We start from the raw sequence: 1,153,433 nt of genomic DNA on the forward strand, positions 1-1,153,433 counted from the left end.
CATGTCCCTGGCTCACCAGGTAGGGAATCAACCTCTAAGAAGCCAATAGTAAAAGGTTTTATAGCCATATAAATAAGAAGAAAACAAAGAAGAAGTGGGACCTCTAAACACTGAGGATGGAATGGAGGTTAAGGATAACCTAGGCATGGCCCAATATCTCAATAAATACTTTGCCTCAGTCTTTAGTAAGGCTAATGAGGAGCTTAGGGCTAATGGAAGGATGACAAATGGGAATGAGGATATGGAGGTAGATATTACCACATCTGAGTTAGAAGCCAAACTTAAACAGCTTAATGGGACAAAATCGGAGGGCCCAGATAATCTTCATCCAAGAATATTAAAGGAACTGGCACATGAAATTGCAAGCCCGTTAGCAAGAATTTTTAATGAATCGGTAAACTCAGGGGTTGTACCGTATGACTGGAGAATTGCTAACATAGTTCCTATCTTTAAGAAAGGGAAAAAAATGATCTGAGTAACTATAGGCCTGTTAGTTTGACATCTATAGTATGTAAGGTCTTGGAAAAAATTTTGAAGAAGAAAGTAGTTAAGGACATTGAGGTCAATGGTAATTGGGACAAATTACAACATGGTTTTACAAAAGGTAGATCGTGCCAAACCAACCTGATCTCCTTCTTTGAGAAGGTGACAGATTATTTAGACAAAGGAAATGCAGTATATCTAATTTACCTCAATTTCAGTAAGGCATTTGACACGGTTCCACATGGGGAATTATTAGTTAAATTGGAAAAGATGGGGATCAATATGAAAATTGAAAGGTGGATAAGGAACTGGTTAAAGGGGAGACTCCAACGGGTCGTACTGAAGGGTGAACTGTCAGGCTGGAAGGAGGTTACTAGTGGAGTTCCTCAAGGATCAGTTTTGGGACCAACCTTATTTAACCTTTTTATTACTGACCTTGGCACAAAAAGCGGGAATGTGCTAGTAAAGTTTGCGGATGACACAAAGCTGGGAGGTATTGCTAACACAGAGAAGGACCGGGATATCATACAGGAGGATCTGGATGACCTTGTAAACTGGAGTAATAGTAATAGGATGAAATTTAATAGTGAAAAGTGCAAGGTCATGCATTTAGGGATTAATAATAAGAATTTTAGTTATAAATTGGGGACACATCAGTTGGAAGCAACAGAGGAGGAGAAGGACCTTGGAGTATTGGTTGATCACAGGATGACTATGAGCCGCCAATGTGATATGGCCGTTAAAAAAGCTAATGCAGTTTTAGGATGCATCAGGCGAGGTATTTCCAGCAAAGATAAGGAGGTGTTAGTACCGTTATATAAGGCACTGGTGAGACCCCATCTGGAATACTGTGTGCAGTTCTGGTCTCCCATGTTTAAGAAGGATGAATTCAAACTGGAACAGGTTCAGAGACGGGCTACTAGGATGATCCAAGGAATGGAAAACCTGTCTTATGAAAGGAGACTCAAAGAGCTTGGCTTGTTTAGCCTAACCAAAAGAAGGTTGAGGGGGGATATGCTTGCTCTTTATAAATATATTAGAGGGATTCATATTAGGGAGGGAGAGGAATTATTTAAGCTTAGTACTGTCTGTTACAGCTATCCCCCTATTCCATTTTGTTTCTTACAGCTGCCCCCATACTCCATTTTGTTTTTGTTGTCCTCCTGTGGCCGCCCTTCCCTGGCTGTTAAGTCGTTTACCAGGGCCACTGCCCTTCTCAAAGGGAGGGCCCCTTGAGTTGTTTTACAAGAGCCATTGCCCTTCTCAAAGGGATGGCCACTTGTGCTGCGTGCTAAGTGGGACCACTGCCCTGTTCAAAGGGTTAGTTCTGTTATCACCTCGTTGAACCTGGGCTCAGTGTAGGGCAGGCAATGTCCAGAACTGCAAGACCTATTGTGTTTTTAAGATCCTGGGCATGAGTCATAGGCCTCATGTGCTTTTGAGTCACCTATTGCACAGGACTCTGCCCAGACATGTTTCTGTGCTCACCTGCAGTCTTTTCCCTGTGCCTCCTCCCCTGTGACAGAGGGAGCCTATCAGGATTACTGGTGGGAAACTGCCTGAGTTTGCCTTTAAAAACAGACATTTTTGAAACATCAGAAAGGTTCCTGCATTGCTGCCTGGTCTGATCAGCCAGGGGTTCTGGGGGGTCCTTTCTCCGCTCTCGTTTTATTTTTGAGCGTACCCCCATTTTTTGAACACCCCCCCACGAAGAACGAATTGCTACCTGAGAGATCTCCTGATTATTGAGACTGTACCGAGCCCTCCTTGCTTCTTCTGATGTTGCTGCTGCTTCTACCTTTGCTGCTGTCTTGGAGACTGGTAAGAATCCCTCTGTGAAACTTTCCCTACTTTTATTTTATTATTTTAGCTGCTGGCTCTGTTTCCCCAGCACACAGACTCAAGCTAAACCTTGGTCTGTGTCTTAAAACCTCTCTTAAACTCCGCGGCACTTTGCTGCTAAAAATAAGTTTGTGCCGCTGCTAAGCTCTGCTCCTGTGGGCTTTGCCTCGGGGCTCCCTGCTTTCAGCTGTATCCCTTGGCTTCAGCCACCATCCCTTGGCTTCCTTGGGAGCTGTATCCTGGGCACATACCACTCTGCCCTCTGTGACTCCCCCATAGCATAAGGTGCACCATAGGTTTTGTTTTTTTTTAGTTTAATAAGTCATAGTTTGTTAAGATTGTAGAGCTTGTAAGTTCACCTGCTCTGTTATAGTTTACTGTTTTGTTGCTCCGTATAGTTGCTTGTTATAGTTTTGCTTAGAATTGTGATATTTGTTGTTTTGCCTAGTCGTTGGTTAAGATAGATAAGGTTTTTGCTGCTTAAATTCGTCTCCCCGCGGTCCCGATCTCTCCCTGAACTTTCCCGTGCCTGTTTTTCCCCCGCTCCAATCTCCCCCTCTGTGTACTTCTCCGTGTCTATAGATAAGGTTTTTGCTGCTTAAATTCGTCTCCCCGCAGTCCCGATCTCTCCCTGAACTTTCCCGTGCCTGTTTTTCCCCTCCTCCAATTTCCCCCTCTGTGTACTTCTCCGTCTCTATAGACAAGGTTTTTGCCGCTTGAATTCGTGTCCATTTTTCCCCTGCTCCAATCTCCCCCTCTGTGTACTTCTCCGTGTCTATAGATAAGGTTTTTGCTGCTTAAATTCGTCTTCCCGCTGTCCTGATCTCTGCCTGACCTTTCCCGTGTATGTTTTTCCCCCGCTCCAATCTCCCCCTCTGTGTGCTTCTCCATGTCTCCCTGTTATTACCCTTTGCTGCTTTTCCCCCCACATCTGCACTCTCTCCGAACTTCCCAACTCCTTGCTGCCCCCCCCCCGCGTCTGCATCACCCTCCGAGCCTCCCAAACTCCTTGCTGCTTCTCCCCCTGTATAAACTTCCCAAACCCTTTGGTGCTTTTTTCCCCGCATCTGCACTCTCTCCAAACCTCCCAACTCCTTGCTGCTTCCCCCCCCCCCGCGTCTGCATCACCCTCCGAACTCCCCAAACCCGTTGCTGCTTCCCCCCCCGTGAAACTTCGCAAACCCTTTGCCGCTTTTTTTCCTTTGTTTTTGGTGTCCGCTTGTTGCTTAAACCTCTCTCTAGCCCTTCTTTACACTTCTCCGCTGCCCCTCCCCTACCGAAGATCACCATCACACTGCTCCATTGTCCTTACCCTGCAGGGCGTCAGAGTCTCTCACTGCCTCCAGCCGCACTCTCCTCTCATCAGCTGCCACTAATCATTCACTCCCCTCCCCCCTCCTGTTCCTTGACAGATTATCTGCTATCCTACCCTCACAAATTAAGTCATTACTTTTCTTTTATACCGTTACATTGCATAAGTTCACTTATATTCACATTTTACTTGTAATTATAACACCCCATTGGTTGCTTCCACTTTTCTGATATACTTTGTATTTGCATTGATACCATTGTGTTACCTTGTGTATAAGGCCACTAACCACTTAATACATTCTATCTAAGATTGTTGACCATTTTATATAGAAGCTACCATTTTATTTTGCATTTCTTTTTGATACGCTTATTGACTGTACTGTATCCCATAGTGCTGAACCCCACTTACTGTACCCCACTGTTAGAACTCCCTACACTTTTCAATAAGAAGAACCCCCCCCATCATTGTCTATTGTAAACACCCTATACACCCCATCCCATCGTATTTCATTGTTAAATTCCCACCACTTCCTTTTTCCTTTAATAAAGAAATTAATTGGCACCCCATCTGTGTGGTAATTGCTCCCCAAGATCCCATATACCTGCAGGCAGGGACAAGTACCAATGTAGACACAAGAACAAATGGGTATAAACTGGACACTAGGAAGTTTAGACTTGAAATTAGATGAAGGTTTCTAACCATTAGAGGAGTGAAGTTCTGGAACAGCCTTCCAAGGGGAGAAGTGGGGGCAAAAGACATATCTGGCTTTAAGACTAAGCTTGATAAGTTTATGGAAGGGATGGTATGATGGGATAGCTTAATTTTGGCAATTGATCTTTGATTATCAGCAGGTAAGTATGCCCAGTGGTCTGTGATGGGATGTTAGATGGGATGGGATCTGAGTTACTGCAGAGAATTCTTTCTTGCCTACATGCTCAGGGTTTAGCTGATCACCATATTTGGGGTCGGGAAGGAATTTTCCTCCGGGGCAGATTGGCAGAGGCCTTGGAGGTTTTTTGCCTTCCTCTGCAGCGTGGGGCATGGGTCACTTGCTGGTAGATTCTCTGCAGCTTCAGGTAACTTCAATAACTCAGACATAGGTTAGGGGTTTGTTATAGAAGTGGATGGATAGGATTCTGTGGCCTGCTTGTGCAGGAGGTCAGACTAGATGATCATATTGGTCCCTTCTGACCCTAAAGTCTAAAGTCTATGAGTCTATAAGCTGAGGTCATCCATGTCTTCAGCTATTCCAGCACCATCTGCTCTTCAGCTAGGTACCCAAGAGGCTACTGATTCCTCAGGTACCCAGGCCACTGCTAGACCAAAAGATGATGAAGACTCGGTCCCAGAGAGATCATCAATACTGTTAGCAGACCGAAGCGGCAAGAAGAACTCTTCCTCTCCTTTCTCAGTTCCAAAAGAAGCCTGCTTGGGCTCTGAACACACTTGCCTCGGAGTACCCGAGACCCATGGTACCATCACCTCGGTGCAGACCATGGACTCAGTACTGATAATACTCCCGGTACTGCAGGATTTTTGTTTTTCCTGGGACCTGGCTGTATCTGAAACACCTCATTCTCTGCTGCTTGGCTCCAAAAAGCTGACAGTACTGACAGTTTCACTTCAAATCTCTCCAAGTGCTCCACCGTTCCAGAGCGAGATTGAGGAAGAGGATTCTGTTGAAGACCTTGCCTCAGGCCTGGTCTACTCTGGGGAGAGGGGATCGATCTAAGTTACACAACTTCAGCTACGTTATTCACGTAGCTGAAGTCGATGTACTTAGATCTACTCACCATGGTGAGTTGACAGCTGACGCTACCCCGTTGACTCCACCTGCGCCTCTCGCGCCGGTGGAGTACTGGAGTCGACGGGAGAGCACTTCGGGGTCTAGACTAGGTGCGATAAATCGACGCTCGCTGGATCGACCGCTGCCTGCCAATCCGTCAGGTAGTATAGACATACCATCAGTGTTTCAAATATCAATTCAGGGTTCTCCCCCTCACTCATATAGTGGCCCCTTTCCAAAATCTTTGAGACTGTAACTACTGGTGGCACAGGATTGCAACCAACATCTTGATGATATGAGCAACCATAGGTGCCTCCTCCTATGCCTTTTGCACCCTCTCCTTGGCCATATTGAGACCATTGGGCAGCTTATCATCAACAGTTCTCCATGGTGTCAAGTACCTCTTGTTGCAGAAAGTGGCAACCTGCATCACCTGCTCCCTCCAGGAGATCTGTCCCTCAAGAGGAATTCTTCAAGGAGCAGGAAGCTTGAGCTGATGAAAAGGTCTCTCCTATGGTCAACATCTCTTCTTCATTTCCAAATTAAGTTGTCATGCCTCCTCCTCCATCCTTGGTAGATCATTTTAAGCAGCTCCAGGATCTGGTCAAGAGAATTGCTGACTCCTTGCAGATCCCTCTCAAGGATGATAAACAACCTCATCATAAGCTGCTTGTTATCCTGCATTAACCCTCCTCTGCCCACATAGTTTAAGCCCTTCTGGACCCAGCAGGACCTGCTCCAGGTTTTCTGCCACCCCAAGTGGTGAGAAAAAAAAAAGCCAATCGGCGGCACTTTGGTGGCAGCTCAGTTGCGCCACTCCATTCTTTGGTGGCACTTCTTGGGCGGCACTTCACTCCCTCTCTTCCTCTTAGGCGGCACTTTGGCGGCAGCTCAAAGAGGAAGAGAGGGATTGAGGGACCCACCACCAAAGACCCGGACATGCTGTCTCAATAGCGAACAGAGTGCCGCTCCTTTGTATTGCCTACCCCATGCACCTGCTTCCTTAGCTGGTGCCTGGAGCTGGCCCTGGACCCAGTGAAGATCGTCTGGCACAGTCCAGTTACTATTCCACCTATGTGCAAAAGAGCAGATAAGAAATATTACATCCCAGCAAAGGACTCTGATTTTTTATTTTCTCATTCCCCACCTAACTCCTTGGTAGTTAGTGAATGTGGAAAGCAGCAGAACATCTCACCAAGACTCTCCCAGTGCCACTGATAGTGATGCCCATTCAGTTGCTACATCAGTAGTTATGAGAAGGGCTTCCTGGCTTCAACTCTCCAGATTTCCAAAAGAGGTCCAGAATATGGTGGAGGATGTTCCTTTTGACGGGTGTGAATTGTTTGAGGACAGCACGGAAGAATCTCTGTGAACATTAAAGGACTCCAGCACTGCCTTATGTTCTCTTGTTATTTATACACCCGCCTACAAGAGAAAGCTCAGCAAGTCCCAGCCAGTTCAGAGATCCCATTCTGCTCAATTTCCTTACATCTCAGATGCCATATGAGCCCCATCAAAAGAGATAGACATTCCCAAGAAAGAAACAGTCCACTTGTCAGCCTCCCATCTCGCAACCTTCCACCTCCAAGCAGCAATTTTGATGGGTCAAGAGCATGAATTACCACCTCATCCTCATCTGCTGGTCTGAGTCACCTGCCTTCCTCCCTTCAGCAACTGCCTTTAGCACTTCAGACAAGCTTGGGAGTCGGTCGCTACAGACAAGTGGGTTTTGGAGATCATCTCTGTAGGATACACCATCCACTTAACTACACTTCCACCAACAAACCCTCTTTCTCTGTCCCTCTTCAGGGACCCCTCTCACGAGAGCTTGCTTTGTCAAGTAATAGACTCTCTCTTATGCTTGGGAGCTGTAGAACCAGTCCCATGCAGCACAGTGGGAAGGGGTTTTATTCAGGGTATTTTCTGGTACCAAAAAAGAGTGGAGGTTGGAGACCCATCATAGATTTGAGACTACTCAACACCTGTGTGAAGGCACAGAAATTCAGAATGGTGACACTTGCAGCGATAATTCTGTCACTAGAGCAAAGAGATTGGTTCTCAGCCCTCAACCTTCAAGACACATATTTCCATATTGTGATCCATCAATCCCACAATGATTCCTAGGTTTCACTTTTGGCCAGGACCACTTTCAACACTGAGTGTTCCCCTTTGGTCTATCATCTGCCCCGACGGTCTTTATGTAAGTCATGTCAGTAGTAGCAGCACAACTCCACAGGTAAGGTGCTTTGGTGTTCCTTTACCCGGATGATTGGCTGCTGAAATGCTGCTGACTGGAACTGACATCTTGAGTAACTTTGTAGGCCATAGAGCTCTTCCTTGTATTGGGCCTGCAATTGAGCATTCAAAAGTCCACTTTGACCCTGTGCAAAACTTAGAGTTCACAGAGGGACATCTCAATTCGGTAACAACAAGAGACTACCTACCTCTGCACGGGTTTGTGGCTCTTTCCAGCACAGCCAACACAAGTCAGCTCAGCCCCCAAACTCTGGTCAAGAACTATCTTCAGTTGCTGGAGCACATGGCAGCCGACACCCTCATTATAGAACAGCAAGACTCTGAATGTGCTGCCTTCATGGGCAGCTCAAAACTGTTTATTCCTAAGGGTGCTCCACTCTAGGTGACTACCGAGCTGTTCCCTCTTAGGCATGGAAGGGGGGCAGGCCTTGGGAGTCGAGTCCAGTACTGAAGAAAGTACAGCCGAGCCAAACGCAGTATCAGCAGCAGAATCGTGAATTATAGCATAGTGTTTGATGAAAGTATGTATAGATGCCCAAGTAACAGCCTTACATATTTCAATAATGGGCACGCTCTTGAGGAATACCGTAGAGGTGTAAATGGACCTTGTAGAATGAGTACTTATATTCAAAGGTGTTTGAATACTGCAAGATTAGTAGCAAGAATTAATGCAGCTGCATATCCACTTAGAAAGCATTTTATTAGAGACCACATACCATTTTGACCTATCTGCTAGCAAGACAAACAATTTATGTGTCCTTCTGAAGGGTTTCGTCCTATCCAGATAGAAGGTCAGGCCGCTCCTGACATCAACGGTGAGGACCAGTACTTTCTGGAGATCTAGGTGTGGTTTGGGTTTGAAGACTGGCAGGTGAATGGGTTGGTTAATATAAAACTCAGAAGAAACTTTAGGTAAAATTTGGGGTGGGTTTCAGCAATACTGTGTTCTTTTAAAATACTGCAACAAAGGGGGCATGAGAACAGGGCCCATATTACCCTAACTCAGGACCAATGTGGTGGCTATCAGAAATGCTGTTTTCATTGATGAATGGAGAAGTGATCAGGTGGCCATCAGCTCAAATGGTCTTGTGAGGCATTTAAAGATCAGATTGAGGTCCCAAGCAGGAGGGTGGCCTGGCAGATAGAGGTTTCCAAGTCCCCTGAGGAATCTCGCTCTCGTTGGGTGGGCAAAAATGGAATAATCCTCTTTTGGGGCATAGAAAGCCATGATGGCTGCCAGATGGATTCTTATGGAGCTCATAGATAGTCCTGAACTTTTTAGAGTTATGATGCAGTCCAATATATTTGCTGGCAGCGATTAGGTCATTGGTGGAATATACCTGAGGTCATATCAACAGACAGATCTCATCCATTTCTGAGAGTATGTGTAATGAGTAAACTGTTTCCTGCTGTGTAATAATACTCTCTTTACTTCCTCTGAGTCTCTAATCCCGTGAACCATCAACCAACCATGATCTGAGACAAAGCACTGTGAGATTGGAGTGAAGGATCTTCCTGGGAGAGGAGATGAGGAGCAGTGTGGAAAATGATTGATGAGCAAACAGTCAGCTATATCAAATAAGGAAACCACATTTGCCTGGACCAGGTTGGAACTATTAGAATGACTCTGGCTTTGTCTTTTTTTATTTTGAGAATAACTTTGACTATTGCTGGGATCACCTCTAGAGCCCTTTTTAAATATTGGCGTTATATTAGCTATCTTCCAGTCATTGAGTACAGAAGCCAATTTAAAGGACAGGTTACAAACCATAGTTAATAGTTCTGCAATTTCATATTTGAGTTCTTTCAGAACTCTTGGGTGAATGCCATCTGGTCCCAGTGACTTGTTACTGTTAAGTCTATCAATTAATTCCAAAACTTCCTCTAGTGAACTTCAATTCCTCAGATTTGTCACCTACAAAGGAATCTCCCTAACAACCTTAGACTTCAGAGGAGCACTAAAGATTTATTCTAAGTATACAGACTCCACTAGAAGGTCAGGCGCACTGAAGGACTCACAGCTTCCAAGATGTCCATTGTGGAGACCTACAAGGTATCAGGCATCCCTATTCCAGAATGAATCAAGGCACACTACACAAGATTTATAGAAACCTTATGGGCCAAACAAGCAAGTGCTTCCACTGCCAAGATATGCAGTGTGATTACATGGGCATCAGCTAACACCTTTATCAGACACTATAAAGTGGACTTTATGTCTTCCTCAGAGGCCTCCTTCAGCAGGAAGGAACTGCAGGTGGTGGTCCAGTAATAGTATTGCCTTTTGAGCAAGCTTCATTGGTGAAGGATTCCTTTTCTATCTCATTTGGTTTTCTCTGTATTCCTCTCTACTACTGTTTCACTGTTCGCTACTTCCCAGATGTAACAGAATTATGGGAGAACTGGGCTACAGAATGGAAAATTTCTTACCTAATAATTTCCAGTCTGCTAGCGGCATGTCCCACAATTCTCCTCACCCTGGATGACTCATTAGCCAAGGGGTCAGCTTTTTATCTGGACAATTACTATGCAGACAGTTGCCTGCTGTACATAGTTAATGAGTTATTTGTTAATAATATTTTTCTACAAGTTTTACACAGCTTTGGAATGACTCCTTTTGGTCATAAGCAGGAGAAGAAGCATGGCCAGCACACACAGTGCCGCACCTTCAACTGCCTCTGGAAACTGCAGAGTGGAGGGGAATGGCCCAGATGTAAAAGAATTGTAGGAGATGCTGCTAGCAGAAAGGAAATGATCCACTCTCCCTCTTCTTTTCTGTACTTTTTGCTCCCTCCCCCTTGATTTTTCACCTTGTTCCTTAGATCCTCTTTTACTTCCATTTCTCCCCACTCTCTCGTGGTCTGCTTTGGATGGAGGTTGGATCAGGGGTGCTAGTCACTCTATAAATGCAGATGCTAAGTGCATTGTGGGGACGGAATTTGGTGCAGGGAGTATGGGGAATAAACAGAAAGCCTTGGAAGTATTAGTACATAAGCTAAATTATCGCTTAATTGGCATTACAGAGACTTGGTAGGATAAGTCCCATGACTGGAATATTGGTATAGAGAGGTATAGTTCATTCAGGAAGGACAAGGACGGATGAAAGGAAACAGGTGTTGCATTATACATGAAGAATATATACATTTTGTTCTGAGGTCCAGAAAGAGGTGAGAGGCAGACCAGTTGAAAGTCTCTAGGTGAAGGTAAAAGAAGGAAACAAACAGGGGTGATGTCACGGTGGCTGTCTCCTCAAAACCACCAAATCAGAATAAGGCAGTAGATGAGACATTTCCAGAACAAATACCAGAAATATCCAAAACATAAGACCTAGTAATAATGTGAGGTTTAATGGAAAAATACGACAAAACACAAAATGGTCCAAAGACACTTTGTGACCCCAGGAGGGGAGGACTATAGTGACCTGGCAAGAGGTCTGAGTCATAAAGAAGGAGCACTCTGGAGGGAGAAGGGCCATAGTGTGAGGAAGGGGGCATCAGGCCTGAGTGGAGCTAATCAGTCCGGACCCAGGAAAGATTTGTCCAGAAAGATGTAGACAAATTCGAGAGAGTCCACAAGAGAGCAACAAAAATTATAAAAGGTTTAGCAAAACAGATCCATGTGGAAAGGTTGAAAAACTGGGCATGTTTTAGTCTTGAAAAAAAGACTGCGGGGGGGACCTGATAATATATTTGAAGACTGTTAACAGCTATAACTAAGAGGATGGTGACAGATTGTTCTCCGTATCCACCAAAGGTAGGGCAAGAAGTATTTGGCTTAATCTGCAACAAGGGAGATTTAGGTTTTATATTAGGAAAAGCTTTCTAACTATAAGGATAGTTAAATACTAGAATAGGCTTCCAGGGGAAGTTGCAGTATCCCTGTCATTGGAGGCTTTTAAGAATAAGTTAGACAAACACATGTCAGAGATAGTCTAGGAGATATATTTGGCCCTCCTTGAGGGCAGAATGCTGGACTATATGACCTCGTGAAGTCCCTTCCTGCCTTACATTTCTGTGATTCTGTTTTTATGATTTTGTGGGTTAGTTGGCAGCCCTGGAATAGTTGTTGCTAGCTGATTTTAAAAATAGCAAGTGAAAACTTAATTTGAAAAACCCTCTGGTTTGTTTCCAAAAATATCGCAGAGAGGCTAACTGGCTTGCAAGGCATACAGAAAGGAACTCTGTGTACCCACTAACATGCCCAAACATCTTGGTTTGTTCCCACAGCAGAGACAACAGCCCTGCTATGAAATAGCTGTGAGCTGGAAAAGCATTCTGGTTATTGACACACAAGTGAGCACACCAAACATCCCTCCTTGCTGCAACATTCCTCACTCCACTATTCTGACAAGTGGCTTTTAGAATGGAGTAGAGTTTATGCAGGTCAGGTATGAAACTAGAGATGCCTGGCATTCCATTAGGAGTCATCAACATGCTGCAGTCTAGCCAAAATATGTATCAAATATTTTGGTATTTTCTCCTGAAGGTCACAAACCAAAGTTAAAAACTGATAAGTATTTTCCTGACTGTGTTACATTTATTTATGGAAAAGAAGTCTAATACAAGAATACATTTCCTGAAAAGAAAGGAAGAAGGAAGTCTAGGCACGTCATGGTAATGCTTCAGGATCTCAGGATTATTTTTACTGACTGTATTCAGACAGGCATAGAGGACAGTAACTGATGTTGTTATACATCACACTGTGTTTATAATATTTAGGTTTTGGCACCATTTAGGGGAACATGATGACCTCTTTTGTTATTAAAAGTATGCAGGCATGAAGACAATAATATTTTGAACATTAAAAATATCTGAAAATGTAAAAACAAAGGAAAATAAGGAATGTGCATTCTCTGTGTGAACATGGAAATAACATCATAGCAACATCAGTGCTGATCCTTCAAAAAAGCACATACTATTTGTCAATGGAATGATTTATATGTTTAAAGTTAAGCACATGCTTAAGTCTTTGCAGGATTCAGGTCATAGTTATTAGTAACTAAGGTAATATAGCAATATTTGTACTGTTCAATGTGGCTATTGTGGTACCAAACAATCTTTTAGCCTCTTGATACTACAGCATCCCCACAAACAAAGAAAAAGATTATACTGTACTGTTTTATGTTAAGCCTGAGACCTTAAATCTTTGTATGGCATTTACTGAATTGCTAAGACTCTGTTTTCTATAGTACATATGACCATGCCACAACGTTTGTGGTAGCCTAGGACTTGATCCAGGCACAGTACAATTATTCCAGGCTTTCCAGAATCTGCTAACGAAAAAAGGAAGTCAGAACTTAGAATCACAGGGTTAGGAGGGACCGCAAGGGTCATCTTGTCTAACCCCCTGCCAAGATGCAGGATTTGTTGTGTCTAAACCATCCAAGACAGATGGCTGTCCATCCTCCTTTTGAAAATCAACTTATTGCTAATTTTAAAAACTAGCAGAATTTATATAATAAAACCATCATTATAAAGCATAAAAGAACAGTAGAGGACATAATACTTTTTTAGTTCACCCATAATTAATACAGCACCTTTCATTCACAAGGTTCCACAGAGCTTCACCGACTGGGTACCAAATCATGATCTTGCTGAAAGCAGTGGCAAACTTCGGTGGGCCTAGGATTTCACCAATCACTAAAAACAGCCACTTCTATGGCAGAACATGGCAGCCATTTTGGACCAGCCACAGTAGCCTACTAGAAGAAGGGAATAACTTTTTCAGCTGAAATACTAAAGAAAGTTAAGTTGTCATTTATTAGTATAAATTATACATTGTGAAAGTGTCTAAAATGTGCTAGGTACTATACAAGCATACAGGAATAATATAATCCAATTAAAAATGGGATCAGGACACTGCACTATCACCCTGGGTTTTTTTGGGGGCGGAGGGAGTGACATTGTCTCAGTTTTACCTATCAACTAAAGCAGAGTCCACCCAGCAGCACGATGCTCACTCATTTAGCGCTTAGAAACCAGTTCCTTAGCTCAGAGAGAAGATTGCCATCCACTAGGACACCAATGTCACTTCCTGCAGTTTCCTGGGTTCTCTCTTCTAAGTATTGTCCAGGCCCAACTTTGGAGCTGATGAGCTCCAGCTTAAAACTGTATGGATGTAGGGTGGAACTTTTAACTGAAAACTGATTACAAATAAAAAAAATCACCATAATCAATAATTCTAGTTAACTTCTTTTAACATTGCTGCCTTGCTGCCCAGTGCATTCCACTGCAGGTAGTCATCAAGAGTTACCGATACATCTTTTCTACCCTTACAGTAACTCCTTGCTTAACATTGTAGTTACATTTCTGAAAAATGCAACTTTAAGCGAAACGATGTTAAGCTAATCCAATTTCCCCATAAGAATTAATGTAAATAGGGGGGTTAGGTTCCAGGGAAATTTTTTTCACCAGACAAAAAACTATATTAGATAGATATACACACAGTATACGTTTTAAACAAACAATACTGTTCACAGCTATGATGATTGTGAAGCTTGATTGAGGTGAAGTTAGAGGGAGGGATATTTCCCAGGGAGTGCCTTGCTACTAAATGATGAACTAGCACTCGGCCGAGCCCTCAAGGGTTAACACGTTAATGTAGCCTCTCACACAAGGCAGCACGAACACAAGGGAGGGGAGACAGCATAACAGACAGAGACAGACACACACCTTGTGTGTGGGAGAGAGAGAGATGCACACTGCCCCTTTAAGTAAGCTGACCCACTCTTAAGTGCATTGTATTTTTAAGTGGATCAGGAAGTTGAGACAGCAGCTGCTGCCCCAAGCTCTCTTTGTCTCTCTCTGTCCATGTCCCCTCCCTGCTCTATATGGAGAAGAGATAAGCAGGGTGCAGGAGCAGGGAGGAGGAGGACACCCTGATGTTAGCCCTCCTCTCCTCCCCCACCCCCTCCAGCAAGCAGGAATCTCTGGGAGCAGTTCCAAGGCAGAGGGCAGGAGCAGCACATGGCAGTGGGGGGAGGGGCGGCTGAACTGCCGATTACTAGTCTGCTGGGCAGCTGCAGCACAGGGAACTTAGGGGAGCAGGGAGCTGATAAGGGGGCTGCCAGTCCACCCTGGTTAAAAGCCCCCACCAGCTAGCTGCAACGGGCTGCTCTTCCTGCAAGCCGTGGACAAAGCAGGCGGCTGCCAAACGATATTAGAAGGGAGCACTGCACAACTTTAAATGATCATGTTCCCTAATTAATCAGCAACGTAACAATGAAACGTTAACCGGGATGACTTTAAGTAAGGAGTTACTGTATTTGTAATCAGTCTTTTTAATCCTTCTCTACCTCTTGCTGGATCATACTGTCTATGTCTTTTCTCATGATGCCCTTTATTACTACTTTGCTGTAAGATTAATTGATAATTATCAACACAAATATACATGTATGACATCTCAAAATAAACTGTATTTTTGCCCATATTTCCATAAGAATGTGTTCAGGGGTGTGGTTTATTTAATGCTGATGAATTAAAATCCTTTAATTCTCCTTGTCATCCTGCCTCCCGCCCCCCCCAAAAAAGGTTTTAAATAGGCCTGGGTTACCAAGTCCCTGAATTCTGCACTCTGCCCCTCCTGGGTTTGTGGTCATATGTATTTCACACATTTTCCTTCTCTTCTCTTCTTGACTTGGGTAGATTTCCATAGATATGAGTTTTGCAGTTTGTTTTTACATCATGAGACTGAGTTTTGTTCCTTGCTACTAGGTTGTTTATATTAAATTAAGGCCTACTGGAAGGTCCTGGTTAACAGGCTTGTCCATCTTAAAGTTAGTTTCTTTTTTTCATATACATTTTTCCCTTTCTCATCAGCTCCTGTATCACCCCACAAGGTTAATGTTCCTTTATTTCTGTATGCAGAAAATAATGTACCTTTAGTAAATATTTCAGATACTGAGTTATAATATTTCTGATCCAGTTATGACCAAGCATCCAAGACTGATTCTCAGTTACATTGAAGCCCCTTCATGCTACTCTAGCAGCATAAAATAGCCTTAAAGTGGTAGAACTGGGGTCATACACCTCGCATGGCAAGTATCCCCAACTAGGGTAGAGCTAGTATAAGATCTACATTGGTTCTAGTCCCAGCCCCTGTGGATTTGGTGGCAGCTCCAAAGTGCACTAAACCAAAGCTATTCTTTGTTTCTCAGTGTGCCAGGGAAAGCGAAGCATCAGTTAGAGAAGCCCAGAGACTGCTCTCAGAGTAGGGGCCGGCCAGGGCCCTGCACAACTTCAGGGACAAAGGTGGCATAATGTCAACTTCACTTGCATCCTACTGTCCTAAGCACAGGATCATTGTAAATGAGGATCAGGACTCTGTTGTCTTGGGGCCAGGATCTAGAAGAAACAAAGTTTTTTTTAGCGTTCTTCACCAATTTTTTTAGAATGTTTTTCTGTCTTTCCATCTTTTCAAAAGCAAAACTTTTTCCTGACAATGCTAGACTCTTGGCTCAATGCCTCTCTAATATTAGTAGAGAGGGACTTAAACTAAAACCTCATAACTGAACACCCTTGAATTTTAAAATGTACATCTGGATCTGAACATCTGAGGCTTGAGCCAACTCCAGTACTTTGCAGTATTCAAAATTAAGGAAGGTGAGAGAAGATTTCCCTGCCTCAAAAGTGTTCTTTTTTGTCTTTAATTGCATCAGATGGCCCAAATTTCAATAGTTTCCCTGGGCAGATACACTTAGACATTTCTACTCGTGCTTTATCTCCTGATCATTACCTGAAAGTTCTTTAAGATTTTGGAGTGTGCTCAAAATATATTGGTAGGTGCAAGAACCACAGGCAATCTGGCCTGGGCTGAGGCCTGTCTCTGATGACATGAGTCATAGAATTTAATGCTAGATGGGACCATCACATCATCTAGTCTGATTTCCTGTATATCACACACCACCACCACCACCCAGCACAATAGGGCCATCTCCCAGATAAAAGCAATGTTCCCTTTTTGCCTCATCAGTGGATTCAGCTGTGTGAGACAAAGCAGCAAAACCCCAGGTACTGATGTGGGGCAATGGAGAATCCAAAATCTCTTGGTTGAGTGTAAAGGCTATGAGGGAAGGTTGGAGGAGAAGGGTGTAGTTTGGAGGCATACAGAATAGCAGCCGTGAGCAGATGGATAGATGTACAGTACAGGTTAGGCTACTGGCTGCCAGTAAGAGTCTGATGTGGTGCGCCAAGGAGAGAGACTGATCCCTGAGCCAGCTCCTCACCCTGTCTGTTGTCCTTGGCTTTGACAACAGCAACAAGCTGCCCTTACCAGCTCTTCTTCAGTGGTATGTATGCATGAGAAAACAGGAAAAAATAAGGAAGTATGATTCAGCCACTGCTCCTGTCTCTACAGGAGGAGGTAGGATCTGGGAAATGGAAAATGAAATCTCTAGGTATTGACTAATTGAAAAGTAAGAAACAAACTGGGCTTTTACTCTACAAGTAATATTAGCAAGTTTCACATGTGGATACGAAAGTTAATTTAAGTATTTCAGAAAATACTTGAAGTGGGGAGAATAGCGCCAGCAATGAAATCACTGTGGGTGTTCTGATTTGCAAACCCTTCCAGATGCTTAGAAGTGCACTAGTGAGGCAAGCTGTGTAGGAACTTTAAATTATCTAGAGCTCAGGCCTTTGATTTAGGCCCAGGTCATCTCTGAAGAGCATCCAGCACAGATGAATGTTAAATACAAGTAGCCAACTAGTGGATTTGATTGCTGGGAAGGATCAATCACCCTAGGAGCTGTCATGCAAGGCTGATGCAGCACTTTGGCGTGATATGTCTGAGTGGGTAACTGGGGAGAGGAAACTTTTCTAACTGTCACAGACTGGTAGGAACCAGCAAGAAGATGACATGAGATAACCAATAATGCTAATTGCTGTGGAACACTGCTAATGTGGGCCTAGCAAGAACACTATCAGACCCTAGCCTGTAAAATCTAACCTAAAAGCTCTATTGCCCTCCCAGAGAGGAATGGCTTTCAAAGGGCAACCCGGGCTAGGCCTAGGAAACCATAGGGCTTAAGATTGCTCATATATGTACTTGTTCGCCTGCCACCCTGTGAATTTATTTAGGATATTTTATTGCAACCAACATCGTGGATATATGGTATTTCCTTTGTGCAATCACTAGTAAAGAGATATATTAGACTTGAGGGTGAATCGTTAATAGGAACCCACTAGGTTCTATAGCTGCATGCTTTACAGCTTCTCCTTGTCTTGATGCTCCCTTGTGGCAGTTGTCACTGGCTTTAATGCTAGTTCCTGCAACCACATCCATTTGCAGCTCCCCAGCTTCTGTATTGTCCCATTGTGGAGCTCTGCTGTTCCCCTTCCTTGCTGCCCCCTACGTACTGTTCTAGCTGACCCTAGGTAGGGGACAGATAGTGGTTTGTATGGAGTCACTATTGATTGGATCCCAAGAGTACTAGGGGAGAAGAGCATCCGGGAATTACACTAGGAAATTCCTGTTGTAAGGCAAGATCACATTCACATTCTAATTTCACTGTTGCATGTAAAAAGGTGAAAAATATATAGCAAAATATATCAGCTTTTATTAAAGACAGTTTTGTCTGTGAAGGTGTAAACACAGAGAAGAGATGGAGATTACTTAGGATTGTCCAACAGGAAATAACTGGGAGTAATGAGATGGAACAGAACAAAGGAAAACTACAGGAGGCAGAATATCAGGAAATATATCCTGACAGTGAAGTTTATTAGACTGTGGACTAATTTCCCGAGGGAAGTGGTGGAAGCTCTATCTCTTGAGTCATTTAAAGCTTGACAAGACAAAGCACTGAAGAATATTGTGTAGGGAACAGCCTTGCTGCAGTTGGAGTGGGATAAACAAGATGGTTTAAAAGAATTTTTCAGTCTCAATTTATTTTATTCCACAATCAAATATTATGCCTTATTCAGGGCCAGTTCAGACAAGACTGGCAAATTGGCAGCTGCAGAGGATTCTCCCCACTTAGGGACAGGTTGAAATGTTAATATAATGTTCACTGATTGTTCTCCAGTGCTGTGTAGTATGGAGTATGAGCTGTTTCATGCTGATTTAGAGCCCTGTGGTGGTAACTTGAGCCTGTTAGGGAATTGGGAAAGCTCCCCCTCTATTGCAACCTTGGTTGGGATGGAGCACATGTTGGTGAAAAGAAGGAACGAACAAGCTCACCAATTCCAGACACATTCCCTATTGTTTTCCCCACTCCACTGACCCCGTTGACCAGAACCCTACATGTGGCATAGTTGAGAAATTTGGGGAAGGTGTGAGATGCACTGAGTCTTGGACCTCACAGTGTGGTAGGGACTTGGATGGGCAGCTGAATGGTTTCTCTGAAGGCCCTGTATTTGCTGGAACCAGCCTTGACTGTGATGATTTACTCCAAACAGCACCTGTCTTTTAGTCATTTGGGGATTAATCCTACTCTCAGTGCAGTCAATGCAGCCAGGATTGGGACCCACAGGTTTGTTGTTTCACAAAAATGACTCTGATTGAAGTTGAAAGCTGTCAGTGCGGGCCTGCTGAGGAAGCAGGGCATGCCTGCCTGCAGTGTCATTCTCTAGCAATCACCATGGTTCAACTATGCATGGGATTTTTTCAGCTCTGTATTTGGTATGTGCAAATACACAAAATGAAAGGGCAATAACAGCACAACTAGAGCACATAGAGACAAATGTTTAGAAATCTGTGAACAATTCCATGTGATTTTCTTGCTTGTTTGTACTTCCTGAGGCTCTTGCTATATGAAAAACTCAACTCTTCTTATTAGGAATGTTTGGTCCATAGAGTTTTATTTCCTGTGCACAGACATATTCCCTATTAACTGAAATTAACAGTAATACATTTCATTCTTCCAGGCTGAGGTCCTGAGGAAATTTGGGCAGTGCCAGAAAATTAAATAGAATACTAATCTTATGCGGCACATCTTGTGGATCTGTTTTCTCTGGAATTATACAGGTAAATTTCCTGCAACCCTTAGTGACTGCTACAAGTTATTTGACCTTTGTTATTGGTCTTTCACAGTTTGTAGAAGAGGAAAAAGGAACAGTAACTCTTTGTGTGGTGACAATCAGCACTGATACCATGCAGTTTTCACGAGGTATTATTTTACTGGCCAGACACATGAACTGAATGTTGTCAGTCTTGCAGCCAGAGGCATAATAAATAAGCTGCTGTGGTTGTTGTAAAAGAGGAAAGCAAATGGTTCTAGAAGCAATAGAATTGCTTTGAGTGATTCAGAGAGCCTGCTCCTCTTACACACCTGTGGATGTAAGTGTAGATGAGGGAGTGTTACTACCCAAAACACAGCAGCTGTAGAGAGTGGCCAGAAAGTCCCATGTTTACCCATGTTACCTACTGGTCTCCATTTCAGGTAGAAAACTGTCCCATGAACTTTCTTTCCTCTGACCTAATTTTACACAGTTTATTTGTTGAAGAATTAATTCTGTTATATCAAGAGCCCCATTTATTTTTTTTAACCCAACAAAGAATGGCCACATTAACTTCTAGCATCACTTGTTTTACCTGTTACTTCCATTTTCTCTCTTCTATTCCTTTTAATAGTTTTAACATTTGCCTTAGTTTTCTAATTTCCACAGGTGGTCTTTAATTTTTCTTCAATTTATATCTTGTTAATTGCATTTCACTTCATCACTTTGTCATCTGTTATCTCATATCTTGTTTTCATAACTTCTGTATTCCTCTTGATTTTCCACAGTACAGTTTGAGTATGAAATATTCACTTTGCAAAATTTCCCTCACATAAAGATCATCAATAAGTGAGCTGAAAATTATCCTTATATCATTATATTTGGCAATAAGAAGGGCAGCATTTAAAAAATTTCCACCCTACAGCTGCATCTCATCACTGATCTATTTAAATTTATTAATCTAACTAGAAGGCATATGTTTCCCATTACAAACAGTCTCTAAGTGATATCTATGAGCTAGTTTTAGGAATAGATCTTTGTAATTTAACTACTTTGGAGATATCAGGAAAATATATTCTTCTGGTTCAGTGCTAAACAACTATAAGTCTTTAGTTTGAAATATCTGAGGCATATGCTCACTTCTCCTTACAAGGTGTGTAAAGTAAATTTGGATCCATATAATTGGAAAGAATGGTCACTAAAACCAAATGATGTAATTTTAAGGGTTATGTACATGATCAGAACAAGTGGAACAGGAATAACTCAGCTCCTACTTCCCATTGTGTGGATTTTCTACAGAGACAGAAATAAAACTGATAGGAACAGTTTGGATTCCTAATCCGGATGCAGTTATACTGGTATAAAGGTGCCTTATACTAGTATAGCTTATTGCCCTCCCTGTACAAAAATAGCTACACTGTCATAAAACACCTTTATATCAGTGCACATATATATACACGTTGTGACAAAGTTCCTCCTCTACCTTGGTGAGTCCTGCGCTTATTGGCAGATTTGCTCACCTCAGTGATTTTCCCCACAGTCTGGATCAACTCCTCCTGTGTCTGATCAGGAGTTGGGAGGTTTGGGGGAACCCAGGCCCACCCTCTACTCCAGGTTCCAGCCCAGGACCCTGTGGATTGCAGCTGTCTATAGTGCCTCCTGTAACAGCTGCATGACAGCGACAACTCCCTGGGCTACTTCCCCATGGCCTCCTCCAAACACCTTCTTTATCCTCACCACAGGACCTTCCTCCTGGTGTCTGATAATGCTTGTACTCCTTAGTCCTCCAGCAGCTCTTGCTCCCTGGTGCCTCTGGGCTGTCCCCTCCCCTTTGCCACATTTGTCTGCCCCACCCATTTCCCTCTGCGGCCCTGATAGTCCTGCCCCAGCCCTGCAGCTGTCCCCGTGGTCCCTCTATCCCATTCCCAGCTCGCCCTTTTCCCTCACCCTGTGCTCCCCCAGCCCTGATCGGTCCCTCCCCTCGTGCGCCCACGCCCCCTCCCATGCGCTTGTGCCCTTCCCCATTTGGTTTCCCCTTGTTCACCGCACCCCCCCTCTGCCATTGTCCCCCCTAATCCACTAGTGCAACTAGAGGAGCCGGAACTCCCCTCTGCGTCGGTGCCCTGAAACCCTCCCACCCCTAGGTCCTTGGTTGCTCCCCACCCCACTTTAGCCTTCCCTTTCTGGCGCCCTCCTCCCCTACCTGCAGCCTAGCAGGGAGGGGTGGTTGCCTCCTTTCCTTCCCCTCCCCTCGCTGTTTGTCCCCCTCTCCGCTCTCGTTATGGCGGAGGACGTGACGGGGGAGACCCCTCGTGATGCTCCCACCGCCCCTCCTCCACCTGCCCCTGTGTCCACTGCCCAACCCTCTACCTCGGCCGCCACTGCCGATCCACCTACCACCGCCCCTGCTGGGGCACTGGTGGCGGCGAGTACTGGGGAGACCTCCGCTGCTGCCACATCTCTCGCCCCTTCCGATTCGGGGGGAGCCCCCCCCAGCCGGTGGGAAGGGTCGGGGTGGGAAGAAGGGTAAGGGCCCAGCTAGAAAGGCCAGGCCCTCCGTGGCGGAGACTGCCCCCGCTGCCGCGACCTCACTACCGGCCGCGGCATCCCTCCCAGCTATTCCCCCCACCAGCTCTGCGGGTGTCCCTCCCCCGGCCCCCAGGGCGTACGCCCAGGTGGCGATGGCCCCCCCGCCTGCCGCTGCTTCTCCGAACGCCACTTCTGCTACCATCTACAATGGCTGGGGCCCCTTTCCCACCTTGACTAGGAAGCACGGCATCCGTTGCCTCCTGGTGCCCGCCTCGCCCCACTTGGAGACCTACGTGTGGGCGTTGGCGAGGGTGGTGGGGCCCACGGCCATTGTGGCGGCCTCCAAAATGTACGGGAAGGTGGTCTTCTTCCTGGCATCGGAGGCCGCCGCCCAGGAGGCGGTAGAGATGGGCCTGGCGGTGGGGGGCGTGTTTGTCCCCCTGGAGCCGTTGGAAGATCTGGGGGTCCGCTTAATCCTGACCTCCGTCCCTCCCTTCCTGCCCAATGCCGCTCTGCTGCCCGCCTTTTCTGCCCTGGGGCGCCCCATCTCCGTCATCAGCCCTCTCCCCTTGGGCTGCAAGGATGCCGCCCTGCGTCATGTTCTCTCGTTCTGCTGGCAAGTGCAGCTTCAACTGCCACCGGCGGTGCGTGATGGAGAGGCGCTCGAGGGGTCCTTTCTGGTCCCCTACCAAGGGGCCCACTACCGGGTGCATTATTCAACGGGGGAGGCCCGGTGCTACCTCTGCCGGACGATGGGGCACGTCCGGAGGGACTGCCCCTTGGCCCAGCACGGAGGAGCGTCTGGGACCCCCGAGCCCCGGCAAGGCGCCGGCCCTGTCATCACCGGTACCCCTGGCTGCCCGGCACCCAGAGCTGCCCCTCCTCCTCCTTTTTGGTCCACCACTGTGGAGGAGGGTGCGGCGGAGATACTGCTGGACATGGGAGAGGGCTTGTCCCAGGGGGAATCCTCCCTTGCTTCTGCTGTCCCACCACTGCCTCCCCGAGTCCCTGAGCCATTGCCCTTGCCCCCCGACCCGACCCCTGTTAGCCAGCCCCCGGATGATGCCATGGAGGGCTGGTCTTTAGTGCAGGAGAAGCGGGGCAAGCGGAAGGCTCGAGCCTCATTACATCCTTCAAATTCGGAGGCCCCCCGGAAGAGCAGGAAGGGGGGCACCGATGACGAGCCTTCTACCTTGCCCCCTGATGACTCCCGTTCTGTGGTGCCAGCTGGGAACATCGTGGCAGCACCGGAAGGTAAGGCTGCCCCTCCTCTGGGGTCCGTTCCTGTGGAAGCCCCCGAGTGAGCCTCTCTCACCCCCTTCCCACTCGACGCCTCTGCAAGTGCCGCGGTGGGTATCGCCTCGGGTGCTGGCGGAGAGGGCTCTGGGGTGGTGGATGGTGATCTCCCTTCCATCCATGAGGAGATCGAGGCCCTGGGTCTGACCCCGTCACGCAGGTGGAGGACGACCCTCTGCTAGCGGGCCTCGATCTGGGCGACCTCACCCCGGTCCCCCTGTCCCCGAGTTCCCTTCCCCTAACCGCTGCTTCTGCTCCCGTCTCTGAGGGTCCCCTGGAATCTTCCATCAACCCGGCTGCGGGTGGCACTCTGTTGGCGGCCGCTGAGCCCCTTGGGGCGACGGCCAGTGCCCCGCTGCCGAGACCCGGTTCCCAGGGGGTGTCCCTCTTGAGTGTGGAGAGCCCGCCCTCCTTCCTAGGCAGGGGCCCCGTTGATGAACATCTATCTCTGGATGCCAGGGCTGCCGCTTGTACTACAGTGGCTGAGCCCGGCATCATTAGGGTCCCCTTCCCACTTCCCAGATCCCTGAGCCTGGCCAGGAGGAGCCATCGTCCTGCAGCTCAACTATACAGGCTCAGGATCCTGCCTCTGCCCCCTTCCCCAATTCTCTCCCTGGTACCCGCCCTACTCCTGTTAGCCCTGTCCTTGTCGCCCCCGCCTCCTGTGATGCCAGTGCCGCCCCTGGGAATGCCCTCCAGGAAGTGGCTTCAGTGGTTTTTCTTTGTCCCAACCTACCAGGGGCTGCTGTTCTCCTTCCGCCGCCCCTTGTTGAACCGGGGAGCGGGGCGGGTCTTGGGGCGTCGGCCCAGCGGACGCCACGTCGGGGGTCTGCCCCCTGCCTGCCCGTCTCGGTAGGCCATGGGGCTGTGACGGGGGCCCCACTGGGGGACAGTCATCAATCGGTGACCCGCCCCCCCATGCGCTGAGGGAGGAGCTGTGGGAGTTCCTTGAGGACATCCGTGGCTCCCGTAACAAAGTCCACCTTGCGCTCCGGTGGGGGGGGGGGGGTTCCATCATATTCTCTGGGCCACGAGGGCCCTCATGGGGGAGGGTAAGAGGACTGGGAAGCAGGCCGCCGCGGCCTACCGGCGGGTCTGCCTCTTCCGTGACTCTTTACTCACCTACGGGGTAGGTCACGGATTGCTGCACGGCCTGCCGGAGGCCATGGGCATGTCTGCCGGTGAGGACCCCCCCCCAGCCCTCCTCATGGCACCAATCATCTTTGCCACTTTAAACACCCGGGGCTGTAGGATGGGTCTCCACAGGAGCCAGGTGCTCTCCTTCCTCCGGGAGGGGGGGTACTCTGTGGTTTTCCTGCAGGAGACCCATACGGATCCGGCCGCTGAAGTTAGCTGGCGGCTGGAGTGGGGGGACGGGGCCTACTTTAGCCACTTCTCGGTTTGTGCGGCTGGAGTGGCGACCCTGTTCTCCCCCGACCTACGGCCCAAGGTGCTGGGGGTCAACAAGGCTGTGCCGGGCCGCCTGCTGCACCTCCAGGTCCGCATGGAGGGGCTTGTGGTTAATCTCGTCAACGTTTACGCCCCGACATCGGGCCCGGAGAGGTTGCTTTTTTATCAGCAGGCGTCCGCCTTCCTCGGCTCCCTGGATCCTCGTGAGTGCCTGGTCCTGGGAGGGGACATTAACACCACCCTCGAGGAACGGGACCGCTCGGGCACCGAGCAATGCCCAGCCACCGCGATCATCCTCCGGGAGATTGTCGAACGCCACTCCCTGGTGGACGTCTGGCGCGACCACCACCTGGACGACGTCTCGACGTTCACCTTCATCTGGGTGGAGGCCACTTCCAGCTGGACCGTATTTACCTGTCACGTTTCCACCTTTCACGGGCCCACTCCTCCAGCGTTTGGCTGGCCCCCTTTTCAGATCACCACCTTGCCACCGTGACAGCCTCTCTCTGCACGGAGAGGCCGGGGCTGGCCTATTGGCACTTTAATAATAGTTTGCTGGAGGATGCGGGCTACATGGCATCCTTCCGGGAGTTCTGGCTGGCCTGGCAAGGGTAGAGGCGCGCCTTTTCCTCGGCGCGGCAGTGGTAGGATTTGGGGAAGGTGCGCGCCCGGCTCTTCTGCCGTGACTACACCTGGGGCGCCAGCCCACGGAGGGATGCAGCGATAGGGCAGTTGGAGCGGGAGGTCTTGGAGCTGGAGAGGCATCTGGCCGCCAGCCCCGAGGATCCATCCCTCTGTGGAGTGTGCCGGGAGAAACGGGAGGAGCTGCGGGCCCTTGAAGACCATCGGGCCCGGGGTGCTTTTGTTCGATCCCGCATCCACCTCTTTCGGGAGATGGATCACGGCTCCCGCTTCTTCTACGCCCTGGAGAAAAGGAGGGGGGCCAAGAAGCACGTCACCTGCCTCCTGGCGGAGGATAGCACCCCCCTCACGGATTTGGCAGAGATGTGCGAGAGGGCCAGGGCCTTCTACGCAACTCTTTTCTCCCCGGATCTGCAGGGCCGTCTTTAGGCATAGGCAGAATAGGCCGCGTAGGGCCTCACTCTGCCTGGGGGCACCTGTCATAAACAGATAGCTAAAGGTTAATGTTCTTTTACCTGTAAAGGGTTAACACAGGGAACCTGAAACACCTGACCAGAGGACCGATCAGGAAACAAGACTTTTTCAAATCTGGGTCTAGGGAAATTTTGGGTGTGAGTCCTTTGTTCTTGGTCTGTTCTTTTCTCGGCTCTGAGAGTGATTTTTCTATCTCCTGGCTTTCTAATCTTCTGTTTCCAAGTTGTAAGTACAAGGATAGTAAGACAATAGGTTTATATTGGTTTTTTTTTTGTATTTACATGTGTGTAGTTGCTGGAGTGTTTTGAATTGTATTCTTTTTGGATAAGGCTGTTTATTCATTTTTTTCCTTTAAGCAATTGACCCTGTATATTGTCACCTTAATACAGAGACCCTTTAATGTCTTTTTCTTCCTTTTTATATAAAGCTTTCTTTTTAAGACCTGTTGGAGTTTTTTCATTAGTGGGGACTCCAGGGACTTGAGTGTGCAGCTCACCAGGGAATTGGTGGGAGGAAGAAGTCAGGGGGAAAATCTCTTTGTGTTAGATTTACTAAGCCTGACTTTGCATACCCTCTGGGTGAGGGGGAAGAGAGATTAGATCTCTCGGTACTTATGTTTCCAGGACTGGAAGCAGGGAATCTCCTAGGGTCGTCCAGGGAGGGGAGCCTGGGAGGAAGTAACAAGGAAACAAGGGGAGGGGGTTATTTCCCTTTGTTGTAAGACTCAAGGCATCTGAGTCTGGGGGTCCCCCAGGGAAGGTTTTGGGGAGACCACAGTGAGCTAGGCACTGTATAATTCCTGGCTGGTGGCAGCGATATCAGATCTAAGCTGGTAACTAAGCTTGGAGGTTTTCATGCTAACACCCATATTTTGGACGCTAAGGTCCAGATCTGGGAAGAAATGTTGTGACAGCACCACTCTGCAGGCAGCCCAGACAGTGTAGAAGCAGGGCTGCCGGGTTCTAGAGAGAGCCGAATGCAGCACAGTCTGAGGAATGGGATTGTCTGCTGGGGTCTCTGGGAAGGGGAGGAGGTAGGGGTTGGGGAAGGAGCTCACCTGTGAGTGTGACTCTTTCCCCACGGCTGAGGTGAGGTGAGGCAGGCTCTGTGGCTCTGGAACCAGTATCCTTTGTTGTCCTCCATAACATTCATTCTTCTCCCCCCTGACCCACGGAGCACCCCCTCCTTTCTCCCTCCTCCCCAGGAGCACCCCTCTCTCTCTCCTCCCTCCCCTCCGTCAGGGCTGGGTTGAGTGAGGTGCTGGGGGATAGGTGGGGGGAGGGCTGGCTAGCTGCCTGCTGAGGAATGAAAGTGAAAGTAACTCACTTCCTCGGCAGGCAGCCAGGATTGGAATGTCACACAGGGTTTGGCTGGGGTTAGCCAGATGTGTGAAAAATCAGGATAGGGGATTGGGGTACAGTGATCAGATATCCCTATTTTATAGGGACAGTCCCAATTTTGGGGTCTTTTTCTTATATAGGCTCCTTTTACCCCCCCCCCCCCATCCCTGTCCTGATTTTTCACACTTTCTGTCTGGTCACTCTAGGTGGGGGTAATTGGTGCCTATATAAGACAAAGCCCCAAATATCGGGACTGGCCCTATAAAATCAGGACATCTGGATCTGGCTACCCTAGCTGGGGAGCGCCTCTCCCCCGGGCTGGCAGCTGCCAGCGATCCATCTCATCCGGGGGGAGCTGCACAGGGCAGGATGAGCTGCTGTGGCTCCATGGGTGCCCCATCCCTGAGATCAGATGCTGTGCTAACTTCACCATGGTCCGTAAGGCTGGTGGTGGTGCCCATTGGCGTGTGATTGGACCTGAGGGTTTCCTGCTGCTGTTGCCACTCTGCACGCCAAGAGGTGGATTTTGGGGTCCTGCAGTTTTCCACCTATCTCCTCCTCTACTGCAGCTGTTGGACCAGAGGCTGGGGGGTGAGCCAAGCATGAAAGCAGTACTATGTTGCCATTTAGATTGTAATTTAATAACTTTGTTTGCCAAAAATTCTTGCTAATAATTCTGAATCCAATTTCAATATTTTTTTAAATCAATATCTTAGCCAAAAACAGAAAATTAAGTTGTTGACAATTATTAGTGACAGGTTTGGTTTGAGGCAGGGAATGGGCCAGTTTTCATCAGAGAAACAAAAAATGTTGACTGACTTTCCTATAGCCTGTTACTCCTGATAAGAGTCCTCCAACAACTGTAATATGCTCATCTCCTTACTAGTGTCTAAAGCAGGGGTCGGCAACCTACGGCACACGTGTCAAAGGTGGCAGGTGAGCTGATTTTTCATGGTATGCAGCAGTAGGCTGAGCGGCTCAGCCCATCACTGCTCTGGGGTTCCGGCTGCTGCCCTATTGCCAGCTAGGATACCAGCCATCGGCCCCACTCAGCACCTGCTGCTGGCCTGGGGACCCCCAAGGAACCCCAGGCTGGCAGTGGGCTGAGCAGGCCAGCTGAACCACTCAACCTGCTGTCAGCCTGGGGTTCCATTCACTCAGCCGGCAGCGGGCTGAGTGGGCTGGTGGTGGGCTGAGCAGGGCTGGTGGGGGGTTGAGTGGCTCAGTCTGCTGCCAGTCTGGGGTGCCAGCAGCACTCAGCCTACTGCTACTCTGGGGTTCTGGCTGCCGGCCCCTTGCCAGTCAGGAGTTCAGCCGCCAGCCCCACTCTGCCTCCTGCCAGCCTGGGTGAGCAGAATCCCAGGCTGGTAGCGGGCTGAGGGGGGGTGGCGGCCGGGATCCTGGCTGGCAGGAGTTGGTGGTCAGAACCCCAGACCAGCAGCGGGCTGAGCAGGACCTGGGATCCTTGTCTAGGGTTCCAGCCCGCTGCCGGTTTGGGGTTTCATTTACTCAGCTGGCAGTGGCCTGAGCAGGACCGGTGGCCAAGACCTCAGATAATAACAATATTTTATTTATATAATATAGACATAGAGAGAAACCTTCTACAAACATTAAAATGTATTACTGGCACGAGAAACCTTAAATTACAGTGAACTTGGCACACCACTTCTGAAAGGTTGCCGACCCCTGGTATAGAGTGACCATATGTTGTACTAAAATTCTCCTGTTTTTTTTTTTTCCCTGTGAGTCAGTATAACTTTTGCCAGCCCAGAAGTTGGGCAGCCAATATTTTACATTTTCACAATGTTTTCTCCAACTTTCATAAAGTAAATACATAGTTAATATGAGTTAAAAAGGCCAGGGACACTTCATTATGAAGAATCTGTACAGCAGATCATGCCCATAGACGATCCAGAAAAGAAATTCGAGGTTGAATTTTTTAATGTTGTGATGGATAAAGCAGTATCTGCTGTTGATGATGAAAGGTTTAATACCTTGCAAGTACACCATGAACAGTTTGGATTTTTGTATGACATAACTAAATTCAACGAAATAGGAAAACAAGAGCAACTAATGACAAAGTGCAAGAACCTAGAAAGCCTCCTGAAGCACGGTGATAGTTTTGATTTAAATGGACTTGAACCGTACGAAGAATTGAGTACACTGTCATCAATGTTGCCACATGCAAAATCGGTGATGGACATTGTACAGTTTATTCACACCCGCAAACTTGTTGACATATATCCTAATGTGTACATTGCCACTCGTATTCTACTGACAATTCCTGTAACAGTAGCATCAGGAGAACGGAGTTTCTCAAAACTAAAGCTTATTAAAAACTATCTCCGCTCTACAATGAGTCAGGAACACTTAACTGGTCTTGCTATTCTTGCAATCGAACAAGACACGACTTTGTCTTTGTCATACGATGACATTATTACTGATTTTGCAGCCAAAAAAGCCAGAAAGATTGCTTTTAATTAAAAACAAATCTTTATTTCAATACCTCCTCATATAAATTTCCAATAAAATTTTGATAAATTAAAAAAAATATATTATTTGCATCATTCTGTCATATCAGAATTTTTTTCTATAGTGCTGCTTCTTTAGTGCTAGTCCATCAGCATTACAGTGTGCTTAATTAAGTTAAACTGGTTTTAATAACGTGAATGTGGCAAGTTTTCCAATACTGTAAGCTTATGTTTGTGTTGCTAAGAGCAGATCAGGCACAGAGGCACCAGTTTAATAATCTCGCCAGGGCACCATAAATCCTAAGGCCGGCCCTGAGGCACAGGGTTGGGATGCAGGGAGCTCAGGGTGGGGGTTAGAGTGCAGGAGAAGTGTGGGGTGTATGAGGGGGCTCAGTGCAGGGAGTTGGGATGCAGGAGGGGTCGGGGGTGTACACGGGGGCTCAGAGCAGGGGGTTGGGTGCAGGAGGGGTGTGGGGTGTATGAGGGGGCTCAGGGCAGGGAGTTGGGGTGCAGGAGGGGTGCAAGGTGCAGGCAGGGGGCTTAGGGCAGGGAGTTGGGTGGCAGGCTGCAGAAGGGCTTCGTGCTCCAGGCTGGCTCCCTGCATGCCTGCCCTGTCACTGTCCCCACTCAGGAAGCACTGCGGCCCCTGGGGGGGGTGGGGGCAGAGGGCTCCATGTGTGCTGGCCTTGCCCCACCTCCAAGTTTTAGTTTCTTGACTGTGCCAGGGTAGGGACAATGCTTCTAATAGATTGCACCTTTTAACTGAGGATCTCAAAACACTTAACAGATGTTAATGAATTTAGCCTCATTTTGCTCCTGGGTGGTGAATAGCTATCCTGGCCTACATTTTACAAAAGGGAAAACTGAGTCTCAAATTTTCAAAAGTGGCTTCTACTATTGATTTCCTTAATTCTGAATTCAAAATTGAGATGCCAAAAATGAGAGGCCATTTTTGAAAACTTGGGCCTAAGTACCTTGCTTGAGGCCACAGAGGAGTCGATGTCAGAGGCAAGAGTAAAACCTCCAAATCCTGACTCTGTGTTGTGCTCTGACTGCTAGACAATACAGACCCCCAGCAAAGCCACTGCTGGATTTCTTTTAGATTCACTTGTCCACAGATCACTGTGATTGTTTATACAGGACAATAGTGTAAGCATCTTTTCCGACATATTACATGTACAGTTGTGCATACAATGCTGCAGTAGCTAATCCTAAGTAACAAAAAAATGTGCATAAGACACTTTTTACACATGAACTACAGAAAGATGAGAAAGCAGGGTCTGGCCAACTTAATGGGAGTGTGTGGAGTGGAAACCCCATCTATGCTTTACCCCAGTCCGTGGGCTGGTAAGGGCCTGACACAGTTTACAGCAATTTTAGCGATGCTCTAAATTGTGCCCAGCATCCTATAGCCGCAAGAGGGGTGCTCCAGCCATGCCCTGTTTGCCTGGCTATGCACCCTACATACCTCCTATGCCAGGTACTGCAAGGGGTGGGTAGGCTAACCAGAGAGCCAGCATAACCAGCACTATTGCCACAGGGAGATTCCCTTATACTGGGAGAATCCTTAGGAGGCTGGGTAAGCTGTCTTCGTAGCTCATTTTGCCACCAGAGCAACACAAAGAGTCTGGAGAACCTGGTCCTTTATGGTCTAGTTTTGTCACTGGTTTTTGGGCACTGGTTTTCTATAAAAGGTGTGTGTTTGTTTCTTTTTTGTTTTGTAAACTTCTCAAATGGATTAATTTATTTGACATATCTGTCTATCGTGTGAAGTAGCTTCATAGAATATCAGGGTTGGAAGGGACCTGAGGAGGTCATCTAGTCCAACCCCCTGCTCAAAGCAGGACCAACCCCAACTAAATCATCCCAGCAGGGCTTTGTCGAGCCGGGCTTTAAAAACCTCTAAGGAAGGAGATTCCACCACCTCCCTAGGTAACCCATTCCAGTGCTTCACCACCCTCCTAGTGAAAAAGGACAATCACCACGGACAAGAAGGGCATGATCCTGTAAGTTGCTTGGAGCTAAAGGCACAGAGCATCTTGCAGCATTGGACCTTCTAGTGAATAGTTGTATGCTGTGGAGCTTCACTCAGTTCAATACAGGTCCGTTTCCCCTGCCCCCAAAAGCTAGCAATTGAAATGGTCCACCGGCACTAAAAGAGCTGAAAACACTAGAATCTCAGACATCTGTTTTTGCCTCTGTTTTCAACTGTATTTAGACTGTGAAGATATTGCTGTAATCTGTTTCTTTTCTTTCATTCTTTTTGCTTTCCTGAGGCATGTGACAGTTCAAAAGGCAACATCACTAAATATTAACTGTTTCTTATTGTAGTGTTGGCAACGTTTTAGCCACTGCTTCCTCTTAAAATAAAGGCAATAAATAAAAGAAAGAAGATTAAATAAACGTAGAGACTGTCAACACAGTAAAGCAGTCTGAGTGAACAAAAAAAGTTGACAAATGATGATTAACACAAATCTTGTGTCACGTGTTCTCTGGCTTTTATCAAGATATTTCTAAAAGTTAATGATCTTCTGCAAAAGAGGAGCCTTGACTTTAGAGAACTCTGTGGGTTTGGGAAGGGGAATAAACTCCTGCAGATGGCAGAGAGCAATACGAGGAGGTTGACGTCTTAACAAGCAAAACAGGAATACAGATGAGAATGCAGTGAGCAGTATGGTACTCCCTCCAGATTTCTGTTTTATATTAATTATGTGGATTAATTTAATTTTATACAATGTGTACCGTATTTCTGGCCTCCATCCCGACAGCTTCTTCCTCCTGGAGTCTAACAGTCCGTCTACACTTCATTAAAAGCAAAGACCACACTTTCTATATCAAGAAAATTGACATTTTATTCTTATTTTTGATTTATGAAGAAAAATACTTTGGGCCCAACCATGCTTAGAGTTTTGTACAGTTTTTAGGCTGGTGATCAGTGGCTGCCTTGAGTGATAAGTTACCTTCAGCTGTTTCTCCTGCCTCCCTTTTAATACTTTGGTCTGCTGACAGTAAGGCCTTGTGTCATAAACAGATGGTTAAGGGTTAATGTCTCTTTTACCTGTAAAGGGTTAAGAAGCTCAGTGAACCTGGCTGACACCTGACCAGAGGACCAATAAGGGGACAAGATACTTTCAAATCTAGTGGAGAGAAGTCTTTGTTTGTGCTTTTTGTTTGGTTCGTTGTTCGCTCTCGGGACTGAGAGGAATGGGACATCATTCCAGGTTCTCCAAATCTTTCTGAATCAGTCTCTCATGTTTCAAAATAGTAAGTAATAGCCAGGCAAGGCGGATTAGTCTTATGTTTGTTTTCTTAACTTGTAAATGTGTCTTTTTGTTGGAAGGATTTTTACCTCTGTTTGCTGTAATTTTGAATCTCAGGGTATGGAGGGGGGGAGTCCCTCTAGTCTATATGAATCTGAGTACCCCGTAAAGCATTTTCCATCCTGATTTTACAGAGATAATGTTTACCTTTTCTTTCTTTAATTAAAAGCTTTCTTTTTAAGAACCTGATTGATTTTTCCTTGTTTTAGAATCCAAGGGATTGAGTCTAAACTCACCAGGGATTGGTGGGGGGAAAGGAGGGGGGATGGTTAATTCTTCTTTGTTTTAAAATCCAAGGAGTTTGTAACTGTGTAAGCCTCTCAAGACAACCCAGGGAGGGAAGAGTCTGGGGGGGAAAAGGTGGGGGGATGGTTAATTTCTCCTTTTTTTAAGACCCAAGGGGTTTGGGTCTTGGGTTCCCCAGGGAAGGTTTTGGTGGAACAGAAGTGTGCCAGACACGGACTTCTGGCTGGTGGCAGCGTACCAGAGTTAGGCTAGTAATTAAGCTTAAAGGTGATCATGCAGATCCCCACTTTTTGGACGCTAAAGTTCAAAGTGGGGAAAAAACCTTGACACTTTGATCCTGCAATAAACTCTTGGGGTGGACAGACTCCTGCACTGACATAGGTGCTACTCCTCCAAACAGATCTAAGTTAGGAGTTGAGATGTTATCATATTGTACTAAAAATAATTCAATTTATTTAATGAGTTAAAACAGTTTGGCTGCTGCTTTCTTCAGAGAACAAGCAGTGTTGGAAAGAACACCCAAAGTTGTCTCATTTAGCAGAAGACTGCTGAAAACGTTTTGTTAATGTGGCTTTGTCTCTCAGTTTGCTATCTTCATTTCCTCTTCTCAGTCAGTGTTATGTGATTGCTGATCATACTTCTGGGTTGGTTTTTTTTTTTTTTTTTTTTTTTTAATCAGGATGCATTTCAAAGTCTATAGCATATTGACATAAACTGGTGCAGAGTGGTAATAATTAATTTAGTCACATTATAAGCACATTATGCCCAATGCTTTAATCTCTGTCAGTTCAAAAGCACATTTCATCTTTATATTTTGCAATCTGCGTTGGCAATCAGCATAGCTAGTTTTCAGAGATGAAAATAAAACCACATTTCTGTGCTGATCTGCACAGCTGGATTTCCACACACGCTTTTTTCTTACAGGCAGATGAGCCACTTAGAACTTGCCAAATATTGGTACTCCTAATTCCTGCTGTTGGCTCTGTCAATCCCTAATGCCAGACATTCTATTCCTGGTAGGTTATTAATTATATGAGCTTCCCAAAATTAGTCTTCAAATGTATTAGAAAAAAGGGGATTATCTCAAACAGCATCACTAAAAATAATGGTCCTGATTCTGCTCTGCCTACCATCTTATATCTGGATGAAAGAAAAATAGGTATGGAGAGAACAAAAAAGAAATTAAAATTTCTAGATGAGTGAGACAAGGAGGGGACTGGGGGTAAACAAGATTTTGAGGCAGGGGCTTGGAGGAACAGAGCTTATATGGGCTTGCCACGTCTGGGGTCCCCTACTTCTACTTGTCCTGGAAATTCTGGCTGAGGCTGTAGTGAGTTAGGTAGAAACACTACTTATGCTATGGTGATGAGTACATTATAAAATGTAAACCCCCGATTCTACAGACTGATTCAAAAGGGTTACGCCATGTGCCCATCCAAAACCCTACTGAAGTAAATAGGTCTGCATTTGGTCACATGCATGTTCTCTCAGGGATCTGATTGTAGGGTCAGGGCCATAGATACTTAAGCATGTAAAATAAATCTGAAATAGAAAAAGAAGAGTGCAGTCATTTATGTAGATAGGACCTTGATAAGTTATGCTAGTAATGGGCTAGCTGCTTAAATAATCAAATTAAACAATTTACCATCAAGGCTAATTCCAACTAGAGGTCACAGATCCACACATGGGAGCTGTTACTTCAGGAGGGAGATGTAAGGTAACCCAGTTTGTCCTGTTTCACTGTCTGAGCACCTAAACCTTTTCTAACATGACTGATTTTAAAGAGATTTAAAAAAACAGTTCTGAAAAGTAAATAAATGTAAAATGCTTTACATCAGATAATTCTCACTTGTTTTCTAAAGTAAATTCATCATCATTTAACTGAATATCATATCATATTTAACTGAACAAAGTTAATAGACCCTCAGCAGGATTGAAGCTGTTCACTTATTTGTTAGACTACAGCCTCTTTAATTAAACAATGGAGGGAATTTACAGATATTATTATACTGACCAGTGGAGGGCTCCTTATTGTTACATGAATGCACTAGAAGCCAGGAGAATTACAGTCAAATATACTTACTACAAAAAGATGGATATGAAGGCTACAAAAATCAAATAATATGCATTCCCAAGTTTGTACAAACATCTAGGTCCATGGAAAAATGTTTTATCATTTAGACTTAAAAGTACACTGTCAACCTAGTTTTTTTTAATCAGTATTCTTTAAATAGAATATTCTGAAGATTTTTTTTTTTAATCCTTAAACAGCACTCTAAGAATAGTATTTTTGTTCCCCTGTTTTAAAGATCGTCCTGTGGGTCCCCAGGCCTCCAAGTCACAAAGCATGGATAGACCTGTGCATGCATATGGAGCCTCACTGATTGAATGGGGTGGTGTGCAAACGTGGAGATCTGCCGACATGCTTCAACATGTCTGATTTGGGCCTTTTATCAGTTTCTTCCTTGATGGATGTCTTTATATACACTTAACTTCATTGTTTCTCTATAAAATTGTGTCTAAAGCACAGAGTAAACAGACTCAAAAAAATAGAGAAATTGAATTTTGCTTGCTAAGTTTTTTCAGTTTTAGCAATTGAAGTTATTTTAACACTGTGTTTTCTTTCAACAAAATATGAAGAGTAAGAGTTTTGTTTATGGGGACAGAGTGGTGCAGTACATTTTCCTTTTCCTCTCTAGAAATGCAAGTCAATTAAAATGAGATCTGATTGGCACTCTCTAGTCCCAGTTTGTGCATACTATTGCTAGCTAGAACGTTATACTGCAACCAACATCCCAGCACATCATGTAATATGTGTCTTTGTCTGTGGCTGGTCTATATGGTGAACTCCTTTGGATATGGATCATGCCATATTTGTTTGTAGAGCACCAAGCTTGCTGTTTCGGCTCAAATACTAATATCATAAAACCCATGTGAGCTCGCACAGCCAGCAGTCTCTTCTGTACAAAGGCCCAGACCATGAATGGAAGGGATGGTCTTAGTTAGGATGAACAGTAGGGGCTCATTTGTTATACCAATTATATTAGACCAGTAAAAACCAGCAGGATCTTATTAAAGGGGACAAGACAAAGATGCCACTTTTATTATGATAACAATTTGATTTATGACTAATAACTAATATCTTAATTCTTATACACACACACAAACATTCACATTATACCTAATACCTATACACACACATTCACACACACCCCCACATTCATCAGGTCTTCTGCAGCTGCTGCATAGTTACCAGTCCTGAAGATAGCTTAAGTTCATGGCTTGATTTTGTAGCTTGGGTTCGTAGCTTGTGGCGGCTAACTGGCCAGGAAAGCCAGGCACAAGGACAAGCTGGATCTCTGTTGGGCAGGCACTGATGTCCTTCCATGTTGGCAACAGAATGTTACCCAGAGTCTCTCATCTCACCCTTCTTTTTTATAGGCTTTTAGTTTGGATTCAAAGTCTATAGGTCTTGCTGTGTCACGCTGCCTCTGGGTTTAGATTGATCACCCATCAATTGCAGGCGTGACTTTCAGCCTTGAACCTGGCTTTGATCTTCCTTCTGTTGATCTGTTGCCCTTTTCTTATTAGGGTGGATGCTTCTTATTTTGTTTAGGGCTGTTGTCTAGGTCTTCAGCCGTTGGTATTTGAACTTTATCTCATCAGGACAGGCTGGGGCTGGAGGTTGATTCCGTCATTCATACATACCTCAATCACACATCTAAACTAAACTGATAAGCTTACAGCAGGGTTTGCAAAAATGAAGGTTGGAGGAAGCTTTTACAAAATGGAGTGAGTGTTTTAAAATGGGGTTTGAATTACAATATGGAACAGAAGTTACAGTGTAGGCAAGTGTAGTGAATGGTGAACAGAAGTTACATTAATAAAGTGAACAATTAAAAACAATTTCATTTATCAATTCTACACATTCTTGTAAAAGGTGTGTATTAATGTAGTTTTACTCAGATGGGTAGTCTCACACGGACACTTCTGGGGTGGATTTCAGAGGGATTATGTGAAGAATAAGGTACCACTCAATGTTAGTGATGGTGGCAAATTGGGCACTGAGGATCCCTCTCAAACTGCCATTGGAGGCACCAGAATGCTTTTCACTCATCTGAGAGAAAGGTGTCTGTCTGTTTCAAAAGGACATCATTTCGGGTTAGATAATAAAATAGCAAAAAGCCCTGAAGTACGGGGAAGCAGTATAACTTTATGTGTAGAACAGTTACTTCTTCTTTGGGTGCTCCATTTTAGGTGTTCGTGTGCCCTTGAGCTTGTACTCAAAGACTTTTGATAGCAGTGCCCGGTTGTGTTGCACATAAGTGGTCCCCGTCTTGTGCTGATTCAGGCAGTTAACTGATGCTGTGCAACCAATCCCCACTCAGTTCCTTCTGTACTGCAGAGGCCGAGTAAGTCATGTTAATAGTTCATCATGCTTCATACGCTTCAGAAAAAGTGCACATTAACTGGGCATATATATTGTGCATCCTGGGAAAGATTAGAAAGCCAAACTACACGTTCACATAATGAGGTTTGAAGTCTTACAGTAGTGCACTCCATTTTGTTCCCTGCAACATTCAAACAAATAATTGTTGCAATTAAACTAAAAAAAAAAATACTAGCTGTAGAGGATTTGTTCTGGCTAGACCATGTGGGGAAAAAGGGCTGGTGAGGACAAACTCCTTTCTATAGTTATCATAAAACCAATCCTACTTTTGATAAAACTGTAATTACTGCCTAATCACATCTGTTTGTTTTCTGTAAAACTAGAGTAATTTTTGCTCAGGATTATTTTTAAGGTTCAAAGTTATACCAGTTTCACTGGTGATTCAAACATTTGCCCAAATTACCTGCTGTAGTCTGTAGTTTTTAAAAAAAGTTTGGATTGATTTTAGTATAAAATCTTAACAGCCCCTGTTTAACGAGGGTTTCTTGTAACAAACAGATTGCCAAAATACAACTCCTTGAACTGTTCTGTAGTTATTGTAACTACATAGAAGCATGTACTCAATGGAAAAAAGGTTCTGGAAACATTTAAAATGTAACTATATCACATTATACAACCAAATATGATGGGCCAAATTCATCTAGGGAATGACTTCACTGAATACAGTGGAGTAACTCTAGGGATGGTGACTCAATATATATTTCTCGTTTGAATACATAATTTAAAGGGGATCTATTTTTGATTTCTTGGGTTAGTCTAATGTATCTGATGATATTTTTAATTAGGAACTCTTCAGGCATGAGGAAAGTTCCGTTCCATTGCTCAAAATGGAATAAGTTTGAGTACACCTTAGGAAGTTTGTATTGGTACAGGTTCACTGTCATAACATTTCCTCCCTGATCTGGACCTTAGCGTCCAAAATATGGGTGTTAGTATGAAAACCTCCAAGCTTAGTTACCAGCTTGGACCTGGTATTGCTGCCACCAGCTAGGAATTATATAGTGCCTAGCTCACTGTGGTCTCCCCAAAACCTTCCCTGGGGGACCCCCAGACTCAAATGCCTTGAGTCTTACAACAAAGGGAAATAACCCCCTCCCCTTGTTTCCTTGTTACTTCCTCCCAGGCTCCCCTCCCTGGACGACCCTAGGAGATTCCCTGCTTCCAGTCGTGGAAACACAAGTACCAAGAGATCTAATCTCTCTTCCCCCTCACCCAGAGGGTATGCAAAGTCAGGCTTAGTAAATCTAACACAAAGAGATTTTCCCCCTGACTTCTTCCTCCCACCAATTCCCTGGTGAGCTGCAGACTCAAGTCCCTGGAGTCCCCACTAATCAAAAAACTCCAACAGGTCTTAAAAAGAAAGCTTTATATAAAAAGAATGAAAAAAGGACATAAAAGGATCTCTGTATCAAGGTGACAATATACAGGGTCAATTGCTTAAAAGAAAAATGAATAAACAGCCTTATTCCAAAAGAACACAATTTAACACATTTCAGCAACTACACCCATGTAAATACAAAAAAAACCAATATAAACCTATTGTCTTACTATCCTTGTACTTACAACTTGGAAACAGAAGATTAGAAAGCCAGGAGATAGAAAAATCACTCTCAGAGCCGAGAAAAGAACAGACCAAGAACAAAGGACTCACACCCAAAACTTCCCTCCACCCAGATTTGAAAAAGTCTTGTTTCCTGATTGGTCCTCTGGTCAGGTGTTTGGCTCCCTGTGTTAACCCTTTACAGGTAAAAGAACATTAACCCTTAGCTATCTGTTTATGACAGTCACACACACACATTGTTATATTTTAAGCCAGTGGGGACTAGATGGATTGTTCAGGGAACTGGTAGAGACACAGAGCCTTTTGGCTCCAAGCTACTTGTCTGCATCCACCCCAGTGGCTTAAGTTAAATAAGTTGGTTGTCTGAGTCCAATTCAAAATCAATACAACACACAAAAATCATTGTCACTCTTATGAGTAGTTCATAGGACTACTTGTGTGAGTAAGAGATTATTCAGATACCATGGAGATGGGTGTGGTATAAGAACTTCAGTAGAATTGAGTAGTTCTCCCTGTGAATAATGGTGGCAGAATCAGGTCTGTAGTCAGCACCATAGTTGGCAGTTTTGGTAAATTGACAAAAGTAGAAATGTTGTGGAGAATGAAATGTCCTCACACTTCTAGAAGTGATTCCTACAAAATTTGGGCCAGGGGTAGTGTGGGGAAACTTGCAATACCATTGCTCATTCCACACATGTTCTGTGAACAAAGAACTTAAGGCTGGAGTGCATGCGTTTACAATCACACTTTCTTATACAAGGAAAATAAAAACTGAGGTCTTTTCTATGCTGTGTTTTTCTGCACCCGTGTAGCTACACTGATATTGCTCCACTGGTGGATGTTGCTCACTGACGTAAAAGAGATTTTCAAGGCACTAGAAATCAGGCCTGGAGTTCATTTGTGTTAAAATCTGCCTATTAAAATAGTTTAAAAACTTTCTATGTAGATACTATGATGTAGATTTGCAGTTAATATTGTAGCTGCTGTAGTAGTTACTATAGTGCAGGGGTCGGCAGCCTTTCAGAAGTGGTGTGCCGAGTCTTCATTTATTCACTCTAATTTAAGGTTTCGAATGCCGATAATACATTTTAACGTTTTTAGAAGGTCTCGCTCTATAATTCTATAAACTATTGTTCTATGTAAAGTAAACAAGTTTTTTTAAATGTTTAAGAAGCTTCATTTAAAATTACATTAAAATGCAGATCTTAACCGGGTGCACGCACTCCCTGGGGCAGGGCCGGTGCAAGGCTATTTTGTGCCCTAGGTGAAACTTCCTCTTTACCCTCTCCACCTGCACACCGGTTCATTGAGGGGCAAATCCCAACGAGCCTTTATAGAGCCCTGGGGCCAGCCGTGCCCAGGGGCTGCTCCCCAGACCAGGTTCCCCCCTCCCACTCCCTGAACTTCCCTGGAGGGTGCACAGCCCCTCCACGAGCCCTCCCCTCCCCTCCCCACCCCACCCAGGTGGCTCCCGCCCCGCGTCCACTTACTGGCTTTGCCAGGCTTGAGCCGCTGCAGCAGCTTAGCAGGGAGGAGCCACCTTCGGGAGGCACCAGAGAGCCAGAGCATCCTACTTGCGGCAGCAGCAAGCCCCATCCATGGAGGAGCTGGTGCGGTGCAGGGGGGCAGCAGCCCTGCAAAGGCCATGGTGCCACTAGCGGGGAGCAGCTGTGCCCCCCCACCCCTCCTGTCCAGGCTGTGGCCTGGCACCCCCTGGGGGCTCCTACAGGCTGCAGTGGATGTATGCAGGTGCCAGCCCCCATGTGCCCCCGGCTCCCCCCTTGCCTAGGGTTACCATATTTCAACAATCAAAAAAAGGGGAGAGCCCTCCCTCCATCCCCTGCATTTTGACACCATCATAGGACCTAATCACATCAGCCATACCATCAGGGGCTCGTTCACCTGCACATCTACCAGCGTGATATATGCCATCATGTGCCAGCAATGCCCCTCTGCCATGTACATTGGCCAAACCAGACAGTCTCTACACAAAAGAATAAATGGACACAAATCTGACATCAGACATCATAACATTCAAAAACCAGTGGGAGAACACTTCAACCTCTCTAACCACTCAGTGACAGACTTGAAGGTGGCAATTTTGCAACAAAAAAACTTCCAAAACAGACTCCAAAGAGAGACTGCTGAACTTGAATTAATACGCAAATTAGACACAATTAACTCAGGCTTAAACAGAGACTGGGAATGGTTGGATCATACACTAATTGAATCTATTTCCCTACGTTAAGTTCTCCTCACATCTTCTATGGGTCATTTTAATTATCACTTCAAAAGTTTTTTTTCTGCTGCTGCTGATAGCTCATCTCAATTGATTAGACTCTTCCTGTTGGTATGCATACTTCCACCTTTTCATGTTCTTTGTAGTCTGTGTGTTCCATTCTATGCATCCGAAGAAGTGAGCTGTAGCTCACGAAAGCTCATGCTGAAATAAATTTGTTAGTTTCTAAGGTGCAACAAGTACTCCTGTTAGTATTTGGATAGTTAGAAATCTTTCCCTCTGGGTTTAGACTGAATAATATAAACACCTTTCTTGGCATTCTAGATATATTATCAGGAGGAGCAGATATTGTGTGGTTGGGAGGTACAATTATCTCTTCTGTGGGACCCCCTAGATCAGAGCAGAAAGAAGGTTATGTAGGGCAAAAACACGCAACTAAGGAGACCCTTCTTTGCTTAGGAAGGTGGGGAAAAGATGGATCAAGAGAACACATCAATGCTGAATGCTTTTGGAAGCGGAGAGAGTTTGTGTTCTCCCCTTTAAACAAAAGTAAAACCAAAGGCCTCAAGACTTTCATTAGGAGAATTATGAGCCCTATTGACCCACTATCACAAAGAACCCCACCACATGGGACCTGAGTAACATCTCCCCCCCAGAGATTATTACACAAATATGGTGCAGCTGGGGGGCAGGAGGTTTGTTTCCAGGAGCCATGAGTAATTGGTAGGGAAAGGGAGTTGAGGTAGTTACTGTTTCCGGATTAAATCACTTGCTCTTGAATGCTGGACAGGAGGTTTTGAAATCGCTCCAGACTTGGGATGGGGAAGAGAGTGTTAGGTTAATTGTTATTATGGTAGGAATTTGTAAGTAGCAAGGGGTGAAAGAGGATTTAAAAGGGCCCGGCCCTACTACTGCGTCTGCTCAGTACGCAGATAGCGGCTTTAAAGGGAACTTGTGCGTTTTCGGGGAGCTGGGTCCCTGGGTTATGAATCCATGATAGGTGGCCAATGGCTCCGGATCGGAGGGGCACTTGGAGTTGGTCAGTTACTGCGTTTTTAATGTTAGCCCAGAGCAGGCAGATCTCGGAGAAGGCGCCTGGAAATTCGGGGGAGAAGGGCGCCAGCCCAAGCGGATAACAGCGAGTTGGTGCGGCAGGAAGGGGACAGGAGTATGAGGCTACGCTGGTTTCTGCTACCAACCCTGGGCGTGAACAGTTTTCCACGGCGCCCTCTGTTGGCTCCCCCAAGCCAGGCGTGGATCGGAGGGTGGAGCGGGTCAGGGAGGCATTTTCTGACACTATCAAGGCCCCGTGTGTTGTTCCTCCGGGCTGAACTTGGAGCTCCGGACCCGGGGACCGGACTGTAGCGATTTTGCTCGGGAGCAGGAGACTGGCCCCTTCTGCTTCAGCCCGGGTGCGGGAACCCTGCTACGAGCAGCGGGTGTCGGCTTTTGGGGGCAGGTCCCGCTTTCTCGTTAGCCAATGAGGAGCTGGAGTTGTGGGGGTCACAACGTGTCCTGTGACTTGTTATCCGCGCCGGGCAAGCGCGGGTGTATGGGGGGTGGGGTCACACCGTGCCGCTCTGGAGGGGGAGTCTGTGGGGTGTGTCGGTGGCCGCAGGGGAGCCCCCTGGCCCCGAGGCGGCGCTTGTGAATTTCAAGAAGCAACTGTAGTAAAAATATACACAAGAGCTGGAAAATGCCTCCTCCCCCCCCCGCCCGGCAGCCCGGGAACGCAGCGCCCAGCTGGCGCCGATCTGGGTGCAGCTGGCACCACGGGCCCGTTTGCCCCCGGCACCGCAGTGGGGGATTGAGTGCGAACTTGGCTTTCATTTGCCAGAAGGCACAGACCCGTCTCCAGCTCCTGCTAGGGACTGTGCGTTAAATTTCACTGCGTGCGCGGGAAGCTCGGGGCAGGAGCTGTCGGGTTGGAGGCACGGAGGTGTCTGTGGCTTTGATCAGGAATGGCTCCAGCTAATGCAGAGAATCGTGGGGGGCGTTTGATGCAAACTCCCACTACATCACAACCCCGACTTTGCCAGCTTCTCCCGCTGTAATACGCGGGGTCCCCCCCCACCCCGCGCCTTGGGGCAGCAGAGGGGTTGTCTGGGACCCTGTAATTCTGCAGACAGCCTGCAGCTGGCCCGGCGGCCCCCGTCTCCACCCTGGCTGCAGGAACGGGAAGCTCCCTGCAGTTGCCTTTGCCAAGACGTTTTTTCCTTCTCGTCGAAGTTGGTCAAAGTTGGCCGAACCGAGGTAGCAAAGTCACCCAAAGCGCTGCGCCGGGCGGACTCCTGCCCTCGCCGTGCCTGGGAGGAGGGGTTGGTGGCCAGCGGGATTTCTTTCCACACCCTGGCTCACGTACCCACCCCCTGCAGGGGCACGGCCGATTGTGTGTAGTGGAGGCGGTGGGCGCTTCCCGCTCCCCCCGCGTCTGGGGCTCCGGAGAGGAGGCGGAGGAGGAAGAGGAAGATGACGAGCCAGTGCAATTAGCCTAACAAGGGACGGGTGGCGGCAGCGGCGGCTTTACCCCCGCACTGACACATCTCTCCTCTCTCCCTCGCCAGCCATGAAGGTGGAAGCCGGGGAGTTCAGCTGAAGTCCAGGGGGATCGTCCTGCCCTGCCCCATGGCAGCTCCGTGAAGCCTGCCCCCGGCACGGGGCCGGCTCGGGTTGCTGCTGGGCGTTGGGCGGGCGGGCGGGCGAGTGTTTTCCAATGAGGGCTCCAGAGGATTTGCTCCTCCTTTGTAACCGGGAATGAAATAATGGCGACCCGATGGGCAGCGGGGCCGCCCGGGGTAGATGGAGGCACCGAGCCGCCCGCAGGCAGCAGCAGCCAGGTAGGTAGGAAAAGCGGGGTGTGTGTGTGGGGACGGGGGCTGGGTACGCCGCGCTAGGCCGGCTGGCGCTGAGCACCGGGAATGGCTTAGCTGGAGCTGGTTTAATGGCCGCCCCCTCCCTCCTTCCTGTCCGCCCGCCCGCCTCGGAGTGGGACGCTGGGAGCCGGGATCTGCCGGGAGGCGCCGCTGCTCCTCTAGGGGGATCGTCGTAAAGTTAAAGCGGCTCCTTCCCCCCCAAACACGCACTCGTGTGGTGGGGGCAGCGGGCCTCTCCCCCAGCTTTCGGGTGTTGTCGGTGTGAGGGGCAGCCTGGCCTGCCTGACCCCCATTACTCCCACCCTCCCCCAGGATGTCAGTGGCTGGGGCAGCCTGGCCTGCCAGCCTCTTTCGAGTGCCGCTGGTGTATGGACCCCCCTCTCCTTATGCAGGCGAACTCCAGCACCTTGCAGTGAGACGTGTCTGTGGGCACAGCCTTTAACTCCACGATATGCTGGTAGCCGGGTCCCTGCTGCCCCAGGCTCTGGTTTAAATATCTGTGTGGGAGTATTTATATGTCCTGTGTTGGTGGTGGAGCGTTCCTGTGTGTATTAAATGCCTTGTGGTAGCACTGCCTGTTCAGAGTGGTAGTCCTGGCTTGAAGGGCCCCCACCTCAAACCCTTCATTCTACACTCTGTATTATAGCATTCATTGCCCCCAGTGCTTCATAATTAATCAGTGCTGGACATCAAGAATGACTTTCTTCAGATCTTCTTGTATATGGCTTTAGCTGAACTCTCTTAATTCAAAACTTCAATAAGAAAATCAACATACTGTCACTATCTATTATACCAAGTCTGCAGCCTGCACAAATTCTATTCTTTCCCCTGGCTGTCTTTGATATTAAGGAGGAACCACCCATACTTTTGAACGTCATCAATAAGAAGAATGCTTTGCTTCACTGAGTTCACCTTAAGTGTTTTTATTTAAAAAAAAACCAAACTTTACATTACAACTGTTTCTAGTCTGCCACTGGTCTTGACTCATTCTAGTGCCTTGATGTAACAGCAGCACACATGGTATGGTAAGATCATCCCAGTGTTGAGACCCCGGTAATATTTTAGTACAACAGGTTGAGGTGGGGGCAGTGTTAGTTTTAATGCAGAATATGTTTGCTTTTGTTTTGTTAGTTTAAAACCTTAGTGGAAAAACTGACTATTGTGCTGGGGGTGACAGTGTTAATGTCACTTACTTTTTTTTTTTAAAGTTATCTGCATAACTGAAAGCTTGAGAATTCTTGGAAAATGTATCACATAACTTAACTTTACTGGAACATTATGGGAAGAGAAGAAACTGCACTTTTTAGTGCACAAATGAAACTGCTTAGTAATTCAGCTCATACTGAATCTATTGGATCTTTGGCACTAAGGTTTACATATAATCCACCTATCATTAGCATGAAAAACCATAATGAGTCCTTTGGAGTTTAGTCCATGTTAAGGACTCTTGGTGACTGTTTAATATGTAAACTGTTACCAAATGAACTAATTGTTATGGTTTTGAATTAAATTATATGTGAAGCTAGTTAATCCTCTGATTATAGGCATGATAGTCATAATAGCCACCTTTTACAGGCAAATTATCTGTTGAAAATAAGCATTTGTAGTGGAGATTCTCAGCTACAGCAGTTGATACAACAGTAGTATGACCATGGATAGCATATGTGATGGCTGAACAGATCCATCAAGGCTTTTCAAGTTTTCAGTTAATCCCATTTACATGCTGCTAGATATTCTAGAAGTAGGAGTTTTTTTGCTAGGCTGTAACTTTACAAAATATAACTTTGACCTAAAGGCTGCCACAAAAGTGATTAGTGGTTCTAGTTTGGGACCTCCTCCCTTATATGATTGGTTGAATTAGGGTTATGTGTACAGCATTTATTAAGTATAAATGGACTTTAGCTCTTTAAAGTGTGAATTACCATTTGATTTGCCAGGCTGATAATTTGCATTGGGATATTAAGGAAACAATTTAATGAAACCTTTTATTACAGACATTAAGATGTATTTTAGGTTTGCAGAAATATAGATTGCAGCTAATAGTGGGTCTTACTCACAGTGTGGTCATCTTGACACAAGACATGACAGTCACATGGACTAGATGGTGACAAATACTGTGCAATTTCTCTTCATCTCTCAGTATTACACACGTACATGTAATAGTTGGCTGCAAATTGATTTACATGCAGATGATGATACTATGCTTGAGGACTTCACATATTGACCTGTACTTACTGTAGGGAGAGGAGTTGAGCTTGAGTTGCAATAAATATTACAAGGATGTAATTCCTAGCTAGCTGCTAATACAGTTCCAAACCCTCTGTGACCATCAAGTCTTGCTTTCAAGTCTTTGGCCTCACCCTCTGTAAGCAGGGTAATAAGACTTGATTGTTATGGCAAGAGAAGAAATATCTGATAAGAGAGGGTATGCCCTGTGTCTGTGTCCATGCACACAGAAGTGGGAGAATGAGGACACGCATCTTGGCTGTTTCAGCAGGTACATACTGTATCAGTAGTCTCCTGCTTTGTTGGTAGTGGGGTGTGCCACTTGTTCTGCCACAATTCCTATTAATTTTTAATTCATATTTTTCTCCTGTTCTTTAACTGTTTTTCTTCTTGTCTTGGTTTCTAGTTGTGTGTTGGCATTTTCCTGTTTGCTCTTGCTTCCCCCTTGCTGAAATGACTGTTGTGAGAGCAGAGATCGGAAACTTGGGTTTAGACTTCTGTCTGAGTCCAAGGGAGCTGCGCCTATGGAGTTAGGTTTAGACTTCTACCTAAATTCAAGGGAGCTGCGCCTACGGGGAGCTGGCAGAGAAGGGAAGCAGCTTTCAGTGAAAGGGCAGCCTGCCACTCTTCTCGAAATTGTAGGCCTTGGCTACACTCACACTTTACAGCGCTGCAACTGGGGTGTGAAAAAAACACCCCCCTGGGCGCTGCAAGATACAGCGCTGTAAAGCGTCAGTGTAATCAGGGCAGCAGCGCTGGGAGCGCGGCTCCCAGCGCTGCACGCTACACCCGTAAGGGATGTGGTTTACATGCAGCGCTGGGAGAGCTCTCTCCCAGCGCTGCTGCTCTGACTACACTCACACTTCAAAGCGCTGCCGCGGCAGCGCTCCCGCAGCGCTGCCGGGGCAGCGCTTTGAAATTCCAGATGTAGCCATACCCGTAGAAACAGAATTGCAAACTGGGGCAATTGTCACTGAGCTTTCTCTATCACCACTGATCCTTCATTTTAAGGACCCCTCCACCCCACCGCACCCCATGTAGGGGAACCCAGCATGTTAAAAATGGAACTGGTATGGTACACTAGAACCTCAGTGTTATGAACACCTTGGGAATGGAGGTTGTTCATATCTCTGAAATGTTTGTAAGTCTGTACAAAATGTTATGTTCTTCCAAAAGTTTACAATTGAACATCGACTTAATACAGCTTTGAAACTTTACTATGCGGAGGAAAAATGCTGCTTTTAACTATTTTCATTTAAATGAAACATGCACAGAAACAATTTCCTTATCTTGTCAAATCTTTTTTAAACTTTCTCTCTATTTATTTTTAGTCGTTTAACACAGTATACAGTATTTGCTTTTTTTTTTGTCTCTACTGCCTCATTGCATACTTCTGGTTCCAAATGAGGTGTGTTTTTCACTAGTATGTTAGTAACACTGAGGTTCTACTCTATTATAAAATGTCCAGCTTTCTGAACAGTTGACCAATAATCCACACTGGAGTTACCATCTTGGATTTCCTATGAGAAGAAAGCATCCGGACCACCACTTGCATAGCTTTAAAAGCTTCGCTTTTATTTTAAATAACATTACTGCTTATATATCAAATGTACTACAGGTGTGTGCTGTAATAATTTTACTATATAGAAGTAAAAGGCAAAGATGCTATTTGCACCTCAAACTCAGTTTTGGAGAACAAACTTGTACTCCATTAGCTTTATTGCTTAAGTAAAAGCTATTAAGCACAGCTCTGAACTCCAAGGGATATTATCACAAGCCTACCTTTTTTTTTTTTTTTTTTTTTTTTAATTCACTACCTTTCCCCTTATGACAGCTAAAGATTTGATATGCTGGAGATATAGAGAAGTAATGTATTACTTAGTTATGTTACTTGGATTTTAGTGCAAACATGATTTCTAAAGATAAGAGGTCTCAAAAAGATAAGTTTCTGTTCAGTTTAATTACCGGTTAAATTATTAGGAACAGCTATCTTAGAAAACTTTGAAAGTTTTCTAAGTGGGGAATAAATGCTCGAATAGGGCTAGGTATCTAAAGGGTTTCTGTCTGTGAAGTCTGAAGTACAGTGGTAAATTAACAGCTAATCTAAGTATCAAGTCACAAAATATTATATAGGTTTAAGCAGCAAAGAGTCCTGTGGCACCTTATTGGAGCATGAGCTTTTGTGGGTGAATACTATGAAAGCTCATGCTCCAATACGTCTGTTAGTCTATACGGTGTCACAGGACTCTTAGTGTGGATCTGTAAAAGCAGCGAACACGGCTACCCCTCTGATACTTGTATAGGTTTAGTAAGCTAAGGACTGTGTATTTGCATCATATTTAAAACTTTATGGACGTATGAAAGCCACCACTTTGAATTTTGAAAGCCACCACTTTTTCAGGACATCAGTGAATCTGGGACTGTAAAGCTTAGCTGGTGTGTAGTGCATGTGTATATTTAAAAAAAATAGATTCATAACAAGTTTATGAATGCATGGACAGAACTTTCTTTTAGGATTAGTACTCCTTTCAGTAAGCATGTGTAATTTGTGGTGATATGGAGTTATGCACATGTTTCAATCAGAGAATAAGTATGTATAATATAAATTCCAAGATTACCAGAAAGGGTGGTGGCCAGCTTTCAAAATGGCTGGGTCAAGTTTTGCTCTGTCATGCTAGAATGATGTTGATTTCACAGGAGTTATTTTTGACCTACACTGGGGGAAAATAGAGCAGAAGTTAGAACTCTCTTTGGGAGAAAACATTACCTGTTTGGAAATCTAAACAATTTCTATTTTGGCACTATCTTGGGCTAATATAGATGAGTTATAGGCAGAGCCTTCTAATGCAGCTATGGATAACAGGTTAGGCAATCCCCACCTTCACCAAGCCTAGTTGATGTCTGTCCTTAAGGATTTTGAACGCTGTGCCATGCAAGGGACTGAGTCCTGCAAAGTACTTAGCACTTTTGTGGGAGGCACTTAGTGACCTTGCAGAGTGGATCCTAACATCTCTGAATACAAAATAACTTGTGTGCTTTTTCTAATGTGTGCTGAGCACAGATAATACACCTGTGCACACTGTAGCAGGAACTGTCTAAATAGTTACTGTTTTTTTTATTTTTATTTTTATAAACTGGTTTGGTGCAAACAAAGTTCGAGGCCCAGTCTGGACAGGGTTTGTGTTCACTTTTGTAAATCTATTATTTAGTCTAAAATGTACCAATTAATGTTAAAATGACATTTCACTGCCATTGCTGCCCCCATAACATTTTTTTTTTGTCTTTCTGAAAGATGATTGAGGTGGTTATGGGGAAAACTTGTTCTGCTGACATGGTTTATATATTTCAGGATTATGCTTTTTTGAATGTGGCATACTCTTTAAAATATGTAAAACATCCTCAGTGGTTGGACACTTTAATTTAGTGGTAACAGAAATGGCTTAGAAAATGTGGGACAGCTTTTACTTTTTCAAGGAACTGTCAAATGATCACAAGCAATAGTGCTGTGATGCTGGTGCCATTCAATAGAAATGCATGTAACGTGTAGACTTTTCAGGCAAAAGGTTTTAATCACTTTTTTTTTTCCTTTTATGTCTGTAGTTCAGCTCTCTGATTAACCATTTGGACAATACAACCCCGTTCTCCACTGCTGGTGTTCTTTTTCCCAATGATAAGAGCTGGAAGGGGGCAGAAAAGATAAGCTTGTTTAATAGATATTGTTCAGTGACTTTTTTCCCCTACAGTTATGTCTATTTTATATAGGATAGAAATAGAATTCATTTTTTAGGAAACTGTTGAATAAAAATGGATTTAAGGTGTCATTGTTCTGAACAGAGTAACAGCAGGACTTATTAATGTGAGCTACTAGCTATGCAATATACTTCCACGAAGGGGTTTTAAGTCCATATTTTGAGCTTGGTTCTTGCTTTGGTGGCAGTGTGCTAATCACCTTGTACAGGTAGTGGGCCTCATTTATTTGGCTAGATTTCTCAAACTTTTGTATTGGTGACCCCTTTGACATAGCAAACCTGAGTGTGGACCCCTCCCTCCCCCTGCAATTAAAACATTTTTTTTGTTTGTATATTTAACACTATTATAAATGCTGGAAGCAGAGCGGGGTTTGGGGTGGAGGCTGAAAGCTCGCGACCCCCCTATGTAATAACCTCATGACCCCCTGAGGGGTTCAGACCCCCAGTTTGAGAATTGCTGTGCTAGATTGAATGGTACATTGGGATAATTGTCTTAATCGGTTTGTTTATAAAAACAAATATATATTTACATACTTCCCTCCTCCATGCCCTTTTCACAGGTCACTTCTTAAAATGTATATTTTTGTGTGAGTTTGTTCAGCACCCAGTACAATTGGCTGTGATCCTGGTTGGGGCCAGTGGGTTTTACTGCGAAGTAAGCATTAAACAAGACTTGGCTTTTAATGTGAATATAGCCAGTGTATCATATGTACATGAATATGTCTAAACAGAAAATCCCTTTTTCACTCCCAATTCCACGCTGATATAAATATTTAATGAATATATACAAAACCCGTAAAACCTCATCAAAATGCATCCTTTTTGTCAGAGACAAGGTGCTGCTTGGTTACATTAGCTTTGAGGATTCTAGTCATTATGTCAATCATATATGCTTTGCATTGTGACTTCATCTTCTTAAGATCAGAAAGTTATTTAGTTTTATTTTTGCATTGTAAGATGCAACATTAATGCTCTCTCCTAAAGTAAGCTGTTTAGAAAGTTACTCTTATATTTTCTTAGTAGCAGTGCTGCATATATGTTAAGCATTCCTTTTTAGATCTGTGTTCCCCCCTCCCCCCCCCTTCTTCAGTTCCTTAGTTTTTGGTAGAGGAACTGTACAAATAGTGCCACTGCTTCTTTCTGGGTTAGTCAGTGGGATATAAATGAATTGCTTTCAGCTGAAAGCAAACTGTTTTTGCCTTATATTGTCTGGCTTCAGTTATAACAGCTTGTGTACTGTGAGCTCTCTTATACAAACTACATTACCCAAAGCATTGTGGGCTGTCACTAGACTGAATGGGCATTGTAGTTTGGGGAGCCTGGTATGGATCACGCTGTTAGTAAATACTTTGTGCTAGACATGGTTCAATGTCAACACCCTTCTTTAATTCTGAAAAATGCGAACAGCTGTTTAGGTTTTGAATGTTGCTTGCAGTCATGAGTTTACACCCTTGGGAGGATAGGTAGTGGACCTATTTTTGTTTCCAATTTCTTTATTCCCTTTTGCCAGCTGCTACTGCTTCAGTGAGGGTGAATGAGGTGTCTCCTCTGAGGCCAGAACTAATTATGGATAGTCTGTTTGCTTTTATGTATGTCATTTGCATAATGTGTTGGGGGATACTGTATGGTTTGCACAAAGCACTAGAAAATGTACTGTAGGGAATAATCCTGTACTAGCACCTGGGGGTGGACTATATATGGTCTCATCTTTCTCATTTGTTTTTGTATCTGTGAGATCTTGCTCTTAAAAACCAAATAGAACTCATTAAATCCTATCAGAGGGACACTCTTCATCGCAACTGTTTAACAGAAACAATCTGCCCAAATGAAATGAAAGGAGAGCCTTGACCATGCTTGTAAATTAGTCTTACATTTGTCCTTTCCTCACTTGTATTCATTGAATGAAATGGTAATATAACCCAGTGATTACTGGAAGGAAAAACTTGCATATATTCATTCACACTTTAATGGACTAAACTTTAATATTTTTTAACAATTATTGTCTTTTTTTAAAATCTAGCCAGGTCCTCTAAAGACAATGGAGGAGTGGTACAAGCTACCCAAAAAAGCACCACACAAGTGTGAGGATTTCCTTGAGTGGAGGAGATATTGGTTTAGTCGGGTCATAGGGATAAGTGTGAGTGTCTATCTGGGGTTCCGTGATCCCTGCTTATCAGAAGAGCCATTGGCCGCCAGTGTAAATGAGAGCCAATAATTACTAACTTTTACCCTGGGGGCTAGCCCAAGGTCCCTGAGCACAACTCTATGATTGCGGGAGTGCAAAAGTAATTTAAGCCACCTTGTGGTCTCTTAACACACCCAATGTTATGCAGATTGCTTCTTGGCTACAGCAGAGGATCTCGGTTAGTTTATTATATAATAAATGCACATGGTGAATAAAAGAGAAACCTATTTTTCTTCAAGTATTTCCATCTATAGGAATGTCATGTGTTTGTCATGTTGCTCGTTCTCTGGTTGCTGGGTTTCTCAAATCAATCAAATCAAAATCTTGGATTTTTTTGAGGGATTCACACTTTTCTGTTTCTTGACTACTGGTTGTATTTAAATCTGTAATTTCTGTGAAACCTTATTCAGATGAAATAAAAGTGGGTTCTGCTTTTTTATATTAAGAATCAGGGAAGGATGTGAGAATGGGAGTGGATTTTTTTTGTTAGGTCACCACCTTGGGAGGGCTGCTTCGGAATAGTTGGGGCATAGAAGCTGTGTATATCCAAATAGCTTAAATGGTCCATGAGCTTTACTGAAGAAAGAGTAAAGTATGTGTGTATGTGTGTGTGTGTGTATATATATATATATATATATATATATATATATATAGCTTTGAAATTTTCTCTGTTTAAAGGAACATAGTCAAATACATGTAGTGAATTTATTTCCTATTTTGAGAACCAACATTTGGCAACATGGCAGAACCTCTCTTTATATTGGAGCAGGCCTCTTTGGTGCCACCTGTGCAGATCTGGGAACTGACTTGAATGTTTAAATTCAGAGTAAACATTCTTGCAGCTAAACTGGTTTCTGATCTGGTCTGGCTGATCAGCATGGATTGGTTCAAACCTTCTTAGAACATTGTTTTTAAACCGTGTGGTAGCCTAGATAAAGGCTTAGGCTAAATATTTTGAAACTATTTCTAATGAGCTCTGTACACATCCATGCTGTTTGCCAAACTGTTAAATTCCATCTACAATAATAATTCATTTTTATTAGTACATGGAAACCTCCAACTTGTTGAAATGTGGTTCTCTTGCATAGTAGGTGGGTCCAAGCTATGCTATAACCATGTGCCTGAAGGCACTGTGTTTTAACTTTTGTCTTGGGACTCAAGACATGACTGGTTGGTTGGTAACTTAATTAGGACCTTAGATAAGTTTTGTCTGAAACCAAGTTGAATTAAGGAACTGTGTTTAAACATTCTGTCCAATGTAGATTGACCTGTTTGGAACCTGGGTGTGTCTTAATCTTTCTATGATTCAAAAGGCTAGAGTTCATTGTATGCCTAAAGGGGGTGCAACACTGTGGCCACCAGGGACTTCTCCTTTGCACAGAAAAAGTTGTAAAATCTTTTCTGAATTTGGGGTGAGGAAGAGACGATCAGATTTGCAGATATTCACTTGCTTTTACCCTCATCTTTTTGGCACTGATTAAGGCTCATTTGGAGGAATTCACCTTTTGATAGGGATCTTCTGGTGGAAAGCAGTCTTGTCACATTACTTCCTTTCTCTTTCCCAGTGGCTACTGTTCATTCTGTCTCCCTTTAATCCCTTTCCTGGTAAATAGGGACCTATTATGATTCCAGTGACAAGTACTTCCATTGTGCGGCCACACAGGCTTTTCATCCTTCAACCCAGTCTTGCAAAATTCAGTTTGCTCACTCTTGCATCCATTTATTTTTGTTTGTTTTATCATCACTCACCATGGTAGAGGGCAGATAAGTAAACTTTGTGCTTGCGTTGGTCAATTTTTATGGCAAATTTATTAGCCTTTCACTCCGTTCCACATATTCAAGACTTTCCCTTACTGATCATTGAATAGGGTCTGGACATTTACTGTGTATTTTCACTTGTTCATGTGGTCTTTCAGAGGCTGCTGAAGGGAGAAGATGTATAATACAGGTCAACTGGTGAAGTAGTGGGCTATAGCAACTGACTTATAGGTAGTTTTCATGTGTGTGGCTTTTTTAATTAATATCAACTGCACTCAATTTTTGTCGATTATATTGTGATTAAAAGCTCAAAGTACATTTTATACAGAATATGAACGTGTATCCCGCTATATAGCATAATTAAGTGAATTAGGCCTTGTCTGCACTATACATTAGGCTGACACAAACTGCCTTATGTTGACTTAACTGTGGAGGTATACGCACTGCAGTGCCCCTCCCACCAATTTTAACTCACCTGCTACTCTGACATAGTAAAACACCTCCAAGAGGCGTAGTATTTATGGCAATGTAGTTAGAGCGACACAGTGTTGGCATTGACACTGCGTTGCTTATGTCTCCCTAAGTGGCCTCCAGGAGGTGTCCACAATGACTATTGTGACTGCTCTGGTCACCAGTTTGAGCTCCATTGCCCTACAGCCAGATACACAGGCATGTGCCCCTCTGCCTTTAAAGCCCTGGGAATTTTTGAAATTCCTCTTCCAGTTTGCTCATTGTGGAGAGCTGATATTGCATCTGTCTAGCTAATTATGCTGGCTCCCCACAGCAAATGCACTCTTGCCTGGAATACACCGGAGTTGTTGGATCTGCTGGGTCTGTGCGGGGAGGAGGCTGTGCAGGCACAACTCTGCTTCAGCTGCAAGAACTGATTGCTTGTGACGTGGGGCAAAAGGGCAGTGCCATGCCAAGATAAAGGAACTGAGGCAGGTGTACCAGAAGGCAAAGGAGGCCAATCGTCAGTCTGGTGTGTTGCCAAAAATATGCTGCTCCTACAAGGAGCTGCATGCCATCCTCGGTGGTGATCCCCTGTCCACTGCCAAGAGCCCATGGATACCTCAGTAGGGCTGGAGATAGTGGCTGGTGGAGTGAATTCCGAGGACACTGTGGTGGATGAGGAAGGGGAGTTAAAGGATGGGGGACAGGCGACAGGGATGTGTGGCGGCGTGGCAAGCCAGGAGCTCTACTTAAGTCCTGAAGGATCTAGCCAGTTGTGCTGTGGCACACCTGATGCAGAAGAGGGTAGCTCTGGTAAGTACTCATTGAGTTTGGATTCTGCAGGGAGACATGAGCTAGATCAGGATGCCCTGGGAGTTCTCCATAGAAATCTCTAGGAAACTTTCCTGGAGCTACTCTCCAATCCTCTGCACTGGTTTCTTGGGAGAGCAGCCTTGTTTCTTCCCCCTCTGTTGGAAACTTTACTGTACCAGTTGGCAGTTATTTCTGCTGGTAACAAAGCAGCACGCAGTGAGCAGCATATGGACCTGGTCTGCAGCCATGCACAAGCAGGAACTGCACCTTTGGTTACCCACAGGAGCAAGATATCCGCTGCTAACACCATCACCTGGGGAAAACAGTGCCAGTATTCAGAATAGTGGCCCTAGTCACTTGTAGTAATACCCCTCTGAAACCCTTCCACCCTTAGTTTTTTATCTTGCCCCTTCCCCCTCTCTCCCTAGGCTGAGCTCACCGTGTCTGGGGCTTGAACCATGCTTTGTGCCTGCCAAGGGGAAGTGAGAAAGTGGTGTTTCTCTAACTTGTTTGAATCAAGTCTGTGAGTGCATCTCAATAGTTTCTTTAGCTTCTGCAGACGTGCCCTTGATGGTCGTCTCCTGCACACAGACTGAGTGTCTCTGTCAGATAAGGAGAAAAAACAGGAGGATTAAGGAAGACGTGTTCCAGGAGGTGCTGCAGTCTTCTAAGTGGGTGAGCAGAGAGCATGGAGAGAGGCTATCAAGAAGAAACTGCATATGGATAGCCAGGAGAGGAACTGGGCAGGATACAACTGCTTCAGGACCAGACAGACATTGAGGTTCCTGATTGAACTGCAGATGGAACACATCTTTTCTTGCCTCCCGCTGCAGCTCGTACAGAACTACCTTCCATGCCCACCCCACATTCCTCACATGTTCCTGGGCCATCTCGGTAATCCAGGCACTTCACTCTGAGGGACATATACCCAGCTGTGAAAGCCTCACGTGGAAATGTGCTCTTCATTTTTATGTCCCTTTCAGAAAGTAATTGTATCACTGTGTTGAATAAAAATATATTTCTAGAAAGCTAAGGAATCTTTATGGATCTTCAACAAATGGTGATTGCTGCTGAAATTCATATATGGATGAGAGCATTTTCATTGTAAAACACACACTCACTCACTCATTACAAGGTTCATACTACAATGCCTAGGTAAATGCATTACAGACTGACACGTTACTGGGGCTCTTTCAAAATGCTCTTTCAAAGCCTCACTGATTAAATAGCTGCATGTTGAGCCTTATACCAGCCCTGTATCTGTCTTCAAAATCAGCATCCAGCTGATCCACCCCTGCAAAAACTTCTCTCTCTTAACTTCACAAATGTTATGCAGAGCACAGCAGTCTTCTGTGACCACGGGGCTATCTTTCTCATTGAGGTCTAACCTACCAAAAAGGCAGCATCAATGACCCTTTAATCAGCCAGAGTCATTCTTCAATAACAGGCTCAGCAGATGCAGCATTACATGCTGCTGTCAAGGGGTTCTGGTGTAAGGCTTCATCAGCCACAGGGGCAAAGGGTAAACTGGGTCTCCAAGGATCACTATTGGCATCTCCACATCTCTGACTGGAATCTTTTGTCTGGAAAGAGTCCCTGCTTGCAGGTTTCCAGGTCCATGTTCTTGAAGATGCATGTGTCATGCACCTTCCGTGACCACTGCATGTTGATATCAGTGAAATGACCCCAGTGATCCACCAGAGCTTGCAGTACCATAGACAAGTAGTCCTTTCTGTTGATGTACTCCGCTGCAAGGTACTCTGGGGCCAAAATGGGGATGTGTGCGCCGTCTGTTGATCTGCTGCAGTTTGGGAATCTCATTGTTGCAAAGCCATCTACTATTTCTCTCATGTTCTCCAGAGTGTCAGTCCTTCATAGCAGGAGGTGAGTAATGGCCCTGCACACTTACATCACTACAACCCGCACAGTACTTTCTGACTCCAAACTGATTTGCCACTGAATGATAACAGTCTGAAGTTGACAGCTTCCACAGAAGCTGGTGTCTTTGTGCCACAGTACTGGGGCAAGCTCCACACACCGTTCTAAGAAGGTGGCTTTACACATCCAAAGGTTCTACAGTCACTCCTTGTCTTCCCGTACCCACATAACGATGCAATCCCACCACTCAGTGCTTGTTTCTTCCGTCCAAAGCCAACAAAGCAGCTGCTCCGTGAATGCCAAAAACAATCTTGAATTGTTTCTTTCCATGGCACACAGCAGGGCAGACACACCAGTATCATTCAGTTTGTAGCTCATGGAATGCTACAGGATCAGCCATGTTGTATTCATAATGCTCATCACAAAACTAGACAGCACTGCAGGATCCATGCTCTGAGATAGAGATGGTAGGTGTGCAGTTTGCAGGGGCTGTTGAAAAGTAGCATGAAATGTAATTAGAAGCCCATGGTATGATGGGATAGAGAACTGCGTTATGGGTGGTGAGCCTGTCTCTGTGAGAAACTGCAAACCCTTTCCAGAACACCCAGTGGCAGATGGTGGTGAGTTGCACAGTGGGATAGGTACCCATGGTGCTCTGCTTTCTCGGCCGATGCCATCATTGACTGTCCGTTGATGTGAGGCTGTCTGCTGGGGGAAGTCACTGGACTCCTCAGCCATCTTAAGTATCATCAGTTTGTGGTCTACAGGTTTTTCCACATGTGACAGGTGCTTGCTTGGAAAGAGCAGGATGCTGTACCCTTTTCTTCTGTCCTCTGCCACTTCTCAGCCTCTTGAACAAGGTGATTCTCTTCAAAACAGGGTGAGGGTTGATGTATGATGTGATACCATTGCAGGCTATTACCAGTCAGCTCTTCCAATTCATGGGGTCAATGTCTTCCTTCTTAAGATGTACTTTCAGGATGTCCTTGTAGTGTTTCCTCTGTCCCCTGTGGGTTCTTTTACCATGACTAAGTTGAGAAAAGAGGACTTGCTTCAGAAGCGAATATCAGCCATGTGTGTACAATGACTGCTCAGCAAAGTTGATGTTTCGTAATCTTTGCCTCAAGGCTGGTGGTGATAGCTGCAGAGAGAACACTGGTATTGGCGTGATGGTCTTCCTAGCTGATACAGAGAATCTTCCTAAGGCAGCACTGGTGGTACCACTCCAGACGTGTAAGATGGCTTTAGTATGTCATCCATGTCCCCCCACCATAAAGAAAAGTGGGAGTAACTACTGCATTGTAGACCAGGTTCTTAATTTCCATTTGCAGAACTGTGATAAAGACCTGATGGAGCAACTTTCCAAAGGATACGCTGGCACAATTGGTCCTATGTTTAGTCTTCACATCAAGATTGGATTTCTGGGAGAGGTGGGAAATACTCATCCTTTTCCAAGGGTTCACCACCAATGACAATTTTGTCAATGCAAGATCGCTGTGGTGGGGCGACTGTCCCACCCCCATGTGAGAGGGGGCTAGAGTAGGCCAGAGCGGCCTGCATAGGCTGGCAGCCAATCAAGGCTGAGATTAGAGCCAGCCAGTCAGGGCTAGGCTTGGCCCTATATAAAGGCTGCCTAGGAGAGGAGCAAGTAGTCTCTCCCACGCCTTCACCCTTTGAAGTTCTGTCTCATGCACAAGGAGACTAGCACCTGGGACAGTGCCATCCTGGGCTGGCTCGGGGGAGCCGAAGGGAGCTCCAGCCCACTACCTGCCAGGCTGCAGGCCCTGAGGGAAGGGTCTGGCCAGTGCAAAGAGGCTGAAGGGGAAGCGGCCCAGGGGAGAGACGCACAAGGGGAGAGAAGAAGGGCAGGAAATCTGCTGCCAAAGGGTCTCTGGGTCAGGACCCAGTGTAGAGCGCAGGCCCCCATTGCACAGACACCTAGCCATTGAATGTGGCAGTAGTGGACTGCACCAGAACCCTGACACAATGGGTTAGGCTTCGGGGTGTGATTGATCACTGGCTGGAGTGCAGAGAGACTGCTGTTAACCCCCTCCCCTCAAAGGAGGAGAGGATGGACTAGGGGGCACTGCCAGAGGGCACTGGCCTGAAGAAGGATGCCATCAAGTGGGAGCAACGTGGGTCCAGACACCAGCAAGGAACAGACAATGGATGGGACACCACCAGCAGAGGGCATGCCCCATGGACTGAGCTAATTCCTGGAGCGACTGTGGTGGTGAGTCCCAACTGTATCTCAATCACCAACTGTGGATGTACTCTGCCATCACAAGGAGTCTTGTGTGGATGGGCAAAAGAGGTTTAATTACAGTGGAGGATGATCGTCAGTGTAACTAAGTTGACTTACCTTTGTAGTGTTGACATGGCCTTAGTCAACAAGTAACTCCATTTTCTACAGTTGTAATGATTCATAATATGTAGTCATTTGCCTTTTTGAAAAAATTATGTGAATTCACTTCAATTTCAGTTGAATGATGGATATTGGATTAATGGATAGTCAAATGGAAAAGAACCCTCTGTTTGTTTGGAAGTGCAGATAAGGACTTGTTGATAGTGGCCCTTAAGATTTTCTGCACAAAATGTTACCATGAGATTTTGTTTGTAATCTACTATGATTTAGTCTGGGCAGAGTAACATATGTTACCATTGTCTATCACTGTCCTTTTTCCAGTATGGTGTCAGGACAAGCATTATGTACTCACTGTTACAGGAGTAGAAATAGTAATCTGGATTCGAGAAGGTTGATATTCCTGGAATTTTGTACTTTTTTTTTTCTCCACCTCTTCTTGACTTTTAAACTTTCCCAGAGTAATGTATACTTTCATTGATTTAACTATTCAGTATGTAAGAAACATTAGCAGCTGAGGCCAGCATCTTTAATGTGGCTGAATGTTAGGGTACGTCTGTGCTACCTGCCAGATCGGTGGGTAGTGTTTGATGTATTGGGGATCGATTTTATCGTGTCTTGTGTAGACACAATAAATTGATCTGCTAATCAATGCCCGTATCCACCTCGGCAGGAGGAGTAAGCGGAGTCAACAGGGGAGCTGCGGCAGTCGACTTGCCGTGGTGAGGACGGCCAGGTAAGTCGAACTAAGATATTTGCATAGCTGAACTTGCGTATCTTAGTTCGAAACATCCCGCCCCTCCGCCCCCCCCCCCCCCCCCCGGCGCTAATGTAGCCCAGGCCTCAGAATACACTTGGTGAGCGAAGACTTTTTTTTGTTAGTGCTTCAATAATTCCTTAGTTAAACTCCTGCCTTTACTACAACATTTTATTTTAATTAGGGTTTGTAGTGTGCTTAAACTCTGCTATACTTAGTTTTTAGGATTGAGAACTATATTCTCCTTGTTCTCTGAAGCAAGGAACTACTTAAAAGATCTTTGTTCCAAATATTTACTGAGCAGTATGCAGAACAAATGCTGATAAGAAAATGCATAGATGTTGTCATTGAATATAGCTGGTTTAATTCCAGGACAACTCTACCGTAATTGTAAACACTTCTTTCTCCTACCAAATTGATGTAATTTATTTTATTAAAGTGGAGGCCTGTTAAACCTTCAACGGCAATGTTTTTAATTGAAAGTGAGAGAGATGCTCAGGGTGGATTTGATTTAAATCACGATTTAAATCACTAGTCAGGAAGACTTGATTTAATCATGGATTTCTACATAAAAATGCATTCTTAGTGGTTATAACCTTAATACATATTCTTCACAACTAAGATCTAGGTTTCATTTTTGGAAAGTACACATTATACATTTTTAAACAGATATATTTTGAAAACTTTTCAGATTAGTTTTACAGCTATATCAGAAAATGAATGATTGTTTGTTTATTTCATTTACCAAAGGTAAATGAAGCAGATAGTTCACCTCCCAAAGACTTCATAAATATATCCAATTCAACAGGTTAATCAATATTTGGAGGATTTTTTTGTCATCCTGTATTAGGAGGAGAACATCACCAGACAGACCGTTTAAATTGTTTTATTTAAATAAAACAACATTAATGTATCTTGAATTATTTTTTCAACAGCAAACATCATAATTTAACAAAACAAGCATACAACTCTTTGAATTTAGTTAAACATTCAAGTTTTTTAAAATCAGGTTAGTTTTTGTTAAAATTGTTTTAACTGAAATAGTGTTTTTGTTTTGAAATTTCATTTAACTCAACTATGTCAGCCAGGTCAACATGAGAAACTAAAACTACTGACTTCTGCAGCTAACTCAGTCGTCTTCTCCTTCGTTTTCCTGTTTGTTCATAATCTGGGAAAAGAAAAACAAGCTTTCCTGCTTTTTCAGGTCCCGAACGATTTCTCAGTTTGGAATGAATTAGTCTAAAGGAAGAAAATATTCTTTCTACGCCAGCAGAAGAAGCTACTGCTGTTAAAAGTGAGATTATCACTTCAGCCGTCTCTGAATCCAAGTGCTTAAGTGTCTCCCACTAGTTCACTGGTGTATCTTTCTTTTAAAACATCATCAGCAAACATATATTTCTTGAATGGTTCACTCTTAGCTCTGAAGTTTAATATAGTTGGCATTATGGAGGGATGATTGCTGGATGTCCATATCATAGCCAACTCCTCTTCAACAGTTATGGTTTAACTCTGGTACCAAGTATTGAGACTATTCACAAGAAAATGAGCAGGAGATCGTGCTTGTCCTATTTGTTTTTTTTAATGCTTGTAATTTAACTCTGTCAGTGCATATTTCTCTTTTTAAGATCTCACTCAGTTCCTTCCAAATTTTAACAGCATCAGCAATAAAGCAGCTATTTCCCTGCATTTTGTTCAAGACTACAGAAATAGGCTTCAGGGTACTCGGCATATGTTCAACATTTCTCTTAAGCCCAATGTTGAGAACTCTGGCTGTGACAGTGCCATCTGTTTTTTCACTATTTTGTTCATAAGCTGTCATCCAGTTAGGTCAGTTCTTGACATAATGCTCAAAACAGTCTACTACTGAGTTCTATCACATGTCTTGTGGTAGAGTTAGCTTCGTTACTCCCGCTTTTTTCAGAGCAGTTGCAGCAGAGTGGTGGTTACGGAAGTATTTTGCAGTTTCAACAATGTTAGCCTTTATTTCTGGAACACTGAAGTCTTTGGCTAGGAGGCTCATCAAATGAGCGCTGCAACTGTATGTTAGCTTGGTACTCTTTTTTTTTTTTTTTTTTTTTCTAAATTTCTTATCGTAGATAATGTGGCAAACGTATCCATGACCAAGCTGCATACTAGACATTTGAGGGTTGTGTCCCCACCGCCCCGTTTGTTATAGCTTTTACTGCTGCTGCTTGTAAGTGTTCTGCTGGTGTGCGTTTCCTGATGTGTCAGTTGTTTTTGTAAGGGAGACATTCCCTTTTTCTGTTGTCACACAGGCACATACAACAGGATCATTGTGGACATTGCTCCACTCATCAAGACTCAGTTTAACAGTTTTTCACCCTCTAGACCTTTTGCACACTGCTTAATTTCTCTTTCATACACTTTATCCACCAATTTGCCTGCTACATCTGCTCTGTTGAGTGGACTGTATCCTGGTCTTAATGACTGAACCATGTTAATGAAGTGTGGGTTTTCAATCATACGGAAAGGAGAGTTTGTTGCATTAACAAACTAGGTAGTTTTTTGATCAATTACCTCTTTTTGTAATCTGCTGGTTCTTATCACAAATTTATTTCTGGATGATGGAGATTTTTTTGCTACAGTTGATATACTGTGGCTGTGTGACATACATGATGTGACTGAAACACTATCATTTAGCAGATAACTCTGAAACTATAGAAAATGATGGTGATTTTGAAGGTGGATAGTCTTCAGAATCCTGTATGTTGAAGATGGATTCTCCTAAACAAAATAAATCCAATGCGGTTATGTAATTATTACCATACTGCTCATTTAGTATTACTCACTGCATTCACTGACACTCTGTACTACTGTAAAGGTGAAATTGTAAAAGGAAGATCTGCCTATTTCAGCTATTTATTTATCATAACTGTATCTAAAATGACAGTACCATAGAGTAACAACTATATTTTTTACTCAAACGTGAAAATTCAAGAATATTCCAGAAGGAGGACAGGAAGTCTTTAAGAAAGAAGTATGAAATAAAGTACCAGCCTGAAGACCCGGAATGTTCGGACATGTTCCTTTCATCATCCTCAATGCAGCTTCCTCCGAAGAAGGAACACTTCATGATGTTTTATTCGGGCAACCAGGCCTTGCATTTCTTTGCTGCACTGTTTGCATTTTGCACACATGCCTGCTTACCCACAGATAGAGGAACTTCATTAAAATATTCCCACACTGGGTCTCTCTTACGGCCTGCTGCCATTATAGGTTTTCCCTTCTAGTGAGAGAATGGTATGGTAGATCTCAAATCAATGAAGGCTACACTCAGAAAGACCTCAAGACTTCTGGAATATGCTGCTCAAACAGTTTCACTTTTGATTCTACTGCCTGTCCCTCCCTTCTCACACTTATTTCCAGACTTCTTCTCCTTGTCCAGATCTATTCCACCCCCAACAATCTTCTATTCACTGAACTTTTTGAAACTTTGCACTTTTAGAGAGAGGTAAGGGATTGACTGTGTGTACACAAATTTGCAGAGGGACAATATGGTTGAGGTCTCTTTCTCACTTCTATATAATTGATTTATTTAAAAACATATTTGCTGTTAACAAGCACGTTATCTCTGGAGACAAAAATCCACAGTTTGAGAACTGCAACACTAAGCATCTCTGATGATATCTTCTACACTGAGTCCCATTGGTTAGAAAGATTAACCTAAATCTATACAGAAGCCCCTGGAAACCCATAAAATTGGGTCCCTAATTCATGAACTATTGGAACTCATTTACAATAGTTTTTTTTCTTAACCATTACGTGAATATATTGTCTCGTACTATAGAATTAGAATTTCTAATCCCTATTCCATGATGAGATATCTTTGAGCTTTATCTTTAAATCGGCTTTTTTCTCAAAGCATTTTATCAAACCCCCCCTTTTTTTTAAAAATTTCATTGATTTTTATCTACCCTGTATATGCTACTGAATTGCTAAGTATGATACTATCCCCATAGCAATGTTCATGTTTAGTTGTGGAGAGGAATTCTAATTCTCAGATTCTCTTTTCTGGCACTTGTGATTTCTCTAGAAAAATAACCCTTTTGGCTGCATCTTGAGTTTATTCTCATCCGAAATACATTTCCCAGATTCTGAAAGTCTGCTTGACTGCTTTTGAATTATCACTCTGACCACAAAGGTGGCTTTTAAGTCTTTAATTCAGTAGTTACATAGCTTGTATATCTAAATCTCAGTATGGTGCAAGAAATACATTGGCATTTATTAATCATTACATGTGCAGTGCATTTTCTTCAATGTGCAGTCACCTATTGTTTTCAAGTGGAGACCTCCTCTTGGCCATCAGTGTTTGACTATTGTAAGCTCTTCCTATGGGAGCGATTCTCAACTCATGGGCCACTTGCGGCCCAGTCAGTACACAGCTGCAGCCCATGTGACATCCTTGGGGCCATACAGGTAGTGTGTATGTGTATATATAGTGTGGATACAGCCCATGTTAACACAGAGAGCTGCATATGCAGCCCACAATAGTAAATAGATTGAGAACAACTGATCTAGGGGAAACTCTATGAAATCTCTTCAAAAGCTCCACATACATTCTCCTTCAGGGTGAAATGGGTGCTGTCAAGAGCATGTCATATCTGTTTTGTTATCTCTGCACTGGTTGCTCATAATCTTTTCGATGAAAACAATGGTGCTGTTCAGTTTCTTCAATGGCCAAAAAGCGTTGGTGCCAAGTCATCGACAATTTGTTCTATCGCTTTTGACCCTCTCTAAAGGTGAAGTTTGCAGGAGCTGTAGGCAAAGCATTCTTCTGGAATGATGTTAACATGTGACTAAGTTCCTGATTAGAGTTATCTGAGCATTTTCACCCAGATTGACTGTGGGTTACAGAATCCTGGATGCTGCTTCTGTCTTAATCAGCTAAAGGATTAGGTTAAAGTTGTAAGCAACAGTGTTCTTCCCCTTGTATTTGGAAATATTAATGACCCAACTTAAGTCGTGTAAAGTATGCACTGATACTGTTGTGGTGAGAGCCTTATAAATGTGAGTTAAATATGTATAATCACTGATAGAATACTGGTAATGTATTTTTTCTGCATCTGAGTTATGATGTCGTTACACTATGGGAATTCTAATGTTAAATTTCCTCGCCCCTCTGGGGAGACCAATATTTATCAAAAACTTTTGTTATTCCCCATTTACCCCCGCCTCCATTTTAGTTGAAATCTTTATACCTCACTGAGCCATGGGTACTAGGGCATTGACCTCTTTACTGTCAATGAAGGTAGCCATTCAGAATTCCAGACGATTTCAGACTTGTCAAATAGAGAACCTGTAATGAGCACACTAACATGCAGAGAGTGATGCTTACAAGCAGCAGTAGTAAACACTTGTTGTCAGTTTAGGAAAAAAGCTTGTCTAGCATTTCATAAGTTCATGCCACCAAGATTCACACTTATTATGTTTGTATAGTGTCTTCAGTACTAAATTTTGCTTTTTGAAAATAAATAAATTGCTTTGATGCCATAGTGCTAATAATGCTCTTCTGTGACTTTTGGTTAATTGTGTCCTGTCACTGATTAAATAGACTTTGTTCCCCCATTTGCAGAAGACAGAACAGTAGCATATGCTATATTGGAAATGTTGGCGTAGCTGTTTTGTTGTAATTATCTTCTGCTTTTATATGCCTGTTGAACCCATATATCCCTCTACTGCATAAAGTTCTTATCCTCATTTTCAAGTTTTACAAAGGTTGCAGCTGTTGGGTAGCACACACTTGATAAGAGCAACACAATCACTAGACATCAAGACCTAGTGAGAGCAGCTCATCCTTCTGCTGCTGTGGATGCTGCTTCTGATTCCTTCTCATAGTCACTCTAGAACAGCTCCTCAGCTTCTATTCTACTACCTCTATTCCAACCCACCCCACCCTACCAGAGGACTGAACTGCAGGGGAACAGCATCACAGATCCTAATGAGTGCCCTGTCTTGGCCACCCATTTGTGAGAGGAATCCAAGCCTCTTTGCTCTGGATCTTCTGGTGTGTTAAGGTTTTGGAGCCTGACTGGAGTTCTACCATTGTCCCTAGGCACACTCATGGCACAGACCTTCTCTCCCGCACCCCCCCTTCGAAGTGTTAGAACTCACTGTCCAGCCACCTCGCCCCTCTGGGCGCTAGGCTGACCCTTCAAACTCCCCTGTACTTTTAAACACACCCCTCTCTCAGAGAGCCACCCTAAAAAGTGTGAAACTTCTGGATGTAGCTTAACTCCCTCAGAGCCACACAGCAGTTGTGAAGCAGTCAGCATCCCCACACACCTTGTTCAATCTAATGTTATGCTCTTTACTTAACAGGTAAAGTATAGATACTGCAAAAACAATAAAACATCCTAAACACAATGTCCATCACTAGCTCACTCTCCCTTGGGAGGTCTTGGGGTGGGGGAGGTGTCTCTTCTGTCAGGCAGGCATGGTCCTCTGCCCCCTTGCCTACCCTATCCTTGCAGCAGCCATCCCCCATCTTAATCTGGTTAAAAATATCTCTCTTCCACAGTTCCCTCAGTGACACCCCCCCCCCCCCAATCCCTTTATAGACTCCTGCCGGGGCCACCTGCTTCTTTTGTTCTGCCTTTTGGTAATCTCTCATTACTCCCAAGCCTACCTCTCTTCAGACCAGAGGAAGTGTCTTCTCCGGGTAGAGCGAACCAATTGTCCAAAAGTATTTTATTTTGAACAGACTATCTTTGAGTGCTGATCGTTAACCATTGTCTCTGGCCTGGCAGACACAAGATACCACCTTTCTTCCTCATGGCCATCCATGTACACCAGAGGTAAGCAACTTATGGCACGTGTGCCAAAGGCAGCACGCGAGCTGATTTTTCAGTGGCACTCACACTGCCCGGGTCCTGGCCACCGGTCTGAGGGCCTCTGCATTTTAATTTAATTTTAAATAAGGCTTCTTAAACATTTTAAAACCCTTGTTTACTTTACATACAATAATTTAGTTATATATTATAGACTTATAGAAAGAGACCTTCTAAAAACATTAAAATGTATTACTGGCATGCAAAACCTTAAATCAGGTGAATAAATGACGACTTGGCACACCACTTCTGAAAGGTTGCTGATTCCTGATGTGTACACAGGCTTTCTGTGGTACAGTAATTTCATGATGCAATTTCATCAAATCATGTAAAGTTCAGAAGTGATACAGACAGAACCCCTCATTCATCACAAAGGGAAGCAGCACTTTAAAGATTTATGTATACTGCAGTTAAACACTGACTGGCCTGTGTCAGCTGTCTCAGACATTTGGGCTTGGGCTGGAGCCTGAGTCTGGGACCCCAAAACAGGAGGGAGGGCAATGTGCCCCTGTTACTACTTGGGTCTGCAACTCACAAAATGCCTGTAAATAATCCCATTACTCAAATAATTGTAGGGATTGCAAAATGATTTTTTGCTGTCTTATGTAGGTGGTGGATTCAAAGAAGTTAAGAACTGATACTTTACACTACTCTTTGGCCATTTTTGAAAAACTAGTATCCAAAAATATTAGGTGTCACACAGGAACATGAAGACACAGTCACTGCTCTGAATGACACATGATTTGATGGGGACAATAATACTAAGTTTTGTAGAGCAAGGAAAGCAAGGCAGAGTAAGATCACACAAGGTGTGTACAGTAGAAACAAATAATTCCCACTGGGCACATGTATTGCTTAGAATACATATCTCATTCTTCTGGTACTGATAGAGTAGTGCATTTGTTCATTTCCCCTATTACAAATTTTAAGGTGACTCCTGATAAATTATTGTGGGCTCTGTAATAAACAGATAGTTAAGGGTTAATGTTCTTTTACCTGTAAAGGGTTAACAAAGGGAACCAAACACCTGACCAGAGGACCAATCAGGAAACAAGACTTTTTCAAATCTGGGTGGAGGGAAGTTTTGGGTGTGAGTTCTTTGTTCTTTTTCTTGGTTCGGTGACCCTCTCGGCTCTGAGAGTGATCTTTCTATCTCCAGGCTTTCTAATCTTCTGTTTCCAAGTTGTAAGTACAAGGATAATAAGACAATAGGTTTATATTGTTTTTTTGTATTTACATGTGTGTAGTTTCTGGAATGTGTTAAATTGTATTCTTTTTGGATAAGGCTGTTTATTCATTTTTTCCTTTAAGCAATTGACCCTGTATATTGTCACCTTGATACAGAGACCATTTTATGTCTTTTTTCTTTCTTTTTATATAAAGCTTTCTTTTTAAGACCTGTTTGAGTGTTTTTCACTGGTTAAGGCTAAGAAACGAAGGGAGGGGGAAAATCTCTGTGTTAGATTTACTAAGCCTGACTTTGCATACCCTCTGGGTAAGGGGGGAGAGAGATTAGATCTCTCGGTACTTGTGTTTCAAGGACTTGAAGCAGGGAGTATCCTAGGGTCCCCAGGGCGGGGAAATCTGGGAGGAGGTAAAGAGGGGGAAGGGAAATGGTTTATTCCCCTTTGTTGTGAGACTCAAGGAATCTGGGTCTTGGGATCCCCTGGGAAGGTTTGGGGGGACCAGAGGGTATCAGGCCCTAAAATTCCCGATTGTTGGCAGTGCTATCAGATCTAAGCTGGTAATTAAGCTTTGGAGGTTTCAAGCTAGCTTCTCATGTTCTGAACTCTAAGGTTCAGATCTGAGTAGGACAGTTATGACAGGCTCACTTTTTAATGTTTGATATTTTAAAGCCTCTCATGATCTAGCTGCCAATATTCTGAGACCCTTTGTTATCTAATGTGGGTTTATTGGTGTGTGTGTGGAGGGTGAGGGGGTGGGTTTTTTTTTTTTTTTAATACTTGTCCTCTAGGACCCCTTGAGGCATATCAACCTCTTCCTCCATCTCCTGGATCAGGAGAGTGTGACCAGGGCTGGTGCAAGGAAGTTCCATGCCCTGTGGCACCTCCCCACCCCAGCTCACCTCTGCCCCGCATCCTCCCCGAGCACACTGTCCCCGCTCTAATTCTCCCGCCTCCCAGGCTTGCGGCACCAAACAACTGATTGGCGCTGCAAGCCTGGGAGGCTGGAGAAGTGGAGTAGCGACTGTGCTCGGGGAGGAACCGCTGTTTTTAAAAAGCAGAAATTGGGGGCACTGCTTTTTGGCACCCCCAAATCTTGGCGCCCTAGGCAACCGTCTAGTTGCCTTAATGGTAGCACTGGCCCTGAGTGTGACCATAGCTCTCTTTTGGGAGCTGTCAAATACCGGTTGGATTGTCTGTCCGAGGGCTCCTTGATCAATATAAGATGTTCCCTTGGTGGACAGTGTTGTATCCGCAGCCTTCTTCGCACCTCTCAACTTGGAACCTGAATGTTGGAATCTGAACGCTGTCCATATCTGTCAGGTTTAAAAGCTGCCACTGGTGGTACAAGCCATAACAGTGTAAAAATCAGTGTGGAACATTTGTGTTCTTTTTGTGTGTGGTACAATAATTGATGGATTATAATAGTTTTTTAATTTAAAAACAATTGGGTCTGTGTGTCCCACAACCATTTTTGCAGTCTGTTACAGACAGAGGGAGAGATCAGATTGCTTGAGAGTGGGGGTAAGCCTGAGTATCTTGTGTGGGGACTAAGAATGCGGCCTTGGGAGGAGTGAGGTCTATCCCATCCCAAAGTTGACCTCCTTTTCGTTAACACTGCTGCCTGCTCCCTCATTGACTAATTTAGCTTGTGCCTACTTTATCTGTGTGCCGTTACTGCTGCTGCCCTCTACCCGTTTTATCCACATGGACCCAGAAGTCCTTCAGTTTCTGCTTCTTAGGAGCAGGCCTTCTACTGCCCTTCTCCACTTCGTGGTGGTGGTGGTAGTGGGTGTGTTTGTGTGGAGGGAGAGGATGGGATGGGTGAGAATATCCTACAACCTGTGTTAGAACACAGCATCTCCGGGCCTACTCTTTCCGCCTCCTTCCCTCAGATTGAAGGGTAGAGAGGAGCAGAGGCTCTCTAGACCTGCTGGAGGACAGTCTATCCTTTCTTTCACTGTTGCCAGGTAGCTGCTCCTTTTCTGCAGAACACCACTTTAGTTGGTGGAGTAGTGGAACATCGGAACCTAAATCCACTGCAGTGCGGAATGTACTGAGAAACGCAGGACACCTGAGAGCTTGGATTTTCTTGTGTGATATGGTGGTGTAAATTTCTGCCATGCACTATCAGTGGTGTTGCCATGCTTGAATAAGTGCTGTATTTATACCTTCTTTCTTTCCCCCTGCTATCACAGATCTCTATTTGAGAAGAATGCAGTGTCACTGAGCAGCAGCATAGGCCCTGCCCTCTTACATTTTATGCCACAAATGTGCTGCTTAAACAAAGAATTCTTTCCATTTTAGAATTATTGTATACTACACTATTCTTTTAAAAGATCTTAACTGGAATTAGTATTCTTTTAAAATCTAGATTACACTTGTTTCTCTTTTTTAGCCTTGATTTTTAGTTAGTGTTTTTTTTTCCATACCACTATCTGCATGGAGGGACTGTATTGTATTGTTGCAGTATTTGTACTTTGGCATTCAGCTACTTTAAATCTCTTTATGTATTAAAACAGCTGCAGTCTGTGATGCTCAAAATTCTTGGCTCCTGTTGGAGTGGAATGACTTTAGTATGGAAGCTTTCAGACATTGCTGAGAATATAAATATATAGAAATATTCTATTCCAAGATGGCCTATGTGAATAAGAGTGTATCTTTTAATTGCGACCAGGGAGGGACCGTTTTTAACATTGTGAATCTCAGTATTGGATGAAAATTTCGTATTGCTTTCTAAACTCCTTTTAAAAAATGTATTAAAATCTAGGCTCTTTTTTTTTTTTTTTTTTTTTTTTTTTTTTTTAATTAATATAACTAAACTAAGGCCCTTGACTCAAAGGCTCCCATTGACTTCAACAGGTTTTCTGTTGTCTTAAATGAGCTTTTGGATCTGGTCTTTATTCCTTAGGGGAACCAACTGCCCCTAAGACAGCTTGTCAGCATTACATTAGCTGCGAGAATAAAACATATGGAACTCACAATAATGACCTTACACAGGTTCTGTTTTTGTTGAAATAAAGCCAACTTTGTGCCCAGAGTGCATAAGAATGGTCATGCTTGGTCAGACCAATTTGCCATCTATCCCAATATCCTATGTTTAAGCATCTGGCCAGTCAGAGGCTTACAACACCCAAAGCATGGGGTTTCATCCCTGACCATCTTGGCTAATAGCCATTGATGGATTTATCCTCCATCAATTTATCTAATTTTTTTTAATCTAGTTATACTTTTGGCCTCTGCAGCATCTGCTGGCAATGAGTTCCACAGGTTGACGGTGTAGACTGAAGACCACCACTTTTTTTTTTTTTTAAATCCTCTGCCTGTTAACTTCATCAGGTGACCCCTAGTTCTTGTGTTGTGTTAAGGGGTAAATAACACTTCCTTACTCACTTTCTGTGCAGCAGTCATGATTTTACAGATCTCTGTCATATCCCATTCTTAGTCATCTCTTTTCCAAGATGAATAGTTCCAGTCTTTTTAATCTTTCCTCATATGGAAGCTGTTCCATACCCTTCATCATTTTTTGTCATTCTCTGTACCTTTTCCAAATCTAATACTTTTTTTTTTGAGATTGAGGGACCAGGTCTGCAGGTAGTATTCAAGGTGTGGAAATCCCATGGGTTTATATAGTGGCATTAGGATATTTACTGTCTTATAATCTGTCCCTTCCCCAATGGTTCCTAACATTCAGTTACCTCTTTTGACTGCCACTGCACACTGAGTTGATGTTTTCAGAGAACTGTCCATGATGACTCCAAGATCTTTCTTGAGTTAAGCTAATTTTAAATCCATTTTGTATGTGTAGTTGGGATTGTTTTCCAGTGTGCATTACTCTGCATTTATCAACATTCAATTTTGTTGCTCAGTCACCCAGTTTTGAGAGATCCCTTTGTACCTCTTCCCAGTCTGCTTTGGATTTAACTATTTTGAGTAATTTTGTATTATCTGCCAACTTTGCCACCTCTCTGTTTATCCTGTTTTCCAGATCATTTGACTGTTGAACGGTACTGGTCCCAATACAAACCCTTGGGGAACACCACTATTTTACCTTTATCCATTCTGAAAAATAACCCTTTGTTTCCTATCTTTTAACCAGTTACTGATCCATGAGAGGACCTTTCCTCTTACCACATGACTGCTTAGTTTGCCTAAGAGCCTTTGGAGTAGGACCTTGTCAGAGGCTTTTGGAAAGTCCATGTACACTATATTAACTGGATCACCCTTGTCCACATGTTTTGTTTGACAGCCACTCAAAGAATTCTTACAGGTTGGTAAGGTATGATTTCCCTTAGCAAAAGCCATATTAACTCTTTTGCCAACAAATCATTTTCATCTGTCTGATAATTCTGTTCTTTACTATAGTTTCAACCCATTGGCCTGCTACTGAAGTTTTAGGCTTATCATCCTGTAATTGACAGGATCACCTCTTGAGCTTTTTTTTAAAAAAAAAATTAGCATCACATTAGCTATCCTCCAGTCATATGGTACAGAAACTGATTTAAGTGATAGGTTACATACTGCAGGTAGTAGTTCTGCAATTTGAGTTCCTTCTGAGCTCTTGAGTGAACACTATCTGGTCCTGGTGACTTATAACTGTGGTTTTTTTTTTTGTTTTTTTTTTTTGTCAATTTGTTCGAAAAACCACTCCGAAATGTAGCCACTTGGTAAAACTTCTCTTCTCTATTTCCAGCCTTTTTCTTGTAAAATGTTCTTTTGCATATTAATAATCAATGTACATACCTATCTCTCTAATTATGCCATGTGTAGTACCTAAAAGGTTTCTTTATAACTAATGTGTTATTGAGGCATTGTTTAAAAAAAAAAAAAGGCAAAGCATTGTAAAATGGTAAAACTTAAACACTAATTTTCTTGAGCTATGTATGTCTGAAGCAGTGTTTGAAACTTTTTTCCAGAAAGTGTCATCTCTTTTTCCTTTTTTCCACTCCCCCATTCACTGAATATCTGATCCTCTCTAGAACATCACTTCCTTTACAAAATCAAAGGTGGAAGCTCTGTGCGAAAGAGTAGCAGGCAGTTCTTGATTTGCTTGATGCTTTGGAAATATGCACACATCTTACCTAACAGCATGGTTTCCAATGTACAGTCACTTACTTAACCGGCAACTGTAATTCTTGTATGTTAAGGATATTAAGTAAAGCCTTGAGTATCTGAGAGTGACAGATAAATGGAAGTCCGCCAATATTAATCTAGTGTCTTGATTTTTTTTTAAATAGTTGAAGTTTAACAGTAACATTTTGAAGAGCTATTTTGACAGACTCTCTTGCATTTCTTGAATTTTCTGAAAAGCAAGTTAGAAACTATGACCTGGGTTACCTTAAAACATAGATTGACCTAGCTATGTTGCTTAGGGATATGAAAAATTCATACTTTTGGGAGATGCAGCTAAGCCAACCTAAGCCCTGGTATAGACAGTGCTAGTTTGACAGGAGAACTATTATTTGCTCGGGGGTTGGATTTACTACTGTGACAGGAAAAACCCTTTCTGTTGCTGTAGCAAATGTCTCTGCTACAATGTCATAGCTGCAGCAGCGGCACAGCTGCACCATTGTCTCATGTATTTGTAGATGTACTGTAGTGTATGAATGACTTGGGAAATTTACTTGGTACCTGCTAGGCAGAATGCTAAATGTATTACCCGAGGCCAATGGAAAACATGGTGTGGAGTGGGAAGGTAGTAAGATAAAGCTAATGATTTGTTGAGAAACCTAGCCTACCCCTCCCTGTTGCTGGGAAGTGTGAGAGTACAAGGATTCCTCTGAGGATCTTGTGTGTCTACTGAAAGAACTCCATTTTCATATTGGCTTTGGGCTGATAAACTTAAGGCTCCCACTTTAGTGCTTTTAGTTGCTGTAAGGCAGATGTTCCTTCTTTACCTACTCCATTACCTTTTGGATGGGAGGGGGATTAATTTCCCCCAGCCATTGAGGGGAAGGTGGTCTGTTACACTACTCTTCCCCTAGCTTCCATTTGTATATGTGTGGGGAGCCTTCTTGCTGAATAACCCTAGTAACTTCCTTTGCTGTCTTCTCCTTTTCTGAAGTAGCTGCTGTCTGAAATGGACATGATTTTTGTCAGTTTCACATCTGCAGGCCAGGAATAGCAGTGATGCTTTTTGACAAAGCTGTGGACATTATCAGAGAGCAGGTAGTGGGGGCTATTCATAAAAAGATCCTCAGCAAAACATGGAAATTTGTAGGCGTTACAAATATGTCTTATAGACTTGGGAGGTACAGCATTATGTTAGGATTAGATGTTGAAAGTTTTCTTCACTGTAAAAGTTACAATGGTTAAAAGGAAAGCTTTAATTTATGCAGAAACTGATTTAGAGCCCCATTCCCCAAGCTGTCTCATCAATGGCAAGTAGGAAATTGTAGAGTTTATCTACCAGCAGTGAGCAGTTTCTTATAGCTAACTCTGGAATGCTTGCTTTCTAGGATGTGCTATTTAGATGGTTGTGAACCACTTCAGCCTTGACTTCAGAGACAGTGGCTCCTTCTGATTGTTTATAGTGCAGATCTATTTAGCCCAGACATTTTGGGGACATCAAAACACTTCATTAAAATGGGGTTTGAATAAGGTGTTGGGGCCAACAAAGAATGGGCTCTTACTGTGCTATAATGTGCAAATGCATGGTAACAAACAGTCCCTGTCCCAGAGAGCTTACAATTAAATAGACAAGACAGATACTGGGTGGTGAAAGGTGAGTAGGGATATAATACAAGCAGAGTGAACAATATGATGGCAGCAAGTAACATGTTAATTACACAAAACGCTGGGTGTGGTGAGAACACCCAATTAAAGGCAACAATTGTAAAACTGATTATAAGATATCATTTACACAAGTTATGCCTTCTCAGTGGGTCCAATGGGTGGCTATTTAAGTCAGAAGCTTCAGAAAAGGGTGCAATGCTTATATGAAAAACATTTTGCAGTTGAATTAGATGGGGGTGGTAGGAGAAAGGGTATGGGCCCTGGTATTGTAGGTCATGAATCCCGTGAGACTTGGTTGTCATGCCATTATAAATCCAAAGTGCGATCTTGTCTGAAAAACATTTATCTCCCATTCCTTAAATAATTTATCCAATAGGAACATGAGAACCACCAAATCAGATAAGACATCTGATCGCTCAAGTCAGGGTCTTAAGGAGGGTTATAATACAGTGGTTAAAAATGTTTGGACCTGGCCTATCGAGGGTTTATACTATTGGTGACATTGCTGTAGCTGCAGTAGAGCTGAGAAAATGTTCCTATTATAGAAATGGACTAGGATTAGAAAGAAATATCTACCATAGTTTTGTTCCATAATCGTCTGTTGTGTCAATTCTTGTACTTTTTCTCTGAACCATCTGGTCTGCTTTCAGAGACCTCATACCAGACTAAGATGTCGAGTCTGCTATGGCTATTCCTCCTATTGAATAAGTGATTTGAGACAGAGTAAATAACTGAACTTCAGAGAGGAGTTTGATTATAAGGGGAGATTAGCTATCCTATGTAATAAGAGGGGAAAATGGTGACACCATGCTAAATATCAGGCAATGAATATCAAAAGCAGCAAAAGTTCATAAACTTGAAAAGATTTGGGGAAGTAACATGTTTGGCACTCATTCAGATATGATTTTTTAATACTAGTGTCATGTTTGATCACCTCTATGGAGCAGAGTCCTAGAAATCTACAAGAGAAAGTGGTAAAATGGTCAACTTGTTCCAAAGTAAATCCCTGTGTGAAAAATCTTCAGAGTTCATTGGAAAGAGTTCCTTGCAATATGTGAGATTCTGAGGAGAGCAAACCAATTTCATATCAAATATGGTAAGAGGATGCTGATGAAGAAAATATTTAGGACATGCTTCAAGAATCCCACCAACACGATCTCCATGTCCAGTGAGAACATGGGCCCCACTTTGGAAGAGAAGGGGTGACTTAGAGAACATTATGCAGAACAGGAGGAAAAAGTAGCCACTCAATGAACATGACTCTCAGAAGCCCGTACAGACCAGCACAAGACCGAAATAAATGTCAGGAACTAGTGGATGCCCTAGGCACCTGAGAGTATGGGAAAATGAAGAAATATGGAAAAAAAACATAGTTTAATAAAGAAATGGAATTCTCAGCAGGAAATGTAATCCCCAATAGGCTGTCCAGCTTCATTTAAAAATGAATCCATAAAATAACATTTCTCAGAATATTAGAGAGAAGCTTTGGAAAACGATTGAGACTCTGCAAAGTCCATTTTTAATAAGAACGTTGCTGGTTTACTTTGCATCATATATTTTATCTAAACACAATATTTACACAATTTAAAATCTGGTTAAAACAGGTCAGCAAAGATTCCTTCTCTGTCATCCTTACGTATTGACTGAATCCACAGCTTATGTCATGAATTTGACATGTTTGCTTTTGAACTTGCTGGTTTAAAACTGAGATGTTAGAATGATTAATGCGTCTGTGAAGGTTTGAGATTTATTTGAATCTTCAGGCATATAGAGTCTATTTGAAATAGTTTTTTTGGAATAGTTATTTGTATGGTTTGATATGGTTTGCTCTTATTGGGCCTACTTACAAATTCAGGAAATCAGCTGAGGTATGGGGCATATTTTTCCTCCTCCAAACAAAATGTTATCTGGAACATGTTACCCAAAATTGGGCCAGCTAGTGAGCTTAGGGAGGATTAATGCCCCACCAGAGTTTGGCAGAAAGCAGCACGTTTGTTATATTGATAGCTATGCTCAAAAGAAGAGGGAGTAGGGGTCACACTCATGCTCCCAGGATAGGCACAACACTGGAGATGTCAGGATTCTTCAAGGTAAGTGTATGAAGGCAAGTCTTTCCAAGGCACGATGGAATGCAATGCGGCGAACCACTGGCCAGGTGGTCCGGGCGAAGGGCCTTCACAGGAGTTACAAGCTTGTGAGTGCACTACTGAGCACATAGCCCCTTCCCTTTTTAAGGACCTACTCCTCGTGGCCTGCGACTGTGGTTGGTCACACTCCACCTTGGGCAGTGTCCATGCATTGGGTGTGTGAGTGCTGCCTAATTAGTCCCAGACACCTTGTCTACCTGGAAGTTCTCTTCTGACCTTTTAGGTGTCCAACCAGCCCATTCATCCCACAAGCATTCCAGAAGGGAGGGGGACGGGGAAAGCCACTTCACAGGTATTCAGAGAAGGAGAAGAGACAAAAGTGGGGGAGTATAACAGATCTTTTGAGTATACAGGTTTTACATAGCAGTTACACAAAGCATACAGATCACTGCTGCTCCTACAACAGAAGTGTGTGTGTGTGTGTGGTGCTCATGCACCTTGGGTTCTGCTTTGACTCATATTTATAGCATGTCAATCATGGTAGTATCTAGGCATTGTTTTCTTGTTGATGGCTCTCTGTCTAATCATCATTGTTGACTTTGATTCCCATCTGTCAGCTCAGCTGTGCCAATAAAGTCCAATGAATTCTTTCCAACGCTTTGTTGGAGGTTCATGACTTTGTTCATCTTTTAAACCTTTTTATTCTATGTCACTCTTTATTTGTCTGTCCCACACATCCTCAGTCTTCCTCTATTTCTAGTTCTTTGCAGGCTGGTATGTATTGCTAGGTGTGATATCCTTTCCTGGTCCATTCTTGGCACATGTCCAAACTAATGCAGTCGCCTTTCCTGGATCTTCTCTAACCAGTGTGTTCTTGTTACTTCATTTTTTATTTTCTGTAGTTTTTGAAATGGTCGGTATTCCCCTCAGTTCATTTCTGCATACTTCAGGATTCCAACTGGTACAGCATTTATTGTCATAAGTTTTCATATATGCTGATTTTCATTTTTATCAATGTCTTTAACCTTCCAGATCTTGCATTCAGAAAATTGTAGTAGCTGCTAGTCTGATTCTTCTTGTCCTCTTCACAATTCAAGTTCTTCAGCAGGCCTCCAAGATACACTTTTCTTCTTCTTCTTCTTACACTTCTTCTAGTACTTTGTCTCTGAAGTTTATTCTTTATCTATTCCATTTGTCTTCCAGTTGCCGTAATTTTTGTCTTTTCTATGCTGATTTTTCAGTTCGAATTTCCTGCTTTCTAGGTATATACCTTGTCAGTTATTCTCCAAGTCCTCCTGGGTCAATATTGTCTGTCTTACATAACATGACTCCTCTCATTTAATCTCTGTTACAGCCATTACTGCTTCCAGTAACAGGTGGAACAAATCTGGCAATAATATATATACTTGTCTCACTCCTACGGTTGTTCTAAACCATTCTGTTGGCTTCTTGTGTACTCTCACAATGTTCATTGACTTGCTGTAGATGTTTTCTATCAGTTTGATCAATTTTTTGGATGTCATAGGTTCTCAAGACTTGCCATAACCCTTTCTGCCAACTGCTATCAAATGTGTGTTTGAAAGTCTATAAATCTGTTGTAATGGGTTTTTGTGTTTTTATGTACTACTCTGATATCTCTTACTACAAATAGCTGATCTGTTGTAATTTTGTCTGGGTGTAAACCTTGTTTCTTTGCAAGCACAGCTTCCGCCTACTTCTTAATTATCCTCTGCAATGTCTTGGTGAATATTCTTCCTGGCACACTCACAAAGCTGATTTTTTTTCTGTTTACTTGGTGCTTGCTCTTGTTGTTAAATCTTGTCAGATAGCTTGTGCATTCCCTTTACTGTGTGTTCCTCACTTGTTTGTAGGATCTCAGTGGGTATGTTGTAATTGCCCACTGTGTTTCTGTTTCCCAAACTTTCTATCAAGATCTTTACTAGTTCTCTAAGAATTCTGGTATCTGCTTTTTTTTTTTTTATGTACAGGGGAATTTCTTTAGAATCATTTGATCGGTTATGTTTTCTTCAAAATATTTTTTCCATTACTTACTCTTTACTTGTATGCCCTTAATTATTTGCCCTTGCTTGTATCACCACTGATGTCAACTCACGTGTTCCACTCCTTTCTCTTATTTTGCAGTACAGGCCCTATCACCTTTCTCTGTGGGTATTTTTTCTGTTTCTTTACATTATCCACTTATGTAGTTTGTCCCTATTCGCTTTCTGTTTTCGCTCTGGTTAACCTGTTATACTCTACTTTTATACTTGCTTTTTCCATTTTATTTTCCTTAAGTTTCCTCTGTCGCTCACCTGCAGGACTTCATCTGTTAGCCAGTTGGGTTTCTTCTTCTTGGCCTTGTAGCCCAATGCTTGTTCAGCCACTCTCTCATAATATCACTTTTTTCACACTGTTCCGTGTTGCATTTTTCACCAGAGACATGATTTTTCCCTCCTGTTCCCAACTTTTGTATTTCCTAGTGTCTGGCTCATTCAGTTTATCCATGTCCTAGATCTTAATTCTTGGCATTCTTTTTGGTTGCGCTCATCCCAAACTTCATTGAAGTCAGTGCTGGCATCAGTGACAAATGATCTGCACAACAATGCACTGAATTTCCATCTGCAATTCACAAATATGAAGTCCTGTCTTTGCTCTTTGTTTGGCCATCTGGTGATTCAAGTCTACTTGCTCTGCAGAGCAAGTTTGTTGTTATGGGGTGAATTTAAAAGATAGTACCTTTTGCATAATAGACAGATGCACCTGCAAAGCATGGTTTGCTTGTAGCTGGTTCTGGTGGCTCATTCAGCTCTCTCATTGTTAGTACGAAGTAGTTGCATGCTTGCCGCAGCACGGCGTGCTGGGTCTTCGTAACTAGGGTGGATAAAATTGTGACTTTTTAAAGAAAAAAAAAGTTTTGTTTTAGTTGCTAGTTTACATGCTTCTCATTTTGTAGCCTTTAGCTATGTTGCTAACAAGGATGTTTTATAATTTAGTTTTCTACTTGTTAGAAGAACTTCAGTTTTTATATTTTTTTTTCTGCGAAGTTCTACACATAATGTTTGACATAAAAAAAAGACAAGTCCCAGGAACTTCAGTGTCCTGTTGTGAGAACAGCAAAGTCAAAAACACAAAGCTCCTAAGTAAGTAGTTTAGGCTGTATTTATGACTCTGCCTTCTGATACATTGATTGTTTGCAAGTCAAAGAATTTCAGCTTTCTTGACAGATTACCCTACTCTATTGGGGTTTATAATGGCTGGACCTTTCCTCGATTAAGTAGATTAAAAAAGACTAAATGTTCTTTTAGAAACTGTCTTGTGTGCAAGTATAGAAGGGTGGCATAATGTTCACAACAAACCTATTATATGTTCTGCAGGGTGGAGCCTGTTGACTTTTGTGTGACAAGCATGATGCCTTTTGTATGTCCACATTCATTTAAATATTTGACTAAATATTAGTGTGTGTGTTTTAAAAAAAAAAATTCATTCTATCCCAAATCTTTTGATTTGTAAGCAACTAATTGTGACAAACAATGCAACTAATATGGCTAAAATGGGAGGTTTGCAAGAAGATCATATAACCTATGTCTGTTGTGCACTTTCTTTAAATTTGCTATCCATTGTTCCACCCTAACAGATACCTTAGCTGTGGTTGGTGGGTCAGTGTGTGTCTGTATTTAGCTGCTTTTCTGTTTTGTTGCCTCCTCATAACTCCTCCTTCCCAAGTATTTGCTTTCCTTCTCCTCCTCCTCTTTCCCCCCCCCCCCAAATAAACCAATCAAAAACCAAAACCATAGTCATTCATCAAAAATTGATGATTGGATTAGAAGTCTATGATGGTTTTATTTGTCTTAATTTAAAAGGACTTTGAGGCAGAGTGCACACTACTTTGGGTAAATCAAGGGCCATTGTGTCTGTGTCCTAAACCTAAATAGGAAACCTTCATTTTTAAAAGGACACCTCTAAAAATATTGCTGCTTTCTGAATTCTTCTGAATTCCTACAGTTACAAGTAAACCTGTCATCATTGTATTGGAACAAAATGTTACAGAAAAAATATTTTTACATGTCCAGTACACAACAATACTTTCATCATTTTCCTTGTTACCCCATATAATGTAGTAAGCAAGTCAGTCAGATGCACTGTGTGGGTCTTTCACTGTCAACAAGGGAGAGTAACATTCCTAAACATAGGAACATATGATTGTAAAACTACAACAGTTGGCTGGATTTTCAGGGGTAGATGTATTACCTGAAACTAATTCTAGCTTCTCTTTTTTGTTGTTGACTAGATTCCTTGTTCATAGTGCCACTTTAAGCATTCCTCTCCCTTGCCATATCAGGGTTGTTTTGCTGTAGTATTATGTGTAGCTAATTATGCAAGATGCAGCAGTTGACTACGATTATCTGTGCTGTTACTCTTTTTTTCTCTCCTTAATCTTTTCTTTTAAGTTATAGTTTTTCATTTTATTGGTGTCGTATTACACCAAGAAGTATGTATTTATTTCATTTAGGTTTATACCAAAAAGGGCACTTACGCAAGCTCTGGGAGCTATTTCCATAAATTATGAAAACCAAAATTAGATCTGCAGAACACCAGATTGTCCTCTCCCTCACACATTTGATTTTTCTCAAAGGCCCATCTCCACAGCGGCCTATGTGAATAGAAGTTGTGCAGCATGCTCTGAAGGTTGATAGCCTTGGTCTATTTTGGACTAGTGTGGGAAAAGCCTGATAAAGGCTGAGGGCCCTTCAGGGATAAAGTATATTTAAGTTATAGTTCCTGTGTGGGATGGGTACTGTGTCCCCCCATTTTAATATCTTAGTCAAGTGCAAGGGTTGCAGGGAAAGGGAGGTACATTTTCCTGGTGATGGTCCTGGTCCAGCCGCAGTTTTAGTTTGGGTATTCTGGGAAAAGATTCTGTCATGTTGTTCTCTTCTCTTCTCTCCCCTGCCCCACCCCCCATAGCTTTAAAGGACTACCACTGAAATATGGTGAGTTACATTGGTAGAAAATTGTTCTGAAGCTTTGTTGTTGAGCTTCTCCATCATTTTTGTCAAAATGGAGCAATGCTAGCTATAGAAAGTCTAATCAGGTACGGTTGTAGATTTAAAAAAACAAAAGTATAACATGTTCTCTTGACTTGGCTTCTCCATTAGTGTTGGGAGTTTGTGGGAGTTGTACTTCAGATCGGCTTTTGGGAGGCTCCAGATAGTCAATACCACAATCCTACATTTTAACATTTTATTGTACATAAACCTGGAGGCCAATCGTCATTCTTTTGCTTCTCTTAAGAGTACAGAAAATATGGAGAGAGGGAAGGTAAGATGAAAATATAGACTGTGTTCTCAGATTCATCTTTTTAATTATGAAAAGATCTGTCTGCTGTGGTATCTGACTTTTTGACTTAGGGTGGTAAAGTTAAGCATGTGCAGAAGTGTTTGTGGGGCTGGAGCCTGGGTAGTTCGGTTGAAATCAGTGGCACTATTTGGGGTAGTAAAGTTACACACCTGCATAAGTATTTGCAAGATCAAGGCCTTAAATAGCACTCTTATGTATGGTGGTGCAGTGAGAGTACTCCTAAGATTTATAAATGAGTTCTGTCTGTGATGTAAGACACTGGTTTTCAGCAGGGGTACGTGTACCCCTGAAGGTATGCAAAACACTTCTGGGGGCACATCAACTCATCTAGATATTTACCTAGTTTTACAACAGACTATATAAAAAGCATTAGCAAAGTCAGTGCAAACTAACATTTAATACGAACAATTGACTTTATACTGCTCTATGTATTCTACATTAAATATAAGTACAGTATTTATATTCCAGTTGATTTACTTTCTCATTTTTACCATATAATTATAAAATAAGCAATTGAATAATAGTGCGACACTTTTTTTTGTATTTTTGTCTGATTTTGTAAGCAAGTAATTTGTAAGTGAGGTGAAACTTGGGGTATACAACACAAATCAGACTCCTGAAAAGGGGTTACAGTAGTCTGGAAAGGTTGAGAGTCACTTATATAATATGCCCCTTCAGTTTGGGTTTTTATTGTAGACTTAGGTAGTCATGTGTTTAAAAAGGAAAAGTCTGTTCTTTTAGATTGTTTTATGTCAATTATGAGTTATTTAGGCGTCTTTTTATTTTTTTTAAAGTGCATGTAAAGCAGACTGTTTGTAAGTATCTTCTTAGTAGTAGAATCCCTTTTATAGTGTCTCAAAATGGAGCCTTATATTGAGTATGAAATGTAGACCTGATTCTATTTTGATTACTTCAGAAGAGTTGCTGATCTTTTTGTTTAAATCCAGTAGTGTTAAACAGACGCTATTTAATATTACGTTAACAGTTAACTTGAGAATTACAAAATATAATTCTGAGCTTCATAAAAAATATTTAGAGCTATTTACACACTGCCCCATGAGATACTGAGTCTGTTGACTTCTGTGGGCTTTTTGCAATTGGAGCCAAGATGATATTTCTTAGCACAAACTACTGAACATTATCTTGGCTTCAGAGTGTAATATAAGTCTTGAGGAAGATGATGAAGCCTGGAACTGTAATGTGGCAGTGCTTCTAGTAGATGAAAAGGCTTGTCTTTAGTTTACTCATAGCTTTCTTTGTATCATGCATAGTTGTTGTTTTTTTTGTTTTTGTTTTTTGCTTTCACAAAATGCTTATCTGTCATCCCATGGTGAGAAAATACAAGAGACTTTTTAAAATTCTGGTACAATACAAGCATTCAGTATCGTGGAGTCTCTTTCATGCTTCAGATAATTGCCTATTATATAATGATAAATTTAGCCACCTGGAACGATATGTATAGCAGTTTCTAGGTTTTTGATCATTCAGAGCCAGATTAGAGTAGAATTTTGTTTTTCATACTCTTTGTCAAAATGCTCTGTAATGAATTAAATTAATGATTGAAATACTGGTAGCAATGCAATGGCCCTGGGGTGCACTTTCAAAGGCCCAAATAGCAGTTTTATGCTCAGCTCCCATTGAAAGTTAAGCACCTAACTGCTGCTTGTGATTTAGAAAATCTCCTCTCTGCAGACCATAGAGTAAGCAGCAACAGCTTAGCCCACGTCCACACTACAGGGTAAAATCGATGTTAATAAAATCGATTTTATAAAGCAGGCTTTATAAAATCGATTTTGCGCGTCCACACTAGGGCTACTTACATCGATGTTGAGCGTCCATGTTCCCTGGCGTCCATCTTTTCCCTGAGCGTTGCACTCTGGGTACCTATCCCACAGTTCCTGCACGGGTCCCTGCCCTTTGGAATTATGGGTTACTAGCCCAGTGCATGATGGGATCAAAGTCCCCGTCCTGGGTGGTTCTGGGTACAGCCCCCCCCCCTTCCTGTAAACGGCACACAGTCAGTTCGCGCTGTTTTTACTGGCTGCAGTGAGGGAAACGCCATTTTGCAGCAAGCATGGATCCAGGTCTGCTCTTGTCCTTGATCGCGAATGCTGTAAATAATTCACGCATTCTCGTTCTATCACTGCTGACCCATGATGCAGAAATGCAAGAGAGAATGCTTGAATGCGGGGACGACAGCGATGACGAACTGGAGAACGAGTTTTCTGACTCCCCGGGCCCCTGCACGTTGGAGCTCCTGACGGTTACGGGTGAGGTTCTACCCGTTCCGCGCCGCTTTTGGGCACGGGAAACAAGCACTGACTGGTGGGACCGCATAGTCCTGCAGGTGTGGGACGATTCGCAGTGGCTGCGGAACTTTCGCATGCGTAAGAGCACTTTCTTTGAACTTTGTGACTCGCTTTCTCCTGTCCTGAAGCGGCATAATACCAGGATGAGAGCAGCCCTCACAGTGGAAAAGCGAGTGGCAATAGCCATATGGAAGCTTGCAACGCCAGACAGCTACCGGTCAGTCGGTAATCAATTTGGAGTGGGCAAATCTACTGTGGGGGCTGCTGTGCTGGAAGTATCCAAAGCAATCATTAAGCTGCTGCTTCGAAAGGTTGTGACTCTGGGAAACGTGCAGGCCATTGTGGATGGCTTTGCTGCAATGGGATTCCCTAACTGTGGGGGGGCCATAGATGGAACCCACATCCCTATTTTGGCACCGGAACACCAGGGTGCCCAGTACATTAACCGCAAGGGGTACTTTTCGATGGTTCTGCAAGCCCTGGTGGATCACAAGGGACGTTTCACCAACATCCACGTGGGATGGCCAGGAAGGGTTCACGACGCACGTGTCTTCAGGAGCACTACACTGTTTAAACGGCTGCAGCAAGGGACCTACTTCCCTGATCAGAGAATAACAGTTGGAGATGTCCAAATGCCTATTGTTATCCTTGGGGACCCAGCCTACCCCTTGATGCCCTGGCTAATGAAGCCATACACAGGCAGCCTTGACAGTGCTCAGGAGTTGTTTAATTACAGGCTGAGCAAGTGCAGAATGGTGGTAGAATGTGCATTTGGCAGGCTTAAGGCGAGATGGCGAACGCTTCTTACTCGCTCAGATCTTAGCCAAACCAATATCCCCTTTGTCATTGCTGCTTGCTGTGTGCTCCACAATCTCTGTGAGAGCAAAGGGGAGGCCTTTATAGCGGGGTGGGAGACTGAGGTAAACCACCTGGCCGCTGATTATGCGCAGCCGGACACCAGGGCAATTAGAAGATCTCACCAGGATGCTGTGCGCATCAGAGAAGCACTGAAAAGTAGCTTCCTCATGGGCCAGGGTACAGTTTGAATGCTGATTTTCCTTTCAATTGATTGCTGCCCTCCCCGTCTATGCGGTGTTGCTGCTGCAAGATACTTTGCCTGCAGCATTCCTCAATTGCTTGCTTAGGTTACTTGCAAGAGCTGTCCATTGGAAAACATATACTTCTGTATTTCCCAATTATTACCTACCTCCACCATTAGCTGCTTCCGTCTGCTGCTAGGCACAGTACCTGCAACCTTCCTTAACTGCTTTTTTATTGAAAATAAAGTTACTACTATTTGTTACAAGAATTGTGTTCTTTATTTAAAATCAGACCCTTTCATCAATCAAGCATAATGTTTGTTGTTACAATACTGTGCATGAAATTTCATAACTCATTGTTCTATGGGGGACGGAGCGAGGGAGGTTTGGAGGAAGGGGGAGGGAGGTTTGGAAGAAGAAAGTGCATCAGAGAAGACAGAACAAGAATTCTCATGGACCAGGTTACGGTATGGCTGCTTTCTTTGTTTTCCCTGTATTGCCCATATCCCCAATTGTCAAATCCTGATGCTGATAACTAGCTTCCGTGCAGCTTTCCAAAGCTGCTTGCTTTAGTTCATTACCAATCTACAGTCACACTGACTTAATAGCATGACCTGAGAGTAAAAAATAGGCAAAGGTGCCATGGTAGAAGTTTGGATCATTAGAGGAGGGAAAAAACAGGACACAAAGGGCTTTTCAATCTAATGAAAGCCTTCTGGTTGGAGTGTCCGCAGCGGTGGAGGGGGCTGGTGCAGAGAGCCTTCCCCCACGCGTTCTTACACGCCTGGTTCTGGAAGGTGTGGGACAGGGTGAGTACTGAGGGAGGTTATACACGGGCTGTAGGGGCATTCTGAAACCACGGAGCTCTTGCAGCATATCGCGGAGGATGTCAGTCTGATCACGAAGAAGATCCAGAGTTGCTGCTCGCCAGCGCTGATCTTCCTGCCACCTGACATCATTTTTGGCATCCCTCCTGTCTTCGCGTTGGTCCCTCCTGTCTTCGCGTTGGTCCCTCCTGTCTTCGCGTTCACTGGCAGCCTCCCTGTACTTTGCGACCAATTGCTTCCATTCTCCCTGCTGAGCTCTCTCTGTACGGGTTACTGCCATAATTTCGGTGAACATGTCCTCACGCGTCCTCCTTTTCCTCAGTCTTCTTATGATACCCCCCCCACGTAGATGAGAAGCGAGAGGGAGGCTGGAGAACTGTGCAGCTGTGTGTGGGGGGGTGGGGTTTGGAAAGAGTGATAAAAGAATCATAAGAGACACATTTCACACAACCATGCATACAGTCTCTCCCCTCACTGACCTGTGCCTGTTACCGAACCTTGAACATTTTACTTTACCAAAAGGTCACCTTATGATTCCTTTAATACTTATTGCTTGTGGCTGAGGACAGAGAGTTCTGCTCAGACGCAGGTCAGGGGAGCACACAGACCATGTCCGGAGAAAATGGTAAGTTAATAATGGCTAGTAATCCCTGTAGTAGATTGTACTGGTAATCAAGCTACTCTCCTTCCCTGGTTTGCTCTCGCGTTCCCCGAACCTCCCAGCAAACCGCAGGCAAGGAGCCCTGCTTGTTCGGGGAACGCGAGAGCAAAGCAGGGAAGAAGAGTAGCTTCCCGCGGTTTGCTCTCGCGTTCCCCGAACCACCCAGCAAACCGCAGGCAAGGAGCCCTGCTTGTTCGGGGAACGCGAGAGCAAAGCAGGGAAGAAGAGTAGCTTCCCGCGGTTTGCTCTCGCGGTCCCCGAACAAGCAGGATGAATCCGCCCTGTAACAATGGAGACTTTTCTAAAAACCACCTCATGGGTCACTGTTTTAGGAAAGGTTTTTAATCTACTTGGTCAGTGACTCTAAGTACAGGTAGTGATTTGAAGCACCCAGTAAAAAAGGCTTACATTAAACTGAAGCTTTTAGTAAAAAAAATTACACTCACCAGAGGATGGTCCCTCAGCTTCATTTTCTGGAGTACTGCCTTGAGATGGCTGGCAGGGAACCTCAGTAAGGGTGAGGAAAAGATCCTGGCTGTTTGGGGGGATAAAATGCTCTGTGCTCTCTGCTGGAGCCTCCTCCTCTTGGTCCTCATCACACTGATCATCGCCATCAAATAAATCTTCCGTAGTTGCAGGAATCACAACGCCCACCTCTGAATCAACAGACAAGGGGGGGGTTCGTCGTTGCGCTGTTCCCCAATATTGCGTTAAGCTCGTCGTAGAACCGGCATGTTTTGGGGGCAGAGCCTGACCTGCCCTTTGCTGCTTTGGTCTTCTGATACGCCTGTCTGAGCTCTTTCACTTTCACTCGGCACTGTAACGAGTCCCTGGTATGTCCCCTCTCCCGCATGGCATTAGAAATTTTTTCAAAGGTTTTCTCATTTCGTCTGCTCGAGCGCAGTTCTGAAAGCACTGACTCTTCTCCCCATACAGCTATCAGATCGAGTAACTCCTGTGTGCTCCATGCTGGAGCTCTTTTCCTATTTTCAGGAGACTGCATTCTTCTCTCTGCTGCTGAGAGCTCCACGCTGTGCAAGCAGGAAATGGAATTTCAAACTTCCCGGGGCTTTTCCTGTTTACCTGGCCAGCAGAAGAGTACCTTTACCTGTGTAGAGCGGCCACTAGAGCACTGTGGGATACGTCCCGGAGGCCATTAACTTCGATGGCCGTCCACACTATCATAAAATCGATTTTAAAAAATCGATTTTGGGGTTACTCCTCTCGTTTTGATGGAGTTCCAAAATCGATTTTAGGGACCCTTAAAATCGATTTTATGCACTCTGTAGTGTGGACGGTTACAGCTTTAAATCGATTTAGAGCTCTTAAAATCGATTTAAAGCTCTAGTCTGGACCTGGCCTTAGATATTAGAATTTACTGTGGTGTGAAAGCGTTCATCAGAAAACCTGGAGTTCTTCAAACAGAATGGACAGACACCTTCCCCAATAATTTTATTTTCAAGATTAGGGTCTTAGTCTCTCCTTTTTCCAAAATTGCCATGGGAATTCTCTCTCCCTCTGCTTGAAACTCTGTGTCACTGACAGATTTACATGACCATATCATGCTCAAAAGATTGTTTTTATTACTACTAGAAACACCAGGCTCTAATTTCACTTTAAACCATTTTGAAAAGTTAAAGGAAAGCCTCAAAGTTCTTGTGTATATGTCATAAACAGATAGTTAAGGGTTAATGCCTCTTTTACCTGTAAAGGGTTAAGAAGCTCAGTAAACCTGGCTGACACCTGACCAGAGGACCAATAAGAGGACAAGATACTTTCAAATCTTGGTGGGGGGAAGTCTTTTGTTTGTGCTCTTTGTTTTGGGGGTTGTTCGCTCTTGGGACTAAGAGGGACCAGACATCAACCCAGGCTCTCCAAATCTTTCTGAATCAATCTCTCATGTTTCAGACTTGTAAGTAACAACCAGGCAAGGCGTGTTAGTCTTATTTTTGTTTTCTCAACTTGTAAATGTTCCTTTTTGCTGAGAGGATTTTACCTCTGTTTGCTGTAACTTTGAACCTAAGGCTAGAGGGGGTTCCTCTGGGTTGTATGAATCTGATTACCCTGTGAAGTATTTTCCATCCTGATTTTACAGAGATGATTTTTTACCTTTCTTCAATTAAAAGCTTTCGTTTTAAGAACCTGATTGATTTTTTCCTTGTTTTGAGATCCAAGGGGATTGGATCTGGACTCACCAGGAATTGGTGGAGGAAAGGAGGGGGGAAATGGTTAAATTCTCCTTGTGTTAAGATCCAAGGGGTTGGATCGGTGTTCACCAGGAACTTGGTGAGAGAGCCTCTCAAGGCTGCCCAGGGAGGGGAAGGTTTTAGGGGGACAGGAAGTGTTCCAGACACTGAAATTTCTGGATGGTGGCAGTGTTACCAGATCTAAGCTAGTAATTAAGCTTAGAAGTGTCCATGCAGGTCCCCACATCTGTACCCTAAAGTTCAGAGTGGAGGAGGAAACTTGACATATATCTGGAAACAATAGCTACAGAATTGTGTAGAAGCCTAGAGAGGAAGGGGAGTGGGTGGAGTTAATGCTTGGAAAGAAGAGTGTGTCTAGCTGGAATAACTGTTACTGAGTATTGAAGAAAGGGGAGTTGGTGTGAACATCAAGGAGGAGGGCTTGGGTTGTTGGAATCCAGTGGTTTCTGCAAGGTGGGAACCACATCTTATGTGGTTCTATATAATGTTGGCTAGCTTGCCTTATACCTTCACAGTATTGAATGTACTAGGCAGTCTTGTGCTAACTGGAGTAAATATACAGTTGCTGATAAACAGATAATTAATATTTAGTGATTATCAAACGTCTATGAATTTACCTTACAACAGGGATTCATCCTTCTCTCAAAAGTGCAGAAAACTGCTTGCTTTCTTTGGTGTGTGGGTTTTTTTTATTTTTTTGTTTGCTGTGCCACTGAATGAATATTTAGTGGAAGAGCAGAAACTTGCTCAGAGGAAAAGGGCTTTGACTAAAACAGCGCATGCTTTGTGCAACAGTGTAGTACTACATTTACAGTAAGAACTGAATGAGGGAGGTTATGGAGGAAAAGGACTACAGGCTGACACTACTGTGCAATCTCATTGGAAGTCTGGCTTGAGCTAATTTAGAACAGAGAACTAAAATCACAGGACAAAAATAGAAAAAGTGATTGAGCGAAATTGTGGAATCTTTCCACTGCTTAATCAGCTGACTACATCCAGATAGAAAGGGGATCAGCTGATCCCAGAAGAGAAGGGAGAAGATGGTAGAATGTAATCCTCAATTTCTCTTCTACCAGTGTAGATTAAAGATACAGTTTTCTATTCTAAATCTGTATTTGTGAAGAAGGCAACGTATGTATGTATGTATTTATTTTTAAGCAGGGGTTAGTACATTTTGATTGGTTTGGTCAAAACTCCACTAGGCTAGTTGTCAAGAAAACAAATGAGTTGGTAAACTTTGTCAAAAAGGACCTGTACATAGCAATGGTAAAATTACTGGACTGTGTTCTTGTGTTTTACTTAACCTCTTCTGACCCTGTTGAGAAACCCAGCCTGCATGTCGCTCGGGCAGGATGATGCTTCTGCGGGGTGCTGTGGCTTAGCCGAGTCCTCTTTGGGGGCACTGTGTTGTGTCTAGTCTCTGGCTAGTTAGATGTTTGATAAATTTGTGGAGCTTTAACCCATTCTAACTTTGGGGATAGGGATATGGAAGCTACAGTGTTTTCAACTGCTCCCTTCCCCTCTTTCTCCCGCCTCCTCCCCTGGTAGAAATTACAATGTGGAAGTGAACTATATCACAAGATTTCATTGTTAAGGAGTAGTTTAAGGTCTGGTTTTGTGTGTTGCTTGTGAACAAGAAAATCTGTACAGAACAAAAAATACGTGAGAAAAATGATGCTCTGCCATTTGGGTTCCCTACTTGGGTAACTTTAAAAATGCACAAGGTTCTTGAACAATGACCTTTTTTGATTTGTTCATAGTGATTTCCAAAGGTAACTTTTAGAACTATTTTATATTGCTTGAAACATGAACATTGATGCAAATTATTTTTTAACTGAAGTGTTCAAACTGCAGTGAGTAAATGCAATGCTGCTAATGCTCTCTGCAGGAGTTAAGTAACACAAAAAATGCTGAAGTCCTGTTCACGCCTTAATTTATGAGATTACACGTAGGGAATGTAGAATGCAGTTCCAAAGACTTAAATGAAGCAGTGCTTTGAGATCTCTTGCAGCATTGGTCAAATGGTTCAAAGAGAATGTTCAGCATTCCTGAGAGTCTCATGATGGCATGTGACTGCATTCAAAAACACAGTTAGCTCATAACTATTGCTAAAAAAGAAGCTTACAGTGGTGTGCATGATTTAGGTAGTATGCTTATGGGCACTATTTAATGTACCATTTAATTTCTTTATGCAAGAACTTTTGATATACACCTGATGACTTTAGTGTTTTACATTTCAAAAAGTAAACTTAAAGGAAATTCACACTTTGATTCTTCAATCTTATGAGAAAAATTCTGAAGAGCTATAATGGTAGTGTATTAAGTATTTTGTGTACTTATTTTTCTTCCTGACTCTAGGGTGGGTGGGTGTGCATGTGTGCATCAGTATAGGAATGGACATAGTGAGGAAAATTATGAATACATTTTTTGTTTTCCTTGAAATGAAAATTGGAGTCAGGATTGCAGCAGTGGAATGCAGTCGTTCAGCCTCTTTCTTTAATTCTTTCTTGCTGCTAGTTGTTGGAGGAGCTGCAGGAGTCTAAATGAGAGCTCTGTGTTAAAGTAATATTTTGTGGGGGTCACTTATAGCACCGGCATCAAAGGAAAATAGCGCTACTGTCATTTGGTTTATGAGCCGAAAAGTAAAAAATCATTTATAAAAGCCTGATATCCAGATTGCCTTACTTCTAGACATTATCCTCTTCAGTTCTGTTCAAACTGGAAAATAACCTCGTTGTAGCCCTTTTACTGATGAGCAATAGCTGATTTGCATTTTTCAAATTAAACAGTTTTTTTTATTCTGGTTTTCTTAATTATATTTAAAATGCTATTTTAAAAGAAAATAAAATTACAATTCTCTTTTTTTTTTTTTTTTTTTTTTTAAATTATTTATAGATGAAAGTGACTGCAGTTTAGAATATGGGTCAGTCCCGGTACATAGGTATACACGCTGCAGGGCAGATTTTTGGCACAGACAGAAAGCTGTGACCGAAGCTGATGGTATGTCTACACTACTCACCAGATTGGCGGGTAATCAATCTGTCGGGGATTGATGTATTGCATCTCGTCTAGACGCGATAGATCGATCCCCGAGCGCACTCCCTGTTGACCCTGGAACTCCTCCAGGGCGAGAGGCGGAAGCGGAGTCAACGGAGGAGCGGCGGCAGCTGTCGATCCCGCACCAGGAGGCTATAAAATAAGTCAATCTAAGTTGATCTAAGATATGTTGACTTCAGCTACGCTATTCTCGTAACTGAAGTTGCGTATTTTAGATCGATTTCCTCCCCCCCGCTCAGTGAAGACCAGGCCTAAGTGAGCAAGAGAGACGAGAATTAACTGGCCTTACAGTGTATTCTGTTTTTTTTCAGCATATTGAATGAGTAATAGTCACATCTCTTCCAAATCTGGTCTAGGTTATGCTGTTTGGTACATGTACATTTCTTAAAGCATCTCATATTCTTATATAATTGTGCTCTGAATTTATGACTGATGTCTTTGGCACTCTTGAGGTTATTTTTGACATTAACACATTTTGAAACATGTAGTTAAAATATATATTAAAATGATAGTGCAGATGGCACTATTTTAGATTTCATAAAATTACAGACATGAATTTACCCTCCAGATGGTCAGTTTCATTTTAACATCTGTTTTTATAATGATCCATGTTTTTTCTTTAAAAACAACCCCCCCCCCCACATTGTAAAAAAACCCTGCTTTTCTGAAATTGTAAGATTAAAAAGTTGACTGAATAGCTTTTTTAAAACGGCCAGGACCCAAGTTCAGGTCTTTGCTTTTCTCGTGTTATTGTTAATGCCTAAAGTAGCGTAGGGAGTTGTACTCAAAATACTTTAGTAGATGTTAGCGAGGAAGCAAAGTATGATTGGGGGGGAGGCAAATAAGGTCTTGCCAGGCATGCAAGTAAAAAAGAGAGAAATGTTTTTTCTAGTTTAAGACTAGACTACCACCTGTTTTTTCAGTTTACACCTCTACCCTGATATAACACTGTCCTCGGGAGCCAAAAAAATCTTACTGTGTTATAGATGAAACCACATTATATTGAACTTGCTTTGTTCCGCTGGAGTGAGCAGCCCCACCCCCCCAGAGCGCTGCTTTACCGTATTCTAGCCGAACTCGTGTTATATCGAGGTTGTGTTATAGCAGGGTAGAGGTGTACTTGTACTTGTAAGGCTTGACAGTGTGCTCTTCATTCATTGTACCATCTTCCTGCTACTCAGCAGGCTGCCCAACATTTGTGGGATGGGGAGAAAGGTAAGGGCACTTCTCTCATTTAAGAAACCTGATTTACTTTTGTGCTCTTCATTTGTTTTTTAAAACTCACCTTTTCTTCCCTCTAGCTGACATCAGGAGAGGCCTAATAGGTTTAGCTGATTTTCAAGGGGGGTCCCCATTCAAAATTTTCAGTGTTGTAGTATGGCAGGTCACAAAACCCCCTAGAGTGTATGAAATCTTCTGAGTGTGAGATCTAATAAACACACAGGGTAACCCACTTACTAGTTTTAATATGATTTATTTTAAATTGAAATACTGTAATACTGTTAGACCTATGTATGCTGGCAATAATTTTGAGTTTTGCTTATTCCTATTGTTTTGCTTTAAAAAGCAAGGAAATTGAGGGAAAATGCAATAATTGATATTTTAATGTATTTAAGCACAAGTTGGTTAGGAAATTTAGGTGGGGTTTTCATAGCAAACATAATGCTATTTCACACAGGCATTAAAATTCCATCCTGTATAGTAATACATCTTATCACATGTGGATTGTTTGAAATAGGGTGGCTGTAGGAACCATAACACTGAAATTTTATTTGGGTATTTTAAAAATCTCAGCTATCTAGGTTAGCAATACAATATTTTCTTAATATAAAATGGTATTGCTGTTGAAATGTGGTGGAAGATTTCACATTTAGTGTATGTTTATGAATTGATTAGCAGCTATGTGAAATATTTTTCTTTTGAAGATGATACTGTGCTAGTTACCCTGCTGCTGTTTGACTTTGTTCCTGAGAGACGACAGTCTCAAGAGTGAGTGTAATTTACCCTGTACATAGCTACCATGGAGAATATCTCCAAAACAGAGTACTAGTTGTGCCAAATGAAAGGAGGTCGATTATTAACTGGTTTAGCTTTAGATGTCAGATTGACCCTCCAGACATAGAATTCCAGTGCCTTTATTTGGTGAATAACCTAGTTCTCACTCCAGTGATGCAAATCATATGTATATACATCCTAGTCTCTGTATTTAGATAAATTGAGAGTTGATTGTTACTCGCCTGTACCGATCTGAATTCTCTTGTATATGACAGATTGAATCCTTGCATGTGACATGGTGTGCGTTTAAAGAGCTGTTGATGCTTCATGGAAAACTTCATAATACCATTCTCTTTTTAAAAACTACTCTGCCTATAGTGTCATAGTTCTCTAGTTTGTTTGTTCTTTCTTTCTTTCTTTCTTTCTTTCTTTCTTTTTTTTTTAAACAGATGCTTTCAAGAAAGTAAGATCGGGTTCTGCTGTTTATTACACACCTTAAATCAAAATGAAAATTTTCATTTTGACCGTGGGAAACTAAATTCTGCAGCAAGATTCCTAATTTGTGAGTCATTTTTGGTGCAACAGATGGGAAATTCTGCGGCAACTTAATTTATATTGAAAAATGAATTCAATATAAAAGTTCTTCTTACAGTAATCTTGTTAACTTCAATTTATTTTATCATTGCTTATTTTCATTTTTTTAATATACAAAAGAGTTTTGTGTTGACTGTGTGAAACTGTATTGTAGAATTTGTCAAGATTGAAACTGGTGGTTTTAGCAGTTTAGCAAGGGGTAGTTGAGGATTTTGGTCATTTGGGAAGTGTAACCTTTATGTTGAAATGTTCCTAATTTAGTATTGAGTTTTACTGCACTCTTATGTTCAACAGCTTGGTTTTAGATTTGAGCCTTTAGGTAGGTACATCTAGGAAATAGATGTTCTGTAAGACTACTAGATGACACTCTGAATGATGCAACTACATTTTATTCAAAAGAAAAATGGATTAGTTAAGCAAACAGGCCTAAATTATTGCTATAATTGTACTTGTATTTAAAGATGAAATAGCATATTAATGGGTGATTAGTTTACTGCCAGAGTGAAGTAGAGCCTCATTCTGGAACATAACAGTACCCTTTTCATATTAATTGGAGCTTCCTCGCAATTTAGCAAGGCTACCTTTTATACTTTATTATAATAATTAGAATTATTGTAAAAAGTAGGTCTTTTGCTACTTCCTTAATGGCTCTTTTAATTTCACATTATTTAAATGATCATCTGCACTAATAGTTTCCCATACTATTAATATAAATATTTTAATAAAACATTTACAATTTTTAAAACACTTTACTCAAACTAGTTTATATAATCCTGGGTTATGTCTTTGCCAGCTCTTACTTTTTTATAACACTTTGTTTTTAACTTATTTTAACCTTTTTTTTACACTTGTAACATCAGTTATTTTACTTTTCTACATTTAGCCTCACTTAGGTCTAAAACTTAACTTTTACTTCTTTTTTATCCTAAACTATTTTATAGGCTACAGAGATGTCAGAAGTAGTTTGGAATTATGGTATAAGTACACTAGTTAGATGTTTCATCTAACACTCTCAGCAGTGAGATGATGATTTTTGACATCTGAAATTATTATTATTTAGGTTTCAGACTTGCCACGCTATGACTGCTCACATCTGAAATGTTTCAGGCTGGCAGCTGGACTTGGGAATACAACAGCATTGATTTACACTCTGTACATTTTCAAGGTTTTCTGCAACTGTAAGGGCTACAAAAGTATTTTTCAGCCTCAGTTAGTGGAGCCCTGATTTTATTCAAGAGGAGAGAAAAGGAAACAAGTAAACAGAAAGGAATTCAGAACTCAGATAGTTGAGAAAGGTACCTCTTTTTTGTATAATAGAGCTACTGCAGCCAAAATGTAGGCTGAAAGCCAACCTTGGACCTCCATATGTGTTCAAACAGACCTCTGAGACTTTAATGTATGTGGGCAGGCTTTTGAGTTTCAGCACTGAATTCAATGTTATTACACTGCTCCAGTAGACACCGATGTTAACACACTGCGTGCTACTGGAAAAAGGTGCCAGTAAGAATTTGTTTGGGTATATCTAAACTAGAAAACCTCATACTTGTTTTCTGTGTTGGTAGCTGTGGTGTAAAAGCTACTGTGTTTCTGTCACTGTTAACGAAAACCTGCATCCATATCATGCTTTTCCATGATAGTCAGCAAAAAGCTGACTCTTCTCTTTGCCTGCCCCTTTGTTCCATGAAATAAACTAATTGAACCCATTACCCAGCCATACTTCACATAACAGCCTGAGAAAAGAGGAGTGTCCTACATAATACCTGAAGTCAGTAGACTCAGAAATGTCTGACTAATGGAGAAAGGAATTCAAGAATCTTTCACTGTGAACAGACTGCAGCCAACCAGCCCTCTGAGGTTAAAATCTAGAGATGGTTAGCAATACTTCAACTGACCTCATGTTTTGACAGTACATTGGGAGAGGTATTCCCTTAGCCAGGGTCCAAACCATAAGTTTTTACAGATCAATTTCAATATCCTGAATTCTTCCTGGAAGCAAATACTACGCTATTGAAGCAGTCTGAGAATGGGTGTAACGTGATTGCTGAGGGCTAACGGTGACAAGTAGATGGGTAGCCTCATTTTGCACAAATTTTACCTTTCAAGTAACTATTGATGATAGCTCTGTTTATAGGATAATGCAGAAATTGTGTTTTTTTTTGAAAAAAGAGTGAAAGCTTTTATGAAGTTAAACACAAAATGCATACTAAGAGATTCATTGCATAAGCATATTTATTCCTCAAACATAAAAAGGTGCACACAGTGTGTAAAATGAAAACCTTACTTACAGAACTGCAAAACACAAGAATGGAGACCCCATTCTAACTAGTGAGCAGTACCACTCTTCCATCAGATGTTAGAAACTGAGATCTTTATTACCTTGTTTGCGTTTTTCAGTATTCAGCCAATTACAAAGTTTGGATCAAGCTACAAACGGGCTCAAATGTTGCTGAGCTGGATGGTCAAGAATGCAGAGTGTGTGGTTTTTATCTTTTTTTTAAAAAAAAAATTGTAAATTTAACTTGCCTGCCAGCTGTGACTTGACTCCAGTTTCCCACAATTTTATATAACAAACTGTCACATAATCTTCACATACATTGATTTGTGGTTGAAGCTTGTAAATCAAAATTTCTATCCTAGAGGGAAGAAAGTCAGAATTACATTCCATCAGCCATATTTCAGCCTTGTCTTCCTGTACTAGATTCAACTTATATGAACTGTTTGGGGGGGATTGAGTTTCGTAGTTTCTTTGGATCATTTTTCTGTTTTGTTCTTCTGTGAGTCTAGCTTTCTCTTTAATTAAAACAAGACAGATTTCCACTGAAACCATGATAGCAGCATTATCAGACTGTCTTGTCAAGTACCTCCCCAAAAATCTTCATTTGCTTTTGTAGGTTTAATTCCTCTAAAATCCTTGATTGTGAGATTTTTGTTTTTAAATTAATTGTCCTTGTGCTCAGTTCACATTTCAGTATACTAATTGTAGTTAAATGCAATTGGAGAATGCGCCTGAGAGTTTCACTGAGTGTCATTGGGGAAGCTCAGGCACCAGTCCTCTTTCAGCCAGGCAACCATGAGGCTGATGGTTACTGCAGAAATTTTTCTGAATGTCCACAATGTGCTCTATGATGGTTTTAAAAGTTATTGAGAGAGAACTAAAGTTGAGTGTCCTGAACACTTAATAAATCAGAATATTATAATGAGTGCATCTTGGGAAGGGACCATTCTTTTAATTCTTTTTTCATTGTATGAGCAAATGATAAGGGAAACTGACACAGTATTCTTAAGCTTTCTTTTTAGGCATGGAATCAGTAATATTAAAGTATAAATGCGCTTTTCCCAGAATGGGTACTTGTAGCCATTATTGGTTGTTTCTCTTGTTTGACCAATCGTCTTTCATTAATGTTGGTGACAGTGTTAAATTTTTTTTGCTTTTTCTTTAGTTCTGACTCATTTTTTCACATGCGGTATACAGTAGTAGACCTATAAGTTTAAATCTGGCTGGGGGAGTATTTCTGGGGGAAGTGCTTAAGTTATTTCTTAAAATTAAGTTTTAATTTATTATAAAATTAATGTAGACGATGGTTTCAACTTTCTTTTCAACTTGTCTCCTTTCAGCTGTTTTATGGTATAATCAGATTTTTCCCCCCTCTTGCACCCTCCCATAGTTAAGTGTGGGTTTAACAGACTTCTCCTGATTTAAAGCTAATGTTGAAGGTCTAGAATAGGGACTAAAGTATTATTGTGGCTACTTTTTGTTATTTACTGTGTATTAAGATGATGGCATAGAAAACCCACTTACAGGATCAAACTCCTCCGTATTCTGCAATTCCACTTCCATGGCAACAGTTTTATTGAGTGACAGCTGAGTTTTATGATGCCCCTGCCAACCACAGAATCATGCACATGTTTTTCTTAAAATCAATATGTTGATTACACCATAAGATGCAACCATGACTAACATAGAGACCAGTTCCTCAAAGTGATATCCCAACAACATTCCCAATATAGAAGTAAAGTCAGAGTCCCAAAGCTGTAAAAATAGATGAGCCTGTCTAGGAGTTTTGCCTTTTACGGCACATACTCGCAAGCAGACACCACTTCCTCACTTGGTGCTGTCTTCCCTACAATTGCCTGAGAAAGAGGAGCCTGTATTATAAAGGGTTCCTATTTCTCCCCTTCCCTGGCATGCTTTACCATGAAAAGTGACAACCAGGCCTTCTCTTTCTCCAGCGTGCTACCAGAGTGGCTCATTCAGCCTCACTTCAAAATTGCATATACACTGCAACTTTGACTAGGAGGTCTTCAAACCAGAACAAGAGTGCATCTCCAAATAAATTCAGCAGGACAGTAGTACAGATTCTGGTTTAAATCAGCAGTATTAGTTGAATATTTCTCAAGCCCTCCCATGGATGAGCTAAAAGAGGTAGAGGAGATGACTGGTTGCCCAGGTCTGACCATTCACTTGTTGCTAGTTAACCAGTCACTACAGAAGTAAGATACATCTAAGACGATAGGTATGTGCAGCCAGGTTTAGTTGTAGCAGAGGTCTCGGAGTGGAAGTATTTTTTTTTTTTTATATGAAGGCTATATATTATTTAATAGGTGGTACTTGTCTCTGAGTTACTGCTGGTCCTGGCAATTTGATCCATTAGTGATCCAGTGACATGTTTTGTAGAAGTAGGGATGGTTAACACTGATGTTATGGAGAGTTCCAACTTGAATTACATTTTTCCTACCTAGCCTTCCCCGGCCGTTTCCATTTGGAAACTGTATTAGTCACTCCACAATTGCTACATTTCACTCCATGTGGCTGGCTGAATTGTTCCCTGTGTATAATTTGTATATCTGTTTTGGAATCCTTTAGGATGACCATCTGTGACACACAGACCTCAGGATGCCAACTGGCAGAGGGCACAGGGGCAGATGGGGTTATGGGGGTCTACTGGGTTCACCCAAAGGATATTGTATAAGGTCTCTAATGAAAGCCTCTGTCACACGGGTCATCAGAACATTGCAAGCCAGGTACAGATGTTGTGTAAGGAGTGTGTGTGTATCTCTCTCTCTCTCTCTCTATCTATATCTATATATATGTGTGTATAAAATTATATATAATTTACTGGAAACCTGCGTTCTTAAGGTCTGTGATTGGAACTGGTCACTAGAAAGGTAAAAAGCTGGTTTTCTTCAGGCAAGAAATGTCTTTATTTACATGTCAGCTAAGTGTTGTATAGTTCACAATGGGCATCCCTTTACAGTCTGAGCTAATGAAGGATTGTGAAATCTTCAGAGGAAATTTACAGGAAGAAGTTAACCAGTAGGTGAGAGCCTTGCTTACAATTAAAGATGATGAACTTTAGGGAGTATAACTATAACCTTTGTCTTGTGGGTTTGTGACATGAAAAAGGATCTCAGCCAGACTTGGTTGAAAATGCAGAGAAGAACTTTTGAGTGAGAGATCCTCCTATCTAAAGAACAGGGCCGGCCCACAACATTTTGGCACCTGAGGCGGGCAGCTCAAATGATGCCCCCATACCCCCTCACTTGGCCAGAACTTTGAAAGGTCTCAATTCTGCCTTCTTCCTGTTCTTCTCCTCTCATGGTACTGCTCTGCTACCTACCCCAATAAAGGAATTAACACCTTAAAATGCCGTGTTGAAAATTTTTAAGTAACTCTTAACTTTCAAATGCCTGAACAGCAAACTTTTTTGTCTGCATAGTAAACACTGGCATTTTTATCTGTTTGAATAATCAAAGTGTGGCTCTCCGTGCTGCTTTGGTTGCAAAGATTTGAACTGCTTCCTGCTGAAGGTTCACAGTCTGGGCTAACTCATGCTCTGTTGAGATGGTTGCAAGGCCGACCAGCCTTTCCTGTGTCATTGTGGAGTGTAGATGTGTTTTTATTAACTTCAACTTGGAGAAGCTGCATTCTCCACTGGCAGCTGTTACAGGAAGTATTAGAAGTATGTGCAGAGCAACAAAAGCATTTGGAAAGAGGATGTTCGTCTTTTTTGTGCATATATATTCCAGAACAGCCTTTGGAGTTGATCCTGCTGAAATGTATCTTGAAAGGGCTTTCGGTTCATCACCTTAATGACTCGCATCAATATCGTGCATGTAATCATGTGTCAATGCTGTCTCTAGTGCCCCGCATTGCTGGTGTAGGTCTTCTTCAGGTATGATATTCCAGAATTCCTCACTATACAACATCTCAAATATACTGCTTTGCTCCTTGAGCTGCATGAAATGTTCTTCAACTGACTGTATTGCACAATCTAGCACCTGGTTAAAGAATTCAACTTTGAATTGTTGTTTGAGGTGTCATATGGGATTATCTCATGCCTCGTAATCAAAATGTCGTCTTCTTCGGTGACTCTTGTATTCTTGAATGGTTGGGAAAATAGCTTCAGTGTGAAGTTCCTCTGCCAACTTCTGTGCACTCTTCAGAAGGTTTTGAAATCCTGCATCTGACCGGTAAGACTGTAGGTATGACTTGCTTTGTTCAGTTGTTCCATTGCTCCAGATATATCCAGGTCAACACCTTGGAGTCTCTTGCTTACAACATTTCTGTCAAACGCTATGTCATGCCACAACACTAAGCCACACAGAAATTTGAAGTGATGTATGTTTCTGGTGAGTCCATTTCCTTCTGCCACTGTTCTCCCATGAACAGTTCCTGTCATAGCATTCTCCTCCATAATGACAACTGTGACATCCTCTGTCTTCCCAGTTTGGTAGTTGATAGGCTTTATTGCCTCCACTTGACTTTCCCATTGTGTGGCACTTAGTGGTTTCAGTGTCAGAGAGGATGTTCCCAGATGTTGCTTCAAAATTTGCCATCAATAAGTTGATGCAGAGAAAAATACATAGATGCTTTGAATTACATAAAAAAAATACAGCAGCCTCACTAGAAGCTGATGCTGCGTCACTGACCACCAAGCTCAATGAATGAGAACTGAATGGGACAAAAAAAGCTTGAGGATTTAACTCTGATCTGTGTCTGCACTCCTCTATTCTTTCCTCTCATGTTGGCACCATTATCATAGCCCTGACCTCTCATGTCAGGTATCGCAATTCCTGAATCTTCCAGCTTTTTAAGAAGCACATTTGTCATACCAGCTCCTGTAGTATCATCAATGTCAATAAATTCTAGAGAATGCTCTCTGACAGTCACCATTGCCAGGACATTTTCACTAGGTTCTGTTGTTGTTACAAAACACATCATTAAAGCAATTTGTTCCGCATGCCTGATGTCAGGTGTGCAATCCAGAAAAGCAGAGTAATATCTTGCTGACTTCAGATGTGCCACAATCTTCTGTTTGACTTTTTTGTTGCCAGTAACTGTGTGATCTCATTTTGAATGGTTTTTCCAAGGTAGTGGTGTGTATATATTTCTTGGGTGGTGACTCTTCTTAGATGCTCCTGGAGTACAGCATCAAACTCGGCCATCAGCTCCACAATTTTAAGGAAGTTTCCACTGTTTGGCACATACAGCTGATTTGAAGTGCCACACAGTGCTAGGTTTTGGGTAGCAAGCATTCTCAGAATGACAATGAGCCTTCTCAGAACGTTTTGCCAGTAAAGAGACTCTGATGCAATCTTCTCTTGATGCTAATTATTTGTGGTGGCCATTAACCTTAGTCTCATCTCAAGCTCTTTCCACCTATGGAATGCTCTCTGGTGATTTGCTACCTTCTCATGACATGCCAGATTTCTAGCCAGATTTTTCCAGTCCTTTGTTTCTGTAGAACACAATGTGGCTGGAACATTAGACTGGAAGAATTTGCAACAAAAACAGCATGCAGCATTCTGGGTTTTTGAGTACATAAGCCATGGCCTCTCCACTTTTGTCACCGTTGGGGGTTTCACGCTAGTAATGTGTTGGATGGAAACTTCTGTTTTCATTGTCTTTAGGGAATATCAAGTTTTTTACTTGCTGTGGCCCATGCAGTACAAAGAAGTCCCCCAGGCTGCTGCTCAAGTGAGTACACAGTCCTGGATCATCTAGACTTAAGGAACTAAACTCAACAGCAGCTGTTTCTTGTGCCTCCACCACACTCTTCTCTGATCTACACTATTCTTCAGGAATGTGCATGGTTACATCCATTTGAGATGCAGATATGGTTGCAGCAGTACTGCCAGCTCACCTGCACTTTGACTAACTGGAAGATCAGGCATTTCCTCACCACTCACATCCTCACTGGGGCCGGGAGACTCACCGTGAACATTTGTGTCTGTGTATCTCAGGAGAGCTCCTTCCTGCTTACATAGAAAAGCTTCCTTTGCTTGCTTTCTTTTTTCTGAATGCTGCTCCAGAGGGGCGTTTTCTTCTTTCACTCATGACTGCTGTCCTGTGCCAGCTATAGTGGCTCTCAACGCTCATTTGAAAGGGACAAATAAGCAGGCTGGTAGCAGGGCCTGAATGAGGGAAGATGTCAGTGTCTTAAGGGCCTAACTGGCTCCTACTACTTCAGTTGACTGCCGGTTCTCCTCAAGTGGGTTCAGGGAAGCGGCAGGAAACAGGAAGCTACCTGAGAAGCTGGTGTTAATCAGTCCAGGCTCCTGGGGGTGCTAGAGAGGTACATAAGAGGCTCCTCCTCTCTCTCTCCCTGCAGCTCCCGCTGCTTTCTGTTGTTCCCTCTCACCTTTTCTCCCACCTGCCTGTTATGTCTCTTGTGCCCTCCTTCCTTCAGCACAGCACTCCACCATCTCTGTGCATGGAAAGCAGAGAGAATACGTATACACCAGCAGCAGACATAATTTTCTACACTCTGGGTCGTAGTGCTGCCCCCCCTCCAGCCTGGCACATGAGGCGGTGGACTCATGATAAGGCCAGCGCTGCTAAAGAAGGATATAACTTGTTACAACAGAACCTCTGAGTTATGGACACTCGGGAATGGAGGTTGTTAGTAACTCTGAAATGTTCTGTAATTCTGAACAAGACGTTAGAATTCAGCCATGGGTGTGTGCAGGTTCTGATTCTCAGGGCACCAGGGCTGTGTGGGGTGGCCTCAGGGCTTCTGCTCCACAGGAGCACCATACGTAACCATTTGTTCCCATCTCCCACTGGTTTTTGTTTGAATGTTTTCTTAAATTTTATTTTGTTTTATAGTTGAACTTGGGTGCAGCGTGTATTACAGGAAAGGTGGCCTAAGATAAAATTTGGTAAAGTGTTTTGTATTCTGTTCCTTTGGGAACAAAGGATCTGGGATTTCTGTGGGCAGTCAGTATGAGGAGCTGGATACCACAGGGGGACCCTTTTTAAAGGGACTTGGGGTTGGAGTGCATCTGTTGTCGACCTGTGAGACAAAAGGCTTGTCTATACTACACACTAAGTTGGCGCTGCTGCGATGAATGCAGCCATTTCAATTTAGCAGGTCTGGTGAAGACGCAGTGAGTCGATGGGTGAGCACTCTCCTGTCGACTTCAGTACTCCACCTCCTTCTCCAGCCAGTATAGAACGGTGTAGACACCATGTTAGGTTGATGTAAACTACAGCAATGTAGACCAGGCCAAAGACAGGACTCGTGTAAACCAAAAGAGCTCGAGTGGGTAGCAAGCTTGTGGTGGTGGGGAGCTTAACATCCAGCTAGCACAGGCAAGACTCTCTCATGGGGGAGGCAGATGGTAACAAAAAGTAACTTTCAGTCTTCAGCCCCAAGAAGTGTCACAAGACCCTCTTTCTGTAAGTATAAGACTAGTATTATCATTTCTAGGCATTCAGGTGAAAGGTTAGATAAGCAATAAACATATTGTGGAAGGTTGTCTTAGGAAAATCCTGCCTAATCTCTGCTGTCCTTTTTAACCTCCTTGAGTCTGGACATAACACTAATACCATCCTTTTATTTGTCATTTTTTAGATATTATTGATAGCTTGTGTTTTTTTTATCTGGAATAGACCAACATTGCTGAAGTCCTAAGTTTCAGGAAACAGAATTTACCTAGATCGAGTTTATTTTCTGTATTCACATTTACTCACCTCAAAACAATTAGGCCTCAAGCCTGCAATTTATAACACATGGACAGATCTCTGAATCTGCATGGAGAGCGCCTAGAAGTCAGTGGGGCTCTGCGCCTGTGCAAGTATTTACCTATGCTTTTTGTAAATTGCAGGATTGGAGCCTAAGAACATAATCAAACAATGGTTTCTCCTTTGTGTCATAAGCGACCTACTATGAGCCAACTTTTTAAGTTCACACCCTTCTACTTAGCAGAGAAGCCATCTTTAAAGCTCCTGCTGGAGGCCTGGGCCCTTGAATGTCATCTTCCCTCCCTTTGGGCAGGGAGTGTTAATTATTCTGCCCTCTGGGGCCTAACAATATTGACCCTTGTGTCATCTGAATGGGTCAATCTATAGCTATGTGAATTCTTCTGAAATCATGTTGACCTAGGATTTTATACCTAAAATTAACTCTCCACTTGGCAGCATGTTTTTATATCCACCCAATCAAAAATTCTGTACATTTTTAAAATTAACATTACTTCACAATGCAGATCGCTCAGGTTTGATTTTTTTTTTTTTGTGTTTAACTTTTTCAGGGCAGGATTAACACTTGATCTGTTAAAGTGAGAGAGAGCTCTCATACTGGAGAGTCAATCATTTAAGGTTGTCTTTGTAAATTTATTCTGTGTGAGTAGTTGCCATGCCAATAGGAACTATAGATAGAACAAATTAAAAAATCTTTTTAGAGGTACAAGAGTTGGTGAGACATGACATGGATATTTGAAAAGAGACCTAGATAAGAATCGGGGAACTACAGACTGGTTAATTTCAGTTCACCTCTATATTGTGAATAATTCTCAATCTGTTGGGGACAAAAAGAAAACAAGTATAGGCTAGTTAAAGATGGCCAGCAAGGCAGGCCATCCTTCATAAACTTGACTTTTTTTTTTTCTTGAGGACATGGCAGTGGGAAAGTGTTTAGTTTGAAGCAGTTAATAGATCTTAGTGTTTGTTTAGATATGTCTATCACTGTAGATTCTGAGCTCCCACCTGGACTTCAGCACATTATGGATGGGACTCGCAAAAGCTCTGTGTTGTCCTAACTCATCTCCTGTTGGGGTAAATCAGAGTTTTAGCATTGACTTCAATGGGAGTTTAAATAGTCAATTCTGAGTACTTTTTGAAAGTTTCATCCTGCAGCTGTATATTGACATTGAGTTAAATCAGTTGTTTGTCCAAGAGGTGCTTAAATACAGTGGAAGTGTTTAGGTATCAATGCTGCATAGGAATCTGATAGTTCAATTTTCAATTGGTTTTGAAAACAGATTTCAAAACAGAGGCCAAAGAGCGATAAGTTAAGGAAAGTAAGGCCTGGTCTACACTTGAGGGGAAGATGTGCAACTTCAGCTACGGGAATAGCGTAGCTGAAGTCGACGTATCTTATTTTGACTTGCCTCCTGTCCTCACGGCGCGAGATCGACAGCTGCCGCTCCCCTGTCGACTCCGCTTCCGCCGCTCACCCTGATGGAGTTCTGGAGTCGACAGGAGCGCATTTGGGGATTAATATATCGCGTCTAGATGAGACGTGATATATCAGTCCCTGATAGATCGATCGCTATCCGGCAGGTAGTCTGGACGTACCCTTACTCATCTAGTTTTGGGAGTTCACCAATGCAGTTGGGACAAGTCTAACGTTTGAACGAAAGTTTTTCATGTTATACAGTGCGCTAGAAGACTTGAGTATTCAAGATCTGCATTTTTTCAGTTGATATGAAAGTAGGAGGACTGATCCATACAAGGAGAAAGTGGGGAGGAAAATCAAAGGGCCTAGCTGATAAGTAGCTTATGAAATTTAAAATAAAAGGCGCAATGTAAAAGAGGAAAGCATAAAGCAGTAATGATACTGACAACAGCAAAATAAATAAAAGTAATCTGGGGGGAGGAAAAAAGAAAACATCAAGTCCCCCAGACCCCCAGAAAATCTAAGCTCGTAGAATTTTAAAATACTGGCAAAGAGGGATGCTAGCAGGGGGGAGACTTACAGCAGCTGCTAAAAATCTTTGCTGAAATATGGCCTATTGCATATGATGAACATGTAGGAAAAATGCTAATTCTTTCTCACTGCAACATTTATTACCTAACTCTCCTGCCTCCTCCACTTTTGGTGTCTTTTTGCAGTAACTTCACTTCTAGAAAGACTTCCAAAATCTTCCTCCAGGTTTTCTCAGAACTTGGACTGGCTATGATGTCTGTGATCTGGAATTGTAAACTTGTACCACCTAGCAATAGTTGCTAAGTGAGACATGGTTTCTAGCCTCCTGTTTGCATAGGCTGTTTAATAGATACAGAAGGTTTCCAAAGAACTTATGCACCCAAACCTTTAGCTTTTTCCTCCTCCTCTAAACTTTTCCCAGAAGCACTTGTGACGGCTTTGACAAAAAACACATGCATGCACCAAAACCCAAAAAGATAGCAGTAAGAGGCTATAATTCTTGCAGTGTCATGCTATCCTTGAGTCTATTATACATGGTTGGGTTTTTTAGTACTAAAAACATTTTGTACCCAGAATTTTTCAGGGTGCTGTAGAATCTGAGACATATATGCTTCCTGCCATATATCTGGACAGGCTTCTGCTAGAAAGACCTCAGCCAAGATAATCTTGGTGCTTCTGAAAAAGTGATGAATGGATGCTTGTCTGAACTCAGGTGTTGACTACCAATGCTCTCAAGTTTAGAAATCAGAATGGCGTATTTTAGTGTAGTAAGTAGGGCCACATCTATAATCTTGTGTACAGAGCTACAGCTACCATTCAGCTAAGGTTTTTTTCCTTGCTCTGAATCATAAATCTCTTCTTGACATACATTTTCATGGTCCCTGCTTTGATCCCATTGGTTCTCTTTCTCGTAGCTATGGCTTCTGCTAAACCACAGGGTGAATCTGTCCCTGCAGCTTTTCATGTTTAATATTTAGATAAAGCAGTCCTCAGCCAGGCACAGGGATTCTTCCCTAAGGCAATGCAAGGGAGATAAAAGAGAAATTGACCCCAATTTCTTCCATATCCTTTACTAATGAGGGAGGAACTGGGCTTGGAGACAGCTAAATGTGGCCTGAACGGAGGATGCCATTTCTACAAGACTGACTCTTCATGTTTTCTTAAAAGCTTCAAATAGGTTTCTTAGAAGCCCTCTTTGTAGGCATGTTGGGAATGCACATTCAGCAGATATAGCTTTTGGTTTTAAGGTTTCATGAGCCACTGTTGATTGAGTTTTTAATAATCTGTCTTTTCATTTCCTCCTAGTTCTTTACTTAAAACCTATTGGTCTTTACTGGTGCTGTTTAAATCTGAGAAAATGTATTTTTTGTTTCAAAACTGTTTCAACCTGTTCAGATGATCTTTCAAAAGCTAAAGTTTCTGTAGAGAACAAATTAGCTGTGTTCTCTTTTTTTCCATTTTCAAACCTGAAAGGAAAAGGGTAGACGCAAGGTAGACTTTCTTTAAAAGCATAGAAGAGAAAAGTAAGATGCATGGCTGCCTGTGGTAGTTGCTGAACAATTGTGGGTGTTATCAGTCTGCTTGGCTGCTACAGCTGCATTTAATAATTTCCTTTTTTCCATATTTTTCAATTTATCAAAACCCTGAGATTTTTCTCATTCTCGGGCAACATGGCAGCCACAATCCTTCTGGCTGTGGAGAACTGGACACCCTTTGGAGCCAGTCAGTACCACTTGATGATTGACTAGGGAGGCTGCTATTCAACAGTATGAAGGAGAAATTTGGGATAAGTAAAAAGATTTTATTAAAACTGAGTATATTTTGAGTCTTTAAGGTTGGTGACTGTTCTGCTATGTTTAAAACAGTATTGGAATTTAAGGTTCCCTGAGCTCAAAAAAGCCTTATCACCATTGTTCGAATTTAAAAAAATGTTCAGATACATACATGTTATGATTTGACATATCCAGAAGGCTGATACATTCAGATTATTTTCTTTAATAGACAAAAAGAACAAATGAGAGATCCTCTCAGGATTTATTCTAGTGAGATTTCTCAAAATTATCTTGTTTTTGCCTCCCCCATGCCTTTGTTTCCTAAGAATGCATAATTTAGATGTACCAGTATATTTTTTAAGTATACTTAATAGTTCTGCCAATTTGCTATCTTGCTGACTTGACAGATGGGGGAGGAAGGGGAAAGTCCTTGTTCCTGAATCTCATCACTGCATAGCTCTGACACTGTTGAGTACCATACGGACAAAAGCTGAGTCAGAGCAGAGAAGCAATCTGCGCTATAGGCAGGCATGGCCCAGTTCAGGATTTTAGACTGCATGATCAACCACAATTGGAGTTTGATGTGTAACCTGTATTGTGCTTGGAGTGGTCAGGTTTGTCTATTCACTATATTTAACTGTTCATGAAGAGAGGATTTTATAATTATTTTGTCAAAAAGAAAAAGCTCCAAACAACCTTCCCCTCTCCATTCCCCAAGAATCCTGTTAGAAACATCTGTAAAGCAAGGGTTACCTTTTAACCATAGAGTAATCCTTTGTAAATTGTAAATTGTTGTGTATTGCATATGCTTTCACTATAACTGCTTGATATATAATTTTTTTTAATTCTTCAAGTACTGACTGTAAACTGTCCCTGCGGAGGCTTCAGTTTTGAAGGTTTAACTTTGTAAATTGCAGGAAAGAATACAGCATGTAATGGCTAGCTCAGGAAAGAGGGGAAATACAAAACAAACCCACTCCCCATAAAAAAAATTTTTGTTAAAATCAATCTTTCTTTAATTTACTATTCTAATATGATTCTAAACTTCCTTGACTATTTTGATAAAGGGAAGCGTTGCTCTCTTCTGTTTGTTTGTGATAGAAGTGCTTGTCATTACAGATGAAGTTCAGATACACAGAATGATGCTTGAAAAGCACATAAGCTAAAATAAATGAACTCCCCCAGGAGACTGTCTAGTTTTTAATAGGGACAGCATGGAGCCTAATAGTGTTCTTTATGGCAGAACTGAAGAGAAGCCATAGATTGAGTTTTAGAAGATAGGTTTGTTTATAAAGAGTACATTTTTTCATTATTTAAAATACTGCTATCCAGCTGTTGTCATATTTTCAGAGCAGTCTATATTTTACTTTGATTATGCCTAACAAATTTTATGCAAGCCACTGAAAATAGGACTCTAGGTAATGCACATATTTCACGATCATTCCTATATAATGTAGGGAAGATTGCTATTTGTTTGTATAAACCTAAAACTTAACTTTCTAGATACCTTGCTGGTTCAAAAATAACTCCCAGGCATCACTAGCCCCTTTCAACTCCTTTTTTTAAACTATAAACAGTCTTGAACACCTTATTTATACTGATACTTTTTAACTAAGCAAATATATTGTTGCATGTTAATTAAATCACTTTTTTTAACTGATGCAGATTTGGGCAATAGCTGTCAACATCTCTGTTTCTGTGCTAATGTATTTTTCAAGTCAGATCTATTAAAAACTTTTAATATTTGCAATTAGCTTGATTAGTTGCAGTTGAAAATGTAACTTTGTTGCTTGCTCTTCTACCTCTCCAGTACTACCTTTTTTACTAGTTTTATTTATTTATTTAAGAAGCTGCATCATGGCTGGGCTTTTTGCCAGGACACTGAATTTTCTCAGGAGATTGTCCTTCATATTGTAGGGAATTTCAGGGAAGGGAAAACTTAAAGCCTTATGGTTTCAAAGAGACTTGAGCAAAAAACTAATGTTTATATTATGGAGTAATGGACTCTAGGTGCTCAAAGTAACAAGAAATGACAAATGTTTCTATTAAGGTAAAATATACACATAAATGGGCCTCTTTTCTCTTTGGTTCTCATTATATTCCCTACAGTGTCTCATTACATTTCTGAATCTGTTTTGATTTCTAATCTAGTTTGCTCAGAGGTGGCAAGAAATTACTTGATTAGAGTTCGGTATGAAACACAAATCAAAGCTGACAACTGCTACCTGTATTCCAGAAATCAAGAAAACTAAAGAAAAGGGATGAGATTGTCCCCCATGGTTTATTTAAACATTCTGACTAAATCATAGGTTGATATTAACATGTACAAACTGTGTGGGGATGAGTTTTTATGACTGTCAATAGAGAAAAGTAAACAGAATAAAGCAAGCAGGGATTCACATAGCTGACAAAAAGCTAGAATCAGATTGATTGATTAATTTATTGCCCTATTTTACAATATTTTTATAAAGCAAATTAGGCCTCTTTTGAAATTTGAAGTAAGATGCTTCTAGTAATTAAGCATAACTAATTATCATAACCTAGTCCCAGATTTGGACCTTAGCGTCCAAAATATGGGAGTTAGCATGAAAACCTCCAAGCTTAGTTACCAGCTTGGACCTGGTAAAGCTGCCACCACCCAAAAAATTAGAGTGTTTTGGGGCACTCTGGTCCCCCCAAAAACCTTCCCTGGGGACCTCAAGACCCAAATTCCTTGAGTCTCACAACAAAGGGGAATAAACCATTTCCCTTCCCTTCTCCCTTCCAGGTATTCCCTCCTTGGGTTCCTGGAGAGAGAAACAGAAGCAAACTCCGTGAATCTAAACAGAGGGGTTCCACCCTCCCCGTTTCCAGCCTTGGAAAACAGAAGTACCGAGAGCTAACCTCTCTTTCCCCCCCCTCACCCAGAGGGAATGCAAAGTCAGGCTAGTAAATCTAACACACACAGATTTCCCCCTGACTTCTTCCTCCCACCAATTCCCTGGTGAGCACAGACTCAATTCCCTGGAGTTCCCCACTAAAGAAAAACTCCAACAGGTCTTAAAAAGAAAGCTTTATGTAAAAACAAAGAAAAATACATAAAAATGGTCTCTCTGTATTAAGGTGACAAATACAGGGTCAATTGCTTAAAAGGAATATGAATAAACAGCCTTATTCAAAAAGAATACAATTCAAAACACTCCAGCAACTATACACATGTAACTACAAAAAACCAAACCTATCTTTTTGTACTTACAACTGGGAAACAGAAGATTAGAAAGCAGGAAATAGAGAAATCCTTCCCATAGCCGAGAGGGAGATAGGCACAAGACAAAGAACAAAGGACTCACACACAAACTTCCCTCCACCCAGATCTGAAAAAGTCTTGTTTCCTGATTGGTCCTCTGATCAGGTGTTTCAGATTACTTCTTTCCAGGTGAAAGAGACGTTAACCCTTAGCTATCTGTTTGACACTAATATATTAATTTTAGTTGAGAAATACTGCTGAAATGCCTTGTCTTGCTAACTTTATTTAAAAAAAATATGGAGGAATGCTGCATAGCTTTTCCCATAAGTAACATTAAAATGCCGTTGTCGGTGGTGCACTTGTTTAATATATTTTCTCTGGGCCTTCATGTTTGTTTATGGGTAAATAGTCTTTTCCTATGGATTTGGACGGTCCCAACTACAGCTAACGCTATACAGTATGTATGGTGGATACTTGGGACCACCCACCACTAGACAGGGACCTATGCCCCCTGTACATTGTAGAACCAACCTCTGCTCAAGCTCCCTACTTTATAGTGTTTAAGGAAGGTGCAGGTGGGAAAGGAGATAGATGGGGGCAGGGTTAGTCTGCTGGAGCTGTGGCTGCATGTATCTACCAGCTATTCCTCCCACACCCTGTCAATGGGGAGCACAACACTAGTTTGAGCTACTGTAGCCTCCCTGAACAGTTCTGCAGTTTAGTGTGATTCCATTGCCCTTGAACTCCAGAGCAGTTCCTAATTACATGAGCTCTGTGGGCTGTAGGTTTGCACCCTCTGGGGAAAAGTATTTTTGTTCTGAATAGTCAATATATTTTTGAGAGAAAAAGAAGCTTGTTAGGTTAGTAGTAAGTATATGCAATTACTTATTAATGTAATGGAAAAGACATCTGACCCCTGAAGGCCCCTTTTTCTATTACAACACCTAGAGGGTTTTTTTTCAAGGCAGGAAAATACACTAATATGAGACAGGCAAAAGATATTTTCTGCTCTGTACTGGGTGTTTTAAGATTTTAATAACAAGCATTATAGTTTTATCAAAAATGAAAGTGTAAGTGGGAACTACTGGGTCTTATATGGAGCTGTAATTTTTCTTACTTTTGTTAGGTTGTGTATTCTGACTACATACTGTGTGTGTGTATTAAAAAGTTATTTTAAATTATGTAATGTTTGACACGAAGATGTAAACCTATAGGGACAAATCCTTTGCTGATATAAATCCATGTTGTTCCTCTGACTTCAGTGGGTTAGGATTTTCACTGCAAGCCCTGTGGGGTGATGACGACAGTGTGTTTCACAGGGTGCCACCTATATCTTCACTTGAAAGCTGTCACATCTCATTTTTAATTTAACGTAAGATTATGCCAAAACAAATTAAGCATTTTTTTCTTTCACTTTTTTTCTTCTTTATTGGGCCACATTTTGGCTTCTCCCCCACCCTTTCTTAAAATCACCTCATTTCTCAATGTGTGCTGAGATCTCCTGCTGCTCCTTTCTTGCATCATGTCTGACTACATCCATCTCCAGGGAGATGGGTCGTTTCAACAGTGTGAGATGCACAGACTGCTTAAAACTTCCACATGATTGCAAAATTTAAGGATTAGTTAAGGGGGGGTAGCAGATGGGAAGCTTATATCATGTGGGAGATTTGTCTTGTAGAAACAGATTTACATGCAAGCCTGTCTGTGTTTGTATACATCTCCAAATTGTTCCATCAGTATAATAGATTATTAATCCCAGTGTTAACAGATTCCAGTCTTTCTGACAGGACTAATAATTCCCAATCTGTTTTTTAAAATTCACAATGAACTGTGAATATTACAAGGAATTGGTGTACATAGACTTGAAGTATCAGAAACAAACTTCAGTAAAGTGAAGTGTAACCTAAAAAAACTTTCTTTCTCTTTTGGCAAATGTGTGGAAAATAACAACACAAACTGTATCTTTACTCAGCAAGCTAACTTGGTCCTTTCTTTAACATGGAGGCAGAGGAATTGTTCCTCTGTGGTTTTTTTTGTTTTTTGTTTTTGTTTTAATGGAGCTTTGTGGATACATAATTTCCTCAGCCTTTTAAGATGCATACGTACCTTCTTGAAGGTGATTCTATCCACTTTCTGGCAAAGAAACTGCACAGAGTAAGTATTTGTGAGTTGATCAATACCTTTTCTATAATTGATCACAGGGGTTGTTTTTGAATAAAGTAAGGATCTCATTTTCCTCGTTCCCTTTACAAACATTCAAGAGACCATGAATTGAATCCCATAGCAGTGAAGAAGACAGCCCCCGCTAGGCCATGAGTCTCCTGATATAACAGCTTTTATTAATTTATTGACGAGCAGAGCTTCTGAATGTTTCCATCAAGAATGGAATTTTTCACTGTAGCTGATCATATGGTTTCATTGTAAAGAATAGGCCTGACTATTTGAATGGGTGGAGTTAGAGGTCTTTCTAGTACTGTATATGCAGAAGTAGGTATATAGAGGCTTGTTATGCTTATATTATAGGTTGGGCTAATGCATAGAGTGATGTTGCTTTTTAGTGTAAAACAGATTGACAGTATAATAGTTCTGTTCATTGTCTTAGGTTTTCTTCATATGAAAAGTACTGCAATTCCCTGTGCTTCCTAATATTGTAAAATAATTTTGGGGAAAGAGAATGAAAACAGTGCAACAGCCGAACTATCACATTGCATTCAAGCTTCAGAATGTAGAAATGCTGCAGAGATTGCTGCACTGCAGGGTTACTCTTCTTTAGGAGAGTCTGTTAACATTTAAAAAAGCTTTCTCAAATTAATCATTTCCCACTTAATCTAAAGGATAACAAAATAACAAGGGTGGCTAAATTCCTTTTGGGAGTAACTGCAGGTTGATGGCTATTTGGCAATTTTTACATTTTGCATTGGATATTTTCATACAGTATTCATATGTTTGCATTCTACCTCCCTTCTCTTGCCCAGGAAATCTATGCATAATGCATTTTAATCTTTCATTAGTTGTGCAGTGATTTTTTTTGTATTGTATTTGTTTTAGAATTTTTTTAAAAAGGTATAAAATTATTCATTAAAGGATACAGTTGATGGTTGAATTCCCTGTCAATGGATGTACCTGTTACAAAAGTATTATTTTGATGTTTGTAAATACTGGAAAATAACTTGGCAGCAGTAAGCAGTTCAAAAAACAGCGATAGCCTGCAAATACAAGTAGACTTAATTTATATATGTTAAATATATTTTATTAATACAGTTTCCTGTTTAAAATAGACAGTCTGTCCTGGCCGGCGTCCTAAGTGTACGTTTATCCATCTCTGCATTGGCTGCTATTAGAGAAGCGTCTTCAGCACAAACTATTTGGAAGCATAGAACTTACTTTTGACCTCATCACAGGTCATTGAAAAAGCTTCTGGTTTTACAGCCTGCCACAGACTGGTGTAGACAACTTCCTTTCTCCTTTTTGTCTCTCTTTTTATCTGGCTATTTACTTACATGACATGTCTCACCTCTGTTGGCACAAAGAGTTGGAATTTTCAGGTGGATTCAGAATTTGGGTTTACTACATGTTGTGACAAACACATTTTAATAAGGATGCCTTAGGTAATAGACTTTTATGTTTTTGTGGCCTTTGTTTTCGTCTGCAATATTCTGTAAGGACAAAAACTGACAGAAGTTTCTCTTTCTCCATCCTCTATGTAGAGAGTTAGGATGGCTGTGTTGTAGCATAATGTGTGGTTTTAATTTAATCTTTGTGTACCACGTTAGCTTGTAACGGAGAGCCAACATAGGGAGCACAAAATGTGGGATGCACCATAATTTGGTCTTTTGTATGTATGGAGTTCTTTAAATTCTCTTAATGTGTAATCTGGAATCTTTCCTATTGCATTGTACATTGATGGTAGAAAAATTCTTACAAGTGTAACCCTGTCTCTCTTAGTGTTTTTAACAGCTATATTTTATGCCTACAGTTTTATACCTCAGTGTTTTGAGTACAGCACAATTCATAGATTCCAAGGCCAGAAGGGACTGTTGTGTTAATCTAGGACCCACAATAATTCCTAGAGCATGTCTTTCAGGAAAACACTTAGTCTTGATTTAAAGTAATAAGGTTTACAGCATAGATTAAAAACAAGCTTTAACAGGCTGGATTTGTGTAGGGGTAGTGGTGGGTCTAGGTGTTAGTTTGATGATGTCTGAGACAACAAGAAAGCTAAGGGAATAAGACTGTTTTCAACATTTGGCTTTTTGTGGAATGTTTAGGTTTGAAATGAAAAATTTTTCTATAAAATCTGTTATGTAGTTTGTTATTCTGAAAGCTGTCTCTTAAGGAGCCAGGCAAATCTTTTGAATGTGGAATCTTAAAAAGCTGAAATAATGGCTCAAAGAATAGCAATCAAAGATGGCCTCATAGTTAGGGTGTTAGCTTGGACTTGAGGCCCGGGTTCTGTTCCCTGCTCCATCACAGACTTTGTGACCTCATACAAGTCACTAAGACCTGGTCTATATGCTGGTTTAACTAAATTGTTGCAGCTTTGCATGTTTAATTTTACAAGTACTATTTATTTGTGTATACAAACCTTTAATGTCTGTGTGGTGTGTCAATTTCCTATTATTACTAGGTCAAAGATGCTGCCTTGTTTTCCTCTTTTGGGTAAGAAGTTACAGTGAGGTACGGTCTACTTCTGGTAGTGCAGCCAGTTGGGAGACATCTGGGCTTTACGGCTGGTTCAGTGTAAATCATTGTGGCAAGGCATAGCCTCAAACTACGATGAGATTGGCAGGCACAGAAATGGTGCTTGTACTGCTGGCATCACTTGCTGTTTAGTCTGAAGGTGGTTTTGCCTGTGGTTAATGAAATGGAGTTACTCTGTGAAGGCCAGGTGTTATGCTGTACATTACTTCTGATTTGTGCTTGTGCAAACTTGTCTCAGGTGTGTAACAAAGTATGTACTGTAATGGGCTCTGATTAGAGTATAGTGCGAGACGGAACGTAATGGATAGCGTGGCCCTATCTCTCAAAGATCTGGTCATTTCAAGTAGGGAAGCAGAGAGCCTGTCTATCTCCTTCATACCTTCTTGGCAGCCATTTCACCTAGGAGCATTAATAAGTCTTTTTGAGCACTTATAGGTGGAGTGGGGTGTGGGAGAGTCTGGATCCTCTAGCTGTCCCTCTGGCACTGGAAGAGAGCTGGCAAGGCAGTGACTGGCAGCCCCTCTAGGCAAATCATTCTTTCTTATTTCTGTTGAGCCACTGGGAAAGCTTTTTTAACTCCTCCTCTGAGGGTTTGATCCCTTTTCCTTCTCCCCTTCCAAGCCTTGTTGCTGGAAACCTCTCTTTTGTCACTGAGAATCCCCATCATGCAGTGATGTTACCTGTTGCTAACAAGCACAGCCTTTATTACTGCAGAAGGAATGTAACCAGCTTAAGCTCACATCTGACAAATGTTGCTGTTGATATGCCACCAGTCCTGCAGATGTTTCCTTTCTTTCCAATTTGAAGAGGATGTAGCTGTTACAGAATGGAGGCCTCTGTTAATTAAGCTATAATAAAACACGGAAGCCCTTAATTTCTTTTTGTTTTGAATTTTTTCTGACCAGAATTAGATGGAATTTTAATATTTTTAGTACTGTGGTCTGGCATTGTTCTGTAAAGGGACACATTAATCGCAAGACATAAACAGAACTGCAAAAGATATTTTGTTGTGGAGGATAGGTCCATCAATGGCAATTGCCAAGAGTGGTCAGAGGTGCAACTCCATGCTCTGGGTATCTCATAGAAGATGGTGAAGGCAGGAATAATAAATAATCCCCATTCACAGTGGAAAACTTACTAACATGCAAGTGCCTTTTTTACCTAAGCACTACCGTAGTGTTCTCCTTCTCAAAATTTCATGGAAGAAACTGGAAACAGAGGGAGTGTTCATGGTTTGGATCTTATTGCATTGTTCCTTTTCGTGACTTGTTAATTTTTTTGTACACTACAGTTAATGAGTTGCCAAGTTAATGACCAAACCTTTGTAATAGTGAGAGGCTGTCTTTGACTCATTTTGCTATTCCAACATCAATATTTCTGGGTGGCTGCTTGTTACAGTGCAACAGGGAATGAGTTTCTATGCTCTGGATATATTAGAGCCAAGCAGTATAGCCCAGGTAGAAGTAGCTAGTTGCTACCTCTGATCTTAGTTACACGTCTGATTTTGGGTCCAGAACAAGGAAGAGGGCAAGTCTTTCCAATTCTTCTGTCATTTAAAATATCCTGCTAATGAGGTTAGAGATTGAGCTGCCTATGAAGGAACATCAGTGTAAATAAGGCGATGTTAGTCTGCAGGTTTTATGCTTTTGAGCATGCTCAGTGTGAGCTAGATGTTTCCAGAAGCCTGAATGGAGACAGACTAGGGAGCATGCTCCTACAGCTGATAAAAATACTGCCTTCTCTGTAAACGCACCTGACTCCAGAGTGCTCTTTAAACATTTATAATTAGGCTCAGCAGAATTTGATTTTTTTTTTTATAATTTTGATAGATATTCATGTTTGTTAGAATTCTAAAAAAGCTTACAATCTTTTTTTTTTAAATTTTCACAGTTGTGGGAATTTATGAAAAGATCAGACAACAAGGGTGAGACAGTAACTATTTAATGATGTTGAGATTCAAAAAGTTAAGCTTTATAACAGTTAAATTGTCAACATCACATATTAAAATATACAGCGTAAATATCCTTAAATCAAACTAAGTTCTCAAGCATTGTTTTTCTTTGCCATCTATATATTTTGATTATTATCAATGGAAATATTTTTTTCACTGGTTTCACGAGTGTAGTGAACTTGACATTTGCTGATTAAAAAGCTAATCTTTCCAAGCCTATTTATAATCTTTACCTTAATACAAATGACCAGTAACACAGTGCTTAGAGGGGAGACATTTAGGAAAACGCTCTCAGAAAACTACTATGTCAAGGATGTCTTTATTGCAGAGTTAACCAAGATTATTATTTGGATGTTGCCCCTAATTAGGCTTATGTCCACACCCAAAACATCTGATTTGAGTTTTGGTGGTGACTTCAACCCAATCTAGCTAGCTGTTTGGGGATTAGCTAAAGCTGAAGTGCTGCTTTCACTTGTGCTGGTAACCTATCCACTTTGCAGTGGGGGCATAAGCAAAACAATTTAAATATTTAGTCTTTCAGTGCTTGCCCACTCTTTTCCCATGTGTGCCCAGAAGGAGAGACACGTTCTCCCACAATTTACTGGGAAAGAATCAGAGTGGCTCAACTTTCTGCAGGGCGAAGAACCATGTGACGTGCCTTTAGAAATCCTAGCAACACTCTTGGGTGAAAACCAATAAGGATCTTGTGGCACCTTAAAGGCTAACAAATTTTAGAGCATAAACTTTCGTGGGCTATGACACACTTCTTCATGTATGGAGTGAAAATTACAGTAGGCAGGCATAAATATACAGCACAAGAAAAGATGAGAGTTGCCTTACCAAGTGGGAGGTCAATGATTCAATCAGGGGGATGCATCCCATTTCCAACAGTTAACCAGAAGGTGTGAATGTCAGAGTAAAAAAATTTATTTTTGTAGTGCTAATGAGGCCAATTCCATCAGGGTGGATGGCCTATAGTTAACAATTGATGGGAGATTACTTCTTGTAGTGACTCAGCCATTCCCAGTCTTTATTCAGGCCTAATTTGATGGTGTCAAGTTGGCAAATTAATTTCAGCTCTGCTGTTTCTCCTTGAAGTCAGTTCTTGAAGTTTTTTGTTGAAGAATGGTCACTTTTAAGTCTGAAATTGAGTGTCCGGGGAGGTTAAAATGCTCACCCACTGGTTTTTGAATGTTATAATTCTTGACGTCTGCTTTGTGTCAATTTATTCTTTTGCGTAGAGACTGTACATTGGCCAAACCAGACATGGCAGAGGTTGCGTTGTTGGCAAATGATGGTATATATCACATTAGTGGATGTGCAAGTGAATGAGCCCCTTATGGTGTGGTTGGGTCCTGTGATAGTGTCACTCAGTAGATATGTGGACAGAGTTGGCAATAGGGTTTGTTGCAAGGGATGGTTCCTGGGTTGGTGTTTCTGGTGTGTGGTTGCTGGTGAGTATTTGCCTCAGGTTGGGGGGCTGTCTGTTAGCGAGAACTGATCTGCCTCCCAAGGTTTGTGAGACCAAGGGATCGTCTTCCAAGATAGGTTGTAGATCCTTGATGTGCTGGAGAGGCTTTATGTGGGGGCTGTAGGTGATGGCCAGTGACGTTCTGTTAGTTTCTTTGTTGGACCTGTCCTGTATTGAGTGAAGCACCAGTGAGGAGACAGTAACTCAAGAATAGCTCTACTTCTTCCACCCAAGCTAAGCTAACCCAGATGGACTGCATTGAAGACATAATTAAGGCTATTGCTGTCAGTAATAAACTCTATTAAATGGGGGGAGGGATGGCTCAGTGTTTTGAACATTGGCCGGCTAAACCCAGGGTTGTGAGTTCAATCCTTGAGGGGGCCATCTGGGGCAAAATCAGTACTTGGTTCTGCTATTGAAGGCAGGAGGCTGGACTTGATGACTTTTCAAGGTCCCTTCCAGTTCTATATCTCCATTATTTAAAAAAAAAAAAAAAGTTTCAATTTACTTTTGGGGGAGATTTTGAAAGGCACAAAAGGCACTTGGAGCTCAACTCCCATAGAAAGTAAATGGAAGTTGGGCACCTAACTCCTGTTTGTGTCTTTTTTTTTTTTAAATCTTCCGTTGTATGTATGTAATAGACCAGACATGCACATAAAGAATAGAGAATGTAACTTTAGATTTTCTGGTATTTGCATGTACCTTCATTCAGAGAATTAACTTAGTGTAAGTGGGGTAGTCCCCTGTAACATTTTACTGTTTATTACATAAACCAAAATGCAGTCAGGGTTGTGACCTGCCCGTCACACATTATGCTACAATTTGTTGACTTGACTCTGTAGACCCACAACCCAAGTGACTCCCTCAAACCTCAGTGGGAGTCACAAAATTTACCACAAATAACTGAAGATGTATCCATGGTATTTAAATTTTCATACCAGCAGCTGTGTACTTGACTTGCAGGGTTGTTCTGAGGATTCATTGGTTAATGTTCATCCTTGAATGTAAAGTATGTTGGATATTTTTAAGGCAACTGTGTATATATCTGTTTAGTGGTGGTCAGCTGACCAGACGGTGTTAGTGTTCTATATAAAGAGAGAGAGGGAGTGTGTGTGTGTTGTGTGTATGTGAGTATGGGAAGGAAGCCAACTAGAAGATTTCTCTGGATTTAGGATTTTTTGTTTGCAGTTATCCATGCCTTTGTCACCTCCAGGCTGGACTATTTTTTGTTGCATAGGACTACCTGTATGAAGCACACAGAAGCTTAAAGATAACCTGCTAATGATTTGTAAAATATTGACTTGCTTTTGTACACTTTATTTTGTCCACTTTGTTGTATGAAGATGGTCTGAAAAGTTGTATATTTTGTCTTATGTGAAATATTTTATTTAAAAACATCAAGAATGCCTACTAATCTTATTTAGTTTAGCTGGGCAGCTTGTTGGAAGGCTTTCAGGATGCTAACATACTGTTAAGTTCAAGGGTCTATCCTGCAGTCTGTGGATATCTTCACCAGTCAGAAAACTGTTTATTATTAAATTCAATATTCAAGGCAAAGCATTTGCTGTAAACTTCAGCATCTCGTGTGTATTATGGTAACTACACAGAACAAGAAATGGTGTTTTCAGATTTGGAAAAAACCTCCTTTCCCTCAGGACTTCTAGAAATGTCTCTTGAACTCTTTTTAGAGAAAGGGTATTTAAACTTGGGTTGTTCAGCTCCTGTCTAATTTTAATGGTTCAGTTTCTGACTGTGATCTGATAATCCATAGAGATTCAAGGATTTATCTTCTGTTTAAAATGAAACTGAGACACACACAGCTTTTACTAAGATGTATGTTACAAAATAGTCTAGTTTGTCAGAACTTAGGTTTAGTGAATTTAAATTATTCATTATGTAACTACATTTTTCATGCTGATGAAATGCAAATAAAGCTTCTTTAGAGAGACATCACCTTTAGGAAATGATGTGTATTCTTCTACTTGACTGTCCTATTCAGTTCACAAGTAAAAGTGTGTAGGAGCTCTGCCCTCAGTAAGTCATTCTTGTCTATAGAAGTCAACATCTTTCCTGTGCATATTTTTTTTCTTGTACATCATACAGCTTCATTTTATATTGGAAAGCTTCTTCTTTTCCTTCCCAAAAGCTTTTCCTAAAGAGGGAGGTTTTGGTGGATAGGATGTAATTTTGGGGAACACCAAGGGTGTTTGTCTGGATGGTTCATGGGTGTTTTTAACTTGTAACTAATTGATTCTTCTCTGGTCACAGCAGTGGCTGAAAATTGCTGCCATCTGATGGCTATTCATGGGGTGTCATGAAACAAATTGTGTTGTGATATGAGTGATTATTTTATATATGTATAAGAAATGTGTGACATGAGTCATTGTAATTAATACTTTCAGACCCATTGTTGGCAGTCTCAAAGAGCTAAAGATTGAAGATGGAGAATTAACTTTGTACATGCTCTGTGAATAAATGTCAGTCTAACATCTTTCATAGACTTTAAAGTCAGAAGGGACCACCATGATCATCTAGTCCGACCTCCTGCACATTGCAGGCCATAGTACCTCACCCACTCCTGAAATGGACCCCTAAACTCTGGCTGAGTTGCTGAAGTCCTCAGATCATGGTTTAAAGACTTCTTAAGTTACACAGAATTCACCATTTGCACTTGTTTAAACCTGCAAGTGATCCATGCCGCATGCTGCGGAGGAAGGTGAAAACCCCCCAGGATCTTTGCCAGTCTGACCTGGGGGAAAATTCCTTCCTGACCCCAGATATGGCAGTCAGACCCTGAGCATGTGAGCAAGACCTACCAGGCAGATACCTGGGAGAGAATCTCTGTAGTAACTGAGAGTCCTCCCCATTTAATGTCTTGTCTTCAGCAGTTGGGGATTTTTGTTACTGGCAGTTGCCGATGGGCCACATGCCATTATAGGCAATCTCATCAGTGCTAAATTTTGACATAAATTTAAGTTAATTCCCTTAGTTTTAACTTTTAACTCAGTGATGATCAAAACTTGTCTCTCTCACCAACAGAAATTGAGCCAATTAAAGATACTACTTCACCCACCTTGTCTCTTAACTCCAGGGACATTCTAATCTCAGGTCAGTCAAATTGCTATGTTACAATGCTACTTCAGGTCTTGTAGGTTTTTTATCGATCAGGTTTCAGTTTCAGGAGAATTTAACTTCAATGATCACGAGTAATTCATTCTGAAATTTCTATTTGATTAACTAGGCCATTGCTATCTACTTAAATTAACGGTGTGTGTAACACTTGTAATAAACGGTATTACTTTAAACTTTTAAAAAACATTGGCATATACATGACACATCTGAATATTTATCTTACACTTAAATGTGTAACATTCACATCTAATGTGATTTTTTTATCATATTTCTATCACTTGTCTTGCCCAAAACTTTTCAAATGTACCACCTATTCTGTACAAAATTGACTGTCATCTCTACACTACTATATGGGAATTAAATAACTGAATCCCTGCACTTCAGCTTGAAAAATTTAGTTATGAAGAGTTGTTTTTTTTTTTTTCTATGGTCTGAGGCCAGTGGTTCAAGTACTGTCCTGTTTGCCCAGTTAACGGGATCAGCTCAGCTCTGTCCTTCATGGATTAGTTCTCTGTTTTCTCATGAGCATGTAAGAGACTTTTTGAGAGGATACACTCTTACATACAAGGCAGTCTGAGGGTTACAATTTAAAGCATCTATCAACATTATTTATAAGATCCAATTTATTGAACTGAGAGGGAAAAAAATCACACATATACAGAAACTGCATAGTAAGGTAGTGATGTGAAGTGCTTAAATAGCTAAATTGATAGCTATGTTAAAAGGTTGAATAACTTAACTAAACCTAAGTATATAAGTTTCTTGGCCTGTCTGATCACATAATCTCCCTCTCCTGGATTGCCCATTTCCACCACACTAAGCACAGGTTTCCTATCCTCACTTTCAGTGTCCTCCATCATTTAGGCTTCAAGTTGCCAGGATAACTTCTTATCATGACATTTACCACTCTCTTTCACTCTGCTAGTGGCATTGACCTTGATCAACCACTTGTTCACTTTTTTCCAACAAGCATCTTTCACCTTCTGCCATGACTCCCTTTGTGCTTGGGAAGACAGCATCTCACTAAAATTCATAAATGACCACCTGAGTCTCTCTTAAATTCTCCTTAAAACCTATGTTTTCTGTGATGCCTGTAGGTGCTGCTACTGTCAGAATAATAAATACTGTAGAAATAATATACAAATAACTTCAGCATGTGCTTGGCATCAATCCAATTCCACCTGACTTCTGTGGGCATTGGATTACGCCCACATTATGCAAGATTTTCTGTTTCATTCCCCACAATCGATTTAGCCACAGATGAAGAGTGATGCAAGTACTGCTATCATTCATGACTCTTGGGGAAGTAGCCCATGCAGAAACCTTCTTTCCCTGGATAGTTGCCTTTCTTCTCTGATTCAAATTTAATTCTAATCTCTCTAATCCTTTATAGATTTAAAAAAATTGTAGAGAAAAGTATTATATTGGAGACCTAGCCCACTTTTAATCTAAAAGGTAAAGCTTTAATATTTTTCTTCGAGTGCTTGCTCATGTAGATTCCATTCCAGGTGTGTGCACGCCCACATGTGCAGTCGTCGGAGATTTTGCCTTAAGAGTATTTGTAGGGTTGGCAGTGGCACCCCCTCAAGTGCCGTGCTCATGCGCCGATATATCAGCATCACCGACCCTACATCTTCTCAGTTCCTTCTTATCAACCATGGTGGTTAGTCAGAGCACCTTTCCTTGCATTGCAAGGGCTAGTGGTTTTTTGTCTACTGACTTAGAGCCTTGTAAATAGTTTGTGTATAGTACAGTAACTTCTCGCTTAACGTTGAAAAATGCGAATTTAAGCGAAATGATGTTAAGTGAATCCAATTTCCCCATAGGAATTAATGTAAATGTGTGTGTGTGGGGGGGTCAGTTCCAGGGAAACTTTTTCACCGGACAAGACTTATTTTATCTATTTTTTTATTCTCACACTCTCTCTCTCTCTCTCTTACTTTTAAACAAACAATTTAATACTGTACACAGCAATGATGATTGTGAAGCTTGGTTGAGGTGGTGAAGTAAGAGGGTGGGATATTTCCCAGGAATGTTAATGTAGCCTCACACTCTACAAGGCAGCACAAATGGAGGCAGCATGGCAGACAGACACACCGTGTGTGTGAGATGCACATTGCCCCTTTAAGTATGCTGATCCCTCTCAAGTAATTGCCTTTTTAAGTAGATCAGCAAGTTGAGACAGCTGCTGCTGCCAGCATGCTCCCTCTATCCTGAGCCCTGTCATTCTCTCTCCCCCAGCTCCCATGGAGATGGGGTAAACGGGGAGCAGGAGAGAGGGGGACACCCTGACATTAGTGTCCCCCTCCCCCCCACAACAAGCAGGAGGCTCCTGGGAGCAGCGCCAAGACAGAGGGCAGGAGCGGCACATGGCAGTGAGGGGAGGGACAGCTGAACTGCTGGCAATTGATAGCCTGCTGTGTGGCTGCCACACAGGGAACTTAGGGGAGCTGATTGTGAGGAGAGGGGTTTGGTCCATCCTGGTTCCAAGTCCCTACCAGCTCGCTCCAATGAGCTGCTCTTCCTACAAGCAATGGGCAAAGCAAGTGGGTGCCAAACAGTTATAAGGGAGCATTGCACAACTTTAAACGAGCATGTTCTTGAATTGATCAGCAATGAAACAACATTAACCAGGATGACTTCAAGTGAGGAGTTACTGTATTTAGTGTATTTAGTGTTAAATGTAGTTAGTAGTTAGTAGTTAGCGGCTAGGCTTTCAGCTAGGCTTCCAGCGGGGACTTCATCTCTGGCGGGGCATGCCCTGGTCTCCTGTGTTTAAGTTCTGCGCGTACTGCAATAGGCCTATGCCTATATGTGACCCCCATAGCAGCTGCCTCAAGTGCTTAGGGGAGTTGCACATTAGGGACAAGTGCTGAATTTGTAAAAACTTCCAGCCCTGCACATAAAAGAAACGGGATATTTGACTATGGGTTTTCCTCATGGAATCCGCCCTGCATCCACCCTATGTGCAGCCCTGCTAGGATTCACCAAGTATCTTGGCCGCAGTGTGCCCCTGGCCTTGGGCTCCACCTGGCACCATTTCCCATCGCCAGTGCCCAAAAAGAAGACCCAAAAGCATGGATCTCGGGCACTGGGCAAAACAGGCCATGGGTCATTGGCAAGGGACCCCCTTTGGGCCGCCCAGCCACTCCATAGCTGTGCGCTCATACCTCCCAGTCAGATCTTTAGCCCTGTGAAAGGTCCACCAATAACTCCTGGGAGTGGCATGGGACCAAAAAGCCTGATGACACTGACGCCTTCACAGGCTTCCTATGCCAAGAGAGCACAGGCCTCTGTCCTCACCACCAATCCAGCATGTGCCTCAGGAACCAGCAAAGGCTCCCCATGAGGGCAAGCCAGTGCCTAAAACCCCTTGGAGGCAGTGGAGCACTGCCGATCCCCTGAGATGAAGAAGCACTCTATCTCTGCTGCGGATCGCTCAGAGCAAGATGCCGGTCTCCGCATTACCAACACTGCTCACCTTCTGGCTGGTTGTCATCTCAGAGCAGGTCCCATTCGCTTGCCTTGTGGAAGTGCTCCCTGTCGTGTCTCTGGTCTCCCTCCCGTCCAGCATCGATCAGGCTCTGGGCACCGATCTTCAACCGTGATGGTCAGCAAACAAACCCAGCCGTTCACAGCCCCACTGTGGCCACCAGAAGGGGATTCCTCCAGCATGGAAGCCCAGTTCAGTCCTTCACCAAGACTGTACTGGTGTGAATGGACACCCGAGGCCATGGCAACATCTATGGCACTGACTTGGTGGCACGGCTAGTGGCCAGCACAGTGTTCTCATTGGCACATATAGGAAACATTGGTTATGGCAATGCCCCCTTCACATTGCTCATTGACTGCCGCCTCGTAGTGACAGCTGGCGTCATCGATGGAACCGGGCTCAGTGCATGAGGCACACTCAATGGTAGAGTCAGAGGGAATTTTGTCCACCCCTGAGCCTCCCTCCCCTGTGGGGGAAAGATGCCCCGGAGCCTCCCCAAGCTGTGCAATCATCTTCATCCCCAGACGAGGCGGTTGTGGGACTCTCGAGTGTCAGCCTGCCGGACCATTTCAAAAAACACCAGGCCCTGCTGCATCGGGTGGCTGAGAACTTAGGCCTGGAGGTGGAGGAAATGGCTGAGCAAGCAGACACCTTGTTTGATGTCTTGTTGGCTTCTACCCTAAACTGTGTTGCACTACCAATGCATGACAGTGTCCTTAAGATTACCAAGGGTCTCTGGCAAACTCCTTCCTCCATTCCTCCCTCCTCAAAAAAGGCCAATGGATACAAATACTTTGTCCTAGCCAAGGGATTTGAATACCTCTACACCCACCCTCCCCTGGGCTCGCTAGTGGTCTTTGTGACTAATGAAAGAGACAAACAGTGGCATACCAGCTCAAATCCCCCAAACAGAGGCCAAATGGTTGGATCTGTTTGGAAGAAAAATTTATTCGTCAGCCAGTTTGCTGTTCCATGTGGCAAACCACAACTGACGGGACTTCCTCCATAAGTTCAGAGTTTAGCCCAGGAATTTGGCACCCTGCTGGAGGGCTCTGCAGCTGCCAGGTGATCCCTCCAGATGACATGGAATGCGGTGGACTTGGCAGCCAGAGTGGTTGCATTAGCAGTGGTAATGAGGTGCAGTTCCTGGCTCCAGACCACAGATCTCTCCCAAGAAATGCAGACCTCGATCCAGAACCTCCCATTCAATGGGAGCGGTCGCTTTTCTGACCAGATGGATGCGAGGGTGCATGGGCTTAAAGGACACCAAGGTCACCCTTCATTTGCTGGGCCTGCATACAGCCTATGAGAAAGCAGTTCCAGCCACCCCTGCTGGCTAGGCCTTGGCAGTTTTGTCCGGGATCTGCAAGGAGGAGGAACAGACGCTAGTTTCAGCTGGCGTTGCCCTTCCTCCTCCCCCTTAGCCCCGCAATCCACCCTGGCAAAACATCCTGGGGGCCAGAAGCGCTCTTTTTGAGGGTGTGGCTGAGAGCGACACTTTCCCAGTCACCTCCCCAGATCCACCCTGGTCTTTCCTCACCTGTCTTCATCCTTTCCATTGGACCTGGTCCCAAGTCACCTCAGACTGTTGGGTGCTGGACATAGTATCTCAAAGTTACACCATGCAGTTTTCGGCCGCCCCTCCCACTCCTCCTTTCTGTCCCTCTCATGACCAGCTCCTTCTCATAAACAACTTTTTCAAGAGGTTGAGAACCTCCTGCGCCTGGGAATAGTGGAGGAGGTCCCTCGGTACATGAAGGGAAAGGGGTTCTATTCCCACTACTTCCTAATCCCAAAAGCAAAAGGGGGCCTCAGACCCATCCTGTACCTGTGATGTCTCAACAAGTCTCTCGAAAAGTTGAAGTTTTGCATGGTCTCCCTGGGTCTGGGAGACTGATACGTCACCCTCAACTTGAAGGATGCCTATTTCCGTGTCTCCATATTTCAACGTCAGAGACATTTCCTCCGTTTTATAGCGGGCGAATGCCATTTCCAATTTATGGCACGCCCCTTTGGCCACTCATTGGCTCCAAGGGTTTTTACAAAATGTATGGCGCCAGTGGTCACTTACCTCTGACATCAAGGGGTCCAGGTCTTCCCACATCTCGACAACTGGCTCATCAAGGACAGGTCTTGGGACCAAGTGAGGAGGAGCCTCAATCTGTTACGTTCCACTTGCCATCACCTACGTCTGTTGCTAAATGAGAGAAAAATCCATCATAAGGCCAGTTGAATGCATAGAGTTCATGGGGCGGTTCTCGACTCCATGCTAGCCAGAGCCTTCCTCCCAGAGGTGTGTGTTTTTTTTCAGGCTATATCAAACCTGATCTCCCTTGTAAAGAACCACTTGCTAGCTGTGACTTTAACCTGCCTGCAGTTGCTGGGCCATACGTGGTCAGACATATCAGGCTCCACTTCTGGCCTCTGCAAGCGTGACTGGCATTGGTTTACACCCTCAACAAACACGATCTAGAATGAGTGGTCAGGGTGCCAGATAACATCTTGTCATCCCTGGATTGGTGGCTGGACACCGGGTCGGTGTTGGTGGGAGTCCCCTTTGTGATCCCGTCCCTGTCGGTGACACTGGTCTACGACACTTCGGGCCTGGGCTGGGAAGCGGTGGAAGAAGCACTGGACCTGGGCGATGTAAGCACCTGGGGCCGATGGTTGCGGGACGATCTGGCTCTCCACATCGTCAGGGAGCTCAGAGTGGTTCATCTGGCAGGCCAGGCTTTCTTGCCCCATGAGGGGTAAGGTGGTGCAGGACCTCATGGACAATAACACAGTGATGTATTATATTAACAGAAATGGCGGAGCCAGGTTGTCAGCCCTTTGCCAAGAAGCTTTCCGCCTTTGGGACTTCTGTGTGTGGTGTGCCATTCGTGTGATAGCCGCGCGCCTACCCGGGACCAAGAATGTGTTAGCAGATTGCCTCAGCAATCGTCGCGCCATCCGGAGGGGGCCAGTATGATCTTCTGAAAGTGGGGAACTCCCCAGGTGGACTTGTTCATGCCCTGCCAGAACAGGAAATGCCACATGTTCTGTTTGCTCTGGTGGATGGACAGGAGTTCCCTGTCAGATGCTTTCCTGCTTCCGTGGTCAGGAGCCCTGATGTACGCCTTTCTGCCCGTGCCATTGATCCTCAGAATCCTTGAGAAGATCAAACAGGACAGGGCGAGGGTTATCCTGATAGCCCCCGAGTGGCCTCGCCTGCAGTGGATTGGCATGCTGCTGGACCATTTGGTAGTTCTGCTAATGCGACTCCCTCTCTGACAGGGTCTGTTGTTCCATAATCACATCAGTCTCCTATACCCGAGCCTGGAAGCATTGAATTTGAAAGCGTGGCTGCTGTGCGGCTAAATGCAGAAGAAACAGGTCTTTCTGGGTAGCAGAAACCCCTCCACCAGAGTGACCTACCAGCCAAAATGGGAAAGATTCATGTGCTGGGCCTTGGATTGGTGTGTCAGGGCTGAGCAGGCCTCATTGCAAGTGATCCTGAACTATCTTCTGCACCTCAACCTTCAGGCCTTGTCCCTGTCATCAGTCAGGGTCCACCTGGTTGCTATTTTGGCTTTCCACCTTCTGTTGTAAGGCAGGTCAGTTTTCAATCACAACATGGTGGCCTAGTTCTTGAAAGGTCTGGATCATCTTTACCCCCATGTCTGGGATCCTGCCCCTCCTTGGGATTTAAATCTTGTGCTATCGAGGCTCCTTCTCTCCTGGAAGGTTATGTTCCTGGTGGCGATTTACATCCACTCACAGTATGTCTGAGATCAGGGCACTTACGTTAGAATCACCCTATATGATGTTCTACAAGGACAAGGTCTGGTTGTGGCCGCACCTAGTGTCCCTGGCCAAGGTCGTCTCTCAGTTTCGTACTGGCCAAGATATTTTCTTACCGGTCTTCTTTCCAAAGCCTCATAATTCTGAAGAGGCACGCAGATTGCGTGCCCTGGATGTCCAGAGGGCGCTGGCTTTCTGTATTGACAGGACATGGCCTTTCTGTAAGGCAGTGCAACTGCTTGTTGCGGAGGCTGACAGGATGCAAGGTAGCCCAGTGTCTGCTCAGAGGATCTCGTCCTGGCTCTCAGCCTGCATCCAATACTGTTATGAGCAGGTGGGTGTGACTTCACCGGTGATAGTCAAAGTGCACTTGACTAGAGTGCAAGGATCATCAGCAACCTTCTTGGCTCGAATGCCCATCCAAGAGATCCATAGAGCAGCCACCTGATTCTGTTCACACATTTACATTGCACTATTATTATTAAATTTTATTAAATTACGCACTTACCTAGCAGGCCCGAGACAATGCTGGCTTTGGTAGAGCAATATTACAAGCTGCATGATCGTGAACTCCGAGCCCACCTCCATGAAAACTGCTTGTGAGTCACCTAGAATGGAATTGACATGAGCAAGCACTTGAAGAAAAAAGTTACCCACCTTTCGTAACTTGTTCTTTGAGATGTGTTGCTCATGTCCATTCCATTACTCGCCTTCCTGCCCCTCTGTCAGTGTTGCAAGCAAGAAAGAACTGAGAGGGCGTAGGGTCGGCAGTGCCTGATATACCGGCGCGTGAGTGCGGCACTCGAGGGGGCACCACTGCTAATTCTACGGATACCCCTAAGGCAAAAATCTCCTACTGCACATGTGCGCATGCGGACACCTAGAATGGAATGGACATGAGCAACAGATCTTGAAGAACAATAGTTACAAAATGTAGGTAACTATTTATTTATTTATTTATTTATTTCAACTAAAGCTGTGGGGCTGTTCATGCTAATTGAAAAAACATCTGATTGATTACCAGGTCAAATACCCAAAGCAGATACAGAACACTGGATCCGATTTGGAGGGCCTCATAGGTTTTCTCTCACACGCCCTTTTTTTTTGTTTTGTTTTTTAAACCTATTTTGACTTTAGCTTTGAGGTAAATAAGCATTAAGTGGCATTGGCTTGGAAAATCACAGTGCCTGAATATGCAGCTGGATGAAAGGATAAGAGATGATTTATTTAAACTTTTTATAATTTGTGCTAGTTTTATGAAGTCTACATAAATACTTGGGTTATTTTTAAATACATGCTTTTGTTTATGCTTGAAGGAATAGAGTGTAACAAGATGGAATTTTGACTCTGCTACTTGTATAATTTTGGGTGACGTTGGCATACTGAAACATCTGGGGGGTGAGTCACTCTAGGAATGAACTCGAAAACAAAGAAGTTGAGTCAGTATTTTCTTGAATAGCAAAGGATTAAACCTCTATGTCAAGAAGCCTAACAAATGAAATGCCTTTCTTATTTCCATTGTCACATTGCTCTAAATGTTGTGTAAAGTAGAAGTTGGATTTGTTTTTTGTCTAACCTTGTATAGTTCCTTTTCAAGGACCGAACACTTAACTCGTGAACCAGTTATGGATGGGCCTTTACTACATTTGTCAGTATTGTTAGATGGAAGGTGATTGTTGGAGGGAAGTAAAGAGGTTAAAAAATAAAAATCGATCTGGTTCGGCAGCTGCTGCTCTCAGAATACCAGTTCTGAGCACACTGTATAGTAAAGAACAGAATTTTCAGACAGAAAGATGCACACAATATGTTGGGGAAGAGTCAACATGGCTTTTGTAAATGGAAATAGTGGCGCCTCAATCTTTGAGGGGATCAACAAGCATGTGGGCAAAGGGTGATCCAGTGGATGTATTGCACTTGGACTTTCAGAAAGCCTTTGACATGGTCCCTCATCAAAGGTTTTTAAGCAAAGCAAGTAGTCATGGGATAAGAGGGTAGGTCCTCTCATGAATCAGTAACTGATTAAAAGATGGGAGAGAAAAGGTAGAAATAAATGGCTAGCTTTCACAGTGTAGAGGGGTTAATAGCGGGGTTCCCCAAGGATCTGTACTGGAGCCACTGCTGTTCAACATATTCATAAATTATCTGGAAAAAAGGCATCAGTGAGGTGGCAAAGTTTGCAGACAATATACAATTACATAGTTAAGCCCAAAGCTGACTGTGAAAAGTGACACAGAGATCTCACAAAATTGGGTGACTGAGGAACAAAATGGCAGTTGAAATTCATTATTGATAAATGCACAGTAATGCATGTTGGAATCCCAAAAACACACATAAAATAGTGGCAGGAGCGGCGCCAGGGTTTTTGGCGCCCTAGGCAGGGGTCCTTCCACGTTCCCGGTCGTTGGCGGCAATTCTGCGGCAGGGGTGGGGGGGTCCTTCCGCGCTCCCGGTCTTCGGGGCACTTCAGTGGTGGGTCCCGAAGCGAGTGAAGGACCCGCCACAGAATTGCCGACGACTACCCAGAGCGCAGAAGGATCCCCCCACTGCCGAATTGCTGCCGCGGGTGGCAAAATGCCACCCCCCCTCCCCCAAATCCTAGTGCCGGCGGTCGCCTAAATGGAGGCGCCGGCCCTGAATAGTGGGGTCTAAATTAGCTGTTACCACTCAAGGAAGAGATCTTGGAGTCATTGCAGATGGTTCTCGGAAAACATATGCCCAATGTGTAGTGGAAGTGCACAAAGCTAACAGTGTTAGGAATTATTAGGAAAGGGATAGTTAATAAGACCAAAAATATGCTGCTGCTATATAAATCCTTGGTACATCACACCTTGAATACGGCATGCAGTTCTAGTCACTCCATCTCAAAAAAGATATATTAGAATTGGGAAATGTACAGAGAAGGGCACCAAAAATGATTTGGGGTATGGAACAACTTACATACAATGAGAGATTTAAAAAGACTTGGACTAGTCAACTTAGGTATTAGGGATCTATAAAATCACAAATGATGTGGAGAGAGTGAATAGGAAAGTATTATTTACTCCTTTACATAACCAAATAACCAGTGGTCACCCAATGAAATTAATAGGCAGTAGTTTTAAAACAAATAAAAAGAAATACTTCACACAATGCACAGCCAACCCGTGGAACTCATTGCCATGGGACATTGTGAAGGTCGAAAATATAGGTTGTTTAAAAAAAAGAATTAGATAAGTTCATGGAGGTTAGGTCCCTCAGTGACTATTAGCCAAGATGGTCAGGGGGACAACTGCATACTTTGGGTTTCCCTAAGCCTATGATTGCTAGAAGCTGGGACTGGATAATGGGATGGATCACTCAATAAATTGCCCTATTCAGTTCATTGCCTCTGTAGCATCTGGCACTGGCCACTCTCAGATGATAGGATACCATTGGGCTGACCCAGTTAGGCCATTCTTATGTAATTACAGGTCAGGACAGCATAGTCTATGTACAGTATGTATGTGTTTGTGCTGTGTAAATATCTGAAATGGAATCCTAGCAGACACCCAGGAAGAAGCTTAGTGTTTGTACATGAGTAAACTAAGTCAGACAAGATTTGCAATCTGTGTGGATCTCACTGGATTAGTGCAGTACACAGTATTAAACTCTAGTGCTTGGTGTATTTTTTGTTTTTGTTTTGTACGTTGACTTTCTGAGATACATACAGCTTCACTTACAATTTAAAAATAACTATATTCAGAATATAACCTGAGATTTAATCTTTGGTGGAACAAGTCTTACTATATTAGGCAAACTTACAGCTTGATGATATAATGATCCTGTGTGTGTATTTTGTCTTGTACATTTTATTTCTTGAAGATGAAGGATTCTCTTAAGAGAAAAAACAAAATTGCAAATTCTATATTTTTTAATATAGTACTTTTTTCTAATCTTATTTTAGGTGTCAAAACATAAAGATGGAAATGAGCAGAGTGAAGTTGTATCACCATCGGAGGAAGAAGAAACATTCTCTTGGCCTGGTCCAAAAACAGTTGTGTTAAGGAGGACGTCTCAGGGCTTTGGTTTTACCTTAAGACACTTCATTGTTTACCCTCCCGAGTCTGCTGTTCACTTTTCTTTTAAAGTAAGTGAAATTAATGATGAGGGATATTTTTCAAAACACCTCCATGTTTCGGAAACAGCATTATCATGCTTTATGGATTTTTTTACTCCTTAGGAGTGTGTAGTAATTAGAAAAAATGATCCATATCAAAATAATCATCTCTTTTTAAGATAATGAAATCTTTCCTGTTTCCATGAGTGTAAATCTTATACTGAGGTGAAATACCTTCATGCATAATAATAAATGTCAGGCTTATTTGCTGTCTTGAGTACAAACTTCTTGATCTGCTTTATTCTCAGTGTATACTCCTTATATAAATTGTTGAACTACTCTTCTCGCTTAGATCACAGACCAGTCTTCCTCCTGTTTTTAATTCTTTCCCCTGCAAAATACTACAGCCCATCAGTGTGGGCCTGAGACTTTATTTTTGAATTGACTTGAAAAAAACTGAAAATAATTATATGAAAAGGATAATTTTTATTTTAAAAAACCTTCTGATTTAATAACATTTTATTTGGTAACTAGGAATAAGTGTAGTAATAGTTTGTTACTGTAGAACTTGAATGTATTGCTGGTAAGCTTGGCAAATTTTTGACCTAAAACTATTGACACATCTGTCCAGATTTTAAAAAAAAAAAAAAGTTTACTCAAGTGTCTGTATCACAGTGTCACATTTAGAGAACAACCTGGAAAAAGAAGAAAACAATACAAGATAGGAAATCTGCTCCACCTTTCATTGTTTACATCTGAAGTTAATGTGTGCTGCAAAGACAGTTTTCATGATTCTTGTATTTGTTATCTACTGAAAAGGGCTAGAGCTTTCAGTTTCCAATTAGCCAGGAGAGAGAAAAGATATGTATTTGCATATTCTGGAAGAAGTCTGTCAATTTTACAGTATACAGAAACCAAAGCTCATAAGTTTCCTCCTTTCTTTAAAACAACTATGAAGTAAGAAAATCTCTACATACTAGGTTGGTCTCTCTCAAATGACCTTGTAAACTGGAGTAATAGTAATAGGATGAAATTTAATAGTGAAAAGTGCAAGGTCATGCATTTAGGGATTAATAAGAATTTTGGTTATAAATTGAGAACACATCAGTTGGAAGTAACAGAGGAGGAGAAAGACCTTGGAGTATTGGTTGATCACAGGATGACTGAGCCGCCAATGTGATATGGCCATTAAAAAAGCGAATGCGGTCTTCAGATGCATCAGGCGAGGTACTTCCAGTAAAGATAAGGAGGTGTTAGTACCATTATACCAGGCACTGGTGAGACCCCATCTGGAATACTGTGTGCAGTTCTGGTCTCCCGTGTTTAAGAAGGATGAATTCAAACTGGAACAGATACAGAGAAGGGCTACTAGGATGATCCGAGGAATGGAAAACCTGTCTTACGAAAGGAGTCTGAAAGAGCTTGGCTTGTTTAGCCTAACCAAAAGAAGGCTGAAGGGAGATATGATTGCTCTTTATAAAGATATCCGAGGGATAAATATCAGGGAGGGAGAAATTATTTAAGCTTAGTACCAGCGTTGACACAAGAACAAATGGATATAAACTGTCTATTAGGAAGTTTAGACTTGAAATTAGACGAAGGTTTCTAACCATCAGAGGAGTGAAGTTCTGGAACAGCCTTCCAAGGGAAGTAGTGGGGGCAAAAGACATATCTGGCTTCAAGACTAAGCTTGATAAGTTTACGGAGGGGATAGTATAATGGGATAGCTTAATTTTGGCAATTAATTGATCTTTGATTATTAACGGGTAAATATGCCCCAATGGTCTGTGATGGGATGTTAGATGGGGTGGGATCTGAGTTACTACAGAGAACTCTTTCCTGGATGCTGGCTGGTGATTTTTACCCACATGCTCAGGGTTTAACTGATCCCCATATTTGAGGTCGGGAAGGCATTTCCCTCCAGGGAAGATTGGAAGAGGCCCTGGAGGTTTTTCACCTTCCTCTGCAGCATGGGGCACGGTTCACTTGCTGGAGGATTCTCTGCACCTTGATGTCTTCAAACCATGATTTGAGGACTTAAGTAACTCAGACATAGGTTAGGGGTTTGATACAGCAGTGAGTGGGTGAGACTCTGTGGTCTGCGTTGTGCAGGAGGTCAGACTAGATGATCATAATTGTCCCTTCTGACCTTGAAGTCTGAGTCTGAATTACTGTCTATATTCTAAGTGTTCAATTGTATTCAATGGGTAAAAAAGAGCGTGGTTTATGTTGATAGAAAACAGTGAGACAATTTTGGTGATCTAGTTAGTATTACTTTATTCATAAAATAATATTTTGGTAATCTTCCAGGGATATAGTTTCACATAGTGCATGCAACCGTTGGATGTTCCTTCTGGTTCTGTCTTCAGACAAGGAGCCAGTCAAGAACAAAAAAGTTTTGGCTCCCAGTTCTCTGTTTGGCTCTATTCTCCAGTTGTTTCCTGCGTCCCTTCACAAAGGTAGCTGAAGCTTTCTTTTGTATCAGCGTGCCCCTGGTCTACACTACATGTTTAAACCGATTTAACGCTGTACCCAGCCACACAATGAGGCCCTTTATATTGATATAAAAGGTTCTTTAAATTGGTTTCTGTACTCCTCCCCAACGAGAGGAGTAGCGCTAAAATCGGTATTACCATATCGGATTAGGGTTAGTGTGGCCGCAAATCGACGGTATTGGCCTCCGGGCGGTATCCCGCAGTGCACCACTGTGACCTCTCTGGAAAGCAATCTGAACTCGGATACACTGGCCAGGTAGACAGGAAAAGCCCCGCGAACTTTTGAATTTCATTTTCTGTTTGCCCAACGTGGAGCTCTGATCAGCACGGGTGGCGATGCAGTCCCAAATCCAAAAAGAGCTCTAGCATGGACCATACGGGAGATACTGGATCTGATCGCTGTATGGGGAGACAAATCTGTTCTATCAGAGCTCCGTTACAGAAAACGAAATGAGAAAGCATTTGAAAAAATCTCCAGGCTATGATAGACAGAGGCCACAGCAGGGACTCAGCACAGTGCTGCGTGACAAGCGTAACGGAAAACCAAAGAATCAAATGGATGCTCATGAAGGGAGGGAGGGGGGACTTGAGGACTCCAGCTATCCCACAGTCCCCGCAGTCTCCGAAAAGTATTTGCATTCTTGGCTGAGCTCCCAGTGCCTGTAGGGTCAAACACATTGTCCTGGGTGGTTCAGGGTATAGCACGTCAATTTACCCCCTCCGCCCCCCCGTGAAAGAAAAGGGAAAAAAATCATTTCTCCCCTCTTTTCAGTGTCACCCTATGTCTACTGAATGCTGCTGGTAGACACGATGCTGCGACAGTAAAGAGCAGTATCTGCTCCTCTTCCCTCCCCGGTGGCAGACGGTACAATATGCTTGCTGTCTGCTGAGTGTTCCTGGCTGGCCTCAGGTGAGGCCGGCCGGGGGCGCCTGGGTAAAAATAGAAATGACTCCCGGTCATTCCCAGTAGATGGTACAGAACGGCTGGTAACAGTCTTCATCGTAGCAACTGGGGGCTGAGCTCCATCAGCCGCCTCCCTTTCATGTGTAAAGAAAAGATTCTGTACTGCCTGGACTATCATAGCAGCGGGATGCTGGGCTCCTCTCCCCACACGGCTTAATGTCCTGCCTGGACTAATAGCAGTTGGAGGCTGCCTCCCCCTCATTTTATCTCACTAACAAGTCAGTGTTTCTTATTCCTGCATTCTTTATTACTTCATCACACAAATGGGGGGACACTGCCACGGTAGCCCAGGAAGGTTGAGGGAGGAGGGAAGCAACAGGTGGGGTTGTTGCAGGGGCTCCTCCCGTGAATGGCATGCAGCTCATCATGTCTGCAGGATCTGACCTAGAACAGCTGTGCTCTCTGGTTCTCTGATACACTGGTTCTCTAGTACACTTGCCCCATATTCTAGGCAGGACTGACTCTATTTTTAGATACCATAAAAGAGGGATTGACTTGGGGAGTCATTCTCATTTTTGTCTTTGCGCCCCCGGCCAACCTCAGCCAGGGGCACCCATGACAGCAGCAGACGGTACAGAACGACAGATAACCGTCATCTCAAATGGCGCAGCAGACAGTACAGAATGACTGATAACCGTCTCTGCTGTCATGCAAAGGCAAATGAATGCTGCTGTGTAGCGCTGCAGTATCACCTCTGTTAGCAGCATACGGTAACAGTGTAAAAAAAAAAAAATGCTGAATGGGCTCCATGGTTGCCGTGCTATGACGTCTGCCAGGGCAATCCAGGGAAAAAGGACGTGAAATGATTGTCTGCCGTTGCTTTCCCGGAGGAAGGAATGAGTGACGACATTATCCAGAACCACCCGCGACAATGATTTTTGCCCCATCAGGCACTGGGATCTCAACCCAGAATTCCAAGGGGCGGGGGAGACTGTGGGAACTATGGGATAGCTACGGAATAACAACCCACAGTGCAACGCTCCAGAAATCGACGCTAGCCTCAGACATGGATGGACACCACCGAATTAATGTGCTTAGTGTGGCCATGTGCACTCGACTTTATACAATCTGTTTTACAAAACCGGTTTATGTAAAATCGGAATAATCCCGTAGTGTAGACATACCTTTGGGTGGCTACCAGACTCCTTATAGAGTAGAAGAAACTAGGCAGGAGAGCTTTGCCACTCTGGCTCCAACTCACTTTAGCAGTCTGTTGTGTGCCTGAGCCCTTCCACTGACAGACTTGTTGAAGCCAGCCAGCAGCAGAAATTGCTAGCTAGCAGGAATCAGGTGATTAACATGTTTCCCTGTTCTGCAGCTCAGAATGATCAGCAGGGCGTCAGCCAGGAGATTTCTCTGGATGGATTCCAGTTTGAAGCAGAGGTAGAAGCGAGTGAGGAAGTTTTGGCTGTGCTGAACAACATTTATGCAGCCTTGTTGCTTCCTCCTGACAGAGACCATTTCTTGTAGGCTTCAACAAGAAACCTCAGCCAGTCACTTCTCTTTACTTATCCAGCGCTCCCACCTCCTAAGTCTTCTCCAGAGGCTCTTTGGGTTCCCTTTGGGTTCTTAAACATATGCTTCCAGGGACATCCAGAGGAAGGGGAAGTGGGTAAAAGTAGATCTGTCCCACTCTAGTTGTATGTTTTCATTTTCTGCCTTCACTTCTGACAGCTTTTCGGAGAGTCAAAGGAGAGTGTTCCCAGTGGAATAGCCATTCTGGCACCTCACATCTCAGACTCTAAATATTATTTCAGTGGAGTTTGAGGCCTGAGTTGAGATGCTAGGATCCCTATGTTTCTGCAAAGGGGCTGTTGGGCACTCATCTTCCTTAATCCCTTTCTGTCTCTGAAATGATGGAAATGGTTTCTCCATTCCATTATGACTCTTGCTTTAAATAGGAAATTATGGGATTAGGGGGTACTTACATACTTATGGCTGCCTGCTCATCCTCTTCATTCATGGTGACCATTCAGTTGTTGACTGAAGTTCAGTCAGACAAACTCTACAAACTGGTCTTGGAAAAAATCTCTCGTGCTGACTTTTGGCAGTCAACAGCCTAAATGACATGACTCAGGACTCAGAGTAGGAGCCAATATCATGGTTTCCTCTTCTATTCTGGTTTTGTTGAAATGGCAGAAGGAAGAGGAATAAGTCTTTAAAATCACATACATCTTGTCTTTTCTGGAGACCCAAAACTTCTCATAGACATCTGTGTCTCCCTACCCCACTAGAGAGTTTTATAAGGTTCTTAAGGGTCACTTTCACTTCCAAAATATCTCTCTGGCAGTCCAGCTTATCAACATCCCCTGCCTAAATCTTCACTGAGATCAAGGTAGTAATTTCAGCTGCACCCCCCGCTGGCAGGCTTCTTTATGATCCCATACCTAGGTAACTGCATCATTCAAGCCCAGTCCCTCCAAAAGACCATTCAGGCCCCATTTCTTTGTTCTGTTTGTACTGTGTCTGTCACAATGGGGTTCTGGTCCATGAGTGCAGCTCTTAGATTCCATTGTAATATAAATAGGAGTAACAAGCAGTATCCAGATCACCTCAGGTCATGTTCAAACCCTGGGACTTGTGTTAAGCCTGCATAGGAGCTCACAATCCCAGTCCCAGAGGCTGATCCTTTTAAGTGAAGTCATAGACAGGAAGGAGGCAGAAACATGAATATCCACTGAAAAGCTGGAAGTGGAAATTTTTGATCCCACCTGACCTGCAAATAGAGAGGTACTAGGGGCTGCATGTCTTGTCACAATCTGTTTCCCTGCTGTGTTTCTGTTAAATCCTGTCAGTTCCTTATTCCTCCTTCAGACCCTTGGAGGAGTGCTGAAAGCAAACTAGGGTTTCCTTGGCAATAAAGACTTCACTGACCTGGTACCTACACTGATCCAGTTCCCTAAATTATTCCCTTCTGTAGATGCTCATCAAACTTTCCATTATCACCAGTGGCAGCCTGAACTGGTGAGCACCCACTTTCCTTCTAGGCGTTGCTGTTTCCTGGGAGAGGAGGGGTTTCACATTGACTTGCTAGAACTCAAAGCAGTTAGACATGTCCTGATATCTCCGAACCTTTCAACAAGTCAGCAGGTCCTGATACAATTGGCCAACTCTGTAGTAGCTGCTTACATAAACTGTTGAGGAAAACCAAGTTGTGCATTAAGGAGAACTGAAAGGCAGGGTGACATTGTGACATTTTCTATTGGTAATAGATCTGGGGAATTAGGCACTTCCTAAGTAGTGCAGCTACTAATGTGTGCTGCGTGTTTATCATCAAGTCAGATAAGCTCATTTTGTTTAGACCCACTCTGCTGCGATCCAGCAGTTGCAGGGCACCAAATTCAAACATCTGACCGCTGAAGAAACTGAAGTGAAGTCTTAACAGAATTGGGGAAACTAGGCAGAGGATATGGGTTGGGCTTGCCAGAGAACACAGAGGGCTATGGTTAGATTAAGGCAGTGTTTCTCAAACTTTTTGAGTCTCAAACTCTGGATTTAAGAAGAAAAAATCGTGACTCCTCCCCCAAGGCTTGAAAAGGTAGGAGCATAAGCTGACGGAGGCACCTCCTGGGCATCATGGGTCCAAGGTTGGGAAACACTGCATTAAGCTGATAGTCAATGCCAACCAAGTAGAGTTTCTCTTAGTTACAGTATAAAAAAACAGCACTGCTTAGTAATAACTGTGACAAAGTCTCTTTTGTCCTAACACATAGCCAATAAATGGCGAGAAATATGCAAACCAAATGTGAACCCTTGCAGACTGTGGAACACATGAAATAAGCTGGCAACTAAATTAGTTTGGGTTTCAATAAATGAGAAGTGTATCTCCAAGGAGAAGACAGTGTGATAATTTAGTGAAAAAGTGATGAATGCATGGGTCACTTTGGCAAAGGTCTGCACCCACAAAGATCTGTTACAACCTTCTAATCAGCTGAAAATGTGGTGGTGGTGGCGAAGCAATCTTGGCTACTGTTACCAGGACAGTCATAAGCAGCCACATTTATAAACTACAATTCACTACACTGTCTCTATTTTCATTTCATTTTATTGAAATGTAATGTTGCAATATTTGAATGTGAACAGTAATGGATCAGTAGTATTAATAAAGTAGTATTGTCGTTTTATACTAGAAGCCCCAGTCAGCATCAGGGTCCTATTTTATTAGTGCTGTACAAATACACGTAAAGTCATCGTCCTTTTCCAAAAGAGCTTTTTATCTGAGAAGGCAGGTGACCTGTAAAACAAGTGGGAGAGGGATCAGTCCCCCACACGATTTTATCTACTTCTCTCTCCATAATATATTGTTGGAGAGATTGGGCATCAACTGTCCAACTAGCCTTTATTTATTGGCTGATTTCTTATTTGCATCATGACAATGGCTGGTCTTGAAGGATGTTGAAGTGTGTGATAGCCTTATGGATCAGTTCATCAAGGGCTTTCTATGTGCTAAGGGGCAGTGTGAGAAGATGTAAGAAGCTGACAAATGGGCAGGCAAGGCTGGCATCATTGTAAAGGGCAGTGTGATGAAGCAGAGGAGGGTATAATGAACATTATCTGTGTCATTGTTACTAGTGCCAAGTAGCAACAGAAGCTTAATTTTCTTCAAGTGCTTGCTCATATCCATTCCAGTTAGGTGCGCGCGTGCTGCGTGCACGTTCGTCGGAAGATTTTTACCCTAGCAACACTCGGGTCGGCTGGGCGCCCCCTGGAGTGGCGCCGCCATGGCGCCGGATATATACACCAGCCGACCCAACCGCCCCTCAGTTCCTTCTTACCGCCCGTGTTGGAACAGTGGAGTGCGGTTTCACTGACCTCCACCTCCCTAGCTACTCATAGTTCTCTAGTTATTTGATTGTGTCTTTAGTTCAAAGTTATAGTTAATCTTTATTGTTCAAGCCTCTTCCCTGCATCCGGTGCTGGGGCCCATGCCCAGTTCACCGGGTTTCAAACCGTGCTCGGCCTATCATAAGCCGATGCTGATGGGAGATCCACACGACTCCTGCCTTAAGTGCCTCGGGGAATCTCACCGGACAGATAAGTGTCACATTTGCAAGGCTTTTAAGCAGAGATTGAAAAAGGTCAAGCAGCTCCTCATGGAGGCAGCTCTTACCCCTCCGCCTTCGGCTCCGAGCACTGGTCAATCGGCGGGAAGAAGCGCCTCCTCGGTACCGGACTGTGCCGGTACTGCCAAGGCCTCTCGGCACCGGCCGACACCGAAATCGATTCGGCACCACTCCCTCTCCCCGAGGACAAGAAAGCCTAAGACTCCTGCTGCTTCCATGCCACCTGCCCCGCAGCCAGAGAGCTCATCTAAGACGGATCGCCTGGCACAGATACCTGCCGAGGCACCGACAACGTCGGCACCGTCGAGTCCGGTGCCTGACAGCTCCCCGGCATGCGCCATGGTTGAGCTTACTGACTCATGCTGCTTCCGTGCCACCTGCCCCGCAGCCAGAGAGCTCGTCTAAGTTGGATCGCCCGGCACAGATACCTGCCGAGACACCGATGACGTCGGCACCGTCGATTCGGGTCCCACGAGGGCCGTCGAGTCTGGTGCCTGACAGCTCCTCGGCACGCGCCGTGGTTGAGCTTACTGTTCCCTCCACGCTGGAGACATTTTCAACGGTGAGGGATCTGATTGCCGTGGCAGAGTTGACGCTGCCTCAACCCCTGGCACTGCCGGTGCGGGCAATACAGTCTATCGGCAAGCCTGCCTTGATAAGACTATCCTCTGTCAGCACAGCAGAGCGGCACCATTCACAATCACGGTCCTGCAGACACTCCAGGTCCCGTCGGTGCTCCCGATGCCGCTCGCAGTCCTAGTACCGTTCTGCTCCTCGGTAGCGGTTGCACTCGCGGCACCGGTCAGTATCCCGTTTTCCGGCACACTACTCTCGGCACCGCTCCAGCTCCTGACAACGCTCCAGGAACAGTGACTCCTGTAGCCACTCCCGACGTCGAGCCTCGAGATCTCGGTCAACCTCCTGGCACCGCTCCGATCGCAGGTCCTGACCTTGTTCCCGGTACCGGTATGCCTCCTGGTACCGGTCCCCAGTGCCTAGTAGGGCAAGGCCCGATGGAGACAGAGACTCTTCCCAGGGCTTTTCAGCACCTCCATGGCTATCCAGACACGCATCAGTGTCGTCCCACGCGGACGGCTCTTAGGCTCAGGACCACGATTCTGATGTGTCAACCAGAGTCTTCCTAGAGACCCAGGTCCAGGACCACGGACCCTATCAGTGGTCTTTGTGGACACCCTGGGCGTACCACCAGGACCAAGCGTACCAGTAGTTCCATCCCGCTCTGTCTCATCAGATCACCGAGTGCCGGAGACGACGGTTAGCCAACCCCCTCCGACTGATGCGGATGAATCCCCAGTTCACCCACCAGCCTCTCCAGATGAGATGGTGGCACGAACATCCTCCTCGGGCCCTCCTCCAATCGACCTGAGAGCCCATCAGGACCTCCTAAGGAGGGTAGCACTCAAGGTGAACCTCCAGGTGGAGGAGGTCCCGGAGGTAGAGGACCTGGTAGTGGACGTTCTATCGGTGGATGCTCCTACTAGAGTGGCCCTACTGTTTATTCGAACCATCCAGGCGAATGCCGGTACTATATGGCAGCCCCCAGCCTCTATCCCTCCTGCAGCCAGGGGAGTCAAGCGTAAATATATGGTGCCATCTAAAGGGTACGAGTACTTGTATGTCCATCCTCCTCCCTGCTCATTAGTCGTCCAGTCCATTAATGAGAGGGAACGCCATGGCCAGCAGGCGCCAGCCCCAAACTCTAAGGAGGCTAGGCGAACGGACCTACTCTTCCACAAGGTGTACTCGGCAGGGGCCTTACAGCTCCGGGTGGCAAATCAACAAGCCCTGCTTAGCCACTATAATTACCCACCTCCGCCCAGGTGTTATAAGTTTACAAAGCTTCTCCCTCAAGACTCCCACCAAGAGTTTGCTGCCCTCTTGGAGGAAGGGAAAAAGGTGGTCAGAACTTCCCTCCAGGCCGCGTTGGATGCAGCAGACTCAGCAGCCAGGACTCTGGCCTCGGGTGTTGCCATGAGGCGCATCTCATGGCTTCAGGTTTCAAGCCTCCCACCGGAGGTGCATATACCATTCGGGACTTACCATTTGATGGTAAAGGCCTCTTTGCGGAAAAGGCTGACTCCAGGCTGCAAAGCCTGAAGTACAACAGGTTCATAATGCTCTCTCTCGGCAAGCATATGCCAGTAACCCAACGCAGGCCTTTCTGTCCCCAGCCTCACCGCCCATACTCTGTGCCTAGACAAAGACAGGACTTTGGCAGGCGGCGCGGACGAGGTGGTCGCAGACCACCGTCAGGACCCCAAGGGGGCCAAAATCACAGTCCCTCGAAACCATCACCGGGACCAAAGACAAACGTTTGAAGGTGCGCCCGAGGGCCAAACTTGTCCCTCTTCAGGGACTCCGCTCACGAGCAATTCCTCTTACAAGAGGTGCAGACGCTCCTCGCCGTAGGAGCTATAGAGGAGGTACCGATGGATGAAAGGGGCAAGGGATTTTACTCCCGTTATTTCCTAATCCCCAAGTCGAAGGGCGGCCTCAGCCCTATCCTAGATCTGCGAAGGCTCAACCAGTTTATGATAAAGTTGAAGTTCCGCATGCTATCCCTGGGGACCATTATCCCGTCCCTGGATCCCGGAGACGGGTATGCCATCCTTGATATGAAGGATGCGTTCTTTCACATCTCCATGTTTCCTCCGCACAGGCGATACCTGCGCTTTGTAGCCAGCCATCAGTACTTCCAGTTTACGGTCCTGCCGTTTGGCCTTTCTACAGCCCCAAGGATATTGACAAAGTGTATGGCCGTAGTCGCTGCCTACCTCTGCCGACGTCGGATATGCATTTTTCCATATCTGGACAATTTGCTCATCTGAGGGGCCTCCGAGATCGGCGGTTTCAGGCAATGGCAACAATCATCCAAGGTCTACTAAATTTCCCAACGACCTTGGCTCACACTTGTCGGTTTCCTGGGTCACATGGCTGCCTGCACGTTTGTAACCAAACACGCCAGGCTCTGTCTCCATCCTCTCCAAGTTTGGCTCAACTCGGTATACTGCCTGGGCAGGGACCTGATGGACACGATAGTCACCATTCCCTCGAGCACCCTAGGCTCCCTAGAATGGTGGCTCACTCCCTCCCTGGTGTGTGCAGGGATGCCGTTCCATCCGCCCCAGCCCTCAATGTCCCGGATGACGGACACATCATCTCTTGGCTGGGGTGCTCACCTCGGCTAACAGAGAGGGACACGGTCCTCCCCCCTTTGTCAGGAGGCTATCCAACTCTGGGACTTTGCATAGCCCCCTCGATAGATCTGGTAGCGTCCATTCTCCCAGGCGTTCAGAACACCCTGGCGGATCGATTTAGCAGATCTTTCCTGTTTCACGAATGGTCAATCCACCCCGATATTATGCATTCTGTTTTCCAGAAGTGGAGATTTCCCCCCATAGACCTGTTCGCTTCTTGCGAGAACAGGAAATGCTAGATGTTCTGCTCCTTCCAAGGTCTCCCCCTGGGATCGATCTCGGACGCTCTCCTGATGCCGTGGAAGAGCCAGCTCCTCTATGCCTTCCCACCGTTCCTGCTGGTGCACAAGCTCCTGCTGAAACTCTGCAGGGGCAGAGTGCACATCATTATCGCTCCAGCATGGCCAGGCAGCACTGGTACACCACGTTGCTCGACCTGTCGATAGCCAACCCAATTGCCCTGCCACTCCACCCAGTCCTCATAACTCAGGACCATAGCAGGCTTCACCACCCGGCCCTGCAGGCTCTTCACCTCACGGCGTGGCTGCTGCGTGGCTAATCTAGTCAGAGTTACGTTGCTCTGAATCAATACGGCAGGTTCCCCTGGGTAGCAGGAGGCCTGCCACCCGGTCAACGTACCTGGCCGAGTGGAAACGTTTCTCCTGCTGGTGCGAAATGCTTAATCTTCTCCCACTGAGGTCTCGATCCCCTCTATTTTGGACTACCTCTGGTTTCTCAAACAGCAGGGCCTTGCAGTATCATCACTGAGGGTACACTTGGCAGCCATCTCTACCTTCCACCCAGGCGAAGGTGGTCATTCTGTGTTCTCAAACCCTATGGTTTCGAGGTTCCTCAAGGGCTTGGAGCGCTTATACCCTCAAGTACGCTGCCCAGCCCTGACCTCGGACCTCAATCTGGTTTTAACCAGACTTCGGTCTCCCCCATTCGAGCCATTAGCAGCCGGCTCGCTGCTATACCTGTCTTGGGAGACAGCTTTCCTTGTAGCTATTACATCGGCCTGACGAGTCTCCGAGCTTAGGGCTCTTACGGTGGATCCGCCGTACGCTATGTTCCACGGGGAAGGGGTGCGGTTGTGACCACACCTGGCTTTCCTCCATAGGGTGATTTCAGCCTTTCATCTTGGCCAGGACATCTTTCCCCCGGTCATCTTCCTGAAGCCACACTCAACGCCACTGGAGCAACAATTGCACTCCCTTGACGTCCGTAGAGTGCTTGCATTTTGTATTGAGCGGACAAAACCATTTTGTAAAACGCCCCAAACCTTTGTCGCAGTAACAGACCAAATGAGAGGCCTATCTGTTTCCTCTCAGGGGATCTCATCTTGGGTGACGGCGTGCATCCACACTTGTTATTATTTGACCCATATTTCCCCAAGCCACATCACCGCGCATTCTACCAGGGCTTGGGCTTCATCTGCTGCCTTCCTGGCTCGTGTACCTATCCAGGAGATGTCGCGCAGCTACCTGGTCCTCGGTCCACACCTTTCCTTCGCGTTATGCTCTGGTTCAACAGTCAAGAGATGATGCAGCCTTTGGCTCAGCAGTTTTGCATTCTGCCACATCTCACTCCGACCCCACCGCCTACATAATCGCCTAACTGGAATGGATATGAGCAAGCACTCGAAGAAGAAAAGATGGTTACTCGCCTTTGTAACTGTTGTTCTTTGAGATGTGTTGCTCATATCCATTCCAAACCCACCCTCCTTTTCCACTGTCAGAGTAACCGGCAAGAAGGAACTGAGTTGGCTGGGGTATATATCCGGTGCCATGGCGGTGCCACTCCAGGGGGCACCCAGCCACCCACCGAGTGTTGCTAGGGTAAAAATTTCCGACAAACATGCATGCGGCGCGCACACACCTAACTGGAATGGATATGAGCAACACATCTCGAAGAACAACAGTTACAAAGGTGAGTAACCGTCTTTTACAAGTGGTGTACTTTCTGCATGTTTGTATTGTTATGAGTGATGTAATACAACTGAAACAGTACATGCTAAAATTTTGCAGCATGTATGTGAGGTGAATGTAAAAATGCTTTTAATATTCAGAAGCATTTGCATTATCAAGCGCTCCATGTAAAAACATTTTTTTAAGGATTGAGATCTTTGCCTTGATATCATACAAAATCCATTTAATATTACTCTTTTGTATCTGTTTTATGACTGAGCTGTGCATGCCAGATGACAGATTACCAATAGTAAAATTGGTATCAATTTGTGAAGAACTGGAAATCTACCAGTATTGTTTACTATATCATATATTAAACTGGTCCCTCTCTTGATTTTATAGTTTTATATCTTTTTATATCCTTGGAAAATGAGAATCCAAATATTTAAAGTCTAAAACATTTTGTTGTTGTTCTTCAATGAATTTGGTAGAAACTAGATAAATACAGATGTTTGCCATTTATGTAATTGTATGCTGCAGTCCTGTTGGGTGTTGATAGTTCAAAACATGTTGAACTGTTACAGGAAGCAAGTGCGGTAATAATGACTCTTAACACTAGTTGTTCTCTGGGACAGTGTGTTTACTGAAGTACTGAACAGTCAGTATTGTACAAAAATGCAAAGGTATACAACTGGCTATTCTCAAAATTAACCTGATTGATACAATTGTTATAGTACAGTATATCTGCTTTTTATAGAGAGACATGTGATCCTTACTAGCTCAATCCTTTTTAAAGTTAATTTTTTGTGTTGAGGTTTTTAAAGCTTCAGCAAACTCATTGGTAACTTCTGTGCTGTAATGACAATGTATTGTGATGCAGATTATACTGAATTGCTGTATCACAATGAAACGTGTTATAGCTAGAGGGACCTTTTCCGGGTCTATATTGTGCCACATATTATAAACTTTTAGGCCAAAAAAAAAAAATCATTAACCTGGAATAAAGGCTGGGATGAAAAGCTGTCATTACAGGAAAACCAAAATTAATAGGAAAAAGATGTAGATTTTTTGTGGTTTCAATGGAAGCAGCCTGGAAATTTGGAACTAGGGCTTCACTTAAACAGATTACACAGGTAAGATTACTAAATAACTTCTAGCTTTGCCTTCACTAGTTCACCTCATTCTGAATGAGGCCATGTCAGCCAAGCCAAGTAAATTCCTAGACCAAGCTGCTTTCTTTAAAAAAAAAAATAAAAAATAAAATAAAATTGAAGGGGTTGGATTTTTTTTATTTTTTATTTTTTTTATTTTTGGGTGGCTGGGAAGAGACCCCATATATTTCTTAATGTCTTTTTGCCTTAAATTTTCCAGAAAGGGTTCTACTTTGTAAGGCTGTGTCAGTTTCCAAGTTGGTAGAATTTTGAAGTCAGGGAGCAGATAAAATCAGCCTTAATATGGAATAGGAGATTGACCTTAACTCTGGAGTTCCTACTGAATCTCCATATTGACGTTATAACGAGTTCTGAACAGAAAATTGGCTATTTAAAAAAGGCAACTGCTTATTCAGCTTCTCCTTCCTGAGTATTTTCAAGTTATAGCTGCATACTGCACTGACACAACTCAGTTTTTAGTTGTTAATATTGAAAAGTCAGTGCAACTATCAGAGAAGGAGCATCATCGTCAACAGATTTGTCACCTAAGCTATTCTAAGTGTAGAAACTTATATTACAGACAGACAAAGCTTGATGTTTAGATTTCAGGAGGAGTTTGCAGGATTTGCAGTTAGAAAATACTTCAGACTTATAAAGTGAACCAATTTTATGAGTCATTAGACAAAAAATGTGGAACCTCTCCCTTCAATTTTAGATTAATTGCACATACGCTATACAGCTTTGCAATTTATATTTTCTTGACTCAAATAATGCCATGTGACTTCTGCAGTGTGACATATCAAGAAAGTAAGATGAGATTTGTTTGTTTAAATACACTTTTACCCCGATATAACACAAATTCGGATATAACGTGGTAAAACAGCGCTCTGAGGGGCGGGCTGTGCACTCCAGTGGATCAAAGAAAGTTCGATATAACACGGTTTCACCTATAATGCGGTAAGATTTTTTGGCTCCCGAGGACAGCGTTATATCAGGGTAGAGGTGTATACACCTTGCCAAGATTTTCAGTAATTAATGCCTAATTTTAAAAATTGCTAAACATCCAGTCTCTCCCATGAACATCAGACCACTTATCTAGGTGCCTAAGTATGGGTTTACAAGCCTAACGAGGCACCTATTTTTGAAAACCTTGTCGGTACGTGTTTTCTTCCATTTGGTAAATTTTACATTTTAATTGTGTGTTGTTTTTGTTTGACAGGATGAAGAAAATGGAAATAGAGGAGGTATGATGTGTTTTTTTGTTTGTCTTTTGTAGTATTCCTTATTTATCATTCATCAATAAAGTAATGGGTATGCACTGTACTGGCTATTTTAGATCTGAGTTAAAAATTAATTGTGTGACAGTGCGAGTGGTTTTTTTGGTCTTCACATGGCATTGGAGCAGAAGTCCATTAAGCGCAAGAGGCGATGTATTCTATCACCCCTAACTTTTTTTAACTTGAAAAGCAGTGTATTATGTAAGTCAGTGGCAGAGGTGAAAGTAAGCCGGTCCGGATTGGCATACCGGCAAGAGCCAGTACGCCGTGCCGGACTGCACCGGCTTCCGCGGCAGGGATTTAAAGGGCTTTGGGCTCCCCACTGCGAGCTCCGAGCCCATTAAATCCTTCCCGCAGCTCCGGTGCCTGGGCTGGGGCTGGGATTTAAAGGGCTCAGAGCTCCCTGCTGCTGGGGGGAGCCCAGAGTCCTTACAATCCCGCCCACAGCTCGGCAGCTGAAATTTAAAGGGCTCGGAGCTCCTGCAGCGGCGGGGAGCTCTGAGCCCTTTCAATCCCCCCTGCAGCTCCGGCAGCCAGGCTAGGGCCGGGATTTAAAGGACACGGAACTCTGCGGTGGCCGGAGCCCCAGGCCCTTTAATTTGCCCTGGGGGCTCCCAGACACCTGCAGCTGGGAGCCCCGGGTTGATTTAAAGGGCCTGGGGCTCCCAGCCACAGCCGGTGCTCAGGGCCTTTAAATCTTGAGAGGCCCCGCCTCTTCCAGATGAGGCCACGCCCCCTCAGGACTCTGGCAGTACTGGTAAGTCATGTCAGTTACTTTCACCCTGGTCAGTGGTTCTCAAACTTTTGCATTGGTGACCCCTTTCATACAGCAAGCCTCTGTGTGATCATCCTTACACATTAAAAACACATTTTTATATTTAACTCTATTATAAATGTTGGAGGAAAAGTGGGGTTTGTGGATGGAGGCTGACCTCATGACCCTCTCACATAATAACCTTACGACCTCCAGTTTGAGAACCCCTGATGTAAGTAATAGTGGCTGTGCTATGAAGTGTACTATGTAAACTTCATGGAATAATTGTAATACTGTAGCTCTCATATGAGTACTTTGTGAGAAACCAACTGGCTTAGTGTTTTTAATGCTAGGGCCATGATCCTTCATTATGATCCACACAAGTGCAGTCCTGTTGACTTCAGTAGCACTCCACAGAGGTACAGTGGTCTACCTGCACAAATCACAATGCAGGGCTGGAGCCTGATTCTGTATACAAACCATTTTCTCTATATATTGTGTGCAAGTAATAATAACTTTATGGCTTTTGATCAGTTTGTTCTGGTGAAAGCAAGCCAGCACTTGGAGAGGTCAAGATATAAATCTAGTGCATAACATTGGCTGGGATTGAAATAAGCAAAAACTTACCCACAAATGTGGCATGTAACTTTTAGAAAAATAACTGTCTATGAATTTAACTACATGCCCTTCAGAATTTTAACAGCATTAATTTGTCTTCTCATCAGCTCCAGTATTCTGCCATTCTCATTTTTCATTCCCTCTGAAATAAGACCTGTTGAACATAGTTTAGAGAGATTCAAGAAAATAAATGTGTATATAAAAGATTTTACACTGCAGTTAAGTTAGAGGAAGAAACCTTTTTCCTGTTTTATTTTTTTCTGCCGGTTTCCATTTTTTCCAGCCTTTGTGTGCAATTTTTTTGCTCCCCCTTTATTTAATTGCAAATATTAACATTTTAGAAACCAGAGCAACATCTCATTCCTGCTTAATTTAATTTTTCCTTTGGCACTTACTGTTGTCTCTTCCCTGCTCCCTTCTTTCTCATATTTTCTTTCCTTCCTTCCTTTACAATAAGTGGTTTTGGTCTGTGAGAAGAATTCGGCTTGCAAATTAAGGCTTTCCTTGCTCACCTGTAACTCCCATTGATTACAGAGGGATTTCTGGGAATGCAAAAGATTTGATTGGGCCCAAAGCAAGTGACTGAACCAAACATCAAGTATTTGGATCAGCATTGAGTTTAATGTACAAGTGCAGCTCTCTGAAGACTGGCACATTCCAATACAGATCTCTCTGGAGAGCAGTACGCTTTGTTTAAAGAAAGTTAAAAGGACACTATCTCAAATTGGTATTTTGTATGTTTTGGTGTGTGGCTGTGGTGCCTCAGGAGCAGACTAGGGAAGGAACTGTGAATCTCCTTGGCTCTCCTTTTCCTCTACTGGTGGAGCAGATAATTCCTTCATCCTTCAACATCCTCCCCCTCCCCCCCGACTCCCAGCTCAGCTGCATTGGCTAGCATGTTCTAGGGTGGAGCCATGCCTGTGCTCAGTCTCTGACCACCTATTTCCTGCCAATCAGTGCTAGAAAGGAAGTAATAGCCATATGGAGACTGTGTTCTCATCTGTGCTAGGATACACTGGACATGCAGCCTTCAGAGGAGAGTACTACCCCATTACTCCCTTGGCACAGGCACACAAAGCAAGGAACATCCTTGCCTTTGGTGCTGAAAGGAGTCAGTCTTGTGCATGGAACAAGTACAGAACATACAATAACTAATGAACCACCACCCTGAAACTAAATGCATTTGTTATTGACAAAGTGTTGCAGCACTCCCCCATTTGGCCATAGGGATAACCTGATCAGCGAGAGGCATAGATCGATATTTATTTACTTCAAATTTTGTTCATTTGAATAGCCTCCCTGAGCTGTATTTCTCAATGGCCCATACCTAATGGTTCAGAGGGAAAGCACAGTTCCAAAATGTACCACATTGTATGATGGGCTGAGTAGAAGGTGGGGACAAGTTTCCTTTTCTGAAATAATAAATTAGTTAACAGTTTACACTAAAGTCACAAGATTATTTATTACAGCAACTTAAAACGTACTAGGTGCCTTGCAATACACCTCAGACATGAACCCTGCCCTGGGAAGATAGTATAACGAAGGGCGTAGTAAGATGGAGTTGATAGAGAAGAAAAGGGGTAGCATCAGTAACATAACCTGGCTGCTCACAAGAACCAGTGTCCTGCATAGTGAAGGGGTGTGTGTGTGTGTGTGTGTGTGTGTGTGTGTGTGTGTGTGTGGAATAAAATCACCTACAAGTCTCTGGCTTATTTCTTGTCAACTTCATGAATGAAATGGGCCCCTAAGAAGGGACTTGAATCAGGATAGGGGAGTGGCATTATAGACACGCTCAGCAAGATTCTATGTAGCCAGGAACAATGTGGAAGAAAGTAGGGAAATGGTTTTGTGTGGCAACTGGACGAATTGGATATCGGAGCTGGAATTGTAGTTGGGGGCAGAATAGTGAAATAAGAAAGGCAAGATTCAAAGGACTATGGGGCATTATTCACGTGATCAGATCAATTGGCAAAAATGTATGTTCTTAGTTATCCACTTTGCATGGATTATAGGGTAGTGATGTGTGCATCAGAGTGGGTGGGTACAGTAATGAAGAACAATGAAAGCATGGACAAGAGGTTTGTTTGAACTGAAAGAAAAGGTTGGTATAAAGAATTAGTGGAGGAAGCAATGACCAGATTTGGGCTGTCTAGGTGTATGGGGCAAAGGGGAGGAGTTGATGAAGATCCATAAATTATGTGATAGCTTTTATTAAGAGTAGGGGAAAAACCGTGCTTTTGAGAGAAGATGTGTAGTGGAAGAAAACTGTTTACTCACGGATTTTTCTCAGGAAGCATTCAACAGTGCAGAAAAGGAGGAATCAAATACTCAGGGTGCACCAAAACAAAGGTTTGAGATGTTGGCATGGCATTTGGGAGAGAGCAGCAAAGGAATCAAAACTGAAGGGGAGGAGTTTGACTAGTCAGTAGAAATGAGGAAGGGAAGTGATAATAGCAGGTCACGAATGGTGATTTGATGATCACAGAAGCAGTAGGGGCAGAGTGGGTGGCATTAAATATGATTGTTTGAGGTCACGGTTATTTTTTGGCAAAAGTCAGACAGATTGTAGGCAATAAACAAAAATTCATGGAGGCCCACGACCTGTCTGTGGTGGGACAGACGGCCGGGTGGGAGGCTAAAGCCTGAGTCCCATTGCTTGTAGGGATGTGTGTGTATGTGCTGATAGCGCAGAGCTTTGCTGTGTGAGGTGAGGGTGGAGGGACGCTGACAACCTGGATCCCCACCACTGCAGGGCGGTCTGACAGCTCAAGGCAAGGAAGTTAGAGGTACATTAAAGATGGAATCCATGACGAAATCATATCCCAGAATATAAGTAGTGGTCAGGGGGAGAGAATGCAGATGTGGAAAGATTAGAGGAGGAGCAGTATTAGCTGAAGATAGGTAAGGTGAATAGCCAGGCTTGCTTGTTTTTATCTTAATATGTGATCAAGTGTTCATGTTCATACAGTGTTGCTAGAACATCCTGTAGTACCCTAAACAGTATAAGGCAGGACACTTGGTCCAAACAGCAGAAGGGTTGTTACTGTTTCAGCATGTTCTACACTGATATGTGTATGATATTAGACTTCAAGAAAAGCAAAAGGCACAGCACATTGTAGAGATCATCCTCGATTGTGTTTGTTTTTTTGGATGGGATAGTCCTAGGAGGTTAAGATGATGGACCTGCTCTCACCCACTGCTCTGAAGTCTTGCTTTCATCCAGGGTGCTCTGAAGTCTTGCTGCAGGAAAGCTCAAGGTAGTCTGGGTGTAGACAAGCAGGTGGGTGCAGTTGCCAGAGTGAAAAAGGCTTCTGCAGTGGTGCTGAAGCTGTTTCAATTTTTACATTACCTGTTCCCAAAATAGGAGAATAGCTAGCATGCAGGGGATCAAATCGGGAAGCCTATACCCATATGCTGTTTGTAATTGAATGAATGAATGAGTTTCATGTAATGTCTTAAAGTAGAAATCAGTTAGTTTAGTAAAATTACGGTGTGCCAAAATTAAGGTGTGCTTACATAGTCCTTTACAAGGAATAGTTAATAAATGGCCTACCTAAGAGAGCAGGTAATTGAACATGAAAAGTTACCAGAAGTTGCTTTTGTACATGCAAACTGATGTATGTTTGAGTGGTGGTAGGGTATCTCATCTGGGGATCTCTCAAATTTGTTGTTATTTTATGGAACAGAGTTATTGGGACATACGTAATCCAAAGGAGCCATCTAGTGGCAACTTCATTAAATAGGTTTAAGCTTAAGGAAGGTTTTTTGTTTATGTATTAAGGTAGTTTTCTCTTCAGTTCTTAAATCTTTTGCCTTTTACTGAAGATTTTTGTAGAGAGGATCACTTGTGAGACTGCAGTAACATGCTTGCTTATTTTTCCTTTAGCGCGTTTATATTGCTTGGCAAGATAAGTTAGCAGAGTAATTTATAAAATGAAATATTTTTTCCAGAATTGATGTTTTTAGGTTTCATGAATATTGTCAAAGACTTGAAAGAGATTAGGGGAATAGCATAATGAACACTTTTTTGGGTGTGTGTGGGAGGAGTGGAGGAGGGGTGAGAATAGGAAAAGTTAGTACAAAAACTTAGAGCAGAGGTTATGTTAATACTGTACTCTGGCACTGATTTGAAGAGATTTTTTAAAAATCAAATTGATTAGAGTTAAATGTTCTGCATGAAGATTTGACTTAGTCTTAGTTTTCTTAATTTAAAGGGTTAACTATAAACATGAACTTTTTTGAAGCATTCAGGTAGCATTTTCACTTGAAGCTTAACTTGATCAAAGATTCACCTAATCCTGTATTGGGGTCCCCAGTATATGTTGGGGTTGTGTTCTTGAAAAGGGCAATGGATACACAGGGTCCCTGATAAACATCTCCTCCTTATCCATCGTTTTGCCTATCCATCACTCATCAATAGAGGAACGCGTTCCGAGTTACGTTGGTCCCGATCCACATATCCATGGCTTCACCCTTTGCATGGTTTTTCTGTGGATGCTTAGCACCCACTGGCAGCCGGTACACCCCTAGCACCTCCTGTCTGCCGACGACCCTGTGGACCACCGATCAACTCCTCTCCCTCCCTCCCAGCGTCTCCTGCATGTCGTGAGACAGCTGTTCCCCGGTGTTCAGGAAACGCTGTGAGGGAAGTGGGAGGAGTTGATTGGGGCCTACAGGCTCTGTGGTGGGGAGAAGAGGTGCTGGCTGCTGGTGGATGCTAAGCATCCACAGAAAAGTCAGGCAAAAGGTGAGGTGATGGATATGCGAATCAGGACCGACATAAATCAGAACACGTTCCTCTATTGATGAGCAATGGATATGCGAAACGATGGATAAGGGGGAGATGTATACTAGGGACCCCTTGTAGTAGCTTTTGTTTCACTTATGTGAAGTGGATGGGCGCCTGTGAAAAACTACCACATTGATTGTTGGAATATTTTTTTGAATGGAGGTGCTCTCAGTGAGGAGGTGAATACCCTCAAATCCCACTGACTTTACAAGGAGTTGCAGGTGTGCAGCACCTTCCTGACACAGATGAAGTATTGGGAACTTCAGAATAATAGAAATGTAGGGCTGGAAGGGACTTTGGGAAGTCAACTCCAGCCCCCTGCTTTGTGGCAGGACCAAGTAGACCTTGACCTTCCCTGAGAGATGTTTGTCCAATTTATTCTTAAAAACTCCAATGATGGGGCTTCCACAACCTCCCTTGGAAGCCTCTTGCTGTGCTTAACTACTGCTATAGCTTTTCCTAATACATGCCTAATCTCCCTGGCTGCAGATTAAACTCATTCCTTCTAATCCTATCTTGAGTGGACAACTGCCCTCTTTATAACACTCCTTAACATATTTGGAGACTTACTGTGCGCCCTCCCCATCATCTTTTCTCAACGCAAAATTTGTCCTATTTTTTAAATCTTTCCTCATAGGTCAGGTTTTCTAAGATGTTTGTCATTTTTGTTGCTCTCCTTTGGACATTCTCCAGTTTGTTCACATCTTTCCTAAAGTGCGGCACTCAGAATTGAACATAATACTAGAGCTGAGGCCTCACTGGTGCTTAATAGATCAGGACAATTATTTCCCATGTCTTGCATACAACACTTCTATTAATACACAGAAGAATATTAGGCAATTGCAAAAAACACTTACATTGTTTACTCATATTCAATTTGTGATCCACTGTTACTTCACTGAAAAGGATTTGGGGGTATTTTGTGCTTATTTTTTATTGAATTTCATCTTGTTGATTTCAGACCAATTCTCCAATTTGTCAGGGTATTTTTGAGTTCTAATCCTGTCCTCTGATGTGCTAGCAGTCCCTCCCATTTTAGTGTTATCTGCAGATTATGAGCATATTCTCTCCAAAATCAAAATAATTTATGAAAATACTGAATTGTACCAGACCCAGGACTGCCCACTAGATATGCCCTCTGTTTGACTTTGAGTACCATCCTTCAACCAGTTGTGCACCCACATTTTAATAAGTTAAACTAGACTAGACCACATTTCCCTAATTTTCTTGTGAGAAAGGCATGTGGGACTGTCTCAAAAGCCTTACTAAAATCAAGGCACATCACATCTTCTGCTTTCCCCCCATCTATTAGGCAAGTAATTCTGTCAAAGAATTTGGTTAGGGATCTAATACATATCTGGTGATTGCCATTGTTTAGTTAGCAAAATGTTTTGTTGAGGATAGAGATAGGATATGAGAGAGTGGCAGGTACTGTGTCAGAGATCAGGCCCTGGTCTTCAAGAAATTCTTTGTTTGGTTCCGGATAACTTTTTGGTCTTTCACAAAATTACCATTCCAGTTTTAAAGATGTTACCCATTACAACACAAATGTCCCTGAAATGCCAAATCCATTCCCTATGTTAGTCCTCTATTTCAAATGGAGGGAACATTACTGTGGATGTATTCCTCTCAAAAAGCCTTCTGTGTACCACACTAGAGAACAGAAGTAGTAGACATAAACCATACTGTCTGTTGGCTAATGATTGTGCATAAGAATGTTTAAAGACAGAAAGGGCCATTAGATTATCTAATGAACCTGTATAACACAGGACATACAATATCCCCTCTCCAAAGTGCCCAGTAAGTTATGTTTGGCTAAAGCATGTTTTCTAGAAAGGCAACTAGTCTTGATTTGAAGATATCAAGAGATGGAGACTGTCATTTTCTTTCACAGTTTGTTCCAATCATTAATCACCTTCACTACTAAAAATACATGCCTTATTTCTAATATGAATTTGTCGGACTTCAATTTCCAGCCATGGCATCAAAGTTGTTCCACCTTTCTCAACTAGAGTAGAGCCTTTAAGTACCTGGTATTTCTTCCTGTAAAGGTATTTGTACAGTGTAATAAAATCCACCTCTGTCTTCTTGTTGATAAATTAAACGGATGGAGCTCTTTAAATCTGAGTGCAAGGCATTTGTTTACAGCCCTCTCTACTCTTTTTTGTTTATATATCCAAGGATTGCATTAGCCATTTTTGCCACAGTTTTGCACTGGGACCTCATGCTTAGTTGCTTGTCCAGTTTACCTCTTAATGCTTTTCAGGATCACTGCTTTCCAGGATCCGATCCTCCCTCCCTCCCTCCCCCCATATTCTCTAGGTGTGGCCTGCATACTTTGTGACTTTGTTTCTAGATTTATAACTTTGCATTTGGGTGTATTAAAATTCATTTTGTTTGACTGGGCCCAGCTTACCAAATGATCCAAATTGCTCTATCAGTGACCTGTCCCCTTCATTTGGTGTCATCTGCAAATTTTGTCAGCAGTGATTTTATATTTACTTCTTGATCATTGATGAAAACATTGAATACTGCTGAGGCTAACACTGATCCCTGTGGAACCCCACTAGAAAAGCCTCGTTCTACGATGATTCCCCATTGACAACTGTTTTTTCACATCTATCCAGTATCTATTTCTTAGTAGAGCTGTCTGAAGGACAACAGATTTGTTTTGCGGTAGCTTTTATACTTTTAAAATTATTCATTCCACATTCATTCTTAATCCATTTAATGTGTTTTCTATGATATTCTATAGCGCCTTACAAAATTAAGTATATTACATTTATGTAGTTCCTTTAATCAACCAAACCTCTAATCACATCAAAAAGTGAAATAAAATGTGTTGGACAAGGCTGACTTTCAATAAAATCATATTGATGTCAGGCTAATGAGTTTATAATTACTTAGGTCATCTCTCTTTCTCTTTGAATATTGGCCCAACATTAATACTTTTCCAATATTCTGGTATTCCAACTTTTTTTAAAAAAAGTTATCACTGGATCAGAGATCTCCTGAGCCAACTCTAAGGAGTTTTGAGTGCAGGCTATACAGGGCTGCTGACATAAAAATTCTTATCCATAATTAATGTAGTTTTAATGTCCTCTTTAGTCAGTAATGGAGTGCACAGTGGTTCATCATCCTCCTTATATACATCATCCTGCTTCTTTCCAAATACAGAACAGAAATAACTGATTTCCTTGAAAATCCTCAGAAAATTCAAACTTTGCTCAGAGATCGTGCTGAAAATTTGGAGCAGATACAATGTGTGTGTGTTTTGGGTTTTATTTTTTTAAACAAAATGTAGCGGTTGACCCCTGATTCAAGTCCCTTATTAGACGTTCCATTTTCTTACCCAGGATCAATGTCAGACTAACAGGCCTACAATTATGTGAGTCACCTGATTTGACCTTTTAAAATTCTGGCACAACATTCACTTTTTCTTCCTCAGTGTTCCAAGACTTTTTGAAAATCAACATTAATGGTCCAACAAGCTCCTCTGCAAGCTTGCAGCGATTTTCACTCAGGTTTGGCTGTGGTGTCCTTTTTTTTCATGAGATAAGTATGCTGTCCACTTGCCTCCTAGGTGAAGGATCCTTTTGTTTCCTTGTATCCTTCAGATATAGCCTAACAATCCTTTCTTTGGTCACAAACAGGACAGCCCCTGCTGTGTTTCGCCACTCTTGTAAATTTTGCACACTCTTCTTTTGTCTGTCGCTCTGTGCAAACAGGCCTACATTATGAAGCATACAATAAATAAACGGCCAGACGGGGACATTGGTGTCTGTCACCTCGGAAATGTTCCTTTCAGAGAGGGAGTATGTCACCATCTGGTGACCAGCCTTGCTCCAGAAATGTTCTTGGTTAAGAACATAACTTTTAGTATAGATATATAATTCCATAAATATTAGCCATACATATTTCAGTGATTTTTGACAACCAGTTGACTACTGACTCTTGGAGAGACCTCACATGCCACCCTTTGGTGAGCTATTATGCATATGTCTGACCCAGAGGTTTCTTGTAAAACTCAATAATCACCCTGTGCCCTCTGCCATTTGGCACGAGAAGGTCACAGGAATCTGTCTTGGGAAGTAGTGGCTGAAAAAGATCTGGGGGTCGTGGTGGATAATCAGTTAAACATGAGCTCCCAGTGTGATGCTGTGGTTAGAAGGGCTAGTGCAATCCTTGAATGCATAAACAGGGGAACCTCAAGTAGGCTTAAAGATTATTTTACCTCCTATATTTGGCACCAGGGTGACTGCTGCTGGAAAATTGTGTCCAGTTCTGGTGTCTATAGTTCAAGAAGGATGTTGATAAACTGGAGAGGGTTCAGAGAAGAGTAATGGACATAAATAAAGGATTCGAAAACATGCCTTATAGTGACAGTCTCAGGGAGCTCAATCTGTTTAATAAATAAAGAGAAGGTTAAGGGGTGACTTAAGCACCAATCTGTAAGCACCTACGGGGGAACAAATATTTGATAGTGGACTCTGATAGCAGAGGAAGGTATAACACAATCAAATGGCTGAGAAATTCAGAGTGGAAATAAGGTGTATGTTTTTAACAGTGAGAGTAATTAACTGTTGTAATAACTTGTCAGGGATTAGGTGGATGCTCCATCGCTGACAAATTTTAAATGAAGATTGAATGTTTGTATAAAGGATATTCTCTAGGAATTATTCTAGGAAAATTCTGCTGGGGTCGTGTAGTAATTTTTGTTGTCGGGGTCACGATGCAATGAAGTTTTGGGAACCCTTGGGTTCCTCCTAACCCCAAAGGGTCAGTCACTTACCCCAGGTCAACGGATGCCCTCAATCACACACCAAAGGGAGGGGGAGGGATAACTCAATGGTTTGAGCATTGGCCTGCCAAACTCAGGGTTGTGAGTTCAGTCCTTGAGGGGGCCACTTAAGGATCGGGGGCAAAATCAGTACTTGGTCCTGCTAGTGAAGGCAGGGGGCTGGACTCAATGACCTTTCAGGGTCCCTTCCAGTTTTATGAGATCAGTATATCTCCATATATTATTTATCAAATGAGATGATGGGGGGCCCTGCCCAAGGTGGGTTGGTTTAAATTAAAAAAAAAAAAAAAGGGGGGAGAGGGAAGAAGGGATAGCTCAGTGGTTTGAGCATTGGGCTGCTGAACCCAGGGTTATGAGTTCAGTTCTTGAGGGAGCCATTTAGGGATCTGGGGCAAAAATCTGTCTGGGGATTAGTCCTGCTTTGAGCAGGGGGTTGGACTAGATCAGTGGTCCCCAACCTTTTTGTGGCCAGTAGCACATTCATGTTTTCAGAAGAATGTGGCAGGCGCCGACGATTTTTCAAGGCTTATTTTGTATTTATACATTAAATAATACAAAAAACATCATATTTAATATAACATAATATATGAAGCCGGAGAGAAGCCGCAAGAACAGAGAACGCCGGCGCCCGCAGCCTGCAGCCTCGGAGTTGCAGCGTCGGGAAGGAATTTTCCTCCAGGGCGGATTGGCAGGTGCCCTGGAGGTTTTTCGCCTTCCCCTGCAGCGTGGGGCACGGGTCGCTTGCTGGTGGTGTCTCTGCAGCTTGAGGTCTTCAAACCATTTTTGAGGATTTCAATAACTCGGTCCTGGGATAGGGGTTGTTATAAAATTGGATGGGTGGGGTTCTGTGGCCTGCCTTGTGCAGGAGGTCAGACTAGATGATCAGATTGGTCCCTTCTGACCTATGAGTCTATGAGTTCTCTGTCGCGGGCAGGCATGGGGCCGTGGCTTCTCTCTGGCTTAAACCGTGGCCCCGCACCTGCCAAGGGACCGAGAACACCGGCACCCAAAGCCTGCAGCTCTGGAGTTCTCTGTCCCCGGCAGGCGCGGGGCCACGGCTTCTCTCCCCTGCTGGGCACTAGGTGGGTGCACATAAATGTCCTGGCAGGCGCCATGGCACCCACGGGCACCATGTTGGGGACCACTGGACTAGATGACTTCCTGAGGTCCCTTCCAACCCTAATATTTTATGATTTAAAGACAGTGCTGGCAGCCAGTTTCTCTAGTAAACTAACTAAAGATCTATTGGCTAAGAATAAGGGAGAGTTATTAAGAGGTTAAAGCATGTAAAATACATTAATAGGTGAATATCAGTGTGTAAGTCCAAAATGATAGCAGAGATGTAGTAATATACTCCATAAATCTCTCAGGATTAAGCGAAGTAACTTTGTGGATCTGTCTGTGTGTCCAAATAGTTCATAGGTACAGGATCATTCCTTGAAATCCATTTTGTGCTTCTCCAGAAAATAATCTGAATAGTGTCTTCTCCCACATGGGTTTTGATCAACAGAAATCAGACTCAGTCTGCATTTCCATATTGTTGAACCTTGCTTTGAGGTTATCCACCACCCATATTCTATGTTTCTATGATTTCCAAGGCTCCAATCACATTTGATGGGTAAATGTAATTACAGAGATATTATACACAATACAAATTTTAATGTAATTGCACACAACAATCCTTCATTAGTCTTCATGAAGTTTACACATCAAGTACATTCTCATTTTAGTACTAACACACACTTTTGATCTAGGGTTAATTTAATTACAGAGTACACATAATGTAGAAGTATTGTAATAGCGAACTACAGATGAAAACAATGCAATCAGCATCTTCTTTGATCTTTATCTGCATATGAGTGAATTAGTTTGAATGTATACTAACGGTTTTTTTTATATTCACATACAAGTGAATTGTTCTGAAACTCTGCCATGTTCTGTCATCTGGCCGGTTAGTATCACATTGTAGACTGCACCCCTCTAAAAGAGCTTGCTGTTGCATGGGGCAGGAAAAAAGTGAAAGATACACATCTTGATTCACAGTGTAAGACTTTAACAACATGCCATGGGATTGGATGGTAATAGGCATTAGTTTTCATTTTCCTGAATAGTGTGGGACGGAGTCACCTTTCCAAAGTTTGGTATTCACAATGCTAATCCATAATATAAGAACCTCAGGTAAGCATTGTCATATTTTTATATCTTTAAGAGAGAGTTGCTGATTATTTGGCGTTTGCCATCCCATGTTGATTAGCCATGGTTCCATCCACTCTTAAGTAATTTAATTGTGTGTTTACCATGGATATAGTTAAAATCAGTAAAACAAGGAGTTTAGCAAGTGGAACGCTCTCTGTTGATATCCCTGGAGTGCTGGGGTATGTCTACACTGTGGGGCGGGTATTTTTCAGAAACTTGTTTTAATATTTAATTTTCTGTCTACAAATAGTCACAACTTTGTGATAGTAGGAGTGTGTGGGTGTGTATGTATGAAGTAGAAATACAATTTAATATTCTTAGTGGCAGCTCTGCTAGTGTCTGGGAGTCATATGTTCAGTGTTTCTTATTACCTTTTATCATATGCTGTTCATTAGAAAATGATGAAAATGATTCTATCCTGAGTTCATACTGAGACCGAAATAATTTAGTGCAGTATGTACAGGAATGACTAGCAAATGTTTATATTATCCTTGTTCATTCGCAATAAAAGTGTTTGAGCACAAATTTCACATTTAATTCACACAAGAATTCCTTGGACAGTTTACAGCATACTCATTGTCTGATTGCACTGAAAAATTGCTCTCTGGGTTGCATTAATCCACAAATGTTTCTAAAACAAGATTGTCACACTTTTTTGAATTTTTATATATATAATTATTTTATATATTTTTATTTTATATATTATACTTCACACACACACACACACACACACACACACACACACACACACAATGCACGTCAGCTATACCCATTATGTTGCAGTTACTGGATGTATAAAGTTTGGGGAAAAAACAGGTCATGTTCTGATATCTCTATCAAGAGGACAGAATGAGCATCTTGATTTTCTCACTTTAATTTTGGAAAAAAGGTCAGATGTGGTGTTTTGGGCTAATACTAATAAGCTGTTGACTAGTGAACAGTGTGAAATGTTAATGCATGGATCCTTAGGATATTTCATTTGATGTATTCCACTAAAGCTATTCAGTATTTGGTTTTCTTTCTTTGATCTAAAATATTATTTTGAAACTGTTTTGAGATGATTAGTTCATAAATTATAAGTAAATAGTGATTGATCTTTCTACTGAATTCCTCTTTTAGCCTGTAAACTGAAGAAACTTATTTCAGTGTATTGTGTTATATTATGGCAGGAAAAAAATTGAGCTTGGAAATCTAATTCCTACAAGATATTTTGGTATTATAGTTCATTATATTCTAGCTCATTCCATTTTCTCTCCTATTTTTGTGTAGCAGTATCCATAGCAACTACCATCATTTCAATTTCTCATCTTTCCCGAACAGTGAATGCTACCTGTAATATGTGAACTGCTCAGTTTCCTCCCTTGTAAGGGAACACAAAGGATAAGCTACTACAAGACTTCATGTCTTTGATTTCCTTGGGATCTGTGGGTTCTTAGTATCCTAACAATCAAGCTGCTTACTTAGGAACCTAATTATTGATTTAGGTGTTTACATTTAAAGTATTTAAGTTATAAAAATTCTGACCTGATATTTTAAGCCTGTGTTTTGGCTTTGGGTAGGTTCTGGTATGATAGAGAAAGTCAAATGTTCTTTCATATTGAGAATATTAGTCTTCTATATCACTTCTTGTGTTTTTCTTCTGCAGATATAGAAAGTTGACTTCAGTGACAGCTCTTGTTCTGAATGAACTTAATTCCACTCACAAACGTTGTGGTTTTGCATTGATACAATGCTTTCAGAAGTTAACCCACTGTATGCAGTGCATGAACAAAAGGCAATGGTGGTGAATGTAGGGAACGGGACACTGAGGAAGAATGCGTTATGGGGGAGTTAGTAAATGGGAGAGTGCCCCTTCTGGGTGGAAAGGAACTTGAAGTCTAGGAAAAGGCGAAGGGAGGAGAGAGAGCGTGATCAGTACCTTATTCCAGGAGTTGAGACGGTATTAGCCAGATGAGTTGCCTGCATTTTTGAGTGAACTTTTTGTGTGCATTTAAGATTTAATTTTCAATCTGAAAAGACCACACAGCATGAGATTGGCTTTTTAAACTAACTAGTGATTATTGAACATTTTAGCTTGGCAATTCTGGAAGAGGGTTACCTATCTGTGTGTTCAGTCAGCATTGCCAAGGCCATCTTCCACTGGTTCCAGTGCTTAATACTTCTGATGTGTGTGTTTTTTTTTAAATGATATTCATTTAGAAAACATTGTCATTGTTTTAGCAGAGATGGGCCTTCTGTATCCTGTGGCCACTGCTTGTCAAGTGAGGGGCTATGGAACATTAACCAGTGGTCATTCATAGTTTTGTGTTATCTGGCTTTTATTAAAGGTCTTGTTTAAAAGCCTTATGATTTATTTCTCCACAATGGTTTTAGGTCCTATGCTCATCCTTTGTAGAACTGCTCTGTTGAATAGAAGAAAAAGAAAAGTTTTATTCTTGCCCCAAAACTGAACTGCACGTTCTGGAATGTTCACTATTGGGTTTATATTTAAAACTGTGAGAGGAGATGGCTTTGGGCTTCAAGTACCAAAGATATGAGAACATTTTTGTGGTAAACTGGGGTATAAATCTGTCCCGCACTGGTCTGTTGTACACTAACTCCGTGTAGACCCTGCTGATGCTCACTAACGGCTAGTGTGGGGTAGATTCCCACTCCGCCATGCTTGCCACAGACTGAATGTTTATGTAGATAAACCCTCTGTCATAATTGTAACCTTTACACTTTATCCAACAAGGGAAAATACATTTACAGTTTAGTGAGAATATCTGTATTTAGGAGCTCAAAGTGTGGAACACAGGCAGTTCTTGTGGAAAAATCGAGACCAATGCCATGCAGTTGCCACTTTAATGGGGAAAAAGATTTTTCAAAGGGGGGATGTGTGTGTGGTGGGGGAGGGAGTCTGTTTGATCTGCTGTCTAGCAGAATAGTAGCAGAAGCAGAGGGAAGACATAACAAAATCAAGTTCTTAATTTTTTAAACTTCATAAAGAAAATATTCAAAACTCCAAATCTGGCTTGACTTATATTAGAATATATTCACTTTAATGTATGTCACAGAATTGGCATAACATATTTTGCTTTAGAATCATTTAAATTATATTTTTTTAGCTGTGAAGTCTTCTCCTATCTTCCTATTTTAGGGACCTATCCCTTAAAGGTAGCACCAGGGCTTGGGGCTATGGGCTTCTGCCCTGCAATGCTCCTGAAATCGGCTCGCAGCTGCCTGGTCGAGAACTGCTGCTCTAGAGGGTGCGGGCGTAGGTAGGTAGGTAGATAGAGTGCTGATGGCAGGTCGGATCCAAATTTTTGTATCTGTGCAAGGCTCACCCCATTTTTCCAGCCTCCGGTGGCCTGGATTAGAATGTGTGCACTGGTTGCAATCCAAGCATTTTGATCTATCTGGATTGCCGTACTGAAAAGAGGAATAGGCTCTTATCAAAAGTATACATTTGGGTGGGTATGAGGCACTAAAATGAATGTCCTTTGATGTGGTGATAGGCATGCGTGCCAGTACATCACTGATGTATACATGAGCAAATAAAGAGTCGTCTCTTTCCACTGGTGATGAAATAACATTCCTATGGCAACTGCAGAAATTGCTTAGACAGACTGAAGACTTTTGTAATATTACGTTTCTACTTTTAGCTTTTAAAATGTAATCTAGTTCTCGAAAAATAAGGAATACCCACTTGATATCCCTCTGCAGACCACCAGTAAGTGCTTCCATAGACACTTCTGGTCCTCAGACTGCAGTATAGGAACCGTGGTTTACCATTTACTGAAACAGTTCACGATTATGCTTCATTTGCCAAGTAAGCAATTTTGTATATGATTGCAAACATCAAGAGATTGATAACTGCAAAACATGCATCACTGGAGGACTCTAGCCCTCCACTCATTAGATAAAAGGTTTCCCAGGAACCAGTGCTCTCTGCAATGCCAGATTGTATGGGGTGCAACAAGTGGCACAGATTTTTATAGAGCCCAGTTCTGCTTGGCAGCATGCTTGGGGAGGAAGTAAAACTGGAGGGTTCATTTGCATAGTGTGTCCCATCCCTCCTCCCCTCCCCCAAGTCAAAAGATGTTGTGTGTAAAAGCCCAGGAAGTCTAATTTAGCTATGGGACTTGCATAGGTGCTATGTATTTGGCCCTATGCCAACCTGGTCCCAATTGAAGGTCATCCCAGATATTGCTTTTAAACCTTTAAACTACTCTGTTCTCTTGCAGGAAGTTTTTACCTCTGATACTTTTTCTTTGGCCAGCAATAAACTTATTAGAGACTAATTAAAAGGCAACTTTGTGCTGTTGCGATCACCCAATTCACAATGTATGGATCATACTGCCTTCCAGATGGCCCTGTCCCAAACAGTGTACCAAGAAAGATTATCTTTGTTATTATGGTTGTGACTGAGCAATGTGAGAAATTCTCTGGTGGTGAAGGAAGTGATTGCTAGTAGTCTCATCTGATCAGCTCATAGATAATCCTATGAAGTGCTTAGACCAGGTAGGGTTACAGGAAGTATTGTTCAGAAGAAACTTCCAACCTAATCTTAGTTGGCCCTCATCCAAACCAAGGTGACTGATTGATTAATTCAGGAGATACGAGAGTCTTATGGTTATTCCTTTAACCGTGGCCTCACTGTGATTAAGGAAGGCACTAGCAAATCTTACGAGATTGAAGATTCCCAGTTAGTCTATTTATAATACTTGTGTAAAATTACAAGAGAGAACTTCGCAGCTTGTCCTGGAAAGGACTAAGTGGATCCTCTAGCTTGTCAACATAAGCTGTTTTTCTCTCATATCTGTCCCATTCTTGGTTACAGACTTTATTCCTTATGTTTCCTTGGGTTTCTTTTCCCAGCTCTGGTTATTTTTAATGCGTCTTATTAAAGTAACTCACCTGATGTTATGGGAATCAATACTCTACTTACTAAGCAAGAGAACCCTTGTTGAATACCTGTGACTCCATTTTCTTGGATTTTATTCCTGGTGGCATTTAACCATGTCATTAGAATGACAGAGCGTCAGTGAGTGATTTTTTTTTTCCTCTATAAGGGCTCCTCTTCATGCACTGTCAACTGATCTACACTCAGTTTACCCTCACTAAACTCCAGAGGAGTTGTCCCAATGCAAAACAAAACCTGAGCAGTGCAGAGTGTTTTGTATTAGCGGCATAAGCCACGTGAGTTCTCGCTGCTGTATTAGCTCCAATGTCAGCAGCATTCAGGCTTCAACAATCTACACTATCCAATGGGCCAGTTGGGTCCAGTTTAACGCACCATTTGACTTGAGCTGGAGATTTTTGTGTGGCCAGAGTTTTGTTGGGTAAATGCTCAAATTAATCCATGGGCTAATGCTGTCATGAAGGCGAGCCCTGACTGAGCCAGAAGGAATGCAAGTTCAGTACACAGGATCCTTAGACTTCCCTAAAAGAGAGGCCATCCAATTATGCTGACTGAAAATCCAGTTCATTTTAAGTTGTCAGTAGTTTGTAAGACGAGCTAACTTCAAGGCTCTGTCATGGAGAGCAGAGAGCTAAAAGTTGCGCAGTCAGAGGGAGCCAGCGTAACCTGGAGTGTCAGTGCTGCCACACTCCAGCAGACGGTGTCTGAACTCAGGGAAGATGAGGGGTTGTATAAGATACCTCCCTGGTGATGTTGGTGCAAGAGCAGATCTAACGATGAGTAAGTAAGGTTGAGACCAGTGAGTGTCCTCTTTAAGTTAATGCATTATGAGAAATAATTATTTCTCTAAAGAAACTGTTTTTTATTTGACTGCATGTTCTTTATAAACTACCAGCTTTTCATGCGCACTACAGTTTCACTGTGAAATGTAGAGTCCCAAAACTGTGGATGTGACACTTTGAAAAATATGTAATTTTTTTAACTCCTATTCCCAGAGTAAAAATAAAGGAAAACAATTGCCATACATGTAAGATGTATTGAAACTTTTGATTATCTTGTTTATGGGTAACTGAGAAAGTTTTAAACTTCAAACAAAAAGAGCAAAGAACTTTGATCTGTGATATAGGAAGTCTGTTTTAGATGACATAGCATAATTGTATGGTCAAAAGAGAAACAGTATCAATTTGCCTGTGTGAGGCATGTCACTTTTTTTTTAATGAAAAATGAGGAAGGGCAGCACATGAAGGAACTGGAATTTAAATATCTGATGCCTAAATTAACCTTGACAAACAGTAAAAAAAAAAAAAAAAAAAAAAAAAAAATTTGATTTAGTAACCAGTACTTTCCATGAAGGTCTCTTGATGTATGTTTGTACATTGCCTTTTAAGGTTATCTTAAATTGAAGCTATTGTTTGTCAGTCTTCATTGTGCAAGGCTTTCATCTTCTGATTTAATTACTGCTCTATAAAAGTTCAGAAAAATGCTTTCCACTCAGCTGACTCACTTCTTGCAAGCAATTTTATTCAAGCTATTTAAATAAGGCTAACTTTAAAAGCCAGTTTCCGTGTGGTTTAATTGACCTTCCCAAATCATGAAGGAGCAGGAACCTTCTAGTGTATTGTTATACCAAATATGTTTTCTTTCTCTGCTTTTGTGATGATTTGTGGCTAAACTCAACATTGGGACAGTAAATATAATTGTTTAGAGGATTTTTATATATTAAAGAAACGCAAAGGTAAGCATGGTAAGGGAAAAATAGTTGTCATATTCAAAAGAAAAATGTACACATTTGTCCAACCAAGCTCAGTTTGTTTTTACTTCTGTATTTTCATAACCCATGATAAATTGTTCAGTCTCAATATATCAAATTAAGTTTTCAAATGACCCACATGATTAAAAATATGGTTCATGCTGAGGGGTTGGAACCATCTAGAAAACAGTGACCCAGAAGTCCTCTCACTCTCCTGCAGGTTTGAGTGTTCTTTGTGGAGACTTGTAAGGGACAATGACTCCAGCTGCCCTCGGTTCCTTTTTACTATTTATGTGAGGTCTTGGCAAAATTGGGGAGGGATGTTGTGCAAGTGTGAATGTGTAGAGGCAGTGCACTCCGACAGCTCCAGTAACGGGTATGTAGTTTATTTCATGTGACAATAGTCAATATACCTAGTGCCAGTTCGAAAAATTATGAGTGTTTGCGTTTGTCTTTGCTACAGGACAGATTGTTCTTAATTTGTTGGCTAGGGAGGGCAGTTGGAGGCCATGCTAGAAAATCCTTGCATCTAATACACTGAGAAGTTCTGTGTGCTGCATTACATGGTGTGAATTGTATTTGCAAACCTTTCAAGGCAGTGGGTCAATTGTGAAATTCAGGGTTTTCTTTTTTGTGCTTTTGATATCTTAAAAATGTTCACTTGGAAGTGTCAGTAACACAAGTCCTGTAGTTGAATTACTTAGCAAGAACTTACTTGCCTAGTTCAGCCTAAATGGACAGTGTAAACACAAACCTGTAATTTGGTTCATAACACTAAGTGCTTTCACGTTTTTATAGTTTTAAAAAGACACTTAACATTCATCCCCTTTCATTTGATATGGTGAGTTAGGATTGCTTCTCCAGCTATTTCTTAAAGAAGAAATTCTGTATTTCTAGCTCTATTAAGATTATAATTTAAAATGCAAACATGTAGTATTTTGGGGCATACACTTCCTGCAAAGCTCATGCTTGTTACTAATGGGGACCAGTTTTCGTTTGTGTCCAAACAGTTTTAGTATAGCAGATTAAAGAGAACTGAAAAGTATTCATTTCCCAGTGTAAGCCTGGAAAATGTACAACATTCTTCTGTCTCTAATAAATAAAACTCTGTATTCCTGCTAAGTGCCCTGTGTATGAAGCTATTGTGTATATTAAACATAGCAATATGTTTACAAAATTGATGATCAACTTTTCAGTAGGGTTGCCAAATTTGGTTGGATGTATTCCTGGAGATTTCATCACATGACATAATCTTTAATTCCTGGATACTCCAGGCCAATCCTGGAGGGTTGGCAACCCTACTCTTCGGTGTTTCTCAGGTGTGGCCACCGTGGCTGCATGAGGCCACCAGTGGCTTTTCTTGAGGCCACAGCTTTCTGGGTGGTGAATGGGGGAAGGGGGAACCAGTATCCCTTCCCCCATGGCCGCCAGCAAGAGTTTGGGCCTTGCTCCTGCTGGAGAGACAAATGCTAGAGGAGCAGGCAGCCAGTGAACCCCCACCTTCCCAGGGGTGGTGGGCTTGGGTTTCAGCCACGGAGTGGTGAGTGGCAGGCTTCAGCTATGGGGCTTCAGGCTCCATCCCTGGACCATGTCCCCTGGGCACAGGGCTTTGGGCTCTGTTGCTTAGCCATCTAGCAGCAGGCTCCAGCCTCTGGGACTGCGTGGCAGTGGGCTCCAGTCCTGGGTTCACCTCCTCCCCCAACCCCCATGAGCCCTGTTGCCTTTCCTAGCCTCACATCCATTCCCTCTGTTATCCATGGCCCCTCTGCCTCCCTATCCACCTCCTCATCAGGGTTTAATTTGTACCCCAAGTCTGCTGTGAAAAGTGATGTTTCTGTGTTTAATATCACTTTCACAGCAGACTTAATAGCTAGCTGGGAGGCTGTGAAAAGTGATATTAACATACAAGCATCACTTTTCACAGCAGCAGACTTACTAGCCAGGAAGCTTGAAAAAATGAAATAAAAAGCAACCCAAAAAGCAAAAGAAACAACTAGAACAAAAGACAAGAATGTGCAAAGCATCTTATTTGTGTTTCTATTCTGTTTAGGTCCAGTAAAGAATAGGGACGAGTGTACATTTATTTTTGTTGAGTCGGGGGCGGGGGGGGCGCAGAACCCTACATAAATAAATTGCAATGATTTGGACATGTATATGTGCATATTTTATTTTTTTCCCGTAAAGTAAATTAAACATTTTAGGAAAAATTGTCAGAGCAGCCACCAGTAAGAGTTGGTGGCTGCACTCTGAGGTTGTGAGAACCCCTGTTTAGAGGAGCTATGTTCCTAGCCAGTTGGCTCTTTTTTCCCCTTTCATGCCGTGTAGAATGCTGTAAATAGCTTGTTCATCTGTGGTATCCTGATACTTAGTCTTGCTAAATTCTTTCTTAAAGCAGAATACAGAGTAACGTCAGGTTTCTTGTGGAATGTACACTTTTTGTGTGTGATCTTCTGGTTTTGTTTGGATTCTACGGTTCTGTGCTCCTCTGTCTTGTTGTTATGCATTGTTCAGTGTGCCTTCTCTTCAAGGGAACTTTCTGGTGGTGCCTTGTAATTGGCTTTATTTAAAATATTTTTCCTCAAACGCAAAAAGCCACTGATATTTCCATGTTCATGTACCCTCACACCTCCCCAAACACAGTCAGTTATTACTTTAATTCAATGTCTGAAAGAACCTAATTGTCTTGTGATTTGGGTAGTCTTTTACTGAATCTTGTTGTGTTAGAGCTGCGTGAATTGTGAAATAGTTACTTGTGCCGTTGGATTTAGTATCACAATCTCTACTATTTTGTGTTTTTTATGGAAAAGTTTTCATTGTGGATAGTTTAGGACAGTTTTAGTCTTTGCAGCATAACCTATTGAGACTCTCCTACTTAGTATATGGGCACATTTTACAGGTTCCAGTAACTTGTTGCATTTGAGTCTCATTTCTAGAGTACCCTTATCCTGACCTCTGTCTTGGGTGCAGATTTGGTGGTAGCTTTTGAAAACTGGGAGCCAGTGTACTTTTTGGTGTCAAGTTTATGCTTACACAACCTGGTCTATGCTTGCCTTACAATTTCAATTGAATGCAATTTATTAATGCAGCTCTCCTACAAGTGTTGAGTTTATGGAATATATTTTCACGGCTCTTTTTATAACTTCTGCCACTAATGTCTTCAACATTTGATCTGCTTGTTATATTTTAACCTAGTTTTAATAGCGTCATTAGATTCTCATTTCATAGCCAGAGCCCCGACTGCTCCATGACACAGTGGGACCAGTTTTCTCAATGGCAATATTAACTTAGTCTTTTGCAGCAAAATATCCCTCATTTTCATGTCTACAAAAATATGTAGCTATATTATTTTGACATAAAATGTCATGATCAGTGTTTTCACCATGACTGTTCGAAAAGATACATTTTTTGTTATGGTCTTCAGGCAGCACCCGTTCTACTCCTGAGGCTGTCCAGCTCAGAATCACCTCTTCCTTATGTATTCCAGGGAAGGGCGGAGCTTCTAGCTGGCTTCAGCACCTTCTATATGCAGGTCTTGACTGCTGTCCTCTTCTCCAGGTGGCTGAGGTGGCCAGCATATACTTCTAATTAGAAGATACAAGCTGAACTTCAGTTCCCACTCTCCAGTGACCTGCTACCTAGCTCCATGGAATAATGCATATAGAATGTACAGTAGCCCGATACATTCTCCACCCTCCCCCTAAAGAAACCTGCAGAGCAAACATCAGCTGCAGGCAGGTCCTAGCACAGCAGGGAGCTAGAAACCAAAATGTTAGGCAAATGGCTGCTGAAAAATAGTGGATTCTGTGGCAGAAGTGCTGAATTCTGTGGCATCTTGGGGGGGGGGAAAGCTGGCTAATGCCTCTTTCCAAGGAAAAAGTTGGTTCATGCATTGTGGAAGCATACAAACCCTCCCATGATCTCAGTTGGAGGAAGGAGTTGACTAATTTTTTTTCCTTTTAGTTTCTAAATGTCCTCTAGGGGCAGACAATGAGTTTGTTTTATTATTTGAGAATTGTCATCTACCCTTGCTATTTATCCAGGTTTTCTCAAGGCACGCATCACTGTAGTTTTCAGCAACTTCCCAAAGAGTTAAAAACCGAACACGCAAATGCTCCATGGCCTAATTTTATTGCTTTATCTTCTCTCTGCTCTCCTTCTGCTCCTTATCCCCTTTCTCTTTTTTTCTTTTCTTTTTTCTCTAGTTCTAATTCCTCTCTTCTTTGCTGTTGGGAATATGGAAAAGCTAAGATGAAGAGTCTTACACTTTTCTGAAAGCCATCAGGTTTCTGATTTCTCTAACCATTAGCTAGTAAGCTTCAAAGCTTTTGCCTTCTTGCTAGGAGCCCTGTCCTCTCTTCTTACATCCTTCATTCTTAAGGATGACCACTTTCATCGTTACTACTTGATTAATGTAGGTACAGAGTGAGATTACTACTCAGCTATTTTCTCAATTATCTTGATCAAGAATGACAGTTTGCTGGGGTGGTAATTGTCAAGGCCTGAGTCAAGAGAAGGTTTAAAAATATGTGGCATTAAGGCATGTTCTAATCAAAGGTGCCCTCATCAAAGGTGGCATTTGATGATTTTTACCAATAAAGGTGCCAGATGCTTCAGATGCATCTTTCCACAGCCGCAGTGATCGTGGGTCTGTGTGATGGGGTGTACCAGGCTCAGAGGTCCCCTGCTGCAAGCCTCAGGGTCCTGCCATACCCTGTCCCCCAAAAGGAGTAGTGGAACTGTCCTCCAAGTGGCCTAGAGAGGCTGCATGGGAAGCAGCCAATCAGAGGGAGGCTGCGGGGAGCAGCCATTCCAGGCCCAGACAAAAGGAGTTGTGGTACAGAACAGGAGGCAGTTTCTGCTTGGAGCCATAGGAGCAAGGATGGTGTTCCTGGCTGGCTGAAAAGACTGCAGAACCTCAAACGGATTGGTTGGTTGCTGTCAGGGACCAGGGTATCAAGGAGGAGCTCCTGGCTTGTTGCTGGAACTTGGCAGCTGAATCCCTAAGGTGAGGGTGAAGAGGTGCTGGGGAAATGGCTCAGGAAATTGTAGCAGCATCGTGAGTAGTCAAAGGGATGCAGCGGGTGGCTGCTATTTGTAGGGTGTCTCAGCTGGGACCCAGGAGTAGTGGCCAGGCCCAGGACCCCACCGGCCGCAAGTGGAGGGGCTAAATTCTTGAGGAGGGAGTTGAACTGATCCCAGAGAAGACCTTGAAGAGGGTCAGTGATATTGAACTTTAGCGGACTTTGGTACACCCCCAGAAGGGACCTGAACTATTTAGCGACTCAGCTGGAGAACTGGGATCAGAGAAGGGCCCAGAGAGGGTGAAGATGTCTCCAGGGAGAGAGACTTGGGGGCATGGACCCAGGGCCATCCTTACCCATATGCAAAGTACACAACTGCGTAGGGCACCAGGAGATTTGGAGCAGTCAGATTTCCTGGTGCCCTGCGCAGCTGCATGCTGCTCCAGCCCCGGCTCTTCCCCAGGGCTCCAGCCTCTTCCCTGCCCCACCTCTTCCCACCCCAGCCCTGTCTCCACTCCCCTGAGGACTCCAGAAGCGGTGGGGCCTGCGCTCACTGGTAAGTAGGGCCACCTGGCCCCAGCCTGCTCCGCTGCACTCCCCTGGCTCCCAGTCGCACTGCTGGCGAGCACTGGGGGGTGGTTTCCCCCGTCTTCCCCCCAAGCTTGAGAGCCAGGGGAGCAGAGCAGGTTTGGGCCAGGTCACTCCACTTCCTGCAGGAAATGGCCAGCACCTGTTCTCCATGGAGGCCTGAGGCCAACCCCCCCGCGCCCCTCCGCCGCACAGAGGCCTGGGGCATGGGGGGGTTGGCCTCAGACCTCCATGGAGTACCAAAATAGCTAGGGACAGCCCTGCACGGACCCATACCAGTGTCAGGACTGTTTAAAAACTGAGCCCAGGGAGGGCTAAAGGAAGTCGTACCACCCGAGGGATACCAAGATAGGCCTCTGTTGGACTTTTTATCCCAGAAGGGGTTTGCTTTGTTTCTGTTTCATATATAAGCTGTGTGTGACTTGGCTGGAGGGCTGAGTTACAGAAGACAGCACAATTATAGAGACTGAGTGGAGGTGCACACATTCTGCCAGGGGGCACTTGCAAGAGGTAAGTGCTACCCAGTTGTATTGAGGATCCCAGGTACTGATGCAGATTCCTTCCAGCACTCTAATATCTTGCTCAGGGAAAATACTGAATTCTGTAAAGAGTGGGGTGGGGTTGGGGGGCGAGGGTTGGCTGTCTTAGCATGTGACTACTGCTGTCTGGAGAGAGGGCATTTGGGACTTATTTGATCTTCTCTGAGAAGCTTGTTGATAGTTATTCACATGAAGTGGAGCTGGCTTCTGAGTTTGTGTGGATGCAATCTGAACTGAGACAGTCATTCACAGGCCATTTTAAAGTTCTGTGGTACAGGATTTACCTGCTGCAGTGGCCAAAGAGAAAAGAGATTTTAGTCTCAGCTACAGCCATAACCTAGGATTTTAGAAAACCTTGTTTTGGAGTTACCAGCTTCTGATCAGGTTTTCAAGTATTGCCACTTGATTCTTTCCTTTCTGCGTCATCTGACATCCGTATCTGAGAACTAAAGAGATCTAAGGGTCTGATGGTGCCAGTCTGTCTGGCAGTGGCTCATGAGTGATCTAAGTGACTTAGGCCTTGGCTACACTTGGAGGTGTGCAGCGCTGGGAGTTACAGCTGTCTTCGTACAGCTGTGTAGGGAAAGCGCTGCAGTGTGGCCACACTGACAGCTACCAGCGCTGCAGTGTGGCCACATTTGCAGGGCTGTTGGGAGTGGTGCATTGTGGGCAGCTATCCCAGCGTTCAGGTGGCTGCAACGTGCTTTTCAAAAGAGGGGGGTGGGGTGGAGTGTGACAGGGAGTGTGGGGGAGACAGAGAGAGTGGATTTTTGGAGCTGACACTGTGTCAGCTCCCTGCCTTGCAAGTTCTAAGGACTGGAAGAAATACAGCACCAACCTTCAATCATTTTAAAAGTTTCGACCCCTTCCCCCACCCCTGTCTTATTCACTAAATGCAAATTATGCACTCCTAAATAGCCTTCAGACCACATAAGCAGCTGCTCCAACACGGACTCCCCCCTCCCCCTCTGCCGTGTGGCTTCTCTACTCAAGCAAACAGCTGTGAACATTCCAAAGCAATTCCCCTGCCTGCCTCTTCTTGAGCAAACAGGAGCTGTTTGTTTTTTAGATAAGCAGCTCCAGAGAGCCAGGAGTTCAGCCACTCTTCCAGTTTGTTGTGAACAGGCATTCTGGGATTCCTCCTAATACCCTGGAGGCCAATTACAGCACTTTTGGTGGCCACACTTGTGGAGCAGCGCTGCATCACCAGCACTGCAATCCTTATACCCGAGGCAGAGCAGGAGTACAACCAGTGCTGCAGCCAGGGAGATGCAGTGCTGTATGTGCCCTGCAAGTGTGGACGGTGAGTAAGTTGCAGCGCCGGTGGTGGGTTTACAGCGCTGCAACTCTCCAGTGTAGCCAAGCCCCTAGTCTTATTTACATGAAATACATTTTACGTTGCTCTAGCAGTTTAAAGTAGCTTTAGTGCAAATAAGGATCAGACCTGTAGTATCTTTCTGGGTCTTCCACTCTTTGGCTCTTCAGTTGTATATAGATTTCATTGAAGATGCTCTGGAATTTATCTGGGACCATAAATTTACAGGGGCAGACTGTGGTGATAGTCCCTTCTTCCAGCCTTGTGTGCCTGCAGATTTGATCTTGGTTTGAAGGAGGTAGTGATCTTTCTGGGAAAAGGGGTGAGTTTCTAATATTTCCTATTTCCTTTTCTAAGCCAAAGAATTAGTCTAGTGTGAGACCAACTCTGTGAATTGGGCCTAAGAATACCTGTGAAGTGGAGTGTTTGTGTGTTGAAGAGGCGGTTTTTGGCCACCATCTGAGATACTGTCAGTGTAGATGTTAGTCCCCTGTCATGATGAACTTTGGGGACTCCACTATTGTCAGTCAAACTCAAGCTCTCCAGGGAAGCCTTCAGTCTCTGTGCTCTGTAGATTAGTATGTAGTTATCTCCACTGATTTACAGATATAGTGGATGCATGCAAAGGATTCTGTTTTTCCAAGGGATCCTTGTCTGCATTTGATGTTGAATGGGAGTGACATGGCTGCTTGGCCCCTAGTTTTGTGTATTTGGATAGAGACAATGTATAGAGTAACTTGGGATGATGAAGTGAGCCAGCACTGGGTCTCTGCTGCCAACTAACCAGGAATTTAAAAAGAAAGACAAGATGGGAGCCTTGTCTTATAAAAGGATGTGGATGTCAGATCTGTTGACTACTGATCTTTCATCACATAATATGCATTTCAGGTATGAGCTATTGACGGTGTTGGTGTTGTACTTAACTGAAGGGGTGGTTATAAACTGAATATACTGTATTGGTAGCACGTATCTTTCTATCATTTTCTGTTGATGTTTTCAGCATTTTTTCTTTTTTCTTCTCAATTCTGTGATTGATGTAAGGGAGGAAAATGGCAATATTGGTGGTCATGGGATCTGACCCTACAAGAGATCACCCATTTATAGGTGCTGGCCCCTATAAGCAGCTGGAACAACTTGTTCATGTCCTTAACTTGAGCAAGTCAGTCTTTTACTTGCATTTTGAGCTTGTCCAAACTTGAAGTATTAGCGCCTCTGAATGGCCATAAAAGATTTAGCAATGTTTTAATGTCTATATTTTGAGCAGATGGAGAATGCCAGACATAGTAGGTGTTTCTCCATGAAGAATCTTTCTTTTCAAAACTCTAGAATAAAATGTATTATATCTGTATCTTGCAAATCACATTGTAAAGCACTCGAGGAATGATCAGCCAGTTGGACTGCTCGACTTCTGATGTATTCACCTTATATATAAAGTGATCTCCTTTCATAGAGTCAACTTTCTTGATTGTCCTATGGCAAGTTAAGATTTTATTTGTGGTTCTGCTATCACTTACAGTTGTAATTGCTTTTCATTGGGAGTTCAGGGTGCTCAGCAGTTGGCAAAATTGGACCATTAGGACTTGTTTTGTACACTGTGGGCCAAATTCAGAGGCAAGTCTAAGATGTAATTTACTGTATTTCACTCCAGCTCTCTTGATACGTTACAGTTAAGACATAGATGGACTCTGACTTCCATCTTGTAGATGTAACTTGTAGTACGCTCCATCTCCTTATTTTAATTTATAAATGCTAGTCAGTTTCCTGCTGCACCTTACTGGACCAAATGCAAAAGTGATGTGTAAGAGGGGAAGGAAGTGGTGTATTCATGTTGCTTGTGAGTGTGCACAGTGAGGAGGCAAGGAGGTTATAGATTTCACCAATTTAGACTCCCTGAAACAAACCTGTGAATGTCTCACTCAGTCTATGAACATGTAATATATGTACAATTTAAGCAGCAAAGAATCCTGTGGCACCTTATAGACTAACAGACGTTTTAGAGCATCATGCTCCAAAACGTCTGTTAGTCTATAAGGTGCCACAGGATTCTTTGCTGCTTTTACAGATCCAGACTAACACGGCTACCCCTCTGATACATGTACAATTTAGACGCCCAATCACTATGATTAACCTTGGTGTGCACCTTGCTTTTTGAACTTCCATCAAAAACAAATTTTCAAAGACCGTTGGTCAGCTCTTGTCTGTCTCAAGGAGCTGTTAGAGTCAGTAGTTTGGGATTTTTTTTTACGGTGCTCTCAGGATACTACAAAGTCTAGTCCCTCTTTTGGAGAAATACCCTTTCTGTCTTTCTAGCTCTGTAATTCTGATTGTGATTTCAGTTAGTACAATCTCATAAACCTGCCAGATGGGAATCTGGGAAACAAGGTATGTCCCTTATTGAATGCCACGGTCACCAATCTGAGGATGGAATACTGATGAGATGAAAATATAAAGCTGAAAAGTGTCAGTCTTCTGATATATTCATGTGCTACAATTTTGCAACTATAGTTCAACAGACAGTTCAAAGATCTTCAATCTAGCCAAAAGAAAGCAAATGGTTTCGAATAGAACAGATGTTAATACTCTATTTGCCAAATTAATTAAGAAATAATTTGGATCCTAACACTTAATATGACGATGAATATGGCATGATTAAGTTTTTTCAGAATGGTTTTTACAATTCAGCATCATAATACAGCTTAATAAAATATCTTTCAAAACATGTGCTTTTCTTTAGGGAAGCAAAGAAACAGACTGGAACCAATGGATACCATATTTGTTAAGCAGGTTAAAGAAGGTGGACCTGCTTTCGAAGCTGGATTATGCACAGGTGCTGTTCTTTTATAGTGCTAATTTAATATAAACAAAGCTATAATTTTTCTGCAGTCTTGTCTTTCATCTTGATTATTGTACTTTCTGGACTCGCTTACTCTCACCTCTCCCTCTGTGGACTGCCCAAAACATTGCTACTTTCAGTCCCACCACTCTGACCACGCAATTCACCCCTTTGATTATTTTTCAATGGCTTCCTGTTTCCCTACCAAAACTCATGCTCCTTTTCTTTGCCTATAAAGTGTTGCATAATCTTGCCCCCACTTTAATCTTGGCTCCCATTTTGTATTGCTTCCTCTCCCACTGTCTGCTCTTCAATCCTCTGATTGCTACTGCTTTACTTTTTTACAATCTTTTCTTTTATAGTGTCAGTCATGTTACCACTCCACCTAGCCATAGTTTGAGCATTGTTGCCAGATTTGTCCTCTGAGTGCCCTCTTTCTTTTGTCAGACCTCTACATCAAACCCAACTCTTCAAGCAATCCTTCTGCTCTTCTTCAGCTCTCCTGTAATACCCTCGCCCTCCTTTTCCTGAGTAGTTGTCCTGTATTTTTCATGTTTTTGTGTTACTTATTTGTTTTAATGCCCTAAACCCCCAATCAAGACTGGGGTCCTATTGTGATAGGTGCTATACAAACATAAAGGAAGATGCGAAGAGGTTATAATTAATATAAGACAAGGGACAAGTGAATGTGACAAACAAGAGGGAAGTGTTGAGGGAAGACCAAGGCTAACAGGAGTTTAATATGGTTACATAGGTTAAGTGCATAACTTGATGGGTTCCAAGTCATTTAACCCTCCGCCTTCCCACTTCCCACCTATTTTAAAGCAAATAAATATGAGCAATCCCCATTTGGCCTTCTCCCTAACCATTATTTTGCTTGCTTTGTCTGATTTAGTCCATACATTCTTTGAAGCAGAGAATGCATCTGATGCTGGCAAAACACTCCTCGTCTGGATCAGCCAAAGTTGCGCTTTATACCGATATAGTAAACACCCTCCGCAGTCCCCACAGGCAAAACAATCTATACCAGGATATAACTCTGCGCTTCATAATTCTGCCTGCATGCCTAAATTGATCAGGCTCTCACCTCTTCCCACCTGTGACCAACATGGCTATGCTGGCACAAGCCTGGTGTAGCTTTAGCCTAAGTTTTGTAATAATTTGTGGTTCTTTATTTAAATTTCTCAGAAAAGAAAATGTTTAGCAGGAACAATAATACAAGTGATACAACTACAGATCATGTAGCCGGATACCATTGTAAATGTGAATTTCTAGCCTTAAAAGCATGGCAAACACTATATTACACAAAAGCAATACATGTGTGTCAGAGAACACCTCTGACCTGGCTGTTGAGATTTTTTTAATAATAGTGTACATGTATTAATTGTCTGGAATAGGGTAATTTTGTAAGTGTGTTTTCAAAAGAAATATGAAAACTCTAGGGCATTTAGAAATTTAAAAAATCAAAGCAATAACTTTCCAGGCTCTGCAGTACATCCTATTTTTTTCTCCTCACTCTGGTATAATTTTACAATAGCAAGCATTCTCTGAGCAACAATGGCATCATTTGATGCTGGTGTATAGAGAGAGATGTTTTGGCTTGATAAATTGCAACTTATATTGAAGTTGTACAAAGAGAGCATGTTACTTTTCTGACTGAAGATGAAATTCAGCATTTGCCATACTGAAAAAGATAAAATCAGTACAGAGAATATTTTATTTTCAGACTTGTTTTAAAAAAAAAAGGAAACCCAGACTGGGAGAGAATAAATTATATTTTTAAAAAAAAATTACCTGTGTCCTTTTAAGGAGACTGCTGATAGTCATAATATCTAATTAGATCACGTTGCTTTTTCTGTTAAAACCTTTAGATTGAAATGTATTATTGTGTCTGTATCTTTTAAATCTCATTATAAAGCACTCAGAGAATGGTCAGCCAGTTAGATTGCTCAGCTTCTGATACAATCACTTTGTATATAGTGAGATCTCATTTTGTGGAACCAAGTTTTCTTGAGTTGTTCCATTGCAACATATGGTTTTATTTCATTTTATGGTTAAGCTAAAGAGGTTAAAACATTTTGAAATCTAATATGAACTAAAGTTGTTACATTTCATTATTTTTGTCAGTTTGTATTTCGTTGCTGCAAGGCCCTTATTTTGTGTTATTGAATGTCTCATTCACAGTTTGATTGGACAGAAACACCCAGTTTGTCAGTGGATCAGTTGCCTGGAAAAACTAAATGTGGCTTGCTGTAATATAGAGATGTGTGATAATCTTGAAAGGAAAGAATCTGAAAATTGAAAGGACAGCCTAACTGCGGAATGGTTTAGTTTAAACATTTGTCATAGTTTGATGTAGTTTTTGTATTCATAAGTCTAATTGGGTTGTTGCTGAGCAGGTCCATAGTTCCCATTTTTGACTCTCCAAGCTTTTTACCTCCAAGATCACATCTGAGAATCCCAAACGTAGTAGAAAGCAATTACAATATCTGTAACTGTAATGGGCCTGATTCTCCTCTGCTTTGCCCGTTATGTACACCTATGCAAAGTGGGTATAAAATGCTATCAGAACATTTTGCAGTCACTCAGCACAAATGTAATGACTACACAACATACAAGGCAGGAGAGAATTGGTACCAGTGTGTTCAGATTGATTCACAATGTTGCCAAAAAGTATAGAGGTAGATTTAATCATTGGATAACTATAACAACAACTTTTACCTGCTTCTTCCCACCTACGACAGAGCAAAGCCCCTTCCGCCTTTATAATCCTCCTTCAATCCCTCTATTCCTGAGGCTGAGTCTGTCCTGAGTGCCACTTAAGCTTCCAGGCAATTCCTATTTTGAGTCATTGGGCACTTGCTCCAAGCTGACCCAAATCACTTCTGCTGGTTCCCAGCCTGAGAGCTGATGTGAAAATCATGGGGAGAGCAGGCTGGAGATTAAAAACTCCACAGGAAAACAGGTGATATGAGGCAATCTGAGAATGTTCATCATTACTCAATATTCCTACGTGAAAACTAGTAGTACTAAATAAGTGGGCAAGATTTGAAGCCATGATTTAAAAAAACAGTTCCTACTTTCAGTGCCAAAGGGAAGGATCTGATGGTATTTGGAAGAAGACTTGCAATATGGCTGAACTTCTTAGAACAGGATTAAAAACCCCCTAAGTATGTAGCTCTTGGCCTGAATAATGACAATTTTTATCTATAAATTTTTTTTTGTAGCTTGAGAATGATTCAAGCATTCCAGCCTAAACTGTGGCTTCAGAAAAATCCAACACTTCAGTGGAATTAGGTAGGGAATTCACAATGATCTACCTACTTATCTGGAGTTTGGCCTTCCACTAGCCAAGATAGCTCATCAGTCATGTGGATTACCAGCAGAGAGGATGTTTGGCATCAAATTATCTTAGGTAGTGTTGCTTCTTATTCTTGCTCACCTTTGGGAAACTACTTTAGCCAGCAATACCAGTTCAGCAAAACAGTCAGCTGAAACAAGGACCCAGATGCACTGTTCAGAGTTTACATTTGTAAACCTCCAATATGTGATCCTCTGTTAATCGTGTTGAAAATCATGTGTACAGTCTAAACCAGTAAAAAAGGAACCATTAGGTCCATTCAGCCAGGTTAGATCTTCATGTGGAACTTTGTCCTCAGCAGGATGCCAGCAAGCAGGAGAGGTGATCACTCAAGAGTCTTCAGAAGTCATGCATTCCAAAGAGTCTCCAGTATATATCTGTAATTGGTTAACCTCTTCTATTCATATAGGGAAGATTGTATCTAAGAAAAATAAGAATTCTTTCTCTCTACGTTATTAGAAGAGTTCAAGCTGCCTTTGCTCCTGTTTCAAAGACTCTTAAGTTGTCCTTCCTTAAACATTTTCTATTTTTTTTTTGAGAGAGAAGACCAGGATATGCACATGATTACTTTATAATTCCTATATTGTGTAAGGGGGACAGCCTCTTTTAGTTCTGTTGTGATAGTGAAGAGGTTAGTTTGTTTCAAAACTGAAAAGGAGCCCACAGTACACAGATCTCTCAGGTTTCCTTAATGTGAAGTTGCCATCTATTTGTGGTTGAAGAGTGAGAGAAGATTATAATCCGTAGGACCCAACAAAACTACTTGGAAAAGCTCAGAGAAACTGCAGTTCAATTCTAAATTTGGTCTAGGTGGCACAGAATTAGACCACTGCACCATGTGGATAGATAGTTTGGACATTGAGAAGCTGAAAGTATCATGTAAGTGACACTAGCATTTTAAGGAAAAGAAGGAATTGGAGCAGTTTTAGAAACATACTCTCCTTACTGCTGTCACTGCTATATTCTAGAACAAAAGAAAATTGCAGTGCCTGTTGAAAGGACAGGTGCTATTGCTGGAGGGGTTCTGAATCCAAAATTACGTATTTTTTTTTTAAGTTTCTAAACAAAAGCTTACTTGTAAATCATTTTTTAAACATTTCAATATAGAGAAGTATCCCTCAAAAGTTGTTTTGGAGGCCAAATTTTTAAACTAGCCTCTTATATTGTTTGTGTCTGCTTGTGTGTTCAAAAGAGCATTTGTTTGAGCAAATGAGTTATTTAAGGGGTATAATTTGGGCACATAGAATTAAGTACCACATCTGAATATTTGGCAGGAAAATTTTAATTTTTATTTTTTATATACACTATCTACACATAAAGAAAAATCTTTTTAAGCCGCAAATAATATGCTTCTAGTTTGTTTTTTAAAGCAAGCTAAACTTAAATTCGTTACATTAGTGATCCTGATTGTGAAGTACTGAAACATCCTTTTAAAATGAATAGAGAAGAATCCAGAGAACTGGAATAGAAACAAATATGCTGTGTGTTTAACTTTTTATTTATTTTTCCCCATAGGTGACAGAATTGTAAAAGTTAATGGAGAGAGTGTTATTGGGAAGACATATTCCCAAGTAATTGCTTTAATTCAGAACAGGTAAGATATTTGTAAATTAGTCAATTTTGAGTGCCAACTTAATACATTGGTTCTAGTGAGGGATGACTATTGCATGATTCTGCAAAATTGTGACCACCACTGTGTGCGCGTGCAAGTTTGTGTGTATGTATATATTTAAAAAAAAAAAGCAAATCGCTCCCCTCCCTACCTCCACAAACAGTATTGTACTCATAGGAATTGCTGTACTGGATGAGAGCATGGTCCAGCTAAGCTAGTATTTGTTTTTCACAGTGGCCTACACCAGATGCTTCAGAAGTATAATAAAGGAATAATAGTGTAATAATCTTCCCCTCCATGAAGGTCTCATTCTAATACCTAATACTTGCAGATTGATTTAAAAAACGAAGCATGAGGTTTTATAGCCCTTCAAAATTTTTGTTAGGATTAACTGTTATAACTCTGGATATAATTGTATACAGTGCTGTTGTAGCTATGTTGGTCCCAGGATACTAGAAACACATGGTGGGTGAGGTAGTGTATTCAGTCTGAAAAATAGCTCTGTATAAGCTCAAAAGCTTATATCTCGCCAACAGAAGCTGGTCAAATAAAAGATACTACCTCACCCACCTTATGTCTCTAATCCTTTTCTGAATTTTATTAAATTCTTGGCCTCAATTACATTCTGTGGCAATGAGTTCCACAGTCTAGTGGTTTTGGAAAAAGGATTTCATTTATCAGTATTGAAAGTGCCACCTTTTATTTTAATTGAATGTCCTCTTGTTCTTGTATTATCAGACCAAGAGAAAGGAAGCTCCTGATTTACCTATTCTATTCCATTCATTATTTTATATACTTTTTCCATGTCTCCTCTTATTTGTTTCCCCTGTAAAGTAAAGAGTCCCAGTGTTTTCAGACTCAGAGTTTTTCCCATGCCTTTATTCATTCTAGTCACTCTTCCCTTCTAATTTTGCAATATCTTCTTTAGATGGAATGACCAGTATTGTGCAAACAGATTCCAGATATGCTGTACCTTTCTCGAGTTGATAGTTAATTTAGAGCCATATGAGATATATAACTGAGATTTTTTTTTCCTCCTCCTGTGTGCTTTACTTCGCATTTATCAACATTGAACTTAGTTTTCTATTGTATTGTCGATTCATGTCGTTTGGTTAGGTCCCTCTAAAGTTATTCAGTCTTCTCTGCACTAGGCTAACCGAAATAACTGTCATCTTTAAATTTTGCAACCTTGCTGCTCACTCTGCTTTCTAGATTATTATTAAATCAACTTAAAACAACATGTTGTTACCTTTTTGCCATGATGAAAACCAACCATTTATTTCTATTTTGTTTCCTGTCTCTTAGCTAGTTTTTTGATACAAGACAGAACTTTGCCTCACAACAGTGACTGCTTAGTTTCTTTAGTAGCTTCTTGTGAGGGACTTGGTCATAGACCTTTTGAAAATTAAATTACTTCCTCCAGTTCTCCTTCATCTACTACTTTACTGATGTTGGGGAAAAAAAATTCTTCTAGATAGTGAGAGATGATTTTTCTTTTCAAAAACTGGTTATACCCTAGCATAGCACGATTTTCCAGATATGTCAACGCCCTGATTTTAATTATAATTTCAGCCCAATTTAGGAGATACAAATGAAAGGTTTACTGGTCTGTAATTCCCCCAATCACCCTTAGAAATAGTTTTAAATATAAATATGCTGTTGTATGGTATATCAGCTGTTTTTAATGAGACAGCATATTTTGGTACCAGCTCAGCCACTTCATATTTAAACTCCTTGTCTTGGATGTATACAATCTAGGTCTGGTGGCATATTGCTTTTTAAATTATCAAATTATTCCAGCACCCCTTCTTGTGGCACCTCAATCATACCTCATTGTTATTTCCAGAAAAGATGTATACTGAGTTTTGCAATGTAGATGCCTGTCCTCATTACTGAATGCTATGGACTTCAGCAGTGTGGCTTTTCCTTGATATAGGGCCCAAACTAATGCTTGTTGATGTCAGTGGAAAGATTCCCCATTTACTTCAATTGGTTTAATCCACATGCCTTTTTGACTTGGAGAAGTCAACTGCATTCATCTAATGGTTTTGAGGGCATGCAGCTTTCTCTCTCAGCTTCTGATAAGAGATGGTAAAGTTTGATTTATACTATATATGCTTTCTGGAGGATGAGAGAATAGCTCTGCAGAATTCCCAGAGTGAATTGTTCCAAATGACACAAGTCCTGAGATTGCTCTTGAATTTAGGTCTTGCACCATTTACCAGTATTTGCCAACCTATTAGATTGGCTCACCAGAATTTTATCTTTATTCACTTGCATACAACAACTTAGAGACATGATGCGCACTAATGTAAAAACCTGTGAGAGACTCACATTATTTTACTAGTTATTGTTGAAAATAAACCAAGAAATGAGATCAGTATACTGATTCACAGTAACGATTTTTTAGACAGTCATTTGGGAGTTGGAAGAGCCACAACATTGGTTCTTCACTTGTAAGGTAACTCCCTTCTCCATGTGCTGATATATATTTATTCCTATATCTGTAATTTTCACTCCATGCATCTGAAGAAGTGTGTGTGTTTTTCACCCACGAAAGCTTATGCCCAAATAAATCTATTAGTATTTAAGGTGCCACCGGACTCCTCGTTGTTTGTGGATACAGACTAACACGGCTACCCCTCTGATACTTGAACATTGAATATGGATTTTTACCACCCATCCTTGCATTCTGTTTCCTTCTTAATTTTTCATAACACAAATGTATTGCTGAAACCTTCAGAACTATACTCAAGATTAACATTAGCCACAAAAAAGAGCCCATACAATGTGGGTCTTCACACTGGTCTAGATTGTGTGTCTTAGTGCTTTCATTTTGATGCCTCTTCTGATGCTGAGTTTGACTAAGAACAGCAAATAACTTCATTTTTATGTCATGTTTGCCTGATCAGTGCTTTCCATAGACATTTCTAAGAATTAATAATGCTTTACCTAATATTCAAACTGTCACTTCCTTCGGTGTGATTCCGATCAGCATTATATAAGTGATAATCTTGCATACATTTTCATGAGTGTTAAGGAAATGAAGAAAACAGTTTAAGATTTCCTTAATATCTTGACAGCTGGCGTGAAGACTTTGAGATTTACAGGTATATTTTACAAATTACGAACACTGGGAGGTCTCAAATCCCTCTGCCACAAGGTTCCTATAAATTAACAATCCCATTTCGATCACTCAAAATAGTTGAAGCCTCTTCAGTGACATTTTAGTTTACAAATGTAGGATTTCTTTTGGTGACTCATTGGAAATTAGTCTAGTCTTTTTTACATTTTATTTGAATAGAAGAAAAATCCCTTTACACAGCTCAGCTAAACAAGCATGAAATATTGGTTGGCAAGAGTAGGAGAGTGATTGATATTCTGCTATATATAAGAGCCCCCTTATCCTCTATAGGAACTACATGAATGGGAACTTTGCATTATCAGCTACGTGGCTTTCTGATATAGAGTCTAAGGTCCTGATGTTGAAGTTGGATCTGCATAGATGACCCTTGCATAGGTGTGAACCCTTGCATAATTTGCCTCATTGGGCTCTTCATGAGTCCTAAGGTCAGTTCCAATACTGAAGCCTATATTTTTCAGGAGCAATAATGTAAAACTGCAGTACCTCTCTCCCTTCCTCCTTTTCCAACTGTTACTTCAGAGTTGAGGGGAGTCATCTTCAAACAATACAACAGAGTATTGTTAACACTGTTTTTAAAGATTAGCTTGTAACTTTACTGCTTATATTAACAGATAAAATGGGAAATGTTGTTGTAAATTTTTATTTTAATGTGTCAATAGTCATGTACCAATTAAACTTGTGTTCTAAAAAGTCTTTGAAACTTATTTTTGAAGGCTTATTTTTATGGTAGATTACACACTGTTTCTTTCAGTTTATATCAATCTGCTTCTATAATGATAAAATTGGTTTTAAAAGTTAAAGAAACTGTACCATTTGGCTTAGTGTACTATACATTTTCAGATAAATATTATAGGAAAAAAGCTTTTTGAAATCTAATTTCCCACATTATCCTATTTTGAAATCCTACCTTTTTGTCTGTAGTCAGTAGCAAGTGGATAAATGAACTACAGAACAGAAGCATCTTTGATATGTAAAGAATAACTAAGCATATGGTATGCCTTCAAGAATGAGGCTTTGCTTTTGTGGGAAAATTAATTTTTTTTTTTAATTAAACCGAATTCTGACCTTTTATTGAAACTTGAACAAACTGGATCTTCTGTGCTCTGGATCTGAAAGTCTCAGAGAGAGTCATTCTCACTCTCTGCAAGGACATTTAGTTTTTTCTTTTGAAAATGATGAAATCTTGGGGTTCTCCATTTTCCAAAAGAAGGGACATGGCATTTATTTCTAATGCCTTTAAAGTTGCCCTGTCACTTTTAATTTTTGTTGACATTCCATTTCAATGCAGTCAGCAGCAGTTTTTCCAGTAAATGTTCATCAGCTATAGTTAAGTCACATAAGATCAGCTCTAATATCCTTGCGTAAGACAGTCAAGACACACTGCAAAAATGACTTGGAATCAATTCAGCCTGTTGTTTTAGTGTAGAGCGTCTTCTCTGATGGGAAGATAAGGATTTGTATCAAGATCTGTGCACACCAGGAAATGCAATGGAGACTCTTATAGTACCTCTACTCAGCAAAATAAAACAAAACACCACAGCAGTGATTCTGAGCTCAGGTCCACTGATCTGGGCTTGTGCTAAAATAGCAATGTAGACACTCTAACTCGGGATGGAGCCCAGTCTCTAAAATGTGCTGGGGGCAGGCTCTCGGAACCCGGGCTCCACTCTGAGCCTGAATGTCCACATGGCTTTTTTTGCCCTGCAGTGTAAGTCCTAGTCAGTAGCCCCGGGTTCTGAGACTTGTTGCTGTGGATCTCTTTTTGCGGTGCAGATATATTCATGGTTCTTGAGTTGCCTTGGTTTTTGATAGAGCTCATTGACATTGTTTCCAGAATAATACATTCATAGGATTTGCCTTTGTTGGAGGAATATGAGATTACTGTTTCTCTCTGGGTAAGTTCTGAACGTTAGTTTTGGACTAGCTGCATGGATTACATTTTTATAATTTCTGTCTCTGTCTGAGCCATCTTTAATCCATGTTCAGTGTGGCATTCCAGACCCATATGTACCTATGCCTTCTGAAACCAGTGGTCTGTTACTCATGACTTTTTTTTTAATCTTATTCTTCCTGTGGGTTTAGTAATCCAGATATAAAGACCAAAGCTTGACATGAGATGCCAATAAATAGCTGGCAGTACACCTATTGCCATATGATTTAGCTGATTCCTCCAGGATGAGGTTGAAGCACAATCATGGGATTGGATAGGGATGCTTGCCTTGCTACTGCCTGCACTGTCTTCTCTGCCAGTTTTCAAGACCCTTAAATTAACTTAATACAGTGGAGAATGGATAGTTTTACTTGTATTCACATATTTGCAACTTTAATTTTTGTCCAAGATACTGTAGGCAGGTACCATAGTTTGTAGGTATTCTCCCAAAAAGCAGATCTTTTTTAAAAAAAGATAATATAGATACAATAACTCACTTAATGTTGCATTTTTCAGGAACATAACTATGACTGTAAGAGAAATAATGTTAAGCAAATCCAATTTCCGCATAAGAATTAATGTAAATGGAGGGGGATAGGTTCCAGGGAATTTTTTTTCACCAGACAAAAGTCTGTCTATCCACATACACAGAGTGTAAGTTTTAAACAAACAATTTAATACTGTATACAGCAATGATCATTGACTTTTCACCACCTCAACCAAGCTTCCAGAGGGTGGGATATTTCCCAGGGAATGCCTTACTGCTAAATGATGAACTAGCACTTGGCTGAGCCCTGAAGGGTTAACACATTGTTAGTGTAGCCCCTCAATCTACAAGGCAGCACAAATGAAGGGAGGGGAGACAGCATGGCAGACAGACACACTGTGTGTGAGAGACAGAGAGAGAGCGCGAGCGCGAGAGATGCACATTGCCCCTTTAAGTACGCTGACCGCACTCTAAGTACATTGCCTTTTTAAGTAGATCAGCAAGTTGAGACAGCAGCTGCTGTCAGCAAGCTCCCTCTGTCCTGAGCCCTGTGTGTCTCTCCCCCTCCCCCCACTGCTCTATGGAGATGGGGTAAGCGGGGAGGAGAGGGACATCCTGACATTAGCCTTCCTCCCCCGCACAACAAGCAGGAGGCTCCTGGGAGCAGCACATGGCAGTTGGGGGAGGGACAGCTGAACTGCGGGCAATTGCTAGCCTACTGGGTGGCTGCCGCACAGGGAACTTAGGGGAGCTAATTGAGGGGGCTGCCAGTCCACTTTGGTTCCAAGCCCCCACCAGCTAGCTCCAACTGCTCTTTCTGCAAGCAGTGGACAAAGTACGCAGCTGCCAAACGATGTTATAAGGGAGCATTGTGCAACTTTCAATGAGTGTGTTCCCTAACGAAACAACGTTAACTGGGATGACTTTAAGTGAGGAGTTACTGTACCTTAGAAACAGTCATAATTGGCAAGTTGCTGTGCATATAACCACTCTTACCTGCTAGCCAAGTAAGCTATGATGGCAGATATTCTGCATTTCCATCCAGAAGATAGCCAGATTGTTCAGTTTACAAGCTAAATATGGTTGTTTATAAAAGTTTTACATTGGAATGCAAAAGAAAAACTTCAGTGGTGTGATAATATTGTGGGTGACCCACCATCCTTGCTCCAAGTTTATTTTATTAAAGAGATTGCATTGTGTAGTGTAGTATTGAAGCAGAAATATTTAATTCTCTTGAATCTGCATGGTATAACATTTTATTTTTAACATATTGCATATACAAACAAAGCTTGGTAAGTAAAATTCAGTATGTAAAGGGAAAAAAAGAATGAATGTATTGCCCATGCTGTGATTGCCATTATGATTTCATCTCTAGTGAATAGACCAGGGGTCGGCAACCTTTCAGAAGTGGTGTGTCGAGTCTTCATTTATTTACTCTTAATTTAAGGTTTTGCGTGCCAGTAATACATTTTAATGTTTTTAGAAGGTCTTTCTATAAGTCTATAATATATAACTAAACTATTGTTGTATGTAAAATAAATATGGTTTTTAAAATGTTTAAGAAGCTTAATTTAAAATTAAATGAAAATGCAGAGCACCCTGAACTGGTGGCCAGGACCCGGGCAGTGTGAGTGCCACTGAAAATCGGCACACGTGCCATAGGTTGCCTGCCCCTGGAATAGACTCATTTGAAAGGCTAAGCATTTTTTAACTTTTAAAGGGTGAGTGCTTGACAAGTTCTGACATGGGGGAAGCAAGCAGACCATGTTTTAACCAATGTCATACTCCTTGTATTAACTGAACATAAAATCCACTTTTTCAAAATTGTGAGTAATATGTTCTGTTGTGTTTCAGTGACTGCATACTGGAACTTAGTGTTATGCCTAAAGATGAAGACATCCTTCAACTGGTATGTTGTGTTTCAGAAAATGAAAATAAGATATACTATTGAAAAAACTCATTGATTTGCTGAAATTTTTTTTGAACAATGTATGCTGCTTTCTGAATACTTCAAATCTTTGAACATTTGCTGTTAGGAAGTAGTTGGAATCACAACATTTATTTTTGTTACTCCTTAACTCCCACTCTACTTGCTTATTATCTTTGAAATCTCAGAATGTGAAAGCACCAGTAGTAGTTTTTAGGACCCAAGAAAAATACCTCTGTTCATAGCATTTTCCACTATATTCATAAAATACTGAAGCTATGCTAAAGAGGTATTTTAGAAAGCACAACTCTGATGCTTATGGTTGTCTGACTTGATTTAATGTAGGTTTCTTAATATTAGAACTTGAGAAGGGGCTATTTTAAGAAAATTGCTAGATTTTTTGTGAAATTTTTTTTGCACAGAAAGAACTTACTTGCACTCTACACAGAATTCAATTCCAAGTAAGAGGGACTTCCAAATTTGAAGAGAAGTATAATGTTGCACTGTGTAAAAGATGCAGTATCACCTGAAACAAAACAGTGACAATTTCTATAACAAAATGTAGCAGTTGCATATAATTTGCACAAGGAGAACTATATTTTGGAAAATGTTACTGTATGTACAGTATTGCACATCTTTCCTCAAACTTGTAAAGTTTCCCCATACAATACAGTATGTACAGTAACTTATTTTCTAAATCAAATAGTTTTCCAAAACCTTTTTACTCAAACTGTTGTAAATATTTTTATGATGGCTCAAAACCAAGATTGAGGCCCCACTGTGCTGGTGACTGTTAAAGAGAGGTGATGATCCCTGTACCAGGGGGCTTATAGTCTGAACACCCAAGAGCTGAGGGTAAAACACATGCAAATGAGCCTGGTGAAGAATTAGCACAGCCTTGTAAATTATCTGTATTGGTGTTCTTGTTAATTGGGGCTATAGCTAGGGAGTAGGAAAAGGCCAAAAGGTCTGAAAAGACTTGGTTAGCTATTGACAGCAGCAGGGGTTTTGTAGGCATCACATAAGTGAATCTAAATTTGAAGGGTGCTTCATGTGGTTAGAGCAACAAGTCAAGAAGATCATTTTAGTAGCAGTGTTTTGAATAGACTTGAGGGGGAAGTAAGGCTACAGTAGTCAAGGCCAGGAAAGAGGAAGCTTCAACAGTGAAGATATTCGATGATGGATATGGATGGGAGTTTTGGGTTTGTGGATTGAGAGAAAAAAATGGATTTTTGGGATTATGTCATGTGGGAATAGTGGCAAGATTTAAAAATGACCCGAATGAGCATATGATGCCCAGATTATGTCTTGAATGACTGAGAGAATGGTGGTGGTGTCCATAATGATAGAGAGCGGTTGGAAATGGGGGAGAGGTGCTGTGAAGAGTTTAGCTTTTAACTTAAATTCAACAAAAGGCAAAAACTGGACATCGGTGAGTAGATGCCCGGCTGAGACACTCAAAATAACAAGAATGGATGGTTCACACCACAGATGCATCCTACAGAATTCAACTTCCTTTAAAAAAAAACATACTTTTTTTTAGGTCACTTAAATACTTCCCATAACTCATGTTGTTCATTTAATTTTATTTTACATTTGCTAGTGCAAGAATGGACAAATGAATGTTTTCCAAAATTTGTCAAATATAAAGTTACATTAAGATTTCACTAAACTGAAATGTTGAATGCTAAGTTTCAAACCAGAGGACACTTCATAGCATAATATAAATCTTACAACAAAGGGTTTTAAAATTGAAATAACAGATCTTTTACTAGCGTAACATACACTGCGCTACTGTAATGTAATTTGACTTCATTGTTGCTATTGGAGAGGAATCTTTTTTTTTTAAAAAAAAAAAACTGTTTAATTTCTAGCTTTAAGTGTTCTGCTAATACATAGAAGATGATGTCCATTTTTTTTGGTTAGAAATTAAGCCTTAAGTAACTATGTCCCTGATCACTGTATTCTGTAACAATTTATCAGTTAGCTTTGTTTTATACAGTTATCAAAAATGTCTGTGATTAACAAAGACTTGTGTAACATGCTGCTGGGGATACCCATAGCTGTGAGCTACTGTTACCTCTCTGCCTCAGTAAGCGTGGGAGTTGCTGGTGATTAGATTGTGCATCAGCTCCTGGCCACACCAGTTTGTCTTCCTCACCAACATACTTCTTAATGCTTTCCCAGCGCAAATCTTGCCTAGCAGGTAACAATCGGAGAACTCCAGCCCCTGAGCTCCTCAGACATTCCTCTGCAATGCACGGCCTCTACCACTGTATATTCACAGAAGATATTAAGTTTGCTGCTCTGTTAATGAGTTGGTACATCTCGACTTACTAATTTAACTGGGGTAAATATGACCTTCTCTTCAAACACAGAGCTGAATTGGTTTATGTCGAAATAAAACTAGCTTATTAACAAAAGAGCATGGACTAAGTAGTGGTACCAGGTAAAAAAAAAAAAGAGAGGATAGTTATAAGCAAATAAAAATGCACCTGAAAGTATAAGACTTAACCAAGCAAGACAGTCTTTGTTCAAGATGATTTCTTTTAACCCACAACTTTCTTTCAAGTTTTTTGGTGGCCGGGACCCATCAAGGAGATAAAGCAACCAACCGATTTGATTTCCTTAAAGTGAAGGATAAAAATGAAGTCTCTCTCTGTTTGTTCTTTTCCCAAAGAGATTGCTTTTGTCTTACAAATCAGGAAGGTCTCCTGGGGATTCAGTCTCCTGTGTGTCTCTGGGGTGCAGGAGCTTCCTTAATTCTCTGTCTCTCAAGTTCAGGAGCAGGATAATCCCCACTGATTTAGCTTGAAGCTTGGTTTACTGTTAATATGGAAATAGAGGTAAACCCACTTTCCTTTGGCTGTCTTGTTTTAAACATGTTATAACAACATCATACAGAGATAATTTGTAATTTCTCATATAACATTAACACATGCATTTTACAATATTAATAACCAGCATGTTAGCTTTCATATACCATATTTTGTACAGATATTATTGCAGTAGCGTGTGGAATGCGATTACAGGATGCCTTGGGTCACGACTGGCAACAAGTGTGATATAGATTATTATAATGTAGGAAGTTATCTTGATTCTTGGACAGATTTCTTTGTGTGACACAAAAACCCATCCCCATTTAGTGTTCTGAGTTTGAAAAAAATCTTGTGAAATTTTGTTTAGTTTAGTTCTCTGGAAACACAGTGTGACTATCTAAGAATCCCTGTTATTCCCCATGTCTTTACAGTGATCTCCGAAACCTCTTGGGCCAGCTGTCCTGCCAGGGTAGGAGAGCAGAGTGAGGCTTTTTTCAAATCCATCAACACAGATAAAATGTTAGGTCCCTGCTTGTCTCTTTCTTGTACCCCTAACCTTGCTACTCAAGGTATGCTGCATTGCCTTTGTAGATCTCCCAGGCTGTCATCATGAGAGTTACAGTTTGAACCTATATCACTGGATGTTGGCAGCTTCAGCAGAGATGCCAAGAATAGCTTAGGCTATGGAGTCTAAAATATCCTCTTGCCCCTAAAGTCAGTTCCTTCTACGTCAGGGTTGAAGCATGCTTATGGTCTGATTGTTTTATCCTTCCATTGACCATGTTACATCTGTTTGGTGGATAAAAGAGGGCTTGTGTCTCCAGGACTATCAGTACCGCACATCGTTTACCAGAGGTCTTACTAGAGAAGCTTCCTTTTCTGTTGCTGCAAGTACTCCAAGGCTGAGCATGTTGTGCTACCACTGAGCACCAGGCTAGCCCGCTGAAAAAGACTGCTAGTAGGAGCAGTTTGCTAACCAATCAGAAACATCAGATAATTGTAAATATTTCCACTATGACCTTCATTTATCTGAATGAAAACTTCAGTGGGACATAATGTTATAGCTTTGTTGACAGAGTTTCTGAAAGGGTGCAGATACTAAAAACTGATTGTGCTATGCCAGAAATGGGTTAGTCTTTTTTTACCTTTTTTTTTCACTTTTAATATAAATGTCCGGGGGGTGGGGGAGTGGAGAGAAACTATCTCTTGAATGAAGTTTAGTAATAAAATCATTAGTTATTAATTTCAGGATGTTTCGTTCATGTAACTTCATCCTCCTTTGAATTAGGTTCCTAAATATCAGCGATTTAGAGATTTCTTTTGTGTTTCTTGTAGAGATGTTCTTTTGCCCCCAGGTTCAGTGAAGGACCTTCCTCCCCTCTTCCCAGAGCAATGCACTCTGAGGATTAGAGCATAGTCTTCAGAATAACAAAACAAAATGGAACTTCCTTTCTTTTGTCTATGGGGAGACAGTCTCTGAATGATTTTTGGAGTTGAGAATCTACATTGCCATCCTCACATCTAAGAATTGTATTTGATGTTAAGTAACCTATTTTTTTAAGTTGTGGCAAAGCAGCCTTTATAGTTAAAATAAAAAGTAAAGTTCAACCTCAGAGTTTGAATACAGATTCTCAAAAAATTTCCTTACTGTGCACAAAGGGCTTGAGCTGACTTTTTGCTCTGTGGCAGTTAATCAACAAATTCCATGATGCAGATCTTCAGGTGGCAGTGTTTTCTTGCATCAGAAGCTCTTGTAAACTTCTGTAATTAAACACGGTATATTTTGTAGGAAGCTTCAGAGTTAATGGTTAACAGTGGTGGTAAGTTGATAAAAGGTTCATTGCCTAGCTGTAAAAAGAGAGAATGGATTAATTATTTTCTGAAAATAATGTTGGTTGTGGTAAACATTAGGGTGCTTGGCAGTCTCATCAGTGTGCTGATGACTGATTACTGCGGTAAGTATTTGAATAATGTGTCACTGTTTTTCTGTTCTTTGAATATTTTATAAACATGTCCATGGTAGTGTGTGAATGTAGATTTTTTTTGTCATTAAATTTATTTCCTGAAAACAGGACTTTGAATAATCCATTCACCTGTAGCAATTAGGAAGTTTTTCAAAGCAAGTGTTAGTTTCTGTGGAATATTTTGCTTTCCTTATTTAAAAAGGGAATTAAGGGTGAAAGCCTGGCCTTGGTGTAGTCCATGACAAAACTTTCATTGACATGGGGTGAGCAGGAAACAGGTTTTTCCCATCTGTGACGGGGTGCTGAACTCACCGCTAGGATGGCACCTCCTCCTGGTCACTCTCTGAGGAATAGCTTGCGAAGCTGACACCCCTTTCTGTGGTTGCAAACCACCTCTCCATCTCTCTTCCGCTTTGCAGCCCCTCTCTCACTTCACGATCTGCAGCCTCTTTGTGACTTGGCCCTCTGGCCAGGTCACTCTGAATTTTCCCCTTCTGGGATAGTCTTTCAAAGTTTTTGCTCAGCAGTCTTAGGTACTTTTTCCTTTCACTGTCACATGGTGCTACTCCCTCAGCAAGTAGTAGGGGAGACCAGGACTGCCCTCAACTCTGGGTTCCGGCTCAGGGACCATCTAGTCAGCAGCCAAGGTCCATTCCCTTCTAGACCTTGGTGCCTTTCCCTGAGCCCTTTCCTTAACATCTGGCACTCCCCCTCTCTGGGTTTGCCAGCTTTTCCAACTCACTCCTCTTAGGGAGTAACTGTAGGCTACCTGCCTGTGCAGCCTCCAAACACTCCTCCCTTCTCATAGGGAATGACTGCAGCCTGTTTCCCAGCAGACTTCTATGCTGCCAATTTCCTAGCTTCATAAATCTGACCCAGCTTGTTTCTCCTTAACTTGATTCCCTCACTGAGTTGGGATTGCTTAGCCGCCTGATTTCGCTCAGCTGTGGCCTGCTGGATTAATTAGCACTCTTCTCAATCTACATTAACCCCTTCAGGGCAAGCATGGGGTGAACCTCATCACAGAAACCTGCACACATTTTCAAGATTTAAAACTGTTTCCATTCGGGACACAATTCAAAATCTCAAACTTACACAAACGGACAATCCCAAAACAATTTGTCTGTCAGTCAAAGTGCCTTGATAATTTTTAAACATTTGTCATTGATTTTGACTTTTTTTACAAGCTTAAATGTAAAAACAATTTTTTTGAACCGAAAAGCTGATTTAAAAAACAAAATAAAACAGTGAGATGAGACTTTTCCACAATTTCAAAACTTTTTTTCCCTAAAGTCTTTGAAATGAAGTTTGTCAAAAAACAGCTCTTTCACGAGAACACATTTGGTTTTGACAAATTAGCATTTAAAATTTTTTTTTTGTTAAATTATTGCTGCAGCTCATTGATTTCAATAGGGACAAGACTTCTAGTCTCTCTGGTTATAATGTGAACTGAATGAAAATTGCTGAAATTTGTTTGCCTTAGTCTGCAAACAGCTTCCAAAGCCTTGCCTGTTGCTGGTAGCTCTTGTCAGGCAGCACCAAAATTAAAAACGGAAGGAAAGATTGAGGAGGAATGCCTATCTTTAGTCTTCTGGTAGAATCCCTCTCGCTTTAGAAGACCTTTCTGGCTTATGAATGAGGGAAGTAAGATGGGTAGGGGTTAAATTTGGGTATGAAAACGTATGTGGCAGAGTGGTGAGAGGCAGAATTTGTTAGAAAAGAGAAGTGAGGGAGAGGTATGAGTATTTTGTTTTGGGGGAAGAACTGGGAAAGACTGAAAACAGAGAGGAGGAGGTAAAACATGTAATGTAGACATAGAAAAGGGCATCTACTTTATAGGGTAGAAGAAAAGAAGAAAGATACAGAAAACAAAGCAGGAAAATATTAACCTTGGTTAGATATGGGAAAGAAGATATAGCTAAAGCAAGAGAAACCTAGTAAATTATGTTCTGTACAGTTTATTAAATAGAAAACTGAGAGCGTATAACACATTCTAATCCTTGTTTTTAGTCACTTAAAATGTATTAACTCTTCCAGACTGTAATTCTCTAGATTGGTCCCATGATGATCTAATCTATTTATTTTGGCATGTTTGAGCAAAACTGGTTGATCTGCTTTTTTAGTAAAAAAGACTTCCTCCGTTATTTGGGAATAATTATTTTTTGTAACTAAAAAAACCCTCTAGTATCAAAATTTCATGGGGAGAAAGCTAAAACGTAGCATAGAAATAGCCCTTATTGGAAAGAACTTTTGAGTGTTATAGAGAACTTTATTTTTTATTTGATTTAGCTGTGAGCCTTTGAAAAATCATTCTGTACACTTAGTATTATTGGTCTGTGTTTTTTCAGATTTAAAAATGCGAGGCAAAGGGAAAAATTTTAACTTAAGCATGAACAAAAATTATCTGTGTAGTGTAAAATATGTAGTAAATGTGTAGTGAATGAGTTAAGGCTTTAGATGTGAATAGGTGGTAGAACTTTTTATAAAGTATAAGATGCACTTCTCATAAAGCTTGTGGAAGTGGGGTTCTCTCATTAACTTCCTATAGGATACAAGCGAAGCAATCCGTCTTGTGGACTTCAGTGTGCATTGCCTATGGTTTCTGCTGTATTTTGTCTAAATAGTTCCACAGTTTCATTATACTGTTGCCTCTTCTTTAATTAAATATGATGATTTAATTTTAGGTTGAATTTTTATTATTTTTATTTATGGAAAGTTTTTTTCCTGTATTTGGGTTTTAAGTATCCTAAGGAATTCTATTTTTTTTTAAAGTACATATAGAGAACATTAGGGCTGCAAGGTTCAGCACTAAACCGTCAGGGAGTGACAATGTTGAGGTTTCATTTGCAACCTCAGCTCTGCCTCCTTGCAATAGGCTTCAGGTACCTGTTCACATGCAGCACAGTAAATCATTCTTACACAATATACTGTAACAGAGAGTAGCAGTCTAAAGTTGCTCTCCCATACAGGCTACTTAATTGTGGAGCTAAGTTAATTTAACAGTTAATTGCCTCCAGAGGAAGGTTGTGCAAAGTGTTGAAAAGAAAATATATAGTAAAAGTCCATGGAATAAACTATAACAATGCATTCCTTAAATACAATTTAATACATTTTTAAAAATAGCCCATATATGGGATTTGCAGGGGCACCTAAAGGAATTAGGAGCACAAGTCTGACTGAATTTTATTTAAGTGGACAAGTCTATACTCGACTGTCACAACAGTGAAAATCCTGTCATTATAAAAAGATGACAAAAATATTGCAACCTGTTACATGTGTCTAAAAAGGAGCTGTTCTGTTGGGTAGATGAAGAGGAGAACGAGAGGCCCAAATTTAGGTGCTTCTGTGGGCATTGTAGGGGAGAGGAGGGCCTAAAAAAGACCAGAAGAGGCTATGGGGAGAAATCCCCTTCCCTGAAAGCAGCAATGAAGCCAGATGTAGTTCTGGGTTGGTGGCTTCTGTGTAACAACTCAGCAGCATCTAGGGCAGGGGTGGCCAACGTGGCTCCGGAGCTACATACAGCTCCTTGTATAGGCACCAACTCCAGGGCTGGAGCTACTACAGGTGCCAACTTTCCAATGTGCCAGGGGGTGCTCACTGCTCAACCCCTGGCTCTGCCACAGGCCCTACCCCCCCTCCACCCCTTCCTGCCCCCTCCCCTGAGCCTGCCATGGCCTTGCTTCACCCGCCCCCAGTCTCCTGCATGCCACAAAGCAGCTGATTGGGAGGTGTGGGGAGGGAGGGGGAGATGCTGATCGCAGAGCTGCCAGTGGGCGGGAGGCCTGGGGGGGGGGTGGGCAGGGGAGCTGCTGACATATTACTGTGGCTCTTTGGCAATGTACATTGGTAAATTCTGGCTCCTTCTCAGGCTCAGGTCGGCCACCCCTGATCTAGAGGAAGTGGGATCAAAACAAAGCCTCTGAGGGAGGCGGTGCCAGATCTGGGCCCTTCAGCCCTTTGCCCATAAAAATTGCCCAGCTATGCATCTCACTTTGTCCCGTAGCAGTGGACCTGACCATGATATTCAGTTTCAGCAACTGGCACACTTGGCAATTATTTTATTAATTGGAAGGAATTAAATCTTCTGAAAATGGGGATAGTGTTAAAATATCTAGAAACAGGTATCTTGTACAGTTGCATTGAATTTTAGAGCAGATTATAGGCAAGACATGCTGAACTGAGGCTAGAAGAGAAAAGCTACTCAGCGATTGAGCATCTGGCATGAAATATCAGAGTGTAGCTATACTATGCAATCAGAAATCTATTTTTCTTTACCCTAAAAGTTTAAAGGACAGAAGCACAATTTTGTGTTGCTATTTTCTTTACTAAAAGAAGCTTTCTAGAATAATCTAACTTTCAGCTGATGTAACAATAATCAATGAAGTGTACTTGTGAAACAAGGCTATATTTATAAGATGTGTATGATTTAACACCAGACATTCAAAGTGATGTCAGTGGAGTCAAACGGTGTTTAGATGGCCTAGTGAGTTTTCTTATGTAACTCATCATTCTGCCTTGCTACAAAATGAAATATTTAAGCTCATTTAATGTATCCCTCAAACAGCTACAGCTGGAAGCTATTGTGTATAATACTGGAGATAATCTTCTAGCAGGAGCAGAAAGTAGACTGTTGGAAAAAAATATACAACCTTTTGCACTTAGCTTGCTGGAGAAGAGTGGGTATGGGAGCGTCTAGGTATTAATACTTTTAATCTACCTACTGTGAAATTCCTTTTTAAAAGGAAAGCTCCATACATGGCTGCAGCTGCTGTATTTTTCAAGAGCTGCTGCTCCCTGAAGTTGACTATGAAATCTGCACTTATTGCCAAAAGACACAGAAGTACTCTCTTCCCCTAGATCTGGACTTTTTCCCAGAATTGGCCAGTTTTGTATAGTATTGTATAACTGCCGAATTGACACTTTTCCCCAAAGACCATGTTTTATTTTTTTTCTGTAGGAGGGAAGGTGGAGCAGGCTTGTATCCATCTTGGAGCCCTAAGGATCTTCATATTATATTCTCTCCAGGCTTTAAAACCTTATGGTAGCAGCCATCTTCCTGTCTTTGTTTATCATTTCTCAGCCCTGGGTAGTTATTTTCTGTCATGAGGCATTCTTCATGTATTTTGGGTGTTACGGCTGTAGCATTCCCAGCATTTCTGATGCAAAGATGCAAGGACCTCCACCCTTTTCTTTAAAACATAAAATAAAACCTCAGTTTCCTGAATGACTCATTCAGCTTTTAATTTTTTTTTTAAATAATAGGAGTGTAAAAAAAAAACTTGTTTAGATGTAATCTAAATATCTTCCAGGGAACCAGTAAGACTGAGCTAATATGTTGACATTTAAATCCAGTGATACTTAATGGCAGTGGCTTTTTCTTAAAGGGGCTAATCATTCTGTTTTTATGAGGATACCTTCAGGAAAATTAGTGGCAGTTAAGTTTTGTGTGTGTTGTTCTCATGCTGGTTACTCCTCTAACACCTTTAACCCTCCTTTTGATGAGATGTATACAGTTTATAAATTGTTTCACCACTCTCATGGTGCTTTAGTTCCATTAATTTTCCCCTTCTGTGCTGGGACACTATTATATAAAGAGCACAGCAGCAATAAATTGATTAAACATAATAGCACAAACAAAACTACAAATATTACCCTAATTCTACTCTAAATGCATTAATAGCAGAAGACAAGCATTTCACGCTTACACATAGATGTCTCTCATAATCCAGCCCTTACCCAGATTCTCAGATTTTCTTCAAAGTGAAAGTTTCACTGCTTACTGGGGCTTTACAGAGTAAAGAGACCCTCCATTTTTCATTCTCTGGAGATTCTATCATCAGCTGCAGAACTCAAAAGGTCATCTATTCTGGTTACAGCACACCTCCAACTACCTTGCTTCGAAAGATTCAAAACTGCAATCTCCTCTTGGGATCTAGCCCAAAAGGGAACATAATTGCATCCTTGTGGATTACTTTGGCAACTTGTAGATGTCATCTTTGAAGGGTCCAAGGGCTATGGACTGTAACTTTGTCAGAAGGGTATTCTAGCTTGTGTTTAAATAAAACCACTGAGGTTGGATTCAGAAAAAGATCATTAAACTATTTTTCAGTTGATGTCCCATTAATGACAATGTATTATCTCAGCATTTGAAATAAATGCCAGCATATTACAATTTGCTGTTCCTCAAAAAACTGACTGCATTGTACTTTTTTGAGAGAGAAGAGCAATTTATTTATTTTGTAATCTGGTTTAATCTTGCTTTCTTCTTTAATTTAAAGGACTTGGACTTTCAGAAAGCATTTGACAAAGTCTCTCACCAAAGAGAGCAAAGTAAGCTGTGATGGGGGAAGAGGGAAGGTTCTCTCATGGATCAGTAACTGGTTTAAAAGATAGGAAACAAAGGATAGGAATAAAAGGTCAGTTTCTAGAATGATAACTAGTGGTGTCCCCCAGGTATTTGTACTGGGACCAGTGCTGTTTAGCATATTTATAAATGATCTGGAAAACGGGTAAACTGTGAGATGGCAAAATTTACAGACTATACAAAATTTTTCAAGAGAGTTAAGTCCAAAGCAGACTACAAAGAGTTATGAAGGGATCTGTCAACACTGGGTGATGAAATTCAATGTTGATAAATGCAGAGTACTGCACATTGGAGAAAACAGTCCCAACTATACATACAAAATGATGGATCTAAATTAGCTGTTACCACTCAAGAAAAAGATTGTGGAGTCGTTGTGAATAGTTCTCTGAAAAAATCTGCTCAATATGCAGCGGAAGTCAAAAAGCTAACAATGCTGGGAACCACTAGGAAAGGGACAGATAAGCCAGAAAATCTCATCATGCCACTCTGCAAATTCATGGTATGCCCATACCATGATGGAGGACATGACAGAGGTCTATCAAATTATGAATATGAATTCATTCACATAATTTCACACCCAATGAAATTAATAGGCAGCAGGTTTAAAACAAACATAAGGCAGTACTACTTCACACAACACACAATCAACCTTTGGAACTCATTGCCAGGGGATGTTGTGAAGGCCAAAAGTACAACGGGGTTCAAAAAAGAAATAGGTAAGTTTATGGATGTCAGGTCCGTCAATGCTTAGGGATGCAACCCCATGCTCTGGGCATCCCTAACCTATGACTGCCAAAAGCTGGGAGTGGACAACAGCTGATGGATCACTCAATGACTCTCTGTTCTGTTCATTCCTTCTGAAGCACCTAGCATTGGCCACTGTCCAGAGACCGGATACTGGGCTAGCTGGACCATTGTTCTGACACGCTATGGCCGTTCTTACATTCTGATGATGTGCAATTTTTAATCCTTTCTGAAACTGAAAATTGTGGAATTTTTAATTTGAATTTTGGTACTGTATTTCGGACCTGGGTCATGGTGAGCAGAGATGCTTCTTTTGTCAAGTTAACTATTGTCCGAAATGGTCCTGTATGTATGGTGCGAAGGAGAAAACCAAGTAATTACCAGCTGAATGTATCCAGATCTTAAAAATATACATCTAGCTTTAAAAATTTAATTATACCAAGAAGCAATAAATTATTGTTCTCAGCCCCAAAACAGCTTTCAAAATTCAAAGACCCTTGAACATGTTTTTTTTTTTAAATCCTCACTTGTTTTGAGATCAAATTTCTCTTTTAATGAACTGGCACTCACTCCCTGATTGAGAACAAGGAGTGGCAATAAGGACTCCCCAAAATAACAATTCTGCTGCTGATTTCTCTTCTGCTGGTGATGGTCAGACTCACAGCTGTTACACTCATAGTTGTAGAGTTTAAGGCTAGAAGGGAGGTAATCGTGTCTGACCAGCAATGCCTCCCAACACCCACACACTAAACCCAACAACCAAAATTACACCAAAATATTACAGCCCACGGGAAGTTAAACTGGTGTGTGCCATAGGCAGAGAATAGGCAGGATCAAGGTGCATCAATGCCAAGGCATTAAATGAGAGAGACTCAGATAATACCAGCAAGTCACCTGCATGATGTGATGCAGAGGAAGGTGAAGAAAAATCCCAAGGTTTCTCTCCCAATCTGACCTGGGGAAAATTCCTTCACAATACCACATATGGTGATTTAAAGGCAGGACATGGGAGCAAGAACCAGTCAGCTAAGCACCTGAGCGAGAATGCTTGGTGCCACCTCAGGGCTTTAGAATGCACTGTCCAGTGTTCCATTACCAGCTGTTTCCACCTCTGATGCTTCAGAAGAAGGAGACATAAACAGCAACCCAAGAATACATTGGTTATGTGAAACTGAGGAAAGAGATTTCCACTTCTCCAACATGCTTTTACTAAGGCTGTAGCTACATTAAGAGGGTCAAATCCAAGGACATTATTTGGGTTGTGGAAGAGGAGCACTAGGGTATCAGATGACCCTGGAGGCCGTCAATGTCGTTGATAGAGGGCCAATAAAGAAGTCAGTCATTTCAAACTGCGATGTTTTTTGTGATGCAGACATGCCCATGAGGAAGTGAACCTAATCTGTCCGTTTATTTCACATAGACATCTATTATTGGATCATAACTTGTCTTCAGTCACTACCCACCTGCTGCTGAAAGTCTGTCCCCCTTTACTAGTTACCTGAATCATGTAGTTTCCCTCAAACTAATGGGTCCATGTTGATCTTCAATGCCATTTTATCATCCTTTCAAACTATGAAATGTTTTGTAATCAAGTATGTTTAAGTAAGAGTTGTATTTTGACAGTATTCTTGGGGTATTTGGTTAACTGTGGCTTTCAGCTTTTGAATTAAAGCAAATATTTATTGCCCACAGAAGTTAATGTAAAGCTTTACTAGTAAACACTTGGGGATGGGAGATGTTGCAGGTATTATGCTCAAGGAATGAGGAGATGAAGAGGATAGAAATATGTAGTATTAACTTGCTCAGTAAACCCTGTCTTATGGCATTGAGGAATGCTGTTTAGCAAATATAATTTCAGTCCGATAAATGACCAATTTAAAGTGACATTTATTTGCAGTAAAAAAAATTCCTTACACTGATGATGAGTTAAATTAAATGTCTTGGGTTTAAGATTTTAAATATTTAAACAAGAATTTTCCCAGTATTCACCATTGGAAGGAGAGAGGGTAGGTCAGTGTGTTGTTTTCACAGAATATTGTACGCCAGTAATATGTTGGGGTTTTTTCATTTAAATGAACCTCTTGAGCTGTATTCTTGGCACAAATGTGATCTTGGCACAAATAAACTAAACAAAGATGCTGCAGGATGGGTGATGATGCATCCCTGTTTAAAAGAGAACTGTGTCTGATATAGTGCTCCCCTGTGAATGCAGAATGGTGAAGGGCAGGAATAGGCAAGAGCACAATTAAATGGATTAGTAAAGAAATGAAATATTAAGAAAATGGAACTGGCTGGGGAGGGAAGAAGCCCTGCCAATGGCTCAGCTCTCCAAGATGCTGATCATGTGGGTACCTGATCAAGCAAAGCACTTAAACATGTGCTTAACTTAGTGTGCAGGTGGTCCCATTGAAATAATTCAGACTTTGCACGTGCTTAAAGTTAAATATGTGCTCAAATGTGTCTGTGGGTTGGGGCCAGTGGGCACAAGTTCTCAGGATACAAAGTTTACCATGATAATCTTTTAAATCACTTATCCCAATATATTGTTTTAGTTGTTTCTGAAATGGAACTGTGTGTTTTAATTAAAATTTGACCACATGTGGTGGCTGCAGGTAATAACCCTGGAAAGAAAAAGAAAAACTGGGTTTGTATTTTAGTTGTTCTAATGTTAAATGGCATAAAAATGTAGTGAAAATTTAAAAAAAAATGAACATCTTATATTAATTATTTAGTGTAATAAGAGCTGATAAAATATTTCTTATTGACTTAAAATAGGATGAAATAATTGTTGTTGTTAGAGATCCATTGTGCTAGGTGCTTTACAAGTACAATCTCTGTCCTGAAGTTTTTTGCATACAAATATACAAACAAAAACAGACAGAGGATATGGGAGAGGGATAGAATTATACAGTGTTTTATGATATAGATTATTCTTACTCAACTTGATTAAAAACAGTGTTTTTCTTCTAAATAATGGCTGCATTTCCCATTATCTTATAAGTAGAGCACGGGTTTTCAAAGTTCATGGCACTGCAACCCTCTTCGGACAAAAAAAAAAAAATTGCTTCTTGACCCCTGGAGGGGGTACTGAAGCCTGAGACTGCCCGTTCCCCATCACCCCATGTGTGTGTTCTCCCCCGCCCCAAACAAAGCCCAAGGGCTTCAGCCCCAGGCAGGGGGGCCTGTAACCTGAGCCCTACAGCCCCGCCCTGCATGGTTGGGCTCAGACTTCGACCCTGGGCCCCAGCAAGTCTAAGTCGGCCCTGGCGACCCCATTAAAATGAGGTCGTGACCCACTTTGGAGTCCCGACCCACAGTTTGAGAACCACTGAAGTAGAGCAACAGATTTACAGGATAAGTATAATTGTAGTTCTATAGCATGCTTTCATAGAACTTCATCTGATTTTTATGGGAAGTAGGAATGTATACAAGGTTGCAATGCAGTGCTTTTGGATAATTAAAAAGAGAAACTTTTGTGGGTGCTGAGCTCTTTAAACACTCAATGCGTTCCTAGGTGTTTGGCAGTTCTTGTCATTAGGGACTTCAGTGGGGTAACACTTCTAAAAAGTCAGAAGTTCACTACCCTAATTTAAGCCAAACCACAGTAGCTCATTTTTTGTAAACATATCTTTTAGTGTAACAGATTTGAGGCTGTATATTAGTCTTTCACGTATTAAACCACTAAGAGGAACTAAAAGACTGAAAAGAATATGCACATTTTTCCCAGTATAGGTTCAACTGTATGCAAATAGGTATATGAGAGCCAGAAAAATGTATTTTGATGCATGTAAGAGTCTGATTTAATTCGTGAACCTATTTTTAAAATCTGTCATTGACTGGCTTATTAAAGCAGTTAAAATTTTTCAGACTAAATAATAATATTACCAGTATCTCATCATTCATTTCCTCAGCTTATAGTATTATCGGGACAGTAATAAAACGCAGTGCTTTCACTTCCTTAAATGTTACAATATTTCTGTGCAGGCGCCGTAACTGGGATTATAAAAGGAAGGATTTAATTAATACAAATGTGGAAACTCCTCACTCTGTTTTTTTTTTTTTTCCCGCTGAAAATGAAGCTTGGACTGAATTAGCTCATTAGGGAATTCTGCCTATCCCTCAGAGCCCTTTTTAACCAACTCTTCTTTCCTCACAATAGCGAGCCTGCTCTGCACAGATATTAAGCAGTTGTGATCATAAATACATACCTTTGTGTATATAATATGTTTAAAAAAACAAGTTTCAGTCCTATTTTGAGCATCATTAGACAATTAGTTATCTTCTGAAGCATATTGTTAATAGTTCAACATCCAGGTTTGTCAGTACATAATTATTACATTTCCAGTCATTTTGTAATTTGAGGCATCTCCAGATCTTAGCATTTTGGTTTTTTTTCCAAAGTTAATGAAGCATTGTTGGTGGTGGACATATTTTACAAAGATGCTAACTCCAACACAGTTTATAACATAGGTCTTATGGAAAACGTTAACATTAGCTTAGTCCAGGAAGGAGAACTGTTTTGGTTTTTTACCTTACAAACTAACAAAATTCTCCCTGGTCTTAATTATTTTGCATGATAATAGTCTTATTTCGTTTGCATGTTTCTGAGTGTCCCTCTTCCTCCTCGTTTCTTTTTAAATTTATTGTGAGCCTGTCAAAATCATAAATAGCCACTTTTCTATAAAAGTGTAGAAATGCAGTTTTTATATTCTGCTATGGGGGGGAGGAACTATTAGGGTGCAACATGTAATGGAAACACAGCTTGCTTCTGTTTTGTGAGGGGTGGGAAAAAATGAAACCAATCGCATAGGGAGGATGTTTCTGCGGAATCATCCCTGTAATTTCAGGTATACAGTGTGAAAGCAGCTGCAGTCAGCTGACAGCTTGTAGTTATGTTCAGATATATATGGGGAAGGGGTGCACTGTTTCAGATGCATAATGAAGACCTCATTTCGTCATCTGGAAGCAGGGATGGTAGCAGCTCAGGGGAGATGAGACAGTAATGTTGCTCTAGTGGAAGGGAAGCCTTGTTACACATAACCAGAGCACTCTGCATGCAGCAGTAAAGATGCACCAAGGCAAAATGGCACAAATATATTTTGCTTTCCGGAACGGGTAGAGAGTAAATGCAAGAAGCAGGTAGAAGCAGATGGACATGTCTGCAAAGAACCTGAAGTTTATTTTTTTTTATACTTCACTGCCCTTAACCTCTGTTGGTACCTTCCAGAGAAATTGGTATTAGATGTATTTTTAGCTTGCTGTATCCAGAATCAGTATGACAACATAATTCTGTCTTTACATCTGTAAGCAGCTTTTACTATGTTTTCCTATTTTCTGCCAGCTGAAGTTTACAAAGGATGTCACAGCACTGGTAAGAAATGTACACAGTAGCCATTTGTCAGATCTTTGTAAGGCATGTTTTTCTTAAGATTTATAAGAAGCCAGAATATTAAAACCTGCAAGATGCTGGAATTGAGCTCCATATGCTGATCAGCTAAATTCCTTTCATAGTGTATAACCCTCTTACTTTGTAGAGTATGCCTGTGCTACTTTGATTTCTTTTCAGTTTGCTTTAATATTCTGCATTTAACTAATGCTCAACATAATGTTTTTTTGCAGCAGTGTTTTAAGTGCCTCGCCCTCCCCCTCAGTACTTTGCTCTCAGTCTTATGTTTATGGCTGCACTTGGGCTTTTACAACCTGTCTAATGCTAAGACAAGGCACGTTGATTGTCTGAATTGAGCATGTTATGATTTGAGCAGGAAATGCTGTAATATGATACCACACCTAAACTGTATAAAAGATCTGGGAAATCATTTTAGTCATTTACTGCATTGGCAAGATTGGAATTGTCAGCTCTCTATTTCATCACATTTTAACTAACAAGTAATGCTAAAGTTTTAAAATAACGTAGTGGTGTTTAAATTATGCTTGACTTCGATTTTCTATGTATGCTGTTGGTTTTGCAATGATTACAGAAATGTCTCTTGATGCAAAAAAGAGATTGATGAAACGTGCAAAATGTAATCTAACCATTTTTCTTAGGAGTCAGGCTCTTAAACACAAGGTAAGATGTGAATTATTAAACAGAGAGAGCAAATTTGAAATTTTAGTTTTGCATTTTACGATAATGGTGTATAGGGTAGATATGCAGGTATTTTTTTCATATTTATATCTGTCAGTTTAAGCAACTAATTTTATAGTAGTGTTTATTGAATGTCTTCTATAACGTTGTAAGATTATTTAAAGGGTGCTGGGTGTTGGCTGGCAACAAAGATGTTATCAGTCATTCTAATTTATTCATTTTACATTTAGCAATAGTGCCTTTTTACATATGAGAATCTATATTTCAGGGAGAAGTGTATACAAATGCTATCTAATCTTTTATATGGCAAGACAACAGAGAATATTCTAGTGCTGGTTAAATTTATTATGCAGCCATTTAACCTGTCGATTGCTGTGAAATCTTAGCTCCCAGCATCAGGGTCTTAAAGGGAATATTTGAAGTAGTATAGTTGGAGGAAATTGGGGGGCAGGAAATTATCCTTTAGTTTGTGCTCACAAATCTTGAGAAATGTGTCTCATCTACCTGCATTAATTTCAAGAAATTTGTAATTCATTTGGTTTCTAGAGTGTGTGGGTTTTTTTAGCTTTTTTCTTTTCTGTAGTGACTTCACATGTTAAATTTCCAAACAGCAAGAGAGCATTAAGGGAAGAAATGTACTATTTTTATACATTTTTAAAGTGTCCTATTTAAGATCAAATGTAGTATGAATTTAATATCCAAGCTGCCTTCTTTCTAGGGACTTTATCCTGCAGTTGCAGGAGAATGGACTCAGTGTGGTGATCTTTCCATCTCTCTGTTTTCTGTGAATTAACACTTTTTTTTAATCGTCCATCCACAGGCATATTCCCAAGATGCCTACCTGAAAGGCAATGAAGCCTATAGTGGCAATGCTCACAACATTCCTGAACCACCACCAATATGTTATCCTCGACTAACATCCACAGCTTCTGTCATGGCACAGTCTGTAGACATACTGCCTTCTGACTCTTCATTGGGCAAGCAGCAAGCCAGTAGACCAGTACGGACTTTGATGCAGCCAGACAGGGCCTATAGAATGGAAATACAAGTGCCTCCATCGCCAACAGATATTGCAAAATCAAATACAGCTGTGTGTGTTTGCAATGAAACCATAAGGACTGTTGTTGTGCCTTCTGAGAAGGCTGTAGATTTGCCATCCTGTAGAATCAATCATGCTGGTCCATCACACAGGACGGAGGAAGTGAGGTATGGCTTGAGGGATCAAACCACTTTAAAAACAAAAGCATGGACCACATCACCACCATCTTCAGTGTCCACTGCCGTTGTACTTCCTCAGACTCCAGTTACAAGGCCAGTAGATCCCCCTGGAATGACAAGTAAATCTGGAAATTATGGAGGACATCCAGAAGGGATCTCAAGCACTAGACCTCCTGCAGGTTCTCCCCCAACCTCTACTAATCACTATACTTCTCCAAACTCCCACCAGCACATAGACTGGAAAAACTACAAAACCTACAAAGAGTACATTGATAACAGACGTTTGCACATGTATGGCTGCCGAACAATACAGGAAAGATTGGATAGTTTGAGAGCGGCCTCTCAGAATGCAACTGATTATGTGGTGCCAAATCGCACTATTTCACAGGTACGACGCAGAAGCACCTCTCATGATAGGGTACCACAGTCTGTTCAGATCCGACAACGGAGTGTATCCCAAGAAAGACTTGAAGATCCAGTGCTGATGAAAGAGTGGCCAAGAAGTGCTTCACAGGATGCATTAACTTTGCCATCTATTAGTTCCAGGAACCACAGAACTCAGTCGTGGGATTACCTTGGCAAACAGGGCGAAACAGAAAATTTTTGTGCTGAGAATCTTGTTATAGATTCAAACGGAGACAGAAAAAAGACTTACAAGTGGACTGGATTTACTGAGCAAGATGATCGGCGAGGTATTTATGAAAGATCCCGACAGCATGCATTTCACATGTCCCTTCGAGGTCCACATTTTTCAGTGGCTCCAGGTGCTTATAATTCAGACAGGCGAAAAAGCAGTAGAGCCTCTGTGTCTGCTTCTCAGCTCCAGAAAGTTCCATCAGATGTAAAAACACTGCGGCCTATTAGGGATTTTCAAATAGCTGGTGGAATTTCAAAGGCTACAACCACCTCACAAGAGAGAGCGTCTCTTGTGACAGACAGAAATTCTAAAAGTAACTCTTTGAAGACCTCTGTTCCCTATGCAGAAAAATCTGCGCTTCCTGTTAACCAGAGCCTGGATATTGTGGCCAAAGACCAAAAAGCAGTAAATCACTTGCATCCAAGTAGTCTGTTAAATCATCAATCAAGAAACCGAGGAGAAAATGCCCCAGACCACAAAACAGAAATTGGCAGGAGCATCCAACCCCCCACTTCGACTGCAGCTTCTGCCAAACTTGTCCAACAGATGAGCGAGAGCTCAGCTACCTCTGATAACTTAGATGTTTCCATTAGACAAAAGATTCAAGATTTTGAAAGGGAAAATGCACAAGAGCCTGAAATTCAGCAACCAGATGTTCTGGAAAATGACACAGACACCGTTGTCTTGCGGGAAAAATCTCCTTCTGGTCACCAGACTCCACAGCCTTTGAGACACCAGTCCTACATCCTAGCGGTAAATGACCAGGAGGCTGTCTCAGACACTACCTGTTGGTTACCTAATGATGCACGTAGAGAGGTGCATATAAAAAGAATTGAAGAAAGGAAAGCATCAGGTTCCAGCCCACCTGGTGATTCCTTGGCATCCATTCCATTTATAGGTGAGCTATACAGATTAATTGTATCTGTGTGATATATGTAAAGTATATTGTTTTACTACTTTGTGTCTAATTTATAGAGTTTAAATCAAGAGAACAGCATTCAGGTGACTAACTAGAATTCACTTAAACCTTCCCTCTGTGTGGATCTTTTCCAACACCACTTACCCAAATAGACATTAGGATGGTAAACACTAGAGAGTTTTTCAGAGGAGGGAGAAATATTTCATTAGTTGTATGCTGTAGAGTATGTCTAGGAAAACCTATTGTGATTCAAAATATTTCTCTAGAATTTTCTTCAATTCCTTACACAACTCCCAAAATTATATACCCTCTTCTGGTTTTTACTCCATGATCTGTTCTGATCTTATTTGCAGTGGAGTATTGTGCATGTGATTGTTTCTTATTCATTAGAAATAATTCAGCAGAATCAGTGTTTATAATGCTTTTCAAAACACTGTAAAATATAAGGTTACTGCCCCAAGGACCCTCAGTTTTTTCTTAGAGAACTATTAGTGGTGTGGTGATATGGATGAGGATCATTGTAATAACAATTTGTGAAAAAAACCTGGTCTTAAGATATTAGATTTATAAGTAGGGGGAAGCTGTTCATTGTCAGGTCTTGGGCAGGTCGGAGCTGTTCCAGGTTTAAGCAGTGGAACCAAAGATGGTGTGGATCTGCAAGCAGGGAACAATTGAGGATTGAGTAAGAGTAGGATTAATCATGGGTCATGAAAGTTGTCATGGGCAGAGACATAAATGGGGATAGACTTGTACAGAGCCTAAAAGGTGAGACCAAGAAGCATGACCTTGGTGTGGAAGGAAAAAGGACACCCATAAGGGACTCAAGCAGCAGCAGGTAAAGAGCTTTGCAGTGTTCTGATAGATGAGAAGGCTCAGAGTGAGTTACAGAAAGGAGGACATTTCAGAATCAAGGGTGAGATGAGTTTCTGTTGTATTCAGGTTAAGTTGTGCTCATCACCATGATTTCTGAGTTGTGGTAGTTGCGCTTATTCTTTAATCCATTGGAAACCTAGGCTATGCAGATCATTTCCCACACATGCTGATTTGCATCTGGCTACATCATCTTGAATGTAAACATACACAGTATTTTCCATATAGTAAATTTCAAGCTTGGCTTCCCGGGTTAATTTAGATGAAGATTAATTAATTGATATTGCTTAGAGGTTGAGTGATGCAAGGGAGTATCAGATGTATTGTCATGCAGCCCTCTTGACCATGAGTCCATGGCAACCATTGTTGTCTAGAACTAATAGATAAAGCTTCCCAACCAAGTTGGGAGTCACTTCACAATATCTAACATGAAATAGGGAAGAGAGGGCTAAGGTGTCTCAAAGAATACATATTTTTGTGTTTAGCTTTAACCGTCCTAACAGAGCAACTTTCTCTATGAATGGAGAGGTGGTTTTCATATTGACAAATTGGTATAGAAAGCATATAAGTTGTTTGATTAATTGGTACATCCTCACCATTAATTATTGCACAACTCCCATTTCTTCTCAGTGCATTAGCATAAGACAGTAAGGCATATAACCAATAAACATTTATTTTGTGCAGGTGGAGTCTATTTTGTATCTCACAAGCTTAGTGCTCTTCTACTATTACAGGTCTTTGTCACATATGCAAGTTTTGCATGAAGTCTGACTTGGATATATTAAGAGGTTCTGTATGGTTTCATACATAGATTACATATATCTTGTTTGAGTGGTTCTTAATAATTCTCTAACCACATGCAATTTAAATGTCATACTGTAACAGGCAAATAATACCAGATTATGATAAGATTGTGGAAAAATGGTTGGGTTTAATTTAAACAAAAAAGATTTCCCATGAACTTGTGACAAATGTGGCTTACTTCTAGATTTTAAACAGGTATGAAGATAAAGTCAAAAGGAGCTTTACATTATATGACAGAGTATTTCATTTTGGTAATGGCCCTGCAAGTTAGAAGAAAGAGAATTTTTGAAATTGATAATTTTTTTTGTCTGCTGTCTCTTAACACCATGTACTGTGATCCTGTGAAGTTTTCATAAGCTATGTAGCTGTCTCTTGGATGTGAGACCTCCAAAGAACATGAGGAAGTGATGCTGTTGATTCAGTAGGGGGCACACCCTTGAGTCACTTAATTATTAAGCATGATACTAGGAATCCATATGTTGCTTTAAATGCAGTATTTTGGAGACTAATTTGTAGTGAGGCTTCAGCAACTTGTGTTCATTAAAGATCAAATGGCACTTTTCAAAAGAGTAGAGAGGTATTAGTTACTAATAACGTGACTTGAATAATGAACATTCTGCCAACACTTGAAGTTGCAGGTGGGTACAGTATTCTTCACTTCGGTTATTAAACCATTGTGTGGTGGTGCTGCATTTGGCCCCAGTGATGACTATATTCCAATGGATGAAGTGTTCCCTAATTTGAATATAATTGGTTAAGCATTTTTAATCTTTTAAGTAAAACTTTGAAAATCTAAGGGATTTTTATTTACTATACAGTGGAAGAGAGAAGAATATTGATTTTCTGTAAAATTTTATCCTGGTATTGGCAGACTGCTTCCTCAGGGCTTTTTCTGCACAAGTATGTACACTGGTATCCACTCGGTATAAAATTCTGATCTTGTTAGATAGTCTGGAAACCAGTTCCATTGTACTAGGTATATTATCCAGACTTAAATGCCTAGGGAATAAAAACTTGCTGATGTTATGTAGAGTTGACTTTTTAAATAGGCAGATTTTGTTCCATTTATTATTGTTATATTGTTACTTTTCTGTTCCTAAAACAAAATAAACATGACCAGTTGTTCTAGATGATTTGTTTAGATTTTGGTGAAGATGGAGGAGGATTTGGCGAGGAGCAGAGTACTAAAGAGTGGGGAAAATTAGCCAGGAGGCAGAGAGAATGGGTTGTTTTTCAGGGTACTCTCTAGGATCACATCTTACTGTTTTGCATCCTTCACAGAAATCCAGCCAAACTTTCCATCAAACTAATGCCTTACAGTTTCTTGCTACACCTAGGGATGCTCAGCTATAGCATGCCTCTTAAATGTATTCCTTTCATAAAATTGGCCTCTTGAGGAAGGTGGTTTAATAATTGATTTGAATCAGTAAGAAGGATACCTTGCTTTAAATAACCTATTTTAATCTTGCTTTCCATTTGTCCTCTTTAGTAATTTTCCTAAAGAAAAGTCGATTCTTATTGGTTGTTATAATGTTTATTTAAACAATTGTATAGCTTACAATAATTTTATTCAGATTCTTAATTTGTATAGTGTTGATTGTATTAAAAATGGTGAATGATGTTTTTTATATATTAGAGAACTGATTTTTTTTTTACTTGTGATTTGTATCCAGCTGCATTTGGATGGAAATTGGAATTTAATTAAAAATGCACAGAAACAGACTTTTCCATTTTTATTAGTTAAAGCTACCTTAAATGTTTAGGATACATAAGAAAAAAAAAAAGTAAGCTTATCAAAACATGATCTGCATTTAAAACTGATTTATTGAACAAAGTGCTATCGATAGTTAGTTGTTCCTGGTCACCATGTCCTTCAAGATTTTAAAACTATTAGATCTCATCCTCCCACCTCATTTTTAATCCTAATCAGTTTCTCAAGCTTTATCTCGAGCATTTCCTGCTTTTTGCAATCCCAGATGGTTTCTCAAGCTTTGAATGAATTTGGAACTGAACTAGTTAAATAAACTGAAATTAAGAAAATATTCTCAGCACCTGCAGAAGAGGCTACTGCGGTCAAAAGCTTGATGAGCATATCATCAAATTCTGGTGTCAGGTGCTTAGATGGGAAATAATTTCCACCAGTGTAGTGGTGTGACTTTCTTTAAAATGTCAGGAGCAAACCTGTACTACATGAATATTATTTTTATTTAATGTAAATGATTTGAGTAGATGATAGTACAGTTAGGCCTTAATATAGGTTGTCATAATTTCAAATTTAATTTTAATTAGATTTTTAGAAAGAAAAAGGTATTTAATTTAAAAATCAGGTGTAAATAAAACCCAGTTCTTATAATATCAATTTTTATCTGCCCTGCTCTTGAGTGCATTTCTTTCGTTTATACAATAAGCAGCAAATTACTTAGAAAGATTGAAATTTTATCATCAGCATCATGGCCACTATTTTTAATATATTAAGACTGATAATGTGTCAGTCTCCTAGGAAGGGGCATTATTTAAGTCCATCACCAATATATATGGTATTGTAGTTGTGTATAATTTAGAGAAACTTGGCCAAATGTGCAATAGATTCCTTTATTTTCTGTGTTTACAGATGTAGAACATTGCTAGTCCAGAAGGTTAATAGGAGTCAAAATATGTTCAGTGTTTTTGGTCTCTGGTTCAGGTCTCTTCTGTCTGTTCAGCTTAATTTTTTTCACTAAAAATTATTTTGGCCATAGCAAATGGTAATTAAATGCATGTCTGCCCAAGTGACTCCAAACCAGAATGCTGTTAAGTGTTTGCGTAAGTGGTTAATAAAACATGCTTGAGTAGGATTTCAAGTTTTGGCATCAGAATTATCCTTATTTTATTTGTATTTTTTCAGTGTTTATTCTATCTAGCTATTACACATTATTCTTTCCTTTTGAATGTATTCTGCTGTTCATTGGTGCCAGCTCTTACACAAGTTCCAAAGCAAGATTGTAAGTCAGTTTGCCTTATTTTAGAAGCGTTTTATCGAATATTTATTTTTAAGAGTTTTTGCATTATCCCTTTTTGACCTGTTTGTCTATACTCTTTTTACTTTATGATGTTAAACAAAAATATTTTTAATGTTTTGTTACATCACAGCTGTGGTTGACTTGTTTTTGTTGTGGTGGCTAATTAATTCTGGCTCACTTTCCCCCTCGCACCCGTTTTGATTCCTTTCCTAGTTTCTCATCTCGATTTTTTTTGAAGTAAATTAATTGCAGTTAATACACCTTTGCTGAATTTCTAAAATACTTTTCGTCTGGGGATCTCAAAATGCTTTTCAACAATCAATTTCACCTCTCAAAACCCATTTGTATTGTGCTTGTGTGGTGGTACATTCTACTGCAGTGGAGGAGTCAGCAACAGAGCCCAACAATCCCAACTGCTGTTCTAAATGCTGGTCTGCATGTATGATCTGACATAGTTGACAGTTTCTCATGACCAGGTACTTTCAACTTTATTTAAAAAAAAAAAAAGTCTTCCCCATTTACCCTCTGAACAAAAATAATAGTTTTAACACCACTCTCCCCAGCCTCGCTTCCCAAGGTGTTTGGGCCCCTGTATAGAATAGCGTGGTTTCAAATACACTGAAAACACCTATAGAAACTATTCTTTTAAAATTGAAAAGTAACTAAAGCATATTTAAGAAATGCAATACAGAAAAGATGGGGGTAGTGGGAATGAAGAAATGGTAATAAATATTGGTTCAATACTGGTCATGCTAATGAACATTTCCCCCTCACAGAAGTCTGTTCAAAAGTTCGTTATTGTTTTTGTTTTATTTTTAAAAGTGAGGCAAGAGTGGGTATCACGTACAAAGAAGTTCAATACACTAGGGACATCTATAGCAGGGACACCATTGCCTGTCAACCTAACTTGTGCGGATCTCACAAAGACAAGTGGTGTCTGATCATAGATATTTGTTAGGGCAAGTGTCAAGGAGCTTTTCAAATTTAGAAAAGACTTCAACAGTCAAGCTGAATGGAGACACCTTCAAACGTGTTGTGATATTCCTGATCATTCTATTAGTTATGGGCTAGCATCTGCAAGCGGCATAAATGTGTGTATAACTGCAATAAAAATTAGGACTGACACCTGTTCCTTTTGGAGGACTCTTGTTTTTTCCATTATTTTAGCAATAGAACTGGCACAGGTTTTAACATATCAGTATTTCTATTATAAGTCTTCATCCCCTATTTTTGTCAGGGATTTAAAACTTGGCTTGCAAAATTACTATAGCTCCAGGCTCAATCTTTCAATGTTGCATGGTGTAGGAACAAATTTTTTAAATAATTTTGGTATTTTAAAGCACAGGAGCATGAAAACAAACTACAAGTTAGTGTTTTCAAACATTAGTTTGTGTTTCTGTAACCTAAAATGCATTTAAAATTAAAACTTCGACTTCCAAGTGAATAGTCAATAACATCTAGAGAAGAAAATGTACTTAAAAAAATCCAATACCTGTTTTTAATAAGTGGCTATGTTGTACAAATGTGCACAACGTTCTTAACATGTCATTTAAATTAAAACAAACAAAAAAAAAAAACCTCAGGTGATAAAGGGACACTAGCAAATGTCTTAGGCCAAATATGTTGTTAACCCTGAAAGATATCCCATGTTGAGGGTTGCTCCTGGGGGAATTCTGCACCACTGAGCAATGCAGAATTTTGCAGAAATTAATATGTGCGGAGAATTTCCTTTCCCTCACAGAAATGGGCTGCAGTGCCTCTGGCTCCCACTAGGGACCACTGGCCCTGGCAGAGCCCAGCACGCACATAGAAGATACTGCTGGGGGTTAGGAGAGGGGCTGTGGGTATCTAGGCAAGGGGAGGCCCTGTGGCTGGGTTCTTGATGGGGAAGGGGTGCAGGTATCTGGGCAAGCGGGGGGCCATGGCTGGGCTCAAGTGGGGAAGGTGTATTGGCTAGGAGGAGCCTGGTGGCTAGGCTTTGGGGGAGAGGGGTTCCCTCCCCACCCTGGCTGGGCTTGGGACGGGGGAAGGGGGCAGAGAGACAGGAACTGGGTTGTCATAGGGGTTTCTTTAACTCTCTGCCCCTGAGGAATTTTTGTATGTCTGTATTGTTACAGACATACTTGCTTTCAGGTATTTTGAAATAAATTACCAAAATTGAAACTGGCATTATGTAGTGTTATTATGACAAATAAAATTTGCAGAATTTTTAATATTTTGGCATAGAATGCCCCCACGAGTAGAAGGTATTATATTTAGACATAACTCCATGTTGTTTTGTAAACCTGGTAATTTGGAAATCTTACTGTGCTTGGATACTGAGATATGTAGATGCATATATAGGTAGCTTGCTAGATATAAATGCACATGCTATTTACTGTTAGACTAACAAAACAAGTATATGTGTTAGATGATAGCATGAATATGTCAGTGCTCATTGTAATTAGTGTCATAAACAGATAGTTAAGAGTTAATAGAACAGGAGTACTTCATGTCTCTTTTGCCTGTAAAGGGTTAACAAGTTCAGTGAGCCTGGTTGTCACCTGACCAGAGGACCAGTCAGGGGACAGGATACTTTCAAATCTTGAGGGAGGGAAGTTTTTGTGCGTGCTGTTAGTTTTTGGTGGTTGTTCTCTCTGGGTTCTGAGAGTGACCAGACGTGCAACCAGGTTTCTCTCCAATCTCTCTGATAGAGTCTTTTATATGTCCAGAATAGTAAGTACTAGGTAGATAAAGCGAGTTAGGCTTATGTTTATTTTCTTTATTTGCAAATGTGTATTTGGCTGGGAGGAGTTTAAAAGTGTATTTGGCTGGAAGGATTTTAATTTGTACTTGTATACTTAGGCTGGGAGCGTATTCCCAGTGTCTATAGCTGAAAGACCCTGTTCCTATTTCATTTTAAATTTACAAAGATAATTTTAACTGGTTTTTCTTTCTTTAATTAAAAGCTTTTCTTGTTTAAGAACCTGATTGTTTTTTTTGGTGAGACCCCAGGGGACCGGGTCTGGATCCACCGGGGAATTGGTGGGGAGAAAGGAGGGAAGGGGAGAGAGAGGTTAATTTCTCTCTGTGTTAGGATTACTTTCTCTCTCAGGGAGAGTCTGGGAGGGGGAGAGAGAAGGAGGGGGGAAGGTGAATTTTCCTCTCTGTTTTAAGATTCAAGGAGTTTGAATCACAGTAATCTTCCAGGGTAACCCAGGGAGGGGAAGCCTGGGAGAGGCAATGGTGAGGGGAAAGGGTTTACTTTCCTTGTGTTAAGATCTAGACGGACTGGGTCGTGGGGGTCCCCAGGCAAGGTTTTGGGGGGATCAGAGTGTACCAGGCACTGGAATTCCTGGTTGGTGGCAGCACTACAAGTACTAAACTGGTAATTGAGCTTAGAGGAATTTATGCTGGTACCCCATCTTTTGGACGCTAAGGTTCAGAGTGGGAAATTATACCATGACAGTAAGTCGTACTGCTAATTGTCCAGCTGCATTAAGTTTTTGTAAAATGGATGTAGGGGGATCCTGGGCAAGATACTGGAGCGTCTGATACCGGGCTTGATTGATTAAGAATGAAAGGAGGGTAATATAATTAATGGAAAAGCAGCAAAGAGTCCTGTGGCACCTTATAGACTAACAGACGTTTTGGAGCATGAGCTTTCGTGGGTGAATACCCACTTCCTCAGATGCATTCCCAGCTCCCGTCGGTCCTCGCTCCATACCCAGCGGCAGCATCTGAGGAAGTGGGTATTCACCCACGAAAGCTCATGCTCCAAAACGTCTGTTAGTCTATAAGGTGCCACAGGATTCTTTGCTGCTTTTACAGATCCAGACTAACACGGCTACCCTCTGATAATTAATGGAAATCAACTTGGGGTTTATAGAAAATAGATCATGTCAAAATAACTTGATTTTTTTAAGTGAGATTACAAGTTTGATAAAGGTAATAGTATTCATGTAATAGACTTCGGTAGGGCATTGGACTTGGTACTGCACATTTTGATTAAAAAAATGAAATAAAATTAATGTGTGGCACACATTAAATGGATTAAAAGGTGGCTAACTGGTAAGTCTCAAATATAATCGGGGTCCTTGTCCTGTCAGGATCAGTCCTTGGTCCTATGCTAATTAACATTTTATTAATAACCATGAAGAAAACAAAATCATCACTGATAAGTTTGAAGATTGCATAAAAATTGGGGGAGTGGTAATAATGAAGAGGACAGTCACTGATTCAGAGAGATCTGGATCACTTAGTAAACTGGACACCAGCAAACAATATGCATTTTAGTACAGCTAAAATGCAATGTATATATCTTGGAATGAAGAATGTAGGCCAAACTTGCAGGATGGGGAACTCTATTCTACAAAGTAGTGACTCTGAAAAAGATTTGTGGATCATGGTGGGTAATCAGCTGAAACATTAACTTCCAGTGTGAGGCTATGGGAAAAAGGGGCTACTGTGATCCTGGAATGCATAAATAGGGGAATATCAAGTCAGAGTAGAGAGGTTATTTTTCCTCTGTATTTGGCATTGGTGCAACTGCTGCTGAAGTACAGTGTCCAGTTCTTGTGTCCATAATTGAAGAAGGATGTTGATAAATTGGACCAGGTTCAGAGAAGAGCCACAAGAAGAATTAAAGAATTAGAAAACGTGCCTTATAGCGATAGACGTAAGGAGCTCAATCCATTTAGTTCAACAAGAAGTTTAAGGCGTGACTTGATTAAAGTCTATAAGTACCTAAATGAGGAACAAATATTTGATAATGGGCTCAGTGAGAGTAGTTAGCCATTTGAAAATCTTATAGTGGGTTGTAGTGGATTTTCTATCACTGGGAATTTTAAAATCAAGATTGGATGTTTTTGTAAAAGATACACTTGAGGAATTAATTTTGGGACATTCTGTGGCCTGTGTTATACAGGAAGAGGTCAGACTGGATGATCACAGTGGTCTTTTCTAGCCTTGGAACCTATGAAACAATTAAATTTAACTTTTTTTTAGCAGCATGTACGTTATAGTTCTGTGGTCAAGATCAGGTGCTGAGCAAAAATTGAAGTTGATATTCAATGTGCGTTTGCCTTAGCATAATGCAGTGGGATTAAACTAACTCTAATCTTTTATGAACTGTTAATAGTTTTGTGGCTGCATTTTTATAAAGAATAAACTAAACTCCATTAGGAGTTTAATAGTTAAATTACACCTAAAAAGTAAGATAATTATTCCTTTTGTGGGAATTGTTTATGAGCTGAATTATGAGGAAACAATGAGAAACAATTTTAATTTAAATGTTTCATTTGCAGTAGATTAAACTGATCTTCTGCCGATTTTCAGTGATTGACTGAATTATACAAGTATTATGCTGTTGCACTGCCAGGAAAACTTCTGTGGCTGTATTACTACCCCACCGATAAAAATGATCTATTTTTGTTGTCAATTGTTTGAGCTCCTTGTACTTTGTCTGCATAATTTCGTGTTGCTCACTTTCTTGCAGCTTTCCACAGATTGCCACCACTCCCTTTACAAAGTGCATTCAGTGTTGTAAATCTGCAAGACTGATGAGTAACCAGAATTACAGTGCGGATTTATACATGAATTACTATGGGGACATCTTAAAATAAAACAAAACAAATACATATATAATATCAGGTGTGGATTTCATAAACCCTGAAAAGTTAAAGAAATAGAATTTTCCCACCTCCAATTTGTTGTAATTCTGTGGATTTGAACACGAGTATAAATTTTTGTGTGCTATCTATGCCTCATTTAGTCCTATGCTTATAAGTGAAATTTAAAAACACTTTTAAAGGTCCATCTATACACAAGTACATCATTAAAGAAAATATGGCATATTTTTAAGCTTTAAATCATGCAATAGGCCAGGGATTGGCAATCTGTGGCACGTGGCTCGCCAGGGTAAACACCCTGGCGGGCCGGGACGATTTGTTTACCTGCCGTGTCCGCAGGTTCGGCCGATCGCAGCTCCCACTCACCATTCCAGGCCAATGGGGGCTGTGAGAAGCAGCGCGGGCCAAGAGATGTGCTGGCTGCTGCTTCCTGCAGCCCCCATTTGCCTGAAGCGGCAAACCACGGCCAGTGGGAGCCGCGATCGGCCGAACCTGTGGACGCGGCAGTTAAACAAACCATCCTGGCCTGCCAGGGAGTTTACCCTGGCGAGGCGCGTGCCAAAGGTTACTGATTCCTACAATAGGCCTTGTTTAAATGTATATACTTGTTAGAATATGATTCATGACATATATTAAATTATCCCTAATAAATGTTATTTTTATAAAATACATTTTATAATACATTATGAGATGGAGCTGCAGTATTTAATAATATTTGTGGATGAATTTTGTAGTATTGAGATACGATAGCAATATTGCCAACTCCAAGTGCTCAAATCATAAACCAAGCCGCAAAAATGATTGGCTTAAAACTATGAAATTGTTAAAAATAATAAACGTGGGGTTATTTTACTTTGGTGTCTGGTATTAGGGTTCATGCTTTCAAGCTTTTCTTTGCAACCATGAGGGCTAGAGACTTGGGGCACAGCTACACTAGAGAGTTTAGAGCGGTGAAGCTGCACTGATGCAGCTGTCCTACTGTAAGCTCTCTAATGTAGCTGCACTGAGCTGATGGGAGAGAGCTCTCCCATTGGCTTAAGTAGTCAATCCCCTGTGAGTGGCAGAAGCAGCTCTCCCACCAACATAGCGATGTCCCAGCTGATGCTTACGTCGGTGTAACTTGTATCGCTCAGAAGAGTGATTTATTCACACTCCTGAGTGACAAAAGTTACTCCGACATAGGCTATGTCTACACTACCGCTATTCTCTTTTAATAGAGGCTGAGATTCTCACACTGTAAAATGATCTCTGGACAGCTGGGGCGTTCAATATTAACTCTGAATTTTCCAGGAATCATGATAAAATTGCAAGAGTTAGCTTTGCTGATTGATTGTTGTGGGGGTGGGGGGAATATGATAGAGCTGTATTTTCCCAGCAGGAGTTTCTTGAAAGTGTGCCTAACTCAGGCATTCTCTCTCTAGATGCAGCAGGGTAGCGCAAGCCGGAGTTGACCTTAATTTACTCTTTCATAGGGTAAATGGCTTCTTGCTGCTGCCTCACAGTGGCCCAGTCCTCCTAACATCATGTGCAGGTGTGTGATGGTAGCCTTCCCAATTTCCCTCCTGGGGAAAGCCAGTTAGCCTTGCTCCCTAACACTCCCTATCTCCACCATGTTTACTTATGCAGGGATGGTCACGGACATAGCCCTTTATGGGTATGTCTACACTGCATTGATGGCCTGTGCTGGCTGGCTCAGGCTCGGGTTAAGGGGCTGTCTAACTGCCATCTAGACGTTTGTGCTCAGGCTGGAGCCCAGGCTCTAGAATCCTGTGAGGTAGGAGGGTCCCACAAGTCGGGCTGCAGCCTGAGCCTGAAGTCTTCACGTCAATTAAACAGCCCCTTAGCCCGAGTTGTCTGGCACAGGCCAGCCACGGGTTTTTAACTGTGGTGTAGACATACCCTAGGACTAGAACTTTTGCTAACTTCAGTCAATTTTTAGATAATCTGAGTTTAGTTCGGCTCTGCCAAACACTTCCTGTATAATCTTGAGCGAATCAGTTAATGTCTGTGCATCAGTTCCGCATCTGTAACATGGGGATAATTATACTCCGTTTCTACCACCCTTTGTCTCATCTGTGTATAAAGTTAAACTCCTTTGTAAATCTTTACAGGGTCAGTTCTTGAGGCTGTCAACTCTGGCAGGTACTGTCATTTACTTTTTGTATGTCCATTGCCTCGCACAACAGGTCATCCCTGATCTCAGTTGAGTTTCCAGGTGTATTGTAATACAAATAATAATTTGTTAAATAACACTGGGTACCCAGTGAGACACCTTTTGCAGGTTATGAATCTCTGGTTTAAATTGTATTGCAGATGTGTGTATGGACACAACACTTAAACCTTTCCTTTGTACAAATTTTTTTTTGTAATGTAAGACAGTGCAATCTTATTTCAAAATCAAACATGCTTGTCATGTTTCTTGTTGAAACATGTTTAACAAGAATAGCTGCTGTTTCAACATACAGCTTGTCACATCAGTGTAGTCTAGTTTCTTGCTGATTCATTCTGCCTGTCTCTTGCGTCACTGGACAGACAGTGATGTAAAATAGGTTTGAGTCATATTTTGTTTTTAAATAAAGAGACTGATTTTAATGTTTAATCAGGTAGGTTTGACCAGTTATCTGTAAGTGCTTAAAAGGATATTGTCAACTGGAAGTCTCATTTTTATTTACTGTTACAAGTAACCACTGACATGACTGTAACGGAAAGAAAATATTTTTTTCGTTAATTACTCACCAGTTTGCTGTGTGCATTTGACAGCTCTTTGTGTGCTGGCATTTTCATGGGTACGTTGCTGATGCACGGCCTTCCATAGGCTCTGCAAGGAGCTGCTTACAAGTAACAGCTGCAGCAAAGCTGAAACTCAATGGTCAGTTCTGTGCTCAGAGAGAAAAGTAGGTGTGTGTGGTGGTGTTGGTGGTGATTTCAGGTCTGAGAAATACAGAGCAAGATAACAAGGAGCAGAAAAGCACTTTGTTAAATTAGGGAAAACATTTTGTTCCTATTCTTCCTCAGCCACCTTATCCTTTATCAAAAGAGGAGCTGGGGGGAGGGGAAAGAACAGGAAGACTTTAAAATCATTAATGTTAACAAGATTGTCAGTATCAGCTTGTTTGAAATTTTTTCCTACTCTACGTTCTTTTTACTTAAGCCCTTTGAGGGGTTTAAATAAAATGTGTATTAAGGTATTAAGCTAGACTCTCACTTTACTGTGGCTTAAAAAAAAAAAGAGAGAGTGGTTACCTGACAACTTCATAACAATGGGAAGATTTTGATATAAGCTGACTTAAAAGTCTGTTTCTCTTGGGGATAAACTTTAAAATATGATAAAGTAATTAGGGCTATACACAGTTTACTACACATGAGATTACTTAAGTACTGTAAATGTCTAAAAATAGTTTAATTTTGTCTGTCTTAGAAAACAAGATGAATGGACAATACACAGCTTATTTAAGTAAGTGATGCCATTTTTAGCTTTGCTCAGGAGGCAAGGAGGAAAATTTTGATTAGGTGTTGGAATAAATGAGTAATGCTTGCACCATTATTTTTAGAGAGACAATAGTTTGTGTATTACAGATTTTCCTGTTTCCTAGAAACTTTTTTATGAAGTTGTTTTTTAAACAAAAACTTTGCTTTTTAAATATAAATATTTATCCTAGTTACCCTTCCCCATTTCAGTTGAGTGGTGCCAGATAATTGCTGAAAGAATGGAATAAATATTTTACTCCTTTCAATAAAGCTGGCTTTCTTTTCATGCCCTGATCTAGTAATAAGTTTTTGTTTAACCAGAAAGGTATAGTTTGCTTTCCTTTCCCCTCATTCGAGAATGGGAATGCCACTCTTGTGGAGAAGAATTCAGACCATTTTTATTCAGGTATCCAAGCTGACAGTATTGTAGCTGTGTACTTCACCCCCAAATGTCATGACAGAAACCGGGATCATTATCAAGTCTTTGTTTTTCTGAATTATTTCGTTACTCTTCCTTTTTTTACGTTTTTTGCAGGATATGGTAGTACATCATGTTACAGAGATCATTTTGTAGGAAAGAGTCAACATGGCTTTTGTAAAGGGAAATCATACCTCATCAATGTATTAGAATTCTCGGAGGGTAGGGGTCAACAAATTTGTGAACAAGGAGCATCCAGTGAATGTAATCTACTTAAACTTTCAGAAAGCTTTTGACAAGGTCCCTCACTGAAGGTTCTTAAACAAAGTAAGCAATCGGGATAAGACGGAAGGTTCTCTCATGGATCAGTAATAGGTTGAAGGATAGCAAACAAAGGGTAGGAATAAATGAATTGTTTTCAGAATGGAGGGAGGTAAATAGTGGTGTCCCCCAGGGATCTGTACTGGGACCAGTACTGTTTAACCCTTTTTTCCAGATCATTTATAAATATGTTGAACAGTGAAGTGGCAAAATTTGCAGATGATACAAAACTACTCAAGAATTAAGTCCAAAGCAGACTACAAAGTTACAAGGGATCTCACAAAACTGGATGACTAGGCAACAAAATGGAAGATGAAATTCAGTGTTGATAAATGCAGAGTAATGCACTTTGGGAAAGCATAATTCCAACTATACTACATACCAAATGGTGGGGTCTAAATTAGCTGTTACTACTCAGGAAAGAGATCTTGGAGTCATGGGTAGTTCTTTGAAAACATCCGTTCAGTGTGCAGTGGCAGTAAAAAAAAAAAAAAAAAAAAAAAGCTAACAATGTTAGGAACCATTAGGAAAGGGATAGATAAGAAGACAGAAAATACCATAATTCCTCTATATAAATCCCTGGTACGCCCAAATACTTCAAATACTGAGTGGAGATCTGGTCACCCCATTTCGAAAAAATGTTAGAATTGGAAAAGGTAGAAAGAAGAGCAAAAAGAATGATTTAAGGGTATGGAACAGCTTCCATATGAGGCGAGATTAGAAAGACTGGAACTTCTCAGCTTGGAAAAGCAATGGCTTGGTGGGAATATGACAGAGGTCTATAAAACCGTGACTGGTGTGGAGAAAGTGAATAAGGAAATGTTATTTACTCCTTCACATAACACAAGTAGTAGGGGTCACTGAATGAAATTAATAGGCAGCAGGTTTAAAACAAACAGAATAAAGTACTTCCTCTCTCAACGCACAGTCAACCTCTGGAATTCGTTGCAAGGGATGTTGTGAAGGTCAAAACTGTAAAAAGATTTACATGAATTCATGGAGGATAGGGCCATCAATGGCTATTAGCCAGGATGGGCAGGGATGCAACACCATGCTCTGTTTGCCAGAAGCTGGGAGCAGACAGTAGATGGATTACTTGACGATTGCCTGTTCTGTTCATTCCCTATGAAGTACCCTGGTATTGGCCGCTTTCAGAAGACTGGATACTGAGCTAGATGGACCATTGGGGTGACCCTGTATGGCCATTCTTATGTTCACTTCTAGCTGTACTACTATACTATTTTCCTTCTTCACAAGTCATCTCCACTTGTAAGACCAAATGGGGAAAGAGTTAAACCACCAAGAAAAAAAAGGCTAATTATAAAATGTCCCTCCCCCACCATGTTAGGGATTTGTTTTTATATTATGGTAACATCTAGAAGTCTAAATCATGGCTTGTTATGCGAGGCACTGGTCACATACCGAACAACACAATCTCCACCCCAAAGAGTGGGAAACTCTCCCTTCTGGCCTCCTTGTTTCTCCTGGGAGGGAGTAAACTGAGACAGAGCTGATGTACTAGCGTAACCATACTGGTGTAATTATGGCCCCAGACACGTTGTTGGGGCGGAAGTAGTGCTTTCCCTTCTCCTGGGCCTGCTCTGCCTGCACAAGGTGGAGACTTAACGGCTCTGTGGAGCCTGCTTCCTGTCCCCCTACAAGAAGCAGTGGTATGGCACACTTGTGCCAGGAATTAAAGGGATGCATTACACCCCTCTACTCCCTTGCTGCAGTGCACCAGATGGTAAGTAAGGCAATTGCCTAGGGTGGGCCACACAAAGCTAAGTTAAATGCTTCAGCCCCAGGTAGTGGGGCTTGGGCTTCAGAACCTGAAAGGGGTTCAGTAGTTGGGAAAGTTTGAGAACCACTGCACGAGACTCTAGCAACCTCTTCCAAACACAGTAAAACAATTGTTGCCAAACACTTGCGGTTTGAGTTTCTTCAGATCTCCTTAAACAACCACAAACAAAGAGTTTGATGGAATGATGTCAGATTGGAGGGAGGTCTCAGGTGTGGTTTCACAGAGCTCTGTTCTGGCTGGGTGGTGGTCAACATTGTAACTAATGCACTGAATGTAGGAATACCCAGCATATTGATCAAATTTGCAGATGACACAAAGCTAGGAGATATTGCAAACACTTTGGACGTTAGAGCTAAAATTGGAGAACTGGGCTATAGGCAACACAATGAAATTCAGCAAAGACAAATGTAAGGTACTACACTTGGAAGAAAAGCCAAATGCACAAATACAGAATGGGGGATAACTGGTGGATCACAACCTCTGCATGAGTAGTCAAAGCAATGCTGTTGGGTTTTTTGTTTTTTGTTTTTAAAGGGCAAATCAGTTTTTAGGTTACATTAACAGAGGCATATAGCACACAAGTCACAGTGATAGTACCACTGTCCTTGGTGCTGGTTAGGCCTCAGCTGGGTTACAGTGTCCAATTTTGATCACCACTGTATAAAAAGGATGTAGAGAAAGTGAATCTAGAAGCAAGCAACAAAAATGATCAAAGGGATGGAATGCAAGCCATATGAGCAAAAGCTGAAGAAATTGGCTATCTTTTGTTTGGAAAAGAGGAGATTAAGGGGGAACATGATAGCAGCCTTCAAATACATGAAAGGCTGTCATAAGAAAGATGAAGAAAAATTACTCTTTCCACAGAGGGCAGAACAAGAACCATTGGGTTCAAACTACAGCAGGGTAGGCAGGACCGGCGCTACCATTTAGGCAGCCTAGGCAATCGCCTAGTGTGCCAGGATTATTCGGGGGGCTGCAGGCAGCTCTGGTTGACCTGCCGCAGGCATGCCTGCGGAGGGTCCGTTGGTCCGCGGCTCCGGTGGAGCTACCGCAGTCATGCCTGTGAACGGTCGGCTGCTCGCACGGCTCCGGTGGACCACCCACAGGCATGCCTGCGGCAGCTCCACCAGAGCCACGGACCCTCCGCAGGAATGACTGCGGCAGCTCCACCGGAACCGCAGGATCAGTGTGGGGGGCGGCGAAATGACCGTGTGCCTAGGGCGCGAGAAACCCTAGCGCCGGTCCTGAGGGTAGGTTTAGATTAAACCTCACGAAAAACTTTCTAACTGTAAGAACAGAAGGACAATGGAACAGATTGCCTAGGGAGGTTGTGAAAGCTCCTTCACTGGAAGTTTTCAAAAAGAGGTTGGATAGACATCTGTCTTGGATGGTTTAGATGCATCAAATTCTGCACCTTGGCAAGGGGTTAATCTATATGACCTCTGCGATCCCTTCTAACCCTATGGTTCTATGAGTCCCTTGTACTGTTTTCTCACTCTGTGCATAGAGGCATGTAGATGCATTAACAGCACCACAAAAATCTCCCAAGAATGTGTCACTACTTTGTGTGAAGTGACATACAGAAATACTACAGTGGTAAAATAAATGCCAACTGTATTGTGTTTAGTACTGTTAGTAACAAGCAGAATGCAGTCAGATATCTTAGCCCAGTGGAGAGGACAGGTTTATATTGTATGCCCTGTATTTATATAACAGCAAAATGTCCATGAATTCTGAAAAACTAGGTAAACAAATGGTAACTTTGTATTTGAAAATTTTCCTTTCTCCATTCTCTTCACGTATTTTGCCCTTTCTGCCACCATCGCATCTATTGACTTCATCAGCCACAATTTTATAAATTAGCCATAGTAAAAACAGGGCAAGAGTTCTGCTGTAAACATCTTGAACTAAATTAAGAATACTTTCATTGGAGTATTGGATCAGCTGATTGCTTCACACACTGCACTTCCAAATATTACAGATGTTTCCATTTTTTAAAATTCTGTTGCTTAGTTTTAGTTTAAGGTTTATTTTTATGAAATAGCTTAAAATTATTACTCATGGTAGTATTTTGTCGCCCCTTGAATTGGGTGTTCGAGTCTTTTAAGTTTAGTGAAAAAGTAAATCTTAAAGAAATTGAATTAATATGAAAATCAATGAAGTATGAGTTGTTGCTGCCAGTTTAGGGGCTTGTGAAGTGTTTCTGTTCTACCTAGTTCTTGAGTTAAATAGCACATACTGTGGGAAATCGTGTAGCATCCTGAGTATCAAGTAACACCCCAGTATTTGTAGCTTGAGTGGATTTATTCCAAATGCCAGCATTTCTAGCTTGTCGTACGTAGCAGGGGTTATTGCATTCTGACTGAAGTCTGTGTCATCGCAGGGGCGGGTGGGGGAGCTGCAAGCTGAGCACTCCCAATTGACATGTTAAGAACCAGGTAAAGGAAGCAGTGCTGGAATTGTTCATTTCATAGTGTCTCCCCTTTGGTCCAAATTAGAGTATGGGATGTTTCAGGATTTGCTGTTGGAAAGGATGATGGAAGCACAGTGAAAAAGAAGAAAATAGGACCATGAGGGACTGCTGTAGTTCTGAAAATGAAAATGTAACTACTAGGTTTCTCCCACCCCCAAACTATAATAGAGAAGTGATTTATTAATGTCTCTAATTACTGCTGTGAAAATAGCTAAAACTTTGAAATTAGTTAGATAAATATTACTTTTAAGCAGGGTGAATTTGATTTAAATCCTGATTTAAATCACTAGTCAGGAAGACTCAATTTATTCATAGTTTTCTCAATAAAAGTGCATTCTTGTTGGTTGTTAACCTTAATACATATTCTTCACAACTCAGCGATAGATTTATGTTTCATTTTTAGGAGGTACTCAACTATACATTTTTAAACACTGATTTATTCTGGAAACTTTTCAGATTAGTTTCATTTTCTGATATAGCTGTAAATGATTGGTTGTTTCATTTATGAAAGGTAATTGAAGCAGATATTTATGAAGTCATTGGGAGGTGAACTATCTCCAGTTGAACAGGTTAATAATTAATATTTGGAGGATTTTCTTGCCATGCTGTTTTAGGATGAGAATATCACCAGACAGACACACACATTGCTTTATTTAACTAAAACAACAACGTTTAGTATTCTGGTTTTTTTCTTCAGCAGCAAACATAATATTTTAACAAAACAAGCATATGTCCCTCATTTCTCACATTTATCTCCAGAATTCTCCTTGTCCAGATCTATTCCGCCCCCAACAATCTTCTATTCATTGAACTTTGACACTTTGCACTTTTAGAGAGAGGTAAAGGATTGACTCTGTGTGCAGAAATTTGCAGATGAACAATAGAGTTGAGGTCTGTTATTTCTCACCTCTATATGTTGTTTATTTAAAAACATTTTTGCTGTTAACGAGCATTGTCGTCTGAAGAAACAAATCCATAGTTTGAGAACTGCAAAACTAAGCATCTCTGATGATATCTTCTAGACTGAGCACCGAGTCTCATTGGGTAGGTAGAAAGATTAACCTGAATAATCTATATAGAAGCCCCTGAAACCCCATAAAATTGAGTCCCTAATCCATGAACTATTGAAACTCATTTACAAAACTTTTCTTAAACATTACATGAATATATTGTCTCCTCCTATAGAATTTGAATTTATAATCCCTATCCCATGATGAGAGATCTTTGAGCTATAATGTATCTTAATTAAAACTATCTTTTAGATAGGTTTCTTCCTCAAAACCATTTTATCAAAAAAATCTGATTTTAAATAAAATCTGATTTTTTTTAAATCATTGATTTCTACCTACTCTGCTTTTAAGGAAAATATCTTTTACTTTGAAATGTGTTGTAATTACAGAATTTTAGATTGCATTGGCAAGTTCTGCTGCTGACTTTTACATTAGTATAACATAGAACAGCTTTTTATAATGGACATTAGTCTTTTAGTTCAAGACATTGCTTAAATTTTCATCTAACATACCATTGGTGACATAGAGCAGAGGGCTGTATAAAATTACTAAACTTGTAGTAGACTTTTCTACCATTTTAAAAATGTAAGTGTGCAACCAAAATGAGAAAGCAGCAAAGAATCCTGTGGCGCCTTATAGACGTAACAGATGTTTTGGAGCATTTCACCCACGAAAGCTCATGCTCCAAAACGTCTGTTAGTCTATAAGGTCCCACAGGATTCTTTGCTGCTTTTACAGATCCAGACTAACGCGGCTACCCCTCTGATACTTGAAACCAAAATGTGATGGTACAAGCCGACAGTTTTGAACAGAACTGTTAGTGACTATTTGAAAAGCACAATGCCATGCATGCAGTTGTGTTCACACAAAGCAAAGAATAAACCTCTGTTTGTGAATGTTCACTGATTTCAATAGGCTTTTCAGAAGCGCTGCATATTAAAATTCACGGCATTTAAAATACATACATATTAATTATAGCAGTACAGTTCAGCAACATGCTCATGATCTGGTTCTCTCCATCTTTCTCCTGTAACTCTCTACTGGAATAAGTATTTTCCTAGTATTCCTAGTGTATTTTAGGAGATGTTTATATGCTGTCGCTTTGAAAAACTTGTTTTTTCAACATGTTTCATCTTGTAAGAAGTATATAAAAAGCATGGAAATGCTTAAGCTTTTTTGGATTACTGCACAATGACCCTCATTGCTTTTGAGACTGAGAGGTGTTGGACATGTACAGATTGCAATCGTTTATATGAGCAATTAGTGGAAGATCTAATTGGTAGGTAGTAGTCTTTTTAAATAGAGGTTTGGCTACCTTTTAAGTATGTTGCCATTTCAAACATCGCTGTTTTGAGCTTTTTTTGTAATTTTTGATTGAAGATTAATAACTATTTGAGGTTTTATGCATAAATTGTAACGCATTGAATTTTACTTGTATTCCATTTCTCTTGCATTTAGCCTTATGCATCAGCAACTGAATTTAGAAGTATAGTTTTCTGACCAACATCATGCTGTTTTAAACAGCATACCATTTAAACATAGAAATTCTATTGTGACAGCTATCCCAAATATGTAACTGTTAGTATGTCCATAGGATATGGGACCAACTTTCCTTAATAAAAATGTGTGTTTTAATAATGTGAATTAACTGGATCCTTAATGTTTGAAAGGCTGGATGTTCACAGAATATCAGGGTTGGAAGGGACCTCAGGAAGTCATCTAGTCCAAACCCCTGCTCAAGCAGGACCAATCCCCAGGCAGATTTTTGCCCCAGTTCCCTAAATGACCCCCCTCAAGGATTGAACTCACAATCCTGAATTTAGCAGACCAATGCTCAAACCACTGAACTGTCCCTCGTCCTCCAATGTTTAAGATATTCGTTTCTGATGAAGAGGCAAGTTCAGCCTGCTATTTAGTCTGAACTTTTTACTATAGCATTTAACATGCTAATATATTGCATATTGCCTTGTAGATGATCCGAGTAGCCCTAGTATTGACCATGATATTGCACACATTCCCGCTTCTGCTGTTATTTCTGCATCTGCTGCTCAAGCTCCCACTATAACAACAGTTCCTCCCAGTCCCACATCTTCAGTTCCTTTAATTCGACGTCAGCTATCCCATGACCATGGTAAGTTTTTTTTTTTTGTTTGTTTGTTTTTAAACAAAACATTTTTCTTTTAAAATTGCTTTTCTTTGCAGGGAAGATATGGCAGCTTATGATGTTTTATTGCTTCAAACAGTCAAAACATAAAATGTGATTGCAGCTGATTAGTATTTGATAATTTTGATTGACTTGCAGAATCTATCAGGCCTAGTATATTGGATGGTCAGTCTCCTGCAAAAACTGAGAGATCCAAGTCTTATGATGAAGGATTGGATGACTATAAAGAAGAAGGAAAATTGTAAGTCCTGAATAAATCTGTGTGCGCGCGAACAGGCGCATGCACTTTTTTATTAAAAAGTATACAAAAATTCATTATAATACCTACTTTTTTCTCCCAACAGGTCTATTAAACATGTATCTAGTTTAAAGGGGATCAAGGTTAGTAGTATATTTAACAATATTATAAGAGTTGTGGATATTAGTGTTTGCTAATGAGTTATATGAATTTTAAATATTGTGCTGGATCACATATGTGAAATCATGGCAATTTGTTTGTAACCTATTTAATCATTCTAAAATGACCTTTTCATGCCAGATATTTTTTCCTGAAAGGCACCATACTGTGACAAGTTAGTAAATGTGAACTGCTCTTCTCCAATTTCTCTACTATTTTTAAAGGTACTTTAAAATGCCATTACACTTGTTTTATAGCTGAACAAAAGGCTTTGGTTTTCATTTTCTGCAGCATCTCACATCTGAGCTATAGTATATGATGCACTCAAAGACAAAAATATCAAAATAAATAAAGGTGGAATGTCTCAAGAATTACATAGGCTTGAATAGTGCGTGACTTCACAGTTAATCATTTTGTACTAATGGAATAGTAGAAATATTCATACCCTGATAATTATTTCCTTGCACCATACACGGAGGAGACATTCACATAGAGATGTTGGGGGGAAGAAGCGGGAAAATTACCTAAATATAGACCTCTACTGAGAATTCTATTTAGAGGACCTCTTGATATTCTGACTCTTATTTTTCTTTAGGTCCCAGACAGCCAAAAATCTTCAGAAGACTCTGGATCCAGACAAGATTCCTCTTCAGAGGTCTTTGGCGATGCCTCCAAGGAAGGATGGCTCTATTTTCGACAGCTTGTCTCAGACAAGGGAAAGGTATTGTGCTTTCTAACTTACATAAAGGATAATATAAAAAATACGACTGCCAAAATTGAGGGTAAGAGAAGTCAAGCTATAGGCAAGAGCCGTTCCTTGTAAAGCTTTCTTGTATGCAGTAAGAGATCATGTAAGGGGCACTAACAAAATGACGTTAAGCATTTAGCTTTAATCGGGCAACTTCTACATCTTCTTTCATAGATTATCTTCATAGCTGCCTTCATTTCTGTTGGTTTAAATTAAGAGCAATAGTGAGAATTTCATATCTCAGATCTAGTTATTTAGTGCAAATCAACTTCTAGAATGATGGGAGTGTGGCTGTGTCTTATGTTAACAGTGGGACAGATTTGTGTATTTACATCATTTTTGAAGTCGAACAGACCTCATAGACTCACTGGAAATTCATAGGCCAAGATTTTCAAAGATGAAGGAGCCTGATTTTCAGAGGGGAAGGGAGGTAGCTCGGGGCTTCTTACAATCAAGCCTTTTGAAGATGACATAAGTGGAGCACCCAGTCACTTTTGAAAATCTTGGTTATAATGCCTGCTAGTTCTGTAACTATCCCTTCTTAAAATTTCAGATCCTTTTGCTACTGTCACATTTCCACACATACAATATTATATGCTAAGGTAGGAGGGACAGTTGAGATTTCCCCTTTCCCTTGGTGCAAAGTGGTCAGTGACTAGTACTTTTATTATACAAAAGCTGAGTGTTCTGTGCCATCCTGTGTTCTAAAAGTTTTGTATGTGGCTAATAACTAGGTAACAATAACATGTGTGACGCACACAACAAACTGGTTCATATTTTCCAGCGAGTTGGTGGCAGCATTCGGCCATGGAAGCAAATATATGTTGTTCTTCGAGGTCATTCACTTTATTTATACAAGGATAAAAAAGAGCAGACAACTCCATCTGAAGAAGAACAACCTATTAGTATCAATGCATGTTTGATAGATATCTCATACAGTGAAACCAAGAGGAAAAATGTATTTCGGCTCACCACATCCGACTGCGAGTATCTATTTCAGGCTGAAGACCGAGATGACATGTTAGCATGGATTAAGGCTATACAAGACAATAGCAACCTCAATGATCAGGTAACCATATAATATCTGATGTATAACCGTATATGTTGTTTTATTCTATTGTATTTTCTTTTAATCATTATACTTTTTTATTTATAATAGGACAAATATATTTTTCTGGTTTTGGTTGCCATTAAATTGAAATACGGATTAGGGAGTAAAAGAAAAACTGCAGTGAAATTAGATACCCATATAACTACATCTATTTGCATAGAAGAAGAAATTCTTAATCTGTCTTCTGAAGTTTAAATATCCCAAAGAATAACTGAGTGATAAAAAGATGGCAATTTAATAATCTGATGTTTAGTTAATCTGTACTTACCTTTAGTTTTGCCCATTAAAAAGTTGTTTAAAAATCATTTTTAATTTAACTACAAACATTTGAAATTACGCTGTACAATACCTGTTAAAATCCCTATTTTACAATGTAATCAGATGGGAACAGTAATTTCTGGCCTGTTCTGTCCCAGCAGACTCCCGTTGGGAAGTAGCAGTATAGGAGCAGTTTTCACTTAGAAACTTTGCACCATTAATAGTTTACATAGTGAAATATTGACAGGTATTTCAAAAAAAACTGTTTTGTAATTTTCATACTCATTTCCATAAATTCTAATAAACATATTGGAGGATAGAGCATGTTGTATGCATATGCACACATGCATATTATATATAAATGTTGATATCTGTGTCTATACATATTGCATTTGTAAAACATTTTTTGTATGTATTTTTGATAGGTTTACATTTTTGTTCCCCCAGAGCACTGCTTTACTGCGTTATATCCAAATTCGTGTTATATCGGGTGGTGTTATATCAAAGTAGCGGTGTATTCTCTATTCCTGAGAATACCCATTACATATTAGGTGTACTGGAATTGAACTCTACAACTACCCAGTGTACGTTATCTGATTAGAATACACACAACTATTCCCATAAAGGTGGTTAGATAAGCTTTTGCAATGGTATTGTCAAAACGAGGATTATGAAGTAGATCTTGATGGATTTTTTTACAGGATACTGGTGTCACTAGTAGGGACCTAATTAGCCGGAGGATTAAAGAATATAGCACAATGATGAGGTAAGCAGTATATATGTAGCTGGCAGTTTTATTTGTCTGGTGTCTAGCTTCTCTGTACCAAGTAATGTCTTCTTTCAGTTCTTCCAGCAGCAAAACAGAGCCATCCCCCAAAACACCTCGCCAGAGTCTCAGTATCAGGCAAACATTCCTTGGCACTAAAGCAGAACAAAGGACCCAAAGTCCTCACTCTCCCAAGGAGGAGTCGGAAAGGAAGCTGCTCACTAAAGGTATGTATTCTGCATACATTATTGTTTGTTAAACCTATAAAAAATTAACGTTGTATAAGGCCAAATATTCAGGACATAAGAGTTGCTTTAACCCAGTTCTTCAGATATGTGAATATACATATGGAAACAAGCATTAACTAGTTTTTTGAGCTGTATTTATAATCACTGACAGTCTGTGGGCTGTCTTCACTACCATGCTACATCAGCACAGCTTTGCCAATGTAGCACATCTGGTCAAGACACGTTATGTTGATAGGAGAGCATCTCCTGCCAACATAGTGCAGTGTCTAAGTCGATGTAACTTGTCACTTGGAGGTGGTTTTTTCAGGCCTTTGAAGTTCTGTATTGCAGTCTCTTCTGAGGTAAGTCTTGGCTCTTTTTTCTGCAACTGTCTGTAGTGACAGCAGCCATAGAATACACCAGCGTTGTGCTTCTCACAGCCAAGCTCTATCAAGCTTGTCCCTTGCTTCAGAGAAGATTAATCTTATCTAGCTCTAGTCTTTCCCTCCCCTGGTTGACCTGCAAATGACTAGGTAGAACCATTTTTAAATTATTGTTAAGAAAACAATTTTTCTCCAAAACCTTTTATAATGGTAGAGGATTTTCTTGCCCCATGAATTTAAAGTACACAAAGGAAAACATACTATTTAGGGTGAGAAAAGTTATTATTTTCCCCAGAGCAAGAAATTAAGCTCTGCTGAGCTCTTTCTAAGGTGCCACATATTAAATTGCACAGATGAGTGAGCTGCAACTCTAAACGTAAGTCAATAATTGATCTCCAACTGATAAAGTCTCAGACCAAAATTTCTAAAGGTAGTTGTTGGTGCACAGCACTGCTGAAAATCAGACCACTGATTTAAGTGACTGAGTACTCAGCTTTGAACATGTGCACCTGAACTCGGAGAATAAATTCCGTTTTGTGCCCCAAACAAGTTTTCCTTTATACTGACTATCCTTATCATACCGTATTATATATTAAAACTGCAATAGCAGTTTGCTGGAGAGGTAGTGGTGAGTAACCATCAGGATCTTAAACAGCATTATTTCTCCAGAAACCTCTGAATAAGAGGACAGGATCACATCAGGAGAATTATGGTCCTAGTGCAGCCTCACTTACCTGTATCATTGAGGGGAACCAAACGTGCATATGACTCAGTTTTAGCAATTGAGACTGCATCAGTCTAAGGGTAAAATTTTCAAAAGCTTCCAAGTCCCACTTTTGAAAGTGACTTAGGCAATTAGAAGCCTGCGTTCCATTGATTTTTCAGGGAGACTTGGGGTCCTAAGTAATTTCTGAAAATGAGACTTGGACACTTTTTTGAAAACTTTACTGTTAGCATAATTAAGTCACACAGTGCAAGCCACGCTTTTTCAGCTGTTTCTAGCCCTAAGGCGTAGTCTACACTGGGGGAAATCGATCTAAGTTACGCAACTTCAGTTACGTGAATAACATAGCTGAAGTTGACGTACTTAGATCTACTCACTGCGGTGTCTTCACTGTGGTGAGTCGACTGCTGCCACTCCCCCACTGACTCTGCCTGTACCTCTCACAGAGCTGGAGTACAGGAGAGCACTCGGGGATCGATCGCTGCCCACTGATCTGGCCAGTAGTGAAGACATACCAAAGTCTTGGGATTGGGTGTATCCAAAATCGGTGGTGTTTCTTTGAGAGCTTGCTCATGAGGATTCCATTCTAGTTGTGCATATGCCCACGTGTGCGGTCATCGGAGATTTTTGCCTTAGTGGTATCCGTAGGGTCGGCTGGGATGCCCCCTTGAGTTCCAAACTCATGCGTCAATATATCAGGCGCTGCTGGCCCTGTGCCCTCTCAGTTCCTTCTTACTGCATGTGTTGGTGAGTCGGAGCGCCTTTCCTTACATAGCAAGGGCTAGCGGTTTCATCTCTTCTGACTTTGAGCCTTAGGGCCTTGTAAATAGTTGGTTTATAGTAGTTAGTGTTAAGCGCTTGTTAAGTGTAGTTAGTAGTTAGTGTCCCAATGGGGACTTCTCTCCAGGCAGAGAATCCCTCGGTCTCCAGTGTTTAAGCCCTGCTTGGACTGCAACAGGCCTGTCCCTGTTAGTGACCCCCCACAGCAGTTGCCTCAACGGCTTGGGGGAATTGCATGCGAAAGACAAGTGTCACAACTGTAAAAACTTTTGACCCACGACCCAGAAAGAGAGCAACATCTGTTTGAGGGTCCTCCTCGTGGAGTCTGCTCTTTGCCTGGCTTCTGAGCCATCCCAGCTGGACTCTACTCCTAGGACCTTGGCCTCAGAGCAAGCACACCCCTGGCACCAGTGCCCAGAAAGAAGACCAAGAAACACGGCTCCCTGACACTGGGCAAGAAAGGCCACCGGGTATCGGGTAAAGGACCCAGTTCTGGCTGCCCACCCACACCGGAGCCACATGGACATGCCTCCCTAGTCGGGACCCTTAGCCCCCAAAAGGATCCACTGCTGAATCCTGGAAGCAGTAGGGGACCCAGTCTTGTGGCGGGATCAGTGTTTTCTCAGGCTCTCCTGGCACCTAGAGAGCAGAGGCCTTTACCAGCGCTGCAGGCACCATGTGTGCCACAGGAAGCAGCAAAGGCTCCCTACAAGGGCAAGCCAGCTGCCAAGACCCCCCAAAGGCAGTTGAACGCTGCCGATATCCTGAGCCAAGGGAGCGCTCTCTGACTTCATGCTGCAGATCTCTGGCTTTGCAGCTCAGATCTTCAGGGGCTTGCACTAGATCATGGGCACTGTGTTCGTAGTCTCTGCCCTCTCAATGTGGGTCTCCTAGGGGGACGTGCCAGTCTCCATATTACCACCACCATTCACCCTTCCGCCGGTTGTCTTCGCGGCGCAGGTCTGGGGGGCCCCAGCACTGGTCTTCCTATTCGAAGCACCGGTCTCCAGCGACAATCGTCGGCTGACAAGTGCAGGCATCAGCAACTCCACCGTGGTCTCTGGAAAGGGATTCCTCCAGCATGGAAGGGCAGATTAGCTCCTCACCAAGGCAACACAGGCGTGATTGGGCATTGGAGGCTGCATCCACTTCTACACCACCACCTTGGCAGCACGGTTAGTGGACAGCACACTGACCCTATTGGAGTGCATGGGGCATGCCCATGATGCCTATGCCCCCTTCACACCACCACTGGTTGGTGACCACCTTGGAGCAATGTTGATGGCACCAGGCTTGGTGCAGGAAACATGCTCGGAAGTTGGGGTAGAGTAGCCAGTGCCCACTCCAAAATCCACTTTCCTCACAGGGGATGATGCCCCGGGGCATCCCCCGGCTGTTCAGTCACTGTCCTCATCCCCCAGACAAGGTGGTGGCGGGATCCTCAAGGGCCAGCATGCAGATGATTTTAAAGAATAACTGCACCTCTAGGCCCTGCATCAACGCGTGGCCAAGAACTTCGGTCTAGAGGTGGAGGAGATGGTCGAGCATGTGGACACCTTGTTCAACGTCCTCAGCCTCTACCTCTGTCCATGTCACACTACCAGTGCATGACATGTCCTCAAAATTGCCAAGCCCCTCTGGCAAACCCCATCATTCATTCCTCCCACCTCCAAAAGAGCTGAAAAAAAGTGCTTTGTCCTGGACAAAGGATTTGAGGACCTTTTGTACCCATCCACCTCCAGGCTCATTGGTCGTTTCTGTGGACAAGGAAAGGACAAGCAGGGGCACACCAGTTCAACCCCAAAAATAGAGGTCAAAAGACTGGACCTTTTTGGGAGGGAAATTTATTCGACAGCTAGCCTGCAATTCCGGGTGGCGAACCACAAGGCTCCCTTGGGCAGGTATAATTTTAGCTTACGGGACTCCCTCTGAAAGTTCAGAGTCCCTTCCCCAAAATTAGGCCCCAGAATTTGGCACTCTAGTGGAGGAGGGTACCATGGCAGCAAGATGATCTCTTCAAAGGGCCTTCAACCCCACATAATGGTGCAGGCCCTAGCCAGCTTCAGATGCCGTCGACACCCAAAGCTCTTTGAGTGGCTCAAGAGAGCCTTATGCTCTCTGTGCCGCCCACACCGGCTCCCGTGGTTCCTCGGTCTCGGGGAAAACCCTTTGCATGTGTCCCAGTCTCAGCGGTACCAATCCGCATTGAGAGGGATGTCCTGCCAGCATTTGCCCGCCCAAAGCAGTCACGCCTCAGGACTGGAGAGGCAGGCTCAGCGTTCGGCTCTTACACCCCAACCATGGGTTCCTCCATCTCTTGGTGTGGATACTGTGTGGCTAAACCTAGAGGAGTGGACCTGTGCAGAAGGAGTCCAACAAGTCTTCCTGGAAAGTAGAAAGCCCTCAACTAGACTGACTTACGTGGCCATGTGGATGAAGTTTTCCCCCTGGGCGTCCGAACGGGGCATCTCTTCTTCACGTTCCTCCATACAGGCGGTCCTGGACTACCTGCTCCATTTGAGGAACCAGGGCCTGGTGCACACTTCCATTAGAGTGCATCTTGCGGCCATCTCCACGTTTCACCCGCCAATCCCATGACATGACTGTCAGATTCTTGAGAGGATTGGAGAGACTCTTCCCAAAGGTGCAGGCTCCCGTCCTGCAGTGGAATCTTAACTTGGTTCTCTCTAGGCTCACCGGCCTGCCCTTTGAATGGCTGTGTTCCTGCTCCCTTTCCCATCTGTCATGGAAGGTCGTGTTCCTGGTGTTGGTGATCTGGGCGAGACGGGTCTCAGAAATTAAAGCCTTGGCCTCAGAACTGCCACATGCTGTCTTCTACAAAGATAAGGTTCAGTTGCGGCCCCACCTGGCCTTCCTGCCAAAGGCGGTCTCCACCTTCCATATGAACCAGAACATTATCTTCCCACTGTTCTGTCCCAAAGCACACAACACCAGTGAAGAGAGGCGTCTTTATGCCCTGGACATCCGGAGGGCCTTGGCTTTTTACTTAGAGCATACTACAAGCCTTTCTGTAAATTGACTCAACTCTTCATCACTACAGTGGATAGGATGAAGGGTCATCCGATGCTCAGGCATCTTCAGCAGCCTTCCTGGAGCACATTCCTATCCAGGACATCTGTAGAGTCACAATGTGGTCCTTTGTCCACACTTTTACTGCTCATTATGCCATCACTCAACAGGCCAGGGACGACACTGGGTTCAGCAAAGCTGTGTTGCTATCTACATGACCGTGAACTTCTACCCACCTCCAGGGGTACTGCTTGGGAGTCACCTAATATGGAATGGACATGAGCAAGCACTCGAAGAAGAAAAGACAGTTACCTTTTCCATAACCGGTGTTCTTTGAAATGTGTTGCTCATGTTCATTCCATGACCTGCCCTCCTTCCTCACTGTCAGAATTTTCAGCAAGAAGGAACTGAGGGTGTGTGGAGCAGGCAGCGTCCCTTATACCGCGTCACGCGAACGCCACTCCAAGGGGCGTCAGAGCCAGTCCCCTACAGATACTACTGAGGAAGAACTTCTGGCACATGTGATGCGCACACACACCTAATATGGAATGGACATGAGCAACACATGTTGAACACCAGTTACGGAAAAGATAACTGTCTTTTTCTCATGGTCTCTCCGGCCTCCATCCTCCCCTCCCTGGATCTGGGAGACCGGTATGCCACCCTCGGCTTGAAGGATGCTTATTTCCATATTTCACGGTCACAGATGCTTTCTCTTTTTCATGGTGGGCGGATGCCGTTTCCAGTTTACGGTGCTGCCCTTTGGCCTCTCATCTGCCCAGAGGGTGTTAACAAAATGTATGGTGCCAGTGGCTGCTTGCTTATGACGTTGAGGGGTCCAGATCTTCCTGTATCTCGCTGATCGGCTCATCAAGAACAGATCTCCAGAACACATGCAGAGGAGTCTTAATCTGGTGCGCTCACATGCCGCAACCTGAGCCTGTTGATAAACGACAAAAAATCTACCTTAAGGCCTGTGCAGCAGAGTTCATGGGAACAATTCTCAACTCCACGCAGGCCGGAGCTTTCCTTCCAGAGGTGCGTTTTCAGACTGTCAGACCTGAGCTCCCATTTGAAAAACCACCTGCTCACCATGGCTCGCACCTGCCCGCGGTTGTTGGGCCGCATGTAATATGTGATCAGTCGTGCCAGGCTCTATCTTTGGCCTCTGTAAGCGTGGCTGGTGTTGGTCTACATTCCCAACAGACACGATCTAAACCAAGTAGTTGGGGTGCTGGATCGCATCTTCTCATTGCTGGATTGGTGGTTGGACCCCAGGTCAGTGTTGGAGGGAGTTCCCTTCATGGGCCCGAGCCTGTTGCTGATCCTGGTCTCCGATGCGTTGGACCTGGGCTGGGAAGCCTATCTGGGCGAGCTCAGCATGCAGGGCTGCTGGTTGTGGGACAATCTTGCCCTCCACATCAACATCAGGGAACTCAGAGCGGTTTGCTTGGCCTCCCAGGCCCCACCTGAAGGGCAAGGTGGTGCAGGACCTTACAGATAATACCGCTGCAATGTATTACATCAACAGGCAGGGAGGAGCCAGGTCGTTGGCCTTTTGCCAAGAAGCTCTCTGCCTTTGGGACTTGTGTAAGGCATGCCATCCATCTGGTAGCCGCACATCTACCTGGGACCAGGAACATGTTAGCAGATCACCTCAGCAGGGACCTTCTCGTCTCACTGCGAGTGGTTGCTCCATCCAGAGGCGGTCAGTAAAATCTTCCAGAGGTGGAGGACTCCTCAGGTGGACCTGTTCGTGCCCAGGCAGAACAGAAGTGCCATTTGTTCTGTTTGATCCGGGGGATGGACAGGAGCTCCCTGTCGAACGAGTTTCTCATCTTGTGGTTGGGAGCGCTGATGCACGCCTTCCTGCTAGTGCCATTGATTTACAGAGTCCTTCTGAAGATCAAAAAGGACAGGGTGAAGGTTATCCTAATAGCTTCTGCGTTGCCTCACCAGCACTGGTTCAGCACGCTGCTGGACCTTTCGATAGCCGCCCTGCTGCAGCCCCTTTGGCTGTGTCTGCTGTCCCAGAACCATAGCAGCCTTCTGCACCCAAACATGCTGGCGGTACGCTTCACAGCATGGCTGCTGCATGGCTAAATACGGATTAACGGTAATGCTCAGCCCAGGTTCAGCAGGTCTTCTGGGGTAGTAGGAAACCTTCCACCAGAGTGACTTACCTGGCCAAGTGGAAAAGGTTCACGTGCTGGACCTTGGAACAGCCTATCTGGGCCAAGCTGGCCTCACTGCAGGAGATCCTGGATTATCTTCTGCACCTCAGACTCCAAGGTTTATCCTTGTTATCAATCAGGGTCCACCTGGCCGCTATTTCAGCTTTCCACCCTTCGTTCCAAGGCAGGTTAGTCATTGCTTATGACATGATGGCCTGGTTTTTGAAAGATCTGGAGCATCTCTACTCACACATCCGGGATCCTGCTCCCTCCCTGGGACCTGAACCTTGTGTTGTCAAGGCTCTTTGACCCTCTGGCTTCCTGCTCTTCCCTGGAAGGTTTCATTCTTAGTTGTGATAACGTTGGCCTGCACTGTGTCTGAGATCAGGGTGTTTATTCCGGAAAGATAAGGTCCAGCTGCGACCGCACCTGGCACTTCTGCCTAAGGTAGTTTCCCAGTTTCATACTGGCCGGCACATCTACCTATCTCCTTTCCAAAGCCCCATGCGTCACAGGAGGAGTGCAGTCTGCATGCCCTGGACGTCAGGAGGGCGCTGGCCTTCTACATAGATAGGACAAAGCTGTTCCATAAGTCAGTGCAGTTGTTCATTGATGTGGCAGGTAGAATGAAGGGTTGCCCTGTGTGTCTGCTCAGAAGATTTGTTCTGTATCACTGCTTGCATCTGCTACTGCAGTGAGCTGGCAAACATGCCTCCGCTGGCAGTTGTGACAGCACACTCGACTAGGGCACAGGCATAGTCAGTGGCCTTCCTGGCACAGGTTCCAATTCAAGAGATCTGTGGGGCCACTACCTGGTCATCTGTCCACACATTCGCATCTCATTAGGAATTTACCAGCAAGCTCGAGACAATGCTGGCTTTGTCAGAGCAGTGCTGCAAACTGCACGACTGTGAACGCTGAGCCCACCTCCATGGACATTGCTTGTGAGTCACCTAGAATGGAATTAACATGAGCAAGCACTTGAAGAAAATGGTTACCTTCCTTTTTGTAACTATTGTTCTTTAAGATGTGTTGCTCGTGTCATTCCATCACCCAACTCTCTGCCCCTCTGTCGGAGTTGCGGGCCAGAAGGAACTGCGAGGGTGTAGGGCTGGTGGCGCCGAATATACCAATGCATGAGTGCAGCACTCATGGGGGCACCATAGCTGACCCTACGGACACTGCTAAAGCAAAAATCTCTGATGACCATGCATGTGGGCTTGCGCACACCTAGAATGGAATGGACATGAGCAACACATCTCGAAGAACAACAGTTACAAAAAGGTAGATAACTGGTTTTTTCCAAGTCACTTGAAGAGGCAGTAGTGTGTGTTTTTAGATAGACTAAGGGAGGCTGGCAAAATCCAGTCAGACCTTTTCAATGGAAGCCAGATGCCTGGTCTTGTCTGAGAAACTCTGCATATTTACTGAGTGTCTGCAGGGAGTTTGGACAATGAAACTGATGAAAATACAGCAAATCATAAAAAACTAAGTGGTTGGCCGTTTTGGTTTGATCAGAATTGGTTTTGATTGTATAACTTGAACATTTCCATTTTCTCCCCATTTGCTTTATATTAACAAAAAGATGAGACAAGTCCACCAAAAGACAAGGGAACATGGCGAAAAGGCATTCCAAACATCATGAGGAAGACATTTGAGAAGAAGCCATGTGCTTTAGGAACCTTTGGCGTTAGGCTTGATGACTGTCCCCCAGCTCTCACCAATAAAGTATGAAAGTAGTTTTTCTTTTCACTAGTTTGAAAATACTTGTATGTTCTTACTTGTGAGAGACATTTTTTAAACAAAACCAACAATCTTCTCCCTTCTCTGCCTCCCGCTCCCCCCAGTATATTCCACTGATAGTCGACATATGCTGCAAACTGGTTGAAGAACGAGGCCTTGAATACACAGGTATATACAGAGTCCCTGGAAACAATGCTGCTATCTCAAGTATGCAAGAGGAACTCAATAAAGGAATGACTGACATCGATGTTCATGATGATGTAAGTCGGTGTTCGCTATATTTCCATGTAAAATAATCTCTTCTAGGAGGTTTATTATGAATATAGCAATACAAAGTCTGTGTGTGTGTGTGTCTCTCTATTTCTCTCTCTCTCTTTTAAATACATAGAAATGGCGAGACTTGAATGTGATAAGCAGTTTACTGAAATCCTTCTTCAGAAAGCTCCCAGAACCACTTTTTACTAATGGTGAGTTGTCTTCCCTTTTGGGCTTGTTTTAGGAATTTTTTCATCAAATATTCATCCTCATTAGGGCCTTCAAATGACTGAGAGAAAAAATCAAGTGAAAATAACCCAATGAAGTAATAAACTTCCACAATTCTGTATTAAAAAGGCTGATGATTGTGATTAAAATGGCTTACACATGTCAGCTGACAGTAATTTTTTCTCTTAACTGCCCAGGAATCACTGTAAATGGTTCCAAAACAGGAACATGCTTTGTTCATGTCTACATTGCATTGTATGTAGTAGGTTAGTACACGGTTAGTATCCTATTAATTTTAGCCCTCTGCCAAACTGAGCTAACACATTTTTCCTTCCTCCTCCCCTCACTGATCTCCTCATGCTTCTGAAGTAGTTTGAAATAGTGTAACCGTGTGTGTCTGGATGTGTGTGTAACCACTATTCAACTTGGTAGAACAGCTGTGGGAATGGAATTTGTTGATTTGAACAGCGTATGCTCCATCTGCATTTATTTATAGGTTTGATAGAAATAGTGGGGGTTTTAAAGAATTGTGTTTTAAATTAGTAGTAGGTTAACTTTTATAATCACAATCCAGTGATATTCCCAATCAAATTATTAGAATTTATCAATTTAATTTGACATAAATTCTTTGAGCTATTTTTCCATTACAGCTGCTAGATATATTATGTAAAAGTTGAAACTGGTTAATTTCTGTTTTCTACGAAATTTCTCTCTCTCTCATGCAGTAAAACAGATTGTTTGTTTGTTTTCTTTTGTCAGACAAATATGCTGATTTCATAGATGCCAATAGAAAAGAAGATCCTATTGAGCGGCTGAAAACACTTAAGAGGCTGGTATGCTGACTTTGAATACATTTTAAATGCAGTACAATTTAGCACTAAAATATTTTAAACTCCATACTAAATTTTTGTTATTTCAGATTCACGATTTACCTGAACATCATTATGAAACACTTAAGTTTCTTTCTGCACATCTGAAGACCGTAGCAGAGAATTCAGAAAAGAACAAGGTATCAAACCAAATATACAAGACGTTTTGTTCCGTTTTACTTATTTGAACAAATTTCATTGTGTGGGATTATTTCAGGTGATAAACCCATCTGTGTCAACCCAAGGTTTTATTGGTTAAGGTCGGTAAAGTCAACATAAGGCCCTTCGCTCTGTTGAGGAGCTTTTGGATGAGATGCGTCTGTATACAAAGTGTGCACTGGTGTAACTAAAATTCCTTTTTATTTACTTGACACTGGGTACGAATCACCTGTGTGGTCACAATTAAGTTGGTTTACGACTGGCTTATGTTGAAGTTACAGAATTAAACAATATGTATATAAAGCCAGTCGTAAACCAACTTAATTGTGACCATCCGTGTGCCCATGCAAGGTTTCAGCTAGTTGAACTGAACAGTTCAAAACCAATTTCAGTTAAAATGGTGCACGTTTTCTGTGCAGACCTGAGAAGTCTGCTCAATCTGTTTACTGTCTGATAATTAATGTTAAAGATCTCATGAAAATAGGGGTCTGCCATTATTTCATTTAAAAAATGTCTCATTTTCCCACTGTTTGTGTAGTATGTTATGCTGTACTTCATTTCAGTGTTCTACAGTTCTCAAGATTGGGCCCATGCTTTGTGTAGCGTGTTAGGATCCTTCAGAATAAAATGCTCTGGGTAAAACTTAAAAACCGCCTAAGTCTAGTTAATTTTCAGTGAGACTTAAGCTCCCAAGCACCTATGTCACTTTTGAAAATTGGACTTAAGCTCCTAAATCACTGAAATGATTTTGAAAATTTTACCCTCCATCTAAATAAGTAAGATTTTGTTACAAATATTAATCAGATTTTGTGGGTGAATAAAAGCAAACCTGTATAAATGGTGTGTGCTATCATCATTTCTTAATATACATTTTTGTGCAATGCTTAAAGCACTGTTCAGGGTGCTATCTGATAGTAATTAGACCTTATAATAGCATTTTATATATCAGAAGTGTTTGTAAAAATTTCAGCTAATGAATACTCATAGCATAAAGAACTAGCATTTTACAGAGCAGTGATCTGACTTGACCAAGTCAAAGCTAGGATTCAGACTCAGAACATCCAGACTTGCAGTCTTGTTCTCATGCTTGTGGATCATGGGACCCCCCATTTATGAGGAGCTTATTCCATGTCATGAGCATGAGAAGATAAACTGTAAGCCACAATATATAATAATGCATAGTAGAAGTGCTGTGCTTATTCTTAGAATCATAGAAGATTAGGGTTGGAAGAGACCTCAGGAGGTCATCTAGTTCCACCACCTGCTCAAAGCAGGACCAACACCAACTAAATCATCCCAGCCAGGGCCTTAAAACTCTTTAAGGATGGAGATTCCGCCACCTCCCTAGGTAACCCATTCAAGTGCTTCACCACTCTCCTAGTGAAATAGTTCTTCCTAATATCCAACTGCAACCTGAGACCATTGCTCCTCGTTCTGTCATCTGCCATCCACTAAGAACAGTCTAGTTCCATCCTCTTTGGAACCCCCCTTCAAGTAGTTGAAGGCTGCTATCAAATCTCCCCCTCACCCCTTCTTTTCCTCAGGGCTGGTCTACACTACGGGGGGAAATCGATCTAAGATACGCAACTTCAGCTACGTGAATAACATAGCTGAATTTGCGTAAGTATCTTAGATCGAATTACCTACCGTCCTCATGGCGTGGGATCAATGTCCGCGGCTCCCCATGTCGACTTTGCTACCGCCATTCAGGTTGGTGGAGTTCCAGGATCAATAGGAGCTCGTTTGGGGATCGATATATCGCGTCTAGATGAGATGCGATATATCCATCCCCGAGAAATCAATTGCTACCCGCCGATATGGCGGGTAGTGAAGACATAGCCTCAGACTAAATAAGCCCAGTTCCCTCAGCCTTTCCTCATAAGTCATGTGCCCTGGCCCCTAACCATTTTCGTTGCCCTCCGCTGGACACTCTCCAATTTGTCCACATCCTTTCTGTAGTGAGGGGCCCAAAACTGGACACACTACTCCAGATGTGGCCTCACCACTGCCAAATAGAGGGGAATAATCACTTCCCTCGATCTGCTGGCAGTGCTCCTACTAATACAGCCCAATATGCCATTAGCCTTCTTGGCAAAAAGGGCACACTGTTGACTCATATCCAGCTTCTTGTCCACTGTAATCCCCCCAAGTCCTTTTCTGTAGAACTGCAACTTAGCCGGTCGGTCCCCAGCCTGTAGCAGTGCATGGGATTCTTCCATCCTAAGTGCAGGACAATTTCTTTTGGCCCAGTCCTCCAATTTATCTAGGTCACTCTGGACCCTATCCCTACCCTCCAGCATATCTAGCACACGCCCTCCACCCACCTAGCTTAGTGTCATCCGTGAAATTACTGAGGGTGAAATCCATCCATCATCCAGATCATTAATGAAGATGTTGAACAAAACCAGCCCTAGAACAGACCCCTGGGGCTCTTCACTTGATACCAGCTGCAAACTAGAAATCAAGCCATTGATCGCTACCCATTAAGCCCAATGAGCTAGCCAGCTTTCTAGCCACCTTATAGTCCATTTATCCAATCCTTACTTTTTTAACTTGCTGGCAAAATACTGTGGAAGATCGTACCAGAAGCTTTGCTAAAGTCAAGGTATATCATGTCCACCGCTTTCCCCATATCCACAGTGTCCGTTATCTCATCATAGAAGGCAGTCAGGTTGGTCAGGCATGACTTGCCCTTGGTGAATCCATGTTTTCTGTTCTCATCACCTTCCTCTCTTCCAAGTACTTCAAAATGGATTCCTTGAGGACCTGCTCCGTGATTTTTCCAAGGACTGAGGTGAGGCTGACAAGTCTGTAGTTCCCCAGATTCTCCTTCTTCCCTTTTTTAAAGATGGGCACTATATTTGCCTTTTTCCAATCCTCCAGGACCTCCCCTGATTGCCACAAATTTTCAAAGATAATGGCCAATGGCTCTGCAATCACATCAGCCAACTTCTTCAGCACTCTCTGATGCATTATATTTGGCACCATGGACCTGTGCATGTCCAGCTTTTCTAAATAGTCTTTAACCTCTTCTTTCACATTGAGGGCTGCTCACCTCCTTCTCAAACTGCACTGAGTACTTCAGCTTTTTCCACGTCTGTCACTAGACTGCCTCCCCCATTCAGTAAGGGTCCCACACTTTCCCTGACCACCTTGTTGCTAACATACCTATAGAAACCCTTCTTGTTATCCTTTACATCCCTTGCTAGCTGCAACTCTAATTGTGCTTTGGCCTTCCTGATTACACCCCTCTATGCCCGAGCAATATTTTTATACTCCTCCCTTGTCATCTGTCCAGATTTCCACTTCTTGTAAGCTTCCTTTTTGTGTTTAAGATCACCGACGATTTCTCTGTTAAGCCAAGCTGGTCACCTACTATATTTGCTATTCTTTCTGCACTTTGGGATGGTTTTGTTCCTGTGCCTTCAATAAGACTTCTTTAAAATACAGTCAGCTCTCTTGGACTCCTTTTCCCCTCATATTAGCCAACCAGGGGATCCTGCCCATCAGTTCCCTGATGGAGTCAGTCTGCTTTTCTGAAGTCCAGGGTCCGTATTCTGCTGCTCTCTGTCTTCTTTTTGTCAGAATCCTGAGCTCAACCATCTCATGGTCACTGCTGCCCAGGTTGCCACCCACTTTTACTTCCCCTACCAATTCTTCCCTGTTTGTGAGCAGCAGGTCAAGACAAGCACAGCCATTAGTTGGTTCCTCCAGCACTTGCACCAGGAAGTTGTCACCAACACACTCCCAAAACTTCCTGGATTGTCTGTGCGCTGCTATGTTGCTCTCCCAGCAGATGTTAGGGTGATTGAAGTCCCCATGAGAACCAGGATCTGTGATCTGAAAACTTCTGTTAGTTGTCCGAAGAGAGCCTCATCTACCTCATCCTCCTGGTCTGGTGAGCTACAGCAGTCGCCCACCACAACATCACCCTTGTTGCTGTCACCTCTAAACTTAACCCAAAGACTCTCAACAGGCTTTTTTCCAGTTTCAAACTGGAGCTCTGAGAAATCATACTGCTCTCTTACATACAGTGCAAGTCCTTCACCTTTTCTCCCCTGCCTGTCCTTCCTGAACAGTTATACCCATCCATGACAGTGCTCCAGTCATGTGAGTTACCCACCAAGTCTCTGTTATTCCAGTCGCAGCATAGTTAGTTGACTGTGCCAAGACTTCCAATTCTTTCTGTTTGTTTCTCAGGCTTCTTGCGTTCGTGTGCAGGCACCTAAGATAACTAGACGATTGCCCTACTTTCTCAGTATGAATCAGGAGTCTCCCTTGTTGCACCCTCCTCGTGTTTCCTCCGAGTATCCCATTTCCCCATTTACCTCCAGGCTTAGGTCACCATCCCGTCGAAGCTAGTTTTAAAGCCCTCCTCACTAGGTTAGCAAGCCTACCTGTAAAGATGCTCTCCCATCTCTTCGTTATGTGGATCCCATCTCTTCCTAGCAATCCAACAACATCCCATGGTCGAAGAATCCAAAGCCCTCTCTCTGACACCACCTGCATAACCACGCATTTACCTCCACAATTTGATGGTTCCTACCTTGGCCTTTTCCTTCAACAGGGAGGATGGACAAGAACACGACTTGTGCCTCAGACTCCTTTATCCTTCTTCCCAGAGCCATGTAGTCTGCAGTGACCTGCATACTTGCTTATGGCTTTTGTCGTAAGGTGCAGTTTAAAAAGCAGATATATAGAATGAGTGATTTGTGTGCTGAGGAGATTATTGGACACATTTGGGTATTTAAGTGTGATAGACTCGCATAAGGTCCAAAATGCTGGTTGCCGTCTCCAGAGGTGAATGGGAGTGGAATGGGTTCTGTGCATCACAGGCTAGCGTGTGCACGGACAGTGGAGATTTCCATACCTTTTGAGAGCAGTGTTTGATTAGTAATTGAAATTCTTCCCTGGTTGAATAAAAGCACTTTGAGAGAAAATACAGTTTGGAAGTTTCCCAGTGCTTAAGGTGTCTAGAAGATGCTTGAATACCTTAATTAGAAGGCACTGTTTTTTACAGTGTTACTATTTTTACATAATCTAGTTTTAATGTAAAATCAATAATGCAGGTGGAATATATGAGAGAGTCCTTTTTAATTTAGCTTTTCCCTGGTTGTAAGCAACAGTTTGGGTTCTGAACTCCAGTAAAGGAGTATATATGTTCCACTGTACAGAAGTGGACCAGGTTTTGTATAGCGGCATCTTTGCCTTTTTATCTGAAATGTACATTTTATAAAAGGTTTAATGTAAAAAAGTTTTATGTATCAGACTTCCTGAGATGGTAATATGAGCACTACTGAATCTTTTGAATGTCATTAGTTTAACTGGCTTCAAAAACAGCAGCAGTAATAGCTATAAACTGGTTGTTATGCATTGCACAAATAAATCCTAAGTTAGACAGACTATTAGGAAGCTTCAGTGGCACTTAATGTATTTTATTGTAATGGGTATTTATTGTATATCCCTATTATAAATGTGTAATGCAGATCTACTTCCATTGCTTGATAGATGGAACCAAGAAACCTGGCTATAGTGTTTGGTCCAACCCTTGTGAGGACATCTGAAGACAATATGACGCACATGGTTACTCATATGCCAGACCAGTACAAAATTGTAGAAACACTTATCCAAAAAGTAAGTGAATTCATTTCATTATTTAAAAAAAATTTACACAGACAGACCTGCTTTCACATATTACACAAGTTTGGCTCTGAGTTTTGTCCCTGGAGTTTTCTCAAAACTGTCTTTTTTTTTTTTAGTGATGTCCACATTTGATTGTTTCACTTCCTGTGGGGTTTTCACTTTTTTTATTTTAAATTGTAGCATGACTGGTTTTTCACAGAAGATGGTGCCGAGGAGCCTCTTGTAAGTATTGTTCCTTAAATATTTGTGTTCTAATTCATTTTAGTTTAGAACACAGTCCAGATATCCTTAGAATGCATCATATTTTTTGCTGCACCATTGTATGCTTTGCTGTTCAGAAACACCTTTCTAGCTCTCCAGACTCTGCAGTAATGAAAGAACTAATAAGTTCCATGGGTTTTTGTTAAAAGCAATAAAGCAGCAATGTGGAAAAATTAGAGCTCATGGGGAAACTGTGTCCTCAGGTGAAATAATGCTGTTTTCTAAATGTTGTTTAACCTCAATGAACTAATTGTGAAACGATGATGAAGAGATCTTTGTTTATTAACTGTAGACAACAGTTCAGGAGGAAAACACTGTAGAATCTCAGCCAGTGCCAAACATAGATCATTTACTCACCAACATTGGAAGGACGGGAGTATCTCCTGGAGACGTATCAGGTAACTTGCCTGGACAGTGTTAGTCCGTAGGCTAGAATAACCTACTCTATTAATTCACTGCAATTTTCTATTTTCTTTTACTAATAAGTTGGGTTTTTTCTTCTAAACAATCATGAGTATTTTTAAGTGTCTGTAGTGGTGCTTGTATGCAGTGAGGTTTTCGGCGTGTTGGTTCCAGGATATTACAAGGGCAAGGTGGGTGAGGCAATATCTTTTATTGGATCAACCTCTGTTGGTGAGAGAGACAAGCTTTTGAGCTTACACAGAGCTGTATGATATAGACTGGAAAGTTTTGCTGACCAATAGAAGTGTAATTGTTGAAAGACTGAGGGCCAACAAACATACGTACACTGTGTTTTTTATTTATTCACAATTTTCCATGTAATAATCATCACAGGGTCAAATAGATATATGCTGCTGTGTAAGTGGTTGCTGTGATGGCAGAAAGTTTTACCTTCTATACTGTTCTAAATAGATTGGAATTCAGTTAAAACTTGTTACTTCGCTTGTCAACAGATATTTTCATAAGTATACTGCAATATTTTTATATTAAAGCTGATTTCCTTCTGTTTATCAATTGCCGTCCTGTCGGTTTGGCTAAGTACTAGCATTGCAGGCGTGTTCTTGGTAACTCTTTTACTCTCACTGTACTGTTGCACTAACCCAGCATGTTGTTTCCTACAAAAGGTATCCCTTTGTCTCTAGCTTTTGTTTTAGTTTCTCAAGGGTTGTTCAGCACTTACTGAAACAGTCACTCTATACTGATGTTGAAACAGGTGAAATGGGAGGAGTCTATCACACGGTGATGTCACTAGTGGATTCTGTGATGTCACTGATGGACAGCTGGAACTGTAGGAAGAAGGAGGACTGTTGCCCACATTGTAGCTGCCTTGTCTGCAGAAACCCCCGTTTCCTGTAAATGCCCCCCCACCCCCCCAATTGATCTGTGCTGTAAATTTTCTTTTAAGAGTATTTTAAACAGATCAATGCTACTTTTTAAGTCTTTCTGCTGTTTCTTGTTATTTCTGAAGCAGACCCTGAGGAGGAATAGCATGGTATGGTCCACCAGTTTTTCTAGTCATAAAGCATTAGCCATGTGTCAAAAAGGGGTGTGGCATGGGGCTCAGCTCTTTAATTCTGGGGAAAAAGTCCCCCAAAAGTTGGAAAATGTCAAAGAAAACATGTTCTGGTCATTGTGCTAGCCCTTTCCTACCTCCTTTATAACTGTATAACCTCAAGTTTTGCTCAACAATAAAATTATGGTGTTCATTTTTCATTTCATAATAACGCTTGTTATCGAGAAATACAAAACTGGTAGCTGCTGTACTCTAGCTAGGTAAAAGTAACATTTCACCAATATGTTACTTAGAGGAGAATACAGATGTAAAATTGGGGTTTAAAACAAAGCACAATGTTAAAATGCTACTCCTTATGTCAAATAACTTTTAAATAGTTTGACAAAATGAATGCAACCCTGAGAACCTCAATTTGCAGCTAGGGCAGCCAGCAATAGTAAGATGTTCAGTTTTGCATTGTGTATCGCATCAGTCATAGGAGAGTACCCAGGACAATCCTGAAAAGGTCTCTCAGCTGCAGTTTTGCAGGGCTGTACACTTAAAACATGGAATAAACATTAGTATCTTTGTGTTTTTGTTTAGAAGAACAGGGCTCCTTTGCCATTCCTGTCATTGAGCTGGTTCTGCCTACAATTCACAGCATCCTTTCATGGCGGTGGCTTTCTGTGGTGCAGCTTGCATCTTTGTGAGCTCTGATTATCCACTCTGTTCTGGTTTTTATTTGCTCTCACATTTTGGTCTGTGCTTGTTTTTTTTTTTGTTTGTTTTCCCCTCCCTCCCATAAGTCCAGCATTGTCTGTAGCAAAAACAAATTTTGCACAGAACTGACCATATTATATCTGATTTTTTTCCCACAGACTCCGCTACTAGTGACTCAGCAAAATCTAAGGTAAATCTTTTGTGAAATTATACAGAACAAACTTCTAATCTACTTCAGATCTTTGCATTTTGTTGCATCGGTTGTTTATACATTGACATATATGGCATTAAGATTTTATTGTAAACGTGGTGCTATATTCAATATTTCTTCAATTTTGGAGCATTAAAGTGGAAAAAGTCACTCATTTGTAAAGATTGACTCTCATGATGAAGGGAAGCTGCAGACTCTGAAGCAATGTTTGTTACAATTGGGGTCTATATGCTATAAACTACTGTTTATTTATACATCTTGTTTAGGCTATATAGTATTGCTTGCCTGCTGTTGACACTCAGACTAGAGTAACAACTTTTGCATGTCTGTCTCTAGTTCAGTCTGTAAAGTATGTGTAGAATACAAGGGCAGCTTCTGCTGAAGGTCATGGATCCTAGCTCCATAAGAAGCCAACTGGTATAGCCAAAGATTTCTCTGCTAAAATCCATTAGAAAGCACTTTTGAGGTAGTGAGGATGGTCTTGTGGGTATGATACAGGACTGGGACTCAGGAGCTTAGATCCAATTGCAGGTTCAGCCGCAGACTTTGTATAGGTATGTCTACGTTGAAGTTAAAAACCTGCAGCCGGCCCAGGCTGTGGGACTGTTTAATAGCAGCGTAGACATCTGGGTTCAGGCTGGAGCCCAGGCATTAGGACCCTGTGAGATGGGAAGGTTCCAAACATCTACCCTGCCATTAAACAGCCCCTTAGCCTGAGCTCTGTGAGCCCGAGTCAGCTGGCAGGGACCAGCCACAGGTGTCTAATTGCAGTGTAGACATACCCTATATCAGTGGTTCTTAACCAGGGGTCCCCTGGGGGGCCGTGGGCAGGTTTCAAGGGATCCGCTAAGGATGACTGGCATTGGGCTTGCAAGGGCCCAGTGCAGAAAGCCAAAGCCCTACAATGCAGGACTGCAGCCCGGAGCCCCAAGCCCCATCACTTGCTACACCCGTAAGGGATGTGGTTTACATGCAGCGCTGGGAGAGCTCTCTCCCAGCGCTGCCGCTCTGACTACACTCACACTTCAAAGCGCTGCTGGGGCAGCGCTTTGAAATTCCAAATGTAGCCATACCCTAAGTCGTCAGCATGGAGATGGTAGCTGAAGCTGAATGACATCACTCAAAGGGTATAAAGTGAGAAGAGGGAAGGACTGAAGTTAGAGCCTTGTTGAATGTTCTCTGTCAAACAGATCACACTGGATGCTGATGCTGGAGAGGGTCTTTTTAGGCTTCCTGGAGTCCCCTTAACTACTTAATCAAGCACCCAGTTAATAATTGCAGTTGGACTGTGGCAAGTCAGAGGGACTCTGCTGCAAAGTGGAGAAGGGAGGATGCAGGGTGCCCAGTGTGGCAGTGCAGGCCCCACACACACAGCAGAGCAATGTTCCCTGAAGAAACAGGAATGAGCACTGTGGCTTTGGAGACTAGAATACCCATATAAAATCTCAAACAATGGAACACATGTACATGTTTTAACTGCTAACCTTGTTCCTTGATTTTTGTTTAAAACAGGGTTCTTGGGGATCTGGAAAAGATCAGTATAGCAGGGAACTGCTTGTGTCCTCCATCTTTGCAGCAGCCAGTCGCAAGCGAAAAAAACCAAAAGAAAAACCACAACCAAGCAGCTCAGAAGATGAGCTGGATAATGTGTTTTTTAAGAAGGAGCTTGCTGAACAATCTCATGGTGATGTAACAAAAGAGGACACAGCTAAAGAGGAATGTGAGAGAGAGATGGTAGGAAGAAAACAAAGGATGTTTGTTCTGAAAGAAAAAGAGAACAGCATTAAAAAAGACATGAATGTTGCAAAGGATGAAAAGAAATCATTCAGGAAAGAGAGCAGCCCCTTAGAGGAGCCTTCACTACCTTACCAACAAAAATATACAAAATCACCCAATCTTGGCCAGCGGCTAACAGTACAGAACAATAGTCATCAAATGCCCATTTCACAAGCCGCACCCCAGCTTGACGAGACGGTGTCTGACTCTGGCACTATGCTAAGCACTTCTTCCCAGGCTTTCTTGCACAGATTTCCAGGCAAAAAATTAACCAACCCTGAAATTAAATGCAGTGAATTTTTAGCTGCTGATGTCAGTTCTATCACCTCAGATTACTCAGCCGCTTCCTCTACTACGTATGTAACTGGTTTTGATTCTATGCTGAGCCCTGAAGTGCAATCGGTGACAGAAAGCAAGGGGGATGAGGCTGATGATGAAAGAAGTGAATTGATCAGTGAAGGTCGTCCTATGGAAACGGACAGTGAAAGTGATTTCCCTGTCTTTGCTACAAGTTCTGCTGCTGAGAGGATATTCAGGGGGAAAATGCAAGAAGTGCCAAAAACAAATCGGAGGAACTCCGAAGAAAGCGAAGTAAGTCGTACTGAGGGAAGTTCAACACCCAAGTTAGACAGCCGCAGACTGTTTAGCTCTCACAAACTTATTGAATGTGATACGCTATCTAGAAGAAAGTCTGCCCGGCACAAAACAGATAGTGAAGGATCAGGGGATGCCAAGAGTGAGAAGGAATCACCTGCAATGACCAAAATGTTTGATATAATGAAAAAAGGAAGATCAACAAGCAGTTTAACTACATCAACTAGAAGTGAAACTGAAAAACAAGAACCTACGTGGAGACTTAAAATAACTGACAGATTAAAACTGCGTCTCAAAGCATCTGCAGATGATATGTTTGGTATAGGAAATCAAAAATCTAGCTCTGCAGAGACCTCAAAGAGAAAAAATATCAGGCGAAGGCATACGCTCGGAGGGCAGAGGGATTTTGCAGAAATAAGTGTTTTGAATGCATGGAAAGCTCAAGAGCAGGGTCAAAGTAGAGAAAGAGAATCTGAACTTTCAGCTGTGAATCGGTTGAAGCCAAAATGTCCAGCCCAGGACCTCTCAATTTCAGAGTGGCTTGCACGGGAACGTTTACGCACTAGCACAACTGACCTTAATACGGGTGAAACTGGAGAGCCCAAACTTGAGAACACTAGCTTAACAGATGTATCAAAGGCAGATCTGCCTTTATCTGCAGAGACGCAGGCAGATGAAGGCAGTTCTTCTAGTAGCTTGACTTCGATCAATAGAACACCACCTCTGTCAGGACCACTCCAGCTCCCTGACCAGATAAATGGTGAAAGTTACCAGAGCATGAACAAAAGCAACTTCAGTGCAGCAGTTGATGCCCATCCTCATAAACTCTCTGGGACGCAGGTGGTTAGATCTCGATTTTACCAGTATCTTTGAAATGGGGAAAGGTCTACTACAGCAATTCAGTAGCTTACTGTTACACTTCCCAATAGCCCTGTATATATTTTCCTGTACTGTTGTTTTTATGCAGCCTTCATTTGGGCTGGATTCATCCATCTGCACTGTGGAAAGTCTTCACAGTGCATTACTACAGCCAGAAGAACATTTTTTAAAAAGTTAGTCTATATCTATTTTAAGAAAAAGTATATTTGATGGCTGCATACAAATGTTGAACAAAGCATCTGATGCAACATGCTATGTAGTGTGTAGATGGTTTTATGACTGAAAGTTGGCCTTGCATTAGTATGCAGAAAAAATTGTTCTTTTGGGTTAGTCACTAACAAGTGCCTCATCATAAATTCATTTGGTTTGTTAGGGTGCCATATTGTTAATTGTTAAATTAGAGAAACATACCACAAACACACACACATTTTATTGGTAACCAATTTCATTACATTTTACAGATTTTAACACAGGTGGGTACAGAGCTTCCATTCCTTAGGCATTCCAGTTGGATCTCTGAGTTTTATATTCCAATTTTAATACAGTTTTTGAGTTTTATGTGACTTGAATTTTTAATCTTTCTGTAAAATAAGTAACTTAAATGTACATATTACATGTGTATCTTTTCTTCAGATACCAGATTTGATATAAATGTTGTAACATAGGCGTGTAGATAGTGGATCCTGGATGGAACTGGTTTCTTTTATTGAGAAGAATATAATTCTGCATGAAGACTTAACGAATCCAAACTTGTATCATGCCTGTGTGCATCTACTTAAACACTGGAAATAAAATTGTTTTTGTGACTCCTTGAATGGCCTGAATTTCATTCTAGTGAATAGTTTTAAATGATTGCTTACAAGTTGCAATCCGCAACTGCACCTAATATCAGAAAACCTGCAATTATTGTCTGGAGTGAATGACAGTCTGTGTATGGAAAGAGGCAATTCAAAGGTTTTGGGTTGCAGAGTGTAAAGAAACAACTATTACAAATGTGGGAGTTATTCAGAGGTAAAGGACTCTGTGTTTTTCAAACCTTTCATGTCCATGGGACAGTATCACAAGTATAGCATGTGACAGAACATTCAGATGCTGAAATTTCTTTATTTTGATTTTTAAACTCAGTTTACAATCTGGCCCTATCTCATACACCAACTGAAATGTATTTGGTTAGGTGATCTTCCTTCAATGTGCAGTTTCTGTGGTACTGAGGAAAACATGAAAATATCAATAATCCTTCAGAATCACAGAATGCTGAATATCTTAACCCTTAGATCTCTGGTGTTTTCCATACCACCAGCCAAATCAGTGCTGTCTTTCATAATTCATTGTAAAGATCAGCTGATGGATTGTGAAAACTCAGAAAACTTTCTATTTACAAACAATTCTTCCTACATGTTATACTTGGTTTCTCCTCTTTTATTGCCTAGCATATTTGTTCCTTACTTTGTCCACTGCTGGGTATTTGCCCTCTAAATCACAATCCTCTGTTGGTGACAGGAAAGTTAATTGCTCTAAAGAGGGTAACAATAATCCAGTGTTGATCATAAATGGGGAATGAGCAGCAGGAGCGCACAGACTCTGTGCAACAAAATTCTGTTTGCATGCATGTGTTCAGTACTAACAAAGCGCGATGTGTAGGCAGGCTTGGTTCCATATAGAGTCTTTTTCATTATGTTCAAGATGGCTGTAATAGTTCGGTACTTTAATCTGTATCTACCTTACCGGTCCTTGTGAAGACACAACTATAAACCTTTATTTCCACTACGAAAAGTATCTTGTTTGATAATGTTCCATGAAAATTCTCTTTACTGAAGTTTTGTGAATGTCTGTGCCCAGTAGCAAGTGAAATAAAAATGATTTCTGTTCTTACTGTCCCTCTAACAACTTTTAACTAGCACCTTTCCCAGATGCATAGTGATGCTGGTGCATAAGTAGCATCTCCATTTGAAATATAAGGAAAAATCAATCTTCGCTAGCTTCTCAAAGTCAGTAGTTGGCAGTTTAATTTCACTACAGTCAGGACTAAATTCTCCTTTTAAAGTGCATTTTCTGGAAGGGACTTCAACACCATGGATACCATGTTGCTCTGATATCCACATAATAAAAGTACATGAAAATATGTATGGACTGCAAGTGGCCTTTAGACATCTGTTTACGGTTGAAGCAGCTTCTCTGTTAACTAGCGAAGTGTGTGCTAATACCTGTGGACCATGAGAGACCCTCCACAATTCATACTTCCTAAATAGATACTTGAATTGATTCAGCAGTGATCAAATGGAAAGAGGATGGCTCGCTTGATGGGAAATAAAAAATGGGCATTCCTGGGATAGTTATAAAAATGAATAATGCATTTTTGGGGACTGTAATTTTTGACATCTCCAAAGCGATGTTCCCCTTTAAATGGGGTAGTGGGGGAGACTGTTTGGTTTGAGAGCAACCACACACCTTTCCTTCCAAATTAAACTACTCATGAGTGTTGATTTCGAGCAAACCTTCTGTGACATTTACAATAAGCACTAAGAAATCTAAGGGGCCAATCTTCAACCACCTTCCTTCTTTTCTCTCTCACGGTGTGTCACAGAAGAAGGGGAGGGCCACCACCAGGCTCCCTTGTTGCTGACCCTTCCGTGGAACTGCAGTTGCCCTTAGTAAATTGAGAAGATGATTCTTCAGTGTCTTGGTCATTTGGAAGGTAGAATGAGAGATGTGCACCCTCCAGGTCCCCCTGGAGATGGAGGCTACAGCTGCATTATAGTGACAGCCTCTCTGCTTCCTTTGTCCAATATACAGTAATGTTCAAGCATTGGGGAACTATATTAAAAAAAAAAATCTCCTGGGATCCCTACCCCCACACTTAACCTTGCTGTGATTTTTTTATCCTCTGGGGGAAGCTGCCCAAGGCCAAAGTGAGGGTGCATTTCAGGTTCAAAATCCACCATGCAAAAATGCCGGTGGAGGTGTGTGGATGGGGGGAATTCTCTCCGTTCTGTCTGTCTTGGGGTTGGTGCTGTCTCCTCCCCCATTCAGAATTTCTATCCATGCTCTCCTACAGTCTTTCTTCCCCCATGCTTTTATATTCCCTTTCCATGTTTTCCTTTGTCTTAATACCCTTCCTCTGTTGTCCATATTCTCCTGCATGCCACTTTCCCAGATTGCTTTGTCACATCCTACCCCAACCCCACCCATTTCCCTGAAAGTGAGATGGTTGCCCTTTTTCCTACTCCCCTCAGTCTCATGTTCATGTTATTCCTTCAATGTTGCTGCCCCCAGCAATTCTTCCCTTTTGTACAATAACCTCTCTCACTCAATCTCTTGCTCTCTACAGCCTTACTGGGTTTCACCTCCTATTCCTCAACCACCGCCTGCCACAGTCTTCTTAGAGGGCAACCCTGGCTTCAATCCCCCAAAAACAAGGTGGTGTTGATGACGGTTGGGAGGTCTGCCTCACTGCTCCAGGGGAAGGCTGGAGCCTACTGGTTCCCAGACTTTAGGAAGCTGATCGCCCTGCAATAAGAAAAGCTAGCTCACCCTAACCTAGTTTTCCATCCTCCCTTTATTTGCTTCTCTGTGCACCACAGCCCCTCTCAGTGAGGGGCTGGGATTAGTAACAGCCCTCTGCTCCTGTGGAGATGGTGATGGGCAAGGATGATGGGAGGGGCCCTGCTCCAAAAGTTTGGAGTGGGTGAACATTCCAGGGCAAAGGACTTCTGCCCAGCTATAAGGGAAATGGGGGAAAGGAGGGGGGCACCTGGGTTTTGATTGGGGCATGGTGGCAAATTAAAATAAATTCATGTCATGCCAGCAGAGTAAGTTTACCCCAAAACACCCACCTTATGAGAGAGATCCCCCAGAGCTAGTCTACACTGGGGGGCGGGGGTTGATCTAAGATACTTTGACTTCATGTAGCATCTTAGTTTGACTTACGTGGCCGTCCTCAGGGCAGCGAGTCATCTGCCACAGCTCCCCTGTTGATGCTGCTTACTCCTCTTGCCGACATGGAGTACGGGCGTCGATTTGTGGATCGATTTGTCATGTCTAAATGAGATGTGATAAATCAATCCTTGATTGATTACTACTTGCTGCTAGTAGAGACGTGCCCAAAGTTGGCAGGGCAGGTAGGATACCTGTTCCCTGTACAGAGCCACCTGCTGAGCCTTCTCTGCTGCAGCGCTGCCACCCATCCTGCAGCAGTTGAGATGCAGTTTGGTCAGGAATTCCTTGTGCCAGGACATGAGTCATAGAAAGGGTGGGCTGTTGCTGAATAGAAAAAGGCCCCATTTATGAGGTATAGCCACTGCTCTCCAGTTCCCTAGTGCAGAGAAACATGCATAATAGTGTGTGCTTTTTTTTTTTTTTTTTTTGTATGTGCAAGAGTTTTGTGGTTGAAAACCTTTCATTCTGTTAGCTGTTCCCTATGGGCTGCTGTGTCCATTTTGTATACATCTGTGAATGATAAATTTCACTTATAAGTTTGTATATACAGCCTTTATTTTCAATGCTCAGCATGTGGAGAGCAGCTATAATGACATAGCTGAGAGGCTCCTATGACTTACAGTAGCATAACCCTATGGACAACTGAGTGGAAAGGCAGGGTGACCAGATAGCAACTGTGAAAAATATTTGGGGGGGGGGGAATAATAGCTGCCTATATAAGAAAAAAATCCCCAAAAGGAGGTATGTCCCTTTAAAAATAGGCTATCTGGTCACCCAATGGAGAGGTGACTAAGTAGCCTTTCACAACATAACTCATTTTTTTCCCCTGCACCACAGAGTGGTATGAGCAGTGCTGGGCACTGGGCCAAGGATACACAAGTGGGTGCTAGTATTGTAGCCATCCCCTATGCCTGCTGCTTCTGGCTCAAATTTAGCAAAGAGGGCTGTGGGGGGATGGGGTAATGCAGGGACACACAAAGCATGGAGCTTAGCTGCAGTGGCACCTCACAGCCCAGCAGGAAAGATGAGGCACCAATGGCAATGGATGACAGTACTGCAAAATGGAGGAATGTGACACAGGGTAGTCCTGCATAAAAGTACATTTGTCAGTGCATTAAGGAGTGCGCAGCCATAGGTGTTAGTTGAGGCAAGATTAGGATAGCCTCAATTTTAGATTTAGTATTTTATACATGACTATATAGTCCACGGGTCCCCAATGCAGTGCCAGCGAGGGCATCTAAATGCCCCCGCATCCTGGCCGGCTGTTGAGCATCTGCTGAAATTTGGCGGCGACGCCTCTGGATGATGCCGCTTGCTGCCAACAAGTGATGTCATTGAGAAGCGTTGCTGCCGAAATTCAGCGGATGCTTGACCGCTGCCATGGTCCGTCATCTGGCACCTGCCAGACAAAAAGGTTGGGGCCTACTGATATAGTCTGACACTTGAGGGAAAATAGCCATGTCTAAAACCCACTTAACTAGCTCCTTTCTTAGTTTGCACAATCAATCATTCCCCCTCCCCCCCCATATTTGGTGGTAGACATGTTTTGTAAAAGGTAACCAAGCTCTGTTTGGATAAACTCAATGCTAGCAACAAATTGTCAAGCCTGTGACTACATGTGGGAATCTATCATGGACTCTTACTAAGCAAATGGAGTGTTACTGCTAGGAACATGGAGGGATAGCTCAGAGGTTTGAGCATTGGCCTGTTAAACCCATGGTTGTGAGTTCAATCCTTGAAGGGGCCACTTAGGGATCTGGGGCAAAAAAAAATCTGTCTGGGGATTGGTCTTGCTTCAAGCAGGGAGTTGGACTTGATGAGCTCCTGAGGTCCCTTCCAAACCTGATATTCTAGGATTGGTGTTTGATATTATTTTCACTGTCATCTAAGTGTCTTTACCAAAAGCCTGACCAGTACATTAACAAAGATCATGTAACTTGTTTATACGTGCAGATGTTTAAACTAGAGCAGAGTCATTGACTTAACTCCCACCCAGAGCTGATCTCTTCCTGCTGTGACTGACATTCAGTAAATTAGTTTATATTAAGACCAGAAAATTTTGGGGAATGGGAAGTTCAGTGGAAATGCTTTGATATCAAGAGCACTGTTGTTTGCAAGCAACAGAGTAAAATCTTCTAGCAGCAGTCTTACCCCAAAGTTGCTAGCCACCCTTTCAGTATGCAGAAGAAGTTTCTAAGGCTGCATACAAAGAATAAATCCACTTCATGTTAGTTTCTCAAGTGCATGGAGAAACACAGGTCTGTTGGGAGGGAAGCATCAATTGATTAACACTATTGTCTTAAACACAGAGGGCAAATGAGACAGATTAGCAACAAACCGAGGGGAGAGGATGGAAGCTGCTTATGTCCTTGCCTGCAAAGTAACCTTACACAAGGCAGTGGGTCTTTCTGCAAAGGCAGCGCTGACTAACCATCATGCTGACAAGCCTTGCTGCTGTCTCAGTTCTAATCCAGAGCAGCTCTACTTGACCCAGAGTTGGTTCAGGTATTTGCTACTGTAGTTGCATAGATGATTGCTGAAGTCGAAGGCTTCCACTGACAATATTACTGCTGCCAGGGACTCCATGAACCTATCTGTGTGTAAGGGATCAGGGCCTCGAGTAACAGCAACTTGCTGGGGTTTTTTTCTGTTAAAGAATAATAGACATGAAGGAGGCAGTCCTTTTTGATTAGAGAAGGGAGGTTTCCTCTTTCACGGTTTGGCCGGGTAACTCTTCCTTGGCATTAGAAGGTACGAGTCCAGCACTCAAAGGATTACAATTTTACTCATTATGTCAGACTGTTTGTTTACATTAAAAGTAAAGTTTTTAAACAACCATTTGAGTTGGAACCATTGTAAAGTTATTAGTGACAAAATACAAAAACATAGCATGCAGCCCTTTATTTTTGTAAAGTTCTTTGCTTAGCACAGTTCTGTATATTACATTGTGTTAAACAAATTTACTTACAAAAATGCGAGCTATGCAAACTTTTTGCTCCTTTCCATTTGCTCAATATTCACCTCTCCCCATATATATATATATCTCTCTTCAAAGCATGCATAAAAATTAATTTTGGTGTAGTAAAACTACTCTGTGCCCAGCCACATACAGTATTTATTTATATATATATATATTTATAGATATGTACAAAAGGTTGCCAGTATACATAACAGTACAGAAGTGTACATCTTAAAATCCACACTGCAATACATGTTACCAGGTCTCAATAAAACAAAAGAATAATGGTGGATTTAGCTAAGAATAAAAGTAATGAGCAAATACTTATGTAAAAACAATTTATTTTTTTTTGGATAGGCAAATTATTAAATATAATTTGAATGGCAGTGCAATATGTTAAGTTACCTCATACACACTAATACCAGTCTTACTCTGTTTCTGGTGTAGAGGTTTACTGTCCAGCATAACACTTTCAAATGTACATTATAATAGTATCAAAATGTTCTGGCAAAAAGATATTGAAAGGAACCATGATGTTTTGTTGACAAAAATAGAGATCTGTAACAAAGCTAAATAACACTAAAAGAAAAGAAAAACATTTCGTTTCAGTTTTACATTTGTGTATAATCACACTTTAGTATATCTCTGTTCACTTGTAGTCCCCATAATGAAAATAGCTTTATACAAAACAACCTACTAAAATTTCTGGAACCATACATTGTTTTTTCCATGCTCTATACATTTCTGTGCACACACACACACGGGTTCACTCTCATACACCTTCTGCACTTTTTGTAACAGGTGCTAGATATAGAAAGAAAATGCTCTATTATCATTAACAGCAACAAAGTTTTACAGAACACCTTCACTCTAGTCTATGGTATTAATCCAGTACTTAGCACATGTTTAATATTAAGTCTCAAACAATAAAACAAAATGATACATTCTCTTGCTAAAATATTAGTTGCGGATTCATTGATAATAAACTGAAGCTGTGGTGAAGTTGCGCGCACTAGCGTTTAGGCTTTAAGCAGTCTCCTTGGCTGAGGAGGTGAGTTTGCTGGCGTTTCCATTCTGTGACTTGTAGCTGGTGAAGCTAGGTGTATGGATTGTCCTGATGCTCTTCAGGCCTTGGGTCAGTGAAGTGGGAGAGGTAGACAAAGGGGGGGAAGAGGAGGAGGAAGGGGGGGATGGCCGGCCATTTTGAGTCTGTAGTGAGAATGAAAGATGGTGACCTTTACCTGTGTAAGTGGGGTTCTGAAACTTTAAGGAGCCGTTAGAGACCGAAGGAATTAGGGAGGTAGAGTGAGCAGTGCGACCTGTTTGAGGACTCAGAAGGCTAAAGGAAGGAATGGACGTTTTAGTAGGTGGATTGAGAGGGTTAGAGCTGTCACCACTAGAAGCAGGCACAGAGCTGCTTTTCCCAGAGGTGGGAGAAAAAGAAGGGATCTTAGAAGCAGGTAGGGTAGGGGAAGTAGCCTTATAGTCCCCACCAGCTTTCTTAGCACTTCCATTAGCCTGTAAATAAAGATGGCAGGAGACAGTTTGTCAGAAAGCTAGTAACATAAGTAAACAGGGCCTGGGAAAACAGCCCTACAGAAAATAAGAATTAACAGTTCAAGGCCTGAGCTAAGTCTTGCAGCTATGGACTGAACCTGGCAGAATCCCCAAAGTGCAGAACAAAGAATGCATAGAGTGCGAAGAGAGAGAAGAAAGCTTGTGTGAGAAGTCACATCAATCTACAGACTATTTACAACACTGGTCATGCTTCTGGACTGTTAATGTGAGAATGGAAACATTTGCATGGAGCATTAATGTGCATCTAATGCAGTCCATTAAACCAGAGGTTCTCAAACTGGGTTGGGACCGCACAGTGGGTCACAGGCCTGTTTTATGGGCTCACCAGGGCTAGTGTTAGACTTGCTGGGGCCCAGGGCCGAAGCTGAAGCCTGAGCCCCACTGCCCAAGGGCTTCAGCTCTGGGCAGCAGGGCTCGGGTTACATGCCCCCTACCTGGGGCTGAAGCCCTTAGGCTTTGCCCCTTCTCCCTCCTATCCCTCACCCCCACGTGGGGTTTGGGGCCCCTCCAACCCGGGGCGACAAGCTCAGATTTCAGTCCCCACTCCTGGGGTCGTGCAGTAATTTTTGTTGTCAGAAGGGGGTCGCGGCACAATGAAGTTACAGAACCGCTGCATTAAACACACAGGTTAGTATCCGCGCTTCCTTTAAAACGCTTTGAACAGAGGATTTCCTAGCTGTCCTGATGGATCACATTTACCAAAGGGAAGTAAACAGGTCTGGCATCCTAAGCTGAACATTGAAGTAAAAAGCAGATGTTTTATTGCAGGCATGCAAAGTATGGTGAAAGTGTAATAAGGATCATAAAGAGATTTTCATGCCCCCAAGATCCAGGATGTCTAGTTAGATCTCATTTGAAAGAAGAAATCCATTATTTGGTAGAATCTACGTCAGTGACTTGACTTACATTTTTTTAAAACAGCTTTAAATGTCCATCCAAAGATTTGGTTTAGGGTAAAACTACCTGTCTGTATTGGCGTGGATCCTGTAGCTTGTGCTGTCTGCCTGCTTTATCCAGGCTTCCTTGTCTACTTTTTGTAGCCATGGGTATTGGCATCCTGCTGGTCTGTGAAGTGGTGCTTGAGCCCTGTTGAAAGTATTGTAGAGACACAGGAAAGACAAGGAAATCGTGGTAAATATGAGTGCATTTAAAAAGGGGAATCACACACCATGCACAAAGAAGCTTTGTGTGAGAAGCCAAAGTACTACATGCAGGGGAAACATCAGAGATTCACGTCATGAGCCACACCACTCTTGTTAATTCCAAGAATCAAATGGAGGAAACTGCTCAACTACTGATCAAACTGGATTTAATGTCAGTGTCATTTCTCATTTCACACAGCAGATTATTGACCCAGCTTCCCTGCATTGCCCGTCACCAAACAGCAGCAGAGGTAAAACAATCTATTAGCTGTTAGACACCTAGTGGGAAGACCAAACAAGCCACCTGAAAAGAAGCAAACAAATCATGAGACACCTCTTGCTTAATGGTGATTATTGCAGATTTTAGAAAGCAGCTGGAGTTTGATTTCTCCTAAGGTACCTTACGTGAAGCTGATAGGATTGACGAAGGGGATTCTGCACCAGCATGGCTCTCGTCCAATACAACAAGTTCTCTGGGTGCAGCCTCTTGTGTTATATGGGAAGAATAGGGGGCACTGCTTCTTACAGAGCCACATGCAGGTTCAGGGACAGATCTTGGACTCATCTCACTGATGGTATTCTCTAGCTGTTTAATGGTCTGCTCAAGACTGTCCAGAGTCCTGTACGTATTCTTTCGAATTTCATCAGTCCTAGAGCTCTGTGCTGAAGTCTCAGGAATGGGATCTTCCTTCTCAGAACTCTCTTTGGTAACATCCTCAGGCTGAGACCCTGTGATTTCAAATCTTTTGGCCTCCTTGTGTTGCTTTAGAGTCCCATCTTCTTCCTCCTCCTCTTCATAAACCACCACCTGTAAGGTCTTCTTCCCAGTTTTGGTCCCTGTACGTATTGCTTGAGTCAGAGCAGCCAGCTGCTTTTTAGGGAACTTAAATTTAAATTTTTTCTTAGCATCCTGCCTGCTTCCAAACTGATCAGGAGAGTCCACTTCTGAATTTAGACCATAAATTTGACTAAATTTGTTAAAACCGGTCTTTGCTATTTCTTGTTCCTCAGGAGTTTTTGTTTCTGTAGAGTCAGAATTAGACTGAAGTTTAAATTCATATGGTTGCTCAAGCCCATGATTTGCTAAATAATCTGTAGCAGCCCTTCCATTATTAATTGTCTGCAGTGCTTCATTCTCTATCACAGGGATTTCAGATATTTCATTTTCTTCATTCTCCTCCTCTTCCTCTATCTTCTCCTCTGTCATCATTTTCTCTAACTCCTCATCACATTCTTCAAATATGGTTGAAAGTCTTTTATAAGCCGATCTAATATCCATTGGTTCTTCAAAGATGATGATGACTGGTTTTTTGTCCAGGCAAACTACTGGTTCTTCATTCTCTGTACTCTGTAGTACACCTTGTTGGGATGTCTTGTCCTTTTTGGCATCTATATTAACTGTTTGTACATCTCCTCCCTTCCTGCTTACTATATCATGAACTTCTCCAGTCGACAGAACCTGGACAGTTGTCTTGGTAATCATAAAAGCAATGTTGTCTGTTGGTGAGTTTTCTTCAACTGGAGAGCTAGTTGGAGACTCTCTTTCCTCAATATAGTTTACATTGGTATTTTTAGATACTTTAGGCCTTAGCACAACCTGACTGTAGTCAATTACAGGCATTTCTTGCTCCTGTGGTGATCTGGAAGCCTCCTGAGTTTGCAACTCTGTTTGCCTGACAAGAGGTGAAACGTTGCTGATTGGGACACATTTGCCTGCACACTCTAGTGGTTTGTTCTGAGGCATGTCATGATCAGTGTGTCTCAATATTCCATAGTTCAGCTTTTGTTTTCCAGTTTCAATAGCTGGATAATGCACTCCTAAGACATCTTTACTCCCTTTTCTTCTGTCACTTTCTGGCAAGCTTACACTAGAGAAGTTTGTGCTGATATTATGGGGGTTCTTGTTGGAATAGTCTTTATTCCCTACAAACAAATCTTTACTGAATACAGAATTCTCATTAATTGAAAAGCCAGTTTTATTTTCAGATATGCTGGAAGCATCAGAACTTCTCTCGTCTTCAGTTTTCCCCTCCCTCTTCTCTTTAGGGTGGTCACTATCTTTTGGAGATCCTGTTGTATCCCCATATACCTAAGGGGGAAAGTTGGATGACTTAGTTAATCAGAGTTGTTACTTGCAAAGATTTTTTTTCTCCAATTAATCACCATATCCTCAGAGGAAGTGAAGACCTTGTGAACTCACTGCTCTGTCCATTGCTACACAGCCATGTCTATAATAGTCTTCTGATTTTCTGTACCTCTTCATGGGAAAATTCCAAATTCTGGTAGGACAGTGTATAACATATCACTGCACAAAACTATGCATGTGCCCAACATGTACTCTAACCAAAGACTGTCCTTTTTATAAGGGCTCCAGAATGTGTTGTGCAAAAGCCTAAGTTATCTTATCTCTAACATTGTTTTACCTTGACCTGTTTAGACACCAGCTTTCAAAAATTCCTTAGTTTGCAAGACTGAATAAGCTCTGTCGGGAACAAATCAAACCATAAGTAAGGGAGGTTGACTGCCACACCAAAGGGACTAATTTGTAACTGTGAATATTGACAGTCCGTGCAGCCTGAAGGGTCTCTGGGACTGTCTCAGTAACACCTCCCTTCCAGGGGTCGGCACCACCTTGTTGCATGATGGACACTTGAAAAAATTACCGTACTTAGTGAAAAATTACCATGGATATGTTGCTGCTCCCTTCTCAATGTCACCATGGTACAGTCTAGCTCACCGTGAAAGTAAGCTTTGAAATGTAAACAGCTGTTTTCTAACTGCCCCTAATATTCCTCTTAAGAGGTGATGTTCTGTGTCAATGTAATTGCTGTCTAACCATACCAAAGTCATTCTACAAGTGACCACTGCAGATAAAAATGGTGTTTAAGTGAAGCACTAAATAAGTGACATATTTAACACCCTGAAAAACACAGAAAATAAAATTAAACCTATTTCTTTAAAGAAACAAGTCCTATAGGCACATGATGATTTCATCCAGTTTACATAGACACATTCCCAGGGAGGCTCTGAAGTGAGGAACCTTGCAGACAATACTTCAGAGCAGTAAGCAGCAGGGCAACGAAGCTTTTTTCTTTGTTTGTTTTAAAGAGCAGATATATTCTGTTGCAGCAGAGTGACAAATCCCTGTGAGAAGGCTTGCCCTTCATTATTGCTTTGTTGTTACTTATGGTTTTTGCTGTGGGTATTGGGGGTGAAGAGGCACCATGCTTATAACTGATGTAAAATAACCATTTTACAATCAGATTCCTAGTAAAAGTATTGACAGAACAAAAGTCTGAATGAAAAAAATGGTTCAAATACATCAAAAGAACAATATACCAGCAACAACTGCTTGATCCAAGCTGCAAACTATCAGTCATGAAATTCAATCTCCAACACAGAGGATGCATTAAAATAAAGGTACAGTAACTTAAGTGAAGTCATTCAAGTGCACACTGTCTCTTAATGCATGCGTCTCAGTATTATATATAAAGCTCAGAAAGAGGAAAGGCAGCTAGCAGTGAGCTAGGTTCATAGTTTAAAATCTGTACTCAACATGCTCACAGTTCGTTAGCACTAACAGAGATTATGCATCGAGGACACAAACTACTGAATGGTTTGAACAGGGAGGAATTATCATGCAAAACAATCAAAGCCAGAGAGGAATTGAAGTTCAATGTGACACTCCAGCCACACTTCACATAATGGTTTGTGTGTCAGAAATAACATGTCAGCTCTTACTTGTTTCTTAAGGGCCCAGACCTGCAAGTTGCTGAGGGCCTTCAGCTCCCATTACAATAAAGGGCTCAATATATTTAATGGCATTTTTGTAAGAGTGGGGAGGTTACAGCTAGGGCTCTGGCTGCATTTCATAGCAAGTGATTACATTCTACCTATCCCCCACTCCCCTGGATTTTCAGTTTTTCTATTTTACACTGCCTGTCCCAAACTTTAACAATGCCTAGAGACACTATACCAGACAGCCATGCACTTCACCCCAGACATGGCTGCACTCCTGGGGGAAATGAAGTGATACTTGTATAGTCTGTATACCAGTTGGTTAAGTTTGTTAGGCTCCACTGGATTGAAAGGTGCCCGTGAATATCATGCAAGATATAAGCTCAATTAACTTTAATTGCTGGGAGTTTGTGGTTGTCACAACCATTATTCCGACACTGAACAGTATTTTTGAGTCAGTTCTTTGGAAAAAAATGTTTGCACTATACTTTAGAAAATGTGCAATAGCTGAGTGCTGACTCAGGCTACTGGGTGACAGTACAATCATCTGGCCTTTTCAACACTGAAGTTGCACTGTCAAAGAAATCTGACATTTCTCCCAAAGAATATTTAGCTATAACCCCTCCCCTCCCCCTGCCCAAGTCCTCTGTCATGCTCAACCTTAGGCTTTATCCATGCAATGGAGAAAGCCAAAGACCAGGTTGAAAGGCTCCCCTTGAGCTTCAATGTTTTTCAAGATATTACAAATCTCACTTCACTTGTCATGTGATGTAAAATTTGTACTACACTATCTGATGCTGCTGCAGGTTCACGAGTTGGGGCCAAAGAGAGAAACAGTGCTGAAGGCAAAACTAGGCCTTCATAGCCTGGTTTTCAGAGGTGCTCACCTCGAGCTTCCACTGATATTTAAATGACACTTACAGGTACTCAGCACCTTTGAAAAGCAGGTGACTGGTTCCTAGGACTGGCACACTGACTTAGTGAAAATGCTCTAAGCTGCTACATGAGATGTGGGTTTTAATCCTTAGGCCTCGCCACTCCACTGGGCAGTGGTGGTGTATTATAAAATGAGTCTGTCAAGCTCGCCTCAACCAGAAATCTTATGTAAATATTAACGATGAGCTGACACCCCCTTCCCCAACTTGGGCAAATGCACAAATATAACTCCTGTCTGCCAGCCTCGGGGGTAAAAGCAAATAAGCCACTGGGATGGGGTTAATGAGGAAAGGACACACACGACACAAAATTAGTCTTGAAGCAAGGAAAGAAGGTTATGCGAAGAGGGGGTGGCATGTTTGTAAGTGCCACTTGTTACCTTCTTGTCCTTGTGGTGTATTAGAGCGCCAGGCCTTGTGTCTTTAACATGTGTGTCATTTCTGGACTGTTCAGCATGACTGTTTGAATTTACATCCATAAAAGAGCACTTCTGAAAAGCCTAAGGAATTAAAATACTGCAAGTTAGCAGGACACCCAGTTGGTTTTGACAGACACCCGCAAAGGAGTTCTGCTTCAAAGAGGGTATTTGTTTGAACACGGAAAACTGGTACCTACTATCACTAATTTTGTAAAGCATGAGATTTAGACTATCAGCAAAACAAAAACCAAGGTTTAATTTATGCCCGCTACTGCCCTGAATGTCTGAGTGAAATGCTATTTTCAGATCAGGTAGCATCTAAGGGCTGGCAAGCTCAAACTAACTGCATTACAAATAATGAATTTGTTAGACAGTCTGCTGAGTCCCACTTTACAGATGGGGACTCTGTGGCACACAGCGGTGAAAGGAGTTGCCCAAGGTTAAATGGGAAGATCCTGGTAGATCTGGGGACAAAAAACCAAGCTCCCACACCCATGTCATAACCACAAGACTCCCCTTAATGAAATGACTTCATTTCTCAGCATCCCTGCCTTTAACTTGTATGCCTAAACCTGCAGCATCTGACATTAAACTAAGCTTTCAGCTAAAGAGGCCCAATGCAAGAGAGAGATCTTTAAGGATATGGCTGCACTGCATCAGGAACAGGCCTTCCATCCTGGGTCCACAGACCCGTGCTCTCAGGGCTCATGCTAGCTCTGTTGATCTTGTGGCTTGGGTGCTGAAACCTGGAGGGGAGGGAAAGGGGAGTGACCTTGAGAGCCCAAGTTCCAGCCTGAGCCATGCTGTCTATACAGCTATTTTTCTAGCACTAGGGCAAGCCCTCCTAGCATAATAAGCACTATAGAGACACCCTAAGTGTCTGACTCCCCCTTTCTGCCCGAAACACTTTTCATGTATGGGTAATGAGCTCTATTTCCAAGAGGTGAGGAATGCTGTTTTGTCAGCCCCTGGCTAGCCCCCAAATTCTACCCTCAGAAATGCATTTTATCAGCTAAGCTGCTGACAGGCTCAGTTGTAACACGTGTAAGGAAATGGTGGCATGTGGGTAGGGTTTGGGCATTCAGAGAACTAGAAAAGAAGGATAAAATTCCACAAACACACCCCCGAGTTCTCATTTTCCACTCATTCTGTCAGGCCCCAATACCAGGCCTAACGAACGGCATTTCCACTGCCACAAAACTCTTAAACCTGCCCCCATGTGTGTTCTATCTGCAAACATGGAACCTATGGGAACCTGCAGGTGATTTTAAGATAGGCAACAAGAAGCCTGATGAAGTCACACAGCCACGTGACCCCACTGTGTGAGCTGAGGCACAGAAAAGCCTATGCTAATGAATAGTAAATACAGTGAAGTGTAACTGAACACAAGTTCAAGTTGGGGGAGTGGCGTGGAAATACCACGCAGGGCTGCATTGCACATGGTAACACGGGACAGCATCTCTGGCGTACATGTTTGGTATTGTGACAGACCCAGGCCAGTGGGGTACAGGAGTCTGGTAAAGGGCAAATATACTGGTCACTGGATGAGTAGTTTTCTGTTCCCTGAGTGACCAGAGCAGGGGCTGCCCTAGAGTAATCAGGAACCTGCTAGAACCAATTAAGGCAGACAGGCTGATTAGAACACCTGCAGCCAATCAAGACAGGCTAATCAGGGCACTTGAGTTTAAAAAGGAGCTCACGTCAGTTTGTGGGGGTGGGGGGGTGAGGAGCAAGGAGCTGAGAGTGAGAGGGTGTGCTGCTGGAGGACTAAGGAGTAGAAGTGTTAGGAGGAAGGTCCTGTGGTGAGGATAAAGAAGGTGTTTGGAGGAGGCCATGGGGAAGTAGCCCAGGGAGTTGTAGCTGTCATGCAGCTGTTACAAGAGGCACTATAGACAGCTGCAATCCACAGGGACCTGGGCTGGAACCCGGAGTAGAGGTCGGGCCTGGGTTCCCCCTAAACCTCCCAACTCCTGATCAGATACAAGAGGAGACTGTGGGTTCCACCAGAGGGGAAGATCACGAAGGTGTGCAAATCTGCCAATAAGCGCAGGACCTACCAAGGTAGAGGAGGAACTTTGTCACAACTGGTGTCAGATGTGGGATTTGGTGTGCACAGCACGGCAGAAGGAGGGTGATTAAAAAAAAAAAAAAAAGGAGAGAGGGTTTTTTTTTTTTCCCCCACCACAATGGATGACTTACTGCAGGCACTGATACAAGCTACGGCAGCCCAGCAGGAGGTTACCCGTGTCCAGGCAGCTGCCCAACAGGAGGCAGTGCAGCTGCAGCAAGAGACTAATCGCCTGCTGATGGACCAGGCTTCTCAAGACCGGGCTATGTTGCGGGAACTGGTAAACCAGGTAAAGACCCTTACAGAGCTGAACCGCGGCCATGATGGGACGCAGATCGTACAGGCCAGCCATTGGCTGGAGAAAATGATGTGGGAGGATGATGTAGAGGCATACCTTCTGGCCTTTGAGAGGACAGCTCTACGAGAGGCCTGGCCTCGAGATCAGTGGTCTGGCATCCTTGCCCCATTCCTGTGTGGGGAGGCCCAGAAGGCTTACTATGATCTGCCTGAAGAGGCTGCAGCTGACTACCCCCAGCTGAAAGCAGAGATCCTGGCCAGATCTCGGGTAACAACTGCAGTGCGAGCCCAGTGGTATCACGAGTGGAAGTACCAGGAAAATAAAACCCCATGGTCCCAATTGTATGACCTCATCCATCTCACACGAAAGTGGTTGTGAACGGAATGCTGGAGTCCAGAAGACATACTAGAGGTTCTGGTCATCGACCGATACATGAGGGGGCTACCGCCAGACCTTCGTGCCTGGGTAAGCCAGAACGAACGCTCCACCTATGATGAGGTTGTTGCACTGGTAGAGAGGCGAAGGACAGCGAGGGAGCTGACCCGACCAGTTAAGGAAGAGACACTCTGGGTTAAACTAGCAGCACCAAGCCCTAGAGCTCGGGTGACTGGGCAACCAGGAGATCACAGGTGGAAAAAGAGAGGGGCTGAAGGCCCACCAGAAGCCACAAAGAGTCAGAGCACGGAGGGAGAAGAGGATCATGATGTTAGACTGCCCAAACCAAGAGACTGGGGAATGCCTAAGGCCCCATACAGATGTTATGCCTGCGGGGAGTGGGGACATATAGCTGCACAGTGTCCCAATGCTGAGGAGCCAATGCAGTGTAACCTGGGGAACTGGGGAAACTCATGCTCCCTAATCCACCTTGTGGGGGTCTCACTAACCCCACATATGTACACCAGACCAGTAAAGCTAAATGGGGTAGAGACCACAGCACTGGTTGATTCGGGGAGTGCGATCACGCTTGTCTTGGGGAAGCTCATGAAGAGTAGTCAGCTGCTGCGAGCTAAGTGTACAGGGATAACATGCGTCCATGGGACAGTTGGTTATTACCCCACCATCCCAGTAAAAATCGAGATTCTGGGGAACACTACTGAGGTAGCAGCAGGTGTAGTCCCTAAACTCCCATACCCGGTGCTCATAGGGAGGGACTTCCCAGGGTTTGGAGACTTACTCCCAGTAGGAGGATTGGAGAAAGAGGGGAACCCTGAAGTTAGTGAAGCATCCACAGTAGACTGTCAACCCCCAGTCTTCTCTGAAATATCCCCAGATTTATTTTCCATTCCCAGACAGGGTAGGAAGTCAAAAAGGAAAAGGAGGGCAGCTAAAGCCCTGGGAACCCAAATACTGACTCAAAGCCAGAGGGTCGCTCTTGTAGGTATGCGGGCCCGAGCAGCTGAAAAGGAGGCCACCCAGGAGAGAGAAGGACCCGAGTCTGACCCCCACCCTAATGTTTCTGAACCAGTAGAGGCAACAGAGACTGAGCCCCTAGATCTTGGGCAGATTAGCCCCGGGAGAGGAAATTTTGGACGGGACCAGACTGAAGACCCAAGGTACGACAACATTAGAAAGGAGGTGACTGAAATAGATGGGGGTCCCCGTGGAAGGGAAAACCCAGGGACCAGGACCCTACTTCATAAGGAAGAAGAATCTCTTATACCGGGTTGCACCAGTACAGGGGCAGAAGGTACAACAGATCCTAGTACCTCAAGAACACCAGAACGCTGTATTAAGTCTTGCTTATAGTCATCTTTTTGGGGGGCATTTGGGGGTAGAAAAGACCCTGGCACGAGTCCTACGATGGCTCTTCTGGCCTGGAGTACATGAAGAAGTGCAGAGGTACTGTGCGTCCTGCCCAGAGTGTCAGCTGCACAGTCCCCGTCCCCACCTGAGGGCACCTTTAGTACCCCTTCCCATTATAAAGGTCCCCTTTGAGCGAATAGCCATGGACCTAGTGGGACCCCTGGAGAAGACGGCTCGGGGCCACCAATATATACTTGTTGTTTTGGACTATGCTACTCGCTACCCAGAAGCCGTCGCCCTCCGGAACACAGCCTCTAAAATGATAGCCAAAGAGCTGGTGGGGATCTTTGCCCGAGTGGGGCTACCAAAGGAGATATTAACAGACCAAGGACCCCCCTTTATGTCGAAACTAATGAAGGACCTCTGTACGCTGCTCCATATACATAACCTGAGAACTTCAGTCTACCATCCGCAGACTGATGGGTTGGTAGAAAGGTTTAACCGAACCCTCAAGGCTATGATAAGGAAGGTGGTAAGTTGAGACGGGAAGGATTGGGATACCCTACTATTCTACCTTATGTTCGCTATCAGGGAGGTACCTCAGGCCTCAACTGGGTTTTCCCCCTTCGAGTTATTATACCGGCGTCACCCCGTGGCATACTAGATATCGCCAAAGAAATTTGGGAAGAGGAACCCAATGAGGGGAGAAAAATAATAGAACATGTAATACAGATGCAAGACTGGATAACCCATGTCACCCCGATTGTATGGGAACATTTGGAAAAGGCACAGGAGGCCCAGAGAACCCATTACAATCGTCAGGCAAAAGTCTGACAGTTCCAACCAGGGGATCGGGTGATGGCGTTGGTACCCACGGCAGAAAGCAAGCTTCTGGCCCAATGGCAGGGGCCCTATGAGGTGATTGAACCCGTGGGGGAAGTAACCTACAAAGTGCAGCAGCCAGGACGCTGAAAACAAGAACAGATTTATCACATCAACCTTCTGAGACCCTGACATTCACAAGAAGTGTGCATAACTGTCCAAAAAGATCTAACCCAGGCAAACAAGCCTTCCAAACACCACATCGTCACGAATCCTGGGGCCAGAACAACAATGAGGCCCTATCGGGTGCCAGCAGCCAAAAGGGAGGAAATAAAAGCAGAAGTAAAAAAAATGCTGGAGTTGGGGATCATCGAAGAATCCCACAGTCAGTGGTCCAGCCCAATCGTGCTGGTACCCAAACCTGATGGCACCACAAGATTTTGCAATGACTTCCGGCGACTAAACGAAGTATCCCAGTTCGACGCATACCCCATACATCGCATAGATGAGCTAGTAGACCGTCTGGGTAATGCCCGGTACTTGACTACCCTAGACTTGACAAAGGGGTATTGGCAGAGTCCCCTTGCGGAAGACGCAAAGGAAAAGACTGCGTTCTCTACTCCAGCGGGTCTTTTTTTCAATATACTGTCCTCCCTTTTGGACTACATGGGGCCCCAGCTACTTTCCAGCACCTTATGGACAAGCTATTACACCCGCATAACAGTTATGCTGCTGCCTACTTGGACGATGTGATCTTTCATACCCCAGACTGGGAAACCCACCTAAAGAAGGTGGAGGCAGTCCTTGATACATTGTGGGAAAAGGTCTGGTAAAAGGTCTGGTAAAAGGTCTGGTAAAATCCCAAGTGAACAAGCTGGAGGCCATTCAAAACTGGCCCCGACCATGTCGCAAGAAACAAGTCCGGGCATTCCTAGGTGTAGTGGGGTATTACTGACGATTTATCCCCCACTTTGCCACAAGGGCTAGCCCCCTGACAGGTCTAGTGAAAGCCCGTGCACCTGATCTGATGAGATTGTCTAATGCAGCAGAGGACGCATTCACAGACCTACTGCCCTCTGCAGTAACCCCATACTGATAGCCCCTGATTTCACCAAGGAATTTATCCTGCAGACAGATGCATCGGAAGTAGGGTTGGGTGCCGTTCTATCACAGATGGTCGGGGAGGAGGAACACCCAATTCTCTTCCTCAGTAGGAAACTTCTTCCGAGGGAACAAAAATAGGCAGTGGTGGAGAGAGAGTGTCTCGCTGTAAAATGGGCCATGGAAGCATTGTGCTATTACTTGCTCGGGAGCAGATTTGTCCTCGTGACCGACCATGCCCCTTTTCAATGGATGCAGCGGAACAAGGAGAAGAACACAAGGGTGACCAGGTGGTTCTTATCCCTCCAACCTTTCCAGTTCCTTGTGCAACACAGAGCAGGGAGCCGTCACGATAATGCCGATGGCTTGTCACGTGTGCACTGTCAGGCATCCCAAGCTGCCCAACCCCTTGGTGTTGAGCAGAGGGGGAGGGATATGTGACAGACCCAGGCCAGTGGGGTACAGGAGTCTGGTAGAGGGCAAATATACTGGTCACTGGATGAGTAGTTTTCTGTTCCCTGAGTGACCAGAGCAGGGGCTGCCCTAGAGTAATCAGGAACCTGCTAGAACCAATTAAGGCAGACAGGCTGATCAGAACACCTGCAGCCAATCAAGGCAGGCTAATCAGGGCACCTGGGTTTAAAAAGGAGCTCACTTCAGTTTGTGGGGGATGTGTGAGGAGCTGGAAGCAAGAGGCACAAGCAGCTGAGAGTGAGAGGGTGTGCTGCTGGAGGACTAAGGAGTAGAAGTGTTATCAGACACCAGGAGGAAGGTCCTGTGGTGAGGATAAAGAAGGGTTTGGAGGAGGCCATGGGGAAGTAGCCCACGGAGTTGTAGCTGTCATGCAGCTGTTACAAGAAGCACTATAGACAGCTGCAATCCACAGGGCCCTGGGCTGGAACCCAGAGTAGAGGGCTGGCCTGGGTTCCCCCCAAACCTCCTAACTCCTGATCAGATACAAGAGGAGTTGTCCCAGACTGTGGGTTCCACCAGAGGGGACAATCACTGAGGTCAGCAAATCTGCCAATAGGCGCAGGACCTACCAAGGTAGAGGAGGAACTTTGTCACAGTATGTACATATGACAGTGATATTGCCCTCATGCAGGTCTTGGCTTAAACTTCTTGTTGTTATTCTCTCTCTGTTACCTCGGATTCCCGGTTTCTTTGCCTCCTGAACTACCATCATCTTTCTAGTCTGCTGTGGTCCCCACCAATCACGTGCTTGCACTTTCTGGATCCTGTCACTGTCCTCAGTGCCCCAAAATGTGTCTGTCTCTCCTTCCCTGCCTCCAGCTCCCCTCAAGCACTCCAGGCCCTGGCCTACCCTAGGCTGTGGGTTCTTCAGGCTGGTATCAGCCACACTATAGCAACCATACTCCAAGGTGGTGAGGTCTAAGGAGTTCAGGTTCTTCAGGGCCTATGGACCCTGTATCTTCCTGCAGCAATGCTCTGGTATAAGTCAAGTCCTAGGAGAATGGGTCTGCTACTAAGTCTTCCTCCTACTGCACCACAGAGTGTGGGCTCTCAAGACCTTACTGAGCAGAGCTGGCTTCTCTCTAATTCCTTGCAGGGTCCAGCCCAGCTCTCCCACTAGCTCCTAGTTCAAGAGAAGGGGCTAAAGGCCATTATTGCTGGTAGCTGTACGATGTACAGGTGCAGAACGCCAACAGCAAGTCCTGGTGTAGCACACTGGGAGTGCTGCTGACATGCACTTGCACGCTGCGTTATCAGTAAGGTAAATCAGCAGTGCTGTGGAGGAAAGGTGCATGCCAGGGAGGGAGTGGCAATGAGAATTAATTACACTATTGCAGGTAAGGAAGTGATATTGGTGTGGCAAGTATTGTGGTAACTATATAATTAATTTATCTCACTATCATGCAATTTATAGTACTAAATTACTTGATACAGTCAGGCACTTCCTCCAATATAACATCCTTCCCCTCTCAGCCTCTCTCCTGTTACTTCCTTTAAACACAGGACACTCATAGTGGAGAACTGTAGCAGACTCTCCTAGTATTCTTCTTTTTTAAACAAAGTTCTCTTTATAGATCCCTCTTTTTACTTACATTCATAGCGTTTAAGGCCACAAGGGACCATTCGATGATCTGTTCTGACCTGTATATCACAGGCCATTCAATGTCATCCAATTACCCCTCCATGCAGCCCAATAACATGTTTTGCTAAAGCATATCTTCCAGAAAGATATCAATAGAGGAAGAATCCACTACTTCCCTTGTGAATTTGTTCCAATGGTTAATCACCCTCACTGCCAAAATTTGTACCTAATTTGCTTTGGTCTGGCTTCAGCTTCCAGTTATGCTTTTCTCTGCTAGATTAAAGAGCTCTTTAAGACTCAAAAACAACGAGGAGTCCAGTGGCACCTTAAAGACTAACAGATTCATTTGGGCATCAGCTTTCGTGGATAAAAAAACCCACTTCTTCAGAGGCCTGGATCTTTAGGACTCAGTATTTTCTCCCTATGCAGGTACTTCTACACTGTAATCGTATCACCTCTCAGTCGTCTCTCTGATAAACTAAACAGACTGAGCTCTTTTAAGTTTCTCACTAAGGCATTTACTCCAGCCATCCAGTACTTTTTTTGGCTCTTTTCTGCACTCTCTCTCCAATTTTTCAACATTCTTTTATAAATATGAACACCAAAACTGACTGCATTATTCCAGTACTAGCCTCACCAATGCCTTTTACAGAGGTAGAACCACCTCTCTACCCTATTCAGCACTCCTCTCTTTATATAATCAAGGCCTGCATTAGCCCTTTTTGCCAGAATGTTGCACTGGGAGCTCATGTTCCATTTGCTTGGACACCCCAAATCCTTTTTAGAGTCACTGCTATCCAAGATACAGTTGCTCATTCTGTAGATATGGCCTTCATGCCTTGTTCCTAGATGTAAAACATTGCCTTTATCTCTATTAAAACACATTTTGTTTGAACAGATACACTTTATCAAGTGATCCAGATCACACTACATGATTGCCTTGGCCTCATCATTATTTGCCACTCAACCTTTATGTCATCCACAAATTTTATCAGCCTGATTTTATATTTACTTCCAGATCATTAATGAAAATGTACAAACCCCTAAAGAACCCAAGTAAAAACACCCCCAACTTGATGATGATACCCCATTGACAACTATTTTTTGAGATCTGTCAGCTAGAGAGCAGTGTGGAAGAAAACAATTCTGTTTCACAGCAACTTTCAAGTTTTCATTTTGTATTTATTAATCCATTTAACGTGTGCTCTCTTGATACTGCATAGTGCCAGTTTCTTAAATCCAAATGTTGTGCAGTAATAAACCAAATGCTTTTAAAAAGTCTAACTGTATACAGTTTTAGCAATCTAACATGTAATCTCTTCAAAGAATGAAATCAGGTTTGACTAGATTGACTATTGTCCATAAAAACACATTGATTGTCATTAATTGTATTCCTATCTATCTTTTAATTCTTTTAATTGAATTCCATATGAGCTTTTCCCTTATTTTTCCCAGGATTAGAGTCATGCTAACTGACCAGGTCATCCCATTTGCCCTTTCTGAGCACTGGCGCAACATTAGGATTTTTCCAGGCGTCTGGAATTTCCCCGGGACCCCAAGATTTATTACAAATTAATGTCAGTGGGCTAGGGATCACCTCAGCCAACTCTCAGGACTCTTGGGTGCAAGTTATCTGGACCTGATTTAAAAATGTTTACCCCTAGCAGACATTGTCTGATATCCTCCTCTTCAGTACCCTGACTCTGACTTTCCTTCACACCCTCCTTCCAAACCCCATATTAGCCTTGTCCCTATTAACCCTCCCATTCACTGCCTTGCAGAGGAAGAGCAATTGCGCAGCTGGGCTGCCTAAAGAGAGACAGGAAGAGAAGGAGAGGCAACCTAACTGCCTGTAGACCCAGCGCCTGGCAGCCAGAAGGACACACTGCAGGGGAAAAACTGCTCTCTGCCGGCTGCGTAGTTATCTAAGATGGCAGTGGCTGATGCCTGAGAGGTGTGGAGAGGCAGGATGTGTGAGGGTCACCCAAGATGCCTATCAATTGGCAGGCCTGTCTCATGTATTAGAAGCATTTTAAAGACATACTATACCCACAGCTGAGTGAATTGATTAGATAATTCTGTATAGTGCTTTTGAATGCCTGAAGTGCTCCATAGAGCCTATGTATTGTTACACAACCCCAATCTGTCCTAACCCTAGTCCAAACCCCCATTTGCTCAACCTGTTTCTCCTACCATAGAATGGAGACAGTACCATATAAAGTAGTGGTCTCCAACCTTTTTACGCACAAGATCACTTTTTGAACTTAAGATCAACCCAGGATCTCCCTTGCCACTTCCCCGAAGCCACGCCCCGCCCTCTCCATTCCCCGCCCCCGTCACTCGCTCTCACCAGACTGGGGCAGAGGGTTGGGGTGTAGGAGGGGGCTTCGGGCTGAGCCAGGGCAGATGGTTGGGGTGCAGGAATGAGGGTTGCAAGCTCTGGGAGGGAATTTGGGTGCATGCATCACATGGTCACACTGCACGTAATCTCACAGAATCCACTGGACATTTCATGAGTTTTATTTTTTATTAGTGTCCTTTGTGGTTTATAGATCCAAAATCCTTCAGGGATTGACAAAAAATCAGTGTAATTCTCAACTGTCGGGTGTGCACTGGTTGAGCCTGGGACGGGGTCACGGTGCAGGAGTGAGGGGTGCAAGCTCTGGGAGGGAGTTTGGGTGCAGGAGGGGGCTCCAGGCTTGTGCAGAGTGTTGGGGTGCAGGAGAGGGTGAGAGGTGCAGGCTCTGGGAGGGAGTTTGGTGCAGGGGATTGGTGTGTGGGACAGGGTTGGGGGTCTGGGAGGGAGCTATGGGCTGGAGTGCAGGAGAGGGTGTGAGGTGCAGACTCTGTCTGGGAGGTGCTTACCACAGGTGGCTCTCAGAAGTGGCTGGCTGATGGGACATCTCTGCGCATGGCTCCTGAGTGAAAAGGGGGTGTAAGGCAGCTCCATGTGCTGCCCACGCCTGCAAGCACCACCCCTGCAGTTCCCATTGGCTGGTTCCCAGCCAATGGGAGCTACTGGGACAGTGCTGGGGGTGGAGGCATCATTTGGAGCCGCTAACCCTCCCCTTTCCCCCAGGGGCCGCCAAGACGTGCCAGCAGCCAGCCGCTTCCGGGAGTGGCATAGGGCCATGGCAGGCATGCAACCTCTGAGCCCCGCCAGACTTTTAGCAGCCCGGAGATCGCAATTGATTGGCTAAGGCTCCAGGATCGACCAGTTGATTGCCATCGACAGGTTAGTAACCACTGATATAGAGTATGCCGCTAGGAAACACTAGAAACTCACTGACGGCAGTTTTAATGTTTGTTTTTTTACTACAGTGTCATTATCAGTGATCTAAAACAGTTCCACCTGTTGCAAAACGAAAGACCACGGAGTGAGTGTCTCTTCTCAGAAGCTGCTGCCAGAATGATGCATCCCATTATGGAAAGCTAAATTCTGTGATGTATCAAGAACTTAGACACATATACATGGAAAGGGGACCAAGGTTTCATGTGATGAGCCTAATCAACCCTGTAAGCCTAGTATCCGATGCTCCCATCAACTTCCACAAGAGCGGAGGGCACCAGGCACCATGCAGGCCTGGGTCCTGCGTGACAAACTCAGGTCAATGCTGAACACATTGAATATGTACAGCACAGTAAACCTGTTTGTGTATGTGTCATGGAGGATTTGTCCAACAGCAGTGCCAATACCTCTGAATAGTGAGCCACAGAAACCCTGCTTTTCCAGGCCAGAACAGTGTGGTGGTTGTGTTATGTAGATATTTATTCACAAAGGGTATTTGGGTGAGCCACCACACTCATTTTCCTTTGTGATCCTAGCTAAGAACAGAACCAAGGTCTGTAGAAGAGAGTGAGACCGTATAAGTATATCCATGTGCAACTCAATGTGCATACCTGCAATTCTGCCATTATCCTGTCTCCTTCCTCTTCCTCCTCGTCCTTTGTGGCAGATGCTGTGACAGGCAGTGGTGCCCGGGATGAGGCTGGATCTTCTTTAGGTACTTTGGACTGTGCTGTTTGGCAAGCATCTTCGCTGCCTTCCTGAAAGGGTGAAGAACCACAGAAAGCCAATATATATAAACCACGCTAGTGCAAAGCAAACACAGTAAAGTCAATAATAATGCAATTCCCCTTATTGCAGGATTTCAGGAGGGGCTGAGTTGTTTGTTTGCTTGTTTAATGTCATGTCTTAGGAACTCACTTTTTATCAATTTAAAATAAAAAAATATGGTGCTAGATCAATATAATCCTGATGCTGTTGATATAATGTGTATGAGATGGAGAGGCATCCCCATACTGCCTCCCTCCTCTTTTATTTCACTTCAAATGTAACAGGTGGGTAAAATAAGCAACAAGAAACTCTTAAAATGTTTCTGTGGAAACTCTTGACTCTCTGAGCTGATCTTCCCCATCTGCATAAGATGGGCTTTTTATTTTTAATCTTCTTATGACACACTGGATGAAAGCTGCTTGTGATTTGCATTTTACATTGTTGCAGAGAGAAGTGGAAGGATAAGAATTATGAGAATAGGACTGGACAAATCCTATTGGCTGCTTTTTCTGATCAGTAGAATTTCCTGGTGACCTATTAGTCACCTCTCTGAGCCATGGCCCTATCTCAACTTTTTCTATGGTTTAGACAAACAGCTGAAGTCTTGGAATGTTTCATGTGCCAGTCATTAGTCACTAAGTCAATTAGCTATTGCCTGAATCATCAAACCTTGACAATGGTGGTCTCTTTTTTGACTGCATAGATGACGTCTCCTGATCTCGTTGTGGTGAGGCCAGATCCCGGTAGGTAGCTGCGACGTGGAGGTGGAGGAGGTGGTGACTTCACCAGCTTGTCAGCTTCCTGTTCTGCACCGGGAGCATCTTCTGCAAAGTAACATGGCATCACAGAATGATCATTGCTAACGGGGAATGGCTCTGTTTTTTGTGCCCTCTACTCTACATTAGAGAAAAAGTCCAGCTGCTAAGAACTCTGTGACCATTAGCACATTCAGGATTCTAGCTTTAAAAGGTGCTCCTCCACAACTCTGAAAACACCTGCATTTACATAGAGAAATCAGTTCATTCCACATGGAAACTTGCAGTGATGCCCTGCTACCATTAAAGTCAACAAGGCCAGGATTTCACCGGAGGTGTGCAGTTTAGGCTGCCCGACATACCTAGGCACACTTCTAGCTGGTACATTTTGTAAGTGCATGTCTGCTTTCACAAGCAGTGTGTTACAGGGTATTTTTGTCATTACCCTGCCCTCTCTTGTGCCAGCCTCTGAAAACCAGTGAGCCTCCTCCTATTCTTCCAGCACATGGCCAGTTAAAAATCAGCACATAATCCTGTTCTATCAGAGGGGTGCTTTCTGCACTGTGCTAGAAAGGGATTTAAATGCCACTGTTACAACTCAGAAAACACTGGGTTATGCTTGGACAGCAAAGGCACCCAGGAAAATAAAAAGAGTACTCTGCTCCAGGAGCAAGTAGGCACCACCTCTCCAATTCACTTAGTGCACTGAGCCCTAGTAGCACGGGGAGGGCCGGGGAAGTCCAGCTCACCAATTATACCCTCTCCCCAGCAATGCAAGCTTTCATTTTTTATTTTAATTACAAGTTTCAGTAGCACACAGATTTGCCCCAAAATTACAACGTACTGACTCTAATGTGAATGCTATGCCACCAAGAGTTTCCAATTTATGGCAGATTAAAGCATAATCCAATAGCTCAGCTATGCAACCCCTGCATTTTGACAGGGGCTCCTGACTGTTCTGAAGAGGACAGCAGTTTCCTCAACCAGACACCACCACCACTTACAAACTGCTACCCCATAATTCATTCCTATTTGAAGGTGTATGTTTGCACGCAAGCCAAGCAGGACACACTGCAGCAAGAAACATGCACTCAGGGTTTTTCTTCTTCTTATTTACAAGCTTCATTTAAAAAAAAATAGATGTCTGTTACATAAATAGATCGGATAGACATGTACAAGGGAGTTAAAACCTTGTGTTCAGGACTACTAGCTGCTTGGGGTCAAGAAGCAACTTTCCCCATGGATAGGATATTGCATAACTGTCAATTATGGAGATTCAATACCTCCCGCTGAGGGATCTGATACTGACCACTATCAGAGACAGGATACAGGACTAGACAGAGGTTAGTCTAATCCACAATGGCAGTTCCTATTTTTCTAATGTGAACAGCCTTGTCTTTGTTCTCTTGTTAGCTCAAATGTTCTTCAGAAAAGGTTGAACATAAAGAAATGTTCTGTTGTATTATATAAGTCACTCTGTCCCTCCCTAGTTATCTGGCTCTGACTCACAGGGTTACAACAAAAGTAAACCTCCAGATATGTTTTACATTAGAGCTTTTCTCTTATCACCACATACCATTAAGAAGCTTGTAATGAATTCCGTGTATACTTCTTCCAGGACAACTAAGAGATTTTCTTGAATTCCAGGCTAAAGGAATTAGAGTTATTCTCTTATCCCTTACACATGACACACAGCAATTTGGCTTCATAGATGCTTACAACTAATGGGTGGTAGGTCCTGTGGAAGTCACAGCTCCTTCACAGGCTTGTCCAATCTGCCAGCCTTACAAATGCAGCACTCCTAAGTGCTAGAGCATCCACAGTTTTCCCTGCAGTTACTTGAAAATAAGAATGATGAAAGAATAGGAGGCATTGACGGAACGGCGGCAGATTAATTTCTATTGTGTAACCCACACTAGTGCCTTCCCTATCTTTAAAACTGGAAAATAAAAACGAAAGAGACAGGGAACCAGGAGGAGGAAAAATTGAGATGGTAAGTCAGTGTGACAGGTGCAGGTGCAATACCTGGCCTCTGGTGAACAAGGAGTTAATGTCAGATCAGCTTCCACACCTCTCTTTGCGTGGGAGAGGCTGTAATACAGCATAAGACTAGGTAGAACCAAATGCTGGGTGGTGTTCTGTTGTCTCTGTTAAAGTTTTTTATTTTTATGTTATAAACCTTTGAGGAAACAGCAAGCATTTCCCCCCCTGCAGAGTCATGCTGCTAGAGTGCAGAGGAGGATAAGGGTAAAGATATAATTCAATTTGGCTAAGGTTATTAAGAGTGATTTTGTGTGCTTAATTTGAGACACTTTAACAGTTCACGATTTTCAAAAGGCAGAGGCTCAGCAGTTTGTGAAAAATCAGGCACCTCGAGGGCATCCCATGTTGGGTACCCAAAACTATGAGTCATTTAATAATCTTGGCACCTTTTGTGTCAATTCTTTCCCATCAGGTACAGCAACAGATGAAATATTGGAACTGACTGATGATTTAGCTTTACACCTCCACTGGAAATAAGGTGACCAGACAGCAAGTGTGAAAAATCGGGACAGGGGCTGGGGTGGGAGGATGGGGGGGGTAATAGGAGCCTATATAAGAAAAAGACCCAAAAATCAGAACTGTCCCTATAAAGTCGGAACATCTGGTCACCCTAACTGGAAAAATTAGAGACAATGGTTTCAAAGAAACACTGAATAAGCATCTCAAAAATACACAGAGCCAAGATTTCAAAAACAGATGCCTAAAATCAGGCCCGTGTCCAAATTTAGACACCCATGTTTGCTCAGCACTTTTGAAAATCAGGCCACCAATGAATGTAAGAGCCTGACTTCAAGCACTCATTTTTTTAAATGTTAGACTTAATTTTCCATGATAAATATTTCAATTTCTTAATCTGTTCTGGATGGAGAGCAATTGAGACCATGTTTTCTAGCAACATGATCCATCCGTGCTCTGTGTAAGAGCATACAAAGCACTCTGTTAATTGGTTGCTAACATACTCTGTGCACTGTATTAGTAAAGTAGGTGGTCTGTCTTCCCATATGTCACTCATTTTTCTAGCCTAGAGTAGGCAGTAGCATGTTGAAACTTTCTTTCTGAACTGTAGAAGATTTGGGTGGTATGTGAAATGTTTAATCATGGAATTAAGTAAGAAAAAGCTTTGTTATTCCTTTAAGTTATGTGACTATTATAGGATTCATTATGCAAAACAGAAGGCAGATGTCCCATCATTTCATCAAATTTCTCCATAAATCTGCTAGCTGGACACCATGCAAATGCTTATTCTAGAAATGGATTCGCTAAATATGTGAGTAACAAAAGCTCCTCTTTGTTATCATCTTTTGCACTTTCTCAGACATTGTTACAGCTCAGTGCATCCATATAATATTTATTTTCTCTGATTTTTTCTGTGCTGTGCCATTCACCACACAAGCAAATGCTGTTAGAAGCCAGTCATCTCACTGAACTGTACACAAGACCTGGTAGTAAGGGGGGTGAACTTTAAGCACCTAGACATCTGTTGGAAATGTAAAACACAAAATCTGGGACAACTTTTTGTTTCAGAAAGTGAAGCAAGTAACCAGAGGGACAGCCATTTTAGACTTGATTCTGACCAACAGGGAGAATTGGTGGCAAATCTGATGGTGAAAAGTAATGAGGGTGAAAGTGATCATGAAATAATAGAGTTCATGATTCTAAATAAAGGAAGCAGTGACAGTAGCAAAATAAGGACAATGGACTTCAAAAAAAAAAAAGCAGACTTTAACAAATGCAAAGAACTGTTAGGTAAGATTCCATGGGAAGAAAATCTAAGAGGATAAGGAGTTCATGAGAGCAGGCCATTTCTCAAGGAGATTAGAAGTCACAATTGCAAAACTATCCTAACGCGAAGGAAAGCTAGGAAGAACAGTAAGAAGCCAGTATAGCTCCAGCAGGAGCTCTTTAATGACTGGGTCCAGTACTATTCAGTATTTTCATTGATGACTTGCATAATGGGAGTAGAAATTTGCTGATGACACCAGGCTGGTTGGGGCTGCGAGCACTTTGAAGGTTTTGATTAGAATTCAAAACAACCTTGACAAATTGGAGAATTGGTCTGAATTAAACAAGATGTAATTCAATAAAGACGTCTGAAAAGCACTTCACTTAGGAAGGAAAAAATCAAACGTACAACTACAAAATGGGGAATAAATGGCTAGATGATCTGGGGGTTATAGTAGATCATACATGGAATATAAGTGAGTGGTGTGATGCGGAGGTGAAAAAGGCTACTATCATTCTGGGGTGTATTAACAGGGGTATTGTATATATGACATCAGATGTAATTGTCCTACTCTACTCAGCACTGGTGTGGCCTCAGCTGAAGTAGTGTCCACTTCTGAGCACCACACTTTAGCAAAGGTGTGAACAAATTGGAGAGAGTCCAGAGGAGAGCAAGAAAAATGATAAAAAGTTTAGAAAATCTGAGCTATGAAGGAAGATTAAAAAAGCCTGGGCCTGTTTAGTCTTGAGAAAGGACAAATGAGGGGAAACCTGATAACAGTCTTCAAAATATGTTAAGGGTTGTTATAAAGAGGATGGTGATCAATTGTTCTCCATTTCCACTGGAAGTAGGACAAGAAGTTATGGGCTTATAACTCCAGCAAGAGAGATTTATATGAGATATTAGGAAAATCTTTCTTACTATAAGGATAGTTAAGCTCTGGAATAGGCTTCCAAAGGAGGTGTATAATCCCCATCATTGGACGTTTTAAAAAACAAGTGGGACAAAAACCTGTCAGGGATAGTCTAGGTTTGCTTGGTCCTGTCAGAGTGCATGGGGGTGGACTTGATGACTTATCAAAGTCCCTTCCAGCCCTACGTTTTTTATGATTTTTTTATCATTATGAACATTTAGTCTGTCTTCTTGCATAATACAGGAAGTCTGACTAAATTTACACAGGATTTCTCCTAGTAATTCATGCATCAAGCCCATAATTACTGGCTGCACATGTCTTTTAGAAAGCCATCCCATCTTGATGTAAAGACTTCAGGTGAGAGTGAATCCAACAAATTCCTAAATAAATGGTCCCAATTATTAATTCTCATCACCGTTAAAATGTTGTGTCTAATTTTAATCTGAATGTTTTAGCTTCATCTTCCAACCACTGGATCTTGTTAAGTCTGTCTGCTAAATTAAAGAAACATTAGTCACCTCTTACTCTCCTCCTTCATAAACTATAAAGACTGAGATTTGAAGTCTCTCACTGTAAAGGCATGTTTTCCAGACTTGAAATCATTCTTGCAGCTCTTTTCCAAACCCTTTGCAATTTTAAACATCTTTCTTGAAGTGTGGACACCAGAACTGGACACAGTATGCCATATACAAAGGTAATATAACCTGTCTACTTGTACTTGATCTTACCCTGTTTATACATTCAAGTGGTACATTCAGTGTCCCCCCAAAATTGTATTTTTTATATTGAGCCAGATACAAACTCCACTGAGCACTACATTTTTGTATAGGATTGCGTGTGTTTGTGTCGGGGGATGAGGGGGGTTATGAATGTTGTGAGAGGTGTGCAGGGAGGACTGTGTGTGTGCATGCACACATGGGGGGGTTATATGCGTGTGTGTTGAAGACTGCGCACAGGGTGGGGGGTTGTGTGTGTGTGCAAGTCCATGTGGGGGTGTGGTGAGGGGTCTGGGGGGGTATTGGAGTGTATGTAAGTGTGCGTGGTAAGGGATGTGGTGCATGTGCGTGGTGAGGGTTGGGGTGAGGGGCAGGGTATTGATTTGGGGTGAGGAGTCTGAAGGGGTGTCTATGGGAAGGCTGAGAAACATGCAGGGGAATTGTGTATGGGTGGGTGGGGTGCACATGTGTGTGCATCACACACTACTCCCTGTCCGCACCAGTAGCAGGGTCCCAAAGGAAGGTGATTCGCTCTGCAGCAGCTGCCTGAGGAGCCTAGCCAGGGGTCTGTATCTGGAGGGTGGGGGTGGTGTCAGACTGCACTTCCCTGCGGCTGGGGGTTTCAGACCACTCACCACCACCCCAGGTGCACCCAGGAAGGGGCCCTGGCTGCAGCTCCCTCTGCTCCCACTCCCACTGTGTCCCTGGAAACCAACTGCCAGGCATGTGGGTGGGCTGGGGCATCAGTACGTTGGCCTGATTGGGTTACAGCTCTGCAGCCTGCACTGCCCTGGGCTGGGCTGACAAGGCACAGCCCGTCCAGGCCCCTCACGTGAGCTCTTGCACAAGGTGCATTCCGGAGCTACCACCCCTTGCCAGCTGCGTGTGTCCCCATCCCGAAACACTCCCAACTCCCCTAGAGTGAGGAGGTGATGGGGGGCACACATGCCATGTCACAGGGTAGCGGGACCAAGCAGAACAGGTTCTTAAAGGGTCATGCCATATCCCTTCTGGGGCCACACTGAGGAGATGTGAGCAGCAGGGATTCAGACCTGCGCCATATACACAAGACTGCTGCACCACTGGGCAGTTTAAAGGGAACATTGCTCGCATTCGCCCTCTTAGCTACAGCATCACCCCAGGAGCTCAGGTTTAGCTGGTGAACCAGCATGACCGCTGCATCCTCTACAGAGTCCCTGCTTCCCAGGACATATCCCCCATTCTGTCTCACAGGGAAGGCTAAGATATTGATAAAGGTGCTAAGTAAATATATAAACTTAAATTACCATTTTAATAAAAAAAACTTATGTCATTTAATTTTCTCAAAGATGCAAACCCTCAGTTCACAACTGCAAACCTTACCTGAAACCTCTAATTTATCCACTGCCTCCAATTTTGGCAAGGCCATGGACCGCGGAGGCATCTCTAAGTTAGGGATTGACTTCATGATATTGGCCTGTGCCTCTTCTAAAAGTTTTTCAAACTCCTTTCCATTATAGTGATCAAGGTTCTGTCTTTTCTCTTCCCATTTCTTTTCTGCTTTCTAAAAAGAAGTATAGCATTCGGTTAATGTTCTGATTTCATCAGTCTCTACTCTGTTATTTCTACACCTCCAAATATAAACATTATGAATCAAAATTGGTTAGATTTCTTCAGCATTGGTCTGTAGTGAGGTAACAGAAGTTTCTGATTTCAGTTTGGTTTTTAGTGAGCAACATTTCACATCAAAAATTCACTGCCTACTGTTCAGCACACTTTAACATACTGTAAGCGTCTACTGCTCTTGCCTCCAGAACTCAGCTAGCACCATTGTTTCCTATAGAGCACTCCTTGCAAGTCAAATCAGCCTGAGAAAACTTACAGACTGCATTACCTCCCATGAGTTTCTTTCTGAACTACTGCAGGCACAAAACATTTACTCAAAAATTGAAGGAAAGCTATTATTTATTTGTTGGCAAGTCTCTGTGCCTCAGTTTCCTTATCTGTAAAATGGGGATAATAATACCCATCACTTCACAAGGGTATTTGTAATGCACTTTGAGATACACAGACGAAAAATGCTATAGCCATGCAAAATAGTGTTTAATGTTTAAAAACAGACAATGCCTGTTACATATTGTTTTAAAAACACACATCATAGTTACCATTGTGCTCACCCTGGTGTAAGCATTTGGGGTAACATGTTGCTAGGAACAACCACAAACAAAAAGTATTGACAAAGCTCCATACGGGAGCAATAATTGTTTCTTTTTTAAAAAACTGATGAAAAATGCTCTGGCTCCAGATTAATTTACTTAGTTCGCTGTTTATTTTTGTTTTGTGATGGAGGCTACACATACTTTACTCATTGCATCAAAAAGTTATCTAACTGCACTGTAGCTTATGTAAGTATTTCTTGTGACTTTTTATAGCAATACACAGCAGATGTTGACCTGCAGATAGGGTCCTAAATATTTAGCCACTGCTTAAGGAGAAAGCCCTTAACAGCATGTTGTTTTTCCCTCAACAGCCCCAACTGGAAATTCCATGTTAAAATGACATAGAAAAATAATCAAGCATTAGAAAGTATGGAAATACACAGTGCTAAGGTCACCCAAACATCCTTAATTCTGCTCCTGTGTCTTCCCAACACCAAGCCGCCATAAGGAAGTCCTAGACACGCTGTGTGTCATCTTCCCATCAGTGACTCAAAATTGAGAGGTGACCTAACTGGGATTCCTTACTCGAGTAGATGGCCTGATCAGGCACACCTTTAATGGAAAGTGTTATAGAGCTACAGCAAAATACTCCAGCCATCTTTAAGACCAAATGCAGTGAAAGGAAAAAGGGAGGCCTTTAAATATCTTAATCAAAAGACCACATTCTGGAAGATTGGTCAAAACATCCCCCAATCCCAAAAGTATACAGGATTTCAAATTTAGAAGTGTGGCTACAATGTACTGCCTGCCATGTTACCATGACACTTAACAGACAAATACTTTTAACATGGTAAGGACTGGATTCAAATTAGGTAGATTACACACCTGGAGCATGGGATGGTGGGGGAAATCATACTTGTGTATCACAAAAATGTGAAGGGCCAGAGCTGTGTACTACACAGCTCCTCAACTTCACAAAATTCCAGTTGTGTGGGTGACCTTACTGAGCATTTCCATACTTTTTAATATATATATAAAATCTTACCTAGGCATTTCCAGGCTGATGTTAAATCCTCCACTTAGCCCACTCCTGAAAAAATCCTACTTTAATCACTTAACACCTGCCCAATAGTAATAGAAGGGGATTTATAGGTTTCACTCCTGGTTAACATGATTTTTAGTTTGGGATTTAAAAGAAAATAATCATCTGACTTTAGTAATCATTTCTTCAGTGTCAATAGAGCACTCAGAAATGGCACCTCAGGCTTTTGTCTTTTTTTAACAACACTACATTTTGTCTTGGTTCAAAATAAGGGGTACGATTTTCAGAAGTGCTTATGGAAGTTATGGGCCCAACTCCCATGGACTTTCCTTTGGATATTGGACACCTAGGTCCACTGGTATTTTGAAAATCCTACCTAAGGTTCCAAATGCATGCTGGCAGCACCCAGTAAAGCCAAGCTTGGGCCCAAAGAGAATATCACTGGTTAAAGAGAATACACTGTACCTCAATTGATACAGCTCGGTTCCTGGTACTTGCACTGTGAATTTCTTCAATAAAAAGGCTTTGCATTACGGAACCATTGACCTGTGGTGACTGAGATGTCTGTGATTGCTGGGTTGCTGCTGTGGACTCCAGTACAGTGACTGGCATGGTGGGGGTGTGATGGCTTGTTGCTGACAAAGCTACAGAATGGCTGGTGACTGAAGGTGAATTCTGGGTATGGTTGACCAGTGCTGAAGAGTGCTGATACTGATGTATGACTACGGGAGAGCTCTGTACATGATGAACTGTCATTAAGGGTAGAACTTCTGACTTGACTGAAGACCCTTGCAGCTCTGCTGTAACTCCAGCTATGGTTTGCTGTGGGTATCCAGGGACACGAATTAGCTCTTCTTGATTTTTCAGAACTTCGGTAGCTGTTGCCTTTTCCATGGCACTGTATTGCGTGCCTTGAGAAGGATCCACGCCCTTCAGCAGACCTTCTGTAACATGTCTATCAAAACAAATCACACACATCAGCATTCATTATTTATTAAATTTGCATATAATTAGTCCAGTCATTTGCTATATATTAACTTTATTGGCTGTAATCTGCATACAAAATATACTTTTGGCAAAAACTCTCTTTTCCCCCACCTAATTGGAAACAGAAATCAATTTGGTAATTTTCAAGTGTGAGGAAACTAGAAATTAAAAGGTTATAGGTGTGACGTTGCACTGCATATATGTTATGGAAATATACTAATGAGTGTGAATATAATGTAACTGGAATATGCTTCATGCAAAAGGTCTCTTGTAAGGTATCATTACAAAGCTTATAATCTACTGAGTGTTTTCATCCTATTTGTATGTATCACTCTTGTATCTAAAGCTAGAAATATGAAGTATTACTCTAAAGTCCTATTGTAACTATGCAAAGTTTGGGCCATTAATAATGGCTTGGAATCTTAATGGCTCCCATTAACCAGGACAATTGGTTGTAAATGGCTCTGTTTACGTGTAAGCCTTCCTGTGTTCATGTAAGTCAGGCCGGGAAGAATGGAGGTTTGGGATCTCACAGGACATGTAACCATGTCACCTGGTACTGGAATTCATCTTAAACCTCAGAGGTGTAGCCATGTTAGTCTGGATCTGTAAAAGCGGCAGAGAGTTCTGTGACATGCTCCAATACGTTTGTTAGTCGATAAAATGCCGCAGAACTCTTTGCATCTTGAACCTGGGGCTTTTCCATTTAGAAGGATGGGGTAGGGACCCAGAAAGACAAAAGATTCCCTCCTTGTGCCAAGGCTATAAAAGGAGCTGGAAATAACAAGAACTCTACCAGGGGAAAGGATTGGACCGAGCCTAAGAAGGAGTCTAGTCTGTGAAAGAAGCTTATTGGAACATCTCTGAGGGTGAGATTTACCTGTATTCAGTTTCTTAAATGTATTAGGCTTAGACTTGCGTGTTTTGTTTTATTTTGCTTGGTAACTTACTTTGTTCTGTCTCTTATTACTTGAAACCACTTAAATCCTACTTTTTATACTTAATAAAATCACTTTTGTTTATTAATTAACCCTGAGTAAGTGATTAATACCTGCAGGAGCAAACAGCTGAGCATATCTATCTATCAGTGTTGCAGAGGGCAGCCAATTTATGAGTTTACCCTGTATAAGCTTTATACGATGTAAAATGGATTTATTTGCGGTATGGATCCCATTGGGAACTGAGTGTCTGGTGCTGGAGATAGGTGACTTGCTGAGCAGTTATTGGTTAAAGTCTGCAGCTTTGTGGGCATGGACTAGCCCCTGGGTTTGTGTTGCAGCAGACTAGCATGTCTGGCTAAACAAGGCAGGGTTCTGGAGTCCCAAGCTGACAAAGAAAACGGGCTTAGAGGTAGTTTCAGCACATCAGGTGACAGTCCCAAGGGGGTCTCTCTGACTGAATCCATCACAATCAGTATTTTCTGATAAAAGCATGGCAGAATAAATTAGTAATTAATAGAATCAGAGAAATTAGAATAGAAAAGACAGTTTAGATGAGCTAGTCCATCCCTCTGCCAATACAGGAATATCTCTTCTAAGATATTTTCTAGAATAAAGATGCCAATCTTAAGCCTTAAACTCATCTTGCTTTGTTTCTCTCTTTCTCACACACACAACATAGATTTTGCTATAGCGTAGGTGTTTAGCTGAAAGTTACTAAAATAATATACTTTGATCCCTTGGTGCTGACTATTTCAGGGTTGCCATTGGCAAGAAAATTCAATTTTCATTACCTCACAAAATTAGCATTTGTTTGCTGCTCATATTTTCTGACAAACATGGATAATAATTGTACTTAGTGGTTGAAAAATCTCAAGTATGGCTAATATGTTTCTGTCACATCTCTCATTTCCAAAGCCCAGAATAAAGAATTCCATGAAACCACGAGCAAACCCCAAAATATTTGCTATTTGTTTCCCGTTCTTTAGTAAAAACCAAAACTTGTTAGTGATGCTGTGACGAACTGGGAATGTTCTTAATGTTTTCTCTGAATGCTGTGTGGGTGCCTCAGTTTCCCCTATGCAGTTCTTAAGTATCTAGGTGGTGGGATAAGGGTGTATGGTTGCTGCAGAGCAGAGGGCCAGTGTACATAAATGCCCGACACTCTGTCTCCTAGCAACTGATGTCCTGGGCCCCTCCCCTGCAAAGGTGCCAACTGAAGGTGTGGAAACAAAGAGATCTAGTGACCTCCTGGCCCGGGAAAGAGCCAAAGGCCAGAAAGGAGGGGCTGGAGGGGGTTTCAGTTTGGAGCTGGCTGGGGATGAGGAGTGAAGCGCAGACGTGGGGGTCTGCCTTGCTGGGCCCCAGAATAGACCTGGTGGAGGAGTCTTGTTGTTTGTACCTACAAGCTCTGTTTTAGACCGTGTTCCTGTCATCTAATAAACCTCTGTTTTACTGGCTGCCTGAGTCACATCTGACTGCGAAGTAGGGGTGCATGCAGGACCCTGTGACTTTCCCAGGACCCTGCCTGGGCAGACTCGCTGTGGGAAGTGCATGGCGGGGAATATGCTGAATGCTCCAAGGACAGACCCACGAGGTGAAGCCGTGTGAGCTTCTTGCCCTGAAGACAGTCTAAGGGAGAGGAGGCTCCCCGAAGTCCAAGGGAGAGGAGGCTCCCCGAAGTCCTGACTGGCTTTGTGGGAGTAGGTCCAGAGCATCGTCCGGGGACTCTGTGACAAATGCTAACATCATGTTAGCGATGCTTTGTGTTAGCTATTTCTTAGTGTTATACTTTGGGAGATTCATGCTGTGCACTCAAAGTATGCCTGATCTAACACCAATTGTTGTAAAATGTCTACAACCGATTGGGTTAGAGATGGGCACAAACACACGTTGTATGGCTCCTGAGTTAAATGTCCCCAACAGTCAAGGATGTCTTGGTCAGGGGTTTGGATTCAACCTATCCCTAGTTAGGGTCTACTAGACTATTGTAGCTGCTTTAGACAGAGACTTTACATGGAACAACTGAAGTCACGATTTTCAGTATGTGGTTAGGAAGTTCTAAGAGGAACCCATATTTAACCCCCAGCTCTTGGCACTCCAGACTGAACCTCTAGGGACCCTTACAGAAGGAGTACAACAATAATGGCTAGCAAGATCCTCTGACCTCATTTCCCAGTGTGCTTGGAGTCAGTGGTGGGGATAGAAGGAATTAGAAAGCCTTGTTGGTGTGGTTTGGACAAGAAGGTCACTGGATCAACAACAAGCCAGAGTTATACAGCCCCCAGTGAGGGAGTAGCCTGACTCTACTACCAATGAACCGAGTTTAGTCTCAGTTTTAGTTTGGAAGCTGAGAGAGACAGCACAGCTCAGGGAAGTTTCTGCTAAACTCTCACTCCTCGCTAAGGGAGATTTTGGACTCCTATAAGACTTCAACTGCATGGATCAGGCAGTTCCAACACTGAAGTGACCAGCATCCAGTAGAGTGAGAGAGAGACAACCTGGCACTAGTTACCAAGAGCCAGCCAAGACCCCAGGAGAATTCCAGACCAGGGTACAGCAAGTCCAGCTGGAGTCAGGAGAGGACCCTGCCAACCCAGGGGACTTCATTCTAAGCTGACAAATGCTACAGCACAGCAACACTCCATCTCAGGACATTCAACATCAGCCTACCATCTGCCTCAAGGAGGTGCCTCAGAGAGTGCCAGAGGCTGGTGAGTGTTAGGAAATGGAGAACTGGCTTTTTCATAAATGTATTAGTTAACCATAACCCTTTCCTTCCTCTATTTTCCTGTTCCCAGTAAGTCCCCCCCTTTATTATGCTATTATTTTTGGTCTGCTATTTCTTTGCTGGGGTTTGTTTTCATTTATCTTATTATCCCCTATGTACAGGGCTTTTACACTGCTTCCTCTTCCTTCTCAAGAGACAGCACCCTGTGTATTGCCACAGTGAGGAGTCACCAGGGGTCAAAAAAAAACCCAGGACCCAACCCATGCAAAGAGTGGGGAAAAGTTGCTCCAGGTATTGGTGATAGCAAGCACTAGAGAGAGAAAAGCTATGCCTCAGAGGAGGGGCTACACATACAACCCTATAAACAAGTTGTGGCTCTGAAAACCTTTTGACTCTGAATGGAAAAGGCTTTGCAGTGTTCCTTGCTGGAACTGTTCAGAGTTCTGAAAAACAACTCACCTCCTCAGCGTGGTAAGGATATCTGTCATGCTGCGGACTCGTTTCAGCAAGCTGTCTAGTTTATGGGGCTCCTCCTTCAGAAACCTCACGGCTTCCACTTCAATGCGGAGGATCGCCCGCATTTTATTCTGCAATGTCGGAAACTCACCTACGAAAACAAGAACCACCAAGTTCAAGAGAAAGTGACAAATGCTTTTTTTTTTTAAAAAGAGTTGGATACATGCGAGTGTATTCAACAGTTACGTATCCGCCTGCACACAGAGATCACACACTCAGACCCCAAGACCTTTAATTGATTTTTTGAAGAAGGCAAAGACCAAGTTTCAGATCAAGACACAAACCTACATCACTCCCAAGTGTTAGAACAATCAAACCAAACATAAAAGGGAAACTACACCTTTGAGGGTGGCGACAGCTTCTCCTACTTGCCGCAGAAGAAAAGCCCCATCTTCAACATCTTTCAAGGTCACTATCTTGTTGGTGGCAGTAGAGTCCTTCTTCAGCTCTTCAACAAAAGCTTCTAGCTCACTGTTTAAAAAAACAAGCAGAAATAGAACTTGAACTGAGTTTTGTTTTGTTTTGTGAAAATAGTTGGAATCGAATGGACAAATCTGGATCAGAAATATCACAGCACCTTAAAACTGCTACTGACCCCTTACTAGCTTGATTCTGAAAATAACAATGAGTGCCTAAACGGAGGGTGTGTGAGAGAGCTAGAACTCCAGATTCCCAGCAGGGCAACTTCCTCTCAACACACTGGGGTTTTGGAATATGCTGAGGATAATAAAATACACAGAGGCAGTACATGTTATGAGAGGTTTTGCAAGGAACAGGCCACCATGTGAATACGCTGCCCTGACACCAAGGGGCACAAATGACAAACAAACTGTAGCACTGTGTGACTACCTCAGAACAAACACACAACCCCTGTCCCCCAAGTCATGAATATTTGTTCTGATAAAAGCCTGCCTCCATTCACACTCATTTTGTGACCACTTTCACTGCATATTTTAGCTAATGAGTTTACTAGCAGCAATATTCTCAGAAACAGCAAATGTTATGTTAATACTAGAGAATATCCTGAGTACATTGAACTGATACATGTAAGTTATCACCTCTGAATCCTGAGTCTAAGATTTACACGCATCCATTCAGTGACAAGCATGTGACTTGCATGTCCAATTAAAATTGACACCAGAGCTTGACTATCAAATACATGCCACAAACAGCTCATTAACAATCCACAGACCAAGGTTATTTGTACAAACTATTTGTCAGATAAGAGCAAATACCAAATTATATCTGAGAAAATCATAAGCTGCTCTTGGACAATTCAAAAACAGGAGTGGACACAGATGTGTTGAATTCAGCATTCATCTATCCATGCCTCAGTTTCTCCATTTGTAAAATGGGGCTAATGATACTTACCTCTTTTGTAAACCACTTTGAGTTCTATGGATGACAAGTGCTATTTAAGAGCTAGGTAATAACAACAACAATCAGTGACTGTATGAGACAGCCAGGCACTCAGGTATGGCAGTGACGGGCATGATACAAACACCTAGACAGATATGAGAGAGCCGTATTACACTGTTCAGCTGTCAAGAAAAGAGTGAGGAAATAGACAAAAGATTGAAAAAGGCATAAGCAGCCCAACTAATTAATTATGGAAAGCCAAAGAACAAATAGCAGCTTTTTGGGACTCCAGCACCTGTGTCCTGCACTCTGCCCTTATAAATGCATGCCTTTGCTCCACAATATCTCTACCCTAAGGACTAATCCTTGGGGCAGGCTAAGGCGAGCGAATACAGCATGTGAATTTCACAGTGCTCCTCTTAACTTCCATCTAGTCAGCACCCAACCTTTGTTATACAGCTGACACCGATGAATGCCTCCCACCAGTTGTTGCAGTGCTGTTGTAGCGACCTGAAGAAGAGAGCTCTCTGTAGCTCAAAAGCTTGTCTCTTTCACCATCAACAGTCAGCCAATACAAGATATTACCTCACCCACTGGATTCTACATTAGGGACAGTGCTGTGCTCTAGTCACATTTGAGATGCTGAGAGCTGACTAGAACTTGTTATCCCTAAGAAGAGTTTACTTGCTCCTTGTGAGCAGGCAGGGTCTGAAATGTACAAAAACCCTGTTTACAAAGATCTGGAGAGAAGGATTCGTGTTATTTCAATCTGCCTGTGCGCCAGAATGGAGCAGATGTGAATAAGACATACCTAAGCTGAGAGATCTCACTTTAGGAACACCAGCCTGGAAGGTCTCCCAATACAAATGCAGATGAGAGAAAACATCTTGCTTATTAACACAGAGATGATGAATCTCAAAAGAGGCCAGTAGGTGGCACCAACTGAATGATATTCTTCTGCTTTTACAGGGAACGAGGTAGTCGAATTTAAAACACTACAACACATATCTACTTCTCCTACATTTGCGTTCACAATAAAGAAGACACAAACAGCAGGATATCACCTCAAGAACAGAGCCAACACAGGAAGGATTTTGCAAAAAAACCTCCGCTTTCCATCATCAAGCCCAGAAAATGTTGCTGTGAGCTCAAACCCTCTGGTAGGAGGTTGTTGCACAATCAAGGACCATTGATAGCTCTGTCACGCGTACCTGTGAACTTCATCTGGTAGAATAATGGCTTCAATGGCCCTGATACACCCAGCTGCCTCAGAGTCAGGAATAGAAAAGAAGCTTCTCTGAAACCTGAGTCCTATGCTACTGGAGACCTCAAAATTAGGACCAGGACTTTGAATTGGCTCCTGGCTTGAATGGGGAGACAGTAGGAGGCATGGAGCAGGACAATCATCTTTTGGCATGTAAGGGCCACTGTCACACAGACAGGGGTAAGGGAGACATCTAAATAGCAGGGGATGGTGTCTGTCTCACTTTTGTTCACAAAGAGAGAGTTCTTTCCAGACTTTGGTACGAAAATGTGGGTTACACCAGATAGTAACATATAAAAGTTTTTTCTAACTGCAATTACACATGATAATAAGCATTTGAACATAACAGAGAAATTTAGAATATATTTTAAATATATTGTTATATCTGGTCTGAAATAATATATTCATACCAAATTCAGGGATGCTGGAACAATTTTTATAGTGGGGGTGCTGAGGTCCATTGAACCAAACAAGCCATACAAACCCTGTGTATGATGGAAACCACTTCAAGCCAGGAGGATGCAGCAGCACCCCCAGCACCCTTAGTTCCAGCACTTATGATCAAATTTGACAAGTGTGTGGAGAAAATACTGATTCTCAGTCTACAGTTAATGAGAATGCAGAGAAGAGGACGTTTTGTCAGCACTCACAATGCTAAGGATGTCACCTTGCAGGCTGATGGAAACCAGATATCCTGATTATGAAAATATGATTTTCCTAGAAAACCTGCCTACTGAAGGCAGAGATTCCAAGAGACTATTCAGCAATGCTGATGACACCTATTCCAATTACAGATGCAGGATGCTCCTAGACAATGCCGAATTGCTAGTGTTCTTCAAAATTATTGTAAAATCATAAATACTAGTATTAAATTCTGAAATCTTACTTAAAAATAATCTAAGTACTTTATTTTTATGTCTGTTTGTTTGAAATTTGTCAGAAGGGGCACAATTATTCTATTTTACTGTTATTAGAAGTGCTGTCAGCTTTCACCTATAGTTTATGTTCTAGCTCTGAGAGAGAACTTTGTACAATATGTACAGCATACCATGCATTGTAGTTTTACCACATAACGCATTGGTAAGTAATGCATTTTTACTGGATGCATCTGTGTTTTCTGACTATCACAATAGTTTATAAATATGCTGCTTATAACTATGGTTTATAACTAACTACAACACCTTCTATTCATGTGCTTCTAACCATCTATAAAGCATACAACTCATGTCTGTAATATGCTTATCACCTCTATTAATCATATATTAGCTTTTTCATAACCTATTTATAAATGTATCCTTCACTTAAATTGTGACTGACATATATTATCCCAATTTGCCTTTGGTATCTAGCAAGCTTTGAGGCTGGTATTTGGTAACTGACATCCAAAAAAGGTATTGTATCTTTGGATTAGATCCAATTTAATTTACTAAAAATGTCTGCCTGAAAGTACAATTATCAGGCATGCAAAATGATCTGGTTTACATGGAGTGCACTTTCTACATGCCTTCAAGGCAGACTGTCTAAGAGATCTCCCTGGACTTCATTGGATATTTCTATTTTCTGAGATGAAACTGAAGTCCCAATATCAGAGGGGTAGCCGTGTTAGTCTGGATCTGTAAAAGCAGCAAAGAATCCTGTGGCACCTTATAGACGTATGTTAGTCTATAAGGTGCCACAGGATTCTTTGCTGCTTTTGAAGTCCCAATCTTCTTCTGACATAAATTGGCACAGGTCTACAGATTCCAATGGAAACAAACTAGTAGTGAATTTGATTTAAATTGGTTTGTAGAAATCTCCTTCATTTGTAATATGAAATTGCCATGATTTTTGTTTTTGCAATTGGAAATATTCCTCAAAGTAGCAGAGAGGAGAGTTAAACCAAGAATCAGAAAAGCTGGAAGAGTTTTTCTCTCTGTTCCTTCAGGCAATACTAAAGTTCATATTCCAGGGCAATTAACACATTTTTACAAATGTAGCTGAATCCCTGAAACTCCTTGATTCTGATGAGAAAGGTCTGTAGGACTATGATTTGGAAGAGGTCAATAGGACAATGATTAAAAGTCTGAGAAATGATAATTTTTGTGTCCTGTTACTGTGCATTTACTTTATAGGTCTGAAGTGGTGTCAGATGGAAAACTTCTACATAGAATGTTAACCTCTCTCTGATGTTACCAACTGACATTTAAAGTGTAATTTTATGGTGTATGTCCTGATAGCACCACTAAGTTCATCTAGGCACTATTATGAACAAGGAACACAAAGGGTACCTCTACATTGCAATTTAAAAACTGTGGCCAGCCTGTGCCAGCTGACTTGGGCTCACAGGGCTTGGTCTAACGGGCTACTTAGCTGCAGTGTAGATATTCAGGCTCAGTCTGGAGCCCAGGCTCTTGGACCCTGTGAGGTGGGAGGGTCCTCAGCCTGAATGTCTACACTGCAATTAAACAGCCTCTTGGTCTGAGCCCCGGGGAGCCTGAGTAAGTTGGCCTGGGCCAGCCATGGGTGTCTAATTGCAGTGTAGACATAAGAGAACTCCAGCCCCAGGGTGTACACAGTCTTAGCTAATACACAGTGTGTGAATAAACCGACGAACAGGACAGTGGTGGGGGACAGCACTGTCTGTAGCTCAGTTAGGATTGTGAGCTAGTTTATAGCAATATCCACAGTATATAATACTGTAAATTCACAATCTTGCAGAAAAAACACAAATTCCTAGATTAATATTATCCTTTATAATCACAGGTGCGATACTTTTGTAGTAAATCTGAGTCATTTGACAACACATATATTAACACAGAAGATTGCTTTCCCTCTTTGTTTATAAATATCAGAGCTGCTGGTATGGCAGATTATCATGATTAATGTTTGCAGTGAGAAGCTGATTATAAAGTTTCTCTATACATAAAGGAGCAATATTTCAGGTGTGGCCAGATATACATTTGGATCAGCAATAAAAACTAAATTAATTAAATAGTATCTTACAAAATCTCAGTGTTAGAATTATTTAGACTATTTACTGATTTTTTTTTTTGAGCTAGATCCCAATTGCATCACATTTTCAAAATCAGAGCTGCACTAAATCACTGGCCATTGTCAATCTCAGTAAGCCAAAGAATTGAGAAAATAAGACTCTTCTACATAATCTTAAATTATGGCATCCTGCAAATACTCTTCTAAATGTAGAGGTGTGCATGGACGATCCCAGCAGACAATGGCAAGAGGAACACTCATAGATTCCAAGGCCAGAAGGGGTCATTAAGATCATCTAGTCTGACCTCCTATATAACACAGGTCATAGCGTTTCCCTGAACTAACATAACTGACATAATTTATTTTAATTAACGTTTATTTTTCCTTTTCAAGTCCCCCACATTCCATATTATCAGTGCCCATTCCATGAGATATCCTAGCATGCACTATAGAACACTGTCTCTATACAGTATTTAACTCTAAGAATATTATCTCCCACTGCACCTCTTTCTCTCTTGAAGAAAATTTAGTCCCTCCTATTCTTTCCTTTTACAATTACACCTTATTTAATATCTGGGTACATGGACGCCACAGACAGTGTCTGAAATTAAGGGGTCATGTTTGTTGTGGGCATATGGATGGGGAGTTCTGAAGACGGAAACTAACCATCATCACTTAGCTAAGAACCCTCACCCAGTTAGAGGCCACTGATTTGCACAATGTTTGGTCACTTAGAATAGAGCTGGTTGAATTTTTTTTGGTGGAAAATGCAGATTTGGTGACATCAATTTTTTTTGTGAATTTGTGTTGATTTTGTCAAATTGTTTCAGTTTAAAAAAGGCTAAAAAAATTGAAATGGTTTGCTCTGACATTTTAAAAAGGAAATATTCTGATTTTTGGTTCAAAATGAATTATTGTTTGAAAATTTCCTTGAAACTTCACTTAAAAACCAACCAAATGTTTTAAAATGGTTGCAATCTAAATGAAATATTTCATTCAACCTAAAACAATTTTTTCTGACTTGATTATTTAAAATTTTCAAAAAAATTGGGTTTTGGTTTGTCCCAAAATGAACCCTCTACCCGCCCCCGCTTTTTCAGCAGCGCCAGCAAACCAAAAAATCTGTTCTTTTCCCAGCTGTACTTAGATATAATTCTACAACCATAATCAGACTCTCCCTGCTCTCTCTCAGCCTATGCGAGTGCATGGAATTATGTAAAGAAGAGAAAGGTGTGCGTGCTAAGTAGCACTTACCTACAAGAGCAGTCCCACAGTGAAAGCATATTCTATAAAGGAAAAAGCCAAGCATGAACAACAAACAAGCTCAAAACACTAGGAGAGGTTTCCCCACCCACCATAACTTCTTCACAATCTTTTCCTCTTCATGGAGGTATTTCTGCCTTTCTTGCTCCACCAGGATGCGCTGTCGCTGCACAGGATCCTCCAGCCTCTTCACTGTTTCAATCACTTTGCTATTGATTTCCAGCTCAGCTTTCTTCATCATTGCCCTCAGCATCTCCTGGTTCTGCAGCTGTTGCACAAAAGAAATCAACTTCAATTTTCCTGCCTGACTAACATCCTGGCAACTGAACACATTGCAGCTCTCAGAAATAGGTTTGGATAAACAGCCATACAGCTGAATGAACATACTCCCTCCCCCCTTAACTTTATCCATAAATGTTATGTCAAGGAGAAGTGGGGAAAGAGCACAAATTCCATTAACTTCTAAAGCGTGTGTCTGACTTACAGTAGCAAGCTGACAAACAGAATGTGTAGACTTCATTATGATGTACTATGTCTCGCACCAATTTCACCGCATACTTCTGTAGGGACTGAAACCTTTATACACCATTCAACGTGCCATTAGAAGGCGTTTTATAAAATATCAGTGATGAGCTTTCTGCCTTGTGACGTGTAATAAGAGTGCAGCCGCTTCTCTGAGAGCTGTCACACTAAAGGGCATGATCCCTTCTTACTAGTCCTTCACTAAACTTGCTGGACCATCATTTGAAAATATCATGAACGGTAGTGTGAAAGCTGAATGCCATTCTTTGAGGGGCACTTCTCAATGTTGCAAGCAGTGGATACACTACTCAATGTGACGGAATGAAAGACGTACAACTAATTTGCAATATACATCAACAACAAAGAGACTTTTAAAATGTGGGTTTTCTCTAAAAAGTGACTATTTAGAAAGGAGACCTGCCACAGATCTTCTCACTTTAGTGGGCAACGTAAATTGTAATACCTTTTATTCCTGTTAACCTTGCAGAGCCGAAACAGTTAGGAGAGTGTGAATTGGATCATACTTCTACTTGTGCATTAATTGTGCACTGAATTTTACCTACAGGGTCAATCAGTTACACTTGTACAAAATGGTTTGAAGGCATTGGGAATCCACAGGTGTCACTGAGATCATAATTGGAAGATAATTAGAGTGCACAGATATCACTAAATACCTACTTTGGCCTGGAGAATCTTCATTAGTGGAAAAGGAAAGAACCCACCTTGGCTATGCTGCCCAGGATGAGCTCGCTGGGCTGACAGTTAAAAAAAAACCCATCTTTTTACTTGCAAACCTATCACATTTTTCTTTAAAGCAGTAGTGTCTTTTAGAGAAGAACTGCTCTTTAAGATGTAATTTTTCACACTACAAGTAAAAATCTTCTATTAGAAGATGTTGCAAATTACAGAGGCCCTGGGTGACTCGTATATAGGCACTGAGCAAGTTCCGCTTATATGCCCAGTGAGCACTTCTTATACACTCTTTCACAAGTATGTTTAAGAAATTCCAACCGCTCTTCATTGGGCATGGAGTGCTGGGGAGAGGAGATGAAGTACAGTAACTCCTCACTTAAAGTCGTCCTGGTTAACCTTGTTTCACTGTTAGGTTGCTAATCAATTAGGTAACATGCTCGTTTAAAGTTGTGCAGTGGTCCCTTTTGATGTCTTTTGGCAGCTGCCTGCTTTGTTCACTGGTTGCAGGAAGAGCAGCCCATTGCAGCTAGCCGGTGGGGGCTTGTAACCAGAGTGGACTGGAAGCCCGCCTATCAGCTCCCCGCTCCCTTAAGTTCCCTGTGCTGCAGCCGCCCAGCAGGCTATCAATTGCGGCTATCAACTGCAGGCAGTTCAGCTGTCCCTTCCCGAACTGCCATGTGCTGCTCCTGCCCTCTGCCTTGGAGCTGCTCCCAGAGACTCCTGCTTGCTGGGGGCGGGGGGGAAGGGGAAGGCTAATGTCAGGGTGTCCCTAGGGCAAGTGCAAGTATATTTTGCACCCTAGGCGAAACTTCCACCTTGCGCCCCCCTCCCGGAGCATGTATGTAGCAGGCTATATCCATAGATCTCATATGCTTTACAAATGGAGGAAAGTTTCATTATACTCATGTTACAGATGGGGAAACCAAGAGACAGAGCCACCCTGACTTGCCCAAGATGACACAGTAAGTCAGTGGCAGAGCTGGGCACAAAACCCAGGTTCTACTCATTCCCAGGTCTGTACCCTTTCCACTGAATCCTTCTGCCTGCTTCCCTCATGGGTACAGTGTTGGGAAGAGGGAGGTGATCTGCTACTTTTCCCTTGGTTTCTCCACTGCAGCAATGGGGCTGTTGCCGGGTTATTTGGTGAGCAGACCCTGGCTCTCTCCTCTGCCCCAAAGCATTTATAACTGAATTAATCTGGATACAGGTGGCCCAAAGGCCAATGGAAGTTTTGGAGCCATGTCTTGGTCACTCAGCAAAGCCGCAGATGTCCTAACCTCTTCACACATGTCAGCCCCCCCCTTCCGCCACCACCCTCAGCCTGTTGGGCTCCCCAGTGCACCGAGACCTGCCCCTGCTCCTGTGATCTGACACCACGTGGAAGGCAGTGTCCAGCCGGGCCCCGAGGCGATCCGCAGCCCCTCTCCAGCCAGCTGTGCATTGGCACCCTGAGGCGCCCCCTCCCTCCCCACAGTCCCGGCCCCAGCCCAGGGGTAGCTGCAGCTGGCGCTGGGGGATGTGAGCGGCCAGGCCTCCTCGCCCTGCTCACAGGCTGCTCCAGGCTCCCCTCCATGAGCCCCAGGCAGAGCTCTTTCTGCTTCTCTCCAGACGCTGGCTATGCGGCTGCCCCTGCTCCTCCTGAGTCCTCTGGCCTGTGCTTGCAGGGCCGCATTCTGAAAGGGGCTTTAAAGCTGCAGGCAGGGCCCCAAGGCCCCCTTAGCCCAGAACCCTGCAGCCCCTAAAGCCCTGCGTTCTAAGTGGCCCTGCCTGCCGAGGGGATGGGGGGCAGTTCCCAGAATCATGGCCATGGGGGCAGTGCCACCTGCACACCCCCTGCACCAAACAGGAGCTGCCTCAGGTATGTGTTCTGCACCTTCTGCCTTCCCCAGCCTTGAGCCTCCTCCCGCATCCCCACCCTGAGTGCCCTCCTGCACCCTAACTCCCTCCCAGACCTCGCACCTCCACCCTGAGTGCCCTCCTGCACCCTAACTCCCTCCCAGACGCTGTACCCTCAGCCCTGAGCCCCAAGGATGAGCCGGGGCACCTCCCCACCACAGTACAGTACAGTATATAATGTCTTTTGTCTGCCCCCCAAAAATCTCCTTGGAACCTAACCCCCCGCATTTACATTAATTCTGAGGGGGAAATTGGATTCGCTTAACATCGTTTCGCTTAAAGTCACATTTTTCAGGAACATAACTACAACGTTAAGTGAAGAGTTACTGTATCTATTTTTAGGTTCAACACTGGGGCATTATCTTCTGTCTCAGCAGTAAACATTTCTCAACACTATTACAAATAGAATTCCAAGTGTAACAGCCCCCTGGAAGGCCCGATATTACCGACTTTCCATGGCTTGGGTCTCCTACTTTCAGTTTTATTGAGGTCATAACATGAAAAGTCGTAAGTGAGGCTCTGTCCAGTTAGCACATTTAGGATCTGTGTAGGCATGAGAATGATTCTGTGATCCTAGCAATGTTCTAGATACAGGGTAAAAATTTCAAAAGTGCCTAAGTGTCTTAGGAGTCTAGTGACTTAAGCATTTCCCACTGACTTCAAGATTTTATTTCCAAACCCTATCTGGATTTCCACCATACTGAACAAAAACACAACAGTTTTCATAAGAGCATTAACAGTATAACTTGAAAAGAAATGCTGCTGCCTAAAAAGCCTGGGAATAGTCACCCAGTCTTGCAAAGATGTTCAAGACAACAAAACCACCTCAGAAGCTGACTTAGGAAGGAAAACAGAAATCTGAAATTGAAAAGGCCTGTTACGTCACTGTTCATCTTTCCAGTCAGTGAAAGAACTAAATAGACAAGTCAATACATTGCTTCTGGCTTTCCACATTTGTATTATCCAATCTGTCCTCTGCTGTGCACTCCTACCTCCCCATTAACATCAGTGGGATGCACACTGAGGGGAACGTTAGCTCTTCAGTGATAAGGCTCTGGATGTCCAGTGTGTTTAGGCTGTGAAGATTAGTCAGAAAAGTTGGGAAATGTTTCCTTTTTTTTAAATTGTATGGAATTCTAAAAGTTTGCAGCTGCTAAATTCCATACTAAATCATTTAAAAGGCATTTTGTATATGTTATCGCTCAGTGTGGGATCAGTGTTTTGATTTACATTGGTGTAGGCCAGCATGGTAGTTTGAGACACACAAATATGCTGTGGTGCAAGGCATCTAGACTTGGGAACTTGTTTCTTTATTCATAGCTCATATACATACATATTTGAACCCTGAGGTCGGAGCAGAGGTCAAGGAAGGGTAACATAAATAAAAAACTATATATAGCCTATATAGAATACCTCTTATATAGCACTTTTTACCATAGGTCTCAAAGAACTTAACAAAAGAGAGAACCATCATCTTACAGGTAGGGAAACTGAGGCACAGAGGTGACCTGACATGCCCAAGGTCACCCAGCAGGCCAGTGGCAAAGTCAGGAACAGAATCCACATCTCTGGAGTCAAAGTGCACTAGATCACATTGCCTCAAGATAAAAGCAAAATGATGAGGTCAATGGAAGGCACATGTCATGTTACGTTTCATATTTTTTATTATTATTACAGGTGACACAGGTAGTGACACCGCTTGATAAGGCTGCCCAACACTTCCCATTACGAGATCCAAGATCTTTTTCCCAACTCGTTGTAGCTAAATTAGCTCCCATCATATTGTATGTATAGTTGGGGTTATTTTTTCCAATGTGCATCACTTTACATTTATCCACATTAAATTTCATTTGCCATTTTCTTGCCCAATCACTTAGTTTTGTGAGATCTTTTTGAAGTTCTTCACAATCTGTTTTGGTCTTAACTATCTTGAGTAGTTCAGTATCATCTGCAAACTTTGCCACCTCACTGTTTACCCCTTTCTCCAGATCATTTATGAATAAACTGAATAGGATTGGTCCTAGGACTGACCCTTGGGGAACACCACTAGTTACCCCTCTCCATTCTGAGAATTTACCATTAATTCCTACCCTTTGTTCCCTGTCTTTTAACCAGTTCTCATTCCATGAAAGGATCTTCCATTTTATCCCATGACAGCTTAATTTACGTAAGAGCCTTTGGTGAGGGACCTTGTCAAAGGCTTTCTGGAAATCTAAGTACACTATGTCCACTGGATCCCCCTTGTCCACATGCTTGTTGACCTCTTCAAAGAACTCTAATAGATTAGTAAGACACGATTTCCCTTTACAGAAACCATGTTGACTATTGCTCAACAGTTTATGTTTTTCTATGTGTCTGACAATTTTATTCTTAACTATTGTTTCGACTAATTTGCCCGGTACCGACGTTAGACTTACCGGTCTGTAATTGCCGGGATCACCTCTAGAGCCCTTTTTAAATATTGGTGTTACATTAGCTAAATTCCAGTCATTGGGTACTGAAGCCGATTTAAAGGACAGGTTACAAACCTTGTTAATAGTTCCACAACTTCACATTTGAGTTCTTTCAGAACTCTTGGGTGAATGCCATCTGGTCCCGGTGACTTGTTAATGTTGAGTTAATCAATTAATTCCAAAACCTCCTCTAGTGACACTTCAATCTGTGACAGTTCCTCAGATTTGTCACCTACAAAAGCCGGCTCAGGTTTGGGAATCTCCCTAACATCCTCAGCCGTGAAGACTGAAGCAAACAATCCATTTAGTTTCTCCGCAATGACTTTATCATCTTTAAGCACTCCTTTTGTATTTCGATCGTCAAGGGGCCCCACCAGTTGTTTAGCAGGCTTCCTGCCTCTGATGTACTTAAAAAACATTTTATTACTTTTGGAGTTTTTGGCTAGCCGTTCTTCAAACTCCTCTTTGGCTTTTCTTATTACACTCTTGAACTTAATTTGGCAGTGTTTGTGCTCCTTTCTATTTGCCTCACTAGGATTTGACTTCCACTTTTTAAAGGAAGTCTTTTTATCTCTCACTGCTTCTTTTACATGGTTGTTAAGCCACGGTGGCTCTTTTTTAGTTCTTTTACTGTGTTTCTTAATTTGGGGTATACATTGAAGTTGGGCCTCTAGTATGGTGTCTTTAAAAAGGGCCCATGCAACTTGCAGGGATTTCACTTTAGTCACTGTACCTTTTAACTTTTGTTTAACTAACCCCTTCATTTTTGTATAGTTCCCTCTTTTAAAATTAAATGGCACAGTGTTGGGCTGTTGAGGTGTTCTTCCCTCCACAGGGATGTTGAATGCTATTGTATTACAGTCACTATTTCCAAGCAGTCCTGCTACAGTTACCTCTTGGATCAGCTCCTGCGCTCCACTCAGGATTAAATCTAGAGTTGCCTCTCCCCTTGTGGGTTCCCGTAGCGGCTGCTCCATGAAGCAATCATTTAAAGTATCGAGAAATTTTATCTCTGCATTTCGTCCTGAAGTGAAATGTTCCCAGTCAATATGGGGATAATTGAAATCCCCCACTATTATTGGGGTCTTAATTTTGATAGCCTCTCTAATTTCCCTCAGCATTTCATCATCACTATTACTGTCCTGGTCAGGTGGTCGATAATAGATCCCTAATGTTATATTTTTATTAGAGCATGAAATTTCTATCCATAGCGATTCTATGGAACATGTGGATTCGCTTAAGATTAAGTCTGCTCTCTCAGGACAGTACCTGGACCCTCACCTTCAATTAAATCTGTTTGGCCTTCACTTTTTGGACTTGCAGTCTCCTGGCCGTTTTTGTCACGGCTGGGGGGGGGGTGCGGGGGCTGCCTCCATGATTGGCAGCTCTGGCAGCTGCATGGGGTTGTGATCAAGCTCTTTGCTTGTAAATAGGACAGACTCTCGTCACTACCACCCTGCCTATGTTCAGTATGGGGTTTGTAGATCCCATTGCACAGGGCTTGTGTGAACTAATGGGTCTTTTTCATCTGCGATCTTTAGGATTCCATTATGTTAATTAATGGTACCTTGAAGACTAGATTCTGAGTTGGTGGTGTGCCAATTTTTTAAAAAAATTGTTACAAGTACTGCATCTGTCCCTGAGTCAATGTGCCAATTTTTGTGCTTGTCAGATGGTAAGCTCTTGGGAGCAGGGACTGTCTTTTTGTTCTGTGTTTGTACAGTGCACCATGGGATCCTGGTCATGACTGGGGCTCCTAGGTGCTCTGGTAATACAAATAAATATTATTTTTTCTAATCCTTCAGAATTATTTCTTTTTCTGTTGATATGTGAAAGACTCACAAACAACAGAAGAAACTGACTGACTGTACAGCAGAAATAGCGAAACTGACAAAACACAAAGCGCAGTCAAATATATTAACTAAACAAACAGGAGAAAAAGAGAAAAATGCTTTTTTCCTTTGATGTCTTTTCAGGAAGAAGTGTGATTTATAAATAGAGGGTGCCTTTTTGGGTTAAACCAGTATCTGTCTGAAAAACTGTTAGCCCTGTTTAAAGAACGTGAGGGGAAAAACTGCTGCATTCCGTTAACTTATGACAGAGAATCTCCCATTACAGTAATTTTAAAATAGTCTATGTGAGTAACATATAGGACATCTCAAACACAGGACCTCTCAGGATTGTTAATATGCCCAGTCGCTACTGGAGTGATCACTAAGAGAACTGCACTGAAATAAATGGAGGGGCTAACTTGTCATAAATGGCTGCATAGTCCTAGAAACCTTTCTCAGAGGCTGCCCTGGAAGGTACATATATGATAGAATAATGCAAAATTACTTCCTGGGAGAGAGACTGTGAAGTGTAACACAACATCCAGCTGGGTATACAAGATATGTTGATATCTGCATATAGATGGGCAACACTATTAAGAAATATATTAAAATGCATTTGTATTCCAGGGACTTATTCAAGCCTAAATGAAAAAGTAAGCACATGGATATAGCAGCATACACAAAATCACCTGCCTGATCCCATCTCCTCCTCTCCAGCAAGCTAAGCAAAAGATATAGGACCACCTCTTCATTCACAGGCGCACTCGCTTTACTATTATTAATCTGACCCTCCTGTCCCCTCCTCAGCTAGTAGTCACCAATATTACACTTCCTGTCTAGGTAAGAGTGCAAAAGGCAAAGCATACTGTGTATTCTAATCTCTGCTAATATCACTCTATTCCATAATAATAAACCAGAATTGCAAAAGATTTGAGGTCACTTTCAAGGCGGGGTGTCCTGAATGGCAGAATGTTAGCTGGCTGTTCCTCTATCCAGATGGATTTACAAGAATAAATTTTACATTTCCTGTGATGAAGTATTTATCTAATATATATGCCGCATTTGTCCTTCAACTTCCAGTTAGGCAAAGGACTAAAGAATTGTACAAATATTTCCACAGCGTTTGGGGTGAGCAGTATGTATTCATATACTTTAAAATGAGTGTGTGTGTCATATAGCCTGCTAGAACTTCTGAACTGACATCTGCAGTCATCAGTAACATTTGAGAACCTCTCTCAAGTTGTTTCTCATTGTCTCTGAAGTGCTGACACTGTGTAGGTCATGAAAGCATTGGTCAAATACAGACATACTATAACAGAAACAGTCTTCTTAGCTCCTACTACATGATTCTTTCTCTTTTTGTCCTAGAGGAGGTTGCCACCTACTTTCGGTTTCTGAAAATCAAAGGCCCTAAAAATTGTACAGCTCATTCACAGACCCAAAATTATTATTTGGCTTCCTCATAGCTGAAGTGTTCATTCAGGAGGGTGAAAACTACTAGGTGATAAGATCTTTAGTAGGGTAGAGACTGCGTCTTCATACATGTTTATGTATGGCACAATGGGGACCTGATCTACCTGGAGACTTTTGATACTACTGTATTATAAATATTGAATTAATAACTAATAATAATAGGCAAGAAGTTATTTTTCTGGCTCTAACCAATACTATAAAGGGAGATACTTTTCTTGTGAAAGGTGCATATGTTATAACAGTTTGTACCTGTCTCTTTGTGCCTTTTGCTTTTCCTTTTTCTCTATCACGGTAGTACTTAAAACAACACTTACCCAAGCAGCAGAAGACAGAAAAGGCATTGAAAGGCACAATGTCTTACACTCTAATCCACAGGAAAAGGCTTTCAAAACTGGGACGTGCTCATGCAAATGAAGGGATGTGACCATACCTGTAGCTGCTTCATCTGACGCAGCTGCAGCCGAAGGTCTGACACATTGCATCTCATATCATGTAGGCTGACTTGCATTGCTGGGGAGCCAACGGGTGCAGGGTGATTGATGATGGTAGTTGAATCAGTAGTTGCTAATGAATTCTTTCCACCGGACATGTGAGCAGCTCCTGCAAGTAATACCAGCAAAACTCTTTAGTTTACAAAAAGTGAAGGTCCAGATGCATTTTCCTCCCCACTGCGAGCATAGCAGATTCAGCTTGTATCTTAAATGGATGAAGATAGCTAATTTCAGACTTCAGTGCTCATCGGGGCGGCTCCAGGCACCAGCATTCCAAGCTGGTGCTTGAGGCGGCATTCTGCAAGGGGCGGCAGTCCCTGTTGTTTTGCCCCCAAGCACCGCGCCGAATTGCCACCGCAGAGGGCGGGCGGGGCGGGTGGGGAGGCAGTCCCTGTGCCCTTAGAGCAGCAGGCGCGTTTACGCGGTGAGGGCAATTTGGTGGCAGCTTCTACGTTTAGCTGTCCGTGGCGGCTTCAGCTAAACATAGACGCTGCCGCCGAATTGCCTTCGCCGCGGAAACATACCAGCCGCCCTAAGGGCACAGGGGTTGCCCTGCCCGCCAGCGGTGGCGATTCTGCGCGCTGCTTGGGGCAGTGAAACCTGTAGAGCCGGCCCAGGTGCTCATTATCTATCAAGTGGCTGCGATTTCTGCAATCAATATGCAACTTTGAAGTGAGATATCTGAGGGCCTAACTGTGTTGCAACTTCAGCCATGTCGGAGGATCTCGTTACCCCAAACTGGTTACTACATGGTTCCATTTTCTAGTACAGATGGGAGAGTAACTGTAACTGCAAGTCATGCTGACCACTCGCTGGACCATTCCATAGCAAACAGAACTGTGCTGGATCCAGGTTTGGAGATAGTTATGTTCTAACTGGGCCCTCCCAACATGGCTAAAATTGTAGTGTAGGGTTAGGCAGGCCATCCATCCAGTTTTAAGCCCGATAGTCCTTTTTAAAAAATATAATTTTGTCCTCTGTCTGGTACAGAAATAAAACTGGACATGGTTTTGTGTTGGATCATGAATGGACAATACCATTTTGAAGAATTCGCTGCTCTGCCCTCCAGCATGACTACATGCGGTCATGCTGCCGGGGATGAGGCAGCAATGGCATCCTTCATGCTGATGGGGGTGGGGGACTGATGCAATTCCTGGAAGTATCGGAGTATCCAGCATTCTAGGGGTGAGGCAATGCCCACCCTATGTAGGGGCCATCTGAGACTGACTTCATCAGTACACACAAAGATCCTGCACTACCTATTTGCTGACTGATTAGCACGGGAAAGACATTTAACCAAGCACACAGGTATGTGGAAAATGAGCACAGGAAAACATCCTGGTCGGCTACTCAGTGACTAGTTACATGTTCCCAGTCAGCAACTCCACAGGCTTATTCTTAAATAGGGTGATCAGATGTCCCAATTTTATAGGGACAGTCCCGATATTTGGAGCTTTGTCTTATACAGACACCTATTATGCCTCCACCCCTTGTCCTGATTTTTCACATCTGCTCTCTGGTTACCCTATTCTTAAAAAGTTTAAAAAGAGTAAAAGCAGCAAAGGTGCCACAGGACTCTTTGCTGCTTTTACAGATCCAGATTAACATGCTACCCCTCTGATATAAAAAGAGTAAGCACCATACTCTCAAACCAGAATAAAATGGTGGCACAACAGACACTATCCAATTGTATACTGCCCCCACTAATCTGCCCATCCCCTCATCTTCGATTGCTATCTGTACACAGAATTGCATTTAAAACCAGCACTGGTCGTGCAGGACTCTACACATGATTTTTAAAACAATCATAGAAAGCTGTGAAACTATGTTCTTAACAAAACATTATTCCTTGATCAAGCATCAAAGTTAGGCCAGTTCTTTTTACATGCATAGTAGTTTTCTTTATGTAATACAATTAAATCTGAAATCAGCAGCCAGTATTCACATTACATCTGCATTTTGACATTTCTCACTTTTAATTGTCGTCTTAGTGTTTTTTCCCCTGAAACAGACTCATTTTTTGAATAACTTCACAGTATTATGTTGCCTTGCACACCCTGCTGGTCACAACAGCAAGTCAGTCAGTCCCTTGTGCACAGAGTAAGAGGATAGTACCTCTGCAGGTTTCCTGTCTGTTATACATCTGACACTCCCATTCCTCCTCACTCCAACCCCCTCCTCCACTCTCAGGAAAAACATACAGCCTGCATAAACTGAAAGCAACTTGTCAATGACAGTAGGAATCCTTCCTGTGCATGGTAGCTTAGGTTACTATTTGCTTCACTCATGTCCCGCTCTATGACAAGTGTAATGAAACCAAACTAAAGCTAGAACTGCAAGCTTTTCTTTGCTTGTTAAGGGTAAATCCTGAGTGCAGAGAGGGACACTCTGCACACCACACCCACTGCATGAAAATGAACCCTGTGGACTTACATTTACACCCAGTCCACTAATCATTAATTGGTCTAGCCAACTAGCAAAGCATGCATACAGAGATACAGCACAGCCTGCTGCAAACATGTTGTTCCTTTGGCAACAGGTGTGTATGTGCCTTATCATATTATTTCCTCAAATCCTTCCCACATGGAAGATGTTTGAAAAAAAGGTGAATTGTCCATTTTCTGATGTCTCTCTTTGTTTTCATTTAAAAGGAGGAAAGGGGGGGATTGTAAAAATCATGTTTAAGAGTTTATTTAAATATGTAAAATCAGGAAACAAAGCAGCAAGTCCTGTCCATAAAAGCATATGCATAATGGACTGCACCCATGCAGTACACTGCTGTACCATACCATCGACTTCCTTATACATGATCTAACCCCCGGCTTGAGGCTGTAATGCTATACCTTACTTCAACATCCTCCAGTTAGATGCCACACATTTTTGCTACACTTTAGCATCATTCAATACTCTCTTCCCTTCTAAAGAGCTCCTTTACAAAATGCAGTGCTTGAGAACTAAGCAGCTTTTGTGTTTATTGCTATCCTGTGCACATTTCACACTACAGTTGAATATACATCAATACTTATCTTTGTATCTGCCAATATGTATGATGCAGCTTTCTTTGTAGGGACATCTCACTTTCTCCATCCCATATGCACCATTTTTTTTGCATCTTTTTAAGAAGAATATTAAATTCACAGACAATACAGACAGGATCCCCAAAAGGTTCTGAAAGCTGTTCTCTAACAGTTCAGATTCTTAGCCACAATACTGAGCTTTTTATTTTTTTTAAAAAGCCTACCCCTTTAATCCCTGCCCCAGGCAATAGCTCCCACAGTTCAATTGCCAAACCAGTGATCAGACAGGCAGGTGTATACCATAAGCACGCCTGAAAATCCGGCCCCCAACCGGTACATATACCTCCCACACTTGCCTGTCCTCCTTGTAACTAGAGCTGGATTGTGATCCGTTTCCCTGAAAGACAAGTGCTCACTCGTTGACCAATCTAATCTCTCTTCCTTCTTGCCACCTGGCTGCCATTCCCTCTAACAGGTAAGTCTTGTTTTCTGGTGTGCCACTCCAACCACTGCCATGAGCCTGCACTAGCCGCTTGTTAGCCATGGTACCCATTGCTTTCTCAAGCACTACAGGGAAGCACTTGGAATATGAAATACTAGTATAGGGCAGGCTCTCATCAGAGCGCTCTGGTGATCAGTAGTTGGTTTCCACAGACTGGTATTTCATCAAAAAGGAATAAAAAGGCATCTGAGTGAGAAGATAGTTGGTATGGGGAGTGTAGTTCTCTCTCTTGGAAGCAGGGCTAGGCTATAGGCTGGTAATTAGAAGGCCAGTTAGACAAGGGGGAAAAGCCATTTAATACAAAATATACTTTGCACTTCTACAGTGTTTTGTATTGAAAACCTCCAAGTATTTTACAAAAGTTAGTGAACAAAGCTGAATTGCAGCCCCTTTTTTAAACCGAGGCACAGAGAGGTGAAGTATCTTTAACATGCTCAGGACCAGACAGGTAATCTGTGGCTGAGCACGGAATAGGACCCAGACTTTAGACTCATAGTCCTTTGCTAGAGTCACAAGACCATCATTCTCCTTCCATTTTACTATTCTTCAGAACACATTTATTTATATCCAAGCCACTAAAGGAGGTTGGGGTTTGATGCAGACTAGACTGAAGAGAAAGATAAGGCCAAATACAAAGATTTTTTGAACTGGGTTGCCCATCCACTCGTTAAAAATAGCCCTCTTGTATTCAAATATCACTAGGGAATACAGTGTCACGATCATTTGAATCTCAAAATACTAGAATAGAGTCCACCAAACAAAATAAAAACATTCAAAGTTAAAGCTGCAACTTCACCACTAACAAGCTGTGGCTCCCAGATTTTGAAGGGTTCCCTAAAGAGCAAATCATTTTACATATATACATGTGACTTTGCCCAAGTCAACCAGGGAGCATAAAGGATCACGTTTCATTTGCAAGAGTCAATAGAGCTCAAAGCCTGGCATGGTCCACTTTCAACAGGTGTATCCATGAGAGAACATTTTGAAGACATAGCTCATTATATAAAAAAATCACAAAGGGCAGGATCTCCACTGCAATGTACAACCCACCAACAGTGATGGATTAAGACAAGTTCAAACAAAAACATTGTATGCATTATGGTCTGTCCTCCCCAATAAATAACAATTTCTTGAAGTACAGAAAGAATCATATTCCACCTCTTTTTAGGAAATTCTCATGGTCCCTTCCTCCCACCCTTCAGGGAAATAGGCAAGTGGGATTGGGCCTGTAGTTCTTCAGTAATCTGTGCCTTCTCTATCCCCGCCACTTGAAAAGAAAAATAGAAGGGAAAGAATGAGGGTGAGTGGGTGTTTGTTGGTATGCGTATGTCTGGGAGAGATATAAATCAATAGACAGAATATTTCTAATATGCTTTCTATTTCTAATATTCTAATTTCTCTTGGTTTTGGGGGGCTGAAGTGTTTTATAGGGACATAGTTACGGGATTCCCATTCACGTCAGTGGGAGTTACACAACTAAACTTGTGGAAGATCACTGTTTTTTTTAACTCTTTTGTGCAGTTTATTATCATTTCTGTAATGTGTGTAACAGAGTTCTGCGAAAAAACAGAATAGAGACTAAAGGAAAAAACCATGATAAACAGACTTTATGACTGTAACAGTCTCATTTTATTTATTTAATATTTCAAGCTAAAAGATCCAAAATGTTGGCAAACTAAAAGGATACTGCATACTACTTTTTGGTTTTCATGAAATACCATATTCAAAATAACAATATTAAAGCAGAGAGAGGTACTTGTATGTACAATTTGGTTTGAGTTTGTTTCCAATCAGCCTTTCCCATATTATTTCTGTCTGATCAAAGTCTCCTGTCATCAGGATATTTGATGTACAATATAGTGTTGAACTATATTTCTGAGTCACTTTTTATCTTCCACAGCTGTTTTTTTGTTAAGGATGGGAAGCAATTCACATTTCTGCTTACCAGTGCTCTAGAAGGGATTGCTCAATCAGTGTTTTTTTATAGCTCTGTCTTAAAGTGGTATTTGAAATTACTAAAGATGATGGCTATGTTTGCTGTAGTTAAGTGGAAGTGTATATTTTAAGAGGCTATTGCCTAATGGCCATACCTAATCCATGTCAGGGATCGGTCAAAACCAAACGAGAGTCAGCAAAACTGGTTTTGGAGGGTGAAGGTATGTTAAAATTCAAATGTGCAGAGGAAAATAAAGGCATTATTTAGCATAAGTTGACAACCTGAGCTGAGCTATAAAGGAAATAGGAGCTCTAATTATCCACATACCTTGGAACACGTAACGCCTTGAACAGAGGCAGTCCTTGCTTGGTCAGACCAAAGATTATTGTACTGTGTAAAGTTTTCATATATAACCATAACTTATAACTCAGTAACTAAACAGAGTTTTTCTGTAGAGTGTATTTTGCATACCCTTTTATTTAAGGGGTGCCCCCTCTTTATTACTACCCTATGCCAGTAAAATCTGATTTTATTTAAGATCAGAGGAATTGGAACTGGGCTTAGTTGGCGACCCTCATAAATCTGAACTCTGACCTAGGGGGAACTTAGTGACAGTAGGTAGCTGCATGAATACAAGGTCTCAGGCATGGCGGGGTCATGATCTCCATCCCTGAACAGTGCTGTGAAAAAGGTTTGTGTGAGTTAGTAAAGGCACAGAGACAGCCAGACGACCTAAAAGGTACACAGTGCCATTACAGCAATGCAATACAAAGATGGGTAGATTTCAAGTTTCCAGTTATTATAAATGGTTTGTTAATGTGTATGTGCTATAATACCAGAAAAAGAAACCTTTCAAATTGTTCAAAATATATGACACATCAGTCTAGTGGGAATGGGCACAGCATTGGCTGCCAGGAGAGATTCGGTCATAAGACTGGTTTATGTGGTCTTGGGAACACCTCCCTACATCAGTTTCACCACCAGGAAAAGGAGAATAAATAATACTTGCCATGGCTACCTAGTACAGGCTCTGTGAAGGGTAATTAGTGATTGTTGTTACCGTGCTTTGTATTTGACAGGATCTATGTGACTGCAAAATATTATCTGTTTTTATCATATAATGACAATGAACTGGGGAAGAGGATAGGAATGTTATTGAATATGATCCTATTGCAGCTTCCTAGAAAGATAGATTTTCTCTAAGTTGCCTGAAAGTACTGAACAGCCACTTTTTTCTTTACAAACTATACTGTTTTTATACCAAAGAATATTGTCCAACCTATTTAGGGCGAGATCCTGACTTGAGTGGGGTTCCATGTAGGCTCAGGGGTTCAACTGGAGAGATGCAGTTCTAGCATCAGGCTCTTAACTTGTTCTCTGCTGCATAGGTTCAATATTTTCTAGTTCTGGTCTGTTTTTCTATTGGCTATGTTCAATCCGAGGTATACTGCAATTCTAGGGAAACGGAATTCTTGGAGTTGAATTAACATCACCACTGGAATGGCTGGTGAGTGGTTTAATAGATTTGCTAATAAACTATAAGGTTGGCAACCTGTATTTCATGCCAGAGCAGAGTCCTCTTAGGTGGGACAGTGTCGCTAGCAATTATGGAACTGCTTCTGCTTGCATTCAATCCACTGTAACAGACACCCACACACAGGCCCAGAAAGAGACAAATTAATGAACGCTGCTGAAGACTGCTATAGCAACTGACACTTCTGCAAATAATTTAAAGAACTGTAGTTGCATGGGTGCTTATGTTAGCTGGCATGTTCTTTTGTAATATCCTTAACCCATCCCTCAAAATTGCCCAGAATGGTGACTCTAAATAGGACCTAATCCTGATTTAGGGACTGATGACTACCCAACACATTTTAGGAGGATACCAGTAGTTAGTAACAGATCAATGTGGCTTATCTTGCCGATTGCTATGTTTCTTAGCATTATTATATCTAAAGTATCTTATTGCCAAACTACCCTTACAGAAAAATTCCATGGAAGTTAATAGCGATGAAATCTATAAGGTTCTTTAGAAATGTAACATGGATCTGTAGCGAGTGACTAAAAATCTATAGAATTTAATTTAGAATTATACCTTGTCATAGGGCTGGTTTGTTTGCTTTAAATACCAACCAATAAAATTCTACATCAGCGCTAGAATTATCTATTTAATTCTATAGGAATGCTTAAACATCCTACAGAAAGGTTATAATTCTCTATTAAATTATATAGGACATTTGCACAACAGATAAAATCTTTTTTTCCTTTTACTAGTTGACAATTTGGATAGGTTAAAAAGGTATTCAATAGTATTTTAAAACATCTCAATATGCATAAATAGGGTTTTAGTAACAATGCAAGCAATGAGAGCCTGGTCTGCTCCGGAGCTGAACGTGGGATCATAGAGTCTCCTCACTGACTCTACTGGCTGCTGCTCCTCTCTTTGCAGGAGCCAGTCTGCACACTCAAGCCCACATCACTGCATTGGCTACATTTGGGTGACATTTTCAAGTTTCTTTTCCAACCATAAGGGACAGAAGCAATTTTTAAAAATAATGTAAGCAAGATGCTAATACCCTCATACGATTCAGAGCTATAGTCATAGGCAAGTTCCTATGTCTTAATCCTGCCTTGTCTATGGCTGTATCTAAACTCTGCAGAGGGAGGGCCCAGCAGAGCACATGCGGTCATATTCTTAATATCTGCACAGTCTGCTGTGCGCGCTATGGGATTTTGACTCCTCACATAGGAAGAGCTTGTCTTGGGTGGAGTTTGTGAGGATACCAGTATTTTTTTTTCCCCCGGCAAGTCCAGATTGGGGATATACATTATAGGAGACATGCATATGCAGTGAAATTCACTCCTTTTCAGAAAACCAGCACAAGGGCTATGCCTTACCTAAACCTTGTGCTGGCTCCCTGCATAGGTGTGAATTTCATTCTGAAAGAAGAATGAATCCTGCCCCTTTAGAGTAACCACTGGTAACAAGGAACTGATTGGTTCTCATATCCTTTGCTTATAGCAGGGGTCCTTAACCTGGAGTGCACACACCCCCTGGGGGTGCGAGATTCCCTTTCTGTGGGTGTGAGACATGCCAGATTTTTTTAGAAGGTAAGTCATCAAAAACACAAATTAAGCACGGGAATGTAAGTACAACTAGTTTGTTTCATCGAACCTATGTATTTATTAACAGGTGCGAGAACTTAGTTTGAGAACCAAAGGAGTGCAGGCTGCAGTAAAGGTTAAGAACCACTCACCTATAGCCTTGCTTCTGACACTATAGTTACAGTGAATTCCCATAAGATGTTAATATCTACAGGACTCTGAGTTACGGTGTAGATTGATGTATTCTGTACAATTAAAAAAGAATGGTCTTACCTGCGCTGTCAGTATTGCTCTTACTGGACATGGTTTTCACCATCTTCTCACTAAAGAAAGAAAGAAAAGGAAAGTCAGCTTTAAAATTTCCAAAATGGAATTTTTCTTGCAAGTATCTATTTAACCAACTTTAAAGGATTAGCTTTACTGTAGATTTGCAGTGAGGTTTATTACAACTAAATAAAAATTACCCTGCTGACCAAACAAACTGGGTTTTTGTTGTTGTCGGGTGGTTTTTTTGGTTTTTTGTTTGTTTTTTTATTTAAATTGTGGGTGGATTGTGGACTTGTTTTCGTTTTTTCAAAATAAGCTTTTAAATACAGGTTAAGCAAAGGGGTACATTTCCAGCACTAAGCACAGAGATTTAACCATATTATTCCTGTTAACATCAACAAGAACAATGCAGTTCAATCTCCATTCACTGGCTGGAATACTTTTCCCACTCTGCCTAACAATCCAGCTCTTATCAAAAGTGATAAAAAAAAGTTTTTAAATGTTGAGCGTTCGGTCTTCTGTTATTACATTAAAAGTTTAATTTTGCTAATTGATCATTAACAATAATTACAGAGAAACAGATTTAATGAATTCTTTTTTTTACCTAGAAGCATCTTTGCTATTACTTGTATTTGGCCCTTTAAAAAGCGCAGACTGAACAAGACCAGTTAAACTGGCAATCTGTTTCTCCATGGCTTGCATCCTCTCTCTGTAAGACAAGAGAATCGTTTGTTAAAGCCGGATATATTTGCTTTCAGACTCATTTTTCTAGATGAATGATCATCACAGGATTGGAAAGATGTTTGTGCAAAGGCTCATGGGTATCAATTTGCATACACCTTGTTAAAAAGGTGGCTACATCCTGGTTTTAGACAAAGTGTCGTACGATAACAAACAGACAATACAAAGACATCTGCATGGGATAAAAAACAGATGATAAAAAGTATAGATTTAATACAGTGATCTCATGAAAAAGGCACTTAGCTCGTCAGCTAATACCTCCTGGAAACTATTGCAAATCATCCTCCTCAGAAACAATTCTGCAGCTATACATATATTTTCCTATGGTTTTTTAAATCTCCATTGGGACTAGAGTTTTACCTGAGTATAAGGACTACAGGATTAAGGACTTCAACCTCCTTGTTGCTGGCATTTTAACTATGTGCAAAACCAGAATCTTTGCTTCAGAAGCATTTAATCTGCTCCAGGTGTGTGCTTCCTACCCAATTTCAGAATCCTTTGTATTTGACATCACAGCTGTCTGCTGTGGAAATGATTGCAATGTCACAATCACAGGCATAGGACTTCAGGTAAACCAAGAAGACATTAACTCTAAAATGAAGAGATCCCATTGTCATGCAAATATCCTAAGTAATTTAAAAAAGCAGGTGAAAAGAAAGAGAGAACAAATATGGTACATAAGGGCTATTGTCAATATTTTCCTTGAAGTGCTGGTCTGTATTAAACAACAAGGATCACATTTTTGGATAGGGAAGCTGGATGTCCACGCACAATTGTGTACCTATATTTGCACTTGTAGTAAACACGAGTGTACATACAAATCAGGTAAATGCCCATGCAACCAGCTCAACAGGTTCCAAAATAGCAATTTGCACACACAATCCCTTGATTTTCACATGTCATCATGGTAACTGCCTGCCTGTAGACACATAATAGCGTATGGCCTCAAGTCTGCCTTTCTGAAAATTTGGCCGTAAATATTTAATACATTTAATGTTTTACACATGTATAAAATGTGGCATGACACTATATTTTTATCTTTACTTCCCTAGAGAAATCAGTGGGACATCAGATTAATGCTATTCCAGAACATGCTAAGAATCATCCGAAAAACAAGAAGATCAGTTACAACCCCTCTCAAAAGATGAGTGGCCTGATATAGCAGTGGCAATCATACTGCTTTGCAGAAGATTTTCACAAGAGAAATTGGGACATTCATACTCTGGGCCACTGTAAACTAAATGGTTGGGGGGGACACATTCAGAGTTAGGTTTTTACTACCTTACCACATCCACATGCCATCTAACATGGGAGCTAGGCATATAGCAGTGCCTGCTCTCAGTATCAGGTTTCAGTTCCAGCTTCAGGTTGGTTCCATAAAGAATACTAGTTGGTATGGGAAAGTCAAGCATGAGTTTCAATAAATGGCTGAAGCTAAACGAAGTGATTGAAAAGATGCCAGCACCCCTGCCACTAGTCACCAGAGATCGCCTCACACCTACTCCGGACATGAAATTCCACTTTGCTGGGAAGCAATGAGCTGCGTGGAGCTGTGAGAGATTCTGCATCTCTGAAGCCTCCATAAGACGATGTCAAGGAAACAGGACACCAGAAACATCTATGACAGACAAGATCCTTACTGAAGGCTGAGCAGACACAAAGAAGGAGAGGGATCAGTCAGCTGGCATCAAGGGATAAACTCTGGTGTGTCCGGTCATTGCTTTAAATCCCTCCCCCCCACCTTTCATGCAGAAAGGCTACTTTAAGGCCACGCCCTAAAATGTTAATGAATCTGACCTAATTTATTTTAAATTAAGAAATATGTTGCATCATTTCTGTTTCCACCATTATTTATTTCAGAGCTAAGAAAAGTGCTTCCAACTACAGTAATCTTTGAAACCATCTAGTGGAACAAAGAGCAAGCACTACACGTCTGAGGTAAAATTATTCTAACAAACTTTAATGCAGTGTTCCTGTCACTTAATAATGAAAGCAGTTTTTCAGGTAATACCAAAAAAGCCTTTCTGGATCCAAACTGAACTGAAAGAAGACTATCTGCTTTACTAACATATAAATAACACTGTCTTTCCATCTCACATTTGACAATCTGGAAACAATTTTATTGTTCAAATTAAATTATGGCAATGCAAAACTAATAATGAAAGGTAAGGAAAATACATTTTTATGAGAGAGGAGGCAGGCTGGGAAGTAGAAGACGATGAGGAATCAACTTGTGCAATCAATAGCCCATCTTACTGTCACATGGTAAGAACATTAAGGATGCTAAAGAATGCTACATTCAGTCCAGAATTCTTTATTTTGTAAAAGACCAAGCAGGATTTTTTAAAGTGGTTCCATTCTTATGTCCATGTATTTATTATGATCATCTAAGCCAAAAATGTCTTAAGTGGGTGCCAAAAATTAAACATCTAAACTGATATTTAGTCAACACAGTAAAATTAGCCTGATTTTCAGAGAACTCACAGCTCCCACTGAAGTCAATGAAAGCTACAGGACCTTTGGAGATCAGACTACTTCTATTATGGTGCTGAATATGAAGTGCCTGAGTTTGATTATTTTTCTTTTAATCATTAAATTCTCTGAATAAAAGATTGCCATCAGACCCTGTCACAGGATTGTACATAAACATTATGACAGCTGGGTCTAAACAGGCAGATGATCTATAGCCAGTGATGCCTGTGACTCTGTAATTCCAGCTACGGTCTGGAGAAGAAAAATATGCTTTGGTATCCTGTCCCCCTCCCGTCTCCTACGGAGGCAATGTGCTGGCAAGCTTTCCTCCCTGAGTCAGAGGGGGGTTAGAAATAATGTGTTATTGAGACCCCAGTGGCAGGTTGGGATGCAAAAAAAAAAACCCAGGAGAGGAGGAAAGAAGAATGCATTGCATGGGAGCAGGAAAGAGATGAATGTGCTGCCGCAGCTTTCCTGAGGACTCCTCCAACCATCTTAGTGCGAAGGAAGAATGTGCCCTCATCACCCCATGTCCCAAGATTAGCCTCCGTATCCCCCACAGCAAGGGGGAAGGGGAGGGTTGCTTGTTTTCCACTGTTACTAAAGCAACTGCACATTTTGACTGTACAAGAATAAAAAGGAACTTGCTTGCATTGTTTGGTATGATTTTCACAGGAACACTGGGAGAGCCAGTTGCTGAGAGGAGAAGGGCAGGGGCAAAGACTGAACATACACCCAGTTCCAACAGCTTTCTCAATCATTCTCGGCACCTCCTGCACAAGCAGCATGATGCCTCAGCAAAGCAAAGTACTGCTGGAGAAATTCCTCACTATTATTCTTCAGGCATGCAGTTTATAATTCTCTTCCTAGCCAGTTGTTCAGAAAACAAGACTGTCACAGCCTCACCAATCTCACTCTCTGAGAGAAGCACAACAAATACAAAACCTTGTCCTTCTGCAGCCCAGTTACTGACAGTTCTGAGGCTTTAGATTCTATCATTCAGTTTATTTCTTGCGATTCCATTGATCTTTGTGTAGAACAAGTCATCACCTGTATTGTAATTGGTTGGGGGTGATTCTGCACTGGGCATTACACTCTGCTACACTGATATCCTTTTCCCACTGGGAAATATCCAAGCATTACTTGTATGTTCCTTCCCTTTCCTGGGGGCATCTTTTATGTTCATACTGTAGAGGAGCTGCCTCCTGCCTGGCACAAGCACAAACTAGAAATTCAATCATGCAATCGTTCATTTATGTTCACTGTCTACCCTAGGCTACGTGTGCAAACTACCTTGAATACTCATATTTAAATGGCTCTTCAGATATCACCCCAGGAGATACTTAGCATGTTATCCGAGAGCAGGCTTTTTCAATGTGATGACATTTTATGTTTAAACCAAGGTACAGATTCTATACAATTCACCAGGGACAAAGTCAGATACAGGAAAAGACATATTTTCTATTTAACCATGGGAGAAGAGCATATGTAAAAATTTTAACATCATAAAAATAGGCTAGTAATTTGTGTATGAACTGCTTCTAGGCAGAGGGAGAGCTTTGCATTTCTCAATTCCCAATTAAGAGTGGTATTGACAGACCTCACCTGAACTCTCTTCAGCAGGCAAGGTGGCTGGGATGCAGGAACTCCAGGGAGGGTGTAAAGCAAAGTGTAATGGGAATACTCAGCTTGCTGCACACAATTAAAGAGATGTTTGATTTCCTGCGTACATTATCATGCATCTCAATCATCTTATAATAAAACCAGAATCAACCTCTCTCACCTATACGGTAAATTAAAAGGAATGCTTTTAAACACTACTGAGTGCAATAATCTTTGCCAATTCTTATACATGAGCAATTATCCCACATCAGCTATAGGAAGTGGAATGTCTTATCTTGGTCACATTCCTCAAATAGCAGGATGCCAAAGTGCAGGTGCCATTCCCCTATACAAATCATATGGCTCATTGGATGAACTGCTTGCAGAGAATCTATATGTGATTCTGCCCATCCACAGAGAGATATCACTGCTAGCATTCTTTCTGGAGATACAAATTAGCACATGCCTTTTAAAGGGTGCAGCCTGCACTGCCTTCTGTAGTTAGCCAACTCTACTGGCAGGTATGAGGACAGAGCTGTGGCCACTACAACACCTCACTCTTTCTGGAGAGGCTAGTGCTAACAAGTGGTGACAGCATGGAGTAGCAGCTCTGCTCCCCACCCTGCAGTCCCTGTGCAGGAGCCTATGGTAGTGAGAAAACTTCTCAGAGATTTTCCTAACACACCTGGTCTGAGCCAGCCACAACGTACCTTAGCCTTTTGTGTGTGGGAGCCAAAAGTGAAAGCCTAATCAGAAAATACTCCTACCACCAGAAAAAACTTGCTTAAAATTAGCTACTCTACTACATTTGATTGCAAAGTGTAAGACAAGGAAAGACCGGCAGGATGTAAATTGGATTGGTCAGTTATCTCAGGTTGATTTTGTCCAAAGTTATCCTGTAGCTAGAGAGTCATCTGGCTAAAGGGTTGGGGGATGGGATGAGTTTGCAAGATCTTTAGGCCCCTGTCATAAACAGATAGTTAAGGGTTAATGTCTCTTTTATCTGTAAAGGGTTACAAGCAGTGATCCTGGACCACCTGACCAGAGGACCAATCAGAAAACAAGATACTTTCAAATCTCGGTGGAGGGAAGTCTTTGTTTTGTGTTGTTTGTTTGTCTGTTGTTCTCTCTGGGTTCTGAGAGTGACCAGACATACCTACAGGCTCTCTAATTTTCTGTTCACATACTAAGTACAAGTAGAAGGGCGGTTTAGTCTTTTTGATTGTTTTCTTTATTTGCAAATGTGTATTTTGCTGGAAGGATTTTAATTTGTATTTGTGCTGGGGGGAAGGCTTCTCTCTAGTGTCTATAAGCTGAAAGACCCTGTAACCCTTACCATCTTAATTACAGAGACAACTTTTACTTTTTCCTTTCTTTTATTAAAAACTTTTCTTTTTAAGACCTGATTGATTTTTTTTTCCTTGTTGAGGCTCAAGGGCATTGAGTCTGTACTCACCAGGGAATTGGTGGGAGACAGGGAGAGAAAGAGGAGGGGGGAAGGTGCATTTCCCTTTGTTTTAAGATTCAAGGAGTTTGAATCACAGTGATCTTCCAGGGTAACCCAGGGAGGGAAAGCCTGGGAGAGGCAATGGTGGGGGAAAGGGTTTACTTTCCTTGTGTTAAGATCCAGAGGGTCTGGGTCTTAGGGTCCCCAGGGAAGGTTTTGGGGGGACCAGAGTGTACCAGGCACTCCAAGTCCTGGTTGGCGGCAGCACTACAGGATCTAAGCTGGTAATTAAGCTCAGAGGAATTCATGCTGGTACCCCATCTTTTGGACTCTAAGGTTCAGAGTGGGGATTTATACCATGACAGCCCCATCACTGTAACACTTCCTCCTACATGCATTCCTTATTGCATTAGTGATGGGGCTCCCACTGTTCACAACTGTGCTGAGGATAAATTAGATAAACAGCTTTTCTGGTTCAACTGCTGCGTCTGCCCATACTCAGCTGTGTCATCCAACAGTGGTTTTATGATGGGAACGACATGCAATATGGCCTTGGATAAGGCCATCATATTTAGCTTGGTATCTAAACATAAGCTTCAAGATGTGAAATGTGACTGCATTAACTAAGAGAACCACTAGCTACTGCTTTCTTTTTTTTCCCACTTGACCTTAACATCCATCAGGATTCTTAGGTGGCATAAAAAGGCAAAGGCAAAAATATGAGTTCAGAAAAAGTTTAATAAACCTCAGAAAATGGTATTTTTATTGCAGGGAAAATGTGTTGCACAATTAAATTGGCATTTCAGTATCTGATGATAGTTGAGTAACAGCACTGATTATTTATATAGTAATACTAAATATTCTGGAATTTTACAACACTTAAGTGTTGTTTTATAAGCAATGTAAATAAATAATAATGCCATTTAATCAAGTTAATTCGGATTAACTGTTGAAAAAATCAAGATCACTTCCAATTTCTCAGGATTCGTACATCTGCACTGCCTACAGTCACCTCCAGAGTTAGCCACCACGAACCAGACAAATGGGCCATCCAAAAAATATGAAACAAATCATCTTTAAAATTGCACATAGCCACTCACTAACAAAGTAAATTATTCTTCTTCTGAGCCTCAGATTTAAGGGCTCAGATAAGGGCTTAAAGATAAAACAGTTCAATCTGTTACACTGTTTGCATTACAATCAACATGGTAGGAGACTTTTAATATCTCTTTTGCATAAGAAAGTTCAAACATTTTAATTTTTTTTTAACTTCCAGGTGACACTTGAACTTTTTTTGCATCATTGTAAAGCAAAGTTTGTCACACGATTGTTTTGACAAATGAATTAGTCCAAGAATTAATTTGGTGCTCAGGTACCTTGGAAGGAGATGCCTTGGAAATAGCGGAGATAAAATAAATAGAAGAAAGAGAACTATCTACAGCAAGCCAAACATTAAACCCTCAACATTAACCTTGACAAACTTGTTAGTTAGGAGATTGATTTCCACAGCATATAATCAACATGGGAAAGTCCAAAGGGGGAAGATGGGAAATATTTTTGAATACCTTTCCTTGGCCCCAATTCCATCCCTGCTGACATCAAAGTCCCAAAAGCAAACGTCCCATTGTCTTCAGCAAAAGCAGGATGTGGTTATTAGAGGTCAAATACATACAACATCCAAACATGCTGGTGTAGCACCAGTTTCTTTCTACCTGCTCATTTCATCCCAGGAAACAGAATAATTCAAGGAGACTTGCAGAGGGAAGAGAGATTTAGTCAAAATTCTGTCCACTTAAATTTCTTCTCTGCATTTATGCTTAATCAATACATTTTATCTGGCCAAAGCGCTTAGGATACTACTACTTCAAGGTAAGTTCTAAGAATAGGCAGTGCAAATCACATTTTTTTCTTTTGAACACAAATTAGATTGTGACAGTATTAACAGCAGCTCTTAGATGGCTGGTTTGAGGTTTGCAGAGGCCTCAAACCACTTTTAGTCATTTTAAAGGGGTCTGTTAACTACAAAATATCTACATAAAAGATGATGAGACCACTGAGACCTCCGCTGTCCGACCCCTTAGGAACTGTTTATATATGTGCAAAGTGAATGTAAAACGCTACCATTCTGATGTGGTGTGGCTTGCACAGGTGTCAATGAGCACACAAGGTACATGGCAGTGCAGAATCTGATCCTCCAGATGGATTCTGTCCTCAGGGCCCCAACCACTGACATTAGGGTTGCTAACTTTCTGGACTGAAGAACACTGAACACCCCTGCCCCGGCCCCCACTTGCTCCATCTCCCCACCCCCACCGTCGCTGACTCGCTCATTTTCACTGTGCTGGGGCAGAGGGTTGGGGTGTGTGAGGGGGGAAGGGTTCTGGTTGGGGGTGTGGGCTCTGGGGTGGGGCTGAGAATGAGGGGTTTGGGGTGCAGGAGGAGGCTACAGGCTGGGGCTGAGGGGTTCGGAGTGTGGGTGGGGGTGCTAGGCAGTGGCGGGGGCTTGGCATGTGGGAGGGGATATGGACTCTGGGCTGGGGGCATGGGCTCCAGGGTGAGGCCAGAAATCAGGGGTTCAGGGTGTGGGAGGGGGCTCCAGACTGGGGTAGGGGGTTAGGGTGTGGGGTAAGGGCTCTGGCTGGGCGTGTGGGCTCTGGGGTGGGGCTCGGGTTGAGGGGGGTTTGGGGTGCAGGAGTGCGAGGGGGGGACAGGAGGTTGGAGTGCGGCCTCAGGGTTTTGGTGTGGGAGGGGGCTCAGGGCTGGGGCAGGGGAGCGGGTTCATAGTGTGGGCTCTGGCTGGTGCTGACCTCAGGCAGCTCCCGGAAGTGGAGACATGTCCCTCTGGCTCCTAGGTGCAGGGGCAGCCAGGGGTCTCCATGCACTGGCCCTGCCTGCAGGCAGTGCCTCTGCAGCTCCCATTGGCTGCAATTCTCAGTCAATGGGAGCTGCAGAGCTGGCGCTCATGGCGGTGCCTGTGACGCAGGCAGGGGCAATGCATGGAGCCCCCCGTCCATTCCGGTGCTTAGGAGCCAGAGGGACATGCCAGCTGCTTCCGGGAGCTTTTAGTGGCCCAGTCAGCTGTGTTAACCAGAGCCACCACGGTCCCTTTTTGACTAGGTGTTCTGGTCAAAACCGGACACCTGGCAACCTGAAGTCCAGCTGACTTCAATTGTTCTTGCGTATATGGGTGAAAGTCAGTCCCATGCAGAGGGCTGGCATGAGACCTGTGTATCACTTAAGTCCCACATAAACCCTCACCAAAGGGCTTATGTAGGACTTAAGCGCTGTGTAAGCCTGTGAATTTTGCCACACGTGACTCAAGCCTGATCTACACTGAGGGAGGGGAGCTAAGTTGGACTAAGTTACGCAACTTCAGCCAGAAAATAGCGTAGCTGAAGTCCACGTACTTAGCGCTCCTTACTGTAGTGTCTTCACTGTGGTAGGTCAACTGCTTACTCACCTCCTGTTGACTCACCTGAGCCTCTCGGTCCAGTGGAGTACTGGAGTCGACGGGAGAGTGCTCGGCGGTCAATTTATCACATCTTCACTAGATGTGACAAATTGGCCTCCGCTGGATCGATCACTCCGGCGTAGACATGCCCTAAGGGCTGAAGTATCAGGCCTGTTATTTCTCATTTGATCGTGACTGTGCTGCTGATAAAACATGTGGGGTTTACATACCTTCTGATTAAACTATAGCTGTGCCACTTCCCATTGCCAGATATAAAGATGCTTCATCAGCTCCATTATAATTCTTGCCTGTCAGCTATTTATAACTGAGCTGTAAATATTCAGCTTAAGCATCCTCAGCCAGGAGGCACTTTGTATTATTTATTTCATTTAATACAATTGCAATAAAAATTGGTTTTACTGTTTATGAAATTATGGAAGGATTATTTTAATAACTCTTCAGGCACTTTCTAGTTGTATAACTCAAAACATATCCTAAAGTAACATTTCAGAGGTCAGACAATAGACTAATTTGCATTGATTGCTTTTGGTATTTAGAATGATTTTTTAATATAGCCCAGACACTCAAGGTTTAAAGAAACAAAATAAAACATGAGTGCTTTCCAGTGTAATTTTGTTAATAAATAGTGGGCTGAATTTTAAATACATGTATATATTTAGAAGAGCTATTATGCAAATATTGTATTCATAATTTTAAGTGCACTTTAGGGACAATAATCATTGCTAGTGCAAAATTATTTGCAAATTTACTAGTGTATATGTGTGTGCGTGTGCACACATGCATGTGTGTTCATGCATGTGATTACACTTGGGAGTATCCTTAAGTCTTATGCTGAACTGATCCTCTCTCTAGTTAATTACAGTTTGAGGAGACTCATTCTGAGCCTGTCAATCAGATGTGTGGTACAAGTCTGCTCAGGCCTCATTTTAAAGCCCAAACTGGACCCAAACCAGACTGGAGTGTGTTGAGTCATTTTCAGACCTGACCCAAAGCCGGTATTTCCCTCTGAGCTTGTCTCAGCACACTGCTGCCTTGGGGCTCATCCTTGCGGCTCAGCATGGTGAGGATTTCCCACTCCTCACACCCCATAGACGTGTGCTCTGTGACTTGTCAGTACACTCACTCTGTAGCATATACAGCGCAATAAGGTGGCAGTGGCCAGCAGCAGTTGGGGCACGTAGCCGCCACTGCACCAACCCCACAGACAGGAGGAAGTGATCGAAGACAACCTGAGCAGGTCGGGTTGCTGTCAGACCAGACTCAAACCTGACTCTTGAGTTGGGTTCCATTGGGTTCCCACTGGGCTGCAAAACTCTACATAGTGGGGGCATTTAAGAGAGATGTGAGGCACTCCTTCTCCCCCAAGGCGGAGTCATTAGTTACCTTTCACAGCCTTTAGCCTTTGAGAGCCTACCATTGTCCAGCTAGCCTCCTTCAATTCCCTAAAGAGTTCTATAAAAGTTAGCAGCACAGACAATAGTCTATTCATTAGTACAACTATACTGGTATATCTTAGCCAATTGCCAATATAATCATCTTTCTGCCCTAGGGTAGGGTGTATGCCAGCAGAAGTCATCTGTGCTGGCACAGATCTTTGTACAAATCTGACCCTTAAGAAGACAGGAGAGATCACCATCAGGTGATAACTAACAGGTAGGTCATCAATTAACCATTTGTGATGCTGGAAAAAAATCAGCAGAAAGAACATTCTTGTTTCAGTTACTTCAACAGGACGGACTTGCTGATCTCAGCAATGCTCCCCAAAGAGTATATTAAAAACAAACTATTCTATTTTTATGCAAATTCATGTTTTACAACAGATCCGACAGTCAGTGATAAATTCTTCTATTTCCTCACACTGGATGAGAAAACCCCCACTCCATACAGAATAGAAATTGTAATATCAGAGTGCCATTCTGAACAGGTGTGAAATAGATTCCCTTATTAACACTAGCGGCATAACATTTGTTCTTTTAACATGATATATTTGTCTGCAAAAAATCCCAGTTAATCATTTTATTCTTTACAATGATTGAAATGTACGCTAATTAATATGATCCTGGATCACCATTAGGAGGCAACACTTTTTTGGAAGTAAATTAGTTCTTTTGGTGCATAGGCTCCTTTAAATTACTTACTGCTCTAATAGTTCCGTAAGGACCACACCCTAGTATACTGGGCTCCAGTATGTTAAATGAGGTTATGCACACAGATCAGAGCTCTCTCTCTCATTTACATACCTTACATTCTTGCTCTGTCTTACCTTGTCTCTTTGTCTTTGGGCACTGCAGCTGATCCATAGCCAAACACCTGTTTGTCAGCCACAGACTGAACTACCTCGACCATGCCAGGTGAACCCATAGCATTCCGTGCTTTTGCTTCCACAAACATAGGTGCTCCTGGTTCTTTTTTAAAGGACTGGCGACTAGGAGAAGACCTGTCCGGCTGGACGACATGAGGGGGCACGTGAATGTTATGCTGAGTATGAATATCCATCAGTCTCATGTCAGTGACTCTGTGAGGAGAGGCAGGAGGAGTTTTAGAACCAAGAGCTGGCAAATGGCTGTCAGGGTATTTTCTAGGTTTTTGTCTGTACAGTGATTGCTCCATCATTTCAGGTTGCAGAGAGGGGCTACAGTAAGTGTTTGAGGACCTCATTGTACTGCGATGATAAGCTACAATGTGATCAGGAACATCAAGAGGGTGTCCAGTATGGGGAGCAGCAACGCTCATCCTCCCCTCATGATACAGGTAGGGGTCAGCATACAGGCCTTCATTTCGAAACAGTGCAAGGTTTTTGTTGCTCAGGTCCTCATCTGGTTTCACGTCCCTTCTTTCCAAAATGGCACTCGGGCTTGGTGATATGGATCTTGATGCTGGCACACTTGAGAGCCTGTCTCTGGGAATTGTTGCATTTCCTGGGACGCCCATGGGCCTGGCCCCACCATAAGGAATTCTGGATGGAGACGGGGGCATAGAGTGGGGCACAGCTGTCATGGGTGATGAGCTTGGAATTGCATGAGAAGGATGCGTAGCAGATCCTGGCCGGGGAGTATTTGGGCCGTCTCGGGCTATGTAAGCAATTTCTCTCTGCATCTGAAATAAAGGAAAACCACATGAGACACATCTTTACTCATTAGTTTACACATCACATTAGCTGTTGCTCAGACATCAGCTACAGTGAAAAGAATTTAACTTAAATTTCTGTATTATCTATTTAAATAAAATAAACTCTTTTGAGACTGCAGCTCCTAATGAAAAGAGGATCTGCAGAAGGCAGGAAAATTGGCCCACGTTAATAGAATATTGGACAATTTTCTAAATTCATTTACTAATACAAGAAATATATTCTGAGTATTCTCACTGATTATTTGCACTACAGCAGCATGGAGATGCCTGAACCAAGATCTGGGCCTCATTTTGCTAGCTGCTGGACATGCACATAGTGACAACAGTCCTTGCCTTGAAGAGCTTATATATCTGCCTGAAATAAAAATACAGTTATGAATGATTGATTCTAAATTTTGTCAGTGGACATCAACAGTTTACTGGTGCTTTTACTTATGTATCACAAATGAAGTCTGAAGAGGTATGCAGAGCAATGCCTGCAGCCCTTACTCAAGGCAAAATAAACTCTTGTAACCAATGGGACATTTGCTTCACTGCAGGATTTGGCCTTCTGATAATATCTTGCTAAGATCATTAATTTTGTGCAGAAATCTGAAAATTATACATTGAGTGTATGTAGCATTGTTGTTGAGTGTAGGTAATTTCTGCTAGAGCTTTGTTGATATATGGAAAATGAATGTGCACAGAACAGTCTTCTGATATAAACCATGTATCACAGACTTTCTGTATCACATGGCCAAAGATACTAGAGTGACTATTCATAGACTTTGTTTAAAAATAAAAGCCACTTACAACCACTTCCAGCTAAAACTGACATAAAAAGAGCTGCAGTAATTGCCAACAGGAAGGTGGGAACAAACAGGAAAAAGAAGGGGAACACATCTTTTGAAGGATGCGTTAACTATGCCCCTAGCCAGCTAGCGAAAGACTGAAAACTTTGGAGACAATGGTATACTCATTTGCTGCAGGGAACAGAGCATCTCACTCTGCTCAGCAGTGACCTCTCCAGATGACTGAGCATTACCACTGACAGGCACAGAAGGCGATCTCATTGCTGCAAGCTTAATTAATGCCTCTTATGACGAGTCTTGAATGATAAGTAGGGGAGGATGAGGATCAGCTGGGTTCCATCAAAGATGTAGGGGACCTCATTTCCAAAGGAAAAAATCTTTACTTTGCTTTAGAATGTGTTGTCCATTCAATATGGTATGTCTACACTACACTGTGTGTGTGGGTGTCATAAACAGATAGCTAAGGGTTAATGTCTCTTACACCTGGAAAGAAGTACCTGAAACACCTGACCAGAGGACCAATCAGGAAATCAGACTTTTTCAGATCTGGGTGGAGGGAAGTTTGTGTGTGAGTCCTTTGTTCTTTGGTCTTCTGCCTGTCCCTCTTGGCTATGGGAAGGATTTTTCTATTTCCTGCTTTCTAATCTTCTGTTTCCAAGTTGTGAGTACAAAGATAGGTTTGTTTTTTTGTATTTACATGTATGTAGTTGCTGGAGTGCTTTGAATTGTATTCTTTTTGAATAGGGCTGTTTATTCATATTTCTTTTAAGCAATTGACCCTGTATTTGTCACCTTAATACAGAGAGACCATTTTATGTACTTTTTCTTTCTTTTTATATAAAGCTTTCTTTTTAAGACCTGTTGGAGTTTTTCTTTAGTGGGGAACTCCAGGGAATCGAGTCTGTGCTCACCAGGGAATTGGTGGGAGGAAGAAGTCAGGGGGAAATCTGTGTGTGTTAGATTTACTAGCCTGACTTTGCATTCCCTCTGGGTGAGGGGGGGAAGAGAGATTAGCTCTCGGTACTTCTGTTTTCCAAGGCTGGAAATGGGGAGGGTGGAATCCCTCTGTTTAGATTCATGGAGCTTGCTTCTGTGCATCTCTCCAGGAACACCTGGAGGGGGGGAAGGGAAAAGGTTTATTTTCCTTTGTTGTGAGACTCAAGGGATTTGGGTCTTGGGGTCCCCAGGAAAGGTTTTTGGGGGGACCAGAGTGCCCCAAAACACTCTAATTTTTTGGGTGGTGGCAGCTTTACCAGGTCCAAGCTGGTAACTAAGCTTGGAGGTTTTCATGCTAACCCCCATATTTTGGACGCTAAGGTCCAAATCTGGGACTAGGTTATGATATGGTGGCAGTGTTTGTGGGATAGATAGAATCCAGAAGCCAGTAGGAATATTATATTTTTCTTTTCTCTGCTAGGGGCTTTTAAGCAGAGAGAAACAGTTTGGTTTTAAAAGGAACCAGAGAGAATTTTTTTTTCTCTGCTCTCTCTTGCAGTTTCTGGCTTGCATATTAAGCAAGCAACCATTAAGTAACTATTACGGGTCTTTTGTCACACAATAGCACTCCCATTAGGAGTCAAATACCAGCACGATACACATGCAAATAAAGTGGTTTTTCTGGTTTACTTTACATTGAAAACATTAGCTAGAGGAAGAAAGGGGAAAAGGCACTGTTGCTAGGCAGACGCCAGGAGATAACAGAGCCTGCAGTTCAGACAATAAACACCAGAGGGCACCCCAACACAAGAAAACAGGAACCATGACTTCCAAGGAAAAAAGGAAGGCAGAAGAACAAATCAAAGAAGCTGAACACAGGCGACAACTGGAAAAAAGACAAAAAGAGGTGGAGCTGAAAGAAAAGGAAGAAAGCATCAAACTGGCAGCCTACAAAAGAGAACAAGCAGCCAAAGAGGCAGCCCACAAAAGAAAACTAGAAGAAGAAGAGGTGGCGTGGAAGAGGTGAACCTCTCAACCACCTGGAACGTCTGCAGCGGCGACAAATCAAGGAGCTGTGCACTAGCTTCGCCCCATTGTTCTCAGCCACCCCAGGACGGACTGAACGGGCATACCACTCCATTGACACAGGTAATGCTCACCCAATTAGAACCCCACCCTACCGGGTGTCTCCTCATGCCCAAGCTGCTATAGAACGGGAGATCCAGAACATGCTATAATGGGTATAATCCGCTCATCTACCAGTGCATGGGCATCTCCAGTGGTTCTGGTACCCAAACCAGGTGGGGAAATACGCTTTTGTGTGGACTACTGTAAGCTAAATGCGGTAACTCATCCGGACAACTATCCAATGCCACGCACCGATGAGCTATTGGAGGAGTTGGGACGTGCCCAGTTCATCTCTACAATAGACTTAACCAAGGGGTACTGGCAAGTACCGCTAGATGAACCTGCCAAGGAGAGGTCAGCATTCGTCACCCATGTGGGGTGTATGATTTAATGTCCTTCCTTTCGGCCTTCGAAATGCACCCGCCACCTTCCAGAGGCTGGTAGATGGTCTACTAGCAGGACTGGGAGAATATGCAGTTGCCTACCTCGATGATGTGGCCATTTTTTCGGACTCCTGGCCTGAACACCTACTACACCTGGAAAAGGTCTTTCAGCGCATCAGGCAGGCCGGACTAACTGTTAAGGCCAAAAAGTGTAAAATAGGCCAAAACAGAGTGACTTACCTGGGGCACCAGGTGGGTCGAGGAACCATAAACCTCCTACAGGCCAAGGTGGATGCTATCTAAAAGTGGCTTGTCCCAAGGTCAAAGAAACAGGTCCAATCCTTCTTAGGCTTGGCCGGGTACTACAGGCGATTTGTACCACACTACAGCCAAATCGCTGCCCCACTGACCGACCTGACCAAAAAGACCCAGCCAAATGCAGTTAACTGGACTGATGAGTGTCAAAAGGCCTTTACCCAACTTAAGGCGACGCTCATGTCTGACCCTGTGCTCAGGGCCCTGGACTTTAACAAGCCATTCCTAGTAACCACCGATGCATCTGAGCATGGTATAGGAGCAGTACTCATGCAGGAAGCTACGGATCACAACTTCCATCCTGTCGTGTTTCTCAGCAAGAAACTGTCTGAGAGGGAAAGTCACTGGTCAGTCAGTGAAAAGGAATACTACACCATTGTGTACGCCCTGCAAAAAGCTACGCCCATATGTTTGGGGACGGCGGTTCCAGCTACAAACTGACCATGCTGCACTAAAGTGGCTTCATACTGCCAAGGGGAACAACAAGAAACTTCTTCGTTGAAGTTTAGCCCTCCAACATTTTGATTTTCAAAGTCAGCACATCTCAGGAGCTTCTAACAAAGTAGCTGATGCACTCTCCCGTGAGAGTTTCCCAGAATCCAGTAGTTAAAAAGTGTTCTTAAAATGTAGAAGTCTGTTAGTTATATACTTAGTGGTATATGTAAAGGTGCATGTGTTGTATTAATCTGTTTATTTTAAAGTTCTAGAAGGAAATCGCCGCCAGTGAGCTTCCCCACTGTCTGCAATTTGGGGGGCGTGTCATAAACAGATAGTTAAGGGGTAATGTCTCTTACACCTGGAAAGAAGTACCTGAAACACCTGACCAGAGGACCAATCAGGAAACCAGACTTTTTCAGATCTGGGTGGAGGGAAGTTTGTGTGTAAGTCCTTTGTTCTTTGGTCTTCTGCCTGTCCATCTCGGCTATGGGAAGGATTTTTCTATTTCCTGCTTTCTAATCTTCTGTTTCCAAGTTGTGAGTACAAAGATAGGTTTGTTTTTTTGTATTTACATGTATGTAGTTGCTGGAGTGCTTTGAATTGTATTCTTTTTGAATAAGGCTGTTTATTCATATTTCTTTTAAGCAATTGACCCTGTATTTGTCACCTTAATACAGAGAGACCATTTTTATGTACTTTTTCTTTCTTTTTATATAAAGCTTTCTTTTTAAGACCTGTTGGAGTTTTTCTTTAGTGGGGAACTCCAGGGAATCGAGTCTGTGCTCACCAGGGAATTGGTGGGAGGAAGAAGTCAGGGGGAAATCTGTGTGTGTTAGATTTACTAGCCTGACTTTGCATTCCCTCTGGGTGAGGGGGGGAAGAGAGATTAGCTCTCGGTACTTCTGTTTTCCAAGGCTGGAAACGGGGAGGGTGGAATCCCTCTGTTTAGATTCACGGAGCTTGCTTCTGTGCATCTCTCCAGGAACACCTGGAGGGGGGGAAGGGAAAAGGTTTATTTTCCTTTGTTGTGAGACTCAAGGGATTTGGGTCTTGGGGTTCCCAGGGAAGGTTTTTGGGGGGACCAGAGTGCCCCAAAACACTCTAATTTTTTGGGTGGTGGCAGCTTTACCAGGTCCAAGCTGGTAACTAAGCTTGGAAGTTTTCATGCTAACCCCCATATTTTGGACGCTAAGGTCCAAATCTGGGACTAGGTTATGATAGGAGGTCAGCCTCCCAGCCCAGGTCCACAGACTTGTGCTAATGCTCTAAAAATAACTGTGTAGACACTGTGGCTTGGGCTGAACTTTGGGCTCCGAAGCCCAGGGTGGAAGAGGGGTGGGGTTGGAGAGGAGGGGAAGCTTGAGAGCCTGAGCCGCAATATCATAGCAGCAACTACACAGCTGTTTTGAGTGCATTAGCATGAGCCTCACTACCACAAGTCTGAGAACCAGGCTGGGAGGCTAGCTCCAAGATGCTGTATAGACATGTTGACATCACACTCCATCATTTACATGGGATTCCAGCAAAAAACCAAATTCATCACCAAACCAGAACGATCGCTACCTTAACTTCTGTAGAAACATTCGCCCTATGTGCTTTGTTATGCATCGTCTGTTTGAAATCCTTGTCAATTTTTACTCCGTCATATTACAATAATGTGGCTGGATTTGCAGCAATCACAATGCATGCCAGCTAGTGAAGCAAGGAGTTACATTCTCTCCCTATCCCACCCACAAGTTTTTCCATTGTTAAGGAAATTGTCATTCCTGTATATACAATACAACTGTTCCTCTCACAACTTTGAAATTACAAACGACTCTCTCTAGGACTGGAGTTCAGGGATTTGCAATACCAGGCATCAACAAGAAGCAAGGAGAGGAGATAACCTGGCAGCAGCAGCAAAAATACAGATATAAATAAAACAGAACAAAGAAGAGCATAAGGCTGGGCTGTGGAAACAATAACAAACTCCAAGCCAGACTGTTTCAGCCACAAGGAGAGACATGGACATTTATCATTTGTTCAGTGAATTAGTATAATTTGGGATTTTAAATAAAAACTGTACAATAAATTTAACATGCACAACCCCAACTGAATAAGAGATAAAATGAGATGACTGATATTTTACATACACAGCTGTCTGTCCTGTTTTGAGAGACAGGGCTGGTCTTACAGGTGGGCACCGTGGTCAGGGGGATGCTGTGGTCAAGCAGATGCTGCAAGGTAAGAGGTGAGCGCCAATGACCTGCGCTCCACTCTCCACTTGTGGGTGGCTTTATTGCTGGCGTGGTGTTCCGGTTTGGCAGAAGGGCAGGCAGGTTGGGCTGGCTCCCAGCTGGGGGAGGGGTGAAAGTTGTGGGAGGTGTTGTTTCTACTGGTGGCTTGGGAGGGTCTGCCCCAGGGGTGAGCTGCAGGAGCGCCACTGGGCCTGGGGAAGTGCCCTACGGGGGTGGGCACGGGCCAGGGCTGGCCTTGCCCCCAGGCTATACCATGTGCCAGTCTGTTCTGGGCTGTGGGGTGAGCTGCTTCTGCCAACTGTCTCCTTCTCTCACCCCAGGCTGCCTGGTGTAGCCCACCGACCAGGGTAGCTGCTCACTTGCCCCCAAATGCCTGTGGAGCAGGGGTGGAATGGGCGTGCCTGGGCTGGTGGCAACTCTCTTGTGGCCACACAATGGTGTCCACAGTTGAACGGTACTGAGGAGTGGAGGTGGCGGTGGACCTCCCTGGGCAGGTTCCCAGTAGCTCAGGGAAACAGACCTGTGCTGGGCGCAAGCTGTGCTGGGCTTCCATTTGTGCCTTACTGCACTCCCATACCTCCAGCGCTTTGCACACTTGCCAGCCCGGTGTTCTCGCTCTGGGTGCCAGAGGCTTGGGTGCTACAGCGAGCCAGCGCTGAGTGTCCTGCCTGCCCATGCCCGTTTGCAGTTGTCTCTGCTGGAGGTGCACACAGTCCACACCATAACTTAAAAGTTTCTCCAGTAAACTCATGGTGTGTGACCATACTGTGTATCTGTACTTAACCTCAAAGAAAGGGAGCCAAAATACAAATCTGCCCATGGCGCCATTATCTCTATGGCCGACCCTGTTGGGAGACAGTCACACACTGTGCTGTGTGTCTTCTGAAGCCAGATGCTATACACAGGCCTGATCCAAAGCTCACTGAAGTCAATGGAAAGACTCCTGCTAACTACAGTGGGCTTTGGATCAGGCCCTCTAAGTGTAAATCTGACATGTGGCAACGGGTGCTTGTGACTGTGAGAACAGTACTGAGACCAAAGTCTATAATCATTGTGCACAATAACAGTCTTCCAAGGTGCAGAAACATAGATGCTGGGATTCCCAGGCAGGCAGACACACGAGAAATTTGATAATATGAGGCAGAAAGGAGAAAAGTGTCCACAGGAAACTTGAGAAGCCCAGAATTAACAGTGACAGGTCTAATATCCCCTAGTCAATCCAACACTCATGGTGAATGGACACTCATTTCTCCTGAGGCAGAGGACCATTCAGCACAAAATTCCTGTTTTCTGTTTAGGTGCATTAAGACATAAATGAAAAATTCACACAGGACCTGAAATATTGTTCAAAATAGGACTGGCCAGTACCTGGCATTTGCAGTCCTTACCCTGTATCCATTTGTGCCAAGTACTGGCACATTTATTATTATTTATTCCCTATTTGTACTACAGTAGCACACAGAATTCTCCGTCAAGACTGGGGCCCACCAGACTGAGGCCCCATTGTTTTGGGCATGGCACAAACATATAGAAAGACACTGTCTCCATCCTGAAAAGAGTATAATGTAATTGAAGACATGACTCAAAAAATGGGTGCAACAATCAGAAGAAGAGAATGGCAGGGGTGGAAAGAGGAGGAGGGAGGGCATGGGTAACAATGACAGGAACACAGGGTTATGTAGATGGGACACATGCACAGCTTGATGAATTGGAGCCATAGAATTTGTGTGTGTTTGGATCTTAACTTCTGCTTTCACCTGTCCAGTTTCTTTTTCTCTTGTTGCCTCTGTTCCAAGTACCCAGATTTTTTGCCCATGAGCACTTTAGAACTGCATATAATGGTCTCTTTTTTCCTTCTTATCTCTGTTCTAACTTTTGTGAGTTTCTTCTCTCTCTTTCTTCTTTATCCATCCTCCCTCTATTCCCCTCCCCCCATACACTGCTAGTATACACTGGGCCTTATGTTCTGGCGTGAAAGGCAAATGCCTCAGGAACAAAGTAAAGAGGCCACTGAGCTGGCCCAAGCCAATATAAGTGATCTCCTGCCACAGCCAGCCTGCAGTAAGGGTGAGGGTAGGAATGCTCCTAATGTAGTCGTGATGTCCCATGCTTCACAACTGCCTACATAAGAAAAAGCCCCAAATATCAGGACTTTTTCTATAAAATCAGGACATCTGGTCACCCTAAGCCACACTATCACATATGCCATGGGGTGTGGTTTTCCTTATGATGCAGCTTTCCCTGTCCCTGGTGCTCCTCTCTCCTCCGCTGCTCTTTGTCCTGGAGCAGAAAACTCAGCCAGCCCTTAGTCTGGAAAATGCAGCATAAAGCAAGTACCATCACTTCTTCTGTACTCAAATGCCAGGGGGAAAAAAGCATTAACTTTCAGTTTCTCTAGTAAAAAAGATCTCCCCATTTTAAATAACAAGAGCGCCTCAGCAGCTGTGTTAAACAGCAGTAAAATCTGTAAAATACACAGAGGCTTAGCAGGAACGCCACGATCAGTGAATATTTTACCTCAGGAGCAAAGAAATCAGACGCGCACGGCACAGTAAAGCTCATATATATGGCTGTGTGCGTTTTGAAATTTGTTTTTCAATCTTTTACTGAATACTGAATTTTGAACTCAGTTACATACAGAATGGTAGCAAATCTGACTCATGCAGCTCCACAATCTGCCTGGCTCACACACAGTTGCATGTTATGGAATGGAAGCCATAAAAGAACCTCCTGCACAGTGCGTGTATGGGCTGTGTAGAATTGCAGTCTCTGTACTCTGTGGAGTGCAGGGCCTGGCCCATCCCTAAGTCCCCGAACCGCATGGCACCCCAGAGGAGAGGATGGAGGCCTTGTGGGCAGCAGAGGACAAGCATGCAATTCAGTAAAAGATGCAGTAGTAGGTGTGGCATGTTTCATGATGCATTTTGCCTTCCAGTGCTCCTGTTGAGGCTGCTCTGCCGTGCTGCCCCTTACGCTAAGCTGTACCTAAATGGTACTATCTAGACCACATCTTTTGTATTTTTCCCTTGCATACAAATAAGAAGGAAATGTTAAAACAAAGGTCTGATACTCTGAACTCTGTTCCTTGCTCTACTATCAACTCACTGTGTCCTTAGGCAAATCACATCACCTCTCTGTGACTTGGTTTACTCAACTGTAAACTGGATTTAATAATTAATATTTTTCAAGGGCTTTGAGATTTTTGAATGAAGATGCTATGGAAAATGCTAAGTATTATTACAAAAAATTAATATATTTATATGTAAATAATTGTTTAATGAATAGGTTCTGTAATCACTCCACTAGAAAAAATCTACTACTTTGTTAATCAAGTGAAAGATTTAATTTAAAAAAGACAAATGAATTAATTTATTCCTTCATCAGAATAAAATTAAAACCAAACTGTCCTAATTAACCTGAAAACTTAGTTTTAGTAGTTGCATTATAATACAGTTTCTATAGCTGAGTTATTGACCTTCCATTCTAGCTTTGCACTGCTGGAAGAATAAGTCAACTTTACTAAATTTTGCAAATAAATGTCAGTTTAGTTCTGCACTGGCTGAAATAATTTAATTTGAAATAAGAAACAATACCTCTGAAAATTAGACTTGGAAAATGGTTTGAAAAACACCAGTGGCCTCTAACTACAACTGAACATGTCACTAGTGCCTATAAAAAGTATTAATTTACTGGCTCCAGTGACAACCCCATATTAGAGTACCTAATCGACTGGACGTTGTAGATTGCAAAGTAGTGGTTTTTCCTCCTCTGCCCATGCTACCATTCCATGTTTCCATTCTTCTTTAATCACCAACCTTGCAGTCTGCCAATGTTAATCAGGACTTTGGATACTCCTTCCAACTCCCTTGCTCTCTGTGCTCATAAACCCTATATAGGGTGACAGCTCACTTCTAAATGCGGGTGAAGTGGTTGCATTATAGGAACCAATGGGAGCTGCTCAGCTACTCTGGAAATGTTGAGGGAGGTGTTATGGTGCATAAGCTATAATTCTCCTACTAGCAGGAGAACTTGTTTTCCTGGAAAGTGGCTGCTGATCACCTCACCTTCATACTGTGATGTACCACTGCTATAGGCAACATTCAGTCCCCATGGCCCAACACAGACCTTCTTCGGCGCTATGCATCCATATGAAAAGGGGTATGGGCACATGTACTGTCTAGCCATGAGAAGCACAGTGCACTTTTTTAATGTACTGTATGGTTGCTGCCTGCATGCTGGCTCAGGTGTTGTGTGCAGCTTAGCTGGTACACCATCTCTCCTTCCATATGGCACAGGATCAAGCACATACTTCACATTTTTCTTGATTATACCCAGTTCTTTCATGTACACCTGCACATAAGCCTAGCCTCTACAGTTATGCAAATGTTTATCTCATGGTATTTTACATGTTTGGCTCAGATGTTGCCCTTATGTATACCTGCTCACACAAGTTTAATTCACACAGTATCCTAAAAGTCTTATGGGGAAGCAAAGAATACTCATTTAACTTTGTATTGAATATAAAGCAAATCTGTAAAACTGCAAGCTAGCCACAAAACAAACTTAAGAGCAAAAATAATGGCTGACTGCTTAAACTCATCTATAATCAATGTGTACATTAACCATGGCTTCTATATACATGTGGAAAAGATTTTCAGGAAAAGATCTGAGACTGTCTGTTCTTTCAGGCACAAATTTAAAAAATATTTGTAAGTACTTTACCTCTAATCCATGTATTTGTGCCTACTGTTCTAAGACTACTATTAAAAACAATACTATTTTTTTAACTAGACAACATTGCAACTCAAAGACAAATAAAATGATCCTTGCTAAAGGTTTTTATTCTGAAATAATTAAAAGCCACTTACTTTTACTTAGAGCAATCACCTGCATGGATACAGCAAGAAGAACAACATTTGGTTCCACTTCATAAAATACAGTTCTTTTGTTTACAGCCTTGAATCTGAATCCTTGGTCTAGAATATGTCATTTTAGGCATCCAGCCTTCTTGGAAAAAGATTTTAAACCTTAAAAAGGCTCCTCATTTCCTCTGCTTGCAACAAGTATGGGCCACCTTGTTTTACAGGATCATCCAAATAGTGCCGCTTTAAGAGACTAAAGTACTTTTCCACAGGAGAAGTCAGCAATTTCTCCTCCCCTTAGAAATTAGTCACTAAATAACCTTTCTGGCATGTCACCCAGCCACAAACTGTGCATCCTATACCACTATGTAATTCAATCACTGAACAATTTCTTTAACGTGGGTGTATAAAATATAAAGAAGAGACTAACATTAAAGAATGAAGCAATACAGAGTCGTGCAAAGGAGTGAACCATAAATAAAACAGCAGGTAACCTTTATTAAGGGGAAAAGGCTTATTCTAAAAGAAAACAATATGAAATACACGTTAATTATTCAGTAAGAACTTAGTAAACTCAGCATTGCAGAAAACGTAGGAAAAACGCAGAACACATTGATTTGAGCAACTTTTAAAGTATTCAGATTGGCAGAGAAATTTAGTGGAGTGAAATGTGAAACTCTCCCTAAGATATAGCACCTGAGCAAAACAAGAGGCTGTCTACTAATTAACTAGTCACCTTAGCAGCTTTACCAAGCTGAACTTTGAGACCATCGTAAATCAATTTCATTGCTATCTCATCAGAACATTGCACAAGCAATTAAGATCACTTTTGAAAAAAGAGAATTAAAAAAAAGCAACTGTTGATTATTTATTTACGATGATTACAGGAAAACGACCTTCCCTCTGAAATATTCAAAAATGTTGTAAATACATTTTTAAAAATACAATACTCACTCAAGTTGGAGAAATGGAACTGAAATGACACAGGGAAAACACAACACAAGCACTTTACAGCATTGCAGTTATCTGCTGGGTGTTTATTTTTAAAAAATGCTGCCTGTGTCATTATAGAGGGCATTTGTGGGTTAGAGCCACAAAGAGATTTAGATGTTTAGCTGCCACTTTCGGTGCCCAAAGCCAAAATCTCAAATCCCTGCTCAACTGCCACCTAACCCTGTAGGTGCCTAAGTTTCTGGTGGTGAAATCCCCTAGCTGCCTGAATTTCTGCCATTGGGAATGTGCACAGCTGCCTAAGCCCTGATGCCAAGGCCCCTAAGACTCAATGGAATTCACAGACTAGGTGTCCCCCTGTCTATCTTGCCTGCAGACCCCAATCTGGTAGTACACTGGGTCTTGGACAAAAAAAAGCTGGAAGAGGACGAGAAGATAGTGGTGGTGCTGCCCCCTTTATAACTACAACACCCATGCAGGATGACCCAGACTCAAATCACTCCTGTGCCTAAAGTGGAGCAGGGATTTGAATCTAGGTCTCCTCTTCAAAGAATGCCCCTAATCACTGGGATATGAGGAACCTCTTTCAATCTTCCTGCTGAAGCTGTTCCACTTTGGTCATTGGAACAAGGACTAGAGCCTGTCTCTCCCACATGCCAGCTGGGTGCCCTAACCACATGGCTATAGAGTGTCTCTCACACTTGCTCTGGCCCAGTGGCTGTTAAGCATTCTACACGAAGGGGAACAGCTTCAGCAGCAAAGTGAAAGGGCCTTGCCACAGAACACCCTTTAAGCCCAGTAGTTAGGGCACTTACCTGAGAGATGAGAGAGCTGGGTTCACAGTAGGCAGAAGGAGAATTTAGAGAGGGTTCACAGCTGTGATGTCTGAGCAGGAGACACCTCCCTCCAGCCCAGACCTAGGCACCTGAACTCCCTCTCATTGGCATATATTATTAGATGGCTTAGACCTTTCCCCACTCAGCATGCTGGCTTTTGTGGATCTCACTGTTAGGTGCCTATCTCTCCCAATACCTTGCATAGGAGCCTGGGCACCGAACTCAGGGCTGTGGATTACATTAGGTGGCACAGTTCCTAAAAGAGCTGTCCATAAATGACCTCACATAGTTTTTGGTGATTTTCAAGACCCACGCACCGCTTGTAACACTTGTTAACAGTGAAACAAACACAAAATTAAGGATGCACCCATGCACCCCCTTAATATGTTACTTAATATACATACAGCCCCAAACATTAGGCCTTGCAACACTGATTACAAATCCCCTTTTCTATGGTCCTAGCCCCATAGTTTATTTTAGCTGGAGGAAAGGTATAAAGTGTTACTGATGAGAAAGGGGAAAAAGTGAGAGATGTACTAGCATTGGGAAATTTGCTGGGTTAATCTCTAACCTCCTTCCTTCAAGAGAACTAAACTCATACAATTTGAGTTGTAAATGTATGGGATTATACGACTGACATCTGCTCAATGTGCAGCGGCAGTCAAAAAAGAATGTTAGGAACCATTAGGAAAGGGATAGATAATAAGACAGAAAATATCCTAATGCCTTTATAATAATCCATTGTATGCAGGCATCTTGAATACAACATGCAGTTCTGGTGCCCCATCTCAAAACAGATATATTAGAATTGGGAAAGGTATAGAGAAGGGCAACAAAAATTATTAGAGGTACAGAAAAACTTCTGTAAGATGAAAGATTAAAAAGACTGGGACTTATCAGCTTGGAAAAGCAACGACTAAGAGGGGTATGATAGAAGTCTATAAAATCTTGACTGGTGTGGAGAAAGTGAATAAGGAAGTGTTACACTGCTCTACAGCCAAAATGTTTCTGAAATAAATGTAGTCCAACTTTACTAATTCTGGGTCACTGAGAACGAAAATGATGCTTAAAATTGTTGATTGGCTCTAGTTTTCAAGATATGCTATTGGGTCAGTATATACGACCCTTGACTTGGGAATGCCAGAGGAGAAGTGAGTTATAAAGGGAAGGGTTCTCAATTTAAACCAGAAATGACTAAAATACATCTTTGATTGGATCTATGAATAAATCTATGATTGGGTTTGGACAGTACTTGCTTTTGAGGCAAAACAATGAATGATGCAATCTGAAGCTGGTATTGCATCATACATGATATGAATTGCATCATGTTATTCCTAGAAGTCATGGATGATGCAATCATAACGAAGCTTACATCACTCTGCTGAACAAATTGCCCTATATCAGCTCTAGAAATCATACAGTGTCCTGCTCTCTTATTTGTCAGTGTTTGATTTTGCAAAGGGACACATTTCTGTTTAGCCAAAGTGAGCAGAGATGCCTCATACTTGTGTGAACAGTGCAGATAACTTCTGCTATGTTTGTGGTGAAGTGACTTTTGCATCACAAAAGCTCAGTAGAACCACTATGGTTAAGAAAGCCTATCACCTTTCTTTCGGCTGCAAAATTGGAGATCAGGACAAGAGGTGGGCCCCACACATATGCTGCAACACTTGTGCAACAAATCTTCACCAGTGGTTGAACAGGAAAAGGAAATCTATGCCTTTTGCAGTGCCAATGATTTGGAGAGAGCCAACAGATCATACCAGCCATTGTTACTTCTGCATGGTGCCTCCAGTTGGGAAAGGTGTGTCAAAGAAGAAAAAGTGGACTGTGCATTATCCAAACATTCCATCAGCTATATGCCCAGTACCCCACGGAGAAGGACTGCCGGTTCCTGATGCACCAGAATCATTCTCACTTGAGTCAGACGAGGAAGAGGAAGAGGATGAAATGTCTGGTCCTGAACCATCAATGTCACAGGACCCACATTTTCTCCCATCCTCCTCCTCTGAACTATACCTCATAACACAAGGTGAACTGAATGACCTTGTCAGGGATTTGGAACTACCCAAGAGTAAGGCAGAGCTGTTGGGCTCCAGACTACAGCAGTGGAATCTCCTGGCAGGCTATCAGGGCAAATGGAGCCCAGCAATGCTTGCAGACTATTGCTGGACAGTGACAAGAGATGCTCCATTTAATGAATACAAGAGACAAGCCAAGAAGCACCGAGTAGACACTGAATAGGACTAAACTATGGACATAATAGTTTTTTGCCTTTTGTTTCATAATAAATTTTATTTATATAACCCTTTTGCTGATTTTTAAAGTGTTACATAAACAGGACAGGTGAAATATTATCATGTAAAGCAACCATAAACACATGAAAAGACCTAGGTTTACAATTTATGATTAAAACTCTGCTATCTACAAAATATACATAGACATAAAATGTAAAAACTTAAATATCTTAGAAACAGTAGCCAATCAGTTGTTTTAATTGTCATATTTGAATTCAGCACATCAAAATACATAATAAATATCACATTTTATCTCTGAAGCAGACGACTTCTCAAAAATTGTAGACCAGTGTTATTTACTCTTTCACATAACACAAGGGGGTCACACAATGAAATTAACAGGCAGAGGCTTAAAGCAAACAAAAGGAAGTATTTCTTCACACAACACACAGTCACCCTGTGGATCTAGTTGTCAGGGGATGTTGTGAAGGTCAAAACTATAATATAGTTTAAAAAAGATTTAGATAAGTTCATGGAGGATAGGTCCACCAACGGCTATTAGCCAGGATGGGCAGGGATACAACACCATGCTCTGTATGTCCCTAGCCAAAGTCTGCAAGAAAATGGGAGTGGATGATGAGATGGATCACTCGAAGATTGCCTGTTCTGTTCATTCTCTCTGAAGCAGATGGCATTGGCCACTGTCAGAAAACATGATACTGAACTACATGGACCTTTGGTGTGACTCAGAATGACTGTTCTGATGACTCTGTGTGTGTGTGTGGGGGGGTGTCTTCCGTGATGGGATGTGATTGGAATAATACTTTTCTATTCCATTTTCCCCAAAGCACTTTACAAAAATTAATTTAGCTTCACAACACTTCAGTGAGAAAAGGCATTATTACAATTGTTTCACAAATGGGCAAACTGAGGCACAAGGTGGTCAAGTGACTTGACTAAGGTCAGTCGTAAATCTAGGAACAGAGTCCAGGATTTTGGACTCTCAGTCTCATGCACTAATCAATAGATATCATTTCTGTTTCAATAAGCAGATGGAAGAACTCTTTCACATTACAGACAGCTTTGGCATGTTGTGACACAAGCATCATTTTCTTTTTTTAAATGTACAAAACATCACCACTGGTCTTGACTAGAATTTCACAGTATTTTCACACAATATATTCATATTTTTTAAAAACAATAGCTTGATTAAATATTTGGACTAGAAATATATTAATGGAACATCATGGCATAAAAAGACCATTAAATCAATTTATTTGTATTTTGAATTTAATCAGTCTGGGTTTGTTGTTTCTTGTGTCTATAGGAAGCAAAACATTCTCTACTATTGAGGCATCTGGTTTACATCTGGCAGCTTTAGCTAGCCCATCAAGCACTCACTTTTCTTAAATAGTGATTTGGATGCTTAATTTAGTTATAACTAAAGTCAGAACTGCTGACCAACTGGACCCCAGAAACACCAAAAGTGGAAACCAGACAAATTGTTTAAACATACTGATAACACAGGTGCTTCCTAACAAGTGTAGTGTATGTTCTACAAATAGCCCTTTTAAAAAAAGTTTAACAACTCTGCTGTGAGAAATCCCATTAATATTGTTATAATATGGAGTATATGGGGGGGGGGGTCACTATCTCTTACTGTAGTTGATCTGCAATGACTTACAAACTGGTAGGATGTACATAAGAACAGCCATATTGGGTCACACCAACGGTCCACCTAGCCCGGTATCTTGTCTTCCGACAGGCACTAATGCCAGGTGCTTCAGAGGGAATAAACAGAAGGGGCAATCATTGAGTGATCCATTCCCTCTTGTCCACTCCCAGCTTCATTTTCCATAACTGGACTCTAGCATAATAGTATACCCCAGAACACCAGCTATACTCTGACTGGGTTCTTGCGCATCAGACACAATATACAATAAGCTTCAAGTATGTCTGATGCACAGGAAGGCTTTTATTACTTAAGGAACGAAGCCTCTTTTAATTTGAAAATATGTCATAGCCCAAATTTATAAATAATGCATGGACATGTCATTACCAAGACTGCAATTCAATCTCTGGGTTCTTAGAATACATACAAACCACTCAAGCATCACTCTCCATTTTAATTACTTTATCAGAGCCCCTCAAGGCTTGTCTATCTTGCCTTGCCTTATTCTGCTTTTACTTGGAAGCTATTTACTTGTTTATAATATTCCGTATGAGGTTTCTTTTTCAGCTTGACACACAGTACAAAAAAGGGCATGATCCTGAGAGGTACCGAGCACCAGGCTTCATCAGGATCAGGCACAAAATTCTGGGCTATTTATTGCTCTAAAATCCATGTTAGTGAAAGGATGAAGTCACCACTGGGCACTTAACTACACCATTCTCCCTAATTTCCTCTAAAACACTAATAACTTGATTAGTCTCATGGAGTTTTGCAAATATTTTCCCTTCCCATTAATTTCTCTTTATTTTTATTAGTTGAAAAATGTTACAGACCCAAGGGGGAAAATACCATTTATAAAGGTTGGACAAGATTTTTTTTTTTTAAATCTATTTCAATGCATATGTGTGACACGAGGATGTTATCATCTGACCATTCTGACAATTATTCCTTTTCTTTTTTTTAATATTTTTATAGCTGGAAATAGTTAAGTAGCTAGTCTCTTATAAATAACTGTCTTTTATAAATAACTGTCTTCTTGAAAAAACGCAGACAAGCTGACTTATGCACTAGACTGTTTATTACTAATTTAGGGCCTGAACCTGCACTCCAGGACAAACTTTGCCAGAGTATGGAGTCAATGGGAGTTTTGCTTGAACATGACTAACTAATACAGTCCCACAAAACCCAAAAATTTGGAACAAACTTTAAAAATAGTCTCACATTTTCTAAAGCAGCCCTCCAGCTAAACATCTATATTTATAGCCACTTAGATTTCTGTGGCATCTCCAAAAAGATCGAAAAATGGACCCATCAGAATTCTTATTTGAGTTCTGATGGCAGGTCCAGATGGACGGGGAGGTAAGAGAATAGTTGTAGCAGCATAAGGAGGCTTAGAGTTGTGACATTCACAGATGAGTTAGCGTCTGCGCTCTTAGCGTACTTTCTGACTTATATTACCTCTTAACAAGGTCTTCACAGATTCCTAAGGCACTTGCTAAAGCAGAGTATGTCCCGTGGTAAACACAGGTGCTGTAAACTTCCATCACTTAATATTCATTCCAAACGTCCCATTTCTTTTCAAAAATCACTTAACTATCAACTAGTGTGAACCAACATAAAGAGCTCTATAGTACTTGTGCTTCAGTACTGGCATAGAAGGACTCCTGTAGAAGAGATGGCTCTGACAACATTAGGCAAGCTGTGTCTGAACCCACTGAACCAGGGCTGGCTCCAGGCATCAGTCAACCAAGCACATGCTTGGGGCGGCACCTTGGGGCGGGGCAGGGCGGCGCTCAAGTTTTTTTTTTTTGGTTCAACGGGGCAGCGCTGGAGGGTTTTGTTTGTTTGTTTTTGTTTCTGCCAGGTGGTGCTCGAGGGGGCAGGGAGGTTTGGCAGTGCAGCGCTTGGGAGGGGCGGGGGCTTGGGCGGCAGGGCGCTCGGGTAGGCGGGGGCTTGGGTGACGCGATGCAGTGCTCGCGGGGGGCTTCGGCAGTGTGGAGCTCGGGGGGGCGGGGCTTCAGGCAGTTCCCTGCACTGAACCCAGGCACCTGAACACCAAGCCAGCATCATTTTTTTGCAGAATATATTTTTAAAATGTTTTAATATTGTAGATTAAATTGCGTGGTCAGCCATTTGGTGGTGGTAACATTTCAGCAGAATCAAGAATTTCACATGATTAAACATTTAAAAGAAATTAACTACAGGCAAGTCGAGGTGGGTGAATCTTGTGGGGGATGAAGATTCTGCAAGCCTCTCCAATTATTTCTGGGGTCACAAAATTAGGGTTAATATAACAAGCTGCATGAGCCAGAGACTATGGGCTCGGCTATTATTTCAAGCTGCAATCCTCCCACTCCCCTGCAATTTAAACCTCATGTTTTCTCCCAGAGGTGATTCAATACAAATAAACATGTTTTTCTAGCTAAAAGGAAGTCATTGGTACACACACTCACACACACACACATATATATATATATAAAGCTACCCCCACCCTGCCAAAAAAAGCTAATCTGGCACCGGTGGCTATGCTAAACTATACACATCTACAATTGTGCTGATTTCATTGGCATTTTTCTCTTCCCTACCTGTTACATCTCTATATATAGGGTTCTCACTCAATCTACTCTCTGCTCCATTTTCACCTTGTTTTCCATTGTCTTTTCCCTCTGCCCCAAGACTCGAACCGAGATGATATAACCAGAATGGGATACTTGCAGCTTTTCTGCCTTCCTCATTAGCTATCCCACCTCATTTTTGGAATCCCATGCTTCCTCCCTCTTTCCTAGACAAGGCCTTGATCCCATCATATTCTAGCCAGCCCTGGGAGACACAGCAAGGCAATAAGGGAAGAGGAAGGTCAGCAGCAACATGCCGGGGGCAGGGAGGGGCTCCTCTGGCTGGCATATCCTGGAGCTTAGAGGTTGCAGGAGAGGGGTGAAGAGGAAGGAGAACATAACACTTAAAGAGGTGACAATGGGACTAAATGACCTAACCTACCTATAGGAAAGAGACTAACAAGTTTAAGGCCTATGAACCCTTACCTTACAACTATAGGGAAATGTTTTAATCCATTTACCTGGGGTTGCAGTAGAAAGCACCCAATGCCTGCTGGATCCTTGGAGAACCCTCTTGGAGAATTGAACTTTTGTTGATGTGACCTAGGACTGCTAAAACTGGCATGTTTTGAAATTGCTCAATATTTTCTTGTTTTCAAGTTAAGTTTGTTTGGGTTACAGGAGCTACTGGAAAGCTCTGGAAGGCCAGTGGTGAAGAGCCTGGTAGTTTTCCATGGACTGAGAAGTGTAAAACCTAGAGCTTGGGTCTGCTTTGCTTTTTGTCTGTTTGCTCTGTGTCTGTCCTTTTCAAGTGTTTCCTTATTCTTCCGAGTCATGGGAGTAAACTGGTATCACGCCTACTACACCTCAGCCCATGGTGCTTTTGGGATTTTCTCAGCATACCACAGCCAGTCCTGGATTTGATCGCTGCCTTCTCATTTGATGCCAGCCCACTGGTTCCAGACACAGAAGCCTTGTCTACTCTGGCAGCAGCATGTAGGGAACATGCCCACACGCCACAGTGAAAAGCAGGCTGTACCCAGACTGTGCTGTGTAGCTACAAATGGCAGCGAAAATCTCGGGTGGGGGGCAGCCTTTCTCTGCTGCCTCCCCTCACCAAAGCCCTTCTCTGCTGCCAGCGCTTCACACGGCAGTGGTGAAAGGCTCTGGCAGCAGAGAGGCAGCAGAACATTATGCTGATAAAAACAGCAGTGTAGATAGAGGAGGTATTGCTTGGGCATGTAGAGAGCTATGAAAAGTATATTTCCTAAGGTTCTGGTGTGTCTTTACTCCCCACAACAGTGCCTCACCATTTACAATGCTATTTATACCCATGCAGTGCATGTACTGTACATACCACTGTTAAGTGTAGACACAACCCGAGAGAGGGAATAAATGTCCACTAGCCGGACTTTCAACCTGGCCTAAGGTCTCTGCTTGGCCAAGTAAAGAACTATACCTCTCTTCTGTAGCTGACAACCATCATCACCCTGACACCAGCAAACCAGAAAAGAAACACCTATTTTCCTGTTTCCCTTCTTCTGTCTTCTCTTTTACCCATAAAAAGTAATGAAGAGTTCTGTGGCACCTTAAAGACTAACAGATGTATTGGAGCATAAGCTGACGCATCTCCTGACGAAGTGGGTATTCCCCCATGAAAGCTTATGCTCCAATATAGCTGTTAGTCTTTAAGGTGCCACAGGACTCTTTGTTGCTTTTTACAGATCTAGACTAACACAGCTACTCCTTTGATCTTTTACCCATGTCTGCTTGTGTTGGACTTGCCAAAACTCCCAACACTGTAAATAAACTGAGAAAGTTCTGATTGTTACAATATCAGTATCATTTCCATCTTTAAGGAGAAACAACTGTTTCAGTAAATGCAATTTTTACTGCAGGGTTAGTAATTAAAGCAGGAGGGAAATGTCACATATGGTTATTGGAAAGCTAAAGCAGCAGCCATGGGGTGCAAAGTAACATTTAAATAATCTATAAACCATGATAGCAGGGAAGGAAGAGTGAAAGGAAAGCCAGTGTGGGGGTGGGAAGTAGGGGAGTGAGGCTGGGAGACTATGGAAGGAAAAGAGAAAGAAACATTTTAGGTAGTCTGTGTGAGAGACTGGAGGTGAGAGACAGAAAGAGAAAGAGAGAATCTGGGGGTAAAGAGAGTCTAACGGATGAATCAGGAAAGGGTTAACAGATTGTAAGGACAGAGGTACAAAAATAAGATTAGGCCTTGGAGACAGAAAGGGTAAGAGTCACAGGAAGAGAAGAGAACAAAGTATGAGAGAGAGAGAGATTCTGTGGGGGGGGGGGGAACAAAGTCAGAAGGTTACAATGACAAAATGGAATGCTAGAATGGAGAAACTGAAGAAGGGGAGAAGCAAGAATGCACAGAAATGTTCCTGAGAGCTAGGAAATTTTGGTTTATTGACTGCAATCACAATGAATTATATTGCACCTATCCAGCAGAAAATAATGGGAAGGTGGAAGGAGAGGAGGAGAGAAAGTGTGTCCAATTTAAATCAGTGTGTTTAACCCACTGGGGGGAAGAGAAATGCATTTTAGGCCAGTTACAGCTGGGAGTGGCGCAGATGGGCAAATGCCTCAGGCTCTTCCTGGCCTGAGAGAGTGAGGGTGTGGGGAGCAGGGACACACAAACACTCCCTGCTGCAGCTTGAGCAATGCTCTAGCCCTTCTCTGTCCCTTCATACTTCTGTAAATCAGAACAACAGTGTTGGAGTTGCACTTTCAAAGCTACAAATGGCCTCCATACTAGGTATAACGAGCTTGTCCAGTTCTATTAGTCAGCAAGCTTAAGGGGGAAAGTGACATGCTTCTCTCGCAAAACGACAGAGAACAGTGATGTTCTACAAGTTGCATTTCAGTGCAGTAGCCCAGAGACTTTACATTACTTTACATCTGGGTGCAGTGGGAATGGTTCCCAACTGGAAATGCTGAAACAGATGTTCCAACATGTGTACAAGCACTTGTGGTTATGTGAATATGCAACTGTTAATCCAACTCTGATTATTCATGGAGAACTTCAAAAGGTTCCAAGGTTATACGATGGCCGGATAAGCTCTAACAAGTCCTTTGTGTGTGTGAGGAGTGGCAAATCCTCATCTTTTGCACAAATGGTTGTGTCCCATGACACTCTCAAAATACAATCCAATTCGAGACCACACATACATATTATCGCTGTCCCAAGGGCATCTGTGGCAGCTTGTCCTTGTCCATCGTCCCACTCAACTGTCTCTCCCTCTCCTGTAGACCGGACTCCTGGGAATACAATTGTTTCCTCAGGGTAAAACAGGAATCCAATCTACTGATGAGGGAAATGCAGCTGGGTTGCAGGAGCATTTAAAGCAATGCATAACAATAATAATGATGCTAATACATTAAATTTCTTACCTAAATTGAGTTCAGCTTGGAAGATATATTGGTCCAGATTCAGGTAGAAATGAGGGCTCTAAATTTGCACTAGGCTGTTCATATTTTCCCTGAACCCATTTGCACATCTTAGCTGTCAGTTAATGTAGATTAGTTTTCAATGAAATTGAGTTCAGCTTGGAAGATATATTGGTCCAGATTCAGGTAGAAATGAGGGCTCTAAATTTGCACTAGGCTGTTCATATTTTCCCTGAACCCATTTGCACATCCTTAGCTGTCAGTTAATGTAGATTAGTTTTCAATGAAATAGCTTCCTTGGTATGCTTGTGGAGTACTATTTAAAGTAGGAGAGAGGAATGAGGATGAATTCTTCTGTCACTTTTAGCATGCATCTAAGACACTCCAGTAGGAGCTTTGGGCCCAGCCATGCTTAAGACAGATGGAACACCATGTTCCAAAGACACTGATGCATGTGTGAGATCCAGAACGTTCTGCATCAACATAACCACATACAAGCACGCCAGAAATCAAAGCCTGCCTGTGTGGGGGTTTTCTCTTTCACCACCAACCTTAACTCTGCCGCACAAGCTTTCTACCCCGATCACACAAGCAAACATCCAGATGAGCCAGTTTAGCTTGAGTTCATTTCTGAGTATTTATGAGCATGTTTCATGGAGCTGTTTTCCTTTTTCACAAATAAACAGAATGTGAAAGTAAAAAGAAAAAAACCCCTCATTTTAAACTAGGGTGACCAGACATCCCAATTTTATAGGGATAGTCTCAATATTTGGGGCCTTTTCTTATATAGGGGCCAATTACCCCCCCATGCCATCCCGATTTTTCACACATGCTATCTGGTCACCCTATTTTAAACTACCAAATTTAACAGAATACAGTTAACAAAGCTCTCATTTTCCTCCTTAGTGCACTTTCCAGACAAAATAGTTTGGATGATAGCGAGTGCATTTCAGCCAAGATATGTCAGAGTATCATTGTGAATGAAAAAAATACAAAACACATTGAAACAACACATTTCTGTTCTAAAAAGGCTGGTTTTACATAATTATATCATTGGTTTGCCAATATCCACATTTAACTCAGCAGCATGCTATGACCCACCCTAACCAAAAGCTATTCTGCTCTTTGGAATGAATATGTAAAAGCTATACTGATTTTTGAAGAATTAAGGTATGAGCCCTTGAAATGGCTGGGAATTAGTGTTACACTCAGCTTTGTTTGTTTGGTTGGTTTACTTTTGTACTGCTGCTTTTAGATAGGATTTTAAGTACATAAACAAAAGTTGCCTGCTTTGTGCAGATGTAACAAGCATTTCCTTCCCTTTCCCCTTAAGAGATCAAATGCATTGTCAAGATAACGTATGCAGTCGCCATCAACCTTGAAAGCCAAATCCTTAAAACCAGTCTCCATTCCAGCACTTCCTTGGGGCACTGCTGAACTGATGGATTCATCCTTTTTTTTTTTTCCAAAAAAGGAATAGTTTCAAGCATATATAGCTTGGTACAGATCAGCATTCTTATTTGGTTTAAATATGCTGTATATCAAATTTCTACTCTTTAAAAAAAGAAGTCCGGTGAGTAAGTGATCTCATAAATCAAAATCAATGCATGGCTTCTTGACTATCTGATCTACTATTCAGCTTTTATTTTTGTTCCATATTTGTAGCTTTTCCTACTGTGCCAAAGCCAAATAGAATGGAACAACTTCCTATGATTAAACAATAATAAAGAAAAACATAACCTTTAGTCTCATCTGGAATTATCAAATGACTGAGTCAAAACATGTTTTCTATTACAGGAATATGGAATAGGTTAGGTTACAATACATATAGGATACAATATAGTTTGTCGCTTAAATCCTACGCATATTTACACCTGTAACCCACTGTTACCACTAAATAAGAACACATCAGATAAGAAGGAAAACATTATGTCACAAGTTCTGCACCCAGCACTATCTTCAGTCCTCATCTGTAGGAAGGAAAGGTCAGTGGATGAGTATAACAATGGATCCACTAGCCCCTTTCCTCATCCCACACAACAGTGCATAGGGAGCTCCCATGCAGCTGGGCTTTGTGGCACATGCCACTGTGAATCTGCTGCAGAACTGGTTTGCTTTCTTGTGGGCTGAATCTTCCACTGCTACAGAGGAGGCCAGCGCATTAACACCTTTTTTACCACATTAACATAATTGCTAGCACGGTCTCAAGAGTAATTGTTCGGTTATGTGAACATTTATTTTCTTTCAACTTTACTTCCTTCTGTTGAACATTTGACAAATGCAAAGACAATCTAGCAATCAGCGAACCAGGACAGACAAGTAATATAATGAAATGTGGGGGGTCTTAGGGCTTTATCCAACAAACCTTTTGGCCTATTCAGCCACTTAATTTGCATGTTCAACTTGCCCTAAAGCCTAAAGATAGGTTTCTGTACATTAAAGAACGAGATACGATTCCAATACTATATACTTCTCACAGTGCCCTTTTCCCTACTGATTTTTGCACCTGTCTTGTTTATGCCAACTCAGATTATCATACCCCAGATTTTATGTGTATCCAAGAAGGGATGTTCGTACTGCTCATATTTTCAGGAGTCCGATCAGTTTTCTTGACTCCAGATTAGAACTGACACCATGTAATCAAAGACCACAGCTGTGTGGGTGGATTCTCCAAAAAGATCAAGAGTTGGATCTCTTTTCTGCTTCTATAGAAAAAAGAGGATGAAGACAAAGTAGGCTTTATCTCTCTTATGGAATCTGGCCCTTTGGCTGCTATATTTGCCTAGAGGAAAGCAGCTGGTTGTACAAAGAAGTGAAGACTCAGCTGTGAGCAAGGAACTCCGATCCGATACAAAGAGTTGTACTTCCGGATAATGTAATACGGAAGAATGTTAGGGAAGGCTAAAGTAAAGTCCTGAGTAAATAAAGCAATGTCAGGCTTAAAGAAAGAAGAACTGTTCCTTCCAACCAGGCTGGTGTCACAGAGATCACAATAGACTAAATTAACCTCAGCAAGGTGATTTTTAATCTCTGTTGAAGTAAGAGCAGATGTGCAAAGCTGTATGGAAGACTGAGAGCCATCTTTGGATTTCCTATCCCAGAGCTTACGGGGTCTTCTGAATTCTCATAAGCTTCCTTATTTACAAGGGAGGACTGGTTTCTGACAATGGCGGACACAGCCGTGAGTATTCTTATAGTATGTCATTGCATTAGCGAGTTCTAGCAATGTTTGACTCCGTCAAATACTTAGGAAATGGAGGTAAATAGCCACACTACTGCAACTAGATTTGCCAAAAGCAAGGGCTGTGAAAAAGAGTAAAACATCCAAGGAATAGGAACCAGGAAACCTTCTGTAAAAGTATGTGGATTAAGAATAAAAGCAATAATAAACAATAAAAATGGACCCAAACCCAATTCTCATATCCTTATTCAGGGAAAACTCCCATTGAAGCCAATGGGACTTTTGCCCAAGAAGACCAATCTTACAACTGAGCTTTGTGTTAGACACTTGGCCTCCAGACTCAGTCACAGGCCAACAGAAAATTTGAGTTGCTCTTAAATAATTCTATCTGGATGACGCAAGAGGTGTACTGACATGCTCCAGAGCAAGCTGCTTGCAATCCTCAAACAGAGAGAGAGGCTGTTAAAAGGAAATAAAATCACTATTAAAGTAAGCGTATCATGGTGGGAGCCTGGATCTATTTCTTCACAGAAAAAGTTATTGGGGATTCCAGATGACAGGCTTGTGATATCTTAATCTAAAAAGAGAGCAATATATAACTGGTAGATTCCTGGTATTTGCAGAGTGGGTGAGGGATACTCATATTCCTAGATTAGTTGATGTTGGTTGAAATACTTTTATTCAGATCAAGTTTGATATCATTTAACTTGAAAATAAGTAAGCAGAACTTCGTTTTAACAGACCCATTTTATTCTTTGGCAACTTTTTAAAATGCTACTTTTAGATTGTTGGTATATTACAGAATCTATATAATTACATAAAACATGAATGACATTTTTTCAAAATAAATATAATTTAACAATAGCACATTACCACTTAATTATTTAAAGCTCCACAATGAGATCTCCATCCAAACATAGCTCAGGATCTGTAGATTTAAACAGACCATTTTATGTGCGATACTTGAGATTTATATTTTGTTTTATTCTTAGCAAAAAACAAAAACGAACTAATTCTTAACCTTCTCAATAATCTAGATCACTTATGGGGTAATTTTTATAGTATATGTCAGACACATGAATGAAAGAGCACGGGTACATTTATTATATTTCATAACAGTTTGATTAGATACAGCTACCTCTCAATGTCTTCTTCCCTACAGCAGTATAAATAATTGGCAGCTTAGTAATAGGTCATTCATTAAAAATAGTAAAACTCATGTCACAGAAACAATTTCAGAGCATCAGATACTATATTTATATATTATATTGAACTCTCAACCAGATTTCAAATGACAAGTTAGAAAATAAACAAATTATTACTTTCAATACACAGATATTAAACTAGACATAAGGACTAGTTTTGAATAAAACATTTCTTTTTCTGGAAGATTTAAAAAAAAACTAGTTTTGATCTCTGGTTTAAATCCTCAGTTAATCTAAATATATCCTTTAGCCAAAAAGAAAAAGGAATTCCATATTCACTACAAATAGGCATCTTACCTTACATCTTTTGGTGAACTCCTTTTCTAGAAGAATCTGGCAGGTATTAGAACACAAAAGTACTTTCAGCTAAGCTTGTCTTTACATTATCTTAAAACTAAACTTATTTTGCTAGAAGACGCTCTTAGACAAAACATGTGGACTAAAACAGCAGCAGCCTCCCTGTTCGAGATTTCATGGATATTCACAGGCTTTGCTTCCGCTGTCCGAAAGTTAAGTCTGAGCAAGAAAGGCATTTTTCCTGTCCCGGAAATCAGTATAACCAAAACTAATGCTGAGCTAATGAGAAATGTTTCTTTCATGTGTTCTGTTTGGCAGACACTGCAAGTCATATCAAGGAAACACATGATGTTTATAAATACAATATGTCTCATGTTGTCATAACCTCTCAATGACAACAACAGCACTAGAAAAAGCAGGCAGCAAAACAGCAGGAAAGAGGATATTTGTATCGTTTAGAAGTTCTGTATCAGATATACATATCTTGGCTTTTTCCTAAAGAAAATGTTTTATGGTAGAGGGATCAGTAAGGCAGTGTATGGCAACTTATAAACATACTATGGGTATTCCTAGCATTATCATGCATTCAAATAACTACGTGTTTAAATATTTGTTCTCAGTTTTAGGAGTTACAATCTAAGCAGATGGCTATATTGCAGTCACAGGGTGTGATTACAGTTCAAATAAACATACCCAGGCTCACTTTCATTTAGCTAGCTCAAGTCCTGGAGCATGGAAGCTGCAGCAATGTGCACTTCAGTGTGGCTGTACAAGCCTGTCCAGGAATCACTCGCAAGTCTAGTGCACACTGGAGCCCAAGCTGCCATAGCTTCACTGTTCTGGTACCTGAGCTGCCTCAGCCTGCTCTGAGTAGAAGGGGGCTTCATGCATAGAGCTGCCCCTTTTAAACCCTCCCGCCCGTTCGGTTCTCAGGGGATGCATCAGTGTCATCATGCTGTCCCCTTCTCTCCTTTTGCAGTAGTTTGACCTCTCCTCTTCAGCTCCTCCCAGCCATAAAGCACTGTTCCTTCATTCGGCCAGCCAGGAAAATCTCCCTTCCTGCCCCAATGGTTCGGTGCAATCATTCTGGTACTTAAGCTAGCTCAGTATGTCTATACACCTTGTGATTGCAGTATAGACATATCCTAAGACTGTTACAAAAAATAAGCAAGTGGTCGATAATTTTGGCAACACTTTTATTTTTACTTTTTGCATTTAATGATATGAAGATTTTTAACTTGAACACAATCCAATCTCCCATAATCTGGATGCCTTTGTTTAAAGTATCTGAAGAACTTAAAAGCATGATCATGCATTTATTATCTCTATGTCTTTCTTTAAAAGGTTGCAGAGATTTTTTTAAAACTAAGAACTAAGGGAAACTTGACAGGTGCAGATGAACACACAGTGCAGGCAGACACATCTCTTAGCGATTAATTTATTAAAGGGGGAACTCTGTATTCTCACAAGAGGATACGAAAGAAGTTGGTAAAGTAGAGCTAGGAGCTAGAGATGGACAGTCATATTTAAATGAGATACTTTTACATGAAGGAAAGCAACTGAACATTGACAAAACGTACAAGTCTAAATACTAATGGATGAACTACAGTGCCTGTCATTAAATGAGGATTTTGATATAACAGACTTCACAGAAACTTGGGGGAATGAGGATAACCAATGGGATGGGTAATACCAGGGTACAATACATATATCTATATATATAGGTTGCACTGATGGGGGAGTGCCACTATATGTCAAAGAAAGCATAGAGTCAAATGAAATAAAAATCTCAAATCAAACTGTGCCATAGAATCTCTATGGATAGAAATTCCATGCTTGAACAATAACACTACAGCAGTAGGAACGTACTAAGGACCACCTACCAAGATGGTGACAGTGACTGTGAAATACTCAGGTAGAATAGAGAGGCTGCAAAGAGAGAAAATGCAATAATAATGGGGATTTCAACTATCCCTATGTTGACTGGGTACATGTCACCTCAGGACAGGATGAAGAGATAAAATTTCTTGACACCATAAATGACTGCTTCTTGGAGCAGCTTGTCCTGGAACCCACAAGAGGAGAGCAATTCTTGAGTCAGTCCTAAGTGGAGCACGGGATTTGGTCCAGGATATCAATATAGCTGAATCCCTTGGTAACAGCAACCATCATATAATTAAATTTAACACCTCTGTATGGGGACAAATGCCAAAGAAGCCCACCACAGTAGCATTTAACTTAAAAAGGAGAGCTGCACAAAAATGAGGAAGCTAGTTAAACAAACATTAAAAGGAACAGTCACAAGGGTGAAATGCCTGCAAACTGCATGGAGAATATTTAAATCTACTGATAGGCAAAGTAAGAAAAATGTAGCTTGAGAATCTATTATACTTTGATTTAAGGATACTAACTTTGTATATTTGGATATGTGATATTGGCAATTTGAGTTTTGATGGCTATAAAGCTGTTGACTGTCATTAAATAATTATTGTCTGATCCCCTCCATAATTTCCCATAACTGCGAAAATTTAAATAAAAAAATAGGAAAAAAGTTTTAAAATAAATATCAATATTATCTATAAACATTATAAAAAATAATCATCTAATTCTGCCAATCCTAAGTATAATACAAAAGATGTGTGACAAGATCTGACTTCGTAAGGTGTTGATTCACATTTCAAAAGTAATTTCCTTAAAACAGGACAGGCAATAATCGCTTCATCCCTAGATTTACTGAAACAGATGCTAATATTAAGCACTTCGTTTACAGTAATTACTCCTTCTTCCCCTCTCATTTTAGTATAGTTAGTTTCAATTTATCTAAGCACCATGGTGAAGGTAGGAAGACTGGAGTGATATCTTTCCCACCACCCAACATCTGTCTGCCTAAATACAGCTGCAGAACGAATGCATTCTTACTCTTGGGTTCACCCACTCCACCATATACAAAAAGGTGATCACATATATAAGCAACAAAACATAAAATCAGGTGCTTCTTTTCAGACTTCTCAATGCTGCCTCACCGATGTCTTGAACTCTGACTTGAAGGGACTACCTCTCAAATTGAAAAGGGCATCCAAGAGATGACCAAACCCAACTCTGCTGAGCTTGTGAGATCTAACGAAAGCACATCCCCAGGTGAGCTGGCTATAGACCAGGCAATAAGAAGTCTTGGGAGATGTGAAGATTTTGAAATCCCACCTCTGGTAAGACACACACCCACAGAACCACCTCAGAGAGTAGAGTGGAACATGGTAAAATAATCACAGAATTGTAGAAACATAAGGCTGCGTATCTATTGGGTTTCCGGGAAGCGGACGGGCAAAGCCCGCTCACTGCTAAAAGGATCCTCCCCCAGCCTAAGGGGAGGACCCACAGGACCACAGAACCCACTGATTACGGGGGACAACTAATAAAAGAACAGGGACAGGAGTGCGGTCAAAGGATCATAAGAAGGGAACCTGACAGGGACACCAAGCAGAGAACCCCGGACAGCACCCACTGCTCCTCGAAGGCATCAAGGGAGCCAGCGGACGCCGCCCAAAGGAACTCCCCCTAGATTCGTGAACGGACCATGGAGCGGAAACAAGCCCCACAGTCACCAGAGTCTCCATCGGCCAACCTCCGTGTAGAGCTGTTTCCTTGGCGCGGTTTGGAAATGGACAGGCTGCAGGTCGTGCAGCCGGCTTGCGGAGAAGGGGCGGGGGGGCCGGTCGGGCCTATGGGGCAGAGGCCCGATGAAAAGGTCCGGAGGGCTTGGAGTGGGGGGTGGGCGGGGCGTGCCCTCCCGCAGGACCCGGTCAAGGTAGGCCCGAGCAGCGGGCGGCAAAGCGGCCTCCACCTCCTGGAGTATGCACCGGGGAGTGCAAGGTCTGGAGAGCCCCATGCGTTGAGCGAGCGTCAGGGGATCCAGCCAGCCTCCTCGGTCGTAGTCCAGGAGGTCTCCGACCCTGGTAGCTCCAGCCAGGACCAACCTCTGGCACACCGTGGGGGACTCCGCCACCTGCACACGGAGCTGGGGATTGTGTAGCAGGGGCTCCGCGAGGAGGTCGGCCCCCTCGGTGGCCGCCACGGACCTGGTCGCAGAGAACAGCTTCCAGGTCCGGAGGAGGTCCTGGTAGAAGACCGGCAGCCCGGAGAGGTCTCGCGGAAGAACCCTCGGTTCGAGATAAAGGAGCTGCCAGTCATATCGGAGCCCTCGGAAGCGGCGCAGGAAGGCGTGCACCAGTGCTCTCCACGCCGGACTACCCACACCATAAAGGAGCCTCTGCAGTGCCTGGAGGCGCAAGACGTGGACCTGAGTGCGCAGGCACTTCAGGCCCTGCCCTCCCTCCTCCAAGGGCAGGTGGAGTACCCCTGCAGGGACCCAGTGCAGTCCTGGCCAAAAGAACTCCAGCACCACCCTCCGGAGGTCAGCCAGGAAGCCCGAGGCCGGGACCAGGGTGTTGAGCCGGTACCAGAGCATGGACAGGACCAGTTGATTGAGCACCAGTGCCCTCCCTCGAAGGGAAAGGCACCGGAGGAGTCCTGTCGATTTCCGGAGCGGCTCCACCACCCTGCCCTGCAAACCTTGCCAGTTCTCCGGCGGAGACGGATGCGTGGCGGAAAGGTAAACACCGAGATAGAGCAGTGGACCCGTGCTCCACCGGATGGCCTGAAGCGCGGGTGGGAGGGAGCCTGCCTGCCACCCGTCCCCGACCACCAGGCCAGAGCTCTTGACCCAGCTGATCCGGGCAGAGGAGGCCGCCAAGTACACCGCCTGGCAAGCCTCCACCCACGCCAGGTCGCCCGGGTCCTGGACCACGAGGAGCACATAGTCGGCGTATGACGACAGGACCAGCCGCAGCTCCAGCTCCTGGAGCACCAACCCCGTCAACCTCCGGTGGAGGAGACAGAGGAAGGGCTTGATTGCCAGCGCATATAGCTGGCTCGAGAGGGGGCACCCCTGCCACACTCCCCGCCCGAAGCTGACCGGCTCTGTCAGGGTCCAGTTGTGCCTGACCAGACACTCCGCGGAAGCGTACAGCACCTGGAGAAAACCCACAAACTGGGACCCGAAGCCGAACGCTCGCAGAGTGCGCAGGAGATACCTGTGGTCCACCCTGTCGAACGCCTTCTCCTGATCCAGGAACAAGAGGGCGAACGACAGACCATCCCTGCACCCAAGCTCCAAGAGATCCCAGACCAGATAGAGGTTATCAAAGATGCTATGGCCCGGGACAGTGTACGTCTGATCTGGGTGGATCACACCCTCCAGCACGGCCCCCAGCCGCAGCGAGATGGACTTGGCGACGATTTTGTAGTCCGTGCTGAGGAGCGAGACAGGACGCCAATTCCGTAAACCGCGGAGGTCCCCCTTCTTTGGCAATAAGGTAAGCACAGCTCGCCTGCACGAGAGAGGGAGGGCCCCGCTCTGCAAGGACTCGGCCCAGACGCTGGCCAGGTCCGGGCCGAGGACGTCCCAGAACACGCGGTAGAACTCCACAGCCAGCCCGTCCATGCCCGGAGACTTGTTGGTGGGCATGCGACGGAGGGCTTCCGAGAACTCGGCCAGAGAGAGAGGCAGCTCTAGCCAGTCCCGGTCGCCCGCACTGAGCGTCGGGAGCCCGTCCCAGAGCACTCTGCGAGCGGCAGTATCGGTCGGACCCATGGAGAAAAGCTGCGCGTAGAAGGTCCGGGCCCTCTCGCACATCTCTGCCAGATCCATGAGGGGGGTGCTGTCCTCCGCCAGAAGGCAGGTGATGTGCTTCTTGGCCCCCCTCCGTTTCTCCAGGGCGTAGAAGAAGCGGGAGCCGCGATCCATCTCCCGAAGGAGGCGGATGCGGGAGCAAACAAAGGCGCCCCGAGCCCGATGGTCCTCAAGGACCCGGAGCTCCTCCCGCCTCTCCCGGCACGCTCTGCAAATGGACGGATCCTAGGGGCTGGCGGCTAGATGCCTCTCCAGCTCTAAGACCTCCCGTTCCACCTGCCCTATCGCCGCATCCCCCCGTCGGCTGACGCCCCGGGTGTAGTCACGGCAGAAGAGCCGGGCGCGCACCTTCCCCACATCCCACCAGCGCCATGCCGAGGGAAAGGCACGCCACTGCCCTCGCCAGGCCAGCCAGAACTCCCGGAAGGACGCCACGAAGCCCGCATCCTCCAGCAAGCTGTTGTTGAAGTGCCAATAGGCCGGCCCCAGCCTCTCCGCACTGAGAGAGGCCGTCACGGTGACGAGGTGGTGATCAGAAAAAGGGGCCGGCCGGACGCTGGAGGACTGGGCCCGTGAAAGGTGGAAGCGTGACATGTAGATGCGGTCCAACCGGGAGTGGCACGACCGGTGGGTCCCCACCCGGACATAGGTGAACGTGGAGACATCGTCCGGGTGGTGGTCGCGCCAGACGTCCACCAGGGAGTGATGGTTGACGATCTCCCGGAGGACATCTGCGGCGGCCAGGCTCTGCTCGGTCCCCGAGCGGTCCCACTCCTCTAGGACGATGCTGAAGTCCCCGCCCAGGACCAGGCACTTACGAGGATCCAAGGAGCCGAGGATGGCGGATGCCTGCTGATAGAATGGCAGCCGCTCCGGGGCCGATGTCGGGGCATAGACGTTCATGAGGTTCACCACGAGCCCCTCCTGGTGGTGCAGCAGGCGGCCTGGCACAGTCTCGGCGACCCTCAGCACCTCGGGCCGTAGGTCGGGGGAGAATAGGGTAGCCACTCCAGCTCGACGGGTTGTGAGATGGCTGAAGTAGACCCCGTCCCCCCACTCCAGCCGCCAGCTCTCTTCGGCGGCCGGATCCGTGTGGGTCTCCTGCAGGAAAACCACAGAGTACCCCCCCTCCCGAAGGAAGGAGAGCACCTGGCTCCTGCGGAAACCCACTCTACAGCTCCGGGTGTTCAAGGTGGCAAAGGTGACGAGTGCCATGAGGAGGGCTGGGGGGAATCCTCGCCAGCAGGGGCGCTCACGGCCCCCGCTGGGCCGCGCAGCAAACCGTGACCCACCGCAAAGGTGAGCAAGGAGTCACGGAAGCTGTGGACCCGGTGGTAAGTCGCGCCACCCTGCTTCCCAGTCCTCCTGCCCTCCCCCTGAGGGCCCTCGCGGCCCGGAGGATCTGGTGGAAATCTCCCCAGCGCTGGGGAGCAAGCGCTACCTTGTTGCGGGAGCCCCTGATGTCTTCCAGGAACTCCCGCAGCTCCTCTCGCAGCGTATGGAAGGGTTGGGGTCACTGGCCTCCAGCGATCCACCGGCGGGGCCTCTGGGACAGCCCCAGGGCCTACTGAGACGGGCAGGCAAGGGGCTGACCCGCGACGTGGCGCCCGATGGGCCGGCGCCATGCGCTCCGCCTCAGACCCCGACTCGATGGGGGGCGGCGGAGGGAAGAGTGCAGCCCCGAGGGGGTCGGGACTGTGAAACGTAAATGCCGCTCCCTGGGGGTCTCCCTCCGGGAAAGGGAAGGAGACAGCCCCAGGGGCGGCAATAACAGCGTGGGAGGCGGAGGGGACAGGGACGGGGTCAGGAGTGAGGGCAGGGCTGGGGTCAGGAGCAGGGTCGGGAGGAGGGACAGACATGGGACTCTGGGCCACAGCAGCTGAAACGTCAGGAGGCGGCTCCTCGCGGCCAGGCGCAGGGGTTTGAGGGGTAGGGAGTGGGTCCCCGGGGACACCGGGTTCAGGCTCAACCGCTGGCAGGGCAGCCTGAGGTGAGGGATGCAGAACCCTCAGTGGGGCCCCCGCCCATGAAGGAAACCGGTTGCCCCGCGCCACTGAGGGATACCCCTGGTGGCTCGCCTCCCGGCCGTGAGGCACCAGCCCTCGCCTCAACAGGCTCGGCGGCCGTCAGCGGGGTGCCCTCCGCGGCCGGGCAGGCAGAAGAGTCCAGGGGGCCCCCGGAGGCGGGAGTGGACGCAGCAGTCGGGGCGATGGGACACAGGGAGGGGGAATCCGGGGTGAGGTTGGCTAGGTCGGGGCCCGCTGACAGAGGGTCGTTCTCCCCCAGGGTAAATGGGGTCAGACCCAGGGCCTCGATCTCCTCAAAGAGGGAGGGGAGCTCACCGCCCACCACCCCGGGGTCGTCCCCACTCGCACCCAAGGTAATGCTCACCACGGGTGTTGTAGGGGGCACAGGCAGCACGGGAATAGGAGGGGACTCATCAGGGGCCTCCGCCGGGAGAGACTGCAGAGGAGGGACGGTGGTACTCTCCAGTGCTGCCACGTCTTCCCCAGCTGGGACTGGCATATGGTCTGATCCCAGGGGCATGGCGAAAGGCTCGGTGTTTGTGGCCCCCTTCCTGGTCTTACGGGGGGCTTCCGCATTAGATGGCGTGAGCGGAGCCCGAGCCTTCCGCTTGCCCCGCCTACCCTGTCCAGCCCTCCATGGCGTCACCCGTGGGCTGGTGGACAGGGGTTGGGTCGGAGGGCAGGGATGCTGGTTCGTGGACTTGGAGGGGCACTGGTGGGACAGCCGGAGGAAGGGAATATAACCCCTGGGGAGGGCCCTCTCCCACGCCCGGCGGTACCCCTGCCACACCCTCCTCCACAGGCCCTGCCAGGGCACAGGCGGGGCTCTCCCACTCGTCTGGGCATGCCGAGGGAGGTACCCCTGCAGCCCGAGCGGGAGCAGTGATGGATTGAGGAGGAGGAGGGGCGGCCCTGGGCACCGGGCGGCCAGACGCGACGATGATGACGGGGCCGGCACCCTGCCGGGGCTCGGGGGTCCCAGGTGCTCCTCCGAGCTGGGCCAAGGGGCAGTCCCTCCGGACATGCCCCGTCATCCGGCAGAGATAACACCGGGCCTCCCCCGCAGAATAGTGGACCCGGTAATGGGCCCCCTGATAGGGGACCAGGAAGGACCCCTCAAGCGCCTCTCCGCCACGCGCCGCCGGCAGCAGTTGAAGCTGCACCTGCCGGCAGAACGAGAGGACGTGACCGAGGGCGGGGTCCTTGCAGCCCAAGGGGAGAGGGCTCACTATAGAGATGGGCTTCCCCAGAGTCGAGAGGGCGGGTAGCAGGGCGGCATTGGGAAGGAAGGGAGGGACGGATGTCAGAACAACACGGACACCCAGGTCCTCCAGCGGCTCCAGGGGGACGAACGCGGCCCCCACCGCCAGGCCCTTCTCCACCGCCTCCTGGGCGACGGCATCCGAGGCAAGGAAGAAGACCACCTTGCCATACATCTTGGAGGGCGCCACAATGGCCCGGCCCCACCACCCTTGCCAATGCCCGCATGTAGGTCTCCACGTGGGGCAAGGCAGGCACTAGGAGGCAACGGACGCCGTGTTTCCTGGTCAAGGTGGGGAAGGGGCCCCGGCCACGGTAGGTGGTAGCGGAGGCAGCGGTCAGGGGTGATGACGTAGCGGCAGGCCGGCGGGCCACTGCCACTTGGGCCAATGCCCTGGGGGCCGGGGGAGGTGCACCCGCAGAGCTGGTGGAGGGAACAGCGGGGAGGGGCGCCGCGGCCGATGGCGGAGTCACGGCAGCGGTGGCAGCCACTGCCATGGAGGGCTTAGTCTTCCGAGCGGGGCCCTTCCCCTTCTTCTTGCCCTGGCCCTTTCGGCCAGCGGGGGGAGATCCCCCAGAATCGGAGGGGGCGAGGGACGCGGCAGCAGCAGAGGTCACCCCGGCGCTGCCGGCGCTTTAGCGGGAGCGGTGGTAAGCGGTCCGGCAGCGGCGGTTGAGGCCGAGACTGGGGGTTTTGAGCGGTTGAGGCCGAGAGCAGGCGGGGGTGGGGGGACAGGGGTTGTCCCAGGAGTCCCATCCACTGCGTCTCCCGCCATGGTGAGTAGGGAGGGAGGGGAAATACCTGAGAAGGGGAGGGGAGGGAAAGCAGGTCAACCACTCCTCCCTGCTAGGCTGTAGGCAGGGGAGGAGGGTGCCAAAATGGGGGAGAGGGCAGAGAAGGGGACTATCAAGGACTTGGGGGGGGTCAGGCACCAACACAAGATCGAAATCCGGCTCCTCTAGCTGCACTAGGGGAGGGAGGGAGGGATACAACAGCAATTGGCGGGTGCAGTGCAAGAGGGACAAACTCAAACAGGGGGGAAGCACAAGCACACTAAAGGGGCATGGGCGCACGAGGGGGGGGGCCGATCAGGACGAAGGGGCCGTAGGGAAGGGGAGCAACCGGGCTGGGAGTGGGGCAGAGGGACCAAGGGGCTAGCTGCAGGGCTGGGGCAGGACAAACAAAGCTGCAAAGGGAGACGGGCAGGGCAGGTAAACAAACTGAAGCTGGGGGGGGGGCCAAAAATGCTACAAGGGGCAATGGGGCAGGCAACAAGGGGCAAAGCTAGGGGGCCTGTTGCAGAGGGGAAGGGGTCAGTCCAGGGGAGGGGGGGTGCGTGCACCCACGAGCACTTGTGCAAAGTCAATATGGGTGGCTGGCTGCTGCTGGAGGCCCAAACGGTGGCAATAGGACGTGGCAAGCCAGGCAAGCAGCTGAGTCCCCGAGGTGGGGACCGAGGCAGATGGCAAGCAGTCTGTGGGGGTGGTGGAGGGGGCATCGGTGGTGGTGGGGGCTGGTGGGGGGACACAGATGGACCAGGGGGCAGGCTCCACGCCACACCCCCTGTGCCCCCACAAACACAGTCTACACCCCCACCACTAGAGCACAGTCAAAGAGTTACTCAGTTCCTGAGGGCCCCCTCCACAGTGGTCTCCAGAGTCTTCCTGTGTGCTCCCCCAGCAGCCGGTGGTCTTCTCAGTCCTCACCTTCCTCCAGGCTCCAGCAGCTCCCCAGGCAAACACAGCTCCAGCAGCAGCAGCAGCTCCTTCTCCAGCAACCCTGGTGGCCAGGCAGGAAGGACCCCACGTAGGTGGTAGCAGCAGTGGTGGTGGTGATGGGGTCCTGGCTTCTCCCCCTGGAGGTGGAGGAGTGGGGGCTGGCCAGCAAGGCCCCCCCACCCCTTGCCCAGCAGCAGTGGCAGCAAGTAGCAGCAGTCCAGCAAAGGAGCACTCCAGCCAGCAGCAGCAGCCCAGGAAGGGAGAAGGGGCTCTAGCCAGCAAGGCAGCCAGAGAAGGGGGAGCACTCCACCCAGCAGGGCAGCCCAAGCAGAGAGAGCGCTCTCGGTAGCAGAATGCTGACCCTGCTCCTGCCCTGAAGGGCTTAAAGCCCTAGGGGAAGGTTGTGGCTGTGAGCTACTAAACTGGGCTGATTGGGACGTGGCTGCAGCTGGGCCACGCCCCAATCAGGCCACAGCTGGCCTGTATAAAGAGGCTGGGAGCCAGGAGTTCAGGAGAGGGAGATGGGCCTGGCTGTAGGGAGCTAGACATAGGGTACCTGAGTGGAGCAGGGCTGGGGAAAGGGCAGAGGAGCTGGGGAGCTCCAACCTGGAAAGACCAGGGGTAGGCCATAGCAGCAGGTCCAAACCCTCCTTGCCAGTGATGAGTAGGCTGATACTGCAGTCTGCCCCAGGGCATGGGGCTAGATGATGACTGGCAGTAGTTTTATACTGAGGCAAGGTGGGAATAGTGGGTGGGGCTCCCCAGGGAGAGGAGACCCTAAGAATGAGGGGGTACTGCCAGGGGGCAGCACCCCAGGTAAAAGGGCACTGGGTCCAGGGAGGGACATGGGGGCCAGAGGACAGGCGGATCACCAGCCTGCCGAGGGTGCTCCAGAGATGAATCGAGCTAATTCCCAGAAGTCACCAGCAGGAGGCGCCACAAGGGTGAGTCCGCACCTCTACAGGCTGAAAGAGACCTTAAGATGTCCTCTAATCCAGCCTCCTGCATTGGCATAGAGGGAGCCACCTTTATTTTTGAATTATCCCACTTTGGCCAGAGGGAAAGAGTTTAGCCATACTCTATGTGTCTGTGGGCATAATCTCAGTTGCACAATTCTATATTTTAATGTGAGCAATACACATTTTAACCACTGTTTTTACAGAGAGCCAACATTTGTATTTGAAACAACTCTATTAGATAGTAAATATCTGACAGAGGGACAAAGAAGTAATCCAGATTGCTGATATTTTGATTTTATGTACACACTAGCAAAACATGCCTGAATACCAGTCCATCTCACAAAACACGCAAAAGTTACATTTAGCCCCCCTTTCAAGTTGGACAATAACAATTTAGGCCTAAAGATGTAATGTCAATGCATTATTATTACAAAAGTTAACATTACTATAGGCACCGAAAATGTGCCCTGCCCTAGGATATTGATGATCTATTTCAGATAGATCCGTTTACTGTTCCACAGAAGTCAATAGTATTTCAGGATTCTCAGCACCTTTTAGGAGACACACAGCAATTCATCAGATCTGCCCCTAAAAGAGCTGCTACCACTCTAGATACGGATTTTTAGCATGCAGTGAGATGAATAATCAGATAATTGGATTTTCTGATGCATCAGAGAGATTGTTTTATGATGTTTTAAAATTCAAATATTTAAATAAAATAATTATAGGAGAGGTGGTTGAAAATAGCACAGGAAACTGAACAACTGCCACAATTGTACTGAAACAACAATGCCCTACACCATTACAACTACAAAAGTGCTTAAATATAATCAAACCAAAAAAGCAAAGATCTGTGGCAGATGAAAAAGAAATTGTGCAATCAAGAACCAGATGCACAATTATCAACTAATATTTTTACAGGAGTTCCTCAGAACATTTAACATCCACTTTGGACCATGTATAAATTACTAAAAACTAAACATCACACTTGCTAGTAACTGTATCCTTCTTGAAGGCTTAATATGATTTTATTATTTCCTATATATATTATATTTAAACAAAAAAGAAAACAAAGGGAATACATTTCAGAAGCTTTCTTGGCAAACTGAAAGGCAAAGATTTCACCTTAACAAAGGTTACTACATTTATGGTATTTTTGACAGACACACAAAAATTGATGCTCTTTTCAAAACTGCAAAGCATTTATTAGTATATTGAGTCTGAGATGGCAATTTATGAAGCACATCAGGAGACAGGGAGCTTAACTGGAAAGCTTTTGAAAATGGTGTTGCGAGTTGCACTACTAATAAAGTTAAACCGTGCTCTGCTCTGTTGAAAAGAAGAAAGAGTTTGGTGCCCACTAATGAATGAGACTTCAATTTGCATTCTGAAACAAATTACTAAAACACTGTGCTGTGATTTCAGTTCTTTACTGTGAATGAATGAGGGATCAGAGAGCTGTTAGAGTAAATAGTGACAAGGAATGAAGTGATAGATCAATAAATGAGTTAGCAGGATGGATCAGTGTCATCCCCTTGCAGCATGCATGTATTCACGCTATATATGTTAATGTAAACATTTCACATAGAAAACAGGAGATAAAATAAAAATGAATATAAATCAACTCTGGCACTTACCCTTATATCTCCATTTACGGTTCTGGATGTATGATTAAATGCATGAGCAGGATCTTTGTTGTAAACTTTAAGGAAAGATCTGTCCTGAATGTTCCTGGAATCAAAAACATCAACAACGATAGTAGATGAAAGAAGTTTTATTTTAGACATTTCCTTTGCTTGCCCTAAGGATTCAGGCAACAGACAAACACCATCACGATATTGCTGCAGTTGACCAATAAAAAACTCTATTGCTATAAAATAGACAAACAAATAGCAAAACCTACTTTAGTTCTCTTTCCCCTGGGAAGTATCATTCTTTCAGTACAGCTCCACACCCATAAAAATCAGGTGGTACTGAGTTTCTTTCAAGATCCCCAGCACAGAGTGAAAACACTTTGCAAGATAATAAAGCTCCAATATTTACAATGCACCCAAAAGGGTTTAAGTTAATATTTAAGTGCTTTATTGTGTACTCTACACAAACACATGAATTTCTGATATTCTAATAAGCATAAAGCAAAAGAAAAATACTCTTTTGAAATTATTCTTGAGGCAAAAGTAACTTACGGTAGTTTGTTCACAAAACTGAAAATATTCCATAGCAATTAAGAACTCATCAGCAAATGTAAAAACAAATTTTCAAGCCTCCAATCTTTCATAAAGTTTTTTTTAAAATAAAAAAGCACAGCTTTGATAAAAGCAACTACAGAATTTTGATGCAAATTGTTAGAAGAAAACACCAAAAGTTTTTTAAGACTAGCACAAAGAGCCTTGTCATTCACGAGTCTTTTTATAAACTGACTCATTTAGACAACAATCAGAGGACAGATGTTTTACATTAGTCTCAAAACCTACCTTACAATAATTTCATAGATTAGAAATCTGCACTGAGTCCTGCTGATTTCTTGTTCAGTACTAATCAGCAACAAGCTAATTAACGGCAACAATCTAAACACACTAATGTCCTTTCAAAACTGTTGATTCCTTTCATTTCACAGTAGTGATTTCAAGAGAATTTGCACACAAGACTGAATTTCTTTCCTCCAGGTATAGTATAACAAGTTTAGCGGACTGATCTTACTCATTAGGATTATCATTTTTAAAAAAATGAAGTGAAACATTCTTGGGCTGGTCTAATTTCTTTCTTTTAAAGTCATATTACAGTCAGTGATTGCTTTGAATCTGTAACTAGTCAGAACTTGCATTGCTGCTGTAGACTTCAAGTAGTCTATTAAAAAACCACATAGCTTAACAGACAGATCAGTCCCATCTGTTTAAGAAATATATGGTTAATGAGAAGTTTAGGGTTGATGAGAGTTAACTACATGTAGAATGCACAAGAAAATACCTCTCCTGTAGCAATTTTAGGTTCTTTGTTTATTTATGGCAGCATAAACTCTTTTCTGTCTTACAAATATGGAAAAAAGGTGACGGGTCTACGTTTAGTTAGTGAATAATTTGTGAACAATGTTAACTGTATGTAAAATTAAATAATATTCAGTGCCAACAGTACAGATGTTACACATAAGGTAAGGACAAAATTCTGCCCAGAGATCTATCTGCATGAAGAATCTAAACTACAGAATTCTGCTCTCCATATGGACATAGAATGATTCTTTGTTAATATATTTCTCAATGAAAGGAAAGTTCTCTCATTTTTTTCAGTTCACTCTTAGCTCACAAATGATGATGCCATAAACAGAGGCAAGGTGGGTGAGGTAATATCCTTAATTAGACCAAACTTAATCTATTCTTTTTTCTCTCTAAAATGATGGTTGAGAGAGTTTACTCAATTAATGTCAAGTTCAGTTTAAAAATAATCTCCATGGCTATCTTGTAGAAATATCACAGCTTGAAGTAAAGTAGTGCTTTAAGGCAACATAGTAAAATACAGTGCATTTGATCTCTGAAGTGAATTGTATTTCGCACCATATCTCCATTCCACTCCGCCTGAAACTTTTCTGATAACAGGTATACATTCATGTATATTTTTATTTGCACATCTGTTTTACATTCACTATTCGACAGTGTTAGAACTGAACACTTTTCCTTCTGTCCATCTTTCTCTTCTGCTTCACTCTTGTGATTTTGTGTCTGTTCTGATATTTATCATATACTACCTTACGAACAGTCTGGCGTAAATATATGCCACATATCCCTGAACTACTTTTCACACCATAACAAATTTGTGGCTAGCCACATGGTTGTAACTGCTGTGCACATAGGCCATTGGGAACTTCTTGGTGGTTATGGGTTAACATTCCAATCCTTCTGCTCCAAAAGTACAAATACCAATTGGTGTCAGAAGTTCAGAGCTTAAGAAACATGGTTGAGCAGCTCTGATTCCATCCAGCAGAGGACATGCACATACACACACACAAACCAGGTCTTTACAACATTCTAGTATGCAGTATTGGCTGAGATCAGAAGTATTTTTAATTATTAGTATTAATTATTTGTATTAATGTAGCACCTAGGACCAGTGGCAGGTATCCAGTTGCCCAGTCCTGATGGAAGCTAGAGCAGCAGTGGGTACATTCCAGCCTCTGCCACTGGTGTAACGGATTTTATGCTGGTGGTAGATGATAAATAGCAGACCTCTGCTCCATGACACTCCCTCCAGCCCACACTGTGCCCCAAAACACCCATGACACTTTTTCCAACCCCCCTTTACATCAGGGGAGAGGGATAGCTCAGTGGTTTGAGCATTGCCCTGCTAAACCCAAGGTTGTGAGTTCAATTCTTGAGGGGGCCACTTAAGGATCTGGGGCAAAAATCAGTACTTGGTCCTGTTAGTGAAGGCAGGGGGCTGGACTCAATGACCTTTCAACCTCCCTTCCAGTTCTAGGAGATAGGTATATCTCCAATTATTATATTACTTTCTGTCAGTAGAGACAGGGATCTGTTTTAAGGCCACTTTGTGAATTATTTAATGTTTAATATGTCAAATATACATGTTTTGGTAAAAACACAATAAAATATTAATTGTAAAAGCTAACCAAACTTATCTGTATTGCATGAATATTTAAATAAAGTATATCATACATATACGGCTTGTGCAACAGATGTCGTACATATCGCTTAAGGCATGTGTCAAACTGTGAAAACGCCAAATTACTCAGACACCACAGAACTTGCCTCAATGTGTCAGACCTGATATTTGTTAGATATTTATCAGCTTAATTCTTTTTCACGCTATTGATGCACTGCAGAAAAAAAACCCAACTATAGTTCCGTGTTTACCTACCTTACATCATTTAGTTCATAGTATATGTTTCTGCTCTCGTCCTTGATGTAAATGGCAACACTGGGAGACTCTAGCATTTTCATTGTCAGCTGCTGGGGGAAGGCACTTACAAAGAGGGCACGAATCGTGTCTGTGCTTGTAATTTCATTCGGCATCCTTAACTGTTTTGTTTCATCTCCATACTGAAGATATAAAACTCCTAAAAGTAAAATACAATTGAAGATTATTTTTTTTTTAAATGCATGGAATAAACCTAGACTCCAAAGTCCACATAGAACAAACATCATATATTTAATTCTATACTAGAATAAGCAAAGCTAGATGTGTCTTTCTCACACACACCATACCTTTTCACTACAATACTGGAATGAAGACTGTCTCGTGGATATTGATTATTTGTTTCTATACTACAGAGTATTCCCATAGCAACATGTTATTGCAGAGGATCAATTTTTACTGTTCTTTAGTTAGATCAAAAGTTTACAGTAAAAGAGCTAATTTTAAAATAATACTAAAATGAACCCATACTACAAGGAAGGTGCAGGTAAATCATGGGAAATTTTCTGTCAGCCAAGGGAAAAATTAATCCGTGTATCACTCAGGTTCTTTTAAGCATAAACTCTTTGCTTTAACGTCACACTTACTCAACAGGGGGTTGATTTTCAAACCAGCTCTCCATTTTTGCAAGCAGAATTTTGTGCCCACAATTGATTTATCAGCAATTTATTTGTTTATAAAATTGTAGGTGAAATTCATAATAGGAACAAAGCTGAAGTCACTAAGAAGCAGATCTAGCTTGACTATCAGACATTTTAATTTTGAGTGTTTCTGTGTGAAATGGTTTGCAACCTTAATTATAATCTCTAACACATCACAGTATAGTATAGTAGAAGGGGGCGGAAAGAAAGAATCTGAGTCATATATAGATAAATGTACAGATTTTAAAGCCAAAAAGGATCATTCCAATAATCTAGTTTTGCTTTCTGCACAACACAGACCAACAAACCTCCCCCAGCAATTTCTGCATTAAGCCTATAACTTTTGGTTGAGCTTCAGTACATCTTTTATAAAGGCGTCTAGTCTTGATTGAAACACTTAAAGTGATGGAGAACCATCATATGAGGTAAATTGTTCCAACAGTTAACATTTTGCACTTTATTTCTAGTCTCAGTTTGTCTAGCTTCAGCTTCCAACTAGTGGATTTTGTTATGTCTTTTTCTACTAGATTAAAGAGCCATCTACTATCAGAAATCTCTTTCCTTATGTACATACTTTGGTACCATGATCAAGTCCTCTCTTAAACTTATCCTGGACAAACTAAATAGATTGAGCTTCTTAAGTCTCTCAGTACCAGGCATGGTTTCTATTTTTCTTCTGGTCAAAAGTAATTGTCAATATTTTGCACTTATATACTGCAGTGCCTTTCATCAAAGGATCTCAAAACAAATAGACTTTAATTAATTACTGGTATGTCCAACAATATTCCCCTGAGATAGACAAGTATTGTATTACATTCATTTTATAGATGGGCAAATGGAAACACAGAGGCTGTCCTCCCCTTGTGGATTCTCGTATTTTCTCCCACTGGACCTTGCTCACTAGGGGTGAGATTCTCACTGCAACACCCTCCCCTTTCTGACAGAGTGACATAAAAGGGCATAAAAAGCCTCGAATCTGGCCAGGGGAGAATTCCCCCAGTGTAGGAACTGAGGAAGACAGCCACAGACTATCCTGCAAGACCTGGCATCTGAGCCGTGCCCTGGGTAGGAAGGACATGTTGGGGGTGGTGCCACAGCCTGCCTATAGGCATCTGAGGACAGGCTGACATGATGTTAGAGAGCCCTGAGGGGCTACCTGTGTTACACCAGTGGCCTCTCCAGCTCCTGGAGGAGCCCTGAATCAGGAGGGCACAAAGGTACTTGAAGAGAAGAGAGTGACAGATCTGCTCAAGTGTGACTATGTTGCTCTTCCTTGGTTAGTCCTCAGAGGATATAAGCCACAATACCAACAACTCATTTTCTTCTTTAAGTCAGCTGTTTTTTTGGTAAGGGAACAGAAATGCCTAAATATTATCCTTATTGATGATCATGCAGTCTATGGTGCTACAGCCCAAATTACAAAACTCATTTACATAGTGATATCTTGGTTTAAAGTCAAAATTGGTTATGCCACCAATGATGGGGTGGTGGAAGGGTTTTATTTTGTATATTCATGAGCTACCACCAGTGACTAAAAGTTTGTGCTCAAGTCCTGGGACATGAAGCCATTTACTGAAAAATATAGAAGACATATTAATCTAAGATGAGGTTTCTTCATCCTCAGCTCTTAGTATTTTTCTCACTATGTTGCCCGTAATTGCTGTAAATGAGTGAATGCACATTTTGGCAGGTGTTCCCACAAACAGTGAGCAGATAATTGTACCTAGAGCAAGAGAAGGCAGAACATGTTAATTTTTATGCACACTAATCAGACTCCTCAACACCAGCTAACCATTATTTAATATTAGGCTGCTTTTAAAATGACACTGTTAGTACCTTTTCTATAGTATTATGAATGGATGATATTGTTATGAGCTGGGTTAAACCTTGTTATGGGTTGAATTAAAGCCTCATTGAAAATGAGGTGTGAACACGCCCTTCAATTAAGATAAGTTAAGGGGTCATACTTAAAACATTGACATAATTTAGTCTGCCCAGTAACTAGCAACACATGGATGGACGGTTCCATTGGGCATTGTTCTGATCAGATGTGCTTGTGGCATAGGTGCTGGAACTAGAGGAGCAGGGGTGGTGTGGGGTGGAAGAAGGTGCTGCAGCATTCCCTGGCTTGAAGTGGTTTCCATCATATACAAGGTTTAGAGTTTGATTCAATGGCTCTCAGCATCGCCAGTATACAAATTGTTCCAACACCACTGGCATTGTGGGGAAAAAGTCCAGCTGAAAGGGATAGACAAGAAACAGAGAAACTCAAAAGCAACAAAAAAGCCAAACAGTAGCCTGTAACCACAGCATAACCCTGAAAAAAGCCTAGAAAAAGGTTCTGGGTCAGGGTTGCTGGCTAAAGGAAGATTGGGCCTGTAAACTAAGAAACGATTCCTTTTGTTTCTGGTTCCTCCTGTGTTTGGAGAAGCAGGACATTGTACATTCTTTGTAAATGAATAAGATTGCATCCAAGAAAATACCAGACTCCATCATCAGTTTCTACTTCCAGCTGAAACTTTCCCAGGATCCTGAAATTGACTAGTTGCTTGGATCAAAAAGGGGTAACTATATCATCCTGTATCATTAAGGTTGCACTCAGATTCCATTACAAACTCTATTTTTAACCTTTTCCTTTGGCAGGCAAAAGTGGACTGACCCATAAGTTGCCAGATTTACTCCAAAGATTTAGGAGAATTTTTTCTGAAAGTTTATTTTTTTTAAAATGGCCTATACCTCAAAAACTGTTAAGTGAATTTTCTTTACTCTGAATTGAAATTATGATTTTTTTTGTTAAACATCCTTGAGAACTCATGTAGTAGATATATTTGAAGAAAATAAGCTGTAATTAATCAACATTTTAATGATTATATCTAACACCAGTATTCACTGTTCTTAAGCAAACAAAAAGTTTTGCATGTGATTACTTCCAGCGTATATGATAATTTTTCTTTGAAGGTGGCATTCAAAATGTTTTTCAGTTGATAAAAGATGCTTAACATGACACTTTAAAAGTGATATCGATGCCATTTTTTTTTTTTAAAACTCAGTAACCAAACAATTTTTTTTGTTAACTTTAAACTAAGTTTGCTACTATGTATGAATATCAAGAAATGTCAGTTTAAAACAAAACAAGAAAAACCCTTTAGAGGTTAAAGGGTTTGGAACATTCCCAAACAGCCTTAACTCTGCCCTTCCTCACATACCCTCAACCTATACATCAGAAACTCACTTACAGTTGTTTTAAGGGAGATTTTCCAAATAAACTTATATCTAATCTGGAATGATTGTGCCTTAACAATATAGAGGTTTTATGTACAAATCACAGAGACCTTTGGTCCATAAAACTTATTAGCATGGGAAAGAACATTTTCAAAGGCATTATGGTAAATTCTCTTTCTCCTATTCTCCCTTATATTACATACTTTTTAAAAGCCCCTGCCTTTTCCATTGAGTTGCCTGATCCATGTCATAATATAGCAGTACTTTAGGGTATTTCCTATTTGAGAAAACTAGCTGTTCATTCCAAAAAGATCCTGTTTCAGCATGATAGAAGAAAAAGGGACTTTCAGATCCATTATTTTAAACCATCCACCTTGTTCCACACACATCTCATCAGGCTGAAACTGGGATAACTGGCAACACCCTAATGCCCAGCTTGAAGGAAGCAGCTACATCCCTGGAGTCATTTCTTATTGTCAACTAATAAATTACTCGCATTAAAACTACAGCAAGAGGAAATAGTGTCTAACCCTGGTGTAGCTCTCATTAGGACAACAGCATAGCTGGCAGCAAAGCTGATGGAAAGGAAGCCAAAGGAAACAAATGCTAATGTTTTCATGCATCCTAATACTCCTCCTGCACTTACTCTTCTGTCACAACAGATTCGCTAGAAAGATTAAGATTGTGCTGAGTTTTTATGAACACAAAACAAATGAGACAATAACGCAGCATGTAATAGGCTTAACTTCAGGAGGACAGGTAACAGAATAATGAAGGCTATAGTATATAGCGCATCTGAAAGCAGTAACTCGAGTCAAACAATGCTACTGCTGCTAATTCTAAGCATGTCTATAGCAGCAGCTTACTCCACAAGTGGTCTCATTGACATCAATGTAACAACTATTTAATATCAATAAGGGGTCAGAAACTGGCCCGAAGTGAATACTGGAATATTGATACTAATGCCCCCCAACAAACAGATCAGATTTTGCCATGAATGTTATCTGAGACAAATATAGTACAGTATTTAAGGGTGTAACAGAGGTCAGAACCCACACTGTTCTTCTTAGACATGTATCAGACAAATAGAGATAACACACACTGGTGTCCTTATCAGTGAATTCTGCAGACACACACACAACTTTGCTATAGCAACACTTCTTGTAATGGAGAAGAAATTCCTTAGTATACAGTTGTTACTATCCCCACACTCAATACTAGCCTTTCCAGCTATACAGCACATTCTTTCAGAACTAGTCTGAGGTCATTGCCATCATCCTTGTGGTATTTCTAGCCTGAAGCCCTAGACTATTTCCTTTAGCTACTCTCTGTTGATAATATCTGTTCTCTAAATTTAAAAAGGGGTCTCTTAATATTCATAGCTATCTTCACAGAATCAACGGGCACAATCTGCGGCATGAAATAAAACTAAAAGTATATGTTTCATTTAATTTTCTTTCTACCAGAATAGCATGAATAGTTTTGTTCAAGCTTCTCCAGCTGTTTGGTAGTGTTTTTCAGTAAATGTAAAAAAAGTGTTGTGTTTAGTTCCTTAAATCTATATACTGCTAATCTGTCCAAATCTGTTATTTACTAAGACTAGCTGTAATAGGTCTGTTTCATCATGAAAAGAACACACAGGAAATGCTAGGGTTATATATTATTTCTACCAGTGTATCTCATGAAGTTGGGATGCGTATTCCATGCACCACTCAAATAGGAAAGATTGTAGAGTTTTACGAGTGCCTACTGCAAATGGATGAGTTTAGCCTGGATCATAGAAAATAAATTAAAATAAAATACTAGTTGTTTTGCTTAGAGAAGAACTGATGACAATCCAAGTGGTCACAACTAAAACTTATGATGCTTAGACCGTCATCTTTTTATATGTGAAAGTTCACAATTCAGTTAGATGAATGGGGCAGTTCATGCTTCTTAAAACTATTATTTCAGGCTGTCAGATTTTGGGCAACACTGCTTCAGTTTACTCAACAAATTCTACAGTATCAAGGAATACAGAGGGTTCTGCTTATCAATATAAAGGACAAATATCCATGTTAATACTTTCAGATCTTGTGGCAGCCTTTAGCATCATTAGTGATACAGTCCTGCTGACCCACAAGACGTGCCATGGGACTGGGCCACACAACTGCAATGCAGTTTAGCTGGGACTGACTGGAAAAGCCACATGTAGGTTTCAACCAGTTCAGCATTCAGCAGCCCACCTTCTGAGTGTGATAGATTAACAAGAGCATATTACTTACAGGCTAAGCATATTACAGTGGGTCCCTGATGCCAGATATGATTCAAGGACTTATTAACTAATTTTTAAAACACTTGATGCTCTAGTTCCTCGTCTGACTACCAGTGAGAGAACATCCTTCACTCTGCATTTTACTGCAGAAGTGGCTATGAGCAGGGATATTAAAAGTGACAGTCCCTCAGACCAAAATTCTTAGGGGCTTGCAACAGGTATTGTTTGAGGATAAGGAGCAGTAGGGAGTTCAATAACCAAGGGGCTCTCTCAGTCATGGTAAACTCCAACTTTTCCACATTAACACCTTTGGACTACTGTGCTAGACTTGCCACTTGATATTAAACATGGAAGAGGGATTTACATATATGGTAGAAGGCAGGATTTGGCCTATTTTTATTGTTTTTCAGTGGTTATCTATAAATAATTTGCCAATTATACTGTACAGATGTGGACAGAGCACTGGACTGGAAATCAGAAGACTTGGGTTCTAATTCGGACTCTGCTACTGACCAGCAGTTCAACCTTATACCAGTCACTCCATTGTCTCTGGGCTTGTTTCTCCACCCACCCTCCCCTCACCATGCATTTTGGTCTTGTTCGTTAAGATCACAAGCTCTTCAGAGCAGCAATTCTCTCTCACTATATGTTCATATATTACCTAGCATAATGGAGCCCGATTTTGGTAAGGATCCCTTGGTACTTCTGTAATACAAATAAATAACAATAATGAAAAATTCTTGCTCAAGAAAAACAGCAGGGGAAATAAACAGTCCCAGAAATGTGCCTATGTAGCTACATTTCAAGCTAAACCTGTCTCTGAAGGCATGCTCTGGCTCAGGGGCCTGATGCTCCCCTCCATTTCAGCTGTTTTACACCAGTGCAACTGCACTGAAGCCATTTCAGACTTACACTGACACAAACTGTTGTACCGAAGAGGAGATTCAGACTCCCTATCATTTGACCCACAGTATGCATATAACAGTTTTCAGCACAATGTGTATGGCTGAGGCTGTAATGCTAGAAAGGATGCTGGCTCCTTGGAACAAGTTTTTTATTCCTCAGGTGCACACAAGAGATATCCGCTCACACATAAAGGAAGAATGGATTAAGTAAACAATACATGTGATTACCCAGCTTCTCCTGGGAAGGTGTACATTTCACACTTCCCCTGGGTATAGTCCAAGAAAATATGTAAGTACAGTAAATGAAGCATGAAAGCTTTTATGGACTAGCATATACCGGTATGGGTTGTTTACCTCGCTTTGTTTTCTCTGCTGCAAAATGTTTCAAGTAAGATAAAGTATTTCTTTTGAAGCCCAATAAACTTCAGTCAGGATTTTAAACTAAGGAAGGAGATGAAGTCTAGAATGAACTGACCAGAAAAACTAGAGTTACCTTAGGATACTTTCATTTCCTAGGATTCCTGTTTCAACCTCATAATTGAAACTGGTTGTTTCAGGCTGTTTTTCCTGCAGAACTGCCTGCCAATTCTAATTTTTCTGACTAGGACAGCAAATAAGTACATGTTCATTTTTGCATGTTGATGTGCTTGTCATACATTACAGAGTCAATAGACAGTACAGGGGGAAATGATTTGAGAGGATTACATTAAAGCCATACACAGTCCTTAATTTGAGATGCAATTCCCAATGTCTTCCAGGGGAGTTCCTCCCTATGGTTTACCAGCTATATGATATATGGCCTAAAGGCAGTGGTGGATTAAACCTAGGGGCCAAATCCAAAACCCAGTAGATCACTGGGATTTGAATCAGGTCCTAAATGGGGCTGGATCCAATTTTAGCAGAAAAACCTCTAAAAGCAAATCAAGGGCCTCCTCCCCAGAATGACTAGTGAATGCTAAGTAACAATTTATTAACAGCCATTATCATTTTTTGTTTCAAAATTTTATAGAAACCTGACAACATACATTGCGCATGCACACATGCACATGCACACACACACAGAGCTAATCCCAAACAAAAAGTACATAATCCCAGTTAATCACATAGGGTAGAGCACTAAACAGAATCAGGAGACCTGGGGTCTATTCCCAGTTACACCACTGGCCTTCTGGGAGACTTCAATCAAGTTACTTCCCACTCTTTGCTCCAGTTTCCCCATCTGTAAAATGAGGATAATGATACTGACCTGCTTTGTAAAAAGCTTTGACATCTATTGTTGAAATGCAATATTGGTGGGTAGGCTAGGTATTATTCAATTAGTTATTACAGAGCTACATATTAATTATTATTATATCTGAATTATGTAGCAGTGCAATCTTTACTCAAACCATTGAAATCTGTCTGTCCATAGTGAAGTACAGTCATGAGATAAATCATCAGGGAAGATTTTAAAAGTCCAGACGCCCGCTGTGCCAATACTTAACCATGCGTGTAATGCTACTCTTGCGAGAAGTCCCACTGAAGCTTAAGTATTGGCACGATCAGGCAGTTTCTGCTTAAAAACAGTGCTGATAAAGTCAATGGACTACTTAGGTGAGCAGGCATAAACAGACCTCTCACAGTAGGGTTATTGTGTTATAAGTCAAAAATACACTTAAGGGTCACTCTGTCCCAAAACCACCAACCAAGATTTAGTAATGGTTTGTCACCGTGACGGTATAACTTAATTTACCCACAAAGTGAGAGCTGGGTGTGGTGGGGTGGAGGTGTGTGTCGCATTGTGATAAAAGTTTATTTAATGGTAGCCAAGATAATACAACTGGTTATACAAAAACAGAACAGGGATGTTATTTAAATTGGAACAAACAGAACTGGATACTAGCTACCTGTAACAAAATCCCTCCAGCTGCCCTCTTACCCTCTTCCTGGTTCTCAGTTTATTCACAGACTCTGTTTCACCCCAACTCTCTGTCTCCCTTGCCTGCACCATCTCCCTATTCCCCTCCTGCTGAGGGGAGTGACCATCTCATCTCAGTTTCTCAGGAGTAGCTACCTCTCCTCCATGAAAAAATTTACAGTACATTCACCCTGAACACACCCTAAATCATATAACCCCATACGGGATCCAGTCTCTTTACCATATTTATATTCCTTCCTCTTTAAATATGCTGTTCCTATGTTGAGTTTTGTACTGGCTTCTGGGATGATGATTTCTCAGAAGAAATCTATACCCAGGCTTGATCAGGGCACCTTGAGCTTTCAGTCATAACAATGTCATGCATCTGACGAAGTGGGTATTTACCCACGAAAGCTCATGCTCCAAAACGTCTGTTAGTCTATAAGGTGCCACAGGATTCTTTGCTGCTTTTACAGCCATAACAATGTCTGCCTAGATTTCTCTGACACTTTTAACACTACCACACAAACACCTATCAAAATTTCCTGATGCTCACAGACACTCTCATACAGGTTTCTCGCTTCACTTAGCTCTGTGTTCTTCACCCGAGGATCCAAAGACAAAACAGGGTCTTGGCCGAACATTAAGTAAAACGGTGAATACACTGTGAAACTGTGTGTCATGAACAGATAAGAAAAGTTAATATCACAGAAGTACTTTATATCTCTTTGACTGTAAAGGGTTAACAAGTTCAGTAAGCCTGGCTGTCACCTGACTAGAGGACCAATCAGAGGACAGGATACTTTCAAATCTTGAGGGAGGGAAGTTTTTGTGCTGTGCTGTTAGTTGGTTGTTGTTCACTCTGGGGGCTCAGAGGGACCAGATGTGCAACCAGGTTTCTCTCCAATCTCCTTGATACAGGTTCTTATAGATTCCAAATAGTGAGTACTAGATAGATAAAGCGAGTTAGGCTTATGTTTGTTTTCTTTATTAGCAAATGTGCATTTGGCTGGAAGGAGTTTTAAATGTGTATTTGGCTGGGAGGAGTTCAAATTGGTATTTTGCTGAAAAGATTTTAATTTGTACTCGTATACTTAGGCTGGGAGGGTGTTCCCAGTGTCTATAGCTGAAAAACCCTGTAACATATTCCATCTTAAACTTACAAGATCATTTTTACTGTTTTTCTCTCTTTAATTAAAAGTTTCTTGTTTAAGAACCTGATTGTTTTTTTATTCTGGTGAGACCCCAGGGGACTGGGTCTGGATTCACCAGGGAATTGGTGGGGAGAAAGGAGGGAAGGGGGAGAGAGAGGCTAAATTCTCTCTGTGTTAGGATTACTGTCTCTCTCAGGGAGAATCTGGGAGGGGAAGAAAGAAGGAGGGGGGAAGGTGCATTTTCCTCTCTGTTTTGTGATTCAAGAAGTTTGAATCACACAGTGATATTCCAGGGTAACCCAGGGAGGGGAAGCCTGGGAGAGGCAACGGTGAGGGAGAGGGTTTACTTTCCTTGTGTTAAGATCCAGAGGGTCTGGGTCTTGGGGGTCCCCGGGCAAGGTTTTGTGGGGACCAGAGTGTACCAGGCACTGGAATTCCTGGTTGGTGGCAGCGCTATAGGTTCTAAGCTGGTAATTGAGCTTAGAGGAATTCATGCTGGTACCCCATCTTTTGGACGCTAAAGTTCAGAGTGGGGAATTGTACCATGACACTGTGTATATGCCCATTGTAGGCCATTACCAACTCTAGCAGATATGGATTCCAATTTCTGTTCTTCTCTGGCCAAAGTGCCCTTAACATTTCATCCACAGTTTGGTTACATGGTTCACATTGTCCATTTCATTGTGGATGACACTCATAGAGATACCATATACCTGGCATAATCCCTGGATGACTCCAGCATCAAATTTCCTCCCCTAATCTGAGTGCAGCCTGGTGGGACACCCAAAATGCTCACACCAATTTTTCATGATTGCTTTTTCAGTTGTGTGGGCAGACTGATTACTGGTATTTCCACCATCTACCTGGTGAACAGATCAGTTAGGACGAGCATATTTTCATATTTGTCCATAGAGGGTTCCAACAGTGTGTAGTTCTTTGCTAGCACTTCTAAAGATGCCAATACATTCATACAAGACCGCCTTCTCACGAGGAAACACATCCCTAGTGAGTGCACACCTCTTGCACTGTCATATTGAGATCTATGCATCTTGAATGTGCAGTAATGGAGGTTCTTTGAGATGTGTCCCTCTTTGGGTGCTCCACTTTAGGTGTTCGTGTGCTCCTGCACTTGTAATCAGAGATTTATGGCAGCAGTGCCCAGTTTGGTCACACATGCATGGTCCCTGTCCCCTGGCACTTCAGGCTGTAAACTGGTGCTGTGTGACCAAACCCTCTCTATTCCTTCTCTACTGCAGAGCCTAATAATAAACTCTGAAGTAGAAGGGAGGAGGGAGGATAGTGGATACTTTATCTTTGAAGAAGATTGGGGAAAAGGGGGGGTGTCAGCCATGAGCACTCTCAGTTCTCCCACTCTCCTGGTGGATGTAATGGCCATTAGAAATGCAACCTTCATGGAAATATGTAGCAGAGACCATGTCACCATAGGTTCAAATGGAAGGCCGGTGAAGGCATGGAAGACTGAGTGGAGGTCCCATGGTGGGTTAAGATTTCGAACTTCTGGGTAGGAATTGGAAAGGCCCTTGAGAAAGCGTTTAGTAAGAGGGTATGTAAAAGTACAGAATCCATCTGCTTTGTGATGGAACGCCATGATGGCAGATAGATGTACTCGCATCGAACACATGGAAAGACCCATCTGTTTTAGTTCTAGCAAGTAAGACTAGAATGAGAGGTAAGGGCGCTGAGCTAGGAGAGGCCTGTTTGCGTTGGCACCATGAGTTGAATTGCCTCCATTTATGTATGTATCAGAGTCAGGTAGTTATCCTGTGGCTGTTTAACAAAATGTATGTCTGTGGAACATGTAATTTCAGATCCCGAGAGCCATGCAGAACCACGCTTTGAGATGGAGTCTTTGAGGCTCTGGAGAGATGACATGTTCTGCAATAGCAGGAAAAGTAGAAGCAGGAGTGTACGTGGTGGACAGACTGCCATGTGGAGCAGGTAAGGATGTTTGTCGTGACCAAGTGGGGGCTATTAGGATCATTCTAGATCTGTCTTGTCTGATCATGTGAAATATGCAGGCCACGAAGGGGGTGAGAGGGAAGACGTATAGGAGGGGAGCACTCCATTTTATGAGGAAGGTGTTGCCTAGAGAGTGTGTACCGAGTCGTTCCCTTGAGCAAAACTGTGGACATTTGATATTTTGCGCAGTTGCAAAAAGTTTGTTGGAAACCCCCAAGTTCATAAAATGGTTAGGAGTACACATGTGTTCAACTCCCACTCATAGTCCTGATAGAAGTTCCTGCTCAGGATATCTGCTATGGTTTCCTGACAACCAGGTAGATCTGATGCTGTAATCTGGACATTGTGCTTGATGCACCATTGCCAGAGTCACATGGCTGCCACCCAGAGGGAGTGTGACCATGCTCCCCCGTGTCTGTTTATGTAAAACATACAAGTGACATTGTCCATGAGGATCTGCACCATCTTGTCTTTGATTATTGGTAAGAAGTGGGAGCAAGCATTCCGGACCGGTCGCAGTTCTAACAGGTTTATATGAAGATGGGACTCCGTCCTGGACCATTGGCCCTGTATAGAATGTGGTTTCAGGTGTGCCCTCCAACCTAAAAAGGATGCATTCATGGTGGAGGTGAGCAACGGTGGATTCTGTAGGTAGGGCACCCTCCTGCAGATGTTGTTTGGATTGGTCCACCACAAAAGGGAGTCTTTCATTGTGTCCGGCATGGTGAGGCGCTTTTTTATACGGAGCCAGGCTTGTAGACACCACATATGTAGTCTTGCGTGTCTGATGACAACGGTCATGACTGCCATATATCCTAGAATTTGTAGGCAAGTTCTGGCAGACACTTGCGGGCTGTTTTGTGCCACGGAGATCAAGTTGGTTAAAGTCAGAAATCATTGTAATGGTAGGGAGGCAGTTGAGGTCTGCCCCAAAAAATTCCAGGTGTTGAACTGGTGTCAGAGTAGATTTTTGTATGTTTATATGAGGGCCTAACCTTGTAAATAGAGTTATTGTGTGTTCGTTGGACTTTAGTGCTCCCTACAGTGTCGGTGTTTTCAGCAGACAATCATCCAAGTAGGGAAATATCATGATTCCCTCCCTGTGTAGGTAGGCAGCTACTATGGCTAGTACCTGTGAGAATACCTGAGGCACAGTGGAAAGGCCGAAGGGTAGAACTTTGTATTGGAAACGATTTTGTCCTATTGCAAATTGTAGAAACTTTCGATGTGAAGGATGGATGGATATATGAAAATATGCGTCCTGGAGGTTGAGAGCTGAGAACGAGTCTCTCCTTTTTAACACTGGGATTGTGGTGCTTAGTGTGATCATTTTGAAATCACTGTATTTTCAAAAATTTGTTGAGTCACCACAGATTGAGGAGAGGTCTCAAACCTCCGGTTTTTTTCTGTGTGAAAACATAATGGGAATAGAACCCCTTCCCTCTGTACTCAGATGGTACGGGTTCTACTGCTCCTAGAAATATGAGGTGGGTTACCTCTTCTTGCAATAGATGCTCATGAGAAAGGTCCCTGAAGAGGGACGGGGCAGGGGTGGGTGGGTAAGAGGTTTGGACGTAAAGGGGATGGAGTAACCGGTTTTGATCATTTCTAATAGTCATCTGTCTGTTGTAATACTCTGCCAGATCAGGTAAAATGGAATCAGGCGATCTCCAAAGGTCTCGCAAGTGGTAGATGGCTCTAGCATTGAAAGAGATGGGGTTCTCAGGCCCTCAACCAAATTTGTCATCTGGAAGTCGATGACTGAGATGCAGTATTTGCAGGAGAAGATTGTTGTCTTTTCGAGGTTTTCTCTTTCCCCCCCTGAGGTCATAATATCTGTGGCATTGTGCATACGGAGGGGGTTGGGATCTTTGAGGGGCTTGATAACTTCCCTTCTTTTGAGCTTAGGTGTGTAAGTGCCCAGGGATTGCCCAGACTCTCAAATCCTTTAGAGTGTGTAACAACTCGTCTGTTTTCTCTGCAAAGAGTTTGGATCCCTTGAATGGTAAGTCTTCTACACTCAACTGCACTGGTTTTGGGAATCCCAATAGACGGAGCCTGGATGCCCTCCTCATAACCACCACAGTCACTATGATCTCGCTACTGAATCTGCTGAGTCAAGAGCAGCCTGTGATGCTGTTCTGGTTATGAGTTGACCTTCTGTGAAGAGAGATTTATGCTGTTCTTTTTTGTTGTCTGGAATAAACGCAGTAAATTCAGAAAGATTTGCGTAGTTATTGTGGTCTCACTTTGCCAGTAAGGCTTCACATTTGGCTATTCTTAATTGGAAGGTTGCAGCAGAGTATGCTTTGTGCCCGAAAAGGTCAAGCCATTTCCAGTCTTTGTAAAAAGGGGTGTTTCTGGGTATTGCTGTCTACCATGTCTGTTGACTGCATCAATCACCAATGAATTTGGCATTGGATGTGAAAAGAGAAATTCAGTGTCCTTTACAGGCACATAGTACTTATCAGACCTCTTACAGGTAGGTGGAATCATAGCAGGGGTATGCAAGAGCAACCTTACAGGTTCCATAATCACATAATTCATCGGAAGGGCAATTTTAGATGATGTCCAGTGAGGTAGCAACTCTCTTATAGAGTCTTGGAATTGTTTGAAGTCATCACCTGTGTTGGGAGGTGGGGTCATAATAGTGTCATCAGATGAGGATGAAGAGAAGTGGACTTTAGGTGGATTGTCCTGGTCAGAGAATTCTTCCTCCTCTTCAGCCCCCTGTTCTGAGGTGTCAGGCGGTTCCAGTGGTGCTAATAAAGGTGATTGATGTGTGCCAGCTCTGGAAAGACTGGCACATATACGTTGTTGTTGTTGTTGTGGATATCCTGTCCACAGGCTCCAAAATGGCCATTGTGGCAGGAAGGGCATAGTGGGAATCCAGGAGTGCCAGTACCAGGGTTGGTTTGGAGGATTTGCTGGGTAGCCCTTGCACAGAAATGCATGCGTGACGGGAGCAGCCACAGGGGAGGAATGTTGTGGAGAGTGCCCGGCATCCTTGTCTCCATCTTCACTCAAGAATTGTGGAGCAAAAAGAGGTGGAGGGCTGGGTTGAGCAAGTACCGCGACGACTGAGGTACCGTTAGGCCGAGGATGAGAGATTCCAGCATAGAAGAGATGGTGAGGTCTTTTTGGCACAGGAATTGCTGTGAAGTGGATGGCATTGGTACCGTTGGTGTGGTAGGAATCAGTATTGCTGAAATCTACCCATCACTACTGATGTGTGACTGGAGTGCACAATGTCCGCACTAGGTGGCATCAGCATCAGTGGGGGTGCTGAGGTGCTTGGCACCGAGTGTTTAGTCATGTCTAGTGGTACCACAGTATGGGGTTTCATTTTCACCTTGGTTCCTGTGTCCGAGCTCGGCTGTTTGGCTGCTTTCGTTTTCTTGGTACCATCGGTGCCAGGGGGTCCCACTGTTTCGGCCACTGTCATGGCCAGTGTGGTCAGTATCTTGACCAACTCCAAAGTAGGGGATGTGGTACCCTGGTTTTTTTGCCGCCTTCTTGGTGGGCTGATTGGGAGGGGCCACGTGGGGTGAGTACCTCAGGCTCAGACGCCAGATGGAGAGACTTCTCCATGAGCAGGAGTTTAAGTTGAAAATCTCTAGCCTTCCTGGTGCAGGCTTTTAGATTGTGACAGTGCGAGCACTTCTGTGTTATGTGTGTCTTGCTGAGACAGTGACACACAGAGTGCTCACCTGAGAGAGGTAAAGAAAGTCTGCACGTGAACCCTGGGGAACCAGGCATGTCCCTCAGGGAGTGTACTCTCCTCATAAGGGGGATACGAATACTTTGCTGCGGCAGTGAAAACGGAAACCTACAGCCCTATGAGGAGAAATTAAAATGAATTTTTTTTCAAGAAACGAAAGTACTAAAGCTAACTATTCTAACTGGAAACTAGAAGCTAAGGGAAACTATTCTGCTTAGAAAGCTGTGAGGTGCTGCCAGTTGCTCCAACTGAAGCCAAAGGTGATAGAGTAGGAACTGGGAGGGGGGGGAGGAGGGTTGATCGCACAGCACCCAAGTTAACTGCCTGAAGCAGCGTGAGATGGAGACCGTGCATGTGTGACCCAGCCGGGCACTGCTGCCATAAATCTCCGATTATGAGCACAGGGGCACACAAACACCTAAAGTGGAGCACCCACAGGGACATCACTCGAAGAAGAACTCTGAAGTACCAAATGATCTCTCTGATTGTGCTTGGCTTCAGGCATCTCCCTTCAGAGCCATCTGAACACTATCAACTGTAGCAAACTCTCGCCATCCTGAGGGTGTGTCAAGTGGTAATATAGCAGTCCTCGATGTAAAACAAATCTGTTTCACCCTCACATCTATTTCAGTCTTTCTCTTTGCCCTCAATAAGAGCAACGGCAACAGGACAGATGTCCAGATGCTCCATCTGCGTTTTTCTCAATGCCTCAGGGGAATAACTAATGTCCTGTAATAAGATACTTCTCACCAGACAATATAGTCCCACAATCCTTGTCTCTGAGTGCTCCCTTCACCCTTCCATCCAAAAGTTAGCCTGCTACTTCTGGTTTAATGAAGATAAAATCAATCATTCTGTTGATCTTCTCCTTTGGGTTCATTCCATGTAGGCAATCTGGATAGTACACTTCCATTTCCATTCACTTTTCTTGGTTTGTAACAGATTTTAAAATCTAATTCAGCATGTTTTGCCAACCATCAGTTTTCCACTGCATGCAAATCTGTTTAAATACTTGAGGGGTTTGTGATCTATCTTCACAGTAAACTTTTTATAGATCAGATACTCCATGGATTTCTCCATAGCAGCCCAATTTAAATCCAGCAATTCCAACTTGAATGCGCTATAATTCTGGTAATTTCTTTCAGACTTCCAGAGTCCTCTACTGGTGTATGCTATCACTCATTCCATTCCCTCCTCTGCCTGGCTCAATACAGCTCCTAAGACGTCTTAACTCATCATCCCTCCTATCACTAGCTGATCCTTCTGGATGGCATCTGGGTCTGTCACGTGGCTCTTATCTCAATTCTGCACTTTGAGAGTCTCCCCTGTAGATTGTAGGCAAAATCCTGTTTCATCCTCTTCCTGATTTCTCTTACTAAATTCTTGTGAGCGATTTCCAACAGGGGCCTTGTCCCCATACAAATGAATCAGCAACTTGAAAATGTTCTCTGTGCTCTCTTCTCCAGAAGGAATAAGGTACTTTACAGTGTCTGCGGCTTGTCCTTTCAGGTGGTCCTTAACAACCTCAACTGGAGCTTCCCTTAGGGTCCTTTGAGCTGCTTTAGTCTGTCTTACCCATTTCTCAACAACCAGGTCCCCTGGTTTAACCACAGAAATCTAGAGTTTTCTTATCCCTGGGCATATACGAAGTATATAACTTGGGTACTTCTACTAAACAGTTGACCATCACCTTAGCCAGAAACAATGCCTTCCTCCGCTCTTGTCTTGCCTTGTGCAGTGGACACTTGCCCTGTAATTCTGGGCTCTTGCTCAGTCAGCAAGGTCTACAGTGCTTTAAACTGTGCCTGTAGCCCCTCCATGATACATCCTGTTGACTCAGAGATACCCTTCACCAATCCAGAGATAAAGTTACCCCAATACTCAACTCCAGTTCCCTACAGTTAAACTGACTTGATCCTGTTTGTAATGCCAAACAGGTGTAAACAAACCTTTCAGTGTAGGATTATAGTGTTACATTTGAAATACATCTGAAGGTCACCACATTCCAAAACCACCTATCAAGATTTAGTAACGGTCCGTTACAGTGGTGGTATAATCTACTCAGCAGGTGAGAGCTGGCGGGATGTTACACCATAATAAAAGGTTATTTAATGGTAGCCTAGATAATACAACTAATTCTCAAAAAATAACATAACAGGGATTTTTTTTAAACAAGAGCAAACAGAACTGGATTCTGCCTACCTACAATAACATTAAATAGATTAAGAATGTATACCATAAAAATGTATAATGGTTTGGGTATATTTTTGTACACAAAACACACATACACACACACACTAACTTGCTACTGAGTGTACTTAGCTAAATATAACCTCTAAATACAGAAATATATCTATATCTCCATATGCACCGGCTAGTACCTTATAGGTTATTTTTTTTTCTAGTTCAAGGTTCCCCTTTCCTCAGCTACCTCACTGGGTGCTGTCTGACACCTCCATCAGTCTTTGAGCCTCACATGCATCTTGTGACTTCCTGAAGAGATAGTCTTAACTCCAACGATGCTTGCAGCACTGCAAATCAAATCAGACCCACTGGATCTCAAGGCCTTTGGGTCTCCTGTTCTGGATCTCAGGAACCACATATATCAATGATAGGAGACGACCAGAATCAATGGTCAGGAAAAAACCGCTCAGTAGTTTGACCATGGGCCTGCTAAACCCAGGGTTGTGAGTTCAATCCTTGAGGGGGCCATTTGGGAATTGGTCCTGCTTTGAGCAGGGGGTTGGATTAGATGACCTCCTGAGGTCCCTTCCAACCCTGATATTCTAAACATGGACTGACTTAACCAACCAGCTTTAAACTAAAGGGACCCTCTTCTGCACATCTGTTTGTTCTGCTCAGCCTCAGTCTCTCCACTTACTTTTGGTTTCTCTCAGTCCTGATTTCCCTCTGTCCGCCCTCTCATCCTCTGCCTGTTTCTCTGTTTACTTACAGACTCTGTTTCTCTCCATCTCTCTCTCACTGGCTCCCCCGCCTGCCTCTGTCCCTTCTCCCTCTTCCCCTCCAGCTGTCACTTTCCCTCCCACTGAGGGTTAGGGCCAACTCCTATAAGTTTCTCAGAGGGACGGGCTATCCCCTTGTCCATAAAAATATGCATTCACTCTGAACACCCACTTTCCCCAAATCATATATCCTTACACAGGATCAAGTCCCTTTACCTTATTTAAATAAAGTTATGCAATGTGCTTACGTGTTTGCAGAAGAAGGGCCCAAATATAAGGACCAGTGGCTTTTAAAGGACATTTCAGGGAAGAAACTTCTCTGAATGGTCCACTTCAGCTGCTCTGGCTCCTTCTCCCAAAGCAGGGGGCCACAAATATCACCAGCTATTGAACACCAGCTTTCTAGGCAGGCAGGCTGGCTGCTGGTTGTCCCTCTTCCCTCAGATCCCAACATGACCTTATCCCAAAGGGAAAGGGAAGAATCAAGCAGACCTCATGCTGAGTCTATCTGTTGTAGCATGGCTGCCCAACAGAAGTGAGTGGGAAAGTCCTATGGGCTGGACAGAGAGGGAGATGGGGTGTGTGAAGTTGCCCTCTCTTTTGAGTGCCTATAGACTGCAGCCAGCACTCAGTGGAGATACTGTCAGGTGGAAGTAAGGCCAGGAGCCCATTACGCAATGGTGTTCTTGAACCCTTCTCCTATTACTACTCTCTCCTGTTCCCAAGTCCCCATGGCAGATCCCATCACTCTTTGTCAGTGCTCTCCTCCAATGGCTCCTTGGATGCAAACCTTTGTGTGTCCATGCACCCCCTTCCAGTCTGGTATCCAGAGACATGGATTCTGCCTTAATCCAACCCTGTTTATAGTGCCCAATCCTGAGAAACACTGGGCACCTGCAACTCCCATTGTCTTTAGTAAAAGGTGGCAAATGCACAGCACCTCTCAGAAACAGGCCTTTACAGCCTGATTCTGTGAAGTGCCTAGCACCGTCCACTGCTCTGGAAGTCAAAGAGGATTGAAAGTACTTGGCACCTGACAGAATCACATGTCTCACTGTTTGCAACCCACAAACATTTGTCAGTCTGCATTTCTTTAGAGAGGCATTAAAATAATGACATCAGTGCAATCCAGCACATACATGCACATACTGCTGTTTTTGACAGGTTGCATAATATAATTGTGTACTTGTCCATTTTTATTTCCTTTAGGCAAATTGCAAGTGAAGTTTGTTGAGAGCTTTTGAGCCTGTCCGGGTTTGAGATTATTCTTGTTCTGACAGTTTTGCTAGAATCCCCGTCCCCAACCAGTTATCAAGTTGGAAGAAAACCCAGCTTTCAAATAAATATTTTAAATATATTTTATTTTGTCCCTCATGGAGGATTAATTCATTTTAATGCTACATTTTGTACTCAGATGGCAGACTGATGAGAAATGTGCTGATTCTGATAGACCCTTTTGTCAAGAAAGACCTTAATTTCAAGAACCATGGCTAAAGTTTAAAATGGATACAGGGCTGGAATGTCTCATGGGCTGGCTCAACATGGCATGAATTGGAGCCTAGCATGTCATAATGACCCACAGTCATCATTAGTAAGGCTACGTTTTAGTCACGGTTATTTTTGGCAAAAGTCATGGACAGGTCATGGGCAGTAAACAAAAATTCATGGGCAGTCTAGGGGTGCTGCGAGTGCTGAGGTGTGTGCGGCCTGCGAGTTCTGTGGTGTGTGTGGCCTGGGACTCCTGCTGGTGCTGAGGAAGAGGGGAACAGCACGCAGCCCGGGACCCCCGCGGGTGCTGGGGTGGGGTCAGCAGGCTCCCTACCCAGCTCTGCGTGTCACAAGCACCACAAGCGCCAGTTCGCAGCTCCCATTGGCCAGGAACCACAGCCAATGGGAGCTGTCGGGGCAGGGCCCATGGGCGCAGGCAGCGCGCGGAGCTCCCTGGCTCCTCCACCTAGGAGCTGCAAGGACATGCCAGTGGGAGCCAGGGAGCCCCTCACCTCAAGGTAAGTGCCGCCCCAAACTCTAACCCAGTGTCCCTAGCCCTCTCCCACACACCTAAACTGCTGCTGCTGGCCCAGGAACTGCTCGGCTCAGGCAGCTCCTGAGCCAGGACCGGTCACTGCAGAAGTCTTCCATGTCTGTGTCTTCCATGACCTCCATTACCGACACCCAGCCTTAATCATTAGTACTGACTGACAAAAACATGATGCCTGGGTAGCCAAAGTGCATTTCCACTATTCTCACTCATTCCACCTCCTAATAGACATTTATTCAGTCTGTAATTTAAAAAACAACCTGATTCAACTTGACTTGGAAAAAATATGAATGTCTATGAGAATACGATGTTTATAACAACACTGTAAAGTTTATTAGGCTTAAACCCTAAAAATCAATCATTTTTCCTCTGTCTTAAAAGAACAGGGTTCAGTAGTTTAGGATTAAAATTTAGGTTTTGTTTAAAAACATCTAAGTAAGTAAAGGGGCAAGGATACATAGTTACAAAACATATTAATAGAAATATTTTCATGTACTTTTAAAATTTAAATGAAAAAAAGCTTTTTTAAAAAATGTAACTATTCTCTTGCAGTGCTAGAAATACAAATAAAACCAACAGCATCATGCTGCTGTACAGGAAACAGGATGTAAAATGGACTGCAGTCCGGATGCACTAAAGCACTCTTTTAAATCCATGTAGATCCCTTTGCAGGATTGCAGCCTATGAATGGGAAAAAAAAACTGACCAGGTATTTTTTACTCTGCAACTTGCATGAAGTATATTAGCATGCACCCCAAGTTCAATGTTTATTGTTTTTAGTTTAGTTTTAGGGGTATTTTTTATTTGTTTTTGTTTTTTTGTTCCTTAGCATTAGTGAAACTGGTCTTAACGAAAACCATTGGAGGGATTGATAACAATAGAGTACTATATAACATAACAATAAGTTGTACAAAAAGTATTAATTTACACCTGGGCAATTTTAGGACTAATTTTTAGTGTACCCTTAAATAAAATATATGCAATTAATATTTCCTAAAATAAGAAATCTGAAGTGACAGACTCAGGGGATAACAAAGTATTTCCATCTATTTTTTTAGCAGATTGATCCCAAGTGTTGTGGCAAATTTGAGTCACATATGTAGTTGTAAACACTTTTACTCCACTTGCAGGATGAGAAAAGGCCTTATTTCACATCTTAAACTATAATACCTTAAAGGTGCTTCAGTCTCCAATCCAAATACTCTAAATTATTTCATATCACGTCACTTCACTCCCATCTTTTGCCTGTTTTTTGCCTAGCTAGACACCTGTGATGTATGAAAGACAAGTTGATATTGTCAGGATAAATGCAATGCAGCTCTCTCTACTTTAGCATGGGTTTGAGGGGATGGTCCGCTATAACACATGTGAAATGAGAAATGAAATAACATTTTCTGATGGAATTTATGATGGCTTTTGAAATCCCACTGCCTGAACCTGGTGGACTGCACATCACAGATGGTCTAAGTGTTAAATTATCCATCGTTAAATTTTCATAAGAAGATTCTCTCTACCACAAAACTTGTGACCATAGGGCAGAGCCGCTCTTTAAATAATGGCTGAGGCAGATTTATCTATTGCCAGCCAACGAGGATGATATTTTCTAGTTTGGCCTATGGATAAGAAAGCACTGAACAGAATGTCTGTGTGCAGTGGAGAACAGCCCATGTTGAGAAAAAGGTTTTAATTGCTTTTTATCTAGCTTAGAGGTCCCAGTTCATTAGTGGAATGAATGATTTCTGATATATCTTGAAATGACTGACCTGTGTGCATGTGTGTATTTTAATACGGATGCCTGAATGGCCAAAATCAGGTTATTGCTAAACACCCACAGTGAATGATAAATGCCCTGTAAATCAGTAATAAGACATACAGAGTTCCCACAGTATTATATCCCTACAAAGTTCTAATGTACTCTACATACATATAGTAAATTACATTTTCCAATAAATCTGAGCCAAGCTGATGGTTTGAGGACTCACTGGACAGCACTGACACATGGGCAGAACCGGATTCTCCATATGTATAGTAAAAACATATAATCAAATGAGTATGTGCTTAAAAACAGGTTTTAAACAAGATCTCATTGGGTTGGGTGGAACTGTCAGGCTCTCCCTTCAAAGTGTCCTGCATCAGACCAACTTGTCCCTTCCAGCTGAGGTGGATGAAGTTCTCTCTGGAGTCCATTTCCTGGCTTTGGCCAGAGTGGGCCACTGAGAAGTGATGTGAGACACTCTCTCTCCCATCCCCAAATTTGTGTTTTCCTCTTTTTAGCATTGCTAGTGCCTGCCGGCTTGGAGAACCCTTTTTAGTTCTGTTTTCTATTTTTCTTTTTAATCTGTTCTGTTTGTCAGATATCAAAACACTCTAGACAGAAATTGCCTTGGATCACTGAGGAATAAATAAACCCTTGTGATCAGTTTATGAGCTCTCTCTGTGACATACGGTGCAGCCTTTGGTTTATGTTATTCTGCATGTACGGAAATGAGATCTCACAGAAAATAAGCAACATTTCAGTTTATTACCATTGAGAAACATGCCTTCCTCAGCAATCTGCCTGCAAGTTATGCTGTCTTCCAACATCAGTCTACCTGACCTATGGCATTATTCTTCAAAAAACTAGTTTCTATCTCTGCCATCTATCTGTTGGGAAGAGAATCTCTCCAAGAAAAGTAAAATCTGTTGCAAAACCAATTCTAGTTTAAAATTAATTTTGTGGAAAAATTGAGCTAAATTCAACCTTCAGGTGTGGAGGAATTCAAAGTGCTGTTAACAGGAGGAGCAGCTTCCCCTGAGAAGAGCCCCTTGGGTGTGAAGGATCGAATTGCTGTTGGTTGTGCCTCAACTCAAATCTGAAGGCACCTTCCTGGAAAAAGTAGGGTAGTTCAATCACCATGTCCATTCAAATCCCTATTCTCTTTACAAAGACTGCCATAAAAGATTCTAGGGGTAATGTGAATACTATCCCTTTTCACTAGGAATTGGGCCACCACCAATCAGCCATCAGACATTAATCATTTCTGGTTATTACAAATTGGGCAGAATTTGAACATGTAAGATACAGAGACCTTCCTCTGTATCTTATGTCTAGAATTAAGGTCCCATCTTGTAAACACTCATGACTTAGTGCAGTGTTTACTACCACATAGTAAGAATAATAATTGGTAATATATATTTGCGGTATTGGGCTGAGATTGTTAATAGACTCTTCAGGATAGGGTCCACATCTGTCTGTCTGTAAAGTGTCTAGCATGCTTTTGGAGGCTGCAATAATACTCTCACTACCAATTCCCTGTGCCGTCCAGTCTCCACACTGAACTAATCTGAAAAGAATAAACTGGCAGTGTCACAGAAGAGTGCCTGTCCTGTAGCATGCCCTGCTGGCTGAGTGTGGTGCTGCTAGTGCTCCTTTTCTCCATTCTTCCCCAAGGAAGATGTCTCCTTGGCTCTCCACACAACAGTCTCTGCTGGAGAAGTGGCTTAGCCCTCTGGCCAAGTCGCATACAAACCTAATGCGGAGTAGCAAAAGTCCAAACTAAAAAGTCTCAACAAACAGAGGGGTTGTTTTGCCCTTTGGGGGCTTTCCTTCACTCTGATTTCTAGGCTACCTTTAAGAGTATTTCTGGCTCTGGGATAGAACATTCAGCTCCCAGGGTGGTATCCCTGGAATATAGTTCTCAACCCCTTCTGGGATATGTTCCTTATGTCCTTCCCTGCTCCGGTATAGAGCACTGGGGCTCCGGGCTGGTTCCCCTGGAGTACTCCGCCTCCTGCAGACCCTGGATGAGAGCCTTCCACTCTCCGTGGTACCACTTTCCAAACTGAGCTTTATCAGTCCTCTTACAAGGCCCAGGTGTTGATTAACTACCAAGTGACCCTCCTTCATCCTAGCCTCTCAGACTGGGAAGCAGCTAATAAATTATGGCACAGATGCGGCTGGCCCCTATCTCCCCTTAAAGGATCTGGTCTTCTTGTGACAGGCAGTAACAATAACGTGCTGCAAATGTCCATATTTTGTTAACCCTAAAACACTCTAAAGACAAAATTTTTATGTGCAGAGAACATGCTGCCAAAGTTACAGGCCAAAAGCAGAGCAATGAAGGATCCTAGAAGATATTTTACCTAGTGATCTCTCCTTTGTTTGGTTCGCTGATCTCACCACTGGAAGGCTTGCTCGTGTACGGCTGCCTCTGGAAAAAGGAGTTGGAGAATCTCCCTCAGACATGGCTTCTAAAGAATCGGCAGATGCTTCGGACAGATGTTCTGCCTGGTCTCCCAAATTGGACTGTGGGCTCTGAGACAGCTTTGGGCTCCTTGTCTGTAAAAATAAAACAAATATATCATTTATTATATTGCAAATGTCACTACGAACATCAAGATCCAACTGTCTGCAGAAAAAAAACAATGAAAAATAGTTCATTCAGCCTCTAAATGCAGCATTCTACAAGGCCTTGTGTGCTCAAAGTGACTTCTATGTAAGTTATTTAAAAATATACTGTCCCTGGATAGTCCATTAAGATTTTTATTGCTGTATATCTACTGTACAAATTTCATTTCTAACAGTGACCTGAGGCTGACATATTATAGCATGGATATATGGCAATTCCATTCCCTGCTGCTCAGACAACTGTTAACATTGGTTATGACAACAAAGGTGTGCCCCACACACACACACACACACACAACTCAAACACACACCCCCTCAACCTGTAGGATTAGAAATTCATCCAATAGGTTTTCTTAGATCTGCTCTCAAGACCAGTGAGTGAGTTCTATAAAGAGGAAACTGGCAGCTGAGTAGCAAAGAAGTATTTACATTTTTGACAACTGAAATGCTATTATTAATAATTAAAATCTCTAAAACGTTGCACTTATCTTGAGGAGTCTGTTGACAAAAAATGTGCTGAAAATAAATTTAGCAGTAAAGCTGTCAGATCTCAGTATCAGAATTGCTACTATATATGCTGTGAAGAGTAAAGGTTAGCAAGGCCACAATAGCAGTCTAAAATTTTTATCCAACATGCTAAAATATTATGAGCTAAACTCTGCTTTCATTTGTATCAGCATAAATGGCAATGTCCTGGACATTTTCATTGTTGACTTCAAAAATATTAATACATTTTACAATTTATAAGGAAGTTGCATTGATAAATGTACAAGGGTTCTGTTTTCTTTTTTGCAGAGAACAACAAACTTATGCCACTATAAGTCAGACTGAACCTAGTAGGGTAGTAATTTTCCATCATTTCTCAAGCAAATGCTACATCCAAAATAAATAATATACCTACCCTAAGTACAGCAATGCAAAACAAGAAAGGCTCCTCACCCCACCAGAACTACAGTGGAAATATAAACTTTTTTTAAATGTCAGTTTATAGTCCCAGGCATAAAATGTCATATATTATATCCCTCTTTATTTCCTCTCTCATTTAAAGGTCAGATAGTTATATTAAAAATACCCTACAGTATTTCAAACTCCCATACTGGGTTTGAAAAATCAGTCAAATTAAAGACAAGTTCAAAGAAAAGAAAAGAAAAGAAAAGAAAAGAAAAGAAAAAGGCCAAGACAACACATTTTGCTGATATGTGGCATTTTCAGCAGTTTCTCATGTGAGATGGAGAGAGCTTGTTGCAGCAATGTCATAGATCATGTAATACTGCCCATGTGACCTTGAATATAAGCAACAACTCTTAACTTTTATGAGGTTTTCATCAGACTTCTCTACACCCCCAGCCTTCTCTGCTGCCAGCTTGTCCAGCTGCTCACATACTATAATAAGTTAGAAATATCTAATGAGAAAGCTAAGCTCTTTGGAGCTTTGCACTTATGAAATGTTAGCTATTATCCAATGTCCTGCAGTGAAATGATTTTGAAGCATTGAATTTTTCCAGGAATTAAAGCTAACAACATTTACCCTTAGCAAACCAAGACGTGCTTTGAAGTACCTCTGACATGATCAGCTCTAGTCTACAAGGTTGTAAACACAGAGACTGGTGCATGTACAATACTGCCTGAGAGTTTACAGAAGTGACCAGTGACCTGCAAACATGAAGGATTTCAAGAAGTCAGTACGTCTTCCATTCGGTTATCTGAAATCTGGCTTGGCAATCATCATTGCTAAAACATTTTAGTTACATAGGTATGCTTGTTAGACGCTGTTACCAATTAAAGTCACTAACTTAACTCACTGAACAATAAAGGGAACTAAAGCACTTTATGAAGCTCAGTTTCCAGTTCTGTTCATAGAAAAACCATGAGGAAAATATAAAGCAAGGTGCAATATAAATGAATCAAGACAATCTGATAGAAACACTTCACGGTTTAAGTTTGCTTTTTGAAAAAATGATTTTGATAAACTAATTTTGCTTCATGTTTCCTCCTGCTACATTTGGTTGCATTGCTCTTAAGACAAGCAGGATGACGAAGTTATATCTGTGCAGTTACCAATATCTGTTAAGTTACATTCCTGTTTTAAGCAATTCTTTAGCATTTAATATAAAACGACTCAGATCCCCCTCAGGATTAATGCCAACTTCACACACAGTATGACTCACACACAGTGGCTAGCATTGCTTAATCAAATCACTAAATGCTAAGAGGCTTACCAAAGGCTAATTAAGCAAGGGTGACTCATACAGTAGATTCTGTAAAAACAAGAAGCCCGATTCTCCTTTTACATGCACTAAAGCAAATCTGGAGGGGCTACACGGAGGTAGATGGAGTTACACAAATGTAAAACCATGGCAGTGAGAAGTGAATCAGGCCCATAATGTACAGCTATATCCCCTGTAGAAAGCCTCGAGCCATCTGTGGCGTTTGACTAATGTAATATTTTTAACTTTAAACAGATAAAAATAACTATCAACGAGGAATGGTGGCCATCTAAATAGTTCTGAGATATCAATGCATATAAGGACTGGGGTGCAGTTTTCTTTTTGCCAATGGCGAGCACCAGGTTGGATGTTACAGTGACAGTCAGAGCAAGTTTCTGGACATATCAGGTATCTGAATTGCTTCCAAGAAAAATTGCCCCCCGCTCCAAGAAATAAAGGGAAAAAAAGCCACAATCCATGTCTATGGAACTATAAACTACTAGAACCATTGTGAAGATAGTTGAGGAAGGCAGTGGGGAAACTGGCGGTAGTATTTCAGTGCAGGTGTCATCACTAGGCATGTTCATAGAATCACAGAACTGGAAGGTACCTCGAGAGGTCATCTAATCCAGCCCCTGGCACTCAAGGCAGGACTAAGTATTATCTAGACCAGTGGTTCTCAAAGCCAGTCTGCCACTTGTTCAGGGAAAGCCCCTGGTGGGCCGGGCCAGTTTATTTACCTGCCGCGTCCACAGGTTTAGCCGATCGTGTCTCCCAGTGGCCGCGGTTCGCTGCTTCAGGCCAATGGGAGCTGCTGGAAGCAGCGCAGGCTGAGCGACATACCGGCTGCCGCTTCCAGAAGCTCCCAGTGGCCTGGAGCAGCGAACCACGGCCAGTGGGAGCTGCTATTGGCCGAACCTGCGGATGCGGCAGGTAAACAAACCAGCTCGGCCCACCAGGGGCTTTCCCTGAACAAGTGGCAGGCCGGCTTTGAGAACCACTGGTCTAGAAACACCTGATAGGTGTTTGTGGGATCTCCATCACTGGGGATTTTTAAGAGCAGATTGGACAACCTCTCTAGGCAATTTATTCCAGTGCTTAACCACTCTGACAGTTTGGAAGTTTTTCCTAATGTCCAACCTAAATTGCCCTTGCTGCAATTTAAGTCTATTGCTTCATGTCCTATCCTCAGAAATTAAGAAGAACATTTTTTTCTCCCTCTTCCTTGTAACAACCTTTTATGTACTTGAAAACTGTTATCATGTCCCCTGTCAGTCTTCTCTTCTCCAGACTAAACAAATGCAGTTTTTTCAATCTTCCCTCATAGGTCATATTTTCTAGACTTGTAATCATTTTTGTTGCTTTTCTCTGGATTTTCTCCACATTTTGTCCACATTTTTCCTAAAATGTGGCACCCAGAACTGGATACAATACTGCAGTTGAGGCCTAATCAGCGTGGAGTAGAGCGGAAGAATTACTTCTCATGTTTTGCTTACAATACTCCTGTTAATACATCCCAGAATGATGTTTGCTTTTTTTTGCAACAGTGCTACACTGTTGACTTATATTTAGCTTGTGATCTACTATGAACCCCAGATCTCTTTCCACAGTACTCCTTCCTAGTCAGTCATTTCCCATTTTGTGTGTGTGTGACTGATTGTTCCATCCTAAGTGGAATACTTTGCATTTGTCCTTATTGAATTTCATCCTATTTACTTCAAACCATTTCTCCAGTTTGTCCAGACCATTTTGAATTTTAATCTTATCCTCCAAAGCACTTGCAACCCCTCCCAGTCTGGTATCATCCGCAATCTTTACAAGTGTACTCTCTATGCCATTATCTAAATCATTGATGAAGATATTGAACAGAACGGGACCCAGAACCAGTCCCTGCGGGACCCCACTCATTATACCCTTCCAGCATGACTGTGAACCACTGATGATTACTCTCTGGGAACAATTTTCCTACCAGTTATGCGCCCACCTTACAGTAGCTCCATCTAGGTTGTATTTTCCTAGTTTGTTTCTGAGAAGGTCACACAAGACAGTATCAAAAGCCTTACTAAAGTCAAGATATATCACATCTACTGCTTCCCCCCATCACAAGGCTTGTTACCCTGTCAAAGAAAGCTATCAGGTTGGTTCGACACAATTTGTTCTTGACAATCCATGCTGAAGAAAGGTAAGCAGATAGTAACTGAGATGACAGAGAAATATGTATAGAAATGACACTACATAGGTTTCTGATTGCAACTCCCCACTGCAAGTCATTAATGTATTTAAAAGTTACCTAAATACTTAAGGCAGTATATAAGAATGGAGAGTAGTCCTTTAAATAGCTTGTGAGCCTTCCAGTGAAGATCATTGTGTTCTAGGTTTTAGAAGTTTCCAGCACCCAACCAGAACAGTGTGCCTATATAGCTAAGCCCTGCATATTACATATATTCAGTAAAAATGCTTATATTTGGAGCTGTGTCCATGTGGTTCCTACGTTATATTTTTTGTGTAAAAGAGCAAAAGGCAAAACATTTAACGTAGGAGAAAAGGTTAGACTTGCTTCACAAAGAAGTCCTGGAGCCTAGGAGGAACTCGTGTGTGTGTGTGTGTGTGTGTGTGTGTGTATCTCACACACATACACATACACATACACACACACACACACGCAGGAACTGCCTAGTAACTCATGAACTGCTTTTGGACATGGGCACACAAAAACAAGGAAACACCACTATTATCGAGCCATACCCTTAGGACTCAGTAATGCTATGACACAGAGAAAGGACACCTATAATTGGCCAATAGGGTTAGTATTCTTCCTCAAACCCAGGACTTGCTAGAGAGCAAATATTCTCAATCCACATTGGGCTTTTCTCTCCCATAAATGCAAATTAATGAGGTTCCATTTTACATTGGTTTGCTGCAGTATGCTTGATTTTTCACTCAGTTGGGATTTTTTGGCACATTCTCCAAATTGTTCTCCAAACAGGTCTCCCAGCATTAGTGCTGCTTAAATGGGTTCAGCTGTAATATATAGATGCAGAAAAGAAAAGTCAGTATAAAGGATGAAGGATTCCTCTCCTACTTCTCAGTAATACTCTGAAACTACTACTTTGTTTAAATTTTCTTAGTGACTATGGAGAATGTGTTCAGGAATTGAAATGATCCCATCTAAGATGCTTCTCTTCTGACTGGTCTTGGGATTCATTGAAAAGGATAAAATTGTGGTTAAAGATCTCCTGATTTGTGTTCTGTAAGCAAATGTCTTACTAAAGGAAATAACCTTAAAACAGTCATGTTCATCCCTTCATTTCAAGGGAGAAGGTTATGAAAGAGTAGAGGACCCATATGGGTTTAATAGGAGAAAAGAGAGAGATTGTCAAATAGTGATCAGTGAAGTCAAGGGAGGTGCTTAACTAAGGAAGGTGAAGTGCTGTAGGGGATGCCAAGTAGAGAGACAAATTTAGTAACCTACTGAATACAAATGACTCTCCTTGCTTTCAAGGCTTTACACATGCTGCCTCACCTATCTAACTGCTCTCATTTTTCTCCACTAATCTTCTCATCTCATTTCACCATCCAAGATACATAACTGTCTCTTTTACAACTTCTTTCCACTCTCATTTGCAGTTGTTTTCCATGCTACTCCATACACCTGAAAACCTCTTCCTTCATTTCCTCTTTCACATCCTTCCTGAAAACATGCCTTGAAGGAGATCCACAAACCCTGCACACTTCCCCCATTACCCTTATCCAGCTGAAAAAAAGAGCTAAAGAGCCCCCCTGCCGAAAACACACACAAGAAATGCTTACCTTTATTCCTTGACCACTCTGCCCTTTATTGCTCCCCCTCCTCACAACCTTTGCTTAGATATTGTCTATTTAGACTGTGCTCTCATACGTTTCTGTACCGTGTCTGGCCCACAGTTAATGCTATGCAAATAGTAAATAAAGGTATCAACACATAATAAAGAGATAGTAGACACGGTGTGACGTAATTTTACCCAGTTATATGCTCTAAGGAACACCCTAAGCACAGTCAAAAACGCTTTCTCTAGCTTCCTTTTGAGGCTTCAAGAATGGGAGAAAAGAGTCGGAGGAAAAAAAACCACCTATTTTTTTGACCCTTGTCAATACTCTATTTCTCCTGTGGGTGTTGCGAAAAAATAACTACCTGGATGTGAAACGGACTTTAGATGTACACATAACACATGTACAATGAGCTCAGTAAACTGCAAATACTATAATTGACCGTGAGCTCTCATTACCATAACCCTTGTTCCTGCTCATCCTCACCACACCCTGATTGTTTGTATCTCTCACTTGTGTTGTATCTAAATTGCCCTACATGCTGGTTGGGGAAGGGACCCTGTCTGAGAGTCTAGCACTCTTTGGGGTACTATATTATCAACAATATTCTTTTATTTAGGGATGCTGTTAGGGTCACACTGTTGGGAAAAGAGAATCTATATATACACCAGGGGTGGCCAAATTGTGGCTCGCGAGCAACATGTAGCTCTTTTGCCATTAAAGTGTGGTTCGCAAGCCTACACCGTCCTTCTATTCTACACCTACCAGACTGGGTGGGAGCTCGGGACACCTGCCTTGCACATATATGGGGTGGTGGGGTAGGAGCTTCTGTCCAGTGGGGAGGAGGGTCTTGGAGCTTCAGCCCTGGGGAGTGCACCTGCCAGGGCTCCAGGAGGAGTGGGGCTGAAACCCCAAGCCCTAGCTCCCAGTAAGTGTACTCCGGCTCTTGAACTTCTAAAGATTGTCATATGCAGCTCAGAGGGACATTAACTTTGGCCACAGCTGATATATACTATCCACAGACATATACACACTGTATATATTTATAGAATCATAGAAATGTGGGTTTGGACCTTGAAAGGTCACCTAGTTCGTCCCCTTATGCTGAGGCGTGTCTAAGTATATCTAGGTTTCAGAGTAGCAGCCGTGTTAGTCTGTATCTGCAAAAAGAACAGGAGTACTTGTGGCACCTTAGAGACTAACACATTTATTTGAGCATAAGCTTTCGTGCGCTACAGCCCACTTTGGATGCATACAATGGAACATATATTGAGGAGATATATACACACATACAGAGAGTATGAAAAGATGGGAGTTGTCTTACCAACTCTGAGAGGGCAATTAAGTAAGAAAAAAACTTGAAATGATAATCAAGATAGCCCAGTACAGGCAGTTTGATAAGAAGTGTGAGCATACTTACAAGGCAGATTCAGTGTTTATAATGGCTCAGCCATTCCCAGTCCCTATTCATACCTAAGTTGATTGTATCTAGTTTGCATATCAATTGCAGCTCAGCAGTTTCTTGTTGGAGTCTGTTTTTGAAGCTTTTCTGTTGCAAAATTGCCACCCACAGGTCTGTCATTGAATGACCAGACAGGTTAAAGTGTTCTCCTACTGGTTTTTGAGTGTTATGATTCCTGATGTCAGACTATGTCCATTAATTCTTTTGCGTAGAGACTGTCTGGTTTGGCCAATGTACATGGCAGAGGGGAATGTATACCTAGACCATCCTGACAGGAGTTTGTCTAACCTGTTCTTAAGAACCTCCACTGACAGGAGATTACATGACCTCCCTTGGTAACCTGTTCATTTATTTAACTATCCTGTTAGTTAGCAAGTTTTTCCTAACATCTAACCTAAATCTTCCTTTCTTCAGATTAAGCCACATACTTCTTACTCTACCTTCAGTGCACACGGAGAACAATTGACCACCATCCTCTTCATAAAGCTCTTAGCATATTTGAAAACTGTTTATCAAGTTCCCCTCAGTCGTCTTTTCTCAAAACTAAACGTTCCCAATTTTTTAAAATAGAAAATGTGTATGTGTGTGTGTATGTGTATATCTATCTACACACACACACACACACACTTTCTATTTAAAACATAGCTATCCATGTATACACACACACACACACACACACACACATTATACATAAATTCTTAAAATGACTTTTTCCTCTAGCACTTATTTCAACAAATAGAGTAACTAAACCCCATACACATCTTTGTCCCAAAGCAGCAAGTGCACACACACACAACTCTCAAGGATTTTCACTTGTAAAAACAAATATATTTGGTTTGGGGAAAAGATGAATTAAATATAACTATCTTTTATTGCAATTTTTTCTTCTTTGTGCATTATTTCATTATCTTTAGATGAAAAAGCTGTGATGTGGCATTCACTGATCATAATTTACAGAAAACCATATCATTCCAGAAGCAGCCTCATACAGGCAACTGCGTTACTAAGGGCTAAAAAACCAGTAAGTTATTTATATTATTCCCTCATCGTTGCTCATATATTAGTAAACGACTGTGGCTCCTACTTATTTACTTTAGGTATGAATGTTTCATTTTTTTCTGTTAAAACAACTGCAACAAGTTACAAAGCCCAAAAGCTAGTTCCTCATTCATTTTCTTTTGGATTGGACAGCCACGTTAATTTGCTGTGATTTGTAGAGGCTTGTCTTCTCCGATTAGCAGGTTCTCATTAGAAGAAATATTTGCTGTTGCACTCATGGGCTCTCACTGTCTCTAGTGTTAAAGCAAGCACCTTTACCTCACCTGTCTGGACACACTCCCTGGTTTTCCCGCATCTGTTCCTTCACAGCTTCATTCACATCCTACATCAGTGGCAAATGTTACCTGCCTCCTAACAACACATACACTCAGAACAAAGCCTGAATTAATCTTCTCTACTGCAAAAATACTTGACAAGAGAGCTGCAACCAGGAGGTTACTAGTCAACCTGGGTCATTCTGGTGCATTGTCGGTGCCCTGCTGATATGAATTTACATCAGTGACAATCAGCTAATAGCTTGTGAGACACATGCTGGTTCTGTGGCCCTAAACATTACTTTGGTTGGATTGTCCTGTCTGACTGGTGCTCAGTCAGTGCTTCCTGAGTCTTGAGCAAAATATGAGGAATGGAAATCTCACCAACATCCCAATGTTACCTGAGACACGAGTAATTAAATAAAGCGTAGAATGCAGTGTAAATGGACCTGCAACACAGAAGCCATGCAGATCTTTTCAAGCTCCAAGGAAAAGAGAAAACTAAGCCACAGGAATTTCCCACTGAGGTAAGAAGGGTGACGCTCTTCCCATTTAGTAACCAGGAGGGGAAGATGAACTTATGCGATGATGTCAAATTGTCACAGGATGATGTTGCATTAAAACTTGATAATGTTCAGTCACAACGGCATGTCACTAGATAACCCATTACTAATGGATTGTCATGAAGGAAGTGTCAGGATACTGCACTGAGTGATTATTATATGCATCTCTGCAAATCTGAGGATGAAGCGATTCTCTGCTTGTTGAAGGTCTATTAACACTAACTGCATATTTACTCTTGCATATTTACCCCAACTTTTTTCAACTGACCTAGACAATATGTTTACTCAGATCCCATAATTTATCATTTATATTTTTAGGGTGGAATTATATTCAAATCATCCTAAAAAGCTGCAGAATTTTCCATCAGCCTTCAGAGCTCCAGCTCATGACTAGCTGCATGCTTCCTGCTGTTGTAACCAGCCAAAAATATATCTTGTGTAAGCAGAGTCAGGATAAGCTCTACCCTGACATCTGGTGGAAAGAATTTCAGAGAGTGTATTTGCATAGGCACGCCTACCCTATCCCAGACTGCCGAGCTGTGGGACTGCTTGGTGACAAATGACTCACCCTCAGTTGGGTGGTACTTGCTAGACAAGGGACATGGGTTCCAAAACCCAGTGAGGAGAGAGAGGCTGGGGACAGGTATCTGTGCCTGGTGGTGCAGTCTCCTTGTGGCACCAGAAGCACCAGTTCCACCCCCTTCTCTCTCCACTGTGGAATGTCAGAGTTGATTTTTTTATTCCCTCAAGAATCTAAATACAGGTTACTGAGCTGAATTCACTTTGGGCTAATGGTGCACTAGCACTGGGGCTCCCCTACTAAGAGTTGAGATCACTAAGAGTTGAAATCACTAAAGAGCTGAAATTATTGAGCTGAGAGCACTGAGTACTGTGCTAACTAGTAGGGGAGCCTGAAGATATACTGTGGAACAGTGCGGCTGGTGGAGTGGAGCAGTTGTGGGGATGGCTGGAGCGGATCACGGGACAGCTGGTGGCAGCGGAGTGGCTGGCAGAGCGGAGTAGCTGTGGGACGGGTGGAGTGGCCCACAGAGTGAGCGGAGCCGAGCAATTTGCAGGGAGAACTGGAGCAGATCATGGAGCAGAGCAGCTGGTGGAGCGGAGCAGTTTCTGAGGACGGCTGGAGGAGCAGAGTGGAGCGGCTGGTGAAGCGGATCAGTTCGTGGAGAAGGCGGAAGCAGAACCCATGGAGAGGCAGGGCAGTTGGCCCCGGACCACGTAAGGTGCCCCTTTCTACCCAGGCTGGGGGGAGGAACCTCTACAGATAAACTCTCGAACTCTGGGGTGGCATTGACCAGAGACTTTTGGGTTGTTGGACTTTGGGGTGATTGGACTTAAAACCCTAAGGGGAAAAAGGACAGTGCCAAACGTACTTGGAGGTGGGTTTTTGTTTATGGTTTGTGTTATAAGCCTGTTTGTGGTGTTTCTCCAATGGGATGCCGCATTGATTCCTTCCTTTATTAAAAAGATTTTGCTACACTCAGACTCCGTGGTTGCGAGAGGGGAAGTATTGCCTCCTAGAGGCGCCCAGGGGGGTGTGATATGTGAGTGTCCCAGGTCACTGGGTGGGGGCTCGAGCCGGTTCTGCATTGTGTTACTGAAACGGAACCCCTGGATACTGAACCCCGCCCTTGTTGCTGCCAACTCAGAGGGGCAGAAGGGTTACATTGTAATTCCACTGCTGTGAAGAAATGAGCTTGAAATATGCAGGTCAGTTATTCCTACTCTCCCTTCTCATCACCACAGACTTATCGGGGTGATCTTCAAAGTCACAATATAAACTTCTTTTGATGCTCCTATATAAATCTTTCTAGTCAGTTCAAACTTGAGTGCCTAAAGTTACACACTGAAGCCAGATTTTCAAGGCCGTTGCATGCCTGGAATTAACACATTTATTGAAGTTGATGGGAGCTGTGGATGCTCAGCACTTATTACCACCATCAGGGCCATCCTTAGGCATAGGCAGAATAGGCAGCCTCGTAGGGCCTCATTCTCCCTGGGGGCACCACACTGCAGGCAGCCCAGACAGTGTAGAAGCAGGGCTGCTGGGTCCTAGAGAGAGCCGAATGCAGCACAGTCTGAGGAATGGGATTGGCTGCTGGGGTCTCTGGGAAGGGGAGGGGGTAGGGATTGGGAAAGGAGCTCACCTCCCCTCCGCCCCACGGAGCACCCCCTCCTTTCTCCCTCCTCCCCAGGAACACCCCTCTCTCTCTCCTCCCTCCCCTCCGTCAGGGCTGGGTTGGGTGAGGTGCTGGGGGAGGAGGGGAGGCTGGCTGCGCTGAGGAATGAAAGTGAAAGTAACTCACTTCCTCCGCAGGCAGTCAGAATTGGAATGTCACACAGTGCTTGGCTGGGGTTAGCCAGATGTGTGAAAAATCAGGATAGGGGATTGGGGTAGGGTGAGCAGATATCCCTATTTTATAGGGACAGTCCCAATTTTGGGGTCTTTTTCTCATATAGGCTCCTTTTACCCTCCCACCCCCACCCATCCCTGTCCTGATTTTACACACTTTCTGTCTGGTCACCCTAGGTGGGGTAATTGGTGCCTATATAAGACAAAGCCCCAAATATCGGGGCTGGCCCTATAAAATCAGGACATCTGGATCTGGCCACCCTAGCTGGGGAGCGCCTCTCCCCCTGGCTGGCAGCTGCCAGCGATCCATCTCATCCGGGGGGAGCTGCACAGGGCAGGATGAGCTGCTGTGGCTCCATGGGTGCCCCATCCCTGAGATCAGATGCTGTGCTAACTTCACCATGGTCTGTTGGGCTGGCGGCGGTGCCCATTGGCATGTGATTGGACCTGAGGGTTTGCTGCTGCTGTTGCCACTCTGCACCCCCAAGAGGTGGATTTTGGGGTCCTGCAGTTTTCCACCTATCTCCTCCTCTACTGCCGCTGTTGGACCAGCAGGCTGGGGGGTGAGCCAAGCATGAAAGCAGTACTGTGTTGCCATTTAGATTGTCATTTAACAACTTTGTTTGCCAAAAATTCTTGCTAACAATCCTGAATCCAATTTCAATATTTTTTTTTAAATCAATATCTTAGCCAAAAACAGAAAATTAAGTTGTTGACAATTATTAGTGACAGGTTTGGTTTGAGGCAGGGAGTGGGTCAGTTTTCATCAGAGAAACAAAAAATGTTGACTGACTTTCCTATAGCCTGTTACTCCTGATAAGAGCCCTCCAACAACTGTAATATGCTCATCTCCTTACTAGTGTATAAAGCAGGGGTCGGCAACCTCCGGCACACATGACAAAGGTGGCAGGTGAGCTGATTTTTGATGGTATGCAGCAGCAGGCTGAGCGGCTCAGCCCATCACTGCTCTGGGGTTCTGGCTGCTGCCCTATTGCCAGCTGGAATACCAGCCATCGGCCCCACTCAGCACCTACTGCTGGCCTGGGGACCCCCAAGGAACCCCAGGCTGGCAGTGGGCTGAGCAGGCCAGTTGAACCACTCAACCTGCTGTCAGCCTGGGGTTCCATTCACTCAGCCGGCAGCGGGCTGAGTGGGCTGGTGGCGGGCTGAGCGGGCTGGTGGGAGGTTGAGTGGCTCAGTCTGCTGCCAGTCTGGGGTGCCAGCAGCACTCAGTCTACTGCTACTCCGGGGTTCTGGCTGCCGGCCCCTTGCCAGTCAGGAGCTCAGCCACCAGCCCCACTCTGCCTCCTGCCAGCCTGGGTGAGCAAAATCCCAGGCTGGTAGTGGGCTGAGGGGGGGTTGGCGGCTGGGATCCTGGCTGGCAGGAGTTGGTGGTCAGAACCCCAGACCAGCAGCGGGCTGAGCAGGGCCTGGGATCCTTGTCTAGGGTTCCAGCCACCAGCCCGCTGCTAGTTTGGGGTTTCATTTACTCAGCTGGCAGTGGCCTGAGCAGGACCGGTGGCCAAGACCTCAGATAATAACAATAGTTTATTTATATAATATAGACATAGAGAGAAACCTTCTACAAACATTAAAATGTATTACTGGCACGAGAAACCTTAAATTACAGTGAACTTGGCACACCACTTCTGAAAGGTTGCCGAACCCTGGTATAGAGTGACCATATGTTGTACTAAGATTCTCCTGCTTTTTTTTCCCCTGTGAGTCAGTATAACTTTTGCCAGCCCAGAAGTTGGGCAGCCAATGTTTTACGTTTTCACAATGTTTTCTCCAACTTTCATAAAGTAAATACATAGTTAATATGAGTTTAAAAGGCCCGGAACACTTCTTTATGAAGAATCTGTACAGCAGATCATGCCCACAGATGATCCAGAAAAGAAATTTGAGGTTGAATTTTTTAATGTTGTGATGGATAAATCAGTATCTGCTGTTGATGAAAGGTTTAATACCTTGCAAGTACACCATGAACAGTTTGGATTTTTGTACGACATAACTAAATTCAACGAAATAGGAAAACAAGAGCAACTAATGACAAAGTGCAAGAATCTAGAGAGCCTCCTGAAGCATGGTGATAGTTTTGATTTAAATGGACTTGAACTGTACGAAGAATTGAGTACGCTGTCATCAATGTTGCCACATGCAAAATCGGTGATGGACATTGTACAGTTTATTCATACCCGCAAACTTGTTGACATATATCCTAATGTGTACATTGCCACTCGTATTCTACTGACAATTCCTGTAACAGTAGCATCAGGAGAACGGAGTTTCTCAAAACTAAAGCTCATTAAAAACTATCTCCGTTCTACAATGAGTCAGGAATGCTTGACTGGTCTTGCTATTCTTGCGATCGAACAAGACACGACTTTGTCTTTGTCATACGATGACATTATTACTGATTTTGCAGCCAAAAAAGCCAGAAAGATTGCTTTTAATTAAAAACAAATCTTTGTTTCAATACCTCTTCATATAAATTTCCAATAAAATTTTGATAAATTAAAAAAAATATTTGCATCATTCTGTCATATCAGAATTTTTTCTATAGTGCTGCTTCTTTAGTGCTAGTCCATCAACATTACAGTGTGCTTAATTAAGTTAAACTGGTTTTAATAATGTGAATGTGGCAAGTTTTCCAATACTATAAGCTTATGTTTGTGTTGCTAAGAGCAGATCAGGCACAGGGGCACCAGTTTAATAATCTCGCCTAGGGCACCATAAATCCTAAGGCTGGCCCTGACCACCATGCTCTTATCTAGGTCTAATTGGCGTTACTGAAGTTTAAAAATGTTGTCCTAAGGAACTTGGCAACAGGCCTGCCAGCAGTTTTCATCACTACAGAGAGGTCAGGGCTGAAATATGCAACATGCTTGAGGATCTGTTTCAATATTTATAAGTAACCAAGGAACCCTCAATTTTAAGCTTCCTCCAAAAAGTGTATGGTGGGTGGACGGTGCCTTAGTTTAACTGAAATGGCACACACTCCCTCCCCTCTACTATCCCCTCCAAAGAAATTCCTGTTGAGAACAATAGGATGGAGAGGTTAAAAGAGAGATCTCAAACATATACATATTAAACTTTAATAATAGCTCTTAACCGATGTATGTGTAACCCAAGGTTTTCTATTGTCACAAAGGACAGTCTGGGATCTGGAGAGGTAGGTAATACACAAAACTAGAACAAATTCTATAGGTAATATTTTAAATGTGGTGGGTATAAAAATACAGAGCAGTGGTCCACCTTACTATTCTACCTAGTGACGAATTCTGAGATCCCACCACATTTGCTCATGGCAGATAAGTTTTACAGTCTCTGTCATCTCATCCCATGTGGACTCAGGGTTACTATTCTGCTATTTATTAAAGGTGTCCAAAATTTCCAACTTGGATATTTACACTGGGCTTATCTAAATTCTCACCGTAGTTTAGGTTGGAACTTTTTATTTCCCTCAAAAAAACCACGCTGAGGAGTATTCATGGTGAAGAATGACCTATGCTCCATCCCAGAGGTGGCTGCAATTCCCACCTACACAATCTGGGAAGTGCTGTGAGAACTCTAAGGATGAAAGAGATAATTTAAATAAAAGCTGACATTACACTTATTAAAAGGAAAAGATCCTCATCCACTCAAATAACCATAAACCACAACCAAAAAGAAATACTTAATTATATAAACAGATGCCTAAGTGCACTTTGGGGCTAATGCGTTCTGATCCAAGGGACAGATTACAGTCTCACCCCTCTCCCCCATGCACATACCCAAGGAAAATAAAAGGAGTTTCCACACCTTTGGTGTTTTCCCACCAGAACAAATGAACAAGCTATGGAGTAGTGGAGAGCAGTGTGGGCAAAAGACATATTTGGCTTTAAGACTAAGCTTGATAAGTTTATGGAGGGGATGGTATGATGGGATAGCCTAATTTTGGAAATTAATTTAGCAATTGATCTTTGATTATCAGCAGGTAAGTATGCCCAGTGGTCTGTGATGGGATGTTAGATGGGCTGGGATCTGAGTTATTACAGAGAATTCTTTCCTGGGTGCTGGCTGGTGAGTCTTGCCCACATGCTCGGGGTTTAAATGATCACCATATTTGGGGTTGGGAAGGAATTTCCCTCCAGGGCAGATTGGCAGAGGCCCTGAAGGTTTTTCGCCTTCCCCTGCAGCGTGGGGCACGGGTCACTTGCTGGAGGATTCTCTGCAGCTTGAGGTCTTCAAACTACAATTTGAGGACTTCAATAACTCAGACATAGGTTAGGGGTTTGTTATAGAAGTGGATGGGTGAGATTCTGTGGCCTGCATTGTGCAGGAGGTCAGACGAGATGATCATAATGGTCCCTTCTGACCTTAAAGTCTATGAGTCTATGGAGACTCCAAAGCTGCCCTTGTCAGACCTATTTCAGTGGGTTCTAAAAGGCTGGAAAGAATTTTTCCATGTGTTAAATAGTTGCCAAAAAAAAAAAAGGATAAAATCAGCAATCACCAACACTAAGTTGCCTTGTAAGTTGGTGAACTCTTTAGGGCAGGGCATGAGCCATGGCCTTCTGTGTTTGGAAAGAACTGAGCATCTGGTGGGCGCTATGAGGAATAAATCAATAGATGGGGAAAACAAGTATAACAAAGAGCATTGCGTAGGGCCTTAGGCAGCACTGTATTTACATTTGTCTCCTTACTTGAGACACGTCCCATCCCATGGAAATAGATGTGCATAGTTAAGGGCCTCTGAAATGTTACATCTGAAATATTTATCAGAGCACCTATGAAAAATTACTGGGCTGGTGAAATTTTGATATTACAGTAGGGTGACCAGATGTCCCAATTTTATAGGAACAGTTCCGATATTCAGGGCTTTGTCTTATATAGGCATCTATTGCCCCACACCTCCCTGTCCCGATTTCTCATACTTGCTATCTGTTCATCCTGTACAACACAGTTCCCTTTCTCCTTTCTTGAGATTCGTCACTTTTCCTCCCCCTCCCCTTTCCCTCTGCTGCTGCCCTATGGGCATCTCATTGTTGAATGAGGAGTAGGCTGCCCCTCTCTTTATCATCCTCTGCCCTTCTGCTTCTCTCCCTTTTCCTTCTGTCTGCTTGCTTGATTTATTTGTATATTTAAGTCCTATTGGTGGATATAAAATGAGCCAGCAAATAGCATAGTATCAGGGACAAACAAGGCTATCATGCACTGTATACACAGAAGAAAAATATGCCTAATATCCCTGTTCTTTTCCCTGTAAAAAAAGAACACACAGTGTGATCACTCTCAAAACATCCTGTTTCTTACTAACAGGATAAAGTGATATTTATGGGATTGAGGGATTATGCATTTGACTGCAATATAAAGCGTTCTGGGACATGCTTTAAATTCATATATAAACCACACAAAATATACTGGCAAAATAAACTATAAAGATGTAGTTGAGACACATAATTATATATGTCATGTACAAAGTAGAGGAGGAGCTCAATGGAGGACAGAAAAAATGTAGGGTTAACTTTCTAAGTGTGAATCACATTTGTGTGTGTGTGATTGTGAAGGCCATGGTTTAGTCATCTCAGGGTACTCTTGTGACTATCTTATATTTTTCACTAGCACTTTCAGGGATCCATAAACATACATGTTTCTAAATCCACAGGATCTAAAAGATTAAAATGTTGATGGAAGTGATCATGAAAAGATAGATTTCATGATTCTAAGGAAAGGAAGGGGTGAGAGCAGCAGAACAACAACAATGGACTTCAAAAACCAAACTCAGGAAAATAGTAGATAAGGCCCCATGGGAAGAAAATCTAGGAGGGAAATGAGCTCAGGAAAGCTAGTTGTTTCTTAAGGAGACAATATTAAAGACACAACTGAAAACCATCTCAATGTGAAGGAAATATAGGAAGAATACTACGAGACCAACATAGTTCCATTAGGAGCTCTTAATGACCTGAAAAATCAAAAAGGAGTCCTACAAATAGTGAAAGCATGGACAAATTGCTGAGGAGTACAAAAGAGTAAGCACTAGCAAGTAGGGACAAAATCAAAAAGGCTAAAGCACAGAATAAGTTACATCTAGCAAGGAACATAAAGGCGATAAGAGGCGGCTCTTTTAACACCACTGGAGCAAGAGAAAGATGAAGAAAAGTGTAGGTTCTCTACTTAGCAGTGAAAGAGAGCTAATAATAGATGACACCAAGAAAACTGAAGTGTTTAAAGCCTATTTTGCTTCAGTCTTCACTGGACATCTGAATGGTGACCAGATATTTAACATGGTTAACAGTAACAAAGAGGAAGGGACACAAGCCAAAATAGGGAAAGAACAGATTAAAGAATAATTAGATAAGATAGATGTATTCAAGTCACCAGGGCCTGATGAAATTCATCCTAGAGCACTTAAGGAACGAATTGAATCAATTCTGGAAATATTAGCAATTATCTTTGAAAAATCATGGAAGATGAGTGAAGCCCCTGAGGACTACAGAAGGGCAAACATAGTATCTATCTTTAAAAAGCAGAACAAAGGAGATTCAGGGAATTATAGACCAGAGAGCGTAACTTCGGTTCCTGGAAAGATCCTGGAACAAATTATTAAACAATCAATTTGAAAGCACCTAGAGAATAACAGCGTTATAAGGAATAGGAAGCATAGATTTGTCAACAACAAATCATGCCAAACCAACCTAATTTCCTTCTTTAACAGGGTTACTGGCCTAGTGAATGTGGGTAAGCAATAGATGAGATATATCTTGATTTTAGTAAGGGTTTTGACACAGTCTCATGTGACATTCTCATAAACAAACTAGAGATATGTGGTCTGGATGAAATTACTATTAGGTGGGTTCACAACTGGTGGAAAGACCGTACTCAAACAGTAATTATCAATAGTTTGCTGTCAAACTGGGAGGGCATATCTAGTGGGGTCCCACAGAGGTCAGTGCTGGGTCTTGTACTATTGAATATTTTCATTAATGACTTGGATAATGTAGTGGAGATTATACTTATAAAATTGCAGATAACACTTAACTGGGGCAGGGGTAGGGTTTGCAAAGCACTTTGGAGGACAGGATTATAATTCAAACCAACCTTGACAAATTAGAGAACTGGTCTGAAAGCAGCAAAATGAAGTTCAATAAAGACAAGTGCAAAGCACTTCACTTGGGAAGGATAAATCATATGCACAACTACAAAATGGGGAATAACTGGCCAGGTGGTAAAACTGCTGAAACAGATTAGCGATTACAGTGGATCAAAAATTGAATGAGAGTCAACAATGTGATGTAATTGTGGAAAAAGCTAATATCATTCTCGGGTGTATGAACAGAAGTATTGTATATGAGACACGGGACGTAATTGTCCCACTCTACTTGGCACTGGTGACCTCAGCTGGAGTTCTGTGTGGCACACTTTAAGAAAGATGTGGACAAATTGGAAAGGATTTGTTACAGAAGTGGGTGGATGAGATTCTGTGGCCTACGTTGTGCAGGAGGTCAGACTAGAAGATCATAATGGTCCCTTCTGACCTTAAAGTCTATGAGTCCCCAGAGAAAAGCAATAAAAATGATAAAAGCTTTAGATACTGACCTATTAGGAAAAGTTAAAAAAACTAGACATGTTTAGTCTTGAGAAAAAAAGACTGAGGGGGGACCCGATAACAGTCTTCAAAATATGTGAAGAGCTATTACAAAGAGGACTGTTCTCCATGTTCACTGGACAAGACGTAAAGGGCTTAATCTGCAGTGAGAGAAATTTAGGCTAGATATTAGGAAAAACTTTCTAACTATGAGGGTAGTTAAACTCTGCAGGCTTCCAAGGGAGGTTGTGGAATCCCCATCATTGAAGGTTTTTAAGAAGAGGTTGGACAAACACCGTTCAGGGATAGTGCAGGTTTGCTTGTGAACAGGGCAGGACTTGAGGACTTTTCAAGGTCCCTTCAAGCCTAGATTTCTATGGCTCTATGATGTAACAAGGGACTATGAAGTGGCACAAGTGTGAGGAGGCATGAATAAAACAGATGAACATCAAAATCCAGTACGGAAATTGGTCTGGGAGCCATTGGAAAAGATAGTAAGTAAATGTTCCCATTCCCTGTATCCCGCTCCATATGCCACCCCATTGGTATGTCCCATAAGGGTGTCCCTCCAAGGGGCACAAAAATCTAATGTTCTATTAAGGGACATTCTTATAACTTTAAAAACCACAAGAAAGAGCAAACTACATGATCCTTTTGCAGCAAGTAGGTAAATAAGCGTCCTCACTTCCACAGGCCAACTCTTCTGCAGCTGTTTGATCTCTCAATTAATTCAAAAACAAAAAAAAATGTTTAAATATATAATGCAATATATATAGAAATCAGCACATTTTAAGGTGGTTATTAAAGCACTGGGATCACATTCTTCCCTCAACAACATGCACTCAATTCCCACTGAGTTGAAGGAGTGGGGTGCATCTAACAAAGACAAGAGTGTGGACATTTATGCCTACCATGCCATTAGAGGCAAACTCAAAAATAAAAACAATGTCAAAGGATCCACATGCATCAGATTGCTGTACTCATTTTACTTGATATGAACCATACTTCACCCTGGAGGAATACAAAGGGAAAAGCATGCATGTCAAGATTTACTCAAGGACACTAACACTAGTGGTGAGGCAAACCACACAAAGTTAAAAGGTAACAGGCTCAATCCAAGGCAGAGTGCATAAAAAGAAAGTACAGTACTAACTCTCTGAGACGATTCAATTTTCATCAAGTACCTTTGAATGTCAAGTTCTGAATGAAGGGAGACCAACATACACTGCAAAGCCTGTGGATCAAAGAAAGAGACAGAGAGAAGGGGGAAAAAAAAAAGGAAAAAAAAAGATAAAATTGTTAAAAGCAAAAATAAATCAAAACAGAACAAAAAAAGAATGGCCTGTTCATAATGAAACTGTACTGCAGCCTACCAGCAAAGGAAAGGAAAGATGAGATATATACTGGAAAAATACATAGAACAAAAGGCAGCAAGTACACAGTAAGCAATATAGTCTTATCACTCGGTAACACAGTTACACTTCAGTATTCCAAGAAGAAGTTCTACAGCATTGAACTCAGAAGGTGCACTAGGAACTGGTGAGTTGTGAATGTTGACAATGATCTTACTATAACCCAAGTTTACATGAAGACGATGCCATCTTGTTAGCCTGTCGCTCTCCATAGCATCCAGCGTCATCAGAGGGGAGTGACAGGCTAACATGATGGCACACTCCTTCCTGATCACACTATGAAGAGCATTGCCTGATCTCGTGAATTTACTGCGAGTTTCACAATAGTTGGAGTTTTGCATAAAGCTCCAGCTCCCAGAGTCATAGGATTATGACTTTCATTTAAAAACCAGTTTCTAGTCTTCATAGTTATGAAGAAAATCTTGAAAATATGAGGCTTAAGACCCACAATACAAATTAAAAAAATCCCAAATGTAGTATTGTTAACATCTCATGATTTTAGGGGGCCTAACATTATTTTTGAACACTTGGAGTTGTACATGTAATGCTACATGTAATTTAAATGTAATTTAATCCTTTGTTTGTTTCTATGAAATGAAAAACATTTTACTGTATTTCTAAATCTTCTCCCCTTTCAGCCTGTGTCAAACTCCTATTACAATTGTTACAGTGCTTAATTTGTGCCAGGACTTGCCACGGCACCTCCAGGCTTCACAGTACATAGCCCTGGCACCCCTGGGCTTGCCACATCAGTTATGAATGTAAAAAAATGTTTGAGCCCCAGCACCTCTTTCATTACAAATTAAGCACCACAACTGTAAGGACTCTGCTATTGCCTATTCTATACTTTCTGCTATTAGTATGAGCCAAAGTGAGAAACTAAGCTAAATGGATAACTACTATCTACTACAAATATCTTACAGAGCAAGTGAGCACGTCATATAGTGCCAACACTATAATTAAAACAGTAATCCAAAGAATCTTTCAATTCTTGTACACAAAACCCATGACAGACATGACTGTATGATATTTGATTCCAGGGGTAAGCCTATTAGTATACAAGTATTCTATATTTCTTCAAGATTTAGTCAACTAGATAAGGGTTTTGGGGGGGGGGGGGGCTGGGGGGAAGGTTGTACCTCTTTTTAAAAGAAAACAATAGAACACTTCTTCCCGATGACAAATATACCATTTAGATTTGTTCAAGTAAAAAAAGATTTTTACGAACACAAGATTGTACAAACACAAGAACATACTAAATGCAACCTTGAAGCACCAACTGGATAAATTCCAATCCTGATCCCAGCACAAAGGCACAGACAACACAGTCAGTTGTGATGGTCTCTGCACTATTGAACTCATGTCAGTTTTTGCATTTCTTTCTGAAGTCACCCTCCCAAACACACACACTCCAAAAGGTTTTGCTTTATTTTTAATTGAGAAATCATTCAGATAGAAAAATCTATCGCATTACTTCACTTCTTTTACATCGAGTGCTAAATCCCACAAGGCCAAGTCGCTGGATTGTGTGCAGGGCTTTCCATGGGACGGAATCTCTCCCCCACTGCAGAGCTTCCCTGCAGTTTCTGTAGCCCTCATCATGCACAAGACCCTAATTGTGTAGAGTGCAATGATCCACATACCGGCAGATTCACCAGCTCTGCTCATACTTTGACCTCCAGCTCTTACCCAAGCTCCACTGAACAGGGTAGAGTTGAGCTCCATGCCCAATGGTTTCCTTAAATCCTGTCACCCCACAGAGTGAAACCAAACTGGTGCCACTGCCTCTGGAGCCTTCCACATCACAAAGGAAGGGGCCAGATTTAACTCTCAAGTGTGTCTCATTATTAAAGTTAGGAAGCCACTTGAATAGCATATCTTTTTAGGGGGGAAATTTCTCTGTTATTAAATTAGCCTTTTAAAAATAATTAAATTGTTATGTAAATTCTATTGCAGGCAGGCAGGTCAGAATACACAGTTAAAAGTGATCAATCAATTTCACAGACATCTAAAAAACCCTCTCTTCTTACTATGATGACATATTCTCTGTCCATCAGTATCACATGTTGTAGCATGCGCACCAAGGATTGGAGCTAGAAGTCTTTGAGTAAACATAATCTACAGGGAAAAACCCCCATACAAAATCACAAAATGGACAGTCATATAATACAGAAGTCTCCCTGTCATAAACAGATAGTCAAGCGTTAATAGAACAGAAGTACTTCATGTCTCTTTTGCCTGTAAAGGGTTAACAAGTTCAGTGAGCCTGGCTGTCACCTGACCAGAGGACCAAACAGGGGACAGGATACTTTCAAATCTTGAGGGAGGGAAGTTTTTGTGCGTGCTGTTAGTTTTTGGTTGTTGTTCTCTCTGGGTTCTGAGAGTGACCAGACGTGCAACCAGGTTTCTCTCCAATCTCTCTGATACAGTCTTTTATATGTCCAGAATAGTAAGTACTAGGTAGATAAAGCGAGTTAGGCTTATGTTTGTTTTCTTTATTTGCAAATGTGTATTTGGCTGGAAGGAGTTCAAATTTGTATTTTGCTGAAAGGATTTTAATTTGTACTTGTATACTTAGGCTGGGAGGGTATTCCCAGTGTCTATAGCTGAAAGACCCTGTAACATATTCCATCTTAAATTTACAAAGATAATTTTTACTGTTTTTTTCCTTTCTTTAATTAAAAGATTTTCTTGTTTAAGAACCTGATGTTTTTTTATTCTGGCGAGACCCCAGGGGACTGGGTCTGGATCCGCCAGGGAATTGGTGGGGAGAAAGGAGGGAAGGGGGAGAGAACGGTTAATTTTCTCTCTGTGTTAGGATTACTGTCTCTCTCAGGGTGAGTCTGGGAGGGGGAGAGAGAAGGAGGGGGGAAGATGAACTTTCCTCTCTGTTTTGAGATTCAAGGAGTTTGAATCACAGTGATCTTCCAGGGTAACCCAGGGAGGGGAAGTCTGGGAGAGGCAGCGGTGAGGGAAAGGGTTTACTTTCCTTGTGTTAAGATCCAGAGGGTCTGGGTCTTGGGGGTCTCCGGGCAAGGTTTTGGGGGGACTAGAGTGTACCAGGCACTGGAATTCCTGATTGGTGGCAGCACTACAAGTACTAAGCTGGTAATTGAGCTTAGAGGAATTCATGCCGGTACCCCATCTTTTGGACGCCAAGGTTCAGAGTGGGGAATTATACCATGACAGTCCCAATATAATAGACAAGTTAGTGCTATGAAGGCAAGTGAAGACTCCACAGTCTGTTGCAGAGAAGACTTCAGATCAGATCAGACTTCAGTATCAGGAGAATACTTGGACATGGTAATATGAAAAGAACATTACTAAAACTACTTTTAAATGCTGTGATTTGAAATCAGAGCCTCACTAGAGATAAGCCTAGAATGTATTTTGAAGAAATTCAGGTCTGAATCCAAACTTTGAGGCTTGGACCCATCTCTAATGTTAACTTAAATATTTCTTTGGTGTTTATATGCCTTCCACTTCCTAACTCATCACCATAGTATTCCAAGTACCTCAGAAATATTTCAAAAAATATAAAACAATACTAATCGGTTTCCTCCCTCCCAGCCTGTAGGAGAAACAGCTTGATGTTTATTTTATTTTTCATGTGTAGGTATGTGTGTGAATGTACACAGACCATACAGAGGGAAACCTAAATTGAAGAGATGAGCTTCACATTTTAGTTCTCAATGCAATGAGGACTGTAATCCTTCTTTTCTGCTACAGGAAGGAGTTTAATAATGTAGGGTCAGCATCTGTGAAAGTTCTCTCTTTCTCACACCTCCTCCACTGGTTGACCATTTCACTGACCCACACTGGAATGTAGCTGTCATGGGATGTTATGGCCATGGAGAGAGAAGCAGCCTTTCAGGTTGTTAGAGACAATCCCATGAACAATTTACACTATCAGAAGAGTGATCTTGAACCGGACTCTCTATTTAATGTAGAGCCAGTACAGCGAATAAAGCACTGGGATGATGTGCTCACAGCAACCTGTTGGCAAGCAGATGAGCTGCTGTAATTGCTACCAGACGGGTGCTTTTTCAGAGCCTGCAGCTTCATTCCTATATATAATGGGCCAGATCCTCAGTTGATGTACATCAGCCTGGCCCCATTGAATTCAATGGGAATACACTGATCTATAAGTAAGTGAGACTCTGGCCCAATGAGTTCAAAGAATTTGTATCTGACTACAAGGAGTAACACACACTCTATCGCCCTAGATTCTCAAAGGAGAGAAGCTTCTGTTGAAAAGTATTATATTTCTAGGAGCTGAGAAAGTAAATAACCCACAAATATATCAAATAAAGTGCTATGTCCTTCCAATGCTGGATTAGCATAGAAAGGGACAGCTGAACACATGCTATAAGCAGGGCCGGTGCTACCATTAAGGCAAACTAGGAGGTTGCCTAGGGCGCCAAGATTTGGGGGCGCCAAAAAGCAGTACCCCCAATTTTTTTTATAGCGTTCCTGGGCTGGGCTGCCAGCGGCGCACTGACATGGGCAGCTCAGACTCCCTCTCCCAGCACAGCGGCCACTCCATGCAATTATTGTCATTGCCGGCAGGGGAGCTGGCGGCTGGGCAGAGCTCCGCTTAGCACTTACGTGGCACAAGCCCGGCGATGGGCGCAACAGCAGGGTTTCGGCTCAGCCTCCACCACAGGTGAAAGTAAGGCGGTAAGGTCCGCTACAGTGTACCGGCAAGAGCCAGTACACCGTGCTGGACCACACCGGCTTCCGCGGCCGGGATTAAAAGGGCTCTGGGCTCCCTGCAGCAGCGGGGATCTCCGAGCCCTTTAAATCCCAGCTCCAGCCCCCGAGCCCTTTAAATCCCAGCTGGAACTGCGGTGGGGATTTAAAGGGCCCGGAGCGCCGCGGTGGCCGCTGCCCCGTGCCCTTTAATTTGCCCGTGAGCCCCAGGGACTCTCAGCTACCTCTGCAGCTCGGAGCCCCGGGTTGATTTAAATGTATTCATGTTTAATGTATGTGATTTATTTTGAGGTAGAGGAGGGCGCAAGGTGGAAGTTTTGCCTAGGGCGCAAAATATCCTTGCACTGGCCCTGGCTATAAAGAGGCAGTAGAAAAAGCTGCAGAAGGAAATCAGTTTCTGATGGGAAAATGTAAGGGAAGGAACAGAGAAAGGAGCAGTGAGAGATACTGAATATAGTCTGTAGAATCAAGTTTAGAAAAACCATGGCTGTAGACATATTGAAACACACTAACAGGCAAGTATGAGAAGTATTTACTATTATATGGAGAAAAACTGACTTCAGGAGCCAGTCTTTACTATGATGAGAAAGGTAATAGGAACAGAGGAAGCAGCTGTAAAACATGCTGTTTTTGAACTGTAAGCAGAAATGGAGACAGCAGTGGCCTTGGAAAAGGTGTAGAAAGCTGAGACCCAAAGGAGAAAAGCAAAGAGGCCAGGAATGTGCTGACTCTCATTAACTGGAGTCTCCAAAAACATCTAATGCATTCAATTGGCAAAGTAGTATCCAAATGATCAGCATGCAGTAACTTAGGGAGAAAAAAGTTAAATAACTTAGTGCTGAATGTATTAGTAATTATCCCAATGCCTGAGAAAAGAGACTGAATGAACTGTATGACTAGCTTGCAGGATCAGCTTGCTTAGTAGACCAAGAGAGTATTCACTAAACTAAGCAGGATCAGGCCTTTTGAGCACTAAGATTCTAGACCTCCAAAGAAAAATCCAAGTGCTTCAAATGCTGCTATTGGTGATTCAGTAGCAGGTATACTTCCCCCTGGGTTAGCCTGAAGCAATGTAGCAGAATGGTGTTAGGAATGAATTGTACAGTTAGAGGGTTTTTGGAGGAAAAGTTACACTGCTTTTCTTATTGTCTGTGGTCATTAAAATCTGGGTGGAGCTTTTCACTGGAGAGTGGGTGTTAACCTCAGTTCCCCAGATCACAGGATAACTGAGAAATCACACAGAATGTTAGGGTTTCCTGCATTTTCAATCCACCTCAAATTTAGGTCCTTGTTTTATGGTTTTGGTAAATTTCAGAAAGGAAGCAAGTCCTTACAAAGAGAACAAGTTGAATTTATACAGGTCACCTAGGAAAATTACAAGGCTGCTCAGATGTTTTACAAGAGATTTCTAAAGCCAGGTCTAGAATATACTACTATGTATTAAGCAAAGACATGTTAGCAAGAAGGCTGGGGTGCTATAAAGCAATAATGGAAACTGAATGTGCTTACAACCTCTTACCAACTATCCTTTTCATGATCATGCAGAATCATGTCAAAGTCAATACTGGAGGGAAACTGTAATGGGAAAGCAAAGAGCTGGATATGACTATGTAGATGATGATATATTACTGGGAGGGTCACTGACTCATATGTCCTCTTTAAGAGCTTAGAACTGAAGGAAGGAAATAGAGATCAAACATCTATTTCCCGAAAACAAGGATTTTGTTGGGAGTATGTGAACAAGCCAGGATGGGAAAAAGTAAGGATGGCAGTATAGCTGGGTTTGAGCCAGAGAAGCTGTTCTAGTAGTAATTTTAAAATAGCAGAAATTGTCAGACAAGGAAAACAAGATACTTGACACATATATCAGGGTGGAAAAGGTGAGCTCAGATGAATTGCAAGCGGTATGCAAGATAGCCATTTGGGCAACGTATGTGGAAACAGGGATGGGCAATGACAAATGGTTTGAAAGTAATCACAGAGACAATAAAAAGAATGAGGAGTACTTGTGGCACCTTAAAGACTAACAAATTTATTTGAGCATAAGCTTTTGTGGGCTAAAACCCACTTCATCGGATGCGTGCAGTGGAAAATACAGTAGGAAGATATATATATACACACAAACATGAAAAAATGGGTGTTGCCATACTAACTATGAGAGTAATCAATGAAGGTGGGCTATTAGCAGCAGGAGAAAAACACCTTTTGTAGTGATAATCAGGGATGGCCCATTTCCAACAGCTGACAAGAAGGTGTGAGTAATGGTAGGGGTGAAAATTAGCATGGGGAAATAGGTTTTACTTTGTGTAATGACCCATCCACTCCCAGTCTTTATTCAAGCCTAATTTAATGGTGTCCAGTTTGCAAATTAATTCCAATTCTGCAGTTTCTCGTTGGAGTCTGTTTTTGAAGGTTTTTTTGTTGGAGCATTGTGACTTTGAGGTCTGTAATTGATTAACCAGGGAGGTTGAAGTTTTCTCCAACTGGTTTTTGAATGTTATAATTGTTGATGTCTGATTTGTGTCCATTTATTCTTTTGCGTAGAGACTGTCCAGTTTGGCCAATGTACATGGCAGAGGGGCACTGCTGGCACATGATGGCATATATCACATTGGTTGATGTGCAGGTGAATGAACTCTGATAGTTTGGCTAATGTGATTAGATCCTATGATGGTGTTCCCTGAATAGATATGTGGACAGAGTTGGGAATGGGCTTTGTTGCAAGGATAGGTTCCTGGGTTAGTGTTTTGTTGTGTGGTGTGTGGTTGCTGGTGAGTATCTGCTTCAGGTTGGGGGGCTGTCTGTAAGCGAGGACTGGCCTGTCTTCCAAGATTTGTTAAAGTGGGGGATCGTCCTTCAGGATAGGTTGTAGATCCTTGATGATGGACTAGAGGGGTTTTATTTGGAGGCTGAAGGTGACAGCTAGTAGCGTACTGTTACTTTCTTTGTTGGGCCTGTCCTGTAGTAGGTGACTTCTGGGTACTCTTCTGGCTCTGTCAATCTGTTTCTTCATTTCAGCAGGTGGGTATTGTAGTTGTAAGAATGTTTGATAAAGATCTTGTAGGTGTTTGTCTCTGTCTGAGGGGTTGGAGCAAATGTGGTTGTATCTTAGAGCTTGGTTGTAGACAATGGATTGTGTGATGTGGTCTGGATGAAAGCTGGAGGCATGTAGGTAAGTATAATGGTCAATAGGTTTCGGGTATAGGGCGGTGTTTACGTGACCGTTGCTTATTAGCACTGTAGTGTCCAGGAAGTGGATCTCTTGTGTGGACTGGTCCAGGCTGAGGTTGATGGTGGGATGGAAATTGCTGAAATCATGATGGAATTCCTCGAGGGCTTCTTTTCCACTGTCATAACCTATTCCCAGATTTGGACCTTAGCGTCCAAAATATGGGGGTTAGCATGAAAACCTCCAAGCTTAGTTACCAGCTTGGACCTGGTAAAGCTGCCACCACCCAAAAAATTAGAGTGTTTTGGGGCACTCTGGTCCCCCCAAAAACCTTCCCTGGGGACCCCAAGACCCAAATTCCTTGAGTCTCACAACAAAGGGGAATAAACCATTTCCCTTCCCTTCTCCCTTCCAGGTGTTCCCTCCCTGGGTTCCTGGAGAGATACACAGAAGCAAGCTCCGTGAATCTAAACAGAGGGACGCCACTCTCCCTGTTTCCAGTCCTGGAAACACAAGTACTTCCCTCTTCACCCAGAGGGAATGCAAAGTCAGGCTAGTAAATCTAACACACACAGATTTCCCCCTGACTTCTTCCTCCCACCAATTCCCTGGTGAGCTACAGACTCAATTCCCTGGAGTTCCCCACCAAAGAAAAACTCCAACAGGTCTTAAAAAGAAAGCTTTATGTAAAAAGAAAGAAAAATACATAAAAATGGTCTCTCTGTATTAAGGTGACAAATACAGGGTCAATTGCTTAAGAGAAATATGAATAAACAGCCTTATCCACAAAGAATACAATTTAACACATTCCAGCAACTACACACATGTAAATACAAAAAACAAACCTATCTTTGTACTTACAACTTGGAAACAGAAGATTAGAAAACAGGAGACAGAAATCCTCTCATAGCCGAGAGAGAGTACAGGCAGAAGACAAAAACAAAGAACTCAGACACAAACTTCCCTCCACCCAGATTTGAAAAAAGTCTTGTTTCCTGATTGGTCCTCTGGTCAGGTGTTTCAGGTTACTCCTTTCCAGGTAAAAGGACATTAACCCTTAACTATCTGTTTATGACATCCACGGGTACAGATGATGAACATGTTATCAATGCAGCACAAGTAGAGTAGGGGCATTAGGGGATGAGAGCTGAGGAAGTGTTGCTCTAAGTCAGCCATAAAACTGTTGGTATACTGTGGGGCCATGCGGGTTCTGTCCCACCACCAATCTCAGCCTGCACCAGTCCACACAAGAGATCCACTTCCTGGACACTATAGTGCTAATAAGCAATGGTCACAAACATCATTCTACATTGGAAACCTACTGACCATTGTACTTACCTAACATGCCTCCAGCTTTCATCCAGACCACATCACACAATCCATTGTCTACAGCCAAGCTCTAAGATACAACTGCATTTGTTCCAACCCCTCAGACAGAGACAAACACCCACAAGATCTCTATCAAGCATTCTTACAACTGCAATACCCACCTGCTGAAGTGTAGAAACAGATTGACAGAGCCAGAAGGTATACTCTGAGGCCCTGTGGGTACTGATACAAACTAACATGGCTACCACACAGAGACAATAAAGTCAGCCAAATGTACATCAAGAATGTAGACAGAGGGAAGAGAACAAAACAAGAATACTACATGAAACATTCAGATTCACAATTTGACACTCCAGGCTCTAACCAGCATATTCTACCTTTACAGCCTCATACAAAATGCATATGTTCTTTGGCTGTTGGCTTGTTAAAAAATTACAGATGAGAACTATATATATGCTACCTTAGCAGAAACAACTTTTACCTAATTATCAAACAAAAAACAACACGAAAGAGTTAAATTGTCCTCTGCTCTCTCAATATATGTAAACATAATTTCTATTGTCAATAATTCTTTATTATAAAGAAAGTAACTAGAAAAAGCTAAATCTTAAAGTGTCTCTCAATGGAATTCAGTGAATGCCCCCTAATATTATACATATATAGGTGGTATTAGGGGCCATTAGCTCTGTGTGTGTTTGTGTGTGTGTGTGTGTGTGTGTGCGCGCGCGCGCGCATGTGTAATTTATTTAAAAATTAGATTTTAAAAGAAATGTTAAACCAGCTGTCCTCAAACTTTTTACCTTGTGCCCCCTCTTACCTCCATGTCCCCCCCAGTTGGGGCCGGGAGTGGAGCCATAGCTGCAGGGTGGGGTGGGGGGCCCACAGACAGGAGTAAGGTGGCCGAGGCTGGGGCTGGAGCCTTGGCCAGGGGCCGAGGCAGGCAGCCAGCACACCAAACACAGACTCCTGGGGGCGGAGCCAGCAGCCAGGGCCACAGGCGCGGGGAAGGCAGTTGGGGCCAGCAGTCAGGGCCAGGAGCAGAGCTAGGTGGCGCTCCTTCCCCGCCTGGCCTGGGCCCCAGCCATGCCCCCTACAACATTCCTCTATGCCCCACTAGGAGGGCGTGCCAACAGTTTGGGGACCTCCATGTTAAACAGTCTGGAAATGAAAAGTGAAAGGATCCAGCATGTTCCCCAGGACCACATATTCCTTCATCTTTCACTGTCACTACATCCACTTGTTTTGTCTGCAATAGAAATAAGCTAATGGATATATACTAGTGATTACATATCTAGGGTGAGGGAAGAGAGTTTCCTGTTCCCTTAGGTATGCTCCCCAGCCTTCTCTTTTTGATCCTTCAAAGTGTTGAGTGCTCTGGCCTGATCCTGCCAAGTACTTAAGTACATGTATATCTTTAAGAAATCACTGGGACTACTAACATACTTGAAGTTAGGCACATGCTTAATTACTTGGCTGCAGCGAGGTCAGAACACTCAGCACCTTATAGAACTTAGCCCTATATCCCTGCTCTATTGAGTCCTAGCCCAGCCCCTTCCCTGCCCACCTTTTTATAACCATAAAAGATGACTGAGAAGTTCAAAGAAGCGAGAAGTGTAATTGGGTATAGGTCCTCAAGACTAATGTAAATCCAGTTCAAGGAGCTCTTTTGTGCAGGAAAATTCTGCACACAAGAAAGGTTGCAAATCATAGACATATAATATGGCATGGAAATTTTTGAAAAAACACTGGCTAAAAATGTCAAACATGGATGCATAAAGTGAGTCATGTAAATCCACATTTAGTCACCTAATTAAACAGCCTGATTTTAAGAGGGACCAAACACCATTGCTCTCATTCATTTTAATAAGAGTTGTTGGATACATGGCAACTGAAAAATCAGGTTCTTTTATTTATAAATTGACTTATATAAAATGTTCAGCCAAACGTGGATTTATGGCCCTAACATTAGCAAGTTTGAAAATGTTAGCAATTCTCTTTGGATAAGGTTCTGTCCTGATTTCCTGTATTTCTCTTCCACTTCTGTTTCAGTAGCTGGGACACTTGCACAAACATAGGTTCTTTGTTTTTAAGAGTCCATCTGTTCCTGTTGTTGATTCCCTACCTGAAGTTATTATCCTATCTAACATCACAATTTATTGCTGAGAAAACCATTGCCATTCCCCATAAGAAGATTATGATTTATGAGAAGAAAGAAGCATGCAGAGATAAGCTGTAAAGAAACAAAGATCATGACTGAAAATGTCCCCAGTAGTATAAAAATACAGGGAAGAGGAATAAAACAAATCATCTTTCTCTCTCTCTCTATCCACACCCGGCCCCCGCGCGCACACACGTTTTCAATATACAGTTCATCCCTTTCATTTTCCTCTGGTGTTTCCCTCTCAACATTACATAGACAATTGGCTGACCTGATTATTCACATGACAATCAGTGGTATATGGTACATTACAGAGTACACACTGACAGTTTATGGCCTAATGTGAACACCAGCTTCTGAAACATTGAACACATGCCTTGTCATTTTCCATTGGTTATATCTAATTGTGATTGATTTTCCATGAGTTCTTTCTCCTTACACTTCTTTTTACCTGCACTATTAATTAAATGGCCATTATTTTATTTTCTGTGATCAGCTCATTCAGATAAATCTGATAAAAGCTATTCAAAGTGATGGAAATAAATAGCCCACCCAACCCCATTGGTTTGAGAGCCCAAATTGCAACCAAAGCCACGTCTACATTTAGCGTGCTAACTGGAGCCCTATCATAGCAAGTCTGTCTACACAGGCTGGGATGCTCACTACCAGCTGCGGTGTAGACATACCTTGAGGGCCTTCAACTCCTGTTAAAGACAACACCAGAGCTAATTAATGCCAAACAACATGGAATTATGAAAAACAGACCATGTTAAATTCAGTTGACATAATTTTTTATATGATTATAATTTTGGTAACTAAAGGTAATAGCGCTGATGTAACATACTTAGACCCGGATAAAGAATCTGAATTGGCACCACACAACATTTTGATTAAGAAACTGGGACAATACAAAACCAACTTGACATACACTAACTGGATTAAAAACTGGCTAACTGATAGGTCTCAAAACGTAATTGCAATCCAGGAATCAACATTGAGCATCTGTGTTTCTAATGGGGTCCTGCAGGGATCAGTTCTTGGCCCTATGCTGACTAACATTTTTATCAATAACCTGAAAGATAACACATAATTCATTACCGATAAATTTAACAGATGGCACGAAGATTAGTGGAGTGGTAAATAATGAAGAGAACAGGTCACTGATACAGAGCAATCCGAATCACTCAGTAAATTGGGCACAAGAAAACAATACGAGTTTCAATATGGCCAAATGCAATGTTTTAGAAAAAAGATTGTATGGCATTCTCACAGAATGGGGGAGCCTATCTTGGGAGGCACTGACTCTGAAAAAGACTTGGGGTTCCCGGTGAATTATCAGGTGAACATGAGGTCCAAGTGCAACAACGTGGCCAAAAAGGTTAAGGTGATCTTTGGCTGTATAAACAGGGGAATATTGAGTAGGAGTAGGGAGATTATACTATCTGTATTTGGAGCAACTGCTACTGGAATATTGTGTCTAGTTCTGGTATCCACAATTGAAGAAGGATATTGAAAATTTGGCGAGGTTCAGAGAAGATCCACAAGAATGATCAAAGGACTGGAAAACATGCTTGACAGTGAGAGACTCAAGGAGCTCAGTATACCAAGAGAAGATTAAGTCTATAAGAACCTACACAGGGAACAGAAATTTGATAAATTTGATCAAGAGCTCTTCAATTTAGCAGACAAAAGTATAACAAGAGCCAATGGCTTGAAGTTGAAGATAGACAAATTCAGAATCAATATGGCCTAAATAGTTAACAGTGAGAGTAATAAACCATTGGAAAAACTTAGAGGGTTCAGTTAAATTCTTCATCACTGGAAATCTTAAAATCAAAGATGGATGATTTTGTAAAAGATATATTTTAGTTAAAACAGGAATTAAATCAAGGATGTCCTATGGCTTGTGTTAGGCAGGAGGTCATACCAGATGATCACAATGGTCCCTTCTGACTTTATAATCTATACATTTTAATTTAGACTATATCACCAAGGAAAACAAAGCACACCTACAAAATAGCTCCTTTTAAAACAATCAGATATTTACTGGTAAGGACCATTCTTCCTTATGTTTTCTTTTCAAGAAGCAGTTCTGTTGCCTCTGGCATTCCAATTGCTACAGTGAATTATTAATTATTATTAATTTCAATGTCATTTCAAAATGTATTGTTGTTTCAAATGTTATATATCAGCATATATGAGTATTGCAAAATGGTGCATCACATACTATGCACTATCAAGATACATAACAAAAAACATTTTTTGGAATACGATTAGCTAATAAATAAATAAGCAAACAAATAATAGTAATGAAATCACATTCTAGCTACTTCAATAGAAATGTCAGTTCAAATGTACTCCAACCAGAAACACCACAAGGATGCTATTGGCTTCATAAGACATATAAAGCAGGGATACAGAGCTAGACTTGAAATTCAGGAGCTGATGTCATAATTGTTCAGCAGCCAAGTCAGGACTATAAAACCAAAAAGAATCCGCAGCATATAAGCAGTTTTCAACTTATAAGGCTTCCAGCACCTTCACCAATGGATAATAACTTGCTATACACTTCCCCTATGCACATTTTAGGTACAAAGGAATGTAAGTGTAACTATGAGATATGTCTTTTAAAAAAATATTTCGTTTCTGCTCCTGCTTCTATTTTTTCCCTTCAGAATTGAAGATGTTTCTTGCATGGAGACCATCTGTTTTTTAACAACTTTGATTATAACAAGTCTCATCCTTCCACACTTTCAGTGATGGCACCACTTCATAGCTAACAAAGTTTACATGAACTAGTAGTCTACCAAACAAACCAGCTTTCAGCAGTGTCAGTCAGTGTGAAGTAGACTGGTATGTGGTTTTCTGATGATAGAATAATAGAAAATGCAGTAAAAAGATTACATATGCCTCAATATCCCTTTCATTCTCTCTCAGCTGATGTACTGCTGTTTTAGCATATTAACCATAGGTGGCCTTAGAAATACTGAAAATATACAAACATAAAGGATAAAAAAAATCCCTACAGTGACATGAATATTTTATACACACCATCAGATGAACACACATTAGCCTCTTCTGTGCATGACAGGAAGAAATCCTGGTCCACTGACGTCAATGAGAGTTTTGCCTTTCACTTCAATGGTGCCAGGATTTCATCCACACAGTCTGATTTTCCATTATTGATATTCCTTAAAGTGGGAATTTGAAAAGCTGAGTGAAAAAATTGTATTCTGACATATTGTTTCCCACAGGGAAGTTCCTCACAGTAATTTATTTCCCAATAGCTGTTTTTCTATTGAAATTAGTTGTAATACCTAATCACTTTTAAGAGAGAACACACTAATAGTTCTATTGGCCACCTATTTAGGTGCCTAAATATAAACTGCGGTGTCTAACTTTTATGAAAAGGCCACAGCCCTTGCAAATATAATAGTGATATTTTTCCAGGAGTTTTTACTAAATTAGGTAAGAAAGACATTTTGGAAACTTGAAGGAAAGACTACTTCTCATCTTCTGGCACTGGGGCGGAAATTACACCAATTACTTTTGCCCCAATTTTTCAAAATTAATCCACTTAATTTTACGGGCTAGAATGCAGGGAGTTACAGCAAAATGTACCTCCCCCATTTCCCAAACAGACAGATCTCCACCCCTCTGCTCTAATTGTGAGCAATGAGAATTCTGTACTTGAAATTTACAGTACCTAACCATTCATTCCGTCAGTATATTGCTTTGTTTTCTTCAGTGTCCTGGAATGCATGTCTTCTTACATCCTTAAGTAATACGAAGCAACCAAATTGTCAGTTCCGATCAAGACAGATGAGCTCCCTAGGCTATCTTCCAAGTGCTATGGTGTTAGGTATTTTGTTCACTGCAAAGATTGATGAAACAACTTGGGACAGCTATATTTCGACTCAAGAATTTTCTCTAGATTGACTGTCTTCAGGATATGGAGATCACTGTCATTCATGCAAGGAGAGATTCCCAAGAGTTACCATCTTAATGAAGATTTCAATCTAGATACCACCACAAAAGCGGGAGAGAGAAATAGCTGGATAATGGAGTCTTCTGCAGAGATCTTGAGGTTCTCTCTCTCTGACCATCAAGGTTTGAAAACAAGAATATTCTAATACCGAGGAACATAAACTGAGATCTATAAGAGGAGCTGTGTAGCTCTTTATGAAGACAAGAAAATATTTCACACTTTTAATGGCTCATAGAGGTCTTCCCTCGACCCCCCACTGAATATGTTCCTTGATTATAGTCAGTCATTCACCGATTACAGAAATTCCCACCAGCATTTTAATTTCTTCCACTGTAAAAGTAGTAACTTGCTGAAGAAGGAGGGTCATGAATTGCTGTTAACCAAGAGGTAATGCTTGAATCCAAAAATTGGTGAGCTTGACCAGGGTACTGAAATGAAGAAAGCTAACTTCTGCTCCCAGCTGCACCACTTACTCACTATGTGATGCTTGACAAGTCTCTTAACCTTTCTGTGCTTCACTTTACATATCCATAAAATAGAGAAAAAAAATACACTACAGGGTTGTTGTGAGGCCTAACTCATTAATGTTTGCAAAGCATTTTGAGATCCTTGGATGGATGAAGCTATAGAAGTGCAAAGAATCTAGTAATAGTAGTGAAGATGTACATATCTGCATGGTTTTTCATTTTCAGTAAATACATTAATGTATATGTTTGTAGAGAGATGCTAACCTTACATGCCAAAAGCTTTGTTGCCTCATTCATCTCAGAAGAGCACCAGGATATACCTGGTGGAATGGGTAGGTCACATAACAGTGTAATTGCCCCAAAGGAACTTTTCATAGGCCGGGGGGAGGGAGGGAGAAATAGTGCAGATCTCTCAGGTGGTGTCTTCACAGTAGCTTGGAGCTAGACTACCCAGACTGGGAGACATGTTCATGGCTGCTGTGTAAACATGCCCTCATAGGTACTGCAGCTCCATGGAGAATCTCCTATGGAAAGCTCATATTTTCAGGACACTGCCACTGACTTAGCATCCTGTAGCACAAGAGTTATGTTCTCTTGAGCAGCCCATCCACGTACACTTAACCGAAGTGAAGTTGTTAAGAACAGTTCTGTAAAGGCAGAAACTAAAAAGAGTTCACTGCAAGTTAGCTAGTGTAAGAAAGCCAAACTGAAAAAAACTAATAGACTACCCTACTAGATCTGCTATCCATTGATTGAGCTTTGAGTTTCCACTTAAATCTGGAATTCAATAAATGGTTAGTTATTTTGAAAATATCTGAAAAGGGAATAGCGTCTCAGACCAGTTCTAAATTGCTATTGAATAGAACAAAATTATGTCTGGCTAGTCCTAATTTGTGCAATATTTTGCATGAATGCAAAATTCTGAAAAGAACTACTTTTGCTTGATATTTTCCTACAGTATTAATAATCTCATGGTATTTGGTTGTTCTGCATCAGAAAGATCTAGTGAAAATAGTCATGAAAATAGAAGGGCACGACTAACATTTTGGTAGCAGCAAGTACTGAAATGCCACCTCAGAGTCTACTGATGTAGTGGAGGAAATTTTTTCTTTCTGTTATAATCATGGTACAGCTTGGGATGCAAATAGATAGATTATTTATTTGTTTATAAAAAGAGAGAGAGCAGTTTTCTTCCAAGTGTCTCAAAATATTTTACTTAGAACTGGGAGTTTTGGAGAAGAGAGATTTTGAGGAGAATGTAAAAGCTTTAGCCTCTAGGGAAATTCTTCTACAGTAGTTTTGGACGATAAATAATATTCCTCGGCATTAAGACAACACCTGCTGAAGTTCAGAAATGGAGTGTTTGCTGTCTGGAATGCACCCCAGGGACTCTTGCAGATCATAGAAAGATGAGGTTTGCTACCTCTTATCTCGAGAAGTTACTGTTTATAATATGTTATCGCAGATTCTATTACTTGGCCATAGAAACTATTCGTTGTGTAAACTGTTCAAATCCCAGGAGTGTTCATACCTCACTGATGGTTAAAATTATTCCTGTACTGTATACATTTTGTAAAGTGCTTTGGGATTCTTCTGGATAACAGGCACTATATTATAAACATAAGATCATGTTCATACAGTGTATTGCCATTAATCTTCTCTGGCATCTGCATAAAGATATGGACTTCCATTGTCTCTCAATAGGAAGCTGAAGATAATACATCTTGCACGGAGATGGCCTTTTTTGTAGAACCTTCTAAGCCACCATAACTTTCAGATCAGCACCTGACAACTAACTAGTCTCAGTTTTCCCAACTACTAGTTAATTTAACCTTGAACAGCAAGTATTTGCTCTTGACTGAAATTGGGTCATTTCTGAAAATGTTATTGGGTCATTTCAATACATAATTCAGCACAAAATCCTTTTTTCAAGAGAGAATTATGAGGTGTCACATTTTTATCTCCAAGCCAAATGAGACAATTGTCTGCATTGTACTGGATCAAGAAAATGTCAGGCTGATCCAGCAGTAAAACTCCATGACCCACAAATGAAACATTTAAAATAATGTTTGAATGATAAACTTAGTTCTCCCAGTCCAGAATATATGTTGTGCTATACAAAAAAATCAGATTAGGAAACTCAAAGGTATCTCTGAAGCAGCAGTGAGTAGGACCATAAAGATCCACAGAAAGTAAATTATGTGTATTAATGAGGGAAATCAAAAAGCTTACAGCAACATGAGTGAGAAGAAGGCAAAGAGTTGAATAACTGTGGAGAAAAATGTGAGTGAGCACATTTAGGTTATTTTGCAATGCAGAGGGCTCTAATGTTACTTAACAAAATAATAAGAATTGGAAACATTGTTTTTATTGGTCCCAACATTGATTACAATGGCAGTTTATTCTAGGAGATGACATCATCATATATATGATGAAGCAGATGAAATTTAAACTAAAAGCTGACAAATCCAAACCTGATTTTATTCCTTTCAATAACTGAAGAATATTCAGAGAATTATTGCTCTAGATTAATCAGAACCAATATGCTTTTCAGCTACAAGCTAACAGAAATGAAAAGAAGTTTCTGTTGCATAAATGTACAACAGCCATAGGTCACTTAAATACATAATACTAATTTGGAATACTAATTTGCTGTCTCATATTACAAAGCCTTTCAATCTACTAATAAACCTTTGTGTTTTGTTTACATAAGACATTTAATGGAAACTTGGAACAAAAACAAACCTGAGAGTGACATCTCTCTCTGTTTAAACCTTTTAAAATACCTGCTGAATAATGAAGTATGGCTTAAAATGGATCATGCCTATCTAAAACCTAGACACTAAAAGGTGGCACTGAGCCTCCGAAAGCTTTTACCTGAATTATATTCACGCCCTAGGTGGAGGGGGAGCAGAGAATATTAGGCTGTGAACTGCTGTAACAATAATTAGAGTGTTTACATACGGGTGGGGGGAGGTGTGTAAGAAGAGAACATGGGTTTAAATAACAGGAAAAATTGTTGGCAAACTTCAACTACTTCCTCAAACCTAATAAAAGACACTAAGAGGGTCACCAAAATGTTGAACTCCAAGGTTTACCAACTGCAGTTTAGAACAGAGGTTCTCAAACTTTGTAAAAGTTTGGACCATATCTTACTAGAGGGAATGGGCCAGGATTCTCAGCCTCCAGAAGGGGAAATGGAATAAAGGTGGCTGTACGTCAATTTTACATGTCCCCAGACCCCTTGTCCAGAGGCTGGTCAGGGGCCAGTTTGTGCCCCAACAATTCAGAGAAGGCTCTGAGCTGCCCCAAGTTGCATCTGGCGGCAACAGCGCTCAAAAGCATTTCCAGAAATCACCAGAGTGCAGCAGCACCACAGCCACAACCCCTGTCCAACCAGAGACCACACACACCTTCTACACAAGGGGCTGCGAGATGAGGATGGATTGTGTAGAGCTATTACCTGGTGGTAGTCTACCAGGTATTCCCTTTACAATAGGGAAATCCTCAGGTGGCCACTCCTGCTAGCTTTCTGGCTGCTTTGTGCCACAGCCAGAGGTGGGCAAACTAGTTGGGGAGACATGATCTAGACCTGTGCACTGTGAACCACCTGACTTCCCCTTCACAATAATTTTGCCCATTTCCTCTCCCATTTGCAATCACACAAAATCCTTATAGCAACCTGAATAATTGCCTGAAAGGAAAAGTACTAAAAGGACAATGATGGTTTTTAGCTTCTTTTAATGAAATTTAGCACCTGGAAATATGAAGAGTCAGGACGTTCCTGATTACCACCGAGTGCTCTATAGTTAAAGAACATATGCATATTCTTCACCTGAACTTAATAAATTACATGATATTTCTCTAGAGTTTTGACTATTTGTCTTTCTTGCTACAAGGAATAATGAAGCAGTAGTTTAAAAGTGTAATCACAAAGTATTATGGCACAGGAGCAATATTCCTGGGGCCCTGTTCTCCTCGCATAACATGTAAGTAGTGGGTCTTCCAAATTCATAGCCATGAAAATCATGTAATTGACTGTGAAATCTGGTCTCCGGACGCCAGCTCTCAAGCCAGAACAAAGAGTGACATCTGCTGGCCGGACACCTAGTTCTGAAAGCAGCGCTGCCACCAGCAGCAGCGCAGAAGTAAGGATGGCAATACTATGCCATGCCACTCTTACATCTGCACTGCTTCTGGACTGTCACTCTTACTTCTGTATCGTTATTGGCAGTGGAGCGGCCTTCAGAGCTGGACACCTGGCTAGCAGCCACAGCTCTCTGGCCACTCAGGTCTGAAGGCAGACCGGAGAATAGCAGCTGCTGCTCCCGCACCCAATGTAAAGTCAACACTGCCACCAGCAGCAGTGCAGATTAAGGGTGGCCATACTGAGATCCCCCCTACAATAGGCGTGTGACCCACTTTCGGGTCAAAACCCTCAGTTTGAGAAACTCTGCAGAGAAATCGTACATTTTTCACAGGTTGGTCACAGCATAAATAATAGATTTCGCAGATGTGCTACACAGCTACTAAATTTGCTGTGATCAACGCCCCAAAAAAGTGTGATTTCTCCATGATTTATGTAGACCCCTGTATATAAGTAACACTTTTGAAGTCAAGGGGAGTTATTTATAAACTGAGGCTCTAGTGCCTTTGGAATCTTTGTCACTTCAGTAGTTATCTTACACAACTTATTAGTTCATAGTTATTGCTCATGTAGAATACTCAGTGTACACATGCATGTGTGCATGTGCATGGGTCTCTCTCCCCATTCCTTGGGACTGCATAATAAAAGCAGCTCTTTTCTTTGCCAGAAAAAGGGGTCTTTCCTTTGATTACTAAAACTGCCAAAATGAAAGAGCAATGATAAAAGGAAAATGATGAGGCATTCCAGAGAAATACTATGCAAATTGCTGTAGATGAAATCACCCTCTGCAACCTCAATATATTAAAATCATAATGTATCAGTCTGCTGAAAACTTAGTGCCAATTCAAACTACACTGGTTGTTTCCATGTTAACGACAAAAACACACTTTCAAATTGTCTCTCTTTCTTATGTGCAGGCTTTCAGGGCCAGGTTTAATTAATCAGGCAATTTAGTTTTTCATTCTCTACTGGAAAAATAGAAGCCTCACAATAAACATTTTTTGGGGTATTATTGGGAAGGCTAGAGGCAAGAGATAGGATAAAATCCTTTTAGACTTCTCTGTGGTTCAAAATTAGCAAACTGAAGGAACAACATCTAATGCAACAGAACATGCTTTACTTCATTTTAAAATGTTATTTGCTGGTTAATGAAAATATCTATAACATGTACCATAGCTTTAGTAACATATAAAGGCAATGTAATTTGGAAGACTTGGATTCTGGTAAACCTACTGGCAAAATACATGTTTTTTTTTCAAAAATAAAGTATGCAACATTTACCAATATAGTGTCAGGGTGTACTTCTTTCTTTTTTTTTTCTTTTCATATATTAACTGAAGGGGTCCAGAAAAACACACACAAATGCATTCTGTAAAGTAGACATTTTGCTGGAAGGAAGATGCATATAGTTGAATGTAATGACAGAGAGTTGATGTAAAACTTAAAGCACTAATGTTACACTTGTATAAACTTTAAACAAATACAAGGATGCATTAAAATAATGTAGCTTTAAGGGTCTGGGTCCTGAAACCAACAAAACCCAGAAACATCCAAGTTTACTCTGATTATTCATTCTTTCTCCTGCACCACCGAGAGCAAAACAATGCATACCCAAAACTGTCAGCAGTAACTTTGTTTTTCTGCACACTAGTCATTTTATTCAATGACTGGGCTTTTTCAAACAGAGTCGTTTGTATTAATTTCCTTTTATTTCCTTTATAAGGTCAGTGAATGGATCTTAATGCAGGGATCAGTGACCAACTCTCTCGTCTGCGACCCATATGCTTCCCTAAACTGTCAATACATACAAAGAATTTAAAAAGAAACTTGTGTATTATTTACTAGCCTGGGGGCCAGATTCTGATAATGTTGTTTATGGTCTCTAGAATAAATATATATTTTTAGGTCTAAAGTATTTGCAAAGGTAGATCCTGCCACCCCCTACTCATGATGAGTAGCACTTAACTCCTTCAGTAGTCTCACTGATTTCAGTGGTACTACTCAACATGAATAAGGGTGGCAGAATATAGCCTCAAATAGTATATACATCTCTACCCTGACATAACGCTGTCCTCAGGAGCCAAAAATATCTTACCGCTTTATAGGTGAAACCACGTTATATTGAACTTGCTTTGATCTGTCAGAGTGCTCAGCCTTGCCCCCCGGAGCACTGCTTTACCACGTTATAGCCGATTTCATGTTAGATTGAGTCGCATTATATCGAGGTAGAGGTGTATCCTGTCTACCAGGATGGCTCCTTTGGATCCAGTATGATATATTGTATACATTCACATTTAAATACATTTTTAATAAACATTTGACCTAATGGTAATTAGTCCATAATATGAATCGTTTTCTTCACATTTTATTGTTTGCATTTTAAGATATTTTTCAGACACACATCCCTAAAAAGGGGCCCTGTAGTGAGTTGGTGTGGCCCCCCTCCAGCCAAGAGGAGGGAGCGCCCAGCCAGAGGCCTGAGTGGGCAGGGCTAAAGAGCAGTGAGCCCGCCCCTCAGAGGGTCAGGCAGCGACCCGGAAGTACAAAAGCCGGCCGTCAGAGCTCAGTCAAGCCCCAGCCGCCACAGGGAGCAGACCTGCCGCAGGGAGCTCGAGACTGGGACCCCCCTAGGACTCAGGGCAGCTGCCCTAACTGGCCGGAGCTTCCCTGCGCCCGCTACTTGGAGGAGCTGCTGGAGCTTCCCCAGTCATACTACCTGGAGGAGCCGCTGGAGACTCCCTATCCCTGCTGTTACCCGGAGGAACAGCCGGAGCAAGCCTGGCCGGACTTCCCGGAGGAGCTGCCAGAGCTGCCACCCAGCCGTGGTCGCGAGGAGCCCATGCTGTTGGACTCCCCGGGGGCTGACGCCACAGACCAGGTAGACCCTGAGGGGAAGGTCGGAAGTAGCCCGGGGGCAGCCGACTCCAGTCCGGCTGCAGACATGTCGGAGCCTATGTCAGTGTGTTGCGGACAGGATCCCCACTGACGCAGCAGCAGACCGTCTGCCGCTGTTAGGGCCCCGGGCTGGGATGCAGTGGAGTGGGTGGGCCTGCGTCCCCCCTGCCATCCCACTTACGGGTGGCAGTCTCCCCCTCTCCCCGGTGCTCAGGCCTACAGGCCTGGACTTATAGACTGAGTGCTTTGCTCAGCCCTGAACCAGAGGGCTTGAGCTCCTTAAACCCTGCATTGTTGCTCAGCCCTGAGTCAAAAGGGCCTGAGCTTTGTGACTCTGCATTTGGTGCCCCACCCGAACTTAGGGTTGGGCTCCTTTAAACTGTACTGCTGCTCAGCCCTGAACCAAAGGGCTTGAGCCTCCTAACCCTGTGCTTTGCTCAGCCCTGAGCCAGAAAGGCCTGAGCTTTGCCTCTGCATTTGGTGCCCTGCCCAAACTTAGGGCTGGGCCCCTTTAAACTGTACTGCTGCTCAGCCCTGAACCAGAGGGCCTGAGCCCCCTTTTGACTCTCTTGTTGTTGCTCAGCCCTGAACCAGAGGGCCTGAGCCCCTTGAAACTGTATTGTTGCTCAGCCCTGAACCAGAGGGCCTGAGCCCCTTTAAACGGGATTGTTGCTCAGCCCTGAACCAGAGGGCCTGAGTTCCTTTAAACTGGATTGTTGCTCAGCTGTGAAACAGAAGGCCTGAGCCCCCTTTGACTATGTATTGTTGCTCAGCCCTGAACCAGAGGGCCTGAGCCCCCTTTGACTCTGCAGTGTTGCTCTGCCCCGGACCCGGGGCCGGAGCCTTGTGCCTTTGTGTTTACCGCTCCAGGACCAACAGCGTGTAGGGAGCCGGTGTGGCTCCCCTCCGCCCCTCAGAGAGGGTCGAGCCCCGGTCACACACCTTTTACAGGCCCTAAGGAGTAACATGAAAGGCCAGGGCCCAAATCTTCAAAACTACACCAACACAGGAAGATCCTGAGAAGGAATAAAGATGCATGATTCCTTTATGCAGGGCCGGCTCCAGGCACCAGCGCAGCAAGCAGGTGCTTGGGGCAGGCAACAGAAAGAGGAGGCACGTCCAGCTCTTCAGTGGTAGCTTGGCAGCGGGTCCCTCGGTCCCTCTCGGAGGGAAGGACCTGTCGCCGAACTGCCGCCAAAGAATGAAGTGGCAGCGATAGAGCTGCCGCTGAAGTGCCGCCGATCGTGGCTTTTTTTTTTTTTTTTTTTTTTTGCCACTTGGAGCGGAAAAAACGCTGGAGCCGGGCCTGCCTTTATGCTCGCAGAATCCCATTGTATTGGACAGGATTCTCCATGGGTAAGCCATGTGCTGGATCCCACTGCAGGACTGGGGCTAAAAATTGGGCAATTACTATGATTATGCAGACAGAATATATCCATGCAGTTTTGCACATGCAGCAGGGCACAAGTTTCTCCTAGAGTTAATGTATGCAAACAAGTAAAAAACTTGCTGAAATCCTTTCACTGAAGAAACAAACACCCCTACTGTAATTACATACAGAAAATAACAATAGCTATTAGGGGTGTGCACAGGAATAAAAATTTGATGGCTTTTGGAGAGGCATATTCTGTGTCTCAGCCACACCCCTGGGCCTGAAGGCAATCGCTCTCCCCACTGCGGCCCTGGGGGCCACAGGAACTCACTCTCCACGCTGTGGCCCCAGGACTGGAGGAGTTCAGTGCCCCTTTTGATTACTGGGAAGGCCCATGCCCTTGCTTGGCCCCCCTGTGCACACACTAGATAGCTATATTACCTCAACCTATAAGGCCTGATTCCACAGTCCTCACATACATCTGAGGACTTGTTACAGTCAATGGAAGCTGCATCTGTCGAAAGACTGAATAACTTGGTCAGCAGAGCTTTTGGCACATGCAAGCGGTGGTACGACAAGAGTCAAAGTTTATTCCATTGCTTACTTTCATGAAATGCCAGTCTTGTGTAGCTTTCGAGGACCAACCTGTGAGAACACCTTTGATAAGAGTGGAAACCAGTTTTTTAAAGTCCCTTTCTCTCCTTCCATTATAAAGCTCACTTTGGTACCAATCAATTGCTCCTCACCTCCTTTCCCCATGAAGCTTCAGCTGCTTCCAGGCCCTGGTATAAATATAAACCTGAAGCTCAGGTTCCCTGTAGAAGTCATAGCTTATATCAGACAGAAAGCTGCAAAAATTTTCCCATGCAAAATTCTTTAATCAGTACTTTATCACAGTGAAATTATAAAACAGATGGAATACTGGCAACTAAAAGCCACCATTCTGATTGCAAACCATCTCTCGGGGGCGGGGGGGGGGAGAGAGAGAATACTGCTATTGTAAAGAAAAACTCATTGTAAAATAATTGAAATCAATAAACGCAGCACTGTGCAGACTAGCTGGAATACTGTTCCAGTGTTGCTACAGGAGGTGTGCAACTCGTCCATGAAATTAGGGTGGCTTTTATGATGCTTATAAAAAATTAACCAACTAGTTATGACCAGGTTAGAAGGGCAGTTGAGAGGGGTGGTTGTTTGTTTATTTTTAATGGTATATTTTGACTTCAAATATAGACTTACCTCTTATTTTATTCTCCCTCATATTTTGTCTTCTTAAATGACAAGTTCTTAAATGATAAGACGGGGCCTGTTCCCAACATAGCTACCAAAACACAAATAATAAAAGCTTTCCACAGCTTCATAAGTGGCTGTTGCTACTCACAACTAATCAGGATTGTTTTGAGGGCCCCTGCAGTAGCACTGAGAGTGAGATTCTAGCCATAGGAACCAGCAAACAGTCACCAATAGCAAAGTGAGCCTCAGTTCCAACAAACAAGAGCTACCATTTTATTTCAGGATTCACACTAGCTGCTGGATGAAGCATTCCAATTTTATACACTCCAGAATATTTTAGCTTAATTTTGCAGCATCCCGAGCAGTGGTTCTCCACATATTTACCATTGTGGGCTGCATATGCAGCTCTCTGTGTTATGTGGGCCGCATCCACACAGTACATACATTACCTGTATGGCCCTGAGGAAGTCACATGGGCCACAGCTCTGTGATGACTGGGCTGCAAGCGGCCCGGGGCTGAGAACCACTGATCTAGAGTAAGAGGAGGGATGGCTTTATGGAACATTATTGTATTAGTTCATAAGAAGGGAAATAACCTAGCTGGTCCTTGTCTGACAGATTATTTCATGTATATTTGAAGAGAAACTGTATTTTGAGAGAGAGAAAAAAGCAGAAATGGAAAACTATATTAAAAATACCAATGAAATACTTCAGACTTTTAGCATGGCTGGATTATCCTGTTCTCTACCACAGATATACCCCAGTATATTTAGTCAAAGCTAGATATTGCTTTGGCCAAGACAGTTCTAAATTTCAAAGCAAAGTCAAATACCAAACAATTATTCCTTTGGAATCAAAGTGAGAGTGTAAGCACAACAGAGAGTAGATGTCACTGCAGACACTAATATCTAATCAGGATAAGCTTAATTGCATTTGGTTTTGCAACTGGAATGATGCAGTCAAAAAAGGAGAGGGTTAAGGTTCTCCCAGAGCTTCCAGCTATAATAGAACTATGTGAATAACTATTCACAGCTCAAAAGGAAACTCCACTCAGGCAGTCGGTTGTCATAATATGATCATTTCGAATTGCAAGTCCAAACAAGGTGATTATTTTTGGAGGTATATTTGATTTATTGCACTGTTGAAGATCTGGACACCTTCTGTGTCATAAGAAATGATGAGGCTATGAAGATTTGTGAAGTGATTTGTTTAAAAGCTCAGGAAACTTATGAATAAAATCTGTGCTAACCTTTCAGTAGTCACTTTCCTCTCACAATATAAAATATATTATTTCAATACCACTAGTGCTGTTGTGGGGCTATCTCCTATATAGACCTGACACACAGCAGCTGCACGCACTCTCTGGTAAGGTTTGAAGATTGCCTTTGCTAATTACTTTTATAAACCTGGGGCTGTAAATAAAATGCAAATAGCTCTTTATATTCATTGTTAAGATGTGAGGTAATTCCACTTTTCTTTTCAAAATATGGACGTTGAACTTTGCTAGCTTCTTGCAAGTGAGACTAAATCATCAACCTAGTACATTATTACCACCTTGTTTTGATCTATAAATCACAGAAGGGTTTTCACCTTTAAGTGTCAGTCATAAAAGCAGGAGGTCCAGTACCACTGACAGACTGCAATGTATTACAATAACTTCTATCAGTTTCAAGAGTTGTAAATAAAAATTGCATAGATTATAAGGTTGTGATCTTTTCTGACCTCTAGCATAACGCAGGCCACAGGACCTTCCTAGATCAATTTCTGTTTGAAGTAAAACATATCTTTTAGAAAAACATCCCATCTTGTTTTAAAGATTTCCAGTGATGAAGAATCTCCCTCAACATTTGGTAAACTGTACCAATGATTATTTACCCTCACTGCTAAAATGTGAGCCTTATTTAGTGTCAGAATTTCTCTAGCATCAACTTCCAAACATTACATCTCGTTATACCAATGTCTTCTAGACTGAAGAGCCTTTTATTATTTCTGTTCCCTATGTAGGTACTTATACCCTGTGATCACATTACCCTGTGGACCTTCTCTTTGATAAGATAAATAGACTGAGTTCCTTGTGCCTTTCACTGTAGGGCAGGGGTGACCAACCTGTAGCTCCAAAGCCGTATGCGGCTCTTCAGAGGTTAATTTGCGGCTCCTTGCATAGGCACTGCCTCTGAGGCTGGAACTACAGATGCTAACTTTCCAATGTGCTGTGGGGTGCTCACTGCTCAAACCCCTGCTCTCCCCAGGTCCTGCCACCACTCCACCCCTTCCCCAAAGGCCCCTGCCTTTTCCTCTGAGCATGCCATGCCCTCGCTCCTCCCCCCTCCCCACTAGAGCCTCCTGATCACTGCAAAACAGCTGATTGCGGTGGGCGGGAGGCGTGGGGAGGGAGTAGGAGGTGCTGATTGTCAGGGCTGCCGGTGGGCAGGAGATGCTAGAGGCTGGATGGAGGGCTGCTGACATATTACTGTGGCTCTTTGGCAATGTTCATTGGTAAATTCTGGCTCCTTCTCAGGCTCAGGTTGGCCACCCCTGCTGTAGGGCATGTCTTCCAATCCTTTAATCATTGTAGCTTTCTCCAAACCCTCTACAATTTCTCAACATCCTTCTTGAAGTGCAGACAACAGAACTGGATACAGAGATATATCCAATGATCGTGTACCAGGGGTTCTCAAATTGGGGGTCATGACCCCTCAGGGGTTGGCAAGATTGTTACTTGGGGAGTCACAAGCTGTCAGCCTCCACCCCAAACCCTGCTTCGCCTCCAACATTTATAATAGTGCTAAATATAAAAAATGTGTTTTTTTTAATTGGGGGGAGGGTCGCACTCAGAGGCTTGTGTGTGAAAGGGGTCACCAATACAAAAGTTTGAGAACCACTGCCCTTTTGGCCGCTGTGTCACATTCAACTGATTGATATTCACCACAACCCTCATGTTTTTTTCAGTCACTACTACCCAGGAAAAAGCCCCCCATCCTGTCAGTATGAACTACATTCTTTTTTCCTAGATGCCCGATGTTACATTTGGCCATATTAAAATACAGTTTGACTGCGCCCAGTTTACCAAGTGATCCAGATCACTCTGCATTACTGTCCTCTTCATTATTTGCTCATTCTCCATTCTTTGGGTCATCTGCAAATTTTTTCAGTAATGATTTTTTATTCCAGATGACTGATAAAAATGTTAACTTGCATAGGACTAAGAACAAATCCCTGCGAAACCCCACTAGAAATACACATGCTCAATTATGAGTCCCCATTTACAATTATGTTGTGAAACCTACCAGTTAGCCAGTTTTTAATCCATCTAATACGTGCCATGGTGATTTTGTATCATCCTAGTTTCTTAATCAAAATGTTGTATGGTACCAAGTCAAATGTCTTATAGAAGTTTAAGTATACTATATCAACACTATTACCTTTATCAAACACAAAATCTAATTTAAAAAGATATCCAGTTAGTTTGACAAAATCTATTTTCCATAAACCACATTGATGGGAAGTAATTATATTACCCTCCTTTAATTCTTGATCAATTGAGTCTCATATCAGCCAATGTGTTTTTTGTGCCCAGGATCAAAATCAGGCTGACAGGCCTATAATTACCCCAGTCATCCCGTTTACTCTTTTTTTGAATATTGGCACAACACTAGCTTTCTTGAAGTCTTCAGGAACTTCCCCAATGTTCCAAGACCTCTTAAAAATCAATATTAATAGTCCAGAGAGCTATATGGAGTTGGGCTCATTGGAACTTTATATACATACTGGTCAGACAAATTCTCTGAAACATTGTATCAATCCTAAGCACAATGTCCACTCCTCTGGCTCTCAACTTTGGGCTTCTTCCATGACGCATATCAAAGTTATATAAAAAAGCATTGTCACCATCCTACCATAAAATAAATAAATAAACAAACTTATCCTGGTGATGGATATAAGAACCTGAATAAAACAAAATAGCTTTATCTGTGTTTTGTAGATGCCTGAGTACGCTGTTGTTGCTTATATAATAACAATTAAGAAGAAGAAGAGGAGCAAGGAGGATGATGATAATAATCAAAAAATGAAAGATATGCTTAATTTTGCTTTTAAAAATATTTGATTGGCTGATACAGTGGCATGTCAATCAAAAATGTGAAACACACTAAAAATTTTTTTTTGAAGTCCAGGTCTCAAAATAGGCAGAAACGATAAGGATCAAATCATCTGGCACCAGCAAGGACCCCACTTCTAGCCTCAAATTAGAAGTAAAGTACTGTAACTCCTCACTTAACGTCCTCCTGCTTAACGTTGTTTCAAAATTACATCACTGCTCAATTAGGGAACATGCTCATTTAAAGTTGTGCAATGCTCCCTTATAACATTGTTTGACTGCCTGCCCTGTCCACTGCTTGTAAGATTCTGTGGAAGAGCAGTGACTTTACAAGGAAGCATTGTTCAAGTTCCTCTTCTCCACCTCCTCCCTGCCCTCCCAGCGCTTCCCCCACCGCCAAACAGCAGGGAAGTGCTGCGTCTCCGGTCCTCCCTGCCCTCCCCGAAAGTCCTAAGCGCCACCAAACAGATGTTTGGAGGCACTCAGGACTTTGGGGAGGGGCGAAGGAGCAGGGATGCAGCTACTCCAGAGAGGAGCTGGAGTGGGTGGCAGGAAGAGGCGGGCCTGGAGCACCCCCCGACAAAGTCGGTGCCTGTTCTTCTCTGGGGAAGCTGCCGCTGCGAAGGTGCTTCTTAGCGTCCTTGCCTGTAATGGGCTATGTGGGGTAAGCCTGGGGCACTTTCAAACCACAGTACAGTACAGTAATGTATAGTATATAACGCCTTTTGTCTGCCCCCAAAAAATTTCCTTGGAACCTAACCTCCCACATTTACATTAAATCTTATGGGAAAATTGGATTTCTTTAACATCGTGTCTCTTAAAGTTGTATTTCTCAGGAACATAAATGCAACATTAAGTGAAGAGTTACTGTACTAAAACATGCACTTTAAAAAAATGTTTTCTGTTGGTTCAACTCAACAACAAAAATCAGGTTCCAAGATTAAAACAATGAAGAAGTGTAAAGAAAATACTGTATATAGAGAAAAGAAAACAGTTAGTTTTGATGCCTGATTAGCACATCTTTGAGGTATATGTGAAGGTCTTTGGCATAGACTTAAAATGTGAGTGCATTAACAGTGGTCTCTGCTCCTCTCCTTACAACTGTACTGCAGCAATATATAAACTCCTTTCATTTTTCTATTTCCATATGAAACACTAATTAATTTACACGGCTCTCTACAGCAATTCTTTATCAGACCAACAGGGATAAAGATACCCTACTGCCCTTATTAGACTAATGAAGGAATGATCCCATGAATCTCATTGCTATAAGGAATGCATGTATGCATATATATTAGTTTAGTATAATTTTAAGACTTTCTGGAACACAAGATACATCAGTGGTATGAAAGTGTCCATTACATGTCACACCCACAGTCCATCCAGATCAGATGGGTATCAAGGATTATTTAGGGAAGCTGGCACATTTCTGCAAGCCAATGGACTTTTGGACAGGCCAGTGATTGCTCTTGGTCCTAAATCCAGCAATTTTTTGCTATAAATTTATGGTCCATTTTAGTTAAGGACTATAAACTTGCCAACATGCAGACTGCAGTCAACACCTCAGCAGTACAAAGATTTTACCTCAATTAAAAATGAGCCACCTAAAATTAAGCATTTCTGAGTGTACAACCATCACCAATTCCCTGCTGCAAGTTTTGAAACTAAAATGTTCCAAGCTCCCTCAACTATTCATTAAGAATAAGTGTTGTGTTTCAGAATCACAGACCAGCTGCAATTAATCCCAATTCTAGGGTTCTACTTGAGCTCCGCTATGTCACTGAAGTCCCATTTTAGCCATTAATGCAGGGCTTACATGACGCTGAAAGCCTTTTGCTATCCCTTTGCAGATGGATTAATTTCACTCACAGGGAATATAAATTTAAGGTCCTGATCCTACAGTTGCAAATGCTAATTTTGACTCCTGCCCCCAATGGCCCTATTCCAAATCCACGAGTCCAGGGGTCTGCACTAGCTGATCTGATTGCAGAACTGAGAGGCCTTCTTCTGGGAATTCAATCTATATTTTTGGACGAGTGTCAAGATATTAATATCAGCCCCCTCAAAGTCGTAGTTTTTCACTGGTGTATTACCTATAACTTTAATTTGACAGATATTTTGATCATATTTCACACCTTAGTCTCTTTGCCCTGACTATCAACGACAAACCCTTGAAAAATGTCTACCAGATGAGTTAAGAATCACAAAATGTTGAAAGGAAAAGTTCATTTGACCAAAGCAAGTTCAGCCAGTTCTCCTCTCTCTACCCCTCCCCGCAGAAGTTGATGTTATCAAAAGATCTGCCAGACATGAAGATGGGTGATCAATTATAAATCCATATGTGACCTCGTAATGACTCCTTTTCTTTATGTCTTATTGCATAGCAGGTCAAACATTATTTTTTAACCTACTCCAGACAGAACAATTAGCTGGGAAGTTAAAGGAACTGCTAAGAGTTTCTGAACGGAACTTTCTGCTTCAAATCATCATTTCAAAATCATTCCCAGCTGTTAGATCTGAATTCTTAATTGTACATGAATGGTTGAGGAGAAAGTAATCAGCAGTTGCAGCTACAATTTGTCCTATGGAATGGATAATCATAGACAGCTGAGTTATGGTTTTTGACCATTTTTGGAGATATGGGCACCAAATTTATTCTTCCAATACTATTATCTAGGCAAAGATGTTTAATTACAGATTCCTTCTCACTTTCTATAGAAGAATTTTGAGTTAAGAATGATATGTTTCAATTGCTGAAGCTTTTACTCTTTCAGAATGTGAAAATCAGGGATATGTGGTGACAATTCAAAACATTTTAAAGCTTAAAACCAGCTATTGGCCCCGATATTGTGTTCTTCCCCTACCTGATATATTTGGAATCCCAACCAAATCTAACAACAATGAAGGTTTAGATTTAAAGTAACAAAAACAGGAAAAATTCAGAGTTTAGTCTGTCACTCCTTTTCCACATCACCTCATTGTGCTCCACTCCTATATTGCAAGTCTCAGATGAATGAATTAAGATATGTTCTGCATGTGCTGCAAAGTGTTGGCTGATGGGAGAGACCTAAGAAAGAATTCAAGCCTAACTCTGAGAATGTTCCTCCATTTGAGATCTTTTAATTAGAATATCTTCCAACTTGCTTCCAAACACATCAGCTTGAACACATGTTGCAATGTTTCCAGATGTGCTGAAGTACACTGGGTCTTAGATGTTTAGTACATCTTTGATGTACATGCGAAAGACAATGGTATGGACTTAAAAGTACGAGTACATGAACAGTGCAAAGCAGGGGTCTAACAAGTGCATATCAGAGAGAGAGAAAAAGTGGATATTTAACACAGTAAATTGTGTCAGTTAGTAACAAGGAAGCCACTACAATATGGGTGAGATGTGGACTCTATTAAAAGACATGATGGAAAATAAGTTAAACACATATATAACTCATCTATTTGGCATTTCTTTTAAAAACATTGGAAAGCACCAGACACAACTAAGATTAAATGTCTATAAAATTTGTTTTTAAATGAGACATTTTTTCACCAGGATGTACAAGAACAAAGCAGCACTTAAAACCTCAACAAAGAGAAACTTTATTGCTGCTGTCTAGAAAGTTTAGACACAAGCCTTACTTTATTTTTTTCCTCATGACTGTGGTTGGAAACTACTGCAGTTTACTTGGCATGAACTGTATCTGTTCTGGCAAAATATTCAATGAGGGCTAAAGATGCCAAGGAAGTGCAGCATTGTGAAGCTCTCAGTCCAAAGCTCTAAACATTTTAAAGATACATTGAGAATATCATATGCTTCATGCGAGGTACTCCTCCATGACTGAATAATAAACTACATATTTGAGGCCCAGTTGGCACACATGGGTCAGCCTTAAAAAATGGCTCTGTATATACAGAATAATATTGACCAGTAACCACAAAATACCAAAGAAAACTAATGCCAAGATGTTACATTTTATGTGGAAGAACTTATGTCTCAAAATGCTTTTTAAATTATTTCTCTCATTAAATTATTCTACTGGTCACTAAGATATTTTTGGAAGCCATTAGAACAAGAAATATACATACACACTTATTATGTATTTATTCTAGGACACTGATTGGGCTAAACTTTATTGATGTGTTTTAGCTTAAATGGCTACATATGGAAAGCAGATGAAGAGAGCTGAAATTATTTTGGTAAGTTAAAGTTCTAATTAAAAACATACATTCAGTAGAAAAGCAGTTAAATATATCTTCTGCTCTTCAGGGAACCTGTGGGATATTTCTCTGACCATGTATACATTTCTGAGCACTGAACTAAGATAGAAATCTGTAAGACTACTTAAATAACTATGGTATATAAACTCCTCCAAAAGCACTTTGTTTATAATAATTTATAGTTCTAACATTTTCTAGACTACACAATGCTTGTAGCTTAACATATTAGCCAAACTCTGGACTTCAGACATTTAAAACAAACACAGCACAATGATATCTTAGCATGGCAGTTACTAAAAATAAAAAAGGGCCACACAGTGAGTAGCATCTCCTCCACAACACCTTAACCGCTCAGACAATACTTTAATTGAAGATGTCTTAAAACAACTCGCTTAAAAGCAGAAAGAATATGAGACTAATGGATCATGGATGTGAAGAGGTGGGAAAAAGAAATTTGCTCTTCCTAGTCAAAATTTACACCACAGTTTTCTTTAATAATCCCTTGCAATGAGGATTCTTGAGACTTGGGAAGGAAGACTTTGGGGCCACACTATCCTGTTTCAGAGGTATATCTTAAAGCCAGACCTGTAGGGCAAAGGAAATGATCAATGAGAGAGGAAGAGATCCCAGGATGGCAATTTGTGGTTTGATACAGAACCCAGGCTTCTAATGATGTCTAGAGGTTTGCACCAGAGTCTTGGAGGAAGTACAGAACAAGGCTCCTTCTCTCTGAACCAGAAGGGATCCTGCAAAATGTAGTCCTAGGGCTGCTCTGGATTTGCAGTTCTTCCCAGTAGGGCATGCTGATAATAGAAGCAGCCATAATGGAGGGGACTGTGTACAGGACTGCCAAGTGTCCACTATTTCTTTTGAGAGTCACGCATTGCCAAATCTCAGCTAGATTCTCATACAACTAACTGATCACAGGAAGACAGCTGTTCTCTTTTGTGGTCACTAAAGGCTGCTTATGCTCCAGAGAGACAGGCAGTAAGACAACCCCTCTGTTTCCCCTGCTGGATCGGATCAAAGCTCCCAGGTGCTGGAAGGCCGTGGCAGTGCTGAGGCTGCAGCACAAGGTAAGGGGTCCAATAAATACCCAGCCTCAGCTATCTGAACAGCCCCCTGCGCTCCAGGAATCCATGCACTCCAGCACCCATTTACTTCCCCACCAAGCATTCTCTTCACTCCAGGAGCCCAAACAGTCCCTGACCTCCCCCAGGACCCACCTACTCCCTTAAGGAGTTCTTTATCCTCCAGAAATACTGACCATGCCAGTGCTACTCCCAATTTCCCACTGAGAGTCGCCTCCCCATGCACATCTGACCCAGCCAGAGCTGCCAAGTTTTGTGTAGCTCCATGTCCTATAGATTCCCCACTGCAGGGGGTAGGGTATTTTGATCATAACCTTATGATTATGGCTATATGTAAATGACTCAAAATATGTAAATGAACCATTACATAATTTGCATAGAATGTCACAGATGGAGCAACACCGAAGGTCCAAGGCTTAGCATGGAGGGAGCTGGAGGTGCTAGCAATGTCTCCCAGTCACTGGGAGAACTCTCCCTGCTTATGTTCATCTGTAACTGCCAGATTTCCAAGAGGATTTTGGAAGCCCAGCAGTGATGCCTGGAAAAAAGATGCCCTGGAAAATGGTTGCTTTGAACTTTATTACAAGACTATCAGTTTGTTTGGACTTTGGCACCAGACCTCTGGGTACAATCTGGGTTTTTCAGAAAAAGTAACTCCTGGGGCGGGAGGGAGAGCTTCACCGTTTGTGTTTTAAATAAAGAGAACTTAGTAGCTGTGCCCTTAAATAGATGATCAGGGTGGAAGAGACCTCAGGAGGTCATCTAGTCCAACCCCCTGCTCAAAGCAGGACCAACCCCAACTAAATCATCCCAGCAGGGCTTTGTCAAGCCAGGCTTTAAAAACCTCTAAGGAAGGAGATTCTACCACCTCCCTAGGTAACCCATTCCAGTGCTTCACCATCCTCCTAGTGAAATAGTTTTTCCTAATATCCAAACTAGATCTCCCCCACTGCAACTTGAGACCATTACTCCTTGTTCTGTCATCTGCCACCAGAGAACAGCCGAGCTCCAGCCTCTATGGAATCCCACTTCAGGTAGTTGAAGGCTGCTATCAAATCCCACCTCACTCTTTACTGCAGACTAAATAAACCCTCAGCCTCTCCTCATAAGTCATGTGCCCCACTGCCTGATCATTTTCATTGCCCTCCATTGGACTCTCCCCAATTTGTCCACATCCTTTCTGTAGTGGGGGCCCAAAACTGGACACAGGACTTCAGATGTGGCCTCACCAGTGCCAAATAGAGGGGAATAATCACTTCCTTCGATCTGCTGGCCATGCTCCTACTAATGCAGCCCAGTATGCTGGTAGCCTTCTTGGCAACAAGGGCACACTGTTGACTCATATCTAACTTTTCATTCACTGTAATCCCCAGGTCCTTTTCTGCACAACTGCCACTTAGCCAATTGGTCCCCAGCCTGTAGCCATGCATGGGATTCTTCTGTCCTAAGTGCACTTGTCCTTGTGGAATCTTTTGGCCCAATCCTCCAATTTGTCTAAGCCACTCTGGACCCTATCCTTACCCTCCAGTGTATCTACCTCTCCCCTCAACTTAGTGTCATCTGCAAACTTGCTGAGGGTGCAATCCATCCCATCATCCAGATCATTAATGAAGATATTGAACAAAACCAGCCCCGGGACAGATCTCTAGGGCACTCCGTTTGACCAGCTGCCAACTAGACATCAAGCCATTGATCACTACCCATTGAGCCTGATGATCTAGTCAGCTTTCTATCCACCTTATAGTCCATTCATCTAATCCATATTTTTTTTAACTTGCTGGCAAGAATACTGTGGGACATCCTATCAAAAACTTTGCTAAAGTCAAGGTATATCACATCCACCGCTTTCCTCATATCCACAGAGCCAGTTATCTCATCATAGAAGGAAACCAGGTTGTTCAGGCATGACTTGCCCTTGATGAATCCATGTTGACTGTTCCTGACCAACTTCTTCTCCTCCAAGTGCTTCAAAATGGATAACTTGAGGACCTGCTCCATGATTTTTCCAGGGACTGAGGTGAGGCTGACCAGACTGCAGTTCCCCGGATTCTCCTTCTTCCCTTTTTTAAAGATGGGCCCTATTTTTGCCTTTTTCCAATCATCTGGCACCTCCCTCAATCACCATGAGTTTTCAAAGATAATAGCCAATGGCTCTAAAATCACATCAGCCAACTCCCTCGGCACCCTTGGATGCATTGCATCTGGCCCCATGGACTTGTGCATGTCCAGCTTTTATAAATAGTCCTTAACGTGTTCTTTCACCACTGAGCGCTGCTCACCTCCTCCCCATACTGTGCTGCCCCATGCAACTGACCTTGAGCTGACCTTGTCTGTGAAGACTGAGGCAAAAAAAGCATTGAGTACTTCAGCTTTTTCCACGTCATCTGTCATTAGGTTGCCTTCCCCATTCAGTAAGGGTCCCACATTTTCCCTGACCACCTTCTTGTTGCTAATATATCTGTAGAAACCCTTCTTGTTACCCTTCACATTCTTTGCTAGCTGCAACTCGAATCGTGCTTTGACGTTCCTGATTACACCCCAGCATACTCGAGCAATATTTTTATACTCCTCTCTATTCATCTGTCCAAGTTTCCACTTCTTGTTAGCTTCTTTTTTGTGTTTAATATCAGCAAGGATTTCACTGTTAAGCCAAGCTGGTTGCTTGCCATATTTGCTATTCTTTCTGCACATCGGGATGGTTTGTTCCTGTGCCCTCAATAAAGCTTCTTGAAAATATAGCCAGCTCTCCTGGACTCCTTTCCCCTTCAAATTAGCCTCTGAGGGGATCCTGACCATCAGTTCCCTGAGGGAGTCAAAGTCTGCTTTTCTGAAGTCTGGGGTCCATATTCTGCTAGTCTCCTTTCTTCCTTTTGTCAGGAATCTGAACTTGACCAAAACATACTGTTAGTAAAATTAGCATTAAAGGCCTTCATGACTTAGCTTCTTGCTGCCTACTTGCTATTAGATTTTATCATGTTATCCTTTCCCTTTCTCCCAGCAACCTCTGTTCTGCTGATACTGTTTGTCCACTGCTTCTACAAGCCACTCCAAACCTCCTTCTCTGCTTCCCCTTACCACATGGAATGCCTTTGTAATGCCGACAGACTCATCGGCAGGCCGGATCAAAACTGGGGCCTCTGGTGCATGAGCCTCTACCACACGAGCTAAAAGCCAACTGACTGTTTGCTAAGGCTGTACAGCACACTCATTTTATCTCTCTCTCTCTCTAGGTCGTCTCAGTGCCACTAGATGGGACAGAGCACCACACCCAGGAGATGTGTGGGTTACACCCTCACCAAATTTGTCCATAAGGCCACACCTCACATCCGCTTTCAAGACCCTCAAGACAGACTTCTACTATGAGAACTGCCAGTTGATAATGACTAGTCTGGTGGCTTTAAGAATAAGGGACATTAATATTTCTTGTTTATGTATTTATGAATTTTTTTAAAGACCTACTAATTAGTTGTCCACCCAGCTAATCTAAACATGTTCTTATCATTGTTAGCCTCATCCTCCCCCTAATCCACTTTGATTCCTTACATCCATTGCTGATTCTTGTCTTAAATTAAATTGTAAACTTTGTGGGGCAGCAATGATGTTTCTCGCTGTTTTTGCACAGTTCCCATCACAACAGGGCACTTGAGCCCTACTGGAATACAAATAATACATCAAAGTCCAGGACCGCAAGAGAAAAGAGCAAAGTTAACCAGGTGGGGTAAATTGTAATGGAGTTGCACTAAGGCAGAACTCCACTGGGAAACTTATGGAACCATACTGCAGAAGACTCCTTGTTTGAAACCCACTGAGCACCTGAGTGCATATATGTCTTGATCACATCTACAAGCACCTACATGGGGAAGAGATTCCTGATAATAGATGGCTCTTTAATCTATCAAAAAAGTTATAATGAGAACCAATGTTGAAAGTTGAAACTAGACAAATTCAAACTAGCAATAAAGTGTAATTTAAAAAAAATGGTGTAATTAATCATTGGGACAGCTTACCGATGTCTGTGATGGATTGTCCATCACTTGAAGTCTTTAAATGAAGACCAAATGTGTTTCTAAAAGGTATGCTCAGACTCAATCAGAAATTATGGAACTGATGCAGATATTGCTGGATGAGATTTCTGAGGAGGTCAGACTAGTTATAATGGTCTATTTGAGTGTAATAATCTATGAGTTTATATTCTGTAGGTGAGATTTCTACTTATGGAAGTAAGAGACTGAAGTGATCACCCAGTAAAGATTCAGGAATTCAGTGCAGAAAAATCAGGCCACAAGGGGACAGCAATTCTCTCTCACCCATCTTGGTCAGATAGAGATTTAAGGACTGATCAGGCAATTATTTATTGATCATTTTTAAGTCTGATTGTCATGGCAAGAAGACAAAAAATATATATCTTTAAAAAGGAAATCACAGAATAAAATATTTATGTTTGTCATTGGAAATGGAGAAAAATCAAATAAAAATTATTTAATTTTACAATAAAATTGTTTAATGCCTCTTAAAATGATGAATTAGTTTATAGTTATTTAAAAGCTCAATACTCCACTGGACACATCAGATATTTTTGTATATTTTCATAGAGGAGACAGTGACAAAGACCAGAACTTTGTATTAAACTAGTTTTTGTCATGACCATGATGTTTGTGACAAAAAGCTAATGATTTAGGGCCAGATTCCACACTCCCCCCTTCACAATGTACTCTACCTTACAAGGGAAATTGTCCAAGAGACGCCAACAAGACTGTTTGTGGAGAAAGGAAGAACTCAACATGGGCTCTAAACTTTTATCTGTTCAAATTTTCAGATTCCTGGCAATTAAATTATGTTATTCTGCACCCAGCTGGATTTATTGTGGGTTTCTACAGCAGATGGAAGGCTCCTGCTACCCCATGTTCTCTTGGTTTGCATCAAGTTTTGTGAAGTAAGATCACTTCAAGGCTTAATCTGAGCTGGAAGTGCCAAAGTGGAGCTAAACAACTATTTTTCTTTGTACCCGTCTCACTCTGTTTTTCTTTTCATTTGCACCATGAAAATGGGCCTCTATGTAAACAGGGCTGAAGGCAGTCTACAGCTTGGCTTTATTAGGAATTAGTCAGGAGCTAACAGGTCAGCAAGAATTTGTTTTGAAAACAGAGATTTGAAGTTATCTGTGTTTTAACAGCTTTCTGCTGAGGAATGAAGTTATCTTTCTGTTGTTCATATGGCTTAGTTACTTATAGAAAGAACTCTAGCTCTCCCTCCAACCAAAAACAACCAAACAACAAAAACAAAACAAAATACACACACACACACAAACCCAGCAACAACAAAAAAGGACTGTGAAATCTATGAATGGGTAACTAAAGTAAATACCAGTCAATAAAGCACAAGAATCATTAACCAAAGCACATTTATAATGATAAAACTGTAAGGAGGGAAAAGGCTTTTGTTAAGAGAACCAGCTTCTAATATTCCAACATCACTTGGCTTACAAAAGCAATAGACATATAGGGCAGAAATTGGCTCTCATTTCCACCTGTCACCCTGTTGACTTCAGTGGGACTGAACAGGTGCAGCTGAGGGCAGGATTTGACATAGAGAGACAATATGAAATCATTTCCGCAGGTGATGTGCAAAAGGAGTGATATAATGGTCTCCTACTAATCTTATTTCTGCAGCAGGTTATCCTGCATAAAAGGTGTGAGAGAGACTTCACATCGAGTTCACAGCAAAAGGCCAAAATAGGCTGGTAAACTCAGAGTTTGAACAGTAAAGCACACAAACATTTGTGTCTGTGATGCATATTCTGTTTTAATGGTCTGTGGATGTACCTTGTTGTCAGTTTAGTGAGTTCTCTCCCACAGTATTGCACTGCAACTGCTGTAACAGAGCATTTACTCTTTAAGCAACCCGACCCTTATAATCCTGCCAACGACAGAACTATTTTAAGCCAGAAATATCTATGTCTAAAACCAATCCATCAATAAAATAAAAAATACTGATTTTTGTCTTCCCTAGCAGCCCAGGATTCTACATAAAAGACAGCCAAAACCACAAAGCCTGGAGTTGACTCATCTGCTCTATGAACCAAATATTGAAATCTCCAAAATATAATGCAACAGCCTGCCTGCTGAGAAGAGGCTAGAGTGGATAAAAAAAACACCAACCCTATGAAATGCCTTACCCAGTATTCATGAATCCCAGACTCTGCTTCATGTTTGAAACTCTATCCAGGCCAAAGAGGCTAAGGAAAGCACTGGCCCATGACCACAAAAGCATCCATGTGAGATTCCCAGTCATTTCACTGATAATATCCACTTTAGAAAGCCATATCACAATTCTATTGCAACTTTTATTGTGGGGCCAAACCCCAGCTCCCGCTCCATCCTCACTGGCTGCTCTAGCCCAAAGGGGATGTTAAGATGGTTTAAAGAGCTAGCTGGGATTCCCATGCATAAAGCTGACACATCAGACTCTCTTGGTGTTATTTGCTCCTGGTCCACACAGTGTAGAGGCATTTTGAGGACAGCTGGAGACTCAAGTGTGCTGTTGCCCACCTAAGCTGGCAGAGCAGTCTTTAGCAGACCATTCCAGCCAGCACAAGTTAGAGTGCTCCCTGAGGCTGCTCTAACTTTCAACTGGGACCAAATTGGTCCCTGACTGCCATCACTAGGAATGCTGCTCAGTATAGTGGGAAAGAACTACTGTAGAGTTTAAACAGAAGGAAGTAGAACCCAGAATCAACCTTGATTTCCCCCAGATATCCAAACTGCATCACACACATTACCAACAACAGACCAAATAATAATATTTTTTTCTGACAGGGCCTTTGTTCGATGTCCAACTTTGAAATGGCAAAATAACAATATGTGATCAAAGGGAGTTATTTCAAAAAGACAGAAGCTAAACATTTCCCAAACTACTCAGTCTGCAAAACACCTCACTGTATTATCTCAGTGAAAAGTGAACTTCAAAAAACCCAAGACTGTTGCTCCTACAATGTGGCATCAGAGTAAATAAGAGTTTTGTGGCTGTTAGTGTAGCATTCTGAAATAATGTTCTTCCTGCCCACTCAAATAGTACTGAAGATTTGTGCATATCATTTATTGTTATGCTCTTATGTAAAGAGAAGTTTGGGCCTTAAAAGGACCAAAGTAAGATTGACAGTTTGGGCCTATGGACAGTCAAAGATTTGTTTCTTTCCCCTGTTTAAACATAGCAGTTTAATCTAATAAGCACTACTGAGAAACAATAGACTATATGATTTTAAATCACTTTAAAACAGAGACAATATTCAATCTGCCAGTCTTACCCAGCGTTTATTCTATGCAGATGCAGGTCAGGGAGTCTCTCAGTATAGGGGAGATATGGTTTCAGAAGGTGCATAGAGAAGCAGGGAGTGAGAGTCCCCATCCTGCTTTTAAAAGTATTGTCAGTCTAGACTGGAATTAATTATTTCACAGAAGCTTTCAATGCTATATGACTACCTACAATTTTTCCCCTAAAACCATTTTTTTACTCTTGCCTACTATATCATACATATTAAAAATATGACTTTGCTTTGTGGAGGCAAGAGCTTAGGGATTTATGAAAGAAAATATCCAACGTAGGGCTAAAACCAAAGATCTCAGATCCAGGAAACTTAGCAAGAAGCAAATGAACAGTTTTCAGGAACTGCATCAGGAAAAGTACTAGCAGCAGTGAGCAGCACTTATCTTCCCCCATCCTCGGTCCACCCAGCGGACAGTGGCAACACAACCATCAGACAGCTTCACAGAGCTGGTGCAATCTTTGAATCCTCTTTTTTTTCCCCTGGAGTATCCAGGAGCTGAGGACCAGCAGAACTCCTGAGCCTACTCAAAAAATCACTAAAGTCACTGGGAGTCTTTTCATTGATTTCAGTGGCCTGTGGATCACGTCTTAAGAGCTACAAATCCTAAAGTAAAGATTCCAAACTCTACATATTCATTTAAAAGATACATTAATTTAGCATGAGGAGAACAGCAAACAAAAGGGGACAAATTGGCTCAAAACCTATTGCCTTACATATTTGTATAGGTTTATTTGGTCCTGCTTCAGCACAGAGGCTGGACTTGATGTAAACAAGTAAGGTAATATATTCCAGAGACCTCAAGTAACCAATGAATCTTCAGTGATGCCTCATTTATCTTCCACTGCAAAACATAATACCAAATAGACAGAACAGTTTCTTTACTGCTGAAGTGAAGAATGAAGGAACACACAAGTCATGTTACACATTTACAACTTCAGCAGCAACAAAAAGGTGAACATAGGCCTTTATTTCATGTTTCACAATGAAACTAAGATGCATGCCTATCCACTATAACTATGGTCTTTGTGAGTTAATGCTTACCTTTATAATGTGCATGTATTTCATATAGAGATGGTCCAGAATTCAACCCCCAATCCATTCATATATGTATAGGTTTTGTTGGCTACTTTTTTATAAACCTTTTACTTGTGTTTCCCCAACAGGAATTGCTTTGGTAAATCTCAAAAAAATCATGATAAAACACAGTAAGTCAAACAGGAATTCTAGCAACCAAGAAACCTTTCTGAATGGGGACTAGAGAAAAATGAATGCATTAAATCATTTATTTGTACTGAATAAGTACCAACAGGCTCCAGTCAGGGATCAGGGTCCCTTTGTGCTAAACAGTGTCCACCGAGTCTCTGCTCCAAAGAGCCTGCAGTCAAAGTAAAGGACAAACGAAAACAGGTGGATACAAGAGACAGATGTGGGGAGCACAAGTGATTAGCAAGACAATTATGAGTAGTTTAACAAGCAGCAGTCACTATGAACCAGCTGCACAGCCACTGCTGAATGCATGTAGGCATCGTGACAGATGTGAGTTTTAAGCAAGGTTTAGAAAGAGGATAATGTAGTGTCTTTGCAGATTTTTATGAGGAGCTTCTGATAAAAGTGGGACGAAGTTGAAAGGTGTTTGAGGGTGCCATTCAGCATTTGTTATAGCCACCCTGTCAAATCAAACATAATATGTAGGAATATAAGACATACCAGAGCAATGTCAGTGTATGTGATTTTGTTGTACAGTGGACTGACCACTACTAAATGTTACTTGAGAAGGTAATTATAGAATCCTTAAGTGGCTCCAGAGTGAAGGTTGTGCTGCTGTGTGCAAAGGAACTGATTCAAATCCAACTGAAATCAATGGGAGTCTTTCCAGTGAGCTCTGATTCTTAAAGCAAGGCTCCACCTTTTCTCCCATACTAATTCATTAACATTTTTTAAAAGTGTTAATAAACTAGACATGAGTTCCACCCAAAAAGTTATGAGGTCGAATTCAGGCTGTGCATCTGAGTGCAATCGTGAGGACCTGGATGTGATCATTATGAATGGTTAGATTTTGGAATTCAAAGGGAGTTTTTGCTAGGGACCTGAGCAGTCTGAGTCTGTTTGCGCAGGAGGATGACTGGGAGTTAAGGCATGTGAATAGACCCTTATGCAGATATTAGTTTTTTCTTAAAGGATGATTTTTAGTGATTGTGTTGTATAGACTCTAATTAATGAGTTTGTGGGACTGGGTGCATTAGATGGTAAGAGGAAAGCATTACTACTGCAGTGCTCGATACTCTGATGCACTGAGGATGCATGCATGTCTACAATATTCAACTCACCCCTCTGCCTAGCAATTTCCTTTCTTTTATTAACAAGAAATTAACCTTAACCTCAGCTTTCTCCCAGCAAGACTCTTTCTAAAGTGTGCCCTCTGCAAAATCTCCTGTCTCACCCCTTACTCTCTCTTCTCATTTTAGAGATCCCTCATCTTTTATCCTCCTGAGCTGGGAGCTAATGAAACCCACCCATTCTGTGTGCTGGATAAGTCAGCAGAACAGCAGTATCTCCATGCAGGGATCTGTAACTTGACATCCTGTCACACACACTTTAAAAAGGTCCCCTTTCAGGCCAGGAAGGAAGGAAGATTGTGTATATGAGCAGCTGTTCAATGGTGTTCCAGTAATCCATAAAGAATCATTTACTGAAGCCATGTTTATGAAATGTAGGACTCGTTGCTCAAACACTTAATTTTTGTTTTATGGGACAGTTTGACACGTTCAATGACTCCATTTAAACATTCATTTCAAAACTGTCATCAACTGCCAAGTGCTACACTAAATGTACTTGGTTCACTACTGTAATGGGATTGAATTAGGAACTCTTGGAGCTGAACAAGCAATAATGAACCACTGAACAGATAACATCCACCTAAATGATGAGCCAATATAAGTCAAACGGATTTTTCATCAACAAAGGCTAAGTATGCAATCCCAGGAAAGTATTGCCAAGCTTGAAATACTGCCAAAAAAACAAAAAAAACAGCCTTCAAATAGCTGGCTTTGTGGCTATGCTCGTGTGAACACAATACTACTGCAAGGGCCCTTACAACATATCTAGCTGCTTTCAGTGAAAACGTACTGGCCAAAGCACAAAAGCCTGAGGACAAGCTTCTGTAGTCAAAGTTTATATGAAAATGGAGTAAAAATGAAGAAAACACCTTCAGTGAAGACTTGCTGCAATCTCTTCTACTTACAATTCTCTCCGCAGTTTCAGAGAGATAAAATATACATACACATGTAAAATATATATGGTTATTTGCAATGATTTAGCCTGTAACCATAAACTTTAGCTTACGGTCAATATACCTACCCTAAACAGAACATGGAATTGTGCAAAACTTGGCAGCTTTACATACAGTTGTTGGGTGTTTGGAACTGGATATGTGTATTGCGTCAGTGGAGGTAAGGTGCCTAAATACCTTTAAAAATCTGACCCTTAGACTCAGTGCCCAAGTTCCTCCTGTAAAATAGGGATAACTTCCACTTCACAGGGATGTTGTGAGGATAAATACATTAAAGATTGAGAGATGCTCAGGTACTACAGTAACTGGAGCCATATAAGTACCCAAGATACAGAGACTGTGATAGGCACTGAGTAAACACAGAGTAAAAGATGATTCAACCACAATTGTATATATTTTAGAAACAAAGGTACAGTCTACTATGCTGATGAGAAAACTAGAACGGTTGGACATTATCTAAGAAGAGACTGAATACACAGGGAAATAGAAGAAATGGTGTCATGGTCTGAGAATTACTTAATGCCTTAATATCTAGATCTGAATTTACTGCTGGGCCTTATTGCTTTAATAGGTCTCAGCAACTGCCAAACTGGTTTAAGTTCTGTATTTGAATTTCAAGGGCTGGGCCCATTTTGAATTAGAAAAGAGGAGATTAAGAAGGAACATGATGAAGGTGTATATATGATGAGTGATAAGAGAATGGAATGGAAGTTACAAAACTGATGAAGAGTCAAAATTAAGAGAATATGAACTGAAGTAAAGAAAGGGGCTGGTATTAAGGGAATACAAGTAAGATATCTCTATGCAGGTATCATTGATATGGAAGGGGCTATTATGAGCAGCAGCAGAAGGTGAATCTGTGAAGACATTCAAGAGAGAATTAGACAAGCATTTAGAGACAGTAATGTTTACAGGGTATGAATGCCAGACTGAAAACTGGATGGACCAAAGTTTGGTTATATGGTCTCCTTTTGTCTGCAATTAGTGTTTCAGCTTTCCCAGAAATCTGATAAGAGTAAACTTGAAAGTCTTTCCTTCAAAGAGAAAAAAAATTACCCAACTCTTCTCTTTAACATAGAGATGCCAATATAATTATAAAAGAGAATCTTATGTTACTAATCATGTGGTGGTGACTCACCTCATTATTACCAAGTGTGTTGTTATTTCAAGACTTCTCCATTTTCTTTTATTCTAACAAGAAATACATACTGTAGCTCTGAAACAGCTCAGTCCGTCTTGGCCAGCAGCAACTAACATTTACCACTGTTTGTTAGAATACCAAGGAGGCAGAACACCAATACAGTAGTTGGCTAACAGGGCTAGGGCTACACTTCCTGGAGCATGGAAACTATTCCCGTAATACCTTCCAGGCAGAAGCAATTGATGTGGAGCAAAGGATGCACTGTCTATGCTTTCTGTGTCTGAAATACAATGGATATTGAAACACTGAGCAGGAAAGAGCACCTCAGGGACAGAATTTTCACGTTTAGAGAAGGCATCACATAACTACCTAATGACTCCCCTTGAACTGCAGCTTGCCTTAATTTTCTTTTTATCAATGTATAACTGTATAACCACGACTCTTCTGATTGTCCACTTTATTTAATTCAGAGTCTGAAAACCAACAAAAACCTCTGTTCTTTTACCTTAAGTTTAGGTGCATTTAAAAAACAAGAACATCGCTTATGAAGATAACCAACGTCAATTATCAACTCTCCTCACCTCTTCAACTTTTGGTCATATAGCCATCTAGCATAACTATACTACAGCCATTGCATCCAAGTGTCTAATAATGAATATTGCTCCCCCTTTCACACACTTGGGACTTGTCTACACTGACACTAAAGTTAACAAAACTATCATCGTTCACGAGTGTGAAAAAATCACACTCCTGAGTTCCATAAGCTACATCAGCTGAAAGAGGTGTCTGCACCATGCTATGTCAATGGGAGATGCTATCCTGCTGATGTAGCTTCCGCCTCTCATTAAGGTGGAGTAATTAAATTGATGGGATTATGTCAATTATGTTGCACTGATGTAGCACAGTAGTGAAGACAAGCTCTTGGTTAATCCATTTAGGCTTGCTCCTGTTGACACTTACACAGGTACTTAACTTTTAAGCAGTAGTCCCACTGAGGCCAATAGTACTACTCATGCTTAAAGGTAAGTACATGTACAAGTGCCTGCAGGATCAGAGCCTTAGATAGGACTAAGACAAAATGGGGAGTAAGGGAGAAGATGCACTGTAATGGAGTGTTGTGTAGAACAGAATATTCTACTCTCAAATGACACCTGAGGCAAAGTCTGCCCTTTTCTTTTCTTTTTAAAACTATATTGCAGTTTTATACAGGTTTTCATATTATTTTATGTCCCAAAGGACACTAAATGAAGTCCCATTTGCAATACATAAAAATGGAATAGAAATGCATTTTGAAAGGAATATATCTGCTAAATTAAATCTCTATACAGTAATAATAAATAATTATTCTTTAGCTTATGAACATTAATGTGTCTATTTCCCTTTAACTAGTATATACAACTCCAGTTAGCTAGCATTAATGAAATTCACGTCAGCATTGAAAACAGTATGTCCCTTAATGTACATTAAACATAGCAAATCAATTATTCCCATTCTTCTGGATCCACAAACAATATAGACCTCTAAAATGAATGATTATTAACGGAAGCAATTACTTTTATGACATTTGTCAGTGTTCCTCTTGTACAAGTGAAGGAAATGAAATCACATGAAAGAATACTGAATTAAAAAAAACCAGAACACAGAAAGAGACATGAAGAGACACTGGTGGCACATTCCAAACATAGCAGAAGGAGTATCAGGGGAAGGGGAGCAAAAGGAGAACAGTCACATCTAAAGTGACATCAGATTGGATACGACCTGCACTATTTCAGGAGTTTGCCACAACACCAACAGTTCTGTGATGGGCTGTATCAGCCCCACACTGGTACAGCAGGGGTTAACCCTTCTCTCTTAGCCGAGGATGCCACACCCCCTGGTTCTGCTGGGTATGCTCCAGCTGGAAGCAGGATATAAAAGCCAGCAGAGCAGCTCAGTCTTGGCTGACTTCTGGCAGGGAAGGAGGCGTATTGCTAGGTGTGTTGAGGGAGGACTACCTTACCTGCATTCCAAGATGTGGAGGACAGCCAGTTGGAGACAGATTCTGACATACCGGCACAGGATGTTGCCAAGAGGGGAGAGAGCAGAGAATGCCAGAGATGGAGAAAACCAGAGACTCGAGTAGGAAATAAACCAGGGAAGTTTTGTGAGGAAACAGTTACAGAACCGGACCAAGGCTTGGCGTGTTTTGGTTGGAGCCCTGGTGTGGGGCAATCCCGCTACCGATAGGGCCTTGGGCTGGGACCTAGTGGAGAGGGTAGGCCTGGGTCCCCCTATCCTGACCACCACCCACCCCGAGTGGCGGCCCCACTCACCAGTATTGTGGACTCTGGTCACTATGTCACACTGCCCTGAGATGCAGGGCAGCTCTTCCAACTCGGCCGTGGGGCTGTGCTGCACCTCTCCCCCGCCCCTACAAGGTGATGGGGGTGTATCAGCCCCATGACAAGTTCCAAACATGGAATCCTGTACTCATTACTTGACAGGTAAGTACTGTAAATGACACTAATTACATTAAAGGAGAAAGCGCATCCCTATTGAAGTTAGTGGGAGTTTTGCCATCACCCTTAATGGAGCTAGGATTACACTCTAAATGTTTAAACCATATTTTGTTATGTCTCTCCTGAGATCTCAGTGTGGGATTTGTAATGACTATAGCTTGGTACACAGCATGTCACTGGACTTGTTGCCTCATGTTTAATTTTTAAAGTCTGAGTTAAATGTATCAAAATGCCTGAGGACTAGCATTAAGCACCCATGAATTGCAGCTAACAATGTAATGCAGATGTGGAACAGCACTACTGTATGCTGGCCTCTGCCTTCAGTTATGGATGCACAGTTCCCATTTACTTCAATGAGAACTACTTAAGTTTATCTGAGGATGGAATTGAATGGTTGGATTTTATATCTGAACAAAGATGCTTTGCACCTTCAAACCAGGGATTTCAAAGTGTGTTATAAATATTCATATGTTTTGTCTCCCAAGATAGATGGAGAAACTAAGGCACAAAGGGCTAGATTCTAAGCTGGTATAAACCAATGGATCTTGGCCAGAGTGATTAAGTGACTTGCCCATCATCACAGAGGAAGTATAAGTTAGAGCTGGAAACAGAACCCAGATTTCATGACTGCCAATCTTGTGCCAGCCTTCCTCCCTTAGCAACCATATTTATACAATGGTTAGCCTTGAAAGCTTTCCAATTTTTACTTTCTTAATTGGATAATAATGCCATTAGGGTATTCCTTATAATAAGTATAGTTAGTATTGGAAAAACTGAAATAAGTTACTTGCCTACAAGTTTTTAATGGTGACCAATGTTAACAATAAGATAAGGGGAATAAAATATCTCAGCGTTATGGCAGAAGCTAATTGTACAGATGGCTCAAGCAATTCTACATTCAGAATTTTGAGGGTATGGTTTTCTTCCTGGCCCTAACATTTTCCTCCTGGGGGTGGGAGGGATTTTTGCACACAGGATTGTATTAATTTTTTTTAACTTTCTCAGAGCATGCATTTGTCTGTGCGAACACAGAGAAACAGAGCTGAAATGGAGAATGGATTTGGAACAGTTTGTTTATTCTGAAAAGCAGAATAACTGCATCCATTTGATCCTTCATGTAACAGAGTTGAGCTCTGTGTTGTAGGGTTTTTATTTCTGCATATATATATAACTATTTCATATTGCTTAAAGTAAAAATACCAAATGTCCAAACACAAGAATAAAATTTGTTCATCTAAAGTCGGAGGACTCGGTGCAAATGCCTAAAAATATTTTGTTAATGACCCTTCTTGTTTGTTTTTATGTACACAAATTTATAGCACAAAATACTTCCTCAGGCAAATAAGTGCTCCTGAAAATACTTTGCATATGTAAAATACGACTGGGCCCGCTTGACACCAGATCTGGTTTGCCAATACATTTGTAGAAATTTCTGACATTTTTAAAGGGGTCTATAATTTCAGAATGAGACTTATCTATGGCATGTTCATGGAGGTCTGGAAACATCTGTGCTCTTCACACCACACATTCTGATCTGTTCTTATGAGGCATTCAGAGGCAGAGGACTGAAACATGGAAATTCTACTGTTGGAGAACTGCTGCAGAGCAACAGTGTGACTCGCACTTGTGTCAGAAGTATATATGTGTCTGCAGTCACAGAGAAGCCAGATACCTTGGTTTTCTCATTGTAGGCTCCTACAGCACAGTAATGCAAATTTTAATCTCATTTGCAGATGTGGCTTTGGACAACCAAAGGATGCAGAAGGAAGCCTAAATAAAATGATGATAATTTTAATGGCCTGCAGCCACACCTCCAGTGATCCAGTCAGATTTTACAAACTAAGCAAGATTGCACCCGGTTACAATTTAGCAGACGTTAACAACTCTTGAGTTTCTTTGGGAAGTGGTACTGGCTATCACACTAGGTGGAACCCTTCTTCTCAGAAGTATGGAACAAATGCCCCTGACATTTGGATGTCTTATTCTCCCTGAGGTGCTCTCTTCAAATGGGACATAAACCAGAGTTAGAAAATGCTACCAGACATCACCTAGCAAAGAGACGAAATCCATTGGCCAGAGGTAGATAGAAGAGAGGAGGTGAGAGGGCATTCTTCTCCCCACCAGTGAGGTCTGGGTCAGTGCTCTGATTGGAAGTCTACTTCACCCACCAAGCTGATGGGAAGAAGGAGAATGCTGTGATTTTCTTGGACACTTCCTTAGTTTCAGCCTCTAACTCACAGATGCCTGATACATAGGTGTTAGGCATAGGTGTTACATAGGCTTCCCTTCTCCTGTGGACTCTCCTATGCTAGGGGGATCCTCATCAGCCCCTTTGGGGCAGCTTTAAGTCAGGCAAAAGGGGACTGGGCCAAGGTCTGTAGCATGAGAACATTAATGCTGTAGAAAGCAATACAGATTTTATATGAAACCCCAAAATGTATGGCTGGGTCAGAAAGCAACAAAGTCCAAAGGGTGTATGATTAAGGCTGCCATAACACTTTCAACTCTTGTGCTTCATCATACCACAAGCCATCACATATCAGCCATAAACTCAGGGTAGGTGCTTAGATAGATCAGACAGACAAATGCAGCATTCATGGTCCTCTATCAGAGCTTTCTGCAATACAGTAGATAAGCTTCTTGAAGAGCAGGGGATGGCTAAGTTCCCTATCATGAGACTGAGTCCATCCAGATCTCTGTTCCAACCCAACACCTTCCCACCTACCCAGCTGCATCAGATAATCTTCATGTGTGCTTCTGCAGTATGTAATCTTCGCTTTGGTGTCTGAGGCCTTCCTGATGAAGGCACATTCCAGGATGGCTCACAACTGTTCTGGCAAGTACTTCAAAGAAGGAAGAACAGGAGTGTGTGCGCCTGGGACGTGGGGGCAGAGGCCTGCAATACAGCCAAGCACTTTTACAGATCAGAAGTGAAGACTGTAAGTGCAGGGTACAGTTTAATAACCTGCCTATTAGGATTGTAACAGAAGCAGCCAGCAGGAAGGAGTGGATGTGTAACACAGCTTCTGAGTGGCCTTCTGGGTCCCATCTTGAAGTTACTGTCTTTGAATGTTAGTAGCCAGGCTTACTGATGTCACCACTGGGGCAGGGCAGCAAATGTACATAGTTCCAAGTCTTTGAAAGAGACACAGACCTTCAGCCTCCATACTTAAGCCTTACAACATGCAGGGCACTGGCTCAGAAATGGGATAAGCAGCCACAAATTCCTGGGAGTACGTGTTTACAAACAGCACTAAGCAAGGTGTGCATTTGAAGGCAACAGCTTTGGTGCATTGTGGGGCATGAGGCCAAAGACAACAAGGCCATCAACTGCTTGAGGAGTGCACCAATGATCTATATAATGCAGATTCTACTGTGGGCTTATTACTACTATAATAGGAGCTATCTCTCTATATATTGTTAAAAGCACTTTCTATCACTAATTTTATCTGAGGGTACAAATTTCCATTTTAAATGGTACTTGCTGTACCTTTACCATTGACGGTGGTTACACTTGTCAGTTCTGTGTTTGTGATATTTCCCATTGGGCAGGGAAGACCATGGTGCAGTAAAATGTTGTTTTAAATTCACCCACTGCATTCTTCTATTAAGGAAAGTATTTGCTAGTGAGCAGACAAGAGGAAACAATGGGGAACCATTTATAAACACTTCTCACTACTATTTTGAATATGTTTATTGATTGATTAATTATTTAAATCTCTCTTTTTGGGAGACACTCTCCTCTCTCCATTCTTTGGTCCACAAACTGTGGCTGACAGAAGTCTGGTTCCTGGAATAAGTGAAGGAAGCAGCTTTAAATGAGACATTTTTTCTTCTCCAGCAGCCCCCTTCCTCCCTCTCCATCTAAAATAGTTCTCACTTCAAGCACCTGAATTAGCTGAACTTAAATCAGCTCTGTAAGTGTTATTGTTTATATAGTGCACGGGGTATTTTAATTTAAATGAAGCCCTGTTACCTACAGTTCCAACCAGGCTAGGAAGGGAAGCAGCAGTTTCCCAAAGCTTCAAAAGGTTTCGCAACTCGAGGGAAGGACAAGAATGGGGTCGGGAGAAGAGGGTATTTTTAGAAAGCAAAATTCCTCTGTCCATGATGTTAATGGGGGGTAGGTATGAAATGCAGTTATTCCCCCCCCTTTTTTTAATCTGACACAATGGCCATAAGGATTTTCTGCTGTTTCTTCCAGCGATGCTGTCCAAGCTATACTGTCCCCAGTGATAAAGTCCTGGAAATGAGATGCTATATAAATGGGTGGTTACTGCATTAAATGCACTATTAAAAAGCTACATTTACAGCGATGCAAGAGCTAATCTACAAAGCTGCTGGGATTTTCCAAGACCTGATATGGGAAGTTAATTCTCTTCATTTTACAAAATTACACAAGTTCTTTTTCATTCACATTGTTCTTTTGGACCTCTTCTGTGAACCTTAGTGAAACCTTATCAAAGCGTCTCTTATAAAACAGACCTAGCAAAGGCGAGTTGCTCTGCAGAATAACTATCTGAAAAGTACAACTGGGTTCAAAAGAGATTTAGATAAATTCATAGAGGATAGGTCCATCACTGGCTATTAGCAAAGATGGCCAGGGATGAAACCCCATGTTCTGAGTGTCCTTAATCCTCTGAAGCTGAGACTGATAAATTGTCCTGTTCTGTTCATTCCCTCTGAAGCATCTGACACCAGCCACTGTCAGAAGAGAAGATACTGGGCTAGAGGGACAATTGGTCTGACCCAGAATGACCGTTCTTATGTGAGAGGGCATCAGTTCAAGATAATCAAAAAGGGAAGACAAAAAAGCATAATAAGGACACCAAGCTACCTAATCTGTTTTCAAGTTGGACCTCAAGGAAACCATGTGCAGCTCTTTATACACCCTTGAATACCAACATTCCTGTCCATAGCTTGCTACTTTTATTGTGCAGACATAGCTGAATCCCACCAGTCAACTTCTGTATATGATTACATGCTGCTAAAAGCATAGAAGATATGTTTCAACTAAAGTTGAACCATATATCAGCCTACTGTCAGTTTAACATTTTATCTTACTTAAGGTTTGACACAATGTTTTTAGTCTTCAAGAGCCAAATCCTATGCTGACTCCCCACTGACCTCTGAGCAACCCCTTTGGCAGTAATATAAACCAGTGCGGAACTTGCTCACAGAAGTGCAGCTGCAATTCAAAAACACTCATTTCTTGATCTTTGGATCTGCAAATCAGCAGAATCTCAGACAAAGTCACTCACAAAAAAGCAAGCCACAACACACACACTCACTGTTCATGTTCTTTGGCTAAGGCTACATCTTCACTACCCGCCGTATTGGCGGGTAGCAATCGATGTCTCGGGGATCGATATATCGCGTCTCATCGAGACGCGATATATCGATTCCCCGAACGAGCTCCTATCGATCCCGGAACTCCACCAACCAGAACGGCGGTAGCGGAGTTGACATGGGGAGCCGTGGACATCAATCCTGCGCCGTGAGGACGGTAGGTAATTCGATCTAAGATACTTCAACTTCAGCTACGTTATTCACGCAGCTGAAGTTGCGTATCTTAGATCGATTTCCCCCCGTAGTGTAGACCAGCCCTTAGATTTTTAAAGGAATGGCTAGGCATTCCAGCCGACAGAGTTATCCAGCTACCAGTTTTCTTTGTGGAACATTAAATAAAGCATCTCAAAGGAAGACACAATTCAGACATAAAAAAGGACAAGAGAGATGACACGTAGTTCAGTCTTTTGCCCGTTATTTTGTTTCCTGAGATGCTTGACCCTCTGTGACCAAAATAATGGCTCCATTTTAAAAGAAACTTGCAGGGAAAAAGTAAGTGCTGAAAATCCACCTATCTGGCGACACAAATTTCTCTGACACACTATAAAAGCAACTGGGTATATTCTGCACACCAAAATCTTTTTTAAAGGTGGATTTCATTTACATTTCTTAGGCTTTGATATCACCTTGATCAATCAATCCATCAGCCCTCAGAGAGAGAGCACCAATCACAATACATCATTCATGTTGTTCTAGCCAGTCCTTCTGCTTACCTCTTGGCCAGGCTGTCAGTGGCACCAGACACCCGACTGGCATAGTGCACCGGAGCCCAGAACCCCCCAGCAATCTGCCAGCCTCAGCCTCTCAAAAATAGCTGGGATTACAGGCGCACACCACCTCACCAAACAGGCTTTAATATAAATTGGCAGTAGTGTGAGAAGAGAGAGATACTTTAAAAGATAAATCCTACTGGCATACATTTCCATTCTAAAATCAGTTAAGAAATAACTGTTAACTCATATAGTCTCTTTAGCATTAAAAACTACATAGATGAATTATTATAAATTGACCTATTTATCAATTATCTCTATACAGGCACTCTTAATCTAAGTCAGATAGAGATTTCAGTAAAATATGAGAAAAGTAGTTTTAAATATAACACCTACCCCTGGATTGTCCTGCCAATTTCTTTGGTTTTACGATCATAGTTCCTATGTAAAGAAAAAGAATTTTCTATCCTTACTGCTGCATGGAAGACCCACACAAATAAAAGAGGAATTGACTAACTGTACAAGGGAAACAGTGAAGATATCAAATGCAGAAAGTAACTAAATGGAAAAGTAGAAAAATATTTTTCTCTAATCTCTTTTAGTTTGATAATCTCACATGTAGTTGTAACACTAGGCTTACCCTTTCAGAAAGTAGTATAATTTCTTAGTTAACAGTGTCCCTTAAAGTGCAGCAGCAACTATGTGATAAAAAATGTATTACAGGATGACCAACTTTAACATACCCCCTCCTACTAGGCTCCTCTCTTCCAGCCCTTGACATTTAAGTCTCAGTAGGTCAACTTTAGAGGTGGTATGTAAGTAAGTGTGTTAGAGTCTAAGTTAGTGTGACTTAACATACTCAGTGAAGGCACTGGAAGTAAATTTAAATTACGCTGTTTAAATACTCTCTTCTATTCACTTACACCCTGGAGTCTCATGTTTAGGAGAGAAGACTGTTGAATTCAAGCAGGCTTTCCTTTATATTGCAAATCAGCTATTATAAAAAACCCACTTGCCCAATTCACAGAACTAGGTGACCAAAGGACATTTAATACCTAATACAAAAGGCATCTTATATGATGGGAAAGGGATGGCATGGGATTGCATTTTTTCTGTAGAGAAGAGCTAGTTAGAACAGTGTTTGTGAGGAGAAAAGAAACACAGTATGGCTGAGGTTTTGGACAGAGAGTGCCAGATTTTGTGACCTTCCCGAGTTGTGGATGGTGCAAGATTGGGGTGGCAAAGTTAAAGGCTTCCTTATGTCCTTTCTGTAGCCTCTCCCCCAACCCTGGGATCGTCTTTCATGGTGGGCTAGTCCCTAGGGTAAAGCAAAGTAGCCTTAGAATTGCTCTACTTTATACCTATCTGCCTATGGCCCTAGGGGTCATTCTGGTAGTCAGCAATCACTGAGCGTATAGAGAAATTTCCATTCGTGTCCTCTAACACCCTCCCTCACCCTGCAATGCTCTTTCACTTTTGTAAGAGGTAAGATTCTGTAATAGAATTAATCTCCAGGAAATGTGTTTAACAAGACGAATTTAATAATGATACTTATTGTTGTAGTTAAATATCACTGTAATAAGTTTATTATATTTAATGACAACCTCATATGTCTGTTACATAATAAGGTCTTAATAAATGAGCTTATTATAAAGGTTGATTATATATTAAAACTTTTACACTATTACATGCATTCAAGACTCTTAAAGGGGGTATTTTACTATAAGAATTTCTAAATATACAATATTCAATATGTAACTGAGTTTGTAAGTTTGTCTTGATCTAAGCCACCTATGAAAAATGTATGTCCATTCACTAATATGCCACCTTTTGAATGGTATAATTCATAGCTGTAGTTTCACATATGTATATATCCTTATCTAGATCCTATTAAAACAAATATAGATGTAAATAGTTCTCAGTAAACACCAAACACATCTACTGGAAGCCATGATTACTATAAAGAGATTGCCTTTAATTGCAAGCAGCTGGTTATTAATAAACAGCCACAGGAGAAGCCCTTGAAGGAAATGCTGTAGGAGAGAAATGGTATTTTCTCTCTGAAGAAAAGTAGCATGTAACTAAAGGCACTGTGGAACCGAAACCTTAGATCTTCTTGGCAGACTTCCCAGCTACCACTTAATTCTACGTCCTGTGTGAAGTTTTACATATCCTCCTATTTGAACTAACCAAGCCATATTTCGTTCCCGTGTCCTACTTGTTTCTGAGCTACTGTCGCAATGCTGTTACTATATAAAAGAAACATGTCATACCATAGTGGTTTACACCTTCTATTAATAGTCTGACTGAGGGCTGCTTTTTCTAAATCTATAATTTATCTAAAGAGACTGGCTGGTGCTTCAGTATTTTGTCTATTACACAGGACAGAAATACAATGTGGGTCATTGGAACTAGTAAGAGTTTGGCATTCTTAGCTCAGTTTTTGTAGACCTAATGTAACCCTGGAGTACATGTAGCTTGTGGGGAGGGGGGTGGAGCTCAACCCATATGAGAAATTATTATAACTGTAATTAATTTATATTACAGCTACATTCCACAATTTGTTACATGCTGGCCAAACAAATAGTAAGATAGTGCCTGCCCCAAATAGCTCACTGTTGAAGAAAAGCAACTAATGAAAGATGAAGAAGAGAGATAAATCATACAACCAAAGGTTTCTGGTTTTTTGTTTGTTTGTTTAACCAAACAGATGGTAACTATCGCCAACTGGCCACTATTAGTTCATGAGGGCCCCATGGCTGAAGAAGATCTTGAGGAGGAATTGCAGAGTGGACACTGCAGCCCGGGGTGCAATTTCCATCTTGAGTAGACACACCCACGAACTTTGATCAAGCTAGCATGCTAAAGATAGTAGCATGGTTACAGCTGTGCAGGTGGCAGTACGGGCTAGGCACGCAAATACATACCTACAGGGTCAGGCAGCTAGCCTGTGATGCTGTCTTGCTATTTTTTAGCATGCTAGCTTGATCAAAGGTAAAGTGGATAAGTTTACCTGAGCTGAAAATTACAGTATAGGCTACAGTATAGACACACGTGTGATACTGGCAGACCCGGTGCCAGCTCACACCAAGGCCCAGGGCATCACTGAACACTGCCAAGTGCATAGCTGGAAATCTGTTGACCTTACGTGGGGTCAGTATAGTTAAAACAGCTATTAGTGTTTAGACTTTTGGGAATGCTTGTAAATGCTGCATATATTTAATCTTACTTACAATATTTGTATCCCATGGTATAAAGTCATATTGACTGTTTGCATCATAAACCTCTGTAATCGTGTAACTCTCCAAACAGGAAAAGAAACATTAACTAAGGTAAAGCCTCTGTCCTGCACTCAAGATGGCCCATTGAAGGCAACCGAGGCATTGTTTAGCATCAAAGCACAGAGAGCTCGGTGACTGCATTCCTCATCCTCTCCAGGAAGAGGAGGCTTGTGCATGAACTCATCCCGTCAGCTTGGATTCTGGGGTAAGGGGGGATAAAAATACATGACAAGGAGAAATTTGGTCTCTTTGTGCTGGACTCTGAGGGGCAAAGATTCCTAAACATAAGCAAGAAATCCCCGTGCTGCTGGCACGGGCCAGCTCTAAAGGACATACAGAGCGGCTTATTACAGAAGTTTGTGTTACAGTCTCAAATTTTAAAAGGTAACTTATTTGTGTGTGTATGTTTTCTGTTTTAACCTTGTACATAAGTTTCTTATTTCTTTTCTAAGTTAATAAATCTTAAGTCAGTCCTGTAATAAACTAACTACAGGCGTCATTGGTTTGAGATCCGGGGTAAGTGACTGGTCCTTTGGAAATTGGAGTAAGCTGAATATTGTTAAAGCGGCAAAGAGTTCTGTGGCACCTTATAGACTAACGAACGTATTGGAGCATGAGCTTTTGTGGGTGAATACCCACTTCGTTGGATGAATATTGTTGTGATTTTTGGTATAAAGTGACCAGGTATCACGTAGTCCAGCTTGCTTGGGTAGCAAGATAGACTGGAATGCCCATGGAGAGTGTGTGTGATCCATGGTAAGACTGTTATAGTGCTTTACATGTTACTGGGTTGGTGAAATCTAATTACAGACCATACAATCAGTTTGGGGTTTCTGTCCTGCTCTTTGACAGTTTGTTCCGAGTTTGGCACTCCTGGGCCGCTTTAGACAGCGTGACAGTACCCAAAAATTAATCCAAGCAGGGAGTACCGTTCCTAAAAGGTTGTGTATAAGAAAGTAAAATTGTGTCTGTGAGAGAAGCAGGCAGACATACATATTGCAAAGTATAAAAGCACACAGTAGAACAGACTAAATAAGAACAACAAATTTGACTGGGGGGAGAGAGAAGCAATGCAGGGAAATTTTTCTAGTGCTATGCCCCATCAGTAAAGAAAGACAAAGACAGGGCAACAGGAAGATTATTAACAGTTCAACAAAACTCTCTTCATAAAAGAAAAACATGCTAATAAACACTGATTAAATTACACTGAAAATTCCCTCTGTTTAGCCACAGCTTCAATTGTCTAAAATGACTCTGTCATCTCACTACAGCGGGATAATCAAAGTGCTGTGAATTCTGAAGAGAGATGCTTGAAAATAATTACAAGCTTTATTTTATGCTTCCCCCACACCATTCTTTACCCTGTGCTACTAAGCATGACATAAAATCAGTTTCATGCTTCATTCTGTGATTTTTCCCTCCTCCCACCAAAAAAAAACACAAAAAAACAGTTGTCCTAAAGTACTGAGTTCCATCTTCTTAAGCTATCTCAGATGTGAGAGATCCCACACTGCAGCAAATATACACACTTAACTACATCAGCAAGCACAACTACCTAAGATCAATAAAACACAAGACAGTTCAGTGAACTCAAAAAACACTGTTCAAATCAAGAAAACTATTTCCCAATATCATGTGCCAGGAGTATGTCATGCACCTGTGGCAACATCTCCACAAATGAAGAAAGGAAGGAGCAATCATTTCAAATAAGAAGTGTGTGTAGGAACTGGAGGCCAAAGCAGAGGTCATGAATCCAATTCCACCTCCCCCCCCAAATGAAAAACAAACTAAAAAGCCTCTGATGCGTCAGATAAGAGGGGCCCAGATCTCAGTCATTCCACTTTTGTTTTTAAAAAGTAAAACAGCCCCTGGTTTTGCCTGTTACTAGTTGAAACCCTTGCAAGGTATTTTCAGAACTACTGTTCCAAGATTTTAATATAGTCATTGTCACCATCATGGCTTAAAAGTTTAACCTCTGTGCCTCAGCTTTCCAGTATGTAAAATGGGAATGACAACACTTACAGAACACAATCCTCAGGTCTGGCCAAACTGCATTCAGCACAAGACCTGATTGAGGAAGGAGCACCTCTTTGCTCCCCAATGCACTCTTCTGCTAGGGACCAGTCTAGCCTCTGGCACAAGTCAGATCAGCCTGGGGGTTGCTGTAACTTATAAGGGACAGTCCAGGGATTGCTGGAGCACAGTAGCACTCCAGCCAGAATCCCTCCCTCGCTGGGCACATACTCCAATACACTCCCTATGCTGGTGGGAGAGCCAGGAAGAAACGGTGTAGAGTTGGCTACACTGCTCTATATCACATGGAAATTCTCCCTCATGAGGGGAATTCCTACTGCCTCATCAAAGCAGCTTTATACCTTATTGTCATTGCTACAGCAGTGGGCCAGTATCAGGCCCCCAATGCTTAATCACACACAGGACTGTTTGTACAGAGCTCTGAAATATCATCTCAACAGTGCTGCACACACTTTACAGGTTTCCTACTGATCCCAGGTGAAAAGCTGAGACAAAACTATCTCCTATCTGAAGAAACCCTGCAGTTACATTTGGCTGCATATGGAAGCCTTTTTCCCACCCATGCAGAATTCCGTAACTCTCAGGAGGCATATCATCCTTTCGCTTTACTAATGTTGGTTTTGTAGATAAAAGCAGGCAGACATGCTAAGAATCTGTTCTGTTTGTGCAGTTATTTCAGAGAGGGACATCGTACTGAGATTTATCACCTGAAAGAACATTAATACTAATTCCACTGACCTCGCCACCAACAAAACTTACATTAATAGATGCAATATATGTGGCTCTTCCTCCATACTGAACACTAGAAGATTGTGTAAAGTTAGTTACCACTTTTAAATGACACACAAAAGCTATTAAAATCCTCAAATGATTCCCTGTCAAATTCCCTGTGATTTATACCCCATATAAATACCTCCTTGTTTTGGATTTGCATAGGTTGTAAATTAGAGCAAAATCTGGCTCATTAAGGAAAGTGTATGGATTAAAATCCAATTAGCTTCAAGAACAATGGAAGCTGTAAATATAAAGAAAAAACATTTGTTACACTGATGCTCACTAGATAGACAGCTCAACTTCTGTGCTGGAGACGTGTGTGTATATATCTGTCACACACATACAGATTTTCATGTAGTTTGGTTTAATTCAGGGTTATGCTGCTGTGTTTCCCTAGCTTGCAATGAAGTAAACAATAAAGAGTAAACACTTTCTAAAGTTTGTTTCATACAATAAGTATGATTTCCTGTCTTTATGTTTTTAGTACAATAAAGGCCACTCACTCCAGGTATAATAATGGCCTGTGAAGTTAGCCTAATATGGTAAAATTCGTAAACAGTTCATTTTGCCTGCTACTTTCCTGCTTTATTTCAGTCTTATTAGAAAGATGAAAATATTTCTGAGCTCGCAAATAAAATGTGTTATTTAGTTATTGCAACACCAGAGCAGACAGACATTCTTTCAGATAATTAGTGAAGTTTTTAATAATGTTATACAGATCCTAAACATTTATAATCTCAGCATTCTTTAACCTTTTCATATATGCCTTTATTACCCAAATAGCAAAATGGTTTGTGAACTCTGGCAGCTTCCTCATTTGTGTGCTATGTGACTAAAACAGACAGGTCAAAATTCTGCCCCCATGCACACCTCTAACATAGAATTCCACAAGGATTCAGTGGAAGAGATCCTGCCACAAGCAGCAGCAGAGACCCTGTGATTTGCACCCCTTCCTTCCTCCAGCCAATTTCCGCCCACAGAGAGCTCCCACACAACACAGCTCCATTTTATTCAGGGATTTCAGACCCATGAGAGTGGACTCACTGCTCAGCACAGACATGCTGGTTCCACTGAGTTCAGGGGCTTCTACCCAGTGGGATTTGGGAGGCAGCAATTCCCCATCAGTATTTTTAAAGGAGCTTAGAAAAGAAGCTTGTTTTTGCATAGAGATACTTGCATTTCATTGATAAGTTAGTGATATATATTAAATAAATGTCAGCCTTAGTCTCTTGCTCTGCCACGAGCATGGAGCACTGCAAGCACAGAAACACACAGAGCTCCTGCGAGGGAAGGCAAGCCTTACATCACTTAGTGGGACGAAGGAATCACAGCTAAGAAGTTGTGTGAACAGACGCCAGAGATAGATAGTCCTGTTCAGTTTCCAGTTAGGGGGATGCTGACTGCAGTGTGGTGCTTTGAGAATAGTAAGATGTAACAGGAGAGACTGTGAAGGTTCTGCAAAGGTAAGAACTTCAAGCGCAGGGAGAAAATGTTAGCTTCTCATTCTAGTGTGTCCTCAACATGTTTTTTCCAAGGAGTTTCATGTGGTCATTTCCTTTTCCCTCTCCACTCCCTTTCCAACTCCTACCTGACTAAAAGCAGGGGCAGCTCCAGCCACCAGCAAAGCAAACACCTGCTTGGGGCAGCCCATTCGCAGGGGCGGCAGGGAAGCTGGGAACCAACAGGGGGCTCTGGGAGCTGTAGATCCTTGGTTAGCTCTCTGCCTACAGAGCCAGCCCTGGAGCAGGGAAAGAACTACATTTCCCAGCATTCCCTTAGCCGCCACCAACTGGAAAGGTAGGAAGGGGACCTCATGCAGCACCATGCTGTGAATGGTAGGGATCCATATTTTAACATTCAAAAAACAGGACACTCCACGGGGAGGGAAGCCTCAGCCTGCCACCATCCACTCCCTCCGAGTGCCCCTCACAGAAACCCCAACCTATCCAACCCCCCTCCCCTGCTCCCTGTCCCCTGATTGCCCCCTCCTGGGACCCCTGCCCCTATCTAAGCCTCCCTTCTCCTTGTCCCCAACTGCCCCCTCTTGAGTCCCCCCCCAACTTCCACCCTAGGACCCCACCCCCTACCTGTCCCCTGACAAACCACTGGGACTCCCATGCCTATCCAACCGCTGCCTGTCCCCTGAACCTCCGCCCCATCCAACCCCCCCTGCTCCCTGTCCCTTGACTGCCCCCCGGAACCTCCTACCCCTTCTCCAACCCCCCAGCCCCCTTACTGTGCCACTCAGACCAGCGTGTCTAGCTCCATGCAGCGCCAGACATGCTGCTGTATACATGCTGCCGTGCTCCCCCGCGGAGCCCACAGCCCCCTCCCCCACACCCAGCACCTGCTTTCCAGATTTGAACACCTCAAAATTCAGGAGTGCTCAAGCTCAATTTGGGCAGCTGTTACTTCATTTCTCCCAAATCAAATATACTGATCCACTGTAACTTGCTGTAGAAAAAGTAGGATAAAATTGAGCAAGAAATGCTTCCCAGTGGTTATTAGGACTGGAATTGCTATTTTCAACAGCCATTGCCTTTTTTGTTTGTTTGTTTGTTTAAAAGGAAGACAGTGATACTGCATTGGCAAATTCCCCATAGAAAGAAAGAGTGGAACAAAAGAATAATAAAGGCACCTCAACTTTTCCTCATTTATGTAGGACAGTCTTATAATACGCATCCAGATATCCTCCAATCACACAAGCTGAAAATTGTTCCACTTTACTGCAGCTCTGTAACCATATGGGACCCAATCCTGTCTGTGTTCTGTGCACATCCAAAATTCCTGCTGAATGACCTGCCCTGGAAATGAGTTACCAGTGACCCAGGGCTGCGGCGGAAGGAGGGTGCAGGTGTGTGTAGGGGGAGAGCCCAGGGCTGAGGCAGCAGGAGTTGTGAGGGGGGGGCACTGGTGGGGGGGAAGAGGGAAGCCCAGAGCTGTGGCAGCAGAGGGGTAGGGGGAAGGCACTGGTGGAGGGGAAAGGGGGAAGCCCAGTGCTGGGGCGGCAGGGGGTGTGGAAGAGCCCAGGGCTGGGACAGCAGGGGGGTGCAGGGAGGATCCCAAGGCTGGGACGGGGGGCAGCCAAATTTTTTTTTTGCTGGGGCGGCAAAAAACCTAGAGCCGGCCCTGACTAAAAGGTAGTTTTGCTGGGGGCTTTGTTACCCCCCCCAAATTCTATGGCAGAGTAGTTATTCAAGAGACTGCAGTGAACAATGTAATTTTTTAAAGGTCTTCTATCAGCATATTATGATTAATATTTCTATAGTGCTATAAATGCATTAGAAATGCATAAAATACGAGTGTAGGGAGAGGAATACAGAACCCCCTGACTGATGGCATGATGTCATTTTGATTTATTTCTTAAATAATTTAGTAGTTGATTCCATCATCCATTTCATGTAGATTTATATTTATCTGACTGCTCTGTAATTGCTGTTAGTGCAGCTAAAAAAGTCTATGCAGAAAAGCATTCAACCCCAGCAGAGAGTATAGTATACATGAAGCATACAGCTTACTAATTAGCCTCTTCCCAAGACACACTGTTTTTCTTGTAATTATATATTTCACAACAGATGGGAAGCTATATTACTTTTAAAGTGAACTGACACTTGCACAGTTCTTGCAAATTTGGTGAAAATCAGTTTCCTTAATTCTTTGTAAGTATGATAGAACGGCTGATTGAAAAGGAAGTTGCAGGGGCATATACATATTATGTACAAAAAGAAGGTATATTCCTCTTCTTTTCCAGATAAAAGTGATTTAAAGTGTCTTCTTTTTGTACATAATATGTATATGTCCCTGCAACCTCAGATAATTGTGATTCAAAGTATCTTCTCTTTAGGACTCCAAGTTTGCAAACATTTTATTGAATGCTAGATCAGCAGCAAATGAAATGTCAACAGATAATAGAAAATGGAAAGACCCAGTTCTCCTGCCAGGCCTACTGAGGAACAACAGTTTCAGTGGCTCAACCTCAACAGGTTCCCAGGTTTAGTTCAGGATTCAAAAGGAAAAAATGTGGATTTTAAAGCTTATCTTTGTCTTTCCAGTCTAGAAATTAAATTGGATATTTCTCAAGACCAGACTCATTTGCAAGAATTCAGGTGTTCCTGCCTTGGGCTAGGATGAAAATACTATAACAGAATGCATCTGAAGAAGTGGGGTTTTTTACCCACAAAAGCTTATGCCAAAATAAATCTGTTAGTCTTCAAGGTGCCACTGGACTCCTCATTGTTTTTGTGCATACAGACTAACATGGCTACCCCTCTGATATATAACAGAATATATTATCTCACAGCATTTCAGAACTTCTACTTCCCAGACCAGGAAGCAAATGAAAGTAAAAATTAATAAAAACAAACAGAAGTTAATCACATTCTTTGAACATTAAAACAGTCCAGTGTGAGTTTGGGGCAAACTTTGGATTGGCTCTTATTTCAACTGAACTGGTTCACTCAGCCATAACTGAAATTGGAGAGGAAACATTTCTCTAAATTCCTAAGAGTGATATTCCAGATTTTTAAATTAATATTTCCCTCGACACACAGACCTCTGTGAAAGGTCTTGAACTGAGAAACCTGGAGACCAAACCCTCTCTCTGCTCATTCACAGAGTGAATACAGTACTGGCCATGGGAGCGTAAGCTTCTCTAAGGTACCCAGCCGGGTCATGGAAAGACCAAACCCCAGGTGAGAGGCCATTCATACATGGCCCCTCTGTTAAGACTAATAGTTAGTACAATAACTCTGGTTGTGATATGGACATCTATCCAATGAGACCTAGACTGAGTCCACTAAATTCATTTTACATAGGCCAACAAGAAGCCTTCATGTGCTACCAAAATCTGGTCATTACCAATCCGGGGTTAATTTTAAATGAATGCCAAGACAGACTGAGAAAAAGAGAATGGAGAAGAAAAGAGAAACCCTGGAAGAAGGTGGTGTAATTATCCAGTAAATTTAGAACGGACTAAACCAAACTCTTCCTTCACATAATCTGAATGCACAGTTCATAAAAATTTTTACGTGTGGTGGATGGTTTCAATAAAGCATGATTTATGATAAAAACATCAGCACACATTTAATTAGGGTTAAATGCATTTTGTAAACAAACTTGTTTGATTCACTCTGCAATAATCATCAAAAAATATTTCCTCTACACAGTAAGGGAGAAAGTCACTCCACCCCTAACCCCAACATCTTCCAGCACAGCTGCACAGAGCCCAATTTCACCACATACAAGAGATGTGGAACACTCTGAACCCAGTTCCATAGCCAACCATCCTGTGCAGCAGAACTATGTTTCCTCAGAAATGGAGACTCTCTGTTGTATCTACACTATTGGTTGGGTTTCACACTAGATGCCATATAGTCTCCCACATAACAACTTGACCTTTCCCCAGTGCAAGCCTAGTATCCCTCTTATTCTTATATTCAGTAGGGCAATTTTGAGAAATATTTCTCTTTATTCCCTTTCAAAACTACACATACCTCTGTGAGATCCCCTCTTCTTCTAGTAAAAGAATATGGTGAGATTAAGTATAGATCATTGCGGTTGCCCTATGCTGTTCCGTCAACTTGTTTTCATTACTATTTTACATACTTTTCTAAAACTAGAATTATCTTCTGTCCAGGGCTTGTAGCCTCTCCGCGGTAAGCGCAGTATTTCCCTTTTCTTGTTTCTAGCCCTCTCTGTAACCAATATTCCTCATCACTGAACTGCATAAGCCACTTATCTTTCCTAGCTCTTTCTCTGCCTGAGTCGTTCTGAATTCTATTACCCTCCTTTTCATCCTGACATCCCTTCCTAGTTTTGTAATATCAGTAGATCACTATCAATTTACTACATATTACATCTTCAGGACCTCACTGATATACATCGGAACCTTCTTTTAGTGACATTTTTCCCCAGAATAATTTCACTGTGGGTTAAATCCTGATCTCTGAAATCATAGCAGTTTTCTAGTGACCTCAAAGGAATCAGGATTTGGTCACATAAAGAGACGTTTTGTATAATCATGTTTGTATTTTGCACACTACTGTGCACTGAAACAACAAGGAACTTTAATGCTACCTTACATAAACAGAATTCCAAAATGGGGCAAATCCTAAAATTCTTAGTTTAGCAAAGCTCTCATTGAAGTCAATGGGGATTTTGCCCAAGAACGGATTGAGTAGAGATTTAAGGATCTGGATCAAGAAAGACGTTCCACTGTACTAAGAGTGTACTCAGACTGAAAATTACTTGGGGTGGAGATTATTTAGATATTCTTTATGTGTTTATAATGCCTAGCACAATGGGCTCCAACTCCTGATTGAGACCTGGAGGCACTGCTACAATACAAATCATAAAACAAAACAACAATAAATAATAATGATACAAATTAGTTCTAATTTTGGCAGTTCACCAGTCACACTTTATCCTATCCCAAATTTAAAATTAATCTCTGTTTCAAAGAGTAAAGGCAATTCTTTCTCAGGTAGCTCATTCTCTTCATATCTCTGTATATACTAAGCTTAAATCCTAATACACACACTTTAAAAAAAAACCCTGAAAATTGCCTCTTTTATTTAAGGGCTTAAATATGAATATAGTTGTTTCCATATAGGCACCCAATACTGGAAAATTTTGGTCTGTATTTTGTTGTATTAAATGCTTATCAAAGGGCAAGTACAGCATGTTGCTGGCTATTAACTGGTTTTGTTACTTTATATTAATAAAAAAGTAATTAAGCAGCTAGAGCTATGGTTTCATATTAACAATTGCAAACTGCAGCCACACATAGAACTGTAGTTTCAGCCTATTTTAGGATAAGTATTAAAGTAATTATTGTGATATTCTTAACAAGGCAAGATTCCTAGCCTGTGCCTATGGGCCAGTGAAGAACAGTGCTTCATTGTACTAGGCACTGTAGAAATGCAGAGTAGCAGATGTTCCCTGCCCTGAAGAGCTTACATCTAAACAGACAAGACAGACAGTGTGGGGGAATACGTACAGCACACAAGCAGAGTGAACAATATGATAGCAGCAAACATCATATTAATTCCATAATTTGGGGGAGGGAGTAGTTAGGATGGGATCAGCTCAATGGAAAGAAAAGGGAAGGGAAGTGGGGAGGGGACCAGGGCAGAGGAGAAGGTGGTAAGAAGGGCAGGTGAATGAAGCTGTGAGGAGAAAGTGAACTCAAAGCTGTAAAAGTTCTCTGAATGCCTGAAATGTGTTACAGTACCAATATAGTCTACACACTGAAATTGCTACAATTCCTTAGGTCAGTGGAGTGGTTCAAGAACAGGGTGTTCTTCCAGATTTCTAGTCCTTTGAACTCTCAAGTTTTTGTGGGTTGTTGGACCATTTAACTTAAAATGTATTTATTTGTGTGGTTGCAGTTAAACACATTTTAAAACATGGAATTGGTAATAGGATATTGAATCTTATAACTTCTGGATGTATTTATTTTCCACCAAATCAATCTATTCTCTAACCAACCAAAACCCAAATGAAACCAACAAAAAAACAGGGATCAAAACCTGCAATGATCTGCCAGCCTAAAAATGAACAAACCAGGGCATATATACTATCTCCCATCACTGCCTGCATGCACTAGTTTAATTGTTAGGCTGACAGACAGTCACACATCATCTTTTTGGTTATATTAGCAGATGGACCCTAGCTCTTTAGTGAAAATAAATTCATCACTGGATTCCAGAAACTAAGCCCTTCCAGTTGGGGTCATTGTCCAGGTAAGTCATTTCCCCCTTTCCCCTCAATTAAATAATATGGGACTTTCCCTTCAACATTAGGGGAAAATCTCATGGGAACTCTTGAGTGTCACCTTATGGAGGTACTTCTGCACTCTCCAAACTCCACACAACATCAGATTCCACTGAGAAACTAAGCTTTGATCCCAGAAAGTGTCAGACCCTCTGTTAGGCTTCCTGATCGTTCCCCATCCACCCCTTGACATCACAGCTCCTGAAAGAGACACACATTTGAAAGTCTCTCTTTGGTGCCTATGTTCTCCCTCACTCTTGGTCCACCATTCAGGGTGGAATTGGAGGATGGGGAAATGGAAATTACATTCACATCATGGACCAATGATTACATTTTGTGTACATGGGGCATTGGACCAGTTTAGATGGTCCACCCTTGAAGGTTAATTTATCCCAAGCCCTTCTAGAGGGCTTTGGGGAAGGAATTTTATCCCTCTGACAGATTGCTTCTCTGATAATTTACTAGAATGTTATGATCTTTTCTTTTCAACTATCAATACAGGGGTCTCAAGGCAGCTGCTTCCACCAGTTTGTCTTCACAGGTTGTCATGGTTTTCAGGTGGCCAGTGGTAGATTAATACAAGAGGGAAGTCAACTATCACACATTGGCAGAAATCCCATGATGAAGCCAACCAATTGTGTCATAAGATTTTTTTTTAACTCCTATTCTGTGGCTGTGCAAATGACAAAGGAAAGTCTGATTAATCCAAGCTGCTTGGAGTAGGACGGAACTGTCTGTACCTGAAGTAGCGTAGCACTATGTCAAAGGCACAAATGTGAAGTTCTCTTTCCTTGATTTTCAGGTTGCTGAGAGGAAAACTGTTCCACATCCTTCCTGCCTGGTGCAACCTGGCAGTGCAGTACTACCTTTGCTGGTGATGGAGACTATCTATCCCTCCTTCAAAGAAAACATGGTGGCTGCTGTCCTTCAGGAAAGGCTGGTACCAGCACATCCTTTGCTCAAGAAACCCTATCTTGATCTTTGCAACATGGACAATTATTAACTTGTTTCAATCTTCTCTTTTTGGGTAAGATTGCAAAGAACATGGCAACACAACTTCTCACAATATCTAGATGCCTCAGCATTGCCTTAGCTCTAGTTGTTCTGGGTTCAGGCCTGGGTATGGTAAGCAAACCACACGTGTAACAATAGGCAATGTTTTCTTCCTGGCAATGGATGAAGATCATCATCCATACTGATAGTTATAGCATTTGATACTATTTATCATGGGATGTTGTTAACTCACTAGTGAACCCTAGCAGGAATGGAGGAGGTCAATGTTGTGTTCATATGTTCCCTTCTTTTTGAGCCCCCCCGCAAAAAAATAGTTTTAGGTGGGTAATCTTATGCCTAAAGAGCTCTCTTTTTTCAAGCCCAGCATCTGCCACTCCCTTGTTCAATGTTTATATGGGGCTCTTAGGAAAATTAGTGAGGAAACATGGGATTATGGTGACTTCATTACGTTGTTGACATCCAGCTCTATGTTTCCATCTTGGGGCAGTTGAGCACCTTACCTAGTAGAGGGTTGAGACTGAAGCCTGGATGGGAACAAGCTGGCTGAGGCTCATCCAGACAAGACCAAAGTGATATTGGTAGCTTGAGTGAGCTAATCAGAAGATATGGCAGACATTACCTCAACTTATCGGACTGACTGAGAGCATGTTTGTTATATGTATCCTCAGCTTCTACAAGGTGATCAGATGGCAGTTGTGGGAAGATTGCTTATTACCATCAGTTTTTAGGCAAGTGATTTTCCTTTATTTTGCAAACTAAGGAGCATTTATCACCTTGAAACTGGGCGATTGCATGGTACTACATATGGGGCTGCCCTTTAAGACAATTTGGACAAGTAAGTTGGTGTGCAATATAGAAGCCTACTTGTTGACAGGCATATTGCACTAACAGCACATTACACCACGGCTCTGTAACCTGAACTGATGATCTGTTAGTTTTCAATGCTGGTTTTGATTATTAAGACCTAAAATGGTCTGGCACTTGACTATTTCAGAGCCTGCCTCTATGCCTACGTGACACTGTCATAGCTGCAAGCAGAAGACTCTCTCAAGCTATCAGATGCCAATTTAAAGGACAAGGTATTTTCTATGTCTAGTCCTTGACTTAAGGATTCACTCCCCACATTTGGCATGGAATAGATGAATTTTAAGAGCACTTTACAAGACTCATCTATTTTCCAGGGTTTAGGGGGAGGGGAGAGGGGCAAGGGATGACTGTGGCCTTTGGAGAAGGAATGGCATTTTCATTTTTGACCGACTGGTTTGTTAAGTGGTTTGGAGGGGAGAAATCAATGTGGTTTGGGCTGGCTGTTTTAATTTTTATTTTATTGCACATTTAAATATGTACATGAGCCTAAGTTTTGGGCATATATTAAAATAAATTGTAAAATAATAATAGAGGTGGCTGCAGGTGATCATTTCTCATTAGCTACAACCTGCAGTAGCTTTCGTTTGATAGACTGAAAATTCAGCACACCGCCACCACCTAAACCAAAAGGCTGTGTATGCCTTGGAAAAATAATCTTCACAATGACAACCGCACAGATTAAAATGGTAACTCTCTTTCTTTCAAACTACATTTGTAGTTGTTTAATTTAAAAGGATTGAATTATTTTTTCACTTTGTACAACTGAAACCTGTGTCACTGTGATAAATCACATAAAGGGCCTAATTCTCCTTCAACAAGTATAACTCATCAATGTCAACTGGAGTTAAGGCAGGAAAATCTACTAAAAAATATTTAACAAAACAAATGTGTCTCAATTGTTTTTTTTGAGTATTTGTAAACTTTTTGTCATAATCCCCTTTTTCTTTCTCTATAGACTACAAAGGAGTTGCCTGAATTTCAATCTAGGTTTGCCAATCTATTATAGTCACAAAAACACATCTTCCAGACATACTGGATGCACTGTAATTCTTGGCAAACTAACATCTCCTGTGTGGCAGGCTTAAATTAATGCAGAAACGAGATTCAACATGTCAGTTCACAGTTCCTTTTAATATAAAGTGATATCTGCTGGTATGGCAGAAGGAGGAAAAATCCTCCAAGTCAAAATATTATAGCAGTAGCAACAGCAAAAAAGAAAGTTATATAAAACAAATCAAACTTCATTGTCTAAGTGATTTAAGAGTAGAAGACTACAACTTTCTAACTCTTGTTAATGATATCTTCAATTCAGAAGAAGCCTGCGAACTACCAACTATTTCAATCATGGAAGATTTCCAATAAATGGTATACACCTTTCACAGGAATGTTCTCTATAATGAAAAAAACAATGTGCCTTTGGGTTTGGGGGGGGGAAGAGGAGGGGGTTAAATCAAAAAATGACAGATTCTCAGAACCATGAGATGAAACTGAATCATAATATAATATGTTCAAGAGAAGCTTTCCATTCCAGACTACTAACCTCTCTCTCTTGATCGAGAGTGTATGTTAAATACTGTAACAACCAAATGTTCATCTCATATTTTAAAAAAGTCTAGAAACATTAAATGCTTTTGTTTTTTATTTCAAACATTCACCTTTTGTGGGAAAAACATTTTTGGATACACTGTCTTGGAAATCCATTAGTTCCATTAGTTCCAGCTACATAATTGAAGGGAAAATAGACTCTTGCTTTCTATCATATATGTACCTGGTTTATCTGAGGTGCACCCCAGGAACAACAAAGAGATGAGAAGCTCCTTTCTCTTCTTGTTTCTGCTAGTGGAGAATTAATGGGCAGCTCCATGTCAAAATCTGTACCATTGCTATTAAAATTTTCTCAAACCTACTAGTGCAACTGAGTCACTGTTTTACCCCTGTGAAGATTTTCCAGCTGCATGTCTATACAGTAAATACAGGGATGCTGGCGTAGATCTATATGTAAAAGTCTTGCAGATCAGGGTGTGATTCATAAATTACAAAGGACCGGTTTTTCATGGGTGCATACTTACATGTGGGTGGGGTTTAAATGAATACTAATTCACACATTAGGTACAAGCACAGGGGAACTTGTCCTTTTGTGCCAGGATTCATTTCTGACATATATAAAAGTAGAGCACCATTCAGCAATGAACAGAAGCGTTCAAATATGAACAGTTAAAGGGCTATGAAAAAAGTGAGATCAGAATAACTCAGTTAATACTGCGGTTACAAATGCAATGTAATTATGCTTATGTTTCCTCAGTTACAACCAAGCGTCATACATTATCTTCTGAATTCTCTTGCACATAACTACATTAACATTAATGGAAGTTACACACCGGTATCAAGAAAGCCGACCCTATACTACACTAAAATCCCAGCCTCTGGATGAGATTAACCCAGTTGTCCAATTACTGGATTAGAAAAGTATCCCTGCAAAATCCTCCTCCTCAGCAGCATCTAGCAGCTGAAGAAAGGATTGGAGAGGAGTAAGGCTCCTTAGTGACTGACAGCAGCAGCAGCAGGTGTGTGAAGGAAATGAAGAGAAAGTGTGGGTCACAACATCGGGTCTGTATAGGATTTACAGGATAAAAATAAAAGAAAAGAAAAGTACACATGAGCCAGGTTTTAAATGCTACGTCTGACGTCAAAGGAAGGGAGCCCGTCAGCCAATCTATCAGGGGCCTGATCCTGCCTTACTGAAGTCAACGAGAATATTGCTATTGACTTCAGTGGGAGCATGATTAGGACTAAAAGGACCTTGCTACTTGACCTGCCTCTCCTAATTTTCAGCTTCTAACATTCCCAAAGACCCAAGCACTATACTGACTTTGAAAAGCCCTTTTGCTGCTCTTTGTTTTAGAAAAATCCAATAATACGACCACAACTTTTATTTAAAAGTGCACTAACCATTTGATAGTGATCTACTGATATTACAAAACTGGGAAGGGATGTCACTAACCATTTGCACCTAAATACTATGGTGATAGGCACAATATAAAGACCTATTGTAAAACAGACAAGACAGATAGATTATGCATCCTTTTTATTCTTGCTCTCTGACACAAGGGCAATCAGACTGGCGAAGGGATCCCTCCAGCCTATACTCCAGGCTGTTGGGTTTTGTGGTGGGTAAAAAGATGGCAATTTCTGTGCACTGCTGAAAAGCTGAGAAAACAAGGATGTACTCCATTAAAAGTAATTTGCCAACACTTACTTCCACATCATGATATTAGAGATACTACAATAATTCCCTATTCTAATTGTGGGGGAACAATGTCACTCTCTCATATCACTGGATAGTAACTGTTGAAATAATGTTGGCTTTCTAATGGCAATCACTGTAAAATGATTATTGTACTGGGAAAGCTCTTATGCACAATTAATGTGAAATGGGCCTTTTTCATAAAAGACTGCACAATGAAAGCATGAAAATTAACAAATCATCTCTGCATTTCTTTAAGATGATTCTTTAAGGGGCACAACGTACCTCACAATATGTACTGCAAAGATTTGCTGAAATGGGGATTTTACATTTTTTTTCTTAAGAAAATACATTTTCAAGATCTACAGTAAATGTTACCTGTCTTTGAGCTATAGTTACACACTCCTTAATGAGGGTGTTTAAATTATATATTTTTAAACATGTCATTTCTGCATGTTCCAGCTAAGGAATTGAACAATACAAACTGAGTATTATTTAAATCAACCATCTTATGTCATCCAATTATGTATTTATTCAGTCCATGAAACATAAGTGGCACTTATTTTTACTTCTTCTAATCAAAGTCAAATATTTGTTCCTTCTGCAAGTAATTTATTACTAATTACAACAGACTGATGTATATCATTATGTAGAACAAAAAAACAGGGTTCAGCAAGAATAAATGGAGATGAAAAATAATGCTTGCAAGGATCGAGAAAAAAAACAACTCAGGGCACGTGCACACATGCCCAAGCCTCATGGTATATTGTTAGACTTTACACACCAGCACCAGCATGTCCACAAAATAGCTGTGAGCTGGAAGGACATTCTGGTTATTCGTCGGCAGGAAGTACACGAAGCAAGCCACAGAATTTCAGTCAAGTCATCATTTCTTTCAAATACTGAGCTTCAACCATTTTATTATCAGCACCTACATACTATGGTGACTGACATGTTACAAGTATGATAGATAGATAGATAGATACCTCCTTCACCCACTTAAATCTAAGCAGGGGTACAGTCTTCTGAGTAGCAGTCCTCAGGCTTTAAGTGGTAGACAAGAGTCTACTGGAACCTCATGATGTCTCTCCAGGAGAATAAGTCCAGTACTAGATTCAATAGACTAGTCTGTGGAAACAGCCTTCACACTAGTGAGTGTAGCCTCCCCAGGAAATGTTACAGAGACCCCCCCCCCCACACACACACACACCCGTGTTCACATAAATTGTTTACATTTGTCTGCTGACATCTTAGGTGTCCAGGGATCATGAAGATCAGGAAAACAGAGCAAGAAACCCCAGCTGAGCCACTAGTGTTGTTGCTTTCAGATGCTCCTCAAGAAAGTCTCTGCTATTCCTAGAGGATGGCTCCAATGCCAGGAGCTTCTCTGCTTGGGCTGGAAAGAAGGCCTGGTGCCCTGGAAGAAGACCCTTTGCAGGAGGGTGCATCCTTACTAGGCTTAGCCTGCAATGTGGGCAGGGAGCTTCAGCAGGGCTTTTCCTTGCCCCATTGCTTATGGCCATTGCCTTTGCGCGATGTGGACAGCTCACTACCCGACTCATTTCTAGAGCTGATCAAAATATTTGTCAGGAAGTGTATTTTTATTTTGGGCATCAAACGGCTTTTCAAGTATGTGGAATTTTTTGTAAGTTTATTTTTATTATTCAAAATTTTCCAGTATTTTACCAAAACAAAACATTTGTTGCTATTCAAATTGATAACTATATTATTTTGTTGTCCCTCTAGACTTCTCTTATTTTCCTTTTTCCTAGTCACGAAATGAGAGGGAAGGAGGGGACTTCCAAAAGTGAAATATTTTCATTTTGATGAGAATTAAAGAGAATCAGAATGAGAAGTTATATTCTGAACTGAATCAAAATTAAAAAAAATCACTTTTTTTACAAAAATACTGTGAAAAATTTGAAAGGAAACAAAAATTTCCGTTTCCTTTTAAATTTTTCGCAGGAATTAACTGCCATATTTGACCTGCTTTACTCATTTCCCATATAATAGACAACCAAACAGCCATCAGATGCACAGCAATAACTTTCATCATTACCAGCTTAGGCTGTATTTGAGCTAGCAGTGAAGAGATTAACAGCTCTATATGCCCATCACTCACGAGCCAGCACCCCAACACATGCTTCCAGACCTGCCTCTTCTGACTTGTTTTCCCTCAACAGTCCTGTGCTACTCTCAGTTACTTTCCTTTCACACTCTCTTTTGTGGCTCACTCCATGGGCTTGTCTACATGGTCAGTTAGTGTGAGGCAAGCTGGGGTGTAAGGATACAACACTCTAGCCAGATGTGCACTAAGTCACCATGAGAAGGATGCTACTATCCACTAGAAATTCTGTAGTGCACTTTGACCTATTGCTATTGCAAACAGCAGCAGGGTAGTGTGCTGTACATTCACAACCTAGCTGGCTGTGCAGTAAGTGTTCATGTGGACAAGCCCCATGTTTAAATGCTACCAAGTGGAATGAAGTAATGTTTTAAGTAAGAAGTTGGGGTGAATAGAGGAAATATTTTCCCTCTTATTAAATCACTACATACCACTTGCAGCACAGGTGCCATACCCTAGAGGTTTTGATTATTTAATCGAAATATGAACACAAAGAATGAGAGAGGGAGGGGAGAATAGGCTAGTAATTTCAAATTTTAAAGAATCAGGTCTCATGGTACTGATAAACACATACAAATTATATCTAACATAATAGAAGGAATCCTGAATGTTCAAGGATAAGAAACTAGCTAGGAGACGGAAAGCAAAGAGACAAAAGGTTCGCAGTGGGGTGCTTCAAGGTTCTGTATTAGGTCCCATGTGGTTTAATATCTGTATTAATTATCTGGAAACAGGGTGAATAGGAAAGCAAAATTTGTAGGTGACAAAGTTAATGGGATTAGTTATGAGCAGAGAGGACTCTGAGGAACTTCAGAGACACCTAAACAACCTAAGTGAATGGGCAACAAAATTGCAAAAGAAATTCAGCATAGATAAATGCAAAGTTATGAACATTTGTCGGAATTATTTAAATTACTTATACACCTTGCAGGGTTCTAAATTAACTGTTTCAAGTCAAGAAAGGAACCTGGGCTTACTGTAAACAGCTCAACAGACTTCTGCTCAATGTACAGTTGCAGTCCTAAAGACTAACAAGAGGTTAGGATGCATGAAAGACAGGACAGAGAATACTACAAAAACTATTATTATGTCCTTATATAAATTAATGGTGCGGCCTCATCAGGAACACTGTGTGCAGTACTGGTCACCCAATCTCTAAAAGGATATTGCAGAGCTAGAGGGGTTTCTGAGAAGAGCAACAAGAATGATCAATAGTGGGAAAAATGCTCCTGTGAAGAGAGATGATTGGGATAGTTTACTTTAGAAAGGAGATGCATAAGAAGGGACAAAATAGAAGTATATAAAATAATGAGTGATATAGAGAAGGCAGATCAAGAACTTCTGTTCTCTCTGTCTCATAGCACAAGACCAAGGGGACACTCAAATTAAAATGTGAGAAATTCAAAACTATTAAAGGGAATACTTTTATACTCAACATGTAATAATACTACAGAACTTGCTGCCATAGGAAGTTGTTGGAGTCAAGAACTGAATAAGATTAAAAAAGGAACTGGACAGTTATATATGAACCAAGAAAATCCAGAGTTGTCAATGAATAATGATACATTTTTGGAAGAGATATTTAATTTTATGGCTTCGGGGTTTAAGCCAGTTTCTAACTATGAGAGATAAGAAGAACTAATGTGGGGGAGATTATTCTATCCGCCTACTCTGGTGTTCTCATGGCTTCCTCTGAAGCACCTGGTACTAGCCACTGTCACAAACAGAACACTGGGCTAAATGGATCTTGGATTAGATCCAATATGGCAATTCTTGTGATCAAAAATTCTTTTAAAAGTTGTTTAAAAGAAACCCCCAAACCTTGAAGACTCAGTAGCAGTATATTAGCCAGCCAGCGAAAACCTTTCAAAACTACAGTTAACTAACGTGTGTTTGCTCAGTGATTACTAGGAGAATAGGTTGTTGGTGACTGAATGGGGTCCCTGAGATCTTTCATGAGGGAGACCACACAAAATGCAGAGGTATGGAAGGTACTTGCCCAACGGTGCAAACAAACGGTATCACTACCTCCCCTCAAAGAGCACCCACATCAAAGCACAATGCCCTTGTTTGTTTGGTGTGCTAAGATGCAAAAACTCGCTTCATTTCCAATTGTATTGGTGCAATCAATCAAGCCGTGCTCTTAAATCTGAGAGAGCAAATGCTAGAACACACAGTACTGGAGAGGCTAGGATTGCCCAGTGGGTGATGAATGCAATGTTTAACAATAGTGTTGTTTCAACTAGCGTATTCATGAGAAGAGAAAGGAAACTGAAAATGCTCTTTCATAAGAGATTTGCTTGAGTTGTTTACTTTCGCGGTCCTAAACACAGCTCTAAAAAGGTTTTTTACATCACAGGGATTAGGGTAAAATTGAGCTAGCTGCTCTGGTGAGTCCAACTCAACCTGCCTTTGTTTAGAAAAACAAATGAAAAATGTTGTTATACAATAATGGTCAGAAGATGTGTGAGGTATGTTTACTTTGCTAATGACTGACACGAATACATGTCCCACTCCCATGTGATCATATGAGAAGAGCATTAAAAAGAAGTCCCCAGTGTAAGGCTAATGGGACTACTCATGTTCAAGTTAAGCACATGCATAAGTGTTTGCAGGATCAGAATCAAAGATACAGTCACTGGTCCTAATCAGTAAAGACATTACATTTTCCTATAGAGTCAACTTTCCACCTAATAGCTCAAAAAGGTTTTGTATCTCATGTGTTTCAATTTAATTTAAAGGGGTTCTCTACTTTTCCCCATATTAAAAGCTGTCCAGTGTTGGCTGCCATGTTCTAGATCAGTGGTTCTCAACCTTTTTCATTTGCAGACCCCTAAAAATCGCTTGTCTGAATATACAGTTGAATTCTCTTCAGATAGTTTTCAGTCTAAGAGTTTCTCAGACGCCTTAGACATAATCCACAGACTCCTGGGGGTCCACAGACCACAGGTTGAGAACTGCTATTCTAGACAGCCCACCTATGCTCAGTCTTCCCCATTCTTCCAAATTAGTTTGTTCCTGAGTATGTTTTGCTGGCCTTGCGGAACCCACATACCTCCTGGATGTGGTGTTCTGTCCCACATAGTGGCACCGAGACCACTTCGAGAGAGGTTGAGGTTAATGAGTTTGCTCTACAGCCTTATCCACCAGCCAGCTGGCTTTTAGCTCATGTGGTAGAAGTTCATGCTTTACGCTCCACAGGTCCCCGGTTTGATCCCGGTGACCTGGGTCTGTCAGCGTTACACTTGCTCAGAGAATTCTGTTTTAAGTAGTGGTATGAACAAGAAAACATCTCAAAAAAACAAGTGGCAACTGAATTTATCCAAATGGAGCATTTAGAGATGGAGCTCCTCCTCATCATGCCCCCAAACTTACAGTACCCTAGTTTACACAAGGACCCCCAGGAATTGTTATATTGGAAAAGACCAATGGCCCACCTACTCCAGTATCCTGTCTCACAGGAAGGTACAAAGAAACCCATAATGAACAACTATGGCATTTTCTGCCAACAGGGGAATTCCTCCACAGTTAGATATGTCCTCAATCAGTTTTACTGGGCCCAAGGTGACTGCCTGCTTCTAAGTAATCTAACACGCATTCCAGGGCCAATTCAAGCAATGAAATTAAATATCTCTCTCTCTCTCTCTCTCTCCCAGGTAAAGAACAAGAGGTTTTTTTAAAAGGTTCATTGCAAATGCAAAACATCAAACAACTTCCTTTTAAATAGTTGAGACTGCTTGTTGAACAGGTAGCTCCTAGTGAAGTTGAATGCTTCTAGCATAAAAGTCCTTCCTGTTATAGCTGTTTTTATTCTTTTCAGGGCTACTTCTTGTCTGCGATACAAACCTAAAGAGAAATTAAACTGTTTTTCAGTATGATTTACTTTGACGGGAAATAGCTTTATTAATACTTTTTGCTGCTTTAAAAAAAGAACAGTTACTTTAGCACTTTCAACTGATAAATACAAATGCAGAAACCACATGGTGTAAATATTATATGGCAGAAGCTATTTCTACATCAGTTAAACTCCACATATACCACTCATGCTTTTATTGCTAATAGTTTAATATGTTATAGAGCAGTGTACATTTGCTCACTACCTTAGTCTCTTACTTTTCCAGTATGAGTGAAATTAAAACACTTTCCACTTCTGCATCATACTCAACATTTTAACCCATCGAATCCACTTCACGACACAAATGAAATAATGCTTTGTTCATATTAATGATTTGTACACATGGGACAAAGGGAGATGTGCAGAAGCAGCATGGATTCCCTCTTTTCTCCTGAAATGAGTGGAAGCTCCCTCCACAAGTTTGTGGCTCTGCGAGTTCATAGGGTCATGCAGAGGCCAGAAGGGGTAGGACTGACTAATCTCTGTATTATCCCTTTTAGTGTGTGGAAATGTACTATTTAACATAATGCTGCTCCTGTCAGAAATATGTAAGTGGAAACAACCTTGATGCTTTGAAAAGTGCTCTACACCTTGGAAAGTGTTCCACATCTCAAGCTGGTGTAAGGAGGCAGGCATTGGTGGAGATCTCATGACAGCCAAGCCTCCAATGTCTACACTGCATTGTAGACTCAGGTCTGTGGAACCCAGGCTTATGGACTTGGTACTTACTAACCTGCACTTCAGCATCCACATCACACTGTAAACCTGGGCTTACAATTGCTGGACTCAGATCTCACAGATGTGCTAACACATCCATACTACACTACACAGACCTTCTGACTTGAGTCTGTAACCTGAGCTGCATCCACACTGCAAAATGACAGTCATTGGTCTCAAGTCACAGCGGGACTCAGGCTCTAGCCCGTCCTCCCCTCTCCCCTGGCCTTGCACAGTTCTAAGACTCCAGTCCTGAGTGCTTGCTGACCCAAGTCAGACTGATGTCTGTGTGGACAGAAGGGGGACTTAGGCTCAAATCTGAGACAGACCCCAGGCTTTGTGTGCAGTGTAGACATACCCTAAAAGAGATCAGACTGTCAGACTTCCTTACCACAGTATGTACTCCATGCTGGGCAAGCCTGAAAAGACCAAAAGTGTGCAACTATAACTAAGATATCAATTAGTAGGCTTTTTTTGGTTAAACAAAAAATAATAATCAGCTAAACCAAAATCAGTCATAGATAAGACAAAAGGATGGGGGGCTGGCTAGAAAATGCAGCAGTTCCCAATTAAAAACGTTTATTCTCCATGCCCACAATATTTACGTTATAATCAAATGCTGCTTTTCTACTTATCGGTTCAGACCATAAATCTATTTACATAGCATGAGCAGCACTGAATAATTTTTTTCCATACCCCTTCCACATCATTAACCAGCATCAGTGTAATTAATGCAAATATGCTAGTTCATTTGACACATTGTTCAAAAGTACATATTTTAATATTAAAAACCTAACACCAGACGTTAAAAAATGTGTAGGCTGCAAATTAATTCAATAATTTCCCATTAATAACTATTTCTAAAGATTTTACTGAATGAAAACAATACAGCCGTGTAATGAACTAATGCATATAAATATAAATGCAGTTAAAGATATTTCTTCACTTTTTACTCCTCTCAGACTCATTCCTACTTACTTTGGTAATCGGTACTTGTTAACAGCAAGTTTATTTTAACTTGCGTGATCAAGTAATGCAGGATGTCAACCGTTCTTACACATTGGTTTTTCAACTGGAATTAGATAAAGTGTTTAAAACATTGTGCAGCCTGCTCATTTGCTAAATCCTACTGAAGGTTTACATTGAACTGATCAAGTTTCTATCCTGAGTTTACATTTCACAGGTGTTTTTAGACTGAACCTATGATCTTTCTGGTTTCAAATATCTATGCTTGGACACTAATTACCCAAACCCCACCCTTCTCTATCTTTAAGCTAACCTTGTAGATGTAAGGCTGCTTCAAGTAATTTTATCACAGCAGCGTTAATGAGGGAACTGTCCCCTGATTATAACTGTTTACTTGGTGTAACTTGTTGATTGATGTAAACACAAAAGGGGTTACAGCTAAGCACAAAGAGATTTTATTCTCTCTTAAATGTAGAAAATCCAACACTCTGGTTTTATCCTCAAAACCATAGAGATAAAGTAGAGTTTACTTGTGCTGTTGGATTTCCCCTCCAAACACTGTTGTCGACTTCCTACCAGATCTGCATTTATCCAGGACAAGCCTTTTTTTTAAATCACTCTCATAAATTATGTTGCAATATCAGTGCATACGTTTATAAAAAGTACTTCACTGACTGATTCTATAACCTACTAAAATAAATGCTTATGCATTTTGCAGATCTGAAATGCTGGAATAAATGTAGTTATAATTTTAAATATCTTGTTTTAGAAGTTAAAGGAGACACATCTGGCAATAATCTACAAACAACTACAGTGTCTCAGTTCTTGGTTTCTCCTCCAAAACACTACCTACAACATTTTTGCAGCATTATTCATATAATCAGCATAATGCATTACATTGCCTTTCAAATTATTCAGAATTCTCAGTTCATTCAAAAAAGAGCTTGTTTTAAGAAAAGAAAAGAAAAGAAAAGAAAAGAGAATATGCCATGCCAGAAAGCTCAGTTTATTGATTCAGATCTGCTGCCAAGAGGAACAATGCAGAAAAGCAGACTTCGGCATTTCAAAAATGTTTTTACAAAAAGTGCAAAGGGCAAAAAGAGTTATATTTACCTAAACCTAGAATTCCACAGGTGAGCAGGAGAAAAATTATGGAATCCTTTAGTCCCAAAAGTTTTCGTTTAGAATGAATTCTGTTGTAATCCTTTACGGTTGTCAGGTAAAATGCCCTCCATGTCTCTGCCGTGTTTTCTTTTGCCCTTTTGCAGCAAAACTCTGTCATTTGCATAAAACCTACTTCTAGCCTATAAGAGTTTTTGAACAACCACATGTTAAATTAGCTGTCCTGACATGCTCTTGCAAGCATGACATCATAAATCTCCATAGTTACCTTAACCCCACCTGCCTGCATGCAAAAGTTACCTGTCAGGTTGAGACCTACCACTTTGCTTCAACTGTACATTTTTTTTTTAAAGAAGCAACCCCATTCTGTAGTTATTCTGGATTTCACACCAATAGGGTTTTTTTTAGATTAATAGAAATCTAACTTCATTTGCAAATGGATTAAATTGTTCTTCAGAAAACACTAACTGAAATGCTAGGCATTGCTATCTGCCTCTCCCTGTCTAACAATGTACGTGATTAGTTAAAGAAAAATCCTACAGTGCCACATGTGTCTCAGATTGTACTCTAAACTTGCACGAGAAACTCAGCTTTTGAAAAGATTCGATTGATATGGCTTCTACAGGTTCATTTTCTTTCTCTCTCTTTAAAAAAAACTCTTTACTGATATAACTTGTAAAACAGGTTCACCTCAGGGATTTTTTCCCCTCCTCTCCTTTGAGAGAAGTTTAGCATTTTTAACCTTTTAACTGCAAATACTTTTTGAGTCTCAGAGCCATTGTCCTTGTTTATATACTTTTTCCTGGCCTCTATTAACCACAGTCACTCCCCCCAAAGCAGGCAGCATGTAACTCCAGAGCTGGAGAAGGTACTTTCTTTCCTTTCCTTTCCTTTTTAATCTTGTTGTGGACCTTTTTAGTCTCTCACTCTCATGAGCATGGAATATGGTCCTGACAAAGGCATGATACATGCAGCTATTACAGAGTTTCCACTACACCTGTCTGCTCTGTTAGTATACATAAATCCTGAGCTGCAACAAACTCTGGCTACTGTACTATTCTTAACAAAAGTAGTATCTAGCTCTTACATGGCTAACCATGCAACCAATTAGAATGAGACCACTCACCGTTATTTGTTATTTCGATTACAGCCCAGCCCAGCAGCCCTTGTGCTAGGCACTGTACGAACAAAGACAGGCAACCCGTCTTGGTGAGCTTTCTGTTTCAAGACACGTCACAACAAATGGGACTGGAAATGGGACAACAAGAGAGAAAGGAATACACAGCTACAAAAACTAACTATGTGCACAGCTGGGAGTTTTAAGTAATTAAAAATGATAAGATACAAATGAACAATATATCAGCAACTCCTCTAGCTTTTTACTTAGCGATTTTCAGGTGGTATTTTCCTGTAGACATTATGGAAGAATTGAGGAGCAATTTACAAAAGCAGGGCAGTGGCTTTAACAACTGCTTCAGAGAGGGCTTTCTATGCATAAAGCCAGCATGGAGGAAAGCATTAAGACACTGTGGAAAAGGTAGATGGTCAGCCAAGGCTGGTATCATTCACATAGTTGAGGGAACAACATGACATGATAATCAAAACTAATTTTCACCTCCATAGTTTCACCATAAAGTAGAGGCCAAATTCTCTATTGTACACATGTGCTGGCTGCAGCAAAGAGTGAGAGAGAAGGCCCAGAAGAGAGCCAATTAAAGCCTCTTGATTATCTGGCCAGTTCCATGCTGGTAGAAATTAGACCAAACCAGGAGCTGCTCCAAATTCTGCCATCTGATAATGGTCCCCAACAGACCATCTACCGACTGAGAACATCTGGGGTGTAATATAGCCTAACCATGCCACTTTGACATTGGGATTGCCAGGGATGTGGTGGTATAGTATCTTGCTAAGACTGCAAGGGACTCCCACACACATTGGAGTGCAACAGGAGTGAAGTGGGATCATGTAAACATTCAAAGTCTTCATAGGTGTAATAACCCATTATGGTATTTTGTATATATAATCTATATTTTTGTATATAGTACTTAGCTCTTATATAGCATGTGTGTGCTATATATTATAATTATAAAAGATGTGTGTGTACTGTGTATGTACCTTGTATACACACACAGTACACACACATATTTTATAATTATAATATATACACACATACATAAAGGCAAAATTGCATTACAACCTTCACTATTGAGCTGCTAACGTATTTCCATTACATGCACGTGTGCACACACACAAATGGTAAGGCATAACAATTATCTCTGGATTGTGTGTCTGAGATTATAACAGACTATTCTGACATATTTATATTAAAAAGTCCCTTACTACCAAATAGATACTTATTTTTGCATGTTTTAATATGGTTCTTTGTTTGGTTTATGGATGTTTAAAAAAACAAATGATGAATGGATGAGATCTCCATTCCTGAAAGCCCCAAAGAAACATGGCCTGATCCTTTGATAGTAATTTCAAGATAATTTTGTTTTAAAGTTTACACTCATTACAGAGAGTACATATGTCTAATCATCAAAAAAATAGGAACAGACTATATTCACATTGATTTCATCCCCAATAAATTATCAAGTACGACACATTTTAAACAAACAGCGAGAATGGTTACTGCATTCCTTCTGTAATTTATTGGCTTCAGAGAGAGATCAAGTTACAAACTGTGTAGGATGTCAGGCTGTGTAGGCTGTTCAAACCTAGGTTTGCAGTGTCTGCACCACTGGAACTAAATATTTACATGACTCAAAAAGATCTTATCTTAGGTCCCCCCTCCCCCTCTATTTAATTTGTACACTATCTTTATCTACCACCCAGCACATTCCACACAACCATGAAAGTTCATGAAAGAGATAAAAAGTATAATCACTGACAAAAATCCAAGACTTTCAAAGGAAGGAAGAGGCCTGTATAAAAATAGGATATAAATCATACCAGTTAGTGCTCAGGACATAGAGCAATCTGAGCTCATTTTCTTTTCTTTTACCAACAATTTTATTTTGAAGCACTGGAAGTCTATGATCCTAGGCTCCTTGGAATAGATGGGGGAGGGAGAGAGAGAGAGAGAGAGAGAGAGAGAGAGAGAGAGAGAGAGAGAGATTTTCAACACAATGTTCTGACCTAAGGGAAGGCCTCCAAAATGGTAGGACTTCGAAAATGCTGAGCAAGAATCTCAGAAGCATTAACATCCTAAGCTAATAAAGAAGAGGTGGCTTATACAATAAGTACCTTCGTCATCACAGGCACACAACATGAGGGACCCTTTGAGGAAGAAATATTCACAGGTGTGAAATAAGAAATGTCTCTTTATAAAACATGGACAAACATATGAATCCATAGAAAGTCCAATCACAAGGACTACAAATATGTTGCTAAATTACTTCGATTTTTACTCTCAACTTGCTGGTATTTAGTGCTGGAAAACCTACAAGCCCTAAGAAAAAAAACTTTAAAAAAAGGTGGCCTCCCATCATTTGTTAGACTGAGCACATTGGACAAAATGTTTTTTTTGAACAGTAGTACCTTTTCTCCAGGTTTGCTAGCCTCTGAATTTTTCAGCTTACTTGGCATTTAACAACTTGTGCCATAAAACAGGGTTGTTGTTTGTTTTTTTTAAATCCAGGTAGTGAAAAATTAATTATAGAACAAAATGTTTGTAAATAAATCTGATAGAAAAATGAAGTTGAATACTGTACTTGGCAACAGAGCACATCACTATGTCCTGAACACTTTCATTAACTACATTCTCTGTGTTCAAGTGTCAGCATGGCAATATTTTCATAATACATCAAGACATCACATCTTTCGTGGGCCCAAAATCTGCTTCTCTCTGCTGAAAAGTCACTGCACGCAGCCAAGAAACAAAGCAGCATGAGGCACATTTCTTAGAGACGAGTACCTGCCATCAAGATAGTTTGGAGAATGCAGATACTTAAAGGACGAGTCCACTCCATTTGTGTTAGTGGATTCAAAAGAAGAAAGGACAGCAAATAAATGAGTAACAGCCATAGGTGCTGGAACAGGAGTGCTGCCATACCCCCTCGCTTGAAGTGTTTTCCATCATTTACAGGGTTTACAGTTTGGTTCAAAGGCTCTCAACACCCCCACTATAAAAATTGTTCCAGCACCCATGGTAACAACTCCAACTGAGGTAAACCTACACTGTGTACAAATGTTTTCTTTTCTGCTAAGCTTGGCTTCCCAGGCTGAAAATGTAGCTAAAGCTAACAGCTGGTCCCATATTTTTAGGTAAGATGGTTAGCTGTCACCTGAAGCGGTGAGACTATTCTGGTTTCATTTTTGTCCTACCAGACTCTAATATATAAACTCTTCAGAAAACTTTTACCATATATACTCATTCATAAGCTGAATTTTTTTAGTAAAAAAGGGAAGCACCAGAGAAGGAGGTCAGCTTATGAAGGGTTATAGAGAGGGAGAGGTGGGACAAAGCCCCTCCCCACAACAGAGGGAGCAAGGAGAGGTAGCACTGCCAGCAGAGCCAGAAGGGAAGAGGCGTGGCCAGAGTCTCTCCACTTCTGGCCACACTGTTCTCCCCTCAGCCTCCAAAGCAGCTGCAGCCGTGCTGCTCGGCCCTACCCCCAAGAGCAGGCTGTGGCCGCGCCACCTGGCCCACCGGAGCACGCTGCGGCTGTGCTGCCCGGCCCATCCGGCTGGAACATGCTGCTGCCACGCTGCCCAGTCTGGCCCATCGGAGCAGGCTGCAGCTGCGCTGCCCAGCCTGCTGGAGCAGCTCCAGCCAGGCCAGAGGATGGGGAGAGTGTGGGGGTCCTGGGCTAGTGGTGGGGTCATGTGGGGGGTGGTCACAGGGGTCACTCCCCTGACCTCCAGCTTCTCCCCCCCCTGCCAAAAATTTTCCCACCAGTTGCTGTCCCGGCCTGTCAGGGTAGGCAGGAGGCACGCCGGGACACTTTGTTTACTTAGCTTTACCTCCGTGCCTGCGGACGCTCAAGGTAAACAAACCATCTTGGCCCACCAGCAGCTTATTCTCATGGCCCGGGAGCCAAAGTTTGCTGACCACTGAATTATAGGGTTGGCTTATGAACAGGTCATAAAATTTTTTCATTTTTACTTATCCATCTTGGGGGAGTTGGCTTATAAATGAACCGGCTTATGGCGGAGTATATACGGTTCACTGAATGGCACAAAAATGGCATCAAACAGTCATACTCTTCCCATTTAAAAAAAATCTAAAAACAAAACAAAGCCCATCCAATTACATTTGTTTAGGGTTTGCTACATTCCCATTTTTTCTAACCATTTAACATTGAATTTTATGAAAGTTAGATATACTTTTTTTTAAACAAAAAACAATAAATTACTTTGTTTTCATACCTGATCTCTCAGCCTTTCTTGGTGTCCCATTATTGCTGTAGCATGATGGGGATATTTCTGTTTCAGATGCTCCAGAAAAGCCTCTCTCTTTCTGTCCATTTCTGATGTCTGCATTCCCAGTATTTCTTTGGAACTGCGAGGTCCACCTACAGTATGTCTGCGAGGGATGTTGCGGGTAGGCTTTGGATTGGAAGTATTACTGTTTCCAGTTGCAAGGAGTTCTTTAGATCGAAGACATTCTGCATCGTCTAATGATGTCACATGCAAATTTTTTTTTCCCTGGTCTGAAAAAAAAAAAAAAAGACTATTATAAGAACATAACCGCAACAGTCACATTTATAAGGAATAAATATAGCGAGGTCAATTAAAAAAATATAGTAGTATACAACATCCTGTTCTACACCACTGACGGGGGAATGACGTGTTATTAAGCTTTAATAAAATACCCAGACAGAATTGTTTATACCAGCTGTATTATACAGTACTGAATGCCTCACAGAGAACTGAACGTCATTTAAGAAAGATGTCCCTTTATACCATCTTCACTATTATCTGAAGTAAAAAGAAGATACAGCAAAGCCTTTACTCCCTAACTTTTAAAATCTATAGGATGCTTTCCACAAGCAGAAACAGTTTTCTGCAACATGTTCCAGTACATTTAATGAGCCTGTAACTAGTCTCCTTAGGGATAGCTACTGATAAAATTCCTTTGACAAAGCAGATTTCAAATCCTTAATCTTTTCAAAGTATGTTTTCCACATGCTCTGAAATGCCTATAAAATAGTAAGAGAAGCACTTGGGTTTTGTTTCTGTTTTCTGACTGTAGCCAGGTTTTAAATTTCATGGATCTCACTTGGATTTTATACCTCTCTGAGACAGCAGATTGGAAAATACAGCATCACTTTTTCAATAAACCACTCCTTGAGAAATAAAATAAAAGCAAGTTTTATGTGACAAAAAAGAGGAAAAAAGTCAGATAAAGAAGACTTTAAAGTTGTAAAGTTTAAGACCAATGGCCATGGATCCTTTTGTAAAAAGATAGCTAGACATAGAGGGTATGTTAGTGCTAGCTTAGCTGAAGGTAACTGTGTAACATGAACCCTCTGGTGCCTGAAGAAGTGTAGGTTGGAGGTTTGTTACCTAATACCTATGAAAAATCCCCCTCTCCTTTGTCAGCAAAGGGGAACAACAAACAGCAGCATTGAAAAGGCCTCCTAAGTCCATTCTGTAGCCTTACTCACCTTTGTTATGCACCCTAGAATGTCCTTATTAACATTAACTCTTTATAGACTTTAAATGTTCATCCCTTTAAATTTCTTGCTTCATTTATCTCTATATACTGCTATTTCACTAAAAGTTCTTTATCCTCATAGCACCCCCAGTAGCTCTCTTTGGGGGGAGGGATGGCTCAGTAGTTTGAGCATTAGCCTGCTAAACCCAGGGTTGTGAGTTTAATCCTTGAGAGGGCCACTTAGGGATCTGGGGCAAAAATCAGTACTTGGTCCTGCTAGTGAAGGCAGGGGGCTGGACTTGATGACGTTTCAAGGTTCCTTCCTGTTCTAGGAGATTGGTATATCTCCAATTATTATTGGGTTTTTTTTTTAATCTCGGAACACATCCCTTTGCATGTTACTATATTTTGGGAATCAATACGTTCTCCCAACTTTCATAGATTCATCAATATTAAGGACAGAAGCAACTATTAGATCAACTAATTGGACCTTATGTTTTATGACCTCCTGTACACAGGTGACTCAGTTGCTCCTGATACCATTCCCACTTGTCTGTCCACCATTTAGGTCCTCACTATGCAATAAGATACACATTGGTGGACCCCCATTGATTTCACCTTAGATTGCATGTTCTTCAGAGGAAAGGACTTTTCTGTGAGCTATCTAGCACAATGGTTCTCAACCAGAGGCATGTGTACTCCTGGGGGTACTCAGAGGTCTTCCAGGGGGTACATCAATTCACTCAACTAGATATTTGCCTAATTTTACAACAGGCTACATAAAAAGAACTAACAAAGTCAGTACAAACTAAAACTTCATACGGGCAAAATGAGAAAGTAAGCAATTTTTCTGTAATAGTGTGGCTGTATTTTTATGTTTGATTTTGTAAGCAAGTAGTTAAGTGAGGTGAAACTTGGGGGTATGCAAGAAAAATCAGTCTCCTGAAAGGGGTACAGTATTCTGGAAAAGTTGAGAAAAATGGTTACTTACATCTCAAAGAACAACCGTTACAAAAGTGTTGCTAATAGAATATCAGGGTTGGAAGAGACCTCATCTAGTCCAACCCTCTGCTCAAAGCAGGACCAATCCCCAGGCAGATTTTTGCCCCAGATCCCTAAATGGCCCCTTCAGGGATTGAGCTCACAGTCCTGGGTTTAGCAAGCCAATGCTCAAACCACTGAGCTATCCTTCCCCCACCCCAGGTCTATTCCAAGTAGGTGTGTGTGCACTGCGTGCACTTGTTGGTAGGTTTTTTCCCCTAGCAGTACCCGTCGGGTCAGCTGTGGAACCCCCTGGAGTCCCGCCTTCATGGCAATGTATATAGGTCGCTGCTGACCCGCTGCCTCCTCAGTTCCTTCTTGCCAGAATACTCTGACAGAGAGAAGGTGGGTAGGTCTTGGAATGGACATGAGCAACACATCCTCGAAGAACAACAGTTATGAAAGGCAGGTAACCGTTTTTCCTTCAAGTCCTTGCTCATGGCGATTCCAAATCGGTGACTACCAAGCAATTCCCAGGAGGAGGAGTCAGAGTTCACCCACTCGCAGACTGCAGCACCGTCAAATGCTGCATTGTCTCTAGCCTGCTGAGTAATGGCGTAGTTGACGTAAAGGTGTGGATTGATGATCATGTTGCTGCCCTGCAGATGTCCTGAATGGGGAGCTGTGCCAGGAATGCCACTGAGGATGCCTGCATCCTTGTGGAGTGCACTGGGCAGGTATCTTTGCTAGGCTAAAGCATGCCCTGATACATGCCGTATTCCATGATCCTTTGGGAGGACACTAGGAGCCCCCTCATCCAATTCCCACCCTTCTGCTGTGGCAGGGAATAGACTCCACTTGCCATTGAAAGATCCCTGTTCAATGCACCAGAGAATGGAAAACAAACCAAAAAAACCCTTCTTTTTTTAATTGCAATGAAGAGCTGTGTCGACTTTCAAAATGGCTTCATCCTTTCACTGTAAAAAGCTAACATTCATCTGACATCCAGGGAGCGGAGCAGCTGTTCCTGGTTTAACTAGCATGTGGCCTTAGGGAAGATCACTAGAAGAAAATGTTCTGATTCATGTGGAATTGTGAAACTACCTTTGGGAGGAAGGCCAGATGCGGCAGCAACTGTACCTTGTCCTTATAAAAAGCAGTACACGGGGGCTTGGACGTCAAGGCCTTGAGCTCAGACACCCTCCTGGTAGAAGTTATGGTCACTAGGAATGTCACTTTCCAGGAAAGACAGAGGAGCAAGTATGTTGCTAGGGGCTCAAAAGGAGGGTCCCATCAGCCTTGAGAGCACCAGGTTGAGATCCCATGGGGTGATTGGCTGTCTTATCAGAGGGTACAGGCTATCTAGTCCAGTGGTTCTCAAACTGTATGTCGGGACCCCAAAGTGGGTCATTAACCTGTTTTAATGAGGTCACCAGTGCTGGCGTTAGACTTGCTGGGGCCCGGGGCCAAAGCACAAGTTCCACCGCCTGGGGCTAAAGCCCAAGGGCTGCGTGCCTGGGTGGCGGGGTCAGGCTTCATCTTCAGCCCTGGGCAGATGGGCTCAGGTTACAGTTCCCCTGTCTGGGGCTGAAGCCCTTGGGGTTCAGCTTTGGTAGTAATTTCTGTTGTCAGAAGGAGGTTGCAATGCAATGAAGTTTGAGAACCCCTAATCTAGTCCTTTGAGGAAGCAGCCAATCATGGGATTAGCGAATACTGACCAGCCAGCAGAACTGGGATGAAAAGCCAAGATGGTGGCCAGGTGCAACTTTATTGACGACACTGCCAGGCCTTGCTGTTTCAGGTGCAGTAATAGTCCAGAATGAAAGGAATCAACGAGTGTAATGGCAGAGTGTCTCTTTGCAGAGACCAGATTGAGAATCTCTTCCACTTAGCCAGATAAGCAGCTCAAGTAGATGACTTCCTGCTGCCAAGGAGAACCTCCCTAGCAGAGTCTGAACATGCAAGTTCCAAAGCGATTTGCCACGTAGTTTCCATGCTGTGAGGAGCAGAGTCTCTAGATTGGGATGCTGGAGGTAGCCGTTAGTCTGCATGATCAAGTCCAGGACCAAGGGCAGTGTTATAGGTGTTCCACCAACAGGTCTAGACGCATGGTGAACTAGTGTTAACATGGCCATGCTGGCGCTATCAAGATCATTGATGCTCCCTCTCTTCAGACCTTCAGCAGATCATTGTGTACAAGCAAGAAGGGTGAGAATGGATACAGCAGCTGCCCCTTCCAAAGGAGAAGAAAGGCGTCTGCAAGTGAGCCCAGGCTGTGATTCACGAAGAACAGAACTGCTGACACTTCCTGTTGCAAACAAGTCTATCTGGGGAAATACCCACCCCTGGAAGATGCTCATTACGACATCTAGGCGGAGGGACCAATCATCATCGTGAAAGGATCTGCTGAGATGATTGGCCAGTTCATTCGGAGAGCCCGGAAGGTGCCAATGCCTGCACATGTATGGAGTGGACAATGCAGAAGTCCCACAGCTTGAGGGCTTCCTGGCACAGAGGAGAGGAGCGAGCACCTCCCTGTTTGTTAATATAGAACATCGCTGTTGTATTATCTGTCAATACTGATACACATATGCCCTGCAGATGGGTTTGAAATGTCTGGCAAGCAAAGCGAACCGCACATAGCTCCATGACGTTGATGTGCAGTGATAGTTCTGCCTGGGACCACAGACCTTGAGTCCTGATTCTTCCCAAGTGCACCCCCAACCCATTGCCGATGTGTCTGTTACTAGAGACAGGGCACTCCTGCACATACTGCTTGCAGGTCTAGTCATCACCTGAGGGACTCGATAACTGGAGGAATGAGTGGGACCAACTTGTCTAGGCAGTGTCAGTTTGGCTTGTACACCAAGGCTAACCAAGCCTGAAGAGGATGGAACCACAGCCTGGTGTGCTGTACTACATATGTAAAGGCGGCCATATGGCCGAGCAACTTCAGGCAATTTTGCACTGTTGTGGTGGGGTATCGCCTGAGTTCCTCTATGATGGTGCCCAAGGAGAGAAAGCGAGTTTCCGGAACGAATGACCTGGCTTGACCAGAGTATAGGAGAGCTCCGCTGAACTCTATCCTCTGAGTAGGAGGTTAGGGTTGACCATTCAATATCAGGCTGAGCCTGTGGAATGTTGTCTGAACTAGACTCACACGGGCCTCCACTTGGGCCCTGGAGTGGCCATTGATTAGCCAGTCGTCGAGGTACATTAATACTTGCATCCACCATTTCCACAGCAAGGATGCCATGACCGACATGAACTTGCTGAACACCCGAGGGGATGCTGGGAGGCTGAAGGGGAGAACTGTAAACTGATTGTGAGTGCTGACCACAAAGTGGAGGAACCAGCTGTGGGACGGGACTATGCACATGTGAAAATACGCGCCCTTCAAGTCGATGGTGTCGTAGCAGTCCCCCGGATCCAGGGAGGGGACAATGGAAGCCAGGTAGACCATGCTGAACTTTATCTTCTTCATGAATCTGTTGAGTTTTCGCAGGACTAAAATAGATCTGAGCCCACCTTTGGCCTTCAGAATAAGGAAATACTTGGAACAGAACCCCCTGCCCCTGAACTCCTCTACTGCCCCGAGCAGTAGCAGTGATTGCACCTGAGAAGAGTCCTTATTGTAGTAGAGATAGGCCTGAAATAAAAGCCCAAATCCAAATGTCACCAAACTTTGAGAAGTGTGAATTTGGCTGCTATCTCTGTGACACACTGAACCTAAATCTTGAACCCAAACAGCTTCACATCCATCCCCATACTCTTGAGTGTCCCTAGCTTCTGTTTGCCAGAAGCTAGGAGTGAATGACAGGAGATGGATCACGATGATAGCCTGTTCCATTCATTCCCTCTGACACATTTGAAATTAGCCACTGTCAGAAGATAGGATACTGGGCTAAAATGACCACTGGAATGAACCAGCACAGCTGTTCTTGTGTTCTTATATTCCTAACCCTGGAGAAGTTTAGATCTACATCCAAATTCAAACTTTCTAGTAAAGAGAAACACTACATAAAAGTTACAGAAGGATGACTTGCTGCAGACTCAGAACATCATACTCCTTCATAGTGATACTTTTTTTTTACCTATCTTGCATACCTCTTGGTGACTGGCAATACACTTCTCACATAGGAGGCTCTAGAGTTCAAAGCTAGACTTTCATACTAAATTTGCCTCCTTAACATGTTCCTTTAAATATGCAAAAACCCCAAAAAACCCACAATAATGCAATTTTTAAATCTTTAGCTGACTTTGAGCAAGTCAGCATTCCTAAAAGTGTCTCCAACATCAGAACATCAGAGCTGCAGCCACACATGTTGAGGTCTATTGGACAACGCAAATTTTCCATGTGTAACTTAATTACAAAAACTCCCAACCTCAATAACTTTGTGATGATGCTTTCTCAAAAGTCAGGGAGAAATCCTACCACCAGATACACTGAGATTTGTTTGAAAGAAGTGGTAAAAATGAGTATTTTGTTTGCAATAAAGAAATGTGGCTCTTCCAAATGCATCAATGTTCAAAAGGTTTCTGTAGGCTGTGCACCCACATCAATGAATCTCCAGTAAGAGGGATAATCTGGCATTTTTAATCCATCACACACCAAATATAGATATCATTTTTCTGAACTTGTTGAAATGGAAGTGCCAGGCAAAAAGACGTTCTGTATTTCTAGTTGAACAGAGGTCATCTCAGATGTCTGAGTATTAGGCATAAGCACGGCTACGTATATATATACCCTCACACACAAACCCCCTAATGTAAGGGTCACAATAGCAGCTGTGAGCACTTCCTTGAGGAAACAATACAGGCCTTGTCTACATTTGCTGTGGAATTTAGGGTATGTGCAGCTACATGCCACATTGAAAAGCAGACTGCGTTCACACTTGTCACTGTGGTGTGTAGATCACAGGTCCTGGTTCTCATAGGGAACTTCAATCATCCTGATATCTGCTGGGAGAGCAACACAGCGATGCACAGGCAATTCAGGAGGTTTTTCGAAAGTGTAGGGGACAATTTCCTGGTGCAAGTGCTGGAGGAACCAACTAGAGGCAGATCTCTTCTTGACCTGCTGCTCACAGACAGGGAAGAATTAGTAGGGGAAGCAAAAGTGGACGGGAACCTGGGAGGCAGTGACCATGAGATGGTAGAGTTCAGGATACTGACAAAAGGAAGAAAGGAGACTAGCGGAATATGGACCCCAGACTTCAGAAAAGCAGACTTTGACTCCCTCAGAGAACTGATGGGCAGGATTCCCTAGGAGAGTAACATGAAGGGGAAAGGAGTCCAGGAGAGCTGGCTGTATTTTAAAGAGTCCTTATTGAGGTTGCAGGAACAAACCATCCTGATGTGTAGAAAGAATAGTAAATATGGCAGGTGAGCAGCTTGGCTTAACAGTGAAATCCTTGCTGATCTTAAACACAAAAAAGAAGCTTACAAGAAGTGGAAGGTTGGACAAATGAACAGGGAGGAGTATAAAAATATTGCTCAGGCATGCAGAAGTGAAATCAGGAAGGCCAAATCACACTTGGAGTTGCAGCTAGCAAGAGATGTTAAGAGTAACAAGAAGGGTTTCTTTAGGTGTATTTGCAACAAAAAGAAAGTCAAGGAAAGGGTGGGCCCCTTACTGAATGAGGGAGGCAACCTAGTGACAGAGGATGTGGAAAAAGCTAATGTACTCAATGCTTTTTTTTGCCTCTGTATTCACGAACAAGGTCAGCTCCCAGACTACTGCACTGGGCAGCACAGTATGGGGAGAAGATGACCAGCCCTCTGTGGAGAAAGAAGTGGTTTGAAACTATTTAGAAAAGCTGGATGAGCACAAGTCCATAGGGCTGGATGCACTGCATCCAAAGGTGATAAAGGAGTTAGCGGATGTGATTGCAGAGCCATTGGCCATTATCTTTGAAAACACATGGCGACCAGGGGAGGTCCCATATGACTGGAAAAAGGCTAATGTAGTGCCCATCTTTAAAAAAGGGAAGGAGGAGGATCCGGTGAACTACAGGCCAGTCACCCTCACCTCAGTCCCTAGAAAAATCATGGAGCAAGTCCTCAAGGAATAGATTCTGATGTACTTAGAGGAGAGGAAACTGATCAGGAACAGTCAGCATGGATTCACCAAGGGCAAGTTATGCCTGAGTAACCTAATTGCCTTCTATGATGAGATAACTGGGTCTGTGGATGAGGAGACTGTGTGCTATTCCTTGACTTTAGCAAAGCTTTTGATACGGTCTCCTACACTATTCTTGCCGGCAAGTTAAAGAAGTATGGGCTGGATGAATGGACTATAAGTGAATAGAAAGCTGAACAAATCATCGTGCTCAACGGACAGTGATCAATGGCTCCATGTCTAGTCGGCAGCCGGTATCAAGCAGAGTGCCCCAAGGGTAGGTCCTGGGGCTGGCTTTGTTCAATATCTTCATTAATGATCTGGAGGATGACGTGGACTGCACTCGCAGCAAGTTTGCAGATGACGCTACATTGGGAGGAGTGGTAGATATGCTGGAAGGTAGGGATAGGATACAGAGGGACCTAGACAAATTAGAGGATTGGGCCAAAAGAAATCTGATGAGGTTCAACAAGGACAAGTTCAGAATCCTGCCCTTAGGACGGAAGAATCCCATGCACTGCTACAGACTAAGGGCCAGGTGGCTAGGCAGCAGTTCTGCAGAAAAGGACCTGGGGGTTACAGTGGACAAGAAGCTGGATATAAGTCAACAGTGTGCCCTTGTTGCCAGGAAGGCTAACAGCTTTTTGGGCTGTATAAGTAGGGACAATGCCAGCAGATCAAGGGATGTGATCATTCCCCTCTATTCGGCGTTGATGAGGCCTCATCTGGAGTACTGTGTCCAGTTTTGGGCCTCACACTACAAGAAGGATGTGGAAAAATTGGAATGGGTCCAGCAGAGGGCAACAAAAATGATTAGGGGAGCACAAGAGACTTATGAGTAGAAGCTGAGGGAACAGGGATTGTTTAGTCTGCAGAAGAGAAGAACGAGGGGGGATTTGATAGCTGCTTTCAACTACGTGAAAGGGGATTCCAAAGAGGATGGATCTAGACTGTTCTCAGTGGTACCAGATGGCAGAACAAGGAGTAATGGTGTCAAGTTACAGTGGGGGAGGCAAGTCTACAGCTTTTGACATGAAGGGGTAAATTGTTACTTGGGCCTTTGGGTTGATGAATTTGGAGTCCACTAAGGATTGGTGGATAGCTGACACTTGTGCCCCCGTGTCTCTCCACGCGATAACCTTCTTTCCGCCCACTCTCAAAGTTTCCTTTTGCTCCGAGGGTATTTGAGAGGCATCTGGGCCTGGGGATCTTTGGTGTGATGGTGGTGTAACGAACTGCACTCGGTTGGGGTTCTTGGGGCAGTTGGCCTTTATATGTCCCAGTTCATTACATTTAAAGCATCGTCCAGCTGACTGGTCACTGGGCCGAGGTGCGTTACTGGAGACTGGTGAGGTGGGAGAATAGGCAGTCTGGGGCCTTCCTTGGGTTGTAGGTGGGGTCTTGGGTTGCCCTTGGTTATAGGGTTTATTGTCGGTGTGCCCCTTGTGGTATTCGCTCCCCTTGACAGTAGCTTTTTTCTTTTCTGTCACTTCCACCCATTTGGCTCCAATCTCCCCCACCTCAGTTATAGTTTTGGGCTTCCCATCTAGGATGTACCTTTCTATTTCCTCAGGAACACCCTCCAAGAACTGCTCCATTTGTATTAGGAGATGCAGCTCGGCCAGAGTGTTAACCTTTGTTCCTGATATCCAGGCATCATAATTTTTTCCAATGTGGTAGGCGTGTCGGGGAAATGACACATCTGGTTTCCACCTTAAGGCTCTGAACTGCCAACGGGCATGTTCAGGTGATACCCCCATTCTGATTCTGGCCTTGGTTTGAAAAAGTTTATAATCGTTCATGGTTTCCCTAGGCATTTCAGCCGCCACCTCTGCTAAGGGTCCACTGAGCTGTGGTCTCAGTTCTACCATGTACTGGTCTTCAGAGATGCTGTACCCAAGGCAGGCCCTTTCAGAATTTTCTAAGGTGGCCTCAGTGTCATCTCCTGCCTTGTAGGTGGGAAATTTCTTGGGATGTGGAACCGTAACTGGAGAAGGGTTTTTAGGGTTGGCTGGATCATGCTGCCTAGCCTGTGCTAATTCCAGTTCATGCTTTCTCTCTTTTTCCCTCTCTTCTGTCTCTTTTTGTTGCTTTTCTATGTCTCTTTGGTGGGCCGTCTCTTTGGCTTTTTCCTGCCTTTCTATTAGCTCCATCTCTTTTTCTTTCATTTCCATCTCTTGTTGTTTTATCCTCATCTCCTTTTCTTTTATTTCTATTTCTTGTTGTTTTATCCTCATCTCCTTTTCTTTTTTTTCCATGTCTCGCTTGTGGTCTGCATCTTTAATTTGTCCCTCTGCATCCAGTTTTGCCCGTTCCTTGGAACTCAGACTTCTGGCTTTCTTGTGCTGGGTGCGCCCTCTGCTGTTTACTGCTTGAAATGCTGCTTCTCTGTTGCCTCCTTAGGGTTGCTTGGCAACAGACTTTTTTAACCTTTTCTAACTTCCTTTGCCCGGATGAGTTAAAAAAAAACAAACAAACACTGATTTGCAAATGTCTTTTGCTGGAGTCCCTTTGTTTAACAAAAGACCCTCGTTAAACCTAACACTTTTGCCTTCAGAGTACTCAGAAGGAAGAGCGAAAAAAAACTTGCAGACTTTTGCTTTTAAAAGCAATCTCCTGTAGCCTGCTTTCAGCTTTGCTTTTAAAACCCCCCTTCTCTCTGCTTATAAACAGCTAGCAGAGAGAAAAGAAAAAAAAATAATCCTACTGGCTTTTGGATTCTATCTTTCCCACATGCTGCTGCCACCATGTCATGGTATGAACCCCTACTCTGAACCTTAGCGTCCAAAAGATGGGGTACCAGCATGAACCCCCCTAAGCTTAATTACTAGCTTAGAAATGATAGAGCTGCCACCACCCAAAAGTATAGTGTTTTGGGGCACTTCTGACTCCCCAAATCCTCCTTGGGGTCTCCAAGACCCAAAACCCCTTGGGTCTCACAACAAAGGGAAATAAACCATTCCCCCCCCTCCTTTCTTCCTCCCAGATACTCCTCTCCCTGGGTTACATTGGGAGATCGTTGTGATTCAACTCCTTGAATCTAAAACAGAGAGGAATTTCACCTTCCCCCCTCCTCTTTTCCCCTCACCCAGAGGCAATACAGATTCAAGCTCCGTGAATCTAAAACAAAGAGGAAATTCACCTTTCCCCCCCCTTCCTCTCCTTTCTCCCACCAATTATTCCCTGGTGAGTACAGGCCCCTTCCCCTTGGGTCTTACACAAGATAACCAAAAAATCAATCAGGTTCTTAAAAGAAAAAGCTTTTAGTTAAAGAAAGAAAAAAGTAAAAACTATCTCTGTAACATCAAGATGGAACATGTTACAGGGTCTGTTAGCTTCACTTAGACCAGAGGGATCTTCCCTCCCAGCCTAAGTATATAAGTACAAGAAACAGAGTTAAAATCCTTCCAGCAAAATACACATTTGCAAATAAAGAAAACAATCCAAAAGACTAAACCGCCTTTCTAACTGGTACTTACTAAATTGAACAGAATGGGCTGTTTCAGAAGATGGGAGGAATTGGTTACATGTCTGGCTTCTCTTAATCCCAAGAGAGAACAAAAACCCCTGCGAAACAGCCCAAAACAAAGGCTTCCCTCCACCGAGATTTGAAAGTATCTTGTCTCCTGATTGGTCCTCTTGTCAGGTGTTCCAGGTTCACTGTTTGTTAACCCTTTACAGGTAGAAGAGACATTAACCCTTAACTATCTGTTTATGACAGGTTGATATTAGGAAAAAGCTTTTTCACTAGGAGGGTGGTGAAGCACTGGAATGGATTACCTAGGGAGGTGGTGGAATCTCCTTCCTTAGAGCTTTTTACAGTCAGGCTTGATGAAGCCCTGGCTGGGATGATTTAGTTGAGGATTGGTCCTGCTTTGAGCAGGGGGCTGGACTAGATGACCTCCTGAGGTCCCTTCCAACCCTGATATTCTATGAAAGCTCTGGCAGCACGAAAAGGCTTCAGTAGTGGGGAGCTGCCGGAGCCTTTACCTGTTGTCTCTCTCATGCCAGAGCCTTTCCTTGCTTACAGAGCCTTTTGTTGCAGTGAGGAAAGGCTCTGGCTGCAGGGAGACAGTGAGAGACTAAACAGAAGTACAGACATGGGAGGCACTGCTTGGGCATGTAGAGAGCTGTGTATGGGGCTCACCCTAGGGTTCAGGCATGTAGGGCATTCTACTCACCTAAGCTGTACCTCACTGTCTACGCTGTTATTTATACCCATGCTACCAGGGTGTGCAGTGTCTGTACTCTACACAACTGCCATAAGTGTAGATATACCTTAACCTGTATAACACAAAACACAACAGAAAGTTCATTAAATTTGTAATCCTACTTCTACATCTCATACAAAACCTATCCATGCTCTTCACTTGAGTTCTTAGAGATATCTAAAGATTCATCTGTCAGTATGATGAGACTCAGAAACACCAAAGTGTTTTACCATTATTTGTTATATATGGAGACTTCAAGAAGGAACCAAAATGCATGGTGCTATGTTAGCCTTTTCTAGCACTACATGTGAGAGAAAAACACTCTATTCCTAAAATTATCCAAAATGTAACAGTTTTTCCCCACACATTACTGAAAGGAAACAAATGCAAACTAATTGTTACCTTTGCCATGTGTAGGCTAGGTTATTAATACATACGTTATGTGACACATTCTTTTCATGGCATTGACAGACATGTAACATACTATAAAACACTGCAGTCCCTATTGCTTTCTTTTGATGCACAACTTATGTTGATTAGGAATCCGGCAAACTAATTTTAATAAAATAACTCCCTCCCCTCACCTGAAATTTGAAACACACTGAACTCTAACCCTTTCTGAAGCTCTGGAATGTCTGCATTAGAGATCCCCTTACCAAATCCCCCTCTAAATGTACTTCCCTTGCACTTCTTACCTGGTGGCAGGTCACCTTGGGGGAAGGCAAGAGCAGTGATTGTGAAATACTACAATGCACGCTGGGGCATTTTAGCTCCGGGTGCATGTGAAGATCAAAGGGTCAGAAGCAGCATAATCCAACAGCAAGTTTCTGGAGCCTGCTACTACTGAACAGCAGAATGGGCAGGCTTTCCATACCTTAGAAAATACATATGGGATGAGAGGGCATTGAGGAAAGAGTCAGCCTAACAACCAGCCCCCCCAAAAAACTTTGTAATGGGTAAAGAATCACCTAATTGTCCCTAGAAGACGGCATGAGTTGTAGGCAGGCGGAGGATAAATGTATCACCCCTTAAAAAGGGGTAGGTGAGAGAGAATGTGTTGAGGATGTGAGAGATCAGCATATAATAAGCCTGTCATGCTCTTGAAGAGGAGACCTTGTACCTGAGACACAGGTGCGTTGCTGGACCTTCCTCTAAGGAGGTCTGCTATCATGGTGGGTGGAGGGTAGGCAAATGGGGTGTGTTGTATGACTAGATAAAGGCTTGTGGGGTCTGGGATAGTGCTCAAAAGGCTTGAAAATCTGAACTGGGTGCTTATCTGAATTAAACCCAAATTCAACTTTTTTTTTTTAGATTCATCCATCACTATAAGAAATATAATTTAATGGAGAAAACTGACAGTAAAAATTAACTTAATTTTTGGCCTACAAGTGGTATGTCCATGATAATCCATCATGATAATCTTTTGGATTAATTATTCTGACCTGGATCTTCCAGTTTCAGGAGCTGGTCCAGACTGACCTCTGCTTTCTACCATTACATGAATTTCAGTATATTTTGCATGAGTAGTATGGTAATAGCATGTTATTTCTTTTTGCAATTCAGGAACACATTTTAGTGAATATTTTGTTCTCTGTACACACAAAGTGCATGCATACAACACACCCAAATGATATGGACGGACTATGAGTTACCCATTGCTCAGATATTTACTATGATCTGGCAGAATGTCAAACAGTACTAATGACCACATTGGAGTTTTGTTTATTATATACTTTTTCTAAATATGCCAGTTATGTGATAGTCACAGATATTACTGACTTTTAATACTGTGAAATACCAAAATATATTTTCAATTACCATTTATACCCAAACATATTATGTTTATTTTATACAAACATAGGAGCATATATGTTTCACTGAAATCTGCATGAGAAATACAATACATGCATATGTACTGGAAGTGTTCACAAAAGCTATCATCATTGGTGTTCTATAAATACTTATAAGAGATAAATTTAGATTAGGTATCTGTTATGCAACCTGAATGTTTGTAGGGAGTGGAATACCCTACATAAAAATTCATCAGGAAACTGTTTGCATTAGGTTTCAGACAAAATAACAGTGCAATGGTAATTGTACAAATGCACCACAGCTGACCTTACATGAAAAACATGCTCATAATTTCTTGGCTTTATTCCAGAATCAACCAAACTCATTTCACACAAAGTAAATTAATCTCATGACAATCTACTGTAGATCTGTGTGTTCTAAAATAGGAATTGAAAAAAACCAAATCTCAATACTACTTCTATAAAATGAAGTGTTTCTGCTTCTGCTGTTGGAGTATAGAGAATTTAAAAGGCAGCCGATAGTATTTATCCTTCCCTAAGGAAGTAGCATATCACACTGCTTAATGTGTCACAAGATGTGACATCAATATACACTCTGCTTTAGCTATTAAATAAAAATCTTTCTAAAGAGAAAGTTAAACATAAAAATCCCCAAAGTATCAGGCAAGCCTTCAAAAGTCACATGCACAAGAAGCACACTTTTTATTCTCTCTACCTCTAGTTATAAAAAGCAGCAATGAGGGACATGTTTAAATGTAACTCCATCTTCGACTGATTCTGTTACTTACCCTTCATCTGTTTGCTGTCTGTTGAACAAGCCAGGCACAGCTCAGATTTCTGGCTTTCATTTTCCTCCATTGTCCCTGCCTACTTCACAAGCTTTCCTTGAAAACTTTTAAACTGCAGGTTTAAAAACTACCAGAAGCAGACTCCAGGAGAAAAGAAAGAAAACTAGCCTTCTCTACAGTACAAAGTTCCTTTCAAAAATGCAGTGCATTCCAAAAGTACAAGTATCCGTTATGGAATGGTGGGCAGTACTTTCAGAGGCTGCTGCTTTTGCTGCTGGAATAGTCCCTGAGCACTTCTCAGTGAGGGCCCCAACAGGTGATGGTCTTTTCTGCGGGAAAGACTCTAGCCGGCTTCTTTTCCACTGCTCCCAACTGCAGATATACTGCAGCCAAGTAGCATTATGAAAGGGAACATTTCAAACAAGATTATAGGCCTGCATCTCAGCTGGAATCTGAATCCGTAGCTTTCTAAATCTCTGTCATGGGACAAAGCCATTCCACGGAATATTTTTTAAACACATAACCACTGAGCCCACAAACATCCTGATAAATGCTCCTGTGTCTTTTTTTAATGTGCAGTTTAAAAGTAATTCATTATGTAAAAACTGAGGGATTTTTTTCTGTTGAATACTTTCAAGCTGCTCAGAAAACCAAGCAGAATGTAATGAAGATATATAAACCAATAGAACTAAGTGCAAACCACAGTGAGCAATATATAAGATGGAAATTTGACTTAGATGGAATTTGATGAGGAAAGTTAAAGATATACAAATAAATATCAAGAGATTATTTTTGTTTAGTTCAGAAATTAGAAGCCTACATGAGATACAGTTGATCCACCGGATCATGAGGCCGTAAAGGAAGTTATTGAGGAAAATAAAGATGTTGCATCAGCCTCCACCACAGTTAATTTTTGGGAGCATACCAAACCTGAACCTACACTTTTAAGGTAATAAAATGGTGGTGTTGTCAGAGATTGAGATGTGAAAAAACAAGGTGCTGGAACAAACTGATAAATTAAGGAACAAGCAGCCAACAGGATCAGATGGGAAATCTGTCCAAGAGTTCTAAAGGAATTTAAGAATGAATGGGGTCGGCTGAGGTGCTAATGAAATCATGCAATCTCTCAATAGACTCAGACACTGTCCTGGAACACCAGAGGCAAGTTAATGTTGTAGGTATCTAGTACTGATTTCTAGACACCCTGTCTCAGAAAGGATACAGAAGAAATTGAGGGGCTTCCGAGATGAGTGATGAAAATTATTAGAGATATGGAAAAACTTCTCTGAAAACAGATTGAAAAGACTGGGCCTATTCAGTTTAGAGAGGAAACAAATAAAAGGATGGGATAAAGATATGCAAAAGAATTAATAAAACACAGAAGGTAAATCAGGTGATCCAGTCTACTATCTCTTGAGGATGTATAAAGGCAAAGCCCATAAAATAAATGGAAAAACTCCCATTGACTTCAAAGGGCTTTAAGTCAATGAAACTGAAAGACAAAAAAATTAATACTAAAAAAAAAGGAATGCTTAAATATATATGTATAAAATAAATAAAAACCCTGGGGAATGCATTGCCACAATACATCACTGAAACCAAGAGTTTTGCAGGATTCAGAAAAGGATTGAACACGGATATGGATAGGGTGACCAGATGTCCCGTTTTTAAAAGGACAGTCCCGTATTTAAGCCCTCCTGCAAGTGTCCTGACTTTTTCTTAAAAATGGGCAAATTGTCCCGTGTTTCCCGTCTCCCCCACCATCAGTACTGGCGGGTCCTGCGGCTGGCTGGATTCCTGCTTGCCAGTCACATGCCCACCAGTGGTGAGTGGAGAGGTCCAGTGGCTGATGATGGGGGTAGATGTGCAAATCTGGTGGCGGGGTGATGATGCAGCACGCGGGGCTAGCTACTCCCCCCGGTGATCTGTCAGCACAGCCCCACTGCATGCCAGCTCTCAGCCAGCAGGGCTCCGCCCCCCATCCCATTTCCGGCTGGCACTGACTGCGCGCTGTGAGCTGCAGTGGCTGGTGAGTGCGGGCAGGCACCAGGCGGCGGTCGGTTATGTGTTGCCTCTGCTGCCCACCAATCAGCCCTTTACATGCTCCCCCCTCACTGTCCTCTCCCTACTTTGCCCCTCCAGCCCCCAGTGCCCCGCTGCTCCTCCATAACTCCCCTGGTGGGACGCATCCCACCCCCAGCGCTGTGCAGAGAACCAGCCCCTGGTCAGAGCACTCAGCTCACCAATAGCCTGGGTAGCAGAGCACTTCCTTCTCGCACTGCCTCTGGCTGAGTCAACACCCCAGGAAAGCCCAATACCCTCTGACCTGGGGTGCTGGCCAGGAGAAGCCAAGCACTACATGTGCCAGAGCCCTGCACAGCACTGGCACAGGGAAGCTTCTCCGCTCCTCAACTAAGCTCTGGATTGGGATGGAGGAAGAGATTTCCAGCCTGTTCACACCCCAAAGCTGCAGGCTTCACAGAAGCCCCCAGGGCAGAGGCATAGCAACCCTCTACATCGCCCCACCCCACGGGTCCTGCCCCCAAGGAGCACAGAGCTGCTCTGTCCCCCAGGCACCCTCCCCTGCTGAGCCACCTCTCTGGCTGGGTTTGCTGAAGCCCCTGCATTCAGGTCCCCTGGGCCCTGATGCACAATGCATCCCTTAGGGCTTAACCCCTTCCTGCCTGCATTGTAGCAAGAGGTGGCTGGTTGTGTCGGTGGCCAGCAGCAGCCTGGAGCTGTTAGCTGTCTTTCAACACTGTGTGGGCAGGGACAAGCTGCTTCCAGCCACACTGCAGTTGTGGAGGGAAGAGATGAGTTCTGCAAAGACATGGGCCATGTCATCCCTTCTCTCCCTCCTTTTTCCCTACGGCAGGAAGCAGCTCTCGGCCCTTCCCTCCTGCACAGTGCTGAAAGGCCGCTGTTGGCCACATTCTGATGTAAATGGTGGCATAAATCTGAGGGGGAGGTGAGCATGTGACCCTGCATACCCTCCCCCGCCAAGTACTGCCTTGGGAAGACGCGGTGCCAGGTACCAGGAGAAGCGGGCTCATCCCAGGGGCCCAGCCAGGCATAGAGGGTGGAGGGCAGCAGGCAGGGAGGGTTGGGTTGGTCGGTCACCCCCCCCGTGTGAGAAAGGTGTACGTGAGTGTGTCACTTCTCCCTGTGTGAACCCTAAAGTCTTAAAGATAAGAAGGTAAATAAAAAGAATCCAGCTATGCAGTATTTCTTTTTAACAGGGGCTCAGTCAACTTGACGTTAATTTGAATGTTTGTACTGCAAAGTTCTGATTGATTGCTATTGAACTCACTTGAATATGACTAATTTTACCAGGTGCCCCATATTCAGCATAGGGAAATACAGTCACCCTAGATATGGATAACTAGAAAACCAATCCACAGTTACATTGGATGGGTAAGTTCTTCCTTAATTGACCACTTCAGGATCTGTTGCACCTTCCGCTAGGCAGCTACTACTAGTCCCTGTCAGAGAAGACAGAACAGTAGAATAGATGGATCACTGCTCTGATTCAGATTAAAAATGTTTATGTTTCTACTGTGTGAACAGTGTAAATGTCAGTCATGTATGGAAAACAAATTGCCCCATTCCTACTGAAAAACCGAGAATACTGTTCCCAAACCCAACAGACCTAGGGCACCTGGCCAAATTCCAGGATGGCCCTGTGCCCCTGTACAGGATGGCCCTGTGCCCCTACACTGGCCCTGTGTCCCTCTGCATCCCCTCCTATCATCCACTGGGAGATGAATTTTTAAAGTCTCTCTCACAGGACACCGCTTCCTCTGGAATGCCCTCTTAAAGGTGATTCCTCATTGTGTGTAGATTTCCCAGGGGGGACACATAGACCCAACTAGAGAACCTTCTGCAAAGTCTGAGGAAGGTGATGTGAAGGAAACTGACATCTCTACATCCCTCAAACCAGAAGAGATTTGCTCCTGGAAGTTCTCTTCTGTATGTATCTGGGTGAAATGATTGAGCTCTCAGTTTGGACTTTTGTACATTGAAAATTTGCAATTTTTTGAAAAGTCAATACAGAAATTAAAAGAACACAACTTCTCCACTCCCTGTATCCAATGGTCCCAATCATTCTAAGAGAAACTCCAAATTCTTTGAGTTCATTACTATTAACAATCGAAAAATAATCAAAACCACTGTTCTTTATATACTCTGGATTAGATCAGACACACATATTCTCTTATTAAAACTACCTACAAATATTTATTTTGTTCCTTACCAATAACTTTTACTCAGTCACGGAAACTGGCAAAGTTCCCAGAAACTCAAAGTAGCACACAAAATGCCCATGCCGAAAAGATGGGGAAAGCAATTTAAATATTTGTGCTGCTATTTAAGATTTCCAACATAGCATACTAATTGCTCTGAATAAAATTATTCTATAGCATCCCAGCAATTTAAAGAAAACATTTAGTGGGATGTATAGTATATCTACTGTAGTATTTTTACTGACTCCAAGTTATACTCTGCCTACTCTGATTTTTGCATAATTAAGCCCAAAAGTTATGGCTGTTCCAAGTAACTCAAATTGACTGTGTTTTCAAATCACATCTTGAGGACACACCTCCTGTACATAAGGAGAGATAACAGAAGTCCAAAAGGGGCAGATAACATGAACAAGAGGGAAGAATTAATCAAAGCAGGCAAGTTCCACACACAGAGAATGGAAAACTTTAAGAGCCCCCTTGTTCTACTAAACTTCAAATCAGGAAGATGAATCTTCCAGCAAGTTAAATTGGTCCCTTGACAACATTAATATGCAGAGTTGGACCTACACAGCAAATAAGCCAAGGTCTCACTGACTCTGCAGCAGCATTACCTGGCAATCTCCTTATAATGATGAGCTATTCTGTTTTGTTTTTAAACAATTCTGCCATGTTCTAAGTACAAACAACAGACTTCCCTTCAGCTTTGGGGATGCATGTAGTCTTATTCTAATTTTCTTTTAAACAAATATATCCATTGTAATCAATACCATAAAGTTCAACTCCACAATTTTTGAATGCATCCCCACAAAGTCTTCCTCCTCAGAACCCAGCCTATGTCAGCAAAGCTTATGTTCCTCAGGGGTGTGACTATTTCACCCCCAGAGTGACATAAGTTACACCAACATAAGCACTTGTGTGCACAGCGCTATGTCAGTGGGAGAGCTTCTTCGAGTGACATAGCTTCTGTTGCTCGCAGAGGTATTTTTTTTATGCTGACAGGAGAGCTCTCTCCCATTGGCATAGAGTTTCTTCACCAGACGCATTGCAGTGGAACATTGCAGCAACCACTGCAGCACTATCCATATAGATATGGTCTTAGTTATGCTTAAAATTCCACCCAATTTTGCCAAAAATCTAAGAAAAGGATACATTTGCTTTTTCCTAGATTTCAAAGAATAAAATGTGGATAACACATAAAATCTGGATATGCAATGATAAATTTTCAGCTTAGCAGGTGTGGTAAACATTCAGTATAGCATGTGTGGCATTAAATACACCATTCCTGTTAAACATGTATCTGCTATTATTGTTAAGTCTCCAAATACAATACCATGCTGAAAATGTACCCTTCAAACTGTTAAGCACAAAGCACGTGTCATCTATCAGTAAAGAGAGCTATGAGATAAAACCATAATGGCAGATAATGATTTTGTGGTCATGTTTAAACTATTTTTGACATATCCAATTACTATTTTTGATAGTGTAACTCAGATAAACTCCCCACTAGGATGATCACTAATCATAGACAAAATAATCCTGATTCACCAGTTCACATCATGGAAACAAATTTTGTTTATCTATAGGACCTACAACAGTAGTTTTCAAACTTTTGTACTGGTGACCCCTTTCACATAGCAAACCTCTGAGTGCGACCTTCCCTTATAAATTAAAAACACTTTTAAAAATATATTTAACACCATTATAAATGCTGCATGCAAAGCAGGGTTTGGGGTGGAGGCTTACAACTCGCAACCCCCCATGTAATAACCTTGCGACCTCCTGAGGGGTCCCGACCTCCTGTTTGAGAACCTCTGACCTACACTAAAAAGCAATTCTTTTAAATTACTGTATTCTGATCTGGAGCTATCAATATAAAAAACAAAGCATGGGCCTAATTAGGAGAACAGAATAGTCATCTTTAATTATATTTAAATTTAGCAGTACAGAAATTCTTTACGTAAAAAAACTTTTATTTTAGTATGAACATAAAAGTAACAACAACAAATGCTGATGAGCTCAATTAGTAAAATGTATATTATGCAACATTGGTTGAAGCGGTTACTCACATCTGAAAAAACTGGAGAGTTAACTATCAACAGCTATATCGCAAGATATGTTGACATCACACAGACATCTCAAATTGCGTGAAATTATGTAACTCTTGACAAATCTATTGTATAATTACTCAAAATTAACTAGCACAACATAGCATAATCTGCACTAGAGAAACCCCATCAACAGTCTACCTTCCTGGGTAATTTACCACTGAATCTGAGAAATCCAACTGTTCTTTTATCCCTTTTCTACAACATACAAGTAACATACATTTAAACTTAACAAACAGGCAAACTAAAACATACACAGTATTTGGGTTTGAAAAGTGGCTTTCACGTGTTATTTGTTTCAAAGACACAAATTAAATACTAGTATGGCCTGAATCTGTGAGAAGTCTATGGCGGATGAGGCCAGTCACTTTGCAGGATCAGGCCCTTGCTGCAGTGTTTGTCTAGGCCATTAAACAGTCAGCAATTGTTCCCACATAACCTTGAGGATTTGAATAGCTGAAGAGAGATACAATTGGCTACTGAATCCTTCAACTCTAGGGGACTGATAGAAATCTGATCATTCTTGGTAGTAAACAAAAGTCATTCTTACCAGACAGATTTGGTAGATTAGATTAAATATAAGAGAAAACAATTTTCAGTAACTATAATAAACTGGACTAATTATAGAATCACTTTGCAAAAACAATGCACACATTAGCACTAATTTCCACCTTCATTAATAATCTCTGCAGAGGTGCCTGGGGCTGAATGGGTTTGGAGACTAAAGTGCTCTCATATTCCTAGAGGTCATCTTGCCTGCTCAGTGCTGAAGCACATTGACAAGCAACATGTTTATATGCTGTGATACATATTCTATGGCTCAGGGATGAACTTCAGTGGCCAACACTGTCTGGACCTAAATTCATTCCTAAAAGAAAATGACTGTGTTCAAGTAGTGTCTAATGTTAAAGTTATGGAAATTAGATCATAGAAGTAAAACAAAGCAAAAACAAAATCAGTAAAGTCTGTTGATGTTAGTTCACTAACCGTATTGCAAGGGAGAATCGCTTTTTGCTACCGCTTTAGATTAAACCATTTCTGGTTATGAGGTATATTACAGATTAACAGATTTTTAGGCCAGAAGGGACCATTGTGATCATTTAGTCTGACTTCCTGCATAAAACTGGCCATAAGACTTTCATGAATTAATTCCTGCTTCTAATTCCAGTAGATATGCTTGAGCTAGTGCATATATTTTAGAAAAACATCCAATCTTGATTTTAAAATTCACAGTGATGGAGAATTCCCCACAACCCTTGGTATGCTGTTCCAATAGTTAATTGCCATGTCTGTTAAAAATCTACACATTATTTCTAGTCTGAATTTATCTAGGTTCAACTTCCAGCTATTGAATCGTGTTATACTTTTGTCTGCTAGATTGAAGAGTCCTCTGTTATCAAATTTTGTTCCCAAAGTGGGTACTTACAGACTGTGATGAAATCACACCCTAACCTTCTCTTTGATAAACTAAATAGACTGAGCTCCTTGAATATTTTACTATAAGGCAAGTTTTCCAATCTTTTAATCATTCTCGTGGCTCTTTTCTGGACCCTCTCCAATTTTTCAACATCCTTCTTGATGCATGGACAGCAGAACTGGACAACAGTATTCCAGTGCCAGATACTGAGATAATAAAACCTCCCTTGGATATTCACCATTACAACATCCAAGGACCACACTAGCTCTTTTTGGCAACAGCGTTACACTGGAAACTCATTTTCAGCTGATTATCCACTATGACCCTCTTTTTCAGAGTCACAGAGTTCTCCATTTTCTATGTGTGGCCTACATTCTTTGTTCCTAGATGTTAGACTTTATTTCTGGCCGTATCGAAACTTGTATTGTTTGCTTGCAACCAACTTACCAAGCAATCCAGATCTGTATCAGTGACCTGTCCTCTTAATTATTTATCAATCCCCTAATCTTTGTGTAATCTGCTAATTTAATCAGTAATGACAATGTTTTCTTCCATGGTATTCATAAATATATTCAGGGGCGGCTCCAGCCCCCAGCACGCCAAGCGCCTGCTTGGGGCAGCATGCTGCGGGGGGCACTCTGCTGGTCACCGGGAGGGCGGCAGGCAGCTCTGGTGGACCTCCCGCAGGCATGCCTGCGGAGGGTCCGCTGGTCCCGCGGCTTTGGTGGAGCTGTGGGACCAGTGGACCCTCCGCAGGCATGCCTGCGGGAGGTCCACCGAAGCCATGGGACCTGTGGACCGCGGGACTAGTGGACCCTCCGCAGGCACGCCTGCGGGAGGTCCACCGAAGCTGCGGGACCAGCGGACCGCGGGACTAGTGGACCCTCCGCAGGCATGCCTGCAGGAGGTCCACCGGAGCCGCAGGACTGGTGACCAGCAGAGCGCCCTCTGTGGCATGCTGCCATGCTTGGGGCAGCGAAATGTCTAGAACTGACCCTGAATATATTAACTATAGTAGGGACAAGAACCGATGCCTCCAGGACCCGACTAGAAACACACCCAGTCAATGATTATTTCTTATTTACAATTACGTTTTGAGCCAGCTTTTAATCCATAATATGTGTCATGTTAAATTTTTTATCATGCTAGTTTCTTAATCAAAATGTCATGTAGTGCCAACTCAAATGCCTTACATAAGTTTATTACATCAACAGTATTACCTTTATCAACCAAACTTTAACATCATAAAAAGTTAGTTTGACAAGATCTATTTTCCATAAACCCATGTTGATTTACATTAATTACATTTCCATTTTATAATTCTTTCTAATCAAGCACTGTATCAGCCGTTTCATTATTTTGTCTGGGACTGAAGTCAAACTGATAGATTTATAATTACTTGTGCCATCCCATTTACTCTTTTAAAATAGCATAGCATTAGTGTTTTCAGTCCTCTAGGACTTCACCGGCATCCAAAGATTTATTTTTTTTAAAAATCAACATTAAAAGTCCAGAGAGGTCCTTGTACTGCTGTTTAAAAACTCTTGGATGCAAGTCATCCAGACCCACAGATTTTAGAACATCAGACTTTAGTAGTAGATTTTTAACATCTTCCTGATTTAATTTTGGAATAGAGAGTATTTCATCATCATCAATCACCATATGAATAGATCACCTCGCTTTTTCCCAGATACAAAACAGAAATATTAAACACTTGTCTTTTCTGCATTATATTATTGACTATTCTAGAATATTGATCTAGTAATGTAATCCCATTATTAGGGTTCCTTTTGCTCCTAATATACTCCTTAATGTACTTAGCTCAGCCGGCCATAAATTTCTCCTTGTGTCCTTTAACAATTTTCTACAGGTTTTGGCTAATTTGTATTCATCATGATCAATTTTTCCTTTTGACCATTTTTTTCCACATTATATACTGTTTTATATTTTATTGCTGCTTTCACTTCCCCTTTAAGCCCAGATGATTTGTAGCTGGTTGTGGCCAGATTGGTTATGTGTTCTATCGATAATGCCTATTTAATGTTGAATCTAAAATCCCAGATTCAGACCAAAGGTCCATCAAGCCCAGTATTCTGTCCTCTGACAGTGGCCAATGGCAGGTGCCCCAAAGGGAATTAACAGACAGGTTATCATCAAGTGATTCATGCCCTGACACCCAACCCCAGCTTCTGGCAAACAGAGGCTAGGAACACCATGTCTGCCCATCCTGGCTAATAGCCATTGATGGACCTACCTTCCATGAATCTATCTAGCTCCTTTTTGAACCCTGTCATAGTATTGGTCTCCACAATACCCTCTGTCAAGGAGTTCCAGAGGTTGACAGTGCATTGCGTGAAAAAATACTTTCTTGTGTTCGTTTTAAACCTGCTACTTACTAATTTCATTTGGTGGCCCCTTGTTCTTGTATTATGAGAAGGAGTAAATAACACTTATTTAATTTCTCTATACCACTCATGATTTTATAGACCTTAGTTGCCTCTTTTCCAAGCTGAAAAGTCCCAGTCTTATTAATCTCTCCTCATGCGGAAGCCGTTCTACACCCCTAATAATTTTTGTTGCCCTTTTCTGAACCTTGTACAATTCCAATGTGTCTTTTTTGAGATTGGGTGACCACATCTGCATGCACTATTCAAGATGTGGGTGTACCATGGATTTATATAGAGGCAATATGATATTTTCTGTCTTATTATCTATCCCTTTCTTGACAATTCCCAACATTCTGTTTGCTTTTTTGACTGCTGCTGTGTGGATGATTTCAGAGAACTATCCACAATGACTCAAAGATCTCTTGCATTTATCAATATTACATTTCATCTGCCATTTTGTTGCCCAGTCACTCAGTTTTGTGAGATCCTTTTGTAGCTCTTCGCAGTCTGACTGGGACTTAACTATCTTGAGTAGTTTTGTATCATCTGCAAATTTTGCCACCTCATCCTTTACCCCTTTTTCCAGATCGTTTATGAATATGTTAAATAGGACTGGGCCCAGTACAGATCCCTGGGGGACACCAGTATTTATGTCTCTCCATTCTGAAAACCAACCATTTATTCCTACCCTTCGTTTCCTATCTTTTAACCAGTTACCAATCCATGAGAGAACCTTGACTGCTTATTTTGTTTAAGAGCCTTTGGTGAGGGACCTTGTGAAAGGTTTTCTGAAAATCTAAATACACTATATCCACTGGATTTCCCTTGTCCGCATGCTTGTTGACTCCCTCAAAGAATTCTAGTAGATTGGTGAGGCATGATTTCCCTTTACAAAAACCATGTTCACTATTTCCCAACAAATTATGTTCATCTATGTGTCTGACAATTTTGTTCTTTATGATAGTTTCAACCAATTTGCCTGATACTGAAGTGAGGCTTACTGGCCTGTAGTTGCCAGGGTCACCTCTGGAACCCTTTTTAAAAATTGGCGTCACATTAACTATCCTCCAGTCATTTGGTACAGAAGCTGATTTAAATGATAGGTTACAGATGATAGTAGTCCTGCAATTTCACATTTGAGTCCCTTCAGAACTCTTGGGTGAATACCACCAGTTCCTGGAGACTTATTACGGTTTAGTTTATCAATTTGTTCCAAAACCTCCTCTAATGACACCTCAGTTTGGGGCAGTTCCTATGATCTGTCACCCAGAAAGAATGGCTCAGGTTTGGGAATCTCCCTCACATCCTCAACAGTGAAGACCATGCAAAGAATTCATTTAGTTTCTCGACAATGGCCTTATCGTCTTTGAGTGCTCCTTTAGCATCTTGATTGTCCAGTAGCCCCACTGGTTGTTTAGCAGACTTTCTGCTTCTGATGTATTTTAAAAAAAATTGCTATTACTTTTGGAGTCTTTGGCTAGCTGTTCTTCAAATTCATTTTTTAGTTTTTCTAATTATATTTTTACACTTCATTTGCCAGAGTTTATGCTCTTTTCTATTTTCCTCATTAGGATTTATCTTCCACTTTTCAAAGGATGCCTTTTTGCCTCTCACTGCTTCTTTTACTTTGTTGTTTAACCATGGTGGCTCTTTTTTGGTTCTCTATGTTTTTTAAATTGGAGTATACATTTAAGTTGAGCCTTTATTATGGTGTCTTTAAAAAGTTTCCACACAGCTTGCAGGGATTTCACTTTTGGCACTGTACCTTTTAATTTCTATTCTACTAACCTCCTCATTTTTGTGTAGTTCCCCTTTCTGAAATTAAATGCTACAGTGTTGGGCCGCTGTGGAGTTTTCCCCGCCACAGGGATGTTAAATTTAATTATATTATGGTCACTATTACCAAGCGGTCCAGCTATATTCACCTCTTGGACCTGATCCTGTGCCCCACTTAGGACTAAATCAAGAATTGCCTCTCCTCTTGTGGGTTCCAGGACTAGCTGCCCCAAGAAGCAGTCGTTTAAGGTGTCAAGAAACTTTATCTCAGCATCCCTTCCTGAGGTCAAAGACTCTGTTTCTCTAAATTACATACAGTGCTGAGTGCTCTAATGGAATCTGACCCTGTATGGGGATATATAATTTAGGGTGTGTTCAGGATGAATGTACTGTCATTGTTCTATGGAGAGGAAGTCATCCTTCCCTCTGAGAAAGTGGGAGGAGGTGACCCCTCTCCTCAGAGGGAGGGGAAATGACAATTGGAGTAGAGGAGAATAGTTGAGGGACAGAGGCAGGCAGTGGAGAGCCTGAGAGAGAGACACACATAGAGTATCAGAGTCTGTGAGTAAATGGTGAAAAAGAAGGAGCATGTGACAGGATAGCTGGAGGGAAACCGGGACTGAGAGAAACTGAAAGTTAAGTGGAGAGACTGAAACTGAGCAGGACAAACGATCACAAGAGAGTACTTTTAGTTAAAGCTCAATGGTCAGGTCAGTCTGTGTTTCATGACATGTTCCTGAGCATCTATTCCTGTTTGTTCCTGACCATTGGTTCCAGACATCTCCTGTCATTGATCCACGTAGTCCCGGAAATCCGGAACAGGAGAACCAAAGCTCTTCAGATCCAGTGGGTCTGGTTTAACGTGTACCCACACAAGCAGGTATCACCAGAGTCGAGGCCACCTCTTCAGGAAGTCATGACTGGAGCTTGATGCTCAAAGACTGACTTGGGCATCAGACAGAACCCAGTGTGATGTTTGGGGAAAGGAGAACCTTGAATTAATAATAATAATCTATAAGATAATTGCCTGTACATAAAGAGATAAATAGGGGTTTTTTAGAGGATTATATGTAGTTTTAGAATGTGTGTGATGTGTGTGTATTCAAATCTTTTTTTTTAAATTTTATATATATATATATATTTTCTTTCTATATTGAATGTTATCATAGGTAGGTGGAATCCAGTTTCATTTGTTCCAGTTTAAATAAAATCTCTGTTATGTTATTTTTGACAACCAGATGTATTATTTTATCTAACATTTTATCACAGTGCAACACACCCCAGCTCTCACCTGCCAAGTAAATTATACCACTACTGTGATAAACCATTACTAAATCTTGATCAGTGGTTTGGGGACAGGCAGGTCCTTGGATGTATTTCAAATTATAACACGATAACCCTACTCTGAGAGTTCAGTTTAACACAAAGATCGTGTAACAGTTCAATAATACTTCTGAAGCCAATATTCGATAGTCCCCAACCTTCCTCCATTTTTGCCACTGTCATGGGGCTATCTGAATACATTTGTGTACCATATCTATGGAACCATATGAAGAACCAACATTTTTTTGAGAAATATTAGTATTTATTGAGGGACTGGTGATAATATTGTAGCTGAAACCTAAAATAAAAAAAAAAAATAAAAAATAAGCATTCGGTATGAGCTTCTCTGCACAGTTCTGCAATGGATCTAAATCATGACCCACTACACTTCCAGAATTTAGTTTCCTTAAAGCAGATAAGAGGCTGCCAATTGTGCCAAATTATAAAATAGTTCTTAAAATCACAGAAGTTAGTTATAGAAATATATACCGGAGCACTGAATCCAACTCCCTGTTAATTCAGGCTCTAATCCATAAACAGAGTGCATAAAGAGATACTGCACTGCAACATTTCTGAATAGAACATTCTCAAATTTTACACAATTGTAACATGCACTGTTATTGGCAATGAGATCATTCAACTTATCTTCCTGCGAAGGCAGGAGAAAATGAAAGGAAAATCAATCAAGTTTTTTCCCATGATTATGTGTGACACTGGATCTATAGGCAACCACAGTTAATACACTAAAGCCTTGAGCCTACAAATCATTTTGTGGAGCTCAGCAGGTTCACAAGATTGTTATGTCAGTACAAGTTCATGGAGAGGCTATATGTGGGTATAAATATGGTTAAGCTCTAGGTGAAATCCACTTCACTGAACAGAAGACTCAATCCCCTTGCACACTGGCAAGCGGCAGGGGGGAGAGTGTCTTGGGGGAAGAGGTGGTGTGGGACTGGGCTTCAGGGGAAGGGCCAGCATGGGAGTGGTACCTTGGGGGAAGGGGAGGCATGAAGGGACAGTGCTGGGGGGGCATGGTTCAGGCACCCGTGGCCCCCCTCTGTTAGGAAGCTTCTGCTGCCCCGGCACACAGTAAAAAAGAAACTAGGCATGGGTGAAGAACAGGCATTTCTAAGGAGACAGAGGTTTAAGAATGACCCGTATCAACCTAATGAGGCACTTAGATATGTGCTTCCCCTTAGGTCATAATCAAGGTACGTGGCAGAAGAAAATCTGCATCCTATGCACTCATTAATGCAGGATTAGGTTCCCCTGTGCATTCTGTCCCACTCACTGATGTACACCTGTTGCTTTTATGTACAATACTACATTTGCTCTGTTTAGGATTAAGCCCAAAATAGATATAACCAGTGTCCAGTATTACAGCTACTATTAAAAAGGATGTCTAGGTGGTTCAAGATTTGATTTTATATTGTCTGTTCAAGTAAAGCCTATGTGGGTAGTTATCTGTATTTACAACCATGTGATGGCTGTTTGGTGGCCAAAGTGGAATAATTTGGTGGTCTTCCTCCAATACCAAGAATTGAATGGTTCTAATCCATCTCCCTGCCAAAACAGGACTTCAAGTCATAGTGCCCTCCCCAGGCAAACCTGGAGCTCCCTTCAGTTCCTTGCCAATGGGACTTCCTTCAACTCCCTTGGAAGACTACTGCACAAGTTGATACTTCTCACAATGAGGAAGATTTTCTTGATATTCAGCCTACATTTTTTCTTGTCTGAATTTCAGGATGTGTGCTAAATTGTGTGAGGGGTTTTTATGGATGGACACCTGAAACTGCTAGGAAGTAAATTGAGACCACCGAATACTTTTGTATGAGACCGTGAGACACATTTTTTTCAACCCACTCTTCAACCCTCATGTATTTGAAACAAATGATGCAGCCTTAAAAACAGTAAACACTTGTGCATGCTCTTTGTTTAGTCACAGAAAAGGTTTCAGTCATCAGGAATCTGCATTACTACTTGACTTGAACAAAAGTTAACACAACTCATAGTATAACAAATGTTCTATTTCCTACTTAGCCTTATCTCCCTCAATAAGCCTGCACAACATCAAAGCTAAACTTTGAAGTACTGTAATAAGGGTTTTGTTTTTATGGTAAAATGGAACAAAGCTAAATTAAGATAATTTAATTACATGAATATCTTTGTAGCATAAGGCTACCCTTAATTCGGTCTTGTCTTCATGTACTTTTATGACTGAACTAGGATTATATTGCTACATTGCTGCCACCAGTAGGACAACACTGTACTCAAAATGCGAGACAGCTGCAATCTCTCCACCCATCAGTTTAACTGAGTTTTCTCTAGTTCACTTTAGAAATACAGTAGAACCTCAGAGTTAAAAACACTTCGGGAATGGAGGTTGTTCATAACTCTGAAATGTTCGCAACTCTGAACAAAACATTTTGGTTGTTCTTTCAAAAGTTTACAACTGAACATTGATTTAATACAGCTTTGAAACTTTACTATGCAGAAGAAAAATGCTTTCCTTTTCTTTTTCAGTAGTTTATATTTAACACAGTACTGTACTGTATTTGCTTTCCCCGCCTCCCATCTGTACTACTGCCTGATTGTGTACTTCTGGTTCCAACTGAGGTGTGTGGTTGACTGGTCAGTTTGTAACTCTGGTGTTTGTAACCTTGAGGTTCTACTGTACACAATTCAGAAGTGTTAACTTCTGCTTTTGTAGACACCAAACAAATGGCTGTAGAAATAAAATGACCTTTTGTTCCTGGCAGTTGCAATAAGTACAGTTTAATCAAATAAAAAGCTGTCTCTGGGTGGGAGGGAACACAGCATGAGGTTGTTCTTAGGGGAAGCAGGAAACGTAACCTCTAACATTTGCAAACTGTTTGATGTATTTTTCAACTCACACATTTAAGGCAAGGGAGGGGAAGGTCACTTTAAAATCCATCTGCTGCATCTTCAAATTCTATTTTTCCCCAAAGTAAAGCATTTTGGTTTTGAAACATTCCCTTTTGGAAGAACTGCAAGGCTGTGGTGAACTCTAAAGGTCCAGCTTTTGGATTATACTAGAACAACAGGCAATTTCTGAAACACAGGCTAATGCTGGCTTTACTGATGTCAGCAAGATCTGTTTACAAAAGTACTTGCAGACATGCTCTGGTGATCAAAGGTAGTGAGTTCATCTCTATAAATTACAATTACATTTGTAAAAAATCATGACAGACTGTTTAATGCAGCTTTTAGGAACACCACATGGAGGTTATGAGATTGTCAGAAGATTGCATTTTTCTTCAGGCTCAGCCTGAAGAATCTCTCTTGAATTAATAAAACAAAGTATACTTTGATGGCCCTTGGGTCTTTAAAAAAACAAAAAAAACAGAGATCAGTTGTGTTCTCACTACTGTGCTAATATGCTTCCATGTTTTACCTGCTTTCTGAGCACTCGGTCCACATCTTCAAGCTTTTCACCACAACCAGGAGGGCTAGAAATGTACTTTGTTTTTAAATGAAAGCTGAGATCCCCATGCAATCATTTGACTCCAAGAGCTGGGACTTTAAGTAAAAATATTAAATATTGCGAGACTCATGATAATATCATGAGACTCAGCAACACTGTGCTAGATTTAATGTCAGTAAGTTAGACATTATTTTAATTGGTCTTTATTGCAATTTCTGTCTCAATCCTACTCGGCATGATACATTGCAAATGACAGAAAAAGAAGATAAAACTTTTGAAAGGAGATTAAAAACTAGGAGAAGACGTCCTTACAGATCTGATTCCATAAGGATCCGATTCTAACCCAGTTTGGAATGTCATGGGCAGATTCTGGCCTTATATAAACAGATGCAGCCCCAACAGCTTTCATTTATAAAAGTTCCCTTTGTATTCCTTACAGTGCATGAACTCCATCTAAGGACAGAAAACTACTGCACCTTCTTCCTACTTGTAAAAACACATATTGATGGCTTTTGCCACATTCTGCACCTTTGGTAAACTTCCAAAAGAAAAAAATTGCCCTTTGAACCTTCCCACTGTATACTGATGCCATCATTAAACTAGCTGATTAGGGGAGAAGCAATCACAGCTGACAATAGAGGTACTCATATTCTGTTTAAATGCTACTATCTGTCATCTTTAGGGATACCCACCTATTTTAACTAGTCAGCCTAGACATACCAAAACAGTTCAGTGTTTAGAATTGTCACAATCCTTACTTTCAGATTCAATATATCAACATGAATGAATAAATTACCAGGAATTACCTCTGAAAACATGGGCATACAGCAGGGCTAGCTGAGTGGTCTTCCAAGAGTGCAATATACTGCTATGAGGGGAAAATAAACTCAGGTCTCAAGCTCAGAATCCTACTCCCTCACCAGCTGGGATGGGAAGTACTGTGGAGGAAGCACCCTGGGCCCCCTGGGGAACGGGAAGCATACTTCATACTAGGTGGTCATGGGCCCTTCCCTCAGGCACTAAGCTGCATTGACGGGACTTAGAAAGTGCCACTTTCCATTTTTCCTCCATTGGAAGGAAGGTTCCCTATCGTGTAGGGCTTTTGTGGAAGGGGGATAAAAGGGGAAGAGGGGGAAATTTAGAATGATCCACAGAGCTACACAAGGAGCACAGAGGCAGGACTGGCTCTAGGCACCAGCAAACCAAGCATGTGCTTAGGGAGGCATTCCGGCCATCTTTTTTTTTTTTTTTTTTGCTTCAGACGGCAAAAGCCTAGAGCTGGCCCTGGCAGCAGCAGTGCGTCGTGCACGGGGGGTGCCCTGGGGCCGCTGCTGTTCGTGCCGTGGGGGAGCAGCGCCTGCACATTGTGGCTGGGCTGGGCAGGCTCCGAGTGGGGGACATTCGGGCTGGGGGCAGCCCCGCGGGGCACCGCAGGGCGGCTGCCCCCCCAGCGCCGCAGCCGGGGCTGGGCAAAGCGGCCTGAGCTGCCCAGGTGCTGCGGCAGGGCAGCCAAAAGCAGCAGCAGCAGCAGCAGGGCCATAAAGGGTGGGGTGCTGCCATGAGGGGCCTGCGTCCTGCTCTCCGGGGTTCTGCTCCCTCTGGGGCTACCCTGCCCTGGTTCCTCAGCCCCCTGCCAGGCGGTCCCCTGGCTCTGCCCTCCCAGGTCCCAGCCGGTCCTGGAGGCAGGAGCCCTGGCTGGAGGGACCCTGAGCTGAGGCACAGCCCAGGAGCCCTGCTGCTTACCCCGACCCCGCCAGCGCCAGACCAGCTGGAGGCGAGGGGGGAGCGGGCGGAGTCAGCACTGGTGGGGGGGAGCCCAGGGCTGGGGTAGTAGGGCGTGCAGGTGAGGTGGGGTGTGGGAGGGATCCCAGCGCTAGGGCAGCAGGGGGTGCAGGTGGAGTGGGGTGTGGGAGGGGGAGCCCAGTGCTGGGGCTGCAGAGGGTGTGGGGGCAGAGAAGAGAGAGCCCAGGGCTGGGACAACAGGGGGTGCAGGTGGGGGAGGGCACTGGTGTGGGAGGGTGAGAGCCCAGGGCTGGGGGGGCAGCCAAATTTTTTTTTGCTTAGGGCGGCAAAAAACCTAGAGCCGGCCCTGCACAGAGGATCTCCCAGGAGGTGGGACAGCAGTGGGTGACAGAATAGGTACATGGTGAATACCTTCACAAATTTCAACATCATGCCAAAATATACCAAGTAAATATCCTTTAACCAAACTAAGCTTTAAAGAAGAATTTTTCTTACTTTGCCTATCTGTAAATTTTAATTATTATTGACTGAAATATTTTTTCATTGATTGGTGAGAGTATGGTCAAATCAACATTTAACTGTCTTTTACTGATAATCTAATCCTGTCAAGCCCAATATGAGTAACTCTGAATTTTAAGGCTATTAATTCATTGAGGAGCTGACATCTCAATAAACCATAAACATAAAGTTCATCTACTTACAGACAATTTAAGAGCCTTCCATTCACCATCTATTTTTAAAGTGTGTAATATATGGACATGCATTTAAACTTAAAGTGTATTTTTATATTTTCATTTATTTTTTTATCCCCTGTCCTGCTTCCTCCTCCTGTGATAATGTATCTTTGTTAAAGCCTGTGCTCATAGCCATGTCATTTTAAAGCTTAAACTGCTCATGTATTAAAAAAGCTAAATCATGGGATGTTCAATGTTCTTGAAATTCAGCTTCTTTTTTAATAAAAGAAAGTTATATATAAAAAGAAGTGAGGCAGCCACACGGGGTGGAAAGCTTTTGAAAGCTGCAGCTGCAGCTAACAGCTGATTTTTTTAAATCAGCCATTATCTTCTTTTCTAATCATGTGGGCTCAGACCAGCTTTCAATAAACCACAAATTTACCCACACAGGCGCCACCACTTACAATTCATGTTTTTTCTTGAAGGAGCTAAAATAGGAACTGTAAACACTTCTTCCTGACTCCAGAAAGCAGTATGTGATAATCCACAAAGGTCCCATGAGCACATTGCAGATGGGCAAGTGAAGCCTGATACAAGTGGAAGAGGTCAGTGTAAGATAATAAAGACAATGAATCCTATTTGTGTTATTTCTACATAGCAGGTTGTGTCAGATAAAAAGTGACAAAACTTTAATGCAGTGCTGCCTTGGGAGTACCTGGAACATGCAATTCCATGGAGTCATCAAATAGCTGGAGAATTTAAAGTGCAGACTCCCCCATTTCTTATTCCATATGGGACAGAGCAGAAGCTCTAAAAAGCTCACTGTTCTTTGGCCCTGCCTTCTCTAATATCAGCACACAGTAGTATGTACATTTGAAAAAAACCCAACAACTCAAAACCCAAACTCTACCAAAACAAAACACTACCATGACACACAAATCTCCCCGGGGGAGAGGATATGAGAGAGAGAATGAACCAAACATGACAGATGTTAGCCATGTCACTTAATGAACTACTGAAAGATACTGCACGGATGGTGGTCAATATAAGAATCTATACAGAATAGAATAGAACCCAGTCTTGAGGAATGCTCTTGGGAAGGTACCTTGTTCACCCACTGATGATTCAAATCATCAACTCTTATTTGAGAAATCTCATTCACTCAGAAAAGGTGTCTAAAAGTAACTTCTCCTCCCCAACTCAAACTTTTAATCACAGAGATTGGACTATTCAGGGGATTGACTGGCAATAGGGCTTCCAGGTCTTTCATTTCAGAGTCATTCAAATCATAAAATCATTAAAAGACTTCAGTGTGGTAAGTAGGGGTTGTGGTAGTACATTCATAACCCTTTAATCACATAGCAATACTCCATGTTCCAAAAAGTTGGCAGTTTAGATAATCTCCTTTAAAGGTTACCTAATCTGCATTTCTGCTTTCCCACCAACTTTGCCAAAGCAAGACAGGCAGAAGGGAAATTAAATTGATAAAAAAAATCCCAACTTTAAAAATAAAATGGCAGCTCTTTTAAACAAACATGTTCTCAGTCTCCTGCAGAAATACAAACTCAAATGGCTTTGTGGAAATGCTGCCACTGCAAACAAGATTGTACCTGTAAACACTAGCATGTGTGTGACAGCACACTCCTAACCACTCACTTGCATGTGACATACTTTGTTTGTAAGTTAAGGTGATAAGCAAACCCAACTAGCTTAAAAAGCACTTCAAGCAAACACTGCAAATCTAAAGCAGTTTCCCATAGGTACTATTTAGCAGAGATATAGTAAACACACACACACACACACACATACACACACACTACTCTTGTTTATCCAAAATGCTGTTATCCAAACCTCTGCATTAGCTGAATCCCTTCCTTGTCTCCCATGTATCTCATGCTGGGGGATAAGAAAGGGATTTGGATAATGTGCAGTTCAGATAATACAGCAGAGACCCCAGGCCAGGACTATGAGGAGAATGAGTAGCCCCCAGCCATGGAGGAGGCCACCCAGCTGCTGAAAGGCTCCTGACAGCAAAGGGAGGCCTCTGCTGCAGAGGACTTCTGATCCCTGCAGGCACAAGATGGGGGGGAAGTCTGCGGTCCCGGCGGGGCAGAGCTAAGTCCTGACCAGGGATCTGTTCTCTGCCTTGCACCTTGCCCTTGCACAGCTGGGTATCACAGGCCCCGAGGCAGTGCAGGGAGCATTCTGCAGTCCTGCGGTCACAGGAGTGAATGACCCAGACAGAGCAGAGAGCCGGCCAGGACTGAGAGAAGACAAAATAAACCCCAAGTCATAGGGGAGGCCAACCCGCTGCTGAATGGCTCCCGCCCTCTCGATTATCTGAACTCCCTTACCTGAATAAAATCCACGTCCCTCATGCTATTCGGATAATCAGGAGTACAGTGTGCACACACACGCTTGTTGAAAGCTCTGTTCTACCATCCTCTCCTTATTTCTTGTTCCACTGTGAACACACACCTAAGATGCATGCTCTTAATCTTGAAACACCATATGTTTTGTCCCTAAAATTCTCCCTCAAATTAATTTGCTTCCTAGTTCCTCAGCTTATTGTAGCCAAGGATAAAAGATATCAAACATATTTAGGATATAGAGGTGAAATATAAGCATTAATTAAAGTTGTAACACAGGGCCTACAGGCCTCAGACTTATAAAATATTCAGTTTAGCCACATAAGGCCTTAGGTCTGAAAAAGGCTGACGTGTGTACTTCACTGAGCAATAACCCTGTATCCAAAAATTGCAAAATTCTAGTAAAAGGTGTGTTAACTGCTGAAGTTTTGGCCAATATGTTGCAGTGTCTCAGTTAATATCGCAAGATGACTAGTAGTAACATCTTGGGGAATTTTAACTTGATAATGTATTATGGTAACTATTTGATATATATGTCAGTTAGTAAAAACATAACTAATTAGGTAGCCTAGGAAAAACAGGGCACCGCAAAATTAGTGGGCTGTGAAAGTACGGATAAGGAAAAAGGGACTGGAGCTCTTACACATGAGTCTGAGTCTCAGTGGAGGTAAGCATAACTTTGGATAAAAGGTGTTGCCTAGGCTGTGTGCTGGGGGGCTATGCACAGAGAGACATCAGAATGACAACCCCGGGTGATGACAACGACGATGAAAATGAAGAGGAAGATAATGACTGACGCTCTGGGGTTCCCCAGTAGGAGATATGAGTGATGACAGTCATAGGGCTAAATACTTTTCACTAGCTCTCTGTATGTTATTGTATTTCAGTGTTTATGGGATTGTCTATCTGCTTAGTGGATTTGTGATCAATTGCAGCTGTTTCTTGGGTGCATCCAGGGCCTCTCACTGTGATGGGGGTGGGGAGCAATAGCTCAGTGGTTTGAACATTGGCCTGCTAAACCCAGGGTTATGAGTTCAATCCTTGAGAGGGACATTTAGGGAACTGGGGTAAAAATCTGTCTGGGGATTAGTCCTGCTTTGAGCAGGGGGTTGAACTAGATGATCTTCTGAGTCTATGAGGGCAATAATAATATTCCTGGTGCTGTAGCCCTCAGGAGACTGAACTTTTATTAACCATTGCAGTCTAAGAGATTAATCATTAATCAATACATCCATTTATTAACTAGACTACATTATCACAGGTTTTAACTTACTCCCCCATTCCCTTTCCAAGAAAGTTTTTGTTAGTCTGGAGGTTGTGGAAGGGCAAAGAATAATAATCTTTTATTTATCAACTATGCACAGTAAGAAACTTTTACTAACAACATTATGACTGACTGACTTGAAAGAGGCCTATCCAGAATATCAGCATCAGAATTTCAAGTTCTTTAGAAAACCCTTTACACTGAATTATCAGACATGCAGCAAGCTGATGGGAGTTTAATATCTGAGATTATGTAATATACTTCCACCTTAATAGGGAAGGCAATCAGACCAATATGGAACATTGTGTGTGGGGACCTATTGTCACCATAGACATCTTTATCTTAATAATAATGGTTTCTTCAAGCCAGGGCAATATGGGATCTACTGGGATAAGAACATTTGCAGTGCATTTATCAGTGTGACTAAAGATTGCTTTCCAAAATGTGGTGCGTATCACATCATTTTATGTGATCAAGAATCCCAACAGCACCATTTCTTTACTACCTGAAACTGAAGAAGTGTTTGTGGGATTGTTCGCAGATATTACCTAAAATCCCCAAACGGGTACAAATTACAAACCATGTAATTTCTTCCAACGGCATTGACTGCATGCTGCTGTGTGTTCAGAGCAGCCAAACCTGCAATCTGCTGGAGATCACTACACCTGAACACAGATCTCAACCAGGGGATGTGGTTGCAGGAAAAAGAGGATGTCCTGCTAAAGCAGTTTAGCCACTGCCTGCAGTACTGACAGTGCAGATATGAGGAAAATTAGAGAGCTTACATCCCCATAAGGGCTGGCTGGAGAAACTTATGCTCAGAAATGTCTTTCCCTCTTGCCTCTAAGAGTTGAGGCACTATTTAATTCTGAAGGGGCAGTAAGGTAGATCAGATCACTGACTCAATTGGGCAATATACTGCCCCTTGTCCACCTCAAACCTTTGCACGAGGATGCAGAGGTGGAGAGTCTCTGGGCGGTGTAAAGCCTTCTTCATGTTTTACGGTAGTATATTAAAACAAATATTTAAAATGTTATTTTGCCCTCCACCACACACCAGAAACATTTCCCTGTATTTTTAGACTGCAATATGATACTTCTGCTGACTCCAGCATAGATCATTTTGCTAAAGAATCATGTATACATTTGATCCTGAAAAGACCTTCATTTTTAGGGTCACACTATTTACTATATAATGCTTTGCAACTTCCATTGCATTTCACTGTTTTAATACCAATTTACTTTGCAACAAACAAATTTGTTTTTTTAAAAAGTTTTTAAAAATTCTTTTTTTTTAAATATGTTTCTTTCTAGGAGGAGGTGCTCCCAGCCATCCTTTGTGTAGCTATCCAACCCAGAGCATATGCCAGGGATGCCATCATCACCATAAAGCAGAGAATTTACAAGGACTGTAAGACCTTCACCTCATTAGAATGGATTTCTGTTTCCAATCCAATAGCAGATGGAGCTGAAGCGTTTCAAGATTTGCTTTCATGACTTTAAAAAATGGAGCATGAAACCCATTCAAACTTCTGTTTGTAGCACTCCAGAAACTCACTGTCAGGGCTGTGCTAAAGGAGGTGCAGACAGTACTCCCTTCCACACTAAAGGCATGTCTACACTGCCCTGTAGTTCAGCAACTCTCCATGTGGACGTTTCAGGCATGCATTTAGAGGTCCCAAGTGCACACTGCTATTCATACCAACTTAGTCCAAACTACAGGGCATTGTAGATATGCCCTTAGGCCCCAATTCCACAAGCTCCTTCATTCAGGCAGATCCCTGTACTTTCTCTCACTGAGCACAGCAGAGCCCTTTGGCCTATACAGCATATGGAATCAGAAAGAGCATTGCTCATCCAGATAACCAAACCCGACCCCCACCTCCTCCCGCCATTTTATGAGTTTGTTCTCTTATCTGCTTCTCTTCTCATCCCTCAGTTCATTTTCTAAAATGTATTTTGCTGCTGACACTGCCTTCTTCCTGAGATACCTTCCAGCTCCTGTGTGAAAGTGGGTCGCCAGAAGCTACAGTGCTTCACACACAGCTGAAGAGGTGATGAAAGATAAGAAGTGGCCAGGGGTTTCATGGGCATCTGCAGATAAATGAAGAGGAGGAGGTGGTCACAGGTGGGGTGGAAATTGGGTTGGGCCTTGGGTTTGTCTTCACTGCAGGATCAGTTCAAGGTATAACTCAAGTGCGGCCCCAAACTGACTCCCTCCACACACAAAAATCTCTAGCTTGAATTAAACACTGGTGCTTTAAACATGAGCTAGCTGGCCTGTCAGGGGATGTGGATTTGAAGCTCCAGTGCTGCTGACTGGAGCTAATAGTGCACAGGGAACGCAGCTGCAGGCTGCAGACTTGAGTTAGTACAACTCTTCAGCTGCTAATCCAATTACTCCAAGTAGGCTAGTTCAAGTGTAGTCACTCAAACTAAATGTTGCTGTGAAGACAAGCCAGTTAGGTCATAAATTTGGGAATGCCAGTTTCTCTCTGCAAAAAAGATGTTTTGTTTTGTTTTGTGTTTTAACTCTGCTTAGCTAAACTGAATTAGCTAACACTGGTTAAAATAGCCATAAAAGACACAGCAACTCAGCTCTTAACTCCGGTTAGCAGCTTGAAATTAACTGAAGACAGCCCCATAGGCTTTAACGCAAGCTGTTCACCCAAGTTAAAAGCTGAATTGTCATGTCTTCACGGCTATTTTAACCAGTGTTAGCTAATTCAGTTTAGCTAAGCTGATTTAATAAAAACCCTCCACTCTTTGCAGTGAAGACATACCTTGGGATCCACATCTGCTGTCCGCATGCTCCTGCCAAGCCTTCAAGCTAGCCATTTCACCATTTTTCCCTGTCGTTTTTTTCACAACTATGTCTACTTTCACACTAACTCCATGCCATTTCCCCAAAGCTGACACTTACCAGATCGATACAGTTCTTTCCTGCTTTGAGGACAAAAGGATATATCTAGTCTCTACCTTGGATCTTGAAAATATAAAATACTGAAAAACATGAAAGCAGCAGACTGTCAAAATGACTTTCCATGACACATAACAAAACCCACCACCAATCACAGCAGTTTAAGCAGAAAATGGTGCAAGTGTCACACAAGGAGCTAAGGGAATTAATTCACATTTTATTTGGTTTAATGTTGATCCCCTCTCTTTTGTTGTGTACTAATCCTGATGGTATCACTTTTTAGTTCCTGCCCATAAAATCTACTTCTTTTACAAAAAACAAACAAAAATCTCCTATCCTGGAAAGTCCCAACGCATTCAGAGATAATATGTTGGCCTCCATCCATTGTCTGCTTTAAAGCTTCCTTTGCAGCTTCAATTTACAGCACTCTAAAGGAAATAGGGGAAATCAGCTGAACAAAGATGTCAGATTTCAGCCATAATAATAATACTCCAAAACCCCAGAGTTGTTTCAAGACCAAGAATCTTTTTGATGAATATTTCTCCCCATCTCCAAAAACACAAAAGAAAGCTTACATAAAACTAAAGTATATTCTACCACTTTCCCCTCTGGCTATTAACTATGCAGAAAGATGTGCTGTGAACTGTATCGCTGAATACCTTATAGAAACTCGGCACCATGGCTTGTCAACTTGTATAATATTGCCCTCTACTGGATGGAATACATCTCAGCTTCATATTAATGTTCAGCAGTTTCCTGGTGGGGCTGGAAACATCTGCCCCCCTCCACATAAATGGGCTTTGCAGAAAGGTTATTATTTATTACTGAGATAGTGTCATAGAGGTTCATGGCATTTTACAAAATCAAGTGAAGACGGAGTCCTCACTTCAAAGAGCTTAGATTGCCTAGACTGAATGACAAGTCAATAGTTTCTCTGAGTTACTAAGCAATAAAAACAGATCTCCTGAAATGATGATCACAGATGACATTATTGTAGAGTTACACAAGGCAAGGACTGTCTCAAGATACATCAAAGCAGACAGAAAAAGAATTGGTTCCGAGAGAGAGAGACATGTAGAGCGCGGACAGCCGGTGTCCTAGAGCTGTTTCACTGATTTATAAACTGAGCTTTTCTAACATATGTCTGAGAACATCCACAATCCAATAAAAAAAATTACATCAGGAACAAACAGGAAAAATATTCACCCAAAATAAACCATCTCCACAAACCTGACCCTCCCACTCTAACACATGCTCAGAAAACTTTTCTGTTTTTCAGTTTATATGCTGTATTGCGGGGGGAGGGGAGAGCCTTGCATTTCATTCAGTCTAAAAGCCAACAAGCTCAAGTTCTGTCAGACCCGTAGGGGAGATGAATTCCAGAGAACGCCAGTTTCCTGATGTTTAAACCTAGGAAGTGTTAACTCTACACCCTCAGCTGCTACTGTGGTGCATTGGGACAGAAGCAGTCACTCAGGTAGCCAACCATATATGGTGCTTTATAGATTAAAGTCAACATTTTGATTTAGCAAACAGGGAGTTAGTGCAATTCCTAGATAGCTACTGTGATATATTCCTTGTTTCCCACACCATCCAACAGCCAACCAAATTCTGTTCAAGTCCTAGCTTCCCAATAGCCTTCGGAGACAGCCCCAAATAAAATTCATTGCAATGATCTAGTCTTGAAGTCACAGAGGGACTGAATGGTAAGGCAAGATCCTGAATAGAAAAAAATAAAAAGTTCTCAAACTCTTTATCAGACCTGGATGACTCCTAGGGACAGTCACTCTGGGATAACTGATATTGATGTGGAATCCAATAGCTTACCCTCAAATTGTCATCTTCTTGAGCAAAGGAAGGTCAAAACTTCTCTATAAGGGGGGCATGACACAACTTCAGAATACCTCCCCTTCCCTGTTCCCTAGCATCCTCTGTATCTTCTCAGGTTTCAGCCTCAGCTAGCTCACCCTCATCCAACTTCCAACCATGGCTAGGTGCTAAGGGTAGAATACACCCCTGTGCAGAAGGCCAGCACAAGACCTATAAACCACTTATGTCCAGTGATCTTGGTTACTTAGTTATGTGATTAAGGCCTAGTGTCTGGTTTCTCTACAGGGGTGAATTTCACTCTATTATAGCAGACACTTCCTCATATAATTTGTTCTTTACTCCTGGGGGAATTCTGCACCACTGAACAATGCATACTTTTGCAGAAATTAATGTTGGGCATGCAGAATTTCCTTCCCCCGCATCCCAGAAATCGGCTGCAGATATGTTGGTCACCACTAGGGGCTGCTGGACCCAGCAGAGCCCAGCTCACAAATAGACGACAAGGCCAGGGAGAGGGGGAGGTGGAGGGAACTGGAAGGTTTCCATAAGCTGTAGTTCCCAGCATGCCCTGAGGGAAGGAGGCAGCAGTGAGCAGGAAACTCCATGCAAGCCTAGGACCCTCCCTCTGAACCCCTGGGCTCTAGGACAATAGGGTCTCTAAGTGTCTGGGCCACGGAGGGGCACAGCTGGTCTCTGGAGAGTAGGGGGTGTGAGTGCCTGGCCCTCCAGCTGGTTTCCGGAGGGGAGGGGGCAGAGAAGCAGGAACTGGATTGTCATAGGGATTTCATTAACGCTCTACACTTGAGGGATTTTTTGTGTGTGTTTGTATTGTTACAGCCATACTTGCTGATGAGTATTTTGAAATAAATTACCAAAATAATTGAGACTGGCATAATTATATAGTGTTAGTATGACAAATAAAATCTGCAGAATTTTAAAATATTGTGTGCAGAATTTTTAATTTTTTGGTGCAGAATTTCCCCAGGAGTAGTTCTTGATGCATATTTCATTTTCAAACCACCCATAATGCCCTCAGTATGAACCATGAAAATCTAACCATTGAAGAGATATTCAGCTATTTTTATTGCTTTCTTTGGATATAGTCATTTCTCACTGGTTGAGGGTAAAAGTTTTTAATCAAGCATCAAATATAATGGCAGATACAACATAATGCAAAAAACAGTTTTGAATTGCACGAGTTATTCCTTATATATTTCATATCATGTTTTAACCTTACTTCATTTGCTTTTAAGAGATGTGGATAAGTTTAAATCCCAAGAGTACAGTAGAGTTGCCTACGGAAGGAAAAATACTCAAGGAATTTATGTCTGATATGCAGAAAAAGCTTAAACCTGGCAAAGTCTTCATACAGACTAGATAAAGGACTTAGAAAACAGATGCTCCTTCTTCCTAGCAGTCAAGAGCTTCTAATATCCCAACAACTTGTTAATCAACCAACATATGGTACTAATTTGCAAAGTCATACTGGTGTGTTTTGCTATTTACATGGTTTTTTCCTAAGGAACTATTGTTAAAATCCAGCCATTGATGTGGAATCGTGTGATAGTCATTTTTCATCTCCACATTTTTAAATTTATTAGGAAATGAAGAAGTGACTAGAAAAGCCATTTTGATTTTTCAAAAGGTTGAAAAGTCTGTCACACATTTAGACACTTATCAAAACCACATTTTCATAGGGCTTCCTACAATGCGTGAATTTAATTAAATATATTTTTATAGGAATTAGGTGATTTTTTCACCACTCGAAAGTTGCTGAAAGTACATTAGAATTCACTTCAAAACTACAACATTAAAATGTTGCTAAGAGTTTGTAACCAGATAAATTAATAGCTCAGGTCAAATCTCCACAATCAAGGAAAATTTTATGTAGCTGAGTAGCGTCATTAGCTGGTGCCCCATCTTCGAATACACAATAGAGGCCAGATACTAAATTATGAATTTTTTGGCTTGTACTCTAAGATAATGTAAAATATATAGCTTGTTATTTCAAATAAATTTTTATAAATGTGAATTTTGAACCATGGAATCACCTATTAGCCATATGGTAGACCATACTGTCTCCTGAAAAGCCATTATAATTCATCTGCAGTATGATTCTTGTAACATTCACCTAGTGAAGAAAATATATATATTTTTAAATTAATCCTAGAAATGTATTTAAATGCTAAAATAGCATTGCTCATGCTGGTCTTGCTTCCATCAATCCTCTATCTGTATAATTTACTTACCATCCATCTGTTGGACCTTAATGGCTTCTGATATTGTTGTCCGACTTCAGTATAGCTCTGTTCCACATCCATTTTGTTGTGTCCATATACCCCGCACTTAGTAGATGGCATAATCTCTCTCTAGGGTCTAAGGTAGCTCTTTCAGCTACATTTATATTGTTTGTTCTGCCCATGACTAATAAAGTAGGAGGGAAAATGCTGAGATTTTTTCATTTAAAAATCACTATGAATAATTTTAGGGGTGGAGAAAATCACCACGATGGATACCCAAGCCTGGCAAGCAGGGGGGTTTTAAGCTATTTTTTTAAACTGTAAAATCCAGAGTCTTTCATATTTTTAATGAAATCTTAGGTTAGATGGTGTAAAAGCAGAGAGATTCACCAGACCTTTCACTGAAGTGAGCTCACACGTAGAAATCGCCATTCACCTGCCTCAATGGGTGGGAAACTGGTTGGGCCCAGCAGCATCTGGGACAGGCTCAGGTTCTAGCAACTCATTGGCTGGCTTGGGGAGGAAGGAAGCCCCCTTCTTTCATTAATTTAAGCCCTAGCCCAAGCCGTATGGAGTCTCTTTTTGCTCCATTCCAGCAACCCCACCCTGTATGAATAGCCTCGGACAGTGTTCTGGAGATGCTGCATGTTGCCTGACCGGTCGCCTATTTTGGGGTCAGGAAGGAATTTTTGCTTCCCATTAGGGCCAAATTGGCAGAGATCTGCACGGGTTTTTGCCATCCTCACAGCATTTAATAATTTGAGATAGTACTGGATAAGGATGTTAGTTTGTCACAACTTGCAGCTGGTTTCCAGTGCAGTTAAAAGCAATGGCTCCAAAAGTAAAAGACTTGAGATTTTAATGATGGGCCTTGTGCTCACAGGATAGAAGACCTTGTGGCCTTCACAGGTTGAGGTCCCTCATTTTAGTACCCTCTGTCACCCGTGTGGGATTTGTGAGTGGTAGGACTCAGAAGAATGAGCCGAGTCCTAGGGGTAAGTTAAATAGAGTCAACCTCCAGTTATGTTTATGGTAGGAGTCCTGTAACCTATTCACTGGAACCATTTAAAATGCCCGGTACTTCAGAGTCTGGGTGATGGGGAGAGTCCTCCCTTGTGTTAAGTTTAATAAATTTGTGGCCTGCCCCTTAAAATCCATCTCTGTGTTTGTTCTCATTTGCCACTGTCCACATCGACACCTCTAATGCTGAAAATTATTGGAAACCTTTTGCCATGGTAGAATCAATCCTATGTGTTAGTTCTCATTGAGGATTAAAATTCAGAACAGATTTGAAACTTTTAGATAAAAGCCATTTTTGAGTTATAATTGGAAAACTTAATGTTAGAACAATTTTCAGTAGGTGAAAAACACCAACTTTTCAAAGTCTCATAACTGAGAAATAGCATGTCCAATTTAACTCAAATTTTTAATTGTTTTTTTTTAGCCTAGCCAAAAGAAAAGATGTTCTTTCAGTTTAGAAGGTCAAAATAAAAAAGCTGGCTAATAACTATAATCACAGCATCACTGTTGGATTGTGTCTCCTTAATGTTGTTATAATAAACATTTTCTGCAAGATTATGAAATCTAAACAAGAGCTCTAATGTAGAAGTTCTCAAACCTTCCAAAACATAAACATCAACATCATTTTAATAGAGTAAGAAAGGGATGTCTGGCTACCTATTTGCAATCTCATAACACCCGTGTAGCAACTACAGCAGTTACTTATATGGAAAAGTAACATTAGGAAAATACTGGATATATTTTTAGTGCTCTTTAATTCAGTAAGTATTTGTTTCATCTCCATTTTCCCATCTTTTCTGGTGCACTCAGTTGGAAAAAAGGGGAATGAGCCAGCACATGTGACCAGCCTGTTCTCCATGGACATCCAGCAAATGCTCCACAGACTTCAGTTTGCAAGCTTCTGCTCTAATGCATCCAGTTTTGAAACAGCAGTACAAATTAAATTAAAACATTACTAAGTATTTTTAAAATCACAGCAAACTTACTTTAGATTGTTAGACTGTGGGTGCAGTAACCTTGTTTTACACCTGCTTATAATAGGATGGCAGGTTTTGGAAAGTACACTTCAGTCATCCTGATGCTAGGTGCTTGTGTAACCCACACACCTTGTGGGTGTGGTGTTCTGTCCCATCTAGTGGCACCAAGACCGCTTAGAGAGATTTAAATGAGTCTGCTATACAGCCTTAGCTAATAGACAGTTGACTTTTAGCTCATGCAATAGAGGTTCATGCACTAAACTCCAGAGGTCCCCGGTTTGACTCCACCCGACGACCGGGGTCATCAGTGTTACAAGTGGGGGCTCATCCAGGATTTCAAGTGGGAATCTCTGAAGCTTGGGACGCACTTCCTCAGCTAAGGGAAGCATGTAACCCACACACATTCTGGGTGTGGTGTTCTGTCCCATCTAGTGGTACTGAGACCACTTAGAGAGAGTTAAATGAGTCTTCTCTACAGCCTTAGTTAAGAGGCAGTTGGCTTTTAGCTCACATGCTAGAGGCTCACGCACTAAGCTCCAGAGGTCTCAGATTAGATCCCCCTGCCGACAGCCCGGGTCTGTCAGTGTTACACTTGCAACCCTCTATAGAGAGGTTGAAGTATTTTGCAGACAAACTCTGGTGTTAGATCAGGTGTGAGGGTCCAAACAGCACCAATCTTGGAGAATAAAAGGGAGGGAGTGTCTCTTTGGGGCAGTGGAAACTACAGTCAAGAACAAGAGGTTTGTCAGGGAAAGCCTATGAACAGCCAATCTTGGGGAGAAAGCTTAGGTTGACATTTCTGTTTTGTGGTTGTTTTCTTAAATCAAAAATAAAAACAAAGGAGATAAATTTGGATTGTGTACACAAGATATATATTCTGTTTGGAGAGGGATAGGAACTTTTTATGTTTTTATCATAATGCACAGTTATGGCATGATAAAAAATAACTCCTTAAATAAACCATCTATGAAAGTTGTTTACCAGCACAAAGACTGCCTCACAATTTTATTGCTTCATAGGCTATCATAAACAGATAGTTAAGGGTTAATGTCTCTTTCACCTGTAAAGGGTTAACAAACAGTGACCTGCAACACCTGACCAGAGGACCAATCAGGAGACAAGATACTTTCAAATCTCGGTGGAGGGAAGCCTTTGTGTGTGTTTTTGGGTTTTGCTTTGTTCTCTCTGGACTCTGAGAGTGACCACACGTACCTACAGGCTCTCTAATCTTCTATTCCCATTTTGTGAGTAAAAAGGTAGAAAGGCGGTATAGTCTTTTTATTTCTTTTCCTTTATTTTCAATTGTGTAGTTTGCTGGAAGTATTTTAAATTGTATTTGCTGGGGGGAGGGCTTCTTTTTAGTTTCTATAAGCTGACAGACCCTGTAACTTTTTACCTCTAAATTGCAGAGATAGACCTTTTACTTTTTCTTTCTTTTTATTAAAAGTTTTGCTTTTAAGACCTGTCTGATTTTTTCTCCTTGTTGAGGCTCAAGGGAATTGAGTCTGTACTTAACAGGGAGGGAGGGGGGAAGGGGGAATCCCTTTGTTTTAGATTCACGGAACTTGAATCTGGATTGCCTCTGGGAGAAGGTATCATTCCTCTCTGTGTGGTGATTCAAGGAGTTGAATCACAGCGATCTCCTAGTGCACCCAGGGTGGGAAAGAGCTGGGAGGAAGAAAGGAGGGGGAAGGGAAATGGTTTATTCCCCTTTGTTGTGAGACTCAAGGAATTTGGGTCTTGGGGTTCCCAGGGAAGGTTTTGGGGGAGACCAGAGTCTATCAGGCGCTCTACTCTAAGTCCTGATTGGTGGCAGCACTACAGGATCTAAGCTGGTAATTAAGCTTAGGAGAATTCATGCTAGTACCCATATTTTGGATGCTAAGGTTCAGATTTGGGAATTATACTATGACATGGTAGGCAGTGGTGGGATAAAGATAAGAATCCAAAAGCCACTAAGATTATTATTTTTCTTTTTTCTCTGCTAGCTGCTTATAAGCGGAGAAAAAGGAGTTTTTAAAAACAAGTTTGCAGTTGTTTTTTTCTTTCTCTCTTCCTTCTGAGTACACTGAAGGCAGAGAGATTAAGGTTTAACAAGGGTCTTTTGTTAAACAAAGCAGGCTTAAGTGGCCAGCAACAAACTCCAGCAATACATATCTGCAAATGAAAGGGTCTTTTATTTCTTTACTTTACGTGAAAGGCACTGTTGCTAGGCAACAAAGAAGCAGCAGTTCAGGCAGTAAAACACTAGAGGGCACCCCAACACAAGACATCAGAAACCATGAGTACCAAGGACACCCTGAAACAGGAACGGGCAAGGCTACAAGCCATAGAAAAAGAAAACGAACATAGGAGACGGATAAAACTAATTAATGCAGAAATAACCAAGGAAGAGGCGGTCCACAAAAGAGAACAAGAAGCAAAAGAGGCAGACCACCGAAGACAGATGGAACTCCAGAGAGAAGCCCACCAGCAGACCCTGGCATTAGAACAGGCTAAGCAACAGAACATAGCCAATCCTAACAACACTTCACCAGTTGTTGTTCCACATCCCAAAAAATTTCTCACCTACAAGGCAGGTGATGACAGTGAAGCCTTCTTAGAAAATTTTGAAAGGACCTGCCATGGATACAGCATCTCTGAAAACCAGTACATGATAGAGCTGAGGCCACTGCTCAGTGGACCTTTAGCAGAGGTGGCAGCTGAAATGCCTAAGGAGAACATGAACGATTATAAACTTTTTCAAACCAAGGCCAGATACAGAATGGGGATAACACTTGAACATGCCCGTCGGCGGTTCAGAACCCTAAAATGGAACCCAGATGTGTCATTCCCCCGACACGCCTACCACATTGCAAAGAATTATGAGGCCTGGATATCAGGAACAAAGGTTAACAATATGGACAAGCTGCACCTCCTGATACAAATGGAGTAGTTCTTAGATGGTGTTCCTGAGGAAATAGAGAGGTACATCCGAGACGGGAAACCCAAAATGATAACCGAGGCGGGGGAGATTGGAGCCAAATGGATGGAAGTGGCAGAAAAGAAAAAACCTACTGTCAAGGGGAGCGAATACCCCAGGGGGCACACCGACAATAAACACTATAACCGAGGGCAGCAGAAGACCCCACCGACAACCCAAGGAAAGCCACAGACTGCCTATTCTTCCACCTCACCAGTCTCTAGTAACCCACCTCGACCCAGTGACCAGTCAGCTGGAAGATGCTTTAAGTGTAATGAACTGGGACATATAAAGGCCAACTGCCCAAAGAACCCCAACGGAGTGCAGTTCATTACACCACCATCACACCAAAGATCCCCAGGCCCAGATGCCTCTCAAATACCCTTGGAGCGAAGGGAAACTTTGAGAGTGGGCGGAAAAAAAGGTTACTGCGTGGAGAGACACGGGGGCACAAGTGTCAGCTATCCACCAATCCTTGGTGGACCCCAAATTCATCAACCCAAAAGCCCAAGTGACAATTTACCCCTTCATGTCACAAGCTGTAGACTTGCCTACAGCTGAACTGCCTGTCCAGGACAAAGGCTGGTCAGGAATGTGGACTTCTGCAGTCTATGACAATTATTCCATCCCCATGCTACTGGGAGAAGACTTGGCCAACCAGGTGAAACGGGCCAAGAGAGTGGGAATGGTTACATGCAGCCAAACCAGGCAAGCTTCCAGACCCATTCCTGTTCCTGAGCCGTCCACAGGGGCCCCATCTGTGTTACAAGAGACCCAGAGGTAGTGGACACGGATCCCATGCCAACAACAGAAACAGCCACAGTACCTCCAGTCACAGACCAGGAACTGGAAAAGCAGCCAGCACCAGAACCGTTGCCAGCACTGACGCCAGCGCTTGCAAATCCATCTTCAACCCCAACGCAGAGGGTGCCAGCGAACCTGAACTGGCAGAAGCAGCAAACCACCACACTCAAGAGGCTCAGCCAGAGCCTGAAATACTCCCTGGTGCACCAGCGGAGAGCAGCTCACCAGCAACGGAAACGACCCCATCACCTACATCGCTTCCAGAGGGACCAAGCCCAAGTCCACAGTCTAAGAAAGAACTGGTGTCTCCAGCTTCAAGGGAACAGTTCCAGCCTAAGCAGGAAGCAGATGACAGCCTTCAGAAAGCTTGGGCGGTGGCACGGAGCACCCCACCGCCTCTCAGCTCTTCTAATCGATCCCGGTTTGTTGTAGAACAAGGACTTTTATACAAGGAGACTCTTTCTGGTGGACACCAGGAAAACTGGCACCCGCAAAAACAGTTGGTGGTTCCAACTAAGTACCAGGGGAAGCTCTTAAGCTTAGCCCATGATCATCCCAGTGGCCATGCTGGGGTGAACAGAACCAAAGACCGGTTGGGGAAGTCCTTCCACTGGGAGGGGATGGGCAAGGACGTTGCCAAGTATGTCCGGTCTTGTGAGGTATGCCAAAGAGTGGGAAAACCCCAAGACCAGATCAAGGCCCCTCTCCAGCCACTCCCCATAATTGAGGTCCCATTTCAGCGAGTAGCTGTGGATATTCTGGGTCCTTTCCCAAAAAAGACACCCAGAGGAAAGCAGTACGTACTGACTTTCGTGGACTTTTCTACCCGATGGCTGGAAGCAGTAGCTCTAGGCAACACCAGGGCTAAAGCTGTGTGCCTGGCCCTAACAGACATTTTTGCCAGGGTAGGTTGGCCCTCCGACATCCTTACAGATTCAGGATCTAATTTCCTGGCAGGGACCATGAAAGAACTGTGGGAAACTCATTGGATGAACTACTTGGTTGCCACCCCATACCACCATCAAACCAATGGCCTGGTGGAAAGGTTTAAGGAACTCTGGGTGCCATGATAGGTAAATTCGTCAATGAACACTCCAATGACTGGGACTAGTGTTGCAGCAGTTACTTTTTGCCTACAGGGCTGTACCACATCCCAGTTTAGGGTTTTCACCGTTTGAACTTGTGTATGGCCATGAGGTTAAGGGGCCATTACAGTTGGTGAAGCAGCAATGGGAGGGGTTTACACCTCCTCCAGGGACTAATATTCTGGACTTTGTAAGCAACCTACAAAGCACCCTCCGACACTCTTTAGCCCCTGCTAAAGAAAACCTAAAGGATGCTCAGGAAGAGCAAAAGGCCTGGTATGACAGACATACCAGAGAGCGTTCCTTCAAGGTAGAAGACCAGGTTATGGTCCTGAAGGCGCAACAGGCCCATAAGATGGAAGCATCATGGGAAGGGCCATTCACGGTCCAAGAGCGCCTGGGAGCTGTTAACTACCTCATAGCATTTCCCAATTCCTCCCTAAAGCCCAAAGTTTACCATGTTAATTCTCTCAAGCCCTTTTATTCCAGAGACTTACAGGTTTGCCAGTTTATAGTCCAGGGAGGAGATGACACTGAATGGCCTGAAAGTGTCTACTACGAAGGAAAATCTGACGGTGGCGTGGAAGAGGTGAACCTCTCCACAACCCTGGAACATCTGCAGCGGCAACAAATCAAGGAGCTGTGTACTAGCTTCGCCCCATTGTTCTCAGTCACCCCAGGACGGACTGAACGGGCATACCACTCCATTGACACAGGTAATGCTCACCCAATTAGAACCCCACCCTACCGAGTGTCTCCTCATGCCCAAGCTGCTATAGAATGGGAAATCCAGAACATGCTACAGATGAGTATAATCCGCTCATCTACCAGTGCATAGGCATCTCCAGTGGTTCTGGTACCCAAACCAGATGGGGAAATACGCTTTTGCGTGGACTACCGTAAGCTAAATGCGGTAACTCGTCCAGACAACTATCCAATGCCACGCACCGATGAGCTATTGGAAAAGTTGGGATGTGCCAATTCATATCTACAATAGACTTAACCAAGGGGTACTGGCAAGTACTGCTAGATGAACCTGCCAAGGAAAGGTCAGCATTCATCACCCATGCGGGGGGGGGGGGGGGGTATGAATTTAATGTACTTCCTTTCGGGCTGCGAAATGCACCCGCCACCTTCCAGAGGCTGGTAGATGGTCTACCAGCAGAATTAGGAGAATATGCAGTTGCCTACCTCGATGATGTGGCCATTTTTTCAGATTCATGGCCCGAACACCTAGAACACCTGGAAAAAGTCTTTGAACGCATCAGGCAGGCAGGACTAACTGTTAAGGCCAAAAAGTGTCAAATAGGCCAAAACAGAGTGACTTACCTTGGACACCAGGTGGGTCAAGGAACCATAAACCCCCTACAGGCCAAGGTGGATGCTATCCAAAAGTGGCCTGTCCCAAAGTCCAAAAAACAGGTCCAATCCTTCTTAGGCTTGGCCGGGTATTACAGGCGATTTGTACCACACTACAGCCAAATTGCTGCCCCACTGACCGACCTGACCAAAAAGACCCAGCCGCATGCAGTCAAGTGGACTAATGAGTGTCAGAAGGCCTTTACCCAGCTTAAGGCGACACTCATGTCGGACTCTGTGCTAAGGGCCCCAGACTTTGACAAACCATTCCTAGTAACCACAGATGCATCTGAGCGTGGTATAGGAGCAGTTCTCATGCAGGAAGGACCAGATCACAACTTCCATCCTGTCATGTCTCCTGTCTGAGAGGGAAAGTCACTGGTCAGTCAGTGAAAAGGAATGCTACGTCATTGTATACGCCCTGGAAAAGCGTTTGGGGACGGCGGTTCCAGCTATAAACCGACCATGCTGCGCTAAAGTTTTGCTTTTAAAAAAAAAAGAAAAAAGTAAAAGGTCTATCTCTGCAATTTAGATGGTAAAAAGTTACAGGGTCTGTCAGCTTATAGAAACTAAAAAGAAGCCTCCCCCCAGCAAATACAATTTAAAATACTTCCAGCAAACTACACAATTGCAAATAAAGGAAAAGAAATCAAAAGACTATACCGCCTTTCTACCTTTTTACTCACAAAATGGGAATAGAAGATTAGAGAGCCTGTAGGTACGTGTGGTCACTCTCAGAGTCCAGAGAGAACAAAGCAAAACCCAAAAACACACACAAAGGCTTCCCTCCACCGAGATTTGAAAGTATCTTGTCTCCTGATTGGTCCTCTGGTCAGGTGTTGCAGGTCACTGTTTGTTAACCCTTTACAGGTGAAAGAGACATTAACCCTTAACTATCTGTTTCTGACATAGGCAGCATGGTAACCATACCATTTCTATAAAAACAAGTTAATTGCTTTTATATTTGGCAATGTCTCAAATATTTTTAAAGGCTTTATGATCCCATTAAATTAATAAGAATTGATCATCGCCAATTTTCTTTGATGACTCCAAGGATTAAGAGAGCACTGCTGCTCTCTGAAAGTATGGAATTTGGCTCTTACTTGATTCAAGAGTTGAAATCTGGGATTTTGGCTTGCAAGACTGTTTTGGATTTTATCCTTTTAGTATTTCAAAATAAAGAAAAATCAGCAAACTGAAAAGTACGGCAAAGTAAATAATCTTCAAACTAAAAATTGCAACATCTGCTTTACTAGACACTTGAAAAGTTTTCTAAACTCATATAGTTGGAAAATAATCTGGTCTAGTCTAAGTTGTTTATTCATTATTAAACTTTGATCAAATCTATTTTAAGTTATATAAAATTACACCATACAACTCTGTATGTTGCTTATCTGCAGAGAGATTACAAACGCCTTCAAGCAGGGACTGGGAGCGCCTTTGCATTTGTACAGCACCTAGCATGATGAGGTTCTATATCCTGACAGGGGCTTCTGGATGCTATCCATGAATGCACATAAAACAGCCACAAGAATGATTAAAGGATTAGAAACCTGCCTTACAGTGATAAACTCAAGAAGCTCAATCTATTTAGCTTAACAAAGAGAAGGTTAAGGGGTGACCTGATCAGTCTCTAAGAACCTACATGGGGAACAAATATTTGGTAATGGGCTCTTGTCTAGCAGACAAAAGTATAAGAAGAGCTTATGACTGGAAGTTGAAGCTAGACAAATTCAGACCGGAAATAAGGTGTAAATTTTTAACAGCGAGAGTAAGTAACCATTGGAACCAAGAGTCCTGGTGGATTCTCCATCACTGGCAAATTTCAAATCAAGTTTGGATGTTTTTTCTAAAAGACATGCTCTAGGAATTATTTTGGGGAAGTTCTCTAGCTTTTGTTATACAGGAGGTGAGACTAGATGATCAGAATGGATCTTTCTGGCCTTGGAATCTGTGAATCTATGCAGGGGTTCTCAGGACAAATCTTTTGGTGGCATCAGTGTGCGGCCACCAATTCTTGCTGGTGGCCGCTCTCACACTTTTTCCTAAAACACTTAATTAGCTTTAGAAAAAAACAAATAAATATGCACATACACGTGTCCAAATCATTGTAATTTATTTATTGCTAGCTAGTAAGTCCATTGTGAAAAATGATATTAACAAACTTACAAGTATCATTTTTCACAAGAGATTTACTCAGCCCTAGCAAACCTAGGGACAAATTAAGCTCTGGATGGGGGGTTGGAGGCGGCAAGAGGGGCCATGGACGAGGGTGGGTGGGTGAGGACCCAGGGAAGCATCAGAGGGCTGCAGCCTGAAGCCCCATAGCCAGAGCCTGAAGCCCCATGGCCAGCGGATGGGGGCTGGGAATGGAGCCCGAAGCCATGTGGCTGGAGCCTGGAACCTACTATCACACAGCTGGAGCCTGAGGATGGAGCCTGAAGCCCCATGGCCAGAGCCTGCCACCCCGCCACTCCAAGGCTGCACCCCAAAGCCTGAACCCCACTGCCACTGGGAAGATGGGGAAATCACTGGCTGCCTGCTCCTCCAGTGTTGTGCCCCAGGTGACTCCAGAGGTGGGTGGGGCCCAACCCCTGCTGGTGGCCCCAGCAACTAACACCAAGGTGGTGCATCCAGGAGCGACAGGGAGGGGAGGGGCTGCTACTTTACCCCCTTACCCCAATCACAGCCCAGGAGGCTGTGGCCGCAAGAAAAGCCCCTGGTGGCACCATCTGAGAAACATTGATATAGCAATGAAGTATAATAATCCCTTCTTAGTAAAATGTTTAGTTTCCATCTAAAGAAATTCAGTCATAAATCTTGTTCAATGTCCATATGAATGAACCTGTATCTGTGTAGTAAATATAGCACAAATAGTCTGACATTGGCACACATACTACAGCAGCCTTTCAAAGCAGCAGTTTGATGTGCAAAATTAAAAAAAAATTCTTGTCAGCCATGTTTGGTTTTAGTTTATTGGGGGGGGGAGCGGAGAAGAAACAACTCATTTTGCTGGCTAACACAGGCGAACGGTGATAAATGTTAGAGGGCGGCACACTGGCGCATAAGAGCAGCTTTAATGTGTAAAATAAACACTGGCAGCTTGAAGACAATGTCAGAGGATGTTTTGATAAATTACCTGGCCTAGTTTGTTTTTTCAATCTCACTTTTTCTTACTTGTTTTATTTATTTATTCTGCTGCAACCAGAAAAGACAAAAAGATCCACACACTCGGAACACCCTGGCACCTTCAAAGGTGTAGCAAACTTTTACTTCCCAGAGTTTAAACTCTGTGGGGCGGACTTCATTGTGTGGGTGGGTGGGTGGGTGAGAAAGAGAGAGAGTGAGTGAGACAGACACAGAGAACAATTAATGATAAAGTCACAGGGATGAAAGCAAATGTCATACTGGGAGGCAAGGAGGAATGCAGAGCTGACTGCATGGGATTTTGGACCTGTTCTGATTTTTACCAAAGCTGTTTACCTGCTCACACTGAAAACAGTAGAAAATGCTTATGCCATTAGGAGAGATGTTTCTGAATAAGGTCAACAAATATTTGTTCATGTACCATCTTGCTAGTTTTCAGTTAAGCTAAGAGAAAAGTATAGTGATGTGAACACTAACTTTAATAAGGTCACAATCCAATCAGTTATCATGGGCTTGCTTAGAGGGATGGGTATATTGCACGGACTCTCTAATAGATATTTGAACAGAACCATCTGACTCACCAAGGCACCCAAAAAGAATCTGAACAATTTAAGAAGAATGTGGATGTTATAGGTGTAGAATACTGATAGAACTGGTCTCCTTTCATCCTGGCTCCTGGATACTGAAGCGTATTCCAAATGTGTCAGCCAAGTACCTAGGCAGCCTGTCTTGATGTTTTACATTAAAAAATGCAGTTCATGTGCAATAGGTGTATGTTTTTCATAAAATGTTACATCATTCCCAGATCGCCGGACTGTTTTTCTACTGAGTTCACTGTAATTATACACAGTATTTGCCATGTCCCTTTCCCCCATGAAAGCAGGTAAATCGTTTTAGATTTACAGCTCAGGAAGCTTAATTTGCAGATAAAATTAAGCTGCACAGAATCAAAAGCTATATACTGAACTTTTAACTTACTTAACTATCATCCTTCTCCAACAAAGCCTTCTGCCCCAGCTATCAGCAAGAAAAAGTGAATTTCCTCTTTTTTAGACTATTCTTGACACGGACTTCAATAAGTCTTCCTTTTCAAGTTAGCCTTCAACAGCAACAGGAAGCTAATTTCAACCCTACACTCATCCACAGGCAGGAACAACACACACACACACACACACACACACACACACACACACACGTTTTTGGCTGCAGCTTTTCTACAAGTCAGCATAGCAACAGAACTTAAGAAAGAAGATCTCTGAGCTTTGAACAGTTTCCAAAACACTTCACAACTGCAGAAGCATGAAGTTACGGCACAGTGCTTACTCTTCTTTCCTCTCAGGTCCAGAAAAAGTCTTTGCTGAGATCAGTTTTAATAAGGAAGTCAGTCTTCCCTGACCTGTGGATGCATACAACTGCACTCTTATAGAATCAGTCCTGATAAATAATCCAGCAACAGTTTATGAAGGGTAATAAGGGAGAGATTGCCTCATCTCCAGAATGTTAAACAAACATTAAATAAAGCCAAAACAGCTGCATCGACATGGTCATCTAAAGCCTCCCACTATTGCATGAGCAACAGTGGTTGCATGAGCAACAGTGGTTAGTAAACAAAGGACTCCAGTGTTTTTACCACTGTGTACTAACCCTGCTCAAAGAAGGTCTCACTCTAGGGCAAAGCAAGAAAGGGTTGTGGAACATATTTTCAACAGCTGGCTTTAAAATCTGAACTACACAGTCCAGAGTAGCCTTTATTTTAAGAATGCAGTGCTGTGGAAACCCAGTCAACCCCTGAACTATCTACTGGACTCTTTACTGTGGGCAGTTTTCATCTTTATGTCTGAGCATACACAACTGTCCAGTTCTACAGGATTTCACATCAACTGGCAATTCGTTGTGCCTAGTAACTCAAAAATAAGGGTGTCCCCCTACAAGCAATGCACATAATGATCAGCATTTTATTCTCTCTCTCCCATTCTTCTAAATCCTCTCCTGTGTTAAAAGATGAAGAAGGGGCCTCTGCAGGAACAAATGTCCATGAGGATCTTCTAATGGAGATGCCTCCACATTATATGGTAACTTCTCTTGTTCCCTAGCACAGAGAGCCACAGGGCACATTTGCAAATCTGGTGTAACCCAGGAGATGTGGGAGGCCACAGTCATCTGTGGAGCAGCTCTGAATCTCTGCCCTGGTATTCACTTTTTCCAGCTCCACTAGAGCTATGCTATGAGGGAATCAGGGCCAGCCTGGGGAGACTATATGGAACAATACGTACCTTTTTTCCAGGGATTTTCTGCAGTGTTTATCTCCCTCTGGCCTGAGCACTGCCCCTGCTACCTCTATTCTTTTCATCTCTTTACTATGGGCATAGACCTGAGAAACACAGAGGGGCACTAAGGGGATGAAGTGCCACAGAGGTAACGAATCCATGGGGAGGAGGAGGGCACCACCTATGGCGACAACCCTCCATATATAGATCTATGACAATCTGACCAACTGAAATCTAAGATACTTTAAGAACAAGCTAAACTGAAGTTGATCCCTGAATCAGAGCTTCATTCTAACAATTACTTTTTAAAAATGGAAAAATGCAGAGTATAGGCAGGTGCTCACCAAGCACAGAGGCAGTGATAAACTAGAAACATTAACACAGTGACATAAAATATACAGGCAACCCAGAAAGAACCGCACTATTATCAATGGGACGAAGGGGGGAGAGTTGCAATTGAAAGATATTTTCCCCAGTAGTGTAGAAAGTATGAATACATACAGGAAAGATACTTCCTCAAATTATCTGGCAAAGTAAGAAATCTTCCACTAAAGAGCAAAGAAATAAAATTGAGCATACTTCTAGGACAAGTCAAAGAGACAGCAGAAATGACTTGACAATGTGCGCCTACCAGCTATCTGTTTTGCATGAATGCTACTGGACTCAAATGGACTCAAAGTACAAACATTCACTGATTCGCTGAAGCCTTACCCTGGGCTGATACTTGGTTGTACTTTATTTAACATTGGCAACACTTGTATCTCTTGTAATCTCAATAAAACATGGTACACATCAATTCAGATTATGATTGTTATTTTATCTGAGACAAGGAGGTAACACCTCAGGCTAATTTGATTTCCATACTAAAATCCAGGATTTTCTAAATATTGTGCTAAATGCCAAAACATCTAAATCTAAGATATAGGCTGAACCTAAAATCCTATATAAAAACTGCAACTTAAAGCAGTGAAAATATATTTCAGTTATGTCCTTTACTAGATCTTGGCTCTACCCATCTTGTAAACTGTGCCATTAAGGTACATCAAAGGATTTATGTAAGTATTTATTAATAAAAGCCATAAATAAATAAAGGAGATGTGTTCTTAGCAAGTTACCAGAAAACTTAAACAGATTCATTTAGTATAATATGAGGTTTTCTGATGTCAATAAGAAATATTCACTGCAGTCTCATAGTATTAAAGACATACTTAGATAAAGAACAAGAAAAATAGAAAAAAAGATTAAGGTCCAAAGGCCAAAAAAAGCTTATTTTATAGTATTTACAATGCATTTTAGCCAGTGAGGCAAACAGAATAGAATTCTTACCTAATGGAAGACAGACTGCTACTTTCTCTGTCAGAAAGTTTACCAATTGTTTAGCTAGGAAGCAGAAGGAGATGGGGGCGGGAAAGAGAAGGAGTTACTATACCCTGATATGGAATTATTTTTTGAAGAAGTAATTCTGCAGTCTACAAGGAATCTCAAACACTCACAAGTACCCTGTGCAGATTAAAGTACTGCACAGGAAAGGTGTTAAGTATCATTGTAAAAACCTACATCTATTTCAGTACATTTCAATTAATTCTTTTCTTACCTAAATGTTAATCTTATAATATCAGTTAATTTTTTACACTTCTGGTTTCCATCCTCCTTACAACATGCACAGCAGTATATTTATACAGCACCAAAATCTATATCTTAGACTACGTGTGCTTATATATTTTATAGTATAACACAAGCAGTACTTAGATTTTGACTGTGAACCAGAGGACATACATACTGAGTACACAGATAAGGATTCAGTTTTCTACAATCGCAAGGGTCATTATCCTGCCTAAGTATACACACTCATTATTATTATTATTTGTTTATGGTAACATTCACGATGTGCTTCATGCTTTCTATACATTCAAAAAGAGATGGTGTCTGCTCCAAAGAGCTCAAGTCTCAGACCAGACAGAGGGAGGTGGAAGGAAACAACAGGAAAGTTTTATACACATCAATGCAATTCATTACAAATTGTATGCAGCAGCGGGTCTTTAAAAGGAACTGTTTAAATGTAGACAAAATACAGCCCTTGCAGGCAGATGAGTTCAAGGCGCTACCTTGCACAAGAGAGTGCATGGGCGAAGCTGACAATGGGGAGGACAAGCCCGAGAACATGGGCAGACCAGTGAAGGGGAGAATGATGCAAAGCTTGACAAGGGAGGTTAAAGAGAAAAGAGCTGAGACATATAGAGCTTTGAAGGTGGTAACAAAAAACGTGGAGAACAGTGGATGGAGGAGTCCATGGAGGGATTCTGGGCGGGCAGTGACATGATCTAATTGATGGGCAAGGAAGATGTCCTGAAGATAAACATAGAGCTTAGGTCACTATTAGAATTGCATCACAAATGGAGTCTCCAATCCAGACTTCCTGGAATTCTGGGGGAAGCTTCATGAATTCCCTAATCTGACCCTGACCATACTGTTTGCGTTTTATGCTGGATTCAAAATCTGAGAGACTCCATTTCTGATAATGCTTCATATAATAACTGCCATTTGTTTCTAGCAGTGCCCACAATGCTCTAGAATCTTACAAACATAGAAGGAGGTACAATTGCTGCGCTGAAAAGCTGATAGTCCAAAAAGTCAAAACAGAACAAACGATAGAGAAATGAGACCAACATAAAAGTAACATGGTCAGTTAGGGACTGGCCATGTTCTAATAATAAAAAATGTATATTTTAATACAAAGATATCCCCAAGTATCCAACAACCTCACTAAAATCAACCAGTTAGCTACCTGTAGGAGTCACAGTAGAAGTGGGTCTTTAGGCAGGACTTGAATGCAGGAGAAAAGCGGTTCAATACAGATGTTCACAAGGATGTTCCATGTGATGAGAGTGGCATAGAAGATAGGCAAAATCTCCCAAAGTTCCCATTATTTAGTGCCAAAATTTCACAAGAGCTGTACAATCTGATTTGGGCTCAGACCCAAAACCTATCCTTAACCTATCATGAATCTGAACCTCACTTCCTCATCCTAGTGCTAGTGCTACTATTTATTCTATAGCACAGCAGATCTGCGTAGCGTTTCATGGACAAAGTAAAATGACAGGCCCCAGCCTAGAGAAGCTTACAATCAGTATTAGGGCCTTCTCCTACTGCAGTAAATGGAAGTTTTTCCATAGACTTCAAAAAGAGCAAGATCAAGGACTAATTTAAAAGAAGGACATGGAGGATGGGCAAAAAAAATGTGTGTGGGGGAGAGAGGTGAGGGAGCAGGAAGAGGATGGAAAAAGGAAAGAAGTCACAGTAGAAGAGAGTTATAGTGAAAGTGTAACAAAGAAGTATGCCTTTGTGATGTACACAAATTGTTGGGAGGATATTTTAAATAATATGAGTATTTTAACATAATATTTATTATATTAAAGGTTTGAAAGGAGCAAAGACAGGCAGGAATCAGAGTGGGAGTTAGGGGTAAAAGGCTGATCACCTGTGAGTTGTAGGAGTAGAAATTATTACTGACACTTTAAGAGTAGATATACTGGTAAGTCACACAGGGATAGGATGAAAAAAAGAGGGGACCCTGGATTCCTGAGGCACACTAGCAAAGTGGAAAAGGAGCAGGAACCGCCCCTGAGGGAGCAGAAGCTGTGTCTGGAGCAGCAGGAGACAATGAGTTTAAGTCAAGAACTGCAAAATCCCAGGAACCATTAGGAGAGGGATTGGTAAGACAGAACATATCATACCACCACTATATAAATTTATGGTACACCCATACCTTGAATACTGTGTGCCGTTCTTGTCACCGCATCTCAAAAAAGATACATCAGAATTGAAAAAGGTAACAGAGAAGGGCAACAAAAATGATTAAGGATATGGAATAGCTTCCATACAAGGAGAGATTAAAAAGACGGATTGTTTAGCTTGGAAAAAGAGATGATTGAGGGTGGATATGATAGAGGTCTACAAAATCTTGAATGGTGTGGAGAAAGTAAATAAGGAAGCGTTATTTACCACTTCACATAACACAAGAACTAGGGGGTCAGCCAATTAAATTAATAGACAGTAGGTTTAAAACAAATATAAGGAAGTACTTCTTCACACAACACACAGTCAACATGTTGAACTCATTGACAGGGGCCACTGTGGTAGCCAAAAATATAACTGGGTTCAAAGAAGAATTAGATAATTCTAATGGAGGATAGGTCCATCGATGGCTATTGGCCAAGATGGTCATGGATGCAAACGTATGCTTTGGGTGTCCCTAAACCTTTGACTGCTAGAAGCTGGGACTGGATGACGGGGGATGGATCACTTGATAAGTTGCCCTGATCATCCATGCTCAAGCATCTGGCATTGGCCACTGCTGGAAGAGAGGATACTGTGCTAGATGGACCATTGGTCTGACCCAGAATGGCCATTCTTATGTTCTAAAGAAAGAGAAGGATGAGAGTCTAGAAGTAATTAAAATACCATGTTATATTCTCAGATATACTAGGCATGTTGGAGATCAGAATTTAGTTACCTATAGTAGAATTCCCTCTAAACCCCCACGCCTTCATACTCTGCAGTGCCAGGCACTCTTGTTTGCAGTTTCAGCTGAAGGTCTACAGATTGAATGGGCAACATGCCTAAACTATCTTATCTATTCTGCTGGAAAAGTAATCCCCTTGTGAAGCACAGTGGCACAAAAGTGTGGAAAGTTTGCACTGTTGCTGCCAGTGTGATAATGGCTCTGTGATAGTTAAATCTCCTGTACTATTAATCTAATACCTTGTGGGACCACTAACATTAACTCTGAAAACATATGGGTTTGATCATGTGGTCTTTTCCCCTTTTTTGTGTGCGCAACAATATTGACAATGTACTTCCAAACTGGGCAATAATTTATCATCAGGGTTTTAGAAGAATAACTGAAAGGGAAGAAACAACTTCAGAGACTGAGGAGGAGCAAAAGACAAGTAGTAAGGAGCTAAGGAAAAAGGAACCACAAAAATCTAAAAATAGAGGGTAAAGTAGGAAGTTCCTGTAGAGAGATTTGATCTGCTATTGTATTCAGATCCTGGCATTACAAGTTAAGGTCTAGAAGAAGTCATCATCTTTAATACATCATCTCCTTCCTACTGTTCCTTAAACCAAAGAAGCTGATTAAACATCCTGCCACACTCTGGTAACCCTAACAGTACATTTTTTCCATTTCACACTGTAAAAGGTCGGTTACATGTTAAATTGCTCTTCTCTTTGCAAATTGACACTAACTGTTATAAAACTCAGTAACAGTTGCACTTTTGGTCTTTTCAACAAACCACGAAAGCATTAAAATGTAGCATCAGACAACCAGTTACAAGCACACGTTAGAAACAAATATTTGCCTCTCTTTAAAGAGCTTGACTTTTACATTAATTTAGTTAAGCTGCAGTTCTTCACATCTCCACACCTTTTCTTTCTTTACACCCACATGACATGAATGGAGGTGAGATCCTATTATAAATATTTAACCTGTCTTGATCTCATAACTTGTTAAACAATATAAAGAACAGATTATTTAGACAGCGATCTTAGTGATACAGTGCTACATTTCCTTCAAAATGTAATTTTAAATTTGTTTTTTGAAAAAAGTATAGGGCTTTTAAATGGAAAGACTGAAAACAATATAAATTTGAAAGCATTAAGAATTTAACTTCTATTAGCATTTATTTTCCTCCTAGAACCAATGTTGTTCCAAACACACTCATTTATGAGCACCTAAGTTACCAACTGGAAAGAAGCCATTTATAAACTGCTGCCAAGTTAAACCAGCAAAAATGTATAATTTTTTTTTTTATATTTTATGAGAGATAAAAGTGCCAACAACTAAATACTGCAGGATCTCTGCTGCAGTGGAGTTTGTGAGATTCCTGGCACTGCTTGGTGGGCTCTTTACCAACTTTTCTGCAATTTTCTATTAAGTAGTAGTTGGAGTTCATGGGGATGTTGGGGCTAGGTCATTTGTGGGTTCACATGACTCACCAGCTGGAAATAAATGGGATCCAGGCAACTCTGCAAACTCTCAGTGCAGGCAGTGTGGTCAAGTGGATAGAGCACTGGACCGGAGAGTCAATAGACCTAGGTTTTATTCCTAGTTACATGACCCTCATCAACTCACTGTCTCTCAGTTTCCCTGTTTGTAAAAAGGAGGTAATGATCCTTACACTCCATTTTGAGACGTACAGATGATCTGCACGGAATATCCTTATTACTTTTCATTGTCCATCACAACTCATACACTTCACATTCATAGTGTGTGTGTGTGTGTGTGTGTGTGTGTGTGTGTGTGTGTGTGTGTGTTGGACACAACCTGAAACCTTGCTTTTTCTAAAATGTTTTTAACCAATTGTGGAAACTTGGGCTGTAGATTAATCGCAATCTCAAAAAAATTAATCATGATTAATCACACTTTTAACTGCACTGTTAAAAAATAGAATACCAATTGAAATTTATCAAATTTTTTGGATTTTTTTCTACATTTTCAAATATATTGATTTCAATTACAGAATACAATGTGTACAGTGCTCAATTTGTATTATTTTTATTACAAATATTTGCACTGCAAAATGATAAATAAATAGTATTTTTCAATTCCCCTCATACTAGTACTGTAGTGCAATCTCTTTGTTGTGAAATGTAGATTTTTTTTGTTACCTAACTGCACTCAAAAAACAAAAACGTAAAACTTCAGAGTCTACCAGTCCACTCAGTCCTACTACTTGTTCAGGCAATTGCTCGGGCAAACAAGTTTGTTTATATTTATGGGAAATAATGCTGCCCTCTTCTTATTTACAATGTCACATGAAACTGAGAACAGGCATTTGCATGACACTTTTGTAGCCAGCATTATAAGGTATTTACATGCAAGATATGCTAAACATTTGTATGCCCCTTCATGCTTTGGTTACCATTCCAGAGGACATGTAGCCATACTGATGATGCTTGTTAAAAAAAAAAAAGTTAATTACATTTGTGACTAAACTCCTTGGGGGAGAATTCTGTCTCCTGCTCTGTTTTACCTGCATTCTGTCATAGATTTCATGTTACAGCAATCTCAGATGATGACCCAGCACACGTTGTTCATTTTAAGAACACTTTCACTGCAGATTTGACAAAACGCAAAGAAGATACCAATGTGAGATTTCTAAAGATAGCTACAGCACTCGACCCAAGGTATAAGAATCTGAAGTGCCTTCCAAAATCTGAGAGAGAGGAGGTGTGAAGCATGTTTTCAGAAGTCTTAAAAGAGTAACACTCTGCTGTGGAAACTACAGAACCCGAGCCACCAAAAAAGAAAAACAACCAGATGGCGGCATCTGACTCAGATGATGAAAGTGAACACGCATCAGTCCGCACAGCTTTGGATAGTTATCGAGCAGAATCCATCATTGGCACGGATGAATATTCCCTGGAAGGATGGTTGAAGCATGAAGGGACATAGGAATCTTTAGCGCATCTGGCACATAAATATCTTGCAACTAGGGACCGAGTGGCTAGGCAGCAGTTCTGCAGAAAAGAACCTAGGGGTTACAGTGGACAAGAAGCTGGAGATGAGTCAACAGTGTGCCCTTGTTGCCAAGAAGGCTAACGGTATTTTGGGCCATATAAGTAGGGGCACTGCCAGCAGATCGAGGGAAGTCATCATTCCCCTCTATTCAGCATTGGTGAGCCCTCATCTGCAGTACTGTGTCCAGTTTTGGGCCCCACACTACAAAAAGGATGTGGAAAAATTGGAAAGAGTCCAGCAGAGGGCAATAAAAAGGATTAGGGGGCTGGAGCACATGACTTATGAGGAGAGGCTGAAGGAACTGGGATTATTTAGTCTGCAGAAGAGAAGAATGGGAGTGGATTTGATAGCTGCTTTCAACTATCTGAAAGGGGGTTCCAAAGAGGATGGATCTAGACTGTTCTCAGTGGTAGCAGATGACATAACAAAGAGTAATGGTCTCAAGTTGCAGTGGGGGAGGTTTAGGTTGGATATTAGGAAAAACTTTTTCACCAGGAGGGTGGTGAAGCTCTGGAATGGGTTACCTAGGGAGGTGGTGGAATCTCCTTCCTTAGAGGATTTTAGGGTCAGGCTTGACAAAGCCCTGGCTGGGATGATTTAGTTGGGGATTGGTCCTGCTTTGAGCAGGGGGTTGGACAAGATGACCTCTTGAAGTCCCTTCCAACCCTGATATTCTATGATTCTATGATGCCAGCTACAACAGTGCCATGCAAACACCTGTGATCACTTCTAGGTGACAGTGTAAACAAGAAGTGGACGGCATTGTCTCCTGGAAATGTAAACAAACTTGTTTGTTTGAGCGATTGGCTGAACAATAAATAAGACTGAGCAGACTTGTAGGCTCTACAGTTTTACATTGTTTTATTTTTGAGTGCAGTTTTTTTTTGTACATAATTCTACATTTGTAAGTTCAACTTTCTTGATAAAGAGATTGCACTACATTATTTGTATTAGGTGAACTGAAAAATACTTCTTTTCATCCAAAATATTTAAATAAATGGTGTTTTATTATTCTTTAACAGTGCAATTAATCATGGTAAATTTTTTTATTCATGAGATTAATCACAATTAATTTTTGTAATCGCTTGAGAGCCCCAGTGGGAACATCTGTATTTTCAGACGATCATGCTGGGATGTAGTCAGAGTACATTTCAAGGAGGAAGATATATAATAAATAGAAAAATCCAGCTCCATGTTCCCTCCTGCCTTAGCTGATAGAGAGCCCACTATCTGTCTGGCAACAATGCAGAGCACTTTGACATGAAACTGCTCCCAATGAAATTAGAGTTTTGCCAAATTTTCAATGGGAAGACGTTCAAGAAACGGACCTACTGCCTCAGGCCTCATGCCTGTCCCTCCCACATTCCACAGGCAGCAAGGGGTGGAGTTAAAGGAGCAGGAAGAAGTCAGCAGGCTCCTCTGTAGACTGACTGGTGGGGAAGCAGGCTGGCCATAGACTCTCCCACCTTTCCTAAGGATTTCTTTAGTGTAGAAGACTTCTCAGTTTGCGCAGGGTAGGTAATCCTTCTTGCAGACCCTGGGCATAAGGGGTATGCTGAGGTTTAGGCCAAGCAAAGGGCAGCATGACCAGAACAGGGAGGGAGAGAAAGGTTTAACCACAAATTGCATTGGAGAACTCTGAAATGACAAATTTGAGAAAATATATTTCTATATATTGTATCCGAAAATTAAGCAATCATTTTTCTGCTCTTCTGGGTTTGTGGCAATATTAATCTGCTTTGAGTTAGAGCAGTTCAATTTAAGTGTTTTTTGATGTTGCCCCTGGAGGAGATGCTACAAAAAGCTCTAGAGTTAATGTTTGAGCTTTTCTGCAAAATCTTCTGCAATAATGAAGTGTGCAGCAGTGATGGCAGGCAGCAAAAACCCTATACAACTATGGATTTACCTCTGCTTTCCTTTAGGTAGAGCTGGAGGGCTGGGACACTTGGCCAGTATGTACAGTTCTCCCTGGCTTATGTCAGGAATGAATTTGAAAATGTGAACGTAAAGTAAACCTATCTGTATTCATTTCTCAGTGAGTTTGGTCTGTTGAACAGGGAGGATGGTAAGACAGAGACTGATGATTAGGACATCTATATTAACAATTTCCAACACATTTTTATTTATTATTACTCAGCTCATGTCATTATATGGATTTTATATTTTACTGTCAGTTTATATTCTGAAATGGCTTGGTTCTTTACTAGATGCTTTATTAATAAATAAAATGCAAAGGATCTGACACAACAGTCTTGACTCAGGACTGCAGACAGTGCATTTTTTACTGTTTACATTTAATCTGTCCCATCTTGTCTCCTGTCTGTGTTGATTTAGTGGTATTCAGGCCCAAAAGCAGGAGCACAACCCCCCCAAATTGGCAGTCAGTATTGAAGGGCTAGGTGGACTCTTTTTCATTAATGTTAGAAATCATCCAATCCAAACTCACATAGCCCATATCATCCCCATCCTGTCCAGTACACTGCCATCATACTTGGTCCACCCCTGGTCCTTGGAAGAGATGTGTTTGAAAAGCTCTGTTCACATGCCAAAATACATCAGTATGAAATATATCAACATAAAGTCACCTTTTATGGTCACACTTTTCTAACAAACTGGTCCAAGAGAAAATCCTAGACAGTGAGCTCAGGCTTACTGTATATGTCAGTGATAATGTCTTCCTATTGTTTCCCATTACTTTTTAACTGTAAATACAGAATACAGAAAAAGTTTCATCTCAGTTCAAGCTAAATGTTTACTATTCACTAGCATTAGGAAGTGCCCAACCCACAGAAGACTTAAAACTAGAAATTGTCATACATTGTAATAATAATGATGAGTACAGAACACTACATCTGTATATCTTTTTCAACTAGAAGCAATCTAAAACATGTATAATATTCTATGCTTTTTATTATTATTATTATTATTATTATTATTATTGATGATCACTCACCCCCTACAGAAGTGAAGTGACCTCTGGGTTGCAATGTGGCCGCTGTTCTGTGCTAGATTCACTGTACGTAGGTTTTTAGGAAGGGAAATTAATAATAACAACACAAGTTGTCATATAGCACTTTTCATTAGTAGAGCTCAATGCACTTTACAAAGCAGGTCAGTATCATTATCCCCATGTTACAGAGGCAAAGAGAAGTCAACTGACTTGCCAAAGGTCACCCAGCAGACCAGTGGCAGAGCAGCCATGTGAAACCACAGGGGGATTTATTCTCTCTCATACACACAAACACACACACCCAAAACATATGCAACCATGTAATTACCAAGACTGGAGCATTAAAGTACCATGGGAACTTTAATGAGGAGTGGTGAGGGACTCTGCTTTAAGTCTGACCCAAAAGGCAACTGTATTTAAAGCAATACTACTGAACGTACAACAAAGTTTAGCTAAAAATTACCAGTGCAATATATGGAAGCAAAAAATTCTATTAGGCGGCCCTATTTGGAGCCTGTGACCCTGGCTCATCCTGGAGTTCAAGCCCTGATAATCAATGTGCTTGAAGCTCATCCTAGTGGATAATAGAAAATTCTGCTCCATTTCCTCTGGGACTTCATGCTCATTAGTCACAGCATACCAATTAAAAGCTTTGTTAGAAAACCAGAGGAATGTGACATAGCACATGTACAGACCAGGAAGCTTCTTTCACATATAACATGGATGAATGGCTTTGTATGGAATGCCAAGCATCACATTAGTAGGTCGTGTGCATCAGCATGCAAGATCAACAAAAGAAGCACAAGAATTTTTAAGTCAGCACTCTTAGTAAGCAACTGTTTTTAATTCTGACTGATAAGAATTCAAATATTTTCCACAGCCAACATCTTCCTCCCCTTCTCGACAAAGCAATGTTAAAGAAAACATTATTTTAAAATGCATTCTTAGGCACATTGTCACTCATGTGATAATCTTAAAAAAACATATTAAATATGACCTCTGGCTATGACCAGTTTCTTTTCTTAGCCATCAGAGGTGAAGTTGGGGTTAATGCCCTGGCAAACTACTTATGAATTAGAACAACAACTATTTTCAAAAGGGATTATTGCCATTATAAACCACTGTCAAGTGTTTGTAACAGCAATGCTTAATTAAGAAAATAACAGGACTAAGCGTCTGTGCTCAGATCATGCAGCTAACAACTGACTCTGCTTCAATCAAAACAGAATGGAATACAGCACACATGCAGATTTATTTTTGTAATGATTTGTGTTTGAGATCTAAACTAAAATATTTAATGTAAGACTTTAAAAATAACCATTGGCAACATCTGCCAAAAAATGTACATTACATTTTTATGAACCCCTGGATTTTATTTCAGCATTTCCCTATAGCAAATCTGTTGCTTCCAGAGAGGTCTTAGGGTTAACATCTCATATTGGCAGTGTGCTTTAAACCTTAGTAGAGGCAACAAACTCCAACTTTCAACTTATATTTTCATTTCTACAATTCAGAGGCAGGATAATGGTGCTGTTTTGCATATTTTTATACTACAGACAGAATATTTTGCAAAATATTCCATGTGTGACAGATATCATCACAAATTATGTTATTGCACCTTGAGAGATGCATCACAAAAATATGCACAGAATAGAAGCTGATTTTGTAGCATGAGAGGGCCTTTGAACCTCTGGAGAGGGTGCAGGCACAAAGGCTGTGCAAGGGACTCTTAGAGCTGGCTAATGTCTAAGGAGGATGTGGGGGCTAGCTGGGGCAGGGCTTCTGGAGCCACAAAACTTCCACACATAAGCTCTGGAGTGCAGGGCTGGTGCAACCATTTAACCAATGATTAACCATTTAACCAATGATCAAAGCTTAAACTAGCAGCAAATTCAATCAGAACAGGGACTCTGTAGGTTAAGGTAATAACCATTGTGTTTTCAACAGCAGGCCACAAAGAGCCTTGGCTGTTAGTTTGATTGAGTCGGAGGATATGCCTAACTCTTTTCTTAAAAGCCTCATTTATAAATGTACCTTAACTTGGCATTTTTTTTGTGTGTACCCTCTAATAACTGTGGCTGTAAATGAGGGTCCTTGAACTATACAATTTGCTGGTGCCATACAATAATCATTGATAGGTGTGAAGCAGAGAGGTCCTGTTTAAAATATTTGGCCTGAAATGTTCCCCTGAAAGAAGGCAAAAAGTTATCACAATTTAATGTGAAGGGCCACACCACACCACACCCTTCAATGTGCAATGCCAATATCAAAGGAGGTATTTAAATTACTCAGCTCAGTCTTTACTCTGGAGCCTACATAATACCACACATCACCACAGTATCACAATGATGTTGCTTTGCAAAACACTGCTTGGACAAGAACAGGGATTTAATGACAATTTTGAATTTGACACTCCACTACCTCAATCCCCAAGTTTCAGAAGAACTATGCAAGGCCCACCACTAAACAAATGAAAATACAAAGGCAAGCTGCTAAACAGGCAAAGTGAGTGGCTGAAAGGGTAAACTTAACCCCTGCTACCAATACCACCCCAATCCCCTAAAAAAAGTCTTGTTTTCTCATATTTTCTTCAGACCCAGACCTAATGAAGACTTTATGCCAGGAGAGGTCTGGTTTTGTGACGGTAAAAGAACAAAACTGCCTTTGCAAGAGCCAAAAAACATGACGACAAAATACCTCATTTTTCACTTTCTGTGAATCCGAAGAACAGTGTGAAGGGGCACACCATGACACTGATCAGGAGGAGGCTAACAAGCTCTTCTGGACCTGCGCTACCTTAATGAGATGCATCTGCAAGGCCTGCTCAGCCTGGAGTAGGAGGAGCTTAAAAAGGGAAACTTACCACAAGAAAGGATAGTGAAGGAGAAGAAGGCTGCTCCACCCAGAGACAGAGGGTAATAAAGGCAGTTCTGCCAGAAGGAGACAGCTGTGATATACACCACTGCTGGAGCCATCCTGGCTGACAGCAAAACAATGTGCCCCAGGAAGAGGCAGCGCCGCCGGGGGGGGGGCAAGAGGGGCAATTTGCCTCAGGCCCCGGGCTCCGCAGAGGCCCCCACGAGAGTTTTTCGGGGCCCCTGGAGTGGGGTCCTTCACTCGCTCGGGGGCCCCAGAAAACTCCTGCGGGGCCGGGCCCCAGAGCTTCTTCCGCTCCCGGTCTTCGCTGGCGGGAGAGTCCATCTGCTCCGGGGCGGAAGGACCCCCCGCCATCGCATTACCGCCGAAGCGGGACCTGCCGCCGAAGCGCAACCCGGTCTTCAGCGGTAATTCGGCGGCGGGGGGCCCTTCCATTCAGGGACCCGCCGCCGAAGTGCCCCGAAGACCCGCGGCGGGGGCTCCCCGCCACCGAATTACAGCCGAAGAGCGGGCGCCACTTCGGCAGTAATTTGCCGGCGAGGGGCCCCTGCCGTGGGTCTTCGGGGCACTTCGGCGGCGGGTCCCAGAATGGAAGGGCCCTCCACTGCCGAACAGGGCCGGCTCTAGACATTTTGCCGCGTGGGAGGCCCCCTGCCGCTTGCCGGTCCCACAGCTCCGGTGGACCTCCTGCAGACATGGCTGCGGAGGGTCCGCTGATCCCGTGGCTCCGATGGACCTCTCGTAGGCGTGCCTGCGGATGCTCCACCGGAGCCGCAGGACCAGCGGACCCTCCGCAGGCACGCCTGCGGGAGGTCCACCGGAGCCGCCTGCCGCCGATGGCCCCAGGCCCCCGGAATCCTCTGGGCGGCCCTGGGAAGAGGAGTAGGAGGTAAAGCCCACAAAGGGGCAATAAACTTTGAGAGACTAAGGCCTGGTCTACACTACAGAATTAGCTGCCATAGGTCAACCTATCTTGGTAAGTGTCTATACTATAATGTTGCTCCTGCCGAAGTAAGTCATCCACTACACTGATCTAATAACTTCACCTCCATGAAAGGTGTAGCACTTTGGTTAATTATAGTGCCTGTGTAGACACTGCATGGCTTATATCGCCTGTTGCTTCCTTTGACAACCCAAGTTCCTGAGCTGGTCAATGTTGCTTGGGCTGTCAGCCCCGGGGCGCAGGACTTGGACTGACAGTGCCCCACAATACCCTGCTTAAGTCAGTGCAAGCGCTCCTCATGAGGACGCACACCACCGACAGAAGGAGTGTAGTGTGGACACGAAGAGCCAATTTAATTACTGTGATGGCTGTAGGTCGACCTAACTTAACTCCACTTAATTTTGTAGAGTAAGCCTATAAAGCCCTAAGCCTGTAAAGCTAAACAAACAGGACTGTCTGACATACTGCTCCTTGTTCTAGCCAGAGCCACATCTCTTGCAAGGAGAAAGGAGAAAGAAGAATCAGCCCTCTGCCTGGGTGCAGTTGCCTCAGAGAGCTCCACAAGTGTTACCACATGGGGTAGAAGAGAGCATAAATGATGGACAGTAGGATCTGGGGGGTGGGTCTAGGGAGACTCCCTCCCTCCCCAACAGGATCTGGGTTTTCGGGGGTTTGGGGTTTGTTTGTTGTCAGTTTTGCAAGCTCTCTAACTATAAAACTATGTCCTGGTGTGAAACTGGAATCTACTGCAAAGTGCTACAGTAGTGGCTAATGCAAGTGCTCATAAATTACAAGTCAGGGCCCCCAAAATATCAGAATAAAAATTAAAAATTGTATTTGCTTTTTGGTTTCTGAACCAGGGTACAGTCAGGTCACGTTTTCAAGCTCTTCTGTGCAACCATGAGAGGCCAGCAACTTACTTTTATTTTTAAATGAAAGCTGTGATTCTCATGTATTCACATGACTCTAGGAATGGGGGCTTTAAGAAAACCAACACATTTTGCAAGACTCGTGCTAAAAATCACAAGGGACTCAGTAGCAGAAGGTTCTTTTTATACTGATGTTTGTGAAAGAGAAAGCAATAAAAATGTGAATTTTCTTTGACTGACTGTAAAAGCCATAACATCTTGATTAGCATTTTAGTTTATTTTCCAATGCACCAAGATAGACCAAAAACAGTTTTTGGGCCAGCCTGATGGCAGCTAGCAGCATGTTTACTGGTTTTTAAGAGGTTCCAGTGAGCCAGTTGCTAGTCAGTGCTCAGCAGAGCAAGCCACAAACAGATACTGAAAAGTAAATGCATCAAAACTTTAAGAACACTAAGGATAATTTGGGTTGCAAGAAAGGAACTGAAAGTAGAATTTGATGCAGAATCTTGAGGGGACTGAGTTTTCACTAAATAACACATTAACAATTTTTTCATTTTTGGTGGAACTTAGTTTTTTCATTATTTTGTTTCCTAGTGAAACAGAAGGCATCTACCTATATTTTTAAAAGATAAGGCAAAACCAGACATTTAAAAAGTGTAATAAATACTAGTTTAAAAAAAGGCAGGCTAAAAAGTTGATTCATACTAATTACATACTGAAAATCAGCACTTACCCAAACACGTTTTTTAATAAAAAATACTTGTATGTATATGTATTTATAAATAGGTTGTGATGGTGAATTATAAACTCGATTTAGATTCACAACATACAAACTACATTGAAACTCACTAATTTACAAAACAGACTTTTGCTGCACTGTAAGAGTAATTCCCCATTTCATTTATAGTAATGAAAACTCAAAGAAAATCTACTTACTTGCAATTTTGTTGTTAAAATAATCCAGAATTTCCAGTTAGTAAATAAATGTAAAGAGTTTGAGAATTTTTGTGCTTTGCTCCTCGGGCGTGTGGAATCTTTTTGGACTTCTTCACATTATGTTTCTCACCATGAAACAGTTTTATCACTAACATTGGATTTTTTTAAAACAAATTTATCGTAAGGATAAATATTTAATCCAGCAGAATCACAGTGCCCTTTTGAACAGGTACCTTGTATTCCTAGTGACATTTATCGTCACCCAACTCGTGTCATGTTACGGCACCGTGTGGACATTTGGAGCAAAATGAAACAGGCCTCTGAAGTTGTGTATGTTAAAGAAAAACATGTGGAGGATTTCCTGCTGTGGAATCCCCACTAAGGCACAAATTCAAGGGGTTGTGGAATTCATTTGTTAAGGCTCTGTCTGCTTGTATCCATAGTACCGTGTCTAGCAATGAATGGATGAGTTAATTACTATTGCTCTTCAGATAACTTTTAATACCACCCTCATCCCTAAAAAATGCTCTTAACAAATATGGATAACTGGGGAGAAATAGAGAATTAGCTTCCTCTGTCTTCTAATGTCTCTAAAGGCAAGTGAATTTTTTATTTTTTAAGATCCCATTTAAACTCATAAGAGCAAAAGAAATGTATATATGTGTTGCATGCAGATGCTGAGCATAGCCATGTGTTTCTTTCTTCCTCTCCCACGACCTCCCTAAGGTTCCCCCTACCTCCCTGCCTCTGCCTCCTTATCTAAGATAAGCAGCCTCAGGTTACACACAAAGTACCTTGTAAAAGCATGGTCTGGAAAATTAAATCGTGAAAGGATTAATGTATTTTTTCTCCTTCACAAATACTTTTTGCTTCCAGAGACTACATTTCAATTTATGAACCAAAGCCACTGGCCACTTTGGCACAGAGGAGCACCTAACTTCCATACAAAACGAAAGCTACACAATCATACTCCAGGGATACTTTATCTGCCAAAGTAACAGTAGTATGGTCTAGCTCATTGATATATATAAACATGCAGAAAAGTAAATAAAACAATTCTTCAAAGAAAATAAGCTTCTAAAAGGCACTGTCACATTATTAGTGATTTTTAAACTGGGTTCTTTCACTATCTATTCTTTGTAATACTAGTTAGGCATTTGAAAAAAATCCCTACCACTTTCACTAGTCTCATTTTCAAATGGTAAACATTGTTGTCCTTTTGTGTTTTGAATAGAGCTGAAATATAGGCCTGCTCAACATATCAGAGACTAGAAGTGTTTGGTTTTTTTCCTCTGCCCTGTCCCATCTCCAAAAACCAGCCACCACCAAAAAAAACTCATATGGAAATCAAATATTACTATGAGTCAGGAAGGAAAAAACCTTATCTTTACATGAGGTCTTAAACTATGTTAAACTCAAACCTGGTGCATCTCATAAGTTCATGATGTGGGAAAATGGAACCAACTTCCACAGAGGGCTCAGCACTCCAATTCCAAAAGGGGTTATTTTGTCTCTCTTGTAGATTCCTAGGTTTCATTGCTATCATCTAATAAACCTGTGTAGCACAGGCCATAGGATTTTCCTAAAATAATTCCTAGAGCAGATATTTTTTTAGAAAAACATCCAATCTTGATTAAAAAAATTGTCAGTGATGGAGAATCTACTATGAACCTCAATAAATTGTTCCAATGGTCAATTACCCTCACTGTTAAAAATTTATGTCTTATTTCCAGTCTGAAATTGTCTCGTTTCAACTTACAGCCTTTGGATCAGGTTCTGGCTTTCTCTGCTAGAGTGAAGAGCCCATTATCAAATATTTGTTCCCCATGTAGATACTTTTAAATTCTAATCAAGTCACCCATATCCTTCTCTTTGTTAAGCTAAACAGATTGAGCTCTTTGAGTCTCTGTTTTCTAATCCTTTAATCATTCTCATGGCTTTTCTCTGAATCCTATCAATATTCTTTATGAACTGTGGACACCAGAACTGGACACAAGATTCCAGCAGTGGTTACACCAGTGCCAAATACAGAAGTACTATAACTTCTCTATTCCTACTTGAGATTCCCCTGTTTATGCACCCCAAGGATCACATTAGCCCTTTTGGATACAGCAGTGCACTTGGAACTCATGTTCAGCTGACTATCAGTAAGGCTATGTTTTATTCACGGGTATTTTTAGTAAAAGTCATAGACAGGTCACGGGTGATCAACAAAAATTCATGACCCGTGACCTGTCTATGACTTCTGCTATACACCCCTAACTAAAACATGGACTGGGGGACCGGAGGTGCTCGTGAGGGGGCAGGTTGGTGGGGGTGGGGTGGCCTGGGACCCCGCTGGTGCTGGAAGTGGGGGAAGGGTTGGTGGGGTTGGCAGGCTTCCTTCCCAGCTCTGAGATGCATGTCCCTGTAGTTGCCCGAGCCACCCCTGAGCCAGGTGCACCGGCCGCTGCAAAAGTCACAGAAGTCATGGAATCTGTGACTTCCATGATCTCTGTGACAAACTCGCAGCCTTACTTATAGTTGCTGAATTAGCTGTTCAAGAACTGTTACGCACCCCACCAACCATATATTCCTTGCTAATACATACAACTAAAGGAGGGTGGCCTACAGAAAACATACAGGATAGAAAATGTGTGAAAAAGGAAGAGAGAAGGAGAATCACATACAATCTGGGAAAATGAGGAAAAAGGATAAAATGGCAAAGAAACAAAAAAAATGCAGAAAGCTGAATGGAAAAGAGTAAAGAGCGAAAGAAGAGTTAGGCACACAAAAGAATGAACAAAACAGAAGTAAAGGCAAATGTAAGAAAAACAAAGGAAAAGATAATAAGGAGACTATTTTACAAAATTTGAACCTTTGAATCCCTCCACAGTTTCTGACCCATCTAAAGACAAATGAAACAATCTCAAACCTATATACATACATACTTCACTGGCATGGCCATTTTCTGACATTGGCTATTGCTATCCCTTCTGTAGAGTGCTAATGCTAATCTGACCAGAGTTAGTGACCAAGGCAATTTGCTGTGGATTTCTGTCCACAGGAGTTCTGTACACTCCTTCCCAGGACTTCCAGTAGCATATTATAGACCAGATTCTGATCTCAGTTACACTGCTGTAAGCCTGGAATAACTCCTCTGAACCACAGTTGCACTGATGTAACCAAGTTCAGAGTGATGCCTATGTATGTAGAACAGGACAATTCACTTCCAAAAAAACTCTATTAGCATAAAAACAGAATAATCCAAGAGGAGGGGGTGCACAGCTGGTTGATAACCTATGCAATCAGTCATAAATATTATACTCTAGTGGGAATCATTCTGCAGTGAAAAAAGATTAAAATAGCTTTGCTAAAATGCCCTAGCCCTAAAACAAAACTATGCATAACAGTGACACTGTAAGGTTTCCTTGTAACACATTTATTCACTGAAATCACTCAAGGCTGTGTAAATTGCCATCATTTACTAAAATGAACTGGATTAAAAAATTTGTTAACCAAATAACGTTGTACTCCTGGGGAAAAAAGTATGTCTTTATCTTCTGCCACAGAGGCTTTCTACCCTATCAGCAGCAAAGGACAGGCATTCTAAGAGGAAAAGCACACCACAATGCCATCAAAGTTAAAGCTGTTCTTTCACCCACAGTTCTGACTTCTACATTTCACAAATCAAAAAATAATTTGAGCTATTTTAGATATTGGTCTTTTCCAGATCAATGGGACTTAACTCCTTAAAGCTGAAAAAGAAAATCCAAAGAACTGCATAGCAAAAATTACATTACAAAATATAGCCTGGGGTTGCAGATATTTTGTATGGGCATTGAAGAAAAGACTGCATTACTGAGCTAGACCAAAAGTCATTTCCAGCAGAGTCCCTTCATCCTCATTTGCTCCATACATTGTTGCCATGAAAGGGATTACGTTATATAGCACTGCACTAAACCCATTTATTCCCTTTTTTAAATCATAGTATAAAAATAATCAGCTCAGCTCCTCATATCGTTCATAGAAAGATTAATAAAAGATGATATTCCTTTTCTCTGGTTTTTCCCTTTATGCTAATAGTAAAGCAGTAAAGTTTATGCTCCCCGTAATGTAGAAGAAAATGTATTTTGCTTCAGATACCCAACATCAAAAGTAATTGCTGTTACAAACATATTGCAAGATGTGGTCACATTTGGCACACATCAAGATTTTATATGAAAAATTTAGCATAATACCAGCTGCAATGTGGTTTTTTTTTCCAGATATATACTGTCAAAATCACTTGTGACGAATAATAGCCATGTGATGAATGAAGCCATATGCAGCAGAAACTGTTCAGAAATTTTTAAAGATTTTAGTTTTGGTTCAGCCAAAAATATCTACATATTAACATACTTCACATTGTGAGGAGACTTTCCAACTAAAATACAGAGCAGTACTCAAAATGCAATTATTTATATTTATTTTTCTTTGAGGGGTGAGAAACATACACAGCATTTATCTCCCCGTCCTTTTTGCTCCTCCCCTTCCTCCTCTCTCTGAACACATTCATTTCTCAATTTAAATGGATACTGTGATTCTAGTTATATAAATATTATTTGAGGCAATTTTGTTTCCTATTTTCTTACTTGATTTATAGCTAATTACACAACAGTAACTTAACTTTAACATTTTTCAAATTAAAGTTGTCCTCTAATTTTAAGGCATTTTCTTTTGTACTAAATTTTCTGAAAATTAAAGTATTTAATACATAGCTCCTGGAATCTGTTTGCATGCACCAGCATGATGACATCCGCATCACACAGATGCACTGATCTGGAAGCCTGTGCATGGCCTTTTATTCCCTAAAACAATATTTGATGCACCTAAATTGCTGATATCCAGAGATGGGAATATGACACAAGCATTTCTTTTTCAACATTACATTAGTGTTTACAAATTATTTTAATCTTTTAAAAAAATAACACGTAGACCCAGCCATTAACTTTGGTCTCCCCTCTGCTCCTCTTTTATAATCACCATGACTTCAGGCTGATTTTTGCCATCTAATAAAACCCATTCAGGGCTCAAGCCTATCTTCAGACACTCTCTGGATTACACCACAGATAGTAGCTGTATGTTCCCAATGCTCTCTCCAATATCTCCCTCCCTAACGGCATTAGCATCTCCTTGCCTGCTTCCTACAACTATTCCCCTTGAACAGCCGCAGACCGTCCCTCTCGCCTTCCGTTGCTGAATCCTGCAACTGAATCTGCACAATTCTGCCAACAATCAGCGCCTGCCATTACTCAACCCATGCTGCACCCACCACGGGCCTTGACAGAAAGCACTGTCCCTGGCTCAATGTCCAAACCAGTGGTTCTCAAACTATGGTCTGTGAAGCAATTATAGGCAGTTTGTGGAGTTGCTTCTGTCACAATAATGAAGAATCTGTCAGTCCTGAAGCAGTGATGCTTCCTGCTTTTTTTAGCCCAAAGCGAGACTCTTTTAGCATTTCTAAGGTGGTGGTGGTTTGTGTTTATCAACTAAACTAAAAAAATCCAACTGCCTTCTGCATCCAACATAGTTGCTACGCTTTAACAGAGGTTTCTTTGGTGTAAATTCAACTATCATAAACCTTGAGGCTGAAACCCACAATAGACAGGGAATAAATACAGGAAGACAGAAGAAAACTGCAGTGACCTGAACATATCAGAGTCATGGAGGTGTGAAGATTACAAGGGCAGATTTTTTTTCCCCTAATAAATGTAAATCTAGAGATGAAAACAAAAAGAATGTAACCAAGTAGCCATGCATGTTCCATTCTTTGCTTCCTGTGGCCAAAACCTTACACTGGAGTTGCTCAGGTTTTCAATGCTGTATTTCTTGGAGGCTTTTTGTTGAAACTCACTGCATTGAAATTTCCCTCCTCACTTGCCCCCTTGGTGCAGTGCTGCCAGCTCTCAAGATTTTATCATGAGTCTCATGGTATCTGGTGCTTTTCTTAAAGCCTTAGCTCCTGCAGCCATGAATTGCAAAATCTCAGCTTTCTTTGAGTAAGTTTCTTTATCCCATGGCTACATTGAAAAACTTGAAAATATTAACCCAAAGACTCAAAACCAGAAGGCAAATGAAAAGAAACAAACACATATTAATTTTGAAATCTCTTGATTTTTAAGATCATCACATAATTTTGTGGGGTCTGACTGATGATTTTGGAGTGCTCTTCACTGGCAATACTTCTTGGTATTCATTTGGTGCTGCTAAATTTTCCCATGGAACGTGTGTGTCACACAGTTTCTTCATTGTTTCATAATCATCCTTCTGGTTTGAATTTTAGTCTGACATCATGAGACTGTCATCTCTCTTAGCCCCCATGGTACAGGTGAGAAAATTAAATTGGCATGAATAGTTCTAATTAACAAGCCCTGATGCAATACAGAACTGCTCATAAATCAGTATGCCCAAAATGGAGAAGAGATTATCAGTAAAGTGATATATTTTGGGGGTGGATTACAGGAACCATTAATTCCATTGCCCTTTGAAAATAGCTTCTGTTCCTTTACAAATTTGTTGGGTGCAATCCTGGCCCCAGTGAAGTCAAGAGGAGTTTTGCTTCTTTGTTTCTTAATTTTGTTTTCTGCTGCTGCTTATTTCTCTCCACCCTGCCGGCCTATTTTTTCCATCCTTCCCTGAACTGGGGCCTCTGAGCCCAAGTCATATCTTTATCTGCTTGTGCTGTCCTCTCAATGCATCTCGGGCATTGCAATGTTCAGGGGCTTGGGGTGAGGGTCATATACTCTTCTTTCACAGTGCGGAGAAGTCTCACTTAGTCCATCTTCCTTCCAAAGGCATTCCCTTTGTCCTCTGCTTTCTTTGAAGATGGGATCCCAACACTGCTCCTACCATGTCATGCTGTGGGTGCTGGCAGGCAGACACAGAGAGAGACGTGTGAGGTTCCAAACTAAAGATAACGCAGAAGTGACATGGCGAGTCAGCACCACTCCCGGATACATCATCTCATCTCCCAGCCACCCGGTAGGTCCTGGTTCTTTCCCCACACTGCTCGGCTCCCCAGTGGCTACAAAATACCTTATCAGCCCTATACTCCATTAATTCCACATTAGCATCTTTCATAAGGGATGTGGCCACTGCTCTCCTCCCATCCCAACACAAGTCAATCCACCACAGCAGAAGTTGTCTCAGAGAGGCAAGTGAATTGATCTGATGCCCTTCTCCTACCCAAAAAGCAATGCTGCAAGGAAGTTTGTTTCCTCTTTGTTTCCTTCACTACATCCCAGGAATACTGGTCAGAAGTAGTGCTGGATCCCACTCTTTTATCCCAGGACAGTGGTGACAAATATACAGCCCACAGGCTGGACCCGGCCTTCCTGATATATTTTTTGTGGCCCACATAACATTCCTGTGGTGCAGATAATCAGCTTTCATTATAGGTGGTGTGGGTAGTGATGCATATAGTTAAGGTTTTCTGAGTCTTACCAGTATAAGATTCTGCTTTCAGGTTGCTTATAATGTTGTCACACTAACAACTTAGGCTGAAATTTTCTGGACTGGGTATCTGCCTAAGGCTGTGTTTTTTTGTTTTTTTGGTTGTTTTTTTTACATGATGGGTTTTTTCCCCCCCCCTAGAAAAAGTACTTCAGGTGTTTCTCAGAACAAGGCTGTGGAAAAATATGCTATTTTATCTTTTACTTTTGTTTGAGAAGCTCTCATGCCTCCTTGCTTTAGAGACAGGACTTAAAATTTTGTAGAGACGTTGCCCTGTGTCAGGGATGTGTGTGTTTAGCTGTTCCTATGAAAATCCACCCAAATCTGGCCATGTTATGAACCTCTGAAAATGGCGGTTGGCACATGCTTACTTGAGATGTTAGAATTTGGCAGCCAAATCCTCCGAAGATTCTGTCTGCATTCTTGAGTCTGAAGGCAGCCTGAAGTAGCTCAGAGAGGCGTGAACTCCTTCATCTTCAGTTAATCTCACTGATGACAAATTAATGTCAACATTAACTATTGCACTGATGATGATTTTAGCGGATGGAATGAAAAATGGGAGAGATGTCCAGGAAGGTGGTACAGGAAGAACTGGTGCAGGGAAGGAAATGGAAGAACAGAGGGGATGGACAGATGGATGGACACCCAGAGATACACAAGAAAGATGGAGAGAAATGTATAAAAGAGTGCAGGGAAGAAAGAGAAACGAAGTACAAGAATAGTGGTGGCCCTATGTGGGAGTGAGGGTGGAGCATATTTTTCCATTGAATGATTCTGAATGTGACAATAAAGTTCTTAATAATGAATACTAACTAAACAGTCACTATATTAGAGCCAGACTATATCCTTGATCTTTGTGCAAACCTCTTGTCATCAATGGAAACTCTGCTGGGGTGAAGCAGGGCACAGAGTCCTACATTTATGCCCACAGACCATAACTAAAAATGGAATTTGACCCTCTCCACTGAATGAGTTAATCTACCCCAGACCTAGGAGCAGACTTGGGGAACCCACAGCACTTCCCCAAGCAGGAGTGATTTACAGGGAGAAAGCTGTCTGGAGACTAGGAGAGCTGGCACAACTCTCCTATCTGGAGAGATTTCTAGGTGAATGGCAGTGTTCAGGGCTTGTACTACAGAGTGGTTCATAGAAGATTAATTTTGTCTCTGTCTCTCTTTCTCATGCAGCATGGAGCAGTGATCCCAGCACTATGTACTTCTGCATTAATGCTCAGGCATATAACCAGACAAGAACACGTTCCCATGAAGTGCATGGTTATTTTAACACCAGTGTAATCACATTCTTTTAACACTGTTTAGGTTGCAGAAAACCAGTATTGTTATTTCACTAGAATTGTGTTTAAAAAACAGAGATTATTTCTCCAGGGATACTCCATTGGAATTGCCTTCCTTTAAGAAATCGCACATCTGGCCTAAATAGATTGGCAGTGTTCCTTTAAAATAATGTAACACAGAAAGAGTTCAAAAGATTTTCCTTGGAGCCTACTGCACTGGGAAAAAAAGGAGAGAAATAACACATAGCCTTTTAAAGGTAATATTCACAATACCATATTAAGAGGAAATCTTACATAATATACAGTTCCATGGTTAGATTCACCAAGCCTCAAGTTTTTAAACTAATGTTAGAGACAGTAAATATACCTTAAACCAGAGAGTGTTAAATAATTTTGACACCTTGAGCATGTTGATTCTTTGATGGTCAATGTTATTTACTATCATTAAGTAGATATCTCCTAGACAGACACATCCACTTAAGTGTTAGTGTTCTCACCGTAGGTCCCCTTACAGCTCATCAGTTGCTTGGGTTCCCGCAGGCAGGGTTGAGGATGCAAACATAATTCATCGCTGCCTGAGGGATGCTATCTAAGACAAGCCTTTCATTCTTTCACTCCTCAGCCAGAGGAATTGATGTGTGCAGTCCTCAGGAGTTAGCTGCTTCATCCAGAAGCACTCCCTGACTGCTAACCTAACAGCAGCATTATGATAGTATTAATTACACAAGACAATCAGGCACTCAGGCTTCCTAGTAAAGACAAATAAAGAGGTTCCCAGGCTCCATGAGGCAGATGAGGTTGAGGGGAAAGGGAGAAATGTAAAGGGAGGATGTTTGGAAAGTTATGTATATTGGGAGATTATTATTATATTTATTATTTTTTAAATTTTAATTGAACCACTAAGAAGTGCACATACCTCATAGATTTACAGCCAGAACGGACAATTAGGTAGATGATACAGTCAGGCCTTCTGTATATCACAGGCCGTAGAATTTCACCCACTTACCTCTATATTGAGTCCAATAACTTGTGTTTGACTAAACCTCATCTGAATAACATGGGACCATACCAGTGTAACATATTCTTCCCTATCTTTCAGTTTCCTGTCCCAACTCTCCATCACACCAAAAATAAAATTTTGAGAGCTTTAGAGTAGGGGCTGTTACTATTTAATTGTACTATAAAGTGCCTGGCACACTTTTGAGTGCTGTAAAATCAATAACCATCATCCATAATAAACAACTTCCTGTGAGGGATTAAGCTTTAGCACCAAAAGGAAATAAGCCCTTAAAGTGGATATCAGTGTATCTGACAAGTAAGATTAGTTTTTTAAAGACTGGGAATGGGTGTAACAACTTAACAGTATCCCATTCTTAACAACATCCGTCATCTTTCAAACACATTCCCCATTACCATGCTCTCTAGATTCCTAACTCGAGACCACATAATAAAAAATGGTTTTGTTCTGTAGAAGGTGGTTGTGAGGGGGGATTGAGTTTTTTGTCTATTTAAAAAACACTTGACCCAATGAATTGAGAAGTCTGTGAAAGAGGAAAGCCCATGGTTTACACATATTTCTTGCAATCTTGGTAGAAAATAAACATTTGTCTTTTCTCATTATTTAGAACAACAAAGCTAACATGTTTAGAAACATACTATGGATCTATTATGGAATGAGTTTGGCTTCAAATACACAGCACACACATGAAAACAAACACCTTTTATGGGAGGGGTGGGGGTGGAATCAAATCAGACATTTGAAAATTATTCCAGACGGATTCTGTGTGCGCTTTGGGTGCTGGGTACACTAATTGCACAATACTACTGATCCAGCCCTAAATGTTAATGTTCTAACACATATTTCATGCATGATTTGCTGGGTGCAGCAACATTGCATTGACTCACCGCTAAAGTATTTTATTCCCCAATTACCCTGATTCACTAGCAAACAAATCAGGCAGTACATTTTTCCCCAATATATTGTACCCAGTTTAATTAATAATAAAAATGAAATAGTCCTGCACAAAAGCAGATTATTGCATATAAGACCATTTTTGGCTGTTCCCTATAAGCATCAGAATGCATCTATAATTTGGCAAAATAATAATCCCATTCATATTAATACTCAACCCACCATCAAAAAGATTCAAAAGTCACTATTGATATTTAAAAAATATATTTGTATTGATCTTTTGCATCAATAATGTTGCAATATCCATTAAGAGAGAGATTACAGTATTTTCAACACTTCTTACACAATCAACTTTCTTTGCACATTTGGGATACTTCCATCCTAGCATTATCAAACCTATCTGTTTATATTTCCTCCATTAAAAAAATAGTAATATTTTCCACATATATCACCTTTCATACCAGGATCCCAAAGCACTTTACATGGGTGTGTGTGTGTTAAAGATCACTGTCCCCATTCCAGTGTTGGGGAAAACTCAGGCACAGAAGATAAGCAACTTGCCTCAACTCACACAAGTCAGTGAGTCAGGCATCAAAACAGGTCTCCTAATGCCTAGTCCCTTTTCCTTTCCACACATATCATCTCTCAAAGATGATTCAAGAACTCTGCATTTTCCTAAGGAACTCCTCTCTCTGTCTAGGCTGTACCCAAGAGATTATCTTGTGGATAAACTCCCCTCCCATTCACAATCACATAACATCTCAGTAGCAATACAGCAGTTGTTTATATGAAATTACCAAAAATACACCTTAAAATGAATCTAGCTACTTTTAATGTAATTTAGCTGTCAGAAATAAGGAGAACAAGCACCAGCTCTCTGCACCTCACAGACCACAGTAAGAAATCTCTGTCCTGACCTAAGGGACCTTTCACCCCATAAATCAGCTTCTTCAAGGTGCAAGTGCATCTAATTCCATTTGTGCACTTTCAGATTGTGCTGTTCCCTTATTGTAGTGAGACATAATACACCTCCTGGCAAAAGACAAGGTAGCCTGGCAAACTTTCTCTGGTATCACGCTAGACCAACACCAGAGAAGTTATTGAACAGTGGGGTGCACAGACTTTCTGTGCTGATTTAAAATGATTGTAAACTTTTCACTATTGACTTTCCATAAGCAGGCTTGAGTTTAATAAGTTTTACATCATTGTATCAGAGTTAATTAATACTCTTTGGAGCAGCGCAGAACAACTCAGATTGTCAGAGGCATGACATATAATTATACTTTACAGCAACTAAACAACTATTGACAAGACTGGGGGCCACATTAGAGCTAGATTAGATTAGAGCTATATAACTTCTAAAACTCCAACACCCTAAACCTCTGCAGGTTTAAGTGATTTTCTATACAAAAAAAATTAAGTTAAGTAACATTAAGATTGCATGGTTAAGCACTCAATAATCAGTGCCAAAGTTAAGGTTGCCAGCATCACAGGCTGCCAATATTTTAATAAGGGACTCCTATAAAAATGTTCTCCCAAAAATGTTAGTCTGAGGTCAAACCTGTGTACTGCATCTGGGATATCTGTACTTGCAGACAGAGGGGGAAAGAATAAAGACTCTCACATGTATAAATTACCACTCATGCTTTCAGTTAGAATTCATTATCTGATATTTGAGTGATGTACCTTTCCTCCAGCTCTCTTTAAATATCTACTGCTTGTTTGAAGACGCAAATGCAAAAATCTTTAACCAACTATTAAACTAGCTCACCTCTGTGAATCTTTGTTAGTTAGCTCTGATGGAATAATGATTCATAACACATGCTAGAGAAGTGGTGTGAAATTTCCCCCAGTTTTCTTCTTAAAGTCTTCAGCTATGAGCTGGAGACAACTTTTCTTTCTTTTTCTAGGGGTGAAAGATGATCTACTGTTTTTTCAGAGGTTATTTGACTGAAAAATATAATCTATATTAAATTATGTAAAACTTACAGTAGTTATGGAATACTGAACAGGAACTATTAAACTAAGAAGACGACTAATGAACAACAATTTCAAACCTTGGTGCCTAAAGTTAGGCTCCTAAATCTACATCAAGGCATTTAAAATAAAAGTGAATAGTCCAGTCTAGAGCAGAGGGGATGGAGGGTGGGTATTGGAATCCAAATAGGGACCACAGACATCAAAGAACCTCCAGTTAAAGGTAAGTAACCTCCTCTTCTTCTTCTAGTGATGGTCTCCATACGAATTCCAAATGTGGGTGAGTAGTGAGCAGTGATAGACGTGGATGTGGGTGCGAGGATATGATTAAAGGTGCTGTTTGCAGTACAGCTCAGCCTACTGTTGTGTCCACTGCCATTGCATAGGTGATGGTGTAATGGGAGGTGAGGGTGTGTATGGAACGCCACAGTGAAATACGACAGATGTCCTGCCAGTGGACATCAGTGAGGCAGACTGACATAACTGCTTGAGCCTGGACAGAGTGCTCCATGATGACATCAGGTGGCTTCATGCTGCTGAGAGTGAAGCATTCTTGGATGCACCCAAAGGCCATTTAGAAATGAAATGCAAGGAGAGGGCATAGTCCTTGCATCGTTCAGCAATCACTAGAAAGAGTCAGGTTGAGGTGTGGAAGTTGCGGATTTGTTGCAGACAGAATGCCAGCGCAAGTCAGAAATCTGGGGAGTCAAGGAGTCTGTTTGCAGTGGAGATGTGGAGTTTGGGGCAGAAAACTGGAAGGTGGAACTTGGACACCACCTCAGGAAGACATTTAGGGTGTAGATGCAAGGATTTTTCTCTTTGTGAAATATGGTATACAGGGGCTCAGCCATCATAGCTACCAGTTCACTGACCCGTCTAGCTGAGGTAATGGCCACCAAAAAGATTACCTACGTGGAGAGATGTGAAAGAGAGGACATCACCATGGGTTCAAAGGGTGGTTTCAATAGAGCGGTGAGAACGAAATTAAGGTCTCAAGAGATTTTTGGACTGGCAGGAAGATGTGGTGCAGGCCTTTACTAGGTACTCTGGTAGGATGTGTGAACATGGAAGTGCCATCCATTGTCGGGGGGAGAGGAGGAGGAGGAAGGCACTGAGTGCTGCCAGGTGGACCTGTATGGAGCTGAAGTCCAGGCCCAAAGTCTTGAGTTCAACAAGGTAGTCCAGGACGATAGGTATGGATATTGTCATGAGTGGGTATTGGTGGTGGAGAGCCCAGGAAATAAAGCACTTTCATGTTGCTTGGTAGCAGGCTATGGTGCATGACCTTCCGCTTTGGGTAAGGATGTGTTGCACTGGAGTGGAGCAGGTCCTGTCTATGCTTAAGCTCCATCCAAAAACCAAGCTATGAGGTGAACAGAGATAGGATTGGGATGCCAGAGATAGCCCCGGTCTTGTATGAGGAGATCTGACTGTGTGTGGAGATGGAGAGGTATGCAGGAGGACTGGTTCAGGAAGTCCATGAATGTGGCCATAATGGGGCTATGAGCACCACCCTCACTTGATCTTGATGAATCTTGTGGAGGACTTGCGGGAGAAGGGGAAATGGGAAAAGCATGGTGGAGGGAATCCATCCAGGGGATGAGAAGGGTGTCACGCTGGGGGTCTTATCCCACTGCCTCTCTGGAGCAATAAAGTTTGTGATTCTCACAGGCGGCAACAAGGTCCCAATGTGGGGTGTCCCACTCATGGAAGAGGCACTGGAGTGTGGTGTCTTGCAATTCCCATTTGTGGTTCATATAAAGCATCCTGCTGAGTGTATCTGCAAGGGAGCTTTGGGTGCCCAGGAGGTATGTGGCTTGCAGCATGACCTAGTGTTTGATGCACCAGTTCCATGTGTGGATGAACTCTGAATAAAGGGAGGGAGACCTGGCATGTCCCTTTTTGTTGATATAAACCACTGCTGCAATGTTGTCGAAGAGTAATTGGATGTGCTTGACTCGGATGAGGGAGAGGAGTGCCTGGCAGGTAAGGCAGATCACCCTCACCTCCAGGACATATATGCACAACCTGGGCAATCGAGGCATCCATACACCATCTGCAGTGTGACAATCCAGGTGAGCTCCCCAACCTATGAGGAACGCATCTGTTGTCATTGTGTTTCATGGTGTGGGAGAAGGGAAGAGGACACTGATCGTGACCTTTAAAGGATCAGTCCATCCGATAAAGAATTTCAACACCTGCTGTGGATCGGGACTTTGTCGTCTGGCTGGTCTGTGTTTGGTCGGTGGAAGGAGAGGAGCCAAAGTTACAGGCAATGTGTGTAGAGACAAATGTGTGGTGTCACTGAGGTACACATAACCACGTTGCTAACAAGGGAGAGACAGTGGCAGACAGTGGTTCAGGGCTTGCGATGCAGGTCCACGATTAGGATCGTGAGCGTGGCAAAGCAGTCCGTTGGAAGGAAGGCTCATGCAGCAACAGAATCCAGCCATGCCCCAAATTAAGGGAATGGTCTGGGTAGGTACAAGGACCAATTTCTCCTTGTTGATACAAATGGCAAGAGAGGTGAGGAGAGGGCGGAGCATGAGGACGGTGGTGAGGCGATTTTGATGGGAACATGCAACAAGGAGCCAGACGTCACGATAAGGGAAGACAGTGTAGCCAAGATGGTGCATGTGTTTGGCAACAACAACAAAGACTTTGGTAAAGACTCATGGAGCCATTGCTATGCCAAAAGGCAGGACCCTGAACTGGTAGAGGCTGGTTCCAACTCAGAACTGGAGAAACTTTCAGTGGTTCAGGTGAATATCTATGTGGAAATAGGCACCTTTCATGTTGAGAGCTGCGAACCAGGCTGTGCGGGGAAGGGATGGGATAATCGATGAGAGCATCACCATATGGAATTTGGACTTCCAAATAAAGATGTTGAGCACTCTGAGGTCCAGAATGGGATGGTGCCCTCTGCCCTTCTTCAGGATGAGGGAGTAGGGGAAGTAGAACCCTCATCGCCTGTAGGGAGGTGGGACTGGTTGTATGGCACCCTGGAGGAGGAGAACATTGACTTCCTTTTGGAGGATGCTCCAATGGTAGGGGCCTCCAGGCAACATGTGGGGTGCGGGCTGGTGGCGTGGAAATGGCAGAAATTCTATGGAGTAACCATGGCCAATGACCTCCAATTCCCAACCATCTGTGGTGATCTTGCCCCAGTTGCGGGTGAATAGGGGAAGGCGGTCCCCAAAGACGACCTGAGGTGCGATGGTTCTTGACATGATCATCAAAACTGGTGCTTGGCCAGCTTCGGGGGGGGGGTGGGGGGGCAGGGAAGAGATAGTCATGGCAGAGGCTGGGTAGTGTGGTCTCTGGGATTGCTGGCAAGATGGTGCCTCCAGCTGACTGATAATATAGCAGATAGAGGGCCTGCATGCAAGGATGGTACAGCTGCCATTGCTGTCTGCATCTTGGAGCTGCAGTACAGATGCCCAAAGATCAGAGCTTGGTGCGAGAGTCCTTAAGAGAATGCAAGGACTCCTCAAGTCTGTGAACTGAACAGCTTTTGGGCATCAAAGGGCAGGTCCTTTATGCTAGTCTGGACCTCTTTTGGGAGTGCACAGGATTAAAGTTAAGAGTCTCTCTGCAACTCCACTCCAGGAGCAAGTAAGCAGGAGACCACATCAGCTGTGTCCATGGCAGCCTGAAGTCCCACCTTGGCGGCCCTCATTGTGCAGTCCCTGGAACTGCTACTGTCAGTCTGGTGGGAAGAAATCTTTAAACTCCATAAGTTTAGTATAATTCTTGAAGTAAAATTTTGCCAGGAGAGCCTGCTAATTGGCTATCCTGAACTGGAGGCCTACAGAGGAGCAGGTCTTGTGGCCACGCAGGTCCATCTTTTTAGCTATTTCATCCACAGGGGTGAATTTTTGAGGGTGTCGTCAGGCTTGCTGCGGCATGGATCACGAGGGAGTTTTGGGGAGGGAGGCTAAAGAGAAATTCTGCATCCTTGGCAGGGGCAAAGTATTGTCTCTCAGCCTGCTTAGGAGTGGGGACATGGGAGGCTGAGGTGTGCCATACCATCTGAGCCAGCTGCAAGATAGTCTTGTCAATGGAGATGCATCTGACGAAGTGGGTATTCACCCACGAAAGCTCATGCTCCAAAACGTTCGTTAGTCTCTAAGGTGCCACAAGATTCTTTGCTGCTTTTACAGATCCAGACTAACACGGCTACCCCTCTGATACTTGATGGAAAGAGTAGTTCTTGAGGGTCCATGGCATTGGAAGATGTCCAGCAATTGGTGTTGGGAGTCCTGGACCTCCTCCAACAGGAGTGCAAGGTCCATCATCATGCGCTGTAGAAGCTCTTGGTACTCGCGGTGATCATCAGACAGGGAGAGGAAAGTTGGGATTATCGCTTCATCTGGGGAGGAAGAGGCCGCCATGGGAACCAGCAGTACTAGTGGTTCTGGTTCCACTTCTCCTTCCTCCTCCTCATACATTGATGGCACTGGAGAGCACACGGGGGACAGGTGATAGAAAAGCACGGATTGAGTGGGGCAGGTCCAGTAGGGGTCCTAAGGTGGCCAATGGTAAGGGTTGCCAGCCCTAAAGGGCCATGTCAGGGTCATAACCCGGTGGGGAGGAGGTCAGTGTCATGTGTCCTGACTGTGGTGGGGGGCTGGGGAGAAAAAGGGCTCCAGTTTCAAGAAATGCTCGGACTCTGAATGGGAATGACGAAGCCATCGGTACCATCAGGGGCTCCAGTAGAAGCACTAAGGGTTCATCCACTGGAGAAGAGAAGACAGAGGTGGCTGATGGTCCCAAAAGCAGGGGGAGACCAGGTTAGGGAGAAGTAACTCCCCAGTGGACAACAGCGGGTCTATGCAGCCGTCAGTGTGAGGGACCTCACGGGACAATCTCAAGGTCCAGGCAGTGCAGACGGTACCAGCAATGCAGGTGGCAGGTGCACCAGTGCAGGCAATTGCCCTGGCAGGTCCCATCTGTGCTTCTCCTTAAGCTCCATCCACAGAAGCTTGGGAGCTGAGGCAGCCAGGTCTATATATGATTTCTTTCCCAATCTGGCACAGCTTGGGAAGTCAATGCTGTATTTATAGGCAGTCCTGGATGGGGAGCTGCGGTTATACCCCAGCCATGCTTCTTAGTCTCATGGCGAGGTTGTCCAACTTCTTTGGTACCGTTAGATCTGGCATCCAAGAAGTGGACAAGGGCACTCACTGCCAGTGATGGCCGCTACATTGGTGGTGCCAGACGCTGCAATGCCATTCTGCCGGTCGTGGATCTGACTGCGTGCATGCGCATGACTTGCTCCATTAAGAACTTCCAGAGGTGAAGCTCTCTAGCTTTCCGCATTTGAGGCAGGAGTGATCAGCAGGTAGTACAGTGGACAACAATGTGGGCCTCACCAAGGCAGTCCAAGCAACATTGGTGCTCATCACTCACAGAGAAGGAGTGCGGGCATGAGGCACAGTTCTTAAAACTGGCTTGCTGGTGCGCAATCCCCAGGTGGAGGAAACCTCCCCAAACGGGGGGAAGAACGCCAGTAACCAAGCTAACCGAAGAAACTACTAACACAACCAATCAGAAAACAAAAACCAACTAACTTCAGCTGTATACACGGAAGAATGGACAAAGCCAGGCTAAGAGTGAGAAGGAACAGGGAGTTCCGACTCTGGCCATGTGGCTTTAAGAGGAAACTGAAGAGGCGTTGACCTGCATGGCCTATTATAACCTCAGACAGGAGCATGAGGTGACACACAATGCATGCAGGTCAACAGACACAGCTATGAAGCCTTCCAGCTCTGGCACATGATGTGCAAGCACACTCATGTTTGGAATCAATATAGAGACCATCACTCGAAGAACCACCAAATTTTCTAGTGAACACAAGACATAAAAGAGTGTGGTTTCTGTGGAAAAGCAGTGGTATGTTTAGCTAAACTCTTCTGTCTCAGTTGACTGCTTCTAATCACTTCAGATCAGGTATCACAACAACATGACTGTATTGAGACAATGTTGCACTCATAAAAGTGCATTTGGAAACGCCATAATTTTTGATAATCATAGAATATCAGGGCTGGAAGGGACCTCAGGAGGGCATCTAGTCCAACCCCCTGCTCAAAGCAGGACCAATTCCCAGACAGATTTTTGCCCCAGATCCCTAATTCGCCCCCTCAAGTATGGAGCTCACAACCCTGAGTTTAGCAGGCCAATGCTCAAATCACTGAGCTATCCCTCCCCGTCACTCTCAAAATACAGATTTAGGCCATGTCTACACTTACAAGCTTACAGCTGTAAGAGCACTGGTGTAGCCACCTTATGCCAATGGGACAGAGCTCTCTCATCAACATAATAAAAAACCTGCTCATTGAGAAGCGTTAGGTAGAGAAAGTATCTCCTGCTGACATAGTGCTGTGCACACGAGTGCTTATGCCAGCAAAATTTATTTCGCTATGGGGCATGTTTTTTTCACACCCCTTAGCGACAAATGTTTTGCCAACGTAAGTGCTAGTGTAGACATGGCCTATGTCAGTCTGCCTCTAGAGTATTGTTTGCAGTTGCACTGACTTCACATGCAATGGAATGTGTCAAATAGTGGATTTGTTTTTAAAAAACAGAAGATAAGGAAAAAATTCATTAGAAAAAAATTTCTGTTCAAGCAGTATAAAAAACAAGGTGCTTTTTAACCTAAGTCTGAACTATGCCTGGTGAACATCTACTTGTGATTTTTTTCTTAACAATTTGACAAGCATCCAAGGAGGAAATATTAAGCTTTCTGGATTTCTCTTTCAGTCAGCAAATTTGAGATTAATTATAAAAAATATAATATGTAATGACAGAGCTTTAATATCAAACAGCTTAGTTTTAGAACAGCCCTTACTAGTGTCCTATGGCTGACTTCTTCATTTCATTGCCATAGGGAATTAGCATGAAACAAATTTCAGACATATTCTTGAAAGAGAGAAAGAAATCAATACACAGAAAGTTAATGGAGAGTCTAATCACAGACTTTTTAGTCCTCTGGTTTTCACATTCCCAGAGTCAGTCAGAGTAGGGAGTTAAAACTGGGGTAAATTGGTCAGAATGCGTGTAAGAGGCTAAGGTACTTAAAGTAATTTTGCATTCAGTAGTTGTGCAAAACCAGGTTAAATTTACACCTTTATAGTTTTCCAGGGGAAAAGCCTAAACTCAGTCCCTGGTGAAGCAGGTGCATCTCTAAATACAGGCAATGGGGCTGGATTTGGCCTAAGAGTGCTGGAAATAGAGTAATTTAAGCTAAAGCAGAGGGCTTGCTTTATCATACACACTTCTGTTAGTGGTTGGGCCTTCTTTGCTTGTAAATTATGCTCATTTTCCATGCTCACTTAATGGTAAAATCAGTCATTGTACTATTTTTCTACTTACATCCTTCTCCTGACTTACTTACACCAACAGGAAACTTATACCACAGTTTACATCATTGCTGAATTTATCCCAGAAACTTCCAGGGGAGTTGCATCTGCTTACTCCAGGCTGCATGTGACTGCATTTAGTATATGTTCTGTAATTTAGGTTAAATTGTTGCAGACTCCACTACCTCCACTGCTGCTGCGGCTACCTTTCAGCTCAGTGTTACTGGGTTACTGTCTATTGAAATAACAATTTAACAGCACAGATAACTAGCTGTAAACTGAGTGCTAACAACAAACAACCGGATGTCATTTATCCCAGTGACCGAGGTTATAAAAGACCAAAAGGGAGTTATTGTGTAAGTAATAAAAAATAAAGACCTAGCAACACATGATATGAGTGGTGGCAGCAGAAGTGCTACCAACTCTTGTGATTTTATCACAAGTCTCATGATATTTGGTGGTTCTCATAAAGCTCCAACTCCAGGAGTCATGTGAACACATAAGAATCTCCACTTCCATTTAAAAAAATTTCTAACCTACATGGCTATGGAGAAACATTTGAAAAAAAAGACCCAAATGTATCCCAAAGATTAAAAAAACAGAAGGCAAATATTAAGAACATAAAATATTTTATTTTTCAAATCTCATGATTTTTAAGTCAATCTCATGATTTTTTGGGGTGCTGATACACATTTTTTGAATACTTGAGGTTAGCAATACTTCAGAAACTCCTATGGCAAACTTTGCCTACAACTATACCACAGCAGCTGCTGTGCTGACCCAGCTTGTGAGATTTAACAAGTATGGTCAGTACTTAGCTGAGAAACTACCAAGAAAAAAAATCTCAGCTGGCACTCTTTCTTGTAAGTCAGGACTGAATCAATGCTCCAACATGGTATTAAGTTTGTGGGTTGTGTGTGTGTATGTGAGAGAGGATCACTGTGCTGATGGGGGTTCATCTTTCAGATGCAGTGCAAAACTGGGCTCCTTAAATATGCCCACCGTGCTATTTAGAAGAATATGGTGCTAGCCATGGAGATCTGGATAAATTTTAATTTCAGTAACTAAATTCCAGGTACAGTACTCCCTACAATTTCACCTGGAAAGGGAATTTTTCTTCATTTCCTAAACAGTTGTGTTGTATTGCTATGCACTGTTAAAGGACAGCCATGTTCAATACCCACTTAATATTTCTCCCTGCATCTCTGCTTCTCCTTATTTCTAAGGTTCCTGCGTCTAAGGTACAAAAACCTGGGACATCTGGAATCCTGAATACACAAAACTGGACAGCTAGCAGTGTAGACTGAGCACTTGTAAAGATTTCCCAGGACAGCTACCTCAAAAGATGGATAATCCTGGGAAACCCTGGACAAGTGGCAACTGTGTCACGTCCCCTTCCTGTCTCTTAAAAGTAGCTGATCTCAGAGGCCAGTTTGCTTCTCCTTTACCCTTCCCATGAAAACATCAGCCAGTGCAATTGCTCCCCTCTTGGAAAAGAGTACCACAAACCACAAAAAAACCTGCTGGGCCTGGAGATGCTCACCCTCCTTCCCCCAGAAAGTGATTATTACTAATTTTTTATATTTCCCAAATTCCTCCTTAGCTGGCCTGGTTTCTTACCATCTCTTTTCCCTCCCCATCCAATCCCACTTATTAGTATCATTTGCTATCAAGAAGCCTTAGAATAACGGGCAACAATGTCTACTCACGTTTGTTACTGTTATATGCACTGTTAATATTTACCATAATAGCACAGATTTAGATGCACCGCACTGCTCAGATAGTCAGTTCTTTCCACATACAGTAGTTTGAGAAAAGGCTTCCTTTTGTATGATAATTTGAGATTTATATTTTCAAGTCCATGCAGTAGGGCTGCAAATGCTCTTGAGAATTAGGATTTAAAAAATTAATTGACGGGATTAGAATCAAAGAATTATATAGAGAGAGAATGAAAAAAATCCCAAAAGAGCAGACTTTTATATATAGAAGGGGGCCATTAGCAATTCTACCAGATAAGTGAACATACAAAGAAACATGTTAAATAAAAGTGGAAAAGGTATTGTGAGTTGTCATTTGTTTGTTTGTTTGTTTGTTTTTATTATACTGGCATGCTGTCCTTTCTTTCTTCATCAAACAAGGAGCATATTTCCTAATGAACAGCCAAGGTTGCCTAAGTAGTGGGGGTTAAAGAAAACCTGTCCACAGCTTTTTTGAGAGGTTCACAGCTTTTCAACACTACACAAGTAAAGTTATCCAAAATGAACTTAACAAGTGAAACTTAAAAATCCATTCCCAAAGCAGGGTCCACTTCAATATCCAGTTAAATTTTACAGAGCACTTAACATTGAGCAAACCTGAAACTAGTATAGGGGAGGGAGAGGATTCAAACCTCCAGATCCAAACTGGTTTTTGTACCAGGACAGAACCAAAATTAGGAAGGGCTTAGATTCAGGTTCAAGTCTGGAGGAGGCTGAACTCTCACAAAAAAAATCCGAGTTGATGAGATTTCTGCCAGTTTGGACTCAGATTCAGTGTCTCAAACCCAAACTTTATTTTAAAATTAATCCGCATTAAGGTGGTATTTGACTGATTTTTTACTATATACCCTAATACTAAAATACAGTGGACTGAATTCAGCCCTGGCTAAAGGGGATGCACCTACAAAATATACAAAATTACTATAAAATTATACATAAAACACTGAAAACTCTATACAGAAATTATACACACATTGCATGTGTGGAAGTGATCTTCATATGCTAAACTGCAGGACCATGTGGTAAATTTATCATGCACCATTTAATACCTCACCTGCATTCTGCCCACCTATCCATCTGCCCATAATTATTCTAACATTTCAAACCTAGGACCAGTTTCAAACAGCCACATTTTGAAAATAACCAACCTACCAGAAGAATGTTACTTTCTTCTCTGTTCAAATGTGGCATTTCCACATTGTACCCCTTCAAAATTACCCCAGCCTGATCAAGTCCTGAGGTAGCAACTGCTTTTCTATATTTAAAAGGATTATGGCTTGTAAATCCAGCCCCATGGGACCTTATAGAACCAGAAATGAGTGCTTTATATCATTAGGAAGGGAGACTGCTAGCTTCCCAGTGGTTTGCATGGCACTCTCCTTGTAGTTCTAGGAGGTCCCAAGAGAAAAGATTATGAAGTGAATATATTTTTATGGTTAAAGTAAGAGTGGATGCTTTTGTCTCCCCCCTGAGTCCTACACAGCCGGACCCCTGGTAAGGACAACAACTAAGGACAATTTTTAACTTCAGTGCCTAAAGTTAGGCACCTAAACCTGTAACCTAATTTCTTCTCGGAACTGCTGAGTTCCAATTTAAGAAATGTATGTATAATCTCAAATGAGGAGAAATATACTCTCCTTTCCCTACTGCTCCGCTTACTCCACATTTAAACCCATGCATCAATAGATATACAAATAAATTTATACTGTAGATAAAAGAAAGCATTCTGCTTCAACAGCTGCTTAACAATAACTGTCTCAACTATGCGATTGTAAGTTTCCTAAATAATTTTAATAAGACTCTTCTCCAGTTCAACAGTCAGAAACACTTTTATCTAATGGTCTTTATATTTAGATAATCAAATATCATATAGACCATTTGATCCTCTTCCAATTTTAATCCTTCTCAAATAAAATTACTGGTGTGGGTGTGCAAAATATGCAAATATGTCTTGAGCAAGAAACCTTAAACACTTAAACTGCAACAGTTATCGTGTCCTGTGTTTGTGCCGCACCTAGCACAATGGGGTCCTGGTCCAAGCCTGAGGCTGGCAGGTGCTACAATAATACAAATAATAATCCTGTTTGTTTATAGGGTACAACTCCTAGTCTCCTCATTGGTTCTTAAAATATTACCACATCCTATATCATAATGTCTCATAATAGCTGACTTTTTAAAGATCTCTGTACAAACTTCTCAGGATAGAAGTTTACAAATAAAATAATACATAATGGCAATAAAATGAGAGGAAAGCTAACATTAAGTTTGGGAACTCCTGAATGTGTGTGTAGACAAATGCTTATTAGAGGATTATCTGCATACAGGAGTTTGATTAATACAGCAAAACCCCGCTATAACGCGATGTTTGGGGTCCAAAATATTCCATCGCGATAAATGCGGGGTAGCGGTATAGTAGGGTTTCAAGCCGGACAGTTTAAGTCAGTAGTCCCCAAGGAGGTGCATTGATGTGCGCCGCCTAGTGCCCATCAGGAGAGGAGCCACGGCCCCCCGCCCACCGGGGACAGAGAACTCCAAGGCCGCGGGTGCTGGTGCTCTCTGTCCCTGGCAGGCGTGGGGCTGTGGCTCCTCTTGAAGCCGGAGAGAAGCCGTGGCCCCGCACCTGCTGGGGACAGTGAGCACCAGCGCCCGCAGCCCCGGAGAAGCCAGAGAGACGCCGTGGCCCCACACCTGCCAGGGACAGAGAGCACCGGCGCCCACAGCCTCAGAGCTCTCTGTCCCCAGCAGGCATGGGGCTGCAGCTTCTCTCCCCTGCTGGGCACTAGGTGGGGGCATATCAATGTCCCGGTGGGCACCATGGTGTTGGAGACCACTGGTATTAGGCCTTAAAGGGGAGCCAACTTATGACTGAGTTATATGCAATTTCGCATTATGGCGGGGTGCATTATTGCGAGATTTGACTGTATTAAACAGTGTCAGAGAAACAAAAATACTTTAGGCTAAACATAAAAATTGTTGCTCCCTTATTCCTTTTGTAATGAACTTCCTCTGAAGGCTATCCTATAACCCTACACGTGTTCTGTATTTGTAGGTATATCTCTGTCATGAAATAGAAATTCTTGACAGATGTAGAACTTGGCCTTAAAAATATCCACAGATGTTACTTGTACATCAGAAAGATAATTTTCTAATCTAGGCCAGGATTTAATGTTTCTTTATAAAAATGGTAGAAAGAGGATGGTTAATTGCTAATGCATATTGTGATGGGGCAAGGTCAGATGGCTACAGTAAAGTAGTAAGGAACAGGTATGTTAGCCCCAGGCTAACCATGGTAACCAAATGGCCATTGCTCCAGGTTAATCAAGACACCTGGGGCCAATTAAGATCTTTCTAGAAGGCAGTGGAGATAGCTACATTGATTGGGCCACCTGAAGCCAATCAAGGGCTGGCTGGAACTAGTAAAAAACCTCCCAGTTAGTCAGTGAGTTTGGGCTGTGAGCAGCAAGAGGTGCAAGGAACTGAGAGTGAGGGTGTGTGCTGCTGGAGGATTGAGGAGTACAAGCATTATCAGACACCAGGAGGAAGGTCCTGTGGTGAGGGTAAAGAAGGTGTTTGGAGGAGGCCATGGGGAAGTAGCCCAGGGAGTTGTAGCTGTCATGCAGCTGTTACAAGAGGCACTATAGACAGCCGCAATCCACAGGGTCCTGGTCTGGAACCTGGAGTAGAGGGTGGGCCCAGGTTCCCCCCAAACCTCCCAACTCCTGATGAGACACAGGAGGAGTTGACCCAGACTGTGGGTTCCACCAGAGGGGAAGATCACTGAGGTTAGCAAATCCGCCAATAAGCGCAGGACCCACTAAGGTAGAGAAGGAACTTTGTCACAATATGTACTAATGGACATTCTTATTTTGCATCCTATAAAAATGTAACAGAGAAGAAAAAAAGTGTAAAGTTAGTAACTTGTTCAATTTCTTGCAGAGGATGTAAATGATAGTTTTGTACCAACAATGTGACGCTCCCTAGGCTTCTTTGGTTTAGACACCTAAGAATCAGAGATGGGCAAACTGGTTTTGTGTAAATGTGGACCCACTTGAACATGTGAATCCAGGAGTTTTACTCTGATGTTACTGGATTTGCATTCCAGTTAGCATCGATTACAAAACAAGATGCAGAGGAGAAAATGAAAATATGATAAAAAACCTAGGGTAAAAAATGGAGCAGAGAGCAAATAGAAAAACAAATATAGAGACTGTGGAAAAAAGAGTAACTGGATATCCAAATAGGGTTACTTTTTTCCCCAATAGGACTTTTAGTGAAAACAGTAAGAGGAAAAAAAATGTTTTCTAGTGTTTTATGTGAACTGACCTTGGGAATATATAACATAAGCTGTAGTTTAAGTGCCTTTTCAGCTGTGGCATGCCTTTTACTTCACTGACATTAAAGTTACACACCACAAGCCACAACAATTCTGCAAAACCTATTTTTTTTTCAACACAACCCCTTAATGCTAGTAATCATGACTAGATGGAAGGTCCAGAACATAAGCTAGATGTTATTTGGTTTTAATGCAATATTTAATATTTGTTGTTTCTCTCTCTCTATCACTCACATTGGAGAAGCAGGTGACAAACTGTACAGGAATGTCACAAAATTGTAACTGTTGTATGCAGTGTTGTTGTAGCTGAGTTGGTCCCATGATATTAGAGAGAGACGACATGGGTGAGATAATATCTTTTATCAGACCAACCTCTGTTGGTGACAGGTTTCTGAGTGGTAGCTGTGTTAGTCTGTATCAGCAAAAAGAACGAGGAGTACTTGTGGCACCTCAGAGACTAACAAATACAGTTGTTAGTCTCTAAGGTGCCACAAATACTCGCTCTTTTTTCTCTGTTGGTGAGACAGATAAGCTTTTGAGCTTACACAGAGCTCTTCTTCAGGTATGGGAACTGTACTCAGAGTGTCACAGCTAAATACAACAAACATTTTGTCCAAACCATGGGAACAGCCATGAGTACTAGGATGGCTCTCACTATGCCAAAATCTTCATGGGCCAGCTTGAGGAAGAATTTCTGGACAAATCAACCATGAAACCAAGGATAAACCTGAGATACACTGATGATATTTTCATCCTCTGGACAGATGACCTAAACATCCTCACAGATTTCCACCACAACTTCAATAACCACCACCTGTACATTAAAACTCTCTAGATAGTCCCGCATTGGACATGATCAGCTTCAGCAATGGAACCCTACATTCAACTATATACAAGAAACCCATCAACCACCACACCTACATTCACAGATCTAGTACCCATCCCAGACATGCCAAAAAATCTGTTCTCTACAGCCAGGTGCTCAGATATCACAGAATACGCTCTGAGTACAAAGTCCAGTATACGTACCTTAACATACTCAAAACTGCCTTCACCAAATAATGACACTCCCTCAGAGAATTAGATTGCATCATGGAACAGACCACCCAAATAGGGCCGGCTCTACAGTTTTCGCCGCCCCAAGCAGTGCACCGAATTGCTGCCGTGGGGGGGGGGGCAGTCTGTATGCCCTTAGGGTGGCAGTTGTGTTTCCGCAGCAGTGGCAATTAGGCAGCAGCTTCTATGTTTAGCTGAAGCTGCGGACAGCTAAACATAAAAGCTGCCGCCGAATTGCCACCACCGCGGAAATGCACCTGCCACCCTAAGGGCACATGGACTGCCCCCCCACCACCCGTGGCGGCAATTCAGCATGCTGCTTCGGGGCAAAACAACAGGGACTGCCGCCCCTTGCAAATTGCCACCCCAAGCACCAGCTTGGAATGCTGGTGCCTGGAGCCGGCCCTGCATCCAAATACCATGAGAGAACCTGATTCCATATGGAAAGAAAAACCCTCCGACTGCACACCCCACAATGGAACCATACAGGATATCATTAAACAATTTCAACCCATACTTGATGGGGACCACATCTTGAAAGAAATCTTTCCTGAACACACTCTTCTGGCCTTCAGACACTCCCCTCTCCAAACTCATTATCAGAAGCAAACTCCCCACAGACCAGGATACACCAATTCAAAGTGGCAGACCCTGCCAGAACAACAGGTGCAAAACCTGCAGACATATCCCCACAGGTACAATGATCAACCACCCCACACATACACAATACAACTTCAAGATCCATGGGTCCTACACATGCCTATCACAACATGTGGTATACCTAATCCAGTGCACTAAATGTCCCAATAATAACTCTGTGGGTGAAACGAGACAATCACAACACTCTTGAATGAACTCACACAGAAAAATGATAAGGTAAACCTTTCACAAAGCAATTGCTCAAAAGGTTGTTACACGGAAGTAGGGTGACCAGACATCCTGATTTTATCAGGACTGTCCTGATATTTACTTGTTTGTCCCGTATCCTTACCGAACATCGGTCAGGACATGAATTGTCCCGATATTTTGCCCTCCGGTGCACAGGTGGAGGGGGCTCGTGCCCCCCTGCTCCAACTCCACCCTGGCCCCGCCTTGACTCCACCCCTCCCTCCTCCATTGGATCCCTCCCCAAATCCTTGCCTGGCCCTGCCCCCAGCCCCACCCCCTCACTGCCCTATTGGATACCTTCCCTAATCCCCACCTGGCCTTGCCCTCAGCCCCGCCCCCTCACTGCCCTATTGGATCCCCCCCCAAATCCCCACCCTGTCCCCGACTCTTCCGCAAGCATGCCTCATTCCTCCTCCTCACCCCTCCCACCCAGGCTTGCACTAATCAGCTGTATGGTGGTGCAAGCGCTGGAGGGAGGGGAGAGAAGCAGGATACGGCAGCCAGCTCAGGGGAGGCGGAGGCAGAGTGGAGGTGAGCCGGTGCAGGTGGGTGGGGCGTGAAGCTGCCGATGAGTGCTCAGCCCCTACCAATTTTTCCTATGCTCCGGTGGCTCTTGTTTTTTTTTGTTGTTTTTTTTTTGGCTATTGTTTTTTCCTCCACCGCTGGCTTTTGTTGTTGTTGTTGTTGTTGTTGCTCTGCCAGCAATCCTCCTTCCCCCCCTCCTTGTCCCGATATTTCATGTCTCTCATCTAGTCACCCTACATGGAAGAGGGACAAAAATTGTTCTCTTTAACCTCTGAGGGACAGGACAAGAAGCAATGGCCTTAAATTGCAGCAAGGGCTGTTTAGCTCGGACATCAAGGAAAACTTCCTCTCAGTGTAGTTGAGCACTAGAATAAATTGTCTAGAGAGGTTGTGGAATCTCTTATTGTCTAAGATGCTCTTAAAAATCTCCAAACACCTGTTAGGGGTTGTCTAGATAATAGTCCAGCCTTGAGTGCAGGGGACTGAACTAGAAGACGTCTCGAGGTCCCTTCCAGTCCTACAATTAATTCTATGATTTTGTATCTGACCTATTAGTTCTCATCCTCAAAGGAAAACCTCACAACACCTTCAAAAGACAAGCCTTGGAGCTTAAATGTATAAAACGTTGCTAGACACTAAATATCATAAACTGAATAAAGAAATTGGATTTATGGCTTATTACAACATGCTAGAAACCACACAGACCATTTTTTTGGGGGGAGGGGCAGCCCCTCCTTTCCCCCTTATGACTGGAGAGAGGTTAACTGGTCATTTCAACTGGAATGGTCCCTTGAAATGTGTGTTAACTACTTATACTAAATAATCTGTTCCACTTTGTATTCAGCTATGACACACTAAGTACATTTCTCAGACCTGAAAAAGAGTTCTGTATAAGCTCAAAAGCTGTGTCTCTCATCAACATAAGTTTGTCCAATAAAAGGTATTGCCTCATCCATCTTGTCTCACAAAATTATAACTTATGTTGGACTATCACCTGCCCTCTTCGTAGTAACCCACGTCCATGGGACTCACTTGACTCCCTACCCATGCCATGTTTCCTCCTTTACCCATCTTCTACTCCATCTTCCTTAAGGCCCAGGATGGGTAAGATTCAGCCATGAGCCAGGAATGGTTTTGTACCCAAAGTCTGATATTGTGGGACGTTCCAGAGTTCGAAATGGCAGTTTTCTACCACTGGGAAGGAGAGATTCCCAGCTGTCCAGTGGCATCCAAAAATCACTCCTTGTCTTGAAGAGCTAGAGATATTGGATCTTATGGGCATATAATCTTCATGTATCAAATAATTATTTCAGATCATTTTTGGAGAGGTTTTATATTTACTAATTTAAATTTCCCTCCCTCTGAATCAAACACTGAAAAATCAGGAAGTGCAAGAATTAAGGTGAATTTTGAGTGCTTGTCTTTACATCTTTAATATTCTTTCAGCACAGTTCTTGTCTGTGTAAGATGCCATCTGTCAGAGTCAAACTATTTTGAGAATGTACACTTACTGGGAATATTTTGTTGCATCTCTCCATCAGCAAAGCTATGGTCCTTAGGATTCCAACTGTACAAGACTCAGAGGGAGAGAAATTTAAGTTATCTTCTCAACACACCTGTGAAGTGCAGGGGCAGTATTATCCTCATTTTACAGATGGCAAACTAAGGCATGGAGAAATTTAGGTCAAAAGTGTACCCTAATTTTGACTGAACAATTTAGATTACTAGGACCTGATTTTTCAAGTACTTGGCATCACACGGCAGCTCATATGTTCAAAGCACAGCTTCTTTTGACTTCAGCTGCAGCTGTGAGTGCTCAGCACTTCTGCAAATCAGGCCCCAGGTCTCAAGTTGGGCAGCCACAAATGAGGCACACACAATAATGACTAGGTGAGAAAAGTTTGGTTTAAGTGACTTGTCCAGCATCACATAGGAATTCTATGGGAAAGGCAGGGATAGAACACAGTTCTCGAGAACAGAATTCAAGTGAATTAACAATGAGACCTTTCTCTTTCTGCAGTCCCCTGCCTCATTCACTACACACCTTTCAGATTCTGCAACAAATGAGGCAAGAGTCCTACAGACAACAGTCTACTTCACTATACAAACCAGATTAATCCCCAGAGCAGGCCCATCCCATACACTGAAGGGGGCCAGGGGGCTGTGGAAAAAGCAATATGTGATCATGTAATTAAAGACAGTATCAAAATGTATACACACAATGGGGGGCACATTAAGGTTGCATAGGCAACCTTAATTCTGCATGACAGCAGTTTGAATGTTTGACTTTGCAACCCTGGAAGCGATGTGGATGGATGTGCTGCATGCCATGTGCCAGAAGAAGTATGGTGCCAGTCAACACTCCTCTTAGAAGAGGCGGAGGAGTCTCCCAAGCCCTGGAATGATCCTGGTTCATTTTATGAGACCTTTTCCTCACCGTACCAGAGCCCAAACATGAGCAGTCTCATTTGTTGGGTCTCACGGTGATCATGGATCAGACGATGGCATTGGCATTGCCAAAGTGGGCTTCATGGCCTGCTCCGGAAGATGCAGTTTAAACTATAAGTTTCTCACCAACAGGGTCCTCCTTGTGAACAACTTTCAGATGGAGCACCTGTCTTTAATGTGTCCCTTTCTGAGACATAACAAGCATCTCATGTGAGGATAGCTGTTGAGGAAGGCTCCCTACATGACAGAATGCTTGAACCCTCATAAGACCATCACACAGGGCAGCCAACTACTCTAGCTAATACTAACCTAACACTTTACCAGACCCAAGGTTCTACTACTACTATATACAAAAAGGAGTTCTCAGAAATCGAGAGAAATGTGCCAGGTGAAGACACAACACAGAACTCTGACTCTAGGCCATGGACGGTGAGAAGGAACTGAGGTGGTCAGGGAGGTGCTGCATTTATATGGCATGGGGATGGGTTATGGCTGCAGGGCAGAAGTGCCACCCCTATGGGTAGTGCTACGCAAAGTTTTCTGGCTCTGGTGTGCGGACCACACAAACCCACATAGAATACTTGGAGAAGAACATCATCTTCCAAATCATCATGATCCAAACTCCATAGCATATTGGCTAATACAGCCTTGAACACCACCAACCATATAGTCAGAGAAAAGGGGCACACCACACACTTCCATGTACCAAACACTGGACTCTTTCATAAGTATTAGTAAAAGGCATTGTTATTCAACATATTTTATAAAAAACAGTTCACAGAAACATTTGGCTTAATTTAACCACATAATCAAAATTCATAAATCCATTACTTAACAGGGATTAATTCATGCTCCAGAAAACGGCAAGCAGAGTGCTATAAATACTGAGAGCGCATACAAGATTTCTAGTAGGTTTGTCTTTTATAGAAATCACATCTAAAAAACCAACCAGTGTGTGCAGCCAATATTATTGCAGAACATTATGTAGCAGCACAAACATTTCAATAAAAAGGTAAAAACATGCACCAAGAGCTTCATAAAAGTCACAACCCTTAAAAAGATCTAGTTAATATGCTGTTAAGTCTGTATAACTTCCTTTCTCAAGGCACCAAATAAATGAGGAACAAAAGGGGACAGACTACTGTTTAAAAAAAACTTAATTGTGTTTCTGTTTGCATAGCTGATTTTAAAAACAGGCAAAAACCGTAACCTCACAGTCACATAGGGCATCTGGTGGAGTTTTTAAACTTTATAAAACTTTGTTGGGAAATACAGGGAACATATTGTATTGTCTACTGTAGAGCCAATGTACAGCCAGTTTAAGCAGAAAATATTGCCCCTTCCTTAAATAAAAGTTTTAGCGCCTTACATCAGAAGATCGGAGAAGAGTTTTCACATTATGCAGCCAAATACACAAGATGGTCTACAAGTGAAACCAGGAGTTTAAGCACCCCCAGACACAGCTGTTACATTTGCTATTTCTGTCTTTTATCAAGTGCTTCAAACCCAATGTCCTTTGTACAGACCAACATATTGCCCATCTCACTGGTAAGATTAGGTGTCCTCACCTCCCTTTTAATTGTGTAATAATTAGGGCTGTCAATTAATCACAGTTAACTCATGCGATTAAGTCAAAAAAATTAACTGAAATGAAAAAAATTAATCGTGCTTAATCGCACTGTTAAACAATAGAACTATTCAAATTTATTAAATATTTTGGGTGTTTTTCTATATTTTCAAATATATTGATTTCTATTACAACACAGAATACAAAATATACAGTGCTTACTTTATATTATTTTTATTACAAATATTTGCACTGTAAAAATGATAAACAAAAATAGTATTTTTCAATTCACGTCATACAAATACTGTGGTGCAATCTCTTTATGTGAAAGTCTAATTTACTAATGTAGATTTTTTTTTTGTTACATAACTGCACACAAAAACAAAACAACATAAAACTTTAGAGCACGGTGGGCAAACTATGGCCTGGGGGCCGCATCTGGCCCTCTCAACGTTTTAATCTGGTCCTTCTGCTCCGGCCGGGGAGCGGGGTCTGGGGCATGCCTCGCTCTGGTGCTCCAGCTGGGGAGCAGGGTAGGGGACTTGCCCAACTCCGTGCAGCTCCCAGAAGCAGTGGCATGTCCCCCCTCTGGCTCCTACGCTTAGGGGCAGCCAGGGGGCTCTGCACACTGCCCCCACCCCAAGCAATACTCCCGCAGTACCCGCTGATCAGGAACCGCAGCCAATGGGAGCTGCAGGGGTGGCGCCTGTGGACAGGGCAGCGCACAGAGGAGCCGGAGTGGGGACACGTTCCTGCTTCTGGGAGCTGCTTGAGGTAAGTGCCACCCAGAGGCTGCATCCCTGATGCCTTGCACCCCAACCCTCTGCCCCAGCCCTGATCCCCCTCCTGCCCTCCAAATCTCTCAGTCCCAGCCCAGAGCACCCTCCGGCACCCCAAACCCGTCATTTCTATCCACCTCAGAGCCCACAGCCCTAGCCAGAGCCCTCCCCGCCACACACATCCCTACCCCCTGCCCCAGCCTGAAGCCCCCTCCCACACCCTGAATTCCTCATTTCTGGTCCCACTCCAGAGCCCACGCCCCCAACCAGAGCCCTTACCCCCTCCCACACCCAATCCCCAATTTCATAAGCATTCATTCATACAATTTCCATACTCAGATGTGGCCCTCGGGTCAAAAAGTTTGCCCACCCCTGCTTTAGAGTCTACAAGTCCACTCAGTCCTACCTCTTGTTCAGCCAATTGGTAAGACAAACAAGTTTGTTTACATTTACGGGAGATACTGCTGACTGTTTCTTATTTACAATGTCACCTGAAAGTGAGAACAGGCATTTGCATGGCACTTTTGTAGCCAGCTTGGCAAAGTATACATGCCAGATATGCTAAACATTCATATGCCCCTTCATGCTTCGGTCACCATTCCAGAGGACATGCTTCCATGCTGATGATGTTCCTTAAAAAAATTATGTGTTAATTAAATTTGTGACTGAACTCCTTGGGGGAGAACTATATGTCTCCAGTTCGGTTTTACCTGCATTCTGCCATATATTTCATGTTATAGCAGTCTTGAATGATGACCCAGCACATGTTCATTTTAAGAACACTTTCACAGCAGATTTGACAAAATGCAAAGAAGGTACCAATGTGAGATTTCTAAGGATAGATACAGCACTCGACCCAAGGTTTAAGAATCTGAAGTGCCTTCCAAAATCTGAGAGGGTTGAGATGTGGAGAATGCTTTCAGATGCCTTAAAAGAGCAACACTCTGATGCGGAAACTACAGAACCCAAACCACCAAAAAAGAAAATCAGCCTTCTGTGGTGGCATCTGACTCAGATGATAAAAATGAACATGCATTGGTCCTCACTGCTTTGGATTGTTATTGAGCAGAACCCGTCATCAGCATGAACGCATGTCTTCTGGAATGGTGTTTGAAGCATGAAGGGACATATGAATCTTTACCACATCTGGCACATAAATATATTGCAATGCAGGCTTCAACAGTGCCATGAGAATGCCTGTTCTCACTTTCAGGTGACAATGTAAACAAGACGTGGGCAGCATTATCTCCTGCAAATTGTAACCAAATTTGTCTGTCTGAGCCATTGGCTGAAGTAGGACTGAGTGGACTTGTAGGTTCTGAAGTTTTACATTGTTTTATGTTTAAATGCAGTTATTTTTTGTATATAATTCTACATCTGTAAGTTCAACTTTCATTATAAAGAGATTGTACTACAGTACTTGTATTAGGTGAATTGAAACATACAATTTATTTTGTTTTTTACAGTGCAAATTTTTGTAATAAAAATAAATATAAAGCAAGCACTGTACACTTTGTATTCTGTGTTGTAATTGAAATCAATATATTTGAAAATACAGAAAACATCCAAAATATTTAAACACATTGTATTTTATTATTGTTTAACAGTGCAATTAATTGTGTAATTAATCAATCACTTGACAGCCCTAGTGATAATAAAAGTCATGCTGCAGAAAAAAATCTTTTAAACCTTACTCAGGAAAGAACAACAGTTGTAACATTTGATGCCATGTGAAGTGAAACTCTACAGTTTCAAGTTACAGTAGTCTGTGATTTACTTTCTTTCTACAGGTTTTATAATGGAAAGAGCGGCAATTCTGATTATGAAATGAAGGGGATTCTATAATCTACACACATTAAATTATGATAATGTGTTTACTTCCTAGTACATTTATAAATTCATCACTGGTTATCATATTAAAGATTAAATGTCTACTTTTCAACACAGTTATAAAGATTAAATGTAGTAAAAGCTTAGTTATAAAGACATCATAGTAATGTTTCTTAAGCATATTGCTTAATAGGCCAATGAGAAATATCATAACCTTATCAGTAATATTGCTATTGTCCTCTGAATTATTATTTCTTTATCTCTGAAAGCAATCATTTTTGAAAATGAATCCTTCTGTGGTGTTTCACAAGAAGCCATCTTAGACTGATTTGCTGGGACCTATAAACTGGAGTGTTACCTACTATGTCAAATGAGGCATTCCTTCAAATTTTCCTGTATTATTTTATAATTCTGGTACTTGTTGACATCATTAAATTATCACTTCAAGATGAAGCTTCAGATCAAAGAGTCACAAAAATTTAAAAGTACATCTAGGCTGTAGAAAACATTCAATGATTTACTAGCCTTTGAGAAGTGTTTAAGAATGTGTTTGTTATTTATTTTTAGACTGCATTTAGTAACAGTTACAGATGAATAAAAAAGAAACTTGCTGTGAATTTTTTTTAGTTCATGAACTGTTAAATATGACTGAAGAATCTGTAATTCAGAATGATATTATTTTGTACATGCACACGTACAGTGGTGTTGTGAAATAACTAGTATTTGGGTGTTTTTTAATACCTGTAACTGCAGGGTCACTTATTTAGAAGAAGGAATAAATTATTACCTTTCAGAATAGAAGACATCCGATGAACAAGCACTTCTGTGGTTTGCACCTGCTGTTGCTGTTTAACCACGTTTCCTTCACTGCTGGCCCTCAAAATCTTTTCCCCTAAACTAATTTTTCTCCATCTAGTGTTAAAGTCTTCTTTTCTAGATGAAAGCAATTTAGATGCCGTATTAACTGACAAAGGTCTAGCTGTGCGAGAGGGTTTGGACATTTTGAATACGCAGAAATACTACCTGCTCCAAGAGCAAACTCTAAAAATCCTTTTCAGCTTTACTTTTCAGCAGGCAGACTCTGGAGTGCTCCCGGCTTTAAAGTGATGTGCTGCCAGTTTGACCAGTTTTAAACAAAAGGCATTTGTGTGGTCACACAGACAATTTACCAAACCTGTGGAATGGTAAATGCATGTTAGGATAGAACTGATGACTGTTCTCCAGTGGTGAATTCTCAAAGCAGTAGTGAAGAATAGATGCTCTGACAAGGATTGTAAAAAGCTCCTGGCATGTACAGACTAGACACTGAGCAGCATTAAAGTGGAACAAGAATGCCCCAACTACACAGGTAAAAGAATAGAAAATAATCCAGATGTGTGGTGTATATTTGAATGAAGTGTGTTACTGCATTCCATTTCCAGATGTCAACTTCAAACAAATACTTCCTGGGTTTAGCACACTTCTCCATCACATATCAACAGCAGACTGTTTAAGCACTATAGAAGCTTACACTGGATTAAAAGATGTATATCTTCCTACCATCATATCTACTAATTCAACAAAGTAAAAGAGGAACTGATACTGAATATCATCTAACATTTAAGTATGCCCCGGGTCCCGTCTTATTAATAAACTAAGGTTCACAGTGATTATTTGATACAGTAATGTCAATACCATCACACAGAAGTCCATTCATTACAGTTTCTTTCATTGATTTAATATATATACACGCATACCCCCCCCCCAACACACACCCTCCAAAATGTGACCTCTTCAACACTCAGGATAACCATTTTCCTCCTTTCCTCCCCACAGAAATCATTTATGACCTCAGGCTAAGTTACTTCAAACCTCAACTGCTGGATGTTCCCCTCTGAGGCTGCCTAGGGAAAATCTATATGAATGTCCTCAGCACATTCTATATACGTGATTGGTGTCAAGGCTCAGAATGCGTTTGGTCAGATGAGCAGAAAATTGCACTCAAAACGTAAGCATAATGTAATTTTCCCAACACTCTTCAATAACTGTAAAACCGTATAAACCAGAGAGGTCACCACAGCTGTATTACTAGAGCTACAATAAAATCTACAAGCTACATCTGAAAATCTTTTCTTCAGTGCCACAAAGAAAGCCAATAATATTCTACCCCATCAGGAACAAGAGAACTGTGGATCATATTATTACACAACAAATACCAACATTATCTCCTCTTGTGCTGCACTGCATAAGTAGTAGTGTAGGGTAAACATTTAACAAGTATGGGTATGAAATATGACTAAATTATTGTTGCTGGAGGAAACTTAACTTCTGTATATTCTGACTTTCTGGCAATTTAGCAGTGCAGCTTTAATGTGTTGGTAATTTTTTTGCACTGAATTTTCCCGAATTACTTTTTAAAAAGGAAAAAAAATGTCAATTCCCACAGTAAAGGGGCATTTATGCCTCCTCAATGAAACATCAGCACCAAACTCAGGCCCGCTGACGGGAGGGGCAAAGGGGTCAATTGCCCAGGGGACCGGTGATTTAAAAGGGATGGGATAGATACATTTTTATTAATAAAAATTAAGATTTTAAAAAAGAAAGAAATCTGGTTTTCTGCTGCTCCGTACAGAGCGCCGTCCCTCACTGTGACAGTAACAGTTTGCCAGAGCGCTGCTGCACCCTGCTGGTCTGGCAGAGCCTCAGCAACAGCAGCCTGGGAACCGCAGAGCTTACTGCCTCCTCTGGCTGCTTCAGAGCGGCTGTGCCTGCCAGGCTGGCTCTCTGGCTGTGGGGCTGAGGACAGGGAGACTTTAAAGAGGAACAAGCTCCCTCTGCACTACCAAGATTTCCTCCCTCGGAGCTGCAGCCCCTCGCCAAACACAAGCCAGCAATTTCACCCACCCAACTGAGCCTAAGTTTGCCAAGAGGCAGCTGGGTCTAGCCTCCACCCCCTTCGCTGCTGTGAGCACTGGCTGACGAGCCGCTATCAGAAGCGCAGGATGACGGGACACCTCCACTGCTTAGACAGGGAATGAGGCGCAGGTTTTCCCTCTGCCTTCGCCCCTGGCCACCTCTTCTCAGATCTTCCGGTAGATGTGGCGCACTAGGCCTGCCATCTCCTCAGAGCTCTGTGTGTTGATGTCCCACAGCACCAGCATTGTATTGTCAATTTTAACTTTGCTGGTCATATTCAGTTACATCTTATATATCAGTTTTTAACTTGTCTTTAGAACACACATGATTCACGATTAGGTGTTTAATTAGCCTACTTGATACTTGTATATATATAGTATATATACTATATATATATACTTTTATATATTAAATAACTTCATCCATAATGTATTTAATTTAAATATATAATTTAAAATAATTTCTACATCTTGTATATTTAGGCTCACAATTTATTTAATACTGTTCTGTAAATGAGAAAAAAAAGTTAACTAAATGAAGCAATGCCATGACTTACACACAGTGGGTTCCAATGTGTTATCAATAGGATAAAAAGTAGTGTCCTAAACCTCAGCCATCCCTTTCTAGCATTGGCCTGCTAAACCTAGAGTTGCGAGTTCAATCCTTGAGGGGGGCAATTTGGGAATTTAGTTGGGGATTGGTCCTGCTTTGAGCAGGGGATTAGACTAGATGACGTCCTAAGGTTCCTTCCAATCCTGATATTCTATTCTATGACTGTTGTGCCCTGTGGCCTGGAATTGCTGTCCACAGGCTTGACCAAACTTGTATGAAGCACTTTATATATACAGGCAGGCAAGCAAGCTCCTCCAGCCCTGAAGAGCTCACAACCTATCCAGGCAATGCATAGATGTGCGAAGATAGCTGGGCCACATCAAGAGTGACTGATTAAGTTACAATGTGTAGCACACATCTTGATAGTTGTAGGGATTTGGTAATTTGTTGGTTTACACATGTATGTATTTTGGCAAACTCAGGACAATTAGCTACCAGGAGAGGGGTAGTAATGAGTCCCAGAGGGGTTAAAAGGCCTCTCCTTATCCATTAAGATAGCCATGGAGACATAAGGTTCAGCTGGAGCAAGAGTTACCAGGGAACTAATTAGCTTCAGCTGGCCCCAATTACTGGGGACCTTTTTAAACCCTCCCTGGCAGGGAAGCAGGGAGGGGAGTGAGAGAAGTAGAGTAGCTGCCAGCGAGGAGGTGCAGCAGGACTCTGAAACTCTTCTTGCAAGGAAGATTGCACTCTCCCCAGAAGGAGAGAAAAACAGAGCAAGGGACTGACTGAGAAAGGATCAGCCAGACCCTGTGTGACTGGGAAGGACTTTTGCTTTGCCCAAGCCTGTGGCTCCATGGCAACAAGGGACTGAGCCAGCAGAGGATAAGCAGGTACTTTGCCACACATGGTGTTAGGAGTGGGATGTCTAGTGAGTGAGGCTCTGTGGCAAGCCATCTCAGGGCAGGGTAAAATCACAAAAAAATAAAAAAATTAAAAAATGGAGGACTTAGTGAAGGCATTGGTACAGGCCACTGCGGCTCAACAAGAGGCTACCAGAGCACAGATGGCGGCCCAGCAAGAGTCAGTACGTGTCCAACAGGAGACAAACCAGCTGCTGATGACCCAGGCGGCCCAAGATCGAGCCACCCTGAATGAAGTAGTGCACCAGTTGAAAGCCCTGACCACGCTGAAGCATGGGGCCCAGGGGACCCGGCTGCTACGGGCGAGCAGCTATTTACAGAAGATGACAACAGACGATGATATAGAGGAATACCTCCTTCCATTCGAGAGGACAGCACTGCGGGAGGCCTGGCCCCAAGACCAGTGGGCAGGTCTCCTGGCTCCATTCCTGTGTGGGGAGGCCCAGAAAGCCTACTTTGACCTGACCACAGAAGCAGCTATGGATTACCCCCAGCTGAAGGCGGAAATCCTGGCGAGGGCAGGCGTGACGACAGCCGTAAGGGCCCAGCGCTTCCACGAGTGGAAGTACCGGGATGACAAAGCACCGAGGTCCCAGCTATTTGATTTGATGCACCTCGCTCGGAAGTGGCTCCGCCCCGAGACCCATGGGCCGGAGAAGGTAGTGGAAATCCTGGTATTGGACAGGTACATGAGGGGTTGCCGCCGGACATACGGGGGTGGGTCCGCCAAAATGATCCCTCCTCTTATGATGAACTAGTTGCTCTCGTGGAGAGACACCTAGCAGCCCAAGAACTTTCTCGGACCACTGGGGAAGGAAGGCGCCAGAATCAGAGACCAGCCCCTGCACCGAGGCCCCAGTTTGCCCGAGCTCCAGGCCAGAAAATGGAGGGGAGGCAGGAGGCGGAAGAGCAGCCGGCAGTCCCGGAGAGACTGGAAGACTGGGGGAGAAAGACTCGGGGGATAAATCCCAGCAGCCTGAAAAATAGGGGGCTGCCCCGGGTGGGGTACCAATGTTATGCCTGTGGTGAACTACGGCATATTGCTGCCCAATACCCTAATCTAGGAGAGCCTATGCAATGTGAACTGGGAGATATAGGGGGACCATGCGAGCTAATAAGTCTAGTCGGGATTGCGATGGTCCCTCACAGATACACTAGGCCCGTTAAGATGAACGGTATAGAGATCACAGCATTAATAGACTTGGGAAGTGAAGTCACATTGGTCTTGGGGAAGCTGGTCAGGCCAGGTCAGTTATCCCAGGCCAAATGCTTGGGAATATCCTGTGTGCATGGGGATGTCAGCTATTACCCGATCATCCCCGTACGCATAGAAGTTCTCGGAAACCCCACTAAGTTGATGGTGGGAGTCGTTTCGAAACTACCCTACCCTGTCCTTATCGGACGAGACTTCCTGGGGTTTGATGGCCTACTCCCCGGGGACGAAGGAGAAGAAAAGAAGGACCCTGGGACCCAAGGTGTGGCCCAGATAGGGGACCCTCCCCCTGCCTTCCATGAGTTTAGCCAGAATTTGTTCTCCCCACCGGGGAAGTCCAGGAAGACTCAGAAGGAACGGAGGGCAGATAAAAGGAAGGGGATAAGGATCCTGGCCCAGTACCTGAAGTCTACGCCGGCAGGGGAAAGAAGGGCCTCAGCTGACGGCGGGGCTGGGTCGGCCAACTACAACCCAATTGTTGGACCTGGTTCCCCAGGGGCTGTCCCCGAGGGAGAGACGGAGGTGGACCCCCCCGAATTGGGACAAATAGGGACTGCATGTGGGAATTTTGGTCAGGATCAGGCCAATGATCCCATATACCACAACATTCTTAAGGAAGTAGTCGAGGTAAATGGGGTCCCAGTGGAGGGGAGAGCTAAGGGCCCAGGGCCACATTATGTGATCAAAAAAGATCTGCTATATAGAGTAGTCCGCGTCCAAGAGCAAGTCATAGAACAACTCTTGGTCCCCCGGAAGCATCAGAGAGCGGTAATGGATCTGGCCCACAGTCATCTGTTTGGGGCCCATCTAGGGATGGATAAGAACCTCGATCGGATTCTACAGAGGTTTTTTTGGCCTGGTATTTATGCGGCTGTCCGGCGATATTGTACCTCCTGTCCGGAATGCCAAATACATGGGCCCCGACCATACTTAAGGGCCCCTCTGGTACCTCTGCCAATTATTGAGGTTCCATTTGAGCGAATAGCTATGGACATAGTAGGGCCATTGGAGAAGTCGGCTCGGGGCAGTCAGTACATCCTGGTAGTACTAGATTATGCCACCCGATATCCCGAGGCCATTCCCCTACGGAATACCATGTCCACGACCATAGCCAAAGAATTAGTCCTGATTTTTTCCAGAGTAGGGATACCCAAGGAGATCCTGACGGACCAAGGGACCCCCTTTGTTTCTAAGCTGATGAAGGACTTGTGTACCGTGCTCCACATACGGACCCTTAGAACATCAGTCTACCATCCCCAGACCGATGGCCTCGTTGAACGTTTTAATAGGACATTGAAAAACATGTTACGGAAGGTGATTAGTTGTGACGGAAAAGACTGGGATGCCCTGCTGCCTTATGTACTGTTTGCCGTACGGGAAGTGCCTCAGGCTTCCACTGGATTCTCCCCCTTTGAGCTGTTATATGGTCAACACCCCAGGGGCATACTAGACCTGGCTAAAGAAGACTGGGAGGAACAGCCGAACCCAGGGAGAAACGTTGTGGAACGTGTGCTGCAGATGAAAGACTGAATAGCCCGAGTCACCCCCCTTGTGCGCGAACACATGGAGAAGGCCCAAGGGGCGCAACCGACGTACTACAATCGTCAAGCAATGACCCGGAAGTTCCAGGTGGGGGACCGGGTGATGGTGCTCATACCCACAGGGGAGAGCAAGCTCCTGGCCAGATGGCAGGGGCCATGCGAGATAATAGAAGCTGTAGGAGAAATCGACTATAAGGTCCGGCAGCCAGGTCGCCGGAAGCTGGAACAGAACTACCATATAAATCTGCTGAAACCTTGGCAGGATAGAGAAGCTCCGGTAGCTGCGCTGGGGGCACCATCCCCTAAAGGCGATCAGCCCAACCTGGTGGGAATCTCTCTGGAGCTGACTCCGGAACAACAATCAGAAGTGATCAGCCTGATCAAACGCAACCAAGATGTGTTCTCCAAAAAGCCAGGCAGAACGACTGAGGTTCACCATCACATCTTCACAGAGCCCGGAGTGAAGGTGAACATCAAGCCATACCGGATCCCGGAGGCCAAGAGAGAGGAGATTAGGAAAGAGGTCAGGAAGATGCTGGCCTTAGGAGTCATCAAAGAATCTCAGAGTCAATGGTCCAGTCCCGTGGTTTTAGTGCCTGAGCCAGACGGCAGTATGAGGTTCTGCAATGACTTCCGCAAGCTAAATGAGGTGTCCCAATATGACGCATACCCTATACTCAGGATAGATGATCTGATTGACAGACTGGGAAAGGCGCGATTTAGGTCTACCCTTGATCTTACTAAGGGCTATTGGCAGATTCCCCTGACTAAGGCAGACCAGGAGAAGACGGCCTTTGCAACCCCAGAAGGGCTTTATCAGTACATTCTTCTCCCCTTTGGGTTGCATGGGGCCCCCGCTACCTTTCAACAGCTAATGGACAAATTGTTACGATCCCATGGGAAGTACGCGGCTGCCTATCTTGATGACATCATCGTATACAGCCCCGACTGGGAGACGCACCTAGAGAAGGTAGAAGCAGTTCTAGACACCCTGAGAAAGGCAGGACTGACTGCAAATCCCTCCAAATGTTCGATCAGGTTAGCTGAGGCCAAGTACCTTGGGTATATAGTGGGGAGGGGCATGGTGAAGCCCCAACTCAACAAGTTAGAAGCTATACAGAAGTGGCCGCGACCACTCCGGAAAAAACAGGTCAGAGCATTCCTGGGACTAGTGGGGTACTATAGACGGTTCATCCCCCACTTCGCCACCAGGGCATGCCCGTTAACGGACCTGACCAGAGCTCGGGCCCAGACATAGTAAAATGGTCTGCTGTGGCCGAAGCCGCTTTTGCAGATCTGAGGACAGCCCTCTGCACAGGCCCCGTACTAGTAGCCCCAGACTGGGGGAAGGAGTTTATCCTACAAACGGACGCCTCTGAAGTAGGGCTGGGGGCGGTGCTTTCACAAATGGTCGGAGATGATGAACACCCTGTCCTCTTCCTCAGTAGGAAGCTTCTACCTAGGGAACGGAAATACGCCATAGTGGAGAAGGAATGCCTGGCAGTAAAATGGGCCATAGAAAGCCTCCGCTACTATCTACTTGGACGGAGGTTTACCCTGGTCACGGACCTTGCCCCTTTGCAGTGGATGCACCAAAACAAGGACAAAAATGCAAGAGTCACAAGATGGTTTCTCTCGCTTCAACCCTTCCACTTCACGTACGACATAGGGCTGGAACCCAACATGGCAATGCGGATGGCCTGTCGAGGGTACACTGCTTTCTGACCCAAATAGCCCAACCCCGTAGTGTTGAGCGGGGGGGTGGGGATATGTGGCAAACTCAGGACAATTAGCTACCAGGAGAGGGGTAGTAATGAGTCCTAGAGGGGTTAAAAGGCCTCTCCCTATCCATTAAGATAGCCATGGAGACATAAGGTTCAGCTGGAGCAGGAGTTACCAGGGAACTAATTAGCTTCAGCTGGCCCCAATTACTGGGGACTTTTTTAAACCCTCCCTGGCAGGGAAGCAGGGAGGGGAGTGAGAAAAGTTTAGCTGCCAGTGAGGAGGTGCAGCAGGACTCTGAAACTCTTCTTACAAGGAAGATTGCACTCTCCCCAGAAGGAGAGAAAAACAGAGCAAGGGACTGACTGAGAAAGGATCAGCCAGACCCTGCGTGACCAGGAAGGACTTTTGCTTTGCCCAAGCCTGTGGCTCCATGGCAATAAGGGACTGAGCCAGCAGAGGAGAAGCAGGTACTTTGCCACACGATATGTATTTATATATATAAATACATACTTGTGTATATAAATACACATGCACTTTTGTTAATACAGCTGGAACAATAAGGGAGTGGGAAGACTAAGATGTAAAGACCTGGTGAAAGATGGCATTTCCAAGCATGGATTTGAAGGAAAAGAGGGATGAAGTATGGCGGTTGGATCAGAGTCGGGCTTCCATGCATGGGGGTTCGTATGTAAGAACCAAAAAAACAAAAACCCACAGAAATAAAGCCAGAGAATGAAGGGGTCAGTCAGTCAGTCACATGATTAGAGTAAGTGAAGAGGATGACAGCTAGCAAAAAGCAAAGAACTGAGAGGTGCATGGGAGCTAAATTGTACAGGGCTTGGAAAATGCTTTTAACGACTCTTTAGCAGCGTGCATGGTTTTGTTTTAACAATGGATGGATCTCTGCATATAAAAGATATTAAATGCCCAATTTTATTTATACCTGATTAGAGTTGGTTAGCATTAAACACCAAACACAATCTTATGTCTGTTTTCTGTGGAAGACACATATAAGGACTATGACTAAATATTACTTTTTCAAGATCACTCAATATTCTAGCTTGTTCTGCAAGTGCAATTCCTTGAAAAGTCTTCCACTAAAGCTTTCAACAAGCTTTACAAAAATCAAATATTCAATGTTTTAGAATGGAAGTTAAATATTCCTGTCTTCTGTAGATTATGCTATGTTTATTTTCCCAACCACAGGGCACATGCAGTCTGAAATTCAGTTCTGATTGACAACATAAATGATAGTGCTTTTATTTTTGAAATAATTAATGCTGAAAATGTGAACATCTATTTAGATTAATATTGGCTACTGCACACACTTAAGATTCATTAGATTATATAGACATGTTTTCCACAAAAATACAGTGGTTCAGCAACACACATTTACAAAGCTTAGATCTAAGCAGCTTGTCACGTTAAATTCTTTTTAGGTAACAGGTAATTTCAAAACAAAGTGAGAAAGTCCTGTATTCTAATCTTCCACCAGGATCTGGGCTTATACCCAGTGCAGATACAGCAGTACTGTAATGATGAGAGTTGGAGATGAGCTCAGGATATTACAAGTGAGATCTCTAGTTGCTGTCCATGGAGATCTCAAAGAGGATATGGCACTTTTTCAAAAAGTAAGATAGCACAATGTCCTGACCAACATGCCATCTCAAAATAAAACAGGTTCTTTTATCCAAAGCTGAGCAAGCAATATTGCCAAGTACAAACTGGACATGTCATTTGCTTATGGCCACTGCACCAAGTGTCTGTATGTTCATACTATGCAGGGCACTTCAGGATATGCTGAATATTTCAGTCACTGAGGGACAGATCTTTTACGCTATGTAGGCACTTAAAGGTGCAGATAGGAGGCTTTGGGGATTTTCTAACGTGCCTAGGTATCTAACGCCCATTGGGAATAAAAAATCTGGCCCAGACAGTCTGATACAGAGATTCCCCATCCTCCTGCCTTGGTGTCCAGCACTTTATTAGCCCATGCTAACTTTATACCTATGCTGGGAGTGGCTTCACTTCTGTTCCTTATTCCAGCTAGGCCATGACTGGGAAGGAGCTGGGGACATTTCCGTTCATCCTCCACAATGGATAACTCTTTCCTTCTCTCCCCTCTGGGAGGGGAGTGGCACAACGTTCTGTAAAAGATCTAATGTTATTTTTTCTGAGATCAAGATATGTCACTTACATTAACTCCGACCCTATTTTTCTCAAATAGGTAGCTGGTGATTCCAGCTACCTATTAATGTCTTTCTCATTTCAGTCTTTAAAAAAAAAAATGTAGGCTGCTCAACTGAGACTTTTATATGTTGGACAAGATGAAAACCTTAAATAAAGCTTTATCATTTCATTAATGGGCCAAGAAAGCATTTGAGAGTGTGTGGCCCAGAGTCATTTCCTTCTCCCCATTTCTTTCATTCGATGACCAATTTCCCTAAGGAGGTGAGTGTTCTTTTCCAGCCCTGTCAAACTCACCTTTTCTCAGACCCCTCTCTTTCTCATTACAGGGTCTAATGAATCTCCCCAGGCCTTAATCATCTTTTATCAGCTCTCTTGATTTTTTTTTGAAGACCACAGTTTTTTTCGTGAACTACTAAAAACAACCCCCGCCCCCCAAAACGTTTCCCTTAGACCTTAGAGTTCTAACACAAGCTATTTATGAGGTATACGTCATATTGATGTAACATGCCATTAAGCAACAAAGTAGTCCAATTTGTCAGGTTTACGTGAAGTATCGTGGGAAGTTTTCTATTGCTTTAGGTCAGTGAATAAGCTCTGTCATTGCTTTACATACACAGCAGAACTAATGACATAGGGTCAACAATGCAGCCTTTTCCTTCCAATAACCAAATGCATGTAAACAAGTACACTACTATTTTTAGAATACAATGTACTTTCCACATACTGCTTAAAACAATGTTCTATTAGTTTCAAAATGCAACTCTTCTTTCCTGCCTAGAAAATAAATTACTTCTGAAATATGACAACAAGAATTTGCTACAAGTTAGATAACAGAAGGCATTTTTATATTAGCATATTAAATAGGTTATTATAGCCCTATTAATTTAAGTACACGATTGTGCCCCCTGGCTTAGAAGAAACACTACTGCAGATGCTATTAATCAAAACAAAGAATTTGCAAAGCTCAAGTTTTCCTTTTTTGGATACTCAAAGATTCAGTTTATATTAGAACATAAGGGGTGTGCGTAAGGGGAACAGTTCAGTTTGAATCAGAAAAATGTAGCTGAGCCCAGCTGCATAGTCTGTTATCTGGCATTTTCTGGTTCTCCAGGATATAGACTATGCAAAAATGACCCTCCTTCTCCTCTCATCGAACCCCATCCAATGCTTTGAAATGCATCTATCTAAAGAAGTGACACAAGAATACATACACCATTACTGTCTCTAAATATATTTTTTTTAAAAAATGACCTGATCCTAGGAAGCAGGGACAGCCAGCAATTGCTATTGAACTAAATATGGCAGGTGCTCAAAAGAATAAGCCCTATGTAAATGAAGTCTTTTCCACACAGAATTAAGTAACCAACCAGATGGCACAGCATTTTCAATCAGAAATGAGAATTCAATGTATATGTTCCGAAAGAACAAGATCTACGATGAAAACAATTTCAGATGCAAATCACAAATATGCATGTAATGTAACAAAAAGCTTTAGTATTTCAAAAAGGTACATTTTCTGGTAACTAAAGGAATGTAAAATTAGTGACAAGCTACTTTTGCAGATGTTGAAGCTCTCTTAAAATTACATGGAAGTGCTTTATTTTTCCCTATATGATTACAGAAATGGTGGTATATTATACATAATATATAAGGTCTATAATGTTCCATATATTATGGCTCATTTTAAAACATTTCACACACAAACTCAGATCTTTTTCTGGGGAAAATAACCCACAAAAAAAACAGTCATTCTGTAACATCACAACTCCTCCACCCCACTCCACAACAAAACAAAAGCCCTATAAGGTCAGACAAGTTCTCTTTCATTTTGTCTATCAAAATTGTGTTTAGGGTTCTGCTGTAATATACTATCTGCCTTGAAGAGGAAATAATAATTAAATCTCAGTTGCCATTTCTATCAGAAAACTCTATTTTCAGAGATTTATTACTTAGCTCTAAAAATTCAATTTCAGCTTCAAGACTAAAAAAAATCAAATTAAGAAAAAAAACGTTTACATAATTTTCTGAACATTCAAAAATAAATTAAAGGTAACTTAATGCTTGCCAGAAGTACAAGACTTACAACCCTGAATTCTGTGCAAAAATAGGTACAGTAATGGAATTGGCAGTACCAATTTCTCTTTATTAACCCAACAACAACTTTCAGTCTTAACTTTGACCTGAAATATCATATCTAGAAGGTAACTGTGACATTGAAGTCTATTTGATTTTATAAAAAATTGATAATGAATGAACATAATGTAACTGGAATATGCTTCATGCAAAAGGTCTCTTGTAAGGTATCATTACAAAGCTTATTATCTACTAGTCTGATCATCCTATTTGTATAAATGTACCACTCTTGTATCTGAAACTAGAAATATGAAATATAACTCTGAGGGCCTATTGTAATTATGCAAAGTGTGGGCCATTAAGGGTGGTTTGGAATCTTGATGACTCCCATTAACGAGGACAATTATCTACAGATGGGTGTGTTTTACCTGTAAGTCTTCCTGTATGCCTGTGTGCTGGCAAGTGGGCAATGAAGTCTTGCAGTGACATGTGATCATGTCACCTGAACTGGAATCCATCTTTAACCTGGCGTCTTTCCATTGAGAAGGAGGGGGTGAAAACCCAGAGGGGGACACAGGATTCCTGCCTTATGCAAAAGATATATAAAGGGGTGGAACAAAGGGAGGAGAGGAACCATCATGAAGAATTCCCTAGCTACCACCTGAGCTAGAACAAGCGCTGTACCAGGGGAAAGAATTGTGCCCAGGCCTGGAAGGTGTCCAGTCTGAGGAAAAAACTTATTAAGCATCTCTAAGGGTGAGATTATCAGTATTCAGTTTGACATAGATTTGTGCATTTTATTTTATTTTGCTTGGTGACTTACTTTGTTCTGTCTTTACTACTTGGAACCACTTAAATCCTACTTTCTGTATTTAATAAAATCACTTTTTTGTATCTGTTAATTAACTCAGAGTATGTATTAATACCTGGGAGAGCAAACAACTGTGCATCTCTCTCTATTAGTTTTATAGAAGGCGAACAATTTATGAGTTTACTCTGCATAAGCTTTATACAGGGTAAAATGGATTTATTTGGGTTTAGACCCCATTGGGAGTTGGCCATCAGAGTGTTAAAGACAGAAACTCTTCTGTTCGCTGCTTTCAGGTAAACCTGCAGCTTTGGGGCAAGTAATTCAGACCCTGGGTCTTTGTTGGAGCAGACGGGAGTGTCTGGCTCAGCAAGACAGGGTGCTGGGGTCCTGAGCTGGCAGGGAAAGCAGAGGCAGTAGTAGTCATGGCACATCAGATGGCAGCTCCCAGGGGGTTTCTGTGATCCAAACCGTCACAGTAACGCTGTACATTTGTCTCAATACTCAGCCTCTTTGGCCTGGTCTACAGTTTTTGTACCAGTATAGCTATTTCCTTTAGGATTGCGATTCTGCCCCCACCCCCATACATTTATATTGGTATAGCTTATTCCCCTTCCCATAGCTATACCATTATAAGCACATTTATACCAGTATAACTGAGTACACATTAGAGGGACTGTACCACTTTAACCATACCAGCATAGTTAAGGCAGTACAGCTTTTATGCACAAAACCTACTATGCGTGACCTCTTTGGCAAGATTGCTAGTAAGATTTTCAGTTAATGCCAACTGAGATAGGAGTTTTTGTGATGGTACAACCCATTTAATGATAACTAGACTGAAATCACTAAATAAATTCGCCAGGGCCATCAAATAATAAAAGCCACTACAACAGATGAGCACTCAAATCATAACAAATAGTTTGAGCACTCTGACTTTGCTCTCTTTGTAAACTGCCCACAATCACATTGCAAAATTCACCAGTTTCTCAACTTTATTTACCAAGCTCTTAAAAATTGTGCTCATTAGAATATTTGCACTTTTTACTGAGTTAGCCAGTTACATGGCACTGAAATGAGCGTAAGTGTTGAAATTGCAAAAATTTTAGTATAAATTATTTGTTAATTGAGGTTTTGATCAAATTAAATTAAGAATGTTTTATCACATATCCCTATAAGGGTATTAAAAGTAACTAGTGATAACTATTAGTCACTAAGTCACTAGTGATTAAATGATAGTAAATAGTATAAACAACATTACTTTCTATGCCTATGGTGCGCTTCACCCAAGGAATCTGAAAAATAAAAATTGAATTTATATTTTTTATAAAAAAGAAAACTGATAGTTTCATATATTTTCTGAAATTATATAAAATAGAATATGTCTAAACTTTTTCAGTGCTATTTCATGGATTATTAGTCCTTAATGCCATTAGGAACTTGAAAGAGGGAGGGAGAGGAACCACAAGAAAAGCTGCACAGATGTTAGCAAAGAAAAACATTGCTTTCAAAAGTCAGTATTTTGGTGTGGCTGTGGCTTCCCATAGTTCTTCACCCACATCATTTTTAAACAGTCACTTTTTAATAAAAAAATAAAACCCAACCCTGGAAAGATTTCTAACATACCACTGCTACAGTGTGAAAGACTGGACAACTTAATGGAAAATAAACATCCCTTGGAGAAACATTTGCAGTACTCAGCAACACACAGAAATCTCTATACCTGCACTGGAAAGACTGTTGGGAGAGTGCAAGGGGAAGGACTGGGTTTGCCAAGAAAGAGAGACAAAACATGGCTATTAAAGTGGCTCAAGTGCAATTCTGTCCATGCAAATGATACACTCAGAGGCCATGTTCATCACTGCTTCACTATGCTCCTGTTTTACCCTGGTGCTCTGCTTTACCCATATGTGAAGAAGAGCCAAGTTAGGGGAGTAAGTGAAATACAGGACCAGCCACAGATATGCTTCTGATGGTTCCCATGAAATAGTGTCTCTTACAGCAAGCTGCTCATTGCCTCATGACTTACATTAGGCCCAGTGTTCTTGCTAGCCCATCAGCCTGAAGCATAACACAGCTCAGATTATTTCATCTAATGGGATTATGAGTTACAATGTACCAAGATCAGCAAACCTACTCTGGCAATTTACAGCACTGCAACTTGTGAAAAAACACCCCCTTGAGCACAGCAAGTTTCAGCGCTGTAAAACACCAGTGTAGACAGCGCACCAGCACTGGGAGCTATGCCCCTCGTGAAGGTGGGGGTTTTTTTTAGAGTGGTGGGAGAGTTCGCTCCCAGTGCTCTGCCATGACCACACAAGCCACGTTCAACTGCTTTAAGGTTGCCATTGTAGGCTAGCCCTCAGCATGACACACATCTCTCATCTACATCACCTCAGGAGAGACTGAAGTGAAAAATAAGCTGTAAGAAACATTGTCAAGCAGCGTGGAGGCCACCTCTTCCCGCAGCTCCCATCGGCCGGGACTGGCAAACCATGGCCACTGGGACCTGTGAGCAGCTGCACATGTAGACGTTCAGATAAACAAAGTGTCTCGCGGCCCGCCAGGGGCTTACCCTGAACAAGCAGCGAACCAAGTTTGGGAACCCCTGATGTAGACCATCCCTGACAGGTGTTTGTCCAACCTGCTCTTAAAAATCCCCAATGATGGAGATTCCACCACCTCCGTAGGCAATTTATTCCAGTGCTTAACCATTCTGACAGTTAGGAAGTTTTTCCTAATGTCCAACCTAAACCGCCCTTGCTTCTTGTCCTATCCTCAGAGGTTAAGAACAAATTCTCTCTCTCCTCCTTGTAACAACCTTTTATGTACTTGAAAACTGTTATGTCCCCTCTAAGTCTTCTCTTCTCCAGACTAAACAAACCCAATTTTTTCAATCTTCCCTCATAGGTCATGTTTTTTAGACCTTTAATCATTTTTGTTGCTCTTATTTGGACTGTCTCTAATTTGTCCACATCTTTCTTGAAATGTGGCATCCAGAACTGGACACAATACTCCAGTTGAGGCCTAATCAGCTTGGAGTAGAGCAGAATTACTTCTCCTGTCTTGCTTACAATATTTCTGCTAATACATCCCAGAATAATGTTTGCTTTTTTGCAACAATGTTACACTGTTAACTCATATTTAGCTTCTGATCCACTATGACCCCCAGATCCCTTTCCATAGTGCTCCTTCCTAGGCAGTCATTTCCCATTTTGTACGTGTGCAACTTGTTGTTCCTTTCTAAGTGGAGTACTTTGCATTTGTCCTTATTGAATTTCATCCCATTTACTTCAGACCATTTCTCCAGTTTGTCCAGATCATTTTGAATCTTAATCCTATCCTCCAAAGCACTTGCAACTCCTCCCAGCTTGGTAATGTCCACAAACTTAATAGCATTGAGAGTACACTTATAATCTAAATCATTGATGAAGATATTGAACAGAACCAGACCCAGAACTAACCCCTGCGGGACCCCACTTGTTATGCCCTTCCAGCATGACTGTGAACCACTGATGACTACTCTCTAGGAACAATTTTGCAACCAGTTATGCACCTATCTTATAGTAGCTCCATCTAGGTTTTATTTCCCTAGTTTATTTATGAGAAGGTCACATGAGACAGTATCAAAAGCCTTACTAAAGTCAAGATATATCACATCTACCACTTCCCCCATCCACAATGCTTGTTACCCTGTCAAAGAAAGCTATCAGGTTGGTTTGACATGATTTGTTCTTGACAAATCCATGCTGACTGTTATTTATCATCTCATTATCTTCCAGGTGTTTGCAAATTGATTTATTAATTACTTGCTCCATTACCTTTCCAGGTTCAGAAGTTAAGCTGACTGGTCTGTAATTCCTCGGGTTGTCATTATTTCACTTTTTATAGATGGACACTATATTTGCCCTTTTCTAGTCTTCTGGAGTGTCTCCTATCTTCCATGACATTTCAAAGATAATAGCTAATGGCTCAGATATCTCCTCCGTCAGCTCTTTGAATATTCTAGGATGCATTTCATCAGGCTCTGGTGATTTGAAGACATCTAACTTGTGTAAGTAATTTTTTACTTGTTCCTTCCCTATTTTAGACTCCGATGCTACCGCATTTTCACTGGGCATTCACTATGTTAGATGTTTAATCACCATCAACCTTCTTGGTGAAAATCGAAACAAAGAAGTCATTAAGCATCTCTGTAATTTCCACAATTTCTGTTAGTCTCTTCCCCCCACTCATTGAGTAACAGGTAGGGATAGCTCAGTGGTTTGAGCATTAGCCTGCTAAACCCAGGGTTCTGAGTTCAACCCTTGAGAGGGCCACTTAGGGATCTGGGGCAAAAATCAGTACTTGGTCCTGCTAGTGAAGGCAGGGGGCTGGACTTTATGACCTTTCAAGTTTCCTTCCAGCTCGATGAGAGAGATATATCTCCATATATGGGTCTACTCTGTCCTTGGTTTTCCTCTTGCTTTTAATGCATTTATAGAATGTTATCTTGTTACCCTTTATGTCCTTAACTAGTTTGATCTCATTTTGTGCCCGTTCACATTCATGTCAGCTCTGTGTAATGGTGCCTCAGATTGGGACAAATATTTCACTTCTGTGGTGAAAGAAAATAGCAATGAAGATTCACCATCTTGGTGGTGGGGAAAATGTAGTTTTTCCTTTCCACAGATATGGCTCTAGGGTTTGGCTCCATATCTGGCAGATACCAAGGAATGCAAACTCCATGCAGATCCCAGAAGATAAGTGAAAGATGCCAGGTTTCCCCAACACCAGATCTATGAGAGTGTAATTCTAGTGGAGCTGCACTAAAAAGGACATCCTCAGCAGTAGTTGGCATCAAGAGAAGTGTAGGGGACAAGCTACACAGAAAAGATATCACAGCCTGAGGATGTACCATCTCCTTTCGGGATTTTCCCTGAGGAAGAATAAAGACTTCCTGACCCCTACTCCCAGCTCATCCTCCAGCTCATCCCAGTGTCCACCTCTTCTGTGCACAGTCTTTGGCTTTAGGTAAACACTTCACACACAGAATGCACACACGCATAAACACACCCACACCCCCCGCGCAGGACTCATCACAGACAGGTGTTGGGGCAAAAATCCAGGCCAGAGTCTTGTCAATTTCATTCTGCTCTTTCACAAAAAGGGATTAACAGCAGCAGAGGTACTTAAACTGCCAGCAGATTCACGAAGAGAGCATCTCATTAATTCACATTCAGGTGGTTTTCTTTGCAGCCACAAGGGAAACAAAAAGAAATGCAGCTTAAATTCCACAGCTAAGGCTTAGCTACCCACCCACAAAGTTTGCATGTGACTGAAATTTAAAAGGACCAATATCTTGGTAAAACAGTGTGATATGTTTGTCCAAGTTTTATGTTTTGGTTTCTTTGGACTTTCATCTTTCAGAGCAATAGAACTTATGTTTTCTTTCACATATTCCTATTTAAAATGTGTAGTCATTTTACAAATTGATATTCTTCACCCTGTGTTGCTTAATTAATGCAAGACATATTATGCTCCAGACTCTCTTGTAAGATAGTTGATGCTAGATTAGATACCCTCTGTTGGGTAGGATACTATTAGCATCTTAGTGTCCTATATTACTGAGTGTGGTTGATTTGTAATGAATTAAGCACCTATAAATAGTTGGCTGTTTGATCCCTTGCTGTCTGAGCTTCTTAGTGCAAACTGCAATAAAGATCATTAATCAGAAAGAAACAAAAAAAATTTCATGACAGTCCTGTTAAGATTAGCACAAATCTTTTGAAGACCAACCAGTCTAAGTCCTCACGAGCGTCAGCCATCTGAAAACATATTTCTTATTTTCATACTACTCATACTTGTAAAGACTGAAGGTTCAGAAACCTATAGATACGATGCAGATTACTTAATGTCATAATTTGCATAATTGATGAATACACATTTTTATTTACATAAAATGACAGCAAACATTCTGATTACCAGAGTTTAAGCCTGATAAGACTGCGGCATAGAATAATACAGGAATTGCTAACCTTCTGGGCTGGCTATGGTATCAACTTGGGTTGGCATTTAGATAACTTTGGTGGCTCCTAGAGACTTTGCCACTGGTTACATCTAGTCCTTGATGGGGAGGGAACACAAACTAACTAGCAATGCAGCAAAGAAAGCAAGATATTCATAATAGCTAAAATTACATAAAACAACTGATAGCAGCTAATACTAAAATACAAGGATATATAAAATAGTGTATTGATAACTATTTTTTGCAAGGAAAACCTAATTGGTCACCATACTGACTGAAATATATACACCGGGGTAGGCAACCTATGGCATGCGTGCCGAAGGCAGCACATGAGCTGATTTTCAGTGGCACTCACACTTCTCGGGTCCTGGCCACCAGTCCGGGGGGCTCTGCATTTTAAATTAATTTTAAATGAAGCTTCTTAAACATTTTAAAAATCTTATTTACTTTACATATAACTATAGTTTAGTTATATATTATAGACTTATAGAAAGACCTTCTAAAAACATTAATATGTATTATTGGCACGCAAAACCTTAAATCAGAGTGAATAAATGAAGACTCGGCACAGCACATCTGAAAGGTTGCCGACCCCTGATATACACACTAAATGTCTTTAAAAAGGGAATTAAACACCCATTCGTGAGAAGAGTATAAAACTGGGAATGACACTAGAAGAAAGGAGAGGCTATGTGCCTGTAGTATTTGGGCATACAGTAGCTCAAACTGCTAATGAAGATATCCAGAGAGATCAAAATCTGCACTATTTAATTTCCTAGACAACCCCAGTTATTTGACCTTTCAGTATATGATTAAAACAAAATTGGGAGATACAAGTAAAATAGGCTATGAAGCTTTGTATAATTGCTATACAAAGTAAATCAGAAAAGTATGCATGGCTAGAAGGACAAAAGAGAACAGAAAAGGATTGGGGAGAAGGCAGAAAATGGGAAAGAGGTCAATAACCATGCCAAACCATAGCATGCGGGTAGTGGACACCTGACCACAAATCAATTATAAGGGAGGCTTAAACAAAAAAGATTGGAATTCATGGGGTGGGAGGGGGGTGTCATCTAATAAACTGTTCTTAAAGAACTCTCAATTTTCATTCAGATTTTTCTGTCTAAATTTTTCCTCCTACTCAATTTTGCTCATAATTTCCCTTACCTTTGGGAAATCTGCCCTTTTGAAGCAACAAGTATATATACTTGGTTGGGACTGTCCTCTGTTTATACTGAATTTTATCAGATCATGATCACTCATCCTTAGGAAACCATGAACCTCCACTCCACTGATAAATTCACTCATTCATAATACCTTATTCCAAATGAAATTACACATGCAATTTTGGGTGGTTAGAATTTAATTATGCAAATCAGTCTAGACGGGAGTCAAGACTTAACAACTCTACCCTTGCAAGAAGTGCTGCTGTATGCTTAATCTCCCAGTTGTCTGCTCATTATGCTTCTCTAATCTTGGTCCCTTCTCTGTCTGAGTCACTGGACTCTCTACAGTTAGGGACATTCTTTCATTTGTTCCTCCCCATCTATTTTATGATACATCTAATTGTACTGTGTTAAATACACTGCAAACCCATGTGAAAAGAAAATCTTGCAGTTCATTGATAACATCACCCAACAGTAACACTTCAGACAGGATTGCTGACTTCAGAGAGGTTCCCTGGGGTAGCACTTCAACAGATGCTGTAATGGGGACAGGAACGGTTTAGGAAGGAAAGAAGAAAAAGGAGAAAGCCAGAAAATAGAAGAGGTTAGGGATGAAGATAAAAGGATGTGGGGCAAGATTTAACACACACACACTTGATATAAAATAACCAGTTTGTGGGGTGGGGGGTTTAAGTAGGAGGCTCTGCATTATTCAGTCTGGGAGCTCCAGAAATAATTATAGAAATGTATTTTGTGGATATTTGAGAGATTTTTATTTAGCTTGGTTTTGGCTCCAATTCTCGGCTGCATCCAAGCAGTTGTGTATCTCATCACCATCACAACATAGCCCCGAAAGCCAAGGTAGTCAAACACAGGAGGCTTGCTGCAGAGTAGAGGATTTCTCTGGGAACGTTGTGCTGGTTTAGCAGCTCCTACACTTTTTCCCCCTCCACATGCCTAGCATCAAGATGAAGGACAAAAGGGTGCAACCCAGGCTTCCCTCTACCTCTGTGATCCTTGGCTGCACCAATGGATTTGACAGCATGTATGATTTAGAGTAGCCCCCAAGAAGCTCTAATTAATTCCTGAGGACCAGGCCAGAATCAAGGGAGCACAGTGGTGGTGTAAAAGTACCTTTACACATGTACATGTACGTACACATACACACACACACTCTTTCTCTCCCCCCCCTCCCCGCAGTGTAGACTCGTTGGCTGCAGCCAAGAATCAGGTCGTTGGTCTTAGAACATTGCCAACTGAGTGAGCTTTTATTTTGGTTATTATGAAATAACCGAGTTGAGACCTCATATTACAAGTGTATGTATGCCCAGTCTGCACACACCAGACAAATTTGGCCTTGCAATATTTTATACATTTTGAAACCAATTTTAAAGGCACATTTCTTTGTAGTTAATTAATACTATTCATTAATGAAACTGAGTATGACTGACAGATATTTGTACCCATGACTAGGTTATTATGATGAATATATATCAAAGTACACTGTGATGTGAAGTCTAATTAATGCTCAGTGTTGAGCAGAAAAACATTCCTAGTAATATTCCTGATAAGCACGAGTAAAAGTGCATCCTGCAGTGACTGTATTTTATGGCCTTTTCTTTTTGTTCAACATCAATAGGTGCAACATACTTTTCTCAGCAGATTGACTTTTCCTCTGCTAGTTAATGGTAGACTGTCAGTTAAACGTATGCCTGCATAGTTTAGGCTGCATACCAGGAATTTAAAAAGTTAATGTATTATGTGAGAACTTTCTTGTAGATGGATGTAGAATTCAAAGAACTGTTGATTAGATCCTAAACAACGTGTTATTAATTGGAGGCGGGGAATCCAATTCCCATTATATGCACAATATAGCAATTAGCGAAAAGGACAAGTCAATAGGTTTATATTTATTGACTGCTGTTATTCACCAAATGGAATTCAGGAACTTGGATAAAGAGTATTCAGTTTTTTCTTTCCTTAATTACTATTGGCTTACTTTTAATTAACTTCAAGTTTAGTAATAAACAGTGGTGAATCTTTGGTGACACTATTGTTGACAGCTAACAGTGACAGAAGCAAAGTACATTCTTTGTTTCATTAAAGACATCCATCTTTATATATCATTCCTACATCATAGCAACACGCAGACCAAAGATCAAGCAAATAAAAGGTGGAAAATAATCTGTTTAATTTTTAATTGAATCTATGTACTACAGTTTTTAAAACCTTGTAGCAGCTCTCAAGCTACCTCCCAGTACACACCAGACTCTTAAAAAAGAGCAATGAAGTATGAAAAATATGCACTGTTTAGAAATATGTACAAAGATAAGAAACAAACAACATACATTTATCAAAGAAAAGAGAAAAGCTATTGATCAGGACCAACTCTTTATTCTATGTTGTGTGTCGTGATTTTCAGAAGCAGTTCCAGGCCTTGCAGTAAAAGTAATCTATCCTGCCTTTCCATCTTTTGAACTGTAGTATATGCGTTAGAAAAATTAGGCACAAATTCTTATATCCTCAAAGCAAACTATACAAAGCCCACTTTTGACAGAGAATTACAATCAATAAAAAGCCTCTTAACACTGATTCTGCTCCCTTAAGGTTTGTGTTAGTGTTAGAGAAGTCTAGTGTAGTAAAAGGCAAAACTCTCTGAACTGGTTAATTTGAAGACCCATGATATTTACAGACACTTTATGAGATAGGGCAGAAGTGGGGATGAATCAAAGACTAGGGCTGGAAGAGACCTCTGGAGATCATCTAGTCCAACCCACTGTTCAAACAGGACCAACCCCAACTAAATCATCCCAGCCAGGGCTTTGCCAATCCGGGTCTTAAAAACTGCTAAGGATGGAGATTCCACCACCTGCCCAGATAACCCATTCCAGTGCTTCACCGCCCTCCTAGTGAAGGAGTGACTTTAGCCTTAATTATCTGAGATAAAGAGACTTCAGATCTTTATCTCAGATAATGGAATTGGAGCCTTCCATTGATAGGATTTTTGCATTTATGTACAGATGCTTTTTTAGGGCTTGTCTTCATTACTTGGGTAAGTCGACCTGAGTTATGCTACTCTAGCTACGTTATTCAAGTAGCTGAAGTTGACATAGCTTAGGTCGACTTACCCGGTGTCTTCACTGAGCTGCATCGAAAGGAGATGTTCTCTGGCCAACTTACTTTACTTATCTCAGAGAGGTGGAGTATTGGGGTCGACCAGAAAGTGCTCTGCTATCAACTTAGGGTCTTCACTAGACCTGCTAAATCAACACCCGCTGCATCGATTGCAGCAGCAGCAATCTCCCTGTAGTGAAGACAAGCCCTCAGTCTTGGCAGTGGCAAAGAAGGGATTATCCAGCTCTGGCCATCTCAAAGCCCTTGGCTGTCAGAAAATGTAATTCCAACAGACAGAAGGATGGGAGAATCAGTCCTCCAGGGTGCTCAGCATCTTGTAGCATCAAACCCCCTACAATCCTAGGGTTTTACACAGAACTGAGTTTCTTCAGCTGTTGAAGGTAGCTCTTCTTTGACTGCAGGTGAGGTGAAGGAGTGACTGGTGGTGGCTGGTGTCCAATATCTCAGAGAACACTACACACTGTGATTTTATGTAATGGGCAGAGAGACTCAGTAATATTGTTGAAATCTGTATTTCATTATACTTGATAACAACAACATGTTTGTTTGTTATGGTCGCAGCGTAAGATTTATGATTCCTCTTATTAACTCAGGGGTGGACAAACTTTTTGGCCGAAGGCCAAATCTGGGAATAGAAATTGTATGGCGGGCCATAAATGCTCACAAAATTGGGGTTGGGGTGGGGGGGGGGCCCCTCCGGTCTGGGGTGGGGGAGTGGTTAGGGCTCCAGCTGGGGAGTTTGGGGTGCAGAAGGGTGCGCCGGGCATGGATCAAGGGGTTTGGAGGGCAGGAAGGGGATCAGGGCTGGGGCACAGGGTTGGGGCATGGGAAGAGGCTCAGGGGTGCAGGCTCCAGGCAGTGCTCACCTCAAGTGGTTCCCAGAAGCAGCGGCATGGCCCCACTCCAGCTCCTATGAATAGGGGCAGCCAGAGAGCTCTGCTCTGCATACTGTCCCCTCCCCAAGCACTGCCCCTGTAGTCCCACTGGCTGCAGTTTCCGGCCAATGGGAGCTGCAGGGGCGGCGCTTGGAGAGGAGGCAGTGTGCAGAGTGCAGCCTCCTGGCTGCCCCTACGTGTAGGAGCTGGAGCAGGGCCATGCTGCTGCTTCCAGGAGCTGCATGGTGTGGCCCTCGACCCTACTCCCCGGCTGGAGCACTGGATCACATCAAGCCCCAGACCCTGCTCCCCAGCGGGAGCTTGAGGGCTGGATTAAAATGGCTGGTGGGCTGGATCCAGCACCTGGGCCATAGTTTGTCCACTTTTGCACTAGCTATTTCCTTGCTTTTAAGTGCATAGGTATTGTAAATACAGTGATAGTTAATTGCATGGTTGTATGTATCGTTGTTGTAGCTGTGTCGGTCCCAGGATATTAGAGTGCCAAGGTGGGTGAGGTAATATCTTTTATTGGACCAACTTCTGTTGGTGAAAGAGACAAGCTTTTGAGCTTACACAGCGCTATTCTTCAGGGCTGGGAAACAGCTGTGACACTGAGTAAGTTTCTCAGACCTGAAGAAGAAGGGCTTGTCTACCCAACCATGCGGGGTCAATTTAAGATATGCAACTTCAGCTATGTGAATAGCGTAGCTGAAGTCAACATACTCAGATCTACTTATTGCAGTGTCTTCACTGCGGTGAGTCGACTGCTGACACTTGCCCATCGACTCCACTTGCGCTTCTCATTCTGGTGGAGTACCAGAGTTGACGGGAGAGCATTCGTGGTCGATTTATCAGATCTATACTAGATGCTATACTAGATCCCTCGCTGGATTGATTGCTGCCCACCAATCTGGCAGGTAGTGTAGACAAGCCTGAAGAGTGCTGTGTAAGCTTGAAAGCCTGTCTCTCTCACCAAAAAAGTTGGTCCAATAAAAGATATCCCCTCACTCACCTTGTCTCTCTAATACCCTGGGAACGACATGGCTACAACACTGCAGTTACATGATTCTCACTTAACTACAAAAAGCCTATTAAGGTTCCCGTTTTAAAACACAGTGTTTTATGTTTGGAATAAAACAAACCCCTACATTTCATAACAGTTTTAAACCTCCTTATACTTTTCTTTTAAACAGTATTGTTATTCTTCTTCAGTTGTAGTTGCAAGCCTGTTTACATACATTTTCCAGAAAAACATCTTCAAATAGGTTTAAAAAATAATGCTTTTCTTTAGTTGAGAATCTATCTATTACACCACTTCTCCTGGAACAGGATCAGATATCAAACAACAGAAGATAAATCCTTCACGCATTTTGAATCTGTGCTTGTGGCTTTGAAGCTATCCCTGGATGTGTCGCATTTTTAGAGTGCTGATATGTCTGGGCTGCTCTGAGCTCCTAGTTACTAGTCCTTCAAGTTCTAGTGCTTCAAGTCTAAGAAATATTTATTGGTTTGGGATTTTGTCTCAGTGAGACATCTTCCTGAAATTTGTGGATTGTTCTTAAACATACCTGCACACACGTGCATACGCTGACAAACTGAACTCAAAACTGAGGAGACTGTGTAGGTTTTGTCCTATAAGGAATACTAGTTTAAATTAAATCCACATAAAGAGATTCATCTGTGTAAAATAATATATTGTAATAGATTTATTTTCATTAAAATACTGAAACAGAAGTCATAGTTTTTGCTTGCAGCATAGAAGGTAAATTAAACTAAGGGAAAAATCTTTGTAACCTGTTGTATTCAGTGATTGGATTCTGCACACTAAATATTTTGTTGAACTAACAAATGGAAGTTTTCATAATGTGTATGTGAGAGGCAATATTAAAAATATGGTCAAAATTGATTATCTTCTGCCTTTGACAAAAATCAATCAAAACTGAGAATCTGTTTCGTATATTAAAACCCACTGTGAACATCACATATATTTTGTAATTCTACTGCCATGGAATTTGCTGCAGGATCCATCTCTTGTTGTAAAATTGTGCTCCAGAATTTTTCTGCACTTAAAAAATAATGTTTCTAGTCTCCCTGGTTGTAAAGATATCTAAAAATGTGAACTAGTATGTAAGCCAATCCAATGTTGCCTTCCTGAGTCTATAGACAACATGAAACAATAGCTCGGAGAAGCTCAGATTCATCTTAGTAGGTTGTTCATTCTGAAACCTAATGATAGATAAAAATGTTGAGAAATTATATCCTTATAATTATTTAATTGCTGCTAATTTTATATCAATCTTAAACTGCCTTCCCAGGTACTGAAATCACATTAGTTCATACTATATAGGTGAGAGAACCTTTGCCTCCTAACAATTTTAATCTGCAGCAAATTGAAGTGACTAACTATTTGAGGACTGCATAAAACAAAATTAATTTAATATCAAAATAAACATTAGGGCTACTGTACTTACTCATTTTCATACATGGTTCTATTAAAATGTCCATGTTTTAACTTAAATGGAGTGCCACAGAATTTGGGTCCAAGTTGCTGCTGAGGACATTGGTCTTGCATGAGACAAATGTGCCTGCAGAATTTGGATTCTAGTATTTGATCTTTGGCTAAAGACTTTTTTTTTTAATCTAGTATCATCCTGTATATTACAAATACCAGTGTCCCACTGGGTTTGCCCATGTTGCATGTGGATTAGCCAGCTTCACAAAATACCCAGTGGTACTTGCTGGTAAATCTAAGATCAGGATCAAGATCCTAAGATACAGCAATAGAGGATTATGTTTTCCTCCCAGTATATGAGCATAACTCACATTATTGATAATAATGGACCCAGGGTGATCAATTAATGACTGGGTTACCGCTGAAGAAAATTTAGAGGTTTTACAAGATTTCCCTTACAACGGTAATGCAATATTGAAAAGTTTAAAACATGATTAATATTTAACAAATTAAAATTACCCAAGAGAAACACAGAATGTACACTGATATGGAAAGACAAATATTACACAGGGCTGCGGACAGAAAACAAACTGACTCGAGAACCACAAAGTAGGAATCCATTGATTTAGTACAGGAACCTGCAGTTTTCTCCCCCTCCAACCCTCCTCTATTTTTTTAAACTCTTGCCCATCATCTAACTCCACATACTCTGGTGATAAAGTCAGCAAATCAAAATTGTTGCATTTACCCTCAGCATAGAGCTATAGTACATTCACATTTTCAACAAAGGCAAAACAAAACTAACTCTGCATCAGCAAACTCCACTAAAATGGAAACTAGTAACAACTGAAAGTGTGTAGGCAATACCACCATGCAGAGATGCCAGGCTCTGATCCAATTTACTGCTGTTGGTAAAAATCACAGTTTGTAACTCAACAGGCTAGAGAAAGCCCACCCTATCCACCCTGAGGAGCCTTCACTGACCTAGTCTCAAATAAGTACTAATTAGCTGTGAATTAGTATTTGCTTTAGTCAGCTTTGCATCACATATATACAAGTGGCAGCTATTGTCTAACTCCACTGATCAGACTACAGTAAAATTCAAATGCTGGCCACAAAACTTTAGTTAGATGAAGTAGGGCAGTCTTACAAAATAATATTAAAAATACATTGGTCCAGGCTACACCCTACCATAGCAATACTCGCTTGGATCCCCTCGTGGGATTTCCTCAGCATTCTTCCGCTGACTGAGAAAGGGGGAGGTATTTGTCCCCCCAAAAAAGAAAAAACAAGGGTCTGATCCACAAACTTTTTGGCTACTCTGAGATCTTTAAAGATCTCCAGGGGCTTCCGGGATATTTGAACAGAATCCCTGGGCCTTTTCAGCAGCTCTGACCTTGCTCTCTGACAACACAGCTTCACTGGAGCTACAATGGCAGAGACTCCCCTCACAGATGGACTCATCGCTTGGGAGAGGGAGACAGAGACCGAAGAAATATAGTACAGACTGCAGATTAATTCAGTTTACTGGGGATTCTTCACAGGGTTTGGGGGAGAAATATTTACATTTCCTCCCATGCCCCACCCTACCCATTCCCCAACCCTTCCCCATCATGAGTCCAAAACCTTTGAGAGCCTTCCACAGAATCCTGGAGCGGGGTGGGGGACAGCCCAAAGATGCTGCCATAGAGGCTGATTCTCCTTTCCATGACCAGAGGTAGAGATCTGCACAATATGTCCCGTAACGTTTAAGGACTTTACAATGCTGTAATTATAATGGCGTACTGTACAATCATCTCTTGTTACTTCACTTATATTCTAACACTTTTATCCACACTACTGGGATTAATGTTGCTACTAAAAAAAAACGGATGACTGTAAACTAAGTAAAAAGACTATAGATAAGAATGCAGCCTCAGTGCCATAATGACCTATAGTATCAAATCAGAGCAAGATCGGATGGCTGAAGACTGCCATACAGATTATGTTTCCCTGCTAAACATCTGTCTTCAATCACACAGGCTGCACTTTCTTTTTCAGCATTATTAATCTCATGAAAGATAGTCACTCTCCTGGACTCATGCACACTCCATGTAGCTGCTCAACATCATCTCAGGTGGTCAGTTGGGCCCTGTTACACAATTGATACCATATGGGAAGTTTGGACAGACAAGTGATGTACAGTTTGGTCAAAACTAATAAACACTAACTCTACTCAGTGTGTTCAAACTTGAATGGTACAAAGGAAACTGTCCCATTTTAATATAGTCTGTGTTGACTGAAGTGGCGTGTATGAAGTTGGGCTATGTTTCTTTGGTACTGTTTTTAATGTATGAATCATAACAAACTCTAGAATGAAAAACACTTGTGGCTAGAGTCCAGGTAATAGACTGCTGATCTCCATTATAGGCGGCAGCTTTCAATCAAGTAAATGCCTTTTGGAGAAGTTTATCTATACTGAAAGGAAAAAGTGAGCTAAATCATTTTGGGGATTGTGAAAGGGAAGACCACAGAGCCTGAAGCTGCAGGGGATAAGCTCCTTCCATGAGACAAGCAGCACATCATAGGATCAGGCACATAATTTGAAAGCCTCAACAGATGAGTGTAAGTGGCATGGCTGCTTGCCTGCTGCTGGTCACATCTGGACCATACCAGATGCTTTCTATATTTCAGAAATTCTGATCGAGTCACAATAAAATTTAAAACATATTTTACAAACAGAAAAAAGGAAATTGTGATATGACTGAAACAAAATTTATTAAATGATTTCTATATATAAAAAAAGCTTTAAACCATATATTCTCACTATCCTGAGCAGTTTCTGTCACTAGAGAACAGGAATTGAAGGTGACTGCCACCATACAGGATTGGGTCCCAGAGGAGGAATTTGCTCTAGGAAACGGTAACATGAGAAGACAGTGCTTTCATCAGCTTTTCAATATGCTTGTCTCTGGCAACCACCTATGACTAGGGATCTGGAGCAGTAATGTTTATTATTATTATTAATAATACTTTATTATATAGCAGTTATGAACAGTAGATCTCAAAGTGTTTTACAATGGAGGTCGGTATCATTATTCCCATTTTACAGATGGGGACACCAAAGCATGGAGAGGTGAAGTGACTGCTCTAAGGTCACCCAGCAGATCAGTGGCCAAATTGGGAACAGAACCCAAGTACCCTCAGTCCCAGTCTAGTGCTCAAAGCATAAGGTATGGTATGTAACTCAATACACATATGGCTTGCTTAACTCAAAGTTCAGGGAAAACACAGAACCAGATAAAGACGGAATAACTTTAGTCAGAGGAAGGGCAACATATTGATAACCATCAATGCAGAGAGAGAAAGAGAACAAAATGTGCAAAATCATCTGAAACTAAAAAGCCCCTTAAACTGCATGCTGGTACTACCACAGAATGAGGTCTGGAAAGGATAAACTTATCATTTACTTTCCAACACTATTTAAAAAAACAACAAAAAAACAACACAGATTTCCTGATACGGGGGTAAGTGGATGCATCATTATGCAAACTATCTGGAACATGAACAATCACTTTATATTTTATCTTATTTGCTCAAACTGGTGGTAGCCTATACCTTTAGGGCTCAAAACCCTTTCTGAATATGAAGAAACCAAAATCCCTGAATAATTCTTGCTATTCCTCATCTACTACTGTAACTTGGGATGACACGCTGTTTAAGAGCCATCAAGTGATACAAAGTACTAAGCAGTGAAAGAGTTTACATCAGTGTGGTATGTTGTCTTCTTGGGAAGGTTTCATAGACACTATATTCATTACTAAAGTTTGTCATCACACTTGGTACAAGGTGCTATTCTGCTTAGGATGATTTGCTGTGTTGCATATTTTCCATTCACTTATAACACTTATGCCACTGAAAGAGGAATCTACAAAGCTTTATCTATTGATCACTTGTTTAGGCTTGGCAGAATTTGATTTTTATTTGTTTTAAAATTTTGACAGATAGTGTTTATTTTTAAGCTTTTTAAGATTTTTATCAATAACAGAAGATGCTGAGATTCAAAAAGTTAAAGCTTTATAACCGGTAAAACACAAATTGTCAACATCACATGTCAAAATATACAAAGTTAATATCCTTAAATCAAATTTTAATGAATTCTCAAGCAGCATTTTTCTTACTTTGCCTATTCATAACTTTTGATTATCGATAGAAATATTTTGTCAGATTGTGTGCATAGTGAAATTGATATTTACCAACATTTACCAATAAAAATCTAATCCTTTCAAGCCTATCAATAGTGTGAGAACCAAAGGATAATTAGAGGGTATTAGTCAGGCTTTTAGTTTGACCAGTTGCTAACCACCCAGGTCCTCAAAGGTTCTGGACCTACGTTTCCTATGAAAAGAAGCATGAGTTAGCATATTTTTATACATTTTATTAAAACACTTAAAAATAAAATCAGGAAAACATATCACAGAAAGTAAGCTATTATTAATCAGAGTTAAAAAGAAGATAAAAACAAAACAATTTTTTATTTAAAGTAAATATAGACTTATTTTAAAATAATATACATTTAAGGTTACATTTGAAATTTATAGCCTTTGTTAAGGTTTAAACTTATTTACTAAAATCATTTAAATTAAATACAAAAAAAATTATACTAAACAGAACATTTGCTAGCAAGTTTTTAAGAAAGTGGAACCACTGAACTGGTGGAAGTCATTGGTTGAGTACCTGGAAACAGAGTTTGTTGAAATGCTAAACTTGTTTTTGACTGAAGTAGGTTCCTCTGCAGGGAGAGAGAGAATACTGTCTTCATTTCAATTTATTCAACTAGTATAGTTCAATGAAAAGTTCATTCAAAATTAAGAAACCAACTGGGAGTTTAAAAAGCAGGAAAGTTTGTTTTCCTCTTCCAATTTATGAATAAAAACTAATTGCGAGAGGAGGAGATATACAGTTCTAAAATCTTGAAAGGGATGGTGACCAGAAACAATCAATCAGCTCAATTAATTAGTTACAGATAATTAGGACCCTACCAAATTCATGACTGTGAAAAATGCATAATGAACAGTGAAATCCGGTCTCCCCATGAAATATGGCTATTGTAAGGGGGCCATGGCATTGCTACCCTTACTTCTATGTTACCTTCAGAGGTGGGTGGCCTCAGAGCAGTGGCTGCTGGCCAGGCATCCAGCTCTGAAGGCAGCACTGCCACCAGCAGCAGCGCAGAAGTACAGGTAGCATGGTATGGGGGGGGCATGAAAAAATTTTGGGGGGGGCCAGGGCTGGCCTTACAGGTGGGTGATGTGGGCAACCACCCAGGGCAGCTTGGTCAGGGGGTTACTATGGTCACTCCCCCCACACACACACACGCAACCAGCCAGCCTGAGGCCCCTTTAACTCCCAAGCTCTGGGGAAGAGCAGGGCTGGAGGCATCCTGGCCAAAGGCTCCTCCTTTTGAGCCAGGCTCCAGCTGCTAGACCCATCCGGGCTGCAGAGGGACAAGACTTCTTCCTCTGCACAGGCTGGTCCTGAGGCTGGGTCAGACCCACCTCCCGGTAGCAGCACAGAAGTAAGGATGGCAATACTGCCACCACCACCCCAAACTCTTTTTTGGGTTGGTACCCCCACCATTGCAATACCATAAAATTTCATATTTAAATATCTGAAACTGTGACATTTAAGATTTTTTAAATTCTATGACAGTGAAGTTTACCAAAATGGATTGTGAATTTGATAGGGCCCTACAGATAATACTTCACTTAATAAATCAGTTTTAAATGCAAAACATGTTTTGATAAACTTTTTCTTCTGTATCTGGCACTTTTAAGACAGTTTTATCTAAAAAATTAAAATGCTGTTTTTGTGCATTATTCATTTATTTGAATTGCCAACCAAAGAGTTTGACACAAATGACAAGTAAAAAATTAATTATCTAGTAAATAAGAAATGCAGCTTTCGCCATTTTCTAGCATAATAAAAACATAATCAAGAATCTGAATGAGTATAAATTAAGTTATATGACCCCTTAAATAAATGTGTACAGATATAGCATAACCTTCTGATTAGCAAAATGAAGTACCATATTTACTATGGAAGCCGTATTTAGTTGCAAATCAATATGTTTTAATGGTTAGCAACCTATGAGAATCAACTTTTCATTAGGAAAATAACTACGAAGTACAAGTCCATAACATGATTAAAATCAATTATTTTAAAATTGCTTTGATTGAAATCAGTCCTCCCTGTCATTAATAATATTAAGTTATATTTAAAATGGAGGTATTAACTGTCACTGGAGGTTCTTCAGGATATGCGTCTGCTACTCTATTCTACACGTGGATATGCATCCTTACAACGTACCTGAGTCCAGAAATTTTTAGTAAGCTGTGTCCATTGGTCCACACGTGTTCAGTTTTTCTCCTTGTGCTCCAAAACAAGAATATAAAGGACAGTGCAGACAGATCTCTCTCCGATTCCTTTTCTTACTGGAAATCTGGCTATGATCCATAGCAGAGGGGATGGAAAGCAGGTAGCAGATAGGGACCACACATCTCAAACAACAATTACAGGTAAGCAACCTCCATTTCTTCTTTGAGTGATGGTCCTTATGTGTATTCCACATGTGGGAGATTAATAAGCAGTAGTCAGGAGGTGGGTGCAAGGATGCAGATGTTATGGCCATTTGAATACTGATGTCCCCACAGTTGTGTCTATAGTATAAGATTGGACCAAAGCATAACATCTTGTGAAGGCGTGTAAGAAACTACAAGTAGTTGCCCTACACACTTCTAGTAAAGGTACATCTCACAAAGATGCTGCAGAAGTTGCTTGTGCTCTAGTGGAATGGGCTGTCAGCCCTCCAGGTGGGGGAGGGAGGGGAGGAGAATATGAATTAGATGGTAGCAAAGGATGATGCACCCTGAGATCCATTTAAAGAATCTTTGGGCAGACAGCATTTGAACTTGCAATCTCTCTGCTATGACAATAAAAAGTCTGTGTTTTTCTAGGTCCTCTTTGTAGATAAACGGCCTGTGCCCATCAGATGTCTAGGGAGTAAAGCCTTCTCTCCTCATCAAACACATACAGTTTTGCAAAAAATATAAGTGGATAGTTTGACTCATTTTAAACTCTGAAATTACTTTAGAGATGAATTTTGGGTGGGGGCGAAGAGACCTTCTCTTTATGAAAGGTGATATATGGCAAATCTGCCATGAGCACTCCCAGCTCACTCGCCCTCCTGGAAGATGTAACAGCAACTAGGAAGGTAACTTTCACTGAGACATGGGATATAGAGCTGGCGGCTAATGGTTCAAAAGGAGGTTTGGTGAGAGCCAAAAGAAGGAGGTTGAGGTCCCATTGAGGTGCTGGTGTCACCTCTGGTGGAAAAGGTCTAATTATGTTTTTTTCAGAAATATACTCAGTATTGGGTGACTGAAGATAGCGTGGCCCTCAACAGAAGGATGAAAAGCACTGATTGCTGCTAAATGGACCCATAGGGAACCAACAGAGTGACCTGATGCATTAAGGGTAAGTAGATAATCCAAGAAGCCGAGATCCCAGTGGACTCTGGAGATAACTGGCTTTGTTGCTTCCATTTGGCTGAATGGCATCTCTTGATGGAATCCTTTCTGCTCTGGCTGAAGATATGGTCAATAGTGATTCAAGCTGAGCGCTCTACATCTTATGCCCATCCAAATGCTAGGGCTTGAGTTGTAGCGGCCCTGCGTTGGAATGCTTGATCATGCCATTGTATCACAGATCCAGAAATGGCTGGATGTCAACTGGCAGACTTCCTCCTCAGAAAGTCCAAGAGACAAATGTCTGGGTCAATTAGGCACAATGAGGATGATCTGAGCCCTGTCATGATGGATCATTCTCAGGATTTGTGGTATCAGTGGGATGGCAGGGAAGGCATACTTGAGGTGGTCTATCCAGGGTAACATAAAGGTGTTGCCTTTTGTGCCTCGGCCCAGATCCACTCTGGAGCAGTAGAGGGGGATTTTTTGTTCTCTAGCAAGGCAAAGAGATATCAATGCCGGTCCATGGTCATTCTGCACATACGGGTCAGTTACCAAGTTGCGTTCAAAAGAGAAGGAGCAGCATCAGAGTTGAGCTGGGTCAAGATGCCAGGAGGTCAAGGTCAGGTGCTGACTCATACACAGGAGGCCAGTCACAGAGTCAGGGTTGAGTTGGGTGAGGAGCCAGAGTCTGGAGTCATAACAAGGCAAGGTCTGGAGTGGAAGCAAGCATACAGTGTGCGTCGTTGCTCAGAGAGCTCCCTGGGATAACTTCCCAGTTTATATACCAGCATGAGCCAATCAGTAGACTCTGGGAAGTACTTCCTAATGTCTGATTTGTGTCCATTTATCCCATAAATGTACAAAAACCTGTAGGAGAGCACTTCAACCTCCCTGGCCACACTATAGCAGACCTTAAGGTGGCCATCCTGCAGCAAAAAAACTTCAGGACCAGACTTCAAAGAGAAACTGCTGAGCTTCAGTTCATCTGCAAATTTGACACCATCAGCTCAGGATTGAACAAAGACTGTGAATGGCTTGCCAATTACAGAACCAGTTTCTCCTCTCTTGGTTTTCACACCTCAACTGCTAGAACAGGGCCTCATCCTCCCTGATTGAACTGACCTCGTTATCTCTAGCTTGCTTGCTAGCATATATATACCTGCCCCTGGAAACTTCCATTACATGCATCTGAGGAAGTGGGTATTCACCCATGAAAGCTCATGCTCCAAAACGTCTGTTAGTCTATAAGGTGCCACAGGATTCTTTGCTGCTTTTACAGATCCAGACTAACACGGCTACCCCTCTGATACTCAATAAAAGGGGAGATTGTGGGAAGGGCAGACTGACGATATCCTCCAGCAAAGTAAATGCTTTGGTCCCCCCTGGTATTTGAGGAGCCACTGAAGAAGGAACTAGTGGGGCCAGGTGATCTGAAGGTCTAGCGTTTGGGGGATCCTGCATGCAGCACAACAGAACCATTGGAAGGAGTCCCAGCATTCAGTTCCCACACAGAACCATTGGGTACTACTCAAGAGATCTGTCTTGGACAGTCTGAAAATTTGGCCTTCCCTCTGTTGGCTTGTTAACCTGAAAGGGAAGGGTTCTTGATTCTTACAGTCTGTGAACTTAAATACTTTAGCCTTATAGCACTTCCCTCCCAAGTCTTCAGACAAATCAAATGTGAACTTTATCTTGGTGTCATGCATCTTGATCCAATGAGCTTTGAATTAGGTCATTCTTAACAAGCATCAACTTGGAAAAGTCCCATTTAAATTAGCAATGTAAAAATATTTGGGGTTATGCATATCACACACTGATGTCTGTGACTACCAAAATAATCCAGATACATGAGACCACTTTTGAGGAAATTGGCATGGTCTAATCGGGCTAAAGGATCTTTAGATGACATTATGTCAATAAGTATTAGTATCTCTATTTTGCAGTTGGGAAAATAGAAACAGGAGCCCTGGTCCTCCATTGCCTTGGCATCTTGTGTGATAATTTACACTTATGCACAATAACTGCAAACTAGGTACAAAATGCTACCAAATCAGAATGGAAGTGTTTTACACACACCTTGCATAGGTGTAAATGATTACACAATGTGCAAAGTAATAGAGAATCTGAGTGAAAGGGATCAAATAGAGCCTGGTGTCAGTGCTGTATAGTGAAATTTATTTATTACTGTGTAACCCAGGGGTCGCAACCTTTCAGAAGTTATGTGCTGAGTCTTCATTTATTCACTCTAATTTAAGGTTTTGCGTGCCAGTAATACATTTTAATGTTTTTAGAAGGTCTCTTTCTATAAGTCTATAATATATAAATAAACTATTGCTGTATGTAAAGTAAATAAGATTTTTTAAATGTTTAAGAAGCTTAATTTAAAATTAAAATTAAAATGCAGAGCCCCCCGGACCGGTGGCCAGGACCTGGGCAGTGTGAGTGCCACTGAAAATCAGCTCGTGTGCCATAGGTTGCCTACCCCTGGTGTAACCCCTTTTGATGAGGTGCTCCTGAAATATCACATTGAGGCTCTAGGGGACTCACCCCTTGACTACAGTAGCAATGGCTACAGAAGTTCAAGAGTCCATTTCCTAGATTACCCAGGGTCCAACACAGAGAGAGCACTGGCAACCAACACTATCAAAACCATTCATCGGCGAGAACTCAGAGACAAAGGGTTTGGTTTTACTTTCCATTTTGGCTGTGTTTGATGTGTAGCAGAGAGAGAAGCATCATAGCCAAGGAAGACCTTTCTATCCTTCACATTCCTGCCCCAGGGAAGACTCTAAGACCTTTGGGATTTCTGAAACATCGAACAGTGTCATCCCCGTAGAAACCAGAAACCCAGGAGGCTGAGGAGAAAGTTAAGATGTGGAGAGCCACAAGGACAATCTTACCATTCATGGTATGAATACCTTGTAAGAACATCCCTGTTTGTTTATTTTGATATTGTGTTTTAAACCAGTTACTGATTTCAGCGCTGCACCACCCATCAAAGACTGAACCTAAACTCAATATTTGCCTTAAAAGATACAGGGAGAGAGCACAGGATGGTTTGTACTGGCTGTTAATGTTGGGAGGGACAAAGTTTATGTATTGTCGTCTTGTGTTTTATTATCCTGATTCCTTTTTTCCCATTGTCCTCTATACCTAATAAAGCTCCATTACTGTTTTATAATCTGGGAATTGTGATAGCTAAGAGATTTCCTTAGATGGAGGCACAAGTGCCCTTCTAGGTGACTCATATACCTGAGGAGAAAAAGGTAGAAGGCTAAAACCATACTTCAGGGCTGGGTTACAATTGGTACCAAGACCCTTCCACCCAAAAATAGTGTCCTGCCCCTTCCAAGTCTTCCACACGTGTAAGGGAAAAAATGAGGTAGGTTTATCTTAGCCTGCCTGATACCACTAGGAATTGTTCTAGTTGAGAAGCATCCTCCCTATCTCTCTGTTCCACTTTGACAGTGACCGGAAATACTCATGGATGCACCAAGATTGACCTCATCTTACTCCCTTACTCATCTTACTCCCCTGCAATAAGTGTAGGTAGCTGTGGGTCGTAGAGAACAGCGTTAATTAACTCATTCCTTACTTCACTAGGAGTGATATTTATCACCCTATCACAGGCTCTTAGATAAGATTTTCAAAGATGGTGAGCCATCAAAACTCCTATTCAATGGAAACTGCACATTCTTAACACATCAGCCAGTCAGGTCACATATTTAGAAGTACTTAAGTACCCAGTCCCGAAAGGTTCAGGAAAAGCTTTTATCTCCATTAAGAGTGCTCAGCACTTCCTGGTGCAGGACCTATATATGGATTTAGATGCTAAAATTTAAGCAACAAAGTTTGAAAATTTTGGTTTATTAAAACTATCTTGTGTCCAGTCCCTTTACTTCTTTACTCACACACTCAATGCCTTGTTTTCAGACCCTTCAGTCATTTTTTGTACTCGTACTTTTTCGGGTAATAACTATTTCTTTATTTATGCTGTGGTTTTAGTAAGTTTATTTTTATCTTGTTGACTATCTAATGTTTACAACTCCTCCATCATAAACACTGACCCTTAAATAATCTGCTACTGAAGAAATTATTACAAAGATTGCTGCATGAGATAATGAGTTCTTCATATGAATAATCAACAGAAATGGCACATTCACGACAAAAAAAATAACTTGAAATAGGAAGAAGAATCACTATTTAAACAGAAAATATATTTATATTTTAGCATTATGGGGCAGGAGGTGTTCCTATTCTGCAAAATACTTAGTCTGAAACAAGGGACAAATGGATAAGCGTAATTCCAAATAACTACCAATACGTCAATCACATACACAGCATAAATTCTGAGGAAAAGCATAAACGCAGCAGGACAAATTCTACTGTCACACATAAAACCCTACTGGACTTTATAACATGATCAAGTTTAATGAAGTAACATGTGTGTAGCAGAGTAGACTATGTCCCAGCAACAGACTTCATCTAAAACCCGTGCTATATTCTGCATACATCTACTGTCACAGTATAATGTACCAGAATCATCCCAGAGGAACAGGAAAATAAGTTATTGAGTAATGTCCTTCTCTCTATCAGAATGTTAATGGAGTGTGAACTATGCCAAATGAGCACAATGAAGAACATTCACTGAATATTTTTACTCAACAGCAGTTCAAACTATAATACATCAGGAAATGAAAATAAGAGGTGAAGAGAACATATTTTATTACATCAGCAACCTATTGTACTAATAAAATAAAAGCCTTCCCTCGTAAAAACACATTAGTCTATGCTGACCACACACTGTCCCTTTTCCCAAGATTGAACTTGTACACAAATGAGTCTACTTCAATGCCCACAAAATGAAGTGACACCTGAAAACAACTAGTTCTCTTCTAGTATGTTTCTAAGACTTATTTTAATACTTCTGTTTGATTAGTCTTAAGTGAAAAGTACATATCTATGGCAGATGACAAACATTCACTATCTGACCTTGTTCACTGGACATTTATAGTCACAAATGTTGCTAACATCTGCAGCACTGACATACCTCTATTTTTCAGTGACCAGATCAATGCTATTTAGTTGCTTAATATATTATGTACAAGCTAAAATTCCAAGCAGCAATAGGAAAATGAACTATTGCAAAAAATGGAAATAAGATATAAGAAATATGATAAGGAGTTGAAGCTCAGATATTTCAAAAATACTACCCCTGCTATATAGTTTTGGGTGTAAAAATCACTACACCTTTAGGATATTTTTCTCTAATCTGTTGAAGATCTTTGCAGATTAGGATTACTGAAAATTTTCAGCAGAGCAAATCCTTACATCTGTATAAATATTAGCAGAAAGTATGTGTTACTCATACTGATACACATTTATTTTTCTCTCTTTTAGATTTCAAGGCATCAATTCTGCAAAGGGAATTGCAAACTTAGACCCTTATCTTAAAAACAGAGCCCTGCTCACACTAACAGGACTCTGGGCAGAAGTAAGAATCCATGCTTGGGGATCCCTTTGCAGAATTAGGACCTGTGTTTCCATTTTGCTCCCTACAAACAGCACAGATAAATAGGCTCTATACAGTAAAATTCTGCAAAGCTGAAAGGGCAGAAATCCTAGCTATACCCTGCCATATGCAGAGAGGCTTGACCAATTGGTCTGCATTGTGAAGGATCCACAGGCCATGTACTTAACCCTCACATGAAACTTCCATCCACTCCAGAGTGGACTGAGCCTCTCTTTCCTCCTTTGCCCATCACCCCAAATCTATCTTTGTATCAATGGGGAAGCATGAAGAGTGTATAGAGAAGAAGAGGGAGGAGAATTAGTCTTTTTCCTTCTCCTACAGATCTCTCATATTTTCTGCACTCTCCTAACCTCTTTCTTAACTCTGTATTTCTTTTCTCTCTGTTCTCCCTTCTGCTTATTCTCACTTCCCTCAGCAAACCCAGTTCTTCCTGTCCACCAGCAGCAACTAAAGTGCTTCATTATAGGAAATGACCTGCACGAACCATGCTTTACTATCTGCCAACTCCCAGTCACACTGCAGCATCACTCTAAAGACACACAAGTGAATGAGAACAAACATCAACACGGATTTTAAGTGGCAGGCAGGCCACAACTTTATTAAAATTTAACTGTAGAGAAGGGCACTATATTCCCATCTCCCCATACAAGGCATTTAGATGGAACCAGTGTGGGATTTATAGAGATCTATCACAAAGCTCATTACTCAGGGCAGACACTCCACTGCCTACCCCTAAGATTTAGAGTGCTCCGCTGAATCCTCTCACTTTTCCCCTTGCAAAGGGGACAAAATGTACCAAAGAGCAACTCCTGTCTGCAAGTACTTCAGGTCTCCCCTTTTCCCATAGATCTGAGGTCCACCAGAGAAATCCCATTTGATTCTCTGGTCTCTGGTCTTTTGGCTTTTTATCTGCACTGGATACCAACTACAAGTTGCAGAAAACTAACTTTCATTCAATTCCTAACATAAAATTCCTAAATCCTATACCTATTTAGCCTAAATGTGTCTCCATGATGCTTCCAGGAAGGCAAAAAACCCACAAGCCCATTGCCAATTTGGTATTAGTGGGAAAAATTCCTTCCTAGCTTCTTAAACCATGATCAGCCAGACACACAGCAAACAAAACACACAATTCCTATACTATATAATTATAGGCAGGGAGGGCAGGTTCAGCTAAAAATGGGCAAGAGGCCTGAGAAGCCCCAGGCAATATTTAAATAAATTATTGTGGGAATAAATATATCAGCTCACATTTCTCTGGCTCATCAAGGGGCAGCGGAGTCGGGGGAGGAGGAGCCTATCCCTGTGTACACTCCCTCTTATCTTAAGGCTGTCTCGCACTTTGCAGCTCCAAACAAGTTTCTCATCTGTTAAATCAGGGGTTGGCAGCGCTGCAAAGAGATAATCACTCAGTAGTTACTGCAGCCTACTGTGGGAGGCACAAGACAAGATTTCTTCTGCACATACACATTCTTGCTACTGGTGTTAGCGTGTCTTGTTTTCTTTTCTCTCTAGGTTTGGAAAGTGAACAACCCTCTCTATGAGTAGGCTTGCTACTCTCTTGAGTCTGTCTAACGGAGGGTCCATACCCTAGATCTCTCCCTCTTCCCTCCCCCTGCCGCACACACACACACAGGCAGTATAAAGGTTTACATGTGAGACAGGGTAAGGGAAAGATATGATCTCACTCCCACAATGTAGCTGAGTTGACATAGCTGAATCACCATATCTGATTCCAAATAGCATGCTGCAGAGAAATTTCACACACACACACACACACACACACACACACACACACACACACACACACACCCCCAATGGAACAAATTTAAACATACTTGTATAACTCTAAGAGAAAAAATGTAGAATATTAAAACTTGGGAGGTGTGTCAAAAAATCCAAATATATGTGAACTTATCTTTTTTTTTTTTTTAACTTACAAAAAATAATTTGCAGACTCTTCTACCCTAACTATTTAATGGGCTACAAAGGAATATCAAGTTACAAGAAAATGAATTGTGTCATATGGATTAATTTAAAAAAAATGTATCCTCATGTAATACAATATTTGGCAATCTTTACCATTGGCCTTTAAGACACATACAGCAACAGCAATGGTATGTTGTGAATTTTTTAAAATATGCTTGACTTACTTGGGATGTGCACAATGAACTTTAAACAATGCTTGAAGTCAAGCAGTTCTGTAGTAGAACCAGCTCTTCTCTCTCTGTTTAGTACAGTGACAACTTCTGAGGCACTGCTTTCCTGTACACCCTGTCTGAATAGGACACTATTAAGGCTGACTTGAGCTCAAAATTGAATCTAATCTAAATATTTTAAATGGCTTCTTTATTCCAAAAACTTCATCAACTTCTTAAACCCAAGAGCTGCAACTCTGATAAAAGGAGAAGGTAGCTACCTTACATTAACTTGAGTTCTTAGAAATATTTTGTGTCTGTGGGTGCTCCACCATAGCATGTGCACACACCTTAACCAGAAAATGCAATGCAGTGTTTGTAGGCCCATACCTGGGCAGAGCAATGCCTCCCCCCTTCAAACAAGGGCATCTGAGAAGGGGTGGACCCACCGCCACTCAGTTCCTTCTAGGCTGCAAAATAGAGCCTCCACAGCTCAGGGGAAGGTTGGCAGGAGGTGGAGAGCCCATAGGGAAAAAACATCTTCAAGAACTCAAGTTAGGCCTTGGCTACACTGGAGAGTTGCAGTGCTGGTGGTGGGTTTACAGCGTTGCAACTTACTCACTGTCCACACTTGCAAGGCACATACAGCGCTGCATCTCCCTGGCTGCAGCACTGGCTGTACTCCTGCTCTGCCTCGGGTATAACGATTGCAGCGCTGGTGATGCAGCGTTGCTCCGCAAGTGTGGCCACCAAAAGCGCTGTAATTGGCCTCCGAGGTATTCAGAGGTATCCCAGAATGCCTGTTCAGCCACTGTGCTGTTTTGTTGTGAACTCCGGGCTCCCGGAGCTGCTTATCTAAAAAACAAACACAGCTCGTTTGCTCGAGCAGAGGCAGGCAGGGGAATTTCTTTGGAATGTTCACAGCTTGATAGTGTTTGCTTGAGGAGAGAAGCAATATGGCGGTGGGGGAGGAGGGAGTCTATTTTGGAGCAGCTGCTTATCTAGTCTGAAGACTATTTGCATTTAGTGAATAAGAGAGGGGTGGGGGAAGGGATCGAAACTTTTAAAATGATTGAAGGTTGGTGCTGTGTATCTTCCAGTCCTTAGAACTTGCAAGGCAGGGAGCTGACACAGCGTCACCTCCAAAAATCCACTCTCTCTGTCTCCCCCACACTCCCTGTCACATTCCACCCCACCCCCCTCTTTTGAAAAGCACGTTGCAGCCACTTGAACGCTGGGATAGCTGCCCATAATGCACCACTCCCAACAGTGCTGCAAATGCGGCCACACTGCAGCGCTGGTAGCTGTCAGTGTGACCACACTGCAGCGCTGGCCCTACACAGCTGTACGAACACAGCTGTAACTCACAGTGCTGTACAGCTGTAAGTGTAGCCATGGCCTTACTGTAAGGTAAATAATCTCTCCCCTCTCTGAAGTGTAAGTCCCTATGAGTGCTCTGCTATAGGAGACTCCTAAGCAGTAACTCAATGAGAAGGTGGCGTTAAGGAGATAAGTCCAAGACTGTTCAGAGGACTGCATCACCAAAGCAGTATCATCCCTGGAAGCAAGCAAGATAGCATAATTCTTGACAAAGGTATGAATGGAAGACCAATTGCAGACCTATACATTTCTGTTATGGGAGTGTCCTTCACTAGAGCTATAGATGTGGATTGACCTCAGACAGAATGGGCTGCATCCCAAGTTAGCTCCATACTTGAAAACCATCTCAGAACCATGCGCTCATGTTCAAGGTGGAGGCATTGGGATGGATCAGGGTCCCCGAGTTCTGTGACAGGAGAGCCTTCCTGAGACGAAGCCGGAGAGGTTTTGCACAGAGGCCTCAGCCAAGATTGGAACCAGATTGTCTGAGGTGCTGTACAAACACATGATAAGAAAGAATCCTTGCCATGAAAAATTTACAATCTAAAAAGACAGAGCAGATGATGTGTGAGAAGGGAAAAAACACAGAGAGGTTTGACAGTCCCACAGCAGGTCAGTGCCAAAGCCAACAATTGAACCCAAAAAAGCAGCAAAGAATCCTGTGGCACCTTATAGACTAACAGACGTTTTGGAGCATGAGCTTTCATGGGTGAATACCCACTTCATCAGATGAACCCACGAAAGCTCATGCTCCAAAACGTCTGTTAGTCTATAAAGTGCCACAGGATTCTTTGCTGCTTTTACAGATCCAGACTAACACGGCTACCCCTCTGATACTTGAAACCAAGTATCTTGAGTCCCAGGTTAGGGGCCATGTCCACTAGATCACTTTGGCTCTATAAATATATGGAACATGTTATTTAGACATATATACATACACTTCCAAAACTGTCTCAGTTTAACATGCGCCTCTCACTGGTTTATCACTATGTGGATGAAAGTCACAGTAGGCATAACATTAGTAAACTATATTAATATGTAGTACTTTTGATCCTTTCTAAAAGTATTCTTCTCTGTCTTGTACCTTTGTAGAAATGTCATGTACATTTTTTCCTTGAATGCCCAACAGGAAGATAAGTGTAAATTTATCTTCTAAAGGTGTGATCTTGTGAGGTACTGAGGAGCCGCTGACAGTGTAAAATATGAAGAGGAACTACAGCCAGAGTCATAGGTGACTAGGGAAATGCACGTAGTAGGGGAAAACAAAAAACAAACAAAAAACAAAAACCCTTTTCCCTTGTACAAATGCTAGTCACATGCTTAGGATTTTTCAAATTTAAATGCACCCTAACTGGCTGTATTTCAGCAGAACAGCAATAAAACAGCGGCTTGAAAGACATCATACTCAAGCTTCAGCTATTTCATTTGCTAACAACTCCCCAGCTCCTTAACCAGATACAATTAACTCCTTTCCATTTTCACAAAGAGCATTGAAAGAGAATGAAAGAGAAAAATGTTAACTCAGAACTCTTTGGACTTTTTTACTGTATTTAGGCCAAACTGTTTAGTGCTTAGAGCACAAGACAAAGAATCAGGACTCCTGAATTTTATTTCTATATCTACTAGTGATTCAGTGTATGTTCTTAGGCAAGTGTCTGAACATCAGCGTAACATTTGGTAGTGGGGGGCACATATTTTGAACCTACTCCCCACAAAAAAATATATAAATATAAACCCTGGCAGAAATCTGGAGGAGTATGTGACCCTGCATGCTCCCCTCACACATGCCTCTGTTTCATGGCGCCTACGTTTTCCCATTTGGCAAATGGAGATGATACTTATCCACTTCACTGGGGCATTGTGAGTCTTGTTTGTGGAACACCTTGAGTGTGTCATTTTGATTCCCCCCAAAAAGCTGCATTATCCCAGAGAAAATAAGGCCAGAATGTAAAGAGACACTTAAAAAAATACTTTTGGGGCCTTTCTGTATTTCATTTCAACTAAGGACTGATACACTGATAAAAGAGTTCTATATTGGGGGGGGAGAGAGGGGGGAGATTTGTTCCAGTGAGTAGATTTTTTTTTTTAGTGAAAAAATGGTGATTTAAGCTGCTCAGAGGTCTGGAATGTAGATGGAATAGTACACAGAGTGCAAGTGAGATGGAATAGTACACAGAGTGCAAGTGAGGTTGCCAAAGCTTCAGGATAAATATACAGCTCATGTTCTGCATGTTATCATATGTGCGTGTACACACTTCAAAAGCAGGTCAGATTTTAACAAAATATGCATGGTTATATCCATGTGATCACCAGAATTACTAGTTACCTACTATTATGTTTTAAAAATTAAAAATCTTATTTTGAGCTGCATGACCTTCACGTTTAGAGTTTCTCTAACTTCTCTTTCTTGGTCGGCCCTTCAGTACATACTCCACTCTGCAACTGTTTTAATGCTTTATGGGACTATTACTTAATGCCAATTTAAATATTTTTCTTGTTAACTGGGCTGAAAAAAAAAAGCAGTGAGAAAGACCACATGAGGTATAATAAATATTAAGATTTACATCTGGTGAGAACTATTAAAAAGTAATATAAACTAAAGGTGGCATAATTGTTATGTTACAGCTGCCAACACACACAGATAAATAGTCTAAAATAGAACATGGAATTTTATGAAATTTGTATTTATAGGGTTCTGCTGAAGTCTGTAGTGACGCATGAAAATTCCTATTTTTAATATATTCTAAGGAATTTCAGATGATTTCCAATGAAAATGCCACAATTCTCAAGAGTATCTATAAAAATCTTCTGTATTCTAGTACTTGTCAGAGTATAATTTCAGTGTGGTAGAGTTCATAATGCACTTGGGATAGCTCAGTGGTTTTGAGCATTGGCTTGCTAAACCCAGGGTTGAGAGTTCAATCCTTGAGGGGCCACTTAGGGATCTGGGGCAAAATCAGTACTTGGTCCTGCTAGTAAAGGCAGAGGGCTGGACTCTATCTGTCAGAGTCCCTTCCAGTTCTACAAAAATAAACTTAAAATACTCTATTTTATACCTGTTAGTCCTAGGTGCTTTCACCAAGCAAAGTCTGAATTACTGTGATAACCCTTTTTCACCAATTTTACTTTTTTCTCTTTGTACCCAATGTTGTGAAGTGACTGGACATTAAATCAGGTTTGATTTAATTTGCATTCACTATGTACAGCATTCCAGGCTTAGTTTTTAGAAGAATATTTTATAGATGAATAATAAATAAGACATCAACTAAGGAGTTGTTTGAAAGTTACCTTCACTACCTATTTTTATATTATATTTGCCATTTTTAGACCCAGCATTCATTTCTCAGTTATCTGTTACTGATGTCACCACCATGGAAGGAACAAGCAGCTGTAAGTTTGTAAGAGATTTTTATTTTGTTCTGTTTTTTTGGAGTGCGTTTACTTTTCATAGATGGCACTTGGATACCACAGTGCTGGGTGACTTTATAAAAACCTAGAGACAAAGGCTATGTCTACACTTAAACCGCTTCTACCAGGCACAGCTACAGTGCTGCAGCTGTGCCACTTAGCACTTCAGTGCAGATGCTCCCGGTAGCGACAGGAAGGATACTCCTATTCCTGAAGTTCACCCAGCTCCCCAAGAGGTGGTAGCTAGGTCTTCAGAAGAATTCTTCCATCAATCTAGTGCTGTCTACACTGGGGGTTAAGTCGTCTTAACTACATCACTCAGGGTGGATTATTCACACCCTTCAGCGATGTAGCTGGGTCAACCTAAATTTTTAATGTAGACCTGGCTACTCAGTGGCTTTTTTGTAATACCCTGACATATGCTGGGAAGGCAGACGGTAGAGATGTAGATAGATTTACCAAATGGGGAGAAGAACAGATCAGTTTTGCAGCATTCACAGTGTGTGCCAGCATAGACAGGACACCACGAAGAGTGAACCAACTATACATCTATGTAAGCCTAAAGACGCCACTGCTGTGATTTATATAATAGTATGTAAACTGGTATATAAACGGATGCAGTGCAATACAGATTAATGTGTCTCACCGTTTGCCTTGTTCTATGGGCTAAAATTATGTGAGAGGGACAGCGGATGATAAACAATGAGAGTAAATCCTGGTTTTCCAATACTGTGTTTTTGGAGATAGTGGTGTCCATTTTAAGAGTCTGACTGTTTTATATCCCATGGGGTAAGAAATAAGAAAATTAAAAACAATTTTTCAGTGCTGTGGAGGGCAGCTGCAACTTCCTGTGCTGAAGGAATTTTGGCATTTATCTCATTCATACCTCTCTCATTATATTTTCCTTGTAGTACCCTAGGCAACTTAAATATTGTTTTGTTCTGCATACCATATCATTCTTAATGGATTATATGATCAAATATCCACGAATCCTTAATCAGAAAATTATACTCCACATACACCCAACATGGTGAAGACTCAGTAGTTAGTGTATGTTAATATTAAAGGAGAACTATGGGTTATGCTGTGAACTAGGTGATTCAGTCATGCAGCCCAGAAATCCCCATTTAGTGTAGTGTTAGAAAATATATGCAATACCACTGTCTCTCACTGATTTTGGGGTAATTTATCATGTAAATATTGATTGTAGGTACAGAAATAAATTATGTCTGTTTTGTCATATAAATATTAAACAGAAGGTACAAAATATTTCTGAAACCTATAAAAACTCATTACATATTAATTTCATCACTGATGTATACGTTCTGTAAAGCCATTTACAAATTCAGTTGTATCCTACAGGGGTTGACTACAAGGAATTGTATTAAAACTTGCATATTTCTCCAACGTTACTTAGTTAAAACAAAAGAAACAGATTTTAGTCTAACCTGTGAATTCTACCAGGTATCTTGATTATGAGGTTGTAGTACCTTGGGGCAGGAACCGAGTCTTCTTTTAAATCTGATATAGAGCCAAAAGCAGTGCTGGTACTTAAAGAAATAATAAGGATGAAAATAAGAATAGAGGTCAAAGCAAGGAGGAAGGGATAGAATAGCACTTGTGTTAATTAATATTGTGGCTGTTCTGCATTCTATAGTTTAAAATTGGAGAGGAAAAGCAGAAAAATACACCAGAATACATACAAAACCAATGATTTGATGGAGGGAGCTTGCAGGGGTTTGGCAGAGTTCTTTGTTGAGAAATCTGCCACCGAATTAAAAGTTGGAGTGACTTCCTTGCCTCAGATGGAATCAACCCCTCTCTGGTTATTGCGGTCATCCTTGCCAGAAATGACTTAACCCTAGGGCTTATAAAAAATACTTCACTAGAGCAAATTTCTTGCCTTTGGAATATATTAGACTGAGTCAGGTAGCAAATATCTTCAAAAAAAAAAGTTCTCTCTTGACTTGCCCACTGGGCCTTAACCCTCCACAACAACCTTCTTCAAATTCAGTATTATGCCTGCTAACAACATGCTCAGTGCACTATTCAGGAACTAAGTATAAACTTTTCCAGCAATTGCACTTAATATAAGTATGTTTTGTCAATTGGAATTGCATCTTGCCTTGGTTATTGTTATTAGGAAGTATTTTTGTTTGAATGGGAAGACAAAGTGTCCCCTTCCCCGCACATCATCTTCCTGTGGGACATGCACCGTTGTGACATAGAATTTAGCAGAGGGTAAAGGGGAACACTTTTGTGGGACTCCATTATTAAGTTAGCATAATACTGCCCAAAACTCTGTAGCACATAGAGGCCTGATGGACCTTATATCCACAGCTTAACTGGGGAGGTCTCACTGGAAAAATTTTTTTTAAAACTGCAATTATGCACAGATCCCACTTTTTTTATTTAAAATAGCTAAGTTGCAGTTTAATTAGGGACCTCAAAGATAGGGTGACCAGATGTCCCGATTTTATAGGGACAATCCTGATATTTGGGCCTTTTTCTTATATAGGCTCCTATTACCCCTCACATCCCCATGTTCTGATTTTTCACACTTGCTGTCTGGTCACCATACTCAAAGAATCACATCCATCCCTCTCAAAAATTTTAAGGCTGACCATGTCCTCACCTATATAGGGCTATGACACCCAGTCACCTCCTGGTCAGTTACGCAGTTACAAGTCTCCCAGAGGTTTGGAGTCCCACATAACTGCACAAATAGTATACACTTGAGGGAAACACCATATACAGACGTGGTGGGATAGTACACAGGTCAGGAATAGTAACAGATTAGTGAATATTCAGCTTTGTATCTTTCCAGCTTAACCAATCTAGTCCAATTACCTGGAAGAGGAAAGGAAGCATTACAGAAATCATAATCACTGTGCTAAGAACGTAAGAATGCTGGATGGAATTATGAAACTGAAAAGAATGGGTTAAGAACAGTTTTTATAGTCAGAGTTTAAATGGGATGCAGCCGGTCTAGTAGTTGGAGCAAGGAGCAGCCCATCAGGAGATGGGGTTCCGTCCCTGATTTTGCTGTGGGCTCATTCTGTGTCCTTGGACAAGTCACTTAACTGCTCCCTGGCTCAGCCTCCCAAGCAGTGAAATCTTAATAGTAATGATAATTACCTATCTTACACAACTAAGCCACTGATGTTTCAATACCTGGGATAGAGGGATTTATAAATCACTGACATCCTCACGTGAAAAGCTATGCAAATGAAAAGCATTACATATATCAGGTAGGATTCAGCAGTAAAGTGAGGAAAGGAAAGGAAAGAATAGTTAGACTTTGGGGCTGGCACCTTCTTTTTATTCTGCACATGAACATTGACCAGGAAAGTGGGGCCCCAGTCCCTGGCTGGGATCCAGGTGATAATGCAATACAAATGAATAAAAAAGGAATAACCACCCTGCTTTTCAATTCCATGTCAGAAGAGTGGTGGAAACTTTTTGAAATAGTAAAGTAAAATATTAGTTCTAATGTAGCAAAGATACCTCTCTTGAGATAGATAATGTGGGTATTCACACACACATGCAGAGCATTCTTCTAACAAAAAGAACTCAGTATGGCATTTGTCTTCTTTGCATCTCCATGTTTGCCTGAAGGTTTTGATAATTTTTTCCACAACAACTTATCCATCTCATCCCTGGTCAATATGATACATCACATTTCAATTTAGCAGATGTTTCCTCTTTTATTATTTTCTTTAAGATTCATTATTTATTCTACATTAATTTGTATTGCACTGCATCTGCCATCTGTTAACCTAGGCACATAAAACAGATACAATCTTACAAATTTGTCTGTACTGTTCCTCAGAACACACTGTTTCTTGTAGCTGAATGGACTGGATCTTTCCCTTGGGCAGAGATTTAGGAACCTTTACTCAGATTGAATAGTACTTATTTAGGCAAGTATTCTTGATGAGTTAACACTAGCTCAAAAGACTATTCAATGTTAATAGGGGTTGCAGAACTGGACCCTTAACAAAAATGTTGTTTTCATGTCTGCTTCAAGCTTCCTCAACTAAAAGAGAAAAAAATCTAAAGCAGAACATCGTGAAATACTCATTTTGTCAGGGACTCAAATGCAGCAATGATGTGCATGGCATTAATGTCTGGATTGACAAATAACAAATTAAAGCTTCTAATCTAATTGAAAAACTATTACAATGTGGGTTGTCTGGGTTCCAAGTTTTCAAACCTTAAGAGTTCACATAACTGGAAAATTTATGAACCCCACTAGAATATCCGACCCCCAGCCAGCGAGCCAGTCTTCCTCCTCACTTCCCTCCACCCCGTCACCCAAATTGGCCTCCCCTCATTGTCAGAAGCTCCATGTCTCCCTATTCCCAAACACAACTCCTATTTGCCATTTTGTCTCCTGGGCTTGGTGGCTCAACCAATGAGTCTTTTGGGAGCATGGTGGATAGAAGGTATCAGAACACTGGTCTCTCATTTTATGTCAATTCCAAAAATAAGATGGGAGGGCAGGAAGCCTAGCCCCTCTCCTCAACCATATGACTTTGGAAACCCTTCCTGTCCCACTTCATTGGCTCCTCACTAACCTGTAGGGGCAGGCAGCAACCTACAAGCCCTAGTGCTAAGCATAGGATATCCTTCAGGGCTACAGAGCCACCATGCATTAAGACATGAAGCTCCTTAATTACTAGTGTATGGTTGCTAGGAAAAGCTTGAAAGGTCTCGAGCTACTGTACTAGGCCTTGTGGTATGATAGCTTGCCTTGTGACTTCATGCAGTCAGATGCAGCAAAAGAGGGAGGGTTTCCCTCTCCTGTTATTATGTCTAAGGTTATTAGCCCCCAGAAAGCAAAATGTCCAGCTGTCCGCAAGCCCATCCCACCCACTCCCAAAGACAGAAATAGTAAGTAGATAGACCTTGTGGCTTCACATGGATGATAAAGAAGAGGAAAGAGTGGGCAGGATAATCTCCTGGATGTCTTTGACCTCAAACCTCCAAGCAAACATATAGGGTCTGGGCTGCTGCCACACCCTCATGAACCAAAACTACAGGTTTTAGCTTGCAAACACCTTTGCAAATGTAACACTACATGGTGCACACAGCTCTAAAGAAAAATTTTCTCAATAGAAATTCCTAAAATGAACAATATGCCACTAGCAACCTCTTACCATCTGGGGCATATTATATTTGCAGCTAGTGCATTTTGCTGAGTGAAAACAAAATGTGTGTGTCATCCCAGAGGAAAAGGAGCTGAGAATCAATTGGTAAATTCCAACTGCTGCTTTTAATACATTTGATCAGACTCACTGTTAAACACGTGATGACCAGCAGAGCCCAGATTCACAATGGGAAGGCCAGGAGAAGGGGAAAAAAAAGACATAAAGCAAAGCTCAATGTGAAGAACTTGGCTGTGGAGGTGGGGAATGGGGGAAATCAAAGTTAAGAGGCTATAACTGACACAAGTAATTTAAATTAAGTTTAAAAATGTTGATGATGAAGTACAGAGGACAAAAGATTCATCCCCAAAATAATCTATAAAAATCTGAACTAAAAACACACACACGTGGAGGTCCACAACCATGCAAATATACTGAATGCAATATGGCTACCCATAGCCTATTGTCTCTGTCCAAAAAGACACACAAAGAAAATGTGATTTCAATCTGAATACTGAAATCAAGAACTTTATCTCAAGATTTCTAGACTAATTTCTCAACTAATGAGGTGATGATAAGCAGTCTCTCTCTCTCTCTGTGCGCGCTTTCATTGTATTCCCTGAACACTAAGTGATGACACCTTGAGAACTAAGAGTTTAAGGTTTCAATCAAAATTTAAGTTATAATTCAAGCAACCATTCTTCTGTGATGCTAGAGTTGAAATATAATATTTTTAAGCCATGTCAACATTTTAAAAGCCTATTTGCATTATCAAAAAATAAATGAATTTCAGGTTGTTTTTCACTAAGTAATCTTTTATTCAATTTTATAAAAATGAAGTCTCCAGAGAACCAAAAATTGTTTCGGCTTAGTTCTCCAATTTATAGCTACAATTTTACCTAGATAGTGAATGTGCATCTGCAATTTTGCACTGTACAAGTAAAATAATCACTGTCAGAGAAATAAATCCACAACAAGTATGTGTCAAAGTCCCTAAGTCTTTTCATACATTAAATGCGTAAATATTTCCAATAGGTAAAACATAGCTTGAACCATCAGTTAATTAACAGACTAGTGAATAAAAACTAGTTCTATAGGCTTTGGTTCTCTGACTCAGCTGCAAACTCTGAAGAGTGTAATTGTTTGTTTACCAAAGATAAACACAGTAGGTAATTGCTATCCTCACCTACTACAGAGCTCCCTTACTATAAGGCTTCCTGCTACATAATCCCTATGTTTCTTGTTTTCAATTCCATTAAAATGAATCCACCTCCCCCTGCAAAACAATCACCTCCGTATAGCACACAACAATTTTATTTTTCATTAGACTTAAAACAAAGAACCACCATCTTTGGAAAGTTTTCAGAGTAGCAGCCGTGTTAGTCTGTATCTGCAAAAAGAACCAGGAGTACTTGTGGCACCTTAGAGACTAACAAATTTATTTCAGCATGAGCTTTCGTGAGCTACAGCTCACTTTTTTGGATGCAAGTTTCTGATAAACCTCGGCAAAACCAAGATAAGGTTACTTTGCCTAAATATAAGATCCTATCTAAACTTTCTCCAAGAATAGGAACCATTTTTTTATATAGTTCAAAGAGCATTTAGGTTTAAAAAATGCTCCTCTGTCTGCACTGCACTGGGGAATTTCCAGGGTCAATGAAGATTAAACATACTGCAAGACAAATGCACTTGGCCTTCTAAAAATTTGAGTGAAAGGGGAAGACTATCATTGATACTTATCTTGTGTACCTCCTGGCTTGGTCCTGTACTGAAGGCATGTATTTTAGCCTTCATGGAGACTTTCTGTTCCATCCATCAAAATATGAGATAGCAAATACAGTCCTTCAGAAGTCTGTTAGCAGGCTGGAATATCTAACTCCAAATGATAAAGTGCTTTCAATATCATAGAAACATATGATGAAAGAACCAAGTTTTAAGGAGGAATTTGAACGTACAGGTGGCAGTAAATTGGCATGCACAAAGTGAGAGTGCACAGAAGTGGATGTGCAAATAGTGGAAGAACCATTTTAAATTGTGAGACATTCATGAGAATCTGTTCTCCATTTTCTCTGTTTCCTTCACAAAACTGGAAAAGAAAGTCACATGAGTACACTCAAAATTAAGAGTGTTAACTTGCTTCTATTACCTTGTAGGTCATGAATTTTACTAATTCCTTTACAAAAAAGACTCATCAAACAAAATCGTATGGGGATGAAACAATATAAACATGGGAAAGACTGAAGAAACCGAAATTGAGTTAAATTTTTACTGTATTGGAATTGATAGAGCTCACCCTAATGATGTTTCTATATACATAAGCAGAGTTACAGGATGTACTTGTGACCAGTTCCTTCTGACTGTTAATAAAGGCCATTCAAGACTGGCTCAATCCAAAACCTGGCTAATGTAGCATTAATCTGGTGTCCCCATATCTCAAATTTCCTGGGCTCTGGCACTTTGCACCCCAGAATGCACTGAGACCACAGGACCTTAGGAGATTTGAAAGACAGTAGGTTCATAGGGACTCCGGCTGAGCTGTAAGCTCCCACACATCTCAAGCCCTCTTCAACCTGGTTTAAGACAGGCTCCCAAAATTAATCCCTGGCTCCTCTTTCCCACTGGATCTCATGCTCCCTAGCTGATCTATAAATACTACAGCAGCACATCCAATAAGTGCACATAAGTTAATTCTTATATTTAAAAGATTACACACTTCATAAAAACTTAAAGATTTTTTACCCACAAAGCTTATGCCCAAATAAATCTGTTAGTCTTTAAGGTGCCACTGGACTCCTTGTTGTCTTTGTGGATACAGACTAACATGGCTGCCCTTGATACTTTAAAATTCTTTGTAATTACCACAATGGTGCCTTTATGAACAAGTCTCTTCCTCCTGGATCAAAAAACCTGTGGTAGCTTTTGTTTTGTTTTATTTATTTAAAGCCTAAAGGAAGAGTAAATTTGTTTTATGGTTGTTTGTTTTCCCTTCATTTGGCCATTTCATTTGCTGGCCTTTTGGAAACTTGCATGTTAGGCTTTCCACAACAGATACACTCACTATTAGGGTCTGATTCTGCCCATTGAAGTGAATGTCAATGCTTGCATTGACTTCAGTGGTGCAGAATCAAGCCCTAGCAGTCTTTTGTACACATCAGATGTTTTTGATCATTTCATTAGATACCCCTTTTCATCAGATAACCCTTTATAGCATATAAATAGCTGAGAAAAAAGAATGGAATAGTAAGAAATTACCCATCCATGACATACCTAGAAGTGGAAAATTTTTGCATAAAGATCTTCTCATCGTCTCCCCAATCCCACACAACTGCCTTCAGGGTTGATACACAAAGCTTACCAGGCCAAGTCAGGAACTGCATATGAAACTATGCAGCTTTAACCTCTTGCAGTTTCATGACAGGCCAATTTTCTCTTCAATATCCTCATCCATCATTTCACAGAAAACTGTTCCTGCCTAACAAAGCAAACCACCAGCTCTCCTTGAGGAATACCTCAAGTCCCTCCTGCATAATTTTTCCTGTCATGTAAAACATAAAGCATATGCTATACATTATATTAACAGTAGTCCTTGTCTACTGAGGCTCAGCCCAGATGTTACTCTAGAGTTGACCTCAAACTGAGGTACACACTTTACAGTTATACAATTAATCCAAATATAAAGTTTAGAAGATGCATTTTAAATAATATACTATACACAACTGTAACAGTTTATTGACTATCAGATAAATGCACATATAGCTGGACAGAAACACAATCACATACACTAGCTGAATAAGAGGAAAATATTCCTACAAGGAACAAATAATCTCTCTGATTATTGGGTGTGAATTACACTTTTCAGAGAGAGAGAGAAAGAGAGAGAGAGAGAAAGAAGAGACTGTCCACGCTGCAAAAAACTTTCCATCTAACTAGCAGTAACAACTTGCAGAAAGAGAACATCAGTCAAGGGAAAGAGAGGAACTTTTACACAAAATAAGGTTATGAGGTTGAATTTTTTTTTAAAAGCAAAGTATACATTTAAAAAAAAATCAACTTATCACTGTAGGGTCCAGACAAATCCTGCCACTTCTTGCTCTACAATTCTTCTCCAAAATGACAGCTAAAAAACTCTTTTCCGCACCTCATTCATTCTCAGCCTCAAATTACCATAAATTACACCTTTCATTTCAACACACACACACTCCTCCAATCTATACAAAACTTTGTTGCTGTTATAATCTTCCTATCACATCAGTATGATCATGCTGTGCCTCTCTTTAAATACCACCACTGACATCTCTCATCTTCTATATTAACTTTTTGCTTCTTCCCTTTTACCTTCAAGGCCCTGCACAACTCCATCTGCCTACTCTCATTTCCCCTACTTCCCCTTCCAACAACAGGCACACCTATAGAGGGAGGTGAACAGGTCATTCCCCCACCTGCCTTGCCAACATTTTAGACAAGGTTTCTTGTCCCACTACCTGCTTTTGAGAAGGTCCATTGCCACATAAACTGCTAAATCCTGGCCTGCATGGCCTAAAGGATTCTGTCCTGGCTACCCTTCATTGTAATGAATTAAGTTTCTTTTGCTTCAAAAGTAGCCTGTGCTTGGGGAGAAATAAAAGTTTGAAGAGGGCTGTGCTTGAGGGAGAAAAAAAAAACTTTAAATGATTCTGCTTTCTGCTACTTATGTTTATTTTTTTCTGGGATTTTCTTATATTTCATATTTGTTTGTTTTGTTCGTTCTGTGGCAAACAGCAGCATTGGCTTTTGAAGGATCTTAACATTTTAGTTTTAATAATCTGGCAGTATTACAGAACAAGCAGTAGCAGATACAGTGTGGGATCTGCTTTTTCATAAGAAAATCTTAGAAGAAAAATCCACTACAGAACCAGCAACATGCTAGGTGGACAGTAGTGCACAACCTAAAAGCACCAGGAAGCAGCACCTTATATTATCTGTGCACTATATAATGCAGCATGTGTACTGGGTGATAACGGAGGTAATGGAAGCTTCAGATACAATCTGCAATACTAATAGAATGGATAAGGATGAGGATGCATTTTGAGATTGGTCAAACATTTATCTATTTAAGAACATAAGAACAGCCATACTGGGTCAGAGGACCAATGATCCATCTAGCCCAGTATCCTGGTCTCCAACAGCTACTAGCACCAGGTGCTTCAGAGGGAATGAACAGAACAGGCGATCATCGAGTAATCCATCCCATGGCCCATTCCCTGCTTCTGGCAAACAAAGGCTAGGGTCATCTGTCTGCGCAAGTCACAAGCATCTCTCTTGTGGAAAGAATGCCTGAATCATCTGGCTGTTTGTAATGTATATAAAGGAGAACCTGGAGATTAATGACTATTTTTAAATACCAAAGGAGTTTGTCCAAAAAAGTGACTCCTAGCATGCTACTGTTGAAAGTCTCCAGCTAAAATTTTAGAATATTAATGTAATAGTGCTTACCCTTTACGGAATATTTGTTGCTGTTTTTGTTTTGCTTTAGTATTTTTGGTATAATATATTGCAATACCAGCCTGAATGACAAGCTGCACTGAATTGGATACTGTAATTTGTGTTTGTTTTACCAGCAATCAGTTCTACATGCATCATGCTTGGAGGCTTTTTATGGCACAAGGTAGGTCTTCACTACTCCACACAATCACACCTCCATGAAGGGGGCCAGTATAGCACGAGGGTTATCACTACATCAAACAGACAATCCTACATACACTTCTTGTAGGACTTTATGATAAAAGTACATCTCATACACCCTTCATAAGCACAACTCCATGAATCCTTCTTGTGGGCCTTATATAGTTCCTGAGTGCAAATATTTGGCATTTTGTAAGTTACTGCAGATATTTTTCAGTTAGTTTTTTAAATACCAGGAAAGGGTCATTTAGTCTACCGGGTAGTTATATATATTTTTTCTCTTTATGCAAGGTTTTAAACCTAGAATAGACAACTGATGGCTACCATGCTCTCTCTCTCCACCCATTTTCGCTCTCCCAAACATTTGATATGTGTCATGCCTCCACCTAAATAAGCCCTTCCCGGGCCTCCCTTGTATATCCATGCCACTCCCTGGGAACTCCCTCTCATTCCTTTTTTTGCCAATCTACTACCTCTTCTTAATTCACACTTCTCCTTAAAACTCACTGAAACATTTTAATGACAGCCCACTAAAAAGGAATGCAAATCAAACAAACAAAAGTGAACACTGGATCCTAATCTACTGTACAACATGATTGTTTGAACTGCCTAATGATCCTTCAGACCAGGTCTTAGTTCCAAAGTTCCATTTTCCCTCCATGAAAATTAGTGATTCTGTGACATGTCTGGTGAGAGCAGTGGCTTACCAGAGTATCCTTGGCCAAGAGTATGGGCCCTGGCTGACTGAAAAGTTTTTGGTAAGTGAGAGCCTAGCTTGGCTTAGAGACTATTAGTCTCCTAATAAAATATATTTAAATGAAGGGACTCACGTATTTAAAGGACAAAGTCTTTATTTACAGGCCTCACACGAGAAAAGCATGCAACTTGCTAGGATAATCCTATGAGTGGAAGCAATTTCTATGTTACTGGGGTAATGATGTAGTTTACTGTTCCCATTGCAGCAAATGCACCAATTCAGAACATTGTTAGCAGATACTAGTACAGAAATACACAGTGCCAGAGTGATCTACTTAGCATCCAATGTGACAATTGGAGAAGTTATCAATAAAGGTGAGCAGAATTCTGTACATACTCTAGACACCATTTGAAAATCTGTCAGTCAGGATTTCTTCCTCTATTATTTATATTCAGTACTTTATAGTCACTTATGCTAGACTAAAGAAATGGTTATTTCATAACAGGTGACATTACCCACAACAAACAAGCTACTTTTTTTTGTTTCAGTGAACCAGAAAGTAAATAGTTTGAAATACTTATACTAAATTTAGCATTGGCTCTTGAACAAACAGAAAGGCAGATACATTGTATTAATTTTTCTCTTTGATGTTTGTTTTGATGTCTGCAGGCATCAATCTATGAGAATTCTTCATGAGCCCCCTTTTCTGCTGGAAGGCTATATTTTTTTTCTTACCTCCTCTCTCACAGAAAGTAAAATTATATTCTCACTAACCAGCAATATTTGCTCAGTCAGCACAGCGCAGGTAATATTCGACCATTGCCCAGTGATTCCCTCTATCTAGGGCTCCCGCCTCTGGTTTGACTCCTTGCAATCTGAAAGAACTCTGTCAGCCTCCTTCTACTTCTCTAACTAAGGAGAAGAGTTATTTCATAACCTGTGCTTGGAAAGCCTGCTAGGGTAAGAGTCTGTACTCATCACAGACAGAAAATTAGTCAATAAATGAGGAATGTTGTTTGCAGTGTTTGTGCTGGTCCCAGGATATCAGAGAGACAGGGTGGATGTGGTAATATTTTATTGGACCAGCTTCTGTCGGTGAAAGAGTCAAGCTTTTGTGCTTACACAGAGCTCTTCTTCAAAAGTTGGTCCAATAAAAGAGATTACTTCATCCACCTTTTCTCTAATGAGTGAGAAATAAAATTTGGCTGTGACTCGGCCTGAAGCAGAGCAGACACCGGACTATGCATAACGGTGCCCTCCCACCACAGGCAGGAGAACAAGTGACTGGAGCCTGAGAGCAAGTGAAGGGAAAGGAGGCAAATTGGAACCTTTGGTCCCTTCACCCACTTCTCTGAAGGGAGAGCTTCTCACAGAAGCCCATTTTTAACTACCTTGCAATTAAGGGCTGTATCCTCAGGTATCTGTACACTCAGGTATCTGCCGATAGTGCCTGACGTAGGGAATACCAAACAACAGCTTTGCAAGGCCTGTCCGCTGACACTTCCCTCTCTGACTCAAGAGGTGGCTGTAGTCGAGTGGAACAGACGATAAATCTTATTGGACTGGGAACTTCTGCAGCACTGTAAGCCTCTGGGATAACAGATCTGACCCCTTTTGGCATGATGTATGTGGCTACACTGAGGCCTTTTCTTGATACTTGGAAGAGAACAAAAGAGCATCCATTCCCCTGAAGGTGTCATCGATATGTCCAAGGACATCTTCGGCTTCAGAAAGGCCTTCAGGATGGCTTGATCCTTCCTGGCACAGAACATGGAGGTCAACTCAGAAGGGAAGACTCCTATGTTATTTAAGAAAACCATCAGTAACTGCTACAGTTAATGTATTTTAAAACAAGTTGCTGTCTGAGGTCATCATCAGTCTTGCTGGAGGCAAGAAAAGATGAGGTGAATGATTTACCAGATTACTGCTCGTGAGTGAGGAAAGGGAGTGACATGTCTGCTCACAAAAGGTTCCACTGGGAACTGTGAAGTTTTAGAAGGGCAAAGCAACCTCAAAGTGATTCAAATCATAATATCCAGTTTCTTACTGTGCATCTGCATGAGACCTTAGTCACTACAGTTATGCCATGATATTTTAAACTTTGGAACAGATGTTATTCTTATTTATCCCTGCTCACACATAAATTTAATGCATGCTATATCATAACAGTCCTGTGGGGAAATCAAAGAATATCCATTTAACTTTTTATTATAAAATGTAGTGCAAAAGTGCAAGCCTCTGAACTACAGTAGCCACAAAAGAGACATACTGACGTAAAAATAAGTTACTACTTCAATTCTTTTGTAGGTCATTGAACATATTAATTTTGAATCCCACAAACATTCAGAGTAAATTTTCACTACAGATTTTAAAATGTGTGCTTTTCCAATGATTATTTTAAAAGTATGCTTAGTTATCTTAGTATTCTAGTACTTTGAACCTAAAGTTCCTAGACTGTTGTTAAAAAGTACCACCTTTTACTACACTCTGCTGTGATCAGAAGAAAAATCAAATTTTCTTCTTCCAACTTTTCATTCTTAAAGAAAGAAAGAAAAGCCACTACCTTTTACTTATGGAAATCAGCTATATGACAGCTGAAGAAATAGAAAAATTGAAGTCACTTAAAATAACAGTTCTTTTCCACTCTTGAATTTAAATATTCAGGTTGAATGAGATTTTATGTCACTTTGTTGGGAAAAGATGAAAAAAAAAAAAAACAACCTCCAAAGTTCTCCATATTCTCCCTGCTCAATGACATGGGTCATCTATTGTAAGCAATGTTGCTTCAAACACAGCCTGAACTAGTTTCCCCCCCCCCCCACAAGTCAATTTCTCCACCCAGTATAAATTAGATAATTATGAATCTTTTTGCATGTCATCCAACCACAGTTTATCATATATGACTCAATCCCTGAACAACTGAGTCTTTTAAAATAAGCAACCCACATTAAAGTCTGAAATCTCAAAGCATTTTGCGAAGTGATCAACTAGAAAAAAAAGTGATTAAGGAAAATGGGTTTACATTTTTTAAAGAAAACAATCTTAAAAACCCTCATGTTACAGACACCCTATACACTACACTGATTGAACACTATCCATACTATAAATTGAAAGTCCTCTGCATGATTGCTTCAAGACAGACGGTACACATGCATGCACACCTGTAGGCAAGCAGCTTATTCACTTATGCACTCCAGGGTGCTCACATTAGCATTGTCATGATTTTGCTCTAAAATTGCTAGAAGGTTAAAGGAAACACACTGAGTAATTTGAAGGAGTTGAAAAACACTCCTTTATGAAAATTTGGAACTGAAGTCACATCTTTCCAGACCTGTTTACAAATGCCCTTTTTTAGGCCTTGATATATGTAGATATTTTTTAAAGTTTCATTCAAAGAGTACTCTTATTTTTAAAGAGTTTTAAAACAAAGGTTATTAGAGATTATTCATCATTCAAATTCTATTTATCCCGTGATATAAAACAAAATTAGACCTCCAACCTACAAACACATGCATGAATAATCCTATTGAGTTTACAGATAAGGAAAGTAAATGAAGTCTCTGTTCACCAGAGGTTCCCTCAGAAACTCATAAGGTGCAAAAGGGAAAACAGAATTATAACATGAAATGCTATGCTTAAAATTTTTAAAGTCAAAACTCTAACATCAGCTATTTCCCAAAAGATCATGCAAGAAGAGGAGCAGGAGAGACTTGCAGAACATGATGCCTGCCCTATGGAAATCCAAGCTTTTCAGAAGAAAGGTTCCTGGTCTGTCTTGATAAATAAGGTCACAGACCTTCTTAAAAACGAGGTGTTTATTAAACAAAGCTGCTACAACTGCAGACACACCTAGCCTTTCACAAACTGTCATCTTGAATTCTAGCTTTGTCTCCCTTGTTTACCAAGTGCCACATCCTATTTGGTATGGTATACAGCAAATAGACACATAGTAGGGTGACCAGACAGCAAGTGTCAAAAATCAGGGTAGGGGGTAATAGGAGCCTATATAAGAAAAAGCCCCAAATATTGGGACTGTCCCTATAAAATTGGGACATCTGGTCACTTTAAGGGTATGGCTACACTACAAAATTAGGTCAATTTTATAGAAGTCGATTTTTAGAAATCAGTTTTATACAGTCGATTGTGTATGTTCCCACTAAGCGCATTAAGTCAGCGGAGTGCATCCTCACTACCATGGCTAGTATCGACTCACGGAGCGGTGTCACGGAGCGGTGCACTATCCCACAGTTCCCGCAGTCTCTGCTACCCATTGGAATTCTGGGTTAAGCTCCCAATGCCTGATGGGCAAAAACATTGTCACGGGTAGTTTTGTGTACATGTTGTCAGTCTCCCCTCCCTCCCTCTGTGAAAGCAACTGCAGACAATCATTTCACGCCTTTTTTCCTGGATTACCTATGCAGATGCCGTAGCACAGCAAGTATGGAGCCCACTAAGCTCATCGCTACTGTTGCAAGCATTGTAAATACCTTGCGCATCATACTGCAGTATGTGCAGAACCTGGTTAAGAGACCGCAGCATGAGAACGATTGTGAGGAGGACATTCCTGAAAGCACAGGATGTGGCAATTGGGCCATCATAGTGGCAGTGGGGCTGGCTGATACAGTGGAACACTGATTCTGGGCCCGGAAAACAAGCACAGACTGGTGGAACTGCATAGTGTTGCCAGTATGGGATGATTCCCAGTGGCTGGCAAAACTTTCGCATGTGTAAGGCCACTTTCCTGGAACTCTGTGAGTTGCTTTCCCCCACCCTGAAGCACAGAAATACAAAGATGAGAGTTACCCTGACAGTGGAGAAGCAAGTAGCAATAGCCCTGTGGAAGCTTGCAATGCCTGACTGCTACCAGTCAACTGGGAATCAATTTGGAGTGGGCAAATCTACTGTGGGGACTGCTGTGATTCAAGTAGCCAATGCAATCACTGACGTTCTGCTATCACGGGTAGTGACTCTGGGAAATGTGCAGGTCATAGTGGACGGCTTTGCTGCAATGGGTTTCCCTAACTGTGATGGGGCAATAGACGGAACGCATATCCCTATCGTGGCACTGGACCACTTTGCCAACCAGTACATAAACCTCAAGGGGTACTTCTCAATAGTGCTGCAAGGGGGAGGGATAGCTCAGTGGTTTGAGCACTGGTCTGCTAAACCTAGGGTTGTGAGTTCAATCCTTGAGGGGACCACTTAGGGATCTGCAGCAAAATCAGTACTTGGTCCTGCTCGTGAAGGCAGGGGGTTGGACTTGATGGCCTTTCAGGGTCCCTTCCAGTTCTATGGGATAGGTATATCTCCACTGATGGATTACAAGGAATGTTTCACCGACATCAACATGGGATGGCCGAGAAAGGTGCATGATACTCGCTTCTTTAGGAACTCCGGGCTGTTTGACCAGCTGCAAGAAGGGACTTACTTCCCAGACTACTGTTGGAGATGTTGAAATGCCAATAGTTATCCTTGGAGACCTAGCCTTTCCCATGGCTCATGAAGTCATACACAGGCAGCCTGGACAGTAGTAAGGAGCAGTTCAACTATAGGCTGAGCAAGTGCAGAATGGGGGTAGAATGCACCTTTGGATGTTTAAAAGCTCACTGGCACTGTTTGCTGACTAGGTTAGACCTCAGCACAACCAATATTCCCATTGTTATTACCGCTTGCTGTGTGCTCCATAATATCTGTGAGAGTAAGGGGGAAACGTTTATGGTGGGGTGGGAGGTTGAAGCAAATCGCCTGGCTGCCAGTTTTGAACAGCCAGACACCAGGTCGATTAGAAGAGCACAAGTAGATGCGCTGCACATCAGAGAGGCTTTGAAAACCAGTTTCATGACTGGTCAGGCTACGGTGTGACAGTTGTGTGTATTTCTCCTTGATGGAAACCCGCCCCCTTTGTTGATTTTAATTACCTGTAAGTCAACCACCCTCCCCACTTCGACCACAGCTGGCTAAGGAAATAAAGTCACTATTGTTTTGAAACCATGCATTCTTTCTTTATTAATTAAAAAAAGGGAGATAACTGATAAGGTAGTCCAGGTGGGGTAGGGCGGTGTGGGGGAGGAGGGGAGGACAAGGCCACATTGCTTATTGTAGCCACACTACAAATCAAAACTGTTTGAATGACAGACTTCTGTTGCTTGGGCCATCCTCTGGAGTGGAGTGGCTGGGTGCCCGGAGCCTCACATCCCCCATGTTCTTGGGCATCTGGGTGAGGAGGATATGGAACTTGGAGAGGAGGGCAAGCAGTTGTACAGTAGATGCAGTGGCGGTCAGTGCTCTTGTTGGCTTTCCTGCAGCTCCACCAGACACCTGAACATGTCTGTTTGCTCCCCTATTAGCCTCAGCATTGCATCCTGCCTCTTCTCATCATGCTCACTTCATGCTTTCCTGGACTCTGCCACTGAATGTCTCCATGCATTCAGCTGTGCCCTATCAGTGTGGGAGGACTGCATGAGCTCGGAAAACATGTCATCGCGAGTGCAGCTTTTTTGCCTTCTAATCTGCAATAACCTCAGGGATGGAGATGATAGGGGGAGCATAGAAACATTTGCACCTGAAGGGAGATAAAAAGGGAGAGTAAAATTTAAGATGATACATTTCTGAGAACAAAAGGGAGACTCTTTCATAGTGAATCAAGCAATTCACAGCAGACAGCACATGTGCTTTAGGTACAAGGTCGCATTTTGCCTTTTATATTGAGCGCCTGCTGGTATGGTGACATCATACGCGTCTGGGCAACAGAATTCAGTTTCCAGGCAGCCATGGTAAGCCAAAGGGTACACAGGTTTGGCTTCTAACGTCTTCATAACATGTGGCAACATTTTCAAATTGCAGCACCCTCCTTTCCCATAGCAAGCAATGCCAGTTGGGTTTGCCATTTAAAAGGAGGGGCTGCGGTTTTCGGGTGAATGTGCAGCACACACCTCCCCCCACCCCTCCATGTGGCTATCTGGGATAATCCCTTCACCCCTCCCCCCACTGCGTGGCTATTCTCAGAGATGATCTCTTTTAGCCTAGCGCAAACAGCTCAGCATGAGCAGGGTCCTTTTACTGTTCCCTTACAAAAATTCCCCTATTTCAACCAGATGACCATGAATCATATCACTCTCCTGAGGCTAACACAGAAAGATATAGACCGAATGTTGCTTGAATGCGACCAGAACCCAGGACCATTCACTCTCATGCTTTGTGCTGCAATGATTCCAGACTACTTGCTACTGGCTTAGCACGGTAAAGTGTCCTACCATGGAGGACGAAATAAGGCAGTCCTCCCCAGAAACCTTCTGCAAAGGCTTTCGGAGTACCTCCAGGAGAGCTTCATGGAAATGTCCCTGGAGGATTCCCGCTCCATCCCCAGACACGTTAACAGACTTTTCCAGTGGCTGTACTGGCTGCGAATGCATCCCAAGTCTTCAGGGTAAATCAAACATTAAACACAATTGCTTTTAAACCCTGTACTGTAGTTACAAATGTGCACTCACCAGAGGTGCCTTCTTCGCCTTCAGGGTCGGGGATCCCGTCTTGGGACGGTATTGGCTCCAGGGTAATGAAAAGGTCCTTGGCTGCCAGGGAAAACGGATTCACTGCTTGCCTGCTGCGCATTCTCCTCCTCTTCCTCATCCACAAAATCCTCCCCCGTGTAGCGTGAGACTCCCCCCCTTGCAGGTGTCCACAGACAGTGATGGGATAGTGATAGGGTCCCCCCTAGAATGCCATGCAGCTGTTCACTGAAGCAGCATGTAGGGGCTCTGACCCAGAGCAACTGTTTGCCTCCTGTGTCTTTTGGTAGGCTTGCCTGAGCTCCTTGACTTTCATGTGGCATTGCTATGTGTCCCTGCTGTAGCCTCTGTCCATCATGCCCTGTGCGATTTTGGAATCAACAGCAAAACTTCCATCGACTTCAGTGGTACAGGATTAGGCATAAGAGCTCAATCCTGCAAGGTCCTGAGCAATCTGTTCCTGATCCAGCAAAACACTTAAGCATGCTTTAAGTATGTGAGTGCTCTTAGTAACTTATTCTTGTATCAAGCAGCATTGACTTCAATGGGACTACTCACATACTTGGAAGAATTTTGCTGGATCAGGACCAGATAATTATGTGCACCTTATAGGATTAATCAATATGCACTGGATGTGTTTATCCAATTTTAGCATATCAATCCATGTTGAGGAAGATTTTTATTTTTCTGGGGTTTATTTCAATACCTATTTACATGCATTTCTAATGCATTCTTCACTGTGCTATCTAATAGAGAGCTTAATCACTTTATATTCTGTATGATACACACAAATACATATCACAAAACTTTGTAAATAAGAAGCGGAAAGGAAATTCTAAGCTATAAGGCTCTGTCAACTTAATAAAAGTGCCAAAGACCCTGATTCAGCAAGGTATTTAAGCATATGCCTAACTTTAAGTGTGGGTAGTCCCACTGACTTCACTTCAGCTCTTCACATGCTTACATTATGCATGTACTTAATTACTTCTTGAATCAGGGTATACATGCCAAAAATTGGTCACATTAAAGTCAATAGCAAAACTCCCACTGACTTCGAGAGGAGCTGAATTTGTCCTAAGCACTTCTTTTAGTTTCATTTTCTCCTGTTCTTTACTGTGTTAAAAACTGGGTAACTGAAATCCCTTTGAAAATGCTGTGACATTTTTCTGGTTCTTTAATTATACTCTTTGCATGAGACGGATTCATGAAGCCTCATTGTCCATCTTTTTCACCTAATATCACAGGATATTTTTCACTACCATGGAGATGAGAATGACAGCTTGCATACTGTCTGGAGTGGACTGTTGCCATCATCTTACATACGTATGTACGGTATTGAAGCACATAAGGAGCTTTATTTTTCTCTTTACAAAATGACTATTTCCTGCATTATTTTTGTGCAACATCAAGCGTGCAATAAGTAAATATGAATAGACGGTAGCTGTATTGAAATTAGCTCATTAATAACAACATGAACCCATTCATGAAGTGTTCTTTGATAAAAAAATCAAAGAGCACTTCATGAACAGGCAATAAAAAAGGCAACTTACAACTCTCTTTATGAATATGACTCCATACCATATGTCAGCATATCAGTTTTAACAAGAATACTGAGAATGTTCACTAGACTCTGGTGTCATAGCAATATTGCTTGTATTAATTCAGTACTTATTATTTTTAAGCAGCCAAAGCCTATAAGCCAGTTTGTACATGAAAAGGTAATCAAAGTATCTGATCAAATGCTTTCAAAATTGTGCTAAGTAGCTTGTTCTCACTTTGCATTGTAAAAGCTTATTAGAAAGCTTATCTGAAGTACTGACCATCAGAGCTTTTTTCTACTCAAAATGTAAAACAACTGATGTCAGCCAGAATCCCATCAGTTTTGAATTGCTTTCAATAGCTACAGAGACAGTAAGTATTTGTTTTGCACCAGCCTAATCCAAAGTACAGAAAATACTGATGTAATTTTTTAGTGCTCTGAAGCAATTAAAAAAATTAATCGTGAATAATTGCACTGTTAAACAATAGAATATCATTTATTTATATATTTTTCAATGTTTTCTACATTTTCAAATATATTGATTTCAATTACAACACAGAATACAAAGTGTACAGCGCTCATTTTATATTTTTTTTTATTACAAATATTCGCACTGTAAAAAACAAAAGAAATAATACATTTCAATTCACCTAATACAAGTACTGTAGTGCAATCTCTTTACAGTGAAAGTTGAACTTACAAATGTAGAATTATGTACAAAAAATAACCACATTCAAAAATAAAATGTAAAACTTTAAAACCTACAAATCTACTCAGTCCTACTTCAGCCAATCACTCAGACAAACAAGTTTGGTTACCATTTGCAGGAGATAATGCTGCCCACGTCTTGTTTACAGTGTCACTTGAAAGTGAGAACAGGCATTCTCATGGCACTGTTGCATCCAGCATCACAAGGTATTTACGTGCGAGATGCACTAATGATTCATATGTCCCTTCATGCTTCAACCACCATTCCAGAAAACATGCATCCATGCAGATGACGGGTTCTGCTCGATAATGATCTAAAGCAGAGCAGACCAACGCATGTTCATTTTCATCATCTGAGTCAGATGCCACCAGCAGAAGGTTGATTTTCTTTTTTGGTGATTTGGGTTCTGTAGTTTCTGCATCAGAGTGTTGCTCTTTTAAGACTTCTGAAAGCATTCTCCACACCTCATCCCTCTCAGATTTTGGAAGGCACTTCAGATTCTTAAACCTTGGGTCAAGTGCTGTATCCATCCTTATAAATCTCACATTGGTACCTTCTTTGTGTTTTGTCAAATCTGCTGTGAATGTGTTCTTAAAACAAACATGCTGAGTCATCATCTGAGACTGTTGTAACATGAAATATATGGCAGAATGCAGGTAAAACAGAACAGGAGAATTCTCCCCCAAGATGTTCAGTCAAAAATTTAATTAACACATTTTTAAGGAGCAGCATCAGCATGGAAGCATGTCCTCTGGAATGGTGAACAAAGCATGAAGGGGCATATGAACATTTAGCATACCTGGCATGTAAATAGTTTGCCAAGCCAGCTACAAAAGTGCCATGCAAACGACTGTACTCACTTTCAGGTGACATTGTAAATAAGAAACAGTCAGCAGTATCTCCCGTAAATGTAAACAAACTTCTTTGTCTTAGCAATTGGCTGAACAAGAAGTAGGACTGAGTGGACTTGTAGGCTCTGAAGTTTTACATTGTTTTGTTTTTGAGTGCAGTTATTGGACAAAAATAATCTACATTTGTAAGTTACACTTTTATAATAGATTGCTCTACAGTACTTGTATAAGGTGAATTGAAAAATACTATTTCTTTTATTAATCATTTTATAGTGCAAATATTTATAATAAAAAATAATAATATAAAGTGATCATTGTCTACTTTTTATTCTGTTTTGTAATATAAATCAATATATTTGAAAAAATGTAGAAAAACGTCCAAAAATATGTAATAAATTTCTATTAGTATTCTATTGTTTAACAGTGCGATTAATTGCAATTAATTTTTGTAACCGCAATTAATTTTTGAGTTAACCGCATGAGTTAACTGTGATTAATCAACAGCCCTAGTAATTTTAGAAGATAGCAAAAATCTTATACTTTATTGATACATTTATGTACAAAGTTTTGTATCCTTCATCTTGGAAAGAAAAAATAAATTGAGAGTCAAAGTCAACCTACGCTCAAGGATGGTATTAAATGCTTACAAGTTTAAACATAAGGATTTCCATGGAAATAAATTAAAAAGATGAAGATCCACACAGGAAGCCTGAAAGCTGGACAGACCCATCTCCAAAATAATGAAACAGAATCTATTTCACTAAACTGAATAAGATAGTCTAAGTGGAGAAACAAGGTGGGCAAGGCAATATCTATCAGTGGACCAACTTCTGTTGGTGAAACAGACAAGCTTTTGAGCTACACAGAACTCATCCTCAGGTCTGGCAAAGGCACTCAATATGTCACAGCTAAATACAAAGTCCAACAGATAATTTAACTTAAGTAGTTAGCACATATTCTAAGGGACTATTCAAGGAGAAGCCAGTTAAGAATCCTGTAGTCATAGTGCAAAAAGTGGGGTTAGTAGGTTACAGATTGTTGAAATAAGTCATAAATTGAGTGCCTTTATTAAGACCATGAGATTTAGTGTCTAACAAAGTTATAAATTCATTCGAAAGTGTAGTGATTGTCTGGTTTCACTCATATTTAGCATACTGGATGAGGTACTTCACATGTGATAGGCACAACTTCAATAACCGCCATCTATCCATTAAACTCTCTCAGGAATTCTCCCACACTAGCATCAACTTCCTGGACACCATGATCAGCTTCAACACTGATATCCTACAGACAGCTACATATAAGAAACCACTGATCACCACACTTAACTTCATAGATTCAGTAACCACTTCAAACACATCAAGAAATCTGTTTTTTTACAGTCAGGCACTCAAGATACCACAGATATGCTCTCAGGAGAAAATCTGCAGTACACACCTAAACGCACTCAAAACCACCTTCACCAAACAGAGAAGTAGATCTCCTCATGGTACAGGCCACCCAAATACCCTGAGAGAACATGCTTCAATACAGAAATAAAACACCCCTTGTTGTTACCTACCACCTCATGCTGGAATCCATATGGCAAATCAAACAATTACTACCCATACTTGATGGGGACCCATCCTGAAAGAGAAAATTACTCACTCTGTGCAGTAACTGAAGTTCTTCTAGATGGTTATTCCTATGGATGCCATCACCAACTACAACCGTCACCGGGAACCTGCACACACTCCACCCGAGCACTTTACGTCAATAGCCTTCCTCAACAGTGTGCCCATTATGGATATCTGGAAAGCATCAACCTGTGTGTCAGCCCACACATTCACAGAGCACTGCAGCAGAGAGCAATACTCATCATCAGATGCTCTACTTCGACTTACAATTTTATCATCCGCCACAACTGCAACTCTAAAGCCCCTTCCCTCCACTGAGGGGCACTCTTCTACAAGTCACCTAAAATGGAGCGCCCACAGGGGACACTCCTTGAAGAAGAAAAGAAGGTTACTCACCCTGTGCAGTAATTAAGGTTCTTTGAGATGGTTGTTCCTGTGATGCCCCTCTACTTTGGAGTTCACGCCAAATACCTTGATGTAGAGATGCAACCAGGGGGTGGGGGGGGCGGTTGTCGCACAGCACTATGTAACTGCCAGAGGCAGCATGACATGGTGACAGTGCATGTTTGACCCAACCAGGCACTACTACTGAAATTCTCCGATCGCAGGTGCACGAATGTAGATTCACCTGAAGTGGAGCACCCACAGGGACACTCCTCGAAGAAGAATAAAACTTTCTTGAACCTTCTCTTCTTGCCTTCAAACAATCCCCCAACCTCATCATCAGAAGCAAGGTCTACACAGACCAGGACACACCAACTCAAAGGAGCATCAGACACTGCCAGAACAATAGATGCAAAGCCTGCCAATATATCTCCACTGCTACAATAATCAATAACTCGCACAATAACCTTTCAAGATCCATTGGTCCTACACATGCCTATTAAAACATGTGGTGTCCCTTAGCCAATACACTAAATGCCCTAATAACTATGTGGGTAAAACCAGACAATCAAAGTGATCTTGAATGAATTCACATGGGAAAATAATAAAAGAGACACCATATCACCTGAGGATGAACACTTTTCACAAAGCAATCACTCTATATCTGACCTATCAGTCTTCATTCTCAAAGGAAACTCACCCAATACTTTCAGAAGACAAGCCTGGGAGCTTAAATTAATAACTTTGCTAGACACTAACAATCATGGTCTAATAAAGACACTGAGATTATGGCTTATTACAACAATCTGTAACCCACTAACCTAATTTTTTCTCCTATGACTCAATGGGCCACTTCACCTTCAATGGTCCCTTGCATGTGCTAATTACTTATGTTAAACTATCTGTTTGACCTTGTATTTAGCTGTGACACTGAGTATCTTTCCCAAACCTGAGGAACAGTTGGTCCAATAAGAGATGTTATCTCACCCACATTGTCTCTAAAATCCTGGTAACAATACGGCTACCACACTGCATAAGATTGTCTAACATCTATTAATAGTATGTAATACTGACTACAGTAATAACTGGATGGAATGTATCCTATTTTATGTATCCTGGAGGCTTGAGGAGATATGAAGCCTACATACTGTGAGGCAGGGTTTGGGAGGTGAGGTCTCTTCCTCTCTTGTACGTACACACACACACTCACTCTTCTGGCAGATTAAAGCGGAAACACCAGAAGAGCAGGCTCAGTGCATCCAGCTCAAGCAGGCGGGAGCAGGAGGGCTCAGAGCTGGCTTGAATCTGCTTATCTCTGCCAGTTGTCTCTCTTATCTTTGAGGAGGGACCTATTTCCTTCTTGCTTCACATCTTCCATGGACAGGAACTTTTCCTAGCCTCTTCTGTGACTACCTACTCGTAAGTAGTACCTGTATTAAGCAATTGTAGGCTGCTTCAGAGGGAGAGACCAGGCCAGGGCAATTTATCAAGTGATCCACCCTTGACATCTAGTCCCAGCTTCTAGCAATCAGAAGTGTAGGGACACCCAAAGCATGCATCAAAACAGTGCATTTTAAGGCAGTCTGCCTTGCAAGTTTATTCCTATTTCCAGTCCTCATTGTTCCCTGGCCTGCTGCTAACTTTATAAAAGTTGGGCTCTAGCAGAGAAATTCACTTCAAAAAGAGGTGTACCAACCAATATGTTAAGAGATTGAAACTATAATAGTTCTCTAGTGAGAAGCTCAGAGCAAGAGAAACAAAACAAGCCCCTAATTGCTTTAAGAAACCTACAGGAAAGCAGGGTGGGGAGAGACTTTCCCATTAAAACGAAAAAGATTTATAAAAAGAAAAGAGTGAGGAAATGATTAAATAGTTTCCCTTAGTTAATAACCTGATTATATAGACACACCCTGGGTTATGCAAACCTGATTTATGCAAATCTGCATTTATGGAAAAAGTTCCGTAAGCTAGAAGAAGGAGGTTTGGGGTTTTTTTTTGTTGGTGGTGGTTTGTTTTTGTTTTTAATTAATATTGACTATGTATAGTTATGAATATTGACAAATGTAGTTACAACTGGTTAGTATCCACTAGACAAGATGCTTTCAGTCTAGATAATGGGTAGGGAAGGGCCTATTCAGGGCAATGGACCCTTAGGAAAAAACAATAGGCCTTAGGAGAAACTTATCTCCCACCTGGGGAGCCTTCCAGAGATCACTACAAACAGCTTCCGAGTAATGGCTACTATGACTCTACAAGGATGTGTCTCTAGACTCCATCTTGGAGTGTCAGTATTTTTCCTGCTTTGGAAAAGTGCCTTACCAAAGTGCAAAAGCTAGATAAGGCAAGGAGTGACATCAACTGCTGTTCTTCACTCCTCACCCAAGAGGACTCCTGAAAATACCTGAGGAACAAAGACTGAACTGGGGAAAGTGCTGGACCCAGGCTAAAGTGATTTCTAGTCTGTGAATGGAACACCTGGGTATTCCAAGCTGTAAAACAAGTGCAGCTTGCCCCTTAAGAATCTGAAGCCTGCTTGTATCATCTCTTTGGATATGAATTAGCGGATTCTCACCCTATTTAGTATATTAAGCTTAGCTTGCGTTTTTTTGTTTATTTGCTAAGCAATCTGCTTTGATCTGTTTGCTACCACTTATAATCACTTAAAATCTCTTTTGCAGTTAATAAACTTGTTTTTGCTTTATCTAAAACAATGAGTTGGAAAGAAGTGTACGGGAATCTTATCTGAGGGGCAGAGGGCTGTTGCATATTCCTCCTCACATTGAGGGAGGGGGCAAATTTTATGAGCTTATGCTGTGCAATTCCCTGTGCAGTGCAAGATGGCATAATGTTGGGTTTATATTCCATAGGGGGTACGTGCCTGAGGAGCTGGGAGTTGCCTTAGCTGTAGCCTTCCTATGCAGGGGCTGGTCAGAGAACCTGCATCTAACTTCAGCTGGGTGTATCCCTACCTGTATGTATGCTGGTGAAAGTGCAGGCTGGAGGGTTTTGCAGCTTTTCACAGTAGTACAGTGTGAGAGGGAACCCAGGCTGGTGGGTCAGGGGGCTCAGTGATACCCCCGTTCCAGCAGCACCCCAGAGGGAACCCATCACAGTTCATATGCTCAATTCATTTATTATAATATTACTATTATTTATATTTTGCTATCACCCACATTGTGCTAGGCACTCTCTAAATATATAAGAAGGAGACAATACCCAATTAAAAACATTTTCAGCAATAAAGAAGTGGATGGTGACTGGGAGGGCGGGCAGGACAAGGATATACCACAGAAACAGAGCAATCAGAGCGATACCTGACACACATTATTATTTCCAGTGTTTTGGTGTTTGCGGGCGGCTGGGGGGTTGATTTTTATATGCATAAACTATCAAACTGCTTTTCTATCTAGTGAGTATTAGCTGGCTAATTTCTTGTAGGCATCAAGGCAGAAGTGGATTTCAAGGAGAGACTGCATTGGTCCAATACTAGAGAGAGTGGACAAATGCCAACGGTGAAATATTTATTCTAATTTCATACTGTATGTGCCTACTTAGAGATCAGCACCACTTCCCCAGCCAATGGTGAATCAAAGATTTATACCTCTGCTGCATCTCTTTCAACATGAGGAATCTCCAACAGGTTACTTACTATGTCAGAAAGGCTGGGGAACGTGCTTTGTTGAAAGTAACATAACTGTTTGCATGAACATTCTCTACACATAAAGAGAAAGCCGAGACCCTCTGGTGCTTTCCTTGTGAAGCCAATCTGGAGCCAGATACACTAACATTCTTCAATACATTTCCATTTATGTACAGGAAAATGAGGAACTATCCTCCTGGTGTTTAGAATTACACAGGAAAAAGCTGATATGAACCTCTCATAATAGAGTCAAAACAGAGCAGTAAGTAGCTGATGGAGAATGAACTAATTAATGGTAGAAAATAAATCAATTTATGCATGTCTGAATATCACTGACATCACAGCAGAATTTTCTAAAGCTTTCATGATCCATCATTAGTGATAGAGTGGAATGAAATTCCCTGAAATCCTATTCATGGTTTTTGTTTGATGGACAGCAAGGACAACAACTATCTGGATTATTGAAAACTACAATTTTGTAAGAACTCAGCTTTCAAAAATAAAGCTGTTTTGCACCTTTGCAAGGATTCTTTAATAAAACAAAATGACAGACTTTCTGAAAAATGAAAATTTAGTTGGGCTTGCAGCTTTTTCCATTCTAGCACTTAGGAGTAAAAGATATCCGTCTAGACTTTATCCATTTGTCTCCCAAGACCACCGATGGCACCATTTCACTGGAGCAAGTCAGAAAAAGGTTCTGTTTACATTACTTACACTCTCCATTATGAATTAATGTCCAAAATGTATGTTAAAACCAAGGTAAAAAAATAAGGCAGACATGATCCATCACAGAAGTGAAATAACACAACAGCAGCCATCAGCAGGACATCGGTCTGCTATACTGCAAAAAGCAGCTATGGAAGCCTCCAGACAACATGAAGATTGAAAGTGTCAATACAGTTTGATGGAAAAACACATATTTAATCATGTATGCAGTCTGCAAAGTGAATTTCTGTTTAAATTAAATTTTCAAATGTTAAATGAAATAATAAAATCACTATCTAAAACACTGAAGTAGCATGGTCTCAGGACATTTTCTGTTTATTCTGAGTGATGAATAGTTATGGTGAAAAACAAACACAAGTGAGTCCAACTATAGCTAGGATGTTTGAAGCCTTTAAAACATGCATGTGCACACATGCACATGAACACTAACATGCACACACCCCAGTGACAGCAGAAAACAAGAGTTACTCAGTAATGAAACCTGTACCACCATTAACTGAAAGTGGGCAGATAACATAGATATCAAGTTGGGGGCAGAAAAACAACAATTTCTGCAAAAAAAAAAAAAAAAAAAAAAAAAAAAAAAAAAAGACAGACGGAGTAGGACAGCAGGTCATGACATTAGATGCAGCAGCAAATGCTTAACCACAATATTGGTGCATGCCCAAAGTCTTAACTATAAAGATAAACAAGAGCAAGGAAACAATGGAGAGAGATGGACAGAGGGAGAGAGAGAGAGAAGATGCTAGTTAAGAACTGCTAAGAAGAGCTGCTGTCACAAATCATTCCCCCCAGACAACCTGTGGACATCTAGCCATCGCTAGTGGGATGCTGCCCATTCAACATCAGCTCTGATTGTATGTAATTGTAATTGTAATTCAGTGTGCTTTTAATTATGGCAATAAGGATATTTGTGTTAATAAAAGGCATTTTGTGTTTGAACTGTTTGTCTCAACCACTTATTTGATGGAGGTGCCATGTCCTTGGGGAATTCCTGAGACCACCCTTGCATAGTGAAATCCTTGGAAGGGTAACAGCAGCCTTTCTGGTTATGGTCTCACCAGAAAATCCACTACAGTAAACAAAGTTACTTTTTCTTTTGTATTGCACATTCTTAGTTATATTAAATAGGCAAAGTATTCATTGATCCTCTCTTTTAATCACAAAGTCCTTGAGGAACTATCAATTTTAGCTGAGAAGTCTTATTATTTAAATATTTTTTAATTATTTTCAGTATTTTTGTCACTATACAGTCCATTTATCCCATTATGCTTTGTCAATGTGAGTATTATTGTTTCCCAGGAGAATGTAAGCAGACAAGTGATGCACGTTTATGAATTTTTAATTTAAAGGCTGTTCTAATGCCCACATGTGTTACAAGACGGCCAAACACTCATTTGCAAACTGGACTCTTGCTCCCCAGGCAAGCAGAAAAATCATATAACAAAAGATGATTCACTTAGATTTTTCAAGATGTACTTTAAAACTCAACAATACGCCTTATGGATTCCCTTGTTGACAAAAATAGCCTTACTGCTTATTGAAATTATCATTTTTTTCACAGTGTGAGAAGTAAGAGACATTACAGATAACCAATGTTGGGGGAAAGAATCTCAAACAAGCGTTTCATTATCCAAGCTAATATAAAGTCACATTAAAAACAAAGAACCACTCTATACTGAAGTTTTCACATACCAAACCACAAGGAGAATTATTTTTAATAAAGAATGTGCACTAAAGCACTCAATAACAATGTCGTTCTTATCCAGCTAATATTAAAGTTTCTCTTCTTATAAACATAAAAATACATTTATTTGCAGACTATCCATTTAAAATCTTCTCGCCAAGAAGATGGGGACTGTACATTGTAATGAAAAACATTTTTTGTCTTAGGATAACTTTTTTGCATCGTGATTAATACGATTAGAAGAGATGTTATATACTTCAGCGCAGCTTTCTGAGATACTGCTCATGATATTTCTCTGGAGATGTATACACCCAAAAGGATATGAGTAGTTGACTATTATTGATGGTTTTTTTAACAACATGAGTAAAGATCAGCCATAATATATGCTCTTACAAAAACCTCTCACTACTGAACAATTAACAAGAAAAGACAGAAGATAAACAGATACAGGGAGTAAGAGAGAAAAACGATGGGAGAAAGGGAAATATAAAGAGCAGAAGATTGAGAGAGATAAAGTACAGGAAAAAGCAGAAAAATGGGGATTAATATTTTGAAAAAAGAGTATTTGCATGGAAAAAAGTTATTACATGATGAAGTTTTCAATCGGTTACATATTGCTCGTATAACTCAAAAACACATACTCTCCACTTCTCATGAGAACATGCCATCTGCCATTAAATGCAAAGATAAAATCACCTGTGTGGTCATGACATTTTTGTCTTTGATTCCAGAGTCAACCAGTATCTACATATGAATTTTATGGCTTATGTTTCTGTTGTCATTTTTAAATGGACATCAGCAGCAGAAGGGGCTCACTAATTCAGGAGTATGCACAAATGAGTCCTGCACTTAGGATGGAAGAATCCCATACACTACTACAGACCATGGACCGAGTTGCTAGGCAGCAGTTCTGCAGAAAAGGACCTAGGGGTTACAGCGGATGAGAAGCTGGATATGAGTCAACAGTGTGCCCTTGTTGCCAGGAGGACTAATGGCATTTGGGGCTGTATAAGTAGGAGCATTGCCAGCAGATCAAGGGACATGATCATTCCCTCTATTCGGCATTGGTGAGATCTTATCTGGACTACTGTGTCCAGTTTTGGGCCCCACACTACAAAAAGGAAAAAGAGTCCAGCAGAGGGCAACAAAAATGATTAGGGGGCTGGAGCACATGACTTATGAGAAGAAGCTCAGGGAACTAGGATTATTTAGACTGCAGAAGAGAAGAATGAAGGGGGATTTGATAGCTGCTTTCAACTACCTGAAAGGGGATTCCAAAGAGGATGGATCTAGACCAGGGATCGGCACCTTTGGCAAGCAGCCTGCCAAGATAAGCACTCTGGCGGGCCAGGCCAGTTTGTTTACCTGCCGCATCCACAGGTTCGGCTGATCACGGCTCCCAATGGCCGCGGTTCGCTGCTCCAGGCCAATAGGGGCAGCGGCCAGCACATCCCTTAATCCCACACTGCTTCCCGCCACCCCCATTGGCCTGGAATGGGGGACTGTGGCCAGTGGCAGCTGCAATTGGCTGAACCTGTGGATGCGGCAGGTAAACAAACCGGCCCAGCCCTCCAGGGTCCTTATCCTAGCAGGCCATATGCCAAAGGTTGCGGATCCCTGATCTAGACTATTCTCAGTGGTAGCAGATGACAGAACAAGGAGTAATGGTCTCAAGTTGCAGTGGGGGAGGATTAGGTTTATATTAGGAAAAACTTTTTCACTACGAGTGTGGTGAAGCACTGGAATGGGTTACCTAGGGAGGTGGTGGAATCTTCCTTAGAGGTTTTTAAGGTCAGGCTTGACAAAGCCCTGGCTGGGATGATTTAGTTGGGGATTGGTTCTGCTCTGAGCAGGGGGTTGGGCTAGATGACCTCCTGATATTTTATGAGTGGAAGTTACAGAGTTTCCTTGCAGGCAGAAGGACACAAAACAAATCTCAATAAAAGATTTAAAAATCCTAAAACATTTCAGAAATAGTTTTTCCTGTAAAATGATATTTACAAAAACCACCAGCTGGTATACTGTGGTATAGGACTGTGTAATGGGGTGTTCACCCCACACTTGCCCTCAAAGGGTTAATGTAGGCCAAAGAGGGGGACAATTAACCAGCCAGGCCACAGCTGAGAGGAATCAGGCGGCTGAGCAATCCAGTGACTCAATGAGGGAGCCCAGTTGAGGAGGAATCCAGCTGGACTGGGTTTATGAAAACAAGAAATTGGCAGCAATGGGGCTGCAAGGAAATAAGCTACAGTCACTTCCCAGGATGAGGGAGGTGTGTTTGGGGCTACAGAGGCAAGTTACACCCTACAGTTACACCCTGGGATGAGGGAGTTGAGAGACTGACAAACCCAGAGGCGGGGGGGAGAGCCAGAAGGTAAGGAAAGGGCTCAGGGAAAGGCAATAAGGTCCAGGAAAGAACAGACCTTGGCTGCTGACTAGAGGGTTCCTGAGCTGGAACCCAGAATAAAGAGTCGGCCTGGGTTCCCCTCCCAGCCACTGAGGATAGTGTCACCATGGGGCAATGAACTGGAAGACTGCTTGGGACTGCTGGCAAGGAAAGACTTTGATACCCCAGATAGGGTGACCAGACAGCAAATGTGAAAAATCGGGACAGGGGGTGGAAAGTAATAGGAGCCTATACAAGAAAAAGACCCAAAAAATTGGGACTGCCCTTATAAAATCAGGACATCTGGTCACCCTAACCCTGGAAGAGGAAAATGTGTATAGTGACCTGGCCAGAAGGCCCAGCCAAAATGAGGCTGCAGCGCCTGCAGCGAGAGAGAGGCCGCACAGAGAGAAACAACAGGAGGGAGAGATCACCAGGAGGGGCATCAATTCTGAAGGGAGTTAATCCCTAGAGTGGAAAGAGGTGGCAAACCTTGCAGTGAGTACCCACACCCCCCATGACAGCCTCTATTCAACTTATACACCTTGATAATTCTATCCCAGTTCAGGTAAGCGCTTTAGTATATGCTTAACTAAATAGTCTATCCTCTTACTCCTGGGGGAATTCTGTGCCACTGCACATACAAAGAATTCAAGTCCCTCTGCATATTTCTTTGCTTCCCCACAGAAAATGATGGGGAAGTCATAAGAGTGGTCCAAGACCCCTCTCTGGCAATGGGAGTGCCTCATTTCCGGTGCCTGGAGCAGCCAGCAGAGAGGTAAATCACACGGGGGAGTGGGGGGACACGACAGGGACTGGGGATGCCTATGGGCATAGTTGGAGCGAGCATTGCCCCCTCCCCCAACAGAGGTGAGGCACAGAGGGGCATGTGGGGCCACATGCCACTGCCCTCCCAATTTCTGCAAGCACAGAGCTCCCTGCCAGCCCTGGCTCACTGACTCTGCAGATGGATGTGGCCTCCTGGGTCCTAGCGCCACTCCTCTTCCCCATCTGTGTGCGCTGGGCACCCTGTTTTCTATACAATGGTGAAGGCCTGTGGCAGGGCAGAGGAAATGGGGGAAGGGTTAGGGTTGAGGGGAAAAAGGCAGTGGGGAAGAAAGGGGCCATTGGGAAGACTCCATGGGGAAGGAAAAGAGAAGGAGACAGGGGAATAGGAGGGGAAGTGGGAGTCTAGCATGCAGCATCCCTTCAGCAGCAGCTGGGGCTCCCGTTAAGCAGGCCCATCAAACCCCCATCAAAACGAGCCCCACCCCCTGCACCAAACCCCCACCCCCCTGATCCTCAACCAGCTGCATCTGGATCCTCACCCCCACTACCTTGACCCCTTACCACCTTCACCTGGAAAGCTCTGCAGAGTCCCATTTCCACTGCACCTGGAAACCCCAAATGAGCCCCTGTGCATCCAGATCCCCCACTGATCTGCCCACACCCAGACTGCCCCACAGAGAACCCTCTCACCCCACATCTGGATCCCTCTGCACTAAGCCCCTCCACACTTGGACCCTGCTGGACTGAGCCTGCCCACCCACACCTGGTGCACCTAGCACAGAGGGGCAGGGCCCCAGGGTGTTTCTGGGGCAGACCTGGCCCTTGCACTGGGTTGGGTGCAGCCTCACCACCGAGTCTCAGTCCTGGAAGGGTTAAGAGCTGCAGGGTGATCTCCCAACTCTGTGCAGCTAGTGACCTGTTCTCCCCACTGCCATGCCAGAGCATCCACATTTATTGATTGACAAATAAAAGTAGCAGATTTTTAAAATATTGTGCACAGAATTTTTATTTTTTTTGCACAGAATTCTCTTAGGAGCAATCCTATATAGGTTCTTCTACTGCCTTCATCACAATAGTATACAAGGGCCTTCCAACAGCGCATTAAGCAATATGTCGTGTGTGGTTTGTGCTCTCTCATCCTCTCCACAGGGGAAGTGTAGCATTTTGTTTTGATTGTGTTGTTTGCGGTGTTTTTTGTACTTAACTGCTGTCCTGAATAGCAATATCTTTCCAGAATCATGGCACTCTTATGGGATTATATGAATACGTAAACATTAAGACTGCCACCTACGCATCATACAACCATTCTAAACTCATGCGGATCAGAACTTTACACCACCATTCATTTATCAACTATGTGTGTGCATACATAAACACATAGTATTTTTAAACAAAATGATTTAATTTATACCAATGCAGCATGTTAAGAATGTCCTTGAGTTTTATGGTGTGGGTATACCTCTGAATGTGAGCTTATTGCTCTGTCGCCAAGTTCTAACAAGGTGCTTAAAGGACATCCGGTTTATTTATATTTAGTTAGCTTGTGAAATTAGTCATACCACTGGAAGCAAGGTATGCTAGCTTTATCTCTCTGCTGCTGCTCTCTAGTGAGCAAGTTGAAAATTAAATATAAAATTCAAATGTCCACATAGTGGGTCTTTTTAATTCCAGGTTTTAAATTTTCAGTCTCGTCTATTTTTTTTTAAATCCTCAACTTCACAATAAAACATGAAAAAATGTGTCAGCACTATTTTTTGCAATTGCTGGTTCTGAATTTACCTTTCCATAACCTGGAACATTTAGAATGGAAAACTGGAAAATGCATTACAAAACACACTGGAACAATCCTGCCTCTACCAAAGAGATGGACTAATTTACATCATTTTTTTCCAGGGCTACTCATCTCTAAGGTATGTGGTGTGGGGAGGGGATTTTTGGATTGTTTTTTTTGGTTTGAAGTGGCGGTTTTTGTTTGTTTTTAAATATAACCTGCTATGTACCACACTAAATGCACACATCAAAAGAATATTTCCCATCACAAGGGACTACTCGTCCTCCTTCCTCACAACAACATGCTAGGGGAACAGACAGAACATTTTCAGGAATAACTATAGAAGCTTTGAATATTTTGGTATCAACAGTCAGAGACAGCAAAAGACGTTTTACACTAACTACAGGGGGGAAATAAACATCCAAGGCATCCTGTGAAGGTTACCTTATTATCACTGTTTTCTCATCCTCTGCCCCACTCTTAGCTCTTTCCCTGTATCTTTCTGAGGATTAAACAGATGGTAAACAACAACTAATGCCAGTATAACTCCTCATCTGGCTCATAGATGTGTTTTTGCATAGGCTCATCAGAATCCCTGTTTCATCCCAAACCCTCCAGACACAGGTTCATCTCCATACATTGCATTTATTAACTATGTAATGAAGATGATAACTCCAAATACTAAGTAGCAGCTCATTTGGAACATAATAATGATTTTTAACTGACCAAACTATCAGAAGTGGGAATAGACCCAAGCCGCCTCAGGAACAGCTCCCTCATTATTTTTCTTGTTTAGATATTTGCCCTTTTTTAAAAAAGAAATCCAGTGATTTGGCATTTTCAAACAAGTCACACAAACAAAAAATAAGTAAACAGCAAATGGCTGATCATAAAAAGGCAAATCATTAAAAAACGTGTATAAAGACAAAGGCTTATCTGAGGTACAGCTTAACATGCTACATGAGTTATCACTGCAAGATTCAAAAAAGCAAGACAAAGAGTGACAGGGCCAATTTTTTCTCTTCCTAATCAACAACATTATGGCTGTGTCAGTCAAACATCATTTTGTTCTCCTGTCAATGTCAAAGTGTAGTAGTCAGAAAATTCACACCTTGGATGATTTAACCAAACGGTTTAAGCACTGGAATCAGTGGAATCTCAGGAGGCTAATAGGGACAAAAATACATCAGATTATGTGAAGAAATCTAAGGCAATATGTTGAAGAGCGAACATATTGGCATCCAAGTGAGGGCCTGTCATAAACAGATAGCTAAGGGTTAATGTCTCTTTCACCTGAAGCACCTGACCAGAGGACCAATCAGGAAACCGGATTTTTTCAACTTTGGGTGGAGGGAATTTAGTGTCTGAGTCTTTTGTCTGTCTGCCTGCTTTCTCTGAGCTTTGGAGAAGTAGTTTCTACTTTCTAGTCTTCTGTTTCTAAGTGTAAGGACAAAGAGATCAGATAGTAAGTTATATGGTTTCTTTTCTTTGGTATTTGCATGAATATAAGTGCTGGAGTGCTTTGATTTGTATTCTTTTTGAATAAGGCTGTTTATTCAATATTCTTTTAAGCAATTGACCCTGTATTGTATCATCTTAATACAGAGAGACCATTTGTATGTATTTTTTTTTCTTTTTATATAAAGCTTTCTTTTAAGACCTGTTGGAGTTTTTCTTTACTTCAGGAAAATTGAGTCTGTACTCACCAGGGAATTGGTGGGAGGAAGAAATCGGGGAGATCTGTGTGTTGGATTTGCTAGCCTGATTTTGCATTCCCTCTGGGGGAATAGGAAAGTACTTTTTGTTTCCAGGATTGGGAACAGAGAGGGGGAATCACTCTGTTTGGATTCACAGAGCTTGTGTCTGTGTATCTCTCCAGGAGCACCTGGAGGGGGGAAGGGAAAAAGGATTATTTCCCTCTGTTTTGAGACTCAAGGGATTTGGGTCTTGGGGTCCCCAGGGAAGGTTTTTCAGGGGGACCAGAGTGCCCCAAAACACTCTAATTTTTTGGGTGGTGGCAGCAGGTACCAGGTCCAAGCTGGTAACTAAGCTTGGAGGTTTTCATGCTAACCCCCATATTTTGGACGCTAAAGTCCAAATCTGGGGCTAAGGTCCAAATCTGGGACTAAGGTTATGACAGGGCCAAGAATGCTAGTGTCATGAACGGTCATTAGTTCATCCAGTCAGTGTCCTCAGACCTCAAATTTTCTAGGTATTTGTGAATAACCAAACTGATAAATGTATACAAAGGCTGCAGTGAAGGATCAATTTGTTAGAACACTAACTCTCTATCACATAAATGAACATAAGATAATTAGAATGGCAATACAAGAGCATGAAATTAAGGCTAAATCCTGGTGGAAAGCCAACATAACCAACTGACTGGGGATTCTCCCTGCATAGGAGAATCTGTAGGTAGTGTACGGCTATAGTCAACTCTGTGCCGTCACCTTCCTGGCCACGGTGTAGGGGACATTTCAGTGGGATAGCTGGAGCACTACTGTGCTTCAGTGATCTCCAAACAGTGAAGTGGCCCTTTGCGGGCCGTATCAGCCGATGCATGTTAAAGCAGTTCTGAAGTTGTTCTAAGTTTCTCCTAGGGGATAGAAGGAGAAAGACAGCTAGCTGGGAGATGGGAAGGAGACCACTGAACTACTTCTGGGAGAGAAGTGTGCATGGGATACAAAGATCAGCCTTTGGATGGTTAAGTGTGTCATGTGAAGACAGGTAGTAGGGAGGGAAGGAAGAGCAGGAAAGACAGCCAAAACACATGAGGGAGAGAAAAGCAGCCACAAAGGACAGGGTTTAGTAGAAGGAAGCAGAAAGGGGGAAGTAGCCAAAACACTAGAATGGGACAGAGTCAGGGGAAATCTCAGGGTTCATGGGAAGTCATAGGTACAGGAGGCAAAAGGTAGAAACCATGGGGATAGAGAGGACCAACACTTCTCAAGTATTGATTTGAAAATCAGCCATGGATATGAGGAAACTAATTTTTTCTCTACATAAAATCCACTCAGAATTGAACATAACCCCTGCCAGCTTTCAGATCTCCAGTTTATTTAGAAAATTGATCCTGCAATACTCTTCTCATCTGGACAGCTATGTATATGAATAGTTCTTGCTCATGTGATTAACCTGACTGATTTACATGGGATTTCTTACATGAGCAAAGTTTTACAGGCTTTAGCCCTAAATCTGTTTAACAAGAGTTTTTTATTCCTTCATTTGTGCTTGCACACTGGTTTGAAAGCACAGTGGTTTTGCTCACGATACTGAGCTATTGGTAGGAATAATGTTTTAAGAGCATTGAAGTATTCACTTTGAAAATAAACTATGTCAAGAGCCACAGGAACTATGCAAACATTTGAAAAGTGTTTTGGGGGCCAAATTTGGGGCCTGATTGTGCAAGACTCAGACTCATGACTCATAGACTCCAGGACTGGAAGGGACCTCGAGAGGTCATCGAGTCCAGTCCCCTGCCCTCATGGCAGGATCAAATATTGTCTAGACCATCCCTAATAGACATTTATCTAACCTACTCTTAAATATCTCCAGAGATGGAGATTCCACAACTTCCCTAGGCAATCTATTCCAGTGTTTAACTACCCTGACAGTTAGGAACTTTTTCCTCATGTCCAACCTAAATCTCCCTTGCTGCAGTTTAAGCCCATTGCTTCTTGTTCTATCATTGGAGGCTAAGGTGAACAAGTTTTCTCCCTCCTCCTGATGACACCCTTTTAGATACCTGAAAACTGCTATCATGTCCCCTCTCAGTCTTCTCTTTTCCAAACTAAACAAACCCAATTCCTTCAGCCTTCCTTCATAGGTCATGTTCTCAAGACCTTTAATCATTCTTGTTGCTCTTCTCTGGACCCTCTCCAATTTCTCCACATCTTTCTTGAAATGCGGTGCCCAGAACTGAACACAATACTCCAGCTGAGGCCTGACCAGCGCAGAGTAAAGCGGAAGAATGACTTCTCGTGTCTTGTTTACAACACACCTGTTAATGCATCCCAGAATCACATTTGCTTTCTTTGCAACAGTATCACACTGTTGACTCATATTAAGCTTGTGGTCCACTATGACCCCTTGATCTCTTTCTGCCATACTCCTTCCTAGACAGTCTCTTCCCATTCTGTATGTGTGAAACTGATTGTTCCTTCCTAAGTGGAGCACTTTGCATTTATCTTTATCGAACTTCATCCTGTTTACCTCAGACCATTTCTCCAATTTGTCCAGATCATTTTGAATTTTGACCCTGTCCTCCAAAGCAGTTGCAATCCCTCCCAGTTTGGTATCGTCCGCAAACTTAATAAGCGTACTTTCTATGCCAACATCTAAATCGTTGATGAAGATATTGAACAGAACCGGTCCCAAAACAGACCCCTGCGGAACCCTACTTGTTATACCTTTCCAGCAGGATTGGAAGCCATTAATAACTATTCTCTGAGTACGGTTATCCAGCCAGTTATGCATCCACCTTATAGTAGCTCCATCTAAATTGTACTTTCCTAGTTTATCTATAAGAATATCATGCGAGACCGTATCAAATGCCTTACTAAAGTCTAGGTATATCACATCCACCGCTTCTCCCTTCCACAAGGCTCATTATCCTATCAAAGAACGCTATCAGATTAGTTTGACATGATTTGTTCTTTACAAATCCATGCTGGCTATTCCCTATCACCTTACCACCTTCCAAGTGTTTGCAGATGATTTCTTTAATTACCTGCTCCATTATCTTCCCTGGCACAGAAGTTAAACTAACTGGTCTGTAGTTTCCTGGGTTGTTTTTATTTCCCTTTTTATAGATGGGCACTATATTTGCCCTTTTCCAGTCTTCTGGAATCTCCCCCATCTCCCATGATTTCCCAAAGATAATAGCTAGAGGCTCAGATACCTCTTCTATTAACTCCTTGAGTATTCTAGGATGCATTTCATCAGGCCCTGGTGACTTGCAGGCATCTAACTTTTCTAAGTGATTTTTTACTTGCTCTTTTTTTATTTTATCTTCTAAACCTACCCTCTTCCCGTAAGGATTCACTATATTAGACATTCCTTCAGACTTCTCAGTGAAGACCGAAACAAAGAAGTCATTAAGCATCTCTGCCATTTCCAAGTCTCCCGTTACTGTTTCCCCCTCCTTACTGAGCAGTGGGCCTACCCTGTCCTTGGTCTTTCTCTTGCTTCTAATGTATTGATAAAAAGTCTTCTTGTTTCCCTTTATTCTCGTAGCTAGTTTGAGTTCATTTTGTGCCTTTGCCTTTCTAATCTTGCCTCTGCATTCCTGTGTTATTTGCCTATATTCATCCTTTGTAATCTGACCTAGTTTCCATTTTTTATATGACACCTTTTTATTTTGTAGATCATGCAAGATCTTGTGGTTAAGCCAAGGTGGTCTTTTGCCACATTTTCTATCTTTCCTAACCACAGACTGAGTGCTCTCATCTTCTACTGATATTCTGCGGTGCTTGTCATGGGTGCTGAGCGCCTCACAGGCTTGGGCCCTTTTTATTGTTCTCTAAAATTTACTAAAACTCATAATTCATGACCAATCCACTGGTCCATCTGAAAACATGTTCTTAAACATGACAATGTACTGCTTATTTTCACAATTCAATGACAAGCTGAACTGCAAGACAGGTTTCCAGTTGTCAGAACTCCCTTGCCAGAAAAATCAGAGTGTATTGTTGGCCTCTTTTTTACAAAGCTGATCCTTAAAGTCTCCAGGGATTTTTCCAGAACTGCATTGTGTGCTGATCTGTGAGCATGAGCAGAACTCGTCGTTGGCCATCAGCATCATGCTGCTCCTGAGCATAAAACTGCCAAAAAGCACCATGAAATTGATGGCCAAGGGTGCAATGATTAAGACCTGTTTTTCTCAACTCAAGACTCAGTAAGCTTCTATCAATATCTGTCTACTTATACCTAAACTGAAAGTTTTAGTTACACACCATGCTCCCCACCCCCAGTTCACTCCAGGGTCTATACAGGCAGAAGCCAACACAGACCGCAGCAGAAAACCCACAAGATAAAAAGTTTGCATGGGAGTAGGGGGGCGGGGGGATTAGAAGCTTCAGACACTCATATTCTTGAGTGCCAGGGGATCCACAGAAGACCAGAGACACAGAATAGGGTAGCACTGCCCAGGAAACTGGCATGCATAGAGCAGTCAAGGAATGTGCTGATTCAGCACATCACTTGCTGCATTTTCCTTTGGCCAGCTTCAATGGAAGTCCAAGCAGAGATTTACATTCTCCTCAATCAACATCATTGAGGCTTGCTGACACAAAGGGAGACATTGTGCACCTCCCTGCTTCAGAGTCTGTGAATCTGGAAGGATATATAGAAGGATTCACTAGCTAAACTTTGAAGACTTAGATAGTGTTTACAGGACAGGACTAGCAATATTGCTAATCCTAGTAATATCCAGCCATTTTATACAGCATTATATAAACTATAAAATACTCACTAATGGTTGTGCACTCAGTCTAACAATGAGTTCTGCTCATGTTCACTTAGGATTGTCACTTGTGATAGTGTGTCTAATGAAATAAACTCAGGAACACTATGGCTTCATGCAATTACTATACAGAATATTCTGACATCCCCACAGTGCATCAGAACATCACACCATGGAAAAACTGCACTCCACCACATGGATTCAAATGTGTGGTTTTTTTGGAATGTAGTATGATATTTTATATTTTGGTACCTTGCTTCCAGAAACCTGGAAAACCAAGAAATACAAGCACCTATGACAACAGATCACTTAAAGTAGATCAAGATTGAAAAATGTACTCAACACTAGACCAGGAACCAAAATTTCCATTTCATGGGAAATTCTGCAGTTTTTAAATTTTTGTTGCTCAGCAGAAAAAAAACCAAACAACTTAGAAATTTCCCACAAACCCATTTTGAAAAAAAATATTCATTTCAGCTCAATAAAAACATTTCATTTCAATTTTGATATTTGTAAATGTACTTTATTTTTATACAATATAAGATAACTTTTGAAACAGTAATTTTGATACAAAAAATTAAATATTCTGTCTTTAAAAGTTTAAATGGAACATTCTGACCTTATCAAAATGCTTTAAAATTTCCTGCCCTCCAAAATGGAATGTTGCCAAAAATCAACCTGTTCTTACAGAAAGGTTTTGGTTTTAACAAAATCACTGAAAAATTTTGGAACAATGTTCCATCAGAACACTTTTGACCAGCTCTGTCCACTAGTTATCAGCATGAAGACTCAGCCCACTAGCCAAGGTGAAAAGTTTCTGGACAATCACAAATTCATAGAGTTTTAGGCCAGAAGGGATCATCATGATCATCTACTCTGACCTGTACATTGCAGGCCACAGAACCTCACCCACCCACTCCTGTAATAGACCCTTAACCTCTGGATGAGTTATGATCATGCTCACCAAAGCCATATCCATGGCAATTTCTAGGAATAAAGAGGTTGCATACTGTTTATTGCGTAGCCTCTTTTAGCATTGTATTTTCTACTTCAACACACCAGGTAAAACATAAGCACAACAGTATATTTCCTAATTCTCTCTTAGTTCATTCATAAACCTCCTGCATTTGATTTGGGCTAAACTGCCTAAGCCATCTGGGATCATTATGATCACCCCTTGCAGAGGGAAGTCTTGCAAATCTTCCCAACCCCTTCAAAATAGAGCATGATCCATGTTTTTTTTCTCTGTTGAAGTTTTTGAAATGTTTCTCTAGAACACAAGCGAAAAGGGTGAACTACTACTTCCAAATGAACTGCCAAAAACACCACCCATAAATTTACAGCCTCTAGTATGAACACCATATGCTCTATGAACAGCCTATACAAGTTTGGGGATGTGTGGAAGGGTAATGTCATCCAAAATTTATGCGACAGACTCAACGGTAACCACAATTTATTTAATTCAACACTCTTATCCATCAAACAAAAATGTAGATCTTTACCATCCTCAGGCTTCAAAAATTATAAGTTACCATGGAAGTAATAATTATGGGTTCTGTGGATGCTTCTTCACATTAAACCAATATATCCAGATACATGTGCTACTGCATACATGTCAACTGTCAATATTTAGGAGGGACAATTCCTATTTTTCATTCACTATCCCTCCATAAAACTCTTACTCCCATGTATTTCAATGAGGGTAGGTGGTGTGTTCTATTTTACAGATTTCAGTTTATGGTAGGTATGTAGATACACCACTCTGTAACATAAATCTTCTACTCCCCATATTACTATTGCTCAGAAGCACTATACGGAGTTAGTGCACTCAGAGACCTCTATTTTTGTTTAACAAGTTATAGCTTTTTAGGACATGCAGTAAATAAACACACTCCCAACATTTTTCAAGATATTTAAAAATGAACAGGACTTAATTTCTTCGGCACAGCATTCTGACATTTCAAGAGGAAAAAAACCAACTCAGCATGAATCTACTCAAGTTTACTTAAATGTACTGTACTTAGCATAACTTTTGAAATGTCAGATTTCTGGGATGAACAGCACGGATACAGTTTTCACAATTTAGATTACTACAAGGAGCAGAAATACACAATAAAACATATATTCATATTACTGTATCAGCAAATTTCTGCACTGTGCAGCAGATTGCATGTGCTGTATCTGTAATGAAACAAGAAGGAACGTTGCATACTTTCATTCAAGGCATGCCAGCTGAGATGTGCTGTGCTGCTACTATCTTTGACTTGGACCACTAAACTGGTACAAGCCTTGATTAGTATGCCATAAAGTGTGAAGTGTGTCATATACATGTGTTTTGGTTGCAATATGCCACCAAAGAGCAGCAACATACTACAGTTTCAAGTATTACACCCAACCTGAAAGCAGGTGTTTGACATGCTTTTTATTAAATGGACATAAATAAAAACATGCTACACAACTCAAACCCCTATCTTAAGGAATCTACCCTCCTGATGACCATAAACATGACTTGATGTAGGACCCAGTGTATGGAGTTACTTGAATGTTTGTGATTTTGTGTAATGCGACTTGTGAAAAACATCCATAATAGAACCCCCTCAAAGGGCAAAATTTAGACCTAAACTAGAAGAAGAAAAGATCATGTATCATGGAAAAATCATTTAACAAATACAGTTTACAAGGAACCCACTTACACTTACACGCGCATACACACACAGTTCTATTTAAAAAAAGAAATTCCTTGATCGCCACAAATTGCTTCTAACAAGTTTCCTACTCTTAATTAGGTCGTCATTCAGTTATCAAAAAAATTTCTGTATGATATTATTTCACATGCAGAATACATTCATTTTGATAATATATTAAATCATAAATATGCTTTAGATTAGTTAAAAGTTATGGCATTAGTTTACTTTTAAATAAATATAGCATGGTTTTAGAGAATCATTACAACAGAAAAATCTTCAGTTCTAATGACAATATTGCCTATAGTAATGCTTATCTTTGTTCATTTTTATTCAGGCAGAAAATTGACGTTTGAATGGTTTATTTTTAAAGGGAATGCAGTATCCCCATTAAAAGAAACTCCTTCTGCTCTTTATACAAGTACTTGCAATATTTGTTTGAATATATGGTAAAAGTGATTAACTTTATTAGCAACTATATATAAACTAAACATTTTAGCAAGAAATTGGGAGACAAGTTTCTCAGGCCTGGAAGTATCTGCGCACTGAAGCGCTATCATATGGGTCTCCACATCATTCCCTTATAATGTGATTTGTGCAACAAATTTGTAGCAAGAGTTAAATAAAGGAACCACTTGCTCACCTTTTGAGCAACAGGTAAGGCATTGCACACAGCAAAGGTAGAGATATGCTCAGGGTGAACAGAGGCAAGGAAAAAACTTCAGCCTCTTTGTGGCCTAGCCAGTAAGACAATAAAAACTGCTTTGGAAAAGAAGGATGGAAGGCAAAGGAAGAGCCATAATGAACAAACTAGGGGTGAGGGCAGTGCCGTAAGGAGGGCAAGGCAAGTGAGGCACTTGCCTCGGGCGTGGAAAGCTGAGGGGCACAGAAAAAGCCTTCCCTGCCAGAAGGAAAGCTGTGGCTCTCCCAGCTGCTGCAGCCTCTATGGCAACAAGAGACACCGGCTGGCAGAGGGCTGAGGGCGAGCAGCCAGCTGCAGCACGTCAGGAGGGAGAGGGGGAGGAGGGAGGCACACATGTGCTTTGCAGCCCTCCCCTCCCCCGGCACCCACATGGAGGAGATGCTGTGGGGGCTTCCGGTGGGAGACAGACAGGATCATTGGCAGTGGGCCTCACTCACCTGAGCAGCTGCTGGGGCTTCCGGTGACTGTTTGACCCTGTGATCCACCCCCTTCCCCAGCCACCACTCCTGCAAACTGGGCAAGGCACAGTCCTATCCCCTACCCCCAGTGAGGCTATGGCAAGGGGCAGCAGGGGAGGAAGAAAGCCACATGTGATGGCAGTCCCCTCCCCCGCAGCACCCAACACCCCCTCCCAGACCCCCAAACTCTGTCCCAGAGCATGCACCCAGCCCTCTGCACTCCCTCCCAGAGCCTGCACCCCTCCACCCATCCTGCACCCCATCTTGGCCCGCAGGGTCAGTGCAAAGATATTGCACCCTAGGCGAAACTTCCACCTTGTGCTTCCCACTCCCAATCCCACCCCTCCCCCCCAGAGCAGGGGCTGGCTGGAAATAAGGGAGTGCAGGGCTGGCTGGCTTCGGGCAGGGGAGTGCAGCAGGGGCTGGCTGGAGGCAGGGGGTGTGGGCTTGGCTGGAGGCAGGGTACGGGGGTGCGGCAGGGGCTGGCTGGAGACAGGGGGTGTGGGCTTGGCTGGAGGCAGGGCACGGGGGTGCGGCAGGGGCTGGCTGGAGACAGGGGATGTGGGCTTGGCTGGAGGCAGGGCACGGGGGTGCGGCAGGGGCTGGCTGGAGGCAGGGGGTGTGGGGCTGGCATGGGGGTTTCTGGTAGGGGAGGAAGAAGGTGAAAGGAGGCGAGTGGTGGACTGACTAGGAGGGACACAGCAAGTCAGCGTGAGGCTAGGGGGTGAAGAGGGGTGTGATGGCGGACTGAGCGGGAAGGGGGCAGGTCCTATTTTACTGCTGTGATCTGGTCACCCTTTGAATGCCGTTTCTTCTCCTCCCCTTCCTTTTCGGGTCACAGCTGTTTTGGGGGGAGTGGCACTGGGGAAGGAGGGTTTGTTTCCACAAGGTGGGCAATGCTGGGGTTGGGGGGGATTGCATCCGTGGGGCCAGGCGGCACTGGGGAGTGTGTGTGTGTTTCAGGGGGCCTGGATGGTGCTGGGGGGGCACAATTTTATATTCTTGCCTCAGGTGCAAAAATAGCTAGTTACAGCTCTGGATGAGGGTGACCAAAAAGACAATATATTGTTTCATTTACTGGGACAAATCTGTGTCTCTGTTTTTGACTCAATTTAAATGTTTGTTTCTTAGAGCTACAATCCATTTGGAACCAATCACTTAGTTATGGAAACAATTAGAAGGAAAGAACATTTCACAAGAATTCTCCCCCGCCCCTGAGATTTTTCCCAATTCTTCCTTCAGCTTGTATAGGTGAGTAAAAAAAAGCAACAGATCTGGGATGAAATGTTGGCTCTACTGAAGTCAATGGAAAAAACTCCCACTGACTTCAGTAAGGTCAGGATTTCATCCTTGATCTCAAAGCCCTGTGGACACCTGGAGTGAGATCTTACCCCTGCTTCTGACTCCTTTACGCCAGGTAAAATGGCTGCAGTTGCATCAAGGGAGCCTAAAGCCTCTATATCCTCCCAGGAGAGAATTCCCCTGGTGCAGGCTCTGCAGAGATGCCCATAATGCTGCTTTCCAAGGATCCCCTCACAACCACTGGCTTAGAGGCAGTGATGGAGGTGGGAAGGGTTTGTCAGGCAGCACACAGCACTGCAGAGAGAGATTCTCAGAAGTGCTGCAGCCCACAGGGCAATCCTGAGAGGCTGTTGTAATTTAGGCCGCACTGGTAACATGTCTAAGTTATAACCAGGGCTGTGGAGCAGCCCAGAATTAGGCAGGCACCAAGGTGGCTAAAAGCTAACTCAACTTCCCCTTCTCCCAGGGCTGAGAGTTCTGTGCTGCACCTCTTAGAAGCGCAGCACAGAACAATGAGGACCAGGCAAAAAGGCAGGAGGATCTACTGAGGACAGAGCCATCTGTCCCTCCTAGGGTGACCAGATGTCCCTATTTTATAGGGACAGTCCCGATTTTGGGGTCTTTTTCTTATATAGGCTCCTATTACCTCCCACCCCATGTCCCGATTTTTCACACTTGTTGTCTGGTCACCCTCATCCCTCCATACAAACTCCAGGGCCCCCTACAGCTCCTGGCAGCAGCCTGGGAACTGTAAATGGGGAGCAGCCCTGGGCTCCTTTTAAGGTGGTATCCCAGGGCACAGGGGACTCAGCACAAAATAAAGTATGGTGCTGGATTACCTTTGGTGCAGTTTCCATGGGACTTGGGAGGGATCTATTATGTATCTTACTGTTCCTGATCCCAGCTTTCCTCCCCATACACAGGTCTGCGAGACAGTCAAACCCTTCCCCTACTTTCTATGCAGAGAGACCTGTGAGAGAGTTCTAGAAGAATGATCACCTCCTCCCAAGAAAGGATATAAGGAGTTTAGACCATGGCAATAACTGTTTGCTGTTTCATTTAAATTACAGCCTTGGTTTTCAGAGGTCTGTGTTGTAACTGTAAAACTTTAAATTACTAAAAATTCTGCTGACTCTTGGATTATTTAAAGGAATTATCTGTTTACACATTGATGGATCACAGGTGTTTCAGAATTAACTACAACATCAAAATGCATTAAGGGTTATATTTTCCATGCAGCTATGGAAGATTTTACCACACAACTTCTATTAGCAATAAGGATGATTAGTGGTGAAAATCCTGTGTAACACACTGGAAATGTAACCCACAGAACTTCTTATATATGCAGTTGGATAAGCCTGTTTTATAAAACCATGAAGTACCAATGAGCTGTTCGTTTTAATTAAATACTGTTTGATGAGACGGAGTTTCATTCATTGACTTTGTGTAATTAATTTGTTTTAAGTAAAAGCTTAATAAATTCTGAACATAGTCACAAAGGTTTGCAGAAGACTTCAAAGGACAGTATTTGATATAAAGACTGATTATAAACACTATTCTTGTGCCCCATCTGAGTCCAATAGAGTCAGTACATTACTGAGTCTTAATCCTTTGCCATAACCACAAGACCAACCCTCCTTTTTCTTTAAATTCAGGAAACACAAATCAATTCGTAGGCAACAATTATCTTAAATCCCAAGGAGTCTGTAATCTTATAGTTTCTCCTTTAAAAAGCAGCATGCAATTCCCTTATAATATAAACGAGAACTTCTACAGCTAGTACTGGTAGCTTATTCCATATATTAACCACCATGTAAAATAATTTTGCCTGAATTGCTTGTACACTAGCTCCCTTCCTCAGCACTGGTCCACAACTTCTGCTTTTCCAAATAGTTCCCTCAAACATTCTACTTACGACAATGTGTTCCTTCAGAAGATTTCCCCTCCCAAAAATCCATACTACTGAGTCTCTTTCTAACTTGTAAAGGCCAAGACCAGTAATCTTGTATTTATAGTTCATACCCCTAAACTCTGACTTATTTTGGCCTCACATGCTACACTTTCAAACGGTGTCTGTAACATGAGACTTAAAAAGTTTTGTTTGCCCCTTTAAAAAAAAAAAAAAGCGCTTGGGTACATTAGGAAAACCGTATACATTTTATATCTGTGCAACAGAATTCCCAAGAACTAACCATTCTAATATTGAGTAAATAACAGGCCACAAGAGACTATGGTTTACTTCAACCATCTAACAGTGGAAAAGGAAGAATAAAATATAATTGTTGGCTTGTCTCTGTCTTCCACCAATGTTGTATAGTTAATATATTTCATGACAGTTAAGGTTTACACAGTTTTAAACATCCTCTCCCTCCAAAAATTATCTGAATGGATTTACTGCTTGGAAAGGATTCATGAAAGTACTTGCAACCTATTTTTAATAAGCTTCCACACCTCCATTGTTTTCAGCAGCCCTGAAAATTCAACAGGGACAAAACCTCAAGGCTACAGATGAGCATTTTGATTCTGCTATGAAAAATGTTGGCAGCGTGTCAAAATTTTAATTGATCATAAATCCCTTCCTTGACTAGCACCATGCCCTGAACCATCATATAGACCCAGAGGCCCATCCCACCCCCCAGAGGCACTACATGTGGGAGCTCCTGCCTATACATTCTGAGGCAGGAGAAGACAGAGAGATGTGCTAGGCTTCTCTCATAAACCCACCAGACAAAGCACATGACCCCAGCAGCTCATTCGCAACTGAGGGCAAGATAATCACCCATCTCCTCAGAGGAGTAAAGAAACAGATGGCCAGAGTCAGACTCAATCCCACTCCAATCATCCCCCTAGACCCAGCAGGCCATTCTCTCCACCCCACCCAGGATAACTGCCTTCTCCTGCTATTAGCAAATGCTAGTCCAATAGCTGAGGTTGCAGTATTCCGTGCTGCAATGCTGAAGGTTCAAAGCTAAATGACTGATGCATGAAGAAAAGGAGTTGATTACAATTGCTATAGGGGAATGTGTTGTTTTTTTTTAATTTTCTTTACGAACAACCTTAACCAAAAATATGTTAAACAAAAAAGTTAAGTTGCAAAGTCAAGCACTTGAAAGTTAAGAAATGTCATATTTATGGTTGCCTGTGCAACCTTAATTCTGTCCTCTTCTGCATATGCTTTACAATATAATCTAATTACTTGATGACATTTTCTCCACAAGACAACTGCCTCACTCAGTGCTCATGATGTACAGACAAAGAAGTAGTAGTAAAGGGCCATGGACAACTATAAATATGGCATTCCCTAACTTCTACAACCTAAACAATTTTGTTTATTTTTTGGTATGTAATTGATATAGAAACAATGAAATAATGAACTGTTAGAGCAAACCAGATTGCACATGTATTATTTTTTAACATGCTTTCCAAGCATCTCTTTTCCTCATTTTACACAAGAGCTGTCTTAAGAGGATCACAAGGATATCAAAAGTACAAACCACCTCAGTACAGTGATATCATTAGAATTCTTTTCCAGGCTGAGTGCTCTATCTTCAGGTTCCAGTGTATCCAAACAAAAATAAACAAAAACAAACAAACAAAAAAAAGAGTGTATCTGTATGTTTCATCTGTTGGAAATTGGGGTGGAGGTGTGTGTGTGGGGGGGGTCTAATAAAATAAAATAACTGAAATCAGCGAACCGAAAGATATTTTGTACCCGTCCAGTCTACAGTATTGGAACTTTTCTCACAAAAAAAGACATACTGCCAATGAAAAAGCTTTAAGTGCACAAGACTGTTGACTATGACAGAGACTTCCATAACAATGAAAAATTAATATTTTATGAGTGTTTCACTGTGGCTACTTCTATGCACATTTTGAAGTCACAGTGACTCAAAACCATGTTTACTTCTAGTGTGCAAAGAGGGTAATATATAACAAGTTATAATCTAAAAAAATTAATAGAAAAAATATAGTCCACTCTCTAATTAATTACTCAAATTTTCAGCCAAATGTGTCTTGTCTTTTTTAAAATCAGAAGATAAAAAAGTTGGGCTGATAACGGATTCTACATTTGCATCCACAATTGCATGGGCAACCATAATTGCGAAGAGCTGACAGTCTCTCCACAATATGAAATCATCTTGTAAAATCAAATTTTGGCTGTTAGGGTTTACTGAATAGATTTTAAACCTTTTTTTCCTGTTTGTGTACTCAGTGCATTTGACTTGGCATTTGTATATAGTCAGTTTCACGGTTCACCCTCCTCAATAAGTCAATTTCCCCCTATTGTTGGCATCGTTCTTCTACACAGCAACAGGATGAGAAAAACATTTTAAAAACAGGAAAAATTATTGTAAACCAACAAAAATAAGTCTCAGAGGCAGATTTAGGACCCAAAAAGTACTTTTAAACTCATTTTTTGAGAATAGTTACATTTGCAGTTCATTGTATCCCTTTAAATATTATCCACCATTCCCCAAGAGCAATTCCAGGTACTGTCACCTTCTTCTCTAAACAATTCTTCCTGAACTGTGAATCCACACAAACATCCAACACCATCACCACAGAGTTCTAGTTTAGACACATGTTCATTTTGGCAAACATCCCTACAATAAATATTATTAACCTCTTATGTGGGCATTTATAAAATATTCACAGTATATGAAGCAGACACAGCATTCCAGCTTCCCAAGGAATAACAGCCTCAAAAGTTTAACAAGTCAATAAAACTAGACTTGTCTCATATAGCCAGGACATCTGCTTGAGGAAGATAAATGTGAATGGTTATCCTATGCCCAAATAAGTGCACACCATACCCTACAGTGCAGCTGTCTGACAATTTCCAAATGTATAATTTACTAAGATAATGACAGGACCATTGCAGTGTGTTAAAAGGAATCATGAGACTATTCTGCTATGTACCACAGTCACAGAACGTTTCTAAAGACGCAGTGCGTATCTGCTACAAAAATACTTCTGAAATTCAACTCCCACCCTTTTAATTCTTCCTCTTCAATCCCAACCTAAATCAATACTACTTTTCCTAAAACTATGTTGACTACTCTTAATGAAGCTGTGGTTTCCTAAGTGTTCTCCCATGTGATATATTAAAATAGTTTTTAATAGTTTCCGTACAATCAAACTTCTGTAATTTCCTGATGTGTCCTGAGGCTGTTTCTTAAATACTGGTATTCTATTGACTCTTTACAAGTCTTCAGAGATCTCTCTGAAGCTAAATAAGCATTTAAAAAATGGTAGCCAAGGCACTCCCTTTAACATTCCTGGATTTAGGTTGTACATTTGGGTTCTTTAGTATTAATTTGGGAAGGTGAGAGAAGTGATTGTCACTTTTATATTTTTATCTTTTCCAATTAATCTCATTTGTGATGTACCTCCTCAAACCTCCGTCCCTTTAATTTTAAAATAAAATAAAGTCTAATATCTTTTGTTACATTCAAATCATCCACTATTCATCTTAAGATGATCAATATTTTTCCCAAACACGTGATGATGCATTTCTTAAACACTGCTATTATGAGTTTCCGTTCCTGCCTTACATAATTATTTTCTCTTCATCTTTTTACTTGAACTTAACTTTAAAATATGTTGGTAAAGAAAAGCAACTAACTCCCACAACAGTTGAGAAACCAAAAACATGACATTTTGTCAAATTGATTATAGAATAATCTATCAAAAGGGTTACAAGAGAGGGCTCCAGTTTGTTTGTTTGTGTGGGTTTTTTGTTTGTTTTGTTTGTATTTTCCTCTATACAGCACTAACATATTAAAAAATGACAAGCACTATATATACACCACTATCTTGCTAACAGTACACAACCTAGAACAGCAATACTGCTTTTCTTCCCTTCAAATATGAAATGCAGAATTGTTCTGAGATCCTTGGTGTTAAAAAAAGAGAACTGGTGCCTATATGCAGTATTAAAAGTTACTAAGTAAGTTAAAATCCTGAAGGACAAATCGTTTTTGCAGGCTGATCAAAATGTTGATTATTCTTCCAAATATGTACAGCATAAAATTATTACTTTTTAAAAGGACTCTCTTTTATTTGCCTTAATTTGTGTATTTATTTCAAAACAACAACGTGGAATTCATCCTGTGAGCAAGAACTTAGTTTAACTGTTAAAGATCTATTTTCAGAACTACTTGATACATGAAACAACATCCACAATGTGTCAATTTCTAGGATTTTCAGTCAGTCAAACTATAGTTTCCGGCTCAAACTCTGGCTCTAATTAATAGACAAACTGTTCTGGAGGACACTGAGTTATAAGTGTTCCTTCCTGTCTATTCATTTATGTAAATAATCATTTTAAAATCATTTCTTCACTTTTTATTTTAGTAGGACCACAAGATCATAAAGAGTTAATTCTCCACACCCACATCATGGTTGTGTAATGAGGCTACAAAGACAAAGTGCATGGTCATTCTGGAGAGAAATCCACCTGCCCCAGACAACAGCTGCCCCAGCCTATGTATTAGAAAAGCTGACATAGTTTCTCGGTACCACTCGTTTAGGCTGTCAGAATTATTGAGTCAGCACTGTGAATCTTGCGTCCCAAACCTTGCTCAGCACTAACCTCCATCCTGGTCTATTTAGCACACCCTGTAGCATGCAGGGGCTGTTGAAGTCCCTGCTGCAAGACTACTACTTTCCATGATTCTCCCAGTACTCTCATACCATGGGGTTTAAACTGGCCCTAATATGAATGTTACTCAAAATGACTTACCATTTCCAACAACTCTGGTTCTATGGAATCTTCTCATTCAACCTGTCTGCTTCCTATGTGACAAAATGTTTTTACTGTTTTGTAATCCTGTCAGCACTGCATAACCAACACAGCAAAAAGAGAGTGAGCTAATCTAGCTCCTACATCACAAATTGAAGCAAGGTCACAATTTTGGTTTCAAGAGCATCACTGTAACTTTGGAATTAACTCAGTGAATTTGATACATTATTACACATTTAAACTGATGTCCCAGAGTGGAATTTGGCTCAGTACTGGGCCAAATCCTGTCCTCAGTTACAGACTGAAAATAGTGAGTTTCCACAGGTATAACAGAGAAAAATTTGTCCAAAGAAATGTTTAATGTTGATAAAAGTTATTGCTGCTCTTGCTGATATTGCTCTTGAAGAAATTAATCTAGCAAAGCTTGACTGTGAAATCTTAGGACTGAACTGGCAGGGCTGGCATTTAAGGGGTGGAGACACTTTTTTAACTTGTAAACTGGCCAAATTTGATCTGAAAGTCATTGGCAGACAATTAACATGAAACTTCATTATATCACTTTTACGTATTATTAGACTTTAGGGACCAGTCTGGAAAATTAAATATGGATTCAGCCCTAATCAGCAAAATTTTTCATTTAATAATTTTACTACATGTTTTAGAATAAGGAGGATAAATTTGCAGTAATAGTTACACAAAGCATTATTATGGAATAGAGAACCAGTAATATAACAATTTATTTTCCCCTCAGCAGTGGAGAATAAATATTCATATTTTCACTATGAATATATGGAGGTTACTTACCTGTAACTGGAGGTTCTTGTGGTTCCTATATATACTCCAACATGGGATAGGCATGTGCACTATGTGTCTGAGTCTGGAATTTTTTACAAACAGTGTCCATTGGCCCATACATGTGCTGTACCTCTCCTTGAGTTCTGAACCAGGAGCATAAAAGGTGGTGTGGGCCAATGCCTCTCCAGTTTCTCATTCTTAGCACAGTTCCAAGGGGATGGAGGGAAGATAGTGGAATACAGATAGGGACCACAAAAGAACTTCCAGTTACACATTAAGTAACCTCCACTTTTTCTTTGTGTGATGGTCCCTAAGTATATTACACACGTGATAGATTAACAAGCAGAAGTCAGACGGGGGTGGGTGCAAAGACACAGAAGTGATAGATGACTGTAGTACTGCTGTCCCCACAGTTGACAACAGACCAAAGCATAACGTCCCATGAAGATATGCAAGTCATTGCCCTATATAGCTCTAAGAGGGGTACATCTCAGCCAAATGCCAGGCCCTAAATTGCAGTGGTCCTAGATTGGGGTGTTTGAACCTGCCCGGTGCTGCATTAGAAAGTGTGCCAACGTGGGGATGTTCATGGGTGGGTGAACAGAGAGCTCCAGCAGATCCATTAACCAGACCTGTTTCAGCCAGTTGGTCACAATCAGGATGACTCAAGCTCTGTCTTTGCAGATTTTTCCATAGAACTTGTGGTATTAATGGGATAAGAGGGAAGACATACCCCGGGCAACCCCTTCATGACACCAGTAGGGCATCTCCCATCTACTCTGGAGCACTACAAAGGAAGTTTCCTGTTCTCCCCTGAGGTGAAATATGCTGCAGATGGGGTTATGTGCTCACTGATGCACCAAGTCCTGTGAGTGACTGCCTCTATGCACAGAGGGAGAGATTTCTCTCCCTCTTGCTTGTTTATATAAAATATTATTATGTTGTCTGACTCTGTTTGGCTATGTCTGGACGAGATGAGTGAGAGGAAGCTGTAGCAGGTTCAATGGACTGCCTGGAGTTCTAGTAAATTGATATGCATTCTGGACTCCCATAGAGTCCAGACGCCTTGTGCCATATGATCATTCACGTGAGCACCCCAAGCGGGAGGTGTCAGTAATGATGGCTGCTTTGGGAGTTGGTGTGAGGAGAAGGGTCCTCACCCGAACCTCCTCCAGTTATGTCCACCAGCTGAGAGAGTCTAAAACTTTGAGCAAAACTGTCACCTGCCGTTAACGTTGTTCTTTTCTGGCAAGTACACTGAGAGAAGTCAGGCTGGTAGGCAGCAAAGGTGAATGGCACCACATGTGTATGAGGTCATGTGGTCACAGAGGAGAAGACAAGTCCTAACTGATGTCCTGGGTCTGATAGTGACCTGATGTATGACAGTGCACATTGCCCGAAACTCTCAAGAGGTAGACAAACTCTTGCTGTAGTCATGTCCAACATTACCCTTATCAAATTTATGAATCTCATGGGGTTCAACATGGATTTTTTTGTGATTAACAGACACGCTGAGGGAAGGCAGAAGCCTGAGCAGAACACCGATTGCCTACTGGACTTCCTTATAGCAACTGCCCATCCCAAACCAATCATCAAGGAGAGGAATTTATAGTCTTCCATTACTTTTCATCCCAGCTGCCACTACTGAAAAACTTTTGTAAAGTCCCTAGGTGCTGTAGCCAGTCTGAAAGGAAAGACTCTGAATTGGCAATGCTCTTTATTGAAGAGGAACCTCCTGTGGACTGCGAGGATGTCTATATGAAAAATATGCATCTTTCATGTCAAGAGCCAAGAACCATGTGTCCTCCTTACTAGGGCTCTGCATGATACCATAATATAAATATTTACTACTAATAAAGAGAAATTCTGAAGGGAAACATGTCACATGAAAACCATAAATATGAATGCAATAAGTTAGCAATACAAGTGAAATCAATCTCTGCTCAGTCCTAAACAAGGCGTAGGTGTCAAATGTACAGAAGAATCATGCTTTAAACAATGAACTTCATTTCAACTACCTACACAATCCTATTTAGAAGACCCTGTGCCTCTTTCTCCTTTAGAGAATATACCTGCAAATAGAACGCACAGAACCATTATTGTACTGAACACATGGACAGCCCCCAGCTATTGTAGGCAATCAAATCACTAGGTATGAACAAAGCTGTTACATGTACACAAAAAAACCCAAAAGAATTGAACAACATAAATCACCTTCATTCTCTATTTACAGAGAATCACTCACATCCATCATGACCTTCCACAAATTTGTTTTGCCAAGTCAGAGTTATCCAGCAAATAATCTATTCTGAACAAGCCTAAGAACAGCAGTACCTGTTTCTATAAATAGGCCTATCTGGTAAAGCAATCTAATCTTCAACCTTACTTTGTGTTTCTGCCCAGACTGAATGGCTTCAGAACAAGTATAAGACATAATAAAAGAAACAAAGGCAGTTGAGATAATGAAGAAGCACTGGAATCTTACCCATCGTTGGGGTCAACTACCTCTGTGTATCACAGAACCACTGACTGATGCTGACAGCTTTGTAACTAATCATCCTTGAAACACGTAGTAGCTAAGTTTACAGTACAATGATAGAATATGTTAAGCATTTTAGTATAACATTTTTGTTTAATAAAAAGTATGAAGCACTTTCTGCTTCACAAAGGAATGGAAACACAGGGAACAAGATGACAGTTTGCCTTTTTTTAAGTGGTTGAAAATCAGAGGTACCAGAAATATATAAAATCTTCAGCATTAGTTTTTACTATATATTTAGGCATTCACAGCTTGTGCAACCCCAAAAATGTGTGAAGAAAATGCTATATATTTCTAGGCATGCACACATCATATTTTCAATCATCAAACCTTGTCACCAGCACTAACCATTAATATAGCCATTTGGCTATTTCAGTTCAGAGGGATTACATATTTTAGAATCCTCTCATAAATCTCCGCCTCTCCTCTCTCCATTTACAAACAGCCAGACACTTTACCTCATCACTTCAATGTGGACAAAAAAAGCTACTTAGTGAAACAGTCTTGCCATGGAGGTAATACATTGGTGGTTTAGTGGTCCTTGAATTCCTACTCATCACACTCTCCTAGCATTTAACACACTTCCCAGAATCCTCTACCAATGTGTAGGCAGCCATACTGACATTTTCTAAAATCCATTGGTTAAGCACTAGCTAAGGAGGCACTATGAGACAGCTACTTTGACATCCCAGAATGTACAGGGTTCTGAGTTCAATCTTTGAGGGGGCCACTTAGGGATCTGGGGCAAAAATCAGTACTTGGTCCTGCTGGTGAAGGCAGGGGGCTGGACTCGATGAGCTTTCAAGGTCCCTTCTAGTTCTAGGAGATTGGTATATCTCCTATTAAAAAAAAAAAAAGGTTATAGGTACAAACAGTGTTGTCATGAGTGGTGTGTGTGACAGGAGTATGCTTCTACTAGAAAACAGCATGACTGAATGGAGTCACTGTATTAGTAAAACCCCAAAAATCAATTTCAGAAACAACTGTTTGAAATTCACAATAAAATACTCCATAAATCCATATGAATACCTCAGATAGGCAACTTGGAAAATACAAGTGAGAGAACTTTAGCTCATTAATAAATGCTCAAATGAAACTGATGAATCGAGCCTTATAAGGGTAAGTGCAACTTTTAAAATATAGAGGTTAAAAAATATAGTTCTCTGTCAGCCTGTAAAATGAACAACCACCACCATCCCTGAGGAAGAAATTACCTTGCAATACCTGAATGTATTAAATTTTGAAATGTATAAGCTCACTGAGCCTAAATTGCTCTGTATCGTGACAAGTCTGTTATGGCATGCATATGTGTAAATGTACTATTGGACTTTTTGACACATCTCGGTATATACCACATACCAGAGATTACAATCTAGCCCCAAATATGGAGTAGCATGAGGTTGTGTGATGCTGAAAATACAACTATAAGTCTGAGTGTTACAATATGTACAAATCAAGCATAACTATTTAAAGCAGCCCAAAATGTAAAGTTTTAAGTAAGTTTGAAGGAACTAGAAAGGTGCAGAATGATGCTCTGTGAAAAAAGAGTCTGGTAAGATTATGATCAGAGTCAAAATACCCCACGTAAAAACAGCTGCACCTTCCACTTCCTAAAAAAAAAAAAAAAAAAAAAAAAAAGCGCAAAATAACCATTATGTATCAAAACACAAGTTAGTCCTACTTGGGAAAAACTCTCTGTTCTATTCTCTACATCACAGAAGAAAGTAAATAAAATAAAGTATCCACAGACAGCACTATGAAAAGCAACACCTATGAAATTCAAAGGGTGATAAATTTCTGTCCATTCTTTGTGAGGAAATAGGTGAAGAAGTCAAGGGAAACAAGTTGCAATTATAAACAGAGGAAGAAAAAACAAAAAGCTTATAACTATGCCAGTTCCAAGACAGTGCAGACAGAGATAAAGGGAGTCAGTTTCATCTTCACCAGATGCTCCATTTCAGAATCTGTGCTTAGCACCCATTTTTCCAACATTAATTTTCTTCTAAAGTTCCTGTGCAGAGAACACACATCAAAATAGAAAAGTCTTGTTGTACATTTCCCTCACATTGGCTGGAAGAAAGAGAAATGTTTTTCATAGATGCTTAAAAAATGTATTAAAATATTCTCCTGCTTTAGTTTCAGTACTCAAACAAGGAAAAATTAATGGCATGCTGTAAATTATTTAATTTAGAAAAATAAAAACAGGATACAACACTAAAATTATTTCCCTGTCTCTGGAATCAAAAGAGTGACCATGACATTAAAACTGCAACAGATATACATATACCCCTTTAGGGTTTTTTCTACCTTCTGAAACAAAACATTTTGACACAGGATCAACCTTGCTATCCAGGTCCAGAGGAGGAGTTTTCTACATTATCCACCACTTATACAAGATTTTTTCCACTAGAATTCTGAAGTTCTTAGGTATAATTTTGTTTCAAGTTGTTTTATATACCTTACAGCCCCCTTTCTGATTTAGAGCTCCAGTTATTTTCTATGAGCCCTTCTGCTGCTGTTAATGGAGAAGAGGCAGTTGCTTCTGCAATAACTATTCCCACTCTGCCACTCCACTAAGAACAATCAGCTTTATTTTGAATAGATGTCTTTGTTTTTTGCCATCTCACAACATTGATATCCACTCTTTGATATGACCAGTGTCCAAAGTTTCAGCTATACTTGAAACCGAACCATTTCAAGCTATGTGTGTTTCAGTGTGTTCAATGGCCTGGTTTGTGTGATGTGTACATGTAACACCAGACCATTGTTGTTGGCGGGCAAAATTGAACCTGGGACCTCAGTGCATGAGCTGCTACCGCATGAGCTAAAAGCCAACTGCCTATTAGCCAAGATTGGAGTGGTCTCGGTGCCACTAGATGGGACAGAACCCCACACCTAGAAGGTCTGTGGGTTACATACACACACCATGCTCCCCACAACTGTTGCTGTTTGAAATTATGGGATATGTGCCTGCCCAGGTGGATACATAGATAAATTACCACTTATTTGCAACCTGATAACATTGTTAGGTTTCATTTTGTCAATGGTTTGTTCCAATGGCTTTGTTCTGCTCTCATATCTGTGCACACTTCCTGAAAAGCGTGGGCTAAGCCTTCACAGAAATGCCTGCAGTCACTATGATAGGTGGTCACAAATTTCCCCCAAGCTGCTATTAAACAGGTTTCTGGGCAGAATTCATTACCAGGGAGTTCTGCCACACTTGGATGTCCGTATCTCAACTGGTCAGGAACTCACTCTTTTTTACAATAATTATATATTTTATTTTTGGGGAGGGTGGTACAAGTATGTTTTATTGCTAACTAATGGTATCCTTCTCTGTGTTTCCCACAGGACTTGGCCCTACCCTAGTCTCAAAATAAAAAAGCATTTCTTCAAGACAGGCCCCTAAGCAGGTAGAATTTCAACCCTGCTTAGAACATTGTATGCAGACAGGGCCGCGCAAGGAAGTTTCACGACCTAAGCGAAACTTCCACCTTGCGCCCCCCCCAAGCCCTGCAGCAGCTTCCCGCCCCCCCTCCACCCTGAGGTGTCCCCCTCGCAGTTCCCCTCCTGCCCCGAGGCACCCCCCCACGGCAGTTCCCCCCCCGGGGAGCCGTGCAGCACCTCCGCACCCCAACTCACCTCTGCTCCACATCCTCCCCAAGCATGCCACCCACAGTCTAATTCTCCTCCCAGGCTTGTGGCACCAAACAGCTGATTGGCGCCGCAAGCCTGGGAGGTGGGAGAAGTGTAGCAGTGACTGCGCACTTGGAGAGAAACCGCTGTAAAAAAAATAATTGGGGGCACCACTTTTTGGCGCCCCCAAATCTTGGTGCCCTAGGCAACCGCCTAGTTCATCTTAATGGTAGCACCGGCCCTGTACACAGACTGTACAAAGTTCAAACTTATCCTTTTCCTATGGTTTAGTTTTATTGGTAACTTAATCAGCCCATAACATAAATTTCACCCTAAACTTTCTCACCAAGCTTGTCTGTTCCTAAGTGTTTTCCTGCATGATCTCTCTGTGACACACACTTTTTTCCTCTGCACCTTTAGCTAACTGGAACCCACTGTAGTGTGAGCCAGAATTAATTACACTGCATCAGACTGGCTGGGTTCAAAAATCTGTTAGCTTGATGACTCAACAAAGAACCTTTGCATCCATATATAGGGTTTTTGAGTCTGCCAATCTATAACAGGCAGGGCCTACTCCAGAGTTTTTGCAGCCCCAAGTGGCGGGAAAAAAAGAAAAGCCATGATCGTGACTGGCGGCAGCTCCACCGCGCCACTTTCTTCTTTGGTAGCAATTCAGCTGCAGGTCCTTCCCTCGAAGTGGGTCCAAGGGACCCGCCGCCAAATTGCCACTGAAGATCCCGACGTGCCGCCCCTTCCCCTTGGCCACCCCAAGCACCTGCTTGCTGGCCTGGTGCCTGGAGCTGGCCCTGATAACAGGGCACCATTATATACAAGAAGCTGGAGTCAGAACTAAAGGTCCCTGCTAGCTTTCTCAGGTCTGGCCATCTTCATTACCGATGCCATGATACCAGTCAGTAGCTGCCTGGGAAGGGATGTATTCTCTTACTCCACCCTTTGACTGGATACAATTAACAGGCCAGATTCAGTCATTACATTAAGAGTGGGATCCTGCCTGGAGAAAAAGCCAAAGAACTAACTGCTGCACAGTTGTACTGTGGGCTCACACAGGAATACTCTCTCATTTAGACTCTGCCAACTCTTTTTGTGCTTGCGGTATTTGCAAGGGAACAATGCTACTGATCTGCATCCTGCCTGTCTGGCCTAAATTCATTCATATCCACCCAGAGCGCTCTTGCATTCTTGCATAAACACTAAGCTAACAAACTTGCTGGCACTCATCTATTGTCTTTGTTAACCTTCAGATGCGGCACAAGAAAAAAGTGGAATGTTGATATGTGAACGAATTTTCAGACCACTGACTCTGTAGATGTGCGGGTGGCCCCTATATTAGCTTTGGGGGAGGAACTTAAAAAAAGTAAAAGGAGGAGTTTGGAGGTGGTGTGAAGAAAGTCAATACTGCATGAGCATCTGTATCCATCAAGGCACCAAACCGATTTGGAAAGTGCCTGTGCATATACCATGTACAATCTGCTGAAAAAAATTGAAGCTGACCAGCTCTTCTCAATTCCCTGAATTCTTTGTCAACAGGGTAGGTTGGTGTGCGGTTATGGATTTGTCAGCGTACACTGCTTGCACATAAAAACAGAATTCTTGAAAAACATATTAAGTAAACAAATGATTCCCTTCTGCTGGAAATTTCAGAAGGTTTTGAATTAACATGACTTCACTGTGACAACTGGGGTTTTAAATCACCTAAGACAGAACAGCAAAGAAGATAGTTGGAAAATGGTATATTTTTTCCATAGTCTTAGTTATGCATCATAAAAGTGTGTCCTAGCACTCATTCAATGTTTTTAATTTTTTCAACTCACAGAAAGGGAGTGGTCTAAAGTTCAAGTGAATTAATTATTCTATAAGAAAATATTCACTCTTTCTAAATAAAAATCATCATCCCAAGGCACTCTACCTAATGTGGCATAATGAAGCAACCTTCAGCATACTTCAGCTATCTCAAATGTCAACTGTTATTCCTGGGGGAATTCTGTGCCACTGGGCATGAAATTCCCCAGAATTTATGTCCCCCACAGATTTCTTTGCTTCTCTGTAGAAAAATGACTTTTTGATGGGGAAGCAAAGGGAAACCACAAGAACAGTCATGTGTCCCTCCCCAGCAATGTGTTTTAGGTGCCCAGGGCAACAAGCAGAGAGGTAAGTCACTCTGCAGCAAGCAGCAAGACCGGGGAAGACCTGGGTGGTGGCTTCTACCCTGTGCCAGGCTTGGCTGCCAGTCCCAGCTGGGCTGCGGAGGACAGGACTTCCTCTTCCCCTGCACAGCATCTGGGGCCATGTCAGACCCACCCTCAGATTTCTGCCCTTGTGCTAGGAAGCTCTGTAAACTCCCCTCCCAACACTTCCTTCCCCCTGCAGCTGAGGAGTGATTGGTGCAGGGTCACTGTACACAGAGCTGATCCCCCATCCACCCAACGCCTGTGCATCCAGACCCCCTTGTACCCAGATCCTCCCATCAAGCCTCAACCCCACTCCCCCTGCACCTGGACCATCCCAATGAGCCACCTGCACCCAGATCCCCATCCTACCGAGCCCCAACCACATGCACCTGGATCTCACCCCTCTGAGCTCCACTCCTCCAGCATCTGGACCCCGCTACTAGCCACCTCCCCACCGAGCCCCAGCCACCTTCCCTGGGACCCCCCTGCACAGTTCCATTACTGTTGCACCCAGAACCCGCCAACAAGCCTCTGTGCATCCAGATCCCTCCCGCACCTGGATCCCCCATTGAGCCCTCTCAACCCACACCTGGATCTCCCCGCACTAAGCCCCTCCACACTTGGATTCTGCCTTGATGAGCCTGCCTGCCCACACCTGGTGTACCTGGCATGGAGGGGCAGGGCCCTGAGGTGTTTCTGGGGCAGGCCCGTCCTTGTGCTGTGTCAGGGCTGGGTGTAGCCTCACCGCTGAGTGTGCCCCAGAGGGGAGCTGCACATTGATCTCTTACCTCTGTGCAGCCAGTGGCCTGTGCTCCCCAGTGCCATGCTGGAGCCTCCACATTTATTTGACAAATAAAATTTGCAGAATTTTAAAATACTGTGCACAGAACTTAACTTTTTGGTGCAGAATTCCCTCAGAATTAAATTGTATAAATTACAACGACTGCTAAAGTAGCAGCCACATTTAATTAAGAAGAACATACACTATCTGTATGGTTTAAGATACTTAACTTTTTCTTCAAGCAGAATTCCAAAAATCCAAAAAGATTAGTTTATGGAAATGAGAAAGTCATCTAAATATGTAATTTGTCCTATCAGTTTTACAGTTGCTGATCAGAAATAACTTGCTAAAACATTTCTGTGAGGAAATGTGATGTAGCCTGTTGGCAACTACCAGTTTTTAAAAAGTTACAACACTTAAAATGTACTAGGCTTAAATTCCAAAGTTGCCCCAAACAAGCCCCTAATTTGCACAATGGAACACACAAATATCAAAACTCCTCTTGAAAATTCATCCCTGTGTGTTATAAAATAATGGCTACATGATTTATAGGAAATATATATCTGTAACATATGGAATTTAAATACTGTCTATCTACAGAGGATTCCATAGCATTGATTATTATTACTGAAACAAATGACTAGAGTATTTATTTTAGCATGGAGTGGTCATCATTTTTTTCTTCCCAGTCTTTGTAGTTTTTGTTTGCATTTGGCTACTTGGAATTAATATAACTGTAGAAGTTCACTGATGAACCCACCCTACCTTTAAAATTATGAACCTCCTATTGACATTACACACACAGACTGTTGTGTTCTTAAGGTATCATTTAACCTGAAGTCTCTACACTGCCTTTATTAAGGTATAATACAACAAACATTACAGATTAAGGCAGATTCAACATCTCACCTCAACGAATGCTAAAGATATTTTTCTTGGACTCATTCAATTTCTTGACCTTAAATTGCTAATACAACAAATCTCCACTAGATGTCAATATAGTACAACAGACTATGTTATTTTGTATCTTCACTAAACTATTATCTCAGACTGTTTAACTTACCTCACCAGAATTTGGGTTGCAAAACCCAAAATATGTAGTTACCTTAAAAGAAAGTTATGTCTCTACAACTTAAGAAATGTTAATCTAAACCTGAATAAGTGTACAAACAGCTCCTCCTAGAGTTCAAATGTAGGAATGATTATTCCATGCATTAAAGGACTGAGCATATACATTTTGATTTTTCAAAAGATGAAAAGAAATGACCACCAGGAAATGATAACGTAGAAAGGCATTTTTCAGAATACAAAACTAGATAGTCCAATAAAACAGAGACTGGGAATTGATCCATTCAGTATTACTTTGTATTTGAAGCGTATTCTCCTTTGAAACAGTGACTATGAAAACACAGTATCTTCTTATTCTTATGCAACCAGTTATATCAGTAAACTTCAGTGACAAAATAAATTTTTACTTATTCTCACAACTATTAACACTGCACTGCTAACAGCCATGAGAGCAAGAGCTGTATTTGATACTTTCTTGCGCCTCTTCATCAGAGCCGATCAAGTTCCGATCACTTATTATTATGTAACTCCATTGGCTTCAGTTGGTTTGCACAGGTACTGCAAAGGGCATAATATTAAGTGACTGGGATTATTACATAGGTGTCAATGGGAACATAATCAGTAATAAAGATTCTGCAGGTGAAATTATTATAAGTGACAAAGCAAAAACCAAGCTTGACTCTCAGATCATAGACTGAGTTTGCAGGGCTGGAAGTCATGAACTCACATTTTTATTTGTAACCTGAGCAAAATTTCAAATGGAAAGCATTCAGACACAGTAAGCATGAAACGCTACAATGTAATTTTTTTAATCAATTTTCAGAGCAGAAAACACTTTAAGGATATATATTTAGACAGCATTTGAAGCAAGTCACAACATCCCAAAGCGGGGGGGGGGGGGGGGGTAATCAAAATTAGTCCATAGTAAATTATGTTCAAAGTGATACACAGTTATCAAACTATCCTTTGATGACTATTCTGTTCTAAAAGAATAAGGGGTACAGAAAAAGTCCAAGGGTCCTAAAGCTTACATCCAAACTATAAAACAAAATCTGTTTTCAGGAGGAAAAGGATGGTGAAGGGAGAAATGTCCTCAATGAATCTCAAGCTATTGTTTCGTAATGTTTCTGTCTGTCTGTCACACATACACACAAAATATCAAGGTGAAAGATTACTTATGCAACCAGGTGGAAGCAACCTCCGCAACAGTTTAACAGTGAGGCTCAGGAACAGAAGTCCCATACACATTCAGAAAATGCATTTTCTTCTTAACAACAATCTTAAAGTCCCCCACAACTATGCAGAGAAAGTTATAACAGCCTTAGCAGAAGGTGCAGGAGAGGATCTCCTTTAAATTAACTTTCCATCTTTCAGCTAGCTCTGCAACTGTGAGCAATTATTTGAGAGTGGTTATTTCTGAAGGATACCAGCAGGAGGAGACATCATTCATGGAAGTCTAACCTTTCGGCCAAATAGGCTGCCCTGCCATGGAGACATTCTCTACAACTCTTGGAATAACTGAAGGATTGACTTCTACTCTCAGGGCTTGTCCATACTTGATTCACTGCTGTAGCTGCACAGCTGTAGAGCTTCAGTGCAAAACACTACCGATGCCAATGGAAGAACCACTTCTGTCAGCCTAACTCTGTCTACACCGGAGGTTAGATTGGATTAACCGTGTCACTCAGGGAGTATGGGATTTTCACTTCCCTGAGCGATGTAGCTGGGTCAACTTCACTTTTTCATGTAGACCAGGTCTCAGTGTTTTGGCCAATGTAGTATAATGTCCCAAGCAACTAGGCTTCTACATGCCTTATGAGACAATTCCACAACCTAGCAGACATCTCACCATTTAAGAGTTCTTCCTCAATCCCACCCAGTCCCAACATACATTTTATTTTCTTTCATTTAATTTACTCTTCAATGTAATGCAGAGATCAAACAGGGAAGGGGGGAAAAGGGAAAAGCTGCCACCAAAGCAGGGAAAAGAGCAGAGGCAAAACCTAGGGCAAGGAAGCATAAGAGACAGAGCTAGCAGTCACCAGCAAAGAGGAAAGTAGAACTGAAGGGAGCTATCCAGGGAGAAGAGAAAGGGAAAAAGGACGGACAGCAGCCAACAAGTCAGGAAGGAAGTGGAAGCATCAGCAGGAGACGGGATGTTGTGAGTGTAACACAAGTAGCATTTTACCATCCCTCCCCAATCCTGGATAGAAGCTACTGCTCAAATTAAGATAAAATAGTCATTCTAAATAGCAATGGCTAAATATGAGTAAGGAAGGAGTATATCAAAGCTTACATAGAGTCAAGTGTATAAACCTGAGCCACTAGTATAACATTGATGACAGAACAAGATGCTGTATACTAAATGTTAGTCCAAACAAATGCACATGGTAGGTATTGTTTTCCCCACACCATGAACCACAAAGATGTAGAATAGCATAGAGAAAAGGCTCAGACACAGAAAGGCAAAACTCATGTAGATGGAGCTTTTGTAATTAAAAATGAGATATAAGTAAATGAAAAAGGACATCACAGATTCATATTCTGATACAAACAGAAAAAGATTCTGAGAATTTGAATGAAAGCTCAATGAGATTCTATAGCACTCCCATATAATTTGACATAGCATTTTCCTAACATTTAATTACAGCTTTCATTAATCATTTACATTAGGACTACTTCTTAACTTGAAAAAACATATACAGTATTATGTAAAGAATAACTAACTTAATATTTGACCTTTTCCTAGGATTTAAAAAAACACAACAAAATACCACGTAGTCTTGTACTTTTAACCCCACATAGCACATCACTTCACATTTGCATCATCATTTAGTAAATATTACTCCAGTAAATTAATAAAAATTCTCTCATAATTGAGGCTGCACAGAAACAAAGCTGACTACCAACTCCACTGCAGCAGAGTTGATAACTACTTTGTTTGTGTTTCAGAATTACTCTGGGAGACACATCGGAGGGTGTTTTATTATTACTGTATTGCTCACAGTCAAAGAGGTCTGTTGTAGTATTGAACTAAGAGGTCATTTGCTTTATTAAAAATAATCAGTTTTAAAGACGGATAACATACAGAATGGAACCAAAGTATTTGACAGTCTCTTCAACATAATTACTTTTCCAGAAGCCACTTTATGTGTTGTCTAGAGATCAAGTATTTAAATTTCATTTTTTAATGAATTAACTTCATTAAGTGTTGGCAGTTTAAGTGAGTAACTCACCTTTCCCCTCTGCAATACGACTCTGAAAGGGACCCTATATGAAGAGAGTCTGGGTAGCACCAGTCTCACTCCCTGTGAAAGAAAAAATAATCCTAAACTAAGTCCAGTCGCAATAAATTGCAGCTGTTGTGCTTTGTACAGATGCAAAATGCCATCCATATTCTACCCTGAAGGTGACTGAACTTTGGTGGCTTGATAGGCTTATTTGCAATAAATATCTTTCAGAGGGTGAAAGTTAAGACATTTATGTAGTAACACCCGACTAGTGTTAAAATAGTTTTATATTCACCTGGCTCCACTACAGGCCACTGAAAACACCAAACAAAATCATCTCTCTTGTCCCTCTGACCATGTGACCCTACTCACCAGCTGCCCGCTGTGCCAAGTATCAAGTTCAAACTTGTCTTTGCTTTAAAGACTTTACATCAAGCAGCTCCCACTTACTGTTCAGACAAGGTCGTCTTTCATGTACCCTCATCCTCCCTATGCTGGCAATGACGCCAGCCTTGTTATCTCTTTCTTCTCCTTCCCTTCAAACATATCCATGGTGCCTCTTATGCTTGGAATGCCCTTCCAAAAATCTAACAACCAATCCTCCCGTTACATTTTATTACAATTACTCCTAAAAAAGCTCATAATAGAATTACTTATTAAAAATAAATATTCACACTTTAATTAAAGAGCAGCAGCGTTTGAACCTCCAGGGCATATGCCTTCATAAACTGAGAAACAATACAATTTTATTTGTGTAGCCTATGTCCTTCTTCCCCAGCCCCCATCACGTGGTACAGTCGAGCCTTGCCCATCTGTTAAGTTCATAACTTAAAGGCCAGATTCGGACACCGTTACTCATGACGAGTATTACCTTACCTGTGCAAACAGTCCCTTTGATTTCAGTTTTGTAAAATAAGGTATTATTCAATGAAAGGGTAGCAGAATCTGTCCATTGGAAAAAGCTCTGGAGACATGCAAGCTGGAGCTCCCTATGTACAGGAGAGAGAAGGAGGCGACCGTTGACAAGGCATTTTCCATAGGCCCTTTGACTTTGAAATTCATGCACCACAGTGGTCCAAAAGAGCCCAAATCTGTTTGTCTTCAGGGCACACTGCAAAATTCAGCTTTTTCAGCAGGCATCTGGGGAGGGCTCAGGTGGCCAGCATTGGGAAATGGGAGGGTAGAGAGATTTTGATTTTAAGTATCTTTTTGCTGCCTAATAGCTGCACATGTGTGGGAGTGCTTCTGTTTTGATTTTGCACGACCAGGTAGAAATCAGATATTGTCCAGCTGATTACTAATGTTAGCTGACACACTGAGCAGGGCATATGCAGCATCAGTGACTTCAGAGAAGGGGAGCAGGACACTGACAGCATGTTAATGGAGTCAACCTCTCAGTTTCAACAGCAAAGCCAATGGAAACCAAAGAGGCTAGAGAAGAGGACATCCAATTACAGGCAGTCAAGAAAGCAATACTGGAGAGCGCCCAGAAGACAAATGCTACATACCAGTAGGAATAGAACCATATTTTCAACTTAAAGATAAGCTGAATGTGCAGGATGGAATCATATTTCAAAGACAGAGACCTGCTGTCCCCACCTTGTTACATAGGGATCTCATGTAAAAAATACATGCTTCACACCTGGGCACTGACAACTGTCTTAGATGCACTCATGTTGTGTTTACTGTCCAGGAATAAACACAACTCCACTGCTTGATAGAAGGTGCAGAAGGCAAGGGGGGGAGGTCATGTGGTAACTCCCAGCAGAAAGAGACTCTTTTACCACATGAGTTGCCCATCCATCCATGGGGAAAGGTGGGAGCACACTTCTTCCTTTCATGAAAAGCAGTACTTTATTACAGTGGACTACTATTCAAATTTTTGAGAGATTGATGCCCTAACTCAGGGGCAAGCAAAGTACAGTCCACGGGCCACATCCAGCCCATCAGACCATTTAATATGGGCCTCAGCTCCTGTTAGGGAGTGGGGTCGGGGCCTTGCCCCGCTCTGCGTGAGTCCCAGGAAGCAGCCAGCATGACCCCCCCATACAGCTCAACCCCCATCCGGCTCCTATGTAGTACACTGAGGCGCGGACAGGCAGCTCTCTGCACCACCCTCTCCACAGGCGCCACCCCCGAGGCTCGCATTGGCCACGGTTCCTGGACAATGGGAGTTGCAGGGGTGGCGCCTGTGGACGAGGCAGCGTGCAGAGTCACCTGGCCATGCCTCAGAGCCAGAGGGAGAACATGCTTCCGAGAGCTGCTTGTGGTAAGCGCTGCCTGGAGCCTGCCCCCCTGAGCCCCCCGCTCCGAGCCCCCCCACATCCCCCGCAACAGCCCTAATCCCCCTCCCACCCGCCGAACCCCTCGATCCCAGCCCAGAGCCCCCTTAAGTTGTACCCTTCATCCTCAGCTCCACCCCAGAGCCCACACCCCCAGTCAGAGCCCTCACACCCCTCCCCTGTAACCCCCTACTGCCCTCCGAATCCCTCCGTGCCAGCCTGGAGCCCCATCTCATCAAGCTGGTATTAATATGAAGTAGTCTCACAACTTTGTAGGCCTTAAGCTTAACCAATGAGATGCTAGACAATGTGAGAAAAGGTGTTTGTGAGTGGGCTCATTAGTACTAGCATACTAAAAGACAAGAAAATGCATTACAAAGCTACCCATGTAAGACTGGTCCTTCCAGAGCTAAGAAACTGGAAGTTCTTAATGCATTATGGTAAAAGAGGATGGACTGATAACACTGGAGTCCTCTATTTAGCAACACAACAACAAAACAACAACAACAATATAAGCCATGGTAAGATAAATGTGCCCCAACTCTAACCTAGACCACCACATTAGGGCCGAAATGGCAGTGCAATCTCCATGCTCATTTAAATCTGTGCTGTCTACTGAGAATTCCAGCAGGGATGACAAATATGGGATTTTTTTTTATAATGTGGACATGTGCACTAGAAACTGGACTGAGACCAATACTTCATTTTTCAGACCTCTAACTAGTTTTTTCTGATAATGGTCTTCAGTCACCACAGTCATGGAGTGAATTTGAACTAGTGCCCTAAAAGAAAATATCATTTCCTCACTATCAATCTCATCAAGTCATCTAACTCTCCCCAGAGCACTGCATATTTTAAAGTATAAATATTTCTACACCTTAGTCAGTTGCTAACAACACTAGGTCTTGTATTTCTTAGGAAAGATGCTAAGGAAATTGGACTCTTGATCCTCATCTTAACTACTATTACTACCATATCTGCTATATATGATTTAGACTAAATACTCACAGAGGAAGCCAGGTTATAATTTTCAACAATTTACTTTTAGAGTCTGGGCACAGTTCCAAAGTAATTGCTCCATTTAATATTTAATTATTTTTTGAACATGACCTGCCCTTTAATTTTAGGAGAAACCATTTGACTTTGTCATTCAGGTATATAAAAGTCATTTTGCTTCACAATTACCTCTCAATGTTATCAGATGTGTCTTAGGGATAATTATGTTTTATGGTTATAGAAGTTAGCATCACGAGAATGCAAAAGTATTTTAAGGATAAAGTAGAGAACACATAATATACCTCTCTAAAACCAGTGAAGTAGAAGAATTCCATTCTATAAATCAAAGAAATAACCTGTCAGATATAATTATTAATCTTATAACAAATTAATGTATTAGTAAGTGTACATCCAGGGAAGAAAGTGTAGTGTTTCTTCACGCCAACGGACAACTTCTTGTTATACAGATTCATTTTAACAGCATCCCTAGATACTCACTTTCATCAGTCAGATGGTAAACTCTGGAATAAAAGACCTGGATTCTATTGAAATGGATTGCACAGCTGAATTTTTGTTTGTGACTGCACAAAAACTTTAGAGTTTGGTTATCCATATTATATGTATTGGTGATTTAGTGGGACACTGTGCTGAACTGAGCCCTGATTGAAGAGGCCACTACTGGCTTTACTGAAAACATGTTTATCAATATCACAGCTGAATGTGGCCCACAAAGAGCAGTGTGTACTTAATAGGTTGCTAAAATCACTGATCTAAGAAAACAGAACATTCCTTAGATCATCCACCAACTGATTGCAAGAGAAAAGAAGGGAAAATACTGAAGAATATGCAAACATTTTATACGTACATATAAACACGCCATCAGAGAGAGTCTCTTACAATGTGTCTCACCACATGACTAGAATGTGTGAGAGAAGAAAGTGTAGCTGTGTTTTTGGTATATGTGCTGGAAACCAGAGGAATCTCAGAGCTACCCCTGTCCGTAAGAATTAATTAAATTGATAATGCTGCTTAGAAAACGCAGTAAGAACATAAGAATAGCCATATTGGGTCAGACCAGTGGTCCCTCTATCCCAGTAGCCTGTCTTCCAATCTGTCCACTGCCAGATGCTTCAGAGCAAGTGAACAGAACAGAATAATTTATCTAGTGATCCATCCTGTCATCCAGTCCCAATTTCTAGCAAACAGAGTTTTAGAGACACCCAGAGCCTGGGTTGCATGCATGACCATCGTGGCTAATGCCTCATGCCATCTTCAATGAACTTAGCTAACTATATTAGGAACCCAGTTATATTTTTGGCCTTCACAACATCCCTTGGCAATAAGTTCCACAGGTTGACAATGTGTTGTGTGAAGAATTACTTCCTTATCTTTGTTTTAAACCTATTACCTTTTAATTTCATTGGGTGAACCCTGCTTTGTGTGTTATGTGACGCAGTAAATAATACTTTTTATTCACTTTCTCCATTTCACTCAATTTTATAGATAGGTCTATCATATCACCCCCTCGTCATCTCTTTTGAAAGAAGAACAGTCCCGGTCTTTTTAATCTCTCCTTATACAGAAGTTATTCCATACCCCTATTCATTTTTGTTGCCCATCTCTGCACCCTTTTCAACAATAATGTACCTTTTGAGACAGCGTGATCAGAACTGCATGCAGTATTCAAGGTATGAGTGTACCATGGATTTATATAGTGGCATCATGATATTTTCTGTTTTATTATCTATCCCTTTCCTAATGGATCATAAGAGTCTGTTAATGTTTTTGACTGCCACTGCTCACTGGACAGATGTTTTCAGAGAATTGTTCATAATGACCCCAAGATCTCTTTCTTGAGTGGTAATACCTAATTTAGACTCCATCATTTTGTATATATAGATGGGAGTATGTTTTCCAATGTGCATTACTTTGCATTTATCAACATTGAATTTCATCTCCCAATTTGTTGCCCAGTCCCCCAGTTTTGTGAGATCCCTTTTTAACTCTGCTGTCAGCTTTGGACCTACCTTGAGTGATTTTGTAATGTTTGCAAACCTTACTACCTCACTGTTTACCCCTTCCTCCAGATCATTTATGAATATGTTGAACAAAACAGTTCCCAGTACAGATCCTTGGGGAACCCTACTATTTACCTCTCTCCATTGTGAAAGCTGACTGTTTATTCCTATCCTTTATTTCCTATCTTTTAACCAGTTACTGATTCATGCGAGGAACATCCCTCTTATCACATGACTCCTTATTTTGCCTAAGAGCCTTTGGTGGGGGACTTTGTCAAAGTTTTCTAAAATTCCACGTACACTACAACCACTGGATCACCCTTGCACATATGTTTCTTGATCCCCTCAAAAAATCAAAAATATTGGTGAGGCTTGATTTCTTTTTACAGAAAGCCATGTTGACTCTTCCCCAACAAACTGTGTTCATCTAGGTGTCTGATAAATCTGTTCTTTACTATAGTTTCAACCAATTTGCCTGGTACTGAAGTTAGGCCTAGCAGCCTGTCATTGCAAGGATTGCCTCTGGAGCCTTTTTTAAAAATCAGCACCACATTAGCTATCCTCCAGTTATCTGGTACAGAGGCTGATTTAAGCAACAGGTTTCATACCAGAGTTAGTAGTTCTAGAATTTCCAAGAACTCTTGTGTGAACACCATCTGGTCCCTAAGGCTACGATTTTGTCACAGAGGTCATGCAAGTCACAGAACCTGTGACTTCCAAAGACCTCAGAGTTCAGCCCACCACACCTGCGAGCTTCAGGGATCCCTCACTCATGATGGCTGGGAACTGCAAGGTACCCACACACCTGGCAGGGTGGGGTGCACCTCGCAACTCCTGGCCACAGGGTGGGACGTGCCCCACAGCTCCCAGCCACCTCGGACAAGGATGGGTGTCCCACAGCTCCAAGTCAGGGCCACTTTTGGGCAGTGTGGGGACCTCACAGCTCCCCAGTTTATAATGCATATTTTTAGTAAAAGTCAGATAGGTCACAGGCTTCCGTTAATTTTTCTTTACTGCCAGTGACCTGTCTGTGACTTTAACTAAAAATATGCATGACAAAATCTCTTAGCCTTACTTATTACTGTTCCAAAACTTCCTTTATTGACATATCAATCTGCATAGTTCCTCAGATTTTTCAGCTAGAAAGAATGGGTTAAATGTGGGAATCTCCCTCCCAACCTCTGCATTGTAGACCAACGCAAAGAATTCATGTAGCTACTTCACAATGGCCATATCTTCTTTAGCACCTCAATTGTTCAGAGGCCCCACTGATTATCGGGAGCAGGAAGCCTGCCAAACAAACTTAAAAAAAATGTTTGATGTTAGTTTTTGTCTTTTTCTAGTTGCTCTTCAAATTCTTTTTTGATCTAATTATACCTTTACACTTGACTTCCTAGAGTTTATGCTCCTTTCTATAGTCCTCAGTAGGATTAGATGCCCCTTAAAAATTTGAAGTCTTTTTGCCTTTAATGGCCTCTTACTCTGTTTAACCATGGTGGTGGTTTTTTGCTCCTCTTACTGTTTTTTCTTATTTCATTTTGGGTATACTTTTAATTTGAGCCTCTATTATGGTGATTTTAAAAAGTTTCCATGAGGGCAGGCACTTCATTCTTGTTACTGTTCCTTTTAATTTCCATTTAACTAGCCTCCTCATTTTTGTGTAGTTCCCCCTTTTCAAGTCAAATGCTACTGTAGTGGGTTTCTTTGCAATTTTGCCTACTGCAAGGATGTTAAATTTAATTATGTTATGGTCATTATTACCAAGCAATTCAGCTATATTCACCTCTTGGACTAGATCCTGTGCTCCAATTAGGACTAAATCAAGAATTGCCTCCCCCCTTATGGGTTCCAAGACTAGCTATTCCAAGAAGCAGAAATTAATCGTGCCTAGAATTTTATGCCTGCATCCTGTCCTGAGGGGAAAAAAACTCAGTCAATATGGGGGATCATTGATATCCCCCACCATTATTTGTTTTTCTGTTTTTGTAGCCCCTCTAATCATCCTGAACATTTCACAATCACTGTCAGCATCCTGGTCAGGTGGTTGGTTGCTATATTCTTATTATTCAAACCTGGGATTTCTATCCATAGAATCTCAACGGTACTGTTTGATTCATTTAACATTTTTACTGTATTTGACTCTATGCTTTCTTTCACATATAGTGCCACTCCCCTACCAGCACAACCCACTATCATTCCTATGTAATTTTGTAGCCTGGTATTACTGTATTCCACCGATTATCATCATTCCACCAAGTTTCTGAGATATCTAGTATATCAATATTCTCATTTAATCCAGGCATTCAAGTTCACCCATTTTAGTATTTAAAACTTCTAGCATCTGTATACAAGCACTTTTAAAATTTGTCAGTATCTAGTTGTCTGCCTTCATGTGATGCAATTGAATGGAACTTTTTTTTTGTTTGACTGTTTCTCTCCAGTTCCTACCTGTACTTTATCTACTTCTATCCTCTCCTCTTTACTAAGATATAGAGTATCCCCTTAATGAATCCTCTCCTAAGAGATGTGTCTGTGTGAACTGTGCACTCCTCCACACCTGTTGGCTCCCTACTTCCCAGCACTTAGTTTAAAAACTCTTCTACAACCTTTTTAATTTTACATGCCAATCTGGTTCTGTTTTGGCTTAGGTGAAGACCACTCTTCCTGTATATGCTCCTGCTTTCCCAAAGGTTCATTCCTAATAAACCTAAATCCCTCTAACGAACACCTTTACCACATCCACACCCCTCCTTCACTTGGAGAACTGCCTTGCAAAACTCCCCTCTTTGTTGCTCCTGTTCACCAGCTCCTCTGGTTGCTCATGAGCTGGCTTTTTAAACCTCTGTTCATCCTGAGTTAGCCCCACCCCTTATCAAGGGAACCTAAAGGGATTAGGGATCAAAGGATGGCATCCTTGAGCTTCATTAGGAAGCTCTCAGCCTTGCCTAGCAGTCCGCTAGGCTCAGCACACAGCTCCCCAAATGGACCACCTTTAAACTTCAATCAAGCAGGCACAACTACCATGCAGCCTAATTTTTTTAAAGGAGAAAACAACTCTGCTATAACAGATATTTTCTCTAGGAGGAAAATAAACCCTTACATGAGTTAATCAGGATCACCCAATGTTCCCAGAGTTGCACAATATTTTCCTTGTGCTTCACTTATGGTAATTTCCCAAAACAACTTCCAGTAAAAGCAGTTTTGTTTTCATTTCTCATCCACCTCTAACCCCAGATCAGCAGGCTTTTCTTCAGCATGAACTGAAAAGTGCCTTGTACACTAACCTTACTGGAATAAACTTTTGGCCATGCCACAAATATTAGAACATATATGATTAAAATTTTTAATTGAAAACAAACATCAGAACAATATGAGAAAACAGTTAGTTTAGTATGTGACCAGAATTCAGAGTTAGGTAATACATTTGATATTGTTCAGAAAGCAGGATTACAAAACTGACATAGTGCATATAAAGGAAGATTTTTCATAATGTTTTACAATAAATTACAGCAGATGAGCATCCTATCCTAATCAGATTCCCATATAAGGAATATCATCTCAGTATCTGAGATCCTTACTAGATGTTACTCCTGGGGTAATTCTATGCCACGGCACAGTGCAGAATTTGCACAGAATTAACGTTCTATGCAGAATTTCCTTTTTCTCTTGCAGAAATGGGCTGTAGAGCTGTTGGTTGTCACTAGGGGCCACTGGACCCAGCAGAGCCCAGCTCTCCATCTCTCAAACAGAAGGCACTGCTGGGGGAGGGGTACGGAGCTGGAGGGTTCCAGGCAGATGCAGACCCAGCATGCCCTGAAGGAAGCAGGAAACTTCATACAAGCCCAGGACCCAGCATCAGGCTGTTTCTCCCTCTGGAACTCTGGGTTCTAGGGGCTAAAGAGCGTGGGTGTCTGGGCTGGGGAGGAGGGGGCTGTGGCTGGGCTCTGAGGGGGAAAGGTCAAGTGTCTAGGCTGGGGGCAGTCCCATATCTGGATTCTGGGGGAAGGAATTGTGAATGTCTAGGCTGGGGAGGTGCTCTGCAGCTAGGTTCTGGGATGAGAGGTGTAGGTATCTGACCCCCGCTTCCCTGGCCTCTGAGGGAGAGAAGGCAGACAAACAAGAACTGGGTTTTCATAGGGGTTTAAGTCTCTGCTCCTGGGGAAATCTTTTTTGTTGTATGTATTGTTACAGACATAGTTGCTGACAGGTATTTTGAAATAAATTACCAAAATAATTGAAACAGGCATGATTATACAGTGTTATTTTGACAAATAAAATAAGCAGGATTTTAAAATACTGTGTACAGAATTTAAAAAAAAAATTTTGGCACAGAATTCCCCCAGAAGTACAGATGTAATCAGAGTTGTAAATCTAAAATAAATAGCACTGGATGTTTTTGTGTACATCTGAAAATGCTTTTTAATAGATTCTGCCAGCATGCTTACTGCTACGAACAGGGAGAAAAAAAGCACTTCAAAAAGAGACAATTAATTCCCATTACACAGTTTTGTCATGAAAATAAGTGTCTTAATTCACTGAAAATGAAAGAGGGCTAATATCCAATACATCTATTTTACATTTTTAAAATGCATAAATGCAGCTTTTATCACAGGAAGGAACTCTGTTATAAAAACACACACACAATGAAGTTTCAGTATTTGGCATAGTCAATCTAGAACCTCAGATTCATTGCCAAAGCCCTGTTTCTTCAAAGTCTTACTCTGATAAGTAATGCCACACTCTCACACATCAAAATCTGAAAAAAATATTGCTATGTTTTGTGTATTTGAAAAACCAATCTACTTACCTTCCAGGAGGGTACAATGTGTTGCTTCCTCATGCACATGCTGGCCAGCACTAAGGTAACACCTGAATAATTTGCCTAGAAATGCATTTCCCTACATGCATATTGCTCTTGGAGAAGCTTTGGAATGTGACGTACTGCCTAGTAATGCACTTTAAGTAAAATTTTAAAAGTTACAGGTAATATTCTGAGTACCAGCTAGTGTGAAATTTAAAATACACAAAATATACTGCTTCTTTCATTTTCTAATTTTACAGTAAAATAATGGAAATTACGGTTAGCCATTTTATTGAAGTACAAAACTGTTTAGTCCTATAAATTCTTTTAAAATATGTTTATTTCAAAGCTGTAAAAGAACAATGTGTAATGTAGTCAAAAATGAAATGTAGTATATTTCAACAATATAATCTTAAAAATTATCATGTGAATTTCAAAACCTTTTCTTCCTACAGATTTTATTTAGGAATATCTTTTAGAATTTTTTTAGCAGCCAGAAATGGACAAAAGCTGTTTTATGCCAGCTATTTCAACAGTCTTTGGCTACCACATGGGACCCCTAATGATTTGTGCAACCAGTAAATAATTCCTTTTTCTTTTTGGGGGGGCGATGGGGAGATGGACACTAGCATGGAAAACTCTCCTGTGAAGTGTCCAACATCCTGCTAAGGTAGAAGGTTTTAAGTCTGTCCTCAAATTCACGCCTCCTGCAAAGCAGTTGACTGATTAAATCAATTGCTAATGAAAAAGACTATAATCTAATAACTTACTTTTAAAGTCACATTTTCCATGCCATTTCATTTATAAGAGTCTGCAAACCTTAAGTAAGAAATGTAAATTATTGAGCAGCTTGACAGTGTATGGCACAGTAGTGAGATGGTAATTAAAAGTATTTTTAACTGTAATTGTGACCTTATATAAAAAATATGTTCTCCTTAAAGTCAAGATTATTGCACAACTGATCACGATATTGGCCCCAATATCACAAACACTACTGGAAACAGTTTTTTTGTACACTTTGGCTACATCTACACTGCAACCAACGGCGTGATTTGCAGCTTGTGTTAAGGTATCCATGTTAGCTGTACTCTAGCTAGACTGCTAAAAATAGCAAGGAGGACACAACTGCACAGGCTGTGGTACAGGCCACACGAGTGAGTATGTACCTGGTGGGGGCAGGCGGGCTTGTGCAGCCTGTGCTGAAACAAACACCACTATGTCTTCACTGCTCTTTTTAGCAAGCTGGCTAGAGTAAAGCTAGCACAAATAAGTCTACGCGAGCTGCAATCACACTCCTGCTGCAGTGCAGATGTATCCTTAGTTCTATTGAATTTAACACAACTACACTTAGTAGTGTTTGCTAGGTAAGGCCATAGATTAGTTTTAAATAAACAAACTGTTTAATAATGTTTAAAATAAATTTTAAATGTGTCTCTCTTTTTTGGGGGTTGGGGGTATTTTTAATATTAACCCTTAATGAAAAACAACCAAGAAAGAACCTGATTTAAAAAAAAAAATCATATCAGGGACACTCATGAAAATCAAAGAGCACAAAAGAAGCCTGCTAGCCTTTTGCTCAAAGGATTCCTTATATTTTAAAATAAATGCAATCTCAAAAAATCAAAAACTTCTAAACTAAAGTGCACATTTCTTCAGGGATTACACAATAATTAGTTTCTTGACATTTAATACACTTTTATTTTATAAACAACACATGTTGCTCTGCTTCAGGGAGTCAAAACAGCAGGCTTCCTGATTAAAAAAACTCATACATCCATCCTCTTTTCTTTAGACTAGTCTTTCACTTAGCAATGAACTCATCACAGTATCACAGATGACAAATTTTGTTTTTGGAAAATATTTGTGAGCAATATAGGATGTTGCAACTATTAGTGTGAAAGATTAAAAACAAGAAAACAATCAGTTCCTAAATATCTTACTTTACCTCACATCTTAGGCCATTGAGTGTTTTGGGGCTGAGGGGGGAGATATACAGCAACGATCCTTCAATTTCCCCCCCTCCTTTTGTAGATTGACAGTCAGGCTTCGCAAAATACTAATACTTATAAACACTGTTCCTTCATCTCCCTTCCCCATTCACATATTGTTTTTATTCACTTTGCTTGTTCACTCTTTCACTTTAAATCCAATCCAATTATCCTCACTCTTTCCCTCTCTCCTCTCCGTCTCTCCTCCCTTTCATTCACTCAGTGATGGCAATTCTTGCAATTTTATCATGAGCCTTGGGATATGTGGTGTGTTTCTTAAAGCCCCAAACTTCTGGAGCACTGTGAATATGAGAGAATTACATAAAGCTTCACTGTAAGGTCAGGGTGGCTTGCCCTTGGGCTGGACAACCTGGGGCTACACCAATCCTGAATACTCACAGTCAGGTTTCCTGCGGTAATCAAGTGATTCCTGTACAAAAGGAGCCAGGATTCTATGTTAACGGGGCTGAGCTGGAGGGAGCAAGAAGGCTCCTGAGTGAGGAGTTGTCAAAGCAGAAAAAGAAGCTCACAGCAGGGAGGAAAGCTGTCCAGACAGGGATACCTGGGAGGGACCCTGACTAAACAGGGAAGAGACTGGGAAATCCAGAAGGGATTCAAGAAGCACTGAGATAGGAAGGTCTCAGAATAAACTGCAGCACAGGTAAAGAGGATGGATAAAGTCCTAGCTGTTTCAGTACAGGACTCTGGGCTGGAACCCAGAATTCAGGGTGGGATTAGGTTTCTCTACCAGAGCCAGTAAAGGGAGCTGTAGGCTGAACTTAGACGACAGGCTGAGGAACAGCCCCTGAGAGAGCACAAGGATCTGTTTTGCAATAAGACACTTTGGGGACTTCTCATTTGGACAGTTGTGATCCCAAAAGGGGTGGTCTAAAACTGTGACCTAGCTGGAGGGCTGAGTCACTACCTGGGACACTGGATGAGTTACTGGCAGTATCTCACTGCACCAGAGTGGTCATCACTAGGGGGCGCTAGTTCTGCAATACCATACCTAGCCAGGAGGGGGTGCCTAGCAGTGAGTGGAGTAGTTTACATTCATATACATTATATATATATATTAATTTTAAAAAGTAGTTTTCTGGCCCTCATGGTTGTGTCTACAACTCTTGTTATTCCCTGCTATCTTCTTCCTTTCTTCTTCTGGGTACAGCTAGAAGAAGGTAAAAAGAAAAGTTAATTTAATCAAGAAAATTATAAGATGCTAAGAAATGGGCATGCAACACATGCATCCGCAATGAAGGCAGCAAACAGAATAGGGTGGGAAAGGGCAGGCTAGTTCATATATAATTGTCCCAAATTCAGTTCTTTTGCCTCTGTGCTTCCTGGCAAGTGCCACAATAATGCTTGAGGTAAGGATCCTTCTCCACCGTAGGATGAGGATAAAGTGCTGTCAAACTTGTAAATTATCAAGGCCCTACCATGACCAGTGACAAATGGCAAGTATGATATTTTCTGGTCATGCTGTGGTATGACTGGTGTGGCCCATGAGCTGATTCATGCATACTGAGCTCCATGGGGATAACTTGAGCCTTTGGGAAACCAGGATCTGTCTATCTGCCTGTCATTGCAGCCCTAGCTAGGGTACTCACCTCTTCTCCAGCCTTTTGGTTTAACAGGAAGACTTCAAATCCCTCCACACATACTCTCATTCTGTACACATACCTTATTATTCCACATTCATACTTCTGTGGGTTTGAACCTCTCCAACAGGCAAACAAAACAGTTATTAGATGGGCAAAGGTGGTAAAAGTTGCTCCCTGAATATCAGTCTGCACATCTGAGAGGGAGTCCCAGCAGAATAGCTTTTCAGCAGACCCACAGATGTGTCTGAGCAACCCTTGAGGAGACATGTGAGAGAACCAATTGTGAGGGTTTTGTGGGGGGCTCCTTTCTAGGTAAAGGATGCCTCTGACTTTACAGAATCTGTCAAAGAAATTAAATGCTGTACTACGTTGTTATTAAAACATTTCAGCTTTATCAATACTTTGATCTGAGATTTCTAATTCAGAACCTCTTTTGCAGTTTTCATATAATAGTTAGTGAAAATATAGTATAAAATTCAAAGCAATTTATAAATACTTGTGAAGCTAAAAAATAATTTCTTTTGCTGACTTGAGTTACAGAGACTACAGTAAACTATTTCTCAGGGCAAAAAAGATATGTCAGCGTTAAGTAGGCTAAATAGATAGGCTTTAGTTTTTTTGGTTTTTTTTTTTAAAGTTACTTCTGTAACACCAACATGCCTGGGTGCGCTGTCAGCAGCAGGGACTGAACCTGGAATCTCTTAATACATAAGCCTCTACATAAGCTTGAAGGCCCATGTTTCTAAGGCCTTGTCTACACTTGCAGTGGCATGTAAGGTATGTGTAGTGTAGCTACATGTCACAGTGAAAAGCAGGCTGCGTCCAAGCTGCGATGACATACAGCTATACACAGCAGTGAAAGGCTCTGGCAGGGAGAGGCAGCAGAGAAAGATTTCAGCAGCTCCCCCCGGTCAGAGCCTTTCCCTGCTATTTCCCCCATGCCAGAGCCTGTTCCCACTGCCAGAGCTTCTCCCTGCAGTGGGGAAAAGGCTCTGGCAGTGGGACACCACGCTACTAAAAACAGCTGTGTAGATGGGGGAGAGACTGCTTGGGCATGTGGAAAGCCATGTAGGGTAGATAAAGGTTCAGCAGTGTCTTTTCTTGCCTAATCAGTGCCTCACCATTTACGCTACTAATTATACTCATGCTGGGGAGAAGGGGAGTGCAACATATGTACTCTACATGCAGCCATGAGGAGTGTGCAGCTTAGACATACCTTTAGTCTGGGCTGTAGCAGGCTCATCAATCTCTAGTTGGCCTCACCACCACTAGAGGGAGACAGAATGCTACACTGAGGGGGCATGGCTTACATTCCTGTCACTCCCCACCATACCGAACTGTGGCATCTAATACGCTGGGCAGAACCCATTCAGCACAGCCATGAGGTGCACTACCAGGGGAGTTTGGGATGGCATTTGGCCTCATAACACCCCTTGGAGTTCCCCAACTGTGTTGGGGTGGGAGGAAGGAGTAATTGTCTATGGTGTCAGAAGGTACAGGAGTTTGGCTAGCATACAGGGGAGGGAAAGCTGCAGCTCTACCTACTCTCTGTGGGATTAGCCTCTGTGCCATTAGGAGCTGAGATTCCCAGACAGACAGTTGGGACTATACAGCATACACCAGAGCTGTTACCAACTTTGGTGATTTTGGATACTTTTGAAAGGCCTTGATGGCAACAACAACAAAAATCTTTAACCAGCAACAGGTAACTTTGGGGGCTACAAATTACTTTCCTGTGGCAAAACTGGGGTGATTTTTCTTGGAACCCCACTGCTTCCCAGAACCTGTTTATTTGCTGCTAGCAGGTGGCCTAGGGTTGCCAACTTTCTACTCTCACAAAACTGAAAACCCTTGCCCCACCCCTCCTATGATCCCCCATTCATGCCCCACCCCTTCTCCAAAGCCCCACCCCCACTCATTCCATCCCCCCTCCCTCTGTCGCTCACTCTCTTTACCCTCACTCACTCATTTTCACCAGGCTGGGTCACGGGGCGGGGGTGCAGGCTCCAGGGTGGCGCCAGAAATAAGGAATTCAGAGTCTGGGAGGGGGCTCCATACTGAGGAGTGGAGCTGAGGGGTTTGGAATATTGGAGGGGGCTCTGGGCTGAGACAGAGGGTTGGGGTGTGGGAGGAGGCATGAGCTCAGGGCTGGAGGCGTGGTCTCCATGGTGGGGTCAGAAATAAGGGGCTCAGGATGTGGGAGGGGGCTGCAGGCTGGGGCTGAGGAGTTTGGAGTGTGAGAGGGGGCTCTAGGCTGAGGCAGGGATGCTGGGGGGTGTGAGGGCTGTGGCTGAGGGTGCAGATTCAGCGCTGGGGCTGGGGAGGAGGGGTTTGAGGGGAGGAGGGGGATCAGGGCTGGGGCAGAGGTGCAGGCTCCGGACAGCACTTACCTCAAGCAGCTCCCAGAAGCAGCGCCATGTCCCCCTCCGGCTCCTATGTGGAGGCACAGCCAGGTGGCTCTCCACATTGCCCCGCCTACAGGCACTGCCCCTGCAGCTCCCATTGGCCACGGTTCCCAGCCAATGGGAGCTGCAGGGGTGGCGCTTGGGGTAGGGGCAGCATGTGGAGTCCCCAGCTGCCCCTATGTGTAGAAGCCAGAGGGGGGACAGGCCAGCTGCTTCCCAGAAGCCGCACAGTGCAGAGGCTAGCAGGGAGCCTGCCAGCCCCATTGTGCAGCACCGCCAACTGGACAGTCAACAACCTGGTCTGCGGTGCTGACCAGAGCCACCAGGATCTCTTTTCAAACAGGTGTTCCAGTCAAAAACCGGACACCTGTTCACCCTAAGGTGGCCTTTCAAATGAGCAGCCACCAACGCACGAGCAACAGGACCACATCCGCCTACCCTGGTGCAGGGTTGCCAACCCTCCAGGATTGACCTGGACTCTCTAGGAATTAAAATTTAAATCTTTAATTAAAGATTATGTCATGGGATGAAATCTCCAGGAATATGTCCAACCAAAATTGGCAACCCTAAGCAGAAGCTACATGGCACATGTGCTGTTGGAAGGAAAGCCCCATTGGCTGAAGCATAGTGGGGCTTCCTGTTGATCATGGGATTTATCCAATCTGGCAGAGAGGCAGCCAGTGGAGTTGCAGAGTATAAGCTCAGAAGCAGCCCACAAGTGATCGACTAGCTGCAGCACAGCATTGCCAACTTCAGTGACTTCTTTTGAAATGGCAAAAATTCAGGTTTTTTGAAGCATTTTTTTTCCCCCATGCGGTTAGTAAAATCTTGACCTTTCAGGAGGTTGGTGACACAAGCACCTCAAGCACTAGAGATCACTGATCACGCCACTCTCCATTACCTTTTCACTAAATTGTTCCAAATGGAGGAGCAGCTCAGAAGCAGCCTTTATGCCGGCTTCTCAAGAGGTTGGGGAGGGGGGGATAGCTGCTTCTTCCCTTTCCTTCCATTGCCTGCTACGTGGCTGCATAAGGACTAGTTGCAATCTAGCCTGCAGCATTTCAAATCTAAGGCTTGACTCTGCAACCCTTACTTGCAATGAACAATAAAAGATTACTCAAAATGGGCAAACGTTAAAGAAGCAGGTTCCTAACAACCTTCAAAGAATCTTCTAAGGTAGTCAAAATATTCATGTAGCAAACGTTTTACAGACAGGGGAACTTCAGTCACCCATTTTTTAAAACCTTGCTCTTTTTTTTTTTTTTTTTTAAATTACGGTTCCATTTACTCTGGACTATGCCAAAGACCACTGACACAATAAAGAGTTTACTAATTCCATCTCTCAAAATGTTTATTATATTAAACAAGCAATGTGATGCTCTATAGAGCCAGACCCTGGAAGTACCTCTACTTTAACAGCACCTTTCCAAAAGCATGTCCATCTCCCCAAAATCAAACTTACAGACTCTTGCTCAGTATCCATTTTGCATGAAATGTACAGTGATTTGTTATAACAATTACATTTATGAAAGCTGCCTGCAAGTTTCTCCTCATTATTGCCTCCTCCACTCCTTCTGTCCCAAGATCATAAACCTCAGTTTCCGTTTCTACAGGAGCCCAGATTTTTCATTAATATTTTAAAGACAATACAGCATGGATCTCTGGCAGAAACGTCTAAACGATATATAAAGGGAGCCCGGTTAAAACTTTTTGATAAATTAGTCTCAACATGAATACTCTACTAGACACACACAAATAAAAAATTAATTTAGTTTCTTGAAACCGCTAGCCCTTAATAAATTATTTTTGACACTCATAGCATACTCTTTTTCTTTATAAAGGAAAATATGTTCTAAAAACTAGCTTAGTGACAGAGATAACATAGGAAATCCAACCTCCTAAAGGAACTTTTTGACATACACACTGAGCTAATAAAAACCTGGAAATAACTTTTCAAATATAGCATACACACTCAAAACTAAACAGCTATTTTTAGCATATGTACTGACCATGCACCACATTGGAAATCTACCCCACACTTGCCCCAGAGATGTGACATTCTACCACGAAGTAGATAGGTCAGTTCAACACTATATTCTCACCAGTGGTTGACCTTACTTAGGCCTGGTCTACACTACAGTTAGCTTATGTTGACCTGACTCTGTAAGCCTCTACACTAAAATGTAGCTTCCACCAATGTAACTCGTCCACTATACTGAGTTAACTCCACCCCAATGAAAGGTGTAATGCTTAAGTCGATGTAGTTAGGCAGACACTGCATTGCGTATATTGACTGTTGCTGCCTTTCAGAAACTGCCCCACAATGCCCCACACTGGCAGTTAAATCGCTGCAAGCACTACTGGTGAAGATGTGTTCTGCTGACACAAGGAGCGTAGCGTGGACATGTAAAACCAATTCAATTACCGTGGTGGCTGTACACATCAATGCAACTTAGGTCAACTTAATTTTGTAGTGTAGACTTGCCCTTAGTTTTACTACAGTATCTTGTCTCCATCAGGATTTTACAGAAGGATAGCTAACATTTTTTCATCTGTGAAGACAAAGTCTCCACTGGGGAGGCTGGAACTGTGAGGCAAACTCACAGCAAAACCAGGGCTTCTCACTCAGCTGCTGCGGTGAGTTAGCACTCAGCAGAGGCTGCAGAGAGTCAGCCCTCAGGCATGCAGCAGCAGCCTATCACTGAACAGAGCCTGGATCAGATCACCTCAGACTCAGGTATTTCCACAACCCCAATAGAGCTGCAGATCAATATGTGCAACAGCGCTACACAGCCAAGACTCCTTGCTGTTGCCCCTCAGTGCACCAAACTCTAGTGACTCCCAGCCTGCTCCTTGCCCGAGCCCTGTCCTTGCCCTGCACTAGCCTCACTCCAGCCTTGTAACTGACCTGCTCCAGCCTTGTCTCTTGATGCCCCCTAAATCCTCAGATTGATTATCCAGTTTTCTACCTTTGGCGGGTATCTGGACCCTGGCTTCAGATTTGGCTTGTCTTTGGACTCTGACCACCTGGCTTTGACCTCTGGCCTGCACCTGGACTCTGGCTGTGGTTTTGATCTTGGTTTGACTACGGACACGGATCTTAGTGTTGACCCTGACCTGTCCCCAGATCTCGATTCCAGGACCAACCTTGGCTCAGGCCCAATCCTACGCCTAACTGTGACCCATACTCTAATCACCAGGCCTGATTATCAGAGGCAGTGCCTGACAGGAAGCTGTTCTTGTGAGCAACCAGACCAACACTAGTGTTATCACCTCTTCCCTCCCAAAAAAATCACCACCTTATCAATAGGAAGTTGGGCATCACAGTAGCAATAATCACTAATTTGCACAGAATGAACTATTGTGCCTCTCATAAATGATTAAAGAACTCCCATGAGAAAGAGATGGCTAGGTCAGCTCTGAATATGTAAGAGACACAAAGATGCTTAAGGTTAATCTTAGTCAACACTAAATATTTAAATAAAAATATAATGTTGAAATGATAAAGTAGGGCTCTAAGTGAGACAGGTAACTTTAAATTTATTGAAATGTTAAGATTTAGACAAATTTCTGCTGGTCTTCTACAAAGAGCATGTCTCAGCAGAGTGTCACCAAGTACAGACTTTCATAAAGGCAACTAGTTTGTGTCTCCTCTTTAGCGTTCAGTCCTTGTGAGAACTACTGGGATAGAAGCCCAATAAAAGCAAAATCAGCATTAAGGTTGCCATTCTGAAACGAACTCACACTATTGTGCCTAACTGTTGCAACACATATGACCCCATGCTGTTCCAAGACCACTCCTGCTCAGAGCTCACTTCACCACTTTCAAAGTATAAAGTGACCAATTTAACCTGAGTAATTAAGAAATTCACAATTACTATTTTGAAGTAATTTCTATTTTAACAGGGGAAAAAAAACTGGTCCAGAGAAGGACAACAAAAAAAAATAGAGGAATTGTGACAGCTCTGGAAGGGTTTCCACACAAAGAGAATAAAATTACTAGGAGCATTCAGTTCATACAAGATAAGAGTAAAGTGAAGATACAAAAGCAGCATATAAAATACACATTGTATAGTGAAGGACCATTACGCACTCCCAATTTACAGCAATGCACATTATGAAATTAAAGACAGATTTTTTTTAAATGCACAATGTATTATGCTGTGGAATTTACCACCTACACTCAAGAACATATTTTAGAAGGGCCCACAGAAGACTTAGACATAACAGTATCTGCAATTATTATGTAGCTAGGATAAAAACTGCAAGGCATACCCCACACTCATGCTTTGGGTCATAACACGATTGATTGCTTGAGTCAGGAAGAAACTTTCCTATAGACACAGAATCATGCAGCAGATTTTGTGCCATCCTCTGAAATATTTATTATAGGTCTGTAAATTAGTGAAGCAACTCAGGACAAGTGATAGTTACAGGCTTAGCCAGTCACATCCCTTTTCTCAGGGACAGCTTTATATAATCAATGGCACAATAACAGTTAATTGAGATACCAAGAATTCTTTAAAAGCTTATGTTGTGTTTGTGCAGGAGATAAAGGTTTTGTTGCCTTTACCACAGAGTTTGCAAAATCACAAACAGCACACTATCCCAGGTAGAGAATAGTTTGGTTAATCCAAGCTGCTTGCATCTGTACTGAGAGGAATTAATTTGTTTACCTTGGGGATAAAATTGTTCATGTTTGAATATTGCTTCCTGCATCCTGAGCTGCAATGCAGTGTCTCTAGGTGACAAATGCACTGTTTTCTCTGAATTTCAGCCAGTGATGCTTATGAATATTGAAAGAAAGAACTAGGAAAGCCCCTACTCAAGCAACCGTCCTCTGAAGTTAAATGACCTTGCTGGTTATATACTATTACTGACTGCCCCACTTTTGGGAAAGATTATCAGGAAGGTAGTGGCCAAGCAGCTATAGCTTGCAATATTTGCAGTCTTCAGATTTCCTAGTCGATCTGGCTTTAAACCCAGTTATGGGAAGAAACTAGACTACAGGTGTTAGCTGATGATCTCCTGGCTAATGATGAGGATGTGTCCATTCTGATTATTAGAGACAGCTGGCAGATCTAACAGAGTTGACCATGTGATGCTGTTGAAATGGCTGTAGGATTTAGATGGAGAGGATGGAACTGCTTTGAAGTGACTTTGCTCCTCTACATATGGGAGGATGCAGAGGGTGATTTTGAGTGAACATCTGCCCACCTCTAAAACACTTTTGTGGAGTGCTGCAGGATTCTACTCTACTCCTACTCACACTTAACGTGTACTTTTAGCCTATAGAAAGTTTAATAAGGAGATGTGATTATCCTGTCTGTAGTAAGCAGACAACACTAAGTTTTACATATCCATTATGGCCAATCCATCTGATGCAATGGGATGAATGGCTTGTGGTCTGCTACAGAGATTGAGGCTTGAATGAAGCCCAACCCGCTCAATCTAACACAGAGATAATATTAATAAGTGGGGAGAAGCAGTGAGAAGATTTGCCCAGAATTATACCAGCATCATTAACTGATTGTGAGCTCCCATTATTTATTAATCAGGTTTGTAATTGAGATGTCTTTCTAGACCTGGGCTGCTGTTGGATGTTGTGAGGAATGCATTTTTAAACTTGTACATTGGGGCACAAAGTGTGACCTTTTGGTTTGAATGTGGTGCTTGCTATGCTTATCCATGATTTGTCACCTGAAGATTTACCAGCTATGCTCTACATAGAGCCACACTTTGGGACCATTCATAAACTGATAATAAAACTGAGTGGCTACCCATCTGGTAAGTGCACTTTCATTGGGAGCATATTAACATGATTTCTCTGAGAACTGCAATAGCTGTCTATGGGCCTCCAGATGGAATTCAAGTTGTTGATTTTTGACCCTTAAAACTCTAAATGTTTGGGTCTGGGTTACCCAAGGGACTTCTTCACTCTGCATTCAAGTCTGTCATAATTGCTATCAACAGTAGAATTTGGGCTGGAGCACCATCAACAATACAGGGAGCTGCCAATAGGAAGTTTTCTATGAGGGCTGCTAGTCTTGGAATGCATTTCCCCCTTAGTCTGCCAGCGCCTGAATTTGTTAAGCTGCCAGACATGTTCCAAGACTCACCCTTTTTTGCACACATCCTTCAGGAGGAAATGGGATGAGGGTGGGAAGAGTGTTTAATTATTTGGCAGCAATCTAGTTATGGGATTGGTACAAATTATTGTGGTCAGCAGTGGATTTTAGTGGTTCCATGTTGTTAATTATTGTGTTGTTTTAATTATTGAAAGAGGCGCTCAGACATGGGTATGAGTTTTCCCAATACATATAAATAACAAACAATATCAGAAATGTAACTAGACAAATTTCCCAACACAGGCTTTACAACCGAAGTCCTTATCCATACATTCAAAACCCAGATCCCGGAGCAGCCCAGAGTACCTTCAGTGTTGACAACTATCAGATTTTACTGCAAGTGTCACAATTTTGGTGTTCTCCTGAGAGACCCGGGCTCCTGGAATCAGGTGGGTACATGAGAACCTATGATTTCATTTAAAAATAAATAAATTTCTACCCCACATGGGTACAAAGAAAAGCTTCAGAACATCATAGTCATAGAGTTTAAGGACAGAAGGAACCACAAAATCATCTAATCTGATCTGCACAACACAGGCCACTAAACCCTACCCAGTTCACCTATACTGAAGCACAATAACCTGGATAGATTAGTCTCCTGAGGGCTGTAATACTTTAGTCTAAACTATTATGTGCCACAGGCAGAGAATAGGAGGGAGTGTACTAATGTCTAAGGCTCCTGCAATGGCAAGGACTTGGCTAAGCAAGATACGCTTAGATGATCCTAACAAGCAATCTACACACCATGCTGTAGAAGAGGTTAAAAATCCCTAAGGACTTTTTCAATCTGACCAGGGAGGCAGAGGGGGAAATTCTTTCCCAACCGTTCAAATGGTAATCAGTTTGACCTTGAGAACATGGACAAGATCCACCAGCTAAGAATCTGAGAGTGAATTCTCTGTACCACCTCCAAACAGTGGTCTACTCTGTCTGGTGTCCCATCTCCAGCTGTGACCAGTCCCTGATACTTCGGAGACAGGAGGAGAAAAAATCCAGAATATATTTTGGGGGAAGGAGGGTGTATGGGAATTTCCTTCCTGACCCCCTGCAGACAACTCATTTATGCCCTGAAGCATGACATTTAGGAACTGAAGACCAGAATGACCCCCCTGAGCCAAGCCCAGCCCCCTATCACTATAGGTAACCCCATCAAAAATGTATCAAGTGCTATCTTAAAATTAATTGTTAGCATTCCAATAGGCATTATGGGGCAGTTCCAAAACCTCACCCTTCTGATGGTTGAAAATCTTCTTCTAATTTCCAGGCTAAATTTATTCATGGCCAGTTCATACCCATTTGTTCTTGTGCTAACATGTCCTTCAGCTTAAGTCACTCTTCTCCTTCCATGATGTTAACCTCCGCAACGTATTTACAGAGAGCAATTATAACCCCTCCCAGCTGTCTTTTTCGCTAGGTTAAACAAGCCAAGCTTTTGGAACCTCAAACACTCAAAAGACAGAAATAAAGAGAACTCAGCATTTTTAAAATATCTCATGATTTTTAAGCCTCATGACTCTGAGGGGCCTGATTCATGAGTTTTTAATACATCAGGTTGGCAATACTGCATCTGTGTAAGCCTGAGTTTTTTACCCAACATTTGCCAGAGACTTGTAGACATAAGATTTCAGGAGAAATTAACCATTAGTATAATTCAGCGTGGCAATGCCTATATCCATATACTTTATTTTTAATACCCTTTTTGAAGTGGCAGATTTGTAGTAGCAAACAAAAATCGCAAAAAGTATTAGGAATGTTATTTTAAGGACTTTCACTCCTAACAGTAATAGGAGACATTTCCAGAGTAAAAAAGAGCCCTCCCAAACAGCCCTCCAATTAGCACAGCACCAGCCTCCAAGTTCTCTCTTGCAGATTCACTATGTATAAGAGAACATATTTCATAGTCAGTCACTAACGTAACAGTTCCATTAAATTCTTAACAGTAAATAAGTGTTGCATACATATCCACTAACATTAGTTTCACCAATATGTTATTGTGCCTGAAATACTACATACGTGCTATATGTCAGTGAAAATATGTCAAACGCTCCCAGAGATAAGGATTCCAAAAAGCAAGAGACAAATACTACAAAAATGTATACGCTACATCAGCTACATTTGGAATCTAATATGGAGCATTTAATCACTGACCTTTATTCGTCATTTACTATGAACTCTTTGTAGGCTCCAGTTTTGTTTTCAATGAAGTGACTGTCTCAAGGAAAGGAAAAGGGAGGGACAGAGAAAGATTCTTCAGTTTTGCTGCACAAGTTGCTCTTTGCTTCTTGTTTTCTCAGAATAATTGATGCAGATGTTTTTAATTCAATCTTTTTAGTCCAGTCCATGTCCACGACTAAACTTCCTGCTCTCACTCTCATTTTCTTTTTAGTTAACCATCTATTTACAATTCTGTGATCTATCATTCATTTTACAATGTACACAGTGAAAAATGCCTTAGCTGTCTGTCATTTTTCCCTAGGCTAAAAATTATATTCAAGCCAGATGCAGTCCCAAATAACCAAGTCTGACTTGTTAGGAAAACTATATCATCTGATTTTCAAAAGTACTTCAGTTTGCACACTACTGAACTCTTTTAAACTGCATGAGCATTTTTCCAAAGCAAAGTATTTCCTACCACAACAAATATGGTATTTGGGCATTCATATCCAATTGTTCTTTTGTACTTTGGAGATGCAGGCCTGGTCTTAAACGCTCTCTAGAGATCTTCAAGAATAGAATGGTAACATTAAAAAAAAAAAAGAGGACAAAAGAGAGCACTATGTAAGAAACTTCTACTGAAGTCAAACTGGATCCAGCGAACACAGGATATGATTGTATTTCAAAAGGAGCTGAAAATGTTATCACACTCAAAATAAAAATGCTATGAAAGGACAACATTAAAGGAACATTATTACACCTGGACCGGCTTTGGTGATTTTCCTGTATTTTCCTGCTTCAAAATTCCTGCACTGAAGTTTTTTTTTAAACCTAATCTTCAGAGTAGCCCAAAATTTTAAAAACAAAACCAAAAGGCACTAGACCTAATGAGTGCTCCAATGTAAGCAAACAGGTGTATATGCATAGGAAAAACAATATATTTGAAAATTTCTGGAAGTAATGAAAAAGCCCTCAGACCACATAAATTTGATAAATGATAATAATTTGTAATCCAATCATCTAAATTATGTGCTGAATACCCAAACAGCAAAAGGAAGAGAAAAACAAAGCACGAAGTATTATAAATTTACTTTTCAACCCCCAACTGCAGGTTCTCTGAAGTTCCAGCTGGCTCCTGCTCTCTGTGACAACCCAACATGTACCATGCATGCTCTTTTGCCTCAGCTACCAGACAGATAAAACTAGCCTACAGAATGGTTAGATAAGTCGTGTTTTTCACATTTATGGCAAGGTTTTATACTTACCCAATTCCCTATAGGAGAATTCCATGCTCCAGTAGGATTGCCTGATAGTTCTGACATCACAACATGGGGCATGCTTTGGTATCAGAACAGACTGGTTGCTGGCTATGTGTGACTTCATGAGAGCTACAACAGGGAAAACTGAGTTTAGAGTCAAAGTTCAGAATGGTGTTCAGAGCTTTAAACACAGTTTTACCACCATAATATTAAAACATCATATTTTAACGATAATCAAGTTCCATTATCGATTTCATATATGTTTCTGTCCAACAAAAAAAATCTATGTTAAGACTGGAAGTACATGTCAGCAATTTAAGGGTGAAAAACATTACTGGAATGTTGCAATATTCCCCAAACCAAATATTATAAACCCATTAGTAATGTCCTGAAATAACTATGCATTATGATTAAGGCACTTAGGTATTTGTTTAGTATTTACATTAAACTAATACAAGACAGATTTTTTTTCTCTTCAGATTTCTTTAAGTGTAATTTTAAGTAGGGCTGTCAAATGATTTAAAAAAATTGTGATTAATCTCACAATTTAAAAATGAATTGCAATTAATCGACATGTTAAACAAAGAATACCATTTATATAAATATTTTGGATGTTTTCTACATTTTAAATATACTGATTTCAATTACAACAGAATACAAAGCATACTTTGCTCACTATATTTTTATTACAAATATTTGCACTGAAAAAAAAACAGAAGAAATAGTATTTTTAATTCACCTCATACAAGTACTGTAGTGCAATCTCTACCACGAAAGTTAAACTTACGGATGTAGAATTATGTACAAAAAATAACTGCATTCAAAAATAAAACAATGAGCTGACCGCTCAGACAAACCAGTTTATTTACATTTGTAGGCGATAATGTTGCCCACTTCTTGTTTACAGTGTCACTTGAAAGTGAGAACAGGTGTTCACATGGCATTGTTGTAGCTGGCGTCGCAAGATATTTACGTGCCAGATGCGCTGAAGATTCATATGCGGGGGCGGGAGGGCTGCGGAGCACACCAACTGGTCTGCCCTTGGTATTTCATGTTTGCTCTGCCCGGCACAGTTGGTATTTCATGTTGAGGATTTTATGATTAAAGGTGCGCACCACCCTCAGTCGAAGTATGACTGAGAAATGGAGGGAGGTTTAGCATTCCTCTCTCCACCCCAGTCGGTGGGAGGAACAGTGCAGGTGGGTCTACCCCTAGCCGTAGAAGTGCTGGGCAGTAGGAGGAGGGCTTAAAGACCCTCGCTCCAAGCGAAAGGAATAGTCCTCGGTACATACACTCTCTGTCACAGCATGACTGAGCATAAGAGGAGAATTTAGGGTTTCTCACTCTGCCCGAGAATGAATTTTGGATTTGGTGTAGGGACCCTCGGTGGTAGAGGACTGAGTAATATGGAGGGAGGCTTAGCATCTCTCCCTCCAGCCCAGGGGGGTTAACATTGTAAGTCCAGGTGCCGGCGTGGGCAACATAAAATCTCAAGTAATTAAAAAGTCTTTAAGAGTGGTACTAACGGATTGTGACAACATGTTCAGGAAACAGAAGGGTACAACTGTGGACTCGGGAGCCCTGCAGTCGCAGGCGATGACATCAACAATGGAGTCAAGGCTGGATGCACGAGCATTAGGAAGCACGGACACGGGAGTCCGGCTGCTCGGCCTGCTGGTGTCACGAGAGGCGAATGGCCCTGATGCCCGAGCTACGGAAGGGTCAAGAAAAACTCTGTTGCCTCTTTCAGAGGGTGGTGAGAACCTCTCACGACTGGAGAGGGCTCTCACCAAGCTAGGATACAATCCTCGGTTCCATCGCCAAGATTCAGAAAAGGGTGCATTCTTGGCAGGATTTGTTAGACCTGTATGCTGAGTATAAAAAGCAGAAGAGTAAAAATCTAGAGACAGCTGTGGGATTGATATGGACTGCGGCGGCCATGTGGTATCAAATGTTGTCGGGACAGAAAGAGGAGTTGAGGAGAAGGGAAGAAGTGTGTACCCTACAGCTAGTGGAAATTAAGCAACTTAAAGTGCAAATTGCTAACCAGGCAGCAACCCAAGCCTATGCCCAGGACAAGTTTCTGACCCTGAGACAGAACTTCTAGGAAAAAAAAATCAGAATGCATCCACCTGGAAGCACTGGCTAAGCAAGTACTGGTCCTTCAGGGACTCAAAGATTTGACCATTCGTGTCCAGCATACGTCGCAGCAGCAGTGTGTTCACCATAAAAAGGAAATCAAACAGTTGAAATGCCAATTGGCCGTGCATTCTGTCCAGGTGGCAGACATTACAGCGGGTGAAGTGGAAGAAGGTCGTATGTACGGCACCCCCAACTATGAAGAGAGCACCCCGTGGCATGATTACAGAAAGAAAAGGGACCAGGAGGGGTGGGTGCTAGTTAAGGAGCCCCCCCTCCTTGCTAAACTGAGAGTAAAGCAAAGCCTGTGGCCACGGAAAGGGACGGTTCAATGCAAAAACCAGGATTGGGCCCAAACAAGCAGGCAGGCAGCAAATAAAAAACATTAAAAAACAGGTTAAAAGCCTTAAGGACATAATAGCAAAAGTTAAAAAAAAAAAGTGCAAACATGGGGAATTTAAATCCCTGAACCAGTATTTCAAATGGTAAAATCTAAATTAAAGTGCTATTTTAAAAAATTGGCAATTAATTAAAAAAGTTAACTCTGCGAAGGCTCAAAAAAACTAAGCAATTAAACTTTGTATAAATATAAAAAAATATCAAAAAATTCTTAATTTCTTTGCAGCCATTCTTAAACAAACAAACAAAAAAGGGCCTTTTTCCAAAAAAAGTCTGTAAATAATCCAGGCAAAAAAACCTAACTATAAACAATTCAGTAGTCAAATATGCTAAGAAAAACATAAGGGGGTTCTATTAAAACTTAACTATCCCAAAATATATTTAAAAAATGTAATCTATATACAGCTATATAAAAACAAAGCAGTGTAAAAAAATATGCATTTTCCCCAAAACATGTGCAATATACGGTAACTCCTCACTTAAAGTCACTCCTGTTAAAGTTGTTTCATTGTTACATTGCCGATCAATTAAGCAACATGCTTGTTTAAAGTTGTGCAATGCTCCCTTCTAACGTCCTTTGGCAGCTGCCTGCTTTCTCCACTGCTTGGAGGAAGAGCAGCCTGTTGCAACTAGCTGGTGGGGGCTTGTAACCAGGGACCAGCAGCTCCCCCATCAGCTTCCCGCTCCCCTACATTCCTTGTGCTGCAGCCACCCAGCAGGCTATCAATTGCCAGCAGTTCAGCTGTCCCTCCTCCCACTGCTATGTGCTGCTCCAGCCCTCTGCCTTGTAGCTGCTCCCAGAGACTCCTGCTTGCTGTGCAGTAGGGCCAGAGGGGAGCTAATGTCAGGGTGTCCTTCTCCCCCTGCACCCCGCTTACCCCTTCTCCATATAGAGCTGGGTGGGGGGACACCCAGGGAGAAAGACAGAGAGCTTGGGGCAGCAGCTGCTGTCTCAACTTCCTGATCCACTTAAAAAGACAGTGCGCTTAAGAGTGGGTCAGCTTACTTAAAGGGACAATGTGCATCTCTCTCTCTCTCTCCCACACACAAGGTGTGTGTCTGTCTCTGTCTGCTATGCTGTCTCCCCTTCCTTGTGTTCGTGCTGCCTTGTGTGAGAGGCTACATTAACAGCGTGTTAACCCTTGAGGGCTCAGCTGAGTGCTAGTTCATCATTTACCAGCAAGGCATTCCCTGGGAAATATCCCTCCCTCTTCCACCCTCTAACTTCACCATTTCAACCAAGCTTTACAATCATCATAGCTGTGAACAGTATTAAATTGTTTGTTTAAAACATATACTGTGTGTATATCTATATAATATATAATTTTTTGTCTGGTGAAAAAAGTTTCCCTGGAACGTAACCCCTCCCCCATTTACATTAATTGTTATGGGGAAACTGGATTCGCTTAACATCATTTCGCTTAAAGTCACATTCTTCAGGAACAGAACTACAACGTTAAGCGAGGAGTTAGTATATATTATAAAAAAAATAAAAAATGCAAACATACTATTCTACTTAATTAAAATCCTATAAGGACTCCAAAAGGAGGCACAATAAATTATGTTTTCCTTTTCAAATCAGTGGAGCAGAATGGGAGGCCCTTTGGCGAGCAATAGCAATTATTAATCCCTGAATGCAATATCACTGTTGTAACCTCCTAAACCAGGCAAAAAGCGTCCATAACAAAAGCCAAAATGGGCTGTAAAAAAACAAATAAAAACTTAAAAAGTTGTTTTATGTGCCTCAGTTTCCCCAATAGGTGCATTTATGTTGTTCTTTTTCTTTCCTTTTGCCTTTGTTAACAGGACAGGCAATAACAGCAAAAGCCCAAAGACACTCCGAACAGGAGTGGCGGGCCCGCTCTTGTTGCTTCAGGCCTGCAAAATCCTTCATTGCAATACAATCCTCCTCCGTTTAGCCCCCAGTCTTCAGAGAATGGTCCTAGGAAAGCACCTCCACATCTCCCCCCGCACCAGCGGTGGTGACAAATTTTACCAGGCACCAAATGGGAGGCAGCCACTCAACGCTGGTTCTGCCTTAATACAACTTTAGGGGCTTCAGACATTTATTTGCCTCTGGAACACTTCCAAGTCCCAGCCTTCTGTACCATGGGGGCCACCCTCCAACTTGCCCTCATTATCCAAATGTTGTCCGCCCCCCCCGCAAAAAGGCAGACCCTAGTGAGCTCCTTGTGGGATGGGGCTAATTCAGCAGTCAATATTTGGAATATTCAGCAGGGAGCCATAAAAAAAACAAACAATTAAAACAATTTTAAAATGTCATAAAACTGGCCACAAGTGCAAATCTCACCCACTGTACAGTGGCCACCTTCGCCCTCAAACATACTGCTGAATTGGCCCTCCACATGCGGAACACCTTGCAAAAATTAATTAAAACCCTAATTAAGGATAAAAACCAACTAGTTTGGGAATCTGTGTGCTCTCAAATCCAACAATATTTAACCCAGTACATTCATAGCATTCAAGAGGATGTGCTCCATGGAGCCTGGCCCGGGAAAATCCATTCCCACTCAGGGATTCCCCGAGAGCAATGGCCTTTTCGCTATTTCTGGAGGCTCACTAACTGGAAGTGCACAGGCATAGCCTGCTCCTCCATGGTCTTAGGTCCCACAAAAAATAGTATGGAGCCCTGCTATAAAAATCCGACCAGGCCTTTGGAAAGGCTGCCTTTAAAACTGGGTGGTCCATCGCAATATGTAAATGGTGGCTCCCCCACTGACACGGCTAAGCGGTATGTGCTGACTGCAGCCCCTAATTATCAGCATATATGAATTGCAAAGGACAACACCTGGCAACTATGGCCTATAAAGCCCTCTCAAATAATGCATAAAAAAACAAGTAATGCCGGGCTGCTTCTGTGAGGTGGGTCAACACATCTGCTGGGAGGGGGAGGCATCGGATTATGCCCACACTCAGGCACATCTGTTCACCAATACCTCTGTGTGTCTTTGTAGAGCCACCTACCCGAGGGTGTCCCTCAATCTGCAACTGCAATCTTGAATACAAAATTTTTCAGTGCATTGGCCCGCGGTTATTCAAAGCAGTGTTAATATTTCTAATTATGTTGTGTTTAATTTTTCATGCGTTACACCCAATGTTTTTCTTCCATTGATGCACACCTGGAAACAACTGACCGTGTTCCAGACAGATGCCTCCTCCTTTACAGTGCTGCAGCACACGTTTAATCTGGGAAAAGCTGCCTTTGCCACAGCCCTCGGGAGGGGACATCTATGCCAGCAAGGGATTGTGCTATGCTATGTTACTATTAAAGCCAAATGCCACTATTGGCTAGTGTATGCAATTATTGCCACCTGAACAGTTCGGTTTGTGCTGTCATGCTGTTTGTGTAGGAGGCCAACAGTGACCCTAGCCACCGTATCTAAAAAAAGGGTAAAAGCCAAAATGTTGATTCAGGGTCAAGGAGGAGACTGTCATGATAAAATTGCACACTCCCCCAGCCATGGAGTCTCCTGACTAAGCACCAGAACTGCATATTGCTAATGGTTTGAGATGCACTGGAAAGAATTTCGGGGAGGGTTGAAGGTGTGAGTGTGGAGTAAAAGACTTCTTTGCAGGTTGTGAGAGGCCAAAATGGGAGGAAGAAAGAAGAGAGTGGGTTAACTTGATGCTCCAGCTAGGTCCAAAGATAAGATGCTGACTCCAGCCAAGGGCCATGGCACACAACCGACTCCTGGCTGCCTGCCAAGAAAGACGGGGGCCTGGATTCCAACCCTGACCAGCTGTGAGAAAGGAAGATTCAGCTGAACAGAACAGTAGGGTCTGCAAAAATGAGTGAGACGGCGAAGGCCAGCGAGGGAGAAAACAAAGTCTCGCATCCCTGAAGCCGGTGTGTTTTGGGAAAGTTGAGGAAGCTGCAGAAAGCCGGTTTGGATGTGGACAAAGAGCATGGGGGACAGAGGTCCCTGAATTAAACACCGCCAAAAGAACCCAGGACTTAAAAACCTCTGAGAGTTGAAACAAATTGAAGATCAACAGCAGATCCTGGACGGCCTGTGCACAGGACAGAACTCTTGTCCGTCCTTCCCCCTCTTCTTCTCACGTTACACCCAGGCTTGGCAAGCCTTGGGTTGTGCGTGTGAGTATGAAAGTGGGTTAGGTAAGGGTACTAACACTTCCTTCCTTTCTTTGAGTTACGTAGGGAGCCCCCGCACTTACCGCTATTATTTTATTACTAAAGCTTTAAAATTTAGTCACTTGGTGTGCTCCTTCATCTCCTCCCCTAATGATCCTGTGGCCTCAGCCTGATCACCTGACACAGATTGGTAACAAAAATCTGTCTCACCTTCATGCTTCAACCACCATTCCAGAGGACCTGAGTCCATGCTGATGACAGGTTCTGTTCCATAACGATCAAAAGCAGTGCAAAACCGATGCATGTTCATTTTCATCATCATGAGTCAGATGCCACTAGAAGGTTGATTTTCTTTTTTTGGTAATTCAGGTTCTATAGTTTCCACATTCGAGTGTTGCTCTTTTAACACTTCTGAAAGCATGCGTCACACCTCATCCCTCTCAGATTTTGAAAGGTACTTCAGATTCTTAAACTTTGGGTCAAGTGCTGTAGCTATCTTTAGAAATCACACATTGGTACCTTCTTAAAATGAACAACATATGCTGGTTCATCATCTGAGCCTACTATAACATGAAATACATGGCATACAATTCTCCCCCAAGGAGCTCAGTCTCAAATTTCATTAACACATTATTTTTTAAAGAGCATAATCAACATGGAAGCATGTCCTCTAAAATAGAGGCCAAAGCAAGAAGGGGCATACAAATGTTTAGCATATCTGGCATTTAAATACCTTGCAATGCCAGCTATAAAAGTGTCATGTGAATGCCTGTTTACAATGTCATCTGAAAGTTAGAAGAAGAAGCAAGCAGCATTATCTCCCGTAAATGTAAACAAACCTGCTTGTTTTAGGAATTGGCTAGACATGAAGTAGGACTGAATGGATTTGTAGGCGCTAAAGATTTACATTTTTTTTTGTTAAAATAACTGCACTCAAAAACAAAACAATCTACATTTGTAAATTGCACTTTCATGATAAAGAGATTACACTATAGTACTTGTATGAGGTGAATTGAAAAATACTATTTCTTTTATCATTTTTACAGTGCAAATATTTGCAATTAAAAATAATATAAAGCGAGCACTGTACACTTTGGATTCTGTGTTGTAATTGAAATCAATATATTTGAAAACTGTAGAAAAACATCCAAAAATATTTAATAAATTTTAATTGGTATTCCATTATTTAACAGTGCAATTAAAACTATGATTAATAGTGATTAATTTTTTTTAATCATGATTAATTTTTGAGTTAATTGTGTGCATTAACTGTGATTAATCAACACCTCTAATTTTAACTGAATTTCCAGCATTTGCAATGCTTGGTTCTGGGATAATTTCAACATCCCTATATTTTTCACCTCTAAATTGCTGGTATGTGCTTCCAACCTTAACTCCAATTGCACAGATTTTTGTCAGGGAATTTAGACTCAGACTGTAAGGTCAGAAGGGACCATCATGATCATCTAGTCTGACCTCCTGCACATTGCAGGCCACAGAACCTCACCACCCACTCTTGTAATAGACCCCTAACCTCTGGCTGAGTTACTGAAGTCCTTAAATCATGGTTTAAAGACTTCAAGCTACAGAGAATTCACCAATTTTCATCCTTTTTTAAAAGTTATTATTAATTTAATTCATGAACACTAAAGAAGAAACCCAAGAATGCTACCGTGTGATATCTGAAATTTGCAAAATATGCAGTATCAACCTTAAAAGTTGAAATTTAACAAAAAGTGATTTAAGAGCAGATTCATCAGCACACCAAAAATCAATGAAAAGTAGCCAGAGTGTACCAGTTAATCTGGGTTTATAGCTGCTTTGAACTGCTAGAGCAGCGGAAAGAAGCTGAAGCACAGTGGTGAATCTGACCTTTAATTTACAATTGACTGATTGGTTTAGAGAGCAGTTAGTGAGATTGCCACTATGTGACTGGGGAGAGAAGGAGACAGGGAGATCCCAGTGCCTGAAGCCCAGATTTTGAAAGCTATTTGGCCACTGCGACACTCAGGCTAAGTCGATCTACGCTACACAACTCCAGCTACATGAATAATGTAGCTGGAGTCAACATACCCATGGATGGCAAGTTTGTAGAAATTTTGGTGGTGACCAGAACCTGCCCCCTCCAACTCCGCCCCCACCTGCCAAGGCTCTGGGAGGGGTTGGGGGGGAGGTCTGGGGTGCAGGTCCTGGGCTGGGGATTAGGGTGCAGGAGAGTTGCAGGGTGCAGGCTTTGGGATGGAGTTTGGGTATTGGGTGCAAACTCCAGGCTGGGACGGGGGTGGGTGTGCAGAAGGGGGTGAGGGGTGCAGGCTTTCGGACAGAGTTTGGGTACAGGCTCTGGGCTGGGGATAGGGGTGTAGGAAGGGGTGAGGGGTGCAGGGTCTGGGGGGGAGTTTGGGGGTGGGAAGGGGTGTGTAGGAAAGGGGTGGGGGTGCATGCTCTGGGAGGGGGTGCATGTTCTGGGAGGGGCTTTGGGGATAGGAGGGAGTGCAGGGGTGAGGGCTGTGGGGCTGAGGATGAGGGGTTCATGATGCAGGAGGGGGCTCAGAACTGGAGTAGAGGATCAGGGTGCGGGGGGATGAGGGTTGGGGCTGAGGATGAGGGGTTCATGCTGCAGGGGGGCTCAGGGCTGGAGCAGAGGATTAGGGTGCGGGGGGATGAGGGTTGGGGCTGGTGCTGTGGGGTTCATGATGCGGGGGGGCTCAGGGCTGGGGCAGAGGATTAGGGTGTGGAAGGATGAGGGCTCTGGTTGGGGCTGAGGATAAGGGGTTCATGCTGCGGGGGGAGCTCAGGGCTGGGGCAGAGGATTAGCGTGCGGGGGTGAGGGCTCTGGCTGGGGCTGAGGATGAGGGGTTCATGATGCAGGAAGGGGCTCAGAGCTGGGGCAGAGGATCAGGGTGCGGGGGGGTGAGGGTTGGGGCTGAGGATGAGGGGTTCATGCTGCAGGGGAGCTCAGGGCTGGAGCAGAGGATTAGGGTGCGGGGAGACGAGGGCTCTGGCTGGGGATGAGGGTTCATGATGCAGGGGGAGCTCAGGGCTGGGGCAGAGGATCAGGGTGCGGGGGGATGAGGGTTGGGGCTGAGGATGAGGGGTTCATGCTGCAGGGGGGCTCAGGGCTGGGGCAGAGGATCAGGGTGCGAGGGGATGAGGGTTGGGGCTGGTGCTGAGGGGTTCCTGATGCAGGAGGGGGCTCAGGGCTGGGGCAGAGGATTAGGATGTGGGAGGATGAGGGCTCTGGCTGAGGCTGAGGATGAGTACTTCATGCTGCGGGGAAGGCTCAGGACTGGGGCAGAGGATTAGGGTGTGGAGGGATGAGGGCTGAGGGGTTCATGCTGCAGGGGGGAGCCAGGGCTGGGGCAGAGGATTAGGGTGCGGGGGGGGTGAGAGCTCTGGCTGGGGCTGAGGATGAGGGTTTGGGGTGTTGGAGAGGTTCAGAGCTAGGGCCGAAGGGCAGGGTAAGGGCAGCCTGCCTTGCCATTAGTGATGGTGGGCGCTAGGACCCTGGGGCAGCAGACTGCAGTTCTTGCAGGAGCTGTTCTACCCCAGCAGTGCAAGCAGGCAGGGGAGAGGCACCGCGCTGCTTTCTGTCAGGCAGGGACGTGGCAGGGAGGGGGGGGGGGACATGCAGGGGGAGGGGTGGCAAGCGAGGGCTGGGACCTGCTCCAGGCAGGGACGAGGCGGGGCACGAGGGGGGAGACCTGCGGGGGCCAGGGCCCAATCCAGGCAGGGCCAAGGGAGAGACCCAGCTCCAAATATTGCTGGAGCAGGGCCCCCAGCCCAGAATATTCCTGGTGCTCGAGCACCACAAACATATATAACCTGCCGCCTATGGACGTACCTTAGATCAAGTTACCACGAGGTCTCCGGGAGAAACTCTCCCGCCAACTTGCCTTGCTCTTATCATTGGGGGGTAAAGTACAGGGGTCGACTGGAGAGCAATCTGTCGTCGATTTGGTGGGTCTTCACCAGACCTGCTAAATTGACCACCAGTGGATCGATCTCAGATCCCAGCTATAGTGTAGACATAGCCTCAGTGTCACAAAGCCTAAGGGATTTAGGCATTTAAGAGTAAGATTTTCCTTTTGAAAATAAGACTTAGGCTCCTAAAACTGGTAAGTGTTGGGAAGCTAAGCACAGCAAAGCCTAAATAGCTTTAAAAATCTGGGCTTGAGTCCCAATGTCTCTGTGCTTTAATGGCATTCTCTGCCCCAATTCCCCACCAGTACTGCCTCAGTGAACAGTGAAGCCAAGGCAGCAGTGCCATGGAGAGCCTTTCAAAAGCACTGATCCAGCCACGGAATCTTCAGAGAGCAGTGACAATTGAGCCAAGTAATCTATCAGCTAGAATCACTGATGCATGTCCATACTACTGAGTCATTACAAATCAATACAATTTTTGCATATAAATTAGCTGTAGAGGAAGGTTAGCAATTGGCGGAGTAATTTCTGAGGTCATAATTGCTCCCCTTAAGTGTTACCTAAACTGTTCACCTGAGACTGACTGTAGCCTACATAATCATAAATATCAGATTAAACTAATTTATAAATAATTATATTACAGTACAATTTTTTCAGGTATAGCCTATACACAATATTTCAATTAATTTTAATCTAGAAAGTTTGATGTGTCTGAGATACTCCACTGTTAAGATCATCTGAGTCAGAAAAGTGACACAAAGGCTAAATTTCTAAATAGTCCATTCTAAAATTCTCTAACTGAAATTAATTAATGCAGCTACAGAAGATTCTATTTAATAGCAACATTTTGCCAGGAACCAATCTCTTCCCATTGTCTTTCATGTTAATAAGATTTAAGATATTGGCAAGGGCATGCCACTTATTCACTTTTTTTGGTTTTTTTTTTTTTGTTGTTTTTTTTGAAAGTGAGAGAGGGACAGACACCCCCCACCTGCAGGCAGGTTTGCAAGGCTGCAGCCAGGGAAAGAAGTGCTGGGATGTGCCTTCCCTGCCTGAAGTCCCAGAAACCTACCTGTCACTATGTACAAGGACCGCACACGAGATCGGACCTGCGGGCTGGGGGGGGGAGAGAAGGGGATGCTGTGGCCAGGGCAGTAGTGGGAACTGGGGCTGCAGCCCAGAAGCCAGAGCTGCACAGTACATGGTAGTGCTCCCTGGGCTACACTTCTGCCAGAGGAGCTGCACTTAGGGAAGAAAGTACTGAGGCACGCTGAGCCACGACACTCAAAGAGCACAGTGAGAGCGTACGGTGCAGAGGCCCCAGCTTCTGCTCTGCACAGAAAGCTCAGGCTCCTGGGCTGCAGTTCCCTCTCCCTGTAGGCAGATTTGTAGGGCTGCAGCCAGGGAAGAAACATCCCAGTGTTTTCTTCCCTGGCTGCTGCCTCATAAACCTGCCTTCCGCTTATTAGCAAGAGCTGGATAACAGCAACTTTTTGCTGGCAACTGAGGGGTTACTAATAAGCAGAATCTACTGTTCCGGTAAATTCTCCAAAAAAGATCATTCTGTACTCAAAGAATGCTGTACATTTGAGGCGGACATGCTATATTTTTTCATACAAAACAAAGAAGCTGAAACCCCCTTGCAGTGCAAACTGGAATTTAGATTTAACTATGGTGCAGTGACTACCACCTGCATGATATATTACATGCATACACACAAAACTTACTCTTCTTGTTGAGAACTCATAAGGATACCTATTAAACTTTGAAAGTGACCTATCAGGGGAACCTGAAAATTGAATTAACTATAGAAACGTGATGGAAAGGGAGGGAGATTTTTTTTTAATAGAGGCAATTGGTATGATTTTTACACAAAAGGACGTACTTTATTTTGAAGTAACAAGTGCAATATCAGCAGTATGCGTTCCAGTAATGTTAGCACATTAACACTAACCAAGATTATCTTTGTTCCCTCTTAACTTGAATTTTTTACAGATGGTTATTTATGTAAATTTAAGCACAGAGGTATAAGGTTATCTATGGTCATGTCATAGTAACAAACAGCTGCTTATGATTTTGGTTTTGTGTCTGCACGCTGGTCCTGAAAAAGCAACAGGTTTCAATAAATACCAGATGTAACCAAGTGTTCACAGTAAAATGCTAGTAGTTCTAGTATGACAAAAGTTTAGTGAATAAACAAACTGTACATTAAAAACTTTTTTTTAAATATATAACCAAAGCAACTGGCTTACTATTACTGCCACTGATTATTCTAATTTTTTTTTAACTTCTCTGAAAAAAATTATGCACTTATTTGGTGTACTACTAAGCTAATTATTTCTCGTTTTAGAAATGACACGATTGCAAGGGGACACCACAACCATGAACTTAGTTTGAACTTTAAAGTAGAAATGTTATGTGGTTAATGAAGTAAATCAATCTTTTGCTTTGGTGCAGTGGGGTTTATGCGGTAGCCTTTAATCTCAAAAGACAAGAGGTCAAATATACAAGCAACGGCAGAGCGAGTTTACTAGTCTCCATTTACTCTCTAACTAACCTCACAAAAATACACTACTTTTCAAAGTAAAGAAAAGGCCAGGTCTGGAACAGAAAGGTGTTTCAGAATGAAGGAGCCCAGGGGAAGCTGTATGAAAAGTTAATGTAGTTTGGACCAATATTGTACTGTTTTAAACCCTCTACAACCTCAGTGAAATCCATGGGATTGAATAGGTTATAAAATATACATGAATACAGAACTTGGGCCAATCTGTCCATAATATACTTGTCTTAGATAATTACTGAAACTCTTAAATATATAATTCAACGTAAAAGTATCAGTAATTATATAAATGTAGCTATGTGTATGACTCAGTATATATCAGAGTGTGCATAACAGTGCCTAGCATAGGGGCGAGTGAACTTTTTGGCCTGAGGGCCGCATCGAGTTTCCAAAATTGTACGGAGGGCCAGTTAGCAGAGACAGTGCCTCCCCAAACAGCCAGGCATGGCCCGGCCAGCCCCCTATCTGACCCCTCCTGCTTCTCACCCCGACAGCCCCTCCCCGGGACTCCTGCCCCATCCAACCCCCCCTCTCCCCTGACAGCCCCTGGACTCCACTGCCACTGACTGCCCCCCACCACCCCACCCAACCCCTCCTCTCATTCCTGACTGCCCCCCTGTAACCTCTGCCCCATCCAAGCACTCCTTCTCCCTGACTTCCCTCAGAACCCCTGCCCCTAACTGCCCCGTCACTCCCATCCAACCCCCCCCTCCTTCCTGACTGCCCCCCCGGGACCCCTGCCCCTATTCAACTGCTCTCTGACTGCCCTGACCCCTGTCCACACACACCCCCGACCACCACCCCAAACTCCTCTGCCCTTTATCCAGTCCCCCCCTGCTCCCTGCCCCCTTACCGCACTGTCTGGAGGACCAGTGGCTGGCGGCGCTACACTCGCGCCATCCAGAGCACCAGGACAGGCAGCCACACCACCCGGCTGGAGCCAACCACACCACTATGCAGCACAGAGCACTGGCTCAGGCCGGGCTCTGCAGCTGCGCTGCCCCAGGAGCTCACAGCCCTGCCGCCCAGAGCATTGCGCTGGTGGCGGAGCAAGCTGAGGCTACTGAGGAGGAGGAGAGGGAACAGCCAGGGAGGGGCCAGGGGGTAGCCTCCAGGGCCAGGAGCTCAGGGGCCAGGCAAGAGGGTCCCGTGGGCCAAATGTGGCCTGTGGACTATAGTTTGCCCACCTCTGGCTTAGCACAATGGGGCCTTAATCTCTTTACCAGGGCCTCTAGGCACCAGTGAAATATAAGTAGTAATAATAAAGCTGAGAAGAAAACTTGAAGTCAAAGCGTGTTGTCAGAAACAAAAGAATCTAGTTTCTAAAGAGTTTAAATACCTTAGGAATATTTTATAATCACTTGATTCTTTTTAAAAAAAAAAAGTAAACATTTTCATGCATACATACCTCATAGGGCTAGTTAAAATATCAAGCAAGCTTTTAATCACAAAGAAGGATCTGGAGATAAAGTGCAATTTATAACAGAAATGCCTTGTCTGTTTCTCTGTTCATAAACTGTATAGTGAATAGAGTCTGTGATAGTCAGATAGTTTCTAAAGGTTTGAAAAACACACAGAAATATAACCACCAGTGCTTATGAGTTAAACCTCAGGCATTAAGGATGCCCTGATTTGAAGACTTTCCTACAGAGTCTCATTATGAATAAGAATCTTGGATAAAAAAAAATATGATTAGCAGAGAAATTCTGAGCTGTTTTGAAAACTGCCCTTCAGGTGCGCTGCTCATACAAAAACACTTTATGCAGAAATACACTTCACATATAACCCCAATAACTTTTATGTCAAGATTCTCCAAGGGCACTTACTGACGCAGTCTGGCTGATTTCCCAATATTTTTTAATCACTTGACATATCCCAATTCCAGACCCTATTTTTCTTCTGTATTTTTTCTGTTTTTTTTTTTCAAATTAGTTCATAGATTAAATATAATACCAAACCAGGAAGCTGACAACCCTAATAATGTTTAAGGTAAAACTGTGACATTCACAGAACTTCACTGTTTTCTGCTGCTACTAATTGCTCTTTCACATTTTTATGGGAGCAGCATTCAGTATCACCAATCCCATGCATTCAAAATCATGAGCTTGGTTTAAAAAAGAAAGTGACTTTTTAAAATCTGTTTTGATTTTTTAACTTGCCTCCTGATTTCTGAGCCCTTAGCGTATACACTCAAATCCTATTTTCAAGCTTTCCTTTGTTACCATGAGGTTTAAAAAACTTAACTTAAAAAATGAAAGTTGAGATTCTCATGTAATCACCTGACACCAGGTGCTTTAGTTACAACCCAATATATTATATGAGACTTGATAAAACCATGAGAGATGACAATACTAAGCTATCACAATATAAATCTGGGTCTCTAGATTAAAAGCAGCAAAGAGTCCTGTGGCACCTTATAGACTAACAGACGTATAGGAACATGAGCTTTCGTGGGTAAATACCCACTTCATCAGATCTCTAGATTGTAATCTTTAGACTTTAAATCAATTATGCTACTGCAAAAACAAACTACCATCTATTGCCCTCTCCCTAGATTTAGTTCTACTTGCAGACAGTGACGTCTAAAAGAAATTGCCCAACCTAAGCCTCCCTCACTTTATACTGTAAATTTTCCATTATTTTACATCTGACTCCTCTCTAATGTATTCAACTTCCAAGTTATTCAATAGTTACTTATCCTTTTCCTTCTCAAATGCCAATCAACAGATTAGTCCTGTTTTTTCCTTAACTAAATCCCATATCAGCATTTTGCCATGTAACAGAGGTCCTAGTAACTATGTAGATATCTACCTCATATAATTGACTGAAATTAGTTATACATTTGTATGATGCAGGTGCAGTTAATTTTAAACACAATAAGAGGATGATGGCCAAAGAGTGTTCCAGTTTCCCTTTTACGGTCTGTTTGTATAAGGAAAACAAAAATATAACCATCTTAAAATCATTAAGGCTCATGATAATGTTTTAAAAGCTGATCTTGTAATCAAATTCTTTGTCCCTCAGAAAGGCAGGACTTCTTCTCTAGGAGCACCTCCCTTTGTGACTATCACGAATTTTTAGCATGTGTTCATCCTCGTAAAGGAACCTTCCCCAGTGTACGCTTTATGTGAAACAAAAAATGAGGTGGAAAGCCCAAGTCAGAAATTAAAGTCCTTTAATAAAGAAATTAGAGGGATTATCAAATGAAATTCAGTTCTAAATTTTTAAGCTTCCTTTTGCACCTCAGAACACCAGCTTCTTAAGTGCTGTGAATTTCCCTGTATGTTTATAGTGTTGGACAATACAGCACGTTTCCCTTCTCATATGGCATCAAGTGCACACACATCTAAAAAATTCTCAGCAAGGCTCCTAAAGAGGAAGATTGAACCACCATTGCCAACCTCAAAGGCATGAGGTCTTTGTCTTGTCTGGACCAGAGTGAGAATGGTGTAGTTTAAGGGTCTCCCCCCGCAACCCCAGGTGGCTATGGTGGGAGGAGGACCCATCACCGGATATTATGGTCTGGCTGGTGGGGCATGGGTAAGCTACTGGCCCCACAACAGCTAGGGGAGGGTATATAAGCCCTGTCCCTCTGGCCACCCCTCATGTGAATGTATAGCTCTCAACCCTGGGATTAGAATGGAACCAGGTTGTTTGGTCCACTGTGGGCATTGCATTAGTCACTTTTCTGGGGTCTGTGAAGGAATTTTTATCCTCACTACCAAATTTGCCATGGTGGAACGGGTTTCCCCCACAGCAGCTCAGGGATCTGATGGGGTAGGTCAGTAGGTACAGTTCAAACTGTTGCAATTTAGGAGTCAAGTGTCCCCCAGAGGGTCTGATTCCCTGATAAACTAGAATTGGAAGTGTACTCAAGTGAAGGCATCCCTTCAAGAAGCTGGGGAAAGGTGTTGGGGTTTCTAATGTCTGGTACAATGAGGAGATAACCCCTTTTCCCCAGACCTTTAACCCTCATACAATGGGAGGACGGTGGGATCCCAGCAACAGGCTTGGGACCAAGAGCAAAGGGGCAGGGGAAGGGGTTGATGGCAGTATTCAAACAGGTGGAAATGATTGGGAAGAAATGATGATCTGCCTTGTATGTTATTGCTGGATAGTTCCCAGATGAGTTAAATCAATAAAGTTGTGGCCTAATTAAACCACATTCCTTGCATCTTGTCTCTTCCTGCATGTATGGGGCAATGCACAGATGTTGCTGTATGCAGGAGCAGCAAGGGACACACCACAAGAGTGCAAGTTACCAACATTAGTCAGAAGAGGAAGCTGTTGACTGAGTGTGTATAGCTAACATGAGGCATTTCCCTCTGACCCAGTAGAGAAAAGGCCTGTCTATGCTACATACAGAACCATGTTAAGTATAGTTATGCTTTTCTGCACTCCTCCTGCTGGGCCATGAGGAAGTGCTCTGTGTCAGCAGTACACACTATGCACAACTACTAAAAAAAAAAAGGCATGAATATAATGAGGTGTCAGTTCAATTCTAAAGGCTTGTTCTTAGAATATGGGGAGGGAAAGCAGGAAAAGGGAGAAGCTGATATACAAAAATACCAGATGTGGGGTGAAGAAAAAGATGGAGAGAAATGAAATCACAGAAGTCAATTGCTTGATTTTAGGGTGGAAATTGTATCTGAGATTCTTTCAAGTAACCTCATTAATAGTGATAACAAGATTGGTAGCCAAAAGTAGCTCAGAAATAATACTTGCCTCTTAAAATGTTCAATTCCTGAAAATGAAAGAGCAGAGGAGGGAGTAGTTCCCTTCCCCCCATACCCAAAAATGAAAGCACTGTTTATGCATCATTCTTCCCACTTATATTTCAAGTAGGAGTGTGTGTGTGTGTGGTATATCACTTATTGTGAGCAACTCCATCTGTATATTGATTGTGCACACAGATTAGGAGATAATCTATTTTGATCATGTGAAGAAGAATTACTTTCAACGGTAAAATACCATTTGACAATACTGTAGCCATCCCTTCTTTTATATAAACATATAAAAACATTAACTTGTTTTTACTGAAGTACTTTATTATCTATAATAGACTTTCTTCAAATTGTTCATGAATTAACTACTTTTATCTTTTATATGGAATCATATAGAAAGGTAAAAAACTGGGCAATCTAGTTTTTCCATTCAAAGGAAAAATTCATCAAAAATACAATATAATGTCATCCTTCAGGATTATCTCCTGCTAACACGGAAAATATAACCACCAATGGAGGAGAAATAAAGGATAAATGGTATTACTGTCTTAATATTTACATAATCACATTTACATATCTGATTCTAAACCATCTTAAACTCATTCAATGCCTGTTCAGAAATTTTAAAATGAGAGCCATAAAAATGCATGTAACAGTAAAACTTGAAAAATTAGACTGTCATTCATTAAAAGCTGCTAGCAACTATTCAGTCCTAATACATGCTGTCAGGCAGTGCAAGAAAGAGACTGCTGTTCTTGCCCCGAACATAGTGATCCTGCTCCAAGTAACCTTTAAAATTCCCTTGACTGCAGAAAACAGTGTTGATCTCAGATCACTGAGAAAACAGTCTCATAAATAGGAGACTGAAAGTCACACAAGTCGCACAGTGTTCCGTAAAGGCCAAATCCTGCTTTCTGCACTCACCCCAAGTAAACAGGACATACACAGGGGAGGCCTGTGTAAGGGATGGGGTGGAATGCCTACCCTATGCTACTAAGGTTAAGTACTCATTCTGCTCCCACTACTGAAGCCTCAGGGTTGCAGTAGCCTCTGACTTTGTTGTGCCCCTTCACAGGGTTGGAGAAGGTGTCAGGCCAATGGAACTACAATGTCATGAATTCCCCCCTCCATCGCCTCTGCATTCAACACACCCGTACACTAAGGGAGCACAACTCATCTTTGGAAAGTGGCTGTGGATCTCATCCACAGGCTTCTGCAACTTGCCTCCTCCTCCAAAACATGCTAGTTCCACTCTCTATCTGGCCTTCTATCCACACAGATGATGGATGGGATCAGGATTTGCCCCATGCATGAGCAAAAGAATTTGAATCAATCCACTGCCTCACTAGAAGCCAGTGAATGGCCTGCACTATTAAGAATATGTAGTCTTCAGAGCTCATCTCCGCTGAGCAGTCAAGGCCTAGTTTTATGCTAAGTAAATATCATCAGGAGAATTAGTGGGACATCCTATAAAACAATCAGTTACAATCAATTGCAACCACCTAACCAGGCATTCATGAAATCATAGGTTAGTAAGTCCCAGAACGTTGATGGGAAAATATGAGTGGAAGCCTTAAGATATTCTACACGTGGTAAAAAATTACTATAATATTTGGTATATACTAACCAGTACCTTGAGGCACAATGGCTAGGAGTCTTGAAAACAGGAGAAATGAAACTACCAGTAACACAAGAAAAGTGCAATAACCTCGGACCAAAGCAAACCAAAAAGAAACAAGTCTGCATTGCCATTTTAAATTACATTCTGTCATCATACATATAAAAAAAACAGAAGAGAATTTGCGCTTGACACATTCATTGTATCATATGAAACATCTTAACTAAATATGTTTCAGAGAATATACTTATAAACATAGTATGTTATTTCACAGAGTATAATTTACATTATAAAAATAATAATATTACAGCAGCATCCAGAGGGTCCAGTTCAGACCAAGACTCCATTGGTAGATGCTGGGGGAGTCCTGCATCACTGCATGTGAGCAGAATTCATGGCCCCCACAGATTTCTTGGCTTTCCTGCAGAAAAATGACTTCTGATGGGGAAGCAAAGGGAAGCTGCAAGAGTGGCCACACACCCCTCCCAGGCAGTGCAGACAGGTCAGTTTGGGAAACCAGAGTAGCTGCTAGAGACATAAATCATCACTGAGATTGAATGGCTGGGCAGTCGTGCGTGAGCGAGTGTGTGTGTGAGTGAGAGACACACACTGTCCCTCTCCCTTGCTATTGTGGCACACTTGGCATGGAGCGGCAACGCTTTAGGGTGTTTCTGGGGAGGCAGGTGTGGGGCAGGCTCTGTCCCCTCAGACAGAGCAGAATGTAGCAGCCTGCCTTAGTGAATTGTTCCCACTGTTCTTAGTGAATTCCCCCAGAAGTATAGAACAGGTGTAAAAATTTTAAGGCTCCTTTACATTGCCAGATTGGTGTAAAGGAGCCTTATTGTAAAGGACAGTGTGGCCTTATAAATGCTTATAGTGGTTTTGTGATTAGAACTGGTCTAAATTTTTGGACTGAAAAAAATTCCTATCAAAATGTGCTCCATGAGCTGTTTGCTAATGACTTTTCTGGGGATGGTCAGCAACCAATATAAATTGTGAGTTTGAGTCCCCAGCCCTTGCTTGCTCTTCAGTTGCCTATGATGCAACACTGAGCATATGGCTGCACATATTTGCTGACTAATAACTACAAGTAAAGGGTCAATACTAGCTACATTACTATTAGAGGAAGAGTTGGGGATCTCCTCCAATGCTCCCCACTCCCATTCTTCATCCATTGTATTATAGTTTAAATAAATTACTAAAATAATTGAAACCAGCGTGATTATATTGTGTTATTTTAATAAATAAAATATGCAGAATTTTAAAATATTGTTCACAGAATTTTTAATTTTTTGGTGCAGTGTTCCCCAGGAGTAAAACACGTACAAAGAGACTCTCTCAGACTTTGTTTGCATTAGATTTAGTCTTAAAATCTCCCACCATTGCCTCTATTCCACCAACAGTAGCAATAGCTGGAGCGCTAGCATAGAAAGACAGCTGGTGATCACAGGCATTTTAAAAGCCATGTCATCTACCTGCTTTGTGCAGGTATACTACTGTTCACGCTGTTACTACTAGTAGTGAAGCTTCACCAGTGGTAGCAAAAGCGGGAAATTCAGAGAAATTCTAATGCAGACACAGTAGGGTTGCCAACTTTCTGACTGCAGAAAACTGAAAACTCTAGCCCCATCCCTTCTCTGAGGCCCCATCCCTGCTCACTTCAACCCCCACACCCAGTCGCTCGCTCTCCACCACCACTGCTCACTCACTCATTTTCACTGGGCTGGAGTAGGGGGTTGGGATGAGGGCTCCAGCTGGGGGTGCAGGCTCTGGAATGATGCCGGGGATGAGGGGTTTGAGGTGCAGGAGGGGGCTATGGGGTGGGGCATGGAGGGTGAGGGCTCTGGCTAGCAGTGTGGACTCTGGTATGGAGCCAGGAATGAGGGCTTTGGGGTGCAGGAAGGGGCTCCAGGCTCGGGCCAAGGGGTTTGGAGTGTGGAAGGGGGCCCTGGACTGGGGCAGGGGTGGGTGAAGGTTCCAGCTGAAGATGTGGGCTATCATGTAGGAACAAGGATGAGGGGTTTGGGGTGCAGGAGGGTGCTCCAGGCTGGGGTAGGGGTAGAGGAGGGGGTGAGGACTCTGGGCAGCATTTACCTCAGGCGGCTACCGGAAGCAGCAGGATGTTTCCCCCTCGGGCTCCTAGGTGGAGGTGTGGCCAGGCAGTTCTGCATGCTGCCCCATCTGCAGGCGCCACCCCATCAGCTCCCATTGGCAGCGGTTCCCAGCCAATAGGAGCTGTGGAGCCAGCACTTAGGGTGGGGGCCATGCACAGAGCCCCCTGGCTGCCTCAACACCTAGTTGGAGGTGGGACATGCCATTGCTTGTGGAGCCACAGCAGGCAGGGAGCCTGCCTTAGCCCTGCTGCATTGCCAGACGGACTTTTAATGGTCCAATGAGTTGTGCTGACCAGAGCCACCAGGGTTCCTTTTCAACCAGGCATTCCAGTTGAAAACCGGACTCCTGACAACCCTATGACACAGCCTAAGAGCCAGAAATTACATCTCCAATTTGTATAGCACCAAGAGCAATCAGGTCCTGAGCTCAATTAAGGCATATGGGAGCTACTAAGTTATACTTAAATAATAATAAAGATTGACTCCATGAACACTTACGGAAATTTTAAAGGAAAAAAATTAACGTTTCAAGTTGGACCATAATGTGTATCGTTGTTGGAGGTGGGGGTAACCTATATAACTTTAAAAGTGAATATCATATGGGCATGTAGCTATATTCTGTTAACACCCTACTGCTTTCTATGAAACAAAAACTGAAGGGGGAGGATAGTAAAGCTTGGAAACTAATCTGGCACACTGTAACATATCTTTGTCATCACTAAACTTTTGCCTAACCCCAAACAAAATACTGAGCAAATTCTCCTGGACAGCCACCAGATCACAGGCCACAAAAATGTTTAGTGGACATAACAAGCATATGTGTTTTCAAAATTACAGCTCTGTGCAAAACCACAAAACCATAGGCTCAATTTTGTTGTTTTGTGATAAACATTAATTTTGCAAAATGAAAAGATTCTGACTCTTTGCAAGTCTCAGAAGTATGGAAACAAAGTTGCCTTTACCTAACTATCTACTACATAACAGCTGAACTTTAGTTCCATATCAGCTATTTATATCTGCTGTTCTTGGCCCCTGCTGATTTTTGTATTCGCTTGAAAGATTTGGCCAGGACCTTGCCCTACTGGCAAGTGCAGACTGGAAAGAAAATATAGCTCTTAACCAATTATGTCTCCTTGTTAACCTTGCCCCCATATAAGAATCTTCAAGATACAGTTGTTCCTGATGACTTCACCATGAACAGAGCTTTCATTAAAACTAATGCAAATAATTCATGATTCTAGGGGGGCGTTCTCCAACTTTTGATATAGTGATATTGTAATAATATATTATAATTATCCTAAAAAAAGTGAACTCTTTCAAAGTAACAAGATAGTGTATGTTTAATATAGTCTATCGATTGTTCTCAATGTCCACTGAATGTAGGACAAGCAGCAATGGGCTTAATCTGCAGCATGGGAGATTTCGGTTAGATACTAGGAAGAACTTTCTAACTACAAGGGTAGTTACACTCTGGAATGGGAATCCACAGCACTGGAGGTTTTATGAACAGGTTGGACAAACACCTCTCAGGGATGGTCTAGGATGGATTTATTTGATCCTGTCCAGTGCAGGGACTTGGTCTTGATGACCTATCCAAGTCTCTTCCAACCCCACATTTCTATGATTAAAATATATTATAATTGTAATCAATATAACCATTACATATTTAAAAACAAAAAAGCTGTAGTTTTTCTAAACAAACCAATTTTTCCCCAACTATAGCTACAATAAATAGATACAACCAAAATAGTAATTATATACCACTGGACTAACTAAAGTATATATATAATCCATCTCTGCTGATTCTGATATAATGTGACAGCTAATTCAGCATGACCTTTCATAACATATTGTAAGTTACAAAGTAATATCCAGACAGGGTTTATACTAGTTAGAGACCGAAAAGACCTATTAAATCAGAGTCCATCCTCTTGCCAGACAGAACACAGGCCTTCCAAAAGAAGGTGCATCACTTACTGAAGTAATTTACATTTAATCTTAGCTTGACAGCCTGTATGTTTTCCACTGTATGTGGTCTTAAGGAAACCATGTAGAAATTTAGATTTTTCCCCCCACACAAAAGTACCCAATGCCAGCATAATGCCAAACTTCAACATACTTGTTACACAAAATAGCAAAATCATAGAACAGAACTTTGTACATGTAGGCAAAAGCTTTTAAAATCAGGTAGTTACTGTATCAATGATAAAAACCTGCTCTACTGCATTTCACTATTAAGAGCACTGTTCGACCCAGATGCTGTGCACAATTCATTAGTTTCTAGAGCAATTAATAAGTGCTGTACTATTCTGCACATTAGACCTTAATTATGCAACAAGGCTCTTGATTTATGCAGTACAACTCCAATGAATTCTAGGGCAAATAGGGAATTATGAGGCCATGTTAATCAAGCATTAACTTATTAAATAACCTTCAATGTTACTGAAATTCTAAAAATGCATCATAAATTGAAAAATAAATTAATGCATGTTATTTATTTGCACTATAGCAGAGGAATACCTCTGCTCCCTGGATCAGGAGTTCCATAGGAGAGGAGCCCATCTTAACTGCATGTTCAGCCATGGGAACAGGAAGGTGGGGCACGCATCAGCATGAGGGTCAGAAGGGCTGCAATACTGTGTCTGGAAAGGAAGGCTTGAAAGAGGCACTACTGTCCAGAGCTCCTGAGCTACATAAGATCAGAGCATGATTTTTGCAGAGCGAGGGGCTCCTATGCTGCACTATCCAAAGCTATATACAATAAGAGCAGGGCTTTACTCCTTGTCAGGTACACAGTGAGGAACAGTGAAGCCCCACAAGAGTGCTTCACTTCTTTGTGCCTGCCTTCCAATGAGAAAAGAGCCATTGGGCCAGTTGAGTTCATCTTTGCTTCCCTGTGTCAGAAAGAACCTCCCTCTGGCAGTCCTCTTGTACTGTCCTTTAAAGGGCAGTAGCATCAAAATAGACACAGGAAACTTACTGAGCTTCCCTATGTGGGGAGAAACAGAAAAACCAGAAACGCAAAAGGCAAAGTAGTGGGCAGACCAGGTGAGCAGAGGAAAAGTGGCAGGAAAATGTCAATTTCTGTAAATTTATGCAGCACAGATTTATATGGCATCTTAGCAAAATGTAAATTATGTGGCCATTTATGGCGTTGCATCACCTGATTATACACAGGTCCCTATTGATAAAATTTGCATGAACTCCAACATTATAAAACCCACAAACCTTTGTCAGCTTAGTGTTAAAATTGCTAAAATGTATTTCATATTTTTCTCTCTCCCCCACCACTCTCACATGCGCTAAAAAACAAAAATAGCACAAATTTAAGCAACATTCATGCAACACAATACCAAACTCCATGCCTTATCCCACTGCCATCATGATACTCTCTTTAGCATGTTCACTTAATTCAACAGTACTATCCCCCCAATACTCATATTAAAAAAAAAAGATCACACTGCAACACACATCCTTACCTTCCATATGTCACTTTGCGAAAATATATAAAATTACTCATCCTTCTCATGCTCGCCATATATGGGGTGGCCCTGTGTGTTCCCAATGGCTCCTGTCTGCATGCTGTGACAAGGTTCCCGTGGAGCTGTGCTGACATTCTTGTAACCCATAATTCTCCCCTAGAGTGAGTGGGTTTTGCTCAAAATTGATACACACACAATTCAAGCTGCATTAAATTTTAAGCATATTCTCCACAAGGTTAGTAGAGAGATAATACATGTTCCAGGTTGCCCCCTCCAGGCCTGTCCCACACACAGATCCCCAACCCTCACATGACCCCCACAGGGTCCAAGGAGATAGGGGACAGTGCCATGGAGGCAGCTACTCCTTGGGTGAAATTATGCCTCTCCCCCTTGAAGTCAATGGCAACACACTCATTGACTTCACTGGGCCAGGATTTCACCCCTTGTGTGCAAAAAGGAAGACTGACATATGGATCTCAGAGTAGGAGCCTGGGAAAAGTAACAGCTGGCCCTAAAATCAGTAAGAACTACATAAAAAGAACAGGAGTACTTGTGGCACCTTAGAGACTAACACATTTATTTCAGCATGAGCTTTTGTGAGCTACAGCTCACTTCTTCGGATGCACAGAATGGAACACACGTTCCATTCTATGCATCCGAAGAAGTGAGCTGTAGCTCATGACAGCTCATGCTGAAATAAATGTTAGTCTCTAAGGTGCCACAAGTACTCCTGTTCTTTTTGCAGATACAGACTAACACGGTTGCTACTCTGAAACCTAAGAACTACTTGTTGCCCTGAATTTGTATGCTGTACCACTTGTATTTACATCAGCGGAAGTTGCAGCTCTAGACTGACAGTAGTTTCTGGCTCTAGGTAAATAAACACAACAGAGAATATGATTTTAGAAAAACATAAAAAAGCTTCATTAGAGAGAGATCCAAATAAGAGTTTTTCATATGGCAGGTGATGAATACACAGGTCACATTATATGAGAAAGCTTTGACACTTAAGCTAATATTTCATATTTTTTTAAAATACATAGATTTTTAACAGTTAACTTCTGCATTCTGTGACCTACACAAAATAATTCAAACAAATCCTAGCTGCTCAATTCACCCCATGCTGGATAGAAAACATTACAGGTTTTCACTAGACACCTGCAGAGCCCTAAGACCCAGATCCTGCAAAGACTTACACATATGCTCAAACTTAAGCATGTTTGTAAGTCTATATAGGATCAAGGCCTAGAATATTAACTTAACTTTTGTTTAGTTAGAAGGATGTTCATAGTTGCTGAAATCATCAGAGCACCATTTCCTGTTATCAAAGTAAAACACACTTAATTATGCAGAAAATAAATTACCTGTTCTTAAAGAAACACTGATGCCTCTTGGAAAACTGAAAATGTTCAGTTTAAGGAGAGTGGATGGCTCAAAGGAATGTAGTGGGTTAAAAAGGCTTTCATCTCTAGTTAGGGATTCAAATTCATCCCAGGCTGTTAATAAGTGAAAACAGTTACTGTCGCATGGCTGTCTGAAAGCCTGGGTGAAATGATTTGGATGATTTCAGTTCAGTTTCCAGGAAACAGGTATGGCTATCACTCTTTTGAATAGTCTTAGCAGAGAAGGAACTCTCTTTTCACCAGAGCTGGAGTTAGAAATTTGAGATGGGCCTGTAATACAATTTTCCTTCCCAAGCTGAAATCCTGTCCACCAAGAACACAGAACTAAAGAAGAGAAAAGGTGGTCACTTAACCAAGAACAACCAGATTCAGGGTCAGAACTAGAAGTAGAGCAGGTAGAGCCTCTTGCTCTCAATTTTATGGTTAATCCACTGAACCACACTGCTTCTTCACAACAGAGAACTGTCCCATTTTCTTCAATCAGAAGCCTCACTAGGTGCTCAGCAGAGGAAAGAGCTAGCTTCCAGCAGAATATGTTTGCAATGGCCCAAGCACCATCAACAGCAACCTGTATCCCCCCCCTAGCAATGCCATTGTCTATGCTATGTCTGTTATGTGGACAGAAGACTGCAGTCTCCAGGGCTGGCCATATATAAAATATATGGAGATATACCTATCTTATAGAACTGGAAGGGACCTTAAAAGTTCATCAATTCTAGCCCCCTGCTTTCACTAGCAGGACCAAGTACCATCCCTGACAGATTTTGGCCCCCTCAAGGATTGAACTCACAATCCTGCATTTAGCCAATGTTCAAATCACTGAGCTATGCCTCCCACCCGCCAGGAGCACTAAATTCACACTGAAATAAATTAAATTGTTCTATATAGAACTAATTCTCTTTATGTCATATAAAGTTTTCTTTCATTGCTCAGGAATATATGCATTAAAATAGATTTATTTTTCCGGAAGTCATCTGTTCCGACTGCTTAATCCTCAAGACATAATTAGTTATGTTTGTGACATAACACAGCAATTTACTGTAAAGTAATAAACAGAATGTTATGATTTCAGGTGAGGGACACAGTAAAAGCAAGCTTGCTTTTCAGAAAAAGACCTGTTTTACAAAGAGAAAAAGGATTAAGAGAAATACGTAATACATATAATGGCAAAGATCCACTGATGTGCTGGAAAACTGAAGAAATTCTAACATCTACTACTTTTGCTTGAAGGCTGTCTGGATTGTAATTTGAAATCGTCTAGAACATGTAGCCAGTTTAATGTACAACAAATTAGCAAAACAGTTTTTAAATAATTCATCAGCAATGCAAAGTCAGGACATATTTTCAGGCATAGTGACATTAAAAATACTCAGTGGTAATGATCTGCTGGTAAAGCTTGGTGGAAAACCAGGAGCTTCAATAGGGATCTAACAAAGTATACAAACTTTGGGCCCATTCATTTGAAGAGTTCTGTTATGCAGAGAACCCAAGATCAGACCCAACATGTCGCAATCCTGAAGAGACTTATACAGGTGCTTAACCTTAACATGTAAGCACATGTACAATGAGACTAGTTTCAGGAGTACAGTTGTGCAGGTACATAAATCTTTGCAGGATCAGGGCCTATATTAGGACTCCTCTTGAGGACCATACTTACTCAGTGACCAGAAAATGAAGGTAAACTAAATCTGTAATTATTTTTTATTAAGTTCTACTTTCTTGATAAACTCAGAGTACAAAAAGTTACAGTATTTAGCCAATGTTCCCTGGCTTGGTCACTGGATATAAAAATGTGGCTCTTAAAGACATGGTTTGATCAGAGAACAAAGATAATACCCAATTCTGTGTGGTAGACTAACAGTCACTGTATTTTATTTTACATGGGTTCATGAGGTCAGAAGAATGACAAATAATGTGGTTTTAATTCTTGTCCCCAGATGTCTCATATTGTTCAATGTTTTTATTTTGACTACTATTCTCATTACACTTTTGCTAATGCAAATATGAATACTAAGTAAGTGTACCTGGAGCGAGGAAACAGTGAACCTCTTGAATGTCCTCAGATATGAGAGTAATCATCCAGTAATTAATCTGTAGTGCTTCTGTACAGCATTCAAAACTCGTATTATTTTTTGAGCATATATGTTTAACTATGAAGGAAAAAGTGCAAGAAAACAAGAGTTGATTCTTTAAATACCCACACACCCACCCATACAAAGGCGAAGTTGAGAACATGAAATTTAACTATGGAAAGTACATTTTAAAATTATGTAGCACCACCCATATCCATGACTATGAATCACAGATAACCTGTACCACACAAAGAAGGTTCCAATTCTGCTTCCATTCAGGTTAATGGCAAAACTCTCATTAACTTCAATAGGAGCAGCTGAAGATTCAGTTAAATGTTAGCAGTCAGTAGTAGAAGAACCTACTTCTGCTTATACAGAGAGACAGCCACTCAAATCTGCACACTACCCTAAAAAGACTTTTCCTCCCTCAGAGAAACTAAATACCAAACAACCATCTAGTCAAGGCTTGAAGCCACCAAATCCTGGGGTTATTGAAAGAAAGCCTTGCTCACTATTCTGAGAGCTCCTCTGAATTTCAAAATGAAGTTTGTTCCTTACGTATATATGAAAAAATATTTTATAAAACGCAGAAGTTATGATTACAAAGCCTTCCAACGATGGTCAATGCATGCAATACAACCTTCTCCTTTACATGTAGTTGGAAAACTGTCATTTTTTGCAACATTTAAGATGTAACCGCAGTCAATCTACTTTTACAAAGGAGGAAAGCTATTTAAGCTTGCGTGCATATAAAAAGTAGCCTGACTCTTCAGTTCTCAGGAACAGCTTGATCTAAGCCTGACCACAATGACTAAATCGTTTTCCATTCTCATGGGTAACTAATTAACTCTTTCTCAAAAAGCCTGGTTATAACTACACGCTACATTTCCTACCACTCACTCGTCTCCTTCCTCAGTCAGGGAGCAAAGTTGGGGAAAGCAGACTGCCCTAGCCCCCTGCGGCGCGGGATCCCCTGCGGATCTCAGCACTTAGCCGTGGGGCAAGTAGCAGCTTTGAAGTCTTCCCCTCCGAAGTTTGGTCAGTTTAACAGCACCGCTAAGCCGCAGGCAGAGGCTCAAATCCCGGCGCCTGGGCCACAGGAGCCGCCCAGCGGGGACTTTCCGGGGCTGGAGCCCTGCTGAAGGGCTTGGCCAAGACAGCTGCCCCACACTGAGCGGACTCCCGCCCAGGCGCCGCGCCAATCCAGCGAGCTCGGCAGAGAGACGCCCCTAGCTGCGGGGCTCGCCTGGCCCCAGACCCGGACTTGGAGCACCCCAAGGTCACCTGCCCCAGGGACTCCCCCCACTGCTGGGTCCGGGGGGGGACACTCCCCTCACACCGCGCTCTGCCGGGGCGGGGATGCTCTTCTCCCGCCCGCTGCGCCCCTTCTGCCGACCCGCCAGCCCCGGAGATGTGAGGAACGGGGAGGGGGACCAAGCGCAAACTTTCGGGGCTACTTACTTGGCGGCTGGCAGCTGCCTCCCCCTGCCGCGCTGGGGAGCCTCTGGGCGGGCGGCGGCTGCACTCTGGCTAGCGGGACTCCCTGCGCTGCAGACATGCCCCGGGCAGCGGAGCGGCTCGGGCTCAGGGTGCGCCACTGTAGGGAGCGGCGGCACCGGCGCTGCGCGGACTGGAGAGGGGGAGCGCCCTGCTGGGAGCGGGCTGTGCGCTCCGCCTGCCCCAGCCGGTGCCAGATCTGCAGCAAGCCTGGCAGCCCGGGTCCTTCTCTCCCAGCCACCGACGACTTTCAATTCACCTGCAGGCGGGAGCGGCGCGGAGCCCTCCCGGCAGGCGGCGCGGCGGGAGGGGCCGAGCGGCGAGCGCTCCGGCTGGAGGAAGCTCCGGCCGCCCCTCCCTCTCCCGCTCGCCGGGGCGCGCACTCCGCTCGCCCGGGCCGCTCCGCAGCTCTCCCCGGGACTGCAGTCATTGCGTCACCGCCATCCCCACCCTCACCGCGGGGGGAGCTGCCGCTGCAGGAGCCAAGGTGCTGGCTCGGGGGGCCGGGCACTGGCCTGGGTGTGGGGATTCCGAGCCCCCGTCAGGGGAGCTGACGCCTTGTGCAGGACCAGCTTCGCGGACGGGCGGGTGGGGCTCATTCCCTCAAGGTGCGTCTTGGGACGCTCACTGGCGCACAACGGGCTGCGTCTGTATCAGCGGCTGCCCCCGAATTCAGGTGCGAGATCGTTCGCAGCCGCTGCAAGTCACCAGGGGCCCTGCCCGCCGCGCTCTCAGCCCTCGCAGGTTCGGGGCCCCCGCCGGGGCTGACCGGGCCCTTTGGGACCAGACAAAGCCCAGAACATTTCAAACGTTTGGCTCCCACAGGGGTCGGGTGGCCGGGGCCAGCCAGCAGCTCATATGGAAAATCACACAGACGTGGAGCCTCTGACAGCACCAGCTTTCACCCTGAAAAGACAGTTTCTGAGCAGATAGGTACTTTAAGGGGTAGAGGTTTAAAGGGCTGTAAAGAGACTCGGCCTTTGCTTCCCGTTGTGAACAGATACCGGGGAGGGGGCTGCTGTTTGGCCTGAGATTTGTCTGTTTTGGGGGGAAGAGGGGGCGAGACCTTTCCTGCCTCCTCGCCGAGTTACCACTGTTTGCATTTTCCATTCTCTTCGTGCGACCCAGTACACTGGGTTCGTTTGGGGGGTTTAGTGCATGTGCGTTTACACAGCTAAAAGAGTGCCTCGCGGAGACTCCTTCCGAAACAAAACCAAGCCCTTCGGGATGCCCCCACTGGACAGTATTCGAAAGGCCGGACTGTGATGATGCTGAAGGCACTTGAGTCATTAAAGTTGGCACTTGCCACTCCCCTTTTTTCCCCCTTGTTGTTTCGGAACAGTCTTGTGATGCTACATGCAGAATCCTCGGAAGCTACGTCCCCCTGGCTGCAAAGGGCTATCTGGCTAAGTAGGGAATGCAGGATCAGGTAATATCGTAGTTCCCATTTTCCTAACATTCTTGTCTTCTGTGCCTCTCATCTTTCAGTAGTTGCTGAACCTTGCCCTTCCTTATAGCCTGGGAACATGCGTTATTCTGTAGGCAAGTTAATGATAGAAAGGTAAAGGAGGCATCATTTGAGTCCTAAAAATCTGCAGTATCAGAGCAGAAGCAGCCTGTCAATTTCTTTCCTCAATTACAAGCTCTGCAGTCACCTAGAAGCCCCCGTGAATTTTCCTGTAAAATGTTCATGCTGGTTTCATTGTATGCTGCTGCTGCCTACCAATACTTCGATTACCCTCACTGGTTTGTAAGTCACTCAGCTAATCTTTAAAATATTAAAAAAAATCTCTAAAATATCATGTGAACTAAATAAAGCTACACTGAGTACTTCAACCATGTCAGTTCTATGGCCTGGATCCCTCAAGCAGTTATGCGCGTTTGATCTTAATTCCATTGGCAGCATCTGCACTGGTAAATATATCATGTTAGAACACATTTTTATTAGCATAATATTAAATAATGTATCACCTTCTGCTGATAGCCAAATTCATGATCACCATGACAAGCTAACATATTTAAGTAAGTCTGTCCCTGACTGCACTTTTGATAACATTTTTAAATATTACCCTCCTTGTCTACAGTAAGGGCAGAATAGTATTAAGTTAATTTGAACCAGTTAGTTAATATAGTTTCTAACCCGCTGTATTTTCCCCGTGTAGACATGGCCATCTTCTTCAAGAGACCTACTCACAGAAGTAAAATGAAGCATATACATAAATGTTTGCAGGATAAGAACCTCTATGAGTAAATCAAAGTTCTGAAAAGCACCTTAAGCAGGAATCACACTAAACAAAGAGTGCTGGAATAGTATAGGATCCTGGATTAATTTTACCTGCATTAACCCATAGAAAATACTGCAAACACAAGTTTGTTTACTCTGTTTTTTTTTAAATCAATATTTACCCTTACCTGGAAAAACTGAATGTTAAGGGGTAAAGTAAATTCTCCCCATTGCTTTTTCCCCTTTTGTTTTTTTAAAAGCCCCTTGACATTGCCCATGGCCTACATAGTACCATATTGAAGATAGATTTTTTCAAAACCAGCAATATCTCCTGCAGGAGCTAAAAATGTTGTAAGTACTAATTGAGCTCTGAGGGATAAAGGGGCATTGGTGGGTAGAGGAAAGATAGGAAATATTTTAAATCCCTAATATTAGAGTGACAAGTTCTTTTAAAAATGTACAGACAAAGCTCATGTTCTAAAATAAGGACAACTAGAAACTCTGCCTTCCTTCCTAATTGGCACCCTCTGCCCCATATCAACAAATATCTCTCAACAAACTGGACACTCTAGTCTTTTATAATATGCAGCTAATTTGTTCATATAGTTTATGACTATGCTAAAGTAAAATCTATGAAATTGAATAATGATATTTAAACATGAATTTAGAACTACAACAAAACATTGTTAATTTATATTTTGCTAAACTGCACATTTAATAATCCAAAAAAATGTGGTGTTTGCCCTCCACTTAGATATAACATCAGATATTTCAAGGACCAGTCCCCAGCAGTTCATTTTTGCAAAGTATGATACACTGCATTTAGTACTATGCCAGTATTATATTATCTCTGTTATAGTAATGCCTAGAGACTGAAACTAAGATTGTGACTCCATTGTGCTGGCACTGTACATACACACAGTAAAAAGAATTCCTTCCCTGAAGAGCTAGACAGACAAAGAGTTAGAGGGGAAACAGAAGCATAGAGAGTGAAGTAGCTTGTCCAAGATCACACAGGTCAGTGGCAGAACCCATCCCGACTCCCAGTGTAGAGCCCTATTCAATAGTCTGCAATGTCTTTAAACACAAACCAACAAACTAAATCACAATTGCGAAAATTACATGTACAAAGTACAGTTTATGATGCCATATTTCATTTTCTTAGTGCCTACATTTGTGATGAACTCCCGCTGATGTTAATGGAATTTGCAGGTGTTTGGCATCTTACATGATGGAGCCCTTAGGCCAAATTCTGATCCCAATGGAGTTTTGCAATTGACTTGTGTGGTACTTAGATTTGTCCCATAGTTGCTAACTTGCAAAATTCATTAATTTACAATGGGTGTCCCAGACATTGATACAAGTTAGTAAAATTCTACTGTAGATACTTATAAGAGGAATAATATTTGGATGACCTGCAACCAGACAGACCAGTTAATTTAAAATAAAAATCTGGAAATGACAACAGCTGCACTAATCATAAATGTTTAATTTGTGATATAGTTCTTAATTACATTTTTCCAACTTTGAATTCACTTTAAATATAATTCTCAAGAGTGTTGTTTTTGTTAAGTTTTTAATGCTTCCAGGGACATAGCTCCATGAGCAGATGCATCATGAGCAATCATTACACTGATGAAATTGGCCCACAGTGCAGAGTAGTTTTATCCGAATATCAATATTGAGGTGAATCTGAACAGTTGTATCCCTGTGAGGTACTTTTACAATGAATGAAAGCATGAAATATAAACAGTAAATTAAAATAATCAGAAAAAAATGTCTTCTGTCTTCATATTTAATAAGCTACAGGGAGTTATGTATATATCAAAACTCTACATGTGGAAACAACTGATGAGAATTGGATCAATCTTTTTTTTTAAAAAGATACACAGTGGGGCTGAGACCAAGCCTGGAAGATTCTTCCTAGAAGGGAAATAAGTTATAACTGAGTGAGTGAAACCAAGCCACTATAATGGAAACATCTTCTCAGCTCTAAATACAGCGTTAGCTACCATAAGGACTTGATACTCTAGCAAAGAACTTCTTCTGTAGCTACTTCCTCAGCTGCTAAGTGATCTCTACTCCCATTGATTTCAGAGTTTGAGGGCTGGTCTACACTACGGGGGGAAATCGATCTAAGATATGCAACTTCAGCTATCTGAATAGCGTAGCTGAAGTCGAAGTATCTTAGATCGAGTTACCTACCGTCCTCACGGTGCGAGATCGACGTCTGCGGCTCCCCCTGTCGACTCCACTACCGCCGTTTGCGTTGGTGGAGTTCTGGAGTCGACAGGAGCTTGTTCAGGGATCAATATATCGTGTCTAGATGAGACGTGATATATCAATCCCCGAGAAATCGATTGCTACCCACCGATACGGCCGGTAGTGAAGACGTAGCCGAAGTCTCCTAGCACCTTACAGGAAGCACTCTGCCTGTGTGGATCAGCATGCAGGACCGGGGCCTTGTAAACACACATACTTCCACCATCTTAGTTAAACCACTCCAAAGTCATGTGCAGGCACTCATTTCAGTTTAGCTTAAATCTGTTCCCAATCATTTTAAACTGAACTGAAGTAAGTGTCCACCCAGCCTTTTACAATAATTAAATCTGGTTAAAATAACCCCGTAAGTTAAAATGGTGCAATTCTATGTGTAGACAAGCCCTAAATTGGGACCTGCTCCTCCACCTATTGAAGTAAATGTCAAAACTTCCAGTGAATTTACTGAAAGCAGGATTGGGGTCCTTACAGTGGAGTTAAGCAATACTTCTGCTCCGTTGAAATGGAATTCTTCAAAAGGAATCTTCTTGAAAAGCATGTCTGTATTCGATACATCCTATGATAAAGAAGCTCTATATAAACGTGTACGTCTGTTATGGACAGCAAGATTCTATATTGATATAGAGCTATTCTCAGGAAACCACAGTAAGCAACAAATTAAGAGGACTGGAAACTGGTACTCAGCTAAAGATCAATGTTTCTAAAAATGCTTTTTGAGATGTGATACGCCCCTACTTTTTGAGGATGCTTGTGCTACAGTAATATTTTCCATTTATGATTCTCAATTATCAAATGTAGAAATGGAGGAAACTGTTTAGATGCACTGTCCATAAATCTTCTGTATATGGACTGCTGGTTTAATTGCTCTGCTTTTGCTTTAATTAAGTTTGTACTGTGTTGGAAGCAATTTAAATCATTCAGCATTTGGAAAACATGCCCAAAGGAACCCTTTTGCACCATGGAAGAAGAGGAAGTGATGGGGAGGGTAGACGAGTACTACCAAAAGATAAACTTTACACACTTTGTAAAAGTAGCAAAGAGTCCTGTGGCACCTTATAGACTAACAGACGTTTTGGAGCATGAGCTTTCATGAAAGCTCATGCTCCAAAACGTCTGTTAGTCTATAAGATGCCACAGGACTCTTTGCTGCTTTTACAGATCCAGACTAACACGGCTACCCCTCTGGTACTTTACACACTTTGACCATTTTAGAACAGTCAGAAATAATGTGATGGAAGACTTCCCTCACATAAGAACGGGCATACTGGGTAAGACCAAAGGTCCATCTAGCCCAGTATCCTGTCTTCCGACAGCGGCCAATGCCAGGTGCCCCAGAGGGAATGAACAGAGCAGGTAATCATCAAGTGATCCATCCCCTGTCACCCATTCTCACCTTCTGGCGAAAAGCTCACTTTCCTCCTGCTGTCTCAAAGGATTTGCTCTTACAGTAACACTTTATTTTTTCTATAAGGACCAGAACACACATTTGCTGTTTCTGCAATTGTGCAGTTTCTGCAATTGTGCAGTACTGATCATTCTGTGCAATGAAGTATTTGTAAGTCACCTGAATTGATTAAGTATAGTATTGCACTGCTGTAGAATTATTTAGCAAAGGCACTGTTCCCAGAAAGCACCATTTACAGCAATGCAGAGCCACTGCAACAGAACAAAAACCCTGTGGAGGTCAGGGACCTTGGAATTCAGACTCTGAGCCAAATTTATCCCTGAGTGTAAGTCATCCTAGTTTTGCAGTCAATGGAAAAATTAGTTTAGCGCTCAAAGTTTTCTCTGGTCATAGACATCTTGGGAGGTGGGAAGAGGGATGTTTGTTTCTTCCTTTGAAATTCTCCCATAGATATATCCTTTTGTAGTTTGTTAGACTTAACTTCAGAACTCACAGAGAAAAAAAATTGCAGAAAAACTGTCCTTCAGAAATTTCCCAATTAACAATGTCTCTAATGGAGGAGGAAGAAAGGAGTACTGCAACAAATTACAGTTCATCCTAGCAACAGTCTCTCTCCTTTCAGAACACAACCCTTCACTAAAACTACTATCAGCAGAAAATACTGTAATTAAAAAGGGCAGATATATATATAAATATTTATCTAAGGGGTTTATAATATCATCCATCATCACAATATCTAATCTCTGATGGAAATAATGCCAGCAGAATGGAAAATTCTCTCTTTATAATAAATGTAAAGGAAAACTATCACAAATTAAGAATAGCACATTTATTTACGTGTATAACACTATGGATATTAAAACTGAAATAATTAAAAAAAATCTAACTTCAGTGTTTATGGTATTTATCTTTTTCTGTTTTACCATGGTTGGACAAGGAAATTAGTGATCTATTAATGATGACTTATAAAGGGAACAATAATAGATTTCTGTTTTGCTTCATTAGGATTTAAAGAACACTTGGGAGATTTTTCTGCCTTTTATAAACTTTAGGAATACCACGAATATTGTCTCTTTTCTTTCCTGGTTTTATGGAGGTCTCCTTGAAGGATGCAGAGACGCGGACTGGGAACTCTCCTTGCTCCAATTGATAAGATGGGAACAAAAATACTTTTTCTAACTGTTTGGCAAAACCAATTTCACTTTATACCTGTAATGTAATTCATTTATACCTGTATACCTGTAATGCAACTGGATTAATGAGTCCTGAATTTCTAATATAAAAACCCCAAGCAGATTGTTATTGCATTACAGTAATGTTAAATCTGCCAATTACTACATATATGAAAAGCCAATCCCTTCCCCAAAGAGCTTACCTTTGCCTCCAAGGTCATTTCACCTTATTCACAGTTTGACTTTCTGGTTCGCACACACTGTCAACTCACTGTTGGAGTGGCTGGTTTTTTCACATCTGCAAGATAGCTTTGACACTTTAAAAATGTTTTGGGTTTGAATTATTAAAATTCTTAAGAATTATAATTTTTTTTACACAAGACTAATATTTTTGGTCTGAACTACCATACTTCACAATAAGAGACAAGATGGATGAGGGGTAATATCTTTTATTGGGCCAACTTCTATGGGTGAATGAGACCAGCTTTGGGGCTACACAGAGCTATTCTTCAGGTCAATGTAGCTCTAAAGTTTGTCTCTCATTGTATCAACTTCTGTTAGTGAAAAAGACATTGCCTTTTGCCCACCTTGTCTCTCTAATGTGCTGGCATCAGCACAGCTACAACACTGCAAATATACTTCACAATGTCCATTTAATTACTGCTGAAAGCATAGAAAGCCAAAGTTTTTTGTTACTCTTTAGGGTGGAAAATGGAAATGATTTAGCTTGCCAGTTAACTCTGAAATGGAATCACTAACCCAATATCCTAAAATTCTGTTCCAAGCTCAATTTGAACAAGACTACCATTATCTGCAATAAAAGTGGAATTAAGTCCATAACGTATAACTGAAATGGGAAGAGTAGCAAAAGGACTTGTTTAGTCAATAGATTTATTTAGCAAGCCATTTAAAGATTACAGTTATCACCAACTCTTTAGGGGCAACTTGATGCCATATCCTTGTCTACACTACTAAAAATACCAATAGATTCAATGTGCATAAGTGAGCCAATGCTGAACATCATTTAACAGCAGCTGTAGGCCAAATACTATTCTGTAATGTGGACAAGGTGACAGAAAAAGAGAAAAGTGTTTGTTTTATAATATAACTTGCCAAGAAAGTGGAATGGCTGAACAGCCATGTAAGACAGGCTCAAGGAGAATAATGCAAAATAGACAGAGCATCTCTTCCCACTAACCACACACAAATACTACTCAGTAATCTATCTCAGTCATCATGCTACCTGATTTCTTGACGGAATAATGGCCAAACTTGGATGGTGCCAGCTAGGAACCTAAATCCACATTTAAGTGCCTGTTTTTAAACAGACCTGATTTTCAGAGGTGTGGCGCACAGCTGCACACATACTCGTAAGGCAATGAGAGCTGCAGGTGCTCTGGAATTTTTTTTTTTAAGTCAGACCACAAGTTTGTTTTAGGTGCCTAAATATGGATTTAGGTATTTAACTTCAACAATCCAGTTTTTAAAATTGTAGTTCAGAGTTAATATTGTGAAACCAAGGGCCCATTTTATAAGTCTTGAAAATATGTTACATGCCTGCTCCATTCATTCAAATCCATTAATGCGAATCGACAAGCTATACAAGGATAAGCTAAGCTTTGCTGGGACCTCTCAAAGTGTTCAAGAGCCTTCTGTGTGCTGTGGACCTGTTTGTGAACCTCTGACTTAGTATTTCAGATCCCAAGTCTCAGTCAAAGTTTACAATTAAAATAATAGATTAAAATCTTATTGTCCCATCCCTACAGTGAGAAATAAAATGCAATGTACATCTTCCTTTTACCTCAGGTAACCTCTCTGCCTCACCCACAGAATGAATTTGCCCTTAGTGCCAAGCACTAATTTCCTGTAATCCAAAATTAAACTACAAGGGAGAATCTCTCCAAAAAGGCCGCAAACAATTCAGTCCAATAGTTGCCTTCAGGTGAACAGAGATTAGTCTACATTTTTGTTTTATTTTCCTGGACTGAAACACAAATGCCTTCCTTCTTCTCCATTCCCTCCCCTCCTCCCCACACCAAACAGTGGTTATGAAAGTCAATGTAATTCGACCATCATGTAAGGTACTTTTAAATGATGATTTGCCAATTCAAACTAAATATGTTAAACTATGACTTTACTAAAATCTAAATCTGAACCTTAAGGACTGTATTAAAGTGTTCAACTACTAGTCCCTCTATCTTCAAATCACTCATTGCTCACAAACCGGTGTCCTATTTTGAAACTAGTGAGTTCTACATATTTTGCTACCCTAGACAAATTGGAAGATGTCTGTTCCTTGTAGCCTCTGAGTTAAGCAAACTATGGCTTGTGGAACTGGATATTCTCCCCAGATAATTTTTTATTTTTAATCTAGAATAGCTCCTTCATAATTTAATGGAGCTGCCCCAGAATTAAACTATTCCACTGTCAATATAAGTAGTTCCTAAATATTTTGCTGCCCCTAATATTTTGTTGCCATAGATGACTGCCTGCTTTCCCTTTATAGAAAAGGTTTCTTATGTGGTATCATGACATGGGCATGATAAATTATCACCCCAAACAGCTGAAGCAGCTAAGAATTTATCTGGAGGCAAATTTAATTTTATATAAATTAGTACCTGTGAAAGGTGCCAGATTGACAGCTCCGGACAGTGAAACTTTCCATCCACAGAATAGATACTGCACATTTGGAGCAATAAGGGCTTCCCAAATATGGCCCACTGAGTGCCTCATCTCTGACCTGGAGAGATTACATTTACGATTGATAAAATAGTCCAGTTACCATGACTACTGAATGCTTGATCTGTCTTCTAATAGTGCCAAGTACACCAGTTAGTTCCTGTAAAAATAGTGATTTTTTTTTTTGTAGCCGGGACAACTTTCCAGAGATTTTAAGGCTAAAAGGTATCATTAATGATCACCTACTCTGACCTCCTGCATAACCTAGAGCACCTCACCCAATAATTCCTGCCTAAAGCCCATAACTTCTGATTGAGCTAGAGCGCTAGAGCAGAATGTAACTGAGATCAATTCATATCATAAAGGCTACTGAATGACCATCAGAGAGTAATGTCTTTGTGAATCTACTCTAGGTCAATAATAACAATGGTGACCTAGGTATGTAATAATCCATATTCATTACCAATCCCCAGGTCCATTTCAGAACCTTCAGAGGCAAGTTTTAGATTATGTACGTGAATCACTACCATTTCCATTCTAAGGATTCATATGAACATCAAGAGATTCAGTAGATGATCAAACAGAAGCAAATTCTGGCCTTGTTTAGTCTAGCCACTTTTAGAGAACCTCCCATTACTTCATCTCCCCGATGGTACCTATGGCAGTAGCACTAACGTAGACACAGCACTGATGTTTTTAACCACTGTTACATAAACCTGCCACCTAGACAATGTGGTAAAAACACTGGTACCCTGAGAGCTCTAACTCTCCAACTGTTGCTACAATCAATGCAGCTGCGCCAGTGCTAGTGAAATGGTAGTAGACTTCCCAAAGAAAGATTGCAAAGGCTGGGTCTGCACTAATAGTCAGGTCATTCTTTTTCAGAGGAGCAAGTTGAGCTGGAAAATCTAGACAGGAAAATAAAAGCATCTGAAAAAGTAAATATTATTTTGATAACTAGGTAAATATTATATCTTAGTTTTAAGACAATAGCATTGTCATTCCTGTATCTTGTTATCATAAAGGTTTTAAAAAAACACTTTTATCTTCTAAGTCTGTACAATTACTGGAATATGCCAGAACTCTATGAAAGGACATTGCATACATGGGAATAAGAATAACTATTAGAAAATATGCTAAGAGTATTTCATTATGGGCAGAGGAAAGAATTATTTTAAAAAACCCACATTTTTCACTATAATATACATTTGAGTCAGAGTGTGAAATATTCTCCATTATACATTGGTTTTAGGTTCTATGAACTGGTTATGTCTGTAGTGTACCCCCCCAAGGATTCCAGCTGTCTGGCTGCCTACAGAGAAAAAACTGAGCTTGAGGAGGAAAAAAAGAAAAAAAATGGAAAAATACTAAAATTGTCTGTTTTGCTTGAAGTTTATAGTCAGGATAAACTATTTTGGTTGTACCCAAGGACCTGCAAAGAACAAAGTAAAGAGCACAATACAGAACAGAATATAGCAGCAAGTACATAACATTGTCTGTGTTCTCTTGTGCACTGGATAGAAATTCATTGTTTGCATATATCAATCATGATTTGCTACAGGGGATTCCTTGAGTTACTACATATCTTTAATACAGAGGAAAAGAGAGAAAAAGAAAACAGCTATTTCTGTCTGCTTACTTCTGTTTTGTTGGTTTATGACTTTTTGAAAACTAAGAATAGAGTTCATGTTACTGAAGCTTTGCAAGTTGAATAGATTACAAACTCACCTCTCCATTATCCAAAGTAGGGTGCTTTTAAGATTTTCTCTGGACATTCTCAAATCTCATTAGCACACCACAGATTGCAGTGATATAGCCAGATATCCTTAAGGGAATACTGAACATCTTTTAAACTCCCCATTCCTTTACAATTCTGCAATCTATTAAATGTCCAAAATCCACCATAGTGGTGATTTCTCAGCATTATCCATCCTAGAACTGGGGGAAAAAAATCAACCAACATAATACTGCATGAAATGAGTTTCTTAAAAAAATAAACCAAGCTGTTCACACGCTCTTGTCTCGTCCTATGCGTATTTTGTGTGTAGAGCTCTCACTGAAGTCAACAGGAGTTCAAAATGCAGAGTCCTTCCAGTCCTGGGTGTAGAGCCACTAATCATAGCATAACTAAACATGCACTTTTCTTGGGGCATTGTATCAGATAATACTTCTGATGTGGACACAGTGTAGTTGAAGACAGGGTGGATTTGATTTAAATCAAATTTATTTAAATCGTGATTAAATCACTAGTCAGGAAGACTCGATTTAACCATGGATTTCTAATAAAAGTGCATTCTTGTTGGTTGTTATAACCTTAACACACATTCTTTACAGCTCAGATATAGATGTAGGTTTCATTTTTAGAAGGCACACACTATACATTTTTAAAGTGATTTATTCTGAAAACTTTATGAATGATTGTTTGGTTATTTCATTTACCAAAGGTAAATGAAGCAGATATTTATGAAGTCATTGGAGGTGAACTACCTCCAATTCAATAGGTTAATCTTTAATATTTGGAGGATTATACTTGCCATGCTGTATGAGGAAAAGAACATTACCAGACAGACATTTAAATTGTTTTAACTAAAACAACAACATTATGTATTCTGGATGTTCTTCTTCAAGAGCAAACACATAATATTTTAACAAAACAAGAATATGAATTTTTGAATTTAGTTCAACATTCAAGTTTTTTAAAAACAAGTTTGTTTTTCTTAAAATTGTTTTTAACTTAAACAGTTAAGTGAAATATTTAAAAAAATTAAATTGACTATGTCAGCCAGGTCAACATGAGAAACTTAAAATATTGCCTTCTGCAGCTAACTCAGTAATCTTTAGTTTCATTTTCCTGATTGTTCATAATCTGGAAAAGAAAAACAAGATTTCTTGCTTTTTCGGGTCCTGAATGATTTCTCAATTTGGAATGAATTAGTCCAAAGGAAGAAAATATTCTTGCTACACCGTCAGAAGAAGCTACTGCTGTTAAAAGTGAGATTATCACTTCAACAGTTTCTGAATCCAAGTGCTTAAGTGACTGCCACCAGTTCACTGGTGTGCCTATCAGCAAACATATATTTCTTGAATAGTTCACACTTAACTCTGAAGTTTATTATAGTTGTCATTATGGAGGGATGATTGCTGGATGTCCATGTCATAGCCAACTCCTCTTCATCAACAGTTAAGGTTTGACCCTGGTATCGAGCATTGAGAATGTTTGCAAGAAAATGAGCTGCAAATAGTGCTTGTCCCATTCATTTTTTTAATACTTGTAATTTAACTCTGTCATTGCATATTTCTTTTTTTAAGATCTCACTCAGTTCCTTCCAAATTTCAACAGCGCCAGCAATAAAACAGCTATTTCCCTGCATTTTGTTCAAGACTACAGAAATAGGCTTCAGGGTACTCAGCATGTGTTCAACATTTCTCTTAAGCCCAATGTTGAGAACTTTGGCTGTGACAGTGCCATCTATTTTTTCATGATTTTATTTACAAACTGTCATCAGATTAGGCCAGTTCTTGATACAGTGCTCAAAACAGTCCACTACTGAGTTCCATCACACGTCTTGTGGGAGAGTTAGCTTGGTTCCTCCCATTTTTTTCAGAGCAGCTGCTGCAAAGTGGTTGTTACAGAAGGACTTTGCAATTTCAACAGTAGCCTTTATTTCTGGAACACTGACGTCTTTGGCTAGGAGGTGCATCAGATGAGCACTGCAACTGTATGTTATTAGCTTGGGACTCTCTTCACTCTCTTCTAAATAATTTCTTCTCATCTTGGATACATTTGCAGCGTTGCCTGTGACCAAGCTGCGTACTAGACATTTGAATTTTTTTTTCAGTTTGTTATAGCTTTTACTGCTACTTCTTGTAAGTATTCTACTGTGTGTGCATTTTCTATGTATCCTCATAGGCGCCAACTCCATGGGTGCTGTGGGGCGGCAGCACCCACAGGAAAAAATTTGCTGGTGCTGTGCACCCATGGGCAGCCAATTTAAATTAAAAAATCAGATTTTTTTTTAAATCATTGATTTTTATCCACCCTGGTTGAAGACTGGCTGAAACTTTGATTAAAATTAGAATAATCATCCCAGCAACAAACTGGACCGGTGCTGTGTGAAAGTCTTGCCATCAAGGCATTAATATCAATGGAGAGATAGGCTGCTCTTAACCTTCCTTTACCAACATTGCAGTATTTGGCAGAAACCAAAATTCCAGAGCCACCCACTTTGCCACCTCTCTGTTCACCCCTAGATCACTAATAAATATATTGAACAGCACTAGTCTTAGTATGGATCTTATTAACCTTTGCCTGTTAAAAATTGATAATTTATTCCTACTATTCATTTAGTCTCTTAGGCCTAGTCTACACTGTAGAGTTAGGTTGACATAAGGCAGCTTACGTCTACTTAACTCTGTAAGCATCTACACTGAAATGTAATTCCCACCGATGTAACTCGCCCACTACATCCACTTAACTCCACTTCCATAAGAGGCATAGTGCTTGGGTCAATGTAGTTAGGTCGATGCAGTGTCAGTGTAGACACCGCGTTGCTTACATTGACTGTTGCTGCCTTTCAGAAACTGTCCCACAATGCCCCAGACTGACAGTTAACTCAGTACAAGCACTCCTAGTGAGGATGCGCACTGCTGACACAAGGAGTGTAGAGTGGACATGAGAATGCAATTTAATTACTGTGGTGGCTATACATTGACATAACATAGGTCAACCTAATTTTGTAGTAATGACTTGCCCTTAGTTGAGGTCTACATCTAAAATTTAGGTCAACCTACTTACACTGCTCAGGGCTATGAAAAAATTCGCACCCTGAGCACCATATTTAGGTCAACCTAACCCCCAATGTAGACACCACTAGAGAAGGAGAAGAATTCTTCTGTCGACCTAGCTATTGCCTCTTGAGAGGCTGAATTTACTAAAGCAACAGAAAAACCTCTTCTGTCGCTGTACTAAGTGTCTATACTATAGCATTACAGAAGCACAGATGCTGTAGACATACTCTTAGTGTCTAATTTGTCACAGCAGTTTACCTCATGCCTCATGACCACTTAGTTTCCTTATGAGCTCCTTGTGAGGGGCTTTATGAAAGGGTTTTTGAAAATGCAAGTAAATGATGCCAAGCAGTTCCGCTTTGCCCACTATTTTGATGACATGCTCAAAGAATTCTAGTAAGCTAGACAGGCACGGTTTTCCTTTACAGAAGCAGTGCTCAGTTATCCCTTTCATATCATGTTCATCTAAGTATTTTTAAGTTTTTGTTTCGGCCAGTTTACCTGGTTCTGAAGTAAGGCTTGAGAGTCGGTTATTGCCAGAATCACCCCAGTGGCCCTGCTTCCCAAACAGCAGGTCCAGCGCCAGTCCAGAAAAGGGTCTGGGCCCCAATAAGAACTATTTATATGCAATATTAGGAAGATTTTGTTTCATCTGTATTTAGGATACTGAGCAAGGCTCTTACAAAATCCTGAAAGTAAGAGAGAATGTCCCCAACACGCACACACTCCCTCTCCTCCCCTACTCTCAATAAACCCTGAACACTAAAGGTTTTTTTAAGCTACCTTTGGGCTAAGGCCAAGCTTGAAAAGTCTCAGCCCCAGAGGAGAATATTTTAAGGAGTTATGTGTACAATCAACAAGTGGTTAGACTGGAAATTTTGTGATAGCCTTAACTATAATACAACCTCCCTACATTTTAGATTTTGCCAGAATTTTCTATTTTTGTCATTTCTAACGTCTTCACTATTTTTCTCTGATACTTAATTTTTTATTACAATTCTTTCCTTTCTGTTTACTTATCTTCTGTCCTTTCTTATGAACTTGTCTATTTAATTTTTCTAAATATAAGCCTGATTGATATTCCTTGATGACAAATAAATAAATCCATCCTTCAGAGCAGGATAACAAGGAAACAGAATACATTTTCTTCTAAACTTCACATCATTCTTAATAGATCTTCAACTTCCCTTATTCAGACTCCATTTGACATCTCCATTTTATTACACTAGACACAATCATGCATAATTTTAAACTACAGCACTTACCCTCCCCAAGCTTTCCTACAAATTTATTGACTCCTCATGATCAGAGCAAAGTATGCAGCAGTCAGTGGGAACGTTTGGTCAAAAGTGAAGCCTGCATCTTTGAAATTAAAAATCAGGAATAGCTATTTTAATCTACAGTTTACAAGCTAATGTAAGGAAAGTTATTCACTAGCAAATAGTTTTACCTTCAATACAAAATAAAAAAAGCACAGCCGACTATTTTTGTTTGGAATAGCTGTCTGTGTCTGTTGCATGGTTATAGAAGCAAAGCCAGTCTATAGCTGAAAGGAAGTGTTCCAATTCAGTACTACTTCTGAGGCTACATATCTGAAACTTCACTTATTGGTCAAATTTCTTCACCATAAATCCTTGCAAATTTCCCTCTGGGTACCAATTAACAGTAAATGTGACAGTGTTTTTTGTGAAGTGGACAGTGTTCCTTAACTTGATTGAGAGTAGCAATTTATTTCATGTGGATTACCAGACAGCTGTCAGGTGGTAAAGACTTTTTGACCCTACCAACTTGGACTGAATTTGAGCCAGTGCCCTAGAGGTGACAGGCACTGTACGTTATTACCAATTCCTTTAGCCATCCAGTCCCCTTTATAATTATATTATCAAAATGTAGGCAATTTCCACACAGGAAGTTTTTGGATTTTGGCTTGAAACAAAAATGTGATTTTAAGTCTCCAATCCAGGATGCAAATGAATCAAGAGATGAAGGCGCTGGGGACGTATTATGTGACAAGTAAAAATGAATAAATGAAAAGTTGCTAAGATGCATATCACTACTGAGAATATGCCACAGTTTATTAATAATGGTCTAGCTTCAACCAGAAGATGCATTCCTGTGTGGCAGAAAGTCTACCTCCCACGGGAGCTGCCAGAGCCTACAGCATCCTTGGGGATTTTCTGCCTCCCTCTGCAGCATGGAGCGTGGATCATCTTCTAGGATTATCTCAGCATGTCTCATCTAATCAACTATCTGCCATTGCAAGGTCCTTGGTGACACCTTAGTCTTGCCTGCTCTCTACCTGTGGCACAGCACAGTTTAGTCTCCTGAGGACTGAAATGCTTTAGTCTAATCCAGGTTACTGGGTTTAGCACGGGGGTAACTGGGTGAAATTTAATGGTCTGTGATGTACAGGAGGTCAGACTGGTGGTATGTCTACACTATGAAATTAGGTCGCATTTATAGAAGTTGATATTTTAGAAATCTATTTTATACAGTGGATTGTGTATGTCCCCACTTAAGACCATTAAGACCATTAACTCGGTGGAGTGCATCCACAGTACCGAGGCTAGCATCAACTTTCAGAGCGTTGCACTGTGGGTAGCTATCCCACAGTTTCTGCAGTCTCCACTGCCCATTAGAATTCTTGGTTGAGCTCCCAATGCCCGATGGGGCAAAAACTTTGGTGCAGGTGGTTCTGGGTACATGTCATCAGCCCACTCCCCCTCCGTGAAAGCAACATCAGACAATCCTTTCGCACCTTTTTTCTGGGGTCCTGTCCACTGGACCAGCTCAGCCTGCTGCCTGCCTGGATGATCGGAACCCCAGGCAGGCAGTGGGCTGAGCGGGTCAGCGGATGGAGCCCCAGACCGGCAGTGGGGTGAGCAGCTCAGCCTGCTGCCGGTCTGGGGCTCTGTCCGCCTGCTCCTGCCAGCCGGGGTCCCGCTCAGCCCCGCTCAGCTGGCAGACCTTGATGAAGTCAATCAGGAGTGCTAGGACAGACATGACTATCCTCCTCTTAAAGCACCAAATGTGAGTGACTCCAGGTCATTCTCTTCTTTCAGTTTTGTCTCATGGAGATTCAGTCCTGCCTGGAATATCATGTGAGCTGGAGGCTTATGCCTCAGGCTGCTCTCCCAACCGGCATTACCGCCTGGTCGCACCTATCTCAGCCTGCCTCTTGCTCCCATGGCTCATGAAGCCTGGACAGTAGTAAGGAGCAGTTCAACTTGTGGAATGACAAATCCAGAACGAAGGATTGCACTCTATGTAATTCAAGGGGACGGGGATGGAGTGAGCATGGTGGGGCTTTGGAGAAGGGGTAGGGCAGGAGTAGGGCCTCAGGGAAGAAGCGGGGAAGGGGGCAGGGCAAAGGTGTTTGGGTTTGTGTGATTAGACAGTTGGCAACCCTACCTCCCTCCACCCTGATAGATCACCTTACAGTATGACCTGCTATAGCTGCCCCTTTAACCAGTTGCTTACTCATCTTTTGATTCTTGTATTAATCCCCATCTTCTCCAATTTAACTAATAATTTCCCACATAGAACTGTATCAAATGCTTTACTGAAATCCAGGTAGATTACATGTACTGCATTTCCTTCATCTAGAAAATCAGTTATCTTCTCAAAGAAAAAGATCAGGTTAGTCTGGCATGATCTATCTTTTGTAAAATCATGTTGTATTTTATCCCAATTACCATTTAATCTCTACGTCCTTAACCACTTTCTCTTTTAAAATTTGTGCTAAGACCTTGCATACAATGGAGGTCAAACCAACAGGCCTGTAGTTTCCTGGATAATTCCCCTCTCCACCACCTTTCTTAAATATAACTACTACTATATTTTCAGTTCTCTGGTCATAGGGCATGACCTGCCAAGTTCATAGATTCATTAAAAATCCTTGTGTGATGCATAGCCAGAGAGGGTTAAACATCCTGCAAAATAACTGACTCAAATTCAACCCTTAAAAGACATATGGGGAGATAATGTTTGTGTTTTTGTGTATTTACATATATATGGGTGGTGGTCAACAATGTAATCAACTGTCCCTGTCTGTATTCTGATAATTCAAAGATCAAAAGAACATCTTAGCATTTAAATGAATTGTAAACATGGGAAATCACTATATTCATCTCCCTTTGAAATTTACAGCAAATCATCGGTGAATGGTGGAGGAATAGGCAATTGTCTATAATAATTCATATAGCTAAATACCGGTGATAGACTTCCTTAAGTTAATCTGTGTGAATAATTAACAATGATTGGTCCCTGAAGGACTCCAACTTTTCAAAGAAGACCTGAAATTGTTGCAGCCAATGAAGTGGCCTGTAGCCCATGAAAGCTTATGCTCAACTAAATTTGTTAGTCTCTAAGTGCCACAAGTACTCCTGTTCTTTTTGTGAAATTGTATAAAAATTTTTATCTGATCCTTTTTATCTCAGATCTGCTTAAGGTTTCATGCAAGGGAAGCCTAAGCCACAAGGACTGAGATCCCCAGTTCTGACTGGACCACCTTGAAATATAAACATTGGACTATAACCTATGGACTATTTCTGAAAGAACTCTTTGCAACTACAAAGCTCACCATCTCTGCTATGTATCTGAACCTCAAGAATTGAATTCATGTCTGTAAGCATATTAATCTTTTAACCATACTCTCTTTTCTTTTTTAATAAATTTTAATTTAGTTAATAAGAATTGGCTGTAGCGTGTATTTGGGTAAGATCTGGACTATTCATCAACCTGGGAGGTAATGTGTCCGATCCTTTGGGATTGGTAGAACCTTTTATTTTATATGATGAAATAAGATTTTCAGAAATCATCATATTTGACTGGGGTACCTGGATGGAAGCCTTAGGCTGGGTTACTTCAAGATAACTTTGTTGTTGGCTTCTGGGCAACCAGTGAGGTAATAAAGAAGCTGTTTTATGCTGGCCTGGTAAATCTAAATGTTGAAAATATCTACCAGCTTTGGGGATTATCTGCCCCATTCTTTGCAGTTCACCCTAATTGAGTGACCTCAGCTGGATCCCCCTGGGACCCTGGTTACACCTTGCTATTGGGCTTACAATTTCATGTGTCAGTTCCTTTAATGGTATTGGATGGGAGATTATCCAGGCCCCTTGATTGAGTCACATTAAGCTGTCTGAGTTCGGCTTCCAGCTTGGATGTGGTAATTTCAGCTTCTGTATTCTTGTTCCCATTAGCCATCCTGCCACTTCCCCCAACTCCTCATTACCTTTATTAAAAACTGAGGCAATTCCAAGCCTCCTCCAGATTCAAATCCTTGAGTTCTTCAGTCCAATCCTCTTCCCTAACTAATTTCCTTAATTTTTTTTAAGGTTTGCACTTTTGAAGTCAAGGATCCTACTTGCAGACATCTTTTGGTTTATCCTGCCATTTAGTTTAAATTGAATTCAATAGGGATGTACATGCCATCTATTGCTCCATGGCAGTTTGGGAACCACATTACTGCAAATCCATCCACTATGTCCTGCACATTGCCACGAGTCACAATCCTGTGTAGCAGAAGACAACTAATGGCCCTGCATACTTGCATGACAATGGCCCTCACAGTGGATTTTCCAACTCCAAGATGATTGCCCACTGACCGGTAGCAATCCAGTGTTGCAAGTTTAAATGCGATCACCACTCACTTCTCCACTGTCAGTGCAGCTCTCATTCTGGTATATCCCTGCACTGGAGGGCTGGTGCGAGCTAAGCATGCTGATCCAGGAACATGGCCTTTCACATCTGAAAGTTCTGCAGCGGTTGCTCATCATCCCAAGCCTGCATTACAATGCGATCCAAGCAGGCAGTGCTTGTTTCCAAGGCCCAGAAGTGGTGCTCCACCACCTGCAGTTGCTTCATGAATACCACCGATGATCTTGAATCGGTTTTCACTATGTCATAGAAATCTCTACTCCACAAAATCGTCATTTTCCCCACTAATGCAGTTCTTCTTGCTGCTCTGCCAGTACTGGAGGATCGTGCATCCTATGCTTGGAATGCTGATGACAATAGTGCAGAGCTGTGCAGGTTCCATGCTTTGGTGAGAGATGGCAGACAGAGAGGAGGGCCGAGCAGGTACATGGGATTTTTAAAATGGGCACAAAAATTATAGGATATGGATGACATTATAGGATGAAGAAAGTTGCATGAAGTTGATCACTTGCTCCCAGCCCTGAGTGACTCATTTCTGCCCCACCATGTACTACCAATATTTCTCAAAAGACAGTTCACTGGATGGTGGTGAATTCCACACTGGGATAGCGATCCATGATGCACTGCATTGTTCAGCGACACAAGCGCTCCTGGTGAGCATGTGCAGTGCCAACGCAAGGAGCCAACTATGCATACACATGAGCGATATACTAACTGCGGCATATTTATGTGACATATCTTGTGTCAGCCAAAGTTTGTAGTGTAGACATGGCCATAATGATTGGGCTTGTTCAAACATTCCATTTACAAATTGCAGGGTATGGCTCAGAAAACTTCTTTTCAATTTGTAATCAAATAGAAATTTTCTTTTTAACATAGTCCCTGTTGAGAGTCACAAGTGGGTCCTGGGCCACAGGCTGGATGTCATTGATATATATATATGCTTGATGTGTGCTTGTTTCATTAGTAAGTTTCACCTCCACTGTCTAGAAATAATTGAGTCAGTTAGTGGTTACATTCTGAGAGGGGAAAATTCATTATGCTAGTTCATCATAGCACTACTTTAATAGGAAACTGTTTAGATGCAGCACAAAAGAAAGAATTCATGGAGCAACTAGAGAACTTTCAGCTAACATCATTGTCCCTTTGGCCCAAGCAATCAGCCAATATTTGCCAGGTTGTTTTGTGTAGGAAGATAAATTGATTATAGGAGTCAGGTATTTCTTTGGTGCAACCTTGTTCCTTTACAAAGCCTGTGCACAAAGCCCTGCTTCCCTGAACATAAAAGAAAACAAACCAACACCCAAGTCTGCCTTTCCAGAGAGTAATGTCCCCAAAAGATGCTTTCTCTCAGCTTTCTCCCAGGGCTACATATCACTGCTTCTCTTGCTTTCTGCCTCACACAACTACAATCAATCAATCCCCTAAACACTGCATTTTGCAATTCATCATAGGGAAGCCCTCTTATTCTCCCTAGATTAGTTCTTGCTCAGACCTTACCCTTTTAAACTGGAAATAAGGCGTAATTTTTTCTATGGTGAGAGCAGTTAACCATTGGATCAATTTACCAAGGGTTGTGACGAGTTTTCCATGACAATTTTGAAGTCGAGATTGGATGTTCTTCTAAAAGATCTTCTCCAGGAATTATTAGGGGGAAGTTCTATGGCCTGTGCTATACAGGGGGGCAGACTAGATGATTACAAAGGGCTCTTCTGGTCTTAGAATCTCTGAGGCCCACTGACTTGAACAGTGGCTTCTGTTTCAGCTATCACTACATAAAGGACAATTAAATGCCCCTTCTATTTAGCCTGACTGAGTGAAGGGTGGTTAGTATACCTATCAACTTTAATCAGGTCTGGGACTGATGGCAACCATTAACACCTTCCAGCATAAAAATAAGATTTGTGATGTCATACAAAGCTGACAGCATCTCAGACAAGAGGCAGGAGTATTCATTAACTCAGCTCATTAATTCATGAGTTTACATTGCTTTAACATTTGATTAAAGTAACAATGACTCATTAAGGACATACTTCAGAAAAAGAGTTGGCTATGAATTATCATTGTCTCAGAAGGAAATTTTTAATTCAGCTGATATTTCAAGATTTAATTAAGTTACTGTTTAAATGTCTACATTTCTAACTTTAGAATTACTTTTGGTTTAACTATCATTGACAGTCCCATAACCTTTTAGATGGCTATACAGCTTGACTGGCAAATTAATCAAGACCTGTATTAAGCACCAATAGTTTCATATCAGTACCAAAACAGAATAGTAGACCATAAATTTACTCCTGTATAATAAGACTTTGACAATTGTCATTTGACATAACTTCTAGAATCCTACATAAAATCATTCATTTAAACTTTGCAAAGAATATTATAACAATCTTTAAAGACATACATGAAATGACCTAAAATAAAATATTTGTTTAAAATAAATTTAAACTGTAGCCCCATGCAGAGTATATTACAATAGTAAAGTCTTGAAGGCATGGATTATGGTAGCAAGATCTGCCTCTGAAAGGTAGGGCAGTCAGATTAGATGTAGCTTGTAAGACAACAACAATGGACATATTTATACATGCTTTTAACATACTGCCAACATGATTTCTACATCAAGTGATAATATGGACACCACCCAGAGAGAGAAAAAGAAAGCAACCTAGAGAAACATCAACAAGAACAATACAGAAAGAAGCCAAATCCATCAACATGACACTTGGAAGCCTGAAGAGACCAACACAAGACAAAAATAAATGGCAGAAACTGGTGGATGCCTTATGCACCTGAGGATGCAGGAGAATAAAGAAAAGAAAGAAGTCTTAAATAAACAGTTCTAAGTTCTTGTGTAAAAGTTGTTTCACATTTTTCAGTCTATCATAACTTGAAGGTCTGAGATTTTGCTGATATTTATTAACTATTTATAGGTTCTGACTCTGACCCTTGGCTCTGGCATTCAGACCCTGACCTCTGGCTCTGATCCCTGGCTCTGACTCCACTTTGAACTTGCATTCTTAGCATTTGGACTCCAACCACTAGGCATGACTGCCTTTGACCTGGTGGCTTGACACCAGGGAGCCTCTGCTCTGGTGAGCTTAGCATAAGATATCAAAATGTCTGCTGCATAGCTATGTTTTTATTCCAAAAGAGAGAGTCTCTAGCTCCTCTTCTTGCAGAGAGAGCGAGTCATCTTAGTATAGGTCAATCATTTGAGAGGATTAGTTAATGGATAAGAGATTATTTTTCCTTTAAAAAGCCCTTTGGAGGAGGTACCAAGGCTCCTAAGATTCATGAAGGTTGGTGAGTGGACTTAACTAATGTCTTATGGCTTGTATGATGAGTCAACAAGCCCTTCAAAGCTTGATGGGAGTTTGCATCTCTTGCAGATTTCATACAATCTAGAGGAAGGTGGGGAGGGCTCCATGCCCCCATCCCAGTTTTAACCCAGTCATCCTGCTTGTGGACCTCTTGAGGTCTTCTGTGGCTTGTACCAGTGGGACTTCTCGCTGATAAACTGGATGGAGAAGTGATATTGCTCAGAGTGCCCCATCCGCATAAAGCCTACAGAGGATGACAAGTCACTACAGTTTGTCGGGAATTGTGTTACCTCTGACATCCTTCATAAGACTTCTCATGGGGTTGATGCACTTACCCAGATACAGCTCTACTCTTTTTCATCTGCTTAGGTCGTAAGGAAATGAACTCCCTTCTTCCAGACCTAAGGAAGTCAAAAAGTTGGGGTGTGGGAAGCACCTTGCCCACCACCCGAGCCAGCTTCACTCCTCAGTACCATATTATGATAATTTTGTAAAGCAAAGGAAATTTCCACACAAAACACTTCAAAGGGAAGTTGAAAGTTGTGAAGGAATATCCTCGGCTTGAGAGCATATTTCCTTCAAGAACATTCGAGCCAAAAAAAGTAAATCTTAGAACCCCAGTAAAGTGAGAGTCAAGGCTGCATTTCAAAAAGGCACTCGATAGACCTTCATTCTGCTCCCCTAGTACTGCACTAACAACATCACAAAGTAACACTTTGCACATCCATAATAATAGTTTAATTTTATCACAAAAACTAGAATGTCTCATTCATAACCAAAGAGTGGATGGGCTGCTTTAGAGTCGTATACAGTATGCATACAAGAATTTGAGATTCCTGATGAGAAAAACAACAGACTAAAGGAAATCGTTCACACGCACACACTCTCTTCATTAAGATCCGGATCCTGCAAGGCGCCAAAGGCACTCAGGGACAGATTTTTAAAAGTATTTTAGGCACTAACTTCCATTGATTTCAGATTTAGGCACCTAAATACCTTTACAAATCTGGCCATCAGCACCTCATCAGAGGTTTACAGCACCTCACAGAATCAGTCCCTTTGATTCCATGTGATAGCCAATTATCCAAAGAGGTAGCATGTCTCCATATATACACTTCATATGCCAAGATCACAGATTTAAATGTTAATTAGATGAAAAATCACCACATTTAATATCAGACTAGCATATAAAACAAAAATATAAAATCTATGTTCTGTGATAGACATTTTCAATACTCAGCTTGCAAACAAATTAAAATGGTAGGCTAGCATATCCGTGGAGGCAGAGTTTAAGTTTGGGTTCTTTGTCTGCAAAAGGCAACCTTAACTCTACATTTCCTGAGTTTCTAACATTTGCAGTTCAGAGTCAATTACATAAAATAATGTTCTTCATAAGAAATCAATGCTGATTTTCTTTTGTGGGTGGAAATAAAAATGCCAATTCACAGTTAGGAGCAAAAATGTATCTTCTCCTGAAGGAAATAATGGTTGTGCTTAACTTGGAGAGGCTCAGCAATATTTACAAAATAAATCAACATGCTATGCATTGGCAGGAAAAGAGTAACTGAAGACAACATCAGTAAAGAACAGGAATGAATGAATGAAGATGAGACAGGGTGGAACCACACATTAAATCCAGTTGAGATCTCAGAAAGAGATCGCATATTCCAAACAGAATATGCAAGCAACTGAAACTTGTTCAAAATACAAATGAAAAGGCAGCAAAAGTAAAGAGTCAAAGCAGAAGACAGGGACTGGAAAAGAAAAGATGCTCAATGATTTACTAATCCTGCCAAAGCCAGATTCTCCACTACAATGTCATTAAGGCCACATATACTAACAATTAATCAAACAACATTAATACTGAAAGGATCTTCATTATACAAAGCAACATATCTACAGAACTTTAACAAGCAAAACCTAACTGGAGATAAGTCAAAAGTGGTAATTCATTAGTGAATGGTTTTGAATGTGAAGTCTTAAAAATGATACAAGTATTAAACATAAACTGGTGTAAATACACTTTATATATTGGTCTTTAAAGTTACAGCATGTCATCATGTGTAGAATGAAAGATTCACATTTTGTATCTTCTGTTCTGGCTATGTATTTCAGTTTGGGTGTTGCAATAGCTGCCTGCATGGATGCTAACATTATATGTAGTAAGAAGCAAAACAGCTACATAGGCATTTATACATCTTTAACACTGCAGGTAGCTATTGAAATCATAATTTTAAAAGATAGCTAGTAGAAGTGGAACAAGTTTTTAAGCTTCTCCAATAGTTAATGACAGGGGGACTTGGCATTTGATAGAGAGGGGAAGGATGGGTGCTACCTTAGGACGAGGAGCTCCCTTGCTCTGCCACAGCCTTCCTGTGTAACTCTGGGCAAGTCACTTAATCAGGCTGTGCTTCCATTTCTCCTCTGCAAAGATGGGGATAATAGCACTTCCCTACTTCACAGGATGTTGTGAAGATAAATACATTGAAGAGTGTGAGGGGCTCAGATACTATGGTAACTGGTATCAGAGGGTAGCCGTGTTAGTCTGGATCTGTAAAAGCAGCAAAGAATCCTGTGGCACCTTATAGACTAACAGACGTTTTGGAGCATGAGCTTTCGTGGGTGAATACCCACTTCCTCAGATGCATGTAATGGAAATATCCAGGGGCAGGTATATATATGTGTGCTAGCAAGCAAGCTAGAGATAACGAGTTCAGTTCAATCAGGGAGGATGAGGCCCTGTTCTAGCAGTTGAGGTGTGAAAACCAAGAGAGGAGAAACTGGTTCTGTAATTGGCAAGCCATTCACAGTCTTTGTTCAATCCTGAGCTGATGGTGTCAAATTTGCAGATGAACTGAAGCTCAGCAGTTTCTCTTTGAAGTCTGGTCCTGAAGTTTTTTTGCTGCAGGATGGCTACCTTAAGATCTGCTATAGTGTGGCCAGGGAGGTTTCTCCTCTCTTGGTTTTCACACCTCAACTGCTAGAACAGGGCCTCATCCTCCCTGATTGAACTGAACTCGTTATCTCTAGCTTGCTTGCTAGCACACATATATATACCTGCCCCTGGATATTTCCATTACATGCATCTGAGGAAGTGGGTATTCACCCACGAAAGCTCATGCTCCAAAACGTCTGTTAGTCTATAAGGTGCCACAGGATTCTTTGCTGCTTTTATGGTAACTGGTGTCATGTAAATACCAGAGAGAGCACCTAACTGAGCACTCTAACCATGGAAAGCCTTAGAACTGCCACTTTGCTTTGAATTATAGATACTCTTTAACTTGCTCACCCGTGCAGTTGTTAAGTTGAGGCTATTAGGGACAACAATAATGCCTCTGGAATAGGTGGTGTGATTGTTCAGAAACACAGTGTGATTTCAGGCTAACATTAATTTATTTTAATTAGATCATTTAATTTTGTAAGCTCATCTTGCACCCATTCTGAAAAGAGGAATCAGTTGATGATGTAGCTCTTAATTCAGATTTCTGCGCTAGACATGTAGCATAGATTAAAAACCAGTAATATTTCATGTACAGGAAACACATCAGAACCTCCTGCAGCGTGTGTGTGTGTGTGTATGAATATATAAATTGTTTGTTTGCCTGTGACAGCTGCCGCTAGCAAGCAAGCCTTCTGCACACACCTATCATAAACAGTTGCTTACAGCAACAGTCTGGGGCACTATTTTTTGTTTGTTTTCTTTTAAGACAAAAAAAAATGTCCAAAAGTGTCTAACTAAAAACAAACAAATCAAACTAAAGTCAACATGGGCCAATAACTATATAAAAACCAATGTCTTCTGTGATGTGGTAAAGCCTTCCTAATTCATCTGTTGACATTTTCATTTCATATTTTTACTGCTGAAGTTGTGCATTCACCCAGCCCTATATCACAAAGTTAGCGTATATAATGCAGGGAGTCTAAATCAGTGGTTCTCAAACTTTTTTTTCCATAGACTCCTTGAAAATTGCTGAGGGTCTCGGTAGATCACTTAATGACCTTTCCAAATGTTGTTTGTACTGTTAGTTAACTATGTTAGTTAACTTTGGATAAAAGCACTATATATATAAACCAAAAAACAAAAAAAACTTATAAATGGTTTTTGTTCTACAAATAAAAGCAAACAACTCATATTTTAATATCAGTAGTCTTACCTTTCTAATGTGATGGATCTCTCCCCCGCCACAGCAGCCCCCGAACTGGGGCTGGGAAGGATGGGGGTCTCTCCCTTTCTTCCCTCACCGCAGCAGCCCCTGAGCTGGGGCTGTGAAGGAGTGTTTCTCCCCCTCCACAGCAACCACAGAGCTGAGGCTGGGAAAGAGGGCCATCTCTCCCCAACAGCCACAGCCCTGGAGCTGGGGAAAGTTGCCTCTTTCTCTGGCCACTGCAGCCCTGCATGTCCCAAATTCCCCACATTCCCTCTTCTCACCTACTTCCCCCTCCCACTTACCCCCTATTCTCCCTAAGGCTACCACCTCACCTTTCATGTGCATCTTCTGCAGTGTCCAGGTACCTAATTAGAGGAACCACGCCTGAGCGGCTCCACTAATTAGGGGGGTGGCCCTTCATTCTCATGTGTGGCCGCCCAGGCGCGCATCTTAGAGGGAACTATCCAAGGACCACCTGAATGGAGCTCACGGACCACACTTTGAGAACCTCTGGTCTAAATGGCCTATCTGGATGTTAGTTTAGCAGTGACTATTGCCAGGGACTGGAGGAATTATACATAATCATTAACTAAAGGAACATTTCTCAAGAAACCCAGACCAGCATGGTTCGATATTGTCCAGATCAGTCCACTTTGCTGTTGTATCTATTGGGGGATTATTTTACATGAAGTCTCTGATAACTGCTTTGTGGACCTTATAAGCAGAGATAAGATATTATAAAAATCCATGTGATACACGTGTTAGGAGGATACAGTTTGAGACTGGAAGAAAAAACTTAATGGGAGTTTTGAAATAGGAAGAAGCATTTTAAAAGGACAGTAGAATATTCCATCAGGAACTGAGACATTGCTCTTTGTGTATTCTCAATGCCAAGATGGAGTCTGCTGCTCTGGGCTCCTGTCCTGGGCTGTCCCTGATCGGGCCTGTCCTCCTCAGGCAGGTTCTCCCTGCTTTACTTTTCCAGGGCCTGCCGGCTGCCTCTCTCTCTCCCTGGAGCTCCAGTGCTGCCCCCTGGAGTTTTTTCCTCCTTTTTCTTACTCTTATGAATATTCCATTTTCTACAAGTAAGTGAGTGTGTCCTTCCACTGTGCATCTCTGAAATGAGATACACTAACATGAGCCAAACGAGTGGAACATGGTAATCTTTTATACTCCGCCTTGGCAGTTTAGAAGTCATTAATGCAACTGAAGAGTTCAGCTAATATTAAACTTTGTCCGACAATTAGGAACTGTGTTTAAAACACTTTTTTTTATTCATTTCCCCTCACCCTTCTGTACCTTAAAATAAACATCTTTTCTACTATCCAGTCTGAAATTAATCAGATTCTTCTGTCTGGAGAAAATATGGTTAGTATTTTTGAAGGGTTCATTTTCTACTTGTCTTCAATTTTGGAAGAAGGAAATAGGGGACGAGGGAACTAATTGTTCAGTTGCTGGTTTGATAGCGAGAAAATACTGGGTCCAAAATTGGCCTAGCACCAAGAGAGGCACAGGCAAAGAGGGCAAGAATGTTTAACCTTTTACCTCTGCTATTCATTTCTTTGTTTAGGAGGGAAAGTCAAAGTAGCATACAGATGTACCTTTGGTATAGTGATCAGTCAGACACCACACATACTGTATGAAAGCACTGTACACTTTGAAAGATTGTGAACTATAGCTGAAAAAAAGTCAGGTTATAGTTCATGGTACACAACAGTTTCATGGGTGAGTGAACTACCCAGGAAAGTGAAAAACAACTGAAGCATAAGGGGTATGTTTTAAAAAATGTATCCTGACATTGCTACAGTAGGACTATCAACAAAAATGTTTGAGGCAAGTTCCTTGGTCTAGCTCAGTAAGAATAACTGTGTAGGAACTATGCTCTGTGCTCTAAAGGGGGAAAGTCTATTTAATGTCGCTGAAGAATCTGACTTAGATCTTGCTTATTTTGCCTTGTGGGTTTTGTTGTTGAGTAAGCCAATAGTATTTCAGATTGGTGCTTGTGTTCGGCTAGAGGCATTTATCACTATTTGCGTCTTTTCTTCCCCAGCATCTCAAACATTACTGCAAAAAAAAAAACAAAAAAACCCAAAACATATTATGCATCAGAATTGTGTAACAGTAACTTCTCTTGACAGCACTGAACAAACCAAAACCCATCATTATTCTACATTTTTAGCTTGTTGTAAAAATCAGACCTTAAAAAGTTTTTCTATCTATAGCATCTCTCTGTTGGGTTTAAATGCATGAAGTACTTAAGAATGTGTTGGGTTTTTTTGCAAGACTGCCCATGAAAAAAATTAATAGTTACGGTTTTCTGGATAAATCCATGTCATTTCATCTAAAACTGACTGACTAATTCAATTCCTCTGAAGTAATTGACCTGAAACTATTACAGGAGCAATATTAAAATTCTAAAAAACATTCAACACTCTGCAAACATGACAAAATAATACAGCTGTATATTTACCAACCATCCCTTATACTACAGAATGTTTACAAAGAAACTCACTGGTTATATAATGTCTCAGTGGATGTTTGCTTCTTTATATAAATCTAATTAGGTTTTGATAGATGCATCTGTTTTCATTGGAATTCTTTTTGGTGGATTCTAATTGGTTTCTGCTGTAGTTTGGCAGTCACATAACTGATCATATGCCTGTTTAATCCACTCATGGGTTATTTAACAAATTGTTAGCTATTTCACTGGTCACTGAAGTGTGGCTGTAACAATTCCTTTTTCCTGTCATGCTATTGGGACCATTAAGACAGTCCTTTATGTGATTTATTTTGTGAAATAAATTTGAAATGTTGCATAAACAACAGTACATCATCATCTTCACTCAAAAAGTAATAAGGCCAAAAGATATCCTCTCAAGATTGTACAAGCAAAACACTGACACCTTCATCTCCAGTTTATTGACAGTATTTTGACTTAATATTTTATGGCACTTTAAGAGGAAAACAGGCCTAGTTATTAGATGCTTAAGCTTTGTATAGTGCAGCATAGTATAAAACAGCTTTAAAGCATATAAGAAACATACCTTTTATGTAGCAGAAATGCTCATGCTGCCAGCTTAGGGCTGTTCTACATTGGGGGAGGGAAATCGATCTAAGATGCGCAACTTCAGCTACGTGAATAACGTAGCTGAAGTCGAAGTATCTTAGATCGAGTTACCTACCGTCCTCATGGCGTGAGATCGATGTCCATGGCTCCCCCTGTCGACTCAGCTACCACCGTTCGCATTGGTGGAGTTCCGGAGACGACAGGAGCTCGTTTGGGGATCGATATATCGCGTCTAGATCAGATGCGATATATCGATCCTCGAGAAATCGATTGCTACCCGCCAATACGGCGAGTAGTGAAGACATAGCCTTAGAGAGGGCAGGAAGCAGAGGAGACATCTTCTGGGTCAGCATGGGAAGAGATCTCAACTGAGAGCAGCTGAGACAGTGTTCTGCATTCTCCCTCTCCCCACAACCCCTTCAGTTTGTGGAGACTGTTTTCCCCCCTTTTCCCACTGCTTCATCCTGCAAGATGGTGGAGGAAGGGGAGGGTGTCACATGCTGCATTTGGGCCGAGGCTCTGGGCCCATCCCACCCACTTCTGCCACCATTGTGTGGTAGGAGAGTGATTGACTCCCATTTGTGGGAGTGTAGTGTGAGGGAGATTGTTACAGTTCCCTGCCTAGTTAGGATGACCATTGTGGACTTGTTTCAGCCCTACCCTTCCCACAATAATTCTGGTATTGGATCTCTGATAATGCCAGGGGCTTATCTGATCTCCACTTTGGGGATCTGAAAGGATTTCTCTCATATGACAAAACTGGCAAACTGCTGTGCGGGCTATTTCACCTTCCGCCCATAAGGCATTAGGGGATTAAATTACAACTGTCACAACTTTGACAGGGTCCAATGGACTGCCTGATATTGTTCTTGGGTATTGGTCCTGGCCACAGCCTAGCATGGTGAGAGAGATGGCTTCTACGTCTTGCTTAGCTTGTAGCTGCCATCATCTTAGCTCTTCTCTGTCTGGCTAGGAAGAAGTGAACAGGTCAAGACTATGGCTTCCAGTTAAGCTCTCTAAGAAGGCCTAAGGGTGTAGTGGGCGCATGGCCTCATATAGACTTATCGTACACGAGATGCCATTGATGCCAGTTGGAGCTGCACTGCTGGGTAGTTGGACTGGTTACTCTAGTTAGTTAATAGTTTTAAATAAACTTGTTAAATGCAGAGAGCATCACACCATTGTGTCTGTCTCTCACTGTTTTCATGTCCACATAAATAAATATGGTGTTGTACATTGTAAGAATAATTATGCGAACCATAGAGCTTATGGATTAGGCATTTAACATGTTGCAAAGCTTGAAAATTAAAACATGTATAAAGATCAATCAAAATGAGGTGCTTAATTTAGGTTTGGGGTATTTTTAACTGATGCTTTGATACTACAGTGCTAGACACATTACATTATCATACAGTAGACAGAAATCAATGCAACAAAAATAGTCATTTACAATACACTGTATAGGCCAAATTCTGCTCATTTTGGGGTTACCTTCATGAGTAAGTTGACTAGAATATGGTTCTATCTTTCCAAAGTTGGCCAATATTGGTGTTTGAGGAAATGTACAAGTTAATTGGCATAGCCTGTGGTGGTTCAACATGTAGGACTCCCCCTGATGGCCAAGGGAATTGTATGTATGGAACATGTGTAAAATACTGGTGATCTACCAGTTTGTCCTTTTCCCTCCAATTCAGCACTAGAGTTTCCAGTGTAGGTGGCTGGATATATTTCAGCAGCACTAAACTCACCAGGCGGGTGCTAGGGCATTGTGCTGCTAGAGGTGCCATCTTTGAGATAAAATATAAAACCAGGGTCCTGACCACTGAATTTCATATGGCAATTCCCATATTCCAGCTCTGGAGGTTCTGTCTACTTAATTGCCCCTGTTAGCTAGGGAATCCTTATTGTTGCCTTCTAAACCTATGTGTAATGTTGCTGCATTCCATTCCAGAAGTAGCTTCATTTCTAACGGAAGCTGAAGTGATCCTTATGCATCTTTGTATTAAATCAAAGTGGTCATGTTTGTAAAATGGTGTGAAATCTTTGGATTAAAGGCATGGATATGCAAATTATTATTATTAGCTTCTGAATCAAAATGTCAGATTCCCATAATAAACTTAAGGTTGTCACAATATCCCAGGGGTTTGAGTACCTAACACTTTTCAAGAATGTCAGAATTAAAAAAAACACCATAAATATTAGCAACTAAGGAAATGCAGAGTTAAAGTTACACTTCTGACACCAATTACCAAAAAAACTCTTCTTATTGCATTTGGCTTTAGAAGTTTACAGACATACAGTAACTCCTGAGTGCATATTTTTCATTAACTTGGTTCCACAAACTCATTTCTCACACCACCACCACATAATTGGTGGGCCAACAACAAATTTGATAAAGGAATTCTCAACAACACTATTAGGGATGACAGATCCAGCAGATTAAGCCATGGTGATAAGGTCAGTAGGGCTGAAACTTGGCTAATGATGTTATGCCCTTGTCAGCTTGCACTGGCGAAACACATTGAGGATCTAGCCAAACCCAAGGCACTAGTGTGAAATGATGAAGGGAATTTCAACTTGAAATAGACTGATATGTATAGAATACATGTGCATATATATCAAAGACTTTGGGTGAAATCTTGGTCCTACTGAAGTTGATGGGAGTTTTGCAATTGGCTTCAGTGGGGCCACGATTTTGCAGCTATTTCACTGAATTAAAATCTGTTGACATATATTCTGTAAACTGATGTTTATTGTGTCTTAAGGCATTCATGGGGTAGGCTGTAAGCTCTTTAGGTAGTGACTCTCTTATATGTTTGTACCACAGTCTGTTCCATGGGACTCTGATCCTGTCTGGAGCCTCTGAGCACTACTGGAAAGCAAGTAGCATGTGTAATGCAGGAATTATTGCTATAGGAATTACATTCCATTAATCATTTGAAAATTACTGTATGTGATTCTCTCTGGTAGATGTGTAGAACAGCATGGACAGGTCTGGAAAGAGCCACAACCAGCTTTCTGCTGTCAGAGAGAATATTACAGGCAAGTAGAAGCTTTGAGGAAGGAAGCCTCTTCAGGCACTTTGACAGGGCAGCAATCAAGGCAGTGGTAACAGACCTAGGATTCTGAGGTGGAAAGGAGGACGACTGGGGTTAACATATGTAACCCTGCCGCCAAGTGGAGCCAGCAGCAACAAGGGCCAGGTTCAGTATCTAGAGGTTCCTTTTCAACAATACAACACAAAACTAGCTCAAGCTTCCACATAGTGACCTGGGACAATTACACACCACCGCCTAGGTGCCTCTAAGAGGCAATGCCTCCCCTCTCGCAAGCACAGAGTCTGAGTGCAGCAAAAACTTTTAATAAAAAGGAGGGAATTAACTCAGCATTAATTTGGGAAAACACCACAACTAGGGTTCACAAACGCAAACCATGAGCAAAAGACGCACCCCAAAGTAAGTTGGGCAGTGTTGTTTTCCCTCAGGTTCTTAAGTCCAGCAACCCAAAAGTCCCTTTAATGTGCCCATCCCTTCTCTGCACCCCACTCACAGTTGCTGTCCTTGGCCAGTGCAGCCCCAGAGTTCAGAGGTTCATCTGCAGAGGTCACCTCCCATCTGTGTGGAAGGGCGGGGGGGAAAGGAGCCACCTTACATGCTCCACTGCTTGGGCACTCACTCACTGCACCTCTTCAACAGCCGCCCTGCTGGCCACTCGCCAAGATGTTTTCAGGGCCCGCCACTTAGCACAGTTCTCAGTGATTTCAGCGTTTAGTGGGGGAGCCTCACTGCTGGTGCTCACAGGGGAGTCTCTTGCAGTAGACACTGTGTCCCAAAGTAGGTGTAATACTTTGTTTCTAACACTATCAGTAATTTCTGCTCTGCTCTCCATTGAGTCTAAATTAGCTATTTTATTACACTATGGAGAGAAGAATGGTCAAATGGTGTCTAGGACCCTTAACCAGGGCCCACATCACCAGGTAAAAGTACCTGTCCCCACCCTTTCTTAACTCATTGGGCTTTGGAACATATGTCCCCTGCCTAGCGAGTGTTGTTCAGTTGAGGGTGAGTCCCTCCATCTGGGTATGCCAGATACAGTTCTGCTTCCTTCAGTTCACACAACAAGGACAACAACCCTTTATTACTCCTGCCCCAATAACAAGGAGATGGAGGATCCAACACCAGCCACAAGCGATCATTTGGGCAAGCAATCCCATCATGTTGAGCACCTAGGCAGGGTGAGTGTGTCCAAACAAACGAGATCAGATCCTGAAGTCTTTCCACAGCTCACCACTAGAGGTCAGAGAAGAGTTCATTCAGACTCTGCTTACACATACACATCAGCATGCTACCAAACTGCATCTTTGTGAACAGCAGAGACCAGGGCAGTCCTTAGGCATAGGCAACATAGGCAGCTGCGTAGGGCACCTGAAAATTTGGGGCACCACTGGGTCTTAGTGTCCACCCTCTTGTTTTCCTATCCCTGTTCTGACCCTTCCTGCAGGCTCCCACAGATGGCTGCTCTAGCCTGGTGAGTCTTCCTTGGGAGGGAATCTAGTAGTTAAAAGTGAAAAAATCTCCAGCCTGCCAGACCTATTAGCACAACATTGAAACTGTTAAAGAGACATTCAAGGGGTAATAAAGCCATTTAACAGGCATTTGCCAACCCCAAGGTATATACTGACAGGTTTCAGAGTGGTAGTCCTGTTAGTCTGTATCAGCAAAAACAAGGTCGAGTCCTTGTGTCACCTCAAAGATTAACGAATTATTTGGGCATAAGCTTTTGTGGACTAGAACCCATTTCATCAGATGTCCACGAAAGCTTATGCTCAAATAAATTTTTATACTGTCAGTTTCTGACTTTACTGACAAAAACAGTTGTGCATTAATGTAATATTTACACAGAACATGTCAGTCTACAGGACCTTAGTTTAAAATTTGCTTTAAAAATATTTCATTAGTGAGCTGGTGAAGATTATAAAATCACATTTCTAAAAAATGCTTGCATAGAGTTTTAGATGCACAATCATCTTTAGCCTTAAATGTGTGGATCTTCACACATAGTTTTTAATAAATCCTTCAAAAGACCTCCCTTACTAAAATACACATTTTAATTACTATAGTTAAAAAAAAGTGCTTCCAAGTCTTCCTGTCCTTTCTGTCCATCCCTTCACCACCTCTCCCCCCCCTCCCCACTGAAGAGAGCCCTTAAAGGGACAACAGTCCTTCCCTTCCAGATAGCTGGACAAAGAGTTCCCTTTCTTTACTTCTGACTATCTGACAAACTAGTTTTAAAAGAACCCTCCAGCAAAATCAGTACCTTAGTAAGAAAAAATCCTTGTTATACCTAAAATCTTTGGAAACATATTTTTTTAAAGTTGGTGAAATTTCATAACCATGTCTCTTGTTATGGAGATCACACAAAGTAAATTACTGTTCCCTTTTTCTAAAAGCAATGAACATTGTTATGAACACACTAAATCTCTCTGATTAATTTAAAAGAATGTCTTTGTTTCAGTGAGTTAAATATGTAGTAATCTGGAATGCTGGTTTAAGATTTGAGTACATTTAAAATATAAATTCAACTTAGAAATACTGATGAAGAAAATGTAAAACAGAGAAGAGCTGCATCATGTATTCCATTATATGTAATGTTGTATTCAGCAGGACAGCTGACTCACCCTTACTATGAAGTTTTTGCAAATAAATCTCTGACAAACTTCAGGGCATATCAAAAAACCTGTGACTGACATTTTTTATTCCCATATTTTAGTGCTTTTAATTAGGTACTTTCTTCATGTCCATTCTGCATGAGGGAGAGTGCATGGAAGTCTCTGCGGGGAACTGTGACTCTCCGCCACCATGAGGCAGGCTGGGCATCTCATTATCCTTTGCTGTCAAGTCCCTCCTCCCCCTCCCCCACCAGGCTGTGAGCTTGGGCTGCCATCCGGCATAGGGGCACCAGTTTAATAATACTGCGTAGGGCCCCATAAATCCTAAGGACGGCCCTGGCAGAGACCTTCACTATATCTGATGCTTCAGACAAGCAATCATCTCTGAGATTCCAGTTGCCTTGCAAATGTGCCATCTGCACTTTCTATCAAATTGTTCTTCTTTGGGGTCAACTCTTGATGAATAAATATTAAAGAGAGTTCATTCTATTGGCCCTCAGTCATTGCAGGATTGTTTTCCATGTAAGCAGGATTGGAAAAAGAACACTCCCTTATTACCCACAGAGCAAGTATACGTCACACTTTGCAACTATGGTGAGAGAATATTGAATCATATTCCTCTTTTTGCCAAGATCAACTCCATTGCTTCTGAATAGACATGGGGCTAGATACTAGGCTGCTTCTGAGCTCTGCTTGGAATAGTTGAGGAGAGGAGAGGTGATGGAGGGGAGCAAAGGTGACATATATAATGCCTTTGTGGGGCTTAGTTGTCTAGAAATCAATTCTAAAAAATATGATTAAAATAAAATCCTAGAGCAATTTTCCCAAATTTACTTCTAAAGTGGAGCTTAGCTCACTGAGAGCACTGGAATCCAACAGAAAGCTTGGACTCTAACAGAGCTTTTATTGCTAGTGATTATGAACAAGGAAGAAAGATCCCAGCCTGGCACCCAAATCACAGATTTAATTTACAGTAGGGTGGATAAACATTGATTTAAAAACCTGGATTTTATTTGAATCACATTTTTAATTTAAATATTTCTTTTCAGAATAAACCTGTTTGAAACTGACAACCTATGTTAAGGCCTAACCTTACTAGAGTCTATTAAAATCATGTAAATAAAAATAAATAATTAAAAAAAATATGCTGCATCAATGAACCCTCGACACGTTTTAAGGAAAGGGTGCTGCATTTTTATTAACTACAGAATCAGGGGGAAAAACATCTTTAATTTTTGAGGTCAGCTCAAGCTTTATAAATATGTCAATGTCACATACTACATTAAGTATATATTATTTTCAGTAGAGTGAATGCTGGTACAGTAAAAGCTGTTATCCAGCACTTTACCAACCATAAAGCTCTAGAAACCAGCATTTCTGATATCTCCATTAAAAGTCTGGTTGGCATGGGGTCGGCAGGCTCCCTACCTCGCTCTGCATGGCTCCCCGGAAGCGATGACATGTCCCTGCTGCTCCTAGAAGGAGGGACAGCCACAGGGGCTCTGTGTGCTGCCCCTGCCCTGCTCTGAGCACTGGCTCTGCAGTGCTCATTGGCCAGGAACTGTGGCCAATGGAAGCTGCAGGGGCAGTGCCTGTGGGCGGAGACAGTGCACAGAGCGGCTTGGCCACACCTCTACCTAGGAGCAGCAGGGACACGTTGCCACTTGTTGGGAGCCGCCCGAGGTGAGTGCCGCCTGAATCCGGCACCATGAAACCCCTCCAGTGCCCCAACCTCCTGCCCTAAGCTCCCTCCCACACCCAAACTCCCTCCCAGAGCCTGCACCCCACACCCACTCCTGTGCCCATGCCCCCATCCTGAACCCCCTCCCGCACCCAAACTCCCTCCCTCAGTAAGTATAACTCTAAGAATTTTTGATTAACTGGCACTCCCCATTCCACCAACATGCCGGATAAAAAGGCTTTTCCTGTATTGCATTTTGAAAAATATAAAGTACTTTCAGTTTCTGTTGTGCATAAAAGTTTTATCTTAATTACTTTGGGTTTCAGTTTAGCTAGCAGTTGCAAAGAGAATATTTTCTTCATTGGAACAAATTTATTCAAAGCTGAGAAATCAACTGGGAATTTAAAAAGCAGAAAGCTTGTTTTTCCATTCTCAATCAATGAATAAAGATCAGGTGGGAGAGGATGAGATCTACTAGCCCTAAAATCTTAAATGATGTGGGCTATATTTTCAAAGCTATTTAGGCACCTAAAGAAAGGTGCCCAGTGAGATTTTCAAAAATACCTGAATTTAGGTGCCTAACTCCCATTAACTTCAATGGGGGTTAGGCATCTAACCTGCTTAAGTTCTTAGTAGGATTTTCAAAAGCACCTAAGCAGGCTACATGCCTAACCCCCATAGAAGTCAATGGGAGTTAGGCACCTAACTTCAGGTATTTTTGAAAATCTCACTGGCCACCTATCTGCAACTTTAGACACCTAAATACCTTTAAAAACCCAGCCCATGATGACCAGAAGGAATCCATTAATTTTCTAACTACCATTAATACTTCCTTTGTTTAATAAATCTGTCAGTTCTATATGCAAAACATGTTGTGATAAGAAAAATGTTTAAGTATCCAGCACATTTAAAGCAGTTTCATTTAATAAAGAATTAAAATGCCCCAGAATAGCATTTTAATTTAATTCCAATTTCCATCCAAATTCAGTTTGATGCACTTCATGAGAAAAAAATCATCTAGTAAATAAGAAGTGCATCATTCACCATTTTCTAATATAAAAATCTAAAAATGAATAATCGGTATTTACCCCTCACTCCCCACCCAGGGCAAAGAGAGAACCAGACTGTTCCTCATTCTGGGTCTCTGTTCCTTCGCCAGTGTAACTACATGCTACCCCTTGCAAAGCCATTAGCTAAAGCCACAATCTATTCCTTAAATGGTAGACTCTTCAGTGCATGACAAGTCTGTATGTTTATTGGACAACACGGAACATGTTGTCAGTACTAATTAAATAAAATCAGATCATCCAGATCAGAATTAAATAGGTGCCTATTTATAGAATATATTGATAATACTTAGAAATATCTTGAGCACCCCATAGCACCCAATCATCAGCCCAATTAGGAGTACAGTATTCATTTATATACTGTATTAGAGCTTCTTGTTATGGTCATTGTGAACCTCTCAAGAAGGATTTACGAATTTTGGCAATTAAGCCAGTAGTTCAGAAATACCAGTATGCAGAGCTGTTCGTATATATAAAAATCTGTATCTGTCAGTTCTTAAAAAAACAACAAACAACCAAAAAACCCAGACCACACACCTCTGCCACATAGTCTGCAAATTGTTTTCAGTTATGATGCATTTTGCGAACCTGCACATTACTTTGCTAATCAATGTTAAACTGTGACCCTTACTGGGTCATTTGCTAGTAGAAAAAGATTGTCATATTAAGTTATTATGAAATATAGCCTCATTTATATTCTGATTTTAGTTTGCATTCCTCCACTGAGGCATACAAAATAGGAGTTTCCTGTAATTAAAGTGAGCACTCAGAATGCTAATGAACATTTGCTTTTGCTTAGACATTTTTATGTCTGACATTTGTATTGCACTGACAAAAAGTTAAGCAGACAGCTGATCTCCCCTCTTATCCTTCCATTCAAAATAAGCAAACATAAAGAACCATATTGTTAAAAATTACAATTATTGTTCCAGTTGTTCAGAGCCAGAAAGAGGAAAGAAGGGCAGGGTAAGGGTCACAGCAGGTATGCACACATTCAAATTTTGTTTGATGATAGCATATTTTATGAGAATTAAGGTTGTGCTGCCTACACTGGATTTGGAAGACAAAAATGTGTGGGTTACTCATTCATGCAGCAGCGTAGTATAAGAACTGAGTGAAAACACAATCTTTTCTTTATGGAATAGAACACATGATAAACTGATGCACAACACATGAGGGCTCTTTCAGTGCAATAGTACATCATTATCAGTTAAACAATTTTGTATTGGGCAAAACCAGAATCACTCAGCCTGATTCTCCCATCTTGTACTTTGTATAATCAGGTCTGCTGGCAGCAATTCCGGGCCCCAGGGCAGAATAGTCAATGGGCCCCCTAGAAAGGGATGGCTGAGGTTACGACGCTACTGTTTATCTTATTGATTACACATTAGAACCCACTATGCGTAAGTTGTGGCGTTGCTTGGTGTAGTTAACTTTTTTCTCTAGTTAAAGCACCAGCATTAAACAATTGTGAGCCTAAATATAAGAAGTAGAAATAGTTATTTTAAATTATATATTTAAATTAAATGAATACATTATGGAATGAAACTGGAGAGAGTCCAATGGAGGGCAACAAAAGTGATAGGGGCTCTGGTACATGACTTATGAGGAGAGGCTGAGGGAACTGGGCTTATTTAGTCCAGTAGTTTTCAAACTGTGGGTTGTGACCCAGTACTGAATATAAGGCACTGGGTTGCGGCACCACTGACTGGGCCATTAAAAGTCCTGTTGGTAGTGCTGCCCGGCTAAGACAGGCTAGTCCCTACCTGTTCTGACACCACGCTGTGCCCCAGAATCTGCCAGCAGCAGGTCTGTCTCCTAGGCGGAGAGGCCACAGGGCTCCACCTGCTAACCCCTCCAACCACTGGGTCTTCACTCTTATTGACTGGTTCCTGGCCAATGGGAGCTGTGGGGGCAGTGCCTGTGGGCAGGAGCCATGTGGAGCTGCTTGTGCACTTCCACCTAGGAGTAGGACCTGCTGCTGGCTGCTTATAGAGCACAGCGCAGTTCGCGGTGCCAGGACAGGCACGAAGCCTGCCTTAGCACTGCCACTGACCAGGAGCCACCCGAGGTAAGCCCACACCCCAAACCCATGCCCCAATCCCCTGCCCCAGCCCTGAGCCTCACCCCAAACTACTCCTCCCCAGCCCCACCCCAGAGCCAGCACCCCCAGCCCAGAGCTCTGACCCCCTCCTGCACCCCAGCCCCTTGCCCTAGCCCTGAGCCCCCCCAAAACCCAGAGCCCCTTCCTGCACCCAAACCCCTCCTCCTCAGCCCCACCCCAATGCCAGCACCCCCAGCCCAGAACCCTGACCCACCTCCTGCACCCCAACCCAGATCCCCCTCCCACACACTGAACCCCACATTCCTGACCTTACCCTGCAGTCCTCACCTCAACCCTCTGCCCCTGCCCTGAGCCCCTCTCACACCCCAAACCCCTCATTCCCAGCTCCGTTGGGTTGTGGGAATCAACAATTTTCTTCAACTGGGTCACCAGAAAAAGAGTTTGAAAACCATTGACTTAGTCTGCAGAAGGGAAGAATGGGGGTAAGGAGCGGGGACAGGATTTGATAGCAGCCTTCAACTACCTGGTATGAAATTAATTCTTTATAGGATATGAACGATCACATACAGTAATGTGCTATGGCAGAGGAAGTTGAGATAAAAACATACAACACAAATTTTCATTGCTAGGAAAAATATTGGACTTTATCTGATCTTTAGAGGAAAAGTTATTTGTTTGCATATGTTGAATGTGGGGCTTTGTATCTCTGGACAGAGACCAATCTTACTGATAGTGATACACTGAACTGCCTGAAAACCTTATTTTAAAGATGCCTTCCTGAATATTGCTAGATATTTTTTAAGATATAAATATGTGAAGTGACAATGGCATTCACTGAATTGTGTGTGCACGCATGCGCAGTGCTGCACCTGCGCTGGCTGGTGCTCCAGCGAGCTGCTGCCAGCTGTGCTTCTGAGCATGCTCTTCGGGCACAGCCTGGGCTTGCACATGCCCACCCGGCTGCATTCGCCATGGCTGGTACCACCCCGTGTGTGCCTAGGAGCCCTGTGGCCCGCCCCGGCGATTGCTCCCTTTGCCTCCCTCCATTGGCGGGCCTGTGTATAATCATTTACATTGTGCAGAGTGAAAAATGTTACTAAATCAAAACAGTGGTGCTTGACACTCGCTTTACTGGCACAGGTGCCAATTACTATGCAAGATGAAAAGCAGGTGAGAATCAGGCCATCGTGTTTTCCCTTTCAAGTGTCAAAACCAAAACTACTTATGGCTTGAATTTTGGATTCACAGCCTACAGGAATATGGTGTGTTTTACACACACCAATTTTTTGCTTCTCATGTATCACATTACCAAGCTAAAATAATCCCTTATTTATAAGATTCTTGACTTGGCATGGAACTCAAAGAGAATAAACTGAAATTACATTACAGATCAACATACTATGTACAAGCATGCATTAAGGCAACCTCAATATTGCCAGAATACAAACAAGCAGTAAACTAAAACACACTTCTGACCCGGGATGGGCAAGGAATAGGGATGAAATCCATTCTTAGGGATGGGTGAACAGGTTGAAATGAAACAAGAACTGGCAGAATCTTTACTCCAAGCTTAAACCAAATTGTTCAGGGTTTAAAAAAATTCGAAGAGATTTATATTTTAAGTGCCATTTGCACTTCCATTTCAGCTGGAAGGAGAAGTACCAAAACACCTCGAGAAACGCTATTTGTTATTTCTGATCCTGCCTGAACCGAACAGCAGCAGAATTCTAGAAAGAAAGCTGCTGTCTCAAGCTGACATTTAGAGCAGAGATATTTGCATAAATTCCACTGAGATTCAGATATCAATTCAACTAAAGTTTGAAATTTGTTCAGCACTAAGCAATATAAACAGTTTGCCTGGCTGCTGCTATTTTGCGCTGGTTCAGTTAGAAGATGATGAATGGTATTACTTGCAAAAGAAAAAGAGGAGAAAAGTTACTTAATCTTTGTGTCAGGCTCAGACTTGATTTCAGAGTGTGGCAGTGAGGAAAATGAAAAGTCCAGTAGGATAGTTCAGCTCTGTACTTGATAAAACTAATAATTTGCATTTAAACAAGTGACAGAGATTGAAGTTTGATCAACAGATATATTAGCAGGAACAAATATTCTCTTAAATCACATATCTATAGTGGATAACTAGATGCTAATTAGTGAACTGGTTTTTATAGAGCAAAGGTCTATATTAATGAACTGCATTATTCAGATGACAAAAAGAGTATCACTTTCTTAATTAGTCTGATTAGCATGATGATAGTGTACAATGTAGAACTTGGTACCTCATATATTCATGTGAGACAGATGTATAATAGTCCAAGACAAAAACTGTACATTCTGCATGTAAATAATGGATGGATAGATATAAACTTTATTGAATGCTTTATTGTCCATCTGCCTGTTTTGAATGGCAGACTATGAACACATTTAAGAAATGATCAAAGTCAGCATTAATGCTGCTGTCTAAACAGCCTAACTGTCTTTGATTCACTTTTCCCAAAACTACTACTGCCTGTATCTACAGATAAACTAAAAAAACATGGAGGTCACTGATCCTGAGAAGTCTCTTAATTATTAAGGGCTCAAAATGTTTTATAGATGCATATTCTTCTGTGTCTGCTGCCAAACAAATGTGAACCTGTGACACTTTGTAAAAAATAAATAAAAAACCCTGACAGGTTCTGCTAATAATTTAAATATGGAACTGGAGATGCAGAATGAGAATGAAACTCTTAATTACTCTCCCAAGCTCATACTTGCTGTATAATCAAATCTAGCTGCAGAGGTGAACTACACTTAATCAACTGAAATGTGAGACAACCTTGCACTTCATGTAATCTAAAACTAGAACTAAAATAAATAAATAAAATAAAAAATATAAAAACCCTTTTCAGTGCTATGTATGTGGACCATATTTATGAGGTATAGAATTAGCAGGTTCTGCTATCCTAAATAAGACCCTCAACATTTAATTAACCATTTTACACTGCAAACATTTTAAAGTTATTGTGCATAGCTAATAGCTGATCCTGCCAAAAGGATATCCTTTCTCCATCAGGCTGGTGTGTGTGTGTGTGTGTGTGTGTGTGTGTGTGTGTAGGAAATCACATTTAAACTCTTTCAAATAATTTTAAAAGCAGAATGTGATCATCATTAACTCACCAAAACAGAGATTCATTAAGCAGTACTGCTGACCAAAATATGCAATACCAAAACTTAGCAAGTGACTGAAGAGCTAAACTTACCAGTAGGCCACAAGTCAAATTATTAGTTGCAGTACACTGGTGTCAGTAGGGTATGTAGGTTCACATTACTTGTTTCTCAGTGACCTTAGCGGTTCATTTTGGATAGGAGTAGAGAACTGTGAGCCAGTCCAAAACTTCCGCTGCACCCATCCCAACCTGACCAACAATTATGATCTATTTACCTTAAATATGTTGTAGTCTCATGTCTTCTGGATTTTGAATATGTAGTTTTAAAGAAAATCCACCTGTTTTATTGCAATCAATTATCTAGAGTTATATATGATTTAGAAGTACCTATATTGTAGCTCGTGTCTTGTGGAAATTGTTGGTTGACAATTACAGAATATATCCAAATTTTACTAACAATCTTTATTTTGAAAAAAAATCATTTCAGTAATGTGCCATAACTTTTATTGCTGCAGAGATATTAGCAAATAATTATAGGTGAAACAAATGGACCGAATCAAAATGATTGTCAAAATATGCTAATTAATCATTTAAATTGCACTGGGCTGCCATAACGCCTAATGGAGATAGTGAAATTAATTGCAACTAACCAAGTACAGGATGACATGGGAGTTCACAGCCAGTACTATAATTTCACATGCAGTATTGACATAGTGTAGAATACTCAGTTTAAAATTGGAGTGACTATGCTAGCCAATATTATCTATATTATGAGACCTCTATATTATAGATGGGTCTGGTAGTCTGACACTTCCCATTATAAGACTCTGTTTTCAGTTGCTTATAATTTTGCCAAACACTAGCCTTTTGGGCTGAAATTTTCCATGCTAGATGTCTGCCTCAAGCTTAATTTTTTTTTTGAAAATATCAGCCAAAATTGTGTAGCCATTAGCAGAAAAGAATGTGGCTAGGGAAAAATAAATTGTTTTGCCCATATTAAAAAATTCCAGCAACCTTTTCTTTTAAAAGGCCTACGGACACCATACTTGCGAGCTGGGACTCAACATTTGGCAGAAATATCATGCCTTTTTTTTGTCCCCATGAAAATCCCAAATTTGACCAATTTATAAACCTTGGAAAAATCAGTTTACCTTCAGACCCAGTATGGCGGTTCTACCAAAGGTCCACCTACCCTAGTATCCAGTCTTCCCATAGTGGCCAGTGCCAGGTGCCCCAGAGGGAATGAACAGAACAGGTAATCATCAAGTGATCCATCCCCTGTCACCCATTCCCAGCTTCTGGTAAACAGAAGCTCCCAACACCGTCCCTGCCCATCCTGGCTAATAGGCATTGATGGAACGGTCCTCCATTAAATTTATATAGTTCTTTTTTTAACCCTGCTATAGTCTTGGTCTAGGGATACTTCAGTGTTTTGAGCATTGGCCTGCTAAACCCAGGGTTGACAATTCAATCCTTGAGGGGGCCATTTAGAGAACTGGGGTAAAAATCTGAGGATTGGTCCTGCTTCAAGCAGTGGGTTGGACTAGATGACCTCCTGAGGTCCCTTCCAACCCAAATATTCTATGATAACATTCTCTGGCAAAGAGTTCCACAGGTTGACTGTGTTTTGTATGAAGAAGTATTTCCTTTTGTTTGTTTTAAACCTGCTGCCTATTAATTTCATTTGGTGACACTTAGTTCTTGTATTATGTGAAGGAGTAAATAACACTTCCTTATTTACTTTCTCCACACCAGTCATGATTTTATAGACCTCTATCATATTCCTCCTTAGTCATTTCTTTTCCAAGCTGAAAAGTACGAATCTTCTCATTCAGAAGCTGTTCCATACCCCTAATAATTTTTGTTGCCCCTTTTCTGAATCTTTTCCAATTCTAATATATATTTTTTTGAGATTTAGAGACCACATCTGCATGCAATATTCAAGATGTGGGTGTACCATGGATTTATATAGAGGCAATATGATATTTTCTATCCTATATCTAGCCCTTTTTAATGATTCCCAATATTGTTCGCTTTTTTGGCTGCAGCTGCACATCGAATGGATGTTTCTAGAGAACTATCCACAAATACTCCAAGATCTCTTTCTTGAGTGGTAACAGCTAATTTAGACCCCATCATTCTATATGTATAGTTGGGATTATGTTTTCCAATGTGCATTACTTTGCATTTAGCAACATTGAATTTCATCTGCCATTTTGTTGCCCAGTCACCCAGTTTTGTGAGATACCTTTGTAGTCTTTCACAGTCTGCATTGGACTTAACTATCTGAGTAGTTTTGTATCATCTGCAAATTTTTCCACCTCACTGTTTACCCCATTTTCCTGATTCATTTATGGATATTTTTAACAGTATTGGTCCCAGTACAGATCCCTGGGGGATACCACTATTTAGCTCTCTCCATTCTGAAAACTGACCATTTATTCTACCTCTTGCTTCCTGTCTTTTAACCAGTTACAAATCCATGAGAGGACCTTCCCTCTTATTCCATGACAGCTTACAAATTCTGACAGTTTGCAAATTCTTAGTAGAGACTAATATCCTGGAAGGGGTTCACTCAAACTTTGTGACTTGGTCAGAGGACCTAGCCACTGAAGACCCACCAAGGTTGACTGGCAGCCTGCAGTGGGCACCAGGGCTGAGAAAAGGTCTGCTGTATCACATCTAGTTTCTGGGGGCACTCACCTCTTTTCACAGTTTACTTACGTTCTCTAAGTGAGCATATCCAACCAGTAGAGAAGGCATCTGGAATCTAATTCTTCTTAAGAAAAAGAATTTATATTGTGAGATTAAAAGGAAATATTAGTACTAGTTGCTCTGAGTAACTTAAATTCAATGCATATTTAGAATTTCCTTCTTATTCCAGGTCATCAAGACAGCACTCTTCACCTTCCAGTTCCTCCTTAAGACTCACTTTCTCTAGGCTGCCCACAAGTGAAATAAAATAAAAATTATGGAGTCAATCATATTGTTAGCACTTAAAAGGATAGGTTCAGCGGTACCGGAACAGTAGAATTGAATAAAGCGTACTTTAAGGAATTATAATATCTACTATACCTGCAAACACTCATAGCAATATTCCTACTTAAAACAATGGGACTAAGCTTGAGGGTAAGGCCCACTCCCAGGAGTAAGAATTGGGAGTACTATGGCGCAGATCCACAAAGCTATTTAGGAAGTCAGTGGAAGTTAGGAGCCTAAATAGCTTTGTGGATCTAGGCCTATGTCCTTAGTAAATGTGGTCAAAAGAAGCGATTCTGGGATTTGGCCCTCTCTGTTTAGATAGATGCTAGAAACTATTGCATTTGTTTTCTCTAAAATAAAAAAGTTTGTTTTAAAGTCAGGCTCTCTTTTTCCAACCATTGTTTTAAACTAGTCTGTGCACTAATGCAATTGGCTTCTTGTTGCCCATTCTTTTTGCTTAGTGGCTGCATTTTTAATGCTTAGTTAGTAAGTATGTAGGACAGAATGCACTACATTTACTAAGTACAAAAACACTCAGCTAAATTTAACTTCTGAGGCTACTAGAAACATCTACTTCAAACTGGGCATTTTTAGAGACTTAATACATTTATTATCATAGCCATCTTATACTGGCATTATGTTACAGAATATGGATAGTGACTCCCATAGTAGCAAATGGAGGTCTACCCTTAAACCTTTTGTTATTAGTGATAGCTGTGATAATAGTTGTGTTCACCTTTATCTCTGAAGTATGGATTGTCTCTCCCATCTAGAAAAATCCAATCTATTCAGAGTTAAAGGAGTGTCTTCCCTCCATTCTTGAAAACTATCATTGCTTCCTCCTCCCCCTTCAGTGCCCCCTCCCATGGTATTCCTCTGCCTTTTCTGGTGACTTACGGAGTCACTTTAGCATATTTTGCTAACATGCAACCAGGGCCGGTGCAACCATTTAGGCGAACTAAGCAGTTGCCTAGGGCGCCAAGATTTGAGGGCGCCAAAAAGTGGCGCCCCCCAAATTTTTTTTAAATGGTTGCAGCCGCTGCTGCTGGAGAGGTAGTCTGAGCTGCCCGCGGCAGCAGCTGCCTGCCGCCGGCAGCCCAGGGCGCCCCCGGGGTCAGCGCGCCGCCGCGGCAGCCCGGCAGCCCGGGGCGCCCCCGGGGTCAGGGAGCTGCCGCAGCAGCCCGGCAGCCCACAGCGCCCCCGGGGTCAGAGAGCCGCCGCGGCAGCCAGGCAGCCCAGAACACCCCCGGGGTCAGTGCGCCGCCGCGGCAGCCCCGCAGCCCAGGGCACCCCCAGGGTCAGGGCGCCACCGCAGCAGCCCAGAGCTTTGGGCTGACGGCGGCTGCGCTGACCCAGGGGAATCCCTGAGCTGCAGGCAGAGGCTCAGAATCCCTCTCCCTCCCAGAGCAGGGGCTCCAGCCTCTGCCATTTTTCTCGTTGCCGGCGGGGGCGCTGGTGGCTGGGCAGAGCTGCGCAGCTCTGCTTAGGGCACATGGCAGGGGCCCTGCGACAGCGGCGCAACACCAGGGCTTTGCTTCTGGAGGAAAGCGGCTGCTGCCCCCTGGCTCAGCCTCCACGTCAGCCCCAGCGAGGGGCACGGAGAAGAAAAGAGCCTCAGCAGTGGTCTGGTGGAGCGGAGGAAGAAAGAGGACCCCAATGCTCATGCATTGGGCAAGGTAGTCAAGTGCCTCCCCACAGGTCGGCCTCAGGTGCCTGTGCTCCTGCCCCCTTGGTCCTTGGCTGGTCCCTGCTCCTGCTTCTGCTCCCCTTGTGGCTGGAGAGAACAGCAGCCTGCAGAGCTGAGCTGCCCCGGTGCCCCCAGGCACCCCCCTGACCCCTCCCCCACAGCCCTGACCCCCAGCTCCGAGCCTAGTCCTTCTGAGCTGGAAACCCCCTCGACCCCATCTCCCCCACAGCCCTGACCCCCAGCTCCAAGCCCAGTCCCTCTGAGCTGGAAACCCCCTCGACCCCATCCCCCCCACAGCCCTGACCCCCAGCTCCAAGCCCAGTCCCTCTGAGCTGGAAACCCCCTGACCCCATCCCCCCAACAGCCCTGACACCCAGCTCTGAGCCCAGCCCCTCTGAGCTGGATAGCCCCCTGACCCTATCTCCCCACATCCCTGAGCCCAGCCCCTGTGAGCTGGGCACCCCTGAACCCAGAGCCCAGCTCCCCACCCAGCCGTGGGCAACAACAGCACCACCCCCAGGAACGACAGCCCATTGGTACCAACTATCACAATCACCCAGCAACTGCCCATTATGTAAATTGCAAATGTATACATACCATTACAGCTTTTAATTTTTTAAATAATGTATTTAGTTTATTTTCAAATTACTACAAATTAATTTTTGAATGTATTTCATTAGTTATTTTTTACATTTCCTAATACATGTTACTATAGTATTGCAAATGTTTTATGGAAGGGGCCCCCGATTTTGCTTTGCCCAAGGCCCCCTGAGTCCTCTGGGTGGCCCTGTCTGAGTTTTAAGCCCTGCTGCTGTGTTTTGCCTGCAACAGGCAGGCCTAAGCCTGTAAGCGACCCCCATAGCAGCTGACTGAAGAAGTGCTTGGGGGAATCATGCAGAAGGAGCGTGATATTTGTTTGAATTCTCTCCTCATGGAGGCTGCGCTCCACTTGGTGCAGGACAGCAGTCTCAGCAGGACTCTAGGCCCAGCACCTTGCCTCAGTTTGTAGATTTGTAGTGCACCCATCACCGGGCTCAGTCTGGCACCGCTACCCCTCACCAGTGCCCAAGAAGCAGTCAAAAAAGTTGGATGGACTGGTTAGGTTAGTTGTCATGCTGTTGCTTGGCCAGTGTAGAGACCACTGAATGCATAGTATTCCTCTATGATGTTCTGTCCTGAGCAAAATTGGCATGTTATAAGGTAGTGCCTGTGAGGGACAGGTGTCTGTTTATGTATCCAGCCATCATGTCTTGGGTCTTCTTGGGGGGGAGCTTTTCCATCCTGCTTTCATTGGTGACATCCTTGATGCTCTGGTAGACATCTATGAAGACAATACTCTGACAGGATCATCTGGCAATACATCACGCGTTGATGCAAAGGCTCTTACAAAAGCCATTTCTAGTTTCAAGTTTCTTTTTTCTCTTGTTTTGTGGTATGACATATTGTTTGAGATCAACATAACTAGCAAACAACTTCAGGCAAAATTTGAGAAAACATTGGTAGATACAGGTGAACTTGTGGAGGAGTTGGATGTACTGGCACTTTTTGAACCAGATCCAATCCGTATTAGAAAGAAGAGGAAGCAGTTCACATATGAAGCAGATGACGAACCTATTTATGATCCGAAAGAAAAATTCAAAGTGAACTTTTACTTTGCAGTCATTGACACAGCAATACATTCGGTTGAAGAAAGATTAACATTGATGCAGCAAATTAGTTCAGTATTTGGCTTCATATATGATGTTTACAGTTTGCAAAATAAAACACCAAAGCAAATTATGGAACATTGCTTGAATCTGGAGAAAGCTTTGCAACATGGTGAATCCAAAGATATTGATGCCTTTGACTTGTGCAGTGACTTGCAAGCTATTGCAAGACAAGTCCAAAGGAATTAATCACTGCAAGATGTATTGAACTTCATATGGGAAAATAAGCTGACAGATACTGTCCCTAACACAGTTATTGCTCTTTGCATCCTCTTGACTCTCCCAGTTTCTGTGGCCAGTGGTGAGCGAAGCTTCTCAAAGCTCAAGTTGATAAAAACATATATGCGAACATCAATGTTGCAACAAAGACTTGTTGGGCTATCTACCTTGTCAATAGAACATGACATTGCTCACAGCATTGACTTGGAGGAACTTGTTTCTAAATTTGCTAAACTTAAAGCGCGGAAACATAAATTCTAAATTATAACATGTTACTCTGTGACCGTGTATTGTGTATAATGTATGTGATTGGGGGGGGGGGGGCGGGCGCAAGATGGAAGTTTCGCCTAGGGCGCAAAATATCCTTGCACCGGCCCTGCATGCAACCAACTATTCTTACCCCAGAAATGAAAGAGACTTTGTTTCACCGGAATGTACATCTGCTCTATAATCCAAATTCAGGAAAGCCAGAAAAGGATGCATTTTTATATTCTAAAGTTATTATTCATTTAACATCAGAGTTTCCCCAACACTCCCGATATGGAACTTTAAGACCATTCTGCATATTAGAGGCATTTTTCCCCACCATCACAATTTCTTTATTTTACCTCATTGTTCTATGATTTTATTCTGTTCATCTTGTTGCTGGATTAAAAGGGGATTAAAAGGGGGGATTGCCTATACAGCTTGTTACTGTTAAAATATTTTCCACTTAGTAATATTTTATGTGTATTAATTGAAAGGAATCTCTCATATTGTTCCTGATTTCATGTCTATTTATAGCAGAAGTCATAAGCTAAGCATGTGCAGTTTTTGCTAAACAGAATAAGAATCAGGATACACTGTGCTTCCTCAATTGGCAGGGGAACGGCACAAGGCTTAGAAGGATAAGTCAGATATGCTTAGTCATTACCCAAGGACAACAACACTGTCTATGTAGGCCTCTATTCTGGTCTCTTACTCTTCCTAGTCTCAGGATATGTCTACACTATGGGATTTTTCCGATTTTACATAAACCGGTTTTGTAAAACAGATTGTATAAAGTCGAGTGCACACGGCCACACTAAGCACATTAATTTGGTGGTGTGCATCCATGGTCCGAGGCTGGCATTGATTTCTGGAGCATTGCACTGTGGGTAGCTATCCCATAGCTATCCCATAGTTCCCGCAGTCTCCCTCACCCATTGGAATTCTGGGTTGAGACTCCAATGCATGATGGTGCAAAAACAGTGTCGCGGGTGATTCTGGGTAAATGTCGTCACTCATTCCTTCCTCCATGAAAGCAAAGGCAGACAATCATTTCGCGCCCTTTTTCCCTGGATTGCCCTGGGAGATGCCATAGCATGGCAACCATGGAGCCCATTCAGCTTTTTTTTTTTAAACTGTCATCGTATGTCTACTGGATGTTGCTAACAGACGTGGTACTGCAGTATTACACAGCAGCATTCATTTGCTTTTGCAAGACAGCAGAGATAGTTATCAGTTGTTCTGTACCGTCTACCATGCCATTGTAAATTGGCGATGAGATGACGGTTATCAGTCATTCTGTACCGTCTGCTGCTGTCATGGGTGCCCCTGCCTGAGGTTGGCCGGGGGCGCAAAGACAAAAATGTGAATGACTCCCCCAAGTCAATCCCTCCTTTATGGTATCTAAAAATAGAGTCAGTCCCACCTAGAATATGGGGCAAGTGTACTACAGAACCAGTGTACCAGAGAACCAGAGAGCACAGCCGCTCCGTATCAGATCTCTCAGAAATGATGAGCTACATGCCATTCTAGGGGGTGCCCCTGCAACAACCCCACCCATTGCTTCCCTGCTCCCCTTTTCCTTCACGGGGGGGGGAGGGTGGGTAAATTAACGAGCTATACCCTGAAGCACCCCAGACCATGTGTTTGACCCTACAGGCATTGGGAGCTCAGCCAAGAATGCAAATACTTTTCGGAGACTGTTGGAGACTATGGGATAGCTGGAGTCCTCAGTACCCCCTCCCTCCCTCCATGAGCGTCCATTTGATTCTTTGGCTTTCCGTTATGCTTGTCATGCAGCACTGTGCTGTGGACTCTGTATCATAGCCTGGAGATTTTTTTAAAATGCTTTGGCATCTCATCTTCTGTAACGGAGCTCTGATAGAACAGATTTGTCTCCCCATACAGCGGTCAGGTCCAGTATCTCCCGCATGGTCCATGCTGGAGCTCTTTTTGGATTTGGGACTGCATCACCACCCATGCTGATCAGAGCTCCAAGCTGGGCAAACAGGAAATGAAATTCAAAAGTTCACAGGGCTTTTCCTGTCTACTTGGCCACTGCATCCGAGTTCAGATTGCTGTCCAGAGTGGTCACAATGGTGCACTGTGGGATACCGCCCGGAGGCCAATATTGTCGATTTGCGGCCACACTAACCCTAATCCGATACGGTAATACCGATTTCAGCGCTACTCCTCTCATCGGGGAGGAGTACAGAAACCGGTTTAAAGAGCCCTTTATATTGCTATAAAGGGCCTCGTTGTGTGGACGGGTGCAGCGTTAAATCGGTTTAACGCTGCTAAAATTGGTTTAAACACGTAGTGGAGACCAGGCTTCAGGGCTGATCTACACTGAAAAGTTCATCAGCATAGCTATGTCTCTGAAGGGAGTGAAAAATCCACACCCCTGAGACATAGGTCAGCTGACCTAACCCCAACATAGACAGTGCTAGGTCAATGGAAGAATTCTTTTGTCACTCTAGCTACTGCCTCTCAGGGAAGATGGATGCCACACAGCGATGGTAGAACCCTCCTGTCACTGTAGTAAGAGTCTACACTAAAGTCCTATAGTGGTGTTTTAAATGTAGACATAGCCTCAGCTGATATATAATTAAATTCATAGCACCAAATTCGGCCCACAGTAAGGTGACCAGATGTCCCGATTTTATAGAGACAGTCCCGATTTTGGGGTATTTTTCTTATATAGGCTCCTATTATACCCCATGCCCTGTCTCGATTTTTCATACTTGCTGTCTGGTCATCCTAGCCCACAGATACCATCATCACACTTAAACCTTCCAGTAATTGCCTAGGACAGCTAGACAAATGCTACCATGTTTGCTGTATTCCCCATAGCCTAAGGTATATCTAGGCAAACTAAAATTCTTAGTGTTTGAAGTACTCTATGGCAATTGCAAAGATTAAGGGTGACCACTTTCAGCACACAATTCCCATTTACTTCAAGGGAAGTGGGGTGATTTTATTTGAAGGCTAATGGCCCCATAGGTTATTAGAACCGTGCTATGCTGCTACTAGTGATTTAAAAAGTATCCCACATTATGCAGATTTAGATATCCAGTAATGGTCCATTTAGTTAAATATATAAATAAGGTAACTTCTACTGACCTTCACATTTTCTAGCACAAAACAGTGATAATACATTAACTGTAGAAGACTGATTCTGCCATACAGTGTTTGTGCAGACTCTGAAATGCTAGCAGCTGAGGGTTTATTAAATGAAGCACTAAACTAGATTTACGTTTGTTGTTTAGAGGTGAAAGTCAGCTGCAGATGCTATTATAGCAATCCAATTGCTTATATATTTTTTAAAAATAAAGAGCAGTAAGCCTCCACTGACAAAAGTTTTATACTCTTTTAATGAACTCCATATGCTAAAAAAAATTAGTTTGAGATTAAAAGTGAGTTTCATGCTAAACACTCAAACTTTTTGTTCTTATTCATAAACCCTCAGAGGGCCCATTCCTACATTCCATGTGCAAACTTCAGTTTGCTGCATATAATTTCCCTACTTCATTAGATATTTACAAAAAGAAAATGGCATGTCATTCTGCATACAGAATACCACTACTTGGACCTTGCTTCTAACTCTCTTCTTCTCCTCACCCATCTGATACTGAGCTTTTCTGATTTCTCCAGTCTCTCCTAGCTTCAGCTATGGACTGCTCCACCTGCAAGAGCTGCAGTGGAGCAGGTTTTAGCACCAATGTTGCCATTTCTTTTAAATATGTATATCTCTATCTCTATAACTACTTCCTTGTCTATGCCTCTCCAATTCTGCCTCTCTTTGCTATTTAACTATGTAGCATGTTTTCTTATGTAGAATGTAAAATTCCTAAAATAGAGAACCCACTCAATCTCTAAGCTATAGACAGTCAAATAATCAGCTGACTTCCCTGTGAGATGCAGTAGTATAAAGAGTTACCATGATCCTTGGATGGACAAACTGGGGTTATCGAGTAATAATAATGTGGTCTGTTATTTTTAGAAAATATACACAGTACAGGAGAAAGATCCATTCCCTTACTGAAAGTATGAAGTGTATAAAACATTTAAAAGAATACAGTCTCTCACATATAGAGGACCACCAACAGTTAGTTTACAGTCAAGGAGAAGAAAGAGACCTTGTGAGGGGAGATTTAAGGAGAGAATAAGTTACTAGTAGCTCACAAGAGGAAGAGAGTTGAACATGTCACTGGGGCAGCACATGTAAGAGCAATTTCCCAGCTAAGGAAAGTTGTAGGAAGGGGAGCAGTGGGGGTGTGGAGGAAGGGGAAGGTCTGAAAACCAGGAGGGAGAACTTTTATAATCAGATTCAGAAATATGTCAGAAGTCATTGACGGTGCTGGAGATTACGTGACCTATTTCAAAAGTAGCTTGGATGCTGCATTATGCAAACTGTAGACAGTAAGGATTTAGGAGAACAATAAAAGAGAGCTGCAATAGTCAAGATGCAGTGATTAAGACACGATTAAAGATGTCAGCCTAGGTAGAATCAAAGCAGGAATGAAGACTGGCGAAGTTCTAAACATGACTAGCAGAATTTCAGACAGGTCGGGGGAGGGAGGACCACAAAGTGGACTCCAACATTTCTGCCTTGGGACTAAAGTTAACGTAAAAATCTAGTTTAAGAAAAATGAGTGGACTTAGGAAACAAAAAGGAATTTGTCCATCATTTTCAGTAGCAGGAAGCTCTGGTGTAGGCAGGGAGCTGACAGCATCAAGACTGGTGGAGAAAGACGAGGTAGAGGGATCTGACTCAAGAGGAGTCACCTACATATAGACGCTGTTCAAGCCAGTATTTCACTGTAGTGCTGTGCACTCCATTCTCAGCAGCCTTTTAACTTTTAAGAGAACAGAATAACTTATGAAACAATGGCTTGTTCCATTCAAACTTTGTGCTGCACAGTACAAGAATTACAGCTGAAATCCTTGATTTGATTTACTCAGTGTTTTCAAGATGCAGCTTGGAAAGCCATTGGCTCCTTTTACCAAACCAATATTTCTTCCAGTAGCAACTGTATTTCAAATAATTCTAGCCTGCAGGACTCCGCTGGATAACACAACTCACTCACCTTTCCCTGAACAAAAGCTGAGCTGAAACATACCTATGAAAAAATAACTTAAGTGAAAAGGAAAGAAATAAGTGAGCAGTGTTATTAAACAATTATTGAGAATGCAATGCAGCATGAGTTTGGTTAAAGAGCTGTACTCCAATGGGCTGCCAGTGTCCCACAGTTTAGAGTGGTCTGATAGGTTCCTTGCCGATAATGGAAACTGTATTGGCCATTAAATTCTGAATGAAATAGTTCAAGAATGGAGAATCCAAATCTTCCCTGCTCACTTGACATTTTATAATAGCCTATTTTATCTTTGTATAATTCCTTACCTTATCCCTAAATAAGCTCTCCATCATTACAAGTTTCCTCTGGTCAAGAAGGCTGCTGGACTCCTTTTTGATCAATGATCTGGAAAAAAATATAAAATCAGTGCTGATAACATTTGCAAAGGACAAAGACTGGTGGAGTGGTAAGTGAGGACAAGCCACTAATACAGAGTGATGTGGGTCACTTGGTAAGGTAGGTACAATCAAATATGCTCTTTAATACAGGCAAATGCAAGGTCATACATCTAGGAACAAAAAAAGATAAGCTATACTTGCAGTCTGCCATCTGGCATCCTGGAAAGCAATGACTGAAAAGGACATAGGGGACATTGATAATCAGCTGACCTCCCTGTGACATGTAGTAGTATAAAGAGTTACCATGATCCTTGGATAGACAAACTGGGGTTATTGAACAGAAGTCAAGAGGTGATGTTTATTCTGTATATGGAATGATACAGTCTCTTTTCTGACTCCAGACATGCTTTGAGAGAGATACTATGGCCTCTTTTGGAGTTAACAGATATTGCCTTGTTACCACGATTCAGCAGTTATCCTGCATCTTACTAAAAGGTTCAAGAACCTTCTGTCATGATTATTTCAGAAGAATTTTGCTTTCCTTTACAGAGTCTTCTCTGTTACCTACATCTTCCCCTATAACAATGCCCTGGACATGCCCTGACTCCTTTTTTGTCCTCCTCGGCTCAACCCTTTTTACACTCAATTTCAAAAGTTTCCTGTTCCCACTGGTTCTTCTTTCCTCAGATACGTTTCCTCTTCTATGATAAGAAGGACATTTCATGACCCCCTCAATACTTTGAAGCTGAGAGAGCATGAAAGTCTCTTCCCAGATTGATCTGCCTGGGTTATGAGTGGTCACGCTCTCATCTGGTGTCAGCATATCTGATCCCTTACTTCTAGGGAATTACAGAAGAGGTATCTGTCCAGGAATCATCCTGAACACAGGTGATCTGAGTGGGTTCTGCTGCCTGAAATAGCTCAGTTCTGACTACGCTCTCCTGCATTAAATTTTTAAACTCCTGCACTCCAAGTTCACTAGGCCAGATGCTATCACCCTTTCTAGCATTTCCACAAAGGGACAGAATTTTTCTATGTGCTTCTTTTCATTTTATGGTGAACGAGTCAGAAGGCCTGGTAGCTGCCCTATAGAGTCTGCTTGAATGTATTTGTACTTTTTAGTTCCTTGTTTGCAGTTTCCAGTTCCCTTCATTTTACTCTGATGGTTCCTCTTCTGTTCCACTGACTGTCCCTCAGCTCTAGGTTGGAACTCTAATCATGATGCTCTCTCTGGTGGCTTAGCCTCAGGTAGACCTCTATTTACTGCAGTGCCTCTATCAGAATGCTGGCTTGTGTTGGCATACCTAGGCCTGCAGCTTCTACACAGACTTTCCAACTACTAAGACTATGCATAAGCAGATGGTGCTTCTACCTACTCTGAGCAGAATATGCACATCTCTGTTAGCTTGGTTGTAATGAACTTGATGCACCTGCCATTATGACTTGGCAGAAGTTACCTTTCTACTTAATACTATGTAGACAGTATTGTATTCTTAAGGGGGAAAAAATTGAAACAGAAGTTGGCCGTGTCAGAAGTTTGAGAAATCATGTAACAACTAAAATGGCTAAGGAAGTAGAGGAAATCTTTAATTAAAACAGAAGAGTGTCTTTGCTAACTCCTCCAGTGCTATTTTGACCTATCTTAACCTTTAGTAGTCACTAGAGAAGAAATGACATTTGGTTGTAAAGACAACCTCTTGAATTAATGAACAATATACACCCCCCTACACACAATGAACTGGGAGCAGAGGACTTTCATTTTGTGTTCTTCCATAAAAACAGTAAGCACTTGGGATGCAAAATCAATATGAGAATTTAAGATTCTTCTGCAAGTTGTCTTTTTGGTGTGTGTTTTTGACAAAACAGAGAACTGAGTAAACATTTCATATTCTTGAAAAAAGAAAGCTAAGTAGGACTAATACTTGAAGTGGGATCTGTAACAAGAAGGAAATTCATGTAAATTGGCAGCTGGAGAATGGCTAATGACCAAAAAGAGAGAGTGTAAGAAGTCAGCACAGAGTATGAAGGTGACTGTGGCTTCTAATGTGCAAGATTAGCAACAAGAATTTAGTGATCTGGCTGCTCTTCAGAATATTATCTGGTAACATGGACACAATGGAGGATACTTTGATCTATGGTTCCCATTTAAAGAAATCTAAAATTAGCTACAGTATATTTTTGGTACTGAATGTATCTCATACACCACTGAGCAGGTCTGTAATTAACTTTGCTGTTTTGAGTGCACAAGGACATGTGATTGATTATCATCTAGACAACAGGATTGGAAAAATGCAGCGCTGTCGTGGATATATAATGCTTGCTGCTATTTCTAGCTCGTCATAGTCACACTTTGCAAAATACTCTTTTTTAAAGATACTTGTGTTAGAAGCTGATCCACATTTACAGTGTATCACAATGCTTTTGGGGGAGAAAACACACCACTGAGCTCTGGTGTCATGTGACAAAGCCCTGTGCCACCACATCAATGTCAGGGCCTTCAGCCCATTCCAGCTCTAGTGTAGGGAGCAGCAAAGGAATCTCATGAATAGCTACTTCTGAGGCCCCTACCCTTTAAGGAGGGAGCGCCACACAAATGGTATAAAGCATGGGACTATATTACTTTGCCTGTATTCACTGCAGGGTTTTCTTTTTAGGGCTGGATACAGAAATGAATTTATTTGCATCCCTCTCTGCATCCCCCTCCCTCCCTCCAAAAGGTTCACAAGTAGGGAAGAGAGTACCACAGAGATGGCTAATAACTTTCATGCAGGCCAGGGAGCTCAATCCTGGAGGATCCTTAACATGAACTGATCTGAGGGAACCATTCTGCCTGGTTGTTAAGTAGCATGAAAACTTTACTATGTTTCTGACAAAGCTGTCTTTGAGGGGGAAAAATGAAGGGTTGAAATATATAGTTCTATGTATAATACCCCAGTTCCCACAACAAAGAGTTCAATATTAGAATGGGAACCTTGCAGCATACACCAATTTTGATTCATTTTAGTGAGCTTAGTCCCATTAAACTGTACATAGTTGTTGAGAAATGTTCAACTACTCCTGAGTTTAAGGAATAATATTTCATATATATTACCACTAGGTGGCTCAAAATCAAATAGCTGAAATACATTTCTCAGTATCTGATCAAACTAAACAGTTTAAAGATTGATACTACTGCTCATATTTATATTTTTTCTATATCTTTGTATTTACTATTAACAACTATAATCTCTTGTGAGAGGGCAGAAATGTCAAACAATCTTACACAAGCACAGTCTATCTCAAAGAAGTGTATGGAGCAGACAGTTAGACACAGCGGTGGCTCTAGGCACCAGTGCACCACGCGCGTGCCTGGGGTGGCAAGCCGCGGGGGGTGCCCTTCTGGTCCCTGTGAGAGCAGCAGGCAGGCTCCCTTCGGCTGCTTGCCTGTGGGAGGTCTGCTGGTCCCGCGGATTCGGTGGCAATTTGACGGCGGGTACGCCAAAGCCGCAGGACCGGCAGACCTCCCGCAGGCAAGCCACCAAATCCGCAGGACCGGGGACCTCCCGCAGGCAAGCTGTGGAAGGCAGCCTGCCTGCTGTGCTTGAGGTGGCAAAAAAGCTAGAGCAGCCTCTGGTTAGATGTCATAAACAGATAGTTAAGGGTTAATGTCTCTTTTACCTGTAAAGGGTTACAAGTAGTGAACCTGGACCACCTGACCAGAGGACCAATCAGAAGACAAGATACTTTCAAATCTCGGTGGAGGGAAGTCTTTGTTTTGTGTTGTTTGTTTGTCTGTTATTCTCTCTGGGTTCTGAGAGTAACCAGACGTACCTACAGACTCTCTAATTTTCTGTTCAAATAGTGAGTACAAGTACAAAGGCAGTTTAGTCTTTTTGATTGTTTTCTTTATTTGCAAATGTGTATTTTGCTGGAATGATTTTAATGTGTATTTGTGCTGGGGGGAAGGCTCCTCTCTAGTGTCTATAAGCTAAAAGACCCTGTCACATTTACCATCTAAATTACAGAGACAACTTTTACTTTTTTTCTTTCTTTTATTAAAAGATTTTCTTTTCAAGACCGAATTGATTTTTTCCCCTTGTTGAGGCTCAAGGGAACTGAGTCTGTACTCACTAGGGAATTGGTGGGAGACGGAGAGAGAAGGGAGGGGGGAAAGTAGAATCCCTCAGTTTTAGATTCACGGAGCTTGAATCTGTATTACCTCTTGGGGAGGGGGAAAGAGGAGGGGGCAAGGTGTACTCCTCTCTGTTTTTAGATTCAAGGAGTTTGAATCACAGTGATCTTCCAGGGTAACCCAGGGAGGGAAAGCTTGGGAGAGGCAACGGTGGGGGAAAGGGTTTACTTTCCTTGTGTAAGATCCAGGAGGGTCTGGGTCTTGGAGTCCTCTGAGAAGGTTTTGGGGGGACCAGAGTGTACCAGGCACTGCAAGTCCTGGCTGGTGGCAGCACTACACGGATCTAAGCTGGTAATTAAGCTTAGGGGGATTCAAGCTGGTACCCCATCTTTTGGATGCTAAGGTTCAGAGTGGGGATTTATACCATGACACAGGCAAGCCACCAAATCCGCAGGACCGGGGACCTCCCGCAGGCAAGCTGTGGAAGGCAGCCTGCTTGCCGTGCTTGGGGTGGCAAAAAAGCTAGAGCCGCCCCTGGTTAGACATAAATGAATGTCATACAAAATCAATTGCTATCCATGTGAAGTCACTACCTAACACACAGGATGTTTTGTTGCACCCAAACAGCAGTCTCAGTACTGAATTATATTTTAGTTTACTTTAGCAAATCATTTATACAACTAACCTATTTTATTTCCCAGTAGTTACACTTATTTATGACTTAGATTTCAAGCCATAAGCTACTAACTTTCCATTACACACTGCTTTAGATGGGGGACAGATCTTGCAAATCAAAACCATCTTTGCTTGAAGTACCTTATAGATACCTCTGTACCCACAGGCTAGCCTGGGTCTGCAATCAGTCAAACCAGATGGCTTTGCTCTTTCCAGATCAAATAAAATAAATAGAAGGGACATTTTCTTTTAGAACTTTAAGAAAAAGTGGGTTTGTTATTTGCTGACTTAGTCAAGCTACATCCTACCATTGATCCGTGTGGAATTCCTAGTGAAGTCAATGGGATTTGGGTGGTAGGAGGCAAGAAGTGAAAGAAGTCAGGAAAGGATCTATATTTTGCACTAATCATGTCCTCTGTGCAGTTCTCCCCATTTCCACAAGAAGGGGATATCTGCCACCTTCAGTGTATTCCCCTCAGTGCTGTCTCTGTATCACACAGGCACATGTCAGAGGTGGGGATATGTGTGGGGAGGTCATGTGTACATGTATGCACATTCTCTCTGCCAGCCCCACAGAGGATCCACAGAAAGCTTAAATCAGGGGTTCTCAAACTGGGGGTCGGGACCCCTCAGGGGGTCAGGAGGTTATTACATGGGGGGGGGTCGCAAACTGTCAGCCTCCACCCCAAGCCCTGCTTTGCCACTAGCATTTGTAATGGTGTTAAATATATTTAAAAAGTGTTCTTAATATATATGGGGGGATTGCACTCAGAGGTGTGCTATGTGAAAGGGGTCACTAGTACAAAAAAAAAGTTTGAGAACCACTGGCTTAAATGCAGTGTGAGGTTGCATTACTAATCTGTAGTCCCTTTCACATTCTGCAGCCACTTTCAGGAGTGGGGAGCCATGCTGTCAAGGAGATGTGAGGGGACTAAGGAGGCTCCAGGGCCTCCATATGGATGTTTTGATTTCCAGAAGGAGCCCCTCAGAACTATATGATCTCAGAAGATCGGTAGCTATAGGAGGACAAATCTCATGTTTCTTGTGTACGGAGGCAGGAAGACCCCTGCCTTCCCTTCCCATGCTAAAAGAACTGCAGAAGTGATGCAGGCAAGCAGAAGAAATCCCTTTAAAGAACTCTCTTCCTCCATAAGAGTCCCATCCATCATCAGTCCATCGTCTTGAAAGCCTCCTACATTCTGCACTGCTGTTGGACACTGTAGGCATGCATGGCCATCCCTCACTGTCAGTCTCCGAGGGCAGCCACACCTCTTTGCTGTCACACAACTGAAACAGCAGTCTGTACAAAGGGGAAATTAGCTGTCTCTAGGGCTCAAACCTGTAAGCAGGGTAGAGCAGCGAGCAGTTCAGGGACCCAGGCCCTTAGGCAGGGCAGGGCACCAAGCAGTCTAGAGCTCCAGCCCTCAAGTAGGGTAGAGCAGGTAAGAGTCTAGGACTCAGGCAAGGGTGAGCACCAAACTCAGTCTGGGGCTGTGGCCTATGGTGGCAAGGCTGCCACTTCAGGGGTGGGGTGGCAGAGGGTAGGGGGACACCAGCCCCCCAACTCCACCATATCCCAACTCAGGGCCCTAACAATGGTGGAGTGGTCTGCCACTGGGTCAGCAGGGATCGGCCCACAGCACAATGACCTTGTATCAGACTAGCACTCTACCAGATGGTAGTTTAGTTTCCCTGGGCTACTTCCTACTCTCCCCAGGTTTGGTACCTCGGTGCAGTGAGTGTCTGGTGTGTACTCAGGGTACATTGTCAGTGGCAACCCCAGCAGCTCCTCAGCGTCGGTTAGGTCTAGCAGCTCTGGACTAGCTTGGGCAAGTCCTCAGGGTAACTGAAGTCTTCTGCAGGCTCCTGCATCAGCAGTGGGGAGAACAAGTCCATCCCCTTTGGCAGCTCCTGCCCAATTGAGCTACAGGGCACACCTTTTATACTTCCTGTTCCTGTCCTGCCCCTCTGCTTCCAGTGTGGTGAGCATGGCCTTCCTGGTTCTGACCACTGGGGAGCATCTGGCCATCCCTCAGGTCAATCTCTGAGGGTGGCCACGCCTGTTTGCTACAGACACCCACAAAATTCACTTCCAGCAGTAATGCAGTTCTCTAGATCTAGGAATGAAATTACAGGCTCTGAAACGCTCCACCTAGCACAAAATCCACCTGCCCACAAGACAGGTCACCAGGATCACCCTGCCCTCTTCACTAGCTCCCCACTGAAGAGAGTCTGGTTTAAAGTCTTTCTTCCTATATTCAAAACCAGAAGTATGATCCTGTCTACATGACAAACTCCCTCTGAGACTGGCTTCCCAAGATTGCAACATTACACTGGAAAAATTAAACTATTGATCAATAGTGGAAGGCTTGTGACCACAGGAGACAGAACTGTCACAGGAGCCAGACCAAAACTATGGAAACTAGCTGCCAGAGGAAATAAGAATGTCCACAAACCACTCTGCATTCAGAACCAACCGCAAAATCCACCTTTTCACCCCAACTTCCTGCATTAGTACCCCATTCACATGAACATTCACACTCCTGTATTTAGTTATAAGAAATTGTATAGCTTGCTGTCTAGGAAGGGAGAGGGAGGAAGATTTTTGTTGTAGTTCTTACTTGGGGGAGGTGCTCTGATACTCTCCCCATAGTAGCAGCTAGTGCTACCTTCAGTTCTTGCCTACTGTCCTATTTCCTCCTCATTTGTTTTTATTTTCAGAAAGGCTGACATGGTCTTTGCCAGTAAGTGACCAAACAAAAGCTATATGTTTGTTTGCTAAATTTCTCTTTATTTATGACTTTAAGCTCTTCAGCTCTGAAGTGTGTATTTATTTTTAAGTCTTGTAAATGCTACATATGTTGCTATGTCAATCATCACATCCCTGACTCACAAGGAGTAGTTTTTTGGATGTTATTGTTTGTTTTGAAAGCTTGGGTAGGGGATTTGAAATGGTACATTTCTGCAAGGAAGAAACACTTCCCCCTCAAAAAAACCCCCAAGAGAAATCTCAGGAACTGTGCTTCAAGGCAGCCAACGTACTGAGAGGCAGCCATGGATTTGAAAGGATGTTGAAATACACCCAGATGCCAACGTATGCAGTCATTACTGAAGAGGTCCTTATGTCAAAAGAATTAGACAATAAAGATACCTTTAGAGAAACAAACAATGTAGCCTGTGTTAAAGAAATCGATGTTAAACAATTGTAACTGAAACATGTAATTATATTGTTATAATTGTAATGAACTAGTATAAAGAACAATACATGTAACAAGATGGTTCATTTAATGTATTTATGCTCTGTACTAGTAAGTTCTATGACCAGTTTGAGTACAATAATACTAGTTGTTTTGATAGGTAACAAGTTGCGGCAAGTTATCTACAAAAAGAGTCTGAAATATATTTCTCTATTCTAATCCATTTCTTTAAAGGGACACTTTTTCATGAGACTATTTACAATTCAACTGATATTTTCTAAGCCAAACAAAGTTCCACTTTACATATTAAACACATCCTGGAAATGTTAAATGTCTGAGCAAGCAACACTACTTTTCTTCTCTCTCCCCCAACACTGCATGCAGCCAGGAACACTGGCAGTTACTTTCCAGAAGACAGAATTTTAATAAAAGGATATTAACTACCTTGGACTTGTTTACATTCTGTAAATAAATACATTGTTCTCATATGGTTTTATTCCTACATGACTGAAGTCAATAGGAATAATGTCACTGAGAGCTGGATCAGGCCTTTACAAGCCATATAGCAAAAATAGTTTGCTGGTAAATCACTAGATTAAATCCTGCTCCCACTGTGGTCAATGGGAGTTTTCCCAACTGACTTCAATGGGGCCATAATTTTACCCACAGAGTTTAAAAAAAAATAAATCCAAATACTAAGAACTAAAGGTCTGATTCTCTGCTGCCTTGCAGTTAGTGTAGTAATTTACATCTGCAGAGTGAGTGTAAAACACTATTTTCATTGCTAGCATCTTACATGCACCTTACACAGGCATAAGTGGCTAAACAAGGTGTATATTGGTGGAGATTCAGGCAGGAAGGAATTATAATATAATAAACTGTATCTAAACTTAATTGTTGTTCATGGGAACTAAAGGGAACTATTTTAACTTCAGAACATTTTTCGGGATTAATCCTGCAAAAGAGCAATACCACATTCACTGATTATCAGGAATAATCCCAGGAACTCAGGGGTACTACTCACAGCAATAAGTACTATATCTAATAGTAAGTGTTTGCAGAATTGTGAACATACTGTCATATACTTCCCTAATCCCAGGACTGAAAATCCCTACTACAGTTTCCTGTCTGCAAAGTTTTATCCAACTGAGCTGGAAGAAAGTGACTTCAGAGATTCCATTGCTGATCACAGTCAGATTTTTTTTTTTGAGGCACATGCCAATATATACAAAACTCTTCGCCAATAGCAGCATGAAAATAGACTGTATTTACTGTAATGGTTGCCAGTGTTATTACACTATTTGTTCTACATTTAGGGCCTGGCTTCTAAACTATGTTCCATGTGCATAACTCTCTTTAACTTAAATGGAAGTAACAGCTCTCTTCATCAGGCTCTCCATGGCAAAAGGTAGAATGGATTTTTTGTTTGTTTGTTTAACTTACATTAAAAAATCTGCATGTGTTTGAAATGAAACCTAAGGTTTATTTTACAGTTAATCATCAAAAAGATGAAGATAAAACATTGATTCATTGGTGTGATAGGGTGGATTAGGTTTGGATGCTCAGGCTCACTCTGCCCCAGGAAAGAGCAGAAAAGTTTTCTAGGAGGCCTAGGATGGCTACAGAGAAGCAACCAATCAGAGGGGCTACTGCAGCAACTGATCAGGGGCCCGAAGGGCAATATAAAAGGAAGCAACAGAGGCAGAGCAGCCAGTTGCTGCCTGGAGCTTGAATAGGGAGCACTGGGTTCCTGGCTGGCTGGAAGAACAGCAGGACAGCAGGCAGCTCACTGCAGGCAGGCTGAGCCCAAGGGGCTGAGCCCAGAACCTAGCCAGACTGGGCAAGGGTACTGTGAATCTACTGGTCTGGTTGAAGACTGAGCCCAGGGTGGGCTGCCAAAAAGGCCATGCCAACTGAGGGTACCGAGAAGGGCCCCTACTGAGCTTTTAAAGAAGGTCATGCCTCCAGGAAGGAAGCCTTGGTGGTATGGCCTCCTACAAGGGCCATGAGAAAGAACTAGAGACTGTTTACCCTGGAAGCAGGGACCGTGTAAGAGACTCTGCCAGAAGGCTGGGTCACTGAAGACCTGCTGAACAACCATTGGACTGTGGGGGAGGTGCTTGTGAGAGATGAGTGCCACCCCATTGTAAGAACTGAAAGATAAGCAAGCTCACACCCAACCAGAAAGGGAGAACTCACAAGAGGCAGGTGCCAATGCTGTTACAATTAACAATTTCCAATGTAAAAAATAAATAGATATTTACAGCAAGTGTTGAAGTGTCTGTAGTGGCAATTTTAGCATTTTCTTCTTAATAGAATTCTTTCACTCTACATGGGGATTTCTTAACTATCCAGTACAAAAACACATCATAATCAACACAGTATCTAGGTTTCACAATCTTTTCCTCCCAGCTGGTTTTCTGACCAACTACCAATGAACCAACTGAAGCACATCATCAGATGCCTGGGAGGAACCCATCAAAGTTGGACTGGAAAGCCTGTCCATAAATAGCAATGGCTTGGATATGCCATTTAATCAAATTGGTGTATCAATGGAAGAGTCATTCAGAACATTAACCCACCTTAAACTCATCTGACTTGGCTGCTGGAACTGTGATTCAGTCCCTTAATGACATTTCAAAGACCCATGAACACCTGTACCTATTGGGTTTCTGGGAACTGGGCGGGCAGAAGCCTACCCACTGCTAACAGATTCTGCCCCCCAGCCTAAGGGGAGGATCTACAGGACCTCAGAACCCAACTGATTTTGGGGGACAACTAATAAAAGAACAGGGACAGGTGTGCAGTCAGAGGGTCATAAGAAGGGAGCCTGATGGGACACCGAGCAGAGAACCCCGGACAGTGCCCACTGCTCCTCGAAGGCGTCAAGGGAGGCAGTGGATGCCGTCCAGAGAAACTCTGCCCAGATGCGTGAACTAGGCATTTTCCAATACGTTTTAGCAGAGCAACCACAAGTACGGGGGCTAATAACTATAGTTGAGACTATGGTTAAAATACTTTGGAAAAAAAATACATGCAAATTTTCCTACTGTTTGCAAACAATTTTAAGCTCATCAGGTTTCACTTCTCTATTAAATTCAGCATAATTACTATTTCCACAACACACACCTCCAAAAGAGGTATAATTTCAAAAGCTAGCTTCAAAAACCAGAAGTTTACTTGGAATAGGTCCATTTTGGTCAGAACTTGGTTCATTACCCAGGGGTGAAAGGGCTATTTTGGAGCAAACAATTAAGTGTGAGGTTTCTTTTTTTTTTTAAATGGGGTTTGTGTTTCAGTTATGACATATACAGCCTCCCTCCCATGAGTAGATTTGTCATTTGATGAAGCGTTTTGCACATATTTACTATCAATACATTTATTTTCAAAATAGGACCAGATTACTTCACTTGCTGTTTGGATGTAGGCTAGTTCACCAGTGATCAAGTGGTGAATTCTCCATCACTCCAAGTCATTACGTCAAGATTGGAAGTCTTTCTAAAAATGTATGCTCTAGCTCAACAAGATGTTATGGGCTTGTTGCAGTTATTACAGGGGCAGGGTGAGGGAGAGAAATCTATGGTCTGGGTTTTGCAGGAGGTCAGACAAAATGATCATAATGGTCCCTTCTGGCCTTACAATCTAAAAAGTTATCACCAGCTAATGGCTGCTTGGTGATTTATGTGAAATGAGTTGGTCACAGTTCAGTTTCTAAAGGACACTTGTCTCCATCACAAAATCCACTATCACAGACAGAACTCTTGTTGGCAGTTTTCAAACAAGATCAAAGACCAATTTAAATAATTTTATTTTGCTAGATCCTCGGTGAAAAATGAGTGAGGTGAGCATATTACACACACTAAAGCACAAAACAGCAATGCATCGTAGTAGACAATGAGAACCAGTGATTATGTAAGAGATACTGCTCGGCTAGTTAGAGATTTTAAAATATTTGGCAAGACAAAGCCTGTTGAGATCTGTAAATAAGGTATAAATGCCAAAGCTTTAAGGCAAAAGGCTAGAACAAGCAGATACCTCCAACACTTTTAGTGTTACAAAGATATTAAGCTTTCCTATCTAAGTAAACTTTTGTTAATAATAATAAAAGAGGCCTTAAACATGTCTCTGCGTCTCATTGACATTCCTTGCATTCAGAATGGTAAAATGGTCTTCAAAGCAAGTGACAGGTTTTTGATAAGAGTGCTTCCATACAATATATAATTGTACATGTCAAATTAAAATAACCTATAGAATGTATACTACCTCAGAATATTAAGCTTTGTCGTGGAATTCAAGATTCTCTCTGGCATTTAAGTGTCATGGTGAGTGGTATTTACTGGAATTATTATGGAAGAGAAATACATTCTTGCACATGACTTATCTGTACATGTATATTAATCCATTTGGGAGTCCTTCTAGCCAGGTTCTTATATAAACCAGTATAGTATCTGAGCCTCTTCCAGAAGGGCATTATGTGACATGACTATGGGCCTGATCCTCCAACCATCACACACATGGGCAATTTCACTAATTTCAGGGGGACTATGTGCAAGAGTAGATTGCAGCTTTCAGGGCTTTATAAATACAGCCATAATGAAATGCAGCCAGTTCCTCTGCTAGCACCATTGTTCACAGATTCATACTCATTACAAGGGCAGAAAGGATCACTGTGACATCTAGTCGGTAACACTGTCAGAGATTCCCCATCATCTTAATTTAAAAAGTTGAGTGATGGGGAATCCATCACAATCTTTGATAAATTGTTCCAATGGTTAATTACTCACTGTAAAAAAGTACACATCTTATTTCCAGTTTGAATTTGTCTAGCTTCAATATCCAGCCACTGGATTGTGCTATACCATTCTCTGCTAGACCGAAGAGCCCATTATTACATATGTTTCCCATGTAAGTACTTTTAGACTTTAGTCAAGTCACCAGCTTCTCTTTGTTAAGCTAAATAGATTGAACTCCTTCAGGCTATCATTATAAAGCATGTTTTCTAACCCTTTTATCATTCTCGTGGCTTTTCTCTGAACCTTTTCTAATTTATCAACTTCCTTCTTGAATTGTGGACAGCAGAACTGGACACAGATTCCAGCAGCATTCACACCAGTGCCAAATACAGAGGTGAAATAACTTCTCTACTACTCAAAATTCCCCCATTTATGCATCCAAAGAACTCTTATGCCCTTTTGGCCACAGTGTCACACCGAGAGCTTGGTGTTCAATACTGGTCAAAGACATCACAGACTCTCCTTGATCTTACAAAAAAGTAACTGATACTTGGCATCTACTGAGATCAAACATAACCTCAGCTCAAGGACACATCTAAAAGTTTAAGAACTTGGCAAAAGTCATTGTTTTGCAAAATCTGAACCACTGCAATATAATATGAACAGCATTCTTCAGTGCTGGCCAAGGGCAAACTAACTTATAAAAGTGACTATTTCAATTTTAATATAAATAATGAATGTGGAATTCATACAAGATACAAAATCCAGGATGCATCTCTATTTACCACATTATTTATGTTTAATTTTGAATGCCTTGCCATATACAATAGAACTTAAATAAGCATAATATTTTTACATAAAGTTAGAGGATCAGAGTATAGACCAGTAACAGTAAAGCTGCATAGTTTAAATTACCACAGTGGTCTGACTTAGTTTGTGTTTATATACACATCCACCTTAAATAATAGAGTTGACTTATTAGGAGCCTCGTGCTTGACTATATGTCATCATTTGCAACAAGATATCAGCTGGCATAAATACAAAAATGAAATACAACTATTCCACCCTTTACCAGAGGCAAAAAAAATCACTGGAATCATATGGAGCATTGTAGCGGTGTGAAACTCACAACCGTGGCACCTCCTGCTAGCCATTCTGGAATTAGCTCATATCCTTCTGCAGGGCACCCTCCTCTGGTGGTGCCTCCTTCGCTGCTACTCCCGCTTTGCTGTCTCCACCACTCTGTGAACCATGTTGCTCCCCGGGCTGCGGTGTCCTCTTCTGGGCACAGCCAGAGGACTGGCAGGCTATAGTCCAGCCACCTGCCTAAATGTCCTGCTACAGTCACCTTGCTACAGTTTAGTCCTTTGCTCTAGGGGCAAACTGCAGCCTGTGTTGGCCACTTCCTTCAGTGCAAGTGGGGTCAGCTCTAGCATCTTATCTGTCCCTCCATCAGGGCCTCAGTCTGGCAGCGGTCAGCCAGAAACTCCTTCTGCTCTGCTACCCTGCACAGCACTGCTCTAGCCATGGTGCTCCTAGGCAGCCAATCCTTCTCCCTAGCAGGCCAGGGAGGGAGTGCCCTCTGCTCTGTTGAGCAGCCCTTTATACATGGCCCCTGCTGGTCCTGACTGGCTGCTGCAACACGCGCCCCTCACAATTGGCTAGCTTAATAAGCCCTCCTCTAATTGGAGGGTTCTGCACAGGCCCCCTCTGGCCTGCTTTAACCCTTCCTCTTCCTGGTGTGGGGCAACTGCCCCGCTACAATCATACATCATAGATTAAAATAACATCAATACTTAAGATAAATAGTCTGTATTCTGTGTGATATTAATCAGAGAATGCTCACTGAACAACAAAGATTATATACATAACATTGAAAACGGTCTGAAGTGTAAACAGCAGTAATAGGATAAAATGAACAAGGAAATTTGCTGCAGAACATCAGAGAAAAGAGGCTTGGATGCACTTCATGTTACTGCTGACTATGATCGAGTTGCCCAGCTCACCCGTTGACAGAGGTCAAATAGCACAGAATTTCAACACTGACAATGGAAGAGAAAAGTATACCATAGAAGGTTGGTTTTGTCCTCCCTATCCCCCCACACCCTACCATCCACAATCAAAAGAAGTATAAGATTGCATCAGAAAGCTCTATCACAAAAAGGATTTTAAGGATTAAATCAAACATTCATTACCTCTACATGACCCATGTACAGGGGCGGCTCCAGGCACCAGCACGCCAAGCACGTGCTGTTATAACCTTAGTCCCAGATTTGGACCTTAGCGTCCAAAATATGGGGGTTAGCATAAAAACCTCCAAGCTTAGTTACCAGCTTGGACCTGGTACCTGCTGCCACCACCCAAAAAATTAGAGTGTTTTGGGGCACTCTGGTCCCCCTGAAAAACCTTCCCTGGGGACCCCAAGACCCAAATCCCTTGAGTCTCACAACAAAGGGAAATAATCCTTTTTCCCTTCCCCCCTCCAGGTGCTCCTGGAGAGATACACAGACACAAGCTCTGTGAAACTACACAGAGTGATCCCCCTCTCTGTTCCCAATCCTGGAAACAAAAAGAACTTTCCTATTCCCCCAGAGGGAATGCAAAATCAGGCTAGCAAATCCAACCCACACACAGATCTCCCCGATCTCTTCCTCCCACCAATTCCCTGGTGAGTACAGACTCAATTTCCCTGAAGTAAAGAAAAACTCCAACAGGTCTTAAAAGAAAGCTTTATATAAAAAGAAAGAAAAATAAGTACAAATGTTCTCTCTGTATTTAGATGATACAACACAGGGTCAATTGCTTAAAAGAATATTGAATAAACAGCCTTATTCAAAAAGAATACAAATTAAAGCACTCCAGCACTTATATTCATGCAAATACCAAAGAAAAAAAAAACCCATAGAACTTACTAGCTGATCTCTTTGTCCATACACTTAGAAACAGAAGACTAGAAAGCAGAACTACTTTTCCAAAGCTCAGAGAAAGCAGGCAGGCAGAAAACAAAGACTCAGAGACTCAATTCCCTCCACCCAAAATTGAAAAAATCTGGTTTCCTGATTGGTCCTCTGGTCAGGTGCTTCAGGTGAAAGAGACATTAACCCTTAGCTATCTGTTTATGACACGTGCTTTGGGCAGCAAGACACGGGGGGCACTCTGCTGGTTGCCATGAGGGTGGCAGGCAGGTTGCCTTCGGTGGCATGCCTGGGGAGGGTCCACTGGTCCCATGGCTTCAGCGGACCTCCCGCAGGCTGCTGCCGAATCCACGGGACCGGGGACCTCCCGCAGGCAAGCAGCCGAAGGCAACCTGCCCGCCGCCCTCGTGGCGACTGGCAGAGCGCCCCCCGCGGCTTGCCCGTGCTTGGGGCGGCAAAATGCCTAGAGCCACCCCTGCCAATGTGGTTGAATAGCAACAATTTGGAATTGGGGTCCCAATCCTGGAGTGCCAATGATTTCCATGTGATCAGACCTATGTTGAAAGCTTCCATGTGATCAGACCTATGTTGAAAGCCCCACACCACTCTTTCATATTATGTGCAGGTGCCCTCAAACTCCACCTCCCCCCATAAGCTTGGGCCTATCACTATTTTAAAGCAAACTTCCTCCAAACAAGCAGTGGCACTAAATCCTCAATGAGCACTAAGTCCATAACTTAGCCAGAAGTTTTAAAAAGAAGCCATTTCAGTTATCCAAGTACAAAGGCAACATTGGAAAAGGGTCTTACATTTAAATTTAAAAAATAGCCCTCCCAACTTCCTGCTCCACACTTGGGTCTTTCGCAAGTAGAATTCTCTAATTTAAAAAAATCATCTCTGAGCTGATAAGCATAAGTAATTTCATACTCAAAGTGGTGGGAGTTTTGTTCAGAAGTTGTAAATACTTGGGAAAATAGCAGTTCTGTCATAAAACTCTATCTCAGCCTTAACTACGCAGTCCCTGGAGTGGTACTAAAAAGTTTTTTTTTTTTTTGAGAAGAGGATAATAGGGAGAAAAAAAGTACCACACCAAATTTGGTGCAGAGGCATAAACTCTTCTAATGTGCAGCTAAGGAGATATATTTGGGAGGTTTTAAAAATAAAATAAAAACCCCCCAGAGAGCTAATTGTTCAATACTGCATCAGACATAAGGCCAGGTAGCAGTAAAGGAGCATAGACAGAAATGCTATTTGGACTCATGTCCATATGATCTTTTTACACACTAACCACAAAAGTGTTCTGAGTACCTGGGTACACTCAGCTTTCTCCACCAAGATGTCTTCCTTCTTCTGGCACAGGCTCAGTCAGAACTCTCCAAACACCACATTTTAACTCTCAAGTCAATTGCCAATGTCATGCTGAGTCAAACTGACAGGTGGCCTCAAGATTAAGGTGTTTCCAAACTTCAGATCTTTGGCTGATAAAATACCACACTGCCTGTGTCAGTCCCCCTATTTCAAAGACTGAATAAATTGTGCTATAGCCAATAGGTTCATGGATCTGTAAGCATCAACTCTTACTATTAGGCAATTTACAGAATTCCAAGTTTCAAAGAAAAAAATTCCTCAGTTCTCAAAATTCATACACATATTATGACAAGTAAAAATTTAAAATGAAAAAACAAACTTACCCCTTTGTTTAGAAATTGAGCCACATTGTGTTTTAAAATATACCCAAAATACACTGGAGGTCAGGGCAGAGGGCTGGGAGTGTCTGGGGGGTGCAGGGCAGAAGTCTGAGTGAGGGGGGGGTTCAGGGCAGAGGGCTGGGGTGCTCGGCTCGTAAGGGTGCTCCCAGCCCCCTGCCCTGAGCGGCTCAGGGCAGGGGGCTGGAAGGGACATACCCTGTTCCACCCCCTTCCTCAAGGCCCCGTTCCTACCTCTCTCTGCCTCCTCTACAGAGCAGCGAGCATACTGCCGCTCTTCCCCCTCCCCTCACAAGGGCAATCAGCTGATTGGCGCAGGGAAGGAGAGGGGGAGGGGCAGGAAAGCACCATGCTGGGGGAAGAAGCAGGGGATGGGGGAAGCTTGGCTGCCACAGGACCAAGCTTTTACCTCCTGCCCGCGCAGGGGAGAGCGGTGGGTGGGGGGGTTGAGTGCGGCTGGGGGCCGGAACCGCGGCAGTGTGCCACCCAAAATCAGCATGCGTGCCGTGTTTGGCACATGTGCCGTAGATTGCTGACACCTGCTGTAGCAGCAGGGAAGGAGGGCAGGACATGGGATTCATGTGGACAGAATAGTTCAAAAGAACTAATTACTGTAACTATTCTTTCTTTGGGTGTCTGTCCATGTGGATCCCATTCTCGGTGATTGGCTAGAAGCTAACCTCCTAAAGAAGTTGGGAGCTAGGAATCTAACCAAAATAAGTATAGGACAGTTCAGTCAAAATGGCATCAGATGTAGAGGCTGACACTAGAGACTACTGATTAGTACAAGTATGAACAGAGCTCCAAATAACTGTCCTACGTATTTCATGTATAGGAACCCTATTGATGGATGCTCTGGAACTTGCTTGAGCTCTAGTAGAATGAGATTTAATCAGAGAAAGGGGAGCCACTTCATTTAATTCATAAGACTCTAATACAATCAGAGATCCATTTTGAAAGCCCTCTAGACTTATCTCCAAAAACTACAAGTAGCTTGAGTGATTTATGAAATGGTTTCATTCTACAAAGGCAAGAAGATAAGCTCCAGGCTCACTAGCTTCCACAGGAAATGAATGAGGCTTGGAGGAAAAAAAAAGAAAACAACAAAACACTGGTAAATGTATATATGGATTCAAGTGAAAGTCTGAAATTACTTTTGGTATAAATTATTTAGTATATAGAGGGCCAGCCATTAAACCCTGAATCTTGCTCACACTTCATGCTAAAGTAATTGCCACTAAAGGTATGTCTATACTGCAAAAAACAGGTGTGTTCTTAACTCAGGTGAGCTAATCCAGGTGAGCTAACTTGGGTTAGAATAGCAGTTCAGACATGGGAGCTCTGCTTTTAACTCAAGTTAGCAGTATGGGTGAAAATCTATAGTATGTCTGAACCAAAGCTGGGAGCATGCCTCCCAGACTGAATAGACAGACTCACAGTAGCTTTCTAAAAATAGCAGAGTGGATGTTTTTCAGAGTAACAGCCGTGTTAGTTTGTATCCACAAAAAGAACAGGAGTACTTGTTTCAGAGTAGCAGCTGTGTTAGTCTGTATCCGCAAAAAGAACAGGAGTACTTGTGGCACTTTAGAGACTAACAAATTCTGTGGCTACAGCCCACAAAAGTTTATGCTCAAATAAATTTGCTAGTCTCTAAGGTGCCACAAGTACTCCTGTTTTTTAGTGTGGATATTGCGGCTCAGGCAGCATCTTGGGCTCTCAAGCCCACCCAAAGCCCTGGTCTGAGATCAGGTGTCTAGCCCAAGTATCTGACGGAACTGCAACATCCTCACTGCTATTTTTAGTGCACTAGCTCAAGCCCTGCTAGCACAGGTCTGTCTGCCCAATCTGGGATGCCTGCAAGAGGTCCTCTGAAGCCACGGGACCAGCGGACCCTCTGCAGGCCAGCCGCCGAAGGCAGCCTGCCTACCGTGCTTGGGGCAGCAAAAGGCCTAGAGCCGCCCCTGAACACGAGCTGCTAATCTGAGTTGAAAGTAGAACTCTGTGTCTTCTTAGCTATTTTAGCCCAAGTTAGCTAACCATTGTTAAGAACACTTTTTTTTTGGCAATGTAGACATACCTTAAGAAAGCAGTCTTAGTTGACAGGTAGTACAAAGAGCATGGCAATGGTTTGAAGGGAGGTTCCATCAGAAAGATAAGAACCATATTTAAATCTTATGAAGAGGGAAATAATTGGAGGAACCCCATATAATATTAACCTGTGGCAGGTCAGTCTAATAGCCAGCTGGCCTCGTGGTCAAGCAATGGCTACACAGCTCTTTTCAGTCTGCATGTTCTAGAGATGGCCCTGCCAGGTGGTGGACTTCAGTCTCTCCTGTGTGCCCCCCTTCTACCTTTTAGGATTCTGTCACAATGGCCAGGGAGCGGAACATAGGCTTCCCATACCACCAGGTCTTGACCCAGGGCTCTAAATAGGTGTTGCAGTGTCCAGATCACTCATTGGTCCACCTCAAGTTATACTTCCCCAGCGTTGATACCTACCAGGCTTGGCTCCTCCATCTGTAGGGAGACCATATTTCCCACAGGACACTATATGGGACTAGCCCAATCCATGCTCCACACTCCCAGGGTGGGGCTGGCATCACTGCTCACCCAAGCCGTGCCTGTCCCCTGCACAAGGCTGGGGATGGCATAACTGCTCTCTCAGAGCCTGCCTGCCCTCTGCCAACAGGGCTGGCATAACCGCTCCTCCCCCCCACCCTACTTTTTTGAAAACTGATCAAGTTGGCAAGAGCAAATAAGACAAATGTCCACTTTTGCCAAAAAAATCAGGATGGTCATGATAGGGCTTTAAAAAGGGACTGTCCCGTCCAAAATGGGACATATGGTCACCCTGACCATTTGGGGCATGTTCACAGTCTTAGAAATATCAGCTTAATCCACCATGGGGACAACATCCTACTCTTCAGACCCTATCATGGGTTCTCAGGGGGGAAGGAGAAAAGAAGTATGGATTACTGCTCCTAGAGTGGCCTTACCCAGGTTGCAATCACTCCCTCCACTGGTCCAGGCAGTAACTTCAGTTCCTGGTGCAGCTTGTAACTCCTTCCTCATGTTACTGGGCTACCAGTGCCCTTTAAAACCCCTCCATCTGGAGCATGCCCTACAGCTGTTGAGGGGTGGGGCTTCCCTGGCCCAGTACTGCTCTGTGCCTTGCTCTGGTTTAGTGTGGGGTCTATATACCCCATCACATAATCCTTTTAGAAATTTAGATGTAGAATTGTGACAGTACCATGAAGAGTGGTACGGAGGCAGAAACTGAAACTGGATAACAGGACAAAAATTAGGTCTGTCAAGTGATTAAAATTTAATCACAATCACACGATTAATCGTACTGTTAAACAATAATAGAATACCATTTATTTAATTAGTTTTGGATATTTTCTACATTTTCAAATATACTGATTTCAATTACAACACAAAATACAAAGAGTACAGTGCTCACTTTATATTTATTTATATTACAAATATTTGCATTGTAAAAAACAAAAGAAATATTTTTCAATGTACTTAATACATGTACTGTAGTGCAATCTCTTTGTCGTGAAAGTTGCACTTACAAATGTAAAATTATGTACAAAAAATAACTTCATTCAAAAATAAGACAATGTAAAACTTTAATACCTACAAGTCCACTCAGTCCTACTTCTTGTTCAGCCAATAGCTAAGAAAAACAAGTTTGTTTACATTTGCAGGACATAATGCTGCCTGCTTCTTGTTTAGAATATCACCTGAAAGTGAGAACATATGTTGGCATGGCACGGTCATCATCTGAGACTGCTATAACATGAACTATATGGCAAAATGCAGGTAAAACAGAACAGGAGACATGCAATTCTCCCGCAAGGAGTTCAGCCACAAATATAATTAATGCATTTTTTTTTAATGAGCATCATTAGCATGGAAGCATGTCCTCTGGAATGGTGGCCGAAGCATGAAGGGGCATATGAATGTTTAGGATATCTGGCATGTAAATACCTTGCAATGCTGGCTACAAAAGTGGCACGTGAATGCCTGCTCTCACTTTGAGGTCACATTGTAAACAAAAACTGGGTAGCATTATCTCCCATAAATGTAAACAAACTTGTTTGTCTTAGTGATTAGCTGAGCAAGAAGCAGGACTGAGTGGACTTGTAAGCTCTAAAGTTTTACATTGCTTTGTTTTTGAGTGAAGTTATTTTAACCAAAAAAACTCTACATTTGTATGTTGCACTTTCAACATAAAGAGATTGCACTGCAGTACTTGTGTAACCCATACACCTCCTGGGTGTGGTGCTCTGTCCCATCTAGTGGCACCAAGACCACTCGTTGGAGAATGAGACTAATGAGTTTGTTCTACAGCTTCAGCTAAGAGCCATACAGCTTTTAGTTCAAGCAGCAGAGGCTCATGCACTAAGCATCAGAGGCCCCAGGTTCAATCCTGCCCACCAACGACTGGGGGTTCTGTCGGTATTACACTTGTATGAAGTAAATTGAAAAATACTATTTCTTTTGTTTGTCATTTTTAAAGTGCAAATATTTGTAATAAAAAGATAATATAAAGTGAGCATGATCTACTTTGTACACTGTGTTGTAATTGGAATCAATATATTTGAAAATGTAAAAAAACATCCAAAAATATTTAATAAATTTCAATTGGTCTTCTATTGTTTAACAGTGCAATTAAAACTGCAATTAATCACAATTAATTTTTTTTTAGTTAATCACATGAGTTAACTGCGTTTAATCAACAGCCCTAATAAAAATCCTTGTACATTAATCCAGAACTGTCAATCACCATGTCAAAGTTACTGCCTTTGGCTAGGTCCAGCATGGGATGTTACAGCTGAAGAAGCAGAACCTTTCTTTTTTATAATGTGATCTCTTCTTAAAAGGTTTGAGAGGTTTCTGATGGTAGAAATAAGAAGAGGATGGCCTTTGTCTTGAAGTCACTTCAAGTTTGAAATTGCTTCCTTCTGTGTACCAGGACACAGAGACAAAGATAGAAGAATTCCTCTCAGATCTTTCACTGAGTGTAGCACCTCATCAGTCTTTGAGCTAATAAATCATGTCCTTCACAAATTAAACTCTCTATTGTCATCTGAACTTCTTTTGGGATAGTAGATGCAATCAAGAGGCCATCATAACATCAGTGTTACATCATAACACCAGTAACACTGATCTTGAGGCTTTATCGGCAGCATCAAGTGCAGCCTGTAGACTTGCCTTGATGATTAACTGTTATTCAGCAAACAGTGACTTAAGCTTCTCTTTTGACTCCACAGGAACTTTATCCAAAAACTGGGAAACTATCTCCTTGGGGGTAATCATACTTAGTTATTAAATCCTGATAGTTAGCAGTTCTAACTTGTAAACTACCTAGGGTGTATATCTTCCTTCCAAAAACATCTAAACTTTTCTGTTCATTAGCTTTTGGGGTGGATTAAGTTGCCTTGATTTTTATTTGCAGCTGCCTCTACAAATAGTCCTGAAACAGGGCAAGCATAAAAATTCTAAAATCCTCCTTTTTTTTTCTTGGACCACTTCTAAAGGTATTTCCAAGATGTTTGCCATTCTCTTAAGGGGATCCTCAAAAGCTTTGTAGTCCTCCATTGTAGATGGAATAATAGCTTCATCCAATGAAGATGAAAAAAATGCCATAGGAGCTGAAGGATCTCCTTGCTGGTTAAAATTATCATCCCCCTCTCTTTGTATTCCTTGGTCCTCTGCAAAAAGATTATCCTCAGGTAACTAAACCACTCTTTGAAGTTCCACTAGCGGAAGAGATTTACCCCTAGATGTGGGGTGACAGACATCATATGAGGCAGACTCCTGAGAACGAGGAGTCCATGATGGTCAGTATGGACATGATTGCCTCCCATAAGGATAGGGCATATGATGCCAAAGAGGAGGCATCCATGGTGTTTGTGATCTGTCTGAAGCATGCCTCCTATGATGAGAGTAGGAATGAGATGCCATTCTCTTGTCTAAATCCTCTCCCTGGAAAGGTCCAGGGGAAAAAGAAGCAAATCTGGGGAGAAGGACTTCTACTAAATGCAGATAATAAGGAAGCAGAAGAATAATACCCCTCAAAAGTGGTTGTTGTTCCTTGTGGAGTAGTAGGAAGCTGAAAGACTTGATATCAAATGATAAGAAGAGATCTGTGCTGACAAAGTGGGATGCAATGAGATCTTCGTCACTAGTACCCTGGGCTCCAGTATTATATCAGGCTCACAGACAAAGATGATGTACATCCAGCAGAAGAGATTCAGTTTGCAAGTGATTGTCCAATCTGCATGTGTTGTAAACAAGACTGGAACAGAGGGTGTCTTCACTGAGGAAAAAAGTACAGAAGGAAATAATACTGAATCAATGGGTACTCATGTCTAAGCCAGTGTCAAAGAATTTCTCATCTTTAGTCATTAGTGAGCTAGCTGTAAATGGTACTCAGGGCCATCCTTACCCATACGCAAAGTATGCAGCTGCATAGGGCACCACGAAATGTGGGGCACCATATTTCCTGGTGCCCTGCGCAGCTGCATGCTGCTCCACCCCTGCTCCGACTCATTCCCATGGCCCCTGCCCCTGCTCTGCCCTAGCCCTGCCTGTTCCCACCCCCGCCCCCCTCCTTTCTGCCCCACCCCCACCCCCACTCCCCTGAGGAGTGCAGGCAGGGCTGGGTATGCACTCACCAGTGGTGGGAAGTGCAGCGACCCGGCCCCAGCCGTGCCACTGGTGAATGCTAGGGCCCGCCCCCACACCCTCCCACAAAGGCCTGGGCCCCCACCCCATGTGGGGGCTGCACAGGGCCCCAGAATAGCTAGGGACGGCCCTGATGGTACTGAAGTTGATGGAACCAAAGGCTGAAACCTGGTGACCAGTTTTGACTAGTGCTGAGCCGGTACAGATGAGGCAGTATGTGGTGCCAACTTAGCAGCTGAAGTTTTATCAGAGTCTGGAAAATGATGGCATGTAAGCTTCTTTGAGGGTAGTGAAAAGGGAGACCAGTGTCAAATTCCAGACTTTGAACAGTGCTCTCTTCTTGAATGGACAGCAGGGGCAGCTGACTGATCCCAGGAGAGCTGCACCCCTTTTATAGACCCTGTTCTTGGTACATGGTCTCTTTGTCCCCCAAATGCCTACCTTTCCAATGGTTGGAACTCTAGATGACTGCAGTTTTGAGGAGGGAATAGCAGAGTCCTTCCTTGGAAGAATATCTGAACCAGACACCTCATTAATTGAGCTATCAAAAATGAACGATTTGCTTCTCAGGCTTTTTAGTGCATTTGGAAGAGGATTTATGCTACACTTCTCAGGGAAATGGTCCTTCCCTAAGCAAAAAAAGACATTCAACAAGCCCATCATATAAGGGCATAGTGGCCTCTTAGGAGAGGTCAGGCTTAAATTCTGGGGACTTTGAGTCAGCCAGCAGGCTGGTGCCTCAGTAGCAAAGCACTGACTAAAACTATTATTTGTTTCCTTTCTTTCTTTGTCAATGGGCTATAAAATAAATAAGGAAACAACCAACTACAACTAATTACACTATCAACTATGCAACAATCTGCTACGGGGAATGTTGATGGATACTGAGGTTGCTCCTTCTCACTGCTACAGGCTGTAAGAAGGAAATGAGTGGTGGTTGGGGTCACTCTAACCATTATGCCCTCTGTGGGGAGGCAAGGAAGGGGAAATACAAGGGCATTCAATAACCCTAACAAACACTCCTGGTTAAGATTCTGATCTCATGCACATGAGATGCATGCTCACCAAGAGTGGGATCCACATGGACAGACCCTAGTAATCACTACTTCTTCTCCTAATAAGTCTAGAAAAATAAGCTATTTTACTTCTTGCTCACTTATCTTAGTTTAAACAAGTAAACCAAGAAGCGCTTTACACTTTCATCTTTTTTCCCACAGAATATATAATTGTTTTCTACACTAGCCATCCCTATAGCTGTAATTCACCATCAGTGCAAGAAAACTAGTGGTAGCAACAGTAGAAGCTGTAGTGTGGATAGTGCTCAGGCATTTTACCAGCATGGCCTCAATCCTGCTAATATTTATGCACATGAGTAACTTCACATGTGAGTATGTGCAGGATCAAGGCCTAGGTGCCCTAAAAGCTTAAACATCTGAGCCGTGTCTACACTATTGCCACCTCTATTTCTCCCACCAATGATGAACTACAAATATTACATTTGCTAGTGTAGGCGCAGCCCATGAGAAGTGAGGGTAATAGGTGAACATCTATATTTCTGCATTTCAGTCTCAGTTCTGCTAATCTGAACAATTTAAAGCTGAAGGAAAAATAAGGATTTTTTTTATTCTCCAAAGAGGGCAACTTCTACAGTTTAATAAGGATTCCGGAATTTTTGAAATTTGAATGTAATTTGTTTGTTACAGGCAGGCATGAAACACATACATGGGTTTAATGCACGTCAACTCCTAGCCAATTGCAACCATTAAGAATGTTAACTTTAAAATGGCTTTATGAACAAATATTGTTCTAATGCTCTCCTGTTATGCATGTTTGTGAAAACTCAAGACAAATGCCATTCTCTCAATCTAAATGGTCAGAATGTTTGATGATGCCATGGCTTTTTCTGTCAGTTCCAATTAAAATATTAGTTAGTGGCCAGCATATCCCTATAAGTGATTTTGTAAAGTGACATATGAAAACTGAAAGTATTACTTACTATGACTGACATTTTCTACTCCCTCCCCATTAACAAAACAAGTTTCCAATTACACTATCCAAACCCCTTAAGAAATACATTTATTAGCCACAATATACAGTCACACAGTGTGATAGCCTGTTAAAGAAAACTTCAGATTGCCTTAGGGTGACCAGACAACAAGTGTGAAAAATCAGGACAGGAGGTGGGGGGGTGGTAATAGGAGCTTATATAAGAAAAAGACCCCAAAATCGGGATTGTCCCTATAAAATCGGAACATCTGGTCACCCTGGGTTGCCTTAAGAGGCTACAACTTTAGTAGGCCATCTGATTTCCATTAAAGGAATGTGGTCAAATAACAGCGTTGTGATTCTATGAATTTTTACGTTAAGCAACTAAGGATGTACCACAGTGAAAATTTGTAAGACTAAAGCCTACACATCATTTAAGTGCTTACAAAACGAACACAAATACAATAACTTTCCTTCTCTGTTATCCTCTGCTATACTGAACTGCTTATTTTAACAAGAGCAGTTTGTGTTTCCTCCCCTATCCTCCTAAATTTGAGCCCTGATTTTCCGATTTATTTCTGTTGTTGAACGTTTTTGTTTTAAAGGGATAGCAATTAATGGACTCCTCAAGACAGACAATGATTGTCTAATGCTAATTAATTATGCAACACTTTGTCTACATGTGGCCTTTTGTTCAAATACAATTAGGAAGACCTTAATGATAATATGGATTTAGCCATAGCATGCTCGTATGGACTTAAACTATAGGACTTTTACATCAATCAAACATAAAAGCCATTTTATGAAGAATTGCCATTCTGCTTCAGTTCTACTTCTGTGTTATCTGGCATTCCCTCTGGGCCACTAGAGGCCTTTAAGTCAAAGGTTAATACTGGCATTTATGGTTCTACATTTTTGTTTATATGAACATGTAACCACATAAAAACTGCAGCATGTTATACATGCAAGACAAATGTACTGTTATTACTCAAAATATGGTGATGATAATGAGTTAAATAACCTTTTGAGCAGATACATTCTCAACCTGCAGAAGTTAAATATGTTCAGGTTTTGTGTTCTTGACATTAGCGTATTATTCTTCTAAATTAAATGGACATTCTGAGAACTTATTTATCCCCTCAGAGTCAGTCTCCCCTTCATCACTCAGAGTAAGAAAATAAAAAAGTGGCCATTATTCTGCTTGGACTGTAAACTAATTCTATGTGATAGTGAAAGAAATCCTAATCCTTTGGTATGCTGTGATAAGCCTTTCCCAAGACTGGTAAGAAAAGCAAAATTCATTTACAAATACATCTACATTATTATACCTTTACCCCACATGCACTACTTTTGGAATCTGTTGATCTTTTCAATATTGATGCCAGGCTTCATTTATTTACTGAATCATACACTTTGTAACTGGTTCCTCAGTGCCCACTTGAATCATGGAGAAAGAGGGGCACAGAGAAGAAAGAGGAGTAATACAATTTTAAGCAGGATGTTTTCTCTGGACTAGGTTGCTAGGTCTTTCATTTGTACGTCTTACTTTCCTTTCTTTCTTCTCTGTTCCTCCTTTGCTTGCCTGTATTACAGTGCATACACTTAAAGGTCCACTTAGTCTGATAGGGAATATGATCATAAAGGGGTTTCCATCATAATCAATAGAATCTTTCAAGCCAGTGGAACTTGAAAAGCACCCCCTGGACATGGAGTTTCCCTGCTCAGGTATGTGTACTCTGGACAACAGGGAAAAGCAGGGAGAGTTTACATAGTGATGGATGAGTGGAGGGAGAGGGAAACAAACGTGTGTACAAAAAGAAAGGCAACAAAAAAGTAAGAGGAGGAGAACCAGCTTTGAAAGAAAACAAGCACCACTTACAAAAACATTTGAATTAAGTTGTGCTCAGGGGGCTAAATAAGATGAGGGCAGAGGGATTGCTGTTTCCCTGCCTCTCTGTAGCTCAGGCCCATAGCTCTTCTTCCTCTTAGGCTTTTGGCTGGTGAAGCAAGAGCTCCCTCTCCTGTTTCAATCTACTTTAACCATGGCAGTTCTGGTCTCTCTGTAGGAGTGTATTTTGTTTTCCATGACTTTTTGCTCTCCTCTGCAGACTCCCATATGATATCTCCCTCACTCTGACGATTTTGTCCATTATTATCTTTTCATGCAGCTCAAAGTAATACAAAATGGGAAACATGCCCAGCCTGCTCTCCACAAAGACGCAAGTCTCATCCCTCTGGTTGGGAACCATTGTCGTAGTCAATACTGGCAATACCCAGCCATTCATTTAAGGCCATGGCTACACTGGTGCTTTACAGCGCTGCAACTTTCGTGCTCAGGGGTGTGAAAAAACACACTCCTGAGCGCTGCAAGATACAGCGTTGTAAAGCCTCATTGTAAACAGTGCTGCAGTGCTGGGAGTGCGGCTCCCAGCGCTGCAAGCTACTCCCGTAGAGGATGTGGAGTACGTGCAGCGCTGGGAGAGCTCTCTCCCAGCACTGGCGCTCCGACTACACTCGCACTTCAAAGCGCTGCCTCGGCACTGCTTTGAAGTTTCAAGTGTAGCCATACCCTAAGTGTGATGGGGAGGCAACTGGCCAACTTCTTCAGAAAACACGTGGAGACCTTCATAGGACAACAAGGTTCACCCACACTACACATGCAGCCCTGTTTGTGTAACCAGTCTGTGTCACTTATCTGACCCAGTTACAACAATTGTGTTTGAGCTGTGTCCCTATAGCAGCTTTTTAAAAATACAACCATATGTCAGTTACATTTGTGGAACCATACCTAGCACACTGGATAATTGTTTGTATTGGTGCATTCTGGACAGATTTCTCAAGGGATATAGAGGGCAAGGAGGACATGCACAGAGTGAGGAAAGCAGACCAGTCAAACTGATTGCATTTGGTACAGTAGGGGGGTTCTGTCTGCAAAGCACAAACAAACAAAAAGCAGTACTGTGAACAGGTTATCAGAAGACAATAATATGCCAGCTTAGGCTGGTGCCCAGGACAATACACATGGGCTACCACTGTTATTGAGGAGCACCATATTGGGTGTAGACACATTTTTAAAGCAAACCATGTCACTAACTGCTTACAGACTTGACTAAAATTTGCAGTATAAACAGTGCCCAATTTCACTTCCAATGAGCATGGATTTCCATGGTCTGGGTCCTGAAGTAGGGTTTCCAAAATGCAAAGCAAAAAGAAAAATACGTGAAACTAAACTTATTATCCACTTGCATTCCTGCATTTCCTTTCTGCCAATTTCTCTTCCATTCAGTAAGTTCTCACATACACTCTGCTATCTATATGCTGTTGGTTTCAGTTCTTTTTCCTGTAGTCACTGACACCACCATCCCACAACACATACATCATTCTCCCCATCACCATTTAACCCCTGTCTATCCCTTGGTCTTGATTCCTTTCAGTGGCATATGACACATTCTCCAACAACAGTCCATGGTATTCTCTCCTCTTGCATCTTTTAATTAGCACTTGCTTTCTGCTGCCTTATTTTCTAACATTTACTTATAAGTTCTGGGAACTAGGAGTGCTGGGGATGCTGCCACACCCCTGGCTTGAAGTGGTTTCCATCATATACGCGATTTACAGTCTGGTTCAATGGCTTTCAGCATCCCCAGTATACAAATTGTTCCAGCACCCCTCTATCTACTCATCTAACCCTTAAATAACTTTTCTTTTCACTTCTTCAGAGCTAAACACAGACCACCTCATCTACATGTGTGGGAAGATTCAAGTAGGATCTACTTAAAACATACACAGGCACTGTTTGAACCTCTTAAAGCCTTAACAAAATGAGTAAGAGTTTTCAGGATTGAACCTCAGGTAGGAAAAGAAGGTGGCAAGGGAGGCTTGAATCAGAGCAGAGGTATGGTTGTTGGGGTGCCTTTTGGTGCCATTTGGCTGTCCCATGTCAACACGAGATTGCATAGCAAGCAGTATGGGTTGTAATTTATAGTTTTGTCATCTAACCTTTAGTTATCATGTTTCTCTGATTCTTTTTTCTGTTTTTATTTGCACTAAAAATCCCCTTTACAAAGATTTTAAAACTCAAACTATCAAACTCAGTTTTCCTCTACAGTACTCTTATAATCAAAATCCTGTCAGTTTTTGCCATAGTTCAGGATATTATGAGATCTTAAGTTATGTTTCTCTATCTTCACTGAAGCTTTAAAAATGCCTTTTAAACAACCTAGTACGACAGTAAGTGTCAGTATTCTCATGCCATTTGGGATTCTCCTTCTAGGCTGTTTAGTATTGCAGTCAAAGAAGCAACCTTTAATTTTGTCTATTCAACACAGATGACTGGCAATATTCTATATATACAATCTCAACAGATAATTCCCTAACTTTTTCTTGTAAAAAGGTTATTTGTCTGTGCCACAGTTCAAAAGGAAAGCACCACACAGGGGCCCAATGCAGAGGTAGCAAGGATCCAATTTTGAGTAGGGCACTGGAGGCTGATACCACAAGAACCTTTGTGGGCTGCCCCAACTGCAGTGAGGGTGACCAGTTTGTAATCCTTATTAAAAAGTATGCTTGTACGCTGCCATCAGTCTCTAGGTGAGCGCTTCCAAAAGTAATAAACTGAGTACAAATATGCTTTACTACTCAATTGTTTGTCTTCCTAGTGGGGAGGTGAGGAAGATCATTATTTAGTAATTGTGTGGAATGTAGAAGACAGCAGGCACTGATGGATTTCTAACAGTAGACTGTCCAACCTGGGTCAGAGGGGAGCTCATCTGAAGCCTTTATTTCAGGATGTTTGTGGATCTATTAAGATAAAAATCACTGAATTTTGATTTTGGAACATGTAATCATCTCAAAGGTATATTGAGCTATGGTGAGATGTTGGTCCCAGCTGATCTGATGTCTATAAAGGATCCAATTTTGAAAGGGGGAGGATGTTTAAGTGTGTGCCCAACATATATATAAGGAGCCAGGCACTCAGGCAGCGGCACAGTCAGCTGCAGCGGCACAGGAGGCGGCGAACAGAGCGGCTAACAGGGGAGTTTCAGTGGGAGTGCTGTTGGAGGAGCAGGTTTTTGTGGTTTTTGTAGTTTGTGGTGTTTGAGTGTGAGTGAGTGTGTGTGCAGGCTGCTAGGGGCTGTGTGCTGAGAGCGAGGCTGAGCCCTGAGTTGGGGGCGGGGCTTACCTGATTAGGGGTCCTATATAAGGAGCCAGGCACTCAGGCAGCGGCACAGGAGGCGGCGAACAGAGCGGCTAACAGGGGAGTTTCAGTGGGAGTTTCCAGGGGGAGGTTGCAGGGGAGAGCAAGGCAGAGGAACCGGGAAGGCAGACCAGGGAAGAGGCAGCCCTGCGCTGGTCGGTGGCCTGCGGTGCGGTGTGAGGCGTGGATTGCCAGGCACAGAGTTGCACCGCTACGATGGAGGCAGAGGCAGCAGGTGCAGACACACTGAGGATGACTGGGTGCGGCAGCTGCGGCATGTACATGGTCCTAGAAGGAGCACCTGAAAGGAGTTTCATTTGCATGAAGTGTCGTCTGATAGAATTGCTGGAGGAAAAGGTAAGGGGACTGGAGATGCAAGTGGAAACTCTGGCTGAGTTTAGAAGGGGGTTTGAGCAGATGATGGAACACAGACATGATGAGGCACAGGGGACAAGCTCAGGCGAGCGGACAAAAGCAGGACCTAAGGACTCTGAGGAGGGACTGCTGGGTGAGGAAAGTGGACGGTGGAAGCATGTCACTAGGAGAACCAGACAGAGGATAAGACGGGCCAGCGATGGACAAATAGAACTCAGGAACAGGTTTGCTGAGTTGGGAAATGAAGATGGAGCACAGCCGGCTGCTGAAGGAGTAACGGCAAGGAAGAAGAGGCAAGCGGCTAGTCCTGCAGATGGAGGGGAGCAGTCAGTGGAGGCAACATCAAGTACGAGCCCTAGGACGATTGTGAGGTCGAATACAAATCAGGAGGAATCACGGCCAGCTGCTGTGGGGGATAGACCGGAGAATCGCATTGTCACCAGGAAAAGGCAAGTCTACGTGATTGGAGACTCTCTACTGAGAAGAGTAGACAGGCCTGTAACTAGACCGGATCGGGAGAACAGAAGAGTGTGCTGTCTGCCGGGGGCTAAGATACAGGATGTGGACTTGAGCCTGAATACGATCTTAGCGGGAGCGGGAAAAAATCCGTTGATTATCCTTCATGTGGGAACGAACGATACAGCTAGTTACTCACTGGACTGTATCAAGGAGGACTATTTCAGACTGGGGAAGAGGCTTAAAGACATCGAGGCTCAGGTGATCTTCAGTGGGATTTTGCCGGTTCCTAGAGCGGGGCAACGAAGGAGGGACAAGATTATGGCGATCAACCGATGGCTCAGGGAGTGGTGTTACAAGGAGGGCTTTGGGATGTACGGTCACTGGGACGCATTTACGGATAGACGACTGTTTGCTCAGGATGGACTTCATCTCAGCAAGGAGGGAAATAGGATTCTAGGATGGAGGCTCGCCGACCTCATCAAGAGGGCTTTAAACTAGAAAGTTGGGGGAGATGGTTGGGAAATGTTCGGGAGATCTCCACACCAGAACATAACCTGGAGAGGGAAGTAAACAAAGTGAGCGGGGATACCCTTGCGGCCCCAAGATTTGATCCAAGGAGGAATAGTGGAGTAGAAACCAGAGTAACGGGTGATGCTGGTGGCAGACAGTTTGTGCACGACGGGGGAAAGAATGTCACTGACGCCAAACGCCGAAAATTAAAAGGTCTGTACACTAATGCCAGGAGCCTAGGTAACAAGATGGAGGAACTGGAGTTACTCGTGCAGGAAGTGAAGCCGGATATTATAGGGATTACCGAAACCTGGTGGAATAGTACTCATGACTGGAGCACGGGTATTGAAGGCTATGTGCTGTTCAGAAAAGACAGGAAGAAAGGCAAAGGTGGGGGAGTAGCCTTGTACATCAATGATGAAATTAAATGTAGCGAAATAAGATGTGATGGAATGGATAAGACGGAGTCCGTCTGGGCAAAAATCACGCTGGGTAAAAAAGCAACTAGAGCTTCCCCTGAGATATTGCTTGGGGTGTGCTACAGACCGCCGGGATCGGATTGGGATATGGATAGAGACCTCTTTAATGTCTTTAATGAAGTAAACACAAAGGGGAATTGTGTGATTATGGGGGACTTCAACTTCCCAGATATAGACTGGAGGACGAGTACTTGCACGAACAATAGGGGTCAGATTTTTCTGGATGTGATAGCGGATGGATTTCTTCATCAAGTAGTTGAAGCACCTACGAGAGGGGATGCCATTTTAGACTTGGTGTTGGTGAGCAGTGAGGACCTCGTAGAAGAAATGGTGGTAGGGGACAACCTTGGTTCGAGTGATCATGAGCTGATTCAGTTCAAACTAGATGGAAGGATAAACAAATGTAGATCTGCGATTAGGGTTTTTGACTTCTCGAGGGCTAATTTTAAAGAGTTAAGGAAATTAGTTAGGGAAGTGGATTGGACGGAGGAATTAGTGGATTTAAATGTGGAGGAGGCCTGGAATTACTTTAAGTCACAGCTGCGGAGACTGTCGGAAGCCTGCATCCCGAGAAAGGGGAAAAGAACCATGGGCAGGAGTTGCAGGCCAAACTGGATGAGCAAGCAACTCAGAGAGGAGATTAGACAAAAGCAGAAAGCTTACAGGGAGTGGAAGGAAGGCAGGATCAGTAAAGAAAGCTACCTTGCTGAGGTCAGAACATGTAGGGATGAAGTGAGGAAGGCTAAAAGCCGCATTGAACTGGAACTTGCGAAGGGAATCAAAACCAATAGTAAAAGGTTCTACAGCCACATAAATAAGAAGAAAACAAAGAAAGAAGAAGTGGGGCCGCTATACACTGAGGATGGAATGGAGGTTAAGGATAACCTAGGCATGGCCCAGCATCTAAACAAGTACTTTGCCTCGGTTTTTAATAAGACTAGTGAGGAACCTTGCGATGATGGAGGGATGATAAACGGGAATGTGGATATGGAAGTGGATATTACTGCAACTGAGGTAGAGGCCGTACTTGAACAACTTGATGGGTCGAAGTCGGAGGGCCCGGATAATCTCCACCCGAGGATATTAAAGGAACTGGCGCGTGAAATTGCGAGCCCGTTAGCGAGAATTTTTAAGCGATCGATAATCTCGGGTGTTGTGCCGTATGACTGGAGGATTGCTAATGTAGTTCCTATTTTTAAGAAAGGGAAAAAGAGTGATCCGGGTAATTATAGGCCTGTTAGCTTGACGTCTGTAGTATGTAAGGTCTTGGAAAAAATTTTAAGGGAGAAAGTAGTTAAGGACATAGAGGTCAATGGTAATTGGGACGAATTGCAACACGGATTTACTAAAGGTAGATCGTGCCAAACCAATCTGATCTCCTTCTTTGAGAAGGTGACGGATTACTTAGATAAAGGAAATGCGGTAGATATAATTTACCTAGATTTCAGTAAGGCGTTCGACACGGTTCCGCACGGGGAGCTGTTAGTTAAATTGGAAAAGCTGGGAGTGAATATGAAAGTTGTAAGGTGGATAAGGAACTGGTTAAAGGGGAGACTCCAGAGGGTCGTATTGAAAGGTGAACTGTCGGACTGGAAGGAGGTCACCAGTGGAGTCCCTCAGGGATCGGTTTTGGGACCGATCTTATTTAACCTTTTTATTACTGACCTTGGCACAAAGAGCGGGAATGTGCTAATAAAGTTCACGGATGACACGAAGCTGGGGGGTATTGCTAACACGGAGAAGGACAGGGATACTATTCAAGAAGATCTGAACCACCTTGTAAACTGGAGTAATAGGAATAGGATGAAATACAACAGTGAAAAGTGCAAGGTCATGCATTTAGGAATTAATAATAAGAATTTTGGATATACGTTGGGGGCGCATCAGTTGGAAGCGACGGAGGAGGAGAAGGACCTTGGGGTACTGGTTGATAGCAGGATGACTATGAGTCGCCAATGTGATACGGCTGTTAAAAAAGCAAATGCGATTTTGGGATGCATCAGGCGGGGTATTTCCTGCAAGGATAAGGAGGTGTTAGTACCGTTGTATACGGTGTTGGTGAGACCCCATCTGGAATACTGTGTGCAGTTCTGGTGTCCCATGTTCAAGAAGGATGAATTCAAACTGGAACAGGTTCAGAGACGGGCTACGAGGATGATCCGAGGAATGGAAAAACTGCCTTATGAAAGGAGACTCAAAGAGCTTGGCTTGTTTAGCCTGGCCAAAAGAAGGCTGAGGGGGGATATGCTCGCACTATATAAATATATCAAGGGGGTTAACGTTAGGGAGGGAGAGGAATTATTTAAGCTTAGTACTAATGTAGCCACGAGGACGAATGGGTATAAACTGGATATTAGGAAGTTTAGACTTGAAATTAGACGAAGGTTTCTGACCATTAGGGGAGTGAAGTTCTGGAATAGCCTTCCGAGGGAAGTAGTAGGGGCAAAAGACTTTCCTGGCTTTAAGACAAAGCTTGATAAGTATATGGAGGGGATGTTATGATAGGATCGTTAATTTGGGCAATTGATCTTGAATTACCACCAGACAGGTCTGCTCAGTGGTCTGCGGGGAGATGTTGCATGCGATGGGTACTGAGTTGCTGCGGAGAACTCCTTCTTGGGTGCTGGCTGGTGACTCTTGCCCACATGCTCAGGGTTTAGCTGATCGCCATATTTGGGGTCGGGAAGGAATTTTCCTCCAGGGCGGATTGGCAGGTGCCCTGGAGGTTTTTCGCCTTCCCCTGCAGCGTGGGGCACGGGTCGCTTGCTGGTGGTGTCTCTGCAGCTTGAGGTCTTCAAACCATTTTTGAGGATTTCAATAACTCGGTCCTGGGATAGGAGTTGTATAAAATTGGATGGGTGGGGTTCTGTGGCCTGCCTTGTGCAGGAGGTCAGACTAGATGATCAGATTGGTCCCTTCTGACCTATGAGTCTATGAGTCTATGAGTCTATACTCCAGCACAAACTGAGATTTCTATTAATTTTATTGTTAGAACATCCTCTAAATCTACCCAAATACCATTTGTCTGTTTTGTTCCTCTGTTACAACTTACCTGGCATCTATGTAACCTCTGAGACAGTGACTGACTTCGTTGTTACTTGTCTGTACAGTGCCTAGCACAATCATTGACTGGGGCTCCTAGGCACTTCTCACGCTACCTGGAGTGGCTCACAAGTGTGGGTGCCTACCTCAGGGCAGACTGTCAGAAACAGGGCAGACACCCCATGCTGGTGGTATCTTCTATAATTAGATTTTACCAAGTCAGTAAAAAAAAGTGAAATCCTGGATTACTATACCAGGTCTTGCCACAGACAGTCCCCATAGACTCTCCTGTCAATCTTGCCACCCAGATAAACAGGTAAAATATATGCACTGGTGAGTCACAGTTTGTAATTCCAAATGGTAGCAGTGATGTGGTTCTCAACCAGGAGTATGTGTACCCCTGGGGGTATGCAGAGGTCTTCCGGGGGTACATCAATTAATCTAGATATTCATATAATTTTACAACAGGCTACATGAAATCTACTAGCAAAGTCAGTACACACTAAAATTTCATACAATGACTTGTTCATACTGCTCTATATACTACACACTGAAATGTAAGTAGAATATTTATATTCCAATTGATTATTTTATAATTATATGGTAAAAATGAGAAAGTAAATAATTTCAGTAATAGTGTGCTGTGACACTTCTGTATTTTTATGTCTGATTTTGTAAGCAAGTAGTTTTTAAGTGAGGTGAAACTTGAGAGAACGCAAGACTAATCAGACTCCTAAAAAGGGTACAGTAGTCTGGAAAGGTTGAGAGCCACTGATGTAATAAACTACCATTTTCCCAAAAGTCCTTTCAGGGTACCCAGATTGTCTCTGGGGATCTCCTTTTTGAATCTGGTACATTTCCCTGTAAGAGCCCAGACAGTCTAGAGATGCAGAATCTTTCCTTGAATACATACTTATAGCTTCTTCTCATAGAAAACAAGCTGACAGTGTCACTACCCATGTGGGCTTTTCCTTTGATGACAGAGAGTGAGGAATGAGTCTTTGACCTCCGATCATCACACACAATGACCACTTGCTTTGAAATTAGCACTATTCAGTGAAAGTTCTTCATTTGCATACCACAGGGCTTCTCTCTCATTTGATGGGTTATTTAGTTACAGGGGTATACACACTGTAATTGTTTCTTACTACATTATAATGGTATACAGATAAGTGAAAACAATGCAAGTAACATTCCACTAGTTTTCATGAAGTTAAAACACCAAATACACTGTTATATGTTTAAAAATCACTTTGATCTATACTAATACACACGTGAACTGGCCTGGGGCTCTGATACAAGCTGGCACCTGGCCTGCCAGCATCACAGCACTACCATCATATAATTAGAACGGCTGTCGATTAATCGCAGTTAACTCATGTGATTAACTCAGAAAAATTAAATGTGATTAAAAAACAAATTGTGATTAATCACGGTTTTAATTGCACTGTTAAATAGAATACAAATTCAAATTTGTTAAATATTTTGGATGTTTTTCTACATTTTCATGTATATTGTATTCTGTGTTGTAATTTAAATCAAAGTGTATATTTTTGATCATTTTTACCGTGCAAATATTTATAAACAAATGAAACTATTTTTCAAATCACCTCATATAAGTAATGTAGTGCAATCTCTTTGTTGTAAAAAGTGCAACTTACAAAAGAAGATTATTTTTGTTACATAACTGCACTCAAAAACAAAACAAAGTCCACTCAGTCCTAATTCTTGTTCAGCCAATCGCTGTGCCAAACAAGTTTGTTTACATTTACAGGAGATAATGCTGCCCTCTCCTTGTTTACAGTGTCACCAGAAAGTGAGAACAGACATTTGCATGACACTATTGTAGCCAGCGTTGCAAGGTATTTATGTGCCAGATATGCTAAACTTTCATATGCCCCTTCATGCTTCGGCCACCATTCCAGAGGACATGCTTCCATGCTGAGGATGCCCCTTAAAAAAATAATGCATTAATTAAATATGTGACTGAACTCCTTGGGGGAGAGTTGTATGTCCCCTGCTCTGTTTTACCCACATTCTGCCATATAGTTCATATTATAGCAGTCTCGGATGATGACCCAGCACATGTCGTTCATGTTAAGAACACTTTCACTGTAGATTTGACAAAATGCGAAGAAAGTACCGATGTGAGATTTCTAAAGATAGCTACAGCACTAGACCCAAAGTTTAAGAATCTGAAGTGCCTTCTAAAATCTGAGAGAGATGAGGTGTGGAGCATGCTTTCAGAAGTCTTAAGAAAGCAACACTCCGATGCAGAAACTACAGAACACGAACCACCAAAAAGGAAAATCAACCTTCTGCTGGTGGCCTCTGACTCAGATAATGAAAATGAACATGTGTCGGTCCGCACTGCTTTGGATTGCTATCGAGCAGAACCTATCATAAGCATGGATGCATGACCTCTGGAATGGTGGTTATGAATCTTTAGCTCATCTGGCACGTAAATATCCTCTGATACTGGCTACCACACTGCCAGGTGAATGTTTATTCTCACTTTCAGGTAACATTGTAAACAAGAAGCCAGCAGCATTATCTCCTGCAAATGTAAACAAACTTGTTTGTCTGAGCAACTGGCTGACTCAGAAGTAGGACTGAGCGAACTTGCAGGCTCTAAAATTTCACATTGTTTTATTTTTTAATGCAGTTTTTTTTGTACATAAAACTACATTTGTAAGTTCAACTTTCATTATAAAGAGATTACACTACTGTACTTGTATTAGATGGGTTGAAAAATTATATTTTTTTGCTTATTTACAGTACAAATACCTGTAATCAAAAATAAGTATAAAGTGAGCACTGTACACTTTGTATTCTGTGTTGTAATTGAAATCAATATATTTGAAAATGTAGAAAACATCCAAAAATATTTAAATAAATGGTATTCTATTGTTTAACAGTGCGAATAATTATGCAATTAATTTTTAATCACTTGACAGCCCTAATAATTAGTAAATAGCATAGACATGTAGAAACATGAATGTGGATCTGTAATCTGAAGTTGTGTATATGCAGAATCAATTTCAAGGTGTACATTGGGGGGGATTGTGTAGCTAAGTCAGAAGTGTGGAAGTGTGTGGTCTTAGACACTGTTGGGGATCAATCTCCTCTAGTAGATGTCGTAGACCTGCTAATATTGCATTTGCTCCCTCAGAGAGAACAAGGTTCAGTTGTAGATGAAAAGGTATTCAGCTAAACATAATGGTTAAAATTATACAATTGGAAATGTTATTCCTTTGAGAACTTGTGTGAAAGTTATCGAGGCTGGTTTTTGGAGGGTTCTTGGGATGGAAGCAAATCAACACATCCAAGTTTATCTTTGAGGTTCAAGTTCAACAACCTCTGTCTCTCAAGGGAAATCACTCACGGCCAACCCCATCCTACTCCCAGCAAGCTCTGGGATCCCCTTCTTACTTTAGTTGTCTTACAGGGAAAAGGAAGCTAGGGGCCTGTCTTTCTTGTTCCTTCCTTCTGGATGCTCCCATGGACTGCTCTTCCCAGCACTGATTTCAGAGGATTGTCCGATAAGGGGTTGCTACATTCCTCAATCAAAGGAGAGGGGAAAGAAAGATGTTCCCCCTCAAACAAAGTAACACAGCCGGAGTGCTGGAACATACTCCTGCTCCCGCTGCTGGTTCTTCTTACTATCACTTAGAAATGGCACCATTAGCCTTAGTGCAGTAGCTAGGGAAATATTAGAAGTAGCTTACAAAGGTCACACTAGGCAAAATCCCTCAATCTCTAGCATGGAGTTGCAAGGTAATTACCTAGCCCTTGCACTACGATTATGGGGGTTTCCCTCAGCCTCAGGTTAGCTGAACCAGCTGGTAGCATTCCCCCTGCATTACTGGGAGACAGTGCATTTTTCCCCTCCCCCAGAAGATCCATTAAGAACTGGGGGGTGGGGGAGGAACTGTGGACCAGATACATGGTGCCTTCCCACCCTCACAGCCTCTGTGATGTGAGTTAATGCCTCCTCAAACACCCAAGAGGTGAATAAGGTACCACCTATCCCCACACAGTAAAGAGCAGGAGGTGGGAAAGTGTCTAGGCTTCCCTGAAGACAATGAAGCTAAGAAGAGGGTGAACTTCTTCAAGCCTTGGCTGAGATTCATGAGTGGAGGATCCTCAAACCCAGGGGTGAGTCTGAAGTGGGTTGACGCTATGTGTGACCATTTCACATCTCCTCAGTGAAACGGTCACATTCCTCTTTAGCTTGGGGAATTTCTCAACATTTTTTTTTTACCTCCACCTATGCAATACTGGCTTGGGGCATCCAGAACTGTAAGTCACCCTGTTACCCCTCAGCCTTAGCAAAAGAGGGATTTGTTGGTGCTAAACTATGTGACAACTCCCTGCCTCCCCAGTCTGTTAGCCAGCCAAACAAACTCTTTCAGATTCCGCCAGTCCTAATTTTGCCTTGCAGGTTAACCCTTGGCGTACTTCAGTTCCCTAACTCTCCAGAAGCATATCCCTGCAGGTATCATGGCATCCAGCCAGTCACTGGACACTCACAGAAATTACCAGGCCACTGTCTCTGAAGAAACACTATCTTTAAACACCCCAGCCTGGTGGCTCAGTTGGGGATGCACACTTTACTTTAATATAACAGCACTGAGATTAATTTATAATGAAACAAGAATAAACATATTAAAAAAGAACAGAGATTTAAGTGATACTAAGCAGAGATAATGGAAACAAAAAAATGGTTACAAATAAAACAAAAGTATAATCATGCTTCCTAGTGACTAAACCTTAACTCAACAGGCCACAATCCTTGACTAAAATAAGTTTCTTACCTAAAGCAACCTTTCAGCATCACCCATTCCACACTGTTAGGGATTCGCGGTTCATGGAATGCGAAGAGCATTCTTTGTTCCCTAAGTAACGGATAACCAAAATGTCTTTTTGCTTCTCCTTATATTCTCCAAAGTTTATTGTTTTTGACACCAATATCAGTATGAACCCTTGAAGTCCAGCCCCTGGTGATTCCCATGCTGATTCACAGCCTCATGTTCATTTGGTCCTCGTGTTTACCTCCTATGCAAATGAACTGTCCATTTTCTCTGACATCGACATGCTCAATTTACATTAGAGACAGGGAGATAACTATCCTCCCTCTTGCCTGGAAGAAAACTGGTTTCCCCCTTTGTTTGATTACAGACATTAAAGTATAAAGTATCCGTAATTCCTTACATAGTATTAATATATACATTTCACAGTGACATTAATGAGCAGTGTGTCACCTGCTTTTATCTGATATCTTATGGGACATTCTTTATAGATAGGTATCATGATACCAAAGCATTAGGTACAGTGAATTTGTCAGGCTTGATAGGAAGTGCTGTTGCATTACATTGAACCCTTTGCCAGTAGGCACTGACGGGCTCCATAGTCACAGAATTTCTCAGTTTTTTTACTTCCCCCTATAAACTGTAAAATAGTCACTAGATGTTTTAATAGCTCTTTCCGGGCTTACTGCTGCAAAGCCTCATTTTGGCTTCTATGTCTCTAAAGTTGACACTGACAATTGTTTAGAAAGGGAAATTGTTGTGCACTTCAGCAATTTTAAGAGATCTCTTGCACAACACTTCGTTTTAGGTCATATTTTAGAAATAACGTACACACATGGTGTGATTCAGAGTGTAATTTTAGGACATAAGCAACAATGAGCTACTTAGAAATGCAACATGGAAATAGTTACAAAATGAGGATAGGTATTGAACAGTGTATTCCTTATCTTTTAAGAAAACACAGCAGAAATGCATGAGTGACACCTTTTATTGGAACAACTGAAAGCAAAGACTGACAAACTTTCATCAGACTATGACACTGATTATTTAAACTGTAAGATCTTGGAGCAGTCCTAATTTATGTCTGAAGTGTCTAGCACTCTGTTGATGCTATAGAAAACAAAAACAACAATAGGAAAGCAGAGCATGGAGCAGAATATATCATAAGAGTTGACTGAGATTTTATAAATAGGTAAAGATTGAAGGGGCAGAGGGTAAGAGGGGACAGATGTGAAAATAAGTTCGAGTTTTTCACTTAATATTTTTTATTTTTCTGATTTATGTTGTAATAGCCTTCATAGGCAGACTATGCCTTCTTCTGTGTCGGCTGTGCTGAGCTCACTGTGCTACAGTAATAACTGTACAAATAATCCCACTGTAGCCTACAGGTATAGATATTTGCTAGGTAAAGGTATATGGAGTATAAGTTAAGTCAGTAACACAATGACCCTACAAGCCTCAAGGCCTGTAAGACAATAGCTTAGCAAAACTAATCAATGCCTAAGGCCCCAAAAGCCTCAGCATAGGCAGCTAACCAGAAGTAACTCTAGATATAAAAAGATATAAAACAGAATGCTGTAATAAATAAGTATGACTAAAATGGTGACATGTGAAGCACAAGATGCCAGATGATATCAGCTTTAGATATGTTAAGTTAGGAACTTCAGCAGACGTCCAATCACAAGCATACCATGGTAACTAATTGATGTATGTGCTAATGAACTTGAGGTAAAAGGCCTAGAAACCTATGGGAGAAGGGCATCCCAACTTTATTAGGGTGAGGAAATTCAGATAAGGAAAAGGGGCTGAAACCCCTCCTGGATATGCATCAAGCATAGTGAATCAGCATAACATATTATAAATGTATCCCTGCCTGTGTGCCTTGGGAGATGCCAGGACGTTGACCACTGGTGGTGATGATGATGGTGAGGATGATGACTAATACTTTGAGTTATTCTGCAAAGGAGGATGAGAGTATATGGATGCTCAGACATGGGATGTTTTGACCATTATAAATTATATGTCTACTTTGCTGGGTTGGAATGTCTGTGATTTTGCTAACTGTGCTAATAAAAATATTACAAGGGCAGAATGCCTTTCCTAGATGTAATTGCTTCCTTTGCGCATACCGAGGTCTTCATAATAACATTAATATTTCTGGATCTGGTTACAAGGCAGAACCCTGCCAAACTACAGAACGCTAACTGGGAATGAATACATAAGGGATAGATCAGGCAACAACATGCATTTTGTTACTATCATTTAGATAGCTACTAACAACCGCGCAGCTCTAAAGAAGAATAAAACGTAGCTTCACTTGCCAGAAATCCATTTGAGTCAAGTTTCATTTTTATTTTTCATGTATCGCTGCTTCTGCATTGTTTAGCCAATTATATAAACCTAAGTTGAGCCTGAACTACTTAATGGGGTCCATTTAATAGGTATCCTAACTTAAAATCTTCCACTGTCCTAAAACTTGTAATATAATCCTCCTCCTCTTTAACCAGTGAACAACAAAATATAGTTCTCTTTTCTCTCATTGTCCTTTAACACTAATTGTCAGCAGTGTAACAGCATTAACAAATATTTTCTTGTTTCCCCCAATAACTAATTCTAGATGTAAAAAAAAAAAATCCACTAAAACAACAACAAATATGGAGAAAAAAGAAATAAAAAGTTATTCTAACTTCAGTCATTTATTGCAGCTATCAATTATCCTAACCTTCTTAGCATAATTACTGACTGGCCTACTTACCCAATTATCTTATCCTTGTAGCTACTGACTTCCGCTACACTTCGCTGTGAATCTTTAATGTCATTTAAATCTTTGTTACTGACTCTAAATACAAATTAAAATGGAAACATATAAAACACAATAATTACTTTGAGGGGAATCCTGCAAATGCATGTATTTACTTGTCTGTGTGTTGTCTCACTGAAGTCAACATTACTCGTGTGTTTGTGCATTGACTCTGGGGATGATCCTGATCTGTACAGCCCTAGTTATATACATGACAAGATTAAAACCCTCCATTTTACTAACAGATAATCCCTTTAATTATATGGTCTTAAACAGTTATGTGACTATTACAAAAAATATGACAGACGTATGATGGCATTAGGAACATCTGTGTTAACTAAAACACTATTACATCCCATAATTAAAAAAATATGTAATAGAGCTTATTGATTTTAGATATGTATTGCTGCAACCCATTTAGAGTTTAACTTTTGTTAGAATAAACATTGTACATTCAAAATAGCTCCATGATAGCATCATTTGCTCATATGCTCTGGGACTAACCTTAAAAACAAACACACACACACACTATCATTAGCATGTGTGGTATGTGTTGAAGAGTTCTGACTTCAAACATGCCTTCCTGAGTGACAAAAGATATCCAAATGGACTAAAGGTAAAAAATCCACGCTATCTACATACTACACAGACCACAGTGAGAGATTATGCCATACTCTATCAAAGAAACTGAGGAATCACCTGATCCACATCCTATACAGCAAACAGGAAAACATCAAAAAAGAGCTCTCCAACCTGGAGACTCTCATTAATAACCAAACTTCCATACAAATGGACTTCACTAAAATAAGACAGGAGATCTACATTACTCACTTCACCTCTCTACAAAGGAAAAAGGACTGTAAGCTGTCTAAACTCCTACCTGCCACATGGGGCCACAACTGTGGTACCCCAACCCACCCAGCAATATCGTCAATCTATCCAACTACACACTCAGCCCAGAAGAAAAGTCTGTCTTATCTCAGGGACTCTCTTTCTGCCCTGCCACCCTCACCAACATGATACAGTTCTGCGGCGATCTGGAAGCCTACTTTCGCCGTCTCCGACTCAAACAATACTTTCAGGCAGGGCCGGCTCCAGGCCCCAGCATGCCAAGCACATGCTTGGGGCGGCATCCCGCGGGGGGTGCTCTGCCGGTTGCCGGGAGGGCGGCAGGCAGCTCCGGTGGACCTCCCGCAGGCATGCCTGCAGAGGGTCCACTGGTCCCGCGGCTCCTATGGAGCTTCTGCAGGCAAGCCTGCGGGAGGTCCACTGGAGCCGCGGGACCGGCGAGCGGCAGAGCGCCCCCCCGCGGCATGCCGCCGTGCTTGGGGCAGCGAAATGGCTAGAGCCGGCCCTGCTTTCAGGACAACACTGAACAGCGCACTGATACACAGGTACCCTCCCACCAACAGCACAAGAAGAAGAACGCCACATGGATTCCTCCTGAGGGTCGAAATGACAGTCTGGACCTATACATTGAATGCTTCCGCCGACGTGCACAGGCAGAAATTGTGGAAAAATAACATTGCTTGCCTCATAACCTAAGTTGTGCAGAACGCAATGCCATCCACAGCCTCAGAAACCACCCTGACATTATCATCAAAGAGGCTGATAAAGGAGGTGCTGTTGTCATCATGAACAGGTCTGACTACCAAAAGGAGGCCGCCAGACAACTCTGCAATACCAAATTCTACAGGCCACTTCCCTCAGATCCCACTGAGGAATACACTAAGAAACTGCACCATCTACTCAGAATACTCCCCACACTAACACGGAACAAATCAACCTACCCTTAGAGCCCTGACCAGGGTTATTCTATCTACTACTCAAGATCCACAAACCCAGAAATCCTGGATGCCCCATCATCTCGGATATTGGCACTCTCACTGAAGGACTGTCTGGATATGTGGACTCTCTACTCAGACCCTATGCCACCAGCACTCCCAGCTATCTCCGTGACACCACTGATTTCCTGAGGAAACTACAATGCATTGGTGACCTTCCAGAAAACGCCATCCTAGCCACCATGGATGTAGAGGCTCTCTACACAATCATCCCACACACAGATGGAATACAAGCTGTCAGGAACAGTATCCCTGATGATGCCACAGCACAACTGGTTGCTGAGCTCTGTGCCTTTATCCTCATACACAACTATTTCAAATTTGATGACAATATATATCTCCAGATCAGTGGCACTGCTATGGGCACCCACATGGCCCCACAATATGCCAATATTTTTATGGCAGACCTGGAACGCTTCCTCAGTTCTCGTCCACTCATGCCCCTTCTCTACCTACACTACATTGATGACATCTTCATCATCTGGACCCATGGGAAGGAGACTCTGGAAAAATTCCACCATGATTTCAACAGCTTCTACCCTACCATCAACCTCAGCCTGGACCAATCTACACGGGAGGTCCACTTCCTAGACACCATGGTGCAAATAAGTGATGGTCACATTAACACCACCCTATACCGAAAACCTACCAACCACTATGCCTACCTTCATGCCTCCAGCTTCCATCCCGGGCACATCAAACAATCCGTTGTCTATAGCCAAGCACTGAGGTACAACTGCATTTGCTCTAAACCCTCAGACAGAGACCAACACCTACAAAATCTCCACCAAGCATTCTCAAAACTACAATACCCGCATGAGGAAATAAGGAAACAGATCAACAGAGCCAGACATGTACCCAGAAGCCTCCTACTGCAAGACAAACCCAAGAAAGAAACCAACAGGACTCCACTGGCAATCACATACAGTCCCCAGCTAACCCCTCCAACGCATCATCAGGGATCTACAACCCATCCTGGACAATGATCCCACACTTTCACAGGCCTTGGGTGGCAGGCCAGTCCTCCTCCACAGACAGCCTGCCAACCTGAAACATATTCTCACCAGTAACTGCACACCGCACCACAGTAACTCTAGCTCAGGAACCAATCCATGCAACAAACCTTGATGCCAACTCTGCCCACATATCTACACCAGTGACACCATCACAGGACCTAACCAGATCAGCCACACCATCACCGGTTCATTCATCTGCACGTCCACCAATGTAATATACGCCATCATATGCCAGTAATGCCCCTCTGCTATGTACATCGGCCAAACTGGACAGTCTCTACGGAAAAGGATAAATGGACACAAATCAGATATTAGGAATGGCAATATACAAAAACCTGTAGGAGAACACTTCAGCCTCCCTGGCCACACTATAGCAGACCTTAAGGTGGCCATCCTGCAGCAAAAAAAAACTTCAGGACCAGACTTCAAAGAGAAACTGCTGAGCTTCAGTTCATCTGCAAATTTGTCACCATCAGCTCAGGATTAAACAAAGACTGTGAATGGCTTGCCAACTGCAAAATCAGTTTCTCCTCCCTTGGTTTTCACACCTCAACTGCTAGAAGAGGGCCTCATCTTCCCTGATTGAACTAACCTCGTTATCTCTAGCTTGCTTGCATATATATACCTGCCCCTGGAAATTTCCACTACATGCATCCGACGAAGTGGGTATTCACCCATGAAAGCTCATGCTCCAAAACGTCTGTTAGTCTGTAAGGTGCCACAGGATTCTTTGCTGCTTTCACAGATCCAGACTAACACGGCTACCCCTCTGATAAAAGATATCTTTTACACAAGTTAGCACACACACAAATATATATCTCAGGGAACTGAGTGGTTAAAAGAGGTTTCTAACCCTTTACATGAAATATGCAGACAGTACTATTAATTTCCTTAAGAAGCTACTGAATTCTTTCATCATAAGAATCTGTTAGCAGTGGCATTGATACTAACTTCAGAAACGATTCCTTCTTAAAACTGATGAGCTGCTCAACCACCCTAACCAAAAGATAGTTAATGAAAAGGAAAGAGCAATATGGTACATAACCACTTGTACATTCTGCGCACACTGCTTTGAAAATTAAGCTATACTTCTGCCTGACATAAGTCTGCAGGGCAGGAAGAGTAATGAAACATCAAAGACATTTACAAAACACAATAAATGTAACAAGTCTCAATTCAATTTATGCATATTTCTAACACATTTATTTAAAGACTGAATACTGTAAGAGAATCAAGAGGGCTGAATATTGGATAAGTAGTCATGAAAGTTACAATATATTTATTCATTTATATATTAATTTATTAATATCTTGTGCCATCTATTAATAGGGGACCGTCCCTAGTGGAGAGTTCCAATTAAAAATCAATAGAACAATACAGCCTGAAGTATTTCAGTACAGATACATAAGTACGTATTTGCGTGACAGAACTGAAACTCAGGTGGCACTCAGTGTAATTCACTTTCCCCTCTCCGTTTCCAAAGACATTTTTGTTAACGGTCATTCATTTACACATTGCTTAGGAAGACAAAGATCACTTCACTTCACATTCAACTCCTTTTCCCATTTACACGGGGTTGAAGGTGCCTACAATTCTTTACCACTCCTTCTAGTCCATGGCATGGCTTCATAGATCTTGGAGTTGCAGTCCTTTTCTCCACAAACTTCTCTTGACAGAGTCAGTCCATAATATCCTCTATCTTCCACATTCTTTTTTGCTGTCCTCTTCCTGCCATGCTTTCTTTGCTGGTTGTTCTTCTCCCATTCTTATCACATGTCCAACCCACTTCAAACATGTGCTCTGCAGCCTATCACCGAGACTACCAAGTTTATCTTCCCTCTAATTTCTTCCATGTACACACTGTCTACCCACTACTTGCCAGCCATTCTGCTCAGCATATTATTTTCTACTTTCTGTATTTTGTTTTCTTCCATCTCTGTAAGACCCACCATTTCTAAGACATAGAGCAAGCAGGGACAAACATGCTCAGCATTGTGGAAGGGTACCTCCTTCGCCTCATCAGCCTCAGTGTTTCTCCCTACGGTGAAGAGGGCCTGGAGTAAATCAGAATGACTCCAGAGGATTTTTCTCTTCATTCTGGTTTATTTTTTTCCTATTTACATGGTGGCCTCAGGGTAGGCCCAAGAAATTCCCTTAAGCAAAACAAAACAAAAACCCAAACTCACAACAGAAACACTTTTTCCTGCCCCGTCTCCAAGGCATTACCTTACTACACTACCTCATAGTTGCCAGTCCTTCCCCAAGCAGAAACTTAGTTTGTTTCCCTTTAGAGAAGGGAGAGCCTTCCACCCAATGGCAGCCTTTCCAGCCTGCTATCACTACCCCTACTGCAGCCTTTCTCCCCTTCTTCCTCTCTCTCAACAGAAGAAGGGTTTTTAAAGGTCACTGGCAGCCCTTACCTGGCCTCAGATGTCTCCAGTTAATCTGAGGTAACCTTTTTAAGCTCATAGGGAACAGAGTCTTCACCATTCTAGGGCTGATATATCTGCCCTCCACCACGCTCTGATATCTGTCAGGACTGACTTCGCCACATACACCTTTCCTTTCTGTTTGTTTCTTAAATGCCAGTCCCACAGCATTCCTGCTATCTTGTTCACTGCCATCCATGCACACTGGGCTCTTCTTTTCAGTTCTCCAGATCTCTCTCCGGAAGCATTAAGTGTATTCCCAAATATACAGATTTGTTCTGATTTAGCTTCTCTCCTGAAATTTCAAACAGTTTTTCCACCGTCTCTACTTGCATAACTTCAGTTTTCTTTGTGTTTACCTTCAAACACTCTGATACCATATTTACCAATTCCTCTTTGATGTCAGTCAAAAGCGCCAGATCATCAGCATACTGTAGGAGTACAAAGATAGTATATACGCCTCTCTCCCTGGACAGCTCCTGGCCATTGAACTCCCCCTTCTCTCCTGAGAAGGGCTTTTTAACTGTTTACAGTGCTTTGATCTGTTAATTCCCAGCACTGGCAGAACAGCTGTGTGACTTGAGCCTGGGGCACTGGAAATATGCCATTGCCTAATTGTCCCCAATGTTTGCTGAAAGGTTGCTTATCTAATACCTATTGTGTTGTCTTCCTGCTTACTGTTCCCACAGACCCCTATGAAGCTAGAACTATACATTCATACAGGAAAAGTCTTAAGCCAATATACAATAACTTCACCTCACTGACCAAGTCACACATTGTGTTAATAAAATTACTACATTTCAGTATTCTTAGATTTTTAGCTACATGCCCAAGACAGCAAGGACTGGGCAATGCTGGTTCCTTAGTAATGTGTTAGGCTCCTATCTGGCAAGTTGCTCTGTGCAGATGAATCCCTGTGTCCATACAGAGCCCCAAAATCAGTGAGACCGTGCGTGCAGACCAGCGCTACCCTGCACTGAGAAGACTGCAGCTAGGGATCTTAGTTGTTTCTTTCCACAGGGAGTCTTATTCCTCTTTCTTACTGATGCAGCGTAGCCAAAGAAGTGTAGGAAGAGCCTAGTAGTGAATTTGTAAGCTCCTTACAAAGAACAGAGCACTCAACAATAGAGGAGAGTTGACTTGGCAGACAGGTTTTGTTTGTTTTTTTAAAGGAATAGCTGGTTCAGCAGTATTCATGCTCATGGCCGCCAGTATTCTGCACTTCTGCAACTGCAGATTATGCTAAAGATTTAGACAAAGAAACAACTCAAACTAAAAAAAAAGTATTTAAAAATATTTATATTTCACCATCACAAAACCCCAATAGTCCAGAAAAACAACAACCCAGAAAAAATGGAATCATTTCCCTACCTCATTGCAAGGCCCAGATGCTCCCTTTTGGTTGAAGGGGGAAAAGGTGGGCATAAAGCCCCAAATACTGCAGAAGTAGACACTTATCCATGTGGTCAGGGCTTCACAAGATTTGGAATATTTGATTTGCTATCTGCAATATGCTCCCTTCCAAGATCTCGTGGATTTACCATTGAAAAATAGGTGTAGAAATCAATGCATTGACTTCAGCTCTGCATCTGCACCTCTTAGGGTGAGAGTCTGTTCTGTACAGATGCAACCAGGTAGGTCAACAAGAGGATAACTCTGATGGGAGAGCTCATTCAGCATCCTTGAAAGAAACTGGCTTCTTGTGCAGAAGCCACAGGATCTGCAAACTTTGTCTGTGAATCCTTGCTTTCAGAGGTCCAACACACACTTTTTTTTCTTTCATATTTTAATTAATTGTGGAACATGAAATCAGGTATGCAAGAATGAAGACATTTTTAAAAGTTAAAGGGATTTGGCTACAAGGTACTCACATAGTACTTTCCATTCAGGATTGCTTTGCTAAATATAAATCCTAATACTGCTGTTAATGTTTACCAGAAAATATACAGAGGCTAAATTGGTGCTTCATTAGAAACTAACCTTTGAATTGTCTGATTTGGGTGCTTGATTTGCATCATTTTTGTGTAGTCGAAAATAATAAGCACATGCATTAAAAACTCCGAAATTTAACTTTTCACATAGGTAAAGTTTCTAAAACTTGTTATGGGACTGACTCAAACTAAGATGGCCAGTAACATTCTTACTTGTGAAAAACGTGGCTGATGCCTTAAGGAGAACTGTGACTAAAGTTACTTAATACAAAGAAAATGAAAATACACTTAGGATTGCAATGTCAAACCCACTAAAGGCAGGGACTTCAAAGTTAAGGTTCCTTCAGCAACTACACTTTCACGTTTTGCATGTATGCATTGTTTTCATTATTTGGTAACAAAATGTTGACCTAATGTTTAGAAAATGTTACATATACACCTATGTTTTCACCAAACTTAACAGAACTAAGACCAAATGTGGAAAAATTCAGCCTGAAAAGATTACAGTTGGTGGTAGTGGAATGGGATTTTGGATGCAAATGCTTTCTCAAGCTTAACTATTGTATTAACACAAGAAAATAATATGTCATATGTTTTTCCATTTCTCTGTCCTCTGCTATCACTAAGGATGTTTGCATGGAAAATGGATCTTTTTGTACAAGTTGATCTGTTCTTGCTATTTATGCCTCACCTGGCCATTTCCTCTCCTATATCCTCTCTTGATTGGTCTGGAAACAATGACACCTAATATATATTATATTTCTGAAGATGGGGTTGCACAGTTCTAATTGAAGAATGAGTATATTATTAAGTCACCTTTTGCAGCCCATTCTCGAAGTCACCACTCTGGTAGCTGCAGCAGCTACTTCCCTTTAATGAACACCTTGGGGTTGTTAAGGGGATGGATCATCAGCAGAAGCTAGGATATGGAGGTTTGGAGATAGGACCAGTTGTGGTGGTTCCTCCTTTTCGGAGCACAGAGTTCCACCTTATTTTAATGAAAAACATATTAGACCTCTGCTAAAAGAAAAGTGCAGTTCTTGACCCAATCAATCTCCCTTCAAAACTCCTCTTTTTGAAAAGTGAAGTTGTGATGAAAGAGCACTGGAAATAGTCCTTCTTTTGCCTTGCCCTGTTAGCCAGGGTTAGCAGTGTAGACTCACAGAGCATGTGCGATTGGCACTACTTTTACAAACCAGCTGGCCAGATCTGATACTTCTGGTTTGAAATTAGAGATTTCCTTCTCCTAGGTTGGGGTGGGCAAACTTTTTGGCCTGAGGGCCACCTCGGGCAAAAGAAATTGTATGGCAGGCCATGAATGCTCACAAAATTGGAGTTGAGGGTGGGGGAGGAATCTGGGCTCTGGGCTGGGTCTGGGAATGAGGAGTTTGGGGTGCAGGAGGGTGCTATGGGCTGGGACCAAGGGGTTCAGAGTGCGGGAGGGGATCAGGGTTGGGGCAGGGGTGTGGAAAGGAGTGAAGGTTGTGGCTGGGGGTGCAGGCTCTGAGGTGGGGCTAGGGATGAGAGGTTTGGGGTGCAGGAGGGTGCACCAGGCTGGGATTGAGAGGTTTGGAGAGCAGGAAGGGGATCAGGGCTGGGGCAGGGGACTGGAGCATGGGGAGAGGCTCAGGGGTGCAGGCTCTGAGTGGCACTTACCTCTAGTGGCTCCTGGAAGCAGTGATATGTCCCTTCTCTGGCTCCTACACGGAGGCGCAGGTGTGGCCAAGTGGCTTTGCACGCTGCTCCATCCACAGGCTCCGCCCCTTCAGCTCCTATTGGAGCACTGGAGGGGGCCATTGGAGCACATAGGAGCCAGAGTGGGGCCATGCCGTGGCTTCCGGGAGTAGCGTGGTGCGGGCCCAGACCCAGCACCCCGGCCAGAGCGGGGCCGATCCACGTGGTATGGCCCTTGACCCAGTGCCCTGGCTGGAGCAGAGCCAAGCTGTGTGGTGTGCCTCACAGGCCAGATTAAAACGGCTCGTGGGCCAGATCTGGCCCACAGGCCGTAGTTTGCCCACCCCTGTCCTAAGTGGACTGCCTGCTATGGCTCAACAAAGGCATAAAGAGGTGAAATATCCTGTCCAAGGTCATCCAGCAGATCAAGGGTGGAGCCTGGAATACAGCTCAGGTCTCCCACATCCCAGATTTCTACCTGCTCTGCTCTGCCAGAGAAATTGGGCAACTCTCACCTTTTCATGTTCTGTATGTATATATATCTCCTCATTATATGTTCCATTCTATGTGTCCGATGAAGTGGGGTGTAGCACACAAAAGTTTATGCTCAGATAAATTTGTTAGTCTCCAAGGTGCCACAAGTACTCCTGTTCTTTTAGTCATAGGGATGTGTTCAAAGATATTGTTGTTTGTCATTTTCCTTTTTTGTATATATTCCAATCATTAATCTAGGAACTTAAAAAGTTTAAATAAAATGGCTTTAGCTGAGGTACAATTAACAGAACAGATAAGCTCAAATATCCTGTTTTCAGGCAAATTATAAAATATGATAAGAGAAATACAAGAGACAAAGGGAAATTTGTCAGCTAAAACATTACACATGAGCTATAAACGTTCCTATAATCTTCATGTTACCTAACTTTTAATACCCTTTATTTTACTGTACCGTCCCTATTTTACATTATTAATTCAATTTTTTGTAAATAGTAAAGACCCCACACAGTCAACTACATCTTTTAGTACTAGGTACAATCTGCTAAGAGAAAGAATGGCATAACAGAAAGAGTTACGATATTTGTGGTAATTAATCATACTTTAGTGTAGTCACTCTGAAGCTCTCATAGGATTCAACTGAAAGGGGTTAGCTTAAGTTACAAAGCTAACTTTAAGTTTAGTCAACTGCAAAAAAATACATTGGAAGTATTTTCAGGTGCTACACTTGCCACAACTTCTTCTGCCAATTGGGATTGTGCAGTCACAGAAGACTATTAGGAATTATGATTACTCTTGGGACGAGTTTGTACCAAAGAAATCACTCTTTATAAGAATCACTATCAGAAAGAAACAGTTTGAATAAATTTTTGCTTTTCATCTAATATGCTGAGAAATGATAAGCTAGAGATATCTGGAAGTCTCAAACCAATTAAGTATATTTTATTAATCTTATTTGTATTACTGTTGTGTGTTGAAACCCCGATCAGGGTTGATGTTCAGTTGTGCTAGAGGCCATGCATAAAGAATCCTTTGCTCCAAGGAGTTTCTCATCCTTTCTGAAAGGATGCAGTTGTAGTGCTTTGTTGGTTATGAAATTACAGTTTAAAAAAAAAGAGTCTTACTCAACAGGAATTGAGTCAAACTCTACTTTCCATTACACCAGTACAAAGCTATTAACATTTCTGCAAGTGATTTTTGCTCTAAGTGATCTTTAGCCAGGGTGGAGAAAGAAGTAAGATGACAATCAACTCAGCCCTGGCTGGCAACAGCAGACTTCTTCATTCTCTATCAAATTATCAGGCTTAGTCCTCTTGACCCTGACCCAGTCTCTACAAGTAGCAATATGGCTCATAATTCAGTGTACAAGAATCACTTAAATTTTAACAATAAACCGAGAACTTTGCTAATTCCTTCAGATTGGCAGGCTCTGTGTTACATTTACTGATGTAACTCTCTTCCAAAACAAAACAACTTTCGCAATTGCCCTATTTTGGGCACTGCCTCTACCCCGCCTCCCCATGGTAAGCAGCACAACAGCTCTGTCAACTTCTAAATTATATGAGATGGTGAATTTAACTTAGCAAACATTTAAATGACTAAGAGTCCTATATGGAATTTGGTGGGATGACCAGTTTGACAGAATTTTTCTTTGAGTCCTAGCTTGAGGTGTAAAATGTAAGAACAGGCAGTTCCTCCTGGATGTACACTAAGTCAGTGCAGTAGAAATTTAAAGGAAAGGTGAACAATTCATGTAAACACATGAGTTGGTTATCTTTTAATCATTATATAGAAGACAACCTTTATAAAAATAAGTTTTGATCCTTTTTTATACATTTATATACAAAGGAATATCTATTGTCATTCCAGAGATAATTGTGTATTAGTTCCAAAAATTCCTATGTAAAAGAGTGAATGTTATCAATCACGGGAAAAGTAAGGGCTACTCTTGGACATATTAAGTAGGCAAACCATAGTAAATTCTAAACCCCACCCAGAGCAGGCATCTGGACCCAGGCATTTGGCTGTCCTACATTACTGGTTAAGTGTAAAGGTGAAAAATGAAGAGAACTACATGCAGCAAAAACACCAACATGCCCAAGAATGGTATCTGATCCTTTGTGTATGTAGAAAGAAGATGATCCAGATAATGATGTATTTGGATGAAGTTGGCTGGTAGTCCTAAATTAAAAACATTAAAAGAACAAAAGTTAAAAACATTTAATATCTCCTAATTTATTGGAGCATCCATAAATTACAACAGTATTTTTTTAATCTAATCCATGTACATTATTTTTATTGAGTGAAGCAGGCACATCACATAATTTGACGTAAACAACATTTCTCCTACTCCTAAAAGTAAAGTGGAAAAAATTAACTGTTTCAACATTTGTCTTTACTGTGCCTTGTGTTATCACAATCTGTAGAGTAAGCTATGCTCTAGGGGAGGGGATTTTCAATGGGACTTATGCTTCTAAGTCACAGAGTTTTGAAAATCCCACCCTAAATTATTTCTAGCCAATAATAAAATACAGGACATTTTCTACAAACATCCATCTTCAGGAAAACATGCATATATGCACACACACTCCTCCCCTCCCCAAGATATCATATACTGCCTCTATTGTAAGTCATGAAAGAGAAGCTATTCTGCAATTATGGGTCAGAAGTGTGAAATTCAAGGTACAAGAAAAATAAGAGGGTGTAAAGGTATTAAAATATTTTCCACAGAGAGTAAGCTCAGGGCCGGCGCTTCCATTTAGGCGACCTAGGCAATCGCCTAGGGTGCCAGGATTATTGGGGGGTGGCATTTTCCCGGGGGGGTGGCAGGCGGCTCCGGTTGACCTGCCGCAGGCGTGCCTGCGGAGGGTCCGCTGGTCCCGCGGCTCCAGTGGACCTTCTGCAGGCACGCCTGCGGCAGCTCCACCGGAGCTGCAGGACCAGCGGACCCTCCGCAGGAATGTCTGCGGCAGGTCCACGGGAGCCGCGGGAGCAGCGCGTGGGGCGGAGAAATGGCCGTGTGCCTAGGGCGCCAAAAACACTGGCGTCGGTCCTGAGTAAGCTTGCACACTATGGGGCACTGGACTTGCATTAGCTTTAGTTCCTAAAGCAAGTCGCCTCTGCCTGAGTGTTTCTTTAGCAACATAGCACAAATACTCATAATTAATTACCTTTTCAAAATTACACAAGTTGCTTATAGCAACCCTATATCTAGGTTACCTAACACTTTTTTCAAGAAGCTCTCACACTACCAGTCCTTGCAAGAGGCCTTTGATAGTCAGTAGGCTGGGCTCCATGGTCTAGAGCAGAGGTTCTCAAACTGGGAGGAACAGAATGTTTTCAGGGTGGGGGGTGCGAGAAGCTTGAGGGGAAAAATAACTTACTGCATACATTTTAAACACACCAAAGAATAACTAGTAAAGCAGATTCCTCCAGACATATCAGGTCCTCCGATGGCACTGTGCATTATGACAGATTTCTAAGATTGCACAGCGTTATAAAAAGTCATTGACATCTGTACATTAATCTGTTTGCTGCAATGCACTGTGCACATTTAATTGTAAGCATGCACCACAATTGCAGTTTTGCTTTTGCTCTTATTACAATGGATTGTTGGCTTATTTGTGCAACAGAAAAAAAAAAATCAAGCGAAAAACAAAGAAGCCAAAACTGATTTAAGTGAAGCACTGCCACCACATATGAAGTTTTTGGTGAGAGATAAGTGTTAAATCACCATTTCCCTTCTGTCAAATTATTTAATCAGGAAAGTTGACAGCATGCCAAAATAACAACTGAACACAAACAGTAATGAGCTGGGCCTACACCACACTAAGGGCTTGTCTACATCAGAAAGTTGCAGCGCTGGTGAGGGAGTTCCAGCGCTGCAACTTAGGAGGTGTACACATCTGCAGGGCACCACCAGCGCTGCAACTCCCTGTTTGCAGCGCTGGCCGTACTCCCGTTTTGTCTCGGGTGTAGAGGATCCAGTGCTGGTGATCCAGCGCTGGTAATCAAGTATAGACACTTACCAGCGCTTTTCTTGACCTCCGTGGAATAAGCAGGTATCCCAGCATACCTGAGGAAGCCTCTGGTAATCAAGCTGGTCTCCTTCCCCGTCTTGCTCTCGCGTTCCCCGAACCCCGAGCAAGCAGGTCTTCCCTGAGGTTTGCTGGGTGGTTCTCCTTCCCCGTCTTGCTCTCGCGTTCCCCGAACCCCGAGCAAGCAGGTCTTCCCTGAGGTTTGCTGGGTGGTTCCGGGAACGCGAGAGCAAACCGCGGCGAAGCTGGTCTCCTTTCCCGGTTTGCTCTCTCGTTCCCCGAACCCCGAGCAAGCAGGTCTTCCCTGCGGTTTGCAGGGTGGTTCGGGGAACGCGAGAGCAAACCGCAGCGAAGCTGGTCTCCTTCCTCGGTTTGCTCTCGCGTTCCCCGAACCCCGAGCAAGCAGGTCTCCTTCCCTGCGGTTTGCAGGGTGGTTCGGGGAACGCGAGAGCAAACTGGGAAAGGAGACTAGCTTCGCCGCGGTTTGCTCTCGCGTTCCCCGAACCACCCTGCAAACCGCAGGGAAGGAGACCTGCTTGTTCGGGGAACGCGAGAGCAAACCGCGGCGAAGCTGGTCTCCTTTCCCGGTTTGCTCTCGCGTTCCCCGAACCCCCCTTGAAGCCGCCCAACAGCGCTGCAGTGTGGCCACATCTAACACCACTTGCAGCGCTGGTTGCTGTAAGTGTGGCCACTCTGCAGCGCTGGCCCTATACAGCTGTACTAATACAGCTGTAACAACCAGCGCTGCAAAATTTTAGATGTAGACATGGCCTAAAGCAGCCTGCAGTAGCAGCACATGCTGTCCTGATCATCACACAGGGCAGAAATGCCCTCACTTCCAGGAGTGGGAGGGGGAGAGAAAGAGCTGTGCTTCTGTAGGAGCAGGATTTCATAATTGTACTATGAGAATTATTGTATGATTTGATTTCATCCTGCCAGCCACCCTTTTTGAATAGCAGAAAGGAATTGCAGACCAGAATAATCCTTATAACTGATTATGGTCACCCTTTTGTTTTAGGATAAGTTATGTCTACTATGAGTTCCTATATGTATTACAAATTAGACACTCTAGTTAAATTTACATTTCTTTGGAAAAAGGTTTAGAAAGAAAGAGACAGGATCTTGTATTGTGTCTATGTTAAGGAGATTAGAGGAATGTTGCGGGCCTGAAGCTCCAATGTGAATTGTTTTAGTTATAAGATTTAGAAAGGCTTGATTTACAGGCTTGATTTATATCCTGCTGAATATAAAATACTGCTGTCTGTATACTTTTGAAGGTTTCTGTAAGAGATTGTTTGTGTGAATGAGAAATGCATGCCATGCATCAGGAAAAGAAGGTGTGAAAGCCATCACAAATGTCCATTTAGTTAAGAAAAAGTGAGAGACTTGGAAAGACCATGAGACAATTAGAAAACATCCATTGTATCCGGGAAACGTTAGCAGCATTGACGACCTCAGAGGTGAGTCAGGCATCCCCGAAGGCGAGACAACAGATAGGAGATAAGGATGGGAAGCCCAACAATAACTGTCAAATGATAACAGCAGAAAACCCCAAGATTAACACCACTTAAGGACTAATGATTACAGAATGACATTGCAAAATGCATGGACTCAAATGGGAATTTGCAACTATAAAGCTGGGGTGTTTTGCCATGGAACTGTGGGTTCAGTCCTGCAAAGTCTTGGAGCATCGGATCGCAACCGACAGAACCCAGCTCCTTACTTGTGCCCAAATTAACTGGCCATTAGATTGACTTGAGCTGCAACAGACTGGTAACTATAAACATCAACAGGCAGGAGAGAGAGAGAGAGAGAGAGTGTGTGTAAAAAGCATATGCTAACTGTTGTATTTTCAATAAATGCGGCATATTTGCCTTTCTCCCCTTGAAAAGATCCGGTGTGCTTTGTATAGCATAACACTTCCCACCCCCCAGATCCAGCATATAGCCCCTGTTGTCCATCTCCAACTCTGGCATAACAACACTTTCTCTTGTTCCCAACTAATGTAGCTCATGCTGTATGGCAGTGGTTCTCAAACTTTGGTACTGGTGACCCCTTTCACATAGCAAACCTCTGAGTGCAATCCTCTTATAAATTAAAAACACTTAATATATTTAACATAATATATTAAACATCATTATAAATGCTGGACACCAAGCAGGGTTTGGGGTGGAGCCTGACAGCTCGTGACCCCCCCCAAGTAATAACCTTGTGACCCCCTGAGGGGTCTCAACCCCCAGTTTGAAAACCTCTGCTGTACAGCAATACTGAAGGTTTAGGTCGAAAGCCTTACTGATGATGCAAGATAAGGGAGCTGGCATAGCTGTACAAGTACTTTGAAATAAATTAGCAAAATAATTGAAAATGGTGTGATTATATTGTTAGTGTTTCTGTGTTATTTTGACAATTAAAATATGCAGAACTTTGCAGAATGTTAAATTTTTTGGTGCAGAATTCCCTCAAGAGTACCAGGGTTCTGTGTGACACAATCTGGGTGCGGGCAGCTCGTAGGAGGTTCTGGGTGCAGTAGGGAATCTGGATGCACAGGTCTCAATGTGGAGTTTGGGTTCAGGGGGAATGGGACTCTGCAAGGGAGTCCAGGTTTAGGTGGTGAGAGCTCGGTGAGAGGAGTTTGGGGGGTCAAGATGCAGCTGGTTGGGGCTCACTGGGGTAGGGTGGGGGTCCAGGTAAGGGGGATCCTGATGCAGGGATTGAGGGTTTGGGGAGCTTGGTGAGAGGGGGAGTCTGGGTGCAGGGGAGTCCTGATGCAGAGGAGGCTTGGTAGAGGGGATTCTGGGTGCATGGGTGGGGGAAGGGATCATTGTACAGAAAGCAGCTCCCTATCTGCCCAACCCCCACTGAGCCTCACCCCCAAGAGCAATACAGAGCTTCCTGCAGCCAGGGGAAGTTTCTGGGGCTTGATCTGACCCAACTCCAGCAGTTCCGTGCAGGGAAGGGGGAGGGGAACTCCATCTCCATGCTCATCCCACCCCAGCTGGGACTCAGGTGCCTGGGGCATCCTTAAGTTATTTACCTCTTCCTCTGCCCTCCCACCCAAACAGATGGGTCTGAGCTGCCAGGGAGGGATGACTGAGTACTGGTGCAGCTTCTCTTTGCTTCCCCAGAGAAACCATTGTCTGCAAGGCAGCAAAGAAAAGCTGTGGGGGGCATTTTTCTGCTGTGTTGCAGTAGCACAAAATTTCCCCAGGTAGAGTAGTGAATCATTAGGGTGACCAGATAGCAAGTGTGAAAAATCGGGGGGGGGGGCACATAATTGGCACCTATATAAGAAAAGAAAAAGCCCCAAATACTGGGACTGTCCCTATGAATTATAGAATTTCCAGTGTATATTATGTGATGTGAGTACTGTCTTCTTTCAGTAGACATGCTATACTCAGTTTAAAAACAGATTACAAATTAGAAATGAACCAGGTCCTGAAACAGAAAAGCCACGTTTGTTTTTTCATTCATTACTACATATAATACATAACATTTTATGAAAAATTAAGTATTATTAAAGAGTCTGAACTGAGAAGTTTCTCTTCTTTTAACTGTTCACAATTTAAGTCCCACCTCAAAGATATTTTGGAGTTACAATATTCTGACTATATTACACCTGACAAGTGTTGTCCTTTTAAATATACTAACACACATATTTTGCTCGCTAATCACTTTGGTAGCTATTAAAAATGCCACTCACAAAGTCCCTGGGGTGATCCCCCAATGCCAAAGTTGATCCAATGCCTTCTTTTGTGCCCTCATTACCGACAAACTAATCACAAACCCTTGTAATTAGGGCACAGAAAAGTACAAACAAAGAATATACTAGAGCCCATCATGGATACAAAATTCATATCCATGGATGCTGATATCAAAGGATTTAAAGCGGATTATGTGGAGCTACAGGGCTCTACCAGGAACAGCAGCAGTATGTTGGACCACTGGTCACATGAGCCAGCACTCAGCCTGGGCAACTCCTTCAGCATGGCTGTACGCACCCAGCCCCGTCCACTGGGACAGGCACCAGGCTCACCAGCAGCTCTCCCTGGTCACGCTTGTGGGTGCAAGCAGCTTGTGTGCTCCCAGCCAGGAGATGCAGATTGCTGCATGGATTAACTGCATATTAACTGGGTTGCACCCAATAGGCATTTGCCCTCCCTAAATTATTGGTGATGTTACATAAAGATGTGAGTGGGAAATGAGAACAACAATCAGTTGACTCAGGACTCAGCTTTAATAGTACAAACTTGTGTCTGTCAGGGGTGTGAAGAGGTGTGATCCCTGACTGACATAATGTGGCGGTAAAAGCCCCTAGTGTAGATAGAGCTATACAGCAGAACCTCAAAGATATGAACTCGAGTTATGGGCTGACCGATCAACCAGACAGCAAGTGAAATCAGAAGTAACCAATCAAGCAGCAGCAGAGACAAAACCAAAAAAACCCAAACACCCCAATAGTTGATCATTCTCTGTGTGAGCATTAGCAGCTGTTTACCATAATTTAGAAAATCATTTAGGTATCTGGTAATGAACTACTCAATATTTGGGTCCTTAAAGTTTACTAGGAAAAAGTAGATAAGATGGCAATCATTCTTACATCTTAATGTTTTGTTTCTTTTAAATATGTGTGTGTATATTTTTGCCTTAAGCTTACTTATCTCAGAATTCTATCTCCTCACAGTATCAGAGGGTAGCCGTGTTAGTCTGGATCTGTAAAAGCAGCAAAGAATCCTGTGGCACCTTATAGACTAACAGACGTTTTGGAGCATGAGCTTTCGTGGGTGAATACCCACTTCCTCAGATGCATGTAATGGAAATATCCAGGGGCAGGTATATATATGTGTGCTAGCAAGCAAGCTAGAGATAATGAGGTCAGTTCAATCAGGGAGGATGAGGCCCTGTTCTAGCAGTTGAGGTGTGAAAACCAAGAGAGGAGAAACTGGTTCTGTACTTGGCAAGCCATTCACAGTCTTTGTTCAATCCTGAGCTGATGGTGTCAAATTTGCAGATGAACTGAAGCTCAGCAGTTTCTCTTTGAAGTCTGGTCCTGAAGTTTTTTTGCTGCAGGATGGCCACCTTAAGGTCTGCTATAGTGTGGCCAGGGAGGGTGAAGTGCTCTCCTACAGGTTTTTGTATATTGCCATTCCTAATGTCTGATTTGTGTCCATTTATCCTTTTCCGTAGAGACTGTCCAGTTTGGCCGATGTACATAGCAGAGGGGCATTGCTGGCATATGATGGCGTATATTACATTGGTGGATGTGCAGGTGAATGAACCAGTGATGGTGTGGCTGATCTGGTTAGGTCCTGTGATGGTGTCGCTGGTGTAGATATGTGGGCAGAGTTGGCATCGAGGTTTGTTGCATGGATTGGTTCCTGAGCTAGAGTTATTATGGTGTGGTGTGCAGTTACTGGTGAGAATATGTTTCAGGTTGGCAGGTTGTCTGTGGGCAAGGATTGGCCTGCCACCCAAGGCCTGTGAAAGTGTGGGATCATTGTCCAGGATGGGTTGTAGATCCTTGATGATGCGTTGGAGGGGTTTTAGCTGGGGGCTGTATGTGATGGCCAGTGGAGTCCTGTTGGTTTCTCTCTTGGGTTTGTCTTGCAGTAGGAGGCTTCTGGGTACACGTCTGGCTCTGTTGATCTGTTTCCTTATTTCCTCGTGCGGGTATTGTAGTTTTGAGAATGCTTGGTGGAGATGGTGGTGTTAATGTGACCATCATTAACACATTAACACCACCCTATATCGAAAACCCACCGACCGCTATGCCTACCTTCATGCCTCCAGCTTCCATCCCGGGCACATCACACGATCCATTGTCTACAGCCAAGCACTGAGGTACAACCGCATCTGCTCTGACCCCTCAGACAGAGACCAACACCTACAAAATCTCCACCAAGCATTCTCAAAACTACAATACCCGCACGAGGAAATAAGGAAACAGATCAACAGAGCCAGACGTGTACCCAGAAGCCTCCTACTGCAAGACAAACCCAAGAGAGAAACCAACAGGACTCCACTGGCCATCACATACAGCCCCCAGCTAAAACCCCTCCAACGCATCATCAAGGATCTACAACCCATCCTGGACAATGATCCCACACTTTCACAGGCCTTGGGTGGCAGGCCAATCCTTGCCCACAGACAACCTGCCAACCTGAAACATATTCTCACCAGTAACTGCACACCACACCATAATAACTCTAGCTCAGGAACCAATCCATGCAACAAACCTCGATGCCAACTCTGCCCACATATCTACACCAGCGACACCATCACAGGACCTAACCAGATCAGCCACACCATCACTGGTTCATTCACCTGCACATCCACCAATGTAATATACGCCATCATATGCCAGCAATGCCCCTCTGCTATGTACATCGGCCAAACTGGACAGTCTCTACGGAAAAGGATAAATAGACACAAATCAGATATTAGGAATGGCAATATACAAAAACCTGTAGGAGAACACTTCAGCCTCCCTGGCCACACTATAGCAGACGTTAAGGTGGCCATCCTGCAGCAAAAAAAAACTTCAGGACCAGACTTCAAAGAGAAACTGCTGAGCTTCAGTTCATCTGCAAATTTGTCACCATCAGCTCAGGATTAAACAAAGACTGTGAATGGCTTGCCAACTGCAAAATCAGTTTCTCCTCCCTTGGTTTTCACACCTCAACTGCTAGAAGAGGGCCTCATCTTCCCTGATTGAACTAACCTCGTTGTCTCTAGCTTGCTTGCATATATATACCTGCCCCTGGAAATTTCCACTACATGCATCCGACGAAGTGGGTATTCACCCACGAAAGCTCATGCTCCAAAATGTCTGTTAGTTTATAAGGTGCCACAGGATTCTTTGCTGCTTTTATCTCCTCACAGGAGATTCAAATAAAGTCTATGATTAACACAAGTGGACTGGCATCTACTGATAGAATTCCAATCTTGTTCCTCAGCTCACAGAAGTTAGTCTACATTACAGTGTCACAGTTGTAAAAGGCACAAAAGCCACAGAATTGCAGAGTATAGAATAGTACCCACTGGGTATGTCTATACTGCAATAAGACACCTGTGGCTAGCCTGGCTCAGCTGACGCGGGCTCCACAGTGCTCAGGCTATAAAATTGTAGTGTAGCTGTTCAGGTTTGGGCCGGAGCCCAGCTTCTGAGTTGCTGTTAAGAGGAGAGTCTCAGAGCCCAAAGATCTACACTGCAATTTTACAGCCCCATGAGCCCAAGTCAGCTGACTCGGACCAACTGCAGGTGGTGTTTTATTGCAGTGTAGACATACCCAATGTTACTTGCTACTGATCCTGCTGCAGTTTTTCTGACTTGAACCATTTCATATCTCAATTCTAGTCTTATTCAGACATTTATTTGATGTGCAACAGTTACTAAGAATGGACTTCTAGTATTATTGGCTATATACTAAGCTATCAGCAACAGCATACAAAAACAATTGGCTAATAAGATTTGTAGCATACCTCAATTACTTGAGTTTGAAAAGCTTAAGCTATTTATACAAAAAGTTTTATTAACCTGCAGATCCAGTATTTTTGCATACTCCTCCAAAGACCAGAATCTTTGTAGTCATTTTGTCTCCCTCCCTGCCATGTGACTGGGGGAGACAAATCAATCCTCTACAGACATAAACAAAGAGCACTGTGCAACTCATAAGAATTTAAAAGAAAAACCAAATAAAATTATACACTTTATTCATTCCATTTTAGCTAATATTCCTATTATACAAGTACAGTAGTAATTCAAAAAAAATCACAAAATATTACAAAATAAAAAAGTACAAACTGCATTACTTAATAAATATGTCTAACAAATTAAAGTTAACAGGAGATTAAAGAAGATAGCTCTCAGGTTGAAAACATTTAATGTTTGACCCAGCAAACCATACAAGTCTCGGTTTAAATACTTTTTACATAATATAGGACAGTGCATTATATTCTTGATTAGAAAACATCATCATCAAAAGAAGTAAAATGTTGTGATAACAGCCTGCTGATGCAATGCAAGTGCCATGGGGCACAGAAAAGGCATTAAAAAAAATAACTCAGAAACCCAAATACTGAGGTACAGTCAATTCTTGCCAAAACTACAAACTATTATCTTATCACAACATTCTACATTAAATTTCTATTATAACAGTCGAATAAAATATAAATGGAACAATGGGTGAGTCACCCAAGCAACCGAGCCCAGTTTACTCTAAACAGTAATTAAACACAGAAGAGTCACAATTGCTCCCTGTACCATTCATGAATAGCTACATTCCAACGGGCTTATAAGACTTGTTCTGTGCTTGAGGCAATCAAAAAACTTTTTGAAGTAGCCATTTAAAAGTTTTCTGCACTTTTATGCAAACCATTGTTTAGCTAAAGTTTATTAACTTTCCATCAATCAGGGGAAGCTGGTCCAGCTAACATTCAAACTGGCTGACATCAATTTCATTTGGTAGTTTAAGCTGTATGGGTCAAATCACAGAAAAAAAATTGTTATATAATAAACCTTATTTACAAAATAAACCTCTTACAAACTTTTCTGGCTGCACAGCTGAAAGCCAGAGGCCAACATGAGATGTAGGAGATGGAGGTAACAGTTTAAAAAAAATGTGCAAAAAATACATTCTTCTAGAAAATAGAGAACTGGGGAAAAAAAAAAAAACCACATACATGGAGAATCCGCTTCCAAATAATCCAGGGCTAACTTTATACAAGAGAATATTACAAATACAAGTTTGGATTTGTCACCCCCCCCCCAGTTTAATATTGTAGGGATGCTCCTCAGTCTAGGGCACCGTTGCTTATGAAGGATTAAGGCATCACCACCATGGCCGGTGCAAACTCTCTCTCTTGACCTGGAGTAGGGCTTTGAGCCTCTAGACTAGGCAGTCTCAGGAGCAAGTGTTCTGCTCGATGTACATCTTAGACAGTGACATGGCCATGGATTTGGCAAGCTCCTCGTCCCGCCTCCGCTGCACCTGAGTCTGTCTGCACCAGGCCTCGTACTCCGGGTTGGGACACGCACAGTCCAGCACAGCGTCGTAGTGCCCATTGCTGAGCCAGCTCAGCCAGATGCTGGGCCGGCCCGGGTCCTCAGGGCCCAGGTAGTGGGCCATGGTGGAGACGGTGGGGCTCTCTGGCCTGCCGCCCGTGGTGAGATGAATGTTTACGTTCAGCATCTGCCCCATGGCCAGGAGCTCAGGGTAGCCAGCCCAAGCGCCGTCCTGGGCGGCGCCGATGAGAAACTCGCCCACATCGCCCTCGATGATGGGGCTGAAATGGTGCAGGTGGTCGGCGATGTAGTGCACAGTCTGCTCGCGGAGCTCGCTGTGCAGCCGCTGGTCCCCGTACACGGCCTTGCAGACGGCGCGGTACAGGCAGTTTCCATCAGGGATGATGTGGAAGCGGAACCGGCCCTTGTGCCGCAGGTATTTGTCCTGCTTCTCCACCTCGGCCAGGTAGAGAGCCAGCTTCTCACTCCGCTCCGGCCCCCTCCTCGGCCCGGGGCCCTCCTCCTCCGCTAGCGGGGAGCAGGGCAGGGCCTGGCCGCTGCTCTCCTCGCCGCCGCCGCAGGTGGCGGCCGGGCCGGGCTGGGCGCTGGCCGCCGCCTGCAGAGCCTGGCAGTGCTCGCTGAGGCGGAGGCTGTGGTTGCTGGGCTCCTCCGGGCGGTGCGGGGCTGCGGCGGCCTCGGCGTCCCCGCCGGCTTGTCTCATGCTCTCCAGGATGCCCTCGAGCCAGGCTCGGCTCTGCGGAGAGGCCGGGGCCAGCTCCACGGAGGGCTCGGGGCGCTGCACGATGCGGATGGGCACGATCCTCTCCAGCGGCCTCCTGCGGCTCACGGTGATCTGCGCGCTGGAGCTGTACTGCGGGGCCGCCGCCGGCCCGCCCGGCATCAGCTCCAGGCAGGAGGAGAAGGCAGTCATGGCGGCACCGCTGCCTGCGGGCACCAGGCTCTCCTTAGCGGGGCTCTCGGCGGCCGGGCTCTGACCCGCGGCGCTCGCTGCGTCCGGAGCGGGGGGCACCGCCGGCAGGGAGACCTTGAACACGCCCGCCCCGCCTGCTGCTGCCGCTGCCGCTGCCGCTGCCGCCGCCCCCGATGCCGGGTAGTGGGTGATCACAGAGCTGTAAAGCTGCATCCTCAGCCCCCCGCGGGCGGCCTTTTATAGGCGGGGCCAGGGCGGGGAGCGCCCGCGCTCGGGCAGCCGGAGAGGATGAGCCGCCCGGGTAAAAATAAACAGGGGCATCACCCCGCCCGCGGTGCGGCGGCAGGGCGGCAATTCCTGCTGCGCCACAACTGTGGGCGGAACCCGCTCGCGAGCCCGCGCGCGGCCCTTCTGGAAGCTGCTGGGCCGCAGCGGGCGGGGCTGCTGGGCCTTGTTTACCTCACTGGGCACGTTGGAATGCGGAGGGCGGGGCCTGGTGGCGTCCCCTCTGTGACGTCAGCGAGCGCCGCCGCGCCGCCGCGGAAAGGGTGGCTGCCCGCTCCCCACAGAGCTCGGCAGCAGTTCTAGGGCTGTGCAGTGTATTGACCGTGAGGCCGTGCAGGTCTGCGAGGCAGAGATGTGTGTGTGTGTCAGTGGCACCACAGCACTCCCAGGCTCGGCCCCTGCCCACCGGCCTTGCTAGCAGTTACTGCTACAGCCACATGTCCTAGTCATTCCCCTTCTCCCCCGTTAGTGGTAAAACAGGCCCCTGATCCTGGAAAATGACATTGGAGGTGACAGTGTCTCTCTAGCTCCATTGAAACATACAGAACGAGGCGTGTGATGTTATTGATATAAACGGGGACCATATAGAACATGGTTTGCAACCAAGGTCCTGTAGTGGCACCACATCGCATGTAAAGGGGGTCATGTAAGGTGTCTAAGACCAGGTTATGGGTTGCTGGTTATGATTATGCTGTCTGTATGTTTGTATTATTTTGTAGTTGAAGTTATGAGTATTGTCTGTACACTGTCCGTATTTCAAATTTGTGCTGGTAGTTCTGGGAAAAATCCCAGACGAGTTGGTCTTAGCTCTGCCTAGCCTGCTTGATGGCCCATTAAAGACCATCAGCTACATAATTGACCCATTGAGAGGCGGCAGATACACCTTGTAACTCAGCAGGGTGTGCAAGAAGTTGCCCATGTGACTGCAGACTCTCCATTTTGCTGTAATTTTCCACAGTAAGAACAAAGAAATGTTCTTACACCTGTAAGAGCCTATATACGGCTGATGCCTCATCTCCATCTTCTCTTCAATCCTGCTTCTTACCTCTGGAGGGACTTTGCTACAAGCTGAAGTTCTACACAAGGGACTGATGACCCATCCCAGCTGGGAATGTACTCCAGAGACTTGATTTAAACCTGCAGTTTACTCCATCACTGCTGCAAGCCTGAACTAAGAACTTTGCCATTACTGTATGAAATTGATTCCATTTAACCAATTCGAACTCTCATCTCTACCTTTTTCCCTTTATGAATAAGCCTTTAGATTTTAGATGCTAAAGGATTGGCAACAGCATGATTCGTGGGTAAGATCTGATGTGTATATTGATCTGGGTCTGGGGCTTGATTCTTTGGGATCGAGAGAACCATTTTCTTTTATTGGGGTGTTGGTTTTCATAACCATTCTTCCCCAGGACGAGTGGGACTGGTGGTGATACTGGGAGACTGGAGTGTCTAAGGAAATTGCTTGTGTGACTTGTCGTTGGCCAGTGGGGTGAAACCGAAGTCATTTTTGTCTGGCTGGTTTGGTTTGCCTTAGAGGTGGAAAGACCCCCGCCTTAGTCTGTGACTGCCCTGTTTGAGCAATTGGTCCTGAATTGGCACTCTCAGTTGGGTCCCGCCAGAACCACATTGTCACAAGGAGAAAGGGCAAAGACGAGGAATATTTTTTCCTAAGTTTTCACCTATGCCTTGGGTTGAGTGCATGTGCTGCTGGGCTGTTCAAATCCCATCATATAATTTGATCCTTGTTGGGGTGGTTAAGACCCAACACAAATATAAGTGGAGCTCAGGTTTGTTAAAACTATCAGGTGAGAAAGGTAAGCAAAGTGACATTTGAAAAAGGGAAGATGGAGGTGGAAAGTGGGTGTGGCCAAAATAGGCACCTCTTTTCCCATTTTCTGTTCTCCCATCTCTTCTGCAGCTCCTGTTTCAGATCTTAGAAGCTTACCTTGATCCAAAACCTTTATCATGTTATCCCTTTACCTCTCCGTTTTCAGAAAAACCTGTCTCTACCCCTTAAGACTTTCTGTTTCTACTTTCTTCTTTGTGCACCTGTCTCCTCTTTCTAGCTCCTCCCCACTGTTATTTTAAACTCATACAGTTAAACTGGTGCAAGAGACTGTGTGGACAATTTCAGTTTAAACCAGGCATATTTCAATTTATTTTAAATATGTTAAGGATTTATTTAAGCTAAACCAAAATAAGCCACACTCTTCACCTGAAATAAGAGTGCCCACACTAAGGCTGCTACCTTTTTAGGCCCCTAAGGCCCCACCCTCTTCCTCCTTCCTGAGGCTCATCCCCCTTCCCCCAGGGCCCCATGCCTGTCTGCCCACTCCTTTCCCTCACTACTTCTGTTGCTTGCTGGATCTTCTCAAGGAGTCTGCCTGCAGGTAAGAGGTAGTCCCAGCTGAGCAGGGGCTGATGCAGCTTATTGACCTGGCCCTATTCTGGCCATTGTTTAAGGTTGCCAGGTCCCCTTTTCAACTGGACTTTCTGGTCAAAAACCAGGCACATGGCACCCAGACACAGAAGCCAAAAAAAGGACTGTCCAAGTAAAATCCAGATAGGTGGTAACCTTTGCCCACACAGCTGTTGGTCCTGGTTTAACAAATTTGTTTAGATAAGGCTTTAATCTCTGTCTTCTCTCCCTGTTCCCAGTGTGTGGCTGTCATCTCTTGCCCTTTTGGCGCCTCCTGGAACTTGCCTGGCTCTCACTCTTCCATTTATTCCATTCCCTTAATGTTGCCATGGGTGATTTCAAGTTCCATGATTCCTCTGACTTTTGTGTCCTTTCTATAACTTCCTAGTTACCTCAGGCTCTAGCTCAGTTCCTCCATTCATTGCCTTAGTCAGTGCCTCTACCTAGACCTGATCTACACACAAAAATTATACTGTGATATAGCTGCTTATTTCAGTGGGAGCAGGCATGCATCCACATACATATCTGTCTCCCATCAATAGATTTCCATAGTTAAATCAATATATTTGCTATGGTTTAAAATGAAATAAATAAATAGGGCAGCTCTGTGACAGTGCAAGTAGTTTTCTGCGGGTATCCCACATTGCACCATGAATTGACCTCAGGACCGGCGCTAGGGGTTTTAGCGCCCTAGGTGCACGGCAATTTCGCCGCCCCGTGCCCTGGTCCCGCTGCTCCAATGGAGCTGCCGCAGTCATGCCTGTGGAGGGTCCGCTGGTCCGCGGCTCCGGTGGAGCTGCCGCAGTGGTGCCTGCGGGAGGTGCACCGGAGCCGCGGGAGCAGCCGACCGTCCGCAGGCACGACTGCGGCAGCTCCACCGGAGCTGCGGACCAGCAGACCCTCCGCAGGCATGACTGTGGCAGCTCCACCAGAGCCCCTGCCGTCCCATCTGGCAAAATGCCGCCCCCCAATAATCCTGGCGCCCTAGGCTATTGCCTAGGCTGCCTAAATGGAAGCACCGGCCCTGATTGACCTGTCTAGTAAGCTTTCTGCACTTCACTGCCCAAGGTTGCAGGAGTGCAAGCACAACAGCGTGAACATACTCAGTAATTGTATTTATTTACCTGTACCTGCATAACTTCTGTATGTAAAAAACATCTTCACTATGTACTGCTCTATTTCTCAGATTCCAAACTCCATCTTTGATCAACATGTTATTACCATTTTAAAAACTGTTTTAATTATTCCTTTATTTTAAATACAATTTTCTGTTTTCTCTTTTTCTGGCCTCCTTTTTTTCTCCCTCTTTACCCCTCCATAGGCCCAGTCCTGTAGTTCAAACACATCAACTTCCACAGACTTCTGTGTATAACCCATTTTTAGTTCCCTCTTGTAAATCTAAGTAGAAAATACGCGCATGAAATTGTATATGCTGTTATAAATCCAACTATTAGATCTATCCGTATCCCCATACATATACTGCTTTGTCTCCAATGGGGACCCTTACAAGAAGAAACTAGAAGTCATCAACTAATAGAAGTGTGGAAACAATGTAATTTGAAAACTTAGGTCCCCAGAATGATTCGTGGTTGGTTTATCTATGCCTGTAATGTCTTGGCATCAAATTGCCCCAATTTACCTCACCCTAGGTATTATCAGTCACATATCTACCTCTTCATCACACTGATTGTGGTCTGACAGACACATTGACTAAGTATCACTCACTTACTCTAAGATCAAATTTTTACACCAACATTTAGTCTTATCAGTTGCTGAATAAAAATTGGGAACTGGTATCAGGGCCGGCTCCAGGTTTTTTGCCGCTCCAAGCAAAAAAAACCAAAAACAAACAAACAGACAAAAAATGGAGTGCTGCCGCTGAAGCAAAAAAAAACAAAACAAAAAACAGCAGGGTGCCACCCCTTGAAAAGAGCTGCCCCCAAAGGACGGGAATGCCATCCCTGGAGAAGTGCTGCCCCAAGTACATGCTTGGAATGCTGGTGCCTAGAGCTGGCCCTGACTGGCATTCACCAGTTACCTTGGACAGATACTTCATAACCTTGTTTTTACATTCTAAATTTTCTCCAGAATTCATCACACAAATCCAATGCCTCCTGAAGAGTTTCAATAATCTGATTGGGGCAGACCCCAAAAAACTTTAATACAGTAAGATTTAAATTGTACTAGTGATCTCTTTTTCCTCTTTCCTGTTTTAGCTTTATTATACTCTATTTAAAAATTAAGGGGAGTTAATTTATCACTACTTTATTAAAAATAGCAACCTTGTTCTTTAGTTATCAATTGCCTTAGTTTCAGTGAACCATTTCCTTTATTCCCATACTCTGCAGCTGAGATCATAGCTACTGGAATAGTACAACATAGCATTTCATTAGGTATTTCTATAAAGGATAAACCTTGACACTTGACTCAGCATTTCCTAGTTGGCTTTATACAAAGATAAAAGGAGAGGCGGAAGAAAATTGTTAAAAGTTGTGATACTTTAAAAATATTAGGTATTTAAGAGAGACAGTTATCCCATCTATAATAGAATCTTTAATTTTGGAGAACATTAACGTGTCTACACATTTGGGAAGTTTACTGTAGTACTGGGGACCTTTTACTGTGAAGAGTTACAAGGCCAATATGTTCCCACAGTTACCACGTCAGAAGTTGAAATATGAAAGGAATGCTAGGCACTAGTTCATGTCGAAATTATTTGATTGACCTGGCATGTCTGGAAAGTTGATACTTTTAGAATGAATAGTGATGTCACAGTAAGCCAGGGGCATTGCAGGCAATGTACTTCAAGGACATAGAGTATTACAGCTTCTCTGAAAGTTAGAGAACGACTTTTGTATTTCGGAATGTTCTGAACTTCCCTTCAAATATAGTTAGTGAGACCAGCAGCTAAGACTCTTCAGACCTGGACAAATCAATGATTACACATTAAGAATTTTCCCAGTCAGAGGGCAATAAATTTATTAAGCATCTCAGAGTTTCTTCATCACTTCTTACCCGTTTCCTCACTCCCCCTGCACAGAACTGGCCCATGGCCCTTTGAACCCCCCCACATCTTTTCACACAGATATGGTCTAAACCCCTCTGGCCTCCCTTTCGCCCCACACTGAGCTTGCCTGAGCCCCTCTGCCTCCCTCCCCCTGCACAGAGCTTGCCCAAGCCTCTCCCCCTCCTCCTGCACAGAACTGGTCGGAGCCCCTCTGGCCCCCTTGCTTGCCCTTCCACTCATCCCTCCCCCCCCCAGCTCCTTTTTGGCAAAACTGGGCTGTAGCAAATAGGACAAATGCCATTTTTGCCGAAATAGTCAGGATGTCTGGGTCAGGGCTTAAAAAAGGGACTGTCCTGGCTAAAATGGGACATATGCTTTCCCTAGGCTGTAGTAAGAGCTCCTCAGGGAGCCCAGGCAGCTGCGTGGAACCCCAGATCCTCCACCTACTCTGGGCAGGGGGTTGGGGTGCACAAAAGCAGGCCCCGGCCTGTGTCCCTGCCCACCCGGGGCACACTGCCCTGAGAAGGCAGAGGGTCCAGGGCTCCCCACGGTGACCCGGGCTCCTTGGGTAACTTTTACCAGCTTCCAGCCAGGCCAAGAAGCAGGGCCTTGCGTGGAAGGAGAGGAGCAGGGGTGGGGCCCCGTGGCAGGGAGGTGTGGGAGCCTAAATATTCTTTGTGCCCAGGGCCTCAAAAAATCTTAATCCGCCTCTGATTGTATATAGATCCATGGGAAAGGTAAAATGGGAGAACAGCAGGTGATGATTAGGCAATTTCACTCAGACTGTAATATCTCCAGAGAAGCCACCTCTTTGGAAAAGTGTGCCTATACTAGCTCAAACTGGATTATCCACAGACCAATGGACAAAGGGCTTTTGTATAAATAGCCTAATTTTAAACTGGCTCATGGCCTTCTTCCTGATGCAGCAAATGTACAGAATCCATGATCCACAGTGGACCCCAGTCCTTAGGATAGGGTTGGAATGACTGGGCCTACTGAGGCCTCATAAGGCTGAGTGCTTGTTTTGAGCTCAAACTCTGATGAACTTGTAACCATAAGGAATCGTCTTGGATGGGGAGTTGAAGGACTTCACCTGCCAGAATCCATGTTAGGGTGAACTCTGGTAAGCTTATTAGCACGTGCGTAGATTCTGTTATTGTTTTTAATATATTTCTCTGTAATGCTTTTAATCTTAAGAATAAAGTAGACTTGCACAGTAAGTGTCATATGGTACCTTATAACTGATGAGTATGGTTCTGGCCTAGTTCTGCTTAGCACCCCAGTTCAGTTTAGCAATAACACAGCAAGGCCTACTGGTTAATTTACTGGCTGGGGTAGACAGGCCAGCACAGACATCTGTGTGACCTTGCTAGATAAGAGAATGCTTGTAGAGGCTGGGAAAGAAAAATGCTTACAGACACTTTTTAAAGTAACATGTATTCTTTTTTTGTACTAAGCATGAACTTATCAAGAAGTAACAGTTGTTCTTTGTTTTGTATGCTGGGAACAAATGCTGGGAAGGTACAGTGATGTCGCGACATAAGTGATGATGCGACGGAATAGCTAATAAAAAGCAGTTTGAATTTGTGAAGGGGGGCTGGTTCTGTACGGAGTGAGATGGGCAGTTCTCTGTTCATGGCATGCTACAATAAAGAACTTGATAGTTGGATTCTTGCTGGTCATTGCCTGTCTCTTTGCAGTCGGACAACGAAACCTGAGCCGTCTGGGATTATAGAGATCCCCGACAAATTTGGCGACTCCGTGTGGGACTCATCCGACTCTCCGGCGAGGGAGTCTGTTTCCAAATGCAACGCAGCGCGCATCCTTCGATTGAGAGGAGCTTTGCCTAGGAGTCGGATCTCATGCTGGCGATAAGGCTTTGTCTCATGAACCAGCCTGAGCCCATTTAAATCCGGCAACATCCACCTGCCCTTTGAGCAGGAGTCCCGGGAACTAGGTAAGTGAGCGCTCAGTACAGGAAATGGGACAAGGTGGCAGTAAATGTCCGGAGGACTCCCCGTTATCTCTCATTCTGAGAGATTGGAAGGATATATCCGGGACGGCCGGATTGTCCAAGGCTAAGATGAGAAATTTGTATCGGATCCAGTGGCCGTCATTTACCTTTCATTTGTCTACAACTAGAGACTGGCTGGAGTGTGGAACCTTTTTCACAGATAGGATGAACTCCTTAAGGGATATTTTGGTTGATCTTAGGCCGGGACAAATGGATTATTTGTTTGTGTGGTATAATTATAAATCCACGGAGGGACGGGTAGCTTTTGAAGCTGTTTGTATGGAGAGCTCTTGTAAAAATCCCCCACCATATGCCTCAGAGTCACACCGGGAGAAGGACGACTTTGTTCCTGTTCGTCCCCCTGTCCAGTGGAGTGCAAGGATTCAAGAACAGCAGGCTAGGGACAGTTCAGGGACAGAGAAGAATAAAGGGGGGGCTCAGGGTGATGTTGCCTCGTTCTCAGGCAGCCTCATCCCCTCTGTGCAGCCTTCAGCCAGCCTTTTGCAAACTTGGCCAGGGGCTACTTCTCAAACACTCTCAATATTATAGCAGCCCTTATCCTCGCCCTTGTGGACCCCCTCCAGGTCACTTAACTCCGTGAGGGAGATGTTTCTGAGACACCCTGGGTGTTACAAGCCCCGTTGAGAACTTATGCGGTTCCACTGGTTGCTGAGGGACATGAGATGGTTTTTACCCGTACCCCGTTTGCAACTTCAGATTTGCTTAATTGGCAGCGCACTATGCCTCGCTTACAAGACAATCCTGAGGCAGTGGAAAGAATGTTCCACACTATCTTTTCCACTCATGTGCCCACTTGGGCAGATGTAAATTAATTATTAGACACTCTCCTAACAGAGGATGAAAGACAAAAAGTAAAAGAAAAATCTGCAACCCATTTGAATGCACCTTGGCCAATTGATGACCCTAAGTGGGATCCCAACAATTCAGCTCACAAGACAAGTTTGGATAATTTTTTGAAAGCTGTTTTGAAAGGCATTAGGGAAGCAGGGGAAGCTACTCCAAATTGGAGTAAGGTGACTGCTTGTGTTCAGCGTCCAGACGAGCATCCCTCTGACTTATGTGCTCAACTGATTTGTGAAGTTAGAAAGCATGGGAATTTGGATCCTGAAACTGATCATGGAAAGGATATACTTAAACTGGTTTTCATGTCACAATGTGCAGATGATATTGCTAAGAGATTTAGAGAGCACCTAGATGGTATGCAAGGGAAAAGTTTGCCGGAGGTAGTTAGCATTGCTACTAGAGTGTTTAATGGAAGAGAGGAGAAGAAAGAAAAAGAGAAAAGGAAGGAAAAGCAGAAGGATATAAAGGAGCAAGTGTCACTGCTGGCAGTAGCAATGACTGGGGGAAGGGGAAGAGGTCATGGATGGAACAGAGGTGGATGGAATGGAAGGGGAAGAAGAGGAGCAGTGAGAGGCATGTGGAGAAGGAGTTAGAAGAAGTGATTGTCATTATTGTGGTGCAGAAGGACATTGGAAGAGAGAGTGCCCAGTGCGCCCTAAGAAGGAGTATAAGCCAGAGGCAGCAGGGCAGTTTGCAGAGAACAGCGAATGAAGGGAGGCGCCGCTTCCCTGGAGTCCTGAGATTTATGAGGCTGGACTTGTGCAATTTAAATGTGATGCCCGGTTCCTTGTGATTCCTCTTAAAATAGGGAACGAGACTTTTGAACTGTTAGTGGATACCGGTGCTACTCATTCAGCTATTCCCGAGGGAGCGGCCCCAAAAAGAAACATTGAAAAATGTGTGATAGGAGTTACTGGAGAGACAGAATGATGTTTTATGACCAGCGAATGCATGGCCACTTTAGGCCCTTTAAATATTCAGCATTCCTTTTTGCTTATGAATGGACCAGTAAACTTGCTTGGGCGAGATGTGCTGTGTAAATTGCACGCTCACATTTTTTGTAATCCAGATGCCATCATTCTAAGGTTCCGATTGGAAAAGGCATATGTGTTAGCAGGGCTGGAAGTTCAAGGATCTGGTAAAAGCCTCCCTGTGTGAGTGCAAAATGAAGTTAACCCTATAGTGTGGGGAGGAAAACATGCAGTGGAACTAGTAAAGTCAGCTCCCTTTTTAAATCCAACAGTGAAAAGTGACAAGCCTCCTCCTGCCCAGAGACAATACCCTTTGAAACCTGAAGCTGTTCAGGGACTAGAGTCTCTCATACAGGATTTAAAGGAGAAGGGAATTCTGGTGCCATGCGTCTCTCCTTGCAATACCCCTATTCTGGCTATTAAGAAGCCTCAGTCTGGGACAGATGGAAAACCAGTGTATCAAATGGTTCAGGACTTAATACTGATTAATCAGTATGTGATTCCAGAACACCCTGTAGTGCCAAACCCTAGCACCATACTGGCAATGGTGCCACCAGACGCAAAATGGTTTACTTGTTTGGATCTGGCAAATGCTTTTTTCTCTGTACCAGTTGCCCCAGATAAACAGTACCTTTTTGCATTCACCTGGGGAATACCAGATGCAGCTGGGCAAAAGGGGGGAAAACAGGAAATTCCACCCCCAGGGCAACTCACGTGGACTAGAATGCCCCAAGGGTATGTGGACGCACCAGGAGCGTTTGCTAGAATTTTAGCAGAAGATTTAAAAGATATCCAGTTACCCCATGGCTCTACGTTGGTAACTTATGTTGATGATATCTTAGTGGCATCAAAAACACAGGAAGATAATGAAATTGATTCCCTCTATCTACTTAATTGGTTGGTAATGAAGGGACACAAAGTCAGCCCCACAAAACTGCAATGGACAAAACAAGAGGTGAAATATTTGGGTTGTACTTTAGGGCCTGGAATTCGTTGCATAGACCCCCAGAGGGTAAAAGCAATTTTAGATATTCCTTTTCCCACAACAAAACGAGGAATGAGAGGCTTTATTGGAATGATTGGATTTTGTCGTTCATGGATAGTGGCTGCAGGTGAATTATTAAAGCCGTTACGAGTTAACTAAAGAAGGGGCAGAGGAACCTTTACATCCAAGTGCTGAGCAGTTAAAAGCCTTTAGAGCACTCAAGGAGTCCCTTGTTCAGGCCCCTGCACTAGGGCTCCCTAATTATAACAAACCCTTCAACTTGTATGTACATGAATCTAAAGGAGTGGCATCTGGAGTGTTAACACAATTATTTGGAGGCTCTCCTCTACCTATTGCTTATTTGTCAGGACAATTAGCTCAAGGTCAAGGCCATCCAGGCTGTCTAAGAAATGTTGCAGCAGCTGCTCTCATTGTGGAAAAAGCTCAAGAAATAGTACTAGGACACAGCCTTACAGTGCATATGCCTCATGCTTTGGCCAGCCTGTTAAATTCACAACAGCATAAGCATCGGACTAACCAACGATTGTCAAAATATGAAATTGCTCTCCTAATGACTCATGGAGTAACCCTCAAACAATGTGCCACGTTAAACCCAGCTTTTTTGTTGCCCCAGGAGGGAAGTAGTGGATATGTGCATGATTGTTTGCAGTTTTTGGACTTAATTTCCACCCCTCGCCCTGACCTTACTGATGTTCCCCTCCAAGACCCTGAAATGGAGTTGTTTGTGGATGGATCTGCCTTTGTCCGTGAGGGAATTAGATACTCTGGATACGCAGTTATTGATACCAAGACTGTATTAATAGGGAAAGCTCTTTCACCCGGGGTGGGTGCCCAGTTGAAAGCCCTGACTGCAGCCTGCCTCTATGCTAAAGGGAAAAGAGTCAATATTTATACGGATTCAAAATATGCTTTTGGGGTGTGCCACGCCACAGGTGCAATTTGGAAGGAACAGGGTTTCATTACCTCGTCTGGAGCTCGGATTGCCAATGGAAAGGAAATTGCTGAACCGCTTCAAGCCATTCAGGCTCCTAGGGAGATTGTGGTGATACACTGCAAAGCTCATACCAGGCAGACTGATCCAGTCGCAGTGGGAAATCGCTTGGCTGACAGGGCGGCCAAGGCAGCAGCCTTCCAAGGGGCCCAGTTGGACCTGATCTCTCCCTTAGCTCAATGGCAATTACAAGCTTCAGATACTGAAAAGGCAACATGGGAAAAGTGGGGTGCAAAACTTAATTCAGTGGGAATCTGGGAATGTGATGATTGTCCTATCCTGTCTAGAAGCTGTCGGCATGAGGTACTACAAAAGGTTCACAGTAACACCCATCTAGGAGCAAATAAAATGGTTCAAATCGTTCTTAGGCAGTTTGTATCCCCTGGATTAAATTAAATGGCTAGAAGAGTAGTGGAAAATTGTATTCTTTGTCAGCAATGTAATACTAAAGGAACACGCCAACAAGTGCCACCTGGTGGGTGCAGATGGGCTCATAGGGCCATGCAGCACATTCAAATTGATTTTACTGATTTACCTTCTTCAGAAGGAAAGAAACATCTGTTAGTGATCGTGGATCATCTTTCAGGATGGATAGAGGCCTTTCCCACTGCCCAAGCCACAGCCAAAGCAGTTTGCAAGGTGCTTCTTAATGAGATCATGCCAAGATCTGGCCCTCCTGAAAAGATTGATTCTGACCAGGGAACGCATTTTACAGTAAAAATTTGCAAGGAACTCACTGAGGCAGTTGAGACAAAATGGGTTTTTCATGCCCCTGGCATCCTCAGAGTTCAGGCCAGGTGGAGCATATGAATGGAACTCTAAAGACCACCCTAACTAAGCTGTGTAAGGAACTTAAAATGAAATGGACTAAAGTTCTTCCTTTGGCTTTGTATATTGTCCGGACTACCCCGAATTCTAGGACTAAGCTAGCACCCTTTGAGATACTTTTTGGACATGTACCACCTTCCTTTACTTCTTTGGTTTCAGTGCCTAGTAACACTGATCTGACTTGTGAAACAGAAGCTTATGTAAAAGCTTTGCAGCAGCATTTAACAACATTACAACAGTACTCAGCACAGTCTCAATCTTTACCATTGTGGGAAGCTGTTCATTCTATTTCGCCAGGTGACCCAGTGTGGATCAAAACTTACCAAAAGACTCCACTTCAACCCCAGTGGCTAGGACCGTTCGAGACGATCCTGGTGAGCCCTACTGCTGTTCAGGTCAAGGAACTTTCCACTTGGATTCATCATACCAGAGTCAAATGGAGCCTTGCTAGGGAGCCAGACCTGGTAAAGGGTTCCCCAGAAGCAGACGGCATCGGACTTCGAGGGAGCCACACATGTTCAACCCACCATGAACCGGGTGAGCCAGAAGCAGATGACCTCCCTGCTGAGGACAAATGGACTGCTACCCCTTTGGGCGACCTGAGGCTAAAATTCAAGAAGAAGTATACTGGTGCCCATTCTCCAAGGAATGGCAACGAATAGTTGCCTGGGGAGTTGGTGGACTCGTTTGTGTATTGCTTGTTGTTTTTCTTTTGTGGTGGTTAAATTAACTAGGGGATATGAACATAATGTCTTTACTCATGAAATGAAAGCCCGTATGCCAGCACCGAATAACATTTTGTGTTGGGTATGCTCCTTAATGCCAGTAGATAGTCACCGAGGTCTTCCCATGATCCCCATACCTCTTAGCTCTATGAATATGACATGGACTCCTTCATGGAAGGACTCCTTGGGCTTGCAAAACCTATCCTGGGCAGATTCAGGAATCCAGATCAATAGATACCTTATGGTGTGGAAGCGGCCTGGTGAGTGGTGTTTCCTGGGTTCAGGAAATGTGCCTGTAGGAGTTAGCAATTGTAAAGCCTATTTTAATGGAACCCATTTTGGTGAAAGACGGGGATCTGATTGTACTCTTGTACAAGGTTTACCTTGACCTGGAAAGTTCTGGTATGTTTTCCCTGCTAACTTTTGCAGCTTGTTTAATTGGTTGGTATTGGATAAACCTCATGTGTTTACCAAAATACGTTGCATTATAGCACCAGATCTATCGCACACTAATTGCACCGCAATGCTGGAGTATTCAAAGATCATTTACATAGGCTGCATAAAAAAGCATTCTTTTAATGATTCAGGTACTGAGTACTCTGTGTGTCAGTGTACTGATAATGCTACTAATAGTTTTCGTGGTCTCTCTGCCTGAACTGGATGGTATTACTAACCCCAATATACTGCATCTGTTATATCTAATCCCTTGTTTGGAGTCTATTGAGTGTGTGGAGAAAAGGCTTATTTAAGCTTGCCTGACTCCTGGAAGGGGTCATGCTATTTGGCCTGGTTAGAACCCCCTGTTCTATATCGAGATCACCTTCCTTCTGGACGTTTAACAAATGTGCGAGGTGCCAAAGAGGATATTGATTGGTCTCAACCCCTTACCTGGAAAGCACTTAATGATTGGACAGGAACCTGTGCAGCCTTTTTCTTTGCACGTGGAGGTGCCACTTACCATATAGGGCAAGGTATAATGAGATTACAAGGAGTGTTAGAAATAATGGCTAATATCACTGGTGAGACCCTCACTGATCTGGCTACTGAGCAAAAACAGCTTAGGCAAATGGTTCTTCAGATAGAATGGCCCTGGACATTCAGTTAGCCTCACAAGGAGGGACATGTGCCTTAATAAGATAAGAATGTTGCGTGTATATTCCTGATGTTTATAACTCCATATGGGAGAGGGCAAAACATCTTGAAAAAATTGCAAGGGATCATGGAGGAAAGCGACCAAGCGGAAACTCTTGGTGGAGTGATTTATTTACCTGGTTGCCTGATGTAGGTGGATGGCTGCATAACTTGCTTAAAAGCACTGTTATTTTTATGTGTGGGTTACTACTGCTTTATGTAATTATAAAATGTGGGTACTGTGTAACTGCTCGACTATGTAGAACAGCCCCTAAGGTCAGGCAACCTTATTATGTAATCTTAGTTGTGCTTCTCGAGTCCCCTTAGTGGGTCTTCTAGGAACAAAGGGGGGAATTGATGAGTGTGGTTCTGGCCTAGTTCTGCTTAGCACCGCAGTTCAGGTTAGCAATAACACAGCAAGTCCTACTGGTTAATTTACTGGCTGGGGTAGACAGGCCAGCACAGACATCTGTGTGACCTTGCTAGATAAGAGAATGCTTGTAGAGGCTGGGAAAGAAAAAAGCTTACAGACACTTTTTAAAGTAACATGTATTCTTTTTTGTACTAAACATGACGTTACCAAGAAGTAACAGTTATTCTTTGTTTTGTATGCTGGGAACAAATGCTGGGAAGGTACAGTGATGATGCAACATAAGTGATGACGCGACGAAATAGCTAATAAAAAGCAGTTTGAGTTTGTGAAGGGGGGCTGGTTCTGTATGGAGTGAGATGGGCAGTTCTCTGTTGTATGGCATGCTATAATAAAGAACTTGATAGTGGGATTCTTGCTGGTCGTTGCCTGTCTCTTTGCGGTCAGACAACGAAACCTGAGCCGTCTGGGATAAGAGAGATCCCCGACATAACTATAGCAATTACACCTGTTAGCCAACTCTGAAGAGAAAGCAAGCAGGCATCCTTGGGCAACAATCTATGGAGGGAATGACACAGTCAAGGCAGGAAACTGGACAGTCCGGAAATACCCTGGTCAAAAGGGAGAGAGACATGGATCACAACCCAGAAAGGCAACAGTTGGGGACCTAGAAGCTGACAAAGGGTGCCCTTGTCGAACCACTGAGGTCAGGTGCAGTTACACACATGCAGGTGCCCTGAGCTGTGATATATATGATGGTAGCATATATGTGATCTGTAACAGTGCGGATTGCATAAGTGCCAAAAGTAGTAAAAGCAAGTAATGTAGAAAGAAAAGGACAGAAAAAAAAGTCTCAATACTCTTTTTGGGAAAAGGAATCATGAAGACAGAGATAGGAGAAAATGAAGTATGAACAGCTGGAGAAAAAATGTTTGGTTGAGTTAGACAGAGAAAGGCAGCTCAGTCCTGAGGATAGAACAAAGACACAGTTAATCTATTTGTTGTGTTGTAATGACCAGTCAGGAATGATGGCGTGAGTTTGTAGAGAACTTCCAGCCTGCTGGCAGAGGATCCAGCAGACCATTCTGTCCCCCAACCAACCAATTGTTTGGAAAGGTGGTATGCTGACATATGGTAGACTTATTATTTATTTATGATTGTTACTATATGAGGTGTAAGTTTTGGGGTATGCCTTTTGAGGTGAAGGGGCAGATTTGTGTTATGTATGTATAGAGTGTTGTGAATTTTAGTATTATGTATTAATGTAATATAAGTATTATATCTAAATAAATAAGACAACACCACATTCTAGAAAAAAGATGTCATTCATCATCAAAACATAAAAATGCCAGGGAGTATTTTAATATACACCTCTACCCTGATATAACACTGTCCTAGGGAGCCAAAAAATCTTACCGCGTTATAGGTGAAACTATGTTATATTGAACTTGCTTTGATCCGCCATGTCGCAACCCTAAACCTTTGCTCGAGTCGTCAGCCTGGCCAATTGTCGGTCAGAGCAAAGCCGTGCCCAGGTAAGCCAGAGCTGTATGCAAGTGTATTATGAACAAAGGAAAAGCATTCCAGGTGCTGCCCCTGTAAGCCATATATAGACATGCAAGCCTGTCTCGGACAAAGAAGTAGCGTGCCGTGTGCAGCCTCTGCTGACGTAGGGGGCTCCAACCTGGAACCTGGAAGGCAATGGAGCTAGGGACCAGTCCGATGCTGACATATGTAATGCGAAACCAATCCAAAATCGACATGAGTAAAAGCCCCCAAACAAAACTGTAGCCTGCACAGAATCAGTAGGAGTCCCCGCATGTCAGCTGAGAGGCTTGATCACCCTCTTAGCCAGGGAGCTCCTCTGTTTTTGCCGGCTCGTGTCGTATCGTGTCGTATAAACAAAACCATGTCCCCCAATTCGTCACGTATTTGGTGTCTGTGCTGCTGGTCTGTTACATCTGGAGTGTGGTAGGTATTCTGTAACTCCTGCAAGCAGCCTGCGTTTGCTAACCCACCCCCACCTCTACCCCCCCTTCTTTGTGTCTTGCCTGCTGCTTTATTATGGTCAAGTTTTTTATATCTTGTTTTATTGCCTCGTCCTTATCTCCCTTCTCCTGCTTTCTGCCTGCTGTTTCATTCTGTGTATAAGGGAGATGGTTAGCTTTGCTCTTATAGCCTGCTCTTTTGTTTTGCTTTCCCTTTTTGCATAAAAAAGTGTATAATTTAAGTAAATAAGAGCTATTACTAATAAGTTATTTTCCCTAGCCCAAAGTGTAACTATCCCCGCTAAATAAACACAGTCATTTGGCTTTAAATCCTATGTTATTGTGACTTGTTGGTCCTCCCCCATTAAAACACTACTCGAACCTTACGTGTCGCAGATACGCCAGAGTGCGCAGCCTCGCCCCCACAGCACTACTTTATCATGTTATATATTCGTGTTATATTGGGTCGCGTTATAGTGGGATAGAGGTGTACTTGACAAATATTAAAACAATTGTTGGTAATGTTAGCAAAATTACTCTTCCCTTGCTCTTTTCTCATCTAAGAACTCTATAACATGCTATAAATTTACCAGTACAGTAGTTTTTATTTTTAAAATATGCATAGTAAACACACTAACAAAATTAGAACACACAATATACATTAGATCTATTTGCTATGCAACTATGATCTGACCAAATAATTTTTACCAATCTCTTTGCATTAGTATATTGTACCAATATTTTCTTCTTCCTACATAAAATAAATGGAACAAGGGGTTTTACCTTGAAAGATGTCACCTTTGTTGTTATTATTTAAATGCTGACAATTTAGTAACGTCAACATTTTCCAAACATGGGTGCCTAAAGTTAGTCACCCACAATAAGTGACCTGGGGTGAAATCCTGGCTTCTACCCTTGGTTTTCAGCACCTACAATTGGAGTTATGGGAACTCAGCACCTTTGAAAAATCAGACCACTTATTTAGGTGCCTATCTTTTGGCACTCAAGTTTGAAAATGTTGGCCTAAGTCTGTGTTTTACTATATCTTCCCCTGCTAAAGGAAGAGCTAATGGTAGAGTGGGATTGCCAGGTGGTGTGAGTGCCAATTCTTGTGAAAAACAGATATTCTTTAGAAGAGCGTGTTCCCCCCATTCATACCACCGACAAACCAATGGCCAAATAATTATGCCTTTGATTGGGGCCCTGTGCTAGCAGCAGACATGCATTCTCTATGGTGTTTACAAGCTGTTGGGGGAGGAATTATTGATTCCTGGAACAAAGAAGGCTATGTTTTATTTTTCAGTGTAACCTATTGCCTCTGGAGAGATCATGACATGTGGATTGACTGTTCCCTGAATCTTCCTATATCAGGCTTTCCGTGCACTCTCTCTCATCTCCCATTCATGCAGAGCTCACCTTGCATGTTGTGGCCATAGAACGGCTAGAGAGTTGTGCAGAGTGAGGAGGATATACTGTTAAATCAGCTATTTTTCCCTTCCTAGCAACTCTTTTCACCCTTTTTCCATGGATTTTACATGAGTGCACTCTCCTCTGCACCATTCATCACAGTGTAGCACATGGCCATTTGTTATTGTAGAACATACCTTAAAGATATGTTAGTAGTAATAAAAAGAAAACATCTCCCACAGATAAAGTTTCCGCTGCCATAATTGTTATTAGTGATTACCCTGCACATTCCAGGAAGTTTTCAGATCGTGAAAAAGCCTAACCAGAGTCATACAAACAATTGTGGAACAACATTGGCATTCACTGATGCTAAACTGGATGCTGGAGTATGAGCCACTTTTAACTTTAACAAGTTCTGGATATATGACTGACACATAAACAGCACATTAAATATTCCAGTTGGAACACTGACAAATGAGGAAAGGAAGGAGGGGAAAGAACTTAGATAATATTTTAAATGATCATCTGAACAAGTATTGCCACAACTTGTAGTTCATCTATTTACTTTAAAATAAAGGCTATTTATGCCTGAAATATTTGAAAGACCAAGGGCTATTTAGATTTAGCTGGATAAAACCAACAGTTGTGAAACACAGTATTTAATTTACTACTGCTTAATATGTTAAACCAGCATACCTAGGACCACAAGTTAAAATTCCATAGAAGAGTAAATAAAGAAATCCAAGACCTTCCTATAGAGAAGAAATACACACTGCTGCTTGGCAGTGTTTAATTCTTAACAATCTTACTGGTTATATCTGCCAATGTGTTTCTGACAGTTGTGTGCTCTATATTTACCACTGCTAAGACATTTTGCTGAGTTGTTTGTGAAGTTTAAGAACATTTAGGAAAGTATGTTGTCTAAAAAAACCAAAACAATGGGTTTGATATCAATTTTTTCCATTTATTATTTGTATTATATCTGCATCCCAAGGTCCAAATGAGATCAAGGCCCTGTGGTTCCAAGCACTGTACAGATACACAGTAAGAAACAGGTCCTGCCTCAAAGAGTTGACAGTTTAGATTAAGACAAACCATAACAAGAGGATAGAAGAAACATATGGAGGGAATGGAGAACACAAGTAACAGCATTAGGAACACATGATTGCATAGGTTAACTATGGACATAATTTGTGGGGTATTTTTAAGATATCAATAAATAAGATAATGATATCAGTTATCCCAGCGGGCCACATGGTTAGCCATTATCAGCTGGCAATTTATTGTAGGCATGCATCATGTGCTTGTGATGCTGGCAGACTACGTGACAACTCATGCCAAAGGCCCAGGGCCTCACTGAACACTGACAATTGCATAGCTGGAAACCAGTCTGGCTCACCCTGTGGGTTAGTATAGATTAAATAGATATTAGTGTTCTCAGAATGTGTTTAGATTTTATGTAATGCCTATAGGATGCTGCATATATAATCCTACTTATAACAGCTGTCTCCCATGGTGTACTTATAGGATTGAGTGTTTGCACTGTAAACGTCTGTAACTGTGTAATTCTCCAAACAGGAAAAGAAGCATTAATTAAGATAAAGTGCTTATTCTGCACGCAAGATGACCATTGAAAGCAAATGAGCATTGTGTAGCATCAAAGGACAGAGGCCTTGTTGATTGCATTCCTTTCTTCTGCCAGCAACTGGAGGCCTGTGCATAACTCATCCCATCAGCTTGGATTCTGGGGTGAAAGGGATAAATATCCCTGACAAGGAGAAAGTAGGATCTTTGTGCTGTCTGGACTCTGAGGGGCAAAGATTCCTAAAACATAAGCAAGAAATCCCATGCTGCTTGACATCAGTCAGCCCTAAACAATATATAGAGCTGCTTATTATAGAAGCTTATGTTATCTTTTTAAATCTAAGACTGTAACTCATGTGTGTATGTTTCCTGTTTTAACCTTCTAAATCACTCTTATTTTTTTACTTAGTTAATAAATCTTTAGTTAGTTGATTACAGGATTGGCTACAGGCATTATCTTTGGTTTGAGATCTGAGTACAATTGACCTGGGATAAGTGACTGGTCCTTTGGGACTGGGAGTAACCTGAATATTGCTGTGATTTTTGGTATAAACTGACCATCATCACAGAGACCAGCTTGCCTGGGTGGCAAAATAGACTGGAATGCCGAAGAGGACAGTCTGTGACTCTATGGTAAGACTGTTATAGTGCTTTAGGAGTTCACACTTGTTTCTGGGTTGGTAAAATCTAATTATAGAACATACAACCAATCTGGCCAGGTTTTTGGCTGTCTGCCCTAAGGATGGCACTCACAGTCACGAGCCATTCGCGGCAGCATCACAGTGGGTCAAGAGGGACTTGTAGGAGGAGAAGATATTGGCTTCACAAAAAAGCTTGGGATAGTCACTTCACAGATAAGGAATAACGTGGAACAGAGTATGAAAATATGTTGATGGAACTGAGAGAGTGTGCTAACATACAAGTGTAGAAAACTGGTGGTAGGAACTAAGTTGTCAAGGTTCTTAACGATGAGGACACAATATATTTGCCTCTTGCTTTTTTTGTGGCAATAAGGGAAAGAAAGGAGGGAAGTGTAGTAAGTAGAGGCCCTAAGATATAAACCTTGGTATCAGAAGCCCGGTATGAGGCCTGAGGCCTGAACTAAAGTAATGATCAAGACTTTTCTAACATAAAGCAAAGTTAAGCTGTGAGCCAGAGGCAGGCCCTGCTCACAGAAGCTGGCAAGGAAAGGGCTGATGCTGCAAGAAGATACGTACCTAAAAGGTACTGAACACTAGATATCAGAACATTCACATACTTGCACATTCCACACAGATAACAAGGAACAGGCTGACCCATCCCAATGACAGGGCCAAAAGGGTAATATGATGGATAGAGTTGTTTTGTTCCAACAATATGTACAAGATGAGAGGTCACCTTACTGCGTAGAGGGGTTGTACCTTGCTACGTAGAGGGGTTGCACCTCGATATGTCAGGAGTGATGCGTAACTTGTTTGTACCTGTGTATAAGAATGCATCCCTGGGGCAGTGTCTTTGTCCGGCCGAGGGGGCAGTGGAAAGTCCCGCCACTGACTGAGCCGAGTCCATTGACCGGGGGCACATATTAGTAGTATGCCCTGTAGAGTAACAATCTAGGGGGAACTATCATTGTGTCCAATACGGCAATAAACCTGGCCAATGTGCCTTCGTACCTTACTAGAGTCTGTGGTCAGCTATCTTCGAAGAGCTGGGACAGCGCACAGAGGGAACACATGCATGCAGTTGAATGATATCAACATTGAACAGAGCAGAGCACCACACTGGTAGGCATCTGACAACAGGAAGTAGCAATATCAGAGTGGGAAAAAAGATTCATGTCATAACAGTGTTGTCTTTTCCTCCTTACATTTTTATAAGTGGTACTCTTTATGGGTAGTTTGGGATATGTAGAAGAAGGCAGATGGGGAAAAAATACCTAGTTAATATAAGGTAGGACTGTGAAAACTGCAGCAGTCACTGGGTAAGGGGCTAACTGCTTCAGAGTGGTAAATATGCTTGAAGCTAAGAGATGTGGCACATTATAGATTCCTGCAAATTTCCATTTACCACATAGCAATTTCTTGTAGGGTCCAGCAGAGGTTTAAATTGGACATAAGGACTTGGTAATCCCATTTTTTCCATGTCTGTGGAAAAATTTTACCTGCCCATAATGGTAATAGCAGGAACAGAGTTAAATTGACTAGGACCACTATAGTGATTCCACTGTGGGGAAGAATACATCTGTGGAGCTGGGGAAGAAACACATGTAAAGGGAAAGGTAGGAGAAAAAGAGAGAGAAAAGAATAGGGAGAACAAAAAGAGAGTATTGATAGTAGTACTATGTGGACACAGCTTCTGCTGTGACTCTGACAGAAGTTTCTGCCTAAAGAGATTATTTATGCGTGCACTGAAGAAAAGCAATAAATCATGTGACTTGGCAAGTAGGAAAACTGGAAAATAATTGAAAATTGGAGAAAAAGGGGGGGAGTCATTAAAATACTTCTAGGTTTTATCTATTTTAAAGACTGTGTGGGGAGGACTTCTAAATCTTCCATATTGTACTTGCCATATTTGGGATTCCAAACATCTAGGAAATTCAGCTGTTTCTGTTGGCATCTCTTCTTCACTCCCTTTCCTCATTTCAGTGTGAGTAAGGATTCAGCAACAGTTTTGGTACTGTAATTAGCCACAGAAGCCTCAAAGAGTCTGCTTGCACAGTACAAAAACTGGACGTATGCAATGAGAACTGGGTGCCATATGGATTGAAATTTGCTTCAATGGAACATTTTCTGAATACAATTTAAAGGGGCATAAGACAGATTCCATCAGAAATTTTTGTCATGTTCTTCCCCTTTCTGGGCACACACCTTGAACACCGGTGTCACTGCATCATTGGCTCAGCCTTTTTACCCTTCTAATCTTCTTATCAGGATTCTTTGCCTGTAAATACTGGATGATCCTGGCTGCTTTTCCTAACTGTTTTGTGGGCCCTGCAGCTGCAGGTATCTGCAAAACCCACCGATTGACTACATCTCCAACTTCTGGGTTTAACAAGCCACTAAAAAACTTTTTAACCCAAGTAAACATAACAAACAAAATAATAACATTCAATAACCTTCCTACTTCTTACTCCTACAGGGAAAGCCTAATCTTATAAGGACCCAGGAGGGGTCTTCATGACCACAGTCTAGCTCTCCAGCTCCTTCTGTGATCCTGCTCTTTCTCCTCCCAGGAGCCAGCCAACAATTCTTTTCAGGAGCTCACCAGCAATTTTCTCCCTCCCTCCTCCCCAGGAGCCAGCTGTCACATTCAAACACCGAAAATTCTGAATGAGCAGTCCAGGTGGAGATTCTGTCTGGAAGACCAAGCTTCTGTGTTTCTGTGCATGCAATGATATATGTTCTCTTGGATCTTTGTTCAACATTATACTTCAATCACACAATTTAGCTTAATGTTTATCCTATGACAACATCTCCTATCAAAGAATTTTCTAATCAATGTATTTCTTGCTCCACAGTATCCTTCATATTTATACTGTACAGTTAAAAGGAAAAAAAGTCAACACTCTAAATCATAAGAACATAAGAATGGCCATACTGGGTCAGACCAAAGGTCCATCCAGCCCAATATCCTGTCTACCAACAGTGGCCAATGCCAGGTGCCCCAGAGGGAGTGAACCTAACAGGTAATGATCAAGTGATCTCTCTCCTGCCATTCATCTCCACCCTCTGACAAACAGAGACTAGGGACACCGTTGCTTACCCATCCAGGCTAATAGCCATTAATGGACTTAACCTTCATGAATTTATCCAGTTCTCTTTTAAACCCTGTTATAGTCCTAGTCTTCACAACCTCCTCAGGCAAGGAGTTCCAAAAGTTGACTGTGTGCTGTGTGAAGAAGAACTTCCTTTTATTTGTTTTAAACCTCATGCCCATTAATTTCATTTGGTGGCCCCTAGTTCTTATATTATGGGAACAAGTAAATAACTTTTCCTTATTCACTTTCTCCACATCACTCATGATTTTGTATACCTCTATCATATCCCCCCTTAGTCTTGTGGAAGAAAATGCAGTCTTCACTCTTAGGTTGTTTGCAACATGTCAGAGACAGTTTATTCTCAAGCAATTGCAAGGAGGAGAGTGCACACGGGCAGGGATTCCCCCTTCCTAGGCAAGTCTCCGCCACATAAACAATTAAGGCAAGCATTTTTACCTTTTGTTGCTTACAATAATGATCAACAGCCACATCTCGTTTATACATATTCCTTCCTGATATCTTACTTTTCTCAATAGTTCCTGCTACAGACTGCGTTCCATTCTTATCTAACACAAGGTCAAAAAACATCTCTTACAGTTTTTCCCACTCACTTCCCACTCACCCAGGCCCTGCCCTAGAGTCTCACATTATTAGTGTTAGAGTTAGCTTGACTCTTGCTCTATTCTGTTGAAAACTAAGATGTCTGCATCCAAATTCCCTTTATCCCTTTTTCCACTTCCATGGTTTCCTCTTTTCCAAACTGAAAAGTCGTAGCCTCTTTAATCTCTCCTCATATGGGACCCATTCCAAAACCCTAATCATTTTAGTTGCCCTTCTCTGAACCTTTTTAATGCCAGTATATCTTTTTTGAGATGAGGAGACCACATCTGTACGCAGTATTCAAGATGTGGGCATACCATGGATTTATATAAGGGCAATAAGATATTCTCCATCTTATTCTCTATCCCCTTTTTAATGATTCCTAACAACCTGTTTGCTTTTTTGACCGCCGCTGCACACTGCGTGGATGTCTTCAGAGAACTATACACGATTACTTTTTCCTAATTAGTTGTAGCTAAATTAGCCCCCATCATATTGTGTGTATAGCTGGGGTTGTTTTTCCCAATGTGCATTACTTTACATTTATCCACATTAAATTCCATTTGCCATTTTGTTGCCCAATCACTTAGTTTTGTGAGATCTTTTTGAAGTTCATCACAGTCTGCTTTGGTCTTAACTATCCTGAGTCATTTAGTATCATCTGCAAACTTTGCCACCTCACTTTTTACCCCTTTCTCCAGATCATTTATGAATAAGTTGAATAGGATTGGTCCTAGAACTAACCCTTGGGGAACACCACTAGTTACCCCTCTCCATTCTGAAAATTTACCAATTATTCCTACCCTTTGTTCCCTGTCTTTTAACCAGTTCTCAGTCCATGAAAGTATCTTCCTTCTTATCCCATGACAACTTAATTTACGTAAGCACTTTTGGTGAAGGACCTTGTCAAAGGCTTTCTGGAAATCTAAGTACACTATGTCCACTGGATCCCCCTTGTCCACATGTTTGTTGACCCCTTCAAAGAACTCTAATAGATTAGTAAGACATGATTTCCCTTCACAGACACCATGTTGACTTTTGCCCAACAATTTATGTTCTTCTATGTGTCTGACAATTTTATTCTTTACTATTGTTTCAACTAATTTGCCCGGTACCAACGTTAGACTTATCATCTGTAATTGCCAGGATCACCTCTAGAGCCCTTTTTAAATATTGGTGTTATATTAGCTATCTTCCAATCACTGGGTACAGAAGCCGATTTAAAAGACAGGTTACAAACCATAGTTAGTAGTTCTGCAATTTCACACTTGAGTTCTTTCAGAGCTCTTAGGTGAATGCCAGCTGGTCCCGGTGACTTGTTACTGTTAAGTTTATCAATTAATCTCAAAACCTTTTCTAGTGACACCTCAATCTGTGACAATTTCTCAGATTTGTCACCTACAAAAGCTGGCTCAGGTTTGCGAATCTCCCTAACATCCTCCCTAACATCCTGAAGCCAATAATTCATTTATTTTCTCCGCAATTACTTTATCCTCTTTAAGTGCTCCTTTTGTATCTCGATCGTCCAGGGGCCCCACCAGTTGTTTAGCAGGCTTCCTGCTTCTGATGTACTTAAAAAACTTCTTGTTATTACGTTTTGAGTTTTTGGCTAGCTGTTCTTCAAACCCCTTTTTGGCTTTTCTTATTACATTTTTACACCTAATTTGGCAGTGTTTATGCTCCTTTCTATTTACCTCACTAGGATTTGACTTCCACTTTTTAAAAGATGCCTTTTTATCTCCCACTGCTTCTTTTACATGGTTGTTAAGCCATGGTGGCTCTTTTTTAGTTCTTTTGGTGTGTTTTTTAATTTGGGGTATACGTTTAAGTTGGGCCTCTATTATGGTGTCTTTGAAAAGGCAGGATAAGAAAGTCAGGATAAGAGTGTTGCTGCCAGAATGCTAATGAACCCATAGTACATATCCAGTGCCTCCTAAATGATGGTGTTCTTCTGATTGCGTCTAGGTGGGAAAAGGATAAATCTAGGAACCTGCAACACTACCCTTCAATTTTCCAACCTTTTAAAAAAAAAAACAGTTAGTCTTCTCTCTGGCTTTATTGATGTCACATCCGTCAGAAGAGTAAGGAAGTATATGCCTCTAGCACAAAATTTGTAAAGATTGTTGTCAATGAGTATAAGTATGAGGTTAAGTATTCTACACTGAGGCAATGGGTGGAATGAAGTTGTACACTGTTGGTGATAACAGAACAAACCTGGTTGTGACCCTAGTGAACTAAAGAAGATTTTCTAATTCACTTACTACTTCTATTGCCCAAAGGTCTGCACAGAAGATAATATTTACACAAACATTTATTACTGTAAGGAAAAATGTTAATGTTTAAGAGAAAAGTTGCATGTCAGAATAATGTTTAGGGGAACTTTTTATCACATGAGTTACTGCTTCAATTCTGCTATAGTGTCATGTAAAAATACTGTTTGTTGTATGCATGCATTAGTCATCATAGATGTAATCCACACTATGACAGCATTTGGCCAGGCCATGTGGAAAGGAGGATGAATGGTGATAAATATAGTTGTTAGCTCATCACTCAGAGATGCCCATTCTTGATAAGTGAACTAGTAAACATACATCAAACAGGCTAAGCTTTTCTTTTTTTTAGCTGTACACAAAAAAATGAGTGGACTCCTGTGTTTGTGCAGTTTCAAACATAATTAGGCCTCTATAAAGAATGGGGCCCTTTAGGTACTACCATAACATAAGTGATTAATAATGATATTTTGCTTTTAGAGAAAGTAAAATTATGAATGTGGCTGTAAATAAGCTTTACAAGACCTATAAATTGAGGAAAATATTCTGTTTCAGGAAATAGTTTAAAGTTCCTTACAGACTATAAAAATATATGAAATAGGTACATTTAATATATTATCTGATTTAAGGTAGCCAGTCTCTCTCCCTTTTACTGTATGTTTGTTGGCTGAAAGTGGTATGTTCAAGCTAGAATTATTGTGGGTCAATACCTCCAGATGATCAGATTTTTGACAGATACAGAGATTGTGAGGAAAGAGGGAAGTTCCTGTGGCAATAAATCAGTACACACAGTTACAGATAGAATTTGCTAGCATAAAGTTACTGCATGAGAAAAAAGGGCACAAGTCAGCATGCTTCTGCAGTGATATACACAACTGGGAATGCAGCACTTCGAACTGTCTTGCAATATTTTCAGGAAATATATTTAAGAATAAATACCTTGAAAGCTGAATGAGAATGATTTCAATGGAAGGTCTTGTCCATTATTATCCTGGGAAATCCTAGATCAGTGGTTCTCAAACTTTTTTTTTTCCGCGGACCACTTGAGAATTGCTGAGGGTCTTGGCGGACCACTTAATGATCTTTCCACATGTTGTTTGTACTGTTAGCTAACTATTGTAAAGCACTTTGAATAAAAGCGCTATATAAAAAAACCTTAATAATAATTAACACGTTTGTTCTACAGATAAAAGCACACAACTCATATTTTAATATCAGTAGTCTTACCTTTCTAATGCGATGGATGTGCCATCTCGTTCCCGCCACGGCAGCCCCCAAGCTGAGGCTCGGAAGGAGGGGGGTCTCTCCCTCTCTTCCCTCACCGCAGCAGCCCCTGAGCTGGGGCTGTGAAGGAGTGGGATCTCTCCCTCTCCACGGCAGCCATAGAGCTGAGGCTGGGTAGGAAGGCCGTCTCTTCCCAGCAGCCACAGCCCTGGAGCTGGGGAAAGTTGCCTCTTTCTCTGGCCACTGCAGCCCTTCATGTCCCAAATTCCCCCACCCCCTCTTCTCACCCCACTGCCCCCTCCCACCTACTGCCTAGTCCCCCCAAGGCCACCATCTCACCTTACATGTGCACCTTCCGCAGTGTCCAGGCACCTAACTAGTGGAGCCACACCTGAGTGGCTCCACTAATTAGGTGGGTGGCCCTTCATTCTCTCATGTGTGGCCTCCCAGGCGTGCACCTTAGAGGGAGCTAGCCACAGACCACAGTTTGAGAACCTCTGTCCTAGATCTTTAGTAACACAATCCCACATATTTTTCTCCACTAACTAACAACCAAGGCATTATCACCCCGCAGAGAGATGGTTGCAGCAGAGAGCCACATCCTTAAGGTTCATGGTTTCAGATTCATAAGCACAGAGTAGAATAGTAATCACAACTACTATGCTATTCCACAGTTTAGGCTTGCCTGGGTGGATAGGGCCAAAGAGTGTTACCAAGTTAGCAAATTACGCTCTGGAAGCGTTAAAGGTCAGGGAAGGCACAAAGTCCCTTTGCATTATAACTTGATCTGTTCTCATCTTCACAGGAAAGACCTATGTTATTACAGAGTAAGAGCATAGCTGTAGTTAACTTCACTATTAAAAGATAAGATTGTGTAGGGAGAGTCATTGGAGGAGTGGAAGGAATGACGACAATTTAACCCTAGCAGTGTTTTATTCTGTCCATTTATGCTAGTTTTTTAAACAAAATAACTTAATTTAAAAGAGCATTGATTTAAAAAAAAGATAATGCTTCCAGACATTTTTTAGAAATATAACTAAGAGACTTTAAACTCCATGGGCCCAGTTCTGATCTCACAGTGGCGCAAGTTGGGAGGAACTACACTGATGTCACTGGATTTACCCTAATGTAAAACTTTCATGCCCAATCAATGTAAAGCAGTGTTGCCTACAATTTGTTGATTAACAACATCCATGGGAATTTAGAAGTAATATTCTAGCAACTAGAGAGCCTCCATATTTATTCAATAATACAACTGAAACATTAAACGTGATTAAGAAATAACTAGATAAACACAAAATGCTTGAATAAGGATTATAAAATTCAAGTATATTCCCTAGTTCACACACTAATTCTTATCCAGGTAAAGTTTTATGAAACATAAACTCTGTATTTTTTACTTCATTGATGAGTTTAAGCAGTTATTATTCTAGAGTAACTCTGAATGATGAATCTATAGAAAATATAGTTTGATTTGGCATTGGGGAAAAAAAAGCATTTTTCCAAAATAACTAGATCCCATACAGGACCATACAATTCAAAATGAGATCATACAGTTACTGACAGCAAAAGTCAAACAGAAGATTGTGGCTGATCTGAAGTCAGCAAGATATTATTGTTATTCGGGACTGCACACCCAGCATCAGCTATATGGAACAAATGACTTTAATGGTGCCATTTGTAACAACAACAGAACCTAGTGAAAATGTCCTACCAATGGTCACTGTCAGAGAGAATTTTCTAGAATTTATTGACACTGATGATACTATAGGAGCTGGTATGACAAATGTGCTTCTTAAAAAGCTGGAAGATACGGGAATTGCTATAGCTGACATGAGAGGTCAGGGCTACAATAATGGTGCCAACATGAGAGGAAAGAACAGAGGAGTGCAGACACAGATCCAAGAGTTAAACCCTTAAGCTTTTTTTGTCCCATGCAGTTCTCATTCACTGACTTGGTGGTCAGTGATGCAGCATTAGCTTCTAGTAAGGCTGCTGTATTTTTTTATGTAATTCAAAGCATCTATGTATTTTTCTCTGCATCAATTCATCAATGGCAGATTTTGAAGCAACATCTGGGAACATCCTCTCTGACACTGAAACCACTGAGTGCCACACGATGGGAAAGTCGAGTGGAGGTGATAAAGCCTATCAAACACCAAATTGGGAAGATAGATGATGGCATAGTTGCCATTATTAAGGATAATGCTATGACAGAAACTGTTCGTGGGAGAACAGTGGCCGAGTGAAATGGAATCACCAGAAACATACATAACTTCAAATTTCTGTGTGGCTTAGTGTTGTGGCATGACATACTGTTTGACATAAATGTTGTAAGCAAAAGACTCCAAGGTGTTGACCCTGATATATCTGGAGCAATGGAACAACTAGACAAAGCAAAGTCATACCTACAGTCTTACTGGTCAGATGTGGGATTTCAAAATGTTCTGAAGAGTGCACAGAAGTTGGCAGAGGAACATCACACTGAAGCTATTTTCCCACCCATTCAAGAATACAAGAGTCACCAAAAAAGAAGACATTTTGATTACGAGGCATGGGATAATTCCATAAGAGACCCCAAACAACAATTCAAAGTTGAATTCTTTAACCAGGTGCTAGGTTGTGCAATATAGTCAGCTGAAGAACATTTCATGCAGCTCAAAGAACACAGCAGTATATTTGGGAGGTTGTATGATATTCCAAAACTCCTCACTATACCTGAAGAAGACCCACACCAGCAATGTGGGGCACTGGAGACAGTGTTGACACATGATGACATGCATGATGTTGATACAAGTGATTTAGGTGATGAACTGAAAGCCCTTTCAAGATACATTTCAGCAGGATCAACTCCAAAGGTTGTTCTGGAATATATGTGCACAAATAAGATGACCACCCTCTTTCTAAATGCTTTTGTTGCTCTGCGCATACTTCTAACACTTCTGGTAACAGTTGCCAGTGGAGAACTCAGCTTCTCCAAGCTGAAGTTAATAAAAACACATCTATGCTCCACAGTGACACAGGAGAGGCTGGTCGGCCTTGCAACCATCTCAATAGAGCATGAACTGGCCCAGACTGTGCACCTTCAGCAGGAAGCAATTCAAATCTTTGCAACCAAGAAGGCATGGAAAGCACCACTTTGATTATTCAAGCTGATAAAAATGCCCGTGTTTACTATGCAGACAAGAAGAGTTACATTTGCTGTTCAGGCGTTTGAAAGTTAAGTGTTACTTAAAATTTTTGAACAAGGCATTTTAAGTTGTTAGTTCTCTTTTATTGGGGTAGGTAGCAGAGCAGTACCATGAGAGGAGTAGAACAGGAAGAAGGCAGAATTGAAACGTTTTAAAGTTTTGGCCCAAGAGAGAGGGCATGGGGGCGTCATTTGAGCTCCCCGCCTCAGGTGCCAAAATGTACACCCAAAACACACTGAAATTTCTATGGAGTATTGAAGTGTGCAAAGGCTTCATGATCAGGGTGTCTATTCTGTATATATAGGAAGAATAATGCTCTTTTTCTGACTTGGCTTGAATCACAACTACAGCTCTTACTTGTAACATAACCTCAAGTCAGACACCAAATGGTTCTCAGTGTAATGATTCCCAGAACAAAAGAGTTTTATTGCATTTCCCTTGAAGCACCAAAACAAACATACCAGGTAATCATGTCTTATTTTGAGAGGATACAATCAACTTCATTTTTCAATGTATTCAATTATGTACTTTTTCGTTGTGCCATTTATACAAGCATTCAGAATGTGTTAGTAATTCCAGTCCAAATCCCTGTTTTCAGGAGTTAATAACTAGACTTAAAATCTAACAAAGTGCAATTCCATGTAACCTGACTGTAGTGGGGCAGCTGCCCTACTCTGGCATGGAAGGAATTTAAGCAAGCCAGAGAGGCTGTGCAGAGCCCCAGCCAATCCTGGAAGGGCTTATTAGGAGCCAATTAAGTGGAGGGTTGAAAGCAGCCTATCAGGACCAGGCTGGGCCCTATAAGAAGGCTGCAGGGCACAGAAGAGCTGAATTTCTCTCTGGAGGGCAAAGGGAGAAGAACTGGCTCTTTGAGAGAAGCACCTAAGACAGAGCAGAGCAGGGCGGGGTATGGTCAGCAGAGGCTGAGAGAGCTGTAGACTGATGACTGCCAGACTGGGGCCCTGACACAAAGGGACAGAGAAGGTACTGGGGCTGTGGGGAAGTGGCCTAGGGAAGCAGGCAGTAGAGGAGAGTTGGAGGAGGGCAGTAAGTGGCTGTCGCTAAAGGGTCCCTGGGTCGGGGTCCAGAGTAGAAGGTGGGCCTGGGCTCCCCGTTCCCCCTACTTGCCAGTAATGAATGTGGCTAAGCCAGACTGAAATTTGGTGTTAGAGGAAGGAGCTAGACTGAGGACTGCAGTGAGAACCCTGAGACAAGTGATAGAACCAGAAGCTGCCAGTCCCCTGGAAGGTGGGGAGAGCCAGCAGAGTGGGCACAGCTGGAGGGCAGCGTCCAGAAGCGGACGTTGCAATCTGGGAGTGATGGGGGTCCGACGGTGAGGATGGTGGAGACCGAGAAAGTAAGAAGATGAGACACCACTAACTAAAGTGTGCTGCTGAAAGAGCTTATTCCCTAACCAACCAGCAGCAGGTGCTGCTGTGGTGAGTCTGGCACTGTTACATTGACCAATAAAAACAGAAATAAATGGTGCATGACTACTGTCATAAATTCAATAGCAAACCTTACCTGAATTTTCCCCAGGCCATACAGCAAAACAAGTTATAAACAGAACAGATTACTGTAACTGCAGTCAGTAATTAGGTGCTAAACATCAGGTTATTTAATCCAAATGTATTAAATAGAATAATAAAGATTATCCTGTAATCACAAGGGAGAATGTATGAGACGTTATGAAAGGCATCTTAAGCAAAGTGCTGTAGGTCTCTATCCTCAGTGTTAGTAGACAGATGAAAATCCGCATAGATTTGAAAAGAATGGTTATTTACTCTACAGTAACTGTTTTTCCAAGATTTTGTAGTCAGTGTGGATCCCACTGTAGGTATGCATGCACCTCAAGAGCATGCGCTTGGAAACAGCAATGTCTGTCCGGGCCATGCATCACTCTGAGCCTCCTTGTGTTCCCATACAAGGTCATAAAGGGTGGAGTGGCCCCAATCCTCCCTTGCAGTTTGAAGCCCATGGTTAGTGAGGACTCTCAAAGCAGGGAATGAAACGTGGGTCATGGGATCCATACTGCCTACAACTTGGTGATATCTTTCAGCAAAGACCACTCCTGGTTTGTGGCAGATTGTCTGCCAAGTCATTATTAGCTCCCGGAGGTGTAAGGCTAACAGGGTTATGCCTTGCAGGGAACACAAGTTCCATAGGATGATCGCTTTCTTCCAGAGAGGTTGGGAGTGGGGCGAAGAACAGGCACCCCCTTGTTTATGTAGTGCATTGCAGACATATTGCCTGTCAGTATCTGTACTACAGAGTGTCGTAGGACCTGAAGGAACCCTATGTACGCCACTCTGATAGCTCTGAACTCTAAGAGCTTTATGTATCATTTCATTTCATCCAGAGACTATGTCCCTTATATTTGAAGATGATCCAGATGGGCTACTTATCCCATCCCAGACACCTCCAGACACCTCCTTCTGGATGGTGAAGAGGCCACAAAAGGTATCCCTTTCTGTAGTGATGCAGCCACCAGGTCAGTGTTTCAAGTACATGGAATGGAATTAAAACTGTCTTGCTTATCTGATGCTTTGCAGGAAAGTAGACCAACCTGAGCCAGAGTTGTAGGAGCATCAGGCAAGGTCTGGCAAGCAGGGTCACATATATACATGGACATATGGCCTAATAACATAAGGCAATTCCATCCTAGTATACCCAGGTATAGGATCACTGTATTCAGTCATAACTGGGGAGTAAGGAATCTGTCTTGAGGTAAGCAAGCCTTTCCCGTGGTGGGATCTATCCTGGCCCTTATGAACTCTTATCATCTGGAATGGGGTGAGAGAGATTATTTTTCATACTTCACCAGGAGGCCCAGCCAGGCGAACAGGGAGAGGGCACAATTGAGGCTTGTCAGGGAGTTGGAATTATTTTATTCAGTGTATTACCACAACACTAACTATAAATTTCTTTATTAAATTCAAAGGCCAGAAGGTCTTTATACAATTACTCCAAACATGCCTAAAAAGTCTACAAAATAAGCAATTTACTATGTCCAAACAGTAACAAAACATTTGTAAGCATTTGATCAAGTCCTTACAAATGGACTAAATCCAGGGGTGCTTATAGCCTCCTTTCTTCCCAAGGCCCTTTTCTCACTATCTCTTCCCGTCCTTCTTGCTGACCAACACTATTTCTTCTGTATCTGGGTTCACACAGGCCCTAATTTTGAGATAACACTGATATGTGTAGTGGGAAGAGACATACTGGCTTATTTTAACACTGATCCTCTGTCTTATTTAAAACCATTTGCAGTCACTCATATCAGTCAGAAGCCTTCTTTTTAGAAACCTCTTATTTCATTAATTATTCTTTGAACCAGACATCTCCCTACTTCATGCATTCTGGCCTTCCTTCTACTTACTGGTCAGGACTTTGCTTTACAACTCATATATTTCCTTAACCAAACTTAAGATAACCCTAATTGCTAAATTTCATATTTATCCTACACAGGGTATGTCAACATTGGAATAAAATGCCTGTGGCTATCCCATGCCAGCTGACTTGGCTTCGAGCGGTGGAGCTATAAAATTGCAGTGCAGACATTCAGACTCAGGCTAGAGCACAGGTTCTGAGCTGCTGCAAAGACCAGAAGCTGAGGAAGGGGGTCACCCGCACCCGGATCAGGAATTTGTACTTTGTTAACAGGACTTAATGGTTTATCTTTGGGGAAAAAAGCCTATTGTATTCAACTTCTTGGAGTCCTTATCTTTCAGAATCCCCTTAGTGGATCTGATGTTCTTTGGACTGCAGAAATGAGTGACCGCAGAGTTGGGTATGCCCTTTGGTGGGACCTGATAGTACTTTTCTACTAGTTTCAAAATTGTAGGGAGTGAGGCGGGCTTAGTCTACAGACCCTTCCCTGGGTCAAGAATGCCATTATTGATTGAAAGGAGAATTCTTGTGGGTGCAAAGCTTACCACTTATGATGTCTGCTTGAACTACCAAGGACTGTACCAGGGGAAAGGATTGGGCCCAGAGTAGGAAGGGGTCTAGTCTGTGAAAGAAGCTTATTGGAACACCTCTGAGGGTGATATTTTACCTGTAAATGGTTTCTTAATGTATTAGGCTTAGACTTGTGTGTTTCTGCTTTATTTTGCTTGGTGACTTACTTTGTTCTGTCTGTTATTACTTGAAACCACTTAAACCCTACTCTTTATTCTTAATAAAATTTCTTTTGTTTATTATTGAACCCAAAGTGAGTGATTAATACCTGGGGGAACAAACACAGCTATCAATGATATAGAGGGTGAACAATTTATGAGTTTACCTTGTATAAGCTTTATACAGATTAAAATGGATTTATTTGGGGTTTGGATCCCATTGGGAACTGGGTGTTGGAGATAGGTGACCTGCTGAGCAGTTTTGTTTAAAGTCTGCAGCTTTGGGAGCATGGACCAGACCTGGGTCTGTGTTGCAGCAGGCTAACAAAGCCGAGTTCTGGAGTCCCAAGGTGGCAGGGAAAATGGGCTCAGAGGTAATTCCTGCACATCAGTGACAGTCACAACAGGGTCTCTGTGACCGAACCCATCACAGAGAGGAGCTAAGGAGGTTGAACAATTTATGGGCATCCTCTTGTATCAGCATTGTTTCGATGTCCAGTTTGTCTGCTACATTGAGAGTAACTCCTGGGAAGCTCGGAAGTCACCTACAACCATTGTCAGGGCCAGTATGACTGCTTCATCTGGGGAGGAGGAGGATTTTTTAGGCAGGGAGGGTAGCTGGTCGCTACCTCTGCCACCTCCCTAGTAGGTTCCTTTGGTTCTGATGATGGCATTCTAGCCAGTGATGTTGGCAGTGAAAGAGATTTCCTCCTTTCTTCCAAGACATGGGAAGTGGCCCAGAATCTGTGGGAAGGGGAGCTCCTTAAGGCCAGTACAGCCATGGCAACAGGTTGTTTTGGTAGTGGCCAGACTATGGGAGGCTAATCCATTACCAGTCCTGCAGTGGAGCTTGACCAGAAGCCCCTGAAATATCCCTGTGGTACTGTTTTTTTCTCCCGGGCAATGCTTCCCTGCTTAAGGCAGGGGAGAACAAATAGCTGTCTGGAAAAGGTGGTAGTAATGGATGTGGTTCTGGTGCTGATGTTGGTGGAGCTTGCGATGCTGGCAGAGCAGGTGCCAGCTCATGCCAAGGTCTCCATGTCTCAAATGAACATTGACAGATTCATTGCTGAAATCTGTCTGGCTCACTTGTGGATTAATATTAATAAGATAGTTATTATAATTATAAGAAAATGTTTGTTTTGAGTCCTTTGAGTGCTTGTGAGTTGCTGCAGGTATTAATCATTCTTGTAATATTTGTATTCCATCTGTATTTACATTAGTTATAATGTAGTATTTGAGTGGGTGTAGTGTTAGCTTCTGTGACTGTCTGAATTGCCATACAGGAGAGGGACATTAATTCGTGTGAAGAACTGCTCTTCTACAAAAATTGTTATGCTGCGCCTGAAAAAGGAGTCCCATCGATATCAGACAAGCTAGGGTTGGATCTTACCACTGAAAACTCCCTATATCTGGATTGAGGAATCATCAACAAATGACTAAAAACTCTGTTCTATTCGACTCCCCAGGAAAGAGGAGTCATGCAAATGGACTCCTCCCATCAGCTAAGAGCACATGGCAGGAGGGGGATGGAAACCGCAAACAAAAGGAACTAAGGCTCTCTGTGTTGCTGGGATTCTGGAGAGGCAAGGACTTTCCTAGGTATTATAAGCAAGAGATCATCTGCTGCTTAGTCTGGTTTAACCCTAAAGGACAAACAGAGCTTGCTGATTATAGATTCTTCTATTACCTATTAAAACCTAAAATTGTAACTCATTCATGTGTCTATCTTTTGCGTGCTTTAACCTTGTAAATAACTATCTAGTTTCCTTTCCCTTTTAGTAAATCTTCATAAAGTTTAGTAAAGGATTTTGCAACAAGCAATGTCCCTTGGTTTGAGATCTAAGGTGCTGTTGACTGATCCTTCAGGACTACGAGTAACCTGAACATTGCTGTGATTATTGGTCGTGAAGGCCACCTATAATAGAGATGAACTCACCTGGGAGGCAAAACAGACTGGAATATCCAAGGAGACTGTCTGTGACTCTGTTTAAGGCTTTTAATATACCTGAGGAGTTTTCACTTGATGCAATTGGTTAGTGAAATCTAAGAACTCACAACTAATTTGGGGTTTGTGCCCTGATTTTTTAATAGTCTGCCCTGAGGTTAGTACTTATGTGCTAGCTAGCACCACCATTGTGAGCATCACAGTGCCAAGAGAAGAGGTAAGGGGGGCTCCCTGAAGACATACCTCAGTACTGGGAAGCATAGGCGCTGACTCCCATGGGTGCTTCAGGGCTGGGTCACTCATGTAAAAAAATGGTGGGTGCTTAGTATCCACTGGCAGCCCCCCCATCAGCACCTTCTCTTCCCCTCCAGTGCCTCCTGCCTGCTGTTCCATCCCATGCAGGAGGCACTGGGGAGTAGGGGGAGGAAGAAGGGTGGGGCATGCTCCTGGGAGGGGGTGGAATGGGGCAGAAAATGGTGGGGTGGGGGCGGGGTGGGAAGATGCAGAGTGGGGGTGGGGTCTTGGGGTAAGGGGTGGAATGGGGGTGGGGTCTGGGGCAGAGTTGAGTGGGAGAGCCCACTGGGCACATTAGAAAGTGGGCATCTATGCTGGAAAGTGTTCCAGTTCTAGGGTTGATACTGGCATAAATCTTGCTGTTGATGTCTGTACTGGTGCAACCATCTCTTGGGTCTTTTTTGTTACTGGTGCCTTGGCGCTATTCCTTGTCAATGCTGAGGACTTCAGGGGCTTCTCTCTGAGCTTTGAGTTCTCTCTGTAGGATGGTCGCACTGACTGCTCCATGCTGTGTTTGTACTCGGTGTGGGAGTGCCCTTCTCTCTGTGTACTGAGGTTGGCATGATTAGCATCAGGGATATAGATTCTGATCCCAATAGTCTAGGTGCCTTTTTGGCTTCTTCTCCCTGCTCAAACCTGAGGTGCAGTGCCTAGTAGTTGGGGCACTTGCCGAAGACAGTTTTCTTGGTTCTGGGCAGGAGAGTGTCTCTGCTCTTAGATCAGATGCTCCCTTCATGGATTGCTTCAAGAGGTACATCTTGACCCTCAAATCTTGGGATTTTTGGTGCAGGAACAGAATGAGTGATAGAAGGAACACTAGTTGGGGATGTGACCCTTCCTGATCCAGACCAGGCATCTGCAGTGTCCATCTATTCAGGGCATTCAGGCATCAAAAGAAGGATAGGATTTACACCCAGTGGGGTTCAAGTTCACCATAGTTAGCAGTTGGTCCAAACAGTCTCATCCTGCTTGTTTTTTTTTGTTGAGGGATGCCCAAAAGTCTAATCAAAGTTTTAATGCGAAGAATTAAAGATGGCTTCTTCACCGAAACAGAGATCTGAAATTCAGGAGCAGATCAGGCACAGTCCAGATTCCATCTCCCTGTCACAGGTGGTAAGCAGAAACTGGGGGAGGGTCAAGACCACTCCACCCTTTATGCACAGCTCTGCCAGACACTAGTATTCAAAACATTCTGAGCTTGTGTGTATGAGGAGGTGCATGAACACCTACAGTAGAATCCATATTGACACATATCTGAAGAACTTATTACACACTTCTTATTAGTACACTAAATTCCCTAATTAACTTTGTAAACCAACTAAATATAGGATTAAGAAAACTGTGATTTAAAACCAAACCCCTCAAAACACCCCATACCCACACATCACAAGCATAATTATGTCAAATTTTCCTTTTTTATTTGATGCTTTCTTGCCCTGTCCCATTACCAATTACAGCAAGGCCTCCTGCTCTTAAAGGAGAGAAGGCAGCTCTCCTTAGAACAAAGTGCACTGCTATGTAGACTTTTATTGGTGGAGAATGTCCCACAGGAAAGGTTTCATTGGTGTCCTGTGACGCGCTGCGGCCGCGGTTTGTCCCGCAGCGGGGCTGTGGGATATCTCACCGCCTCACTATTAGTAGCCTTAAGCCTGGGCCCTGGTTGGGGTGGGGCAACAACTAACATGAGTCACTACGCCCGGGCCCTTAGGCAGGGCTGAGCAGCAAGCACAGTAAGTCAATAGGCTCAGGCCCTTAGGCAGGGCTGAGCAGTAACAGTTCTAGGTTTTGGCCTCCTCAGGCCAGGGAAAGGGGGAGTCTGCCATCCCTGGAGGGGTGGCAGGGGGGATGCAGGCCCTCCCACTCCACTGCGTCCCAGCCCAGGGCCCTAGCAGCGGCGGGGAGTCACTGCTGTCAGTGGGGATCCAAGCCGCAATGCACTGACATTGGTTCTGGCAGTGTTGCAGCCAGACTGGGGTTGACTACCCCCAGGCCACTTCCACTCTCCCCCTCATTGAGTACCTGAGTCGTCGTGGTGTCAGCAGAGGGGTCAACCACCATCAGCTCCTCGGGGTAAGTGTTCACTGGTGGGCTCAGCGGGTCCTTGGGGTAGCGGACAAGCGGCAGGCTTGGCTCTTCCTCGGGGTAGCGGGCAAGCGGCAGGCTCAGCTGCTCCTCAGGGTAGCGGGAGCGGGGTAAGCTTGACCAGTCCTCCTCAGGGTAACGAGCTAGGGGTAGGCTTGGCCAGGCCTCCTCGGGGTAGTGAGCGAGGGGTAGGCTTGGCCAGCCTGGTGCGACGTCAGGCCAGCCGCGACCTTCTGTGGTCTCCCCAGCAGGAGCTCAGGCACAGATGTCTGGTCTCTCTGGTGGCTGGGACCGCACTGAGCTCTGCCTGTGAGCTTTTATACTTCTGGGTCTGCGCCATGACCTCTGAGGGGCGGGCGCAGGCCCCAGTGGCCCCGCCCACAGCAGGGTTGGGAAAGGTTTATGCCACCGCCTCGCTACACACCCTCCTCCTCAAGACTGGCTCCTGGTCGTCGGGGCCAGCCCCATCCACGTCCCCCAGGCGGGACAGGAAGTCCGCGTTAGCATGGTCCTTTCCAGCCTTGTGGCGGACCGTAAACACATACGGCTGTAGGGTCAGATACCATTGTGTGAGCCGCATATTATTGTTTTTCATTTGAGCCAACCATCGAAGCGCGGCGTGGTCTGTGACAAGTACGAAGGGGGCCCCCAGTAGGTAATAACACAGGGCGTCGCAGGCCCACTTTACCGCCAAGGCTTCCTTCTCGATCACGGCATAGTGTCGTTTTTGTGGAAATGATTTCCAGCTAAGGTATATAACAGGGTGCTCCTCCCTGTCCACCTCCTGGGACAGGACCGCTCTCAGGCCCACGTCTGAGGCATCCGTTTGGAGGACGAACCCTTGGGAAAAGTCTGGGCTGTATAAGATGGGCTCGTGGCAAAGGCAGTCCTCGAGGGCCTGGAAGGCCCGGTTGCACTCCGAGGTCCACTCCACCCATTGGGGGCTGTCCTTAGTCAGGAGTCCCGTTAACAGGGCTGTGACAGAGGCAAAGGTGGGGATAAACCTCTGGTAGTAGCTGACGCTTTGTAGTGGGGGGAGGACAGGCGGCTAAGGCTTGGACCTTCCCCACGAGCGGCCTCACCTGTCCGTTCCCAATAGTATACCCTAGGTAGGTCGTCTCCTGCCGCCTGATATGGCACTTCGGGTTGGCAGTCAATCCCGTAGCTCGCAGGGACCGCAGGACCGCCGCCACTCACTCCAGGTGGTTCTCCCAGCGGTTGCTGTAGATGACAACAACATCGTCCATGTACACGGCTGCGTACTCCTGATGGGGGTGAAGGAGGCGATCCATGAGTCGCTGAAATGTGGCAGGGGCCCCATGGAGGCCGAAAGGCATCCAAGTGAATTGATAGAGGCCTGAGGCTGTGGCAAAGGCGGTCTTCTCCCGTGACGCAGGCTCAAGGGGGATTTGCCAGTATCCCTTGCTTAGGTCGAGGGTCGTAAGGAAGCGGGCTTTGCCTAAGCGATCCAGCAGCTCGTCTACGCGAGGCATCGGGTATGCGTCGATCTTCGAGGTAGAGTTGACATGGTGGAAGTCGATGCAGAAGTCCTGGGTGCCGTCTGGTTTAGGAACCAGGACTAGGGGGCTGCGCCACTCACTCTGTGATGGCTCAATAACGCCCAGCTCTAGCATCGCCCGAACTTCCTCCTCGATGAGCTGGAGCATCCAATAAGGTAAAGGCCTAGTCACCTCTCGGATTACGACTCCTGGTTCCGTCTGGATGGTATGATATTCCAGGGTCGTGTAGCCCAGCTGGGCGGTAAATGTCTTATGGAAGGTGTGCAGGAGGCATCAGGTCTGTTTCCATTGCTCGTCCGTGAGTGACTCCCTGAGCTGTGGTGTTGTGGAGTCCTCGGGCGGGGCAGCCCGGGGTCCTAATTCTGGCTCTGGTGGGCAGGGGTTGATCAGGAGGCCTTCTCGCTCCCGCCAGGGTTTCAAGAGGTTAATATGATACCTCTGGGTCTTCCTCCGACGGTCGGGCTGGTTAATCTCGTAGGTGACTGGCCCGACCCTCCGAACTACCTCGTAGGGCCCCTGCCATCGGGCCAGTAGCTTGGACTAGTTGGAGGGCAGGAGGAGCAGCACCCGGTCCCCTGGTTGAAACTCGCGAGTCTGGTCCCTTTAGTTATAGGGCTGGGCCTGGGCCTCCTGCGCTACCTTCAAGTTTTCCTGAGCGAGGGTCCCAGCTCGGGTCAGGCGGCCCTGAAGCTTAAGGACATATTGGAGAAGGCCTTGCGTGGGTGAGGGGGTCTGCTCCCAGGTCTCCCTCATGAGGTCCAGGAGCCCCCTCGGTCGCCGACCATACAACAACTCGAAGGAGGAGAATTTGGTGGAGGCTTGGGGTACCTCCCGGACGGCCAGGAGCAATGGTGGGATCAACTGGTCCCACCATCGCAGGTCCTCAGGCGAGAACTTGCGCAGCATGTGTTTCAGGGTGCGGTTGAACTGCTCCACCAGGCCGTCGGTTTGCAGGTGGTACGCTGAGGTGCGTAGCTGCTTGATCCCGAGTAGTTCATAGACCTGCCGCAGCAGCTGGGAAGTAAAGTTGGTACCCTGGTTGGTAAGGATTTCCCGGGGCAGGCCTACGCGGGCAAAGACCTTGACCAGTTCATCGGCAATGGTCCTTGCTGTGATGCTCCGGAGCGGGACAGCTCGGGGAAGCGGGTGGCATAGTCCACAATGACTAAGATGTAGAGAAACCCGGCCTGGCTTCTCGGGAGGGGTCCCACCAAGTCCATCGCCACCCGCTCAAACGGCGTCTCCACGATGGGCACGGGTATGAGGGGGGCTGGGGCCGTCTGTGAGGGGGCAGCCAGCTGGCACGCCGGACAGGAGTTGCAATAGTTCTGCACCTCCTGATGCACCCCGGGGCCAGAAAAACCAGGACAGGATCCAGGCGAGGGTCTTCTCCTGGCCTAAGTGCCCGGCCGCTGGGACGTCATGGGCAAGCCTCATCACCATCTGTCAGTGGCACCGAGGCACCAACAGTTGAGTCTGTAGTTCCCCAGTGCAGGAGTCCCGATCCACCCAATAGAGACAGTCGTGCTGCAGTTCGAAGAGGGGTCAGCTTTTGGCTCGGGCGGGATTAAGCAGGGCGCCGTTGACTGCCACAAGCTGCTCATATGCCCGGCCCAGGGTGGGGTCCTCCCGCTGGTCCTGGCAGAAATCTGCGTTGATCGCGGGGTTATCAATGGACATCGAAAGGGGGTCCCCTGACGAGACATCCTGGCTCTTTGGCCCTGCTTCCTCAGTCTCCTCGGCCGGGTCCTCAGGGCGGTCCCCTTCGAAGACGGGGATGACCTCAGGGTTTTCCTGGGTGTAGGCCCGCAGGACGCCCACAAATTCCGGCCAGTCCTGCCCCAGGATTACGGGGTAAGCGAGCTGTGGGGCCAGACCGATCACGAGGGTTCGTGTGACCTCCTCCACCATAACGGGAACTCGGGCGCTCATGTATGGTTGGACATCACCGTGAATACACTGCAAGCATATAGTTCCCAGGCAGGGGTCTTGGGGGACGCCGAGGTTTTGGCGGATAAATGTCTGTCCGCAGCCCGAATCAATCAGGGCGCGCGTCTGGGAGTCCCCGACGGTCATGGGCACGGTGATTTTAGGGGCCTGCGGCCCTCGGGCGCGGTGCTCGCCAGTGCAGACGTGTCCAAAGTTGCAATCCATCTCCGGGCAGTCCTGCTGAAGGTGCCCCTGCTTCCTGCAGGAGAAGCAGGGCCCAATTTCGGGTAGTCCAGGTCGGTTCGCACCACCTTTCGGACTCGCAGCAGGGCTCCCCGGGGCACGGCCAGTCCCGGGTCCCGTGCCTGTAGGAGTTTGCCGAGGGGGCCCCTCGGGCCGCCGAGCCCGAGGTTCCTGACTTCATGGGGGTGTCCGCGGGTCGGCGCGGGTGTTCGCCCGTCGCTTGGGCTTGGGGCGCTCGAGCCCTGGAGAACAGTCCCGCATCCCCAGTCTGAGCGGGTTTTCTGCCGCAAGGAAGTTTTCCATGAGGGCGACAGCAGCGGCCACCGTCGGGGGCTGGTGCCGGAGGACTCAGGCCCTTCCTCGCGGCGGGAGGATGTGGAGGAACTGCTCCAAAATCACCTGTTCCAGGAGCTGTTCAGGGCTCCGCCGGTCCGGCTGTAGCCATCTCTTGCATAGGTCTCTCAGCTGCTGCAACACAAGCTGGGGCCGGGCGCCGGCGTTGTAGGCGAGACTCCGGAACTGCTGGCGAAAGGTTTCGGGGCTCACGTCCAGAGCGTCCAAAACTGCCATCTTCACTCGAGTACAGTCCCTGGCCTCCTCTGTTGATAAACCCCGATATGTGGATTGTGCCGTTCCGGTCAAGTAAGGGGCCAGGAGAGTGGCCCACTGGTCAGGGGCCCACCCGGCGACCTGGGCCACCCTTTCGAACATCACCAGGAAGGCCTTGGAGTCGTCTAGTGGGCCCATCTTAGTTAGCCTTACAGGCGGGTTTAGCCAAGGGGTCCCCTCCGGGCCTCCTGGCTGGGGGTCTACAGGTTGGGACAACACTGTCGCGAACTGCTGTAAGCATTGTCGCTGGAAGTCCTGGTGCTGGGTGGTCAAATCATGAACCAGCTGCTGCTGCTGGGCTCCTAGCTGTTCGACCAGCTGTTGTTGTTGCTGGAGCTGGGCGGCCTGCTGCTCCTGCTGCTGCTGCAGCTGGGCCGCCTGCTGTCGCTCCTGGCTCTCTGTCAAGAAGGCGAAGAGCTGGGACAGATCCATGTCACGGAGGGGGGTGGTTCGCTCCCCCTCAGCCCCTTTCTCACAGGGGTTGAGGGCTCATGCCCACATTCTGGGCAGAAGCTCCCCACTTCTGGTACCATCTGTGACGAGGCGCAGCCGCGGTTTGTCCTGCAGCAGGGCTGTGAGATATCCCACTGCATCGCTGTTAGTAGCCTTAGTAAATCAATAGGCTCAGGTCCTTAGGCAGGGCTGAGCAGTAACAGTTCTAGGCCCGGCCCTTAGGTCAGGGCAGGGCAGCAAACACAGTAAGTCAATAGGCTCAAGCCCTTAGGCAGGGCTGAGCAGTAACAGTTCTAGGTTTCGGCCTCAGGCCAGGGAAAGGGGCAGTCTGCCACCCCGGGGGGATGCAGGCCCTCCCACTCCACTGTGTCCCAGCCCAGGGCCTTAGCAGCGGCGGGGAGTCACTGCTGTCAGTGGGGATCCAAGCCGCAACACACTGACATTGGTTCTGGCAGTGCTGCAGCCAGCCTGGGGTCGGCTACCCCCGGGCCACTTCCACTCTCCCCCTCATTGAGTACCTGAGTCATCGTATAGGTATACTACAGGGGTAGGCAACCTATGGCACGTGTGTCAGCAGAGAGGTCAACCACCATCGGCTCCTCGGGGTAAGTGTTCACTGGTGGGCTCAGCGGGTCCTTGGGGTAGCGGGCAAGTGGCAGGCTCGGCTCCTCCTCGGGGTAGCGGGAGCGGGGTAAGCTTGACCAGTCCTCCTCGGGGTAACGAGCTAGGGGTAGGCTTGGCCAGGCCTTCCTGGGGTGGTGAGCGAGGGGTAGGCTTGGCCGACCTGGTGCGACGTCAGGCCAGCCGCGACCTTCTGCCGTCTCCCCAGCGGGAGCTCGGGCACAGACGTCTGGTCTCTCTGGTGGCTGGGGCCACACTGCGCTCCACCGGCGAGCTTTTATACTTCCGGGTCTGCACCGTGACCTCTGAGGGGCGGGTGCAGGCCCCGGTGGCCCCGCCCACAGCGAGTTGGGAAAGGTTCATCCTGCAACAGGGCTGTGGGATATCCCACTGCCTTGCTACATGCCTTTATTAAACAAAGCACTAATTTCTGCTTTTTACTCAGTTTTGTCTATCATCCTCCTAATCTCAAATATTTCTAAGGCTGAATAGCTGAGAGTTATAACAAACCAGTTCAAACTATTTTTCAATAGGTATACTACAGGGGTAGGCAACCTATGGCACGTGTGCCGAAGGCAGCACACAAAGCTGATTTTCAGTGGCACTCACACTGCCTGGGTCCTGGCCACCAATCTGGGGGGCTCTGCATTTTAATTCAATTTTAAGTGAAGCTTCTTAAACATTTAAAAAAACGTATTTACTTTACAGACATCAATAGTTTAGTTATATATTATAAAGTTATAGAGAGAGACCTTCTAAAAACATTAAAATGTATTACCGGCATGTGAAACCTTAATTTAGAGTGAATAAATGAAGACTCGGCATACCACTTCTGAAAGGTTGCCGGCCCCTGTTATACTACTTAACAGTATAACTTCCCATTCAGTACTGAATGGAAGTAAACAGCAATGTATGAAGATGCTAGATAGTGATTCATGTTGTGCAGTGTGAAATCTCCTTTCAAAATTCCTTATCATTCATTACCAATTGTGTTTAGAATAATACCACCACCATAATAGTCACAGCTTTGTCTCATCATACCTGAGCTCAAGACAGCATAAGGCTTATGTTTTATATTTAATTTGACTTTTTTGTACATCTTTCCAGATATTTGTTTTTAAAATGAAATATTGCCTAGATTACATATGACAATTCAGTCAATTATTCTCATGATTGAAAACCTAGGTGCATGAAGACTTGACAATGAACCCCTAAAATGATGACCACATGCACATTTACCACTCAAAATATTAGAAATAGTGACTTATTCAGAACAAAGAAAACCAAGGTGCTGACCACTCCTGGTCAATAAAGATTCTATGACATGTTGCTTGTAAGGACAGGGTTGTTAATCCTAACAAATGTAATATATTTGAGTAATAACATTCTGCCTCTATAAAAAGTCCCTATGGTTTCTATGAGATAAGTAGGCTTGGCAGAATTCAATTTTTATGTTTTTATAGTTTTGACAGGTATTTCTATATATATGTTTAAGCATTTATTATAGATGGAAATATTTTTGTGGATTTGTGTATGCATAGTGAAATCGACGTTTACCAACATTTACTGATAAAAATCTAATCTCTCCAACCCTATATTTAAGTGGTTCTTCCATTCTTTTCCTTAAAAATTGTGTAGTGTTGAGATATTGTTAAACAGTTGCTGCTTTCCATCCCACAATGGTGTGAATTGAAGGGAAGCTGAAGTGATTTTTAGATGCAAAATGTTTTGGTATTATTAGGAATGAAAGGCACTACAAATCTAATATTATACTTCATATGTTTTCCAATTAACCCATACTATCTGATGTACTTCTGTCAAGTGGGGAACTGTATGGAAGTCTAAAGAGCACTTAACACAAGATGAAATTCTCCTCCATCTATCAACAGTTTAAAATCTGGAATATAAAAATAAATAGTTATTACAATGAAAACGTGTGTTCTACTACCTCCAATTTCCATAATGGTTGATAACATTTTCATCCTCCCCATCATCCAACTTCATAATCTGGGGAGCATTTTTTACTCCTTTTCCTCCAACATGTAGGCAGGTACTAAATCTTTTTGCTTCTACTTCCACGTTTCCTTCTGATGGCTAACTCATTTTTTAAATATATCCCACCTAGACCTTAGCAATCTTCTCATCTCAGTTTTTCCAAAAAAATGGAGGAGCACAAGATTGGTTTTACCTTTACTGCTACTAGAATAATCCCTCACTTCTTCCCTGTAACCACAACACACTCTTTGAGATGCTTCACTGGCTCCCGCTGCACTGTGCGCCAAGTTCAAACTTCCATCCTTATTTTCAAGGTCCAACATAGTGCAGCCTCTATCTACGTGTCTGATCTGGTCTACTTTTACATTCCCTCTGCTAATTATGCCAGTCTTGATACCCATTTATTCTTATATCCTGTCATGGTAACCCTTATTCTTGGAACAACCTTCTAAAATTTGTCTGTCAAGGCTCCACCATCACCTCATTGAAGTCACTTGAAAATACCCATTTCTGAACATTGCCTACAAGCAGTGTTTGCAATATATTTTAATCATCAAAACTTGTGTATGCCTAAAACCAAGCTTAAGATTGTTACTATGTTTTCCTCACCCCTTCCTTCTGAGTGTAACTCATAACTTCACAAACCTGTCATGCTCACTATTAATACTGTAAGTTCTTTGGAACAGGCGACTCTTCTGTGAAAAGCCTAGCACATTTCTGAGCACTATAAAATAAATAACATCATGTACTATTCTTAGTATTTAATACTACATCACATATATGTACATCTATTCTGTCCCCAACGTGCAGGCACTGTCATTAGCATTATCATTAGGGCCAAACTGATGGATCTGAACTCCTATGAACTCTAGCTATTAGAGGAACATATACCATTGCCCTAGTATGTGGAATGTCAAACTTGCTCAAATATTTGTGACAATAACATAAACCTTAGTCTTATCACAGCTAACAGTTTTGTCTTTTAGCTCAAATGGTAGATGCCTGTGTTTAGTTGGCGGCTGAGTGTGCGTGCCTATGGGTGTCACTGAAAGTGGGAGGTAGACATTGGAGGAGGAGGTTTTGTGGGTGTTGCTGTGGAGGCAGGGAATGTGATTAGAAGAAGGTAATGAGTGTCACTGTTGGGGAGGGGACTGGTTGGAAGGGTTGATGTGTGTTGCTGGGGGCGAGCCATTGAATGGGAGGTGTGTGTGTCCATCTTTGGGGATATAGGACTTTTGTGGGTGGCTTGGTGGGTGTTATTGAGTGAGGCACATAACTGGTAGGGGGAAGCAACTGAGTTTTGGTAGGCTGGTGGGTATGAGTGGGTGAGAGGAGGTTAGGTGGCAAAGTTGGTGGGAGCTGTGGTTAGTTGTAGGGTGGACACTAGGAAAGGGAGGTTATATGGCCAGAGTGTTCCTCGGAGGAAGGGCTGGCAGGTATGAAGAGGTCACTGGAAAGTGGAGGCAGGTAGATGGGAGTGGTGTCACTGCAGGAGAAGGAGTTGGAATATGGTTGGTGTGGAGAGGTTGGCAGATGTCCTGCGTTGCCTGATGTCCCTGAGGTTAAATGGAAGGGCTGGGGGACGTCTATGGCACGGGGTTATTGCGGGTGTCCCAGAGGGGGTGGGGGAGTAACTATGTGGGGTGAAGTGCAGGAATTTAGCAGCTAAGAGGGGATTGCCGCTGATTGCATCACCGCTGCTCAGAGCGTTACTTCTTCGCCGTCCCCGTCTCCACGCTCCCCAAATTGTTATCGGAAGTGACGTCACTTCTCCGGCCTCCAATCAATAATGTCTCCGGGAGGTGGGGCGGGGCGCTAGTTGCCATGGTATCGGACGCTTAGCTCCTTTCTTGCGGTCTTCCTCGACTCGCTAGTGCAGACGCGGCAGGAGCCTCCGCGCCTCGCCATGAGCAGCCTGTCGGCCGGGCGGAAGCTCAGCCTGTCACCGCACATCCTAGAGCTCCTGGCGCTGCCCTGCTGCCTGGAGGAGCTGGAGGCCGACTGCCGGTAAGAGAACCACGGGACGGGGCTGGCACCCTGTGCGGTGAACACGCGGAGCTGGAGGGGGAGCCCAGGCAGGCGGGGGAGCTGGAAGTGTGGGGGGAGCTGGGGCAGCCCAGGCAGGCGGGGGAGCTGGAAGTGGGGGGGAGCTGGGGCAGCCCAGGCAGGCGGGGGAGCTGGAAGTGGGGGGGGGAGCTGGGGCAGCCCAGGCAGGCGGGGGAGCTGGAAGTGTGGGGGGGGAGCTGGGGCAGCCCAGGCAGGCGGGGGAGCTGGAAGTGGGGGGGGGAGCTGGGGCAGCCCAGGCAGGCGGGGGAGCTGGAAGGGGCGGGGGAAGCTGGGGCAGCCCAGGCAGGCGGGGGAGCTGGAAGGGGCGGGGGAAGCTGGGGCAGCCCAGGCAGGCGGGGGAATTAGAAGGGGTGGGGGAAGCTGGGGCAGCCCAGGCAGGCGGGGGAGCTGGAAAGGAGGAGGGGAGCTGGGGCAGCCCAGGCAGGCAGGGGAGCTGGAAAGGAGGAGGGGAGCTGGGGCAGCCCAGGCAGGCAGGGGAGCTGGAAGGGCAGAGGGGAGCTGGGGCAGCCCAGGCAGGCAGGGGAGCTGGAAGGGCAGAGGGGAGCTGGGGCAGCCCAGGCAGGCAGGGGAGCTGGAAGGGCAGGGGGGAGTTGGGGCAGCCCAAGCAGGCGGGGGAGCTGGAAGTGGGGGGGGAGCTGGGGCAGCCCAGGCAGGCGGGGGAGCTGGAAGTGTGGGGGGGAGCTGGGGCAGCCGAGGCAGGCAGGGGAATTAGAAGGGGTGGGGAAAGCTGGGGCAGCCCAGGCAGGCGGGGGAGCTGGAAGGGATGGGGGGAGCTGGGGCAGCCCAGGCAGGCGGGGGAGCTGGAAGGGCTCGGGGGAGTTGGGGCAGCTGAGGTAGGCAAGGGACAGGGCTGGCTCCAGGCACCAGAGCACCAAGTGCATGCCTGGGGTGGTAAGCCATGGGGGGTGGCATGCCGGTCACCGTGAGGGCAGCAGTTAGGCAGCTTTCGGCAGCATGCCTGTGGGAGGTGCGCCAGTCCCGCAGCGTCAGTGGCAATTTGGCGGCGGATACTCCAAAGGCGCAGGACCAGTAGACCTCCTGCAGGCATGCCACCAAAAGCCGCCTGAGTGCCGTGCTTGGGACAACACAATACATAGAGCTGCCCCTGGTGGGGGAGTTGGAAGGGGAGGAGCTGGGCCAGCTGAGGTAGGTGGGGGAGTTGGAGGGGGAGGAGCTGGGGCAGCTGAGGTAGGTGGGGGAGCTTGTAGGGGAAAGCTGGTGGGTGGGTGGAGGGGACTTAAGGACCAAGAAAGGCCAGGGAGACAGAAGGAGAGCATCTGGCTCTTCATTGTGCCAGGAACAACAAGAGCTGATACCTTGTTTGGTGAACGTGGTGCCTTGCTGTGCCTAGCCTTACTCCCTCCAACTGTTGAGTGGGACGTAGGGCACCTTGACACTAGCAATATTTGTACAGTCTATGCTTAAAAAACAGTTGTGAAACTTTAAGAATTAGCCTTGAAGGTTTTTATAAAACAGGAACTGCTTGGTTTTTTGTAATGATCCTCTTTCCAAAGAGCCCCTTCAGGGAATGCACTAACTTGTTTAGTTGGAGTTTCAAGCCAAAGGGTTGTACATCTGTTCTCTGTGGTTGTGAGAAATCCTATCAAATTAAAAATACCAACTAGCTATTTTTAAGCAATACCAATTCACCCTCATGGACCCATTCTTCTAAAATGACAGCTGAAGATTACTTTAAATTATATTAACTCACCCCTATGGACTGTTGTTATGTGACCCAAAAATAGCTTTTAAATCAGTCCTTGGCAGTACGTGACCTTATTTTTACATCTTTGTTTTATAATGCTTTATTCATATTTGTTTAAGATTTAAAAATTTTAAGGAGTTGTGCCTACTATTGCTTGACACCCGTTGCGCAATGTTCCTCAATGTAGCATTATTTTAGTATGACTAAAGAGCTTCTGTGTGTGAGGTAGATACCGTATCTTTTTTTTCCTAAAAGAAAATGAAAATTTTACCCCTCCCCAACCCCATTCTTATGTTCTGATCCTTTCAAATGTCAAAAGATAAGTAGGATCTGACTTAGCAACAGTTAAAGAACATGTGTGATAGGAAGTGTTGCGCAGTGATTCAGTAGGAAGCTGAGTATTGCCGTTTTGGGGCCATCCCATCAAGTCCTGCCTCCAGTAGTGGCTAAAATAATAGTTTATGTTTTTAGGAGACAAAAGTCCTGTAATATGCATTTGACGTCTGAGCAGTGGTGCATGTGGGAGAAGTGTGCATGGTACTCTTTCACCCTGCTCCGGTCCTGATTCTGGATCCCATTAAGATGCTAGTGGGCATTCTGCTGATGGAATGAGTGTTTTGGGCAGTCTTTCAAATATAAAACTGATGTTTTAGCCACTTGTATTGTTGTTTATATATTGAACAGTGCTAGTGTCAAATCTGTTACTCTAAATTCTAGATGAGGGGTTGCGTATGTCACTCAGAATTTGTTTATGTACCTAGGTTTATTGGAATTTTAAGAAAAATGACAAAGCAAAAAGGGGTAATCAGCTGAACAAATAAAATTCAGTTATTCACATCATTCATTTCTGTGTCACTTTTAATACTTCAAGGTTATGATGTTCTGTGCCTGTAAACAAGATGTTTTAAGAGTCGAAAAATGGTTCTCTCTGAATGCTTTCAAACCTGTTCTGAGGCTTTTTCTTTATGAATTAGGTAATTTAAATATAGCCTTTTCTCTAATCTCTACTGATCAGTTTAAGCACCTTTCCAATTAAGGGATAAGTAGCTAAACCTAATAACCAATTTAAAACTAAAAACATTGTCACATCATAAAACTGGATGTCTTACACAGAGTTTTGTGGTAGACTCTTGGTCATACCTTTTGCTTTTCAGCTTCTGTCTTCTGGGATGTTCCGGACTCCTGTGGACTACTTGAGCATATATAACTGTGCTTGTTTCACATTATCTCTCATGGAAATTGTTGAAGAAACTTCTGTTCTTCAACAGTCTATCAGGCAAAGGAGTTGCTACATTTCCAGCTAGAGCTTACTAATCCAAACTTGCCATTTTGTAGAATTTTATTAAGATGACAGTGAGTAGTCATTTTTTAAAACAATGGCGTAGTTAGAGAGAGAGTGGGATTTTCAAAGCTACCTACGTGGTTCAGGCACACAAATACTATTGAAAGCCAAAGGGATTGGTGCACCTATGTTATGTAGGCACTTTTGAAAATCCTGTCCAAAGTTTTAGGTTCATCACTACATACTAAGAATTAATGTGAATTCTTGGAACTGTGAGGGATTGTGTCAGGGAAAATTTAAGAGGAGTTGAATTTGAAGAGTCAGTGTATAACTAAAACAAGATTTCATACTATTTTGAAGGCTGTAATGCTGTTTCATGCAGCAAAAGATTTCTCCTAGTAATATCTTTCTACAGCACCCATGTTGTATTAGCAGACGTGAACAAAAGTTTAGTTTTTTTAAAGTGTTTTTGTTAAACATGAAATAGATTCTTAACTCCATTCACTTGGTTTGAAATTTGATATTTTTTGTAATGCTTTTGAAATAAACAAATGAATTCTTAAATCCAATCTTCACAGGAAGTGGTAACTATCTCAGTTTTACAGATGTGGAAAATGAGACCTGGAAGGGTTAAGTGACTTGTCTTGGGATAGTCAGTGACTAATTCAGAATTAGAACTAGAGTGCTTGACTCTCAATCCCATGGAGAATATGAGACAAAGATTATATGAATTGTCAGAGGCCAAATAATGAGTCCGTGACAGAGCTGGGATTAGCCCTAAAGTTTGTCTGTTGAACATGTTAATAGTACTTGGCATATTATGGTTGGTGGGTCAAAGTGCTTGACAGGCTGATATTTGTAATGGTAACATTGTAAAGAGGATCTCATTTGGAACACTTTCTGGAAGAATGTTGTTCTATTACCCTTTATGAAGGAGAGAGAAAAGACTCCATTCAAACCACTTTGTTAGATACTGTATGAACATGAATAGACTTGGTCCTCCTCTCCCATAGAATTTTAACTGGCAGATTGTTTGTCCTCAGGCTAGCAAATCTTCCCTCCCCAGCCCCTTAATATTTTTAAAGTGACTTGTCCAAGAATAACCTGGATGTCCAATTTGGTTGTCCTTCAAGAATATAATTAGGTTTTTTTCCTAGCATGATTAGCCACATGCACTGCTCATGAAGAGTAGTCTGAGGCTCAACTGGCTAAGTGGCACCAGAGGAGGGATTTAGCAAAGCACTTGAGGCAGGCAGGTGTAACCTACTTGTGTAGTTCAGTGACATTTACAAGGAAATTTTCAGTTCATCCTCAGGTTGGACATAGGAATCAATCAGTGCATCCAAGAATTATTGAAGTGTAGGTCAGCAGGTTGTGAACAAGGCAGCAATTGCATTTCACTTGTCTAAACTGTTTTTGGCTTTCTTGGGATGCGGGACAACAGAACTTGACCTACCCTGTTGTCCCAATAATGTCGAAACATATTTTGACATTTTCAGAACAGAATATTTATATATTTTGTTTCAGAACAACTTTGAGGGTTTTTTAAAATTATTCTAAATAAAATTTAAAATGCCAAAATTGGGATGTAGCATCTAAACAAAACACTTTGACCTGAAATTAATTTTTTTTTCAGAATTTTGTTTTGTGGGAAATTTCAAAATTTATTTTTGTTCTGTCCCAAATAGAAAAAATAGTTTTCCAGGAAACAGAAAATCTAGTTCCTACCCAACTCTAAAATTAAATATGATCTCCTGAACTATATGAAAGATTATTAGTGTTGTGTATAGAAAAATGGTCACAAAATACATTCTTTCCTCTCTGCATTCTCTTCCTATAGTGTTTAAAATAACATTCAGACATAAACAAACTTCAGAACAAACTTAGTATCTGATCAGAAACACTTCTCTTTATGATACAAACATTATAAGGGAAAACAGATTGTAAGTACACTTCTAACTCCATTCTCCCAAATGATACCCAAATGTTATCTTAGATAGGTACCGTAAGTAAAACAATAAGACATATGTCCTTTGGATGATCACTACTGTTTTGAATTTCAGTTCTTAAAGTTAAATTGCCTTACCTGACTAATTAATTTAGTAATCGTTCTTAAATGAAAAAACTTTTTGTTTGTAGGCCTTCCATTTCAGATGACTTAAAAGTAGGCTATTTTATCACAGATCATGCCACTCAAACAGATATCACAGAATTAGTAGAACTAAAGGAGCTTACTACTACAACACAAGCCCTAGTACAGGTAAGAATGCTTCTTGGATATGTCTCAAGATATTCTTCACCATGTTGTAGGACAAATCCTCTGTCAAAGTCATCTTTACCTTTTATGTTATTTTCTGTCCTGTTATGGTTGTTTCATTTAAGCTTACATAAATCTCAGTTCTCTGTTAAAATATGCCAATAACTCACATTTATATTAAATAGGAATAACTGAATAAAAGACTAGACAGTTCGGTTGTACTCACCAGAGTACATATTATATCCATGCGAAGATTGATCAAGCATATATAAAAAAAGGAAAAAGTTTAAACATGGTGAGCAAAAAATGCACATAAGTGAAGACTTTCAGACTTAAACAGTAAACTTTATATTAATGCCCAGCACGCTAGAAGAGAAGTTTAGCACTGGAATAAATAGGCCCAGCTCCATTAATGCTACCTATGAATTTGGCTATGTATGTATGTATATACAGGAAAGTAGCTTGTGTAAAATAGTGCAATACCCTTACTTTAAAAAGATTATGTATAAAACAATTATGTGATGAATTAAATAGGAATATAATATTCAAATCAACTAGGTAGAGAAAGGTTGGTTGTAACTAAGGTCTTTTTTCAGTTTGCTACTGTGATTTTGTTAGAAGCATCAAGAGGCTTAAAAAGAAGATATTTGGATAAAAGCATTTAATATTGGATTAAAACAAGCCCGTCTCTAACAAATTCATGACTAACGAACCCATACTACAAAATAGAATGAAGAAAGTTACTGAGAGATCCCTATTTTTTTCACATTTTTCATTCGTTTAAAATGCTACAAATTTAAAATGGAGGGAAGGAGATACTTTATAATTAAGGCTGCGGGTCTGTCACGGAAGTCACAGATTCCATGACTTTCCAGGACCTCCATGAGTTCTGCAGCAGCAGTGGGGGTTCTGGGGCTGTGTGCCGCTGCCCACTCCCTGGGTCGCACTGGCAGCAGACCAGGGCATGTGCCGATGCCTCCCCCACCCCCAGCAGCTGCAGGGTCCTGGGCTGCCCACTGCCGCCCGCCCTCCACCCACAGCACCCCTGGGCTACCCCACCCCTGAGCAACCCACCCACCTCCTACCCCCTTCCCCAGAGCACCCAGGATTTAGTCAGGGGTATATAGTACAAGTCATAGACAGGTAATGGGCCATGAATTTTTGTTTAGTGCCCATGACTTGTTTATGACTTTTACTAAAAATACCTATGACTAAAACATAGCCTTATTTATAATACAATGCATTAACCTGCTGTGGTTATTGCGGAAGATTATTGCACCAAATAGCCGATAAGTTTTAAAATGATTTTATACATGCTTTGCTCATATTTTGATCAAGTCTGTTTGTGTTTCTGATTGAAATAAACAATTTCTTTCTTACATGAAAACTAAGGTGCATAGCATGTGAGTGCTTTTATAATACCACTGCCGCAACTTTTAGTTGTAACCCTCTTATTCTCCTGGTCTTCACTGGGTTCTTCTGACATTCAAAATGTTAACTTTTTTATTAAGTAATAGTGTTCTTTAGTCAGTCAACTGAATTATCACAATCATGCCTTCTTGCAGTGCTTAAAATGCAAGAACATAAATAAGAACATAAGAATGGCCATATGGGTCAGACCAATGATCCATCTAGCTCATTATCTTATCTTTTGACAGTGGCTGGTGCCAGGTGCTTCAGGGAATGAACAGAACAGGGCAGTTATCAAGTAGTGTAGAAGTTCTATTACACTGTTTTAAATACAAATTATTTGATTCCATGAGTATTTATTCATTTTAAGAGGAGGTTAAAATTAATTACTCACTGTCATCCTTGGGCTTTTGTGGCTCTGTTCTCTCTCAATTCTTCTAAATTTTGGATCATTCCTTGAGAGTCTCATTCAGTGGAACTTCCTCCTTTTCTTCTCTTTCTTTCTGTTCAAACCCCTTAGGACTCCATTCTTGGTCCCCTCCTCCTTTCACTCTGTTTGTGTGACCTCAGCTGCCAGCTAGGATTTGACTGTCATCTTCTTGCTGATGATTCATAAATACAACTCTCTATTTTGAATTTATCTCCTTCCATCCAAACTAAACTCTTAGCCTGTCTTTCTGACATCTCCTAGTGTGTGTCCAGCTAACAAATTAAACATAACATGACCTAAACTGAGCTCCTGATCTTTCCTCCAGAGCCCTCTCCACTCACTCCTTTCTCTATCACATTAGACAACATCACCATATTCCCTTTTGTTCAAGCCCTTAATGTATTGGCTTTTGCTTTGGCTCAGGCCTTTTCCTTTGATCCATACAGCAGAGGGGGGTGGGGCACAGAAATGGGAGAGGGAGTGGGAGCAGGAGCTAGTGCTTCTGCAGTGGAAATATTGTGAGGGCTCCTTTCCCATATAAAAACATACATGTGTGAAGGGGTGGCTGTGAAAGTGGGACCTGGAGGAGCTGAAGTGGCCACCTCAGTGCCTAGGATTGCGCCGGAGACCAGGAAGGAACAGCTGGGACCCACTTCCCAGCCTGGAGTTCGCTGCCCACTCCCATCCCCCACAGAGTTTCAGTAGCTCTCTTTAATCCCACTCCTATCCCTCCGCCCCACCACTGACAGAGAGCGTTCACTCCCACCACCCCTCCCACACACATCCAGGCCACTTCTAAATCTTACAGCTTCTTGCACAGTATCTACAAGAGCTGACCTTTTCTTCCTGCACACACTGCCAACATTATTTCCCAAGTCCTGATCATGTAGCACCTTGACTACTGCAATCTCCTTCTCTTTGGCCTGTAAGTCTACAGTCTCAGCTCTCTCAGGTCATTCAAAATGCAATCACTAAGATCAACTTGGCTCATTGCTCCGATGGTATCATCCCCCCTTTTCATTGAATCCATAATGCTAATTTCTTATCCTTACTTTCAAAGCATTTGACAATTTAGTCTTACCCTTCCTGTCCTCCTCTAAATCCTTCCTCAAAACTCATCTCTGCCTTAGGGCATACAGAAAACTGCAACCTAATATGGCTAAGCTGTGGCAAGTTTTGACCACAGCTATGGAATGGCAAAAAATGGCATACATTTTATTACATTTGGTACCCTGTCTTCCCCACCATCTATTGTGGCCTTCTTGTTTGTTTCATTCCCCTATTATAACTTGTCTTGTAGACTGGAAGCTCTTTGAGGCAGGAGCTGTTATTTAATATGTTGTGCATACCACTGTGGGATCCAGCCTGGCTGTGACTTTTAGGCACTATGACAAAATAAATGTTGTTGTTAATAATGTTGTATCTGCAATTATACTAGTATAGGTAGGATATATGATTAATATTAGGGCCTAGATCCACGAAAGGACTTGTATGTCTCACTTAGGTGCCTAAGTCCAAAATTTAAGTACCGCTGAGATCCTTAAAACCCCTGTTCAGCTGCTGTCTAACTCCTGGAGGTGCTTAAAATTCCTGAGTGCCTAATTTTTTTTTTCTTTAAAAGTCCCAGGAGTCTAAGTTTCTGCATGCACCCAGATGCCTGTCATTTCTAACCCTCAGTGCTATCCTCTAACAGGTGAAGATAGGTGTTGCCCTGCCTATCCCGCCAGTAGGTGTTCTCAGAGCATGCCTAATTCTACCCGAAGTGCAGACATATAATTGCAGTGTTATGAATCTGATTCTTCCATACTATAAGGTGCTTACAGTATTGTTGATGCCAGTCTTTTCTTTTTAACATCCCACAGTAATGATCATATGATGCAATGATCATGTTCATGATAAAGCATGTGACAGAGATTCAGTGGTGACATTGAGAATACAATACATAATTTATGTTTTCATAACTGTTTATAATTTGTGTGTTACCCTACAGAGACAATTACAGTTTGCTTTATGTAACTAAGTTGATTGATTTTTTTCAATAAGTTTTCCGATAGAGTATTTTGTAATCTCTGTTCAGAAGGATGCCAAGGTATTTCAGTCAACAAAGTTGCCACTCATCCAGTGTCTTACATAAAAAGAATCATTAAAGCACAAATACTTTCTGATTAGTTTATTTTGTATCAGCATGGAAGATTATAGAAAAAATGTCCTTTGTAGTGTATATGTAATATCAGTCTTTACATTTTTAGTTCACTGACTCCATCCAGCAAGATTTTATGATCTATAAAAATATCCTTCAAGCACAGTATGAGGAAAAAATCCAAGAGCAGGCTTCGAATCTCTGTAGGCACATAAATGACAGACTGAGAGACATAGAAGCTTTTCACAAACAGGTACAGAATAACCTATTTAAAATGTCAATTTTTCATTCATTTACCCTCCATATTTGGGCAGATTATTGATATGTAACAGTATAAGATAAAATTAATCCACAAATACGTTGATTAATATGTATATGGATTTCCAAAGATTTGCAGCATAAAGTAGTGGGTAGTTATATGGAAAACATCTACATATAAACATATGTAAAAATGTTTACAAAAAATCTTAACATTTAGTAACAAACATCTGCTATAACAGTGAGAACTTTCAACATTAATGTCCTTTTAATGTATAGGTCTAAGATTTTAATCTACCTCTTTTCTCATGTGTTTATAAAGTCCAGGCAATTCTTTATGTATTATCTTCCAAAATAAATGCTTTAACACTCTTTTTGTTAACAAACGAAACTAATTGCCAATGTCCTAGTGCTTATGGAGAACTGTACAGTAACTGTCCAGTGCATGCTTAGGCATGGGAAGACAGCAGTAGAGGAAGGGGGTTTAGTTTTAAGCTCCCAGATATCAGTATGAACAATAAATAATAAAACACTTTTAAATTTGAGAAATGTGTGGAGTTCTCTTTTTAAACATTTTCAGATGTATATAGTTGTTGTACGTATTTTAAATATATTGGTTGCATTTCGAGTATTTCCTTTGGAAAGATTTAGTAATCGTAGTTTGTTTCTTTTCAACAGCGTGGATGTGTCTAAAGTATTTTGGAACCCATTTATATAAAAATGTATGCAGAACAATTATTTAGCCAAAGATGGAAATGAGAGATTGTTATACACCAGTAATATAAATAACAAAGGGAGAGAAAAGTTATAGGGGAACTGGCTCATTAACTTTTCTCCCAGAACAGAGGATTTGGACAACATTTTGATTTTGTTCAGTGGAAAAACAATAAGAACTAATGTTTTTCTTAAAGTACAATATAGCTGTGTTTCAGTAATCCATTAAAAATTTGAATTCCAGAAAGAAGTCAAAATTCGACAAAGCTACCAACAGCAGCTATGTGATGCACTTGCTGTTCTCAGGGTAGATTATGAGGTAGGTTTTAACTATAATTATTTTTTTCAGTATAACATTGATTTGAAGAGTGGTATAATATGTTATTGACAGGCTACAGAATTTTGAGTGCTGGTGCATTGTCAAAGCTGAAAAAAATAGGCTATGATACAGCTGTTCGGTGAATTTGTCATATTAAGATTAAGCATTCCAAAAACAATATATTGAATAGGAAAAGAAAAAATGAACATAATGTAAAAATATTTTTATAACTTTAGCAACCACAATTAGTTCCTCTGCTACTGAAAAGCCTGACCTTGCATTGACTTCAAGTTACACAACTAATGCAGAATTGGGCCCAAATAGTTGGTTAGAGCTTAATCCTGCAAGCTTCTGAGGATTGAAGAAAAAGGTCTGAGAAAATCAGGGTAGCCTCTTAAAGGATGGAATCTTTGGAAAACCAGCTTTAGCTTAAATTCACAAAATGAATATATCTTAAAAAAGAATAATTAAAATTATTTAAATCTTTAACATATTGTGCCTTCCAATAAATAAAGTTCAGATTCTTCCATTTTTACAGCCTATTAAATTGGCTTTTTAACCACAGATCAGAAAAGAAAAATCAGTGCATGTGAATGAAAAGAAAAATCCACTGTATGACTAGCTCTGTTACATAATACAAGTTTGATAATCGGAGAAAATATTGTATGTGGTGCATCAGATAAATTAAAAGCTTCCTGGTGAATTTTGCAGTGTTGTAGCTGTGTTGGTCCCAAAATATTAGAGAGACAAGGTAAGTGAGGTAATATCTTTTATTTTGTCCTATTACTGCAGAGGTGTAACAGGCCACTTCACGTTGAATGGTTTCTTACAATATGCATTAACTACTTATGCTAAACAATGTGTTCCACCTTGTATTTAATTATGATACTCTGAGTACCTTTCCCAGACCTGAATAAGACCCTATAAAGTTAAAAAGCTTGTCTCTTTCATCAACAGAAGTTGCTCCAATAAAAGGTATCACCTCAACAACCTTGTCTCTTTTGGTGCATTTTGTAATTCCACTTACAAACAGTCCTTGCAGACAAAGTGGTGACTGACCATAAGTAACCTAAATCAATTTTTTTCTGAGAGATGAAACTTGGGGGTATGCATGACAAATCAGGCTCCTTAAAGGGATACAGTAGTCTGGAAAGGTTGGGAGACCTTGACCTAAATGACATTCTTCTGCCCTCTAGATACTGTAGTTAAAGAGCTGAGAGATCAAAAGAATTCTCATTTCACAAATTTCTAGATGTCATTTTACCAGTAAGAATAATTCCTGCCAGGAAATTATTGAACTTTGATTTGCAGATAAAGAAAAAATTTAAATGTGATTTTGCATCATTACAGAAAACAATGTCACTATTTTCAAATTCTTTTTTATGATTGCTTTCCTACTGATGTGGGTAGGACAATATTTTTAACTATAATTGTTTATTTTGTATATTAGTACATATTTATGCACAAAATAGCATAGTCAGGTGCAGGTGGATAGCACAAGTGGATAGCATAGCACAGGGAGCATCGTAGCAAACAGTAATGGAAAACAATCTGGAAAAGGCAAATTTTGAGGAGGTATTTAAAGGGGAGGAGGAAGAATGTATGGTTACAAGAGGATGAAGACTCTTCCAGGCTTATAGAGGGACATGGAAAACTGTGCAGTTGTGAATGAAATCAAGTCATTTAGGAAGTGGAGTTTACAGAGAGTAGGACAGAGGAAGGTGAAGAGGAGGAAAGAAGAACAGCCATAAAGAGAAGCGGAGATCCAAAATCCTGAGAATGAGACATTTGAATATGATGTGAAAGGAGACACAAACTTGGAACATGAGAAGATGTTTGCATCAGTGGGTTGGATAGCTTAAAGGGAAGCAAGTGGAGAATCAGGGATCCAGCCAGGAGGGAGGAAGCTATGTTAGTGGAATTTTTAGCAGTGGGAAAAAGATAACTGTTGTAGAGATAGAAGTGACACAATTTAGCAACAGCCTGGATATTTTAAGGTGGAGTAGAGACAACGACAGTTTGTGTCTCTCCTGCACCATGTCTGGACAATAACATGAGGTGCCGTCATCTGAAAAATGAAACTGCTACGAAGTCAAGTACAAAATATTTCAAGTTTCTACAAGAGCCACAAAATCTTCCCTAATGGTGATTTCAACATGGCAGTTTTAAGCAGTTCCAACCTTGCCTTCTAGAGGTGCTTGAAAAGAATCCTCTTTAAAGTACTATATTTTATGGACTGTCTGAACAGAGATTTGAAAAAGAATCTCCATTTTTAGTGAAACGCACTTATAGCTATTTTTTTGGGAATTGTTCCTTCTGAGAGAGCGTGTCCATAGCGATACTTAGTTTTCTGTCTCAGATCTTTATTTTGAACATATTTACCGCTGTGCTTAAATTTTTTTTTTTTAAACAACAATCCTTAATATGAGGTACTAGCAGTTGTGCTGTCTGAAAGTGTGTTTCAAAGAGATGATGGGCACAAGAATCTTTGATTAAACTAACCAAGGATCAGTTGTGCTTTAAAAGTGATGGCACTATAAGAAGTTAATGCAAATCCTTTGGAACTCTATGCCCTGGTCTACAATACAAGTTTAGGTCAAATTTAGCAGCCTTAGATTGATTTAACCCTGCACCCATCCATACGATGAAGCCATTTTTGTCGACTTAAAGGGCTCTTAAAAATTGATTTCTGTACTCCTCTCCGACGAGGGGATTAGCACTGAAATCGACATCGCCGGGTTGAATTTGGGGTTAGTGTGAACACATTTCGATGGTATTGGTCTCTGGGAGCTATCCCAGAGTGCTCAATTGTGACTGCTCTGGACAGCACTTTCAACTCAGATGCACCTGCCAGGTACGCAGGAAAAGTCCCGGGAACTTTTGAATTTCATTTCCTGTTTTGCCAGCATGGCAAGCTGATCAGCACAGGTGACTGTGCAGATCTCATCAGCAGAGGTGACCATGGAGTCCCAGAATTGCAAAAGAGCTCCTGCATGGACCGAACGGGGGGTACTGGATCTGATCACTGTATGGGGAGACGAATCCGTGCTATCTGAACTCCGTTCCAAAAGACACAATGCCAAAATATTTAAAAAATTCTCTAAGAGTATGAAGGACTGAGGCCATAACACAGACCCACAGCAGTGCCACGTGAAACTTAAGGAGCTGAGGCAAGCCTACCAAAGAGGCAAATGGCCACTCTGGGTCAGACCTCCAGACATGCTGCTTCTATGATGAGCTGCATGCAATTCTAGGGAGTGCCCCCACCACTACCCCACCCTGTTCATGGACTCCTGCAAGGATTTTGGGGACGAAGATGACGAGGAGGAGGAGATTGAAGATAGCACACAGCAAGCAAGCGGAGAAACTGTTCTCCCCGACAGCCAGGAACTGTTTATCACCCTGGAGCCAATATCCTCCAAAGGCGGGCTCCCGGACCTTGAAGGCGGAGAAGGGACCTCTGGTGAGCGTACCTTTGTAAATATAATACATGGTTTAAAAGCAAGCATGTTTAATGATTAATTTTTCCTGAAGACTTGGGATGCATTCGTGGCTACTGGAAAAGAGAATTGTGTGTGGTGGGGAGGCGGTGTTAGTTGGGTTTCTGCTGCTCAACTGTGAGAGTGGCTCTCATCTTGGTATTCTGGCACTTAAGGGCAGGGGAAAGCAAGTCACAAAGTTCCATGAAAGTGCCCTTATGCATGCAAAAGTTTCGCAGTCACTGGGAATAATCCCAGACCTGCAATGCTATGCAGTCCCACCAGTCTGTGCTTGTCTCCCGGGCCCAGAATCAGCGTTCCACAGCACAAACCTACCCCATTACCACCATGATGTCCACATTGCCAGGGCCCGTGCTTTGAGAGAAGTCTGTGTCCATATCCTCATCACGCTCGTCACCACGCTGCCATCACCTTCTCACCTGCTTTTGCAGGTTCTGGTTTTGCATATACTGCAGGATAATGCGTGAGGTGTTTACAACGGTGATAACTGCCATGGTGATCTGAGTGGACTCCATGCTTGCTGTGGTATGGCGTCTGCAGGAGAGCAGAGTTGCAGCAGACGCAGTGGATGACAGAATAGATATTTATAGAGAGATACAATGAGAATAGATATTTATAGACACCGAGAGGACCTGCGAGGTGGATTCAGGAGAGCAGAGTTGCAGCGGAAGCGGGAGCCCATGACAGCCGACGTGGAGAAATTCACTATTGATCGAGACAGGAGAGCAGAGTGGTAGCGGAAGCCACGGATGACAATGGTCATATAGAGGACCTGCGAGGTGGATGCTATGAGAATAGATATTTATTCTGCACAACGAGAGGACCTGCGAGGTGGATTCATGGCACCAGGAGAGCAGGAGAGGAGAGTGGCAGCGGAAGTGGCAGATGACGACGGTCATATAGAGGCAGATGCTACAAGAATAGATATTTATTCTGAACGATGAGAGGACCTGCAAGGTGGATTCATGGCACCAGGAGAGCAGAGTGGCAGCAGAAGCGGTCGTTCAATGATGATGGTTAGCAGTCCTACTGCACCGTCTGCTGAAAGCAATATGACACCCGCACGACAAAAAGGCACAAAATGATTGTCTGCTGTTGCTTTCATGGAGGGAGGAGCGAATGATGACATGTACCCCCAAACCACCCGCGACAATATTTTTGCCCCATCAGGCATTGCAAGCTCAACCCAGAATTCCAATGGGTGGCGGAGACTGCGGGAACTGTGGGATAGCTACCCGCAGTTCAACGCTCCAGAGTGCATCCAAAGTAGCCATGGTACTTTGGATGCACTCCGCCGACTTAATGTGCTGAGTAGGAACACACACAATCGACTGTATAAAATCGCTTCCTAAAAAATCGACTTCTATAAATTCTCCATAATTTCATAGTGTAGACATACCCTATGTCAAAGAGCAAGAGTTACTTTTAACTACCACCTATTGGGTAATAATTACGGCTGTCAAGTGATTAAAAAAATGAATCGTGATTTATCACACTGTTAAACAATAATAGAATACCATTTAGTAAATATTTTATACATTTTCAAATATATATATTTTAATTATTACATAGACTACAAAGTGTACTATGCTCATTTTATATTTATTTTTTATCTATTTGCACTGTAGAAAAACAAAAGAAATAGTATTTTTCAGTTTACCTAATATAAGTACTGTAGTGCAATCTCTTTATCATGAAATTTTAATTTACAAATGTAGAATTATATACAAAAAAACCTGCATTTAAAAATTAAAACAATGTAAAATTGTAGAGTCTGCAAGTCCACTCAGTCCCTCATCTTGTTCCGTGAGGCACCCAGACAGATGAGTTTGTTTACACTTGCAGGAGATAAGGCTGCCCGCTTCTTGTTTACAATGTCACCTGAAAGCGAGAATAGGCATTCTCATGGCAATTTTGTAGCCAGTGTCGCAAAGTACAGAAGCTCCTTGACATTTGCAAGTGTTCCATTCTGGAATGCTTGCGTTTAGTTAAATTTTGTGTAAATCAGGAACGTATTTCCGACAATTACGCCAAAAAAAAAAAAAAGCTACAGAACTTTTTCTGTAAATGCGGATTTCCGTAAGTTGGGTTTGCGTAACCCGGGGAGCGTCTGTATTTGTGCCAGATATGCTAAAGATTCATATGTCCCTTCATGTTTCAACTACCATTCCAGGGAACATGTCCATGCTGATGATGGGTTCTGCTCGATAACAATCCAAAGCAGAGTGGACTGATGCATGTTCATTTTCATTATCTGAGTCAGATGCCACCAGCAGAAGGCTGATTTTTCTCTTTTGATGGTTTGAGTTCTGTAGTTTCCATATAAGAGTGTTTCTCTTTTAAGACTTCTGAAAGCATGCTCCACACCTCATTCCTCTCAGATTTTGGAAGGCACTTCAGATTCTTAAACCTTGGGTTGACTGATGTAGCTATCTTTAGAAATCTCACATTAATGCCTTCTTTGTGTTTTGTGAAATCTGCAGTGAAAGTGTTCTTAAAACAAGCAACGTGCTGGGTCATCATCCAAGACCAAAATAACATGAACTATATGGCAGAATGTGGATAAAACAGAACAGGGGACATACAATTCTCTCTCAAGGAATTCAGTCACAAATTTAATTAACACATTTTTTTTAATGAGCGTCCTCAGCATGGAAGCATGTCCTCTGGAATGGTGGCTGAAGCATGAAGGGGCATATAAATGTTTAGCATACCTGGCACGTAAATACCTTGCAATTTTGGGCACGAAAGTGCCATACAAATACCAGTTCTCACTTTCTGTTGACATTGTAAATAAGAAGAGGGCAGCATTATCTCCTGTAAATGTAAACAAATTTGTTTGTCTTAGCGATTTGCTGAACAAGAGATAGGACTGAGTGGATGTGTAGGCTCTGAAGTTTTACGTTTTAGTTCTGAGTGCAGTTACATAATAAAAAAAAATCTACATTTGTAAGTTCCACTTTCATGACAAAGAGATTGCACTATAGTACTTGTATGAGGTGAACTGAAAAATACTATTTCTTTTGTTTATCATTTTTACAGTGCAAATACTTGTTAAAAATAATATATATTTTGTTTTCAATTACAGGACAGAATACAATAATATATGAAAATGTAGAAAACATCCAAAATATTTAATGCATTTCAATTGGCATTTTATTGTTTACCATGACAACAGTGATTGAAACTGTGATTAATTGATTAATTTTTTTAATCGCAGTTAATTTTTTTGAGTTAACTGAGATTAATCAACAGTCCTAGAAATAATGTGATTGTCCCTCATGTTGTCCTGTGACAATCCAGCATGTTAAAACAGTATTATACAGGCTATCAGAAGTAACAGAGTTACAAGATTTTGTTATCCATAAAGTATACCAAGGAAGTCCTCACCGTAGGACTGACACAAATGAGTAAATGCACAGCTAACATGAATTAGAATCCTACTAAAATGTTGGCCGACAGCCACCATTGAGCATTCTTCATAAAATGACATTTATTGCATAGCTAGCATTAAAATAGTTGTACATTTAGAATTTTTAAGTGTTGATTTCAATATTTGAATTGTTTATCAGTAACAATGGCAAAAATGTGACCATATAATTTTAATTTCACAGGTCGTTAGCACTACCATACTGATTTCTTTTAAAAATTCCCTCCACTCCAACTTCAGAGCAGGTTTAATTGGCACAACTAGGTTATTTTTGGAATATTGCCAGAACATCGATGTCTTTAAATCTTTGATGTCTGGTCATGATCCATTTGCTGGTGGTGGTGTTTTGAAAGAAAAATTGTCTCTTTATGTCCAGATATGATGAAAGTGTTTAACGTTATTTTGTAGTAATTATATTCTTAGTTCTTTTTATATTTAAACTTTAAAGCAAAAGAAATTGCATTTCTGAGCATTCTAGACAAAATTCAAACCCGTGGGTGTTATCAGGTATGAAACTTTCTGCATTTCTTGCCTCTGTTAGCCTTCACTTTTCTGACTACCTGACATTTTCCCAGATCTCTGACTCATATTATTTTTGTTGCTTTCTGTTAATCTATGTTTGCTTGATTACACACATCAAATCAATTCAAAGCTGAAAATCTTTAGTATTTGTACAATGTACATAGTCTGGTTACTGTCATTCAAGTTTGAAAAACATTAATTTGCATTTTTCCCTTAATTAGTGAGATGTGAAGATGTATAATTTCTCTTCATGATTAACTGATCAGATCTACTTTCATCTAAGCTTATTGCTTATCTTAGTGAGATTGTGTTCACAATTAGAAACAGAAAGTTCAGGATTAATGTATTAATCAAGCACTTATGCTTAAAATATAGTATTTGGTAGTAAATTGTGTAGTGAAGGTTGCAGAACAGTTTTGATGATAAACCATTGTCTTCACATTTCAGAATTTTCTGAAAAGAAAAATCTGGATTGATATCTTTTCTGCTTGGTCTTTGATCAAAGGAGAATCTTTTTGTTGTTGTTTGTTTTGGTTTAAGATTTGAGCAAGATCCTTTTCAGATGCTTTTGAGGATAAGAAAAATATGTTTTCCCATACAAATGCTTAAGTTTTAAATGGCTGAATTTTGCAGCTTGAATCTTTAATAATCCTCATTGAAGAACATATCAATAATCCAATTAGAAAACAAGATTGGTAGAATATTACTGAAGTTATCAATGATTGTCAACATTAACCTTAGCACAATTTTCAAAGAAACTGTTCTGTAGGGAACAGGGCTTAGGCACTCAATTAGGATATTGATAAAATATATTCTCCAATGTGAAAATTATCGAGGAACTAAATATAGATTATCTGGTGCAGACTATTACAATGGATCTGAAAAAATGGACAAATCTCCCTCTTTCTTAAAATGAATAGCCTGCCTTCTTTACACCTAGCACAAGTGTTTCCATAGAAATTCCAGCCTCTAGTCTTTAATAAACATAATTAAACTTTTTTACCCATTTTAAGATTTTTTTGTGGTTTTTTTTATGGCAACAGGAAGAAGTTCTTGTGAAATTTGACACTTGCACAAAACAAAAGATGGCTTAATTTTTCCAACCCAAAAAGGGAGTGCCTTCCCACCTGCATAGTTGGAGGTTGAAATCAAGTTGGAACAAAAATGAACAGTAATTCACAGGTCACCTCTGTTGGGAAATCTTTCAGGCCCAGTACTGTTGGGGCTTTGTGTGGGCACAGCAATCCCCTTGCATGCCGTCAACTGGAGGATCAGTGGTGAATTCCTGTGCATATTGAAGTCAAATGAGAGGTTTTGGGGTTTTTTTTGTTAACTTCAGTGGGGTCAGGCTTTCATCCATGGTCCTCATTTTGCACAACGGACCAGATACACAAGAGGATGTATACCCACCCTCCAATGCCAGGGAATACAAATACACAGTGAAGAAATAAAACAAATGTAAAATACAGTGGGTGAAATCTGGGCCCCATTGCATTTAGTGGGAATTTTGCCATTGTCTTCAATGAAGGCTAGGATTTCAGCCAGTGTAAAATATCCTCTCTCTTTAGTCTTTTGGATATTCCATAGTCTTCAAGAGGAATCAATTCCATCTAGAAAAAATAGGCAATAAAAGATATATTTCAGTATAATTTTTTTTAAATCAGGAGAAAAATGTTTATTTTAAAAAAATCTAAAATGTAAAGGAACAGAATTCCAAACTATGGAAATTTTTATTGTATACAAGCTAAGGTATTTATTAGAGCTGGTCAGAAAATGGAATTTCTGTCCTGCAGGAAATTCCAACATTATAAATTTTGTATTTGTCCCAAATTGGGACAAAAAGTCAAAATTTTGAAATTCTTTGCAAAATAGAAATTAAAAAAATACACTTTGGAAATGTCAGAATATTTTGTTTTGATATTTTTGATCAAAACCAAATATTTTAACATTCCCAAAATTGAAATGTTTCATTTTGGTTTGTTTAAATGCCCCCAAATTTTTCATTTTGAGTAATTTCATATTAAATTGTGTTTCCCTAGGATGTGCACATTGTCTTATGGGAGTTGTAGTTTAAGCCCCTATCCTGCCCTAGGGGTCAGTCTCCTTGGCAAGACTGTCTCCCATTATGCAAGTCTGGGATTGAGCTGCATGGTGCATCATGGGAGTTCTATGACTGGGTTCATTTTGGAAGATGTAATCAGGCTAGGGAGCCTGGCCCATAGGAGGCAATAAGGGCTGGAACTACAGCTCCCATAAGACAATGCACACATGCTAGGACAGGGGTAGGCAACCTATGGCACATGTGCCAAAGGTGGCACTTGAGCTGATTTTCAGTGGCACTCATACTGCCTGGGTCTTGGCCACCGGTCTGTAGGACTCTGCATTTTAATTTAATTTTAAATGAAGCTTTTTAAATATTTAAAAAATCTTATTTACTTTACATACAACAATAGTTTAGTTTTATATTAAAAGAGACCTTCTAAAAACATTAAAATGTATTACTGACACATGAAACCTTAAATTAGAGTGAATAAATGAAGACTCGGCACACCGCTTCTGAAAGGTTGCCAACCCCTGTGCTAGGATAATGCAGTTTAATGTTAAAGTGACTTGAAACAAAGCATTTTAGTTCATTTCAACAAATCAAAATATTCCAATTTGGGACAAATTGACAATAAATATTAGAGGTGGTTGGGAATTCTACATCTGAATGGTTTTCCAATGGAAAATGCATTTTCTGTAAAAAATGAAATTTTCTGCAGGAAAATTTCGATTTTTTGCCTCAAATTTACAATTTTCCATCAGGAAAACTGATCCAATGAAATATATTTCAAACACCCATTTAATCCTTCTAATCCTTTATCATTACATCCCATAAAAAGGAAATTTGGTACGGTTTGTGTCACACAGTAGTATCATATTTTGAAAAAAGAAACTCTGATTTTTATAGATAAGAAAATATAGCAAAAACATATTGCAACTCTATTCCAAGATAGAATGAAGCAGGCCTTAGAAGGAATGCATATATTTAATACATTTACAATAAGCAAGTTAAGGTACAGAGTTAAACATTGTTCATAGATGTGTGATATGTGTGATCTCTTTGTATTGAATCCCTCCCCCCACTTCAGAAGAAAAATTGGAATTGCTAATCTTTTCTGCAGCTTGTCTTTTTCCTCTCATCTACAACTTCTGGAGGGAGATGTGCTGCTATTAGCCTCATTTTTTAAACTATTTTCTCTGGACCCAAAGAAATTAAACAGATGTATATGTTCCCCAAGAAAACCTGGAAACATATAACCTTTTTTAATTGATTTTAAAAAATAAAATATATTCTAAATTACTGGACTTCAGGCACTACCCCCTACACTTGAGCCATATATTGCATTAAAATGTATCTCCCAGTATATACAACAGGAAGAAACGCTTCAAAAATAACTGTTTTAAATTTCTTCAAGAAACAAAAATAACTACCTTTTGCTATAATAGCACTTCATACTCTGCAGCTTGTAGCACTACTGGTGAACCACATATGATAATGAATAAGGCTATGTTTTACTAAAAATACCTGTGACTAAAAGTCATGGACTGGTCACGGGCAGTAAACAAAAATTCGTGGCCCATGACTTGTCCATGAATTTTACTATATACTCCTAATTAAAACTTGGGCCGAGGGGGGCAGTGGGTGCCCTGGGAGGGCAGTCCAGGGGTGCCATGTATACTGGGAGGTGGCCTGGGACCCCAGCTGGTGCTGAGGGGTGGGGAGTGGCATGGCTGGCAGGCTCCCTACTTGGCTCCACATGTACCAGTAGCTCCTAGGGGGAAGGGCAGCTGGGGGGGCTCCACGTGCTGCTCCTGTCACAAGTGCCAGCTCTGCAGCTCCCATTGGCCGGGAATCGCAGCCAATGGGAGCTGCGGGGATGGCACCTGCAGCCATGGGCAGTGTACGGAGCCCCCTGACCCCTCCACCTAGGAGCTGCATGGATATGCCAGTAGGAACTAGGGAAGGCCCTCCCCAGGTAAGTGCAACCCCAGGCTTGGGCCCCCTCTCACACATCCAAATTGCTGCTGCTGGCCCAGGGGCTGCCCAGCTCAGGCAGCCCCTGAGCCAGCACCAGCTGCTGCAGAAGTCACGGAGATCATGGAAAGTCCCAGAATCCATGACCTCTGAGACAGACATGCAGCCTTAATGATGAATATTATTATTTTGTTGTCATTAAATTCCACTTTAAGTTTACAAAGCAGATTAAAGCATATTAGAGAAGAGACTGTTTTGCCCTTTATTCTCCTTAATGTGAAAAATTAAGGACATAAGAACTACAATACTGGGTCAGACCAATAGTCCATCTAGCCCGGTATCCTGTCTCTGACAGTCGCCAGTATCCTTGCAGCAGAGACAGTGAGTATGGAACAGGGCAGTTGGAGTAATCCACCCCTGTCTTCACCTCACGGCTTCTGGCTGTCAGAGGTTTGTTAATGCAATGAGCAACAAAAATGTTTCAAGGTCTAGAAAACATGCCCTGTGGGGGAAGATTGAAAAGATTGGGTATGTTTAGTCTGGAAAAGAGAAGACTGACAGGGAACGTGATAACAATTTTCAGGTACATAAAAGGTTGTTACAAGGAAGAGGAAGAAAAATTGTTCTCCTTAACCTCTAAGGACAGGACAAGAAGCAATGGGCTGAAATTGCAGTAGAGGAAGTTTAGGTTGGATATTAGGAAAAACTTCCTAACTGTCAGGGTAGTTAAGTACTGGAATAAATTGCCTAGGGAGGTTGTGGAATCTCCATAATTGGAGATTTTTAAAAGTAGGTTAGCCAAACACCTGTCAGGGGTGGCCTAGATCAGTGGTTTTCAAAGTTTTTTTTTCTGGCGACCCAGTTGAAGAAAATTGTTGATGCCCATGACCCAACGAAGCTGGGGATAAGGGGTGTGGAGTGCAGGTGGGGCTTAGGGCTGGGGCAGAGGGTTGGGGTGAGGGTTGCAGGGTGAGGCCAGGAATGAGGGGTTCAGGATGTGGGAGGGGGCTCTGGGCTGGGGCAGGGGGTTAGCATGTGGGAGGGGCTCAGGGTTCTGGGCTGGGGGTGCAGGCTCTGGGGTGGGGCCAGGAATGAGGTGTTGGGATGCGGGAGGGGGCCTCAGGGCTGGGGCAGGGATTGGGGCATGGGGTTGAGGCATGGCCTTACCTCTGGTGGCTCTCGGTCAGTGGTGCAGCCGGGGTGCAGAGGCAGGCTTCCCACCTGTCCTGGCACCATGGACTGCTCTGCGCCCTGGAAGTGGCCAGCAGCAAGTCTGGCTCCTAGGCAGAGGCATGCAAGTGGCTCCGCACAGCTCTTGCCTGCAGGCATCACCCACCCCAGCTCCCATTGGCCGGAAACCAGCCAATGGGTATGCAGAGCTAGTGCTCGGGGCAGGGGCAGCGCACAGAGCCCTGTGCCTCCCCTGCCTAGAAGCCGAATCCGCTGCTGGATGCTTCCAGGGCACAGCGTGGTATGGGTACAGGTAGACACTAGCCTGTCTTAGCCAGGCAGCACCACCGATGGGATTTTAACGGCCTGGTCAGTGGTGCTGACCAGAGCCACCGCTACCCAGTGCCTTACATTCTGCAACACAGTACTGGGTCGCAACTTGCAGTCTGAAAACCACTGATCTAGGTAATACTTAGTCCTGCCATGAGTGCAGGGGACTGGACTAGATCAGCTCTCAAGCTCCCTTCCAGTCCTATGATTCTATGATAACAGTGCAAAATTAAATTGAATGTCACATTAACTGTACATTTCTCACGTTAGAGATATATTAAAATATATAGGATGTATTCATTGTGTGTGTTGTCAAGTTATCTGGAGTGGCTCATGAGCATGAGTGCCAACCTCGGGGCAGACTATCAAGGAACATGGCATAAACCCCAAACTGGTTGTATGTTCTATAATTAGATTTCAGTAACCAATTAATAAGTGTGCACTCTTAAAGAACTATAAATCTTAATATGGAATAACGTTCCCCTTTGGCACTCTGTTCTGTCTTGCCTCCCATGCAAACCTGCCTTTGTGATATATGATCCCCTTTGCCAAAAATCACAACAATATTCCAGTTATTCCCAGTCCCAAAGGACTAGTCACATACCCCAGGTCAACTGTGCCTCAGATCACAAACCAAAGACAATGCCTGTAGCTAATCCTATAATACTAATTCAAGATTTATTAATTGGGAAGAAGAAATGTTGTTTACAAGGTTAAAGACAGGATACTATCTTATGTTCCAAAAGATGATAGCTGCTTTAATATGCAAGCTTTATATGTCCTTTAGGGCTAATCCAAGCTAAACCACTGGGGCCCTTTGCTTATGCTTAGAAATCATCGCCTCTCAGAGTTCAAGCAGCATAAGGATAATAATTTTTCCTTAACAGGGATTTTTATTACTTTCCCCCAGCAAGGGCTTGTGCGTGTACCCTCTTCAGAGGGGTGGGGAAAGCACTCAACTGGGTCTTTTATCCACTGCTGTTCCACAACAGCTTGGCTTGTGTGTAGACCTTTTTGTTGGGGAGGAGATAACACCTCTTTTGGTAAACTAGTGTTTCATGCTTGATAGTGCTTCTCCCTTACTGTCAGGGCTTACAGTCTTAAACATTTTTATAGTTACAGAACAGACACTTAAACACTACAAATATTATAAGTATGATTAATCCATGCAGCATCCTACAAGCATTCCATAAAGTCTAAACACATTCTTAAAACTCTAATATCTATTTTAACAATGCTAACACACAGGCAAGCCAGACTGGTTTCCATTTATGCATTTGTCAGTGTCCAGTGAGGCCCAGTGGCCTTGGCATGAGCTGGCACCTGATCTGCCAGTGTCTCATCCATCTTTTCTGTATGTTTTACTTTATATGCATTTTTTTGCATGATTATTCTGTAAATGCCATTTTGTTTCTGTACTTGAAATGCAGTTAAATGTTATTCTAATGAAAAGCTAACCACATTCAGCTGGACTACAGAACTTAATGTTTAATAATAGTGTCATTAAGTTACAACAAAAGTATCCTGGAATTCTGTAACTTTAAGAAAAAGTACTGTGTGATTTTATATAACTAGCATATCTCACTAGAGGATCTTCTCTTGTAACAGAAAAATTATCGCATACAGGAAGATGCAGATTCCTCATTAGCAGCGAGTTGGCAGGTTTTGATTAAGACACTCCAGGAGAAAGAGTCTAAAATTCAAAAATTAGAAGCAGAATTACAAGAATATCAGGAAAGTGAAGATACAAAAATGGTAGGTTTTTTGTAAAAAATCATGAATTTATTCTTTGAACATGTTTATTTACTGTAGTAGCATTTCCTAGTCTCATTATAAGAGTATAGGAAACCAGCTAGAAAACCTGTTCAAACAGCAAATTAAAACACAAGTGGAAAAAGACCAAAGTTGTTTCAATAGGAAGTTTGTTTTGAAGATGTATCCTCCTGGAATTTTTTCTTTAAATGTTTCTCCTGTTGTTAGGATGATTGGGAGATAGTAAATCTTTTTCAGGGCAGAGACAGTATATTGGTATGGTTTTTGTGCAGTGCCTACATCAGTGAGGCCCCTTAGTACATTTGCAATATAAAACATGTAATAATAATTTCTGAAAGAAGATCTCTGGTCAGAAAAAGCCTCTGAAACTGCTGGAGGAAATAAAAATACTCCTAACCTGATTTTTTCCAGATTTAATTAAAAACTAATAAAAAGTGGCACAGAAGTTGACCACTTCAGGGGAAAAAAAAAAACAATGAACAGTTTCCTTATTTAAACTGAATCAAGGAGAATAACCCACCAAAAGGGGGGGGGGGGGTCTTGCCTCATATGAATTAAGTATTTAAAGAAAGAAGTCCTTGCCTCAGTGACAATTTAACATTAAGTAATCACAGGTGATTAGAAATTTAAGAAATAACCAAAGAAAAGACCACTGCTCCAGACTTACTGGTGCACAGGCACGCTCTGAAAAGTGAACTTTCTGGGAAAAACAAACACTGTGGTGTAATAAACTATTGGAAGTGACCCCATGGGTGTACATCAGTGGAAGTTATTTCATATGTTTTTATGCAAATATGTAAATAAGTATCTGTTACTTCTGTTCCCCTAAAAACCAACCCAGGCTCACACTTGTATTAGTTTTATTACAATGCCGCTGTTAGGTCAGATAGAAAAGAGATGGAGCTTATTCATACACGCACACATTCACTGCATTCATACCTTCATGCACCCACACACTTACACAGGCGGAGAGTTACTGGAGACAGCATGGAGGCCGAGAAGCCAAAGCATGGTAGATCTGGTATGTCTGCCTGCGGTCACAAATCCAGGCTGCTGGGCAGGTCAAGAAGCAGCAGCTGCTTGCGTGCATGGCTGCTTCCTTTGGCTGGAACTGGGTGGCTCCTGTCATGTACACTAAGTTTTCCTTCTGTGTGCATCACTGAGAAGCATTCCCAGACCAGTTCCTCTCATGCATACCAGGTTCTTCTTTTCTTTACAGCATCCTGTGATTGCCTTCTCAGGACAAATTATACTAGACACACCTGGCTCCTGGCTCTGGGCTCCTTTCTCCTTGCAGTTCCTCTCTGCCCAGTCCCACATACGCTCCCTTGTTCACACTCTCTCTCTCTCTCTCTCTCTTATTGTGTGATGGGATATTAAACAGCTTGGAAGTTCATACAAGTGGTAACTGGAAAAGGTTACAGAGCTTTTAAAAGTTACAAAACTTAGAAGACTATGCTAACAATAACCGAAGTTACAAAGTCTGCAAAAAGGTTGCAGAACTTAATGATACAAGTTACAGATCTTACAATCACATTTGAGCGAAGGCTTTACATAACATTTCCAACTTTCCCCAAGTTCCTGTATGTCTAGCCGTCAGTGTTGGATGATTTCATATAGGAATTGTGGCAGAAGTGAGTCTTGAAAAGGGACTTGAAAGGGGAGAGAGTAGTAGCTTTACAGATCAGTTCACATTTATTTACAGGTTTGGAACATGAGAATTTTAAAAATTTGACCTACAAAATACAGTAGGCAGTGGAGAATAAAATGCACTAAGGAGGCACTGAGAACAGCTTGCACTAGCAAGGGAAAAAAGGCAATGTTATTTATATATCACCAACAGTTAGCATCCACACACTTTATCCACTAGTCCCATTTCCTAAATGCACTTCTTTGGGTATGTATACACTGCAATAAAAAACCTGTGGCACTGAGTCTCAGAGCTCAGGTCAGCTGACTTGGGTCAGGCTCAAGCTGCAAGGCTATAAAATTGCAGTGTAGACATTTGTGCCATGTATCTCGTATAACAGTGTATATCAGGGTTGGCAACCTTTCAGAAATGCTGTGCCGAGTCTTCATTTATTCACTCTAATTGAAGGTTTTGCATGCCAGTCATACATGTTAATGTTTTTAGAAGGTCTCTTTCTATAAGTCTATAATATATAACTAAACTATTGTTGTATGTCAAGAAAATAAGGTTTTTAAAATGTTTAAGAAACTTCATTTAAAATTAAATTAAAATGCAGAACCTCCTGGACTGGTGGCCAGGACCCAGGCAGCGTGAGTGCCACAGAAAATCAGCTCATGTGCCGCCTTTGGCACCCGTGCCATAGGTTGCCTACCCCTGTTATAGACTAACAGATGTACTGGAGCATGAGTTTTCGTGGATGAATACCCACTTCGTCAGATGCATGTAGATGTCTTGAGAGATCTGCCACTTTTGCACCTGGCAAGCAATTCAGCATGCATTTCTCCCAGTCATCACAGACCCAGCTATCTGTATTTCTAATGATCAAATCCCTCATTATATTACCTGTGGCTGGAGTTTTGGGCCTTGAACAGCCCAGATGGGAGAGGCCTGTTTGCTTGTTTTTTTTGTAGTCTCTGAGTGATTAATCCTTCTCTGTCACTGTGGGAGTGGAGTGAAGCATCAGGATTTATTATATGTCAGTTGCCAACTGAATTCCTCAGTGGACAAACAAGAGTGTCAAACAGAGGAGTTTGCAGGAGGGAGTGTTGTTCTCAGGTCCAGCTCTATACCAGGTAGTGGAAATGGATGACTGGGGGACAACAGTTGAGACTTGCTTTGGATGTACTTTATCTCCCTTTCTGCTGAAAGATTGAAGAAATTTCTGGTGCATGAAGTGCAAGTTGGACATATTGGAGGAGAAAATAACATGGTCTGGAAGTGGACATTTCAACACTGCATAGCATTTTAGAAAATAAAGATTTCTTTAACAGCCGTATTCTGAAATTGTTGCCACAGACACCACACAGGGAAGGATCATTGATAAGGGAACTAGAGATAGTAGAAGATGAAGATTCAGATTGTCACTAATAGGGGGGCAAGAACCAGGAGGCAGTCAATTTAGGTAGAAGTTTTGAATTATTTTGAGATACCCAGTGAGTCAGGGACCAAGGGACCCGTCTCTGGAGAAATGAAACAGAAAGCTGCAGGGGACATACCTAATGGGTGTCCTTACTGTCTGAAGCAGGTTGCTACCAAGAGAGGTTCTTCAGCCATAATAGGAATGGGCAACTCATAGGAGGGACACAAAGGGGGGCACCAGCTAAAGGGGGGAGGCATGTGAGCCCCCACGTGATTCCTCCACACCCTGTCCCCAGCCTGGGGGCTCTGTGCTCTCCCCATTCCCTCCCCATCCCACGTTACCTGGAGGGGACTCTGTCCTCCTGCTGTGCTAGGAACCTCAGTGGTGAAAGGAGCACAATGTGGAGCCACTGGGCAGCAGCTCTTCCAGCGTGGCTTTACCGCTCCCAGACCTTCTATGTAGCGGTGGCTCCTGTCTGGGGTGGGGACTGGGGGTGGTACCAGTACAGCCGTGCCGGGGAGGTGTCGGCATGGGGCGCTGGCTCCTGGGAGTGGCGGCCTCACGGTCTGCTCCTTTCGCTGCTGTGGTTCCCTGATGAATGCCCCTGCAGGGGTCTGGTGAGGGACATGTGATCATCGCTTGACCTCTGTGACATTTTCTGCCCCAGGGCTGGAGCTGTCAGCTGGGAGGCTACGCAGCTCTCAGCCACTGCTGGTGGTGTGCCCCCAGCACCTCCTAACCCCTGGGCAGCAGGGGGACCCTGCAGCTCCCAGCCACTGAGGGTGGGGGGGGGGCACCCCACAGCTCTCAGCCACCAAGGGTGGCGGGGGATCCCCCACAGCTCCAGCTGCAGCAGGCAGTGAGGGGATCCCAGAGCTCCCACTCTCTGTGGGCGGTGGGGGCCCCCACAGCTGTGCAGCTGATGGCGAGGGGATCTTCCGGAAGCAGCCTAATGGCGGCATGCCCCCCCCACTTCCACAGCTGTCTGGCAGGAGGCGGGGGGCTCTCTCTGCAGCTGCTCAGCCCTGGCAGGTGGCATGGAGACCTTGCCACTGCTCAGCCGTGGTGCGGAACCCATTGCAGCTCCCAGCTACTGGGGGAGAGGACAAGGGGACCCCAAAGTCCCCAGCTGCTATGGGTGCTGGACCCTCCTCCCTCCCCATTTTTAGTAAAAAGGGATATTTTTAGTAAAAATCACAAACAGGCCATGGGCTTCCATGAATATTTGTTCACTGTCCATGATTTTTATCAAAAATATCCCTGATAAAATCTGAACCTTAGACATTAGCGACTCCATATTAAGAAGAGTGGACAGATAATTCAGCAAAGGGCACAAGGATAATAGGACAGTGTGATGTCTCCCTAGAGCAAAAATATGAGATGCCAGTTTTCACTCGTGATGATACATGTTGGAACCAATGATACAGCATCACATGGTACTACGCAGATTACAGAAGACTTCAGGAATCTTGGAAGAGAGCTGAAGAAGAGGAAAGATCAAATGATCATCTCAGAGCTCCTTCCAGTCACACAAGTGACAGAAGGCAAAAGCCAGAAAGTACTGGAAGCGAACCATGGGCTGCACAACTGGTGTGAAGCTGATGGTTTTCATTTTGTGGAACAGGGGGCCACATTCCAGTGGAAGAGGGAGCTATGTGAACAAGATGACCTGTCTCTCACAGATAAGGGGTGACACATTGTGATTGGACCTTTAAGACAAGTCAGGGCCCAGTCTATCTGTGACTGCCTGTGAGTAATTGACTGCCTAACTGGCTGCTAAATGGTTAAGCAGTAAATGAGCACCAGGAACCTAATGCAAAGGTTATTCAAGACTAGTTAGAAAAAGCATTCCCAAAAAGACAGGAAGCTCTTTAGGAGAGGAGTTCTCGGGGGAGTTCCCCAAAGCAAGGAGCCTAGAGGGAGCACTCTTGGAGACCGGGAACTCCCTTGTGGGACCACCAGAGCAGGGAACCTAGGAGTTGCTTGGAGGGATAAGAGGTTCCTAAAGGGAGATTTGCAGAAGGCAGGTGTGGGGAAAGGCTCAGCAAAAGGATTCTCCAAACAATGGTCAGCAGCCCAGCCTGCCAGCAACTGTGTGCTTACCTGGGGAAGGGCTGTAGCTGACAGTTCTCTGTTGACCACGGCTCTGGGGAAGGACTCTACTCAGGTGGAGGCAAGAGACTTGACTCTAGGGGGCAGACACTAGAGTGAAGAGAACCTTGCAGGTAAAGGGCCTGGACAGAGGTCAGCAGTAGACTGAGGTAGGAACAGATAGCCGGGGGGCCGGGTCTTTCTGAGGCTAAGATGCTGGGGTGGAGGTTTGCTTATGTTTAGTGTTGTGCCTTTTTTTTTAAATAAACAAGACCCTCTGAAGAGGGTGCTCTTCAATATCTGAATGCCTTCTTGGACATGTTTATATGCTGGGTGAGGGGAAATCAAGGCAGGGCTCACCTGTGGTGCCGTGCCTAATAGCCAGGGGGTGAGCTAGGATGACCTGCACTATAATATGGGGGCTAATAATCTCATCTGGAGACTAGCTGGAGTATCCAGGATGACATTAACTTGCAATGCAAGGGAAGAATGCTAAGAAGGCCAGTGTGGGACAAACTCAAATACATTGTGTCACAAACAAATTGAACTGAAGTGGCAAAGGATTTTAAGTTAAGAAATTTTTCAACTGTTCATGTATCAATGGAATCTGAGTATCAAGCAAAAGCTGTTGGAAAAATTCTCACTGATGCAAAGAAATTTGATATAATTGGCATTACTGAAATCTGGTGGGATGAGTTGCATGACTGCAATTTTAAAATCACTGGTTTATAACCTATTTAGGAAGGATAGAGTGGGTGAAAACGGTGGTGGGGGAGAACACTCCATTAAAGACACCCTTGTTTGTTTTAGAATTATTGATAACTCAGAATCACAGAATCTTGAATGCATATGGATCAATGTGCTGACAAAACCCAGAAAGAGATGTTGGGAGATCTGTTACACACCACTGGAGAACAGGATAAGCTACAAGATGAGACCAGTAATCATGACCTGATTGCATTCAGTATGGGCAAACAAAGGACCGTCCCAACCAGTTTTATATATATTTAATGCATCAAAAGGGCTAATTTCCCAAAGCTGAGAAAACATGAGTGAAAAATGGGAGGAAAAATTTAGACAGAAAAGGGTAAATGAAGAGTTCCTCAAGAGGAATTTATTAGATGGCCAAAAAGCCACAGTTCATCAACCAAGAAAGAGGATAACTATAGCTAAAAGCTGATCCTGGTTCAGTGATGAGGTGAAGGCAGCAATTAGAATTAAAAAAATGGAAAAAGAATAAATAGGTATCAATTAATGTACATTAGATGTTTTGAGGTCTAGAAAATTGAAAAGGGAAACTAAAGATACTACAGAAAAATCCATGGCTACCAGGGCTAAGGACAATAGGGAGGTTTTTTTTTAAGTATATTTCCAACAAAAGAAATACTAGCAGTGGCACAGGCCTGTTACTAGGTGGATATGATAAAACTATTAATAGCGATGCAGAAAAGGCAGAAGTAATCAATCAATATTTCTGTTCTGCAGGATGATGTGCTTGTATCAGAAGAGGGTAATGAAGTACTTTCCAGTCCAATATTAACCAAATTAGATCTTAAACAAATTCTGCTAGGGTTAGATACTTTTAAATCAGTTGGCCCAAGTAACTGGTACCCAGAAGTCCCAAAAGAGCTGGCTGAGGAGGTCTCTAGCCCATTGATGTTAATTTCTAATAAATTTTGGAATACTGGGGAGATACTAGAAGACTGGAAAAGTGCTAATGTTGTGCCAATATTCAAAAGAGGCAAGTGGGATGACCCAGTCACCCAGCTAACTATAGGCAGGTTACCGTGACATCAGCCCTGGGCAGAATAATGGAAAAGTAGATATGGGATTCAATAAATAAATAATGAAAGGATAGGAATATGATGAGTGCCTGTCAACATGGTTTTATGGAAAATAGGTCTTGTAAAGCAAACCTGATTTTATTCTTTGAGGAGATTACAAGTTTGGTTGTTAAAAGTAACTGAGTAGATAGATGTAATAGACTTTGTTTGACCATGTACAGCATGACATTCTGATTATAAAATTGGCAATATACAATATCAAAGAAGCACATGTTAAATGGATTAAAAACTGATTAACAGACAAATCTCAAAAATTAGTCATCAATGGGAAATCAAGATTAAATCAGGGTGTTTCTACTGGGGTTTGGTATTAAGCCTGACACGATTCAACATTTTCATCATGGTCTGGAAGTACATCTAAAATTACTGCTGATAAAATTTATAGATGGCACAAAGATTGGCAGAGTGATAAATAATGAGAACAGATTGGTCATACATAGTGATCTGGATCACTTGGTAAGCTGGGCACATTCAAAGAAAAGTGTTTTAATACAGACAAATACAGTACGAAGTTGTACATCTAGGAATGAGGAATGCCATATCTACAGAATGGAGGACCGTATCCTGGAAAGCAGTGACTCTGAAGAGGATTAAAGGGCCATACTGAAGAAACAACTCAATGTGAGCTCCCAATGCAATGCTGTGGCAAAATGAGCTAATGTGATCCTTAAATGTAGAAAGGTGAGTAGGAGTAGGGAGGTGATTTTGTCTCTGGGTAAGGTACTGGTGAGACAGATACTAGTGTACTGCATTCCAGTGTCCACATTTAAAAAACGATATTGGAAGAATTGGAGAGATGTAGAAAAGAGCCACAAAAATTATCTGAGGGTTGAAGTAAATGCCTTACAGGGATAGTCTTAGGGTATGTCTACACTGTAGTTAGACACTCGTGGCTGGCCTGTGCCATGTGGCTCTGGCTAAGGGGCTGTTTAATTGCGGTGTAGATAAGCTCTGGGACCCTTCCACCACTCAGGGTCCTAGAATTCAGGCTGCAGCCTGAGCCTGAATGTGTACACCACAGTTAAATGGGCCCTTATCCTAAGCCCTGTGAGCCTGGGTCAGCTGGCACTGGCCAGCTATGAGTTTGTAGCTGCAGTGCCAACATATCTTTAAAGAGCTCATTCTGTTTTAGTTTATCAACGAGCCGGGTAGTAAAGGGCTCTTTAATCTATCAGAGTGAGGCATAACAAGAATCATGGCTGGAAACTGAAATCAGACAAATTCCAGTTGGAAATAAGGCACATGTTTTTAACAGTAAAAGTAACCATCAAGAACGTGATGCATTCTCCCAGCCTGATGTCTTCAAATCAAGATTTGTATTCCTTTCTGGAAGATATGCTTTAGCCAAACACAAGTTATTGGGTTCAATAAAAGGAGGAACTGTGAAATGTAATGGCCTGCAATATACAGGAGGTTAAACTAGATGATCTGATGATCCTTTCTGGCTTTAAACTTTATGAATCTATGAAACATGTAAATGTATTGGCTGTAAAAAAGCTAAAATGGTAAATAAAACACTGGAACATCATAAGGTTGAATAAATATTTTACAAATAAATGGAAAAGTGTAACTTGTAATAGCTACTAACTAAAGTATAGTAAATGTAAGTTTGCTTTTCATAGAAATGTAGGGCTGGAAGGGACCTCGATCAGTCATGTAGTGCGGTCCCTACACAGAGGCCAGACAATATATCAGATACTTCTTGCACAATTGCCCCCTCTTGTGGTATACAGACACAAGTACTTAAAATATATCTTAAAAAGGAAAAGGTGCATAATGTAATGGGGGACAGCTTTCTAAAAACGATTTTTTGGGGGAACAAACACCCAATAGCAACAAAAGAATTGAGAAATCTTCTGTTTGACTCTTTTAACCAAATTATGTATAAATACTTTAGTATTTTATACTGTAATTGGTTTACTGATATTATACATAACTTTTACTGTGATATGTTTACCAAAGTAATTATAACTAATCCTAAAAGTGCTGTTTGCTTATTTTTCAAGTGTATATTAGAATACACCCTCATACATAAGTATGAGAAATGCAAATTCCTGCAGCGGAATATATGACTGTATTCTTCCACACTTACAATTGCTGAAATCAGTGGGCCTACTCATATTAGAGGTTTTGAAACAAATTGATAAATTAAACAATAATAAGTCACCAGAACCAGATGGTATTCATCCAAGTATTCTGGAGGAACTCAAATACGAAACTGCAGAACTACTAACTGGTATGTAACCTATCACTTAAATCAGCTTCTGTGCAGGATGACTGGAAGATAGCTAATGTGAGACCCATTTTTTTTAAATAGGCTCCACAAGCGATCTTGGAAATTAGAGGCCAGTAAGCTTAACTTCAGTACCAGGCAAATTGGTTGAAACTATAGTAAAAACAGAATTATCAGACACATAGATGAACATGATTTTTGGGGGGAGAGTCAACATGGCTTTTGTAAAGGGAAATCATGTCTCACAAATCGACTAAAATTCTTTGAGGAGGTAAATGTGGACAAGGGTGATTCCGTGGATATAGTATAATTGGACTTTCAGAAAGCCTTTGACAAGGTCCCTTATCAAAGGCTCTTAAGCAACGTAAGCAGTCATGGGATAAGAGGGAAGGTCCTCTCATGGATCAATAACTGCACAAAAGACAGGAAACAAAGGGTAACAATAGATGGTCCATTTTCAGAATGGAGACAGGTAAATAGTGGTGTACCTCAGGGATCTGTACTGTGACCAGTGCTGTTCAACATATTCATAAATGATCTGGAACAAGGGGTAAACAGTGAGGTGTCAAAATTTGCAGATGACACAAAATTACCTGAGATAGTTAACTCCAAAACAGACTGTAAAAAGTGACAAAAGGGATCTCACAAAACTGGGCGACTGGGCAACAAAATGGCAGATGAAATTCATTGTTGATAAACGCAAAGTAATTCACACTGGAAAACATTATTCCAACTATACATACAAAATGAGGGGGTATAAATGGCTGTTACCACGGAAGAAAGACATCTTGGAATCATTGAAGCTAGTTCTCTGAAAACATGTGCTTAATGTGCAGTGGCAGTCAGAAAAGCTAACAGAATGTTAGTAACCATTAGGAAAGGAACAGATAATAAGACAGTAAATATCATAATGCCACTATATAAACCCATTGTATACCCATGCCTTGATTGCAGTGTGCAGGTCCGGCTTTAGGCCGATTTGCCCGATTCCCAGGAATCAGGCCCCGCGCCTAAGAGGGCCCTGCGCCTTAGACACTTTTTTTTTTAACTTACCCCGGGTCCCTGGCTGCGATCTGCTCTGGGGTCTTCCGGGTGGTCCTGCTCCCTTGAGCGAAGCACAGGCTGGAGCCCAGCAAGCCCCGCGGCTCCGGCTGTAGCCTCGGCTGGAGTGCGGCAAGCCCCGCAGCCCCGCTCTCCTGGCTGGAGCCCTGGCCGGAGCACAGCAAGCCCCGCAGCCCCGCTTTCCCGGCTGGAGCTCCAGCCGGAGTGTTGCAAGCCCCGCGGCCCCGCTCTCCTGGCTGGAGCCCCAGCTGGAGCGCAGCAAGCCCCGCAGCCCCGCTCTCCCGGCTGGAGCCCCGGCCGGAGCGCGGCAAGCCCCGTGGCCCCGCTTTCCTGGCTGGAGCCCCGGCTGGAGCGCGGCAAGCCCCGCTCTCCCGGCTGGAGTTCCAGCCGGAGTGCGGCAAGCCCCGCAGCCCTGCTCTCCCGGCCGGAGCCCCGGCCGGAGCGCAGCAAGCCCCGTGGCCCCGCTCTCCTGGCTGGAGCTCCGGGCCTTTAAATAGCCTCCAGAGCCCTGGGGTAGTGAGGGGCTCCGGGAGCTATTTAAAGGGCCAGGGCTCCAGCTTCCTCTGCCACCCCGGTCCTTTAAATAGCAGCCAGAGCCCCGCCACCCCCATGCATTCCCCAGGGCTCCCGCAGCTATCTAAAAGGTCCAGGGTGGGGTAGAAGCTGGGGAGCCCCGGGCCCTTTAAATAGCCCCCAAAGCCCTGGGATAGCAGGGAGCTTGGGGGCTATTTAAAGGGCTGGGGCTCCAACTGCCTCTGCTGCACCCCCTGCCCTGCCCACACCAGCCTCGCTCCCCCTGCCTGCAGCCAGCTCTGCACCCTGTGCCCACAATGTGTAGTTCTTGTCACCCCATTTAAAATAAGATATATTAGAAATGGAAAAAGTACAGAGAAGGGCAATGACAATGATTAAGGGTATGGAACAGCATCTGTATGAGGGGAGATTAAAAAGACTGGGACCTTTCAGCTCGGAAAAGAGATGACTAAGGGGGGATATGATAGAGGTCTATAAAATCATGAATGATGTAGAGAAAGTGAATAAGGAAGTGTTTTTTTTCCATCACGTGACACAAGAACAAATGAGGTATCACTCAATCAAATTAATAGGCAGCAGGTTTAAAAGAAACAAAAGGAAGCACTACTTCACACAACGTACAGTCAACCTGTGTACCTCATTGCCAGGGCATGTTGTGAAGGCCAGAAGTTTAACTGGGTTCAAAAAATAATTAGATAAGTTCAAGGATGCTATGTACATCAGTGGCTATTAGCCAAGATGGTCAGGGATGCAACCCCATTCTCTCAGTGTCCCAAGTCTCTGTTTATGAGAAGGTGGGAGTAGATGATGGGATGGATCACTAATAAGTTGCCCTGTTCTGTTCATATCTCTGATGCATCTAGCATTGGCCATTGTCGGAAAATGGGATACTGGGTTAGATGGACCATTGGTCTGACCTAGTATGGCCATTCTTATATCCAAGATACTATTCAGTATGAAGTAAGGACGGTAGAATATGGCCCTAAATTTGTCATATTTCAGAATAATGTCTTCATATTTACCTAGTGTTCTGTTGGAAATTTAATAAAAGTTCATACCTTTAGCAACTGTGTATTTTTGCATTAATTAAAACTAAATAAAAACAATTTTGATATTTAAAAGTTATTATTGGGTAAATTGTAGATTGAAAGTAACAAATCAGCAATTTTATGTATAAAGTGAGAGAGTTTAAAACTTTATGATTGCCATCCACTTTCTAGCCCTTTTTTGCTTACATGATTGAGTTTAAAGTCCCCTTTGGTTTAAGCAAGCCAAAACTACTGCTGTGGGCAGATGGTAGAGAGAACACTACCACAAAACCTGCCACTCAAAGTGTAACAGATGACTGTAGCTACAGAAAACTGTCCCTTTGTTCATTTTGCTAATGAGTGTCCTCATTGCAGCATGAGCCTGAATAGTTAATTATTTGCAGTTCTTCTTTATAACAGATGGTGGAGCTAGAGCTAAAGGTTATCTATGCCCACTGTGTTTTTCTGAATTGTTGCATTAAAGCAGTAAGAGATAAAGACTACATTTCGATTTTAAAACATCATTTAAAAATTTTACACTTTGATTCACATAGCTAAGTCAAACATTTCTAGTTTCATTTATGATGATGGTGATCCTCATGCTATCAGCTCTTGGTGCTCAAATTCTGCCTGGGCAAAGGAACTCATGCCTAAGCTTATTAAGTTCTGAAACAGTTATTTAAAAAGTCTTTTGAAATTGTAAATTTGTTCTGTAATGGTTTAGGGTTGAACAATGTTAGAGGAGAATTATAAATAATCACTCAAATATTTTATTGGCTGTTTTTTTAACAACCCCTCTGCAGCTTGTTAGAGACTGCCTATAGGATTTCCAAGGCTGTGGAAAGAGTTCTTGTAAAAATTAATCCTAGTCTAGTAACTAACTAATAAGCATAACTAAAAAGTAGTTTTGTTAGTTTGAAAATCTGTATTACTAACTTAACATAATTTCATTAACTGATATTTGACCTTTCTAGAAATTGCTACTTCTTAGTTAGCAAAAAAGGGGAGCTACAAACTTATTTTCAGGTTGAATTTTTAAAACACTCTGGAATTTTATCCACCTGATTCCCAGCAAAATCATTGAGAGACCTGTGGCCATAACTCTGTGTAACACTTTGATAGTTTATTCCTAAAAGTGTAATTGAGCACAAGGGATTGAGAGGTGGTTTTGTTTTGTTTTTGTTTTGGTTTGGTTTTTTGAGAAAAACATTTGAAATAGTTGTGCAGGAGAGAATGTTTGCCATAAATATATTTTGGTTTTGAGTTCAAGTTTACTTTTTTTCTTAAAAACTCAGAATTTTACTTCCAAAGTTCTAGGTACCAGATTCTTACTTTTTATCATTCGGTAACCTAGAAAAGGAGGCCCTACTTTCATATGCTTATTTTTGCCTCATGAAACAACTATCTTAAATTTTCTTTAGTAAGCAAAGTAATTAATAACCTGTTCTTTGTTTTTAATATTTTTAAGGCTTTCAGAATTCAGTTTGATAGGCTGGTATTACTCTAAAGTTTTGTTCCAGCTTCCGAAAGCTTTTCTGTAATTTTAAAAGAAATATGTGGCAGTAAAATCTGGACAGCCATAAGACAATATATTCAAATGTTTTCAACAGCTTTGAAACAGACAAGAAAAAAAGAGTAGCTGTCCCAATAAGCTTCAGTTGCATAAGAAGTCTTTTCCATAATGGATGTGGCAAGATTTAAACAAAGGACACGCATAATAAAAATGTAAATGAGTTTGCTTTACTAAAACTATAACTTTAAAGTCTTTTGTTGTATGTTATCCTGGAACCTTCTTACTAGGTAATCACTGTTTGCATAGAGATTTAAACCATAGTCTTCAATAGCATTAAACCCCTGCACGATCTATGTGTGACAGGCATGCAAAGCCATGTTAATGTTCAGAATATGAATTGCCTCTGGGTGGCTCCGACACCAAGTAGAAAACCAACTGCGTTGGTATCAGAAGGCCTGATGGACTCCATGCGGCTCCCAGCCTGAAAACTTCACCACTTTGACATGTGATGTGCTCCTCATGACACTGGCAGCACTGTCACTGAGAAATGGCACAAAGGCAACAAGCCCCCCTCCTTAGCCATGCACTTTGCAACCCCCTGGTGTTGCCTGTCCACAATCTCTCCTGCCTGCCTAGTTACGGACGGCACTTCATAAACACAGAGGGAAGTGTGGGTGGATAGGCCCCAGCTGCCTTCCTGGACACAGCCTCCATAATAAATTGACCTGAATGATGAGGGCGCACAAACAGTTTGATATGCATTATTCCTGTCAATAAAATGTCCCCATGTGTTATGGCTTTGTATATAATGTACTGCAGTCTTTCTTCCAGCAAGGTCCTATTTAGTCTCTTGACTTTTTTGTATTCATATTATAACTGTGTAATAGAATTCAGAAAATTATATGATAGCTGTGTTGTATAATTATTATATTTGTGCAGCATATTTAAATCCTTGATTCTTTACTTAGAAATACAAGGGTTCTCAATCTTTCAGATTATTTTTGACAACGATGATGACAATGAAAAAAATATGCTTGAGAAAGAAAATGAAGATTTCAGAGAAGAGGTTTCTAGACTACTTGATAGGATTGCACATCTTGAAGAGTCTCTGAAACGCAGTGAAAAAGAAAATAATAAATTAGGTAAAATTTTCATGTGATGTTAGGTCAAGATGACATTTAAATACAGTATGCATTAAATGTTAAAATCAAAATGCAAATCTAGTATGGTCCAAAAAGGTGGTAAATTATTCTTGGACTTTCTAACAGCTTATTTTGTACTTTTTAATTATTCTAAACTTTTTTGAATATTTATATTTAATTTTTTACTCATGATAAAAGAATATTTGTTAATATGGAAGTTGAGACTTCTTATGTTGGTTAACAGTGTTGTTGGAGTTCATAAAATATAACACTGTTGTTTTGTAGCCTGCAAAATTACTAAAATCTGAGAAAGTGTTATGTAAATATTTATATTTGTAAATGATTAAATATATTGTTAGTTTTAATTTAGTTGCCTTAAGATGAGGAGGTAAAATGGACACTATATATAGAATAGGTTTCTGTGCTTGCACATACGTATTAACATACACTTCCTGGGAAAAATATGAATTATATGTTTGTGTAGAAGTCTACAAGAATCAATTTCTTTTTCAATTTATCAGCCCTGTTTTCAGTCTGGTTACTTTACAACATTTTTTAAAAGGAATTCATTTTGTCTTATTTTGAAATTGAGTGTGTATGTATATTTATAAACAAACATACACACCATTCAGGTTATAAGAACAATTAATAAGTTCAGTCTTTACTTTCAAGTTACTGCTAGTATATTGTCAGTGTTAGAAAGCTCTATGGAAAGCTAGACATCTATGGCATTAGAACAGAATTTGTGTGGAAAATCTGGCTTCTGACTTTTGTATATCCAAATAGATTAGACATAGTAGTACCTTTTATAGTAGAAAGATGAATTTGACATAAACAGTATTCTTTATTGCTGTTTATCATCTGATTTAATGGCACTTCTCATCTTTTCATAGTTTTGTTTGAGCAATAAAGAACCACCTGCTAAAGCACTTTGTATTGGCTGTGACTAACAGCAAGGATGTCCAGAAGTAGTATTAATGAAAAGCTGTGGGCACTCAGCCACACTTGGCTCTTGAACTTACTTCTTAATCTCTATCTGACCAGCCGGCTGAACAGCAGGAAGAAGGCTATGAATGTCAAGGGCAGTTGTGAAGGTCAGAGTTCTGCTAGGACTTTCATCCACTGTGCATTCCACTAGGCTTAGACTGACCTGAAGCATACAATATAAATACACTGATGTAGGCTTGTAATTTCACACTTTACCTTTCTCCCTATTTGTTTTCAGATAAGGAGGTTCGAGGTATGCAATTAAAAATGGAAAAAGATGAGAAAACTGTTCAAAAGGTACTGTACTGTTTTGACAGTGATGGATGTCTCTCTAAGCAGAAAAGCAGCAGGCTTGGATTATTCACAACGTCTATTCCAAATAATATGAGAAAGCTGAAAAATAGTCAATATCATTTCAATTGTTTCAGATTTTACGTTTATGTAACTCAATGATGAGTAAAAATGAACAGGTATTCCTACCTATGCAGAAGACGGTGGTTCAGATTGTCTTCCTCCTGTCAAGTCAGCATTATTTTTGCTGTATTTTAACACTAGTAAATTAGATACTTTCTCACTTCTGAACTTCAGCAAACTGTATTGGAGTTGGGTGGAGTACTTTCATTAAAAAGGAGGGCACAAGTATATTTTTAGAGAGAGAGTAACAAGGATCAAATATGGAAGTATCTGTAATTTTGGGCAAGAAATGTGTTATTCTCAATAACCTGTGGTTTGCTGTATATCTTCTGTATTTCTGGGTAATGTTATTAATTTGTCTTCAATATTATTTATGTGCTATCAGTACAAGGCAGTGATTGAACAAGACATAGTAAATACAAATCAATGCTTCTTGGCATAGGGAAGTTCTAAAAACCAAAAACACCTCACTGAGAGATGGGGAGACATAAAGATCTATTTAGATAACATGCCTAGATATCATGCCAAATGGTTTTCTTCTCTACAGTGCTTTATTCCCTTTCTAAAAATGAAAGAGAAATCAAAGAACTTCTTCCCACTGTAGAAAGTGGACTCTTTCCATGAAACATTTTTCAATGTGATCTATATCCCTTGTTGAAGAACTTCAGTTTAGCAAGGTCTTACCCTTTTCATTAAGGTATTTTCATCTTTGTGGTGAAATCTCTGGGAAGTAATGACCCTTTATATGATAAAAATCTTCATATTAAGTTGTTCTCACTGTCCAGGGAGAGGAAGAATTCTGTTTTGTTGAGGCACAGGAATGAAAGTTAGGAGATCTGGGTTCTATTTCCACCTCTTCCATAGACTTTGCTTGCAAAGATGTCACTTCTCACACCTCACTTTCTCCTCTGTTAAATGGGGATAATACCAACCTACCTCAGAGGGGTGTTGGAAGGCTAAATTTGTTAATGATTTTAAACCTTTGAGATCCTATAAATGAACCCTAAAATTAGAAATGGAAGCTAAACATGTATCCTAAGATTAGATACTGAAAACTCCTATTGGTCCATCCATTACATCTATTTGCAAAAGGAGGATTGTTCCCTACAGTACATTTTCTAGTGTATTATTTATATTGTGGAACTGCCCAAAGACCCCAACAAGATTGGGGTCCCATTGTGTTAGGTTCTATACAAATCATATACAGATGAAACAATCCCTGCCTCCAAAAGTTTACAGCCTACAGTTTGTCTAGTTTAGTTTGCAAAGTCCTAATCCATGGGATTTCTGATGCTTCTTTGGAGACTGTTCCACAGCCTAATGCATCTCACTGTTGGGAAGCTTTTCTACTGGGTACTCCACTGAAAAAAATTTTTGGCTTGATATCTAGAATTTTTGCACTTGGATAACTTTAAAATTGGGTTCATTTTTAAAATTTATACATGCATGGACTTAGTCCTCATTGACAATAGGTGTCTGACATGCTCCCCATTAAAAAGCTTAAGTAAATAGGTTATATATACTGAAGATAACTTCAAGAGTCAAAGAAAAAAGAATATCTTTTCCCTCCCCAGAAAGCCACCAAGCAGCAATTGAACTACTCCAAAACTGCCACTGCATCTTGACTGCATCAGCTCTTGTGAATGCTCTTGAAACACCCCAGTCATAGGTGTGTGGTTTGACTGTTGGATCAGAGTAATCCTCATTCCGAATACTTCTCTCCATGATAGGGGCTCCATAAGCCCATTCTTTATACTTTACAGGTGGTATAGATATCCTAGTCAGACTTCCTCTACCTAAGCAATGGGGCATCTTTAGTTTGACTGGATTCAGAACTTCATGCAGTTTTTATTTGGGCCAAAGGATTTGTCTCAGAAAGCTGTTTTCCAGAGTGCCCTTCATTTTAATCTGCAGCTTTCTAGAGATCTGATCTTGTATATTTTGTATGCATATTCAGGGTGTGTTCAATACAAAATTAAAGTGTGAACATTTGGTGTGTGAATTGCACATTCTGCATGTGGCATTCCTAGTGCACCATCAGGCTTGTTTCTAGGTATCATGGTATGTGCCAGGATGCCTATCAGCCTATCATTCATTAGGTTATATATATACTGTATTTTCTTTGGTAAACTGTATTTAAAAAGGATTTTGGAAGAATTCTACCTGCCTCTAATCTAAAATGCAACATTACTTTTTATGCTTTTATTTTTAGTTAATTGAAGCTCAAGAAAAAATAAGCATGGAACTTGAAAAGGAGAGGTCATTAAATCAAAGTATGGTAAGATTCTTGTGCTTAAATTATTTTGTGTTTCAAACTTCATAAAAATGGTTGTTTTCATATATATAGAAACTTTTTTATTTTATTTAAATATTCAGTTTGTTCTAAGTATCATATGCAGTCTATGTGTACCGACTGATTTTTTTTTTAGAAAAATGAAAAAGCATTTTTTAAAGAGGTTTTTGGAGAATCAGTTCAGCAGAAGCCTAAATTTTACTCTACTAATGGAAGAAACATGCAAAATGATTTTTAAAGATTTTTTTAAAGAACTTAAATATTGTTCGGCATAGAAGAACTTGGAAAACATTTAACATTATGTGAAAAGGTTTGCTACTATGATAGAGGGAGCCCTATCTTAAATATTTTTGTATTCTGTATTAGTCTCATAAGAATACTGCCTTTTATTTTCTTTTTACATGTTTCAAGAACTTTCCAGATGGCTGAGTCTTTATTTTATCATTTGACTTTTTTTCTAACTTGGTCTCACAGTGGTTTTCACACTGGTCACCACTAGTATGTCTTTGTTACAATATACTGACTGGGTTTATTATAATAAAAAATAAAACACAGCTTGACTTGCAATCTAAATATGCTGGAAAAGAATATGATACTGTTTAGAAGAGAAAAGGTTGTGAATAGAAAATCAGTACCACTTCAGTTACTTAAACATTTGCTTTTTTTCAGCTTGTCAAACTTTGTGCCAAGTCATAGCTGCTTTTACTTACTTTGTTTCGTTAATCTTAGCACAGTGTGTGTTGGGCTATCTTGACATAGGGCCAAATCCTGCAGTCCTTACTCAGTCTTTGACTTCAATGGGACTTCTGCCTGAGTAAGTACTGCAGGATTGAGTCTTTAGAAATGGATGAAAAACAGAATTTCAAGATTATAAAGGAAGCCTTCTTTGAAACCAGTTTTTAAAGGCTGAAAACTAAGAATAAGTTGATCTGTGGACCTCTTTTTTTAACAAACACATTAGTCTTGAGAACACATTTTACCTTTTTTTCTTTTAACTGGAAAAATGTGATTTTCTTGGAGTCAGGGATTCTGAGCGCACACAGCCACCATTTTTAAACTTGATTGCCTAAAGTTCAGACCCTAAATTCATGTATTGACTTTGGCCTTTGAAAAGGATCTGTGTTATCAAAAGCATCTGTCTGCAGGGCTGTCCTTAGGTATACGCAGCATACGCGTAGGGCACCCGAAAATTTGAGGAACCCTGGTTCTTAGTGTCCACGCTCCTGCCTCTTCCTGTCCCTTTTCTGACCCTTCCTGCAGGCTCCCACCACAGCTGGCTGCTGCAGCCTGGTGAGTCTTCTTCTAGATGGGAGTGAAAAAGGCTTCCAGCCTGCCAGACCTATTAGCACAACATTGAAACTGTTAAAGAGCCATTCAAGTGATAATGAAGCCATTTAACAGGCATTTGCCAACCCCCAGGTATATACTGTCAGTTTCTGAATTTACTGACAAAATCAGTTGTGCATTACTGTAATATGTACTCAGAACATGTTAGTCTACGGGACCTTAGTTTAAAATTTGCTTTAAAAATATTGCATTAGTATGTTGCTGAAGATTATAAAATCACATCTCTAAAAAATCCTTGCATAGATTTTTTGATGCACAATCTGAGTATTCATCTTTAGCCTTAAATGCTTGGATCTTCAAACATACAGTTTTTAAAATAAATCCTTCAAAAGACCACCTTTATCTAAAATACACATTCAAGCCCAAGCTGCTGTTGGGCATAGGGGGCACCAGTTTAATAATACTGCATAGGGCCCAATAAATCCTAAGGACGGCCCTGTCCGTCTGTGCAGATTTCCTAGTTGGCTTTGAAAATCTCAACCAGTGGATTTGCACAGGTTTCACCAAGGACATAATTTGAAGGCATTGGAGTTGAATAGGTGTAACTGAGGTTTTATTTGTCCTCATTGAACCTTTATAACTGAAAATGATGTGTGAGATGGAAAGAACCCAGAATGACCTTCAGATCTCAGGTTGAGATTGCTGGGCTGGCAGCTAGAAAAGACATTTTTACTTGTAAACTGAGCTCATTAGTTACAGAAATCACTGAGAGACAATAAACGTGGAGTCACATAATGTCACTTTTACTGAGACACTCCTCAGAACAGAACCACACTTAAAGGACTGTCTGCGTTTCCTCTCTATTCTTTTATAGTAGTGTGTGTTTCAAAGGCTGTGCCTCTTTCTTCAATTTACTGTTACCTAAGACAAGGCACAACAAAAGTGGAAGTGAATATTCAAATTCATTGTAAGTTCTTCTAACATAGAAAACTATAGGCTTAGAATTCATTAAAAAAAAAAAAACCAGAAGACCACGCAACATGAATGGAGCTATTGCACATACATATTTAGGGCGTAGGGTATGGCTACACTTAGAGTTGTACAGCGCTGGGAGTTACAGCTGTCTTCGTACAGCTGTGTAGGGAAAGCGCTGCAGTGTGGCCACACTGACAGATACCAGCGCTGCAGTGTGGCCACATTTGCAGCATTTGCAGCGCTGTTGGGAGTGGTGCATTGTGGGCAGCTATCCCACAGAGCACCTCGTCCCATTTTGGCGCTGTGGGTTGTGGGAAGGGGATCGAAGGGTGTGGGTCATTCCGCTTCCTGTCCCAACGCCCCGTGGTGCATCGCTACACATCCCAGCAGTTTGGCAACATTATGAGTCTGCAGCGTGATTTCTGTTAGAAATGGAGCCCGAGCTGCTGAGGACTTTGCTGATGAATGTTGCCAGCACATCACGTTTGGCAGATGAGCTATTCCTTCAGCTCCAAAGTGACAGTGAGGAGTCCGACGATGATATCGATTCGCCTGATGCGCGTGACAATACATTGCTTGTGGTAGTAATGGACATGCTCAGCACCGTGGAACGTCGCCTTTGGGCTTGGGAAACAAGCACTGAGTGGTGGGATCACGTCGTCCTGCAAGTCTGGGATGACGAGCAGTGGCTGCAGAACTTTCGGATGAGAAAAGCCACTTTCATGGGACTGTGTGCTGAGCTTGCCCCCACCCTGCTGCGCAAGGACACGAGATTGAGAGCTGCCTTGTCAGTGGAGAAGCGGGTGGCTATTGCAATCTGGAAGATGGCAACTCCAGACAGCTACCAATTGGTCACGAACCAGTTTGGAGTGGGAAAGTCGACCGTTGGAATAGTGTTGATGCAGGTTCGCAGGGCCATTAATTGCATCCTGCTAAGAAGAACCGTGACTCTGGGGAACGTGCAGGGCATTCTGGATGGCTTTGCACAAATGGGTTTCCCTAACTGTGGAGGGGCGATAGATGGGACGCATATTCCTATTCTGGCACCACCCTACCTGGCATCCGAGTACATTAATTGGAAGGGGTATTTCTCTGTGGTTCTCCAAGCGCTTGTGGATCACCGTGGGCGTTTCATTGACATTTACACAGGATGGCCTGGAAAGGTGCATGATGCACGCATCTTTCGGAACAGTGGCCTGTTCAGGAAGCTGCAGGCCGGGACTTTTTTCCCAGACCGCAAGATCACAGTAGGGGACGTCGAAATGCCCATTGTGATCCTTGGAGACCCCACTTACCCGTTAATGCCATGGCTCATGAAACCGTATACAGGGAAGCTTGACAGGAGCAAGGACCGGTTCAACTACAGGCTGAGCCGGTGCAGAATGACTGTGGAGTGTGCGTTTGGCCGTTTAAAAGGGCGCTGGAGATGTCTTTATGGGAAGCTAGACTTGGGGGAAAGCAGCATCCCTGCGATTATATCCGCGTGCTGTACCCTCCATAATATTTGTGAAGGGAAGGGTGAAACATTCAGTGAGGAATGGACCTCCGAGGTTCAACACCTGGAGGCTGAATTTGCACAGCCAGAGAGCAGGGCTACTAGAGAGGCCCAGCACAGGGCTAAAAGGATTAGGGATGCCTTAAGGGAGCAATCTGAGGCTGAAAGTCAACAGTAATGTTTGGTGCCTTGCACGGGAGTGAAGTGCAGTGGTTACAATGATTTGCAGTGCCTGTTTTTCCCTTGGGGTACAGTATGTTTCACTTTCTGCAATAATAAAAACTGTTTTAAAAGCCAAGAAATCATTTATTCAAAATACAGTACATAAAAGGGCAGGGGGGTAGGGTGCTGAACTGTACTGTCAGAGGTTTGAATATGTCGTGCCTGGAGTGCTGTGCAATGCCTGTTGCACTTCAGGATTAATATGCTGCATGGTGATGGGGATTGAGTGCATAGGATAAGGGTGGTAGTTCTCAGGGCTGGTAGGTGAATGTACAGGTGTTGCGGGCAGCTGGTGGTGGTAAGAACCAGGATGCTGGAGAAGCGGGTTTTGAGCAAACAGTGGGGCACAAGGGAGAGAGCTTTGGGATGGCGGGGGGGTTTAGCACGGTAGCGATCTGCCTACATGGCTACGAGTGACTGCATACAGTCCGTTTGGCGTGCCAGGAGGCTATCAGCTGCTTTGTGCTTTTCTTGGTAGCCAATTCCTTTCTCCTGCTTTGTGTTTCCCTCCACTGATGCATTTTCTCTCTCCAGTCCTGCAGCCTCTTATTCTCTCTGGCATACTGATTCATAACTGCTTTCACCAAAACTTCTTTGCTTTTTCTTGGTTTCCTCCTCAAGTTCTGTAGTCTTTCAGCAGGCTGTGATAGGGCTGGAGGATTCAAGGACACTTAAAAAAAACAGAAATAGAAACATTTATTACAGAGGCTGCATTGTTTATAATCACAGTGAAGGAGTTTGTAGACTATTTGTAGCATCATTTACACATAGCAAACATAGCACAGAGAGGCCAGAGCAGCGAAGACATGGTGAGTAGCGGCGAATGAGTGATTAATGAAGCCATGTTGCTGCCACGGCTCACCTGGGAAGGGGAGCTGCTTGAGTCAGGGCTCACTGAGGTTTCTGTGCATTGGGGAAAGCAGAGAGCAGCTGGAGGGGATCTGCACTGAACACTATCCCTACATTTTCCACAGGATTTTATCCTGCCAGATATCTCACTGCTGCGGGTTACCTGGGAAGAGCGGGAGGGTCTTCTACAACAATGTGGATTCCACTTTGGTCCCTATGCAGCTTGCCTGTGTGCAGCAATAGTCCTCCCACCCCTCACGGCACAGTGGCACGGATGCGTTAGCCTGACTGGGACAAGGACCGCAGTGGCTCTCCCTATAAACTTGCGCAGGCGCATTGCCCACGCTCTGGCTGAAACTTTTGAAGAGATTACAGAGGCCGATTATCGCGACGTGATAGACCACATCAATGGGCTATTCCACATCTAGGCATGCATGCAGGCAGCCATAACCCCCACCCTCCTCTCCCAAAACAGTTCCATCCTAAAAATAAAATCTGCTTACCAGGAACCCGCTCCTCTGCTTCTTCTTCACCAACGAGTTCCAGCTGCTGCGACTGGCTAGCTTCCTCCTGGCTTGAGAAGAGCTCCTGGCTGCATGCCTCCTGGGACTCCGGGGTATCTCCCACCACCTCAGTAGCCTCACTCTCGGTTTCCTCTATACCCTCCCCCTCCTCTCCCTGCTCTGAACTGTCCATCGTGGTCCTCAGATTGGCAGTGGGGTCACCCCCAAGTATCGCATCCAGCTCCTTGTAAAAACGGCAGGCAGTGGGGGCAGCACCTGAGCGGCAGTTTCCCTCATGGGCTTTGCAATAGGCACTCCGCAGCTCCTTTACTTTAACCCTGCACTGCACTGCTTTGTGGGGTGCATCTGCAGCATCTGCAAATCAGGCTGTAAGGGAGTGCATTACAGAAACCTATAAATAATACTGTAGGTCATTTCAGTAGCATGACATAACATCAGAAGTGGAATTTTATTATTATGGAAGGGGGGAAGCATTTACTTGTACAAAGACAGTTGCATGAGATGTAGACTTTTGGACTAAACTAGTGTTCAGCTCTGCCAATTAGGAGACATTGTTTGATTACCATTCTCCCACTCTCTTTCTCCTTGGAGTGGGAACACATAGAAAAGCAGATAGTGATCCTTTGGGAATCGGAAAGAGAAAGTGCAGGGGTAGAACTTCCCATCAGCCAGAAGTTACATGCCCTGTTGATCCAGTGTTCTTTGGTAGAAAGAAGATGTCAACAATGTGACTGATTGAGAGAGAGGAAATTAAAGAGAGAGAGAGAGTGTAAAAGCAAACTGAGGAATGGAGAAATCCTCAAATTACATAGTGTCCTTGTGGGAGGAGATGTTTTGAATATTGAATGTAAATGTGAGTAGTAACTAAAGATCAGTCCTGTAGAAATGATGATACAGCCAGGGCCGGCTCCAGGGGTTTTGCTGCCCCAAGCAAACAAACAAACAAACAAACAAAGCAAGCCGCGATCGCGATCTTCGGCAATTCAGCGGGAGGTCCTTTGCTCCGAGCGGGAGTGAGGGACCCTCCGCCGAATTGCCACCGAATACCTGAAAGTGCCACCCCGCTCCAGAGTTGCCACCCCACGCACCTGCTTGATAAGCTGGTGCCTCGAGCCGGCCCTGGATACAGCAGAACACTGGACATAAGTTCTTTAAAGCTTTTATACTTTTGAATAATTTCTGCCATAAGCTCTACTAAAATTATTGTAAAACAATTACATGAAGATTATGACATAGATAAATATAGTCATTTCTGGATTTTACACCTTTTGGCCTTTTTATTATAACTAATAACAAAATGTTGAGAAATATGGTATAAACTAATTTTTCCTACTGTGGTAAATACTGACAAATTTAATACTGAAAAGAAGGTAGTATACAAAACTGAATCAGTTGCAAAGTTTTGGAAATAATTTCAAGTGTAAACTGCTAATTTAAATGTTCTTCTTTACTTTCTTACAATTTGACAATTATGCCAGTATTCAATTTTGTTCCATCATTTATAAAGATAAATTTGTTTTCCTTTTATTTAGCAAAGCAAATTTATAAGAAATACTGTGCAACAATACTGAAACTATTGAATTTTGCTATTGTTTAGTATAAGTCAAGTAGCTGCTGCTGTTTAGAAATATTTTGACCAGTCAGAGTTTACATCAAGCAAATGTTTCTAAGAAAAATTGTGGACAATAATTAAGTCTCTTATGTAGGCCTATTCGCAGGCAGTAAATGATGAAAACAAATTTTCAGTGTAATAGATCAAAGTACCAGTACATTTTGCTTTGAACATGGATAAAGCTGCATTTCATTTTTTAAAGAATTAATAATTACTTATGGAAGATGTATATTTTTGTACACTTTCTGCAATATTTCAGGAAATGTAAGAATTTTAATTAATTGTTCAAAGAAGTATAATATTAAATTAATAATGTCTCCCTCATCCTCTCCGTATTACATTTTATAAATGTTTGTGTCTGTACTTTTGCTCAGCTTTCTTGGCATTCATTTTAACAGCTCAGAGAACAAAAAGACATTGAAACAAAAGTGGAAAAGAAGTTACCTGACCTACAGGAAAAGGTATATTCATTTTACTTCCTAGATGGAGCATATATTTCAATTAATTATATGATGCTACGAAATACACCATATACACTGTACCCGTAATATATTTGCCTTATCAGACTTTTTCTACCTCCAGTGGTTGCTTTCCCTACACTTCACTGATAACTAAACTAATACCATTTTGTTTAACTCTCCTCTCTTTTCAGCATAGCAGCTGTGTTAGTCTGTATTCGCGAAAGGAACAGGAGTACTTGTGGCACCTTAGAGACTAACAAATTTGTTAGTCTGTAAGGTGCCACAAGTACTCTTCTCCTCTCTTTGTAACTTTCTGCTTCTCATCCACATGGCTCTAGATAACATATGTATTTGACTCAGTCCTCTCTTCCACTCACTCTTCCTTGGTAAGGGAATATGGACTCACACTATTCGTAGTCATGGTAGTGAGATTTGTTAGGAGGGATTCGCAAATAAGCATAGTTCAGTTGTTTTCCAGCTGAAATGTGGCAGCCCTAATACAGCAACCTGAACATAAGAACATCAGAAAACTACTCTGTGCAGAACTACTCTAGATAGTTAAGTCACAGGCAGACTGCAAAGAGCTATGTAGCAGAGTGGACCTCTGCTCCTGCCCTGAAGGGGTTAAAAACAGCCCGGGGAAGGGGCTGGGGCTGGAGAAAGCAGCCTTTAAGCTGGGCTGATTGGGGAAGTGGCTGCAGCTGGGGCCACGCCCCAAACTGAGCCACAGGGCCTAATAAGAAGGCCAGGGAAGCCACGAGTGAACAGTCTCTCTCTGACTGGAGGGGGAGACAGGCCTGGCTGCTCGGGGACTCACCCAGGGGACCTAAAGGAAGGCAGGGCTGGGGGAAAAGCCTTAGGAGCTGGGAAGCCCTAGGCCAGAAACTCCCCAGGCTGCAGGGCCTAATTCTAGGCCTCCAAGGTACTGGGCTTGCAGAGGGGCAGCCGGAAGGTGGGTAAAGGCAGCCAGGCCAAAACCCCTTTGCCTATGATGAGTGGCTGATACTGCAGTCTGCCCCAGGGCGTGGGGGCTAGACAATGACTGGGCAGTAGCCAATACTGAGGCAAACTGGGGATAGTGGGGTGGGGTTCCCCTGGGAGGGGGGAGACCCAGTTAAAGGGGCACTGAGGTCCAGGGAGGGGCCCCGGGCCAGCAGAGGACAGGTGGATCACCGGCCTGCAGAGGGCGCTCCGTAGCTGGAATCGAGCTAATTCCCCGAAGTAACCAGCTGGAGGTGCCGCGGGGGTGAGTCCACATGTTCATAAGCTACAAACGGATCTCTCAAAACTGGATGACTGGGCAACAAAATGGCAGATGAAATTCAGTGTTGATAAATGCAAAATAATGCACATTGGAAAACATAATCCCAACTATACATATAAAACAATGGGATCTAAATTAGATGTTACTACTCACGAAAGAGATCTTGGAGTCATTGTGGATAGTTCTCTGAAAACATCCACTCAGTGTGCAGTGGCAGTCAAAAAAGCGAACAGAATGTTGGGCATCATTAAGAAAGGGATAGATAAGAGAGAACATATCATATTGCCTCTATATAAATCCATGGTACGCTCACATCTTGAATACTGTGTACAGATGTGGTCACCCCATCTCAAAAAAGATATATTGGAATTGGAAAAGGTTCAGAAAAGGGCAATAAAAATTATTAGGGGTATGGAATGGCTTCTGTATGAAGAGAGATTAATAAGATTGGGACTTTTCATCTTGGAAAAGAGACGACTAAGGGGGAATATGGTTGAGGTCTATAAAATCATGACTGGTGTGGAGAAAGTAAATAAGGAAGTGTTATTTAATTATTCCTCATAATACAAGAATTGGGGTCACCAAATGAAATTAATAGGCACAGGTTGAAAACTAACAAAAGGAAGTATTTCTTCATACAATGCACAGTCAACCTGTGGAACTCTTTGCCAGAGGATGTAGTGAAGGCCAAGACTATAACAGGATTCAAAAGAGAACTAGATAAATTCATGGAGGGTAGGTCCATCAATGGCTATTAGCCAGGATGGGCAGGGATGGTGTCCATAGCTTGTGTTTGCCAGAAGCTGGGAATGGGTGACAGGGAATGGATAGCTTGATGATTACCTGTTCTGTTCATTCCCTCTGGGACGCCTGGCATTGGCCACTGTCGGAAGACAGGATACTGGGCTAGATGGACCTTTGGTCTGACCCACTATGGCTATTCTTATGTTTTTACGTTCTTCATTTGGGCCTATCACCCTCAGGGAAAGCCTGTCTAAAACTTACAGGGCGTGTCTACATAGCAGGTTACTGTGTGGCAGGTAGTTGTAAGCCAAGCCATATTCCAGGACTTTTAGGGTATCTCTACATTGCGATAAAAAACCTACAGCACCGAGTCTCAGAGCTGGGTCAGCTGATTCAGACCATCTGCAGCTGTGCTGTGGGTCTTTTATCACAGTGTAGATGTACCCTTAGTGTGCTTTAGCAGTTTCCACACGGGACATTACTATGCAGGCAAGCTGGTGTGCTGTAGATTCATACCCTAGTTTGCCATGCAGTAAATTGCTGTGTAAATAGGCACTTTAAAAATAACTGAAAGAATCTAAATAATGAGATTTCTTTTTAATATTATAGGTATACTCCAAATTTTCTTTATACTAATAGTAATATGCAACATTTTTGATTACCTTTGTCTCCTCTATTCTCTGCCTGTGGCACATAGTAGTGTAGTGTCCTGAGGGCTGTAATACCCAGGTCTATTTTCAATTGTTGAGTTTAGTATTTGAATGCTGGGTGGTGTTGGTGACTTATGAGATACAGGAAGTCAGACTAGATGATCTGATTGTCCCCTCTGGCCTGAAATTTTATGACTATGACATTTTCAGATTTGTGCATAGCATTTGTCCCCAACCTTCAAACAATAACAATATCCATCTTGTAAAATAAATCTATAAATTTGAGATAAATCTGTCAATCAACAGTTAAAATGTATTAACTGATCTTACTGCAATGCACCTATCCGTACTCAAAGCATATCTCAAAATATTAATTAACTGTTGACTCTCTTATCAGGGGGTAGCCGTGTTAGTCTGTATCCATAAAAACAACAAGGAGTCCGGTGGCACCTTAAAGACTAACAGATTTATTTGGGCAAATAAATCTGTTAATCTTTAAGGTGCCACCGGACTCCTTGTCGTTTTTGTTGACTCTCTTGAGGTGAATATTAGGATTTATTGACTGAAGAGATAAATACTGACCAATATGAGGGGTTTTTTTGTTTATGGCAGGGTGAGGCTAAGAATATAGGGCCAGATTTTTCAAGATATTTAGGCACCTAAACATGCAGACAGTGGGATTTTCAAAAGCACACAAAAAATTAGGCACCTAGGTGCTTTTGAAAATCTCACTATGTTTCTAAATACCTTGAAAAAACTGGCCCATTGTCAGGTAAATGTGATGGCTGCCGGAACCCTTAAACTTTGCAGTCCTTGCAAAGAATGATTTTTTGTGTGTGTGTGTGTGTGTATAATCTTTTGCATGTGTAGTTTTTATTTGAAATGAGATGAGGACTCCATCTGTTTACATGAGGGTGTAATGAGCATGTGATGTGAGAGAAAATTAAATTATCTAATCTTGATGTACAGGCTGTTATACTCAACATACCCTTGTCCCTCTTTTTGTTGAGCCAATGCCAATATTTCTCTAGAAAAAAATCCTCATTCACTTTATGCACCCAGATTCTCAACCAACCTTACAAAAATAAAATTCAAGCCTGATTTATCAACAAAACTAAAACTAAATCATCAGCACATTACCAGTCCTCGCTGAGGGACTGTATGACTCAGGGATTTGCTATAGGGATACGGTACCATCCGCCTTTAGGGTCACCAGTTTTAATCTGGTTCATGTCAGCATAGTTACTGAAAGCAATTACTGTCTGATGACTCACTGATAGTCTGCGTGAAATGAACGGGCAATCTCAGTCCAGATCATTGGCTGGCTCCCTTCATTTTTCTTCCTCTTTACATGAGGCAGACACCTTCTTGCATAATTACAGAAAGGTGACTGTAGAGAGGGAAAATATGGTATCTGATAAGTTTGTTCACTATATCCAGGTTGTCCATTATAATAAATCCCTCATCGTATTTGTTATAAATAGAGGTACGTACTGAGAAAGAAATACACACATCTTTAATATGTTATTTTAAGAGGGTTTTTTTAGTTATATATGGTTAATATTTTTCTAACAACTGAGTGTCCCCCCTAAATAGGGATGGTTGGCAAGTATGACTGCATAACCTGTTAAGATTAGTAATTTGAACTATTCAACCTAACTGTAGGGAGGTAGCAAAGAACCTAGTCTAACAGAAGAAATCTGAAAGTAACTATGTTTAAAGATGATGATTTTGAACCGTCTTCTGTACATCTCACTAGTTCCCGCTCTTTACCAAAGAGTGTGTAGTGAGTCTGACTGTATAGTGAGACTCAGGCTAACTTGTCTGGCCTTTTGGACCGTAAATGAATAATACTGTTATTCAAAATTTTGTTTTTTAGAAAAAAAATCTTTTTGTTTCAGCCAAATAAAATTCTTACACTAGTGGTCTTCCTTAACTTTTTCAGAGAACTTTATTTAATATCTGCAAGAAAAAAATTAGATGCCTCTTAGTGAACAAAAGATTTATGTTTTGTTTTATCATTTCTAAAGACATACTGAATTTAGGATACACAAAGGTTTTCATTTGACTTCAGTTTGCGGTAATCCTTGATCTTCCTAAAACTTCAAATAATAGCACATAGCAAGCAAGTACTTAGAAGTTAATGTCTAAATTGATGTATTAATCACCTTAACTTTTTCAAAGCTGTATTTCTTACAACAGTTATTTTGTGTATCTTATTAATCATACTTATATTTGGAAATCCATGGCATTTGGTGGGAACAGCACACATGCTGAGATAAACTGAAGTTGAGGCAGGACTGGAAGGAAGGACAGAAACAGTACCAGCTAACTGAAATTTGAAAAATGTTTCAAAGCAGGATTTGTTGGTATTAATACATAAAATACAGTATTGTTGAGTTTGGTGTTTGCTATTTTTAAGTGTATGTCAAATAAAACATTACAAGCATGGAGGCATATCAGGTCAGGAGTGAGTTGCAGTGACAATGCCTTTATTCAAGTATTTCTTTACTTATTATTTAGATATTTCAATAATAATAATAAGACACCTATCCATGGCTCTTGGTGCCCTAATACACCATTAATTGTACAATGAAACAAGGGCTGGCCTTACCATGAGGCGAACTGAGGTGGCCACCTCAGGTGCCAGACTGTGGGGGGGAGCCACTAGGACCCAGAGTGTAGAAAATTGTGTCTGCTGCTGGTGCATATGTATTCTCTCTGCTCTAGATGCACAGAGATGGTGGAGTGCTGTGCTGGAGGAAGGCAGGCACACGAGATGTAACAGACAGGCAGGAGAAAAGGTGAGAGGGAATAACAGAAAGCAGCAGGAGCTGCAGGGAGAGAGGAGGAGGAGCCTCTTATGTACCTCTCTAGCACCCCCAGGAGCCTGGACTGATTAGGGAGCTTCTCAGGTAGCTTCCTGTTTGCTGCTGCTTCCCTGAACCCACTTGAGGAGAACCGGCAGTCAACTGAAGTAGTAGGAGCCAGTTAGGCCCTTAAGACGCTGATATCTTCCCTCACTCAGGCCCTGCTACCAGCCTGTTTATTTGTCCCCTTCAACTGAGTGTTGAGAGCCACTATATCTGGCACAGAACAGCAGTCATGAGTGAAAGAAGAAAATACCCTCTAGGGCAGCGTTCAGAAAAAGAAAGAAAGCAAAGGAAGCTTTTCTATGTAAGCAGGAAGGAGCTTTCCTGAGATACACAGACACAAATGTTCACGGTGAGACTTCCGGCCCCAGCGAGGATATGAGTGGTGAGTAGATGCCTGTCTTCCAGTTAGTCAGAGTGCAGGTGACCTGGCAGCTACTGCTGCATCCATATCTCCATTTCAAATGTATGTAACCATGCACATCCCTGAAGAATAGTGTAGATCAGAGAAGAGTGTGGTGGAGGCGCAAGAAACAGCTGCTGTTGAGTTTAGTTCTTTAAGTCTAGATGATCCAGGACTGTGGACCCACTTGAGAGTAGCCTGAAGGACTTCCTTGTACTGCATGGGTCGCAGCAAGTGAAAAACTTCATGTTCCCCAAAGACAATGAAAATAGAAGTTTCCATCAAACACATTACTGGCATGAAATCCCCAACTGTTACAAAGTGGAGAGGCCATGGCTTATGTACTCAAAAACCCAGAATGCTGCATACCATTTTTGTTGCAAACTCTTCCAGTCTAATGTTCCAGCCACATTGTGTTCTACAGGAAGAAAGGACTGGAAAAATCTGACTGGAAATCTGGCATGCCATGAGAAGGCAGCAAATCACCAGAGAGCATTCCATAGGTGGAAAGAGCTTGAGATGAGACTAAGGTTAAAGGCCACCATAAATGATCAGCTTCAAGAGAAGATTGCATCAGAGCTTCTTTACTGGCAAAATGTTCTGAAAAGGCTCATTGCCTTTGTGAGAATGCTTGCTTGCTACCCAAAACTTAGCACTGTGTGGCACTTCAAATCAACTGTATGTGCCAAACAATAGAAACTTCCCTCAAATTGTGGAGCTGATGGCTGAGTTTGATGCTGTACTCCAGGAGCATCTAAGAAGAATCACCACCCAAGAAATCTACACACACTACTACCATGGAAAAACAATTCAAAATGCGATCATACAGTTACTGGCAACAAAAGTCAAACAGAAGATTGTGGCATATCTAAAGTCAGCAAGATATTACTCTGTTATTCTGGACTGCACACCTGATACCAGACATATGGAACAAATTACTTTAATGTTGCGTTTTGTAACAACAGAACCTAGTGAAAATATCCCTGCAATAGTGACTGTCAGAGAGCATTTTGTAGAATTTATTGACATTGTTGATACTACAGGAGCTGATATGACAAATGTGCTTCTTAAAAAGCTGGAAAATACGGGAATTGCGATAGCTGACGTGAGAGATCAGGGCTACGATAGTGATGCCAACATGAGAGGAAAGAACAGAAGAGTGCAGACTTGGATCCGAGAGTTAAACCCTTGAGGTTTTTTTTTGTCCCATGCAGTTCTCATTCATTGAACTTGGTGGTCAGTGATGCAGCATCAGCTTCTAGTGAGGCTGCTGCATTTTTTTATGTAATTCAAAGCATCTATGTATTTTTCTCTGCATCAGTTCATCAATGGCAGATTTTGAAGCAACATCTGGGAACATCCTCTCTGACACTGAAACCACTGAGTGCCACACGATGGGAAAGTCGAGTGGAGGTGATAAAGCCTATCAAACACCAAATTGGGATGATAGATGATGCTATAGTTGCCATTATGGAGGCTGTTCATGGGAGAACTTCAAATTTCTGTGTGACTTAGTGTTGTGGCATGACATACTGTTTGAAATAAATGTTGTAAGCAAGAGACTCCAAGGTGTTGACCTTGATATATCTGGAGCAATGGAACAATTGGACAAAGCAAAGTCATACCTACAGTCTTACCGGTCAATGAGGATTTCAAAATGTTCTGAAGAGTGCACATGAGTTGGCCGAGGAACTTCACACTGAAGCTATTTTCCCACCCATTCAAGAATACAAGAATCACTGAAAAAGAAGACATTTTGATTATGAGGCATGGGATAATCCCATGAGACCCCAAACAACATTTCAAAGTTGAATTCTTTAACCAGGTGCTAGATTGTGCAATACAGTCAGTTGAAGAATGTTTCATGCAGCTCAAAGAACACAGCAGTATATTTGGGATGTTGTATGATATTCCAAAATTCCTCATATACCTGAAGACCTATACCAGCAATGTGGGGCACTGGAGACAGTGTTGACACATGATGACATGACCGATGTTGATATGAGTGATTTAGGTGATGAACTGAAAGCCCTTTCAAGATACATTTCAGCAGGATCAACTCCAAAGACTGTTCTGGAATATATGTGCACAAATAAGATGACCACCCTCTTTCCCAATGCTTTTGTTGCTCTGTGCATACTTCTAACACTTCCGGTAACAGTTACCAGTGGAGAACTCAGCTTCTCCAAGCTGAAATTAATAAAAACACATCTACGCTCCACAATGAAACAGGAGACGCTGGTTGGCCTTGCAGCCATCTCAATAGAGCATGAGCTGGCCCAGACTGTGCACCTTCAGCAGGAAGCAATTCAAATCTTTGCAACCAAGAAGGCATGGAAAGCACCACTTTGATTATTCAAACAGATAAAAATGCCAGTGTTTACTATGCAGACAAGAAAAGTTACATTTGCTGTTCAGGTATTTGAAAGTTAAGTGTTACTTAAAATTTTTGAACAAGGCATTCTAAGTTGTTAGTTCTCCTTTATTGGGGTAGGTAGCAGAGCAGAACCATGAGAGGAATAGAACAGGAAGAAGGCAGAATTGAGACCTTTCAAAGTTTTGGCCCAAGCAAGAGGGCATGGGGGCGTCATTTGAGGTCCCCGCCTCAGATGCCAAAATGTTGTGGGTCTGCCTTGAATGAAACCCCAGCAGTATTAAAGTAATCATTTCAACAGGTATTCAGCCTATTAATCGCATAATTAATTGTAATTCATTATTTTAAACACTTGACAGCCGTAAATTTTATTTCCCTCCTATGCTTAAATTTAATTATTTGAGTAGTGAGTTCTAAAATGCCTAAGCAATCCTCGCTGGAGTAATTATCATTATTGCTTTTATCAATTATCATTACTACTTTTATTACCATATTATGCTTCGTCATTCATTATTTAAAGTGGTACAATCAGTTCTTCTAGAATGTAAATTTAGCTTGTACATGCCTTAGCAGTTCCAGTTTAAAACAACAATATTAGTTAAACACAAGTCTAGAGTCCAGACACTGTCTAGATTAAGGTTGCTTATTTTCAAATTGTATTTTTAATTATCTCTGTAATATAACTTAAAATTTGTTTGAAAATAATTGCAGTTCAAAGTTTGATACTAATAGTAATGGAGTCAAATGTTAGTGAGTCATGTACGTGATTGTGATCGGTAAACATAAATGTCAAAATAATTAGAAAAATAAATTCCCGTTCTTAATAAGAGGAAAAAAACTTCATCACTTATGTTAAAATTAAGAAAATACATTTTTAGAGTGAAAAACAGTTGACTAAAATAGAGTAGATAATGGCAGTAACACAGAGTATGTCTATTAGAGAAAGTTAGCAGATTTTATTTATCTCTACTAAAGATAGTTTACGAAGTATCAAACTTGTGTTTCTGATATCTGTGTTAAGGCTCCAGAATTGTTACCTCAAGGCTTGGGATTGGGAATATCTTGCTGTGTTATCTTCTGATTGTTCTAAACTTATATCTACACTTAAAATATGTCTTTAATTAGTGTTTGCATGTGTATATATATATTCTTTCTTTATATAAGAATTAGATACAGTACTCTTGTCAGCTAATTTCTTAGTTATTATCTGCAAAAAAAATGAGAGTTTTCAGGTGCCTAAGTAGCCCCTGGAATCACAGTTAAAGTTTCCCCTCCCCACCACCAAAATCTGAAATAGTACCCCTGCTTCCTCCTGGCCTGGTTCACGTCACCAGTGTGTGGCTCCCTGCCACATAACTGCTGCAGCTGCACGTGCTCCGGCCCAGGCTGATGATGATTAGGTTTGCAAACTGGCTGGGGCTCAGGAGCCACATAGACCCAGCATCCATACCCCTTCCCGCCTACTGCCTCCTCCAGCTGCTGCTAAGGACAGAGCAGAAGGTGTCCGGGTAAGGCCTCCTACAGTACCTGTGCTCAGTTAAGCCCTTCTTGCACTGAGGCCTCCTGCTCCAGAGTGATCGCAGTGTGAGTTGTATTATGGCTCTGAGTCTCCAAATCTTCCAAATATCCTACTGTGCTATGTGAAAATGGCTAATTTTAAATTGTAATACAGTACATTCTCCCATTTACAGTAGTAAGCTACTAGTATTATTTAACCAGTAATTATTTCCAGAAGATTGCATTTATGTATTATTGTTATTGTTGTTATTATTAGTATTATAAGTTTGTTTATTTATTTATTGGCTTAGGTTTTTTCCTACTGATTTTCCGTGAATAAAAGTTGCACCAGTGAGTTGCCATAGATGAAGTTTAAAACTGATCTGTCAGTATGTATTTTTATTCTCCTTTTGGGGATAACATAGATAAAACATACATTTAAGTGCATAATCTTTGTGGAGAAAAAAGCATGTGTGCCCACAAGATGTATGCAGCCCCTCCCTGCAGTTTTCTATCTAGCTCACCTCAGCTCCCTCACCAGGAAGAGGATGGAGCCGCCTGTGTTCTAGCGTTATATTCATAATAGTTGTCATTCCACCACGTTTCCATTATTTCTCAGGCTGTACTCCTGCTGATTACATTTTAATGATTCTTGTAGCCTTTCAGTCTGGCTATCATGATTCAGAACAGAGTAAGGACCCCAGATTTTAATGTACTGAATTAAAAATTGACCCACTTAGGGCTGTATTGTAAGTGACCCTTGCGTGAGTGTATAAGAGAAGGAAGGATGCATAAATTCTCCACCCCCATACACTCTACACAAGGGCCGGGCAGTTACAGTCTCTGCACTTCACTGAACAAGCCCATGGACCAAGAAGAAGTCAGATCCATGGCCCTGACCCCTCCTCACTGGCCTCATACATCAGAGAGACTCTTCACTGCTCCCAGGCCACTGTATTCAAGATGCAGTCTGCCCTTTCATGAATAAAACAGTAAGCAGCAGTATCTGGGTTTTTCTGTTTGGTTATTTTTGAGGTGGGGTGGAGGGTATACACTGTAGTACATTCAATAAACTTAGAGAAAACAGACTACAATGAATGTTAAACACACACAATGTTAGCTCACATTTTGCTCAGTGTTTATATTGTAACACCGATTTAGATGAGTAATTTGTTCTGTAGATAGAGCACTGGACACCTGCATTCATTTCAGAGGCTTTCAAAAGATTTGTGTGTATGTATAGGGATTATATTTACACAAGAAAATCTGCTTTGTTATTGAGGAAGATACTGAAAATAATAGGATACCTGTGTTACAGTGATACCTTCTGGGCTAATTACTTATACTGAAAATCATGTACTGTGCTGACTGGTAAAGAATATAAAGAATAGCATTATTATGGAAGCATAAGTCAGAGATGGAAAGACTTATTAGATCATTCATCTTCCTTGCTAATGCAAGATTTTTCTCTACAGAATAATGTTTTGTCTATTTGGGACAGAACTCATATTCAGAAACATGGTGATGGTGTGATACAAGTACCTGAACAGAGCAGAATAAATGTCTCCAGCAATAGGGCTTCCTTCTATTCCCCGGAGAGACTATTTCAAAGCCTAATGCTTCTCACTCTCAGTAAAATTTCCTTCTATTCAACCAAAATTTTCCTTTTCATCCCATAACTCCTAGTAACACCCTAATACTGCCTTGGATAATTGCCCAGCCTCCTTCATGTTTGTACTCTTCAAGTATTGTACACTAGTATCCTATAGCTCTGTAGTCATGTCATTTTTAGCTTTTAATCCTTCCTGATAAATTATTTCCCTCACTACCTCCTTCATACATTTTATTTGTTTCTATTTGCTGGATTCCCTCATGTTTGTCAGATCTTGCTGATCCTAAGGAGACAAGAAATGAATGTGGTATTCTATGTGTGATCTCACCTGAATCATCACTGAGCCATTTTTTATACCTATCTTATTGGAAGTCAGTGGAAACTGTAGGTACACAATATGCCTGAAGATCGGGCCACTTTTATTATGGTGGGTGTTGGTCCTTTGCTAGAATTATTGGGGTATATCTCAATCATTTCCCTGTCATTTGTGGGGGCCTTGGACATTGGTGTACCTCAGTCCCTTCTGTTCTGTGTTTGTGGCACATAATAGTCTAGTCTTCTGTGGGCTGTCAGACTTCGGTTTAATTTTAGTTGTTGGGCTAATGTGTGGGTGCTCGGTGGTGTTGGTGGCCTGCAATATGAAGAAGGTCAGACTAGATGATCTAGTGTTCCCTTCTGGCTTTAAACTGCCTGACTGAATTAGGCTCCTAAATCCACATTTTAGTTTCTAAATTTTATGAACCCAGATTTAAAAATGTTGACCAGAATAAGCATAATATTATTCAAGGCTGTCATGAAAAAAGATTGCATTGGGGGGAAGGGAATTATTTTTGAAATTCTCAAAATGGGGAGACTCCAACCCAGATCACTATTGCTGGTCTTTATGGTACTATTCTATGTAAGTTAAAAAGTAGAACTGTTCCTCTAAAGCTCTCTGACATACAGGAAATAGTTGAAGACACTGCCAACTATCTTCTAGCCCTGGCAGCTGTTCAGTCAGCAGTGAAGGCTTTGAATCCTTTAAAGGATTGTAGAGCTTCTCTAGACTGAAAATTAGTCATGTTTTAAAAGCTAATACTTTTTAATCAACACAGTGTTAAACAGGACTTTGCAGCTAATGTAGACAGGGCAAGTCAGATTTAAAGCCTTCCTTTTTTAGGAGGAAAATGATCCAAGTTTTGTAAGCCCTTTGGGGCAGAGACTGTCTGTCTTGTTCTTTGTTTGTACAGCACCTAGCACAATGGAATGCTGGTCAAGACTAGGGCTCCTCAGTGCTACAATAATTCAAATAGTTAATAATAATAGTTTCTTTTGTGTTACAAGAAAACTCGGGTTGCAGCATGCTCTTTCCTGTCTCTTCCTCTTCCCACCTTCTCCTAGGTTACATCTAACACCTACAAGCTAGGTTTAGAGCTAGGTTTAGTGCTGCAATAAGTAGAACAAGAGTGGTGTCTGTCTGTCTCTCTGTCTATGTAAAACTTCAATTCCTCAACCTTACAATACCTTTGGTCACACTTCAGTTGCTAAAGGTTGTGGGTTTTGTGACTATTTACCTGAAATGTATGACATTTCTTTCCTGAAATAGGAGTGTGATAACCAGCAGGTTGCTATGCAGTGTTCTTATACTGTCCTGTTGTGGGAGAGCAGGAGTTTTTTGTTCCTGATAAGTCAGATTCCCTTATTTGAAGTTAAATCTTGTGACCCTTGTTAGTGGGCATTTAGATTTCCAGGAGAAGATATACTTTATTAGCAAGCTTTAGGGGAAGGCTCAGTGTCTCCATATATTGCCTGCAGTACTGAGATATTGTAACCATGCTAAACTAACAGCTTTGAATGACTTTCTCAGCTAAATACTGAGGGAGCACAGATGAAAAACAGCTATCAAAATAAACATATTTTAATAAAATCTGGCATTTCTGAAAACAGTTTTGTACGTGTGAAGCAATATGCCCTCACAATTCTAACTAAATAAAGGTTCATATAAGTAGACAAGTGTATAGAGGTATGTGCTTCCAAAATTACACTGATACAGAGAAAGGATTTCCCATAAAACATATGGCCCTTGTAGTGTTCACATAAACAAATATTGCCTGGATCCTATGACCCTCAAGCAAGGGTCTGACCCACTTGTGAGCAAGTATCATGTTATCATAAGATGGTCATGAGCCTAGGCTGTCCAGAGACGAAGCATGTGTGTCAAGTGTGGTTGCTGAGAGCTCCCAGTGAAGAATATTCAAATGACTTATGGTTAAGGGATATGCCATCACTAATCCTTCTCTGAGCATTAATAAACAAAAAACAACACCTTGAAGGCACCTGAGAGTTTTTGGGCCACGGTAACTGAGTAGAATGAAAAAGATAATGACAAGATGGTCATTAAGAACATCCAAACCCTAGCTGTGTTTTGTTGAATTGATCAATAGGGGAGCAGAAACTTGTATTAGTTTCAGCCTCACTAAGGCATGCATAACATTTAGCTAGTCTTTTTGGAATGAGGGATGTGTCTGACAATAATAAATAATTATAAATTTATGACTTTTGGGACACTAAATGAGAAGGCAATAATACTGCAAATGGTTGCAATAAGTGCCAATGCTTCTTGGAATAATTGTCAGTCTTGTCTGTAATGTAACATATTTTTTTCTTATTTATGTCAGATGTATTTAAAGTTAAATGTTGTTAAATATAGTTTGAATTTTCCAAGCAGCAGTCTATATCCTTGAGTTCCAACAATGCAATCATCACCTTTTTGGCCCAATTGGATTGGTCAATATTCCTTCCAGAGTTATCATTATTCTTTAGTTATCCCGAGAGATCCTTGGAAAGGGGAAGGGGTTTCATACACCATTCAAACCTCAAACTTCTGACCAGTTTAGTATTGGTTTTCATATGTTTCAAAGAGGCTCATTGCAATCATCTTTGGCCAAAAGGAGAGTGGCTGTGATGCAGAGACTTGAAGGTAAAGACTTAAGTGGACAAATAAAGTCAGGAGAAGAAATGGACAGAAATTTTCAGATGAAACAGTTTCGTTGGAAAATGCCAGTTTGTTGAACCCAAAATGTTGTGTAAGAACATCTTGGGTTTGATGAATTTTTGGTGAGTCAAATGCTGAGTTATGATTGAACCTTGATGAAACCCTGCCAGCTCATCAAGCTGCTTGATCTTCCAGGATCTGTGGCTCTGAGACAGCCGCAAGACCAGAAATCTCAATCTTCCAGGGTCTGCAACTCCATAGCAGGCAACCACGCCAGAACTTCCAGACTCCATGCCATGGAACTGGGACTCTGAAAGCCACGGGAGCTCTGACTTTAACATGGACTCAGCTCCCAACCTGGAAAAAGGGAGTCAGGAAGTGCTGAGAGCCCAAGTTGATCTGAGGATCTAAGGACTTACATACTTCCTGCCATGGATCTAGGACCCTAGAAGTTCTGGGATAAGCTCCCAGGATCTGTAGTTCCTGAGCATCCCTGCTTTGTGGACTGCCCTGGGACAAGAAGTCCAGGGCTTCCAGCTCTTAGGCAAGCAACTATGAAACTGACAATAATATCAGTTTTACTCAGCAGGTGTTAAGGTGTGGGTAGGGTGACCAGATGTCCTGATTTTATAGGGACAAGTCCTGATATTTGTGGCTTTTTCTTATATAGGTGCCTATTACACTCGCTGTCTGGTCGCCCTAGGTGCAGGGAACAGACATCCTATTGGAAAGACAATGTGGCATTGTTTCCAATAAGATAATTTTCAGGATTTCCAGTTCACAGGAAATTTAATATTTGTTTTGATTAATTCTGATTCAGAACAAAACCAAATTTCAAAAAATTGAAATTTCCTGTGAACCAAAAATCCCACGCCTGCCAGCTCTAATCAGGAGAGAGAACATCAAAACACCTGATGGGATAAATGACCACATGGGATAGGTGGTTATGAATTAAAATATGGGAAAGGAGGGAATAGATCACTTTAAAAGAGAACTGTGTGAAGTTAAAGTAATTTATAAGGTCAGAATTTCCTAGCAAGTAGTGTCCTTTGGCACTGCATGTAAACTTTACCTATGTTCTTGCCTTTCTTTCCCCCATGATAGTTCTTGGTGTGCTACCTTACAAATCATTCCATTCTTTATTATTGCCATAATGAGCTGGAATTCTACAATGCCCACCAGTTCCTCAAGGTGCCCTTCTGGTAACTGGAGATTATCAGGATGTGGAGATTCTCTGGCTATGCCCCTTTTTTCCCAGCCATTCCCTCCCACTGCCTCAGCTGGGAAGAGAATTGGTGTAGGAGCTTTTACAATGGCTTTACTCCAAATGAGGATTCATTTGTAGAAAACCTCTGAGGAGAGGGAACAAATCGAATGGCTTTATAACTGCCTTACACCATTCTAGCATGGCCCAAGATCTGGCCAAATGTGTATATAGCTACAGTAGGCTTGATTCTCCTCTCTCAGGCCTGGTCTACACTAGACGTTTAAACCAAATTTAGCAGCGTTAAACCGATTTAACCCTGCACCCTTCCACACAATGAGGCCCTTTATATCGATATAAAGGGCTCTTTAAATCAGTTTCTGTACTCCTCCTCGACGAAAGGATTAGCGCTGAAATCAGTATTGCCATGTCGGATTAGGGTTAGTGTGGCTGCAAATCGATGGTATTGGCCTCCGGGCGGTATCCCACAGTGCACCATTGTGACCGCTCTGGACAGCAATCTGAACTCGGATGCAGTGGCCAGGTAGACAGGAAAAGCACCGCGAACTTTTGAATTTCATTTCCTGTTTTCCCAGCGTGGAGCTCTGATCAGCACGGGTGGTGATGCAGTCCCAAATCCAAAAAGAGCTCCAGCATGGACCGTATAGGAGATACTGGATCTGATTGCTTTATGGGGAGACAAATCTGTTCTATCGCAGCTCCGTTACAGAAGACGAAATGACAAAGCATTTGAAAAAATCTCCAGTCTATGATAGACAGAGGCCACAGCACAGTGCTGTGTGACAAGCGTAACGAAAAGCCAAAGAATCAAATGGACGCTCATGGAGGGAGGGAGGGAGGGAGGGGGTACTGAGGACTCCAGCTATCCCACAGTCCCCGCAGTCTCCGAAAAGCATTTGCATTCTTGGCTGAGCTCCCAGTGCCTGTAGGGTCAAACACATTGTTCGGGGTGGTTCAGGGTATGTCTCTTCAATTTACCCCCCACCCCTGTGAAAGAAAAGGGAAAAAAATAATTTCTTGACTTTTTTCAAGTCACCGTATGTCTACTGCATGGTCCTGGTAGACGCGGTGCTGTGGCACTGAACAGCAGCATCCTCTCTCCTCCCATCCCCGGTGGCAGACGGTAACAGTACAAAATGACTGATAGCCGTCCTCATCATCCTGTGAGTGCTCCTGGCTGGCCTCAGTGAGGTTGGTCAGGGGTGCCTGGGTAAAAATAGGAATGACTCCCGGTCATTCCCGGCAGATGGTACAGAATGGCTGGTAACCGTCTTCATCATAGCAACTGGGGGCTGAGCTCCATCAGCCTCCCCCCCTTTCATGTCTATAGAAAAGATTCTGTACTGCCTGGATTATCATAGCAGCTGGAGGCTGCCTCCCCCTCATTTTATCTCACTAAAAAGTCAGTGTTTCTTATTCCTGCATTCTTTATTACTTCATCACACACAAATGGGGGGACACTGCAACGGTAGCCCAGGACGGTTGAGGGAGGAGGGAAGCAATGGGTGGGGTTGTTGCAGGGGCCCCCCCTAGAATGGCATGCAGCTCATCATTTCTGCGAGATCTGACACGGAGCGGCTGTGCTCTCTGGTTCTCTGGTACACTCGTTCTCCAGTACATTTGCCCCATATTCTAGGCAGGACTGACTCTATTTTTAGATAAAACATAAAGGAGGGAATGACCCGGGGAGTCATTCCCATTTTTGTCTTTGCGCCCCTGGCCAACCTCAGCGAAGGCCAGCCAGGAGCACCCATGACAGCAGCAGACGATACAGAACGACTGATAACCGTCATCTCATCGCCAATTTACAATGGCATGGCAGACAGTACAATAGGGATGGTAGCCATCTCTGCTACTTTGCAAAGGCAAATGAACGCTGCTGTGTAGCACTGCAGTACCGCATCTGTCAGCAGCATCCAATACACATACGGTGACAGTGACAAAAGGCAAAATGGGCTCCATGGTTGCCATGCTATAGCGTCTGCCAGGGCAACCCAGGGAAAAAGGGCGCGAAATGATTGTCTGCCGTTGCTTTCACGGAGGAAAGAATGAATGACAACATTTACCCGGAATCACTCGCGACACTGTTTTTGCACCATCATGCATTGGGATTTCAACCCAGAATTCCAATGGGCGGGGGAGACTGCGGGAACTATGGGATAGCTACGGGATAGCTACCCACAGTGCAACGCTCCAGAAATCGACGCTAGCCTCAGTACTTGGACGCACACCACCGAATTATTGTGCTTTGTGTGGCCGCGTGCACTCAACTCTATACGATCTGTTTTACAAAACTGGTTTATGTAAAATCAGAATAATCCTGTAGTGTAGACGTACCCACAGATTCCTCATTTTCCTCAGTGTAGCTCCATTGAAAGTAAGGGATTTACACCAGTGTAAAATCAATGTGGGGGAGAATTAGGCCTGAGACTGGTATGCTGACATTTTTATAATATTGTAATTAATCTTTACAATGAATTCAATTTGCAGTTTTCAAAGGATTAAACTGCTTTTCTTTATTTAAAAAGGTCTGATACTGCAATGTATCTTCACCTCCAACTATCCTTTAACTATCTGGTGTTTTCCCCTATCACTGAACTGACCACATAGAGACCAGCATGTGTCCTCCAGAGAAAGTGGAATGTATCAGCAGCTGACAAAACAAATGGCTGGCTTGAAGTGGAGAGAGCCAGCATTCAGTACAATATGCTTCAGCAAAGTTGAAAGTTCAGTTGAAATAGGACAGATAATATAGTCAGTGGACCAGATTCATCTCTAGTGTAGACTTCAATAGGGATGAATTTAGCCCCTTAGAGTTTTTTTTTTTAAACAATGTAGCCTTTGTTTTGACAGATTTAGACTTAGTATAATGTTTAATTTACAGATATAATACTAATAAAATTTTGCTAAGTGTGTGGGAGAGTGGAACCATTGAGGTGGTTTAATTTGGGCATATATTATTAGTTTGAAACAACCGGTGGTATTGTCCTTATTTGAAGTACAGTACCTGAAGTAATTATTATGCTACAATGTCATTTTCCTAACTTGTTTTCTTAACTCCTGTGGATTAAAATGACCGTAAGAGTAAAACTGTTTTTCCTAGTGTACATAATCACCACTGATTCTTTGATTGTCAGATTCCAGCATTGAAAGAAAAAGATACCAAAAAAAAGGAGCCAGTGAAAAGTGAAATTACAGTGCCTCATGAAAGCAGAGAATCACAAAAGGAATATCACAAGCAGCAACAGAAGAAGAGTCCTAGTTATAAGGTGTTGTTTTTATTATTAAAATCCAACAAATTCTCTGTAAATATTTTATGTAGATTTCTTGTCCTTTGATACCAGTCTATGGACTGTTCAGAACCATTGCTTGTTAAACCTTTTAGTTACTATGGTAAAAATAATAATTTGCATTTCTATTGTGACTTTCATTCAAGGATTTTGCACCACTTTACAGACATTCATTAATCTCCTGTGAGAGAAGTATTCTTATATTTGTACTACAGACAGGGCTGCCCAGATGGAGGGGCAAGTGGGGCAATTTGCCCCAGGCCCCACAGGGGCCCCCATGAGAGTTTTTCAGGGCCCCTGGAGTGGGGTCCTTCACTCGCTCCGGGGGCCCTGAAAAACTCTCGTGGGGCCCGGGCCCCTGGAGCTTCTTCTGCTCCGGGTCTTCAGCGGCAATTTGGCAGCGGAGGGTCCCCTGAATCTTCTGTGCAGCCCTGACTACAGATAGAAAAAATGAGGCACAGAAGGCCTAAGATACAAGTTACAAAAAGAATCAGTAACAGAGCTGAGAACCATGAATTCAGTTCTATGTTCTAATCACTAGACTGTATGCTCTCTACCAAAAGGCATAGTCCTTGCCCATAAGAATTTATAATCAAGGGTCTTAATCCTGCTTCCATTCAAGGGAGCAGAAATTTTGCCATTGATATCAATAGGATTGGCCTTAGACAAATATGATATACATGACAAAAGTTAAACTTTACTTGTCTATGTTGCCATCTTTATTTTATATAGCCCTCCAAAAAGCTGTGAAATTGTAATGATTCTCAGTCACTCCGGACCTGGGTTGGCTTTGAAACAATGACTGGAGTTAAAAGGTTTTGTACTCTGTTATTAATTCCTTTAAATATCTAGTTTCCCTACCCTAACAGCCAAAACTAGAAGTATCGCTACCAAGAGTAAAATTTAGTATTTTTTGCATAATAAGCATAGAAAATAAATAATACATGACTTAACTTTTTGCAATATTTTTTGTACTTGAGAAGGAAGCAGAAAAAAGAGCATTACTTGCTGAAATTGAGAAGCTGAAGATATCTGAAGGTCAAGAGAAGCAACACATACAAAGGTATAGGTCAGAATTTTTAAGACATTCATTTAACTCTATAAACGTTTTAACATTTTGTGGGTTTTTTTTATTTCAGTCTTAAAAATGAAGTTGAACAAATTAACCGAAGCTGGGCAAAGAAATTCCAAATTCTAAAGAAAAGGTATAGTGGTATTATAATATTGTCCATATTCATAGAAATAGCTCATGTCTATAATTTTGCAAACTATATAAGGAAAATATTAAGGGTATAGATATTTTGTAGATACAGTATTACTACAATGCAATCACCCTAGCTTGGTGTAGTATGCAATCTGGTCATAAGAAATGAATCATTGGTTGGATAATATACTGTTGATCTGGTTGTAGTAATAATACATTCTTCAGGGGCAGGCACATTTGTACCATTAGTTTAACATTTATCAAGACTGTGGACAGAACACTGAAAATGTAATAATATATCTTTTTTTCTATCTTTAAAGTTGTTACCATTAAAATACCAACATTACTACCAGTTACCCCACTACTTTATTAAAAAAGTTATTTTCTATTCTAAGTATAAAGAAATGCTGCTGAATTTTAAATGTCCCAGTGAAATACCAGTGTAAAGAAAGTGAATGGCATATAATATGGAAAAAAACTCAAAATGATTCACACACAAATGTTTTAATGACAGAACTAATGGTTGTGCTTTTAATATACAGTTTTGAAAAATGTACCTCTGTGATATGCATAATGAATATACTAGATCCTGTGTATGTGTAATCACTTGGGCTATGGTGTAATTGAAAAAATAATTAAAAAGTAGATAAATTTACCAAGTTACCACCTATCTGTACCTGGCACAGGATCTCAGAATGAACTCAAGAATTCTTTTAAGCCTATTAAATACATTACATGAAACTGTTGGCTGTTCATCCCAATTAAGTGAATTTGCCTAGTAATCATACCCATATTAACTAATGCTGTTTGTTTTTTTCATTGAAGGAAACTACTATTTTTTCATGTTTCCAATATTCATAAGATTACATATACATAGAATATTATCTAATAAATTAATTATGCACGTCATAGAAGTAATTTTAAAATTGCATGTAAAGGTTATCATTATGTTGTCAGTAACAAATTTGAGTATACACTATTTTAAGAATTCTTCCTATGTTTACACACCATTCACTTCAGCACATTGATCCTCTGATCCAAACTCATTTACACAAAGGATTGGTGAGTGTTTTTTTGTTAAAGCCCTTTTATATCATGCTACAATGGGCCTCTATATTATGAATATTTTTCTCCTTTTTCTATTTCTTTTCTCTCCCCTCTCTACAGTTCTCCTTTTCCAGTTTTCTTCCTTTATTTTCATTTCCCTTCAGTCCTCTTAGATCAGAGATGAGCAAACTTTTTTGGCCCGAGGGCCACATCGGGGTTGCGCAACTGTATGGAGGCCCGGGTAGGGAAGGCTGTGCCTCCCCAAACCGCCTGGCTCGCACCCCCTATCCGTCCCCTCCCACTTCCTGCCCCCAACTGTCCCCCTCAGAACCTTCAACTCATCCAACCCCCCTGCTCCTTGTACCCTGACCACCCCCTCCCAGGACCCCTGCACCCTATCCAACCCCCCTTCTCCCTGTCCCCTGACTGCCCCGACCTCTATCCACATCCCTGCCCCTTGACAGCCCCCCTGGGACTCCCACCCCGTATCCAACCGCTCTCTGCTCCTTGTCCCCTGACCACCCCCTCCCCAGACACCCTGTCCCTAACTGCCCCCCAGCCCAGGATCCCACCCCCTTATCCAACCCCCCTTCTCCCTGTCCCCTGACTGCCCACCCGACCCCTGTCCACATCCCCACCCCCTGACAGGCCCCCCAGGGCTCCCACTCTCAACCCTCCCTGTTCCCCATCCCCTGACTGCCCCCCCAGAACCTCTGCCCCATCCAACCACCCCCTCCTCCCTGACTGCTCCCCAGGACCCCTTACCAGCAGCAGGAGCTCGCAGCCACGACATCTGGCCAGAGCCAGGTGTGCTCCCCATGCTGCCCAGCGGGAGCAGCAGACCAGAGGGTGGCTCGCATGGCAGCATGGCTGCAGGGGAGGAGGGGGAATGGGGGAGGGGCCAGGGACTAGCCTCCATGTCCGGGAGCTCAGGGGCCGGGCAGGACAGTTGGCCCGTGGGCCGTAGTTTGCTAACATCTATCTTAGATCTTTATCCTTCACTACTTTTTCTCTCTCCTTCAAGGATCATATTCTTCCTCTTTTTTGCTTGTCTTTTCCTTTTGATCCTTTTACTCCTTCCCAGTCCCTCCTCTGCATCTCTTTCCCTCAGCCAACCTTCTTCTCTGTTCTGCCCATCTTCTCGAAGCTTCTCTCTTCCCTTCACTCTGCCACTTCTCCAACTGCAAAAGTCTCATGTTAGTACTCTTCATACTGGGCCTTCTGTTGAACTTATTAGATGGTGCTGCCCTGTAGAGAAGTGTACAGAGTTGCCTAGTCTAAGGTGTGAGTAGTTCTCCTCCTATCCACATCTGATAGTATCATAAGATAAAGATGCACAAAAAACCCCAAACCTGACTAAACATGTTTAGAAAGACTTCTTGCATTGCGTTTCATTGCTCCAATGAGTGGTGGTCACAATTATATTTATCTTAGCTACTTATATGCCCCCCAATTATTGTAATATATGAGCCATATTAGGAAAAAAGTACTATCATCATTATATACTATATGAGATCTAACTTGATGAGAAATGTAACGTACTCTCTTAATAGTATCACTAAGCACTTTTATAAGTTGAGCCTGCTAAAGTTAGAGGTGAACGTGTGGTTTTGTACATGTCTAATCACTTTAACACCATAAAAAATAGATTCATTTTGACAGATATTCTGTTTACAGAGAGATACATAACCAGAATACAGGAAGAATCTTGTTTTGCCTCAGTTTTTCTGATATTTTATAGAAGTACTGTGCATAATAAACTGTCTTTTTTTCCATAAAAATTTGACTACTAGAGTTTGGCAGGAACTGGTTTTCCCATCACCTTAATATTTTCAAGAGTTCAAATTTTTTCCCACCTCAAATTTGGATCAGAATTGGAAATCTTGAAAATACATGTGAAACAGAAAAACAATTATTTTGAGGGGGCTGGAGGGTAGTTAAAACGAAAGCTTTCATTTTGATAATTTCAGAAGTTTTCATTTTGGTTTTGACTTATTTGAAAAACTTTAATTTGGTTTAATTAGCTTACATTTCTACACAAAAATCAGAAACCGAATTTTTTAATTTTTACAGTTTAGGAACTTTTTTCTTGATTTTTTTTTTTTAAGTCAAACGTGATAGCTTCAATTTTGACAAACTGTCCGTTTTTGAAAAAAACAGATTCATTACAAAATTTCTGACCAGCTGTAGTGACTATCTGAAGAGCACACAGGCTTGAGCTTGCATTTAACCCTTTTGTTATTTTTATAAATTATATTTTTTCTTTATTATTCTCATGTTTCTACTGCATATAAATATAAAATATGAGAGCCCTCTTGTGGTGAAAATAATACTTGTCAATTTTATAGATGTTGATCAGACTGTGTGGCCTAGTGGATAAAGTGCCTGCCAAATATTTAGAATATATTGCATGTAGGCCCTTTAAAATTTATACTTTTTATTCTTTTTTTTTCAGCTTTTTCCATCAATTAAATTAAAAATTAATTCTTGGCAGTTTTCCTTTTTAAGTGACTTTAGTGCTCATGAAAGTTACCGCTTTGAGAGTACAAGAGATTGATGTCCTCTGTTCATTTACAGACATAAGTAGAGGACAGCAAGGCATACTCACACTTTTGGCCTTTCTTCTAAGATTCCCATGAAAGATGCCAGTTAGCATCAATTGTGATGGTGGTTTTTGCGATGTGGACACTTGTATGCTAGTTACTCTACTAAAACTAACAATTTATTTCGTATAGGCTACCAAATAGCTGTTAGATAGAATTGTCTTTCAGCCGCTATTGACCTGAGGCTAGAATCTGACTGGTGATTTTGGAACAGAAGATTATATGGGCTAGATTGACAAAGGGACTTAGGTCCCTAGAAAATCACTGGGAGTCACAAAGCCTGAGCTAGGCACTCAAGCTGCCCATACAATGGAAGGGAGGGAGACACCTAAGACTGGGATTCACAAAAACCAGCATGTTAGATGGAGAGCCATCTAAATTAACCAATGGGAGATGCCAAGCAGAGGGGTGTGCCCTCAGCCATACCCATCTCAGGGAGTTTGGTGCCTATCGCTGCTTGGAATTCAGCTGGGAACTCTCTCCTGAAGTCAGGTGCTGCTGGGACTGGGGAGGAAGGGAGGTATGGAGGAGCTCCATCAGAACTTTTAGCTCCGCAATCAAAACTCATGTGGGATGTGGGAGACCCCTGGATCCAGTTCTCCCCTCTGCCTGAGGAGAAGGGATTTGTACAGGAATCTGCCATCTCTCAGGTGAATACTCTAACCACTGAGTTCCTTCATTCTCTCCTGGTGAATCTGCTCCACTGTGGATAAATAATTAGAGTCATTAGGGGGCTGGAACCTGGGTCTCCTACATCCTAGGTGAGTGCCATTCTCTTGTTTGTTTGTTTCTCTCTCCCTCCTTCACCCCCGATGACTCTTTTAAATATTTAAACACAGTAGAATAGTTTCAACAGGAGATATTGAGGGAGTCCCACATCAGAATATCCCATGGCAGAGAGGTTAGGGCACTCACCTAAGAAGTAACAAATCCCTTCTCCCCTTCAGGCAGATGGGGGACTTAAACAGGAGTCTGCCACAACCCAGGTGAGTCCCCTAACCACTGGGCTAAAAGTTATGAGGGAGGTCCTTCTCCCCTCAAACCCCCAACAATTTGTGTGCAGGGCCCAATCCAATAAGCATAATTAGAGGATAGCTACTGGATTGAGCTCCACAGGAGCGTTGAGCAGAGGAATGCAATCTTCCCCTGGTTTTTGCATCGCACTTGGCCTTAGCAGTCTGGATGTCTAGACTGGAGCAGTAGTGTGTATGCCCAGAGGGAGGAATATAGGCAACTAGGGAACTTTTACTGCAAAAATGTAGGTACCTGCAGGATTCAGCAGCAGCTGAGCAGGTATTTGTGAATATCAGTGGTGCCTGATTCTGGGATTTAGCTGCCTAAAGTGGCAGGTGTCTATCTCCTTTGTGAGTCTAGCCCTATATCTCGTTACTAATCACCTAAGACATACAGTGCAAAAAAAAAATCTAAACCAAAACATTTCACGTATAAGAAAAGACAAATTAAACTACTGGGTAATTTTAATAATCTAAACTTGTAATTTGAAACATCAGAAAAACAAACAGCCAGTTACTCTATATATAGAAAAGATGAAATATTTAAATAGTTAAATCAGACAAGACACAATTTATGGCTAACTTGAACCACCTCACTCTGCCATATTTCAGAGTTCCTATTTGTGGTTTTATAAATATTAGCAAAAGTGGTCAAGTTAGCACTGCTGTGTTTCGTTTAATTTGCTCATTTAACATTACTGTTCTTATAGATATACCATGCCCTCATAATGGATGAGACAATATTTACATTTCTCCTTCTGCTAATAATGGCAGTTATCTGTCCAGTCAAACTCCAGAACTGGTCAGATATGAGGGACCACGTCTGACTGGATTTGATTCCTGATATGGTGGAAATCCAATATTTTAGCAGCTGTGAGATTCTGCCTGAAGATTTCCACAGTTCTAAAAAGAGAGCCAATAAAAAAGCTGGTAATTCTAAATTAATCTGTGACCAAAAGCTTCCAGTGGTGCCACCCTTTATCTGGTTTGGATTGTTACCTTTAATAATGCTCTATGGAAATTGACATAAGCTCCCCAAATTAGCAAAACAGGTGCCACCTTTTTAGCAAGTTCAATAAACACATCTGGAAAGACCACAGACTCCCTAAAGGTGCCAAGTTTATAATGTAATTAACAGTCATTCTAACCACCTTGAATTGTGTTTCTGGTGCTTGGTAGCTGAATACATCTACACTGCAATGTAAACCCATGGTTAGCAGAACTTCAGTTAGCAGACTCTGGTTTTGTTAACTTAGAACTTGAGCATCTACACTCATTTGTAACACGAGGAATTGTTGAACCCTGGGTCCAAATGTGGGACAGCAGGGTCTACACTGCACTACGGAGGCCTGAGTCCAACCCCCCATATCCCAGATTTCCTAACACTCTCCCTAAATGAAGCCTCTCCAGCCTTTTGTGGTGCAGTATGGGAAAACTTGACTGTTCACCAAACGTGATTGTCTAGAGGACAAAGAAAGTCAGCCCATCGAATTGTGGAATACTTTTGGCAGACCCCCAGAGTATGAGTCCAGTTGTGCTGTGTCTACACTGCAAAGCAATAGAGCTTGAACTGTGGGTCCTGGCTTGACTCAGATCCTCCACCTCTGGGAGGTCCTGGGTCCAAGCCCTGAGTTAGCACAATGTGTGTACATACAGATAGAGGAGGTTAGGTTTGAGCCAGAGTTGAAACCCTGGGTTTACATTGCAGTGTAGACATATCCAATGAGGCTTTCCCTCTGCATTACTTCTAGGATTCTTTGTGTAACACTGACAGACCCCAGTCGTTGGCAGGCAGGATTGAACCTGGGACCTCTGGAGCTTAGTGCATGAGCCTCTACTGCATGCGCTACAAGTCATATAGCTTGTAGCTAAGCTTGTAGAGCGCTCGTTAATCTCTAAGTGGTTTCATTGCCAGTAGAAGGGACAGTGCACCACATCCAGGAGGTGTGTGGGTTATATACTTCCCCTAGCTGAGGAAGCGCATCCCAAGCTTCAGAAACTTCCCCGTTGAAATCCCGGATGAAACCCTACTTGTAACACCAACAGACCCCAGTCATTGGCGAGTGAGACCAAACCTAGGACCTCTGGAGCTTAGTGCATGAGTCTCTACTGCATGAGCTAAAAGCTCACTGTCTTCCCCCTCACCCCGGCAATTGAACGACAGAACTTTTGTCTTTCAGAGTTGTTAACCCCCCTGATTCCCAAGACAAAAGTTTTGCCACGACAAGTGCTAGTGTGAACGGCTCGTTGTCGGCAGGAGCTCTCTCTTGCCAACAATGCAAATGCCGCTCGTTGGGGGTGGACTTTTTTTTCGGCAGGAGAGCCGAAAAACAGTGGCCACACCGCACAACTTTTAGCGGCATGATTGTGGCAACAGCCATGTTGCTAAAAGCTGTGTAGTGTAGACAAAGCCTTAAGTGGTCTTGGTGCCACTAGATGAGACAGAACACCGCACCCCGGAGGCATGTGGATTATATTTGCATTAATTGATATGACTGTTTCTAGAGTTAAATTTTTTGATCTGCCAAAGCTACTATTATCCTGGGCATTTTGTCTAAATGTCTTGTGAAAAGTTTTCTGTAATGAGAGGTCATGTTAACATTACAACTGGCATGTGAAAATCCTAGCATCAGATCAAATAGAGAACAGTGGTCAGGAAACAAATGCCCATCTTTGAAATGAACGTATTTGAGAACCTCAGCTTGAAAAAGTCTCTTTTCCTAAGATTCCAGACAAACTAGTATCCCTTTCCCATCACCTTGACACACTGATTCTTAAATAATGAGGGATATGGAAGATTTATGTCTAAATAAAAATAGCATTTACCTTTGAGTTAAGACTACAAATATGGATCTTGTTATTTAAAGTTCATTTGATTATTGTATCTGCACTAAAACCTGGTTATTAGTTGTTGTACAGGCAGAAGGTATACTATCGTTTGTCAATAACTTTCTCAGGATGTTGTGTTGTTGTTGTTGTATTATTAATTGCTAAGTGCTGAAAATGTGCTGAGCGCTGGACAAGTCAACAAAAAATCAAGATTATCTCTAGTCCAAAGAGCTTGCCATCAGAGAGACGGACATAGAAAGACAGAATGCAGAGGAAGTAATTACCCTTATATGAATTTTTCTCTTAAACTAACATTTTTCATCTCTTTTAGGCCTTCCTTCATCAAAAGGTTTTCCCATAGCATATTTTCCTTCTTTTAAAGAAATGGAAAAATATTATGGCTGTTCAGCTTACCTCATTTAAACTGAACCATGAGAAATTAGCTAGTAGTTCTTCTTCAGGTGGTTGCAGACATATATTCCACTCACGTGTGTGCATGCCCAGCATGCTGGAGCCAGAGAACTTTGTCTAGCAGGTGCACATGCCTTCGTAGCCCCTCTCCTGGCTATTTAAGGGCAGCACCATTCTGATCTCTCTCAGTTCCTTTGCACTGCTGCAGCTGGAGTCAGAGCATTCTGTATGGTATTTTACCTCATCCTTTTGTTATCTGAGGTTTCCCTCTCTTTTTCTGAATATAGTTAGCTAATTAGAGTTAGCAGTACCCTTAGTGGTAGATTAGTTTAGTAATTTTAATAGTAAGATTTTCCCTGGCATTATGCCTTCTCCAGGTTTCAAACACTGTCCTTCTTGGGGTAGCTATCCCCAAAAGTGGTCCCCCATACTTGGTGCTTGTTGTGTTTGGGAAAGGGGAATATTAAGGAAAAGTGCTCCATTTGTAAATCCTTCAAAAAGAGAATGCAGATGGCTAGAGAATTAGGCCTCAAGCAGCATCTTATAGAGCAAACTATGGGGCCCACATCAGTGCCAGGATCCTCCTCAGATCACCAGCCCCGTCAGAGGGCTTTGGTGCTGCCACAAGTTGCTGTTATGCAGCCAGACTTTGACTCTTCTCCAAGGGGAAGAAACTGTTCTCCTTGATCTCCTTCCCTGAGAAGGAGGACTCATAACACTGACCGTAGCCACTCCAAAGCTTGAAAAGAGTCGTCTTCTTCACCTAAGAGGAGTACTGGGAAGCACTAGGATTCCTCGAGTGCTCAAGGTAGAGCGGGGCTGTCTACATACTCTCTGGTACCAAGATGGAATCATTCCAGCACTGTACCATTGACTCCTGTATCATCTATGTGTTGGCCATTGAATCTGGTACCGACATAGTCAATCTCAACACTCATTATATTGACCCCACAAGCTTTTCAAGCAGCAGCAGATTTATTCTGCTTCTCTGTTACAGACTCACCTTTGGTACAGGAGTCCTCGACTGTGCTGGTATTGTCTGTCACTGTGGCCCCAGAATCTGTATCAGCACCAAGGGATCTGTTGTTGGTACTATTTCTTTCTTCAGCACCACAGACAATTTCAGTTTCTACAGGCCCGGTATGGACCAGATCTGCAGAGGCAGTACCGGCCCCTACTTCGATACCAATGCCTTTTCCAGCACCGAGTGTTAGTTCTGCCTGAATGGCACTACTTGTAGTCAAAGCACTGGTTGCTATGCATCCGTAAATACCAGTTTGACCCCCATACTGGGTTTCAGATGAGTTGGGACATTTGATGCCTCCATGAGGGATGCCTTCTCCATTTGCATTGGACTATGTGGGAAGTGCCTTGTGTTCTAGCTCAGAGTCATCCTCTGCCTTTTCCTTCTCCATCCAGTCTTCAAGATCTCCGGGGCATTACCATCAATACAGGCCTGCATGGATACTTCAGCTACAGTCTGTGTTTGTCTGATGTTGCTAGGTCATATGGCTGCATGTGGTAATCTAGTCTAGCATATGAGATTGCGCCTTTGTCCTCTTCAAAGCTAGTTAAAGATGATTTATCTCCCAAATTGTCAGCTGGTGGATAGTATAGTACAAGTGCAACCACCAGAACATAGGATTGCATCCCTGACCATCTTGGCTAATAGTCATTGATGGACCTATCCTCCGTGAATTTATCTAATTCTGTTTTGAACTCAGTTATACTTTTGGCCTTTCCAACACCACCTGGCAATGAGTTCCACTAGTTGTGCGTTATGTGAAGAAGTACTTCCCTCTTCCTATGCTTGTTTTAGACCTGCTGCCTCTTAATTTCATTGGCTGACCAGTAGTTCTTGTGTTACGTGAAGGGGTAAATAACACTTCCTTATATACTTTTTCACACCATTCATGATTTCATAGACCACTATCATATCCCCCCTCAGTCATCTCTTTTCCAAGTTGAACAATCCCAATCTTTTTAATCTCTCCTTGTATGGAAGCTGTTCCATACCCTTAATAATTTTTGCTGCCCTTCTTTGTATTTTTCCCTTTCCCTTACACCTCTGCCCACATATAGCATGGTCCTCGGGAGCCAAAAAATCTCACTGCATTATAGATGAGGCCATGTTATATCAGGGTAGGGAGAGGAACTACTCCCCACCCCAGCTCACCTCTTCTCTGCCTCCACCTCCTCCCTGAGCACACAGCCGCTGCTCTGCTTCTCCCTCCCTCCCTCCCTTCCAGACTTGCCACGCCAATCAGCTGTTAGGCCCGGCTAGCCTGGAGGAGGGGAGGAGGGAAGCGGAGCGGCAGCGACAGTGAGCTCAGGAGAGGAGGCGGAGATGAGATACTGCTCCCCGCTCTTTGTCTGTGCCCCCTATTATTTGCTGCGGCCCTCCCTGGGGCCCCCCACCCCAGCTCACCTCCGTTCCACCTCCTCCTATCAGCGCGCCACAGCTCCGCTTCTCTCCCCTCCCTCTCTCCCTCCCAGACCTGCTGCACCAATCAGCTATTTGGTGCGTCAAGCCTGAGAGGGAGGAGAAGCGAAGCTGAGCAGTGTGCTCATGGGAGGAGGAGGAGGAGGCGGAGTGGAGGTGAGTTGGGGAGGGAAGCGGTTCCTCTGTGCCCTCCCTTACTTGCCTTCGCCCCTCCTGCCCCAGCTCACCTCCACTTCGCCCCCGCCTCCTCCCACGAGCGCGCCTGGAAGGAGGAGAAGCAGAGCTGTGGCGCGCTCATGGGAGGAGGCGTAGCGGAGGTGAGCTGGGGCAGGGGGCCCCCGGAGAGGGCTGCAGCAAGTAACAGGTGGGCGCAGAGGAACCGCTTGCGGTAACATGAATTCGGATATAACGAGGTAAAGCAGCCCCGTCCCCTAGAGTGCTGCTTTACCGCGTTATATCAGAATTCACATTATGTTGGACCGCATTATATCAGGGTAGAGGTGTATATCTTTTTTGAGATGGGACCACCAGAACTGTCCGCAGTATTCAAGGCGTGGGCATACCGTGGATTTATATAGTTGTATTATTATCTATCCCTTTCCTAATGGTTCCTAACATTCTGTTTGCTTTTTTGACTGCCTCTGCACATTGAGCAGATGTTTTCAGAGACCATTCATAATGACTCCAAGATCTCTTTCTTGAGTGGTAACAGCCAGTTTAGACCCCATCATTTTGTATGTATAGTTGGAATTATGTTTTCCAATGTACATTATTTTGCATTTATCAGTATTGAATTTCATCAACCATTTTGTTGTCCAGTCACCCAGTTTTGTGAGATCCCTTTGTAACTCTTCACAGTCTGCTTTGGACTAGAATAATTTTGTGTCATTTGTAAACTTTGCCACCTCACTCTTTACCCCTTTCTCTAGATCATTTATGAATTTGCTGAACACCATTGGTCCCATTAGAGATCCCTGAAGGATTTCACTATTTACCTTTCTCCATTCTGAAAACAGACATTTATTCCTACCTTTTGTTTCCTGTCTTTTCAGCAGTTGCTGATCCATCAGAGAACCTTCCCTCCTATCTCATGTTTGCTTAATAACCTTTAGTAAGGGAGCTTGTCAAAGGTTTTCTGAAAGGCCAAGTGCACTATATCCACTGGCCTTGTCCATATGTTTGTTGACCCCTTCAAAGATTTCTAATAGATTAATGAAGCACGATTTCCCTTTACAGAAGCCATGTTGACTCTTCCTCCAACAAGTCATATTTATCTATGTGTCTGATAACTCTGTTCTTTACTATAGTTTCAACCAATTTGCCTGCTGTGGAAGTTAAGCTTACTGGCCTGTAATTGCCAGGATAGCCTCTGGAGCCCTTTTTAAAAATTGGCGTCATTAATTATTCTCCAGTCATCTGATACAGAAGCTCATTTAAGCGGTAGGATACATACCACAGTTAGTAGTTTACACTTTCATATTTTATATTTGAGTTCCTTCAGAACAGTTGGGTGAATACCATCATGTCCTGATGATTTATTACTATTTAATTTATCTCTGACCTTCTCAGTCTATCTGTTCAGTCTCGCAGAACTCTTCACCCTCCTTCTCAACCTACTGGCAAACCACTGTCAGATTTGGTGTCCAGCACTGAGCAGTCTGCACCTCCTGGCATAGATGAGGAGGAAGGATGATGTTTTGAATCAGTTCAGCAAGTCCTAATTAAAAGGAGAAAACCCTCTACTAGGACTACCTATTTGGACAAGTGGAAGTGTTTTTCAGTTTGGTCACTGGGTCAAGGAATTCAGCCAAGACTAGCCTGCATTCAGGACCTTTTGGATTACCTGTTACATCTGAAGTCCGCAGGTCTGCGTCTCAGGTCATTGAAGGTGTGATTTTGGCATTCAATCCTCCGATACAAGGAAAGTCATTTTTTTCCAGCTACATGTAGTCAGATTTCTGAAATGTGTTGTCTGTCTCTTTCTATGTCTGAAAAAAATGGTTCTTTTGTGAGACCATAAATACTGGCTGCCCTCATGGAACCTCCATTTGAGTCCCTTTCAACTTGCTCTGTGTCCCTCCATTACTGAAAGACAGCTTTTCTTACTACCATAAAATCCACAAGAATAGGGAACAGCAGCGCCTAATGGCAGGGCTTCCGTATGTGCAGTTTTTCCAAGACAAAGTGGCCCTAGGGCCACATCCAAAAAAAATTTCTGAAGCGTTTTCAGAGTTTCACCTTAACCAATCAATATACTTACCTGTATTTATTCCTAAGCCACACTCGAGTGCAGATGAACACTGCCTTCACGCATTGGATGTGAGACGATGCTTGGCACACTATTTGAAAAGGGCTAAACCATTTTGTTCATCGCCTTGGCTTTTTGTCTCCTATGTGGATTGTGTGAAGGGTCAGGCAGTCTCTTCAAAGACAATTTCTGGTTGGACCACCACCTGCATTATAACGGCATATGGGATAGCTCAGACCACACCACCACATGTCCACAGAGACTGGTGGCTCATTCATTCAGTGAGGGCCCGAGTGGCTTTGTCCACATTCCTCAGTGATGTTTCTGTATTGGATATTTTCAGGGCTGCTACCTGGCCTTCAGTGCATATTTTTACCAAACATTATGCTCATAGGTTCTGGAACAAGGAGTGCAGAGGTGGGGGCGGGAGTGCAGCACCCCCTGGCTTGAAATGGTTTCCATTCTATACAGGGTTTACAGTTTGGTTCAATGGCTTTCAGCACCCCCACAATAAAAATTGTTCCAGCACCCCTAATTATGCTATTACAACTGTTGTTTTTGGAGATGTGGATAGAGGGGTGTATTCCACAGCCCACTTTTCATCCCCTCTTGTTGCCTGATTTGTTGATTGTATATTCATTATATTACTGATGTGAGTTTCCCCAGTTAGCACTCTAAAATTTGGTAGGTTATTGCCCTAAGATCAGGCCCTGTATTACCAGAATTACTGTTCAGTTGGGAACCCTGATGTTCACAGTTGCAACACTCACACTTAGGAAATCACACTATATTTATAATAATTTGTTTTTAATATAGTTAGCAAATTCACAAACACTCAAGCTCAGCATGGCAAATAGAAAGGATGCAGAATGAGCTGAGTATCCATATACTTACCCTATCCCTTGCAAAACCACCTGAATTGTTAATTATTTTCCTTATCTTCCCCCTCAGCATCATCAGTAGTCACCATCCTGGCATCTCTCCAGGCACACAGGCCAGGATACAGCTGTTATAATGTGTTATACTGACAATACTATACCTAATACATGTTCAGTAGGAGTTTCAGTGCCTTTTTCTTGTTTATAATTCTTAACCCTACTCATGTTGGGATGCTCTTCTCCCAGAGGTTATTAATCCTTTTACCTCAAGCTTATTAGCGCATATATCAGTTAGTTAGCATGTCATTCTTGTAACCAGACATTTGCTGATGTCCTTAACTAAAAATATCCCAAACTGGTATAAACTAGCATCTTGTGATTACCTATCAGCAGTTTGCAACACTTGTGATTATTGCAAAACAATAAACAAAGTTTTGTGCCATCTTGTGACTTAAGGTCATTGTTAGTTTACTTACTTATGCTAACTTATTGAGCAACTGCTCTTATGCTGTAAGGCCTTATACTATGGGAACTGCTTAAGCATTCTTATAGTTCTATGCCTATAGGTCTCATGCATTTCTGCTATCAGTTCCTTATGCCTTTTTCCTTTAATGATCATTATACAGTAAGTATTGCATGGCTGTATACCCACTGCATGTGTTACACTCTGCATCAGAGCTTCAGTTTTGGATTTTGGTGGGAATGAGTTGAGGGGGGCACCGCCCCTTGGGAGTGGCTACAACATAAAATTACAATAGATTTATAAAGCCTGATATTTTAAAGCTGTGAATATGTTCTGTTCCTCAAGGATTTTTCAGCTCCACAGAGTGTGGTATTGTATCAATACATTTAGTGTATATATCTAGCAATATGCACAACTTATTACTGAATATTTATTGACTTTTTGCTCTCATTCTCTCTTGTGTGTTTGCTTCATTAAGCCTGAGGCTTGTAAAAGGAACACTCATGAGAATTGTTTCTTGCTGGTCAGTAAAAAGATGTATTTGTCATAGGATGTGAGAGGGATTAGCAGACTGTCTCATCCCATTATTTCAGTTCTTTCTGCAAGTACAGCAAACATCATGAGTCATATAGTCATTTATGTAAGATGTCTTCATATTCCTTCTGTTGTATTAAAAAGCAGTACCGTGTTTTAAAATGTACACAAGTTTTACTTTATATTTTTCCATTTTTAACTTGATCTGTTCTTTTCTTTCTCTTGTTATTTTCATTTTTTTAATGAAAGTATTTTCTGTACTCTGTGTTGGCTCTGATGATCTTATGGGAGGGCAAGGTGTTTAGGGCTGGTCTCCATAGCAAGTGAGTGCACAGCATGTTAGTACACTGTAGATTCACACACTGGATTGGCACACACTAATTCTCTATGGAGACAAGCCCTTAATCATAGCTTTTATTTTGCTTGTTTGGTTGGTTTTTTGTTGTATATGTTAAGGTCTTCAAGTTTTGCAAAGAGAGCTGCCATATTCACAAATGTACTTATTTGCATAGTTAAAATATATTAAAACACCTTAACACATAATATCACAGAATTCTTCACAGCATCATGTGTAATCTAAAGGGAAATGGAAAGTTTCTAATGCAAGATATGTAGAGATGTATCTCTAGAGAGAGATATTTTAACTAATTCATCAATTGTAATTATTCGCAATGACATCCTACATTATAATCGATATATGTTTACATTTTTAATTTAACAGAGAGACTCTTTTTTTTTTTTTTTTTTTTTTTTTCAGCCTGCATGCCATTAAGGATGAGATGTTTCTTAGACATACTTTGTACCGTCAGGCAGCAGCATTTAACCATGCATCCCTCAATCAACCCGTATGTAAAAACAACTATGCAATTGATTGTTTTTTAATGTTTTGTTTTTATTGGAAGGTTCTAACCTTCTAACACTGCAAAGCCTAGTAATAAACTTATATTATGAAGCCAAGCAAATCCAAAAGCAAGAATAAGAAAGATACAAAAGTGATTTACTGCTGAGAGGGTGTGAGGGAGATTCCCACACATGAGCCATTCTTTTTAGGTGACAAATCTGAGGAATTGTCCCAGATTGAGGTGTTAGTAGAAGCAGTTTTGGAACAAATTAATAAATTACCCAGTAATGAGTCACCAGGACCTAATGGTATTCACCCAATACTTTTGAAGAAACTCAAATATGAAATTGCAGAACTGCCAACTGTGGCATGTAACGTATGTGCCAGATGACTGGAGGACAGCTAATGTAACATTGATTTTTTTTAAAAGGCTCCAGGAGTGATCCTGGCACTTACAAGCCAGTAAGCCTATCTTCTATATCAGGCAAATTGGTTGAAATTATAATAAAGAACAGAGTTATCAGACAAATAGATGAACATGATTTGTTTGGGAAGAGTCTTTTGTAAATGGAAATTATGTCTCACCAATCTATTAGAAATCTTGAGGGGGCAGAGGTGAAAGTAAGCCAGTCCAGTCCGGTACGGTGTACTGGCAAGAGCCAGTATGCCATGCCAGACCGCATCGGCTTCTGCAGCAGGGATTTAAAGGGCTCTGCGGGGAGCCCCGAGCTCTTTAAATCCCAGCCCTCAGCTCCGGCAGCAGGGCAGGGGCCGGCATTTAAAGCGCTCCTCCAAGCTTCCCGCCGAGTCACAATTCATTCCCTAATCTGCTCCTGAGGCAGTGCAACTACGTGCTGTCCCTTACTTGAGTCAGACTGTGTTCTTACAATGTAGCCCTTAGGAATATGACACACACATGCACATGCATGCTATTAAAAAAAGGACCTAAGAGAAAGTGTTTGGCAAAATAGAAATGGAAGGTTTATTGTTTAAAAGTATCAGAGGGGTAGCCGTGTTAGTCTGGATCTGTAAAAGCAGCAAAGAGTCCTGTGGCACCTTATAGACTAACAGACTTTTTGGAGCATGAACTTTCGTGGGTGAATACCCACTTCGTCAGATGCATGTCACGAAGTGGGTATTCACCCACGAAAGCTCATGCTCCAAAACGTCTGTTAGTCTGTAAGGTGCCACAGGACACTCTGCTGCTTTTATTGTTTAAAACTCACTTACTGCTTGGCAACTGAACTTACACAAAGAGGAAAACATTTATTTCATTCACATAGAGTTGTGTGTGCTCTGTCCAATTTGTGCTGCTCTGGCAGTGTAAAGGGGATGGGTCTGATGACCTGGTCCTTCAGCTTGATCAGATCTGTGATCAGCCATAGCTCTCATCTCCACTGGACTTTCCCAATAGAGCTAGTAGTCTTAACACTCAGACAACAGTACTTGGCACTATACGTTTGAAAATCCTTCAGTTGGTGAATAAATTCAAAGAATATATCAAGGAATGCCTCTGTTGGAGCCAGACTCATTTTAACTACAGATGTCCATCCTAATGGATGGGGAAGTACTTCTACAGTCACCATCAACTCAAAGGAAATGGATAAAGCCAGAAAATATCAGTATATTCCTCTAAATTATAATTCAAACATAAAAGTATTAAGATCAACCCTGGTGAGGTCAGTCAAGCAATGAGATAGCTGTTACATATCTCTGTACATGCAAAGGAGAATTTCCATTAGTGGAATTACTCTCATGTTTAAATTTAATACATGCTTAAGTGCTTTGCAGAATATGGATGGAATTATTCACATTCTTAATTGCTTTGCTGAATCAGAACCTTCATGCATGCATGCATGCATGCATTGTTCTGGACGTGCAGGGAGAAAAACAAGGTACAAGGGATGTGGATAATTAGACCACAACCGTAATTATGTAATTTATCTGGGAACTATCTGGCAATAGGTCATACAGTGAAGTTCATCATTCTTTCCTTAATGATTTTCACCTGTTTGAAGACTGCCATAAGCCCCACACCCCTCCACACCTGCTCCCACACCATTGCTGGGACCCCACTGGCCTTAACTCATGTGAGGGCTAAGGGGCTGGGTAAAGGGGTTGTCTCCTTGTTGTATCAGACATTAGAAGCCCTGACCCCATTCCCCAGCTTCTTCAGGAGATGCCTTTTCCTAAGTCCACTTCCAATTCTGTTTTATCAGGGAACCAAACCGCCCATAGAGCAAGTACCTGCACTGGCCACCAGAAGTTGCCACCAATTAGCTTGGCTGTCTCCTCCCCACCCCTGGCCACTTCCATGATAGTTATAAAATGCTTTCCAGAGTGGGGATGGAATTACAAGATTAGGTGCTTTGCTGAATCAGAACCTTAATGCGAACATGCAGAGCAGATGACTTAAAGTTGCTGTGAAAACTAGAGCTGTCAAGCAATTAAAAAAATTAATCATGAATAATTGCACTGTTAAACAATAGAATACCATTTATTTAAATATTTTTGGATTTTTTTCTACATTTTCAAATATATTGATTTCAGTTACAACACAGAATACAAAATGATTTATTTTTTACTACAAATATTTGCACTGTAAAAAAACAAAAGAAATAGTATTCCCCCATTACAAGTACTGTAGTGCAATCTCTTTATCATGAAAGTTGAAAGTACAAATGTAGAATTATGTACAAAAAAAAGCATTCAGAAATTAAACAATGTAAAACTTTAACGTCTACAAGTCCACTCAATCCTACTTCATGTTCAGCCAAACAGACAAACAAGTTTGTTTACATTTGCAGGAGATAATGCCTCCTGCTTCTTGTTTACGTCACCTGAAAGTGAGAACAAGTGTTCACGTGGCACCAGCATCGCAAGACATTTATGTGCCAGATGTGCTAAAGATTCATATGTCCCTTCATTCTTCAACCACCATTCCAGAGGACATGCGTCAATGATGATGAGTTCTGCTCAATAATGATCCAAAACAGTGCGGACCAATGCATGTTCATTTTCATCATCTGAGTCAGATGCCACCAGCAGAAGGTTGATTTTATTTTTGGTGGTTCGGGTTCTGTAGTTTCCACATGGGAGTGTTGCTTTTATAAGATATCTGAAAGCATAGTCCACACCTTGTCCCTCTCAGATTTTGGAAGGCACTTCAGATTCTAAAACCTAGGGTCAAGTGCTATATCTGTCTGTAGAAATCTCACATTGGTGCCTTCTTTGCGTTTTGTCAAATCTGCAGTAAAAGTGTTCTTAAAATGAACAACATGTGCTGTCATCATCCAAGACTGCTATAACATGAAATATATGGCGGAATGTGGATAAAACAGAACAGGAGGCATACAATTCTCCCCCCGCCCCAAGGAGTTCAGTCACAAATTTAATTAATGCATTTTTTTTAATGACCATCAGCATGGAAGCATGTCCTCTGGAATGGTGGCCGAAGAATGAAGGGGCATACGAGTGTTTAGCATACATCGCATGTAAATACCTTGCAGTGCTGGCTACAGAAGTCCCATGTTTAACAGTGTGATTAATCACGATTAATTTTTTTAATCGCAATTAATTTTTTTAGTTAATCATGTGAGTTAACTGCATTTAATTGACAGCCCTAGTGAAAACCAAATGTTCAACTTCTTGACATTGATGCAATTAAAAATTAAATTATAATAGTTGCACATACATTGGGTTTTTGCACTGATACATATTGTTTATTGCATAAGATCACATATAAAGTCCAGCTGTGAACATATTCAATTCTACATGTAAAAGAGTTGTTTTTTAGTTTAGCTATATTTTAACTGTCTTTTGGTGTCATTATTGTATGCAACCTCCCCATTTAATCAGATGAACAAAACAGTGCATTCTATTTCAGTATTTTATTATTGAAGCTTAGTTGTTTGTGAGCATACATGGTCTTAAGTTATGTTTTCTTGAAATATGCTTAGTATGTTTTTGGTGTTTTACAGCTTGCTGTTCCTCTCTATATTGAAACTGGTGCAAGCCAAATAAATGAACGAAGGGGTGGTTTATATTTCCCTTTTTCACCATTGGTATGTAACTTCTTTTTTCATTAAATTTAACTGTTTAAATTTTTTCTGTGAATAATACAAGTATATAGTAAAATTTTCTGACAGTTTTGAAAAGCTAAATTTTTATATAGCAAGGAGTCAAAAAAAATCTGTGATTTTTCACAGTGAAAAAATTGTTCTAGTGATTCTTTTGACCACTTATATCTGACAGTGGTTTATTGCAGATATCTGAACATCACTATACATGTGTACATTTTAACATGTAGTTGTGAATATTGTAATTTACATTAACTTTTACTTTTTCAGAACTTAGACAAATGGTCTATATTGAATAATAGTTTATGATAGACCATCTATAGAATATCTAAGACCAACATTGCACTTAGTAACATTTAACAATAAAATGTATAAGTCCTTTTTAAAAATTAGAAAATTTAATAACAAATAATTTAATGTTAAGATTGCTATGTGTAATTCAAGAAAAGACATATAAAGGTTACAAAACCAGTTCTAGTGCTCCATCTTAACATTCAGTTAATACAGACAAAAAATTTAAAAAGAATGATTCTCAATGGCAGGCATCTAAACAACCTTAGCTCTACCCTTTTAACAAGACATGAACAACAGCAACAAACTCTTAATGAACCTTTTCCCTTTATCATGTAGCTCTCTCTCAGAACTGTATATGAAAATTTAAAAAACAGTGTATAGGTACAGTATCTCAAATAGCAAATAGGTATTAAATGACTTACTAGGTATGTCTATATAGGTATGTCAAATAGCAATCTTTTCTTACTGAGAAAAATAGTTTGCTATGCCCCTAATTAGACAACTGTAATTAGACAGTAAGGTACGGAATAGACTAAATATAATCCTTAAACCAGAGAATAAAACTTTCCCTATTACCTTAAAAAAAAAACCTATTCATCTGATAGTAAACCACCATATTTGTTACTATAGAAGAATATACACAAAATACTCAATTTTTTATTTATATGTGTGACAGAGCTCCTTCTCTGCCTCAGTGGGTTCTGCGCTTCCACTTAGTGGTGGGCCGGGGTATTCCTCTCTACCTTAGAATTTTCCCACACCCCTGGGCTTGCTGTCCATACCTTGCCTGAGCACGGTTCCTCCCGGCCTCCCTGACGGGGGAGGGGGAGGAGAGCCTCTTAGTCTCTGATAGCCCCTTCAGACATGGTGGCAGCAAACCAGACACCCAGTTCAATCTCTCCGCTCCAGTGAGGTCTGTTCCCTCAGACCTCCGGGGCCCAGAAGTGTTGTTCACCCTGTTGGGTAGGATTTCCCCTGCCCTTCGCCTCTGTACCTGTGAGGTTTTCCCTCCTTGTCAGCATCTGCACTGCCCAGCTGTCCAGTAATGCACTTCCTTCCCACAACTCCTATCGCATGCCCCTATCTGGCTGGAGGGGAGGCTTTTAACAGGTTCTAGCAGGCCCTTGATTGGCCCCAGCTGTCCTAATTAACCTAGAGCAACCTCTGTTCAGTTACCAAGGGAAAAGCGACCTACTTATCCTGGGGCTAATATACCTGCCTTCCAGCACTCTCCTGTAGCCATCTGGCCTGACCCTGTCACAAATCCATCCCTGCTGCTCAAAACCATGGGATTGGGCAACTTGGATCACTAGACAGTGTACCCGGGACAGGCCATCCGCATCACCATGGTGGCTTCCGACTCTGTGTTTTATGCGGAAGTGGAATGGTTGGAGGGACAAGAACCATCTGATCACCCTGGCATTCTTCTCTTTATTCCGTTGCATCCACTGGAGGGGGGCATTTTCAGTCACGAGGACAAATCGTCAACCTAGCTGGTAATATGATTGAGTTTCCATGGCCCACTTAATGGCGAGACACTCCGTCTCTACTGCTGCATTTTTCTGGTCCCTCCGAAGGAGTTTTCTGCTAAGGTAAAGGACTGGGTGTTCATCTTCTCCGACCGTCTGTGACAGGACAGCCCTCAACTCCACTTCGTATGCATCCATCTGTAAAATGAATTCTTTAGTAAAGTCCAGGGCTATGAGCACAGAGTTGCTGCAGAGGGCTGTCCACAGGTCTGTGAATGCCCCCTCTGCCGCATCAGTTCAGCGGATCATGTCAGGTCCCCAGGCCTTTACCAGGTCCGTCAGGGGACTTGCCTTGTGGTGAAGTGGGGGATAAATCACTGGTAGTACCCCACTATGCCTAGGAATGCTCTGACTTATTTTTTCTGGTTTGGCTGGGGCCAATTTTTGGATCACTTCCAGCTTATGTAGATGGGGCTTTACCATGCCTCTCCCTAAAGTGTACCCTAGGTATTTAGCTTCCACTAGTCCTATGGCACACTTGGCAGGATTGGCTGTAAGGCCGGTGCACTATAGGGTATTCAGCACCACTTCTCCCTTTTCCAGGTGGGTCTCCCAGTCTGGGGTGTGGATAATCACATAGTCCAAGTATGTGGCAGCATAACCGGCATGGGGGCGCAACAGCTTGTCCATGAGACTCTGGAAGGTGGCTGGAGCCCCATGAAGCCTGAAGGTGACGGGGACTGTGTTGCTGACACTTGGGGCAGGAGGCGCAATACCGCCAAACTTCTTCATGTATTCCCGACCAGAAGAACATTTGTAGGATTTGTGCCAGGGTCTTCTCTGCCCCTAGGTACCCTCCAAAATGGTGACTGTGGGCAAGGATTAACACTACCCTCAGATGCTTTCGTGGCACCAGGAGCTACTGTACTTCCTACCCCTACATCTGTATGACGCAATACAGGAGATCCTTCTTGATCATGAAGTAGGGTCCTGGTCCCTGGGCGTTTTCATCTATGGATACCCCATCTATCTCAGCCACCTCCTTCCTAATGTCATATCTCAGGTCTTCCGCCTGGTCCCATCCAAAATTATCTTTTCCAGGACTGACCTGGCTCTGGGTCAGGATCCGGGTTCCCAAGGCCTTAGCTGCCTTCCTTTCCTGCTTGGTCTTCCTGACCCTCCTGGGAACAGGGAACAGATCCTGAGATATCTTAGAGAAAATCAGAGGTGGCATTCTGCTGTGGATGATTCATTAACTTTGGGATCCTCTCCTTCCTCCAGCCCCTCTGGTGGGAGCAAGCTTCCAGATCCTGGGAAATCTCTCTCTATAGGTATGGGAGTGTAGAGACCACCCCTGCTGTTACCCTGGTAATGTTTCCCTGGATCTCAATCTTTACTGGGTTGGTGGGGTAATAACTAACCGCCCCATGGATGCATGTTACCCCTGTATGTTTGACCTGCATCAGCTGACTGCATTTCACTAGCTTCCTGGTGATGAGGAGGATAGAGCTCCCGGAGTCCACAAACCCCATGATCTCTACCCCATTCAGTCTCACTGGTCTTGTATATTTATGTGGGGTTAGCACAACCCCCACTAAGTGGATTAGGGTGCACAGGTCTGCCCCATTCCCCAGGTTACACTGCATGGGCTCCTCAGCATTAGGACACTGGGTTGCTATGTGCCACAACTCTTCTCATGTGTAACATCTATACATGGCCCTAATCACCCCCCTGTCCTTTGGGCTAGGGGGACTGACCCCACAATCCTCTTTTCCCAGGTCTCTCCATCTCTTCATGGTCCCTGGCTAGTCCTCGGCTCCCCTCTTCTCCCACCTAGACCTTCCTGGGTGCTTGGTCATCCGAATTCCTGGGATCGGGGCCGATCATTTGATTCAGAAAGAATCTTCCCTGGGTGGTCATAAAAGTTCTCTGGCCATCATCCATCTCTCCACCAGTGCAACCACCTCGTCATAGGAGGAGGGGTCATTTTGGCCCACCCATGCACAGAGATCTGGTGGCAGTCCGCTCGTGTACCGGTCTATGACCAGAATCTCCAGAACCTCCTCAGAACTATGGGCTTTGGGTCGCAGCCACTTCTGTGCAAGGTGAGTGAGGTCAAATAGTTGGGACCTTGGAGGTTTGCTCTGTTGGTACGTCCACTTGTGATACCTCTGGGCCCGCACCGCTGTCATTACCGCTGAATGCACCAGGATCTCCGCCTTCAGTTGTGGGTAGTCGGACGCGACGTCTGCAGGCATATCATGGTAAGCCTTCTGGGCCTCCCCACACAAAAAGGGGGCAAGGATGTTGGCCCACTGGTCCTGGGGCCAGGCCTTACACAACGCGGTCCTTTCAAAGGTAAGGAGGTACGCCTCCACATTGTCTTCTGCAGTCATCTTTGGTAGGTAACCAGTGGCCTTTAGGACTCATGTCTCATTGGGCCCACAGGCTAGGGTGATCAGGGCTTTCAGCTGGTCCATCACTTCTCGCAGGAGCGCTCAGTCCTGAGCAGCCTGATTCATCAGCAATTGCTTGGTCTAGTGCTGCAACCCTATCAATTCCTGCTAGACTGTCATCTGGGCTCAGCTGGCCTCCTGCTGGGTCACAGTGGCCCGTACTAATGCCCTCACCATGTCGTCCATTGTGGTGAGGACAAGAAGATCCCCGTTTTCTACTTTTTTTTTTTTTTTGGCTTAGTCCACTGCACTGTCACACCATCTCACGTCTGACACCAGTTGTGACAGAGCTCCTTCTCTGCCTCGGTGGGTTCTGTGCTTCCACTTAGCAGTAGGCCGGGATAGTCCTCTCAACCTCAGAATTTCCCCATGCCCCTGGGCTTGCTGTCCATACCTTGCCTGAGCAGGTTTCCTCCCTGCTTATCCTGGGGCTAATATACCTGCTTTCCAGCACTCTCTTGTAGCCATCTGGCCTGACCCCGTCACAAATGTTAAAAAGGTCTGTAAGAGACCATTCACCTTCTAAAAAATCAAAAGAAGTATTAATACTATTTCCATGGAAATTTAAACAAGGCCAAAAAATGGTAACACAAAAACTAAAACAGAGTTATGGTTATTTAAATGCTGCTCATTGAGAATATTTCAGTATTTGTTTGCAACATGTTGTAGTTATTGTAGAGCCTAGAAACTGTAGTCATGGACTGAGACCCCAGTGTGCTAGGTGCTGTACATACACAGAACAAAAATATGGTCTGTACTCATAACAGCTTACAATCTAAGTATAAAACAAGACACAGCAGGTTGATCTAGACAAACACGGGAATACAAAGAAACACTGAAACATGGCTGGTGTCCGAATTGTTTATGGAACTTCCGATTTCCACTTTTTATAGTATTTGATTGTTTTATAGATGGTTTTATGTCTTTGCTTGAATTTCACACAAGTTTCTTGTTATTTAAACAACCAATAGCTTTTAGTCAGTCTTAATGAAAAAATGTTCCATACTAGCCCCAGATACGTTCCCAGGCTACTGCAGCGATGGAAGAAACAGATCTTAATATTGTGAAAATTCCAACTGGAACAGAAATGTGCTGTTTGTTTGAAGATGGTAAGTATGAAATTTTTTAGGAAAAATAATATACTTTGTAACTTTATTTTGAGGGAAAACAGACTGATAGAAATCCTGTACCTTCAATTCCATACACACTGCCCTGAAAATGTAGACATAAAAACTAAGTAAAGCTTTATAAGAACTTCAGTTAAATTATTGCTGTTTGTTATGAAACAGGAAATAAGATATTTTAAATGCAATGCAGCAGTTTGGCAAGAAGCAAAATACAATTAACTACTTCTCTTATAAAAGTTAGGAGCATTATGCATCACTTTGTCTGGTATGCAGTTTGTCAACTGTTTGTTCAATCAGTTCTCATGGGCTCTGATCCAACAAAGCAATTAAGCACATGCTTAACTTTAAGCATGTGAGTGTTCCCTTTACTTCAATGAATTATTCACATGCTTAAAGTTAAGCACATGCTTTAAGTGTTTTGCTGGATCAAGGCTTTAGTATTCATACTTTCCATTAATAGTACTAACATTGAAACTAGCTACCATTCCTGCCTTTTGATAGATACATCATTCTGGATGCTTGAGTGCCATTTAAGTATTCTCTGTCTTTGGTTAGACTGCCAAGCAGCAAAATCTCTAAAAACTTTTACATTTGACATTGTTCTGCTGTTTTATCCCACTTCCATAACTCTCCTCCAGTTCTTTCTCTTATTCGCACAAGTTCAAGCAAAACCTACATCAAGTTTTGGAAGTGAAGCTTGTCAAGTCAGGAATGTAGAAGTAACATTTCAAAATGGAGTCCTCCATATCAGTAATGTTGGCAGTTAGCTCTGGGAACTTCATTGCTTCAGAGGGTCTGCAAAATACCCACATGTATTTGCCCATTGTTGTCATAGGTTTCTAATCCTGTCATTAGGACCTTTAATCTACTTTGCTGTTTGACCTTAGCTGTCATGTTATTTACCAAAATGATAGTAGTATTGGCAGCCATTGACAAAGAGACAACTATTCTAGTGTACTCTGATGGCTGGCCAACCAGAGCCCTGAATCTTCCACTAACAGACTCTGCTGTTCATAGAGCCTATGGAATAGGAACTAAACAATCACATAGCTAACTTCTCTCTTCATGACTTCTGATCTACATGGGCACCATTTTCAGTGTCACTATCTATAAGTCTTTTCACAAAAAGAGAGGGTAAAAGTGCCAGACTCAAAGAAAATAAAGATTGTCACATTCAAGATTACTTGGATCTGTTACATTTAGAGGTCTCCTATCAGGAGCTGACTCCTTGAATCCATTCTGATCCATGTCTGTTTTTATTCCTCTTGGGAAAAGTGGATTCACCATCCTGAAGTTTTAAGATCAAAGGTGCTTATCCCAAAAGGAATCAATTCTTATCCTGGAGCAGAAGATGCAAAGAAATAATTATGAACTTAAATAAAACACATTAGACCAGGGTAGGCAACCTATGGCACGGGTGCCGAAGGTGCCACGTGAGCTGATTTTCAGTGGCACTCACACTGCCTGGGTCCTGGCCACTGGTCTGAGGGGGCTCTGCATTTTAATTTAATTTTAAATGAAGCTTCTTAAACATTTAAAAAACCTTATTTACTTTACATACAACAATAGTTTAGTTATATATTATAGACTTATAGAAAGAGACCTTCTAAAAACATTAAAATGTATTACTGGCACGCAAAACCATAAATTAGAGTGAATAAATGAAGACTCGGCACACCGCTTCTGAAAGGTTGCCGACCCCTGCATTAGACTGTAAATAGACTTTAAAGCAGGGGGTTTTATTTGAGGGAGCTAGAGTTTAAAAAAAAATAGCTGTTGAATATTGTGTTACACTATCTAATTATTGTAGCAGCGACAGTATTCTGATAACTCAGTTTGTTCTAATCAACCCAGATGGGGGTACAGTTGTCTGATGTCTTAGCTGTTGATGGTCTCTTTGTCAGCTGGCTCTTGGTAGCTGAGGCCAGGCTGTAGGTATGTTCTGCAGCAGGCCCTGGCTCCTTTCTTCTCTGTCTGGGAAGTGGCTCAACAAGCAGGGTCTCCTGTTCTTGTGAAGGGGAATTCTCTGGGCCTGTTTAAGGCTCACCTGCCTGTGCTTCTCCCACTCTTTCTGCAGCCAGGCTAGCTGTTTCCCTCCCCCACAAAGACTACTGATTCTCTCTCTTGGGGCTGTGGGAGTTTCTGAGAGTGAGACTGTGTTTGGTATGTTCTATGTGCACTAGCTGGTTTTGTGTTAGTCTGTGTTTGTTTTTGTTTCTTGCTGTTTCTTTGTTTTAGGGGTGATGGGTTCCCTCCCTTTTTTCCTTTGGATTGGGGGGGTTCTCCATGAGGGTCCACTTCAGATGAGTTTAGTGGCTTGACCCCCAAGCATGGGGTTCAGTGTGTTCCTGCTGTCTTCTTTATTGTGGAGTCTGCTGTGTGTAGGTAAGACTATTGGCTGTGCTAACATAAAATCTGCCTCTCGAATTAGTAAATCTGCATTGATTTTCCTGACCCAACAGCAGTTTGTGAATCATTTGGTACAGGAGGGATTTTGGGTCAAGGAATCTTTTTTTCCAGTTTTTCCCTTGTTTATTCCTGCTACTAAAATAGTTTTTTTTCCTATGCCCCCCCCCCCCCCGCTTCATTCACAATGAGACCCTAGTATCTGATCTCTCTCATTGTTTCTGCTGTTAGGATTATTCTGTTGAGTTGCAAGAATCCAAATATGAAACATGTTATGTCATTCCAGGCCCAGGCTTAAATAACCTGAACAGCTCTTCAACCTGTTTTTAAAGGCGTATGTAGGTGGTGTGGATTATACAGTGTTTGTTACCTCTGAAAAGCTGAAACGGTGTGGTGACCCTGGTCAATAGAGGGGTTACTAGTCATGTACACTGGCTCTGGGTTCCCTGGTAAGAATATGGGACCCCAGGATCGTGGGGAGGGGCTGGAACACCAAGGGACCAGCAGAAGACTGAGCCTGCATGTGCATGACCAGACTATTCCCTCTGCCCATGTGGTCTGCCATTGTCCAAGGAGCAGCACTCCCCAGAGAAACCCTCTGTTATGACCCCATCACTTATGCCTGGATAGAAGATAGCCCTGGAAGTTGAGGAGCTTCTCCTTACAGAGCAAGCAGTCACACATTATAGAGATGGGGGTGAAGAACAGACCAAGAAGATAGATTTATGCTGGACTTTTTCTAAAAGGGCTAGGAATTTGGAGGCCCTTGAGCTGCTGGCCGTGGCTGAGGGTGGAGCTCTATGCCCTAAGAAGAATTGCTTTGCTGTGGGTGATGGATCCATGACTGGAGCTCCCAGTGAGGTGCTGCCTTCCCCTGGCATGGTGAGCCCTCAAGCCCCCAATCCTGCATGTTACAGTGATGACACCAGGTCTCAGGCTGGGGCTGTGCTGCCTATCATTCTTTGGCAAATAGATATGCCAGTTTCTTCCACTGAATCTCTCTCCTTTTGTAACATTCTCATTATTCACATAGCAATTCAATATTATTCTAAGCTGGCAGAGACTGAGGGAGGTGGAGAGGACGACGATGATCTCTCTCTGATTCCTCACTGATTCCTGATATCCCAGCCCATCAGCTAGATAGGAAGGGTGGGTACAGTGTGCAGAAGATTAATGACTTCTTCTTGTGTAGCACTAAAGGAAAGCAGAGAGTTGAGGTCAAGGCCTGTTTTCCTGACTTACAGCACTTGGTTCACTCAGCTACTCTTGTCTTAAGAGATACCTTGGGTGATCATAGGAAACATTGCCATCTCAAAAAGTTGCTGAGTATTTTGAGGAAGCATGCAGAGCTTGTGCAGAATATATGGGCCTCCCATCGGCTCATTTTTTTCTCAAGTATTTCTGCTTTTCATTGTTTCTCTCTGCTCCTTGGCTCTCTCCTTCTAGTCTCTGGGGTGCTGCTCAACTTAACTCTGCAAATATTAATGGATGCTAGGATGGTCATAAAAGGGCACAACTCTGAATTTCTCAGACAGAAATGGGCTGAGGTCCTTTTGCAAGAGATGCACTCAGATCCTGATAATCAGGAGCACTGGTGGAAGGAATGGGAAAGGGAAGCTTTCTTGAGGAGTGGCTCCAATGTCACTGCTGGGGTAGCTGTTCTCTTTTACCAGGGTGCGGGGACACAGATCCTCTCTGTCAAGGAGATTGTGCAGGGCCAGCTCCTCAATGTGAAGACACATGTTGGCACTGTTGTTTTTAATCTTTTTACTGTGTATGCACCCACAGTGGGGCAAGACAGTGTCTCTTTTTTACAAACACTTTCACATGCCATGTTTGACTGTGACCTGTCTTGGAAGGGGTTTTCATTTGCATTGTTTTATGTTTGTTTTAGACAGGAACCATGAGGAGCTGCACCTTCAGTCATCCAGGGAACAATATAGTCTCCTATAGACCTTTGGGCTAATAGATGTTTGGAAATTCTCCCAACCCACTGCTAGGCAGTACTTTTGACTGAAAGCTACTCCCAGCCACATCTCAGGGGCTAGATTGCTTTTATACCATGAAAGCCAGTGTGAATATGTTTGTTCAGTCCTCCATGTTTCCCACTCACTTGTCTAATCATCATTATGTCTCTGTCAGTATGTGTCGTCTTCTTCCTGTCTGTTCTTCCCACTGGCTCTTTATTACCAAATTGTTACAGGACTTGAATTTCACCCAGATATTCACTGTGCTTTGGGAGGGCTGGCGGCAGAAGAAGCCCCTTTATGAGTCTTTGAGAGAGTGGTGGTATGACATGAAAGTCCAGATCGAACTGTTTTGCCAGCAGTACACCTAGGCTACCACGTGGTCCTTGCATCAGGCCATATATGCCCTGGAATGAGATATCTTGGACCTTCATGGCAACCTTAATATGGGGAACCCAGTGCGGATTCACCAATCTCTGAGAAGTACTGATCCTGAGTTGCTTGCTGGAAGAGAAGGTGAAGGGTGCCTGGTTCAGGCCCTTTGTATCCAGCTGCATAGTCTTGATCCTCCCGCAAGGTTTTGGGGCGGGGGGGTTTGGAGAAGAAGACTGCAGACTGTCAGCAGGTCTCTTGTCTCCAACTGCCAAATGGTTATTTGATGACTGAGCTGGCTGAGATCCGGAAAGCAGCTCTTTCCTTTTACAGTACTGTGTATTTGTCTGAATCCTTTGATATGCTGGCGATGGCAGAGCTGCACTAGGACTTACCCTGTCTAACTGGTGAGGTGCAGTGGTGCCTGGATGCCATGCTGTCATGTCTCTGTTGCAGTCCAGCAGCTCTCTATGGGCAATGCGCCTTATATTGATAGGCTGCCGTCTGAATTCTACAAACATTTCTGACATCTTATTGGTCCTGACTTATTTATAATGATGCTGGAGTGTATCAAGGAGAAAGATCCGCCCCTCCGCTGCTGTTGGGCAGTGATTACCCTGCTGCACAAAAAGGAGACTGCTGTAATTTTCAGAATTGTATTTTCTTTCTCTGCTTCAATTATAAAATTTTATCCAGGGCCTTCGCTAACCAACTGAAGGACTGTTTGGATACTTCAGTTCATTCTGATCAAACATATTCTGTTTCTAGCTGCTGTATTTTTGATAATTTGTTCTTAATTTGTGGTGTTTTTACTGTTACTAAACTTTTTAATCTGGATGTGGGGCTTATTTCAATGGATCAGGAGAAGGCCTTTGATAGAGTTAATCATAGTTATCTTTTAGTAACATGAGAAGCTTTGGGGATTAGGCCAGTGCACTTCATATATTTCTTTATTGTTTCATAATGATTGTAGTTTCTTAAAGGTTAATAGGGGTATTAGCTGCTGCTTCCCAGTCTGCAGGGGCATACGTTGGGGTGCCCTCTGTCTAGGATGTTATATGCCCTGATTCTGAAGCCATTCCTGTACCTCCTAAGAAGCTGTTGACTGGCCTACCTGGGCCAGGAGAGCCAGGCGCTTTCCCAGTTTGTTTGTCAACCTATGCTGATGACATCTCAGTTTTTGTCATGTCTGAAGGTGAAGTGCAGGCACTTGCACTTTGTGTCTGTTTACAACGATATGAACAAGATTCAGCACATTAATCTTTTATTTTTTTTTTGAATGGTTACCATTGGTTGCACCCTGCTTTGCTGCTCTTACTATTAGATGAGGGTGGCTGGGGCTTATTGGCCTGGTCAGTAGGTTGGTGGCTTTTTGCATCCAGTCTGTTCAGCTGTTGCTGTACTCTGACTCCCTGCTGGCCTGGAAGTCCCTTGCCCTCTCTATCCTCCATCGTGTTGGAGGATGGGCCTTGACCTTCACATTTTCTTGTTGGCACCTGGCTGATTACAAAGTTTAGATTTGCCTCCATTCTATAATGGCCATTTTAATGCGTGGTGACTTCTCTGCAGTGCCCAGTCTGACCAGGCGTTTTTAGCCTATGGTCTTAGAAGAGCCACTGTTTTTCAACCCATTTTTATTTTCTGAAGCTCTTTCTGCCAGGAGCCTGTTTTCCGCCTTTACTCAGGCTGGATTGACCAACCTGCCTCACCTGATTGTTCCCTGTTTGTCATGCTTTTGCTGCTCAGACCAGAAACCAGTCTGTGTGGTTTTTTGGATAAGGTTCTTGCTGAATTCCAGGCAGCACTCCTTAAATGGGCTACTCAGCATTTGCAGAAAGATTTTGCGAGAACTGTCCTTCAAGTGGGAAACCCTCTCTTCCTTTCACTGGTTGCCTTCTCTTCTGTGGATGAGGTTCTAGTGCACCCAGGTAGATAGTTGTCCTGGAAGGGTCTGGTAAATGTTTGTTTTGTAGCCATGATCAAGAAGCAGCTCCATGGTATGTGTGTCAAGGGTTGGCATTATGCCATCCATTCTGTTCTCCCTGATACAACCTGGAGGATGGCTTTGTCCCTGGGTGACTTTATGTCCTCAACTTGGAGGATGCTGTAGAAACCTCCTCATTCTAAGTGCTCTGGTGACCTGCATTGGAGGGTCCTGCACAGCATCATAGCAACCAGTCATTTTGTGACCATATCAGCCCTGTGTGTCTGTGCAGTGCTCTTTCTGTTCAGCCTCAGACATGGTGTTTCATTTTTTCCTTCATTTCCCCATTTGGTTCCTCTTTTTGTTTTTGTTTTTTTGTTTTTTCAGCAGCTTTTCAACAGTCTGGGACTGGTTTTCTCCTGTTTGTTCTGGGAGCGAGATACAGTGCTCACATTCAGCAGGTTTCATTCCTAGCTAACTTTTTTCTGGGCCAGGCAAAAACTAGCCATTCTGAAATCTCTCTAGAACTGAGTGGCCAGGGTAGAAGACTGTGATGTGCTAGGGCTGTTCCACATGCAGATTGTGGCCCAGCTGCAGATCGATTACACCTTTTTTATAAATTACTTTTAACCTGGATAATTTTTGGTTGATTTAGTGTGTTAACAATATTATGAGTGAACTTAGTGATGATGATGCTTTAGTGATTCATGTTTGATGTTCACTTAAGATGGTTTCATTTTATTTCATTCATATCTTCCTGTGTAAATATGGCAATTTTATAACATTTTTAGTAGTTTTTCATGTGTTTTATGTGAATAAAGTGTTTTTCATGTCAAACACACACCCTCTCTGCATGAGGACTTTTGATCCCTTCTCTCTTAGTATCAGGTGTAACAATCAGATGGCAACAGGAGGAACCACAAATTATGTATACTGATTGGAATGGGTATGCTTTGAATTTGGCATGACAGGTGCTATTGAAAATAATATTATCCTAAGAGAAACTCTTGTAACTTTACAAAATTGCTAAATTAACTTTAAAATTACCCAAATAAGTTGTTTATATTTCAGGACATTAAATATGTAGTGTTAAGTACATCACCAGGTATCTGTGTCCTCTGTCCAACAAGATGGACTCTCCAAGCAGAAGCATTGGTTACAATTTCTGAGAACTATCTTACCTTGTGCAACTTGGGAGGTAGTGAAGGATGCAACAAAAGATCCTGAAATAAGTGTTTGAATTGGTGGCACATTAGCTCAAACAGAGAAGATTAACTTCCTCTTTTGGTATTGAACTATGACAAAAAGTCCTAAACATGGTAGACAATCTAACCAAAACTCTACAGGGGTTGGACTTTTCAGCAACAGAAGGACAGACTTACATGAAAATGACTGACTAATTCTCTTCAGTCCATCAGATCAGAAGAAAGTGATAATTTATTTTGGGTGCAAATGCCCCAGAAAAGTTTAAAGTTGGAGAAAGTCCAGAATGCCTGAGCTTCCAAGGAAGAGAAAAATTACCAAGAAAATGTAAATAGGGACAGGTGAACCCAGCTACCCAAATTCACCAAAGGAATTTTATAAGTACATCTGCTTTGAAGTAATTGATTTTACATTGTCTAGTATTCAATCAAAACTCAAACAGGCTACAAAATTACTCAAATCTTGAAGCTCTCACAACCTAGCCAAATATGACAGAAATGTGAGATCAAGACATGCTTCAGGGATATGGTTCTGAAGGCAGCCAGGATTGACTAGATTATTCAGCTTCATCTGTTTCAAATAAGCTGTCATCTTGCAGAAGGATTGTTGAAGTCAGTTCAGAAATATGAGTTCATCCATCCAAGCCAAACATTAGTTGTTTTCAGAAGTGGTGAAGTTGATAAAAATGATTGTGGTGATACCAGCTACGAATGTTGTAAGTAACAATAGTTTGTGCTCTACTTAGTATTAAAACAGGGCTTCAATCCACAGTGGAAGACTAACAGCTTTACTAGTGTATGATTTTACCTATATACAAGGAGAAAATTTATGACTTATAGTTTTCAGATATTGCAGAAGAATTCATTTCAAGAAGCCCAGGGTAAAGATCATTGTCTGGAACTTTTTCAGATATGTAAGTCATTCTTTTTACTTGTGTTTAAAAAAGTTAATGCTTTATTGAGTAGTTTTGTATCATGACTAAATTTGTCCACTTTTGATAACGTGAGACAATTGAGCTCCTGTTCAAGACTCAATACCTGATTTTTTTGGTGGGGTAGGAATTTGTCTTGTGTACCCCCAAGTTCCACCTCACTTAAAAACTACTTGCTTACAAAATCAGATATAAAAATACAAAAGTGTCACAACACACTATTACTGGATAATTGCTTACTTTTTCATTTTTACCATATAATTATAAAATAAATCAACTGGAATATAAATATTGTACTTACATTTCAGTGTATAATATATAGAGCAGTATAAACAAGTCATTATCTGGATGAAATTTTAATTTGTACTGACTTCACTAATGCTTTTAATATAGTCTGTTAACAAGGCAATATCTGGAAGAGTTGATGTACCCCTTGGAAGACCTCTGCATACCCACCAGGGGTACATGTACCCCTGGTAGAGAACCACTGCTCTAGACAAACTCCTGGACAGGTAGCCTTCTGCCTACCTAAATTTCCCCTTTCTGTTTCAATTAGATACAGTATTTTCACTTATGTCCACTATTTTGTTCTGTTGCTATGCACTGTGTGACAAAGTCAGGCCAGATGGCTGCAGGAGGGTCTGGGAAAACAGGTACGTTAGCCCTAGAATGCTAACGGTCCTTTTTCCTACAAGCTGGGAAGGGGTTACTTCAGGTCAATTAGGGACACCTGAGTCCAATTAAGGGCTGCCTGAAACCTGCTAAAATCTCTCTCTTGGTGATAGAGAGAAGAAGGAGGGCGGGAGATAGGCTTCTCCAGTATAAGAGACTGTGCTCCGCCTAATAGGGGAGACACCCAAAACCCAGTGCCTTTGTAGGGGAAGGACTGACACCCCGAGGGCCAGCAACAGGACAACACCTGCCCCAGTGAGGGGGCCAGGGAGAGGTATTCCCTTTCTGTTTTGGTGCTTTATAGACTTGTTCTCCTTTGTTTGGCAGAGGAGCACTTCTCAGGCCTGCCTCGAGGCCTATCGGGAAGGCTCTGAAAAACAAGCCCTGAAGAGGGAAGACAGACGTGCTCCAGAGTGGGGGCTGATTTACCCCAGGCCCTGTCCCTGCCAGAGGAGGGAGCGCTGAGCCCGGCGAGGCAGAAAGGGTGCCTCGCCACAACTGTTATAGCTGTTAAGTTACACTGCACTCTGGAGGTAGCTGTATTTAAATTTTGAGTGAGTGTGACAGACCCAGAGCAATGGGGTACAGGAGTCTGGTCACTGGATAAGTCATTTTCTGTTCCCTGAGTGACCAGAGCAGGGGCTGCACTAGAGTAATCAGGAACCTGCTAGAATCCATTAAGACAGACAGGCTGATTAGATCACCTGCAGTCAATCAAGGCAGGCTAATCAGGGCACCTGGGTTTAAAAAGGAGCTCACTCCAGTCAGGAGAGGACAGGAAGTGCGTGTGAGGAGCTGGGAGCAAGAGGCACAAGGAGCTGAGAGTGAGAGGGTGTGCTGCTGGAGGACTAAGGAGTACAAGCTTTATCAGACACCAGGAGGAAGGTCCTGTGGTGAGGATAAAGAAGGTGTTTGGAGGAGGCCATGGGGAAGTAGCCCAGGGAGTTGTCGCTGTCATGCAGCTGTTACAAGAGGCACTATAGACAGCTGCAATTCACAGGGCCCTGGGCTGGAACCTGGAGTAAAGGGCGGGCCCGGGTTCCCCCCAAACCTCCCAACTCCTGATCAGACACAGGAGGAGCTGATCCAGACTGTGGGGAAGATCACTGAGGTGAGCAAATCTGCCAATAAGCGCAGGACCCACCAAGGTAGAGGAGGAACTTTGTCACAACTGGTGTTGGGTGGTATTTGGTTGTGCACAGCGTGGCAGAAGAAGGAGGGTGATTTAAAAAAAAAAAAGGTAGAGGACTTTTTTTTTCACCACAATGGATGACTTAGTGCGGGCATTGATACAAGCTACGGCGGCCCAGCAGGAGGCTACCCGTGTCCAGGCAGCTGCCCAACAGGAGGCAGTGCTGTTGCAGCAAGAGACTAATCGCCTGCTGATGGATCAGGCTTCTCAAGACCAGGCTATGTTGCAGGAACTGGTAAACCAGGTAAAGACCCTTACAGAGCTGAACCGCGGCCATGATGTGACGCAGATCATATGGCCAGCCATTGGCTGCAGAAAATGACGCGAGAGGATGATGTAGAGGCATACCTTCTGGCCTTTGAGAGGACAGCCCTACAGGAGGCCTGGCCTCGAGATCAGTGGTCTGGCATCCTTGCCCCATTCCTCTGGGGAGAGGCCCAGAAGACTTACTATAATCTGCCTGAAGAGGCTGCAGCAGACTACCCCCAGCTGAAAGCAGAGATCCTGGCCAGATCTGGGGTAACTACCACAGTGCAGGCCCAACGGTATCATGAGTGGAGGTACCAGGAAAACAAAACCCCGAGGTCCCAATTGTATGACCTCATCCATCTCGCACGAAAGTGGTTGCGAACGGAGTTCTGGAGTCCAGAAGAGATACTAGAGGTTCTGGTCATCAACCGATACAAGAGGGGACTATCGCCAGACCTTCGTGCCTGGGTAAGCCAGAACGAACCCTCCATCTATGATGAAGTTGTTGCACTGGTAGAGAGGCGAAGGACAGCGAGGGAGCTGACCCGACCAGTTAAGGAAGAGGCACCCTGGGTTAAACCAGCAGCACCAAGCCCTAGAGCTCGGGTGACTGGGCCACCAGGAGGGCCCAGGTGGAAAAAGAGAGGGGCTGAAGGCCCACCAGAGGCCACAAAGAGTCGGAGCACAGAGGGAGAAGAGGATCATGATGTTAGATTGCCCAGACCAAGAGACTGGAGAATGCCTAGGGCTCCATACAGATGTTATGCCTGCGGGGAGTGGGGACATATAGCTGCACAGTGTCCCAATGCTGAGGAGCCGATGCAGTGTAACCTGGGGAACTGGGCAGACCCATGCCCCCTAATCCACCTTGTGGGGGTCTCACTAACCCCACATATATACACCAGACCAGTGAAACTAAATGGGGTAGAGACCACGGCACTGGTTGATTCAGGGAGTGCTATCACGCTTGTTTTGGGGAAGCTCGTCAAGTGTAGTCAACTGCTGCGGGCTAAGCGTACAGGGATAACATGCATCCATGGGACAGTTGGTTATTACTCCATCATCCCAGTAAAACTCAAGATTCAGGGGAACACTACTTTGAGGTAGCAGCAGGTGTAGTCCCTTAACTCCCATACCCGGTGCTCATAGGGAGGGACTTCCCAGGGTTTGGAAACTTACTCCCAGTAGGAGGATTGGAGGAAGAGGGGAACCCTGAAGTTAGTGAGGCATCCACAGTAGACTGTCAACCCCCAGTCTTCTCTGAAATATCCCCAGATTTATTTTCCATTCCCAGACAGGGTAGAAAGTCAAAAAGGGAAAGGAGGGCAGCTAACGCCTTGGGAACCCGCATACTGACTCAAAGCCAGAGGTAGGTGGACCCGAGCAGCTGAAAAGGAGGCCACCAGGAGGGAGAAGCACCTGAGTCTGACCCCCACCCTAACGCTTCTGAACCAGTAGAGGCAACAGAGACTGGGCCCCTAGATCTTGGGCAGATTAGCCCCGGGAGAGGAAATTTTGGAAGGGACCAGGCTGAAGACCCAAGGTACGACAACATTAGGAAGGAGGTGACTGAAATAGATAGGGTCCCCGTGGAAGGGAAAACCCAGGGACCAGGACCCTACTTCATAATGAAGAAGAATCTCTTATACCGGGTTGAAGGTACAGCAGATCCTAGTACCTCAAAAACACCAGAATGCTGTATTAAGTCTTGCTCGTAGTCATCTTTTTGGGGGGCATTTGGGAGTAGAGAAGACCCTGGCACGAGTCCTACAATGGTTCTTCTGGCCCAGAGTACATGAAGTGTGGAGGTACTGTGCGTCCTGCCCGGAGTGTCAGCTGCACAGTCCCCATCCCCACCTGAAGGCACCTTTAGTACCCCTTCCCATCATAGAAGTCCCCTTTGAGCGAATAGCCATGGACCTAGTGGGACCCCTGGAGAAGATGGCTTGGGACCACCAATATATACTTGCTACCCAAAAGCTGTCCCCCTGCAGAACACAGCCTCTAAAATGATAGCCAAAGAGCTGGTGGAGATCTTTGCCCGAGTGGGCCTACCAAAGGAGATATTAACAGACCAAGGAACCCCATTTATGTCAAAGCTAATGGAGGACCTCTGTACGCTGCTCCGTATACATACCCTGAGAACTTCAGTCTACCATCCGCAGACTGATGGGTTGGTAGAAAGGTTTAACCGAACCCTCAAGGCTATGATACAGAAGGTGGTAAGTTGGGACGGGAAGGATTGGGACACCCTACTACCCTATCTTATGTTCGCTATCCGGGAGCTACCTCAGGCCTCAACTGGGTTTTCCCCCTTCGAGTTATTATACGGGCGTCACCTCAGTGGCATACAAGATATCGCCAAAGAGATCTGGGAAGAGGAACCCAATGAGGGGAGAAATATAATAGAACATGTAATACAGATGCAAGACTGGATAGCCTGGGTCACCCCTATTGTACGGGAACATTTGGAAAAGGCACAGGAGGCCCAGAGAACCCATTACAATCGCCAGGCAAAAGTCCGACAGTTCCAACCAGGGGATCGGGTGATGGTGTTGGTACCCAAGGCAGAAAGCAAGCTTCTGGCCCAATGGCAGGGACCCTATGAGGTGGTTGAACCCATGGGGGAAGTAACCTACAAGGTGCAGCAGCCAGGACACCGAAAACTAGAACAGATTTATCACATCAACCTTCTGAAACCCTGGCATGCACAGAAGGCGTGCATAACTGTCCAAAAAGACCTAACCCAGGAAAACAAGCCTTCCAAACAGGTGACGGTGTCTCCCGATTTAACACTAGACCAGAAGAATGAGGTGACTGGGATGATCTTCCAGAACCAAGATGTGTTCTCGACAAAACCGGATCGAACAACTGAGACATATCACCACATCGTCTCGAACCCTGGGGCCAGAATAACAATGAGGCCCTATCCCAGTGGCCAAAAGGGAGGAAATAAAAGCAGAAGTTAAAAAAATGCTGGAGTTGGGGATCATCGAAGAATCCCACAGTCAGTGGTCCAACCCAATCGTGCTGTGCCCAAACCTTATGGCACCACAAGGTTTTGCAATGACTTCTGGCGACTAAAGGAAGTTTCCCAGTTTGACGCATACCCCGTACATCGCATAGATGAGCTAGTGGACGTCTGGGTAATGCCCGGTATTTGACTACTCTAGACGTGACAAAGGGCTACTGGCAGATTCCTCTTGCAGAAGACGCAAAGGAAAAGACTGTGTTCTCTACACCAGAGGGTCTTTTTCAATATACTGTCCTCCCTTTTGGATTACATGTGGCCCCAGCTACTTTCCAGCACCTCATGGACAAGCTATTATGCCCGCATAACAGTTATGCTGCTGCCTACTTGGACAATGTGGTCATTCATACCCGAGACTGGGAAACCCGCCTGGAGAAGGTGGAGGCAGTCCTTGATACCTTCAGGTGAGCTGGCCTTACAGCAAACCCTGCGCTGTAGGGTTTATAGAGGCCAAATATCTTGGCTACATTGTGGGAAGAGGTCTGGTAAAACCCCAAGTGAACAGGTTGGAGGCCATCCAAAATTGGCCTTGACCACATCGCAAGAAATAAGTCCGGGCATTCCTAGGTGTAGTGGGGTATTACCGACGATTTATCCCCCACTTTGCCACAAGGGCAAGCCCCTTGACAGACCTAGTGAAAGCCCATGGACCTGATCTGGTGAGATGGTCTGACGCAGCAGAGGAAGCATTCACAGACCTACGGACTGCCCTCTGCAGTAACCCCGTACTGATAGCCCCTGATTTCACCAAGGAATTTATCCTGCAGACAGATGCATCGGAAGTAGGCTTGGGGGCTGTTCTATCACAGATGGTCGGGGAGGAGGAACACCCAATTCTCCACCTCAGTAGGAAACTCCTTCCGAGGGAACAAAAATATGCAGTGGTGGACAGACAGTGCCTCGCCGTAAAATGGGCCATGGAAGCATTGCACTACTACTTGCTCGAGTGCAGATTTGTCCTCGTGACCGACCATGCCCCTCTTCATTGGATGCAGCAGAACAAGGAGAAGAACACAAGGGTGACCAGGTGGTTCTTATCCCTCCAACCTTTCCAGTTCCTTGTGCAACACAGAGCAGGGAGCCGTCATGGCAATGCCGATGGCTTGTCACGTGTAGGCTGTCTGGCTTCGCAAGCTGCCCAACCCCTTGGTGTTGAGCAGGGGGGAGGGATATGTGACAGACCAGACCAATGGGGTACAGGAGTCTGGTTGAGGGCAAATATACTGCTCACTGGATGAGTAGTTTTCTGTTCCCTGAGTGACCAGAGCAGGGGCTGCACTAGAGTAATCAGGAACCTGCTAGAACCCATTAAGACAGACAGGCTGATTAAATCACTTGCAGCCAATCAAGGCAGGCTAATCAGGGCACCTGGGTTTAAAAAGGAGCTCACTCCAGTCAGGAGAGGAGGAGCCAGAGGAAAGGAAGTGCGTGTGAGGAGCTGGGAGCAAGAGGCACAGGGAGCCGAGAGTGAGTGGGTGTACTGCTGGAGGACTAAGGAGTACAAGCTTTATCAGACACCAGGAGGAAGGTCTTGTGGTGAGGATAAAGAAGGTGTTTGGAGGAGGCCATGGGGAAGTAGCCCAGGGAGTTGTCGCTGTCATGCAGCTGTTACAAGAGGCACTATAGACAGCTGCAATCCACAGGGCCCTGGGCTGGAACCTGGAGTAGAGGGTGGGCCTGGGTTGCCCCCAAACCTCCCAACTCCTGATCAGACACAGGAGGAGTTGATCCAGACTGTGGGGAAGATCACTGAGGTGAGCAAATCTGCCAATAAGCGCAGGACCCACCAAGGTAGAGGAGGAACTTTGTCACAGTGAGGTTATCCATTTGTATACACTATACATTTTGATGAAAGGCACCATATAACACCATGTATAGCAAATGAGAAATTAAGCAATACAGTAGATGGAGAATTTCAGAACAATTAAATCATGTTTCAGCTGCAAAGCATCAGGCATTAGGCATTGACTTAAATGTCCCAAACGCCAGCTATCAACTAGAAATATCCTGTCTGACATTTCATATTACAGTTATGAAAATGAATTGCTTCATCAAAATAAAAGAAGGTGTTAGACCCAGGCATCATCAAGAAACTGCAACTATATCCAAAGCTTAGGGTTTGTCCACACAGAGACTAAATGGGTGACAAACTGGGATGCAAATCTACAGCACACTAAGTCGCGTGTGAACCCTGCTAAGTTTTGGAGTGTGCTATGGAACTTTTACTGCATGGCAGCAGTCTACATGGCGACTCGGCGCAGCCCAGGCTAGTACACTGTACATTTACACTCTACCTTGCCACACACTAATAAGTCTTTGTGTGGACAAACCCTTAACTGTCCTTTTCTCATAGATAATTGGAAACTTTCCCATAGCACACACAAACCTGTTATGCAGTATAATATGAAATTTCTTTATCTTTCTTTACAATTATGCTTTAGAACAGGGGTCGGCAACCTACAGCACCCATGCCACCTTTGGCATGCAAGCCGATTTTGCATGCCAAAGGTGGCTGCCAGCTGGGATCCCGGATGCCGGCCCTGCTCAGCCCACTGCTGGCTGAGTGAACAGAACCCCAGGTCGGCAGGAGGCTGAGCGGGGCCGGCGGCCGTGGCCCCAGACCAGCGGCAGGCGCTCCCCCCAGCTCCTCTCTCACCTCGCTCGGGTTCTGCGGCTCCCGGGAGTGTGAGCTGCTAGGGTGCGGGGCCCTGAACATGCTGCGGGAGGGACGGCAGCAGTGGCTCACACTCCTCGGAGCCGCAGAGCCTGAGCGCAGCAAGGGGGGAGCTGGGGGTCGCATGGGGACCACCGCCCACATGCATCCGCTGCAGGAGCCCCCCAGGGCAGGGGCACCAGGCCACAACCTGGGCAGGTGCGCCTCCTGGCTCCCCCCTCACCGCGCTCGAGTTCTGTGGCTCGTGGAAGTGTGAGCCACCGCTGCTCCTCCCACTGCCCCCCCCCCCCCCGCTGCCCCAGCACTCCTCATGGAGTTTTGCCTCCCTGTGGAGCCAGTGTCTGACCGACATGGGCATGGTAAGGGGAGTCCCAGGGAGCAGTTGGAGCAGTCGGAGGGTTGGATGGGTCGGGAGTTCTGGGGGTCCTGTCAGGGGGTGGGGAGTGGTTGGATGGGGCATGGGAGTACCTGGGGTTCTGTCTGGGGGTAGGGGTGTGGATAAGGGTTGGGGCAGTCAGGGGATAGGTAGGGGGTAGCATCCTAGGGGGTTAGTTGGGGGGGGTCTCAGGAGAGGGCATCAGGGGACAAGGAGCAGGGAGGCTTAGGTAGGGGGTGGGGTTCTGGGGGGCAGTCAGGGGACAAGGAGCGGGGGGGGTTGGGTGTTCTGACCCGGATAGTCGGGGTGGGAAGTAGGAGGGAGTGGATGGGGGTGGGGCTAGGGCAGGGCTCTCCCCTCTTTTTTGATTGTTGAAATATGGTAACCCTAGGTGAGGTCGGGAGCCAGGGGGCGCATGGGGGCTGGCACCCGCATACATCCACTGCTGCCTGCAGGAGCCCCCGGGGGATGGGGATGCCGAGTCACAGCCTGGGCATGAGGGGCGGGGGGGCATGGCTGCTCCCTGCTAGCGGCACCGCTGCCTTTGCAGGGCTGTTGCCCCCCTGCACCACGCTGGCTCCTCCATGACTGGGGCTCGCTGCTGTCGCAAGCAGGACGCTCTGGCTCTCTGGTGCCTCTGAAAGGCTGCTCCTCCCTGCCAAGCTTCTGCAGCAGCCCAAGCCCGGCAAAGCCAGTGAGTGAACTTGAGGTGCGGGCCACCGGGGTGGAGTGGGCAGGGCTCATGGGGGGGTGCTGTGCACCATCCAGGGAAGTTCAGGGGGTGAGGAGGGAGGAACCTGGTCTGGGGAGCAGCCACTGGGCAGGGCTGGCCTCTGGGCAGGCCGGCTCCTGTGGTCTATAAAGGCTCATTGGGATTTGCCCCTCAATGAACCAATGTGCGTGGGGGGGGCGCAAGGTGGAAGTTTTGCCTAGGGCATAAAATATCCTTGCACCAGCCCTGCCCCAGGTTAAGAACCACTGCACTAAACTGATAAGATCTGCATTTTAATTTAATTTTAAATGAAGCTTCTTAAACATTTTAAAAAACTTGTTTACATACAACAATAGTTTATAGACTTATAGAGAGAGACCTTCTAAAAACGTTAAAATGTATTACTGGCACACGAAACCTTAAATTAGTGTGAATAAATGAAGACTCGGCACACCACTTCTGAAAGTTTGCCGACCCCTGCTTTAGAATGTTCTGCATATTTTTCTGGAAGAGAATCATTCACTAAAACAACTGATTCTCAGTGAGTAAGGAACTTTAAGAAGAAAGACTAATTCTTATAAAATTACATATTTACTCATGTTTGTTCCCTAACTCACTCTACTCTAACTGTGAAGATGTGCTTGGGGGTCTGATCGTGCACTGAAGACAATGCCAAAGCTCCCACTGACTTCAATGGTGCACAATCCAGCCCTTGCCCTGTATCCCTTTCCACCCTTTGCCAAACCATATATAACTCTAGCTTTTCAGCACCATGGACACTCTGCACTGTTCACACATTCTTTCAGCTAGTACACTTTCCTAGTCAGAAATGTACTTTGTTTTGTAACTACATATTTTCTAAAGCCAATTCTGAACAGAAATTATGGTCAATCAACATTATTCATAGTTAGTGGTGGCCTTTTGTTCATCTTCTAGGGAGCTGTGGCTTGTTTAATTCAGAAGACTTGGCTCTCGGTACCATTTATCTTATTTGTTTAGAATAAATCTTTTTTCTTTTTGCAAAAATCAAACAAATTACAAAAAAAATGATCTTCTATACATTTGACTTAAGTGTAAGGATCAGAGGGAGCACTGCATTCAGGTAAGACTGGATGAAACTATAGGTTGTTTACTATTACTGTGACTATTTGAATTGTACAACTGGACACCTAATTCACATGGTGGTGGTTCTGTTTCCTATCTGGATTAGTGAATTAGAAATCATAGAGATTTCAAGATGATTATGCTAACTCTTCCAGCATGAACCTTATGTGAGCCTATATTCACATGAATTTTTCTGATATGTTCGCTTTCTGCAAATACTCTTTCAGATGAATCACTGAGAAGGATGTTTGTAGAAAGTAAATTAAAGAGGTTGTTATTCAAACAAATCTTAGCAAAAAAAATGTTTGTGATATTTATCTAGCTGTACATTTGGGACTGCCCATATCCAAAGCCCCTTTCATGTAGATTGGGCATGATTGTTTTGTTTTAAAGTCAGTCTCTTTCCTTTTATAGTTGAACACATTGGGAGCATACAGGAAATATAACACAGAGAAAGAGGGTGTGTGTAAAGGTTTCAATGGTTAACAAATATTATATTTTATAAATATTATAATTTTAATAAATGAAGACAATATTTCATAATGAACATCCTAAAACCCCAAGAGTCTGTACACAAAGGATGGCCCTATTCTGCAATCTTACTCACACTGAGTGCTGCTTACTTATGCAAATAGTTTCATTTTTAGTACTGCTCAGCATGACCAAGGTCCATAGGGCCTAATCCAAAGATTTTAATCAATGTAGAAGTCTGCATAGACTTCAATGAGTTTTAATCAGGCCCATAAAGAATAAATTAGGGCTTATCTGTACTACAGAGCCTCTGCCGGTATATCTGTACCAGCAAAGCCTCCTAGTGGAGATGCCACATAAGTTGGCAAAAAGTTCTCCCAGAATAGCTAAACCACCTCCCTGAATGGCATAAACTATGCCAACAAGAGCACTCTTTTGTTGGTTTAGTTGCCTCCACAAGGGGTTGTGCCAGCATAGTTATGTTGGCAAAGGGGGTGTGATTTTTTCACACTCCTAACCAACATACCTATATCGCCAAAACTTTGCAGTGTAAACCAAGCCTCACTTCTCATCTTTATTGAGGAATGAGGATGATCCATCAAGATAATTGTGAAATTATTATGACCTCTTCCACTGCATCGTACATGGTTTCATAACTGGTGCTTCAGTTAGATCAGTATCTTGATTTTTCCGAAACACTAATATTTTGATATTTGATAGCAGAAGAGGTACTATTTTAATCTAAAGGTAAGATGTTGATGATTTATTCTGAACAATAATATGCTTTCAGCCGAAAGAAACTGATGTATTAGCAGAATTTTTTATGTTTATTTTTTATGTTTTTATGTTTATTTTTTATGTTTCAAAAGTGGTAAATATACTGTAGGTTACAGAAATTATGTATAAAGGGAATAGATAAATAAGCCTGTGATATAAGAAGTAGTTAGTATAGTCAAAGGATGAATGTGTATCTTCCAACATTTTAAAAATTGTTATAAATGGGTATAATACATTTTATAAGTAAAAATTTGCAACAATTTTTATTCTGTTTCTATGTAATAATGATAAATTTGGACAGCTAAGAACAGCTAAGCCTTCCATTGTATGACACGCACTGCAGTTGATTTTATGTACTCTAGAAGACTTTTCTCACAGTCCAGTATTTGGGTACTATTGACTTTGTAATCTCTAGACACATTCTTAATGAGTAGAAAAGACACGAATCTCTGAGATAAAAATGCAAAGTAACAGTGACTCTTTACGTGGGTTGTCAGTAAGAGAAAGCTCAAACATAAATATCTGATGCACAGAGGTAACACAAATTATTCTGAGAGATTACATTGTTTGTTTCTGTATCAAATTACTCTGTCAATCCAGGAAGAGGAGGTTAAGAGGTCAGTCTAAAAGTGCTTGAAAGGACACTGTCAAAGAATTTTTTCATAAATTTAAAATCCATATTTCACTAATTATTTATAATAATATCTTATCTGCACAAAGCAAATACAGATTCTTATCTAATTAAGAGGCTTCTACTATAGTCAGTGGGAAAACTCCCATTAATTTTAATAGGAACAGGATCAAACCCTTACATGTTAAATTAAAACCAGATAAACTGGTTTGCTGTTGAAGGTCTTCAATAAATGTTGCATTCCTGGAACTGATATGGTTTTAAAAAAAAGTGTGTCATAATGGGGTTATCTTTGTTTTTTGTTTTGGGGTTGGTTTTGTTTTCTATGGAGGAAAAAACAGAAAATTACATAGACTTTGAAAATAGACTCCAAAACTTGCACTCTTTCCTTACACCTATCTTCTTATGCTTATTAATGTCCCTTTAATATGATGATAATTGCCCCAAAACTGTAGGTAGTTTTAGTGTTTTTATAGGTAATTTTAAAAATACTGGATTAAAACTCCTATTGGCTTGGGCAGATGCATGACTGTGGTGTGAGTACCAGCATTACTCTCATATACAGAAAGGATCAGATCCTAAGAGGTTCTTTAGCATCTTGAGGATTTTTTTCTGAGTGCTTTGAACTCCCATTGAAATCAATGGGTTTGATCCTTCACCTACTGCAATCATTAGCAGCTCTCTCATTGACTTCAACAAGTGTGGGATTCGACCCATTGGCAGTTGAAGATGCTGAACACATTCAACAGTTGGCTCTTACTGATTTATAAACACATTCTTGAGCAGTTCATATAAAGATACACCATTTCTTTCCTGGTTTTCTATCCATCCCCCCATTCTTTCTTCTGGCAGTTTTCAGTGCACAGTGATTAACTTTGGAGTTCTGGAGTTGTGCAGTGACATTCCAAATGTGCAGAGAGTGAACTATTTCTATGCTGACTCCATTCATAAACATCAGTCAGGCTGCCCGCCTCTCAGAATTTAGTCAAGTCCAAAGATAGCAATATATTGCCCTACAGTTAGGCAGCTCCATGTTCTCATGGACTACAGCTCATAGGATGTCATATTCTTTGGGGGATTAACTGTGTCCTAGCTTCAGAACTACTGACACACCTAGTAAGAGCCACGTGTGTATTCCTTATATAACTCAACAATTTAATCCATAGATATCAAACTACCCTTAAAAAGAGTAAATGTCAATACCCCTATTTCACAGATAGGGAAACTGATGTGCAGAAAGGTTTAGTGATTTCCCCATGGTCACAGGAAGTCAGTGGCAGAGCCAGATTCGCCATCTTTGGATCTACCCATGGCACTGTATTGCCTCCCTTTACCAAGATGCATTGCATGTTGGTCTTGATATTCAGCACGCTGTTACTGGAAATGTATAAAACATAAATGTAAAAAACACAAAGCACTCTGCATAAAACAAATTATGTTTTCATTATAGAATGATTCACTGGGAACCACTGAATAAAAAAAATTATAATAACGTTTGCAGCTAATGTCTTGATATCATCCATATCACTCTGCAACTGGACAAAGTAGTACAGATGCGGCAGCAATGGGAAACCTAGATATAGGTACATTTCTGAAAAAGAAAACCTGTACATATAATTGTAAAAATAAATTATAGGATTTAACTTAAATAAAAGAAACTTAATTTCCTTTCCATAGAGTCAACCGGGGACTTTTTTCTCATATCATCCAGTACTATAGGTAGGATACTTGACTTAATAAAAGAACTGAACAAAATATGTGACAAAGAAACAATATGATTATGGAATCTAGAGTGTCTGAGAACAAACGTTATTGTGGTCAGAAAAGATGCCAGAAGCTGCTTTGCATTACCCTACTGCTGGCATTAAGTCCTGTTTCTGATTAAGGACTATTTGTCCCACAAGGAAAACATTCTTCCTTTTAAGACAGGCTTTAAGTTTAACTTGGACATAGCAAGAACAGAGGAGAGTTTTTAATTGATGGTGGTGGTTTTAAAATGGGCACAGTTATGGGTACGGCACCGTGTAGGTTTGAGTGTTTAAGATATACAAGTTATAACAGAAGTTTATTATCTATAGATCACCGATCTAACGTAATGAACTTGAATATATCTTGGAGCAGGCACTCTATTTGGTTACACATCTACAGCCAAAGGAATTCCTGATGGCACTCCAGTAACTCCAGTGGAACAACAGCAAGGATCGCTTTGGCCTATCGTGCTTAAAATGTCCAATTCCTGTCTGAGAGCTGTGTTGCTACCTGTACGGTGCAGAGAAGAGCACTAAGTTTGTCTTCCCTGTGTTTATAAGGCTTGACCAGGCTAGGTACTGAATATCCTCTGTTCCCATTTTCTGTAGTTAGCACTGAAGGCGCTCAACACTCGGGATCACCCCTAGCCCAGAGTACAGAAATAATTAATGGTCACAACCATAAAAGACTCAGCTTGAAGATTGTGGATCAAGTTCTCCACTGCGTCCAAATAGTGCTGGGCGCAGCAGTGAGATGGGGCTATCAAGAAGTGGTCATGCCCCCTAGGCACAGGATAGAACAGCCTGGGGGGTGCTGTAAACAGCATCAGCTGGCGGGGGTCTTCTAGCGACCAGCTGGCTATTGCCAAAGTGCATTGCTCTTGAGCCACTCCCCCTGCCCTGCTCTAACACGTCCCCTGCTTCAGGGAAGGAGGTGTAGTAGCCTGTTGGAGACTTTCGCCAAGGATACCCCAGCAGGCGGCTTGAGGGAGGTTTCTCTCTCTTTGCACCCTGTGGATGAAATCCTGGCCCTGTTGAAGTTAGTGGGAGATCGCCATACCAGATATCAGAGTGAAGTGTGCATGAGTGTGTATATATATGTTTGGAAATATTTTTACATATTCTGTGTGTCAGGACACACAAAACCAGGGAAACAATAGGTTTGCCATAAATGATTATTTTATGTTCTATTTTATGATGTAATGTGTTTCTGCTGTAATCATGTAAATATAAATTAGACAGCTTAATTTGTAAATATTCTGATAAAATTACTGCAAAATGCCAGTAGGACATGACATATTCTTGACATCATTGAAGCTGAAAGATTTATGGAACTTTGGCGGCTGATTTTACTCATGAAAAGGACAAGGCTGGAAGGTTGGCTTGTTTATTCACTAAATAGTCTCCTGTGCCTTTTCCAATATAAACCATGGGAATGTGGAACTCAGACCAATATTGACAGTATCTCATTGAAACATTATAGTGATAACTTTATCAGTGGTATGTGACACAAGATGGCACCAGACCATAACGTGCTGTCTTCATATGTCTACAAACATTTTAGATAAACTGTTTGCTTACTTTTAAAGATCTCTGAAATGCTGTTAGCACATGTATTTGTTTTACTGAATTTAACGTCTATACTTTTCAAATGGTTTTAATTCATGGGGTGCCAAGAACAAGAATAAATTACAAAATCACATTTAATGTTAGTGACTCTTTAAATGGATTTTTTCATTCAAACTTTGTCATTAAAATAGAAAGACCTTTTGGTTGTGACCATACAAGCATAATAAATTGTGTGTGTATGTGATACTGAATGAATCTTGCCCATATGCTGCACTGCAAGGCTACATGAATGAAGCATTTACCAAATCAGGCCCACCACATTAAACAGAAAAACAATCTTTATTCATGGTAACTTATCAGTTTCAATTAATCAACCTTAACAATAGAAATTCTGATGTGTTCAAGCAACTTGAAAGCAATAGGTCATCTCCAGGGCAGCCATGTTGTGTCTTTGTGCCTATGGCTTCACACAAAGCAACATCTCCAATAAATGTACATATACAAATTCATATGTGTGCATATATACATATAAGCACCTAGCCACACCAAGGCCTATAACATACAAGTCTGCATGTATGTACAGTACTTGTTTACCTTTTTGTCCTACAAAATGTAATTGTTTTCTAGTATTTTTAAGCTCTGTAAGTTTAAACAAAGGAAAAGAAATTTCCATTGGATGACCATTCTTTCAGTTTCTCTGCTGCTATGTGAATGGCATTGTGAAAACCTTTCCAATGGTATTGAAAAGGGGTAACCATTGGTTTGATTTGGTTACACGGTTTCCTAAAGAGCTCCCTCCCACTGCCTTAGGGTCTGTGAAAGGTCTGTGACCTGTTTAGAACTGCCAAGTGAAATGTCATGTCGCCCCTCCCAAATGGGAGTATCTGCATTCATTTGATCAGTATAAAAAATGATTGGGGATGGCGAGATCAGTGCTTTTGAATTGCAATTTATACCAGTTTACAAAAATGCACATTGTTGGAAAAGAAAACATGGAAGTGTTTCTTTCTAAATTGCATTACCTGTGAAATGTCATTAGTCTTTTTAGGATATTTACATCCTATTTTTTACTATCTAAAAGAGAGACATAAAATGAAGAAATTCCATATTGGTTGTGATATTAATGAATATTGTCCTAGTTAATGTCTTGTGTTCAGGTTTGCTATCAAATATTTGGGGGACGATCTTTCCTGATTCTTTTTCAAATTCTGTTTGTAGCCACTATTACAACTACCATTTGAGAATATTGGGTGATGCATAAATTTTCCTCACTTTAGTGAAGTGACACAACGATAGTATTTTCCAGAGATTTAGTTTATGTAATATTGAACATTCTTCCTTTTAGTGTTAGGTGCATTGCCCATTGATTGCTTGTCCATAGATGTATTCATTAAATACTTAATTTGTTGCAATTTAACTAGCTACTTCCCTGGGCGCACACACATAATCTACCCCCCAAAAGTAACCCAGGATGGGATGTACATATTTTAAATATATAATGTTGAATGTATTATCTGTAGCTTTCTATTTACACTGAAGTTATATCTAGTAGATATCCAGCTCACAAAGGGAAGGCATAAAGTCTCTGTGATGCATTGATGATTTCAGGAAAAGGTGTAGATCCTATGTTCTCTCTATGAAAAAATATACACCTGAATATTCTGTTTACAATGCATCTTCTAGTTATGTCAACACTAAACGGATGGCGTTATTCGATGGTGTTCGCAGTTGTTCAGAAAGTGCTGAAAGCAGGTCCTTTTGTGTTCTCCAGTGGCTTTCAGGAGGACATTAGTCTGACAGAAATCATTACCTTTCCCGAAGAATTAGAAATGTGCTGTTCTCATCAGATGAAAAGGGACGTTTGATGCCTTTGGCGTTCCTATATAGGGTTCTGTGGGTGCCCACTGAGTTTCTTCAACTTTCAAAAAACAAAACGTCCGTAATGGAATAGGTGACAGCTTTAATTCATAATAAGCTCTTAATTGATGAGATGGCATAAGCGTTTCTTCCTACACATGATCAACAGTGTTGAATTTAAAATAGCAATTTTGCACAGAAATTTTATTGCATCACATTTTTAATTTATGTTAGCATTTAATGTCAGCTCTTCAGTCGGTAGTACTCCGTGTGAGATACCTATATATACTGTATTCTGTATGCTTCCCCCCTGCCCCCAATAACTCAGAATGTAAATCTGCCTCCGACATCAACGCCTGGACCCAGAAAATCACTGCTCAGCATGATGGCTAAGCACTTCTCCTTATAGACCACAATTCAGAAGTGGAGCAATGTCTACATAATAACCCCCCAGTGCTGACCACCATCCAACGCTACCTGCTGTTTTAAAAAATAAAAAATCATACTGTACTAATTATAAATGGAAGGCCTAGAACAAATCAACATTAAATGTAGACTAAAATGAACATACATCCGAAAAAAATAGGAAAAGCAAAAGTTGTTTTGTTAGGTCTGTACAGGCTCTTGTAGAAAGGGCTGGCAGATTGCTAAGGGCTCAATGCTACTACACCGTGGTAAACCAAAGAGGGACTTGGATCATAAAGATAACACAGTGGTTTAAAACTAGTGAGAAAACAAATGAATGGCAAAGTTAAAGCTGAGCTTTAGGTGTGTATTGAATAGTGGGCACTGGTGGCTGTATTGCACATTTAACTGCGCTGTTGTATTCGATAGCACAGGTGTCCAGAACAACTGGGGGGCAGAGTAGGCTTTGCTGGTGTGCAGACGGAAGGCTCGGTCATGCTGTCACTTTCACTGTGAAGGGGATCACTATATTTCAGAGTATATGCTTTACATTGCTGCTCACAAGAACCCCAGACTCCTGGTGTCACCTAGTGTGCATCAGGGGAACGCACAAAACAAACTCCTGAACACCTTCATTCTGTCTAGGAAGTGATCTGAAATAATGCAACAAGTCGAGCAAGTTTGAGCCTCAGCATGAGTATGTTTGTTCTGTCATGTTTCCTGCATGATTTGTGCCCTGATGTTTCACGTCTTCTCCATCTTTTCTCTTTTAGTTTCTGGGGATGAAGAATTTGTTAGGGGTCCTCCTTTTCCTTCACCTCCGTCCACGTTAACTTGACAGCTGGAGCAGTGCCCTCTGTGGGGAGAGACAGAGAGAGCAGGCTCGCAAGGAAATAAATGCCCAGAGGTCTTCATGTGGTCCCGGAAATGTTTCTATGTGTTGCCTCGCTAGGAAGCTGTGAACACTTTGATTCTCCAAAGTCAGGTAGTGTGTATTTGAAGTCAATGACAGGAATTTAAAGACGCAGCTCTCCCACCTGCACGCGTTCCTTTCTTCAAGTTCTAGGTGATGATCAGAATGGGGATATAAACGTGTATCGGATGACATTCCATCTTGGCTCCATATTTGTTCCATGCATGGCCTGATTCGCAGTTCTACTTTTTTTTTTAAGAGCAAAGTTTTATTCTGAGTAGAGACTGAACTTCAATCAAATACACCACCAGCCTTGTTTAGAAACCCCTACATTACACCACATGAACTGATAGTTTGATTTAAGAGCTAGTCCTTAAACTGAGCAAGCATAAACGGCTGGAAGTACAAGGCTTTGATTGCAAGCTTTTGAACCATAAGCAGAGCCCGATCTTGAAGCCTATAATTACTTCAGTAGCTCCATCGAGTTTAATAAAACTTACAGAGAGAAGAAAGACTGCATGATTTGGCCCTTAGATTCTGCCTAGCCCAATAGCTGGAGTGAATTTAGTGGCATTGATGTTTTATGGGCTATTGTTTCATATTTTCTTATTCATTGACATCTCTATTTTCAACGCTATCCAAAGGGACTTAAATTATACAAGTTAAAACATTTCCATAGTTACCATGAACTGGTAATTTGAGAAATTACAAGTTATCAGCCAATAGTCTAAGCAGATTTGTGTGTATATCATAGATGTGTGTTTAAGGTGTTGTATAAATATATAATATTGTTTTAAAATACTGACCAATAAATGTAAAAGCGCTAATTTCCTCAAGTGGTTGTGAAAAGCTTTCCGTCCTACCTTTCTTTGACAACTGCCAAAGCAAACTAAGAACTGCTTGCTAGTGTCATTAATAATCGACTGCGTTCAGTACATAGTTTTCATTTCCATCGATCTGTTTTGCAGTTTGATTCAACTTCTCCATGAACAAAGTTAAGAGGTTCATCATTTATGTTGGGCAAAACTTCCATAATACTTCGCAAAACTATTCATTAGATCCCAGGAAATATGTTCCTTTTTGGTGTCCTGCAAAGCTGAAATGTTTTAACCCTGGGTGGATAATTTACTAGATGAGTAAAAGACTGAGAGGGTTTAATGGGGAAAAGCAGCCGTATTTCCATCTCATGCCCATATAGTTGCACACTGCAGTCCACCATTATTCGAGCTTCATCTACTATGCACTATATACCACCGTCTCCAAAGGATTGTTGCCCTAGAAACGTGTTTTAAATCTCCTGCTATATATCAACACCTTGTTTTAGCAGTCCTTGGCTGAATTACAGTTACACAGTTTGGCGCTTCTTTCAAATTTCCTCCCATCACTTTGGCCAAAGAAAGGAATTTTTCTCCTTTAGAAATGAATTGGCTTAATTAGTAAGTAGATTAATGGCAATTGCTGGTGAGTTGGTTTCCAGCAGAGTTTCACCAGAGAGGGTTAATCGGAGTCAGGTCTGGAATCTTTCCCAGAACTGGCTGCCAGCCATTTCCGTCAACCAATCAACCCCATAAACAAATGCCCTACCAAGTGAAATCGGGTTTATATTCTTACTGTCATCCTGCTGGAGTAATTTCCCCAAACAGCGGCAACTTCGCAGTGTGGTTGAAACTGATAGCTCTGAATTTGGGTTTAATACCCAGCTATTAAGAATACTTGAAATGTTCCATGTGATGTAAGAATGTATTTGTTGGTCAAATCAGAATTCAGTACACATGAAAACTGGCTCCAACAATAAAGGATCCTTATCTGTAACAATCTGTTCTAAACTGATCATAATGTCAGGCAATAGCAATAACTTAAGATCTAGAATATTGCAAAACACTCCCAAAATCCATTGCCACAAAATATGGTACGAACAAGGAAAACCTTAAGCACAGCGCTGCACATTTTGCAGTCTTTACACTTATCTTTCCATACTGATAAAAATGCATTCATAGTTTAACACGCAGCTGCATTAGGCTTGCAAAAAAAAAATCCCTGCTGAGAAATGCATATAATAGGAAAAACAGATCGGCTGGACAGCAATGTAATTAATGCCAGAAAGGGCTGAGGCCGGTTTCATAGTTTGTCTTTTGAGTATATCAAGACGAGACCTGGTGAAAAATGACGCATGCTTTAGCATTTCAGAAAGCTGGCAACTGGCAGAGCCCCCCCTCCTCCCCTTTTAACTTTATGCTGCTGAACAAAGGGGTCGGCAGAACTAGCTAGGTTGTAATGAGTTCTATGTCCCTAGCACATTAAGTGCATCATGGAAACATATTGTATCGAAATAGTTTGGAGGAGAATACTGGGGATGAAAGAGAATGGGTGCTTTGATCAGCTCCCTGGGGTCCTGAGTGCGCACAGACCGACTTGCAAGGAGTTATTCAGCTCCAGCTAGACACACTTACAACACCATTCAAAGAAATTTGCATATCTGTAATTTATCACATTTGTCCCGAACATTTTTGCAAGGTAAATAAAAGTTGTCTGAATAAAAAATATCAATCATCAGATGGGGGGGGGAGAGGAAACTGTTTAAGGCAGACCTCAAAAGTCTGCTCAATGCGAAATAAAACTTTTGCCCGTAACATTCACAAAGTTTATTTCACTGAATCCTTCTGACAGCAGGTTAAATGCTAATAAGACGATTGGCAACAGCTCCCCTCAAACCGCTAACCAGCAAAGCGGGCGGTTTCTCCTTGTCTGAGAAGTACAACTCCCAAAACTTACTTCAGGACCCAGGAAAACAGATTTGTGGCTGTTATTGTGCAAAGACAGGCTCACACCTTGTAGAGAGCAACGAAACGTTTCGCTGCATTCTGAGACCACATACAGACCATGCAATGCCTTCCCCCCTCACAGACTTGCTAATTTCAGTATTTCTTGTTACACTAACAAACCTTGTTTGCAAAAACTCGCTAACCCAGGCGGATTAAAGATCCGCGGGTCTGTGCAATAGGAAAAGCCCCTTTCTAATGCCCCACTAGGACAAGAGAAAGGCGAACAGGCAGGCATTGTTCGGCGTTTTAACAAACTCCAGTTAAACAGCAAACAAGAATCTTCAACTTGACCTTGGGAAGGGGCTCTGTGCTCCAGATAATCTATCACCCCACCCCGGTGACAATGATGTATTTCCAAGTATTGCCCGAAGAAAAGATTAATAAATTCGACGCGGCACAGCCTGGGCGCTTTGGAGAGAGGCATGCGCCTCCTCAGCCCCAAGTCTTGGGGAGAGCGCCTCAGGAGCCAGCCCACGTAAATCAGCCCTGTAATATTTCTTTAGGGGCACGAAAAAGCTGTGGATAACACTTCTCATATTAAACGCAATATTTCTTTGCTTTGGCGGGGGAACAAAAGTCATAGCAAGACGTCTTTGTGGCTAATTCAGTCAAAGGCACATCCCTGGTTCCCCTGCAGAAAGGTCAGTGTCGTTGTGTATGGTCCACCGAGGGGGTGTTTTCACAGTGCAAACGGAGCCAGCTGTCCCTGTCAGACTCTCACCACTGGGGAGCACACACTGCGTGGCTGCTAGCCACGTCCTACACCTGCGAGTGTTACCGGGTCCCAAGCCCTTCCAACGCCTTTTCTTCTTCTTTCCCCAAACTTTGCCAGCCCAGTTCAAGCCCTCACTGACAGTACCGCGAGCAGGGCAAACGCTGGGAAGGGAAAAGCTTCTCAACTTCTTGAGGGTGCCTATGGGGCGCCTATCAAAGGGGATTCCAGTCTGCGTGGTACATGTTTGAGAAACTTCCTAGTAATTTCACGAAACTTTAATACGTTTGTGTTAACGGAAGGACCCCTTGTTTAACCTAGAGATTTCCTTGCAAGCTGAGGCACCACACGGGGGCCGTAGCCAACCACAATTCATTTATAAGTGGCTCGTTTTGGTTTTAGTTTTATTTGCATTGCATAGAGCAGGGAGCAGTCCCGCAAGAGGCAGCTTGTCCCATCTTTTCCGTTGCCAGCATTTTAAAACGCAAAACTCCTGCCGCACATCTAACGATTCAGGGAGGGTTTGACTCCTGTTCCGGCTAGCCGGGGAGCCCCAAGCTAATTGGGACGGGAACCTAATAAGCTGAAGGATTTAGGTTGCATTTCAAAGTTGACTCCTAGTTCTGTGCGCGTAGACCGAGGCGGTTGGTACGGTGGCTAGAGCTGCAGGTCTGCAAAGTCTTTTCACTGGCATACGTCTTAGGGGCTATTTTGTGGTTCACATAATTGCTCAGCCGCTGCTCCTGCAGAAGACACACGCCTTGCTCCACTCGCGAGTGCGTGGATACCACAGACCATACGTGTAGCATTATTGCTGACGACAGGACAGGACCCTCTGTGTGTGGGGTAGGGGGGCGCAGTTAGCGGGGGGCATGGCTGAGCGAGCCCGGCGCTTTGGGATAAAGGCTAGGCGAGCCAGCCGGGGAAGCACTGAGCGCCGAAGTTATTCTCATTCGTGTAGCTCTGCTGTTGCCTAAGGTAAAAAAGACGGAACAAATCGCTCTCCCCGAGCAGGGCTGTTCGCTTTGTGCTCCTAGCTCCCGGGCTGGGGATGGCACTGGCTGCCCTGCCCCAGAGGCTCTGGCAGTGAACGCGCCTCTCTCTAGCTCTCCAAGCAGCTCAGTGCAACAGGTTGCCCGGAGCAGGTGCACTGGCGGGGAAGGGGGATGAGTTGGCGCTGAAGGCAAAGGCCCAGCAGTCCTGGGGAGCCGGCCCCGGGTGCTGATGCTGTGCAGGGGGCAGGTCCTCCACGCCGGCGCCCCCAGGCTCACAACGCTGCTGGCTAAGCAGTCCCGGCGCCTCTGGCCAGGGAGCTGTTCCGCTGGCACCGCAGTATCCAGCGAGCACTGCCGCCGCCGTCCCTGCGGGAGGGGGACCCTGCTCTGCCCACCATGGCAGCCGTGTGGGCGGCTCCTTACCCCGGGAGGGATGGCCGGTGCCCTGGCAGATCCTTCGGGGAAGCCCCAGCCGCTGCCCCCGAGCCTCCCCAGCGCCCCCTTCGCCTCCGCCCAGCCCTGCCTTCCCGGGGCCCCTCTTGGAGACCTCCATGCGCAAAGTGGCCAGGCCAGTTGGAGAGCCTGCGCCTGCGGCCCGTTCCCGGCTCGAGGGGCCACCGACGGCATCCGGGCACCGGCTCACTCTGGAGCTGGGAGCTGCCTCCTCCCTGGGGCCGCCTCGCCCGGCTCCTCTCCGGTTCCCCGGAGATCTGGGAGCAGCGGGGAGAGGCGGGGCGCATGCGCGCCTCCGCCGGGGTCCCTATACAGCCGCTGGCTGCAGAGTTTGGGGAGAGTTTGGCCAAGTTTGCCAGGGAGGCAGCGGGCGCTCGGAAGCCTGGCTCAAGTCGCTGGGGAGCGGGGCTGAGGCCCCGGGGGGCTCCCAACCTGCGGCTCGGGGTGGGCTGAGGGTGGGAGGCGGCGGGGAGGGGGGGAGGAGAGAAGTCTTTGTGTGGCACAGGGAGACACTTGCGCACAAACGCAGCAGCGCGCTTAGCCATGGAGGCCTCTCTCCAGCGAGGCCACCTCCGCCGGGGCGCGCTTCATTTACAGCCTGAGCCATTCATCCCCCCTCCCCTTTGTTCGCCTTGAAAGTAATGCTGTGAATTAAAAGAAATGACAATATTTTCTGTCTGCTTGAAAGTCCAAGAGAAGGGCCCTTGAGCTTGGCAAAAATCAGGCAAATCATTCATCATGCCACCCCGCACCTGTGGTCTTGGCATTGAAAACCCTTCAGACCTATTCCTATTAAACTTAATTATTCCCCCAAGGCACACAATGGTTGAAATGGAGCAGGTTGGAGTCTGTTTATTGGTCGTAAATGTTTTTCTGAAGATCTTCTGAATCTCATTGTTAGCTCGTTGTTTGAGGCTGCCCTCTTTCTTTCAGCCTAGAGTAGCCTTGGACTTTTCAATTTTCAATCGTAACATCTGCTTAATCGTACGGATCAAAATATGGAGACACAAAACATATGTAATGGTTGATTTGTTAAATCCTGGTAATGAGTTATTAACAAGGGAAAACAATAGGCCAGGATGGTGAGAGCCTTATGGTAACAGAGTCACTTTATGTAACGCCTGACGTTTCCCTTCTTGATAAATGGAACTAAGGTCTGAACGCCAGGTGATAGCAAGAAAATCAATGTCTTTAGGGGCCAGCCCCGAGACTTTTTTTCTATGTGAAAAATTAGGAGACATAAAATTTAATTGGCTGATCAGGGGGAAAGCAGTGGTCTTAAGTTTAATTGCCAGTAGGCTTAGCAAGGGAGACAAAACAAGATTTGGGCCTGTTTGTTTGCTTGCATCCCAGCTTCAAGTCCAAGTGTATCATTGAAAATGTGTTTTATTATAACACTTGTCATGCTTTACAGTTCCCATATTGTGTAAAGACAATAGTTAATGGTACATTAAAGACAAGCAAACCATGCCAACACGTCTTGGAGACATTGTAAGGGCCTCTCTCTTTGCTTGTTTTAGGCAGCTGCAGTCCAGGACCCAGAAGCACAAAAAGAACAAGTTTGAAATACCAGGTGCATCCTAGAGAACCACGACAGGGATTGATATGTTATAGCCTAGGACATGAACCTAGCAATAAAGATATCATTTCAATTGTCTGCGGCTTCCACGCCATGTAAAGCAAGAGGCGCCTGAGCAGCCTGTTTTCTGGCAGCAAAGCTTTCCCTCCCTGGGTTTCCCTATCTCCCTCAGCCAAATTCGAACACCTGTTGGCCAGACCTCACATCCCGTCGTGGGAATCGTTGCCTACCAATGATTCCAGATCTCTGAAATGCAATTTGTTGTGGAATTATTTAGGACCATTCCCACAGGCTGCAGAATGCTTTGGAAAGAGGGAGATTTACCAGGGAGCACTCAACTGGTGTTTGTTCAACCTCGCAGCTGGTACTCGATGCCACCGAAAGATACATTAATGAAAATGGGATGAGTTCATGGATTTAAGAGGCTTCACACCCCATACAGTATAGGGCGTTAATCCTAATATCGGCAGATTAGAGGCCATGGGAATCACAGTGGGACAATTTCACAGTGCCAGTGACAGCCTCTTTATGCGCCCTGCTTTGCCGGAGGAGGCTTGCCCTCTTTCCCATACCTTTTCTGTATTTTAGGGCAAAGAGATTGATGCTTTCAGGTTTTTATGGGGTCTTTTTTACAATTAAATTGTCTTTTCAATAGGCTTTAAAGGGCATCACGAATGTTATTGGTCTCAAGAGGATGGTGTGGCCATGTACATTAAAAAGCACAGATTCCCCCTTCTCGAAAGGCTGTGAGAAGTTACATGGTTCGAGGCCTCTTTTAAAAATACAAGCAGCCTTTGTGATATTTCTTTTCTTTTTGTTTTTAACATAAATCAGAGATCTCTGGGCTGGCCGTGTGTGTTTCTCACATGGGGAATGTGAGGGGGTATGGCCTATAATTAGTCACATCCTTAAGCAGCCTGCACTGAGAATGAGAAACCACCAAAGGGGAAAATGAGAGGCTAGGTCACGGCATTATTTTCATAGCTGCATATTAGCCATTACTTCCCTCCTATCAGTGACGTGAAATACATCCACTTTAGAGCCGATGTGAACTGACTTTGGAAACAGGGAGATTTTAACTCAAACACACACAAGCTGTAGCCTCTGGCACGGAATTCTCAGCAGTTTTGTTTGTAGGTAGCACACATATCAAAGCAGTTTTAAAATATGACCCGAGCTTTGATCATGCACTGGGTCTCTTGACTGACGAAATCAGTTTTAAAGAGGGGCATAATTCATTTTAGCGAAAGTAAATGCCTAGGGGAAAGAGGCTAGTTTATACATATTACAATTATCGTTTTCAGTGTCGTTGGGAGAAAAGGGGCAGGCTGATTAAGACGAGGCCTGAATAGCTGTCAGTCATGCCTGCCCACACGCTGGTCCTTACAGTGCCAAGCAATATTCCTGAGCAGCAAAAACCTTAAAGCTACTGCAAATCTCAGAGTTTGCTCCTGCGACAACAACGCCTGTATTGGTTTCAACCGTGGAGCTCTGATCGCCTTTTGGACAGGAAGACCTGGAATGAGAGTTTCCTTCTGCCTTTTGCTGCAGGACTGTTTTTGCAGAACTGCTGCATTAGAATGAATGGATTATGACTAAGTAAAAAGAAGCTGTCAGTCTCTTTGAAGATTGCGTTTAAAGGGACTTGCCAAGTCAAGACAGGAGAGTGACAAGATAGAGACCCTGGTGTTTTACATGCGAAGCCCGGCTCTTCCGCTTGATCTGCATCATACTAAAGGATGTGTTGAAGCATTGAATCACAAAAAAAGTGGCACGCCAGAGAAAAGGTGCCACATAACAATGATGGTAGTGTTTTAATTGTGGAGTACCGCATTACCAAAGCCAATTGAAACGGAGGGGTCTATACAACAGAAGAAAACTGTACAACACTTCCATAACTTATAATTAAGCTGAAGTCCGACTAACATTTGACTTTCTAATGAGTGTAATGAGATTACATGCCTGATGGAAGCATTTGTGCAAAAGCGACTTTGTGTGTTTAATGAGGTCCTAATACAGGACAAAATCGAATTATAGTTTGACTCTTTTTCTCTCCCAAAGAGCACAGTTAAGTTCAATTACATTGGTGCAAACTTCTCTCTCCCGTTGCAGAATGAGACGAGAGGAGAGGTTTGCATTCTGAGACCAACACAAATTTTTGAGCTTTTAAAAAAAGAGAATAATTTAAAAAAACAAAAACAAAACCGAAGCCCCAGCTCTGCAGTGTTTGTATGGGTAAGTTGCTCCTCTAATTGCTATTGGAAGAGGTCCATGCCATCCGCGCTAACACAAGGGGAACTAAATGTGTCTAACTAGGTTAATGCAATTAGCAGGCATGCAACATATTGCTCCCAGTTTGTGAGCTCTAAAAAAAGAGTCCAGTATATGAGGAGTAATAATTATACCTTGGCTCGCCAGTGCCGTTCCCATCCGCCTGGGCATCTCGTTTGGCCAGGTCTGCTCGGGACTCCGCTTGCAAGGCTGGGGTGGGCATCTGGGGCTCTCCCGGGAGCAGTGACGTCGGTGGCTGAGCCTGAGGAGCCGCGGGTACCACGGGAAAATCAGCACCTGCAGCGTTGGCCAGCAGCAGCACCAGGCCCGCAGCCCACGCTCCCCCGCCCGACTCCTTACCCCGCCGCCCCCCGCTCCAGCCAGGTTCGAGCGTTGGCCCTGCATCTCCCCCCCAGCAACACATTAACACTTTCCTCGCCGGCCCCAGGCGCTCGCGGCTACTTTCCTCTGCCAGGTGGAGTGGCCAAGCGGCGAGCTCGCTGCATCCTCCGAGGCTCGTCCCAGTCCAGCTGGGGGCCAAGGGGCCGCTAGCAAAGGATCTCAGCTCCGGCGGCCCTTGCTCGGGCTTTGAAGTCAACGGGCGCTTTATCAGGATAAGGGCTGCAAGGTCCGGCCAGTTATTCCTAGCCACAGAGCAGCTCCTCGCTCAAATGACGCACCCACGGGGATGGGGCGGTTGTGCTATTTTCCTTCTTGGCATCAGGCTTTTCCTGGAAGACAGCCTGGTCCGCGGACAAAGCGCAGCCCCTTACAGTACTCCTGTCCTCATGAGTGCCCGAGCCCCCACCTGCACCACTTAGTCCCGGGTTATAGGGGCTGGGCGCGTGGTGTTATTCGTGTGCAGCCGAGTCCTTATGTGCTCTGGCCCTGGTGCCCTGTCCGCAGCACCATGTGCTCACCATTGTGCTCACATGGCTAGGAAATGCTGCTGGTGTGCAACACAGCTTGGCCAGGCTACCGCGGTAAAACAACGTGGCACCTGGTCCCTTGTCCTCTGCCTTCTTGGGGCTTTGTTTGTTAGAGGTGCCAAATTCGTTGTACTGAGCCCAACAGCGCTGGAGCTGTACTGAGCTAAGGGCAGCCTAACCAGGTTGGTTCCCAGAAGTTATCTATCTAACAGTCTGTCAGGTGCTCGTTGGTAGGCTAGTTCTAAGCACAATAAAGTGATTCGTGAGTACGTGTGAAGCTGGTGTTGGACTAGCAGCCTCGTTCTTGGTGGTGGAAACCACAACCAGCTCCGTGTCATTGTAAAGAATGGAAGTACTCGCTGAAATGGACAAAGCCATGACTTTAAAACACTTCAGGAGGGCACGGCTAAAGAGTGTGGTGTGAAAAGCCACTGATGTAAGATCAGCCCTCAAAAACGCTTCTCATGCTGAACGCTAGTCATCTCTAGTGCTGAGACCATGGTACGGATACAATATCATGCTGCCATTGTTTGAACCACGTAACCAGCCTGGAACTAATCCCTCTTTTTAGGAAATGCCCCTTTAAACACTACAGGTCTTATTTGGCATCTTCAGGGTAACTTGTCTGCGATGTAGCTGAAACTTCCAACTTTCTGTTCTTTGAGTTCAATGTTATATTGCCTCATAGTCTTAAGCATTGATGTCCCACAAAATAAACTGCCTTAAAAGGTTTAATCAGGGTTTATTATTAACAAACATAGAAATAGTCCACATGTGGTAATAAATTATTTTCATATTTTGGAAGTGTTTTCCGAACAGTTTATCAAAAGGTGCTGGTGGAATAAAACTATTGCATATTTTAAAATCAGGATAAATTATATAAATTACACATACAAATAGACAATACCACCTCATTAATTCTACTTGATAATAAATAGATAAATAAAAACATTGATTGCCATCAGATTTTGAGTTTTAAATTACGTTTAAAATATAGGTTTTTACATACAAATATACACCGGTGTCATGTTTGCATTTACAGTCAAAATATTCACGATTCATGATACAAAATCAAATGGAGGTTCGTTTTCTATGTTGTTTAGAGAAGATTTGTTGTTTAGTTTTCTGGGGTCTTCAGGGGTCCACACTTTAGCTGTTCTAATAATGTTTTGTTCCTTAAGTTGCTTCTCATCAGTCCATGACAGAGAGTGTCCAGCAAGAGGAGGCAGTCCGTAATCAGGGTCGCTTGGAGAAGGTGATCCTGGAAAAAGAGAGTAGTAGGAAAATAAATATTTTGCTATGTACTAGTGGGAACCAGTCCAGGAACCCCTTCTCTTTGCTCCTGGCCGTTTCAGTGATGCAGGTAACCCAGTTAAATGCATAAGCATTACCGTGTGCCATGCACGGACTAACAGCTTTCCTGGGTTTGAAAATACCAGGTTCTACCGGTCAGCCTAGCTGTGGATGGTCTCAACCCCTTCTCTATCCAAGCTGCAGTCTTGCGCTAGGAGAGAAGTCGTGGCAACAGGCAAGGTGCACATTCCTTCAGACAAACGGTTCAAAGGAGAACGCGCTGCGTGTGCGCCTCTGAGAGCATGTGCGAGCCTGTCTTTGTGTGTGTCTGGGGAGGTGTAAACCCAGCCCTGGTGTAACTCCAGGGTAGCCAACGGAGTTACGCCAGGGAGCGATTTGGACCTGGGCTGCTCACTTACTTGTGCCCCGGTGGCAGATGATGACTTTCTTGGGCTGGCTGGGGCTCTCGCTGCTGGCGCTCCGCAGGGGCAGGTCCGACTGCACCAGCTCGCTCAGGAAGTTGATGTAGCCAATGGCCAGGCGCAGGGTGTCCACCTTGGAGAGCCGCTTCTCGTAGGGCAGCGTGGGGATGTGGGACCTCAGCCCCTCGAAGGCGTCGTTGATGGACTGCATCCTCCGGCGCTCCCGCACGTTGGCCGCCTGCCTCAGCTGCTGCAGCTCGGCCTCGGAGCGCACCCGCCGGCGCCGCTTGGCGGAGCTCAGCGCCTTGAGCCTGCCCCCCGGGGACAGCAGCTCGGAGGCGGCCGCCCCGCAGCACTCGTAGGGGAAGCTGGGCGAGGAGGGGGAGGAGGAGGAAGAGAAGTTGGCCGCGGCGGCCGCCGCCTCGCAGCAATAGCCCCCCTCGCCCTGCCCCCCGTCCCGGTAATACTCCTGCAGCTGGTGGCTCAGGAAGTCCACGTCCTGCTCCAGGAACTCGTCCGCTTCCAGGGGGTCGCGGGAGGACTGGTCCGTGAAGAAATCCTCCTCGTCGAAGTAGGGGGGCGAGGAGAAGGAGTCCAGCCCCCCGGGGAAATGCTCCAGCAGCACCGTCTCCATGCTGCGCCCTGGCCCGGGCACGCTGGCGCGGCTGCAGCCCGCTGCTGCCCGGGGACCCAGCCGCGAGGAGCCTCCTGCTGCTCCTGAGCCCCTCGCCCCGGCTGCTCCCGGTGAGCCGCCGCCTCCTGCTGCTGCTGCCCCAGCTCCTGCTGCGGGCGCGGCCCGGCCCCGGCGCCTCTGCCGCTCTCTGGGGAGGCTGCTGGGGACTTGCTGGAGCTGAGGGCTGGCACGCGAGGATTCTTATAACTACATCCACAGGCGCGTGCCATTAACCAACAGCGCCAGCCAATCAGCGCGAGCCGCAGAGGGAGCGGCTCGGGCGCTGGGGATGGGGGGTGCACACACCTAGAAAGCTCCCGAGCTATGAGGGGAGAGGCGGGGCCTGGTCCAGGCGGCGGGGGGCGCTGCCCCATCTCTACCTGGCGCTGCTGTGGCACCTCCAGGTGTTCGCACTCGCCCCTGCTCAGGGCACATGCAGGCCGAGCTGGGGAGGAGGCGATGAAAAGCACTAGCAGCTCGGAGTGATTTTATCGGCGCCAGATCACCGGGACTGTGGGCAGGACTCCCTTGGTGGCCCTTTCCTTCCCTGTGCTATTTGCCTATAATGCAACACTCAGCAAAGGGAAAGGGAAACGGCGAGGCTGGTTTGTCGCCACGCTGTAGCCCCCCCACCCCCGTCTTAGAGCTGGTGGACCCTAAAATGGCTGTGATGAGCGCCACTGAGCATGATACAATTCCTCAGTCTCTGATCAGGAAGGGGATGATACCTGCACCAAGCCCAAAGCACGGTGCGTTCATCCTCTGCTCACACGGAGATGTCCGCGATTTACAGCCCCCTGGCCTGTCACAAAGCATTCTGCTGCTGTCATTCTTTAGGGGGCTCTCAGAAAATTAATGAAAGCAACGTATTTCCCTTTCTTCTGTTAGAGAATGTGACATTGTCATTCTAGATTTTGAACATCTGCTTCACTGGAGACTTTTGAACTACACAAGGTGCTGAACAGTAAATGGATGCCATCCCCTTCGTATCTTTATTTCTTTATCAAACACTTTTGAAATGGAGCATTAACTCACACAGATCACATTCGCAAAATCTCCAGAGGCGAAGTATGCCGTCCGAAGAGGTATATTTCATTCCTTGATACTTGGCGTCTTTGTCAAGTCACTTAAATATTTTTCCACCGTGTATTTAAGTAGCAATACAATGTGTGCAGAGAGTCTGAGAGTTGACGCCGTTTTAAGAGTTATTTTAAAAGCAGGCATATGGTTGATGGATTGCTCGAGTGTTATTTTATTATTTTATTGGCGTTTGAAATTAAGACGCTCTAACATCAAAATAAATTACATCAACTTCTTGCGTTTGGGTGCGTATCGATTTTAAACATATCGGATTTTACTTCCCTCCCCCTGCTCCTCTGACGAACGCACTCATTTTGCCGAGGTTCTGTTAATAATTCTCTAGCTGACTCTAACTGATTAAAGAGTTAAAAATTCTCACCGTGGTAAAATGGATTACACATCAGATTAGGGACAGATTATCTCTGTGATTAACACTGCAATATTTTGCTCAGCAGTCTGTTGAGGTTCACCGAAATTCACTTTCCAACGTATCACTGAGCATTTGCACAGATCAGAACAAAAATGGAAACATATCCTTCCTATATCAGCAAGCAAGACAGGAAAAGTAATAAATGACTGGACTTCAAAGCATTTAACAAAAATTTGATAACATTCGAGTAAAATGTGTCTCATGGTAGTGAACAAAGGCCTTTGTCAGAGCTATTTCTTGGGAAGTCCAAGTTTTGGACTAACCCCACCGACGTGTAAAAGAAAAGAATAAGGTCCAAGTTTTAGTTCGGTAGGTTTTATTCAGAAACATGAAGAGGAATGAAACAACCCCTGTGGGCAGCTGTAAAATAACCCTCATTTGTTATGCTGAGGGCCAGTCGGTGTGCTGGGGGAAGTCCAGCTCGAGGGAACTGGAAAGATTTGGGTCTATTTTTCGATCCACGTAAGAAAAGTCCCTTCAGAGGGATTCTTCTCACCAGATAAAGGCTGAAACTTGAAACTATCTGACAGTTTGCCCATAGATTTGTTTACATTCCTTATGAAATGTAAAAACATATAAAGCGTTACATTATATTAGAAACAGCCCCAATTAGCTTCACCCTAGTGGCTCTAGCATGTAGGAATTATGCACTTTCGAAGAATTGATATTCATACAATAGCAGTTAGAAGGGAGTTTCCTACTAGTAACAGTTCCTTCTACTGGCTCCTTGCGGGGAAGAGGAAGAAGCTCATGGACAGCAGGATTAAGACCATGATGAGCAAAGTATAACCCTTGTGCATGCTGGAAGGGCTGCCTCGGGCGAAAGGAAAAGCTGCAAGGCAAAGTGGGCGAGCAGCGTTAACAGGAGCACACCTTCTGCAGCACACTTGCATGTGACCTTGTCCTACAGAATATGATCTCGAATGAACCCCTTGGGGAGGCGACAGAGCCCTAAACCCAGCCTGGCCCATTAGGTCTAGAAAAACCTTCCGCCTTTGTAAAGAAGCGGCCCTAGTGAATGCAGCGGTACTGCTAGGATCCAAGAGCTAAAAGCAGCGGGATCTTCATCAATCAGCGGCAGCCCTCTGGTCAATCAGTTTCTCTGGCAGCCGCCCAGCCGCCCCAAGGGTCACGCAGTGATCAGCAGAGGCGTCTCTCCCCAGTCAGCCTCCAAAGAACAGCAGCGTCCCCCAGTTCTCATGACCCCGCTGGTCCCCCTGCTCGGAGCACCCGGGAGGGAGGCAGCCCGGCCGCCTGGTGGTCAGGCTTCCTGGCCTGATAAAGGGAACTTTGGGAGGGTGCTAGAAGCTGCAAGGGGTGAGTGGCAAAGAGGTGCCAAATCCCAGCCAGCATGACACTGCAGGGTTCCTCCTAATTCATTGAATTAAGTGTTATGTTGTGTTCAGAGAGCGCGAGGCACAGGGTGGGAAACGGTGAAAACCCAATGGGCAAAACTCCTCTTGACTTCAGTGGGGTCAGGCTTTCACCCTCCGCCTCTGCCAGGAGGAGGATAAAATAGACATTGCTCTGCTTTTCTGCCTTCGCAAAGTCCCCAATGCTAGCAATACCCGAGGTGCACAGACCTGCCGGCACAATTACTGCATGAGAGGTGATTGTACATCTCAGGGCTTGTCTACACTGGCAATTTACAGCAGCAACTTTCTCGCTCAGGGTTGTGAAAAAACACCCCCTGAGCGCCGCAAGTTTCAGCGCTGTACGAATTGCCGAGAGACATGATACTGGGGTAAAGAGAAGCTTCTGACTTTTTCACTACTGCACCTTGTTTTTCTGTCAAGTGTTTTTGCTTTGACAGCAGCAAGGTAGTGGGAAGAAATTCTAGTGGGTTTCATCTGCCCTAAATAAATACATTTATTAAATATTCTCAAACCATCTTTGCTGGCCGTTTCAAGATCACCAGGTGGATGCCGCTGTAGAAGACACAGAAGAAAAAATGTCACGATTAAGGAATACAAGAGGGTATAAGCTACAGTGATAGGCTCCTGCAAAGTGAATTCCGAGCAGTATCAAATGCAGGCCTAGTTCTTTGCTTGGAAAAGGGAAGTCTCTGTGCTGATTAGCTCACTATAATTAGTTACTGGTTCTATCAGTTGCATGAAAGGGAGATCGCTTTATAATCTTACCTTCATCCGGGTTTCTTTATACGTACTATTCAGTGATAGCTTGCCTTCCCATTTACAACTGCTGGCTACTAATCTTGGTAATGGAAAGACTCATGGCGGTGTAATTATTCATCAGAAACTGTGCCCTGTCATTCCAAGGTTCATCAGATAGAAAGCCAAAGGTTTAGTGCGATGTCCTTCGCTTGTGCAACTATGAAAGTTGTTTGAACTCCTGAAAAGTAAACATAATAAATTATTATAATCAGACTTGTACTTCGTGGCCTCACTCAGGAATAACGAAAATACAATGGCAGTGAACAAGTACCGGCTCATTGACAAGAAGAGCTCTGCTCATTGCTAGAATACGTTTCCCCTCCGTTATCTGTAAACCACTGTTTGCTTGGTTGGTGTTACAAACTTAGCTTTACAAGGTACATGAGTCGGAAGGGACAAATGCTGTTTGGGACCAGGATCAAGGAGACATACAAGTGATCTAGCGTCACCTTTGCTACCTCTAGGTGTTCGGGTCCTGAACTCACTGCAGTGTGGCCAGACCCAAGGTCAGTCCTTGTAGCAAGATCTAGCAGCAAGACCATGAACTGGGGGGCATCAAATGAAATTAATAGGCAGCAGGTTTAACACAAGCAAAAGAAAGTACTTCTTCACACAAAGCACAGTCAATCCATGGAACTTCTTGCCAGAGGACGTTGTGAAGGCCAAGACAATAACAGAGTTCAAAAAAAGAACTAGATATGTTCATGGAGGTTTGGTCCATCAATGGCTATTAGTCAAGATGGGCAGAGATGGTGTCCCTAGGCTCTGTTTGCCAGAAGCTGGGAATGGGTGACTGGGGATGGATCACTTGACGATTACCTGTTAATTCCCTCTGGGGTACCTGGCATTGGCCACTGTGGAAGACAGATACTGGGCTGGAGGGACCTTTGGTCTGACCCAGTATGGATGTTCTTATCACCTGAAAATCAGCAAGTCAGCCCAAATACAAAGACACTTCACCCAGAAACCTCTGCCACCAGCTCTCAGAATTGTCCTTTGAGACTTTGCCACTTAGAGGCAGCCTCCTCCTGGAATGCCTCTCTCTCCTTGGCTGGCAGGATTTTATAGGTGAGATATTTGCGCTACAGCTAAGCGCCAAGACTTCAGCCTGGGAGAGGTGAAAGGCTGAACTAGGAACCATGTTGTCTGGTCAGACTCATTCTGACCAATGGTTGAGAGACTCTGGGGGACTCAGAGTCTATGTGCCCTGTCCGGAGTCCTCTCGAATACCCTGTTTTAGGCTGGGCTTTGGAACACCATCGTGCTATGGCCTCGTGTTTTGTTAGCGCGTGGGCGTCTGTAGCATCTGATTGACGTTCTGACATTGCCCTGGCGCCCTGGCCCGGCAGCACGGAAATGCTCCGGCTATCGGTGCTCGGAGAGAGGCGCCAATACTTTGCCTGGCATTTTGGATTGGTTACATCAGTGGGTGAAAAGCCCTCACCTCATTCTTGTCTCTCCGTTAATCCTTCTGTGGTGGGAGCTGCAACACTCCTGCGGGTCCGGGTCTCGCCGTAGCCAACTAGCTGCGGAAACGTCCATGTATTCCTCGGAACTCGTGGTAAGGAGCTTCAGTGTGCAAGGCTGTTCTGCACGGGGGCGGTGAAAGAGGGGCTGGGACTCGGGAGCGTGGCCAAGTCTGACAGCGCTGGAAATGAGCCGTCGGGACTGGGAATAAGGAGGTGGGGACGCACAGGGGCACAGTGAGGGGCAGGGCTCACAGGATGCAGCAGTAAGTATGCAAAAAGTATGTCGGTCAGCGGGACAGCAGAAGGGATGCGGAGATGAGAGGGGGAAAGACTCTGCGGATCCTTCAGAAACTGAATGTTCCCCGGGACTTGGAAATACTGGAATTAGTAGAACCGGGGACATCAGCAGTACTAAGAGCAGTAGCAGTGATAAGGGTACTGGATGTGTTTAGGCTAATCCTGTCGGAGAACTCTCAATTTAAACCTGGCGCCTTGAATCTAAAATACTCCCCCATTAGATTATGACACCATAGCTCCTGTATATCAAAGATGATACAATGTGATTGCTTTATACGACTCCTGAGATTTTTTGGCATCAAATCACATCCCAGGAGTCTTTGAATCAAGTATGATTCCACGGACGCAATTATGATTTCACCGTACTTGTGTAACTGATGTCAGGCATTATGCTTTAGATAACTGGGGAAGGGCCTAATTCAATGATGTCTTTATAGGCAACGCATTCTGTCATTTTTCATTTACATTTGAAAATGAATAAAATTAACCTGTCCACCCTAAGATTTAACCAGCAATCTTCGACAGGTGGGCACACGCTAGCACACCTCTTAGATTGCTCCAGATATTATGCAAGTGTAGCTTTTTGAAGCAGTGAAAAAGCAACACTACAGCCTTAAACGTTGAAATTCCCCTGCTCAAGTTCTGTCTGTTGCAAACATGGCTGTTTCAATATTTGAATTAGTTGGGCATTTTATCTTATAATTTAGTGTCTTGTTCACTTGCAAACCACACACTCCCACTGATTGGAGAGGTAGCTGTGAGGAAGGACTGTAAACCAGGCAGTATGAACCACTGTGGGCAAGTCTCACACCCTCCACCTTCAGCAAAGTAAATATTCTGCTCTAAATCCAAAAATATTGTATATAAACTACATGCCCCTGAGAATCCAGGAACAAGTGGAGGTTTGATGCATTAGCCATATTAAGGGCCCAATTCTATTCCCTTTCAAGTCAACAGGTGATTTGAATGGGGAACAAAATCAGTTCCAAGTATTATTGCTCCATGGCTACAGTAATCCTGAAACAATGTCATCATGGAAATACAAGCATTTGTTGTGTTTAAATTAGGGGATACCCACTGTGGCCCAGCTTGGTGACAGGCTTGCAGCTTTGAGCACTGCATTAGTTGAGGGCCAAAGAACTATTCCAGCTTGTAGCCATTTCCATTCCTGGGGGCCTGCCAAGGCAGCACGGTTTGTGATCAGCAATTGCTGAAGAAATTATAATAGACAATGGGTGCAGGGCAGTGTATAGGTTTTGATTTTCAGCTTTCTGCAGCACAGCATGATTTCAAACATGCAACTACAAGTCCTCCTTATCCTATGGATAATGAATGACCTAAGGCAGCATTTCTCAACCTTCTCAGGTTGGCAACCCCTTAATCACAGTCAGAAAATGTTGTGACTCCTCCTTCATGTACTATAAAAATGAGAGTGAAAAATGTATCGGTGCTCACAATGAGAAACCTACATAACTTTGTGTGTTTTGAGAGGTTGGCAGAGAATACCTGACCATAAAGGGTAAGAGTGTGCTGGGAATGAGGAGGAGATTTTCTTTGCTTTAGATTGTAATAAAATGGTCAATGCCTACCAGCCCCTACATTGCAACCCCTACAAAGCCCCATTGCCTTTCCTGCAGGCCAGGACCCATCGTTGAGAAACATTGGCTGAATGGCAAGATCAACCATACTGTTTTAGAACCTGAGCCAACAGAAAGTCTCCTCTCAGCTATTGGCTCTGGAAGGGTTACACTGCACAAACTCCTATGTTTGAGGTGGAAATCTCCTGCCTTCCTACCATTGGAAACTGAATTAGGCATTTTGAACGGGCCCCATTACAAGCCCTGTCTTCATCCTGCCCACTCTGGCAATTGGCTTCCTAGGAATGGCTTGGAGGGTGGGTGAGTCTCCACTGAGCATGCCCAGAAAGTTCCCCAATGTTCTATTATCCCAGGGGTAGCAGGGAGCAGAGAAAGCGATTGAGACGGGCAGCAGCCCTGAGGAGCGGTGCTCTCTGGCTGACCTCCGGAACGGAGCTGTCAGTCAGTGCAGAGAAAGAAAGGATCCCACGGGCACAAGATTTTGAAAAAGAAAACTGGGGGCTGGGAGAAGAAGGGGTGTCTTGCAGGGAGGCAGGGCACAGTGGACGGTCCGCGAGGCAAAAGGCTGACGGGCAGCAAGAGTCTTTTATTTGAGTGCCTGAATATCATACAGAGCCCAGTGCAGCTACGTGCATGGCCCTAGTGTCTCATCTGCCCCTTGCCTGCATCTGGCTTTCCTAGCTGGCCGCATTCCCTGTCGTCTGTGGGCCCTTTTACTGCACCTCTTGCCTCACTTGTCCTTTACAATCTCTGCCCGCCAGTGCCCGGCCATTTGGACCGCTTGCTCCCCAGTCAAACCGGAGCTCAGTCGCAGCTGGTGAGAGCGCGCCTCTCCAGAGCTCCTCAAGCTGGTTTAAAACAAAAGGTGGCCTAAGCTGCACGATTCAGCTCCAGTTGTCAATCAGCTCCAAGAAGTTCAGGGCTCGGTGGCACCAGCGCCTTTTGGTGCAGTCCACTGGAGCCAAGCGGCCACTGGCAAAATCTGGGTTCAGGTGCAGATTTTGGGTGGGTCCCATCGCCACTTCAAACCATATTTAAGCAATTCCTGTCCCTCTGCACAGGGAAATCCCTGCGCACGTGCCCGGTCTCACTGGCCATGACACAGACTGGGGAGCTGACTCCTTCATCCTCCCCACGCAGCTTGGCCGCTCATGTCTCCAGAGAGTCTGGCAGCGCGGATCCCCCCAGGTACATCGCATCGAGTGAGGCACGTTTTCTGTTTTTTTCTTGTCGTAGTTTCCCCTTTCTCGCCTCCCTTTGCGCTCCTCTGAGGATTAATCCCACTCCTCTGCCCTGGCACAGCGTCACAGCGTTAGGGTTCAACACGTGGAACAGGTGCAGTGCCTCTGTGGCAGGGGAATGAAATCCCCCAGGCCAAGCAGAGCAGCGTAAAACAGCTTTCCTCGTCCGAGAGGAGGCTCTCCCCACACTTAACCGATGCAAACTTGTTTATAAAGTATCAGCCAGAAGCATATTGTAATAAACAAGTTACACGCTCTTAATTAGCTGGATTTACGAGGCAAAGGGCAGATCCATCACTACAGCAATGGCAATGACTCCAAACACCCACCTACACTTCAAAGGCCATACTCCACCCTCACTTTGCAAAGTGGAAAAGGAACTAATTCCCTGGATCACTGGTTTTAAAGTACTCCAACCTGAATTGGGAGCTGCACAAAAATAAAGGAAACATGGACAATGTCAAAGGGCAGCAAGGTCCTCAAAGGTCAGCAGACTGTGTGCCATCCTCAGCCTTTTGATTTCCATGGGTCTGTGTTTGCTGGTCTGGTTGTGGACAGGGTTTTTATATCCATTCTTCTGCTGAATATAATTAGTGTCTAGTCTCTCTATATCCCATGTAAAGATCCAAGAGTTTTTGTGTTTACTATGCTACCCATTCCGGCTGTCCAGTCCAAAATGAGCTTCCAAAATGATCTCTTTCACAGACATAAACTAGCCTCCTATAAGCAATAAATAATCTTTTACGGAAGCTGCCAGGTCTGACTCAGAACAGCAATGCATATAGGACTGTGTCTGGCCCTTTGCAGGTGCAAAAGGTAGGTGGGGAGAACCCAAAGTGCTTTTCCTCCCTCCCTTGTACCCCCCTCCCCACACACACACAGAGGAGTCAGGTAACACAGGACTGTTTCTTTCTAGCTCCCCCCCGCCCTGGGGTGCACTGCTAGCTATCCCAAAAGTGGCAGATAGTGGAAGAAGCAGAGCGATCCCACCCTCTCTATATTTAAGTGTAAGCCAAGGGAGTTGGCCAGATAAGGAGAGGGAAGTATACTCTGCACTGCATTCTATACTCCTCTAGTGGTTGGTACAAAAAGCAGCCGGTATAGCATGTCCCCCGGGGAGGTACGGCTGGACACTGCCCCCTAGCGTAGGCCTGCGCATTAAAGGCACAACACCGCCCATCGTAATTGCCTTCGTTTCACGTGTCCCTGAACATATATTCATACATCCTAGCAGTAAAATGTCCATTTTGCTGTGTTCCGAAATAGATAAATAAAATGAAGAATACTTTAACTTGTATTAGTAATTTGTACTGAGTGTTACTTGGAATTAAATGACTATCCATAAATACTAACATTATTAACCATATCCATAGCTGAAACAGCAGAAAAAACTTCATATCCATTCATTGGTTTATGGACCCAAAGTCTCCTCAAATCCACATGAATGTTGAAACCTGTTGTTGTCGAAAAATGTGTAAAACGTCATGTACTCAGATAAGTTACTGCTGGATACAAACGTAGTGGCTAATCCTGCAGTCCTGTCTCATGCAAAATTCCCATTGACTTCGGGAATTAATCTCCTAAATAGTTTCTTATGCATATATTATTCCAGTTGACATTGGTTCTAACTTAAGATCATGAAATGATCTTGAGATCCTCCCGTTTTAGCGTGCAAAGCTCTTCATGACTTTGTGTAAAACACCGCACTTCTAGATGGTTCACCACCACACATGGGAAGCAGACAGTTTGGAAGAGAGACACTTTCAGCACGGAGACTTGTTCTAATTTTCTGAGACCTGTAGTGCAGATCTGAGAAGAAATAATTTCTTTCCAAGCTTTCCTGAACTATGGAACACATTTTGACCTGTAGAAATGATTAAAAATCTATTGACTTTTGTGGAGTTGCATCTACTTATGCGGGAGGGTCTGAGATCAATAAAGTCACACTCACACTGATGCAAAAACAGAATAATGTAGGACCAGATTTTCAAAAGACCTTAGAACCCAGCAGCTCTCACTGTGACAACTGAAGTGCTGAATTCGTTTGAAAAGGTGGGCAGGTATTTTGGTGCCTAAATGACAGCTGAGGTCTTCTGAACATTGACCCACAGTAGTGATTTTTGCCCAGTATATCTACATCTGCTTCTATGTTAGCAGATAGGCAGAGGAATCCATAAAATCTAAAGCAACTATACTAGCACTTCCCCATTCCAAACCCCACCCTAGTTAATTTGAAACTGGATAGCATCTTTTCCGTTAAACTTACGATTAGAACAAGAAATATCCAAGAACATCTATTTTCTAACTACATAACTTGGTTACATCAAGTGCTTCCACTTTCTGTTCAGATAAAGAACGTACTGTAAAGCTGTGGGTTTCCCCAACCCATAATGCATAACTGTGCAGTGCTGCACACAGGAGTGTGAGGGAAGGGGGTTCTTCTAGACCAGCGGTTTTCAACTTTTCCAGACTGCTGTACCCCTTTCAGGAGTCTGATTTGTCCTGTGTACCCACAAGTTTCACCTTGCTTAAAAACTACTTGCTTACAAAATCAGACATACAAATACGAAAAGGTTCTAGAGGTGACCCCCAACATTACAGGACAGTAAGCCTGACTTCAGTACTGGGCAAACTGGTCAAACCTATAGTAAATAATAAAATCGTCAGACACATAGATTAACATAATTTGTTGGGGAAGAATCAACATGGTTTCTGTAAAGGAAAATCATGTCTCATCAATCTACTAGAATTCTTTGAGGGGGTCAACAATCATGTGAACAAGTGGGGGGCAGTGGATATAGTGTACTTAAATTTTCAGAAAGCCTTTGACAAGTTCCCTCACCAAAGGCTCTCAAGCAAAGTAAGCTGTCATGGAATAAGAGGAAAGGTCCTCTCATGGATTGGTAACTGGTTAAAAGATAGAGAACAAAGGGTAGGAATGAATGGTCAGTCTTCAGAATAGAGAGAGGTAAATAGCGGTGTACCCCAGGGGTCTGTACTGGGACCAGTCCTATTCAACATATTCTCAAATGATCTGGAAAAAGGAGTAAACAGGGAGGTGCTAAAATGTGCAAATGATACAAAACTGCTCAAGATAGTTAAGTCCCAGGCAGACTGCGAAGAGTTACAAAAGGATCGCTCAAAACTAGATGACTGGGCAACAAAATGGCACATGACGTTGGGTTGATAAATACAAACTAATTCACATTGGAAAACAAAATCCAAACTATACTGTCATAAACAGATAGCTAAGGGTTAATGTCTCTTTCACCTGAAGCACCTGACCAGAGGACCAATCAGGAAACCGGATTTTTTCAACTTTGGGTGGAGGGAATTGAGTGTCTGAGTCTTTTGTCAGTTTTCCTGCTTTCTCTGAGCTTTGGAGAAGTAGTTTCTACTTTCTAGTCTTCTGTTTCTAAGTGTAAGGACAAAGAGATCAGATAGTAAGTTCTATGGTTTCTTTTCTTTGGTATTTGCATGAATATAAGTGCTGGAGTGCTTTGATTTGTATTCTTTTTGAATAAGGCTGTTTATTCAATATTCTTTTAAGCAATCGACCCTGTATTATATCATCTTAATACAGAGAGAACATTTGTATGTATTTTTCTTTCTTTTTATATAAAGCTTTCTTTTAAGACCTGTTGGAGTTTTTCTTTACTTCAGGGAAATTGATTCTGTACTCACCAGGGAATTGGTGGGAGGAAGAAATCAAGGGGAGATCTGTGTGTTGGATTGCTAGCCTGATTTTGCATTCCCTCTGGGGGAATAGGAAAGTACTTTTTGTTTCCAGGATTGGGAACAGAGAGGGGGAGTCTCTCTGTGTAGTTTCACAGAGCTTGTGTCTGTGTATCTCTCCAGGAGCACCTGGAGGGGGGAAGGGAAAAAGGATTATTTCCCTTTGTTGTGAGACTCAAGGGATTTGGGTCTTGGGGTCCCCAGGGAAGGTTTTTCAGAGGGACCAGAGTGCCCCAAAACACTCTAATTTTTTGGGTGGTGGCAGCAGGTACCAGGTCCAAGCTGGTAACTAAGCTTGGAGGTTTTCATGCTAACCCCCATATTTTGGACGCTAAGGTCCAAATCTGGGACTAAGGTTATGATATATACATATAAAATTACGGGGTCTAAATTAGCTGTTACCACTCAAAAAAGAGATCTTGGAGTCATTGTGGACAGTTCTCTGAAAACATCCACTCAATGTGCAGAGGCAGTCAAAAAAGCGAACAGAATGTTGGGTATCATTAAGAAAGGGATAGATAAAGACAGAAAATATCATATTGCATCTATATAAATTCATGGTACACCCACATCTTGAATACTGAGTGCAGATGTTGTTGCTCCATCTCAAAAAAGATATATTGGAACTGGAAAAGGTTAGGAAAAAGGCAACAAAAATGATGAGAGGTATGAAAAGGCTTCCATACCAGGAGAGATTAATAAAACTGTGACTTTTCAGATTAGAAAAGAGACGACTATGGGGGGAGATGATTCAGGTCTATAAAATCATGACTGGCGTGGAGAAAATATATAAGGAAGTGTTATTTACTCCTTCTCATAACACAAGAAGTAGGGGTCACCAAATGAAATCAATAGGAAGCAGATTTCAAAGGAAGCATTTCTTCACACAACGCAGTCAACCTATGGAACTCTTTGCCAGAAGATGTGAAGGTTAAGACTATGCCAGGGTTCAAAAAAGAACTAGATACATTCATGGAGGATAGGTCCATCAATGGCTGTTAGGATGGGCAGCGATGGTGTCCCTATCCTCTGTTTGCCAAAAGCTGGGAATGAGTGACAGAGAATAGATCATTTGATGATTGCCTGTTCTGTTCATTCCTTCCGGGGCACCTGGCATTGGCCACTGTCAGAAGACAGGATGCTGGGCTAGATGGACCTTTGGTTATTCTCAGGGCTGGCGCTTCCATCTAGGTGACCTAGGCAATCACCTAGGGCGCCAGGATTATTGGGGGGCAGCATTTTGCCGGGGGGGGGCGGCAGGCGGCTCCGGTTGACCTGCTAAAGGCGTGTCTGCGGAGGGTCCACTGGTCCCGTGGCTCTGGTGGAGCATCCACAGGCACGCCTGCAACAGGTCCACCAGAGCCGCGGGACCCCAGCGGACCGTCCGCACGAACGCCTGCAGCAGCTCCACCAGAGCCGCGGGAGCCACATGCGGGGCAGCGAAATGGTTGTGCTTCTAAGGTGCCAAAAACACTGGCGCCGGTCCTGGTTATTCTTATGTTCAGTGTCACAGCACACTATTACTGAAAAATTGCTTACTTTCTAATGTTTGTCATACGATTATAAAATAAATCATTTGGAATATAAATATTGTACTCACATTTCAGTGTATAGTATATAGAATGGTATAAATAAGTCATTGTATGAAATTTTAGTTGTACTGACTTTGCTAGTGTTTTTTAGGTATCCAGTTGTAAAACTAGGCAAGTATCTAAATGAGTTGATGTACCTCTGGTTGAGAACCACTGTTCTAGACTTCTGTAGTTATCACTTTACATCCAGCAACTTTCTGCTTGGTGCTAGCTAGAGAAGGCTATAGATGTAAGTGATCACCACAGAAGTCAAGGAGGAGTTACACACACACCTAAGAGCACTGCTGACTTTATTGACCCCACCAAGTGTTGGGGTTGCTAATGCTCCAGATTCGACTCAACGCTGCTATGGCGGAGAGAGCTGGAATCTGTTCTGCCCCCGCATCATCATAAGCTGTGCCAGCCAAGGTAGCTTTCAGAACGGTTATTAAATCGGAGGCAAGAGGGACAGGCCTGGGTCTTTAGACCCCACTTGTGTCTCTTGCAGGGCATGCTTTTAAATAGAAAAAAACACGGCCCAGGTGCTGCACAGCAGGGTCAGATCCACGGCGGCTCCGGCAGCGCCATCCTTAGGCAAGCGGTGACTTGTGCCTGGAACTGTCCTCTTGCGACCCGAGGCCAGAGCACATCTGATCCGGAGTCACTGCGGTGGCCGCCAAGGTGCTCTGACTACCGTCTCCTCTCAGGACAGAGACGCGCTGGAAACGGCAGGATTTGGGGGCAGTTTCCAGCGGTGAGGTGGCTGCAGCCCAGCGCTAAGGTGCACGCGGGGCAGGGGGGGCCGGTCGCCGCTTCTTTACCCCTGTCTTGCACCTCGTCAGGCGCCTGATTGACTGGGCGGTGAGCCAGAGGGGAAGCAGGTTGCGAGCCTGCATCTCCCCCTCCCTAGTCCTGCTCTCCACGGGCCAGCGCGTGAAGCCCATAAATAACGCGGCGAGCGCTCCCCCCGCCCCCCGCTAACTGGCCAGGGCCGGAGCGAGCAGGACACAACCCCCCGGCAATAAATAACGCCACAAAAGCAGCGGGCGCTTGTCTGGCAGGCACCTGCAGCACGGGCCGCGGCGGCGGCTCCCCCGCCAGGGGAGCTGGTACCTGGGCTGGGGGCCGTAATGCACCGTAAACAGCCGCTTTCATGCGCAGAGCGCGGAGGTCGCGGCCCCTGGCAGCCCCCAGAGCGGGCCCCGCGCATGGGAATCCCAACACTTGTGCTCGCGGCAGGGGGCGCGGAGCCGCCTGGGCCAGACGGAGCCATCGACCCGCGGGCGCCGGGCAGCGCCTTGTACCTGGGGCGGCCCCACTGGTGCGCGCAGGGCAGGCCCCGCAGCGCCGCTCCCCGGCCTCGCCCCAGCAGCGCCACCGCCTCGGTGCAAAGCGCAGGCCGGGGGCCGAGCCCGGGGCTCCGCAGCGGCACGAGCCGGGCAGAGAAAAGGGCGCGGGGCGGGGCTCAGCGCCTTCCCGCCGCCACCCCGCAGAGAACAAGCCTGCAAAGGCCCAGGCCGCCCGCGGGCAGCTCCCTCCCGGCGCGTCTCCCGGCCTGGGGAAGCGGCGGGCCGGCTGCAGAGCCGCTGGGGGGAAACGCACGGGTGTGTCGGGCTCTCGCGACCCACCCCGGGCCCGAGCTGTCTGGGGCTGCACAGCCCCCGGGGGGGGGGGGAGCACGAGCCTTAGCTCCGCTCGGACCCCGGGCAGCCGCGCGATCACATACTCCGGCGCGTTCCTGCCTCGCGGGGAGAAGGGCGCCACCTGTCGGCGCGCCCGGGGCACCGCCTCACCTGCGCGCTGCAGGGCTTCGTGTGCGCCTTGCAGCCCAGAGTGGGGCGCGACCCCGAGTTCGTTAACCGCCTCGTTAGCGGCCGCAGTAAACCAGCCAGCCCGGGTGCCGCGCGGCGCCCCCCGAACAATCAGATCTATTCTTCCAGGCACAAAACCCCACCCCGAGAAGTGAACAGCGCCGGCCTAATGGGAGTTTCAAAGGGCAGCACCTGCAAGAGCTGCCGGTTGTGAATGGGAGGGATTCAAGCAGCGAGCGAGCTCGTACCTGGGCCCTTTCTCAGCCGCGAGCCATTAGCGCCCCGCTCACAGGGCTTGGGAACAAACCAGCCCAAGCTCGCGTTTGTCCGCCTGCAAAGCTGCAGGACGGAGCAGTCCATGGGAATCTCGCCACTTGTGCGCTCGCCGCCGGGAGGGGGCTGGGCTGCCTTTACAAAAAGAGACACAATTAAGCAAAATGCTCAATGGCCATTATAAATGATGTGCAATCGCTCCGCAGATTGCCTGGCAAATCAAATTATATGGTCGCTCCCGGATGATTTCCATGTGTTTTCAACCTCAAACAGGTATTTTCTGAGGGTTCAAACGTGCTTCAAAAACCGCCGAGCAATGCCACACGCTGAAAGGCTGCGCTTTGAATAGTCCCGTTGGCTTTTGTTAGCGGCCGCTTTCCACAATAGCGCGGGGGGCCTGGTTTTCGGGCCCCTTGTACATTTACCAGTCCTGCGCTGACAACGTCAGACACCTGCTTGGCGGGGCGGAAAGTTGCTGCGGTTCCATAAACAATTTACTGGCCCCTTGGCTTCTAAATGGCTCTAACAATGCCCGGGTTGGAAGCTAATATCATTTCAATCAGCCGAAATAGCTTAGTTCCGGGAGCAGCGGCAATAGACAGCGTGCGGCGGGGCTCCGCTGGGATTTGGCAGTAGCCCGCTCCTCGGCTGTGCTCGCGGCCAGGGAGGTAACGGGGCACCGACAGCCGCAGCTGTACACGGCCTGCAAGCTGCGCAGGCAGTACAGGGCACCTCGGGGCGGGGGACGCGCTGGCTGTCTCTCTCGCTAAGGCTGCAGGGGGAAGGAGAAGGGTGACTCGGGCTTTCCTTTCTTCCCGCGGGAAGGAGTGAGCTCGAGACCCCCGCAGCAAGATGGGGATAAGAGGGGGCTGCTTTTAGTACCAGGATGTCGGTCTATGGGGGGGGGGGGGGGGGGAACTGCCTAATCAAAGTGCCTTTGCACAGAACGAGAGAGGAAAACGCCCAGCTCCCAGGGCAGAGGGTGCTGCGTGCGAATCTCTCTCTGCCTCTCAGCTAATGTGAGAAATGTTCTCGCCGCGGAGACTCTAAACGTGCGTCTCTGGTTCTTTGAGGTCGTGAATGGAACCGGGCGGGTAAGTTGATCCGTCCAGGCTGGGAGAATATTTTGTATGGGCTGCATCCTACCCCCCCTATAATACGGCTGAAGAAGACACAGTCCATATAAACTAGACCGAAAGACACGCTCCAAAACAGACTTTAATGTAATCGCGCTAAAATGTCTGTCCGGCGTCAGAGGCAGGTAGGTTGTTTTCCCATCTGTTTTCTCCAGCGTCTGCCTTCATCTTCCTCAGGGTACAGAGGAAGGAAGTGCGGCAACAAGCAAGAAGTTGGGAAGCGATCTTTCTCTAGAGAGCGCACAAGGGGAATGTAACCAGCCTCGGGAAAGGTACCGGCATTTATATAGCACAGTCAGTGCCTACATACTTGGAAGTTTGTGGGTGTTTCCCTTGAATCTTAAGGTCGTATAACCATGACATTTGTTCCAGCAACAGATGCTGAATGCTGAACATGTAGCTTTGCAGTTAGTTCTCCCTATCATTAATGCTAAACTTAGCATTAGCAAATGCTAGCATCATGAAATTGCTTTAAATACACTGAACCTCTCTCTGCTAGGTCTCCTGCAGCTCTTTCGAGCTGTGGAGACCATAAAGGAACCATTTCCTAAATGGCATATTGTACTAAGGAGTCATTTCCTTCAAAATACGCACAAAGCACTGTTGGGGAGAATGGTCACTCCATGTTAGAGCCTCAAAAATACTAACTCAATCCTGTTCCAGATTATCACAATTTAGGAAGGACTGAAAAAATGAAAAAGATCATTGTCACAAGAGCAGGAAAAAAATCCAGAAAACAAGATAGGAACATTAATTGAAACAATGTAAACATCTGCTGAACATCTTTTAAAAATGAGACACCAAGTGGATAGACAAAAGGAAGAGCATCAGCTGAAAAGGGGCTTGTGTGCCTTTGATTTTAATTTTTTGTTTTTAACAGCTACCATAGTTCTATTACATTCCTTAATGATGATGGGCCCAACTCTGCCGCCTTTACATTGAGTAACACCTTATACGGTGAGTAGTTCCACTGCAGATACTAGGTATTACTCAGCATGAGTAAGGTGGTAGAATTGGGCCATAGAAGAATATTCAGGCAAGTGCAGCCATCTGCTTCGACAGTACTAATCATGTAGAGTGAGTAAGGGCTTGAAGGACTGAGCCCTCCATATTTGTGCTTAGCTATTAAATAAATCAGGGACATGATGACAAACCGGTGCTGCATATACACATGTTGCAAAGGTCCTACTGCTCTATTTAAGTAGTCAAAGCAGTACAACTTCCCAAGGGTGAATATAGCGTAGAATCATAGAACCATAGGGTTAGAAGGGATTGCAAAGGTCAAACAGTCTAACCCCCTGCCAAGATGCAGGATTTGTTGTGTCTAAACCAGACGTGGGCAAACTACGGCCCAAGGGCCACATCCGGCCCACGGGACCATGCTGCCTGGCCTAAGCTCCCAGCCAGGGAGCCTAGTCCCTAGCCCCTCCCCTGCTGTTCCCCTTCCCCCGCAGCCACACCACTGCATGGGCCGTGCTCTGGCTCGCTGCTCCCACTGGGCAGTGTGGGGAGTGCAGCAGGCGCTGGCCAGGTATCGTGGCTGCAAGCTCCTGCTGCTGGTAAGAAGGAGTGGGGGGGGGGTTGGGTAAGGGAGTGGGGGACAGTCAGGGAGGAGGGGGCGGTTGGATGGGGCGGAGGTTCGGGGGGGCAGTCAGGGGATGGGGAACAGGAAGGATTGGGAGTGGGAGTCCTGGGGGGCCTGTCAGGGGGCAGGGATGTGGATAGGGGTAGGGAGGGCAGTCAGGGGACAAGGAGCAGGGGAGGTTGGAGGTTCTGAAGGGGGCAGTCAGGGGGCAGAAAGTGGGAGGGGGTGGGGGCCAGGCTGTTTGGGGAGGCACAGTCTTCCCTACCCAGCCCTCCGTACGGTTGTGCAACCCCAATGTGGCCTTCAGGCCAAAAAGTTTGCCCACCCCTGGTCTAACCATCCAAGACAGATGTCTATCCAGCCTCCTTTTGGAAACCTCCAGTGAAGCAGCTTCCACAACTGCCCCAGGCAGTCTGTTCCACTGTCCTGCTGTCCTTACAATTAGGAAGATTTTCCTGAGATCATGGGCAGCAGGTGAATGGTGAGCCTGGGGAGGCTAGCCCCCAGTCGGCCTGTCCTATCTGCCCAGGGCCCCTTCCCCAGCTGGATCCCAGAGGCCCACCCCCCCGCCAGCCCCAGGCTGCCCGAGCACCTCCAGCCCCAGAGTACTGGGTGGTGCCCCTTCCCCCAGGCCCGAAGCAGCAGGTGGGCAGCACAGCCCCCATCTGGAGCCCCAGACCATCAGGTGGGTGGGCGGGCAGCATGCCACACACCCAGCCCAGACTGCAAGGCAGGCAGGCAGCTGAGCGTGGTCCCCAGCATGGCCCCTCCACCCTCGAATGTCAGGTGGCCAGGGAGCATGGCCCCTCCACCCTGGAGTGCCGGGTTGGCAGGCAGCATGGCCCCCAGTACTGGATGGCTGGGTGGTAGGCATAGACCCCAGCCCCCCCAGCCGCTGAGCGCCATGTGTGTGGGCAGCACAAGCACCAGCTCCAGCTACCCAGACTCCCTGGCTACAGGCTGGCCCTCACTAGCCCAAGCCCCAGCCCCAAAAGTGGGAAGGCTGGGGGCCCACGCCTGAGGTGGAGGTGAAAGCAGCAGCCCCCTGCCCATGGCAAGTGGAGGGACCCAGGCTCCCCACAGCTGCCTGCATATCTCTCCCCAACCCAGCTCCGGCTGGGTGGGGGGACCTCAGAGCTGCAGCCCAGCCATGATAAGAGCTGGCAGGCAGCTATGGGGGACCTACAATGGACCCTCTGTCATGGAGTATGGGGCAGTCCGGCCCTGCACCCCTCTTCCTGGGACTCACAGTGACTCTCAGCCAGCCAGTAAAACAGAAAGTTTATTGGACAACAGGAATGCAGGTTACAGCAGAGCTTGGAGGCACAACCAGGACCCATCAATCAAGTCCTTCTTGGGGTTTAGGAAGCGTAGTCCCCAGCTAGGGATTCCCTGAATTTCAACCACCCAGCCCAAAAACCGAAACTGAACTAACTCCCTCCAGCCGGCCCTTTCCTTTTGTCTGGCTTCCTGGGCAAAGGTGCTGACCCCCTCCCCCTGTACCTGGCTCAGGTTACAGGCTTAGGTCTTGTCCCTCACCTAAAGACATCTCTGGCTCTTCTATCCCCCACACAGACAGTCCCTACTGCATCACATCTCTCCCCCCTTCAAGACTGAACTGAGCGGGTTCACTCTGCCCAGTGACGTGAGGAAGTTCAGGGCCCCCCCTCTGGGACAACGCGTCCGCTATCAGGTTGGCACTTTCCTTCACATGGACCACGTTCATGTCATAGTCCTGCAGGAGCAGGCTCCACCTCAGGAGCTTGGCGTTGGCTTCTTTCATCTGGTGCAGCCAGGTCAGGGGAGAGTGGTCGGTATACACGGTGAAGTGTCGCCCAAAGAGATATGGCTCCAGTTTTTTAAGGGCCCACACCATGGCCAGGCATCTCTTTTTGATGGCCGCGTAGTTTTGCTCCCGGGGTAGCAACTTTTTGCTCAGGTACACGATGGGATGTCTCTCCCCCTTTTTATTCTCCTGCATTAACACCGCCCCCTGTCCTGTGTCTGAGGCGTCGGTGAACACCATAAAGGGCTTGTCAATGTCTGGGTTTGCCAGAACTGGGCCACTAACCAGAGCCTCCTTCAGCGCCTGGAGAACATCCTGGCACTGCTCGGTCCAGATCGCCTTGTCTGGCTTCCCCTTTTTGCACAGCTCAGTAATGGGGGCAGCTATGGCGCTAAAGTGGGGCACGAACCTTCAATAGTACCCCACCATCCCAATAAAGGCTTGGACCTGCTTTTTGGGTTGGAGGGCCGGCCAGTCTTTGATTTCCTCCACCTTGGCTGGTTCCGGCTTTAGGCAGCCGCTCCCCACCCGGTGGCCCAGATAAGATACTTCAGCCATCCCCACCTTGCACTCCTCAGCCCCTACAGTTAACCCAGCCTCCCGGAGTCGGTTCAGCACTTGTTTAACCTAGGACACGTGGTCCTCCCAGGTCTGGCTGAAGACGCAGATGTCGTCAATATACGCCATGGCAAAACTCTCCATCCCCCTCAGTAGCTGATCCACCAGGTGCTGGAAGGTATCCGGTGCTCCCTTGAGGCTGAAGGGCAGGGTTAGAAACTTGTACAACCCCAGAGGGGTGATAAAGGCCGATTTCAGCCTGGCATCTGTGTCCAGCAGCACTTGCCAGTAGCCCTTTGTAAGATCCACGGTGGTGAGGTACCGAGCACCTCCCAGCTTGTCTAGGAGCTTGTCAGGCCTGGGCATGGAGTAAGCATCAGATACAGTGATGGCATTGAGCTTTTGATAGTCCACACAGAACCGGATTGACCCATCCCTTTTGGGGACCAGTACCACTGGCAAGGCCCAAGGGTTGGAAGACAGCTGGATCACCTCCAAAGCCAGCATGTCCCTGACCTCTCTTTTTAGGTTCTGGGCAGTTTTCCCGGTGACCTGAAAAGGGGAGCATCTTATAGGAGGATGTGACCCGGTTTTCCCCCGGTGGACAGTCAAATTAGTGTGTCCAGGCTGGCTGGAAAACAGCTATCGGTATAGATGCAGCACCCCTCTGATCTCAGCATGCTGGGCCAGGGTCAGCTGATCAGAGAGGGAAATTGCCTTCAGGGGGGAACCAGCTTTTGTCCCAGGGAATAGATCCACTAAAGGGTCATTTTCCTGCTCCTCCCAGTGTCCACACACGGCCAACACCACATTCCCCCTGTCATAGTATGGCTTCATTATATTCACATGGTACACCCGGCAGTGATGTGCCCAGTTCGACAGCTTCACCACATAGTTTACCTCATTTAGTTGCTTGATAACCTTGAAAGGCCCTTCCCAGGCAGCCTGGAGTTTGTTTTTCCTCATGGGGATGAGAACCATTACCTGATCCCCGGTGGCGAAGGCGTGGGCGCGTGCCGTGCGGTCATACCAGACCTTTTGCTTTCTCTGGACTTGGGCTAGATTCCCTCTGGCCAGGCCCATGAGCTTGGCAAGTTTTTTTCTGGAAGGTTAGGACATACTTCACCACCGATTCTCCATCGGGAGTGGCCTTCCACTTCCATTCGTCTTTCAACAGGTCTAGTGGCCCCCGTACCCACCTTCCATACAACAGTTTGAAAGGCGAAAACCCAGTAGATTTCTGCGGTACCTCCCTGTACGCGAACAGCAGGTGAGGTAAGTACTTGTTTCAGTCCTGCAGGTGCTGGTTCATAAATGTTTTTAGCATTATCTTTAGCGTCCCATTGAACCTTTCCACCAGCCCATTGGACTGGGGGTGATACGTTGAGGCCCAGTTGTGCCGGACCCCACATTTCTGCCACAAGGACCGGAACAGGGCCGACATGAAGTTAGACCCTGGTCTGTTAAGACTTCCTTGGGGAACGCCACCTGGCTAAAAATGGTCAGCAGCCCATTTGCCATGGTATCTGCTTTGATAGAGGACAAGGCCACTGCCTCGGGGTAGCGAGTGGCAAAATCTACCACCACCAGAATGTATTTCTTTCCCGACTGGGTCGTCTTGCTGAGAGGTCCCACTATGTCCATGGCCACCTTTTGGAAAGGTCCTTTTATGATGGGTAAAGACCTTAAAGCTGCTTTCCCCTTGTCCTGGGCCTTCCCCACCCTCTGGCAGGGGTCACAGGATTGGCAGTACTGTCGGACATGGGTAAAGACCCCAGGCCAGTAAAAGTTCTCTAGCAGCCTCTGCCTGGTGTGCCGGATCCCTTGGTGCCCTGCGAGGGGGATGTCATGAGCCAGGTACAGTAGCTTGTGGTGAAACTTCTGGAGAACCACCAGCTGCCTCCTGATCCCCCATGCCTCTACTTTCCCTGGGGGAGCCCATTCTCAGTACAGGAACCTCTTCTCCCACAGGAACCTCTCCTTGCAACCTCTCCTCATGGTCTGTACCGCACTAAGGTCAGCCCCGTCCCTGGGCTTCCGCAAGGAAGGATTTTTCTGCAACTCAGCCTGGAACTCAGCAGCTGGAACAGGGAAGGGGACCTGCTCTCTCTCGCTGGCTGGGTCTGAGGCCGCAGTCTCTCTGAGCTGTGTCCCTGGGCGTTCCCTCCCCATCAGGTTAGGGTCCTGCGCCTCGGGCAAAGTACCTTCCCCATTGTCAGGGCGCAGTGCCACTCGCCGACTCTGACTACAGGTCATGACCAGGGCACCTCGGGTGTTACTTGGCCAGTTCTCGAGGTCCCCCCCATTAACACCTCCGTGGGCAAATGTGGGTGTACCCCCACATCCTTGGGCCCCTCCTTGGCCCCCCACTTCAAGTGTACCCTCGCCCTCGGCACCTTGAATGGGGTCCCGCCCACACCCATCAGGGTCAGGTAGGTGTCAGGCACCATCCAATCTGAGGCCACCACCTCGGGCTGGGCCAGCGTCACCTCCGCACCCATGTCCCAGTACCCAGTGACCTTCCTCCCATCTACCTCCAGGGGAACAAGGCACTCTCTCCGGAGGGGAAGCCCCGTGCCCACCCTGTAAACCAAAAACCTGGAGTCTGAAGCATCCAGCTCCCCAGAGGAGCTGACCTGGGGACCTCTTCCCTCCTTCACAGGTGGTACGCTGCTAGCCCCCCTTTCCTGGGAATGTTGCCCCTCATCCGACTGGGTCTTTACCCAGTCAACCCTCTGCGGGTTGAGTTTGCTCGGTCTGTCCCTGAGCTTGGGGCACTGGGTCCGTATGTGGCCTCATTGGCCACAGGGATAGCAGCCCATGTCTCATGGGTCCGCTCGAGTGGGTTGGATGGACCTGACGCTGGATGTTCCCCTTTGATGGGGGTTCTCCATAGACCCCCGCTGGGAGGTCCCATGGTGATTTTCTCTCTGCGTTGAGGCAGGCCTGCTTCTTCAAGACTCCTCCCTGTTATTTCCTGCCCGACTGTCCACAAATTGGTCGGCCAGCTGGCCTGCATGCTGCGAGTTCTCCGGCTTCTGTGGTCCATCAACCACAGCCTCAGGTCGGATGGGCACTGCTTGTACAGGTGCTCCAGTATGAATAGGTCAAGCAGATCCTCTTTAGTTTGGGCCCCAGCTGTCCACTTGCAGGCATACCCCTTGTCCCGGTTGACCAGTTGTAGGTATGTGACCTCACAGGTTTTACGCTGACTCCGGAACCTTTTCTGGTACATCTCAGGAGTCAGCCCAAACTCGCGGAGCAGGGCCTTTCTGAACAGTTCGTAGTCCCCTGCCTCCGCTCCTTTCATTCGGCTGTACACCTCCATGGCTGTGGAGTCCAGTAAGGGGGTGAGAAATGGGATCCTGTCTGCAGGGTCAACCCTGTGCAGCTTGCAGGCATTCTCAAAGGCTGTCAGGAAGGTATCTATGTCCTCCCCCTCCTTATGCCGGGCCAGGAAGTACTTATCAAAGCTCTTTGTAGGCTTGGGTCCCCCCATCACTCACCACAGCCGGGGCCCTGCTGCTTCTCAGCCGGGCCAGTTCCAGCTCATGCTTACGCTGGTTCTCCTCGTGTTTACGCTGGTTCTCCCACTCCTTCAGTTCTTGCCTCCTTAACTTGAACTCTTCCCGTCTCAGTTCCCTGTCGTGTTCCATTCGCATCCGTTCCAGGGACGGGGAGCTTTGCCGGGACGATTCCCTACTGGCCGCTGGGGTCAGGGTGCCCTCGGTATTCACTGGGCTTCCCCCAACTCCTCCCCTAGGTATAGGTGGGCAGGGTCTCGGGGTGTCCTTGGCAGCATTTGGCCCCTCCCAGCCATGTCAGGCCCCAGGGCCCATTCTGCGTCTGCTGGGCGGCTTCCCTCAGGGACCGAGCTTGGTTTACCCAAGTGATCCTTCTCCTCCAGCTGGGCAATTTACTGTTCTTTGGTGGACCTCCCAATGCGCAGCCCTCTCTGCTTGCACAGCTCCACCAGGTCTTTCTTAAGGCACTTAGCATACATCTTCCTGCTGGCCACTCGCTGACCTGTGCTCTCAGCTTCCCATCGGTTCCAAGGAGACGCCTCGTGCACCAGCCCTTTTTCAGGTCACCCCCTCTCTGCCAGGGTTGAGCTGCAGACTCCTCCGCCCCTGAGACTGCTCCTGCAATCCCCCCAGGGGACCCTGTTACTGCAAAGTCCTCTGCTCTGGTCACACACTCCCAGGGGTTAATCACCTCCTGAAACCATCGCTCTCTGTCTTGCCAGCCCACCTGGTCCCCGTCAATCCCCCTTCGTTTTGCTGCTCCCCTGTCACCTACTGCAGGAAGCGCTGTCCACAGGGTGCAGTAGATCCCGCCACTGCCACCAGTTGTCATGGAGTATGGGGGAGTCCGGCCCTGCACCCCTCTTCCTGGGACTCACAGTGACTCTCAGCCAGCCAGTAAAACAGAAAGTTTATTGGACAACAGGAATGCAGGTTACAGCAGAGCTTGGAGGCACAACCAGGACCCCTCAATCAAGTCCTTGGGGTTTAGGAAGCTTAGTCCCTAGCTAGAGATTCCCTGAATTCCAACCACCCAGCTCAAAAATCAAAACTGAACTAACTCCCTCCAGCCGGCCCCTTCCTTTTGTCCGGCCTCCCGGGCAAAGGTGCTGACCCCTCCCCCCCTACCTGGCTCAGGTTACAGGCTTAGGTCTTGTCCCTCACCTAAAAACATCCCCGGCTCTCCCATTCCCCACACAGACAGTCCCTACTGCATCACAGCCTCCCTCTGCCTGCAGTGTGGGAGGCCCAAGCAGTCCCCGCCCAGGGCAGGTGGAGCCAACCCTGCTTACGAAGGAGCCACGCCTGGGAAAGATCAGGTGATTGCCTTATAAAGAGCAGCAGAGGCTGCAGTAAGGGATCCGAGCCTGCTAGGAGGGAGCAGGCTCCAGTTGAATGTCCTAGGAGTTAGGACTTGTCTACACGTAAAATGCTGTGCTTCTGTGAAGACACTACGTACGCCAACGAGAGAGGTTCTCCAGTCAGCGTACGTACCCCACCTCCCTGAGAGACAGGAGCTAGGTCAAAAGACAAATTCACCCATCAACCTAATGCTGTTTACACCAGGGGTTAGGGTGGTTTAACTGTATGGTTCAGGAGTGTGGATGTTTTACAGACCTAACCTAATTTCCTAGTGCAGACTACGCCTTAGATTCCAGCCAGATAGAGCCTGAGAGTGGCCTGGCAAATCAGGAAAGGCCTCAGCAGGAAGGCCTGGGAGGAGGAAGATATAATACCAGTCAGCTCTGTGTTCTTGGGGAACAGGGTGCAGTATCTAGCCTGATTCATGAAAAACACACACACTGCCCCCAGCCTCTGTTTAAACCAAAACCCATCAGATGAAAAAACTTGCAGAGAGCAGTGAAGGGCATTGGGAGTCACACCCAGACCCCTCCTGACACGGATGACAAGATTAAGACATCTCCATTAGCATACAGAATGGAGAGCAGAGACAACTCCCTTAGCCTCATCTACATGAAAGATGGGACAGGGAGACATCTCTATTTACATACAGAATGGAGAACAGAGAACCGCACTGAACTCTGGGACCAGAAAAAGCAGGGAAGCACTGCATCATGGGAATCTCTGCTCCAGATGCTAATGAAACTACACCTGCACACACCCAGCTCAGCAGTTATCAGACCAATTCTAGTAATAAATCCTTAATTGATAACCAAATACTGAAGCAGCCTAGTTGCACTGTGAGCTCCCTGGAAGAAAACACCACCCATAGCCAAGAGTGATCAGCTCCTATTATCTAGCCTAAAGAAAACCCTTGAGTCATCAGCTTACCCATAAACAAATCTGGTGTTCTCCCTTGAACCATTGTATTTTCTCTACAAAAATCCCTAGTCACCCTCTAGTCAGGGTTCTGATGCTTAGATCAAAACTATGCATCAGTTGCACTGGGACTCCATATTCTCCTGACTGATCATGCTGAGGACTCTGCCTGTCTCCTGCCCTCAGGACCCTCAGCTACCACCATCACCTGGGAACCCCAACCAGTTCAAGCTTCAGGGAGCGGCAAGATCCCCTTCTCTTTCTCTTCATTTTCCTTTCTACCTTAGGTATTAAACTTTAATAATGTATGTTATGTTGGTTTAGCCTCCTTGTGTAGTTATCACTATTATTCAATAAATAACTTTTATGGTTAAGCTGATTGCGTCTCTCTCTCTCGCTGAACTTTACTCTTTTGTGTTTTTAGCTTCCCCATTCACTCTACAGCAACGCTTCTTTTACCCAAGCTAAAGATCCCTGCAGCGCCCAGAATACTGTGGGGTTTGCCCATCAAGTAGGTTACTGCCAGTACAATTGTGATGTGAGAGTGGGGATAGGGATGTGCTGAATCTGGGACACATAAGGGTAACAGCTTGAAAGTGCTGCTTGATCCAGCCCAGTGAGTCCAAGGACAAATAAGGGGCCAGCTTGTCAGTGCTGATCAACCCGGTCCACTCAGACTTTCTGTGTGTGTGTGTGTGTATGTGTGTGTGTGTGTGTGTGTGTTTTCCTCCAGTCCTGGGGTTGGAGAAACCCAGCCCTAGGGACCATAGGTCCTGCAGGATAGCTCCGCTGGGAGGGGACTTGCAGAAGGGAGAAGCAGAGCTCCATATGAAAATACCAGTGACAGAAGCAGCACACTGATAGAATTACAGAACCCCCCACTCCCTCCCAAAGAGTAACACGAATAAATGAGCATACCCCAAGGTAACGGACAAATCTGGTAACAGAGAAACCTTTGTTTTGGCAGAGCTTTGGATGGACTTTGGGAATTTTGAGATTTATTTATATTAATAAACCCATTCCCCAAAGGGGGTATTTTTGACCAAGAAATTTCTTGGATGACGTTTTATTTGAACAGTCCAAGAAGGGAACCTGAGGCAGGCTGCCTGTAGAGTGACCCTAGCCCATGAAGGGACACATGGAAGGTTTCTGGCCTATTTACAAATATCAGTATTATCACAATGGATTTTTAAATAATTGAAAGCTGCATTCCTTGCAGGAGATCAAGATCCCTGTGGGTATCCGAGTCCTGCTTGTGGCCATTTCTCCCTTCTGCATCTCAAAGGCTATGCAGACACACCAAACAAAAGGGTGTAAGTTTAGGCAGAGAAGGCTCATTCACATCTAAAATCCAAGAACTTCAATATTTATTATAAAAATAAACAGAAAACTAAATATGGTTGGTGAAGACAAGAGAAATGGGTAAATTATGGTTTCCTCTAGCTGATCCGTAATTTGTGAGTTGTCATATCACACAAAAAATCTACTGGTAAAGTGCAATATATTTGGCTTAATCTGCACCTGATTCAGCTTGCCACAAGCAGTTATGAAATAACAATTTCATCAAAATGAGCGACAGTATTTTATCACACAAGCCTTAAGGATGGCAGCAGAATTATCCCATGCCACCTGTTCCTGGTCACCATGCTGATGTACCATAGGGAGATTTAGCCCTTATTTTGTTCTTTTGTCCCATAATGTTGTCTGCGTGGGGCTGTACCTGCTGATTGTGAATGAGGACCCTATCATTAGGGCTGGGTGGCCAGGGCAGCTATAGCTGGCCCTCCATGTCGGTATATGAAGTCTTGGGGTGAATGAGTGTGGCTCCAGTGCTCTCTTCATAGGGTGCCAACATTCATTTCAAAGCCTCTGCAGGTCTTTACAGCTCATAGCCTGCATTCCTAGTGTCTCTGCCTGGGATTTCACACACTATGTTTTCCTTTCTTCTCTGAAGGGTGGTGATGTTGCCTCCCCATATTTCAGATGCTTGGCATCTCTTCAATTATGTGTTTATAATTGGCTAGGTCTAAATAACTGTCACCTGACAGTAATGTATCTGGAGGCATATTTTTGGGTGATGAATCTCTGGTACTGCCAGCTCTTTCTCACTATCAATAGCTAATGAGTTAATTAATTAATGCATCTACAGTACTTTGAAGTGGTATGTAAGTAGAGATGGGCCTGAGCCACAAAATTTGGAAAGATCAGGGTGGTTCAGATCCAGGATTTCCATTAAGTCCTATTAAAGAAAGCGGGTCCAGCCACAAAATTCAGGTCTAGATCCAGCTCAGAGTCTGCCACTCCATCAAAGCTCAGGGGTGTTTGGATCTAGGGTTCTACTCCATCCCCATTATAATCAGAAATCATGAAAATTAGAGCTGGATCTGAAATGTCCACAAAGCTCAGCAGGGTTCAGGTCCAGAGTGATGGTTTGGCCTGGTACAGCGATACCAGAGGATCCAATCCCCAATACCATGTCTCTGAGGCATTTGTGTACCATGGCCCCTCTCCAGAGGTCAAAGTACAGCATCTTAGCATGCTTATTGCGCTAGGAATTCAAGGTTTATGAATTTCCTTCCTAGTGTTCTTGCTTCATGTGTGGCATAAACATCCCGGGTAATGATCTCATCTTGGGCTTTGGACTGCTCTCCTCCCTCTCAGTTGGTCAGATTTAGCACACTGTTCACTCAGTTGTAAAGAGTGATGTCAAGGACATGTTTTCCATTGCTGCCTGAATGGATAGATTACAGGGTGGACCTTTGAGTGATTAAGCTAGCGGCCTCAAGGAAACAGACCCTGTAGAGTTTTATACCCGCCTTCTTTTCTCATCAAGGGCAATGCAGGCATCTTCTTCAAGTAATGTGAAATTCAACTAGAGTTAATGATCAGCCTTGACTGGCATTAATTCCTTCCTTCCACCCTGGGGATCCATAACTTACATCTTGTAAGAGATAATCCAGACTTCTCAGATGGCCTATATTTTCCAGATTCAACTGTAGTAATAAACTGCAAATCTAACAGTTTCCTACAGCCTTCTAGTTATTTTCTGTCACGTCAGGCCATTCTTTCTTCTTCAGAATAGTTTCTGAACTCAGTGGGAGCCGCAGGTGTTCAGCCCCTTTGGCGGTCAGGCCACTGGTATATATAGGTGGATTTTAAATATTTAATTCCATATTCAGGTGGATTTACGTGCCTAACTTCAGGCACCCAGGGCTGAACATTTTTGGCCAAAGTGCCAATGCCCCAAGAAGCTTTCTACCAGTGAAGATGTGAACTGCAAGGTGCAGTGTTCCTTGTGTAATGGTTAAGTGGCATTGCTAACACCTAACCCATAGCAGCTTCCCAGCTTTGTGTTAGGTATAACACCTTCAGCTTTTGCAGGGAAACCAGAACTTTGAACTCATCCAATCTTTGCTAGTTAAAATAGGAGGAAATTATTTCAAGCTGGTTTTAAAACGTAAGTTTTGGTATCCCTTTGACAGCTGCACAAATATTCTGCAACTTATTTTTGGATCTTGAATATTTTAAACACCATATTGTTTTCAGAGGAAGCTTCTCGGTTGACTTTAAGTACAAGGCATGCTGAACATTCTGTACTGTGTGTTATAAAAGTCAACTTTTTCAATCATACTGTGATAGGCTGAACACCCTATCACTAAATGCCCAGGTGAAAGTATGGACAGAAGCAATGCTGTTGCTGCAACTCCCTCTCCCTAGCTGCTGGGGGGGAGGAGGGGAAGGAGGTCTTTGGTACAGGCCATAGAGCTGCCAAATCTGACAGCTGAAGGAAGCCTGACTCTCAAAGCCAAATATTTTGCTTTGTTTCTATGTGTAACCCTTCTGCCCCTCTGAGTTGGCAGCAACAAGGGCTGGGTTCAGTATCCAGGGGTTCCGTTTCAATAACACCATGCATAACCGGCTCGAGCCCCCACCCAGTGACCTGGGACACTTACATACCACCCCTCTGAGCGCCTCTAGGAGGCAATACTTCCCCTCTCGCAAGCACGGAGTCTGAGTGTAGCAAAATCCTTTTAATAAAGGAGGGAAACAATGCGGCATCACATTGGAGAAACACCACAAACAGGATTATAACACAAACCATAAGCAAAAACCCACCTCCAAGTACGTTTGGCAATGTCCTTTCCCCCTTAGGGTCTTAAGTCCAATTACCCCAAAGTCCAACAACCCGAAAGTCTCCGGTCAGTGCCACCCCGGAGTTCGAAAGTTTATCTGCAGAGTTTTACCCCCCCAGCCTGGGTGGAAATGGGGGGGCCCCCACACAGGTTGTTAAGGGGCACCTTACATGGGCCAGGGCCAACTGCTCCACCTCTCTGTGGAGTTCTGCTGCAGCCTTCACCATGACCAGCTCCACTACACCAGCTGTGCCACTCCTCTAGCCGACCCGTGAGCCATGCCAGCCATCCCCGCCAATTGCTCCACTCCGCTCACTGTTCCATGGGCTGCTCCAACATGCTGCAAACTGCTCCGCTCTGCCAGCCGCTTAGCAATAGGTCTTCAGGCTCCCCCACTAGTTAATACAACACTCAGTGATTTCAGCTTGTAGTAGGGGAGCCCCGGTGCTGGTGCACCATTGGCCCAACATGAATTCAGCTCAGTCGCCTCTAGATGAACTCCTAATGGAATCAAAATTAGCTCTACTCTTTAGAGAGGAGGATGTGCAATTGATGTTCCAGGCCCTCAAAAGAGCCCCCATACCATCAGGTACACACACCAATCCCCAACCTCTCTCAATTCACTGGGTTTTGGAACCCATGTCCCTTGTCTAGCAAGTACTACTTAATTGAGGTTGAGTCATCTCTGTTATAAAGCAGTCTCATAGTTCCTCATTCACATAATCAGAGTGATAACACTTTATTCCTCCTGCCCCAATAACAAAGAAATTGGGGATCCCAGAGCTGTCAAAATAACCATCCCAGGCTGCCGTGGGCTATGCTAGGTGGGGTGGGTGTGCCAATGCAAATACCGGAAATTCCTTTCCACACTCCCTGAAATTCTTTCCACACTCCCCGTAATTCACCACCAGATGTCAGAGTAGAGCTCATCCTGACTCTGCTTACATGTGTATACACTTTATCTTGTTTTACTTATCAGCAGTAATAAACTACCATCCTTCAAGAACTAAATATTGACTTTTAGGGCCCTTTTAACCCAAAGACACTCACCTTCTGTCCCAAAGTTCCTGGCCCAAACCATTAGCCTCTTCCCCCAACACACACACTCAGATTTTTTGCAATGAGATCTGTTGTACATTGGAGTCATTCACTAGCTTTTTCCTTTAGGAAAGCTGTATGATCCTGAATCCTGTGAAATGTTTTAGCTATGATTTGTACAACTTATCAACCATTACATGAAAAAAAGAAAAAGGATGTTAAAAGAAGGTTAAGATTGCAAAGTTAAGCACTCAAAAGTTAAGGGATACTAAAATTAAAATTGCCTGTGTAACTTCCCTAGGTTTTTAAATAAACAAACTGAAAAAATAGAAATTCCATCATGTGGAGTCATAATGATGTCTACAAGGTTCATCAGCAGGGTTGGAACCTTTAGCTCCATCACAGTCCTCTGCCACTTCAGCTAATGCAGTAACTGGCACCAATAATAGTATGTCCTCTTTGTGGACCAGCTACCAGACGGGGATGAGACATATGCTTTTCCCCAATGGGTTTCATAACTATTTGCTGATAGGAGAGGAATGGTGAGACTCACTCTTGGACTTCATTCCAAATTCTGGAAGGAGGAATGGTCTAGTGGCTACAGAGCCTTCTTGCCCATCATTCTTGCCCAGTCCTGTATCTTACTGAACATCTGGCTGCTTGCCCAGTCTCCCTCATCCCAGTTTCTCACCAAATCCTTGTTCCGGTTTTTACCCTAGCTAGAACCAGTCCACCTTTCCAGCCTCCTCATCCCTTTCCCAGTCTCCTAGCTCACCTAGTCCCAGCCTCACCTTTGGACTCCAATCCAAGTTCCAGTATTTCCCACCATCACACTGGCACCCAGTCCCTATGCCCAGACAGTCCCAGTCTACTCCCTGCACTGCTGCCATCACCACCATTATCACTCCTTCGCCATACCCAATCTGGCCCTTAGCCACTTTAGTCTATTCAGGCAGCATTGCCCTCTACACTCTCTGGGTGCCAGCCAGGAGAGCACTGAAAGCACATGAGAGAGAGTCTCTCATCTCTTAAATCTAGTACCCAGTGCCAGAGGCCCCTGGCAACCAGGAAGAGCAACCAGGTAAAGTCCTGCTCGGACCTTTCAGCCTTGGGCTGACTCATGTCCACTGCAAATGGAATCTTTGGAGAATTTATCTGCCAAACACTAACATGTTACAGGAGCACCAGAACCTCGACAGGAGTGTGTGTGGGGGGCACGAGTTCCCATCCCCTTTGTGGCCATGCCCCTGCTCCTCTTCCCCTGAGACCTCACCCCTCCTCTACCCACAAGGCCCTGCCTCCTAGCCAGGCCAGAAGCCGGAGCCAGGCCATGGTAAAAGCCACCCAGGGAGCCTAGGCTGCTGTGGGTATCCCCGGACCCTTCACTGCCCTGGGTGGCACTCCCTGGGGGGCTGCTCTAAGGCCCCCTGACCTCCCCACCCAGGGCAGATGGAGGGTTTAGGGCTCACCATAGTGGCCTGGGCTCCCTGGGCATCTCTTACCACAGCCTGGCTCTGGGTTCCTGCCTGGGTTCTGGGTGGGACCTGAGGAGGAGTAGGGGCAGGACCACTGAGAGGCTCACCTCAGCCCTGCACTGGCATAGACCTCCCATTTTTAAAAGTGGGAGGGGGCATGACCCTTTTGTCCCCTCTGTTCTGGTGCCCGTGACATGTTACTACTGAGTGTGTGCAGTCTGAGATTTTTCAAAGGCTTATAACTGGGCCCTATTTGGACAGATTTTCAAAGGGATGGCAAAAGGCACATCCCTAACAAAAAGCCAATTCTTCCCCCACTCTCCGCCAGTTGAATTTCAAGCCCTTGCTCCAAAGCATGGAGGTGCTAAAACTTCTGAAGGGAATAGTTGCAATTTTGTTTGTTTAATGTGGGCAAAAACTACATATCCCACCTCCTCCCCAAGTCTCATTCTTGGAAATGGCTGAACAGTTTTGGCTGAAACTTAAAAAAAAAAACAAGCCCAAAATTCAGCCTAAGACAGATGCTCACCATGGAAAATTTCATCCTGAACAATTACAGTTAGGAAAATCTACACGCAGCTCATAGACTCATAGACTCTAGGACTGGAAAGGACCTCGAGAGATCATTGAGTCCAGTCCCCTGCCCTCATGGCAGGACCAAATACTGTCTAGACCATCCCTAATAGACATTTATCTAAGCTACTCTTAAATATCTCCAGAGATGGAGATTCCACACCTTCCCTAGGCAATCTATTCCAGTGTTTAACTACCCTGACAGTTAGGAACTTTTTCCTAATGTCCAACCTAAATCTCCCTTGCTGCAGTTTAAGCCCATTGCTTCTTGTTCTATCATTGGAGCCTAAGGTGAACAAGTTTCCTCCCTCCTCCTGATGACACCCTTTAGATACCTGAAAACTGCTATCATGTCCCCTCTCAGTCTTCTCTTTTCCAAACTAAACAAACCCAATTCCTTCAGCCTTCCTTCATAGGTCATGTTCTCAAGAGCTTTAATCATTCTCGTTGCTCTTCTCTGGACCCTCTCCAATTTCTCCACATCTTTCTTGAAATGCGGTGCCCAGAACTGGACACAATACTCCAGTTGAGGCCTAACCAGCGCAGAGTAAAGAGGAAGAATGACTTCTCATGTCTTGTTTACAACACACCTGTTAATGCATCCCAGAATCACGTTTGCTTTTTTTGCAACAGTATCACACTGTTGACTCATATTAAGCTTGTGGTCCACTATGACCCCTAGATCTCTTTCTGCCATACTCCTTCCTAGACAGTCTCTTCCCATTCTGTATGTGTGAAACTGATTGTTCCTTCCTAAGTGGATCACTTTGCATTTGTCTTTATTGAACTTCATCCGGTTTACTTCAGACCATTTCTCCAATTTGTTCAGATCATTTTGAATTTTGACCCTGTCCTCCGAAGCAGTTGCAATGCTTCCCAGTTTGGCATCGTCCACAAACTTAATAAGCTCTTACAATTGAAAATGTTGGACAACCTTAACTAGAATAAGAGAGATTTTCCAAAACTAGCTGCTAGTTTGTTAGTTGATAATGGGCTCAGTAAATAATTCAATAAGAATTTGATTGTATCTAATATTCCCTGGCTTCATCCAGTGCTGTTGTAACCCACTGCTCAGTGTGTTACAGCCCCCCTCTTTGACAATCTGCAGGAGATATGAATTGTTGTAGTCCCCAACTACAGAGCCCTGACTGTTTACCTCAAGCTGTAGCAACTGATCAGATACTTCTAGCTGTGGTGGTCCCGGTTCAATATCCAGTTTGTTGGCCAGGAGGTTAGCCACCATGCTGTCACTTTGAAATCATGGTTCCAAAGGGATCTTTGTCACTAACCCCGCCCCATCTCCTTACAGTTGCCATATTGAATGTGTTTTGTCCCAGGACAGACTTCGGGGCCACTCCCAAAGATATTTTTTTTTGCTATGAATTTGAAAAGCTCACTGGGACCTCCTAGGCAATTGTCAAATGGGCTCATGCCATGTAAAATTAGGCTTGGAGGGCTTTAGAAATAGCCACTTTGATTCAATTCAGTTCATGGAAATGAATCCAAAACTGCAGCCAATATTTTGCAGCTTGTGCAGCATTCTATGAAGGCCTGTGCTTTGTCTTCTGGAGGGTCTATGACACTGTTAGTATATGTGTGGTGTGTTGTCATTTGGGGGATGGAGAAGAATTTTGTTTAAAAAATGAATTTGTTCCAGCCACACCACCTTATTGCTTGGCTGAAACATTACAAATTATCAGTTCACACTCAAATGAAGCAATCATGTTGTAACATATCAGTATTTAGCCTGGTTGGATACAAGGGTGCTGACAGTATCCTCCTGCCTGCCAGAAACTGGTATGTTGTGTTGCTGTGCATTGCTAAAGAACTGTATTTCGGCGCAGAGGAGGATGCATTTCAGCAGTGGGTGAAGCGATACCTAAGCATAGTTGGCACTGTCCCCATTAGAGCAGTTAAAGTTTGTAACACTTTTGGATGCAAGAAACTGTGTAAACACATTACTATATACCAGGAGGGATGACTCAGTGACCACAGGTTCAAATCTAGGCAGCAGTAACTGAGACCTTCTTGAGATAAATTGACCATGTTGGGATCTATCAGAAGAAGCCTTAAATTCTGAGGCCATCTTCCTGATCCACTTGGATGTTAAAGATTCCATGTCACTTTTCATAAGCACAAGCCTTTGCCTTAGTGTCCTTAGCCAAATCTTCTCAGGCTGACCTCCATCGCAGAGGTGGCTGCACCTCGGGGCTCCTAGATTCATTGACAGCCAAATTCTTTTCACAGATGTTACATAGGAGAATCAAATCTTCCTCGTCGACCTGGAACCAAGAAGCAGAGCAGCCACACAGTCGCTTTGCAGTTGCTAGTGCAGCATCTAGGCTACAGTAGCAGTGGCAGGCCATTACGAGCCCCCTAATCAGGGTTTCAGACACTGATTCTGCATAGCTCAGGACCCACCTGCCTTCCCCCAGACCTCTCACATGGCTGTGGAGAGAGGTGCCCTGGCTCACAGGGGTGTGTGAACTCTCCCTGTATAACCTTTCCATTCCATGTTCCCCTCTGCAGTACAACCATGACCATTCCACTGCTTTTTAGCTTTGGCTGCCCATGTAAACAGGAGTGTGTGTGTGTGTAAGGTGTGAGGAGTTGGGCAGGACTTGCCTCACAGTTTGTAAAGTACTTTGGGCTGACGGACACTATGGGCCAGATTCTGTCCCTCTCACTCACATCAAATAGCACCTTACTCCATGAGTTAGTACATGACTTCAGTGGGACTGTCTGGGGAGGAAAATCCTCTTCAGTCTAAGTAAAGGAAGCAATAGCTTATATTAAAATATGTCCAGATTCTATATAGCTTGGGTTGGGTCAGCCGTGATGGCTGGAGGGGATGTGTGTGCAACTATAGAGAGTGACCACTAAGTATAAAATAGTTTTAGGCATGATGGAATAAACCTAAGTAGAGGAAAGAACTGAATTTTATAAATTTATTTGATATATTGGAGGCAGACAGAACATTTCATCCAAAATTTCAGCTTTCTTCAGTGTTCTCTTCTGATTTAAATACCTCTGTCTCACATCTGCCCTGCTGGTCTGTTTTCTGGGGAAAAAAATATTGCTTGTAAATGACAATGTAAAATAAAGTAAGGAAGGGAATATGGATGGATTTAGATATGTGATACTAACACTGTATTCTTATCAGACTATGGCATCTTCAGAAGCAAAGGGAAAACTGTGTTTATAACCGATTTGTTGTCATTTGCCTCTTTATAAAATACAGAAACAGAACGTACAAAAGTGGCCTCAAAAAGCAAAACAAGCCCTCTGAACAAGTTCTTTGGCTCCATCTTGTGAGTTACCCTTGGAATTACCACACCACTCACCTCTTCCTTCTTCCAACACTTGTGCTGTGGTATACAGGCTGCACAAGGCTGTCTCATTCCACTGCTCTGCTGTTATTTTAAATAGCATGTCAATGCCTTCCCAGTATGCCTGGTTCTTCATTGGGGGAAACCTGACATAGCCCCTCCAGAGCCTGGTCCTTGTTCAGCATAGTACTAGGTGTATATTCTGGAACAGTGGGGAGTCTTGGTTGGTCTCCATGGGAATACTGTTTTGAAGAGTTTGTCTGAAAGGAATGACATGACTTATATGGTGTCTGGCAGTTCTGACTAACTAATTGCTGAATTAGCAAACAATCTGAGGTGCAGCAACTGGTGGAAGCCTTTGGGAAGAAGAATGCATGAACGGAGATCTTCGAATCTGGTGGGGTGCTACAGCGAGACCTGCTACACGGTGCTGAGTTTGATTTTTAACAAGTTATATATGTTAAAGGGAACTAATTTGTTTTTACTGTTTAAGGGCTTGATCTTGTAATTTTTATTCAGATCTGTGGTCTTTACTCACACGAATAATCCCACTGACTTTACTGGGACAGTCCTTGTGAGTAAGGATAGTAGGTGCAGGCTCTAAAGCCTTCTCTACACAGGTCAGTTTTTTGAGTAATAGTTTTGAGGATATGCTGCCTGCCCTCCACACACAAAAGTTCATGTTTGGAGTGTCTGGCCTGCATTAATCAACACACTGTCAAAGCGAAACAACTTTATTCTGGAATGAGCATTTTCAAGTTAAGATTTGTGTGGATGCATCTACATTTCATTTTAACTATTCTGCTTCTTTGCAGTGTTGTTATAGCAGGGTTGGTCCCAGGATCTGAGAGAGATAAGTGGGAGTGAGGTAATATCTTTTATTGAACCAATTTCTGTTCATGAAAGAGACACGCTTTTGAGCTTACACAGAGCTTTTCAGGTCTGGCAAGATACTCAGAGGGTCACAGCTAAATACAAGGTGGAACAGATTCTTTAGCATAAGGAGTTAACACACATTGGAAGAGACCATTCAAGATGAAGGGAGCAATTGTCTTTTGAAAGTGTTGTGTAGATTTCCTTTGAGAGATCAGATATGGAGTGATTGTTTCGAGAAAAAAGTGTCCATTCACGGATGATAGGGTGTTTTTGTCTTTTATCATTTTTCTGTGTTCATTCAAGAGCATTGTGATTGTAAAGTTTCACCCACAGAGGTGTTATTGAGGAATTTAGTGCACTGGATGAGGTACATCACATGTTGTGATAGGCATGTGTAGAACCCTGGATCTTGAAAGGTGTGTTGGGGGCAAGGGGTGCGTGTGGAACATTGTAGCTGCAAAGATGTGTCTGCAGGTTTTGCGTCTGTTGTTCTGGTAGGGTCTTGTGCTGCTTTGAGTTGGTGTGTCTTGGTCTGTGAGAAACTTGCTTCTGATGATGAGCTTGGAGAGGTTGGGGGGTGGTCTGAAGAGCAGAAGTGGGAGTTCAGGAAAGATTTCTTTTAGGATGTGGTCCCCATCAAATATGTGCTGTAACTATTTGATGATGATATCTTACAGGGGTTCTAGTGTGGACTGGTAGGTGACAACTAAGGGTGTGTAGTTGGTAGGGTTGTTGTTTTTTTTGTGTTGAAACAGGTTCTCTCAGGGTACTTGGGTTGCTCATTCCATGATGCAATCTACTTCTCTGGTGGAGAGTACTTGTTTGGTGAAGGTGGTTTTAAGTGTGTTACGGTGTATATCCCAGACTTTCTCCTCAGAGCGTGTTTTGTGTTATCTGAGTGCCTGCCTGTAGATAACAGATTTCTTGGTTTGTCTGGGCTGGATACTGGATCTGTAAAGGTAGGTGTGGTGATCCCTGGGTTCCTTGTATATAGTTGTTTGTAGGGTTCCATTGTTGAAACTGATTGTGATATTCAGGAATTTGATGCTGGTGTGGGAGAGCCCTAGAGAGAGTTTGATTGAGGGATGGTGGTTGCTAAAGTTGTGGTGGAAATTGATGAAGGATTTCAGGTCATCTGTCCAGAGTATGAAGAGATCACTAATGGATCTCAGGTATATCACTGCTTCTGGCATTCCTCCTGCTGCTGTCCCACACTGCATAGCTTCACATCTGTGGCAGCCTGTCTCTGTACCTATGTGCTCTCTACTGCTGTGGAGTCATCTTGATTGGTTGACATCTTCCTGTTTAAATGCTGGAATGCGGCCAGGTGAACCTCTTTGTGATTCCAGCCTGTGGCAGGTTCACACACCTGGAGCCACATACCCATCTCCCTCAGCAGAAAGATGGAGAATCCCCTTCCACTCAAAGGTGCAGTACACTTAAACAAACTCAGAATAGGTTGTGGTTTTCCTTTCTCAGCAATCCTATCGTAAGCAGCCAATGAAGAAAACAGGTCTGGGTTAGCTTTGAAGGCCTCTCCTTGAAATACTGAGAGAGAAACAACTTCGGTTCTTCAAGTTGCTCTCAAGGGTACAATAAAGAAAGCATCTCTTATCACTGTGATAAATAACTCCCTGAAATAGGCACTGTTGCTAATATCACTGAAATGGACTCTGAAATTAGTTTTCATTTGCTTTATTATTCTTGCTGATGGAAAAAGAAAGCCAGCTTAGTGTTTTCCAATTGCTGTGCTGCCTTCTCAGTTGTTTGCTGCTTTCTGGCTCCATACCAGTCCTGATGATGGATTTTCCTTAGTTTGCATTATTCCTCCCTTTAGTCATTCTTAGCTTGATGAATCAAGCTCTTACCAGCTAGCTAGGTAAGATAATGAATACCAAGTTGCACAGTGAATGGTTTCCTGTGAATAGAATGAAAAGGGTCCTTAGTTCTGTATCCTACACAGTTCACCTCACGCGCCAGTCTTCTGAACCTGGCACCTGTGTACTCTGCTGCCATATTCCAAATCACACAGGCTGCTTTGGCTTTGGGCAGCATGCAAATGAGAGATCTAAAATCCATACTGCCTTTGAACCTGTACTTAATAGCAATGAAGATAATCTGAGCTGAGAGCCAGCTGTAGTGAGTTTAGATGACAAATGAGGATTCAGATATAAGACTGATAGCAATTAGACTGCCACCTGCTATTGCGCTAATCTCCACCCTGAAGTTCAATTGTTAGCCGAGGTTGTTGGCAAATAAATGCATAAGGACTATCTTTAAGGACATGAGATACTAGGATTTCATCCCAGTGACTGTAAGTAGGGTTATATCAATTTTGTTTTCAATTTCCTACTGCAAATTTTTGTCCTGCTTTTTTGAACAATTTTGCCCTGAAGTTTATGAGAATTCTTTAGCCTTGAGACTTCAAGCCATTTTTTAAAAAATACAGATTATTTTTCTTTGGTCTGGGCCACCTGTTTCCATCTTGGCTTCCTGATGACCGTCTGCTGTCAAGTGGGCTGCATTCATTTTCTTTTTGTTTCATTTTCATCCGGTTCCTATTTCAAGGCCCAGTCCTCCAATTCTTTACTCACATGCCTAGTCCCACTGCAGTCAGTGGTATAATACAGATGGATAAATGCTACTCACACAGGTTAGCAGGGTCAGGTCTCAAGTTTTCTTCTGGATGGCTGTATTTTTCCCCCCACATCATAGTTCATCAGAGAAGGTATGAAGAGAAATGGTGTCAGGTTAACAGGGTCTAGCAATGAGAGGCTTGGCAACAGGTGCCTCAAAGGGAATACAGTTGGATGAAACCTGGTAATTTTGTTGAAGAAAGGCCATAACATTTGTTTAAGGGACATAGGAGAGAGACTGAAGTTTGTTTAAGGGACTAGGATTGTCTATTGGCCTGTTCCTGAGAGGTGAGGCTTGCTCTGGTTCCACTGAGGTCAAAATAACTGCTTTCATTTACTCCAATGAGTGTCGGAGCTGGCCCATGTTGAGTACCTGCAACTTTCTTTGAAGCTGCAGAGAATTGCATCTGTAAGGAGCAGGCTCTATATATGACCTTAGGTGGGGAAAGGACCTTTACTGTGGGGTTTTGAAAGGGATAAGATCCAAGCTTATACCAGAAAACTGATTACAATGTTACCTAGGGAGAAGCTACTGTTTCTGCAATATGTCACTGGAAGTCTGAAAGCCTAGAGGATATTGAAGAGCTGTCTTGTGTTTGGTCTTGTCTTATGGGATGAATTAACTGCCAGGTTATTCTGAAATGTTAAATAAGATTTTTAAAAGGGCATTTTCAGATTACCTTAAATAACCAGTGTCCACTTTGAAACCAAACAACATGCTAACCATGAACATTGCTTTTTCCTTTGTTTTGTATTGTTTTCTTTGACATTTTTTCAGTACTTGTCTTTTTTCTTTCAGCAAACAAAAGGCCTCTCATTTGGGGGACAACATTAAGTGAAGGAACAAAATTGCAGCATTAGTAAATGCTGGCATTTAGACATCTAACTACTGGATTGCATCTGCAAAACAGAAGTCCCATTTTAAAATATTGGCCCAAGACATCTATTAAAAACAGCAGGGAAAGGACAGGGTTATCTATCTATCATAGTCTCCCTAAAATCTACTGCATGTTATATTTGTTATTGGAAATTGGTCCTTACTACTAGTTGAGGAAAAAGAGAATACATTGAATGAATACCAATTGCCTAGTGTTTGCCATTTATTAGAGGTATATTCAGGGCCGACTCCAGGCACCAGCTTATCAAGCAGGTGCTTGGGGTGGCCACTCTGGAGCGGGTTGCACTTTCAGGTATTCGGCGGCAATTCGGCGGAGGGTCCCTCACTCCTGCTGGGAGCAAAGAACCTCCCGCTGAATTGCCACAGATCGTGATCACAGCTTTTTTTTTATTTTTTGGCTGCTTGGGGCGGCAAAACCCCTGGAGCCGGCCCTGGGTATATTGCTTACTGTGTTCTAAAGAAAAGTGTCAGTGAACAAAACATATTTTAAAAAAAATTTTCTTGTGGACCCAAAGATGAGGATTTCCTACCCTTCTTCCCCCCACCCCCAGTTGCTCGGGCAAAGTTTCCATTCTTCAATGGAAACAAGATCAGGCCCAAAGTCATTTAAAAAATACAACAGACTCTCACTAGAAGTTTCTCAGACACTAACCATAAAATATCTCACCTTATTATGAGCTTCAGTGATACGGCAAACACTTTGTCCTTGACGAGTTTTGTGCTCTAACAAAGCCCACAACAGAACTAGACTTTTACTTGAACACGGTGTGTATTAAAATAGCGAGAGCCAAAGAGGAGTGTTAGGCCATAATCCTTACTGGCCAATACTTTTCAGCTGTATTAGACCCAGTTGACCATAAACTGCGGAGCATGAGGGTGAAACCTTGCAACAAAGAAACCAGGTCAGGAAGGACATCCAGCTTTAATAGCAGAACTAAGTGTAGGGAGAAACAATGGGAAATAATAATACATTCAGTTCTACAGCACTTTTCATCCAGGGACATCAAACACTTCACAAACATCAACTACTTAAGCCTCACAACAATGCTTATGAGGTAGGAATGTAGGCTGTTCCTTTCACACACCACTTAGCAGAACACTGAAGCGTTTTGACATGGGCAGCAACAGTGCACAACAGTTCAGGATGCAAAATAAAGATCATCATATCTAACTGAAACAGCAAGACAAGGCAGAAGTTTGGCATCTGGAAACTGGCCTGCCCACTGTTACCCTCACAAAAAGAGCCCTGGATCTTTAACGCCAAGTGGTCAGGCCCTCCGTTTTATGTCTTAGCAATAAAACTGGAAAGGTGAAAGCAGGGGCAGAACCAATCTTTTAACAGACAACTATGGGAGAAGACAAATTTGTAAACTGAAAGAGGAACAAAGGGAAAACATTTACCCCCTGCTCTTAATAGAGGCTCATTTATTAAAATAAGGCAAGGGATCCAGGGTCATAGAAAGTTACATGTGATCAATTTTTGGAAAATCCCCTTGTTAGGGTCCTACAGAGCAAACCCATAGTCAGAGACTCTTTGGAATATTGCCAGAGCGAAGTGTCATGGAGGCCCCATTCTCCTTCTTTGGGACCCACGTAAACTCATGCACACCCTGCTAGACATATTGTACATGAAAAGGGTTGAATGACCTTTGCTAATAATGGGCCCCAAGCATGAATACCCGAATGCATTCAGGAGAGGCCCAGGACTAAGATTTTATGTAAAGCCTAAAACATGGAATGAAATTCTTCCAGATTGGGATGAGGGTCATTGCAGGGGCAGTGGGTGTGTAAGGGTTCCCTCTGCACCTGGTGTACTGATTAACAGAGAGCGTCATAGATAGTAAGGTCAAGCCCGTAATCTTCCCAACAAACACCTGCTTCTAGCTCAACTTAGCTTAGTAAAGGGCCTGTTCCCTCAGTAATCCAGGAAAATATATGCTCCTGCTACAGCTCTAGTGTCATATATGTCCCCAAGAGTCTCTGTCACATCAATGTAAATAGACCTCAACTCCTTTATTCCCCTGGTTCATTCTGATCCCTGTCTCCCATCTTCCTAGATGTTTTCCATGTGCCAGCTCTTGGCTGCACAATAACTTCCCAATACTGAAAGCTTCATTCCAAGTCCCCTTCTGGAGAGAAAGTTATGTCTCCCATTTCCCTCTCTGATTCTGTCCCTTGCCTCAGGACTTGCTTGGGCCTGTTTTCTGCAATGCAGACAAAATGTTTTGCCACTCCCTCCCAGCCCTTCCAACCTAGTAGTGATTCCTGTCCCAGTCTTCCAGAGAAAGAAAGATGTACTGACTCTTACCTACACCTCACACTAGGTTAATGGGAGTGACCAGCACAGGCTGTTTCTAGTGAGAGATGGGACACTCATGTGTCCCTGAAAACCAGGAATATTCCATGCCTCTCAGTTTTACAGTAAACAGCATTTGTTGCAAGGTTTCACCTTCGTGCTCCTTGTTTTGTAAAGCCCAGCTGACTGGGTGCTTGAAGGAACTGGTAAAACTGACAGCCAGCTGCGTGAGCATAGCTGCACCTCACAGATCGACCCCTGGTCTTCCATGCTGCCACCTTGCCTTCTATGAAGCCTGGAGCTCCTGACACAGTCAGATCCATAAAAAGAACAGGAGTGCTTGTGGCATCTAAGGGCCAGCATTACTGCAGGTGATGGGCCCTCTAGGCAACCCAGCTGCACAACCAGTATATGCAGCAGCTACTGATGCAGACTGAGGTGGGCATCCCTGCAGCTGCTCCCCTCCCCTGCACCACACCTAGGGTACTGGAGATGGGGGAGCTCAGAGGTGCAAGGGGTGAAATAACGGTCTCTGAATGGATGTGAGCAAGAAATGAATACATTTGGCACAGAGTGAGGAAGCTGTGAGAGGATGGCAAAGGAGGAGAGAGGAGACAGAAAAGGAGAAGGCAGCTCATGGTTTGAGAGACTCTTCTCTACCTATAAATGTCTCATGTCCCAAACTTGCTGTGTGACCTTGGGCAAGTCACTGCCTCCGAGTGGTGATCTGAGCCTTAGTTCATTAGGACCACAGTCCTTATTCAATCTCATCATTTGTGTAAAGTAAGAGGTGGCACAATCACAGGAACACTTCAGTGCCCTAGACGTGAGCCATTTCAAAACAATACCAGGTACAAATAAAAGGATTCACTCCTCAGTTGCAGTTAGAAGACCTTCCATTGGCAACAACTGCACCCAGAACCCAGGAAACAGAAAGTTGCTACAGCTCCATTGCCAGCTAAGGATTCTCTGCAACTCTGGCCCCCAGGAATAAGTTATCAAAGTGCACAGGCTAGGTGCTTGGTGGCAGGACTCACCTCCTGCAAGGGAGGCCCACAGCTGATACTGAAGTTTGATGACAGGCAAATGTAAACATGCTTAGGGGCACAAGCTGAGCACTCACAGCATAGTTCACAAACTGCCATGAGCAAAAGTGGGATGTTTTTACCATCTTGTACCATGTCACACACAGCCACTTCCAGAACTGAATCCTGGCCTAAGTATGGCAAAGCCTATCTTAGGGTCCTCCTGCCTGGGACCAAGAGCTGGCATTGCTGCAGGATGACTCTCACCTCGGTCTTTACCAAACCTCACAGTTCCACACTGCAAAAGAGAAAATAATATTCAAAATAATAGTTAGATACATAGAAAAATCAAAACTAACGGTCAGTATTCGCAAGCCTCGCTCTGACTTTTCTGTTTCAATCCCATTTGCGGCTGCGCTGCCTAAAAATCCTTGGGCATGTTCAAATGCCACTAATGTTCTCTGCTTTGACAATGTGTTGTACCGGAGTGTCGTGTCCTGTACGGAGGGTCATGTCAAGGAAAGTGAAATTTGCTGCAAGTGTTTCATACTTTTCAGAAAAATCTCACTTTTTCTCTCTTGCTCTTATCTGTGGGCAGGTAAAACAAACAGTATAGGCTGCAGGAGAAAAGCAGCACTGCTCTTCTGTGGATGTGTGGCCATAGCAACACCTAAGGACTCCTTCAGGCTTTCCAGTAGCAAGGACAGTGTAGTTACTCGTAAAACGGGAGCACCCACTGCTTGTCTCCTTGCTCTCTCCTATTTTTGAGCAAAATCAATGGTGCCTCCCAAGAAAAGGAAATCACATCTAGTGAGTCACTTTGCACAATCTCCTTCTAAAGCTGCCTTGGAACATAAGGAGGGATGGTTCATTTTGAATGGTGTGGCAATGGAAAGTATTGCCAGAGATTATAGTCATTCTCTGCCAAAGCTGGGCTATATAATTCCTCCCTATAAAGCTTGGAAGGACTCCCATGCAGCCTGTACCTCCTTTGCTCCAAAGAACAGGACAAGTAAGTATCATTCTATGTGCACAAACATTTGGCTGAGTTTGCTTACCTTTGTTTGAATATTGTAGCTAGATGTGTGTTCTAATTTTACCTTTTCTTCCTGTCATTAGAAATCATAATGAATAAGTACAAATCAGGTGTAAGAGGGAGAGGGAAGGTCTGAGCACAAACCTAGGAGTCAGGCATGCCCGAGTTCCAATCCTGGCTCTGCTACTGGCTCCATTAGTGGCCTTGAGCAAGCCACTTAACTTCTCTGCCTCAATTTTCCCTTCAGTAAAGTGGGTAACACCTACCTGCCCTGCAGGGGTGCT

The 1,153,433-nt window shown here is 42.6% G+C and overlaps 5 protein-coding genes and 2 long non-coding RNA genes across 27 annotated transcripts; 3 read left to right on the forward strand and 4 right to left on the reverse strand.

Annotated features, from left to right (window-relative positions):
- The first annotated feature begins 19,512 nt into the window (after window positions 1-19,512).
- LOC127044395 (uncharacterized) lies at window positions 19,513-35,811 on the forward strand. Its single transcript, XR_007772481.1, has 3 exons — window positions 19,513-19,637; window positions 32,838-33,035; window positions 35,647-35,811. It is a non-coding gene; the product is annotated as an uncharacterized LOC127044395 (long non-coding RNA).
- A 7,164-nt stretch (window positions 35,812-42,975) lies between these two features.
- Window positions 42,976-262,606, forward strand: ARHGAP21 (Rho GTPase activating protein 21). Of its 8 annotated transcripts, none has more exons than XM_050938980.1 (26): window positions 42,976-42,999; window positions 44,152-44,424; window positions 134,928-135,110; window positions 151,098-151,122; window positions 181,164-181,256; window positions 186,139-186,217; window positions 193,652-193,706; window positions 210,957-210,986; window positions 212,521-214,453; window positions 236,220-236,378; window positions 236,550-236,652; window positions 236,756-236,792; window positions 237,404-237,529; window positions 238,341-238,625; window positions 239,627-239,691; window positions 239,770-239,918; window positions 248,595-248,737; window positions 248,857-249,012; window positions 249,141-249,219; window positions 249,995-250,068; window positions 250,155-250,244; window positions 255,772-255,897; window positions 256,087-256,128; window positions 256,460-256,565; window positions 258,499-258,530; window positions 260,064-262,606. In XM_050938980.1, exons 2-26 carry the CDS (start codon window positions 44,350-44,352, stop codon window positions 261,792-261,794), a joined length of 5,976 nt encoding a protein of 1,991 aa, XP_050794937.1. In that variant the 5' UTR covers window positions 42,976-42,999; window positions 44,152-44,349; the 3' UTR covers window positions 261,795-262,606. The 8 variants fall into 8 exon arrangements, with proteins under 8 accessions (XP_050794937.1, XP_050794942.1, XP_050794941.1 ...); XM_050938985.1 differs by lacking the exon at window positions 42,976-42,999 and adding an exon at window positions 257,597-257,620 and having other exon boundaries at window positions 43,484-44,424; window positions 260,064-260,127; XM_050938978.1 differs by lacking the exon at window positions 42,976-42,999 and adding an exon at window positions 43,488-43,905.
- A 6,227-nt stretch (window positions 262,607-268,833) lies between these two features.
- KIAA1217 (KIAA1217 ortholog) lies at window positions 268,834-800,110 on the reverse strand. Of its 14 annotated transcripts, none has more exons than XM_050938988.1 (20): window positions 799,969-800,109; window positions 519,306-519,589; window positions 409,970-410,165; window positions 385,016-385,214; window positions 381,787-381,880; window positions 340,195-341,027; window positions 328,802-328,906; window positions 328,204-328,253; window positions 319,310-319,479; window positions 310,103-310,278; window positions 303,495-303,625; window positions 303,098-303,245; window positions 298,448-298,937; window positions 296,165-296,345; window positions 289,322-289,476; window positions 288,496-288,642; window positions 276,469-276,588; window positions 271,816-273,504; window positions 271,237-271,359; window positions 268,834-269,904 (listed from the first exon to the last, which is right to left on the reverse strand). In XM_050938988.1, the coding sequence occupies exons 1-20, from the start codon at window positions 800,063-800,065 to the stop codon at window positions 269,722-269,724; spliced, it is 5,571 nt and encodes a 1,856-aa protein (XP_050794945.1). In that variant the 5' UTR covers window positions 800,066-800,109; the 3' UTR covers window positions 268,834-269,721. The 14 variants fall into 14 exon arrangements, 12 of the variants coding, with proteins under 12 accessions (XP_050794945.1, XP_050794943.1, XP_050794944.1 ...); XM_050938986.1 differs by having other exon boundaries at window positions 268,834-270,213; window positions 799,969-800,108; XR_007772456.1 differs by having other exon boundaries at window positions 269,822-269,904; window positions 271,821-273,504; window positions 799,969-800,110.
- A 121,392-nt stretch (window positions 800,111-921,502) lies between these two features.
- Window positions 921,503-924,268, reverse strand: OTUD1 (OTU deubiquitinase 1). Its single transcript, XM_050939129.1, has one exon. The coding sequence runs from the start codon at window positions 923,952-923,954 to the stop codon at window positions 922,710-922,712; it is 1,245 nt and encodes a 414-aa protein (XP_050795086.1). The 5' UTR covers window positions 923,955-924,268; the 3' UTR covers window positions 921,503-922,709.
- Window positions 924,269-972,034: 47,766 nt separating this feature from the next.
- On the forward strand, window positions 972,035-1,095,952 carry C2H10orf67 (chromosome 2 C10orf67 homolog). The gene is made up of 16 exons (XM_050939114.1): window positions 972,035-972,174; window positions 977,361-977,481; window positions 981,568-981,711; window positions 982,675-982,749; window positions 997,328-997,474; window positions 1,011,842-1,011,989; window positions 1,013,215-1,013,273; window positions 1,015,603-1,015,668; window positions 1,023,046-1,023,108; window positions 1,041,862-1,041,993; window positions 1,042,998-1,043,077; window positions 1,043,154-1,043,219; window positions 1,058,445-1,058,532; window positions 1,062,509-1,062,592; window positions 1,067,836-1,067,935; window positions 1,094,998-1,095,952. Exons 1-16 carry the CDS (start codon window positions 972,074-972,076, stop codon window positions 1,095,060-1,095,062), a joined length of 1,539 nt encoding a protein of 512 aa, XP_050795071.1. The 5' UTR covers window positions 972,035-972,073; the 3' UTR covers window positions 1,095,063-1,095,952.
- On the reverse strand, window positions 991,297-1,008,035 carry LOC127044392 (uncharacterized). Its single transcript, XR_007772478.1, has 3 exons — window positions 1,007,764-1,008,035; window positions 997,305-997,412; window positions 991,297-991,811 (listed from the first exon to the last, which is right to left on the reverse strand). It is a non-coding gene; the product is annotated as an uncharacterized LOC127044392 (long non-coding RNA).
- Window positions 1,095,953-1,105,956: 10,004 nt separating the features above from the next.
- PTF1A (pancreas associated transcription factor 1a) lies at window positions 1,105,957-1,107,247 on the reverse strand. Its single transcript, XM_050939162.1, has 2 exons — window positions 1,106,611-1,107,247; window positions 1,105,957-1,106,159 (listed from the first exon to the last, which is right to left on the reverse strand). Exons 1-2 carry the CDS (start codon window positions 1,107,245-1,107,247, stop codon window positions 1,105,957-1,105,959), a joined length of 840 nt encoding a protein of 279 aa, XP_050795119.1.
- Window positions 1,107,248-1,153,433: the final 46,186 nt, after the last annotated feature.

This window comes from Gopherus flavomarginatus, chromosome 2 (genome assembly GCF_025201925.1).
Source record: "Gopherus flavomarginatus isolate rGopFla2 chromosome 2, rGopFla2.mat.asm, whole genome shotgun sequence".
In the NCBI taxonomy this organism is placed as follows: Eukaryota; Metazoa; Chordata; order Testudines; family Testudinidae; genus Gopherus; species Gopherus flavomarginatus.

Excerpts from the sequence above, each read along its gene's own strand:
- ARHGAP21 (XM_050938980.1), top strand. The coding sequence starts at position 44,350 with ATGGCGACCCGATGGGCAGCGGGGCCGCCCGGGGTAGATGGAGGCACC. Across the intron at positions 151,123-181,163 it reads AGAAAATGGAAATAGAGGAG|GGAAGCAAAGAAACAGACTG; the intron begins GTATGATGTGTT and ends GCTTTTCTTTAG. Across the intron at positions 256,566-258,498 it reads ATCTCCTGGAGACGTATCAG|ACTCCGCTACTAGTGACTCA; the intron begins GTAACTTGCCTG and ends TTTTTCCCACAG.
- KIAA1217 (XM_050938986.1), bottom strand. The coding sequence starts at position 800,065 with ATGTCTGCAGCGCAGGGAGTCCCGCTAGCCAGAGTGCAGCCGCCGCCC. Across the intron at positions 519,590-799,968 it reads AGGCAGCTGCCAGCCGCCAA|ACCAGGGAAAAAAAAATTTG; the intron begins GTAAGTAGCCCC and ends TTTTTTTTTCAG. Across the intron at positions 276,589-288,495 it reads GGATAATGGCAGAATTGCAG|GCTTTTCAGAAGTGCTCTTT; the intron begins GTATGCACATTG and ends TTAATTCCTTAG.
- OTUD1 (XM_050939129.1), bottom strand. The coding sequence starts at position 923,954 with ATGCAGCTTTACAGCTCTGTGATCACCCACTACCCGGCATCGGGGGCG.
- C2H10orf67 (XM_050939114.1), top strand. The coding sequence starts at position 972,074 with ATGAGCAGCCTGTCGGCCGGGCGGAAGCTCAGCCTGTCACCGCACATC. Across the intron at positions 982,750-997,327 it reads TTCTCAGGGTAGATTATGAG|AAAAATTATCGCATACAGGA; the intron begins GTAGGTTTTAAC and ends CTCTTGTAACAG. Across the intron at positions 1,023,109-1,041,861 it reads TACCTGACCTACAGGAAAAG|ATTCCAGCATTGAAAGAAAA; the intron begins GTATATTCATTT and ends TTTGATTGTCAG.
- PTF1A (XM_050939162.1), bottom strand. The coding sequence starts at position 1,107,247 with ATGGAGACGGTGCTGCTGGAGCATTTCCCCGGGGGGCTGGACTCCTTC. Across the intron at positions 1,106,160-1,106,610 it reads CATCTGCCACCGGGGCACAA|GATCACCTTCTCCAAGCGAC; the intron begins GTAAGTGAGCAG and ends CTCTTTTTCCAG.